Source organism: Geotrypetes seraphini, chromosome 2 (genome assembly GCF_902459505.1).
Source record: "Geotrypetes seraphini chromosome 2, aGeoSer1.1, whole genome shotgun sequence".
Classification (NCBI taxonomy): Eukaryota; Metazoa; Chordata; class Amphibia; order Gymnophiona; family Dermophiidae; genus Geotrypetes; species Geotrypetes seraphini.
The window spans coordinates 453,029,750-454,183,182 of NC_047085.1; the positions used below are offsets into that span (position 1 = coordinate 453,029,750).

Consider the following 1,153,433-nt stretch of genomic DNA (forward strand, 5'->3'; position numbering starts at 1 on the left):
TCATTGTTTTCCGTAAGGGCTAAAACTCCTTTAGTACATCTGGTCCATTGAATGGGAATCTATAGGGGGAAATGCCTCGCAAAATGTGTACATTGTCTTTGAGGTCCTGTAAAAAGGGAATGGAGAAACTGTGAGCCATAGCTATGTGCTTTGGCTTATTAAAATAAAATAAAAAAAAGAGAGAGAAAAATTTAATCAAACCACCTATAGTGTGCCGTCTGGACTTTAATATACCTAAATTAAACTATACATACTTTGCCAGCCACTCTGGCACCCAGAAAGAGTGTATATTGTAATGAGACGCATTCTGTTTTCAATTTTCCTAAGTCAGATTTAATAGTGGCAAAAAGTTAATTAGAACACTTTTTCTCTACTGGGCAAGGGCAAAGGGTCACACGACTTCCTATGTTTCATTATTTCATGCTAATTTAGGTAAAATGGTTTTTGTTTTGGTTTTTAAGAATCTCAGAATCCCTTGACTGCCCAGTCTATTGGATATTAAGGATTCTTACTACCAGCCTCAGGAAGGCTCTTATTTAATTCAACCCTTCCCCCCATGCTGTGTGCAGCTGTACCCCAGAAGGAAAGGCAGGAAAATTGATGGTAAAGGTTTGTCTCTGCTCTCCATATGAATTCTAACAGGACTGTAGATGATAAGAGTGAAAAGAAATTTAGCTTTTCCTATCTACAGTGCCAAGGTCTCCATTCTACACACAATTTTGTGAGTTTAGAGATCTTCTCCGTGCTTTTACTATTATAATGTGGGGTACAATGCAGATTACAATTTTCTTAATCTCTGGATAAGATTGGAGATTTTTTTTGGATTGCCAGGTTGCTGTTGTTTCTTTTTTTTCCAGCTTAGTCTGAATCAAGTTATACTGGCTATAGTATTAATTTAATTTTTAATTTAATTCAACACATTTATATTGCACTCTACCATGTAGTTCTGAGTAGATTATAAACAAAAGTACAAGAAATCTTGCATTTTAACTATGGTAAATTGTAACACATTAACTGTATATTATGCATGTTAACATGTAACAGAATTCCTATGAACAAATTTATTCCCCCATTGAATAAAATTTATTATACAATTACTATTTTACCTTTTATTTTATTTTTATTTTTTTTGTAGGATTGTAAACCGGCCAGATACATGTTGATGTATATTAAACACAATACAACTTGAAACTTGATTATTTTCCACCGTTTCCTAAAATCTCCCAAGAGGGTGAGGAAGGAGAAAATCCACAGGCTCCACAAATTGACTTGAATAACATATCCGCAATCTTAGAAGAATCTATCTCCGAGTCGACGGAGAGGTTCACATTATTGATTTCCATTGTTTTTCAACAGGATTTGGACTCATTTATGAAGTTGTATTTTAGGTCCTCAAAATCCCTGTTTTATGGTAAAAGAATATGGGTATACTTAGATGTGTTAAAGACCACACAGGAAAGAAGGAAGCAATCTTTCTTATTAGCATATCCCTGCAAGTGCATTATAAAGTACTCACAGGTTAAATATGTATTTTTTTCTTCCTGATCAGTTAAAGTCCTTTCTAGAGTTGAAAAAGATGGCATGAAGTCTGAAGTAAACATAGTGTAATATAGTCATAGCAAGTAAGGATGCGTTATAGCCTTTCTTTACTTAAATATTTATTTTTTGTCTGATTATGAAATGAGCCTCCTTTATATTCAGCCGAATTCCCTCTAAGAAACTCCCTCTAAGGAAGGATAACCAGATATGCTACTTTTTTGTTTTGTATAATTAATAATGTATGCTGTATTTCTGTGGCAAGAAGTTTATTTTCTTGTAAATTTGTTGAAAAACTTAAATAAAGAATTATTTAAAAAAAATAATAATAATTCCTATGAGCGTCGGAGCAGTTACCGCTGCTGCCGGCGCTAAAACCTGCGCTATGAATTTGTAAAATGGGGGGCTAATCTAAAAAAAAATCTATAAATTATTACTAACTTTCATTTGTAACAATTCATGTGTTTGTTTGTTTTTAAATCACCATTCCCTTCTAGGATGTAGATGCAATAAAGTAGAATCTAGAGTTCTCTTTAAATTTGCATGCTTTTGTTACAAATCGGTTAACGGTTCTTCCCCAAGTTACATAAATACCCACTTCAACCTTTACTGCAACAACAGGACAGCACGCAGAATTCAACTGTTCGCCTTCCCCTCGCCAAAACACTGCCTTCTCAGAAGATCCCTCGAAAGAACTTTCGCCTTCCAAGCAGCCAAGTTGAACCCATGGCTAGCCCAGATGATACTCGAGGCCCCCACTTACCTTGCCTTCAGAAAACTACGAAAAACTTACCTATTCAACAAACACGACTCCTATTTAATCCCTTCACCTCACATAACCCCGGTCCCACCCCTAACCCCTTCCTCCCACACCTGATTCCCCCTTGACCCTCTCTCTACTTCCCTTGTCTAGTTCGATCTAAGCCGCAATTTTCAGTTAAACTGTTGTACATCTTCCTTTCATTGCAGACTACTGTAAATTGTGGTAACTTCATTGCTGACTGTTGTAAATTGAAAATTGTTGTAATCTACTGTAAATCTGCTGGTAATTTGTTTGTAAATCTGCTTGTAACATGTTGTAAATAAGCTTGTCAATGCAGATCATTTGTTAATTGTTGTAAACCGCCTAGAACTCGATGGGTATGGCGGTATATAAGAATAAAGTTATTATTATTATTAAAGTACAGTAGTCGTTGTGTACAGGTTGGTTTAAGTCAGTGGTCTCAAACTCAAACCCTTTGCAGGGCCACGTTTTGGATTTGTAGGTACTTGGAGGGCCGCAGAAAAAATAGTTAATGTGTTATTAAAGAAATGACAATTTTGCATGAGGTAAAACTCTTTATAGTTTATAAATCTTCCTTCCCCCCCCCCCCCCCCCCCCACCGGCCTCTCGGTCTTAGTTTCAGCTAATTCCCACAACCTGCAGAGAGGATCGCCAGTGTTGTAGCATTCCTTGCAGGCTGCCATTGACCTCCGCAGCACGTTCCCTCTGCCGCGGTCCCGCCCCTCATCTGACATCAGGGGTAGGATCGCAGCAGAGGAAACATGCTGCTGAGGAAGACGGCAGCCTGCAAGAATCGCTACAGCATTGGCAATCCTCTCTACAGGCAGCGGTAATTATCTGAAGATAAAAGCGGGAGGCCAGGGGCGAAGCCGGAGGATGCTGCAAAGAGCGGGCAGCATTAGTACAGACAGCGCTATTACAGACCGCGCACCGCAAAATAGCACCTGGCGGGCTGCACGTGGCCCTCAGGGCTGCGAGTTTGAGATCACTGGTTTAAGTTTAGCGCACAATTTTAGGACATATGAACATAAAATTAGCCATACTGGGTCAGACCAATAGTCCATATAGCCCAGTATCTTGTTTCCACAATGGCCAATCCAGGTCATAAGTACCTGACAGAAACCCAAATAGAACTATCATGCTATGACATAGAATTACTATATGTGTCCAGAAAAAGGAGGACAGGTTGAGCCATCCTTGTTTTACTTCCATTGCTTTCAATGAAGATAAAACCTGGATGTCTCAATCCCTCCTTCTTTTTTTCTGGAGCCATCTGTGTCACTGTGGAGCAAGCAGCCATATCAAGACTTTGAGATAAGTACTAATATTTACATAAGTAGCAGTATTTACATAAGCACTTATTCTTACATTGTTGCAAAAACTCTAAGGCCTAGATTCTCAAAAAAAGTGTTAAAAAATGACGGGCTGCTATAGCAGCTGTTCTGGTAGCAATTTAAAAAAAAACGAGTCATTCTCCAAAAAAATGCTCATGCAAATGAGGTTGGCAGAGAGTAGCGAAGATTCTCTAAATTTGCATATGCTCATTGCTGGTAGTAGCAGAATAAACGACAAAAGAAAAAAAACAAAACCATAAACACAACAGTAGGAGAGCTGTCCACTCTCTTCTGCTACCAACCAACACACACCCCCAGCAGTGGGAGAAATGCCCACTCTCTCACACCGCCAAGCAACCCCCTCCCCCCACAGCAGCAGGAAAGATGCCCACTCTCTCCCACTACCAAGCGACCCCTCCCAGCAACAGATGCCCATTCTCTCCCACTGCCACACAAACATCCCCCCCCTTTACCTTGATTTAGATGGCTGACCGGAGGGATGCCTATTCCCTCCAGCCAGCTGGCCTGCCTCTTCAAAATGGGCCTTCCCCTCCCTGGTGCAGCCTGGGATGCACTGGAGAGGAGTCTGAGGTTCTGATTGGCCCAGGTTGTTTAAGGCCCCTCCTATGGGTGGGGCCTTAGGCATCCGGGCCAATCAGAGCCTTAGGCTCCTCGCCGATGCATCTGGGGAGGCACCTAAGGCTGTAATTGGCCCTGACACATAAGGCCCTTTCCATAGGAGGGGCCTTAAACAATCTGGGACAATCAGAACCTTAGGCCCCTTCCTGGTGCATCCCAGGATGCACCAGGGAGGGGAATGCCCATTTTGAAGAGGTGGGCCAGCTGGCCGGAGGGAGTAAACATCTCTCCAGTCAGCCATCTAAATCAGGGTAAGGGGGAGAAGGTGCCAGTTGCTGGAGGCACAGGTGGGTTTTGTTGCATGGCAGCAGGAGAGAATGGGCATCTCTCTCACTGCTGGGGGAGTCGCTTGGCTGTGGGAAAGAGTGGGCATCGCTCCCGCTGCAGGGGGTGTTATTTGCAGCAGGAGAGAATGGGCATCTCTCCTGCTGCTGGGGTTTTAAACAGTGCTGTCACTGTACCGGCTCCCCTGGACCAGTCGCTGATTTTTGTCGCCAAAAGCCAACACTGCTCTTGGAGAATGGCTCGGCGATTTTTAAGAATCCACTGGATTGCTCATCTCAATATTGAAGAGCCCATTTACATGGCAGTGTCGGAGACTGCTTGAAAGCTTACTAAATGACAAGATAAGCCATTTTGATAATCCATCGCTAAAATGCATGCAGGCTAAATCATCAGAAACCAGTTTAGCGAACACGTTAAAATTTTGAGAATCTGGCCCTAATATTTTATGTTACAAAGTAATCTTTGTAGTCACAAAAAATTTTCTGTGCTGTGATTATAATCGTGAAGAGGCACATGGGATGGGATCACAGGAAGATCCACTTTGATCTCCTTATGAGCACAATACACATTCTCATTCATAATATGTAACAGAATATGTCTACTATAGTTGGAGATATGGGTGTTGTTTTTTGAATCAGAAACCCAAATAGTAGCAACATTTCATGTACTGTACTGGCTTCTCCCATATCTGTCTTAATAGCAGACTATGGACTTTTCCTCCAGGACCTTGTCCAAACCTTTTTTTAACCACCACATCCTCTGACAACAAGTTCCAGAGCTTAACTAGGAGGGGGTGCTGATAAGTCGTTGGCATTTCCTATTTCACCTACTTTCAGTAGCGTACCAAGGGGGGGGTGAGGGGGGGCGGTCCACCCTGGATGCAAGCCCTGAGGGGATGCTCCCGGCCTTGGTGTTCAGTCCCCTCCCCCCAAAGGACCGCTCGCCCCCCCCCCCCCCGGGCCTCCCCGCACCACCTACGAAGCAGCCCGAAGCGGAATCGCGATGCCAGAGGAGGGGCGGGACCGCGGCGGAGGAAGCAGCTCCAAAGCAGCGGCAGGGATCGCTGGCATCGCGATCCTGCTGCGGGCTGCTTCATAGGTGGTGCGGGGAGGCCAGGGGGGCGAGCGGTCCTTCGGGGTGGGTCGGGGCATAGGTTCAAATACTACTTTATATATGGATTCTGAATTAGTTTTATTGGTTCTGTTTTGTACATTGTATCTCAATAAACCAGGACCACTCTGGGCCATATTTAATTTATATCCATTTTGGACCTGATTCTATATATATAGTGCCTAAAAAATCAGCGCCAATCAGACTGGCATTTAGCTCGATCCTGTAAAAGGCAGGTACCATATATAGAATTACGCTTAGCAGCAGTACATATCACTAACATTTAGTTTCACCCATTTAGGCCAAGAAAAGCCATGCCTAAATACCTGCTTGTGAGTTGTGTGCTAATCAGATGTATTCTGTAACAGTGTGCTTAACTTTTAGGAACGCCTGTGATTTGCCCATACTCCTCCCTTGGCCATGCCCTCTTTTGAGATTATAAGAACATAATAACATAACATAAGATTCTACTTACCTACCGCAGGACCGTAAAGCTCTAACATAGAAACATAGAACATGACGGCAGAAAAGGGCCACGGCCCATCTAGTCTGCCCACACTAATGGCCCACCCCCTAACTACCTCCATGAAGAGATCCCACATGCCAATCCCATCTTTTCTTAAAATCTGGCACGCTGCCGGCCTCAATTACCTGTTCTGGAAGATTATTCCAGCGATCAACCACCCTTTCGATGAAGAAATATTTTCTGGTGTTGCCATGAAATTTCCCACCCATGATTTTCAACAGATGCCCCTCTTGTTGCCGTGGGTCCTTTAAGGAAAAAGAGATCCTCTATGTGGTTTACAAAAAAGGAAGTTGTTACAATTGAATAGAGTGACTTAGTTTCCTATATATTTGGTGAACAGATATGTTTTCAGATGCCTTCAGAAATCTAAACAGGTATTAGAAGTCATGATTAACATAAGAATAGCCTTACTGGGTCAGACCAATGGTCCATCAAGCCCAGTAGCCTGTTCTCAAGGTGGCCAATCCAGGTCACTAGTAGCTGGCCAAAACCCAAGGAGTAGCAACATTCCATGCTACTGATCCAGGGCAAGCAATGGCTTCCCCCATGTCTTTCTCAACAACAGACTATGGACTTTTCTTCCAGGAAATTGTCTAAACCAGTGGTCTCAAACTCAAACCCTTTGCAGAGCCACATTTCAGTTCTGTAGGTACTTGAAGGGCCTCAGAAAAAATAGCTAATGTCTTATTAAAGAAATGACAATTTTGCATGAGGTAAAACTCTATCTTCTATATATATAAAATCGGAGGTATGTATGTGTGTGTGTATGTGCCGCGATCATGCAAAAACGGCTTGACCGATTTGAACGAAACTTGGTATGCAGATCCCTCACTACCTGGGATGATATGTTCTGGGGGTCTCGCGGCCCACCTGCACACGTGGGCGGAGCTACAAACATAAAATCAGATTTCACCCATTCATGTCAATGGAAAAAATGTAAAAAGCTGCCATTCTCACTCTAATTCAAAAACGGCTTGATCGATTTGAACGAAACTTGGTATGCAGATCCCTCACTACCTGGGGTGATATGTTCTGGGGGTCTCGCAGCCCACCTGCACACGTGGGCGAAGCTACAAACATAAAATCAGATTTCACCCATTCATGTCAATGGAAAAAATGTAAAAAGCTGCCATTCTCACAGTAATTCAAAAACGGCTTGACCGATTTGAACGAAACTTGGTATGCAGATCCCTCACTACCTGGGTTGATATGTTCTGGGGGTCTCGCGGCCCACCTGCACACGTGGGCGGAGCTACAAAGATAAAATCAGATTTCACCCATTCATATCAATGGAAAAATTTAAAAAGCTGCCATTCTCACAGTAATTCAAAAACGGCTTGACCGATTTGAACGAAACTTGGTATGCAGATCCCTCACTACCTGGGGTGATATGTTCTGGGGGTCTCGCAGCCCACCTGCACACGTGGGCGGAGCTACAAACATAAAATCAGATTTCACCCATTCATGTCAATGAAAAAAATGTAAAAAGCTGCCATTCTCACAGTAATTCAAAAACGGCTTGACTGATTTGAACGAAACTTGGTATGCAGATCCCTCACTACCTGGGGTGATATGTTCTGGGGTCTCGCGGCCCACCTGCACACGTGGGCGGAGCTACAAACAGAAAATCAGATTTCACCCATCATGTCAATGGAAAAAATGTAAAAAGCTGCCATTCTCACTGTAATTCAAAAACGGCTTGACCGATTTGAACGAAACTTGGTATGCAGATCCCTCACTACATGGGGTGATATGTTCTGGGGGTCTCGCGGCCCACCTGCACACGTGGGCGGAGCTACAAACATAAAATCAGATTTCACCCATTCATGTCAATGGAAAAAATGTAAAAAGCTGCCATTCTCACAGTAATTCAAAAACGGCTTGACCGATTTGAACGAAACTTGGTATGCAGATCCCTCACTACCTGGGGTGATATGTTCTGGGGGTCTCGCAGCCCACAACTCTATGTTGCTTGCTCAAGGCTGGGTTCACCCAAGAATTTATATGTTCTTGCTCCAGGAGGTGAAACTAAAAATGTTGTTTATAATCACGTTTTGCGTTAGTTGTATTGTATTCATTTTGTCAAATATTTCACATTATAATTTGAATATTGTACTTTTTATTAAGCTGTAAAAAAATAATTTCATTCACCACTATAAAGTATCTTTATTTGAATCCATTTACAGTGTTATTGCTATAATTAAATACCCGTGCAACGCCGAGGCATCAGCTAGTAGTTTATAAATCTTTCCTTTTGGCTAAGTTTAAATAATATTGTAATTTATAGCTAAAGAGGCACATGATCATGAAACTGTTTTATTTTACTTTTGTGATTATGATAAACATACCAAGGGCTGCAAATTAGTACCTGGCAGGCCACGAGTTTGAAACCATTGGGCTAAACCTTTCTTAAAACCAGCTATACGCTCTTACCACAACCTCTGGCAATGCGTTCCAGAGCTTAACTATTCTCTGGGTGAAAAAATATTTCCTCCTATTGGTTTTAAAAGTATTTCCCTGTAACTTCATCGTGGAGGAGTAGCCTAATGGCTAGTGCAGCAGCCTTTGATCCTGGGGAACTGGGTTTGATTCCCACTGCATCTCCCTGTGACCTTGGGCAAGTCACCTAACCCTTCATTTCTCCAGGTACAAACTGACACACACCACTGTATATAGAATGTGTCTATCAAGTTGTGCATGCAATTTCTAACTAGTGTCAATTATGAAGTGTTAATTGCCAATTATCAGTGCAAATTGGTCTTGTTATACAAGTTGCATTGGCTATGTGCAATGATTTGCACGTGCAACTTATGGCCCTACATATACAAATTGGGGGTTATTGCATAAAATAGGAATTCACAAATGTTTTTTATACACTTTCTGTGCACCTGCCTTTTTACCTCTGGACTCCTTTTTCTTCTGCATAGGATTTAATCCTGGTCAGAATGTGTTCTTATTAAACTACATCTGCTTATTTTTCATATTATGTTTCCCTTTACAACAAGACTTTCAAAACCTGTCCTGTGGATTCAACAGCCAGTCAGGTTTTCAGGAAATGCACAATTACTATACCTGAGAAAATATTGCATAAAGTGGAAACCCAATATATGCTAATTTCTCCAAACTGGTTGTCTCTGGAACCAATTTGGGAAGCTCTGTCATACACACTTTCCAAAAACCATGTCTCTTGCTTCCTCCACTACTGCAAAGCTTAGTCTTGTCTTTCTTGCTTTTTTATGCATGTACAAGCTTGCAGTCTTTATTTCCAAATGATTCACTAGCAAAAACAAAAGCAAGGGTGGGGACTATAAAAAAATAAATGAGTTCACCTGTTACTGGCATAATATATCAAAAGCACCAGGAAGATTTTTTTGACAACCTGCATAATACTGTACATTAGAACTGTCCAATTCAGGAAAAAAATTTCCAAATTGATTCAACTCGATTTTGCCAATTGAATCATAAGAACATAAGAACTGCCATCTCCGGATCAGACCCATGGTCCATCGAGTCCGGCGATCCGCACACGCGGAGGCCCAGTCAGGTATACACCTGATGTAGTTTTAGTCACCCATATCCCTCTATGCCTCTCGTAAGGAGATGTGCATCTAATTTGCCTTTGAATCCCAGCACAGTGGATTCCTTAATAACCTCCTTTGGGAGAGCATTCCAGGCGTCTACCACTCACTGCGTAAAACAGAACTTCCTGACATTTGTCCTGGACTTGTCCCCCCCTTAGCTTCAAACCATGTCCTCTTGTCCGTGTCGCGTTGGACAATGTAAATAATTTATTTTCCTGCTCTATTTTATCGATGCCTTTCAGCATTTTGAACGTCTCGATCATGTCCCCTCGCAGCCTCCTCTTCTCAAGGGAGAACAGTCTCGATTATTTATTTTATTTTATTTGATTTTGCTTTCTATGATACAGCTTTACAATTAGCTGGCGGGTTTATTTTGCAGACTCTTCACCCACCCCACTTTCCCTCTCCAACTCTAACTTTTGTGAATAGGGACCACATCCGCTCTCCGGTTCCTGGGGATTGGAGGAGAGCGGATGTGGTCCTTATTCACAAAAGTGGTCACAGGGATGACGCGGGAAACTACAGGCTGGTAAGCCTCACTTCGGTTGTTGGAAAAATTACGGAAGTGTTGCTGAAAGAAAGGATAGTGTACTTCCTTGAATCTAATGGGTTACACGATCCGAGGCAACATGGCTTTACAAAAGATAAATCGTGCCAAACAAACCTGATTGAATTTTTTGATTGGGTGACCGGAGAACTGGATCAAGGACATATGCTAGATGTAATTTACTTAGATTTTAGCAAAGCCTTTGATACGGTTCCTCATAGGAGGCTGTTGAACAAACTTGAAGGGCTGAAGTTAGGACCCAAAGTGGTGAACTGGGTTAGAAACTGGCTATCGGACTGACACCAGAGGGTGGTGGTTAATGGAAGTCACTCGGAGGAAGGAAAGGTGAGTAGTGGAGTCCCTCAAGGTTCTGTGCTGGGGCCAATCCTGTTCAATATGTTTGTGAGTGACATTGCTGAAGGGTTAGAAGGAAAAGTTTGCCTTTTTGTGGATGATACCAAGATTTTTAACAGAGTAGACACCGAAGAGGGAGTGGAAAATATGAAAAAGGATCTGCAAAAGTTGTAGGGATGGTCTAATGCCTGGCAACTAAAATTCAATGTAAAGAAATGCAGAGAAATGCATTTGGGGATTAATAATCGGAAGGAACCGTATATGTTGGAGGTGAGAAGCTGACTTGCATGGATGGCGAGAGGGACCTTGGGATGATTGATAGTGTCCGAAGATCTAAAGGTGAAAAAACAGTGTGATAAGGCGGTGGCTGCTGCCAGAAAGATGCTGGGCTGTATAAAGAGAGGCATAGCCAGTAGAAGGAAGAAGGTGTTGATGCCCTTGTACAGGTCATTGGTGAGGCCCCACTTCGAGTATTGTGTTCAGTTTTAGAGACTGTATCTGGTGAAGGACGTAAGAAGAATTGAAGCAGTCCAGGGGAGGGCAATGAAAATGATAGGAGGCTTGCACCAGAGGACATATGAGGAGAGACTGGAAGCCCTAGAGGAAAGGAGGGACAGTGGAGATATGATTCAGATGTTCAAATACTTGAAGGGTATTAACGTAGAACAGAATCTTTTCCATAGAAAGGAAAATGGTAAAACCAGAGGATATAATTTGAGGTTGAGGGGTGGTAGATTCAAGAGCAATGTTAGGAAATTCTAATTTACAGAGAGGGTGGTGGATGCCTGGAATGCATCCTTGAGAGAGGTGGTGGAGAGGAAAACGGTGACCAAGTTCAAATAAGCGTGAGATGAATACAGGGTCTAGAATCAGAAAATAATATTAAATATTGAACTGAGCAGACTTGTATATGGCCGTTTGGGGGAGGATGGGCTGGGGAGGGCTTCAATGGCTGGGAGGGTTTAGATGGGCTGGAGTAGGTTTTGACGGAGATTTTGGCAGTTGTCACCTGGGTACAGTGCCGGGTAGAGCTTTGGATTCTTGCCCAGAAATAGCTAAGAGGAAAAAAAAATTTAAAATTTGAATTGGGTTAGGTTGGGCAGACTGGATGGACCATTCGTGTCTTTATCTGCCGTCATCTATTATGTTACTATGTAAAACTAAACAAGCCAGATTAGTACAGATCGATTCTGCACAGTCAATGCCAGCAGAAAAGTATGACTTTTTTTTGCACACAAAGAACACAGATATACTCTCACCCAGTATAGAATATGCAACCACAAACTAAAAAGAAAATATGTAGATAACAACAAAACTTCACCTTAAGAAGCCATTCTGTATACAATGCAGCACCACAGAAACAGTCATGCATGTCTTCTAGTACTGTGCAAAATATAAAGACAACTGATGTAAATTTGAAAAGATTGACAAATACCAATCATCACATAGAAATAAATAAAAATGGAAAATAAGATACCAAGTTATTGGACTAATACATTTTTCTATTAGCTTTCAGAAGCCAAATCTCCTTCCTCAAGTCAGTACCGTATACTGCTGTTATAGTATCCTTTGCTAATCTGAGGAAGGGTGTTTTGGTCTCTTAAAGCTAGTCACAAATGTATTAAAATTAGTGCTATCAGATGGAAAAATGCTTGATTTTTCATGACTGCAACAATCATTCGGTATTTCAAAGTCTCAAATTTATAAGTGTTGCATCTATGAGACAAACGTGGTTTTTTTTGTCACATAGAAGGTTTTGGACCCCTGTTAGATTACAAAAATTTGATAGTTCTAAGTCAAATAGATGCTGTCATCTGGATCATCTGCTCTTCTTTTGTCCCTTGATACTTAACTTCTGGAGATCTATATGGGGACATACATTACTCTGATTCTGGAGACTGCGATTCTGCTATCGTATGATGTGGTAATCTATGGGATGTTGTTATCTCCTACACCTCTAGTAGACAGAAATAAAAATAGATTATTGGGTATTATGACTGAGGTAGCCATCCAAATGATTACAAAAAATTGGAAAATCTGTGACCGATTAAATTTTACTTTTTGGTGGCATTCGTTATGTTTATGTTACAGATACAAAAAAATTATTTTTGAGGAAGGGGGTAACAAATGGTTTAAACGGGTATAGAGTCCATTGACTAATTTTATTGATTCTAATTGAATGGTGTTTCCCTGTACTTCTGGTTATAATTTACACATCCAGGGAGGGGGTTGGGGGTTGGGAGAGAGATGGTATATTGGGATTGTTGTCTGAAAAATATGGAAGTAATATTTTTTGATTTTCTTGATTACATTGAAATAGGGAGGGGGTGAAAATAATTTTCATGTATTTGAAAGATGTAAGTGCACTGTTTTAAGTTTGAAAAAAAAAAATTAGTCCAATAAAAGGATCACCTTATTTCTATTTTCAGATTACAAATGTTTATTAACACAGCCACAATATTACTTTATCCTCAAGCAATTAAAAAATCCCCCAAACTTATCTACCTTTGGGGGGGGTCTTTTACTAAGACGCATTATCCGATTTAGTGCACGCTAAATGCTAACACGTCCATAGAATATAATGGGCACGTCAGCATACAGCGCGCACAAACTTGGCTAGCGCACCTTAGTAAAAGACCCCCTTTGTTGGGTTTCTGCTTTCAACTTCTCTTCACTCTCTCATTCCTTCCAGTGTCTGTCCTCTATGTGCCCTTACCATATGGCTTGGCCCTCTTTCTCCCCATTCCATCCAGCCTGAGCTCCCATCGCTCCTTGATCCAGTATTTTTCTTCTGTGTCCATCAGTGTCACCATTTCATCTCTTTTCCAGCATCACCTTTTTTCCAGAATTATTGTGTCCCTGTCCTTATCGTCCCCCCCAAGTTCGCCATCTACCTTCTCAACTTCCTTATCTTTCCCCTTTTTCAACATTGCTTCTTTGTGTCTCTATGTCGCCTCCTACCCCCTTCAGCATTGTTCCCTATCTTCTCCTTTTCAGCATTGCCTCATCTGTATCCCTATCAACCCTCCATTTCAGTATTATCCCTCTTTATGTGCCTATCTACCACTTTTCATCATTTCCCCTCTGTATCCCTATTGCCTCTTCTCTTCTATGTGTCACAGTTTGTCTTCATTTTCAGCTTATCTCCCCTTCCCTTGTTTCCATATTTATTTATTTATTTATTCATTCAGTTTTTTATACTGTTCTCCCAAGGGATCTCAGAACGGTTTATATTAATTTATTCAGGTATTTAAGCATTTTTCCCTGTAGCATCCTGTAGTTTTCATCTTTCCACCCTCCCTCCTCCCCCTAGCCTAGTATGGCATTGTACTTCCCCCCCCCCCCCTTTGCTTATTTTTATTTAAAATTTAATCCATATAAATCACACAGATTCTTCTGGGGTAAGTAATATATCAGTAGTATATAAAAAAATACAAATAAATGAAAGTGATGATGAAGATGTAGAGCTGGAAGCACTTCCAGGGTGTGGCTAAACTTTATCTGACCACTGCTAATATTTAGGGCTAACCTGATGGAGTTTAGATCAGTGTAATCAGTATAAAAGCTGTCCTAAAGTTATCCAGATATAATCAGCAGCAGATATAATCTAGATAAGTTATCTTGGTTGTGAAAGAGTAAGGGGGTTATCTTCCGTTAATGCTACTATTCCACCTCCATACAGCAGGTGCTGCCAGCCCGAGACTGAGTGGACTACATGTCCCAGACTGTACTGGGCTTTATAGCTCTGTGCTGAGCTATCTTAGCAAGGTAACCCTGCTGAGTCAGGGGGTGGAGTTCAGCAGGGAGGTGTTTATCTGTCACAGAGGAGAATCATTGAGGGAGATTCCAGAGTGAGAGGATCCTGAAGGAGAGAAAACTTCCCTAGCCAAGGCTGCATTCAAGCCCTGGGAAGGCCTGGAGTGAGAAAGCTAGCCGAGAACCCATTCAGGAAAACACTAGAGAGGTGAGCTTCTATTCTAAGGGCTCCTTTTACGAAGGTGCGCTAGGGTTTTTAGCGCACGCACAAAATTACCTAAAAAGGAGGCGGTAGTGGCTAGCGCGCTCGGGAATTTAACACGCGCTATTGCGCACGTTAAGGCCCTAGCGCACCTTTGTAAAAGGAGCCCTAAGACTTCTGTAAACTGAATCTGCTGGTTTAAAGGTGACTGTCCTGTGTTTAGGGTGCGGCAGCTGAGCTGAAGCCAGTTGAGACTGTTGCTGGAGAAAAGGGATTTCTTTCTCCTAAATGTTCTTCATTTTGGACTAGTTAACATGTGAAGTAGGAAGTTGGAACCAGACTCATGGTACTTTAAATCTGAGAGAACTAGGGAAATTGACCAAAAGCTGAGGTTGCAGGACTGAATGTGATATGGTTAACTACCTAAAGTTTACAGGCTATACTGCACTAAACACAAGATATAAAAGTTAAAAGCATATCTTTGCTTTCCTGGGATTATGAGGAAATAGACTCAGGTAGATGTCTCAATAAAACATTTTGTTGCACCTTCTAAAGTGGTTTATGAGGGGTATAATCAAAACTTCAAAACCTGTCTAAGACATCCTAATAGCAGGGACATCCAAGTGCACTTTTAAGCTGCTGCGCGTCCAGAGCTCAAAGGGGCGTGTTGAGAAGTGTGTTATAGGTGGGAATTGGGCAGGCTTCCAGCTGGACATCCTAAAGCAATAACTGAAGCTTCTCCAGGACATCCTGGGCGGAACTTACATGCCGAACTTAGACCAAAGTAAAACAGGTCTAAGTGTCCCAAAGGTGACCAAACTGACAAGATGGCCACTGGAGGGTTTATGGCATGACTCCCTCCCCCATTACTCCCCCAGTGGTCACTACCCCCTCCCACCACCCAGAGATGGGGGAAAAAACAGCACATTGAGGGCTTGCCATCTGCTGAGAAATCCCCATCAACTAAGCCGGTTTCGGGGATTCCTGACGGCTCAGCTGATGGGGATCCCCCCTGCCAGGATCAGCTAGAGCCCTATACCCCCTGACATCCCCAGACCCCCCCCCCCCAATATCCCTCCCCACATCCCCCAACATTCTTGTATTCTCCCCCACATCACCCGACACCACTTGACATGAGGCACCACCACCCACCCACATCACCCGACACCCCTATATCTATCGATGCAAAATCAGCAGGAGGGAAGCCCACTCCCTCCTGCCTACAGGGCCACATGCTGAGAATGACAGCCCAAAACATCCAACCTCAGACCTTAGACGTCCTATTGAAAATGCCCCTCTACATGTGCTGATTGGATGAATGTGCAGGGTTCTTAGAAAAACCAGCCAGGAGTCTCTCACATTGGTATCCAGTAGAAAATATCTTCTTGGTTTATTGCTAGATTTTGGGCCTTAAATGTCATTACATTACAGATATTCTTATCCACAAATACCATGATAGTTCTATGTAGATTCCACTCAGAAGAGATCCAGGCAAATTCCAAAAAGAATAAAAATATAATACAATCAATTAGCGCATGGACAATAGGAATAGCAATATCTTTACTGTCTTTTGAAATACCAAATAATTCTTTAACATCCTAACTTGTGTAGGTAGTGAATTCCAGATAATGTCTGCCTCATATGAAAAACCTGATGAAAAAAACATTTAAATCGTAGTCGCCTGGGGTCAGGAAAATGTAGGAACATATTGTTTTGTAACATGAAAATTCCATTCCTGTTTGGCAAACATATCATATCTAACTTCTAAAGCAGCATAACTGGAACATTATAGGCAGAATATTTTAGTCAGACTGCTGTGTTTTGAATCATTTGTAACCCAAATAAACGATGTTACAATAATCCAATGGGGACAGCAGTAGTCTCTGTACCACTAACTGAAAAATGGATGGATTAAGATAACTCCTAAGTTTTCTGATGTTATCTTGGGTTCCTGGACTGCTGGGGCCCTTCACTGCGGGATTGCATTGGGCTCATCGGCTCTTTGGCGTTCACACCTTATGTATCTTCCGGCGCCGGATTAGGTGGCAGTCGGGCTATTGAGGGGGATGGTGATGTCTCAAATCCCATGACTCTGAGGACTCCTTCCAGCGGTGCAGTTGCCGGGTTGTTTCCCCCCCCCTCCCCCCAAAGCGACCGGTGAACTCATCAGAAACCAGTCAATCTGTATTTGCTCGGGTATGGAGAGGTCCATCCGGACAACACCTTTGCGCTTGCTATGAGGCATCTCTAATATTTCCCCAAAAGGGAGGGAAAAGAAACTCTTTGACAAAGTATGGCAAGGTAAGACGGAACTTAAGTTTCTGGCTGTTTTCATGTTGCCACCATCTTGCTTCTCTCAACTTACTGTACCACCTGTAGTTCGAGGAGTGGAGGGAATCGACTCTTCATTGGCAATGTTACCTAACATTTAGAGAGTGCTCCAAAAGCTGGAAGTTGCGGTAACAAAATCTATTGGAGATATATCAAAGATAGTGAGTAAACTGGGTGACTTATCAGTTTCAGTACAAAATATAAAGCTAGAAACAAATTTAAAATTTGATCAAATTAACAAAGAAATTTTATCTTTACAAAACATTTCAGCTAATGTAGTTAAAGATAGGCTTTTTCTTCAGACAAAAATTGAGCAACTCGAGAACTTTAATAGGCGGCTCAACTTACACCTATTAAATTTTTCTAAGTCAGCTTTAACTGCACCAACCGATATGTTTAAAAAATACCTCATGAAGGGCATAGAGAAGGTAGACAGGGACAAATTCTTCAGGCTGTGGGGAGCCACAAGTACAAGGGGGCACTCAGAGAAATTGAAAAAGGACAGGTTTAGAACAAATGCTAGGAAGTTCTTTTTCACTCAGAGGGTGGTGGACACATGGAACGCGCTCCCGGAGGCTGTGATAGGCCAGAGCACGCTACAGGGGTTCAAGGAGGGTCTAGATAGGTTCCTAAAAGAAAAGGGGATTGAGGGGTATAAATAGAAGCAGAGGTAGGTTGTAGGATTAGTCGGAAACCACTTCACAGGTCATGGGAGCGGGAGCGGACCGCTGGGCGCGATGGACCTCTGGTCTGACCCAGTGGAGGCAACTTCTTATGTTCTTACCTCATGGAAAATTTGAAATTTTCTTCAGACATGATGCCTCCAAGAAATAGAATTTACTATCTACCAAGAAGAATAGAGAATTTGCCTGATAGACAACTTGATACATTGCAATCAATGGATTTGAATAATATAACTCAGATTCTTGAGAGTTCCAATGAGGAGATCAAATATAGATGAACTTTGATTATTTCCTTAGTTTTTGAACAGGATTTAAATATGATAATGGAGGCCTACTTTCAGTCTCCTCAAGTTCTGTTTCTGGGACAAAAAATTTGGATCTTCCCAGAAGTTACTCAAGATCGGAGAAAGTTGTTTTTGGCTATGTGGGAGGAAGTAATAAAATTGGGAGTTAATTTTCTGCTTAGCTATCCCTGTAACTCCGGAATTTTTTGGACACAAAAAATTTGAAAAAATAATCGGACTAATGAAAAATTGGCTGGCATGACTCACGTTAAGCCGTTTTCTTAATATGTATTTAATTTCCTTAATATGAGACCTCCTTATCTCAGTCAATTTCATGCTTCTCCTAGAAAGGGTTATGGAGGTCTAAGGAAGAGTACGTAGGATATTGTAAACTAATATGATTTTTTCTTTAGTTTTAGTTGTCTTCTAAATATTGTTTCTCCTAATTTCATAAATTTTCCTTTTTTGGGGGATTGTGCTCTGAATTGCTCTAGCAAGTGGATTCTTGTGGTTTTTGTTTGAAATGCAAATATATAAATAAATAAAAGATAACTCCTAATTTTTCTTTATTTTTTCAGTAGTGTCTAAGATTTAACCACCGCATTCAACTGTAACTCTGTGTCAAAGTGCTGAGAGATTGGAGAAATTGGGCCTCTTTTCTCTGGAGAAGAGGGGATATGATAGAAACTTACAAGATCATGAAGGGCATAGAGAAAGTGGAGAGAGACAGATTCTTCAAACTTTCAAAAAATAAAAGAACAAGAGGGCACTCGGAAAAGTTGAAAGGGTACAGATTCAAAACGAATGCTAGGAAGTTCTTCTTTACCCAACGTGAGGTGGACACCTGGAATGCGCTTCCAGAGGACGTAATAGGGCAGAGTATGGTAATGCGGTTTAAGAAAGGATTGGACAATTACCTACTGGAAAAGGGGATTTAGGGGTATAGATAGAGGATTACTGCACAGGTCCTGGACCTGTTGGGCCACCGCGAGAGCGGACTGCTGGGCACGATGGACCTCAGGTCTGACCCAGCAGAGGCATTGCTTATGTTCTTATGTTCTTATATAAACTCCCAAAATCTTTTAAGGAGAAGCAAAGTTAAAACTTTTTTATCTAACCTAAGTAGGTCATCATTTCAGATATCATTGGACAACCCTATTAGCAGAAACTTACCCCCCCCCCCTTTACAAAATTGTAGCACAGTTTTTAGTGCTGGCCACAGCAGTAACATCTCCAGTGCTCACGGAATTCCTAAAAAAACATACTATGGTTTTGTAAAAGGAGGTTTTTGTTTTATTCATGTTCACTTTTTAAAGAAGTCCCATGATCTATCAAATCAATACAATTCCATATTCTAATATAACTTTCCTTTACAGCCTGAGAGACTGGAAATAAAACAGTAATATCAACTGAATACATAAAAGATTTAAACCTAGGCTGATCAAGTTCCCAGCCCAAGAAGCACATTAACAAATTAAATAAAATGAAAGATAATAGTGATTGCTGAGGGATACCACATGGAATATTCCACACCTTTGATAGTGTACCCCGCATCTTTCCCCTTTAAGACCTACGAGTCAAGAACCCCAAAACAGTTCAAAACATAAGAACATAAGAGTTGCCATACTGGGACAGATCGAAGATCCATCAAATCCAGTATCTTGTTTACAACAGTGGCTAACCCAGGTCACAAGTACCTGGCAGAATCCCAAAGAGTAAAACAGATTTTATGTTGCTTATCCTAGGAATAAGCAGTGAATTTCTCCAAGTCCATCTTAATAATGGCTTATGGATTTTTCTATTAGGAAGTCAGCCAAACCTTTTTTAAACCCCGCTAAACTAACTGCTTTTACTACATTCTCTGGCAACAAATTCCAGAGTTTAATTACAGTTTGAGTGAAGATATATTTCCTCTGGTTTGTTTTAAATCTACCACTTAGTAACTTCATTGCATTCCCCCTAGTCCTAGTATTATTAAAAAGAGAAAACAAGCAATTAACATCTACCCATTCCACTCCACTCAGTATTTTATAGACCTCTATCATATCTCCCCTGAGCTGTCTCTTCTCCAGGCTGAAGAGCCCTAGTCGCTTTAGCCTTTCTTCATAGGGAAGTCATCCTAATGCTTTTATCATTTTTGCTGCCGCTCTCTATACTTTTTCTAAATCTGCTGTTTTTTGAGATGTGCCAACCAGAATTGCACACAGTATTCAAGGCACAGCACGTAATTCCAATATCATTTAATACTGATGAAAGATTGTGGTACATCAAATCAAAGGCACTAGAAAGGTGGAATTAATAACAACATCCTCATGGCCTTTGACAAAGAAAGGGGTTATTTTACTAAACTGCAGTAAGTGCTAGCGTGTGCTTACTATACTTTAAAAAGGCTTACTGAGCCTAGCATCCCATGGTAAATTTGGCTTTATGCATAAATGCACCATATGCAAAAAAAGTCCTATTTTGCTTGATTGGCCCCTCCTTTAGGAGAGGCCTTAGGCACCTGGGCCAATTGGAATCTTAGGCCCATCTCCCAGTGCATTCTGGGATGTACTGGGAGTGGCCTAGTGGATCTGGCCAATTGAAATTTTAGGCCACTTCCAGTACATCCCAGAATGCACTGGGAGATGGGTCTACGATTCCGGTTAGCCCAGGTTCCTAAGGCCCCTCCTACAGGAGGGGCTTTAAGCGCCAGGTCCAATCAAGGCCTTAGGCCCCTCCCCGGTGCATCCCAAGATGTACTGGGAAGGGGCAGGTCCACCATTCCAGCAAAGGTAGACGCAGGAAGAAATCGGCTGGCCATCTAAAACAGGTTAGAGGGGGGTCTGGGTGATGGTGGCCTTGGGGGGCCTGGGTGGGCAACCTTTGGGGGGTGGGGGTGTTGGCAGGAGAGACTGGGCATCCCTCCTGCCGCGATGCTTGCAGGAGGGGTCACGGGTGTCGGCAGGAAGAACAGGGCATCCCTCCTGCTGTGATGCTAGCTGGGGGGGGTTCACAGGAGTTGGCAGAAGGGACTGGACATCCCTCCTGCCATGATCATTCGGGGGGGGGTCAAGGCGGGAGTCAGCAGGAGATATTAGGAACTCTCCTGCTGGCGAAGATTGCTGGGGGTTCAGGAGTGTTGGCAGGAGAGATTGGGCATCTCTCCTGTTGTGATCATTTGGGGGGGTCATGATGGATGTCGGCAGGAGAGATTGGGCATCTCTCCTGCCAGTGAAGATTGGAGGGGGGGGTCAGGATTGTCGGCAGGAGAGATTAGGCATCTCTCCTGCCGCGATCGTTGTGGGGGGGTTGTGGCAAGTGCCTGGCAGGAGGGACTGGGCATTCCTCCTGCTGCCATCATTACGGGGGAGGGGGTGTGTGGATGGTTCCACGATTCTGTAACTGGTGCTTATGACAGATGCTTTTAGGCGAAAGACTGGTCCCTCCATTCCTATAAGGTCTTGTTTTGGGCGTTTGAGATTTGGGCAAATTTTTTTTTGAGAATAGGGCTTAAAGGTAGATGTAGTGGCAGTCTGGGTGATTAAACTCCTGAACGTACAGGTAGGCCATTTTTGGAAAAAAAACCCACATTTTGGATGGGTTTTTTTTGAGAATGGACATTTCCCTGCTGCCTACTTTGGGCACCTAGGGCCTTAGGCCAAAAGGGACTTAGACATTTTTTTTATTAGGCCCCTCCACATGTATATATAAAATATACTAGACAGAGAGCTATGTAGGTGCTAATATCTAAGTCTGGAAGATACACATGTAACTTAAAGTATGCCACATATTACATGTGTGTGAGCCCTTCCCCATGCTCTGCACAATTTGTACTCATATGAATGTCCACCTGTAGACTACCTGCTATCAAAGATATGTGCATACTTACAAAATAGCATGTAACTGGATTATTGCCATTTACCCATTTATATGAACACACAGGCAGGTAAATGACTAGAATATTAGCATTTATGTGCATAATCTGTGCCTAACTTTGGGCAGCTTCTTTTAGGATTACCCCCAGGAAGTCTGAAAACTGACATCTCTCTGCCTTATTTGTTTTAATTTTGTTACAGAGTACTCAGGTTATACTGGCTGTCAATTACTTTTGTATTATGCATCCTTGGATCTTGTTGTATACCTTTTTGCTTTATTGTAAAACCAATAAAACTTTTGAACTGAAAAAAAAAAATAATATTATAAATATTTGTCCTGGAAAACTCATCGTTCTTGATTGTCTTCCCAGCTCACTCAGAAATGGCCCTTATTGCATTTTGACACCATCCATAACTTATCTAGGGCTATTTCCCTTAATGCAGTGGTTCTCCAGCCAGTTAGGTTTTAGGATATCCATAATGAATATTCATGAGAGAGATTTGCATACAGTGGAGGCAGTACATGCAACTCAATTTCATTTATGTTGTGGTGGAGAGAAGGGGAGTCTACTATCTACCCTTACACCTCAGCACATCACCAGGCCGAGTGATCCTGGAGTGGCTAAATGGGATTGGAGGCAGAACAAACACTCTGACTCAGAATTAGAGAATGACACGGGGGCAAATTTTTCTCCGGTCCCGCAGGAACTCAATTTCTCTGTCCCGTCCCTGTGAGTTTTGTCGCTACCCTTGTCCCTGCCCCATTCCAGTAAGCTCAACCTTAATCGCACAAACCTTGAAAACTTATGATTTTAAAGTCTTTGAGACTTGTGTAGATGAGGACAGAGCTTGCAGGAATGGGGCAGGGCCAGGAAAAGAACTCAACGGGAGGGGACAGGAAAATGAGTTCCCGCGGGGACGAGGAAAAATTGGTCCCTGTGTCATTCTCTACTCAGAATCAGGTTTAATCCTTTTAGCAGTGAGAAATGTGGTTCTGTTATGAAATTCCTTTCCTGTCTGAAGTCTTTGGAGCCATGTTGTGCATGCTTTTCTTATGTAATCTTGAAGAGACCCATAGTATGCCACATCAGAACAAAAATAGATGACTGCTCTTAGGCAGAACTAGTTATTTTCGGATACGAGTTTGGGAACTAATTATAATTTGTAGTACTTCAACATACTTTCTAGTTGCATGATTTATCAGATTTGTCATCTTTAACCAAGTTTTGTTTGAAATCTACTTTTTAAGCCTGCGTATTTCTCCTGGACTTTAAATGTATTTGTAAAGTGGCTTGTGTATACATCATTGTTCCGCATGTCAGCAAGGCTTTCTTTGTGATGTGGCAAATCATATCATAATGCAGTTTATGAAATCACAAGTGAAAAGTGATGTTTTTCTCTGCCCAATAATTACTTTCAAGCATAGTTCTGCTGCTTCAAATTCCATCTATAACCTAATGAATAGATATGAACTGTACCCTTTAGCAAATGTTGCTGTGAAAAACAGTCAACCCCATATAAATTAGGTCAATTTTCAGTACCACTTCTAGGAAATGGTGAACATAAAGGTACAGTACATGTAAATGTTTTGCTCTGCCTATAAGTCACAACCCAAAAATTACTTGTGAATTTCACCTCTCTGCTTAAAGGCCAATCTTCATATGTGAAATTCTAATTCTAATATACTCTTATCCACTCATTTGGACCTACCCCACGAGAGGAAGAAAAGACTTCAGTAACTGAATTGGCTTATAGCAATAAATACCAAATAGCCTCATAACTGTCACATCCTTAATATTAAAAAAACTTCCCCTCATTTACTTTAAAGGTGGGACTCCTGTCTTTTTTAATTATTATTATTTATATTCACAATGTTCTGGAGTTCAATGACTCAATTTAAACACAGTGACCACAAAAATGCATATTATTCAGACCAAGAGGTGTTCAGTGCTTATAAATATAATGCAAATGTCTCTCAACACTTATCTTTGAAGGTATTCGCATCTGCTCGATGGAGTTGCCCATTTCACTGGCTATTTCATCAGGAGCTGCTTCAACAGAATTGCTGTTTGCACCAGCACCAGCCTGTCTAGAAAACAAGACAGTCCAATCAGTGTGATTAATTAAATCCTACCTGGTACATCCATGAATTTTTCTCTCTGCATGTTAAATCGTCAAGAGACTTTTTACTCAATGGAGCTGATTTTCTGTTTGCCTGTGTTAACATTGAGTTCCAGGATGGCACTTACTTAAGTAAAAGACACTGACTTAGAAGCCATCAGCAAGAATCATTTTACCAATCCAAATGGAAAAGCTCAGACTAATCAGAGAACTCCAACTAATTCCTTCATACAGGCACCTTATAGTCAATCAAAATGTCAGGATTACAGCCAATCAGGAAGCTGCTACTAGTCCATTCACAGGAACTCTTTCCAATTGATGTTAATGTGTAACCTTGTGTTATACATGTATATCCATCCTTGTTCAGTTCTTAGTAAAATTTTCCCATGATCCCCTCCCTTTCTGTTCTCTTCAGTGAGATCAGTGACAAAGCTTTGTAGGTCTCCAAACCTATGCAATTTTAAAATACAATGTGATTCTAAAGGTGTATTCTAGTTTAATTTAATTTAATTTAATTTAATTCTTATATACCGCTAATAACCGTGAGGTTTCTAAGCGGTTTACAAAAATGAATGCATTAAAAGATACAATAAATAAAAATAAATAAGATAGGTAGTGGTACTTGGAAATTCCCTAACTGTCCCAAAGTCTCACAATCTAACTAAAGTATCTGAAGAGACAATTTATGAAAAATAAAGATAAAATATAAAGACAGAGATAGATATAGAGATAGAAATGAATATTCCACCAAGTAATGAATAAATACATTTAAACATAGAATTAAAAATAAATAAGTAAAATAAATAAAAAGTAGAGATAAAAAATAAGTATCAAGAGAAATAAAAATATATATTTAAAGTATTCACCCCTGCTGGATCGGGGGAGGGGTGTAACTGTGACCAGGTGCCCTGCTGGAGAGGGGCTCCCGATACTGCTGCTGGTCTCGGTGAGCCGCTGGCACCGCTACCAATACTAAACCAATGTTCGTTCACCCTTTTGCGGAATGTACTTTTTCCCATGTAAAACTTATTAGATGGGCAGCCAATTATGTATGCTACAAAAGATGTATTACGTATAATCTGTCTGGTGTCTTAACTTATACTAGTACAAAGCAGGAGAACAGATTAACCACTATCAAAAAGATCCACAAACAAGGTTAATCAACTGAAAACAATAAATCATTGATTCCAACGGAAATATTTATAAATGAAGGAAAAGATCTCAGAGTTGCCACTCCCAGGATAATAGTATTATTGTCCAAAAGGGAATTGTGGCATGTGGTTTCTTTCATTGATCAAAAAACCTTCATTTTTATTGTTTAAGACTTAATACTTGTTAAAATATTTTTTTATCAAATACTACCACTCTAAACTAGTTTAAATGTTTTTTCAGAGGAGTATTAATTTTTCAATTTTTCAATACTGTGCAAAAAAGCCTAAAGTGCAAACATTATATAAAGTGGCTAGTGCAAATCTAGCTATAGTACAAATAGGCTGTGCAAAATTGCAAAAATAGAACATCTTGAGCAGGCCTAATATCTTTTCAACATGATGTAGCTTATAGCGGCAAGATCATCAAGCCGTTAAGTCCCGTATATCCCAACCAACGGGGACCCGTTTCACTACATACGTGCGGCTTCCTCAGGGTAGTTAAAGGTAAACGGGTGTACCGATCCTTAAAGGAGAAAGTTAAGTTATCTTCTTCTACTTCACTCAATTCTGAAAGCAATTTTCAAACACATTGCTAGGACCATCTAAACAGGAGGTTTTGTGCCAGTTAAGTGATCGCCCGAACACCGCTATTCCACCATTGTGGAGGTGGGCGGGCCCCTGTCTGAGGCTTTTTCCTCCGTTAAGATTGGTTTCTGCTTGTGTTTTATTACTGTTATACCTTTATTTATTCCATTTTGGTGAAAGTGTTTTTGTTACTATACATAGTAACATAGTAACATAGTAGATGACGGCAGATAAAGACCCGAATGGTCCATCCAGTCTGCCCAACCTGATTCAATTTAAATTTTTTAATTTTTTCTTCTTAGCTATTTCTGGGTAAGAATCCAAAGCTTTACCCTATACTGTGCTTGGGTTCCAACTGCCGAAATCTCTGTTAAGACTTACTCCAGCCCATCTACACCCTCCCAGCCATTGAAGCCCTCCCCAGCCCATCCTCCACCAAACAGCCATATACAGACACAGACCGTGCAAATCTGCCCAGTACTGGCCTTAGTTCAATATTTAATATTATTTTCTGATTCTAAATCCTCTGTGTTCATCCCACGCTTCTTTGAACTCAGTCACAGTTTTTCTCTCCATCACCTCTCTCGGGAGCGCATTCCAGGCATCCTCTCCGTAAAGTAGAATTTCCTAACATTGCCCCTGAATCTACCACCCCTCAACCTCAAATTATGTCCTCTGGTTTTACCATTTTCCTTTCTCTGGAAAATATTTTGTTCTACGTTAATACCCTTCAAGTATTTGAATGTCTGAATCATATCTCCCCTGTCTCTCCTTTCCTCTAGGGTATAAATATTCAGGGCTTCCAGTCTCTCCTCATATGTCTTCTGGCGCAAGCCTCTTATCATTTTCGTCACCCTCCTCTGGACCGCCTCAAGTCTTCTTACGTCCTTCGCCAGATACGGTCTCCAAAATTGAACACAATACTCCAAGTGGGGCCTTACCAATGACCTGTACAGGGGCATCAGCACCTTCTTCCTTCTACTGACTACGCCTCTCTTTATACAGACCAGCATCCTTCTGGCAGCAGCCACTGCCTTGTCACACTGTTTTTTCGCCTTTAGATCTTCGGACACTATCATCCCAAGGTCCCTCTCCCCGTCCGTGCATATCAGCTTCTCTCCTCCCAGCATATACGGAGCATCTAATAAGCATAAATTAGAACATTCAAATAATATAGATATGGCACTAATGTTTTTCTATAATTCAACTTATCCTATAACCAAGAGGTCAAATGCAGATATTAGATGGGGACAATAATGGTCATTATGTGTAAACTATGGGTTCCTTTTACAAAGATGTGCTAGCGTTTTTTGTGTGCGCTAAGCGTGCACGCTAGCTGCTACCGCCTCCTTTTAAGCAGGCAGTAATTTTTTGGCTTACCATGTGCTAATCTTGTGCGTGCGCTAAAAACGCTAGCGCACCTTTGTAAAAGGAGTCCTATACTGCAGTAGCGGCTCTGTTGTATAGCATTTATATCGGAATGCATTTTTCTGTCTCTGTGTACTGTATTATTTTTTTTGTTATAATGTTCTCTGATAGTAGCATGTTGTATGTTAAAATTGCATAGGTTTGAAGATCTAAGTCTAGTAGCGCTCTAGAAATAATGAATAGTAATAGTAGTAGTACAATGTTTTATCTTTGATCACATTGAAGGGAACAGAAGGTGAGGGAATCAAGGGAAATTTTTATTACACACTGAACAACGATGGATACATAAGCTTAACACCTTAGAACCTGCAGGGATAACATTAACATGGACCGGAAAGTGTTTCTGTGAATGGACTAGTAGCAGCTTCCTGATTGGCTGTAAAGTAGCTATATGAATGAACTAGTTGGAGTTCTCTGGTCTGAGCTTTTCCTTTCATATTGGGTGGAATGATTGTTGCTGATTGGCTGACTTTTAAGTCAGCATCATTTACTCATGTAAGTGCCATCCTGGAACATGCAGTTAACTCAGGCAAGCAGAGACACAGATCCATAGTACAAAAAAAGTCTCTTTATAATACTTGATGATTTAACAAGCTGAGAGAGAAGAATTCATGGCTATAGCAGGTAGTATTTAATTAATCACACTGATAAGACTGTCTTGTTTTCTAGAGAGGCTGGTGCTGGTGCAAACAGCAATTCTTTCGAAGCATCCAGTGAAAAGAACAGCTCTGTTGAGCAGATGAGAATAGCTTCAAAGATGAGTGTTGAGAAATGATCGCACTACATTTATACAACGTTCAACTTTCAAGTTTTTATTAAAATTTAATGTGTACTGTGACAGGGAAACTCCTGTCCCAATGAAAAGGACTGCTAAACCTCCCCAGCCTGCAGCACTGGGCTCTGTAAAACCTGGCCTGGAGCAAGGACAGTCGGTTCAGCCAGGAGGGAAAGTGCATCAGTAGGTTGTAGTGCAGCCCAAAAGCCAGGTGGGAAGGGCACTGAAAACTAAGTATCTCCCCTATCAATCCTTTCCTCTAGCCCAGAAACTGAAAGCCAACCCAGGAGGGGGTGGAGTCAGACCCTGGGGTGTGTCAAACAAATTGCCTCAAGTAAGGAGCAAGGAGGTCAATCAGGGAAGCTCAGGTGGCTCTAATCCAGATAGGCCAGCAACCAGCCGGGACTGCAGCTTCCAGGGAGTTCCTATTCCCCAGCCGAGAACGTTTCCCAGAGGCCAGCCCATCAGAAGGGAGAGTGTAATTCCTGGGAGGTACAGTGCCTGGCCCAAGCCTTGGGAGGGAGACCCGGGGGTTTTGGCTCAGAGAGGAAACACTGCCAGAGAACTGACAAGCAGGCAAGGAGGGGGATGGGAGGAACAACCTCAGATAGGGGACTGGAGAAACAGCCTCGAGTCCCTAACGAATGAATGGGAGATGGAAAGTGTCCCTGATGAGACTGAATATGAGGAGGGCATGGAACTAGGGGGAACTGATATGTGAAGTGTATCCTCCGGCCCAGGGAGAATCCAATTCCGGATATTGTGAAATTCAGAATTAAGGCTGGGAGCAGGGCCAAAGGCAGTCCTGTTGCTGAAGGAAACTATTTGGTTAGAGTTTATGTTGCCTTGCCATAGAAAAGCTAAACACAGAGGGAACTTGGAGGGCATGATTTTGGGTGGGCCTGAAGACCTAATTAAGGGAGGCTTGCCCCTGCACAGCTTATTCAGGCAAAGCGGTGCAATACCCCTGTGGTGAAGGCGGGGAAATCATTACTTTTGGAAAACCCAAAGGTGCTAAGTATGTGATGCTAAAAGAAGCATGTGAGGTTGCGGAAGCCAGCAGTCCATGTGTTGCCAGTGGATTGAGGGTTTTTTTAATTTTTTTATTTTTTTTTTATTTTTGGGGGTTGGGTTGGGGTGGGGGGGCGGGATGCTTTTGGGATGGGATTTGGGGAGTCCCAGGCTAGCAGAACACAGGCCTGGACTCTCAATGTTTCTAGGGATTCATGTTGGGTGTTGGAATTTGGTTATGTACCGAAAATTGTGATTCTTATGTTATGCGTGTCTTTCAATGCTCTTGTGAATAAACAGTTTATACAAAAAAAAAAAAAAAGAAGCATGTGAGGAGCACTCAAAAGCTCCTGTGAGACCTATCCAACGGGGAGTAGTGGCTGCGAGTTGTTAGTGACCCCGGGGAGGGGAAAGTAAAGGCCAGTAGAAGAAACAGAGACTTTGGAGAAGTTTGCTACTGGATTTTGATTTTTTGGTTTTTTTCTTTGGGGGACAAGAACCAGTTTGTTCACAGTCCTCATAACTGGGTACAAGAAGATTGAACTGAGTTGCTGGACATTGCACCAAAGTGACATTGTAAGCCATTGCACAGTTTAACCAATTTTTGTTTTTCCTTTATTTTGAATGTGGTAATAAACTTGTAGGACTTGGACCAGAAATCCAGAATCCGGGTTTTCCTTTCTGCCAGCCATATAAAAGGCGCTACATAAATCTGCCTGTGGTCCGTGGCGGGTTTCCCACCTACTCGGGGACTGGCCCGGCCACAGTACGCATTGTCAAATATTTCAAAGCGTATTACAAATTTAAAAATGGGGGAAAAACAATGTAGTACATTAACACAAAATAATATATACGTACAAAATTCAATACAGGTTCAAAAGGAAAAGGGGATGAACTACAATAATTAAAGCATAGAGAGAATGTATATGGGTAACACATCGGGGGGGGGGCAAAAAGTGAGAAGAAATAAAAAGGGGGGAAGATTAAAAAAATTGAATCCTGCAAATGAAGACTGATTAGAAATTGGAAATTAAAATATAAAATTTTAAACATAGAATGATCGTCTTGTCTATATCTCAAAGGCATCCTTATACAGAAAACTTTTTAGAGAGCCTTTGAATTTTTCTAATGATGTTTCTCCATGCAAATAACTTGGTAAAGTATTCAAAGCTGAGGAGCTATGACTGAAAAAATAGTCGACCCCCTTGTACCAATAACTTTTAGGGATGGAATAGTCAAAAGATGCTGCTCTGTTGATCTTAAGGTTCTAAATGGAGTATACGGTATAAGAAGACGGTCAAGAAATATTGGTGCATTTGATAGTCAGATTTTAAAAGTTATTAAAAGCAATTTTATATGTGATTCTATAGGACAGTGATTCCCAACCCTGTCCTGGAGGAACACCAGGCCAATCGGGTTTTCAGGCTAGCCCTAATGAATATGCATGAGAGAGATTTGCATATGATGGAAGTGATAGGCATGCAAATTTGCTTCATGCATATTCATTAGGGCTAGCCTGAAAACCCAATTGGCCTGGTGTTCCTCCAGGACAGGGTTGGGAACCACTGCTATAGGAGATCGGTAACCAATGTGCTTTTTTCAGAAGTGGTGATCGTATTTTTTTGAATTGGTGATCATTTTTATTACTATATGCCCTTATACAGTGAATTACAGTAATCCAACCTAGAGATAATTAAAGAGTGAATTAGAATGTTTAGGGCATCTGGTTGTAACATTTTTGTTAAGGATCTGATGAGTCGCAACTTGTAGAAGCAGTTTTTTTTTTACCACTAAGCTGATCTGAAAACCTCTTGGACCGAATAAGATGCATTTTTTTGTGGACATGGTATTTGAATTGAGTCATCAAACTGTATAAGATTGGGAATGTAAAAAAGAAAAAAAAACTACCCCAAGTGTCTCACCATTAAAGTAAATGAGGCTATTTGGCAATTATTGCTATAAGTCAACTGAAGTCTTTTCCTCCTCTTGTGTGGTGAGTCAATGCGAGTGGATAAGAGTGTATTTCAATTAGAATTTCACATATTTGGGGGTGCTGGAAAGTTCTCAGCCCAACCAGCCAACTTCCTAAATTCTCAGCCTTATTTTGCCACTGTAGCTGAAAAGAGTATTATCTTATTTTGTTAAGCGTCAATTTGCAGAAACAAAATTCTCTGTTTTGACATTGTTTCAGATCGTTGATTGAACCATATCCACGACATTCTCTTCTTGGTTGGGCTGAGAACTTTTCAGCACCCCTTCGTATACCTGCCTATAAGTCATACATATAAATATTGAATATTTGCATTCCTACGTGTGTGTACACAGTATCTAGGTGTAGTGAATATAAGACTTCTGCATATAGCTTCTTTTCTGAGGAGCTTTCAGAAAAGAGCACATTATTATTATTTTATAGTATTGTAAGTGTTTGGTAATTAAAATAATGAAAGGAATAGAGTAAAGATGATGATATTATGGGCTCCTTTTACTAAGGTGCGCTAGCGGTTTTAGCGTGCGCTAAACGCTAATGCCTCCATAGAGCTTGCGTTAGTATTTTTCATTTAGCGCATGGTTTACATGTGCTTATCTTTTGCGCGCACTAAAAACGCTAGCGTACCTTAGTAAAAGGAGCCCATATATGTTGTAGAATGAAAAGGAGGGCCTTCACCAGTTGTAGCTCCTGAAGATGCCTAATAGCAAAACACAGACCTGTGTCGGGCTAGACTGATCATAGAAACATGACGGCAGATAAAGGCCAAATGACCCATCTAGTCTGCCCATCCGCAGTAACCATTATCACTTTCTCTCTCCGAGAGATCCCACGTGCCTATCCCAGGCCCTTTTGAATTCAGACACAGTCTCTTCTCCACCACCTCTTCATGCATCTTCTCTGTAAAAAAGTATATCCTCAGATTGTTTAACAGTCTGGAAAGAACTACAGTATACATCTAGACATATGGAGGATGGAAAGAATTTCATTATGATGATGAACATCTAAGTGGAATGGTGCTTTGAGATAAAGGCTGTTAAGAAACATATGATTCACCTGGGCATTTCAGGAACTTTAATAATAACTGTTGAGACAGGGAAGGTTCTGTATGTATGATGTGTGAATATTTTGATTATTTATTGATAATTTCAAAGATGTGATATTGTATGATTATTTAATAAAATGCTTTATATTATGTACGAATAGCGTTTTTATATTATGAGATAATTGATTCTATTTAAGCTATTGAAATCAATTGATAAGTCCCGTTGTATAATTGTTAATTGGTAAGGGATATCTGAAAATGCGGCCTTGTTCACGGCCCTCAAGGACTGAATTTGGACAAAGCTGCTCTAGAATGAGGGATGAAAAGATAAGGGTGAAAGAGGGTAGTTTTAGGGGTACTCTAAGGAAATATTTCTCTACAGAAGGGGACCTAGTGAAGGTTGTGGAGGCAAGGACAGTATCTGAATTTAGTAAAGCAATGGATAAGTACAGAGAATCTCCGAGAGAGTGAAAGGGATTATAAAACAACAGTTGCTGGAGATCAGGTGATGATGTGAACCGGTGAGCTGCTCTCCGTGCCGGCTCCAGTGCCCTACTCCTTACTTTGTCTACTTTTGGAGATCTACTAGCGAACTTTGCCTGCATTTTGCATCGTTGATGCTGGTGAATACATGGACAAATATTTGGCAAAATCTACTCCCGTAATGACTTCCAAAACTACTAGAAAGGTAAAGCATGGGGAGGACCCTTTTCCCCTAGTCTGGGCCCAGGGGCAGTTGAAATATTTGGGCATTCATGTTTCTCCGGATCTTTCTCAGCTTTCTCTTTTGAACATTGCCCCTTTAATGACCATCACCAAACAAAAATTGCAGAACTGGCAGGTTTACCCTCTCTCTCTTATGGGGAAGATAGCATTGTATAATATGGTTTGGGTACCACAGTGGCTTTATGTTTGTCAGATGCTCCCACTACTCCTTTCTACTAAACACGATAAGGAATTGGGTACATGTCTACGTCGTTATTTGTGGAATGGGAAGAAAGCGAGATTATCCTTACCTGCTTTGCAAAAACCTAGGGACCAGGGTGGACTGGGACTGCGCAGCTTGAAGATGTTGTCCCTGGCCTGTCAAATGAGGCATCTTAACAATTGGTTCCGGGGGACTGGTCATTTTTCTGCTACCAGTCAAGAATTGTCTCTCTGTGGTGCATTTCATTTCAGCTATTTACTTCATGCGAAACATTTGCCTCCGAGGACATCCTCTGCCAGAGATTTATTTTTGCTGCCCTTGCATCAAGTCTGGAAGACTCTGTGTCACAGGATGCATATCCCCTACAATGTGACCCCTTATTTACCACTGCAGGGAAATGGAGACTTTGTTCCAGGGATGCCCCCGGTGTCGGCAGCAGTGTGGAAGGATGCTTCTTCTCAATACATTTTTCAACTTGTCCATTCTAATGGCACCCTATACTCTCTGGAGGACCTCATTTGGGAGCATGGTTGGACTGATCAACACTGGCTCTCCTACACTCAGCTTTCTTACTATGTTCGTTCATTGTCGCAAGACTGTCTTACAGATAGACGAATGGAAACTCTTTCTGAGGCTTTATGCTTGTCAGCTCAAACGTTGATTCTTTTACGGTATCATCATCTTCACCTGCAGGAATCTTTAGGTGACCTGCCTTACGCTCATTATGCGACTCAATGGACTTCGGACTTACCTTGTGTGGTTGCTAATCAAATGATGCAAAGAGGACTCCATCGAGTGGCAAAATTGACCTCTAGAGTGACTTTAATTGAACTGAATTACAAATTTCTGCTACGCCTCTACAGGTCTCCGGCGTACTTGTTTCAAGCTACCCTCTGTGTTTCTGCTAATTGCCTCAAGTGTCATCATTCTCCAGCTACTTTTGGACACCAATTTTGGACATGTGCACAGATACAAACCTATTGGCAGCAGGTTCATCAGCACATCATGGCCATGTGGAACTACACATATGTTTTTGGCCCGCTCCTGTTGTTTACTGTGGATTTTCTGCTGAGATCTTCTCCAAAGGGTTTCAGGGGCTTCTTGGAATGAGCAATTTTGCTGGGCAAGAAAGTGATACTTCATTGCTGGATATCTTCTGATTCTCCGACTTTGACTCATTGGCGTACTCTGATGATAGGATTGGCATCCATGGAGTGCCTTCGAGTACCTTCTCTGGAAACACCACAGGAGTGAGTATTTCGTTAGGAACCCTTTTGGTCCACTCTGACGCCCAGAGCTCGTAGTCATTTGTTGAATGTTTAACTTTTTCAGTTAGTGGCACACTGGAATGGGGATTATAGATTGTTTTTGGTTGGTCTTGTGTTTTTGGGAGGGGGGGTGCGTGGGAATCAGCACACCATGGTGAAATGTGACAAGAAAGTTGGTACTCATTTCATTGTTTTGTACACTATGCTGTTCTGTATTTGGTTCTTTTTGAAAATCAATAAAATATATTACTAACCCCCCCCCCAAAAAAAAAAACAACAGTTGCTGTGGTTGTTTAGACTGGAGCACTTTTTCTGCCAATATGTTTTCTCTTTCTGTGTTTCTGAACAAATCTTCAATCTTACATTACATTACATTATTACATTACATTAGTGACTTCTATTCCGCCTGTACCTTGCAGTTCTAGGCGGATTACAAAAGAGCTAACTGGACATTTCCAGGATAGTTACAATTTTTGGTTACAAGTGAGATAAGAAAGCTGGATATTTCCAGGAGATATTGAGAATTAGATAACAAATAAGAATTGGACATTTCTAGGCAATATTACAAATAGGATAACAACTAAGAAAGTTGGACATTTCCTGGAGCTTTACATTTTAGGGAACTGTATTCTTGGTTGATATTTAGAAAAGGAAAAAAATTACCAGAGAAGTGGAGGCTTTGAGAGGGGAATTTACCAGGGAGGAGGGGGAGGGGTGGGAGTTAGGGTATCTGGACATATTTCTTAAATAGCAGGATTTTGATCTCTCTTCAAAATGTTTTGAGGTCGCTCATTGTTGTCAGCAGGTTGGAAATGGAGTGGTCGAGTTTTGCTGCTTGCGTCGCAAGTAGGTTGTCAAACATCTTGCTATTGTCATTGTAAATCTAGAGGATCAATGCTTTTAACAATAAGAGGTTTTGCTATTTGGTATATTATGAATCTGACAGCCCAAAATGTTTCTGTGCTAAAAAAATAGATTTTTTTTTTTTCAAACCCCCCTCTTATACTAACGTGCTCTAAACGCTAACGCGTCCCTATAAATCTCTATGGGCATCGGGGCCGTTAGCGCAGCTTTGTAAAAGAGGCCATTAGTAAAAGAGGGCCTAAGCATTTCTGGAATATAATTAAAGCACATAAGCTTGGTTTATGTTTAAAGAGACCATGAATTTGTGGACAGTCATGTTAGGCAATGTTTGAGTTTGTTCTACTGAACAATAATTATGGTGTTTGCAGCGACTTTCTGACTCAGAGTTCAACTAGCATAAAAGGAGATGTTGGACATGTGCACCCAGGGGCAAGCAAACAATGAAGAGAACAAACTAAAAGCAGCTCGTTCTCTTTCAGGTTTCAACATGTCATTCTGCACATCGATTCCCTTTGGCAGGGCTCAGCTGAACAAATGTTTGCAATATTTCGGTCTCTTGAATCCATAGCACATTAGAGTCCGAAAGTGAGTATTGAAGCTTTGCCACAGCAGTCTGCGATTAAAAAAACCTCACGCAGCTTGATAAAAGGGGGCCAAAATTCCTATGATCATTGGAGCTTTTACCGCAGTGGTCTGCAATTAAAAAAACAATCTTATGCAGCTTGATAATAAGCTAGTTTCCCTTTTATGTAATCCTCACTGATCTACTTCTGGATATTGTAGTATTTTGTATGAATGCACTGAAAAATAAATCACTGAAATACTAGACTGTACTTAGGTTATAAGTCAATGCAATATAATTTGTGCACTCATTTATTACAAATTTATTATTCTCCAATTTCAAACATGTTCAACATTGTAGCATTATTTTACTCCTGAATATCTTCCAGGGCAGCAGATCACAAGCCTTTACTAGTTTGGCACCAGCTCAAAATTAATGACAAGAGCAGGGATTTCATCACTTAGTAAATCTCTTTTAATAATGTAGAATTAAATTGCATTGAATTATCTGATGATGCTTCAACAAGAGCTTAAGATCCACCGAGTAGAAACTATTTAACAATGGCTTGTTCTGTGTTGCTTTGTTGTTAATCCCTACTAATATCTCTTTATCAAATTGTGACTCACTCATACTTATTCATAGCCCACCTTTGAGTCGTAATAGACTTGGAACCACAGAAATAGAGGCCTTTATCTGTCACATGCCTTGAAATGTGTTTGAGTGAATATTGACTCTTCCATATGTGCTTGGGAGGATAAGAGGAGGACTAATGTGGCCTAAGCCTTTGGACTTAGGAGTTATATCCCAAGAACCGGGTTAGGGTTACCATATGGCTTCAGAAAAAGGAGGACGGATTGAGACATCCGGGTTTTACTTCCAGTGCTTTCAACAGAAGTAAAGCCTAGATGTCTCTGTCCTCCTTACTTCCATTGCTTTCAGTAGAAGTAAAACCAGGATGTCTCAATCCGTCCTCCTTTTTCTGTAGCCATATGGTAACCCTATGGTGCCTGTTGGAACAGCAGGTTTATCATTTTCCTTTGATGGAGTGCCTTTAAAAGGTTGCTTGTAACCCAATTAGGTTTCAAATGAACATGCCTGGACATTTCTGATACTTTAAAAGTGATTTTGGGCAAATGTAGATATTGTAGTCTTAAAAAAATAATTGCAAATGCTGGAACTTCAGTGGGTGTTACCTTTGCTTTTTCTATGGTGAAACTAGATACGAAAGATTTTGAGAAAAAAGTTGGATAGATAAAATACCTTTTTCTGACTTACTATATTTATGTAACTGTTACAGTAATAACGTTTATTCTGGAAATGGTCAGAAAAACAATTACGCCCCCTTTATTTTTAGCACTCTTTTAAATTACAAAGCCATGAAAAAAACAATTGTACATATTAGCCTTCTATAAATCAAGAAAAAACTTGCCATGTTAAAGGAAAACCCAAAATATATACCCCCATGGCTTCGATATTCAGACCATGGGAGGCAAAGAACCATTCAGTGACGGGGTCGAATCTTGCCATCTACATTGAATTTCTGGATTCAGTTCAGCCACCAAAGGCTTCGATGACCAAGTTGATATTTATCGGCTGGCCGGCTAAGGCATAGCGGCTCAAAATAGGCTTGTTTTTAGGCAAGTCTGTCTGGCCACTAGACTTAAGTCTGGATTCTCTATAGGGTGCCGATATTAGCAACCACCTAAAAAGCGGATGCCGATCACATATCAATCACACGACAGTGCCCTATACAGAATCACGCCTCCGTCAAAGATAGGCACCAGAAATGTAGGCCAAGGCTTTCTGGGCCTACATTTCCGGCACCTGCACAGGTGAGCTTTAGGATGCCTAATGCCACTTCCAGCATTAGCCATGCTATAGTAACATAGTAAATGACGGCAGATAAAGACCTGAATGGTCCATAGTGGCATTCGGATGCCTAAAGTGCCTACATAAGTGTGATTCTGGCAAGTATCATTTAGGCGCCAGTAGGCGCTTTAACGGTGCTGGTTTTTGCCATTTTAAATGATGTTTGTTACTTAACTTAGGTGCTGGTAGAGTGCCTACTGACATCTATATTTAGGCACTTTTTCTAGAATTTCCCCTTTAGCCAGCAGCCCAATGAATATTGGTAGTGACTAGCTATGTTGCACAATGTAGTCAGTCGCTGGCCAATCCACTGGCTGGGAAATTCAGCGGGATATAGCCAGCTTCCTCCTGCTGAATATACGCAGTTAGCTGACTTAGGGGTATTTAGCTGTCCAGGAGCTTTTCTGGACAGCTAAATATCACTAATATCAGGCAGCATATGATTATAAGTCCACATAAAGTAAATTCACAAAGAAAAAAACCCATAACAGAGAAACAGAGAAAAATGAAAAGAAATAAAGACCATATGGCCTGTTCAACAATTTTCAAGTTGTACCTTATAGTGGCATTTTTCACAGATAACAAACAGAAACATTATGCTTCTATAGTGAGGAAATCTTTACATTATATTAGTTCTTATATTCCACAACTACAAAAAGAATTCAATGCCGATCACAAAAGAAAACTAACCAGGCAATTCCTTGGAATTAACAATACAAATAATTATATTTAATAGATAATTAAGAGCCCCTATTAATGCAGCAATATCTCAAGACAAAAAAATGGGATTACTAAATGTCAACTTTAATTAGGGAGGAAGTTATCTCATTTTCCAGTGCACATAATAGGGGCCACTGAAAAGTTCTCAATCCAAGAAGAGAATGATACGGAGCCATAAAACTAACGAGTTATTCCACACTTTTCTTGACACTTTATTTCATTTCATATCATTGAAATGAAAAGTGTCAAGAAAAGTGTAGAATAACTTTTAAGTTTCATGGCTCCATATCATTCTCTTCTTGGACGGGCTGAGAACTTTTCAGCCCTATGGTGGACAGTTTATAGACAGTTACTCTCAACTCAGCATTCAGGGAAATAGTTTGAAAATGGCTTCATCTATGATTTCAGTTCTGGAAACCATGCTTGAGGCATCAGAAAGGAGGATATCCTTAGTCCCCCAGCAGAGTACTCGGTAGGGCTTTCCTCACATCCTTACTAGCAGGAATGGATGATACCAAATCCTTGTTCCACTATTCGCCTTCAGAAAAGGCACCAGCAACCACTATACTGTAGACATTCTGCCAATGCAAACCACATCAGAGCCCTAAAGAGCTGATCAGATCCATCATTCCTTCTGCTCTTGCCTGTAGCTTCAATGCTCACAGTAGGTATTTTATCATCTTAACTTCAAAGGTCTTACATTCTTGGATTGTTTTCAAATTTCCTCTTTGCAGTGTTCCTGATAATTGCTCTCCCACAGAGGTATCACCTTGGGTTGCTGCCAGCTCTTAGAAGTGAAAGAAACATCTTTTACTGTATTTAAAATATGTTTCAAAACATACCTGCTCTCTATAACCTATAATCCTTCAATCTTATCCCAGAAGTAGAGATGGGGGAGTCATACAGAATGGACAATACTGTTTCAGTAGTTACTCTTCTATTACTAAGATGATTATGTAATTTCTTTTTTTTCTTCTCATCTTTAAGAACATAAGAATAGCCTTACTGGGTCAGACTAATGGTCCATTAAGCCCAGTAGCCCGTTCTCACAGTAGCCAATCCAGGTTACTAGTACCTGACCAAAACCCAAAGAGTAGCAACATTCCATGCTACCAATCCAGGGCAAGCAGAGGCTTCCCCTATGTCTTAATAATAGACTATGGACATTTCCTCCAGGAATTTGTCCAAACCTTTCTTAAAACCAGCTACGCTGTCCACTCTTACCAAACCTCTGGCAACGCATTCCATATCTTAACTATTCTCTGAGTGAAAAAAATATTTCCTCCTTTTGGTTTTAAAAGTATTTCCCTGAAACTTCATCAAGTGACCCCCTAGTCTTTGTAATTTTTGATGGAGTGAAAAATCGATCCACTTGTACCCGTTCTACTCCACTCAGGGTTTTGTAGACTTCAATCATATCTCCCCTCAGCCGTCTCTTTTCCAAGCTGAAGAGCCTTAACTGTTTTAGTCTTTCCTCATATGAGAGGATTTCAATCTCCTTTACCCTCTTGGTCGCTCTTCTTTGAACCTTTTCTAGTGCCGCTATATCTTTCTTGAGATAAGGAGACCAGAATTGAACACAATACTCCAGATGAGGTCGCACCATTGAGCAATACAGAGGCATTATAACATTCTTGGTCTTATTAACCATCCCTTTTTTAATAATTCTTAGCATCCTATTTGCTTTTTTGGCCACCACCAATGGCTCTCAATAGGTGGTATAATAAGTATTAATAAACTTGGAAATGTAGGTGCTCATTTTCAAAAGAGAAAAACATCTCAAAACTGACACAAAGTGACAGATGAATGGTTTCCCCTGCCGCTATGTTGTTTACGGCAAAGAAATCTCACTCCTGCGATCAGCTGAGAGGCATGGAATTTGACCCCCTGTGATGTTGTCCGGCAGAAGGGATGCCTGCTCCCTCCTGCCGCCACCCTCACATGACACTGTCCGCAGCAGAAGAGATGCCCACTCCCTACCGCCGCCATCCCTGACATTGTCAGCAACAAGAGGGATGCCCACTCCCTTCTGTTGCCAGCCCCGTTGATCCTCCAAACCTCAGACACTCCCCAACACTCATCTGACATTCCCCAACACCCACCTGACATTCCCCAACACTCCCCAAGACACTCCAACCCCGCTCCCCCATGGCACTCACCCGACATTCCCCAACAGCCATCTGACATTACATAACACTCCTCAACACCCCCCGACACCCCCTGTCATTTACCTGACACTCCCCAACACCCTCCCGATACTCACCGACATTCCCCAATACTCCCCAGCACACCCCAAAACCCCTTGACACTCACCCAACATCCCCAAATACCCACCCAACACTCACCCAACATTTCCCAACACTCCCCGACACTTCCTCACACCCCAATATACCCCTGACACCTCCTGACCCTCCCCATACCTTTAGGAGATGGCCGGTAAGAGGTATGCCCATTCCCTCCAGCCAGCAGGCCCACCTCTTCCAAAATGGTGGGCCTTCACCTTCCTGGTACATTCTGGGATGCACCAGGAGGAGCCTAAGACTCCGAATGGCCCAGGCACCTAAGGCCCCTCCCTATAAGGAAAGGCTAAAGCGGCTAAGGCTCTTCAGCTTGGAGAAGAGATGGCTCCCACCCCTTCTGACATATACTTTCTATTACATTGGGAGTAGGATACATCAGAGACACATGGAGTGGTTGAGAAGAATCGCTGCATCACAGCACTGTACTTCCTAATGCTGACTCTGGAGAGAAGGAGCCAGATTTGCAGAGGGAAGTTTGAGGGGCTGACATTAGCAGCAGGTGATGGCAAAAGAGGGAAATGCAGGATCACATGAAGGGAAGCAGGCAGGGCAAGACAAAATTAAACTACATACCTCTGTCCCCATTACTAAAAACCGTGACAGATGTTGCCAAAGAAGGGAGAATTGGGAACAGTGGTCTGAAATTGGGGACAATCCCTGAAAATCAGGGATGTCTGGTAACCCTATTATAGAAAGACTGCTGCTAGGGGGCAGAGATGCCATTTTAGATGATGGTGCTGATCTGGATGGGAGTAGAGGGTGATTGCTTCAACCTAGGAGCACTGAAACCACTACTGTTGACCCCTCCCCCCTGGTAAGTCTTGGAAGTGTCTGAGGGAGGTGATTATGGCTAGGGTGCAGAGTTTATGACCTTGGGGCTGGGATTTAGGAATTTAAGGGGGAACAGTTTGGGAATGATCCAGGAATGAGATTTTGACATCTGGGTGGGGATTGGATTGGGGGGGGGGGAGGTGGAGATATGTCAAGAGGAGGAGGTGTCAGGCTAGTGTGTCATTCTGAAAGTTATTTTTTATTTATTGATTTTTCAATGGGGCTACACTGTTTAACACTTTTAGCACAGGTGCTCTGTGCTATAAATGCAGGGCAAATGTTGGGGATGTCCCCTGCATTTACCACATGTTAATGTTTGCTGTTCGCATCCAATAAGCACAAACCCTACTAACTTCTTTAAAAGAGTCCCTTAATTGGATAATTGTATCCTGAAGTAAAGGGCAGCTTTGCCTGGACCATATTTTCCATGTCCCAGGATTTCCCCTAGAGCAAAATCTTATATTGTGTCTGGCAAACTCCAAAGGTTAGTTGGACAAGCCCTTTTAATATTAATCTCTTAGTATTTTTATTAAAGCTAATTAAAAATTAGAACCCTGCAGCACTATATACAGTATGTACTTGCTGCGCAGATTATATGAAGGCAGTTTCATCATTTGGCCGCCTTTTCCTTTTCCATATAATGTTCCTTAGCGCAGTCCAGCTGGCTTCAAATTCAGACTGTGATGGAGAGTCGTAGATGCCTGTGAATGTTTAATTCTATGTATGTTAGTTTTCATTGGGAATGAAGATTATTGTTTGTGGGTTGTCACTGATTGTGACTGAGTGACCAGATTACTTAGCAAACAGTGATCTCACAGCATTTGGGTACAGGTCCTTGGATCTTTGAGCTTCCTAGTCAGACATTCAAGCTACAACAGCAAGAATACTTAGGATTTAGAGTTAAAAATATGCCAAGTAGGAGGAGAATGCCCTGGTTTTCCTGGAAGCATGTGGTCATCCTACTGTAGCGTTCTCTGATGAATGGGCTTTTGTTTAAGCTTGGGAATTTTTGGCTTCGTGTTCTGCAATGTACCATACAAGGTACCCTGGTGCATAAAGGAGCACACAGCCTCACCACGAAGTCACTGAAATGCAAACCAGACATTACTGGTTCGTGTAAGAAAAGGAAAATATAAACCAGGCAGTTAAATAAACCACACCCATGTAGGTTTTTGGTGTTTACAGGTTCTAATATTCCACATTAGCCTTTGAGTTGAAAAGGAAACCACTACAGCTCAGTAATAGATTTTAATGGCGAGAACCGGTTGTAATTTTCCTTCATTTACTCAGACCAGTGAAGGAACTTTACAGTAGAGTGGGGCATGGCAATGAGGAAAGCAGTAATGCCACTGTAACCACAATAATTCCCATGAGGATAGGGATGACCTATATGGCTTTATTATAGGGACAGGGACAATTTGTACTGTGAGACTCAGACCTTACAAATCTGTCTGACATCAGGCTCAGCTCCCACTATTCCCGCTCAAGGTAACACCTCAACAACCCTACTGCGTTTTCATCTTCTTTTTATTTGAGCAGCCCCTGTGCTTAACCCATGCATTTTTTTAATTCATTAACAGATTTAGACTCTACCACCTCTTTTGGAAGGGTGTCCCAAGCATCCACCACTCTCTCTGTGAAAAAGTATTTCCTGACACTACTCCCTGAAACCTCCATTCATGTCGTCTACTGCCTCTATGTCTCTGAAAAAGACTTAAAGGTATCATATCACCTCTCTCGCTTCTTTTTTTCCACATATTTCTTTCCTATTATATCTGTAACTGGCTCAGTTGATTGTCCTGATAATATTTATTTAAAATATTTCTATTCCACCTACAAACTTAAGTAGATTACAAGATAACAATCTGACAGTACTATAACTTATAAATCACTGTAACAAATATCCCTACTCCATTATATGCAAATTTATTTAATGAATATTCATTGTGGATATCCTGAAAACCTGACTGGCATGGGGTTACTTCAGGATTGAGTTGAGAAACACTGATTTAGAGATGGGAATAACTAGTGAGAAAATTAAATTGTTGATGATTCAAAGTTGTTCAAAATTGTTAAATTGCAAGAGGATTGTGAAAAATTGCAAGAGGACCTTGCGAGACTGGGAGACAGGGCATCAAAATGGCAGATGATGTTTAATGTGAGCAAGTGCAAAGTGATGCATGTGGGAAAGAGAACCCCCCAAATATAGTTATATACTGCAGGATTCCATATTAGGAGTCCACACCCAGGAAAAGGATCTAGGTATCATCGTTGAGGATATGTTGAAACTCTCAGCTCAGTGTGCGGCGGCAGCTAAGCAAGCAAATAGAATGTTAGCAATTATCAGAAAAGGAATGGAAAACAAAGATGAGGATGTTATAATATCCTTGTATCACTCTATGGTGCAGCTGTACCTTGAATATCGCGTGGAATTCTGGTTACTGCATCTGAAAAAGATAGCAGAATTAGAAAAGGTACAGAGTAGGGCGATAAGAATGATAAAGGGGATGGGATGACTTGCCTATGAGGAAAGGCTAAAGCGACAAGGGCTCTTCAGCCTGGAGAAGAAATGGCTCAGGGAAAATGTGACAAGAGGTCTATAAAGTACTGAGGGGAGTGGAACAGGTAGATATGACTTGTTTGTTCACTCTTTCCATAAATACTGGGAGTAGGGGCATGTGATGACGCTACTAAGTAGTAGATTTAAAGCAAACTGGAGAAAATATTTCTTCACTCAACCTGTAATTAAACTCTGGAATTCATTGCCAGAGAATGTGGTGAAAGTATTTAGCTTAGGGTTTAAAAAAAGGCTTGGATACTTTCCTAAAAACAAAATCCATATGACATTATTAAGCTGGACTTGGGTAAATCCACTGCTTATTCCTAGGATCAGCAGCATAAAATCTATTTTACTCTTTAGTAGTTTGTCAGGTAAACAGGATACTGGGCTTGATGGACCTTCCATCCGTTCCAGTATAGCAACTCTTATGTTCTTTATTTAATAAGTGCCAGGTTGCTTCCTCCCAACGTCTTTAGTTGCTATTCCTCTTGAGCCAGTCATTCTCAATAATACCTCCATCCCTTACTGTGCACTCTCAGTTGAGTCTGGAGCAGATTGAAAAGATTCAATAATTCTCTTCATATGCTCTGTCAAAGATCACTCCATCACTTCTACATTAGATAGTTCCAAAGAGCCACCACAGCAGGCAGCAGTCTTACCAATCAAGCCCCATGAGTCAGGATTCCAGTCACTAGAACCCCTTTACTCACCACAGCACCACTCAGAGCCTGTGTGGGGGGAAGGGGGGGTCATCAGTTTCAGGCTTAGCCACCCAGAAGCCACAGGCTGCCCTTCTCAGTACCTTTTCTAATTCTGCTAAGTGTTTTTTGAGATATGGTGGCCAGAATTGCATCATGTAGCAGTTCAGGTTCCTCTTTCCCACATGTGTCACTTTGCACTTGTTCATATTAAATGTCATCTGCATTTGGATGTCCAATCTCCCAGTCTCAGAAGGCCTTATTGCAATTTTTCACAATTGTCATATTTAACAACTTTGAATAACTTTGCGTCATCAACAATTTGAATTGTCTCATTAACTATTCCCATTCTAGATCATTTATAAGTATGTTAAAAAGCAGTGGTCCCAGCATAGACCCCCCTAAGGAACCCACTATCTACCCTTCTCCATTACAGGCTTGGAGATCATTTGAGCTCACTCCCTGTTTTCTAGTCTATCTTATATTGTTTGCACAATCTGTAATTATAGGTAGGGTACAAAAGTGCACAGAATCTGTTCTATAATATATTCTCTCCCCTTCAGAGATGTACAAGAATTTGCCAGCTTTCTTCTTGAGTTTTGTGTTGCGTTCTCTGTTGACTATTATTTTGTAATGAAATAGGTCCCTACTACATGTTGAACCCAGTTTTGCACAAGCCATCCAAATCTGGGTGTGTACACTTTCCTGCATATTTTATAAAAAGCCTGGTGAATAGTCTTTTGTAAAATCTGTGTAACGAACTGCAAACCCAAGATCCAAAAACAGTAACAGATCTTTACATTTCTCCCTCCATATCCGCGGTTTCCGTATCTGCGGATTCATTTAGTTGTGATTTTTTGGCTGCTGACTCCGCTCCCTAATTTTCATCACTGAACCCGGCGTTTCACATTGGAAATCGCTGCTCCCGGTGGTTCCTGAAGGAAATTGCTGCTCCCGCTGTTGTACGGAGCAAATCGCAGGTCAGGTTAGTCACAGTTTATTATCTTTTTCAGGTCTATTTTACCGAAAAACCGCAAATAACATGCAAAAAGTTATTTGCAGTTTTTCAGTAGTCACGACTATGTTCTGCCCGCATCCCCCACGAATACAGAGGGAGAAGTGTATTCACACATTGGAACAAATAACAGTAACAGATAGCCCAAACTCCCACTCGGCGGCATAGAAAAGTGTGGGGTGGCCTGCTCCGTGCACCTGTCCTTTTCTTCACCCCTCTGCTCCTTCCCATGCTTTCACTTACCCCCTTCCCCCACCATACCTCTATCTCTTTGCTGGCAAGAGCATGTATTGGCTCTCCCTTTAACATCACTTCCAGGTCCCGCGCAGAGGAAGTGCCCCAAAGTCGATGCAGGCAGCAGGTTGGTGATGCTGTTCGCAATGGGGAAGTTAAATGAGATACAGGGAAGGGAGGAGTGCCACTGCCCTGGGCGCCTCTCACCCTCACTACGCCACTATTCCCACTCACTGTCAGACACCTATAACCATCGTATCATTCCTTCTGCTAGAAACTCCCCCAACCCTGAGATAGCCTGTCTGTCCAAATTAGATTGTAAGCTCTTCTTAGCAGAGACCGTCTATTCAATGTTAAATGTACAGCACTGCATGTCTTTCAGCACTATAAAACTAATAAATAGTAGTAGTAGTAACAGGTCCTCATTTACACCTTGGAATAGATGTAAATGCCAACGCCTAGATTTTGTAAAGCCTTCAAAACTCTGTGCTAAGGATTTGTAAGTGTGAGTAGCTGCTTTCTACATTGCTATTTCCATGTGTAAATGCCACACAAGCCTTCAAAAATAACAAATTTAGTGCATTCTTTGAAGTGGTTATGGCCACAATAGCTTCTTGTTTGTCTGAGATAACATTTTTGTCACATTCCTTGTGTTGACCCTACAGTGCCTTTCATGGTAAAAGAAAAAATGATATTGGGATGCTTTAGGGCAAATGCTCTAACACATCCCCCCCCCCCCTCTTTTACTAAGCCACAGTAAGGACATTATAACATTCTCAACTTTGTTTTCCATTCCTTTCCAAGCATCATAGCATTCTCAACTTTATTTTCCACTAGTCTTTAAGCCCGTTACATTAACGGGTGCTAGAATAGATGTGTGTCTGTCTGTCTTTCTTTCTCTCTCTCTCCTTGGCTGCTGTCTGTCTTTCTTTCTGCCTGTCTCTCTCCTCGGCTGTCCACCACCACCCCTTGCCTGCTCCTCTTGTCCAGCAGTAGCCCTTCTCCCTTCCTTCTACCTCCCCTGTGTCCAGCAGCACCCCTTCCCTGCTCCCCCCTGTCCAGCAGCAGCCCTTCTCCCTTCCTTTTACCTCCCCACTGTCCAGCAGTGCCCCTTCCCTGCTCCCCCTGTCCAGCAGTAGCCTTGTAGTACATTTTTTTCCTTACCTGCTCCCTCTGTCCAGCATCTGCTAGGCCGTGCAGCCTCAGGCCTTTTGCTAGGCCGGCCTGACTCACAATATCAAAGTGGGCCGGCCTAGTAAATGTTCTGCGGCTGCTTGAGGAGACCATGGCTGTTGCTGCTGCTGGTCTGGGAATGAGAAGAAAAGGCGTCCCGGCAGTGGCAGGCAGTCAGCCAGCATTGGAGATGGAAGAAGAGGCATCCCGGCACCTGGAGGAAGTTGAGGAAAGCGCCGCACGCGCTGCAAACTGCCACAGGCCACACGCATGCACGTGGTGCATGCTGTAGTACCATGTCTCTGCCACGGAGCTACGGATCACTGAGGCAGGGATCATGGCATGTCAACTGCACATGTGCAGTAAGGGTTTTATTATTATTGATTCCTGATAATTCCTAACATTCTATTTGGTTTTTTAGCTGCCACTACACACTGAGCTGAGGGTTTCAAAGTATTCTCAATGATGATACCTAGATCCTTTTCCTGGGCGGTGTCTCCTAACATCGAACCCTACATCACATAGCTATAGTTTGGGTTCCTCTTTCCCACATGCATCATTTTACATTTGCTCACATTAAAAGTAATCTGCCATTTTGATGCTAAATCTCCCCGACTTGAAAGGTCCTATTGCAATTTTTCAAAATTCTCTTGCAATTTAACAACTTTGAACAACTCTGTGTTATCTGCAAATTTAATTATCTCATTAGTTATTCCCATCTCTAGAAGATTGATAAATATGTTAAAAAGCAACAATCACAGCACAGATCCCTGAGGAACCCTTCTCCATTGAGAATATTGAACATTTAACCCTATTCTCTTTTTTCTTTTAACTCGTTCTTAATCCATAATAGGACATTATCTCCTATCCCATGACTTTCTAATTTCCTGAGAAGTCTTTTATGAAGTATTTTGTCAAATGCCTTTTGAAAATCTAGACACACAATATTGACCAGGTCACCTTTATCCACATGTTTATTCACCCCTTCAAAATGTAGTAGATTGGTGAGGCAAGATTTCCCTTGACTAAATTCAGGTTGGCTTTCTCTCAATAGTCCATGCTTATGTATATGCTCTGTAATTTTGTTTTTTATAATAGTCTCTACCATTTTGCCCAGCACCGATATGGGATTAAGGGATTGGGACTTGTATAATGCCTTTTGTAGCTATACAACCACACTCAAAGTGGTTTACATACAGGTACTTCAAGCATTTTCCCTATCTGTCCCGGTAGGCTCACAATCTATCCAGTGGAGGATTAAGTGACTTGCCCAGGGTCACAGGAAGCAGCATGTGGTTTGAACCTACAACCTCAGGATAATGAGGCTGTAGCTCTAACCACTATCAAACTCATTGGTCTATAATTTCCCAAATCCCCTCTGAAACCTTTTTAAAAACTTGATGTTACATTAGCTACCCTCCAGTCTTCCTGTACCACAGTGGCGTACCTAGGGTATGTGGCACCCGGGGCCCATCATTTTTTGACACCCCCCCCCCCCCCCCATGTAAAAAATTTTTTTTTTTTTTTTTTTTTTTGCAATAACCATGAAATGGAATAAATGGTCAGAATAGAAACAGGCAGTGAAAATTTTCTTTTATTGAACCTCATATATGTAACCATTATTCCAAACATAACAAAACATAAATTATGTCTAAATTGTCATGACATTAGAAGTACATATGGTGTAGTTGCAGGCAGTGGCGTACTTAGGGTATGTGGCACCCAGGGCCCATCATTTTTTGACACCCCCCCCCATCTATATGAAAAATATGATTTTTAGTACCAATCTACATATCGCACCACAAGAGTGTACCTAGGAAAAGGCTGCATCTTAAACACTGCAGTGAGCACTAGAACACCAACACATACATTGTAAAACTAAACAAGCCAGATCCCGCACAGTCAATTGGTCCTGTAGTCAATGCCAACTGAAAACTATGTCTTTTTCATACACACAGAACAGAGATACACCCTCGCCCAAAATGGAATAATCACAAACTAAAAATAGAAATATGTAGACAAAAGTTAAACTGATCCGCCAAGAAACCAGACCCTGGATACAATGCAACACCACAAAAAACAGTAACACATGTCCTCTAATACAGTGCAAAATATAAAGACAGTAGATGTAAATTTGAAAAAACTGATACATAACAATCACCACTTTATAAATTAACAAATAAAAATAAAACAAATAATGAGATATAAAAAAATACAATTTTATTGGACTAATCCCCGTAAGCTCGGTCCCCATCCCCGCAAACCACCTGATTCCATCCACACAAGCCTTGAATTGTTTATATTAAAGTATAAAAAGAAACAATATTCTGTACAATTGTCAATTTATAAATCAGCGTCTTCTCCCCACTCTCTTCCCCATTTCCCTTCAGCATCCTCAGCCCACTCTCTCTCCACTTTCCTTCAGCGCACGCACATAAAAACAAGCAAGTAATTTTATATCATTTTCATTCTATTCATTCATAGAAATTAAAGTCTAGATAATGCCAGTCACATAACAAAACATGATTTTACAAAAATAATTCCCTGCAGTCAAGCCTGCAAGGATTATTAGATGTCTTTCAGCAGTTCCCCTCCCTCCCTCCCCCTTACCTTTGTGGCCAAGTCAAAATGATCTACCAACAATAAAATTTTAAAAACACAAAGCACGCTGTACGCAGAGAAAATGTTAATTATCATTTATATTCCGCGGGTTTTCAAAGAGGTCAAGGCAGATGACTTTATGCAATGTCACCTCAGTAACAACTATACAAAAATAGACAAATATTCCCCCTCCCTTTTTACTAAACTGCGATAGCGGTTTTTAGCGTAGGGAGCTGCGCTGAATGCCCCACGCTGCTCTCGACGCTCATAGGCTCCCTGCGCTAAAAAACTCTATTGCGGTTTAGTAAAAGGGGGCCATAGTGCAAAATATAGACAGCAGATATAAATTTTCAAAACGGACACATTTTGATCACTAAGTTGAAAATAAAATCATTTTTCCTACTTTTTTGTCTGGTGATTTCATGAGTCTCTGGTCCTTCTTCTGATCCTTCTTCTTTCTCTCTCCCCCTGGCTCCCCTCTTTATTTCTGCCTTTCTTTCTCTCTCCTCCTGGCCCCCCTCTTTCTTTCTGCCTTTCTTTCTCTCCCCCTTGACCCCCCTCTTTATTTCTGCCTTTCTTTCTCTCCCCTTGGTCCCCCTCTTTCTTTCTGCCTTTCTTTCTCTCTCCCCCTGGCCCTCCTCTTTCTTTCTGCCTTTCTTTCTCTCCCCCTTGACCCCCTCTTTATTTCTGCCTTTCTTTCTCTCCCCTTGGTCCCCCTCTTTCTTTCTGCCTTTCTTTCTCTCTCCCCCTGGCCCCCCCTCTTTATTTTTTCCTTTCTTTCTCTCTCCCCCTAGCCTGCACAAAGCCATCGTGCCGATTTCTCCACTTCCACGATTCTTTCCCTACCCTCACCCCCAAGCCAGCAGCCGATTTCTCCCTGCTCCTTCCCCGATGTCCTGAACTTCATCGGGCAGCAGCAGCATTCACAATTCACTGATGTTGCCCGCTTCAGGCCTTCCTCTCTGTCGGGTCCTGTCTTCATGAAAACTGGAAGTAGGCAGGACCCGGCAGAGAACAAGGCCTGAAGCCGGCAACAGCAGCGAATTGTAAACGCTGCTGCTGCCCGAAGAAGGTAATGGAGCACCGAGGCAGTCCGCTTCTCCCCCCTCCCAGCCGAACCCCCGCTGACCCTCCTATCTCCCCCCCCCCGTGAACCTTTCCGACCTTCCCAGCGAGAGCAGCAAACCTCCTTCGCGGCTTTCTCCTTCCTCTGCCGCGTTACTGATGACGTCATCAGTGATGCGGCAGAGGGAGGATAAAGCCGACGCTACTGGAGGGAGGTCTGCTGCTTTCGCTGGGAGGGTCAGAAAGGTTCACTTGGGGGGGGGGGGAGAGAGATAGGATGGTCAGCGGGGTTTCGGCTGGGAGGGGGGAGAAGCGGTCTGCCTTGGTGCTCCAAGGCCTGGCGCCATTACCTTTTTCGATAATGGCGCCGATGCTGCTTTCGCTGGGAGGGTAGGAGCGCGATAGGGACCGGGCCAGCTGTGCACCCCCCCCTAAGGCGGCACCCGGGATGGACCTCCCCCTCGCCCCCCTTGGTACGCTACTGCCCTGGGGAAACAGCCTGCAACAAGATCGCGCGATGCCAGAGATTTTTGCCTGCTTCGGCTGTTTCCTCCGCCGCGGTCCCGCCCCTCCTCTGACATCAGAGGAGGGGCAGGACCGTGGCGGAGGAAACAGTCGAAGCAGGCAAAGATCTCTGGCATCGCGATCTTGCTGCAGGCTGTTTCCAGACGCGACACCCGGCGCAGGGGGGGGGGGGTAACTGGACCGGACCGGGAGCACCCCCTCAGGGCTTGGTACCCGGGGCGGACCGACCCCCCGCCCCCCCCCCTTGGTACGCCACTGCTGTACCATGTTTGATTTTAAAGATAAATTACAAATGACTAACACTAGCTTTGTAAGGTCATTTTTTAAATTCTATCAGTACTCTGGGATGTACTTCTACTACTTATCATTTCTATAGCACTGCTAGACATGCACAGCACTGTACATTAAAACATTCAAGAGATAGTCCCTGCTCAGTAGAGCTTTCAATCTAATCATTCGGTCTAGATGATTTGCTACTCCTCAATTTGTCAAATTGCCCTATTACATCTTCCATTGTTACAGAGATTTGTTTCAGTTTCTCTGACTCATCAGCATTGAATACTATATCTTCCACTGTGAAGACCAAAGCAAATAATTCATTTAATCTCTCCACTATGGCCTTGTCTTCCCTGAATGGTACTTTTACCTCTTGGTCATCTAGCAGTCCAACTGATTCTTATCCTGGTTTCATGCTTCTAACATACCTGTGTTTTTGCTTCCAATGCATTCTTCTTTTAAAGGTCTCTCTTTGCCCTCCTTATCATCACCTTGCATTTGACTGGCCATGCATTATGCTGCTTCTTATCATTTTCAGTTGGATCATTCTTTCACTTTCTGAAGGATTTTCCAAACCATGCCGATTGTCATTTGGTCTTCCTTCCTTCTTTTTTAAATACATGGAAGGTACATCTGGTCTGGATTTTTGGGATGTTATTTTTAAATAACATCCACTCTTGATCTAAATTTTTGACCTTTGCAACTGCTCCTCTAAGTTTCTTTATCATTCTCCTATTATCATAAAGCAATGTTACTTACCGTAACAGTTGTTATCCAGGGACAGCAGGCAGCTATTCTCACTAGTGGGTGATGTCATCAGACAGAGCCCCGGTACAGACGTCTCACAAGCACGTGTTGCTTGTAGAAACTTAAAGTTTCTAGATGCCCGCACCGCGCATGCGCCGGTGCCTTCCTACCCGGAGATCCGGGCGTGTCTCCTCAGTTCAGGTAGCTAGCCTGAGAAGCCAACCCAGGGGAGGTGGGTGGGACGTGAGAATAGCTGCCTGCTGTCCCTGGATAACAACTGTTACGGTAAGTAACATTGCTTTATCCCAGGACAAGCAGGCAGGTATTCTCACTAGTGGGTGACCTCCAAGCTAACCTCAGTGGGATGGAGGGGGAGTTGGCGACTTAAGAGAATAAATTTTTCAATACTGTTTGGCCAAACTGTCCATCCCGTCTGGAGAGGGTATCCAGACAATAATGTGAGGTGAATGTGTGAACCGAGGACCAGGTGGCAGCCTTGCAAATTTCCTCGATTGGTGTTGATCTGAGGAATGCTACTGAGGCTGCCATTGCTCTGACCTTATGGGCTGTGACCTTACAAGGAAGTGATAATCCAGCCTGGGCATAGCAGAAAGAGATACAAGCCGCCATCCAATTAGAGATGGTGCGCTTTGATACGGGTCTTCCCAACTTGTTAGGGTCGAAGGAGACAAAAAGTTGAGGAGTGGTTCTGTGTGGCTTGGTGCGAACCAGGTAGAAAGCCAAGGCACGTTTACAGTCTAGAGTGTGAAGGGCCGATTCTCCGTGGTGAGAATGAGGCTTAGGGAAGAATACTGGAAGTACAATGGATTGGTTGAGATGAAATTCGGAGACCACCTTAGGCAGGAATTTCGGGTGAGTGCGGAGGACCACCTTGTCATGGTGGAATACTGTGAATGGTGGGTCCGCCATCAATGCCTGGAGTTCGCTGACTCTGCGAGCGGACGTAAGGGCTACAAGGAAAAGCACTTTCCAGGTGAGATACTTCAGAGGGGCCCTGTTGAGTGGTTCAAACGGGGGCTTCATGAGATGGGAAAGGACTACATTGAGGTCCCAAACTACTGGGGGTGGTTTGAGAGGAGGGTTAACATGGAAGAGTCCTTTCATAAATCTGGCGACCACCGGATGGGCCGAGAGGGGTTTCCCTTGTAGGGGCTGGTGGAACGCCGCAATAGCGCTCAGGTGGACTCGTATGGATGTGGACTTGAGCCCAGATTGAGATAGGTGTAGGAGATAGTCCAGCACGGAGGATAAGGAAGCTCGCTGAGGTTCCTTTGACTTAGAAACGCACCATGAGGAGAATCTGGTCCATTTCTGGAGTAGCATTGTCGAGTGGCGGGCTTCCTGGAAGCTTCCAAGACCTCCCTCACTTCTTGTGAGAATTGGTGAGGGGTTACGTTGAGAGGAACCAAGCTGTCAGGTGGAGAGACTGCAGGTTGGGATGAAGTAGTGATCCTTGATGTTGAGTAAGTAGTGAAGGAAACACTGGAAGTGGTACTGGTTCCCTGCTGCTGAGTTGAAGTAGGAGGGAGAACCAAGGTTGTCTGGGCCACCGAGGAGCTATTAGAATCATGGTGGCCCGTTCGAGTTTCAGCTTGACCAGAGTCTTCTGGATCAGCGGGAATGGTGGGAACGCATATAGAAATCGTTTCCCCCAGTTCAGTAGAAAAGCATCTGCCTCGAGGCGATGAGGAGTGTAGATCCTGGAGCAAAACTGAGGCAGTTTGGCGTTGTGGGGAGCCGCAAAGAGGTCTATCTGAGGCGTCCCCCATTGCGTGAAGATTTGGTGAAGGGGGCTGGAATGGAGAGTCCATTCGTGCGGTTGTAGCAGACGGCTTAGTTTGTCTGCTAAGACGTTGTTCTCCCCCTGGATGTATACTGCTCTGAGTAGGATGTTGTGGCGCACTGCCCAGTCCCAGACTCGTAGAGCTTCCTGGCAAAGGAGGGCCGAGCCCGTGCCTCCTTGCTTGTTGATATAATACATGGCGGCCTGATTGTCTGTGCGAATGAGGATTACCATGTCGTGGAGTAGGTGTTGGAAAGCTTGGAGCGCATTGAAGATGGCTCTGAGTTCCAGTAAATTGATTTGGTGTAGTCTTTCCGCACTGGTCCAGAATCCTTGGGTGCGGAGACCCTCCAGGTGGGCCCCCCATGCGTAATTCGACGAATCGGTTGTGAGAACTTTCTGATGGGGGGGAGAGTGCATCAGCAAACCTCTGGATAGATTCGAAGAGGTCATCCACCAAAGTAGAGACTGCCGAAGAGCAGGTGTGACTAAGATGTGTTTGGATAGTGGATCGGATGTCTGATTCCACTGTGATGCCAGGGTCCACTGGGGGATCCTGAGGTGGAGTCTGGCAAAGGGTGTCACATGTACTGTGGAGGCCATATGGCCCAGGAGCACCATCAGTTGTCTCGCCGGTAGGGTTTGGCGAGTAGACACCGACTGGCAGAGATGAAGAGACTCCATGCGTTGCCGAGGTAGGAATGCTCGGAGTCGGGTGGTGTCCAGGACCGCTCCGATGAAGGGGAGGGACTGGGTGGGTTGTAGATGAGACTTGGAGAAGTTGATCTCGAAGCCCAAATTCTGGAGGAAGTAGGTTGTAGCCAAGGCCGCCGAAGTGACCTCTGGGGCTGACGGGGCCTTGATGAGCCAGTCGTCGAGGTATGGGAACACCTGTAGACCCCTGTCCCGGAGTGCTGCGGCCACTACCACCAGGCACTTTGTGAAGACTCTGGGGGATGAAGATAGGCCGAATGGTAGCACTCGATACTGTAGGTGCAGATTTCCCACCCGAAATCTGAGGAACTTTCGGGAGGCCGGGTGAATGGGGATGTGAGTGTAGGCCTCCTTGAGATCCAGGGAGCATAACCAGTCGTTCTGCTCGAGGAGGGGGTATAGAGAAGCCAAAGTCAACATGCGAAACTTCTCTTTGACCAGGAACTTGTTGAGGGCCCGAAGGTCTAAAATGGGTCGCAGGTCGCCCGTTTTCTTCGGGACGAGGAAGTACCGGGAGTAAAACCCTCGGTTCAATTGGTCTGACGGGACCGGCTCGACAGCCCGAAGCTGGAGTAAGGTTTGGACTTCCTGAAGAAGAAGGGCGGTCTGCGTCGAGCTTGAAGGATACTCTCTTGGAGGATGGTCCGGGGGGACCCGGTGGAATTGAAGAGAGTATCCTTCTCTTATGATGGTGAGGACCCATAGGTCCGTGGTTATGGCCTCCCATCGATGGTAAAAAAGATGGAGGCGGCCCCCTATGGGAGAGGCCGAGGTTATGCTCCCGGGGGGGGCGTCAAAAGGGCTGGGGGCCTTAGGTACAGCCGGTGGCTGAGGTTTTTGCTGAGACTTCTGGGGAGGTTGTCTTCGCAGGCTGTCTCGCAGCAGGCGTTTGTCTGGGCATGTAACGCCGCTGGTAAATCAGGGGTGGCCTGGAAGGTCGAGACTGTTGAGGTTTGGGTTTGGGCCGCAGGATGGATTGAAAGGATTTTTCATGATCCGACAGCTTCTTGGTAACAGTTTCGATAGACTCATCGAACAGGTCAGCTCCAGCACATGGTACGTTGGCGAGTCTGTCCTGTAGGTTGGGATCCATATCGATGGTACGGAGCCATGCCAGGCGACGCATAGCTACCGCGCTTGCGGCGGCGCGTGCCGAGAGTTCGAATGCATCGAAGGAGGATTGCATCAGCTGGAGGCGTAATTGGGAGAGGGAGGCTACCACTTCCTCGAACTCGAATCGAGCTTGGTTGTCTATGAACGGAGTGAACTTGCGGAGCACCGGCAAGAAGAACTCCAGATAGGAAGAGAAAAAGAAGTTGTAGTTTAGCACCCGTGACGCCATCATGGAGTTTTGGTAGAATTTTCTACCAAATTTGTCCATCGTTCTCCCCTCTCGGCCCGGCGGTACAGAGGCGTAGACCTGGGAGGGATGAGAGCGTTTGAGGGAGGACTCGACCAGTAGGGATTGGTGGGAGAGTTGAGGGCCCTCGAACCCTTTATGGTGCACGATGCAGTATCGAGCATCGAGTTTGCTGGGGATCGCCGGTATGGAATACGGCGTTTCGAAGCACTGCATGAAGGTCTGGTCCAGTAATTTATGCAAGGGGAGCCGAAGCGACTCCGTTGGAGGGTTAGGTAAATGCATGGTGTCCAGATACTCTTTGGAGTATCGGGAGCCCGTGTCAAGGGTCACATCCAGATCATCCGCCATTTGTCGGAGGAATGATGAGAAGGACAATTGTTCCGCCAGCGTCGGTCTGTGGGACGGGCTGGAGGAGGAGGAGGCCTCCAGGTCCGTGGACATCGGGGAGTGACAAGGAGAATCGGGCACCGGTGTCTCCTCGTACTCCGGGCCCCTCGGAGGGGACACCTCTGATGAGGAGTATCCCCTACGTTGCAGTTTTTTCTGCGGTGACACCTCCGAATGGCGTGAGGAGTGCCAGGATGAGTGTCTCGATCGGTGCCCGTCTCGGTGGCGGGACGGGGATCGGGATCGTCTGTGCATCGCATGGTCTCCCGAGGCCCCCAAGTGGATAGGGCTGGAAGCAGTGGATCGCCACTGGGTTTGCGATGCGGGTTCTTGCGATGCTACCCAAGTCTGGTAAGGAGTACGGAGGAACTCTTCCTGACTATGCCCAGGGCTTCGAGTATCGATCGGAGGTCTGGTCCCATGTTGGCGCGGAGGCGTAATGGGTTCTAATGGCGGCATATCGGTAAGCGAGGCTTGCCGCGTGGGTATCGCCGCCCTCCCCCGTTCGTCCTCGTCGGTTGTCGAGGTCGAACGGTGTGGGGGAGGGGGAGGGGGCGGACCGCCCCTTTGGACCGGTACCGGGAGGTCACCCTGTATGGCAGCGATGAGCCCGGGTCCGATGGTCTGCATGAGCTCAACGAATTGAGCTTCCAGCACGGACCGTAGCGAAGCCGATAAGGAGGGATCCGCACCGAAAGGGGGTCCTCCTGCACGGACATCGCGCTCCTTCGAGGCCGAGTGCTTCTGCTTAGTAGCTTTCGGCACTTTGATGACCATTGGTGGCACTGTGGAAGGAAGAGGTACCTGAACCGAGGAGACCGGGGCAGGCACCGACGTCGAGCTCGTGGATGGTGTCGGGGTGAGCGATGCCGGTTTCACCACACTCGATGCAGGAGGGGTCGATGCCGGTTTCGCCCGAACCGGGGAGGTATCAGATGAAGTGGAGGCTGAGGGATCCTTAGCTGCGTCCATCTTGAACATCGATTCCCACAATAGGCAACGCCGCTTGAATGAGCGTGCCGTAAGGGTAGAGCAAGGCCCGCACGATTTCGGGATGTGGTCAGGGCCCAAACACTGCAAACAGCGCCAGTGAGGGTCCGTGAGTGAAATCGCGCGTTGGTACTTGCTGCACTTTTTAAACCCGGTGATTGGCCGGGACATAGGCCGGAAAATCTCCGCCGCGAGGTCGAAGCCAGTGGGCCTGAGCCACGTGGCCGGCCCGTTCGACCCGCCGGAGGAAATAATCTTCTTTTTTTTTTTTTTTTTTTTACTGAAAAAGAAAAGAACTGTTAACTGTAATTAAAAGAAAACGAAAACGCGGACAAGGAAGGCAAATTTAACTGAATTCAGCTAGCGCATGAAGAAGTTGAACTTCTCAGCTCCGCGGAAAAGAAAGAACTGAGGAGACACGCCCGGATCTCCGGGTAGGAAGGCACCGGCGCATGCGCGGTGCGGGCATCTAGAAACTTTAAGTTTCTACAAGCAACACGTGCTTGTGAGACGTCCGTACCGGGGCTCTGTCTGATGACATCACCCACTAGTGAGAATACCTGCCTGCTTGTCCTGGGATAATCTCCTTTTTGAAAGTTAAATGCTATTGGATTAGATTTACTCCAAAGATTATATCAAATCTGATCATGTTATGGTGACTTACCAAGTGACCCTAGCACCATTACCTTCTGCACCAAGTGATGTGATCCACTAAGAACTAGATCTAGGATTGCTTTGTTTCTTGTCAGTTCCTAAACCAATTGCTCCATAAAGCAGTCCTTGAATTCATCAAGGAATTTTCTCTCTCTAGCATATTCTAATGTTACATTTACCCAGTCAATATTGGTGTAATTAAAATCAACCATTATTATCGTGATACCCAGTTTGTTAGCTTCCCTAATTTCTGATAACATTTCAGCATGTCTGTTCTTCTTGACCAGATGGATGGTTGTACATTCCTATTACTATCCTTTTCCCTTTTACACATGGAATTTCTACCCATAGGGATGCCAAGGTGTGTTTTGGTTCTTATATAATTTGTAGACTATTCGATTCAAGCCCTCCTTAACAAATATTGCAACAGCTCAATCAACCTTATCACTGAGATATAATCAAAGTGTCCCACTGGTTATCTTGCTTCCACCAGGAATCAGAGGTGCATATTTCATCTATTTTTTTCAGTTAGTGTAACATTTTCTAACTCTCCCATCTTGTTTCTTAGGTTTCTTGAATTTGCATACAGACATTTCAAACAATGTTTGTCATTCCTATTTACAACTTCCTATTAGCAATATTGTTGGTTTAAACATGATTGACTGTCTACGTGGTTAGCATGATGACAAATTGCCAAACAGTGCAGGTTACAGTCATTCATAATTAAACACTGAGTGATGGGTGCAGCTCCAGCCATCTTGCAAGATCCATCCAGTCTGCCTAACAAGCCTTTCTCTGCTGTTATTTACTATGGAGCTTAATTTTGAAGCATATAGGCATTTCAAAATCCCAAATGGGAGTTCATGTGATTCAAACCCTAATTTTGCAAAAGCAGAAAAGGGACCCACAACACAACCCTTTGCTATTTGGACACACTGCAGTGTACGCTTTGGGCAGGACTAAAGAGGGCCCAAGATCTAGATATCCAACAGCGATAATTGAACAGAAGTCTAAAAAAAAGGACTTAATTAGTTAGACCTGTTTCAATCACATCTAGAGTACATGCCGATGTTCTCATTGAGCAACTGGCCAGTAGAGGGATTAAAGCATGGCACCTCCTTAATCTCCCAATGGTTGTTTCTGCCTTCCTCTTCCCTGAAAATGTAACTGGAAAGGAATACCAGGCTTTGTGACAACTTCAGTATTATGGGCATTCTGAACAAAGCAACATGCAGATCGGAGGAGTAGCTATTGTTACCCTGGTTATTCTTCATAAGTAATTAATGACAGTTACTAGTTACTACTCAATATAAAGTAAATACAGTTACCGGCTTAGAGTAATTAGTTGCTTTACCAATACCACACTCAAAAATACTTATGGTAAAAGCTTTATGGTACGTGAAGAGGTATAATATCCATCTTATTCACAACCCTAATGTGAATATTACATAACTTCATCTCTTGATGCTTATTACAAGCATTAGGAAATAGCTGTAGAGAGTTCCCGTCATAGTCTCGAGAGACTACGGGAACTCACAGCAGACATTTCCTAATGGCGATCTGCACGGGGCAGGAGCATAGGAAGATCGCTCTTGCCCCGAAAGCCCGCTAGACCACCAGGTAAGGCCAGGAAGGCGGAAGGGAGGCGGGGGTCGGTCACAGTCGGATATTTGCAGTTTTTCACAATTCACGGTCCGGCTCTGCCCCTATCCCCCACGAATCCGGAGGGAGAAGTGTAAGCAATATTGTACAACACTGGGAGTAGCCTAGTGATTAGTGCAATTGACTATAAACCAAGGAACCCAGGTTCAAATTCCACTTAACTCTTTTTTTTTTTTTAATTGTGAGCTCTACAGAAACAGAAAAATACTTACTATACCTAAATATATAAGCCACTTGCAAGCCTGAAGGTTATTGGTATACATTCAGGTAATTATTTTTCTATTCCTAGAGGGCTCACAATTACAAAATAAAAGAGTTAAAGTGGGATTTGAACCCAAGTCCACTCCACTAACCACTACGCTGATCTTTTGCTCTGCGGAGGTATCTGTTTGGCCATTCCTTTTTTGCCGTTCGTCTGTCGGATGTTCCAGTTTGTAAAATGGCTGTTCACAGTAGAAGTCCTCAACACACTGATATCATCTCACATATTCTTGAAGATGAAATCCTGATGTATTTTATGGTGGGTTTTTTTTTGTAAATCTTTATTCATTTTCAGAAATTATACAAAGCGCCAAAAAAAATACAATCAGATAATCATCAAACAAATAAGAAATATAGTAATATACTCCCCCACCCTCCCTGGATGTGTGTAGAAATTAATTACAGGAATTAAAGGTTAATCAATCAATAAGTCTTGTTTGACAAATGTTTCTAATGGGAACCATATTTTTTAAAATTTTTTATTATTTCCCAATTGTTCTACATTCATTCTTTCGTATCTATAATACAGTGTTTCGCACCAAATAGAAAAATTTAATCTGCCCCAATTCTTCCAAATTCTGGTTATCAGTTGCATGGCCACCCCTGTCATAATCATAAGAAGTCTGCATTTATAACTGTCTATTGGATTCTTAGCTTTCAACATTGTCTCAAATGGTATCGAGACCTCCAGTATATTAATTTGTCCCCATATTAATTTCTAAAAATTGAGTATCAAGGGATAAAACAAGTGATCCAATGTCTCTATTTCAAGATGACAGTGCCAACATCTATTAGACTTTGAACTATCCAACTTTTGTAAACGAACTGGGGTCCAAAAAATCTATGTAACAAAAAAACCCAAGTTTGTCTCATAGCTGCTGACGCTGTACATCTCATCCTTCAAGTCCAAATCCGTGACCATTGTATAGCAGAAATATGCTGCTTTGTTTCAATACTCCAAATGTCATTTAGGCTTGTTTTAGGTTTTTTATTCAAATGTTCAGATATTAATTTATACCACTTGGCGGCCTGATGCCCTTGCAAATCTGTCTGGAAACATAGGCCCGGCAAGCTATACTGATTTTTTAAGGTGCGCCAATCAGGGAACCCTTTTTGTATGGCCTGTTTCAATTGCAACCATTCTTCCCATCGAAGTCCTAACCCTCCGGTCTTGCACATGCACGACCTGGTTGGGTTTCTATACTTATTTTCTGGATCGTGGGATACTGAGAAAGCTAACCAGAAAATAAGTATAGAAACCCAACCAGGTCGTGCATGTGCAAGACCGGAGGGTTAGGACTTCGATGGGAAGATAGGACTCAATAGGAAACCAAGGTGGCAAGGGGGCCCCTTCTGGTGATTTAGACAGGTCGTGACCTGTTTGGGCCGCCGCTGGAGCGGACTGCTGGGCAGGATGGACCTATGGTCTGACCCGGCGGAGGCACTGCTTATGTTTTTATACCCTTGAGATTTCGAAATGCCAAATGATTGTTGCAATTGTAAGAAATTTACCATTTTCCCATTCTGAATTACATCATCTAGAGTACGTATGCCTGCCTGTAGCCAGTGTTTCCAGAGGATTTTAGACTCGCCGATTTGTATCTTGGAGTTTAACCATAGGGACTGACACATGGAATGTTGTATTGGAGTAGGAGTTAAAGTATTAATAAATTTTAATGTATTCCAGGTGGGAAGGAGAATAATATTGTCCTTGTATATTCTAGGCAGCTTGATACTCAAAATATGGCTAAGATGTAATAGGGCCAAAAGGTGATTTTCCAGTATCAACCAATCTGGCATTTTCTCCATGAGTTCAGGAAGGATCCAAAACATACCCTGACGCAAAATAAAGGCTTGGTGATACCCGTAGAAATTTGGAAAATTTAGCCCTCCCGCTGACTGTGATATTTGCAAAGATACTAAGGCTATTCTAGCAGTTTTACCCAGCTAAATAAATTTTGTATGAATCCCATTTAATTTCTTATAAAAGGAACTTTGAAAATAAACTGGTAACATACTCATTTGGTAACAAACCACAGATAAAATCATCATTATGATGGTTTGGGCTCACACATTTCTTTGTCTTTCAACAATGATTTCTCATTTACTGTCACTGTGTCTTCCAATGTTTTTTTGAATCATTATACTCAGATATTTTATTCCCTTTTCCTTTCAAAGGAATGGGAATGGATCAAATAAACCTTGGCTTGTGTGGTGCTTTTGTTTTGGAGTAATATTTTGAATCTTTGTACTATACTTCCCTCCATTCCGCCCTGTTTTTTGTGGTCAAATAAACCTTTTACATAATGTACATTCAATGGAAGAACTTCTGATTTGCTCCAGTTTATTTTATAACCAGAAAATTTGCCAAATCGATCAATCAATTTCAGTAAATGAGGGTGGTTGAATCAGGATTTTTCAAAAGAAGCAAAACATCATCTGCATAAGCCAAAACTTTATATTCTCGATCTGCATATGGAATTCCTGTATCTCCTTTGCCTGCTGAATGGCCAATAACAAGGGTTTCAAAACTATATCAAAAAGTAAAGGTGATAGGGGACATCCTTGTTTAACTCCCCTCCTCAGACAAAAACGCTTTGAGAATGTATTATTAATATATAATCTAGCAGAAGGGAAACTAAACAAAGTTTGAATCATTTGAATAAATCCGGATCCTATTCCAAACCAATCCATTACTTGATACATAAAAGTCCATTCTACACGATCAAAGACCTTCTTTGCATCCAAAGAGACAGAGAAGGCACGATCATCCATTGTTTTTGTTAAATTTAACATATGTAGTGCCAATCTGGTGTTATTTGCTGAATGTCTTTGAGCAACAAAACCCGTTTGATGCATTCCAGTCATATAAGGGAGAGCCTTAGCTAACCTCAGAGCCAATACTTTAGCCAGAATTTTACCATCCACGTTAATTAAAGAAATAGGCCTATAGTTAGAAACCAACATGGGATCTCTGTTTGGCTTTGGCAAAACTATTGTTAAAGCTTCTGCCATAGTACCTGATATCTGACCCTGCATCAGTTGTGATTGGAATAATTTAAAAAGATGAGGTAACAAAATAGTTTGAAAAGAAATGAAAAACTCCACTGTGAATCCATCACTACCCAGAGTGGATCCAGTTCTGAAAGACTTCAATGCTGCCTGGAGTTCTAAAAATGATATAGGCGCCTCAGGAATTTTTGGTCCCTTAATTGAATTAAAAAAAATCTCTTCCTTCATTCTCGTTATTTGAATAAAGGTCAGAAGAATATAAAGCTTTGTAATAAACCAAAAATTGATTGAAAACATCAGTAACATGGGTATATATTTTACCTCTCTCATCTTTAATGGCCACAATTTTTTACTTTTCTCTTTTTTAACCTTAAGATAATTAGTCAGTAATCTTCCCGCTTTAGTTGAGTTTCCATAATACACTGTTTGCTGACAAAACAAATCTTTCCTAGCCAATTGTGAGGAAATCTCATTATATTTATATTTAGCTTTCAACAGGGTATTCAAAGTATCTTGCTCCCATTTCAATGCCAATTGTGACTAATCTCAAAATAGTTTTATCCAAATTGGAGAATTCTAATCTGAGTAATTTCCTAATATGTGCTGAATATGAAATAATCTGCCCTCTTACCATAGTCTTGAAAGCATCCCATATAGTTTCCAAAGAAATTTCCTCTGAGGTGTTGAATTGAAAATATTTATTCATTTTTATTTGAATTTCCTCAAGAAAGTTTGAGTCTGCAAGCAGTGCATTATTAAACCTCCAAATAGTCTATTAAACTCTTCATCAGTGAACTGATATTCTATCCAAATTCCAGCATGATCCAATAAAATAATCGGATCTATGTTGGCTTTTGTAACTTGCTGAATTAAATGATCTGAAACAAAAAAATAATGAATTCTTGAAAATGATTTATGAACTTGGGAACAAAACGTAAATTTTCGAGCATTAAAATGAAAAATCCACCACCTTAATGCACAGGTATCTATAAGATTTTCCAAACCTAATGATTTTAATTGTCTACTCGATTGCTTATATATTATTGGATCCATTACAGCATTGAAGTCTCCAGCTACAATTAAATTAGATGTAGCCAATGACAGAATTGTTTGTTGGAGTTTTTTTTAAAGAAATCCGCCCGATTAGTATTAGGTGCATAAATATTAAGAAGCATCAGGGTATCTTTTTCTGAAGTCATATTAACCTGGAGCCATCTACCCATGGGATCAGCCCGGATATTATCAAATGTAGCAGAAATCTTCTTGTTGATCTGGATTGCTACACCTGCCTTTTTCCCTATTGCAGGTGCAAAGAAGCAATGTTTTATCCACCTCCCTTCTAACTTAGCAGATTTAATTGTATATATGAAATAGATATCTGCTTTTTGATTTTTCAGAAAAATTTAAGAATTTTTTTCCTCTTGATGGGGTGATTGAGTCTATTCATGTTCAAAGAATAAAGTTTTAAAGCCATTTTATTTGATTGAAAGATATTAAAAAATGAGCCACTAATTTCCTTTTGACAAAATTTAAAAATATTTTCCACACACATCCCAGACCCTTGCAAACTCCAACCTTCCCCAATCCCCCTCCCACCCATTTAAATATCTCATAGGTCATCTTGGTTGCGTATAGGCAGACCTATGATCCCCCCCTGCACTATCTTTATCTATTATGTGTAGAACAATATTACATTAACTTAAAACATACCCTTTCCAATCCTAAATATATTAATACAACTACAAAACCTCCCAAGATTCAGCCCAAATCAATTCATACATAGAAAGATAATATATAAATCAGCATGTATCTAAATTCACACATATAAAAATCCTTTTTACTATTAAAATTTAAATAGACAAGCAATTATAAATAACAAATGTATAAAATATCTGAAGGTAAACTGGATTGGTATTTTGGCAGCTTTTATCACCGGAACTCTGGGCCAATGCCCCTCACCTGGTCCATAGGTTGAGGCAGCCCTGTTTGATATACATACACACCCAAGCAAGAAGGGAATGATGTGGAGCCATTAAACTTACAAGTTAGGCACATAGTTCGCCCCTAACTTCAACACATTTGGCAAATTATGTCTGAAGTTTATGTAACCCTTCCAAAAAAAAAAAAAAAAATACTGTCATCTGGTCACTGAAATACTTCGCTGCTGCAATCACTTCCGAATCACTCGAAAATTGTCACCCTTTCAACCTCTCTTTAAGGTATGGAAATAAAAATAGTCAGAGCAAGATCTGGTGAGTAGGGTGGATGGTCTATGCCAGGGGTGCCCAAAAGGTCGATCATGATCGACCAGTAGATTGCAAAGGCAACGTGAGTCAATCGCAGAGCCTATCCCGGGCTCTGCGATAGACTTACATTGCCTTTGCATTCTGTTCTTCCTGCTTCCCTGACACCAGGTCAGGCGTGTACAAACGCAGAGCCCACAGCCTTCCCCCAATGTCAATTCTGACATCAGAGAGGAAGTTCCAGGCCAGCCAATCATTGCTTGGCTGGCCCGGAACTTCTTCTCTGATGTCAGAATTGACGTTGGGGGGGAAAAGGCTTGTGGGTCCGGCCCTTGTACACGCCTGGCCTAGCGTCGGGGAAGCAGGGAGAAATCAGTGGCGGTGGCTTTGGGGAGGGGGAGAGAAAGACAAACAGACAGAACGAAAGAAGGGGGGGCAGGGAGAGAGGAAGAAAAAGTTGGATTCATGGAGGAACAGAGAGAAATGTTAGTTAGGGAATGGAATAGGTCCTGGAGGAGAGGAAGCAATGCAGGAGGCAGAAAGAAAGGCAGAAAATAAATAAATATTGGATTTACAGTCACAAGAAGGAAGTGCAAACAGAAAACTCATGAAATCACCAGATAGCAAAGGTAGGAAAAAATGATTTATTTAAAATTTAGTGATCAAAATGTGTCCATTTTGAGAATTTATATCTGCTATCTATATTTGCACTATGGCCCCCCTTTTACTAAAAACCATGATAGCGGTTTTTTAGCGCAGGGAGCCTATGAGCGTTGGAGCAGCGCAGGGCATTAAGCGCAATTTTCCCTGTGCTAAAAACCGCTATCGCAGTTTAAGTAAAAGGGGAGGGGGTATATTTGTCTGTTTTGTATAGTTGTTACTGAGGTGACATTGCATATTTTAAAAATCATCTGCCTTGACCTCTTTGAAACCCCCCTCCCCCGCCCCGAATATAAAATGTAACCGTAATTAACATTTTCTCTGCGTACAGTGTGCTTTGTGTTTTCTTACATTTTTATTGTTGGTAGATCATTATGAATTGGTCATTATTAAAGTAGCTCGCAAGCCAAAAAGTGAGGCCACTCCTGGTCTATGCTACTGAAACCCCAACTGGTTCAGTCTGAGAGAGAATAGTTGCCATAATTTATAGACCACATGGCTGTATGAGAACCTGAGTCTAGCATTGTTCCCCATCAGGTTTTCTGCCTTTATTTCTAACAATCTTACACAGTTTAGTTCTATATCTAAGTCTGGAGAATAGTGTTATTTCCACAAAGTGTGGACACATTCCCAGCTCCCTTTTAGGATAGGGAAAGTCAGTAGAGTGAGAAGATTCTGTGACAGAGTTGAACTGCCTTGAAGTAATCAATTGTGAGTGTTTATTCTTTACTTCATGTTATTAAAGAAAGCTGTTCAAGAAATATAGAGTCTGGCTGGCAACATTAAGATTAGAGAAGTAAAGATTAACTGAATAGGAGCCTCTTATAATTGCCAATATAACTCAAAGGAGTCCTACTTTCAGTACAAAGCCTAAGGAGACTGCAGAGGTAGGAAATCTACAAAGACTGTAAAATAAAGTTGTAGCTGTATAGTGAGCTATAGTCAGCATAATGAACTTTCCTGCTGACATTTTGGTTTTAAATTTCCTTGGCCTTGGATAACCTGAGTGCCGCCATGGCTCAGTCTGTTGTTCTGATTCATAATAATAATGGTGTAGCCATGTTTCATCAAAATTCAAAGTGTTGGCACTAGCTCGCTGAAAATGCTGCAAATTCAACATTGTATCAGCATTCAAACATTTGGGCACTCACTTGGCTGACAACTTCTGCGTACTTAGTTGCACACATACAGGCTGTTATTCTGATCATTTACATTCAACATATTTATTATAAACTTATTCCCTAAGTTTCTGAAGAAGAAAAAAAACAGTAAAGGAAGGCAATATATTTTCTAGATCAGAATCATAAAACCAGAACAAACAGTAAATTATGCTAGCTCAAAATAACCTAAGAAAATATGAAGTTATATATCAGTAACTTACATACTGGAACACTAATGGCAGGCATATCTTGGAAGAGGGATTGCAGCAGGCTGGACCTTTGTTGTCTGATTCAGTATAAATAGATTATTTCCAGAAAAGTTACACATGGCAACCAAACAGAATACAGAAGGAAAAATACTCTAAACACAGCTCAGAAACAGTTGCTGCCAATTTGTTAGAACAGTATAATTGTACTTTTTAATAGATCCAGTCCAGATGAGACAGATAGTTGTGCACAGCAAGTTCCACAAAAGGAGTTCCTGAACAAAAGTTACAAATGGTTATTCACGTTATTGTCGGGTCTCAAAATGTACTTCAACATGTCACTTGTAGACGAAAACACTATTGAGATTATGCTAGTCATGTCCTGGGAAGCCAATAAAAAAAAGATGCTACATTTGCATTTCTTTTTCACATTTAGATCTCAGAGCTTTCTCCTCTTTATTCCCTCCAGTGTTTTGCTAGCTATTGATGCACAGTGATGCTTGCCTTGAGGTTGCGGCACAGAATGAAACGACACCACTCTGCCAATAATGACATCAGTGTGCTAAGAGTGAGAAAATGACACTTAGGCCTCGATACTCAAAGCTTCAACACCATAGTACAGGGGTGTCCAATGTCGGTCCTCGAGGGCCGCAATCCAGTCGGGTTTTCAGGATTTCCCCAATGAATATGCATTGAAAGCAGTGCATGCAAATAGATCTCATGCATATTCATTGGGGAAATCCTGAAAACCCGACTGGATTGCGGCCCTCGAGGACCGACATTGGACACCCCTGCCATAGTATAAAATACCACGATGGGAGTGATTTTTCCAGACTGGGTGATGCTCAGAACAATAACATGCAATTTATATGCACGCTATTCATGTGCAGCAGTTCAGAAGAGCCATTGCCAGGCACAGCTCCTCCCCCTACTCCCTCCTGTCAACCACATTTCCTGGTAGGGAGGGAAGAAAAAGGGGAGGGTCACTCCCTGCTTTTTAATTTTTTTCTTTATTTTAATGGGCTTTGTTGTGCGTTTCTTGGGTAATCACAGAACACATGAACAGATGAGCCCATTAAACTAAAACCCCAAAGTTCTTTGTAGCTGAGCTGTGTGTGTGCGCTCACTAGTGCTGCCCAATTCAAACCGATTCAGTATGGCTGAATCTATTTGAATCAGTTTGTTTTGAAAAAAAATCAGACTGACTGATTCAGGCCTACTCTTAGGCTTTCCCTCTGCTCTGCACAGATCTACTTTGGGCTTGTTTCTTGTGTGGATTGGAGCTAGACAGAAATGGCTAAATTCAAGATGTAACCAATTTTTTAAAATATTCAAATACTGATTTCTGACAACACAAGGTAAAGCAATTGTCTATATACAGTATGCTTTACTTCCTTAGTAAATTGGGGAGGTAAAATAACTGTAGTTTGACATTCTGGAGAGAAGTCATGATTGTTGCTATGTGTATGATTTTTATTTTTATATATAACTTAATCCTTTCAAGAGACACTATTTTAGCAGGACATTTTATGGTAATTTCCTTCATAGGCTTAAGAAATGATTTTATAAGAGTGCCCATATGCCTTTATAAAAGGAGGTATGTTCCATTAACACTCTGCACGTGTGTGTAATTTATGACATATACAAGTGCTAATTCCACCCTGACTTTGCCCTCAGAAATGACTACACATACATCATACAAAAATTATATGATATTAGTGCACACTTTTGTGTGTGTTTACTGCTAAAGAATTTGCACGTAGTATGCATGAAGTATGCACGTAGAAAGCTGTTTTGCACCCATAAATTGCTTATTAAAGTACTCAATAAATGTTCAATGATCAATTCTTTTGACCACCCAGCATTCAATAACTATCAATAATATTTTACTGCTAGGTCATAAAACCAGCAAACCTCCCTCCCTCCATAAAGACATATGAAACAATATGCTAGGAGTGCACAAAGGACTACAGGGTGAAACTGAAAGAAGCACAGGCGGAAGAATTACTGGCTACAAATGTAAAAAAGGGAGACAAAATTTTTTTCAGATATATTAGTGAAAGGAGGAAGATGAAAAATGGAATTGCTAAACTAAAAGATGCTGGGAACCAATATGTGGAGAGTGATGAGGAAAAAACCAATGTGCTAACAAATACTTCTGTTCTGTGTTCACAGAAGAAAATCCTGGAGAAGGACCGAGATTGTCTGGCAAAGTTACACAAGAAAATGGAGTAGATTCTGCGCCGTTCACGGAGGAGAGTGTTTATGAGCAACTTGAAAAACTGAAGGTGGGCAAAGTGATGGGACCAGATGGGATCCATCCCAGGATACTGAGGGAGCTCAGAGAGGTTCTGGCGGGTCCTATTAAAGACTTATTCAACAAATCTCTGGAGATGGGAGTGGTTCCTGGGGATTGGAGGAGAGCGGATGTGGTCCCTATTCACAAAAGTGGTCACAGGGATGAAGCGGGAAACTATAGGCCGGTGAGCCTCACTTCGGTTGTTGGGAAAAATAATGGAAGTGTTGCTGAAAGAAAGGATAGTGTACTTCCTTGAATCTAATGGGTTACAGGATCCGAGGCAACATGGCTCTACAAAAGGTAAATCATGCCAAATGAACCTGATTTAATTTTTTGATTAGGTGACCAGAGAGCTGGATCGAGGACCTATTCTAGATGTAATTTACTTACTCAGCAAAGCCTTTGATATGGTTCCTCATAGGAGGCTGTTGAACAAACTTGAAGGGCTGAAGTTAGGACCCAAATGGTGAACTGGGTTAGAAACCGGCTGTTGGACAGAAACTAGAGGGTGGTGGTTAATGGAAGTCGCTCGGAGGAAGGAAAGGTGAATAGTGGAGTCCCTCAGGGTTCAGTGCTGGGGCTGATCCTGTTCAATATGTTTGTGAGTGACATTGCTGAAGGGTTAGAAGGAAAAGTGTGCCTTTTTGCAGATGATACCAAGTAATGTAACAGTAGACACCGAAGAAGGAGTGGAAAATATGAAAAAGGATCTGCAAAAGTTAAAAGGAATGGTCTAATGCCTGGCAACTAAAATTCAATGCAAAGAAATGCGGAGTAATGCATTTGGGGATTAATAATCGGAAGGAACCGTATATGCTGGGAGGTGAGAAGCTGATATGCACAGACGGGGAGAGGGACCTTGGGGTGATAGTGTCTGAAGATCTAAAGGCGAAAAAACAGTGTGACAAGGCAGTGGCTGCTGCCAGAAGGATGCTGGGCTATATAAAGAGAGGTGTAGCCAGTAGAAGGAAAAAGGGGCTGATGCTGATGACAGGTCATTGGTGAGGCCCCACTTGGAGTATTGTGTTCAGTTTTGGAGACTGTATCTGGTGAAGGACGTAAGAAGACTTGAAGCGGTCCAGAGGAGAGCGACAAAAATGATAGGAGGCTTGCGACAGAAGATGTATGAGGAGAGACTGGAAGCCCTGAAAATGTATACCCTAGAGCAGGGGTGCCCAATACGTCAATTGCGATCGACCGGTAGCTCAGGAAGGCAACGTGAGTTGTCGCAGAGCTCATCCCGGGCTCCGTGATAGACTCGTGTTGCCATCCCGATCTACAGAACCTACCAATCTTCCTCTCCCCGACGCCGGGCATCCACTTTAGGTTGTTTTTGTCATTTCAGGGGGGGCCTGGCGGCGGCGGCAGCAGCAGCCTGAAAAAGAAATCATCCTGGCCCGGGTCGGTGTCATACTCCGGAACTTCTACCTCTTCCAGCAGCCCTCTCCCTTCTACCTGCTTCCGGCCACACCCCCTGCTCCGCGGCTCTCTTCGGCAACTCAGCAGCAGCAATCAACACAAGCTTCTGACGTCGGGGCCTACCCTCTGCGAGTCCCGCTTGTTTCAACTTCCTTTTTCCACAAAGGTGGAACTCGTAGAGGGAAGGCCTCGATGTCGGCAGCCTGTCTTGATCACCGCTGTTGATGAGTTGCTGAAGAGAGCCGCGGAGCAGGGGGTGTTGCCGGGTGCAAGTAGAAGGGAGAGGGCCAGATGCAGGACTCGTGGGTGAGGGAGCAGAAGAGAGAGAGAGAGGGGAGGGAAACAAAAGGAAATATTTCATACTGGGCTGGGCCGGAGTGGAGGGAGGGTGGAAAGATTCTGGCTACAGGGTGCATTAACAAAGGAAAAGGGGGAAAAGCTAAAAATGGAGATAGTGACACAAAGGATAAGCAGGACCTACTGAATAAGGATAGAGATACAGAGGGGACATGAAGAGGAGGTGAAATAGAGACATAGAAGGAATGCTGAAAAAGTGTGTGTGTGGGGGGGAGATAAAGACATTGAAAGGGCAAATGGTGAACATGGGGTAAAGACAAGGACAGAGACAAATGAAGATTCTGAAAAAGTGGTGAGATAAGGATATAGGTGAGATGGACACAAAGAAGGGGGATGCTGGAAAATAGGTGGAATGGTAATTCTGACAGACACAGAAGGGAAATGCTGGATCAAGGAGAGATGGGGCTCAGGCTGTATGGAATGGGGAGAAATGCCTAGTTGACGTCAGGGAGCGGAATGCTGGTCAGCGTGACGCTTCTGCAGGGAAAGCTTGGGACGGCGGTGGCTTGGGGGCTGTTCCCCGATGGCGGTGACAGCAAACCGAGTGGCTTAGGGGAGGGCACGGAGAAAGAAAGAAAGAGGGCAGACAGGGAGACAGAAAGAAGGGGGAACAGGGACACAGAAAGAAAAAGTTGGGGGAAAGAATGAGGTCTGGAGGAGAGGAAACATACAGGAGGCTGAAAGAAAGGAAGAAAGATTGGATGCGCAGTCAGAAGAAGAAAGTGCAACCAGAAACTCATGAAATCACCAAACAACAAAGGTAGGAAAAATGATTTTATTTTCAATTTAGTGATCAAAATGTGTCTGTTTTGAGAATTTATATCTGCTGTCTGTATTTTGCACTATGGCACCCTTTTACTAAACTGCAATAACGTTTTTTAGCGCAGGGAGCCTATGAGCATTGAGAGCAGTGCGAAGCATTCACCGTAAGTCCCTGTGCTAAAACCTACTATCGTGGTTTAGTAAAAAGGGAGGGGGTATATTTGTCTATTTTGTTACTGAGGTGACATTGCATAGAGTCATCTGCCGTGACCTCTTTGAAAAAACCCGGAATATGAATAATTAACATTTTCTCTGCCTTTCAGTGTGCTTTGTGTTTTTTTAAAAATTTTATTGTTGGTAGATCATTTTGACTTAGTCATTATAAAAGTAGCTCGCAAGCCCATAAAGTGGGGCACCCCTGCCCTAGAGGAAAGGAGGGACAGGGGAGATATGATTCAGACGTTCAAATACTTGAAGGGTATTAATATAGAACAAAATCTTTTCCAGAGAAAGGAAAATGGTAAAACCAGAGGACATAATTTGAGGTCGAGGGGTGGTAGATTCAAAGGCAATGTTAGGAAATTCTACTTTATGGAGAGGGTGGTGGATGCCTGGAATGTAATCCCGAGAAAGGTGGTAGAGAGGAAAATGGTGACTAATATTAAATATTGAACTAAGGCCAGTACTGGGCAGACTTACACGGTCTGTATATGACCGTTTGGGGGAGAATGGGCTGGAAAGGGCTTCAATGGCTGGGAGGGTGTAGATGGGCTGGAGTAGGTTTTGACAGAGATTTTGGCAGTTGGAACCCAAGCACAGTACCAGGTAGAGCTTTGGATTCTTGCCCAGAAAGAGCTAAGAAGAAAAAAAATTTAAATTGAATCAGGTTGGGCAGACTGGATGGACCATTCGGGTCTTTATCTGCTGTCATCTACTATGTTACTATGTTACCACCCTCAGGGGATAATTTACATTTTAAAACATTCTGCAATATTAAAAAAATCTTACACTGCAAACATTTTGTTTGTTTATTTGACAAGCAGCAATATCATGTTTGTCATTTTTTTTTTTTTTACATTTTAAAGTAGATACAATTATTAGGTTATCTGTCATATTACAATATTTAGTTTTTACTTTAAGTCCTTTAAGATACATTAAAAAAACACATCAACTGCAAACGTGAAGGGAGAGAAAAAAAAAGCATGGTGCTCAAATGTCCACATTCCGGCAATACTTCACTCATTCTCTCAGTAAAGTTTTAAGAAATGTCATAATGGCATGAGCTTGAATTATCTATAGGCATTTTCACGGAGGCGCTCATGACGTGGCACTGGTGATGTTGTAAACAGCAGAAAAACAGGGGGGGGGGTGGCGCTGTCAAATGGAGGCACAGACCTGTTTCTTCCCACACCAAACAGCGATCTTCTCACATCCTCACCTGCGGTTCGGCAGCAGCATCATGCAACATAACTGTATTCATCTGCTGAGGCTTGACTTCGCTCTATGTACTGTTTGTCTATCAGAACTTCAATACATTTCTTAATCATGCTGATGCTCGGGTTAAATCTAGCTCTTGACTGGCTAATTACCTGCAGAAGAAAGAAAAATATTAAGCAAAATTAGAAATATACCCAGTGATGTAGCGAGGGAGGGAACCGCCTGTCATCGCCCCACTGTGTGCCTACCCCCATACATTTCCCCACTGCTCAAGTGCATCCCCATGTACCACTTGAAAGCACCTTCCATCTCCTGCTCGCACCGGCCTTAGCTCCCTTCTGATGTCACGTGATTGGCGCGAACAGGTGGTGAAAGATACTGCTTATGCTGGCAAACATTTAAAGAGATACCCGGGAGGGGTGGGGGTTGCAGAAAGGAGGAGAGGCGCCAGTGCCCCTGCCAAGATGGTGCCCTGGGCAGTTCACCCCCTCCCCACTTCTACTATGAATACACTATGTCACTGGAGTCAAATATCAGCAATTAATACTTTAACGGGGTATTAAAGTGTAGTAGGAAAGAGATACAATTTGTAGCTAATGGAAACACCTGTATGTTGTCACCAAGTTATTCAATAGGATGGACAAATTATGACTAAACCACTCATTAAAATGAAAGTTAAAACAGGAGATACAGGGAAAGGCAGAACACATTAATTTCTCTAAAAAATTATCTTTGTTACACAGTTTATAGAGACTAAGTCAGTTTCACAAGTTTATTTTTCTAAACAATATTCTTCCATGCAACTCCCCCCCCAAATATGCAAACTAAGGAACCCATTTACTTAATGGTGGTAAGGTTGTGCAGTTACCACTCAGTAACTACAAAAATAAATACAGTGGTACCTTGGATTACGAGCATAATCCGTTCCAGGAGCATGCTCGTAATCCAAAATACTCATTTATCAAAGCGAGTTTCCCCACAGGAAATAATGGAAACTCGCTTTGATAGGTTCCCCCCCCCCCCCGAGAACCGGCATTGCTCCCCCCGAAGGCCCCCCCGCGATCCAGCACCCCCCCCAATTGGGCACCCCCCTCCGCCGCTTCTTACCGTCATCTGGGCACCAGCACGTCCTGTGCTTGGTGCCGATGCCCGAAGATCGGCCTCCTCTTCTGCTGGGCCTTGAGCATCTGCGCATTAGGCCCCAAAACAACCCCCCCCTCCCCACACACACACCAGTGGCCTAGCCCCAGCGCATTCTGCGGCCCCAACAGACTTTAGCAAAAGCATAGTTGAGGGAGTAGGCAGCACTGGGCAGGGCCTAACTATTAAATAAGGGAAAAATATTCCCTTCTCCCCGCTTTCTCTAAGGGTGGGTGCCCAGACCACCGGGGGGGTATCTGGCCTGCTGGGGGGAGGGGGTCTGGGCTTGCCTCAGGGGAGTAAGAGTTGGGGTCTGGGCCGGGCCTGCCTGAGGGAGGGGAGTTGGGGTTGAGGTCCCAGGCCTGCCCTTGGGGGGGGGGGGGGGGAGCCATCAGACCACAAGGGATATTTTTTTTTAAGAGCAGAAACAGGTTGCCTGATACTTTTTTTTACTTTACTGTCAATGCCTGAGCCAAATCAGCGTTCAGGCACTGACAGGAAAATTAGTTCAGAGTAATGCGCAGCAAATTACTGTCATGATTTTAACACAACATAAATTTGCATGCTCATTACTTTGAGAATGCTGTGCTGATTTTTCAGCACTGGATTTGCAGTACAGTTCCCTCTACCACAAATCTTTGAGCACATGGGCATTAGTGCATTCCAAGCCTCATTCCAGTGTCACCAGCAATTTTGACTACACTCCAGTGCGAAGAAGTTACCATGGGATTCATCCCCAAGGGAACCCGTGGTTTCTGTGGGACTCCCACAATCCCTATTCCCGTGCAGCTCCTACAAAATTCTGCAGTGCGACTGATTTTCGGCATAAAAAAATGGGAACACATAACCCCCTACTACCAAAAACGCCATTGGCTACCACTAAAAGCAAGAGTGCTATTCAAATTTGCCTGCCTTTGTTTCAAATCTGTCCTTGGCATGGCCCCGCTATACCTGGTCTCCCACTTTAAATTGGATTGTTCCACCAGACCCACACGTAGAATACGTTTGTTCAGCCACCCTTCAATAAAAACCTGCCAATACAAAAGATTCCCAAACAGAACGCTAGCCTTCCAAGCAAGTCAACAAAACAACTGGCTAGGCAACTTCATCAAACTCTCCTCATCCTACCTTAACTTCAGAAAACTAATAAAAACAAACCTGTTCAACCGATTTGTAACCAAGAACCCTTAAACCCTCTACTGTACTCCTTTTCACATCTTCTTGCTTCCCCACATTGTGACTTTATGCAACCAAAATCCTCACTACTGTTTGTTTTTTTTTTCTTCTTTGCTGTATCCAAAATCTCCATTGTTATTTTTCCTTCGCTGACTGTCCAGCTCTTCTTGTTGTAAATTGCCTCGAACTACTATGGCTTTGGCGGTATATAAAAATAAAATTATTATTATCTCTACTTCACGTCACTGGGAGAAAAAGTATAGAGAGGGAGACTGAGGTATGCTGGAGGAAGCTCTGCTATCCTGTTTTGTTTGGCAGGTGGAGTCATGGAAATTTCTGAGTGTTAAAATAATAATGTGTGTATTATCTGAAGTAACTGAGTTGAGCTGTCAACACAATTATAATGAATGGGAAGTTCTTTTACTTATCGCTGTAAGATTACTCTCTGTGTGTGTATATATGGAAAGAAAAATGTATGGTATAGTGCGATTATGTTAAAAGGATATTGTTGAGCATTAATTGACCCTGAAAAGAGGGAATCCTAAGCATTGTTAGATACCATGTACAGGCTCAAGGTGCATGCAGTATAGAAGGCATAGAAGTCTGTGGTTTCCCATCAAGGGCAGGGCATTGTATCCAAGAGAAGACAGATCTGGTTTGAGCTGGAAGCCCAGTGGATGAAGAGGAAACTGCAGGGTTATTGTGGCTATGAGAGCATTTACTCCAAAAAAAAGAAAAGTCTGAATCCTTATATAAAATTCTTTCATGCCATCTCAATGATATCTTAGAATACTTTGCATTTTGTTGTTTTGTACTTTATTTGATGTAAATTTGAAGTTGAGTACCAGCTTAATGGTTGAAGTAGGATGGGAAACAAGGAAGCCAAGGGTTCAAATCCCACTTCTCCCTCTAATGCAAGTCATTTCACTCTCAATTAATAAATCTAAAATCCACATCAGATAAAACGTGTGGAAAATATCTGTAGAATTGAACAATGTTTTATTCGCTCTTAGGCTTTCACAGCTGGTGTCATGATTATTGCAGTTTGGTCTTGCTGCATCTAGGAAGGTAGCACTGACATTTCAGCCATCATGCTGTGATTTTCTTTAGGATATGCTGTGAGGTCTGCAGTTTGTCTTTATATGTAGTTGGTCTTCAACCCTGATTGGCTAGGGCTTGAGGGAAGCCCAATGGACCTTCCCATCAAAATTCAAATTTGTGACCAGAGGACTTTCCTGCCTCAATCACCTCAAGCTCCAGCCAATCAAATTTGAGGACCCACTATATATAAAGACAAACTGTAGACATCACAGCACACCCTATAGAAAGTCACAACATGATGGCTGAAATGTCGGTTCTACTTACTCAGATATGGCAAGACCCGAAAAACTGCAACAATCATGACACCTCCTGCAGAAAGGAAAAGGGATTGGAACCTGTATATTGCCTTTTTGAAGTTACACAACCATATTCAAAAGTTACTAGGACTCGAACACGAGTCAATAGCACTTAACTAACTAATTCTGGGGAAATGGAGGATTAAGTGACTTGCCCTGGGTCACAAGAAGCAGCGCTGGGATTCAACCATACAACCGTAGGGTGCTGAGGCAGCTCTTCCACTAGGCCACTTCTCACCTTGTAAGAGAGCACATAACCCCAGCTTTACAGGGAAATTACCTTTAAAATTCAAATTCGTGACCAATGGACTTTCCTGCTTCAATCACCTCGAGCCCCAGCCAATCATGTTTGAGGACCCATTGTCGATAAAGACAAACTGCAGATCCCTAAGAAAGCCAAAGCATGATGGCTGAAACATTTGTTCTATCCACTCAGAGTTGGCAAGACCCGGAAAACTGCAACAAATCAATTTTTTATTCCTTTCATAAAGTTTTAGAGTCTTTTATAGAGCATGATTTAAACTCTGGGCCCATTATTCGGCTTATCTGGGGTGCTCTAAAGGCGGTTGCTAGAGGTTATTTTCTTCAACAGGCTAGTCAATGTAAATAAAAATTAGATAACACTTAAATATAAAATTAGATAATACTTAAGTGTAAATCCCACATTCAGACTTTAGAAGTCTGACAGACAGGCTCAGTTAAAATGTATAGAAACCTTCAAGTTTTAAATAGAGGATTGCTTATGCCAATTCTAGATTAATACAAGTCACCTCTGAGCATTCCAACCAAGGAGGCAGGATGTTAACTGTCAAGCTTTGCAAAATCCAGTGACAGAGAGAAGACTGAGTGAAGGATGCTAATGTATCTTGACTCACTCCTCTGGGAGCATTTTAAGTAATTTTATCAGCTTTTGTTATCAGGAAGATCCCCACATATATGATACATCTATTGTTGACTATTTGGGGGGGGTTATTCATAAGCCTACATTGATGCCAGCATAGTAAGCTACATTGGATAGTGAAATTACAACAAAGAAACTTTTACAGGCCCTTAAAACTCTACCTACAGGGTAAGTTCCAGGTCTAGATGGCTTCATAACGAAATTCCACAAGAAGTTTGTCCAAGAGTTGGCTCCCTTGCTAATGACAGTATTTATTTCTTTCTGCAGGTATCTTTGCCTCCCTCTATGGTTGAGTCCTAGATTATCCCTAAGCCACTAAAGGACCCCTTTGAGTGCCAGTCCTATTGAACTATCTCTGTGCTAAATACTGATGTTTAGCTATTGAATAAGGTGTTAGCTAATTGGTTATTGGAGGAGTTGCCTGATCTAATATATCCTAATCAGGTAAGCTTCATTGTCAAATGACAAGCTACTATTAACATTTGTAGAATGGTGGACCTTTTGTACTTTCTCAGAACTTGGAGGGCTGCTTTTTAGAAATACATACTGGGAAAGTGTTTGACAAAATTCACTGGCCTTTTATGCATATTGAATTAAGCAAGGTTGACGTGGGAGATTATTTCTGTTCTTAGGTGGCAGCACTATACTCCTCCCCTCATGCATGTGTGAGGATCAATAGAAGTAATTCTACTATGTTGGAATTAGATAAGGGTACTCATAAAGGTGCTCTTTGTTATCACTATTTGTACTAGTCATGGATCCTTCTGCAACACAAGTTAGGGCTAATGCAGATAGAACTGACATGCATCTTGGTAATACAGAATCAAAGAGACAGTTCTCTTTCCTGATGATGTATTAATGTTGCTTACTAGCCCCCTAACATTGCTTCCTAATTTATTATCAGAAACTACTCCATGATATCTAGCTATAAAAAAAGAATATGCCTAAGACAGAAGATGCCTAAGACAGAAGATTTGGCCTTAATTTCTCTCTAGCCCCACTACACTACTACACTATTCTTTTCTAAATAAACTACCCGTAGCTTGTATAGGAAATTAGATAGGATTTTTAGAGTTGGGGAACTTAAAATGCTCTTGGTTTGATAGAATAGTCATTGACAAAATAAATGTTCCTTAGCTTCTTTATCATTTACAGATACTGCCCATCACTCTCCAAATAAAGTATTTGAATTACAAAACTGCATAATTTTATTTTGAATAAGTGGATTAGGCTGTCTAGAAATGTTCTTTATAGAAGCAGGAATAAGGAAAGCTTGGGATTCCTAACATGTTATGGTTCTATCATGCTGCTCAGGCTAAATAAGCATTTGAATGGTTCAGAACTACCCCTATAAAACCTGGATATAGAAGGAACAATTTTTGGTGTGGGCTAGGAAGCTGAAGCACTTGATATGATTGCCCAGGTGCCTAAGACACCTTAATTTGGAGATTTGTTCTTCTTTCCTCTGCATAGTTGAGTACTAGGATAAAATGTGTAGTACACCTTATTTTTTAGCTCTCAAGATTTACATTCTGTCAGAAGTAATTCCTTGTTCCCCCCTCCTTCCCCGAGTTTGCACTCAGTGTTGCAAGAGATAAAATGAAAGTTTTGAAGAAGGGCTTCTTAGCTGAAGCCTGTGAAGAATTTGTAGGCATACTAAATTAACTGCTTCCCACCCCACCTGGTTAGCTGCCCCCGTCGTGATTGCAGGTCCTGCTGCAAGTTGCCTCCCTTTCCACCCCTCCCGGTCAGCAGCCCCCCTTGATTTGGCTTTTTTTTTTTTTTGCTGGTAGCCGTGATCGGGAGCGAGGGGGGCTGTTGGACCTATGATAGGGTGGGAGGGAGGGGGGCTGCTGCTGCACCCAAAAAGGAGGGGAGGGGGTTGCTGGACTGGCTGGAGCTGATCTGGGGGAAGGGAAACAGGTGCTGGGCAGAGTGGAGCTGGAGGGAAGGGATAGGTGCCAGACTCTTACCTGGGTGCTGAAGGGAGGGGATAGAGGTGTTGGACCTGCACGGAGGAACAGAGAGAAGGAAAGTGAAAGAGAACAGCTGAACCAAAGGGATGAAGGAAGAGTGAGTGAAATATTGAACATAGTGGAGGGAGGGAGGAAAGTGTGAGAGACACATTGGTGTAAGGGAGTAAGAAGGGAGAAGCTGGACACAGGAAGATATACAAAAAGAAGGGAGATGGTGGGCATGGATGGGAGCACAAGAATAGGGACAAAAAGGGGAATGCTGCATGGGGGTGGTATACGGGACATCACCACCAGCCTAGGGAAATTATTTACACCTCATGACCATTTTCCTATGCTTCTTATCCATATAGGTACGAATGACACTGCCAGGAACACCCCAGAAACCATCGCCAGAGACTTCGGAGCCTTGGGTGAGAGGCTGAAGCAGACAAGTGCGCAGGTAGTCTTCTCATCAATCCTACCAGTTAGAGGCAAGGGAAGAGCCAGAGATGAATGCATCCGGAGAACGAACGAATGGCTACGAGGATGGTGTCGAGATATGAACTTCGGATTCCTGGATCATAGAGAGGCGCTGCAATGACTACAGGGACCAGACGGACTCCATTTGACCAGCAGAGGTAAGAACATCTTCGGACACCGACTAGCCCGCCTACTTCACAGGGCTTTAAACTAGGTAAGTTGGGGGAGAGGACCTACTCATATACTGGGGTGGAAAGGAACTATCCTGATGGGACGAGTCGACACTCAGATTCCGAGGTAAGGACCCAATATGCAAACAGTTCTCTTGGAGCCACACAGACTCAGTCAGGAATAGCCTTACAGGGACTCAGCAAACACAAAGTGTGGAGGGCCATGTATGTTAATGCACACAGTTTAGGCAATAAAATTCTAGAACTAGAAACTGAAATAAGGGATGCCAACCTGGACGTGGTGGCAATATCCGAGACTTGGTTCACTGACGCACATGGGTGGGATATGGCTATACCGGGGTACAATCTAATTCGTCAGGACAGAGAGGGCAGGTTAGGTGGAGGGGTAGCACTATACATTAAAGAAGACATCAAAACTACCAGGATCACTGATATCAAGTATACCGGGGAGTCCCTCTGGGTTAACCTGGCACGAGGTAGTAAAAAATGCCTGTATCTTGGTGTGGTATACAGACCTCCAAGACAACCGGAAAACATGGACGCAGAATTAATTGAAGACATAGAGAATATAACTCTACGGGGTGACACTGTGCTGCTAGGGGACTTCAACATGCCTGATGCAGACTGGAACACATTTTCAGCAGCAACCAGCAGCAGCAGGAGGCTTCTGAACTCCATAAAAGGAGTACATCTCAGACAGATGGTAACGGAGCCCACTAGGGCCCAGACGATCCTAGACCTGGTACTCACAAACGGGGAAAGCATCTCAGAGGTCTCGGTAGGAGATACGCTAGCCTCCAGCGTACCATAACATGGTATGGTTCAACATTGGGAAAGTATCCCCTAAATCAATTACAAAAACAAAGGTGCTCAAATTTTGGGGCGCCGACTTCGCACGTATGGGAGATCACGTTCATCAGACGCTACAGGACCAAGCAGAGACCGGCAATGTGGAAACTATGTGGTCGTACCTGAAATCATCCATACACGAAGCAACTAATCGCTACATAAAATCAGTAGATAAATGGCAAAGAAACAACAAACCCCAATGGTTCACTGAAGAGATCTCACTCCTCATTAGGAGAAGAAAAAAGCATTTCTTTTCCTACAAACGCACCCAGAGAAGAGAAACTAAAGTAGAATATAAGACCAGATCTGCAGCGGTCAAAACAGCAGTTTAGGGAGGCCAAACCGTCGAGTGGAAGAAACTCTGGCAAAAACATTAAAAAGGGGACAAATCCTTCTTTAGGTATATCAGCGATAGGAAAAGGAACACAGACGGTATAGTACGCCTTAGACAACTGGACGGAAACTACGCGGGTGGCGGATTCAGAAAAAGCAGAACTACTAAATGAATATTTCTGCTCAGTTTTCACCTGCGAAGCACCGGGACACAGACCACAGTTGATGATAATACAAGACGTGGATGACCCGTTTTCAGAATTTTGAGTTCACTCCTGGGGACGTCTACAATGAACTGGCAAGGCTAAAGGTAAACAAGGCATGGGACCGGACAATTTACACCCAAGAGTGCTCAGAGAATTGAGAGATGTCCTGGCAGAAACCGTTGGCGGTGCTCTTCAATCTCTCACTAAGTACGGGGAAATGTTCCGTTGGACTGGAAAAACAGCCAACGTCGTTCCTCTACATAAAAAGGGTTGCAAGGCTGAGGCTGCGAACTATAGACCGGTAAGCCTCACCTCAATAGTGTGCAAACTCATGGAAACACTAATTAAGTATAACTTAGATACGATCCTGAACGAGGGAACTCTCCGGGATCCCAGCCAACATGGATTCTCCAAGGGTAGGTCATGCCAGTCCAATCTAATAAGCTTCTTTGACTGGGTAACAAGAAGACTAGACTCAGGAGAGTCCTTGGACATCGTTGTACCTGGACTTCAGCAAAGCGTTTTGACAGCGTCCCACACCGCAGGCTGCTGAACAAGATGAAATCTATGGGATTAGGAGAGACTCTAACTGCATGGGTTAAAGATTGGCTTAGTGGCAGACTTCAGAGGGTGGTGGTCAACGGTACCCTTTCTAAAATGTCGGAGGTGACCAGCGGAGTGCCACAGGGTTCGGTCCTGGGCCCACTCCTCTTCAACATATTCATTAGGGATCTGACTCAAGGGCTCCAAGGCAAGGTAACTTATTCGCTGATGACGCCAAACTATGCAATGTAGTAAACGGCTATAATCTTCAGGATGCTATGGAGCAAGACCTGCGTACTTTAGAAAGTTGGTCCTTGATCTGGCAGCTGGGCTTCAACGCCAAGAAATGTAAGGTCATGCATCTTGGCAACGGAAATCCTTGCAGAACTTACACCCTGAATGGAGAAACTTTAGCCAGGACTACGGCAGAACGAGACTTAGGAGTAATCATCAGTGCTGACATGAAAGCAGCCACTCAAGTGGAGAAGGCTTCATCTAAAGCACGGCAAATGATAGGTTGTATCAAGAGAAGCTTCGTCAACAGGAAACCTGAAGTCATGATGCCACTGTACAGAGCCATGGTGAGACCGCATCTGGAATACTGTGTTCAATTCTGGAGGCCACATTACCATAAGGATGTGCTCAGAGTTGAATCGGTTAAGCGGATGGCCACCAGGATGGTCTCGGGGCTAAAGGGTCTCCCGTACGAAGAAAGGACTGAGCAAATTGTCAGCTCTACACTCTCGAGGAGCGTAGGGAGAGGGGAGACATGATTGAGACATTTAAGTACATCACGGGACGGGTAGAGGTGGAAGATGATATCTTTCTTCTCAGGGGACCCTCGACCACAAGAGGACATCCGCTCAAGCTCAGGGGAGGGAAGTATTCGTGGAGACACCAGGAAATACTTCTTCACGGAGAGAGTGATTGAGCAATTGGAACGAGCTTCCAGTGCAGGTGGTCGAGGCACGCAGCATCTCAGACTTCAAGAACAAATGGGATACCTATGTGGGATCCCTACGAGGTCATGCCAAGGGATAGGGTCACTAGGACTGAATGATCGGGTCAGTAGAGTGACAGTATAATTACAATTATTCCTTTAGGGGGTCAGTAGACTAAGAGGGTGGGTAAATAGTGTGGGCAGACTTGATGGGCTATGGCCCTTATCTGCCGTCATCTTTCTATGTTTCTATGAACACAGAGGGGTAATGCTAGACATGGGAAGGTATATGGACACAGAGAGGTACTGCTAGACATAGGGTATATAGACACAGGGGGAGAATAAGAACGTAGAAGGAAGATGCTGGACAGGGGGTGGGGGCACAGGGATATAGAGGAGTGATACTGTATGTAGGGGGAGGGGGGTCATAGAATGGTGAGATGATAAAGGCGGGGAGATAGGCATAGGGGAAATACTAGAAAGGAACGTATAGGAGACAGAGAAAGGAGATGCTGAACATGGGGAACAATACATACACAGAGATAGAAGATGGATGGTGAGCATGGAGAAAGAAGAAATGTCAAATGGTCAGGAGATCCTGGCAGGTGAGTTAAGACAAAAGAAAACAGAGACCAATACCTGAGACCAACATGATTTGAAGAATAAAATGAGATGACAATAAAAGGTAGAAAAAAATAATTTTATTTTCTATTTTGTGATTAGAATATATCAGATTTGAAATATATATCCTGCTAGAGCTGGTGTTAGACGTAACTGGAGACCACAAAGCCCAGGCCGTATTTGTTTAGCTTTCAGCTGGCTTAGGGCTCTCTCTGACCATTTGCCCTAGTTGCACTCCCCTAACACTATTCCTATCATGTGTGACTGCGGTATCCTGTTAGCCTGACTTTTCTATGTAGCATTCTGCAATAATTTGGCTTATTCAGTTTTCTCGATAGTGGAGGGGATATTTGTGAAGGGGAAGGGAGGGGAGACAGTTTTGTTGATTCTTGCTCTGTATTTGTGTTTATAAAATGACAATTGTACAGAATATTGTTTCTTTTTATACTTTAATAAAATAAGCTCAATATAAAATCATAACTATTCGAGGCTTGTGTGGATGGGATCAGACGGTTTGACGGGATGGGGCGGGGTCCGTGCTCATGGAGATGGGGCAGGGAAAGGGAATAAGCTTGCAGGGATGGGGCGGAGACGGGGACAAATTTTTTCCTTGTGTCATTCTCTACTTCCTAGTGAGTCATGTTGGTGTTGAAAGAGACAGTGGCATAGAAGTAGTTTGTTGTACCAGTTGGTGAGGCATGGGAGACCTCAGCTGGATGGATGGAGAACTGACATCTGCGTTGATACTTAGCATGCATCGAAGAAGTCAATGCTTGGGAGGAGAGAGTGGTATACCCTAGAAGGGGAAGAATGTTTACGCTTCCTAGCTTTCTTACATGCTAGTTTCCCCGATGCTTGAGGTACTGATGATGAAATAGAGTCTTGACGCTGCTTTTACCCTGATGTACAATGCTCATAATACAGTGTCAATGCTGGTTCAGATGTTGATGCCAGTGTTGCAGAAGCATTGGGTTCCAATTTTCCAGGAATGCTTGATGTTGAAGATGACATGGTACCAAGATTTTATTTTAATTTTAAGTTTGCGGGCTTTGAATGTCCTGTTTTACATAAGGGCCCAGAGAACACAGTCAATGTCCCAATATTTAGTACCCAGGCATTGGACATACCAATTATGCACTTCTAAGCCTGGTCCTACTATACTGAGAGCATTTCTTGAAGCTGCTTGGTACCATTTTGGCCATGGAGGGAAAAATGGCTGACACAAAGTCAAAGGGCTCAATGGCCTGGGGAGCTCAAGTAAAAAGCAATCTGAAAAGGCTCGATGCTCTTGGGTGGAAAAAAGGCTTGAGGTGGCCTGAAGGCCCAAAACAAAAAAAGATGTAAAAAAAATAAATCAAAGACAGTAGATGTAAAGGAACTCAATAAAAAGAAAGAATGACCACAAAGTGGATGAAAAAAATGTTTGGCATGCTGAGAACACGGGTTTTGACTAAAATTTTAAAGTGACAGTACACTTAGTATGTGTCCATATCAGGTTTCATGGATGACATCAACCACATGTTTGTCCTCAGAGAACAATAGCTAAGCAAAAGTTGCTACAACATAGTGTGAATGCAGCCAAATTGATTAGAATACTGGCCATTCCTTCTTCTTAAATAGCTGAATAACCTTCATTATGCTCTAAAAATTTTGGGGGATATTCGGTTTTCAACTTTTAGTGGATTATACTTGTAATGGGTCATTTTATATCATGCATAACAACCTATTTCAGGTATGTAACATGCTATACAATTTGAGTCCCAGTGGCAATATTGTTGGATTGCTGCTTTAATCAAGTATTGACAATGAATGTGACTATGCTGCAACCAAAATTACAAAACCATTCTTCCATGATTGTGTGACTGGCCTTTTTGTAATGTCAGTACATAATCATGAAGGAAGAGTATAACCTATACAGAGTGGCAGGTACAGATCTGGCCACATTTCAATGATTTTAGCTTACTTTCTCATTCCCCTTAGATGCCTTCATACTCTAAACCTTATTCATTTCAGTCTCCAATCCCATCCCCTCACGCTGCTCCAAGCCTTATCACTCTTCCCATCCTATATTCCATGCCTCTTCTCCTTCTACCTCCCTTATTTCCAGTCTCTTATTCTGCTACTATTTGATCCAGTTTTACTCTTAGTCATATCACATTAACAATAACTGTTCTGACAGATGTATATGTTGTCACTACCCCTGAGAGTCAGCATGAGTTTCCAGATCCACTAGCTGAAAGAGAAGAGGAACAGCAGCATTTAAAATGCTAGTGGAACTCCCCAGGTCCCAACCTGGCAGAAGAAAGGAGCAGCTATGTTTCAGAGTTAACAGGAATTCCCAGGTCCTACAGGCAGAAAAATAAAGAGAGAGGAGTCCCCAGGTCCAAACGGCAGAGCTGTACACTTTTTATCAACTGCTTCCATTAAGATGTTAGAAATAGGTTATGCATATTCTAATATATAACCCTGCTGAATCATCTTGAGCACCCACTGATCTTCAAGAAGAAAAGACTGAGGTGTCCTCCTATTTGTACCCTTAGATGGGTTCACTGTAACCTACTGGGTCCTTTTTATTCCACAAGACCCCTTACCATCATATGAGTTACAAGAGTCCCAAAAAGGCTGACTTCTTAAACCTGCTCAATGAGTAACAGGAGGAGGAAGACTGCCTACTGGACCAGATGCACCCTTACTACTTTTGACTAAATTGACCCAATGAGCCTTGCCTGATTCTTATGCAGCCTCTGAGTTCTTGTCTGCCCTAAGTCTTTCTCCAACTACTTAAAGCCCTCCCCACACAGGAGCTTATCAAGACATGCCTTGGAAGTCAAGTCAGCAAACTAATTTGCAGGGCTACAACCACCTCCACATCACAATTATAGAAACCATGGCTCTAGACCCAATCTGGACTATATCATATATCAGCCGGGAATACCACCCTTGAATCCAGATGTGCCTCATTTGGGAATTACAGTAACTACTGGGTCCACCAGAGAGAAGCATGGGTCATAAAATCTTTGCATATGGCTGCTTATACACTCAGTGTAGGCTTCAGAAAAAAAATCCTCTGTTTTCTTGTCCTAGAGTCTTTTAGAGCTAGGCCTCCTCCACCAGAGTAGTGATTGTCTTGGTTATCACCATCATAAGGGAAGGCAGAAAAATTGGGAAGGCTACTTGAAAGAGTACAACTACACTAGTCCAAGCTGCAACCATCTGCTGGAGGCAGAAAATACTGGCTAGTTCCAGGTTTGCACCATTCCTTATGCTTCTGCTGACATCACTGAAAGTCAGTTTTCTCTGCCTCTGTCTTCTGGATAGATGGCATTACCCACTTCTCTGGACCAGAAAGCAGGATAAGGGAACCTATTTACACTTATCTTCTTGTTCTTCCCCATGTCAAAGCACCATAACTATATCCTATATGATACAAGACAATGGAAGTAATTTATTCTAACCAATTACATTCTTAGGTCACTCAAAGTACCATTACAAAAGCATTGCAAGGTTCACCAACTTGTACAATACACCTACAAATGTTTGCCTGTCCATAAATATACACTGGGTGAATCCATTTACTATTATAATGGAAATTCTTTCTTACCTCTTGAATTAGAGCATTGTGCCGCAGTAGTTTACGTGCTTTCATAATACGGACTATAGCAGCTTGAAGATACATCTTCCTATCTTCATCTACGGCACTTCTGGTCTGCTCTACTTCCTAAAATGCAAAATGAAAAAAGTATCTATATTAAAATGATCAGGTTATTAGTCTGCATCTGGCAAATACTTCACCTTACCAGCTCCAGTAAAAAAAAATAAAAAAGTAATACGTAAACCCAATCTTAATGATGTAGCTAACATATCAAACCCACTAAAAAATTAGATGAAACTAATCTAAGATGATAGAACCCTCTGCATATTCCCCCCCTTCCCCACCAAGACATAAATGGGGAAAAATCCTTTCAGACCTCTGACTCCAAACTCATTTGCATTACTAATTTTTCTTTGGTCAGCTCCTAAAATATGTTAGTTATTCTATTTTCAATCATTTTAAATTAGCAGAGCAAGTTGGGCACTGTTTATAGAATTTTGCTTAGTGCAGGGATTCAAGCCGAAGAATTTATACGAACTGAACCCTGCTGTAAATCCCTATGCCTAAATTAGGTACAGATCCCCCAAATTCTATAACACTATGTGTAAATCCTAGAAATCACCCTCAGTCACCCAATGCCTCTTTTGTGGCCGTGTCCCCTTTTCAGATCCAAGCAGAAAAATGTATGTGCACATCTTAAAAGAATTACATTACATTACATTAGTGATTTCTATTCCGCTTGTACCTTGCGGTTCAAAGCGGATTACATAAGAAGAAGCTGGACATTTCCAGGAGGGTACATGACATTTAGGGTAAGACATAGTAACAGAATGAGTATAGTCTTAGTAACATTGGATGAAAGCAGTTATATTACATTACATATCAAATCTTTTCCAGGCGTTGGTAGGTAATATGATTCGGTAGGATGAATTGGGTTTGATTTTTAATTTTTTAATTTTTATTTTTTATTTTGGTCAGTTGAGGGTATGGTGCCAGGGAGTGGGTAAACCTGGTCGGTGTACGTGGAAGAGGAGAGTGAGATTAGGTGTTTTGAATATGAGAGAATAGAGAGCATAAAGAAGCGGGCATAGATTTCAATTGTTGCCAATTAGCACCAATTGGCTCAAGCAATTAAATTGCATGCACAAACTAGTGCATGCAATTTTGAGTGCTATATACAGAATTAGGGGGGAAATCACAGTTACTTACCGTAACAGGTGTTATCCAGGGACAGCAGGCAGATATTCTCATATGTAGGCGGCGTCATCCAGGGAGCCCCAGTATGGACAGCTTTAAAAGTGCATCGCCACTTTAAGAATTCAAAAAAAAGTTTGTGAATTGCCCACAGCTCCTCAGTTCTGTAAGCAAGCTAAGAAGCCAACCGGGGGAGGTGGGCGGGTTGTGAGAATATCTGCCTGATGTCCCTGGATAACACCTGTTATGAAGTAACTGTGCTTTATCCTAGGACAAGAAGGCGGCATATTCTTATATGTGGGAACTCCCTAGCTTACTAGAATGGGATGGAGAGAGTGATTTGGCCATTAGGAAAATAAATTTTGCAATACTGCTTGGCCGAAGTGACCATCCCATCTGGAATAAGATTCCAGACAGTAGTGAGATGTGAATATATGAACTGAGGACCAAGTAGCAGCTTTACAGGTTTCATCAATGAGTGCAGTGTAAGAAAGTAACTGAAGCTGCCGTAGCTCAGACTTTGTGGGCTGTGACTCAACTCTCCAGTTAGAGCCCAGCCTCAGCATAATAGAAGGCAATACAGGCCACCAACCATGTAGAAATCGTTCTCTTGGATACAGGATGTCCCAACTTGTTAGGACCAAAGGAGATGAAAAGTTGAGGACAAGTTCTATGTGGCTGCAAGTAGTAAGCCAATGCTCTTTTGCAGTCCAGAATGTGAAGAGCCGTCTCTTCAGGATGAGAATGAGGCTTAGGGAAAAACACTGGAAGTACAAGTACAACAGATTGATTGAGATGAAATTCAATGACGACTTTAAGAAGGAACTTTGTATGGGCACAACTTTGTCATGATGGAACATTGTGAAGGGTGGGTTCACCACCAGCAGTTGAAGTTCACTTACTCTTTGAGCAGAAGTAAGGGAGATGAGAAAAAAACAACACTTTCAAAGTGAGGTATTTTAGATTAGCTGAAGACACTGGTTTGAAAGGAGGCTTCTTTAATCTAGCAAGAACCGCATTAAGATCCCAAACCACTGGATGTGGTTTGAGAGGTGGTTTGACACTGAAAAGTCCTTTCATGAATCTGGACATGAGATGATGAGCAGTGAGAGGTTTTCTATCAACTGGTCTATAGGCCTGAATTGGATAAATGTAGACAGTAATCCAATGCTGAAGATAAGAAGTGTATTTAGCATCATGATGATGAAGAGAACACCTTGTGGAAAACAGTTCCCATTTCTATTGATAACACTGTTGCATAGACTGTTTTCGTGATGCTTCTAAGATAAGTTTGACAGGCTGGGAAAGATGAAGGTCAGCTGATGTCAGTCTGAGAGGTACCAAGCTGTCAGGTACAACGACTGAAGACTGAAATGCAGAAGAGATGGAAAAATCTGAAGAAGGATTGGTTCCTTGATATTGAGTTGAAGTAGAAGGGAAAACCAGTGTTGTCTGGGCCATCGAGGAGCTATGAGAATCATGGTTTGACACCTGTTCCTTCCATTTGAGTTTGACAAGCATATTGAGGATGAGAGGGATTGGAGGAAATGCATAGAGAAACTTGTGTAGAAAAGCATCTGCTTCCAGACGCTGAGCAGAGTACTGCCTGGAGCAAAACTGGGGCAGCTTGTGGTTGTGGGGAGACACAAACAAGTCTATCTGAGGAGTCCCCCATTGAGAGAAGATGTGATGCAGAACTGCAGAGTTGAGTGTCCACTCGTGTGGCTGAAGAAACCTGCTGAGTTTGCAAGAGAATTCTGTTCCCCTTGAATGTATATTGCTTTCAGAAATATTTTGTGAGCAATCACCCAAGTCCAAATCTTTTGGACCTCCTGACAAAGATGGAGATAGCCCGTGCTGCCTTGCTTGTTTATGTAATACATTGTGACCTGATTGTTCGTTCGAATAAGAAGGACGTGGTTGGCGACAATGTACTGAAAAGCTTTGAGAACATTGTAGATCTCTCAGAGTGTCAACAGATTGATATGGCAAAGCTGGTCCTGGGCAGACCAGTGACCTCGAGTGCGAAGACAGTCCAGATGAGCTCCCTAAGCAGTCGGGAGAACTTCTTTGGGCATAGGAGCACACTCCGCCCCTCCCTGATGCTACAACCATTGAACCACTTAAAAGGCACAGCCGCTAACAGCGCACTTAGCGAGCATCTTTGCGAAGCGACCCAAACCTCCACCCCTTTCAAAACCACCTCAACCAACCTACAGTCCTCTAAGCTGCAACCTTATCCAACCTACAGTCCTCTAAGCCACAACCCACATCCACCCAACACTACCCATCAACAATGACACAGGCCACCCGATCCCTCCTTAGCACCCGAGGAGACCAGCAACTCTCAATAAGCAACTCTCCTACTACTACACTACCAGACACTTGTCCCCACAATGATAGCTACACCACAAAAACACATAAAGGCTATCCTGCTGATTACCCTGCTCCTAGCTAACTGGAAGGCGACAGCAAACAACATCTCCCCAATACCAACTATATCAAACACTAACAGAATTCTGCACTCAACCAGACAAATCACAATAGACAGAGGCGTAAACTACCAGGCCTACACTTACCACCCCACCACACAAACAGTAAGAAGACGACCAACAAACCCCTAAAAGACCAAAACTCAACTCCACCAAAGATCACTAATCTACCCAAAAATAACATAGCACTCCAACAGACTACACCATTCTCACATGTGCATACTTAAACATCAGGGCCAGGGATCACGTGATGCGTTGAGCCGCGGCAGACATGCGCTGCCAGAGCTCCCGGGCCCCGAGTCCCAAATTGCCCGGTTACAGCCGTCGGGGGATCGCCGGAAATCAGCCACAAACTCGCTGCATGGACAGATTTCTGTCCTCTTCCGCGCCCCCGATGTCAACCCGCCTGCACAAAAAGGATCGGGAGCGCCCGCGGAGGGGAAAAAATGGCATCGGGCACCCTCACCCCAGCGATCCAACATATTGCGCCGGAGGCGCTGACGGCCCTCACCCAGGCTGTGACAGCGGCTATGCAGCCCAGCATCGACAAGCTATCAGAGCAGATTTTAAAAGTAGAAAATATGCTCTCAGAAACGACTAAAAGAACAACAGCATTGGAGACTAGAGTATCCAGCATGGAGGACACACAGAACACCCAGGCCACTACATTACAGGAACTGCAGGCCCTGACCCAAAAGCAAGCGGAGAGACTGGAAGACCTGGAAAATCGTTCCCGCAGATCCAACTTACGCTTTTTGGGAATTCCTGAGGCGGTGGCGGGTCCAAAGCTGCTAAAAACCCTGGAGGTATGGCTTACCAAAACCTTTTCCTTACCCGAGGGATTGGGACCTATCCGTCTTGAACGGGCTCACCGTCTGGGCAGGGAACAGGCCCGAGAGGCCCGGCCTAGAATGGTTATAGCTAAACTCTTAAATTATAACCATAAGGTGGAAATTCTACGCAGATATAAACAACTCCGGGAGACCTTACAATTTGAAGAGTCGGAGGTCCGCATCTTCCAGGATTACTCTGCGGCCCTAACGGAGCGCAGGAAGCAATTTTACCCGATATGTGCCTCCTTGGCTGAAAAAAAAGTACAGTTCCTGTTCCTGTACCCGGCTCTATTGCGTATCCACCATCTGGGACAATGGCATGTTTTTGATACAGCGGTGGAAGCGGCTCTCTATTTGAACACCCATGTGCTTACCCAGTCTGATCTGACCTGATTAACAGCAGGACCTGAGTGTGTACCACCCTCGGGCTGCTTGTGGAACTCTGGTTCTGGGTTTATGGGAAGCATTGGCCCTCAACTGTGGTGGCTCAGGGCTACATTTAAGGTCCACTTTTGCCAGTAACCATGACTCGAGCTGGCGATCTGGCATTTGTTAAGTTATGATTGTTCAAGGGAAAGTATGTTGTGGACAAGTTATTTTTTGCTGTTTTCTTGGTACTGGGCTTCTAAGGTATAACTGTTATTCTTGCACTATTGGGGACTCGGGGCCTGGAGTGGCATTGTTTTGTGATCTTTCACACCTCTGGGACCGCCCTAGGACAGACCCCTAGTTGTGACCTCAAAACCATGCGCCAGGGGGATAGGATGGGAAAGGGGGGAGAGGGGGGAGGGGGTCGAATGGGGGGGAGTCCTTTGCTATCATATGGCTATATATATATATATATATATATATATATATATATATATATAAAATTTACGGCTGCAAGAGAGTGTAGGTTTTGAAGCTATGGTGAGCTTCTTGTCCGGTAACTCACCCACTGTATTGAAGGCACTTGGGCAGGCCCTGAGTGCCTTATGGCTACCTCGGGTATGGCTGGGAACCTGGGGTGGCTTCTTTATTCATGCTTTCTATTTTTTGCTGATCATAGCCCTTCTAATACCGCATGGCTAATACTCTAAGGGTAGCCTCCTGGAATGTATCTGGTATCACCTCCCCTATTAAAAGAACCAAAATTTTAACACAACTAAAACGGAATAAAGTAGATATAGCCTGCCTACAGGAAACCAGGTTGACAGACATAGAGCATCAGAAGTTGAGGAGGTCCTGGGTGGATGCAGTGTATGCAGCCTCATCTCCACAAAAGCGAGCGGGGGTAGTGATATTGATCCGTAAGTCCTTACCTTACACAGCGAAAGTGGTAGCCACTGATACACAGGGCAGATATGTATTGTTACAGATGATGGTAGGAACATACTCTTTCTACCTTTTGAATATTTACGCACCTAATACATACGATCACGCCTTTTTTGAAGGCATCACAGCATTGCTTTTACTGATCCGGTCTATATAGCCGGGGATTTTAACCAAGTTCTAGACCCGACCTGTGACCGTACTGGGCCGGGACAAAGCGTGAGCTCGTCCCAAACTAGAGGCATACCTTACCTCTGTGCCACACTGGATCTGGTTGACCCCTAGAGGCTCTTACACACCACAGAACGGGATTATACTCACCGCTCCAGGGCGCATAACACCCAATCTAGAATAGATTATATTCTTACCACAAGTAGGGCGTTCTTAAATGTGGACGCGGCGGTAATAGGTCCTACAGTCATTTCAGACCACGCGTTGATCTGGCTTGACGTGAACGTGGGCTTTGGCATTCGGGGACCCGTACGTTGGCGATTCCCTAGTTACTTATATTCAGATGATCATTTTAAAACTTATTTAATAATTAAATGGGAAGACTTTCTGAACTTTAATGGTCAACACTGTAATAACCCGGCGCTGTTCTGGAGCACAGCTAAGGTAGTGCTTTCTTTTAATGTTACTCGCTTAGATTGTAATAAGCGAATTATCAAATTTAAATAAACTTGAAACTTAGAGGTGATTGTATAGCATATGTTATAGCGCGGAATCGCCGATTATCTCGGGGCATCCTTAGGTTAGAAAAGGAATTGGCAACTGCTAAACACCAATATACACAATATCCTACACGAGCATCTAGGGAACGTCTGATCTCTGTGGAGGCTACTCTTAATTCTTATATCCATGAACGCACGGTTAAAATGCTTCTGTATCAAAAATTCCGCTACCATCGCTATGGTAATCGTGCGGGGAAATTATTAGCTCGATTAACAACACAGGCTCGAGGTCATCGTTATGTAATGGGAATGAAGGATGATAGGGGACATCTACAGCACTCCACAGCACACATTGCGCAGATTTTTAAGGCTCATTTCCAGAAGATCTATGGTCGCCAGGACTCGGGAGATGCTCCACTTATTAGGGATTATTTGGCAGATTCCGGCCTAATGCCGCTCTCTGACCCTGATGCTGAATTTCTCAATGCAGCCATCACACCTAAAGAATTGTCACATGCTATTAAACAGCAAATAAATTTCTCGGCTCCGGGGCCGGATGGCTTTACAGCTGAATTTTATAAACTTTTAGCGGAGCAGCTGAGTCCCTTCCTTAGGGACTACTATTCGCAGGTTAGGCGGGATGAACATTTTCCCACAGAGGCGAATGAGGCGTTGATTACTTTGATTTTGAAGCCAGGTAAAGACAGCACTGCTCCCGAGTCCTATCGACCCATATCTTTATTAAATGTGGACATAAAAATTTTATCTAAAATATTAGCTGATAGATTAGCCACTCTACTCCCAAATATCATCGCGCCTACACAGGTGGGCTTTGTAAAGGGCAGGCAGGCGGTCCATAACGTTCGAAAGGCACTCTTGTCATTGGCCCATACACAATCTCATGACACCCCGATGCTATTACTCAGCTTGGATGCAGCGCAAGCCTTTGACCAAGTCAACTGGACATTTTTATTTGAAATACTGCACTATATGGGAATTTCGGGCTGGTTCGCCACAGCGTTACACACGTTATACTCGACACCGCGGGCAAGACTGCTTGTTAATGACACTATCACTGACCCCATATTAATTGAAAGAGGCACACGGCAGGGATGTCCTTTGTCCCCCCTGTTGTTTTTATTGTACTTGGAGCCCTTTCTGCGCACTATATCTCTGGATCCTGATATAGTGGGGGTGGACTTCGGGGATCAAACATTAAAGGTGTTAGCTTTTGCAGATGACATCTTGTTTATGCTTACTAACCCTTCTCACTCTATCCGACACCTTATACAATCCCTTAACGAATTTAGATTTTATTCGGGCTTTACCTTAAATTATCAGAAATCTGTTGCTTTAGCCAGTCCAGTAACACTGCAGCAGACATGGAGGGGCCATTTCCCTTTCACATGGGCTGTGCACTCGATTCGATACTTGGGGGTTTGGATCCCCCGAGACCTCAAGACTCTTTATGACTGTAACATTTCCCCACTACTCCATGACACTTTACGTGACTTACAAAACTGGTCCACTTTCCCGCTCACAGTAGCGGGATGGGTGGCTCTTTATAATATGGTGCTCTTTCCCAAATGGTTATACCGATTTCAGGTCCTGCCCTTGCTTTTATCCTTTTCTCATAAAGCCCGGTTAATTAAAGGATTACAACGTTTTCTTTGGGGAGGCAAGCAACCCCGCATGCAATTTCTTAGAATGTGCTTACCTAGGGAAAGAGGGGGTTATGGCTTATTAAATGTACATTGGTATGCTATTGCCTGTCAGATGAGACACATTAATGATTGGTTTAGGGGGACGTCTGACTTTACTGCGACGTCATTGGAGTTGTCATTGCTGGCTCCGTTTCATGTGAGTTATTTCTTGCATGTGGCGGACCCGCGGCTTCGTCCTTTGGTGGCCCAGTACCCGATATTTGCACCGGCTCGACGAGCATGGAAGTGGGTTTGCAAACTTGCTAGATTGCCTTCTGAGGTTTCATTATACTTACCCATCCAAGGCAATGGAGCCTTTCATCCTGGACTACAAAATACTGCCTTCCAGAGGTGGGGTGTGCAGGGACTTCAATACCTATTCCACTTATTCTCCGAGGAGGGGAAACTGGCGACTTTTGCTGACTTACGTCGGACATTTACTTTACCACCTAATGATTTTTTTGCATATTACCAAATATGACATTACGTTCAGTCTCTTCCGGCACACCATCTTGAGGAAGATAACAGGGAGGCTCTTTCAGAACTCTTTAGCCTTTCTGCACAACAGCGGATTCCGCTTCGATTTCACATAGTGGGGATCCGGGATGGGCACTCTGGCCCCAATTTGGACATCTTAGCGGCAACATGGGCTGAGGACTTGCACTGCCCAACAGATACAGACGACGCTGAAAAATATTCTGAAGGTGTCTCCTAATATTGTCCACTGGGAAATGCAGCTAAAAATTGTTTTGAGACTCTATATCCCGCTGGAACGAGCAGCCCGGATGGGGATTACTACAATTCATTCTTGCCCGAAATGTGCACATGCTCACGCATCATTGGGGCATATGCTTTGGAATTGTCCCAAAATTCAACAGTTCTGGCGACAATTAGGGCACTATATTACGCGGCTCTGGCGGAGGCGTTGGCTCCCACAACCGACAGTTTTATTTGGACTTTATAATATAGCCACGCCCAAACCCAAAGGAATGTCAGCTTTTGTCACTAGAGTGCTTTTGATGGGGAAGAAAGCAATTCTTACTAACTGGCTGTCCCGAGATCCCCCTTCCTACGCTCAATGGAGAGCGTTGATGATTGTTCATGCGACGCTGGAACGGAGACTAGTGGGAGATTTAGATCGTGGACCAGGCCGCAGATTCTGTCAGACCTGGGAATGCTTCTGGCAGGACCTCACACCATATGCTCGCAGTAGACTCTTAAATTGTTAGGACTATCTTACACTCTCAGCCATAGTAGTGGCATTGGACTTTTGGGGTGGGGAGGGAAGGGAGGGATGGGGGAAGGGGTGAACTTGCACTGTTATTTTTTGGATTTGTATGCAACTTCTATTTGTACGTTCTGGTTGAAATAATAAAAATCATTTGAACATAAACATCAGGGCCATAGGCCCTAAGACAGAACACACAAAAAACTGGATAGAAGGAGAAAACCTATACTGCCTTTTCCTCACAGAAACCTGGCTAACTTCAGAGACAGACCCCAGAATAACAGAAGTCTGCCCAAAGGGATACAAAATAATAGTGGTCTGCAGAGAAAATAAGAGGAAGAATTGCCATCATTGCCAGAAACACCATAGACCTAAAAACATAAGACAAATAACTACCCTATATATGGATCTACTAGCCTGTCAACTCTTAAGCACATCACTCAAAGGAACCCTAGCCTGCATGCTCTGCTACATAACACCAGGAAATGAACACAGCAAAACCAAAATTTGAAGAGTTTATATACTGAAACTCATTATCAACAACTTACAACTTAATCCTAGGAGACCTTAACCTCCACCTCAAAAACCAAACCTCCAAACAAGTAGAAATCTTACTATCATACCTCGAAGCCTTAACATACAAGATACTAGACCCTAAAGCCACATATGAAAAAGGTCACTAACTCGACATTGCAGCCTACATGTCCCAACAGCCCATACAACCAGAGATTCACACATCAAATGAAACTGGCACCGTTCCCTCTGGTCAGATCATTATACTTACTCCTTCAATATCAAATGGACTAAAAACAAAAACAAACCAATCGCACAAAAAAATAACCTACAACTCATGTAAATATATCGACCCTACCATATTCTGGACTAAAACCATAATCGAATACAATAACCCCAAAAAGACTTCATCTCACAATGGAGCCATCTAGTTCAACAACCCTAGATGAGCTAGCCCCAGAAATCAGACAAATGGTTCGACAACGAATTACTCCTGCTCAAAAGACAATGCAGACTAGAAAGAAAATGGAGAAAAAACAGTCAAGATTCCACAAAAACAGCATGGAGAAAACTAAACCAAAAATACAAACAAAAACTGAAAGAAAAAAGAAAGACATAATACACAAAGCAAATAGGAGAAGAATCCCAAGACACAAAAAAGTTCTTCCAACTACTAAAAGAACTCACACCAAACCCTACCTAACCAATAATGACCTCCCCCCTCAGCCACCCTCTTAGCGACATTCTTCAAAAACAAAATCGCAACTATCAGGTCCACTTTCAATGGAACACCTACAACAGCCTTCACTGAGAAAGAATCAGTTGCAGCAGACAGAACCTGGTCCCACTTCCCACCTATACAATGGTCAGACCTAAACAAACTCTATAATAAATATAGCCACGCAGCCTGTGACCTCAACCAATGCCCACCATATCTATTGAAAACCTCCAGTACACTATTTTGCACCTTCCTAATGCAATGGATACAAACTTTACTCACAGACGACCACTCAAGACCTCAGCAAAATCGCCATCACTCCAATCCTAAAGGACCCCAAAGGGCCGACAGATCAACCTTCCAACTATAGACTCATAGCTTCAATACCACTTTATGTCAAGCTAATGGAAGGCCTCATAGCTAAAGTCTTAACCTTATACCTAGAAAACCACAACTTACTCCACCCTACACAATCTGGCTTCAGAACCAACTACAGCACTGAGACCTTGCTAGGATCACTCATAGACACTGGTAGACAACACCTCAGCACAGGCAAAAAAATGCTGATTATTCAACTACCGCATTTTTTGCTCCATAAGACACACCTCACCATAAGACGCAACCCAAATTTAGAGAAGGAAAACAAGAAAAAAAAACATTCTGAACCAAATTGTATACTAATATATACCCGACACCTTTAAATTCCATCCCAGCCCCCCCAATCAATCATTTTTACATACCCCCCCAGCACCTTTAAATTCCATCCCAGCCCCCCTAATCAATCATCACTTTTATATACCCCCAAGCACATTTAAATTCAATTCCAGCCCCCCAGCACCTTTAAATTCCAACCCAGCACCCCCCAATCAATCATCATTTTTACATACCCCCTCAGCACCGTTAAATTAAATCCCAGCCCCCCAGCACCGTTAAATTCTGTCCCAGTACCCCCCCCGGTGGTACCTTTAAATGTTGGAGGTCGGTGGACGGCTGCCTGTTGCTTGTTGGGACCCGCAGCGCACAAGCGCGCTAATGCCTGGGCCTGGACACTTCCCTAATTGGGCCAGTCGCTGGTGCTTCACAGGGCTGCTGCCTGCTGATTACCGGCACGTTGGGGCCAGTGGCGCACAAGCGCACTGCTGCATGGGCGGGCGCCACTTCTGAATGACTGCTCAGTTCTAATGAAGCAGCCATTCAGAAGTAGCGCCCGCCATGCAGCAGGTAATCGACGTGCAGGTAATCAGCAGCCAGAAGCCCTGCGAAGCACCAGTGACTGGCCCAATTAGGGAAGTGTCCAGGCTCAGGCATTAGCACATTTGTGTGCTGCGGGCCCCGACAAGCAGAAGGCAGCTGTCCACCGACCTCCAACATTTAAAGGTACCGCTGGGGTGAGGATTTTTTGTATATTCGTTTCATAAGACGCACCCTTATTTCCGCCCACTTTTCTAGGGGAAAAAAGTGCGTCTTATGGAGCGAAAAATACAGTAAATCTCTCCATAGCTTTTGACCTGATAGACCATGACATCCTCCTACAAATACTAGACTCAATAGGAATCACTGGTAAGGTACTATCATGGTTTAAAGGATTTCTGCAATCCAGAACATACAGAGTTAAAACAAACAAAGAAAAATCAGAACCTTGGTCTAATCCCTGCGGCGTACCCCAAGGATCACCACCATCTCCCACACTCTTAAACCTATACATTGCTCCCCTCAGCTCTTGTCTAGACAAACTAGGCCTTACCTCCTACAGCTATGCGGACAGCACCATTCTACTTCCTTTTGACCAACCAGCACCCTCCATGGCAGACACAATACACAAAACACTTGATACAGTAGCAACATTGATGAAAGAACACAAACTGAAACTAAATCCTGACAAAACAAACTTCATCTTCCTCGAAAATAGCAAAACCCTAACTGTAAGAAACCTAGTAATAAACTCAATCTCATATCCCATCCAACCCACTCTAAAACTCCTGGGAGTGCTGATAGACAGAAGATACACCATGCAGTCACAAATCAACAAAACAATAAAAAAATAATTTGCAGTCATGAGAAACCTAAGACAAGTTCGAAAATTCTTCGACAAAAAAACAGTTCCAACTTATAATAATAATTAATAATAATTAATTTTTATATACCGCCACACCCGAAAGTTCTAGGCAGTTCACAACAATTAAGCACAGTACATACAATGCAATACATACAATGCAAATGCATACATCAGATTAAAATCTTCTGAAGATTCAGCAGAATAAAATGCTAACTATATAAGGAAATACAAACAATTTAAAATAAGATAAAAGTTAAGTTAAAAGAATGAACAACATTAGGGGCTCATTTTACTAAGCCGCGCTAGCGGTTTAATGCGTGTAATAGCACACTCTAAACCACTGGACGCGCTACCCGCTACCGCCTCCTCTTGAGCAGGCGGTAGTTTTTGGCCAGCGCAGGGGTTAGCACGTGATGAAAAGTCGCACGCATTAACCCCCATTAGCGCGGCTTAGTAAAAGGAGCCTTAAGATTCTAGCCTATTAAATAGATGTGTTTTTTTACCTGTTTTATAAAGTCAAGGTAAGAAGAAGCTTCTAACACCATTTTGTCAAGCCATATATTCAATTTGGCCGCCTGAAAGGAAAAGGTTCTCTCAAGGAACCTTTTGTAATGACAGAGTTTTATTATGGTACAATCCATAGTCCTAGGTCTAATGGACTACTGCAACATAGTATATCTCCCTTGCCCAACCATGATGAAGCAACTACAAACAGTACAAAACACAGCCCTAAGACTTATCTACTCACTGAAGAAATATGACCACATTACAGAGGCATACCACAACTCACACTGGCTCCCAATACAAGCGAGAGTACTCTTCAAATTCTACTGCCTACTATTTAAAGCCATAAACGGACACAGCCCAGACTATTGGAACAACCGACTAAATCAATCCACCTCAAGAAGATACAGAAGAACCCACGCACCCTCCAACCAAAAACGTGAAACGAAAAAAGCTGTACGACAACCTCCTAGCCACTCGAGCAGCAAAGCTGGCCCACCAACTCTCCAATCTACTGATTTCAATCACAGACTATAAACCTTCAAAAAAGAAACAAAAACCCTACTATTAAAAAAAATACATAAAACCAAACTAACACAACTAGATCTACCTCAAACATCACCTGCAATACGCTCCATTGCTTAGCAAATTAGAAAATATCCAGACCACTCCTTATGTATTTCTAAATGTCCTGACAATTCATATGTAATCCGCCTTGAACCGCAAGGTAATGGCGGAATAGAAATCACTAATGTAATGTAATGTAATTCACTGGAATGTGAGTAAAAGCCTCTTTGAGATCTAGAAAGCATAGCTAGTTATTGCGATCTAAGAGGAGATATAAAGTTGCCAGGGATAACATGCAAAACTTCTCCTTCACTAGAAACTTGTTCAGGCCCCTGAGGTCTAAGACTGGACGCATACTTCTCGTCTTCTTTGGGATGAGAAAATACTGAAAGTCAAACCTCCGGTTTGTATGGGCAGGTGGAACTTCTTCTATAGCATTGAAAAGAAAGGATTCTATTTCCTGAAGAAGGAACGTCTGCTGAGGGTTGAAAGAAGACTCTTGTAGGATGATCTGGACTCATATTGATGAAGTGAAGAGAGTATCCCTCTTGAATGACTTTTAGAACCCAAAGTTCTATGGTTATCAGTTCCTAACGGGGATAATACAGTTGGAGCTGAACTCAGATTGGTTGAGGAAGAGGCTGAGGAAGAGGAACAGCGGCTATGCTCTCTAGATGTCTGTCAAAAAGACTGAGCAGGCTTTTGAGGAGCTGCTGCTTGAGGTTTCTGAGTGCGCTGTTTTTGCTTTTTCTGCTGTGGTCTAGGAGGAGCAGCTGGTTTTGAAGAAAAACACCTTTGATATGAAGAAGATGGCTTAAAAGATTTAGAAGTTGAAGGCTTAGGCTTGGATTTAACTAAAGCATCCCAATGTTTCTCATGATCAGCAAGCTTTTATGTGGCATTTTCAAAAGTCACCAAACAGCTCATCTCCCAAGCAGGGAATGTTCGCTAATCTGTCCTGAAGATTGATGTCATATCTGAGACTTTTAACCATGCGACACGTCTCATGGCCACTCACATACTGAAGCTCTGGAAGATAATTCAAATGCATCATAAGCAGATCTTGCCATATATCTTCTAGCTAGGGCAAGGTGCGAGAGATATGATGAAATTCCTGTAAATGTTATGGAGGAATGTATCTGTCAAAAGAAGTCAATTTCTTAACAAGGTGCTTTACATAGCAGGAAATATAGAAATAGAAATCGTAATTTAGAACTCTATTCGCCAATATGGAATTTTGGTACAGGTGACATCCAAATTTGTCCATATTGTGCCCTGGTGGCACTGATGGAGCAGATTTTTTTAAAGTCAACTCTACCACTAGGGACTGACGCTGAAGCTGCGGTTTATTCAAATCTGGAGAAGAAATTATTTTATATAAAGAGTCCAATTTCCTGGGAGCCACTGTAATGGTTAGGGGCTTTTCCCAATTTTTATGAAGAGTCTCTTTGAAAATATCATGTAAAGGCAGTTTAAGAAGTTCTTTAGGAGGCTCATCATAATCTAAAGCCTCCAAGAATTCAGCACTCTAGGCAGAATCAGCTTCTAGCTTGACTGGTAGCTCTTTGCCCAACTGCCTAATATATTTAGTGAAAAAGTCTTTTAGTAGGAGATTTTGCACTTGGTGGAGACATTTCCAAGGTAGTGCCATAAGCCTCCGTTGTAGGCTCAGGTAAGTCCTCGGCTGAATCAGACTAAATCAGAGTAATAAAAGGGCTTTGGTGAAGGAGTGCATCGGGAAAATTGATGCTGACATCGAGTCCGGTGTTGATCCGATGACTGATGATATGACACTCTTTTACACTTGGAAGACTGTGAGGGAGAGCAATGTTTTCTCTTCAAAGCTCCTGAAGAGGAATGTTTACTGGACTTGGGATCGCTTAGATGAGGAGGAACAATGACAATGTTTTGAACTGGAGTGGGGCCTCGATAGTCCACGCTTGGGCATGAACGTCGATGCCGCTCTAGAGAGCCAGTGTCGGTATCACAGGACCTGGTGGCCTTATACTAAGTCTGGTTAATATCGGGGTAAGGAGTTTAAACATATCACTCACTTGGAAAAGTGCATCGAGCTTTTCACGGAAAGAAAGCACAGGTATCTTTGGCCTTTCTGCTGGTACCATCAGTGCCGCGCCTTGCCTTGGAGAGGGTGACCTTGAAGTGGATGCACACCTTGATGTATGAGAGGCAAGATGCAAGAGAGGTCGTTGCTTGGTTGGTATCAAGGGACTCGATGCAAAGGTGACCTGCACCACCTGTTGGGAAGCTGGTGGCTTCTTAGTTGGCTTAACAGACTGAGCGATGTCTCCCAACGCCGGTGTCGATGTCTTCGATGTTGAAGGTTGCGACGTCTTCTGTGTCCATGCTAGTGCCGAACAGCTTTTCTTGTTGAAGTTTCTGGCTCTTAATGGAACGTGTGTGCAGGGTAGAACACTGAGCACGTTACACGCCCAAGCGTATACCATCTCATTGCAGGTCCAGTTCGCCATTGTTGCCCTCTCTTTTTAATAAGATCTAATTTCTTTGGGAAATCTGCTATCCACCTTAAATTTGAAATTCTATATCTATACGGATGATATCACTATTATTATCCCCATCACTTCATTTTCTGCAGAGATAAAGAAACATATCTCATTTATACTTACCCAGGTTGAACAATGGACAATTGACTTTATATTAAAACTTTACTCTGAAAAGAAAAAAGTATTTTTGGCCAATTCAGATGACAAAATCAAAGAGACCTTATTGCAACTTAATGGCCAAGATTATCTTATAAATACTTCTATTAAAATACTTGGAGTTACTTTGGACAGTCATTTAACTTCTGATGAACACGTTGACTTATTGGTCAAAAAAAGTTTCTTTGTATTATGGAAGCTTCGTACCATCAAAAAATACTTTGGTTTAGTCTCCTTTAGACTATTGGTTCAATCTTTGATATTAAGTATCCTTGATTACTATATATCTTACAAGAGAACCATCAAAAGACTGAGCATTATTCAGAACTCAGCCATCTGCCTCATTTTTGGTTTAAAGAAAACAGATCATGTCGGTCCTTATTATAAACTATTGCATTGGTTGCCAGTGGAGGCAAGAATTATTTTCAAATTTGCTTGCATCTGTTTTAAAACTTTAACTGGCTTGGCTCCAACTAATCTTTCCTCTCACTTTGAACTGGCCTGCACCACTAAATGTACTCGAAGATCTCACTTATTTGCTTTTCCTACGTTAAAATCTTGCTTCTATAAGAGATTCTTAAACAGGACGCTTTCCTTTCAAGTTGGTAAAATGAACATTTGGTTCAGCTAAATAATCTCAAAAGCTTCTTTCTATCAATCTTTTAGGAAATCAGTAAAGACCTACCTTTTTGACAAATTTGTTAATTCATAATCTTCTCCTGTTCTTATTTGTTACTTGTATTCACTGGTTGTCAGCTGTCTCTTTATTGTGAACTGCTTAGAACTGTTATGGTATAGAGGTATACAAAAATAAAGTTATTATTATTATTCTACACGGTGGGGGTCAGTGATGGAAATTTGCCTTTGGCACCTGCAGCACTTTTTAAAATCCATTAATGGCCGGGACATTGGTGGGAAGACCGCCTCAGCCAAATCAAACTCAGTGGCTGAGGAAAAAGAAAAAGGCCTCGTTGGGCAAAGCCCACGAGGAGAAAAGAGAGGAAAAGTTTCCCCCGCTTTTTTTTTTTTTTTAAGAAAATTAAGAAAGCTGAAAAATATGTAAAAGAAGAAATAACTTGTTAGCAGGAAGCTAAAATGCAAAAAATTTGAACGGTGTTCAAAAACACAATTTCTTAGTTCCATGGAAATCTAAGAACTGAAGAGCTGCAAGTGGTGTCAGGCAGGAAGGTACTCGTGCATGCGTGGTGTGGGCAGTTTGTGAACTTTCTCGAGTTCTTAAAGTGGCGATGCACTTTTAAAGCTGTTCGTACTGGGGCTCCATGGATGACGTCACCCACATGTGAGAATATGCTGCCTGCTTGTCCTGGGATAAATGTCTTTTTGAGTTTAAAATAAAAAAAGTTTCTTCCTCTACCAAGACTAGTCACATCTATCAATTCCTAAAAGGACTTTTTTTTTACTAGAATATTTCACCTTTTGTGGCTAGGGACCCATAATATAACAGCATAGTAATAGGTGGTTGATAAAGACCAGCAATGGTTCATCTAGACTGCCCAGAAAGGTAGCTTAGAGTCATACCTGTAGTTCTATGCTGAACATGCAAATTATCTCCTCTATGTATATATATTACAACCATTTATGTCATTTGTTTTACTAGATAGGGATCTTCTGTATTTATCCAAGATCTTTTTGAATTTTGTCACTATTTTCCCAGTTACCTATACCAGGAGCTGACTGGGACAAAAGGAAGTGTTTATCAAGTAAACTCAGGCATAGTACATTCTCTTAGATTTACACAGCTGGCATCATGACTGTTATAACTGTCCAGGTCTTATTGTATCTAAATAAGCAAAACTTACATTTCAGCCATTGAGTTGTGGCTTTCTTCAGAGTATTAAAAAAAAAAGTGTCACAGCATGACGGCTGAAACGTCAGTTCCACTTACCTAGGTGTGGCAAGACCTGGCCAACTGCAACAATCAAGCTGTGATCTGCTTGATTTATCCAAACTTAAAAACAGTATCAATTTTAGGTGTTGCGTTATACAAAAATTTGAGGCCTTTCCATTTAAGAACATCCACAGCCAACCTGGAAAACATACAAATAGTTTGCCCAGATGCCTTCATTATCTGGTGCCTGATGGTAGGTGAATGGCCTGAATCAGAATCAGTAAAATGGGGTCAGTGAGAAACAGTTACCTGGGTATGGAAGAACAAGTAAGTAAAGTGATTCCCAGACTGAGAGCAGGAGTGATGACCATATATCAGGAGTAAAGCCAGGAAAAGGAAGAACAGCCATAGTCTAAGGCCAAAGGAACAGTGAATGCTGGAGTTGACATTAGTAAGTTACAGTATCAGAAAGATGGCAGGGCTGGACAGACTGAAAAAAGCAGTGTCTGCTGGAGTGGGAATGAACAATATGACTAGGAAGAGCCACACTACTCCAGAACACCTCATTTGCCGGCAAATTTTATTTTGCCCTTTTGATTTTTTTTTTTTCTTTTTTTTTTGGGGGGGAGGATATTTTTCTTTTAACCTTAGGGTTTATCCCACTGAACCCTTACATGCCCTACTGGCCAATATGTTTAATAAATATTGAATGTAAATCACTTAGGCTATAAGAAGTATATAAATACTAAAATAAATAAAATAATAAATATGTCACACTGATGCAAAGAAAGTCCAGAGTTCACTGTGGATTGTTTCAGTGAGCAATGTAACTCTGGATCCTGTGATTGGATTGCCTCTGCCAAGCCTAGAATTGCTGGTGACTGCTTTAAGTCAGAGCATACCAACTAAATTTAAAAAAAACATTTGGCTGAGGGACATGTCTGGAGATATGGTTAACTTGGTAGAGCAAGAAATGCAGCACAGCCTAATCAGCATGTTAATCAGTGAGAGCAGCCCCCTGGATTGGTGACATCTGTGGCGAGAAAGGTATCAGTTTCACATATGGCATGGGGTGTTTGGTCTCTCTTGTGAGGAGAGGTTTTGTGTTTCCTCCAGCCTGAAGACTTTTTCCAGCAACCAGGCACATTTAATATACCAGTAACTTTAATATACTTTATTACCGTATATGTTTCCACCTTCATAAGCTGGAACTTATATTTAGTTACCATAGATCAGGGGTAGGGAACGCCAGTCCTCGAGAGCCGTATTCCAGTCGGGTTTTCAGGATTTCCCCAATGAATATGCATGAGATCTATTTGCATGCACTGCTTTCAATGCATATTCATTGGGTAAATCCTGAAAACCTGACTGGAATACGGCTCTCAAGGACTGGAGATTCCTACCCCTGCCATAGATGAAAAGTTTAGTTTAAACTCATCAAGAATCTTTCTGAATGTTCCGAGAAAAATGATTAGTTAACCAGAAAGATAAAACAGAAGAACAAAACCTCTCCATGAATGAGACACCAGCAACAGAAAAAAAACGGAGTAGACAGCAAACCAACAGAAACAATCACCAGTCAGACTTTATTGGATGACACTGTGATAAAAGCATACAGTAAATGACTTGACACTAATTGTGTTTCAGCCAACAGGCCTGCATCAGAAGTCAAACTAAATAAAAACAATAAGGACATGTAAAAACTACTAATAAATACATCCAGAGCTTCGATTACAATTACCTTTTGTGTACTGATACATCAGAACAGTAAGTTTTTATAGATCTAATATATAATACATTTTAAGTACATGTTCCCTGGCCCCTTTGTTATTTTAGTTTTTATTTGGCTATCTCATTGCATAATTTTATTACCTCTTCTTGATTTCATTTGATATTTTAATTTATCTTTGCATTTTATTGATTAAATATTGTTTTAAAGCATAAATGTTCATCTTATGCTGTTTATTAGCAGTTTCTAAAAGTACATATCATGGATGTATTTATTTATTTAAAATTATTTATAACCTGCCTATCCACAAATCTAGAGTTCAACGAAATAATCACTCTTAGTGGTATTCAGAATATACTGTTTTTAAACTGCATAAAACTGTTAATGAATTTTATGCTCAGAGTAATGGAGGCAATAACAGGGGAAAAACCCCAACACTACTACCTCATCGCCCAATCATCGCATATTCAAGAACTTTTTGTAAAAATGCGGTTGTTTAAATTATTTGCATTTTGTGCCACTAGGGCTACACTCTTTGCTCTTATAAGTTGTATAATTTAAATCTGAACAGCAAACATATCTTATAGCTTGTAAAAATGACTGTTAAAATGACTATGGGATCTGGTAGTAACTGTCTAATGAGTTAGCCATGCAAAAAAGCCCCCCAAAAGAATATATAAATGCTTAAAAGACACGATAATATAGACTGGGTGTGCCCTAGGACATTACAGGCAATATGATTCCTTAGCCTCCACACTAAATAACACAATAAGCTCAAATTTAAATAAGGAGCACCCTCAGCATGAGATTGAAAGCGCTGAAGAGCAGCTCAACAGAGCGGCTCTAATGCTTAGAGAAGCAGAGCCGGCAAACACCATCATCTGGGTGCTCCTGTGTGCTTTAAAGTGAAAATTAAGTGCAAACAATGTGCAATAAATAAATAAATAAATAACAATGGAAAGGCAGGAAATCAACTGTCCTGAAATGCCCCGAATGCTTGAGCCCACTGCCTCAAAAACAGGCAGTATAAAAGTTAATCACTTGTCCCTCCAGGTACTTAGCTGAATGAGCAATGATGTAGTCAAATGGTATTAACGGGAGCCCAAGTCCTTTTCAGTTAAGGCAGAAGTTAAGGTTTCTTGGAATGATGTCTCGGTATATAAAGCCAAGCCTTAGATTAGATTAGATTATTTAGTGTGGAGGCTAGGGAATTGTATTGCCTGTAATGTCCTAGAGCACACCCCGTCTATATTATTGTGTCTAATGAGTTAGCCAGACATATACACAGGCATCATTAGATAAGCTGCTTAAACAATTGCTGTCTTCTTTTTGGCTGGTTCCTTTGTCTATTTAATTAGTTAATATATACTTAATTTTTTTTTTTTTTTTTTTTAAACAGCCTCTAATTAGCCTAATATTTTTGTCCAACATAAAGCCAGCACAAACCTTGCCTTATTCACAGAAACCCATGTTACAATTGGTGTTATCAGAATTTCTACCTCTTCAGGAAAAACTACATTTACTCTTGCAAAAGACATTAAAGGGGGGATTCAACAAAGGGCGCTAAGCATGTTAGCACATGCTAACCGCTAAAGACGCCCATAGGAATATAATGGGCATCTTCAGTGGTTAGCGTGCGCTAATGCGTTTGTGCATGCTAACAAGCTTAACCCCCTTTGTTGAATCCACCTCCACCCCCTTAAATGCCTTGGGCAAGGATTTTCCAGGAGTAACATCAGGATCAGACCATGGTACATGCCTCTCATAATCTAGTGGAGTTACACCATGCAAAGAGAGACGCATTCTTCCTAGATCCTGTAGTCACCCTTTTGTGTACTTCAAATTCAGATCTGCAAGTAAGACATGCTTTACCTTCCCCCTTCTCTAAGGTTTGAGAATTTTCAAAGTGGCTTGGAGTAGAGAAAGCGAAGTTACTTACCTGAGATCGAGTCGAAGCCACTGGAGTCCTGGGGCTGCAGGCAGCATGGCGTCGAGCAGAATCAGAGCCGACCTGCCTCTCTGCTTGTGAAATGGCTGGCGGAGGGGATAGGAGACCCTCGGCCGTTTTTGCCACTGTCTGTGCCTCTGCATTCAACCCAGGCCTTGGAGCAGCCAACGGAGAATGTCTCATTAAGCCAGAGAGTTTTAAAAGCAGCCTACTCTGCTGTTGCTGGGTTTCTTTAGTTAGCAGGTAAGCAGGGTTTGCTGCAGCTGCCGATTGGGCTCCCCAGGGGGCTTTTCCGGCGTCGGGTGTGCCGATGGTGTCTTCCCTGCTGCTGGTGGGGATTTTTTTCCCCCTTCTGCTTGTCTTCCCCCGGGTTCTGAAGCGTGTGCAGGCGATTTTTGCGGGCTCTCAGGGACATCTTGAGGCACTGAGGGCAGGCAGCCATGAGGTGAGCCTCTCCTAGGCATCGGACACACACCTCGTGGGGGTCCGTGGAGCTCATTTTCCTCTTGCAGGTCGGGCACTTCTTGAATCACGGTTTTGCTGTGGTTTTTTCTGCTTCCATTGCCCTTTTCTTCTGGTTTCTTTGTCTTCTTCTTTTCTCTTTCTTTTTTTTTTTGGAGAGCTGTGATCCGGCCGTTGGGAGGGCGGATGAATTAAACTGAATTAGTGAGGGTCAGCACAGGTATATATAGGGCTACCTGCACATGCTCAGATGAGGCTCCCAAAGCCTCACCTGAGCTCTGGGAGAGCAAATCCGAATTGGGGACGTAGATGACGTCACCAAAAGTGTGGCTGACTTATCCTGCTGTCCACGGAGAATGACATGGGAACAAATTTGTCCCTGTCCTCACCCCATCCCTGAAAGCTCTGTCCTCATCTGCCCAAGTCTCTTAATTATTCCCTCTTTACGCCATTTATTCTATGACACATCGCGCAAAACGATTTTCTCAGTGACAGTGCCAACTCTATGGAACTCATTGCAATCAATCCTCCAGGAACAATCTTCTTTAGACAAATTTAAATCTAACCTAAAAACCGTTCTGTTTAAAGATTCCTACAACTTATAACGCCACTAGAACATGAAATAGAGCTATAAGAATAATCTTTATAAATATTCTTGGGTGCGATTTTTTTATTGTTTTTAAAAATTATTTATTTAATTAATTAATATTATTAAAGAAGTGGCTTGCCTCAGAGATGGAGCCATACACCCTATTTAGGGCTTATTTGATATAAAAACGTTCTCCATCTCCTGAGGCAAGTCATTAATTAAATAATAAAAAACAATAATAAAAAAAAAATCATACTCAAGAATATTTATAAAGATTACTCTTACAGCTCTATTTCATGTTCTAGTGGTTTTATAGAACATGTTGTTTAACTTTGCAAACCACAGGAATTTTTTCATTTGTGCCATAGTACAACTTATAACATCCATAATAATAAAGGGGCATAATCAAAAAAAAGTCTAACTCCCCTTTTGGCCTAGGCCCTAAACGTTGAAAGTAGAAGCAGGGAAAATGTTCATTCTCAAAACAAATGTCCAAACTGAGGTTTGAGAATGGCCTACCTCTATGTTCAGCTGTTTAAACAGCCATACTACCACTACATCTACACTTACAGCACATAATCAACCCCAAAACAGCCTAAGTCCCAAACGCCCAAAACAAGAGCTTTTCGGTGAAGGAGGGGCCAGTCTTTCGCCTAAAAGCTGGATTCTGTAACCGGTGTCTGTCAAAAAATACCGGTTACAGAATCACCCTCCCTCCCGCAGCAATGATCGCGGCAGGAGAGATGCCTCATCCCCCCTGCCGCAAGAACGATCCCCCGAAGTGCTGTCAACTATGGCACTTTGGGGTGAGGATCGCGACACGAGAGATGAGGCATCTCCCCTGCCGCGATGCTCACCCCAAAGTGCCGCGGGTCCCAGCACTTCGGATCGCTATTGCGGTATGAGAGATAGCCAGACTCTCCTGCCGTGATCCTCCCCGGTAGTGATCCAGACAGGAGGGAGCCCAACCCCTCCTGCCCAAAGACTGGACGACCCCACCAACAAAGATCGCAGCAGGAGGGAGCCCAACCCCTCCTGCCTGAAGACCGGATGACCCCCCCCAACGAAGATCGAGGTAGGAGGGAGCCCAATCCCTCCTGCCCCAGCGATCCCCCTACCCCCACTAAGATACAGGCAGGAGGGATCCCAGGCCCTCCTGCCCACGACAAACTCACCCAAACGACCGCTCCCTGAACAACCGACCCTGTGACATCCCCCCTTTACCTCAAAGAAGTTGGCCAGACGGATGGGTCCCAAGCCCGTCCGCCTGGCAGGCCCACCATCCGCAGAATGGCGGACCTTAGGGCCTGATTGGCCCAGGTGCCTAAAGCCCTGCCCACAGGAGGGGCCTTAGGCACCTGGGCCAACTTAGGCAAGAAAGTGTTCCAGGGAGACATGTTATCAGCAAAGAATTGTGGCTTCTCAGCAAATAACCTGAATCTTCCCATGTTTGGTACAATGAGGAAGTTTCTGGGATCAGTGGTCCATACAGTAACACAGATTCCAGGAACGTCTTCATTGTAGGGGAATATTTTGGTGTTCGGCTCACAAGTCACAATTCTGGCTGAAAATATGGCTCCCTGGAACACTTTCTTGCCCAGTATCTTTTAGAAGTTCCCAGTTTCAGGCATATTAAACCAGAGGAGTACAGGAATTTTGTTCATGGTTGTGGGTCAGTATTTTGGAAAGCATTATGGAATACATTACTACTAAACTTACATCTTAGTGAAGCCCTGCTTACTTTTCAAAATCAGTCAAAACCCTTGCTATTTCTACAGCCATATTCATGATTGTATTATTTTTGTAATTTCATTTTTTACCCAGGAAGTTACATTAGACAGTTTGACATTCAATACAGTTCCTAGTGCAGGTAGATCAACACAGTTACAAATACATAGCTATAAGTTTAAGTAGGTCATCTTTGACACATGGTTATGTCCCAGGAGTTGCACTGGACAGTTTAGAAATGGGCTTTTACAATTACCATTTCAGTTACTTCTGGGATGGCTCCCAGTCTTGGCACAGAAATGCTTTTAAAAGTTGTCTGAACCAAGATCGTAGTGTAAGTTGTACTTGGTTCCAGGATTTTGCTAATTGATATTGGATGGATACGATAATTTGCCTTGTAGACTTTATATTGTTGCTTGCTGGGAACTTTAAGTGAAGATTTCTGGTGGAATATCTGTTGGAGGGACCCTGGAATAGGGTGGCCAATTCTGTTAAGTAGGCAGGAGCATTCCCTGTCTGAATCACATCTCTCTTGATTTGTCTGCAATGGTGGAATTTGATAAGTGTACTTTGTATCTGTTGGTTACACTTCATATTTCTGGGGCATTTGACACAATTAGTCATGAAATAATGCTCAACCCTATCACCTATGTGCAATTGGGCTTGATGGTACAGTTATATAAAATGGTTTGAATCTTTTCTTAGTGAGAGGAAGTTTTGTATGGAGATGGATGATATTTGATCGTCCAAACTACCATGTTCCACAAGGATCATGACTCAGCATTATTATTCACTATTTTCTTGTTATCTCTATGCAAGTTACTGTATTGTTTAGGGCTGAATTTGAGATTTCTTGCTAGGTGTATAAAATCATTTGAGAAATGTTTTTCCATGCTATGATTGTGTTTAACTTAAAAACAGTGGATGAAAAAGAGCCACTTGAAATTAAATGTGGCTAAAACCCAAATTTTATTGCTCTCTGGTTATCCATTGTGGGATGCTCATTCCTATTTTTCAATAGATACATCTATTCCAATTGTTTACAATATCTGCAACTCCCTGCCACCATAACATTTAAAACACCTACCCAACCACCTACCCACCAGACGTCGTCGCTGCTGCCACCGTAGCTGCACCTTTTAAAACAGTTACCCACCCTCTGCTGCCTCCTCCTCCTTCGTCGCCGCTGCTGCAGTCCCTGGTGATCCAGCGTGTATCCCTCTCTCGCTAGCGGCGCACAGGTCGGGCGCGCATATGTCATCAGCAAGCTTTCCGCACTCCTGCTTGTGCCCGTGCTGTTTTCTAAATGGCTTTGTCAGTTCTTATGGGACTCGTGAGAACTGACGAAGCCATTTAGAAAACAGCGCGGGCCCAAGAGGGAGCGCGGAAAGCTTGCTACTGACGTCCGTGCTCCTGACCTGTGCGCCGCTAGCGAGGGAAGGATACACGCTGGACCACCAGGTACGGGGGATGATTTAAAAATACCAGGGGGGATAATCTAAAAGTACTGGGAGGGAATGATTGATCTAAAAATACTGGGGGGATGATTTAAAAGTACAGGGAGATGATTTAAAAAGGTATGGGGGAGGCTGGGGGGGGCGGGCTGGTTTGGGGCGGGCTGGCTGCCACTATGCGTGTCTACCATTAGACATGCCCACCTCTAGACATGCCCTGTACCCTGTCCCGGCCTACCACTAGACCACCAGAGGGGGGACAGAGTACAAAAATTTGGTTCAACCATTTGGTTCAAAAAATTTTTTCTTGGTTTTTCCTTCTCTACAGGTGGGTTCATCTTATGGTGAGGTGCATCTTATGGAGTGAAAAATACGGTAATATAAACCAAGATTAAGACTGAAGCAAAGAGTGAATGAACTGGCCTTTTCTTTTTTTTAGTACAGTGGTACCTTGGATTACGAGCATAATCCGTTCCAGGAGCATGCTCATAATCCAAAATGCTCGTTTATCAAAACAAAGTTCCCCATTGGAGATAATGGAAACTCAGATGATTCATTCTAGAACCCGGGGTCTATACCTGTCGGGTGCCGGGTGCTGCAGCGCTGTCTCCTCCGTCGGTCATCTGAAGAAGAACCCCACAGTGCCACTTCGGGGGAGATGCCAGCCGCCGGAGAACCCCACAGTGTCACTTCGGGGGGGGGGGTGCCAGCTGCCGGAGAACCCCAGTGTCGCTTCGGGGGGGGGGGGGGGATGCCAGCCGCCGGAGAACCTCGCAGTGCCTTCAGAGGGATGCCTCCTTCATCCGCCGGCCAGCCCTCCACGTCGGATGCCCCTCGCATGCTGGAGAGCCCCCACCCGAGCCCAAGCAGCCGAGTGCCGCCCCACCCGCACGACACGCACAACACTAATGATTGATGCTGTGCGCATCACACGCAACGCGCAGGCGGGACAGCACACGGCCATGAAGGCCCAGACAGAGGTCCTCCAACCTGCGGAAGGCACCCGATGTAGAAGGCTGGCCGGAAGACGGAAGAGGAATCCCCCGAAATGGCGCTTCCTGGACTGTAAGTGCTCGTTGATCGGGGCAGTGCTCGGTTTGCGAGTCAAAAGTTTGCTGAGTGTTTTGCTCGTCTTACAAAACACTCGCAAACCGGGTTACTCGCAAACCGAGGTACCACTGTATTTGTTTTGGACTGTGAATATTGTATGTACTCCTCTCTTAGAATGGTGAGACAACATGGATTTGAAATAAATAAAAACCCTCTGGATATAACTGCACAGGACTGCATGGCCTCTCTTTGTGATACTGACCTGGTTAGCTCTTGACCACCCCCTACCCACCTTCAAGAACAAATACTTGATGCCATCATCTCCTTTGTCTTCTGGTCTTATATCAGTCACTTATCCACCCTTTCACTTTCTTAATCAGACCATTTCCTGGTTTCCTTCATTAATCATTACTTCCACTAATCCTCTAATCAAAGCAGCTAAGAACCTGAGCACTCTCTTTTCAGACACTTTCTTCTATTACTGTGAAAAATTCCCTATGGATTTCTATTCCCTTCCCTTTCGTGACTAGGTAACAATTTGGAATGGCACTCTATGCTCTGCACTGGATAAAGCTGCCTCAGAGTGCATTTATACCACCAAAACAAGGTAGACCCACTCTTGAGGAGACAACTCTATTGGGCTAAAAGAGCCTAGCATAAGTCCCCTCAGTTCATAATTTCAAAGAGCACTCTTGTTTCTGTCCATGTTATGTCCATGCTAAACCAGGCTAAGAAGAGAACTCTCTTAGCATGGCTCTAGTTCTTCTCTTCAGCATTCTTAGACACTTCAACATATAGGTCATTTTTTTTTTTAATGACCTAACAAATATCTCCTGATATCAAGTTAAAATCTGTAAATATTTATACTATTACTAATTATTTTCTTCAATGTAATGCAATTTGAAGTTAAATGATATTACCTGTGGCGTGTCTTTTTGCATTGGTGTAGTTATTTTAAATTTTGTTCTTTTACTGCTGAAGTTCATATTTAACGAAAAGGTAGACTCTCCATCCACATCTTCCTGTATGGAAAACAAAATGTGAAACTCAACAACCAAATCGCCAATCTACTAATTATGACCCCAGACTACAAAACATTCAGAAAAGAAATAAAGACTACTCTTCAAGAAATTCCTGCAAACCGCTAGCTCCTTACCAGTTCCCAATACCTTCCCGATTCCCCAAAACAACCTCATCTACTCTTCATCTCCTCTAGAAATTACCAGATATCTTCTTCATGTAATACCTTTTTTGTAATTCTTTTGTAATCCGCCTTGAACCGCAAGGCATTGGCGGAATAGAAATCTCTAATGTAATGTAATGTAAAACAAAAAGGGAAAACCCCCAAACCCCAAAATATAAACCAAACTATAAGCAGTAAAACACTGGATCATTTTTTCAGTCTATAAAAGGGTTTTTAAACATGTTGTCAAGAACCATCTGAAACCATAAACTTTGTTGCTATTGGACTGAATTCCTGAAAAAGAGAAATGAAATTTGAAAAGAACATAGGAAATCCCATACTGGGTCAGACCAATGCTCATGGGAGAAGAGGTGGAGTATTTAGCATTTTTAAAGAGAACTTCAAGTTGGTAAAAAAAAGAATTTACCTTTGTAGGAGGATTGGAAGCCATTTTGCTAACAATTGCTGCGGTAAATGCTCATTGAGCCCTCCATCCTATCTTCAACAGTAGACAATTCAGAACATTTGAAATGGGCACACTGGATGAGCCATTATCTGCCATTGAGTTTCTATATTTCTACTCTGCATGACTGGCTGTCGCTAATTTATTTAGCGGTCTGAAGATCATGAAGTAGGTTTGACGGCCGATTTTTACAAGAGTTAGCGGAAAAAAACCCAAAGATCTACTTTAGATTGAAACGCCTACAGTTTTTGAAGAGGGTGTTGGGAGCTTTTATTATAAGTCAGCGCTGGTTGTGGCTAGTCCCATTAGAAGATAAGTATTGCCTTCTCTGTTTTTGTAATGATAATACTCTATGAAAAGAAACCAATGTTTAGACAATACCTGAAGTTTGTGTTAAGGGTCCTTGCACTACGAACACTTTAGAAAAGGGATCAGTGTTTAGATAGCACTCACAGTTTATTTAAAAGGTAGGGAGGGAGGAGGGAGCATTTATGATTAAAGAATGGAGCACAGGATGTGGACTTGGAATGATATCTAAATCATAGGAAGTCCTATGATCCGAGTTCTTCAATTTTATGATATGCTCATCTCCCATAAAATATTTAGAGGGGCATAATAAAAAAAAATGTCTAAGTTCCCTTCTGGCCTAAGGCCTTAAACGTTGAAAGTAGAAGCAGGGAAAATGTCCATTATCAAAAAAAAACATCCAAAAGGAGGGTTTTTTTTGATAATTGCCTGCCTCTACGTTCAGTTTTTTAAACGCCCAGACCACCACTACGTCTAAACTTACACCCTATAATCAACCAAAAAAAGCCTAAGCCCCAAACGTCCAAAACAAGAGCTTTTAGGTGAAGGAGGAGCCAGTCCTTCGCCTAAAAGCTGGATTATGTAACCGGTGTGTCAAAAACAACATCAGTTACAGAATCCCCCCCTACAACGATCCGGGCAGGAGGGAGCTCAAGCCCTCCCGCTCTGTCGAACCGCAACCCCCCCCCCCGACAACATCGAGGCAAGAAGGAGCCCAAGCCCTTTTGCCCCATCGAACCGCGACCCCCTGCCGACATCGGGGCAAGAGGAGGGAGCCCAAGCCCTCTTGCCCCGTGATCCCCAAACTCCCCCTCCCCCGAGTCCGATGGAGCCAGGAGGGAGCCCAAGCCCTCCTGGACCGGCGATCTCCAACCCCCCTCCCCCCCTCACACGATCCAGTCAGGAGGGAGCCCAAGGCAAAGAAAAAAAAAAATGAAAAAGTTAAATTCTCCTAGTGGCATAATTAGCTAGGGGGTGCTTTTACTAAGCTGTGGTGAAAAATGGCCTTAGTGTGCTCTTACACAGGTCTTTCCCATGTGCTAAGGCAGGGGTGTCAAACTATCACATAAGGGGCCGAAATCTGAAGAAAAGGCTAAGTCATGGGCCAAATTTTTAATTAAGATAATTAGGGGTCCTTTAATTAAGGTACGCTAACCGATTTAGCGTAAGCTAAATGCGCACCTTAATAAAAGGACCCCTAAGTGACTAAGGATTACGGTAGTCTTAGTAGAAGTATAGGGTTACAACGTCTCCAACACCACAACAGCTCTGTGGTGTAAACAAAATAAATATAGTAATCACAAAACAGAAAATAAAATTATTTTTTCTACCTTTTGTTGTTTCATGCAGCATCTCTCCCTTCTTCCCCACCACCCCAGGGTCCACCATCTCTCCATCTCTCTTCCCAACTACTCTCCTATCCAGTATCTTTATCCCCCCTCCACACCATCCCTTGTGTCCAACTTCTTTCTCTTTCTGTTCCTTCCCTCCCTCCCTCCCATTGCCCACCATCTCTCGCCCTCTCCTCTGTTTTATTTCTTACCCACCTCACCCTCCACTCAGTCCAGCATATGCACATTTGGCCCCCTCTTTCTCTCCCTATGGGTACTTCTACACCAGGGCCCGCCTCCATCCCAAAGGCCTGCATGTTTTCCCCCCTTCTTCTTCTTCCTGGCCTCACCTTCAGATTTGGTCCGCTGTTCCTACCCTCCTTCTATCCAAGTCTCCTCTGGCCCGCCGGCATAAACCGCTGCTGCTGCTCTTCACTCGTGTCTGCCTTTACCTTTGTATGATCCTCAGCAGGCTGCTTTGAAGAGGAGACCAGGCAAAGGCAAACACGAGTGAAGAGTAGCAGCGGCGGTTCGTGCTAACAGGCCAGATTTAGTATAAAATTTAAAATGTCTGGTGGGCCAGTTTTTAACACATCATGGGCCAGATTTGGCTTGCGAGCCAGAGTTTGACATGTCTGTGCTAAGGGCATTTTTACAGCAGCCAGAAAATATTTTCTTTTTTTTATTTTTAAATTAATGGTCATGCACTAATTTTGCCAATAGCACATGGCCTTTAAAAAATATTAGTGCATGAGCAGCTTCCACCACCTATTTTGTAGGCAGTAAGAGCTCACTCACTGATCAGTTAGCATGCGGTAATGTGGATATGCTAAACGATTAGCACTGAAAAGCTCACTCTATACCCTTGGACATGAAAAATAAAATACCGTATTTTTCCCTCCATAAGATGCACTTTTTTTACCCCCAAAAAGGGGGTGGAAAAGTGGGTGTGTCTTATGGAGCGAATACACACACCTCTCCCACCCGCCCCCTGGTACCTTTTTTTAAACTGGCATGGTCGGTGCTGGACAGCTGCCTTTCTCCCTGCAGAGCGGCGCATAAGGCAGGAGCACGACCTTTGCACTTCCTGTCTGGTCCCGTGATTGGCTTGCTGTCAGTTCTCGTGATTCTCTTTTTAGTGCATGGTTTGCATTTGCAGATTCAAAAATTATCGCAGGATGACTAAACATATTCTACAGTAAACCATTTTCAGCTGCAGAACACACACATTTGCACTTACCGCAGCTTAGTAAAAATGTCCCTAAGACTCTTGGTTTAATAATCCCACTATGTCCAGAAGAACACCCTTAAGGTTTAGCTAATTGTCAGGCTGCCCATAAACATCCTTGATATTACCTTCCTCAGCCACAATGATTATTATATCAGTTGCAGAAGCCTAAAATAAAATTCTAAACATATTTTGATTGGATAAATATTCTCTTCTAGTTTTTAATTTGGAAGGGAAAAATAATGTGATTGCAGCTAAAATTATTAATATTACTACACTGACAATTCAAAAATTAGAGTGGAGAGAAAGACAAATAAATTATCAAGAAAGACATCTTCTTAAACCCGGAAAACCATTCAAAATCCTCCACAGAATAAAGTGGAGAAAAGGACCTCAATATGGTTTCAAATAGCTGTCACTGAAATGGAGTCCTAACTAGAGAGTTGCGCGGGGACAGAAATCCCACCCGCCCCACCCGTCCCCGTGAGGACTCCCACCCGTCCCCACCCGTCCCCGCGAGGAATCCCTCCGTCCCCGCCCGTCCCCGCGAGGAATCCCCTACGTCCCCGCCCGTCCCTATAAACTACAGAAATAGTTATTTCATTTAATTATACTACTGAATTAAAGGCTCTGGTAGAAACCCATTTAAAAATAAGCAAAAATACTTTATTAATTTGGAAATATTAATTGGGAAGAATACATACTTTGTAAACGGGTTTCTACCAGAGCCTCAAATGTTTATAAATTTTTATCAACACAACTAATATACTACTTTATCCTTAAGCAAAAAAAAAAAGAATTTTTTTCCTACCTTTGTTGCCTGGTTTCTGCTTTCTTCATATTCTCATTCAATTCCTTCCATCCACTGCCTCTCTTCTCTCTGTGTCTTCCATTTGCTCTGTTACTGTGCCTCTCCCTTTCTCCCCCCTCCCAAATTGGTCTGGCACCCATCTTTTTCCCTCCACTCCCCCCATAGTCTGGCACCTCTGTCTTCTTCCCTGCCAGGGTCTTCTCCCCATTCCCTCTTCCCCATTTCCTTCCAGTGTCCTTCTCCCCCACCATCTTCCCCATGTCCTGTCAGGCAGCATCCTTCTCCCCCCTCTGCCTTCCCCATGTCCTTTCAGCGTCCTTCTCCCCCCTCTGTCTTCCCCATGTCCTTTCAGCGGCCTTCTCCCCCCTCTGCCTTCCCCATGTCCTTTCAGCGGCTTTCTCCCCCCTGTTTTCCCCATTTCCTTTCAGTGGCCTTCTCCACCCCTGTTTTCCCCATGTCCTTTCAGTGGCATTCTCCACCCCTTTGTCTTCCCCAGTGCTTTCAGGGTCCTTCACCCCCCTCTGTCTTCCACATGTGCTTTCAACATCCTTCCCCCCCTCCTCCCGTTTACCCCATGTCCTTTCAGCGTCCTTCTCCGCCCCTTTGTCTTCCCCAGTGCTTTCAGCGGCCTTCTCCCCCCTTAAGCGTCTTTTCTTCTCCACTCCACCTTTCCTCCCTCCCTGCCCCTTACCTTTGTGGCGTTTCCGCACCCGACCGACAACAAACAGGCCCGGTCGGACAAATCTCCCTGTCCTGTAGCCGCGAATCTAAATTACCTTCTTACAGCAGCTGGAGTATTGAAGCTGCTGTAAGAGGTAATTTAGATTCGTGGTTACAGGGCAGGGAGGTTTGTCGGCCGGGCCTGTTGTCGGTCGATCGGGTGACCTGACCGGCTGTACACATTCTTCGGGGCGGACCGCCCCCTCCCACCTCTTTCGTTCGCCATTGCCTTCTTCCTACCTGCCCTGCCGCACACAGCCGACCGGAAGTCTTCCTGATGTCAGCGCTGACGTCTGAGGAAGGGAGGGCTTTGCTTAAGCCCTCCCTCCGACGTCAGCGCTGACATCGGGAAGACTTCCGTTCGGCTGTGTGCTGCGACAGTGCAGGTAAGGAGGAGGAGACTACCCTCGCGGCTCGAATGCACTGCGATCCAACCCCGCAGGAACCCCGCGACCCTCGGAGGCGTCCCCACGGGATCCCCGCGACCCTAGGGGGCATCCCCATGGGATCCCTGCGACCCTAGGGGGCGTCCCCACGGGATCCCCGTGACCCAAAGGGGGAACCCGCGGGATTCCCATCATCCCCGTTCCCGTGCAGCTCTCTAGTCCTAACAAGAATACCTTGTTTTGCCAAGAAGGCTGCTTCAGGGGCCAGTTTTGAAAACTTGCAGTGAAACAAAAAACATACAAAGATGATGACTACATACCTTGTCTGAATCATGGTTAATCATTTTAACGTCAATTAAGGAGTTGATTGTTTTTGTCAATTCTCTCTCATTCATTTGTGTGCTGTCCTGAAGTTCTTTGTAACTGACAGTTTCACTGTTGTTGAAGGCGAGCAGAACAGCCATTTGGTATGTTGTGACCATGGCAACATAAGGTTTGCACAAATAGTTCATTTTTACTTCTCCTAGAGAAGTGAAATAAATAAATAAAATGAATTAGAACAGAAATATAACTGATGAAAGAAAGATTAGGTTCTTACCTCAATAATCTTTCTTGTAGCTATGTCTAGTGGTCCTGAACCGTACGGTTTTGTATCTGAACCAGCAAGTTGCTTGCAGAAAACTGTCAATCATGTTTTCAACTCCACCTCCTTCCAGGGAGCTGTTCCTGCTCCCTCTGTTTGTACAAAAGCAAACACTGTAATGAGACATACCGTATATCCTAAAAAATAAACCAGGGTATCCTCCCCCCCCCAAAAAAGGGGGGGGAAGGTTAATGAATATAAACCGAGGTTAGAAATTTGGGTTATCATTGTGAGCCAAAGCAAACATTCACAACAAGGCCCCTACATAGGAAAACAACTATAAATTTAAATAAATGTAGACAAAAATGAAACTTAAACCTCAAGAAGCCATACGCAGTTTAAATACCAGAGAAAGAAACACAGCACTCTACACTTTGGGAAATAAAAAGCAAGCAAATTTACTGTAAAACTGCATTTTCTGTTCATGAAATTAAAAATAAAATTCTTTTTTTTCTACCTTGGTTGTCTGGCCATTTTATTCATGTTTATCCCAGTTTCTGTTTTCTTCAGTCTTTTCTTAATTTTCTTTCCAGGGTCTTCAGTCTATCTGCCTTTTCTCTCCTTCCTGTCTTCTTCATTTCCTACATCAACCCTCTCCTACATCCATCTCTGACTAACCTTTTCCTTTCAGTTTTCCTCCATTTATTATTGTGGATCTCTGTTTGTATTTACAGCTTTCCATCTCCCTCATCCTATTATTCTCCTGTTTTTTGCTAACTGGATGGGCCATTTAGCCTTTATCTGCTATGTTTTTTCCCTCTTGCCCCCTTCCAGCATCTTCTCTTTCTTTCTTTTCACTTTTCTAACCAGTATCTACTCTCTTGCCCCTCCATCCAGCAAATCTTCTTTCTTTTTTTTTATTCAGACACCACATCCCAGTAGGATAGGGGCCTTAGGCATCTGAGACAATCAGGGCTTTAGGCCCCTCCCCATGCATCCAAGGATGTACCAGGAAGGGGAAGGCCTGCCTTTTTGAAGTGGTAGGCCTACGAGCAGGAGGGACTAGGCATCCCTACTGCTGTCATCTATTTTTGAGGTACGGGGAAAGTTGAGGGGCATCCCTCTTGCCTCTATTTTGGTACCGGGGGGGGGGGGGGTGAGCAGCACGGCAGGGCATTTTTTTTTAATAGGCACATATGTGCCCATAGAAAAAAAAAGAAAAAACCCCCAAAACAGACAGACCTGTCAGTAACACAGTTACCAACACTAGACCTGTCAGTTTTCCGGGTTTGTAGTACCAATCTGATTCTGGCATGCAAGATTAGGCCATATATCGGATGGATGGTTTTAATACTAATTATCTCATTTGCATACCAGAATCAGAGAACGTACGACTGCATGGAAAACCACACATTGAGCCATTTTGCACAAAGGGTTGGCAAATACTATCGGACACTAATAGCAATGATAGTTAGATGATCAGAGACTTTAGTGCATCTAGCCCCCTGTCGGTTGAAAAATCTGTGAAGTTTCATTGATCGTTGGCCCTTTAAAAGATAAGCCTTTAATGGGGCTTTTGTAAGCTTGTCTTGCTTAGTTCCCATGAAGGGCTGCACAAAGGGCACTTTAGTTTGACCCTTTGGTGGGATGGGCCCATCTGGGTTTCTGCCTTTTAAGGGCAAAGAGTTTTCCGGTTTGAAGCCAGCTGTGTTGGGTAGGCAGGGTTTCAGGCCAGCTTTGTTGTTCCAGCTGGTGGGGTAAGGAAGGACCAGGAGGGAAGCTTCCTCCTTACCCTGCTGTGCCCTGAAAGGGGGAGCCTGTTCAGCATGGCTTTAGAGGCAAAATTTCCTGCCTACTGTCTGATCCAGAGCATCTGCTGAATGGAGATCGTAAATGCCGACATAATGCCCATAATTCTGATGAGATCATATAGAGCATCCATTATATAATTTACCCCAGCTAGGAGCAATTGGGGATCCTCATTGTCCTCCAGAAATCATGCTCAAGTCAATCATGTGTGGCAAGCACGTGCCACAAAGGAAGTTACAGCTGTAGCTTTAATCCCTAAGGCTAAAGCTTCAAATTGCCTCTTGAGGAGTAAGTCCACTTTACAGTCCTGTGAATCCTTTAACATCACACCATCCTCACTAGGCAGGGAAGTGTGTTTGGTGACCTGTGCCACCAGCAAATCCATCTTCGGCTGAACAAATAGCTGCTGGAAATCCGAAGCCATTGGGTAAAGCTTAACCATAATCTTAGCCACCCGCAAGGGACCCATCTGGAGACTCCCAGTGGTCTGTGACCAATTTAGTGATGTCTGAATATAAGTTAAAGCATGCTGAACAAACAACAGAGCTGCTCATAACTGAGAACTGAGATGAAGGAGCTGGAGGAATTTCCAGTTTCAGTTCTCTTAGGGAGGCAGAAATAATGCTAGGAAGCGCAGAGGTTTTGAAAGTCATTGTATTGACCATCCATCGCAAACTGGCATGACATAGGGGCAAAAAGGCCCGAGGGACCCATCTCTGTTGATTTTAGAGTAAATCATGTTTTATTGATGTACAATCAGCAAATACACCATACAAAACATTAGGACAATAAGGTCAAGAATACCAAAAGTACAACAAAACAACTTTTTGAATAAACCCCCGTTTCAACCCGTTCCAACCCACCCCCAAGTGCTAACACACCCTCCATCCCAGAATCCCCCCTGAAATCCCTCCCCATACACCATCTCTGTTGATTTTAAGCAAAATTGAGAGATTCTGAGGCAGATGGAGGCTTTAGAAAAAAATGATCGTTTAAAATCTAATATGACTGCTGCCAGGAAAATCGCATCAAAAACAGCCCATGGATATCTCCCTGATAGATTAAAAACACAGGGAAAGGGGTTTCAGAGGAGGGGTCCTAGGCTCTGGGTGCAGAAACCTTCAAAAATCAACTTTTGAAAGACAAATCCCTTCCCTCCCCCTCCCCCCCGATTTTCCCCATAGGCTATAATAGCTTTGTTCACTGTGCCAAGTGGTGCCTGTCTGCTTCAGCATATAGGAATTCAGCTGGAACAAACAGAGAAGAGATCTGTCTCACAGATTCGCTGGACAAACCTGATCTTCAGGCTGCCAGTCAGACCGAGGTCAGATTTAAGCCTTAACCCCCAGAGAACCTCGTTGTGAAGGGGGAAGGACCATGCTGCCAGCCCACTATTAATCTCAGCCAAGTCTAGAAGGAGCCCAAACAGCCTATACACAAGCTCCTGACTAAATCAGAGATGTGAACAGCTATGCAGGGGACAAATCCTGAGCTATTAAAAAAAAAAAAAAAAAATACCAGCAGACTGGCTATCAAGGTGTCCCTGAGGAGCTGATCCTGCTTGCAGCAGACTTCTGTGGTGCGAGTCTGTGGCAGACAGAGGTAGCAACAAGTGGAAACCACTGGGTACCGAGCCTCCAAACAAATACTAAGAAAAAAATACCTGAAAATAAAAAACTGCAGAGCAGATCAGAAACATCTCTGAGCAACTTGCTTGCAGAAAACAAACTGAAGGGGCAGGAGCATCTCTCTGGGAAGGAGGTGGAGTTGAAAACATGATTGACAGTTTTCTGCAAGCAACTTGCTGGTTCAGATACAAAACCCTACAGTGCAGGACCACTAGACACATTGCACTAGAAGACTAATTAGTGAAGAGCTACTTTCTAAAACTGTTTACTGTTCTTGATACCTTCTTTCAGTATCCTAATGATACAATGTTAACATTTAAGGAAGATTTTGTGGTCAAGCAGAAGACTCTGGGGATCAACCAGAAGACTCAGCAGAACAGAAGAACAAAATCTCTCTGTAAACAAGAAACCAGCAACAAAAGAGATGGAGCAGACAGCAAACCAATGGAAACAATCACCAGTCAGGCTTTATTGGTATGATGAAAGTGATTGTTTCCATTGGTTTGCTGTCTGCTCCATCTTTTCTGTTGCAACCTGATGACTCACTACCAATTGCTATGTTCTTAGAACATAATGACTCACTAGCAATTGCTGTTTCCAAGTTTATTAAAATTTTACCAGCCCGCACCATGGGAAAACCATCAGAGCAGCTTACAATCTAAAAAACACTAATGTGTATACATTACATACAATAAAGTCATAATTAAAACATAAAGGATGGACACAGCATAAAGGACAGGGGGAGGAACTACAAAATATAATAGAAAAAGTAAAGGGGGGGACATTAGGGAATTTCCATTTTATATGATACCCTCAACGCTGTACATTGAAAGGGAATTTAGTATACATCCGCAAAAAGAAATGTTTTCACGTTTGCCTTAAACTTATCGATAGAGGTTAGGGAATGTAATGATAAATTCCACAACTTTGGACCTTTAACTGCAAAGATAGCATTCCTAATGTGTTTATGAACTATTTCCCTATAGGATGGAACATTTAGGAGTAGTTTGCTGACTGATCTTAGGTTCCTAGCCAGTGTATATGGAGTCAACAGGCGTGTTAGGTAAAGTGGTTCTTCTGCGATTAGGATCTTGAAATTATTAAGAGCAATTTGTAAGTAATGCGATGTTTGACTGGAAGCCAATGGGCTTCCTTCAGAAAAGGTGTGATATGATTGAATTTACTAAGGTTGTGAATAAGTCTAATGGCCGTATTCTGTAAGATCTGAAGTCTATGTAAATCCTTCTAGCATACGCCAGCATATAGGGAGTTGCAGTAATCTATTTGTTGAATCACTAATGAGTGCATGAGAATATTCAGTGCTTCTGGAAACAGTGAAGAACATATAGATCTAATTAAATGTAGTTTATAAAATGAATTCCTGACTATCCATGAGATATGAGAATGGTACATTAATTTAGAATCTAAGATCACCCCCAGAATTTTAGTGTTTGTTACCAACGTGATCAGTAGATTTCCCAGTTTTATCTGCAATGACAGAATTACTGGGGCAAATGAAGAAAAAATCATTTTGTTGATTTGTCAGGATTCAGTTTTAAATCTTTGAATATGCAACCAGTTCATAATATGGCTAAGATCATTCAGAGTGGTAATTTTCTGTATCAAACCTAATTCAAAGGTGTATAGAATCTGAATGTCATAGGCATATGTGTACATTGTGAAGCCTAGTGACTGTGCCAATGTCAGTAGTGGTGTTAGATATATGTTAAACAGGAGCGGTCATAGAATTGACCCTTGCGAGATGCCTACGCCTGTTCCAAAAGATTTCAATTCTGATTCCCCCAATTTTCACTATGTTAGTCCTGTCTTGGAAATAAGAAGTGAACCATTCTAAGGCAGTCTCGATAATTCCTAGCTCCTGCAGGTGCAGGAGCAGGAGCGAGTGATCAAGTGCTGATGAGAGGACTAGAGAAGTCATCAATACATTCTTAAAGCAATCCACTGTATAATGGAAACAAATCGTTATGCCAAGCAATGTGTTCTCTGTACTATGGTGGTTTCAAAAATCCGTCTGGTGTGGGTGCAACACATTGGTTTTAGTTATGAAATCTTGAAGTTGCTGGTGAACTATTACTTCTACGATTTTAGCCATAAATGGAATATTTGCAATTGGACAATAATTGCTTGGATCAGTAATTTCCAATTATCTATTTTTTAGCTTAGGTAAGTTAGTTTCCATTGATCTGAAAAGTAGCCTGTCTCAAGGCTTGATTTCACCATGGAATGTACAAAGGCAATAAGATTGCAAGGGATCTTTTTAGAATGGACGATGGAATAGGATCTGCTGGGGAGATTGTCACGTGCAATCTAGAGATTATTTTTGAAAGATGTTGCACAGTTAGCAAATTAAACATTTTCATAATACTACAAGTTACGTGAGGATCATGGTTATTCTGTACTGTAGTTGTCAGGCTGCTTCCAGTAGGGAATGCTTTCATTATATTCGGTATTTTAGACTCATAAAATTAAGCCAAATCTTGAGCTGTTGGTGCTGAAGTATTAGAATGATTACCTGTGTGAAATGTAGTCAATGATTTAAGAGTTCTATAAAGAATTGAAGTGTTTGGTGCATTTTCAAGTTTAGTTGAATAATATGTCTTCTTAGCCAAAATAATGGCTTTCTTATAGTGCCCCACTATAGTCTTATACGAAAGAAGAGTCGTTTGTGTTCGCTGCCGGTGTCATTTTCTCTCCGATTGTCATACTTGTCTTTTCAGCAAGTGAAGATCCTGTGCAAACCATGGGTTTCTATGAATCAGTTGTTCTTGCATTTTATGTGGCAATAGTGGTGCAACTTTATCCAATGTCAACTTGAGTTTCTCGTTCCAGGAGGAGACACGATCCTGAAGAGGAAGACATTCAAACTGTTCTAATTCTAATTGAGAATGTGTGAACAGAGTTGTGGGTGTAATGTCCTTAAGTTCCCTGTACTGAAATTGGTTCAGAGGAGTTGGTAGAATGGTCCCACATAAGATTATATGGAAACTGATCATGGAATGGTCAAGTCCACAGTAGGGGCAAAGTCTGAACATTTGAGACAGAATAGAGTGAAGAATAGAAAGTTAAGATTTGGTCAATAGTATGACCATCTGTATGTGTTGGGCTAGATATGTGGGTAAGAAGATCCAAATCTTTGATAAAAGTTAGGAAATCCCTTGTGGTAGATGTAGTGGATTTATCAAATTAGTTGTTGAAATCCCCCAAGATGATAGGGTTTGGTGCATTTAAAATTACATCTGTGATGATCTCCTTTAGACATCTAAGAGAGTTTACTGTTACTCGTGGTGGCTGATAGATCAAAAGGAATTCTAGGACTGGTTTAGAAACAAGTTTAAGATCTAAAGTTTCAATAAAGGAATTTGAAAAGCTAGAATGATCAGCGATAGCCATAGCAGTCGAGCAGATTCTTGCTATTCTGCCACTATGGTGGGATTTGCAGTTACTTAAATGGTAACGGTATCCAGATGATTTAAGTAATAGGCATCTGAATCAGTGAGCCATGTTTCTGTCAAACAACAAATGTCTAATTTGTGGTTTAGTATGAGGTCATGTATAAGTAAAGATTTATTACGTATCAAATGGCAGTTTATCAGTGCTAATGAGAGAGAGAGACCTGTTATAGTTGGATGATACCAAAGAATTTGGATTCACTGGATGTATCGGTATATTAATTAAGTTTCTTACCTCTTAGAACATACTGGGACAGACTGACATGAAAATCAGTATCCTGTTTCCAATATCCTACTAGGATATTGTGTGGGAAAAATCCCTGGTTTGACTGCTGGATTGGATCTTGCATAGCTACAGAGGCAGCATTCACAGTTCAGAGGAGAAAAGCTTTATGGTCATAAGAACAAAAGAAATTAAGAATAGCCTTACTGGGTCAGACCAATGGTCCATCTAGCCCAGTAACCCGTCTTCACGAAGGCCAATCCAAGTCACAAGTACCTGGCAAAAACCCAAATAGTAGCAGCATTCCATGCTACCGCCTCATGTCTGTCTCAACAGCAGACTATGGACTTTTCCTCCAGGAATTTGTCCAAACCTTTTTTAAAACCATTTGGTGGCTATTTAGATTTATTGCTATATCATAGATACAGAGTCCATGAAACGGAACTCTGGATGATTTCTGGTCTGGTTTTAATGCTCTTATTTTCAGGATTGTTGCTGTAATGACCAGACTAGGAAAAGCGAGGTAAGGTTTAGAAAAAAGGTAAAATCCCAGGATAGTTGCAAGGAGCTGAAAATTGGCCCCTCTCCCTTGAAAATGTAAAGTACATTTTTGTTAATGAAAGTCAGTGAGCAGAACAGGTACAATATATGAGTATATGTCCAAAGTCCAGAGCTCTGAGGGTCTTAGACTGGTTTCCCACTGCTCTGCTCATTGATTCTCATTAACATTTAGAGCTTGTTGATGCTGATTCTAATTCTCCAAGGCTTCTAAATCCTAACCCCAACTATGTGATAGGCTTGACAGCACTAGACATGACATCCCTAGTCAGAGCCGCAGCCCCAAATTCAGAGAGCTTCTGTCCCTTCTTCATGCTGGTAAACCAGAAATTTTCTTATTAGCTTTTACCACTTAATTTTATTATGGTTTTAGCATTTTTTTTTTTTTGAAACAACACTTTAAGCACACTGTTTTTAAAATACAAGATATTTTTATACTATTAACTTGCATTGATAATAAAATTAATTTTTAGTACAACAGTTTAAAATGTGTGTTCATTTTAGGGTACTGTTTTCTCTATGTATCTTATCAGATCACCTTTAAAGCTTGAAAGAATCCAAGCAACAAGAGAGTAACAAGGCAGCACCATGACTGAGCCACTGTACCAACTAGGTTGAGTCCAGTTTTCAAGTCATACATTCTGAGCTTTTCTCCTGTGCAACTTTGTTGTCTTCTAGGTATCAGAAGCTATAGACTCCTGGTCAGTACAGTAAAGTTGCTTACCTATAATGAAGATCTTCCTGAAAGACAGGATAAATCAGCGACACTAATGGAAGATGTCATCTGATGGCACCAAGACAGACCAGCTCCCTTAGACCTCATATAACCCTAGATTTATGACCATTCAGAGTGGTTTTTTTGTAACTCTTCCCATCTGACCCCCTTAAGTTTAATATAAAGTTTAAGTTTCACCTCTAAAATGGAGGTGGGAGAATGTGTGTGGTTGATATAACCTGCTGTCTACAGAGAATCCCCATTACAGATAATATACATCACTTTCTCCAACAAAAAGAATGAAAACAAGCTGCACTATTGGGGGATTTCAAGTTTAGAGTTGCTATAAGACCATGCCAAGAGGAGAAGGTTAATGGGATTTGCTTTTATCTTTTTGTTCATTTATTTAAAAACAGTTGATAGATTAACTTCAATGCAATCAATATCAGAGTGCACAAAAGACAACAGGGGATCAAAACTAGAATTAAATACAAGCCATTCTTCTATTGACTTTTTCTTTCTACAACCTGCATAATTACTGTATGATGGTGGTATAACAGAATGATTAAACAAAAAGATCTGTTAAAACTACCTGAGCAAACCTATTGTCCCAGCAACAGCAGGAAACAAATAAATGACTAAATTTTCACTTTTCCTCAAAGGAGAACATGAAATAGATTGCCTCAGGATCAGTTTGTAGAACTGGATTATGCATTTATTTTAAATGTTTATGCTTTTGCAGAGATATTGGTGTTGCATTTATAAACAGAAAATTGTATTTATTTACCAAATTTTAATATACTACTAATTGCCAAAAAGAATAGCTTTTAGGATGTTAAAATAACATAGCCCCTCCCCCCTTTTGTGAAGCTGCATTAGGGATTTTTTTATATCATGAGTCGCTGCAATAAAAGCTCTGACGCTCATGGAATTCTTATGAGCGTCAGAACTTTTACTGTAGCAGCCCACGATTAAAAACCCTAAAACAGCTTGATAAAAGAGGGCCATAAGAACATAAGAATAGCCTTACTGGGTTAAACTAATGGTCTATCTAGCCCAGTGTCCCGTCTTCACAGAGACTAAACCAAGTCACAGTACCTGGCAAAAATCCAAATAGAAGCAGCATTTCATGCCACCAATCCAGCGCAAGTAGTAGCTTACCCCATGTCTATCTCAACAGCAGACTATGGACTTTTCCTCCAGGAACATGTCAAAACCTTTTTTTAAATTAGCTACATTAACCGCTCTTACCACATCCTCTGGCTATGCATTCCAGAGCTTAACTCTGAGTAAAAAACTTATTCTCTGAGTGAAAAAATATTTCCTCCTATTGGTTTTAAAAGTATTACTCTAACTTCGCAGAGTGTCCCCTAGTCTTTGTAAATCTTGATGCAGTAAAAAAATAGATCCACTTTTACCTGTTCTAGATCACTCAGGATTTTGTAGACTTCATTCAATCATATCTCCCCTCAGCCGTCTCTCTTCCAAGCTGAAGAACCCTAACCTCTTTAGTTTTTCCTCATACGAAAGCAGTTCCATCTCCTTTATCATCTTGGTCGCTCTTCTTTGAACCTTTTCTAGTGCCACTATATCCTTTTGAGATAAGGAGACCGGAACTGAATGCAATACTCAAGGTGAGGTTGCACAATTGAGTGATAGTATCATAGTAACATAGTAAATGACAGCAGATAGACACTAAATGGTCTATCCAGAATGCCCTGTAATTACATGCATTACAATTTCATGATTAATTTAAAATGTATTTTTTCTTTGTTATTTCTAGTGCATAGACTTTAGAAGTCCACCTAGGTTCCAACTACTGGAGTTGCTGTTGAAGCTCACTCCATCCTATCCAAACCATCTGCTTTGTGAGATTCAGACCATAAAAGTTTGGCCATTTATATCCTAATTAGAGATCCTTTGTGCTCATCCCAAGCTTTTTAAAATTCTGTCACCATTTTTCTCTTCACCACCTCCATCGGCAGGGCATTCCAGGCATCCACTACCCTCTCTGTGAAAAAGAATTTCTTAACATTACTCCTTTGTCTACCAACCCTCAACCTCAATTTATGCCCTCTAGTTTTATCAATTTCCTTTCTCTGGAAAAGATTTGTCCTATATTAATGCCTGCAGACCAGAGAACAAGATACAGGCTGGATTTATTGCCCTAAATAGATTTTCCTACGGAAAGACTTTCTCGGCGATTATTTTGGTGTTACACAGGCTCACGTTTATTTTTGTTGCGGTTTGGTTTGAGACCTTTACAAATTAGGGATCCTTGATGAAGGTGTGTTAACTAAAACACAGACCATGTCGGGTCCCCTGGTTTGTATAAAGGTGGTGACATTAACCGTAATATATATGTATTTAAATAAACCCAGCCTGCATCTTGTATTCTGGTCTGCAGTATTTTCTTTGTTTGTTCAGTTTGTGCTTTACTGCAGACTACTTGGATTGTGCTTTTGTTTTTGTTTGACCTATATTAATACCTCTCACATATTTAAATGTCTGTATCATATCACCCCTGTCCCTCCCTCTCCTCTAGAGAATAAGAACATAAGAATAGCCTTACTGGGTCAGACCAATGGTCCATCAAACCCAGTAGCCCGTTCTCACAATGGCCAATCCAGGTCACTAGTACCTGACCAAAACCCAAAGTGTAGCAATATTCCATGCTACCAATACAGGGCAAGCAGTAGCTTCTCCCATGTCTTTCTCAATAACAGACTATGGACTTTTCCTCTAGGAACTTGTTCAAACCTTTCTTAAAACCACTCTTACCACATCCTCTGGCAATGCGTTCCAGAGCTTAACTATTCTCTGAGTGAAAAAAAAATTTCCTCCTATTGGTTTTAAAAGTAATTCCCTGTAACTTCATCGAGTGTCCTCTAGTCTTTGTAATTTTTGACAGAGTAAAAAATCGATCCACTTGTACCCATTCTACTCCTCTCAGGATTTTGTAGACTTCAATCATATCTTCCCTCAGCTGTCTCTTTTCCAAGCTGAAGAGCCCTAACTGTTTTAGCCTTTCCTCACACAAGAGGAGTTCCATCCCCTTTACCATCTTGGTCACTCTTCTTTGAACCTTTTCTAGTGCCACTTTCTTGAGATAAGGAGATCAGAATTGAACGCAATACTCCAGATGAGGTCGCACCATGTTGAGGTCCTCTAGTCTCTCCTCGTACTTTTTTTTGTGCAAACCCCCTACCGCTTCCCTCTGGACTGCTTCAAGTCTTCTTATATCCTTGGTCAAATATGGCCTCCAAAACTGAACACAATACTCCAAGTGGGACTTCACCAATGACCTGTACACAGGCATCAACACCTCCTTTCTTCTTCTGGTTACACCTCTCTCTATACAGCCTAACATCCTTCTGTCTACAGCCACTGCCTTGTTACACTATCTTGTCTTCAGTTCCTTAAACACTATCACCCTCCCCGTCCCTCTCTCCGTCTGTGCATATCAGTCTCCCACCTCAAAGCACATACTTCTCCCTCGGATTTCTACTTCTCAAATGCATCACTCTGCAGTTCTTTGAACTGAATTTCAGTTGCCAGACATTACTTTTCTTCTAACTTTTGCAGATCCTTTTTCATGTTTTCCACTCCCTCCAGGGTGTCTACTCTGTTATAAATTGGAGAATAACACAGGGACCATTTACCGCAGTAAACCGTGGGTCACCGCAGTAAATCCGCAGGAATGGAGACATTTGCAACTGGTTTACTGCAGGGATGGGGACAAGACCTTTCACCGCCCTGCGGGAATTAGGACAAAACCTTTTACCGCCCCATGGGAGCTGTGAAAAGTCTTGCTCCTGTGGTAAAAAAAATTGTGCCCGTGTCAGACTTGGCATCTTCTCCCCAGCTACTCTTGTGCCTATTTTACCTTCAGGAGCCAGTCATGCCACGATAAAGACAGAAGGAACCTAAAACCAAAGCCTAAGATCAATGTGATTTGAAGAATAAAATTACCAGACAACAAAAAGAAAAAAAAAAAAAAAAAATTATTTTATATTTTGTGATTAGAATATTTCAGATTTGAAATATGTATCCTGCTAGAGTTGGTATTAGACATAACTGGGGACCGCAAAGTCCAGGCTGTGCTTCATTAGCTTCCAGCTGGCTTAGGGCTCTCTCTCTGACCACGGGACAGTTGCCCTAGTTGCACTCCCCTAACATTATTCTTGCCATGTGTGACTAAAGTATTCTGTTAGCTTGATTTTTCTATGTAGCACTCTATAGTAGTTTAGTTTGTTCAGTTTTCACAATAGTGAAGGGGATATTTGTGAAAGGGAGGGGAGATGGGTTTTGTTGAACCTTGCTCTGTTTTATTTGTGTTTATAAAATGACAATTGTCAGAGAAGCTTCCGCCCACACACACACGACTGCAGGGTGGCACAGGCAGGCTTCGCTAGCATCCGTTTCTTTTTTAAAATCCGCAAAGGTAAGGGGGAGGGATGGAGATAGATTTGGCCGTAGGAAAGGGACCGCGTGCCTTCCCTCCCTTAAGTTTCTTTACACCGCGAAGGTAAGGGGGAGGAAGGGAGATTCTCGGGCCACTGAAGGGCGGTAAGTTGGTGACAGGGAAGGGTGGATGCTGCAGGGACGGGGCGGTGAAGGGGCCGGTGGGTTCAGGGACGGGGTGGTGAAGGGGATGGTGGTCCAGTGACGGGGACAGATTTTTTTTCCCTGTGTCATTCTCTGTTATAAATCCTTTCCTTCTAACCCTTCAGCAATATTGTTCACAAACATTTTGAACAGAATCAGCCCCAGCACCAATCCTTGAGGCAGGCCACTACTCACCTTTCCTTCCTCTGAGTAAATTCCATTAACCTCCACCCTCTGACACCCTCTTGTCTGTCAACAAGATTCTAATCCAATTCACCACTTTGGCTCCCAACTTCAGCTGGTTAAGTCTGCTCAAGAGCATCCTATGAGGAACCATGTCAAAGGCTTTGATGAAATCTAAGTAAATTATATCTAGTGCACTTCCTCTTTCTAATCCTCTGGTTACCCAATTAAAGAAATCAGTCAGATTTGTTTGGCATGATTTACTGTTAATAAAGTTGTTAGGTTTTTTTTGTTTTTTTTTTGGGGGGGGGGGAAATTGTGTGTGAGAGATTATGATTGTATCTTGAATGAGTGCAAGTTGAGATCTTTCCTTTATACAATGGAGTTCTTTAATTTTACTTTAGTTTATTTTCTTATACTCAAATTATTTTGATATGCATTTGTATGTAATTCACTGAGAACTTGTAAAAGAAATATGTGGAATATCAAGTTTTAATAAACAAACATATTGTAGCCTATTAGATTCTAGGAATTTAACTATCTTCTCCAATAATACTTCCATTATTTTTCTAATAACCGAAGTGAGGCTTACAGGCCTGTAGTTTCCCGCTTCATCTTCACTTTTGTGAAGAGGAACCACATCCATACTTCTCCAATCCAATGGAACCACTCCGGTCTTTACGGATTTATTGAACAAATCTTTAAGTGGAGCCGCCAAAACCTTTCTGAATTCCTTTAATATCCTAGGATGGATGCCATCCGGTCCCATGGCTTAAGAACATATGAATATCCTTATGGGATCAGACCAACGGTCCATCAAGCCCAGTAGCCCGTTCTCACGGTGGCCAATCCAAGCCACTAGTACCTGGCCAAAACCCAAGGTGTAGCAATATTTCATGCTACCAATATAAAGCAAGCTTGGTCCACCTTCAATTTTTCAAGTTGTTTATAAACAACTTCTTCTGTGAATGGCGCAATATCCATGCCATTCTCTCATGTAATTTTGCCAGCCAATTGAGTACAGAAGTATTTGTTTAGCACGTTTGCTTTTTCCTAATCACTCGCCACATAGCAGATCAAAGCTTCCTTCAGTCTTGCAATTCCATTTTTGTCTTCCTCCTTTCACTAATATACCTGAAAAAAATTTGTTTCCCTTTTTTTATATTTCCAGCCATTTGCTCTACTGCCTGCACTTTTGTCAGACGTATCTCTCTCTAGGCTTCTTTCATTTTCATCCAGTTTTACTTATTGTGCTCCTCTTGAGTATTTTTATATTTCACAAACGCCAACTCTTTTGCCTTTACTTTTTCTGTCACGAATTTGGAGAACCATATCGGTTTCCTTTTTCTCTGGTTTTTATTTATTTTCATCACGTAGCCATTTTTATTGTTCCTTTCAGCTTGGACCACTGTTTTTCCACATCCCTTATATCCTCCCATCCTATTAGCTCTTTCTTTAGATACTCCTCCAGTTTACTAAATTCTACATGTTTGAATACAGGACTTTTGAGTTTTGTGTGGATGCCCTCTTCTTTAGTTATTATATCAAACCAAACTGTTTGATGATCACTATCGCCTAGGTGTGTACCCATTCAGACATTAGAGGTACTTTCCCTATTTGTAAGCACCAGATTCAGTATCGCTTTTTCCCTCATTAGTTCTCGTCAACATTTGTCTGAGCAGAGGCCTTTGAAATACATCCACTATCTCCCTACTTCTTTCCAATTTCACAGATGGAACTTTCCAATCCGCATCTGGTAGGTTGAAATCACCTAGCAACAACACCTCTCCTTTCTTTCCCAGCTTTTGGATACATAGTAACATAGTAGATGACGGCAGATAACGACCTAAATGGTCCATCCAGTCTGCCCAACCTGATTCAATTTAATTTTTTTTAAAATTTTTTCTTCTTAGCTATTTCTGGGCAAGAATCCAAAGCTCTACCCAGTATTGTGCTTGGGTTCCTACTGCCGAAATCTCCATTAAAATCTACTCCAGCCCATCTACACCCTCCCAGCTACTGAAGCCCTCCCCAACCCATCCTCCAACAAATGGCCATATACAGACATAGACCGTGCAAGTCTGCCCAGTACTGGCCTTAGTTCAATTTTTAATATTATTTTCTGATTCTAGATCCTCTGTGTTCATCCCATGCTTCTTTGAACTCAGTCACAGTTTTACTCTCCACCACCTCTCTCGGGAGCGCATTCCAGGCATCCACCACCCTCTCCGTAAAGTAGAATTTCCTAACATTGCCTTTGAATCTACCGCCCCTCAAACTCAAATTATCTGCAACAAGATCTTTAACAAATTGCTGCAACTGCGTTGGAGGTCTGTAAACACCCATGTAAGTAGAAGTTCCATCATCTATTTTCAAAACTATTCATACTGCTTCTTCCTTTCCCCAGGCCCCCTGCATTTCAATCACTTGGATATTAGTCTTTACATAGAGAGCTACTCCTTCACATTTTTGACCATCTCTATCCTTCCTAAAAAAAAGATTATAATCCAGTATGTTTGCGTCCCATCCATGGGATCGCTACAATATCCGCCACTAACATCAGGGCTTGTACATCATGATTTTTGTTGCCTAGACTATGAGCATAGAGAATGACACGGGGGAAAAAATTTTCCCTGTCCCTGCCCTGTGACCACTGTCCCCGTGACTACTGTCCATGCAGCATCCATACAAGCCTCAGTACTGCAATATTTAGCTTATTCCTTCCTTATAAATCAGTTCTGGCTGCTGAACTAGAGAAAGAGATGTTCAGCTGGCAGGGCTTTGTTTATAAATTTTTATCAACACAACTAATATACTACTTTATCCTAAAGCAAAAAAAAAGAAAGAAAATAAATAGAAATTTTTTTTCTACCTTTGTTGTCTGGTTTCTGCTTTCAAGTTTGAAGTTTATTGTAGTTTTGATTTAAACGCAATATCAAGTATTTTCAATGCGTATAACAATAATAAAAATTTGGGGGAACAAATAAAATCATTTGAGACAATAAAACATATAAACCTATCCATAGTTAATTAAAGATACATAAGGAATATATGAATAAACTACATTTGTTTTAAAAGAAAAAAAAAACGAAAATAAAAAACATTTGGGAAAGGAACAACATCAGGAAGGGTATTAAAAAAATTTTAATGAAACTTGGTTTGGAAAAAATGTTTAAAAAAAGGCTTAATCTAGAAGTAAATAGGAAAATCTGAAAAGATTTTCTGATCTAAGATTCATATGCATCTTTATAAAGATAGCTTTTTAGTTTGCTTTTAAATTTTTCTAAGGAGGTTTCAGTGCGCAGAAAAATTGGAAGTTTATTCCAAAACTGGGGTCCCAAGATAGAGAAAATTGTAGTTCTTCTAGTGCCAATTATTTTCAATGATGGAATGGTCAACAAGTACTGATCTGCTGATCTAAGGGATCTAGCTGGGGAATATGGTATTAAATATCAATATAAGAATATTAGAGTACACTTCTCCCTCCGGATTCGCGGGGGATAGGGGCAGAGCCGGACCGCGAATGGCGAAAAACCGCGAATATCCGGCTCTGACCTACCCCCGCCTCCCTCCCACCTTCCCAGCCTTACCTGGTGGTCTAGCGGGCTTTCGGGGCAGGAGCGATCTTCCTACGCTCTTGCCCCGTGGAGATCACCATTAGGAAATGGCTGCTGTGAGTTCCCGTAGTCTCTCGAGACTACGACAAGAACTCCCTACAGCTATTTCCTAATGGCGATCTGCACGGGGCAGGAGCGTAGGAAGATCGCTCCTGCCCGAAAGCCCACAAGACCACCAGGTAAGGACAGGATGCCGGAGGGAAGACTTAACGATGTTTTTTTTTTTTCTTTTTTCCCCCTCCCCAAAAAATTGCGAATATGTGAAATCGCAATTACTGAAACCACGAATGGGGAGGGGAAGTGTATTAGTTTTCTGAATTTTAAATGTTAGTAACGCGATTTTATATGTTATTCTGTGTGAAATCGGCAGCCAATGTGCTTCTTTTAAAAGTGGAGTGACATGATCATATTTTTTGGAGTTAGTAATAATTTTTATTGTTGTGTTTTGTATGCCTTGATATAATGTATTGCAGTAATCCAGTCTATTCCTTCCATCCACTGTCTGTCTTCTCTCTGCGTCTTCCATTTGCTCTGTTACTGTGCCTCTCCCTTCACCCCTTCCCCCTCTAATTGGTCTGGCACCCATCTTCTTCCCTCTGCTCTCCCCATATTTTGGCATCTCTGTCTTCTTCCCTTCCAGTGTCTTCTCCCCGCTCTCTGTTCCCCATTTCCCTTCAGCGTTTTCTCCCCACTCTCTGTTCCCCATTTCCCTTTAGCGTCTTCTCCCCACTCTGTCTTCCACATTTCCCTTCAGCGTCTGTCCCTCTCCACCCCTATTCAGCGTCTGTTCCATTCCTTTCCACCACCACCCTTCCCTCTCGCCACCCCCTTCAGCATCTCTTCCTTTCTACCGCCCTTCAGCACCCCTCGCACGGTCCAACCATCTCCCTCCCTCTTACCTTCGTGCCGCATTACAATGTAATTTGTAAAAGCCACCAAGAGAACATAAGAATTGCCACTGCTGGGTCAGAACAGTGGTCCATCATGCCCAGCAGTCCGCTCACATGGTAGCCCTCTGGTCAAAGACCAGCGCCCTGAGACTAGCCCTATCAGCATACGTCCTTGTTCAGCAGGAACTTGTCTAACTTTGCCTTGAATCCCTGGAGGGTGTTTTCTCCTATGACAGACTCCGGAAAAGCGTTCCAGTTTTCTACCACTCTCTGGGTGAAGAACTTCCTTATGTTTGTACGGAATCTATCCGCTTTCAACTTTAGAGTGCCCTCTCGTTTTCCCTACCTTGGAGAGGGTGAACAACCTGTCCTTATCTACTAAGTCTATCTCCTTCAGTACCTTGAATGTTTCGATCATGTCCCCTCTCAATCTACTCTGTTCGAGGGAGAAGAGGCCCAGTTTCTCTAATCTTTCGCTGTACGACAGCTCCTCTAACCCCTTAACTATTTTAGTCATTCTTCTCTGGACCCTTTCGAGTAGTACCGTGTCCTTCTTCATGTACGGCGACCAGTGCTGGTCAAAGTACTACAGGTGAGGGTGCACCATAGCCCAGTACAGCGGCAGGAAAAAACCTTCTCCGATCTGTTTGTGATCCTCTTCTTTATCATTCCTGAGAGCTCGGTCCCCATCCCACCCCCAAACTATCTCGCTTCTGTGTTCCTACTTTCCCCATTTCTAATATCTCCCCTCTGTATCTGGCATTGCCCTCCCCTGTGTCCATATACCATCCCCATGTATGTTCCCTTTATGTCTCTGTCCCTATGCCCACCATGCACCTAATTTCCCCTGTTTCTTCCAGTGTCCAGATTTCCCTTCTCTTCCACACCAATGTGTCTCTTCTCTCCAACTCCATCTAGCTTCTTTCCCTCTTTCTCCCCACCCCCTTCTTCCAGCATCGGCTCAACTGCCTGTCCTCTCTTCTTTCCTGCCTGTGGGTTTACTATTTCTCTCCCTCTTCATCCCCTTGGTCCAGCATCTCTTTCCCTTTCACTCCCTCCTTCCTAGTGTAAGGGAACATGCGCGATCATGGATCGCCGTGTCCTGCCATCTCCCTCCCTACACCTTACCTTAGGTGCCGACTTTAATTCTTCTTCTCCCAGTGGCACGCTTTCAATAAGCCGCGTGTGCACAGCTGCTTGCATTGTTGAATCTTCTCCTCTGAAAAAACTGGAAACAGGAAGTTGCATCAGAGGAGAAGATTCAACAACTCAAGCAGCCGCGCACACAGCTGGGAGAAGAAGAATTACAGTCGGCACCTAAGGTGAGGTGGAGGGAGGGAGATGGCAGGACATGCGATGCCGCGATTGGGTGGGGTTGCTGGATAGCGCAATCCGTGCTGGCTTCACTGCAGAGATAAGACCATTCACCGCTCCATGGGGCGATGAATGGCCTTGTCCCTGTCCCCGCATCAACCGCTATTTTTTCTCTCCCCGTTTCGGCGGATTACCTGCAGCTAGCCACGGGTAACAACCCATCATTATCTATGTGAGCATTTATGATCATTGCTTTCCAGCTATTATTCAGTGTCAATTTTTATTTTTTGTCCAGTTTTTAAATTTAGTCTCATTTTCTGTTGCCTTGCTAAAAAATGTATTGGTAATACTGTTATTTGCATTGCTATCTTTACTACCATCACCTCTTGTTTTTTTGTAGGGGATGGCCACCATAAGTGTCCTACACCTACACCTTCTAGTTTAAAGTCTAGAAACATATTGCCTGAATTTCTCAGCAAATATTTTTTTTTCCTCCCATAGTAAGATGCAGTCCATCATTACAATACAGTCTCTTGTTTTTCCTTGTATTTCCCCCATCTTCCTATGTACCTATGTCCTGAAGCCTTCTTGATGACACTAGGCTCTGAGCCACCTATTGAAGATTTCAGCATTTAGTACTCTTTCCTCTCCTTTTTCATATGTAGGCAGTATTTCTGAAAAAGTTAGTCATTAGAAAAGTTTTTAACCCCTCCTCTAGCTCCCAAAGAGCTTTCTGCACTGCAAGAGGGGTATTGCTGCCTAGTTCATTTATTCCCAAGTGGATAACACAAGGAAAAAATCCAACAGAACTGCAGCGATATGTCAAACAACAAGCAAAAAGGGGAAAAACTGCAAGGGTAGTGTACAAGATGCCAAGTCACAAACAGATATGAAAATAAATGTTCATATCTATGTTTGTTGATTAAAGACTTGGCATCTTGCACACCACTTCTGCAGTTTTTTCCTTTTCCCAAGTGAATAACAACATCAGCTTTAGAATTCTTAGTTTCTTCCTAATGGAATGGAAAACAAAGATGAAAATGTTATGATGCCCCTATATCGCTCTATGCTAAGAAATGCAAGGTCACGCATTTGGGCTGCAAAAACCTTTCCAGTTTAGGGGGTGAAGAACTTATGTGCACGATAGTATTTGCTTGGTAGTCCTGGTAGCTGAGGATCCTGGGAAACACTTAACTATTTTAGGCTCCTTGGCTTGTGCTCCAAGGTTAATGCCTCTGATGATGGAATCTCTCAACAGCAATAATTTTCTGGTTGGAGCTTTCTTATTTTTCCTTTGGGGGTGCTTTTCTTCTTGAGGTATCTTCACTGGCTTTGGTTCTTTTTTCTTGAGCATTGCAATGCTCTAATGGAGCAAAATAATTCTGTAGGTTCAACAATTGTGAGGGTGGATGTTTCTGTGTCACATGTTGCAGTCTACCTGATCCTACTGTGATCCATTTATTCCTAGATTGTTTTATACTTTGAGGCAGTGCTGGTAAATAAGTATGATTATATGGAGTGACAGAAACTGCTTTAATTGCATCCAATTCCTGCTTTACAGAGTTCCTCCTTAATACTAGAAAGCTAAAGACAGATGGGGCAAGCCATAAGTTTCCAGATGGTGTGCATTGGAACTAAAGAACCACAATGATTGTACTGAATAAAAGTCATCCTGATTGGTTGGTATGGGAATTGACTGAGAAATATTCTTGATTATTGGGTTGTCTATATATCAGTAGCAAACCCTGGGATGAGGAGGGTGGGTGGGACTATAAGTCCCTAATTCATCAGAGAACCATGCAGATGAGAACCAAATTTCTCAAAAGGTAAAGGAAAAGAGGATTTACTTTTTTTTTCCAACTAGCTGAAAATAGAGTAGAAGATTGAAGGGAAATGGAAAGTATTAGATTCTATGCTTAAAGCAAAATCAGGGATTTAGAATTCAGAATTGCTTAAGAGTTGCTGTGCTACTAGAACATGTGTTCCTAATAAGGCTTTATCTCAGGAAAGACTATAATATTGCCCCACCTAACTACTTCTTCAAAATTGTACATAATTTAGCAAATTTGTACTACTTTTGATGATATTTTTTAAATATATAATTTTTTTCAAATAGCTATATACACTAGCTTCCTTTTTCTCCATGAAGTATTGTGTATGTAGGAGTAAGTTCTCTGCCAGCTCTGGCCATGTCCCTACAGCTTACTTCTGGCCCTGCTACCAGTTTAATTTCCTTTTGGTCTACAAATTAAAGTGTATGTGTACAAGTGTGTGTATGTTATTTAGAATAATAACTTTCATAGTTATAAATATAAGTAAATATCTGCATACTTTTTAAATAACACTTTTATCCTGATTATCCACTGAAGGGTGAAAAGCTGACTGTACTACAAAATATAAATTCTTAGCTATGTATTATTTGCTTAACCACAAAGGAGGTAGTTCAGTATATCTAAAGTTAGGTGCTGGGATGCAGCACACAAATTCTATATTGGCAATTATGCTAGTATTTTATATTGGTAATTACATGTACAAGTTGATAATTATTCTCAATATTTAGATGCAGCTGCTTACATCATGTTAATGGCTAATGTAAATGTCTATGTCTAAATGTTATAGTTTCATATTTAACTATGTATTCTATAACCTTAGAGCGTAAGTTCTGGACACACCCATGACTTACTCATGCCCCTCTCACATCCACACTCTTGCTGTTATGCACTAAAGGATTTCCATGCCAAGGTTATAGAATTACAACTAAGTGCAGTTAGGCACTCAATCAAATTTGTAGGAATTAGCACCAGTTAACTCCAATTACAACTGATTATTTGCAGTTAGTTCCATTGATTGAAAGATTAGGTTCTTACCTTTGCTAATCTTCTTTCCTGTAAATCTACAATTTATTCTCGGGACCAGTGGGTTATTTCCATCTACCCACCAAGACTTTGTAGGAAGTCTCAAACTTCAGAGACTTAAATCCCTCCCCTTTTTTCCTTATCACTGACACTATACCTCAGTCAGTCTAAAAGCAGCCAGGATTTTGTTGAGGATACGTTGAAACCCTCAGCTCAATGTGCGGCAGATGCTAAGAAAGCAAATAGAATGTTAGGAATTATCAGGAAAGGAATGGAAAACAAAGATGAAAATGTTATGATGCCCCTATATCGCTCTATGCTAAGAAATGCAAGGTCACACATTTGGGCTGCAAAAACCAGAGGGAACAGTACAGTTTAGGGGGTGAAGAACTTATGTGCACGACAGAAGAGCAGGACTTGGGTGTGATTCCATGTGATGATCTTAAGGTGGCCAAACAGGTTGAAAAGGTGACAGTGAAAGCTAGAAGGATGCTAGGTTGCATAGGGAGAGGTATGGCTAGTAGGAAAAAGGAGGTATTGATGTCCCTGTATATGACTTTGGTGAGACCTCATTTAGAATACTGTGTACAATTCTGGAGGCTGCACCTTCAAAAAGATATAAAAAGGATGGAGTTGGTCCAGAGGAAGGCTATTAAAATGGTATGTGGTCTTCTACATTAGGTGTATGGGGACAGACTTAAAGATCTCAATCTGTATACTTTGGCTGAAAGGCGGGAGAGGGTAAGAGGTGGTGGAGACAGAAACTGTGTCTGAATTCAAAAGGGCCTGGGATAGGCACGTGTGATGAGAGAGAAAGAGAGAGAGAGATAATTCTTATTGCGGATGGGCAGACTAGTTGGGCCATTTGGCCTTTATCTAAGAACATAAGAAGTTGCCTCCACTGGGTCAGACCAGAGGTCCTTCGCGCCCAGTGGTCCGCTCCCGCGGCGGCCCATCAGGTCTATGACCTGTGAAGTGGTTCCTGACCATTTCTATAACCTACCTCTGCTTCTATCTGTACCCCTCAATCCCCTTATCCTTTAGGAACCTATCTAAACCTTCCTTGAACCCCTGTACTGTGCTCTGGCCTATCACAACCTCCGGAAGCGCATTCCATGTGTTCACCACCCTCTGGGTAAAAAAGAACTTCCTAGCATTTGTTCTAAACCTATCCCCTTTCAATTTCTCCAAGTGACCCCTAGTACTTGTGGTTCCCCACAGTCTGAAGAATCTGTCCCTATCAACCTTCTCTATGCCGTTCAGGATTTTGAAGGTTTCTATCATGTCCCCTCTAAGTCTCCGCTTCTCTAGGGAGAACTGCCCCAGCATTTTCAACCTGTCAGCGTATGAAAAATTTTCCATACCTTTTATCAGTTTGGTCGCTCTTCTCTGGACCCCCTCGAGTACTGCCATGTCTTTCTTGAGGTACGGCGACCAGTACTGGACACAGTACTCCAGGTGCGGGCGCACCCTTGCACGATACAGCGGCATGATGACTTCCTTCATCCTGGTTGTGATACCCTTTTTAATGATGCCCAACATTCTGTTTGCTTTCTTTGAGGCTGTCGCACACTGTGCCAATGCTTTCAATGTTGTGTCCACCATCACCCCCAGGTCTCTTCCAAGGTTGCTCACCCCTAGCAATGATCCCCCCATTTTGTAGCTGAACATCGGGTTCTTTTTCCCTACATGCATGACCTTGCATTTCTCTATGTTAAAACTCATTTGCCACTTTTTTGCCCACTCTTCCAGTCTCGTCAGGTCCCTTTGCAGGTTCTAACCTTGCTGCAGAGTTTGGTGTCATCAGCAAATTTAATGACCTCACATTTCATCCCCGTCTCCAGGTCGTTAATAAATATATTGAACAGGAGCGGTTTCAGCACCGATCCCTGTGGAACTCCGCTCGTGACCCATTGCCAGTCTGAGTAATGGCCCTTTACTCCAACCCTCTGTTTCCTGTCTGCCAGCCAGTGTTTGATCCATCGGTGGACATCCCCTTGCATCCCGTGGTTCCACAGCTTCTTAAGTAGTCGTTTGTGAGGTACCTTGTCGAAGGCTTTTTGGAAATCAAGGTAAATGATGTCTATGGATTCCCCTTTATCCATCTGGCTGTTTATTACCTCAAAGAAGCCGTGCTGGCTCGCCTTCAGTTGTCCATTGTTTTCTATGTGTTTGCAGATTGTGTTCTTAACCAGTGCTTCCATCATCTTTCCCGGGACCGAGGTCAAGCTCACCGGCCTGTAGTTTTCCGGGTCACCCCTTGATCCCTTCTTAAAGATGGGCTTGACATTTACTATTTTCCAGTCCTCTGGGATCTCCCCAGTTTTTAAGGATAGATTATATATTTGGCGAAGTGTTTCCGCTATTTCGTTTCTCAGTTCTTTTAGCACCCTTGGGTGGATGCCGTCTGGACCTGGTGATTTGTTGCTCTTCAGTCTGTCTATCTGTCGGAGGACATTCTCTCGGCTTACCTCTAGTTGGACTAGCTTTTCATCATGGTCTCCGTTTAGGATCTCCTCGGGTTCTGGGATATTGGATGTGTCCTCTCTCGTGAAGACTGACGAGAAGAACTTGTTTAACCTGTCAGCTATCTCTTTTTCCTCCTTTACCGCTCCCTTCCTGTCTCCATCATCCAATGGTCCCACTTCCTCCCTGGCTGGTTGTTTCCCCTTCACATATCTGAAGAATGGTTTGAAGTTTCTTGATTCCCCCGCCAGTCTCTCCTCATATTCTCTTTTTGCTTTCCTAACCACTCGGTGACAGTCTTTTTGGTGCCTTTTGTGCTCCTTCTGGTTGTCCTTTGTTTGGTCCTTTTTCCATTTTCTGAAAGATGTTTTCTTGTCACTTATCGCCTTTTTCACTGCATTTGTTATCCATGCCGGGTTTTTTGTTCGATTCTTTTTGCACCCTTTCCTAAACCTGGGGACGTACAGCTTTTGTGCTTTGTGCACCGTGCCCTTGAGTAGGGCCCAGGCTTTCTTTACGGTCTCCATCTTCCCTGAGCTGTTGCTGAGCTTCTTTCCCACCATTTTCCTCATGGCCTCGTAATTTCCTTTTCTGAAATTGAGTGCTGTCGTTGTGGTTCTTTTCACCTTTGATGTTCCTATTTTTAGTTTGTACTGGATCATGTTGTGATCGCTGTTTCCTAGTGGCGCTAGTACTACCACCTCCTTTGCAGGTCCCCCTAGCCTGTTGAGGATTAGGTCAAGAGTGACATCTCCTCATGTTGGTTCCATGACTAGCTGTTCCATGAAACAGTCCCTCACCGCCTCCAGGAATTTTGTTTCTTTTGTGCAATTTGAGTGTCCAATGCTCCAGTCTATTCCAGGGTAGTTGAAATCCCCCATTACCACCACACTTCCGCTTTTGCATACCTGCCTCAATTTGGCCTCCAGGTTCTGGTCGTTTGCTTCCGGTTGTCCTGGTGGGCGATAGTACAGTCCCAATTTTATGTCTGCCCCATTTCCTCCTGACAGCTTAACCCATAGTGATTCCAAGCCGTCCGCCCTTACTGTTGTTTCCATCCTGGTTGAAGGAATGGAGTCCTTTATATATAGCGCTATTCCTCCACCCTTCTTGTGTGTCCTGTCCCTCCTATAGAGTTTGTACCCTGGTAGGACCACATCCCATTTGTTGTCCTCGGACCATCATGTCTCTGTGACTCCAATTATGTCTAGGTCCTCCTTACTGGCTATAACTTCTAGCTCTCCCATTTTGGTTCTTAGGCTCCTAGCATTTGTTTTTTACCTCCTCTGTTGGTTTTCCTCGTGGTTTGTGCTCCTGCCGACCCAGTCCTCGAGAGCCACAGGCAGATCAGGTTTTCAGGATATCCACAATAAATATGCATGAGATAGATTTGCATCTCAAGGAGGCAGTGCATGCAAATCCATCTCATACATATTCATTGTGGATATCCTGAAAACCTGACCTGCCTGTGGCTCTCGAGGACCGGAATTGCCTACCTCTGCTTTAGACCAAGGGGAATATAATGGGCATCTTTAGTGGTTAGCGCTCTTTCATTAATTCTCCCTTTTTGGTCCTTGCACTAAACTGTGGTATAAAGTGATCTTAGTGCACCCTTATGTGGGGAGTGATCTTAGTGCATCCTTGTACGCTCTAAGGCCATTTTTACTACAAGCAGTAAAATGGTCGATTTTCTATTTTTCCCCATTAATGGCCATGAACTAATATTGCCATTAGCATGCAGCTTAAAAAAAAAATATTAGCACAAGGCCTTATCAACACCTATTTTGTAGGCAGTAAGGGCTCATGAGCTAATCCTGCATTAATCAGTTAGTGAATGTTAATGTATCTGTGCTAATTAGTAAAGTAACGCCCCTCTCTAGCTCCCAGACACATCTCTCCACAATAAAATTAAAAATATTTTTTAGCACAGGTCTGCACACACATATTACAAAATTACCACAGGATACCATGGTAAGCTGCCTTAAGCTACAGTAAGCTTGTGCTAGCCCTTAGATACATAAATTCCTCTGAAGGTTAAGATTTTCCAAGTTTTTAATATAACAAATGTTTCATTGTTACCTGTACACAAATAATGTAACCAAGTAAGTTTTCTTCCACTGAAATGCTGACTGTAAAATAATTCAAACTGCAAAACAAAAGTGAAATATATTAATTGTAATAAATCATCTTTTAGAATCTCAATATTCAATTGTGTGCGCATTTTTAAAAAACATTTTCACTGGGTTTTACTAAAAGGTGCTAGAGGTTTTTAGTGCAGGTCAACAAGGGAAATGCTCCAACGCTCATAGGAAATCAAGCGTTGGCGCATTTACCTCTCCAGCCTGCGCTAAAAACCTCTAGTGCCATTTAGTAAAAAGAGCCCTTAGGCAGCATGAAAATAAGTGATTTTAGGCTGCCAATACAATTCCTGTTCATTTTGAGTGGTGTATTCCTAACCAAAGTTTTAAAAAAATTGCAAAATGTACTACATTTTACTGAGCTACTGTTTAGACAACTTTCTACATAACAAAACATAATGTCATACTTATAAACCGTATAACTGTAAGTTCAATGTAGTGAACAAAAGATTAAAAATAACATAACCTAAGGATGATTTAAATTAGTTCGCTAAATAGTTAGAAAAAAGATGAGTTTTCAATTGAGTTCTAAAGTGTTTGTAAGAGCAAGCACTACGCAATAGTAGCCTAAATTTCCTGTTACAGAAAGCAGCCTGAAATGCTAGTGTATGTTCCAAGGATTTCTTGCTCTTACAACCTTGAGCAGAAGGAAAATTAAACAATACATGTGATTTTCTCCTATGTTTATGGAATGCTATGAGAAATCTATCGGTCATATAGTTTGGAGCAATACCATACGCAACTTTGTAACAAAGACAACCCAGCTTAAACAAAACACGTGCCTCCACCGGAAGCCAATGCAACTCACAGTAGAAAGGAGTCACATGATCATATTTCTTTAGACCATAAATTAATTTGACCCCCGTATTTTGAATCAGTCTAAGCCTAGCCATTTCTTTCTTGGCACATGTCAAATAGGCACTGTTACAATAGTCGAGAAGACCTAGAAGTAACAACTGAACTAAAAGTTTAAAGGACGGAAACTCAAAATATGATTTTTTTTTTAACTTTATCTTTATTCATTTCAATTATTTATATGTTCATCAACATCATTTCAAATAAGCAGTGTCTTAAATCTTTACAAATAAAAAATCCAATTAACAAAATATTTACCAATGCTCCATTGTTAGTCCACAATATATGGGGGAAGATAGCTTTAAAAAGTCAGAAAATCATAAATTATTATCAAATCTTCATAAGAAAACTAAATAGCGTACCTGATTGCAAACCTAGTTCTAAATTTTTGAGCCTTCTTCCTGAGACTTAGTGGGGGTACTTGCAGAAATCACATCTTTACCCATTATAAACCTTGAAAGCTGTGTTGTCTCAAAGAAAATATATTTAACTCCTTGAAGCTTAACAACATTTATATGGAAACCTAAGTATAAAAGTACCCCCAAGTTTTAAGACCTTAGGTCTCAAAAGAAGAAATTGTTTCCTCTTTTTTTGGGTAACTCGGGAAATGTCTAGATACATTCTAACTTTCTGATCTAGGAATAATTTATCTTTATACTTAAAGAATATTTTCAAAAGCCAGTCTCTGTCCGAGTCCAGTGCTAACTGGACAAAAAGTGTAGCAACTGTCATCTGCTCAGAATCTGAGGTCTCCAATATATTTGTTAAATTCAATATGTCCATTTCTGGAGCTTGTTGATCTTCAAGTATTTTCTTCTTCCCTTCCGGGAGATAATAAATTTTTGAACTGGGGGATACGTATTCTGAGGAATCTTCAAAATTTCTTGAACATGTCAAGGGCAAAGGTAGTTATTAATTTCGGAAAATTAATTAGTCTCAAGTTATTCCTTCTTGATGCGTTCTCCAACATTTCTAATTTTAAATTAATATTTCCATTATCTTTCATCAATAATTGATTCTGTATCCCCATAGATTCCACTTTTTGTTTTTGTTCAGCTAAACTTATTTCAATTTTTTCAACTCTTTGCTGGGTATTCAATGATTCCTAAAGTATACCAGCACAATAAGTAGTTAAGTTCTTCATTTGAGTTCCCAATGAGGATTGTAACTCAGAAATCGCTTCCCAAATAGAGTTCAGGTCTACCACTGGGGATTTCTTCAAAGGAGCAATCGCAAAATTTACTGCGGACAGTTTAGAGTTCACAGTACCTGCTGAGGAAATTATTAAAGATAAGTTCTGCCGTTCCTCCGCCAGTTTCAGGAATGCACGTGGTGAAAGATGTTGTTGAAAATCAGCTGGTGTTCGTAGTACAGCAGGTTCTTCTCCTTCTCTGCCGTGTAATGCCACTGCTGTCCCACTTCCCTCACTCGCTGTGCTAAGCGCCAATGGCTGTGGGTGTGGTTGCACCGGTGCTCCACACTCCTTCGGAGAGGTTGACTGCCTCGAATGAAGCCTGAGAGTCCTCCGACCGACTCTCGCCTTGAGTCGAGGACTTTTGTCTCATCCGTTTCCACTCTAGGCTGCCTCTCAACGAAAACATCCATCGGACCAGCTTGTTGAGGTATTTGCCCGGGTTCAGAAGGGAAAACCCGGGTCTTAGATTTCCTTTTGATCATCTTAGGAAAAGATCTGGCAGCATTCCACTGAGAGCATTTAGGACGCCATCTTAGCTAGGCTCCTCCCCCTCAAAATATGATTTTATGGTACGCAACTTCCACAATGTGTAATAACCCTTTTGCACCACAGCATCTACTTGCTTTTTCATGGTCAAGTGTTGATCTATAACTACTCCCAATATTTTAATCATTGGATTGATCTTATAGAATGTTTAGTCTATAGTAATTAATGGTTCATGTAAAATTCTAGGTGGAGACGCAACAAAGAATATGTTCTTATCATGATTTAATTTGACTTTAAATTCTTGCATCCATGATTCCATCAATTTCAGTATAGACTCAATTATTTGGGTAATATGAGATATAGCTGTATTACAAGGAATGATGATTGTAATGTCATCGGCATAACTAAACAGTCTAGAGCCCAGTTTGTTCAAATGAAACCCCAGAGAAGATAGATGTAGGGGAAAATAGGGGAACCCTGAGGGACCCCGCAAGGGTTTTTCTAAGCTATGGAAAAGTGATTGTTAGACTTTGAACCATGAGAGAACATTACCTTGCAACCCTAGGGCATCTAGCAGGCTTTTAAATTATGCTTCTTCCTGGATCAAAGTTGAAATTACAGACTACTGCTATACCAGGAGAACTTTAAAAACAGGGGATTAGAACTTTGAAGACAAAATAATTATTGTGATGAGCAGAGCATCACGTTCCCTAGCTCCAAACCCTTCCTACATAATTGACCCTGTTCATCTCCAAGACAGGCACAAACCCTTAGGAAAAAGGAATACCTGACCTGGCCCTGGGAAGGGAGCAATTCTAAGGCTGCTTTACCCACTTGGAAGGGAAGGTGTCAATCCGCAGGAAGGGGGCAGGTTTTAGATGAAGCCTAGTTTCCCTGGCTCACAAAACAGTATGCCCTGGAACAAAATGGGAAGAGGAGGGGGGGAACATTTCCCCTATACTCTAAGACAGTGTTTTTCAACCGCTGTTCCGCGGCACACTAGTGTGCCGCGAGATGTTGCCTGGTGTGCCGTACGGTCAGGGCCGCCATCAGGGCAGTACCACCAGTCTAGGGAGAGGGGCGGTCCGCCCCACGTGGAGGAGAGAGCTGGACGGGGGACCCGCAGAGTTCAATACATCTCGAGCCGCGAGGCTCGTCTTCTGTTCCTGCCTGCCCTGCAGCTAACATATAGCCGATCGCAAGCGTTCCCCGATGTCAGCGCTGACGTCGGAGGGAGGGCTTAAGCAAAGCCTGCCCTCCGACGTCAGCGCTGACGTCGGAGAATACTTCCGTTCGGCTATTTGTGTGCGGCAGGGCAGACAGGAAGCAGAAGACAAGCCTCGCGGCTTGAGCTTCGTTTTGCTGAGAAAGTTGCAAAGATGGGCTGGGAGGCAAACACGGAACACAAAAGGGGGGAGGGAGTGCGTTTTGGACACAAGGCATGAACTTGGGAGAGAGGAAGGGAGGGAAAGAGATGCTGAGGTGGGGGAGGGAATGGGTTTTTGGACACAGAAGGCATGGACTTGGGAGAGAGGAAGGGAGGGAAAGAGATGCTGAGGTGGGGGAGGGAATGCGTTTTTGGACACAGAAGAAATGGACTTGGGAGAGAGGAAGGGAGGGAGAGAGGAAGGGAGGGAAAGAGATGCTGAGGTGGGGGAGGGAATGCGTTTTTGGACACAGAAGAAATGGACTTGGGAGAGAGGAAGGGAGGGAAAGAGATGCTGAGGTGGGGGAGGGAATGCGTTTTTGGACACAGAAGAAATGGACTTGGGAGAGAGGAAGGGAGGGAAAGAGATGCTGAGGTGGGGGAGGGAATGAGTGTTTGGACACAGAAGGCATGGACTTTGGAGAGAGGAAGGGAGGGAAAGAGATGGTTGTGTACACGGGGAATAGAAGAAAGGAGAATTTTTGGTCATAGGGAGGGAGTGAGGTACAGATAGTGGCATACCAGGGTGGGGGGGGGGCGGTCTGCCCCACCCCGGGTTTACGTCCCAAGGGGGTGCACAGTTGGCCACCCTCCAGTGTTGTCCCTAGGCCGGCAAACTGCGGCTCTTTAGCCACTTGAGTGCCACCGCTGCCAACGGTGATGTTGGCGGTGGCAGCATTATAAAATACTTTCTTTGTGTTTATTTGATTCCTATTCAAGAGAATTACTTTATATATAGTCAATATAGGCACAGAGTTAAATTTTTTAACATTTTCTAATGGTGGTGTGCCTCGTGATTTTTTTCATGAAACAAGTGTGCCTTTGCCCAAAAAAGGTTGAAAAACACTGCTCTAAGAGAGAGTGAAGAGGGAGGCCCATCAGAGCAATGGATTATGTTGAGGAAGGAGAGCAATGTCCAGAAGAGGAGATGGAGATCAGTATAGAATGAATTGGACTTCAGGTTAGCACTTGGGATCCTAAAAGAATTGTTTTCAAAATTCATGCAGAGCCTGGAATGTGGTTTCAGATCAGTAAAATACTTGAAGTGAGGAAGATGGGCTGAGGACACCATTTTCGAGCTGTGCCCTGGAATCAATTGATGATGATGATTTATTAACTTGATATACTGCTTAACATAGCACGTATCAAAGTGGTTTACAATAAATATTAATATATCAAAATGGTTAAAATAATATATAAAAAACACAATCAGCTTATTTCCTGCTTAATAAGAGCATTTTGGACACCATATAAACTGTCCAAACTGCCAAATGCAAGTCAAAACTGTTGTTGGTCCTGCAAAATATCTGTGGGTACCTTGGACCACAAGACCTTTCACTGTCCTTTTAATTAAAGCTTACTGGTCCTGTGTATGGGACACCATCAGACTGATTACTGGAATTGAAGAAAGCATTACTTTGGCTATTGTTATATTTGGAAGCCATGGTCTAACAACTTTTGTTAATGATAATATTGCTAAGCTTCTGAGATGCTTTCTGCTTATTACCGTAAACTCAATTATCCCAGGACAAGCAGGCAGGTATTCTCACGTGGGTGATGTCATCGACGGAGCACGGATGCGGACGCCTCACAAGCAGACTTGCTTGAAGAAACTCGAAGTTTCGAGTCATCCGCACTGTGTGAGTGCCTTCCCGCCCAGCACAGGGCGCGTCTCCTCAGTTCTCTGCGGAGCCGAGAAGTCCGTCTTTGACTCTGCGTTTAACTTCGTTCACTTTGTGCCTTCTCTATAACCGCGGTTTGTGGGGGTTTTTCCTTCACGAATCGCTGTTTTATTTTATTTCAGTAAAAAAAACAAAACACTAAAACATTTTTTCTTCTTCCGTTCGTTTTCCGGGACAGGCCACTCAGCCGCAGCCCGAGGGCTTCGACTTTGTGGCGGCTATTTTTCCGTCTATGTCCTGGCCTGCTACGGGCTTCAAGAGGTGTAGCAAGTGTCAGCGTGCGATCTCTCTTACGGACCCTCACGGACGTTGCCTCAAGTGCCTTGTGCCGAAACATCATCCTAGGTCATGCCTGCCTTGACAAACACTTCAGCCTCGTGCTTTTAAGCGTCGTTGCATTCTGGTGGACAAGCTTTTTGAGATGGAGTCTCCTTCTGATCCCTCGACTTCGAAGGCGTCTTCGGCCTCGACTTCCACCAAGGCTCCTTCTGCGCCTACTGCTTCCACCTCGAGCCTCATCAGACCTTCATCGTTTGCAGCGGCTCTTGCTTTGACGTCATCTGTTTCCTCAGGTCAGATAGCTCAGCAGTCAGCTCCGCCGGTGGTGATTAAAGTGTCTAAGACTCCCAAGTCAAAGCACACTCACAGTACTTCGAAGGAACCTTCAACCAAAGCAGGAACGCGGATCCATCCTTGCCGGCTTCTTTCCAGACCATGTTAGAGAAGCAGTTTATTCAGTTCCTTACTAACATGGGACCCAAACTGCTTCCTCTTATCCAGCCTGGGCATTCAGCAGCCTCCCGCGAGGTCGAGCCGCTTCCTTTGACCCAGTCTGAACTTACACACTCTTTGCAGGGAGCAGAGTCTCTGTGAGTGTCTGGTCTGGCATCCAAGCACGAAAAGCAAGGAGCAGATTCTTTGCGAGTGCCTCAAAGAGATTCCTCACACTCTAAACAAGGAGCAGAGTCTTTGAGAGTGCATTGAAGTTCCTCCACCACGCCTCTGGAGCTTCGATCTACAGCCTCTAGTCCTATTCACACATTGGCTGCCTACATCTCCGAGGCGAAATCTCCTCGATCCTCGAGATCTGGTTCCAGACACAGTTCTCACCGACATTCGAGGCCTTCATCGAGGCATCCTTCCAGGCATGGTTCTTCTTCTCATGACAGACCATCTTACTCGAAGCCTCGATCTACTCCAACCTCGACCAGACCACCGAACTCCTCGTTCGAGGTCTCCGATGCCGGACCTCGAGGATGTTCCGGTCTCGAATGCCTCGTCCAAGTCACCAGGTTCCTTTGATGCCTTTTTCCCTGCTGAAGCTTCTTCTTCGACACAGGCTGCCTCGACGTCCTCAAGTCCTTCTCGAGGCAAAGCATTGGCAGATCAGCTATCTTTCTCATCTTTCCTGCGACAGATGGCTGTAGACTTGGATATTCAATTGGATACTGGCTCCAAGTATTCTAAGGAGTATCTAGAAGTCATGCATCTTCCTCAACCTCCGGCAGAGTGTCTTAAGCTTCCACTTCATAAGCTTTTGAATCAGACTTTTGGTCGATGCATGGAAACACCTTTTTCCATACCAGCTGTTCCAGGAAAACTGGACTCTAGGTATAAAACTATGCATTGCAAAGGGTTTGACAACTTATCAAACCCTACTTGTTGAGTCCTCCTTGAAGAGATCTCATCCTTCCAAGGTTTATGCCACAGTTCCTCCTGGAAGGGAGGGGAAAACTTTGGACAAATTCGGACGTCGCATTTACCAAAATGCTATGATGACCTCTAAAGTCCTCAATTATAATTTTTATTTCATCACTTACTTTGAATTTCTTCTCTCTCTTCTACCAAAGTTTTTGACTTATTTGGCTAACCAAATGCATTTTGAGTTTCAAGAAGTCATTGCTTCTTTCTCTCAATTACATCTGCATCTCCTCCAATCATCTTATGATGCCTTATCTGCCTGAGCGGCTGCTCTGTAGCTATGCATCGTCTTGCCTGGCTTCGTACCATTGACATGGACTCTAACCATCAAGACCGCTTTGCTAACATTCCTTGTGAGGGTTAACGACCTCTTTGATGAATCCATCGAGGCAGCCACCAAGAAATTATCTGACCATGAGAAATCATTTGCTTCTATAATTAGACCTAAGCCAAAGCCAGCTCCTGCCAAGCCTGCACGCCCTGCTCTTATCTATCAAAGGTGTTTTGCTCCGAAGCCGGCTCCTTATACTCGCCCTCCTCTGAAAAAACAGCAACCTCAGAAGCAACAGAATCCCCAACCTTCTGCTGCACCTAAGGCTTCTCAGCCCTTTTGACTGTTTACAACAGAGCATAACCTCCACCGTTCTGTCTCTGTCTCCTTTTCCCCCTATAGGAGGTCGTCTCCATCATTTTTACAACCGATGGACGATAATTACATCCGACCTCTGGGTGCTTACCATCATCAGGGAAGGATACTCTCTTCATTTCACTAGGTTCCACCAGAGCTTCCTCCATGAGAGTATCCTTCCAATCCATCCCAGACCGCCCTTCTTCTTCAGGAAGCTCAAGCTCTGCTTTCACTCCATGCCATCGAACCAGTTCCCTTGGAACAGCAGAACAGGGGGTTTTACTCCCATTACTTCCTTGTTCCGAAGAAGACGGGCGATCTGCGGCCCATTCTGGATATCAGGGCTCTCAACAAATTTCTAGTCAAAGAAAAGTTTCGAATTTTGTCCCTGGCATCTCTTTATCCCCTTCTCGAACAGAACGACTGGTTATGCTCTCTGGATTTCAAGGAGGCCTACACTCATATCCCCTTCATCTGGCCTCCCGTCAATACCTCAGATGTTGGGTGGGGAATCTGCATTATCAATACAAAGTAATATCCTTTGGCCTGGCCTCGTCTCCCAGAGTGTTCACAGGGTTGGGACCACTGCCACAAAGGATCTACGGATCCAGGACTCAAGTCTAGATCCCCTGATCTAGGAAAAACAATGAATCAGAGAGGTCAGGATCAGTATCTGGATCACCCAAATAATGAGCAGGCAGAACAGCTGGATCAGGCAGATGCAAGAACACACCTGAAGGCACCACACCATCCAAAATCATCCTGGGGGGAAAAGAGACTGCTCAGGAGAATAACAAAACCTCATGACTTCAGAGAAGGTATCTGGCTCCTGGGGCATAATCACCCTTACATGACTTAACTTTGTGTGTCTTAGGCTGCAGAAGGTCCACTGACAGAAGAACCAGCCGTGCTGAGCCCCGAAAGTAATGGAGGCCACCCCACCGCGGCTGAGCGGCTGATTACCTGCTTCTGTGGGGGAAAGCTAAGCTGGTCGCTACAGCTCCTCCCAGCTGCGCCATGCGGCGCAAGGACACTCTAAAAGTGCTAAATTTGCACACTCCTGGCATGAATTCACAAGAGGAGACCCCAAGGACTCCATCCCAGTAGTTTTTCAGGCAAAAATCAAAGTTTTGAAAAAGCAGGGAGAAGAAGAAAAAAAGATCGCTAAAAATCCAAGATGGCTTCTAGCACCAAATTCGTGCCAAAAACATGATATTTTTCATACTTTTCAAAGTCCAAAAACAGTGATTTTAGGATTTTTCAGGAGGGGAATATGGGAACATGCAGAAATTCAGAAATCCCCACTTTTTAAACTTTCCCTGACGTCTCTCATAAGATGTCAGCTCCTTGTACTCACTGTGATCTGATATACTGGACTCTACCTATTCACAGCTCTTTCTCAGTAGCTGTAGAAGAATTCACTGCCATAATGCTGGGAAAGCTCTCACAAAGCTCATCTTCGGGCTGTCAGTCAGACTCTACTGTCTGACTATGCCTCCACCCCAGCGGACCACTGGATGTGCACCAGGACAGGCAGAGGTGCAAAAGCGTATAGCTATATTTAAGTTCATTAGAAAATGTAAGCTAAAACATTTTTTCAGCAAAGAAGAGGAGTCCACAGAAGAATTAGCTGTTGCAGACAGCGCATTACATATCAAATCTACATGGTGCCCTCCAGGCACCACTGACCCACACATACAGACTTTTGAAAATTTAGTGCTGAAGCTAGTAGTACCCTGGAGCAGAGTCCTCCTGTTCAACATTTTAATTTGACCCAAGCACAAAGGACAGCCTTACAATCTCTAGTTACAGATTCAAGCATTATCATTTGGCCCACCGAATAAAGGCGGTGGAATAGTTGTGCAAGATGTTGAGCAGTATGTATTAGAGGCCAATCGCCAGCTGTCAGACTCTAGTTATTACATTTTATTGCAAGAGGATCCATTGGAGCACATTCAAGACGTTATTTCTCATCTTTTAGTACAAGCATTGGAATCAAGAGTAATCACAGAAAAGGAGTTCAAATTCTTGTCATGTAGACACCCAAGAACACCTGTTATATACTTTGTCCCCAAAATTCATAAATCTTTATCTAACCCTCCGGGAAGGCCCATTGTTTCGGGGATAGGGTCTATTTTGGAGCCACTTTCAGCATTTATTGATACATATCTTAAGGACCAGGTTCCTTTAGCTCCTTCGTACGTGGCAGACTCCGCAAACATGATTAACATCTTAGCTGCAGTGCAGAATGTACCTTCCCATGCTATTATGGTAACCTTGAATATAACAGCATTGTACACAAATATACCACAAACTGCAGCTGTCAACATTATAGCTGAAGAATTACAAAGTGCAAAAATAATAACACTCTTACTATAGCAGGTTGATGTTGCTTGGTTAAGCCGCTCTTGGTTCCTGAGGAAGAAGGTTCGTCCTTTGAAACGGAGTCCGTTGAACTTTAAGGCTGAGCATTTGTTGGTGTCCGGGACATTTATTTTACTGGATACCCGAAGATAAGTACCATTTTGGTCCTGAATTTTCCCTGCTTTGGCAGTGACTGTTTTACTCAGTTAGTCGCTGTTTGAGTATAGCGACAGCAACGATTTTTGACTTACCTTATTATTTTTGTACTTTGTTTGGCACATATTGTTTGGCACCTTTGTTGGTGGGTTAGGACCCGGGGATGTAGCACAGGTTACCCTTCTGGGTTTCATTTTGAGACAACTTTCTTTTGAGGGGTTCTTGGTCCCCTGTTGTGAAGTTGTGTCAACTGAGGGTCTACCCCACCATTCAAATATTTATTTATTTATTGGAGCAGTGCTGAGTCATTGGTATTTATTTAGGTGGTTCTCTTGTCGTTGCTGCCGCTACACTCTGTTAATTTCCACTTTGGAGAGATCTATTTTTCTATGATTAGTCATTTCTCTTATTGGGTTATTTTTTGAAACTAAAACCAGAGTGACAGAAACATAAGCTCTGGTCAAGGAGGCCTCCACTTTCAACACAAGACCAGGGATTTCCCAAGGTCCCACTTGGAGAAGGAAACTGATATTTTTAATTAATTCCCCTGCACTAGCTTGCCTTCAGTCTTTTTTTTTTTTTTTTTTTTAAGAAACTTTGGTTTCCTTAACTATTTCCTTCTGAGAAAATAATTTAAAACCTTGTTTTTTAAATTAGCTCTGCAGAAGTTAGGATGAGAGAGAGGGTATCCCCTTTGGTAAAGGTTCTATGAGAGCAACACCAGACAACCTTTTAGCCAAAGCTCAGGACTGTGCGACAGAAAACTGCTGAGAGATCACAGTGGCCAATCTCAATCAGCGGTCAGAACCCAGAGTGTGACCAGGGGAGCTAAGTCTGGGGTTAAGGGAGGTAACCCCTCTGGCAAAGCCCTACAGGAACCTAAGTCGGCCTCCCTGAGTAACATACATAACATAACATAGTAAATGATGGCAGATAAAGACCTGAATGGTCCATACAGTCTGCCTATAAGTTATACTGTGACAATCCCATAGCCAGCTCAGGTAAAGGCCCTTGAATCAGGGCTAAGGAGGGGCAAAGAAACCCTCCCCCTCCCCAGTTTCAACTAGTAAAAGGATCACAATCCAACTTACAAGAGCCTTCATTGGCCAGCCTCAACTACAGGACACAGGCCTCAGCATGTATCCTGTGGAGTCAGGTCTGTTATAAAAAATATCCTGCTGCACCATCTGCTGGAGGCAGAGCAATATTGCTAGGATCTTAAGTGTGCCATTTGGACTCAGCTTCTCTGCCTCCATTTGCTAGTGAGGAGACATAACCACAAGTCTGGACAGGCTAGCAGGATCATAAAGAATAGGAATTTAATTATTTAACCTGTAAACTAGCGATTGTAGAACAAATTGTCAAAATGTAGTCAATAGCATGTCCTGAATTAACAGGACTGTATACTTAGAGGAAATTCGTGTTCAGTTTCTTTAGACTGTTTAATGCATGAACCTATTTAAGTGTATTTATTACTGCAGTTCATTATGGAATTCCTCCTCTCTTCCCCCAAAAAGATCTAAAACATTCAGAAGGAAGCTCATTCTGCACTGATTCAACACAGTGGCAGCAGTAATATTTAATCTTCATAATATTGACTGCTCTGGGGATATTGTTGAGGCCCTTCTTGAAGATTTACTCTTTTGTTCCCCTTTCCTAAGTTTTCTAAAGATATGGTACCTTAATCTACCTCTATCTATATATTTTTGTTACATACACACATGCTCATCTATATACATATATACGGATGGGTTCTAAAACCCAACTCACAAGTTGGATTACAGATGTCAATCATTTTTCTCAGTTCAGTTTCCTTTCTTCCTGGGCAGTGCCCTATCTCTTCAGTACGTACCAAAGCAAGTGATAACCCTTAAAAGAGAGAAATTACAACAAGAAGGGGATCGGGGAACTCCCCGGTTGTGTTAATTGAATCTGCTCTGCACAAGAAAACAAAAACACAGTAAACATTCAATAAGAACAGGCAACATAGAGGTGGAACCAACCTCTTCATCTACCTGTGTGCAACTGGCACTAATATTTGTATAGCTCTTCACAAATAGTGTACTTTAATCAGAGTGACTGATATTCTGCCACCAAAAATTCTCTTCTCATCTTCTTGGCTGCCACAAGGCAAACTGCTGGAAATTCAATTCCAAAGTGTACTTCAATGCAAGCATTTTAGTCATCTGACAGGAAAGAGCAAAAGGAATCCTATGCTGTTCTACAGGAAAGAGGATTATCAAGGTAAGTACCTAATCCTTCCTTTCTGTGCAAAAAGAATACTGTAAACCGCGTCGAGCTCTACGAATGTGGAGATGATGTGGTATACAAACCTAAGGATTAGATTAGATTCCTTACAAATGGGAGTAGCAGAGCAGTTCCTTGAGTCTAGGACGGGACAGATAGGCCTGCAACTAGCACTGAGGACCCAAAATCCACATTCGTTTGTGCTGTCATGTCCACTCAGTAAAATTTCATAAACGTATGGAGAGTGGACCAAGTGGCCACCCTACAAATTTCATCAGATGGCACAGCCCTTGACACTGCCCAAGACAAAGCCACACTTTGGGTGGAGTGAGCTTTCAAGGCCACTGGCGGGTGCTTACCACAGCCAATATATGCTACAGACAGAGATAGACATGTGTATTCATCATGATAAAGAAGCCATAAAGGCTGGTCTTCATTTACTATTAGAGCTGGATAAGGCAAACAGGTGGTCTGAAAGACGAAAGTCATTTGTCATCTTCAGGTAGCAGAGGTATATCCAGGTATATCCAGCAGCTACCTCTTCTTGCCCATGGACCGAAATGCAGACAGTCAATCTTCCTGATTGACATGAAATGCCAAAACCACTTTTGGCAGAAGGCATGATGCGCAGACACCCCTGCTTCCATGATTCTGAGAGCCTATAGTTTCGACACCCTTCTCGCTGAGGTGATTGCTACTAAGAAGACTGTCTTCATGGGAAGATCCATGAGATTTGCATCCAATAAAGGCTCAAATGGTGCCTTAGACAGAGCTTGTAAGACAATGTTAAGATTCCACGTAAAAAACGGCTGCCGCTCCGGAGGGCGGAGTTTTAATGCTCCCTTCAAGAATCTGGATGAGAAGACACGGATGCTTTGCCTGCTCTAGCCCTGAAGCAGGAAAGGCTGGTCACCTGAACCTTAAGAGATCTGACCACCAAGCCTTTCTCCAGGGCCTCCTGCAGGAAGAACATTACTTTGGATATGGAAGCCTAGCCTGGGTCCAACTGTTTGACCTTACACCACTGCTGGAACAGTTTTCACACCTTTGTATAGGCCACCACTATCGCTGTCTTCTTAGATCTTAGGAGAGTCATGATAACCTTATCCAAATATATTTTACTTGCTAAGGCAGTGCATTCAACCACCATGCCATAAGACCAAAGCACTCCAGATTGTCTAAAGCAACGGTCTCAAACACGTGGCCCACGGGCCACATGTGGCTCTCCAAGTTTTATTTGCGGCCCGCGGTCTGAACTGGATAATTCCTTCCTTTTGGAGCAGCAGCGGGTCTGGCCGGTTCGTTCCGTTCAAAGCCGCGGGTTGGCGGCTCCTTGCGCTATTCGCTCCTGCATCGGAAGCCTCTCTGACATCACAACATCAGAGAGGCTTCAGACGCAGGCGCGGATCTTGCAAGGAGCCGCCACCCGCGGCTTTGAATGGAATAAGCTGGCCAGACACGCTGCTGCTCCAGTTGCGTACCAAGGGGGGGGGCGGTCCGCACAACTGGTCACCCTCCACTGTTCTTCCTAGAGTGCGGCTCGCGGCTCGACTAGAGCAGGGGTGCCCAACTGCTTCCCTTCCCTTCTCACCGCCGGCACCATGCTCTTTGATCTCCCTGCTTCTCTCGCCACCCGACCTCAATTCTGACATCGAGAGGACGTTCTGGCTAGCCAATCGCTGCCTGGCTGCCCGGAATGTCCTTTCAGACGTTAGAATTGACGTCGGGCAGCGAGAGTTGGTCGGCCCCGTGGAGATCTCGGCCTGTTCCCGATGGCGCCAGCAGCAGCAGCAGCCTATTCCCCGGCGGTGGTGGGATGGGGGAGGGCAGGAAGGAAGAAAGAAAGAAGGGGGGGGGCAGGGAGCCAGAAGGAAAAAAGAAAGAAGGGGGGGACAGGGAGCCAGAAGGAAAAAAGAAAGAAGGGGAGGGACAAGGAGCCAGAAACAAAGCAAAAAATGGGACAAGGAATCAGAGAAAGACAGACAAAGAAAATGAAAGAAAAAGTTTGGGGAGGGAATGAGGTCTGGAGGAGAGGAAGCATACAGGAGGCTGAAAGAAGAGAAGAAATATTGGATGCACAGTCAGAAGACTAAAGTGCAACCAGAGACTGATGAAATTACCAAACAAAGGTAGGAAAATGATTTTATTTTCAATTTAGTAATAGAAATGTGCCAGTTTTGAGAAAGAAAAGATATTAAACTTTAAATGTGAGTGCTGCAGAAAAAATAGAGTACTTGGAGGGCCGCAGAAAAAATAGTTAATGTCTTATTAAAGAAATGACAATTTTGCATAAGGTAAAACTGTTAAAGGAAAGTTTTATAAACTATAAAGAGTTTAACCTCATGCAAAATTGTCATTTCTTTAATAAGACATTAACTATTTTTTTCTGCAGCCCTCCAAGTACCTACAAATCCAAAATGTGGCCCCGCAAAGGGTTTGAGTTTGAGACCACTGCTCTAGAGCATCCATCCTGTTACTTCCCAGCTCCAAGCTTCGACTGAAGAAGTGAGGAGCTTTCCTGTTGGATGCTGATGTCACAAGGCACTCACAATGCAGTTAAACTCTCTCTGAGACAACAACTATTCTTCTGGATCCAGGGTCTGTCTGCTGAGATAGTTGGCCTGGTCCTTGTTCACTCCTGCTACATCAGCCACTGATATGGCCTATATGTGGACTTCCACCCAGCAGAACAATTGGGCCTCCAGCTTCAATTGATCACTCTTGGTTCCCTCTTGCTTGGTGATGTATACCAAGGCTGTAGCATTGTCTGAGAAAACTAACTGCTTTGCCCTTCAGCCATGTCTAAGAATGTAGGGCCAACTGAATGGCTCTCAATTCCAGTGTGTTGATGTTCTCTGGAAGGACAACCATCGGCCTTGTGCTGGATGACCTTCACGGTGACCCCTCCAGCCATAAAGACTGGCATCAATCATTAGGATCACCCAGGGCTTAATCTGGTGAGGAAGACCTATGGAGAGTTAATCCAGGCAGAGCCACAATCATAAACTCTGGCACGCTTCCACTCTCCATGCTAACTCCATCTGGAGAGAGTCCAATTGAGGGGACCAATGTGCCAGTAGGGTGCTCCTTAGAGGGTATAGGTGAGCTCTTGCCAATAAAATCTCCTCTAGGGTCATCACCATGGACCCCAGAATCTGCAGATAATGTCAGGCCATAGGAGTTGGCCTTGTCAAAGTCTCCCTGATCTGCTGTCTGAGCTTCAATTTGCATGGTTCTGTGAGAAAGGCATGGTGTTGTGTCATGTTGATTAGGATGCCCAAATTCTCCAGACACTGTCTGCATCTGGAACTGGCTCTACAGCTCCAATCTGTGCACAGTGGCTCTGACTTTGTCAGCCTTCTCGTCGCCCTGCAGGAGAGTCCTGATAAATCATACTGAAAGGCCAACTGAACTCTAGCTTGTATCCTTCTTGTATAATGTCAAGTACCCATTGGTCTATAGAAATCTGCACCCAAGTCTCTCAGAACTTCAAAAGTTTCCTCCTGTGCAGGGAAGTTCGGAGGATGATCTGGCATCATTGGAACTTCTTAGAATTGGCTGCTGGGTGAGAACTGGATGTTGGAGAGCTCCTGAAGCTACTAAACCTTTGTCTAGATCAAGGGTGTCAAAGTTCCTCCTCGAGGGCCAAAATCCAGTTGAGTTTTCAGGATTTCCCCAATGAATATGCATGAGATCTATTAGCATACAATGAAAGCAGTGCATGCAAATAGATCTAATGCATATTCATTGGGGAAATCCTGAAAACCTGACTGGATTGTGACTCTCGAGGAGGGATTTTGACACCCCTGGTCTAGATCCTTGAAAGGACCTTTGGGACGTGGGCCCTGCAGACCCCTAACTCAGCCTCCTGTAGCCATGAAAGGAACCATAGCTGTAACTCCCTGAGCCTCGTGGTTAACTGTCCTGCAAGGACTTGGGACTACAATCCAGCACATTAGTCATCCAAGCCTTTTCCAAAGAACATCTAACCTTTACAAGGAAGTCTACTCAAAGTAGTTTTCAATGCTGAAACTCTCATTGTCTGATCCACAGCATTCTGTGAATGACAGAGACTTTACTCATGATTCTAAGCATGTCATAAATAGCGTCAGCCACATAATCCACCCCCGGCCAGTACCACCGGGAGGGGGTGGGGGCAAAATACCTCTGCCACAACCGGAGTCTGGAATAGCATCTTATGGCAGGCTCGCACCATAAAGGATGCTAAAGCTGCAGTTTTAAGGCCCAAGCTCAGTATCTCAAATTGTCTTTTGAGGACCAGGTCCCTGCGATCCTACATATCCTTCAGGTTCACTCCCTATTTGCTAGGCAGAGAAATTCTTTGTAACCTGTGTCACCAGAAAATCTACCTTAGGAGGTGTGAACAGCAGTCGAAATTCAGCAGCCATGGGGCCATCTTCCTGGCCCCAGTGAAAGGGCCCTCTGGCGTTTCCTAATGCTCCATTATCATCCTGGTAATCTCAGGATACAAAGGGAAGCACATGGACTATGACTTGGTACTGCATCATAACGAAAACTGGACAGCAGACACCTGTGGGGAAAAGTCCATAGTCTGTTATTGAGAAAGACAAGGGGGAAGCCACTGCTTGCCCTGTATTGGTAGCATGGAATATTGCTACTCCTTGGGTTTTGGCCAGGTACTAGTGACCTGGATTGGCCATTGTAAGAACGGGCTAATGTCTTGGCCAGACTATCAGTTGCCCTAGGACCTTGCTTTGAGAAGGGAAATCCCTCTGAACACTTACTTGCTGGCACCCCAAGGGTACAGACAACCCTTTATATTTCTGGTATGCTGTATACATCAAGGACACAAATCAGGATCACAGATCAGACCTGGATCCTCTGGGGACATCTGTCAGTCTACCATGTACCTCCTCCCAGAGTCAGCCATGAGTTGCCCCTATAGAGCTCCAGAAAGGTTTTACTGTCCAGCTCTAGAAGTTTCAGCGACCCCAGACCCATGGAGAGACCAGAGGGGCTAAGCCCTTGGCTCCTGCCCTCCCCTCACATTCCCTGCTGCATGTGGTACATGGATGCTTCTCAGGCATTCCTGGCATGATATAGAGATCAAACCACCTGAGGAGTCCATTATAATAGATTTAAACCAAAATTGAGTTGTTTTGAGGCAGATAGGGGCTTTTAAAATAAAATCAGGAAATCCAAGATGGCCACCGTGGGTGCTTTTTGGCACTAAATGGTCTATGGGAACAAAACTAATTTAGCAAAAATCATGAAAATAGGATTTTAGAGGTAGGGGATCCTTGGGACAACTCAGAATCCCTAAGTTTTGCTAAATTCAGACCCACCCCAATGTCTATCATAGACAATAATGATTTGTACTTACAGAACTGCCATGTGCTGTGCCTGCATCAGCTTCTCACTATACCTGTAAATGGAGGATTTTCTGCCTCAGACAAGCAAGGGTGGCTCCAGTTGCTTTTTTTTGGGGGGCTGCCTTTTATTCAGGTTCAGAGCCTGAAAACCTCGACCTTATTTGCTCCCACGTGATTCTTCGGGGGGGGGGGAAGGGGGGGAGAAGAGATGCAGCCATCAACCGCAAAGCATCCTGGCCAATCAAGGGATCAATTCAGTCTGCACTCCAGTGCCTGATCTCTGCAGGAGGGAACACTGCTATCAGGTGACCTATCCCTGAGCTTCCAAGTGATACTGCAGACTGTCCAGGCAGGTACTCTTTCAGATGGGTTGGTCTGTTGGTTGCAGACCCTAATGCCTGGATCCTCTCCCAGGCAGAGTTGTCCCAGGACTATTGGGACAACTCACAAAAAAAAAAAAAAAAAGATTTAACCCCAAAATAAAAAATCCAGAGTAGAGCAGACAAAAAGACACCTTCTCAACTCACTTGCCGAAGTTAAGACTAAAGAAAGAGGGCATTGCCCAGGAAGACAAAGAGGCAGAGCTGAGAAAAATGACTGACATCTGCAATTCAACTTGCAAGTTGGGGTATAGAACCCATCTGCTATTTGCTCAGGAAAGTTTCTTTTAAGGTTCCTATAAGTTCTTCATACAAATGTCAGTATTTCAGTTCTACATGGGCATTAATAGAAACAATTTAGTTGAGTTTTCTACTACAGACAAACCTTTTTGAGCTAATAGAAAGTTGAACAAGATTATGGTACTTAAGATGAAAAAATGCTTTAACTGCTACTGCTGCTTTGAAGCTCTGTATTATTCACCCTCCCATAGGTTCACATACAGCCTCCTGCTAACCTACCATCTGTACACTCTTTTCCAGTTCCTGAGGGATTGCAAATGTGGATGAAGGAGCCTGAGTAAGAGGCCATGCACCAGCCTGAAAGAAAAAGGCATAAAAAAACAGCTAGCACATAGAAGTGGCAGCAGTGTATCCCAACCAACCAAAAATAAAATGACAAGCCTTAAATGTCCTCCCTCTTATATGCATTCCAAACTCATAAAATAAATTTCAATACAAAGTCTTGATGAATTTGACCATGGTATCCCTTAAGACATGGGCACAATTCATAAGTGAGATAACGCTAATTAATCTCTACAAATTCAGCAGTCCCAAAAGTCTCAGTACAATTCAGGTTACTATAGTTTTCAGACAACTGGGAGAGACTACAGACTGATTCTCTGCTGGCTGAGAACTTGAGTAATTAAGTATCCATGCAGGCTAAATGCATAAAATAGCACTCAAAATCTAGTGTTCATGCGGTACAACAAAGTTTTTAAGTTGTAAAAGCTTAGGCCAATGCAATTCTAGTCAAAATTCTGTATGTTATCTGCATAGATAGGTGGTGTAGATTACAAATACTTTTACAATAATAAATAAATTAAATAAATTCATACCTGTAACACATATATTTGAAAACTAATTCCCAAATCTATCATGGTGTCCTGGTTTCTGATAAAATTGTTAAATTTATTGTTGAGATCAGCACTGACACTCATGTCTGTATACATTCGGTGGAGTTTGCTCGTGAACTCATACCCACAGGCTTGCTATAAGACATAAGTAGAAAATATCCAATAAATTCATAGTAAAAGTTTTTAGAGGAATTTATAAAATGTACTTTTTATTTAGATTTTTCATACAAATTGTATTCTCTAGTTTCCCATGCTTAAAACGTGTGTTAGTCACTATGTGGAGCTGATCTCTCTTTAAGTGGTATATCAACTACAATAAATACAAAATACAAAGAATGGAGGCATAGTCTAATAGTTAGTTCATGGACTTTGATCCTAGGGAACTGGGTTAAATTCTCACTGCAGCTCCTTGTGACCCTGGGCAAGTCACCTAACCCTCCATCACTCTATTTCCCCAGGTACAAAAAATAAATTAAAAAAAGAAAGATTGTGAGCCCACTAAGGACAGAGAAAGTACCTGTATATAATGTGTACAGTGCTGCATATGTGTTTTACAAGTTCCAGGACTGATTTTATAAAAATATATTAAATAATCTTACAACTTACTCCATTGGGTCCCCTTCAAAGTACTTCCCTTCCCCACATATACTGTATTTCCCCATGTATAGGCCGCCTCTTTGTATAGGCCTCAGGAAATGCCGATGTAGGTTTAAAAACTCTTACATAAGCTATCCCATGCTACTAGCCACAGCTTATCTAAGAGATTTAAAACCTACATCGGCCTATACAACATCCCCCCTTTCTCGCAATGGCAGCCAATCAGGAAGGGCGCGGGGTGAGGCTTGAGTTTGCAAACATCGCTCCTGCCCTGCACAACATGTTTGGAGGAGGCAGGCATAACTGTCCAGGAGGATTACTGGCGATGGAGGTATTTAAGGGGTGGTGGTGGTGATGTATTGCTCCATATATAGGCCGCCCCATTTAAGCCAGCTGCGCCCATTGAGCCGGTTTTCAAAATCGAAGTATAGGCTGCGGCCTATACATGGGGAAATATGGTACACTTTTCCCAACATAGTTTCTACTTCTGGAAACAGTCCTTAAATGCATCTTCAGGAATCAACAAAAGTTGTTGTGTTGAAGTTTGTTTTATGTTTTCGATGGTATAGAATTGTTTTCCTTTCAGCGTGGATTTAAGTTTAGAAAATAAGAAGTCAGTAAGGACCAAGTCAGGAGAGTAAGGTGGGTGGGGAAAAACTACTATCTTGTTTCTTGCACAAAATTCATTAATTTGATGGTGTGAGTGGGCGTGTTGTCGTGATGCAGGAACCACGACTGCTCCCTCCAAAGTTCGGACTGTTTTCTCCTGATTCTCTCATAGAGTTTGTTTCAACACCTTCAGACAGTAATTTTGGTTGACAGTTTGTCCTTGGTGGTAATTCATAGTGAACAACCCTGCGACTGTAAAAAAATACTGTTAACATCATGTTCGACCAAACTTGCCAAACTCTTCGGTTTTGGCGATGTTTTGGTTCTCCATTGAGACGATTTGAGATTTGGTTTCCACATCATAACCGTAGACACATGTCTCATCACCAGTTTTCACTTTATCAAGAAATGTTTCGCCTTCATTTGCCTGCTCCAGAAGATTCTAACAGATCATGATGCGGTTGTTCTTCTGACATCAGCTCTGACCACGGAGGAAGATTTCCGTTCGGCTACGTGTGCTGTTGCAGGGCAGGCAGAAAATAGAAGACGAGCCTCCCGGCTCGAGCTACCTCTCAGAGCTCTATTTGGATGATAAAGAGAAAGTTGCTGATAAGGTAATTTTCTGGAAGATGAGGGCTGACCCAGGGCTTTGCTTGCCAGAAGCAACAGGCTGGAATTTCCTCTGCCTGGTGCCAGCAAACATTCTGGGGCTGGATGGGGTTTCCAGAGATCTCAGCGCAAACATTGCCTCTCTGAACATAAAGCAGAGTTCATCGGCAGAAAATGCTTAGAAAGAGCCCCGTCTCCCTCTGTTCTGGTAATGTTTCCGGTTTTGGGTTGTTTTTTTTTCTATAACCCCTTTCCCTTGCTTTCTCCTCTCTTCCTTTTGCATGCGTTTTCACTGCTTTTAAAGATGTTTTGAATTACTGCTGCTTGCTTCTCTCCTAGGACCTTCCAGAGCTATAGTCTAATGAGCTGTACTCTTCATGGCTACTACAATTCCCCTTTCAGTTGTATTATTATTATTATTATTATTAATGAAGAAAAGAGCCCACTGGCAAGTGGCATTTTAAACATTAATGGAAACACTTGACTGCCTTTACACTTTTTTTTTTGCCTTCACCATCCTTCCTTCCTTTTTCTTGCCTCTCTTACAAGTACCATACAAAACAAGACTTTGAGCTGCCTCCAACTCCTGCTGTTATCTAACAAAGAAGGGGTCGAACATGGGAGGCAAACGCGGGACACATAAGGAGGAAAGGGAGTTCATTTTTAAACACAGAAGGCATGAACTTGGGAGAGAGTATGGAGGAAGGGAGGGAAAAAGATACTGAGGTGGGGGAAGGAATGGAAAGGGAGACTTGGTTGTGGGTGTGTCAGTGAGAGGGAAAGAGAGATGGTCGTGTACACGGGGAATGGAAGAAAGGAGAATTTTTGGTCACAGTGAGGGAGTGAGGTACAGATGATAGGGAAGAGAAAGATGAGAGGGAGAAATGTTGTGGTGGAAAGGGAACAGTGGGACAGATTGAAATGGATGCAAGAGAGAATGTTGGACATAGTGGTGAAAAGAATAGAGGGAGAGATATGGCATGGTGCTGAAGAGGTGTGACAGAAGGAGAAATGTTGGGCATGGGGCTGGTGGGAAGGGGCAAAAGATGCTGCACATGGTCCTGGGGATGAGAGAGGAATAAATGCTGGACCATGATAGGAGGAACCAATTGACAGCAACAGAAGAATTTACAGAAGATGGGAAAGCGGGAAAAAGAAACTGGGACCAACTTTATGGAAAAATAAGTCTTCAGACAATAAAGGTAAAAAACGGAATTTATTAACTAAAATATGTTAGCTTTGGGAAATGTATATAGCAGATGTCTTTGTATTGTGTTCAAAAAGAAAAGGACATGCATTTCTGGTTTTATTTCTACAGTGCTGAAGTACTTGCTGACCCTTGCTGTGGCTGGTGGGGATCCCCAAGCAGCGCCAGCAGAGGACCTCCTCTAGAGACGGTCAGAACTTCCCTCTACCAAGCGCAGCAGTCGCTGCCAGCATCTGTGACTCAGGGACACTACTGCTGCCTGCCAAGCTTGGCAAAAGGTACCCCTGGCCAACCACAAAGGAAGTCCTCAGATGACAGCATGGGGGTTCTCATCAGCCGAGTATTTACATTTTATATTTACATTAGAGGCTCTGGTAGAGACCCATTTACAAATAAGCAGACACTTTATTAATTTGGAAATATTAATTGGGAAGAATACATACTTTGTAAACGGGTTTCTACCAGAGCCTTTAATTCAGTAGCATAATTAAATGAAATAACTACTTCTGAAGTTTATAGGGATGGGTTTGATTCCAGCGGGGACGGTTTTGACTCCTAGTGGGGACAGGTTTGATTTCTGTCCCCATGCAACTCTTTAATTTGAACCCACATCCTCAGGGTGCTGAGGCTGTAGCTCTAACCACTGTGCCACACACTCCCCCAATGGAGATATTGCATTCCTCTGCCAGTTCTCTAAAAGTTCATCACCGATTAACACGCACAAGAACCTTCACTTGATCAACATGATCATGAACAGTTGATGCTGAAGGGTCTTCCAGTTCGTGAATCGTCTTCCACTGATTCATGACCACTTTTGAAGCGTGAATACCTTTCAAAACACCTTCCAAGACTCATTACATGCTCCCCATAAGCTACTTTCAAAATTTCATAAGTTTCTGTAGCAGTCTTGCCCAATTTAAAACAGAACTCCATACTATAGCGCTGCTCAATGAGGTCGCACATGATGAAAAATAGGTGATCATAAAAACACTTTCACAAAAACTGCTGTAGCTCAGAGACAAAAACAGATATCAACAAATGTAAAAAGAAAAAAACTCGAAGTTTCAAGCTACTTAACGCCGCCTAGCGCATCTCAAAAGAACTTCCTTTTGGCGCACAATTCAAACTGTCCTGGAATTTTTTGAACAGACCTCATCTATTTGAAAAACTGAGCTGTGTGCCTCAATTATTCATCAATTATATAGATGACAGCTTTTCTATAAATCATACTAGTGTTTAAGTATTTTAATAAGACAGATTGATTACTTTATGACATTCATTTCAACCAAGTGTTAGTGCCTACTGGGGAGGCTTTACTCATAGGTTCCTCTGTACACACAAGCATGTATGCAGACACATGCCTCATACAGCCCCATCACCCTAACAAGAAACACTTTACCTTTTTATGTCCAGTTCCCGAACAGACATGCATGAATTTGCAAATGGAGGAAGGGGAAAGGCACCATTTTTCCATACTGCAAGTATGCACTTTTCAACTTGTTTATTTAAATCAACTTAGTCTGCCAAATTCAATCTATTGACTATCAAGGGCAGAATACAGTATTTTACATCTAGAGCAGCAGTAAACACAGTAAACATCCATAAACTCAGACCCCTTAAAACAGACTTTTATAAACCAACCCTGAACACACATACCATTATTACAAGGGTTGATATGTTCAGTTTCCCATCGTGCTTGAGACGTTGCAGAATGTTGGACAATCTTGCACATGTGGTGCAAATGTCACCATGCATCCATTTCTGGGGAGCAGACAGAGTCAGAAATTTTCTTAATGCTCACTTTTCTAATTCAATTATCTCCCACAGTCTGCCTGCTGAGAAGCTAAGCAAGGCAAGTTCCGCTCAGGCACCATAGTCATCTGATTGGTTGCCTGATTCACAAGCGCCTGCATGTAGAAGCAAATTTCTATAATGCAGTGCTCAGGTACAAGAAGGTATAGCTATTGGGAAACAGTCCTTCAAGGATCGAGAGGAGCTTTTAAAGTTCAAGTGTATTTGGAGCTCATTCTTTTGCTATTACTCAATGCCAGAGTGAGGTTTGTTATATTTATTAAGTATCTGTTGTCCTATGTTAACTGCTACTATTTATTATATCTATAGCGTTACCAAACACACAAGAGATGGCCTCTGCTCAAAAGAGCTTACAATCTAATTATGAAAGACACACTGGACAAAAATGGTAAATCGATATATGCTGTTTATATGGGGAAAAACAAAGGGAGAAGAGGTAGAGAGGGTAGAAGTAATGACAAACAAATGTAGTGCTTTACAAATTGGTAGGGTTAAACTAAACTAAAACTAAACTTTGGGTTTGTATACCGCACCATCTCTATAGTTGTGGAGCTCGGCACGGTTTACAGGAATTGTAATGAGAAAGGAACTCCAAGGAAGGGCTAGATGAAGATCAGAGGAGAGGAGAATGTTAGAGGGCTAGGATGTCAGAAGAGGGGGGAGTGTTAGGTTTTAGAGAAAAGCCAGGTTTTCAGATGTTTAAGGAAGGGTTGGAGAGCACTCAGGTTTTGAAGGGGGGAGGTAAGGTTGTTCCAGAGCTCAATGAATCTGAAGGAGAGGGTTAAGACAAACAGTTTAAAAAAAAGTGGGCCTTCAGCCTGGATTTGAATACCACCAGAGATGGAACCCGCCATACTGAGTCAGGCAGGTTGTTAAGTTGTCAAAACTGCATTCCCTTGTGTTATATAAGAACATAAGATTTGCCGCTGCTGGGTCAGACCAGTGGTCCATCATGCCCAGCAGTCCGCTCACGCAGCGGCCCTTAGGTCAAAGACCAGTACCCTATTTGAGTCTAGCCTTACTTGCGTATATTCTGTTCCTATAGGAACTTATCCAACCTTGTCTTCAATCCCTGAAGGGTGCTCTCCCCTGTTAACAGCCTCCGGGAGAGCATTCCACACCTCCACCACTCTATGGGTGAAGAACTTTCTTAACTTGTATGGAATCTTTTCCCTTCTAACTTTAGTGAGTGCCCTCTCATTCTCTTCACCTTGGAGAGGGTGAACAATCTCTCTGTGTCTACTAAGTCAATTCCCTTCAATATCTTGAATGTTTCGATCATGTTCCCGTCTCAGTCTTCTCTTTTCAAGGGAGAAGAGGCCCAGTTTCTCTAGCCTATCGATGTACGGCAACTCCCCCAGTCCCTTAACCATTTTTGTTGCTCTTCTCTGGATCCTTTTGAGTAGTACTATGTCCTTTTTCATGTACGGCGACCAGTGTTGGATGCAGTATTCCAGATGGGGGCATACCATGACCCGGTATAACAGCATGATAACCTTTTCAGACCTGTTTGTGATCCCCTTCTTAATCATTCCTAGCATTCTGTTCACCCTTTTTGCTGCCGCTACACATTGCACGGACGGTTTCATTGACTTGTCTACTGTACAAGTACTCCCAAGTCTCTTTCCTGGGAGCTCTCTCCGAGTATAGCACCAAACATCCTGTATTCGTGCATATGATTTTTTTTACCGACATGCATCACTTTGCACTTATCCACATTGAACCTCTTTTGCCATTTCGTGGCCCATTCCTCAAGCTTATTTATGTCTCTTTGTAGGTCTTCGCAATCCTTCTGTGCCCTCACTACTCTAAATAACTTTGTATCGTCCGCAAATTTAATCACTTCACTCATCATGCCAATTTCCAGGTCATTTATAAATATGAAGAGCACAGGCCCGAGCACCAAACCCTGCAGCACTCCACTCGTGATGCTTTTCCAGTCCAAGTATCGTCCATTCACCCCTACTCTCTATTTCCTATCCGCCATCCAGTTTTTAATCCACGTGAGTATATCACCCTCAATTCCATGGCTCGCAATTTTTTGAAGTAGACGTTTATGCGACTCCAGGAAGTACTTCTTCACCGAGAGAGTGGTGGATCATTGGAACAGACTCCCACTCCAGGTGATAAAGGCCAGCAGCGTGACGGATTTTAAGAGAAAATGGGATACTCACATGGGATCTTTAAGGGAGTAAACTCAGGGGGGAGGGATACTTGGAATGGGCAGACTTGGTGGGCTATAGCCCTTTTCTGCCGCTTTTTTTCTATGTTTCTAACCTTGTCGAACGCCTTCTGAAAATCTAAATATACAATGTCTACCGGGTCGCCCTTGTCTATCTGCCCCTTTACTCCTTCGAGGAAATGTAGTAGGTTTGTCGAGTAAAATCTTTCTTTGCTGAAGCCGTGCTGGCTGGTCCTCATCAGTTTGTGTCCGTCAAGGTGATCGATGATGCGGTCCTTTATCAGCACCTCTACCATCTTTCCCAGTACCGAAGTCAGACTCACCGGTCTGTAGTTTCCCGGATCTCCCTTCGAACCTTTTTTGAAGGTCGGCGTAACATTCACTACTTTCTAGTCTTCCGGAATCTTTCCTGATTTGATCGACAGATTGGCTATTAGTTGGAGCAGTTCAGCTATAATCCCTTTCAGTTCCTTGATTACCCTCGGGTGGATGCCGTCCGCTACAGGGGATTTATCATTTTTAAGTCTATCAATCTGTCTGCATACCTCCTCTAGACTGACCGTCGTCCCTGTCAGTTTCCCGTCTTCATTTCCTGTGTATCCGTTCCATTTGTTCCCGGTATTTTGGTTGCATTTTGTTTTTGAAACATTTGGTTTCTGCTATGTTCCCTTATATGCATGTGTTTTAGAAAACAAACTAAAAAAAACAGAATAAAACCAAAATTTAAGAATTCCCAAATGCCTGGTCAGTCAATCCTTAAAATGTCTGTGAAAGCCCAAAAAGTCAAGTTCCTGCCTCAGAACCACAATTAATAAATTCCACTGCTTGCCCTGGGATCAGTAAAATGCCACTGCTGAAATAGGATACTGCGTTAGACGGACCTTTGGTCTAGCCCAGTATGGCTATTCTTTATGTTCTTATGTGCCACTGAACTTATTTTATATTGAATCTCTTTCAATGATATTTTAATTTCCAAATAATTCTGTCTGTATAGGCAATGCAGTGCATGGCTATGTCATCTCAAGCAAATACCCTATAGTCTAAACCTGAGAATAGGCAGAATGTGAGATCTGTCCAAGGTCAGCATCAGTTACTATGGAGGAGAAGATCATTTAGTCTAGGTTTTTAGACTGCACAAGTCTGTGCTCTAACCAATATATTTATGGGGAGTGTGTAGTGCAGTAACCCTGGGCCAGTCACTTCATCTCTCCATTTTCCCCAGAACACTAGATAGAGTTTGAGCCCACCAGGACTGACAGGGAAATATGATAAAATACTTGAATGCAAAACCACTTAGAATATAAGTGGTATATAAATAAAAAAATAAATAAAACTTATTATATTGTATAGTATAAACAAGGCATTGGAGTCTACTAAAGTACACTTATACTCAAGATTTTAGAATGGTAAAATCCCAGATGAAAATTTTCTAAAATCATAGCATTTTCTGATCTCACAGATGTTTACTTTTTCTGAGGAAACAAGCTGTGAACAGGTCTACCTTATTCAGCATGTTCAAGAATGAATAGAAGCATATCAAGAAGCGATAAAGTCTTATGGTCTTAAAAGTCTAGTTCAAGAAGGATTCCTTTATGACAAACAAAAACTAATGCAGATTTTGTCAGTTTATATGATGTATGTTACCACTCAGTCATCTCCACTATCTGCTTTCTCTTGAACAGATGGATTACAACATTTACAAGTTGATGGTGAGTCAAAATGAAAATGTGACAAATAAAATTACCAGACAATGCTCTGGCTGGAAAACGATATTGTTTCTGTACCTTTAATTTGTTGATCATGGCTTCTTCAGAATCCATAGACATAGATAATCCATGAATTAATCGTTTTGCCAACATTCTGGCATAGAACTATGTAAAGGAAGAAAGTTAAAACAGAGAGTCAGGCACATATTTCATGTTTCTGCTTCTTGCTCTACACATGCTCACATAACTATGCTACTTCTCCTATGCATTAAATTATCTCCAGCACATTCTGCATAACTCCTTTTGTAACAAAAACATCTCCTAGGGGCTGAAAGGATAGTTTTGGACACAAAGCAAAGAAACTTACCTGTAGTAGGTATTCTCCGAGGACAGCAGGCATGTATTCTCGCATATGGTGACATCCATTGAACCCGGTACAGATATTACCAAGTACACTGTCACTTTAAATATTTAGGCAGTGCCCATACAGCTTGTGCACCAGTGTCTTCCCACCCAATGTCACCTCGCAGGACCATCAGATTAGTTAGCAACAAAGCTAAAAAGCCAACTGGGGGAGGTGGGCGGGTTGCGAGAATATATGCTTGCCATTCTCTGAATACCTTTCTCTGAGGACAAGCAGGTATAATATTCCCCTTGAGAGGATCCTGGAATTACTCAAAAGGGTTTAGGTCCTCATCCAGGTCGACATGCTCCTTTGACCACAATTCCTCATCCCAAGCCGCCCTTGGGCGCTTGGACAAGGGAGGAGGATGAGGGGATGCCAAAGGCATAGAGGGAGGCAAAGCCACAAGGGGTGCGGAGGGAACCCCACGAAACCCCCTGAGCACATGAGGGACCCCCAGCACAAAGCAAAAATTAAATGAGGGGGGAAACCCCCGGGGGTCCCATGGGACTCCCTGCCACAGCAGGGGACCCAGCAGAAACCTGCCCCTGTTTTTCCAATACAGGGGGAAGGTCACCTGAGATTGCAGACAAAATGGAGGGGCCTGCCATCAAAAATGGCGAAGTTCCCACCAAAAACAACCCCTCCAGGGCCTATAGCAGCTGGGAAGCCTGAACTGTCCCAGCCACTAAATCAGGCAAAAGCCAGCATCAGATGTGAAAGAAAACAGCTGATAGGAAATCCCTCTGTGGGCGGCAGGGGAAGACCGGGGTTCCCTGCAAACCGCTGCCAGCTCGCAAGGCACTAGTGGCAGGGAGCCCTGGACGCCGGCAACCGCTGCCGACGAGGCTCCTCCACCGCACCGGACAGAACAGCTGTTTTCAGGCCGGCCGCGAGAGCCTCGCGTCTGAACCAAATTTAGCACCTTTTTCCCTGAGAAGTGCTCAATTGCTCCAAATGCGACCTAGCTAAAAGAAAAGTGCTGGTTAGTTGAAAAATACAGTAATTTACAGCATATTTAAAGGGAAAGCAACCCTTCAGACCGGTACTACCTCAAGATTTTTATTTTTTTTTACAGAACAGACCACACTTGGTTATCCAAACAGTATGCCTTACCAACCAGGGGGTAAGGTTTACTGTTGAGGCACCTCTTAAAAAAAAAAAAAAAAAAATGTTGGGGAGGTGGAGGAAAGAAGGGGAGAAACCCAGCACATGACCCACCGGGTTTGACAACCACGAGGTCGGACGGACCCCCAAACAAAGTCCACCTAAGCTTAATCCGGCACTAAACAAATTCCAACAGCCCTACCAAGGGAGATGGGTAGAGCTCACCACACCTGCTAGAGACTGAGAGAAGGTAATTAGGGAGGAGTCACATGATATGTACTATTCCAAAGTTTTGTCTCAGTCTCCACCTGCTGGGTCATGATGAGGTATAACCCAATTGTAAGATTAACCTATGCCAGTCTGGAGAGCTGCTAAAGAATAAGTACTCTAAATGTACATAGAGTCATACATAAAACATGATAAAACAGAAAGTAAAACATTCTAAAACAAGACAATCAGACACAAAGCATATAAATGGGGTCCTCAACAGTATTAATCACAAATAATCTCTTTATCCTCACTCCCCCCATCAACCATACTTCATTGCGCAAAAAAAGGTGGCGTTTTAACAATTTTAAAAAATTAGTCAAAACCCCTTGTTGCTGTATTTACTGCGGGAGCTGGTTCATATGCCTCAGGACCAGCACAGGAAAAAATTCCTGCCCTCATCATCTGCAATCAAATTTCCTTCCTAGACAGGACAGATAAGTCCTTATGTCCTGAGGAACACAACTGAGGAAGTGCAATATAATGCAAAATACATTCAATGAGGTATTTGGGGGGCCAATCCATGCAATATCACAAACATATACATCTAAACAGCAATATTCAGCTGCTAAGCATATGGATTATGCATCTAAATAGATCATATGAAGAGCAGGTATAATTTGAAACATCTGACTTACTTGAAGATATTTGAAGTTATATGTGAAAATTCAGCAGAACTATCTAAACAGATTGCATTACTGGAGTACCACAGAGTTTGGCGTTTTCTGCTCTATTATTTAATATCTATATGGCTGCTATAGGCCAATTATTTGAATCTTTAGGAGTTGAATATCAAATAAATGCAAACAATATCATTTTCTTCTTTCCACTAGGCAGATGGGATATAAATTTTGAAAATTTATGTGTAAAATTGAGGCGTAAATGGGAGAACATGATTTGAAACTAAACGTGGTTAAATAATGATTGTAGGAAAGCCTAATCACAAGTGGCCTAAAGAAGTGAAAGTAATTGATGATGTTCTTCCAGTAAATGAATCTATGACCACTCTAGGTGTAAGGCTTGATTGTGATCTTACAATGAAGTTTTAAGCAACCAAGACCGTACAAGCATGTTTTGCACAAATGCATTTGTTATACCAATTAAAACCCATGTTATTACCATATGATTTTCGTACAGTAGTTCAGGCTATGGTTCTATCAAGACTTGATTACTGCAATACCCTGTACCTTGGAATAACAAAGGCAAGGTGCAGGGCATTGCAGGTTGCACAAAACGCAGCAGCAAGATTGATAATGGGATTGTCGAAATATGATCAATTTTGCCTCATCTCCAACAATTGCACTGGTTACCAGTTGTTTTCAGAATACAATATAAAGCAGTAATGATTTGTCATCAATTCTTGTATGGAATCATACTAGAATTGTTTAAAAATAATATGCTTATTTACTTACCAAAGAGATCATTACGTTCTGAGAATTTAGTTTTACTGAAAACAAATGCTAACCCGAGTCTTGTGGAGACTAGTAAAATGACTTTCTGTTGTGCAGGAGTTAAAATATGGAACTCCCTTGTGGGCCAAATACGAAACTGCCGTGAAAAGGGTTCATTTAGAAAATTACTCAAGACACAATTATTTGTAGATGCCTTTTTCTAGTCAATAATTTATCTCTCTGGCATAGTTGTTAAATTATTCTTGATCTTTTAATATAAGTCTTGGTGTTAAGTTTGCCGATATGATCTCAGAGGATTGTTCGTGTGTGTGGTTTATTTTATTTAATAATTTTATATATGTAAATTATGTAAACCATTTAGTTCTAAATGGTATAGAAATTTTTAAAATAAATAAATATGTATGATTTGAAATGCCGAAATTAGATGTTTCAAATTTTATATAGATCTCTCTATTTTATTAATTCTCTTGCATCCTCTTCTGGTATGCATTTTCGAGTGGTGGGTTCATGTTTTGTCTGGAGATTTCACAGGTATAATTACAAGACTAACTCCTATTCATCCAAATCTGTTTACCTTCTGGAAAACATCCTTGTCGTCAATATACTTGAAAACAGTAATGAAGCTTGTAAGCTTATCTTCCACTTCATTCTCTGTCATTCCCTTTGCTGACTTCTTCAGCAAGTTGTCACAGTATTTAGCCAGCTGCGAAAGAAAAAAAAAAAAAAATAGACACTAAATCCCAGTACAGAATCAGTCTATATAACAATCAGTATCTGTCTGTTTCTTAGGGGGGGGGGGTACTGGACTAGCCAGTGTTAAAAATAAGAAACTGGGCTAGATGGACCTTTGGTTTAATTTAGTACAATTCTTATGTTTTTGTGTATGCAATGAGACTGATAATAGGAGAGAAAAAGAAACCATGGAGGATGGAGAGAAGAGAGTAGGAAATAGACCAGCTTGAACTGTTTAATATCACTATTTTTGATTGGTATATTAACTGGAAAATATTTTTAAACTGTATTTTAAGTCTAATGTCTTCAAATTCAGCTCATTATCCTAATGATTACTATTTAGCACTGCAACAATAGCCTTGGATTCCACATCTCATCATATGGCTTGGACACTGTAAAGAATGCTGCCACTGAAGCCTTACATGGAAGATTAAATACCTAACCCTTATTTGGTAGAGCAAGTAGTTCTGGGAGATGCTCTATTTTTCTGACCGTTCAATGGTGAACTGTGATACAACTACTGCAAGTGGTGAATAGTCATGTCAAAGGGAAAACCAGGAATAACGGTTATTCTGTTAGTTTCCAACATCCTGTTACTCATGGAAACCAAACTGCTGTTTTATTTTTCATATGGTAGGCATGGTATATGTCTGAAGAAGAGAAAAGCTGAGCAGCAGACAATATGGTGAATAGTGAGAACTAAGATAACAGCAAAAAAACAAAAGGCTAAAGGAATAAATTTTTGTACTCACCAATTCAGGTGCCTTGCAAATAGACCTGGCCTCTCTGTAGTTTACTACTAATGTCAGAGCCTGCATATAAATAAACAAACTAGTTAAAATATAATTTGAAATAAAAATTGAGAGGTGCACTATTTAGCATTCACTTCAACAGAGCATAATAAAATTATGTTTATTATTGGAACAGAAGATAATTACATGTATCTGGGACCTCATGACCAGTGGCAACACTATGCATGTTCAAGTTCAATTCCAAGCTCAGCCTACTGTATTGGGAACTAGACCAGATCAGACCAGTGGGTTGTGCTTCCCAACCAGCAGATGAAAGAGAGAACACTAACAGAACTGCATTAGTATACTTTTCTCAAAGCTGATTTCAAACATCATCTAAAATTAGTAAACAAATCATAAAGACAAGACTGTAATGAAACTCCTGTCACTCAAGCTATAGCCCCAAGTTTTACCAAATGTTTGGAATAAATCAAGGAGCCCCATGTCCTAGATCTAGCAGAAAAAAAGTCATAGTAATCACTGTAGGAGGGACCTGGATTGGTCTAGCAAAACTCTAGGGAAGGAAATTAGCAGCTAAGAACAAATTTCAGCTTCCTTGACCTTCTGCTAGACCAGTGGGACATAGCCAAACTTTACTGTCTCAGGTATGAAAATGACAATGCCCCCTCGAGGACCATTCTTCCAAAGGTGCTGTCTTCCTTCATTTGTACATTCACTTTGTAGTGTTTCACAAAAGAATGCAGAAAACATTAAGTCACCATATTACAAATTAATATTGGTGACAGACCTAACTTCAGCTCAGGAAGTCACATGAGCTCTTACCAAGTGCACTGCTGACACCTCTTTATTACATGGGAAGTAGGCAGAATCAATTGTTTTACTGATCCATCAAGCCAACAAAGACTTGGAGGCTGCCTCTCCCTTACACAGGCCACAGTGCAAGAAGAAAACACAATCCAACTTTAATCACTTCCAAACAGCTGACCATCACCTTGCAAACATCCATGGCACAAAAAATGATATACCTGCCATGATCTTTTTAGCAGAAAGTCATGAGATGCATCTTCTGGTTCACATGGAATGGCAAAATCACATTGGTTAAAAAAAAAAAAAAAAAGGAAGGCACTATCCTCAATGAGACTGACTTGGCAGTAAAAAAAAGATAAAGATCTTTGCAAAAGAGATGCTCTAATGTTTAACACACATTTTGTCACAAGAAAAACCACCTTCAGTAATAAAGTCCTAAAGAAATACTCTCCTCAGAGGCTCAATCAGCTGACTTAACAAGGATCTGAAAACCAATGACAGGTCACATTCAGTATCACTGGCCAGCAAGATGGATTCAATTGTTTAACTCCCTTTAAAAAAAAGTTGCACTGATTGGTTTCCAATAAAACATGGTAACCTTTATGGTTAAGCCATTTTCAGAAAAGCAAATTTGGAAGAAGAGAGCCCTGTTTTCAAAGTTGGTGGCTAAAATATAAATAACCTGAGCTATGCAGATAATACAATGCTTATCACCAACAACAAAGACGACAAGCTTTATCTACTGAGAAAAGTCAAAGCAGAAAGTCATAAGATTAGAACTGAACATAAACAAGTCGAAGATCATGAACACTGAAAACGATGAAGATTTTGAGCTTGAAGGATCAAATAAACTCTCTGGTTAAGAAATGTTTTTTCAGCTTACGAATGTTGAGGAAGGTCAGATCTCTTTTCCATCAACGTCATTTTTCTGTTTTGGCTCAATCTATTATATTATCCCGGTTAGATTATTTTAACGCTATTTATCTTGGCATCACTAAGAACTGCCTTCAAAGACTACAATTGATTCAGAATACCGCCACGAAGTTGATCTATGGAAAGAGCAAATTAGACCATGTGACTCCTTTGCTTTTCTCTCTCCACTGGCTCCCAGTTTATTTTAGAATTCAGTTTAAGTGTTTATGTATTGTTTTAATGATTTTACATGGTATCTTTGCTCCTCTTGTTCCTTTGCTATGGAATGTTTATAGATTTTCATATGCGAGAGGCATTCATTAATTTAAACTTTCTCTTCCTTCTAGGAAAGGAATTCAAGGAGTTAAGAATTTTAGCAGCTCTCTGGCATTTAAATTTCCCCAACTATGGAATGAACTTCCCCTAATTTTGAGGTGTTCCAGTTCCTTCCAACTTTTCCGTAAACTTCTACAAACTTTTTTATTTGTTAAACATTTTGAAAACTAACTCTTGTATTTCAGTTTACTTAATTTTTTTAATTTATAGTTAACCGCGTTGAGCTTCCTTTGGTTGAAGACCCGATATATAAGGTTAAGTTTTAGTTTAGTTTAAGAATAGAAGTTGCAAAGGATTTCAATCTCCCGGGCTCTTTCGTAAACAAAGAAGCAACTAGCAGGGAAAAAATACTCTGCAGAATAGCACTGGGTCACTATTCAATGAAGGCTCTTGTATTCAAAGGCAAGGAAATAACACTCCAAACGAAGATCAGATTTGTCCACACACATTTTTTCAGTGGTCAATTGTGGATGCGAAAGCTGGACACTACGGAAACAAGATAGAAAGAAGATTGACTCATTTGAGTTTTGGTGCTGGAGAAGGATTTTATGTGTGACCTGAACCGCCAGAAGAACTAACAAATTGATTCTGGAAGAGATCAAACCAGCTATGTCACTCGAAGTCCAAATGATGAAGTTACTTATTTTTGTCACACTGTCAGAAGAGAAAGATCATTGGAGAAGAACATTATGTTTGGGAAGATCGAGGGAACCAAGAGAAGAGGGTGGCCTACAATCAGATGGCTGGGCATGTTGAAAACAACAATGGGGATGACGCTAGAGGACCTTATCAGACTAGCACAAAACTGATTTATTTTTAGATCTGTAATTCATCAAATCACTAGGATTTGAACATGAGTTGATGGCACCTAACTAAAAAAAGGACCAATGACTAGATGAGCTGCTACTAGTGACTTTTGTATTTGATTCCAGTAGCACACCAACACTTTTGAAGAAGACTGATCTCACTCAAAACTCTCTTACAGAAAGACCAAAATAAAGGGCACATTTACCCATAGTATCACTCAAATATCTGGCAAACTTTATTGTACAAGGAGGTAGATGTTTTGCATGCCTTCAGGAGTGTGGATACAGTAATTGAGTAACCTTTTCCCGTCAACCTGAGATTTTCAGGGGCCAAGCCAGAAGCCAGAAGGAATTGGATCTTCCATGATGGGCCCTTACCTCAGCTGCCCAGGCCTCCAGGAAGCCAAAGCAGATTTCCCACAGACGCAGGAGCTAATCTGGGACCACAAGAATCACCAGAAAAGGGTGCCTTGCAATCTCACACATCATGTAACCAATGAGTAGCTGGTGGGGTAGAGAAGAGAGAGTAACACAAATTCAAGCTACTCCTGCAGCAATCTCTGAAGATACTCTAGGAGCTCTGCTACCTCCACTGGCTGAACAATTTGAAAGCTATGGCATTCTAATGAGATGCCATTAGATCAAACACTGGTATGCCCCAATAGTCGAACAGCAGCTGGAAGACCTAAGCCCCAGTTCCCACTTGCTCAGGTCCAGAATATTCTTCTAACTGGAGAAAATCCACTTGCACATTCTGAATGCCTACAATGTGCACTACCAAGATGGCTCCTAGATGGTTCTGAACGATGTAGCTCCAAATATAGTAAAGTTAAATGACATAGATCTAATAATAGTTGGTTTAATTATGATCTTTTAACAATGAAATGGTCTTGCCATCAAATAGAGAAAAATGGCAAAAAGACAGGACTTGAATAGGGCAGCTTGGAGGAAGCTGGTGTCTTCTTATAAATTAAAACTTTGGGAGATGAGAAAGGATATTATTCACAATTAGTAGAACAATTCTGTAGATACTAAAAAAATTATTCCATCATCTTTCACAACTAACTATAACTCAGGAAGTGACCCCTTTGATGTTTGAAGGTAGACCCAGAATTCATCAATTGGTGGATTATTTTGAAGGCAAAATTTTGTCATTTAAGTGATTTCACATTAAGTAATAATAATTTTCAATTGGAAAGATATGCAACCCAGAGTTCCTTTGTATCTGCTGATAAAATTTGGCTTCATTGTCTGTCAGTTCAGTGGTAAGAACTAAATTTGTTCTTTTCTAAATATGTTTCTTATTATTATGCATTGGATGCTTGTTCTTCTTATGTTATGAAAGAGGTTCCTGTTATTTTTAGGCAGGGACCTTTTGGAGTGGATAAATTACTTCCTGTCAACTGGTGTTTTTCCGACAGATAGGAGAGATTATTCTAACTCCTATTGTAAAAAACCCTAAGGAATCTCAGTCAGATCCAATAAATTCATTCCATTGTATCAATTCTGTTCTTGATTAAAATAATGGAGTGACTGGTGGCCTCTCAACTGGTAGCTTTTTTTTGATTGGTTTGATATTTTGCACACCTCAATCTGGATTCCCCAAGGTTCCCTACTTTTGCCTATTTTAATTAATTGCATATTCATTCTTTGGGGTATGTATTACAGAAAGAGGGGCATATAGTATATATTTATGCTGATATTACCATTTTAATTCCTTTTGAATCTGCTGTCTTTATGGCTGATATTGCTACTAGCTTTGTACAAAAGTGTATGATTGCAATGAATATTTGGATGCTAACTTATCATTTAAAATTAAATAAGGATAAAACTAAAATTATTTTAGTGAGCAGAAAAAAATTCTGACTTTTTTGGGTAAACAATTGCATGTCATTAAATCGGTTCCCTGGTGCAGATTTTGGTGATCTGGTTGAACTATTCTTTGTCCCTGGATCCTCAAGTTAATTTCCTGGTTAGGGACATGTTTTTCCTAATGAGGAAATTGTCATTTGCATAAATATTTTGATGCCTTACATTTTTGTATATTTGTACAGGCATTGCTACTGTTCCAATTAGACTACTGTACTGCTGTTTTGAGCAGACTACTATAATGTTATATTTAGACTACTCAAATCAGGTTTAAAAAAAGCCAAAAAACTTTGAACGGTACAAAACAGTAGTTTGGTTACTTTTTTTCTCTCTCTCTCTCTCTCTCTAAATTTGAATATGTTTCTTCGTACTATGTACTTTTACACTGGCTTCCATTGGAAGTATGGATATTGTTTAACCCTGTAATTGGCAAATGGTGAAACGGCTGCTTTATGTAACTTGATGTTGAACGAGAGCAACAGTGTCAAGTAATAGGCATTTGGAGATGCAAAGCTCCCATAGTCCAAGTCCTGTGGATTTAATGGACCCAACAGGGTCCGTGTTTTGGCTTTTTACACATGTACATCTTCAGTTTATTCCTTTTCTGCACATCTTTGATTTTTGGTATTCAAACCTTCACATGATTTTTTTTTTTTTAATTCAACCCTCCTTGTGATATAGTATCTTGTTTTTATTTAATGAGCATGGTCCCACTTTTATGATCTGTAGTTCTTTATTCAATATTTTTATGATCTGTAGTTCTTTATTCAATATTATGTTCATGGTTTTATGGCTCCTTATTAGTCTATTAATCTCTTAGAGATATATTTATTGCATTTATGGATTATATTAGCCTCTTTTGGTATCGACCACTGCATTTATATCTTTTAAGACAGGGCTGCCCAAGTCCGGTCCTCAAGATCTACTGGCAGGCCAGGTTTTCAGGATATCCAAAAGGTGGTGTATTTGTGAAAGGCAGGTAATCTACGGACTGCCTGCAAAAGCACATCTTCAGGAAGCTCTATAGTGAGATTCCGAGCCCAAGCATCCCTTAATGTAACATGATCAAATAAGGGGGACTCATCCTTTAAATGGCGATGATGAAATTTAAGGGGAACTGGGAGTTGAGAACCAATGATAAAAGCTGTAGACAACAGCTCCTGATAAGCCTTCAACGAACCAGAAGGCAATGAAGTAATGTAATGGTGAATTTGCATATAGGCAAAGTAATCAGTAAACGAGAGATGAAAGCCTTAGAAGCATCCAAACTGACAAACAAGGCTGGAATATTATGAGATTGGCAATGAGCTAAAGCAAAAAGGACCTTGCTGAAAGAAATCATAGAGAATTGTAGAGACTTCCGATGTACGAGTCACCCTGCCCCCAGCCGGGGTCCGGAGAGACAAAATTGGTATCCTACAAGTCTCAACTTTTACCAATCATGCCATAAGGCACTCCAGCTTGTTTCCAAACCGGTGGAAGCAATGTTTATGGTAAGCCGCCCCATTTCTGAGAGCAAGCATGAATTAGAGCAGTGGTTTCCAACCCTGTCCTGGAGGACCACCAGGCCAGTTGGGTTTTCAGGACAGCCCTAATGAATATGCATGGAGCAGGTTTGCATGCCTAGCACTTCCATTAAATGCAGATCTCTCTCATGCATATTCATTAGGGCTATCCTGAAAACCTGACTGGCCCGGTGGTCTTCCAGGACAGGGTTGGGAATCACTGAATTAGAGAATTAAGAGCCTCTTGGGTAGACAAATAGCGTTCCTGAGTTTCCTGTGAGGGAGCCGATTGAAAGGACCTCTTAGCTGAGCGCAGGACCCGCTCCAAGGTAATTATTCCTCTATAAATACGTTTATTATGAGCACTCAAAAAAGAAATATAGCCCCATAGCACCGTCTTGGCGGCCTCCCAATATAAAACGGGGTCATCTAGATGTGAAGCATTATTAGCAGAATAGTCCTCCCATTGATCCTGCAAAAAGGTTTGAAATTCCTTATCCTGAGCCAGGTAAAACGCCAAAAAGGCGCAAGAAGGTATGTGATGTCCAGGTGAATATATACCCAGATCGGGGTATGGTCGGAAATGTTCAGAGGGCCAATCTCTGCCAAAGCGACAGAAGGGAACAATGTTGAAGACACAAAAATGTGATCTATCCAAGACCAAGTGTTGTGAGCCCGAGAGAGATGAGTGTATTCTCATACCTCAGGGTACAGTGGACGCCATGGGTCCACCACTGAAAGAGTATCACAAAAGTCAGAAAGAAGATGACCTTTGGCCCCCAAAGGGGCAATAGGGATGTTATCTGAAGCAGGATCCAGAACCAAATTAAAGTCTCCCAGAAGAAGAAGTGGATCGCCAGAATAACAAGAGCAAAGTCGAGTCAGCTGTTGTAGGAAAGAAGTTTCCAACGAGTTGGGGCCATAAACCACGTGCAGCAGATAATGCTGGTCCCCCAACATCAGACGCAAAAGCAAGTGTCTGCCATCAGGAGCTTTATCTAGAACCTTAACTCCCAGGGGTGAAGATTTGCGGACCAACACAGCAATACCACTACGGCAGCCCGGGGAGGAAGCAAAATAAACCTCCCCCACCCAAGACCCAAGAGCGACGCAGCTTAAGATGTTCCTTGGCCGTCAAACGAGTCTCTTGTAAACAGGCAATGTCCTAACGATAGCGCTGCAGGGCTGCAATAATTTTTGACCGCTTAACCGGAGACGTAATGCCCCCTACATTCCAAGAGGTAAGCCTAAATGGAGTGCTCAGATTGGAAAATCGGGAAACAAGCAGAAAAGAAAATGTAATAGAACGAGTAAGAAATTATCCCTGGAGCCCAGCCATCCCCCTGGGTGGTACTGCCAAACATAAAACCTAGCCTATAAAGTAAAGTAAGCACAGGGCAAGAGCCCAGAAAACACAATACAAATAGCGGAGGACCACCCACCCCCAAAGACAATCCTCCCCATATACTCCCCAAAACCAACAGTCGCCTCACTCCGCCAAGCAGGCAGGGGCAACGGAGCCACTAATGACATGAACAGGGCCCCCAGTCCCTCCACCCAACCAAAAAACCAGAACAAACCCAAAGAAGATAGAGTCCATCTACACAGCACCCTTCCAACCGCTCCACTTACACATACAGGTACAATGCCCATATGTCCGCCTCCAGTGAAAAAAGGGGGGGGGGGAATAGACCCCAAACCACAAAAAAATCCACAAGGGACATGCTAGATCCACCAGGCATTCAGTACGGGACCCACCACTCACCCTCCACATACACCCTTGCAGTAGGTCCAATCGCACACACACCGAAACACTCAACCACACAACCGCCAAAGACCCAGACACCCCAAGAAGAATAATACAAACTGAAAACATTTCGGATACCCCAGCCCAAACTGGAAAGGGTGTCTCCGTCAATGCAGAAATAGGAACCCCATACACAGAGACAAACTATTAACATCCAGTGCCCATATCAACAATCCCCAATCTCACAAAGGTCTTCCCAACAGAAGCCAACCACTACATGGGATTCTGAGGTCAAGACTCTGGCCGTTCCAAATAATATGCCCACAACAAGAGGGTAAGGTAAGTCAGTAGAAATCACAAGGCCAACAAGATCATGGGGCTGAGGAAAGGCCAGACTCCCCAGAGAGAGCATCCAGATAGACCTGCGCTTCCTCAGCTGTGGTGAAAGTCCTCCATCCAGCGGTTGACCAAATCCTCAGGTTCGCTGGATAAAGTAGCATGAAGCACTGCTTACGGTCAAAGAGCGTAGAGCACACCCGGGAAAATTGCCGCCGACGTTCTTGTAGTGCATGGGAATAATCTTGGAAAAGTTGGACCGGTGCTCCCTCATAGGTAAGCATGTTGTGTTTCTGCTTGTAGTGCTTCATCAATTCCGCTTTGTGGGCTGAATTGTGGACCTTAAAGATAGTGACCTGAGCGCGGGTGTGATCATCTGCGTGTTGGCCTAACTGGTGGGCCTGACCGAGTCTCAGGGGTCCCATACCAGCCGGTAATGGCAATTCAGCCTGGAGCCAAGAGTCTAGAGTGGTTAACAGGTGAGACTCGGGGACTGCTTCAGGCAATCTGATCAGGCACAAGTTGTTCCGCCTCGAACGGTTCTCGAGGTCTTCGAGTTTGTCTGCCTGGCGCTGAATCTGTTTAAGAGAGAGAAGATCCGCCACTGATGCGGTGCTAGCATCTTCCACCAGCGCTACACGTGTCTCCAACTCGCCAGTGCGCCTGGTGGTCTCCTTAAGCAAAGTCTCCAGAGAGGTGAGTTAGCCCGACAACTGTTCAAATCGGGCATCTAATGCACCCACCACTGATGCGGACAGCGCTTCGATATGTGCCTCTGATAGGGGAAGCACGGAACCCAAGTCTGCCGCCACCATCTTAGGCTCAGGCCTCAAAGCTTTTACCTCTCGATCTTTGAATGTTGAGAGTTGTTTTGCCACTCATGACCGGGCTGCAGGACTGCACGAACCTGTCCATTTACCACCCCGATGGTAGGTCTAAGAAAGGTAGCGCTGAAAGAGGCTAGGCAGGGTATGGAGGAACTCGGGGCCCCGGAGCTCAAGCAGAGCACATCTCACTCCGCTTAGCACATCACGTGACTCCTGATTATTTCATTTATATTGTGCAGACATTGTAGTTAACATATTATGCAATAATATGTACTATTTGAATATTTTACTACTGTAACTGTCTTTTACCTAGATCCAGCTTATTCTTGTTGCACACTGCCTTAAGAATTTCTTCAAAAGGCAATGAATAAATACACACATGCATACAAAGTGAAATAATTATTTTTAAACATTTTAGTTAAGGACATTAATGAAATAATCTTTGGTTTAAAAAAAACAACAACAAAACACTCTTGGTTTATGAATTACTGTTTAACATCTGCATTAAAATCTCTTAGAGATAACATAGAACCACCCTTAAAAGTACTAATAAATCAGTCTAAGAAGATACTGTACCAGATGTGCTAAAAAGAGCAGTTGTTAGACCATTGCTGAACAGTGAGAAATTAGATCAATCTTTACATGGATATTATCAACCAATTTTCTTATTATCAATTTTGGCAAAGGTACTTGGACAGCACAGAGACATTATTAATTTCAATAGAAGACAAGATAAGGTTAGGGTTTGACTGTGGTTTGCTGTATTTCATGGTTACTTTGCATAAATCTGCTGCTGCTTTGACATTATCAATCATGGTTTCTTAATGGATAGATTAAAATCTTTAGGAATAGCAAGTAATTGCCTGTTTCATTCTTTTTTTTTTAATCACTGCCAATTCTGTATACAACAGGGAACAAATATCAAAAGCAAGCACCTTAGGTATTAAAGTTGATTATCGTTTGTAGACCTCAGCGGTGCAGCTGTGTGCCAAATTTCAAACACAGATCAAATAGCACTAAAATTGTCATTGGTCTATTATCTTTTATATAGCTTTATATTATTACTCAGTATTTTATATTTATATTTAACTGTACTCATCTCCAATAGTCTACCCTCTTTTATAGGACACAGTCGGGTATTGTTGAAAACATGGACTTAACTGCAGTACTGTCCAAGAGAAAACTGAAAGGAATTTAGAAGAAAGTCTAATTTGTCTAAATCAGTATAGGGAAATACTGTATGGTCTAAATCAGTATAGGGAAATACTGATTTAAGTAGTAAACTGTTTCAAAGTATAAAACATCATTGGACAGTACTGCAGTTAAGTCCATGTTTTCAACAACTCCCGATTGTGTCCTATAAAAGAGAAATATTATCTTTGCAGAAATTTGAGACAGTGGTCGAAGCAGTAGAGGATGATCAAAACAATGCCCACAAGCCATGTAGACAATGCCAATGGTGCCAGCAAGCCATAGTGGGTCCGGAATGGACTCATCCAGATACAAAGAAGACTTTTAAATCCACGATGAACACCTCATGTATGAGTAGTCAAGTAGTTTATATTATCCAATGCCCTTGTAATTTGGTTTATGTAGGCAGAACAAGTAGGAAAATCAATGTTAGGCTCACCGAACATAAATCTAAAATTAATACCGGTAGTCTTCAAGCATCACTGGTTCAGCACTGGCAGGAGGCTAAACATAAAATCTCAGACTTGAAATGGAAAATTACTGACTATATTAGAGTAAGGTAGGAGGATGCTAACTATGTAGAACGCTTAAATTTTAAAGAGCAAAAATGGATTTTCATTTTAGATACGGTTAAACCACAGGGTCTTAATGCTGAAATGGAATGAATGACATTAATCTAAATAAGTCTTTAAATTAACTAATTGCTCCTCGCCATTTGCCTGATCTGACGCGTCTTTTTTTCAACATCAAGTGTTTAGACCAAAGGACTCAGGCACTGCACACTGCAAATAAAATCAATATAAAAAGCTTATCCTTCCGGCTTCCTGATATAGTGTAGCGAAACACAGACTGTGTTGGAGCCGTGAACTGACCTTTTCAGATAAGTGGTCTACTGTTAAACAGCTTTTGTAGAGCCATAACATTTGCCACTCCAGTAGAAGTGAGAATCCTTGCTCCATGCAATGTTATGATTAAAATTCAAGTACCTTTCCAGTGACATTGTAACGCTGCTGTGGCGCCTTGCTGAAGAGCTTATGAGCACATTTAAATATTTAAAAGCCTTTAAATGTTATATGATGATATTTGAGAAACTTGCCCAGTATTGATGAGAGGGGGGTCTTTTGTGTTTTGTTCTATTTTGAAAGACGAAAGTATGGCAGAAAGTGAAGGAGAGAAAAACGGCCCTGGATACACAGATAAGAGCAAAGACAGAAGGACATGCAGACAGAGACTGGGAAAGATGGTTTGAAAACCATAATCACCAGGCAACAAAGGTAGGGGAAATAATTTTATTTTCAATTTAGTGATTGAATTGTATCCGTTTTGAGAAATTACATCTGCTGTCTATATTTTCTACTGTTCCAGAAGAAATGCATTTGTTTCTATTTCTCTGGGGGTTGTACTGCATGCAGTCTTGAATCTTAGGGTTTGGTTTGTATCTATTAGTACTTTTAGTTTGTGGTCCCGTATTTGCATAGGGGGGGGGGTCATCTGTGTTCTGCATGTGTAACCAAGGACAGGTGTTCTGGTAGGAATGAATGTTGAGAAACATACAGTGTGCTTTGTGTAATTTAATTTTGTGGTTAACCATTATGTATTGTTAATAAGATTATATTGTGTATGTATATATGAAAACTGAATGGAAAAAAAATGGTATTACAATTAGTACTAATATGGGGCGGGGTCTGGGTCAGACCTTGCAGACCCTCCAAACAAAAAACCGTTCCGCTGCCTATGCATACAATGGTGCAAAAATATGTTCCAATAAAGAATGGAGACATCTGTATCACTTATTTTCATTTAAAAGAGGTACACCAAGGGCCTTGGTTAAATGTAAACAAAGTGAAATATGAGTAGGAACTAAAGGGTTAAGATTATAGTCCAGTGTTCCTGAAATTCTTTTTTTTTAACTCTAATCTAATGTGATTGTACAAACTGCACTCATTTTCAGACCAGTCTCTCTTATCTGTACCCTTCTCTCCATAGCCAACACCAGACTCCATTCCTTCTACTTTGCTGCACCTTATGCCTGGAATAAACTGTCTGACTCGGTATGACAAACTCCACCTCTGGCAGTATTCAAATCCAGACTCAAAGCCCACTTCCTTGAAGATGCTTTCAATTCCAAACGTCAAACAACAATATCTGTATTATCATTCCCTCTTTAATTCCCCCACCTAAGCACTGTGTATTGATGCACCTTCCTGTCCAGTTTGTCTGTCTGCACTATAGAAATGATTAATAGTAGTGGCAGTATAAACCTCAAATACCAGGTTAGGAAAACCAATTTCATTCTAATTCTGCATTATATATCTAGCTGGCAAAAACAAACAAACCCAGAAAAGAAAAGTGTGTTCATCTATCAAGGCAGAAACATAGAAACATGATGGCAGATAAAGGTCAAATGGCCCATCCTGTCTGCCCATTCACAGCAATCACTATCTCCTTCTCTCCCTAAGAGATCCCACGTTCCTGTCCCATGCTTTGTTGAATTCAGACAATCTGTCCCACCAACTTTACTGGGAGACTATTCCATGCATCTACCACCTTTTCTGTATAAAAGTATTTCCTTAAATTACTCCTGAGCCTAACACCTCTTATCTTAATCCTATGTCCTCTCATTCGGAGTTTCCTTTGGTATATTTATGCCACGTAGGTATTTAAAGATCTCTATCATATCATTTCTCCTGTCTTTCCTCCAAAGTCAATATTGAGATCTTTATGTCCCCTCATGCCTTATGATGAATATCACTGACTATTTTAGTTGCCTTCCTCTGGATCAACTCCATCTTGTTTATATCTTTTTGAAGGTGTGGTCTCCAGAATTGTACACAATATTCTAAATGAGGTCTAACCAGTCTTAAACAGGAGCATCAATAGCTTCTTTTTCCTACTGTCCATACCTCTCCTTATACAACCGAGCATCTTTTCAGCTTTCACCGTCACCTTTTCAACCTTTTTGGCCCAAGTCCCACTCCTCTTGCATGCATAAAAGTTCTTTACCCCCTAACCATTCCCTCAGGTTTTTGAAACCAAAATGCATGAACTTACATTTCTTAGCATTAAATCTTAGCTGCCAAATTTCAGACCATTCTTCATGCTTCACTAGGCCCTTCCTTATGTTATTCACACCATCAAGGGTGTTTACTCTATTGCAAATTTTGGTATCATCTACAAAGAGGCATATCTTACCTGACAGCCCATCAGGAATACTACTTACAAAATTGTTAAAGAACAGGCACAAGAACCAAACCTCGAGGCCCACCACTGGTAACATCCCTTTCCTCAGAGACATCTCCATTGACCACTACCTTCTGTTGCCTTCCACTCAACCAGTTCCTGACCCAGTCCATCACTTTGGGGCCCATACCAAGGGCACTCAATTTATTAAACACCAGTGTTGAACATTGTCAAAGGCTTTGCCAAAATCTAAATATACTACATCTATTGTACATCTATCCCACATGTGTCAAACACAAGGCCCGTGGGCCAAATCCGGCCCGCCAGGCCTTGCAATGTGGCCCGCACCGCGCTGTCATCACTGCACGCCGCTGCGTTCCATCACAATGACGCGCGGTGACATAGGAGGCTTGTGATCTCGCCGGCCGTACTTGCTATCTATCTCCCCCCATCGACCGCCCCCCCCAAGAACCTCCGACCGCCCCCCCAGCCGACCCGCGACCCCCCTGGCCGACCCCCACCCCCCTTCCCCGTACCTTTCTGTAGTTGGCCGGACAGACGGGAGCCAAACCCGCCTGTCCGGCAGGCAGCCAACGACGGAATGAGGCCGGATTGGCCCATCCGTCTCAAAGCTCCGCCTACTGGTGGAGCCTAAGGCGCCTGGGCCAATCAGAATAGACCCGGGAGCCTTAGGTCTCACCAGTAGGCAGAGCTTTGAGACGGATGGGCCAATCCGGCCTCATTCCGTCGTTGGCTGCCTGCCGGACAGGCGGGTTTGGCTCCGGTCTGTCCGGCCAACTACAGAAAGGTACGGGGAAGGGGGGTGGGGGTGTCGTGGGGGTCGGAGGTTCTTGGGGGGGGCGGTCGATGGGGGGAGGGGGTTTGCGTCGAGGGCAGGAGGGCCTGGTATCCCTCCTGCCCGTAATGTAGTGCGGGGTGGGGGTAGGGGGTCGCCGTGGTCAGGAGGGTTTGGGCTCCCTCCTGGCCCGAACAACTAGCGGGGGGGGGGGGGGGGGGCGCCAGGGCCAGGAGGACTTGGGCTCCCTCCTGGCCCGATATTGTCGGGGAGTTGGGGAATCGGCGGGGCAAGAGGGCTTGGACTCCTTTTTGCCCCGATCGTGTCGGGGAGTCGGGGGGGGCAAGAGGGCTTGAGCTCCCTCTTGCCCCGATCGTGTTGGGAGTCGGGGATTCGGCGGTCCTTCGGGGTGTGGGTGCAGGTGCGTGCGAGCAGTCCTGCTTGGGGTGAATCGGACGTCGGGGGGGGGGGGGGAACTATGTAAAAAAAATACACAGCAGAAGCTGCCAGTTCCTGGCATAAAGTGTAGGCATAAAAATCGCAACAGAATCTGCTATCTGTACCCAGCCAGGCATTTATTGACTGACTTTTTCATTCTAACGCAGATTTCCAATAAACTACATCTTTTACTGCCAATATTGATCCCAAAATGTCCAGGAAAAGAAAAGTTGATGGTGAAGGCAGACAATTTAATGACAAATGGGAAAATGAATACATGTTTGTGCTTAGTGAGGGCAAACCAGTGTGTATATTGTGTTATGAGACAGTGTCGGTGATGAAAGAGTACAATATACGTCGTCATTTTGACACCAAACATAAAGCAATGTTACTTACCGTAACAGTTGTTATCCAGGGACAGCAGGCAGCTATTCTCACTAGTGGGTGATGTCATCAGACAGAGCCCCGGTACGGACGTCTCACAAGCACGTGTTGCTTGTAGAAACTTAAAGTTTCTAGATGCCCGCACCGCGCATGCGCCGGTGCCTTCCTACCCGGAGATCCGGGCGTGTCTCCTCAGTTCAGGTAGCTAGCCTGAGAAGCCAACCCAGGGGAGGTGGGTGGGACGTGAGAATAGCTGCCTGCTGTCCCTGGATAACAACTGTTACGGTAAGTAACATTGCTTTATCCCAGGACAAGCAGGCAGGTATTCTCACTAGTGGGTGACCTCCAAGCTAACCTCAGTGGGATGGAGGGGGAGTTGGCGACTTAAGAGAATAAATTTTTCAATACTGTTTGGCCAAACTGTCCATCCCGTCTGGAGAGGGTATCCAGACAATAATGTGAGGTGAATGTGTGAACCGAGGACCAGGTGGCAGCCTTGCAAATTTCCTCGATTGGTGTTGATCTGAGGAATGCTACTGAGGCTGCCATTGCTCTGACCTTATGGGCTGTGACCTTACAAGGAAGTGATAATCCAGCCTGGGCATAGCAGGAAGAGATACAAGCCGCCATCCAATTAGAGATGGTGCGCTTTGATACGGGTCTTCCCAACTTGTTAGGATCGAAGGAGACAAAAAGTTGAGGAGTGGTTCTGTGTGGCTTGGTGCGATCCAGGTAGAAAGCCAAGGCACGTTTGCAGTCTAGAGTGTGAAGGGCCGATTCTCCGTGGTGAGAATGAGGCTTAGGGAAGAATACTGGAAGTACAATGGATTGGTTGAGATGAAATTCGGAGACCACCTTAGGCAGGAATTTCGGGTGAGTGCGGAGGACCACCTTGTCATGGTGGAATACTGTGAATGGTGGGTCCGCCATCAATGCCTGGAGTTCGCTGACTCTGCGAGCGGACGTAAGGGCTACAAGGAAAAGCACTTTCCAGGTGAGATACTTCAGAGGGGCCCTGTTGAGTGGTTCAAACGGGGGCTTCATGAGGTGGGAAAGGACTACATTGAGGTCCCAAACTACTGGGGGTGGTTTGAGAGGAGGGTTAACATGGAAGAGTCCTTTCATAAATCTGGCGACCACCGGATGGGCCGAGAGGGGTTTCCCTTGTAGGGGCTGGTGGAACGCCGCAATAGCGCTCAGGTGGACTCGTATGGATGTGGACTTGAGCCCAGATTGAGATAGGTGTAGGAGATAGTCCAGCACGGAGGATAAGGAAGCTCGCTGAGGTTCCGTTGACTTAGAAACACACCATGAGGAGAATCTGGTCCATTTTTGGGAGTAGCATTGTCGAGTGGCGGGCTTCCTGGAAGCTTCCAAGACCTCCCTCACTTCTTGTGAGAATTGGTGAGGGGTTACGTTGAGAGGAACCAAGCTGTCAGGTGGAGAGACTGCAGGTTGGGATGAAGTAGTGATCCTTGATGTTGAGTAAGCAGTGAAGGAAACACTGGAAGTGGTACTGGTTCCCTGCTGCTGAGTTGAAGTAGGAGGGAGAACCAAGGTTGTCTGGGCCACCGAGGAGCTATTAGAATCATGGTGGCCCGTTCGAGTTTCAGCTTGACCAGAGTCTTCTGGATCAGCGGGAATGGTGGGAACGCATATAGAAATCGTTTCCCCCAGTTCAGTAGAAAAGCATCTGCCTCGAGGCGATGAGGAGTGTAGATCCTGGAGCAAAACTGAGGCAGTTTGGCGTTGTGGGGAGCCGCAAAGAGGTCTATCTGAGGCGTCCCCCATTGCGTGAAGATTTGGTGAAGGGGGCTGGAATGGAGAGTCCATTTGTGCGGTTGTAGCAGACGGCTTAGTTTGTTTGCTAAGACGTTGTTCTCCCCCTGGATGTATACTGCTCTGAGTAGGGTGTTGTGGCGCACCGCCCAGTCCCAGACTCGTAGAGCTTCCTGGCAAAGGAGGGCCGAGCCCGTGCCTCCTTGCTTGTTGATATAATACATGGCGGCCTGATTGTCTGTGCGAATGAGGATTACCATGTCGTGGAGTAGGTGTTGGAAAGCTTGGAGCGCATTGAAGATGGCTCTGAGTTCCAGTAGATTGATTTGGTGTAGTCTTTCCGCACTGGTCCAGAATCCTTGGGTGCGGAGACCCTCCAGGTGGGCCCCCCATGCGTAGTTCGACGAATCGGTTGTGAGAACTTTCTGATGGGGGGGAGAGTGCATCAGCAAACCTCTGGATAGATTCGAAGAGGTCATCCACCAAAGTAGAGACTGCCGAAGAGCAGGTGTGACTAAGATGCGTTTGGATAGTGGATCGGACGTTTGATTCCACTGTGATGCCAGGGTCCACTGGGGGATCCTGAGGTGGAGTCTGGCAAAGGGTGTCACATGTACTGTGGAGGCCATATGGCCCAGGAGCACCATCAGTTGTCTCGCCGGTAGGGTTTGGCGAGTAGACACCGACTGGCTGAGATGAAGAAGAGACTCCATGCGTTGCCGAGGCAGGAATGCTCGGAGTCGGGTGGTGTCCAGGACCGCTCCGATGAAGGGGAGGGACTGGGTGGGTTGTAGATGAGACTTGGAGAAGTTGATCTCGAAGCCCAAATTCTGGAGGAAGTAGGTTGTAGCCAAGGCCGCCGAAGTGACCTCTGGGGCTGACGGGGCCTTGATGAGCCAGTCGTCGAGGTATGGGAATACCTGTAGACCCCTGTCCCGGAGTGCTGCGGCCACTACCACCAGGCACTTTGTGAAGACTCTGGGGGACGAAGATAGGCCGAATGGTAGCACTCGATACTGTAGGTGCAGATTTCCCACCCGAAATCTGAGGAACTTTCGGGAGGCCGGGTGAATGGGGATGTGAGTGTAGGCCTCCTTGAGATCCAGGGAGCATAACCAGTCGTTCTGCTCGAGGAGGGGGTATAGAGAAGCCAAAGTCAACATGCGAAACTTCTCTTTGACCAGGAACTTGTTGAGGGCCCGAAGGTCTAAAATGGGTCGCAGGTCGCCCGTTTTCTTCGGGACGAGGAAGTACCGGGAGTAAAACCCTCGGTTCAATTGGTCTGACGGGACCGGCTCGACAGCCCGAAGCTGAAGTAAGGTTTGGACTTCCTGAAGAAGAAGGGCGGTCTGCGTCGAGCTTGAAGGATACTCTCTTGGAGGATGGTCCGGGGGGACCCGGTGGAATTGAAGAGAGTATCCTTCTCTTATGATGGTGAGGACCCATAGGTCCGTGGTTATGGCCTCCCATCGATGGTAAAAAAGATGGAGGCGGCCCCCTATGGGAGAGGCCGAGGTTATGCTCCCGGGGGGGGCGTCAAAAGGGCTGGGGAGCCTTAGGTACAGCCGGTGGCTGAGGTTTTTGCTGAGACTTCTGGGGAGGTTGTCTCTTCGCAGGCTGTCTCGCAGCAGGCGTTTGTCTGGGCATGTAACGCCGCTGGTAAATCAGGGGTGGCCTGGAAGGTCGAGACTGTTGAGGTTTGGGTTTGGGCCGCAGGATGGATTGAAAGGATTTTTCATGATCCGACAGCTTCTTGGTAACAGTTTCGATAGACTCATCGAACAGGTCAGCTCCAGCACATGGTACGTTGGCGAGTCTGTCCTGTAGGTTGGGATCCATATCGATAGTACGGAGCCATGCCAGGCGACGCATAGCTACCGCGCTTGCGGCGGCGCGTGCCGAGAGTTCGAATGCATCGAAGGAGGATTGCATCAGCTGGAGGCGTAATTGGGAGAGGGAGGCTACCACTTCCTCGAACTCGAATCGAGCTTGGTTGTCTATGAACGGAGTGAACTTGCGGAGCACCGGCAAGAAGAACTCCAGATAGGAAGAGAAAAAGAAGTTGTAGTTTAGCACCCGTGACGCCATCATGGAGTTTTGGTAGAATTTTCTACCAAATTTGTCCATCGTTCTCCCCTCTCGGCCCGGCGGTACAGAGGCGTAGACCTGGGAGGGATGAGAGCGTTTAAGGGAGGACTCGACCAGTAGGGATTGGTGGGAGAGTTGAGGGCCCTCGAACCCTTTATGGTGCACGATGCGGTATCGAGCATCGAGTTTGCTGGGGATCGCCGGTATGGAATACGGCGTTTCGAAGCACTGCATGAAGGTCTGGTCCAGTAATTTATGCAAGGGGAGCCGAAGCGACTCCGTTGGAGGGTTAGGTAAATGCATGGTGTCCAGATACTCTTTGGAGTATCGGGAGCCCGTGTCAAGGGTCACATCCAGATCCTCCGCCATTTGTCGGAGGAATGATGAGAAGGACAATTGTTCCGCCAGCGTCGGTCTGTGGGACGGGCTGGAGGAGGAGGAGGCCTCCAGGTCCGTGGACATCGGGGAGTGACAAGGAGAATCGGGCACCAGTGTCTCCTCGTACTCCGGGCCCCTCGGGGGGGACACCTCTGATGAGGAGTATCCCCTACGTTGCAGTTTTTTCTGCGGTGACACCTCCGAATGGCGTGAGGAGTGCCAGGATGAGTGTCTCGATCGGTGCCCGTCTCGGTGGCGGGACGGGGATCGGGATCGTCTGTGCATCGCATGGTCTCCCGAGGCCCCCAAGTGGATAGGGCTGGAAGCAGTGGATCGCAACTGGGTTTGCGATGCGGGTTCTTGCGATGCTACCCAAGTCTGGTAAGGAGTACGGAAGAACTCTTCCTGACTATGCCCAGGGCTTCGAGTATCGATCGGAGGTCTGGTCCCATGTTGGCGCGGAGGCGTAATGGGTTCTAATGGCAGCATATCGGTAAGCGAGGCTTGCCGCGTGGGCATCGCCGCCCTCCCCCGTTCGTCCTCGTCGGTTGTCGAGGTCGAACGGTGTGGGGGAGGGGGAGGGGGCGGACCGCCCCTTTGGACCGGTACCGGGAGGTCACCCTGTATGGCAGCGATGAGCCCGGGTCCGATGGTCTGCATGAGCTCAACGAATTGAGCTTCCAGCACGGACCGTAGCGAAGCCGATAAGGAGGGATCCGCACCGAAAGGGGGTCCTCCTGCACGGACATCGCGCTCCTTCGAGGCCGAGTGCTTCTGCTTAGTAGCTTTCGGCACTTTGATGACCATTGGTGGCACTGTGGAAGGAAGAGGTACCTGAACCGAGGAGACCGGGGCAGGCACCGACGTCGAGCTCGTGGATGGTGTCGGGGTGAGCGATGCCGGTTTCACCACACTCGATGCAGGAGTGGTCGATGCCGGTTTCGCCCGAACCGGGGAGGTATCAGATGAAGTGGAGGCTGAGGGATCCTTAGCTGCGTCCATCTTGAACATCGATTCCCACAATAGGCAACGCCGCTTGAATGAGCGTGCCGTAAGGGTAGAGCAAGGCCCGCACGATTTCGGGATGTGGTCAGGGTCCAAACACTGCAAACAGCGCCAGTGAGGGTCCGTGAGTGAAATCGCGCGTTGGCACTTGCTGCACTTTTTAAACCCGGTGATTGGCCGGGACATAGGCCGGAAAATCTCCGCCGCTAGGTCGAAGCCAGTGGGCCTGAGCCACGTGGCCGGCCCGTTCGACCTGCCGGAGGAAATAATCTTCTTTTTTTTTTTTTTTTTTTACTGAAAAAGAAAAGAACTGTTAACTGTAATTAAAAGAAAACGAAAACGCGGACAAGGAAGGCAAATTTAACTGAATTCAGCTAGCGCATGAAGAAGTTGAACTTCTCAGCTCCGCGGAAAAGAAAGAACTGAGGAGACACGCCCGGATCTCCGGGTAGGAAGGCACCGGCGCATGCGCGGTGCGGGCATCTAGAAACTTTAAGTTTCTACAAGCAACACGTGCTTGTGAGACGTCCGTACCGGGGCTCTGTCTGATGACATCACCCACTAGTGAGAATACCTGCCTGCTTGTCCTGGGATAATGTTAAGTATGGCAAATATACTTTGGAAGAAAAGCATAAAATTGTTAAAGAACTAAAAGGCAAACTACAATCATAGCAGCAAATGTTTACAAAGGCTACAGCGAAAAATGATGCTGCAGTGAAAGCAAGCTTTATAGTGGCTAAAGAAATTGCTCGTACTTCAAGGTGTTTTTCAGAGGGTGCCTTTTTGAAGCAATGCATGCTAAAAGTGTGTGAGAAAGTATGCCCAGACCAGATACAGAGTTTTCAAACTGTCATTTTGTCAAGAAACACCATTGCAGACAGAGTTCAAGAACTCTCAGGAAATCTATCATCACAGCTGGCCGAACAGGCATGCAGTTATCTCGCTTTTTCACTTGCTATCGATGAAAGCACAGACAACACTGATACAGCGCAGCTGTCCATCTTTATACGTGCTACGAAGACCGACCTCTCTGTCACTGAGGAACTTTTGGATGTAGCTGCCATGCATGGGACGACGACTGGTAGAGATATATTTGAGGCTGTGGAGAAATCTATAAATAATTTTAAATTACCCTGGGAAAAGTTGGTGGGGCTAACTACCGATGGCGCACCTTCAATGTGTGGAGAAAAGAAAGGCTTGGTTGGACTAATGAAGGAAAGAATGCAAAAAAGTCACTGCCACACACCCTTGATTACTTATCATTGCATTATCCACCAAGAGGCTATGTGTGGAAAAGTACTGGACATGAATGACATAATGACCACAGTCATTAAAACTATTAACTTTATAAGGGCACGTGGCCTGAATCATCGCCAGTTCCAGCAGTTTTTACAGGAGGTGGGTGCAGAGCATGGAGACATGCCATACCACACAGAAGTAAGATGGCTGAGCAAGAGCGCAGTCCTCAAAACATTTTTTGAGCTCAGAGAACAAATTGCTCTTTTCATGGAAAGTAAAGGAAAGCCCTTGCCTTTACTGTCGGATCCCGCCAGGCTATGTGATTTTGCTATGATGTGTGACATATGCGAGCATCTCGCCCAACTGAATCTGAAGCTGCAGAGACGCAAACAAGTCATCACGAAGATGTCTGACATGATCACAGCATTCCAGTGTAAACTTCAACTATGGAAGTCCCAACTGGAACAGGACAATCTTGCCCACTTTCCCGTTTGTTTGAGTATCTCAACCACTATTTCTGGTACTTTTCCTTGCTACCAAAGTTAGCCGTTTACTAAGTGAATTTGAGCGGCGCTTCTCTGACTTTAGAACACAGCACTCAGGCTTTGACATCTTTGCCAATCCTTTTACAGTTGATGTCAACAATGTGCCCCATCACCTTCAGATGGAGATAATCGAGCTTCAGTCTGACAGTGGCCTGAAATCAAGGTTTCAGGATGTTGAAATTGAGGACTTCTACCCTCTACTGCCCCCTGACTCAATGCCAGAGCTCCGACTTCATGCTGCCCGTATTCTATCCATGTTCGGGAGCACCTATCTTTGTGAACAGATGTTTTCAATAATGAATCTGAACAAAAACAAGCACAGATCACGCATTACTGATGACAACCTCCATGCTGTTTTGCGGGTTGCTACAGCCCAAGAAATAAAACCGAACATTGACTCATTGATACGGGGAAAACGGTGTCAGACATCTAGCCAGAAAACAAAACAATGAGCATTTTAAGTACATTCCAATATTACTGTTTTGCTTGATACCAATATTACTGTTTTGCTTGATAGCATGTGAGTTGGTTAACAGCACTGTTAAGGAAAAGATTGTTCCACTCATTTTAAATTCACATTTCTGGTTAACATTGTCAGTTTATGACTGTTCAGTAAACCATTCGGCCCGCGATTTAGGCTGGATTTTAGATTTTGGCCCCTTCTCTGATTGAGTTCGACACCCCTGATCTATCCAATTCTCTGATCACCCAGTCAAAGAAATTGATTAGATTTGTCTGACAAGACCTGCTCTCTAGTGAATCCATGTTCCCGCAGGTCCTGTAATACACTGGATTCCAGAAACCGTACTATTTTCTGTTTTAAAAGTGTTTCCATTAATTTCCTTACCACATTCGCCCTTCTCCAATCCTCCACTACCACTCCAAACTTTAGAGAAGAATTGAAAAAGTCAGCCAGTAATTCCCCACTTCTTTCCTTACTTCCACTTTTGTGGAGAGGGACCACATCTGCCCTTCTCCAGTCCTCCAGTCCCACTCCCGACTCTAGAGACTCATTGAAAAGTTCAGTCAGCAGAGCCACCACAACTTCCTTTTCATTCAGTACCATCAGATGTACACCATCTGGCCCCATTGCTTTGTCTTAGTTTAGCTAGCTCCTCACGAACCCAAACCTCTAAAAATCAATCAGTGTCTACTACACCTTCATCCCTATTTGTCTTCTGTGGCCCCGATCCCAGTGCTTCAGCTATGAACACAGAACAGAAATATTTGTTAAGCAATTCAACCTTATCTTTATCAGCTTCTACATACCTGTATTTCTCCCCTTCACATTTGAGTCTCACAGTATCACATTTGTACTTCTTCCTATCACTAATAAATCTAAAAAAAGTCTTGTCCTCCCCCTGTGTTACCTTGTTGGCTATTTTTTCTTCCATTTGCATTTTTGCTTTCCTGACTACTTGACCAGCCTCTCAATTTTTCCAGATATTTATGCCTGTTTTCTTCTTTCTGCAATCTTTTGTAGTTTATGAAAGCTAACCTCTTTTTCCTTAACTTCTCAGCTACTACTTTTGAAAACCAAAGTGGTCTTCTTGTCCTCTTAACTTTTACTTACTTATTTTCCATACAAAATGGTTTATTGCCCTTACAATAGCTCCTTTCAGTTTTGCCCACTGCTTTCCTACTTCTTCTAGATGTTGGTTTTTAAGTCTAGAACCTTTACTTTCAAATGAGCCCTCTCTATACCTGTCTTAATATTATATCACACCATGTGGTGATCACTGGATGCCAGTTGATCATCCACTTTAACACTAAATAAGCACTAAATAAAATATGGCACCATCCCGTGTGGATTCCTTACCAATGCTGAAACAGTTTTCCTTGTAGAGAATCCATGATCTCCCTACTTATAGAAGACCACACAAAAGGAATACCCCGAACAACATTTGACACATGGTAAAATCACCTATTAGTAATACTTCCCCTTTTACAGCTATATTATGAATGTCTACTATTAAATCTCTGTTCACTTCTGTCTGTGAAGGCCTGTATATCACACCAATGTAAATATATTTTCCATTCCCTCTTTAAAGATTGACTTACAGTGCTTCTTCCTTACTCTGTAGATCTTGTAATTGTATAGTTTTAATATGATCTTTAACATATAACGCAACTGCCTCTCCTTTTCTTCCTGTCTTTCCTGAAAAAAATTATGGTCCAGTATAACTATATCTCGGTCATAGTTCTCCGTGGACCATGTATAATATGCTAGGAACAGGTGTAGACTAACCACATGGGCAACTGGGCATTGCCCAAGGGTCAAGAGAAGTTGGGGGACCAGTGCTTTCTGCCACCTGTCTGCCGCTGACCTTGAGTAAGGTAGGGATGCAGCAGAGAGCAGGTTTTGAGCTTGGCAGCAGACAGCTGAAAGGAATTACTGCCGCTGCCATTTTGCCACAGAATGAGGTTTTCAAAGGAGGGAGCATGACTCTTATTGCCTGGGGGCCCAGATCCCAGTCAGTCTGTCCTTGGCTAGGGGAAATTTAAGATACAGATTATGGCTGCCTTGCTCTTCTTCTTGTACACAAACTTTAAACATACTAACGAAACGAAACGAAACTAAACCTTAAGTTTGCATACTGCATCATCTCCATAAACATAGAGCTCGGCACGGTTTACAGGTAAATTCAATAAATGAGGGAAGGACATAATAAGAAATTAGAGGTTATGAAGAGGATAGCTAGCTTTACATTTTAAATAGATAGCTTTACGTTTTGGAGAAAAGCCAGATTTTCAGATGCTTTCGGAATAATTGGAATGAGCCTAGGTTAAGCAGCGGGGCAGAGAGGTTATAACATACCATATACACTCAAATATAAACCGAGGTAATCTTTTTTTCTCCTTAAAAAAAAGAAGGAAAAGGGGTTGTCAAGAATAAACCAAGGGTTTATATTCTAGTATAGGTATTGGTGGTCCCATAGTGAGCCAGGACAGGAGCAATCCCTCCTTGTCCTGTCTCAGCTGGCTCTGTGCCACCTGCCTCCTCCTTGACCCATTGCAAGCCTCATCCAGGCCTGCCTTAAGCCCTGGTTATCCAGCGGTGAGCCGTGACAGGAGTGACCCCTCCCATGTCCTGTCTCGGCCAGCTCCATACCACCCCAATTCCCTCACCTACCTCAAATGCCTACCTTGTACATCCTGGTGGTCTAGCGGTGAACTATACTCTTGCCCATGCAGAGCCATTAAAGAAAATAGCTGCTGTGAGTTCCTGTGGTAACTTTGTGAGACCACAGAAATTTGCAAAGTTGCTGCAGGAACTCACGGCAGCCATTTTCTTTAGTGGCTCTGCATGAGACAAGAGAATAGGATCGATCCTACCCCGGTTCACCGCTGGACCACCAGGGCATGCAAGGACCAGGGCATGCAAGGTAGGCTCTTTGCAGGGTCCGAGAGGGAGGAGAGAGGTGGAGTGGGTTGGAGCCAGCTGGGACAGGAGATGGGAGAGATCGTTCCTGTCCCAGCTCACCACTGGACTTCCAGGGCTCAAGGGAGGCCTGGGATAGGTCTGCAACGGGTCCAGGAGGGGGCGGGAAGGTGCATAGCTGGATGACTCGAATATAAACTGAGACCTCCATTTTTGGGCCAATTTTGAGTAAAAATCTCGGTTTATATTCAAGTATATACAGTATTCTATATCAACTATAAATGTAACTTTTTATTACATAGAAACATGCTGGCAGATAAAGGCCAAATGGCCCGTAACCATTATCTCTTCCTCTCTCTAAGAGATCCAACGTGACTATCTCAGGCTTTCTTGAAATCAGACGCAGTCTCCATCACCACCACCTCTACCAGGAGATTGTTCCACGCATCTACCACACTTTCTGTAAAAAATTATTTCCTTAGATTACTCCTGAGCCTATCACCTCTTAACTTCATCCTATGCCCTCTCATTACAGAGCTTCCTTTCAAATGAAAGACTCGACTCATGCGCAATTACATCACGTAGGTCAGTGGTTCTCAACCCTGTCCTGGGGACCTCCCAGCCAGTCGGGTTTTCAAGATATCCCTAATGAATATGCATGAGAGAGATTTGCATATAATGGAAGTGACAGGTATGCAAATTTCATCAGGGATATCTTGAAAAACTGACTGGCTGGTGGGTCCCCAGGACAGGGTTGAGAACCACTGACATAGGTATTTAAATGTCTCTATCATATCTCCCGACTTTCCTCCAAAGTATACAGATTGAGATCTTTAAGTCTGTCCCCATACACCTTATAGCCTTCCTCTGGACTGACTCCAACCCTTTTATATCTTTTTGAAGGTGTAGCCTCCAAAATTGTACACAATATTCTAAATGAGGTCTCACCAAAGTTTTATTCAGTAGCATCAATACCTCCTTTTTTCCTACTGGCTATACCTCTCCCTATGCACCCTAGATCCTACTAGCTTTCACCATCACTTTTTGAACCTGTTTGGCCAACTTAAACTATAAATTTAAAAATGCAAACAAAAATCACACAAACTAAAAATATTTTTTTACTGCACAAATCTATATAATGTGATTTGGCATGTTCATACACACAGTATTGTTTTCTTAGCTTATTTACAAAAATGACAGCACATGTGTTAGAAAACAGGCTTGATTAATCTTAATGAAGCCTATTTATTATTTGCACATTATCACATTTCAGTAAATAGATAAAAGAATAAGATAAAATACTATGCTTTATAGACAACACATATTTCATTGTCTACTCATGAGACTGACACATTGGGTTTAACACTTGATACGTTCCCTAGAAAACCCGAGACATTTGATTAGTAAAAAGCATTTTTTAATTCACACTTCTTCGGTCCATGCAAGATATAACCTTATACAAGTCAATTCCTCTGACAAGAAGAGTACGTGCATTGTGCAAGTCAATTACTGCTGTCATGTTTCTTGTTGGACAGTATCTTGAGGAATCTATGGGGACAGCATGCCATCTTGTGGTCAACAAAAATTTCAAGTCTCCATTTAATGGAAAAATTACAAGAGATAATCTAAGCTTTTTCACTTAGCAGCATTTGTACCAGCATGATTTCAGCAAAAAAACACAATATTTTAAATTAATATTAATCTAACTTTGTTATAAACTGATTCAATTTTCAATTTATTTGTCAAAATTGATGGATGGGACGTTAATTAGTAAATTTAGATCAATCTTTTGGGTTTTGTATTTTTGTCCCATGCAACGCTCTCACTGACTGAGTGCTCTGCAGTCAGCCCAGGTTATGTGTACCATAAACACTAACCCTGCTATTCTTGGAGTGTACATGGACCACATTCACAAGAGCAGAAGACAGAAAAGCACAGTTACTTACCGTAACAGGTGTTATCCAGGGACAGCAGGCAGATATTCTTAACGCATGGGTGACATCACCGACGGAGCCCCGGTACGGACCTTTTTAACTAGAAAGTTCTAGTTGGCCGCACCGCGCATGCGCGAGTGCCTTCCCGCCCGACGGAGGAGAGCGTGGTCCCCAGTTAAGATAGCCAGCTAAGAAGCCAACCCGGGGAGGAGGGTGGGACGTAAGAATATCTGCCTGCTGTCCCTGGATAACACCTGTTACGGTAAGTAACTGTGCTTTATCCCAGGACAAGCAGGCAGCATATTCTTAACGCATGGGTGACCTCCAAGCTAACAGAGAGGGAGGAGGGATGGTTGGCCATTAGGAAAATAAATGTTGCAACACAGATTGGCCGAAGTGCCCATCCCGTCTGGAGAAGGCATCCAGACAGTAGTGAGTAGTGAACGTGTGAACTGAGGACCAAGTGGCAGCCTTGCAGATTTCCTCGATGGGCGTGGAACGGAGGAAAGCCACAGAAGCAGCCATAGCTCTGACCCTGTGGGCCATGACAGCACCTTCCAGTGAGAGACCGGCCCGAGCATAACAGAACGTAATACAGGCGGCAAGCCAGTTGGAAAGCGCCCGTTTAGAGACAGGACGACCTAGACGGTTAGGATCGAAGGTCAGAAAGAGCTGAGGGGACGAGCGGTGAGCCCTCGTACGGTCAAGGTAGTATGCAAGGGCACGCTTACAATCCAGCGTGTGCAATAGAGAGCTGCACGGGAACGGGACCCGCGGGCATCCCGCGGGTTCCCCCTTTGGGTCACGGGGATCCCGTGGGGACGCCCCCTAGGGTCACGGGGATCCCGTGGGGACGCCCCCTAGGGTCGCGGGGATCCCGTGGGGACGCCTCCTAGGGTCACGGGGATCCTGCGGGGCTGGATGTACTCAGTCGCGCGGCTCTTCTCCCTACCTTCTCTGCTTGCAGCACAGAGCCGAACGGAAGTCTTCCCGACGTCAGCGCTGACGTCGGAGGGGAGGGAGGGCTTAAACAAAGCTGGATGTACTCAGTCACGCGGCTCTTCTCCCTACCTTCTCTGGTTGCAGCACAGAGCCGAACGGAAGTCTTCCCGACGTCAGCGCCGACGTCGGAGGGGAGGGAGGGCTTAAACAAAGCCCATCCTCCCTCCGACGTCAGCGCTGACGTCGGGAAGACTTCCGTTTGGCTCTATGCTGCAGGCAGTGCAGGTAAGGAGGAGAGTAGCCTCGCGGTTCGAGTGGCTACCAAGGGAGGGGGCGGTCCGCCCCGCCACACCCCGCCCCGGTTGCAGCACAGCCGGCCAGGTCCCCTTACTTTTGTGGCACTTCCCCGACCGACCGACAACAGCCCCGGTCCGACAATCCTCCCTGCCCTGTAACCGCGAATCTAAATTATCTTCTTACAGCAGCTGTAATAAGGTAATTTAGATTCGCAGTTAAGGGCAGGGAGGTTTGTCGGACCGGGGCTGTTGTCAGTCGGTCAGGGAAGTGCCACAAAAGTAAGGGGACCTGGCCGGCTGTACTGCACCCGGGGCGGTAGAGAAGGAGAGGGGAGAAGGACGCTGAAAGGCCATGGGGAAGACGGGAGGAGGGGGGGAAGGACTCTGAAAGCACTTGAAGACAGAGGAGGGAGAAGGACGCTGAAAGCACATGGGGAATACAAAGGGGTGGAGAAGGACGCTGAAAGGCCATGGGAAGGGCGGGGGGGGGGAGGACTCTGAAAGCACTTGTGGAAGACAGAGGGGGGAGAAGGATGCTGAAAGCACATGGGGAAGACAAAGGGGTGGAGAAGGACGCTGAAAGGACATGGGAAGGGCGGGGGGGGGAAGGACTCTAAAAGCACTTGTGGAAGACAGAGGGGGGAGAAGGATGCTGAAAGCACATGGGGAAGACAAAGGGGTGGAGAAGGATGCTGAAAGCACATGGGGAAGACAAAGGGGTGGAGAAGGACACTGAAAGGACATGGGGAAGACAGGGGGGGGTGGAGAAGGACGCTGAAAGGCCATGGGGAAGACAGAGAGGGAGAAGGACGCTGAAAGGACATGGGGAAGCAGAGGGGGGAGAAGGACACTGAAAGCACATGTGGAAGACAGAGGGGGGAGAAGGACGCTGACAGGACATGGGGAAGATGGGGGGGAGAAGGACGCTGAAAGGAAATGGGGAAGAGAGAGTAGGGAGAAGACACTGGCAGGGAAGAAGACAGATGCCAGACTATGGGGGAGCAGAGAGAAGAAGATGGGTGCCAGACCAATTTGGAAGGGGGAAGAAAGGGAGAGGCACAGTAACAGAGCAAATGGAAGATGCAGAAGGAAGAGAGACAGTGGATGGAAGGAATTGAATGAGAACATGAGGAAAGCAGAAACCAGACAACAAAGGTAGGAAAAGAATTATATTTCTTTTTTTTTATTTTGCTTCAGGATAAAGTAGTATATTAGTTGTGTTGATAAAAATTTATAAACATTAGAGGCTCTGGTAGAAACCCATTTGCAAAGTATGTATTCTTCCCAATTAATATTTTCAAATTAATAAAGTCTTTTTGCTTATTTGTAAATGGGTTTCTACCAGAGCCTTTAATTCAGTAGCATAATTAAATGAAATAACTATTTCTGAAGTTTATATGGACGGGCGGGGACGGAGGGGATTCCTCGCGGGGACGGGTGGGGACGGAGGGGATTCCTCGCGGGGACGGGTGGGGACGGAGGGATTCCTCGCGGGGACGGGTGGGGACGGGTGGGACTTTGGCGGGGACGGGTGGGGACGGGTGGGATTTCTGTCCCCGCGCAACTCTCTAGTGTGCAACGCCTGTTCCCCAGGATGAGAATGGGGTTTAGGGAAAAAGACAGGCAACACAATGGACTGGTTGAGGTGAAAAGCCGAGACCACCATTTTCTTAATAACAGCTCCCCAATCTTGGAATGATCTCCCACTATTTCTTCGAGAGGAAAGGAACCTAGATAAATTTAAATCCAAACTTAAGAGCTTCCTTTTTAATGATGCTTTTAATGAATAAATTTTATATTTTAAAACTTTTTTACTTTTCACTTTATATATTAAATATAAATTTTATTTGTTACCCCTCCTATTGTTTTTTCCTTAAATGTAATTAAATTAATATTGATTGTAATCCTTTAATAATCTTTCCTTTGCCTTGAAATTATATGTAGAAATTATGTATAGCAATGTCTGTAATTATTATTTTTAACTCACTTTGAATATTGTTTGTTAGATTCGTCACCCCAAATGATTTTTAATGAAATTGTACATCGCCTAGGAAATGTGATAGGTGATTAATCAAATTTTTCTAATAAACTTGGAAACTTGGAAGGAATTTAGGATGGGTACGCAGAACCACCTTGTCATGGTGAAAAACAGTGAACGGTGGATCGGCGACCAGTGCATGCATCTCACTAACCCTCCTGGCAGAGGTGATGGCAATGAGGAAAAGCACCTTCCATGTTAGAAGTTTGAGCGAAGTTGTGGCAAGAGGCTCAAAAGGAGGTTTCATGAGGGCAGATAAAACCACATTCAGGTCCCAGACGACAGGAGGAGGCTTCAGAGGTGGTTTGACATTGAAGAGGCCTCTCATGAACCGGGAAACCAGTGGATGAGCCGTGAGAGGTTTTCCGAGGATAGGCTCATGAAACGCAGTGATGGCACTAAGGTGGACTCTGATAGAGGTAGACTTGAGGCTAGCGTCGGACAGGGAAAGCAAATAGTCCAGTACAGTTTCCACCGCCAAAGAGGTGGGATCGTGATGATGCAGTAGACACCAAGAGGAGAACCTGGTCCACTTCTGATGGTAACATTGAAGGGTGGCCGGTTTCCTAGAGGCATCCAAAATGCGACGGACGGGCTGAGACAGATTCTCTGGAGAGGTTAGCCCGAGAGAAACCAAGCTGTCAGGTGGAGCGAAGACAGATTGGGATGTAGTAGAGACTGATGCTGCTGCGTAAGTAGAGTAGGAAACACAGGAAGAGGAATGGGCTCCCTGGAGCTGAGCTGAAGCAGGAGGGAGAACCAGTGTTGGCGAGGCCACCGAGGAGTGATGAGAATCATGGTGGCCCTGTCCCTGTGGAGTTTGGATAACGTCCGCAACATCAGAGGTAGAGGAGGAAAGGCATAGAGGAACCGATCCGTCCAGTCGAGCAGGAATGCGTCTGGGGTCAGACGATGAGGAGAGAAGAGTCTGGAACAGAACTGGGGCAGCTGATGGTTGTGAGGAGCTGCAAAGAGGTCCACCTGCGGAGTGCCCCAGCGAGCAAAGATGGAGTGGAGTGTTGGAGGGTCCAGAGTCCACTCGTGAGGTTGAAGGATGCGGCTGAGATTGTCGGCCAGGGGGTTCTGTTCACCCTGGATATATACAGCCTTGAGGAAGAGACTGTGGCCGTGGCCCAGGTCCATATTCGGATGGCCTCCTGACAGAGGAGGGGAGATCCGGTGCCGCCTTGCTTGTTTATGTAGTACATGGTGACTTGATTGTCTGTGCACAGGAGAAGAACCTGAGGGTAGAGAAGGTGCTGGAAGGCCTTGAGAGCATAGAACATGGCTCTGAGTTCCAGGAAATTGATGTGATGTTGACGCTCCTGAGGGGTCCAGAGTCCCTGGGTGCGTAGATCTCCCAGGTGAGCTCCCCACGCATAGGGGGGAGGCATCCGTGGTTATGATCATGGAGTGAGGGGGAAGATGGAAGAGTAGACCCCTGGAAAGATTGGAGGAGTTCAACCACCATTGAAGAGATTGCTGAAGAGACGATGTCACAGAGATGGGATGAGAAAGAGGATCCGTGGTCTGTGACCATTGGTTGGCTAGAGTCCACTGAGGTGTCCTGAGGTGGAGTCGAGCCAGAGGAAGTACATGGACCATCGAGGCCATGTGGCCCAAGAGGACCATCATCTGTCGAGCTGGGATGGTTTGATGAAGGAGCACCTGACGACAGAGGTGGAGCAGGGTCCGGTGACGGTCGGAGGGGAGAAACGCCCTCATCAGAGTGGTGTCGAGAACTGCTCCGATGAACTGAAGTCGTTGAGTGGGAAGCAGATGCGACTTGGGGTAGTTGATCTCGAAACCCAAGAGATGGAGGAACGAGATGGTGTGATGAGTGGCTTGTAGTACAAGCGGAGACGTAGGTGCTTTCACCAGCCAATCGTCCAAGTAGGGGAACACCTGGAGGTTGTGAGACCTGAGGAAGGCCGCCACCACAATAAGGTACTTGGTGAACACCCTGGGCGATGATGCGAGGCCAAAGGGTAGTACCTTGTACTGATAGTGGCGGTGCTGAACCTGAAAGCGGAGGTAGCGCCGTGAATTCAGAGTGATGGGGATGTGAGTGTAGGCCTCTTTGAGGTCCAGGGAACATAGCCAGTCGTGTTGAGAGAGAAGAGGGTAAAGCGTGGCCAGGGAGAGCATTCTGAACTTCTCTTTGACCAAACACTTGTTGAGGTCCCTGAGATCGAGGATGGGACGGAGGTCTCCTGTCTTCTTGTGAACCAGGAAGTAGCGGGAGTAGAATCCCTGACCCCTTTGGTCTGGAGGTACCTCTTCGATGGCATTGAGAAGAAGGAGGGATTGAACCTCCCTTAGGAGGAGGGGGGTTTGGGAGGAGTGAGAAGCAGACTCTACGGGAGGATTGTCTGGTGGAAGAGTCTGGAAGTTGAGAGAGTAGCCGTGACGAATGATGTTGAGGACCCATTGGTCTGATGTGATGACCTCCCAACGGCTTAGGAAAAGTTGGAGGCGACCTCCGATCGGCTGAGGAAGAGGCAATGAGGTTGGGAGACTGGCTATGCCCTGGAGAAAAGAGTCAAAAGGGCTGAGATGGTTTTGACGGAGGCAGAGGCTTGGCAGGTTGGTGAGATTGAGAGCGAGCCTGAGTTTGATGTTGTTGCCGAGGTCGGCGCGGCTGTTGTTGAGGCGGGTTGAAAGGTCTGGCCGAGAACCTGCGCTGGTAGGAAGACTGTTGCCTGTAGGTGCGAGCAGGTGGAGTCTTCTTTTTAGGTTTGATCAGAGTGTCCCACCTGGTCTCATGTGCGGAGAGTTTTTGGGTTGTGGAGTCCAGGGACTCTCCGAAGAGTTCATCACCCAGACAAGGTGCGTTTGCCAGGCGGTCCTGGTGGTTAATGTCTAGGTCAGAGACTCTCAGCCATGCCAAACGGCGCATAGCCACCGCCATGGCAGAAGCGCGAGAGGTCAGCTCAAATGAGTCGTAGATGGAGCGAACCATAAATTTCCTGAGTTGGAGGAGGCTGATCATCGGTTGATGAAGCGTCCACCTCGGTACCGTGAGGGGAGTCTTCCCACAAATCTGGGTCCCTAACGTCGGGGTGTGTACGTTTGGACATTGGTGTGGAGGGCTCGGCATGGCGGGTCTTTGAAAGAGATTTGCCTGAGCGTACCGAGGCGGTACCGGGTGAGGAAGACCGATGTCGTTCCTGGGACCGGACAGGGTCGGCAGCATCACGGGTACGTACTGTAGGTGTTTCTGCCAAGAGCCTCTGGTCTTATATGGTATCAGGAAATAGCTCAAATAGAACCCCTGGCCCCTCTCCTGCAGAGGAACAGGTTCTATTGCGTTTAGCTGAATAAGGGCTGAGAGTTCTTGATAAAGGAGGATCTTCTGCTCCCTCCATTCCATCCCCGTGGGAGCCCTGTGAGCCTGGGGGGGGATCCCCAAGGGAGTCCTGTAAACCTGGGGAGAATCCCTGCAGGAGTCCCGTAAACCTGGGGGATCCCCATGGGAGTCCCGCAATCCCCATTCCCGTGCAGACGTCTAGCCCAGGTAAGCAAGCACTTTCCAAGCCTCCGCAGTGGACTGCAACCACCTCGATCGCCTCGATACTGTTATTAGTAAAGCAAATGGAAACAACCATCTTTATCAATGTTTAGTGGCTTGCAAATATCAAGTCACTTCTGCCAATTCTTTTTGCTTTTGAGGATTTCACCAGGTCCTGATAAGACTGAAATTTTACAGTTCTCCCAAATAAGGTCCTGCTTTTTTGAGAGCTGCTTCTTTAATTTCAAAGTCGTGAAAGCATGCTATATCTCTCAATGCTGCTTCTGAGCAAGGGCTCAGGCTTCTATATGCTCTATCTAATTTAATATCTATGAAAGAACTGCCTCTGATGAATTGTTCATAAGTAGACAGTAAGAATTGGCAAACCTTGATGACCACTTGACCACAATTGCAGTATTGCTGAGTCTCAAGGACCCCCTTATAGCATAAATTGTTTCTTTGGCATCTGTTTTCAAGATCCTTGAACACGTCCAGGATTCAAAGTTGCTCTTTTTTTTTTTTTTTGCAGTTTTTCATCAAAACAGATATAATTAATTTGATCTTATATCAGCACACCTCTCCCACCAATCTCACTAAGGTCCTTAAGAATCTCCGCCAGCGCAGACTGCACATTCACCCATACCTCTGTTTGAGGTCTCTAAACCAGCGGGTAATATCGTTTTTCATTATAACATCTTCACCCAAGGTTTGCTCAAAGTCCACTTCATCTTCTGAGTCAGAATGGTCAGCCACCATCTTAGCCGCCACGCCATCCTGCTTCTCCCCCAAGTTCGTTGGCTTCTTTCATTGTTCGCAATGAATTTATATTTTGAGCCGCTCCCTTGATGCCATACTCTTTAAGGAGCACTGGCACTCAATTTAAGAATGGGGAGGAAAGCAACTGCCACTATATTTTGCTCTCTCATGATGGAGCTAAGGAATCAGCAATTCATACTCTAGCAGTGATGTCACTTCCTCAGCCTGAAATCCCACTTTTTGAAGCTGTGTTTAAGTTCTAACCCAATCAACTTGTAGAACACCCATATTTGTTTGTTATTCCCTTTATAGTCCCCTACACTATCCACCTCATCATTCTCCTTGTAAGTCCCTACTTGAGCAGTACAAATAGATTCACCCTTTTTGTCCTATGTGTTATCATAATAAAATTGTAAGCTCTTTCGAGCAGGGACTGTGCGTACATCTGGTGGCACTATAGAAATAATAGTAATAGTAGTAGAATACTAACTGCTACACATTTTAGAGAGAACACTGCACAGAAATCTGAATCCTTGAAAGCAAACTTTTAGCACAATAAAAACAATAGTCTGCACTTCAAAGCTCATAAGGGTGAATAGTGGGGTTCCCCAGGGGTCAGTGCTGGGACAACTGCTTTTTAATTTGCTGATGACACAAAGTTCAAAGTTGTTAAATCGCAAGAGGATTGTGAAAAATTGCAAGAGGACCTTGTGAGACTGGAGTCAAAATGGCAAATGACATTTAATGTGAGCAAGTGCAAAGTGATGCATGTGGGAAAGAGGAACCCAAACTATAGCTACATGATGCAGGGTTCCACATTAGTTGTCACTGCTTAGGAAAAGGATCTAGGTGTCATAGTTGAGGATACACTTCTCCCTCCGTATTCGTTGTGATAGAGGATTAACAGAACCGCAAATACAGAAAAACCGCAAATAACTTTTTCATGTTATTCGCTGTTCTCTATTAAAAACCATTGTGAATATGGTGAAACCGCAAATAACATGGTGGGAGATCTGGCCTGTTCCTGAAGGAGAGGCAAAATACGGTGAAGAAAGTGCTGGGAATCGGCAATTTTCTCTGTAAATGTTTGGAATCAGTGATTCCTCTATGCAAGCTGAAGTAATTTGGGGGGGAGAAGCCAGCAAGCTAAAAACCACAAATAATCAAAACCGCGAATGCTGAAACCGCAAATACGGAGAGAGAAGTATACGTTGAAACCCTTGGCTCAATGTGCGGCAGCTAAGAAAGCAAACAGAATGTTAGGAATTATCAAGAAAGGAAAGGAAATCAAAGATGAAAATGTTATAATGCCCTTGTATCACTCTATGTATATCGCACCTCGAATATTGTGTGCAATTCTGGTCACCGTATCTCAAAAAACATATAGTGGAATTAGAAAAGGTACACAGAAGGGTGATGAAAATGATTAAAAGGGATGGGATGATTTACCTATGAGGAAAGTCTAATGCGGCTAGGGTTCTTCAGGTTTGGAGAAGAGATGGCTCAGGGGAAATATGAAAGAGGTCTAAAAAATTCTGAGTGGCATAGAAAGGGTAGATGTGAAATGCTTGTTTACTCTTTCCAAAAATACTAGAACTAGGGGGCATGTGATGAAACTACTAAATAGTAGATATAAAACAAACCAGAGAAAATACTTCTTCACACAACATGTAATAACTTTGGAATTCATTGACCGAGAATGTGGTGAATCAGTTAGCTTAGCAGGGTTTAAAAAACAGTTTGGATAATTTCCTAAAAGAAAAGTTCATAGGTTATTATTGAGATGGCTTGGAAAAATCCACTGCTTATTCCTAGGATAAGAAGCATAAAATCTGTATTACTACTTGCAATCTAGCTAGATACTGGGTACCTGTGGTGGCTATTGTTGGAAAAGGGATACTGGGCTTGATGGGCCTTTGGTCTGTCCCAGTACAGCAATTCTTATGTTCTTAAAACAAAATACATTTAATTTTTGTTTTAGCGATTGTAATATGTATCAAAATGTGGTGCGATGCATGGCCTTGTTGCTGCCCCTAACCAACTGTCAATCCAATTTTCACAATTTCAACAGTCCAGCACATCTCATCCTCTGCTCTCATTTTTTTTAATGTATTCTCTTCATGAAGCCAGAAAAAAGTTATAGGTCCCTTATGCTTGCAGTAAAGACAACAGGCATGAAATCCACACTAACGGTGACCAAAGAACAAGTTGACCATTTATTCCTCTTCAGACTTTGTGTTAAAGCCCCAGCATTAGAAATCTTCCTTTACTTAGCCTTCTGGAGTTCTATGCACTTTTATATCTATAGTGAATTGCTAATATCTTCATTACAATAGGATTTAAATTAGCTATGCGCTGATGTTACAGTGAGTCTCTGTGCAGTTAGCTTGTACACAACCCTCATTTTAAGAATGGACACCTACAACAGCACACAAAATTATGCACAAAGCTGAGAGCATTTTACAAAAAAAACAAAAACAAACAAACAAAAAAACATCTGGGGGCCAATGTAAAAGTCTTTATAAAAGGTAAACATGTTAAAAAATTTGAAATCCTGATAATGCCATTTGTTCAAGATTCAGGTTTGTACTAGTGCAGTATTTTTCTCTGTTTTCTTGAGTAACATGAATTTCACGTAAGAATGTTCAAATGCCTTTTACTGAGGAAAAAAGATATCCTACCTTATCAAGGGCACTCATAAAGTGCTGATCGCCATTCAAAACGGTATTGACAAGCTGAACAAATTTACCATGGACTTCCAAAACAGATTCCACAAACTGTGTTGGCATCTAAAAATATATTTGGGAGAGAAAAAAAAAGCACTGGTAAATTAAGCTCAACTTGAGATAGAATATTATCCTACCACTACACAACACCCCCCTCATCCTCCCATAAAACAGTTAGGGCATGATTCTATGCAGGTTGCCTATATTAGGTACCATTAGGTGCCCTAATTGTGGTTGCCCGCATGGAACTTTTTATTTTAATTGGCTTAATCAGTGTGTTAACCGACCGCTTGGGTTTTCAGCCAATCAAAACAAAACTATTAAACAAACTTTTATGCCGCCTAGTGATGCATAAGTGGAGGCCCTCTCCCACACCAAAGGATGCCTACCAATGCCTATCTGAAAAAGTAGGCATGGTTAGGGGGGGAGAATACACGTGGTTGAGCTAGGCGTTTGATGTAGGTGCCGGTAAATTAGGCCAGTGAAAACTTGACCTACTTGAAGTAACACCTAACTCTGCTTAGTTGCTGCTAGGCATGATTCAATAAATTGCCTAGCAGCTGATCGACATCCACACCATTTACAGAATCAGGCCCTCTGTGTTATTTGATTTTGCTATAGCACGTTCCTTAAAGCTTGACAACACAAAGTACAATAAAAATTTAAAAGAAATGAGAAAGGACTTCCAACTTATATATATGAAGTGCCAAACACACAAACAATTCATCATCCATACAAATTTAAAATTAAAAATAAAATGCAAAAAAAAAAAAAAGTCTGTTACATCCTATGAAAATTTCAATCTCACCAAAGATAGAAGATGGGAAGACAATGATTATATACCAGGCTGATGATTTTTTTTTTTTAAACTCTAAATGTGAATTTTGACTAATTGCTTACAGTTTTTATTTGCTGTAATAAATTAATTTCTATAAATTAAAAAAACCCCAACAACTCTAAATGTGATTAAAAGTGGCACCAGTATGATTGAGAAAATATTACAGAAGTATATTTCTAGTCAGAGCCAAATTAAGGCATAGGCAAACTAGGTTCGTTACTTGGGGCCAAAAGTTTAGGAAGGGGACCCCTGTCAGATGTGCTGTCAACATGCTAGGAATGTCAACCGTCCAGATTTTTTCAGGATTTTTTTTCAGGCCCAGCTGCTGTAATTTAAATTTTCATCTTTCAACTAGGCTCTATTTCACTTGTCTTGAGAAAATCTTCCGATTCAAATACAAGCATCAGTCTCAAACCATACAGACTTTCAAGACCACAAACCAAAGTTAAGTGCTGTTTTTTCTTAGTAACAGCTTTAGAAGTTATATTGTTGCAAATTTTGATTGAACCAGAGAAGAGATGGCACATAATGCTTAGGACAATGAATGTTATGAGTCCCGAGTGGTGTCTCTGAGGTTCTTGAGTTTACTTTGAAAATCTGTATGGCTTGAGATTGATGCTTGTAATTTAATTTTTGGGAAGTCAACAGCAGCAACGTTGTAAGCTTGCTGTCGCCAGCCTGTCCTAGAAGCCACCTCTTTGTGGGTCCTGCCTACGCAGGAACAGGAAGTCATTGCAGAGAGGCGGCTTCCAGGGCAGGCCGGCAACAGCAGGCTTACCTCGTTGCCGCTGCCAGCTGCCCAAAGATTGAATTACAGTGGCCGGGGAGGAGGTAGGTGGGGGAGTTGGGAGTTAGAGAGAGGTCTTGAGGTGAAGCAGCATCGGAAGTCGGAGGAGGGAGGGAAGGGGGGTGCTGTAGAAACAGCAAAGATGGAAGGAGAGATGGAGGGAGAAGAAACATCATGGATAGAGGGAGGGCTGGAGAAGCATTATGGAAAGGAGAGAGTGCTAGAGAAAAGAGAATGGAGTAGGGTAATGCTGGATGGGAGGGGAGACAGAGAAACAGCAGGAAAGGAGGTCTGAAATTGAGAGAAGCACCAACGGGTGAGGGGAGGGGGTTGGGAGTTGGAAAGAGAGAGAGGCACCAGTGGTGGGGGGGAAATGGGTTGGAAGGAGAGAGAGGAGCACTAGCAGGAGGGAATGGGTTGGGTGTTGGAAGAAGAGAGAAGGGCACCAGCGTAGGGGGGGGGCGGCTTGGGGATTGGAAGGAGAGTAATACAGAGACGCACCCATGGGGAAGAAGAGTTGGAGGAAGGGAGTGAGAAGCACTAAAAGGGTACAAAGGATGGGAAGAGGCACCAAGGAAATGGGTGGAGTGAGAGCGGGACTGTGGATGGTGTGAGCAAGGTCATATGTCCTCTGTTTTGTCTTCAGAAATATGGTAACCGTAGCCCAAGGAATCTACCCCTTTTTACATGCAACTCCATTGGCTCCCTTTTGAAGCTAGAGTTATTTTTAAATTCAGCTGCTTCTGTTATAAAGCTATCTTTGGATTACTACCATTATACTTATCTTCCCAATTAAATCCTTTCACATCAAGCAAGAACACAAGAAACTCGGGCATGTTCATATACCCTACTCTGAAAGCCTGCCGTTATAAAAGTTTTTTAGACACAACTCAAGCCTTTCAAGCGGGGAGAATGAACTCTCGGATGTGTTCTCTTATTGCCCACTCCCAATCTCACTATGAGTTTAGAAAATCACTGAAAACCTATCTGTTTGGTAAATTTATGTGATAACTTCGCTTTCCTTCACTCTACATTGTTATCATGTTGTATTTTATTGTATTGTATAGCATTGAATCCTACCAATTCCTACTGTATCTTGCATCTTCACTGATATGCCTCAGTTCTCTTGCTGTGAACCGCCCGGATCTTCTGGTTGGGTGGTATATGAGAAATAAAATTATTATTAAAATTATTATAAATTACTTGGGCATCATCATGCATCATCACTTGGGACCGTCATGCATTGTGATCGCTACAGAGTGATCCCGGCAGTCGGTTGGGGGCGTGATTCCGATCGCACGGATCGGATCTTTCACGGATCAAATCCGATCCATGCCCTTAGTCTTTCCTCATATGAGAGGAGTTCCAACCCCTTTATCATCTTGGTCGCTCTTCTTTGAATCTTTTCTAGCACCACTATATCTTTCTTGAAATAAGGAGACCAGACTTGAATGCAATACTCCAGATGAGGTCGCACCATGGAGCGATACAAGAGCATTATAACATTCTTAATCTTGTTAACCATCCCTTTTTTAATAATTCCTGGCATCCTGTTTGCTGTTGGCCGCCACAGCACATTGGGCGGAAGATTTCACCGTATTGTCTACTGAAAGATATGCACCCAGTATTGAAGGCACTTCCGTCAGTACCAAAGGGTGACCTTAACGAGGATGCCCCCACCCTCCTAGAGAAGAAACAACCTGCACGTCCAATGACCATTGGCGTTGCTTCGAGGTCTGCATTGAGGGACTCAATGCTGTACAGACCGTCGACACTTTCTGGGAAGTGGAAGCTTTAGAAGCTAAGTTCCCCAAAGAGAAGGGATCCCTCAATGTCGATGATAATGGCCAGAGGTATCGATGACGCAGGCTCCAATGATTTGTCGATGTCCATGCCAAATAACCTCTCCTGCTGAAGGTGATGGGCTTTGATGGAGTGCTTCTTCAGAGTGGAACAGCGAAGACAGGCGTCAACCCTGTTCTCAGGACCCAGACATTGTAAATACCAGCTATTTGGGTCTGTGATGGAAATGGGTCGCTGGCATCTGCAGCACTTTTTGAAGCCCATCGCAGGTTTTGACATGGGAAAAACTATGTCTAGTAAATTAGACTGAATTGTGAAAGAAAAAACAAAAAAGACAAAGACAAAAAAGAACGTGAAACAGGAAGGTAGCGCTGACCGAAAACAGAATCAGTCAAAAAATAGACCTCTTTGCTCCGTGGAAAACAAAAGACAGAGGTACTGCGAGCCTCTTCAGGTGGGAAAGCAGTTGCACATATGCGGTGTGAGTAGTCACAAAGCTCTAAAAAAATTTAAAGTGACAGTTCACTTTTCAGACTATCCGTACTGAGCTGTGAATGATGTCACCCATATGTGAGAATATGCTGCCTGCTTGTCTTAGGACAAAGACTTTTTGATAATTCCTGTTTTTGAACTTGTATCCCAATTCAGTATTCTATTTGTAGTCCCTAAAGCCACCAACTGAAACCAGCATTTCAGGACCCATAATGGACCAGGATAGGGTTGCAGAAATATAGCTCCGAGTTTCATTTTTGAACAGAGTATCTATGCTGTTCTCCAGCTCTACCTATTAAGCTTCTCCATTCAAAGCATATGCATAGTCCTCTTGCTCACTCACAAACTTATTGCTATCATATCCACGAGCTAGGCTCTGTATATTTTCCTGCTACTTCTTGACAGGTGAAATAATGGTGTGGAAGAGAGTCCTTGGTGGTGGGTGGGGGGCATAAATATATGTTTGCCTAGGGCCTGATAACAGTGTTAATCCAGCCCTATTTCTAGTTATAAATGCTGAATTATTATTTCTCTGATATTGCTCTTCTGCACACACCCCTCCTCAACCTCTATATGTATCTTCTAGGTGTGCAAAATATTGCATACAGAAGTACGTTCATAAAATAGAAGCATATCACATGCCTCCTAAATATTTCTTTAAAGCATATAGAAAATACACTGTATTATCTAGATCAAGGGTAGGCAATTCTGGTCCTCGAGAGCCACAGGCAGGTCAGGTTTTCAGGATAAATATGCATGAGATAGATTTGCATCTCTAGGATGAAATGCATGCAAATCCATCTCATACATATTCATTGTGGTATCCTGAAAACCTGACCTGCCTGTGGCTCTCGAGGACTGGAATTGCCTAAACTAAACCCTAAGTTTGTATACTGCGTCATCTCCATAAAGATAGAGCTTGACACGGTTTACAGGTAATTCAGTAAATGAGGGAAGGACACAATAAGAAATTAGAGGTTATGAAGAGGATAGCTAGCTTTACATTTTAAATAGATAGCTTTACGTTTTGAAGAAAAGCCAGGTTTTCAGATGCTTTCGGAATAATTGGAATGAGCCTAGGTTCCGCAGCAGGGCAGGGAAGTTATTCCAAAGTTCAGTGAATTTGAAGAAAAGGGATTTCCCTAATTTACCTGCATACATGACACCTTTTAACGAGGGGAAAGATAGTTTGAGTATGTGGGCGGATCTGGTAGTGTCAGGTCTTGAAGAATTCCAGGATAGTGGGATTAGGGGAAGAAGAATGCAATGAAGGTTCTTGAAAATTAGGCAGGTACATTTAAAGTGAATCCTAGAAATCACCGGAAGCCAGTGAAGTTTTGACAGAAGTGGGGAAACATGATCGAATTTGCTTTTGCAAAGATCAACCTAGCCACAGTGCTATGGATCTGCTGAAGTCTTTGAAGATTTCTCTTGGTTAGACATAGATAGATGGAATTACAATAGTCCAGTCTGGAAAGAATGATTGATTGTACAAGGACAGCAAAATGTTGTTGGTGGAAGCAGGATCTCATTTTCTTTAACATGTGAAGACTAAAAAAACATTTTTTTACCAGAGAGTTGAGATGATCATTAAAGGAAAGTGTAGAGTCAATGATGCCCAAAACTTTGCTTGAGAATTCAATCTGCAGTGTGGGACCAGAAGGTAGTGGATGAGCGTGGGTAACTGATCTAATTTTGGGCCAAGCCAGAGTATTTTGTTTTGGACTCATTCAGTTTCATTTGTACAGAGAGGGCCCAGGATTGGAGTTTTGTTATGCAAGCTGTTATATATTCGGTAAGGTTCGAATCTATCTCAAGAAGGACAAAGATGTCATCTGCATATGTAAATAGAGTTTCAAAGGGAGATAGATGGAAGAATTTCAAAGAAGATATATAAATGTTGAAAAGAAGAGGGGACAGGGGTGATCCCTGGGGAACACCACATAGCGGTCTCCGAGGAGAAGACATGGTTCCATTCATGTTAACAATGTAAGAGCGGGATCGTAAAAATTTCAAAAACCAGTCTAAGACTTGGAATGAATGCCTATCTCAGAAAGTTGGTAAATTAAAGGCCTACCCCTGATCTAGACAGTTACTCATTTTTTGTACCTCCAAAATTATGGAGAATGGTGGCAAAACAATTATAAACCAACTAGTTTTTAGCCCGTTACATAAAAGGGTGCTAGAATAGATGTATAGACTTGGGCATTTCTTTCTTTGTTTCTTTATGTCTGTCTTTCTTTCTCTCTCCCTGCCCCCTTTCTTTCTTTATGTCTGTCTTTATTTCTGTCTCTCTCCCTGGCCCCCTGTCTTTCTGTATTTCTTTCTGTCTCTGCCCCCTGTCCAGTAGGAACCCTTCCCTGCTCCTCCTGTCCAGCAGCAGCCCTTCTCCCTTCGTTTTACCTCACCCCCTGTCCAGCAGCACCTCTTCCCTGTTCCACCTGTCCAGGAGTAGGCCTTCTCCCTTCATGTTAACTCCCCCACTGTCCAGCAGTACCTCTTTCCTGCTCCCCCTATCCAGTAGTAGTCCTTCTCCCTTCCTTTGACCTCCCCCCCTGTCCAGCAGCACCCCTTCCCTGCTCCCCCTGTCCAGCAGTAGCCCTTCTTCCTTCATTTTACCTCCCCCCTGTGCAACAGCAGCATTCCCCCCCCACCCTCCCCTGGTCTTCCTTCGCCCTCATTCCCTCTGCCTCCCCAAAAGGGTGCTGCAGCAGCATTCCTCCTGTGGTCTCACACAGCCGTCAGCAGCATTTCTCATTTCCTTCCCCCCCTCCCCGGGTCTCACACAGCCGTTGGCAGCGCACCATTCACAACTCGCTGCTCCTGCTTGCTTCGGTCCTTCGTCGCTGCTGGGTCTTACCTACTTTCTGTTTCCGCAAAAGCTGGACCTGGCAACGAGGAAGGCACGAAGCAAGCATGAGCAGCGAGTAGAAGCCTCCCTCCTGCCCTATCTTCCTTCAATGCCATCCTAGCCAGGAAGCGACTTCGGCCATGCTCCGGAGGCTCTAAGACTGTGCTTGCCGGCTTCGCTTCTCCTCCCTCCCCCCGTTTCCACTTTCGGAGGAACAAGGTCGGGAAGCCGGCAAGCACAGCGTTGTCAGAAGTCAGCCGGTGTCGGAGATCAGGAAATCAGCTGAGGCAGACACTGCGCATGCGCAGGCACAGTGCCACAGATCACAGACCCACCAACTTTGAAGTGTGCATGTGCGCTAAGGAAATTATTATAGCAGATAAGAAATGCAATAGGCAACTCACATTTTCCTGAGAAAGGTTGCTGGTCGCTCTAAGGCCTTCCTCATGGATATGGTTCTGTAGTTCCTGTATCATATGAGGCAAGCCATTTGTTACAGCACGAAGCAGAGTATACATGTTTGCCATGTCTGAAATTAAAAAAAATATATATATAAGAACATAAGCATTACCATACTGGGACAAACCGAAGGTCCATCAAGCCCAGTATCCTGTTTCCAACAGTGGACAACCCAGGTCACAAGTACCTGACAAGATCCCAAAACAGTAAAACAGATTTTATGCTGCTTACCCTAGAAATAAGCCAGTGTCTCAGACTTTTTTTTTTTTTTTTTAGCTCCGGCACACTAAACGGAGCAAATATTTTTCACAGCACATTATAACTGAAATTATAAAATTGTAAATTCAACAAAAAATTTGAGTTATTTAAAGTTCTTTAAGCTATGTATGGGTAATTGTAACAATGACGAAACTAAAGTAGATAGAATAGAATTGCAAATTAATTCAAAAGTCTACAAAGAAGCACACATTTCATCATCCACCATCTGCAGTCATTTTCTTTTTTTAAATTTAATTTCTATCAGAGCTGAAAATCCAAGTTCGGAAAAATAAGATGATCCAAAAAGGTAACAGCCTCCATTGCTTTGTTGCTCAAGTTAAAATAACTGCTGTATAAAAAATAAAAATAAAATTACTTGCTGTTAGTTTTCAAGGAACAATCACGTCAAAGATTGATGCTTGTTTGAGCAGTTGTATCCTTATACACACAGATGCTCATAACTTTGACAGACTCTTGCATATGCGACATACATGTCATCTATTCTAGTATATACTTATGAACAGAATTTTTAAAAATATAATAAAATCTGGAATCTCTCATAGTACACCCGGAATCTCTTCAGGGCACGCCACTGTTCCGTGGCACATAGTATGAGAGACACTGAAATAAGAACTAGATTTTCCCCAAGTCCATCTCAATATGAGCTTATAGACTTTTAAGGAAATTATTTAGAACTTTTTCAAACCCTGCTAACCTACCTTCTTATACCATATTCAGAATTTAATTACACATTAAATGAAGAAATATTTTCTCCAGTTTGTTCTAAATTTATTACTTAGCAGTTTCATTGCATACCCCTAGTCCTAGTATATTTGAAAACAGTAAAGCAAAGTTACTTACCATAACAGGTGTTATCCAGGCATAGCAGGCAGCTATTCTCACATATGAGCGACGTCATTGACGGAGCTCGGATGCGGAAGCCTCGCAAGCAGACTTGCTTGTAGAAACTAGAAGTTTCGAGCCGACCGCAACGCGCATGCGCGAGTGCCTTCCCGCCCAGCGTAGGGCATGTCTCCTCAGTTCAGATAGCTAGCAGAGAAGCCAACCAGGGGAGGTGGGTGGGTGTTATGGTAAGTAACTGTGCTTTATCCCAGGACAAGCAGGCAGCCTATTCTCACATATGAGTGACCTCCAAGCTAACCAAAATGGAATGGTGGGAGTGTTGGCAATTTAGCAGAATAAATTTTGTAATACTGTTTGGCCAAACTGTCCATCCCGTCTGGAGAAAACATCCAGACAATAGTGAGAAGTGAAAGTATGAACTGAGGACCAAGTAGCAGCCTTGCAAATTTCCTCAATAGGAGTGGATCTGAGGAAAGCTACTGGAAGTATGCCTCGATGAGAACATGCTTGGAAGCAGATCTCGAAGAGCGAGGAGACTTGGCCCGGAGACAGAAGCAGCCGATGCCATCAAGGAATGTATAGGGCTGGAGACAAGTGGATTGAAGCTCCAGAGGCTTGGTGGAGGGACCTCGATGCACTCCCAAAGACTCTGCTCCTTGTATAGAGTGTGAGGATTCCTACCGAGGCACATGCAAAGATTCTGCTCCTTGCTTCACGTGCTTAGATGCCAGACCAGACACTCGCAGAGACTGCTCCCTGCAAAGATTGTGCAAGCTCAGACTGAGGCAAAGGAAGAGGCTCGACCTCGCGGGAGTCTGCAGAATGCCCAGGCTGAATGAGAGGAAGAAGCTTCGGTCCCATATTAGTGAGGAACTTAATGAATTTCTTCTCCAACATGGTCTGGAAAGAAGCTGGCAAGGATGGATCCTCGTCTGAAACCGGACTACCTGCTTTGGCTGGAGGTTCCACAGAGGCAGTGGAAATGTGCTTCGACTTGGAAGTCTTAGGCACCTTAAGCACCACCGCTGGAACTTTCTGCTGAGCTATCTGACCTGAGGATATAGGGGAAGATACAGCAGAAGTCGTTGAGGAGAGAGTCGCTGCAAACGATGAAGGTCTGATGAGGCTCGAGGTCGAAGCAGTAGAAGCAGGAGGAATCTCGGTCGAAGGTGAGGTCGAGGCTGGCTTCGAATGCGAGGGATCGGAGGAAGAATCCATCCCGAAGAGCTTCTCCACCAAAATGCAACGATGTTTAAGGGCTCGAGGTTGAAGGGTAGCACAGCGCTCGCGTGACTTCGGTTGATGGTCCGGCCCAAGGCACTTGAGGCACCAATGGTGTGGGTCCGTGAAGGAAATCGCACGCTGGCACTGGCTACACTTCTTGAAGCCCATTGCTGGCCGGGACATAGGAGGAAAAATAGCCGCCACAAAATCGATGCCCCTGGGCTGCGGCCAAGCGGCCTGCCCCGGCAGCCGAACGGAAGAAAGTAAATTTTTTTTTTTTTTTAATATATATATATATATATATATAGAAATAAAAGAAAAACAGTGATTCATGAAGAAAAGAACACAAACCACGGTGTAGAGAAGGCACGAAGTAACAAAGTTAAATGCAGAGAGTCAAAGACGGACTTCTCAGCTCCACGGAAAACTGAGAACTGAGGAGATGCGCCCTACGCTGGGCGGGAAGGCACACGCGCATGCACGGTGCGGTCAACTCGAAACTTCTAGTTTCTACAAGCAAGTCTGCTTGCAAGGCTTCCGCATCCGGGCTCCGTCGATGACATCACCCATATGTGAGAATAGCTGCCTGCTTGTCCTGGGATAAACCAGAAATTCACATCTACCCATTCCACTTCACTCATTATTTTACATCTATACATATACACAAAAGAACCACCTCTTCCCTATCCCCTTCCCCACTTCTCCTATTTTTCTTTTTTAACTGAAAGGTAAGAGCTAGAAAGACTTCCAACACAGTCGGATGCTGCTAAAGTTAACTCTCTGGGATTGGATATTGTGAAGTCTTCAATATGGGCTGTTATTTTATTGTCAACCCCAGTTATCAGAAACTAGGGGCTCCTTTTACAAAGGTGTGCTAGTGTTTTTAGCGCATGCTACAATGCCACATGTGCTAACCCCACGCCATATGGAAAATACTAACGCCAGCTCTATGGAGGCGTTAGTGTCTAGCACGCTAAGCACGCGCGCTAAAACCACTAGCGCACCTTTGTAAAAGAAGCCTTAGGTCTCACTGAATAAAAAGGGACCTGTTCTAAAACAGCACGAATTAGGGGTAAAACACCACATCTTGACAGCCCTTAATGATAACTATGCCCTTGTGTGTCTGATTTATCCAACCATCTGTGGAAAATCCAAAACTTGTAGAGGAAAGCAACTTTGCTTTTTCTATTCACAAGCAGGATAGATCAACCACACAAGTGGGGAAACCCATAGCTGAAGGTTACATAACATAACATAGTACTTATAAACTGCATAACCGTACGTTCAATGCAGTGAACAAAAGATTAAAAATAGCATAACCTAAGGATGATTTAAATTAGTTAACTAAATATTTTGAAAAAAGATGAGTTTTCAATTGAGTTCTAAAGTGCTTGTAAAAGCAAGCACTACGCAACAGTGGCCTAAATTCCCTGTCATAGAAAGCAGCCTGAAATGCTAGTGTATGTTCTAAGGATTTCTTGCTCTTACAACCCTGAGCAGATGGAAAATTAAACAATGCATGTGATTCTCTCCTATGTTTATGGAATGCTATGAGAATACCATACGCAACTTTGTAACAAAGACAACCCAGCTTAAACAAAACACGTGCCTCCACTGGTTACCCTATTCGTGTGATATGATCACATCTTGATCTTTTCAGAAAACCTGGAGAATGAGGGATGAAGGGATATGACATTTTGAGTATTAATTAGTAAGACTTTGTACAACTGCCTGTCCAAATGCATCATCTGTTTGAGAAATATTTCCAAAAAGTGAGATTTAAAGTTGTGAATGAAGACCATGTTGCAAATCTACATAGTTGTTCAATGGAAAGTGAGCAGAAAGCAACTAACCTTGTCATTGCTCTGACCTGATGTGCTTTCACTGTATAAAGTTAGTTATAATTCCACCAAGCCACAGCAGTGAGAAATGCATTCAGCCTGTTTGATAAAAGTTATTTTTAATCACTGTTGCTCCTTCTGTTAGAACAAAGAATATAAAATGTTGAGTGAACTGATACTATGACTGAGTTTGTTTTTTTCTTATAGTAAGCTGATGCACTTTTACAGTCAACAGAGTACAGGGTCTGTTCATCTGCACAAGCATGGGGCCTTGAGGGGAAAAAGTAAAACACAGGCCCAGATGCACTAAAGAAGATCGCTAAGTCCTGTGTGGGTTCGCTCCGATCCAAAATTTTTGGCCGATTCAAGAGCTATTCATGCACTAAAACGATTGCATGCAAATGATTCATGCAGAGGTTCATTGTAATCCCTAGCTCTTCTGTTCTGTGTTCACGGCTGAAGTGCCGGGAGCGGGACAGCAGAAGACAAACTTGAATAGGAATGGAGGAGTAATAGACCCTGATGGAGACCAGCATTCTGGGATTCAAGAGCAAATTGGATGCACACCTTCTTGCAAATCACATTGGGGGATACGAGTAAACAAGGTTTCTCAGCAGGGAACACCTGGCTTGGCCTCCACGGGTGCGGGTCGCCAGACTGGATGGACCTAGAGTCTGATCCGGCGAAGCCATTTCTTATGTTCTTATGTTGATCGATTTTCAGAGAGTTGTGTTCGCGAGGAGCTAGCTAAAATAAAGGTAGACAAAATGATGGGACCGGATGGTGAACATCTGAGCGTACTGAAAGAACTTAGGGAAATTCTGGTAGCTCCGCTGACTGACCTTTTCAATGAGTCTCTAGAGTCGGGAGAGGTACTGGAGGACTGGAGAAGGGCAGATGTGGTCCCTTCTCCACAAAAGTGGAAGTAAGGAAGAAGTAGGGAATTACAGGCCAGTAAGTCTGACTTCTGTGGTAAGCAAATTAAAGGAAACACTTTTAAAACAGAGAATAGTAAAGTTTCTGGAATCCTGTGGATTACAAGACTGGAGGCAACATGGATTCACTAGAGGTAGGTCTTGTCAGAGAAATCTGATCAATTTATTTGACTGGGTAACCAGAGAATTAGATAGAGGATGAAGATTGCTCTGAGGAAAGGGATGTTACCAGTGGTGTACCTCAAGGTTCTGTTCTTACGCCTGTTCTTTTTAACAATTTTATAAATGATATAGCTGAAGGGTTGTCAGGTAAGATAAGCCTCTTTGCGTAGAGCCGACAGGGGAAGCCCGAACAGGAGAGAGGCAAGGGAAAGCCTCCTGCCACTCAACTGTTCGGGGCAGGAAACTTTTCTTTTTTATTTAATGGACACAGTTGCTATGCGTGTTACATATGCACAATATCTGCCTCATTTAAAAATAAAAAAGAGTTCCCCCACCCCGCCAATGACTGCTCTCCCCGATGAGCAATGATAAATGCGGCAGGAGGAATTCCCATTCCCTCCTTTCAAGGCCCCGATTGGCTCAGATACCTAATGGGAGGGGCCTTAGGCATCTGAGCCAATCAGGCCCTCAGGCTCTTCTGTCCGTATCCCATGTGATGGGCAGGGGGCCTAAGGCCCCGATTGGCTCAAACGCCTTATGCCCTTCCCCATGCATCACATGGGATACAGAGGGAGGAGTCCAAGGCCCTGATTGGCTCAATAAATAATCAATGGTCTATGACATAAGAGCCACCTTTGGTGCAGAAAGAAATTTCTTTCAGTAGCTGGTCACTAGCCAAAAACAAATTGCTTTTGTTCTTCATATATATATATATATATTTTTTTTAAGTATTGTCATATTTTTTCAACGAAGCTTATCCCTCGTTCTGCTGCATCATTAACAACAGTCAGTTTGAATGTCTAATTCCAAAGTTCCTTGAAAACTGGATCGTCAGTCCACTCTGTGGAATGTTTCTTCAAGAATATTTTCGTTTTTGTTGATCCTCCTTCAATCAAGAGATCAAAAAATGACTGTTCTCTATTATATTTTTTCAAAGGTCACAAGTTCCATTTCATTTGCATGCATGAAGCATCATAGAATGTCTGACAATGGTGGAAGATGTAAGTTTTGCACCATTCGTAGCTTTCTTTCTGGTGCAATTCTGTCATCAAAAAAAGGCAAGTGCTGCTAGATGCCTGAACAGAAACCAGAGATATCTGGAAATGACTGTGAATGCCTTGTATGCAACAGTTTTATTTAGATATGTGTTGAGGGTAGACAGCAGTTCAATGTCATTGTATGGAGCCCTAATTTCCACTGGCACTTCTTCCACTGTTGAACGTACATAAGACTGACAACCAAAGCCAAGTGTGTTACATTGCTGAGCCGTTATGCTATCATCTGAAACTGACATCCAGTCCAAGTGGCAGTCTAGCAGTTGACAGCTGACAAACTGAATTCCTAAGGAGGCAGTTTTCGGGTGCAGATCGCAAACTAGATGATGCCATACATACTAATTATGCACAATCACCAACATACATAACACACAAGCAAACACTGCATGATGGGGAGACCTCTAAATATATCTAATCAAGCTGAAATTTGACACTTGAGTAAGACACACCATGTGGACAAAAATAAGCCTTATGGAGATAAGATTTTGCATACTACTGTGGACCACCGTACTGGACATTTCAATTTTCCATCATGCTCATTCCAGTTTCTCTTTTCCGTTTTCCTGTCTATTCTCTACCAATTCTCCTTGAAGTGGCTGCTGTCCATTTGTATTTTCTCCTCTTTCCTGTCTATTCCATCACTACACCTGCCTATGATCATTCCTTTTTAGCTCTTTTCTGCCCCTCTCACCCTTTTTCTCCACCTCTTTTTCACTTTTCAGTTACCTATCAGATTTCCAGCTCCTCTCCCATTCAGTGGCGTAGTAAGGGGGATAATGACGAGGGGGGCGGTCTGCCCTGGGCACCATGTTGGTGGGGGTGCTGGCACCACTCCTCCTCTCCACCCCCTTGCCTCTTCCCATTCCTCCCCTCCATGCAAGTGCCCCCCTTCCCTTCTCCCATACCTCTAGTTGAAGTCGTTTGCGGTGGTCAACAACGTATTCTTCGTGACCTCGTTGGCTCTCCCGCTGATGTCACTTCTGGGCTGAACATAAAGAAGTGACATCAGAGGGAGAGCCAACGGGGTCGCGAGGAGCACGTTGTTGACCACCGTGAGCAACAACTTCAACTAGAGGTACAAGGAAAGGGGAGGTGCACTTGGCAGGAGGGATCAGAGAAGAAGCAGGGGGAAGATCAGAAAGAAGCCACTGCCCAGGGTGCCTCTCACCCTAGCAATGCCACTGCTCCCATTCCCAATCTTATTCCTTCCTCAGCCCTCCATTCCCTTTCATCTTCAACGTACTCCTCATGACGATATTTCTACCCTCTGTAATTACAGTTCTATCATCCGTTTCCTTGCCACCCCCTCCCGGCATCTCCCTTAAGGTTCTACCATTCTCAGTGTCTTCCTTCCTCCACCCTTATAGCCCAACATCTGTTCTCTCTTCCTTCCCTCCCCACCCCCATAGACTAACATCTCTCTGTCCCTTCTCTTTTCCTTCCTGCACTCTCCCACATAGTCCAGTATTTTTCTTACTTTCCTTCCTTACTCCCAATGTCAGGCATCTCTCCATCACTCTCTTCTGGCCCTGGATCAAACATCTCTTTCTCCTCCTCCACCTCCTGTGTATCTCTTTCTCCCTCTCGACCACCATGTCCAATATCTCTTTCCCTCCCTTGTGCCCTAGGTCCAATATCTCTCTTCCTCCTATCCCTATGCAGCATTCTCTCCCTTCCACTGCCATATCCAACATTTTTGTTTCTTTTCCACTGTCCATAGTACAAGAAAAAGGCAAGGGAGATGTCCTTCCAGCCAAAAACAAGCTTTTATTTGTCAAAAACACAGCCCCAACAAGGATCCTAGTTTCGGCATATCTAAACACCTTCCTCAGGGGACACTATAAAACATATAGAATACAAATAAACTATTTAAACACATTTAAAATACAGGCATAAAAATATAATAATCAAGAAAAAAAGATATTGTGAGTATGACCTAAAACCATGATTGTACAAAATATAATATTACAAATGGTAAAGCCATAAGGACACAAATATGAATGTATAAACATGGAAATAAGAAAATACAATAAGGGCAATAAGATCAAGTACAATACAAGTTAAAAACCATAATTAAAAATATGAAAGCAAAGATATGGATGACCCTTATAGCAAATGAAAGCAACCAATAAAACATGTTCTATTATAAATGAACAAACAGCTAGACAAACTGAAAAGAAAAAAAGAAATAAGGTAAAAATATAGACCAAATAAAATAAATAAAAAGGTAAGAAAGACCGTTGTGATAATTAAAAGCCTGAAAAAAATGTGATATCTTAAGGAGCCAGAAAGTAAGCAATAAAACAAGAACGTTATTGACATAAAATGGGACACACTAAACTAAATAAAGAACAAATTACTAGGTAAAGCTAGAAACTACTAAACCAAGAGTAACAAATACACCAAAAGGCTTAAAAAATACCTGGTCCAAATAGTGGTAGTGGCAAAAGCACTGCATAACAACAAATACAAAAAAAGGAGGATTAAGACAAAATATGCAGATTGCACGGCGGCAAAAAGCGCTGCCTGAGAACAAACACAAGAGGGAGGTTTAAAACAAAATGCTGAGATTGTGCTGGTGTCAAAACATGAATAAAAGTAAAGATAAAAGCCTCCCTTATCTTGGCAAAGCAGGTAGCCAGAAAAACATGCTAAGAGTCATCAGGTAAAATGTTATAGGGTGGAAAGGCAAATACCCTGATGCTTTTAAAACCAAAAGACAGCGTGTGTACATGGCAGGGGGGAACGAGATGATGTATTCAAAACATAATGATGTAAAAAAAAAAAAAAAAAAGACCGGGTTTGATTTTAAAACAAAACTTGAATGAACATAAGAACAGCCTTGCTGGGTCAGAGCAATGGTCCATCAAGCCCAGTAGCCCATTCTCACGGTGGCCAATCCAGGTCACTAGTACCTGGCCAAAATCCAAGGTGTAGCAATATTCCATGCTACCAATACAGGGCAAGCAGTGGCTTCTCCCATGTTTTTCTCAATAACAGACTATGGACTTTTCCTCCAGGAACTTGTCCAAACCTTTCTTAAAACCAGCTACGCTATCCGCTCTTACCACATCCTCTGGCAACACAATCCAGAGCTTAACTATTCTCTGAGTGAAAAAGAAATTAAGAAAAACACCAAGTCAAGATAATAAGAAAGTGCAGAAATTGTAAAAGTTAAAATCTCCCTTTTCTTTCTTTTTTCTCTCTTTCCAATTTTCACATTTTTCATTTAGCCTCATCTCTTATGACTCCGCTTGAAATTGTTTGGTTATATAGGGCTAATTGTACAGTGGATTGTAAGTGTTCTTCTTAGCCACCTTTTAGTTGACTGTAATTTCACTGTTTCTGTGGTTTATGTCCTTTATTATTATCCCCAAATTTTTAATAAAAATTTTGAACTAAAAAAAAAAAAAAATCCACCCATATTTCATAAAGCTGCCTAGTGGCCAAGATAAACCGCTTAAAGGCTTCTGGTAAAGTGGAAAGGCATATCCCCTTATACGTTTACACCAAAAAACATGTATTGTTAACCAACAAAAACTAAAATGATACATAGTAAACAACTCAATGAAAACATGAATATGAATCAAAAATTGTTGTAAAAAGGTAAAAGCAACGATGTGATGTTAAAAAAGGTATAGAGAATATATGAGTGTGTCAAACTTGCAAACCATAGCTAACTATGTGTTGATATTCTACTGAAATGTTTCTGGAAACAATAAAACTCAATGAAAGGGAAGGATATACTCATTTACATATGGAATTAAAAAATATTAATGTGAATCAAGGAAAAAAGAGAATAACTGGAAAAAAAAAAAAGGAAAAGAGCTAACCAATCATAAAAAAAGCCTCTTGTTAGAGAGTAAATTAAACTTAAAACAATGCTAAATATTTGAAAATGTAGTTATACAATAATCCTCTATAATAAAATCTTAAGCACGCAAGCGCACTTAGGATGGTGTGTTCCCCGACAGCATGTGTCCCTCCGTGCCGAATTCCATTTTCAAACACGGAGGCAGGGAACAGGCCGCCGATACCCCCCTCCCGCCCTCACTCACCAACCGCTGCCACTCCTCTTCAAAGCAGCCTGCTGAGGTTCGCTGGCTGGCTGTAGCGAACCTCAGAGGCCGCTCTCCACCTCGGTAGAAACATTCCCTCTGACGCGATCGCATCGGAGGGAATGTGCTACCGAGGTGGAGAGCGGCCTGTGAGGTTCGCTACAGCCAGCTGGTGAATCTCAGCAGGCTGCTTTGAAAAGGAGGGCAGACACAAGGAGAAGGAACGGCGAAAGCAGCAACAGAAGGAAATACTGTTGAAAGAGAAGGAGAAAGCAGAGGAAATTGCAGCACGAGCTTTGCCCAGCAATACCTGGAAGAGCAGCAGAGGCGACAGCAGTTCGAGCTGGTGGGCCAGAAGAGACCAGGAAGCCGGATGCTGGACAGGGGGAGCAGATAAGGGGTGCTGCTGTACAGGGGGAGGTAACAGGAAGGGAGAAGGCCTGCTGCTGGACAGGGGGAGCAGGGAAGAGGTGCTGCTGGACAGGGGAGATGTAAAACAAAAGGAGAAGGGCTGCTGCTGGACTGGGGAAGCAGGGACGGGGTGCTGCTGGACACGGGGCTGCACCTCCCCTTCTTGTGCATGGCAATGTTGCTGGGGAATTGTGTTATTGGGGGGGGGGGACACCCAATGCCAAAATGACCGTGATACAGAGGGTTCCATTTGGCCTTTGTTAATCATGTAAGATTTAAACATCATATTAATTAATTCAGGGGGAAGCCCCTGCTCAGGACATCCAGACGGCCCCTGTGGATGCTCACGAGCTCCTTTCTGGGGTTTCGCAGTAGCAGCACAGCTGCACTATGCCAGGGATGCACTTCCGCTACTTCCCGGTCCAAACATGGACTTTTTGACTGGTCCTCGCACCATCTGGGCATTAACACCCCCGAAGAACTAAAGGAGGCTAAGCCAATGGCTCCTGCCCCCACCTTATACACCATGCGGCATGTGGGACACAGACAATCTTTAGACAGCCATCCAACCCAAATCTGGTATGAATCCAAGTTATCTTGGCCTGAGGAGTCCATTACACCCGTTTTTTTAAATCAAAATCGAGGTGTTTTGAAGCAGATAAAGGCATTTGTTTTCAAATCAGGAAATCCAATATGGCCACTACAGCAGCAATTTTAGTGCCAAAAAAACATCCTGTGGGAGTTACACAGGTATCCAAAAACTAGCAATTTTGGGATTTTAGAGGTGGGGGACCATGACTAACCTTAAGCAATATTACCCTTAATCTCTAGTCCTACTCTGGACCATGACTAACCCCAGAATTCAAAAAAATCCACTTTTAATAAGATCCCACCACGATTTTGAATTAAAAGGCTGTCAGCCTGTTATTCACTGTGCTGTGCTGGGAGCTGCTTGTGGTGAAGCTGCAGACAGCTTACAGGGAAAACTTATGCCTCAAACAAGCCTGGAATCCAGACTGCTTTTCAGACTGCTTCAAGCCCAACAACCAGCCAGAGACCTCAGTCCCCATTGGAACCCCATGCAAGCAGTCAGGGGTAGAAAGCAGTTGGGCCGGATCCTGGAAAAACCACCACTCAGCCTGCGCTGAAGCCCACTGCGAACAGAAACTGGGGCAAGCCTTGCACCCAAGGGACCAATCCCTAAGCTCCAGGACAGTTAGTGCAGGCTATCCAAGTGGGTGCACTGCAAGGCAGTCTGACCCTTGTATGAAGACCTCCAACCTTAAGAGTATGTGCTCTCCTGCAGCCAGAGATGTCCCATCAGATTGGGATCCTCTGCAGCACTGAAAAGCCTCAAAAACAGTAAGCAAAAACTGAATATAATGGAAAAATAAACACAAGCAGAAAAGACAAGCTCCTACCATCTCGCTTGTAGAAAGACAACTGAGGAATTGGAGGACAGCCCAGAGAGATGAGAACAGAGAAAAAGAATGCTCATGAGGATCTCTACAAGAATTTTCATCGGGATAACTTGATTACCAAAGGTTCCTTAAAGAATATTTACCCAAAGATTCAGGAGTAATGTGATTTTTTACAATAGGGAACCCGTCCCCTGACATAGCTTAAGAAATTACCTGCTAAATGCTTTTCTATTTTAACACTAAGCCTTGTCTTCTATTTCTTTTTATTTAAATAAGCACAAAAGACCACCACCAAATACAGACAAAAGTGAAATTAATCTGTGTTGATTCTGTACCTCAACCCCATGCAACATTTATCAACAAGTTTTTTTGTTTTGCTTTGATCATGTAAAGTTATAAGACTTCTTTAAGGAGCTGCAGCCATTTCTAATTTATGGTATCAAAAGTATTTCTGCAAATAAACAGCATAGCTACTCTAAGGCCAATGTTCACCGATCCCTGACTCGGTTCTTGTCCTTACCGCTCCTTCTCTCTTGACGGATGATGTTATGGCATTCAGCATGTAGAAACTGTAAGTGATCAGCCACCATCCTTTGCTGGCACTCATGAATCACAATGCTATACGAGCTGGGGTGCAAGTATTTCCGACATCGCATCTCTTCATCTTTTAATCTACCTAAAATCTATAAATATTTTCAATCATCACATTTCCTGAAAAGTCAGTCTCTAGAATGAATATGCATTGAACAAAGGGAAACAAAAATAATTCACTGATAATTTGTAGAATGACTACCGATAAAGACACTGTTGTCTCGAATTCTTATCCACTTAAATTTTTGCAATTCTATCATCCCAAAGAAATTTGTGCTTTATTACACCTATAGCCTCTCCCACCTTCCTCTGAAACAGTTCTTTCCTTCCTATTGCCTCTGCCATGCTAAGAAATACTTTATATAGCAGCACCTGAGTATGTTTTTACATCATTAACCATAAGTGGAGCATAATTTTTGTATCTTGGAATTGAAGATGTAGGGTTGCGATCCTACAGAAGTGGTGCTCAAACTGGTCCTTGGCTGTGTCCCCAGCCTTTTGGTTTTTCAAGATTTCCCTAAAGAATATTTATTACCATATCATATAACAGAGAATTTATAAAACTGGTTTTAATCCACTATTATAATTTATCTAATGCATGTACCTTATTTAAATGCTGCCGCCCTCCCTCACTGGACGCGATGTCCTCCCTTGCTGAGAGCGACGCACAAGGCTGGCTGCTTGTTCCCCGCTGCTTCCCCAGAGAACTGACGGCTGACACGGCTGCCTCCTCTTTTGTTCTCTTGCGGCATAACGGCACACCAGGCTGCCTGCCTGGTCCTGTGCTGCTTCCTGCGAGAACTCAGTTAAGTCAACTGGGTTCTATCATATCCCACTGATGAATTAATCATTGCTCCTTCTCAACAATATATTTGAAACATTCTCGCCCAGATTCAATTCCACTTTAATCAGAGCTAAAAATCTTAAGTCCTCAACATCATGATTGCTCATTAACCAATGAGTCACCAAAGGTGCTTCCAATTTACCTAACTGTAGATTATTAAGATGTTGGTGCTTAATTCTCCTTTTAGCCTGGACAATGTCCCCCTAGTCCCTTTTCACCTTCATCCTATGCCCTCTCATTCCAGAGCTTCTTCTCAATTGGGGGGGGGGAAAAAAAAAAGTCTTGCTTCAAGCGCATTTATGCCACATACCATATTTCCCCGAAAATAAGACAGTGTCTTATATTAATTTTGGGCCCAAAAAATGCACTAGGTCTTATTTTCAGGGTATCTACATGATCATCTCTCCCTTCCTCTCCTTCACCCCAATTCTTCCTCTTTCCTTTCTCTCCCCCACATGTGCAGCATCTTTCCTCCTCTCCCTCTCATCCCTTTGTGCAGCAGAACCCTTGCCCAGCTTCTATCCTTCCCTCCCTCCCATCTCTCATGCAGCAGAACCTTTGCCCAGCTTCTATCCTTCCTTCCTTCCCATCCCATCCCCGTGCAGTAGAACCCTTGCCCAGCTTCTATCCTTCCCTCCCTCCTATCCCTTATTCAGCAGAACCCTCCCACCCCCATAGCCGAACCCCCACTGACCCTATATCCTTCCCTCCCATTCAAACCCCGCCGACTATGAGCAAATCCTACATACCTTCATACAAAACAGCGTCAGGCAGGCAGCACTCTAAACAGGCTGCTTCGGCCTTGTTTACCAGGGAATTCACTCTGCCGCATTACGGGGTTCGGATGGGAGGGAAGGATGGAGGGTCAGCGGGGTTCGGCTATGCGGTGGGGGTGGCGGGATCAAGAGTTGTTGCTGGTGAAGCCTGGGACTAGGGCTTACTTTTGGGGTATGACTTATATTAAGACCTACCCCAATCATGCTAGGGTTTATTTTGGAGGAAACAAAGTAGGTATTTTCCAGAGTCTCCTCTCAATTGAAAAAAAGATTTGCTTCAAGCGCATTTATGCCACATAGATAAACATCTTTATCATATCTCCCGTCTTCCATCTTTCCTCCAATGTATACATATTCAGATTTTTTAAGTCTGTCTCTGTATGTCTTATGCTGAAGACCACAAACCATTTTAATAGTCTTCCTCTGGACCTACCTTCCTCTGGACCTACATCCTGTTTATATCTTTTTGAAGGTATAGTTTCCAGAACTGTATACAATATTCTAAATGAGGTTTTATCAGAGTCTTAAACAGGGGCATCAATACCTCCTTCCTACTGGCCATTCCTCTCCCTATGTACTCTAGCATCCTAGCTTTCGTCATTGCCTTTTCAACCTGTTTGGCCACATTAAGATCATCATGTATTATCACACCCAAGCCTGCTCCTCTTTCACACACAAAAGTTCTTCACCCTCTTGACTATACCGTTCCTGCCTAAATGCATGACCTTGCATTTCTTCGAATTAAGTATTACTTGCCAAATTTCAGACGTTTCCTCAAGCTTTACTAGGTCCTTTCTCATGTTATTCAAAGACCAGTTTGAGCACCATCATTTTGAGGGACAAGAGCCCTACGTTTCCAACCCTGAGAAAGAAAGATTGTTCAGCATTTAAGATGAAAGGTGAAGACATACTTAGATGCTGATACTATTTGAAGAAGATTTTCACATTCAGAGGCAAAGACCTCTGCAAGTGCATTTAAACACAATAAAACAACAAAGACAACTATTTCATATCTTAATTTCTAAAGACATATAATATGCATTCCTATAACACAATCCTGTAAAGATATGAATAATCTAGCTGTACCAAATGTTTTCCCTTCCCTCTCTTGAGGCTATGTACTTTAACTTTTCATATGTCAACTACCAAGTTATATATTATTTATAATATTGACCAAAATCAATAAAGAGTTTGAAGACTGTCAATTTTAAGCAATCAGTACAGAACATAATGAACAATCATGATTAGCATACATCTTGTCACTATGGCTGCATTCTATTTTAATTAAATTTATTATATAAAAGTAAGGCCCCCTTTTACTAAGCCATGGTAGATGTTTCTACCACGGCCCAGGGCACTAAATGCTCCAATGCTGCTCCAACGCTCATAGGTATTCTATGAGCATTTAGCACTCTGGGCCACATAAGAAACCTTTACCACAGCTTAGTATAAGGGGAGTGGGGGTAAAATAGAAAACTATTGTTGAAATATCAGACTGTAAGTCCCCCAAGTTCAAGACTGCATCTGACCTAGAAGTGATAACGTGAGAACAGAAAGGCAGTTGATTTCACAAGAAAACCTGTTCTGCACTACACCTTTGGTATATACTTTATTAAAGACTGTGGGTACATTCAGGGAGAAAAAGAAAATGTACCTTTTCCATATACTGTGAGCAATTTGACTGTTGTAGTAAATTTGAAGCTTCCTGTTTGTAATATTCACCTGTCTCCGTCAGAAAAGGACACTCAAATATTTCCTGATAAAACTGAACACAAAAGGCATTACACTGTAGTAAAATAGACACTTTATATAACTGAGTTCAAAATTTGTTGATTTTTTTTTAATACGTGTGTACAGTATATCAGCACTGAAAGCAGAACTCATTTTACCTTTAAGGGAAATTTTTTCTTATACTGTTCAACATGAACAAAGGAGTTGATAACCCCATGGATTACTTTCTGATTTGGATCCTCCCCACATCGATCACTAAGAGATTTGAGAAACAAAAATGGGAATTATAAGGGCTTTGTTATAATTCCGTAATTATAAACATACCAGTTACAGAGAATCTATAGGAAACCAAATCTCTGTGCTGACTTACTCACCCTTTTATCCAGCTGTGCTAGAGGTTTTTAGTACAGACTGGCAAGAATTCTATGAGCATCAGGGCATTTACAGCACTGACCCATGCTAAAAACCTCTAGCACAGCTTGATAAAAGAGGCCATTCATTATTTGTATCTTCTGTGCTTGGCTAAATTATTAGATCTTAACAAGTGCTTCACAAACGTTTACCTGATATGATTATTTCAATACTTAAAAATTCACAAGACCCCAAATGATAACAAGGCAGAAGTAACAATGGAGTCAACAGGATTTTAATAGGTTTTCAGACATTGGTACTCTGCATGGGATTCCAGTTTAACAAGAAGCCTAAACACGAGGTAGGGACAAGGCCTGTAAACATTCACCGATTCACAGGTCAAAGAGGAGGTCAAGAGGGAGGGAGAACAACCCTATTTTCTGTGATCCCATTTACTGATATGACCCAGACTCTGGGAACCACTGCCTTAAGCTGCTAATTTATCTGTGTTTTCTTCCATTCTTGTGTACTAGAGAGATTGTTGAACTTTCCTAAATCTATTTTATATACTAAAATAACAAAACAAAACATGTAACCCAGTTCCATGGGGAAACATCTTTAAACCCACCAGAGACTTTTCCATTCTATGGAAAAAGAGACCAACTGACTGCCCTATTCCCAATCAGGTTAGTGAGACAAACTGCAGACCTCGGAGCATACCCTGAAGAAAGCCACAGCATGGTGGCTAAAACATCGGTTTCTACCTGACAAAACGCAGCAAGACCCAGAAACAAACATAAACATCTCTTACCGGCCGAGATGGCTGGTACTAAAAACTGCTATTTTCTTTTCCGCTAATTTACAGTCCCTCTTTCCCTTCCAGTTGGTACTCTCACCCACCCACCTACCTACCTACCACATGGACTAAATTCCTCCTCAGAACAGGGAGTCAGAAAGAGGAAGGCTAAGTTAAGGGGCAGGCCTGGAGTAGGTCACAAGCACAATTTTAATAGAGCTGCAAAGCTGAAGATTGATTTGGAAATGGTGCTGGCTCAGGGGTATGGGGGGAGGGTCAGGATTGGCAGCTAGATCTAGGTCTGGAAAGGAGATGCCAGACTGTATGAGAAGAAGGGAGGGAATTAAAAGAATTGGATGGAGAGAAGAGATTGAGTTGGATCTGGAGGGTGGAGGAACGGGGAGGGGGATAAAGAGAATGCGTGTGTGTGTTGGACCTGGGAGGTTGGGAGATATTGAGCTCCCCCTCCAGGCTTGGGCCTCCTCCAAAGCTGCGGTAAGTTTTCAGTAGCTATTGGGGTAGCTGAAGCCCTATCAATCAAAGAAATCTACTATCTGAGTCATCCCTCCTTTCTCATACTGCCTCAGGAGTGGGGAAGTCAGCGGCATGCTTCCAGTCACCAACACATGCATTCCCCAAGCATTCTCAGTTTGTCAGATGCTGAAATGTTATCAGAAATTAGGGAGGCTAACAAACTGGTTAACAAAATAATAATGGGTGATTTTAAAGTATCCCGATATTCACTGAGTAAATGTAACATCAGGGCATGCTAGGGAGATAAAATTCCTTGATGAAATCAAAGACTGTTTTATGGAGCAGCTGGTTCAGGAACCAAAAAAAGGCAAAGCAATTCTAGACCTAGTTCTTAGTGGAGCACATGAACTGGTGAAGAAGTAATGGTGCTGGGGTCGCTTGATAACACAGATCATTAACACGCAAACAGATTTGATGCAATCCCTGGAATAAATCCACATGAGAAATCTAAAACAATAGCATTCAACTTTAAGAAAAGGAGACTATAATATGAGAAGAATGGTAAAAAAGAAACTTAGAGGAGCAGCTGCAAAGGTCAACAATTTATACCAAGTGTAGATGTTATTAAAAAAATATCATCCTGGAAGCCCAGACTAGATATTTTCCATGTATTAAAAAAGGAGGAAAAAAGACTAAATGGCAGCTGACGTGGTTAATGAGTAAGGTGAAAGAAGCTATTAAGAGCTAAAAGTGAATCTTTCAGAAAGTGGAAGAAGGATTTGATTAAAAATAATTGTAAACAGCAAAAGGAATTGCAAATCAAATGCAAGGCACTAATAAGGAAGGCAGAGAGAGACCTTGAAAAGATTGCACTGGAAGCAAAAACACACAGTAAAATCTTTTTTAGGTATATTAAAAGCAAGAATCTGGGAAATGTTGGACCATTAGACAACAGAGGGGTAAAAGGGGCTTTCAGGGAAGACAAGGCCATAGCAGAGAGATTAAATGAATTCCTTGCTTCAGTCTTCATCAAGGAAGATGTGGGGGAAGATATCGGTGTCGGAAATGGCAATCAATACTGATGAACTAGAGAAACTCAAACAAATCTTTAACACTGGAAGATGTAATGGGTCAATCTGACAAACTGAACAATAACAAATCACCTGGACCGGATGGTATACATCCCAGAGACAGTGTTAGCTACTTTTCTGGATTATTTGAATAACCTTTGAGTAGGGGCAGCAGTGTGCTGGTACTCCAGTTTGATTTGAGTAGTGTTTTGGATCTTGTAGATCATTGTAAACTGTTGGAATCTTTCGATGCCTTAGGAATCCATGGTAAAGTACTTTCATGATTTAAAGAGTTTCTTGAATCAAGACTATCAGGTTACTTTTAATGATACATCTTCTGTTATTTGGAAAAACCCATGTGGAGTCCCACAGGGCTCCCCACTCTCTCCAACACTTTTTAATGTATATCTCTCCTCACTAGGTCACTCATTGAGTAACTTAGGTTTAAAGCTGTTCAGCTATGTTGACGATATTACAATAGTCATCCCATATTGTGAAGCTTTATCCAACATTACTCAAATTATTGAGTCAGTGTTGAATCTGATGGAGTCCTGGATGCAGGAATTTAAACTGAAATTAAAATCAAGAAAAAACTAAATTTTTGTTTCCTCACAAAAGATCTCTTATTAACCAATAATTAAGATTAATTCAATTGATAAGTTCTACAATTAAAATACTGGGAGTTGTGCTCACAAATGCATTTTGCAATCCTGGACTGTTTCGAGCCTCCCTCTTTTTGGAACTGGAGAGCTTTGGTGCATAATCTACCCACGTCAGAGGCCCGAGAGGCGGTTGGTCGCCCTTGTCAACGGCGTTGTTTTATGCTTGTGCGGGGAGTCTATCTGGATTCCTTATCTCCTAGAGGTCGTAGTCTCCTTTTGAATCCTCTTGCTTAGTTTTGTTGATGTACACCACGTTTTATTCCCAGGATCGGTCACTGCAGGCACTTTTTTTTTTGGGGGGTGGAGGGAATTTTTACTGCGGCTGCCAAGGACCACCAGAGCATGGGTCTTAGGCATGCTAGAGATCTGTTGGTTGTGTTCTGTAAGCTTCTTTGGAAGGGGGAGATTCTGTTAGGGGCTTTTGCTGACTGGGTAGGGTTCGGGGAGGGGTCTACTCTTGCTCCGAAACAACACGACAACTTTTGTATTTTTGGATGTTAGTTCCTTTGACTTTGTTCTATTCTCCGTTGTCTGTTGTTTTTGTATCTATAATAATAAAATGCTAAGCGCGCATGCGCACTCTCACCACATGTTCCCTGAGATCTGATCTGTCGGGATGTGCCGGCAAGAGTGCACATGCGCGCTTACTACATCACCACAGCACCGCGCCTTCACAACGCCAGCCACAACGGTGATGTCCATTGGCTGGCTCGGCGGCGGGATGAAGACAGTGCCGATCCTCAGGTCCCCCTCCCCCCCCCAGCCATCAAGAGGAGAGTCGCAGGCGGCCCAGCTACTTCACAGATTACGGTAAAGTGGGCCGGCCTACCATCCCATGTGTGTCCCCCTCCCGACAGCGTTAACATGGCGGAATCCTCCTCATAGTTCCCCAAAGCTGGCAGGGATTGACCGGGGGAGGCTGCGAGAAGGAAGGGATGATCCAGGCTGTGAAGAACCCAAGCCCCCCCCTCCCGCCCCACTCCAACATTCCCCCCAGTTCAGCCGTAGATGAGGTAAGAAACGCCTCCTTCTCTCCCCCCCCCCTCAACCCGGGCAGAGGCGCAACCGACAGAGCCCCCGATCCAGCCGCGATGTAAAACGTACCCGGAGCCGAAAACGAAACAAAACGCCGACGAAGGTAAGCAGGGTTCAGGCCGGGATACCCTGGCACTCTTGCACCACTTTGGATGATGGGGAGGGGGGATTCCTCTTAAAAAAAAGAAAAAAGGTTTGTTGGAGGGACCGTTGATCTTCGGCCATCCCTGCCTCTTCGGATTTTTTTGTTTCGTTTCGGCCTGCTCTTCCCTTTCTTTTGCCACTTTCCCCCTTTTGCAAGGGATTCCAAAAAAGACAGACTGTGGAAGAAAGACAGGGGGCCAGGGAGAGAGACAGAAAGAAAGACAGACAGAAAGAAAGAAAGGGGGCAGGGAGAGAGACAGAAAGAAAGAAAGAAAAAGAAAGAAAGAAATGCCTATTCTAGCACCGTTAATGTAACGGGCTAAAAAACCAGTTCATAATAAAACAGATTTGAACATAAAATACTGGGAGTTATTTTGATCAGTGTTTGACCATGAAGAATCAAATTGATGTAGTGGTCCAAAAGGGATATTACACTCTATGGAAATTGCGTCCCATCAGATTCTATTTTGATGATGCTGCTTTTAAAATTCTGGTTCAGTCATTACTTTTGAGTCTACTGGATAACTGTAATATGAATAGCACTAAGAAAAATATGGCTAGACTGACCTTGGTTCAGAATACAGTGGTAAGGATGATTTATGGTTTGAGGACGTATGACCATGTGACACCATATTATCGCGAGGTGCAGGTGATTTTTAAGTTGAATTGTTTATATTATAAAGTTGTCGGAGGAGTCACGTGATGTGTTGAGCGGAGCGAGACATGTCTTGCTCGAGCTCCGGGACTCCGGGTCCTTTCCCTCCTAATTTAGTCTTTCAACTTGTTCATACTCATTGTATCGGGGTGGAGGCATTGTATGGACAGGTTTGTCCGCCAGCTCAGCCCGGCTATGAGTGGGAGAGCAACGCGCAAAGATAAGGAGAAGGACACGTGCAATGCGCAAAGATAAGGAGAAGGACACGCGCTTGCAGAAGACGGACCCGAAGATGGCGGCAGTGGAGTCGGGCCCCACGCTTCCCTTATCTGAGGCACACATTGAGGCGCTTTCCACGTCCGTGGTGCGTGCCCTTGACTCCCGATTTGATCATCTGTCGGGACAGCTTTCTTCTTTGGAGTCTCTCCTCACCGAGTCAATCAGGCGCACTGGGGAGCTGGAGGCGTGAGTGGCGCTGGTAGAAGACATGCACACCTCCTCCGCGGCTGACCTGCTTTCCCTCCGGGAGCAACTGTGGCGGCAGTCGGACAAAATTGAAAATCTCGAGAACTGTTCCCGGAGGTATAACCTTCGTCTAGTGGGCTTGCCGGAAGCAGTCTCTGACTCCCGACTCTTGCCCACTCTGGAGTCTTGGCTCCAGGCGGAACTTCCACTGCCGTTTGGCATGGGGCCTCTGCGGATCGAGCGCGCCCATCGCCTGGGCCTGAGAACCGCACCCGCGCACGGGTGGTCATACTTAAGATCTATAATTATGCCCACAAAGCCACCTTAATGCAACAGTACAAATTAAAGAATACCATCAATTATGACGGGGACCCGATACAACTATTCCAGGATTATTCTCCAGCTTTACAAGAGCGTCATCTGAGTTTTTCCAGGGTGTGTACGGCACTCTACGATCGCAAGCAGCACTTTATGCTGCTCTACTCGGCTCTCCTAAAGATCTGGATGGGCACCGGATGGAAGACCTATGACACTGTGGAAGCAGCCCAGGAGTATTTGGATGCTTTGCCATCGGAGCCTGGATCCTCCACTGCATTTTGAGTTGGCAGGTAGTGCCTTGGGATTCTAGGACCTGGTCTGGGCCTTTGTTGGTCTTGAGGGTGCCCGTGCCCCCCCCTTTTGGGACTTTCCCTCCTCCCAGAGGGCTAGGTTTTAATGGGAGCATTGGAAGGGCCTGTGTGTGTGGGGCCTGCAGTGTCTGCAGTTTTGTGTGTGAGGGACTGGTTGTTTGATTGTGGGGAGAGGGGGGCTTGTTTGCTCGGGTTCTTATTGGGGGGGGGGGGTCAGTTCTATTTTGTTGGGCTTTCGGGAGCTTACCTTTAGTTTTGCTCCTGGAGTATTGCTCCTGCTTTTTTGGGTCCTTAGGGCTGGGAGCTGGAGTGTGGATCTCCCCCCATCGTCAGCCTCTTGCTGCATTATCTCGGGGTAGCCCATGAGCCTTGGTGTGTCGCTCAGTACTCCGGCATGGTGCGGGCGGTGATTGTGTGACTGCTGTGCATAGGGTAATTTGGAGCGAGTGTGTGGGGTTTGTGCTTGTTGCATGTTGAGTGGGGTATTTTTGGGGCTCTCTGCATGGGGGGGAGGGCTCGGGGCTCGTATGCATCTAGCATGACTCAGTCGTTCTGGCCTGTTTGATGGGGTGGAACGCGAGTAGCGGGCTGGGGAGGAGAGTTGGTTGGGAAGGTTGGGAGGGGTTTGGGTTTTGGGTTGGATGGGGTGGGGATATGGGGGGTGGGACGGTCCTCCTTCTGTTGTTGTAGAGTTTGGTTTTTCGAGATTATGATGTTATTCCTTTGCTTCTTTCAGTGGTGTGTAAATTATAGTCATTGTTACCCTGGGGGAGGCTGGGCTCTTGGGGTTCTCCTGTGTGCACTTTTTCTGCTCTGTGACATCTTTCCTTGCTTACCTCATAGATGAGTACTCCGTTTCGGCTTATTTCTTGGAATGTGGGAGGCATAACGTCGCCGATTAAGCATTCCAAAATTTTAGCAGTTTTATAACGTTATCGCTCAGATATAGCTTGTTTGCAGGAAACTTGCCTGACGGATGCTGAACATCTTAAGCTGCGTAGGTCCTGGGTGGGGGATGTTTATTTTGCGTCCTCGTCGGGGCGGTATGGGGGTATAGCGATGCTGGTCTGTAAATCTTCGCCGTTGGGTGTCCAAGTTTTGGAAAAATCCTCAGATAGTCGTTATCTCTTCTTATGTCTTACATTGGGGGACCGGAGCTATTTGTTATTGGTAGTCTATGGCCCGAACTCCTCCAAATCCTCCTTCCTACAAAAGTTGGTTCGTGTTCATTCCCGCTTTTCGGGTGATCCGCTATTTGTGGTTGGTGATTTTAATTTGGTCAGCGACCCTGATTGCGATAAGTCTGGTTCACTAACTTCTCCCTTGGGGGCTAAAAGACGCCGCCTTGCTGATTTTTGTGATACCTTATCTGTGGTGGACCTTTGGCGTCTCTTACATCCTGAGGTCAGGGATTTTACTCACCTCTCTCGTGCCCACAACACTTGGTCGCGGATCGACTATATTTTTGTGTCTCCAGTTCTGTTTTCTTCAGTGGTATTGGCGGAGATCGGCCCCTTGAGTATATCTGATCATACCCCAATTTGGATTGATATTCATTTGGATGCTGCGTACCTTCGTTCTCCGTCATGGCAATTTCCCTTTTATCTTGCGCATGACGTTGAGTTTTGGCGATTTCTCCAGTCCCAGTGGGATGACTACTTGACGAATAATGGACAACATCAGGACAATTCTGTTCTTTTCTAGGCAGCAGCCAAATCGGTGCTTCGGGATCAGGTGATTTCCTTTCTTTGCAACCGAAATAAACGCATTCATCACAGCATTCTTAACTTGGAACGGGCCTTAGGGGCTGCTAAGAGGGCTTTTTCCGCTGCTCCTTCAGAGATCACAAGGGAGCAGTATTTGACTACTCAGGGAGCTCTTAATTCTCTGCTTCACTCCCGCTATCAGCGGTGGACTGCTTATCATAAACATTGTTTTCAGCAGTTTGGCAGCAAACCTGGGCACTTGGCACGCTTGGATGATGCTACTGAAACTCGGAAACCCATTTTGACGCTTCGGACACCGGGGGGGGGGGGGGGTGGAGTAGCGTGTCTTGCACCAACGAAGTGTCTGTGCGCCTTTCGGATTTTTTTTATGCTACCTCGGAGTTTTTGACGGATTATCTTCAGGCGTCTGGGTTGCCACGCCTATCTGAGGGGATAGTGACTTCTCTTAATCATCCATTCCAAGCGCTTGAATTGCAATCTGCTATAAAGATTCTCCGCTCTGGGAAGGCCCCGGGGCCAAATGGATTCTCTAGTGAGTTCTACAAACTCCTCTCTCCTCAATTGTGTGGTCCTTTGTTGGCTTATTATAATGCTGCTGTGGATCGTGGCTCTTTTCCACGTTTTGCTAATAAGGTGCTTATCACGCTGTTGTTGAAGCCGGGAAAGAGGGCTGATGATCCTGGCTCCTATCGCCCGATCTCTCTGCTTAACATTGACCTTAAGCTTTTTTTCTCGTATGCTAGCCAATCGCTTAGCTCCTCATCTTCCTTCTGTGATCCACAAAGATCAGGTCGGTTTTGTTCGCGGTCGACAGTCTGTTTGCAATGTATGGAAGGTTCTTTTTGCGCTAGCTCATTGTCAACAACATCAGATTCCAGCTTTATTTGTCAGCTTGGATGCCTCTAGGGCCTTTGACAGTGTTCATTGGTCCTTTTTATTTCATACACTTGAGTATGTTGGGCTTACAGGGTTCTTCCTTCGCGCCATTCACTCCTTGTATTCTAATCTTCAGATATCCTTGTTGGTCAATGGTGCCCGCATGGACTCTTTCCCTATTTTCCGGTGTACCAGGCAAGGATGCCCCCTTTCTCCTCTACTTTTTCTTCTTGCCTTAGAACCGCTACTCTGCACTCTACGTACTTTTGAGGAGATGCAGGGTCTACGGGTGGCGGGTGTAGTTTTGAAGACTTTAGCGTTTGCAGATGATATGTTCTTGATTCTTAGTAGCCTAGAAGTTTCTTTACCATTAGTCCTGGATCTTATCTCCAAGTATGGTTTCCACTCTGGTCTTATCTCTTAATCTGGATAAATCGGTTGCCCTTCCCTCTTGTCCTGTGCTTCGCACGGTGTGGAGGGGCTCCTTTCCCTTACGTTGGGCGGAGACTGCAGTGAAATACTTGTGTGTACTTATTCCACTTGATCTTTCCTGCTTATATTCTCTGAATGTGGAGCCCCTGTTTCAGGCTCTTGTCTCCACTTGTGGAAGGGCCTTCCACTATCGCTCATGGGCAGAGTAAGTTTATATAATATGCTTATTGTCCCTTGTTGGTTGTACGTTTTTCAGGTCCTCCCTCTTTACTTAACTTCTAAAGATGAAAAACGTTTGGAGTGTGTGGTTCAGCAGTTTCTTTGGGCAGGTAAACGGGCTCGCTTACTTTATCGGCAGGCGGCTTCTCCCTGGTATAAGGGCGGTCTAGGATTGTTGAATATTTGCTTTTTGACGGTCAGCTGTGGAATGCGCCATATTAATGATTTTTATCGGGGTACAGCTGCTTTTACTAATACCTCCCTGGAACTTTCTTGCTTTTCTAAGACTCACTTTAGTGCTTATCTCCATTCTGTTCCTTCAACTTCCCCTGAGCCTCTCCCCCTCAGGGTTTTACCTAGACCCTTGAGGAAGGTTTGGAGATGGGTCTGTAAATTCCACTCTATCAGCTCTACTATTTCTCCTTTTTTACTTCTGCGTTTCAATGGGAATTTTCTACCAGGGGTGGATAGGGCCAGTTTTGCTCGATGGACGGCAAAGGGGATTCATTACTTGTTCCAATTGGTGGATGATGCTGGGAAGATCAAGTCCTTTGATCAGTTGTGCACTGAATTTGACCTACCCCGTACTGATGGCTTTGCTTATATGCAACTTCATCATTATATTGTTTCCTTGCCCCCCTGCCATCTCACGGCTGACCGCCGGAAACTGTTATCCATGGCCTTCACAATTGGCTCCCAGCTCCCTGTTCCTCTCAAATTTCACCATAGGCATTTGAAGGATGAATCCCTCTTGCTCAATCACCTCCGATTGCAAGCAGCGTGGGCTCGTGATCTATCTCAACAGTTACTTGATGAGGTTATTACTAATGCTGTTAAAAAGTTATCTGTATTCCGCAAATACACTACCTATTGGGAACAACATTACAAATTGGTTTTAAGACTGTACATCTCCCCTAAAAGGGCTTACCTTTCTGGGTTTCGAGAAACTGCTGCCTGTCTCCGCTGTGATGCTTCTGAAGCCAGCTTGGGAGACATGTTTTGGTCCTGTCCAGCCATACAGGCATTTTGGGAAGCCATTTATACATTTGTGGAACGGATCTGGCAGATACGTATCCAATGTTCCCCTTTGCTCTTATTTGGAGTTCCTCTTCACTTTTCTCCTCGTCAACCGGGAACTGCTGCTTTCCTCCGGTGGGCAGTAACGATAGCCTTAAAGTGTATCCTGCTTAAATGGATGGAGGTGGGGAGTCCTGATTATTCTCTTTGGCGATGTCGACTGATCACCCTGTTGCAATGGGAATGCAGAGACGTTCAGGACTTTTCTTCCCTACTTGGGCGCACATTCCAACGGACCTGGGAGCCTTTTTGGAACATTCTGACCCCAAGGGCTCGTAGTCGCTTACTGAACTGTTGACTGATTGCTCTGTTGCCTGGGGCTGCAGCTTACGCTTGTTGCTTTCTCTAGAAATTTATGTATCTCTATCTTGATTGGTACCTTGGGGTGGACTTGAAGGAGGACCGGGGGTGGGGGGTGGTTGGGGGGTGAGTAATGGGGGTAGGGATTGGTTGGTATTTGCCTTTCTTATGGGCTTGTCTTCTCTGTTGGACTATATCCTATTACTTGTGTCTGGTTTGCTCCTTTGGGGGACCAGGTATTAGGACCCTGTCAGAGATTTGAGCTTGGGGTTGGGGGTTATATGGGTGAACTGGTTGGGGGGGTTGTTTTTCTGATGATAATAATGTGAGCTTGTTCTGTCTTACATTATCCTTCTGTTTTCTCATTTGTTGAGCTCAATAAAATACAATAAAGTTGTCTTTGCAGTAGCTCCATTATACCTTGCCAACAAATTTGTGATAGTGTCAAATGAGGACAGTAGAAATATCTCATGCTTTATTTACATTTCCATCAGCTAAGGGTTGCAAAAGCAAGAAATATCATGGGCATACTCTCTCCTATCAAGCAGCTTATTATGATGAAGACTTTCAATCATTGCTACTTGGATCTACTTTGAACAATTTAGAAAATTGTTAAAAACTTTTCTCTTTTCTAAATTTCAGAATTAGAACTACCTGTATCTTTACAACATTTTCTGTATTTCCTCATAGCATAATTTTTTGTTAACCACATTGAACTTCCTATGCAGTCTAGAAATTTGTTATTATGTTATGTTAAAATGAACTTGCAGAGCTATTGTTAGTAATTTGTAATTTACCTACAGCCCTACTATTTATTTATTTGGATTTATATCCCATCCTCCCAGGAGCACTCAGAACATGTTACAAGTTTACATACATAACAAAGCAAAGCATGGTAAAACGGCATGACAAACATTGTATGACAAAGCATAGGATGGCAGCTTAGCATGGCACATCACCCTTCTACTGTGATACTCCTGTTCAATATATTTATTAACGACCTGGAGGCAGGAACAAAATGTGAGGTTATTAAATTTGCGGATGACACCAAACTATACAGCAGGGTTGAAAACATGGAGGACTGCAAAGATCTCCAAAAAGACCTGACAGCGCTGGAAGAGTGGGCCAAAAAGTGGCAAATGAGCTTTAACATAGGGAAATGCAAGGTCATGCATGTAGGGAAAAAGAACCCGATGTTTACTTACAAAATGGGGGGATCACCGCTAGGGGTGAGTAACCTTGAAAGAGACCTGGGAGTGATGGTAGACACATCATTGAAGGCGTCGGCGCAGTGCGCCACAGCCTCAAGGAAGGCAAACAAAATGTTGGGCATCATTAAGAAGGGTATCACGTCCAGGACGAAGGAAGTCATCCTGCCACTGTACCGTGCAATGGTGCACCCGCACCTGGAGTACTGCGTCCAGTACTGGTCGCCGTACCTCAAGAAGGACATGGCGGTACTTGAGAGAGTCCAGAGAAGAGCAACTAAGCTAATAAAGGGTATGGAGGACCTCTCATACACTGACAGACTGAAAAAGCTGGGGCTTTTCTCCCTGGAAAAGCGGAGACTTAGAGGAGACATGATAGAAACCTTCAAGATCATGAAGGGCATAGAAAGAGTAGACAGGGACAGATTTTTTAAATTATGGGGAACCACAAGTACAAGGGGGCACTCAGAGAAATTGAAAGGGGGGAGGTTTAGAACAAACGCCAGGAAGTTCTTTTTCACCCAGAGGGTGGTGGATACATGGAACACGCTACCGGAGGATGTGATAAGCAGGAGCACGCTACAGGGTTTCAAAGGTTTGGATAGATACCTGGAGGACAAAGGGATTGAGGGGTACAGATAGGAGTAGAGGTAAGTTATAGGGATAGGAGTAGAGGTAAGTTATAGGGAGAGGATTAGAGGCAGTAGAAAAATTAGACAGGGGCACTGTTCGGGCAATTAGGCCTGATGGGCCGCCGCGGGCGCAGACCGCTGGGCAAGATGGACCTCTGGTCTGCCTCAACGGAGGCAACTTCTTATGTTCTTAAACTCTTTCTTTCTGTTTACAGTAGTATTTAATTCTTGTGTTTTCTCTTTGGAGAACAATAACCTCAAGTGCCCACGGTTATTTGACTTAGAACTAGTCTTGTCAATCCAACCACCTTATGAGCTATCATAGGTCACTTGTACCCCCCTATTCTCACACAAGTATGACCATGTGATGCCGTTCTACCACGAGTTGCATTGGCTCGCATTTTGTTTAAATTGGGTTGTCTTTGAGGGGCAAGATGGCGGCGGCGGCGGCATGACGCTGTGAGAGCTGGAGTTTCGTCTTTCCTTGCTTTCTTATATTATTAGCATATATTCCTCAAAATCTAACATTAATATGCCTCACAGTAAGCGCAAGGGCATTCTCCGAGCAGACCCCACCAAGCTCGGGCAATTGCAGATGGACCGGTTTCTCACGAGCTCACCGGTCTTTTTTGGAGGGGAGAACTTACCCGCTGTAGCACCGACGGATGGAGACGCCGGAGCCATGGGATTCGAGACATCGCTCTCCCCTCAAGCAGCCAGGCTACCACCGAATCCGGCGCAGGACTGCGAGGAACGCGAGATTGCCGAGAACCTGAGTAGTTCGATGCTGTCCTGCGGTGGGGGTGACCACGCAGCCCAAAACGCCGAGTCAACATCGATTTTAGGAGCGGAGGGAACCGACTCCTCAGAAGTAACGCTGAACAATATTTGGAAAGTGCTTCAGAGGCTCGAAGCTGCAGTTACTAAATCAGCAGATGATACTTCCAAAGTTGTGAGTAAACTTGATGACTTGTCTAATTTAGTCCAAAATAATCAATTGGAAACAACGAGGAAATTTGATCAAGTGAATAAAGAAATATCCTCATTACAAGCTATTTCAGCTAATATGATTAAGGACAGAACTGTTATTCAGAATAAAATAGAGCAACTGGAAAACTTCAATAGAAGATTGAATTTAAGGGTATTAAATTTTCCTAAACTTTCTATTTCATCACCAATTGAAGTTTTCAAAAAATACCTTATGGAAAATCTTAAAATTCCTCAAGAACTGATTCCACCTATAAATAAGATATATTATCTTCCTAGAAGACCAGAAAACAATACTGACAAACAGTTGGATAAACCACAGGAATTGGACTTAAAAGATATTACTGGGATATTAGAAAATTCACAGGAAGAGATTCAGTACCGTGGTACTCTTTTAGTTTCACTGGTCTTTGAACAAGATTTAAACATGATTATGAAAACTTTTTTTCGTTTTTCCCAGAATTTATTTTTGGGAGAAAAAATATGGATTTTTCCTGATGTTACAAAATCTACTCAGGAACGTAGGAAATTATTTCTAAATATGAGAGAAGAAACATTAAAATTAGGAGCTACTTTCTTGTTAAGTTATCCTTGTAAGTGTTTGATTCGATATGCTGGTACTAAATATGTATACTTTATCCCGGAGCAGCTTCGTACCTTTCTGGATACTAAAAAGTTTACATAAGTGTGATGGCTGTAATTTTATTTTTTGACTGGTTTTGAATCATGTTAAGCCTTTTTCCTTTTAATTAATTACATTGGTTGAGAACTCCCTTTCTCTGTATATTACATCTTGTCCAGTTAGGAGGTTATTGTGGTCTAAGAAAGGATAAATTTATTCATAACATTGAAATTATTGTTATTTTATTTTTTTGTTATCTTATTAAGAATTACTGGATTATGTTGTGTAACAATGGATAATTTTCTTGTATGTATTTTCTCTGATTTGCTGTAACAAGAGGATTCTTGTGTAAAAATTTTGAAATTCATAAATAAATAATTTAAATTGGGTTGTCTTTGCTATAAAGTCGTGTAAAGTACTGCTCCACTCTATATGGCTGTCAGATTTTTTATAGCATCTTATAAGTATAGTAGAAGATCACATGCCCTGTTCATTTTCCCATCTGTTCAGGGTTGTAAAAGCAAGAGATTTCTTGATCATACACTAGCATTTCAGGCAGCTTCCTACAATAAAGAATTTCGATCATTGTTGTATACAGGTTGTTCTTATGAACATTTTAGAACCCCAGTTGAAATTTATCTCTTCTCAAAATACTTGGCCAAATAGTTTTTTTGTGTTTTCCCTGTTATTTTTATTTATAACCTTTTGTAAACCGCATTGAACTTACGGTTACTCGGTTTAGAAGCATGATGTTATGTTATGTTACTTGGGAGATATGGTCAGAGATTGAAAGGTCACCGTCAAGGATCACCTCTAAGCTGCATACTTTGTCGTTGGCAGTCAGGGTGGTGGATTCCCAGGAGACTGACGGGCATGCGAGTTTGGGGGGGTCATCTCTTCTTATCCAGAGGAGTTCAGTTTGTGCTGTATTTAGTTGCGACTTATTTCTTGTCATCCAGCTTTTTATTTCCAAGAGGCAGTCATGTAGTTTGGAGATTTGAGTGTCCTGGTTCAAGCCTTTGCAGTAGTTACAGTTGCATATAATCAGTGAACAAGTGGATCTTTATTTGGTGTTTTAAGGTGATGTCTATTGCCGGTTTGATATAGAAGTTGAAAAGTAAAGGGGACAGGTAGGCAACCCTTCATATTTTATCGATTTAGGTCATGATAAGGTAGATTTTGGGTCCTATAGCTCAGGAATGACTTGAATCATTGGAGTGCTCAATCATTTATTCCAATAGTTCATAGTCTGGCAAGGAGGCAGTGGTGGTCAATGGTATTGAAGGTGGCATCGAGGTCTAGAAGGACCAGCAGCCCATTGCTCCCTTTGTCTAGTATGTGCCAGTAGTCATCGATAATGTCCATTAAGGCTGTTTCTGTGCAATGGAATTTTCTTAATCCAGATTGGTAAGGGGAGAGGGCATTCTGTTTGTTGACAAAGGCAAGGAGTTGCGATAGTATAGTCTTTTCAAGGATCTTGGAGATAAAGGGAAGGTTGAAGACTGGTCTGTAGTTGCCAGGTTCGTTTGGATCCAGTGTTTTGTTTTGGTTTTTTTTAAGATCGGTCCGATTGCTGATTTCTACCTTTGTGGTAGGGAGGAATTAATTAGTGATATGATGAAGGCATCTTTAGTGGCCACCAGGAGGTTCAGCAGGTACAGGTCAAGGATGGTTCCAGAAAGTTGTAGGGTCATGATCACTTTTGCTAGGCCTTCATGAGATTCAAGGCAATTGAGGGTTTCAGTTCCAGGTTCTCTCATGGGTGGGGGTCATTATGGGCATGTGCTGGGCTATGGTATGTCAAATCAAGATTTGTGCATATATGATTGATTTTTTCTTGGAAGTAAATCTAATCTAATATTTGTGCGTCGCATAAACCTAGACAGGATCTAGGCGATTTGAAGAAAGAAAAGGGTAGTTGGGGTAAGAGGGGAGGGCAAGAGGGGAAGGACGGGGGAAAGGAGAAGAGCCTAATCTTATTAGCAAAACAGGTGTCATAAAAATCTTAGCTGTACTAAGCTAAAACAAGATGCCTATTGTCACAATCCTATCCCTAAAGTGCATCTTGCACCAGGGCAGGAGCGAATTAAACCTGTCCCCGGGATTCAGAGGGCCAACCATGGGGATAGGATTGTGACCAAGCCTAAGGAAAATCCTAGCTTGCCCTTTAATTCAGTCGGGGCTGATCTCCAGGGAGGAGAGGAGGAGGTTGAGAACAGCTTACAACAGCCCCAGAGAGATCTCCCTCCCCCTGGCTTCTCCCAGCTGAAGGGAATGATTAGGCTCCCAAAGACAGCTAGGGGAAATCGGCAGAAAGCTTCACCCCCTCCAAGGGCAGGTCAGATTCCCCTGTGTACTTTAGAGACTGCTCTGAAAAGGAGGAGGGCAGTCTATCCAGGGCCAGCCCTGGAAAGGGTCTCTCCTGTTGAAGGTGTTCCTGAGTCTCTGGACTGGGAAATGCAGGAGCCTGACACAGACCCTTTGGCCAACCAGCTACCCAGTGAGGAGGCTATGGAGTTTGGAGAAACTTTCAGTCTGCCTGAAGATGTGCAAATGGAAATCAGCTAAGTGGCAGGGCTGGGAGTTGTAAAGTTTATAAACCTCCTGGGTTTGGGTTTGCACTGTGTGTGAAAAGGGTGTTTGATTCCTGTATGCCTTTGAAGGACTTGTGCTGGCTGTACCTGTCCTGCTTGGGAGAAGCAGGAAGAAGAAAAAAAAAAACGTTTTTCCTTTTTTCTTTGTTTGCAAGTGTAATGGTGTCAGCTATAGTTAAGCTGGCTGGGGCTGTCAGATGGTGAAAGTCTTGAGGGAAGGCAGAAGGGGAGAATCCACTGTACATCAGGTTGGGTTAGTGGGGCCATTAGTGGCAAGTCTGAAAATCAGATTATTTAATTAGTGGATTCGCTGACTTCCTTCCCCTCCCCCAGCAGCTCCTGTTGAGCTGGCTGGGAAACAAGCCAGAACGAGTTTAAGGCTTGTGCATTGGTTCTTTTGGAGCAACGCTGTGCTTATGGACTTTGTGTGCCACTAAAGAGAACTGGTGAATGTTTTTCTTTTTGATTGAAGATTTATTTTGGTGATTACTTACCTGACTAAAGGTCCAGGTTGGCCTCTTTTGTTTTGGGCCATCCTAGCCTGAGTTTTCTGATATAAAGGATTGTGTTATAAGACTGAGTGTGTCACTCTATGGGAGAAGGCACCTTAATCATACCACCTAATAAAGGGGAAATTTAAGGATTAAAGAAGTGACTCTTTTTTGTCCTTTTTGATTTACTGACAAGACAGTGCATATTATCCAGCAGGACCTCCCTCCGTCTAGGGAGGCATGTCGGAGCAGCGTATATGTGAGTGTGGCCGGGCTAGCGTGAAACCACAGGTACCGGCTCCGCTACACTATAAGAGTCTTGTAGATATCAATTGTCAAACAGTAGAGTTTTCAGTTTCTTCCAGAATAGGTCGTGGTTGGCTTCTGTTCTTATTGTCTCTGCAAGGTTGTTCCAAATTTTGATTCCCAGGAAGGTGAAGGTGAACGTGGACTGGAAAAATCTTTTGTACTTTAGATTTTTTGTCGCGGGGAGATTCAGTTGGATCCTGTTAAGGAGGCTAAGGGAAGCGGACCATGCATCTATGAAGAGTTTGATAAGGGGGGCTGCTGAGATTCCGTGGATTATGTGATGTATGATACATGATGATTTGAATTTTTTTCAAGATGTGATGGGTAGCCAGTGGAGTTGTCTGAGATTCTTACTGCAGTGTTTTGAATAAGTTGCACTTTGTAGGTTAGGGTAGTGTTGATTCCCAAGTAGGCAGATTTACAGTAGTCCAGTTGAGAGTTGAGACAGTATCATCATCTAGACTATGAGGGCAAAATGATGTTGGTGGAAGTATTGCCTGATGAGTTTTAGCTGTTTCATGGTGAAGAAGGTTTTCTTTCGAAAGGTGAGATATTTGAGGTTCCATGTTTAATGTGGAATCCAGGATGCAGCCTAGAATTTTATAGGTTTTGTCCATGGTGAAAGTATTGCCAGGTTGGAGAGTGATGCTTGTTGGCACTACTTGTTGGGTGCTATGAAAGTAGAGAGCTTTGGTTTTTGAGGCATTTAGTAGATGGAGAGGGTTTCACTATCCAGGTTGGTTTGTAGGTTTTTCCGATTTCCTTATGAGGCTCTGAGCAAATTTTTTGTCAGTGTGAAGAGGTTCTTCGATCTGTCTGGAGCTTTCTTAGAACATAAGAATTGCCACTGCTGGGTCAGACCAGTGGTCCATCGTGCCCAGCAGTCCGCTCACGCGGCGGCCCTTAGGTCAAGACCAGTGCCCTAACTGAGACTAGCCTTACCTGCGTACGTTCTGATTCAGCAGGAACTTATCTAACTTTGTCTTGAATCCCTGGAGGGTGTTTTCCCCTTTAACAGCCCCTGGAAGAGCATTCCAGTTTTCTACCACTCTCTGGGTGAAGAACTTCTTCCTTATGTTTGTACAGAATCTATCCCCTTTTAACTTTAGAGAGTGTCCTCTCGTTCTCTTTACCTTGGAGAGGGTGAACAACCTGTCTTTATCTACTAAGTCTATTCCCTTCATTATCTTGAAAGTTTCGATCATTTCCCCTCTCAGTATCCTCTTTTCAAGGGAGAAGAGGCCCAGTTTCTCTAATCTCTCACTGTACGGCAACTCCTCCAGCCCCTTAACCATTTTAGTCGCTCTTCTCTGGACCCTTTCGAGTAGTACTGTGTCCTTCTTCATGTATAGCAACCAGTGCTGGACGCAGTATTCCAGGTGGGGGCGTACCATGGCCCAGTACAGCGGCATGATAACTTTCTCTGATCTGTTCGTGATCCCCTTCTTAATCATTCCTAGCATTCTGTTCACCCTTTTCGCCACCGCCGCACATTACGCAGACAGCTTCATTGACTTGTCGACCAATACTCACAAGTCACTTTCATGGGGGATTGCTCCAAGTACTGCACCGGACATCATGTATTCGTGTATAAGATTTTTGTTACCAATATGCATCACCTTACACTTATCTATGTTAAATCTCATTTGCCATGTCGCAGTTCATTTCTCAAGCGTGTTTATGTCACGTTGCAGGTCTTCGCAATTGTCTGCAAATTTAATCACCTCACTCATTGTACCAATTTCCAGGTTGTGTATAAATATGTTGAAGAGCACGGGTATTGTCCATTTATCCTCACACTCTGTTTACTATCCGTCAGCCAGTTTTTAATACACATGAGTATTTCACCCTTGATTCCATGGCTTGCAATTTTTCAAAGCAGTCGTTCATGCAGAACCTTGTCTAATGCCTTCTGAAAATCCAGATATACAATGTCGACCAGGTCACCCTTGTCTACCTGCCTATTTACTCCCTCGAAGAAGTGCAGCAAGTTCATCAAGCATGATCTTTTTTTGCTGAAGTCGTGCTGGCTTGTCCTCATCAGATTGTGTCTGTCATTGTGATCAATGATACGGTCCTTTATCAGCACCTCTACCATCTTTCCTGGTACCGAGTTCAGACTCACCAATCTGTAGTTTCCCGGATCTCCTCTCAAATCTTTCTGTAGGAGATTAGTGTAGCAGGTTTTTTTTACATCATAGATTGTTAAGTTTGTACTCCTGTAGTAATTTTTTCCAGTGGGCTTTGTCCTTTTTATCTTTGGATTTGCACCAATTTCTTTTGGCTTTTCTTAGTTGCGAGTGTTAGGTTTTATTGTTTTGGTTTCTGTTAGGTCTTCATACAAGGTCTCAATTTGCATGTGCCAGTTTGACGCAGCATCTTCGATGGGTGTTGGTTCAAGTCCTAGTTGTTTCAGCTATTTTAAAGATGCCAGATAATAGTTTTCTAGGTTGACTGAGTTTGGATTGAATGTCTTCTTGAGTGGGGGTTCTGCAGCTGACTTTGTGATATGGAATATATGGTAGTGGTTGGACCAAGGTAATGGCTCGGAGTTGTAGTGCAAGACTAGGTCAAGAGTATGGCCCGCAGCATGGGTGAATATCTTGAGGTGATTAAGCCCCTCAAATAACAAAGGTATTCCAGTCACAAGGTTAATGAAGTCTCCTGTAGATAGTTGTATGCGGATACAGGTAATACAGAAGAGGATGCCTTCTCTGGCACTGATTGGATGATGGAGAAAAAACTGAAGGATTTTGACTCTGATTTCCTGTTAGGTATGGAAGATATGGATGCATTTGCCTCTGCAGATGAGCTTATGGCCTCATTGGAAGATACAGGCGATTTCTTGGATAACCCACCCTTCCAGAAGGCTTTAGAAGAGCCGCCAACATCTGACTCCATATTTCTTTTCCCAAAATTGCTAGATGAGGCTTATCAACTAGCTCCCCTTTCCCCTAGTACAGTGGTCTCAAATCCTATGCAGGGCCACATCTTGGATTTGTGGGTTCTTGGAGGGCTTCAGAAAAAAGATAGTTAATGTCTTATTAAAGAAATTACAATTTTGCATGAGGTAAAACTCTTTATAGTTTATAAATCTTTCCTTTTGGCTAAGTCTTAATAATAATATTGTAATTTATAGCTAAAGAGACATATGATCAAGAAACTGTTTTATTTTACTTTTGTGATTATGATAAACATACAGAGGGCCTCAAAATAGTACCTGGTGGGCCACATGTGGTACCTGGTGGGCCACATGTGGCCCCCGGCCCACGGGTTTGAGACCATTGCCCTAGTACATCTTTGATCTTTTCCCCAGAACACTTGACTACCATTCCATTCACTTTCAGTGGATGAGGTAGATGCTAAAGTTGAAACACCACCAGTGTCAACCTACTTGTTGGTGGTTATTCCTAAGAGTGAAACCTTAACCCATAATCACAAGGATAAAGTTTAACTTAGGCTTCACTTCCTTTAAGATCCTGACATGAAATGCCCCCAACTACCTAACAGGGTTGACCACCCTACTCCAGGGTGCCTCCAACAGTTATTCCACCAGAAATCTTTTCTATTTAAAATACCAGGCAAATTACCTTATCCATCCAATGCAATCAGCAAAATACCAGAACCAACTACCACTTACACTACGATCTTGTGACCACTATCTCAGGTTCAGAAAACTTTTAAAAGTATTTCTGTATCAAAACAGGGAACCAGCCCTGAAGTAACTGAAATGGTAACTGTAAAAGCTCATTTCTAAACCGTCTAATGCAGCTCCTGGGACATAATGATAAGCCAGTGATGATCTACTTGAACTTGTAACAATGTATTTGTAACTATGACCTAAACCTAACTGTATTAATAACTGTACTGATCTACTTGTAGTAACAATTCTATTAAATTTCTGTGTCAAACTGTCCATTGTAACTTCCTGGGTAACTGACCCAGTCTCTTGTAATGAAATCCAATCTTGAACTGAATAGGTAAAGACAGAATAGAAAACCTGATTAAACATAATATCTTTAAAATTCAGCAAAGTACCAGAAGACTGGAGCCAACATGACACCAATTTTTAAAAAGGGTTCCAGAGGTGATCAGGGAAATTATACTCACCGGTCAAACGTCAGTGTCAGGCAAAATGGTAGAGACTATTATAAAGAACAAAATGACAAAACATATATAAGCATGGATTAATGAGAGAAAGCCAACATGGATATAGTCAACGGAAATCTTGTCTCACCAAGAACTTATGTGAACGACGGAAGAGCAGGACTTGGATGTGATTGTATGTGATGATCTTAAGGTGGCCAAACAGGTTGAAAAGGTGACGATGAAGGCTAGAAGGAGGCTAGGTTGCATAGGGAGAGGTATGGCTAGAAGGTAAAAGTGTATAAGACTCTGGTGAGACCTCATTTAGAATATTGTGTACAATTCTGGAGACTGCACCTTCAAAAAGATATAAAAAGGATAGTCGGTCCAGAAGGCGGCCACTAAAATGGTGCACGGTCTTCGTTATAAGGTGTATGGGGACAGACAAAGTTCTCAATCTGTATACTTTGGAGGAAAGGTGGGAGAGGGGAGATATGATAGAGACGTTTAAATACCTATGTAATATAAATGTGTATGAGTCGAGTCTCATTTGAAAGGAAACTCTGCAATGAGAGGTCATAGGATGAAGTTAAGAGGTGATAGGCTCTGGAGTAATCTGAGGAAATAGTCTCCCGGAAGAGGTGGTAGAAACAGAGACTGTGTCTGAATTCAAGGCGGCCTGGGATAGGCACGTGGGACCTGTGAGAGAGAAAGAGGTAATGGTTACTGTGGATGGGCAGACTAGATGGGGCATTTGGCCTTTATCTACTGTCATGTTTCTATGTTTCTACAGCATTTCTTTGAAGAAGTGAATGAACTTGTGGATAAAGATGAGCCATTGGATATTGCATATTTGGATTTTCAAAAGGCATTTATCAAAGTACCTCTTGAAAAACTGATCCTTGGGATAGAAAGTAATGTCTTATTATTAAGAACTTGTTGGAAAATAGAAAACAGAGAGTAGGTGTAAATGGTCAATATTCTCAATGGAGAAGAGTAAATAGTGGGGTTCCTCAGGGATCTAGAGATGGGAATAGCTAGTGAGATAAAAAGAGATTAGGTTCTTACCTTGCTAATATCTTTTCCAGTAGATAGGTCTGTCATTCTGGACAAGCGGGTCATCTTCCTTAGGCCGCGAGCCTCTGCAGAAGGAATCCACTCCGGATTTTTCCTCTAACCCTCCTACTTCACAGAGAGCTCTACTGCCATCTACAGTTAGTCCCCAAGCAAGCCAGAGCTCTTCCAAACTAAGATGAAGTAGGGAAAAGGGAAACCATCTCCAACAACAGATCTTTTCTACCCAACAACTAAGATATAAACTAAGATCAACAACAAAATGCCAACAGAAGCATCAGAAGAGCTCATTTAGTACCCTTACTAACGATAGAAATACAACATTCATCATGTCCCAAAGAGCTGACTGACATCCAAGTTACAGACTTGGGAGAATAAATTGAATGAGACAGTAGGCAGGCGCAGGAGTTCATCTGCCCGAGCTCAAGTCTTTGGTCGGCACAGGCTCTATAGCCTGAATATCTATCAGTCTGCTCACAGTGGTTTGCACATGGGAAGCTTTGTCCAGGCACCCTCTATTTTGCCTGGCACTGAAGTCAGGCATACCAGTCTAATTTCCCAAGATCATCCCTGGAACCCTTTTTAAAAATTAGTATTACAACGACTACCCTCCAATTTTCAGGCATTACAATTTTAATGACAGGTTGCAGATCACCAACAGGAGATTAGTGATTTCATGTTTGAGCTTTTCCAGTACCCTTTGGTGTATACCATCCAGTCCAGGTGATTTATCACTCTTTAACTTGTGAAGTTGGCACAGTACATCTTCCAGGTTCACCGAGATTTCTTTCAGTTCCTCCATATCACCCTTGAAAACCATTTCTGGTACAGGTAGATCTCTACAGAAAAAGCAAGGAAACAAAAACCCACAAAAAACAATCCAAAACGGAAAAAGGATGGAACGGTACAGATCAACCGAAGATTGACAAAGTGTACTTTATTGATAAAAATAAGCCAGACATGGTCCATGTTTCGGCTCAAAAGTCTATCTGTATTATTTAAAGGACAAGCAAACATAAAAGGAAAATAAATAAGTAAATATTGACACATTCATACTGTCACAACAATTTCATAAAACAGAACACAAATGCAATAAACCTTCTCACTATAGTCATCTGAAGTTGGTTTAATGGACTTCAGTAGCTAATTTCAGGTTAGACATAGCATAACACTGAAAATAATTTAGCCAAGCCTCTTCGTCAGCCCACCACTCACATCTCTTTTAGCATTATCCTTTAGTATCTTTTAGCTCCCCCAAGACATTCAAGCTCTAGATAGCCTACTACCTTTCCAGAAAGCAGTAAAAACCATATTGTTCTTGATCCAATGCATATCCGCCTTGAGATCCCAATGACCAGGCTCTGACAGTATAAACAAAATCCAGAAATCAGAATGTACCGCTGTCAATCCTAAACCTCAACTCAAATATATGGAGACAGTATATGGCGTGGCTTTAGTTATCTGGCCAATCGGAGACTTAGGCCACTCCCAGTGCATCCCAGAATGCACTGGGAGGGAGGCCTAAGATGCCGGTTGGCCCGGATGCCTAAGGCCCCACCTATGGAAGGGGCCTTAGGCATCTGAGCCAATCAGGACCGTAGGCTCTTCCCTGGTGCAATCCAGAATGCACAGGCAAGGCCTGCCATTTTGCAGTAGCAGGCCTGCCAGCTGGAGGGTGGACCTTCATTTTAAAAAGTACGGAATTGGGCATTCCTCCTGCTGCAGACAATCAAGGAGGGGTTTGGGGGTCCAGCATGAGGGAGTAGGCATCCCTCCTGCCGGCCAAACTTGTGAAGGGAGGGTTTCAGGTGGTTCACTGATGATTAGCTGATTGCAGCAGGGGATCAGCTCAGCAACAATTCTCTAAACGGTGCCTGTGGCAGGCATGCCAGTTAGAGAATTGGCGTGGATATGGACAGACGCGATTCTGTATAGGACACCCGTGTGCAATTCTCAAAAGCCACTTAGGCGGCTGCTGAGACCGAATGTCCTATACAGAATTAGGCCCTTAATGCTTTAAATGTGATAAGATACTTATGAATACTAAAGGATAATGCTAAAAGAAATGTGAGTGTTAGATTGATGAAAAGGCTTGGCTAAATTAGTGTTTTATTTTTTCATACTGTTGTGACAGTATAGTGGTCCTTTACTAAGGTGCGCTAACCGATTTAGCGTGTGCTAAATGCTAACATGCACATAGGAATCTATGTGCATGTTAGCTAAATCAGTTAGTGCACCTTAATAAAAGGACCTCATAGTTGGGATTTTAGACAAGTTCTGCAATCCATGGTACTATCAAAACTTGATTATTGTAATAGTATATATCTAGGATTGCCGGCGATACACATGAAAGCCTTACAGATTGTACAAAATTCAGCACCTCAGATTCTAATGTGGAAATCCCGTTTTGAACATATCACTCCAATCTTAAAGAAACTTCACTGGTTACTGGTATATCAATGTATACAGTTTAAAATTTTGAAGATAGTCCAGCAAGGAATTTATGGTACCTTACCAAGGTACTTCACTACCCCACCCCACCCCCAGTCAGGAAATTTTTTAGCACCGGCCACACCAGTAACAGCTCCAACACTCATAAAATTCTTATGAGCGTAGGAGCTGTTACCGCTGCAGCCGGCACTAAAAACCACGCTATGGTTTTGTAATATTTGGCTTTACATAGACCAGGTAGGTCTTTAAGATCGGAAGATGGCATTTTATTAGACATACGAAAAAGAGATGAGGTAAAGTATGGTACTACCATAAAATCAACTTTTTCTGTTGCAGGACCACTTTTGTGGAATGGTATATCAGGAATAATTAGAATGTGCGAGAATGTGTTACAATTTAGGAAATTACTTAAAATGCACTTCTTTATTAAAGCATTTTCTTAAAGTAAAAATTGTGACAATTAGACCACAGTAAAATGAGACAGTTCAAGAATGTTTTAAGAGCTACCTGTATAGGATGATTTTATTGATTTTATAAATTATGTTTGATATGTTTGTTTTTATTTTTTATGTATGTTTTATTGTAAGCCACTTAGGCCTTTAAGCAGATTATAAATAAGTTAAATAAAATAAACTTATTTATTTATTTTTCCTTTTATGTTTACTTGTCCTTTAGATAATATATGTACCCCTGAGGCAGGCTTTTGAACCGTGTCAGGTCTATTTTTATCAATAAAGTAAAGTACACTTCATCATTCAGACTAAATTATGTATATTAATCTTCAGTTGAAGTATACAGGTAGATCTCTTAAATCTTCTTCAGTAAAGACTGAAGGAGAGAATTCAGTCTCTCCATTATGGCCTTATCCTCCAAGCACCCCTATTGATCCTTTTTGATTTAACAGTCCCACAAATTCCCTCACAGACTTTCAGTTTCTGATATACCTGAAAAAGTTATCAAGTTTCTGATTTTCTGGCAAGTTTCTCTTCATATTCTTTTAGCCTCCTTTATCAATGCTTTGTATCTTACTTCCCAATGTTTATGTTGCTTCTTCTTTTCTTCATTTTGATCCTGTCTCCATTTTTTTGAAAGATGTTCTTTTGGCTCTAATAACCGCTTTCACTCCACCTTTTAACCATGCTGTCCTTCTTAATATTTCTGGTCTGGGTTTCCATGATGGTATTTTTAAACATCCATGCCTGATTTTAAGTCCTAACTTCTGTGGCTGATTCATTTAGCTTCTTTTTAACCAATTTTTCTCATTTTCTCATAGTTGCTCTCAAAAATTAAATGCTGCTACAACAGACTTCCTTAGTGAGTTCACTTCAGATATTAGCTCAAATTTTATCATGTTGTGATCACTCTTTCCCAAGCGACCTAACATAGTTACCTCTCATATTAAGCCCTGAATTCCACTAAGAACCAGATCTAAAATAGCTCCCTTTGCTCTAAGAAGCAGTCATTTATTAGATCTAGGAATTGTACCTCCCTACTCTCTGAAGTGACATTTACCCAGTCAATAGTGGGTTAATTGAAATCACTCATACTGTTGCCAGCTTTCCTAATTTCTTCATCTGTCTATTCATTCTGTCCTGGTAGACAATAGTATAGCCTTACCAGTACACTCTTTCTTCACACCTGGAATTCTATCCAAAAGAATTCTATCTTGCTCTGTTTCAAGCTAGTGTTTATTTTGTTTGACTCAATTCCCTCTTTAACATACACATAGGCACAACCCCCCTTCTAATTTTATCCACTCTATCACTGAGATATAATTTGTACTAGAGAATGACAGGGTGACAAAATTCAACACCATTTCTGTCCCTGTGGATAACCGTAGAAACCATCTCCATGTCATTCTTTAAGGAGAGAGGGCAGAATCAAAGTATAAATGGGCACAACCACTGAGAATGACACAGGATTGTTTCCCGCGGTTATCCACGGGGATGGGAGTTGTGATAAATTTTGTGTCAGTGTCATTCTCTAATTCGTAGTCTGATAAGTGTCCCGTTGACTGTCTCCCTTCCACCAGGCCTCAGAACTATTTGTAAACTCTTCCAGTCTTATTTTTAGATTTCTAGCATTTGTGTACACTTCAAATTGTGTTTCCCTGAATCTACAAGCTACTTAGAAGTTGATGGGGATAATTGTTTCCTTCACCCTGCTCTCCCTTTAAACATTTTTAGCTTTGTTTTATCAATGTTGAAACCTCTCTATTAGGATTCCCTAAATGTTCTGTTTTAATAATATCCTTCAAAGGTACCCCAACTCTGAACCAGACACTCCTCATCAATTGTCAGTTTACCCCCAATTCTAGTTTAAAAGCTGCTCTATCTCCTTTTAAAATGTTAGTGTCAAGCAAACCACTTTAGCTGCCAAGTAGTTGATGGACTGAGTCACCAACGCCACTAACCACATGCCCTGCTGTGTACTACTATGACAATGGGTCCCCCCAACCCCTGAGGCCTGCATCAATGGTAACTCCATCCATTCTGGAATCATCAGGAGAATGCCCCGGAGAGGTTGAACCAACTGATCCTGCCAGGTGAGTTTTAACCTGAGGGAGGGAGCAAAGGGGATGAATACACCAAAGTCCTGGAATTTTAAGGCTCTAGCAAGTCAACAGTGCTTTCTAGCAAGATGATTCTAACCCCAAAGAACCATCTCCAGGGTGGCAACCATCAGCCCCAGGAACTGGAGATAATTTCAAGCCCTGGGGGCTGTTTGGGTTCAAAAAGCCTGTTTTTACAACTGAAGTGTGGAGATTCCAACAGTAGTCAGGCAGATTTGCCTCAAGTGTGTCAACTCAAATCCCCAGGTACTCCAGGTCATGGGTCAGCTCAAAGCAGCTTCTTGGATAGTTCTCACCCAGCCTAATCTCTCTAGTAGCTGAATTACATGATATACTGTCATGAAATCCTCTGCAGAAATAACTCAAATCAGCAAATCATGAAGTTAGTTTTTTTTGTTTTTTTTGTTGTTTTGGGTTAGGTTGTTTTTTTGTTAGGGTTTTTTTTTTTTGTTTTTTTTTTTGGGGGGGGGGTGATGTAACCACATAGCCCTCCTTGCAGAGAAAGACAGCAACTACTGCCATGACCTTGGAAAGAGTTTGAGGTGCCATGGCTAGGCTATATAGCAGGGCTCTGAACTGAAAATGACTGTCCATCATGCACAACTGCAGGTATTCCCTCTGTTCTAGGTGAAGGAGAATATAAAAGTAGGCCTCAGTCAGATCCAAACAGGAGAAAAACTGAGCATAGTAACATAGTAAATGACCTGAACAGTCTATCTAGTAAGCCCATTAGTTATATGCATTATAAATTCATGATTAAATTGTCATTTTTCTTTGATATATCTGGGCAAAATCCACCTTGTACTGTCCTTAGGTTAAAACTACTGGAGTTGTTGTCGAATCTAACTCCAGTCCATTCAACCATCTTGTCATTTGCGGATAAATACTGTAAAGTCTGCCCAGCAACGTCCTCACATTCCAAGTTACTGGAGTTCCCATCAATGTCCTCCCTAGCCCATCCTATACCAAATTGCCATATAAGGGACACAGACCATGCAAGTCTGCCCAATTATCGGCCCTAGTTCTTCAATATATACCATTCATTTTCAATTAGAGATCTTGTGTGTTTTTTATCCCATGCCTTTTTGAATTCAGTCACCATTTTCCTTTCCATTACCTCCCTCAGGAGGGCATTCCAGGCATCAACCACCCTCTCTGTGTAAAATAATTTCCTAACATTACTCTTAAGACTACCTCCCTGCAACCTCAATTTATGTCCTCTAGTTTTACCATTTTCCCTTCTCTGGAAAAGATTTGATCCAATATTAATACCTTTCAAGTTTTAAATGACTATCATATCTTCCCTGTCCCTCCTCTTCTCCAGCTTACACATATTCAGGACTTCCAGTCTCTTCTCATACTTCTTTTGGCACAGACCCCCCCCCCTACAATTTTTATCGCCTTCCTCAGGACCACTTCAAGCCTTTTTATATCCTTCACCAGATATGGCCTCCAAAACTGAACAAAATACTCCAAAGTGTGGCCTCATCAAGGACCTGTACAGGGACATCAACACCTCCCTTTTTCTGCTGGTTATTTCTCTTTCTATACAGCCTAGCATCCTTCTGGCTATAGCCACCACCTTATCACACTGTTTTGTTGCCTTCAGATTCTCTGACACTATTACCCTACAGTCCCTCTCCCCGTCCATGTACATTTATTTATTTTATTTGGTTAGTTTTACATCCTGTCCTCCCCCAACAAGCTCAGAATGGGTAACAAGGTTGACATACATAATGCAGAAACAAATTAAACAGAAAGTCAAGTTTAGCATACAATTTGGTCATTTTAAGTTAACAAAGTTATTTCAGCATACATCAGAATACATATAGTTGGGAGTGGCTAGATTTTTGGGAAGAGGCAAGTTTTTCTTGCTTTCCTGTAGTTCAGAAGACCTTTGAGGGACCTGATGTGAGGAGGCAGTTGATTCCAATAGTTTAGAAGAGGGAGTAGGAATGGCGTCTGACGTTCTAGAGTTGAAGGGCGCAATTAGGAGGTATTTGCAAACATATTTTCACCTGGGAATGGAGTGGTCTGTTTGGGACGAATGGAGGAAGCTTGGTTGATATGTACCTGGGTGTCATGCTGTGTAGGCACTTGTAGGTTATTACTAGGCCCTTGAAGATATAATGTTTGATAAAGGGTAGCCAGTAGGCTGATGAGTGCTTCTGAGATGGAGTCGTGGGGGGGTGGAGGTTTTTTTAGGAGTTTAATTGCTGCATTTTGTACGTGTTGAAGGTGCTGGAGATTTTTTGCTATCGGTCCGTTGAATAGTGTGTTACAGTAGTCCATGCAGGATAGGACAAAGGCATAGAGAAGTTGAATGAAGACAGTTTTGAAGAAGAAGCTTCTTATTTTCTGGAGCTGTTAGAGATAGTAGAATGAGGAGGAGACTACAAGAGAAATATGACAAGGGAGTGAAAGGTTTGTATCGAGGAGTATTCCCAGGCTGGGTGCATTGTCTTTTGCAATTAGGGTAATGGTTTCCCAGATGAGAGAGGAACGGGTATAGGTGCAGTGCTCTTTGCGGATCCAAGGAGTTCTGTTTTTGAGGCGTTTAATTGCAGTTTATTTGTAGACATCCAGGTTTTGATTTCAGTTAAACAGTTGAAAAGTTTCACAATTTGGGAGTCACTTCTCTTCCCTAAAGGAAGGTATAGTTGGATGCCATCAGCAAAGGAGTGGATCTGAATTTAGTGTTTGTGCACTATATCTAGGACAGGTTTAAGGTAGAGGTTGAATAAAAGAGGGGACAGTAGAGCATCCTGTGGTACCTTATATTTGATTGGTTTCAGTTTTGATAGGGCTGAGCCCATTAGTACACTTTGGGTTCTGTTACTTAAGAAGGAAGTGAACCAGCTCAATGCAACATCTTGGATGCCAACCTCAGCAAGTAACGTACTGAGGAGGTGATGGTCAATAGTGTCGAAGGCTGTGCTGAGATCAAGTAGCACCAGAAGGACATCATTTCCCTTGTCCATGGAGTTTCCAGCAATCGTCAATAATGTCAAATAGGACGGTTTCTGTGCTGTGAAATTTCCTGAATCCCGACTGGTAGGTGGATAGGGCTTCCTGTTTGTTGATGTGGAAGAGGAGTTAGTTAAATACAGGATTTTTTTCAAGGATCTTGGTTATAAAGGGTAGATAGGAGACAGGCCTAAAGCTGCTCTCACCTTCCAGCACATATTGCTCCCTCGGATTTCTACTCTCCAACTGTGAAAGACAGGCACCATCAAGTCAATGTTGACCCTCTTGAGGCATACAATAGGGCAGATGTATCTCTCCCCCACCTCCAAATCTTCTTGGAGACTATGAAATAGATGGATTTGCATCCCCAATCTGCTTTGTAGGCAGCACCTCCTCCATGGCCTCTAACTGGATAAGATGAGCCAGAGTATCCTCCACTGCTCTGCACTTGGGGAGGAAGGACACAGAGGGAGACCATAGGAGGCATTTGAAAATGGGGATGCAATCTCCTGCAGTAATAATGGATCATATTCAAGTTATGTCCTCAGCTAGAGTATATCATTAGATTACTGTGAGGAATGACAGTATTTAGTTCCATATTTGCTCTATAAACATGATCCTATCCTAGATTTACCCCACTACCATCAATGAAAGACTTAATAGTTCTCATTTCAATTGAATTCCTTAAGGATAGGCTATAGCTAATATAGCAAACTCAAGATTGTATCAATCCTGTGGGGGCAAATCTGAAGCCAGCTGATCTAAAGAATTCTTCATTCATGTTATGTTAATCAGGTTTTCTATTCTGTCTTTACCTATTCAGTTCAAGGTTGAATTACATTACAAAAGGTTAGGTTAGTTATCCAGGAAGTTACAATGGCCAGTTTGACACGGATATTCAATAGAGTTATTAGTACAAGTAGATCAGTACAGTTATTAATACAGTTAGGTCATAGTTCAAGTAGGTTATTGTTTTGTTCCAGGAGTTACATTACACAGTTTAGAAATGGGCTTTTACAATTAACATTTCAGTTACTTTGGGGTTGGCTCCCTGTCTTAGTACAGAAATGCTTCAAAATGTTTTCTGAACCCGAGATACTGGTCACAAGACTGGAAATTGGTTCCAGCATTTTGATAATTGCATTAGATGGATAAGGTAATTTGCCTGGTAGACTTTGAATGCTGGGAAGTTTTAAGTGGAATATATGTTGGAGGCACCCTGAAGTAGGGTGGCCAACTCTGTTAGGTAATCGGGGGCATTCCCTATCAGGATCTTAAAGGAAGTGATGCCTAATTTAAACTTGATCCTTGCGGTTATGGGCAGTCAATGTAGTTTCATATAGTAGGGCTGTAGGTGTTCTGATTTCCATAATCTGTATACGAGTCTTACTGCTGCTTTTTGAACTTGTAGATGCAATAGCAATGCTTTAGAGCAAAGAACTAATGTTACATTACAGTAGTCTAACTGATTGGCAGAATGAACAGTATGCCATGTTTGAAACTAATACACTTCTCCCTCTGTATTTGCGGTTTCGATTATTCATGGTTTTTAGCTTGCTGGCTCCTCCCCCCAAAATTACATCAGCTTGCATAGAGAAATCGACAATTCCAAGCATTTACAGAGAAAAATCACCAATTCCCAGCACTTTCTTCACCGTGTTTTGCCTCTCCTTCAGGAACAGGCTAGGTCTCCCCCACCATGTTATTTGTGGTTTCACCATATTCACGATGGTTTTTAATAGAAAACAGCAAATAATGTATGAAAAAGTTATTTGTGGTTTTTCTGTATTTGCGGTTCTGTTAATCCCCTATCGCAGCAAATACGGAGAGAGAAGTGTAATGCTCACCTCAAACCAAGAGAACTGTACAACTAAAACCTAAAATGGTGCATTATGTTCTTTTCCACGTCTTCTTCACTGAGGGGCAGCTTTATCAGTACATATACAATGTCCTTTCTTAAGAACATTTGTTCCTTATTCCATCTCATTTTATCAAACCATACCATGCATTTTGATTGCATAGGTTTGTTGAGTGTTCTCCAAAAGTAAACTAAACTACCAACAATGAAATTTAATTACCTATTAAGTCAAAAATTAGACTAAAATTGGCCAGCAACGTACTTTTTGATTTCTCGGAGGAGCATTCGGATAAGCGTGTCCTGCAGGGGTTCAATCATTAACTTCCTCCACATATCAAGTGCAAGCTGTAGGAGCAAAGAGAGCACAAAATCTGTCAGTCACTGCCATTCAACTTTCAAATTTGAATCATCATGTAAAAGGAATGCAGGGGTACAATTACACCAGAATCTACACAATATTTTCAGAGCCAGTCTTAGCAATTGAGAGGCCATGTGCAGGCTAGTTTAGTGGGATCCACTGGCTTGGCTAGCCCCACCCCTGCCAGACCCACCTCCTGCTAAAAAGATTTAAAAGATTTTTTAATTTCAAATGACTCCTCAAGCAAAACCCGATTCAAATAAGCACAATGCAATCATAGGAAATCTAGTATTAAGCAATGAAAATAAACAAAAATTATTCAAGTTTAAGTCCACTACAATTAGGAGTTCCAATTCTCATAACATAGAGGAGAAGAAAAAAATATAACCCCCTCCTTCTAGCGTTTTTAGCGCCGGTCGCATAGAATTCCTATGAGTGTCTGAGCTGTTACCACCGCAGCTGGCGCTAAAAACACTAGCACAGCTTTGTAAAAGAGGGGGTTAATTAAGAAAAGATCCAGGTATGTGGGCACAGTACTTTCACATGTCCCTGTTACTTTAACCCACCAATCCAGAAAGGCAACACTGGAGATCCCCTAGAAGACCAAAAAAAAAAAAATATAAATCAAGTACATATAAGGGGGTGCTGAAAAGTTCTCAGCCCAACCAACTTCCTAAATTTTTAGCATTATTTTGCCACTGTCGCTAAAAAGAATGTTATTTTATTTTGAAAAATACTAATTTGCAGAATAGTAATGCTATGCTTTGATATTGTTTCAGATCTCTGATTGAACCATGTCAACGGAGAGTATGGAATTTTCAAATGTGGAACTCCGAGCTGTCATGAAGTTCCTATTCCTACAGAAGAAAACTCCAAAGGAAATCCATGAATGTATGATGCAAACAATGCGTGACAAATGCCCATCATATTCCACAGTGAAGAAGTGGTGTGCAAACTTTCAGCATGGAAATTTCAAGACCAATGATGCAGCAAGGTATGGGAGGCCTCAAACAGTGTCAACTCCAGAAACTGTTGACCAGTCCATGGCCAGATTTTGGCAGATTGGCAAATATCAGCTAAAACAATTGCTGAGACACTACAAATATCCAGGGAACATGTTGGGTATATAATCCATGAGAAGCTGTTAGCCAAGTGGGTGCCCAAATGTTTGAATGCTGATAAGAAATGACAACATGTGGACTCTTCCATGTTGATTTTGCAGCATTTTCAGCAAGCTGGTGCTAACATTTTGGAATGACTAGCTACTGTTGATGAAACATGGCTACACCACTATGATCCTGAGACAAAACAGTCCATTGGCGGCACTCAGGTTTTCAAAGGCCAAGGAAATTCAAGTCCCAAAAGTTATCATGAAAGGTCATGGCCACAATATTTTGGGATCAGGAAGGTGTTGTCATGACTATCATTCAAGGAGCCAAACATTTAATACAGTATACTACTGTTATCTTGCTGTGCTGATTAAAGGCCAGCTCCTCTGACTAAAACGAGGCTTCTGTATTCCTGGACCGCAACACACTCAAAACGAGGCTCCTGCACTCCTGGACCACAGAGCACACCAGATGCTGCTGCCGACACGGCAGCAGCCGACTCCTGCTGCGGACTCCTGCACGCAACTCCACAAAGGGCCAGCGACTTGCAAGCCTTCCTCCGACATTAATTCTGACATTAGAGATAAGGTCTGGGCCAGCGATTGGCTGGTCTGGACCTTCTCTCCGAAGGGAATTGACATCGGGGCAAGACTTGTGGGACAAATTGCACACTGCCGGCCCTTCTCTTCCTTTCCTGCAGCGGAAAGCAAGTAAGAGGGTGGCGAGGGGATGGCGGGTTGGCGACGAGCAGCAGCAGAACGCCAGGGGGGAGCGCGGAGGTGTATTCACTCCATAAGACGCACCCCCTTTTCCACCCCCTTTCTGGGGCTGGAAAAAGTGCATCTTATGGAGCGAAAAATACGGTACTACTTAGCAGAAGTAGTAAATTTAAAATAAACTAGAGAAAATATTTCTTCACTCAATGTGTAATTAAATTCTGGAATTTGTTGCTGGAGCATGTGGCAAAAGCAGTAAGCTTATCAGGGTTTAAAAAAGGTTTGGATAATTCTTGGAATTTTGCTATCTTGGAATCACCAGGACATACCACCTCACTATGCTTTATAGACTCACCCATGTCCATATCCAATCGTACTAGATGGATATGGTCTTCTGAAACTATTTGGTCGGGTACGGATTAACAATGGACATACTTCTTCCAATATTCTCAATGTCCTACCCTATCTACTAGTCTTTTTTGTTTTAATCAATTTTTATTAGAATTTTATAATGAATATAAACAATACAGTCACCATTTGTACACCAATCCGTAGTATTACAATCTTTCACAAAGCATATATAAATAAAAAAAAAAAAGGAAAAACCCCCCAACAGAAGTATATCTCAATCCCACCACTCTACATAAAGCAAACCAATATAGTCAATAATAACCCCCAACAAATTAAACACCATGAGGAAGTCCTTTCGTTGTTCCTTCAAAAAGACTCCCAATTAACCACACCTCTCCTCCCCCTCTATCCCACCCTCCCACCCCACATGAGGAAATAATTAAATGTACTGAAATATTTTGTCCCAATTCCGCCTTTGTAAGTCATAATAACCATAATGCTTAGCAGCTATACATTCCATCTGTGCAATTTTTCGCAATTTCTCTAACCATTCCCCTTCAGGTGGAGCAGCTAACTTCTTCCAATATAATGCTATTAAACATTTGGCCGCCGCCAACCCCATTCTGACCAGTTTTGTCTGCCAAGGAACATCTCTAACATTATGTAACCCTAACAGACAAACTTGAGGTGAAAGTTGCAATGGATCCTGGATCCACAATGTCAAAGATCGTGTAACAGTAACCCAAAATTTCTGAATCACCCCACAGTCCCACCAAATATGCATAAAAGATCCAGGGCCCTTACCACATCTCCAGCAAGAGTCTGAAACTTGAGGGTACATAATATGCAACCGTGCAGGTGTGAAATACCAGCATGTTAAGATTTTATAAGCATTTTCTTGGACCAATATACAATGAGATGCTTTCTGTACCTCTATACAAATACGGGACCAATCATCCGCAGAAAGATGCAGCTGGAGGTCCCGTTCCCACTGTTGTTTAAAAGGAAAGGAAATCACCACTCTACCGCGCAAGAACTTATAAAGAATGGAAATCGGTCTCGGTACTTTACTCAACAAAAGCCATAAGTTTTCCAAAGATTCAGTCCCCTGGGGATTCCCTTTATCCCAACTTTCCGAGATCATACAATGTCTCAATTGCATGTATGCAAAAAATTCGCCTCTTAACCCAGGCTTTTTAGTCACCAATGCATCAAAAGTAGGTAAGCATCCCCCAACAAGTACATCTCGGAAAGTAAGAATCCCCATAGATTCCCATTTCCGAAACGCCCCCCTTTCCAAACCTGCAATAAACCGCGGTTCCCCCTTAATAGGAGCAAGCGTGGAAACTTCCCTACCACTTTTTTCCCTTTGACATAAAGAACCCCACATCCGTACTAAATGACAAAAGAACGGGTTCCCTTGCCCCTGCAATCGCTCTGACAACGAGAAAGAGATCCACAGCCAATTATTCAGTGTACAATGCGGAACATAGCTTTGTTCTATTTGAACCCCAGGTTTAAACACCGCAATCTTCCAATCCAAAATAAAACGAAGTTGTGCAGCCTCGTAATACCAGTGCAGATTGGGCACTGCCCGTCCCCCATCTTCCCTAGCAGACCAAAGTACTTGTTGACTCAACCTGGGATGTTTCCCTTGCCAAATAAAATATCGAAATTCCTTATGCAATAGCTTCAAAAGTCCCCTCGGCACCGCTATGGGAAGCGTTTGGAATAAAAATAACAGACGGGGTAAGATATTCATTTTGACAACAGCTATACGCCCCCACCAGGACAACCACAAACCCTTCCAAGCTTGCAAATCTCTCCGCACTAAACGCACTATCCTAGAATAGTTGAGATCATAAAGACATGATAAATCAGATGGAATCAAAATACCAAGATACCTAAGATGCCCCAGTACTCGCCTCACCGGAAAGGTGTCCGCCAACCTCTGCGCCTCCCCCTCCTCTAAAGAAATATTCAAAAATTCGGACTTGTCCATGTTGATCGTAAAACCAGACAGACCTCTAAATTTCCCAAATACCTCCAACAACTCAGTAAGAGTAGCCTCTGGGTCCGTCACATAAAAAAGAATATCATCAGCAAATAGCGCCAATTTATGTTCCCGACCTCCTATATGAATTCCCCTAACTGCTCCCAAATCCCGAATATAACAAGCCAAAGGTTCTAAATACAAAGCAAACAGTAAAGGGGAGAGTGGACAACCCTGTCGGGTCCCTCTTGTAATAGAGAAGAAATCTGTATGAAGCCCATTAATTTTAATACAAGCCCTCGGTGTCAAATAAAAATTCCTTATCCATTTTTCATACATTCCCCCAATTCCCATCCGTTCCATTACTGCCCATAAAAAGTTCCAATTGACCTGATCAAAGGCCTTTTCAGCGTCTATGGATAATAAGACCATTTTACTATGTTGTTGCTGTGCCTCCCAGATCAAATGTAAAGTTCTACGTATGTTATCTCCCACTTGACGCTTCTGGATAAATCCAGCCTGATCAACATGGACAAGTCCCGGTAACACTCGTCCCAATCTCAATGCCAACACCTTCGCCAAAATTTTAGCATCAACATTTAATAATGAGATGGGACGATATGCTCCACACTGCTCCGGGTCCCGTCCCGGTTTCAACAATACTGTGATCCCTGCTTCTCCCATAGTAGATGGCAAAGAGCCCCCATCTCGCACTCCATTACCAACCCTCACCAACAGGGAAACAATCTGCTCCCTAAAGGTCTTATAGAACACATTCGGTACCCCATCTAATCCCGGAGATTTCCCCCCTTTTAAACCCCGTATGACCCCAGACACCTCCCCCTCCGTTATGGGAAGATCCAACCCCTCTTGTTCCAAATCCGAGAGCTTTGGCAAATGGATCATGTCTAAAAAATCTGCAATCTTAGCACCCTCCCTCAAGTTGTCCCCACGATATAACTCTGCAAAAAATGTAGCAAACTGGTTATGAATATCCTTATCAGTCCTATACCTAACTCCATCAGGTCCACGAATACTCTGAATAGTAGCAGACATCCTTCGAGCCTGCAAGTAGCGGGCTAGCATAGCACTAGACCGATTTCCATTCTCGAACATAGCCTGTTTCAATTGTGTCTTTCTAAAAGCTAAATCCTCAAGCTGTAGTTGGTGTAATTCCAATCGTACTTTACTCAAGGCCTCATATACCCTAGGCCTAGGATCAAATTGATGTTGTTTTTATAAATCCACCAATTGCTCCCGCAATCCCAAAGAGCGCTTAGCTTTGTCCCGTTTTTTACGGGCCCCCCATTTAACAAAAATACCCCGAATAACAGCTTTCAGCGCATCCCAAAGTATCCCATCCCTTACTTCTCCATTGTCATTTATATATAGATAGTCTACAATAGAATCCTTCACTTCTTGCAATATAATAGGGTCCCCTAAAAGTGATTCATTTAAACGCCAAAATCTGTTACCTGATTGTATCCTAAGTCCCTTGCATACCACCCAGACAGGAGCGTGATCGGAGATCTGAATGTTACCAAGCTCCGCCTCTTGAATCCCGCCCCAAAGATTTCTATGTACCCAAATACCATCTATTCTCGTATAAGTCTGGGTAGCATTAGAGAAATGAGAATAAGTCCTCTGAGTACCATGTAGCAATCTCCAACAATCCACCAATCCCAATAGATGCATAAACCTAATCAAGGCCTTACTGTGGCGTCGGAGAACCACTCGTCCCCCCCTGGAGTGATCTAAGGATAGATCTGGGCACACATTAAAATCCCCTCCACAAAAAATCGCTCCCTTTGCGAAAGCAGTCAAGTCATCTGTGAGACCAGAATAATAAGGAGATTGATCAGTGTTAGGCCCATATATATTAATAATAGTAGTCACTTTATCCTGGATCTTACCCCGTATAGCTAAACAGCGTCCCTCCCTATCTTTGAAAACCTCATCCACCTCCAGCCCTATCCCCTTACGAATCAAAACAGCTAAACCCCCCACCCTCTGTGTGCCTCGGGCCCTACGAGTCCACACTTGATCATAATGTTGAGTGTGCAATAACCGCTCGTCCCTCGATCTTAAGTGAGTTTCTTGCAGTAAACATATATCCCACTTCAGCCGATGCAGTTCACGAAAAACTATACTACGCTTTCCAGGGTTATTTAAACCATTAACATTCCACGAGCCTAGGACAAGAGAACTATCATTCCTCAAATGATCCCCCCCTACCCCTACCCCTACCCCCCCTCTCCCCTCCCTCCCCCCCTGCTGTTTATACGACCCTGACATACCCAAGATCTGGGCAGCCAAGGAGAAGAAGTAAGGTCTCCCCCCCACAGAAGGCAACTTAGTCCTTTTATACCAGCGTCACTCTTCCATACCCTAGAAACCATAAATGCCCATTACAATGAACAACATCAGTACTAGTATAAGTAAAATAATAATCCCATAGACAATAATTCTTGCCATGGAAAACTCATACTAAGTTCTATACATAACCTCATTCTGAATATGCAATATCAAATTAGTCATTTCAAAAATCAATCTGTAGAACCCCTGGCAAATGCCAGACTCCCCTAAACTAGGACCGAACGTCCTAGATGAAAAAGGGGAGGAAGCAAAGAAAAAAAATGGGTAATAATCCCCTCAATCCATCAGGTCTGATCCTTTAAATGCCGCTTCCCCGCACGCCCAACAGTGGACCAAACTCCAGTGGAACGCTTCTCCGCCTTCTTAGATACAGGCACTGTAACCTCAGGAACATTCTTGCACCCCAGTTCTTTCAGGGCTGCCCACGCCTCTTCCACATCACCAACACGTTTGGATTTGCCATCAATCGTGATCCATACCCCAAAGGGAAATAACCAGCGGAAGCGATGGCCCTCAGCTCGCAGCAATTGCGTTATCTGTTGAAAGTTCCGACGTTTTTGCAGAGTGGTCCGGGCTAAGTCTTGAAAGATGCCCACCGAGATATTATTCCAACGATATTCCTGCTTGCGCCTCGCTATTTGTAGAATGTTTTCTTTGATCCCAAAATCCTGGAAGCAAGCAATAATGTCCTTAGGCCCTGTACTTCGTGCAGGACCCAAACTGCGGTGTGCCCTCACTAGCACTATTGGATCAGTCAGGGAGCCATGTGCTTCAGTGAGTAAATCAGCACAGATCTTTTTCACCACTGCAGCCCCATCCTTATACTCCTCCAGCTCTGGGATGCCCTTAAAACGCAAGTTGCATCTGCGTGATCTATTTTCTAAATCCTCCACCTGAGTTTGCAACATCTGGATGGAGGACGGCAGTTGATTCAATTCAGCTCGCATATTCAGCAGATCTTGTGTCATCTCCGAAACGCGATCCTCCGTGTCTCCCACCCGACCTCCCAACTCAGCCACCTCAGACCGCAGTTCCGTCATTGCTGCTTTTAAGTCCTGGCGAACACCCACCATTTCCTTCTTAAGATCTCAAAACCACTCTTGTAATACTTGGGGGGTGATCGCTTCAACTGGTGCGCTATCGATGGCAATCTCGTCCTCATCCGATTCCACGTGCGCCGGCGCCATTTTTTTTTTACATCCCGGCAATCCGCTACCGCCCGTGGTTGCCGTTTTCTCCCCTTCAGGCAAAGGGAATCGAAATTTGTCTAACTTCTTACGGGTCTCCATCTCAGCTGTTGTCCCTCAATATCATAAAGAATATAACTCCTTCGGTCAGAACGCTGCAATTTTAATATTTCTCCCGTGCCTCCACGGAGCTCTCTACTCAAGCAGCCATCCTGTGAGCTGACGTCACTTCCTCGACCCTATCTACTAGTCTTATGTAATCATTGTATTTCCTCTTTAATAAAGCTTATTGGATCCCAAGTAAACGTCATAAAGCTCACTTATTGGAATCAAATAATGTTGGCATTGTAACAGTCAATTGGGCGACCTTAAACATATGATTTATGACTGCTCAATCATCCAACCATTTTGGAGGTCAATATGGAAAATCATTTGTTCTATCCTTCCCATTTCAATCCAAATACCTTTCGATATTGTTATGTTTAGATCTCTTGATCTGCCTGGAGCCTTAAATGTCTGGCAATCCAAATTATTTGATGCACTAATAGCTATAACATTATAGATGATCCTCTTGCATTGGAAATCTGCCCAATTATTAAATACTACTTTCTCGTGGGCCACTGTGATGATGATACACAATTATGAATGTAAGGCTAATTCCCTTACCAATAAGGGATTCAAATCTAATAAAATATGATCTCCCTTAACGAATATATCCTCTCATTCTTAAAATCTCAACATGTTTCAACTGCTCTGACATTGTTGTATGTTAGTGAATTTTAATCTGACTCAATATATACCTTATGTTGACTGTATTATGTTACATGTGAGGGTCTTCATAGGAACTTACTATTTAATCTCTGCATATGCTTCATGTATTTGTTATTCTCTTTTCAATGTACATAGGTGTGTGCACCTATGGTTACCGGGGTGCACCTATGGTTATATCTGTATCATTTATAATCAACTTATGTATTTTCTTTTGCAAAACTTTCAATAACGAGATTTTAAAAATAAAAAATAATTTCCTAAAACAGAAATCCATAAGCCATTATTAAGATGGACGAGGAAATCCACTACTTATTCCTAGGATAAGCAGCATAAAATCTGCTTTACTCCTTGGGATTCTGCCAGGTACTTGTGACTGGGATGGCCACTCCTTGGCAACAGGATGCTGGGCTTGAAGGACAAGTCTATCCCAGTATGTTCTTTAATATTAAACATGTTTTATATTAACAAGTGAATACAAGAAAATTATTTGTCTTCTTATTTCAGCTAGACTAAGCTTCAAGGAGCAGGAACTTTCTATGATTATGCTGTGTATAGCTCACAATGCTACAGAAATATCTAATAGTCGTTAGCAGTAACTGAATGATTACCTCAAAACTTACCACAGTACAGACAATATAACTAAAATTGCAAATGTCTTAGAAAAAACAAAGAAAACACATAAAAACCATCTTTAATTAAACAACCCGTTACTGCTTAGTAACTTAAAACTTCTTAGTAAATATGTCCTAAGAAAATACACCCAGAACTCCCCCTACCGTAGTTTTGCCTGACACGCTACATATTTGAGTAATGTATTTACTTACGGATCCGGAGCTACCACTGTGTTATATTTACTGAGCACCGTTTTGGACCGCAGCTCAGTAAATAGAATACAGTGGTAGCTCCGGATCCGTAAGTAAATACATTACTCAAATATGTAGCGTGTCAGGTAAAACTACGGTAGGGGGAGTTCTGGGTGTATTTTCTTAGGACATATTTACTAAGAAGTTTTAAGTTACTAAGCAGTAACGGGTTGTTTAATTAAAGATGGTTTTTATTAGAAAAAACAAAGCAAACTATCAACTTTTCTCTTTTTTCCCATCTTATTCAAATGCTAAACCTTCCTTCCTGCAGCAGTAAGGAAAACCAACCTCTCCAATTTCCATCAATGGTTCATTCATTTCTGTTCCACCATAACCATACTGCATATCAGCTTCTGTCAGTCTGTTCTTCTTAATGAACTGCGTGTTCAAATACCTATGAAAATAAATGGTAAAACTGTTATTTGGCCTTAATTAATGTTTTTAGTGCAATAGAGGTTAAATAGTAATTCAATGCTAAACATGCACATATATGCCTGTTTGCCCGGCAGCGTTCACATTGGAGGGGGGAGGGGAGAGGATAGAGTATGCAATGCTGAATTAGGAAGGAGGGAGAAAAAGGAGCGGAAGAGCTCATCTAACAATGACCTTGTCAGCTGGGAGAGATGAAGTTCAGGGACAGAAGATAAGGAAAAAGGTACTGGGAGAGCAAGGGGCTAAAAAAAATGGAAGAGGGTGGACTGGACTGGATAAATAGGGCTTGTACAGAACAGGAGATAACCTGGAGGAGACAAGAGGTAGAGGACATGCGTGTGTTGGTGTGATCACATGATCGGGCCGAGCAGACATTACCCATCACACACCTATCCTCGGGTACTTCTGGACTTCTACTGGGCTCTCTAAAACAAAAACAACAAAACACACTTCATTCATATAGTCTGTTAAAACATTTCTAAACCCATGACCAGGTCCCTCTAGGTCTTCTTGTTCACTACTGGGTCCTCACTGACCCTCATTGGCTCTCTGGGTCTTCTGGAAGCTTCCAGTACCATTACCGGTCGCCACAAGCCCCTTTGCTGGTCACTTGCCAGACACTTTCAGCCAACGGTCTCTGGGTCTACAGGCTACTTCCTACAGTGTCTTCTGACAGCTCCCAGTACCTTAGTGGTCTCCGCCAGTTGCCACCAGTTCTGCTGGTCCCTCCACCAGTTTCTCACCACTTCACATCAGCCTAGGACCTTGGATTCTTCTAGCTCTTCTTGTGCGGCCACCACCGGTCCCTTAGCTCCCCGACCTCTTGGGTCCCCACATGTCCTGGAAACTTCACCGGTCCCATCACCAGTTGTCAAACCTGAGCCCTCCTTGGACTACGGGCCCTTCAGTTACTCCTTCTCAAGGCCCTCTTGCAGTCGCTCAGTCTTCTTTTCTTGGACGCACCCACTGAGGACTCTCCTAGTCCCTCAATCATCTTTTCCCAGATATATGAACTGGGGACTTCTTCCCAGCCAGGCTCTTCCTGAGGACTCTTTCCAGTTCCTCAACCGTTCTCTGCGAGGACTCTCCCAGTTACTCATACCCCTGGTCAATTACTCCTCCAGGCCTTCTGCCGGTTGTCAAGTTTGAACCCTCCCTTGGACTCCAAGCTCTACCGGACAGGCAGGGTTAGACTGAAACCAGCATTCCTCTCCCTTGAGGGTTGCCTGGCTCCTAAAGGAGCTCCTGTTCTTCCCAGGTCTTTGTCCTGGAGCTGTTCTTTCCAGTATCCTTTTCCACTACTCAGACTCCCTCTGCTGGCCTGTGACAGGAATTTCACCCTGTCACAGTCGGGTAGGAGAGATCTGAGGATATCAGAGTAAGGAGGATGAGCTAGCAGATGAAATTGTGCAAACAAGAGACTGCATGAAGTCAGCGTTGGGGGTGGTGGTAATATATGAGCAAGAGAGAGACTGGTGGGACCCAGATTTGGGTGATATGTAAAACAAAGACAATTGCCTCTTTGTTTCACCTATCTAAAGAGTGCTGTCACACAGCTAACAACATGTTTTCGAAAGGGAGACTACTGGCTTTTACTAGCGATTTGAAGTAATACTGTAAGATTTACTAAAGTTTCTTTGCCCTTAGACACAATAGGAAAGAGCTCTTAGTAAGCCAGTTTCTAAAAGATCTATGGTTGATTTGGTAGGGGATTCCTCGGCCCGAGAGTTCACTGGGAACAATCTTAGAAAGATAGGAAGGAGAAGCAAGGTGAAGCAAGGTAACTGTCCTCTGCTGGTTTTTTATTTCCTTTGTTTTATTTCTAAATATTACCTTAGAAAAAAGAAGCACACAATTCCTTCAGAATCAGACATGAGAAAAGCAATTCTATAAGTTTGCGAACAGAGACAGAGATGTGTGCAAAAAAGTGGTTTTTATGAATATATTTTTTGGATTTAGCTGGCATCTTTCTCAATACCAGCTGTAGGTAAGCTACATTCAGGTACATTAGGTATTTTCCTGTTCTCAGGGGACCTGCAATCTAATTTTGTAGTTAGGCAAGCCACTTAACCTTCCACTGCCTCAAGATCACAGGGACCAGCAGCGAGATTTGAACCTGGCACACAATCATTTTTCTATTGCTGGCCCCAAAACGCAGAACACTTCTATTCTCTCTCTGGGCTCCTTTTACAAAGACACAATAACAATTCCCATACAGCTTTGTTAAAAGAGCCCTCTATTAGGAACTTAGACCTGTTTAATAAACATTTAAAGGCTGTGTTATTTCAGGGAGTTTTTGGCATGAACTTAGACTACTTGAAATGAGATTAATATCAAATAGGAAATACAATTCTTAATCAATACTATTAATCCCATATATTGGATCCAAGACTTCTAGTGAGTGTATATAAAATAAATTGCATCAATTTAACAAGAAAAGCAAATATCTAACTGTAGTAGTAGGAATCTTTCTATTAATATTAAATTACTGCTGTTGTTTCTTTTACCCCTTCAAGGCGTTCTGTAGATAGGAACCCTGTTAACTGAGAAGGATCGAAGAATACATATGTATTAGATCTATATTTGACAATACATTTACAGGGATATCGCAATAAGAAAACACCTCCCATCATTGTTACCCCTGGTTTAAGAAGAAGGAATTGTTGTCTACGTTTTTGGGTATCTTTAATCACGTCTGGGAACATTTGTATCTTTAGTCCCATAAATTCTTTGTCTATTTTTGAAAAACATCTTCAGTAACCAATCTCTATCGGGCAATAGAGCCACTGTTAATATAAGCGTAGCAGGTTTTACTATGTTCTTCAATGATGTTTCCAAGATTGCAGTAACATCCATTTGTAAATCCTGTTTTTGAGGAATATCTTCTTGTTCTTTCATTGGTAGAATACTTGTACTTGTATCTTCCAAAATATTAAATATTTCCATAAGATATTTTTTTCAACATTTCTTTCACGGAAATTGTTGGGGTTTTTGGGAAAAAATGGTTTTTTTAAATTCTTTATTCATTTTTTAATCTGACAAGTGTACAAATAATAAAACATTTAAAATTAAATACATCACTTGAATTTCTTTCTAGTATAACATAAGTACATAAGTACATAAGTAGTCGCCTCCGCTGGGGCAGACCAAAGGTCCATCCAGCCCAGCGGTCCGCTCATGCGGCGGCCCATCAGGCATATTGCCTGGTCAGCGGTCCCTGACTAATTTTATGCCTACCTCTACACTTATCTCTAAACCTTCCACTGCTCTTATCTGTACCCCTCAATCCCTTTGTCTTCCAGGAACCTATCCAGGTCATCCTTGAAACCCTGTACTGTGCTATTTCTTATCACGGCCTCCGGAAGGGTGTTCCATGTGTCCACCACCCTCTGTGTGAAAAAGAACTTCCTTGCGTTTGTTTTAAACCTGTCCCCCTTCAATTTCATCGAGTGACCCCTTGTTCTTGTGGTTTCTTTCAAATTGAAAAATCTGTCTTTGTCAACCTTTTCGATGCCCCTCAGGATCTTGAAGGTCTCTATCATATCTCCTCTGAGTCTCCGCTTTTCCAGGGAGAACAGCCCCAGCTTCTTCAGTCTGTCAGTGTATGTAAGGTTTTCCATCAAATAAATAAATTTATTCCCTTCCCACCCACCCTTTCCTTTAGCATTTAATCAAAAATATACAAATATAAATACTCTTTTCTATTGATTAAGCTTACAGTAAACTTTAATTCACCCTCCTCCTCCATTTGCAAATATACTTTCAATAGAAAATAGTATCTACTCATTACAGTAAGTTGTCAAAGGCCCCCAGATCTTTTTAAATTTATTATAATTATGCTTTCCATTTTATAAATGTGACATAACGAATTCCATCAGAAGGTATAATTTAATCTACTGCCGTTTTTCCAATTGCTTGTGATATTTTGAATGGCGACCCCTGTCATAATCAATAAGTTTATTGTTGTTTGATGAAATCTGATTCCTTGTTCTCATTGATGTAATGAATAGAATCGTATCATATGATAATGCTACATGATTCTCTAATAAACAATTAATTTGGGACCAAATTGATTTCCAAAAGGCCATGATAAAGGGGCAATAGAATAATAAATGATCTAGAGTCCTTGCTTCAAGTTTACAATGCCAGCATCTATTAGAGCTGTCTAACTTTTGTAATCGAACTGGGGTCCAAAATGCTCTATGCAACAAAAAGAACCAAGTTTGTCTCATAGATGCAGACACTGTATACCTCATCCTCCAAGACCAAATTCGTGGCCACTGAGACACAGAAATTTGATGCTTAATCTCAATGCTCCAAATGTCTTTGAGGACTGTCTTTGGTTTTTTATTTATAAATCCTGTTATCAGTTTATACCACTGTGCGGCTTGGTGTCCCAAGAAGTCTGCCTGAAAGCATAAGAATTCCAGACTATATTGATTATTAAGATTCTTCCATTCAGGGAACCCCTCCTGAATAGCCTGCTTCAGTTGCAACCATTTAAAACTTTGTGTTTTATTAAGGCCATATTTTTGCTGCAACTGTGAAAAATCAAGCAGTTTACCATTTAAAATAACATTGTTTAAAATCCGTATGCCTGCAATAATCCAATGCTTCCAGACAACTTTAAATCTGCCAATTTGAATCTTGGAGTTAAGCCATATAGATGGATTTGTTGATTTTTGTATTGGGTTAGGTGTTAAATTAATAATAATAATAATTACTGACATATTGTAATGTTTTCCACGTATCCATTAATATTCTATTATCTTTATATATTCTAGACATCTTAATACTCAGAACATGACATAAATGTAAAGGGAACATGAGTCGCCATTCCAAATATAACCAATCTGGGACATTTTCCATGAGCTCTTGGAGGACCCAATACATACCCTGGCTTAAAATATAGGCTTGATACCTATAAAAATTTGGGAAATTTACCCCACCCTCCCTAATTGATTTTTGTAGAGATACTAAAGCAATTCTAGGCCTTTTACCCAGCCAAATAAATTTTGTAAGAATACCATTTAACTTTTTATAAAAGGACCCATGAAAAAAAACTGGTATCATACTCATTTGATAAAAAATCACAGGCAACATCATCATTTTAATTGGGTTTTTGGAAAATTTAATAATCTCAAATTACCAGAGCGGGAATTGTTTTCCAAATTTTCCTTCTCATATTGATGTTATCCCTAATAAGGGTAATCTGTACTTGCTTCACTTCTGAGAGCTCTTTCTCTATTTTTTCCACTTTATTTTTCATTGTAAGAGTATCTTGTTTAAAGTTTTTAAATTCTTCTTTTTGTTCTAACACTCTTTTTTCCAGTTCCTTTATTTGTGGAGATAGTGATTGCCCCAAACTTACAACTAAGTCCCACAAGGAATCCAGAGTTACATTGTTGGGTTTTGAAAAAGAGAAAGTACCTGACTATATTGGCTGGATTATTTCAGTCCCAGGATTTCTGTCTCTTCCACCTTGTCCTTCTATCTGCTCCAACGATGTTCCTGCTGCAGACTCGATGTCTTCTGGAGCCTGGCTCAGCAAAGCCTCCTGGGAGAACAAGTCTACCTCTTCGGCTAGACTGTCTTCCCTTGGTGAGCTGGCTCCCTGCAGCTGTGGAGGCGGGGTCATAGGGAGGATATTAACCGGAGACATAGAGGACAACCTCTCAACAGTAAATGTGACGTTGGACATGATATACGTTCAGATTGACAAACTAAAAAACGACAAATCCCCTGGACCAGACGGAATTCACCCTAGAGTATTAAAGGAACTTAAGGTGGAAATTGGTGAACTATTACAAACCGTAGCTAACATGTCAATTAGAACAGGGCAAATACCAGAAGACTGGAAGACAGCAAATGTCATCCCGATTTTCAAAAAAGGATCAAGAGGTGATCCAGGAAACTACCGACCTGTGAGCCTCACGTCGGTTCCTGGGAAGATAATTGAAACACTTATTAAAGATAGCATTGTGTAACACTTGGAGGATCACAAACTAATAAGGGCTACTCAACACGGATTCAGGAAAGGGAAGTCTTGTTTGACAAATTTACTACAATTCTTTGAGATAGTGAGCAAACATATTGATACTGGAGATCCAGTAGACATAGTTTACTTGGACTTCCAGAAAGCATTTGACAAGGTCCCACATGCAAGGCTTATGAAGAAATTACTAAGCCACGGAATAGGAGGAGAAGTGCATAGATGGATCGGTAAATGGCTAGAGAATAGAATGCAGAGGGTTAGCATAAAAGGGAAATTCTCAGACTGGGTGAAAGTGACTAGTGGAGTGCCCCAGGGCTCGGTTCTTGGGCCTATTTTGTTCAATATTTTTATAAACGATCTTGAGGAGGAAACAACTTGCAATATAATAAAGTTCGCCGATGATACAAAATTAAGTCGGTTGGTTGGCTCTCAAAGGGACTGCAAGGAGCTTCAGAAGGATCTGAGACAGCTGGAAACATGGGCGACAAAGTGGCAGATGAATTTTAACATAAATAAATGCAAGGTGATGCATCTAGGAAATAAAAATAAAGAACACGAGTATAGAATGTTTGGAGTAACATTAGCAAAATGCGAACAGGAAAGGGATTTGGGGGTACTGATTAACAGAAACCTGAAGCCATCAGCGCAATGTGCGGCGGCGGCGAAGAGAGCAAACAGGATGTTGGGCATGATTAAGAACGGGATCACGAGTAGATCGGAAGAAATCATAATGCCACTTTATAGAGCAATGGTCAGGCCACACTTAGAATACTGTGTCCAACACTGGTCTCCTTACCTCAAGAAGGATATAACTATGTTGGAGAAGGTGCAAAGGCGAGCCACGAAACTAGTGAAAGGAATGAAAAATTTGAGCTATGAAGAACGCCTCAGGAAACTGGGACTGTTCACACTCGAGAGGAGAAGACTGAGAGGCGATTTGATAGAGACTTTTAAAATATTAAAAGGATTGGATGAAATAGATCAAGAAGCAGCATTACTAACATTTTCAGATATGACACGGACAAGAGGTCACAGCCTGAAACTGGGTGGCAGCAGGTTCAAGACGAATGCCAGGATGTTCTGTTTCTCACAACGAGTGGTGGGCGCTTGGAATTCTCTTCCTGTGGATGTTGTGGAGGAGACTACTTTTCGGGGTTTCAAGCACAAGTTGGATATACACCTCCTTGCAAATCATATTGAGGAATACGGTAATTTCAGGTTTTCATAATAGAGAACCTAAATGGGCCGCCGCGTGAGCGGAGCGCCGGACTTGATGGACCTCGGTCTGATCCGGTGAAGGCATTTCTTATGTTCTTACGTCAGGGCTCAGAGTCGCGTCTAGCCCAGGAAGGTTTACCGCAGCTTCACTCACTGCCGGGACCTCCTGCGGGCGATTCCCCGGCATTGTTCTCTCCTGCTGCAGGTGCCTCAACAACTCGTCTATGGTTACCAGAGGAGAGGTCTCCAGGCGCCGTGAGGCTCCACCAGCACTCCTGCCTCTCCTCTTTGGCATTGTGCGGATAAAAGGTAAAACTGGGAAGGTCTATTGAGAGCGTCTTCCCTCAGTCAAACCGTAGCGACCATCTTGGATCCAGCCCTATTATGACTTTTAACAGCTTTTTACTTACCAATTGAGCTACTGTTTTAACTTTTATTGATTTTATTTGATGTATTCTTTTACTGATTGTTTTTATTCTGCATTAGACACCAATTGTTTATTCTGTATTTTAAATATTGGATACATGTATCTTTTGTTGTGAACCGCTTCGAACTTTTGGTACAGTGATATACAAGAAATAAATTATTATTATTATTATTATTAAAGGGATCTTGCCCTCACACCAGACAGCAAATCTCCTCTACTTTAAAAGAGTAGCACCTCTTAGTGGATTCTTTCCTGAAAGCAAAACAAGATTTGAGAGACATCCCCAGGCATATTCAAAGGTTTGAGTTCTACACACTTGACATCTAAGCCATGAGGGCCAGGGACTAGCATGTGGGATGCAGAAGGGATTCCTCATTCTGTATGATGAGGGTCAGAAAATACACAAATCTCCATGGTTCTTCAGAGGACAAGACCAGAAGAAGGAATCAGATCTGTCTCGGCCAATAAGGAATGATCAGGAACATGTTTCTGTGATCTTGCTTGAGTTTCAGCAAAAAGCCTTCTCTATGAGAGGAATTGGAGGATATGTGAAAAGGAGGCCCATCCCCCAATCGAGGAGAAAGGCATCAAGTGCTAGCATGCCATGTGATCTGAGCCTGGAACATAACTGGAGAACCTTGTTGTTGAGATAAGTGGCAAAATGATTCAAAGGGGTGCCCCACTCACAGGAGATCTTCTAGGCCAAGGTTCCCAACCCTGTCCTGGAGGACCACCAGGCCAATCGGGTTTTCAGGCTAGTCCTAATGTATATGCATGAGAGAGATTTGCATATAATGGAAGTGACAGGCATGCAAATCTGCTCTATGCATATTCATTAGGGCTATCTTATTTTATCTTATCTTATTTTCTTCAAAATTCTTTGGAATAACCTCCCTGCCCCGCTGCGGAACCTAGGCTCATTCCAATTATTCTGAAAGCATCTGAAAACCTGGCTTTTCTCCAAAACGTAAAGCTATCTATTTAAAATGTAAAGCTAGCTATCCTCTTCTTAACCTCCAATTTCTTATTATGTCCTTCCCTCATTTATTGAATTACCTGTAAACCGTGTTGAGCTCTATCTTTATGGAGATGATGCGGTATACAAACTTAAGGTTTAGTTTAGTAAAACGAAGGGCTCCTATGTACTCCAATTGCTGAATAGGAGGTAGGTGGGACTCAGGGTAGTTTATAACAAACCCTAGTAGCTCCAGCACTCAAATAGTTCTGTGTATGGATTCTGATGTCCCTTCCTGAGTCGCATTCTTCCTCAATCGGTCAAACAGGGAAACACATACACCTCAAGTCTGTGTAGAAACGCTACTACTGCTGCTAGACATTTGATAAATACTCTGGAAACCGACACAAGGTCAAAGGGCAAAATGCAGTACTGGTACTGGTGTTTCCCTATTCGGAATTAGAGATACTTCCTGTGACTGGGAAATATTGAAATGTGGGTGAAGGCATTCTTCAAATCCAGAAAGCATAGCCAATCTTTTTCCTGAATCATGGCAAGGCGGGAAGGAAGGTGCCCAGGAAAAGCATTCTGAACTTTTCTTTGATAAATAACTTGTTCAAGGCCCTTTAGGTCTATGATGAGATGAAATCCCCCTATTTTCTTGGGCACAAGTATGTAGCTTGAGTAAAATCCCTTCCCTTTTTCCCCAGGTGGCATGGGCTCTACCACATTAGCCTGTAGAAAGGCGGAGATTTCCTGACACAGTACCTGCTTGTGCAGAGAGCTGATGAACGACACTCTTGGTGGATAATTTAGTGGTAATATAGTAGATGATGGCAGTTAAAGTCCCAAATGGTCCATCCAGTCTGCCCAACCTGATTCAATTTAAATTTATTTATTTATTCTTTCTTCTTCTTAGCTATTTCTGGGCAAGAATCCAAAGCTCTGCTCAGTAATGTGCTTAGGTTCCAACTACTGAAGTCTGTTTTCCAATGCCAATTCAGGGTGTGAAAGACGTACTATTTGAAGAACCCCCTGTTAGAGGTTAGAAGGGGCCATCTTTGATTGAAAAAAATATTCAGCCTCCCTCCCACCAATAAATTCTCTGGGATGAGTACTTGGAGTGCAGCTATGCTCTCCTGGAGTCAGTCAAAAGTTCATTCCTTGCTTTGATTGGGGAACCAGCTGGGACTTCTGCTGACGGGGCTGATGGGATATGAATGTTGAGGTTGGGACTGCTAGGCAGAGCAGGAAGGAAGTTGGTATCTGTGCCTTTTAGAGTAGTAAGATCGCCTCCTAGTAGAGAAAGTCATAGCTGCAGACTGCCAAGACAGGGACTTGATGGTATCCATGTACTTTTTTTATGAGATCAGTGACCTCCTTTACTTTATCTCCAAAAGATTGTCTCCATGGCAAGGAACATCCACCAAGCTCTCCTGAGCCCCCAGCTCCAGGTCAGAGATACAGACATGAGTCCATGCATCCCTATACTCATAACAGAGAGTCTGGATGCAATATCAAATGAGTCATAAATGCTCCTGGACAGATATTTCATAATCTGCAGCTGCTTATTGACCAGCTGGCAAAGCTCTATAGCCTACTCCAGAGAAACAGAATCTGCAAGAAATAGCATACTGCATACCAGAGACTTCAAAATAAATGCTGATGTAGAGCTGATAAGACTGGATAAGGACAATGAGCATCAAGACCTGGAAAGATTTTCTCCCTGGGGAAGCCAAGGCATGAGGTCTGGAGCTCACGAATGGATGCTGAACTCAGCAGCTCTCCATCCCATCCTCAAATAGACTTGTTTGCATCTCCCCACAACCACAAGCTCCCCGCTTTTGCTCCAGGCTATATTTTCCTCATCGCCTAGAAGTGGATATTGTTCTCCTGGATTCGACGCACAAGTTCCTCTATGCATTTCCACCCATTCCTCTTGTTCTCAAAACGCTTATCAAGCCCAAACAGGAATCTGCCACCATGATTCTGATAGTCCTACGAATCGGACAAAGACAAGGATGACAAACTGACTAGAGAATGACACAGGGCAGCCATGGGTAACCCGCCGAAACGGGGAGCAAAAAAATAGTACTCTCCGCGGGGACGGGGACAAGGCCATTCACCGCCCCATGGAGCAGTGAATGGTCTTGTCTCCGCAGTGAAGGGAACAAGTGCAATCATGGATCACGCGGTCCAGGAGCCCCCTCCCACCCGATCGCCGCATCCTGCCATCTCTCTCCCTCACTCTCACCTAATGTGCCGAATTTAATTGTTTTTCTCCCTGCGGCATGCTTTCAAGAAGTCAGGCGCAGCTGCTTCAGTTGAATCTTGTCCTCTGATGCAACTGGAAACAGGAAGTTGCATCAGAGAAGATTCAATTAAAGCAGCCGCGCACAACTTGTTGAAAGCGTGCCGCTGGGAGAACAACAATTAAATTTGCCACATAAGATGATGGGAGGAATGGAGATGATGGGACTCAGCGATTGGGCAGGATGGGGCTGCTGGACCGCATGATCGACCGTTCGTGTTCCCTCACAGAAGGAAGGCGGGAATGAAAGGGAAAGAGATGCTGGGAGGGAGACAAATATTGAACCCACAGCAGGAAAGAGAAAAGGCAGGACTGGCAGGTGAGCCAGATGCTGGAAGCTGGGGGGGGGGGGGGAAGAAAGAGGGAAAGAAGCTAGATGGGGTTGGAGAGGAAGAGAGGGGAAATCAGGACTTAAGAAGGTAACAGAAACAGAGGGGAAATTATGTGCATGGGGCCATAGGGACAGAGATAAAGGGAAGATACATGGGGGAGGAATTATGTGCATGGGGGCATAGGGACAGACAAAGGGGAGATACATGGGGATGGTATATGAATATGGGGGGGCAATGCCGGACACAGGAGGGAGTATACAGATACAGAGGGGAGATATTAGAAATGGGGAAAATAGGAACACAGAAGGGAGATTGTTTGTTCGGATTGAATCAGATGGTTTGTGGGGACGGGGACAAATTTTTCCCCCGTGTCATTCTCTAAAACTTACCAAGCAGGAGATCTTGGATCTGTAGTATTCCAATTTCCTAAGATCTGCCTACAATTCTTCACTATCTGCATGTGTTTTACTAATTTTGAATAGTTTTGTATGATCTGCAAATTTAAATCACCTCACCTGTCATTACAGTTTCCATATAATTATAAATATGTTAAATAGCATCAATCCCTGTATAGATCCCTGTGGTACTCCACTATTCACTCTCCTCCACTGAGAAAAATGGCCTCTGTTTTCTATCCAATAACCAGTTCCTAATCCACAACAAACACTGCCTCCTATCCCATAGCTTTATAATTTTATCAGATATCTAGCTTCCTGAAAAGTTAGCAACAGAGAAGAGGTAGGAAATTATACGAATGTTTTCTGCAAGCATGGTCTCATTCCGAACTTTGGTTTGTATTCATAAGTGTAAGATTGAAGTTAGAAACATAGAAACATAGTGGCAGAAAAGGGCTATAGCCCACCAAGTCTGCCCATTCCAAAGTATTCGCTCCCGAATTTACTCCCTTAAAGATCCCACGTGAGCATCCCATTTACTCTTAAAATCCTTCACGCTGCTGGCTTCAACAACCTGCAGTGGGAGTTTGTTCCACTGATCCACCACTCTTTCGGTGAAGAAGTACTTTCTGGAGTCTCCTTGAAACTTCCCTCCTCTGATCTTCAGCGGATGCCCTCTGGTGGTCGAGGGACCCATAAGACAGAAGATATCATCTTCCGACTCAATGCGACCCGTGATGTACTTAAACGTTTCAATCATGTCTCCCCTCTCTCTTCGTTCCTCAAGTGAGTACAGCCGCAACTTCTTTAGTCTTTCTTCATACGTTAGATCCTTTAGCCCTGAGACCATCCTGGTGGCCATTCGCTGAATCGACTCGATCCTCAGCATGTCTTTACGGTAGTGTGGTCTCCAGAATTGAACACAGTACTCCAAGTGAGGCCTCACCATGGATCTGTACAATGGCATAATGATTTCAGGTCTCCTGCTGACAAAACCTCTGCGGATACAACCCATCATTTGTCTTGCCCTGGAGGAAGCCTTCTCCACTTGATTGGCAGCCTTCATGTCATCACTAATAATCACTCCTAGATCACGTTCTGCCGTGGTCCTAACCAAGGTCTCTCCATTTAGTGCATAAGTTCTGCGCGGGTTTCTCTTACCCAGGTGTATTACCTTGCATTTTTTAGCATTGAAGCCTAACTGCCAAGTCGTTGACCATCTTTCCAGCAGCAGTAAGTCCTGTGTCATATTGTCAGGTAATAAGCTGTTGCCTACAATGTTGCAAATTTTGGCGTCATCAGCGAACAGTGATATCTTTCCCCTAAGCCCTTGCGTCATATCTCTTATGAATAAGTTGAATAAAATCGGGCCCAAGACTGAGCCCTGCGGTACTCCACTGAGCACGTCCGACGCTTCTGATGGGGTACCGTTCACCACCACCCTCTGTACTCTACCGCTCAGCCAGTCCCCAACCCATTTAGTTAGAGTGTCTCCCAAGCCCATCGATTTCAGCTTGTTCAATAATCTTCGGTGTGGGACGCTATCAAATGCTTTACTGAAGTCCAAATACACCACGTCCAGTGCCTCCCCGGCATCCAGTTGTCTAGTAACCCAGTCAAAAAAGCTAATAAGATTGGATTGGCAGGATCTACCCTGGGTGAACCCGTGTTGGTGGGGATCACGTAGGTTTTCCTCATCTAGGATTGTGTCAAGATTCCGTTTGATCAGTGTTTCCATGACTTTACACACTATAGACGTGAGACTCACTGGCCTGTAGTTTGCTGTCTCTGTCTTGCTGCCCTTTTTGTGGAGTGGGATTACGTTGGCGGTTTTCCAGTCCAAGGGGACTCTTCCTGTGCGTAGGGAAAGATTGAAAAGCACAGATTATGGTTCCGCCAGGACTTCACATAACTCCCTGAGTACCCTGGGGTGTAGGTTGTCTGGTCCCATGGCTTTGTTCACTTTGAGTCTTGATAGTTCGCTGTAGAAGCTACCTGGCGTAAATTCGAAATCCTGAAACGGGTCTTTCTGGTTATCTCCCGTCTGAAGCTGTGGACCGTCTCCCGGTGCTTCACATGTGAAGACTGAACAGAAATATTTGTTTAGTAGTTCTGCCTTGGCAGAATCTGATTCTGCAAAGTTACCGTCCGATTGCTTCAGACGTACAATCCCATCTTTGTTTCTTTTCCTGTCACTAATATAGCTAAAGAAAGATTTATCTCCTTTCTTAATGTTCTGTGCTAGATTTTCCACCATTTGGATTTTGGCCTCTCTGACTGCTTTTTTGACAGCTCTGGATCTGTCTAGATAGTCCTCTTTCGCCTCCTGTTTTCCTAAATGTTTGTAGGCGATATATGCTTCTTTTTATTTTTTAACTAGGTCTGAAATATCAGCAAAAACAAAAACTTGTAGTACAACACCACACTGCTAGAGGGGAAACAACTGGCCATGATCCTAATGGTAATGCCAAATTACCTACCAAAATGTGGATTACATAGATAATAGTCATTAAAAGAACATGTTCTTTATATTAAAGTTAATATTTATGCATATACCCTATTCTCTACTGCCAACTTGGTACTGTACAAAATTGGCAGAGATATTCATTTAGAATTAGGTGTCATTTACCTGTATAAACAGTCCATATAGTCAGCTCCTTGACTATATTCTTCCCAGTATCGGTGATACATAACTAAAACTTGTTCTTCGGAATCCAGAACTTTCTATCAAAGAGAGATGCATTCCATCAATTTTAAGAATATGTAAGATTTTTATGTTATGTCTCCCCCTGCCAAGATTGGCAAGAGCAAGATCACAGTACATATGTATTTAAAGAAAACCTGAATGCAAGTTTTTTTTCAAATAATAAATCAGTTACTTAAACTTAAGTAGGCTCCTGAACTGCTCATAACACAGAAAAAAATTTGTTAAGGCCAAAGAAAAAGTAAAGTTGATCTTCATGTTGTACCTTCCCCCTCCCCCAAATAAATCAGCTTCTATTTTAGGGGAACGTCTGATTTTTCTTATACCGCTTTAGAACTTACTTGTTTTCTGGGGGATCAATTCAGTGCTTATTTGCATTCCATTTCTTCACCCTTCCCCTCTCATCGGGGGCTTCAGGTCTGTCTGGAGGCGTGTCTGGACATGGCTATGCCGTTTTCATGGCATAAGTGCCCACGAGTCTCCCTTTCTGCCTATTCGCTTTAATAGACGTTTTTTGCCTGGAATGGGGGTCTCGCGGTTCACTCATTGGGAGGCACTGGGGCTGATATACTTGTTTCACTTGGTTCATTGAGATGGTACAATGAAACCCTTTGCTCAACTATGTCGAGACTATGGCCTGACTGGCAGAGATAAGTTTGCTTACTTGCAGATTCACCATTATGTGGCTTCCCTTCAGCGAACCAAGTTTCAAGTTTATTATGGGACTTGATAAATCGCTTAATCGGATATTCTAAGCGATTTACATTTAAAATTTACAATGTAAAATCAAAGAACAATAATAATGCAATACATAATACATACAATTTAAATAATGGCTAAAATATTCTAAATTTAAACAATATAAAACACTAGGAAGGGAGGGATGAAATATAATTTTAAAATAAAGAAGAAACATTAAGGGCATATACGAAAAGGATATACAGTAATTAAAACATGTTCAACCAAATGATTAATTCATGAAATATAAAATTATGTAGAAAAGGCATCTTTAAAAAGAAAAGTTTTTAACTCAATTTTAAATTTTCCAAGGTCTTTCTCCTCCCGTAAAGAAATAGGGAGGGCGTTCCATGTTTGAGGTGCCGTACAAGAAAAAATAAGTTGTCTTCTTGTATTAATAATTTTTAAAGATGGGATCGATAGCAGATTTTGTTCACTAGAACGTAAAATTCTCTTTGCAGAGTATGGAATCAGTAATCTATATAAAAAAGCAGGGGTCTTATTAATTAAAGTTTTAAAGATAATTAAACATAGCTTATAAGTGATTCTGTAGTTAACAGGAAGCCAATGAGCCTCTTTGAGAAGTGGTGTTACATGATCAAATTTTTTAGAGTTATTTATTAATTTTATAGCTGTATTCTGGATAATTTGGGTGCTGATAGACGGGAACTCCTGTCTGTGGCCTATACCCTTGGCACTCAATTGCCAGTTCCCCTCAGATTTCATCATCGTTATCTGAAGAATGAGACCCCATTGCCTGACTACGCCAGATATCAGACTGCCTGGGCTCAGGATCTCAGTGTGGCACTACCTGATGGTATCATTGTAACTGCTGTAACTAGATTGCCTTCATTAAGAAAATATTTATATTTTTTTGAAAGCAATATAAATTGATATTTCAACTTTTTGTTTCGCCCAAGTGGGCATATCGAGCTAAGCTCTGCCCTTCTGCAGGTTGTGACACATGTGGACATTTGGAAGCTATGCTTGGCCATATGTTTTGGTCTTGCCCGGCTGTTCAGGTTTTCTGGTCTGGCCTGTTTGCATTTATCGGATACATTTGGAAGATGACTGTTCGACTCACACCTGAACTTCTTTTTGGAATTCCACCTCCTCATCACCCTCGACAGCCTGGCAATAGGGCTTTCTTGTGGTGGTCTATTCTGTCTGCTCTCAAATGTATTCTATTGCACTGGTTGGAGCCAATAACTCCCATGCTTTCCCTGTGGAGGGTCCAGATGATTAACCTGCTTGCTTGGGAACCTCGGAGTATCCTGGATCTCTTCTCTGTGCACGGCCTTCGTTTTACGGCTACCTGGGAACTCTTATGGAACACTATGACTCCTGTGGCCAGGAGTCGGATTTTGAACTGTTGATTGTGTAATCCTAACTACTGGTGCTTTCCCTAAAGATTCTGCCTTTGCATATTGTTTGCTTTGTTAGTCATAGAGGGACTCCGGAAAGGGGAGGGGGGAGTTTGAAAGTTGAAAATTGATTGAGCTCTGTTTTCTGTGAGGATTGATGGATCTGTGTGTGTACCTTGGCTCAATAAAAATTATTTAAACATAAATCAGCTTCTGTAACATATATCTGGAACTAGTTATAGATATAAAAAAAAAAATAGTTTGCTTCAGGAGACTCCCTGCACCATTAAGAAGAGAAAAATAGTGTATTATGGATGGGACAAGCCAAGTCCCAAACAATAATTCTTGTTTGTCGCGCAAGGGGATTAATTGCAGTTTTTTATGTTTGTACTACTTTCATCTCTCGCTCATCATGTTTCTTTACTTTGTTCACATGTAAAGCACAGTTACTTACCGTAACAGGTGTTATCCAGGGACAGCAGGCAGATATTCTCACATATGGTTGACGTCATCCACAGAGCCCCAATGCGGACAGCTTCACAAGCAATCTTGCTTGAAGAATTTCAGAAAGCTTGCGACTGCTGTACTGCGCATGCGCGAGTGCCTTCCCGCCCAACGTAGGGCACACGTCTCCGCAGTTCAGATAGCTAGTTAAGAAGCCAACCAGGGAAGATGGGTGAGTAGTGAGAATATCTGCCTGATGTCCCTGGATAACACCTGTTACGGTAACTGCTTTATCCCAGGACAAGCAGGCAGCATATTCTCACATATGGGTGATCGCCAAGCTAACCAGAATGGGATGGTGGGAGTGTTGGTGTTTAGGAGAATAAATTTTGTAATACTATTTGGCTAAAATGGCCATCCCATCTGGAAAAAGAATCCAGTCAGTAATGTGAAGTGAATGTATAAACCGAGGACCAAGTGGCAGCTTTGCAGATTTCCTCGATAGGAGTAGCTCTAAGGAAGGCTATTGAAGCTACCATAGCTCTAATTTTGTGGGCTTTAACTCAACCCTCTAGGTGCAGACCAGCCTGAGCATAGCAAAACAAGATGCAAGCAGCTAACCAGTTGGAGATTGTTCTTTTGAAAACAGGGTGCCCCAACTTGTTTGGATCAAAGGAGACAAAAAGTTGAGGATAAGATCTATGTGGCTTAGTCCTTTACAAATAGAAAGTCAAAGCACACTTTCAGTCCAGAGTATGAAGAGCTGATTCTCCAGGATGAGAATGAAGTTTGGGAAAAAAAATACTGGAAGTACAACCGATTGATTGAGATGAAATTCTGTAACAACTTTTGGTAAGAATTTTGGATAAATGCTGTGCACCACTTTGTCATGATGGAATACTGTGAAAGGTGGATACGCTACTAAAGCCCGTAGTTCATTAACTCTGCGAGCAGAAGTGAGAGCGATGAGAAAGATAATTTTCCAAGTGAGATATTTCAGATGAGCCGAAGACATTGGTTCAAATGGAGGCTTCATCAGTTTATCAAGAACATTGAGGTCCCAAACCACTGGAGGTGGGTTGAGAAGTGGTTTTGACATTGAAATCTTTTCATAAATCTAGAAACCACAGGATGAGCAGACAAAGGTTTTCCCTCTAGCGGCTGATGAAAAGCAGCAATTGCACTAAGATGGACTCTAATGGAAGTTTATTTGAGGCCAGACTGAGATAAATGAAATAGATAATCCAGAAAGGAAGACAAGGAGGTAGACTGAGGCTCCTTGTGATGAAGATCGCACCAAGCAGAAAGCCTAATCCACTTCTGGTTGTAACATTGCCTGGTGGCGGGTTTTTTTAAGCAGCAAAGATGTCTCTGACAGACTGAGAAAACTGCAGGTTTGAAGTTATTTATTTTATTTAGGTATTTATATACTGCCTATTAAGGATATCTAGGCAGTTTACAATCAGGTACGCAAACATTTTCTCCTCTCTGTCCCAGTGGGCTCACAATCGTCTAAGATGCGTTTTAAGGACTGTTTCCAGAAGTGGAAATGACATTGGAAAAAGTGTATACATAGTGATGGGGAATACTTTGAAGGGGACACAATGGAATACGTTGTAAGATTATTTAATAAATTTGTATAAAATCAGCCCTGGAACATTTTGATCAGACCTCATATTTAACATACAATAGACTGTCCATTCTAAGAAGAGCTTACAATTTAATTTGGACAGACAGGACATATTGTATAGGATTGGGGAGTTTCTTGCAGAGAGAATGATAGGATGGACATAAGTATTTTATGGTGAGCTTTAAATACTGGATTTAAATACTGATAGAGATGGAGCTTGACATTTTTATTTAAAAAATTTATGAATCGCTTAAATCTAAGCGATGTACAAAACACTCACATCCACAACCTCAAGCACCAACAAACGCCACAAAATGCAGCAAATAAACAAGTCCTCCCCAACACAGAGCTCTCCAAATCTAAAACAAAACAATAACCACAGAGTTAAAGAAAGGCATATTGACTCAGGCAGTCTGTTCCAGGTATAAGGTGCAGCAAGATAGAATGGATGGAGTCTGGAGTTGGCAGTGAACGAGATGGGTACTGATAAGAGGGTCTTACCCGATGAGTGGAGTTCGGGGGGGGGAGCATAGGGGGAGATAAGCGAGGAGAGATATAGGCGGGCTGCATAGTGAATGCATTTGTAAGTCAGTAAGAGGCGTTTGAACTGTATATGGAAATGGATGGGGAGCCAATACAGTGACTTGAGGAGAGGGGTAATATGAGTATGGTGGCAGAATTTGAACGGAATGAAGGAGAGAGTGATGGTTGAGCGGAAGACCTGAAAGAATCAAGTTGCAGTAGTCTAAGCAACAGATGATAAAAGTGTGGATAAGGGTTTTGGTAGTGTGCTCAGAAAGGAGAGGTTGGATTTGGTAATAATATAGTAGCTTTTGAGGAAAAGTATCCCTCTGTATAGTAAGCCCTGATTGACTGGGATGGCATTAAATCAGGTTTTGGATGTGATCAGTTTGGAAGTCAGATTTGACCTTCTCTTAGTCATGCAGTTACAAATTGGAAGTGTTGTCAGAACAACCAGTTCCTTGTTTTGCATGGATTGTTAATGGAACCCTTTTGCTGTTTTCTGAGGGGTGTGCTAGGGGTGTCCAGACTGAACTACTGCAAGTTTCTATATAGGCCTGGTACAAAGCAATACTGTCTGCCTGATTTCATAACTTAGGAAAAATGATCACGATACTCCTATGATATGGCTTTACATTAGCTCTTGACTGAGTGTTGTTTGCCTCTTTTTATTGAGGTTTTGATTTCAGCTGGTGGCGGTTTGTACCAAGCTGTCAGATGTAGAGACTGCAGGTTGGGATGAAGAAGAGAATCGTGACTCTGTGTAAGCAGAGATGGAAAAACTGGTAGAAGCAATGGCTCTCTGCTGCTGAGTTGAAGTAGAAGGGAGAACCAAGGTTGCCTGGGCCACCAAGGAGCTATCAAAATCATAGGGGCATGCTTGTGTTCGAGTTTGACAAGTGTTTTGAGAATGAGAGGGAACGGAGGGAATGCATACAGGAATCTTTCTGTCCATTCCAGAAGAAAAGCATCTGCCTTCAGGCAGTGAGGAGAGTAAATTCTGGAGCAAAACTGAGACAGTTTGTTGTTGTGGGGAGAAGCAAAAAGATCTATTCGAGGAGTCCCCCACCGAGAAAAAATGTGATGGGAGACACGGCGAATTGAGTGTACATTCATGAGATTGTAGAAAAACACTCAATTTGTCCACCAGTGCGTTTTTCTTTCCTTGACTGTAACATAGAAACATAGAAATAGACGGCAGATAAGGGCCCACGGCCCATCTAGTCTGCCCACCTTAATGTCCCTCCCCTACCTTTGCCCTGTGAATAGATCCCATGTGCCGATCCCATTTGGCCTTAAAATCAGGCACGCTGCTGGCCTCAATCACCTGTAGTGGAAGACTATTCCAGTGATCAACCACTCTTTCAGTGAAAAAGAATTTCCTGGTGTCACCTCGTAGTTTCCCGCCCCTGATTTTCAACGGATGCCCTCTTGTTGTCGTGGGACCCTTAAAAAAGAAGATATCTTCCTCCGCCTCGATGCGGCCCGTAAGATACTTGAATGTCTCGATCATGACTGTAGACAGCTTTCAGAAAAACGTTGTGAAGAATTGCCCAATTCCAAACCTTCTGAGCTTCCTTGCAAAGGAGGCGAGATCCAGTCCCTCCCTTCTTGTTCACGTAGTACATGGCGACTTGATTGTCTGTATGAATGAGCACTACTTGATCGTGAAGATTTGAGAGAATTGAAGATTGCTCCAAGTTCTAACAAATTTATGTGATTTCGAAGGTCTGTGGCGAACCAATGCCCTTGAGTACGAAGACCATCGAGGTGAGCCCCCAAGCATAGGTTGAGGAGTCTGTTGGGAGGACCTTCTGATGAGGGGGTGTCTGAAATAGCAAACTTCTAGAAAGACTGAATGAAAGCATCCACTATTAAAGAGATTGCCATAGAGAAGAAGTCACTGTAATGTGCTGAAAGTGGATCAAAAGCCTGCGATCATTGAGAAGCCAGAGTCTACTGAGGGATTCTGAGGTGAAGTTTGGCAAAAGGAGTCACGTGAACAGGACCGTGGCCTCAAAGATTGATTCTTGGGAGAGGATGACTTCAGCCCCTACGATTTATCATCTTCCTTTCGATTCATTCATTACAAGTTGAAAAAAAATTTTGGAACCAATAAAGCAGGAAAGCTTGTTTTTCTCTTCCAGATTATGAATGAACAAGATGATGAAAATGGATTTTGGAGAGAAGTGTCCCAAATCCCAGGCTGGATTTGGGAGAGAAGTGTCGGCCTAATCTTAGTAAAGAGCTCGACAAATCGCTTCTCCATTATGGCATGGAACGAAGCCGGCAAAGAGGGATCCGCATCCGCAATGGGACCTCCAGCACGGACATCGCTAACTCGGCCGCCCGGGGGCTTGGGCTTAGAAGCCTTGGGCACCTTGAGCACCACTGGAGGAATGGGAGGCTGTGTTATCTGACCTGAGGAGACAGCGGAAGGCACCGCAGCAGGCATCGGAGTCGAAGCCGGCATGAACGAGGCAGGCTTGAGCAGACTCGAGGCCGAAGAAGCTGAAGCGGAAGTCGAAGGCGTGGCGCTCTGCGACGCGGGCAGCTCCAGCGACGCCTCCATGCTGAACAGCAACTCCCACAAAATGCAGCGACGTTTAAAAGCACGTGCTGTAAGTGTGGAGCAAGGCTGGCACGATTGTGGAAGATGTTGAGGCCCTAGACACTGAAGACAGCGTCGATGAGGGTCCGTCAACGAAATCGCGCGCTGGCACTTGACACATTTTTAAAAACCGGTAACAGGCCGGGACATAGGCCAAAAAAGCTCCGCCGCAAGATCGAAGCCACGGGGCCGCGGCCACACGGCCTACCCGGTTGAACGATGGAAAGAATTTTTTTTTTTTTTTTTGAAAACAAGAAAACGCAATGTGAGCCAACGATAATGAGCAAAGTAAAACTCAAAACCGCGGGCACAGAAGGCACAAGTGAAGGGACTTCGCGCAGAGAGTCGAAGACGGACTTCTCAGCTCCACGGAAGAGAAAGAACTGAGGAGACACGCCCGGTGCATCGGGCGGGAAAGCACTCGCGCATGCGCAGTGTGGGCAACTCGAATCTTCTAAGTTTCTACAACCAAGTATGCTTGTAAGATGTCCGCATCGTGGCTCCGTTGGATGTCACCCACTAGTGAGAATACCTGCCTGCTTGTCCTGGGATAATGAGTCTTTCGGTAGAAAACCATGATTTAAATCAAATCTTTCTGACTAGAGGATTTAAAATTGATTTGATTTAAATAAGTCTCCTTAACTGAAACTAGATAAAAATTTTAGGAGCCTAACTCAGGGGGGCTAAGACTCTTCAACACAGGTATCAAGCCTTTAAGGTTTACTATGAAATGTTTCCTAGAAAATCATATACTCAGTGATATGCAAATACCTTGTCACATGTCAACTGGACATACTTTCACTTAGTTCCTTTGTTCTCTCACTCAATCATAGAGAAAGAATCTTAAGATTTTATGCAACATATGACTAATGTGATGTTCAGCAGTATTTCCTACCAAACTGCCACAGAGCACATCATTTTTGTCAATGCACAGACAAAACATGTTTATTTTAGGTCATCTGGAATTACCTTATGTAACTGGTGAACGTGATTCTCTAAAAATATTTTAGTCTCTGCATAAAGTCGCTCTCCAAGAGGTTCAGGATAAGCTACGCACAATGCATAAATGTCTCTTTAATTGGTTTGTTAAGGTCTTTAATGTTCACATACTTAAGCATCTGCTAATATAGGGGTCCTTTTACTAAGCTGCACTAAAATGTGACAAGCGCAATCTCCATCACAGGCCTTTCCAATGTGCTGAGGCTTCTTTTAGCATGAAAGTAAAATGGCCACGTGCTAATGCTCCCATTAGTACTTGGCCATTAATGCTTAAGCACTTACCAACGCCTATTTTCTAAGCAGTAAGGGGTCACAAACTAATTAGCACACAGCAATGTAGCTGCACTAACCAATTAGTGTAGTGCATGCCTATTCTCCACACCCAGACACACCACCAGGCTAAAAAATAAAATTCTATTTTTTAGCATGTGGGAAGCATGCACCAATCCTGAATCTATTGCAGGATGCTTAAGTGCTTTTTACCCTGCAATAACCATGTGGAAGTGCTTACCACAGCTTAGTAAAAAGGCCCCATAATAAGCTCTTATGCACAAAAGTAAAAACAAATTACTACCTAATTTTTCTATTACTTTATCTATTTAAATCATTAGTCTTCTACCTAAGATATTTACTTGTTATGCTGTTGGCCTCCTTGTGTCATCTAAAAGGTACCAATCAAAATAAAGAGTTTTGGGTATACAGGTCAAAGTGCATGCCACAAACATACTAGCACCTATTACATTCAGTATAAAAATAAAATCAGACAGATAAACCATATTTTCTTATTTTTCAGTGTATTAAATTACACATCAAGTGGTGAAAGCTTGCAGAGCATGGCTTATGAATTTTTTCCAACCTGTGCTGCTTGTTGGACATTGGGTGTAGGGGTATATGCATTTTGCTCATGAGTTTGTAAATTATGAATATGCGCTAGGCTGCGGTGGTGGGTGGATAATTTGAAAAGTGTTATTCCCTAAGGCAGTGGTCCCAAACCTGGATCTAGAAGCACCTCAGTCATATTTTTAGGATATCCATGATGAATATTATTGTACATAAGAATATAAGGAAGTTGCTATACCGAGACAGACCAAAGGTCCAGGTTCCAACAGTGACCAACCCAGGTACCTGGCAAAACCCCAACAGTAAAACAGATTTTATACTGCCTGGCGCCAAAATCCAAGATGTTACAGAGAGCTTGCTGAGACTCATCAAGCCTGACTATAATCCAATGCTGCTCATCTACGTTGGCACTAATGATATTGCCAGGTACCCCTGTGACTTTGTGGCTCTGGGAGAGGTGAAACAGACAGGTGCACAGGTGGTATTCTCATCCATCCTCCCTAAGGCCAGGGCAGAGAAGCTCACATCCTGGAGATGAATGCGTGGCTAGGTGGATGGTGTCGTCAAGAGCATTTTGGCTACCTGGACCATGGGATGATTTTCAAAGGGATGGTGTGCATCTATCAAAAAAGGGAAGAAGTGTCTTTGGCAGTAGGCTGGCTAATCTACTGAAGAGGGCTTTAAACTAGAAGTGATGGGGCATGGTGATCAAAGCCCCCAAATAAGTATAAGCCCTCAGGTAAGTAAATCACTGAATACCTCTACACAGATGGGAAAAGGGGGCAATGTCCAATGCTCAAAGTATGGAAAACAAGATTCTGGATCTAGAAACTATGATGGAAGAAGATGAGTTATTTATAGTGGTGATCATGGAGACCTGGTTCATGGAGAACCATGACTGGGATGTAGTTATACCAGGCTATTATCTGTTCAGGAAAGCAGGGTAGGAAGAAAAGGAGGGGGAGTAGCGTTATATTTGTTTATGTTTAAATCATTTTTACTGATATTTCGAGAATAAACGGACAGCATAATATAGTAAGACAAACATCAAACAAGCTCATATAACTATAAGAACCAACCAACCCCTTCAATCCCCCCCACCTACCTACCCTCCCCCCTCCCAGGGAACAACATTTACAATAGGATTCCTAGGTTCTGCATACATAAAAACATAAGTACCGGTACATCAATACCAAATCTTAGCTCTAATATATGGAGTCAACGTAGCACAGAATGGCTTCCAGCATTGTTCAAACAAGCGACCCACTTGTGAGTCCAGGTCAATATCGTCTCGACACTCTATTAAAGACTTGTTTTATCATCAAGTTTCTCCAATGAGAAATCGTTGCATTTGTGGAGAAAGCCAGCAGGTCAGAATGCCATTTCCTACCCAACATGAAAGTCAGTCAATGTAAAGAGATAACTGGGGTGCAATCACATGTGCAGCCCCAGATGCCCGCTAGTTGTGTCCAGAATGAAGATATGTAAGGGCACAGCCAGAACATATGGCCAAGTGTAGCATGTGCTTATAAACATTTAAGACAATGATCTCCCACACACAGTTTTGCTAGCATGCCGTATTAGGGGCATAATAGGCCCTCAACAAAAATTTGTAATTCCGTTCCTTCTCAGTTGCTTACATCACCCAGTTGAATGCCCTGTTTAATCGTGTCAGATATAATAGAAACATGTAACATAGTAACATAGTAGATGATGGCAGATAAAGACCCGAATGGTCCATCCAGTCTGCCCAACCTGATTCAATTTAAATTTTTTTTTAATTTTATTTTTTGTAATTTTTCATCTTAGCTATTTCTGGGCAAGAATCCAAAGCTTTACCCGGTACTGTGCTTGGGTTCCAACTGCCAAAATCTCTGTTAAGACTTACTCCAGCCCATCTACACCCTCCCAGCCATTGAAGCCCTCCCCTGCCCATCCTCCACCAAACGGCCATACACAGACACAGACCGTGCAAGTCTGCCCAGTAACTGGCCTAGTTCAATATTTAATATTATTTTCTGATTCTAAATCTTCTGTGTTCATCCCACGCTTCTTTGAACTCAGTCACAGTTTTACTCTCCACCACCTCTCTCGGGAGCGCATTCCAGGCATCCACTACCCTCTCCGTAAAGTAGAATTTTCTAACATTGCCCCTGAATCTACCACCCCTCAACCTCAAATTATGTCCTCTGGTTTTACATTTTCCTTTCTCTGGAAAAGATTTTGTTCTACGTTAATACTCTTCAAGTATTTGAACGTCTGAATCATATCTCCCCTGTCTCTCCTTTCCTCTAGGGTATACATATTCAGGGCTTCCAGTCTCTCCTCATACGTCTTCTGGCGCAAGCCTCCTATCATTTTCGTCGCCCGCCTCAAGTCTTCTTACGTCTTTCGCCAGATACGGTCTCCAAAACTGAACACAATACTCCAAGTGGGGTCTCACCAATGACCTGTACAGGGGCATCAACACCTTCTTCCTTCTACTGACTACGCCTCTCTTTATACAGCCCAGCATCCTTCTGGCAGCAGCCACTGCCTTGTCACACTGTTTTTTTGCCTTTAGATCTTCGGACACTATCACCCCAAGGTCTCTCTCCCCATCCGTGCATATCAGCTTCTCTCCTCCCAGCATATACGGTTCCTTCCTATTATTAATCCCCAAATGCATTACTCTGCATTTCTTTGCATTGAATTTTAGTTGTCAGGCATTAGACCATTCCTCTAACTTTTGCAGATCCTTTTTCATATTTTCCACTCCCTCTTCGGTGTCTACTCTGTTACAAATCTTGGTATCATCTGCAAAAAGGCACACTTTTCCTTCTAACCCTTCAGCAATGTCACTCACATACATATTGAACAGGATTGGCCCCAGCACCGAACCCTGAGGGACTCCACTAGTCACCTTTCCTTCCTTCGAGCGACTTCCATTAACCACCACCCTCTGGCGTCTGTCCGACAGCCAGTTTCTGACTTTGCCAGACAATCTCGGTCCTTCTCCAGGATTTTCTTCTGTGAACACAGAACAGAAGTATTTGTTTAGCACATTTGCTTTCTCCTCATCACTCTCCACATATTTGTTCACAGCATCTTTTAGCCTAGCAATTCCATTTTTTATCTTCCTCCTTTCACTAATGTATCTGAAAAAATTTTTATCTCCCTTTTTTTACATTTTTAGCCATTTGTTCTTCCGCCTGTGCCTTCGCCAAACGTATCTCTCTCTTGGCTTCTTTCAGTTTCACCCTGTAGTCCTTTCTGCTCTCCTCTTCTTGGGTTTTTTTATATTTCATGAGCGCCAACTCTTTCGCCTTTATTTTCTCAGCCACTAGGTTGGAGAACCATATCGGCTTCCTTTTCCTCTTGTTTTTATTGATTTTCTTCACATAAAGGTCCGTAGCCATTTTTATCGCTCCTTTCAGCTTAGACCACTGTCTTTCCACTTCTCTTATGTCTCATCCTAACAGCTCTTTCTTCAGGTACTTTCCCATTGCATTAAAGTCCGTACGTTTGAAATCTAGGACTTTAAGTATCGTGCGGCCACTCTCCACTTTAGCCGTTATATCAAACCAAATCGTTTGATGATTGCTACTACCCACTCGAACATTAGAGATACTCTCTCCATTTGTGAGGACCAGATCCAATATCGCTTTTTCCCTTGTGGGTTCCGTCACCATTTGTCTGAGCAGAGCCTCTTGAAAGGCATCCACAATCTCCCTACTTCTTTCCGATTCCGCAGACGGAACATTCCAGTCCGCATCCGGCAGGTTGAAATCTCCCAACAGCAGAACCTCCTCTTTCCTTCCAAACTTTTGGATATCCACAATCAGATCCTTATCAATTTGCTGCGATTGAGTCGGAGGTCTGTAGACTACACCCACGTAGATAGAAGTTCCATCTTCTCTTTTCAGAGCAATCCATATTGCTTCTTCCTCTCCCCAGGTCCCTTGCATTTGCTTATCCCTCATACACAAGTAAGGTCTCTACGATCCACTGCGTAAAATCTTCTTATCGTTCCCTCATTGAAACTGATCAGTACTATGAGGAAATCCATTTTTTCTGTTAATGCACCTTTTCTCTGGAACAGCATACCCAACTACTTGCGGAAAATACAACATTGATCAAATTCAAGGTCATGTTAAACATTCCTTTTTCGAGATGCCTTTGTAACCTAAACTGTCCTTTTTAGGACAACTTAGATTTACTATTTCCCCAACCTTTTGTTGTTCCCTTTAAGTGTTTCCTCTTTTTCTATCAATTGTAATTCCCAATCCCTTCTTCCCTTTTGTTCCTGTTCGTCCGTGTCTGTAAATCATTTTTTTATTTCCCCCCCCCCGGTCTGTTTTAGCCTAAATTATTTTTTTAATTGGTATAATATTAAGGTATTTTGTACACCGCCCAGAAGGTTCGAGTGGGTAGTATAGTAAATTTGAAATAAACTTGAAACTTGAAAATGAGGGCACCACCAGCCCCCTATAAGGAGAGTAAAGTAAGCTCTCATTTATTTTTCTCTGGCTCTATCTGCTAACAGGATAACATGACCCACTTATCTAGGCTGGGCAGGGCTAGATAAGTATATATTTAATTAATTTCTATGATCAAGATTCAAGAACTATCACCACCACCACCACAGGTATGGATTTTACAACTTGAATTTACATACTGCCCTTCTTGATACAAGAATTCAGAGCAATTCATAACATAATAACCAAAATATAATAAATCATCATTGTAAAAATTCATCCTTCAATTCCAATCCCCATTATTAAAAATGAATATCAAAGTTAACCACTTAACTTTGTCAAGATATTCAATTATGACTTTCAGAGATCCAAGATGGCTGCGGACTGATCAGGCTGAGCAACTCGCACTAGTGAGCTCGCTTGTATCAGCTTTTCTATTAGCAAATTTACCTTTTGATACATGATGCCAAAGCGGAGAGGGAAGAGTTCAGCTGGGGCCTCGCAGAGCTCATCAGCAACCGGTTTTGGCAACATACAGGAACTCCTACAGCGGATGCAAGCCACCTCTCTTTTGTTGTCCGAGACATTCCTGCCAGAGACGCCCCGGGTTAGCAGGACGGAGGCGGTCTCCTTGGGACTGGATACCACTCTTAGTCCCGACACTAGGGTGCACCACCACGCCCTCAGGGCACCAACTCCCCGAGGATGGAGCAGCACCAAGATGTTTAAGCACTACCCATCCTGAAGGCTGGAGCGACCAGAGAAGGGAGAGCTGAGCTGGACTCTCCACAAATGGACGAGAGTTCAGGTATGAACCTGAAGCAATGGTATTGCATGGGGACAGACGAGTCCAGAAAAAAGATCAGCGTGGTAAAGGAGCAGCTGGAGATGAACTTCATCAGCAAAAATTTATTTTGCCTCAAGTCTAGAAACCCCAAGAGGTAACTTTAGAATCCATTTGGGACCTTGTGGTAAATATACCGACCTTAATAAATCCTCATTTTCAATGCTTGGAGAAGAAAATGAAAGCCCAGGCAATAGACAAAGAATTTATAAACTAAAATGCTTGATTCTAAAGCCTCTTTGGGTAATATTAATCAAGAAATAACTATGTCCAAAAATATTTAAGACACTTTGATAAAGGACAATACAAATCTTCAAAGAAAATTGGAATCTTTGGAGAACTTTTCCCGATCTAATAATATAAGATTGGTTAATTTCCCTAGGAGCACTATGTTTACTCCTAGGGAAATGTTAAGAGATGCTAGAGGCTTTGGAGATTGCAGAGGAGGTTTTACCCCCTCTATCTTAGGTTTATTATTTGCCTGATAAATTGCAAAATCTGCAAGAAATTGCTCCGGATTTGAATGTAACTGCATTGCTTGAGCTTTCTGATAAAAGAGTCAGTAACACCGGCGATTTTACTATTGATGGTGGCTATGGCCCCGGATAAAAACTGGCTTATGAAAATTTACTTCAAACATAAGCAGAAGGAATTCTTAAGATTGAAAATACAAATGTATCCAGATTTGGCCAGAGATACCCAAAGGCGTCGGAGAGAATTTTTGTTATTAAAATCCGGAGTTTTGGCCTTAGGGGCAACATTTTATTTATGTTCCAAGCAGCTTCACACGACAGAGAATTTTGATTGTTATTGCTTGGAGCTTGTTCTTATAAATATTTCAGAACTCAACTGAAAACTTATCTCTTTTCAAAATACTTGGTCTAATAATTTCTGTCATTCTTAAATTATTTTTAGTTTATAATCTTTTGTAAACCATGTAGAACTCATGGTTACGCAGTTAAGTATGATGTTATGTTATATAAATGCATTGTGTACTATTCTCCTCTCAAAAGTATGTCTTCTTCGAACCCTTCCAACTAACAACTTTCCTATCGCTATCGCGACTGGAAAAGGAAAAAGATAAAATCTAAGGGATCCTTTTATGAAGGTGAGCTAGCGTTTTTAGTACACGCACCGGATTAGCGCGCACTAGCTGAAAAACTACCGCCTCCTAGTGCGCGTGCGCTATTCCGCACGTTAGGATCCTAACACGCCTTTGTAAAAGGAGCCCTAAGTATGTAAGCCCTAAATTAAAGTATTGTATTGACTTCAACCAGATTAGTCTTGTTTCTTTGTTTTCTTATATTTTTTCCTTTAAGATCCCGTTACGTTAAGTCTTGGATCTTATTTTGAATTCAGGACTTGAGCTGAATTTAAGCATGTATTTTTTCCTTTATATTTTGTTTTTGTAATAATTTCACGCTTAATTTGCTTTCTGTACAAGTTTATACTTGATAATGTTAATTTGAAAATGATAAATAAATAAATAAAAAGATATTCAATTGCAACTGATCAGCTAATATGGCTGAATATCTGGTTAAATCTACATGTACAAAACTTGGAGTAGGTGGAGAAAGTTGTCTGCATGGAACTTTCCAGACAAAATTGGCCAGCTAGCATAACCAGTCACATTTGAAAATCTACCCAAGACAAGTCTCAACCTGGACTCTTTTGCCTAGTCATTTTCAGCAGACAGATGGAGGATTTTGAACCATTTAAAATTTACATGGTTAAAAGATCATTTTAACCACATAAATCCTAGATAAATGAAAAGAATTTTCAAATCTACTTAGCCACATAAATGCAAAAGTAAACAGCAAGACTTCACTGTAATGTAATGTGAGAAGGCCAACAGCTAAATCCCCAATAAAATCATTTCAGTTCTTTTGGCTTTTCTAAACTTTATATGCACACTCCACAACTGTTAGTCTCTTTAAAGGATACGAAAATCGGTCATTCCATGTTGCTCTCTCAACATAATCTAGCATAACAACTGCTTTGATTGTCGTTAAGAGTTTGTTCCATGTTTCATCAAAATCCACTAACCGCGGTTTCAGGGACATTCTGGGGTGTTCAGTGTTAAAATCTGTAGTGAATAAAAAAAAAAAAAAAAAACAACAACAAATGAAGATATCATTTCAAAGCTTCTCTACTATTTAAGTTAATCACATTTATCCTTAAGAATGGACCAAAAAGAGGAAAATAATTCATAGTTAGCTGCTATCAATAACTACAATTTCAGTTTTTCTGATAACTGCCATTGACGTAAGTATGCAATAAACTATAAAACATTTCATTTATTTTACAGATAAATAAGGAACTGTATTTTACATGCAGCATCATCTGAGTGAATACAAGATAGACAAGATTGAGGAAGCTTTTAGAATGGCACTACTTTCTGACCGTGTGTAAGAATTTTCATAACTGCACAGATTAGATATCAGGCATAGTGAGGAGTTCAAAGTTTAAGGATTGGATTTTTTTTTTTTTTAAAACACAACACACATCAACTAAATTGTCATAACTTCCATAAGACAATTCTTTCAAAGCTATCTTGAAACCCAAATGACCAAGAGGTCTAACATACCTTTTTTTTTTTTTTTCTTTCTTAGTTGAAATCTGTTTTGAAGAACCACAAACCAACAAATGCAAAATGGTAGACAAGAGATATAAAAGTATACAAGAAAGCCCCCTCCCCAAGAGGACTGGACTCTGATGTCCTCCTGGGTAACAAAGGCACCCCTTCCCCCAATCCCCCTGGCAGACCCCCTCCCAGCAAACCCTCCCCCCTCCCTCCCCAAGTCCAAAAAAAGGGGGAACCAAAGTGACAGGTGAGGTCTGTTCAAAATGCAACTATGACTCCTGGGATGCAAAATGTCCAAATAAGGAGACCAAGTATGGACAAAGTCTCTGCTCCTGAGGCGAGAGGAGTAAGCTATTCTGGCCTCCTATCAGTTCGTGTAATTTATTCCTCTAATATCAGAAGGAGGGAGGAACATCAGCCAACCAGTAATTCAGAATACACTTTTTCCCCAGGATATAGCATTTATTCAAAAACAGTTTTTCAGCAGAGGTATAAACAGATAACACAGAGAAATGAGCAAATACATGAAACACAGAGAGAGGGACAAGAACATGCAACAGATTCCGAAGGAGGAAGCCAAAGCTCCCCAAAAACCCTGAATACTCACAACCCCAAATGCCATTAAAGTAAGAATTCACTTCAGTTAGACAAGTAAGACAGTGTTGGGTGTCCACACAGCCCTTGTGGTAGGCCCGACTCTGGGAGGCATACGCTCTCAACAGGGTTCTTTAGTGGCTCTCATGGAGCTCAGCATTATGCACTAGGGCTCGGATACGTTTAAGAGCTCGGAGCAAAAAAATCCACCTCAAGCCTCCAACACCGAGGAGAAATCCCAGGGAGGCCCAAGGGCAATAAGCAGCTTATGAAAAAAGGAGACCAAGACCTGAGGCTCAGGATCCTACCCCCCCCCCCCAATCTAAGAAGGCACAAAACCAAAGCCCAAAATCCAAAGCTAGGGAACCTTCAGGAAGAGATTGCACATAGTGTAGTAATTGACAATGAGCATAAGCAAGGCCAGGGGAGGCAATGCAACGCTGCAACTGCTCATTGCAGGACAAGAGCCCCTCATTGTCCTGCAAAACATAGGAAAAAAGCGCAAAGCCCCCAGCTCGCCATCTACCAAAGACCGAAGGGACCAGCCCCGGTGGAAAGTAAAGGGTACCAGTCAGTGGCAATAAAACACTAACATGGGGGTCCTGACGCCACAGAGGAAGCAGCCGCTGCCACACCTCCCAGAGCAGTCTAAACAAGACACTACATCTAGTAGGAGCACGCACCTCCACCAGCTCAGCATGGAGAAGACAGAGAAGGTGAGTAGGATAAAAATAATCTTGCTTCAGGGAGGTATCAGTATAGAGAGTAGTACCCAAAACCCAATCCCGAATATAGCATAACAGACAAGCCTGATTATAAAGAGCAATATTCGGCACCCCGAAGCCTCCCCGATCCCAAGAACCCACCAGCAATTGCTACCACAACTTAGGCTTCCTGCCCCCCCCAACAAAACTTCGAGAGCAAAGAGTAAAAGGCCCGGACATCTTTTTTCAAAAGATGACACAAAGGGAGTGTCTGTAGAACGTAAAGCCACTTAGGGAACAACACCATCCGAAAAAGATGCACCCTCCCATCAAGGAAAGGGGCAAATCACACCAAGTAGCCAGCAGTGGAAAGCAAGTGATCTACATTCAATCGGTAAAGGCCCCAAACATCCATGGATAATTGGATTCCCAAGTAGTGAAAGATCGCAGAAAGAGGAAGATAGGCAAAAATATCTGGAAAAGTTAAGAGAGGCTGGTCATTTAGTCAGGAAAGCAAAGATGCAAATGGAAGAAAAAAATAGCTGACATGGTAAAATGGGGAGACAAGACATTTTTTAGATATATTAGTGATAGGAAGAACTGCAAAAATGGCATTTTGACACTCAAAGGTGATGGGGAGAATATGTAGAAGCTGATTTTAAAAAAGCCGAATTGATTAACAAATTTCTGTTCTGTGTTCATGGCTGAAACGCCAGCAGCGGGACCACAGAAAACAAACATGAATAGGGATGGAGAAGTAATAGACCCTGACTGATTTTCAGAGGGTTGTGTGAAGAGCTAGCTAAAATAAAGGTAGTGAAGAACTTATGTGCATGACAGAAGAGCGGGACTTGGGTGTGATTGTATGTGACAATCTTAAGGTGGCCAAACAGGTTGAAAAAGTGATGGCAAAAGCTAGAAGGATACTAGGTTGACAGTAGGAAAAAAGAGGTACTGATGCCTCTGTATAAGATTTTGGTGAGACCTCATTTAGAATATTGTGTACAATTATGGAGGCCGCACCTTCAACAAGATATAAAAAGGATGGAGTCTGTCCGGAAGAAGGCTTTTAAAATGGTATGTGGTCTTCATCATAAGGCGTATGGGGACAGACTTAAAGATCTCAATCTGTATACTTTGGAGGAAAGGCGGGAGAGGGGATATATGATTGAGAAGTGTAAATACCTACGTAATGTAAATGCGAATGAGTCGAGTCTCTTTCATTTGAAAGGAAACTCTGCAATGAGAGGGCATAGGATGAAGTTAAGAGGTGATAGGCTCCGGAGTAATCTAAGGAAATACTTTTTTCAGAAAGGGTGGTAGATGCATGGAACACTCTCCCAGAAGAGGTGGTGGAAACAGAGACTGTGTCTCTGAATTCAAGAGGGCCTGGGTTAGGCACGTGGGATCTCAGAGAGAAAGAGATAATGGTTACTGTGGATGGGCAGACTAGATGGGCCATTTGGCCTTTATCAGCCATCATGTTTCTATTTTTCATGTTTCTTTGGGTGTCATTGTAGATAATACGATGAAACCTTCCACCCAATGTGCGGTGGCGGTCAAAAAAACAAACAAGATGCTAGGCATTATTAAAAAAGGGATGGTGAGTCACCAAAATTGATGGATCCAAGATGGCCGCAGACCCTACCGGCTGAGTAACACGCCGAAGAGTCTCACCTCTAACAGCTTTTAATCCGCTGCCCGAGATATCTGCTCCCTTCTTCATGCCGAAACGAAGAGGACGCAGTGCCGCTGGAGCCTCGCGGCAGCCCGGTGCAGCGGTGTTCGGCAACATTGAGGAGATCCTCCGACGTATGCAGGAGACACCCCGGGCGTCGGGGGTCCCGCTGGAGTCGCGCCGGAGCGGAACGGATGTCAACTCCTTGGGCTTAGAAACAACATTAAGCCCCGACGCCAGAGTACCTCCCCCTCCGCCTCAGGTTACCAGCTCCCCACGAGAGGAAGTGCTGTTGGAGCATGAGCAGTGCTCTCCCCCGGAGGCCATAGATATCAGAGAGGGGAGACTGGAGACTAACTCTTCTTTTCAGGAGAGTTTGGAAGAGACTGAGAGTACAACAACTGAAGGGGTAATTTGGAACCAGAGAAATGCTGTTCAAGAAAGAACATCAACTTCAACTGGTGAGACTTCTCATTTTATTAATGCATTTCATATTGAAAAACCCAGAGAGGTAACCCTGGATTCTCTTTGGGATCTGGTGGCAGATTTGGCAAAATCTGTGAAACCCCAACTGAGCCAGTTGGAAGAAAGACTTAAAGTTCAAGAGGTTACAATGGGGAATTTAAAAGCTGAAATTGATGAGTCTAAAAGCTCCATAGAAAATATTCATCAGGAGTTAAAAGTTTCTAAACAAATTAGAGAAACACTAATAAAAGATAATACTAACTTGAGAAGGAAGCTGGAATCCTTAGAAAATTCCTCTAGAAATAATAACCTCAGATTAATTAACTTTCCGAGGATTGCAACAATATCACCGAGAGACATAGTGAAACGTTACATGATGGAAATATTGGAAATTTCTGAAGATATGTTGCCACCTCTTACGCAGGCTTATTATCTACCTATTAAAAGAGAGGAACAGCAGCGCTTACAAGAAAAGGACCAGCAACCGTTAGATGTTACTGCAATATTGGAGCGTTCTGATATAGAAATGGTTACTCCAGCGACACTGTTGATTACAGTAGCCTTAGCACCAGATAAAAACTGGTTGCTTAGGCTTTTCTTCAAAAATAGACTTAAGAAATTTATGGGACTTAAAATATTGATTTTTCCAGATTTGGCTTGAGAAACACAAAAAAGGAGACGTGAATTTCTTCTTCTAAAACCAGGGGTTATAGCTTTGGGGGCGACTTTTTATCTTCGACACCCTTGTAAATGTGTTATACAATATAGTATGAAAAAATATGTTTTCTTTGATCCAAGCCAGTTGACAACATTTTTGTCTACAGCACCTCAGGTTTAAGGTGGAATAAGAGGATAATTGATTATTGTTGTCCTGTCTCTGCCTAAAGGGCCTATTTTCTTTTAATAACAACTTAGTTTGTTAAAATTACTTTAATCATCCGCTATGCATGCCTTGGATCCATATAGTGGACTAGAGTTGAAGTTAAGCTATAATGATTTTTCTTGTAACAAGTTTGGTAGCAGAAATGTTTATATTAGTACTTTACTGGCTTATCTTTATTTTTCTGTACAAGTGATACTTGAATTGTAAATTGAAAAATATAAATAAACAAAAAAGGGATGGTTAACAAGACTAAAAATGTTATAATGCCTCTGTATCGCTCCATAGTGCGACCTCTGCATTCACTAGAAAAGGTTCAAAGAGCGACCGAGATGATAAAGGGGATGGAACACCTTTCGTATGAGGAAAGACTAAAAATGTTAGGCTTCTTCAGCTTGGAAAAGAGACAGCTAAGGCGAGATATGATTGAAGTCTACAAAATCCCGAGTGGAGTAGAATGGATACAAGTGGATCGATTTTTCACTCTTGTCAAAAATTAAAAAGACTAGGGGATACTCAAAGTTACAGGGAAATACTTTTAAAACCAATAGGAGGAAATATTTTTTTTACTCGGAGAATAGTTAAGCTCTGGAATGCATTGCCAGAGGTTATGGTAAGAGTGGATAACGTAGCTGGTTTTAAGAAAGGTTTGGATAATTTCCTGGAGGAAAAGTTTATAGTCTGTTATTGAGAAAGACATAGGGAAAGCTACTGCTTGCCCTGGATCAGTGGCATGGGATGTTGCTACTCCTTGGGTTTTGACTAGGTATTAGGGACCTGGATTGGCCACTGTGAGGACGGGTTGCTGGGCTTGGTGGACCTTTGGTCTGACGCAATAAGACTATTCTTATGTTGACAGTGAGAGAGAGAGAGTCATATTGCACATGGGGGTGGAGGAGAGAGGAAGAAATGCTGTGCAGGCATGGGGAGGGAAAAAAGAAGGAGATTGATCCAGGACAGAGGGTGTGAGGATGCTGTACAATTGGAAAAAGGGAAGAGGGAGAAATGCGGACCATGGTAGGAGGAAACAAGGACAGCAGCAGAAGAATTTGAAAAAGACGGGAAAGCGGAAAAAAAAGAAACTGGGACCAACTTGATGGAAAAAATAAATCTCTAGACAACAAAGGTAAAAAAAAAAAAAAAAAAAAAAGGAATTTACTGACTGAAATATGTTAGCTCCCCCTCCCGATTCACAGTTTCCCCACTCGTGAATTTGGTTATTCTCAATTTTTTGCCCCTTGTTTTTTTAATGCAGAAATGCTGCCCCAGACATCCCCCAGACCTTACCTGGTGGTCTAGCGGTGACGCAGGGCAGGAGCGTAGGATGATCACTCCTGCCCTGCGTCACCGCTAGACCACCAGGTAAGTTCAGGGATGCAGGAGGGAGGCAGGGTGGGTCAGTGTGGGACAGAGCCGGCCCAAAAAATTATTCGAGATTTTCCCTATTCGCGGGCTGGGTCTGCTCATAACCCCCACGAATGTCTTTGTATTATGTTCAAAAGAAAAGGAAATGCATTTCTGGTTTTATTTCTCCAGAGCTGAAGTAGACTCACTAGGATCACCCAAATTTTTAATCTTGGTTTATATTTGAGTCAACCTTTTTTCCTCCTTTTTTGGGAGGGGGGGAAGGTCACTTTGGTTTATATTCAAGTATATATGGTAATGAATTCTGTTAGAAAAAAAAACAAAAAACGAACAACCAATTTACAATAGTCCAAACCCCATCCATTTATGTGAGAAAAAGGGGTTACAAAAGTTCAAATATGCAACATTAAAACTGCTTATGAACTGCTTTTAGGGGAAGAGGCTCATAAAGCTATGTATATACAAAAATCAGCTTATTATGTAGTTATTAAGTTACTTACTAAGCCAAGTAAAATTCAACAGGTAAACTGTCGTTACCTGGTGATTTATTTTTAGGTAATTGTTTCATTGCATCAATGATCTCATAAATGGTTAAATCTTTCTCTAAAGATAGATTCATATAACTTTTTATAATAATTAAGAAATTGTTGTAATATTTGAGAGTCACTTGTATGTATTAGATCAGTAGAATCCCTTATATGGGAAACACAGGTAAGATGTTTGGTTTTTAAATATTATGCCAACATGTGACCTGATTTATTGTTACCTGCATAATAATGTTATGAAGCATTTGCACCAGGAATGGACAGATGTAGCAGATATTTCTCTGTGGTATACTTCTGTATTTGATTACAAAATTCCTTATAAATTAAAAAATATATGGAGTACAGCAGGCCTTTGGTCACTCTCACAACTTTATGACAATGGTTCCTTGATCCCATTCCAGAATATTTGTGATAGGCATAATTTGGACCCTGAGCAGGAATCAGTTTGGTCCTTGTTAACTCAATCTGCATATACTTTTCACAACTTGTCAAGTGTGGGTGCAGATGGTCCAAATACTCACATATCACTTCCATCTGTACTGCTCTCTTACATTCTAAAAAATCAGCATCTTTAATATATAAAATCATTCAGACTAATAAAACCCAGTCTGAAGTCAGTTGTAAGTGGGATACGCAACTGGATTTATAGCTGTCCCTTTCAGAATGGGAAACTTTCTGGTTTAAATCAATTAATCCCACTATGTCTGCATCTTTACTGCAATCTTCTTACTTTATTTTACTACTAGACTCCTGCAAAGCTAGCTAAACTTCCACGTACAACCACGGATGTTTGCTGGTCATGCAATACCTCTGTAGGCACCTTGTCACATATGATATTTAACTGTGATAATTTGCTGCAATATTGGAGCACCATTACGGATATATTCTCTATATCTGTTCCTTTGTCGTATGACATTATTATACTGTGATCATCCAATTCTAAAGTTGATATTATTTCTACTAGTACCAGATTCTTTGATTTTATGATAGCTCTAGCCTTACACATTATTTGTTCTACATTGGAAAAATAATCAACATGTATCTTATCATGAGTGGTGGAATACCTTATGTGCATACAGGAACTATGAAGAGATTACAGCACTAACACAAAATCACTTACCATCCTTTATTAGAAATTGGAAAATTCTAGATAATTATTGGACACAACATCTATTAACTGATATTCGCATTGCTACCTTGTAAAGATTTACATTCTTGTTTTCAATGCAGCTATTGTTATTGTTTGTATCTCTGTTGAAAATTTATAAATAAAAATTTAAAAAGAGAGAACTGATAAAAATGAACAAAAGTATAAATACAATGCAGATTCACTTATAATAATAATAATAATAAAAAGTTTCTATACCTCAGGACCGTAAAATTCTATGAGGTTTACAATAATTAAAAATGCTACAGATTGAATAAAACTTACAAAGCTAAAAAAAAACCAACACAACTGCTTATGAACCCATGGCATGAAAATATCATCCAGTCTCAACATTTTGCATCCGAGACTTTAGTTACCTTTTCCCCAAAGATATTAAGGCTCCCTTTTATCAAGCTTCAGTAGGGCATTTTAGCTTAGGCCGGTGACATAAATGCTCCGATATTAGTCTTTAATATATTTTGTAAGGTTTAGTTCTTTGTTTGTTTTGCTGCCCCCTCAATTTTGTAATTTTACTGATATGTTCATCGCTTAGAATTTTGAATAAGCAATTAATCAAATTTATAATAAACTTGAAACTTGATAGGAATTGAATGAGCATTGGAACATTTATCTCATTGGCTCGTGCTAAAATGCTCTACCATGGCTTGATAAAATAAGGCCTTAAATTTAGGGCCACAGTTATCGATGTGAGCTAATGTTATGGGAGATCATTTTACCTCAACTCATATTATTTTAGCATAGGTTCTATTTTATGCAATGATACCTAGTTACTATTAAGGGGTCCTTTATCAACCTGTGGTAGGGGTTTAATGCACGTAATACCTCCTGCTGCGCTAGCTATTAACGCCTGCATTGAGCAGGCGATAATTTTTTAGCCGGTCGCGGGGGTTAGTGTGATGAAATATCTGACGCGCTAGCGCGGCTTGATAAAAGGACCAAGTCAGATTAACAGTAAAATACAGTAATCCATTTATGGCAGCCTATACTGATAGCTTCCATCATTAATATTATCCTAAACGCACAATAGTTCAATTTTATATTCATGCAATGAACAGAGAATATGTATACTTTTTTCCCCAAATATGTTAACCAATGATCCATCAGCAGGTTAAAAGTTAAATCTTCATTCTACTTGTAGTAATTTATGAGGTGTGCATCCATTAATCTTACATCAAATTGCAATCTAATATATAAATCCTTACATACCTGCCAGATTAATCGTAGGCCAGTCCAAACCCGTAGCTCCAAATCAGGAATAAACATACATACTGAGATGCACAGGTTATTCATCAGCAGAGAAACGGATGAAATCACTTCTTTCTGCAAATTTAAGAATTTGCACACTAAGTACCAACTCTTTAAAAGTGTGAGAAATAAATGAAACTGTTACCACTTACTTTTCTAATCAACATTGATATAGGCTCAAGACTTAACATGCTGGTCTAATTAGTTATCAAATTGCATGTTGCATCACCATACCATCACTTCTTCCTGAGCGCCACTGTGTGGTCAACTCAATTCCTGGCAAACTTTAATGCCATATACATCTGGTACTAATAAATATCAGTGAAAATGCTGTTGGAAATTAGATTCATGTAAAAAAAAACAACAACAAAAACAAAACAAAACCTGGAGAGATAGATAATTTTTAATTAATTTCTACATTCTGGTCAAGTTAAGTAAAGACAAAAGCAGTTTAATTTCTGTATGAATAGGATAAAATCTGGATCTCAAACTCAAGTGGAATGCACACTTGGAGAAAAATTCACAATTTTGAGTAATTAATATTGTGACCATAAAAACTGAGCTATAAGCCTCAATGTCTAAATTATATATCTGTGGCGTGGGCTCCATGTTGTAGGTTTCCCTAATATAATTACTATTTTTGTGAGAAACTTAGAACATAGGAACATAAGAGTTACCATATTGGGACAGACCAAAGATGTTGCAAGAAATCTCGGTGAATCTGGAAGATGTACTAAGCCAAACTGACAAGTTAAAAAGTGATAAATCACCTGGACTGGATGGTATACATCCCAGGGTACTAAAGAACTCAAACATGAAATTGCTGACCTGCTGTTAATAATCTGTAACCTGTTGCTATAAATGTCAGCAGTACCTGAAGATTGGAGGGTGGCCAATGTTAACACCAATTTTTTAAAAGGGTTCCAAGGGAGATCTGGGAAATTACAGACCGGTAAGCCTGACTTCAGTGCCGGGCAAAAGGGTGGAAACAATTATAAAAAATAAAATTGTGGAACATGTAGACAAATATGAGACAGAGTCAACATGGGTTCAGTTGAAGGAAATCTTGCCTCACCAATTTGCTTGACTTATTTGAAAGGTGTGATGTACTGTATTTAGATTTTCAGAAAGCTTTTGACAAAGTTCCTCATGAGAGGCTCCTGAGAAAATTAAAGAGTCAGGGGATAGGTAGCAAAGTTCAGTTGTGGATTAGGATTTGGTTATCAGATAGAAAACAGAGAGTATGGTTAAATGGTTATTTTTCTCAATGGAGGGTAGTAAACAGTGGAGTGCCACAGGGATCTGTACTGGGACCAGTGCTATTTAATTTATTTATGAATGATCTGGAAATTGGAATAACGAGTAAGGTGATTAAATTTGCAGGTGATACAAAACTGTTCAAAGATGTTAAAACGCATGCAGATTGTGAAAAATTGCAGGCAGACATTAGGAAATTAGAAGACTGGGCATCCAAGTGGCAGATGAAATTTAATGTGGACAAATGCAAAGTGATGCACATTGGGAAGAATAATCCAAATCAGTTACTGGATGCTAGGGTCCACCTTAGAGGTTAGCGCCCAAGAAAAAGATCTGGGTGTCATTGTAGATAATACGATGAAACCTTCCGCCCAAGTGGCAGCCAAAAAAAGCAAACAAAATGCTAGGAATTATTAAAAAAGGGATGGTTAACAACACTAAGAATGTTATAATGCCTCTGTATCGCTCCATGGTGCGACCTCACCTGGAGTAGAAACATAGAAAAAAGCAGCAGAAAAGGGCTATAGCCCACCAAGTCTGCCCATTCCAAGTATCCCCCCCCCCTGAATTTACTCCCTTAAAGATCCCACAAGAGTATCCCATTTTTTCTTAAAATCCATCACACTGCTGGCCTTTATCACCTGGAGTGGGAGTCTGTTCCAATGATCCACCACTCTTTCGGTGAAGAAGTACTTCCTGGAGTCACCATGAAACTTCCCTCCCCTGATTTTCAGCGGATGCCCTCTGGTGGTCGAGGGTCCCATGAGCCAGAAGATATCATCTTCTGACTCGATGCGTCCTATGATGTATTTATACGTTTCAATCATATCTCCCCGTTCTCTTCTTTCCTCGAGTGAGTACAGTCGCAATTTCTTTAGTCTTTCTTCATACGGGAGATCCTTAAGCCCCATGACCATCCTGGTGGCCGTTCGCTGAACCGACTCGATCCTCAGCACGTCCTTTCGGTAGTGTGGTCTCCAAAACTGAACACAGTACTCCAAGTGTGGCCTCACCATGGCTCTGTACAACGGCATCATAACTTCAGGTCTCCTGCTGACGAAACTTCTGCGGATACACCCCAATATTTGTCTTGCCCTGGAGGAAGCCTTCTCCACTTGATTGGCAACTTTCATGTCCTCGCTAATGATCACTCCTAGATCGCGTTCCTCCGTGGTCCTAACCAAGGTCTCACCATTTAGTACATAAGTTCTACGCGGGTTTCTCTTGCCCAAGTGCATTATCTTGCATTTTTTAGCATTGAAGCCTAGCTGCCAAGTATTTGACCATTGTTCCAGCAGCAGTAGGTCGTGTGTCATATTATCAGGTAATAAGCATCTGCCTACTATGTTGCAAAGTTTGGCGTCGTTGGCAAACAGTGATACCCTTCCTCTAAGTCCTTGCGTCATATCTCTTATGAATAAGTTGAATAGAATCGGGCCCAGGACCGATCCCTGCGGCACTCCACTGATCACGTCCGACGCTTCAGATGGGGTACCGTTCACCACCACCTTCTGAAGTCTGCCACTCAGCCAATCCCCAATCCATGTAGTTAGAATGTCTCCTAATCCTATCGATTTTAGCTTGTTCAGTAATCTTCGATGAGGGACGCTATCAAATGCTTTGCTGAAGTCCAAATATACCACGTCCAGTGACTCTCCGGCGTCCAGTTGTCTAGTAACCCAGGCAAAAAAGCTAATCAGATTAGATTGGCATGATCTACCCTGGGTGAACCCGTGTTGGTGTGGATCACGTAGTTTTTCTTCGTCTAGGATTGTGTCAATATGCTGTTTGATCAGTGTTTCTATGAGTTTACACACTATAGACGTGAGACTCACTGGTCTGTAGTTTGCAGTCTCTGTCCTGCAGCCCTTTTTATGGAGTGGGATTACATTGGCAGCTTTCCAGTCCAAGAGGACCCTTCCTGTGCTTAGGGAAAGATTGAAAAGAACAGATAATGGTTCTGCCAGGACTTCCCTTAACTCCCTGAGCATTCTGGGGTGTAGGTTATCCGGTCCCATGGCTTTGTTTACTTTGAGTCTTGATAGTTCGTTGTAGACACTACTGGGCGTAAATTCGAAATCTTGAAACGGGTCTTTCCGGTTATCTCCCGTCTGAAGCTGAGGACCAGCTCCCGTTGCTTCGCGAGTGAATACTGAACAGAAGTATTGGTTTAGTAATTCTGCCTTCTCAGAGTCTGATTCTGCAAATTTACCGTCCGATTGCTTCAAGCGTACTATCCCATCTTTGTTTCTTTTCCTGTCACTGATATAGCTGAAGAAAGATTTATCCCCTTTCTTAATTTTCCATGCTAGCTCTTCCTCCATTCGGAGTTTGGCCTCTCTGACTGCTGTTTTGACAGCTTTGGATCTGTCTAGATAGTCCTCTTTTGCCCCCTCTCTGCCTAAATGTTTGTAGGCGTTAATGCGTCTTTTTTCTGTTTAACTAGTTCTGAAATTTCTTTACTGAACCATTGGGGTCTTTTGTTTCTCCTACGTTTACTTACTGTCTTTATGTATCGGTCTGTTGCTTCATGTAGTATGCTTCACATATCCTCCACGTTGTCAGTTTGTGCTTGTTTATGTAGTTCCTGATGGACAAAATCTCCCATTCGGTTAAAGTCTGTGCCTCTAAAGTTGAGAACCCTTGTTGCTGTGCTTGTTTTTGGGAATCCTTTTCTGAGGTTGAGCCATACCATATTATGGTCGCTGGAGGCCAGTGTGTCTCCTACTGAGACTTCAGTGACACTATCTCCGTTGGTGAGGACTAGGTCTAGTAACGCCTGGTCCCTGGTGGGTTCCAATACCAATTGCTTGAGAAGTGCACCCTTTATGGAGTTTAATATTCTTTTGCTGCTACCCATAGTCGCGGAGAGTGTGTTCCAATCTGCATCTGGCATGTTGAAGTCTCCTAGCATTACTGAGTCCCCGCGCAGTGTGATTTTCTCTATGTCCTCGATTAATTCCATGTCTTTGTCCTCCTGTTGCCTGGGAGGTCTATATATCACACCAAGGTATAGGCATTTTTCATTCCCTCTGGCCAGATTCACCCAGAGGGATTCCCCAGTACTGTATTCCAATTCTGGTCTCCTTATCTCAAGAAAGATATAGCCGCACTAGAAAAGGTTCAAAAAAGAGAAACCAAGATGATAAAGGGGATGGAATGCCTCCCGTATGAGGAAAGACTAAAAAGGTTAGGGCTCTTCAGCTTGGAAAAGAGACAGTTGAGGGGAGATATCACTGAAGTCCACAAAATCCTGAGTGGAATAGAATGGATACAAGTGGATCGATTTTTCACTCTGTCAAAAATTACAAAGACCATCCAAGATAGCGTCAGGGACGGACACGTAGTGCAGAGCTCTTCCTCCACTAGACCATTTAAACCTGCTTACCTTTGTTTTTTGTGTTTCAAAGGCGCTTGTTACCTTCGATATGGGCAAGCAGAAAGGAGCTGCCCGGCTGCCTCCTCCTGTGGCTGGCAGCCCCAGAGGTCTGGTACAGACAACTATTAAGAGCAGACTTGTGCGTCAGGTGAAAGAGACACTTCAGGAGGATCGCCAAACTCGGCAGCAAACCTCAGTTCAGATTGGGTTTTCCTTAGCCCAATCCAGGGGCAAGCTCCTCTCCAACCCGGAATTGAGTGTCCTACGAAGAGAGAGGTGATACAGCCCTCCCAAGAGGCATGGCAGCTGTTAAAACCCATGAGGAGCAACTGGAGGAGAGTCGATGGTGGAAATGGATCCAGCTGAAGCCCTAACATCAGCACTCTCTGCGGAGGCTAAAAAGACCATATCGTCTGTGAGAGGGAGTGAGTCTTTTGGAGAGTTAAGCTCTGGAACGTATTGCCAGAGGTTGTGGTAAGAGCAGATAGCATAGGTAGTTTTATGGTTTGGACAATTTCCTGATGCTCATAGAGTTCTATGAGTGTTGGAGCAGCGCAGAGCATTCAGTGTGCTGGCCGGAAGAAAAAAAAACCCAAACACTTTCGCGGTAAAAATGCAAAAAAGGGAGACAAAATTTTTTGATAGTGAAAGGAGAAAGATGAAAAATGGAATTGCGAGACTAAAAGATATGAACCGATACATGGAGAGTGATGAGAAAAAAGCAAACATATTGAACAAATACTTCTGTTCTGTATTCACGGAAGAAAATCCTGGAGAAAGACTGAGATTGTTTGACAAAGTTACACACAAAAATGGAGTAGATACCACGCCGTTCAGAGAAGAAAGTATTTACAAACAACTTGAAAAATTGAAGGTGGACAAAGCAATGGGACCAGATGGGATCCATCCCAGGATATTGAGGGAGCTCAGAAAAAACATAAGAATAGCCTTACTGAGTCAGAGCAATGGTCCATCAAGCCCAGTAGCCCATTCTCATGGTCGCCAATCCAGGTCCCTAGCAATATTCCATGCTACCGATCCAGGACAAGCAGTGGCTTTCCCCATGTTTTTCTCAATAACAGACTATGGACTTTTCCTCCAGAAAATTGTCCAAACCATTCTTAAAACCAGCTACACTATCCATTCTTACCACAACCTCTGGCAATGCGTTCCATACCTTAACTATTTATTCTTCAAGTGAAAAAAAAAATCCTCCTATTGGTTTTTAAAAGTATTTCCCTGTAACTTCGAGTGTCCCCTAGTCTTTGTAATTTTTGATGGAGCGAAAAATCGACCCACTTGTACCCGTTCTACTCCACTCAGGATTTTGTAGCCTTCAATCATATCTCCCCTCAGCCGTCTCTTTTCCAAGCTGAAGAGCCCTAACCTTTTTAGACTTTCTAAACTAAACTAAACCTTAAGTTTGTCTACCGCCTCATCTCCATAAAGATAGAGCTCGGCACGGTTTATAGGTAAATTCAATAAATTAGAGTTTATGACGAGGATAGCTAGCTTTAAATAGAAAGCTTTACATGATACTTGGGAAGGCGAGAAACAAGATGGTGGCGGCGTGTTAGCACTCAGTGCAAGCGCTCCGTCTTACCTCTGCCTCAGCTGTTTTTCCTGGGTCCCGAACTAGTTTTTGTGTCGGGACCGATGCCTCACAGCAAAAGAAAGGGCGTTATCCGGCTGGACCTTTCCACAACCGGACAAACGCAGATGGAACGCTTCCTGACGAGTTCACCAGCCATACAAGGAGGGGGAGCCCCCGCTGTAGCTTGGGTGAAAGGAGACGCTGGATCCATGGGGTTTGAGACATCACTCTCCCCGCCAGCAGCACAATCACTGCCAAACCCAGCAATGGAAGGCTTGGGCAATGTGAGCTCTGAGAAGCTGATGAGCCCGACGTTCTCACATGGGGGAAGGCACCAAGCAATCCAGGATGCCGAATCGAACACCTATCGAGGAGCAGAAGCTTCTGATTCCTCATAGACAGCGACACTTCAAAATATTTGGAGTGCGCTCCAGAAGTTGGAAGCTGCTTCTACTAAATCAGCAGGAGATATCCTGAATGTTGTGAGTAAACTGAATGATTTGACTATTTCAATTCAAAATATAAAAACAGAAACTAATATAAAATTTGAAAAAATTGAAAAAGAGAATTCCTCATTGCAAAATGTTTCTTCAACAGTGGTAAAAGATAGACTTTTCTACTAAGGAAAATTGAACAGTTGGAGAATTATAACACGCGTCTTAATTTTCCTTAACTTGCTTTTATTACACCAATTGAAACCTTTAAAAAATACTTGAGAGAGAATTTGAAATTCTCATCTGAACTTTTGCCACTAGTAAATAAAATATATTACCTGCCTAAGAATTTGGAAAAAGTTGCCTCCTAATCAAATGGATATTCCCCAATCAATGGATTTAAACAATATAACAGGTATACTAGAAAGCTCCCAAGAAGAAATTGAATACTGCGGAACTTTGATAATTTCCTTAGTGTTTGAACAGGATTTGAATGCAATTATGAAAGCTTATTTTCTATTCTCTCAGAATTTTTCATGGGTCAAAAAATCTGGATATACCCAGATGTAACAAAGACTACTCAAGACCGAAGGAAGTTGTTCTTAGCTATGCGAGAAGAAGTATTAAAAATGGGAGCTACATTCCTACTTAGTTACCCCTGTAAATTGTCTTTTAAGATATGCTGGGACCAAGTATGTTTCTTTTGTACCAGAACAGCTTCGACACTTCTTGGACACAAAGAAAGTTATCATATATAGTAAAACGCTAAGTGCGCATGCGCACTCCAACCTGCGTGTTCTGTATGTCCATGGCAGGCAGGAGTGTGCATGCACGCTTACAACCGCCCCACACTCGCGGACCCCAAGGTAATGTTGTGCGCTCTGGCTGACTTACTTACACTCCACGCCCAAACTGGAGGGAGAGGGAAATACCGCTGTGCTTCACATACCCGAGTTCACTTAATTCACTGGTCTTATCTTATCTCTTTGACAAATTCCTGACTCCCCCCCTCACCTTTTAACCCTGTCTTGTATCTCCGACATACCTCCGGATTCTCTGACCACTCCCTACTCGCAAAGCTATGCTGATTGACTTATTTGTAACATCACTGTATATGTACGGTCACTTATTCTGTTAACCGCTCTGAACTGTTATGGTACTGCGGTATACAAAAATAAAGTTTATTATTATTATTATTCCTTGAATGGTTAAGAGCGGCAGCGGCTTCTCTCATGAGCCCCCAGCGCTGCTTTCAGCTCCTGCTGCACGGGGCCCACGCTGTTCAGTTTAGGAACCAGCTGGCCCGAGCCAGCCAACAATACCGGCAGGAGATACAAACTGCAGAAAAAGGAGGCGGGACTGGCGGCCTCACGCACAGCACGCATAGACAGCACGGGGACCCAGTAAGAGGTGGCCAGCATCAGCGACCTGACTACTGCTGGATCAAAGACCAGACCTTTCCCACCCGAAGTCCTACGCCCGCTGCTCACACATGCCCCTAAACTCCCACGCAGCCAACCTTGGAATCGCGCACGGGAGCCCCACCCCGATCGGCTCCTCCAGGCCGACAATGCACACGGGGCTAAGACGGCCAGTCGAAGCACCGGATCTGACGCTGCAAAAACGGGCGCCAATAACCCTGCATGCTGCTCCGAGGACCAGCAAGTCAACAAAGAGGAAAGCCCTGAGCACCGCCCATGGCACATGACGTTCAGAATCGGTCCCGCGTACTGCATAGGGAAGTGGAGGGGGAGGGAATGCTGCTGCAGCACAGGGAAGGGGGGAGAAGGATAGGGAGGGGCCAGGGAGCGAACTTGCTTTGTTTGGGGGGGAGGGGTGTGCTGGGGGCAGGGGAATTTGCTTTGGGGGGGAGACAGATTTTAAGCAGTTTAAATGTTTTGGTAGTGAAATTAAATAAAAAATTAGTCTGATGTCAGAGGAAGGGCGGGACTGCGGCAGAGGAAACAGCTCCGAAGCTGTTTACAAACATCACTAACGCCGCGATCTTCTGTGCAGGATGCTCTTCAGAGATAAACCGGTGCGTGAAGGCCAGGGGGGAAGCCAGACACCAGTGGGAGGCCAAGGGGAACTCGCAGGCCTTCCGGGGAGGGGAAGGGGATGAGTAGTCCTTCGGTATTGGGGGGGGGGGACAGGCCTTCAGGGGGGAACAGGCAGGCCTTCAAGGAGGGAGGGGACAGGCAGGCCTTCAAGGGGGGGGAAGAAATAATGGGTCTAAAAATAGAGGAGAAGAAAAGAGATGATGGACAATGGGATTTAGGGAGGGAAGGAACAGAAAGGGAGAGAAGTTGGACACAAGGGATGGTGTGGAGGGGGGATAGAGATACTTGATAGGAGGGTAGCTGAGAAAAGAAAGGGAGAGATGGTGGACCCTGGGGTGGTGGGGAAGGAGGGAGAGATGCTGGATGAAAAGGTAGTTAAGAAAAGGTGGATCTGTGGAGGGAGACGAAAAAAAGGAAAGATGCCAGAGGACAGAGATGGCAGGTGGATGGTTAGCACGGAGAAAGAAGAAAGAAGGAGACCCTGACAAGCAAGTTATTAGAAGACAACCAGAGCCTGGGACCAACAAGATTTGAATAATGACTAGACAACAAAAGGTAGGAAAAATAATTTTATTTTCTGTTTTGTGATTAAAATTGTCAGATTTGAAATGTGTATCCTGCCAGAGCTGATGTTAGACCGCAAACGTGAGCTAGGATTTAACAGAGAGAAGAAAAGTTTTTTGTTTGTTGATTTTGTTTACACCACAGCACCAGTGTGGTTAGGAGAAGGCAAAGGGGGTTAAGAGGCTATAAAATAACCCTACCAAGATGTTTGAAAAAAAACACCGAATTGGAAAGGAAAATCGAATCGAAAAACCAATTCAATAAGCTGAAGTCGAATCGAAATTTTTTTTCCTGAATCGGGCAGCAATAGTGGGCAGAGGTGGCCAAGAGGTGCTGTGACCTTATTTTGGGCTGTATAATATGTGAATTGCTAAAAAACAAAACAAAAACATTAGTCACCCATAAAAGAGTTTTTAAAAAATGCAAATCACTAATAATAAAACCCTAAGCGCGCATACGCACTCCTACCTGCTTGATCCGTTATCAAAGAAAGGCAGGCAGGCAGGGGGCCAAGGAGAGAGACAGACAGGCAGCGCACAAGAACGAAAGACAGCGGGCAGGGAGAGAGACAGAAAGAAAGAGAGACAGACAGCGAGAGAGAGAGAGAGAGAGAGACAGACAGACAGCGAGAGAGAGAGAGAGAGAAAGAAAGAGAGAGAGAAAGAAAGATAGATAGACAGCAGGAAGGAAACAGACAGAAAGAAAGGAAGAAAGAGACAGGGGCAGGGAGAGACACAGAAAAAAAGAAAGTCAGACAGACATATAGTAAAACCTTGGATTGCAAGTAACTTAGTTTGCAAGTGTTTTGCAAGACAAGCAAAACATTTTATTAAATTTTAACTTGATATACAAGCAATGTCTTGCAATACAGGTACATACAGTATACACACATCACAACTTAGCCGATGGTTCTTCTCTCTCCGACACTGCACGAGTGTAGTGACTGTTCTAAATGAGCAAAGTCTTGCAATAAGAGTATATACAGTATACACGCTTCACATCATCACAACTGAGCCAATGATTTTGTGTCTCTCCAACGCTGCAGGAGTGTAGTGACTGTTCTAAATGAGCGAGGTCTTGCAATGTAAGTACGTATAGTATTTTGTATTAAAGTTTTTGGGTTGTGGAACGAATTGTCTGTTTCAATTATTTCCTATGGGGAAATTCGCTTTAATATACGAGTGCTTTGGATTACAAGCATGCCTCTGGAATGAATTATACTCGCAAACTAAGGTTTGACTATATATTCTAGCACCTGTTAATGTAACAGGCTTAAACACTAGTTAATTAATAATATAAAAGTGCTGTAGAAAATTGGGCTGTGTGTCACGTTAAGCTTTTGCCTCAGATTTATAGTGTAATTTTTTTAATTAATGGAGACCTCCTTGTCTCTATTTCTTGTTTCTCACTATTGTTAATTGAGGTCTAAGACGGGGATTTAAAATTATTCTATACTGAATAAGGGTCTTCCCTTCTTCAGTTCTTCTATATACATTTTTTTTATTCTTGATGTTTTTAGGTTATATTAATTGTTTTTCTTGATGTTTAAATGATCTTCTGTTTTTCTGTAACAAGTGGATTTTTGTGGATTTTATTTGAAATTATAAATTAAAAAAAAGAAAGCTTTACGTTTTAGAGAAAAGCCATGTTTTCAGATGCTTTCGGAATAATTGGAATGAGCCTAGGTTCAGCAGCGGGGCAGGGAGGTTATTCCAAATCTCAGTCTTTCCTCATACGAGAGGAGTTTCATCCCCTTTATCATCTTGGTCGTTCTTTTAACCTTTTCTAGCACCACTATATCTTTCTTGAGATAAGAACGCAATACTCCAGATGAGGTCATGGCATGGAGCAATACAGGGGCATTGTAACAGTTTTAGTCTTGTAAACCATCCTGTTTGCTTTTTTGGCCGCCACCACACATTGGACAGAAGGTTTCATCATATAGTTTACGATGACACCCAGATCCTCTTCTTGGGTGCTAAACCCCAAGGTAGACCCTAGCATCCAGTAATTGATTAGGGTTATTCTTCCCAATGTGCATCACTTTGCCACATTAAATTTTATCTGGCACTTGGATGCCTAGGGTTCCAATTTTCTAAGGTCTGCCTGCAATTTTTCACAATCCGCATGAGTTTTTTTAACAACTTCGAACAGTTTAGTGTCATCATGTATTTTTTTAAATGAGTATCACTAATGGGCAGACTGGATGGACCGTTCAGATCTTTATCTGCCCTCATTTACTATGTCATCTGGAAATTTAATCACCTCACTCATCGTTCCAATTTCCAGATCATTTATAAATAAGTTCAATAGCACCAGTCCCAGTACAGATCCCTGCGGCACTCCACTGTTTACTCTCCTCCATTAAGAAAAATTACCATTTAAACCAACCCTCTGTTTTCTATCCAATAATCAATTCCTAATCCACAACTGCCCTTTGTCAACTATCCCATGGCTTTTTAATTTTCTCAGGAGCCTCTCATGAGGAACTTTATCAAAAGCTTTCTGAAAATTTAGATACACTACATCAACCAGCTCACCTTTATCCACATGTTTATTCACACCTTCAAAGAAGTCAAGCAAATTGACAAGGCATGATCTCCCTCGGCTGAACCCATGCTGACACAGTCTCATTAAATCATGTTTGTCTACGTGTTCTGATAGGTCCTATTAAAGATATTTTCAACAAATCTTTTCAGACAGGAGTGGTTCCTGGGGACTGGAGAAGAGCGGATGTTCACAAAAGCAGTCGCAGAGATGAAGCGGGAAACTACAGTCTGGTAAGCCTCACTTCGGTTATTAGAAAAATAATGGAAGCATTCCTGAAAGGATAGTAAAATTCCTAGAATCTAATGAGTTATCATATGTGGTGGGAAAGTCAAAAGGTCCAGAAGTTTTGGGAGCACGTCTTTGAGTATGTAAGCAGACTAATTCAGATCCCATTAAAGCATAACCCTGAAAGGGCACTACTGGGAGTAAGAATAGAAGGTTTAACATCCTCTCAAACTAAACTTTTGAACTTGACATTCATAGCTGCCAGATTAACTTTAGCTCAGCAATGGCGTATGCTAAATGTACCCACCTTGAGAGATGTAAGGGAACACTTAGGAATAGTATGTGAAAAATATAGACTTTCGGCTATTTTAACGAATCAATGGACAAAATTTAATGATATATGGGGGAGTTATATTGAATTGGAAAAAGAAATGTTCGAAGGACTCATTTTATCATTTTGGTTTTTGGAACTAGATGTATTGGGAGGGGGGGAATGGGAATGTTCAAAATGTGCAATGACAAGTTGTTTTATTTTTATTAGGCATATTTACTTTAATTGTGTTTTGCATTGAATTCATTGTATTAGAAAGCACAGTTACTTACCGTAACAGGTGTTATCCAGGGACAGCAGGCAGATATTCTCACAATTGCTCTTTATAGTAATAATTCATTCTACTTAATTATGTATTTTTATTCCCAATAAACTAATTTTCCCCTACCCTTTGTATATTACCCTTAATTGTTCTTCCTTTTCTATCAGACAATGTAGTTCTTTCCCCTCCATCCTAATGTATCATGTAGTATTTTGTCTATGTTTAAAGATTTTATCTTTTTACTCAATTTTGTTCTTGTTTACCCAATATTAATATTTTATGTACATCGCTTAGTAATTATTGATAGGCGATTGATCAAATATTGAATAAACTTGAAACTTGAAACTTGATGTGCGTGACGTCATCCACAGAGCCCCGACGCGGACAGCTTTTCAAGCAAACTTGATTGAAGATTTCAAATTTGCTGATGCTGCACCACGCATGTGTGTGCCTTCCCGCTCCACTAGAGAGCGCATCCCCTCCTCATGGTCTTCAGTTCAGATAGCCAGCAAAGAAGCCAACCCCGGGGAGGTGGGAGGGTTGCGAGAATATCTGCCTGCTGTCCCTGGATAACACCTGTTACGGTAAGTAACTTTGCTTTATCCCAGGACAAGCAGGCAGCATATTCTCACAAGCTAACCAAAAAAGGGATGGAGGGAAGTTGGCAATTTAGGAAAACAGATTACGCAAAACCAACTGGCCAAACCGGCTGTCGCTCCTGGACAAAGTATCCAGACAGTAGTGAGAGGTGAAGGTATGAACCGAAGACCAAGTGGCAGCCTTGCAGATCTCCTTAATTGGCGTGGACCTGAGGAAAGCGACAGAAGCCGCCATCGCTCGGACTTTATGTCCCGTGACCCGACTATGCAGCGAGAGACCAGCCTGAACATAGCAGAAGGAAATACAAGCAGCCAACCAGTTGGACAAGGTGCGCTTGGAAAACAGGACGTCCCAACCGATTAGGACCAAAAGACAAGAACAACTGAGGAACCTTCCGATGAGACTGGGTGCATTGGAGATAGAATGCCAACGCCTTCTTACAGTCAAGAGTATGAAGCGCCACCTCCCCAGGATGAGAGTGGGGCTTCGGAAAAAAACACCGGAAAAACGATAGACTAGTTAAGGTGAAAATCTGACACCACCTTAGGCAAGAACTTGGGATGAGTGCGCAGGACCACCTTGTCATGGTGACAAACAGTAAAAGGTGGGTCCGAGATCAAAGCCTGCAGCTCACTCACTCTGCGAGCAGAAGTGAGTGCAAGCAGGAAGATCACCTTCCAAGTAAAGAACTTCAGATGAGCTTTGTCCATGGGCTCAAAAGGAGGTTTCATCAATTGAGCGAGGACTACATTGAGATCCCAAATCACCGGGGCAGGCTTGAGAGGAGGATGGACATTAAAGAGCCCCCGCATGAAACGAGAAACCAAGGGATGGACAGACAGCGACTTCCCATCAAGCTGCTGATGGAAGGTGGCAATCACACTAAGATGTACACAAACCGAGTTGGCCTTGAGGCCAGACCGAGACAAATGAAGCAAATAATCCAAAACCGAAGACAAAGAAACAGACAAAGGTTCCACCTAATTCAAAGCACACCATGTGGCGAATCTAGTCCACTTCTGGGCATAACACTGCCTAGTAGAAGCTTTCCGAGAAGCTTCCAGAACATCCCTCACCGACTGGGACAACTCAAAGGAAGGAGTCAGGTGGAAAGGAACCAAGCCGTCAGATGTAGAGACTGCAGATTAAGATGCAACAGTGAACCCCAACTCTGAGACAGCAGAGAAGGAAACACAGGCAGAAGCAGAGGATCCCTGACACTGAGTTGAAGGAGCAGGAAAAACCAGGGCTGCCAAGGCCACCGAGGAGCTATCAGAATCATGGAGGCACGGGCCGATTTGAGATGGACAAGCATCCTAAGAATCAACAGGAAGGGAGGAAACGCATACAGGAACCTGCCCGTCTAATCCAAAAGGAACGCATCGGCCTCGAGACGGTCCTGGGAGAACACCCTGGAGCAGAAAAGAGGCAGCTTGCTACTGAGGGGAGAAGCGAATAGATCTATCTGCGGAGTCCCCCACCGAAGGAACACCTGACACAGAGTCTGGGAGTGAAGAGACCATTCGTATGGCTGCAGGAGGCGGCTCAACTTGTCCGCTAGGCAGTTTCGCTCGCTCTGGATGTAAACCGCACGAATAAAGACATTGTGGCGCAATGCCCAATTCCAAAGGCGCAGAGTCTCCTTGCAGAGGGACAGGGAACCCGTATCTCCCTGTTTGTTGACGTAATACATCGTCACCTGGTTGTCCGTGCGTACCAGGACTACCTGATCTTGAAGTAAATGGCCAAAGGCCACCACCGCATTGTAAATGGCCCGAAGCTCCCAACACGTTGATGTGGCAATGCCGGTACGCACTCGACCAAAGGCCCTGCGTACGCAGACCGTCGAGATGCGCCCCCCAAGCATACGCCGAGGAGTCCGTTGTCAGGACACAGTGAGGCGGAGGAGCGAGAAAGAGCAACCCTCTGGAAAGATTGGAAGAGTTGGAGCGAGCGTTTCAAGGAAGGGGTCACCGCAATGCGATGAGAAGTGGGATCCCAATCCTGTCACCACTGAGAGGCCAGAGTCCACTGAGAGACCCTCAGATGGATGCGTGCGAAAGGCGTGACATGCACGGTGGAGGCCATGTGACCCAAGAGGACCATCATCTGCTTGGCCGAAACCGTAGCCCGCAGGGAAACCTGCTTGCTCAGCCGCACTATCATGGCCTGCCGAAGAGGAGGCAAGAATGATCGGAGGCGAACCGTGTCCAACACGGCCCCGATGAACTGTAGGGATTGAGAGGGGCATAGCTGGGACTTTGGGAAGTTTACCTCGAACCCCAGACTCTGAAGGAATGTAATAGTCTGTCGGGTCGCTGAGACAACCCCCTCCCTTGATCAGCCAGTCGTTGAGGTAGGGGAAGACCTAAAGGTTCCCGGGACCATAGGGCCGCCGCCATCACCACGAGACACTTCGTGAAGACCCGTGGGGACAAAGCGAGCGCGAATGGGAGGACCCTGTATTGGAGATGCAGATCTCCCACCTGAAAACGAAGGAACTGGCGACAAGATGGATGCACCGGAACATGAGTGTAAGCTTCCTTCAGATCGAGGGAGCACAACCAGTCCCCCTCGTCGAGCAAGGGATACAGAACGGGAAGGGAGAGCTTCAGGAACTTCTCCCGAACGAGGAATTTGTTGAGCCTCTGGAGGTCCAGAATCGGCCGGAGGTCCCCGGTCTTTTTGGGGACCAGGAAGTACCTGGAATAAAACCGCGCCTCCTCTGGGAGGGGGGAACCACCTCCACTGCACGAAGGCGAAGAAGCGCCCAGGCCTCCCGATTGGAAAGAGACACGCTGGGAGGACTGTCCGGTGGTAACTCCCAAAAGTTCAAGGAATACCCCTCCCTGACCACAGTCAGGACCCAAGTGTCCGAGGTAATACAAGCCCAGAGTAGATAAAAGGCTTGGAGACGCCTCCGATGGGAAGGGGGCAGAAACCATCGCAGAGGGGCCAGCCCCCATCTGCTCAGCCCGTCAAAAAGACGGCGCCGGCTTAGACACCGCCGGGGTCTGAGGCTTTGGAGCAGCCCGCTGCTGCTGCTGTCGGCGAGGAGGCGGGCGCGAGAAAGCAGGAGTAGACTTCTGCGGGTACCTCTTGGACGGTAGCCGATTGGCCTTAGAAGGAGTGGACTTCAGCTTAGGCCTCACCAAAGCAGCGAAGGAATGCTCATGCTCCGAGAGGCGCTTAGTGACCGCCTCGATCGAGTCATCGAAGAGCTCATTTCCCAAACAGGGAAGATTGACCAAGCGGTCCTGCAGGTTGGGGTCCATGTCCACGATGTGGAGCCACGCCAACCGGCGCATGGCCACCGCAAAGACGGAAACCCGGGAGGAAAGCTCAAAAGCATCGTAAGCTGCATGGAAAAGATGCAACTGAAGCTTAGAAAGAGTGTCCAACTGCCCAAACTCCACCTGGCGGGAGGCGGGCAAGTCACCCTGAAAGGCAGGCAGAGACTTGACCAAGACCTTAAGGTACGATGTAAAGATAAAATTATAGTTCAAGACTGGTCATCATAGAATTTTGGTAGAGACGCCTGCCAAATTTGTCTATGGTCCTCCCCTCCCGTCCCGGCGGGACAGCCGCGGAGACCCTGGAGGGATGGGACTTCTTAAACGAAGACTCCACCAACAGAGACTGGTGGGACAGTTGAGCCTTCTCAAATCCTGGGCAGGGGACAGTCCGATACTTAGATTCCATTTTGGACGGAATAGCTGGAACCGCATAGGGGGTTTCCAAGTTCCGGAAGAATGCTTGGCGCAAGACCAGGTTCAACAGGAGCCGCAGAGACTCCCACGGAGGACACGGCAGATCCATCTCCGCCAGAAACTCCTTGGTATACTTGGAGTCGGCCTGGAGATCAAGGTCCAGCATCCTCCCCATAGCCATTACGAACCTCGTGAAGGAAGAGGGGCGACCCTCGGACCGACCACCGGGGGGGGGGTCAAATGATACGCCGCTGAAAAGAAGGGAGAAGCCTCCCGAGAATAATGGGGCGGCTGATCAGTATCCCCGTGGCCCTAACCCCAGGACGCCCCGCTGAGGGAACGCGGCGGGGTCGAGGACAGGCGGTGCTTTAAGGACTCCCGAGGCGAAGACCCCGGGATCCGAGGCACCGCGGCCCGCTGACGCCGAGGAGACAAGCCCCGGGAAAAAGCGGGAGAACCCCTCGAGGTCAGGGCCTCCCAGACCGGAGCCCCGGACCGGGAAGGCGACTTGAACAGCCAGGGGTTGAAGAGGGACAACTCCGAAACCCGGAGAGCCCCCTCAGTGCGAACCCCCGGGGACTGACCCCGCCTCGGGGAAGAGTCCCGGGGGCGCTTCACCGAACGGCGAGACAAGGTAGAGGCATGCTCCGACCGGCACTTCAACCTTGGGCGCCCTGAAGGCGAAGAACGCCCCGAGGCCCAAGGCAAGAAGTACGAGGAAGAAAGACGACGAGGCCAACGTACCCAGGGGCTTCGACGCGACGCTCAGGCTGGTCTGCCGCCTGTGAGGTCGAGGTCGGGGCCAGACGGGCCAAGGCCGAGGAGAGCTCCGAGGATATCATGGCCCGAAGAATATCCTGGAAAACAGGCACCGACACCTTTGCAGGCAAGTCAGAGGCAGCGGTGCATTCCACCGAGGGCGACCTCGAGGAAGAGTATTCCCTTGAGGTGGAAGCATGCTTGGAGGGCTTAGAATGCCTCGATGAGGCCGGGGGCAGCACCCTGCCGCCATGGATGGCAGGTGCCTCCGAGGTTGACTTCTTCGCTAGCGCAGACCCTGAAGAAGGAAGAGGGGACTTACCCGGAGCCGAAGGCTTCGCAGCCGAACTGGTGCCCTTCGAGGTCGAAGTCTTCGCCGGGGCCGAGGTCTTCGAGGCCGACGTCAGGGCCGGTGCCGGGGCCGAAACCAGGGCCTGCTCATCCGCAAAAAGATCTGCCATGCGGGCCCGATGGCGATACAGGGCGCGCGACTGAAAAGTGGCACACCGGGGGCAAGAGTTGGTCGGATGATCAGCCCCCAGGCACAAAATGCACTAACGACAAGGGTCTGTAATAGACAAGAGCCAACCACACTGGGTGTACTTTTTAAACCCGGATAAAGGCCGGGACATAGAGAAAAAAAAGGCCGCGGCCACGGCAAACCAGGAGCCCCCGGCTGCCGAACCGAACAAAAAACAACAAATGCACATAGACAAGAAAACAACGAGGCGCATAGAGACTCCGGTCGAAAAACAACGAAGCCTCGGTGCTAAAAAGGCACGATTACACGGAGAAAAAAGAAACGGGACTTTCTGGCTCCGCAGAAAACTAGAAACTGAAGACCACGAGGAGGGGATGCGCCCTCTAGTGGAGCGGGAAGGCACACATATGCGTGGTGCAGCACCAGCAAATTTGAAATCTTCAATCAAGTTTGCTTGAAAAGCTGTCCGCGTCGGGGCTCCTTGGATGACGTCACCCACATGTGACAATATGCTGCCTGCTTGTCCTGGGATAAAATATTACATTAAAAAAAAAAAAAATCTAATGAGTTACAAGATCTGATGCAACATGGTTTTACTAAAGGTAAATCGTGCCAAATTAATTTGTTTACATTTTTTGATTGCGTGACCAGGTGCTAGATCTAATTTAGTTTTCAGCAAAGATTTTACACAGTTCGGTTCCTCATAGGAAGCTCTTGAACAAAATTGACAGGCTGAAGTTAGAATCCATACTGGTGAACTGGATTAGAAACTGGTTGACGAACAGATACCAGAGGGTGGTGTTTAATGGAATTTGCTCAGAGGAAGAAAAGGTTTATTAGTGGAGTCCCTTAAGGATCAGTCCCTTAAGGGCTGATCCTGTTTAATATGCTTGTGAGTAAACATTGCCTAAGGGTTAGAAGGTTTGCCTTTTTGCAGATGATACCAAGGTTTGTAACACAGTAGACACTAAGGAGGAAGTGGAAAACATAAAAAAGGTCTGCAAAAGAGGAATGGTATAATATCTGGCAACTAAAAATCAATGCAAAGAAGTGCAGAGTAATGCATTTAAATCAGAAGGAGCCGTATGTGCTGAGAGGTGAGAGACTTATATGCACGGATGGGGAGTGGGACCTTGGAGTGATAGTGTCCGAATATCTAAAGGCAAAGAAACTGTGTGATAAGGCAGTGGCTGGTGCCAGAAGGATGCTAGGCTGTATAGAGAGAGGCACAACCAGGAGATGAAAGAAGGTGTTGATGCCCCTATACAGGTTGTTGGTGAGGCACCACTTGGAGTATTGTGTTTAATTTTGGAAATCGTATCTGGTAAAGGACATAAGACTTGAAGCAGTCCAGAGAAAGGCAACGAAAATGGTAGGAGGTTTGCAGCAGAAGACAAAAGGAGAGCCTGGAAGCCCTGAATATGTATACCCTAGAGGAAAGGGGAGTTATGATTCAGATGTTCAAATACTTGAAAGGTATTAACATAAAACAAAAGCTTTTCCAGAGAAGGGAAAATGGTAAAAACCAGAGAGCATAATTTGAGGTTGAGGGGTGGTAGACTCAAGAGTAACATTAGGAAATTCTTCTTTATGGAGAGGGTGGTTGATGCCTGGAATGCGCTCCCAAGGAAGGTGGTAGAGAGGAAAACAGTGACAGAATTTTAAAAAAGCATGGAATGAACACAAAGGCTCTCTAATCAGAAAATAATGGTATATATTGAAGAATTAAGGCCAGTACTTGGCAGACTTGCAAGATCTCTGTCCCGTGTATGGCCATTCAGTTTAGGATGGGCTGGGGAGGGCTTCAACAGCTCAGATGGTTTAGATGGGCAGGGAAGGGTTTTGAAGAAGACTCCAGTAAATGGCACCTAAGCACAGTCCCAGGCAGAGCTCTTGGTTTCTGGCCTAGAAATATCTAAGAAAAAGGACAATTTAAATTAAATCATTAAACCTATAGAGATTGTACATTGGTTGGGCAGACTGGATGGACCATTCAGGTCTTTATCTGCCATCATTTACTATGTTAGGCCAATAATTCTGGTATGTTATTGTTTTATACAATGTAATATTCTATAACAGTGTTCTTCAACCTTTTGACACCTATGGACCGGTGGAAATAAAATAATTATTTTGTGGACCGGACCAAGAACGCTGGGCTAAATCGTGCTCATCTCCACCCAATCTCCGTCCCAGACCCCACCCCCATAATAGTACTAATTGTAACACACATACACACACACACAATATAATCATATTAACAACACGTAATGGTTAACCACAAAATTAAAATACACAAAGTACATTCATTCCTACCAGAAAGCAGATAACCCCATGCAAATGCAGGACCAAAAACTAAAAGTACTAATATTTACAAACAAACCTTAAGATGCAAGAATCTGCAAGCAGTACAACCCCAGAGGAAAAGAAACAAATGCATTTCTGAACAGACAGCAGATGTAAATCAATCACTAGATAAAAAAATAAAAGCATTCCTCCTACCGTTGCTGTCTCTCTCCCTCCTTGCTGTGCCTTGCGTTCTGGCCTGCCCCCCGATGTTATCTTTGGGCCAGTCCATGGTACGATGAACGCGGCGTCTTCGGGCCGGCTCCCTGAGTGCTGCAGTGCACAAAAGTGTGGGCAGCATCCCATGCCTCATCTGGAAGCCTTCCCTCTGACGTTGCAATGTCAGAGAGAAGGCTTCCGGTTCAGGCACACGACGCGTGTAGGAGTCTTTTCCCAGGGTTTTGTGCACTGCAGCACTCAGGGAGCCGGCCTGAAAACATTGCATTGATCGCACCGTGGACCAGCCCGAAGATAACACCGGGGGGCAGGCCAGAAGGTTCTGAACAAATTTCTACGAATCTGGGAAAACGCAAATATACTTAACCAACTCAACACATTTCCCGATTAGGCAAACAATACCAATAGCATATTAACTTAATAAAGCTAATCCAGAAACATATTAAATTGCTTCATTAAGAATATTGCACTTTGTAGTTTTGGCTAATCCTTATCTAGACATATTTAAGAGGAACAATTTCAACAGACAAAAATTTACTTTGTTTTAGTTTCACTCTAGGGCAGGGATTCTTAACCTCGGGGTCCGTGGATGGATTTTGGGTGGTCCATGAGGGTCAGATAAAAATTAACATTTATATTCACTATACAGCCAGGTACTGTTGATTTTTCTTGCAGATATCGAGAGAGTAGATGGAGTAATAAGAACATAAGAAGTGCCATCTCTGGAACAGACCCTAGGTCCATCAAGTCCGGCGATCCGCACACGCAGAGGCCCCGCCAGGTGTACCCTGGCATAGTTTTAGTCCCCATATCACTCTAAGCTTCTCATAAGGAGATGTGTATCTAGCTTACCTTTACCTATGTCACTTTATGCCACTCATAAGGAGATGTACATCTAACTTACCCTTAAATCCTAGAACGGTGGATTCTGCAATACTGTAGTAGTAGTAGTAATGGTAGTAGAAAACAGTAGTAGATCTGTGTTACTTTGCATAAGAGGATTGTATTTCATAATTATAATGAGTGGCCATTACTTTTTGCATAAAAGAGGAGGTTTTATTTAGACTTGTTTACTTTAAAGTTTAATAATACTTTGTGTTATGTCATAATCAAATCTCAAATAAAGTACATTATATTCATTGCATGCAAAGCTGTGTTTATGCGAGTATTTCTGGGGAAGGTGGGGGGGAGTGCCATAGCTTTAATCATATTCTTAAAGGGAACTCAAAAAAGGGTATCCGCTACATATCGTATCAGGCACACGAGGACGCGTTTTTGAGCCCAATAAATACATCATGCCTCTCACCAGACACTTTCTTTTTCACAAAGTTCCGCTTTCGCTTGTTCATGAATTTACACCAACCCCAGGTAAAACACAAGTACGGCTCTTCCGGGAAAAGTGCAGTCTGAAACTGCTTCACGCTAGTGAAAAACTGTTACAAGTAAACAAGATGAAAGAAACTCTTAAGTTTTGCAGACTGCTCTGAAGTTCCCCAGAGAAGGAAAACAGAGACAGCCCAATAGTACTGCACATGGAGAGACCGATGCTGCGGGGGCCTCTAAGCACAAACCCTGCCTAATGCCTCCCCGGTCAAGAGAACTCGCGGCCTCACACCTGTCACCACTCGCCCAAGTATAGTACACAGATACACGCAGCGGAAACAAACAACAACAACAAAAAAAACCCCGAGTGCAAAGCCGGGCCTGCAACAAGGTGCACGGTTACCTGCGGCAAGCACAGTGAGCACACGAGCACCCAAACCCACAGAAAGTTCCTCGGTTCCCTGTCACTGCCACCGCCGCCTCCTCACAGTGCGGCCATTGCTGGAGGGCGCCATCCGAATTCCTAGACGCGGGGGAGGGGGTGCTATAGAAGTACTCCCGCCATATTGGCTCTGGCTCCTCAAGCCCCTGTCCCTGCGTGCAGTCTCCAGCTCGGTATATATTCCACCTCACCTGTTCCATTAAATAAAGGCATAGCGACTTCCGCCAAAACTTGGAGGAATCGGGATTCGTTGTTTCTCCCCCTCTTCTCCTCACTAACTGGTATGAACTATGGAAGCTTTGGAGAGACAAACTTCCTCCACAGATATCATAATACCTAGTGCCATCTGTAGGTCTAGCAATACCAGCCAGCCCTCTCCATTCAAGTGAACCCTACAAATCATCCCTTATCGACATTAGCATAGACGCCAAGACTCACTCATTAGGAATGTGTCACAATCATTTGAAAGCTTTCTCACTCTCACACTCTTTAAGCCTTTCTCTCACATCACAGCTTTAGTTCCATGCACTGATCTTTTGATCTGAACACAGCTTTCTGCCTAGTGCTTCCCTATGCCCTCTCCCCTTTCAAGTTTATTGTTGGTTGATATACTTCCTATAACATCTTAAGTGGTTTACATTAAAACAATAAAATTATATACTTACAAGGGAGGGTAATACAAACTTACCCCTTTTTTACGAACGTATAGCGCAGGTTTTAGCCAGCATCAGCTGTAACTGCTCCATCACTCATAGGAATTCTAAAACTAAACTAAACCTTAAGTTTGTATACCACATCATCTCCATAAAGATAGAGCTCGACACGGTTTACAGGTAATTCAATAAATGAGGGAAGGACATAATAAGAAATTAGAGGTTATGAAGAGGATAGCTAGCTTTACATTTTAAATAAATAGCTTTACGTTTTTGAGAAAAGCCAGGTTTTCAGATGCTTTCAGAATAATTGGAATGAGCCTAGGTTCCGCAGCAGGACAGGGAGGTTATTCCAAAGCTCAGTGAATTTGAAGAAAAGGGATTTCCCTAATTTACCTGCATACATGATCTGCGCTATATAAAACCTGCACTATGCATTCGTAAAAGAGGGGGGTTATTATATTTTTTTAATTTATTTTTTTAAGAATAAAAGGGGAGACCACATGAGACAGTAGGAGAACTGTGAGGGTTACATTGTTTCAAAAATCATAAAGAGGATGGAGAAAAGAAAATATATTAAAGGAAACAAATAAGCATGATATAAACTAAAGACATAGGGCTCCTTTTACTAAGCCGCGTTAGTGGTTTAACATGCGTAATAGCGCACGCTAAACTGCCAGCCGCGCTAGACGCTAACACCAGCATTGAGCTGGCATTAGTTCTAGCTGCGTAGCATGGGTTTAGCACGCACTAAAAAGCTGCTTGCGCTAAAACCGCTAACGCGGCTTCGTAAAAGGAGCCCTTAATCTTAGGCTATACGGTGAAAGCATCTCTGAAAATAAAGGTTTTTAAGCCAGATTTTAATTTAGAGGCATTTAATTCTTGTCTCAGATATATTGTATAATAGCTAAATAAACCTAGCTAGTGACTGTACTTAATTAAAGGTTTTGTTACTTTTACTACTACTACTACTACTACTGTCCATTCAGTCATGTCCAAGCCTTGGATACTGTGCAGGGCAGTCCTCACCATGCTTCCCTGTTTTCCAATTTTCCTTGTTTTGTTACTTTTATTTGAGTGAAATAGTGTGGTTGCCGTGTTAGTCCACTCTTCAAGTTAATATGTAGAAATAAAAACATAAAGGAAAAAAAATACCTTTTTTATTGGACTAATTTAGGCCCCCTTTTACCAAGCTGCATTCGTTGTTTTTTTTAATCATGAGTCACTGCGGTAAAAGCTCCGATGCTTATAGGAATTCTGAGCTTTTAGCGCAAGGGCCTGTGATAAATAAAACCGTAATGCAGCTTGACAAAAGAGGGCCTTAATGTAGTTTATGATAGCTTTCATAAGTAATCCCTTCTTCCTCAGATCAGAAGTACAGGATAAACTCTTACTGAAGTAATAATTTTCACCAATTTTCATTACTTTTATCTAGTTACATCTAATACTTGCAGTTAAAAGCAGAAGCAAGATGTAAATAACAATTCCTCATTTACAATTTTGCTATTGGGTAATTCCATATCAAGTGGACCAGGAATCCACGCTCAACCTCCTTCAAATTTAACAAAATTTTATGTTGTTTCTCCCTGGGGTCTTAAACAAAACCATGCAAAAGTTCTTGGCTGAATCTCTTTTGGTTTGGGCACTGTAGCTATCAGCTCCTGTTTCTGGCCCTTGTGTACCACCACACACTCAGCTGAGACTGTCTCCCCCAACTTCTGGGACAACACTTCACTCCTTGTAAATTTTTTCCTCCCTTTCCTCTTTTTCTCAGCTCAACTGGTTCTGTATAGTAGAGAAGTACTCTTGCAATTTTGTGTGTTCTTTTTGAACCTTAACCAGATTTCTGGCCAAGTTTTCTTTCTGAGAATAATACTTTTCAATATAATCAGCCATTAGAATCTTTCTTGGTCTCCTTATCTTAAGAAAGATATAGTGGCACTAGAAAAGGTTCAAAGAAGAGCGACCAAGATGATAAAGAGGATGGAACTCCTCTCTTATGAGGAAAGACTAAAACGGTTAGGACTCTTCAGCTTGGAAAAGAGATGGCTGAGGGGAGATATGATTGAAGTCTACAAAATCCTGAGTGGAGTAAAATGGGTGCAAGTGGATCGATTTTTCACTCTGTCAAAATTTAAAAAGACTAGGGGATACTCAAAGTTACAGGGAAATACTTTTAAAACCAATAGGAGGAAATATTTTTTTACTCAGAGAATAGTTAAGCTCTGGAACGCATTGCCAAAGGTTGTGGTAAGAGTGGATAGCCCAGCTGGTTTGAAGAAAGGTTTGGACAAATTCCTGGAGGAAAAGTCCATAGTCTATTATTGAGAAAGACATGGGGGAAGCCACTGCTTTCCTTGGATCGGTAGAATGGAATATTGCTGCTCCTTGGGTTTTGGCCAGGTACTAGTGACCTGGATTGGCCACCATGAGAACGGGCTATTAGGCTTGATGGACCATTGGCCTGACCCAGTATAGCTATTCTTATGTTCTTAATCTCCTTCTGATAGCAGATATTAGCACATGTAGAGTCTAAATTAACTTTGGCATTTTGAATGTTTTCCAGAAGTGTTGAAAGGTTAGAGTTAGAAGACATAAGTTCTTCTGCATTTGAAAACTTATGGTTTTGACTCATTGTCACCCATGAACTGTGTATTCTGCTGCACTAAGGTTTTATTAGTGGCAACTTCTTGCTCAAGCTTCACTTTTAGGTTGGTTATCTCAGTTACAAGAGATTATTTAACATCTAGGGCAGGGGTGCCCACAATTTTTTTGCTTGAGAGATATTTTTTAAATTACCAAGTCAAAATGATCTACCAACAATAAAATAAAAAAACAAAACAAAACACAAAGCACACTGTACACAGAGAAAATGTTAATTATCATTTATATTTGGAGGGTTTAAAGAGGTCAAGGCAGATGACTTTAAAATATACAATATCACTTCAGTAATAACTATACAAAAAGAGACAAATATACCCCCTCCCCTTTTACTAAACTATGATAGTGGTGTTTAGCGCAGGGAGCTGCATTGAATGCCCCGCGCTGCTCCCGACGCTCATAGGCTCCCTGTGCTAAAAGTAAAAGGGGGCCATAGTGCAAAATATAGACAGCAGATATAAATTCAGCCACATTTTGATCACTAAGGGCTCCTTTTACGAAGCCGCATTAGCGGCTTAACATGTGTAATAGCTCACGCTAATTTACTGGCCGTGCTAGCCGCTACTGCCTCCTCTTGAGCAGGTGGTAGTTTTTAGGCTAGCGCAGGGGTTAGCGTGCACTAAAAATGTGTGTGCAATAAAGCCACTAACACGGCTTCATAAAAGGAGCCCCAAATTTAAAATAAAATAATTTTTCCTTCCTTTGCTGTCTGGTGATTTCATTAGTTTCTGGTTCCACTTCCTTCTTCTGACTGTAAATCCAATATTTCTTTCTTTCTGCCTCCTGCATGCTTCCTCTCCTCCAGACTTCATTCCATTCCCCAACCAACATCTCTCTCTGTCCCTCCATAAGTCCAACTTTTTCTTCCTTGCTCCCTGCCCCCTCCCCTTTTTCTTTGTCTCTCTCTCCCTGCCCCCGTTTCTTTCTTTCTTTCCTTCTGTCTTTCTTTCTCTCTTCCCCCCCCAAGCCACTACCATGGATTTCTCCGTGCTTCCCCAACGCCAAGCCAGGTGCGTACAAGCGTCAGGCCCACTAGCCTTTCCCTCACCCTCTCCCGACATCAATTCCGACATTGGAGAGGAAGTTCCAGGCCAGTCAGGCTGGCCCGGAACTTCCTCCCCGACATCAGAATTGACTTCAGGGTGGAGGGGGGGGGGAAGGCTGTGGGCCGGTGCTTGTAAGCATCTGGCCTGGCGTCGGAGAAGCAGGGAGAACAGAACACAAAGGCAACGCTAGTCTATTGCGAAGCCCGGGATGGGCTCCGCGATCGACTTGTGTTGCCTTTGCGATCTACTGGTCAATCACGATCGACCTTTTGGGCACTCCTGATCTAGGGGCTCTGTATTTTTTATTTCTAAAGTAGCCTTCTCTTCAAAAACAGTTTTGTGCTGCTTTCTAAGCTCAGAAAGCTTTGGACACGTAAAGTCCAATTCTACATGCAGATTATTTCTTCTTTCAGCACCTTCTGAGCAAGGATAGCCTCATTTGAAGGCTTCTGAAATTTTTCAGCAAAGACAGTTTCCCTTGAAAGATCCTCTTGTTCAGCTAACAATCTATACACAGAAGAAAGAAGCATTTCTTTCTCTTGCAGCAATTGGACCTGCTCACAGTCTCCTACCTCCCTGTTTATCTTCATCACTTCAAGAAGTTTGACAAGTCCACCACTGGACACCAAAACTCTGCATTTTCTCTAATAGATTTGTTAAGCTGCTTATTGATTGCTTTAAGCTCCATTTGCAGTGCATCCTTTGCCTCATTTAGTGTCTGCTTCTCCTTGCAATATTCTTCTGAAGTCATATGCAAGTCTTTTTGTTTCATAAGAAGCACTTGTCTTTCTTAAAAGGATTCAAAGAAGAGTGACCAAGATGATAAAGGGGATGGAACTCCTCTGGTATAAGGAAAGACTAAAGGGGTTAGGGCTCTTCAGCTTGGAAAAGAGACAACTGAGGGGAGACGTGATTGAAGTCTACAAAATCCTGAGTGGTGTAGAAAGGGTACAAGTGGATCAATGTTTTTTCTGCATCAGGATTTACAAAGACTAGGGGACCTTCGATGAAGTTACAGAGTAATACTTTTAAAACCAATAGGAGGAAATATTTTGTCACTCAAAGAATAGTTAAGCTCTGGAATGTGTTGCCAGAAAATGTGATAAAAGCGGTTAATGTAGCTGGTTTTAAAAAATTGTTTGGACAAGTTCCTGAAGGAAAAATCCATTGTTTGCTGTTGAGACAGACATGGGAAAAGCCGCTGCTTGCCCTCGATCAGTGGCAAGGAATGCTGCTCTACTATTTGAGATTTTGCTGGTACTTATGACTTGGATTGGCTTCCATGAAGATGGGATACTGGGCTAGATGGACCATTAGTCTGACCCAGTAAGCCTATTCTTATGTTCTTATGATAAATTCACATTCAAATTCTAGATACTTATTCTGGAAGGAATTATTTTCTGCAGTAGCGACTTCTATTTCTTCGGCCTTTTAAGTAGTGCTGCATTGGAGGATTCCACACCAGCTACCTGCCCCTGCAATTGGGTAGTCTTCTCTGCCTCCTATTTCAGGCAGATCCTTCATTCCATGGCTTCCTGTGTTTTAGCTTTCAGCTGAGCTTGTAGTCAGACATTCTGACTCTGGCGCTATTCTTTTTCTCTAGTTGCTCTTCTCCATAGATGACAGCGATTTCTAAGGAGTGGAGCTCCTCCAGTCTTGCTTGTATTTCTGTTACTGCCAAGTCCCTCCCATGGGCCTAGGTGCTCTTGTTCCTGTTTGCTCTGAATAACCACATGAATAGGCTTCATACCCCTCAGCTCTACCATCTCTGGAGGAGACCTAGGAAATAATTACCAGACCCAAAACTGTAGTTTAAACATTCAAGCCTTGGGAGTTCTTGACATTGGTAGAATACTAACCAAGAATCTCCCTGAATTGCAAGTGACTGGCCATTTTATTGGGTTTATGACATCATGAGTTAATTCATTATTAAACATATGTAGTTGGTACATCTTCCAATTAAATTACAATTGCTTCATTAGGGTCCAGTGATAAATTGCATATTCCAGCAATGTCCCATTGGTTAGTTTCAAGTCACATGGTTTCTTCTTAACCCTATTTCATTAGTAATTTTCCATAGCAACAGTAATGACTTAGTTATCACATGGTAGGGGGGTGTTCTATTTCAGTGCATTGCATAACTTGTAACAGTGTTTTCATTTAGGGCAGGGTTTATCAACCTGCAGTATGCGTACCCTAGGGGGTATGCAGACTGCCTGTTGGGGGTACGCGGGCTGATATGATTCCTCCTCCCCCTGCTGCAACTCCAGGAAGGGAAGGGCCAGGCACTTGCAGCGCTTGCATGCCACTGGCCCACAAGCCTTCCCCCGATGTCAGTTGGCCTGGTGGTCTTCCAGGACAGGGTTGGGAACCACTGCTCTAGGTCATAGGTACTTTCTCTATTCTGGAGCAAACATCTGTTTAAAAACTTTAACATTTGCCAGTAATGCTGACCAAGCGATATTCTTTTACTGTAACTCTGAAACATTTCTATATCCTTCAGCTTCATCTTTTATTATCTATATATTAATGTCTTTTCAGTTTTCCCCAGGTAGGGGCTGTCCATACATATGCCTTCCCCCTTATATCCCGCTTAATACAATTATTGCCATCAGCCTCCCCCGTTTGATTCTGGGAGGAATCACTGATTTGCCCCCCAAGTGTGTCAGTCCTATTCAGGAGGGGTACAGTTCTTTATATTATCAACCCTACAACTTCTTACTACATTAGTATGGGTGAAATAGTTCCTTATTCAAACATCCTATCTTCATAAATACAGTTCTTATACATTTGTACATTCAAATATACTTTTTGGTTTCATCCTTCCTTACAATCCTGTTATGAGCTTACCGCACCTAAGGAAGCAAGTTAACAAAACACTTCAAGTAAGACTATATCTGTGCTCTCCTAAGAATGCTGTGACCAGTGCAGATTAAGTTACTCCAGATATTTGAGGTCATGCTCACAGGTCAAGGTGTTGAAGTCTGGGTGACCACATTAAAATCTCTTATACTCTCATTGTAGCCTCCAATGCAGAAATCACTTCTCCATTTATGGACCAGAAAAGTGGTTGGGTTTCAGTCATCAGGCCATATCCGTGGCAGCAACCATGGCCCCCATTTCTTATCAGCCAATGGTATCTTCATTCTTTTTTCACTGCACTTCACTCCAGCTGGGCATCATGAAGGACATGGGAAGTCTCTTGAAGTGGGAAAAAGTTAGGGTACAGTTACAAGATTCAAAACAGGATGAAAATACATACAGGGTTTTCTATAAGTTGCATCCAGTAAAACACACAATTCTTTCACTATCACTGTCTTGTCATTTCACAAACTTAGCAATATTTCCAGTGATACACATAAACATTACTTCATAAGCGCTAAAAAAAGATTTAAACTCTAAAACAACAAGTCCTTAGTTTCAAGAAAACCAAAACAAACTGTAAAGCTTTAAGATTCAGTCTCATAAATTTTATTCTGCCATTATAGGCCAGTGATCCTGGTGAAAATAGTCAATCGGTCCTTTTGTGGTAACCACTGAAGAGAAAATCCTGGTGTGGTATGCTGATCCATGTTAGGCTTCAGTACTCAACTATGGACATTCTTTGCCAGGTTTGAGGCACTTGCTAAGTCACTTTCTCTGTAGCTTGGCCTTCTGTGTGGGGAAGTTCATCCCGCTCTAGATACACTATAAATGGAAGTCCTCAACAAATGTAAAAAAAAGTTATACAAAAGTGAAAACAGCAAAAATAATTAACACACATAGTGCCATCTTCATCATTGTTTGCAATGTGGGCCTTATACTTGTGCAGGCCACAGTCCATTCAGTCACTGCAAGGTCATGCACCTTGGCAGCAGAAATCCATGAAGAACTTACACCCTAAATGATGAGACCTTAGCTAGGACTGCAGCAGAACAAGACTTAGGAGTGATCATTAGTGAAGACATGAAAACTGCCAATCAAGTGGAGAAAGCTTCATCCAAGGCTAGACAAATGATGGGTTGTATCCGTAGAAGTTTCATCAGCCAGAAGCCCAAAGTCATAATGCCGTTGTACAGATCCATGGTGAGACCTCATCTGAAATACTGTGTACAATTCTGGAGGCCACATTACCAAAAAGATGTGCTGAGAGCTGAATCGGTTCAGCGAATGGCCACCAGGATGGTCTCAGGAATCAAGGATCTCCCGTATGAGGAACGGCTGAGTAAATTGCAACTATACTCACTCGAGGAACGCAGAGAGAGGGGAGACATAATTGAGACGTTCAAATATATTATGGGCCGTATCGAGGTGGAAGATGATATATTTTTTCTTAAAGGACCCATGGCCACAAGAGGGCATCCGCTGAAAATCAGGGGCGGGAAATTTCATGGCGACACCAGGAAGTATTTCTTCACCGAAAGGGTGGTTGATCATTGGAATGATCTTCCACTGCAGGTAATTGAGGCCAGCAGAGTGCCAGATTTTAAGAAAAAATGGGTCAGGCATGTGGGTTCTCTTAGTGGAGGAAGTTAGGGGGATGGGTCATTAGAGTGGGCAGACTTGATGGGCCGTGGCCCTTTTCTGCCATCATTTTCTATGTTTCTATGCATTTAGATTATCTTCCTTTCCAATGTGTTTAATGTCCTTATTGGCTCCGATAGCAATCCAATAAATTTATATTTGAAGCCTTATTTCCTTACAATTCTTGCCTCTCTTAACATACTCACACTTCCCTTTTCCACATACGCATGCATTCAGGTCTACTTGCAATTTATTTTCTGTAAACACATCTAACATTGTATTAGTGTCTTGCTGTTCTTTTTAACATTTTTATAAGCGATATTGCTAAAGGGCTGTCAGGTAAGATTTGCCTCTTTGTGGATGATACCAAAATCTGCAATAAAGTAGACTTCCTGGATGGTGTGAATAACATGAAGACCGACCTAGTGAAGCTTGAAGAATGATCTGAAATTTGGCAGGTAAAATTTAATTCTAAGAAATGCAAGGTCATGCATTTGGGTTGCAAAAACCCAAAGGAACTGTACAGTTTAGGGGGCAAAAAACTTATGTGTATGACAGAAGAGTGGGACTTGGATGTGATTGTATATGATTATCTTAAGGTGGCGAAAGCTAGAAGGATGCTAGGGTGTCTAAGCTCTCGTAACCTCACACTTAGATTACTGCAATCTACTTCTAACTGGTCTGCTGCAGTGTCGCCTCTCCCCTTTGCAATCTGTGCAAAATTCTGCTGCATGATTCATCTTCTACCAACCTCGCTATGCTCATGTCACCCCTCTCCTTAAGTCATTTAACTGATTCCCTATCTGCAATCAAATACAATTTAAGATCTTATTGCTGACCTACAAGTGTGTTCATTCTGCTGCCCCTCAATATCTCTCTTCGCTTCTCTTATACACCTCCCAGAGAACTCCGTTCCTCAGATAAGCTGTTCTTAGCTGTACCCTTCTCCTCCACTCAGGACCGGATTAATGGGTAAGCCCAGTAGGCACGTGCCTAGGGTCTGACCTGAAATAGTTGTGGGGCCTGCTGAAGGGCGACTCACCTTGCCAATTTTTTTTTTTAAATGGTGATGGGCCCGCCCCACACGGCAATAGCAATGGGCCCCCCCAGCATCGATGACAACAACAACACAGGCCCTTCCTCCCAGCATTGATGGATGGCAACGCAGCCTCCCCCCCCCCAGGTGCATCACTTTGCATTTGCTCACATTAAACAAATGACATCTGCTATTTTGGCTCCCAGACTTTCATTCTTGCAAGGTCCTCTTGCAATTTTTCCACAATCCTCTTGTGATTTAACAATTTTGTGTCATCAGCAAATTTAATTCTCACTGGTTATTCCCATCTCTAGATAAATATAGTATGTTAAAAAGCAGCAGTCCCAGCACAGACCCCTGGGGAACCCCACTATTTACCCTTCTCCCTTTATATTTGTAGTTTCATATTTGATACTATTTTGCCCTGCTGTACCTTTGCAAAAATATTACAAAATGCTTCACAGGACCCAAGGTACATACTGTTGTAATATCAGAGCAAATGCAATTAGGAAAGTTAAGGGAATCTTACTAGGACCAGTGTTGGCAGTGAGAGCAATTGCTCTGGACTCCTATACCAGAGGAGGCGCCAAGCCTGCCTCAAACTCAAGCAAGTTGTGCCTTGCCCCGCTCTTGTCAAGAGAGCATTCATATTTGAGAGGGGGGGGTAAGTGAAGAGGGAGATATAAATAAGACACCAGTTTTAAAAATTGTTTATGTATATAGGAGTATGGTGTATTCTGTAAAAGGAGATGACATTTTTATACACAGCCATATACATTAGCGACACGCATAATTTAACAGATCAACCTCAATAAGCCACCTCTTTTCACATAGTATACCAGAGCCATAGAAACTCCCAAACTGTCTACGCAAGCTACTGAAACTAAACAAGACTAACGGTCAGACAATTTTAAATTTAAAACATTACGCACAAGAAAAAAATATAAACCCTCATCCATGTACCAACCACAAAAAAAAATGCCGAAACATATAAAAATCAGACGTAGCTCAAAGTAAAAGTTTAACTTTAATTTGTAAGAGGCCAAGTTTCAAGAAAAAAAGTAAAACATAAATGTGTGGGAATGGAGACAAGTTAGAAAGCAAACGATTCCGACAGGCAGCCAATCCACTTCGGGCATTTTTAAAAAAACATATCCGGGACTCGCGCCCGATCGGTTGACTGTTTGTAACCAATTAGCGTTCCGATTCAACTCCTCGAGGCTGCCGAATTTCTAACGCCAGCGCGCTTCGGTTAGCAACGTCGGCACCCCTCAACCCCGCCTCCTTCTCTTCCAACGCCTACGTCTCACCCTCCTGCCGCGGAGGGCCGCGCAACATGGACGGCCTCCGCCTGGCCTGTAAGTCCCACCCCATCTCTGCTTATATTTATTTATTTATTTCCGGAGCTGGCTCCTCCCTCTTCCCTACTGGGCGTTGAGTTTAGTTGGTTGGCTATTTTTTTTTTACTTTTAGTAGAGGCTTTTTTTTTTTTAATGATTATTATTTTTTTTTATCGGGAGGGGAGGGGTTAGGAGACACGGAGCTTTGGGCGACATTTTCTATCAGCATCAGAGCTGACGTGGAGTCTACGTGGGTAGCTGCTTCGGCCATCCACTCCTACCGTAATCAGTGACGAGACCCACTACGTAAAAAAATACACACCAAAGCCTGGGTAAGTGGAGAGAGCAGCGGAGTCATTGCGAGACAGGGGACGGGGCTGGGAAAAGGAGGAATAAAGCAGGGAAGCGTGGTGACCCGGGAAGGACATTTGCGTGGCTCGTTTTCCTCGTCATCGTCCTCCGCCCCCTCCTTGTCAGAGGACGATAATAAAGGAATACTTTTCCCTCTTACCTTAGTCTTCTGTGTGATCTGTTGATTGCTGGATTTGCTGTGTATTTTATTATTTTGTTAAATATATATTATGAAGGATGGAGATTTAGTCTCTACCTTGTTAATATATTTCGCCTTTTCTTAAAATCTTTATAACTTTTATAGACAGTGATACATTTTTTTGACAATTATATTTTCAGCATTTGAACTATTTGAATGTTCAATACTGGATGATCTTTCTGCTTAATACATTAAGAAATAACCATATTACTTCAAATGTGATATTGTTTCCATTTGACTTTTTGGTGTTTTCAGGCGAGTCATTTTTCAATTATAGCATAAATTAACAACTCGTGGTTTTATTTTATATTGTGTTTAGGAACTGTGTGTGTGTGTGTGTGGGTGAGGGGGGGGGAGGTTGTAAGCCACTATTAAGAGAGAATGGCTGTGCTGTAGAAATAAATACGTATTTAATGGCGCTGGATGGAATCCTAGATCGAGCAGCTCCATTCTTAGGTGTTACTGGAGAGTGACTTTATGCTGAAAGGTTCCAGTTGCTGTAGTCCAGTGAACCCCACAGATGCAGGGGAAAAAGTGTTTTTATTCCGTCTCCTGATATTGCAGCTGGGAAGCGGGGCTCTCTTGGTTAGGAGGCAGGGCAGGGTGGTGGCAAGGGGTGCAGAGATGCATCCCTGGCATGGAGGTTTTTTTTTTTTTTTGTGTCTGTGTGTGTGTTTAACCCCGGAGTTGATTGTCATTGCCTCCTCTGTGCAACTTTTTCGTGTATCTTTGCTACCGCAGCCATGACACGCTAAACAGGTGTTTTAACAGCAACGGGGGACGATTCTGATGTACGGCGGAAAGAGAGCAAGCTGTGGCTACTCGCGTTACACTTGCAGTAAAATGGCGCCGTTTTGCTTTTTTTTTTTTTTTTCGTTTGTTGTTTTTTTTTTGTGGAAGCTTCCGGAAACTATGTAAATAGGTTAGTGTAGACTGAGTTATCTGAATCATAAGTTAAAAGAAAAAAAATGTATCTTTATCCGATAGCGTAGGGTTTTATTTGGGGGGGGGGGGAGTGTGGGCTGAAATCCCGAGAAATGTAGGGCAGACCATTGAGATCTTAGGGAGGGGGGAATTCGTATTGAGTCTCCCCCGCTCCCTTTGGCTGTTCCACATCGTTTCATCAAGACCTAGTCTTTGTAATTTTTCCCTAGGCGTTTCTCTTCTGTAATTCTTTAGTTATCTCCTTAGATTTTTAAGTATTACTTTGTTATTCTACGTTTTCTCACTCTCATGCCAGTTTTTTTTATTTTTAATGGGAAGTGTGTTAACCTGTACCAGACTTTAAAAATGTGGGGGTGAGAGAAGAGAACTGTCTCTGGCAAGTGTGAGACCCCTCATATCTAGACCCCCTGATATGTAGAAATGTATAGTTGGTGGAACTTTTAGGGGTGATTCTGCACAAGAAATTTACAAATAAAGTGTCAAGAATTTCCCCATTTATAAGGGCTGGCATCTCCTACACATGAAGTTCTCTCCCTCCACCACCATCATCACATTAGTTTCTTATGCACCTTCCTACAGACCTCTACCCCATTCTTAGGGTGCACCCATACACACTCCTGAGCCCCCAACTCCTTTCACCTCTTCCAGTCTTCTACACACACACCTACTACTCAGTGTTGCCAGATACTTTTTTATAATCATACCCAATTACCTTGAAAAAACAGCCCAGTGTAAGAGGGGGTGCTGAAAAGTTATCAGCCCAACTAACCTTTGGGGGGGGGACAGTTTCTATCAAGGGCTATACACTTAGTCCAGCGAGTTTCCACTTTTTTCAGTACTTTTCTGACATAATGAAAAAAGTGGAGACTCGCTGGACTAAGTGTATAGCCATAAATGGAGACTGCCCCAACTTTTTTGGATGGGCTGAGAACTTTTCAGCACAACTCAAATATTTTCAGAGATGTACTGTACATTTCCCAAAACAAACAGAAAACATCCAAAAACAAACAGAAAACATCCAAGAACTCCCCACAATGAAGAGAAACAATTCTGGTGAACCAGAAGAAACAGCAGCTAGAACAGTGTTGGACACCTTTACACTTGTGAACTTACAAGCTCATTTTGAAAGAAACTGCATATGTACAACAAAAAACTCAAACACTTTGTACTTGCCTTAACTAGGGTAAAGGCTGTATTTATTTGTAGATTAAATCTGGTGTATGTTCCCTGTTCTTCCTGAGCCCTGGACTGTCTTTCCCTCCATACTTAAAATTACAACTGGGAACCTACTCACTTTGAAACAGTCTCCAATGATGATATCGCTGAGATACTAGATGCTATTTGTCCTTCCAGCTCCAACCTGGACATCTGTCTGCCTTAGATTTTTAAGTATTACTTTGTATTATTCCTAGTGGCTGTGAAAGATGCTTTTATAGACTCCATCCTTTCTCTCATCAACATCTCTCTACAAACAGGTGTAGTGCCTGCAAACTGAAAGTCATCAGACCGATCTTGAAAAAAACCACACTCGACCCTAACTTAGACCTGTCTCCAACCCCCTGTTATGCTTTATTATGTAAACCCTATTTTGTTTTATTATGTATGTTAACTTGTAATCCATTCTGAGCTGTTCTGGGAGGACAGGATATAAATCCAAATGACCTACCCAGTGTTAAACCAATTACACTCTATCGACAGAGTCCTCCTATCTGCCTTCCAGTAGAATTCAAGAAATTCCACAGTACTGAAACCATTCTTCTCGACACCATCGACTGCTGGAAACTCATGGATAAGGGTAATGATGTTCTGCTGCTGGATCTCTGTGCGGCGTTCAGCATTTTTGACCATCTTCTCCTTATTGCACGGTTCTCTGAAATTGGAATCTAAAAAACCGTTACATGGGTTCTTGCCTTCTTCCTGAATAGTAGCTCCCAAAGCATACTGTTCAACGATGCGTTATTGAAACCAAAATTGATAAATATGATATTCCACAGGGGCTCTACTATCCCCCCTATTATTCAATCTCTACATTAAACCAGTCCTAGACATAGCCCACAAATATCAAATACAGATTCACTCCTTCACGGATGACATCCAACTACTCTCTCCAAATCCATGGTTTCAGTATCCGCGGATTTGGGTTATTTGGATTTTTTTTTTTTTAATTTTTTTAAATGAAACGCTGCATCCCGGAGCTTACCTGGTGGTCTAGCGGGCTTTTGGGGCAGGAGTGATCTTCCTATGCTGCTGCCCCGTGCAGATCACTCATACAAAATGGATGCGGGGAGTTCCCATCGTAGTCTCGAGAGACCACGGGAACTCATGGCAGCCATTTTGTATGAGTGATCTGTACGGGGCAGAAGCGTAGGAAGGTTGCTCCTGGCCCGAAAGCCCGCTAGACCACCAGGTAAGCTTCAGGAAGGTCCAGGATGCAGCGTTTCATTTAAAAAAAAGGTCCAGGATGCCGGGAGGAAGGCGGGGTTGAGGCAGAGTCAGTTCAAAAGTTATTAGCGAATTTTCAATACTTGCGGGCCGGCTCTGCCCCTAACGAATATTGAGGGAAAAGTGTATACCTTTTTTTTTCCCAATTGCTTTCTTAATAATTTAAATAAATTTTAAAACATTATCTTATATAGCCAAACATAGAGCAGTACATTATTCCTTGACGCATACTAAAAATATAAAATCATCTATATATCTTCTATAACCTAACCCTCCCCACCTCCACCCTCTCACCACGGTGAGAGGATGTGTGCAGGAGATTCATTAGGTATAAAAATATAATAAGTTATAATTCAAAAATCAATAGGAATACACCCTTGGGAGCTATTCCAAGTTTCATAAGTACCCCAAATGATATATAAATGACATTTGATGTATATATTGAACTTTAGTCAACAGTACTCGAAATGACGGAAGATCTTGTTTCCAAGCAGATGCCAAAACAAGTTGACCTGCTGTCGTTATCAAATGTATCCCTCTCTGCTGCTTAATAGACAGGGCAACTGGTCCCACATTCAACTCCATAATTTTAGGTATCGAAGTGCCAAGCACTGCCGCAATAAAGGAAATCACTTTATCCCAATAGGTCTGTGCTTTTATACAATGCCACCATATGTGTTCAAAAGTACCCATTTCTACACATCCTCTCCAACATTTATCCGATCCTTTCCCATACATAGCTCGCAGTCGCACTGGAGTGTAATACCAACAAAAAAAATCTGATAGCCATTTTCTATCATATTACTAGCTATAGTGCCATAGAGAAGGGAATACATTATTTTAAACCACTCTTTATCAATATAACATTTACCAATTATCTTTTCCCAACGGCATCTATACTTCAGAGGGTAATGAAGATGCTCCAATTGTGCATTATATAATCTAGTGATACTACCCCTCCCATTCTCTTTTATCATAGCCCTCCCTAGATGCGACTGTTCAGCGATGACTTCTCTAAGGGCCACTTTTTTAATGAAACTTTCAATTTGTCTATAGAAAAATAGATCTTAGTAAGAGGCCATATTCTTCCATCAGTACTTCAAAAGGGACAATTTTCCCATCCTCCAGTAATTGTTCCAATGTTTGAAGACCTTTCCTTCCCCATAGATGGAAGGCCACATCAACCTCACCTGGAGCAAAATTATGCATATATATATCTATATATATAAAATCGGATGTATGTATGTGTGTGCTGCGATCACGCAAAAACGGCTTGACCGATTTGAACGAAACTTGGTATGCAGATCCCTCACTACCCGGGATGATATGTTCTGGGGGTCTCGCGGCCCACCTGCACACGTGGGCGGAGCTACAAACAGATAATCGGATTTCACCCATTCATGTCAATGGAAAAAATGTAAAGAGCTGCCAACGCAAAAACGGCTTGCCCGATTTGAACGAAACTTGGTATGCCGATCCCTCACTACCTGGGGTGATATGTTCTGGGGGTCTCGCGGCCCACCTGCACACGTGGGCGGAGCTACAAACAGAAAATCAGATTTCACCCATTCAAGTCAATGGAAAAAATGTAAGAAGCTGTGGGACCGATTTGAACGAAACTTGGTATGCAGATCCCTCACTACCTGGGGTGATATGTTCTGGGGGTCTCGCGGCCCACCTGCACATGTGGGAAGGGTGGGTTCACCCAAGAATGTATATGTTCTTGCTCCTGGAGGTGAAACTAAAAATGTTGTTTATAATCAATTTTTGTGTTAGTTGAATTGTATTCATTTTGTCAAATATTTCACATTATACTTTGAATATTTTACTTTTTATAAAGCTGTAACAAAATTATTTCATTCACCACTATAAAGTATCTTTATTTAAATCCATTTACAGTATTATTGCTATAATTAAATACCCGTGCAACGCCGGGGCATCAGCTATATAAATATATAACAGCTGCCCCCTAAAATGGATCTTATCTCCATATCTTATCTCCATACGCACCTGGGTCCACAGACTGAGAGTATGTCGTATTACAGGGTTAGATATCTTAGCTCAGGGGTGCTCACACTTTTTTGGCTTGCAAGCTAATTTTAAAATGACCGTCAAAATGATCTACCAACAATAAAATTTTAAAAAACACAAAGCACACTGTACGCAGAGAAAATGTTAATTATCATTTGTATTTGGGATTTTTTTCAGAGGTTAAGGCAGATGACTTTAAAATGGGTAAATATAACCCCTCCCCTTTTACTAAACTGCGATAGTGGTTTTTAGCGCAAGAAGCTGTGCTGCTCTCGATGCTCTTAGGCTCCCTGCGTTAAAAACCGCTATTACGGTTTAGTAAAAGGGGGCCATAGTGCAAAATATAGACAACAGATATAAATTCTCAAAACGGACACATTTTGATCACTAAATTGAAAATAAAATAATTTTTCCTACCTTTTTGTCTGGTGATTTCATGAGTCTCTGGTTGCACTTCCTTCTTCTGTAAAGCCAATATTTCTTTATTTCTGCCTTTCTTTCTCTCTCCCTCTGCCCCCCAAGCCATCGTGCCGATTTCTCCACTTCCCCAATTCTTTCCCTACCCCCACCCCCAAGCCACCATGCCGATTTCTCTCAGCTGCTTCCCCAAGCCAGGCCTGGCATGTACAAGTGCCGGGCCCACAAGACTTCACCTCCGACGTCAATTCTAATGTCAGACAGGAAGTTCCAGGCAGCCAGGCAGCGATTGGCTGACCCAGAACTTACTCTCCAACGTCAGAATTGACATCTGAGGTGAAGTCTTGTGAGTCCAGCGCTTGTACACGCCAGGCCTGGCTCGGGGAAGCAGCAGGGAGAAAAAGATCGCAAAGGCAATGCGATCGACTCATGTTGCCTTTGCGATCTACTGGTTGATCACGATTGACCATTTGGGCACCCCTGTCTTAGCTATAGCAAAAAGTTGTGGGTTTTGGAACCAGGGTATCGCCCACAACGGAGGCGTGCCCAATATCTCCTGCTCCATAAGCACCCATGATTTTCCCCTATCCCATTTCCAGTTGATTATATATCGTAATTGGGCTGCTTGATAATAATATTGAAAATGTGGCACTGCTATTCCCCCCCAATTTCCAAGGTTGGTACATCATCACATGAGATACCCTTGGAGTTTTATGTTGCCATGTATAAGCAAATATCCGCTCCAGGTGTAGAAAAAATTTGCTAGATAGAGGGATTGGTAAGGCTGAGAAAAGATATAACAACTTCGGGAGCACCACCATCTTAATTGTTTGTACTCTGCCTAGCCAGGAGATATTAAGATGTTTCCACCTCTCCATATCTTGCCAGATCGCTTTCAAAAGGGGAGGGTAATTAACAATATACAGTAAATCCATTTGCTTAGTTAAATTAATCCCCAAGTATTGTAGTGATTGTTAAGCTCATTTAAAAGAATAATTACTAGAGATCCATTTACGGTGTAAATCTGACAGAGTAAGATCCAAGATTTCTGACTTAGACATATTTATCTGAAATCCTGACATCTGTCCATAAGCTACCAGGGCTTCCACTACAGCTTTCAGCGAGGTGGAGGGATCTTATATTGTAAAAAGGATGTCATCTGCAAACAATAATATTTTTGTTTCCAGCCACCACAACTTATACCTGTAATATTTAAAGCCTCTCGTATTAATTGAGCAAGAAGCTCCATGGCTAATGCGAAGAGTACAGGCGATAGGGCACAACCTTGACGGGTCCCCCTCCCTAAAGTAAATCAATCAGTATATCCTCCATTAATATTAATTGAGACCAAAGGGGACATATATAGCAGTTGAAGCCAATGAAAGAAAGTTCCAGATATCCCCATCTTTTCTGGTTTCTAATCTTTGTTGATTTTTAATCTGAAACAGTGCCATACAAATAAGAGAACAATAATTTTTACATACATTGCATTATTAGCAGTACAGGTAACATATATATCATTCGAAATTTTCCAGAATTCCTATATTTAATGGTAACATAACATATCATAGTATATAATATAAAGTGAAGATAATAAAGTTACCCAAATGTAACCATCAATATTTATTGCCCTTCCTCTAACCCACCTCCCCCCATGGATGTGTAAAGGTAAATGTACAAAAATAAATAAACATTATTATAATTTCACAAATTTAGTCAATTGGCTCCAAATTTTATTAAATACACTACTAAATCCTCTACATTCCGCATTAGTTCTTTCATATCTGTACATAGTACACAGATTCACCCACCAAAAACTTATTCTGTCATGGTTTTTCCAATTATATCTAAATTTTGCTTTTAAAAGGCCTGATAAGTATTTGGATCCCAATTTGACTTCAATTTTAACTCTAGATTTTTAATACTTGCTCTAAGAGAGTAAAATCTTTATTTAGTTGTTTTCTAATATATGATGAATATGAAATTATATGTCCTCTCATAGTAGCCTTAAATGCATCCCATAACGTTTCTATGGGTATTTCTTCTGAAACATTAAACTGAAAGAAGTCATTCATTTTTGACTGAAATTCCTTTATGAAGTTGGAATCTGCTAGCAATGTACAGTATTATTAAATCTCCATACAGGTCTAACATTCTCTTGTCCATCAATATCACATTCAATCCAGACACCCCCATGATCTAATACTTGAAACAGAAAGGGCCAATAAACCCTATCAAATGCCTTCTCGGTATCGATACCTAGAATAAGAGTCGAGTCATGCCTACCAGCAGCCTGCCATATTATATGACAGACTTGATGAAAATTATCAAACATCTGGCTGCCCTGTACAAACCCAGATTGATCGTTAGCTACTAAATGAGGCATATATGTCTGTAGGCATTTAGCTAAAATCTTAGAAAACAATTTATAGTCCACATTTAGCAATGTGATAGGCCCATAGAGTTGTCGGATCTTTACCTGGTTTTAATATCAAAGTTATTCCAGCTAAACGCCAAGAGTAAGGCAATTCCTGTCCTTCTTCCAAGGTGTTAAGAAAATGCAACAAAGGGGGACTCAAAATGGTTTGAAATGTTTTATAAAATTTGGCGGTAAAGCCGTCGTATCCAGGTGACTTTCCCACCGGCATATCTTTAAAAACCCATGTTAATTCTTCCACTGTAAAGGGCAAAGAAAGTTCAGTAGCTTCCCCAGGTGTAAGGCTAGGTAAATGTATAGAATCTAGATAAGAACATAAGAACATAAGAACTGCCTTCTCCGGATCAGACCTTCGGTCCATCAAGTCCGGCGATCCGCACACGCGGAGGCCCTGCCAGGTGTACACCTGGCTTAATTTATAGTCCACCATATCCTTATATGCCTCTTAAGGAGATATGCATCTAGTTTGCTCTTGAAGCCTAGGACGGTCGATTCCGTCATAATCTCCTCTGGGAGGGCATTCCAGGTGTCAACCACTCTCTGAGTGAAGCAGAACTTCCTGACATTAGTCCTGAACCTGTCCCCCCTTAGCTTCATTACATGTCCTCTAGTCCGTGTCAAATTGGACAATGTAAATAATCTTCTCTGCTCTATTTTGTCGATTCCTTTCAGTATTTTGAAGGTCTCGATCATATCCCCACGCAGTCTCCTTTTCTCAAGGGAGAGCAATCCTAGTGTTATAAGTCTGTCCTCGTATTCCAGTTTCTCCATACCCTTCACCAGTTTTGTTGCTCGTCTCTGCACCCTCTCCAGCAGTTTTATATCCTTCTTTAGGTAGGGAGACCAATGTTGGACGCAGTATTCCAAGTGGGGTCTGACCATTGCCCTATAAAGCGGCATTATAACTTTCTCCGATCTACTCGAGATTCCTTTCTTTATCATGCCCAACATTCTATTTGCCTTCTTTGCCGCTGCCGCGCATTGTGCCGACGGCTTCAGGGTCCTATCTATCAGTACACCCAGGTCCTTTTCTTGTTCACTCTTCCCCAGAGTTGCACCTGACATTGTATACTCGTATTCCTTATTCTTATTGCCTAAATGCATTACCTTGCATTTCTCCACATTGAACTTCATCTGCCATTTCTCTGCCCATGTTTCCAACCGACACAAGTCGCTCTGGAGTTTCTCTCTATCCTCCTGCGATCTGATCGCCCGGCATAGTTTTGTATCGTCTGCAAACTTGATGATCTCACTGGATGTTCCTTCCTCCAGGTCATTGATATAAATATTAAAAAGGATCGGCCCAAGTACCGAGCCCTGGGGTACACCACTAGTCACTTTCTCCCAGTCGGAGAACTTCCCATTTATGCCCACTCTCTGCTTTCGGTTTTCCAGCCATTTGCCTATCCATCTTTGTATATCCCCCTCTATGCCATGGCTTTGTAGTTTCCTGAGAAGTCTTTCGTGTGGAACTTTGTCGAACGCTTTCTGGAAGTCCAAGTATATTATGTCCACCGGCTTCCCACTATCAATTTGCTCGTTCACGGTCTCAAAAAATTGGAGTAAATTCGTCAAACATGATTTCCCTTTCCTGAATCCATGTTGACTGGGTTTCATCAAGTCGTGTGCGTCCAAGTGCCGGACTATGCTATCCTTGATCAGTGCTTCAACCATCTTGCCGGGGACAGACGTAAGACTCACAGGTCTATAGTTGCCCGGTTCCCCTCTCGATCCTTTTTTGAAAATTGGGGTGACGTTCGCTATCCTCCAGTCGTCCGGTATCTGTCCAGTTCTGATTGTCAGGTTTGCAAGTTTTTGCAATAACTCTCCGATTTCAACCTTCAATTCCTTTAAGACTCTCGGATGAATCCCATCCGGTCCAGGGGATTTGTCACTTTTAAGTTTGTCGATCTGATAGTATATCTGGTCTAAGTCCACTTCAACTGTGGTGAGGCTGTCTTCTGTTTCTCCTGCAAACACTTTCTCCGCTTCAGGTATTGTTGAGGTGTCCTCTTTCGTAAAGACGGACGCAAAGAAGGAATTTAGTTTGTCTGCGATTTGTTTATCTTCCTTGATGTACCCTTTTCTTCCCTGGTCGTCCAGGGGTCCCACTGCCTCTTTTGCAGGTTTTTTCCCTTTCACGTATCTAAAGAAGGGCTTGAAGTTTTTGGCCTCCTGGGCTATTTTTTCCTCATATTCCTGTTTTGCATCCCTCACCGCCTTGTGACATTTCTTCTGATCATCTTTATGTTTGTTCCAGGCTTCGGCTAGATAGGAACGTATATCTGCTTCCTTCAATGTATATACTCAGGTTGATATAGCTGATGGAAATAATTAATAAAAGCTTGCTGGATATGGCCAGGTGTAATACAGTCCCTGGTCGGGCCATGCACACGCACAACAACATTGCGAAGCTGGTTTTTTTTTTTCAATTTATGGGCCAATATTCTACCCGCCCTATTATTTGTTTCAAAGTATTCCTGGCGTAACCATTGGAGCTTAGTATTAATTATCTCTAAATCTAATGCCTGCAGCTCTAACTTAAGTTGATATAATTTTACTTTTTTCTCAGGGGGTAGGCTCCCACCCTTATGATCCCATTCTAGTGCATATATCTGATCTTGCAAGTCCACAGTTTTAAACATGCGTGCCTTTTGTACATAATTTTACCAATAATTTAACCCCGTATAACCACTTATCCCAGGACAAGCAGGCAACCTATTCTCACTTATGGGTGACGTCATCGACGGAGCCCCTCGATGCGGAAGCCTCGCAAGCAGACTTGCTTGTAGAAACTAGAAGTTTTGAGTCAGCCGCACCATGCATGAGCGCCCATCACAGGGCGTGTCTCCTCAGTTTTCCGCGGAGCCGGGAAGTCCGTCTTTGACTTTCTGCGTTTAACTTTGTTACTTCGTGCCTTCTCTCACCGTGATTTGTGTTCTTTTTCTTTACGAATCGCTGTGTTTTTCTTTTATTCTTTTATTTCTGTTTAAAAAAAAAAATAAAAAAAATTTATTTCTTCTGTTCGGCTGCCAGGGCAAGCCGCTCGGCCGCAGCCTAGAGGCTTCGACTTTGCGGCGGCTGTTTTTCCTCCTATGTCCCGGCCAACAACAGGCTTCAAGAAATGTAGCCAGTGTCAGCGTGCGATTTCTCTCACGGACCCACACAGTAGGTGCCTCAAGTGCCTTGGGCCAGACCATCACACAAAGTCATGCCAGCGCTGTGCTACTCTTCAACCCTGAGCTCTTAAACGTCGTCTACTTTCAGTGGAAAAGCTCTTCGGGATGGATTCGACCTCGTCCTCGACTCCGAAGCCGACCTCGGACTCGCCTTCGATCAAGGGTCCTCCTGCCTCCACTGCTTCGACCTCGAGCCTCATCAGACCTTCTTCGTTTGCAGCGGCTCTTTCCTCGACGACGTCTGCTGTATCTTCCCCTGTATCCTCAGGTCAGATAGCTCAGTAGAAATTTCCAGCGGTGGTGCTTAAGGTGCCTAAGACTTCAAGTTGAAGCACATTTCCACTGCCTCTCTGGAACCTCCAGCCAAAGCAGATGGTCCAGTTTCAGACGCAGATCCATCCTTGCCGGCTTCTTTCCAGACCATGTTAGAGAAACAGTTCATTCAGTTCCTTACTAATATTCTGCCTGGGCATTCTGCAGACTCCCTCGAGGTCGAGCCATTTCCTATGCCTCAGTCTGAGCCTACACACTCTATGCAGGGAGCAGAGTCTCTGCGAGTGTCTGGTCTGGCATCTATGCACATAAAGCAATGAGCAGATTCTTTGCAAGTGCCTCAACAGGAATCCTCACACTCTATACAAGGAGCAGAGACTTTGGGAGTGCATCGAGGTTCCTCCATCAAGCCTCTGGAGCTTCGATCCACAGCTTCCAGTCCTATCCATTCCCTGGTGGCTTCGACTGCTTCTATCTCCGGGGTGAAGTCTCTTTGATCCTCGAGGTCTGCTTCCAAGCATCATTCCCACAGACGATCGAGGCCTTCCTTGAGGCATACGTCCAGGCATACCTCTTCCAAAGAACGCCCTTCTTTGACTAAGCCTCGATCTACACCTTCCAGTTCTACTAGACCACCGACTCCTTGATCGAGGTCCCCACTTCCGCGGTTTCGATTGTTTTGTCCAAGTCTCCATATTCTCTTGATGCCTTTTTTCATGCCGAGCTCACTAAAATTGGCAAATATTAATAAATGACTGTTCTGTTCAGCCTAGTATGATCCTGATTAGTATATGCTGCAGTCTGAACGTATATGAAGTTAATACATCACTTATTCAAACATCTCGTGCTTCAAAAAGACGCCTCAGCCCCACCACTCCTCCGCTGTAATGATTTATACTGTGGGAAGCATATTGTGGTGCCTCATCATTGGCTTTCCATTTGTAGTATTTTTTAACCTTTTTTTCTTTTTTTCTAATATTCTTTAAATGTTTTGTAGAATAAATAATTTTAAATAAATCACTTCATCTCTTCAATATTATGGTGTGAATTTTAAAAGTAATAAATACTTATCTCAGCCAAAACCTGGGAGTCAGACCCGACATGTTTCACACTAACAAGTGTTTTATCAAGGGTCTCCCTGCAAAATATAGAACAGAAGCTGTCACATCCAATTGTGTCCTGCCCCTCTCCTATCAAGTTTCTTCATACCTCTTACAATTTCTATATGTTGCACTCACCAAGGCTGCCGCTGTCATCCGACTCCAATCTTACTGTGAGAAAAGATGGCGGCGGCGTCCTTAGCTCCAGATTTAAATCCTCCCTCTCTACAAACATTGCACCCGCCCCCTGCAGCTCATTGGTCCCGAGCAAAGTTACATCATCGATCCCCACTCGATTTCGCTATTCAACCCGCGGGGTTCAATAGTGTCCAGCATGAAAATAAATCTTTGTTCGCTCTCATTAAGCTTAACCTGATCGCCCCCTCCATCCCACCCTATCACTTTATTAATGACACGCCATCTCAAATCGTTTATGGTGTGATTGAGTCTCAACCAACGTTCTACCGGTGTCATGTCAAAAGTGCGCCGGGACAAAGACGCGCCCAGACAATTGAGCATAGCGCGCGCTGCCGTGCTGCTCTAAATTACTGTTTTTAGCGCTCCGACAGGGGGCGTGGGGGGGAACCCCCCCACTTTACTTAATAGATATCGTGCCGCGTTGTGGGGGGCGTGGGGGGTTGTAACCCCCCACATTTTACTGAAAACTTCACTTTTTCCCTGTTTTTAGGGAAAAAGTTCAGTTTACAGTAAAATGTGGAGGGTTACAACCCCCCAAACCCCCCATAACGCCAGCGCGATGTCTATTAAGTAAACTGGGGGGGTTCTCCAACAAAACCCCCCGTCGGAGCCCCTAAAAACTAATTTAGAGCGGTGCGGCGGCGTGCGCTGCGCTCAATTGTTGGCGCGTGCTTTTGTCTTTCGCGCCGTTGTCTATGAACTGTTCTACCAGGGGCGCTTGTATTACCTTATTCAATATGCGAGATTTATGCTCTGTCAGCCGTGTTTTTATTTTTCTATTGGTACGACCCACGTATATAAGGTCGCAAGGACAGATGATGGCAAAAACTGCACCCTGGGTGTTGCAATCAGTATTATGTCTAGATCTTAGAGATAACATCCTCCCTGGAACCTTCCAGATGTCCCCCAGGATGGTGGAGGGGCACCACTGGCACCTACCACATGCCCCATGGTGCCCCATTGGCCCAATGTGATCCCCCGAGAGTAAGCTCTCCTGGGGAAAACCTCCAAAGGTTTATGTGGCTGCACTATGAACCAATATTTTCTAAACATATCTACCACCATTTTAGTTGCCCTTGAAAAAGGGAGAACACATGTAAGCTGATCGCTGTCACTCTGAGGACTATTTAATGGTTCCTGCAGAAGTAGATCCCTCTGCGCATATTTACCCCTATTGTAAGCCTGTTTAATGGATCTTTCTGGGTAACCCCTAGCCCGGAGTCTATCTGCCAATTTCTTAGCTTGTACTCTATACTCCCCCATAGAGGAGTAAACCCTGCGAATACGTAAAAACTGCCCTATAGGTAGATTGAACCGCAGTTTCCCCAGGATGAAGCACTTCAGGTTATAAGAGAGTCGCTCCAAAAAAGAGACACCCACCGCATATCCACTGAATTCCTCATGCAGTTAGCCTTTTGGGTCATCAAAAGGAACTATTTCCAATACCAACATCAATTTTTTCAGCAAACACAGGGGGTGGCGAAAGGTGCCACTTTGGCCCCCTCTGTAGCTGCTCTTTATATGGCAAGGTTTGAAGAAACTTGGGTTTATACATCAATATGGAATTCCCAGATTTGTTTTTGGGGCAGATTTTTGGATGATATATTTTTCATCTGGCACAACACTAGACAAGAACTAGATTGCTTTTTGGAATTTTTGAATTCAGTGGATTCTAATATAAAATTCACTATGTCATGCCATCAAACGAAAATTGATTTTTTGGACATTACGGTCCAAGTGCAGGGGGGCAGTATTACCACATCCCTCTAGAGGAAGCCAGTCACCCGCAACACCATACTGCATTTTTTTTTTTTTTTTTTAGAAATATATTTTATTAAATTTTTTCAAAAATGGAATAACAAACACTCAAATGTACATGGTGTACAACAAGGAATCGTGAATACCAAATTACAGCTCAAATTCACCATAATCCAGTCCCACCCACCCCTACCCCCCTCCCATATCCCAAACAGAAAAGAAATACAACTAAAAATCCACTCCAGTACAGTCTCAATTAGATATTCATACATTTAACAGATGATTTCAAGCTCTTGAAGTTAAAGTGTCCCAGAAAGGTGCCCAACATTGACAAAACAACCTGCCCATTGCTGAGTCTAACGTGGAAAAGCATAATCGCTCCATGGAGGCTTGTTGTATCATCAGAGTCCGCCAACGAGAAAGCGTCGGAGAGTCAGACAAAATCCAGTGGAGTAAAATAGTTTTCTTCCCCAATAACACAGAACGAGCAAGAAAGCTCCGAAACCCCTTTGGAGCTGACAGGGGAACATGATCCAGTGTAAACAGCATCATCTGATCCAAGGAAAATTTGTAATTCCACATGGTTTGAATATGAGTACACAGCTGTTGCCAGAAAGCATGAATCCGAGGGCAAGACCAGAACTGATGTCCAAGAGTAGAAGGAGAATGAGAACATTTAAGGCAGCGATCTGACAAACACATCTTTGCCCAAAATTGGTATGAAGTAGATCCGTACAACTGGTGCAAAAATTTATAGTTCATTTCAAACAGAATCACATTGTGCGAAACACGAGCAGTCCGAAAGACCCCCCTGCGGATCATGGCAGCTGTCACGTCACAAGAAAGGTCCTGTGACCATTTTAAAGCATAGGATTCATAGGAAGGCTCGCCCAGGCATTCCTGAAGATGGCGATGATGAAATCTCAATGGAATCGGTACCTGTGCAGACAGACTCAACGCTTCAGAAAGGGGTTCCATACAACGGTCCGCGATGGAGTCCTATGGCAGGGAGCTAATGTAAGAGGAAAGTTGAAGGTAAGAAAGCCAGTCAATAGGCCTCCAGCCATGGTCCCTCTGAAGTTCTTCAAACGATTTCAAAGAGCCATTGGAATGTACCATTTGAAAAACATATTGGTTAGATTGTAATGTCCAAACTGGAGAGGAAACGGGGTCCATGCCCGCTGTAAAGTCACCATTACCCCGCAGTGGTAAGTAAGGAGTCACCTGAGATGTAATCTGGAGCTGTTTACACAATAATTTCCAAAGGCGTCGCAAGGGTAGTAGAAACAAATCTCGTGCCGATGAAGTTTTCCGTGGCAGGTGAGACACATGCAGCAGATAACTACCATAAAATGGTATGGAGCACAAAGTGACAATTCCTGTCTGGAAGCCGAAAAGTGATTGGTCCCCCGATACCAGTCGTTCAGATGTCTCATCTGGCACGCCCGGGACAATAAACGAAGACTACGGAGGCCAAAACCACCGCGATCCTTAGGGCGCGCCAGATGAGTCAAAGACAAATGTGCTCTCTTCCTGTTCCACAGGAACTTTTGTAAACATTTCCCTAGTAGTTTATCATGACGGGAGGATAATAATACAGGTATCATTTGAAACACATAGAGCCACTGGGGCACAAGTACCATATTATACAATGCTATTCTGCCCATTAAAGAAAGCGGAAAAACCCTCCAATTCTCCAATTTTTGTACTGTGGCAAGAACTAGAGGGTTTATATTGAGAGCATATAGTTTTGAAAGGTCAGGGGAAATAACAATACCCAAATAGGTAAGATGTCCCGATGCCCATGTGAGAGGAAAAGACCCCCTCCACTGTGTCTGTACCTCCGGAGTCAAAGGCAAAACCTTGACTTTGATTTGTTTAATACCAAACCCGAGTACATACTATACTCATCCAGCAAGTCTAAAGCTCTATTAAGAGAAAGTTCAGGAGATCCCAGAGTTAATAAAAGATCATCCGCATAAGCTAAGACTCTCAGTTGGGAATTGCCCTCAGGTAAGCCCTGGATAATATCATCCCGCATGATAGTACGCAGAAGAGGGTCTAAGTACAGCAAGAAAAGAAGAGGGGAAAGCGAGCTACCTTGTCGCGTCCCATGCGCTATCTGGAAAACAGGTGTACGAGTACCATTGACCAAAATGAAAGCTGTTGGGTCTGTGTAAAGCAAGTGAAGCATATCCAAGAACTACCCATCGAAACCCATATATGTGAGTACTCGGAATAGATATCCCCAATTAACCTGGTCAAAAGCCTTTGCTGCATCTAAGCCCACCAGTATTCCCGGAAGCTCAGAATCCCCTGAACGCTGTAGAGCAGTGAGTAATCTACGAACATTTAGGACCGAGTGACGGTGTTGTACAAAACCCACCTGTTCCTGCACTATCAAAGTGGGCAACAGGGTCGCTAGTCTGTTGGCCAATATTTTGTCCAGTATTTTGATATCTACATTGATTAGAGATATGGGTCGATAGGATTCAATATCCGTCTCAATTTTACCCGGTTTAGGTATTAAAGTGATAAATGCCTGATTAGCCCCCAACGGAAAGGACCCACCCTCAAGGGCCGCTGTATAATATGCTTCTAAAGGACCACAAAGGGAGGGAAAAAGAAGTTTATAGAACTCTGGAGAAAATCCATCGGGGCCTGGCGATGTGCCCTGTTTAAGCTGTTTAACCGCTCCCTGAAGTTCCTTACCCTGTATAGGACGATTCAAGTAATGACGATCAGGAGAAGTCAATCGGGGAACCCCAGCATCCGTTAAATAGTCCTCTGCGTCTGTTCCCCCCTGCCCGTCCCTGGAGGCATAAAATTCCCTATAGTGTTTAAGGAAACCATCCGCTATGGCAGGAGTAGATGTGAGCTCCTCACCCGAATACAACAAAATACGAGAAATGTGATGGTTAGAGCGGTGAGGTTTAGTCAAATTAGCCAAGAGCCGCCCCACTCTATTCCCAAACTTGTAAAATTTAAACTTACAATGGTGAAAATAATGTTGCGTGCGTTCATGTAATAGAGTATTCAAAGCATACTGTGCCGCCACCATAGCCTCCTGAGATTGAGGAGAGGGATGTGCAAGGTGAGCACGTTTCAGACGCTTATACTCCCCCTCCAAGTGAAGAAGTCCCCGGGAAAGGCGGGCTCTATGGGCACAGACATAGGAAATAATATCCCCCCGGAGTACAGATTTGGCGGCCTCCCAAAAGAGCAAGGGTGTGTTCCGATGTTGTGCATTGAATGCCATATAATCATCCCATTTCTGCGTGAGATATGTCTGAAAATTCAAATTTTTGAATAAGTAGGATGGGAACCTCCAGATGCTCCCGTGCTTGTTCTCCGTGCCACATAAGATATCTAACCAAATAGGACAATGATCCGACACAGAAAGAGGTCCCACTTCGGATGCTTGTATCTTAGATAAGTAAGCAGTCGATGTTAGTATGTAATCTATGCGTGAAAACGTGTGATGTGCACGGGACTGATGGGTGTAATCCCGTTCCGTGGTGTGAAGTACACCCCACGGATCAATAAGGTCCAAGGTGTCACATAAGTATGGAATGCCTTTCGTGGGGCCAATTTGCTGGGAGGAACCCGGTCCCGTTCTGTCCAAAGTGGGGTCCAGGACCTGGTTAAAGTCACCTAACACTATAAGAGGGTTGGTAGGATCACGGACGCCCACACCCGCTGTGGAAGTGAAAAAGGAGTGATCATATTGATTAGGGGCATAAAGCATTAACAGATTAATGACGGACCCCGACATAGTGACCTTACACAGTAAAATCCTTCCCAATGCATCCCGGTAAAGCTGTTCCACCTTACCCGGGAATCCCCTTCGTACCAACAACACCACTCCTGCCTTCTTAATAGAGGAGGAGGAACAAAAAATCTGTCCCACCCATCCTCTAAGAAGCTTGGCGTGTTCAACATCAGAAAGTCTTGTCTCCTGCAAACAGGCTAAGTCAGCTTTATGATGCTGAAGACGCTGAAGAATCTTACTTCTCTTAACAGGGGAGGTTATACCACATACGTTCCAGGATAATATTCGAAAAGTATGAGAATTCATGGATAAGGAAATGAGCAAGTAACCACCCAGTTCCACTCACAGGTTATCCAGGGACAGCAGGCAGATATTCTTAACGCATGGGTGACGTCACCGACAGAGCCCCGGTACGGACACTTTTAACTAGAAAGTTCTAGTTGACCGCACCGCGCATGCGCGGGTGCCTTCCCGCTCGACGGAGGAGAGCGTGGTCCCCAGTTTCTTCGTTTCCGCGGAGCGAAGAAGACGCATGTGTTTTCAACGGCCGTTGAAAAATCAATTCCTGCCTTCCCGCTCGCGTAATTTTTCATTGTTTTTCTCTTTTTTCCCTTTGGGTTACTTTCCTTTTTATTTAAAAAAAAAAAAAAATTGTCGGATTTTCTTTATTTTTCAGGCCTTATGATGCTGAAGACGCTGAAGAATCTTCTCTTAACAGGGGAGGTTATACCACATACGTTCCAGGATAATATTCGAAAAGTATGAGAATTCATGGATAAGGAAATGAGCAAGTAACCACCCAGTTCCACTCACAGGATCTCCCAGGCTCCCAGCCAGACCAAGGAGAATGCAAAACAAAGCTGTCCATAGGTGAAACTAAAGTGAGCCCAATACCTGGTGATCTCAGAAACTGCACTGGAATGGAAAACATAAAGATATGCTGCATGCTTGATACCCCAAAACTCAAACCCAACTCCCCCCCCACCCCTACATAAACCACCCCCAAACCCCCCTCCCTCTCCTACCATACCATCCCCCCGCCTAAACAGATACTGGGCTAACCTAAAACCTTCCAGGTCCTAGGATAGCAGATCACGTCTGTGAGGCTATCAGATCCCTGCCTTCCTCAGAAAGTAATACAGACTGCACATACAGCTTATAAATAACCATCAGTAATTGCAAACCCCCAATACCAGCATTGCAATAAACACAGTACATAGTATTCAAGTAGCTCCAGCAATGGACTCAGCACGATTAATGAACTCCCCAGCTGAATCTGCAGTCAAACACGTGCCATTTCCCATTTTGGTGTATTTTTAGTACTGCAGGATAAAGAAACATAAATCGCCTCTTCTGTTCCACCAGCTTAGCGCAAAGAGGGTGAAAGACTTTGCGCCGGTCAGTCAGCGCAGCAGAGTAATCCTGACCAATGCGCACCGGTAAGGTTTCATAGGTCAATGGCTCTCGTCGGGCACGAAAGGCTCTCAGCAGTTCCACTTTATGACGATAGTTGTGTAGTTTTCCAATGACAACTCTGGGTCTTTGTTCAGGTCCCACTCTAGGACCCACCCTATGCACCCTTTCAAAACGGGCCGGGCCCAGGGAAGATGGCATGGGGAGCTCACTTGCCAACCAGGACTCCACCACTGATAATAGCACTGTGTCAGATACGGTTTCAGGTAGTCCAATGAAGCGCAGGTTCCCATGGCGAGAACGGTTCTCCAAGTCCTCTAGCTTATCTTGGCAAGATCGTAGCTGCGTGGTGAGGGATGCCACTGTGGATTCCATCGCCGTGGCCCCATCTTCCACTGCCGAAACCCGCGTCTCCAATTCAGTTACTCGTGTTGAATTATCTTCCAGTAAAGATTCCAACTTGGTCAACTGAGTTGAAATGAGCTCCATCCGCGACCCCAATGCCTGTAAAATTATGTTTTGCAGCTCCGCAAGCATTTTAGGGGTGAACGCCGCTGCCGGCGCCTCAGCACGAGGCGCGGCCGCCATTTTGTCTTCCCCAGGCCGCAGTTTTTCTCGTTCCTTTTTCGCCGATTTCGATGCCATGGGAACCGCCGGAGGAGTCAAATATCTGTCCATATATTGAAAATTCTTTTGCTGGCAAAGGGGGTTAAATCCGCTCACGTTTAAGCGCTATTTTTAGGCTGGATGAGGGGCAGGGCTCCGGAGCCGATCGATCTCACAGCCGACCAGCTCACAGCATCACGTGATCTCTCCATCATACTGCATTTTAATAGCTTTCATCCGTTTAAACTGCGGTTCAATCTACCTATAGGGCAGGTTTTACATATTCGCAGGGTTTGCTTTTTCAATCTGTCAGTATATGAGAGGTCCCCCATACCCTTTATTAGCTTAGTTGCTCTTCTCTGGACTCTCTCAAGTACCGCCATGTCCTTCTTGAGGTACGGCGACCAGAACTGGACACAGTACTCCAAGTGCGGGTGCACCATTGCACGATACAGTGGCAGGATGACTTCCTTCGTCCTGGTCGTGATACCTTTCTTAATGATACCCAACATTTTGTTCGCTTTCCTTGAGGCTGTGGCGCACTGCGCCGACGCCTTCAATGTTGTCTACCATCACTCCCAGGTTCCTTTCAAGGTTGCTCACCTACTAGCGGTGATCCCCCCATCTTGTAAGTGAACATCGGGTTCTTTTTCCCAACATGCATGACCTTGCATTTCCCTATGTTGAAGCTCATTTGCCATTTTTTGGCCCACTCTTCCAGCGTTGTCAGATCTTTTTGGAGGTCTTCGCAGTCCTCCATGATTTTGACCCTGCTGTATAGTTTAGTGTCATCCGCAAATTTAATAACCTCACATTTTGTTCCCGCCTCCAGGTCGTTAATAAATATATTGAACAGAAGCGGTCCCAGCACCGACCCCTGCGGAACTCCGCTCGTGACCCATTTCCAATCTGAGTAATGGCCCTTTTCTCCAACCCTCTGTTTCCTGTCCGCCAGCCAGTTTTTGATCCATCGGTGGACCACCCCTTGCACCCCATGGTTCCATAGCTTCCTTAGCAGTCTTTCGTGTGGTACCTTGTCGAAGGCTTTTTGGAAGTCAAGGTAAATGATGTCTATGGGTTCCCCTTTATCCACCTGGCTGTTTACCCCCTTAAAGAAGTATAATAAGTTCGTGAGGCATGACCTGCCCTTGCAGAAGCCATGCTGTCTCGACTTTAGCTGCCCATTGTTTTTGATGTGTTCCCAGATGCTGTCCTTAATCAGCGCTTCCATCATCTTTTCCGGGACCGAGGTCAAGTTTCCCGGGTCTCCCCTTGAGCCTTTCTTAAAGATGGGCGTGACATTTGCTATTTTCCAGTCCTCCGGAATCTCTCCAGTTTTTAAGGATAGGTTGCATATCTGTTGAAGTGGCTCAGCTATTTCTGTTCCTTAGTTCCTTGAGTACCCTTGGGTGAATGCCGTCCGGTCCTGGCGATTTGTCGCTCTTTAGCCTGTCTATCTGCCTGAGGATATCCACCTTGCTCACCTCTAGTTGGACCAGATTTTCATCCTGATTTCCTTTTACGATCTCCTCGGGTTCCAGAATGTTGATTGTGTCTTCCCTTGTGAAAACCGACGTGAAGAACTCATTTAACCTGTCCGCTATCTCCTTTTCCTCTTTTACACTCCCTTTCTGTCGCCATCATCCAAGGGTCCCACTTCCTCCCTAGCTGGTTGCTTCCCCTTGACGTACCTGTAGAATGATTTGAAGTTTGTTGCTTCCCCTGCCAATCTTTCTTCATATTCTCTTTTTGCTTTCCTAACCACTCGGTGACACTCCTTTTGGTGTTTTTTATGCTCCTTTTGGTTGTCCTCTGTCTGGTCTTTTTTCCATTTTTTGAATGATGCTTTCTTATCACTTATCGCCTTTTTCACTGCATTTGTTATCCACACTGGGTTTTTTGTTCTATTTTTTTTGCACACTTTCCTGAACTTGGGGACACACCTATGTTCTGTGCTTCGTGCACCGTGCCCTTGAGTAGGGTCCAGGCTTTTTCTACGGACTTCATCTTCCTTGCGGTATCGTTGAGTTTCTTCCCCACCATTTTCCTCATGGCATCATAATTCCCTTTTTTGAAGTTGAGTGCTATCGTTGTGGTTCTTTTCACCTTTGATGATCCAATTTCTAGCATGTACTGGATCGTGTTGTGATCGCTGTTTCCTAGTGGGGCTAGTACCGCCACCTCCTTAGCGGGTCCCCCTAGTCCGTTGAAGATTAGGTCAAGAGTGGCATTTCCCCGTGTTGGTTCCGTGACCAGCTGTTCCATGAAACAGTCCCTCGTGACCTCCATGAATTTGGTCTCCCTCATGCAGTTCGAGTGTCCGATGCTCCAGTCTATTCCCGGGTAGTTGAAGTCCCCCATCACCACCACACTTCCGCTTTTGCATAACTGCCTCAGTTCGGCCTCCAGGTCCTGGTCGATTTCTTCCGATTGGCCAGGTGGGCGATAGTACAGACCCAATTTTATGTCGGCTCCTGTTCCTCCTGGTAGCTTAACCCATAGTGATTCTAAGTCATCCGCCCTTATTGTTGTTTCCATCCTGGTTGAAGGTATGGAATCTTTTATATATAGCGCTATTCCTCCACCCTTTTTGTGTGACCTATCTCTCCTGTAGAGTTTGAACCCTGGTAAAGCCACATCCCATTCATTGTCATCAGTCCACCACGTTTCTGTGACTCCAATTATGTCTAGGCCCTTTGTGCTGGCTAATACTTCCAGCTCTCCCATTTTAGCCCTTAGGCTCCTAACATTAGTGTACAGGCAGTGTAAGTCCCGGTTGTTCGCCTTTCTTGCTGGTTTTCCTCGTGGTTTGGCACTCCTGGCGACCCCCTCGGGAGTTGCCAGTCCCCTTTTAACCAGGAGCCAGTTACCTATTCTATCAAACCCGCGGCGGATCACGCGCTATGTGGCTGTTAGCCTCATCCCTGAAGCTCTCATTAGTGATGTGAGCTTTGTCTGATACCTGTAAGGATGCTGTTGTTTTCCACGGGGCGGTAGATGCAGCATCTTGATGAGTGTAGTATGTATTCACTTTAAAGGATATACATATTTCGCTCATGTTGCATGGGGTTAGTACTGTTTTCATGGTTCCAGTATATTCCTCTTTACATTGTGAAACTTGAATTTTCCTAGGAGAATCTTCTTGCAGTTCCTACAGTCTCATCCTGCCATTCCCTGACCTTCTGCACTTTATTCTGAGGGGATCTTGACTTCTTTCAATGACTCTTCAGGCTTTCTCATGAGGGAGAAGATGCTATAATGTCAGGTCAGGGGGCTGTGAAGATTTTTCAGGATGCTTGCATCTTTGCATCCTCCTCAGGTTTCCAGTTCGTTCTTGGAGTCTCTATGTTTGGTGTTTCCCTTTACTGGTCCTCAGGACAGTTCTTGTAGTTCTTCGGGAACTAAGGGACATTGTTCCACTTACTGCATGGTGCCCGAGACGGGGGCATTGGGCAGGCTGGATCCCATTCTTCTGAATTAGTTTCTCGGGGTTACACATTTCTGCAGACAACATGGTAGTATATTTACATTTTCTCTATGGACTCCGAATCGGCACTTGGTTTGCCTGCCTCCCCTGGAGCAGCGCTTTCGGTTTTGGCACATGCCAAAGCCTACCCAAAGCTTCACGAACGTTTTAGGTGATGTGGGCGGTGGTACCGTTTTGGCGCTACCAGGCGATTTATCTAATTTCTTCTTGACTGCCTGCTTGATTCGGACGACTTCCAGTCGGGCCATTTGACTGACACGAAAAGGGTGGTATCTTTTCCTCAGTTCTTTACATGTGCATCTTCGAATTTGCACAGCGCTCTTTTCTCCTGTACTATTTATAGGTATATCGGGGTAATGTTTTTATTCATATAGGAGAGACATATGTTTCTTTCCGGAGACTTGGGTGTGAGGTCTCGGTCTCAGATTGGTATTCTTCTTCGCTTACCATGACCAAGAGTATGGGATTCTGTACAGTTTCTGTGATCCATATTGCTGACTCCACTGGGAACTTCGGCTTGCTTTCCCCTTCTTACGCTACAGCAGTCGCTTTTGTTCCGGTGGTTCCTGGTATCTCAGGGCTCCAATTATTTGGTATGCTCCTCCTGTATTGCTCTGTATGATTTGGTGGCTCAGCGCGATTTCTCTTTTCAAGACATGCCTCGGTCTTTGCTGGACTAGCTCATGACCACCGACCATCCCGGGCTGTCGGGTTGGGGAGCTCGGTGGCTTCCATCCTCAGCTCCAGGAGTCTGGTCTTCAGAGGCGACTCAGTACTTGTTCATTCTTCTACTCTTGAGCAGGGTCAGGCTACCTTTCTGGAGCTTCTGATCATTCTTCCGGATTGCCGCTGAGGGTCCTTTTGGACAGTATTATGATGGGGGTATTTCTCTACAGCTTGGGCAGTAGGTGTTGTACTCAGTTGGCAGGTGAAGTTGGTCTGCTTCAATGGGTGGACTCTCATCTTCGTCTTCTGTTGGCAGATCCTTTTATGGATCATGATAAGAGTTTGGATAGACTTTCTCTCCACGGAATCTGAGCATGGCCCATTTCTTATATGTTACAGTGTACAGCGCTGTGTACACTCTGGAAAGTGTGCATGTTAGTAATAGTGTAATCTTCTGCATCCTGGATATTGAGATTTGTGGCTCAGGCGTTCTAGCTCTTTTTATGGACGTGAGATCTCCTTGACCTAGACCTCATGGCCTCGTCTCTCAATTCTAAGCTTCCTAGCTTCTTCGGCGGGCCCAGGAAGTGGGAGTTAGAGGGGGTAGCTGCATGGCTCCTTTCTCGCCTCTGCCTTCTCTTTTTCAGTGTTTTCCGCTGGCTGATGATGGCTTGGATTTGCCATCTCGAGCTCGCTTTCTGGGCACAGTATTTGTAGAATCTCTGGATTGGCGGTGCCATCCTTACTATGTGGATTTGATGAGTCTTGCGACAGCCGGACTAAGAAGTTTCCTGGTATCTCCGGCTTTGCTTGCCTAGGGTCCGATCAACATGGATATTTGTACTACTTTAGTATTACGATCTAGTTTTTTGAAAAATCTTGGTTGACGTGTAAGGGTTAAGCGAGGCAGGTTGTTTCTTCTCTTATCCAGGTGCTACGGACGTCTTCTCCTGTGGCTTCTGCTTCCTTTTGGAGGTTTTTCCTTTCTTGGGTGCTTCTTAACGTTTGAAACACTCCAGAGTTCCTTTTTGGCACAAGTGTATTGCCGAGGGCTTAGCTTTCAATTCCCTTCAGCTTCTAGTGCCATTCTTGGCTTGTTACAAGGGCTAGGTATGTTGCTCTTCGCTTACTTCTCAGCTTCATGTAGTTCAGTTCCTAAACAGAGTGCAGTATATTCATGCACCTCTTAGAAAGCCCGGTTTGGAGTACAATCTTCACGTACTTCTTCTCAGTTTACCGAAGGCTTCATTTCATCCTTGTCTTTTGGGACTCTGAAAGGCTGTGCTGTTGAACATGGGGTTTCTTGTGGCCATGGCTTCAGCTCTGCAGTTTTCTATGTTGCAGACCTTGTTTAACGGGGATTCCTATTTCTGATTTCCGAAATATGGGGTATCAGTTCGGATGGTATCACTATTTCTTTCTAGGGGGGTGTCATCCTTTCTTTTATGTCATGCTCGCTTTTCCTTCCTTCTTCCTGGGAGGAGAAATTGGGAGCAGTGCTTTTATTAACTGCATTTTTTGATACGTACGTAGCGTTCTCCGCGAGCTCGGTTTCTAACGACTTTTAGTTGTTTATATCTCCTTTTTGTATTCTTCAAGGGACGCCTCAAACGTATGGCGGCGTCCGAAGCCTCCATCGCTCAATGGGTTCAGGAGGACATTCTTTATGCTTGCTTGCTGGCAGGGAAGCGGTTGGCGAAAGAACTTTATGACCATTCCGCCAGAGCGATGGCTACTTCTTGGGCTTGGCCCGGAGGTTTTTTCCTTGGAGGAGATTTGTCTCACGGCTAATTGGTCTTCCGAGAGTGCTTTCTCTCCGCATTTCTGCTTGGATGTGGGGGCGCATGTGGTAGGGGCGTATTGTGCTTCGGTTGTTGCGGAGGCGGCGTTTGCTTCCCACCCAGATTGAGGATTGCTTTGCTACATCCCATTGGTCTCTGGATTCATCTGCTGCTGTTGCTAGGGAAGGAAAAATTATGTTCTTACCTGTTAATTTTCTTTCCCTTAGACGCAGCAGATGAATCCAGAGCCCCACCCTTTCTGGATATTGTCTCTCGGTTTTTTCTTTTGCAACTTTCGCAGTTTGTTATTATGACAGGTTGTTTTCTGTATTATTGCATTTTGAGATTTGTTATGGGAAAGAAGCTTTTTACATGCTATGCCTATTGATGGTTACGGATGCTTGGGCAAGGAGCTATATTAGATAAACAGGAGGAGTGCCAGCCAATAGGACCACCTGTTAATCAGTTTCTCTATCTCCGCCTGCTGGTAGATGTGAGCTATCTCATTGGTCTCTGGATTCATCTGCTGCGTCTAAAGGAAAGAAAATTAACAGGTAAGAACATAATTTTTCCTTCTTTCTCTCTCTCCTTGGCCCCTTTTTGTCTGTCTTTCTTTCTGTCTCTCTCTTTCCTCGACTGTCCACCATCACCCCTTGCCTGCTCCCCCTGTCCAGCAGTAGCCCTTTTCCTTTCCTTTTACCTCCCCTGTGTCCGGCAGCACCCTTTCCCTGCTCCCTCTGTCCAGCAGCAGCCCTTCTTCCTTCGTTTTATGTCTCCCCTGTCCAGCAGCACCCCTTCACTGCTCCCCCTGTCCAGCAGCACTTCCTCCCTGCTCCCCCTGTCCAGCAGCACTCCTTACCTGCCACTCTGTCCCTCTTCCCTGCTCCCCCTGTCCTGCATGCAGCTTCCTTGTCGTTTGCGTCTGCTCTCCTCTTCTTTAAAGCAGCCTACTGAGGATTGTGGCCGGCAGTAGCAAACCTTGCAGGCCGCTCTGCACCTCGGTAGCACGTTCCCTCTGATGCGTGAGAACTGATGGCAGTCATTCAGGGAGTGGCACGGGACCAGGCAGTAGCGCCCTGCCTTGTGCGCCGCTCTGCCACAAGAGGAGGCAGCCGTCCAGCGAGGGAGGGGGAGGGGCAGGCGCACGGAAAGCTCCTGCTGATACAGCACTGGACTGCCAGAATTTTTTAAAAAAAGGTACCCGGGGGAGGGAGGGTATATTCACTCCATAACACGCACTTATATTTCCACCCACTTTTTTTAAGGGAAAAAGTACATCTCGTGGAGCAAAAAATACGGTAATTTTTGTAACAGTTTTGATATTGTAAAACCATAATGATCTTGTGTTTGGTATAGAGTATGACAAGAAATACTGCCTTTATCCTATTAGGTATTTGTTTCTTAGTTTATAAGAGAAAGCATCTTTGATTTATTTACAGCGTTTTGGGATCTGTAACATATTTTGAAGCTGACTTGTATATTTTGCTTTATTCTCATTTGTTTGTCAGGATGTTAATCAGTGTTTATTTGCTTGTTTTACAGAGCCTGATTACATTGCAGCTGAGCTATCAGAGGTTATTTGTTGTTAATGACTGCATCACTGTTGAGAGGTAACAGTAAACACTTGTAACTCAAGGAAACTAGGTTCTTTATTCTACTGTAATGCTTTATTTATTAATTGATAATACATCTGATTGCTAGTAGTATACATAAATTATTTACTTTTCAAAGGGAGAGAGACTTATGTTGATTAAACTTTGTGTCTCGCCCTCTGTAATATGTTTGCTGTTCAGTATTATGTTAAGAACTTTTCAAATATGTCAGGTGGCTAGGAGGAATTGGAGACAGCTATTTTTTGGTACATATGCATGCTCTACAAACATATGTTCACAATAGACAGCCCTAATGACTTTTTCCTTGGCAGCCATTCTGCATACCAAATTTTAATCACAGTATTGGTTGCAGGAGAATCATGGGGGAAAAATCCACGTTTTCCAAGAACAAGCATGATGATCCGGGAAATTACAGACCGGTGAGCCTGACTTCAGTGCTGGGAAAAATAGTTGAAACCATTATAAAAAATTAAATTACAGAATATGTAGACAAACATGGTTTAATGCAGGGATCTCAAAGTCCCTCCTTGAGGGCCGCAATCTAGTCGGGTTTTCAGGATTTCCCCAATGAATATGCATTGAAAGCAGTGCATGCACATAGATCTCATGCATATTCATTGGGGAAATCCTGAAAACTCGACTGGATTGCGGCCCTCAAGGAGGGACTTTGAGACCCCTGGTTTAATGGGACAGAGTCAGCACGGGTTCAGTCAAGGGAAATCTTTCCTCAACAATTTGCTGCATTTTTTGTGAATAAACAAGGATAAAGGTGAACTAACTGACATACTGCAGTGGTTCTTAAATCTGTCCTGGGGGACCCCCAGTCAGTCGGGTTTTCAAGATATCCCTAATGAATATGAGGAGGCAGATTTGCATATAATAGAGGTATGCAATGAGGAGGCATGCAATTCTGCCTCCTCATATTCATTAGGGATATCTTGAAAACCTGACTGACTGGGGGGTCTCCCAGGACAGATTTAAGAACCAGTGCAGTAGAATATTTAGATTTTCAGAAAGCTTTTGACAAAATTCCTTATGAGAGGCTCCTGAGAAAATTGGAGTCTTGGGACATGAGACAATATTTTGTTGTGGATAGGGAATTGGTTATTGAACAGACAACAGAGGGTAGGGCAGTGGTTCCCAAACCTGTCCTGGAGGCTCCCCAGCCAGTCAGGTTTTCAGGGTATCCAGCAATGAATATTCATAAGAGCCCCCAGGACAGGTTTGGGAACCACTGGGGTGGGGTTAAATGACCATTTTTCTCAACAGGAGGAAGTTAATAGTGATTGAGTACCATAGGGATCTGTACTGGGACTGGTGCTATTTAACATACAGTGGAACCTTGGTTTAGGAGCATAATTTGTTCCAGAAGCATGCTCGTAAACCAAATTGCTCGTATATCAAAGTGAGTTTCCCCATAGGAAGTAAGGGAAACTTGCTTGATTTGTTTCCACCCCCCAGGCCACCGTTGCTGCTCCACCTTACCCCCCACCCCCGAGATCACCGGCGCTGCTCCACTCCCCCGAGAACCAGCATCGTTCTCCCCCCCGCGAACTTCCCCCCCAAACCAGCATCGCCCCCCCCCACCCCCCCCGCTTGCATCACATGCCCCCCCCCTATGCTGGTGCCAGTGCCCGAAGATCCTCCCTTTTGCCTGGGCTGGGCTTTGAGAATCTGCACATGCTCAAGGCCTTCTGGTTCTCGCTCTCTCTGAGAATCTTGGAGAGAGCGAGAACCAGAAGGCCTTGAGCATGTGCAGATGCTCAAGGCCCAGCCCAGGCAAGAGGGAGGATCTTAGGGCAATAGCATGTCCTGTGCGTTGGTGCTGGTGCCAGATCGAGGTAAGGGATTGTGTTTGGGTATGCGGGGGGGGTGGGGGGGATGGCGCATTGCGGGGGTGGTGACGGGGAGCTCACAAATCGAGTCAACGCTCGGTTTGCAAAGCACAATTTGCGGGAATGTTTTGCTCGTCTTGCAAAACACTTGCAAACCGCGTTACTCGCAAACCGAGGTTTGACTGTATTTATAAATGATCTGGAAATTGGAACGATGAGTGAGGTGATTAAATTTGCAGATGACCCTAAACTGATCAAAGTTAAAATACATATGGACTGAAAAAAAATTCAGGCAGACTTTAGGAAATGGAAAGACTGGGAGAACCAATGTTGTCTGTGCCACCGTGGATTGGACGGGTCGGTTTCTATATGCCTTCCCTCCACTTCCTCTCATGTTGAGAACTCTGTTCAAGCTCAAGAGAGAAGCAGCCACCATGATTCTCATTGCTCCACGGTGGCCCAGACAACTTTGGTTCTCCCTTCTTCAACTCAGTTCCAGGAAACCCATACTTCTTCCAGTGTTTCCTACTCTGCTTACTCAGAATCAGCATCCCTTCTACATCCCAACCTGCAGTCTCTACACATGACAGCTTGGTTTCTCTCGGGCTGAGCTCTACTCAAATGCTCCTCTCTCAGCCTGTTCATCAAATTATTGATGCCTCTAGGAAACCATTCACTCGGCACTGTTATCAACAGAAGTGGACGAGGTTTTCGTCATGGTGTTTTCTTCATCATCATCCAACTTCCTTAGCAGTGGAGTTGGTATTGGACTATCTTCTTTCTTTGTCTAACTCTGGACTTAAATCTACATCCATTCGAGTCCATCTCAGTGCTATTACTGCTTATCATGAACCAGTCCAAGGCAAACCACTCACGCCTCATCCTTTAGTCTCCAGATTAATGAAGGGGCTTTTCAATGTGAAACCTCCTCTTAAGCCTCCACCTGTCATCTGGGATCTTAATGTGGTTCTTTCCAGTTTGATGAAACCACCATTTGAACCAATGGCTACAGCTCATCTCAAATTTCTTACATGGAAAGTAGTCTTTCTTATTGCTCTCACTTCTGCCAGGAGGGTCACTGTGTTACAAGCACTGATAGCGGATCCACCTTTCACAGTTTTTCATCATGATAAGGTGGTTCTCCGTACTCATCCAAAGTTTCTTCCAAAAGTTGTCTCTGGCTTTCACCTCAAGCAGTCGATTGTTCTACCAGTATTTTTTCCTAAGCCTCATTCTCTTCCTGGAGAACAGGCCTTACATACTTTGGACTGTAAACGAGCTTTGGCTTACTACCTGGATCGCACAAAGCCACACAGAACCTCTCCCCAACTCTTCATCTCTTTTGATCCAAATAAGTTGGGGCATCCTGTTTCCAAGAGAACAATTTCCAGCTGGCTTGCCGCCTGCATCTCATTCTGCTATGCTCAGACCGGACTGGCACTGGAGAGCCATGTCACAGCCCATAAAGTTAGAGCTATGGCAGCTTCTGTTACTTTCATCAGATCTACTCCCTTTGAGGAAATCTGTAAAGCTGCCACCTGGTCATCAGTTCAAACCTTCACTTCTCACCACTGTCTGGAGTCATTCTCCAGAAGGGATGGGCACTTCGGCGAAAATTTATTTTCCTGAAGGCCCTGGCTTACCTTAACTGAGGGACTGCGCGCCTACATTGGGCGGAATGGTACTCACACATGTGCGGTACGGGCAGCCAAGAACTTTCCAAGTTCTTAAAGTGGTCCGTACCTGTGCTCCGTTGATGACGTCACTCATCAGTGAGAATATCTGCCTGCTGTCCCTGGATAACATCTGTTACGGTAAGTAACTGTGCTATTTGGTTGGTGAAGTGATTAAAGACAAAATATTAAAACTGAAAAATGGATTCACAACTCAGCAAAATGCTTTTGTGAAGCAGAAGTAGCTAAATATTTCATCACTGCAAGCAAGTTTTCAAGTTGCCAAGCTAATAGCGCACACTGGCAGACTATTCATAGAGGGAGAGTTTGTTAAATAATGTCTTCTTTCTGTTGCCAAAGAGATGTGTCCCGAGAAGGCTGATTTATTTAGTACAGTGAGTCTTTCAGGACCTACAGTTACACAAAGGATTGAAGAAATGGGTGACAATTTGCATCAGCAGTTGCAAAACTCCTCAAAAAAACTTTGCTATTGAGACAGAAAGTTTGCTGCTACTTTTTCTAACAAAATTCTTTTGAGCTTTTTTCAAGCAATGCCACATACCAGAAGGAAGGGGGTGATGAGGACTGTTCCAATGCCAGTCTTCGTGTCCTCCCCTGTGCAATAGACGATCGACCGCTTTGTAGCGGTGAACCCTTCAATTGTGGCTGGAGAAGCGGTTCCTGCTGAGAAGAGGAGCGAAGGAGCGCCCCTTTTCCAAGGGCTTGAGATCTCTTTGTTGCCTCTGGATCCTAATGGCCCTCCATGTCCAACGACTATCGGGGCACTGGTTGAGAAGACACCCACACTTGGAAGCAGAGCGAGAGAATCTTCTAGCGTGGGCATGGTGTCTCTGACAGTAATGTTGAGGAACCAGAGCAAGGCAGTAGAAGATACTACTACTACTATTCCCACGGAGGTATCTCTGACTAACATATGGTTAGTCCTTTAATGCTTGGAAACCACAGTAACTAAATCGATTTGAGGAGGTAACACTAATGGCAACTAAGGTAGATAATCTTACTAAGACTGTGGAATCTGTTAAGGAAGATCTCACTGGTCGGGTCAGACAAGTGCAAGATGATATACAATATTTACAACAGTTTAAGCTCTCTGATCAGAGAATCTGATTTTTCTCAGGAAATTTGAACAAATGGAAAATTACAACAGATGGCTGAATCTCCATAAGTTACCATATGTTAAATTTCCCTAAAACTCAAGAATTTGCGGGAGCCAGTCAAGAAGCCACTCAGTGCCGAGCAGGAACACCAAAGCGCGCTCCTGCTCAGCGGCAGAAGAAACTGGATCTCGCGACAGCCACCACCGATTGGGTTAGCAGAGGGGCAGGAGTGCAGAAAGCTCACTCCTGCCCGCTGCACCTCTGGACCACCAAGGATTGGCAGAGGAGGTAGGTGGACAGGGGGTGGGAGGGGGGGAACAGGGTGCAGAGCCTGGCGGTGGCCTACAATAATTTTGGGAGGGGTACGCTGGCCCGAATATAAATTGGCCCCAAAATCCCGGTTTATATTTTAGAATATATGGTAATATTTTTGCTTCTTGAGTTTCTGTAACAAGAATTTGTCTTGTGAATTATGTGAAATGCAAAAAAACAAAAAAAACAAAACCCAACCCCCCAACAAACTTTGCTATTTTTTGTTGGCACTCTATGAAAGCAATATGTTCGTGATACTGCACAACTTCTAATTTTCATTCGTGGGACAAATGATCATTTTGAAGTTACAGAGGAGCTTGCTGCATCAAAGGAACAACAACAGAAGAAGATATCTATGAAAAGTTTTGCTAAACTGTGATTGATTTGGAGCTGGACTGGGCTAAACTAAGGGAACTTTGGGGGTGGTCTGTGAAACTCTCTAAAACTGTTGCCGAGGGTAGGGTTCAGGACTTCCACCTCCCCAAACCCTAAAACGCTATTTTTTATTTGAGGATTTTGTTTATTTTTGTCATTTTTTGGCACAAATTCGCTGCTGGTGGCCATGTTGGCTTTATCAATTTTTTTTTTTAAAGTTTTATTTCAGACTCAAAACCCTCGATTTGATTAAAAATCTGTTTGTGATGGACTCCCCAGCTCCTAATCTCTGAAATGTGTGCATTTATTGTACCGGTTTGGCGCCAGAGCAGAGACCGTATACCGCATGCCGAGGTGAGAACAGGAGCTTCGGGCTTCACCTCTTTCAGGTCCTCCACGGCTGGGGTGCCAGCCTGGATTTGTGATTTTGAAAAAATTTCTTACCCAGAGGCTGTTCTAGAGTTTGGAACTAAACGCCTGCGTTCCGAATCTGGAGACTCAGTGGACAAGGTGTGAATTTTCACCGAACTTTTTTACAACTTCTCTGGAAAGTATATTCTTTGGACCCAGCTCATTGGACACAGCCATCAGGCACATTGAACATAAGAACATAAGCATGGCCTCTGCTGAGTCAGACCATGGGTCCATCATGCCCAGCAGTTCGCTCCCTCGGCGGCCCCCCCCCCAGGTCCATGACCTGTAAGTGATCTTATACCTAAAACATTCTATTCCCTAATCATTTAATATCCTGTATGGTAACCCTCTAACTATACCCTTCAATCCCCTTTTCCTTCAGGAAATCATCTAATCCCATTTTGAAACCCAAAATTGTACTCTGCCCTACCACCTCCTCTGGTAGCGCATTCCAGGTGTCCACCACCCTCTGAGTGAAGAAAAACTTCCTAGCATTTGTTTTGAATCTGTCTCCTTTCAATTTTTGCGAACGCCCTCTTTTTTTGTTGCCCCCGCTTGTCTGAAGAATCTGTCCCTCTCTACCTTCTCCATACTCTTAATGATCTTATAAGTTTCTATCATGTCCCCTCTAAGTCTCCGCTTTTCCAGGGAAAAGAGCCCCAGCTTCTCTAGCCTTTCAGCATATGAAAGGTTTTCCATGCCTTTTATCATCCTTGTTGCTCTTCTCTGGACCCTCTTGAGTATCGCCATATCCTTCTTAAGGTACGGCGACCAGTATTGAACGCAGTACTCCAGATGCGGGCTCACCATTGCCCGATACAGTGGCAGGATAACTTCCTTCGTTCTGGTAGTGATACCTTTTTTGATAATGCCCAACATTCTATTTGCCTTCTTTGAGGCCACTGCACATTGTGCCGCCAGTTTCATTGTTTTATCCACTAAAACCCCCAAGTCCTTTTCCAGTTTGCCTTCTCCCAGTATCATCCCCCCCATCGTGTAGTTTTACATCGGGTTTCCTTTCTCTATGTGCAAGACTTTACATTTCTCTACATTGAAGCTCATCTGCCATTTGTTTGCCTACTCACTCAGTTTGTTCAGGTCCCTTTGTAGTTCTTTGCATTCCTCCAAAGTTTTAACCCTACTGGAGAGTTTTGTGTCGTCCGTGAATTTTATAACTTCGCATTTTGTCCCTGACTCCAGGTCATTTATGAATATATTGAACAGCAGCGGTCCAAGTACTGACCCCTGAAGGACGCCACTCGTGATGCCTTTCCAGTCAGAGTAGTGTCCCTTTACTCCTACCCTCTGTTTCCTGTCTGCCAGCCAATTTTTGATCCATCTGTGCACTTCCCCTTCCACCCCGTGGTTCCACAGTTTCTTTAGTAGGCGTTCATGGGGTACCTTGTCGAAGGCTTTTTGGAAGTCCAGATATACGATGTCTATGGGGTCACCTTTGTCCAATTGTTCGCTTATCTCCTCAAAGGAGTACAGTAGGTTCGTTTGGCCTGATCTTCCTTTACAGAAACCATGCTGGCTTGTTCTCATCAGATTATTTCTTTCTATATGCTCATTGATATTGTCCTTGATCAATGATTCGGACATCTTACCCGGAACTGAGGTTAAGCTCACTGGTTTCTTCTAAACCAGCTGTGCCAGTGGCAGAGGTCCCTTTTAGGAGCGCTCTCATCCAGCTATGGCAGAACTCGATTACATTATGCCAGTTTTGTCTCCTGACACTGATTTTATTTTGGATCCAAAACAATAAACAACACGCTTACATAAAATACTTTAAATAGGATCAAAATGACTGTTAAGAAAGTTTATAATTTGAATTATCATATGTGGAAAGATTGTGCTCAGAGACATGGAGGAAAAAGGGGACAAAGTCCCCCAAAAAGCTCACCACCCAGTCATTGCAGTACTATACCTGAACTGCTTCAACTAATAGCCAATCTGTCGATCAAATCGAGAAAGATACCGGAAGACTGGAAAGTGGCAAATGTTACGCCGATCTTCAAAAAAGGTTTGAGGGGAGATCCGGGAAACTACAGACTGTAAGTCTGATCGCAGTACGGGGAAAGATGGTAGAAGTGCTGATAAAGGACTGCATTATTGATCACCTTGACAGACACGATCTGATGAGGATCAGCTAGCACAGCTTCAGCAAAGGCAGATCGTGTTTGACGAACTTGCTGCACTTCTTCGAGGGAGTAAACAGGCAGATAGACAAGAGTGACCCAGTCGACATTGTATAACTCGATTTTCAGAAAGCGTTCGACAAGGTTCCGCATGAACTACTACTTCGGAAAATTGCGAGCCATGGAATCGAGGGTGAAATACTCATGTGGATTAAAAACTGGCTGGAGGATAGGTAACGGAGAGTGGGGGCAAATGGACAATACTCGGACTGGAAGAGCGTCACTAGTGGGGTGCCGCAGGGTTCAGTGCTTGGACTCGTGCTCTTCAACATCTTTATAAACGATCTGGACATTGGTACGACGAGTGAGGTGATTAAATTTGCGGAAAATACGAAGTTATTCAGAGTAGTGAAGACACAGGGAGATTGCGAAGATCTGCAACGTGACATAATCAAGCTCAAGAAATGGGCAGCGACATGGCAAATGAAGTTCAAAGTGGATAAGTGTAAAGTGATGCCTGTTGGTAACAAAAATCTCATACACGAATACAGAATGTCCGGGGCGGTACTTGGAGAGACCTCCTAGGAAAGAGACTTGGGAGTTCTGATCGACAAGTCGATGAAGGCATCCGCGCAATGCGCGGTGGTGGTGGTGAAAAGGGTGAATAGAATGCTATGAATGATTAAGACGGGAATCACGAACAGATCAGAGAAGGTTATTATGCCGCTTTACCGGGCAATGGTGCGCCCTCACCTGGAGTACTGCATCGAGCACTGGTCGCCGTACATGAAGAAGGACATGGTACTAGTCAAAAGGGTCTAGAGAAGAGTGACTAAAATGATTAAGGGGCTGGAGGAGTTGCCATACAGCAAGAGATTGGAGAAACTGGGCCTCTTCTCCCTTGAAAAGAGGAGACTCAGAGGGGACATGATTGAAACATTCAAAATACTGAAGGGAATAGACTTAGTAGAAAAAACAGGTTGTTCACTCTTTCCAAGATAGAGAGAACGAGAGGGCATTCTCTAAAGTTAAAAGGGGATAGACATAAGGAAGTTCTTCTTCACCCAGAGAGTGGTAGAAAACTAGAACTCTCTTCTGGAGTCTGTATAGGGGAAAACACCCTCCAGGGATTCAAGACAAAGTTGGACAAGTTCCTGCTAAACTGGAACGTACGCAGGTAAGGTTGGATTCATTTAGAGCACTGATCTTTGACCAAAGGGCCGCCGTATGAGCGGACTGCTGGCCACGATGGACCACTGGTCTGACCCAGGAGCGGCAATTCTTATGTTAAGTGGATGAAAAAAAAACCTCACCTGCTAACTCTAGCAGATCTTAATGATCTGGTTAGACTTGTCACTGTCAAAGGAGAAAGCAGAATTGTTGAGTTCCTGGCTTGTTCCGATATGGCAAATTGTCTAAAAAATCAGTAACGTGTATCTCGGAAACCTGACATGCTAGCTGAAGTTTAATTACAAATCTGAAATCAGCATCATTAAATTAACTAAGAATACTTCTTAAGTTCTCAGTAGCAAAGAAAAACTTTTTTTGTTTACCAGTGTTTATCGAAGGTAAAAACCCAATGTTCCATTACCACACCTGCATTCTGCACATCTTGAATCAACATGTCAATCTGTACTTTTCTTTTTTGCCCTGGCATTAAGGAATTACCTACCACTGTCCATCTGTAGTGAAACTTTGTTAAAAAATATTTAAAACCACTACAAAACCTGGCTATTTGGGCAGGCATTTTTGAACTGAAAGGACAACCCTGAGAGATTTGATTGTAACCAACCCTGGCATCTATTCTTCTCCTTTGTTTCATGTGTTTCTTTAACAATGCTTCCTCTAAGAATTGATGTAAATTTTTTCTCATGTGAGCAACAAATTCTAAAAAAAAATTTTCATTTGACTAACAAGTTCTAAAAAATAACAATTTGCAAGATTCGCAAGTATTTTTGTGAGTGACCATGTAAAATCTGTGAGCAACTCTCCTAGAATGTATGAACGATTGCCCATGTGCTCAGTTTAGAGGGAACATAGTTAATGAGTGTAGTTAGGTATGATTGCAACGCTCCTAGAATGTATGAGCGATTGCTCATGTGCTTAATTTAGAGCAGTGGTCTCAAACTCAAACCCTTTGGAGGGCCACATTTTGTATTTGTAGGTACTTGGAGGGCTGCAGAAAAAAATATTTAATATCTTATTAAAGAAATTACAATTTTGCATGAGGTAAATATAGTTAATAAATCTTTCCTTTACAGTTAAAGGAAAGAATTATAAACTATAAAGAGTTTTACCTTATGCAAAATTGTCATTTCTTTAATAAGACATTCTTCACAGTTAAAGTTTAACATCTTTCCATTCTCAGAACTGACACATTTCAATCACTATATTGAAAATAAAATCATTTTCCCTAATTTTGTTGTCTGGTGACTTTATTTTTCTGTGCTTTTAACTATGTTTCCAGGGCCTTCTTGTCCATTGACTATTTTTCTCTCCATCTTCACTTTCTGCCTTGCATCCATCTTTACAACTAAAATGAAACAGGGTAATATAATTTCAAATAAGGGAGATAAGTAAAGTGCTTTATAATCCAAACTATTGAAATTTTACTCCATTATATATGGAATACTTAGTGTCTCAGCAGATTGATCAGTTTTCTAAACGCTCAGAGCTATGAAACTAATGGGGAGTGACAGTCCCCCTCGCAGAGTTCAGTCTCTTCATAGCATTATAAGTCTTTTGTTCAATCTCTGAGGCATAATAGTATGATCCCATATTTTTTTATTTTTACCTCTTTTCTTCGTTACATATTCTTTCATTGTTACTTCTTAAAAAGTTGTAAAAAGTCAGATGACAAAAAACATCACTAATCGGATAAGAGTCTTGACTTAACTTTAGAATTCTCAGGGGTCTCAACATGGCCCTGTTCGATATCTGCTTCAGGAGACCCAAATAGAGACTTACACCTCTTCCAATCAATGATGTCCTCTTCCAATTAATGATGATATAATGCAATTATAACTATTTCTGTGATCTTTCTATAAAAGCAAATTCAAAAAAGTGTGTGCTGTGTAGTAACTTCTAACATACACTGCATCACTATGTTACAAAAACTTAGCTGGCAAATACAAGAGGAAAGCAAATTCTTACCTTGGTTAAGAGATCAGTGCTTGCATGGCAGCGTCCTATATGTGACTGATAAGGACCACCGTCAGCAACCCGTTTTAAAAAGTTTTACGCGATCCAGCGCCAAAATGTGATGACATCAAAACATAATAACGTAACCAATTGGGCTTCCCCAATGTGATGTCTCATTATTCAGCCACAAGCATAGTGGTGTGGTGACATAAATATTTATCTCAATATGACAATTGTGAACCAAAAAACAATGACAGCAGATGTGAATCATGAACTGAAATGTGTATAAAAAAATCTAAAGAAACACCAACCACTCAATCTCATTATTGAGTTTGTGCGGGTGGAGAGTGAGAGCGTATATCCATCTTTGCTCTTTCTGCCATAAAATGTGTGTTGTATCTCCCCCTCTTGAATTGGTGACTATGTCTAATATGGAGTACTGCAAATCTTCAGCCTCATGTTTGTGTGTGAGCCAGTGAGACACTAGTGATGCTTCTTGAATGACTGTCTGAATCCTGCTAATGTGTTCTCCCACTCTGATCTTAATACTGTGACTGGTGCATCCCACATAGTACTGTCCATAGTAACATAGTAGATGACGGCAGATAAAGACCCGAATGGTCCATCCAGTCTGCCCAACCTGATTCAATTTAAATTTTTTTTTTTTCTTCTTAGCTATTTCTGGGCAAGAATCCAAAGCTTTACCCGGTACTGTGCTTGGGTTGCAACTGCCAAAATCTCTGTTAAGACTTAATCCAGCCCATCTACTCCCTCCCAGCCATTGAAGCCCTCCCCTGCCCATCCTCCACCAAACGGCCATACACAGACACAGACCGTGCAAGTCTGCCCAGTAATTGGCTTAGTTCAATATTTAATATTATTTTCTGATTCTAAATCTTCTGTGTTCATCCCACGCTTCTTTGAACTCAGTCACAGTTTTACTCTCCACCACCTCTCTCGGGAGCGCATTCCAGGCATCCACTACCCTCTCCGTAAAGTAGAATTTCCTAACATTGCCCCTGAATCTACCACCCCTCAACCTCAAATTACCGTATTTTCTCGCATATAACGCGCGCATTATACGTGGTTTTTACGTACCGCGCACACCCTTGCGCGCTATACGCGTGAGCACGTTGTACAAAAATTTTTAGTTCCCCCCCACGTCTGATTCACCCCCCCCCTGCAGGACCGCTCGCACCCCCACCCCGAAGGACCGCTCGCACGCACCCGCACCCCCACCCCGTAGGACCGCTCGCACGCACTCCCACCCGCACCCACACCCCCACCCTGAAGGACCGCTCGCACCCCCACAGCCTCCCGACCCCCCCCCATCATGTAGAAGCTCCTACCGGTGTCCTGCTGCTTCCTCTTGGCGGTCCCGACACGATCCCAGCCAACCGCGGCACCCCCGACATGATTGGGGCAAGAGGGAGCTCAAGCCCTCTTGCCCCCCTGACTCCCCGACACGATCGGGGCAAAAGGGAGCCCAAGCCCTCTTTCCCCGCCGACTCCCCAACTCCCCAACAATATCGGGCCAGGAGGGAGCCCAAGTCCTCCTGGCCCTGGCGACCCCCCCCCCCGCTAGTTGTTCGGGCCAGGAGGGAGCCCAAACCCTCCTGGCCACGGTGACCCCCCTACCCTCACCCCGCACTACATTACGGGCAGGAGGGATCCCAGGCCCTCCTGCCCTCGACGCAAACCCCCCTCCCCCCAACGACCGCCCCCCCAAGAACCTCCGACCGCCCCCCCAGCCGACCCGCGACCCCCCTGGCCGACCCCCATGACACCCCCACCCCCCTTCCCCGTACCTTTGTATAGTTGGCCGGACAGACGGGAGCCAAACCCGCCTGTCCAGCAGGCAGCCAACGCCGGAATGAGGGCGGATTGGCCCATCCGTCCCAAAGCTCCACCTACTGGTGGGGCCTAAGGCGCCTGGGCCAATCAGAATAGGCCCGGGAGCCTTAGGTCCCACCTGGGGGCGGGGCCTGAGGCACATGGGCTCAACCCGACCATGTGCCCAAGGCCCCGCCCCCAGGAGGGACCTAAGGCTCCCGGGCCTATTCTGATTGGCCCAGGCGCCTTAGGCCCCACCAGTAGGCGGAGCTTTGGGACGGATGGGCCAATCCGGCCTCATTCCGTCGTTAGCTGCCTGCCGGACAGGCGGGTTTGGCTCCCGTCTGTCCGGCCAACTATACAAAGGTACGGGGAAGGGGGGTGGGGGTGTCGTGGGGGTCGGCCAGGGGGGTCGCGGGTCGGCTGGGGGGGCGGTCGGAGGTTCTTGGGGGGGGCGGTCGTTGGGGGGAGGGGGGTTTGCGTCGAGGGCAGGAGGGCCTGGGATCCCTCCTGCCCGTAATGTAGTGCGGGGTGGGGGTAGGGGGTCGCCGTGGCCAGGAGGGTTTGGGCTTCCTCCTGGCCCGAACAACTAGCGGGGGGGGGGGGGTCGCAAGAGCCAGGAGGACTTGGGCTCCCTCCTGGCCCGATATTGTCGGGGAGTTGGGGAGTCGGCGGGGCAAGAGGGCTTGGGCTCCCTTTTGCCCCGATCGTGTCGGGGAGTCGGGGGGGGGCAAGAGGGCTTGAGCTCCCTCTTGCCCCGATCGTGTCGGGGGTGCCGCGGTTGGCTGGGGCAAGAGGGCTTGAGCTCCCTCTTGCCCCGATCATGTCAGGGGTGCCGCGGTTGGCTGGGGCAAGAGGGCTTGAGCTCCCTCTTGCCCCGATCGTGTCGGGGAGTCGGGACCGCAAAGAGGAAGCAGCAGGACACCGGTAGGAGCTTCTACATGATGGGGGGGTCGGGAGGCTGTGGGGGTGCGAGCGGTCCTTCAGGGTGGGGGTGCGGGTGGGAGTGCGTGCGAGCGGTCCTTCGGGGTCGGGGTGCGGGTGCGTGCGAGCGGTCCTTCGGGGTGGGGGTGCGAGCGGTCCTGGGGGGGGGTGAATCGGACGTCGGGGGGGGCATCAGGCTTTCAGGGTGGGGACAGGACTTCAAGGGGGAGAGGAGAGTCGGGCGGGCGAAAGGAGAGTCGGGGTGGCCAGAGGAGAGTCGGGGCGGGCGAAAGGAGAGTCAGGCGGTGACGGGAGAGTCGGGCAGCATGCGCGGTATACGGGTGTGCGCGGTATATAAAAATTTCTGTACATAAATTTGTGTTTTTTGCGCGCTATACCCGTGTGCGCGTTTTACATGGGTGCGCGTTATCTATGTGAAAATACGGTATGTCCTCTGGTTTTACCATTTTCCTTTCTCTGGAAAAGATTTTGTTCTACGTTAATACCTTTCAAGTATTTGAACGTCTGAATCATATCTCCCCTGTCTCTCCTTTCCTCTGGGGTATACATATTCAGGGCTTCCAGTCTCTCAGTCCACATGGGCAACGAATGATATATACAATTTGTTGGGAATTACAGTCAGTGGAACGGTGATGTTTGTTCCTTACTACCCATGCAGGGAGTTGCATCTGCTCTAATGTGATGCTGTATTTACACATTTTGCACCGTCCACATTTGCTGTGTTTACCTGATGTGGTAGTGGCTGACTTCTGCTTCATGAATTGGGACCTAACTAGCTGTTTGAGATCTTGGCAAATCTGGGAGCATTGTGATATTCCAGATGGTATTGCATGACATTCGAATGGACTTTAATGCGTTTAATTTGGAATGCCAGAGTTGAATGTGGGAGTACACAAACCAGTGGAGATTCATCCGTTTTGACCCTGGGGTGTAATAGCAAGGATCGGTTTGCATGCAGTGTCATTTGTAGGCTTTATTAATAATAGACGGGGGAGAACCTCTGCTTAAAAATTCCAGTTATGGTGACATGTGATGATCATACAAGTAGAATTAAACCACCTGCTAAAAAATGAAAAAAGTAATTTTACTATCAATGTGTTTTTCTGGTTTTAAGATCACCTGTTTTATCTTTTCAGACAAATGACCATGGAAACAGTGGAATCGCAGCAGGATGGAAATACAATGGATTCAGTGGGGGAGAATGAGTCTATTCAGATTCAGACTCAACCTGTTGCTCAGGTAATATAAAACAAAAAAAATGAACAGGTATTGGTCATTAAAGGTGAAACTGTGGAAGGGTTAGAAGGAAAAGTGTGCCTTTTTTACCAAGATTTGTAACAGTAGACACCGAGGAGGGAGTGGAAAACATGAAAAAGGATCTGCAAAAGATAGAGGAATAGTCTAATAACTAGCAACTAAAATTCAATGCAAAGAAGTGCAGAGTAATGTTTTTGGGGATTAAATTGGAAAGAGGCTGATAATGCATGGATGGGGAGAGGGATGCACAGATGCGGAGAGGGACCTTGGGATGAAGATCTAAGGGCGAAGAAACAGTGTGATAAGGTGTTGGCTGTTGCCAGAAGGAAGCTAAGTTGTATAGAGAGAGGCGTGACTAGTAGAAGAAAGAAGGTGTTGATGCCCCTGTACAGGTCGATGGTGAGGCCCCACTTGAAGTATTGTGTTCAGTTTTGGAGACCGTATCTGGCGAAGGACATAAAAAACTTGAAGCGGTTCAGAGGAAGGCGACAAAAATGGTAGGAGGTTTGCTCCAGAAGATGTATGAGAAGAGACTGGAAGCCCTGAAAATGTATACCCTAGAGGAAAGGAGGGGCATGGGTATATTATTCAGACGTTCAAATACTTGAAAGATATTAATGTAGAACAAAATCTATTCCAGAGAAAGAAAAATGGTTAACGTGGTTGATGCGTGGAATGTGCTCCCAAGGGAGGTGGTGGAGAAGAAAACGGTGACAAGAGTTCAAACAAGCATGGGAAGAACACAGAGGATCGCTAATCAGAGATATACATTGAAGGAACTAAGGCCAGTACTGGGCAGGCTTTCACGGCCTGTTTCCCATATATGGACCTTCAGTTCAGGACGGGCTGGAGAAGGCTTTGATGGCTGGAATGATTAAGATGGGCTGGAGTGAGCTTTGATGGAGACTCCAGTAGATGGAACCTAAGCACACTACCGGGAAGGGCTCTGGGTTTCTGGCCCAGAAATATCTAAGAAAAAGACCATTTAAACTAAATAATTAATTTATGGAACATGTATGGTTGGGCAGACTGGATGGACCATTAAGGTCTTTATCTGCCGTCATTTACTATTTTTTTGAAATACAGTAATTAAAATTAAGAATCCATCATCTGATCAAAAAATATGATGTGTCTGGCTTTCAGTTAGATTTATTGGATATTTCTGTTAGCCTGGGTTACAATAAAGGTATTGGGTTCAAGCTGAAATAAAGTTTATAAATCTTTATTCATTTTCTTATGTTACAACAAGTGTTTCAAATAAACTCATTAGAAACTTGAATATACACACTTGATTAACTCACATATTAACATCAAATTTAACATTTCTTTAAAAAATTAATATTATATAAAGTTATAATATTATACAAGAAATCTAAATTTATATAATTCTTATTGAATATAATAATCCCTCACCCCTCCCTCCCTCCCTCCCAATCAGTAATACATATAATCCACTTTATTGTAAATTAATTCTAATATTGATATAGTATGTAATAATCAGAAATAAAATCCCACCCCATTTCCCTCTAATCAAAAATCTTATCATGGGAAAAGTTAATCATTCATTACAGAAATCTGTTAACGGTCCCCAGACTTTTTGAAATTTACTCACATAGCCTTTTTGTGTTGCAATGGTGAGTTCCATTTTGTATATATGGCATACAGAATTCCACCAAAAATTGTAGTTTAACATATCATGTTTTTTCCAATTGTATGTTATTTGCTGCATTGCTATTCCAGTTAAAATAAACAGAAGTTTGTTGTTGCTTGCCGAAATTTGACTTCTTGCTCTCATAGTTGTGCCAAATAAAATAGTATCATATGTCAAGGCTACCGGATTTTCCAACATCCTATTGATTTGAGGCCAAATTGATTTCCAGAATGATAAGATGAATGGACAATAGAATAAAAGGTGATCTAATGTCCCGACTTCAACATGACAGTGCCAGCATCTATTAGACTTAGAACTATCTATCTTTTGTAAACGAACAGGGGTCCAAAAAGCTCTATGTAAAAGAAAAAAACCAAGTTTGTCTCATAGATGCTGACACCGTACATTTTAACCTCCAAGACCAAAGTCGTGGCCATTGAGATGCAGTAATTTGGTGCTTTATCTCAATGCTCCAAATGTCTCTAAGACCATTTTTTGGTTTTTTATTTACAAATCCAGATATTAATTTATACCACTGTGCTGCTTTATGATCTGTTGAATCCATCTGGAAACATAAGAATTCCAAACTATGATAGTTAGTAAGATTTTTCCATTCAGGGAACCCTACCTGAATGGATTGCTTCAATTGCAACCATCTAAAATATTGTGACTTATTAATATCAAATTTATGTTGCAATTGTGAAAACTCCAGCAACTTACCATTTTGTATTACATCATCCAAAATACGAATACCTGCTATCATCCAATGTTTCCAGATGATTTTAAAACCGCCAATTTTGATCTTGGGGTTTAACCAAATCGTTTGAGTTGTTGATTTACTTATTGGAATAGGAGTTAGATTACTTATATATCTTAGAGTTTTCCAGGTATCCATAAATATTCTATGCTCTTTATATAACCTTGGCATTTTGATACTAACTACGTGACTGAGACGCAAGGTAAACATAAGTCTCCATTCTAACCAGAACCAGTCTGGAATATTATCAGTGGGCTCTGGGAGGATCCAATACATACCTTGACGTAAGATATAGGCTTGATGGTACCTATAAAAATTGGGAAAATTTACCCCGCCCTCCACAATTGGCTTTTGCAATGACACTAAAGCAATTCTGGGATTTTTTACCAAGCCAAATAAATTTTGTCAAAATCCTATTTAATTTTTTATAATAAGATTCTTGAAAGAAAACTGGTATCATCCCCATTTGGTAACAAACTACAGGCAAAATCATCATTTTAACAGTTTGTACTCTTCCCCACCAAGACAAATGCAAAGGATTCCATTGCTCACACATTTCTGTCACCTTTTGTAATATGCATTTTTCATTACTTTTCATTGTTTCATCCACTGTTTTTGTAATCCAAATTCCCAGATATTTAATAGCCTCCTCCTTCCAAACAAAAGAGAAAGTATCGAATAAACCTTTTGTACAATGTACATTTAATGGAAGAATTTCTGATTTATTCCAATTTATCTTATATCCGGAAAACTTTCCAAATTTCTCAATCAACTCTAGCAAATATGGAATGGTAGATTCTGGATTCCTCAAATATAATAGTAAGTCATCTGCATAAGCAGATACCTTATATTCTCTATCTGAGTGTGGTATACCCTGTATTTCCTTTACTTGTTGGATAGCTAATATTAAGGGTTCTAAAACAATATCAAACAGTAAAGGAGACAAGGGACAACCTTGTCTAACTCCCCTCTGTAAATTAAATTTTTCTGAAAAAGTATTATTAATATATAATCTAGCAGAAGGGGAGCTATACAATGTTTGTATTATTTGTATGAATCCAGGACCTATACCAAACCATTCCAATGCCTGATACATAAAAGTCCATTCTACTCTATCAAAAGCCTTTTCTGCATCTAGAGAAACAGCAAAAGTAGGCTCATTCATTTTCTTTGTTAAATATAACATGTGGAATGCTAATCTGGTATTATGAGATGAATGTCTTTGAGCAACGAATCCTGTTTGATGCATACCTATAATATGAGGGAGAGCTTTAGCCAATCTTAACGCTAATATTTTTGCTAATAATTTACCATCTACATTTATTAAAGATATTGGCCTATAGTTTGAAACCAAAGTGGGATCTTTATTTGGCTTTGGCAAAACAATAGTTAATGATTCTGCTATAGTGCCATTAATAGAACCTTTATTAAGTTGGTATTGATAAAGATTTAATAAATAAGGCAATAGATAATTTTGAAATGTTTATAAAACTCCACTGTATATCCATCACCACCTGGAGCGGATCCAACTCTAAGGGACTTCAAAGCTGTTTCTAATTCTTTTAGTGATATTGGCTCTTCCAAACTTCGTTTTACATGTTCAGGAATTTTTGGACCCTCTAACATTTTCAAAAATTCTAAACCATCTTTTTCTTTATCTGAATAAGTCTCGGAAGAATAAAGAGATCTATAAAACTTTAGGAACTGTTTTAAAATAGGCTCAATTTGTGTATATATTTCACCATTTTCATCTTTAATGGCAATTAATTTTGATTTTCTTTTCTTCGCTTTAAGATAATTTGCTAATATTCTTCCCGCCTTATTTGAGTTACCATAATACAATGTTTGCTGAAAAAATAAATCTTTCCTAATCAACTTAGATGAGATCTCATTATATTTACCTTTAAGTTTTAACAACTCTTGTTGAATTGAATATTCCCATTTTTCTATAAGTTTTGATTCTAAAATTTTAATTTCTTTTTCTAAGTTTAAAAATTGTTTTTTAATCTGTTTTTTAAGATAAGCCGAATAAGAAATTATTTGTCCTCTCATTGAAGCCTTAAAAGCATCCCATAATATTTCCATAGAGATCTCATCATTATCATTCAATTGAAAATAATCCTTCATTTTTGTTAGAAGGTTCTCACAAAATATTGGATCAGTAAGCAATGTATTATCCATTTTCCAAATTGGTCTATTAGTATTTTGATCTGTGATCTTAATTTCAACCCACACTCCACCATGATCAGATAAAATGATTGGATCAATGGCAGCTTGTGTCACCTGATGTATCAAATGATTTGAAATAAAAATATAATCTATTCTTGAGAAAGAGTTATGAACATGAGAACAAAAAGAAAATTCCCGTCCATCAAAATGAAGAATTCGCCAAATATCTGTCAAATCACAAGATTGTACCAAATTATCTAATCCCAAAGATTTCATAAATCTACTTGGGTTTTTATCCATTAGGGGATCCATAACAGCATTAAAATCCCCAGCTACTATTAAATTTGAAGTAGCCAGTGGCAAAATCAGTTGTTGAAGAGTCTTAGAAAAAATTCATTCTGATTCGAATTAGGGGCGTATATATTAAATAACGTCATGGTAGTATTTCCCATTCTCATTTCCACATTTACCCATCTTCCATGAGTATCTGATGCTGAAATAAAGTAAGGTGTACTGCTGGATCAGTGTTAAGAAATTTATAGTCTGGTGCTTAGTACACTTGAACTATAGTTCAATAAAAATTTTGGGATACTGTGCCATCCATTATACAATTTTATATATTCTAATATCACTATTATCTGATATTTCTATTACCTGATAACAGTAATTATTGTAAGCAAGTTATGAATATATAAAATTAGTCCAACTAAAATTGCTTTGAACGTGTGTGAGGATCTCAACATAGGTTTTATCTTAGCTTACAGTAGAAGCTCTTACATATCTTACATGATCTGTTTATTTAGAAACAGAACTGTGCATAACCAAGCCCTGGGACCACTTCAGCAGCCCCCAGCTCCTGTTCCTGGGGCAGACTGCCCCTACCACCCCACCCTTGGTACATTATTGCCCCTTCTTACATTCTTGCTGATCAATGTTCTCTGCTCCTTGGGTCAGTTAGGACCGGAGTGCTACAGAGGCTTGGTGGGAAAGTGCTAATAACATGGTAGTCAGATTTAGGCCCCATGATTGTAGGGCCCTGGTGCATGAACTCTGGTTGAAGATTGTCGTGACAATGACTGAACAAAGTAAATTGGGAGGTGATGGATTGTTAAAGGGGGAAAGTCCCTGGGTATTCTGAATGAAAGTTAATAGTGCCAGAATTCAGAAGCCCTAATGGGCAGGAGAGATCCACTGGTTGAAAAAAATAAATAAATAAAAGACCAAGTTTCCTAGTTTGAATTGATGAAGCTCAAGATAATAGAACAGTATAGTTTTTTTTCAGTTCAATAGATGTGTCATTCTGGACAATTAGGTTATCCCAGGACAAGCAGGCAGCATATTCTCTACATGTGGGTGGCATTATCCACGGAGCCCCGTTGCAGACGCTTTTCAAGCAAACTTGATTGAAGATCTTCAAAGTTTGCTAGTGCTGCACTGCGCATGCGCGAGTGCCTTCCTGTTCGAGTTAGGGCGCGCGTCTCCTCAGCATGGCCTCAGTTCTTAGTTTTCCGCGGAGCCAGAAAGCCCTATCTCTCAGCTCTGCATCGAATCTAAGTGCCTTCTTGCACCGCGGCTTGCTTTCTTATTTTGCGTGTGAGTCGCTGTCGGTGCGTCAAAAAAAAAAAAAATAAAAACAAATTTTGATTAATAAACGTTTTGTTCATTTAGGTTTTCGTCCGGCCGCGGCTAGCTTTTGTCTATTAGAAAACCATGTTGCGCTACCATGGTCTTTTCTCCCCTAGAATAAACCGGAAAGGAGGAGGTCTTGCCCTTCTCTACAAATCATTCTTCAATGTTGAGCTTCTTGAAAAGGGCAGCCATCCCTCCTTAGAATTCATGTTAGCTTCAATAAATGACGAACTTCATCCCCACCCATTAGGCATCATGTTACTTTACCGCCCTCCCACCCCCTGGAACAAATCCTCTGAAATTGTTCTTGAGACCATAACAAGAGCCTATCTAAAATTCCAAAGACTACTGATCATTGGCGACATAAACCTTCACCTAGAGGACAACACCAACAAGGACACAACTGATTTCAAAGATTTCCTCATTTCTTTAGGCTTCACCGCCCCACCGCCCACCCCTACCCACGAAAAGGGGCACTCCATCGACATCATCAGCTTTCTTGACCTGACTGAGCACAAAACCTCCACTGTAGAGACCCGTTGGGAACCTGTTCCCAGGTCTGATCACCTCCTAGGCTATTTTTGCCTCCCTGTCTTCATGTCAGTCCTTGGTACCCCTACCCGAGCCTCAAACTCCATCACCTACCGCAAAAAAATCACTAGTGAACTATTCTGGTCCCAGTTCCTCAACAAATTCCCTCCTCTTCCCACTCTCATGGACCCAGACGCATTCTGGCACAACTGGGTGACTCTTTCGGAAACCACGTACCGTGCTCTTGCCCCTCTAGCCACTAAATCCATCTCCTACTCTCACAAGGCCCCCTGGTATCTCCCATACCACAGGGAATTAAAACAGAAATGCCGAGCCCTAGAGCGAAGATGGAAAAAATCGAAATCCCCTTCAGATAGGCAATCCTGGAGAGAAAACATCAAATCCTACAACTCCATACTAAAAAAAGCTAGGAAGATCTTCTATGGAGATAAAATCTCCAAATCAAAAAACCAAAACAGTACACTCTTCCACATCTGGCGAAACCTAACTTCTAAAAACGACTCCTCCACCTCCCCCACCCTCCCATCTTCAAATGACTTAGCCAATTTTTTCAACGAGAAGATCACTACCATAAAGAGTTTGTTCCCCCCAGCTATCTCTTACAACTCTCTTCCTCTGAAAGACTCTGACCCTATCCCTGCTGACAGATCATGGACTACTTTCGAACCTGTATCCGAGCCCCAGATCTCTAAACTCTGCCTGAAACTTAAATCCTGCAAGTGCATCCTAGATCCTTTCCCATCCTACCTCTACGAAAACATCCCAGCGCAGGCCATCTCTTCCCTTACAAACCTTATAAACAAAGCTTTACTATCGGGCCTGTTCTCCTCAGAAATGGGCCACATTGCCTTGTCCCCTCTTCTGAAAAAAGCCGATCTTGACCCTTCCTTACCATCGAACTACCGCCCCATAGCCAACATCCCTCTTTTAACAAAACTTCTGGAGACCATAGTCGCTACCCAGTTCTCCTCTTACCTAGAGAGATTCTCCATTCTCCAACACTACCAATTTGGATTTAGGCCCAACTTCAACACCGAGTCCCTCCTAGTTTCCCTAATCTCAAAGGTGCAACAACTACACGCCCGAAACAAATTTGCTGTTCTCCTACAGTTCGATCTCTCCGCAGCTTTCGACGTCGTGCACCACGACATACTAATCTACCAACTTTCCGAGATAGGAATAGACTCCTTTGTCCTAAAGTGGTTCTCAAACTTCCTTCGCGCACGTTCCTACATTGTCAACGCAAACGGCTCCAAATCCACTTCGTGGACACCATCCTGCGGGGTCCCACAGGGCTCTCCCCTATCCCCTATCCTCTTCAACATGTATATGACCTCCCTGAAGCTTCTCAAACTATCCCCCCTTGAAACAATTTACACATATGCAGACGATATCCTTATCCTCCTCGAAACAGACCAGAACCTTACAAACCTCCAAGAGAACATCACCTCATGCATAATGAGACTTCATGCCTGGTCCCTCTCTGTTCAGATGAAATTAAATGAATCAAAGACAAAACTACTCTGGCTCGGCCCAAAGTTAGTACACCTGCCCACCCTCTTCACTTTACCCACAGGTCCCGCTCTTCGCCTTGAGTTCTCAAGCAAGGTCCTCGGCATCATTATCGATTCCTCCCTCTCCCTAAACGATCACCTGAACTCCTTGGCAAAATCATGTTTTTTCAGCCTCCACATGCTGAGGAAAGTTAGATCCTATTTCCACCAAAAACACTTTACCGTCCTGGTACAATCCATCATCTTATCCAAACTCGATTACTGTAATGCCATTTACCTGTGCCTAACAAAAAAAAGTCTTCACAGACTCCAGCTCATCCAGAATACTGTGGCCAAATTGATTTTTGCTAAACGCAAATTTGATCACGTCTCCCCCTTACTTACCAATCTTCACTGGCTCCCTGTACTTTCCAGAATTCACTTCAAATGCTCCTGTCTAGCTTTCAAGATAATTCATGGCATCCTTCCGCCACTAATCCCTCTATCCTTCCTCGTCCAAACGCCTGCTACCGCCAGATCCGCCCACAGACATAAACTATCCTTCCCCTCTCTACATGGTATCCCCCACGCAGGCAAACTGGGAAGATCCCTCCTCCAAAATCACGGGCCTTTGGAACGATCTCACTATCCCGCTGCGGAACCTGGGCTCCCTCCAACTGTTCCGGAAGCAACTGAAAACCTGGCTTTTCTCTAATATATAACATCTCCTGCTTACTTCCCCTCTTTCTCATATGCTCTTGTAAACTCTCTCTCCCCTCTCTTCTTGTATTTTTAAGCTTTGTAAACCGTGTCGAGCTCCGCTTCCGTGGAGATGATGCGGTATATAAACTTAAGGCTTAGTTTAGTTTAGTTTAGTTTAGTTTATCTTATGATACTGTTCTGTTTGGTATATCTATGAGAAAAAAAAGTCAAATTTCTTCGCATAATAACAAACTTTTATTGTTCATGATGGGGGTCACCATTCAGCATATTACCAATAATTGGAAAAACTATACTAATCTTAACTATACATTTTGGTGGAACTCATTATGCCATATATATAAGATGGAAAGAATAATTGCTATGCAGACAGGGATTTATAATAATTTTATAAAGATCTGGGGGCCATTGGAAAAATATTGTAATGAGTAGACATTATTTTCCTTGGTGGTTTTAGAAGTATACAATCATTAAGTATTCATAATATATTTATGATAAGTTTTGTTTGAAATATTTAAGGAAGGGTGGGAGGGAAGGGATATATGTTTTTCTGATGATATAAGAAAGAATTTCAAGTGTTATATAGAAGTTATATATTATGTATTTCTGTACACTTATTGTATGATTTAAAATGAATAAAGAAATTAAAAAAAAAAAATAAACTTTTTGTTTGTTCGGCCCAGGGGACCCCGGGTTTCTCTCCGGCCGTGGCTAGCTTTTTTCCTTATGTCCCAGCCTGTTACCGGGTTTAAAAAGTGCACTCAGTGTGTTCGGGTGATTTCAATTACCGACCCCCACCGTTGGTGCATACAGGGCCTGGGTTCTGACCACCTGACCGAGTCCTGCCCGCGTTGTGCCACTCTCCAACTGTGGGCTCTTCGTAGGTGGCGTGCCCGGATCCTCAAGCTCTTCGGTGCAATGGAGCAGCCTGCGGACAAGACCTCGGCCCCGGTAACGACATCAGCCTCGAGGGCCTTGAAGGCCCCGTCGGCTGCGCCTGCTAAAGCCTCGTCCTCGGGTAAGTCTCCTCTTCCACCTTCAGGTTCCCTACCGAAGAAGCCTTCCACGGAGTCTCTGGCATCCCTGGCAGTGAGTGCAGTTCTGCCAGTCTCTACGAGACCTCTCTCCAAGCGTGCCTCCAAGCAAAGGGAATACTCTTCCTCGAGGTCGCCCTCATTGGAGTGCACTGCTGCACCTGCCCGACCAGATCCATTGGTCTCGGTGCCAATGTTTGAGGATATGCTTAAGGCCATTCTGACCATGCAAATCTCCTCCGTTCTGGCACAGCTTGCCCCGGCCTCGACCCTGCTCCCTGCGAGCCAGCTTGAGCACCCTGCCGAGGCCCCTTGGGACAAGCCTCGCCAGTTGTTCTCGAGTGATTCCTCTCCAGTTCCTTCAAGGCCTGAGTTGCCTTGAACACGCCTTCCTCAGGGGTCCAACTGATGTCAGATACACTGATAGGAAAATGGAATACAAGCAGTGTATTTGTCCTCAGAAATGACTGGAGACCAGCAAAAATAACATGAAAAATCACTATGTGGATGCTCCCACAATCACGCATGCTACCACATTTTGAGTCAACTGTAATACTTGAATCATGTACTTTGGCAGGCCCAAAATAAAGAGTGTTACAGTAATCAAACATAGGTGTCAACATTGCCCCAATAACTGTTCGAAAATTTTCCACTGACAGATAATCTCTTAACCTTCTTAACAAATGAAGTCTAAAAAAAGACTTTGGAAATTACCATCTTGACTTGCGGCTTAAAAGATAGCATCAAATCCAATATAACTCCAAGATACTTATATTGACTTGACACTGGAATCACTGTATTATTCAACACAATCTCTGATGGAAATAAATGCAGATGCCTTTCACGATCAATACACATAATTTCAGTCTTTCCAATGTTCAATTTCAACATAATCACCATCAACCAATCTTTGATCGCACGAAAACAATTCTCGTTCTGTAGTTGGGCATCGGATATCCAAAACTAGCTTACCAGTTACAAATTTCAAATGTGGTAAAATGCTCATTTTTCAAACTGAGATTAGTAAGATCAATCTAAGATCTATTATACCCTGAAGCTTTAAATATACTATTACACTCTCTTGTTATTCAACAACTAGACTATTGCAATGCTCTTTATGCAGTATCAGGCAAAAAGAAATTCATAGATTATAAATCATGCTCTCTGGTCCTGTGTGGCCATATAGTCTTTTTGGAGCAGTATCTTTGTTAATTTGGGACGCTTGTGGTGGTAGCCAGGTATTAAGTTCCCCGGTGGGTGCACTGTTTGGGAAGGCAGCTTCTTGTGGGGTCTTTGGTCTGGGGAAATTACTGTTTTTTCAGAAGGCCTGTATGGTGGGTCACAAATGTATTATGCAGTTGTGGGTACAAGATACACCTCCCAGTTTTGGGCATTGGAAGAATCAACTCCATTTTTTATTGCTTTTTGAGGTCTGGGAGGCTTGTGGTACTCACAAGAGGGTGCGCCATTTTCTCAGGGTTTGGGATCCTTATCTTCAGTCTCCTAGAGCTCGTAGTCTAGTATTTAACGATCTGCATAGTTAGGGGGTGAACCCTCTTCCTTCTTTCCACAATTTCTTTTGCGGGAGTCCCTATTTCCCTCCTAGTTGTAGGTCACCCTCAGTTGATCGGGGAGGGGGGCGGTGGGGGGTCCGGTTGGGTACTGTTGTGGGAACTAAATGAAGGACATATGTGGAGTTTGACTATTTTCCTTTTTGTCCTGGGATCGGGGCCGTAAGAATATGGGCTTGTTATGTTGGCACTGTTACTTCTATGATTATTTTTTTATGTTTTTCTTCAAATTTGAGTGTGGTCCTTCAATAAAAATTGTTTGAACCATTAAAAGTAACAAACTTTATCCCAGGACAAGCAGGCAACATATTCTCTACATGTGGGTGACATCATCCACGGAGCCCCGACGCAGACAGCTTTTCAAGCAAACTTGATTGAAGATTTCAAGTTTGCTGGTGCTGCACCACGCATGTGTGTGCCTTCCTGCTCCACTAGAGGGTGCATCCCCTCCTCATGGTCTTCAGTTCTTAGTTTTCCGCAGAGCCAGAAAGCCCTGTCGTTTTTCTCTCCATGTATTCTGTGCCTTTTTGCCTTTGTTGTTAGTAAAAAACAAAAAACATCCGTTCGGACTCGGCTTCCGGGGGCTCCCGGATTGCCGTGGCCGCCCGGATTGCCGTGGCCGCTGGGCCTCGATTGGCTGCGGCCTGTTTTGTCCTATGTCCCTGCCTCTTACCGGGTTTAAAAAGTGCACCCAGTGCGGTTGGCTGCTGTCCATAACCGACCCGCATCGGTGGTGTATTTTGTGCCTAGGGGCTATGATCTCCTCGGAGCTCTCCTCAGCTTTGGCCCATTTGACCCTGGCCTCGACCTTCCGTGCGCCGGACCAGCCTGAGCTTAGTGTCGAGGCCCTTCGAGGCAAGGTGCGTTGGTCTCGGTGCCTCTCCTCCTCGGACTCCTCTCCTCGACTCTCGGGACATGCAGGGTCGAAGCGCCGGTCGAGGCATGCTTCGACCACCGTCTCGTCGTTTGGTTAAATGGCCCCGGGACTCCCCCCCGAGGCTGGGTAGGTCCCCAGGTGGTCGCCCTGCCAGTGATCTCTGGGTTTCGGAGTTGTCTTTGTCCAATCCCTGGTTGTTTAAGTCGCCCTCCCGGTCCGGGGCTCTGCTCCGGGAGCCCGCGGCTTCGAAGGGGTCTCCTTCGTGTTCCTGCTGAGTGTCGCCTCGGTGTCGATGGACCTCGGTGCCTCGGATCCCGGGGTCTTCGCCTCGGCCGCCTTCGAGGCGTCGGCAGTCCTCAACCCCACCCTGGTCCCTCAGGGGGGGTGTCTTGGGGCTCGGGACTGGGCACTTTAAGGCCACCGCATTACTCTCGGGAGGCTTCTTCCTCTTTTTCGGCGGTGCCTTGGTCTTGTTCGACCACCTCCCTCGAGGGCCAGTCGGACAGTTGGCCATCGTCCTTCACCCGGTTTGTTCAGGACATGGGGAAGGCACTCCATCTCGAACTCCAGTCTGACTCAAAATACACCAAGGAGTTTTTGGAGGAGATGGACCTCCTGTGTCCGCCTCAGGAGTCTTTGCGGCTCCCTTTGAATCCGGTGTTGCGCCAGGCTTGCTTTCGGAATTTGGAGACCCCCTTTGCGGTCTTGGCCATTCTGTCTAAAATGGAGTCTCGATACCGGACCGTCCTGTGTCCGGGGTTTGAAAAGGCACAACTTTCCCATCAGTCCCTGCTGGTGGAATCCTCTCTGAAAAAGAGTCATCCCTCCAGGGCCTCCGCGGCGGTCCCGCCTGGCCGGGAGGGGAGGATGATGGATAAGTTTGGCAGATGCTTCTACCAAAACTCCATGATGGCCAACCGGGTCCTTAACTATAATTTTACCCTCACCTCGTATCTTAAGGTCCTGGTCAAGTCCTTGCCTGCTTTTCGGTTTATAGGCAACGGCGCGAAAGACAAAAGCGCGCGCTGACTATTGAGCGCAGCGCGGAGGTGCGCGCTGCACAAAATTACAGTTTTTTGGGGCTCCGACGGGGGGTTTTGTTGGGGAACCCCCCCCAGTTTACTTAATAGACATCGCACCGGCGTTATGGGGGGTTTGGGGGGTTGTAACCCTCCACATTTTACTGTAAACTGAACTTTTTCCCTAAAAACAGGGAAAAAATTAAGTTTTCAGTAAAATGTGGGTGGTTACAACCCCCCACACCCCCCACAACACCCCCACAACGCGGCGGGCTTTCTGGCTCTGCGGAAAACTAAGAACTGAAGACCATGAGGAGGGGATGCGCCCTCTAGTGGAGCAGGAAGGCACACACATGCGTGGTGCAGCACCAGCAAACTTGAAATCTTCAATCAAGTTTGCTTGAAAAGCTGTCCGTGTCGGGGCTCCGTGGATGATGTCACCCACATGTAGAGAATATGCTGCCTGCTTGTCCTGGGATAAAGTTTGTTACTTTTTATGGTTCAAACAATTTTTATTGAAGGACCATACTCAAATTTGAAGAAAAACATTACGTTGGAGCCCTAAAAACAGTAATTTAGAGCGGCGCGCGCCTCCGCGCTGCGCTCAATTGTCTGGGCGCGCCTTTGTCCCGGTGCGCTTTTGACCCGACACCCGCTTTTCAGGGTGACTTGCCCGTCTCCCGGCGTGCGGAGTTTGGACAGCTGGTGGACTCTCTTTTGCAGCTGCGTCTGCACATGTTCCATGCGGCTTACAATGCGTTTGAGCTCTCATCTCGTGTCTCAGCCTTTGCGGTGGTCATGCGTCGTTTGACGTGGCTCCGCTTTGTCGATATGGACCCCAATTTGCAGGATTGCTTGGCCAAACTTCCCTGTTTGGGGAATGAACTCTTTGACGACTCGATCGAGGCAGCCACTAAGCGCCTCTCGGAGCACAAGCGTTCCTTTACTTCATTGGTGCGGCCCAAGCTGAAGCCCACTCCTCCTAAGGCTTATTGGCTGCCACCCCAGCAGTACCCGCAGAAGTCTACCCCTGCCTTCTCTCGCCCGCCTCCTCGGCGCCAGCAGCATCAGCGGGCTCCTCCGAAGCCTCAGACTCAGGCTGTGTCTAAGCCCGTGCAATCTTTTTGACTGGCTGGGCGGCAGGGGGTTCGCCCCTGCCACCGTGACATTGGCTCCTCTTCCTATCGGGGGCTGTCTTGGGGCTTTCTACCCCTATTGGACCCGCATTACCTCGGACGCTTGGGTCCTCAGCGTTATCAGAGAGGGGTACTCGCTGAACTTTCGGAAGTTGCCTCCAGACTGTCCTCCCGTCGTGTCTCTTTCAAATCGAGCGCAGCTTCCCTTGCTCCTTCTGGAGGCTCGGGCCCTCCTTTGCCTTCGGGCGGTGGAGGAGGAGGTTCCCCTTTCTCAGCGGGGACGGGGGTTTTACTCCAGGTACTTCCTGGTCCCCAAAAACACTGGGGACCTCCGTCCCATCCTGGACCTCCGAAAGCTGAACAAGTTCCTGGTTTGGGAAAAGTTCAGGATGCTTTCGTTCCCTGTTCTGTACCCGTTGATGAACGAGGGGGACTGGTTGTGTTCCCTCGACCTGAAGGAGGCCTATACTCACGTGCCGATTCATCCGGCTTGTCGCCGGTTCCTTCGTTTCCAGGTCGGGGGACCTGCATCTGCAGTACAGGGTCCTCCCATTCGGGCTGGCTTCCTCCCTGCGAGTCTTCACGAAGTGCCTCGTGGTGGTGGCGGCGGCTCTGCGGTCGAGGGGCCTTCAGGTTTTTCCGTACCTCGACGATTGGTTGGTCAAGGCCTCGACGAAGGAGGGGGTTATTTCAGCGACCCGTCAGACTATTACCTTCCTTCAGAGTCTGGGGTTCAAGGTAAACTTTCCAAAGTCTCAGTTGTGTCCCTCCCAGTCCCTCCATTTTATCGGGGCCGTGCTGGACACGGTTCTTCTCCGGTCTTTCCTGCCTCCTCCTCGGCAGGCCATGCTCGTGTGGCTGAGCCACCAGGTTTCCCTGCGGACCTCGGTCTCGGCCAAGCAGATGATGGTCCTCTTTGGGCACATGACCTCGACCGTGAATGTCACACCGTTTGCGCGACTATATCTAAGGGTCCCTCAGTGGACTCTGGCCTCTCAGTGGCAACAGGATCGGGATCCCGCTTCTCATCTCATTGCGGTGACTCCCTCCTTGAAACGCTCGGGGTTGGTGGACCAGCTCTTCCAATCTTTCCAGAGGGTTGCTGTTTCTCGCTCCTCAGCATCACAAGGTTCTGACCATGGACTCCTCAGCGTATGCTTGGGGGGCGCATCTCGACGATCTGCGTATGCAAGGCCTTTGGTCGAATGCGGACCGTCGTTGCCACATCAACGTGTTGGAGCTTCGGGCCATTTACAATGCGGTGGTGGCCTTCCGTCATTTGCTTCAGGATCAGGTAGTCTTGGTACGCACGGACAACCAGGTGGCGATGTATTACATCAATAAGCAGGGGGGTAAGGGTTCCCTATCTCTCTGCGAGGAGGCTCTGCGCCTTTGGCATTGGGTGTTCTGCCACAACATCTTTCTTCGTGCAGTTTACATCCAGGGCGAGCACAAATTGCCTGGCGGACAAGTTAAGTTGCCTCTTGCAGCCGCACGAATGGTCTCTCCATTCCCAGACTCTGCGTCAGGTATTTCTTCGGTGGGGAACTCCGCAGATAGATCTCTTCGCCTCACCCCTCAATCACAAGTTGCCTTTTTTCTGCTCCAGGGTGTTCTCCATGAATCGTCTCGAGGCCGATGCGTTCCTTCTGGATTGGACGGGAAAGTTCCTGTATGCGTTTCCACCCTTCCCGCTGATTCTGAGGACACTTGTCCATCTCAGGTCTGCTCGCGACTCTATGATTTTGATCGCTCCTCGATGGCCTCGGCAGCCATGGTTTTCCCTTCTTCTTCAACTAAGTGTCAGGGATCCTCTACTTCTGCCTGTGTTTCCTTCTCTGCTGTCGCAGAGTCGGGGTTCACTGTTGCATCCCAGTCTGCAGTCTCTACATCTGAAGGCTTGGTTCCTTTCCACCTCACTTCCTCCATTGAGTTGTCCCAGTCGGTGAGGGATGTTCTGAAAGCTTCTCGGAAGGCTTCTACTAGGCAGTGTTATGCCCAGAAGTGGACTAGATTCGCCACGTGGTGTGCTTTGAATCGGGTGGAACCTTTGTCTGCTTCTTTACCTTTGGTCTTGGACTATCTGCTGCATTTGTGTCGGTCTGGCCTCAAGACCAATTCTGTTCGTGTACATCTTAGTGCGATTGCCGCCTTTCATCGGCAGCTGGATGGGAAGTCGCTTTCTGTCCATTCCATGGTTTCTCGATTTATGAGGGGTTTCTTGAATGTCCATCCTCCTCTCAAGCCTCCCCCTGTGGTTTGGGATCTCAATGTGGTTCTCGCTCAATTGATGAAACCTCCTTTTGAGCCCATGGACAAAGCTCATCTGAAATTCCTTACTTGGAAGGTGATCTTCCTGCTTGCCCTCACCTCTGCTCGCAGGGTTAGTGAGCTGTAGGCTTTGGTTGCAGACCCTTCTTTTACTGTTTTTCATCATGACAAGGTGGTCCTCCGCACTCATCCCAAGTTCTTGCCTAAGGTGGTGTCAGATTTTCACCTTAATCAGTCTATCGTTCTTCCGGTGTTTTTTCCTAAACCCCATTCTCATCCTGGTGAAATGGCGCTTCATATTCTTGACTGTAAGAGGGCGTTGGCGTTCTATCTCCAATGCACCCAGTCTCATCAGAAGGTTCCTCAATTGTTCTTGTCTTTTGATCCTAATCGGTTGGGTTGTCCTGTTTCCAAGCGCACCATGTCCAACTGATTGGCTGCTTGTATTTCCTTCTGCTACGCTCAGGCTGGTCTCTCGCTCCATGGTCGGGTCACGGGACATAAAGTCTGAGCGATGGCGGCTTCTGTCGCTTTCCTCAGGTCCACGCCAATTGAGGAGATCTGCAAGGCTGCCATTTGGTCTTCGGTTCATACCTTCACTTCACACTACTGTCTTGATACTTTGTCCAGGAGCGACGGCTGGTTTGGCCAGTCGATTTTGCGTAATCTGTTTTCCAAAATTGCCAACTTCCCTCCGTCCCTTTTTTGGTTAGCTTGGAGGTCACCCACATGTAGAAAATATGCTGCCTGCTTGTCCTGGGATAAAGCACAGTTACTTACCGTAACAGGTGTTATCCAGGGACAGCAGGCAGATATTCTCGCAACCCTCCCACCTCCCCGGGGATGCGCCCTCTAGTGGAGCAGGAAGGCACACACATGCGTGGTGCAGCACCAGCAAACTTAAAATCTTCAGTCTAGTTTGCTTGAAAAGCTGTCCGCGTCGGGGCTCCGTGGTTGACGTCACCCACATGTAGAGAATATCTGCCTGCTGTCCCTGGATAACACCTGTTATGGTAAGTAACTGTGCTTTACATATCCATTAATGCATCAAATAAAATAACTTATTAAGAACCATCATCTTGTATCCAAATCAGATAGCAGTGCTCTGTTATCTTCCGATTTCAGAACGGTCAAATAAGGAAAGCTCTCACAAATAGGCAGGTCTTTAGTGATTTTTCGAGTTCCAAAGTCTTGGGCCCGCTACCGATACAGCAGCCATACTTTCTGATTCTTTTGTTCAATTAATCTCCTAGTTGATTCTTACCATAAATTTCGGTTTGGGGTATACTTTTTCAAAATTTGAATCAGGTACTATGGTGCCACACCATAAAGCACGTGGAGCAGCATAAAAAAAAAAAAAGTTTAAGTCTGTTTTGGGCCTTAGTACGCTAGTCGCCCAAAGTTGGCAGTTCATTCTCAAAAAATATGTCCAAAATATTTTTTTTTCGAGAATCATCTAATTATACGTCCAAACGTTTGCCGCCAAGTCATCTATCCTTATGTCACATTCTAGTCCCAAATGCCCAGGACAAGACCTTTTGGACGACGGAGGGGCCAGCAAAGTGATAGACTAGACACCGAGGCTTGGCAACAGAGTAGTGGGGCACCTTACAGGGCACTGCTGTGAACTTTACAAAAAGGGTGCCACATAAACATCTTACCACAACTCCCTTGCATGTCATAGTAAGCTCCTCAAAACCTACTATACCCACCTGTCTACAACCCCAATGGCCTTTCTTGTACAATCCCTTTTGAGGCTGAACTCAAGGGATCTTGTATGTCTGGTAGCTTCTGCTGCAGGGCTACTAAAACTTGATCCCTCTCCTTTGGGCTACCTGCCTGGGAGCTTCCTGTTATGCTCAGTTTTATGCCTCAGCTTCTCTGCATGGTTGAAATCAGTTTCTTCTGCTCGTGATTTGTTTTCAATTCCTAGTCTTTTTTATTTATTTCTCAGGTTTGCCCACATGCTACGGATCAACTTTGTACAAGTGATCTTTTGGCGGGAGATCGCAGACATTTTAAATTTTGTCTGCTTCTGGAGGGTGTTCTATAAGCTTAACCTGCAGTAAGCCCTCTGGATAGTGAGAGAGAATAAAGCATGGAGGCTCTGGTCCCTGTAAGTCCTGACATTAGCAAGCCAGGTGAAGTGGGATATATCCCGGAAAGTCCTGACATTAGACAGGTGAAGGGGGATATAAGGAAGACAAAGATCACTTTTCTCTTTACAGAAAAATCTGCTCTCGGCCCCTGCAACTGACATCTACCTTATCTATCTCTGCAGATGATAGAAACAGTAGATTAACTATGGAAAGATATTTCACCATTAACTGAAGAGCATGCAAAGATGGAGAAATACGCTGTTTTATGAGTTCAATTAGCTACTGTAGGAATAAAGCTAGAGAAAAAGCAACAGGTCCTGAGGCTGTGGGCTAGCTGTGGTTTTACACCAAGGCCCACCCAGCCAGATACCATAAAGAGATAAACAGACCGTGGTCAGAAGACAGAATTCTCAGAAGAAAGATTTCATAAGAAAAATCACCTAATAGAAAGTATCAGAGATGTTTAAAGTTGGGAGGGGGGCTTGTGCTCGGAAATACTAATATGGTGGGGAAACAGGCATTTCGGGGAAAAGGTAGGCTTTACGGAAAACAGAGTAAAGCATATAACATGACGTAGGTGAGAATAGCCAATAAATGAATGTAGTTAGGCAGTAATGCATAAGTAAATAGCCAATAAGGATGTATCATGTGATATAGACCAACGTGGTGTTGGCCACTAAGAAATGTATAAAAACCAGGCCTTTAGAAGGGAGAGGTCAGAACAGACATCAGAGGACCTCTAGGCCTAGAGGTCACCTTCTGTATCACCTTCTGTTACACTATATACTATATGATCTATTCTTGTAAGCTGTTATTGATTGACTAAATAAATATATACTTATTGAAGCCAGTATATAGTGTTCGAGGTATCATTACCAAAGTAGGCCTGACAGCGGCCTACATCAATAGCCTGCAGATTGGTTCGGGTTTCCGGGATCGGGAGGCATTTCTCCCCTGGTCCGTCCGCAAAGGGGTAGAGCGCAGGCTGCTGTGGTTCCATGGAGGTATGCTGGGATTGGAACCGCACCGTGTGTCTTCCCTGAGGGGTTCTGGTGGTCATGATCTGAGGTGAGGCGGTCAGAAGACCTGAAAAATCCAGTTTAATCAGCTCCTGAGGTACTGATCTCCTTGCTTGTACTGTGTATTGCAGGCTTCCATAGACTTTTATTGCAGCACATGTCTCTGTGGTGTCTGTGAGTCACAGAGTTTGATGATTTTTACTTTTTTGGGGGGGTGCTCAAATCGGGGTTTTGGGTGGTTTCCCTGTATGCCCTGGTCCCCCCCCCCCCCACCTGTAAAATCCTAAATTCATAGTTTTCCATGTTTTCCTGCATTTTTTAATGGGTGTTTTTCAGGCAAAATTGGCACCTGCAGCGACCATCTTGTATTTTCTTTAAAGTTTTTAAAACTATATTTTTTTGGTCTTAGAAGCTTCGTTTTTGCTCCAAACTTCACAGATGGCCACTTCAGGACTGGATGGCTTGGATTCATGCCGTAAATGCGGTGGACGGCCTGTGGTTTTGCAGCCGTGTATTCCGTGCACCATGGGCTGTGAGGGGCATGAACCGTTCGTGGATGCCGCACTGTCCTCCGGAGAGGCCCTGCTTTAATCCAATTCCGCAGGAGATGCGATTCCAGCATCTGGGATGCCAAAATTGGGCAAGGAGGGTGCTTTCGCGAAATTCAAGCACAGTTCCGGAGAAAAGTCTCATAAGTCTTCAAAACATTCCACATCTGAGTCCCATAGATTGGCTCTGGCTGCCAGGGACTATTTTCCGCCGGAATTTGTGGATATGATGTGTCAGGCTTTCATGTGAAAGCGGGCTATGCTTGTGTCTCCCTCACAGACTCAGGTGCGGCAGTCTGTTCAGCCTTTGGATTCCAGAATGTCAATCTGCTCCTTTGCTGGTCTGCCTGAAAGCCAGCGACAACTTCCCGCTATTGCCTTGGTGCCTGCGTCAATTTCTATGCCGTTTCTGTCACATGGCTTTTCGGCGGGTTCCGCTGACGTGGCTAGCCTAGCGAATCTTGGGGATTCCCAGAACACTGATTTCCGCGATCTGGGAGAGGATCAGACGGTACGCAGGCTCTTTAAGTCCAGTAGCCTTCCTGATCTTATCTCTGAATCCTTTCAGGCACTGAAACTTGATTCACACTTCACGGTTCAGACAGGGTGTTTTGTCATGAGTTCTAAGCTCCCGCTTTCCGCTGCATTTCCAGATCATGTGGATCTGGCGGAAATGCTCTTGGAGGTTTGGGAGGCCCCGGAGGGTCCCCTGAAGTGCACTAGGAACATGGCTAAATTGTATACCATGGCATTGGAATTTTCCAAGCGCCTAGCCTGCTGAGGGTGGATTTGGCGGTGTCTCTGGTCCCTAAATGTACCTCTTTGTCCTCGGATGGAGAGGTTGTCCTGAAGGATGTCCAGGACTGAAGACAAGATTTTGTCATGAAGCGCCTTTTTGATTTCCCTGTGACGGGAGTGCGAGCTGCAGCGGCCACTTCCTTTGTTGCCCAGGCATGTTTGTCCTTCGAGATCTCAACTTCCTGGTTTCTGGAGTGAATTATTTGGCAGACGCACTCTATGATATTTTGAAAATTTTTGCTAAGCTGGGAGCTTATTCAGTTTCTGCTAGGGAGAATGTTATGGATTCACCAGTGGTCAGGTGATTCTTCATCCAAGGCTATGCTGAGCAAATTGCCTTTTAAAGGTTTAGAACATAAGAATTACTGCTGCTGGGTCAGACCAGTGGTCCATCGTGCCCAGCAGTGCGCTCACACGGCTACCCTTTGGCCCTATTTGAGTCTAGCCTTACCTGCGTACGTTCTGTTTCAGCAGGAAGTTGTCTAACCTTGTCTTGAATCCTTGGAGGGCTTTCTCCTATAACAGCCTCTGGAAGAGCGTTCTAGATTTCTACCACTCTCTGGGTGAAGAAGAACTTCCTTATGTTTATACGGAATCTATCCCCTTTTAACTTTAGGGAGTGCCCTCTTTTTCTCTCCTCCTTAGAGAGGGTAAACAATCTCTCTTTCTCTACCAAGTTTATTCCCTTCGTTATTTTGAATGTTTCGATCATGTCCCCTCTCAGTCTCCTCTTTTCAAGGGAGAAGAGGCCCAGTTTCTCTAATCTCTCACTGTACAGCAACTCCTCCAGCCCCTTAACCATTTTAGTTGCTCTTCTCTGGACCCTTTCAAGTAGTACCGTGTCCTTCATGTATGGCGACCAGTGTTGGATGCAGTATTTCAGGTTGGGACATACCATGGTCCGGTACAGTGGCATGATAACCTTTGATCTGTTCGTGATCCCCTTCTTAATCATTCCTAGCATTCTTTTCGCCCTTTTCGCCGCTGCTGCGCATTGTGCAGACGGCTTCATTAACTTGTCTACAAGTACTCCCAAGTCTCTTTCCTGGGGTCTCTTTCCGAGTACAGCACCGGACATCCTGTATTCGTGCATATGATTTTTGTTACCTTGCACTTATCGATGTTGAACCTCATTTTCCATTTCGCTGCCCATTCCTTGAGCATGTTTATATCTCGTTGTAGGTCTTCACAATCCTTCTGTGTCCTTACTACTCTGAATAACTTTGTATTGTCCGCAAATTTAATCACCACTTGTCATACCAATTTCCAGGTCGTTTATAAATATGTTGAAGAGCACGGGCCCAAGACCAAACCCTGCGGCACTGCACTCATGATGCTTTTCCAGTCCGAGTATTGTCTATTTACCCCCACTCTATGCTTCCTATCCGCCAATCAGTGTTTAATCTACATGAATATATTACCCTCGATTCCATGGCTCGCAATTTTTTGAAGTAGTCATTTATGTGGGACCTTGTCGAATGCTTTCTAAAAATCTAGATATACAATGTCGACTGGGTCACCCTTGTCTATCTGCCTGTTTATTCCCTTGAAGAAGTGCAGTAAGTTTGTCAAGCAAGATCTTTGCTGAAGCTGTTCTGGCTGGTCCTCATCAGATTGTGTCTGTCGAGGTGATCAATGATGCGGTCCTTTATCAACATCTCTACCATCTTTCCCGGTACCGAGGTCAGACTCACTGGTCTGTATTTTCCCGGTTCTCCCCTCGAACCTTTCGTGAAGATCGGTATAACATTTGCCACTTTCCAGTCTTCCAGAATCTTTCCCGATTTGATTGACAGATTGGCTATTAGTTGAAGCAGTTCAGCTTTCAGTTCCTTGATTACCCTCGGATGGATGCTGTCTGGTCCCGGGGATTTATCGTTTTTAAGCCTATTAATCTGCCTGCATACCTCTTCTAGACTGACTGTCGACCCTGTCGGTTTCCCGTCTTCATTTCCTGTGTATAGCTGTTGGCTTCTGGTATATTGGATATATCCTATTCTGTAAATACAGATGCAAAAAATGTGTTCAGTTTGTCGGTGATGGCTTTGTCCTCCTTTAGTACTCCCTTTTTATCCCAGGACAAGCAGGCAGCATATTCTTTACATGTGGATGACGTCACCGACGGAGCCCCGTACTGGATGTTTTCGCAAGCAAACTTGCTTGAAGACCTTCAAGCTTGCGATTGGCCCGCACATGCGCGCGTGCCCCTCCTACCCAGTCTAGGGCATGCGTCTCCTTAGCGTGGCCTCAGTTCTCTGTTTTCCGTGGAGCCAGAAGCACTGCTCCCTTGCTTCGCGCGATATTGTTGTCCCTCTTGCAGCGCAGCTTGTTTGGTTAGTTTCAGTCAAGTCGCTGTGCCAGAGTCTTGTTTTCCTTTCTTTTTCGTTTTTTCGGTTCGTGTATTTTTGACCGGGTTCATGGTCTCACTTTGGCCACCTGGCCTCGCGGGGCTGTGGCTGTATTTCCTTTTTATGTCCCGGCCTCGTTCCGGGTTTAAAAATTGTACTAAGTGCAACTGGGTTATCTCCATCACTGACCTTCATCGTTGGTGTGTGGAGTTCCTGGGTGCAGAGCACTGTGCTGAGTCGTGTCCCCGTTGTGCGACTTTGCAACTGCAGGCTCTTCATAGGAGTGTGGCAAAGATTCTCCAACTCTTTGGCCCCATGGATCCTGCGGGACAGGCCTCGAGCTCGGCCTCGGCTCCCTCATTGGGTGTCTTGGCCTCTAAGTCCCCGTCAGCCTCGGCTCCTCCTGCTACTCCGGCCTCGGGTAAGTCTTCTCTTTCCTCCTCAGGTGTGCCGGCAAAGAAGCTTACGTCGGAGTCTCATGTCAGTGCTGCCTCATTGGCATCTTCGAGACATCACTCTAAGCGTGCCTCCTCACATAGGGTATACTCTTCCTCACCCCCGAAGGAGCGCACTGCTGCACCTAAGACCCAACCACCTTTGGTCTCGGTGCCTATGTTCGAGGACATGCTTAAGGCTATACTTACCACGCAGCTTTCCTTGGTGGTGAGCCAACTGGTCCCAACTTCGATGCCTCTGACCTCGGTCTCGACCCTGCCTCGGTCTGACCAGCCTGAGCGTCCCCTCTTATCTCAAGGCCTTACCCGCAAGACTCGCCAGGTTCCCTCGAGTGACTCTTCCTCCCCCGAGTCACCTGTGACTTTTCGGGGGTCCAGGTCTGGGGGCCGGTTTTCCCCCGCTGCTATGTCGCGGCTGTCCCTCCTAAAAAGCCCCAATCTTCTCTGCCCCTTCGGGACAGGTCTCCGATCGCGAAACCTTCCAGGCACACGCTTGTCCTCGAGTTGGACTCTAGTGTATGTTCCGCATCGAGGCGGCTGCCAGCCTCTAAAGGGTCTTCTTCGAAACTGATGGAGGAATTTTCCTTTGCCCCGTCTTCTCCGAGGCTTCACCAGCTGCTTCCTCGGACCCCGGGGTCTTTCCCGGTCCATTTTGCTCGGGGTCGTTCCTCGACGCCCCCCAGACACTTTAGTCGAGCCTCTTCGGTCTCCCATTCGCGGGACTTCTAGGTTCCGACTTACTATTCGAGGGAAATTTCTCCCTCTTTCTCAGCTGCCCCCAGATCTCGCTCGGGGTCTCCTCAGGAGGGTGAGTCTTCTTCTCGAAACTCCTCCTTTACTCGTTTCATCTCTGATATGGGTAGAGCCTTGAACCTGGACCTCCAGTCTGAGTCCTGTTATACCCAGGAATTCCTGGCGGAAATGGGTGTTGATCATCAGCCCCATGAAGCGATGCGCTTGCCTTTGCACCAGGTTCTCCGGCAAACATTTCTCCGGTACCTGGAGACCCCCTATGCGGTCACGGCCATTCCCTCCAAGTTGGAGTCCCGTTACCGGATGATCCCGGTTAAGGAATTTGAAAGTTCTCAGCTTTCTTACCAATCCTTGGTGGTTGAGTCTTCCTTGAAGAAGTCCAACCCCTCGAAGGTTTATGCTGCTGTCCCTCCGGGCAGGGAGGGCTGTACGATGGACAAATTTGGTCGCCGTCTTTATCAAAACTCAATGATGGTGAATCGTGTCCTCAGCTATAACTTTATCTTCACGTCCTACCTCCAGTTCTGTGTGGACGCCATCTGTTCGTTCCGGGAGGATGTGCCGGAGTCTCGGCGTCAGGAGTTTCGTCTCCTCGAGGAGACCGTCTCCCAGCTCCGCCTCTATATGTTTCAGGCGGCCTATGACGCCTTCGAGTTGTCCTCGAGGGTCACGGCTTTTGCGATCGCCATGCATTGCCTCGCTTGGCTCAGGATTGTGGACATGGATCCGAACCTCCAGGATTGTCTCGCCAATCTCCCTTGCGTGGGAAACGAGTTTATGCTTGATGATTCCATTGAGGCAGCCACTAAGCGCCTCTCGGAACACGAACGGTCCTTCGCGTCTCTGGTGAGACTTAAGCCGAAGACCCCTCCGGCTCGGAACTATAAAATTCCTCTCCAGAGGTATCTGCAGAAATCTTCAGGAATAATAAATAGTAGTAGTTGCGGTAGGTTATAGGGATAGTCTGGGACCATTGCTCAGGCAATGGGCCTGATGGGCTGCCGCGGGAGCGGACCGCTGGGCGAGATGGACCTCTTGTCTGCCTCAGCGGAGGCAACTTCTTATGTTCTTATAAGCAAGCTCTCTGTTCAAATAGTGCTGCCTTGCAGAGCAGCAGCATGTCAGGTCCAAAAATTGCTGCTGTGTTTGAAAAGCAAGGTCTCAGCTTAAAATATCTTTAATTTTCACATTCTTCAGCACTTCTTTACCTTCATTCAGTGCTCATACAAACATTATTAGAAGCGGCATCTCAGATTAAATATGGTTCCCTGGCTGAAAAAGTGGGGTTCCAGGTCCAAAAATTATTGCACATACATACTAGAAAAGCATGATCTCAGCTCGTCAAAATATGACTTCCTTACAATGTGGGAAGCTGGAAAATAGGAAGAGAAGCCACACACTTCTTAATGGTGACAAGATGACGTCTTCAGTGGTGGGGAAGATCTATTGGATATGCTGAATGGTCAGATTAGTAAAAGACAGATAATTGAGACTGTACTGTACATGTCTACAAGTTCTTTGATTTGTCTCCCTCCTCCTACATCCTCTTTAAAACTAATCAGGTTAGGTTTAGGTTTAATTTTCACTCCATTCATTAAATCTTAGAAGGAAAATCTAAATCAAATTCCCAAACACAAAACTTCAGCAGTCCCAAACACAAAACTTCTGCAAGAATAGTGATAAGAGTAGTGATAGTCTGTCATGGTCTTAGTTGTGCTACTCTTTACTTTTGATGGTTTCGTATAATTTTGTTCATGATTTGTGGTGTAGGATAGGTGTCCCTCCACCCCTTTTATAAATTTTTAATTCTTTGAGGTGATTGGGCTTGTTTCTATAGTATATATATGTTTATACTGTATTTTTGTTCTGTGATATACACTGCTTTGGGTGGCTTTATAAAACCAGGAAGACAGTATAAATTCAAAAAATGAAATTAATGAATACTATAATGAAATTTTATTTTTTGTTTTCCTGTATAGCTTTACATATTGCTTATGAATTTTGTTCATTTTGTTGACATTACTATGTTTTAGATTGATTTTGCCATCCTAATAATTAACAGGTTTCTGTAGCTGGGAACACGGCAGGAGTTGGATCTCCAGCTATGACAGTAGTACAGTTGCCTTCTGGCCAAACTGTGCAGGTCCAGGGAGTAATCCAGCCAACACAGCCATCTGTTATTCAGTCTCCACAAATCCAGACTGTACAGGTTAGTATTCTTTTGATCTATATATTACTAACATTAATGGGTATTTCCCATGAATGGAGAGGTTAATCTATGCTTATTTGTAATTTGGTCACTTCAAGTGTTAATTGAGAAAAAATTCTTCATTCTTCATTACACTAGATTTAATAATCATACTTCAGCACTCAAAACAATGATGAAATACCAGTATAAATTTTTTACTTTAATAGTCACTTAGAATATTTTTAGCCTTAAACTCAATACCAAACAGAAATCTTGGTGTGCTGTATTTTCACGGAGGACTCCTGTTCTTCTGTTTTTGTTTGTACTACTTATAATGTGCTACCCCGCGCTGCTCCTTGTGACCCTGGGCAAGTCACTCAGTCCTCCATAGCCCCAGGTACGTTAGATAGATTGTGAGCCCACCGGGACAGAGAGGGAAAATGCTTGAGTACCTGATTGTAAAAACCGCTTAGATAACCTCGATAGGCGGTATATAAAATCCTAATAAAACTAGAAAACTAAAATTAGAAACTACCTATGGAAATGAAAAGTGAATGTCTTGGTTGAAAGACTGTTGGATCTTAGATCCTCAAGAATGGCTCAGTGGACAGGGAAGTGTCAGGTAAAATAGTTCACGAGTGGGATAATGCCAGTGATAGATCTGTTTGCAACCTCTTTTATATTTAAATGATTTTTATTATTCCAGCAGTAAGAAGCAAATACAAACAGTAGTACCATTCAGGAAATAACATTTTCAACAATATAATCAGTTCCCCTCCCATCCCCCCTCCCCTCCCTAAGAATCCATGGCCAGTCCAACAGCTGAGAGTGGGAATAAAATCTTAAAGATTCAAAAGTCTACTGCGAGCATGCGGTGTGAGGTCCTGCCAGAAGTGCTCCCACACCTGACAAAATTTGCGACCCGGGCCAAGAGTCAAGTCTCCCACCATGTGTCTCCAATGTTGCGTGCACTATCATTAGGGATCTCCATTGTGCATATGACGGGGGATCACGGGAGAGCCAGTTGGTGAGGATGGCTTTTTTTCCCATCAAAAGGGCTCTGGAGATAAATGCTGACATTCCCCTGGGTTTAGGCGAGGCTATATTATAAAATCCAAATAACGCCCTCGGTTGGGGAAGCCATCGCCTTCCCCAAAGCCATGTGGTATATAGGCCAAGATGTCTCCAAAACTGTTGGATTGCGGGGCAGGCCCAAAACATGTGACTCAAAGATGCATGAGCCTGATTGCATTTCAGGCAAGAATGCGACGCAGTAATCCCCATCCGGGCTGCACGTTCCGGTGGAATGTAAAATCTAAAAACAATTTTCAATTGCATTTCCCAGTGAGTAATATTGGGTGATACCTTCTGAATGTTCTTCAGGACCCGTTGTAACTGTTGAGCAGTCAACTGGCAATGCAAGTCCTCAGCCCACGCTGTCGCTAATATATCCAGATTCGTACTTGGTTGGCAATCCCGGATCCCCACAATATGAAATCGTAGAGGAATCCTCTATTGGGTTGAAAGGCTGAAGAGTTCCGAAAGCGCCTCCCTGCAGACTTCAGTAAGGGCAGCCACTGGGAGGGACTGAACATAGTGACGGATCTGGTAATAGGCGAAGAGATCATTAGCCTGTAGGTCAAAAGTCCGTTGCAGCTCGGCAAATATGACCAGGCTCCCCTCTTGCAACCTCTTTTAATAAGAAAATTCTCAATTTCTGTTTCATAAGGGGGGTAAGAAAGTAGACTACCATCAAGATGATACATATAATTCCATTTGTGGGGTAATGTCATCATAGAATCTTATAAATTAAAACCCTAAGCGTGCATGCGCACTCCTACCTGCGTGATCCATAGGTCCGTGGCAGGTAGGAGTGTGCATGTGCGCGTCTGTCCGGCTCCCTTACACTCCCTGGCTGAAGTTATTATTAAGTTTAAAGCCGCGGCGGCGGCTCCCCTCACGAGCCGCACCTACGTTGGAGAAGGCTTCCGATGCAGGTGGGGATCGTGAGAGGAGCTGCTGCAGCAACTTTAAACTCAAAAATAACTCTGGCAAAAAACTAAGGGAGCCTGGAGCAGATCCTGCCCACGCAGGAGGAAGAATGGGGCCAGCTGCTCGCTGGCCACTACGCGGCGGTGATCATGTATGATGAGAGGAGTGCACGGGTGGAGGGTCTGCATGAGGACAGCACCATGTCACTGGTTGTGCGCGCGCTGTGCCGGGACAGCGACGAAACGGACATCTGCTTGGTGAAAGGTGAGGGGTGTGTGTGGAAAAACTTCTGGGCTCCTCCGATTTGTTCCTATAATGCCACTGCTGCTGCGAACCCTAAAGCCCCTGCCTGAGATTTGTCCTACGCAAATAGGTGTTTATCATGAGAACAGAGAGCAACTTTAAAGTAAAAAAAAAAAAAAGAGAGAGAGGGAAAGGGGGCTGCTTTGAGGGGAGGGGTGTGCTGGGGGCCAGACAGAAATCATGCTTTGTTCTGGGAAGGAGGGGACAGAAGGGGGCCATGGAGCAGGCAGGCATGGCACAACAGGGAGCCAGGGGAAGAGGGAAAGGGGGCAGCTTTGGGTGGAGGGGTGTGCTGGGGGGCAGACAGCAATCATGCTTTGCTCTGGGAGGGGGGAAACAGAAGGGGGCCACGGAGACACAGGCATGCATGGCACAACAGAGAAATACAGGCAGGCAGCGGGCCAGAGAGACAGACAGACAGAAAGAATGACAGACAGACAGCGTCCAAGGAGAGAGAGACAAAGAAAAAAACCCCAAACAGACAGACATCTACTCTAGCACCCGTTAATGTAACAGGTTTAAACACTAGTACTATATAAAGAATGTACCAACTTACCAGCTTATTGGTTAGAATAACATTGCAGGCTTCATACACAGAGCTTCACTGAGGACAAGCTGTCCTCAGTGAAGCCCTGTCTGTCATTTTTCATCTACAGAACAGTGTTCAACAGTAGCTCTTATTAACTCTCTGGTTAAGAAATGTTTTTTCAGCTTACGAATGTTGAGGAAGGTCAGATCTCTTTTCTATCAATGTCATTTTTCTGTTTTGGTCAATCTATTATATTATCCCGGTTAGATTATTGTAACGCCATTTATCTTTGCATCACTAAGAACTGCCTTCAAAGACTACAATTGATTCAGAATACCGCCGCGAAGTTGATCTATGGAAAGAGCAAATTCGACCAAGTGACTCCTTTGCTTTTCTTTTCCATTGGCTCCCGGTTTATTTTAGAATTCAGTTTAAGTGTTTATGTATTGTTTTTAAGATTTTACATGGTATCTTTGCTCCTCTGCTATGGAATGTTTATAGATTTTCATATGCGAGAGGCATTCATTAATTTAAACTTTCTCTTCCTTCTAGGAAAGGAATTCAAGGAGTTAAGAATTTTAGCAGCTTTCTGGCGTTTAAATTTCCCCAAACTATGGAATGAACTTCCCCCAATTTTGAGGTGTCCCAGTTCCTTCCAACTCTTCCGTAAACTTCTAAAAACTTTTTTATTCGCTAAACATTTTGAAAACTAACTCTTGTATTTCAGTGTACTTTATTTTTTTAATTTATTGTTAACCGCGTCAAGCTTCCTTTGGTTGAAGACCTGGTATATAAGGTTAAGTTTTAGTTTAGAAGGTCCCTTAAATTTGTCTTTTCTGCTGTTCCTTGTTTTTCTTTTTCTTTTCTGTTATATTAAGGAAAATCTTCTCTATATTCTTTTTGATTTGGCAGAAGCTGTTTTATCCCAGGACAAGCAGGCAGCATATTCCCACACATGGGTGACGTCACCGACGGAGCCCCGCAGCGGACAGCCTCGAAAGCAAACTTGCTTGAAGATCTCGAACTTTCGAGCACTGCACCGCACCTGCGCGCGTGCCTTCCCGCCCGAACTAGGGGGCGCATCTCCTGAGATGATCCTCAGTTCGTTTAATTCCGCGGAGACAAGAAGACACGTTCTCTTTCTCTGCAGCAATTGCCTTCTCATCACCGCGGCTGTTTCTTTCTTAAAGTCGGTCGCTGTGCTTGTTTTTTTATTCCTTTCTTTTTCTTTTCATAAAAAAAAATAAAAAAATATTGTTTTTCTTTTTTTGTTCGGCCGTCGAGCTTTGGGCCTAGGCCTAGGCTCCTTCGTTCGACACGGACTTTATTTTTTCCATGTCCCGGCCTCTTACCGGGTTTAAACGTTGTCGACAGTGTAATCGGGTGATTTCTGTCACCGATCCCCACTGCCGTTGTTTACAGTGCCTGGGTTCTTCTCATTCTCCAGAAGATTGTCATCGCTGCTTCACCCTTACTCCACGGGCCTTTCGACGACGTTGTGCTCAATTTTTTCAACTTTTTGGCATGGAGCAATCTTCGGATCCGGCCTCGACCGTAGCGGCTGCTCCGGTCTCGAAGGCTTCGACTCCGACGACCTCGACACCTGTGGTCTCGAAGGCCTTGACCCAGACTCCGGCTGGAGTTTCGGTCTCGAAGGCCTCGACCTATTCTGCCTCGGTTGCCTCGAAGACGACGCCATCCACGAAGTCTTCTACGGGGGGTAAGTCTCCGAGTTCCCTTTCAGGTGCCGTATCCAAGAAGCCACCAGAGTCCTCGGCACGTCCACCTTCGAAGCGTACCTCCAAGATAAGGGAATACTCACCTTCGAGGTCGCCCTCTTCGGAGCGTACTGCTGCACCTACGAGGTCAGAATCTTCTGTCTCGGTGCCGATGCTAGAGGACATGTTGAAATCTATACTCACAACTCAGATTTCCTCCTTGGTAGCTCAATTGGTCCCGTCCTCGACCTTGCCTCGGACTGATCAGCCTGTTACTCAACCAGAGCTTCCAGTCTCCCGAGGCCGATCCCGGACACCGAAGAACATTTCTTCATCAGAGTCTTCTCCGGGCTCACCTCCTCCGAAGCATCGATCGAAGCATTCAAGACCTGTTCCTTCTAAGCTTCGGAGGGAGTCTTCGAATTTGGATACCGAGGCTTCTTTACCTTGTTCTTCGAAGTCAAAGTCGAAGCATGGATCTCGACGAGCCTCGACTCGAAGCCCTTCTCGATCCAGAACACCGTCGAAGCCAGTCCGTCGAGATAGTCCTACACATACCTCGACTCATTCTGTAACACGTACACCTGCTACTTCTCCTTCCAGGAGTTTGAAAAGAAAGCATTCTCTTACTCCAACTCACAGTGCAGCTTCTTCGGTCACTCTGCGTCTGGAATCAGACCTTTCACCATATTCTAGAGAGGCTTCTCCATCCTACTCAGTTCAACATAAATCTCGCAGTGGTTCTCCTGAGGAAACATCTGATCCAAAATCAATTTCTTTTGCCAAATTTATCTTTGACATGGGTCAAGCTCTCAAGATAGACCTTCATTCAGACTCAAAATATACTCCTGAATACTTAGCGGATATGGAGCTTCCCCATCCTCCAAAAGAGTCACTCAGATTACCTATGACTCCTGTTCTACAGCAGACCTTCACTCGCAATATGGAAACTCCTTATTCTATCACTGCTATCCCATCAAAATTAGAATCTCGTTATAGAACGGTCCCCTGTAAAGGATATGAAAAGTCTCAACTTTCTCATCAATCTCTAGTTGTAGAATCATCATTGAAGAAAGCACATCCCTCCAAAATCTATGCTTCGGTTCCTCCTGGTAGGGAAGGCCGTACCATGGATAAGTTTGGACGTCGTTTATACCAGAACTCTATGATGGCAAATAGAGTTCTTAATTATAATTACATATTTACGTCCTACTTCAACCATTTTTTAAAGATTTTATCTTCATTTTACCCGGACATCTCTACCAATCGCCTATCAGAATTTAAAAATATCCTTAAGACTCTTTCTCAGTTGAGACTTTTCATGCTACAAGCTTCTTATGATGCCTTTGAACTCTCATCTAGAGTATCGGCATTTGCAGTAGCCATGCGTAGATTAGCATGGTTACGGATAGTGGACATGGATCCTAACCTTCAGGATAGATTGGCTAATCTTCCTTGTCAAGGAAATGAATTATTCGATGACTCTATTGAGGCAGCTACAAAGCGTCTTTCAGAACATGAGCGCTCTTTTGCTTCCCTCATTCGTCCAAAACCTAAACCTGTACCAACTAGAGGTTTCAAACAAACTCCACGTCGCTATCCGCAGAAAACAACTCCTGCTTTTTCTAGACCTCCTGCTCGTCGGCCTCCTCCACAACAAAGGCAACAAAAATCTCAGACTCCTGCTGCCACCAAGCCTGCTCAGTCTTTTTGACAATCTCGACCTGAGCATTCAAATTTCTCTGTTTCCAAATTCTCCTCTCCCCATAGGAGGTCGCCTGTCCACTTTTTATCACCAATGGGAGCTCATTACTTCAGACCTCTGGGTACTTACCATCATACGAGAGGGATACTCTCTTCGACTCCTTCAGGCACCTCCAGATCGCCATCCAAGAGAGTGTCTTTCAAATCAGTCGCATTTTCCCCTTCTTCTTCAAGAAGCTCGAGCTCTTCTTCTCCTGCGAGCAGTGGAGGAAGTTCCTCTTCCACAAAGGAACTTGGGATTTTATTCCCGTTATTTTCTAGTTCCCAAAAAGACGGGGGATTTGCGACCGATTTTGGATCTCAGAGCTCTCAACAAATATCTAGTCAAAGAGAAATTTCGAATGCTCACTCTGCCAACTCTATATTCCTTGATGGATCAAGGGGATTGGATGTGCTCTCTCGATCTCAAAGAGGCCTATACTCATATCCCTATTCATCCAGACTTTCGCAAGTATCTCAGATTCCAGGTAGGAAATCTTCATCTTCAGTACAGAGTTCTCCCCTTCGGACTGGCTTCTTCCCCCAGAGTTTTCACCAAATGCCTAGTGGTTGTAGCTGCAGCTCTTCGCAACCAGGGTCTTCAAGTATTTCCATACCTAGACGACTGGCTCATCAAGGCTCCCTCTTTTTCAGAGGTTATTGCAGCGACCCAACAGACTATTCTTTTTCTGCAAAGTTTGGGATTTCACATCAATTTTCCCAAATCTCAGCTGACTCCTTCTCAGTCCCTCCAGTTCATAGGAGCTACTCTGGACACTATCAATCTGAGAGCATATCTTCCACAACCACGCCAGGATGCACTCCTTCAACTGTCTCAACAATTCTGCCAACTTTCCTCTGTTCCAGCAAGGAAAATGATGGTTCTGCTCGGTCACATGGCTTCTACAGTTCATGTGGTTCCTTTTGCCAGACTTCACCTTCGCATTCCTCAATGGACACTGGCATCTCAATGGCAACAATCAGTGGATCCACCAACTCGACTAATTTCCATCACGCCTTCATTAAAGAAGTCTCTCCGCTGGTGGATGCTCTCTTTGAATCTTTCAAGAGGTTTACTGTTTTATCCTCTTCCTCATCAGAAGGTCCTCACAACCGACTCGTCAATGTATGCATGGGGAGCTCATGTGGACGGTCTTTGCACTCAAGGGCTCTGGACCCAAGCGGACCGGCGGTGTCCTATAAATCTGTTGGAACTCAGAGCGATATTCTATGCTCTCAAAGCTTTTCAGCATCTACTTCACGACATGGTGATTCTAGTACATACCGACAACCAAGTAGCCATGTATTATGTCAACAAACAGGGAGGGACGGGATCTCACTCCCTCTGTCAAGAAGCTCTGAAATTGTGGCATTGGGCGATTCTTCACAACATCTTCCTCAGAGCGGTTTATATTCAGGGTCAACAAAATTGTTTGGCGGACAAATTGAGTCGTCTTCTACAACCTCACGAATGGACAATCAATTCTCCTACTCTTCGCCAAATTTTTGCTCGTTGGGGGACTCCACAGATAGATCTGTTTGCGTCACCTCTCAACTTCAAACTGCCTCAATTTTGCTCCCGCATCTATACTCCTCAGCGTCTCGAAGCGGATGCGTTTCTACTGGACTGGAGGAATCAATTCCTTTATGCTTTTCCTCCGTTTCCTCTGATTCTCAAGACTCTAGTCAAGTTGAAATCAGACCGGGCCACCATGATTCTGATAGCTCCTCGGTGGCCCAGGCAACCTTGGTTCTCCCTTCTACTTCAACTCAGCACCAGGGAGCCTCTACTTCTTCCAATATTTCCTTCTCTACTCACGCAGAATCAAGGATCTTTGCTTCATCCCAATCTACAGTCTCTACATTTGACAGCTTGGTACCTTTCTATATAACAGACTTTTCTCAATTTTCTCCGTCTGTTCAAGATATTTTACTTGCTTCCAGAAAACCATCAACTAGACAATGTTATGGTCAAAAGTGGACAAGATTCTCTGCTTGGTGTTCTACACATAATTTACTTCCCAGATCTGCTTCCTTGACATCAATTCTGGACTATTTACTTCATTTATCACAATCTGGACTTCAGACTACATCTATCCGAGTCCACCTTAGTGCTATAGCTGCTTTTCATCAGCCTTTGGATGGAAAATCCCTTTCTGCACATCCTATGATTTTTCGTTTTATGAAAGGACTTCTCAATCTCCATCCTCCTATTAAACCACCTCCTGTGGTTTGGGATCTCAATGTTGTTTTAGCTCAACTTATGAAATCTCCTTTTGAACCACTTGACAAAGCTCATCTCAAGTATCTCACTTGGAAAACTGTTTTCCTGCTCGCCCTCACTTCTGCTCGACGTGTCAGTGAGTTACAAGCGCTAGTGGCTGATCCACCTTTCACAGTTTTTCACCATGACAAGGTTGTTCTACGTACTCATCCTAAATTCTTACCTAAAGTTGTTTCAGAGTTTCATATCAATCAGTCTATTGTTCTGCCTGTATTTTTTCCAAAGCCTCATTCTCATCCAGGAGAGGCGGCTCTTCATACATTGGACTGTAAACGTGCTTTGGCTTTCTACCTTCAACGCACTCAACTTCACAGAACATCTCCTCAACTTTTCATATCTTTTGATCCGAACAGGTTGGGACGTCCTATATCAAAACGCACAATCTCCAACTGGATGGCTGCTTGCATTTCATTCTGCTATGCTCAGGCTGGTCTTTCCTTGCAAGGTCGAGTGACGGGCCACAAAGTTAGAGCTATGGCGGCGTCTGTAGCTTTCCTCCGATCAACTCCTATTGAGGAAATCTGCAAGGCTGCCACTTGGTCCTCGGTTCATACTTTCACCTCTCATTATTGTCTGGATACCTTATCCAGGAGGGATGGCCATTTTGGCCAATCTGTTTTGCAAAATCTTTTTTCGTAATATGCCAACTTCCCTCCATCCCTTTCTATTTAGCTTGGAGGTCACCCATGTGTGGGAATATGCTGCCTGCTTGTCCTGGGATAAAGCACAGTTACTTACCGTAACAGTTGTTATCCAGGGACAGCAGGCAGATATTCCCACAACCCTCCCACCTCCCCTGGTTGGCTTCTTGGCTAGGTATCTGAACTGAGGATCCTCTCAGGAGATGCGCCCCCTAGTTCGGGTCGCCAGGGGGATCGCGGGTCGGCTGGGGGGCGGTCGGAGGTTCTTGGGGGGGGCGGTCATTGGGGGGGAGGGGGGTTTGCGTCGAGGGCAGGAGGGCCTGGGATCCCTCCTGCCCGTAATGTAGTGCGGGGTGGGGTTGGGGGGTCGCCGTGGCCAGGAGGGTTTGGGCTCCCTTCTGGCCCAACTACCAAAGGTACGGGGAAGGGGGGGGGGGGGGGTCGTGGGGATCGCCAGGGGGGTCGCGGGTCGGCTGGGGGGGCGGTCGGAGGTTCTTGGGGGGGGGCGGGTCATTGGAGGGAGGGGGGTTTGCGTCGAGGGCAGGAGGGCCTGGGATCCCTCCTGCCCGTAATGTAGTGCGGGGTGGGGTTAGGGGGTCGCCGTGGCCAGGAGGGTTTGGGCTCCCTTCTGGCCCGATATTGTCGGGAAGTCGGCGGTCCTTCGGGGTGGGGGTGCGAGTGGTCCTGCCGGGGGGGGGGGGATGTATCGGACGTCGGGGAGTCGGCCGGGCAAGAGGGCTTGGGCTCCCTCTTGCTCCGATCGTGGATGCGGGTGCGGGTGGGAACGCGTGCGAGCGGTCGTTCGGGGTGGGGGTGCGAGCGGTCCTGCTGGGGGGGTGAATCGGGCGTCGGGCGGGGGTGGGAACTATGTTTTAAAACTTTTGTATACCGCGCTCACGCATATAACGCGCGAGGGGTATGCGCGGTAGGTAAAAACGCGTATAACGCGCGCGTTATATGCGTGAAAATACGGTATTTGCATGCACTGCTTTTATTGTATGCTAATAAATCTCTTGCATATTCATTGGGGAAATCCTGAAAACCCGACTGGATTGCAGCCCTCGAGGAAGGACTTTGACACCCCAGTTCTTACTCTTCAGCAGTGTCACTCACAAACATATTGAACAAGATCGGCACCAGCACAGAACCTTGAGGGACTCCACTACTCACTTTTCCTTCCTCCGAGCGACTTCCATTAACCATCACCCTCTGGCGTCTGTCCGACAGCCAGTTTCTAACCCTGTTCACCACTTTGGGTCCTAACTTCAGCCCTTCAAGTTTGTTCAAGAGCCTCCTATGAGGAACCTTATCAAAGGCTTTGCTGAAATCTAAGTAAATTACATCTAGCATATGTTCTCGATCCAGTTCTCTGGTCATCCAATCAAAAAATTAAATCAGGTTCGTTTGGCACGATTTACCTTTTGTAAAGCCATGTTGCCTCGGATCCTGTAACCCATTAGATTCAATGAAGTACACTTTCCTTTCTTTCAGCAACACTTCCATTATTTTTCCAACATCCGAAGTGAGGCTCACCAGCCTATAGTTTCCTGCATCATCCCTGTGACCACTTTTGTGAATAGGGACCACATCCGCTCTCTTCCAATCCCCGGGAACCACTCCCGTCTCCAGATATCTAGATCTGCTAGAAGCAGGGGTTTGAAGCCTGTTCAGTATACTTGAGAGTCTTTTACTTTTTTCCCCGCCCTTGCTTAGGGGGCAGGGTTTTCAGCTGCTTAAAGATAAGATTAGGTATCATGAGCAGGAGAGTGCAGAGGGAGCTGCAGACGGGGGTACAGCAGAGGCTGGAAGGCAGCAGGAACTCACTGCAGGAGCTTCCAGCTCATACTGGGTAATGAAAGAAGTGGAAGGTTTGTCTGTGCTACTAGAGTGTATGGAAATCCAGGAATGATTGCCTGAAGTGTGTAATATCCGAGGGGCTGGATGCTCTGATACAGGCTTGGCCTACAGACGGCCTGCTGTATGTCTTTCCTTTGTGACCACTGATTGGCAGAGTTGTTCTTCACACTGCTCAGCACGCAGGCCACGTGATCTTGGTGGCTCCAGATGGCTCAGGTGCCTGTGTTACACAAATCAGGTTCATCTTCTCATGGCAGATGCTCCTCCTCTGCCTCTCGCCTGAATTTCTGACTTAGATCCCATTCCCATGTTCAATCCAGGTACCTTTTGTCTTACGGCTTGGCTCTTGAAAGGGAGCACCAAAGTAAGAAAGGCTATTTAGATAAGGTGATCTCCACCCTCAAGGGCTCTCGAAGACTTTCTACCTTTCGGAACTATATACCAACATCCTACATCCAAATCAAACAGGCTTCAGGCAGCATCACTCAACGGAACACTCATTAATCGGCATGTCTACCTCCATACTCTACTACCTGGATCACCATAAATCTGTTCTTTTAATTTCTATTGATCTTTCATCTGCCTTCGACCCAATTGACCATAACCTTTTTTTGGATAGACTACAGACTATTGGCATTATGGATCAGGTCCTCTCTTGGTTTAGATCCTATTTCACTAATTGTTTCTCGACTGTGTCTTTCAACAACACTACCTCAGAAAGTTTCTCAACAACCCATGATATTCCCTATGGTATTCTCGCCACTTTTGTTTAATATTTTTCTTGCACCCTTATGACTCTCTGCCAATCCATCGGTTTTAACGTATTCGCTTATGCTGACGATATTCAGCTTTTGCTCCCATTGGACATCAATAACCCTCTTGAAACAACAGCAATCAATATGAGACTCAAACAAATTAATCAATGACTTGATGCTAATAGATTAGCTCTCAATGTTAATAAATCAAATGTTATGCTCTTCCCTTGGAAAGACAGTCTTAAACTCAATTTTCCAATCACTATTGAGGGTATCATACTACAGTCGATCAGTAATATCAAGATCCTAGGGGTTATATTTGATCAAAAACTAACCTATCACGACCACATTAGTAGCATTGTCAAATCAATTTTCTTCAGACTACGTCAAACTCGTTCTGTTTCAAAATTCTTATGTGCCAAGTCACTTAACATATTAATTCACTCACTGGTAATTTCAAAAATTGACTATTGTAATGTTCTTTTTAAAGGAATAGCCCAAAAGGAAACACTACGTCTACAGATTATTAAAAATGCCTCAATTAAACTTATTACAAAAGCCAAGAAATTTGACCATGTGTTGCCCTTCCTTAAGAAAGCACATTGGCTTCCAGTTGCTCACCGCATAACATATAAAATATGTTTACTAACTCTCAAGTCCCTTCTTTATAAAACTCCTGCCTTCATTCATAGACTCTTGATTCACTACACTCCAGCAAGATTAATTAGGTCTAGCGACCAACATTTATTAATTGTTCCCTCTCTCAAAAATATTAATACACGGCAGCAATTCATCTCCTTCACAGCTCCCCAAACATGGAATTCCTTCACCATTCATTTAAGGGAAGAACGCAACCTTGACAGATTCAAGAGTAAGTTAAAATGCTTTCTTTTTAAAGATGCATTTGACTGCTAGAGAGCTAGATTAGGAGCCTCTAATGAATCTTATTTTCTGACTTATTTTAAGTCTACTGCTTTTACCCTTCCTGTTGTTTTTTCCTTATTTGTCTTATTTACTATCAACAATTTGTATTTCTTTCCCCGTTTTTTCCTTCTGTTTAGTATGTTCTGTCAGGTTAGTCATATTTGTTTGTTTTGTCTCCCCCAGAAATTTGTAATTTTACTTTTTGTACATCGCTTAGAATTTTGAATAAGCAATTAATCAAATTTTTAATAAATTTGAAACTTGAACTATATAAGCATTTGGCTTCTCTTTGAAGAGTGATGTTCCACTCATGACGTGGTTCCCCTTTGCACATCTTTGTCTCACATCTTGGAGTTTTTGCAAGATGGCCTGGGCTTTATCTGGTCCTCATTTAGGGTGCAGGTTGCGACCTTTTCCTCCTTTCACGGTCTGTTGCACGGTCAGCATTTGGCCTCTTCTCTGGATATGATTCGTTTCTTGAGAGTGATGAAATTGCTCTGGTCTTCTGTTCATCCTTCGGTTCTAGCTTGAGATCTCAATCTGGTTATTTCTGTGCTCGTTCGTCCTCCTTTTGAGCCTCTCAGCTCCTACATATTGAAGGACCTTACTCTTAAGGCATTGTTTCTGGTGGCCATTACTTCTGCAAGACGCGTTTCTGAACTACAGGCCTTTTCGTGTAGGCCTTCCTTCTTGGAGTTCTCTAGGGAGAAGGTCAAGTTTCAAGTTTATTAAAAGATTTTTTAAACCACTTAATCAGGTTTCTGCTGCCGGTTCCTTCCTTTCTTCCTAAGGTCATCTCTTTTTCATGTTATCCAGTCCGCTGCATTTCTGGTCTTGGATAGTCGGGAAGGCTCATTGGAGCAGAGGCAGTTGCACAAATTGCCGTAGGGTCCTTTGTGCAGATCCAGGAGTTTTGTCAGTCGGATTGTCATTTTGTCTTTCCAGCACGCAATCGTAGCTTTAGAAGCACCGTCCCTCTTGCGAGGACCCACTAGATCAAGAAGGCTATCACTTTGGCATACCTTCTTCGGAAGAAACCTGTTCCTGATTTTCTCAAAGCTCATTCCACTTGGGGGTCAGGAAGCCTCTTGGGCTGAGTCTTCTCTTGTACCTCCGGTGGATATCTGTAAAGCTATGGTTTAGTCTTCTCTCCATTTCTTGTTCGCAATTACTGTGTGGATGTTAATGTGCATCAGAACGCAGTGTTCGGTGAGCATGTTTTTGTGGCAGCCCTTTAGGGGTTCCACTCATGATGGAGACTTCTTTGGTACATCCCATCCATTATCCCAGGACAAGGAGGCAGCCTATTCTCACATATGAGAGACGTCATCAATGGAGCCCCGATGTGGAAGCCTCGCAAGCAGACTTGCATGTAGAAACTAGAAGTTTTGATTCAGCCGCACTGCGCATGTGCAAGTGCCTTCCCACCCAGCACAGGGCGCATCTCCTCAGTTCTCAGTTTTCTGCGGAGCCGAGAAGTCCCTCTTTGACTCTCTGCGTTCAACTTACTTTGTGCCTTCTCTCACCGCAGTTTGTGTTATTTTTCTTCACGAATTGCTGTATTTAGTTTATTCTTTTATTTCTCGTTAAAAAAAAAATTATTTCTTCTGTTCGGCTACCGGGGCAGACTGCTCGGCCGCAGCCCAGGGGCTTCGACCTTGCAGTGGCTGTTTTTCATCCTATGTCCCGGCCAACAACAGGCTTCAAGAAGTGTAGCCAGTGTCAGCCTGCGATTTCTGTTATGGTCCCACACAGTAAGTGCCTCAAGTGCCTTGGGCCAGACCATCACCCAAAGTCGTGCGAGCGCTGTGCTATTCTTCAACCTCGAGTCCTTAAACGTCGTCTGCTTTCAGTGGAGAAGCTCTTCGGGATGGATTCAACTACTTCCTCGACTCTGAAGCCGACCTCGGTCTCACCTTCGACCGAGGTTACTCCTGCCTCCACTGCTTCAACCTTGAGTCTCATCAGACCTTCTTCGTTTGCAGTGGCTCTTTCCTCGACGACGTCTGCTGTATCTTCCCTTGTATCCTCAGGTCAGATAGCTCAGCAGAAAGTTCCAGCGGTGGTGCTTAAGACTTCCAAGTTGAAGCACATTTCCACTGCCTTTGTGGAACTTCCAGCCAAAGCAGGTGGTCCATTTTCAGACGACGTTCCAGACCATGTTAGAGCAGCAATTCATTAATTTCCTCACTAATATGGGACCGAAGCTTGTTACTCTAATCCAGCCTGGGCATTCTGCAGACCCCCGCGAGGTCGAGCCTCTTCCTATGCCTCAGACTGAGACTACACACTCTATGTAGGGAGCAAGTGCCTCAATAGGAATCCTCACACTCCATGCAAAGAGCAGAGTCTTTGAGGGTGCATCGAGGTTCCTTCATCAAACCTCTGGAGCTTTGATCCACAGCTTCCAGCCCCATCCATTCCTTGGTGCCATCGACTGCTTTCATCTCCGGGGCGAAGTCTCCTTGAACTTCGAGATCTGCTTCCAAGCACCGTTCTCACTGACGTTAGAGGCCTTCATCAAGGCATACTTCCAGGCATAGCTCTTCCAAAGAGCGTCCTTCTTCAACTAAGCCTCGATCTACACCTTCCAGTTCTACTAGACCACCGACTCCTTGATCGAGGTCTCCACTTCCAAACCTCGAGGACTCAGCGGCTTCGATTGCTTTTTCCAAGTTTCCCTATTCTTTTGATGCCTGGCAGATTGGCAGATCAGTTATCTTTCTCCTCTTTTCTTCGTCAGATGGCTATAGACTTGGACCTTCAATTGGATGCTGGTTCCAAATACTCTAAGGAGTATCTCGAAGTCATGCATCTTCCTGAACCTCTGGTAGAGTCACTTAAGCTTCCTCTTCACAAGCTTTTGTCTCGGACATTTACCAGATGCCTGGAGACTCCTTTTGCAATTCCAGCTGTTCCAGGCAACTTGGTCTCCAGATATAAAACTCTCCTTTGCAAAGGATTTGAGAATTCACAATTATCTCACCAATCCCTACTTGTGAAATCATCCTTGATGAGGTCCCATCCTTCCAAGGTTTATGCTACCTTTCTTCCTGGAAGGGAAGGGAAAACTATGGACAAATTTGGATGTCACATCTATGAAACTGCCATGATGTCCTCTAAAGTCCTTAATTAAAATTTTCATTTTATAACTTAGTTTGAGTTCCTCATTGCTCTTTTGCCTAAATTTACCAGCTATTTAGATACTCAAAAGCACTTTGAATTTCAAGAAGTTATAGCTTCTCTATCACAACTCAGATTACATCTAATTCAGTCTTCTTACGATGCCTTTGAGTTGTGTGCCAGGGTGGCTGCTTGTTCTGTAGCAATGCGCCACCTTGCTTGGCTTCGTACCATTGACATGGATCCTAATCTTCAGGAGCGCTTGGCTAATATTCCTTGTGCAGGCAATGACATCTTCGATGAATCTATTGAGGCAGCCACCAAGAAATTGTCTGAATATGAAAAATCCTTTGCATTTATTGTCAGATCTAAGCCAAAGCCAGCTCCTGCCAAGCCTGCACACCCTCCTCCTATTTATCACAGGCATTTTGCTCCAAGAGTGGCTCCTTACACTCGCCCTCCTCTTAAGAAACATCAGAATCAGAAGCAACAGAAACCTCAACCATCTGCTGCATCTAAGGCTACACAGCCTTTTTGACTGTTTAAAACAGAGCATAACCTCCACCGTTCTGTATCTGTTCTAACTTTCCCCTATTGGAGGTCGTCTCCATCATTTTTACCACCGATGGGAGACAATCACATCCGACCTGGGTGCTGTCAATCATCAGGGAAGGATACTCTCTTCATTTTACTCAGGTTCCACCAGAGCTTCCTCCAAGAGAGTATCCTTCCAACCAATCCCAGACCATCCTTCTTCTTTAGGAAGCTCAAGCTCTGCTTCGTCTCCATGCCATCGAACCAGTTCCTTTGGAACAGCATAACAGGAGGTTTTACTCCCGTTACTTCCTTGTTCCAAAGAAGACGGGTGATCTGCGGCCCATTCTGGATCTCAGGGCTCTCAACAAATTTTTAGTCAAAGAAAAATTTTGCATGTTATCCCTGGCATCCCTTTATCCCCTCCTAAATCAGAACGACTGGTTATGCTCTCTGGATCTCAAGGAGGCTTATACTCATAATCCCATTCATCCGGCATCCCACCAATATCTCAGATTTCGGGTGGGGAATCTGCATTATCAATACAGAGTGCTGCCCTTTGGCCTGGCTTCATCTCCCAGAGTGTTCACCAAGTGCCTGGTAGTGGTATCCGCAGCTCTCAGAAACCATGGTCTTCAGGTATTTCCCTACCTGGACGACTGGCGCATCAAAGATTCAACATCTCAAGGGGTTATTATAGCGACCCAACAGACTACGTGGTTCCTACAGAGTTTGGGATTCAAAATCAACTTTCCCAAATCCCAACTTCAACCCTCTCAGAATCTACAATTCATCGGAGCTGTTCTGGATACTATCCAACTCAGAGCATTCCTTCCGCAACAACGTCTGGAATAGAGAGCTGCACGGGAACGGGGACGACGGGAATCCGCGGGACCCGCGGGGATCCTGCGGGTTCTCCCTTTTGGTCACGGGGATCCCGTGAGGACGCCCCTCATGGTCTTGGGGATCCCGCGGGGTTCAATACAACTCAAACCGCGAGGCTCGTCTGATTTTCCTACCTGCCCTGCCGTGAGGCTTGTCTTCCATTTCCTGCCTGCCCTGCCGCAGCACACATACCCAATCGGAAGTCTTCCCCGATGTCAGTGCTGACGTTGGAAGGAGGGCTTATGGAAGACTTCTGGTCGGCTATGTGTGCTGTGACAGGGCAGGCAGGAAATGGAAGACGAGCAGTGTTCTCCCTAGCTCCCCCCCCCCCTCTGCCAGCTCAGCCAGTGCTTGTGACTTGTCCTGTCTAATGGTATGGCTTTAATTTTGTGACACTCTTGAGGTTTCCCTGCTGTGGCACACTGGTTGGGAGCCTCTGCTTTATCTGTTAATTGTCCTTGCCTGCCCTTTTTGTCACTTCCTGTATTTATTGCCCCTGCTTTCCTTTGTCTTTCTCCCCTCCCTCCAAGTTCCTATATCTCTGTTGATTTTCCTTGTGATGGAGAAACATTGAATAGAAAAATTGTTTCAGCAAAGGCACACTCTTTCTTCAGTATGAAGATGACCTCTTTGTATGACTGGTGCTTCTGTTTGACTTCCATTTTGGTTTTACTTTAATTTACCTTTGGGGGAGAGATAGGGAGAGTTAAGGACGGAGGGAATTCCTCATGGGGACGGGTGGGGACAGAGGGGATTCCTTGCGGGTTGGGTGGGGACGGAGGGATTTCTTGCGGGGACGGGTGGGGACGGAGGGATTTCTCACGGGGACGGGTGGGTTTTGGTGGGGACGAGTGGGATTTCTGTCCCCGCGCAACTCTCTTGTCTGGAAGTCCTCCTTCAACTTTATCATACAGTGTCTTCCCGCTCCTCCATATCAGCAAGACACATGATGGTACTCCTGGGTCACATGGCCTCCACAGTACAAGTGACTCCTTTTGCCAGACTTCACCTCAGAATTTCTCAGTGGACCCTGGCATCTCAGTGGACATAGGTTTGCAACCCACTTTCTTGACACATTGCAGTCACTCCTTCATTGAGACAGTCTCTCCGCTGGTGAATGCTCTCTTCCAATCTCTCCAGAGGCTTGCTGTTTCAAATGCCCCCTCATCAGAAGGTCCTCACAACAGATTCTTCGACCTTCGCTTGGGGCGCTCATCTCGATGATCTCCGTACTCAAGGCCACTGAACCAGTACGGATCGTCAGTGTCACATCAATCTGTTGGAACTCGGAGCAATTTTCAAGGCTCTCAAAGCTTTTCAACATATTCTTCAAGATCAGGTAGTCCTCATTCGGACGGACAACTAAGTCGCCATGTATTATGTCAACAAACAGGGAGGGACGGGATCTTCCTCCCTTTGTCAAGAAGCTCTGAAGTTTTGGGATTGGGCAAACCGCCACAACACCTTCCTCAAAGCTGTCTACATCCAAGGGGCGAAAAATTGCTTGGCGGACAACCTCACGAATGGACACTCCATTCCTTGCCTCTTCATCATATTTTTTCACAGTGGGGAATGCCTCAGATATATCTCTTTGCAGCTTCCCTCAACCACATCTGCCTCGAGGCAGATGCTTTTCTTCTGGAATGGACGAATCTCTTTCTGTATGCATTCCCTCCATTCCCTCTCATTCTCAAGACTCTTGTCAAGTTAAAGAACGACCATGCCACCATGATTCTGATTGCTCCTCAGTGGCCGTGACAACCTTCAATCCAGCAGCAGGGAGCCATACTTTCTACAAGTTTTTCCATCTCTACTTACACAGAGTCAGGGATCTCTGCTTCATCCCAACCTGCAGTCTCTACACCTGATAGTTTGGTACTTCTCAACATAACTCCTCTTCAGTTTTCTCAATCTGTAAGAGACATTTTAGATGCTTCTAGGAAACCTACCACTAGACAATGCTATCACCAAAAATGGACTAGATTGTCTACGTGGTGTTTTTCTCACGATAGGGAGCCTCAACATTCCTCCTTGTCTTCTGTTTTAGACTACCTTTTGCACTTATCCACCTCTGGCCTCAAGTCTACATCGATCTGAGTCCATCTCAGTGCAATTGATGCTTTCCATCAGCCTATTGAATGAAAACCCCTTTCTGCTCATCCGGTGGTTTCCAGATTCATGAAAGGACTTTTCAGTGTCAAACCTCCTCTCAAACCGCATCCAGTGGTTTGGGACCTCAATGTTGTTCTTACTCAATTGATGAAGCCTCCATTTGAACCAATGTGTACGGCTCATCTGAAGTATCTCACTTGGAAAGTGGTGTTTCTCATTGCCCTCACTTCTGCTCGAATAAGTGAGCTTCAAGCTTTAGTTGCTGATCCACCTTTCACTGTGTTCCATCATGACAAGGTGGTTCTCTGTACTCATCCTAAATTCCTACCTAAAGTGGTTTCAGAATTTCATCTCAACCAATCCATTGTTCTTCCAGTGTTCTTTCCAAAGCCTCATTCTCATCCTGGAGAATCAGCTCTTCATACTCTGGACTGTAAACGTGCTTTGGCCTTCTATTTGGAACGCACCAAACCACACAGAACTGCTCCTCAACTTTTTGTCTCCTTTGATCCAAATAAGTTGGGACATCCTATCTCTAAGCGTACCATCTCCAACTGGATGGCTGCTTGTATCTCCTTCTGCTATGCCCAGGTTGGATTACCCCTACAGAGTAGAGTCACAGCCCATAAGGTCAGAGCAATGGCAGCTTCAGTAGCTTTCCTCAGATCTACACCTATTGAAGAAATTTGCATGCTGCTACTTGGTCCTCGGTTCATACTTTCACTTCTCACTACTGTCTGAATGTTATTCTCCAGACGGGATGGCCATTTTGGCCAGACAGTATTACATAATTTATTCTCCTAATTTGCCAACACTCCCACCATCCCATTCTGGTTAGCTTGAGGTCACCTATATGTGAGAATAGGCTGTCTGCTTGTTCTGGGATAAAGCACAGTTACTTACCGTAACAGGTGTTATCCAGGGACAGCAGGCAGCTATTCTCACAACCTACCCACCTCCCCTGGTTGGCTTCTCTGCTAGCTATCTGAACTGAGGAGACGCGCCCTGTGCTGGGCGGGAAGGCACTCGCGCATGCGCGGTGCGGCTGACTCGAAACTTCTAGTTTCTACAAGCAAGTCTGCTTGCAAGGCTTCCACATCAGGGCTCCGTTGATGACGTCACCTATATGTGAGAATAGCTGCCTGCTGTCCCTGGATACCACCTGTTATGGTAAGTAACTGTGCTTTCTGTGCCGGTCTGGATGGACAATAAAGAAGGAGGAATTAGATTCTTACCTGCTAATTTTCTTTCTTTTAGTCCCTCTAGACTGGCACAGACACCGCCCTGTTGTTTTAGTCAGTGTTTTTCACAAACAATGTGTTTTTTTCTGAGGTATCATTTTTTTTATTGGTTTTTGGGGTGTGTAGGGGGAGCAACGGCATTTGGTTCATCTGGTATAGCTGGCGAACTGTGGGGACACTTTGAAGTTTCTTGTGCTAATCAGTATCCAATAGTGTCTCCCTATCTACTCCAGACACCTACTTTGTCTTCTCCATATGAGAGTGGAGTTGGTGTGTATATAGTTCACAGTTAATAAATTCTTAGTTCCTGCTTGGCTATTCATCAGACTGATTGTAGATGGGACTGCACAGCCCACTTGTACTACTGCCAAAAGCAATGTGTTCTCAGTCTCCATCTGCTGGCAGAGTAACGTAAACCCATCCATTCTGTGCCGGTTTGGCGGGACTAAGAAAGAAAATTAGCAAGTAATAATAATAATAACTTTATTCTTTTATACTGCCATAACCAAAAGTTCTAGGCGGTTTACAGTAAAAAAAAAAAGCTGGACAATCGGCGAAATACAATAAAAAATGCATATGTTAAAAATACAGTTTCAATGTAAAACTCTAGTTAGGTAATAAACTTATCAAACAAAGTGGTCTTAATTAATTTCCGAAAAGAGCAATAAGATAACATAGCATGTTGAATACATTTACCTAGCCAGGATTGCTGTCTAAGAAGGTCTTATATCTACATCCGTTGATTTTTGGATAAGCAAATAAGTAAAAATTTCTAGTTTTCCTTGATGGTGTGGACAACACAAAATGAGAAAAGAGGTAAGCTGGAGACAATCCCAATATCAGCTTAAAGCAGATACAGGAAAATTTGTTATAGTACTCTTGCCTCCAAAGGCAGCCAATGAAGTAAATGACAGTGTGGGCTAATATGGTCATTCTTTTTTAAACCAAAAATCAGTCTGATAGCCGTATTCTGAATTATCCTTAATTTCCTTAGTATTTTTCTGGGCGCTCCTAAATAGATTATGTTACAATAGTCTAAAGTAGGTAAAATTAATGCCTGCACCAATAGTCTGAACGATAAAGGGCCAAAATATTTTTTTTTATAGTTCTTAGTTTCCACAATGCAAGAAAGCATTTTTTTACCACTGAGTTAGTATGTTCTGCTAAAAAATGCCGGCCTAATATGATTCCCAGAATTTTGATAGATTTAATAATTGGGTAGTCGTGACCATTAAGATGAAGCAGTGAATTTGTTATTTTATTGTTTGGACTAGCCAAGAAAAGTTTGGACTTTTCCATGTTAAGTTTCAATTTGAAATTAATTGTCCACTGTTCTATCTGAGTCATAATAGACGATATCTGGTTTAAAATTTCAATAGAAAAATTGTTTAGAGGAATTAAACTAGAAATGTCATCTGCGTATATATAAAATTTTACATTTAAACTTTGAAATTTTTCCTGTTCCTGCGGGTTTCCCATGGTTTGCCATGGGAACCTGTCCCTGTGTCATTCTCTAGACCAGTGATTCCCAACCCTGTCCTGGAGGACTCCCAGGCCAATTGGGTTTTCAGGATAGCCCTAATGAATATGCATGAGAGAGATTTGCATATAATGGAAGTGACAGACATTCAAATCTGCTCCATTCATATTCATTAGGTCTATCCTGAAAACCTGATTGGCCTGGGGGTCCTCCAGGACAGGGTTGGGAACCACTTCTCTAGACTGAAGGTTGATAAGGCACTGTCTCTGTAGCTACTGCTCCCACACCCCCTTGCAGCTCATCACCCTACTTAGAGTAAAGCTAGGACTTCTGGGTACTTTACCAAAATTGGATATTTGAGGCATTGGGTTCCTGTAAATCACCTGCTTTTCCTATTTAAGGAATTATTCATTTTCTTTATCAATTTTGTTATGAAGAAATAAAGAAGAACAATTTGTTCTAATGGGACCTAGTAATGGCATGAGCTTTAAGAAAAGTTCTTGAGTTTGTAAGATGTCATTCCAATAGGAACTATCTTCTAAGAACAGTTTTTACAAGCAATTATCTTTTATTTTACATGGACAATATAATAATTTTCAGTATTCTCCCTTTTTATTTGGCTATGAGGCTTACTTGTTCAGGAAAATGGATCATGCTGCCTTTTCCCAAGAATTATGATTTGGTTATAAATGGGTGGAGGAATAGTCTAGTGATAACAAAACTGGGCTAACAACCAGGGAAGCTAGTTAAAACCCTGCTGCTGCTCCTTGTGATCCTGGCAAGTCACTTACATTATGAATAAAAATGTATCTTATTTGTGTTATTTACATTTAGACTCCTGATGCAGGTCTAGTGGCTGAAACACAGCCATGTTAAATCTATTGGAAGTTCTTCAATAAAGTGCCCAAATTTTTTTTTGTGCCCTGTTGATTTTTTTGGTCATCTCCACTGTGCGTGAAGTCACTTAACCCTCCATTATCTCAAGTACAAAGTTATAATGTAAATCCTCCAGAGACAGTGAAATGCATAATATACCTGAATGTAACTTATTATGAGCTACTAATAAGAAAGCTGTGGGCTAAATCCAAATAATAATTTAATAATAAATAACCAGACCATCTAATTTTAAACATGTTAATATTGTAGGTAGCAACAATTGCTGATACAGATGAATCTGGAGAATCGGAAGGTGTAACAGATTCTCAAAAACGTAGAGAAATTCTTTCAAGAAGGCCATCATACCGGTATGTTTAACTTGCTTTAATCCACTTCATTGTTCAGTACTGTAAGCCACATTTCTCAGAGGGCAATCAGAATACAAAAAGGACACATATGGGTTATATCATCTGACGAGCTCAGTTAGAAGCTTTTGAAAGCAGCAACTGTGCATGCGTCCATCCATCACTATCAAGTAGGACCAAGGCAATTGTTTTTATGGTTTTTTTCTGTGGAGCTGTGAGAAAATTGCTCTGGGTTCTTTTCAAACGGCCCTCTGTTCCTGGCATCCTACATCACTTATTTTTTTGCTGCTGCATTGTGTTTTTTTGTCCTTTGTAAGTGCCATGGGACCTTTTTTCCTTTCCCCTTTCCTTTAGTTTACTTAGATTTTTTTTTTTTTTTTTTTTTTTTTTTTACATTTAATAAGCTTCCTTACTTTTTCTCGGTTCACTCATCCCTGTTAAGCCTGAACTCTCTGGTCATATAGACTTCTTTTCCTTTTTTTCTGCCATCATTGAGCCATTTGATTTCACTGTGGTTGTGTGTTTTTTTGTTGTTTTTCAGCTGTGTCACCAAAAGCTCCCAGTAGTTTTGAATAGTGTTCTAGTTGCAGCAACACATCTGGTGCTTGCCTCGTCAAGGACCAGATCATGATGTTTATGTATAACACAGATGATATCAGTTCACATAGCTCCTGAAGCTGCTTCAGATATTAGGGATGCATCAGTATCAAGGAGGTCTCTCCTCTCCTTGCTATATAGAGCTTTGGTAGTGCCCATCTGATCCCATGCCAAGGATACACAGATTCAACATTGTTTTTGTTGTTGCCGAAAGACACTGCTGTTTGAATGTCAAGTGGAGGCAAAAATGCATTGTCATCGGTTCTCATTGAAGCACAATGCAGGAGCTCCAGGGAAGCAGCAGAATCAGAACTCAAGAAACATTAACACCATTAGATCTGTGCCAATATCCACTGATCCAGGATTAGGCATCTGATTTAGCCCCAACTTCAACTCAGGCTGTCCCCACACTGACACTAGCACAGCCTTTACCAGTGCCTGCCCTTGAGTCATGTTGCAGGAATTGCTGGATTGCATCCTGGCTTGATGCAATGCCAAGGCATCAAATGCATCAGTGTCAACTTTGATGCTGCTTCAGCCCCTTTTTGGAGATCTAGTCCCTGCCTGTTGAATTAGCTTGGATGTTATTGCCTCCAAGAACTTCTTAATACTAAAAAGAAATGTTGCTCAACTCAAGTGTCATTTGCCCCCCACTCCTGGAAAGGTTCGAGGGGAGATCCGGGAAACTACAGACCGATGAGTCTGACCTCGGTACCGGGAAAGATAGTAGAGGCGTAGATAAAGGGCTGCATCATTGATCACCTTGACGGACACAATCTGATGAGGACGAGCCAACATGTTTTCAGCAAAGAAAACTGACAGGATTAACGGTCAGTCTAGAAGAGGTATGCAGGCAGATTGATAGGCTCAAGAACGATAAATCCCCAGGAGTGGATGGCATCAATCCGAGGGTCATCAAGGAACTGAAATGGACGATAGCTGAACTGCTTCAACTAATAGCCAATCTGTCGATCAAAACAGGACAGGTTCCGGAGGACTGGAAGGTGGCAAATGTTACGCCGATCTTCAAAAAAGATTTGAGGGGAGACCCAAGAAACTACAGGCCACTGAGTCTGACCTCGGTACCGGGAAAGATGGTAGAGGCGCTGATAAAGGACCGCATCATTGATTACCTTGACGGACACGGGCTAATGAGGACCAGCCAGCACGGTTTCAGCAAAGGCAGATCTTGTTTGACAAACTTGCTGCACTTCTTCGAGGGAGTAAACAGGCAGATAGACAAGGGCAAACTGGTCGACATTGTATATCTGGATTTTCAGAAGGCGTTTGACAAGGTTCCACATGAACGACTACTTTGAAAAATTTGCTAGCCATGGAATCGAGGGTGAAATATTCACATGGGGCAGATAGGAAACAGAGAGTGGGGGTAAATAGACAAAACTCGGACTGGAAAAGCGTCATGAGTGGAGTGCCGCAGGGTTCAGTGGTTGGGCCTGTGCTCTTCAACATATTTGTAAACGACTTGGAAATTGGTACAAAGAGCGAGGTGATTAAATTTGCAGACAATACAAAGTTATTCAGAGTAGTGAAGACACAGAAGGATTGTGAAGACCTGCAACGTTCTAATAAGATGGCGGCCGGTTAGGTCATCAACTGCACTGTCTCCCTTTCCCCATTTTTATTTTTATTTTTTCTGTTGCTTTGTTTGTTTTATTTAGTTGTTTGTTTTTTGTTTGATCTATTTTATTAATCTTATTTTGATTTATTTTATTGGTATAGGGCTTCCACTCGTGAAATCTGCTCTGATAGCTTTCTGATTTAACCGTTGGTTTTTGGTCTAACAGTCGAAAGGTTTCCTTCCTACCTAATGTTCCTTGCACCACCGGCAGGTCTGTGCTGTGCCTGGCGGCTGAGCCATAGCAAGGGAGGTGGAGAGTCAAGAGGGGAGCGGCGTTGATGTCAGTGGAAGGTGGCTGAGACATCAGGAAGTGGTGGCAATTGGGATCTGGAGGCGCCATATTTGAGGTGCTCAGCGTGCACACCAATACCAGCAAGGATGCAGTTCCAGATTTTCTGCTGGCAGAGCGGCATTGGCAGGATGGGAGGTCCACAGAGCAATCTCGCCATGTCTGAAACCTCACCACGTCTGAGATCTCACCACCATGGGAGAGGTTGTTATGAGGGGCGGTATCAGCAATAGTGAGGGCTGGCAGAGAGGTGCAAGGTCCGGACCAGGGAGCGGAGGAATGGAGTCGGCAGGAACTGTGAGGAAGCTGAGCTGATTAGCACAACGGCTGGTGATCGAAGGATGTTTCTCTTTGCATCGGGGGAGGTGGCCTGTGGTTGGTGCGCAGAGGATGGTGGTGGCGGTTGCTCTGCTGAAGCGGCTGTTGCGCTAGGGATGGTGCTAATGGTGGCCTGACTGAAGCGGAATTGAGACCCTCTTGACTCTTCTACCATTATGTTTACCACATCTTCTACCATATTGTTTTTTACCCATTTGTTTTATTTCATCATTTAAATTTCCTTAGAATTCTATTGTTTAACGGTTCCTCCTTCTACTCCTATTCCCTCTCTATACTTTTTCCACCCTTCCAAAGTCCAAATATTTTCATTTATATTTTCTATATTTTATTTCTAATTCAAAATTTTTAATTTTAATTTAGTTTACTTACTATATTCTGTTGGGATGTACATATTGCTATTGAAAAGAGAGTGGCCCTAGAGAGATCAATGAATTCTTGTTGGGATGTTTCTTATCTTGTTTTTATCTCTGTCTTTATATTCTTTACTATTCATTAATTGTTTTTCTCAGGTACTTTAGCTAGATTGTGATCCTTCGGGACAGTAAGGGAATTTCCAAGTACCTATCTTTATTTATCTTATTTTTATTGTATCCTTAATGTATATTTTTTGTAAACCGCTTCGAACCTCACGGTATAGGTATATAAGAAATCAAATCAAATCAACGTGACATAAACATGCTCGAGAAATGGGCAGCGACATATCAAATGAGGTTTAACGTGGAAAAGTGTAAGGTGATGCATGTCGGTAACAAAAATCATATACATGAATACAGGATGTCCAGTGCAGTAATCGGAGAGACCCCCCAGGAAAGAGACTTGGGAGTACTGGTAGACAAGTCAATGAAACCGTCCGCGCAATGTGTGGCGGAGGCAAAAAGGGCAAACAGAATGCTAGGAATGATTAAGAAGGGGATCACAAACAGATCAGAGAAGGTTTTCATTCTGCGGTACTGGGCCATGGTACGCCCCCACCTGAAATACTGCATGCAGCACTGGTCACCGTACATGAAGAAGGACATAGTACTACTCAAAAGGATCCAGAGAAGAGCGACTAAAATGGTTAAGGGGCTGGAGGAGTTGCCGTACAGTGAGAGATTAGAGAAACTGGACCTCTTCTCCATTGAAAAGAGGAGACTAAGATGGGACATAATCAAAACATTCAAGATAATGAAGGGAATAGACTTAGTAGATAAAGACAGGATATTTACCCTCTCCAAGGTAGAGAGAATGAGAAGGCACTCTTTAAAGTTAAAAGGGGATAGCTTCCGTACAAATGTAAGGAAGTTCTTCACCCAGAGAGTGGTAGAAATCTGGAATGCTCTTCCGGAGGCTGTTATAGGGGAAAACACCCTCCAGGGATTCAAGGCAAGGTTAGACAGGTTCCTGCTGAACCAGAACGTATGCAGATAAGGGCTAGACTCAATTAGGTCTTTGACCTAAGGGCCGACACGGGATCAGACTGCTGGGCACGATGGATCCAGCAGCGGCAATTCTTATGTTCTTATGTACATCCTCGATTTCCACTAACTGCTTGATTGAAGAATGAGCAAATCCCTTCTGCAGATGATCTGGCCCATTATTTTGAGGTTAGGGTCTTAACAATTCATTCATCTTTTCCAACAAATGATATCTCTTGTAACATAACTGAATATCCCACTTAAGGACTAACATTGATTAGTACAATGAAAATCTCCAATCTTCCGACAATCCCCAGCATTCTTGAGGCATCAGCTGAAGACCCACTACCATTCTAGTTTGTGAAATGCTTTCAGACCTTGATCCCATACCTTATTGCCATGATAACTACAGTATTTTTCGCTCCATAAGATGCACTTTTTTCCCACCCAAAAGTGGGTTGAAATGTCGGTGCATCTTATGCAGCGAAGACAATCCCCTCCCCCCGTACCTGTTTAAAATACCGCCCGCCCTTCCTTTTAAAACACCTCTGCCCGCCCGCATGCCCTTCCTTTTAAGACACCCCCCGCCCTGCAGTACCTTTTTAAACACCCCTTAAGCCTGGTGGTCCAGCGATGTATGGGCCGCAGGAGCATGCTTTCTGCGTTGCTGCCTGGGCCCGATCCTCTTTCTGAATAGTTGTTTCTGAATTCCAGTTTCTTTCCACACTTCAATAAGAGTTTTAGATGTTATTCTTGATAACACTGAGCTTTCGGCCATGCATCTCCAACAACATTAAATGTTGTTTCTATGCCTTGAAATAGGTCTAACAAACAGAAAAGGCAAGCGTGATGTCTATATCAACCAACAGCCACATTATTTGCATAAAAATTTCCCAATATAATTACTTGACTTGGAAACAGATCTTTTAAAAGCTAAAAGTCCCAACTAGGATCCCAGTTTCAGCAATCTGGGACAAACTGAACTAAAACAAAAATATAAATGAGGCATAAATATACATATATTAAACATACATAACCAATATATAAAAAAGAAAACAAATAAAATTTATAAATATAAAACCTATATGGATAATATAAATTGTGTATCATACATAAATATGTTTTTAAACCAGAGAAGGAGAGCCCTTATGCAATGGGCACAATACGGTCCATTGAAAGTAAACTGTATTAAACTAATGGAAACAACATTATATTATTACAATGAGCTAAAATCAGGAGAAAAACCCAAACTAAAGTCAAAAGTCTAAGATAAGACATGATTCAAAACTAATGGAAAAAACATTATGCTTTGCCATGAATTAGACAAATGTCTGAGACAAACTGTGATTCATAACTTGAGGCAGATTGGAGAGCCATGTAATAATACAAATGCTATATACCCAAGTGTAACACTCAATGAGGATACAGGTTGAAATCATGCGATCCCAGAAAAACAAATCTAAAAATAGAGATGAATATAAGCAAAAAGAAATTGACCAATTTAAAATGAAATATATGCCAGGACCATCCAGAAGGTGAAAATGAAAGGCGGCAATAATCCTACCTTGTTGGCACCTTCAGAAACTCTGTGCTCCAAAAGTTTGCGCTTGCGCCTTCAGGTCAAATTATACCGAGGGCATCATAGTAACGTGGAACGCTGATCCATACATCATAGGGTGAAGGAAACATTAAAAATTTACATTGCTCTAATAATGAGAAACAGAACCAAAAGCAAAATACTTTTAAAAGAATCAGACCGGCTAAATAAACAAAGACCTTCAATTGGAAGCAAGAAAACTTGCGTAAAAAAGTAACAGGATCAGGAGATATGTGATTACTAATTAGGACATAATAACATAGTAGATGATGGCAGATAAAGACCCAAATGGTCCATCCATTCTGCCCAACCTGATTCAGTCTAAAAATATATATTTTTTTTCTTCTTAGCTATTTCTGGGCAAGAATCCAAAGCTCTGCCCGGTATTGTGCTTAGGTTCCAACTACTGAAGTCTCTGTCAAAGCTCACTCCAGCCCATCTACACCATCCCAGCCATTGAAGCCCTCCCTAGCCCATCCTCAAGTCTGCCCAGTACTGACATTAGTTCTTTAATATTTACTATTATTTTCTGATTCTATATCCTCTGTGTTCATCCCATGCTTTTTTGAACTCTGTCACTGTTTTCCTCTCCACCACCTATCTCAGGAGTACATTCCAGACATTCACCATCCTCTCCGTAAAGATGAATATCCTTATATTGCTCTTGAGTCTACCACCCCTCAACCTCAAATTATGTCCTCTAGTTTTACCATTTTCCTTTCTCTGGAAAAGATTTTGCTCTACATTAATACCATTCAAGTATTTGAACGTCTGAATCATATATCCCTTGTCCCTCCTTTCCTCTAGGGTATACATATTCAGGGCTTTCAGTCTCTCCTCATATGTTTTTTGGCACAAGCCTCCTATCATTTTTGTCGCCCTCCTCTGGATTGCTTCAAGTCTTCTTGTGTCCTTCGCCAGATATAGTCTCCAAAACTGAACATAATATTCCAATTGGGGCCCAACGACTTGTACAGTGACATCAACACCTTCTTTCTTCTACTGGTTGGAAACCTCTTTTTTTTACAGCCCAGCATCCTTCTGGCAGCAGCCACCACCTTGTCGCACTGTTTTTTCACCTTTTGATCTTCAGACACTACCACCCCAAGATCCCTCTCCTCATCCGTGCATATCAGCACCTCCCAGCATATACGGTTCCTTCCGATTATTAATCCCCAAATGCATTACTTTGCATTTCTTCACACTGAATTTTACTAGCTAGACGTTAGACCTTTCTTCTAAATTTTGCAAATTCTTTTTCATGTTTTCTACTCCCTCCAGGGTGTCCACTCAGTTACAAATCTTAGTATCATCCACAAAAAGGCAAATCTTTCCTTCTAACCCTTCCGCAATGTCACTCACAAACATATTGAACAGGATCGGCTCCAGTAATGAACCCTGAAGGACTCCACCACTCACCTTTCCTTCCTCCGAGCGACTCCCATTAACCACCACCCTCTGGCGTTTGTCCGACAGCCAGTTTCTAACCCATTTCACCACTTTGGGTCCTAACTTCAGCCCTTCAAGTTTGTTCAAGAGCCTGTTATGAGGAACCGTGTCAAAGGATCGCTGGAATAGTCTTCCACTTCAGGTTATTGAGGCCAGAAGCGTGCAAGATTTTAAGGCCAAATGGGACAAACATGTGGGATCTATCCGCAAAGATAGATAGGGAGGGTCATTGGAGTGGGCAGACTTGATGGGCCGTGGCCCTTATCTGCCGTCTATTTCTATGTTTCTATGTTTTCTAAAGGCTTTGCTGAAATCTAAGTAAATTACATCTAGCATATGTCCTTGATCCAGTTCTCCGGTTACCCAATCAAAAAATTTAATCAGGTTCATTTGGCACGATTTACCTTTAGTAAAGGCATGTTGCCTCGGATCCTGTAACCCATTAGAATCTACGAAGTTCACTATCCTTTCTTTTAGCAACACTTCCATTATTTTTCAAACATCTGAAGTGAGGCTTACCAGCCTGTAGTTTCCCACTTCATCTCTGTGACCACTTTTGTGAATAGGGACCACATCCGCTCTTCTCCAATCCCCAGGAACCACTCCCGTTCTCCAGAGATTTGTTGAACAAGTTTTTAATAGGACCCGCCAGAACCTCTCTGAGCTCCCTCAATATCTTGGGATATCTTGCTTTGTCCACCTTCAGTATTTCAAGTTGTTCATAAACACTTTCCTCCGTGAACGGTGCAGAATCTAGTCCATTTTCTTGTGTAACTTTAAAAGACAACCTTGGTCCTTCTCCAGGATTTTGTTCCATGAACACAGAGCAGAAGTATTTGTTTAGCACGTTTGCTTTTTCCTCATCACTCTCCATATATCGGTTCCTAGCATCTTTTAGTTTAGCAATTCCATTTTTCATCTTCCTCCTTTCACTAATATAGCTGAAAAAAATTTTGTCTCCCTTTTTTACTTTTTTAGCCATTTGCTCTTCTGCTTGCACTTTCGACAGACGTATCTCTCTCTTGGCTTCTTTTAGTTTCACCCGGTAGTCCTTTCTGTACATCTCTTCTTGGGTTTTTTAATATTTCAGGAACGCCAACTCTTTTACCTTTATTTTCTTCCACTAGTTTGGAGAACCATATCGGTTTTCTTTTTCTCTTATTTTTATTTATTTTCTTCACATAAAGGTCCGTAGCCATTTTTATTGCTCCTTTCAGCTTAGACCACTGTTTTTCTACTTCTCTTATGTCATTCCATCCTAACAGCTCTTTCATCAGGTCCTCTTCCATTTTATTAAAGTCCGTACATTTGAAATCTAGGACTTTAGGTATTGTTTGGTCGCTCTCCACTTTAGCTGTTATATCAAACCAAACCGTTTGATGATCGCTACTTCCCAGGTGAGCACCCACTCAAACATTAGAGATACTCTCTCCATTTGTGAGGACCAGATCCAATATCGCTTTTTCCCTCGTGGGTTCCTAGTAGACCCACAGAAAAAATGGGTAGAAAATACATAGGTTGATTTTAAAAGGCATGTATAACAAAATTTTTCACATGTTGCAACAATAAATGCAGTTTTAAAATAATTAGCATGTTTGTATTACATATTGGCAAAATCACAAAAAAAATTAGAAAATGATCACAATTTAATGCATTAATTGGATTTCAAGTAAATTTATACAATGTAACACATCACTGTGAAGACCTGCAGGTAGGTTATTATGTAATCTACTAGTAAAAAGAAGACACATTAAAATGAGCAAATAGAATGATATGAAAACTGATAGACACATTGTAACACCTATTAATGAAAAATGAGACATTTGTAACACAAATAATATACCCATTCTACACCATCCAGGATTTTGTAGACTTCAATCATATCTCCCCTCAGCAATCTCTTTTCAAAGCTGATGAGCCCTATCCTCTTTAGTCTTTCCACATACGAGATGAGTTCCATCCCATCATCTTGGTCACTCTTTTTGAATCTTTTTTACTGCCGCTGTATCTTTTTTGAGATAAAGAGACCAGAACTGAATGCAATACTCAAGGTGAGGTTTGTACCATTGAGCGATACAGAGGCATTATAACATTCTTAGTCTTCTTTTCCATCCTTTTTCTAATAATTCTGAGCATCTTGTTTGTTTTCTTGGTTTCTGCCACACATTGGATGGAAAGTTTCAGCATATTGTCCATGATGACACCCAGATCTTTTTCTTGAGCACTGACCCTCAAGGTGGGCCCTAGTATCCGGTAAATATGATTTGGCTTATTATCCCAGGACAAGCAGGCAGCATATTCTCACGTATGGGTGATGTCATCCACAGAGCCCCGATGTGGACAACAGTAAAATCATTTTTTAAGAACATAAGAATTGCCGTTGCTGGGTCAGACCAGTGGTCCATCGTGCCCAGCAGTCCGCTCACGCAGCGGCCCTCTGGTCAAAGAATAGTGCCCTAACTGAGGCTATCCCTAAATGCATACGTCCTGGTTCAGCAGGAACTTGCTTGAAGAACTTTAGAAAGTACATGACTGTTTGCAACACATATGCACGAGTGCCTTCCCACATGATGCAGGGCACGCATCTCCACAGTTCTAATTTTTCTTGGAGCCACAAAGTCATGTTTATATGCTCTGCGTTTTTGTGCCTTTTCATCATGGATATTCTTTCTTTTTCTAAATCTTTTTTTCTATCTTTTCTCTTCATTAAAAAAAATTTATTTATTTTCAGCCATTTTTTTGATGGTGGGGCCTTGTCCTCTGCCTCAGCCTTCAGACTTTGATTTGGCTAAGGCGATTTCTCCTTCCATGTCCCACCCGTTAACCGGCTTCAAGAAGTGTAGCAGGTGTCAGCGCATTATTTCACTCACAGACCCCCACAAGTAGTGCATTCACTGCCTAGGGCCAGACAACCGTGTGGAGTCTTGTTCGCGCTGTGCCACACTACAAAAATGGTCCATCAAAAAATGTCTACTTCAACAAAAGCAGATCTTCAGTACATTGGATGCTGCTTCAGTACTTCCGTTATCCCAGGACAAGCAGGCAGCTATTCTTGACTGATGGGTGACGGCACCGACGGAGCCCCGGTACGGACAATTTTAGAGTGATCTCACTCTAAGAACTTTAGAAAGTTCTAGCTCGGCCGCACCGCGCACGCGCGAGTGCCTTCCCGCCCGACAGAGGCGCGCGGTCCCTCAGTTTCTTAGTTTCCGCGGAGCTAAGAAGACGCGTTTTCAACGGCTGTTGAAATTTTTTCCTAACTTGCCTTCCCGCTCGCGTAAACGTTTTGGCTTAATTTGCCTTTTTTCTTTCTTTCAATTTTGTTAAAAAAAAAAAAAAAAAAACTTTCATTTTTTTCTTCAGTTTTCGGTTTTCCCCGGCGGGGCCTTCTGCCACCATCGAAGCCTCGGCCTTCGATTTGGCGGAAGCCGTTTTTACTTTCATGCCCCCTCAACCGGGTTTTAAAAAGTGCCAGCGGTGTGCTAGGCCTATATCTCTCACGGACCCACACAACTGGTGTTTACAGTGTTTGGGTCCTGAGCATCAGGCCTCTACTTGCACCCGCTGTGCTACTTTAAAAAATCGGACATTAAAAAATCGCCAAATTCAACAGCGATTGTTGTTCGGTGCCGAGATGTCCGACCCCGTTCCTTCGACTCCGGCTTCGGCACCGATTCAGTCGGCACCCTCGTCTTCGACGCCGCGTGATTCCACACCGGCGTCTCAACAGTCAGGTAAGCCGGCTAAGAAGCCTTCCCCGCTGGAACGTCTTCCGGCCTCGAGTGCAGTGAGTCCAATCCTGCCGCCTGTAAGACGCCAGCGGAAGCGCTCCGCCCCTATAGAGGTGAGTCCCTCGACATCGGGCTCCTCATCTCCGGGGCGTCGAGCGGCACCGCAGGTACCGCAGAAGAAAAAAGCAGTACCGGTGCCATCCCTCGATGACCGCATTACGGCCATCCTTCAGGTGCAGCTTAAGGAGCAATTAGAACGACTCCTTCCTGCTATCATGACACCGAACCTTCCGGTGCCAGTCCGCACCGAGCCATCGGTACCGGTTGTAGAACAACCCGTATCGATACCGATTGTGAAACCCGTGTTACCCGCTTCCACTGTCTCGGTACCGCTTCACCTAACCTCATCGGTATCGATGCCAGTCCTTGCACCGGAGCCGAGAGCTCACCATCAATCGGTACAGACTTCGGCACCGGTGCGACCGATAACTTCTCCTGACTCGGTATCGATGAGGTCGGGTAAGTCGGTACGCAAAACCCGACACATGCAAACGTCGACACCTGAGTCTCGGGACCATTCTTCCCATGTCAGAGACCCTGATCTGTGGGGAGACTCAGAGGAACCCTTTCTTTCTGAAGGCGAATGTTCCTCAGAGGAGGAGGATTCGGCTGTCCCTGACCCATCCTCCAAACAGGCCACTTCCTCTTTCTCCAGTTTTTTGAAAGAGATGTGCGAGTCCTTGTCCATTCCTTTGGAGGCTGAATCCAAAAAGTCTAAAGCTTTTTTGGATGCCCTTGATTTTGATCAGCCTCCAAAGGAATTTTTGAAACTTCCCCTTCATGACATCTTGAGGGAAACTTTCTATAAGAATTTAGAGACTCCTTTAACTGTCCCAGGGGCCCCACGTAAACTGGATTCTCTATATAAGGTAATTCCCATTCCTGGGTTCGACAAACCTCAACTTCCACATGAATCCTTATTTGTCGAATCCACCCTTAAAAAGACTTCAGGAGCCAGTGTATATGCATCTGTCCCTCCTGGCAGAGAAGGAAGGGCCATGAATAAATTTGGTAAGAGGCTCTACCAAAATGCTATGTTGGCAAATAGGGCTAGTAATTATGCTTTTCATTTTTCTTTTTATTTAAAGCATCTCCTTACCACCATGGCTTCTTTCGAAAAATATCTCCCTTCACGAAAGCATCCCGCTTTTCACACATGCTTGTCGTCTCTTCTCCAATTGCGTAAGTTTATGGTTAGATCTATATATGACACCTTTGAACTTACATCCAGAGCGACAGCAATGTCAGTAGCTATGCGTCGTTTGGCCTGGCTTCGGGTATCCGAGCTTGATGTTAACCATCAAGATCGGTTAGCCAACGCCCCATGCCTAGGGGATGAGCTCTTTGGGGATTCCATGGACTCAACCACACAAAAGCTCTCTGCTCATGAGACGCGCTGGGATACCCTGCTTAAAAATAAAAAGAAGCCTCCTCCGCCAAGACCATATAGGCAGCAATCGGCCTATCAACGCCGCTTCACAGCTCGTCCATTAACTACCACTGCTCAGCAACCTAGGCGTCAGAGGCAACAACAACGTCAGCCTCCCAGACAACAGCAGCAGCAACAAGCTGTAAAACAACCTCCTCAGCAGAAGTCACAGCCCTTTTGACTTCATTCTCCACAGTATAGCCAGTATCCCTATTCCTGCTCTCCTGCCTCAGCCTATAGGAGATCGACTTTCTCTGTTCCTCAGCCGGTGGGAAGTAATCACGTCGGACCAATGGGTCCTCAACATCATCCGCCATGGCTACTCTCTCAACTTTCAGACTCTTCCACCTCAAAACCTGCCAAAAGAGTCTGCTTTGAACAGTCCTCAATCGGCCCTCCTTATTCAGGAGGTCCAATCCCTCCTCCTTCTGAACGCTATAGAGGAAGTTCCTCTACATCAAAAGGGGCAGGGATTCTACTCCCGTTACTTTCTAGTCCCCAAAAAAACAGGAGATCTCAGACCCATCCTGGATCTTCGCGATCTCAACATTCATCTAGTAAAAGAAAAATTCAAGATGCTTTCTTTAGCCATCCTTTATCCTCTTCTACATCAAAACGACTGGCTATGCTCCCTCGATCTCAAAGAGGCCTACACTCACATACCGATCAATGTAACCTCAAGACCATATCTCCGATTCATGATCAATCATTGTCATTACCAGTACAAGGTACTGCCCTTCGGTCTTGCCTCATCTCCAAGGGTATTCACCAAATGTCTCATTGTGGTAGCGGCATTTCTACGCTCTCACCACCTTCATGTATTTCCTTACCTGGACGATTGGTTAATCAAAGCCACATCCGCTCAGGCAGTTCTTCTGGCCACCAACCAAACCATCCAGTTTCTACAACTTCTGGGATTCGAGATCAATCTACCCAAATCTCATATCATTCCCACTCAGAGACTTCAATTCATTGGAGCGATCCTGGATACACTCCTAATGAGAGCTTTCCTACCATCCAATCGTCTCCAGACTTTTCAGTCTCTATGTCAGCAGGTGCTTCCACTGCCGTCCATCTCAGCAAGACAAATGATGGTACTCTTGGGGCATATGGCATCCACAGTTCATGTCACACCTCACGCCCGTCTTCACCTGCGCACTCCTCAATGGACCCTTGCTACCCAGTGGTCCCAAGCGTCGGATCCTTGCTCACGACACATATCTGTGACATCATCTCTTCGTCAGTCTCTTCAATGGTGGTTGGTATCCTCAAATCTATCCAGAGGTCTCCTGTTCCATCAGCCTCCTCATCAACTAGTCATCACCACCGACGCCTCTCTGTATGCATGGGGAGCTCACTTGAACGAGTTCCAGACTCAAGGTCTTTGGTCAGCCCAGGAAAGGAAGCATCAAATCAATTTCCTGGAACTCAGAGCGATGTTTTACGCCCTCAAGGCCTTCCAACATCTTCTCTTTCCTCAGGTCCTTCTGTTGTGCACAGACAATCAGGTTGCGATGTACTACATCAACAAACAGGGTGGGACAGGCTCTCGCCTTTTATGCCAGGAAGCCCAGAAGATCTGGACTTGGGCCATAGATCATCATCTCTTCCTGAAAGCTATATACATTCAAGGGGCTCAGAATTCTTTAGCGGACAAACTCAGCAGAATTCTCCAACCTCACGAGTGGACACTCGATCCCGTAACTCTGCAGTCTATCTTCAATCAATGGGGCACTCCTCAGATAGACCTCTTTGCAGCTCCTCACAATCATCAGCTGCCCCTATTCTGCTCCAGACTTTACTCTCCGCACCGTCTAACAGCAGATGCTTTTCTCCTCGACTGGTCGAATCTATTCCTGTACGCCTTCCCTCCTCTGCCTCTCATGTTGAGAACCTTGTTCAAGCTCAAGAGGGAACGAGCCACCATGATTCTGATTGCTCCGAGGTGGCCCAGGCAACATTGGTTCTCCCTTCTACTTCAACTCAGTTCCAGGGAACCTTTTCTTCTTCCTCTGTTTCCTTCTCTGCTTACGCAACAGCAGGGAACCCTTCTGCATCCCAACCTCCAGTCTCTACACCTGACGGCTTGGTATCTCTCGGGCTGAACTCGACTGATACTCTTTTGTCTCAGCCCGTTCGTTCCATTCTGGATGCCTCCAGGAAACCAGCCACTCTACAATGTTACCATCAAAAGTGGACGAGATTTTCTTCCTGGTGTCTTCTTCATCATCTTGATCCCACTTCCCTGGCAGTGGAGACGTTGTTAGATTATCTTCTTTCTTTGTCCGACTCTGGCCTGAAGTCCTCTTCCATCAGAGTCCACCTCAGTGCCATTGCAGCTTTTCATGAGCCAGTCCATGGAAAACTTCTTTCAGCTCATCCCCTGGTATCCAGGTTCATGCGTGGGCTTTTCAATGTGAAACCACCTCTTAAAGCCCCTCCGGTTATCTGGGATCTCAATGTGGTTCTTTCCGCTTTAATGAAGCCTCCATTCGAACCTTTAGCTACCTCTCCTTTCAAATTTCTCACTTGGAAGGTACTTTTCCTTATTGCTCTTACCTCTGCCAGGAGGGTCAGTGAGCTTCATGCTCTGGTTGCAGATCCACCTTTTACGGTTTTTCACCATGACAAGGTGGTTCTGCGTACACATCCAAAGTTTCTCCCCAAGGTTGTTTCTGAATTTCATCTCAACCAATCTATTGTTCTACCTGTTTTCTTTCCAAAACCTCATTCTCATTCTGGGGAACAAGCTCTGCATACTTTGGATTGTAAAAGGGCTCTTGCTTACTATCTGGAGCGTACGAAACCCCACAGATCAGTTCCCCAACTTTTTCTGTCCTTTGATCCGAACAAATTGGGACGTCCTGTTTCTAAACGTACGTTGTCGAATTGGCTTGCAGCGTGCATTTCATTCTGTTATGCTCAGACCGGACTGACACTGGAAGGTTCTGTCACAGCCCATAAAGTCAGAGCAATGGCAGCATCTGTAGCTTTCCTCCGTTCCACTCCTATTGAGGAAATCTGCAAGGCTGCTACTTGGTCCTCAGTTCACACTTTTACATCTCATTATTGTCTGGATGCATTCTCCAGAAGGGATGGTCACTTCGGCCAATCTGTTTTACAAAATTTGTTTTCCTAATGGCCAACCTTCCCTCCATCCCTCTTTTTGTTAGCTTGGAGGTCACCCATCAGTCAAGAATAGCTGCCTGCTTGTCCTGGGATAAAGCACAGTTACTTACCGTAACAGGTGTTATCCAGGGACAGCAGGCAGATATTCTTGCGTCCCACCCACCTCCCCGGGTTGGCTTCTTAGCTGGCTTATACTAACTGAGGGACCGCGCGCCTCTGTCGGGCGGGAAGGCACTCGCGCGTGCGCGGTGCGGCCGAGCTAGAACTTTCTAAAGTTCTTAGAGTGAGATCACTCTAAAATTGTCCGTACCGGGGCTCCGTCGGTGCCGTCACCCATCAGTCAAGAATATCTGCCTGCTGTCCCTGGATAACACCTGTTACGGTAAGTAACTGTGCTATATCAGCCAAACCTTTGACATCCAAGGCATCGACATCGCCAGAGGTACCGGTGTACAAGTCAGTGTCGCCGTCTCAGTCAGGTAAGCCAGCCAAGTAGCCATCAGCTTCCCAGACAGGGTCTCAGGCCGTAAAGATACAGAGTCAAGTCATACTGGCCATAGAAAGACCTCTGATGTGACTCACTTCCAAATCTAGGGGTGTATCTTCCTCGATGTATTCCTCGCTGGAGCGAGCCATGGCACCAATGTTACCGGCATCCACCCCCCAGGTATCGGTGCAGGCTTTGAAAGAGAAGCTCATTGCTCTCTTTCAGTTAGTATGGAAGCATGTTTTAAATGCTCACTCCCATGTCGGCTCCTCCGGTAACAGTCCAGCGTGAGCATTGCTCCACGCCAACTGCAGGTACCAAGGTTGCCCAGTCGGTACCGCCTCGACGACACTGATCATTATCGAGCCATGCTTCTCGACACCGGTCTTCGAGGTATCGATCTGCTTCATCAAAGCATCGCTCCTCAAGGCTTCAGTCTCCTGCATCGAAGAGTCGCTCCTTACCAAGGCGTTATTCGTCACCTTCACCGAAGCATCAGTCTTCACCTTCTCCAAAGCGTTAACCATCAAAGCATCGGTCATCTTCTCCAAAGCATCACTCTTCTAAGCACCGTTCAGCTTCTCCAGAGCATATGCGAAAACACCATCATGCTTCTGAACACAGGTCTAGTCCTTCTAGACATTCGTCTCCACGCCCTCCATCAAAATCTGGGAAACATGCTGCCAAATCCAAGCATCTCTCCACTGCACGCTCAGGTAAGCATAAGCGATCTGCATCACCTGCTTCTTCACCTCGATACCGTTACAAGAACCGGTACCCATCTTCTTCCATGCCTGAGGATTTGGATCTTCATTTCCAATCTACTCATGGGGCTTCATCTTCCTCCAAAGCTCAACAGGAACCTTCACCATCAGAACCTATCTCATTTACCCGGTTCAGTAGACAGATGGGTAAGGACGTTGCGATAAAGATGGAGGTAGACTAAATATTCCAAGGAGTACATGGAGGAATTGGAAATCAAGCATCCTCCTAAAGAACTGCTTAAGCTTCCTATGAATGGCATCCTGAAGCACGCCTTTTGGAAGAAATTGGAAACCCCATACTCTGTGCCAGCAACCCCTAGGAAACTGGACTCTCAGTATAAAATTATTCCTTATCCAGGTTTTGAGAAACCCCAGTTGTCTCACCAGTCTCTGGTAGTGGAGTCTACTCTGAAGAAGTCAGCCCCTTCTAAAGTGTACGCTAAGATAGTTCCAGGGTGTGAAGGTGGATTGATGGACAAGTTTGGAAGGTGGTTATATTAAAACTCTTTGTTGGTCAATAAAGTCTTAAATTATAACTTTTACTTCCCATCATATTTGAAATACTGGATTAAGACCATGCCAATCTATTTCAAATACTTGCCTTCACATCATCTACCGTATTTCAAACATATGTACCACTCTATCACTCGGCTCCAGCAGCATTTGGTGCAATTCTCCTGTGATGCTTTTGAGCTCTCATCCAGAGTTTCAGCCATCACCATAGCCATGAATAGATTGGTATGGCTAAGAGTGGTAGATATGGACCCAAACCTTCAAGACTGGTTAGCCAACATTCCGTGCCTGGGGGATCTTTTTGGGGTACTCCATAGAAAATGCAACCAAAAAGCTCTCTGAGCATGAAAAATCTTTTAACTCGCTGTTGAGACCTAAATCTAAGTCTTCAGCCTCTAAGGCTTACAGACCATCTTCCTCCTAACAGAGATGTTATCCTCCAAAGTCTGTGCTCTTGTCTAGGCCACCACAGAAGAAACAACGCCAGCAGTGTCCTCAGAAAACTCAGACCCTTGCTGCTTTCAAGGCAAATCAGTCTTTTTGACCATCTCATACAAAGAATAACTTCAGTCAAAATATTTCTGTCCCCCCTCTCTTCCCATCGGAGGTGTCTCATCCATTTCTATCATCGCTAGAAATTAATAACTTCTGACCTCTGGGTGCTAACGATCATACAAGAAGGTTATTCTCTTTATTTCCTTCACATTCCCTCAAATCACCCACCAAGAGAGTTTCCTTCCAACCCTCTGCAGGCCGCCCTTCTCCAGGGAGTCGAAGCTCTGCTCATTCTCAGTGCCATTGAGAAGGCTCCTCTAGAACAGCAGAACACGGGGTTTTACTCCCAGTATTTCCTTGTCCCGAAGAAGATGGGAGGTCTGACCGATTTTGGATCTCAGAGCTCTCAACAAATTTCTCGTCAAAGAAAAATTTCAGATGCTGTCTCTGGCATCCTTGTATCCCCTTCTGGATCACAACGATTGGTTATGCTCTCTGGATCTCAAGGAGGCATAAACTGCCATACCCATTCATCCAGTCTCTCGAAAGTTCCTCAGATTTTGGGTAGGAAATCATCATTATCAATACCTTTCGGCCTGGCATCATCTTCCAGAGTTTTCACCAAGTGCCTGGTAGTGGTAGCAGCAGCTTTGCGCAGTCATGGTCTCCAGGTATTCCTGTACCTGGACAACTGGCTTATCAAAGATTCAACGTCTCAGGGGGTTACTTTAGTGACCCAGTGGACTATTTGGTTCATGCAAAGTTTGGGATTCGAAATCAATTTTCCCTCACAGACACTCCAGTTTATTGGAGCTGTACTGGACACTGTGCAATTCGGAGCATTCCTTCCTCAACAACATCAGGATGCCCTCATACAACTTTGTCAACAAGTGTCTACCCTCGCTTCACTCTCAGCGAGGCACATGATGGTTCTCCTAGGTCACATGGCCTCTACAGTTCACGTAACTCCTTTTGCCAGACTTCACCTCAGAATTCCTCAGTGGACCCTGGCTTGTCAATGGGCGCAGGCTTTCGACTCGCTTTCTCAGCACATTACAGTGACTCCTTCTCTTCGGCAATCTCTTCGCTTTCTTCCAATCTTTCCAGAGGTTTGCTGTTTCAAACGCCCCCCCTCACCAGAAGATCCTCACAACAGATTCCTCAACCTATGCTTGGGGGGCTCATCTTGACAGTCTCTGTACTCAAGGTCATTGGTCCACCGCAGACCGACATCACATCAATCTGTTAGAACTCAGAGTGATCGTCAATGCTCTCAAAGCTTTTCAGCATCTTCATCATGATCAAGTCGTGCTCATCCATACAAACAACCAGGTCGCCATATACTACATCGACAACAAGGGGGTACAGGGTCTCTTCCCCTTTGCCAGGAAGCTCAGAAGATTTGGACTTGGGCAATTCATCACAGCACCTTTCTGAAAGCTGTCTACATTCAGGGAGAGCAAAATGCACTGGCAGACAAATTGAGTCATCTCTTTGCAACCTCATGCATGGACTCTCAATTCTCCGACACATTTTTTTCTCAGTGGGGGACTCCTTAGATAGATCTGTTTGTGTCTCCCCGCAACAACAAACTGCATCAGTTATGCTCCAGGATATACTCTCCTCACCACCTGGAGGCAGATGCTTTTCTCCTGGAATGGATGAACAAATTCCTGTATGCGTTTCCTCCATTCCGTCTGATTCTCAAGACACTCGTCAAACTCAAACATGAACATGCAACCATGATTCTGATAGCTCCTTGGTGGCCCAGACAACCTTGGTTCTCCCTTCTACTTCAACTCAGCAGCTTCAGCTTCTACCAGTTTTTCCGTCTCTACTTACACAGAGTCACGGTTCTCTTCTTTATCCCAATCTGCAATCGCTACATCTGACAGCTTAGTATCTCTCGACATGACTTCACACCTTCAGTTTTCTCAACCTGTCAAGGGCATTTTAGATGCTTCCAGAAAACCTACCACCAGGCTGTGTTACAACCAGAAGTGGACTAGGTTTTGTGCTTGATGCAATCTTCATCACAAGGAGTCTCAGTCCACTTCCTTGTCTTCAGTTCTGGATTTTTTCTTTTTTTTTTCTTTTAAAAATACAGCGCCTCGGGACTCACCCTTCCACCCGCACCAGCTTCCTGCAGTTGGCAGGAGTTCTCGGGGCCTCCTTCTTCGGTGGAGCGTGGGAGCAAGCTCCGCCCTTCCCCCGAACCAGCAGGGGACGACTTTGATTTTTTTTCTTTTAAAAATACAGCGCCTCGGGACTCACCCTTCCACCCGCACCAGCTTCCTGCAGTCGGCAGGAGTTCTCGGGGCCTCCTTCTTCGGTGGAGCGTGGGAGCACGCTCCGCCCTTCCCCCGAACCAGCAGGGGACGACTTTGATTTTTTTTTTCTTTTAAAAATACAGCGCCTCGGGACTCACCCTTCCACCCGCACCAGCTTCCTGCAGTCGGCAGGAGTTCTCGGGGCCTCCTTCTTCGGTGGAGCGTGGGAGCATGCTCCGCCCTTCCCCCGAACCAGCAGGGGATGACTTTGATTTTTTTTCTTTTAAAAATACAGCGCCTCCGGCGCTCAGCCGGTTCGGCGCGTGTGCGCCTTTGTGAAGCGACTGCAGTGAAGCCGACCGATCTGTCCCTACCAACCCAACCACAGACTGTGAGTAGTCTCTCTTAGTGGTGCTCCCTGAGTTCATCAAACTCCGGCACTCGCCCAGTTTCTTAGAATATTCAGGGCCTCTTAGCAGACTCCGGGTCTACTACCCATTTACTAGCAGACTCATTGCCTACCACCCGCGGTCTCTTGACCAAATAATTTTTGCTCTTATGTTCATTGATAACATTGATTATGTTCATTATGGTCCACATTGATTATGTTCATTATGGTCCATAATCATTTAACATTTGTCCATAATTATATCTCATACCTGTCTTAGAATTACATTTGAATTCCCCTTATGCTCCTGTTCTCCCTGAACACAATATAACCTCCTTAAGCTCACAGTCCTCCCCTGAGTTTGTATCCTTCCTTAGCCTTCCCTCTGTACTCCTTTATTCTCTTCTCTCTTCCACCTCCCAGCCTCCCAGACTGCCCCCCCCCTCGGAATCCACCACCCCCCTCCCGACCAGACCAACAATTTCCAAAATGACCAGCCTCACTCATAAACTCACCGCCCTTCTCCTCCTCTACTTGCTTAGCACAAGAGGCTGGATTACAAATGTCCTAGCATTTGAACCAATTTCAACCTACACCACATGGAATAGAATCCCCAGCCCTGACAAATTCCTCCGCCCCCATCTATTTCTATATGATTGCTCAGAAGCAGGTCCTTTCCCTATTCCTGTGATCAACAACACTCGCCACCCTCCCAGACCATCACCTAAAAGAAAGCGATCTCTAAAATATTTGCAACGTACGATACCCTCCTGCCCCCCACAACAATCCATTCTTCCTTGTGCCTACTTGAACATTTGCTCAGCCAGAAATAAGGCCCAGCTCATCAAAGACTGGCTGGAAGAAACTCGCTTAGACATTGTCCTCCTAACCGAAACATGGCTCATTTCCGACCAGGACACCATCATAGGGGACATTCTGCCTCCACATTACAAAATTATCACTCTCTCAAGAAACTCAAAAAGAGGAGGTGGCCTCGCTATCATTCTCCAAAACCACCTTCACTTCCAAGTCCTAGACTCTAAATTAACCAACGACCTAGAAATCCTCACCTGCAAAATTTCCAAAACAGATTGCATAGATAACCTAATCGTCACTCTATTCTACATACCCCCTAATAAATGGAATCAAGCAAAAGATGATTATTACGAGTACCTCCTTACGAACTCGTCAGCAGGCACCTACAATCTCTTAGCAGGAGACATCAACCTACATCTAGAACAGGAAGAGAACCCAAATGTCGCAGACCTTCTCTCCTTCCTCACGTCGCTAGGCTTCTCCAAACCCCCCCAAACCACAACCCACAACAAAGGCCACCACCTCGACCTTATCACCTTTCTCTCCAACACCACCCCCATTATAAGTCTCTCAGACCAAACCTGGTCAAACACCCCCTGGTCCGACCACCTCCTGTGCAATTTTGAACTAGCCTGGTACAAAAAATAACCTGATAAAAAGCCTAACCCCAACCATACAAAGCAATCCATCTGGACAAGAGAACAACTAAACCCAGCAGACTTCTGGTCACACTACACTCTCATCTCCAACTCCGACGTAGACCCCAACTTCCACCTAAATTGGAAAAAATTTAGCGACCAAGTTCTTAACACCATCGCCCCTCTTAGACTTCGCTCGAAAACACTTCGCCCCTCAAACAGCTGGTTTGACGCGGACCTACTGACCATAAAACGAGAAGTTCGGAAACTTGAAAGAATCTGGTGTAAATCAGGGACTGATTTAGACAGACTCACCTGGCGACTGAAAGTCAAAGAATACAAAAAACTGATCATCGAAAAGTGCAGTAAACACTACTCCCAACTAATAAACTCCCCTTCTCTAAACAGTAAAGCACTTTTTAGACTAGTTAACTCTCTATTCGACATAGACTCTCACAAACGCCCCATCTCCGTCCTCCCACCCTCCGCTACCACTCTTGCCGACCATTTCGCCAACAAAATTCACACCCTAAAACTGTCTCTTACAGCTCCCAGCCCCGAACCATCACTCAACCTACACGCAGCAGATACAGAAGGTTCAATAGCCGACATGTCCTGGACCTCCTTTGAAAATCCTGACTGGAATCTATTCCTCAAACTTTATTCTAAATACGCCAACTCCAACTGCCTATTAGACACCTGTCCTCCCACCATCATGAAATCCGCCCCCCCCCCTCTTTCAAAGCAGAACTCTTCAATTGGGTATCTCTATGCCTGTCCACTGGACACTTCCCGACTGAACTTGGCCACATCCTCATTTCCCCTATCCCTAAACACCCCAAGGAACCAATCTCTTCCACCACCAACTACAGACCCATCGCCAACATACTTCATGGAAGGCCTTGTCAACAATGACCTCACGAAATATCTTGACAAGTTCAACATTCTTCACGACTCCCAGTCCGGTTTCCGCCCAAACCATAGCACAGAAACAGTCTTAGCTGCCCTGACAAATTACCTCCTCCACCTGTTCTCACTGGGCAAAAGCGCCCTGATACTTCAATTCGATCTGAGCAGTGCCTTCGACCTGGTTGACCACGACATTATGCTCCGGTGCTTCAACTCCATCGGCATCTCCGGACAGGTAATAGACTGGTTCACAGGCTTCCTAACTAACCGTACCTACCAGGTCCACAGTAATGGAGCCTTCTCCCACCATTGGCGTAACCCTTGTGGAGTCCCACAAGGCTCTCCCCTATCCCCCTCCCTATTGAATATCTACTTGGCCCCTCTGGCACGAACCCTAGCTGACTCATACCTAAAATCATTCATATATGCAGACGACATCACCATCATTGTTCTCATTACCTCACTCACTCTAGAAACGGAACAACTCATCTCCTCTATCCTCACCAAGTTAGAACTATGGACCTCAAAACTCAAATTAAAACTGAACTCTGAAAAAACCAAAATTTTCCTAGCGAGTCCCAACCATAAATTAACAAACACTTCCCTCAAATTGAATGGGCTAGATTACCCTATCCTACCCACCATAAAAATCCTTGGAGTCATCCTGGACCGCACCCTGACCTTCGATGACCATACCAGTGCCCAGGTGAAAAAATGTTTCTGTACCCTCTGGAAACTGCGCACCATCAAACGCTACTTCGACCACCAAGCCTTCCGACTACTCGTTCAATCTTTGGTATTAAGCATATTAGACTACTGCAACATTATTTACCTTGGAACCTATAAAAATACCATCAAACGTCTAAGAATAGTCCAAAATGCGGCCGTCCGCCTCATTTACGATCTCAAAAAATACGACCATGTTAGCCCCTACTACACCAAACTCCACTGGCTTCCAGTAGAAGCAAGGGTCATCTTTAAGTTCGCCTGCCTATGTTTCAAAACTCTAATTGGCTCTTCCCCAATTTACCTGTCTGAGCACCTTGAAATAGCAGGCCCCTCTCGCACACGGAACGCCCACTTATTCACCTTTCCCTCCCTAAAAGACTGCCTCTACAAAACATTCATTGACAGAACCCTAGCATTCCAAGCGGGCAAATGGAACAATTGCCTAACCGACCTCATCTCCAACTCTCCGCCCTATCACCTGTTCAGGAAGTCACTAAAAACCTACCTCTTCGACAAATTCCGCTAACTCTGCCTGCCCTCCTTCCCTGCACCCTCCCGACCTCGATACGCCTCCTTTCCCCTGACTTCGCCCTCCTTATCAAGCCACTTATTGCCTCTCTTACCCAATCTCTGTTTTGACCTAATGGCCCTTCAGGCCTCCATAGTATATGCCTTTTCTTGGCCATATATTCAACTTCGCTATAAATGTAACCCCGTTATAATATGTATCATCACTGTAAATGTACAGTCTCTTCTTTAGTTCATGCCTTTCACTGCCATATATGTAACATCGTTGTAAATGTAATAACGCTGTAATATGTAACTTCGCTGTAAATGTACAGTCTCTTCTATTGTTAACCGCATTGAACTTCTATGGTATTTGCGGTATACAAGAATAAAGTTATTATTATTATTATTACCTTCTTCATTTATCTCAATCTAGCTTCAAATCAACCTCCATTAGAGTCCATCTCATTGCAAAAGTTGCTTTTCATCAACCATTGGAAGGGAAACACTGATCTGCTCATCCTGTGGTTTCCAGATTTATGAAAGGACTTTTCAATGTCAACCCACCTCCAGTGGTATGGGATCTCAATATCGTTTTTGCTAAATTGATGAAGCCTCCATTTGAACCAATGTCTACAGTTGATTTGAAATATCTCACTTGGAAAGTAGTCTATCTCATCACTTTCACGTCTGCTCGCAAACCTACCTACCTTTCACAGTTTTCCATCACAACGAGGTGGTACTCCGCACTCATCCAAAGTTCTTACCAAAAGTTGTTACAGAATTTCATCTTAATCAATCAGTTGTACTTCCAGTGTTTTTTCTAAAGTCTCATTCTCACCCTGAAGAAACAGCTCTTCATACTCTGGACTGCAAGCGTGCTTTGGCTTTCTACTTGCAAAGGACGAAGCCACATAGATCTTCTCCACAACTTTTTGTCTCCTCTGATCCAAATAAGTTGGGACATCCTGTTTCCAAGAAAACACTCTCCAATTGGTTGGCTGCATGCATCTCATTCTGCTATACTCAGGCTGGGCTGCAACTCATTTCCTCCATCATTAACAGCATGCTTTTTTTTCACAGAGCAAGTAAATGCTTTCTGCCGTTTGGTTGAAGTCTGCTGTCATTGAAATGTCCAGAAAATCTTCCAATTAGTGCTGTTACTGCTTCATAGAAACATAACGGCAAATAAAGGCCAAATGGCCCATCTAGTCTGCCCATCCACAGTAACCATTATCTCTTCTTGATGTGCACTACATTTTCTAGAAGCTATCACATTTTTACTTCCTTCCATTCTGGACTGTCTTCTTCAATTCTCTGATTCTTGTCTATAAACCAACTTGGTTTGAGTACATCTCAGTGCTATCAGTGTATTTCATTCTCCTTTGGACAAGAACCCTCTATCTGTTCATCCTTGATATCCAGGTTCATGAAATAACTTTACCACACCAAAACACCTATTTACCTGTTGCTTGGGATCTTAACGTTGTACTGCCTTCTTATTTGAGTCACTTACAACTTGCTTTCTCAAATTTCTTACTTGGAAAGTAATTTTCCTCATTTCCTTCACATCTGTATGCCGTGTGAGTGAACTTCAAGTGCGTATGTCTGATCCTGTACACAGGGTTCTATCACGACAGAGTAGTGCTCCAAACTCACCCAAAATTCCTTCCCAAAGTCGTCTCAAAATAACATAGTAACATAGTAAATGATGACAGATAAAAACCTGAATGGTTCATCCAGTCTGTCCTGTAATCACTGTCCTTAGGTTCAAACTACTGGGGTTGCCGTTGAAGTTCACTCCAGCCTATCCAAACCATCTCCTTTGTGGGATTCGGACTGTGAAAGTGCTGATTTATATTCTAATTAGTGATCCTCTGTGTTCATTTCACACTTTTTTGAATTTCATCACAGTTTTCCCCTTCACCACCTCCCTCGAGAGTGCATTCCAAGCATCCATTGCCCTTTCCCAGCCTCAATGTATATCCTCTAGTTTTACTAATTTCCCTTCTCTGGAAAAGATTTGGTCCTATATTAATACCTTTCAAATATTTAAATGTCCCTTCTCTCCTCCAGAATATACATGTTGAGGTCTTCTAGTCTTCTCTTGTACATCTTTTGGCGCAAACCTCCTACCATTTACATGTGAGAATATAATGCCTTCTTGTCCTTGGAGAAAGCAAAGATACTTATCTGTGGTGGGTGTTCTCCAAGGACACCAAGCATATATTCTCAAAACGTGCCCACCTTTCCTAGTTGGCTTCTTAGCTTTGTTAATGAGCTGATGGCCCCGTGAGCCAACGTTAGGTGGGAAGGCACTGGCACACATGTGGTATGAGCACTGCCTTAAAAAATTTAAAGTATACTTGGTAATGTCTGTACTTAGGTTCCATGGATTACATCACCTAGATGAAAATATATGTCTGCTGTCCTTAGAAAACTCCCATCACAGGTAAGTATCTTTGCTATATCTGATGTTTACTCCAAATAATTACAGCCTAAGCTTCTAGTAATGGAGATGTGGCAAAAGACTCATTACATTATTATGAAGAGCATTCATTTATTATAGGATTTAAAAATTTTTTGTGCATTCTAGAAAAATTCTGAATGAACTGTCTTCTGATGTACCTGGAGTTCCAAAGATTGATGAAGAAAAGTCAGAAGAAGAGGGAACTCCGTCTGCCATTACTACTATGGCAATGCCAACATCCATTTATCAGACAAGCACTGGACAATATAGTATGTATGCTTAGATAAAGTATGTTCATTATCTGCATTATCCTAATATGCCTTTTTTTTACTCCTGCAACTCTGTGCAATGTAAAATATCCATGGAATTCCCCACCTTTGCAAAATTTTCAGGGGAACAGGAAGCAGAATAGTAGCTTTCCAATACCATCTTTTCCTCTCTGCAGCTCCCCTCCCCTCTCCGGATCACGTGTTAAGAAAGAAATAAAAGGCTGCATTTTAGTTTGCATCATCATCTTCTGTCTTCTAAAGTCTGAGTAATTATAGGACCACACAGGACTCGATGCAGTTGGGCTTAGGGTTGCAGAGGAAGAGGTTGTAACTTGCTGTGTAACTACATATTTTTTTTGTATGATCAGGAGTAGAGAAGGGATGGTCAGTGCATGCTTGAAAGTTTGTTTTTTGGAAGGAATAGCAGGGCCAAATTGGGGCTGTGTGCTGTAGAGGACCTTGGAGCAATATGGAGGGTAGATACATGAGGGTTGGGGAGGGGGGGCGGGAAACTGGAGGAAAAGGAGGTAAGAGTAAGCTGTAGATGGGGATGGAACTCCTCTCGTATGAGGAAAGACTAAAATGGTAAGGGCTCTTCAGCTTGGAAAAGAGACGGCTGAGGGGAGATATGATTGAAGTCTACAAAATCCTGAGTGGAGTACAAGTGGATCAATTTTTCACTCCGTCAAAAATTACAAAGACTAGGGGACACTCGATGAAGTTACAGAGGAATACTTTTAAAACCAATAGGAGGAATTTTTTTTTTCACTCAGAGAATAGTTAAGCTCTGGAACGCATTTCCAGAGGTTGTGGTAAGAGCAGATAGCATAGCTGGTTTTAAGAAAGATTTGGACAACTTCCTGGAGGAAAAGTCCATAGTCTGTTATTGAGAAAGACATGGGGAAAGCCACTGCTTGCCTTGTATTGGTAGCATGGAATATTGCTACATTTTGGGTTTTGGGCAGGTACTAGTGACCTGGATTGGCCACTGTGAGAACAGGCTACTGAGCTTGATGGACCATTGGTCTGACCCAGTAAGGCTATTTTTATGTTCTTATATAGATAATGTAATTGGGAGGAAATAATGAGAGCTGGGAGGGGGAGTGGCATTCAAAGACCTGGTGACAGAGAGAAGTGGGGTAGAGAATAAGGTAGGGAAGGTTGTAAAATAACCAGAGGGCAGAGAAATCTGGTTCAACATGCCGGGGGAGGGAAGAGGGTTCAAGCTAAATTGAGGCAAGAGTGTGCTGGAGAGAGTGATATCTGGAGAGTAATATTGCTGGGGTAGGTAAAAGCTAGTGGAGAGGTCAAGCTTTATGATGGGGGAATTCTGTGCAGAATACTTTTAAAATTCTGAAATATTCTGCATACATCATTTATACTTTTTTTTCTATTGACAAGAAGGATTGAATCCAGCAAACAGTGGGTGATGTTATTACATGTTTTTAGGACAGAACAAGTTGCAAAAAGATCAGAACTTTTTAAAATTTTATTTAATTCTAACCTCCACCTTTTACTAAACCGCTGATAGTGGTTATTTTCGCAGGGAGCTGCGCTGCTCCCAGTGCTCATAGTAACATAGTAACATAGTAGATGATGGCAGATAAATACCCGAATGGTCCATCTAGTCTGCCCAACCTGATTCAATTTAAATTTTTAATTTTTTCTTCTTAGCTATTTCTGGGCAAGAATCCAAAGCTCTACCCGGAATTGTGCTTGGGTTCCTACTGCCGAAATCTCCATTAAAACCTACTCCAGCCCATCTACACCCTCCCAGCCATTGAAGCCCTCCCCAGCCCATCCTCCACCAAATGGCCATATACAGACACAGACCGTGCAAGTCTGCCCAGTACTGGCCTTAGTTCATTTTTAATATTATTTTCTGATTCTAGATCCTCTGTGTTCATCCCACGCTTCTTTGAACTCAGTCACAGTTTTACTCTCTACAACCTCTCTCGGGAGCGCATTACAGGCATCCACCACCCTCTCCGTAAAGTAGAATTTCCTAACATTGCCTTTGAATCTACCACCCCTCAAACTGAAATTGTGTCCTCTGGTTTTACCATTTTCCTTTCTCTGGAAAAGATTATGTTCTACGTTAATACCCTTCAAGTATTTGAACGTCTGAATCATATCTCCCCTGTCTCTCCTTTCCTCCAGGGTATACATATTCAGGGCTTCCAGTCTCTCCTCATACGTCTTCTGGCGCAAGCCTCCTATCATTTTCGTCACCCTCCTCTGGACTGCTTCAAGTCTTCTTACGTCCTTTGCCAGATACAGTCTCCAAAACTGAACACAATACTCCAAGTGGGGCCTTACCAATGACCTGTACAGGGGCATCAACACCTTCTTCCTTCTACTGGCTACGTCTCTCTTTATACAGCCCAGCATCCTTCTGGCAGCAGCAACTGCCTTGTCACACTGTTTTTTCGCCTTTAGATCTTCGGACACTATCACCCCAAGGTCCCTCTTCCCGTCCGTGCATATCAGCTTCTCTCCTCCTAGCATATACGGTTCCTTCCAATTATTAATCCCCAAATGCATTACTCTGCATTTCTTTGCATTGAATTTTAGTTGCCAGGCATTAGACCATTCCTCTAACTTTTGCAGATCCTTTTTCATATTTTCCACTCCCTCTTTGGTGTTTACTCTGTTACAAATCTTGGTATCATCTGCAAAAAGGCACACTTTTCCTTCTAACCCTTCAGCAATGTCACTCACAAACATATTGAACAGGATCGGCCCCAGCACCGAACCCTGAGGGACTTCACTACTCACCTTTCCTTCCTCCGAGCGACTTCCATTAACCACCACCCTTTGGCATCTGTCCGACATAGAGTTCCTATATGCGTTGGGAGCAGCGCAAAGCATTTAGCGCGGCTCCCTGCACTAATAACCGATATCGACATACTGTACATAACAACTAAGCAAGAAACTTCAAAGAATTAAAATCTCTTCTATTTAAAGTTCTCATAAATTGGGAATAAACTGAAGGAAATAAGGAACATAACAAAGAAAAGAGAGAAATAGAAATTAAATCCTTCCTTATATACTACTTGCAATCAGACTCAATGGTTCAGATTAGAAGTTATTTACATGTATTGTTTTGAGCATGCATGGCCCTGCAGTGATCTCAACTCTACTGTTTTATTTTTTCTGCTTCTGCTGAAGGGACGTAAAACAAAGCTGTCCCCAAATATTTATGGATATCTCTAACGACATGCATTCTTTTATTCCTTTTACCAAAAAAAAGCAGCTTTTAAACTACAACCTAGGAAAGTTCATGTTTGGAGTGAGATATCTTTGACTAACTTGGTTTAATGGGATAGTCAACATGAATTTAGCTAAAGAAAGTCTTGCTTCAATCAGTTTGCTATGTTTTTTTGCGGGGGGGAAAATAGAAAAATCCTAATGCTGCAAAAGATACTTAAAAGTCCACCAATAGAACAGCACTTGCCAATAGAACCTGACGTGAAGTGCAACAACAAGTTTGGTATGACAAAGGGGAAAAAAATCACACTTTCCAAATAATAAAAATCACTTTAGTACTTTTTTTAAAATAGTGAGTGAGTAAGCTGCAGGGAAGGGCAAGAACTCAAACTCCTAGTGCTTAACACAAGAGCAGAATTCACAGTTCAGTTGTCACGGCCTCAGTGGGCCCATTGTTTGAAATATGGACACAAGTGTCTTGGTTCGTTATTGAGCAAATACCCAGCACATACAGGGGGGACAGAATGGCCCAGATCCAACTACGGGAGCAGTTTTGGATATTCAAATTAAATTCAGTAAAGCCTGCAGGTCTCAATGAGTACTGTATTTTTCGCTCCATAAGACGCACCTGACCATAATACACACCCGAGATTTAGAGGAGGAAAACAAGAAAAAAACCATTCTGAACCAAATTCTCCCTGCCAGGCTCTGCACCCTGTCCCCCCTCCCTGCCAGGCTCTGTACCCTGTCCCCTTTCTGGTGGTCTAATGGTAGGCTTGGACAGGGCACAGGGCAGGCAGGCCTAGTGGCTGGCAGGCAGGTAGAAATAGGGCAGGCAGGCCTAGTGGCTGGTAGGCAGGTAGAGATAGGGCACAGGGCAGATAGAGATAGGACAGGCAGGCCTAGTGGCTTACAGGCAGACAGGGCCAGGGCACAAGGCAGACAGGGCAGCCCCCCGGTACCTTTTTACTTTTTAAAATCCTGGCAGGCCCCCCCGGTACCTGTTTTTAATTTTTAAAATCTCGGCAGGGGAGACTGCGGGCCAGCCCTGGATTTCTGACCGGCCTTCTGGGTGGTGCCTTATGGTATTGTAGCTTTTGGCCTCCTGGGTGCAGTATGGGATTGCAGCCTTCAGCTTTTGGCTTTTAGCATTTAAATTGAATGGAGTAACGTGCCCTCTGTGTAAGAAGTGCGAGGAAGCCACGTGCTCCCCAGCTCCCTCTGTTAGAACTTAGCGACCTGACAGCCACACATGCCGAGCAGAACTCAAGTGGACGTCGGGAAACTGTGACGCAAGCACGCAAGAGACGGTGCTAGCATGGCGACGTGGGGGCTTGTCCAATCAGGCTGCTCCCTGCTGGCTGAGTCCCGGAAGTAGGGGTTGACGCGGAGCAGAGCGGGTGGACCGAGTGTGTGTGTGAGGAGGAGGGGAGCATTGGGGTCTGGGCGGGAGCCATGACGTACGCGCTGCTGGCCGGCTCACTGCTCAATCTGCTGCTGCAGCACCTGTACCGGTATCGCCCCTCCCCTACCTTGTTCGTCACAGCCGTCCAGTGCCAGGAGTACAAAAAGGTACTGGGGGAATACAAAAAGGTACTGGGGTGGTGGCGGCTGTGGTATTCGCTCCATAAGATGCACCCTTATTTCCACCCACTTTATTGGGGGGAAAAAGTGTGTCATACGGAGCGAAAAATACGGTATTTAGAATGAAATTCAATTATTTAAGAACTTTTTAATTTTTTCCATTTTATTCCTTTTGTTGTTTTTTTACTTGCTCCGTGTCTCCAGCTGTTTTCAGGGCTTTAAATCTTGACATCATTATGTTCTCCTGTTAAGTAGTGCAGGCCGCTTTGGCTCATTTCCTCCCTCGTTAACTTCTTTACCTCAGCTGCCTTAGCACCCAAAATCTAAGCAGTTCTCTTTATTGCTATGATTGTGGGTTCCTGAAGAAGAGGCTTGTGTCCCTGAAACCAAGCTTGGTTGAATGTTTCAGAGGCCTGCTCATTTTGTGGGCTCCATGGACTTGGAAAAATGCGATCCTGACAACTCATATGGATAACAAAAGCTTAAGTGGCCTGCTGGCACTAATATATTAAATATTTAAGCGAGAGGTTTGAATTGTGGGGGTGTTTACACTTGTTTATTTGTCCTCTTATTAGTTTAAATTACACTAGCACACGATTCCCTGTGATGGTGTGCAGGTTTAGTTATGAGTTTTCTCACTTTGGAAAAGCCGGTTTTGTTAAGCACTTGGAGTTTGGGCTTGTGCCCTTCCTCGCAGCTTACTTCCTAACACTGAGGTTTCACTATTTCAAAAAAATTTATTAATTGATCTTTATTATTTGGAAAGGGTGTGTTTTTATCTTTGTTGTACCAACGTTGTTGTTACACTCCACGTCAGGTTCTATTGGCAAGTGCTGCTCTATTGGAGGACAGTTTTTTGGGAGACATGAATAAATGTGAATAAAGGATAGCCCATTGATGTAGTATATCTGGATTTTCAGAAAAATTTTGACAAAGTCCTTCACTTCAAGAGATTTTTGAGGAAATTAAATAGGTGTAGGAAAGGAGACAATATCCTGTTAGTGATAGGGAACTGGTTAAAAGGTAAGAAAAAGAGTAGGGTTAAATTGTCAGTTCTTTCAATGGAGAAGGGTGACTAGTAGAGTGCCACAGGGATCTGTACTAGAACCTGAACTTTTTAAACAGATGTATAAATGGTCTGGAACTGGGAACAACAAGTGAGGTGATTAGATTTGCAGATGATACAAAATTATTCAAATTTTTCTCGTTTTTAAATTCTTTATTCATTTTTGCACATTACAACAAGTATAGCAGATAAACTCATATGAACTTATAAATACACACTTGATTAATTCTCATATAACACTTTAAGTATAACATTTCATTACAAATTAATATTCTATAATTTTTAAATTGCATGGAGACTGAAAAATTGTAGGAAACACAGAAACATGATGGCAGATAAAGACCAAATGGCCCATTGCACCTGGGCTGCTTGTGCAACTGGGGCTTGCATGCATCTGAAAAGTTGAAAGCTATGCCGTTGGTAGTTTCACTATGCCATTGGTAGTTTCCCAAGGTGGATAGGTAGATGCCAGTGGAGATGCAAGAGTAATGATGTACCCATCCATCTGGGCAGCAGCAGACGGGAAGTGTTAGAGGTGGAGGATTGCATTTGGTGCGACAATGGCAACAACATCAAATGTATACTGCTCAGAAGAAAAGCCCAGCAATCTACTTCTTTAGTCTATCAAGAAAACTTGATGATGATGATGATGATAAGACATACGATGTATAGTGCTGGAAAATGGTCCCTTTAGTTGAAAGGCACTCAATGTGCTACTGGGGAAGAACTGATATCAACCAGATTATACCCAGTGTTTGTGAAGCTGACGGATCAAAGCTGCCATGACTTGCTGATGTTGCTGAACAGAAAACGGAGATCAGTAGCTGTAAAGATATTCTTAACATAGGAACATAGAGCCAAATTCTATAAATGGCGACGTGATTGTAGATGGTGGTAGGCATCCTACCACTGTCTAAGCAGCCAATCAGGGCGCATGTTTTCTTAAAAAAAAAAAACACACAAAAAAACACCCGAGGCAGGCCGCCTACACTGTAGGTGTCTGTTGGAGGAGCAGGGATGCCAATGCCCTCCTGTCAGCACCCCCATCCTGTCAGCACCCCCTAAAGCCCACTTGGATCCCCGTACCTTATTCAGCAAGACTGGCCAAAGGGATGCCTACTCCCTCATAGCAAGATTGGAGTCGGATGACAGCGGCAGCCTTGGGAGACCCTTGATAAAACACTTGTTAGTGTGAAACATGTCGGGTCTGACTCCCAGGTGTTGGCTGAGATAAGTATTTATTACTTGAAGTATATACTACAGCATTGAAGCGATGAAGTTATTTATTTAAACTATTTATTCTATAAAACATTGAAAAAAGAAAAAGATAAAAAGAACAAATAAGATTACAAATAGACAGCCAATGATGAGGCACCACAATATGCTTCCCACAGTATAAACTATCACAGCGGTGGAGTGGTGGGGCTGAGGCGTCTTTTTGGAGCACGAGATGATTTGAATAAGTAAATTTCATAAGAGTTCAGACTATTCATATTATTAACTACTCCCTCTGGTTGGCAGGCCCGCCTATTCAGAATGGCGGGCCTTCCCGGTGCATCCTGGGATGACCTGGAGAGAGTCCTAAAGCCCTGATTGGCCCAGGCACCTAAAACCCCTCCATAGGAGGGACTTTAGGCATCTGAGGCCTTATTCCCAGTGCATTCTGGGATGCATTGGGAGTGGCCTAAGACTCTGATTGGCAAGATTACAAAGGCCTTTCCCAGGCGTAGATATCTTTTTTAGTGTGGCTTTTGGTTCAATGTTCTAAGTGATAGAGTAATGTCAATTCTTCTATGAGGAAAGCCGATCAATGTCACCTTGATCCAAGTATATGCCCCAATGACAGACATGGAAGATGAGGATGTAGAGTTGTTCCACTGACAACTTTAAAATGAAATAGATCAAATACCGAAACAAGATCTACTGGTTATTACGGGGGACTTCAATGCAAAAGTAGGAAGTACACCTAAAGATGCAGTGGTTGGCAAGCACAACATAGGAGAGAGAAAGGAAGCTGGTGATAACTTAGTACAGTTTGGCAAACTGAACCATCAATCATGAATATACATTTCTAACACTACAAACATCGCCATTACACATGGACCTCTCCAAATAACATGTATCGAAATCAAATTGACTATATTTGCATAGAACAGAGATGAAAATCTGCAGTTTTGACTGCAAGGACTAAACCAGGAGCTGATTGTGCAAGCGACCACAAGCTTTTGACATGTAACATCAAAATAAAGTTTTGTAAGATCATTAGAGACCTCCCAAAATATGACATTGAAAATATTTCATCAGACTGTTGGATAAAACTAGACAACAGATTTGCCTGTCTTGATACAGGAAAAAGAGAGCCTGAAGAGTTATGGAATGACATCAAAACCGTAATTAGTGATGAAGCTAAAAAAACACTGTAGAAGAGAAAAAAAGCCAAGAAATCACCTTGAATCTCAGAAGTAACCAGAAAAGTAGCAGAACAAAGAAGACAAGCAAACTTTCCAGTGATAGTAAAAAAAATATCACAAATGAATAGAGTGTTTCAACATCAAGTTCAGCAAGACAGAGATCGATATCTAAAGGATATTTGTCAGAAAATTGAACCGGAACATGTAAATGGAAAAACCAGATTAGTGTATCAGGAGATTAAGAGATTGCAGCAGAAATTCCAGCCTCGATTGGGGATGCTTAAATACGCTGATGGAATGATATTGAATGATCCAGAAAGTATTAAAAAGAGATGGAAAGAATATATGGAAAATCTATACAAAAAAGGCAATGAGGATAACATTGAGGAAAATGAACTGGAAAGTGACACTGGAACCACATACAGTAAAACCTTGGTTTGCGAGCATAATTCATTCCAGAAGCATGCTTGTAATCCAAAGCACTTGTTTATCAAAGCAAATTTCCCCATAGGAAATAATGGAAACTCAAGATGATTCGTTCCACAACCCAACAACTTTAACCCAAAATGCTTATATGTACTTGTATTGCAAGACTTCGCTCATTTAGAACAGTCACTACACTCCTGCAGTGTCAGAGAGAAAAGAACAGTCATTTCAATTGTGATGATGTGGCACGTGTATACTGTATGTACGTGTATTGCAAGACTTTCTCATTTAAAATAGTCACTACACACTTGCAGCGTCAGAGAAGAACCCATTGGCTCAGTTGTGATGTGTGTATACTGTATGTACACGTATTGCAAGACATTGCTTGTATATCAAGTTAAAATTTAATAAAATGTTTTGCTTGTCTTGGAAAACACTTGCAAACCAAGTTACTTGAAATCCAAGGTTTTACTGTATTTTAAAAGAAGAACTCATATCAGCAATTAAAGCTTTATTGAAAATCAAGTCACCTGGCATCAACGGTATTACAATTGAATTAATCAAAGGCTCGGAAGGTGCTATAATTGCCCTCATGTGACTGTGTCAACAGATTTGGAAGGAGTAAACATGGCCAACTTATTGTAGAAAGGTGATGCCAAGGACTGTAACAACCACAGAACAATTCCACATGGCTGCAAAATATTGCTGAAAATAATACAACAAAGGCTACAGTCATACGTTGAACAAGAGCTATTCAAAGTTCAGGCAAGTTTCAGAAAAAGTTGAAGAACAAGAGACATTATTGCCAATGTTAGATGGATATTGGAGAAGAGCAAAGAATACCAAAAAGCCCCTATACTTTTGCTTCATCGACTACAGCAAAGCGTTTGACTGTGTGGATCATGATAAAGTATGGAGAACTCTAGCACAGTAGGCATACCCAAACATATAACTCAGCTGATAAAGAGCCTCTACAAAAATCAAGAAGCCGCAGTGAGAACAGAATATTGCAACACTGATTGGTTTCCAATAAAATGTGGCGTCAAGCAAGAATGCATCTTGTCACCTTACCTGTTCAACCTTTACGACAAAGCCATCTTCAGAAAGCAAATTTGGAAGAAGAGAACATTGGTTTCAAAGTTGGTGGCTGCAATATAAACAAACTGTGCTATGAAGATGATACACAACGCTCATCACCAGCAGCAAAGAAGACATGCTGTATCTACTGAGAAAAGTCAAAACTGAAAATCATAACATGGGATTAAAATTGAACATAAACAAGATGAAAATCATGAACTTGAAGGCGATAGAAGTTGTAAAGGATTTCAATCTCCTGGGCTCTTTCGTAAACAAAAAAGCAATTAGCAGGGCAGAAATATTCCGCAGAATAGCATTTGGTCACTCTTCAATGAAGACTCCCGACAGAATGTTCAAAAGCAAGGAAATAACACTCCAAATGAAGACCAGATTTGTCCACAAGCTCATTTTCTCAATGATTAATTACGGATGTGAAAGCTGGACACTACAGAAAAGAGACAGAAAGAAGATTGACTCATTTGAGCTTTGCTGTTGGAGAAGCATTTTATGCCTGCCGTAGACCGCCAGAAGAACTAACAAATTGATTCTGGAAGAGATCAAACCAGTTTTGTCACTTGAAGCCCGAATGATGACGTTACGACTGTCTTACTTTGGTAATGCTGTCAGAAGAGAAAGGTGTATACCACATTAAAAAAAAAAGGTAGAAGGAAGAGGAAACGAGAGCCGGCATGGTTAAAAGGTGAAGTGAAAGGGCAGATGTGGTCCCTCTACACAAAACTTCAGGGGTGGCTTGTAAATTGATTTAAACTCCCATTTTTCACAGTTTCTTTGTGTAGGGTTCAGGTCTCCACCTCCCCAGACCCCAAATCGCTATTTTTTATTTTTGTTTTGTTTTATTTTATTTTGTTTATTTTTGTCGTTTTTGGTGCAAATTCATGACGGTGACCATCTTGGATTTTAAAATTGATTTTTTTTTCCTAACTTTAATTTCTGCCTCAAAACCCCCTCGATTTGATTCAAATCAATTGGGATGGACTCCCTAGCCCCTAATCTATTGGATGTGGACATTGATTGCGCCGGATGGGCGCCACATCAGCAATTTGAACCATGCCCTGTAGCATGCCGGGGAAACATAGCAACATAGAAGATGACAGCAGATAAGGGCCATAGCCCATCAGGTCTGCCCACTCTACTGACCCACCCCCAAGTCTACTATCCTAGGGATCCCACTCCTGGTGACAAGTTCCCTTGGCTTAACCCTCTAAGGGATCCCACATGGGCATCCCATTTACTCTTAAATTCTTGCATGCTGTTTGCCTCGATCACCTGCACCGGGAGCTCGTTCCAAGGATCAACCACTCTCCTGGTGTCGCCATGAATTTTCCCGCCCCTGAGTTTGAGCGGATGCCCTCTTGTGGCTGAGGGTCCTTTGAGAAAGACAATCTCTTCTTCCATCTCGATACGGCCGGTAATATACTTAAACGTCTCGATCATGTTTCTCTCCCTACGTTCCTCGAGTGTGATAGAACCAGGAAAGGTTTCCCTAGATCAAACACGAAAACAAAAGTACTCAACTTCCGAGGCACTGACTTTGAACGCATGGGAGATTTCGTCCACCGGACACTGCAGAACCAAGCTACGACCGATGATGGGCAGGAGCTTTGGATTTCGCCTCTTCTGTGTCCTCTTGGGCTTGGGAGCTGGCCTGAGTCCAACCCTTCTAAAGAAAATCTTACCTAGAGGATGTTCTGGAGTATGGTGCAGTACGTCTGCATTTTGAGTCTTAGGACTCTTTTGATGTGCCACATGTACCTTAACATGGGCCTTATTACCAGATTTTATTTGGCTCCTCTGAACGGTGTATCCTCAGACCCTGCTTGTTTGATGCAGCTGGCGGGCACATTAGGGCTTTTTCGGTCTATGCATCTGTGGTGAAGCTTCCTTTTGGGAACTCTCATTTCTGGCCATGCCAAATTTTGATTGCAGTAGTTTCCATGCAGATTTTATGTTTCTTCTGCCTCCTGCCACTGTATTTAATTTGGATTTGGCTGATGCCTTTGCTGAGATTAGTCTCCTCGGCCTCCCTGAGTATCCGGATTAGAAGGTGCTGATCTTTCTTCACATTTTCAGTGGGTTTCAGTCTATCTCTTTATGGCTGATGTTTTGCGAGAGCACCATTTGGATTTTCCACTTTCCAGGCTTCGGACCTGGACTGTTCTGTGCTTTTTCCATTCCGTCCACAGCTCCTGGGTCTGATTTCAGAACAGTGTGTTCCCCAGATAGTTTTTTTTCCTGATCTGCTGCAGATATGTCTACACCTTTTCACCTGCATCTTGCTTTTTGGCAGATCTGAACAGCCTGAGATAGACTGCTGTGGCGTATGTTTTCCAGCACACAGCCCTCCCTAGTGATGGGGGAGAAGTTTCGGGACTCTCAGGATCGCAGGAGGCTGTTATGATATAAAATATTCTTTTCTAGCATCCTCAGGTAGCCGAGTGGCGGTGGCCATTTCATTTATAGCGTGTGTCTGTCATTCCAGCCTGCGCAATGCATCCTCTGTGGTGGTGCATGCCTGTCCTCTGCTGGTGTGGGTTGGTGAGGGTGTGGTGCTGGGCGACCTTTATGATCTCATTTGAGTCTTAGTACAGAGTCTGAGCGCCGAACTCTTTGGATATGGCCACTTCTTTGAGGCTCTCCTTCAGCTGCCGTCCTTTTCAAGGGCCAGATTCTTGTCTGTATAGGTTGGGATGACCTCTAATCAGGTGTGTTAAATGCCGCCCTACATTGCTCCCTGTGAACCAGTTTCGCTGGACGTCAGGAATAGATCGTAATTCTCTTCGTTCCTCCCTCAGGTGTCGTCAAAGATATTCAGGTTTTTCCTCCTAGAGACATTTCCAGGGCTATGCCTCTGTTACCACGGTTCTGATTACAGGTTTTCTCAGGTTCCTGTGCAGTGGCTATGCCACCCCCACCCTCCCTCAAAAAAAAAAAAAAAAGAAGAAAGTGTTGATGTCACCTGGGGCGGACGTGGCTTCCTCACTCACAGACTGTCTTCTACTGTTTGTCAGGAGTGGACTCATCTTTCATCAGATACTTGTTAATCCTCCTTTCCCTGCCTCTGGCATGGTTTCTGGACTCCGGCAAGTTGACAGCACTAGAGTCCAGGGTCTGCGATATTCTGCAGCACCTCTTAGTCTTTGGTATGCTGGAACCTGTTCCAATCCACAAATGGGCTTAGGCGGATACTCCTTATTCTTCCTCGTGCCAGAAGGGCTTGCAGATTTGGAGACATATTCTGGTTCTACAGTCAGTCACCTACTTCTTGCGAATTCCCCCTTTCCGAATGGACAACGGAGTACACTGTGGTACCTACTTTCTCCAGTGACGTTTCTAGTGTCCTTGGATCTTTCAGAGGTTTACCTCCATATTTCATTCTGCCCAGAGCATCGCAGGTTTCTGTGTCTCCATGCCCTGCAACAGCATTTACAGCCTCTGCCCCTTGGCCTTGTAATGGCTCCGACGCTTTTGTCACAGTGATTGTAGTTGAAGTGACTTTTCGCCAACAAGGGGGTCCACTTCCACCCTTCCTGGGACAGCGTGTGCTCCGGGTTCCATCTCGTTGGGTGTACCAAGGCATGGTGGGGATGGTAGTATCTCTGATGCAGGCATGGGCAGGTTCAGGAAGAGATGTGGGACGTCCTCCTAGTCTCTGGATTTTTTAGAGTTTCTCTTCGTCTCTAGACGGAGTCATGCGTTTCTTCTCAGGGTGAGTAGACAGAATCTTCAGCAGACTGGAATTCTCTTGGATTGTCTGATTCTCTTAGACTGGGGTTATCTATAGGTTCTGGGGTCTTGGGCAGCCTCCTTGGAGGCGATCCCCTGGGCCAGAGTGACCATACTCCCTTGACAGGAGCCCTGCTATCTTGATGATCTCAGCTGAGTTTTTCCCCCTTCAGAGGCCACTCTTTTGGATGGAGCCAGTTAGCAGCAATTTGGCTGGTGGCTTCAGGGGGTAGCTCTCAGCCAGGGCTGGCTTCTTCAGATTTCCAAGTGGATAACTCTTAGCATGGCTGCCAGCCTGTTGGGTTGCGGGCTCATTGTGGGGCCTGCTCCATTCAGGGGTAGTAGACTCCTGATCTGCAATGTTGGTTGACCTTTCATCTGGAGCTTTGAAAATTTGGCTGGCACTATTTGATCTCCAACCCCTTCAGAAAGACTACAAGTTTTCTTTGACACCATGGCGGTAGTGTATGAACATAAGAATATCCCCACTGGGTCAGACCAACGGTCCATCAAGCCCAGTAGCCCATTCTCACCGTGGCCAATCCTGGACACCAGTACCTGGCCAAAACCCAAGGAGTAGCAACATTTCATGCTACTGATACAGGGCAAGCAATAGCTTCCCCCATGTCTCTCTCAATAACAGACTATAGACTTTACCTCCAGGAACTTGTCCAAACCTTTCTTAAAACTATCTACACTATCTGTTCTTACCAAATCCTCTGGCAATGCGTTCCCGAGCTTAACTATTCTCTGAGTGAAAAAAAAATTTCCTCCTATTGGTTTTAAAAGTATTTCCCTGTAACTTCATCGAATGTCCCCTAGTCTTTGTCATTTTTGATGGAGTGAAAAATTGATCCACTTGTACCTGTTCTACTCCACTCAGGATTTTGTAGACTTCAATCATATCTCCCCTCAGCCGTCTCTTTTCCAAGCTGAAGAGCCCTAACCATTTTTGTCTTTCCTCATACAAGAGGAGCTCCATCTCTTTTACCATCTTAGTTGCTCTTCTTTGAACCTTTCCTAGTGCCACTATATCTTTCTTGAGATAAGGAGACCAGAATTGAATGCAATACTCCAGATGAGGTCACACCATGGAGCGATACAGGGGCATTATAACCTTCTTAGTCTTGTTAACCATCCCTTTTTTAATAATTCCTAGCATCCTGTTTGCTTTTTTGGCCGCCGCCGCATATTGGGCAGAAGGTTTCATCGTAAGAGGGAGCTCTGGTGCTCGCTCTCTTGGGTTAGAAAGATCGGCGGTCCACTGGGCAGAAGGGCTTCTTCCGTCTTTCTCGATGGGGCTGGAATCAACAATGTTCCGGCAGTGTTCCTCGGTCAACTGTTCCTTGTCTCAGTAGCATGTTCCTCTCACTGGAGCCATTCCATCTTCTCTTACAAAAGCTGGGATTAGCCCCAGTGGGTTTTGTTTGTTTCGGCAGAAATCGTGAAGGCTAGGCGCCTTTTCGGTTGACGAACAGCATGGAAGCTAGGGCTGGTTGCCTTGGTTTGGCCCTGGCTGGCTCACGGGTTCCTGTATAATGTTTCCTCTGTGGTTTCTGGTTGGTCGAGTCATCTGCCAGATAACAACACATCCCGGCCTGGTGATCATGGTGGCTCCTGATTGGCCTTGCCGCCCGTATTATGTGGCTCTCATACGTGCTCAGCAGGACGAAAAGCTCCGGCTTCCTGTTCCTCGTTACCTTCTCACTCAGGGTCCGGTTCCCATGGAGAACCCACAGCACTTTGGTCTTGCAGCATGGCTATTGAGCGCTCAGCCTTGGTGAAGCACGGTTATTTGGAAGTAGTTATCTTGACTCTTTTGTATTCGTAGAATCTCTCTACTATGGCTACTTATGCTAAGGCCTGGAAGGCTTTCCAACAGTGGTGTGCTAGGGATCAGGTGGAGCCTGAGAAGGCTCCTGTTTCGGTAATTCTGGCTTTCCTGCAGGAGGGTTTAGACAAAGGTCTGGCAGTGGCCTCCCTGAAAGTTCAGGTGGTGGGTCTTTCATGTTTTCATACACATACTGTTCATCTGGATGTGATTAGGTTCATGAGGGCGGTGCTTCGTCTGCATCTTCCCTTATGTCTTCCTATCCCTTCATGGAATCTTAACATCATTTTGCAGGACCTTGCTGAAGCTCCTTTTGAACCCCTGAAAGATGCTTCTCTTTTGGACCTTATGATCAAAACTGTTTTTCTGGTCGCCATGGTCTCGGCGTGGCATATTTCGGAGCTTCAGGCTCTTTCGTGCAGGGAACCCTTTCTCCATATTTCAGACACAGGGTTTTTTTTCTCCATACTGTACCTTCCTTCTTGCCAAAAATGGTCTCAGCTTTTCATGTCAACCAGGAGGTTGGGTTGCCTGCATTTCAACCAACAGGTTCAGAATGCAAAGATCAGATCTTATGCAACTTGAATGTCAGGAGGGTCTTGCTCCATTATTTGTGAAGGACTAATGAGAGCAGGCTGTCTGACAAGCAGACTCTGTGCAAGCAGCCACCGATCTCACTTAAAGCGCACTTGACGAGAGATATGGCTGCATCGTGGGCAGAATATCATGCAATTCATCCTGATGGAATTTGTAGGGCGGCTACTTGGTCCTCACTTCATACTTTTACCCCGTTTTACCGAGTGGACATGGTGGCGCGTTCTGATGCCATTTTCGTGACCTCAGTTTTGAGGGCAGGCTCTTCTTTCCCTCCCTAGTTACTGTGGCTTTGATACATCACCTAGCATATGGAATTCAGAAAGGAAGATTAGGTTATGCCTTCAATGATCTTCTTTCTATTAGTCCCTGGAAGATTCCATATGACCCGCCCTCTCTGTATACATTCAGTTGTTGCTGTAGCCTGCTCCTTTCTGCCTCGGTTAATCTCCTTACAGGCTTGAAGATTTTCTAGCCAGCTGATAGATCCTGTGGGGAATCTTATGTGAGTATGCTCATTACCGAAGGCCTTTCTTGGGTTGCTTGTTGCACACAGCAGGTTAGTTCTACATTGTTCCTCAAAGTTTTTCTGAGTTGCCTTTGTGCCTGTTTATTACTTGTTGATATTTTGCAGAGCAAACCATTTTGTGAATTACTTATGTTGATGGGGATTCTCCCCCATACCCCTTTGTCCTGGATTTGCAGGTATGTGCTTGGCATTGGGACTGAACTGTGTACTGATTCTCACACTAGGGAGAGTGCAGCATGTGTTCAGAAAAGATGTCGATTTCTGCAATATCCGGCTGCGGGTTGGGATTGAACACCTAGCATATGAAATCCTCCAGGGACTAACAGAAAGAAGATTATTGAAGGTATAAACCCAATCTTCTATTAAATGTTTAAAAGGGAGGATAGAAGATAAACCCAAGGTAGGGAGTGGCTGGGAGAATGACAGTGTTATTCAAAGAGATAGAAAAAAGGGAGGGAGAACAGTGACAATTTTGTCTTTACCATATGAAGTTTAAGGCAGCAGTTGGAAGGGGTGGTTTAGGGATCTTAAGAACACTGCATATACTCTTAAAATAATCTAGTACTAATTTATTTTTCCCAGTTTGAGCCACAATATCAGCATGAAATAACAGCAGCCAGCATTAGAGCAAGGAGCAGATGCAACACAGCATGTCCTGGGAGTAGTATGTCTATCCGTATGGAACCTAGCTGGCTTATTGGACCATGCTTGAATGCCCAGTAAGCCAATCTGCCCCTTTAGAGAGTACAGCTTGGCAAAGATGGAGGGAAGAGGCTAAGATGTTAACTAAAATTTCTAATGCGGAGAGGTAGATCTGAGTCTGTATAAAAATGTTATTAAAAATTGTGGGTCGAGATTAAAGCACTAAAAGAAAGGTATTGCGGTCTAGAAATGTATTTTAATGTAATGTAATATGGAAATAGAAGAATAGAGGGATACCTAGCATTATTAGGATGATCATACCACTATAAGATGATGATTTCTGGTAAAGAAAAAGGAAGTTACCCAAGTAATTTTGCCAAATGAATTTAATTAGAAGGTGAAGAACAAAGATTCCTAATGTATATGCTACTTCTGTACAGTTTTTAATAATATAATATTATGTTTGCTTTTTTCTTTTAAGTTGCAATAGCACAAGGTGGGACTATTCAGATTGCGAATCCTGCATCTGATGGTGTTCAGGGACTACAGACATTAACAATGACAAATTCAGGAACACCTCAGCCAGGGGCAACAATAGTGCAATATGCAGCACAATCACCTGATGGCACACAGCAGTTCTTTGTACCAGGAAGTCAGGTTGTTGTTCAAGGTATGTCATTTTATTTAATACCTATTTTATCCATGTTAATAATAAAACTTTTTTTCTATTACTGCTGGATAATTGTTATTGAAATTAAACTGTACTTTGATATGCAGCTTGTTTTTTTTTAATTCTTTATTCATTTTCAAATTAAACAACAAGTGCACAAAAGAATATATTACAACAAATTATTCCAGAATAGCACTTTGATATCTGCCATATAAACATCTAGTAAAATCAATAACCCCCACCACCCACCCTTCATCATATTTTCAATAAAAATATACACATATTATATATCATAGTACAACATAATATGTAACATTATTTCCAACTCCCTCCCCCCTCTAGTGTGCTAAAAAAGAAAACGAAAAGGAGAAGAGAAGAAGTGATGACTATTCACTACAATATTTTGCCAATGGCCCCCATATTTTTATAAATTTAGTATATGTCCCTCTTTGTACTGCTATTGCTCGTTCCATTTTAAATATATTGCATAATGTATAACTAAGGTTTCTGTAATTTTTCCAATTGTTGGTTATGTGTTGGATGGCAACCCCTGTCATAACTAATAAAAGCTTGTTGTTCTCTAATGATATTTGACTCTTTTTCCTCATCATCATGCGAAATAGCACTGTATCATAAGAGAGTGCCACATGATTTTCCAATAATGTATTTACTTGAGACCATATTGAATTCCAAAATATCTTAATATAGGGACAAAAATAAAGTAGATGATCTAATGTCCCAGGTTCCAGATTACAGTGCCAGCATCTATTGGACTTAGAACTATCTAATTTTTGTAACCGAACAGGGGTCCAAAACACTCTATGTAACAAAAATAACTAAGTCTGTCTCATAGATGCTGACACTGTACATCTCATTCTCCAAGACCAAATTCGTGGCCATTGAGATGCAGAAATTTGGTGCTTGATCTCAATGCTCCAAATGTCTCTCAGACCATTCTTTGGTTTTTTATTAAAGTACCCAGATAATAATTTATACCACAGTGCAGGTTGAAAAAAAAGCAGCATTAGAAAACATACAATATGAACTAGTAATCTTTTTGTTTGTTTTTATTTTGCGATCCTTCAATCCCTAAAGAAGGGGGAAAAATACAAGGCAAACACAATCAGCAAAATACAAATAAATAAATAATTGCAATAGCAAAGTGTACTGGTATCTAGTTCATAAAGGAGAAGAGCAGCCAAAGAAATAAATGCAGGAAAAATTCACAAAAGTACAGTGAAAATTTAAAACTCAGTTCCCTAATTCTTTACAAATCCTAAATTCCAGTAATCCTGGAAGTTTCTTTATATTGCAGAAAAAACTTCAACATAGGATTGGGCTGGGCTGTTTCTTCTCAGTTTCTCCTATACGTGAGTTAAAGGTGTCTTTTTTAATCTGCTCTGATTTCAGTTTATTTTCTGGTTATCCTGATTTTCAGGCTTCTCAGTGCTTCAGAGATCCCCAGTTTTCCTGGGGAAGCTCTGCCTGGGAGAAGAAATAGACTGTCCTGTCAGAAGTCTGAAGCTGGGAGGGCAACCCTTTTACAGGGCATCTACCTAGCTGGCCTGCACTAACACTTTTGGAAGGCTCTGGGACTGGTCCCCTAGTAGCAAGATTCACTCCTGGTTATTACTGGAGTTTGAGTGTAAGATATGTGGCTTTCTGTCGGTCCTGCGGACTTTATTGGATGTTGGCTGAATTGCCCCCTCCCCAATGACACATTTGAAGTTGTGGGGATCTGGGGGTCTCAGTCCAATTTATGGTCTGACAGGCAATCCGAAGAGACAAGAATTTGGAATTTTTTTATACATACTTGTTTTGAGGCTGTAATTTTTTCCATCTTCCAGTTGCTGTTTCCACTGAAGCAGGCACAGCACCAACTGAACTGTGAGTACAGTTCATTGTAGTCTATGGGAAACATCATGGAAGTTCTTCAGTTGCATTTTTTGAGGTTTCTGGGGCCTGGATTTTGATCCCCTACCTCTAAAAAACCCTTCCTTTCCTGAATCTTTTGTACTTTAATTTAGCTCTCCCAGGCTGTTATTTTGGCGCCAATACATTGCCACGATGGCCATCTTGGATATTTCAATCTAATTTTAAAAGTCTCAACCTGCCTCTAAAACACTTAAATTTTAATTAAAATATTCCTCAGGCTGTTATACCCCTGATTCATGTAATCCAAAAAACAAGGGTCCAGAGAAGAGTGACTAAAATGATTAAGGGGCTGGAGGAGTTGCGTACAGTGAGAGATTAGAGAAACTGGGCCTCTTCTCCCTTGAAAAAAGGAGACTGAGAGGAGACATGATCGAAACATTCAAGATAATGAAGGGAATAGACTTAGTAGATAAAGATAGGTTGTTCACCCTCTCCGAGAGAACAAGAGGGCACTCTCTAAAGAGAGTGGTAGAAAACTGGAATGCTCTTCCGGAGTCTGTTATAGGGGAAAACACCCTCCAGAGATTCAAGACAAAGTTAGACAAGTTCCTGCTGAACCAGAAAGTACGCAGGTAAGGCTAGTCTCAGTTAAGGCACTGGTCTTTGACCTAAGGCCTGCGGACTGCTGTGCACGATAGACCACTGGTGTGACCCAGCAGCGGCAATTCTTATGTTCTTATGACAAATATGCAACAGAAAGAAAGTGGGGATAGATCCATGCAACAGAAAGAAAGTAGGGATGGAACCATGCAACAGAAAGAAAGTAGGGAAGGAACCATACACATCAACCTGAGATAAAGCAGTTTATTTATTAAATACAAGCAACTGTTAAAAACCAAACATATCATATCAGACAATATATCTTGACCAATCTATCTTGCAGATCCTTGTGGACCCAACACGGTCTGTGTTTTGACTTTGTGATGAAAGCCTGCCTCAGGGGTACAGATGGTAATCTAAAAAAATATATATACAGTATATTCCAATCAAAGACAAGAATAGTATCAATGACACCGTAAATAATTTCAAAAAATAAAAACGATAATGAACAACAAAGAACTGGTGGATCATAAATATGGTATTGACTTATAATAAACAATAGAAAATTGCACATAAAAAATGAATATAAATATGAATAAACATAAAAAAAATGCAAATGTAATAAAAGATGATAAAAAGGATGATAAACGCAAACATACAATGTTGGCTGGAGAAACTAACTTCTATCCTTTTGAATGTAAAGTAAAATATCCATTATTTAAAAAAAAATAAAAAATGAAATGACGGAACTTATCACAAACAAAATAAGGTACATTGGCATCAAAAGGGTGTAATTCAAAACATACCCGATAGATGGCACACAAGCATTTCAAAATCAAATAACAATCAGTGCTGAAAATAAAATATAAGAAAAAATAATGAAACACTATGGGCTTCTTCTATCAAACTGTGCTAGCAGTTTGTAGCACGGTGAGCCGCGCAAGTGGTTTAGTCTTTTCATTTTTTATGACACGTTTAATTTCGCAGAGATCTTTCTTTCTTATATTTTATTTTTCTTTTAAGTTTTATTTTCATCACTGATTGATATTTGATTTTGAAGTACTTGTGTGTTTCAGCATCTCTTGGACTTTCAAACCATAGAGCCAGTTCCAAAAATGAATTGGGCTCCAGCAGATACTCCTTCATCGTGCCAAAGAAAGGCTCTGAGGATTGTAGACTCATCCTGAATCTCAAGTTAGTCATTGCTTTTCTGTGGATTCCACACTTTCAAATGGCGATGGTGCAGTCGGTAATCGCAGCAGTGGCTCCGGGGGAATTCCTTTCATCTCTGGATCTGTCAAAGGCTTATCTTCATATCACTATATTCTCGGGGGGCACCAGAAGTATCAGATTTCATGTTCTTCAGCAGCATTTCCAGTTTGTAGTCCTTCCCTTTGGGCTAGCAAAGGTTACCCGCATCTTCACGAAGGTGATGGTGGTGGTAGCGGCTCAACTCCACAGGATGGTGGCCCAAGTTCATCCCTCTCTGGATGACAGGCTCATCAGAGCTTTGTCCAGACTAGTGCTGCCTGATTCACGATTCGAAGCAATTCACCGATTCATTTCTGGTGAATCGGTTCGAATTGATTCAAAAACACAAAAAAATCGGCCTCCCGATTTGGCACTGACCCTCACCCCCTAAAGCAGGATCGGCAGCGCTGTCTCTTGCTGGCCAGCCGCTGCCACTCCTGCTTTAGAGGGCGAGTGGGAGCGTCAGTGCTTCTGTCCGGCTTCCCCCCTGGCCTCCCGGCATCAATTTACCTCAGTTCATCAGCCTGCATAAGATCGCTAGTGTTAGCGATCTTTGCAAACTGCCATCGGGTCCTCGAGCTGCCTTCTCTGTTTCGGTCCCGCCCCTCCTCTGACGTCAAATGACATCAAGTGACTTCTCTCACTTCAATTTCAGCGAGACAAATGATGATTCTATTCAGTCATATGGCCTCTACAGTTCACGTGACTTCTTTTGCCAGACTTCACCTTTGCACACCTCGGTGGACCCTGGCATCTCAGTGGCAGCAAGCTACCGACCCACTCTCTCAACACATTACAGTAACTCCTTTGTTGAGACAATCTCTCCACTGGTGGATGCTCTCTTCCAATCTTTCCAGCGGTTTGCTTTTCCACTCTTTTCCTCATAAGAAGGTTCTCACAACAGACTCGTCAACCTACGCATGGGGAGCCCATCTCGACGGTCTCTGTACTCAAGGCCATTGGTCCACCGCAGACCGTTTCTGTCACATCGATCTTTTGGAACTCGGAGCGATTTTCAATGCTCTCAAAGCTTTTCAACATCTTCTTCACAACAAAGTAGTCCTTGCCTGGACGGACAACCAAGTCACCATGTACTATGTCAACAAACAGGGAAGCACGGGATCTCACTCCCTGTGTCAAGAAGCTCTGAAGCTGTGGGATTGGGCAGTTCATCACAACATTTTTCTCAGAGCTGTATACATTCAAGGTTAGCACAACTGTCTGGCGGACAAATTGAGTCGTCTTCTGCAGCCTCACGAATGGACACTCAATTCCTCGCCTCTACGTCAGGTGTTTGCTCAATGGGGGACCCCTTAGATAGACCTCTTTGCGTCTCCCCTCAACAACAAGGTGCCTCAGTTCTGCTCACGGATATACTCACCTCACCGCCTCGAGGCAGATGCTTTCCTCCTGGAATGGACAGATCGGTTTCTCTATGCCTTCCCTCCATTCCCTCTGATTCTCAAGAATCTTGTCAAACTCAAGACCGAACATGCCACCATGATTCTGATAGCTCCTCGGTGGCTCAGACAACCGTGGTACTCCCTTCTACTTCAACTCAGCACCAGGAAGCCTCTGCTTCTACCAGTTTTTCCCTCTCTGCTTACTCAGAGTCAAGGATCCTTACTGCATCCCAACCTGCAGTCTCTACACTTAACAGCTTTGTACCTTCCAACCTAACTGCTTCTCTACAGTTTTCTCAGTCTGTACAAGACATTTAAGAGGCTTCCAGAAAGCCATCCACTAGGCAGTGTTACAATCAAAAATGATTTTCTGCTTGGTGTACTACTCGCAACATGGAGCCCATATCTACCTCCTTGTCTTCAGTTTTGGATTATTTACTTCACTTATCACACTCGGGCCTCAAGTCTCTACATCTATCCGAGTCCACCTTAGTGTGATTACTATTTTCCATCAGCCTCATGAGGGGAAACATCTGTCTGCACATCCAGTGATTTCTCGCTTCATGAAAGGACTTTTCAATGTCAACCCACCACTCAAACCACTTCTAGTAGTCTGGAATCTCAATGTTGTCCTGGCTCAATTGATGAAGCCTCCATTTGAACCAATTGATAAGGCTTATCTCAAGTATCTCACTTGGAAAGTCGTCTTTCTCATTGCCCTCACGTCTGCTCGAAGAGTCAGTGAGTTACAAGCCTTGGTTGCAGATCCACCTTTCACAGTTTTCCACCATGATAAGGTGGTCCTCCGCACTCATCCAAAATTCTTGCCTAAAGTTGTCTCAGAATTTCATATTAATCAATCTATTGTTCTTCCAGTGTTTTTTCCAAAGCCTCATTCTCACCCTGGAGAAGTTGCGCTTCATACTTTGAACTGTAAGCGTGCCTTGGCTTTCTACTTGCAACGCACTCAATCTCACAGAACTGCTCCACAACTTTTCATCTCCTTCAATCCAAATAAGTTGAGGCATCCTGTCTCGAAGCAAACCATATCCAACTGGATGGCTGCTTGCATCTCCTTCTGCTAGGCTCAGGCTGGTCTCCCTCTGCAGGGTCGAGTCATGGGCCACAAAGTTAGAGCAATGGCGGCGTCTGTAGCTTTCCTTAGATCAACTCCTATTGAGGAAATCTGCAAGGCTGCCACTTGGTCCTCGGTTCATACTTTCACCTCTCCTTATTGTCTGGATACTTTCTCCAGAAGGGACGGCCATTTTGGCCAGTCCGTTTTACAAAATTTGTTTTCTTAATTTGCCAACTCTCCCTCCATCCCATTATGCTTAGCTTGGAGGTAACCCACATGTTGAGAATATGCTGCCTGCTTGTCCTGGGATAAAGCACAGTTACTTACCGTAAAAGTTGTTATCTAGGGACAGCAGGGAGATACTCTCATAACCCACCCACCTCCCCTGGTTGGCTTCTTAGCTAGTCATCTGAACTGAGGTACCTCACAGGAGACGCGCGCCCTAACTCGGGCGGGAAGGCACTCGCGCATGCGCAGTACAGCACTCATAAGCTCTTAAAAGATCTTCAAGCAAGTCTGCTTGCGAGGCTGTCCGCTGCGGGGCTCTGTCCCTGGATAACACTCACATGTTGAGAATATCTGCTTGCTGTCCCTGGATAACAACTGTTACGGTAAGTAACTGTGCTATATTTGCTAAATTATTGGCTAATAGGCTCTCCAATATAATGCCTTCACTAATACATAGAGATCAAAATGGGTTTATAATGGGAAGATTACCTAATGATTATTCACGGTTGTTCTGGAATATAATTTCAAAGACTCAGAATTTGGATGATCACTACGTTGTTCTATCATTGGATGCTGAAAAAGACTGATAGAATTGAGTGGCCCTTTTTATTTAAATTGAATCAGGTTGGGCAGACTGGATGGACCATTCGGGTCTTTATCTGCTGTCATCTACTATGTTACTATGTCCTTAAATGGTATGGTTTTGGAACTAATTTTATTAACATGATACATTTACTTTACTTTATAAGTCCCCACAAGCAACCGTCCTCATAAATAATATAATTTCACCTTAAATTTACTCTTCATAGAGGAACAAAGCAGGGATGCCGTCTTTCTCTATTACTTTTTAATCTTGCGCTAGAACCTCTAGCGATTAATATTTGAAATAACCCCTCCATAATAGGTATCTTGAACAAAGTTAATCAATACAAACTATCTATCTATGCAGATGATATCTTACTCTATATTCTATACCTCACTTGTTATCTTGTATAGATACATTTTCTCAAATTTCAGGTTATAAAATGAATTGGACAAAATCAGCTGTAATGCCGCTCTCAAGGAAAGTGCTACATCATCATGTCGCACAATATCCTTTTAAATGGGAACCACTCAAATTAAAATACTGGGAGTATGGTTTGATACCAACATAAAAGATACACTTAAATTTAATAGTGAAGTTATCTTAAAATTAGCCACATGGTCTCACATGGTCTTCATACATGGTCTCACTTTTTTCTATCCTGGTGGGGCAGAACTGAAGCTATAAAAATGATCTTAGCAAAAAAAATTAACTTTATACTTAGTATGATTCCAATATTATTTCCAAATTCTTTTTACAAGAAAATTGATATAATAATAACTAAATTTATATGGAATGGTCAAAATTCATGCATTTCATTGAAAAAACTCAAAATGCCCTGTATTCTAGGAAGCGTAAATTTGCCAGATTTTAAATTATATCATTGGGCTTTTCAAATTTCACAAGCAAAATTCTGTTTTTTAAATTCCCCAAGATGGATCCAATTTGAAAAAGACTTGATTGGAAATATTCCTCTTCATCTTCTTCCATCTATGGACAGATATAGGTATAAAAATAGCCCTTGTATCAGTATAGTAATGAATTATCTACAACAGAGATGGACTAATATTCTGTATATTTCTTTGTGGTATAGTTCGATATTTGATTGTAAAATTCCTTGCAAAATTAGAAAAACATGGCATACTGCAAATGTATGGTCTCTTTCACAACTCTATGTAAATGGTACTTTAATCCCGTTTCGGATTATTAGAGAAAAATATAATCTAGATCCAAAACAAGAATCAATCTGGTCTTCTATTTGTTTTGGGGATATTACTCAGTCTTCTGTTATGAACAACCCTAAGGGCTCCTTTTATGAAGCGCGTTAGCGGTTTAACGCGCGTAATAGCGCGTGCTAATTTGCTGGCTGCGCTAGCCGCTACCGCCTCCTCTTGAACAGGTGATAATTTTTCGGCTAGTGCAGGGGTTAGCACACGCTAAAAATGTGCGTGCGATAAAGCTGCTAACGTAGCTTTGTAAAAGGAGCCCTAAATGTCCACATATCATTTCCATTTGTGCTCTTCTTTTGCAATCTACAAAAACAGCATCTAAAGTATACAAAATTCTCCAGGCTAAAAAGACCTAGCTTGAGGTTAACTGCAAATGGAATGTACAACTAGATTTACAGTTGACCCATTACAATGGGAAGTTTTTTGGTTCAAATCAATTTGTCCTTCTTTGTCTGCAGCCTTGTTACAATTCTCTTATTTCATTTTGCTTAATGCTTACTGGACTCTTTCAAAACTTGCTAAGCTTCCACGTAAAACAACTGACACCTGTTGGTCTTGTAATAACTCAGTAGGCTCATTATCTCATATGATTTTCTTTTGTACTAATTTGTCACAATATTGGTCTCAAGTATGGCATACTATATGTAATGTATTTTCTATATCTGTTCTGTTATCATATATTACGATTATCTAATCCTAAAATTGACTTTACATCCACTAGTTCCAGGTTATTTGATTTTATGATAGTTCTGGCTCTGCATATTGTAATCCTCCATTGGAATAAAAATCAGTATGTCAACTATCATGAATGGTGGAATAACCTATGTGCATATAGGAAATATGAAGAGATTATAGCATTAAAGCACAATCATATATCATCCTTTATTAGAAACTGGAACATCTTAAACATGTGGAGGGGCATAATCAAAACAAACGTCTAAGTCCACTTTTGGCCTAAGGCCCTAAATGCTGAAAGTAGCAGCAGGGAAAATGTTCATTTTCAAAAAAAAGTCCAAAATGAGGGTTTTTTTTTTTGAGAATGGCCTGCCTCTACGTTCAGCAGTTTAAATGGCCAGACCACCACTACGTCTAAACTTACAACACATAATCAACGAAAAAAAAAAAGCCTAAGTCCCAAATGCCCAAAAAAGAGCTTTTAGGTGAAGGAGGGGCCAGTCCTTCGCCTAAAAGCTGGATTCTGTAACCAGTGTCTGTCAAAAATAGAATCCACTCCCCTCTCTGCAACGATTGCAGTAGGAGAGATGGTTCATCTCCCCTGCTGCGATCGACCCCCCCAAACTGCTGCAACAGGAGAGATGCCCAATTTCACCTGCCGCGATCCACCCCCCTGAACCAATACGGGCAGGAGGGAGCCCAACCACTCCTGCCCACGACGCACCCCCTATCCCCACTAAGATACGGGCAGGAGGGAGCCCAACCCTCCTGCCCATGATGCACCCCCCACTAAGATACGAGCAGGAGGGAGCCCAACCCCTCCTGCCAATGACGCACCCCCCACTAAGATACGAGCAGGAGGGAGCCCAACCCCTCCGGCCTACGACGACACCCCCCCTAAAATATGAGCAGGAGGGAGCCCAACACCTCCTGCCCACGACGCACCCCCCACTAAGATATGGGCAGGAGGGAGCACAACCCTCCTGCCCATGATGCACCCCCCACTAAGATACGAGCAGGAGGGAGCCCAACCCCTCCTGCCAATGACGCACCCCCCACTAAGATACGAGCAGGAGGGAGCCCAACCCCTCCGGCCTAAGACGACACCCCCCCTAAAATATGAGCAGGAGGGAGCCCAACCCCTCCTGCCCACGACGCACCCCCCACTAAGATATGGGCAGGAGGGAGCCCAACCCCTCCTGCCCATGACGACCCCCCCTAAAATATGGGCAGGAGGGATTGGGCCAGGTGCCTATGGCCCTGCCCACAGGAAGGGCCTTAGGCGCCTGGGCCAACCAGAATAGGCCCAGTTGCTTTAGGCCCCTCCTGTGTTGTTTAACGCCTCGTATGAAAAAGAAGTCGTCTTTGAGAAGGATTAGATGATTGAGCCTTGTCCTTAGATCCAGTTAAAGTGGTCGCTTCTAGGATGGCAGCTTTGTAGATGACAGATGTGTTTTCCCAGTGAGCTTTGGTTTCTGAGTTTGGGTGTTTGTTCTAGTTTCTTTCTGCTTTCCTCAGTGATCTTTTTATGGATCGGAGGTCGCTGGTGTACCAGGGAGCAGGTGTTTTGTTAGTGGTTATTCGTGTTGTTTTTGTCTGAGTGAGGGTGTTATAGAGGGATTGGATGTTGGAGTGCCAGGTGGAGACTGCTAGGTCGATGGAGTGGGGATGGTGGGTGCAGGTTTTGTTTAGGTTGTGAAAGCCTGCAGCCATGACTGAGGGGTTGACTGAATTATGGAGTTGGCATTGGGTGGGTGGGATAGGGTCTTTCCGCGGAGCTGGGGTAGTTTCAAGAGTTGGAATTCAATGAAGTGGTGGTCTGACCATGAGCCAGGTGTGATGGTGTAGATTGTTTGTTGAGGCTCTGCAGTCGGGTCTCTAAGGGTGAAGATTAAGTCTAAAATGTTGCTTGCTGAGTGAGTAGGGGTGGTTACAGCTTGGTGAACATAAGAATTGCCACTGCTGAGTCAGACCAGTGGTCCATCATGCCCAGCAGTCCGCTCACGCAGCGGCCCTCTGGTCCAAGACCAGCACCCTAACTGAGACTAGCCTCACCAGCCCACGTTCCTGTTCAGCAGAAACTTGTCTAACTTTGTCTTGAATCCTTGGAGGGTGTTTTCCCCTTAAACAGCCTCTGGAAGAGCGTTCCAGCTTTCTACCACTCTGGGTGAAGAAGAACTTCCTTACCATTTGTACGGAATCTATCCCCTTTCAACTTTAGAGAGTGCCCTCTTGTTCTCCCTACCTTGGAGAGGGTGAACAACCTGTCCTTATCTACTAAGTCTATCCCCTTCAGTACCTTGAATGTTTCGATCATGTCCCCTCTCAATCTCCTCTGTTCGAGGGAGAAGAGGCCCAGTTTCTCTAATCTTTCACTATACAGCAGCTCCTCCAGCCCCTTAACCATCTTAGTCACTCTTCTCTGGACCCTTTTGAGTAGTACCGTGTCCTTCTTCATGTACGGTGACCAGTGTTGGACGCAGTACTCCAGGTGAGGGCGTACCATGGCCCAGTACAGCGGCATGATAACCTTCTCTGATCTGTTCTTGATCCCCTTCTTTATCATTCCTAGCATTCTGTTTGCCCTTTTTCTGCCGCTGCACATTGTGTGGACGGCTTCATCGACTTGTCAATCAGAACTCCCAAGTTCCTTTCCTGGGAGGTCTCTCCAAGTACCGTCCCGGACATCCTGTATTCATGCATGAGATTTTTGTTACCGACATGCATCACTTTACACTTATTCACGTTGAACCTCATCTGCCATGTCGATGACCATTCCTTGAGCTTGATTATGTCACGTTGCAGATCTTCGCAATCCCCCTGCGTCTTTACTACTCTGAATCCCAGGTCGGTGAGTGAGGAGAGGAAGCTGTCACTCTGTCCAGAGGTGTTGGAGTAGTCTGGGAAGTTGAAGTCTCCCAGGATGGTCACGTGTTTGTGGGAGATGGATAGTTCGGTGATGAATTCGAGGAGGGACTCTAGGGTTTCTGCTGGGGGAGTTGGGAGCTCTGTAAAGTAGTATGAGGGTAATTTTGTGTTTGTGGCCTATGGTGAAGGCTAGAGCCTCTAGGGTGGGAATGTTGATAGAGCTTATTAGTTTCGGTGTGGTGGAGGTCTTGACGATGGTGGTCACTCCATCTCCTTTCCCAGAGGTGCGTATATGTTCTTTTTCTTGCAGTCAGTGATCCACAATGCCAAGGCATTATTTCTTACTGTTGTAACTTTTTTGGCAACATCACAGAAACTTACTGATACAGTTCTCCTGATTGCTGTCTCGTTCTTCTTTATGTAGCATATGGTGCTTTCATTAATGCCATAATGGCGCGCTACTGCAGCATAACTTTTTTGTTCTTGGAGCATATCCAGCAGCTCAACTTTCTCCTGGAGTGTCACACTTCTTCTGGCGCTTTGGTTCATTTTCATAGGCCTTTGAAGGTGCAGGGCACTTGGGTGGTATCTTATGGCTTTCACCGGTTTCGTGAAACAATTGAGATAGCTACACTCTGACTGGCTAGTTTCAAAACTCCCGCCAAACCTTTTCAGTCATCCTTATTGGTCACTGTGCTTCCAGACATTTTGTATATGTAAATTTAGCTCGCAAGGGATGATTGAAGCATGGGATCCCAAGACAGTGTGGTTCGGACTCTCAAAGTTAATAAAAATGGCATTAATGCTGCAATTCAGACGTGCACTGTACAGTCCATAAAACTTTCCTTGATAAAACAACGAACGTGCAATAAATTGGGAAGAACGAGGCAGCGATCAGGAATAATTTACAGTATCTAAGTTTCTATAATGACAATAAGAGATAAAAAATAATAATTACTGTTCAGTATATGGTTCTTAATTAATTCTTATCAGGAAAATATAGGAAAAACTGCTATTGAGTGAGGGCGATTTGCAGATGAAAAAACCGCGAAAGACCAGGGGCGCAAACCGCCGTCCGCAAATGAGCGGGGGAATACTGTACCCATTTCCACTGGTCGTGAAGATCATGACAAGTGTATTATACACTGAGACCACATATTTATCAGTTATTGATCCATTGTCTGAAAGACGTTCCCAATAGTCAGATAATACCATATACATTTCTAAGCTTTATTAAAGACAAAAAAGAAAAGTGCAAAAACCACACTTATTTAAAGTGTACATACATACTAACAAAGATCAGGAAATCACATAAATTCAACTTTTAACTCAGTTTCTTAAACATGGTTTTGAAAGTCTGGTCAATGTTTGCCAAAATAGCTTGTGGATAAGTGTACTGTCTACCTGATGAAGTGGCCATAGGTGCATTAAGGCCTGCAATAATATACCGTTCAGGGATCCAGCATAAGTCTCTGCGGGGAGGCCAGTGAAATGACCGTGCAGGACCTTGTGGATGCAAAAAATTAACCAGGATGTCGCATTCTTCCATTGAAATTTCACATACATGACCAATCCACCAAGAATTGTCATATATGCAAGCTAAGTATTGTCCAGGTTGAAAGCTGGATGCTTGAAAGGTAGGGACATGTTCAGGATCAGTATCAGACTCTAAGACATTGGCAATGAATGAGCTGGTGTCGCTTGAAATTTTGCTAATGCAGAGTCTAGCAGTGTCTATGGGCTTAAATTAGTGATTTTCTCTTGTTCCAGCCACTGTGTGGCCCATACTAAACCTTTGCTCCTGAGCAGGTCTTATTGCTTCTATATCTTCCTTAGCAATGAACAAAAATTTGATTCCCGAGACAGATTTATTGAAGAATTCAAATAGATCCCTGGTGTCAAAATTTGGTTATTGAGAGGGCGTTGTAAGCTGGCATGGGCAGCTAAACGCTTGGCTGTTTTCCAATCCCATCACATGGAGATTTGCCATGGCTGGTGCCAAAGAAGTTCCACTCAGCAATAAATTGAAAAGTCAGTATCATGGCTGTAGAGGTTAATGAAATTCTTGAAGTTTTTATATTGCGTAGCAGAACATTATATTACATTACAGATTTCTATTCCGCCATTACCTTTCGGTTCAAAGCGGATTACAAAAAGAATTATGGAAGGAGAGTTACAAAGTTAGATCAGAGATCAGTTCCAAGAGTGGGTTAGGTAGGATCAGGGGTTAGAGAAAGGATGGTAAGAAGGACGGTATTCGTGGTATTAAGCCTTATTCAGGGATTTCTTGAAGAGTATAGCTTTTATTTCCTTTCTGAACATCTTGTAATATGGGGTTGTTATCAATAGGTTGGAGATTTGGTTATCTAGTTTTGCTGCTTGAGTGGCTAGTAGGCCGTCGTATAGTTTTTTCCATTTTACTTCTTTGATTGGGGGTATGTGAATGGGGTGTGTGTTTTTCTATGTCTGGTAGAGGTAGTTTGGATGAAGCGGTTGTTTAGGTAGATTGGGCTGTCTCCGTTTATAGTTTTAAATAGTATACAGTAGAATTTAAATTGTATTCTTTCCTGGATTGGAAGCCAATGTGAATCGATGTATGCCTCAGTAATGTGGTCATGTTTCTTCAATGAGTAGACGAGTCTTAGAGCTGTATTTTGAATTATTTGTAGTTGTTTAATCATTATTGCAGGGCAGGGGAGGTAGAGGATGTTGCAATAGTCCAGTATACTTAGGATTAGAGATTGTACTAGGAGCTGAAATTGTGTTCTTTCGAAGAATTTTCGGACTTGTCTAAGGTTTCTCATAACTGCGAAAGATTTCTGTATTGTTTTGTTTATTTGTGGTTGCATGGTGCAGCCTCTGTCAATAGTCATACCTAGTAGTTTTAGGGTGGATTGCATAGGGTAATTGATTGAGTTGATTTCTAAGTTGGTTGTGGTTGGGACTTTATTATTTTCTAGGAGGATGAATTTAGTTTTGGGTTGAGTTTCAGTTTGTGGTTTTCCATCCAAGTCGTTACTGTGACTAGTGTTCGGTGTAGTATGTCTGTCATTGAAAGCTTTGGTTGGTCAAAAGGTATGAGGATTGTGATGTCATCAGCATAGCTATAAGAGGTTAGGCCTTGTTTGTTCAAGTAAACATCGAGAGAGGCCGTATATAGGTTAAAGAGAGTAGGGGATAGTAGAGATCCTTGCGGTATGCCACATGGGGTTGGACCAAGGTTTGGATTTTTCTTTGTCTGATTTTACTTTGTATGTTCTGGATTTTAAAAAACCTTCAAACCATGAGTATCTGAGATGCCTATTGAGTCCAAAATTTGCAGTAGGATGCTATGGTCTACCAAGTCAAATGCTGCCGTCAGGTCCAGCTGTATGAGCAGCATTTTTTTTCCCAGTGCTGAGGTGTTGTCTTGCTGTGTCGATAAGGGAGCTTAGTAGTGACTCTGTGCTGAAGTTAGTTCTGAAGCCAGATTGCGTGGGGTAGAGTAAGTTATGGTCTTTGAGATAATTGGTGAGGAGTTTGGCTACTAGTCCTTCTGTTAGTTTGATATATAGAGGTATTGAAGCGATTGGTCTGTAGTTGGATGGGTTGTCTGTTGGTCCTTTTGGGTCTTTTAGGATTGGGGTGATGATGATTTCGCTGAGGTTAGTCAGGAAAATGCCGTTTGTGAGCATGTTTTGCATCCAATGTAGGAGTAGAGTACGGAACTTAGTGCTCACGGATGTCAGGAGATATGGTGGGCAGTGGTTGAGTTCACAGGATGCGTGGCTGTACTTATTGTAGAGTCTGTTGAATTCGGTCCAATGTATCTTAGGGAATTGGGACCAGGTTCTGTCTGCAGCACATGATTCATTTTCTATGGGAAGTATTGTGACATCAATTAGGTGGGCTGGAGTACTATTGACGGTAGCTCTGGTGTTTGTAATTTTATTCTTGAAGTGTTCTGCTAGAAGGGAGGCTGAGGGGGAGGGGTTATTGTTAGTGGTCATATAGGGTTTGGTGTTAGATCTTTTAATATTTGGAATAGTTTTTTGGTGTCTTGGGTTTCCGTGCCTATTAGGTTGGTGTAGTATATTTTTCTCTTTTCTTTTAATAGAAGTTTGTATTGTTTGTTAATTTTTTTCCAGGCGGTTTTTGTGTGGTCTAGGTTGGTTTTTCTCCATTTTCTTTCCAGTCGTCTACATTGTCTCTTGAGAAGGAGCAATTCGTCGTCGAACCATTGGTCTGATCGTCTGCAGGTTCTGGTTTTGGTTCGTAGTGGGGCTAGTTCATCAAGGATGTTATTGCTCAATTTGCCCCAGAGTGAAATGAAGTCTTTGGGGTTACATTCTTGGATTGATTCATCTACTTTTGACCAGAATATGGTGGGCTCTAGGTGTTTGCGTGATGTGTAGGTTATTATTTTGGGTATTGGTTTTGTTTTGTTTTTGGACCAATTGATGTTGAAGGTGTATGTGTAATGGTCTGACCAGAGGGATGGGGGACCAGTTTCCATTAGACGTTTGAATTTCTGAAGTAGATGTTTGATGGGTCATGAAGGCTGCAATGTCCAGTTGGTGTCCTTTCTCATGAGTAGTTTGTGGGTTTAAAATTTGGAAGGATAGGGCATTGAGGAAAGAAAGTAGATTGTCTACTGGCTTGGATGAATGGTCTTCAAGATGAAGGTATAGGTCTCCTAGGATAAGATTGTGTGCTGCTGTAAGTGAGTTTTGGTATATGAAGTTTTCAAATTCGGGCCTAACCGTGGCCCAGTTTCCCGATGTTATATAACAGAGCATGCAGTTGAGTGAGTTTTTTAGTGTGGTGGCTGAGATTTGACATGCTAGAAGGTCCATGTATGGGGGTGGATGTTTTTTCCAGAATGTTTAGGGTTAGGGAGTCTTTGATTAAGATTGCTAATCCTCCTCTTTTTTCTCTCTGCAGGTCACTGTAATTTTGTATCCATGGGGCAGACTTCCATAATTCTTGGGTCAGTGTCTGATGTTAGCCAGGTTTCTGTGAGGAAGAGGCAGTCTAGGTTTTTGTTTTTTATCCAGTTTTTTATAAGATCTGTTTTTGGGCCTAGGGCTCTGATGTTTAAGTAGGCACATTTAAGAGTAGTGGTTTCTGTTTGATAGTTGTGATACATTTTAGGGTAGATGAGTGAATTGGATGATGGTGAGGTTTGGTCTTGGGTTGTGTTGCTCTTCTTCCCCATGCTGGGGGTATGGGATGTTGAACGCTTGTTTGATGGTTAGAGTTTCTGTCTGTTGGAACTCTCCTGTTGGGGTGATAGGTTTTGTTTGTAATTGAACTACTGGGTATGTTGGGTAGGTTGTTTTCTACTAACTTACAGCTGGAGATAAGAAGGATTATCAATAGAATGGTCTAAGTGTTTATTTGTGAGGTTAGCTTCATTTTGAAGGTTGGGGCAGCAGGTTAGAGGAAGCGTGGTTCTCTGTGATTAGGTTGTTCTTGTACTTGTCTGGGTAAGGGTATGGTTGAGAAAAGAGTTAGGAGTGGAAGTTGTGGTAGAGAGGTTTGACGTGGATTTCAGGTCTCTTGGTCGCTTCGCAGAGGTGCTCTTGCTAAGGCTAGCGCCTTTGACGGCCTTTTATTGGCTCAGCGGTGCACCGTCGGGAGGGGCAGAGTTCGCTTCCACACCCAGAGTGTGTCTTTGTCTGCTCCCGCTCTGCCCTGAGTGCTCCCGGTCCGTGGAGGGAGGTGTTGAGGTCCGGCGCGAGGAAGGTGGAGAGCAAGCAAAAGAAAAGTAAAAACCGCAAACTAAAATTAAAATATTGGGGAGTTCCCGCTGAGCCTTCCAACTGGCTCAGCGGTGCACCGTCGGGAGGGGAGGGGAGGGGCGGAGTTCGCTCCCACGCCCAGAGTGTGCTTTTCTCTGCTCCCGTTCTGCCCCGAGTACTCCCAATCTGTGGAGGGAGGTGTTGAGGTCCGGCGCGAGGAAGGTAGAGAGCAAGCAAAAGAAAAGTAAAAACCGCAAACTAAAATTAAAATGTTGGGGAGTTCGCGCTGAGCCTTCCAACTGGCTCAGTGGTGCACCGTCGGGAGGGGAGGGGCGGAGTTCGCTCCCATGCCCATAGTGTGCCTTTCTTTGCTCCCGTTCTGGCTCGAGTGCTCCCGGTCCATGGAGGGAGGTGTTGAGGTCCGGCGAGAGGAAGGTGGAGAGCAAGCAAAAAAAAAAAAAAAAAAAAAGAACCATCACTAAAGTAGTGAATATGGCTTAAGACAGGCAAGACTTCCTTCAGATGCAGAATAAGCTTCCATAAAAATGCATGAACAGCAATAGTATCGTGACGCAAGTAGTCACTGATCATGCCTATGCATAGGCCTTGGATATCAGGATTACAGAAGTAGACAACGAAGGGGTGTAATGTTGCTTGGCTATTTTGCCAGTGAAACCCCTGTACTGCATCCTGAACGATGAAGGAATAATTTTTAGCGAAGTACATCAAAACAATAGTATGCCCCTCCTTTATATTTGCTTTCAGTTCATTCAGATAAGCACTTTGGGACTTGGAAATAAAATTAATTCGAAAGTAAAGTCCTCTATGGATAACTGTCAAGTTTCCAGTGTATCCCGATCAGTGTGAATCTACTGCTTAAATTCAATGATATCATCTGGATCATATTCATCAAAGAACTCAGTAAAATATTCCTCCAGAGATATCTGCCCAGGACATATTTCATACTCCTGCAACATGCAGTTTTTTGAGTTCATATCACAGACAGTTTTATTCAGAAGCACCTTGTAGTCATCTGGAACTGCAATTGCTGAAAGCATAAGTTTTACATTTGGGTGGATTGTGCAGACATAAACTGAATGAGTCCCTGATGAACTGACTGTAACACATCACTTTGGCCGAAGCTCACAGAACTTTGAGAACCCAATTTCAGGCCCATGCTGACTGCGATAGGTGGTATACAGTTCCTTCAGATTGCATAATAGCAATCTTTTCTGCTTTTGCACTTTTTCACCACTGATCAGAACAGAGACATAATCTTTTTTGCCTGGGCATATTCTAGAGATTTAATCCATCTTCATCAAAATCCTGGACTTTCTATTTAATCTGCTGAGCAAGCACTTTTCCTGCTGTTTCAGCTTCCTGACCTTTTCAACCATTCTTGTTGAAACGCCAAATTCCAAAGCAGTTTTCTCAATAGTCCAGCTGTGTAGAGCAAGAGTGAGAATTTGTATTTTCTCCCTATTACTAGATAGTTCCAACTTCTGCTTCAGTTCAGTCAATAGAAGGTCATAGTGATAACACCTTTTACATTGGCCACTTTCTGGTTCTGCTTTGATATCAGCTGGAGTTAAGTCACCAATTACTGCAATTTGGTCTGTAATTGCATTATGGGCTTCAGAGAGTTTGTGTTTAGCATAACTTAAGGAATTCTGCTTGCTAATCTGTTGAATCTTTAGAGGAGAGATTCCTAGTGGTGAAAAGCTGGCATTGAGGTTTTCAGATGCATTAGTAGGGTCATCACTGTCATAATCAGACATAGGGCTACTTAGATCTTGCAGTTTGACATGCAAGTCTTGCCTGCATCTTGGACAAAGCTTTTGGCCTGGTTTAAACTCGTGCTTTGTGATAGCTTTTAAATTATCAGCATCAGGAAGATCAATTGGGCGTAGACCTTTGATATTGCTGTGATTCTGTTTTCTGAACGGATTACAGCAGTTTTTCTGTAGAAATTCAAACTGTGTCAGAATCAAGGCTTCATGATGAGTACAGATATTAGATTCCATAGACAAAGTAGAAAGTCCATAGCATCTTTTAATTAATTCTTGGTCAGGCAAAGAGAAATCAGAAATAAGCTTCAAGCAGCTTTCTCCAGAATAGAAGGTTTCTGGCACTCAGAACTATCATAGATTCCAATACTGCAGGGCTCTAGCTTTTTATTAGTCTCCATAAGATAAGAGTCACCTAAAAATACAGAATAAAAGTAAGGTGAAAAATATCAATGTGAGAACACAATGAAAATAGAGCAAAGCAAGTTGTACATGTCAGCAAGTGCAGAGTAAGTTTTCAGAATCCACACATGCATAGCCTAGTTAACTAGAGAAAGAACCAGATGCTGCACAGAAAGAATAGACGGAAATCAACATGCCAAAGGCAAACTTTGTCAAATAATGAAGTCATATGGTGTTATAAGTTCATGATGAACCTTAAAGCCAGACTTGTTCATACAGCCACTGTGCTGTGATAGTTGCAAGTCAGAACATGTTCAGAAAAGCTGCATGTATCAGACATACTACTACAGCTATGCGTACATTCTTGTGAATCACATGATTATGTGTTTGGGCTTGCACACAGTAAGTAGTTTGTGCAAGCCAATGCATGTTTTGACTGTCATCTTGCAAAAGTGACGCTGAGCATAGTACGAGACAAGTACATGTGGCTGGCAAATCTTGGTTATGAGTTTTCAGATCAATATAGTTCCACTGCGCATTCACAATGAGGTGACAATGACCCTTTAACATAACATGCTTATTAGAGAATGACACGGTGGCGGTTTACCCGCAGCCACCGCATTTTAGCCGCGGGTCACCCGCCGAAAACGGGGAAGAAAACTAGCAGTCGCTGCGGCGACGGGGACAAGGCCATTCACCACCCGCGGGGCGGTGAATGGTCTTGTCCCCGCAGTGAGGCATGAAGGATCGCGGGGTCCCCGCAGCTCACACCCGCCTGCCCAATCGATTCTAGTGTTTAGCCAGCTCTCTCCCTTCTCCTCACCTTAGTTTGTAGATTTTCTTTTTCGGCGACCCGCACGCTATCAGAGAGCCGCGCACCCGCTGCTGCTCAGTTTTGATCTTCTGCTCTGACGCAACCGGAAACAGGAAGTTGCAGCAGAGCAGAAGATTGAACACTGAGCAGCCGCGCGTGCGCGGCTCTTTGGGAAAGCGTGCAGGTCGCCGAAAAAGAAAACCTACAAACTAAGGTGAGGAGAAGGGAGAGAGCTGGCTAAACAGTAGGATCCATTGGGCAGGCAGGTAGTGGCTGCGGGGACCGTGCGATCGCTCGTGTTCCCGGCTCAAATTGGAAGGAGGGAGTGAAAGGGAAAAGGATTCTGGGCCAAGGGGATGAAGTCGGAAAGAAAAACCCACAGCAGGAAAGAAAGGGAAGGACTGGCAGGTGAGCCAGATGCTAGAAGCAGGGGGGGGGGGGAAGAAAGAGGGAAAAAAGCTAGATGGGGTTGAAAAGAAGAGACACACTGGTATGGAAGAGGAAGATAGGGGAAATCTGGACACAGGAAGGTAACAGAAAGAGGGGAAATTATGTGCATGGGGCATAGGGACAGAGACAGAAAGGGGACATGCCATGGGGATGGTATATGGACACAGGGGGGGGGGGCAATGACAGATACATAGGGGAGATATTAGAAATGGAGAAAATAGGAGCACAGAAGCGAGATGGTTTGTGGGGATGGGACAGGGACCGAGCTCGCAGGCTCCAGTGGCTTGCACAAATTACATTGTAACGTGCCATGAAAATAAGAGGGAGGAAGGTAGATAGATAGACCACGCGAGAGGAGCTGAAGGGTAGTAGAAAGGAACAGATGGTAAAGGAGGGAGGGAAGGGTGGTGGTGGAAAGGAATAGGACAGACATTGAAGGAGTGTGGAGAGGAACAGATCCCGAAGGGAAATGTGGAAGACAGAGTGGGAAGAAGACAGATGCCAGACTATGGGGGAGCGGAGGGAAGAAGATGGGTGCTAGACCAATTGGGGGGGGGGGGTGAAGGGAGAGGTACAGTAACAGCAAGTGGAAGACGCAGAGAGAAGACACACAGTGGATGGAAGGAATTGAATGAGAAGATGTGGAAAGCAGAAACCAGACAACAAAGGTAGGAAAAAAAATTATATTTATTTATTTATTTTTTGCTTTAGGATAAAGTAGTATATTAGTTGTGTTGATAAAAATTTATAAACAAAGCCCTGCCAGCTGAACATCTCTTTCTCTAGTTCAGCAGCCAGAACTTTGATTTATAAGGAAGGAATAAGCTAAATATTACAGTACTAAGGCTTATATGGATGCAGCGGGGACGGTGACAGGGCGGTGAATGGGATGGCAGTGGCGGTGACGGGGCGGTGAAAGGGATGGCGGTGACGGTGACGGGGCGGTGAAGGGAACGGTGGTGACGGGGCGGTGCAGAGGATGGTGGGCCGGAGACGGGGCGGTGACGGGGACAGATTTTTTCCCCGTGTCATTCTCTAATGCTTATGCAAGCAAGTAATGCTTATCTTTAAACCATCAATTCTCATAAAAGAAAGATCGGGTCCAAGATGAAACAGGATAGCTTCTGTAGCAAAAAAAAATGCTCTTTCAAATGATATAAAAAAAACACACACAAAAACTACACATTAGAGATATTTGAATTTGAAAAACAGTGAAAATTTGCATAAATGCATAAAGCCATATTTTTTGGATGGTCATATCTTCAGCTTCACTTGAGTGTAAAATCTCATATTGCAAATTTTGGAAGTACCTCATGGTACATGTCTGCTGGTAAAGTTGTACCCTCAGCTGACTTACCTACCAACAGCAGTATGGAACCAAACTTTGCCAAAAATTTTTGTTCGTGAATTTTTTGCCTACTTTGCTGTAGAAATGGAAGCACGTTCGCAAAGGATTTCAAACTTGACACTGAAACTTGCCCCAAGGTGTTATACCAAACTGCAAAATTTCAGACTCCTAGGTAGTTTCCTTCTGCTGCAGTGCTTAAGCAAAGTTGATGTTTTAGGTCACACGAGGCATAGGAGTGGATCGATTGCTTTTGTTCAACCACCCCTAGCTCCTGACCAAATTGAGATAGATCCCAAAAATTTTGCAGTTTCATTTGAGACTCTAGACAACACTCCTGTAAAGTTTGGTTGGATTTCAAGAGGGTCGAGCGTGGGCGGTTTTCAGTATTGGTCCACTTGACATGGAATGACCCAAAATCCCAACTACAGCCCTCTCAGACTCTGCAGTTCATTGGAGCTGTACTGGACACTGTACAGCTCAGAGCATTCCTCCCTCAACAACGTCAGGATTCTCTCATACAACTTTGCCACAAAGTGTCGACCCTCACTTCACTATCAGCGAGACACATGATGGTTCTCCTAGGTCACATGGCCTCTACAGTTCACGTGATTCCTTTTGCCAGTCTTCACCTCAGAATTTCTCAGTGGACCCTAGCATCTCAATGGCGCAGGCTTTCGACCTTCTCTTTCAACACATTACAGTGACTCCTTCTCTTCGGCAAACTCCTCACTGGTGGATGCTTTCATCCATTCTCTCCAGAGGTTTGCTGTTGCAAATGCCCCCTCATCAGAAGGTTCTCGGGGCAGATTCCTCAACTTACGCTTGGGGGGCTCATCTAAATAATCTTCGGTCTCAGGGACATTTGTGTACCGAGGACCATTGACATCACGTCAATCCGTTGGAACTCAGAGCAATCTTCAGTGCTCTCAAAGCTTTTCAGCATCTTCTTTATGATCAGGTAGTTCTCATTCGTAATCCTAAATGGGCTAAGAGGACCCGCAAAGGAAGTGGAAGTAGTGGGACCACTGGGAAACAGCGACCATAATATGATCAAGTTCAAAGTTTGAGTAGGAACACCGAAAGGAAAGGGAACCACAGTGGCAACTTTTAACTACAAGAAAGGAAACTACGAAGCGATGAGGGTAATGGTAAGGAAGAAACTTAGGAACGGCTCAAAGAAATGGCAGACTGTAGAGCAAGCCTGGTCTTTATTCAAGGACACAGTGAGCGAGGTGCAGAATCTGTATATCCCCAGATTCAGAAAAGGGTGCAAAAAGGATCGAACAAAAGACCCGGCGTGGATAACTAAAGATGTGAAGAAAGCGATAAGTGATAAGAAGAAGTCATTCAGGAAATGGAAAAAGGGCAAAACCGAGGAGAACTAGAAAGAGCACAGGAAGTATCAAAAAGAATGCCACTTTGTAATTAGAAAAGCCAAAAGAGAATATAAAGGGAGGCTAGCCAGGGAAGCACGAAATTTCAAACCGTTTTTCAGATATGTTAAGGGGAAGCAGCCGGCTAGGGAGGTCGGACTACTGGATGACGGAGACAGGAAGGGAGTGGTAAAGGAGGAGAAAGAAATGGCGGAAAGACTAAACATGTTCTTTTCATCTGTATTTACAAAAGAGGACACATCCAACATACTGAGCAAATCTTCAAAGGAGACCAAGCAGAAAAATTAACATCCATGGAAGTAAGCCTCGAAGACATACACAGGCAGATAGAAAAATTAAAAACTGATAAATCGCCGGGCCCGGACGGAATCCACCCAAGGGTTCTGAAAGAACTAAAGGAGGAAATAGCGGAACTACTAGAGCAAGTTTGCAATCTATCTCTGAAAACAGGCGTAATCCCAGAGGACTGGAAGATAGCCAATGTTACGCCCATCTTTAAAAAAGGGATCAAGAGGTGACCCAGGGAACTACAGACCGGTAAGTCTGACTTTGATTCCGGGGAAAATGGCAGAAGCACTGATAAAGGACAGCATCGATGAGCATCTATAAAGAAATAAACTTCTGATAACAAGCCAAAATGGATTCTGCAAGGGAAGATTGTGCCTAACGAACTTATTGCACTTTTTCGAAGGAATTAACAAACAAATGGACAAAGGGGACCCCATAGACAACGTATACTTAGATTTCCAGAAAGCCTTTGACAAGGTACACCATGAACGCCTACTTCGGAAACTGAAGAACCATAGGGTGGAAGGAGACGTACATAGATGGATCAGGAATTGGTTGGCGGGTAGGAAGCAGAGGGTAGGAGTGAAGGGCCACTACTCGTACTGGAAGAGGGTCACGAGTGGTGTTCCGCAAGGGTCGGTGCTCGGATCGCTGCTATTCAATGTATTTATAAATGATCTAGAAACAGGGATGAAGTGCGAAATAATAAAATTTGCAGATGACACCAAACTATTTAGTGGGGTTAGGACTAAAGAGGACTGTGGAGATTTACAAAGGGACCTGAACAAACTAGGGGAGTGGGTGATGAGATGGCAGATGAAGTTCAATATAGAGAAATGTAAAGTCTTGCATGTAGGACACAGAAACCCGAAGTACAGCTATACGATGGGAGGGCTGTTATTGGTTAAGAGTACCCAAGAAAGGGACTTAGGGGTAACGGTGGACGAGAAAATGAAGCTGTAGGCACAGTGTGCAGCGGCCGCTAAGAAGGCAAACAGAATGCTAGATATAATCAAGAAAGGTATTACAACCAGAACGAAAGAAGTTATCCTGACGTATTGGGCGATGGTACGTCCGCATCTGGAGTACTGCATCCAATATTGGTCGCCATACCTTAAAAAGGATATGGCGATACTCGAGAGGGTTCAAAAGAGAGCGACACGTTTGATAAAAGGTATGGAAAACCTTACATACACTGAAAGATTGGAGAAACTTGGGCTCTTTTCCCTGGAGAAGCGGAGACTTAGAGGGGATATGATTGAGACCTATAAGATCATGAAGGGCATAGAGAAAGTGGAGAGGGAAAGATTCTTCAAACTCTCGAATAATGGCCAATCCAGGTTGCAAGTACCTGGCGAGATCCCAAAAGAGTAAAATAGATACTACTTATCCTAGAAATAAGCAGTGGATTTCCCCAAGTCCCATCAGGCTAACAAGATAGGCTGAAGTTTGTTAAAGAGCCTAGCTAATTTCCTTATAAATACAACCCTGTGAGCAGGTTTGTTTAATCCTGAGAGTCTGTTTGACCAAGGAGTCCAGGTTAAGATTCAAACCGAAGTCACCCGGCAGTGCACAGTATTATCAAAGTATTTTTCACAAGATTGCAATTAATAAAAGTTTTATCCTAAATAAGAGCTATTCTTGTCTCTTGGCATTTTGAGGATATATATTGTTCTAATACTGGATATGTTATTTGACTGTTTATTACTGTTGAAAATAAAGCACAGCTAGAGTGCTTGTAACAGAAGTAGTGTGTGATGAGTAACAGTAGTTTTTATTGGGCTGCAGCTGCAATGAGGCATTTCAACGACAGCACATTAATGACACTGGAAAGGCAGTGAAGTCATTGTGATGTCAATGCTTCTAACTATAATCCTCTAAATGCTGGCTGACTTGCAGCATTTCATGTGAGCCTGCTGCTGAAGAGTAGTACTCTGTATGTATAAGGCAACCATGGCTGTAACAGGAGATGAAACTGGTAGGAATTTATCTTAAGGTTTACAGGTTTACAAAATATGCATGTTGGAAACAGAAGTAAAATTTAAATGGCTTAGTTACTACATTGTTGTTGTTTTTTTTTTTTTAAGAGTACTGCATGTCTATTCCTTTTGTTCTTTTTTTCTATATTTCCTAAAAATATTTTTAGTGCCATTGCAAGCTGCTTGTACTTTTTTTTACTTGCAGCTTATATATATATATATATCCTGTGATGGAAGGGTTTTAGTAACCTTTATATTATTTTAACTAGTGAAATTTGTACTACTAGTAAATACAGTATATTAGTAAATATGTTTTCACTGTAGTTTAACAATGCACCATTAGGAATATAATATGTATTAGTAAATAGTAAAGATTGCTTAAATAGCTAGAAACAACAACTGCAGGTTCTGGTGTTCTTTACCATCTGAATTGTCAAATGCCTGCTTATGTTTCATTTCTTCTTTGTTTTTAAAGTGGTTTATTCTTCTGCTGCTTGAGTTCAAAAGGCTTACGTCATTTGATTTCCTGTAATCCTGTTAGAGCAGGGAAATGGAAATGTTAAAACTCCAAACAAGATACACATTGACGTCAGTCCTGAGTCATGCTGTCCCTGAGTCAGTTCCTTTCTAATTCATCAGATGCAGTGTGTTAAATGGGGCATATTTATACACACAGAAAAAGCTATGTTCTTTTGTTATCTTCATTGAAATAAGGTGGACATGGTTTAGAGCAACTGAACAGCATATACATTTTTTTTTTTCTTTTAGGAAAGTATACAGTGTAGATGATCTTCTGTGACGTTTCCAGTTATGGAAAAATATATGGTGTGAGTTAGCAGTGAAAGATCATGTTGAGAGAAGTTGATTTTTGAATGCAATGTGTAGGCAGATTTACATACAGATAGGTTGCATGCTGCACATATGGGACCTTTCTTATATTTACTTTTAGGAGGCTTTGGTATAATGTGTCTATTTGAAGCTTATTCTATTGAAAAACAATTTTTTTAAAAAAAATTTCTTTATTCTTTTTCAAACTTACATCAAGTGCACAAAAAGAACAACATGAAATACTATCGTATAACACTTGAACAAGTAGGTGCCTAATCTTCTTGATAGTATACCAGCCCAAATGGTCAAAGGTGCATACATAGGTGCAACCTCTTTAATGCTATAGCTGGTGTAAAATGCCCATGCTTGGGTTTATGCGAGAATGCACTAAAATTATAACTTTTCTATGTATCTAAGTGCTCTATCCATGTGTCTGTCCACGGCAAAATACATGCCATCAACACATTGGTGCATTTTTGTCTGCTAGTCAGTTTCTATAAGTGTCATTTGTGCAGCTCCTTACAGAATTATACTCATCCTTCATTCTAAAACAGGAAGCCCAAATTTAAGCTTAAATTTATAAATACTGCCATCCATCCGGGTAAGTATGAACTTGGCGAGTAAAGGCTGTAGTGTACCTAAGTGGAATTCTATAATTATGTGCTAACTTAGATTATAATTGTTAGAGGGGCATTCACAGGTAAGAAGCATGGGCAGGGCTGACATTTATGTATGCAGCTGACAGAGAATACTGTGAGTTAAGTGTTTAACAGCTACATTTTGTCCTGCTCATTTAGGGCAGCCAAAGTCACACTGATGCAGATTTATGTGAGTGTCTTATGAGGATGCTTAGAGGTGGTTTCAACATGAAAAAAAAGAAAGGGCACCAGAACTTAGGTGCAAAAAATATTGTAATGGTAAAATTGGGCACTGGAGTAAAGAATAACACTGGACAAATTTTTCCCCATCCCCATAGGAATTCAATTTCCCCGGTCCCATCCCTGCGAGTTTTCTCCCTGTCCTTGCCCATTCCTGTAAGCTCTGCCTTAACCACACAATCCTCAAACACTTAGGATTTTAAAGTGTTCAAGGTTTGTGCAGATGAGGACAGAGCTTGTAGGAATGGGGGCAGGGACAGGAAAAGAACTCGCCAGGATGGGATGGGAAAATGTGGGGAAGGGAAAAAAAATTTGTCCCTGTGTAATTCTCTACACTGGAGTCATTAAATACCACTAAAATAAGTTGGCATTTGAGAGCCTAATTTTAGGTGTGAACTTTTATGCTATGTCAAAGGCTAATGTAAATGTGCATACCTAAATATGGTCAGTTTAATGCACAACTGTCCGTATTCTGCATACATTGTGTACCACCAGTACCTCTCCCTTTACAATTATGCGCTACAGAAGTTAGACACTAAGGCCCAAATTATCCATAATGTGCCATAAGTCAGGTGGTAGTAGGCGCCCTTCCGCCACCTAACTTGGTTTAATTGGCTTAATCGGCATACTAATTGGTTGCACCAATTACATTATATTACATTACATTAGTGATTTTTATTCCGCTTGTACCTTGCGGTTCAAAGCGGATTACATAAGAAGAGAACTGGACATTTCCAGGAGGGTACATGACATTGGAGAATACAGATTGAGGGTATAGACATAATAACATTGGAAGATAAATCAGGTTACATTACATTAAACCACAATTAAACCACAGTTTTAAAAAAAAATGGTGGTGCTTAAGTGCACCTCCTAAAAGGCCACTGATATCCCATCCACATAGACACTTTATGATGCCTAACACCATTGTAGGCGTAGTTAATGCCAGAAGTAGCATCTATGTGGATGTGATTCTCGTGGAAGATAGGCGCTGGAAGTGTAGGCCTTTAAAACTCTGGCCTACATTTCCTAAGCCTATCTTCTACATAGTCGCGGTTCTGTAAATGGCACCACTGCATGATTGATGTGTGATCAGCAGCCATTTGTAAGGCAGCTGCTGATAATGGTGCCATTTGCAAAATCCAGGCCTATGGGCCAGATTCTATAAACGGCGCCTAACTCGCTGTGGTTTGATCAGTGGACATTCCAGTCCTGTCTGGCCCTTCATTCGGCTGGCTCCCTCTTCCTGCACCGCCTTCCTGAAGGTGTAGACCAAGCTTTGATCCTTCTCAAGTGGTCTGGCCACCCTCGTGTGTTCTACTCTGCTGGTGCACAGGTCCCCACAGACCTTCCCAGTACCAGTCACTCTCTCGCCCTGCTGGTGCACAGGTCCCCGCAGACCTTCTTACCACCAGCTGTTTCGCCCTGCCAATGTAAGGTCCCCGTGGACCTTCCCACAACCAGTTACTTTGGTTCTCTACAGACCTGACCCCTTATTGTCAGTCAGTATGGATCTTGAGGGCTTACACCAGCATTCCTCCTCTCAAGCGTTGCCCTTAAGTCCCAGTTTCCCAGGACTTTCTCAATGTGCTATTTTCTCTGGAAAGTTATGAATAGTGTCTCCCCCCTTTTTAAGGAGAAAACAATTCCTGATGATGTGCCAGGAAACAAGATCAATTGGCGCATCATTTCTACTTGCTTATCCATGTAAATGCTTAGTTAAATTTGCAGATTTAAATATGTTTTTTCCATCCCAGAGCAGTTAAAAGCCTTTCTAGATTAAAAAAAATTGTTTGAGCTGTAGCTAACTAGTTATGTATAATGCAGGGATTATAATGTAAATAGCCTATTGATTATTATGTTTCATATTCTTTAATTATTAATACTTTCTGACACTACCCTATCTCTATGGTGGATTAATAGTGGTCTTAAAAAAGAAAGGAAGGAGAGGAAATTTTTTTTTTTTTTCTTTTTTCTTTCTCCTTTATTTTTTCTCACTGTGTTACTGTAACAAGAGTTTGTCTTGGATTATTATGTTTAAATCAATCAATAATTTTTTTTTAAAAAAACCTCTAACCCAGGGTTTTCTCCAGTGCTGAGGGTCTCTACATGGCATCAAAATCCTTTTCTTATGCATCTAAGCCAATATGCAAATTAGGTTCTCAAATGGAAATCAGCTCACTTTCTCCTGGGATTTCTTTTATCAGCATTGGAAGGATAGGGGATATCTGGGGTCTGCCACCACCTTCCTGGCCTTTCCACACTGACTAGAAACATAGAAAAATGACGGCAGAAAAGGGCCAAAGCCCATCAAGTCTGCCCACTCCAGTGACCCTTCCCCCATGAGTTTGCTCACCAACCTCCTGCCCTTACCTCATTAGAGATCCCATATGAATATCCCATTTATGTTTGAAATCTGCCACGCTGTTGGCCTCAATCACCTGCCGTGGGAGTTCATTCCAATGATCGACCACCCTCTCAGTGAAGAAATACTTTCTGGAGTCTCCAGACTAGATCCTCCCCAGCAAGATTGCAGTTGCCCCAGTCATATCCCCTCTTCCAGGGGTGGCTCCAGAATGGGATAAGGAGACCTCTGGTTCCTGGAATGAGATGTACACACCGTCTCACTCACCTAGAAAAGCCTACTGCAAGTTAATCAAAATTAAGCGCCATTTGTACAATCAACTTAGGTGCTGGTAGGCACCTAACTGAATCCATGCCCAAACTACGCATCTTTTTTGGTAGATGCCTACATCGAAGAGTTAGGCGTCTACCTTCTAATTAAAAAATATATATATATATAGTTTTAATAACACTTTTGATTATCAGTGCCAATTTTAAAAAAAATTGGCTTGGTGCACCAATCTAGGGACCTAACTGTAGGCATTTTTAAAAAATAGAATAGCTCTTCGGTGGCCCAGACAACCTTGGTTCCCCCTTCTACTTCAACTCAGCAACAGGGAGCCACTACTTCTACCAGTTTTTCCATCTCTGCTTACACAGTCAGGGTTCTCTCCATCTCAATCTGTAGTCTCTGCACCTGACAGCTTGGTACCTTTCAACGTAACTACCAATCTATAGTTCTCTCAATCTGTTCAGGACATTTTAGAGGCTTCCAGGAAGCCTGCCATTAGGCAATGTTACAACCAAAAATGGACTAGGTTTTCTGCTTGGTGTGCTCTTCATCACAAGGAGCCTCAGTCCACCTCCTTGTCTTCAGTTCTGGATTACCTGTTTCATTTATCACAATCAGGCCTCAAATCAACCTCTATTAGAGTCCATCTCAGTGCAATTGCTGCTTTCCATCAGCCATTGGAGGGGAAACCTTTATCTGCTCATCCTATAGTTTCCAGATTTATGAAAGGACTTTTCAATGTCAAACCACTTCTCAAACTGCCTCCAGTGGTTTAGGATCTCAATGTGGTTCTTGCTAAATTGATGAAGCCTCCATTTGAACCAATGTCTATGGCTCATCTGAAATATCTCACTTGGAAAGTGTTTTTTTTCTCATTGCTCTCACATCTGCTCGCAGAGTCAGTGAGCTACAAGCTTTAGTAGGGGACCCACCTTTCACAGTATTCCATCATGACAATGTGGTCCTCTGTACTCATCCAAAATTCTTACCAAAAGTTTTTTCAGAATTTCATCTCAATCAATCCATTGTACTTCCAGTGCTTTTTCCAAAGCCTCATTCTCACTCAGGAGAAACAGCTCTTCATACTGTGGACTGCAAGCGTGCTTTGGCTTTCTACTTACAAAGGACTATGCTGCAGTGATCTTCTCATCTATTTGTCTCCTTTGATCCAAACAAGTTGGGACATCCAGTTTCCAAGAGAACCATCTCCTACTGGTTGGTTGCTTGCATCTCTTTCTGCTATGCTCAGGCTGGACTGCATCTAGAGGGTCAAGTCACAGCCCATAAAGTTAGAGCCATGGTGGCATCTGTAGCTTTCCTTAGATCTACTCCTATTGAGGAAATCTGCAAAGCTGCCACTTGGTCCTCGGTTCATACCTTCACCTCTCATTATTGTCTGAATTCCTTTTCCAGATGGGATGGCCACTTTGGCCAGGCAGTATTACAAAATTTATTCTCCTAAATTGTCAACACTCCTACCATCCCATTCTGGTTAGCTTAGAGGTCACCCATATGTGAGAATATGCTGCCTACTTGTCCTAGGATAAAGCACTGTTTCTTACCATAACAGGTGTTATCCAGGCAGGCAAGCAGGTATTCTCACAACCCACCCACCTTCCCTGGTAGGCTTCTTAGCTAGATATCTGAACTGAGGAGACACGTGCCCTACGTCGGGCGGGAAGGCACTCGTGCATGCGTGGTGCGGCAGTCGCGAACTTTCTAAAGGTTCTTCAAGCAAGTTTGCTTGTGAAGCTGTCCGCATCGGGGCTCTGTGGTTGATGTCACACATATGTGAGAATATCTGCCTGCTGTCCCTAGATAACACCTGTTATGGTAAGTTACTGTGCTTTTTTTCTGCATACAGTGTGCTTTGTGTTTTTAAAAATTTTATTGTTGGTAGATCATATTGACTTGGTCATTTTAAAAGTGTGGGCACCACTGCTCTAGATTCTAATTTGTGACATAATCCAGGAATCCTTGCTTTATATTCTTCTGTTGAATTACATATTCTACGATATCGCAAAAATTGGGACAGTGAAAAATTAGCCTACAACCCTGGCCCAGGTAGGGATCCTCCTTCCCCATATATCTTCTCTCCTTGACATCTGATCAGTTCTTTGACAAATTGCTTCTCACCCATTTTTTTGTTATCCTAGTGGTTTTAGACTGATCTCACTGCCCCGGTATATGAACCTGATATGCTGTTTATTAGGCCACCCAGTATTGCCATCAAGATACTGGGTTGTTTTGCAGCAGGTTTTTTTATGGCCTGGCCCTTCATAAAGGCAATTTAGGTTCAAGGGATACTCTGTGTCAATCATTGTTACCTTGTTGAAAATTTACAGGACTTTTATGTTCCTCGTATACTGTATATACTCAAATATAAACAGATTTTTGGGCCCAAAAAATGGGGATCTCAGTTTATATTTGAGTCTACTACCGTAGTTTAAACAAATATCCAAATTTAAGCCTACCAGGCTATGGGGTATGGAGTCTCAGGTCAGGGGCAAGCCCAACATGCAAGGCAGGCAGCTGATTCCTCCTGGCGGCAGTCCTCCATGCTGTTTGCTGGCCTCCGGGAGGAGGGGGGGGGAGTGAGGAGTCAGCAACGCATTCGGATTGTGAGCAGCCTGCCTTTGTTCTTATCTTGATCCTGCTAAATCTGCTGGCAATAACGAAGCCAGACACTGCAGGGGCTTCCTTCATGCCAAATCGCTAAAGGCTCTGCCAGTCTCAATCCTGCCCCCCTCTGAAGTTACTTCCTGATTTTGAGGGGTGGAATCAAGACTGGCAGAGCCTATAGCGATTTAGCAAGAGGGAAGGCCCCCGCGGCATCTGGCTTTATTATTGGCAGCCGGTTTAGCGGGTACCGGGACAGGACCAAAGGCTCACAATCCAGATGTACTACTGACTCCTCACTCCTCCCGGCTGCCAGCATGGAGGAGTGCCACTGCAGGGAAGAATCAGCTGCTCACCTTGCATGTTGGGCTTGCCTTTGACCCACAACTCTGTTGAAAGAAGCAAAGGATAAAAGGTGATGGGGAGAAATCTTGGATGTTGGTGGAGGAAGAGAGAGAGAGAGATGAGGTATTGGAGAAAAAAGGGGAGAGGATTTGCTGGATGGAGGGGCAAGACAGTAGATACAGGTTAGAAGAGTGAAAATAGAAGAGGAAAGAGAGGGAAGAAAAGATGCTGGAAGAAGGGAGAGAAGGAAGAGTTAGCAAAAAAATAATCTGGAGAAATAGAAGCAGATAGAGATGCAGAAAAATAAATGAAGGATCCCCGACAACATGGATTTACTAAGGGGAGATCCTGCCTATCCAACCTGATCAGCTTCTTTGACTGGGTAACGGGGAAGCTGGATATTGGGGAGTCCCTGGACATCGTGTACCTGGACTTTAGCAAAGCATTCGATAGCGTACCACACCGCAGGTTACTGAGCAAGATGAGTTCTATAGGATTAGGTAACACATTGACGAAATGGGTTGGGAGCTGGCTTGGAGGTAGGCTCCAAAGGGTGGTGGTGAACGGCACCCCCTCCGAAATGACGGAGGTGATTAGTGGAGTACCACAGGGCTCAGTCTTGGGCCCAATCCTATTCAACATCTTTATAAGAGACTTGGCAGAAGGGCTTCGAGGTAAAATAACATTATTCGCCGATGACGCCAAACTGAGTAATGTAGTGGGCAAATGCACAACAGATGAAGATTCAGTGCCCGACAACATGATGCACGACCTACTCCTACTGGAGCGATGGTCTAGGACATGGCAACTCAACTTCAATGCCAAAAAATGCAAAGTTATGCACCTGGGCAGCCAGAATCCATGCAAGTCTTATACCCTTAATGGCGAGATCCTAGCAAAAACGGTAACAGAACGAGACTTGGGGGTAATCGTCAGTGAGGACATGAAGTCTGCCAATCAAGTGGAGCAGGCTTCGTCCAAGGCAAGACAAATCATGGGCTGCATACGAAGGGGTTTCGTCAGTCGTAAGGCGGAAGTCATTATGCCATTGTATAGATCCATGGTGAGGCCCCACCTGGAATACTGTGTGCAATTCTGGAGGCCGCATTATCGCAAGGATGTGCTGAGACTGGAGTCGGTGCAAAGAATGGCCACCCGGATGGTCTCGGGATTCAAAGATCTACCATACGAAAAACGGCTTGACAAATTACAGCTATACTCGCTCGAGGAGCGCAGAGAGAGGGGGGACATGATCGAGACGTTCAAGTATCTTATGGGCCGCATCGAGGCGGAGGAAGATATCTTCTTTTTCAAGGGTCCCACGACAACAAGAGGGCATCCGTTGAAAATCAGGGGCGGGAAACTACGAGGTGACACCAGGAAATTCTTTTTCACTGAAAGAGTGGTTGATCGCTGGAATAGTCTTCCACTACAGGTGATTGAGGCCAGCAGCGTGCCTGATTTTAAGGCCAAATGGGATTGGCACATGGGATCTCTTCACAGGGCAAAGGTAGGGGAGGGACATTAAGGTGGGCAGACTAGATGGGCCGTGGGCCCTTATCTGCCGTCTATTTCTATGTTTCTATGAAAACTGAAAGAAAAAGGTTAAAGTCAGAGATGGATGTAGGAGAGAAAGTGAAGACAGGAATGAGAAAAGAAGCAGATAGACTGAAGACCTTGGAAAGAAATTAAAAAAAGACAGAAGAAAGCAGAAACTGGGATAAACATGAATAAAATGGCCAGACAACAAAAGTAGAAAAAAATAATTTTATTTTTAATTTAATGAACAGAAAATGCAGTTTTACTGTAAATTTACACTGCTTTCTTTTTATATTCTAAAGTATAGAGTGCTGTTTCTCTTTCTGTGGTGTTAAACTTCATATGGCTTCTTGAGGTTTAAGTTTGATTTTTGTCTACATTTAAGTTTGTGTTTGCTTGTAGTTGCGTTTTCCTATGTAGGAGACTTGTTGTGAATATGTTAGCTTTGGGATATACAGTATGCATCACAGATATTTGAATTATGTTTAGTGACTTACAAGATAGCTGATGGGGAGGGAGGGTGAACAGTCAATAGATTGGCTCACCTTGATAACCCAAATTTCTAACCTTGGTTTTTTTTAAGTCAACCTTTTTTTTCCCCTTTTTGGAGGGAAAAAAGTATACCTCGGTTTATATTCAGATTGGTTTATATTTGAGTATACAGTATGTCTACATATGATTGTTATTGGACAATGGTGTTTGCAACAGGGTTAGCTCCCTGCAATATAGACTTGTATTATGTCATTAACCTTCTTACAAAAGGTTAGCCTTATGTGTCTAAACTGCAGGTAGCAGTTTAAAGGTTAAGTGAATGGGGTGCCTCTGGGCGCAGGAAGATATAGTGAATTTTCTTGTGGAGACTCAAGCATTTCTATCCACTGTTGTGAGTATAGTGCCACAATAAGATCTTAATCTAATGATCAAAGCGCTAACTAGTCCTCACTTTGAGCCCTAGTGGCAAGCCTCTTTGAAGGGCCTTTCCTTAAAAACTGGTACTTTAGTACAAAGATGGAATCAGATTGAGCACTCCATAAATTGGGTGTGGTGTGGAGTTCTCTTGTATTGCCTGGAAGTGACAAAAACTTTGTTTTGTTTCAAGGGCCATGCAAAGGATGAGGTGGCCTCTAAGTCTTCCTTGGCATGCTGGATTAAAGCAACAATAGAGGTGGCCTATATTCTTAACTGTAGGTGGTATCATTAGGACTCCAAGCTTATTTGACTATGTCTCAAGCAACTTCTTAGTCAGAGCTCATGGCTCTTGAAGATGTTTGCAGGGTAGTGGCTTGGTCATTACTGCATTCCTTTGAGAGACAGTATAAGATTGATGTTTAGGCCAAGGGTGACATTGACCTTAGTAGAGAAGAATTGGGCGGAGTCTTGTCTTCTAACTACCCTGAGTGATAAAGTTTTTGTACATCCTATTGGTCTTGATTGATGTGCATTTATCCACAGTGAAGTTTTGTTCAACCCCTCAAACAGGGGGACTAGCTTTAATATTAGTGTCCCTGAGATTCAGGTTGCAGTACAGATTGGTTCGATGTGCAGGATCTGAAGGCAAGCAGCAAAATGTCATAGAGAAAAACTTAAAATTGTACTTTTCCCCCGATTTTAGATGTATTGTGCTGTGAATGAAAATTACTGAGGTCTGGTGAATTGTACTGAGATGTTTAATGAATGTTTATGATAGCGCTGGGATACTATCAAGTGTATGAAGAGTACAGCAAAATAGCAAAGTACTATGAACTTATTCAGTTTTCTTGATTACTTGTGAATGAGTTTCAATAATTGTTTCTTTTCAGTACAAAAACTGTGACAATAGAACACCTTTCTGGAGTGGGGAAGGGAAGGGAGTGGAGGCAAAAATATCAATCTCTGTCCTATGCTTGAGTACCTGATTGTAAAAACCGCTTAGATATCCTTGATAGGCGGTATATAAAATCCTAATAAACTTGAAACTTGAAACTTCCCTTTATACTTTAGTTGCAGATGCCATGTGGGACAAAAACTTGGTTCGGTAATAGTCCGCCCCATTCTACTGTCTGTGGAAAGTATTTTTTAAAAAACATTTCTGTACTAAATAGAGAAGTCAGTGAAATACAAAAACGTAATTAACATAAAAGAATTTTCTGAAACAAGGTACACTACTAGAAAATTTATTGGGCTAAATCTCTCTGTTAGAGTATGCTAAAACAAGAAATGGAGTGGCAACCGTATCCTTTATTTCTGGGTGTAATTGTATTAAGTAGGTGTTAACATTTACACAACAGTTATGTGCAAAAATTTCCATAACAGTACCATATATGCATGTAAGTACTATTCAGGCTTAAGTGCTCACATCTAAGTGTATACACACGTACATATCCATTACACTAGTAGTCTACAAAAGAAAGTAGGTGCCTACCTTGGCTTATGAAATATTGTTTTGTATTACAGCTGCCACTGGAGACATGCCAGCCTACCAGATCCGTACTCCAACTACAGCTTTGCCACAAGGCGTAGTAATGGCTGCATCACCGGGAACTTTGCACAGTCCTCAGCAGCTAGCAGAAGAAGCAACACGTAAACGGGAGCTCAGACTTATGAAAAATAGGTGAGAATTTAGCTGAGGCATGTATTCTAGCAAAAAGGTGCTGCTAATGTTCAGAGAATTTTTCACCATTTTCTTCAGTCTGGTAAAATTATCAAAATAGACAAACTATATTATTTAAAAATAGGGTATTAAAATAAATCTGCTCTTTTACCTAATTAAAATAAATCTGCTGCTTGATGTAATGTTTAGAGCCATAGAAACATGATGGCAGATTAAAGCCATCCACATTAAGTCAGTCTGCCCTTCCACATTAACCATTATTACATTACATTACCTTGCGGTTCAAGGCGGATTACAAAAGATTTATGAAAAAAAAAAGGGGGGGGGTTACAATGGAAGAACATCAGTCATTACTAAAGTTGTAACGAGTAAATCATTTGTCATTTAAAGAGTTGTAAAGGGTTGAACATATGTCAGTATCTGAATGGTAAAAAGTGGAGAGGAGTGGAAGAAATTAGGAGGGAAGGGAAACTAAGGAAGATCATTTATTGTTTTTCAGGTTGTATAGTGGAAGAACATTTGTCCTTTCTAGAGTTGTAGAGAGTAGGTCCTTTGTCATTCTAAGGGTTGTAAAGAGTGGATCATATCAGGATTGTTTCAGAAATTTCTTGAAGAGTATGGTTTTTAGTTCTTTTCTGAATATCTTGTAGTCTGGGATGGTTATCAGTAGGTTAGAGATCTCTTCCTCTCTCTAAGAGATCCTATGTGCCTATCCCATGCTTTCTTGAATTTAGACACAGTCTCTGTCTTCACCACCTCTTCCAGGAGACAGTTGTATTTCCTTAATTACTTCTGAGCCTATCACCTCTTAACTTCATCCTATGCCCTCTCATTCCAGAGCTTCCTTTCAAATGAAAGACACTTGACTAATGCACATTTATTCCAAGTAGGTATTTAAACGTCTCTATCATATCTCCCCTCTCCCGCCTTTCCTCTAAAGCAGTGGTCTCAAACTCAAACCCTTTGCAGGGCCACATTTTGGATTTGAAGATACTTGGAGAGCCTCAGGAAAAAATAGTTAATGTCTTATTAAAGAAATGACAATTTTGCATGAGGTAAAACTCTTTATAGTTTATAAATCTTTCCTTTTGGCTAAGTCTAAATAATAATAAAGAGATATATGATCAAGAAACTGTTTTATTTTACTTTTGTGATTATGATAAACATACCGAGGGCCTCAAAATAGTACCTTGCGGGCCGCATGTGGTCCCTGGGCAGCGAGTTTGAGACCACTGCTCTAAAGTATACATATTGAGATCTTTAAATCTACCCAAACGCCTTATGACAAAGACCATACAACATTTTAGTAGCCTTCCTCTGATCAACTCCATCCAGAATTGTACACAATATTCTAAATGAAGTCTCACCAGAATATTATACAGGAGCATCAATACCTCCTTTTATCCCAGGACAAGCAGGCAGCATATTCTTAACGCATGGGTGACGTCACCGACGGAGCCCCGGTACGGACACTTTTAACTAGAAAGTTCTAGTTGACCGCACCGCGCATGCGCGGGTGCCTTCCCGCTCGACGGAGGAGAGCGTGGTCCCCAGTTTCTTCGTTTCCGCGGAGCGAAGAAAACGCATGTGTTTTCAACGGCCATTGAAAAATCAATTCCTGCCTTCCCGCTCGCGTAATTTTTTGTTGTTTTTCTCTTTTTTCTCTTCGGGTTACTTTCCTTTTTATTTTCAAAAAAAAAAATTGTCGGATTTTCTTTATTTTTCAGGCCGGCCCCGGCGAGGCCTGTTGCCACCATACAGGCCTCCGACTTTGATTTTGCGGAGGCCGTGTTTCCCTTCATGCCCCCTCAACCGGGCTTTAAGAAGTGCCAGCGGTGTGCACGCCCGATCTCTCTTACCGACCCGCACAATTGGTGCCTGCAGTGCTTGGGTCCAGAGCATCGGGCGGACACCTGCACCCGCTGTGCTATGCTTAAAAAGCGCACCTTAAAAAATAGGCAGATCCAGCAAAATATTCTATTCGGTACCGGATCTGCCATGGAATCTGCCGCGACGTCGACAGCACCGCAAAAGTCGACACCGACTACTTCGACTCCACCGGATCCTTCTTCGGGGTCGCTGGCCCCAGGTAAGCCGGCTAAGAAGCCTTCCACTTCCCTTGAGCGCCCTCCTGCCACGGTTGCGACACCGGCAACCCTGGCACCGCATCGACCCCGCAAACGCTCCGCTCCGATATCGGTGAGTGCCTCGTCATCGGCCTCCTCATCGCCGGAGCGTAGAGCGGCACCTATGGTACCGAAGAAGAAAAAAGCGGTACTGGTGCCTCCCCTGGACGACCGCATCGCGGCCATACTCCAAACACAGTTACAGGAGCAGCTGCAACAACAGCTCCAACAACTGTTGCCGGCGTTGCTGGCACAGCACCTTCCGGTACGGGACCGGTCCGAGCCTTGCACCGTTCCATCGGTGTCGACCCCCTCGGTACCGCTCAACACTTCCATTCCAGTCCTCTCGGCTGAGCCACATCTTTCCCAACCTACGGTACAGACCCGCTCTGATGCCGATCCTCCTCGGTACCAGGTATGGCACCGGTCTTCCTCACCCGGTACCGCCTCGGTCCGCTCTGGCAAGTCTCTCTCCAAAACTCGCCATGCCGAGCCCTCCACACCGATGTCCCGCCGTGCGCATCCCGACATCAGGGACCCAGACTTATGGGAAGAATCCCCACACGGTACCGAGGAAGACGCTTCCTCCACGGACGAGGAACCTTCAGTGACTGATACCGTCTCAAAACCTGAACAGTCCTCGTTCACCAAATTCCTTAGGGAGATGTCTGCTGCTCTTTCCATTCCCTTAGAGTCCGACTCTAAAAAGTCACAGGCCTTTCTCGATGCCTTAGACTTTGAGCAACCTCCTAAGGAATTCCTCAAGTTACCCGTACATGACATCCTACGGGAAACTTTTTATAAGAACTGGGAGAACCCCCTCACTGTCCCGGGGGCCCCTCGCAAATTGGATAGCTTGTATCGGGTCATTCCCATCCCAGGGTTTGACAAGCCTCAATTGCCCCATGAATCTCTCCTGGTGGAGTCCACCTTAAAGAAAACTCAGGGCTCCAGTGTCTATGCCTCCACCCCTCCTGGCAGAGAGGGAAAAACTATGGATAAGTTTGGCAAGCGCCTTTTCCAGAATGCAATGCTGGCCAACAGGGCAAATAATTACACCTTTCACTTCTCCTTCTACATGAAGCATCTGGTGCAACAACTCTCCGCCTTACAAAAATATGTCCCTGAACGTAAGGTACCTCTTTTTCAACAACAAATTTCCAGTCTGCTCCAACTCCGGAAATTCATGGTGCGCTCCATTTATGACTCATTTGAGCTGACCTCTCGAGCGTCTGCCATGCGGCGTCTGGCCTGGTTGAGAGTTTCTGACCTCGACATTAACCACCAAGACCGCCTGGCTAATGCACCTTGTCTTGGTGATGAACTCTTCGGGGAGTCCCTGGACTCAACAACCCAAAAACTCTCGGCTCACGAGACCAGGTGGGACACCCTGGTGAAGCCTAAAAAGAAGACCCCGCCTGCTCGCCCCTACAGACAGCAGTCTTCCTACCAACGCAGGTTCTCGGCCAGACCTACCAACGCAGGTTCTCGGCCAGACCTCTCATCCCGCCTCAACAGCAGCCTCGCCGACCTCGTCAACACCATCAAACTCAGGCTCGCTCACAGTCTTACCAACCTGCCAAGCCTCTTCCTCCGTCAAAACCTTCTCAGCCCTTTTGACTTTTTCCTCCAGGGCATAGCCAGTCTCCCACCATCATTGCCTCTTCCTCAGCCTATCGGAGGTCGCCTCCAAATCTTCCTCAGCCGTTGGGAGGTCATCACATCAGACCAATGGGTCCTCAACATCATTCGCCACGGCTACTCTCTCAACTTCCAGACTCTTCCACCAGACAATCCTCCCGTAGAGTCTGCTTCTCACTCCTCCCAAACCCCCCTCCTCCTGAGGGAGGTCCAATCCCTCCTTCTTCTCAATGCCATCGAAGAGGTGCCTCCGGACCAAAGGGGTCAGGGATTCTACTCCCGCTACTTCCTGGTTCCCAAGAAGACAGGAGACCTCCGTCCCATCCTCGATCTCAGGGACCTCAACAAGTGTCTGGTCAAGGAGAAGTTCAGAATGCTCTCCCTTGCCATGCTTTACCCTCTTCTCTCTCAACACGACTGGCTATGTTCCCTGGACCTCAAAGAGGCCTACACTCACATCCCAATCAATCCGACTTCACGTCGCTACCTACGGTTTCAGATACAGCACCGTCACTATCAGTACAAAGTGCTACCCTTTGGCCTCGCATCATCACCCAGGGTGTTCACCAAGTGCCTTATTGTGGTGGCGGCCTTCCTCAGGTCTCACGACCTCCAGGTGTTCCCCTACTTGGACGATTGGTTGGTGAAAGCGCCTACATCTCCGCTTGTGCTACAAGCCACTCATCACACCATCTCGCTCCTCCATCTACTGGGGTTCGAGATCAACTACCCCAAGTCGCACCTACTTCCCACACAGCGACTTCAATTCATTTTAGCAGTTCTGGACACCACTCTGATGAGGGCGTTTCTTCCCGCCGACCGACAACGGACCCTGCTCCATCTCTGTCGTCAGGTGCTCCTTCATCACTCTGTCCCAGCTCGGCAGATGATGGTCCTCCTGGGCCACATGGCCTCGATGGTCCATGTGCTTCTTCTGGCGCGACTCCACCTCAGGACACCTCAATGGACTCTTGCCAACCAATGGTCACAGACCACGGATCTTCTTTCTCATCCCATCTCTGTGACATCGTCTCTTCAGCAATCTCTTCACTGGTGGTTGAACTCCTCAAATCTTTCCAGGGGTCTACTCTTTCATCTACCCCCTCACTCCATGATCATAACCACGGATGCCTCCCCCTATGCGTGGGGAGCTCACCTGGGAGATCTACGCACCCAGGGACTCTGGACCCCTCAGGAGCGTCAACATCACATCAATTTCCTGGAACTCTGAGCCATGTTCTATGCTCTCAAGGCCTTCCAGCACCTTCTCTACCCTCAGGTTCTTCTCCTGTGCACGGACAATCAAGTTGCCATGTACTACATAAACAAGCAAAGCGGCACCGGATCCCCCCTCCTCTGTCAGGAGGCCCTCCGAATATGGACCTGGGCCACGACCCACAGTCTCTTCCTCAAGGCTGTATACATCCAGGGCGAACAGAACTCCCTGGCCGACAATCTCAGCCGCATCCTTCAACCCCACGAGTGGACTCTGGACCCTCCAACACTCCTCTCCATCTTTGCTCGCTGGGGCATTCCACATGTGGACCTCTTTGCAGCTCCTCACAACCATCAGCTGCCCCAATTCTGTTCCAGACTCTTCTCTCCTCATCGTCTGACCCCAGACGCATTCCTGCTCGACTGGACGGATCGGTTCCTCTATGCCTTTCCTCCTCTACCTCTGATGTTGCGGACGTTATCCAAACTCCGCAGGGACAGGGACCATGATTCTCATCGCCCCTCGGTGGCCTCACCAACACTGGTTCTCCCTCCTGCTTCAGCTCAGCTCCAGGGAGCCCATTCCTCTTCCTGTGTTTCCTACTCTACTTACGCAGCAGCATCAGTCTCTACTACATCCCAATCTGTCTTCGCTCCACCTGACAGCTTGGTTTCTCTCGGGCTAACCTCTTCAGAGAATCTATCTCAGCCCGTCAGTTGCATTTTGGATGCATCTAGGAAACCGGCCACCCTCCAATGTTACCATCAGAAGTGGACCAGGTTCTCCTCTTGGTGTCTACTGCGTCATCACGATCCCACCTCATTGGCGGTGGAAACTGTATTGGACTATTTGCTCTCTCTCTCCGACGCTGGCCTCAAGTCTACCTCAATCAGAGTCTACCTCAGTGCCATCACTGCATTTCATGAGCCTATCCTCGGAAAACCGCTTACGGCTCATCCTTTGGTTTCCCGGTTCATGAGAGGCCTCTTCAATGTCAAACCACCTCTGAAGCCTCCTCCTGTCGTCTGGGACCTGAATGTGGTTTTATCAGCTCTCATGAAACCTCCTTTTGAGCCTCTTGCCACAACTTCGCTCAAACTTCTAACATGGAAGGTGCTTTTCCTCATTGCCATCACCTCTGCCAGGAGGGTTAGTGAGATGCATGCACTGGTTGCCGACCCTCCTTTCACTGTTTTTCACCATGACAAGGTGGTTCTGCATACCCATCCTAAATTCCTTCCCAAGGTGGTCACGGACTTCCCCCTCAACCAGTCCATTGTGTTGCCTGTCTTTTTCCCTAAGCCCCATTCTCATCCTGGGGAACAGGCGTTGCACACGCTGGACTGTAAGCGTGCCCTTGCATACTACCTTGACCGTACCAGGGCTCAACGCTCCTCACCTCAGCTCTTTCTGTCCTTCGACCCTAACCGTCTAGGTCGCCCTGTCTCTAAACGAACGCTTTCCAACTGGCTTGCTGCCTGCATTGCGTTCTGTTATGCTCGGGCCGGTCTCTCACTGGAAGGTGCTGTCACGGCCCACAGGGTCAGAGCTATGGCCGCTTCTGTGGCTTTCCTCCGTTCCACGCCCATCGAGGAAATCTGCAAGGCTGCCACTTGGTCCTCAGTTCACACATTCACTACTCACTACTGTCTGGATGCCTTCTCCAGACGGGATGGACACTTCGGCCAATCTGTGTTACAAAATTTATTTTTCTAATGGCCAACCATCCCTCCTCCCTCTCTGTTAGCTTGGAGGTCATCCATGCGTTAAGAATATGCTGCCTGCTTGTCCCGGGATAAAGCACAGTTACTTACCGTAACAGGTGTTATCCAGGGACAGCAGGCAGATATTCTTAGGACCCGCCCTCCTCCCCGGGTTGGCTTCTTAGCTGGCTTATCTTAACTGGGGACCACGCTCTCCTCCGTTGAGCGGGAAGGCACCCGCGCATGCGCGGTGCGGTCAACTAGAACTTTCTAGTTAAAAGTGTCCGTACCGGGGCTCCGTCGGTGACGTCACCCATGCGTTAAGAATATCTGCCTGCTGTCCCTGGATAACACCTGTTACGGTAAGTAACTGTGCTTTTCCTACTAGCCATATCTCTTCCTATGCATCCTAGCATCCTTCTAGCTTTTGCTGTCACCTTTACAGCCTGTTTGGCCACCTTAAAATCATTACATGCAGTCACACCCAAGTCCCACTCTTCTGTCATGTCCATAAATTATTCATCCCCTAAACTGTACCATTCCTTCATGTTTTTGCAGCCCAAATGCATGACCTTGCATTTCTTAGCATTAAATTTTAGCTGTCAAATTTCAGACCATTCTTTAAGCTTCGCTTGGTCTTTCTTCATGTTATTCACACCATCTGGGGTGTCTACTCTATTGCAGATTTTGGTATCCGCAAAGAGGCAAATCTTACCTGACAGCCTTTCAGCAATATCATTTCTAAAAATGTTAAAAAGAACAAGCCCAAGAACAGAACCTTGAGGCACACCACTGGGTACATCCCTTTCCTCAGAGTGATCTCTATTGACCACTACCCTCTGTTGCCTTCCACTCAACCAGTTCCTAACCCAGCCTGGCACTTTGGGACTCATCCCGAGGGCACTCAGTTTATTTATTAGACGTCTGTGTGCAACACTGTCAAAGGCTTTGCTAAAATGTAAATAGACCACATCTAACATACTCCTTCTATCCAATTCTCTGGTTAACCAGTCAAAGAAATTGATCAAATTTGGCTGACAAGACTTACCTCTAGTGAATCTATGGTGCCTCCGGTCCTGTAAACCACTAGATGCCAGAAACTTCACCATTCTCTGTTTTAAAAGCGTTTCCATTAATTTGCTTACCACAGAAGTCATAGTTCCTACTTCTTCCTTCTATTTTTTTGGAGAGGGACTACACCTGCCCTTTTCCAGTCCTTTGGTACCTATAGTTTCTCAAATATAGCTACCAGTCACTTTTTGGGGGGACCTTAGCTCTTCCCACCACTGGAACCTTATTTTTGAGCCTAAGGAAGTCCCTGATTGGCTCAAGTGTGGGCAGCGTCGGGCAGAGCGGCTGGTGATAGGAGGGAGTGGGCATCCCTACTGCCATTTTTTGGGGATTGGGGGGAGAGGGCGCTGTTGGGAAGATTTTTCTAAAAAAAAATTTTTATTGGACAGATATTTTGCGCAAATGACAGTGACAGGATTGCTTTCGAGAGCACACTTTGCAAGGGGTATAGCTTCTTCCTGGGTGAAGTCCTGGGCCATGTTGCCCGAGGATATTTGTAGGGCGGCTACATAGTCCACCCTTCATACTTCTACATGAACTTCTATAGAGTGGATGTGGCAGCATGAAAGGACTCCACTTTTGGGTTCTTGGTGCCCATAGCAGGCTCAACTGCCCTACCCTAGATTCAGGGGTCTGCTTTGGTATGTCCCATTGGTTTTAGACTCATATCCCTTTTGTACTAGAAGGGAAGATGAGGTTCTTATCTCAGTAATCTTTCTAGTAGAAAGGCATATAAGTCTTGAAGAATCGCCCTGTCAGATTTCAATTAGTCTGCTTGCAGACTCAGACATATATGTATTTCCAGATGTAGGAGTCTGTTGTCAGACAAATTCAAAGAATACTGATTTATCTCTCTGTTTCAATGATAAAAGCGAGAGACTGGAGAGTTATATAAGTGTTAGTTCTAGTTGCACTAGGTAGGTGGCCTGTTCATTTCTACCTTGCTTTCAGTTATGATTACGTTGGCATTGACTTGTTGCAGATCAGAGCAGAAATGAACATAAGAATAGCCTTACTGGGTCAGACCAATGGTCCATCAAGCCCAGTAGCCTGTTCTCATGGTGGCCAATCTAGTCACTAGTACCTGACCAAAACCCAAAGAATAGCAACATCCCATGCTACCAATCCAGAGCACGTGGCGGCTTCCCCCATGTCTTAATAACAGCCTATGGACTTTAACTCTAGGAATTTCTCCAAACATTTCTTAAAACCAGCTATGCAATCCGCTTTTACCACAACCTCTGGCAATGCGTTCCAGAGCTTAACTATTCTCTAAGTGAAAAAATATTTCCTCCTATTGGTTTTAAAAGTATTTCCCTGCAGTTTCATCAAGTGTCCCCTAGTCTTTGTAATTTTTGATGGCGTGAAAAATCGATCTACTTGTACCCGTTCTTCTCCACTCAGGATTTTGTAGACTTCAATCATATCTCCCCTCAGCCTTCTCTTTTCCAAGCTGAGAGCCCTAACCTTTTTAGTCTTTCTTCATACGAGAGGAGTTCTATTCCCTTTATCATCTTGGTCGCTCTACTTTGAACCTTTTCTAGTGCCGCTAAATCTTTCTTGAGAAAAAGAGATCAGAATCGAACGCAATACTCCAGATGAGGTCGCACCATGGAGCGATACAGAGGCATTATAATGTCTTTAGTCTTGTTAACCATCACTTTTTAAAATAATTCCTAGCATCTTGTTTGTTTTATGGCCTCTACCGCACATTAGGCAGAAGGTTTCATTGTATTGTCTACAATGACATCTAGATCCCTTTCTTGGGCACTAACCCCCAAGGTGTGGACCCTAGCATCCGGTAACTGTGATATGGGTTATTCTTCCCAATATGCATCACTTTTAATTTGTCCACATTAAATTTCATCTACCACTTGGATAGCAGTCTAACAATTTCCATCTCTCTACCTTCTTTCCAGCAACCCTCCTTCCACAGGTACAGCAACTCTCCCTCTTCCTTCCAGTAGCTCCCCTTCTACAGGTGCAGCATCTCTCCCCCTTCCCCCCAGTTCCCCCTCCTGCAGGTCCTGTAGTTCTCATCCTTCCCTTCAGTTTCAGCCCTCCCCTCCATATGTCAAACACCTTTCTCTCCCTCACCTTCAGCCCCAGCCCCCTCCTGTGCCCTTACTTTCTGCCCTTCTGCTTTGCCTTGCATTCCCTCCCTCTCTTCATTTCTTCTCCATTGTCCACATTTGTGAAGAAGACTTAAGTTCGTACTCCATATTTTCACATCCCATTTCTGTCTGGAGACCATTTCTAGTCGGGATAATTGGTTTGGCCAAAGCACTTAAACCCCCCCCCCCAAAAAAAAAACCCCACAATTCTCTATTTTGTCGAGTATTGTAATGGACTGGCCATACAGACATCCCAACAGAACAGTGGGGCACCTTAGAAGGCACTGCTGTGAACTTCAAATAAAGGGTGCCAGATGTACATCTCACCATAACCCCCTTTTAATGTATGGTGATCCCTCCAAAACTCCGCCATACCTGCTATACCCACCTTTCTATCACCCCAATAGCCCTTATTGGGGTGGCAGTATAGTAGGGTTTTGGTGGGCTCATACTTTCTACCATAAATATAGTGATTAGAGTGGCTTATGGGCCTGGGTTCTCCTCTCACTAGCCACTAGCCAACCCACTAGCTCACTAGCCAACCCACCAGGCTACTTAAGACACCTGTGTGATGCTCTACTAGGATTTTCCATACCAAGTACTGCTGCTCTAGAGACAGGTATGTACTGTTTCATTCAGATCTTTGTGGAGTGGGAGGGGGGTTAGTGATTACTGGGGGAGTGTGGAGATCATTATTTAAATCCCTCCAGTGGTCATCTGGTCAGTTTGTATTTCTTTTGGCACTTAGATGTTTTAAAAACAGGTTTAGCTTCAGACGTTCAAGTTCTGTCATGGACATCTTGGAAAAGGTTGAATTATCGCCACAAGATGTCCAAGTCTAAACGTGCCCAAATCCTATCAATAACATGCATCACTTGAATTTTGGATGCACAGCAGCTAGGAAGCCTAGCAAGATGTCCAGAGTGTCAGTTTCGAAAATCAGCACTTAAATGTTTTGGCAGTTTAAGATGTCCAAGTGCTGGTTTATGACTTTTTTGAAAATAATCCCTATAGTGTAATACAATTAATTATCCTTGTCAAAAAGGTAAGTTTTCAACATTTTACGAAAGCAATTGTAAGAGTCAGGCTGCCTTTATTCTTAAGGCAAGTTATTCCAGATTTTAGGACCTTGATATGCAGAAGAAAACTCAAATAGGCATTTACGTTATAACATGTGAAACAGACAGAAAATGCAACTTGTAATGTTGCAAAACTCCTAGCAAGTGTAAATGATTGAGACATTTAGCCCAGCAATTAAACCAGATAAATTAAGGCTATAAATTGCCTTATAAATCATACATGCCATCTTATTTGTACTCTCCGCTTCACTATTAACCAGTTCCCTCAACAAAGGGGCAGATGTCTCAAACCTGCCAGACTGAAAAATTAGTGTCTGTATTTTGCAATAACTGCAATTTCCTATACATCTCTGTTAGACCACCGTAGAGGGAATTACAGTAATCAAGATAGGGAAGCAGAATGGCTTGCACAACATTTCTGAAACTATTAGTTGTTAGTACTTAATGTATCCTCCACAGTTGTCTCAAGTAAAAAAATAATTTTTTAACTAATACATTAATCTGCGGTTCAAAGGTAAGCTTGGAGTCTATTATAACTACAAGAACCTTATCAGTATCATATATTTTAAGTGATTTCACAGGAAATAAGTACTGTTTCTTTCTTTGGCAGTAAATTATATGTCCCGAACCACAATATAACCGGGCGACATACAAGTCCTAATCCCATATATTTGTCTTTGATCTGTTCAATTTCAAGAAATTGCTTTTAACCCAAATACTCAATTTTTCAATTATTTCTTTCAAACATTCTACAATGCCTTCAAAAGTATCCCTGCCAGGGCATAACAAAAAGTAAAATATATCAAGGACATCAAGATGTTTAAATTTGTCATAAGCACATAAGCAGGGGTCCATCGTGTCCAGCAGTCCGCACCCGTGGCGGCCCCCCAGGTCTGTGACCTGTCATTGGACCTTACCTAAGTCTTTCATCCCCTATTCATTTAATACTTGTACCTCTACCTATACCCTTCAATCCCCTTATCCTTCAGGAAGTCATCCAATCCCTTTTTGAAGCCCAATATTGTACTCTGCCCTATCACCTCCTCTTGTCACCTAAGGATCTCACCTACACATTGAACAAAGAAGGGGACAGTGGTGAACTTACTTGTCCCTAAATATTCTTACTGATTTGCTGCCTTCCATAGTCATCAGGAGAACATACCTCCCTCCTGACAGTCATCATAACAGTGTTTTGGAAAATGGTACAAAGTAGCTATCAGAAATAGGATACGCTGATCTTAAATTTTCATATATGCCTGGGAGGAGGTTGGTGGAATGAATGGATAGGGATGATCAGTGAAGGCTTTGAGAGTGCAAGGGGTGCAAAAGGTTCAGAAGGAATTTGGAAGATCAATGAGTATATTGAAGATGAGATACCATATCTTACAAGTTCCTATACCCCACAAAATACCTTGATAAAGACATAGTGGCAAGTCATTCCCTATTTTAGGTCCTTGATACTCTTAGATGGATTCAAATCATTTTTGAGGGTGAACCTGTTGGGGGTATGGAGAAGTCAGTTTGAAGCATTGTGTAGCTCTTGAGTTATAGAAAGAGCTTGATACCCTTGTGTCAGTTATTAGTCCTTTAGAATTCTCTCCATATATCACCTTAAAGGTCATGCAGGCAATCTTGAACTGTATTCTTTTTATTGGTAGCCAATGTAACTCCTTTAGTAGCGGACTAGCCCTCTCTTATTGATAGTCTAAAGATTAGCCCAGTGGTGGTGTTTTGGAGCAGCTGCCGTATCCTGTATGTTCTCTGTGATACCAGAATACAGTGAATTGCAGTACACTACTCCCTCCGTGTTTGCGGTTTCAGTATTCATGTTTTCGATTATTCACGGTTTTTAGCTTGCTGGCTCCTCCTCCCAAATTACATCAGTTTGCATAGAGAAATCACTGATTCCATGCGTTTACAGAGAAAATCGCTGATTCCCAGTACTTTCTTCACCGTGTTTTGCCTCTCCTTCAGGAACAGACCAGGTCTCCCACCGTGTTATTCGTGAATAACATATGAAAAAGTTATTTGCGGTTTTTCTGTATCTGCGGTTCTGTTAATCCCCTGTCACAGTGAATATGGAGTGTGACCAGTCAGACTCTGTGCCTGACGTGCTCCCAGCTAGAAACCCCAGGAGAAGCAGAGACAGGGCTAGGAAAGCTGTTCCCAAGCCCCGCAGAGCCCAGCAGCCTAGGTTCCCTATTTACACTAGGGAGGATCTGGACTGAAGATGAGTTTCTTTCTGACCATTCAGAATTTGAGGACATGGAGACTGAGCCCAGCTCTGCTAGATTTGTCCCCAAACCTGTGAGTATTAGGTTTAGGCAAAATTCTCTTATGAGAAAACCCAGAAATTGTCACAACATCCACAGGGGGAGCCAAAAGAGAGCTTCAGAACAGCCCCTGCTCTCCCTCTGAAAAACCAGCTGCTTTCCCTTCAGAATTAGAGAGGCCAAGGAAGGGAAAAGGTCCTCTCTCCGGTGTTCAGCAGCCAGCCAGTCCAGAGCAACTGAACAGCTTAGAACCCATGGAAGTGGATAATGGAGCTCCTTGCTAGGAAGCTGAGGTCATGCCTCAGGAGGAAGAAATGGACATTATTGAACAGGTATTTCCAGACCCTGAAGCTATGGAAATAGGAGTTGCCTGTAAGGCCCACAGCTCTAAAACTGTGTTTTTTTTCTCGTGAAAGTTTCTAAAGCATGCCCCTGCTTTGAACAGTTTTGTTGGTGAATGCTGTTTTGGATTTTTGTATGGACAATTACCAGAGCTTGTTGAATTGCCAGTGACTAAGTTGAAAGAGGGTTTTTTTTTTCCTTTTTCCTACATGGGCTCACAGCACTACTGAGGCCCAATGCAAGGCCCCAGGTGGGGGCAGGACTCTGTGGCTGGAAGGTTATAAAGGACTGTTGCTTTCACAGTGTGTTCCACTGAAGAAATGTTTTATTTTTTCTTTTGCTTTAACTGCATTGCTTTTGGGTTTGAATGCAGTAGCATACAGGGACTGAGAGCTGTTTCAATGGGGAGAAGTTTGTCAAGATCTCGGGTGGGAATATTTGAATGTTTGAATATTATTGAAGACAAACTTGGCAGTTCTCCCGCCCCAGCTCAGGAGCAGAGCTGAGGGCCTCCTGAACATTTACTTTTTTGCTTTGGTGTTTTGTGGAAGCAAAGCAGTAAAAGTTATTACACTGTGCTCAGTGAAATTAGCTCTCTTTTGAGCAAGGCCCAGTCCTAGGGTCGGAATAAGGCCTAGGCTCAGGTGAGGCCTAGCTGCAGGAAGCTGTGCCAAACTTGCTAAGGCACAGGGACTTTGTATATCCTGTTTTGCTGACCAGGATTTTTGCTTTGAGTTTTTCCTTTTTGTTTTTTGTTTGCCATTCTGATTTTGTTTTGTGGAATAAAGAACCCTGGATAGAATTTTGACTAATTACCTGGTTTTCCTTGTGACTGTTTTATTTGATATTTTGCCTGTGGGGACTGTCTCCTTTTTGAGCAGCACGCCAGCGCAGTTTTTCTGTGGTCCACTCGGGGCGCTATCAGCCTAGTCCAGGGCCCGGTGGCCACAGGAGGGAGAAGTGTATTCCAAATATGGGAGCAAAATAGCCTGCAATTCTATTGTAGTAATATTGTATACTTAGCTGTAATAGTAAACCTAATATTAGATGTGAATATATGTAGGATGATTTGGAATAAATATATGCATATAAGTAGGATGATCAATGTGTTGGTAACATAAGTAGGATGATTGATAATCCCAGGACAAGCAGGAAGCATATTCTCACACATGGGTGACATCACTGACGTAGCCCCGGTACGGACACTTTAAAAGTGTATTGTAACTTTAAGAGTTTAGAAAGTTTGTGTTTAGCTCATACCTCGCATGTGCGAGTGCCTTCCCACCTGACGTAGGCATTCGGTCCCTCAGTTTCTTAGTTTCTGCGGAGCTAAGAAAACGCGTTTCAACGACCATTGAAATTTTTCAAGCCTTCCCGCTCTCGCGTTTTTGACTTTTCATAGTTTTTTCTTTAGTTACTACTTGTTATTTTCTAAAAAAAAAGAAAAGAAACTATCTCTATTCTTTTTTCTCCCTTTTGGGTCTTGGTCCGGCAGGGCCTGTTTGTCCACCTTGGCCAACGGTTTCAATTTGGCTGAGGCAGTGTTCCCATCCATGTCACACCCCCTGATGCTCGACCCATCTCAGTAACTGACCCACATCACTGGTGTCTCCAGTGTTTAGGCCCAGAGCACCGTCCCGAAATCTGCACGCGCTGTTCCTCACTTCAGAAGAGAACTTTAAAAAACTGCCTTCTTCAACAGCAACATCTGTTCGGTATCGCTATGGAGGGCCGGCGCCAACCAAGATGACACCGTGCATATCAACACCGGCAGAGACTTCGGATCTGCCTCTGGTGTTGCACCATATCGTGAGTAAGCCGGTTAAGAAGCCTTCCCCTACTCCATCTGGGACTCGGGTCAAAATGGCATTGAGCAAAGTCATGCCGACCTCGAAGAAGTCCCATAAGCACCCGGTCCCAATCTCAGTGAGTGCCTCAACAGCATCCTCATCGCCGGACTGAAGCGCCACACCAGTGGTACCAGCAAAGAAGCCAACGGTACCGGTGCTCTCCCTCAAGCAAAAAAATTGACAATTTGCTCCAGGAGGAACTGGATGAGCATTTTCACATGTTGGTACCAACACAGTTTGTGCCCATGTCCACACCGATTCTCCTGGTGCGGGTCGAGTCTGAGCAGCTCATGACATCAACCACACCTCTGATGCTCCACCAATTTGGAGACCTTCGACACAGGAGTCAAATGATCTGTCTCCACGGCACCAGTCATCCTTGACTCAGACTTCTAGAGAGGTTACTCTGGCACGATCCAAGAAGATTTCTCGTGAGACTAAGCATCTCAAGGCTTCGACACCGAGTTCTCGGCACCAACCTCATTCCATTCAGGAATCAGACTTGTTTGGAGACTTGGACCAGGAACCACTTGCTACTGATGAGGACAATTCTTCTGCTTCAGATTTACCTCAGTGTTCTCCGGAAGCCGCTTTCCTTTCTGAACGGTTTTTGTTTTCAAAATTTCTCCCTCGGATGTCAGAGGAACTTTCCATCCTTCTGGAGGCAGACTCTAAGCATAGTAAGGAGTTCTTAGAGGCTTTGGATTACGACCAACCTCCTAAGGATATGATGAAGCTCCCTCTCCATGACATCTTTAGGGAGACTTTCTACAAAAATCTAGAGACTCCTCTCTCCATTCTAGTGGCACCTAAAAAGTTGGAGTCTATACAGAGTAGTTCCTCTTCCTTGTTTTGCTAAGCCTCAGCTTCTTCATTGAGTCGCTGGTGGTGGAATCTACTTTAAAAAAGTCTTTGGGAGCTAGTGTCTATGCGTCCGTCCCGCCTGGCAGAGAAGGTAGAGCAATGGCCAAGGTCATAAAACGCCTTTATCATAATGCAATGTTGGCTAACCGATCTGGAAATTATAATTTTCGCTTTTCCTTCTACCTGAAACATCTGATCAAATAGTTTACAGCTTTTCATAAATACATTCCAGCATGCAATACATTCCAGCATGCAAAATCTTATTGCTACAGTTTTCCAACTGCGGAAGTATATGATCCGAACTACTTACAACACCTTTGAGCTCACCTCACGGGCTGCAGCCATGTCAGTGGCTATGAGGTGTCTGGCGTGGCTTCGTGTCTCCAAACAGGATGTCAACCATCAGGATCGGTTAGCCAACGCCCTGTGTCTTGGAGATGAACTCTTTGGACCATACATGGATACTTCCACCCAGAATCTCTCTGCCCATGAGACCCGTTGAGACATATTGGTTAAACCCAAGAAGAAACCTCAAGCTCTTCGTGCTTTTATACCTGCTTCTTATCAACATAGGTATACTGCTAAGCCTGCTCCTCCTCAGCCTAGGACGCAAAAACAGCAACCATGTCAACCTAAACAAAGGCTGCTCCACAAAAATCTACACATCCTTTTTGACGTGTTCCTCAAGAGCATATCCACAGTTCCATTCTCCAGCCTCTGCTTCAGCCAATCTAGAGGCGGCTTCAGCATTACATCTATCGTTGGGAGCTCATCCATCACAGATCTCTGAGTTTTCACCATCATTCGTCAGGGTTACACGTTCCATTTTCATACATTACCTCCAGATCATCCTCCAAGAGAGTCTATTTCGGACCCTTCACAGTCCTCTCTTCTAATTTTGATGCTATGATTAGTGCATCCCACATGGTATTTTGAACATGGACACCAAATAATCGCCGGGCTACGGACTGTAACTCTCAACAAGTTATATACTTTATTCGGTGTCCATGTGCAAAATACCATGTGGGATGCATTAATCGCAGCATCAAAATTAGAGTGGGGGAGCATATAAGTAGGATTCGATCAGCCATACAAGAAGCACTGCTCGTGTCCCACTGGTTAGCACAAACACATGAGGTTGGGGACTTGCAGTATTCCATATTAGATACTATTACCAATTCAAGAGGAGGAGATACTGCCCATATATTGTGGCAGAAAGAACAGAGGTGGATCCATGCCCTTAACACTCTTCACCCACATGGATTCAGTAATGACATCAAGTGGGTAGCATTTCTTTAGCCTGTGTATTTCTGAACATCAAACTGTTTTGGCCACTAATCTCTATTCTGCTTTGCACTATTTTTGACGGTGGATCATTTTTCTTTTAGCCTGCTGCCATTGCATTACCATTGTCATGCAACCAACGCTGACCTGGGAAGCTTACATAGCAACGTTATGTTTTTGATGTCATCAAGTTTTGATTTGCCTAATTAAATATTGAACTGGGGAAGCCCACATAGTTTTGCCATCATGTCATTACGTTTTGACATTGGTTTTAGCAAACTTTTTTAAGTGGATTGTTTGATGGCATCCTTTGTCAGTTACCCTCAGGATGTGGTTGCGCAAGCACTGATCAGCTCAACAATGGTATGTACAAGCTTTCGCTTCCCTCCTGTACTTGTTTGTAAAGTTTTTGCAATGTCGGTTAGAGATGTTACCGCACAGCACACAAAAAAAAATTTTATATTTGTATTATAGAAACGTTTTCAGAATCACAGCAAGTCTTCTCATTGAATGAGTCATACACTTTCACTGAATGAAAGAGTTGGAAGTTCCTATTCAGGTCTCCTGAAGCAGATTCCGAAATGGGGCCATGTTGAGACCCCCCTGATAATGTTTAGAGCTAAGTGAAGACTCTTTTAGACTTGTGACTGTTTGCCATCTGATTTTTGCAACTAGCTCTTAAATAATATAATTGAAAAAGAAAAAACACAACAGAATTAGAAAAAGAAAAAAAACATTATTATGCCTCAGAGATTGATTACATGATCAAAACGCTATGACTGGACGGTGAACTCTGCGAGGGGGGCTACCACTCCCCATTAGAGTTCCATTTCTCTGAGCGTACAAGAGAGCATTGGATCTTGGATCAATCTATTTGAATATATAGGAGTAAGTTTTATTTTGCATCCATCTTTGGCATTAAATTAACATTCAATATTTTCATTTTTCTGCTTTCTTCTCAAAATCTACTTTTCCATATCTTACCTTCCCTTCCTATCTCTCTCTCCTTCCCTCCCTATTTCCATGGTCTGACATCTCTCTCCTTCCCCCCCCCCAGTGGTCCGACATATCTCTCCTTCCTTTCCCCCCCTTCCCAGTCTGGCATCTCTCTCCTCCCCATAATCTGGCATCTCTCTCTACTAACACTACTATTATTATTTCTATAGTGCTACCAGACTCCCCTCCTTCCCTTCCATTCCCTGGTCTGGTATCTCTCCCTTCCTTTAGTCATCTCTCCTCTCCCTCTCCCCCGTGTAACATTTCTCTTTCCCTTCCTCCTTTCTGCCCCTGCAGTCCATCTCCCTTCCCTTCCTCCTTTCTGATCCCCCTCCCAGTCCATTTCTCCCTCCTTTCCACCAGTCCAACATTTTTTTCTCTCTTCCTCCTGCATGCTTCACCTCTAGTTCTCCTTCCCTCCCCAACCAACATCTCTCTCTCTCCCTCCATGAGTCCAACTTTTCACGCTCTGCCTTCTCCCCCTAACCCAGAGTGTAATATTTCTCCTTCCCTCCTTTACTACTACTACTACAATTTATTATTTCTATATCGCTGAAAGGCATACGCAATGCTGTATATTATAACATACAATAGACAGTCCCTGCTCAGAAGAGCTTACGATCTAATTTAAACAGGACATTTCAGGGTTGAGGAGATTATAGTGGGTATAGGTATCTGACAGCAGTGAGTGGGAGTTAACAGTTGAAAGCAGTTTCAAAAAAGTGGGCCTTTAGCTTGGATTTGAACACTGCCAGGGATGGAGCATGATGTATTGATGCAGGCATATGGTGCCGCAAGAAAAAAGGGACAGTCTGGAGTTGGCAGTGGAAGAGAAGGGTACAGATAAGAGGGGCTTGCCCGATGAGCAGAGATCACGGGGGAAGCATAGGGGGAGATAAGTGAGGAGAGATATCAGGGGGCTTCAGAGCAAATGCACTTGTAAGTCAGCAAGAGGAGTTTAAACTGTATTCGGAAATGGATGGGGAGCCAATGAAGCTACTTGAGGAGAGGGGTAATGTGAGAATAGTGGCTCTTACGGAATCTGAGACATGCAGCAGAATTTTGAATGGATTGAAGAAGTGAGAGATGGTTGCGCGGGAGACCCACGAGAAGTACATTGCAGTAGTCTAAGCATGAGGTGATGAGAGCATGGACAAGGGTTTTGGTAGTGTGTTCAGAGAGAAGAGGATGGATTTTGGTAATATTATAGAGGAGGAAGTGACAGGATTTGGCGGTTTGTTGGATCTGAGCAAAGAAGGAGAGAGAGGAGTCGATCACCCCAAGGTTGCGAGCCAACAAGACAGGGAGGAGGATAGTATTATCCACAGAGATAGAGAAGGGAGAGGCGGATTTAGGCAGAAAGATAAGGAGTTCAGTTTTAGCCATATTCAGTTTGAGATGGCGGCGAGACATCCAAGCGGCAATGTCGGACAGGCAGGCTGAAATTCGGGCCTGAACTCCTGCAGAGATATCTGGCGTGGAGAGGTAGATCTGGGAGTCGTCAGCATAGAGATGATATTGAAAACCATGAGAGGAGATCAGTGTAGCAAGAGAGTGGGTATATAGGGAAAAGAGGAGAGGGCCCAGGACAGAGCCTTAGACTGCAGGATGGCTGTAGCGGAGGATCCACCATAACATATGCTGAAGGTACAATGTCCTCATCCATATCGCCCTCTTCATGAGTCCAACACTTTCTGCCTCCTGCATGTTTTCTCTCTCTGTCCTTGCCTCTTCCCTCGAGTGGCATTGCTCCTTCCTATCCCCCAACCCAAAATGCTCTCTCCCCATGCACCATCTCACCTTCCCCTCCAGTGTGTAGCACCTTTCCTTTCCCTCCCTTTCTGCCAGGTCCAGCAGCACCTCTTCTCCCTTCCTTTTACCTCCCCTCTATCCAGCAATACCCCTTCCCTCTTCCCACTGTCCAGCATTACCCGTTCTCCCTTCCCTCCTCTCCCCTGTCCAGCAGTACCACTTTCCCCTTCCCTGCTCCTCATGTTCAGCAGTACTGCTTCTCCCTTCCCTCCTCCCTCCCCATCCAACATTCCCTGCTCCTCATGTTCAGCAGTACTGCTTCTCCCTTCCCTCCTCCCTCCCCATCCAACATTCCCTGTTCCCCATGTTCAGTAGTACCCCTTCTCCCTTCCCTGTCCAGCAATACCTCTCCTGTCTAGCCTAGTGGTAGTTCACTGTGTGCTTTTAACTTCAGCACACAGCTGCTGCTAAGCAATAGTTTAGCCGTGGTTTCATTAGGCAGCTTCGATGATGCGATGCGGGCCGGCCTAGCAAAGGCCCCGAGGCTGCCTGATGAAACCACAACTAAACTACTGCTTAGCAGCAGCTGTAGGCCGAAGTTAAAAGCACACAGAGCTGCCGCTGCTGGTCCGGGGGTGCAGAGACGAGGAAGGCAGGAGTCCTGGCAGATACGTGATGGTAGGATAAGTTAGCTGACACAGGCGCTGGAGCCTCTCTTCCTGACTAGTGAGCCGTGGCACACTTAAAATCTCAAAAGGCACACTGTCCTAAAGGAAGGCGGCTGCAGGCCACGTGGGAGCCCTTTTGGAATTCCTTGACTCATGTAGCTAGAAGCAGATTGTTAAATTTTTTGAATGCACTGTATATTCTGGTTTTGGAAAGTTAATGCTTGTTTTGTCTAGGATGGGAGGGGGTGGGAGAGATACAAACTTGAAAACTGTATTGTTCAACAGCTTTGTTGTGCCTTGTTTATAGCAATTCTGTTACAATTTTTGTCTGCTCCTATCTGTATTACTCTTCCAACTTTAATAAATATGTTTAAAAAAATGATTCAATGCTTCAGCCTTATAATCATTATAATCCTGCACAACAATCCCGCCCCCCTTATCCACCCGATGTATGATGATAGAAGTGTCATTCTGAAGTGATTTCAAGATCCAGGAACTCGTGGCAGCCATTCAGATAGCAACTCTGCACGGGGCAGGAGCTTAGGAAGGTTGCTCCTGCCCAGGTTCACCACAGGACCACCAGAGATTTTAAAGGTACGCTTTTTACTAACAGGGAGATGGGAGAGAAGTGAGAGTTATTAGAGTAGGTCAGGACAGGAAACGGAGAGAGCCCTCCTATCCTGTCCCACCAGGTCTTACAGCAGGGCTGGTGGAGACCTGCAACTGGTTGGGGGGTGCTGGCCCGAATATAAACCGACCCCCATTTTTTGGCCTAAAAATCTTTGTTTATATTCGAGTATATACAGTAGTGCCCATATTTATAAAACTTTAGGATTTAACCCAAGGTAGCAAGAAACTTGTAGCACTAAATTTAACTTCCCAAAGTTTCACCAGAAATGATCTCACACAAAACATATATATTCAATGTTTGCAAGCTTGCTAGAAACCTTCCTTGTTTTTTTAATACGAGTACTCTAATGATAGATAATATTGGACAAGACATGACTATTATTCTTTGACACACATATACATAGGAACTCCACTACTACATTTCATATTTATTTATTTAATTTGATTTCTATCCCATCCTCCTGGGAGCTCAGAACGGGTTGCAATCAACATTCACAGTAGGTTACATTGGACAATACATCTGACAATACAGTAACTTAAGGACAATCCTGGACAGTACAGCAACTTAAAGACATGCCTGGAGGTAGGGGCATTCATAGAAAATTCCTGGAGAGTTTTTACAGTAAATTGGACCTGAGTAAACACCAACTAGTGATTGTTGGCTGAAGAGAGTACAAAGAAGATTGTCTGCAGATAGGCCTTTTAGTTGAAGAGAAAGGTCTTCACAGTTCTTCGGAAGGCTATCAATGAGTTTTGTGATCTGATTTAGGTGGGGGGGGTGAAATTGGTTCCAGAGCTGTGGATGAAATGACTGTATGAGCATTTCCAGGCAGTTTCCATCTGGAGAGACCTTCCTGGGGGTAAACACAGTCGTCTCTCTGCTTCAGACTCAGAGCGGAGGGGGCAGGTGGGGGTGTACAGGTGTAGCTTGGACAACACAAATATAAATGATCAGTAAAAAAAAAACTTCAAAAGCCTTTTAGTTTAAAAGTTAAATCCTAAAACAAAAAACTTGCACTGCAATCTGTTAAAATAGTGGTTAACCAAAAAAAATGAATAGAAAAACAAGGTTAAACCCCCCCCCCCCCAAAAAAAAATCTAAATACAATACATATTTGTAGTAAATAAAATGCATTTTCATGGGAGTCATGTGATGCTGTAAGCTAGGGCGGCCGCGTCGTGCCTCAGCTCCCGGGCCCCGAGTCTTAAAATCGTCATTTTGCCACCACTACCGCGCTCATGGACCCCTTGAAATCTCGTCCGTTGTACAGTACATGGACAAATACTTTCAATCGCTGGGGCTCCCGATGATGACGCGCACCAATAAAAAAAGACCGCGATCGCCCGGCGGCTGCAATAGACAAAATGGCGCCGGGATCCGCAGCTGCGATCAGCCATCTCTCACCAGAGGCCCTGCGGGACATCACATCGGCAGTCTCTCTGGCGATGCAGCCGGGCCTCGATCGCTTATCAGAACAGCTGCAGCGACTGGAGACCATGATAACGGACACCACACGCCGTACTACAGAATTAGAATCCCGCGTATCCCGCATCGAGGACACTCAAGGGGCCCAGCAACAATCTTTAAAAGAGGTACAAGAGCTGACACGGGCACACGCAGAGCGGCTGGAAGACATGGAAAACAGGTCCAGCAGGTCCAATTTACGTTTTCTAGGTATACCAGAAACGGTAGCGGGACCTGCTCTCCTGCATACCCTGGAGACATGGCTGCGGGATACTTTTCCCATGAGGGAGGATCTGGGCCTCTTACGCCTTGAATGGGCTCATCGCTTGGGCAGGGAACAAAATCAGGAGGCAGGGAACAAAATCAGGAGGCCCGCCCGAGGATGATTATTGTCAAGCTGATCAAACTATAATCATAAGGTTGAAATTCTGCGTAAATACAAGCAGTTGAGAGATTCCTTGAAATTTGGGGATAATGAAGTCCGTATTTTTCAGGATTATTCAGCGGCGCTGACGGAAAAGAGAAAATTGTTTTATCCACTTTGCTCTACTCTGGCGGATAAAAAGATGTGCTTCATATTTCTTTATCCCGCAATCCTACGCCAATGGTACACCTTTGATTCCTCTTTGGAGGCAACAAATTACCTCAATTCTCACCTGTTTCATCCACAGGAACCCTCTTGAATGAGAAGCGGGATTATGAATGCTAGCTCTCACGTTCAGCCAGATAGCGGCTTTCATTGACTCCTGCCATGGGACCGCCTTCGTTGGTTGAGTGGCAGTTACGAACTCAGTTGTTATTTTTGGTTCCTACCATGCAAATTTGAAATGTGCTAACATCTGTTTTTTGTCATTTTTCAGTTCACTTTTCTTAGCACTAGTAGGTATGGGGGTATGTTGTTTGTGTTGTAATTAGCTCTGGCTCGGGGGGGCGTCTCTATGTGACTCTACACACTTCTGGACCTGCATTTGTGTGGTCCAGTAGACTGGAGATTTTTGCGGGAAATGGGAGGTGGCGGGGAGGTATGTTGGGATGGGGGGAGGGGATGGGATATTTCATTGTATTATTCCTTATGAGCATGTTTTTGCCAAATGGATATGAAGATTTTGAAAGAGGGTTCATTGTTATATATGAGCAGGTGGGAGCGGGAAGACTGGTGCTTTGATTCTATGTTATGGGGGATCCGGTGACTGGGGTGGAACCTACAGTCTTTATTTTCATGATTTCACCTGCACCTGGGGTTATATTCCGATCATCTTGGGTTAGGCTGGGAGCCCGAGATGATAGTTTTCCTATACAGCCATGCAAGCGGTTATTATATTTTCACAACAATCTATATCATTAACCACAACTATGCGTATTGTGTCCTGGAATGTTTCGGGTATTATGTCCCCTATTAAACAAACAAAAATTTTGAATCAATTAAAGAATCATAAAGTGGACATAGCTTGTCTCCAAGAAACCCGATTGACTGCTTTAGAACATTCGAAATTGGGCAGATCCTGGGTGGGAGCTATCTTTGTGGCCTCCTCACCGCAAAAGAAAGCGGGAGTGGCGATATTGATTAACAAAACACTTCCTTACACAGCAACACTTGTCGAGAGTGACCCACAGGGTCGTTATCTGTTACTCTCTCTCACAGTGGGCACTTACTCGTTTTACCTATTGAATGTCTACGCCTCTAATACTTATGATCACTCTTTTTTTGAGCGCTTGACTGCTTTACTATTGGAGCGGATGGACCACCCAATATATTTAGCGGGGGATCTTAACCAGGTTCTTGACCAGGATCTTGACCGCTCTAATCCTGGGATTCCAGGGGGGAGTGGGTACACGTGGCATTCCATATCTTTGTGTGACCTTGGATCTGGTGGATCCATGGTGTACACTTCATGGTACTGAACGTGACTACACACACAGATCGCGAGCTCATGGGACACAGTCCCGTATTGATTACATACTCACCACTAGACATTCTTTCCCTTCGATTGACTCTGCGGTCATCGGTCCCTCCATGATTTCAGATCACGCATTGATCTGGATAGATGTTAACGTGGGATTTGGGATATGTGGCCCCATACGTTGGCGTTTCCCTAGCTACTTATTTCAGGATGAACAATTTCGAACGTACTTAACAAATGGGAGGAGTTTTTAGAATTCAATGGCCAACATCGTCCTGACTCGGAATTGTTCTGGAACGCGGCGAAAGTAGTATTACAGGGGGACAGCATAGCTTATGTTATCTCATGCAATTGACGGTTATCCAAGGGCATTCTTCGATTAGAACACAATTTGGCGGCTGCCAAACGACATTATATTCTTCATCCGTCCCCTGTCGCGAAGGAAAATTGGATATCCATTGAGACTGCTCTTAATTCTTATATATATGAACGGACAGTCAAAATGTTGTTTTATCAGAAGTTTAAATATCATAAATATGGAAACTGGTCGGGAAAATTGCTTGCGACTCTGACTAAACGGGCTAGAGGACAGCGCTTTATTATGGGATTGAAAGATGGACTGGGTAGGCTACAACATAAAACTGATCAGATAGCTGGTATTTTAATGGAACACTTTCAGGATATATATGGTAATAGAGACTCGGGCTCGGATCCGCTTATCCAAGACTACATCACGGATTCAGGTCTGCCGACCCTGACGGATCGAGAAGTCGAGTCCCTAAATATGCCCATTACCCTTAGGGAATTACAAAAGGCTATTCTATTCAACACCAGCGCAACTATTCTATGCCAGGCCCAGATGGCTTTACAACCGAATTTTATAAATTATTGTCCCCTCAGATTGGCACACCTCTACGAGACTATTATAATCAGGTTATTGATCAGGGGGAGTTCCCTGGGTAGGCCAATGTGCCTTTGATTACAATGATTTTAAAACCCGGGAAGGAGGCGACTTCCTCAGACTCTTATCGCCCTATCTCCCTTTTGAATGTAGACATTAAAATTTTGGCTAAACTAGCGGATAGACTAGCCAATATTCTTCCACGACTTATTGGTTAGGAGCAGGTGAGCTTTGTGAAGGGCCGCCAGGCGACCCACAACTTTCGCCAGGCCCTTTTGACGCTGGCGCATGCTCAGACCCAGGACATGCCCATGATACTTCTTAGCTTAGATGCGGCAAAAGCCTTTGACCAAGTGGATTGGAAATATTTATTTGGGGTGCTGGACTATTTGGGGATGATGGGGTGGTATATGCAGGCCCTACGAATGTTGTATGCATCCCTAAGGGCCTGTTTACTAGTCAATGATATTATCACTGAGGCTTTCCCCATCGAAAGGAGAACCAGACAGGGCTGCCCCTTATCGCCCCTTCTCTTCTTATTATACTTGGAGCTGTTCTTGCGAACGGTTCTCAGAGATCCTGGGATAGTAGGGATAGCCTTTCCAGATCACACAATAAAAGTCTTGGCTTTTGAAGAAGATTTACTCTTTACCCTAGCGCACCCACGTACTTCTATTACTCAGCTTATACAATCCCTTGAGGAGTTTCGTTTTTACTCGGGTTTCTCCCTAAATTTCCAAAAATCCACAGCTTTGGCGATCCCCCTCTTCCCTGCAGGAAACCTGGGCTGGTGATTTTCCATTTACATGGGCGACTACAGCCATTAAATATTTAGGAGTGTGGCTACCAGGGGATCTCACCATATTATATAAGTGTAACATAGCTCCCTTATTGGATGACACTGCGGCATCTTCAGCTCTGGGCCACATTCCCGCTGTCAGTAGCGTGACGTGTGGCCTTGTTTAACATGGTATTGTTCCCATGGTAAGGTTCCAGGTACTTCCTTTTTTATTATTCCATACTCATAACCTCCAACTTACTAGAGGGCTTCAACACTATGTATGGGGAGGCAAACGACCCCGTATGACCCACTCTAGGATGTGCCTCTCACGGGATAGGGGAGGCTATGGGCTACTATATTCGTTAGTATGCTCTGGCTTGCCAGATGCGCCATATTAATGATTGGTTTAGAGGCACCTCTTATTTTACTGCTACTCAATTAGAATTGTCTTTGTTAGCCCCTTATCATATTAGTTGTTTTTTACACTCTTCTGCTGCAGTCTTTCGTTCCCTGGTAGCACATTATCTGGTTTTCGCCCCGGCAAGGATGGCGTGGCGTTGGGTGTGCAAATGTGCTAAGATATCATCTGTATATTCTCCATACTTACTGATTCAAGATAATTGTGACTTTTTACCAAGCCTTCAAAATGAGACTTTTAGACGCTGGTCTACTCTGGGACTACAATACATATTCCAGCTGTTCAATGAAGCGGGTCGTCTGGCTCCCTTTTGCTTCTTTACAAAATAAATTTGAATTTTACCAGCTATGGATATTTTTGCTTACAATCAAGTGCAACATTATGTTCACTCCTTACCAGCATGCCATTTGGTGGAGGATTGCCGAGAGGCACTCTCTGAACTTTTTAGTCTTTCTGCACAACAATTGATCCCATTGCGCTTTCATCATGTGGGTTTACAGGAAGCTTAACCAGGCCCTAATTTGGAAGTTGTAGCAGCTTCGTGGGCAGAGGATTTGCAGTGTTCTTTGACAGCACTGCAAGTACAAACAGTGCTTAAAAACATGAGACGGATATCTGCTAATGTACAACATTGAGAACTTCAACTGAAGTTTATTTTACGTCTTTTTATATCATCCTATCGGATGGGTATCACTCCTGTTCACACTTGCCCCAAATGTAGTGGTGCTACTGTCTCTTTGGGGCACATGTTCTGGCCTTGTCTGCATATCTTTCAGTTTTGGCTACGCTTGGGTCAATATACTACATCCTTGTGGGGCCAGCGATGGACATCAGCGCTGAGAGCACTTTTTGTACATTATATTATTACAATACCAAAACCTAAAGGAATGCCAGCTTTTATAGCTAGGGTGATGCTTCTTGGTAAAAAAGTTATTTTGACTAACTGGTAGTCAGATGAACCTCCGACTTATGCCCAATGGAGATCGTGGATGATTGTATATGCTTCCCTGGAGCGTAAGCAAATTGGTGACTTGGATTCCAACCTAGGACATTGTTTTTGCTCTATTTAGGAACATTTTTGGATGGACCTTACTCCTCATGCCCATGGTAGACTTCTGAACCTATGATTTCCTCATCTCGCTATTGGTTGCTCATGACATGCAGATGATGTGTGGGTTTGTGGGATAGGAGGGTGGTGGGGGGCTGGGGTACAGGTGTATTTGGTGCACAATTAAGAGACCTCTGTTAATAGTTTATGTTTTGTTTGCTGGCACATTATTGAAAACTTTAATAAATATATTTAAACATAAAATGCATTTTCTTTTAATTTTCTTCCCTTAACTTATTTTCTTTCTCTTTTTCTTTCTTATTCCTTGAAAAACACTATAAACAATAGCAAGTTGCCTGAACCTGATGGTATATATCTCAGAGTACTAATAGAATTAAAAAATGAATTTGCAGAGCTATTAGTGATTTGTAATTTATCTTTAAAATCCAGCATGGTACTGGAAGTCTGTAGGGTGGCCAACATAATGCTGATTTTTAAGGGTTCCAGAGGTGTTTTGGGTAATTATAGCAGAACAGAAGAAGAAGGAGCTAGCTTCAAGAATGAGGCAAGAGAGATGTCTAAACTAACCACCAGTTACATTTATTCAAGGCAACAATAATTGAAACATAGTTCTAAAGTCCCAAAAAGTGGAATCCTAGGAAAGTCCCAACCAGGATCCAGGTCTTTAAAAATACCATTTAAAGTCCCAACCAGGTTTCAGCAACCAGTTGCCTTCCTCAGGGGACAACCGAGCAGAGATTACTGCAGATCTACCATCGTTGTCCCTCTCTGCTTATTTTTCTGCTGACCCCTTCCCATCATCAATCTACTTTCTCTCCTTCCCCTCCTCTAATCTCCCTGCCAGCAGTTTTCTTTCTTTTTTCCTTCTCCCTTCCCTCCTCCTCCTCCTGTCCAGCAGTAACTCTCTTCCCTTCCTCCCCTTCCAGCAGTATCTCTCCTTCTCCTTCCCTCCAGGTCCAGTAGCAGCTGCCCTTTTTTATCCCTTGCTCAGCAGCTTCCCAGACTCCTTTTCCTCCTCCCCTCCCAGCAGCATCTCTCCTTCTTCCTCTCCAGTAGCAGCTGTCCCTTTTTTCCCTTGCCCAGCAGCTTCCCAGACTCCAATAGTGGCTTTCCCCCCTTTGTTGGGTCGCACCACCTCTGAGGAAAGAGGAAGTTGCATCATCAGAGGCGGCTGCGACTCAGCCAAAGCCCCAAGGCTGCCTTCCTGAATCGCTGCGCTGGGAAGTAAGGAGAGCTGCAGAGAGGGGAGAAAGCCACTGTCGGAGGCTCCCCATGATCTCCTGCCCAGCGAGGACCAGCTGAAAATATCTCGATCTTGCCGGCCCTGCGCAGACCGGCAGGAAACTGAAGTTAATCAATCTCGCCAGCCCTGTGCAGACCGGCAGAAATTTCAATTTCACGGAATTGAATGAGTTGTTGCACCAGACTGTGATGCGGTCACGGGATTATTACCAGTTTCAGTTGTTTCGCTTCGCTAATAAGAGTAGTCGGCTGCTGACGCGCATGGTGAGGGTGCATCACGGTCGGGAAGCCATTACTGTGCTCCGTGACACTCATGGGGTACTGCGTCATCACCCTGTGTAGATTTGTGAACTGTTGTGTTCCTTTTTCGAGGATTTGTACGTAGCCCCGGAAACGGATGGGTTGGATGAGCGGGTTAGGCAAAAAAATCCACACAGAACTTACACACTAAATGGTGAAACCTTGTCCAGGACCACGGTGGAACGTGATTTAGGAGTGATCATTAGCGACGATATGAAAGCTGCCAATCAAGTAGAGAAGGCATCGTCCAAGGCAAGACAAATGATGGGCTGTATCCGTAGGGGTTTTGTCAGCAGAAAACCTGAAGTCATAATGCCGCTGTACAGATCCATGGTGAGACCTCATCTCGAGTATTGTGTTCAATTCTGGAGACCACACTACCGAAAAGATGTGTTGAGAATTGAGTCGGTTCAGCGAATGGCTACCAGAATGGTTTTGGGGCTCAGGGAACTCACGTACGAAGAAAGGTTAAAAAAACTGCGGATGTACTCACTGGAGGAGCGAAGAGAGAGAGGGGACATGATTGAGACCTTTAAGTATATTACTGGGCGTATAGAGGTGAAAGATGATATCTTCAATCTTATAGGGCCCTCAGTAACCAGAGGTCACTCGCTGAAAATCAGGGGAGGGAAATTTAAGGGTGATGCGAGGAAGTACTTCTTCACTGAAAGGGTGGTAGATCATTGGAACGAGCTGCCTCAGAGGGTGATTGAGGCCAGCAGCGTGTTAGATTTCAAGAGAAAATGGGATATTCATGTGGGATCTCTGGGAGAGTAGGAGTCAGGGGGTGGGTCATTGGTATGGGCAGACTCGATGGGCTGTAGCCCTTTTCTGCCGTCAATTTCTATGTTTCTATGTTTCTATGTTTACCTAGATGGTGTGGATTTACCTTGTTTGTCTCTTAAAGATTCTGAGGCTTTGGACAGCCCCTTTGCTGCTGAGGAGGTGGAATGGGCTATACGGATCAGCCCTTTGGGAAAGGCTCCAGGCCCGGGTGGGTTTCGCAGTGAGTTCTATAAACTCCTGGTGGAGGATATTGCTCCCGTGTTGGCGGACGTCTATGCCAAGGGCTTTCTTCCCCGTTACTTGAATTTGGCTCAAATTATTGTCTTATTGAAGCCTGATAAGGACCCCCCACTATCCTGATTCCTATCGGCCCATCTCTTTGCTGAACTATGAGGCTAAGCTTATGGCGAAAATTCTTGCAACTCGCCTGGCTCGGGTGTTACCGTCGGTGATTTCTGAATCTCAAGTGGGCTTTGTCCGAGATCATCCGGTGGCCAAGAACATTCAGCGTATTTTGCAGGCTTTAGAGCGGGCAGCGGTGGAGGGTAGCCCCTCCTTGCTTATTAGCTTTGACGCAGAGAAAGCCTTTGACAGGATGCAGTGGGGCTACCTTTTTGCGGTGTTGCAGAAGTATGGTCTGGGTCCCTTCTTTCTAAATGGGATCCGAGCATTGTACGTTAATCCAGAGGTGCAGGTTATTGTTAATGGGGAACTCTCAGGTTCTTTTTGTATTCGTCGTGGTACCAGGCAGGGATGCCCCTTGTCTCCGCTGCTGTTTGTGCTTTCCCTTGATCCTCTACTTCGGGAAGTCCAATCTAATCTGGATATACGGGGGTCTGGCCCTGGGGGCTTCTCATTTTAAATTGGCAGCATTTGCGGATGATCTTTTGGTGTTTTTGACGGACCCTCAGCGGTCGCTGCCCATCCTGCTGGACAGTATACGTGAGTATGGAGACTTTTCAGGCTTTACCCTGAATTTGGCTAAGTCGGAGGCCCTGACTTCTTCGTCTCTTCTTCGCCAGCGTTGGCAGGGTGGTTTTCCGTTACGCTGGGCGGACTCTTCCTTTCGGTACCTGGGGATCCGGCTCACTATGGATCCCGCTCAACTGTATCACATTAATGTTGATAAGCTCCTCCTTTCAGATACTAAGCTTTTACTGGTTAAATGGCAGGATCTCCCGCTTTCGTTGTCTGATAGGATTCACCTGTTCCGCACGATTATCTTCCCCAAGTGGCTTTATGTTCTCCAGATACTTCCTTTATCTCTCTTGCAGAGGGATATCCGGGCCTTATATTCTATGTTATCCCGGTTCTGCTGGGGGGGACGGAAGCCTAAGTTGGGGTGGCCTTTGCTCATTGGTCTGACTTCTGAGGGGGGTCTTGGAGTGCCTGACGTCCGGCTGTATAATCAAGCTTGTTTGTTACGTCATCTGGGGGACTGGGTGCTGGGCACCTCCTTCTATACGGATCTTTCCTTGAAGCGGGACTATTTCTATCCTCTTCACCTACTTTACCTTCTACATGCTCCTTTGTCGCGGTTGCCGAGGGCTTGTAGGCGCAGCATTCTCTTTCGTCCATTGAGGGGGGCGTGGCACCAGATTCTTTGGTTATGGCATCAGAATCCTTCTGTCAGTGTCTTTTTACCCCTGGTAGGGAACTTGGCTTTCCCTCTGAGGGTGGGCCCGTCTGTTTTTGGTGGCTGGAGCTTTTACAGCATGTTCTGCAGCATGATGGGGCATTTCGGGCGAGTGAAGCTTTACTTGCCCAGGGGGTTCCGGGATCCGTTTTTTTCTTTGCTTATTGTCAGCTAAAACATTATGTTGGCTCCCTCCTGAAGGTGTCCCTGGGTGGTGCATTTGGGACCAGCTTCTATTCATTTTTGGTGGCGGATCCAGACACTAGAGTCTCGATCTCCTATTTTCACCGACAGCTTTGGACTCTGAGCCCGCCCAGGGTTTTCGGAGGCTTGGCAGCGGGATTTGGGTAGGGATCTGGTGGAGAGCTTTTTGTTGAGGGTGTTGAAACGCACTGCTAGTCTGGTCTCTAATGCAGATTTGAGGGAATGTCACCTTCGCACTGTCTTGCGAGCCTATGGCTCCCAGTGTCAGGCATATTATATGGGTTGTGTGGACACTCAGCTTTGTGGGAGATGTTCTGCTGGGGGTCATTTCTTACTATCATGGTATTTGGGGTTGTCCGGGGATCCAGGCCTATTGGTCTGTGCTGGCCTCCTTTTTGCAGGGCCTTCTTCGGGTGTCTGTGCCTGTTTTAGTGATTTCCATGCGTTTTGCACATTTCCCATTGCTTTCAGGGTACTCTTCCTCAGAGAAATTGTTCCTCAGTGTGTGTTTTATTTTGGGGAAGAAATGTATCCTGTGTTGTTGGCTTGCTCCTGAGCCGCCTACCTTTTGGTTTTGGAGAAACAGGCTGCATGAACTCATGGGCTGGGAGGCTCGGCAGGCTTCTTTTTCTCGCCGCCGCAGGAAAGTTTTTGTGGACACCTGGACTCCATATTTGGACATCTTATCTCCACTGAGTCGTAGCCATGTTCTGAATCGATTACAATGGTACTCTGCCTTACCTGCTTAATATCTTTACGCTGTCTGTGCACAATGTTTCTCTCTGTTGGGAGGGGGGGAGGTTTGGGGAGTTGGGGAGGGGGCTTCTGTGGGGTTGGGAGGGTATATTGTTGTAACCATGGAGGACATCAGAGCAAAGTCCTCCACGGAGTTCGCTTTTATTGTTAAACATGGTTTTCAGCTGGAGTTCTTATTGTAGTGTTCTTTGTTCAATAAAAAAGGATTTCACATAAAAACAGGCTTGTAAGATGTCTCTATTCTGCCCTACTCAAAAGAAAATTCCTTTGGCCTCTTTGCTTTGAAATCAGTGAAAATGTCTGCAAATGGTCAAAATTGACAGGTCCCATCATTTATTTATTTATTTAAGTATTTATATACCACTTGTAGCCTAAGTGGTTTACAGTCAGGTACTCAAGTATTTTTCTCTATCTGTCCTGATGGGCTCACACTCTATCTAATGTACCTTGGGTAATGGGTGGATTAAGTGATTTGCCCAGGGTCACAAGGAGCAGCATGGGATTACCATGTTGTTATCGTAGCACTGAAGTTTACCCTGTTGTAAATTATTTTCTAAGCTGAGGAGGAGGGTCCTCATTCCTCAAATAAGCATTGCAAATATTTTGCTATAATGAAAACCTCTAGGCCACAAAATAGATATCTCCCGGCCCTTTTTGGATCTTAGGTCCACAGAACCAAATTTTTTTTTATTCCTCAAGTTCCAAAAAGAGGCTGATTCAAAAACAGAATTTTCACTGTTGCAGCATTTCTGATGTTAGCTCAATTTGAATAAAAAATTCTCACCTCTTCCCAGGGATAGATCATTGATTTGCCCTCCCCCAGTGAGACATAATTCCCCATGGTACATCTTTCCTGTCTCATTGTAGAGGTGGAGCCACCAATTCTCTCACATTCTACCATGCTCTAATATCCAAGAAATCTCAAGTTATATAGGATTTGTCTCCATAGCTATTAATGGTAAGTGCTGTCATTGGCCATTGACAGACTAATATGGGATTTAGTCATGAGAATTGGTCCTATGATGCAAAGGCCAAGTCAGGAAAAGCCTACATAACCCATTCTCTGATAGGCCCATCAAAGGGGAGGCTCAGCAAACCTACTCTCTGACCACCTTCATAGGTGGGTATAATTGTCCAAGATCATCATGACCTTGCACCATGGTTTTTCTGACCCATGATCTCACCTAGAATAAATAATCCAACTCCACTTTGCAATGTTTTTCATTATACCAATGGATCAATAATTCTGAGAGCTTAATTCTCCTTAAAAAGCAACAACAAAAAACAAACAGTTCAGGCCTGGTCTGGACAGCTATGTAGCAAAGCCTAAATTTAACCTTACTTTCCTATAAACTATAGGCCCAAAACTATCCCACAAGCTTTTTACAGACCAAAATGGTTGAACCCGTGTCACCTACAGAGAAGGGGAAGGGATTTTATTCCAAGTACTTCCTGGTCACAAAAAAAGATGAGGGGGGAGGGCACAGATATCATCCCATCCTAGACTTAAAGGCAGGGCCGCCATCAGGGCAGTACCACCAGTCCTGCATTCAGGGGCCCGGAGCTGACAGGGGGCCCGGGCTCCCCCAGGGTCCTAGGCCACAGTCTAGGGGGAGGGGCGGTCCGCCCCACGTGGACAGGAGAGAGCTGGACGGGGGACCCGCGGAGTTCAATACATCTCGAGCCGCAAGGCTCGTCTTCTGTTCCTGCCTGCCCTGCCGCTCACATATAGCCGATCGCAAGTGTTCCCCGATGTCAGCGCTGACGTCAGAGGGAGGGCTTAAGCAAAGCCTGCCCTCCGATGTCAGTGCTGACGTCGGAGAATACTTCCCGTCGGCTATTTGTGCGCGGCAGGGCAGGCAGGAAACAGAAGACAAGCCTTGCGGCTTGAGCTTCGTTTTGCTGAGAAAGTTGCAAAGATGGGCTGGGAGGCAAACGCGGAACACAAAAGGGAGGAGGGAGTGCATTTTGGACACAAGGCATGAACTTGGGAGAGGGGAAGGGAGGGAAAGAGATGCTGAGGTGGGAGAGAGAATGGGTTTTTGGACACAAGGCATGGACTTGGGAGAGAGGAAGGGAGGGAAAGAGATGCTGAGGTGGGGAGGGAATGGATTTTTGGACACAGAAGGCATGGACTTGGGAGAGAGGAAGGGAGGGAAAGAGATGCTGAGGTGGGGGAGGGAATGGGTTTTTGGACACAGAAGGCATGGACTTGGGAGAGAGGAAGGGAGAGAAAGAGATGCTGAGGTGGGGGAGGGAATGGGTTTTTGGACACAGAAGGCATGGACTTGGGAGAGAGGAAGGGATGGAAAGAGATGCTGAGGTGGGGGAGGGAATGGGTGTTTGGACACAGAAGGCATGGACTTGGGAGAGAGGAAGGGAGGGAAAGAGATGCTGAGGTGGGAGAGAGAATGGGTTTTTGGACACAGAAGGCATGGACTTGGGAGAGAGGAAGGGAGGGAAAGAGATGCTGAGGTGGGGGAGGGAATGGGTTTTTGGACACAGAAAGCATGGATTTGGGAGAGAGGAAGGGAGGGAAAGAGATGCTGAGGTGGGGGAGGGAATGAGTTTTTGGACACAGAAGGCATGGACTTGGGAGAGAGGAAGGGAGGGAAAGAGATGGTTGTGTACACGGGGAATAGAAGAAAGGAGAATTTTTGGTCATAGGGAGGGAGTGAAGTACAGAAAGTGGCATACCAGGGTGGGGGGGACGGTCCGCCCCACCCCGCCCCGGGTTTACGTCCCAAGGGGGTGCACAGCTGGCCACCCTCCAGTGTTCTCCCTAGGCTGGCAAACTGTGGCTCTTTAGCCACTTGAGTGCCACCGCCGCCATTGGGAACAGGCCGGAGCCAAGTTCTCCCTGCTTTTCCCTGTGGGGCCGGCCAACTCTCGCCACTCGCGTCAATTCTGACGTCGGAGAGGACATTCTGGGCCAGCCAATCGTTGCCTGGCTGGCCTAGAACGTCCTCTCCGACTTTAGAATTGACGTCGGGTGGCGAGAGTTGGTCAGCCCCGCGTGGAAGAGAAGCAGGGCGAACTCAGCGCCAGCCTGTTCCCGATGGCGGCAGTGGCAGCCTATTCCCCAGTGGCGGTGGCAGCATTTTCCCAATTGTGGTGGCATAGGGGAGGGCAGGGAGAAAGAAAGAAAGGGGGGACAGGAAGCCAGAAAGAAAGAAAGGGGGCAGGGTGAAACAAAGAAAAATGGGGCTCGGAAAGAGAGAGAGAGACAGACATACAGAACGAAAGAGGGTGTGGAGAGAGAAAGAAGGCGGCAGGGTGAGAGAGAAAAACAGACATACAGAAAGAAAGGGGGTATGGAGAGAGAGAAAAAGAAAGAAGGGGCAGGGTGAAACAAAGAAAAAGTTTGGGGAGGGAATGAGGTCTGGAGGAGAGGAAGCATACAGGAGGCTGAAAGAAGGGAAGAAATATTGGATGCACAGTCAGAAGAATAAAGTGCAACCAGAGACTGATGAAATTACCAAAGGTAGGAAAAATGGTTTTATTTTCAATTTAGTGATCAAAATGTGTCTGCTTTGAGAATTTATATATGCTGTCTATATTTTGCACTATGGCCCCCTTTTACTAAATCACAATAACATTTTATAGCGCAGGGAGCCTATGAGCGTTGAGAGCAGCGTGGGGCATTCAGCGCAGCTCCCTGCGCTAAAAACTGCTATCACGTTTTAGTAAAAAGGAGGGGGAATATTTGTGTATTTTTGTATAGTTGTTACTTAGGTGACATTGCATAAAGTCATCTGCCTTGACCTCTTTGAAAACCCGCGGAATATAAATGATAATTAACATTTTCTCTGCGTACAGCGTGCTTTGTGTTTTTAAAATTTTATTGTTGGTAGATCATTTTGACTTGGCCACAAAGGTAAGGGGGAGGGAGGGAGGGGAACTGCTGAAAGACATCTAGTAATCCTTGAAAGCTTGACTGTGCAGGGAATTATTTTTGTAAAATCATATTTTGTTATGTGACTGGCATTATTTAGACTTTAATTTCTATGAATGAATAGAATGAAAATGATATAAATTACTTGCTTGTTTTTATGTGCGTGTGCTGAAGGAAAGTGGAGAGAGAGTGGGCTGAGGATGCTGAAGGGAAATGGGGAAGAGAGAATGGGGAGAAGACGCTGATTTATAAATTGACAGATTATTGTTTCTTTTTTATATTCATCCATAGCTGCATGTTAATGACGTGCTCATATGCACTTATTTATCATCATAACATATACATCATCATTAACATGCAGCTGTGGATGTGTAAGGACAGGCTGAGGAGGATGGATGGGAAGGAAGGAAGGTGCACATATCAACATATCGTACATTTTTAACATGCATGATGCAGCTATAGGCAAGCAGAGGAGGATGGGATCATACAGATGTGTATGTTCAGATATGCGCTCAGATGTGTAGTTTTTTCTGATATATTTATTAAGCTTACAGTATTTATAAAAACACATTTAATACTTGTTACAAAAAATATTGTGCAATTGTGATCTATTTCTGGCCTACAAAGGTCAAAAGAAATCCTTAACTGAGATTTTACATTCAAAAGTGAATTATAGCTACTAGCACTATTATTTATTAGTTATTTTTTATGCAGATGTTTGTTAGTTTGTTATTAGTTCAGTATTAGACATATGTTAGTTTAGAATAGATAGGTATAGATTAGTTTAGTTTAGGTTAGGTTAGGGTTTTGGTCAAAGAGTGCGGCAACAGAGAAAAGTATGTGTGTATTCGGCCCATGGAAGAAGGGGGGTCGGGGGGGAAGGGGTGCGTGGGGGGCCCAATAGGATTGCTCAGTAAGGGGCCCAGAAATTTCTGATGGCGGCCCTGCTTAAAGGCCCTGAACAAGTTATCTGGCCAGACAAAAAGTTCAGGATGTTTTTCTTGGGACTCTTCATCCGGTGATCCAGGCAGAAGATTGACTACTTTCTGGACCTGAAGGGCACCTATATTCACATACAGATATCCCAATCACAAGATGTATCTCAGATTTCCAGTAGGGAAACACCATTATCAGTATTGTATACTGCCATTTGGCCTCGCATCATCACCAAGAGTTTTCACAAAATGTCTTGCAGTATTGCTACACAGACTTGAAGTGCACATGTTTCCCTACCTGGATGATTGGCTGATCAAGAGCCAATTTGATTCTGGTTAAACAATTATTCTGTTTGGTTTCACCTGTATTGTTTGCTGTTTTATTGTAAACTATTATAAACTGCTTTAAAACTTAAGTGTGCTAAATGGTATATTAAGTACTCAAAGCAAATCATGTTTCAGGAATCTCCTCAAGAACCAGTATACAAAACCATTCAGATGTTAGAGTTTATCATCAATTATACCAACTTCTACCATGCCTATCTCAATAATTGGAATTCATAGGCGCTCTACTAGACACAACTTAGACCAGGGCCTTCTTCCCAGTCCAACATGTAGAATCTCTGCCTCAGGAGCATGGGAGGTCCAGTAGCGTGAGCAGGTATCAGCTAGGCAAATGTTGAGATTGCTAGCCCACCTGGCTTCAAAGGTCCTTGTCACACCCATGCCAAATCTCAATTTGAGGATGATTAAATTGCTTTCTTCTCATTGGTCTCAGGCTAAGGGGAACCTGTAAGACTATCACAACTTCCCTTCAGCAGTCTCTGTCTTGGTAGCTAATCAGTGAGAATCTGACAGAGGACTTCATTTCAAATTCTCCCAAAACACAATACATAGATGACAGATGAATCCAGCCTTGGCTAGGGAGCTCATGTAGATGGTTTCCATACCCATGATCAATAGTCTTCTCAGGAGGCTTAGCATCAGATTAATCTCCAGATCAATCTCCTTAAGCTAAGAGCCATTTAGAAAGCTTTAAAGGTGTTCAAAGATCATCTGGTAAGCCAAATAATATTGATTCCAATAGTCAACCATGTGATGATGTACTATATCAACAACAGGGAGGTATGGATTCACATCTCCTATGTCAGGATGTGGTGATGGACCATCTCCCAGGGGATGGTTTTCTGGGTAACATATCTGCTGGGAAAGAACAACTGTCTGAAGTATAAGCTAAATTAGGTCATTCAATCACAACAGTGTTCTCTCAACATGGGTGTTGCCCAGATCTTTCAAAAGCGGAAGTGGGGCACCCCATCAGTGGACCTTTTCACTGATCATTTGGCCTTTATGTGCCGTCATGTTTCTATGTTTCAATACCAAAACCTCTCAGTTATGTTCCAGACTAGGGTCACATGGTAACCTAGCCTTGGATGCATTTCTTCTAGATTAAAGAAATGGCATTCTGAACATGTATTGTTTGATGCCTCTTATAGTGAAAAATCTTCTTAATCTCAAGCAGGATCAAGGAATTGTGTTTCTGATTGCACCTTAATAGCCAAAGCAGATCTGGTTCCCTTTACCTCTGGAGCTGGCCTCTGAAGATCCATGGAGACTGGAGTGCTTTCCAACCCTCTTCATTCAGAACGATGGGTCCCTATTGTAGCTCAGTCTCCAGTCTTTGGTCCATATGACTTTGATTTTGAGAGGCTAGAGGTTGACTCCCTGAATCTGCCTGTCAGTCTCCTAGATCCTTCTTGCTTCCACTAAGGGGTCTTTTTTGTTTTAATTGGAGAAAGTTTGCTGTCTGGTGTGAAGGCAAGGCCTAGATTCTTTTTCTTGTTTTGCTGAAAAACTACTTGAGTACATTCTACACTTGTCTTGAGTCTTTCTCAAGTCCAAGTATATAAGTGTTCGCTTTAGTGCAATTGGAGCTTATCATCCCTGTGAAGAGGGTAAACTCATCTCTGCTCAGCCAGTGGGGACTGTGTGACACAGTGGTTAGAGCTACATCCTTAGCATCCTGAGGTTGTGGGTTCAAATCTCATGCTGCTTCTTGTGACCCTGGGCAAGTCATTTAATCCCCCATTGCCCCAGGTACATTAGATAGTGTGAGCCCACCAGGACAGATAAGGAAAAATACTTGAGTACCTGAATATAAACCACTTAGGCTATAAGTGGTATATAAATGCTAAAATAAATAAATTTGTTTGCTTTTTGAGGGACTTGCTTTTGATCAAACCTCCTATCAAGCCTCCAACAGTTTAATGTCTTTCAACATTGTCGTTACCCAGCTGATAAAAGCACCTTTTGAGCTGCTTGATATCAGCCCTTTGAAGTATCTCAGTTCTATTTCTGGTGGCAGTTACTTTGGCCCACAGAGTCAATGAGCTGCAGACCCTAATAGAATATCTATCTTACACAAAATTTCACTATAATAGAACGGTTTTGTGCAAGCAACCAAAGTTCTTAAGGTAGCATTAAAGAAAACCAACCAAGTTATATTTCTCAGCATAGGTTCCATTGAGGACCATACACTTAGTCCAGCAAGTTTCCAGTTTTTCCATCCCATCAGAAAAATATGGTTTTGTCAAATTTTAAAAAATATTTAACTTTATTTTTTACCATACTTTTCAAACCACCTTCTTAGTTCCTATATTGTTTGTTACGCCATGCCTGTTGTGGACCATTTTCTTCTCCTTTTTCTTTTCAGACAGCCTGATAGCTAGGGATTCCCATTAATCAGAATACCACATTCTGCTTTAACTTGGAGAAAGCAAAGTTACTCACCTTTAGCAGGTCTTCTTCGAGGATAACAGGGTACTTATTCTTTAGGTTCCATTCTATTAGTTATGATATTAGATTGATATGGTCCAGCGTGACACCTATGGGTAGAAAGATACATGCATACTTCCAAAAGCTTCTAGAAAATAGAACACTGAGGAGCATCACACTTAGGCTCAACAGAAACATTATCCATCATTCAGAATAGGCATCCTGCTATCTTCAGAGAACATATGCAACAGGTGAATATCTTTGCTTTACCTGTATAGTTATTTACCTGTGTAACTTCTTACCTGTCATGATCCATGTTCACTATCCCATCTCCCCTTCTTTTTCAGCTTGCTTTGCATGTCTTTGTGTGGGAATAGAAAGTTAAATTTGGCAAGTGGAAGGAACATGAGAATGTCTTAGATCAGTGGTTCCCAACCCTGTCCTGGAGGACCACCAGGCCAATCGGGTTTTCAGGCTAGCCCTAATGAATATGGATAAGAGAGATTTGCATATAATGGAAGTGACAGGCATGCAAATCTGCTCCATGCATATTCATTAGGGCTAGCCTGAAAACCCGAGTGGCCTGGTGGTCCTCCAGGACAGGGTTGGGAACCACTGTCTTAGACAGCTTTGGAAAATCAGAACATGGAGTCAGTACTTTTGTAGAGCAGACCCTTAAAAAAATCTTCATTGCTTTTAGTGGGAGGTTGTAAAATGGTGGCAATTACTCCATTCTAAAATTCCCCTTCTACCCCAAGGGGTTTTGCCCAGATTCAGCTCAATAATGACGGGTAGGAGTGGGGCTAAATGCTTATATTACCAGCTTATTGCAGTAACGTTACTCGATAATCATCTATTTAATTTTTAAACAACCTAACTGATCTTCATCTCCTATTTTCATTGTTGAATAATTGCACTTTTAGCAGCATTCTGAACTTATGTTTGTACATTAAACACAAAATATATCAAAGCAAAATACATGCTAAGATTATATGTTTTATCACAGGACAAGCAGGCTTATATTCTCACTGATGGGTGACGTCACCACGGAGCCCCAGGTACGGACCACTTTAAGAACTTGGAAAGTTCTCGGCTGCCCACACCGCGCATGCGCGAATGCCTTCCCTTCCAATGTAGGTGCGCCGTCCCTCTTTTCTAGTTTCCACGGAGCTAGTCAGTTGCTTTTCAATCGTGTGCATTGATATTTTGCTGCCTTCCCATTCACGCAGCTTTATTTTATTCTTTTTTCTTCATACTTTGTTCCTTTAATCTTTTCATTTTCATAAAAAAAAATTTTTTTTTTTGCTTTTTCGCTTTTGTGATCTCAGCCCTGCGGGGCCTGTTCCAAGCCTCAACCTTTGATTTCACTGAGGCTATTTTTCACTCCATGTCCCGAACGTCTACGGGTTTTAAGAAGTGCGAACGGTGTGCTCACCCTGTTTCGTTCACGGACCCGCATTGCTGGTGTCTCCAGTGTCTAGGGCCAGACCACAGGGCTGAATCCTGCCCGTTGTTCTTCTCTTCAGAAGAGGACCCTCAGAAACTGCCAAATTCAACAAATGTTGCTGTTCGGGTCCACTATGGAAGGTGATTCGGCATCGGTTCCGGCGTTGGAGTCCATGCTGAAGTCGACTTCACATTATTCGACATTGCAGGATTCCCCTTCGGTGTCGCAGTCCATGAGTAAGCCGGCTAAGAAGCCTTCCCCTACCCTTACAGGTCCTCAGGTCACTACTGCAGTGAGCCAAGTCCTGCCGACCTCGAGGCGTCCTAAAAAACGCTCGGCTCCGATCGAGGTGAGTGCCTCGTCATCGGCCTCCTCATCTCTGGAGCGCAGAGCGGCACCAAAGGTACTGGCGAAAAGGCAAGCAGTACTGATGGAGTCTCTCGAGGACACAATTGCTGCAGTGATTAATGTCCAGTTATGAGAGCAATTGCAAATTTTGCTTCCAGTGCTAGCGACACCGGCTCCTCCGGTGCCAGTTCGTTCTGAGCAAATGGTTTCGGCATCAACCTTGGCACCACCAGATCTGAGCCGTCCGTCCCGGCATCGACGTTTGTTGAGTCTGTTTTTACTGCCTCAACACCGTCTCGAAAAATTTCTTTGGTGCCGGCAGTATTACCTTCCGGTGCGATGTCGGATTCAGCTTGACATCGTTCCTCCTATACATCTCCTGAGACGATGTCAGTCAAATCAGGCAAATTACTACAGAAGCTCAAGCATGTCGAGCCTTCGATACCCACCTCCCAACTTCCTCCAACGAAGGACTCGGATCTCTGGGAGGACTCTGAGGAACCTATCCTGACAGAAGATGAGGCTTCTTCTGATGGTGATGTTTCTTCTAGAGAGCCTGTTTCGAAGCCTGAACAGCTCTCTTTCTCAAAGTTTATGAGGGAAATGTCAGAAGCACTCTCCATTCCTCTGGAGTCAGACTCTAAAAAAATCTAAAGCATTTTTGGATGCATTAGATTTTGAGCAGCCTCCTAAAGAGTTTCTTAAGCTCCCTCTTCATGATATTCTTAGGGAGACTTATTATAAGAATTTGGAAACCCCTCTAACTGTTCCTGGGGCTCCTTGTAAACTGGACTCCCTCTACAGAGTGGTGGCTCTTCCTGGTTTTGATAAGCCTCAACTTCCTCATGAGTCACTTCTCGTGGAGTCTACACTTAAAAAATCTGCAGGTGCCAGTGTTTACGCTTCTGTCCCTCCTGGCAGGGAGGATAAAACAATGGACTGTTTTGGTAAGCATTTATTTCAAAATTTCACGCTTGCCAATAGGTCTGGAAATTATGCTTTCCATTTTTCCTTTTACCTCAAACACTTAATACAACAAGTGTCTGCTCTACAGAAATACTTGCCTGAGCGCAAAGTTCTTCTTTTGCAGCAGTACGTTGCTTCCTTGTTGCAATTGTGGAAATTTTTGGTTCGCTCTATTTATGATACCTTTGAGCTTACATCTTATGCCACCGCCATGTCTGTAGCTATGCACCGCTTGGCTTGGCTTCTAGTCTCTGAGCTGGATGTTAACCATCAAGATCATCTCGCTAATTCTCCTTGTTACCACGACCCAAAAATTGTCAGCTCATGAAACCAGGTGGGATACTGTGATTAAAAACAAGAAAAAGCCTCTCCCTGCTCATCCTTACAGGCCACAGTCTACTTATCAGCGTAGGTTTGCTGCTAGTCCTTTGCAACCACCTCAGTCTAAACCTCGCAGACAAAGACAGCCTCAACAACAGCAGCCTCAACACCACCAACAAAAACAACCGGCTGCTCAACCTAAACCTCAGCAGCCCTTTTGACCGGTTTCTTCGGAGCATAGCCAATCTCAGCATTTCTCCTCCATTACCCCAGCCCATAGGGGGTCGTCTTCAGTTGTTCATCAATTGTTGGGAACTCATTACCACCGATCATTGGGTCCTCACCATCGTTTGTACTCCACAAGAGTCTGTTTTGGACCCTGCACAGTCCTCCCTTCTTGTCCAAGAGGTGCAATCTCTTCTTCTGCTAAATGCCATCGAAACAGTTCCTCTCGATCAACAGGAAAGAGGTTTTTACTCCTGTTACTTCTTAGTCCCCAAGAAGACAGGGGGACTCAGACCCATCTTGGATCTCAGAGCTCTAAACAACTTCTTGGTCAGAGAAAAATTCAAGATGTTGTCATTGGCTCTCCTGTATCTTCATCTCAATCTCAACGATTGGCTATGCTCCCTAGACCTCAAAGAAGCCTACATGCATATCCCCATTCATCCGGCCTCTCGGAAGTACCTTCGTTTTCAGATAAATCAATTTCATTACCAGTACAAGGTGCTTCCTTTCGGTCTGGCATCTTCTCCCAGAATATTCACGAAATGCCTGATTGTGGTGGCTGCCTCTCTGCATTTACATGGTCTCCAGATCTTTCCTTACCTGGACGACTGGTTGATCAAGGATATTTCATCTCAGAGGGTGGTTCAAGCAACATTTCAAACCATCTCCTTTCTTCAGCTTCTGGGATTCGAAGTCAACTTCCCCAAATCAAATCTCATTCCAACGCAGCTTCTTCAATTAATTGGGGCGATTCTGGACACCACTCTTATGGGGGCGTTTCTTCCACCAGATCGACTTCAGACTCTCATTCGTCTTTCAGCAATTGCTTCCCCTTCAGACCATCTCTGCCAGACATATGATGGTTCTTCTGGGACACATGGCCTCTGCGGTCCATGTCACACCCCTGGCAAGACTCCATCTGCGAACCCCTCAGTGGACTCTAGTTTCCCAGTGGTCTCAAGCGATGGATCGTCTCTCGAAGCACATATCCGTTACATCATCTCTTCTGCAGTCTCTTCGTTGGTGGATGACCTCATCCAATCTTTCCAGAGGTCTTCTTTTTCACTTGCCACCTTATCACAAGATCATCAATACCGACGCGACCCCTTATGCCTGGGGGGCGCATATGGACTGCCAGAGAGAAGAAATTCCACATCAATTTCCTGGAACTCAGGGCGATGTTTTATGCCCTCAAGGCATTTCAACATCTTCTCTGTCCTCAAGTCCTCCTTTGCACGGACAATCAAGTAGCAATGCACTACATCAACAAGCAGGGAGACATGCGTTCTCTCCTGTTGTGTCAGGAGGCTCAAACGATTTGGTCTTGGGCGACAGCTCGCAATCTGTTCCTGAAAGCTGTCTACATTCAAGGTGAGAAGAATTCCCTAGCAGACAACCTCAGCAGAATTCTCCAACCTCACGAATGGACTCTCGATTCTGTAACTCTCCAGTCCGTATTTGCTCAATGGAGCATCCCACAGGTGGACTTATTTGCAGTCCCTCACAACCACCAGTTGCCCCAATTTTGTTCCAGACTTTACTCTCCTCTCCATCTGGCGGCGGATGCTTTTCTCCTGGATTGGACGGGTCGGTTTCTATATGCCTTCCCTCCACTTCTTCTCATGTTGAGAACTCTGTTCAAGCTCAAGAGAGAAGCAGCCACCATGATTCTCATTGTTCCACGGTGGCCCAGGCAACATTGGTTTTCCCTTCTTCTGCAACTCAGTTCCAGAGAACCCATTCTACATCCAGTGTTTACTACTCTGCTTACTCAGGATCAGCAATCCCTTCTACATCCCAACCTGCAGTCTCTACACCTGACAGCTTGGTTTCTCTTGGGCTGAGTTCTACTCAAACGCTCCTCTCTCAGCCTGTTCGTCAAATCATTGATGCTTCCAGGAAACCTGCCACACAACAATGTTACCAACAGAAGTGGGCTCTGTTTTCTTCCTGGTGTTTACTTCATTATCATGATCCCACTTCCTTGGCATTGGAATTGGTGTTGGATTACCTTCTTTTTTTTGTCTGACTCTGGTCTTAAATCTACTTCCATTAGAGTCCATCTCAGTGCTATTAATGCTTATCATGAACCAGTGCAGGGGAAACCTCTTACTGCTCATCCTTTGGTATCCAGATTCATGAAGGGGCTTTTTAATATGAAACCACCTCTCAAGCCTCCACCTGTAGTCTGGGACCTTAATGTGGTGCTTTCCAGTTTGATGAAGCCTCCGTTTGAACCAATGGCTACAGCTCATCTCAAATTTCTTAACTGGAAAGTGGTCTTCCTTATTGCTCTCTGCCAGGAGGGTCAGTGAGTTACATGCACTGGTTGCAGATCCACCTTTTACAGTTTTTCATCATGATAAGGTGGTTCTCCGTACTCATCCAAAGTTTCTTCCTAAAGTTGTCTCTGACTTTTACCTCAATCAGTCCATTGTTCTACCAGTATTTTTTCCTAAGCCTCATTCTCTTCCTGGAGAATGGGCTTTGCATACTTTGGACTGTAAACAAGCTTTGGCTTACTACCTGGATCGCACAAAGCTGCACAGAACCTCTCCCCAACTTTTCCTTTCATTTGATCCAAATAAGTTGGGACATCCTGTTTATAAGAGAACGATTTTCAACTGGCTAGCCGCCTGCATCTCGTTCTGCTATGCTTAGACTGGATTGGCACTGGAAAGCCATGTCACAGCTCATAAAGTTAGAGCTATGGCAACTTCTGTTGCTTTCCTCAGGTCTACTCCCATTGAGGAAATCTGCAAAGCTGCCACCTGGTCCTCAGTTCATACCTTCACTTCTCACTAATGTCTGGAGTCTTTCTCCAGAAGGGATGGGCACTTCGGCCAATCTGTATTACAAAATTTATTTTCCTAATGGTCAACTTTCCCACCATCCCATTCTGTTAGCTTGGAGGTCACCCATCAGTGAGAATATATGCCTGCTTGTCCTGGGATAAAGCACAGTCCCTGTAACACCTGTTATGGTAAGTAACTGTGCTTTATTGTGATGGCAAATTTTTAATTTCTGATCTAATCTAAATGCATGCCCATTAATGGCTTAATCTTTTGCACTCATAATGTTTTGATCATATGTCTCTTTGAATTGTGATAGTGTTATGAAATTGTATTATATAATTTTCAGCATGCATGTTCTTAATCTCAGATAGTTCTTCTGTTTCACACTGGTTTCTGAATTCTTCCTAATGCTGTGCTTTTCAAGCATATAGGTGGTTGCTGTTTTTGAATCTGACATTTACCCTATAAATCTGTTCTAGGCTTCAAGATGGAAAGACATACTGTATATAAAATCAAACATGGATTTTGTTTTATGTAGTCTTATTAAGTTGGAGTAATTTTTTTCTAATATTTCAGGTTGTGTGGTAGCCATTGAGAGAATGCCCATAGTATAGCTAGTATTAATAACACATTTAAAATTGTTATTAGAAATTGAGGAATTAATCTAGATAATATAGTACCTGTGTAAGAAGGCAATTATTTTATTGTTTTCACAAATTATATTAAAAAAAAAAAAAATCAGATTTGTAAAATATTATATTGCCAGTGGTTGGCAGAGTAAATGTTATAATATTTTGATTTTTTTATTTGAGTTGTTTAATTGTTGTGGTCTACCGTGATGCATGTATACTATGTTGTATCAGATTTGTGATTACTGGAATCTTTGGAGACGATGGAATTGTGTTTTTCTCAGAGGTTTTGTGGTTGCTGTGTAGTTATTTGCCTTGTGTTGCTTCCAGGGAAGCTGCTCGGGAATGCCGCAAAAAGAAGAAGGAGTACGTCAAATGTCTTGAGAACCGTGTGGCTGTGCTTGAAAACCAAAACAAGACTCTTATTGAGGAACTCAAGGCCCTCAAAGATCTATATTGTCATAAAACAGAATAAGTCTTTTGACTTGAACTTTGTAAACTTTGAACTCTGATCAAGGCTTGAGAGGAAGCAATTCTACATATTGCCATGTGGATTGAGAAAGGGACATTTATGACCCTTGGGGAACCCAGATTTACTTAGTATTTGAACAAAATCAGGAGTTTTGTCCAAAGTCTGGAATGCAATGATGATCATAGATTAATTTTGAGCTTTCTTAAGTTTGTCTTTATAATATAGCATGCAAGTCTTTTTTTGTTTGGCCATTTTGCTTCTGCTTTATTTCAGGGAAGCGGCTAAAGAATGTCGACGTCGGAAAAAAGAATATGTTAAATGTTTGGAGAGTCGAGTTGCAGTGCTAGAAGTTCAGAACAAGAAGTTAATAGAAGAGCTTGAAACTTTGAAAGACATTTATTCTACAAAGACAGATTAGTAATAGCATTTGCTTTGAACTGCTTACAACGTGAAAATTGCTTCTAAAGGTATAGCCAGGAAGAATTATGGCTTTCCCCTTTGTACCGTTTATCTTATACTCTAACCTATAACATTCCCAAAATGCTTTACTATGTTGATAAACTAAAATTTCAGAATTATTTTTTTAAGGAATAAAATGTAAAAAAGTGTGTGTACATATATCAAATTGTTAATGTGACATTTGTAAGTTTTGTTCCATTGGCATACATTGAATTTACTACTTTTTATGTGCTATACTTATATATTGCCCTATATAATATTTTATAGGTCTTTTAAAATGATTTAGTAAAAGATGATCAGCGAAAATATATTCAGAGTACTCAGGAAAGAATTATATAATGCATGTTATTACATACATGCGTTAATAGTAGTCGCCTTCAAAATAATATACAGCTTAGCTTTCAGACTTTTAAATTAGTTGCTTTGTGAAACTAGTCTCATATTGCTGTCTCTGAATACCATGGTTGCACATAGTTTTAATAGAACTATGTTGGTTAAAAAAAGTGTTTGGTGTTTATTTAAGTTGTCTTGACATTTGCCTTCTGTGATAGGTGTCTTATGCTGTACTGTATATATTGGTTAATTGATTTAGATGAAATCTCACAACTATTTATATAAAGAATCAGTTTTATATTACAGATGTTCTTATATTCACCCTTATAACATCACTAATATTTGCAATACAACACCTCTGTGGTTAAAATAGCCTGTGTTCTTGTGAACATGCTTCAAGTTTGTACCTTTAAAGGTCCCAATAAAAAACATGGAGTTATCAGACTGCAAGCTCAAACAAGAATTTTTTTAAAGAGATGGCAAGATAGCTTGCATTATCAAATTTGATCATATCAGATAATCCAGAACATTTAACACTTCCATTTACCCAACTGTAATAGAGAAGGGGAAGGTTAACTGATATACTATGGTGTTCATTTTCAAATCACATAGACTTACAAAGTTACATAGTTACATGTACTTTGAAAATGAGCCTCCACATCTTCAGTTGTTATGTTATTCCACAGTAAACTTAATATAAATGGTAGTCATAAAATACTGAAAGCATATGCTAGCAACAAAGAGAATAAACTGGAAAGTAACAAAGGCAGTTAGAAGAAAAAAATGCATGAAGATGTGGTTGTACCGTGTATACTCGAATATAAGTCGAGACCTCCCTTTCCCCCCCAAAAGGAGGAAAATTTGTTGACTCGAATATAAATCGGGCGGCTTAATATTCAAGTGTCCTGCCCTGTCAGGCTCTGCACCCAGCTCCCTCCCTGCCAAGCTCTGCACCCAGTTCCCTTCCTTCCATCCCTCCCCTGTCAGGCACTGCACCTAGCACCCTTCCTTCCTCCCCTTCCCTGTCAGGCTCTGCACCCAGCACCCTTCTTTCCTTCCTTCCTCTTTCAGGCTGTGCACCCAATACCCTTCCTTCCTTCCCCTGTCAGACTCTGCACTCTCCCTCCCAGGCTCTGCCCTCTGTCCCCCCCTCCCTGCTCTATCTTCATACCTTCCTCCGATCCCTGGTGGAGGTGAATTGAATTGATGAATTAGGATCTCAAGCGCTCGCAGTTACAGGCTAACAGAGCTAGTCTTGGCTTGCAACTAATTAGCGAGCTATCGTCGGTCCTTACATCTTTATTTATTCAATTTAAAGTGTATGCAAACACTTTTTCCTATTTTTTTGTTTTCCTTATTTCGATATTATAATGTAAATATAATGATACTTAGCTTGGGTGTATGTTATCGTACCCGGCCCTCTGACCGACGGAAGATCTCTGTTTCGCTCTCATTTACAATAAAAGAGCTTCATCAGGACCAGAGTGGTTAATACTAATTAGCTCTACAAAATAAAATAAAAATAAGGAACAAAATTAGTTACTCATTTATAAAATTATTTTATCAATCAATAGATACATAAATAAATTAATTGTCCTATGTTTTGGCTCTTTCTATCAGTGAAAACACCGGAGAACCTTCTTTGGCATTTATCTACTTTAAAACCATTTAATTTCTCCTTATTATACTTTTATAAGTTTTTTCCAAACATCTAATATTGTGCCTATTATTATTTATCTTTCAAAATATGGCTTATTTTTTTAGTTGTTTTAGCTTTGGTCAATACAACACGTATAAATCAAAGACCCAAGCTGTATATACATTCCACAAGCTGTTTTTTAGTCTTAAACAATAGCCTCAGCCCCACCACTCCACCGCTATGTTAATTTACCATTGCGGGAAGAATTACGTGAGAGCTCATCATTGGCTGATTGTACTAATTTTTTAATGAAATTTTCTTGTTTTTTTAAAAAACTTTCTTAATTTTTAAATAAATATTTTACTATACTAATGTACTTAGCTTTTTTTTTACTGCTGAGCCAACGTCCGGGAGTCAAACCCGACATGCCATTTTTCGTACTAAAAAGTGCTTTATCAAGGGTCTCCCATGACCGCCCGTGTCATCCGACTATTCAAATGTAAGAATGTAAACCAATCAGCCAATGATGAGCTCTCACGTAATTCTTCCCGCAATGGTAAATTAACATAGCGGTGGAGTGGTGGGGCTGAGGCTATTGTTTAAGACTAAAAACAGCTTGTGGAATGTATATACAGCTTGGGTCTATTATTATTTATCAGCACCCTTTCATAAAATACTAAGTTTTGGCGTAACTAGTCAGTCCCCATCCATCTATTTAACTACCTGTTGTTCCTGACCTCTATTTAATATATGAGTCACCATTGCTACTTTCAGAATGAATCTTTCAGAATTACGTTCTTCTCAGTCTATTAAAAGACCCTTTACAAACAAATAGATACTCAAACATACCTGTCCAGGCACAATATTAGATGTTTGGAAAAAAAACTTATAAAAGTATAATAAGGAGAAATTAAATGGTTTTAAAGTAGATAAATGCATCTAAAGATTAAGATGAATAGCTTAGATGGATATAATTGTGTGAGGCCAAAGAAGGTTCTCCGGTGTTTTCACTGATAGAAAAAGCCAAAACATAGGACAATTAATTTATTTATGTATCTATTGATTGATAAAATAATTTTATAAATGAGTAACTAATTTTGTTCCTTATTTTTTATTTTATTTTGTAGAGCTAATTAGTATTAACCACTCTGGTCCTGATGAAGCTCTTTTATTGTAAATGAGAGTGAAACGGAGATCTTCTGTCGGTCAGAGGGCCGGGTACGATAACATACACCCGAGCTAAGTATCATTATATTTACATTATAATATCGAAATAAGGAAAAACAAAAAATAGGAAAAAGTTTTTGCATACACTTTAAATTGAATAAATAAAGATGTAAGGACCGATGATAGCTCGCTAATTAGTTGCAAGCCAAGACTAGTTCTGTAACTGCGAGCGCTTGAGATCCTAATTCATTAATTCAATTCAATTTGAACTAGGTGTATGAATTTTTGGGTCTGACATCAGCCTACTTTGTTGAAGGGAATAGTGTGTTACACAAGTTTTTTGAAGTGACGTTTTGAGTATTTAAATGTTGCCATCATATCTGCTCAATTCTTCCTTTCTTGCAAAGTACAGTATTCATATTTAGGATTTAGTCTATCCCTGTATCCTTTATAACAGGCTACTAACTATTTGAATAGCCACCCTCAGTACTGACTCTGGTTTATATTTATTTATTGAATTTATTATACTTCTAAATCGCTTATCTACTAAGGCCTCCTTATATGAAATTGCGCTAGCAGTTTCTAGTGTGGGGAGTTGCGCTGCTCCTGACACTCATAGAGTTCCTATGAATGTCGGGAGCAGCATGGCTTTCTGTGTTAAAAACACAGGTTAATAGAAGACTTTCAAGTTTATTAAAAAAATTTTTATACCGCTTATTCAAATTTCTAAGCGGTGTACAGCAATAATAAAAGAGAAATCATTAAAAGAAACAAAACCAATTAGTATTAAAATATTATACAATACAGTATCAAGTTAGTAGACTTTAACATAAATACAAAACAAATGAATGTTAAAATATTATACAATACGGTATCAAGTTAGTAGACTTTAACATAAACACATATACTGACTGGACATAATTGGGAAAGTAGGACTGAACTACAATAATTTAAGATAAAGCACACTTAGTGATAAAACAACAGGTAGGGAAAGGGACTGTAGTTAATTTAGTCCTAAAAAGGATAGTTTTATCCAAAAGCATCCTCAAATAAAAATGTTTTGAGTTTGACTTTAAACTGCTTTATTGAGGTTTCCACACGTAAGTGATTGGGCAATGAATTCCATAGGGTGGGTGCAGTAACAGCGAAATTATTAGGCTCTGATTCTATAAAGTCCTCCTAAAGTTAAGCGCAGATATCAACACCAATTCTATAAAAACTTAGGCGCCCATTATAGAATCATGTTTAGGTGGTGCTCAGCATCTTAACATTCAGGTGTCCCTAATTTATGCCAGGGACACTTTGCCTAAAGTTAAGTGCCATTATCCTAGGTTAGGGGTGTCAAACTCAATTACATAATGGCCAAAATCTAAAACATAGGCTAAGTTGTGGGCCAAATATTTTATTAAGATACTTTTATTAAGGTACACAAACCGATTTAGCGCATGCTAAAGATTAGCACACGCTAAATGCACAACTTAATAAAAGGAACCCTTAATCTTAGTAGAAGTATAGGGTTACAACCTCTCCAACCTCACACCGGCTCTGTGATGTAACAAAATAAATAAAAAATACTTTTCCTCTCTCTTTTAGGTCCTAGTTCACGCTAACACCAGTTCTGGCAGGATATACATTTCAAATCTGACATATTGTAATCACAAAACAGAAAATAAAATTATTTTTTCTACCTTTTGTTGTCTGGTCATTATTCAAATCATATTGGTCCCAGACTCTGGTTGTCTTCTGAAAACTCGCTTGCCAGGGTCTCCTGCCCATTTGTTGTTTCCTTCTTTCTCCATCTTCCATCTCTGTCCTCCCTCCCATTTCTCTTCCCTCCCTGGAGGTCTGGCACCTTTCCTTTTTTTCATCTCCATCCCTGCAGCTGCAATGATGACCCCACCATCCCCAGATCCACCATCTCTCCTTTTCTCAACTACCCTTTCAGCCAGCATCTCTCCCTCCTTCCCCACCACCCCAGGGTCCATCATCTCTCCCTTTTTCTTCCCAACTACCCTCCTATCCAGTATCTCTATCCCCCCTCCACACCATCCCTTGTGTCCATTGTCCAACTTCTCTCCCTTTCTGTTTCTTCCCTCCCTCCATCCCATTGTCCACCATCTCTCTCCCTCTCCTCTGTTTTTAGACCCATTATTTCTTCCCCTACCCCCACCCTCAGTCTGGCATATGCATATCTCTTTGGATCCCTCACTCCATTAACTTTTACACTAGGGCCCCCCCCGGAAGGCCTGCATGTTTTCCCCCTTCTTTCTAGCGTCCTCTGGCTTCCCGGTCTCGCCTTCAAAGCAGTCTGCAGAGGATCGCCAGTCGACTGTAATGATCCTAGCAGGCTGCTGTTGGCCTTTGCAGCATGTTCCCTCTGCTGCGCTCCCACCCCTCCTCTTATGTACAGGACCACGGCAGAGGGAACATTCTGTGGGGGCTATGGCAACCTGCTAGGATTGCTACAGCTGACCGGCGATCCTCTGCAGGCTGCTTTGAAGGTGAGACCAGGAAGCCAGGAAAGAGATAGTGGACAATGAGATGGAGGGCGGGAAGGAACAGGGTATTTTCTTGTGGGCCAAATTTAATTACCCTGTGGGCCAAATTTGTCCCACGGCCTGAGTTTGACACCGCTGTCCTAGGTCAAGCAGGTAACATATTCTCACATTTGGGTGACGTCATCTACAGAGACTGGTACGGACAGTGGTAAAAATGCTTTGCCACTTCTAAGTTTTTTAGAAACTTTGTGAGTGCCTTCCCATGTGATGCCAGGTCACAGTACCTCAGCTCCAAAGTGTGTTGCCTTCCCATTAACGGTTTTCTATTTTTGGCCCTTCGGCTTTCTTTATTGTTTTATTTTAACTTATTTTACGAGAACGCACAACATATAATACTGTATGTTCATATAATGAGTCAAAATGTGTGATCGTGGCACCGAGGTACCCCCATCATCAAACCCAGCATGTACCCAAAAAGAGGGAGAAAAAGCCTCATACTTATGTAGCAGTATAGAACCAAAAGGTACAAATCAAAACTGTTTTTGATACTTTCACTGGCAAAAAAAGTGAAAATATCAAAAACACTTTTAATTTGTACCTTTTGGTTCTATACTGATACATTAGTCTGAGGCTTTCTCTCCCTCATTTTGGATGCGTGCTGGGTTTATTTTAACTTACCCTTCTTTGGTAAAATTTGTAAAAAAAAAATTTTTTATTGTTTTTTTCCTTTTTTATGTTTTGTGCCTCAGGCCTTTCAGCCCTCTTTTTCCTACCTCGGCGGTTCTCATTCTCATTTTTCATCATAGTTTTTTTACCTCGCTGCCAAAATTTTTCAGTTCATGTCTAAACCCTTGAGTAGTTTCAAAAAGTGTTGTTGATGCCAGCACCCTATTTCAATCACTTACCTGCATAGTTGGTGCTTACAGTGTTTGGGGCCTGAGCATCGAGTAGACATTTGTACTTACTTGTTCTATGTTACAGAAACGCTCATTCAAGGCTTGATGTATCCAACAGGAGAAGCTGTTTGACTCGAGCATGGACTCCGGTGATAAATCCGAGCCATCAATACCAACATCGACATCAGAAGCTGTTCCTCCATTGTGCAAGCCCGCTAAGAAGCCATCCTCTTCCCATCAAGCGTCACAGGCCTCTGTAGCATCGAGTCTTTCGATACTGGCCAAACTTCAACACCATCAATCTTCGTCATTGCAGTCTGTGTCTCCTACAGGACGTGCATCCTCATCAAGGTCTCGTACCCCTTGACACCTTGTTGCACCGATGGTACCGATGCGAGTCTTCAAAGAATAACTCAATGAGTTTTTCCGGAGGGAGCTCAGTGAACTATTTAAGTTGCATCTACACCGATGCTTACATCAACTCCCTCCGTACTGACCTAGCCTGAGCATAGCACTCTGAGGCCACATGGTACCAATTACACGTCTGCATCAAGGCGCTCTTCATCTTGACATTGATGCTCTCCATCAAAGCATAGACACTCCATGTTGAAGTATGGACATTGCATCGCAACATCGACATACACTTAATAATAATAATAATAACTTTATTTTTCTATACCACCACAATCTTGCGACTTCTAGGCGGTTTACAGTGAAGAGAGCTGGACAATCAGCAAATTACAGAGTACAAATAGGGAAGATCTCACTGAACAGTCAATGATTATAGGACACAATATCAACATGTTGCAGTGAGGCGGGCTGGATAGTCTGCGAATTCCAGAATACATTTGGCGAAGATGTCACTGAACAGTCAGTGGAAATAGAGTACAATTAGTGAGAATACAAGGTATTGACATATTGTTAATAAGTTTTAGAAGTGGTATCTGATTAGGAGATAAATCTATCGAACAGTGCTGTCTTAATTTCTTTCCGAAATGCGCCATAGGTCGACCCAGCTCTGCTGATATAATTGCCCAGCCAGGTCTGCTGTTTGCTAGCTTGGAACTTAAAGGTTCTATCCAGAAAGGTCCTGTATTTGCAATCAGTGATCTTTGGATAGATAAAAATATAGCGATTTCTGGTTGTCCTCATGGGGGATGTGCAGCTTGAAATGTGGTAGGAGATAGGTAGGGGCCATTTCCCACACCATTTTAAAGCAAAAGCATGAGAATTTGAATATTATTCGTGCCTCCATTGGCAACCAGTGTAGCAGTTTGTAGTAAGGACTAATGTGTTTGCTTTTTTCAGTCCGAATATTAAGCGGACGGCTGTGTTTTGCACTATTCTTAATTTTTTCACAGTTTTTTTAGGTACACCCACATAAATGATGTTGCAGTAGTCCAGTGTGGATATAATCAATGACTGCACTAGTAGTCTGAAAGACAGAGGGTTGAAATATTTTTTGATGGTTTTCAATTTCCACAGTGCAAAGAAGCACTTTTTTACCACCATGTTAGTGTGTTCGGCCATAGTCAAGTGGGTGTCTAAAGCAACTCCTAATATTTTTATAGTTTTTGATATTGGGTGATTGTGACCGTTTAGGTGTATTGATGTTATAGTGATTTTGTCCTTTGGGCTAGTCAAGAACATTTTTGTCTTTTCAGTGTTTAATTTCAATTTAAAGTTGATAGTCCATTGTTCAATTTCAGTCATGATATGGGAAATGTGTTTTAAAGTTTTGCTGGTCGTGTTATTCAGGGAAATTAAAATAGAGATATCATCAGCGTATATGTAGTATTTTAGGTTTAGCTTTTGTAATAGGTGTCCTAGAGAAGAAATGTAAATGTTAAATAAGGTGGGTGATAGTGGGGAGCCTTGCGTTACTCCCGAAGGGTTTTTCTAAGAGTTGGAGTATTTCCCATCACAGATCACTTGATATGATCTTTTGGTTAAAAAACCCTGAAACCAGTTCCAAACTCTTCCCGTGAGTCACATTGCATCTAGGCAATGTAGCATTATTTCATGATCCACTAGGTCAAATGCACTGCTAAAATCTAGTTGTAAGATCAGGGCACTGGTACCTCTACTAAAGAGTCCGTATAGGTGGTTGAGGATTGACGCTAAGACTGTCTCTGTGCTGAAACCTTTTCTGAAACCTGATTGGTGTTCGTTTAGGAGGTTAAATTTATCTAGGTGGTTCACTAGTTCCAGGTTGACCAATCCTTCTTGTAGCTTGGTGAATAAGGGGATACTCGCTATGGGTCTATAATTGGACTTCAGTGCGATTGAGCTATTTTGGTCTTTAGGGATGGGTGTGATCAGGATCCTCTTGTATGTCCCACTGATGAGAGTGGTAATTATCCAGTTAAATAAGTCTTTTTTGAACTCGGGTACTGCAGCTTTCATGATCTTAGATGAGCATTCATCTAGCAAGCAGTTTGATTTGAAGTATTTGTTAAATAAAGCGAGGAATTGATGCCAATTGGGGGGCTCAAAATAATCCCAGAGCATGTCCACTCTGGGTAACCTTTCCTGCGGCCTGAATTGGAATTCGAAATCAGGTGAGGGTATAGGTATTGTTGCTCTTAAGTCTAAAATTTTGTTGTTGAAATAGCTGGCAAGGGTGTCGACCGATGGTATGTGTTCGTTATTCTTCTTCAGAATCTGTGTTGTGTCTGTTAGCCTGTTTACCAGTTTTGAACAGTTCTCTGCTATTTATTTTAGAAGTTCCTATTTATTGTGCGTAGTGTGTAGAACATTTCTCTTTTATCCGGGTTTTGTATTTTTTCAATTTTTGTTTTCATTTATTTTTATCTTCCTCTTTGTCAGTTTTAAGCCGTGTTCTTTCTAGTTTTCTGAGTTCCTGTTTAAGAACTAGTAGTTCAGCATCAAACCACTTTTTTGATACCTTCTCTTTCCTTACGTATGTTTGTATAGGTGCTATTTGGTTTAACACTTCTTTGCTGAACTCTCCCCATTTAGTGGGGAAGTCCTGTTCTTCCTCAATTTTGGGATATAGTTCGTAATGTGCCCAGAATTCAGTTGGATTTATGATGCCTCTGCTGGTGACTGTTTTTTTCTTTATGTTTTAGTTTATGTGTTTTGCAAAAGATTGTTTCTTTTGCCAGCGTAAATCAAAATTGCAGATATAATGATCGGACCATATGCATTTCTCCCATGTTCCTATACAATATTGTATTTTTGGTTCTGGGATGTCTTTGTGGGAAAAAGTGACTATATCTAATTGGTGTCCCTTTTCATGTGTTTCCTTCGAGGGTAGTTAGAAACGTGCCAATTTCAATCACCTCTAGTTTTTCCACTTGTTCTAGGTGTATATTTATGTCGCCCAACAGCAGATTATACGGTCCTCTTATGGTGTTTGCCGTGAGGAATTCAAAGAATTCTTCTTTGGCTCTTGTCCATTTTTGGGGGGGATATAAAATAGTGTTACCAGGGTTCTTCCAGTTCAGTATTAGTGATCTTACAAGTTAGGATTTCCAATTCTTCTGTAGTTTTAAAATCTATCCTGTTATAATTGAACAATTCTTTTAAGATTATTGCTAGACCTCCCCCTTTTTTCCAACTTCTAGATAGTGGAATGATTTTGTAACCCTGCGGTAACATTTCTTTCATTATAATGTCTGCATCAGAGGTCATCCAAGTTTCAGTTAGAAATATGAGGTCTGGGTTCTTTTGTTCAATCCAATCATGTATCACCTCACGGAACGGGCGTTTAGGTAATATCCCTTGAACTTCTCATGGTGTATTGTGGTAGGGATTTCAGTGTATACTAGCTTTTTAAAATTCTATTCTTGGTCTTGTTTCTGTGTGATTTGGAAGGCTTATGAGTGGTGATTGCCTTTGGGATGAGTAGCGGTCTTAGTTTGGAGCAGTCGTATAGGAAATGAGAGAAACCCATTGGTTTGTTCAACTTGGTTGGCCTATACCAAGAGAGGTGAATTGGTATTGGTTCAGGGGACCTTCTATCGTTGCACCAGTTTCTATAACAGATTAAGTAGATTATGCCCAGTATTATTTGTAGTTTGTTTACGGCTGCCATTTTGGCTGAGTTCGTAGATGCCTAAGTGATACGGTAGGAAGTGGTCTTCAGGTTAGTCAGGTATCTAGTGTACTAACCCTAGTAGAATTTTTATATTAGTCGGAAATTTTAAGTAGGGACAGTTATGCTGTAATATTGACTTTGTTATATTAACGTTGATGCTTATGTGAATTACGTATGGGTTTGAAATTCTAACCTAGTACAGTACATTGAAATTCTAAACTAATATATTTTGTCAGTTGGTAGTAGTAGTACTTATTGGTCAGACTTTTAGAGATCAAAATGATGTAATTCTGAGTGGGTTTGAAATTCTAATCTAGTACTTTGAATTTCTAAGTAAATCTATTATGTCAGCTAATAGTAGTAGATCAACTAATAATTCGGAAGGAGATAGAATTTCTGGACTGGTACACTCTACTCACAATGGTTCCTCATACTAGTGGATTTTTAAAGTTGTAATAATTGTACTTAACATTCTACCTATTGATAGCACTTCCTAGTGTTTTGTTTTGTTTTTTGTTATTACAAAGCTAGTAGTGCAGGCAAGCAGTTATAACCAGCAATCAGAGTTATACTTATCAGGTGGGCTCGGTTTTTTTGATAACCAAAGTCGGGCACAGCTTCTTTCAGGTTGCGGTTTCGCTTATTCAGTTTAGGGCTGCTAGGGATGTCAGGAGGCGGAGTTCGTCTCCCACACTGTCCCGACTCAAGTCCCTGCAGCGGAGAGGTCGAGTGAGGCGCTGGAGCAGCTCCCGATGGCAGTGGAGCTGGCCCGAAGTGGTGGATTCAAAAGTTTAGCGCTGCTAGGGATGTCGGGAGGTGGAGATCGTCTCCCACACTATCCCGACTCAAGTCCCTGCAGCGGAGAGGTCGAGGGTCCTGGAGTTTCTGCAGGATGGCCTGAAGAAAAGTCAAGTAGTAGCTTTACTCCAAATACGGATTGTTGGTCTTTCATGTATGGGTCCTCCTTCCTTGAGGGGCTCATTAGCAGTTCATCTGGTTGTAGTTCGTTTTTTGCACAGTGCGCTACAACTATGTCCTATTGTGTGCTTTCCCTGTCTGACTTGGAACCTTAATCTTGTTCTTCGCTCTTTAGCTCATCCTCCATATGAGCCTCTAGAATAGGCATCACTGATGGATCTCACAATCAAGACAGTCTTCCTGGTGGCTATTACCTCTGCCTGCAGGGTTTTGGAGCTTCAGGCTCTCTCCTGCAGGGATCCCTTTCTGCCTATTAAGGATTCCGCTGTGATGCTGCGTCCAGAGGAGGGCGACGAAAATGATAGGAGGCTTGTGCCAGAAGACGTAAGAGGAGAGACTGGAAGCCCTGAATATGTATACCCTAGAGGAAAGGCGGGACAGGGGAGATATGATTCAGACGTTCAAATACTTGAAGGGTATTAACGTAGAACAAAATCTTTTCCAGAGAAAGGAAAATGGTAAAATCAGAGGACATAATTTGAGGTTGAGGGGTGGTAGATTCAAAGGCAATGTTAGGAAGTTCTACTTTACGGAGAGGGTGGTGGATGCCTGGAATGCGCTCCCAAGAGAGGTAGTGGAGAGTAAAACTGTGACTGAGTTCAAAGAAGCGTGGGATGAACACAGAGGATCTAGAATCAGAAAATAATATTAAATATTGAACTAAGGCCAGTACCGGGCACACTTGCACGGTCTGTGTCTGTGTATGGCCGTTTGGTGGGGGATGGGCTGGGGAGGGCTTCAGTGGCTGGGAGGGTGTAGATGGGCTGGAGTAGGTTTTAACGGAGATTTCGGCAGTTGGAACCCAAGCACAGTACCAGGTAGAGCTTTGGATTCTTGCCCAGAAATGGCTAAGAAAAAAAATTTTAATTGAATCAGGTTGGGCAGACTGGATGGACCATTCGGGTCTTTATCTGCTGTCATTTACTATGTTACTATATGTTACTATGTTCCTTCCTTTCTTCCGAAAGTGGTTTTCGCTTTACATGTGAATCAGGAAGTCTGGTTTTCTGCTTTTGCTTCCTCTGGTTCAAGGGAGCAGGACTTGGTGTTGTGGTCCTTGGATCTGCGAAGGGACCTAACGACGCTAGAAGAATGGGCCAAAAAATGGCAAATGAACTTTAACGTAGGGAAATGCAAGGTCATGCATGTAGGGAAAAAGAACCCGATGTTCAGCTACAAAATGGGAGGATCACTGCTAGGGGTAAGTAACCTTGAAAGAGACCTGGGAGTGATGGTGGACACGTCTTTGAAGGCGTCGGCACAGTGCGCCACAGCCTCAAGAAAAGCAAACAAAATGTTGGGTATCATTAAGAAGGGTATCACGACCAGGACAAAGGAGGTCATCCTGCCACTGTATCGTGCAATGGTGCGACCGCATCTGGAGTACTGTGTCCAGTATTGGTCGCCATACCTCAAAAAGGACATGGCGGTACTTGAGGGAGTCCAGAGAAGAGCAACTAAACTGGTAAGAGGTATGGAAAACCTCTCATATACTGACAGACTGAAAAAGCTGGGGCTGTTCTCCCTGGAAAAGCGGAGACTTAGAGGAGACATGATAGAAACCTTCAAGATCCTGAAGGGTATAGAAAAAGTAGACAGGGACAGATTTTTCAGATTATGGGGAACCACAAGTACAAGGGGGCACTCGGAAAAATTAAAAGGAGACAGGTTTAAAACAAATGCCAGAAAGTTCTTTTTCACCCAGAGGGTGGTGGACACATGGAACGCGCTTCCGGAGGCTGTGATAGGCCGGAGCACGTTACAAGGCTTCAAAGAAGGTTTGGATAGGTTCCTAGAGGATAAAGGAATTGAGGGGTACAGATAAGAGTAGCGGTAGGTTATAGGGATAGTCTGGGACCATTGCTCAGGCAATGGGCCTGATGGGCCGCCGCGGGAGCGGACCGCTGGGCGAGATGGACCTCTGGTCTGCCTCAGCGGAGGCAACTTCTTATGTTCTTATGTACGCAGAAATTTATTACAATATCTGGAGGTCACCAATGAGTTTCACCTTTCTGACTACCTGTTTGTTTTGGCAGATCCAGTCCACAAAGGTAGGGCAACTTCTAAGACTACCATTTCCAGGTGGATTTTCATGGCTATTTCCACAGCTTGCATGGCAGCCAGAAAGAAGACCCCCCTCGGGGTGTCGGCTCATTGAACCAGAGGTGTTTCAGCCTCTTGGGCAGAGTCATTGGCTGTTTCCCTGGACGACATATGCCTGGCCACTACCTGGTTGTTATTGCATACATTCACCAAGTTTTACAGGATTAATGTGGCGGCCAAGCAGGATGCTGCTTTTGGTGCCTCTGTGTTGGCAGTGGGCTCATCAGTCCCACCTTGAATTTTTGGGACTGCTTTCTTATGTCCTACTGGTCCCAGAATAAAGTGGGATTGTACAAGAACGAAAGATTAGGTTCTTACCTTTGCTAATCTTCTTTCTTGTAAATCCATACTTTATCTGGGAACCTACCCTATACTTGCTGATTTGCCAATTGTCTGCCTTATAAGTACTGGTAAGCTAGATTTCTGTTTTCTCACCAGCCATTATAAGAGTGCCATCAGAATCAGTGTAGCACTTAGTTTGGGGTGGTCCCTAGTTCAGGCGCCTTCTTCTGACAGTGCAGGCTGTGTCTCCCCTATAACACTGTTTCGTTGTTTAGGTTTCCAAAGTTTCATAACCTGTTATTTCGTTTTTAATTGTTGCTGTGGTTGCATTTGTTTATGTGAGCAGAATTGAATTGATTGCCGTGGAATTTCGACATTTCTGTCTCTTGTTATTATCCTCTACAGATGTTCCTGGCTGCTTTAAGACTGACTGCGCTTATATTCTCTCGAAGAGCGCAGAGAAAGGGGGGACATGATAGAATCATTCAAATACATCACGGGCCGCGTTGAAGTGGAGGAAGAAATCTTTTTTCTCAAGGGTCCCATGGCGACAAGAGGGCATCCACTAAAACTTAAAGGGGGGAGATTTCATGTTGACACCAGGAAATACTTCTTCACCGAAAGGGTGATTGATCGATGGAATGGTCTTCCACACCAAGTGGTCGAGGCCAGCAACGTGCTCGACTTCAAGAGACGATGGGACAAACATATAGGGTTGCTACAGAGTTATGCTTAAACGATGGATTCTCGTGGGAGAAGGGATTCTAGAGTGGGCAGATTTGTTGAGGAAGGGTTCTTGAGTGGGCAGACTTGTTGGGCCTCTGGCCCTTATCTGCCATCATACTCTATGTTTCTATGTTTCTCTGTGTTCTATGTTTCTATGACTGGTAAGCAGAGGAGCATGCTCAGTGATGAGGTATGAGGGGGAGGGATAAAAGCCTCTGAAGTTTTGAGGCTTCCTACAGATGCTGGTGGGTGGATGGAAATAACCCACTGGTCCCAGAATAAAGTGTAGAATTACAAGAAATAAGGCTAGCAAAGGTAAGAAACTAATCTTTCATTGTTGGTTGTTTTATGAAATCTCGCTTGCCTTTTTTGTTGGTCTAAAAATCAAACTAAGCATATAAATACTGTCTCTTTTTCAGTTCTGTCAGAAACCCACTGCCATGGGGGTTTCATCAGAATAGTAACATTCCTTTAGAAATGGAAAATAAGTATATGGAAAAAAAAGGGAAGTATTGTGAGACAGAAAGTTAGTCAACTGGTGCCGACAAGAAAGCCCAGTAGCCTAATGGATAAGGCACTGGCATCCTAAGTCTGCGGTTGTGGATTTATGTCTCACCTCAGCAAGCAAGATAGAAATAAAGGGTAATGCACAAGATAAGCACTAATAAAAGAGGAAAGATAAGACACTAATTAAAGAAACCCTTTTATGCTGGTGGAAGGGGAGATCCCTGGGCATAGAAAGCCTCAAAGAAAATTGCAGGACGAGAAAAAGGATAAAAATGTTTAAATAAGAGAATGAAAAGTTGTAACAAAAGTAGTGATGGAGGGGCATGAGCACCAGTCTTCTCATCTGAGAAGAAAAAATCCATTGTACTAAATGATAAAAGATTATCCTAGTTTTATTTCTTTGGGGAATTAGTATTTTCTTTTGAACTTATGTTTATAAAAGAAGGGATCTCTCAACTTTATATGTTTAATATTTATACACACAAGAAGCTAAGTGTGAGGAGGGAGGGGCAAGCATTAAAAATGAAAGTGAAATCTTTTGAGCAGAATATTCCACAAATTTTGGGATCTTTGTATGAATAGCCTGAGGTTTATCATATTATTCTCTTATTTGAGGAGAAAACCTATAATGGCAACAGGCTGAAAAAGAGACCTAGTTTGGGAAGGTTAATGAAGTTCATCTACTTATGGTTAAGGCAGGCATACAAGCAAAATGCAAACATTGCAACAAAGAAATGCAAGGCCTGGTGGCCCAAATGAAACAACATCATGAGACGTGCTTTGATGAAGATGACAGAAGGAACATGTTTGAACAAGCAGGATCTTCAGGTTAGTAAACATTTTAATTTCATCATATTACTTAGACTGTCTTGAAGAATTGTCATAAGAACATAAGAACTGCCATCTCCGGATCAGACCTTCGGTCCAACATGTTACCCTCATTTTGATATAGTTGTTATGGAGAAATAGTTCAAACAAGCAAATATTCTTTTTTTGGGCAATACTGAGTGGCACTGAATACAATGAATAATATTAAATAAACAGAAATGGTATCAATAATAAAATAACAGCATTGACTTTTTTGTTTAGGGTAATCTGTCAGCAGCCAAAAGGATTCTGGAAACTACTCACCTTCGAGATCACCATCCTCCTGTTCTACAGTTTGAGTTATATGTCCAGAATAGTGTTTCGGTCATATCATATACATCACATATCCACATTTAGAAACCACCGTAGATACGTTTGTGATGAAAACCAGCAGATGAAAAAATTGCCCAGTTTATACAACAAACTCTTCTTTCTGTCTGAAAACTCGCATTTCATTACTGTGATTCAGTCACTGAGACCAGGATACAGCCCATTCAGCGGAGCAGATGTGCTGGTATAACAACAGAAGGGAATGTCTTTCTTGCAGAAATAATTGATATCTCAGGAAAGGCACATAGAGCAGAATACTTAGAGGAAGTATCAGCAAAAGCTATAATAAAATGTGAGCAAAAATTAAAATGTCTAGTAGGCAGTCTAGTCACAGACAATGCTTCAAATGTATCCAAGATGAAAAGAAATTTAGACGAGAACAAAGAGAATACCAAGGTAATAACATATGATTGCATTGCTCATTTGCTGCAACTTCTAGCCAAAGACTTCAGTATCCCAGAAATAGACTGTCATTGAAATTGCTAAATATTTCCATAACAATCATTTTGCATTAGTAGCTCTGAAAAGAATGGATGGAACCAAGCTAATTCTCACATAAGATGTTAGATGGAACTCTGTAGTGGACTGTTTTGAGAAGTATATCAAGAACTGACCGATTCTGATGTTAGTTTGTGAACAAAGTTGAAATAAAATATTGGTGTTACATCCAAAATCTTCAACATTGGGCTTAAGGGAAATGTTGGCATTATGCTGAGAATCCTGAAACTCATTTCTGAAGCTTTAAACAAAATACAGAAAAATAGCTGTTTTATTGCTGATGCTGTTGAATTTTGGGAAGGAACTGATTCAGCACTTAAAAACAGAACTGCACAATGACAGAATTAAATTACACAACTCTCCAATACTTTAAAGTATTGGAGAGTTGTGTTATGATTCCCAACCATAAATGAAACAGATTTAAACAGTGCCATCTTTAGTGTGAGTGCACAGAATTAAATTACAAGCATTAAAAAAAAAATGAATGGGACAACCACTGTTTCCAATTCCTTTTCTTGTAAATATTCTCAATATCTGGTACCAGGGTCAAACTTTAAGGGGGAAAATTCTGTATAGATCACCGGTCTCAGCAGCTGCCTAAGAAGCGGCTGAGAATCACAGACTGGCGTACTATACAGAATCATGTCTGCCCTAACGGACAGATGCCTACTTCCCCTCCCACCCCAATTCTCTAACTGGCGCCCATATCACAGGTACTGGTTAGAATATCACATTGCCATCAGCTGATTGCACTGAGGGAATCCCCCTGCTGCGATCAGCTGAGCAGCTGTGGCAGGAAACCCCTGGCAGGAGAGAGTCCCACTCCCTCCCATTGGGGGAGTGTATGTGGGGGGGGACCTGGGGGGGTTGCCAGTTGGGGGATCCAAAAGTTACAGGGGGTTCTGGTGGGAGGGAGTGGGCATCACTAATGCCAGATGAATTCACGAGGGGATTTGAGGGTTCCAAAGGGAGTGAGTGAGTATCTTTCCTGTCAAGGGAATTCATGGGGGAGGGTTGACAGTTTCCTGCTGCAGCCACTCAGCTGATCACGGCAGGGGGTTCCCTTGCCGCAATCAGCTCAGCGATGCTGGCCTACATTTCAGGCATCTGTCACAGCCCTAGGGAGATGCTTAGGATTGCTTACTCTCACCTAAGACCATTTCAGGGTGAAACCACACTCATCCTTGGGTGAGCTTAAGTGTCTCGCTGTGTCTCCCTCAACCACAAGAAATGCCTACAGTGTAGGCCAATCCAGGTCACAAGTACCTGGCAAGATCCCCTTCAGAGCTAAGAGGGAACTATTCAAGAAATATGTTTGCTGATGATGTTTTAAAGAAAGTCACACCAGTGAACTGGTTGAGGTCACTTATTAAGCTCTGTTGGAGTCATGATCATTTTTAACAGCAGTAGCTTCTGTTGGCATAGAAAGAATCTTCTCTTCCTTTGGACTCATTCGTTCCAAACTGAGAAATCATGTGGGACCTGATAAAACAGGAAAGCTTGTATTTCTTTTCTAGATTATGAACAAAGAAGATGAAGATGGCTGAGTTACAGAAACCAGTATTTTAAGTTTTTCATTTGTGGACCTGGCTGTCTAGTAAGTTTTGTTTTGTTTTTTAAGATATTTCTAGTGTAATAGGTGTTTCATTCTGAACAGTAGGGTATTCTCCCCATGTTCTTGAGCTGTGCAGAAGGAATCCATTCCAGGTTTTCAACTCCAGAGGGCTCTGCTGTCCCCTTCAGTTTTTCCTTTTGTACGTGAGCTGGAAGATGTCTTTCTGCTCTGCTGTGTATATTTCTCTTTTTTTCCCTCTTTATTTATTGCAATTTTATATTATTTATTTAAAACATTTTTAATCTGCCTTTATCCAAGGCGTCTCACAGTATTATTTACATATTTCAGGATTTGTACAACATTCACCTATGGAGATGCATAGGGATGCTTATGGGTGACCAAGGCCACTTCCAGTAGAAACCATGCCCACACTGGACATGGGCATCTGTAAATGTCCCTATGTGTCTCCATAAGTGCGAGACAGACACCTGTGTCATTTTACAAATGCCTGTAAAATGCTGGCTTCCATTTAAGGCATCTGTTAGAAAAAAAGCTGCAATTCTCTAAAGGATGTTGATGCGTGATTGACCTGCAATCTGTGCCTGCTTCTTAGGTGGTCACCGAGATCAGCATCCTTTAGAGAATCAAGCCCAAATTGTACAAATGCTATGAATGTTTTCTAAATGAAAAAACTGGTCAGCATCCTCAGTTGATACAAAATGGGGATTTTTACTAACAACTGTTTTATTCTTTCATTTGGCTTTGTAAGTGTCCCTATGCATCTCTGTAGGCACAAGACAGGTGCCTAAAATGTAAGCATCATTCACCACATCCATTTAAAAAAACAACGTGTGTCCTGATTGCCTGGTGAGATGGAAGTAGGACGCCTACCGCCACCTACAATTGGGATTCCGTTTGTAGCATCAGCCCCTATGGGACTAAGGGCCCCTTTTAGAAAACCGATGTAGCCATTCTTCTGTGGCATATGCATTGAAGCTCATAGGAAATGAAGGGACTTTGGTGCATATGCCACAGGACAGGGGTAGGCAATTCCGGTCCTCGAGAGCCAGAGTCAGGTCAGGTTTTCAGGATATCCACAATAAATATGCATGAGATAGATTTGCATCTCAAAGAGGCAGGGCATGCAAATCCATCTCATACATATTCAATGTGGATATCCTGAAAACCTGACCTGGCTCTGGCTCTCGAGGACCGGAATTGCCTATCCTTGCCACAGGATAATCATTACCGTGGCTTTGTAAAAGGGGCCCTAAGTTAAAACCATTTTAAAAGAGAAGACATGAATCTGAAGGGCACTAATAGCTCTTCATTACTATTTCTCTTAAAGGTGCTTCAAGCTGGCTTCTGTTAGAAACATAGAAACATAGAGGCAGAAAAGGGCTATAGCCCACCAAGTCTGCCCATTCCAAAGTATTCGCTCCCGAATTTACTCCCTTAAAGATCCCACGTGAGCATCCCATTTACTCTTAAAATCTTTCACGCTGCTGGCTTCAACAACCTGCAGTGGGAGTTTGTTCCACTGATCCACCACTCTTTCGGTGAAGAAGTACTTTCTGGAGTCTCCTTGAAACTTCCCTCCTCTGATCTTCAGCGGATGCCCTCTGGTGGTCGAGGGACCCATAAGACAGAAGATATCATCTTCCGACTCAATGCGACCCGTGATGTACTTAAACGTTTCAATCATGTCTCCCCTTTCTCTTCGTTCCTCAAGTGAGTATAGTCGCAACTTCTTTAGTCTTTCTTCATACGTTAGATCTTTTAGCCCCGAGACCATCCTGGTGGCCATTCGCTGAACCGACTCGATCCTCAGCATGTCTTTACGGTAGTGTGGTCTCCAGAATTGAACACAGTACTCCAAGTGAGGCCTCACCATGGATCTGTACAATGGCATAATGACTTCAGGTCTCCTGCTGACAAAACCTCTGCGGATACAACCCATCATTTGTCTTGCCCTGGAGGAAGCCTTCTCCACTTGATTGGCAGCCTTCATGTCATCACTAATAATCACTCCTAGATCACGTTCTTCCTTGGTCCTAACCAAGGTCTCTCCATTTAGTGTATAAGTTCTGCGCGGGTTTCTCTTGCCCAGGTGCATTACCTTGCATTTTTTAGCATTGAAGCCCAACTGCCAAGTCGTTGACCATCTTTCCAGCAGTAGTAAGTCCTGTGTCATATTGTCAGGTAATAAGCTGTTGCCTACAATGTTGCAAATTTTGGCGTCATCGGCGAACAGTGATACCTTTCCCCTAAGTCCTTGCGTCATATCTCTTATGAATAAGTTGAATAAAATCGGACCCAAGACTGAGCCCTGCGGTACTCCACTGAGCACGTCCGACGCTTCTGATGGGGTACCGTTCACCACCACCCTCTGTACTCTACCGCTCAGCCAGTCCCCAACCCATTTAGTTAGAGTGTCTCCCAAGCCCATTGATTTCAGCTTGTTCAATAACCTTCGGTGTGGGACGCTATCAAATGCTTTACTGAAGTCGGATCTTGTTAGTCCACCTAAAGCAGGGGTGTCAAAGTCCCTCCTCGAGAGCCAGAATCCAGTTGGGTTTTCAGGATTTTCCCCAATGAATATGCATGACATCTATTTGCATGCACTGCTTTCATTGTATGCTAATAGATCTCATAGAAACATAGAACATGACGGCAGAAAAGGGCCACGGCCCATCTAGTCTGCCCACACTAATGGCCCACCCCTTAACTACCTCCATGAAGAGATCCCACATGCCAATCCCATCTTTTCTTAATATCTGGCACGCTGCTGGCCTCAATTACCTGTTGTGGAAGATTATTCCAGCTATCAACCACCCTTTCGGTGAAGAAATATTTTCTGGTGTCGCCATGAAATTTCCCACCCCTGATTTTCAACGGATGCCCTCTTGTTGCTATGGGTCCTTTAAGGAAAAAGAGATCCTCTTCCAACTCGATACGGCCTGTGACATATTTGAACGTCTCGATCATGTCTCCCCTCTCTCTGCATTCCTCGAGTGAGTACAGCTGCAACTTACCCAGTCGTTCCTCATACGGGAGATCCTTGAGACCTGAGACCATCCCGGTGGCCATTCGCTGAACCGACTCAGCTCTCCGCGGCCTCCAGAATTGTACACAGTATTCCAGATGGGGTCTCACCATGGATCTGTACAACAGCATTATGACCTCGGGCTTAATGCTGTTGTACAGATCCATGCATATTCATTGGGGAAATCCTGAAAACCCGACTGGATTCTGGCCCTCGAGGAGGGACTTTTACACCCCTGACCTAAAGAATCAACCCCAGGTCTACAAGAGGAAGATTCAGAATCATAGTAACATAGTAGATGACGGCAGATAAAGACCCAAATGGTCCATCCAGTCTGCCCAACATGATTCAATTTAAATTTTTTAATTTTTTCTTCTTAGCTATTTCTGGGCAAGAATCCAAAGCTCTACCCGGTACTGTGCTTGGGTTCCTACCGCTGAAATCTCCGTTAAAACCTACTCCAGCCCATCTACACCCTCCCAGCCATTGAAGCCCTCCCCGGCCCATCCTCCACCAAATGGCCATATACAGACACAGACCGTGCAAGTCTGCCCAGTACTGGCCTTAGTTCAATTTTTAATATTATTTTCTGATTCTAGATCCTCTGTATTCATCCCACGCTTCTTTGAACTCAGTCACAGTTTTACTCTCCACCACCTCTCTCGGGAGCTCATTTCAGGCATCCACCACCCTCTCCGTAAAGTAGAATTTCCTAATATTGCCTTTGAACTACCACCCCTCAACCTGAAATTATGTCCTCTGGTTTTACATTTTCCTTTCTCTGGAAAATATTTTGTTCTACGTTAATACCCTTCAAGTATTTGAACGTCTGAATCATATCTCCCCTGTCTCTTCTTTCCTCTAGGGTATACATATTCAGGGCTTCCAGTCTCTCCTCATACGTCTTCTGGCGCAAGCCTCCTATCATTTTTGTCGCCCTCCTCTGGACCACTTCAAGTCTTCTTACATCCTTCGCCAGATACGGTCTCCAAAACTGAACACAATACTCCAAGTGGGATCTTACAATGTCATGTACAGGGGCATCAACATCTTCTTCCTTCTACTGGCTACGCCTCTCTTTATACAGCCCAGCATCCTTCTGGCAGCAGCCACTGCCTTGTCACACTGTTTTTTCACCTTTAGATCTTCGGACACTATCACCCCAAGGTCCCTCTCCCCGTCCGTGCATATCAGCTTCTCTCCTCCTAGCATATACGGTTCCTTCCGATTATTACATTACATTACATTACATTAGTGATTTCTATTCCGCCATTACCTTGCAGTTCAAGGCGGATTATATCCATGCTAAAACAAGAATTACATTCAAAATTTGAAGGAATAGAATAAGCGATGACATAGAATTTTTAAGGTAATAAACGTTGGGTAAAGAGTTACCAAAGGGAAGTGGAGGTCTTTAGGAGATAAGAATAGGGTGGAATTATGGGTTTTAGTTAACGTTTGGTAGATAAAAGAGTATTAGAGAGATCTAAGGGTAAATAGAGTGTTGGATATTGGGTTGGGATTGGTTGTGCTGGATAGGTTTTATGTGTTTTTTGAAGAGTATGGTTTTAATATCTCTCCTGAAGGCTTTGTAGTCTGTAGTCAAAGATAACAGAGTGGTGATTTGTCTGTCCAGTTTAGCTGCTTTGAAAACTATTAGGTTGTCATAAAGTTTTTTTTCGTTTGACATCTTTGGATGATGGGTGAATGAATAGTGAGTGGGATCTTCTGTGTCTGATTGAGGAGGATTGATTTAGTTGGTTATTCCAGTAGGTTGGGCTTTCTCCGTTGAGAGCCTTGTAAAGTAAGCAGTAGAATTTGAAGTGCACTCTTGCTTCTATTGGAAGCCAGTGCGAGTCATGGTATGCCTCTGTGATATGGTCATATTTTTTTAGGAAATAGACAAGTCTCAGGGCTGTATTCTGTATTGTCTGCAATTGCTTCATCATGGTCGCTGGACAAGGTAGGTATAGTATGTTGCAGTAGTCTATCATCCCATGGATAAGAGATTGTACCAATAGTAGGAATTGCTTCTTTTTGAAGAATGTTTGGATTTTTCTTAGATTTCTCATGGCCATGAACGATGCCTTTATTATTTTGTTAATTTGGGGTTGCATGGTGCAGCCTCTGTCAATTGTGACTCCTAGCAATTTTAGTGTAGGTTATATTGGGTATGAGATCGAGTTTATTACAAGATTAGTTAATGTTGAAGTTTTGTTGTTTTCTAGTAGGATGAAATTTGTTTTGTCAGGGTTAAGTTTTAATTTGTGCTCTGTCATCCAAATTGCAACTGATTTGAGGGTTTTGTGTATTGTGCTTGTCATGACGGGTTCTGGTTGGTCGAAGGGTAGGAGAATAGTGATGTCATCTGCGTAGCTGTATGAAATTATGCCATGATTATCTAGGTAGTAGCTGAGGGAGGCTATGTATATATTGAATAGTGTAGGTGATAGGGGTGATCCTTGGGGAACTCCGCAGGGGTTGGACCATGGTTCTGATTTTTCTTGCATTGTTTTGACTCTAAGTTCTTGATTGTAGGAATCCTTTGAACCATGCAAGTACTTTGCCTGAGATTCCTATTGAGTTGAGAGTTTATAGAAGCATGTCGTGGTCTACCAAGTCGAAGGCTGCAGAAAGATCTAGTTGTATGAGCAGGATTTTCTTGCCTGTACAGAGGTGTTGTCTTGCAGTGTCCATTAGTGTTCCTAGTAGTGTCTCCGTGCTGTATTTGGCTCTGTATCCCGATTGTGTGGGGTGGAGTATGTTGTGATTCTCTAGGTAAGAGGCTAAAGTTTTTGCTACGAGACCTTCCATCAGTTTGATGTACAATGGGATTGAGGCAATGGGTCTGTAATTGGATGGTTGGTCTTTTGCTCCTTTAGGGTCCTTTAATATCAGAGTTATTATGATTTTGCTGAGTTCTTGTGGAAAATAACCCTCTAGTAGTGATGAGTATATCCATTGTAGAAGTAGGGAGTGAAATAATATGCTTGAGTTTTTCAGTAGGTATGGGGGGCAATGATTGAAGTCACAGGCTGCATAGCTGTATTTATTATAAAGATTGTTGAATTCTGCCCATTCTATAGGTGAGAAATGGGACCAGGTTCTATCTGCTGCGACTGATTCTTTTTCTGTTGGTGGAAATGATGTCTCTATGTGTGAAGGTGTTACGTTGAAAGAGGCTCTGATATTTGCGATTTTGTTTTTTAAGTAGGTAGCTAAGAGGGTGGCTGTAGGTGGGGCGAATTGTTGTTCTCTATGTATGGTGTTGTGTTTGTGAGGACTTTTAGTAGCTGGAATAGCTTTTTTGAGTCTTGGGGTCCATCTCCAATTTGTTTCGAGTAGTATGCCCTTCTTTTTTCTTTCAGTTTTTGTTTGTACTTTCAGTTTGTTGCTATCCATGCTGTTTTTGTGGATTCTTGGTCGCTTTTTCTCCATTTTCTTTCCAGTTGTCTACATTGTCTTTTGAGTTGGAGTAGTTCGTTGTCAAACCATTTGTCTGATTTTCTGTGGATTTTGGTTTTAGGTTTTTCTGGAGCTAGTTCGTCTAGGGTGGCCCTACTTAGCAGGTTCCATTTTGAGATGAAGTCTTTAGATGTGTAGTGTTGGATTATGATATCTGTTTTTGTCCAGAATACTGTGGGATCTATATATTTGTGTGAGAGGAAGGTAGTCTGTTGAGTAGTCGGAGTGTATTTGTTACAGGACCAATTGATTTCGAAGGAGTAGGTTTAGTGATCAAACCAAAGGGAACGGTTCCATTTTCTGTTTAAGGTTTGAATTTCTGGGTGTGAGGTCTGTTTGGACATGTATGCTACGATGTCCAGCTGGTGTCCTTTTTCAAGTGTAGTTTGAGGATCTAAGATTTTATATGTTAGGGCTTCTAGGTATGCTAGTACGGTTTTAGCATTTTTGAAGGAATGGTTTTCAAGGTGAAGGTTGAGGTCTCCTAGAAGGAGGTTGTAGGTAGTTGCTAGGGAGTTTCGATAGATAAATTCTTCAAATATTGGCTTGGCTGTGCTCCAGTTACTTGGGGTTATGTAGCATAGTATGCATGTGAGTTGAGTGTTCCTTTAAGTGATGTGCTTGAGAGTTGACAGGCAAGTAAATCCATGTATTGGTCTGTTATTTTGTCTAGTAGGTGTATGTTTAATTATTAATCTCCAAATGCATTACTCTGCATTTCTTTGCATTGAATTTTATTTGCCAGGCATTAGACCATTCCTCTAACTTTTGCAGATCCTTTTTCATATTTTCCACTCCCTCTTTGGTGTCTACTCTGTTACAAATCTTGGTATCATCTGCAAAAAGGCACACTTTTCCTTCTAACCCTTAAGCAATGTCACTCACAAACATATTGAACAGGATTGGCCCTAGCACCGAACCCTGAGGGACTCCACTACTCACCTTTCCTGTACTTAAAGTGCTTTGAGATATCGTGCCAACAATCTTAGAAAATTTCTGCCATTCTTAAAAAGACTGGAAGACTAACTTGCTGATTCAGTTTATTGCATTTATACATAGGGTTTTCTGCAATAGATACAATAAATTAGTTTTACTTTTAATATATTACAATTCAGGTTCTGATATCTCTAGTTCTTGTATTTGCTCCTCCTTTTTCACAGCATTCAAACTAATAATATCCCCTCAAATAATGGCTTTGAAGGTACCCCATATGGTACTAAATCCTAAATTTTTATTAAACTCTATTGTGCCAATATTCAGCCAAAAGACATCCAAAGATTAAGGGCCCCCTTTAAAAAGTTGCGGTAGTGATATCCAGCACCTCAAGCCCCAACCAATCAGGTTTGAAGACCTACTATATAAAGACAAACTGCAGACCTCACAGTATTCCCTGAAGAAAGCCACTGCATGATGGCTGAAATGTCAGTTCTACCTGACAAGATGCAGCGAGACCCAGAAACCTACAACAAACATGATGCCAGCTGTGGAAACCCTGAGAGAACATAATTTCTTTCCTGTTTCTTAATGGAGTTCCTTTCTCAAATTTTAAACTAGTGATTGTAAACTGCATGGAACCTTCCATAGGGAAAGGCAGTATATTAAGAAAAAATAGACATTAACATATTAAACATTTTATGGACTAACTACTGAACCAATGCATATCTCCGCTTCACCATATGCAGGATTTCTCCTCACCCCTTTCTACCTCTTTGTTACATCTCCCTTCCTCTTCAGCCCATGTGTAACAATTTTTACTCTCCCCCCCCCATCATACAGCAGCTTTCTAAACCTCCCTCATATCCCCCTGTGTAGCAGGGCAGAAATTAAGGAGGGGATCTTGATCCTCTCTCCTCCTTGCCTCCTCCCTCTAATCTCCTCTCCTGCCATTACTACTACATATAAAAACAGCTTGAAATGACTTCTTCACACACAAAACACAGACCTTTATCAAATATAGAACTGGGAATCCCAATAAATTAAAATTCACAAAAGAAAGAAAACCAGATATGCACTTTTTGTATTGAACACACAGGGGTCCTGGGCACAGAATCTCCTAAAATTAGCCACCTCCCTTGCTGGTGGGGATCCCAAAGCGCTACCAGTTGAAGACTAACTCCTCTGGTCTGGCAGCCAGAAATCTCTGACCTCTGCAGCTTGCAGCAGTGTCCCCGAGCTGCCACCAGCTGTAGAGCTTGGAGAGTTCTGGCTAATGGACTGAACATAAGAACATAAGAAGTTGCCTCCGCTGAGGCAGACTAGAGGTCCATCTTGCCCAGCGGTCCGCTCCCGCGGCGGCCCATCAGGCCTATTGCCTGAGCAGTGGTCCCTGACAATCCCTATGACCTACCTCTACTCCTAGGATACCCCATCTGTTTAGTTATTTATATTGTGCATTTGGGCAAGGGGCATGGGGAATGACAGTGAGAAAATTTGGTAGTCATCTGTTTTGGGCTCAGGGTCACTGCCCACCCTCCCTTCTTCCCCCATCAGCTGTCTTCTAAACCACTGAACACAAACAAAAATCTGTGGAAAAACATATCCCAAAGCTAACATATTCCAGTTAATAAATTTAAAATAAAACACTTTTTATACCTTTGTTGTATGGACATTTTATTTTTCCATCATGTTGGTCCCATTTTCTCACTTCTACTTTCCTGTGTTTTCTGATAATTCTCTTTCTAGTGGTTGCTGTCCATATACTTTTCTCCTCTCTCGTGTCTTTTCATTCCCTCTCTACACCTGTCTTTGATATATTGATCTTTCCTTTTTAGCTCTTCTCACTCTTATTTTCTGCCTCTCCACCCACTCAAATTTCACCTTTCTTTTTACATTTCAGTTACCTACCAACTTTCCATCTCAATTTCTCATGCTCTAGCTTTCCCATTTCCCTTCTCACTCCTTTCCCAGCCTCATTCGTCTTCTTGTCATCCCCCTTTTGACCTCTTCCACATGGCTCCATCATTTCCAGAATTCTCCTCTCTCTCTCCACTCTTGTCAGGCTATATCTCTGTCCCTTTCTCCCCATCCCCTAGCATTTTATCCTACCTCTCTTCCTTCCTGCCCTCCCATGGGTCCATCGCTTCTTCTCTCTCTCACTCCCCACCCCATAGTTCAACATTTCTCCCTTTCCATTCTGTTCTTCCATACCCCCTTGATGCTGAATAAGATGGAAGGAATGAAATAGATGCTGCATCTCTCTCTCCCTTCCTCCCTCAGACCTAACATTTCTCTCTCCCTTCCATCCCAAGATGCAACTTCTCTCCCTTTCTCTTCCCAACTGCCCTCCTATCTTTCTCCCTTCCTTCCTGGTCCACCATCTCTCCCTTTCTCTTCCCAACTGTCCTCCCTTTAAGTAGCTCTTTCTCTCTCCCTCCACCGCACCCCGCGGCCAACTTCTCTCCTTTTCTCTCATCTCTCTCCAGACCTTTGCCCACCAGCTTTCTAAATTTCCTGTTTCTGGGCACCTCAAGTTCTTCCCCTTCATGTCACCTCCCCCACCCCCAGTCTGTAACTTTTTAAACCCCTCCTCCCATTCTACTAAAAAAAAACAAGCTAGCTGGTCCAGAAGGCTTCCTTGGACAGCATGCCTTGCCTTTACCCTTCTTTCGGCACCAGTTTGTCACCTTGTCTTCCCCATCCTGCTGACAAACTGACCAAAACGTTTCCCACGGCCTCCTCCACACATTCCTTCCACCATGCTCCTCCCCAATGATACAACTTTCTATTTCTTCTTGGGCTCAGACCGCAGCAGAAAAAAAGCAAGGAGTCAGCAGTAAGGTGTTCGGTCAGTTTGTCAGTGGAATGGAGAAGACAGGGCGACTTCAAGCTGAAGCTGAAAGAAAGGAAAGGGTATGCTGACCCACAAGGGGTCCCCCCAGAGTGGCAGGATCCTGACACCAACACTGCTTCCATTTCCGGACCCGACCAACCCTTCCCTCCCCCGGTGAGATATTTTGCGGCCTGCTTTGCCAGGGCTTCTCTCTGCCACATCATCAGTGACGCGGCAGAGTGAAGGCCCTAGCAGACTACAAGAAGTAGAAAGTTCTCTCATTGGCAACCCTATCTTGCTGCTCTTCTGGCATTGGGCCTTCATCCCGCTTCTGCAAAGGTAGGACCTGGCAGAAAGGAAAGTCTGATACTGGCAGAGCAGTGAAGTTCCCGGACCATGATGCCGACCCTGGGAGTACCCCCTTATGGTCTGAACTCGGAGAAGACCACTTCCCTACTCCCCCCTTGGTACACCATTGTCTTGCACACCTATCAGAACCCAGATACACACACTGTGCATAGTCTTATTTTCCTTTATTCTCTGGGTTATCTTACAAGCTCACACTCATGGAAAGAAGAAAATGTAATAGGTAAGAGCAGCAACATTATATCCTTAATACACACCACACACTAAAGAATACTAATACAAGATATCATGCACACTTCCACAGAACAAAATGAGCAGGAACTGTGTCAAAGGTTGAAATCTAAGTAAATTATATCTAGCTTACATCCTTGATCTAATTCTCTGGTCACCCAGTCAAAGAATTCAATTTACCTCTAGTAAAGCACAATTTACCTCTAGTAAAGCCATATTGGCTTGGATCTTGCAATCCATTAGATTCTAGGAATTACACAAACCTCTCCTTCAGCAACACTTCTATTATTTTTCCAATAACCGAAATGAGGCTTACTGACCTGTAGTTTCCCGCTTCATCTCTGTGACCAGTTTTGTGAAGAGGAACCACATCCGCTCTTCTCCAGTCCTACGGAACCACTCCCGTTTCCAGGGATTTATTGAACAAATTTTTATGTGGAGCTACCAGAACCTCTCTGAGCTCCCTCAGTATCCTGAGATGGATCCTGTCCAGTACCATGGCTTATCGACATTCAATTTTTCAAGTTTTCATAAGCACTTTCTTCCATGAATGGCACGGTATCCACTCAATTCTTACTTGTAATTTTGCCTGTCAATCATGGTCCTTCTCTAGGATTTTCTTCTTTGAACACAGAGCAGAAGTATTTGTTTAGCACATTTGCTTTTTCCTCATTACTCTCCACATAGCAGTTCATAGCATCTTTTAAACTCACAATTCCATTTTTCATCTCCTTTTTTATATTTCTAGCCATTTGCTCTTCCACCTGTGCTTTTGCCAGATGTATTTCTCTTGACTTCTTTCATTTTGATCCCGTATTCCATTTTGTGCTCCTCCTCTTGAGTATTTTTATATTTCATGAACATCAACTCTTTTTACCTTTATTTTCTCTGCCACTAGTTTGGAAAAACATATTGATTTCCTTTTTCTCTTGTTTGTTTTTATTTATTTTCCTCACTTAAAAGTGGGTAGCTATTTTTATTGCTCCTTTCAGCTTGGGCCACAGTTTTTCCACTTACCTTATGTTCTCCCATCCCATTAGCTCTTTCTTCAGATTCTCCTTCATTTTACTAAAGTCCACATGTTTGAAATCCAGGACTTTTGTGTGGCTGCCCTCCATTTTAGTTGTTATATCAAGTCAAACTGTTTGATGATCACTACCACCCAGGTAGGAACCAACTTGGACATTAGAGACATTTTCTCCAGATCCAGTATCACTTTTTCCTTCATCAGTTCTGTCACCATTTGTCTGAGCAGAGCCCCTTGAAGGGCATTCACTATCACTCTACTTCTTTCCGATTCTGCAGACTGAACTTTCAAATTCACATTTTTCAGGTTGAAATCACCCAACTACAGTATCTCTCCTTTCTTCCCCAGCTTTTGAATATCTTCAACAAGATCTTTATCAATTTGCTGCGCTTGAGTCGAAAGTCTATAGAAAACACCCATGTAGATAGAAATTCCATTTTCTCTTTTCAAAGCTATCCATATCACTTCTTCTTTTCCTTGGGAGTCCTTGCTTTTGCAGGCCTTATGAGATAAGTCTTTTCCATTCATTCATTCATTTGTGGAAAGACAGTGCAGTCATTGTACTTTACTGACTGTGTTAGTGTTTTACTGCAATAATAATAATTTTTTATATAATAATTTATCACTGAGTGTGTTTGCACTATTTATTTATTTATTTTAAATCTTTATTCATTTTCATATCTTACAACAAGTGTATAATATTCAATCAGAGAATTCTTACAAATCACTTGACATTCTTATATATTATTTATTTATTTGATTTTCACTGCACACACAAAGACTTGATGATGGTGTGGTGCGCTGGGTGGCTACCCATGCACGGGTTGTAGGATTGAATGTTTTACATTTACTTGACTTTTCAATCCACACTGAGGTCTTCTCACTAAATTTAAATTGTAAGTTATTTATTTGCAGTTCTCACTACACAGTCGCAAAGTATAATATCCTAGAACTATTATTTCTATAATTATTGTGTTGTTCTAGTGCATTTTAGGGTTCTATTGCTTTGATAGTTTCCTCCAAAGTATACATATTAAGATCTTCCTTTCAAATAAGACTCGACTCATGTGCATTTATGCCACGTAGGTATTTAAACATCTCTATCATATCTCCCCTCTCCTGCCTTTCCTCCAAAGTATACATATTGAGATCTTATAATGAAGCCTATGCATCATTTTAGTAGCCTTCCTCTGGACCAACTCCATCCTTTTTATATCTTTTTGAAGGTGTGGTCTCCAGAATTGTAATGTATACAATATTCTAAATGAGGTCGCACTAGAGTCTTATATTGGGACATCATTACCTCCTTTTTTCCTACTGACCATACCTCTTCCTTTGCACCCTAGCATCCTTCTTGCCTCACTGAAATACTATTAAAGGGGGCTTACAATTTAAGACTAGTTCAGTGAACAAGAATCTTTCTTGTATGATGGTCCATGACATTTAAAAATTAAAAATGAATACAAATTTTCATTATTTTATAGATTATTAGATGTTATGAAATTCCTCCCCATATTTCCTGTAAAAAATTAGTTGAATCTGTTAGATTGTTTAGCATTCAATCAGACTCTATTGCCCAGTGCTGTATAAAGAATTTTTGGAAGTTGTAGAGAGGGGTATTAGCAAATACAGGCACATATTTATCATTGCAATATTTTATTCAGTCAACCACCAGAGGGAGCCAAACTCATGTATTTGGCTGCTAGTATGTGCCTGTATTCTTCTCATTTGAATACTGTGCACATACATGTTTAATATACCAAAGTACTATAGTAAACAACTTGACTCAGATTTCTTGAAAATTGCTCTTAAGGGGCATAATGGTGTTTTCTTCTTCCCCTGAAACATGAAAAATGTATATATTACTGCTACAGTTTATGTATACAGCATCTTGATAAACTGAAATGTAAAGAACATCTAGAATGTTCACAATTAAAGACATAAAAAACAATAGTAAACTTAATAAAATGCATGATAGCCACATACTAATTGGAGAAGATATACAAAACACAAGAGGGCATTTACAAAATGGTAGAACTTAATTTACAATCCTTATTTGCCAACAGAGATTAGGGAAAAAAGAGAGAGGGAAAACAAGAGGAAAGGACACACAGTAAGAGCATAGAAGCATAAGAATTGCCATATTAGGATAGACTGAAGGTTCATCAAGCCCAGTATCCTGTTTCCAACAGTGGCCAACCTAGGTCACAAGTACCTGGCAAGATCCCAAAGAGTAAATCATATTTATGCTGCTTATCCTAGGAATAAGCAGTGGGTTTTACCAAATCCATCTTAATAATGGCCAATAGGCATTCTTTCAAACGTCATGGTAGGTTTATTTTGTAGCCTCTTCACCCACTCGGCACTTTAGTGTAAAAAAACATACTTCATCTCTCTGTTAGGTCCTAGCGCACGCTCACTATCTAACACCAGCTCTGTCAGGACACACATTTCAAATCTGGCATCATATAATCACAAAACAGAAAATAAAATTATTTTTTTTACCTTTTTTTGTCTGGTCATTTTCTTTTTCTTTTTAATTTTTCTTTATTCATTTTTGAATTCTTACAACAAGTGAATTAAACATATTATAATCAATTATCATATGGCACTTGTAATTACAAACAACTCCTCTTATAATATAGAATAAATCCCCCCCTTTTGTCATTATTCCTATTTCCATATGATATACATTCCCCATCCCACCCCTATATATCTACTACCCATGTGCTAAGATATCTGATCATTAGAAATTAGTGTGAAGAGTGCTTGCCACGGCCTGCCAGCTTGGTGCTGGTCCCGGCTCATGGCCCTATTATAAAGAAAAATACTTGGTGTGGCCCCCATTTCTCAACAGCCAGGTAGGGTTCCCTGAATGGAAAAATCTTAATAACTATCATAGTATGGAATTCTTATGTTTTCAGATAGATTCCATGGGTCACCAGGCCGCAATGTGGTATAAATTAATATCTGGATTCGTACATAAAAAGAAAAAAAATGGTCTTAGAGATATTTGGAGCATTGAGATTAAGCATCAGATTAATGCATCTCAATGGCCACGACTTTGGTCTTGGAGGTTAAAATGCACATTGTCAGCCTCTATGAGACAAACTTGGTTTTTTATTTTACATAGAGCTTTATGGACCCCTACACGTTTACATAGAATAGATAGCTCTAAGTCTAATAGATGCTGGCATTGTCATCTTGAAGCAGGGACATTAGATCATCTTTTATTCTATTGTCCATTCATATTAATATTTTGGAAATCAATTTGGCCTCAAATTAATAGGATGTTAGAAAATCCGGTAGCCTTGACATATGATACGATTTTGTTTGGTACTGCAATGAGAGCTCGAAGTCAAATTTCATCAAATAACAATAAACTTTTATTTATATTAACTGGAGTAGCAGTACAGCAAATTACACATAATTGGAAAAATTATGACAGATTGAACTATAATTTTTGGTGGAACTCAGTTTGCCATATATATAAGATGGAGCGTACATTTGCAACACAAAAAGGATATATGGATAAGTTCAAGAAGATTTGGGGACCATTAACAGATTTTTGCAATGACTGATTTTAATTTTTTCCCATAATAAGATAATGGTTAAAGAAGGGAGGGAGGGAAGGGGTAAAGAATTTATTCTCTTTATTATACATTATAAAAAATATATCATAATGAATGAATGATAGTCTTATGAGAAATTAATGTGATAAAGGGAGGGAAAAGGGTTCATAATTAAATAATAATTGATAAAATCATTACAATATATATGTTAAATAAATTCATAAGAAAAATAATATAAAATATGGTTTATATAAAATACATTATAGAGATATCAAGTGTATTGTTAAGATAAATGTATGGAAAATTTATAACACTTGTTGATATGTGAAAAAATCAATAAAAAACTTAAAAAAAAAAAGAATAATTAGTCAATGGTTCCCAAATTTTTTAAAAATTATGAAGATTCCCTTGTTGTAATGCTAACACCTTTTCCATTTTATATATATGACAAACTGAGTTCCACCAAAATGTATAATTTAATTTAGTATAATCCTTCCAATTTTGAGTAATTTGTTGCATGGCGACGCCTGTTAATATTAATAATAACTTGTTATTATTCGCAGAAATCGGACTCTGAGTTCTCATTGCTGTACCAAATAATATAGTGTCATTTGAGAGTCCTACATGGTTTTCTAATAATTTATTAATTTGGGGCCAAATTAGTTTCCAAAAAGCATTTACACAGGGACAAAAAAAAATTAAATGATCTAACGTCCCAACTTCTATTCTACAATGCCAGCATCTATTGGATCTAGTGCTATCTATCTTTTGTAAACGCGTAGGGGTCCATAAAACTCGATGTAACAAAAACATCCACGTTTGACTCATAGATGCTGACCTTGTAGACCTTAATCTCCAGGACCAAAATCGTGGCCATTGAGACGCAGAAATTGTCTGTCCAATCTCAATACTCCAAATATCCCTAAGTCCAGTTTTCTTTTTTTTATTTTTCAAATCATGTTGGTTCCAGGCTTTGGTTTCTGTTTGTCTTCTGTTAACCCACTTGCCAAGGTCTGCTACCCATTTGATATTTTTTTTTTCCATCCATCCATACACCAATGTAAAAAGACAAAAGAAAAAAAAAATAAAGAACTCCCAAAACATTAATAGGACAAACATAAATTGTACTCCTCTTCTTCTTTTCTTCTGATATTAAATGATCCTTTAAGTAACCATTGGCTCTGAAGTAATCAAAAAATCCTTTAATTTCTCCGGATCTTCAAAGTATACAGATTTATTTCCAGTAGTAACCCTCATCTTAGCAGGATAGTACAGTCCATATTTATAGCCTTTTTCTCAAATGATTAGACACCTTGGACACCTTTTTATTACATAGAACTATATTTAATGTGGGGATGGGGAGGTGGTATGTTATGTGATTTAATGGGTTTATTCCTGATGAATGGGATGGGTGGGGGAGGGGTCTTTTTATATGCATTTGACAATAATTGTTAGAATGTCAAGTGATTTGTATGAATTATTTGATTGAATTTTGTACACTTGTTGCAAGAGTTAAAACTGAATAAAGAATTAAAAAAAATAAAGACATTTTCTTTTTTTCCATGCTCACCATCCATCTTCCATCTCTGTACCTTCCCTTCCACTGCCATATCCAACTGTTCTTTTCCATTGTCTACCATCTCTCTTCTCTCTCTTCCCGCCTTGTTCCCTGGGTCAAACCTCTCTATTCCCCTCCATGCAGCATCTCTTCCTTCCTCCCCTCCATTAACACATGCACCATTTCTCCCTGCCCTCTACCCTATGTCCAACATTTCTTCCTCTCTCTTCTCCATGCATATCTCTCTACCCTCTCACCCCTTTCTACCTCTGTTGCATCTCTCCCTTCCTCTCCTTCATCCCCTCTCCACCAATAATTCCTATCCCCTCTTCTCCCTCCCTCCCATCCCCCTGTGCAGCAGCTTTCCATCCCTTCTATTCCCCTGTGTAGCATGTTCTGACTGACCCCCCCCCCCCTTTGGGCCTCCTAAAGTAGCAGCAGTGGTAGCAGACCAGCTTTGCAAAGACAACGCAGTGAACAGGCTTCTCGCAGCTTGCCTGCCAGGGCTTCCCTCTGCCACATCATCAGTGATGTGGCAGAGGAAAGGTCCCGGCAGGGCTTGTTTACCGTGCTGCATCTGCCAAGCCAGTCACTGCCACCATTGCTGCCACTTAAGAGGCCTAGAGGCATGTCTGGAGTCAAGACTCACTGATGCAGTGAGTCAGATTTTTTTAAAAAGTAAATCGATTCAGATCAATCCACCGAGGCACCACAACTTTGTACCTTTTCTAATTCTTCTATATCTTTTTTTCAGATGCAGTGACCAGAATTGCGCACAGTATTTGAGGAGCAGCCATACCGTAGAGCGGTACAAAGGCATTATAAAATTTTCATCTTTGTTTTCCATTCCTTTCCTGATAATTCCTAACATTCTATTTGCTTTCTTTGCCACCACTGCACACTGAGCACTGCATCATAGTATTCCCTATGTGGGATAAAAATTACATGCATGCATTAATTTTTTTTTTTATTATTTTATTTATTAAATTTTAATTGAACATACAGCATAAAAAATGCATTAAGAAACAGAAAGCAAATGCTATAAACAGAAAAAATCTACAAAGTATTTTCCGTATGGAACCTAACAAAGAAATATATTCATAGCAACTTTATAAGTCCTCAAGCACATGCATTAATTTTATATAGATAGAGATAGATATACATAGATAGGGCAATTCAGCAGTGACTGTCTCCCTCTCCTCTACTACAAGATCTGGCATTTACCCCCTTCCTGCAGCCTAACAACATTCCCCCCCCCCCCCTGTTCTACCTCAGCACCTTCACTGGTGCCAGCAGCAGTGCATGTCCACTGCTTGCATAGGCCCCGGAGGATGCCCTCTACCATATCCCCCCCCTTGTTGATTTCACTTCTTGTTTCCTATATGGCAGGGACACACCTGTAGGGCCTACACAAGCAGCAGACATTCATCTCTGTTGCCACTGGCAAAGGTGTTAATTAGAGAATGACACAAGGACAAATTTTTCCCTGGCCCACAAGAACTCACTTTCCCCGTCCCTGGAAGTTTTGTTGCTGTCCCTGCCCCACTCCTTTAAACTCTGCCTTAACCGTATAAGCCTCGAACACTTATGATTTTAAAGTGTTTGAGGCTTGTACAGATGAGGACGGAGCTTGCAGGAATGGAGCAAGGACAGGAAAAGAACTCATGGGGACGGGGAAAAATTTGTCCCAATGTCATTCTCTAATGCTAATGTAGAGCGGAAGGAGGTTAAGAGAGGGTGTTGTTGCTGGGCCTTGGGCAGGGAACAAATGCTAAATCTGGAGGTAGAGGAGAGGGAGAGAGATGCAGGATAAAGGGGATTTTTGGAAGGCCCACTCATCTTTACTCTGGTCCCAGTCAAAATGCTAGGACTGGCTACACCCCTGGTACATGGCAGTAATAAACAAAACAAAAACATAATCCTTCAAAGCAACAGAGAAAATTTATAAGTGGAGCAAAAAGAGGTGATCCAGGAAATAAAGAGATTTAAAACAGGTAAAATAAGAACTTCAGGAAAATTGCCCAACTCCTACCATAATTTAGAGTCCCACAAATTCAGAGGGAACACCACACAAACAATCACTGAGAGACTGTAGAACCACTAATTGTAAGAGAAGTCTTCTTATTTTCAATGAAAAATGTAAATTGGAACACCTTCCCCCCCAAATATATTTATGCACATCACAAAACACTTAGGGGCATTTTCTTTTTTTTTAATTTCTTTATTCATTTTATAACTTACATCAAGTGTACAGTAAATATCAAACAATTATAGTACAACATCACTTGAAAATCTACAATATCATACAAGAAGAAGATTTAACCCCCACCCCCCTCCCAAATTCATATACAACTAAAATATACCACATGAACATAATATCTTATGTCATTCATAAATATATTATTAGTGGAAAACCAAGAATTCCCCTCCCCACCCCAAATCCACATGAGTATTAAAATTGGGAAAAGTGTAACTTATTCATTATAATAATTTAATAATGGCCCCCACACCATTTTCAATAGGACATATAAGACTAAAGTTGGACGTTTTGGGCAGGACATCCACAAACCCAGGATAAAAAATGTCAATTTTCAAAGCTGCCAGATGACTATCTTTTATTTTTGAAAATGACCTAGGCATAAGTTTTGGTCCTTAGGACATCTACCTTTTCTGGCCCTTTAAAAAATAAAAATGTCCATGTGAGAAATGCACAAAAGCAAGTTATGTAGACGTACCCAACTACCAGCTGAGCCAGTTTCAGGGATTCCTGCCAGCTCAGCTGAAAGGGATTCCCCTTGCCATGATCAGCTGGAGACTTACATCCCTCCTCCTGACTCCCCCCAACATCACCCCACATCCTCCAACATTCCTGGCTCCCCCATCACGACACCCCTGACATTCGGTAACACGGCCCCCCATATCACCTGACATCAGGTGACACCACCTATGCAAAATCAGCAGGAGGGAAGCCCATTCCCTCCTGCCTACAGGGCTGCGTGCTGTGAATGATGGGCCTTCGCCCTCCCAATACATCTTGGGATGCAGTGGGTGGGGCCTAAGGTTCTGATTAGCTCAAAATCGCCATTTAAAATATCCAAAAACATGGCCCATTATTCTCAGCATGCAGCCCTGTAGACAGGAGGGAATGGGCTTCCCCCCTGCCGATTCTGTATTGGAAGGTACAGGGGAATCAAGTGATGTGGGGGGCAGTGTTGCCTCATGTAAGAGGTGTCGGGGGCAGGGATGGAGGGGGGAGGAGTGTAGGGCTCTAGTAGATCCTGGCAGGTGGAATCTCCTTCAGCTGAGCTGGCAGGAATTCCCGAAATCAGCTCAGCTGATGGGGATTTCTCTATTGTGATCAACTGAAGGCAAGTCCTCAATGTGCTGTTTTCCCCCATCTCTGGGTGGTGGGAGGGGGTTGTGACTACTGGGAGAGTAAAGGGGGGGTCATGCCTTAAACCCTCCACTTAGATCTGTTTTACTTTGGTCTAAGTTCTGACATGTAAGTTCAACCTAGGATGTCCTGGAAAAGCTTTGATTATTGCTTTAGGAGGTCCAAGTGGAAGCCTGCCCAATTCCCGCCCATAACACATCTCCTAACACACCCTTTTGAGCTCTGGATGCACAGCAGCTTAGAAGTGCTGCTGCATGTCCAGAAAGTTGGTTTTGATTGTTGGCACTTGGACGTCCCTGCTATTAGGACATCCAAGTGCCAACTTAGGTAAGTTTTTGGACATTTTAAAATTTTGATTACGCCCCTCTTAAGATGCCCAAGAAAAGGCATAAATCAGCACTTGTATGTCCTAATTACCAGGATGTTCAAGTGCCGATTTTCAAAACCATTTTTCTGGATGTCTTGCAAGGTGTCCTAGCTGCTGTGCATCCAAAACTAAAGGGAGATGTATTGGAGGCATATTCTGGGCAGGTTTTGGGCATGATTAGACTTGGACATCATAATCGAACATTTCCCAAGACACCCTGGATGAACATAGACATTCTGAGCTCTATTTTAAAAGCATCTAAATGCCAAAAAGGTACCCAAACTGACAAGAAGACCACTGGAGGATTTAAGTTATGAACCCCTGCATGCCCTCAGTGGTCACCAATTCCCTCCCACCCCACAAAGATCTGAATGAAACAGTATATACCTGTCTCTAGAACAGCAGCACCTGGTATGGGAGAGCCTAGTTGAGCTGCACACAGGTGTCTTAAGTAGCCTGGTGGGTGGGCTAGAGAGGAGGACCCAGGCCCTTAAGCCACTCTAACCACTACATTTCTGGTGGAAAGTGTGACACCACCAAATTCCTACTATACTGTTAAATAGTTACTACCTGCAGCCACAAGGGCTATTGGAGTGGTAGACAGGTGGGTATAGTAGGTTGTAGAGCATTTTGGAAAGCTCAGCATAAATTATAAGGAGGGGTTATGGTGAGATGTACACCTGGCACTCTATGTGAAAGTCACAACAGTGTCCTCTAAGGTGACCCATTGCTCTGTTGGTCTGGATTTGAACTTTTTGAACTTGGATTTTTTTGTAATCGAAAATGTTGAACAAAGTTGGATGTCCTAAGGTTGGATGTCCTGGTGGCCAATAAGGATTTATTTTAAAAAAAAAAAAAAATCTGGATGCTTAGTGGTTTTGTGGGTTTCAAAATTTTTTTTCCACAACTTCAGCTTTGGATGTCTTATGGGAAATGTCCAAAGTCAGACTTAGATTTCTTATTGAAAAAGCCCCTCCATGCATCTACAATGAGATCTCACAAATAGCTGCATGCTCAGATTTCTCACTGTTAGCCTAGCCTTAACTTACCAATGTCAGCAAAGGCCTATGGGAGATCTTATCAGTTATATCTGACCTTGGGGCATGTCAGTGCAGACAGCTTCAGACAATTACATCTAAAGTATCAGTGATTAACAGACCTGAGATTCTAAAGATGTGCTAAGGTCTGGTACTTAAGATGAACACTTGCCCCAGCTAAATACTTCTGCACAGAATTCACTTACATTAAGCATCAGGCCAGGCTGGATTGTTTAGGCTACTTGGATGGGACAAAGAAGCCAGACACTAATCCCATCTACCATTCCTGTAAGTGTTACACCTTCCTTATCAATTAAACTAACTGTGACAGAGTGTATGAAACCCTGCCACTTCCCCTGCTTGACACTTCTGCTCAGACTCAGCATAAACCTCAGGAAAACCCGGCACTTCCCCTCCTGGCTAAATTGTCTCACAACCACAGCAGCAGTGAGAAAGAGGTTTCCTCAGGAAGATGGGAGGGGAGAAAAGTAGGAAACCAGGAAGGGACTCAGGGGAATTTAAAAGGCCGAGCCAGACTCAGCAGGAGATGTGTGCTAGAGGGAACCTAGAAGCTGGAGAAGCTGTTTGGAAGGGCTTGGCACTGACAAAGTTTGTAGGACGTAAGACACTATTGTATTTAAAAACTTGCCTTTGTTCAGTGCCTGCTAAGACCTGTGACCAAATGCTGCCTAATTGTTTCCTGCACCTAAAATAAAGACTGTTTGGGCGTGTCAAGCTCTACGGAGAATGGGACTTGTGATTGGGAAAAGCCTATTTGTTTCTTGGAAGAACACAAACTTTAGATGCCTGTGAAGGCTCTGCACTACTGTTTAATTAAGGAGTTTTTTTCTTGAATGCCCCAGAATGTGGTCTGTTTGTCCGTCTATGCAACCCTTCACCGGAACACGCTGCCCACCTCTATCACATATGGTGGTCCATATGGGGAATTAAACTCTCTGCTTTAAAGAGACTGACCCAGCATTTACAAGCCTCAATGTAAACCCAGTTTGTTTTGTTTGTTTGAAAAGGGGCTAAGAAGGGCAGCTTCTCCCCAAGTCAGGGACCAGAAGTTAGAGCTGAATAGGCAGGTTTATTTTCTTTTTGAGTTTTTTCTGGTGGCCACAAGCTAGAGGCGACCATGGAACAGTTGGTTCAGGTGATATTAGAAGGCCAGCAACAGTGGCAATAGTTTATGCAGACCCACTTGGGACGATAGCAACAACAGCAGCTAATCCAGACCCTCGTGTTACCCCAAGCTGTACAAGTTCAAGGAGCCCAAGCCCCTGCTCCTACGCAAGTGGTACCCACGCCTCAGTTGATCCTGTCAGTCATAGTTTTGAAGAAAATAGTGCCAGAGGATGATCCAACTTATTTTTTAACCAACTTTGAGAGAGTGGCTCATTTGGCAGGCTGGCCAGAAAATATCTGGACTGCTTATCTAGGCAATTTGCTTATCAGCATCCAAACCACTTTCCAGGATGTCAATTCCACAGGTCTAGCCGCTTACACCCAGGTGACGGAGGCAATTTTGACAAGAGCGGGGTGCACGGCAGAAGTTTACTGACAGACGTTGCAGAAGGCTTGCATGCAGTGGGAAGAGAACCCTCTAAGCTACTTTTTGCGGCTCAAGGAGGTCGAGTGGAGGTGGCTTCAGCCAGAGGAGAGCACTGGACTGCAGGTAGCCCAGGAGATACTCTTTGAGCAGTTCCTGGAGGGCCTGCCTCCATCCATGCAACAGTGGGTCTGACAGCACCCAGACTTAACCCCTGAAAATGCAGTCAAGGCCGCTGAAGCCTATTACCAGGCGTAGCCAGGTCCTGAGGGAACCCACGACAACTCACTGTCTGGGAGCCCCAGTAATCGGTAGAACTTTGCCCAAGCCCGGCGGCCAAGAGTCCAGCCATGGGGCTCCAGCCCAAAGCTGCCAAACCCAGAGTCAAGACAGGGTGGCCCTGACACAATCTGGAATTCTGGTTTTCTGGGGGAACTACCCCAAGATGTTTTGGAGCCTCTTGGGTACTGGCCCCTCAAAGGGAGCAGTTGGCTGTTGCCCCAGCATCGAGCTGTTTCAACTGTGGGGACCGGGGGCTACGTACCATAAAATCATAATTTGAGTTTCCGGCTTTTAAACTTTTAGTTCAGTCGTTACTTCTAAGTCTTCTCAAATATTGCAACAGTTTCTATTTGACATGTACCAAGAAAGAGATGGCTAGGCTTAGACTGATTCAAAATACGGGGGTTAAATTAATTTTTGGTCTAAAGAAATATGATCATGTGACTCCTTTCTACTGTGAGTTGCATTGGCTTCCAGTGGAGGCACGTGTTTAGTTTAAGCTGGGTTGTCTTTGTTACAAAGTTGCGTATAGTATTGCTCCAAACTATATGACTGATAGATTTCTCATAGCATTCTATAAACATAGGAAAGAATCACATGCATTGTTTAATTTTCCATCTGCTCAAGGTTGTAAGAGCAAGAAATCCTTGGAACATACACTAGCATTTCAGGCTGTTTTCTATGACAGGGAATTTAGGCTATCATTGCGTAGTGCTTGCTCTTACAAGCACTTTAGAACTCAATTGAAAACTCATCTTTTTTCTAACTATTTAGCGAACTAATTTAAATCATCCTTAAGTTGTGTTATTTTTAATCTTTTGTTCATTGCATTGAATTTACGATTATGCGGTTTATAAGTACGATGTTATGTTATGTAGTTTGGAAATACTCCACGAAGAAATGGATGTTAACTTCGCTGCCCATTCCTGTAACATAGTGGAAACTGCTTATCCCCTGAGTAAGGGAGCGATAATGAAAGTAAAGCTGAGAGGGAATTCGCTTCAAGCTCTCATAGACTCGGAGAACGTGAAAACCTTAATCCAAAGAGATTCTGGATTGCTCTCAGATAGATTCTGGATTGCTCTCAGATATATTATGCTAAAATGGTGGGATTAACATGTGGATCCCCAATATAACAACTGGGTGAAATTCAAACAAAGAAAGTTCCCAAAGGACTGTGAACTAACAAAAACGAAAAAGGAAACAAAAAAACAAAATGAAAATGCCTTTAAACCTCGAAGGTGCTCAGAACCAATATATGGTAAGAAAGTGACCAAACCGGGGCAACAACCCCTGTAAGGGCTTTCAAAGAGTCTATCATTGCACCATCCTCAAACGGTAGAAAGGTATTTAAATTTTGATGAATATCTTTTTTTACTTTTTTCTTCTTTTTTCTATTAAATCTTCACTTCTAAACCGATTTGCATTTCCTGTTGCATTTTCAGGAAATGCAATCGGTTTGACCTACTATATGGAAGGAGGCCCCGTGGAATTCTAGATGTGGTCCAGGAGTCCTGGGAGGAAGAGCCAATTCAGGGAAGGAATTTGGCTGAGTTTATACTCGTGATACAAAAGCGATTGAGGAAACTGTTAAAAGCCGCTGAACTATGTTTGGAGGAAGCGCAGCAGAGACAAACACAAGCCTATAATACCAGGGCCATGCTGAGAGTCTTCCAACCTGGGGATAAAGTTTTAGTCCTCCTGCCCTCTTCAGAGAGTAAACTGTGTAAATGGCAAGGCCCATACGAAGTGGTATCCCAGACGTGAATTATAAAGTGGCTCAGCTGAACAGACGGGGCAAGACCAAACTATTTCATGTCAATTTGTTAAAAAAATGGATCCCGGTTACATCAGCATTAGTCCAACCGACTCTGCCCAAGTACCATTTGCAAATCAACTTCAACCTGACCAGAGGAAGGATCTGGAGCAACTGGTGTAACAGAACCAAGATGTATTCTCCACCACACCTGGTCGGACCCATTTGGCCACTCATGAGATCGTCACAGAGCCTGGGGTGGTAGTACGACAACGTCCCTACCGGATCCCCGAGTCACGACAACAGGCAGTGGCGAAGGAGGTTGCAGAGATGTTACAACTGGAAGTTATTGAAGAGTCTACAAGTAATTGGTCCTCTCCCATAGTGCTGGTACCTAAACCCGACGGTAGTATAAGATTCTGCATTGACTTCTGAAAGGTAAATGCAGTGTCCAAATTTGATACTTACCCTATGCCTAGGGTAGATGAACTGATTGAACGACTAGGAAAGGCTCAGTTCATTTCCACATTGGATCTAACTAAGGGGTACTGGTAGGTACCCCATTCACCCGATGCCAAAGAGAAGACAAACTTTTCCATTCCTCAAGGCCTGTTCCAATTTATGGTCCTCCCTTTCAGCCTTCATGGGGCCCCAAGGATACGCAGCAGCTTACCTTGATGCCATTGTAATCTATAGTGACAACTGGAGGTCACACTTGATTCAAGTTGAAGCTGTTCTGCACAGCTTAAGAAAAACTGATCTAACCGCCAACCCCAAAAAAGTGTTTCCTAGGAGGCCAAAAAGTCCAATACTTAGGATATGTAGTGGGCAGAGACCAGGTCAAACCCCCAACTGAAAAAGTGGATGCCATCAAACAAAGAAACAGATCTGTGCCTTTTTAGGCTTAGTCAGGTACTACCGGAGATTTATACTCGACTTTGCGGAAAAGACTGAACCCCTGACCAGGATGCTGCAGAAAAGAACTCCTGATACCATCAAGTGTATCCTGGAGTTAGAAACAGCATTCCAGATACTTAAGGCAGATATTTGCTCAGAACCCGTCTTCATCAACCCTGACTTTAACCGGCCCTTTGTAGTCCAAACGGATGCCTCTGAAGTTGGCATGGGGGCAGTTCTCTCACAAGAAATAAATGGGGAAGAGCATCCAGTTGCCTTCATCAGCCGAAAAACTCTTTCTGAGGGAGAACTATGCCACTATTGAAAAAGAAGCCTTGGCCGTTAAATGGGCATTAGAGACATTACAATAATAATAATAACTTTATTCTTATGTACCGCCACACCATATAGTTCTAGGCGGTTCATAAAAAAGAGGACTTTACAGTCAGTGAAAAAAATACAATTAACATGGAAATACATTCAAGAAAGATCAAAACTATAACTTTACATTAAGATAGAATATCAATTTACAAATTTACCAAATAAATAATAATAATAATTAATTCTTATATACTGCCAAACCTTCAGTTCAAGGTGGTTCACAGCAAATAGAGATGAATAAACAATAAATTACCAGCATAAGCATTAAAATGTTCATCAGAAGATAGAATTACAATTAAATTAAGTATTTCTCAAACAAATAAGTTTTAAGATTTTTAAAATACAAATAGTAAGTCTGAGCTTGGGAAATTAGAGCATTCCAACATGAATTCATTGTGCCAGCCTGAAATGCAAGGGTTTTACCAATAATCTTTTGCTGCGACATGCTTTTACTGATGGAAACACAAATCAACTAATTCTTTGTATATTCTTTTTTGGATTATGAAATTCAAAGTGGAAGGAGAGGTAGGTTGGGATCAGTCCAAATAAAGCTTTACAACAAATACAACCGAATTTAAACAAAACTCTAGTCTCAAATGGTAACCAATGGCGCTTTTGGTAATAAGGACTAACATGATCATATTTTTTGAGGCCAAAAATCAGACGGACAGCTGTATTCTGTATCATTCTATCAGTGTCAACAACTTCCTAAAAGACAAATAAGATTGAGCCTGAGAAATAATGGTACACAACCAAGAGTTATTTTTGCCTGCCTGAAATGGAAATGATTTATCGAGAAATTTCTTATAATGACAAGATTTTATAGCTGGGTAACCAAACAAATGATTTTTTGGGGTAATCTTGGTCGGTTTATATCGTTATATCATTTAAAACATGAGGATAGGTAAGCTAGAGCCAAACCAAATAGAGCCTTGAAACAAATACAACCAAACTTAAACAATATTCTTGCCTCAGATGGCAGCCAATGTAACTGTTAATATAATGGACTAACGTGGTCATATTTTTTCAGGCCAAATATCAAGTGAACCGCTGTGTTCTGGATGATTTTTAATCTTTTGAGAAGTTGTTGTTTTTATTTTCCAATTCTTTATTCATTTTTTCATCTTACACCAAGTGAACAATATTACATCAGTTAATTCCTATACATCACTTGAAAATTATTTCTTATTATTATTTCAATACATATTTTAAATCCCTCCCACACCCTCCCTTTCCACAAATAATGTAAATCAAACATATCATACATGTAATGTGTTCAAAATAATAATAAACCAATAATGTAGCAATATATCTCCCCTTCCCCATTATTCTAATTATACTTTTAGTGTATAAAGGTGTCTACTCATTACAATATGTTATCAATGGTCCCCAAATTTTTTTGAAATTGTTATAATTTCCTTTTTGCAGGGCAATTGTCCTTTCCATTTTGTATATATGGCATAATGAGTTCCACCAGAAGGTGTAATAAGTCTGGTATAGTCTTTCCAATTTCTGGTAATATGCTGAATGGCAACTCCTGTTATTATTAATAAAAGTTTATTATTATTAGATAAAATTTGACTTTTTTTCTCATGGACGTTCCAAATAGAATTGTATTGAGAAGTTTTTTTTAATGAGATCCCAAATATATTATATTATATTACAATAATCAAGAACGGACAAGATGGAAGATTGTAGTAATATCCTAAAGGATATATTATCAAAATATTTTTTTATTGTTCAAAGCTTCCAAAGAATTAAAAAACATTTTTTGATCAGTAGATCCGTGTGATCCTCTAAGGTCAACTGACGATCTAATGTAACTCCCAAGATTTTGATGGAAGTAGCTATTGGAAAAGTTTGGCCATTAAGATGGAGTACCTTCTCATTGATATTGTCAGTGGGAATAGCCAGAAAAAAATTTTTTTTTCAGGGTTGAGTTTGAGTTTAGCCCTGATGATCCATTGTTCAATTTGAGCCAAAATAAATGAGATTTGATTTATTATTTCTACTATAAAAGATGTAAGTGGGAGCAATATAATAATATTGTCTGCATAGATGTAAAATTTGACTTTCATACTAAGCAGTAGACTTCCTAACGGGGCTGGATAGATGTTAAACAGTGTGGTACTTCACATGAATAGCTATCCTCACTAAATAAGATCTATTGGCATTATATTGGCCACCCTCCATCTTCTGGTACCATGCTGGATTTTAAATTACAAATTACTAATAGCACTGCAAATACATTTTTCAATTCAAGTTCATTTTTCAATAAAACACTCCAGGATGTATACCATCTGGTCCAGGCAATTTGCTACCAATCAATTTGTCAAATTGACCCATTACATTACTTTACATTAGAGATTTCTATTTTGCCAATGCCTTGCGGTTCAAGGTGGATTACAAAAGAATTACAAAAAAAGTATTACATGAAGAAGATATCTGGTAATTTCTAGAGGAGATGAAGAGTAGATGAGGTTGCTTTGGGGAATCGGGAAGGTATTGGGGAGTGGTATTGGGAATTGATAAGGAGTTAGCGATATTAAGTCGTTTGCATTAAGTCTTCAAGGGTTACAGAGATTTGTTTCAGTTTCTCTGACTCAGCACTGAATACCATTTCTGGCACCAGTATCTCCCCCACATCTTCCTTGGTGAAGACTGATGCAAAGAATTAATTTAATCTCTCCTCTATGGCTTTGTCTTCCCTGAGTGCCCCTTTTACCCCTTGGGCACTTAGCAGTCCAACTGATCCTTTTCCCAGGTTCTTGCTTTTAATATACCTAAAAAAGATTTTACTGTGTTTTTGCTTCCAGTGCAATCTTCTTTTCAAGGTCTTTCTTTGCCTTCCATATTAGCACCTTGCAATTGACTTGCTATTCCTTGTGCTGTTTACAATTATTTTCAGTCAGATCCTTCTTCCATTTTCTGAAGGATCCTCTTTTAGCTCTGTTTCCTTCACTTCACTCATTAACCATGCTGGCTATTGTTTGATCTTCCTTCCTCCTTTTTAATATATGGAATATATTAATTTATTTAAAACATTTATAATCTGCTTATTTACCAAAGCGGCTCACAATTCACATACACAGTTTATAATACATACAAAAAAAACAGGGGTCAGAAATACAAACACTATTGCATAAGTGTCTTAATGATGGTAACATAGTCTTCATTGAGAGTGGAGAGCTAACAGAAAAACGCCTGTACATAGAGGTAATTTTGAGCAATTTTATGAATTGCAACAAATTATTGCAAATCCTCAGAGTGCCAGACAAAGCGTTCCACAGAACAGGCCTAGAAAAGCAGGATTTTTTTTTAGTTCACACATATCAATGTTCAATTTCCTTGTATCAAGCAACATACAATTTTCAGATCTCAGTGCCCTGCATGGTTTGTACTGCAACAGACATTTAGCCAGATAATCTGTCAGATTATCATAGATGCCTGGTTGAACGATTTTAAAATGAACATGAAAAGATACTGGTAACCGATGTAATTTTCTTAAAATGGGAGAAATGTGCTCATAGCTTCCAGATTATCCTGACCAGGGTAGCCAAGTGGCTCTTTATTTTATAATTGTTTGGCCTTAGATGGTTAGGGCCTGTGGGCTAGATGGCTCTTCCCTCACATGTAGATCAGCTCCCGGGGGAGGCAGGATGTGAATAAAAAGAATCTGAATTATACACAGTATTTTATACTGGTCATTTCCCTGGATTGGCAGGATACTGGGCAAGATGGACCCTTGATCTGACCCAGTATAGCAACTCTTATGTTTCCTCCAAAAACCAATCTTTTCCCCGACACAGGGGACATTCCTACTTGTCTACAAATGAGTAAGGAGTTGGGAAGGTCAAAAGTGTATGTATCACTAAATCTTCCCATCAACCAGTGATGTCACAATAATGCATTTAGTAAGGCCTCTGGAAATCTTGTGTGTTTGGATTTTCAAAAGGCATTTGACAAAGTACCTCATGAAAGACTTCTGAGTAAATTAACATAAGAATTGCCGTTGCTGTGTCAGACCAGTGGACCACCATGCCCAGCAGTCCGCTCACGCGGTGGCCCTGTGGTCAAAGACCAGCGCCCTAACTTAGAGTGTGTGGCGCAGTGGTTAAAGCTACAGCCTCAGCATCCTGGGGTTGTGGGTTCAAACCCCCGCTGCTCCTTGTGACCCTGGGCAAATTACTTAATCCCCCCATTGCCCCAGGTACATTAGATAGATTGTGATCCCGCTGGGACAGACAGGGTAAAATGCTTGAGTACCTGAATAAATAAACCGTTCTGAACTCCCCTGGGAGAATGGTATAGAAAATTGAATTTTTAAAAAAAAAATGTAGCCCTACCAGCGTACGCCCTTATTTAGGAGGAACTTGTCTAACTTTGTCTTGAATCCCTGGATGGTGTTTTTTTCTATGACAGACTCCGGAAGAGCGTTCCAGTTTTCTACCACTCTCTGGGTGAAGAAGAACTTTCTTACGTTTGTACGGAATCTATCCCCTTTAGAGAGTGCCCTCTCGTTCTCTTTATCTTGGAGAGGGTGAACAACCTGTCCTTATCTACTAAGTCTATCCCCTTCAGTACCTTGAATGTTTTGATCATGTCCCCTCTCAATCTCCTCTGTTCGAGGGAGAAGAGGCCCAGTTTCTCTAATCTTTCGCTGTACAGCAGCTCCTCCAACCCCTTAACCATCTTCATCGCTCTTCTCTGGACCCTTTCGAGTAGTACCATGTCCTTCTTCATGTACATTGACCAGTGCTGTAAGCAGTACTCCAGGTGAGGGTGCACTATGGCCCGGTACAGCGGCATGATAACCTTCTCCAATCTGTTCATGATCCTCTTATTTATCATTCCTAGTATTCTATTTGCCCCTTTTGCCACCGCCGCCGCACATTGCGCAGACGGCTTCATCGACTTGTCGATCAGAACTCTCAAGTCCCTTTCCTGGGAGGTCTCTCCAAGTACCGTCCTGGACATCCATATTCATGCATGAGATTTTTGTTACTGACATGCATCACTTTCTACTTGTCCACGTTGAATCTCATCTGCCATGTCGATGCCTATTCCTCAAGCCTGATTATCTCATGTTGCAGATTTTAGCAATCCCCCTGAGTCCTCACTATGAATAACTTTGTATCATCCGCAAATTTAATTACCTCGCTCATCGTACCTATGTCCAAATCGTTTAAAAAGATGTTGAAGAGCACGGGTCCAAGCACCGAGCCCTGCGGCACCCCACTGGTGATGCTCTTCCAATCTGAATATTGTCCATTTACCCCCACTCTCTGTTTCCTATGCTTCAGCCAGTTTTTAATCCACGTATTTCACCCTCGATTCCATGGCTCACAATATTCTGAAGTCGTTCATGCGGAACCTGGTCGAACGCCTTCTAAAAGTCCAGATATACAATGTTGACCGGGTCGCCCTTGTCTATCTGCCTGTTTACTACCTCGAAGAAGTGCAGCAAGTTCGTCAAACAAGATCTTCCTTTGCTGAAACTGTGCTGGCTGGTCCTCATCAGACCATGTCTGTCAAGGTGGTTAATGATGCGATCCTTTATCAGCGCCTCTAGCATCTTTCCCGGTACTGAGGTCAGACTCACCAGTCTGCAGTTTCCTGGGTCTCCCCTAGAACCTTTTTTGAAGATCGGCGTAACATTCGCCACTTTCCAGTCCTCCAGGATCTTTCCCGTATTGATCTTTCCCGTGGTCTCTGTGGACACCCTCAGCCGTCGGGTAGTGATAAGACGTTTGCTACTGACGTGGTTCCTTTAGAATTAGGGTGTCCTTTCAAGTTGGCCGCCCCTAGACAAATGCCTAACTAAGCTTACTCCCAAGAGCTTTGAAGAAAACACATTTGTCAGAATGACATTGGTGCAAGAATCACTGTGCCACTCCAGGTTTGCCTGGTAGCATGAACATAATACAAAACCAAAAAGAAAAAGTTCATTTCATTCACTATCACTCAGGAACCAGCTCTGAGCTTGCTTGGCAAATCATATACAGTCATTTAGCTCTTCATAAGGCTTAGAGGTGAAACAGTTGGCAAAAATAACTTTTCACTGTAGAGCTACAGAGGAGACATTCATATTCATTCCTAAGAGACATTCTGCTTTTCCTATAGTGCACTCACTCTCTCCAGCCTGGCTGGACTTTCCATACAGAAACGGAGCAGGCTTTACGCTGAGAGTATTAATCTCCTTTTCCTAAGAGACATGCAGGCTAATTAAATTACTTAGTTGCTATGGCAATCCATTCACAGCTGGGCTCTTGCACGGAGTCCTGAAACCAGGAACCTCAGGGTTTAACCTGGCTAGAATTACAGCCTAGCATTTGGTTTAGCTGTGCACATTTTCTGAAGAGGAGATTACTGTGCCTTTCACAAAGTCCAGCAAACTAGCATGTGAAAACTGCAGTACAGGATTACGTTCCTTGATAACTCCCACAGTCATTAGCTCAATGAGAGAAACAGAAAACAAAGCCAGAAAGAAAAACCTTTTCACAGACCTTTTCCCAGTGTGTTCAGCTCTCCATTTCCTCTGGCTAGCTCTCCTCCACAGTACTACTATCTTCCACCACCATTGGCTCTGGGGGAAGGAATTCTGTAGCCAAATTACCAGTCTGCTCCTCAGTCATCTCCCAGTCTGCTGACGAACTGCCCAGCAGGGTCTGAGGCAAGCTCAGCCCTGTCCTGCACTTCCTGCCTCTGCTCTTGTCCTGCTGTTTCTGCCAAGCCTCGTTCTCCTCCACCTTGCTCTCTGACAAGCCTGGCTTTAAGCTGAGGGAAAGAACCACTCCCCCTTGGCTTTGGATGGGAGAAGGGAATTCCTTCCTCAGCTTGTGCCGTTTCTCTAAGGGGAAACTGCTTGTGAGCTTTTTGCCTTACAGGCACTGGATAATAGCAAGGCAGATTCTTCCTGCCTGGCTTTGGGACTGCTTCAGGTAAGTCTAAGCTTTCCTGTTCTATTTCCATTTCCTCATCCTTACTCACAGGGTGGTCAGCTAACTTATTGTCTTGGGCACTGACCTGGTCAGCCCTTCTGCACTGGGGTTTATATACTTTCCTACATTTCCCTATGGCAAACCTTGGGAATGCAGTAGGTTTGTCACATTGGCTATTAGTTGAAGCAGTTCAGCTATGGTCCCTTTTAGTTCCTTGATGACTCTCTGATGGATGCCATCCGGTCCTGGGGATTTATCGCTCTTAAGCCTATCAATTTGCCTGCATATCTCTTCTAGACTGACCGTTAACCCCGTTAGTTTCACGTTTTCACTTCCAGCATATAGCCTGAAGGGTTCTGGTATGCTGTGTATATCCTCTTCGGTAAATACAGATGCAAAAAATGTGTTCAGTCTGTCGGCGATTGCTTTGTCCTCCTTCAGCATTCCCTTTATTCCTTGGTCATCCAACGGTCCCTCCATTTGCTTTGCGGGTCATTTCCTCTTAATATATTTAAAGAACGGCTTGAAGTTTTTCGCCTCCTTGGTTATTTTTTCCTTGTAGTCTCTTTTGGCCCCTTTTACTGCCTTATGGCACCTGCGTTGATGTTGTTTGTGCTTATTCCAGTTTTCGTCCATTTTTGATCTTTTCCATTTCTTAAACAAGGTTTTTTTTGTCTCTGATCGCTTCCTTAACCTCTATAGTGAGCCACGCTGGTTCTTTATTCTTTTTCTTCTTTGATCTCTTGTTGATACGCGGTATATATAGATTTTGCGCCTCGGTGACCATTTCCTTGAAAAGAGCCCAAGCTTGCTCTAGCATCTTTACAGTGCTTATCCTCTTCTTAATCTTCTTCCCCACCATGCGTCTCATCCTATCACAATTCCCTTTTCAGAAGTTTAGCGCCCTGGATGTCGTTCTGGACCGATGTTTTGCCCCTATTTCCAGGTTGAAGCGGATCATATTGTGATCGCTGTTTCCCAGCGTCCCTTCTACTTCTACATCCTGTGCCTGTCTGTGCAGTCCATTTAGAATGAAGTCCAGAATTGCGTTTCCTCTCGTGTTTTCCTTGACAAGTTGTTCCAGGAAGAAATCGCCTACAGTTTCCAGGAACTTGGTCTCTCTAGCACAGCCGAAGGTGCCTAGGTTCCATTCTATCCCCGGATAGTTGAAGTCGCCCATGATAACTGCGTTGCCTCCCTTGCAGATGGATTAAGAACTGGTTGAGTAGGTTTGCTCAATGGAGAAGGATAAATAGTGGGGTTCCCCTGGAGTCTGTGCTGGGACCACTGTTTTTTTTAACATATACTGTTTATCTATATCAATGATCTAGAGATGGGAATAAATTTGCTGATGAAACAAAGTTGTTAAATCGGAAGAGGATTGTGAAAAATTGCAAGAGGCCCGTATAAGACTGGAAAACTGAGCATAAAAATGGCAGATGATGTTTAATGTGAACAAGTGAAAAGTGATGCATGTGGAAAAAAGGAACCTGAATTATAGCTATGTGATGCAGTGTTCTGCGTTAGGAGTCACTGCCCAAGAAAGGATCTAGGTGTCATAGTTGACGATATGTTAAAACCCTTGGCTCAATGTGTGGCAGCGGCTAAGAAAGCAAATTGAATGTTAGGAATTATCAGGAAAGGAATAGAAAACAAAAATGAAAATATTATTGCTCTAAGGTAGTTCCACACCTCGAATACTGTGTGCAGTTCTGGTTACCGTATCTCAACAAAGATATAGTGAAATTAGAAAAGGTATAGAGAAGGGCAACAAAAATGATAAAAGGGATGGGACAACTTCCCTATGATGAAAAGCTAAAGTGGTTAGGACTCTTCAGCTTGGAGAAGAGACAGCTCAGGGGTGATATGACAGAGGTCTACAGAATACTGAGTGGAATGGAAAGGGTAGATGTGAAACTCTTGTTTACTCTTTTCAAAAATACTAGGACTAGGGGGCTTGCGATTAAGTTACCAAGTAGTAGATTTAAAACAGACTGAAGAAAATATTTATTTCACAACATGAAATAAACTCTGGAATTTGTTGCCATATCATGTGGTAAAATTAGCTTAGCAGGGTTTAAAAAGGGTTTGGATAATTTCCTAAAAGAACTATGACTATGTTTTGTCATCTCTATCAGACAATGGTTGCCTTGCTATTCTCTATGTCTGAGAGTGTGGTGCAGGTGTTATAACTGGTGAAAAAAGATCTGCTCCCGATTCTCGATAATTGCACTCAGGATTCTGGGTTCAGACTGCGTATTTTTTCAGAACGGACCTTCAATACAATATAACTACAGCCTCGGCACCCTGTAAGTTGTGGGTTCAGGCCCACATTGTTCCCTGTGACCCTGAGCTGGTCACTTGGTCCTCTATTACCCCAAATACATTAGGTAGATTGTGAGCCCACAGGGACAGAGAGGAAAAAATGCTGAGTACCTGAATAAATTAATGTAAACCATTCAGAGCTCCCCTGGGAGAATGGTATGAAAATGGAATCTAATATAATAAAATGATAGGCCGCGCATGCGCACTAAAAAAACGTGTTCCCTGGTCCCGTCGTGAAAATACGAGTGCGCATGCGCGCCTACAACGTCAACACAGCCTGCTCTCCGTCTCCACCTCGCCCCGCTGCAGGCCCCACACTCGCAACTCACACATCCGCTGCAGCCTAGCAACTCCGACCACAACCTTCCCCCCTCAACCGCGTATTCCGGCTCAGGCTGGCGCGTTGAGGAGTCGGAATGCAGACCTGGAAGAGCGAAGGAAGCCTCACACTGAGTAACTGTATTTACACTGTGCAACGAGCCTCTGCCACGGTCCCGGGTTCCTCTCAGCCCACCCTTCTCGTGGTCTGGCCGGCTACCTTAGTCCTTTGCCGCCGCCGCCACCCCCTTCCCTTCCCTTCCCGCGGTCGACAAAACTCTTGCCTCCAGCAGCTGCCGCAGCACTGTAAACACGCTGCTTCGCGGCCTCTACTGCCTTCATTTGCTCTTCCATTTCTCTGATGACGTCATCAGGGACACGGAAGAGCAAATCGGAAAGGGGCTGCTTTGGGGGAGGGGTGTGCTTGGAGGCAGACAGCTTTGCTTGGGGGGGGAGACAGAAGGGGGGGCCACGGAGACACAGTTAGGGAGGAACTGGAGGACCAGAGGGAAAGGGGTCTGCTTTGGGGGAGGGGTGTGCTGGGAGGTAGATAGCTTTGCTTGGGGGGGAGAAAAAATGGGGGCCACGGAGAGACAGTCAGGGAGGAATTGGAGGGGTAGAGGGAAAGGGAGCTGCTTCGGGGGGAGGGGTGTGCTGGGCGCCAGATCATTTTGCTTAGGGGGGGAAGACAGAAGGGGGCTACGGAGAGACAGGGAGGAACTGGAGGGGGAGAGGGAAAGGGGGCTGCTTTCTAGCACCCGTTAATGTAACGGGCTTAAAGACTAGTGAATAAATAAGTCCATAGACCATTACTGTGATGACTTGGGGAAATTCACTGTTTATTCTTAGGATAAGCAGCATAAAATCTGTTTTACTACTTGGGATCTAGCTAGGTACTTGAGATCTAGGTTGGCCACTGTTGGAAACTGGATACTGGACTTGATGGACCTTCAGTCTGTGCCTAACCTATTGTGTTTTCCCTTTTTTGTTTCACTTCTCTTTTACGATTGTAGTTCTTCCCCTTTTTTCCCTATTGTTTGAAGTTGGTCTATACGTCTTATTAGTGTTTTATTAAGACACCTAGATTTTATCTATTATCCCCAGTTTTAATGTTTTTATTGTAAATTTTATATTGTACACCACTTAGAAACCTGATTAAGTGGTTTAAAAAATCTTTTAATAAACTTGAAACTTCTGTTTCTCTCTCTCAAAACCCCTCCACCACATATATATACACAGTTGGCTAGATTCTGTAAATGGTGCCCAAAGATAAGTACTGAAATGATACATACTAAGCTGTGTTAGGTGCCACTGACTCATGTTTGAGTCCCAGTGATTTGATGAATTGCAGATCTAAAAAGAGATTGGTTTAGTGCTAGTAAGGTCCTCCAGTGTCATCACCATGGTTATGTCAACATGTCAAGCCCTCTTCGCCTGCTTCATTCGATCTTCCCAAATATATTGCCCTTCTTCAATGATCTTCCTCTTCTGACAGTGTGACCAAAATAAGACAGACTAACTTCATCATTTGGACTTCAAGTGATATACTGTAGCTGGTTTGATCTCTTCCAGAATCGATTTGTTAGTTCTTCTGGCAGTCCACAGCACGCATAAAATCCTTCTCCAGCACCAAAGCTCAAATGACTCAGTCTTCGTTGTCTTGTTTCCGTAGTGTCCAGCTTTCGCATCTGTAATTGACTACTGAGAAAATGAGTGCATGGACAAGTCTGATCTTCGCGTGGAGGGTTATTTCCTTGTCTTTGAATACTTTGTCAAGAGTCTTCATTAAAGAGTTATCCGATCACTGGCATAGTAAGATGGGTGCGGTGGGGGGGGGGCATTCCGTCCTGGGCACGGTCCTCCTAAAGGCTCTGCCCCCCGCTCCTCTCCTTGCCATGCTTACATAAGAACATAAGAACTGCCACTGCTAGGTCAGACCGGTGGTCCATCGTGCCCAGCAATCCGCTCACGCGGCAGCCCCCTGGTCAGAGACCAGCGCCTTAACTGAGACTAGCCCTACCTGTGTACGTTCTGATTCAACACAAACTTGTCTTTGTCTTGAATCCCTGGAGGGTGTTCTCCCCTATGACAGACTCCGGAAGAGCATTCCAGTTTTCTACTACTCTCTGGGTGAAAAAGAACTTCTTTACGTTCGTACGTAATCTATGCCCTTTGCCTTCCCCGTACCATTTTTATTTCCCTGGCACAAGGTTGCTGCCCGCATCAGCATTGGCGCTCTCTCTGACATCATTTCCTGGACTTGCATCTAGGAAGGGACATGAAAGGCTGAGCGGACACCAATGTGGGCATGCTGGTCACGCTGGAGAAGTTAAAAAGATACGGAGAAAGGGAAGGAGGCGCACATGTGGCAGGGAGGCGGGAAAGGGGCGCCAGTATCCTGGGCCTTGTTCACCCTTACTACGCCACTGGACCCAGTGCTATTCTGTGAAGTATTTCTTCCTTGCTAGTTGCTTGTTTACTAAGCTAGTATTCTGTAAAGAGTGCTTTTCATGCAAATGACCTTTACAGAGTACTAGCTTAGCGGACATTTTGTGCCTAACTTTGGGAATGAGCATTTACATCTGTCAACGGCTGATGCAGGGCAGGATTAAAGCATAGGCAAACTAGGCATGGGCCTAAGGCCCAAATATTTAGCATGGGCCCTCTCAAATGTGTAAGTTGAGGCAGAGTTTTTCCCTGGTACATTAGCTGCTGCCAAAGAAGAGAATCGGGAGGGCGCAGAGCCATTGTTCACCATAGAGATCTGTCAATTCTTCCTTACTCCCTATGTATTGCCTTCTAGTCAGGAGGAGCCAGCGAGCAGGTACTCTTATCTGCTGTTTCCTCCTCTGCCAGCTTTCCTCTATAGTCAGAATCATTTAAGGCTCCATTTGTGGGAGCTTTAAAATATATTTAAATTACAATGCGGGGCCCCAACAAACCTATCTGCCTAGGGCCCAACAAAGAGTTAATCCTGCCCTGCTGATGAAATATTTTTGCCCAACTGATGGCAGTTAGGCATGCAAATGAGGAATTCTATAACACGATGCCTAAATTCTGGCAATGTCCCTGACCTGCCCATGCTTCTACCTTGGCCACACCACCTTTGGAGTTGCACACAATGAAATTTAGGGATGCATGTTATAGAATATGGCATTAGGCATGTCTGGGCGCAATTCCTAGTTACTGCCAATTAAGTGCTACTATTGTACTACTTAATATTTCTATAGCGCTGATAGGCATACGCAGCGTTGTACAACTATTGTTATCACTTATTCTCCCTCCATTTTACAAAACCGTAGCAGTTTTTAGTGCTGGCCATAGCAGTAACAGCTCCGACACTCATAGGAATTCTATGAGCGTCGGAGCTGTTACCGCCATGGCCAGCACTAAAAACTGCACTACGGTTTAATAAAAGGGGTGGGGGATTAATTAGCTAATTAGTTTAAGCACAGATCTTGGATCCATGCCCAATTTTGGGTGAAGTACTGGTATACAGAATCCAACAGTACAAGGGGTGTTTGCAAAAGTAATTTACCTATAATAAATGGTCTACTGTATTGGGCGGCACACTCTATACAGCATCAAATAATATTACGATTTCAGATATTTTTGTTTGTTTTTTTCGCTGCCATCGAGTGCAGTAGATAATAACCACCAGCAAAACTGGTAAATGGTGGAGCTTGGAGCCCATTTTGTCCCAAAAATCAGCTGCTGAAAAGACAGAGGACGACCGCCTGCAGCAGCTCATTGACGATGTGTGTGGCATGCCTAAACTGCTTGAAGAAACTAAGCAGGACACTGAAGATATTATGGCAGAAATAACTACTTTTAAAGAATAACTAGCATTTTTGACAACTAGAGTGACTCCACTGAAAAAAAATTGCCGTGGCTGAAACCATCATCACTAATCTATTTCGATTAACTAAGAGAATCTCGACACTTGAAGCTGATCTCGAGGACTCTAACAATTGCGCACACAGAAACAACTTTAGGCTGCTTGGCTTACCAGAAGGCCGCGAGGGCCGTGACATGCTTGGATTCTTGTCTACATTGATTCCCAAAATCTTGAATATTAATTTTAAACAGGACTTTGAAATTGATTACGCTCATCGAGTGACCACCAGGGAACCAACACTGGGGAATAAATATCCCAGACCCGTAGTGGTCCATTTACTACGTTATAACCAGGTGTTAGAAATCATGCAACAAGCAAGATCCTTAGCTCCGATAAAATATGAAAACTGTACCATTCTGTTTGTACCTGACCTTTCCAAGCAGACCGCCAAGGTTCGCAAGATGCTATTGGAATGCCGGCCCTGGCTGAAGCAAATCAGGGCTAAATATGGTATGTTATATCCAGCTAAACTGCACATCACCTATAATAATGTGACCAAGGATTTCACCAACCCGGCGACTTTGGTTGAATATCTGGAACAGATCTCTCCTTCCACCATTGACAACGTGTGAACGTCCACGTTCATACTCTCAGGCGGATCCCGCCTCGAAGATATACTCCATTTTATACCCAACTCTGCTCTGACTTGCTACAGTCTCCTCTCTGCTTGCATGCCTGATAGCATGACGGGCTCCTTAACTATTATTTCCACTTATGCTCCTGCCTTCAATTTGCAAGTATTCTATCGATTGATTACCTGCAGCATTATCTTGGTTTATCATCAACCCTCTGCTGAAGTGATTTACTATCTCCCTGCCTTCTTATATTTCCCCAATAACATGTTGCATACATTTCTAATATAGACTTGGCTACCATTTCTAGCTAGATGTTTACTATACTTTAACATATATCTATGTATACCTAGGCATTTTCTTTATACTGATAGGTATTCCTACTTATTTGATGGTACTAACCACCCTTCTCTTGCTCAACTAACCCACTTTATAGATCATGCTAATATCCATAATAAGCACATAAATAGATCTATTCCTGCTCTGCATTTCTCTTCTATACCTGCTAATATGCTACAGGAATTCTAATCAATACTCTGATAGTTCTTGATATTACTACTCCTGACTTTTAAACTCATATCTTATTTCTATTGTATTGCTATTAAATTTGTTTTAGCTTTCTGCTACCCATATCATTTTCAGATCTTCTTTCCCGCTGCTAATAGCTATGCTCTTTGATTAGTCACACTAATACTCTATGGACTAACGACTTGATGCATATCAATTCTATTTTTCATGTTTTAGTCCTATATGACACTCTGTCACCTGCCACTTTCTTTTTTCTGTTGCCCTTTGTGCATTACCGTCTTAAGTACTGATATTAGTGCAGATTATGATTACTCTTTTGAGAATCTGTCTTCCCCTGTGACACCAATATTGAGTCTAATCCTTATGACTCCTTTATTATATATTGTGATTTGTAATCCTGCTACCTGATAGCTTTCAATACTGCACCTGAAGTAACACTTTTTGTGACCTACGATGCTTCTACAATTTTACTTAATGATCACCCCCGTTATTAACTCAGTTTATGGTTCTCTGCCTGTTTGGCAGATATCTGTTTTTACGCAGAAGTATTTATACCTGCCAATAACTGTTGTTGTTAGACTTCTTGTTATGTACCGCCACTGATATATGCTTGTTTGACAATACTGTATTTTAGATACTGCTTTATTACTTATCCTCATCTATAATTGAGGCTTACCTGATGTTCACCTGCTTTTTATATTTACATATTTTGCAGAATTATATCTTGGTAGCCATACTTACCCATCATTATTAGCTGAATCTGCAATATTATATGTTTCTACTACCTACATTTCTCCTTTGGGTGGCTCCGGGATTGGCTGTGTTGATCATTACTGCGGACCCACTGACTCTTGTTACTCATGTTTGTTGTGTTTTTACACTGTTGTTTATGCATAGGTACGACTCATCTCCATCAGTTTTATTCTTTCTCCAGGCAATATTAGTTGCTTGCTCATGTAGGTATGCATGGTATATGGCTAGGGTCCCTCCTGTTGTTTTTTCATCCTTCTCATGTCATTGAACTGCATATCTCTCAATATCAAAGGATTTAATAACCCCATCAAATACAAAAAAATCCTTGCCTATGTCTCCAAACTTCACCCAGATATTGTTCTATTTCAGGAGACACATCTCTCAGCCAAATAAGCCTGCAAAATTACAACTCAATGGGCCCTACCACCTCTATTTTCTCCAGCTTTAGGCAAATGCAATGATGTAATAACTTTGATTAGGAAGCGGGCAGATATTCACCTGCTTTCTCATTCAATGGACTCCCAAGGAAGGTGGCTTAAAATACAGTTAGAGATTAATGGGCCTCCCCATTGTAGTAACAAACATTTATGGTCCGAACATAGTTGATCCAACCTTTTTTGAAGAATTAGCGGAATCCCTAAACTCTGATATAGGTAAGTGGAATAAAATTGGAGGTGATTTCAATATAATACTAGATCCTCTTCTAGATAGGAAGTCAACCACACCATTTAAGAAAACTAAATCTTGGTTGAAATTACATGATTTAATTACTCATTTCCAATTAGTTGACCCATGGAGATTAACCCATCTACAAGATAAAGATTACACTTTTTTCTCCTCCCCATATACCTCATATTCAAGGATTGATTTTTTTCCTTGTTAATAGTACACTGGCTCCCCATATTGCCTTGACACAAATTAAAGAAATTGCCATCTCTGATCATGCACTTATCCTCCTATAATTTAGTAGCATAAGTAAACTCCCCCTGCAGAAACACTGGAGATTTAATTCCACCTTACTACAAGAGCCTGGCTTCATCCCATACCTCACTAAACATTTTGAGGAATATTTCTCTTTCAATAAAGCTTCGGACACTCACTGGTTTATACTATGGGATGCCTTAAAGGCATCAGTCCGAAGGGCTATAATTTCCTATACAGCATCTATTTCTAAAAAAAATTCCCAAGAGGCGGTACCTGCTAATGAACTTAAACAATTAGAAACTCTACATCATAAAGATCAACTAACATGAAGATTATTAAACAAATACAATCCACAAGATTTACCTATAACTCTGTGTTATCCCGCTCCACTGTGCACCAAATTTTTATACAAAATGCAAAGTATTATTCTGAATAAAACAAATGTGGACACCAACTAGCTTCCTATTTAAAGGGTAAAACAGAAAACACTGCCATTTCTGGATTAGAGACCACACTGGAAATATTTTGCTCGAACATAAAGATACTACATTGGTTCCAACTCTTTTACAGTCATTTATATACATCAGAACTTGATCCCACAACAGCCTCTGATAGTTTCCTTTCTAGTTTATCACAGCCTACTATCTCCTCGATACAACATGAACCATTAAGTTCAGATATCTCCATCTCTGAAATATTGATATCTATTAAAAATATGAAAAGAAATAAAGCCCCCAGACCAGATGGTCTAACTGCAGAATTTTACGCGGCCTTCGACAACATTCTTGCTCCTTATTTTCTACAATTTTACTCACATATGATAAGCACTGGTCAGAACTCTGGCACCTTCACAGAGGCCACCACAATAGTCCTCTTGAAACCTGACAAAGATCCTCTTTCAACATCAAATTATAAACCAGTATCATTGATAAATACTGATGCAAAAATCTATGCCAAACTGTTGGCCTCTAGAATACAGCTGGTTATGCCATCCCTCATTTCAGCTGATCAAAATAGCTTTATGCTAAGTCGTCTTCCTAGTGATAATTCCCGTGTATTAATCAATGTGATCTCACAGGTATCTCTTTCCTCCACTCCTATAATAGCCATCACCCTGGACGCAGAGAAAGCTTTTGACCGTATAGAATGGCCATACTTATTTTCTGTGCTCCAGTGGTTTAATTTTTCACCTGCTTTTATCGATATGGTAAAAATCTTGTACTCCAAGCCCACTACAAAAATTTTCGTTAATGGCTTGTTTTCAGACCCATTTCACCCAAAATGTGGTACTAGGCAGGGATGTCCGCTCTCCCAGTGGCGTACCTAGCATATGTGACACCCGGGGCCCATCATTTTTTGAGACCCCCCCCATCTATATGAAAAAAATGATTTTTAGTAACAATCCACCTGTCACACAAGAGTGTACCTAGAAAAAGGCACCATCTTACATACTGCACTGAGTAGTACAACATCAATACACCCATTGTAAAACTAAATAAGCCAAACTAGTACAGATCAATCGTACAAAGTCAATCCTAACAGAAAACCATGTCTTTCGAACACACAGAACACAGAAAACACCTTCGTCTAGTATGGAATATGTAATCACAAACTAATCCCTCCCCCTTTTACAAAACTGTAGTGTGGTTTTTGGCCATGGAATTCTGAGCATCAGAGCTATTACCACCACGGCCGGGCTAAAAAAGCGCTCTACACTTTTGTAAAAGGGGGGATAAAATAGAAATACGTAGACAAAGGTTAAATTGAACCATCAAGAAGCTGGACTCTGCATTCAATGCAATAGCGATGCCTCTCCCCTAAAGCAAAAAAATTAATAGAATATTTTTTCTATCTTGTCTTCTCTAGTTTCTGCTTTCCTCATCTTCCTGTCACTCTCTTCCTTTCATCCACCGTCTACCCTCTCTCTGCCCCTTCTATATGGCATCTTCTCTCCTTCTATTCCCCTTCCAGAAACTTTATGCCTCCTCCTTCCATCTCTCCCTTCACCCACATTGGTCTGGCATCCATCTTCTTCCCTTCCCTCCTCCAATGGTCTGACATCTCTCTCCTCTTCTTCTCTTCCTTCTCCCACACCCCCATGGTCTGGCATTTCACTCTCTTCTCTTTCTTCCACCCCCCTTCTATCAGCATCTGCCCCCTTTCTTTTCCTCAAACCCAATTCCATCCATTATCCTTTCCCCACACACCAATTCCATCAGCATCTGCCCCCTTTCTTTCCCTCCAACCCAATTCCATCCAGTATCCTTCACCCTTATGTCTCTCTCCTCTTTCCCTGAACACCAATTCCATCAGCATCTGCTTCCTTTCTTTCCCTCCAATTCCATCCAGTATCCTTCCCCCTTATGTCTCTCTCTCCTTTCCCTACACACCAATTCCATCAGCATCTGCCCTCTTTCTCTCCTTCCACCACCCTTCCATATCACCCTGATCAACTTTCTCTTCCTCCACCACCCTTCCATACCACCCTGACCCCCTTTCTCTCCCTCCACCACCCTTCATACCACCCTGACCCCCTTTCTCTCCCTCCACCGCCCTTCTATGCTCCTCTCTCCCTCCAAACCAGCAAGGTCCCGCAATGACTGCTTCTGCTGCCTCTGTTCCGGAACACATAAGTGACTTTGGAGAGGGCAGGTGCTGATTGGAGGGGTGGGCTGGCAGACGCAGGGAGTTGCGGCAAGGTCCCGTGATGACTGCAGCTGCCTGTCTACCCCACCTCCAACGTCACTGAAGTCTTCCGGAGCACAGGCAGAAGCAGTTATTGCGGGACCTTCCTGCATTTCAGCGCAGTTGCTGATTGCTTCGGAACAAGAACAGCAACCACTCTGAGGTGCAGGTGCCGTTTAGAGCAGCATGGGAGGTTCCAGACCAAGCCGGCTGTGCACTATCCTAGGGCTGGCACCCGGGGTGGTCCGCACCCTCCGCCCTTGGTATGCCACTGCGCTCTCCCCCTTTTCAACTTAGCTTTAGAACCCTCCTCCAGTGGCGTACCTAGGGGGGGGCGGGAGGGTGGTCCGCCCCAGGTACATGCCCCAAGGGGGTGCAAAGTAGAGAGCTGAACGAGGATGACGGGGGATCCGCGGAGTTTAATACAACTCGAGCCGCGAGGCTCGTCTTCTGTTCCTACCTGCCCTGCCGCAGCACACATAGCCAACCGGAAGTCTTCCCCGATGTCAGCGCTGACGTCAGAGGGAGGGCTTACGCAGCGCTGACATCGGAGAAGACTTCCGGTCAGCTATGTGTGCTGCGGCAGGGCAGGCAGGAAATAGAAGACGAGCCTCGCGGCTCGAGCTCCATTTGGATGAGAAAGTTGATAATTTGTTGGCAGATGACGGCTGGACACGAACGTGGGAGGCAAATGCGGGATAGAAGGAGGTCGAACTTGGGAGGCAAACGTGGAACACAAAAGGGGAGGAGGGAGTGCGTTTTTGGACACAAGGCATGAACTTGGAAGAGGATGGAGGAAGGGAGGGAAAGAGGTGGGGGAAGGAGTGCGTTTTTGGACACAAGGCATGAACTTGGGAGAGAGGACGGAGGAAGGTAGTAAAAGAGGTGGGGGAGGGAGTGCATTTTTGGACACAAGGCATGAACTTGGGAGAGAGGATGGAGGAAGGGAGGGAAAGAGGTGGGGGAGGGAGTGCATTTTTGGACACAAGGCATGAACTTGGGAGAGAGGATGGAGGAAGGGAGGGAAAGGTGCGGGAGGGAGTGCGTTTTTAGACACAAGGCATGAACTTGGGAGAGAGGATAGAGAAGGGAGGGAAAGAGGGTGAGGGAGTGCATTTTTGGACACAAGGCATGAACTTGGGAGAGAGGAAGAAGGAAGGGAGGGAAAGAGGTGGGGGAGGGAGTGCGTTTTTGGACACAGAAGGCATGGACTTGGGAGAGAGAAAGGGAGGGAAAGAAATGGTTGTGTATACGGGAAATGGAAGAAAGGAGAATTTTTGGTCATAGGGAGGGAGTGAGGTACAGATGAGAGGGAGAAATGTTGTGGTGGAATAGACAGATTGAAATGGATGCAAGAGGGAGTAATATTGGACATAGTGGTGAAGGGAATGGAGGGAGAGATGTGGCATGGAGTTGGAGAGGGGTGATAGAAGGAAAAATGTTGGGCATGAGACTGGTGGGCAGGGGCGAAAGATGAGAAAGGGATAAATGCTGTACCATGGTAGGAGGAACCAATGGACAGCAACAGAAGAATTTATAGAAGATGGGAAAGCGGAAAAAATAAACTGGGACCAACTTTATGGAAAAATAAGTCTCCAGACAACAAAGGTAAAAAACGGAATTTATTGTCTAAAATATGTATATAGCAGATGTCTTTGTATTGTGTTCAAAAGAAAAGGAAATACATTTCTGGTTTTATTTCTACAGTGTTGAAGTACTTGCTGACCCTTGCTGTGACTGGTGGGAATCCCCAAGCACCGCCAGCAGAGGACCTCCTCTAGATGTGGCCAGAACTCCCCTCCACCAAGCACAGCAGTCACTGGCAACATCCATGAGCCACTGAGGTGCCAGCATCTGTGACTCAGGGACGCTTGGCAAAAGGGACCCCGACCAATTGCAAAGGAAGTCCTCAGCTGACAGCTTGCGGGTTCTCATCAGCTGAGTATTTATATTTTATATTTACATTAGAGGCTCTGGTAGAAACCCATTTACAAAGTATGTAATCTTCCCAATTAATATTTCCAAATTAATAAAGTGTCTTTGCTTATTTGTAAATGGGTCTCTACTAGATCCTTTAATTCAGTAGCATAATTAAATGAAATAACTATTTCTGAAGTTTATAGGGACGTGCGGGGACAAAGGGGATTCCTCACAGGGACGGAGGGGATCCCTTGCGGGGACGGGTGGGGCGGAGGGATTCCTCACGGGGATGGGTGGGATTTCTGTCCCCGCGCAACTCTCTGGTGCACAGCTGGCCACCCTCCCTATTCCGCCGCTGCTGCTTTCCTTAGCCAGCAGCAGTAAATGGGGGGGGGGAGGGGGAATCTGCGGGTGCTCACCAATAGAGAATGACACGGTGACAAAATTCATCACCGTTTCTGTCCCCGTGGATAATGGCGGGAAACCATCTTCATGTCATTCTTTAAGGAGAGAGGGAAGAATCAGAGTATGAATGGCCACAACCACTGACCCGCAAGCTTTGCTTTGAAGAATGCTGGTGTAGAAGGATTGAGATTGAAATAGACACTAGAAAATGACATGGGATTATTTCCCGCAGTTATCTGCGGGGACGGGGACGGTGATGTCATTCTCTACTCACCCAACAACAAAAAAACCTCCCAAACCCCAAGATTAGAAACTGGACAAGGGAGAGAGACAAAAGCAGAGACGGCTCAACTACATTCACCAACCTATCAATGATGTTTAAGATGTAAGTAGATTAAACGGGAGAGCCCTCAGTAACACAGCCACCCACTAGAGAACCAGTGGAAAAGGCTGTCACACGGCTTACACCCAAACGAGTGTTAACTGTGAAACATCCCCGGGCTCTACTCCGTATTTTTTACAATAAAGTGCACCCAACAGTGCTAAGTGTGAAAAAAGATATACATAAATCAAAAAAACACACTTTACCATCCACTACGATTGTCTCTGCCCCTTGTCCAGGGGGCCAGAAAACGTCCAAGTCCAGCCAAGCAAAAAACAACAGGAAGTACTTAGTTTCTCCGTGAAGACAAACAACCAGCAAAGATATTCTTCGTCCAACGGGACTCCGTTTCGGGGGTGCACACCCCCTTCTTCAGGAACAGCTGGACTGCGCTGTGACCATCCAAATCATCCAGCACAGCAAGGATTGACAAAGCAGGAAATGGCACTGAACCGAACAGAACGCCTGCTGTTTAAATTGGAGGCGTTCTGTTCGGTTCAGTGCCATTTCCTGCTTTGTCAATCTTTGCTGTGCCGGATGATTTGGATGGTCACAGCGCAGTCCAGCTGTTCCTGAAGAAGGGGGTGTGCACCCCCGAAACGGAGTCCCGTTGGACGAAGAATATCTTTGCTGGCTGTTTGTCTTAATGGAGAAGCTAAGTACTTCCTGTTGTTTTTTGCTTGGCTGGACTTGGACGTTTTCTGGCCCCCTGGACAAGGGGCAGAGACAATCGTAGTGGATGGTAAAGTGTGTTTTTTTGATTTATGTATATCTTTTTTCACACTTAGCACTGTTGGGTGCACTTTATTGTAAAAAATACGGAGTAGAGCCCGGGGATGTTTCACAGTTAACACTCGTTTGGGTGTAAGCCTTGTGACAGCCTTTTCCACTGGTTCTCTAGTGGGTGGCTGTGTTACTGAGGGCTCTCCCGTTTAATCTACTTACATCTTAAACATCATTGATAGGTTGGTGAATGTAGTTGAGCCGTCTCTGCTTTTGTCTCTCTCCCTTGTCCAGTTTCTATTCTTGGGGTTTGGGAGGTTTTTTTGTTGTTGCATTTGTCTATTCACCTTCCAATTTTTTCGGGTTTTTCTGAATTCTCTACTCACCAGCATTGCTCATGTTCTGGCTGACTCCTCTGCCGAAAGCCGCAGGTGTCCGCTCCTCGGCTGTGTCGGAAGCGTTCCCTCTGACATCAGAGAGAAGGCGTCCGATGCAGCCGCAGATCGCGTGAGGAGCGGACACCCGCGGCTTTCAGCAGGGGAGCCGGCCAGACATGCTGGGAAGGGAAGGGGGGAGGGTAGAAATGCTGCACAGGGAAGGGGGGAGGGTAGAAATACTGCACAGGCAAGGGGGGGGGAGACATGCTGCTACAGCAGCACCCAATTGGGGAAAGAGAGGGAAGGAGGGAAAAGGAAGACAAGGGAGAGGAACCAGAGATGCCAAGTCCATGGGAGGGAGAGAAAGGAAAAAAGGAAAGGAGATACCAGACCATGGAGGGGGAGGAAGAGATTCCATGGCATGAGGGAAGGGAAGGAGATAGAGATACCACACCATGGTGTGGAATGGGAAGGAAGGAAAGGAGAAGAGAAAAAGAGAGATGCCAAAGCATAGGGGAGGTAGTGGAGACAAAAAAATGGAGAGGGGTGAAACTGAAATGAATAATGTGCAAAGGAGAGAAGGGACCCCAGATATACAGTTTATTGAAGGGAACAAAATTCATCTGGAATAATAAAACCCCAAGAATTAAGTCTCAAAAAACTTAAAAGACCAAGAATAGAAGGTGGGGTAAATTTCCCATGTTTTAAAACATATCACATTGCCTTTCTACTGCGTCAGGGCTCTCGCTGGCTAGTGCCACCATCACTCGATGATGTAGTCCCTACTTGGCTCAAAATAGACCAAACACTTTTAACCAATACCTCGTTGGCCCTTCTATCTTTTCTGGACAAATCCTCTGAATCTTCTGTACGCCTACACCTCCAGGATACCTCACAGACAATCCGCAAACTAGATACTCCCTGGCTATCAACCATTCTTACACCCATTTGGCACTCCACTTGTTTATCAATATAAGGTCTTCCTATTAGTTGGCTTCTTTGGAAAAGGGCAAATATCTGGACCCTCAAACAACTCAGTGGTGTACCTAGGGTATGTGACACCCGGGGCCCATCATTTTTTACACACTCCCAGCCCATCATTTTTTGACAGCCCCGGCCCATCATTTTTATGATACATACCCCGCCCTTGGTACGCCACTGCTATGGTTCGAAAAAGGCTAAGAAGCTAGCAGGAGCGGCGAAAGCGTCCTTTAGGGAACACCCTCCCAATCTGGCTCTATCCTGCCCCCTTCATGATGCCACCAGACAGCGTTCGCAGTGCCCAGGCAAAGTCGACCAATGGCTGAGAACGCTGTCCAGTGGCATCACGAAGGGAGTGGGATAGAGCCAGATTGGGGCCCCTTTCGTGATGCCACCGGACAGCGTTCGCAGTGCCCAGGCAAGGTCAACAAATGGTTGAGAACGCTGTCCGGTGGCGTCAAGAAGAGGGCAGGATAGAGCCAGATCGGGAAAGTGTTCCTTAAAAGATGCTTTTGCTGCTCCTGCCGGCTTCTTAGCCTTTTTCTTGGCTGCGGGGGAGGACTGGCAGCCGCGCTGAAGTGCAGGTCCCAGGAGGTTCTGGACCCGGCCAGCTGTGCACCTCCCTAGGGTGTGCACCTGAGGTGGTTCGCCCTCCCCCCGCTCCGCCCTTGGTACCCCACTGCAACTCCTAGATAAAGAGTCTTGGATTCCTTTCACCACACTTTCCACTCAGTATCAATTACCTGAGACTCAATACTTCTCTTGGCTCCATACTGAATACTGTAAAAACCATGCTCTCTCTGATATTAATCCTACCATCTTAGATCTCAGTGTGAAACACATAAAGAAAGGGGGTGAAGCCGCTAAATGGTACCAGACACTACACTTGAGATCCCTAACAGGTACACCCGGGGTTCAAGATATTTGGTGTAAAGAAACAGGGAGCAATTTAGATAAAGAACAATGGCATATCATATGGCTTCATACTTTTAAACTTCTTTGCTCCTGAGCTATTACTCAATCCTGCTATTTTCTACTACATCGGGCATTCTAGACACCATATAAACCTTCTAAATTGTCCCCTGAGGGGTATAACAGATGCTGGTCCTGCAACCTGGATGTTGGGACTTTAGACCACATGCTTTTTACTGTCCTGTAATAACCAAATATTGGTCCCAAATCTGGGATTTTATATCTCAAATTCTACCTATCAAGGAACCTATCTCCTTAGCAAAAATCCTCTTTGGTGAATTTGCTTTGACTTCTGTCCTGACTGAGAGTCATACAACACTATTTCAGTCTTTAATTATGATTACAATCAAATCTATTCTAAATGACTGGAAACACCCTGACAAACTATCCTTTACACTACAGCATGGTGGAATCTTGTCTGCACTTTAGTACAATACAAAGGAATCGCAACTAAAAAGATGCACAGATTCCACAAATTCCTACTTATCTGGGAACCAATGATTACTCATTGTAAATCACAACTGACTTCTCCTTTATCTTAACTATTCCCTACTGATCCATCTCGCACTTAATAATAATAATAATAATTTATTTCTTGTATACCGCCAAAGCCGTAGAAGTTTGAGGCAGTTTACAATAAAGAAGGGCTGGACAATCAGCGAATGGGTACAATCAGAGAAAGGGTACAGTCAGCAAATACAATCGGTGAATGGGAACAATCCGCAAAATAGATACAATTAATAGATGTAAGCAGGGGAGCTGGTACAATATAAGGGGTTAAGAGTAAGGTGAGCGGGAAGGAAGGAGAAAAGGAGATCTAGGGGGCAAGGGTAGGGTAGGGGTCTTGGGCTACAAATCGGTTAAATAGATTAGTTTTTAACAATTTTCTGAAGTTTAGGTAGGATGAGGAGTGCGAGAAAATATTACACATCCAGTCATTTAGATGACCTGCTTGGAAGGCTAGAGTTCTGTTCAGGTGTCTTTTGTAAAGGCAGGCCTTTAGAGTTGGACTTAGTGCTATGTCTCATACCTTTGGGATAAGATATGTCACAATGTTGTTAGCCTTATTATGCCTTAGATGTACATGTATACTTTATAATACTGTGTTAATATGCAATGTATATGCATTTATTCAATAGGCTTAAGATATGGCTATTGGATCATGTGACACCTATGTTCTATATACCCATGTACTACTACTACTACTACTAACTTTATTTTATACCGCCAAACCAAAAGTTCTAGGCGGTTTACACTAAAAAGAGCTGGACAATCAGTGAAATACAATAATACAATAATTGCCTGTACAATTAATCATACTTATACTTTTTTGTATAACTTTTTACTATTGTTTTCTTCTATAAAACTAATAAAAATATTGAACACACAAAAAAATGGTCTACTGTATTTGAAAATTGCTAGTTCCCTTCTCATAGGAAGAAATACTGCCTGAGGATTTCTTAAGTTTGTGTGGCTGTCAGGACTTACTGTTTTGCTTGACTGCACTTGCTCTTTGTTGCCCCCACAACTGCCTAATCTTGCCTAATTATGAGGCTCTTCCTACTTGTGCTCCACTCTATACTTTCTGTGATTGGGACAAATGGAATATAAGTTTCAAGTTTATTAAAAATTTGATAAACCACCTTATCATTTATCATATAAGCACTGGAAATCTAAAGTACTACAAAGGGTGATGGGGTACATCATATCCCTGCCTCAAATTATCTTATCATCTAAGTAGCTACCTAAAGCAATGGGAGGGTGACTTGCCCAAGTGGTAGAAGCAGGATTTGAACCTTTGGTTCTCCTAATATTTTATGTCCAGAAGCGGTAACCTGGTGGTTTGAGTAGGGGGACATCCTTTTCTATCGGTTTCACAGAGCAATGAAACGAAAGGGGTTTAAAGATGACACGCATTAGGCTAAGGGAGGTGTGAGAAAGTGCACAGTTCTGGCTTTTCCTCAGCCGATACACGGAGAAGAGAGGAAATGTCTGAAAGGCCGGGCGTTGGGAAATCCAGAGCAGAGGGGCTGGATGGCAGCAGTCTGGAGGCCCTATTGGCTCGCAGCCGTGTGCACGAGGAAGAGCGCGGCGGCAGCCTCCCTCCTCCAGCGCCTCGCGCTCAGAGCCCTCCTCGGGCCCTGGGGCAACGGAGCGAACTTGCCCGTACCCATAGGGGCAAGGGAGGGGGGGGGGGGCGGCTGGCTTTGCCCTGCGCTCAGCTCGGCGGCCCCTAGCAGATGTTACCTCCCCCTTGAACCGGAACCTTTTTTGAAATCCAGCCCCTGGGCTGCTGATAAGCGTTGCTGTGCGCTGGGAAAGATCAAGAATTAGAGAAAGAAGGAAGAAAAGGGGGGGAAAGAAAGAGCAAGCCCCGGGAGCAGGCGGCGAGAATGCGGCTGTCCGTGCGCTGCCGCTGCTAGGGGAGGCGGCTCCCGGGGCGCGCACTGGACATGTTTCCCGGCCAGCGCTAGCCCGGGAGGGGGAGAGGGCTCCCGGCGTCCCCCGCCCCATGCCTGCCGGCTCGGACAGCGCCCGATCCCCCGTGGGAGGCTCCGCGCTCCCTCTCCTTCCTTTGTGTGCTGCTGCTGCTGGAGGCGGGGAGGGTTGTTAGTATTTCTTTGGATTTTCCTGCACCTTGTTGGATTACTCTGGTCGCCGGCGCTGGCGGAGGAGGGAGGCACGAGATCGCGGAGAGGAAGCGCCTCGGACGGAGGTAGCCAGCCCCGGCCATGGGGAACACGGCGTCCTGCTGCGTGTCCTCCAGCCCCAAGCTGCGCCGGAACGCGCACTCCCGCCTCGAGAGCTACCGACCCGAGGCCGAGCTGAGCCGCGAGGACACGGGCTGCAACCTGCAGCACATCAGTGACCGCGAGAACATTGATGGTGAGTGAGGGCATCGGGGGGACTCGGGGGGGGGGGGGTCCAGAATGGATAAAGGGATGTCAGGGGCTATCGGGGTAGCATGGGCACTAGGGTGTTCAGGGGTGCCTTGGGCTATATGGAAACAGAGGCTCAGGGGGTGTCTGAGGGCGGCAGTGGTACAGAGAGCACTCGGGGTGTCTGGGAGAGTGGGCACTCAGGGGTGGTCTCACTGCAGCAGAGGCACAAAGGGTTCAAGAGGTATCTGGGCACTATAGACAGCACAAGGGAATTAGGGGGACTTGGGAGTGTCTAGGGGCAGAATAGGTTTAGGCAAAGAAAGGGTGGCAGAATGGGTAAAGAGTCAAAGAGGTATTGGGGCAGAAAAGGCACAGCATGGGCACAAGGGAATCATAGATGTCTAGGGACAGCATAGGCACAGAAGAATCAGAAAGTATCTGGGGGCAGCACAGGGGAATCAGGGGGTGTCTGGAGACAGCCTAAGAAGAAAGTACTTGGAGGACCAGGGGAAGGATGCTGTGGTCAGGCCACGGAAGAAGTACCTAAGAAAAGGTTTTGCAGGTGGTGAGCTGGACATGCAGGTATTTTACCCACTTCTTCCGTGAAGTGACCCACTCCAAGGAAGAAGTGGGTAAAATACTAGAAATAAGGTGCTATCTCACATTCTCCCCTGTGTCCTTCCTGGGCCTGACATGCTGGGCTTTGGAGGGTAAGTCTATGAAATAGGTGCAAGCATATATGCACTTATTGCATGTGTAAATGTTTTGAATACAGTAATGGCATTTACACAAACATATGAGCCAGAATTCTGCCTCAGCACTATTCTAAAATACCTACCTAACTTCCATAGCATTTATTTGCAAGGGAGTCTACACATGGGCAGGGCATGGGTGGGGTGGGGTGGGGACAGAAGCGCATGAGACAAATGCGCGCTGACAAACGAGCACCGACAGTTCAGTGCAAGATTTCAGTGCGCCGCAGGAAAACCTTCTTTTAAAGGATTCCAACGGGGGGTGTGGGGTGGAAACCCCCTACTCTACTTAATAGGGATCACGCTGCCTCGTGCTGCTGTGTTCGGAAGTTATGGGGGTGTAACCCCCCCCCCCCCACATTATACTGAAAACTTAACTTTTTCCCTAAAAAATAGGGAAAAAGTTAAGTTTCCAGTATAATATGAGGTTACAACCCCCCCCAACGCCAGCGCGATCCCTATTAAGTAAAGTGTGTGTGGGGGTTTTCCCCACCAACACCCCCTGTCAGAGGTTTTCCTGCGGCGCGCTGAAGTCTTGTACTGAATTGTCGGCACTTGTTTGTCGGCACGCGTTTGTCTCTCGCGCTTAAGACTATGAACCGGGTGGGGCACCCACTTACAAGCATGTAACTTGCAGACTATTGTAAGTTACATGTGTATCTCGTACATTAAGGAGCATTCTCATCTTGAGTATTGCACACAGTTCTGGTTGCCTTATCTCAAAAAAGATATAGCGGAAATAAGGAAAGATTCAAAGCAGAGTGACCAACATGATAAAGGGGATGGAACTCCTTAAGCATGAGGACAGACTAAAGAGGTTGGGGCTCTTCAGCTTGGGGATATGATTGAGGTAAGACTGAATGGGGGTATGAATGGATAAGACTGAATCCATTTTTCACTCTTTCAAAAAGTACAAAACCCAGGGGACGCTCAATGAAATTACATGGGAATACTTTTAAAAAAATAGGAGAAAATATTTTTTTTAACTTAAGGAATAGTTAAGCTCTGGAACTCATTGCCAGAGAATGTGGTAACAGCGGTTAGCTTAGCTAGATTTAAGAAAGATTTGGACAAGTTCCTGAGGGAACAATCCATAGTCTGCTATTGAGACAGACATGGGGGAAGCCACAGCTTGCCCTGCATCGGAATATTGATACTTGGGGGTTTCTTCCAGGGACTTTTGACCTGGATTGGCAACTGTAGGAAACAGGAAACTGGGCTATATAAACTATTGGTCTGATCTAGTATGGCTGTTCTAATGTTTTTATATCAGCTCTGTGGCTGGCGTATGCACTCATGCCTAACTTTTAAGTGCATATATGTCTGGTTAGATTAGTATTCTATGAAGGAAAGTACACTTCTCCCTCCGTATCCATGGGGGTTAGGGGCAAAGCCGGCCCGCGAATATTAAAAAACCGCGAATAATATTTGGGCCAATTCTGCCCCCAATCCCCGCTTCCCCCCAGCTATTTTAAGCCCTGTAAGCTCCCCCCCCCTTAAGCCTTACCTGGTGGTCTAGCGGGTTTTCGGGGCAGGAGCGATCTTCCCACGCTCCTGCCCCGTGCATATCGCTCACAGGAAATGGCTGCCTTGAGCTCCCGTACTCTCTCGAGCCATTTCCTGTGAGTGATCTGCACGGGGCAGGAGCGTGGGAAAATTGCTCCTGCCCCGAAAACCTGCTAGACCACAAGATAAGGCTTAAGGGAGGGCTTACAGGACTTAAAATAGCCCAAAAAATTTAAATGTTTTTTTTTGTTTGTTTTAAAATCGCGAATAACCGAATCTGCGGTTGCTGTAACCGTGGATTCGGAAGGGGAAGTGTAGGTTCTTATACTGCTTTATAGAACAGACTTCTACCAGACATCCTGTTATGGAATTGCCCTTTAGATGTGTTTTACCTTCAGCAGAAGCCACTATGAATTGCTTCCTTTGTCAGAGCATTATGCATTGCTTTCTCCATGCAGTGCGGCAGGAGCTGCTGCTGCCAGGAACTAGTGTTATGTGGTGAACCATGGGTCTCCTTTTAAGCCTGAAGTGGGGTGTTGGCTTTTTTTGGCATCTTTTACATTCTGTTGTGCATCTGGTTGAGGATTCAGCAGTCTGGTCTGTAATGATAGACTTCAGTGGAGGACAGTGAAACAGCTGATTTTTTTGTTCTGTAACAGTTTTTCATGCATTACTAAGGTCAGTGTGGGGATGTAGTTCTTGTGCATATCATGATTTCATATTTTTGGTTATTGTCGTTCATGTTTCAAATTAAACATAACAGCATTGTTGTTAAATTCTGGCCTTTGTATTAATACATGCAATAGTAATAGAGGCTTATTTTATTGTCAGCTTAATTGTTAGAGACCATTGGATTAAGAATTTTGCCATAGACAAATCCCAGGGGGAAGGTTGTTAGGGCTTATGTTGAATCCGTTGTCAGGAATACCATGGTACTGAACTGAATAGTGTCCCAGTGGTACAGCACTTTCCTTGGTGCAAGTGTGAATGCTTTGTGTCCAGATAATGAAGTTTTGTTAGCTGAAGAATGGGGTATTCATTCAGCATTGTTGGACAGAAGCAATTGGACTCATTGAAACACTATGTGCTATTTGTGGTAGTTGTTTGAAGCAATATTTTTTAAATTTAGATCTGTTACCATTTCAGTAGCAGATGAAAATTTAGGGCCTGATTTTCTAGGGATTTTTTCTCCCCTTTTCTCATTTTGTGTCTATGGGGGGGAAAAGCTTAATAAATATTACTTTATTCTGTCTTTAGAAACTAGGGATGCACTAGTGGCCCCACAGCATCCAGTTCTCAGGGGGTTTAGCTAGAAGTAGGCCTGCGCGGGCTTGGGCCAGTCCACTTGTGGCTCAGGCCTACCCAGCAGCTGCCTGCACCATTGGTAGAAACCCCAAGCCCCACCAGCTGAAGATATCCTCAGCCCAGATCTCTGAACTGTCAAAATATAGTGGCAGTTGGTAGTTAAAAAATAAAAATTCCATACTGGGACAGACCAAAGGTCCATCAAGCCCAGTATCCTGTTTCTAACAGTGGCCAACCCAGATCCCAAGGACCTAGCTAGATCTCAAGTAGTAAAACAGATTTTATGCTGCTTATCCTAAGAATAAACAGTGGATTTCCCCCAAGCCAGCTCAATAATGGCCTATGGACTTCTGTTGCTCTCCCAGCTGCAGATGTTGACACCCCGCCTATGCTCTATTCTTACACATGCTCAGTTCATGCATGATACCTGTGCATGTGTTGGGAGTGCGGCAGTTGACTGCCACTGTGTTCTCATGGCTCGGGGTTTCAGGCTGAGAATGTCTTCAGCTAGCAGGGCTTGCTGCCAGTCAATGTATTTATTTTTTAAGTTTGGCGGAGTGGGGTGGAGAGGAAATGGCTTCTTGCCCATCCATTCCACCTGCTGGCCCATCCCCAAATTACCTCCTATCTATGCCACTGGTTTCCCTTGATCATGTCTTGCTCCTTTGTAATATGAATGATAATTTACTTTAGGTGTAGAATTGTAGCCATTTTATTACTTTAAGGAGATTATTTTATTGCAGGTGGGACCTCTGCTGTAGTAGGGTTTTGCTTTTGTCAGCCAAAGAATTTGTTTTTACCGCTGACCACGTTGCTTTAAAACTTTATTTCATTACCAGTTGGTCTGGTTTATATCCTAATCGGTTGCTCTGTGTCATGTCTGTTTTTTACTGATTTCTGTAAACTGTTAATATTGATATTTTGAGACCATCAGTTCTATGTTGGTGTTTTGGTTTGATAGGCTGTCCCTGTTCTTGGGCTTTGAGCCCAATAGCAAAATGTTTTAAATGGTGATGTAGCATCATTCATGGGTATTCATCTGTGGCTCTCTTTGTTTTCCAAGGGGCAAAGGTTGCTGCTATCTTTGGAGTGGCGGAGTAGCCTAGTGATTATGATCAGCAGCCTAGGCAAGGAAGACAACATTCAAATCTGCTGATGGTCCCTTGCAACTTTGAACAAGTCACTTGTCCTCCAGAGTAGAGGTCTGCACGGGAACGGGGATCACGGGAATTCCCCCCCTAACTCACGGGATTCCTACGGGGACCCCCCTCTGGCCCACGGGACTCCCACGGGGATGGAAGGCTTTGGAAGCAGGGTTCGTCCATATAATATAATGGACACGTCAGCCTTAGTAAAAGAGGGGGTTTATAAGTTAATTACCTGAACAGAAAACAAAAAAAGGGTTCCACCAAAGAGATTCCACAAGGAAAACAGCAGCGCAAACACAAAAGAAACTGTGGAATTGATGATCCTGTCAGAAGTAATTGCTGCTTTTTATGGGGATGGGCGGGGATGGAGGTAATTCCTTGCGGGGACGGGTGGGGACGGAGAGGATCCTGCCGGGGACGGGTGGGGACGGAGAGGATCCTGCCGGGGACGGGTGGGGACGGAGAGGATCCTGCCGGGGACGGGTGGGGATGGAGAGGATCCTGGTGGAGACGGGCGGGGATGGGTGGGATTTCTGTCCCCACGCAACTCTCTACTCCAGAGCCCGATTTACTAGTGATGTTAATGCACTTGCATGCATGTTCTGCAGTTAAGCACCTATTAACTAAGGACTCTTTTTACAAAGGTGCGCTAGGGTTTTTAGTGCATGCACCGGATTAGCGCACGCTAACCGAAAAACTACCGCCTGCTCAAGAGGAGGCGGTAGCAGCTAGCGTGCACGGCATTTTAGCGTGCGCTATTCCGCGCGTTAAGGCCCTAACGCACCTTTGTAAAAGGAGCCCTAAGCCATGCTAGGTCTTGGGTTGTGGCTTCTAGCGCACACTAGCAGCATGACTAGGGTTACCATATGGCTCCAGAAAAAGGAGGACGGATTGCGACATCTGGGTTTTTACTTCCATTGCTGTCAGTGGAGTAAAACACAGATGCCTCAATCTGTCCTTCTTACTTCCATTGCTTTCAATGGAAGTAAAATCCGGATGTTTCAATCCGTCCTCCTGTTTCTGCAGCATGATACCATATTAATTTATTCTCATACAGTATATGCTAATTGCCGTGTTAAAAACCTAACTTATTGCTGACACTTTACAGTTTTATCATGTATTGCCATTACTGAAGGAAGCTCATTGGCTGCTCTATATTTTCCTTATAAAGTTTAAAATAATGGTTCTAGCTCATAATGCTTTTTGCTCAGGATTACTGCAATATGTGGAAAAACTCCTGCGCCCATATGCATTCACAAGAAGAGAATCATTTAGTAGTCCTTTTACTAAGGTCCGGTAGCCGATTTAGCGCGCACTAATGTGTCCATAGGATATAATGGAGGCGTTGGCGCACGCTAAAACAGCTAGCACGCCTTAGTAAAAGGACCCTTTAGTGATTGTTAAGAGTGAGATTGGATTCCATATGAAAATTGTTCTCTTTTTTTGCAGCCACCTTGTAGAATGCTCATACACAATATCTAAGATTGGAACCAAACCGTGGCCATTTTAAAAAGGGGTTCAAGATGTCAAGTTTATTAAAAATTTGATAAAATGCTAATCATAAATTTTAAGCGTTTAACAATATAAAATTTAAAATGGGATCCAGTTAACAAACTTTTAATGACATACCATTACTAACATGGAACAATAGGATGGTGGGGAGAAATACAATTTAAAAGAAAGAGAGAAGAATTAAGGATAATAACATAGGGAAAGGGAAAAAATAAATTTTGTATAGTAAATGAATTTTTATATTGAAAGTAAGCTAGAAAAGTTCCATAGACCAGTTATCAGTCTTTGTTGGATTTCCTGAATCTGTAAAATGTCGGTGGGATTGCAAAATACATAGTTGCTTACATAAGAGTGATGTAGGGTTGTGAAATGAATGTTTAAGAGTCCCACTGCAACAAGAGGGCACCCATGGAAAATCAGGGGCGGGAAACTGTGCGGTAACACCAGGAAATTCTTTTTCACTGAGAGGGTGGTTGATCGCTGGAATAATCTTCCACTTCAGGTGATTGAGGCCAGCAGCGTGCCTGATTTTAAGGCCAAATGGGATCAACATGTGGGATCTATTCACAGAGGAAAGATAGGGGAGGGTCATTAGGGTGGGCAGACTGGATGGGCTGTGGCCCTTATCTGCCGTCTATTTCTATGTTTCTATGTTTCTAAAGGTGGTCTAGGGGAAATATGATAGAGATGTTTAAATATCTGTGTGGTCTAAATGCATATGAGACGAGTCTCATTTGAAAGGAAACTCTGGGGAGGGGGAGGGGCATAGGATGAAGGTGAAAGGAGATAGTCTAAGAAGTAACCACAGAAAATGCTTTTTCATGGAAAGGGTGGTTGAATGCATGGAGGTTGTGAAGATGAAGATTATCTGAGTTCAAGGAAGCTTGGGATAAGTACATTGAATCTCTAAGGGAGAGGAAGAAATAGTAGATGACATGGATATACAGACTAGATCAGTCATATGGTCTTTATCTATATCAATAGGGTTTTATTTTGCCATTTTTATTTTTTGTTTTATTACTTTTAAGGAATTTGAATGAGGTATTTTTGGATTAGATTTATGTTTTGTAGTTCTGGATGTTTTTGTAAATTTCTCTGATTGTCTACTAGAAGGGTGGCATATCAAATTGTATAAATAAATAACACAGAAATTCTTCGTAGAGAACATGAAATGGGGGGGCCTATACTTTGCAGTAGCCATTAACATGACAGGTAAGGTAGTGTGATCAGCTAAAACCACTAACATTGCAGCTAACTGCATTCTGCCTTATCAACTCTGTGGTTGAAATGTCTTAGTGTTCATTTCTCTATGTTAACTGCATGGGAAAGCCCCCCAAATGCAGAGGTTTTATACTTAATGAGTGTTGGCTTTGGCGGCAAAAGTTAGCTAGATGCAAAATCTTAGGACATTTGAGTAAATAAGCCTCATTCAGAATAACGGGGCTTGTGTTAAATAATGTGTGCTATCTTTCATTAACATGTATTATTGCATGTTAACGTATGTTAATGAAGCTCTTAGATTATAAGCACTCGGAAGACAGACAAATACCTACTGCTCCCCCCTCGCAGTATCCCCTGCTGATGTCAAGAGCAGAAACCAGCTTATACATTAGATAAGGCCAGATTGGTTTATCCATCTGCCCTGTTGTACCACCCTGAAAAAATACTAATATATTCCTGTGTCAGTTACAGAAGTTTGCTTGTAGGATCTCACCTTCTTTAAGCCAGTCTTTGATTTCTCCTTCATTGGTACTTGACCATTCTGGGTGGATCTAGGACCCTTGCATGTGTTCTGGTTGACACCTTGAGCCCTGCGATAATTGAGTAATAAGAATCTTTTATTTAAATTAGAAATTTTTATTTTTGCATATCACAAAGTTAGCTCAGAGTCAAGCTGATCATTTTTGGGTAATTTCAGAACAGGAGACTTAGGTTGAAAGTCCAAGAAGGCGTCTATATAGTCACTATTTTATAAGGGCAAGATAGATGCCTTTGTGCCTTGATAAAATAGGATTTAGGCCCAGGCTTTACATATGGAAAAATCCTTTATAAAATGACCCCCTTTATGTGTACTACCTTATTGAATAGAGCTCACTATAGGATACTAATGGTAAGAGCCTTACTCCAAATGAGAGGGGTCAAAATAACTTAGAACTACAAAGTAAGACCTGCTCTCTATTCTCCACACACTTCCAAGTTTCCAAGTTTATTATAAGATTTGATTAATCGCCTATTCCAGATTCTAAGCGATGTACAGCTAAAAATTACAAAGTTAGGGGAAACATACATGACTAATAAAATTAATATTAAACATATTAAAATATTGTAAAAATACATAACATAAAATAACATGACTAAACATAACTAACAAGACTGTTTTACATACATGATCAAATAAAGGGAAAGTTATAGGGAGAAATACAATTAAATATAAAAGAAACAATTAAGGTAAAATAACATTGGGAAAAGGGGAAGAAATTTAATATAAAATATTAAAAACGAAAAAAATTCAGTTAATCACTAAAAGCGTCTTTAAAAAGGAAGCCCTTAAGTTTGTTCTTAAATTTGTCAAGAATTCTTTCTTCTCTTAGGTAAATTGGCAGGGCATTCCAAGCTAGGGGAGCCGTAACTGAGAAAATAGAATGACGTCGTGTACTAATAACTTTTAAAGAAGGAACAACCAATAGATGTTGTTCTGTTGACCGTAATACTCTCGAAGTATTATAGGGAATTAAAACTTTATAAATAAATGCTGGGGTTTTGAAAATTATAGATTTGAGAGTGAACAAACATAATTTATACATTATTCGATAGGCAACCGGTAACCAATGAGCTTTCTCAAGTAAAGGCGTAACATGATCAAATTTCTTAGCGTTTTCGATAAGTTTAATCAAGGCATTTTGTATAATTTGTAAACGTTTAATATCTTTTTGAGCTATTCCTTTAAATAAGGCATTGCAGTAATCGATCTTGGAAATAACTAAAGAATGTATCAATATATTCAAGGATTTTGGGCATAAAAATTTTGTCATTGAACGAATTTGACGGAGCCTGTAAAAAGTAGATTTCACAACATGACTAACATGATCATGGTAAGTTAGTTTTTCATCAAAAATAACTCAGAGGATCCTGATCTTATGAATTACCGTAGTTTCAAAAAAATGCCTTTAATAGTGATTGGAAATAGCATAACGTTTGTTTTATCAATGTTTAGGGCTAATCTATTTAGTTCGAGCCAGTGATGAATCTGTTCAAGTTTGGTATTAATAGTAGATATTTCAAAGGAACTGTTGGGATCCAAGGAGTGTAGAAGCTGTATATCATCCGCATATGCGAATACGGTAAAACCAATAGATTGACAGAGGGTCATGAGGGATGCAAGAAAAATGTTGAATAAAAGAGGAGAGAGAATCGATCCCTGCGGAATTCCATATGGAACTGAAAAACTTTCGGAAGTGGTATTATTAAAGATAACTTAAAGGATACCGGGCTGACTGAACCCCTTATACAAAGTATTACTAGTGTGTTACATGCAGAGTGTTGAATCAGCAAATGGAAACTTGTATAAAAAGTTTTGTCCGAGTTCACCAGGGTTCAATACCGCCAAATGCACAAGTGTGCCTAGCAGACATTACCCGCTCACATCATTTTAAAACACTCTGTGGGCTAGTCTAAAAATCAATAATTCGTGATACAAAAAGTTATTTTCAACTTCTTTTTTTCTTTTTAGACTGTGTTTATTACAAAACTATCAGTCGCCCAAAACCCTGGTGTCTATATAATATTAAGATAATTAAAGTGAATCAATTTAATAACGCTTCTAAATGACATAAATTCGAAAAGCTCCTGAGCTATTGAGCCTTGTCAGTTTTAGACCCTTAATAAAGTGGCTAAAAAACAGGAACTTATCTCAATCTGCAAACCGCTTTTTTTTTCATACGGGGTGCCAGCTGATTGCCCTACAGAGCCCCGTTTCATAACCTTTGTCAGGGGCAACCTCAGGGGCATCTCCCAATGCAGTGACAGTCAAAAGCATCACAGAGAACCAGCTTTTGACTTTCACTGCATCGGGAGATGCCCCCGACAAAGGTTTTCTGTAAGCTTTGCCAAGAAAGGAATGTTTGAAATGGGTCGATAGTTTGAAACCTCTTGTGAATTAATTGTATAGTCTTTGATTATGGGATGAATAATTGCTTCCTTCCATACTTTTGGAAGAGTTCCTGTACATAAACTAGTGCAGATCAGATTTAAAATATCAGGTCCAAAAAATGAAAAGAAACGTTTTAGAAAGATTGGTGGAATGGTTAGTGTGTTCAAAGTTCTCTGTAAATCTTGGAGTGAGTAGGGTAAATTTTGAACATTTAGAGAGAGGGAGATGTATAGTCTCAGGTTTTTTAACGAAGTCCACTGTATAGGGAGAAGTGGAGTTTATGCTGACAATACTTGATTGGGAAATGGAGCCTCTAATTTTTTGGATTTTCTTGATCAGATAAGAGGCAATTGTTTGGGCTGATGGTGGTGGGGCTGTCAATTTGGATGCTGTCCTCTGTGAAGTTAATGATTTTGTGATAGTAAATAATGCAGAAGTGTTTTTAGCTTTTTTAATTTGTTTGGAATAGTATGCTTTAATAACTTAGGCCCCCCCTTTTACGAAATCACGTTAGGCTTTTTTATCGCTGGCCGCAGCAGTATTAGCTCCGACACTCATGAGTGTTATAAAAGCCTAACGTGGCTTTGTAAAAGGGGGCTTAGCTATGTGGAAGGGAACTAGATTAGAGTAGTAATCATTTTTTATTGTGTTACTAGGCATAAGCAGCACTATACATGGCATTTGTAAGTACTTTCTCTGTTCCTAGTGGGCTCATTGTATGCCTTTGGTCTTTATCTTCTTTTTTTCCCCAAAACTGTTTATTAGATAAAGGCAAGGTACAAACAAGCAGATACAGCATTTTCCAATAGTCAACAAACAAAGAATAACCAACACTTTGAACAGAATAAGACTAAACTAAACTAAACCTTAGGTTTGTATACCGCACCATCTCCACAAGCGTAGAGCTCGGCACGGTTTACAGGGTTAGGTTGAAAAGGAGCTACAATGAAGGGTTATAGGAAAGGAGCTAATAAGATAAAGAACCAAAGAGCGGGAGGTGTTAGATTTTGAAAAGAGCCAAGTTTTCAGGTGTTTGCGGAAGGATTGGAGGGAGCTTGAAATTCTGAGCGGGGATGTGAGGTTGTTCCAGAGTTCTGTGGTTCTAAAGGGGAGGGATGTTCCTAGTTTTCCTACGCGGGATATACCTTTTGCAGAGGGGAATGATAGTTTCAGGTTTTGGGAGGATCTAGTGGAATTAGGGTTAGAGGAGTTCCAGAAGAGTGGGATAACGGGAGGGAGGATGCCATGTAGGATCTTGAAAGCTAAACAGGCACATTTAAAGAGGACTCTGGAGTGAACTGGGAGCCAGTGAAGTTTGGACAGGAGTGGGGAGACATGGTCGAACTTGCCTTTAGCGAAAATAAGCTTGGCCGCGGCGTTCTGGATTAGCTGGACAATCATCAGTAACGGGCAGAGTGAAATCCCTGATGGATAAGGCCGAAGCAGCCTGTTTAGAGTGTTGCCGGCCCGACGCTGCTTCGGTTGAAGGTAGGGCTCGCTCGCGGTCAACAAGGAGGGAAGGATGGAGGGTCAGTAAGGGTTTGACTGCACGGTTGGGGGGGACCCGGGTTGAAGAATTGCTGTTGAATCCCGAGACTAGGGCTTATTTTTGGGATAGGTCTTATATTAAGACCTACTCCAAAAATGATGTTAGGTCTTATTTTCGGGGAAACATAGAAGCACCAGACCTCCAGCCAAAAGGCAGCAATAGCTGCACAAGACCAGAGACCATGCGCCAAGAAATTATCTACCCAGTGACATTTCAGACATGGGAGGGACCAGTCCTTCAACTAAAAGCACGATTCTCTAACCGGCATCTGTCATAAGTGCCGGTTAGAGAATCGTGGAACCTTCCCCCCCCTCCCCCAATGATCGCAGAAGGAGAGATGTCCTGTTTCTTCTGACAGAACCTGCCGCGACTCCTCTGAATGACCGCCGGCAGGAGAGATGCCTAATCTCTCCTGCCACCATGACCCCCTCTCCCCTGAATGATCGTGGCAGGAGAGATGCCCATTCTCTCCTGTCGACACCCACTGCGATCCCCCCGAATGTTCACCGGCAGGAGGGATGCCCAGTCCTTCCTGCCCGCCCCCACCCCCCCAAAGGTAGCACACCTGGACACCCCCACCAGGACCCACCCTAGGACCCCCTAAACCCCACCAGCCCTCCTAACCTTTTTTAGATGGCCATTCCAGTGAAGGTGGGCCTGCTGGCCGGACACAGGAAGTGACCGTCTGTCTATCTAAAAAAGGTTAGGGGGGTCCGGGTGAGGTTAGAGGGGGGTCCTGGTGGGGGTAGGGGGTCCGGGTGATGTTAAGGGGGTCCTGGTGGAGGTGGGGGGTCCAAGAGGGGGTGGCCTTGGGAGATCTTCTTGGGGGGTCTGGGTTGGCTACCTTTGGGGGGTGGGAGTGTCCTGTGGGGGTGTCCTGCAGGAGGGACTGGGCATCTCTCCTGCCGTGATCATTCGAGGGGGGGAAGTCATGGTGGCTGTCAGCAAGAGAAATTGCGCATGTCTCCCGCTGCAATCGTTGCGGGGGGAGGGGGGGAACGGGTTACTTGGGCCACTGAACTGATCGCGATCAGCTCAGTGGCCCGATCCAGAACCTGTTTCGACTTGGTTTAAGTCAAAACTTATAAGTTCCATGCCACTACAAATGCAGACTTTAGAAAATCCCTGAAAACTCGACTGTTTAACAAATTCTAAATTCCCATACCCAACTCTTCCTCGCCATGACCCTTCCACCTCGCCCCCTAATTCCAAGGCCTGAAACTAATTATACTTTCCACCTTGAATCTCATGTACTGACATAATGTATCTTTATTGTAACCCACCTGCACCCCATGTACTGACAAAACATATCTTTATTGTAACCCATGTACTGACTAAATGTATCTTTATGGTAACCCACCTGTATCCCTTACACTGACAAAATGCACCTTGATAGTAAACCACTTGTATTGTAACCCACTTGCATCCCATGTACTGACAAAATATATCTTTACTGTAACCCACTTGTATCCCATGTACTGACAAAATGAAACTTTAATGTAAACCACTTGCATCTTATGTACTGACTAAACGTATCTTTATTGTAAACCGTTTCTATCCCATGTACTGTCAAATGTATCTTTATTGTAAACCGCTTCGAACTTCACGGTATAGCGGTATATAAGAAATAAATTATTATTATTAAAAATATTATTATTAATCTTTTCAATTATGGCTGCCAGACAACTAAGTCTAGGTCGGCTCACATCCCACCCTACCCAGGCCTCCAAAAACGCCCCTTTTCGCTCTGGGTACACAGAGGCAGTGAAAAGGCCTAAGTTGGTTTTAGATAAGTCTAAAACCCTGTTCAATTATCAGTACTTGTACAACCTGTCTTTTTAATTATCCACGTGCCAATTTAGGCGGGTTTTTAGACATATTTTCTTTTTGATTATGTACCTCTTAGTATCCAGGCCTTTCTCCCCATTCCGACTTATAAAGCCATACTAGGTCAAAACAATGGTCCATCTAACCCAGTATTCTGTTTCCACAGTGACCAATCCAGGTCACAAATACCTGGGGAAAACCCTAATAGCTGCCACATTCCATGCTACCGATCCCCATGTCTGTCTCAATAGCAGACTAGGGACTTTTCCTCAAGGAACTTGTCCAAATTTTTTTTAAAACCAGCTATGTTAACTACTGTTACCACACCCTCTGGCAACGCGTTTCCAGAGCTTAACAATATCTGAGTGAAAAAAATATTTCCTCCTATTAGTTTTAAAAGTAGTTCACTGTAATTTCATCAAGTGTCCCCTAGTCTTTGCAATTTTTGATGGAGTAAAAAATCAATTCGCTTGTATCCCATTCTACACTACTCAGGATTTTGTGGACTTTAATCATAACTCCCCCTCAGCTGTCTTTTTTTCAAGCTGAAGAGCCCTAACCTCTATTGTCTTTCCTCATACTTGATCCATGCTTCCTCAGTACCCACCATCAAAACTCATCAGCCTCAGCTCCCCTCAGGCTTAAATTTTCTCCCACCATTTCAGTTTTCCCCTCAGGAGCTCATTCTCTCATCTTAGCAGAATGAATTAATGGCTCCTTGATTGAAAATCCCTCCTTCAGCAGCACCCATCTAACATTAATCTCCCCCTCAGCCATCTCTTTCCTTCATCCTCAATTCTTCCCATCCTTAGCAGCCTCCCAGATGTGTGGTGAGATACACCACACAGCTGAAAACATGCTCTACTCTGTTCCATCTAAAGAGATGTTGCATCAACTGTGGCACTGGCCGGCTCACAAGTGGAGTGGAGAAATACTGAGCAGGATTGTGATGGAGGAGTAAGGACACCGATGAAGGATGCTGGATTACTGGGAAAGAGTTTAATAGAGAGATTAAAGAGAGAGATGCTGGACACAGGAAGAAGGGAGATGCTGAACATAGGGAGAGGACTTGGTGGGAGAATAGATACACAGAAGAGAGATGCTAGATGGATGTGGGGTTGTGTGAACTGTAACATAGAGGGAAATTGCTGGATCTTGGAGAGATAGGGACATTTTTTTGGCATCATTATTGATGTTATGCCAATCTATCTGTTTCTCTGTATTTGCCTATGCTGGTGATATTCAGCTCTTCCACGCTCTCGATCCAACGAATACTAATGAAATAGACAATAACCAAAAATTAGGGAACATTAGTCACTGTCTAAGCAAAAACATGCTGTTCTTAAGTATTCCAAAGACCAAAACCGTACTCTTTCCGTGGAAAGATGGTATCTCCCTATCCTCTCCGATATGCATTGACAATACCCCACTCCAAATGGTTACTTTAGTAAAAATCTTAGGTGTTATTATCAACCACAAATTATGTTACTACGAACCAATCAGTGCCGTGATAAAAAGCAGTTTTTATAGATTGCGAATGATTTGATCTCTGGCAAACTTTCTTGAACCTTCCTCTTTGAATATTCTGGTTCACTCGTTTGTAATATCTAAAGTCAACTACTGTAACTCTCTATACAAAGGTATCCTGTAGAAGGAACTGAGACGGCTACAAATAATTCAAAACATCACAATTAAAATCATTATCAAATCAATGAAATTTGATCATGTCACTCCCCTCTTGAAAAAAGCTCATTGGCTTCCAATTTTGCATAGGATAACCTATAAAATAGCACTGTTAGCATTTAAAGTTGAAATCATGAAGGTTCCAATATTTATTGACAAAATTCTAATACCTCATACACCAGTAAGATCACTCAGATCTACTGCTCAAAGTTTATTGTCTGTTCCCTCATTAAAGGTTATTAATACACAACTTGGGACTATATTTTCAGGAACAGTACCTCTAATATGGAATTCTTTACTGGCCCACTGAGGGAGGAACAAAATCTAGACAAGTTCAATGGAATCCTAAAAAGTTTTCTATTCAAAGATGCTTTTGAGCTGTAAACCATAGCTAGCCTTTCTTGCCTCCTAATTTTAGTTTGCTCATGCTTCTCGCCTTGCTCTTAAAGAATCTTAAATAACCTTCCCCTCCTTTTGTCTTATTTAACCTTTTATGTTCACTTTTCTTTAATTATTGTAGTTCAGCCTTTTCCCTCTGTGTTTTTAGTACGTCTGTTATCATCTTCGTCTGCCTATATACAGTGTTTGCTTAATAAAACTACATGTATTCTCCTTATTTTTATTGTACATCACCTAGAAGTTTTGATAAGTGATTAATCTAATTTTTAATAAACTTGAAACTTGATATAAAGGGAGATCTTGGATGTGGCAGGCAGGGGCCTAGTGAAACAGAAGGGAGATGCTGGAGATTGTCATAGGAAGACACAATGAGGTGGGGAGAGAGGGAAGATGTATGACAGGTTGGGTAGAGAGAGAAAGGTAGAAAAGGGGGAAGAAGGATGAGGGGTGGAGGAGATTAGATTTAGATAAAGAACTCATGATAGGAGCAGAAGAGCAATTTGTTAGAGGGGGAGGGTGAATAACTGTGAGATGAGGGGTGTGTGTTTGAGGAGGAGAAAAGCACAGGATTGGATAATTTGGCCTGGTCCACAGAACTGAGACAGCAGGAGGACAGCTGCGGACATTAGGCAACTTGCCCAAAGAGGAGAGTCAAGAGGTTGAGAGAGTACTGCGTTTGAGGGATCGTATATACATAAAGGATGGTTTGTATGGGGTATTGCATGTAGGTAGGGGGACTGGGGAAGGGGGCTGTGGCAGCTGAAGAGTTCAATCTCATGTACCTCCTCTCAATGTGGCCTGCAGGGGCTGAAGCCTGGACTGCTATCATGATTATTAGTTAGTCATGGGGTAGAGGGCGGAGCTTGAGCAATGGCAAATGGCAGGGTTTTCTCTTTTAAAAGGTTGGCAACTCTGGAGTATGTACTGTATATGTATAGCTGTGAGGCAGGGGTGGAGTGGAGGGTGGGGAGCTTTTTTGGCAACTGACTGAAGAATAAGAATGCTGAGCTGCTGGCTGGAAATGTAGTTGCCCGGTTACTTGGCAACTGGTTCAGAAGCTAATTGGTTAGCGCAAGATTTTATGATGTCAGGCTTCTTTTATGGGAGGGAGTAGGACAGACTTTTATTTTAAGATTAAATGTTGTGGATTAACACTTGATGTACCTGCCAGACAATTATAACAGAGCGGAAAAAATTTGCCCTGGGTAAAAGCATACCAGTTGTGAAAACAGGGATCTAATGCTTGGGCATCTTGAATAAGTTCTCCAAATACAATTTCTTGGCTTGCCAAAGTTCAGGGGTCTTGTTCAGAACATTTAAATTCCTACTGATAATATTTCTGGTTATATTTCTGCAGAGTAGTACAGGCAACCTGGAATGGTAAATATGATGGCTAGTTGTTTGTGCATAGGGAAAAGAAACCACATCCTATATAATAAAACCCTAAGCGCGCATGCGCACTTAGGGTTTCGTGATCCCTGCGGCCGTGTTTTCTGATCCGTGGCCAGATTCTATTTTAGAACGCGGCGGCAGGGATCACTCTGGCCACTTCCCTCCTTCCGCCCTCACTCACCAATCGCTAGAGGAAGCGCAGGCAAGCTCTCTCCCTGCCCGCGGCCCTGTCACTCCTCAGATGTGCACGTTTTTTTGGAGGGCACACCTTCTGTTACTGAGGTCCTGCGCACAGCTCCACCTGTGCAACCACCCCTCCCCTCACTCACTAAGCGGCAGCATCCTCGCTCCGGGACCCGCTGACCCTACTATCTCTCCCTCCCATGCGATCCTCCCAGCGAGATGGCCTTAACCACAAACCTCCCTCCAGCGTTGGCAGCCGCAGCACGCTAAACAGGCTGCTTCGCGGCTTTCTCCTGCCGGTGAGTCCCTCTGCCGCGTCACTGATGATGTCATTAGTGATGCGGCAGAGGGACTCACCGGCAGGAGAAAGCTGCGAAGCAGCCTGTTTAGCGTGCTGTGTCTGCCAAAGCTGGAAGAAGGTTTGTTGTTAAGGTCACTCGCTGGGAGGGTGGCATGGGAGAGAGAGATAGGAGGGTCAGCAGGGGTTGTGCTGGGAGGGGAGAGAAGTGGTCTGCCTCGGGTGCTTCAAGGCCTGGCTTCTTCGGACAGCAGCAGCGTTTACAATTCACTTCAGGCCTTCCTCTCTGGCTGGCTTCAGGCCTTCCTCTCTGGCGGGTCCTGCCTACTTCCTGTTTTCATGAAGACAGGATCCGCCAGAGAAGAAGGCCTGAAGCCAGCAACAGCAATGAATTGTGAATGCTGCTGCCCAATGAAGTTCAAGGAGGAAAGGGAGTAGAGGGGGAGAGAATGGCTTGGAGGGAAGAAGAGATGGCAGAGCATGGAGGGAAGGAGGAAGGTATGCCAGACCAAGGGGAAAGGAAGGAGGACATGCCATATGGAACAGAGAGAGAGGGCGGACACTGGATGGAAAGAGAAGAGAGGGCAGTGAATGGAAGGGGCAAGACAGAGGGTGAACAGTACACGGAAGGGGTAGAGAGAGGGAGACAGACATTGAATGGAAGTGTGGGGGAGAGGAGGGACAGCCGCTGAATGGAAGTCTGAGGGACAGGGGGAGCAGACGTTGGAAGGAAGTGGGGAGGAGAAAGAAAAAAGGGCATATGCAGGATTGATGGAAGAAGATAGAGTTAGAAATAAAGAAAGACAGACAGGGGGCCAGGGAGAGACACAGATAGAAAGAATGACAGACAGCATCCAAGGAGAGAGAGACAAATAAAAAAACCCAGACAGACAGACATCTACTCTAGCACCCGTTAATGTAACGGGCTAAAACACTAGGTGCTACTGGGCCGGGGGAACAAGGAAGAGGGACAGGGAGAGCAGGGAAGAGGTGCTACTGGGCCAGGAGAGCAAGGATGAGGGACAGGGGGAGCAGGGAAGAGGTGTTACTGGGCCGGGGGAGCAGGGAAGAGGTGCTACTGGGCCGGGGGAGCAATGAAGAGGGACAGGGGGAGCAGGGAAGAGGTGTTGCTGGACAGGGAAGTGGATTGGAGAGGGAAATGCTGCTGGTGAGAAAACAGGGCTCGGGCTGAAAGGGAACAGATGAGAGAAGGGGGCTGGTGGGGGGTAAAAATGGGTTTGGAGCTGGGGCTGAAAATAGGGGACTTGTGAGGGAAGGAGGCTTTACTAGCATCCGTTAATGTAACGGGCTTAAACACTAGTGTGCTATATAAAGAGCAAGAAAAAGTGGGATCTTCTGGGACTGTAAAATGTAGAAAAGTTGCTGTTGTGAGGTTTCAGTATGCACTGAAAAATACTTCTTACAGTTAGGCAAGACTAAAATCAAACAGAGTCGCAAGAAGGGTACTTGTAAATAAGGAGCACCTGCACTGATATCATGTGATAAGTCATTCTTATGGGAATGCAGGAGTATAGCAGACAGCAGCCTGAAGAAAAGATTTCCAAATTTGCTTCTCTCCTCTGCATGGTGTCGAGGGAATTCATGGCTAACATATCTGATCTAATTTATTGCTCTTCAAAATCACATGGTCTGCTCTTATCCAATCTCCATATTTAAATATGCATCACGTTTACCCTACACCTGATTGCGCATTCTGAACAAAGTTGGAAAGAGGTAGGCGCCTGCTAACATATCATTTTAGAAATAGATTTCTACGTGTCAACTGTTAAGTTCAAGCAATCGTAACATAATTAAGCAGACAGAGAAAACTGTAATCTTGTGTGTGCCTACAATGGAGGAATAGCCTGGTTAGAGCACCAGGCTAGCCTGCCAACCAGGAAGGCCCCGTTCATATGCTTAGTTCTGCCACTTCTGATGTTGGGCAAGTCACTTAACACTATTGCCTCTTGTACAAACTTAGACTGTGAGCCCTTCATAGACAGGGAAATACCTAGGGTACCTGAATGTAACTCAGGGGAAGATTCTCGAATGTTCTCGGTAAAATCCGATGGGCTGCTACCGCAGCCATTATTGTAACAATTTCAAAAAGAAGGGTGCAAATGAGGTTCATGGAGTTTCGAGAGGGGTCACAAAATGTATGCGACGCGTCGCTGGTGATAGTCATCGGCACATGTGCATAATGCACCACAGAAAGAGGCTTAAATGTGCGCACGTGCGAGAAGAAGCAACGCCATCATCATCATCTTCAGATCTCATCTCATATCTTCTCATCAGGACAACATGGAAAGCACGAGGATAAGATCCACCACCCATTATGCCATCCGCTATTGTAGCATGTATGGCTCACAAACACCTATAATTCATGGGCTTTTGAATTTTTGTAATTTTTTTAATGCCAAATTTTATCATGGACCACAGCCAGAAACACGAGACACGCCTATAATGCACATGCTCAAGAAGCATACTTTTTGTTTCTGCCCCACCCCCCAAAAAACTACTATAATTCGGTACACCGATGAAAGTGCGCAGGACATTGGCGCACCGACATCTGCACGCAGGACAAATGCGTGGCACTAGTTCTGCCACTTTTACGCCTTATCGTTAGCATTATGAGGGTGGGTGGGGGGGCAGAATCCCCCCGAGTACCCTTATAACTGGTCACGCTCCCATGAGGGGGGTTGGGAGGGGGAATCCCCCCAGTACACTGAAAACTTCCGTTCTCTCGCTGTTCGGGAGTTTTCAGTGCAGTGAGGGGTTCCCCCCCCCCCCCAGTGGGAGCGGGAACTATTATAAGTGTAGTGGAGGGCTACCTATAATTCATGTGTATCTTGTTATATTTTTGTTTTCATGTCAAATTTTATCATGAGCCACAGCCAGAAACACATGCTTGAGATGCGATTTTTCACAGTACTGGCACCTGCAGAGCAGTCAGTGATTTCTGGTCACAAAAAGCCAACACCACGCTTGGGGAATCACATGGCGATGATTGAGAATCACCCGGAATGCCCTTTGAATATTGATGAGCCCTTTTTACTACCATTTTAATATTAATGACTTCTAGAAAGCTGGGAAAAGACCGCAATGTGCCATTTTGATAATTAGCCGCTAAAATACATGTATACTAAATCAGCTGGAACAGGTTTAGCGACCATTGTTAAGGGCATAGTAAGTTTTGAGAATCTGCCTCTCACACTTGAACTACAGTACTACTAAAAAAGGTATGAACAAAATCCAAATACTGTATATAATATATAAGCAACTATTTAAGACTAGTTAATGACATATTTGTTCATTTAATTATGCCTTTATCATTTTCTGTTATTCTGACACATGTTTCCTGGTAGTATTCATAAACATGTGTTCGCTCATAGACCCTGCCCATCTGTTTCATTTCCAATGCCTGACTTTAAAGCAGAAAGTTTAGTTGAAAATCCTGGGTATTATTAATGGTATTTTATTGTATTATTTGTCCTTAAAAGGGGAAAAGAAACATTTTTTTAAAAAAATAGGTTTATTTTCCCTCTTATTTGTGATGCAGCATGCATCTGGAATTCAGTGTTCTTTTAAGGCAGGGATCTCAAAGTCCCTCCTTGAGGGCCGCAATCCAGTCGGGTTTTCAGGATTTCCTCCATGAATATGCATGAGATCTATGTGCATGCACTGCTTTCAATGCATATTCATTGGGGAAATCCTGAAAACCCGACTGGATTGTGGCCCTCAAGGAGGGACTTTGAGACCCCTGTTTTAAGGTCATATGCTTTGTTGGAAGGAGTGTTTGCACTTGCTTGTGTAAATGTGAACATGAAATGCTGTGTTTACAATAATAAAAGGCAGTTGGATGCCTTTTGAGAACAAGTTCATGATATTATAAACCTGATCATAGGCAAAAGAAGAGAAAAAGTCTCCCCTGACACAAATCGAATGAAGGGGTGAGACAGCCCTGACAAGCACACCTAATAAATTTTTTTGTGTGAATGGGGAGTCCTCAGTCCCACAGCCCACAATGGGGGAAACACCGCCCTTAATGCACAGCTGTAACAATCATACACCCAAAATGAATAAGAAGAGGCACTGGAGAAATCATACATCCAACAGGGTATTTATTACGTGTGAAACATCCTAGGCCATCCCCAAATGTGCAATTTGTGTAATTACTAGTGCACAAAGCAGTGTGCTAAAAGTGAACAACTTGAATAAACAATATACAGTACCTAATTGCAAAAGAAAATAACTTGTCAGGCTGTCTCTACCCCCCACACGAGGGTACACAGCAGCCAAAGTTCATCCAAGCCGAACAAAATCACAAGCTGGACAGGAAAAATGATAAACAAAAAAGAACAAAGAACGTCCGGAGTAAATTTATGTAGCCTACATATAATAGATCCATCCATCGGGGCTCTGTTTCAAGGGATAGCACCCCCTTCCTCAGGAACCAGCTCTGCTATTGCTATTTGCTCTCCAAAAGTCACAGCAAATGTAGTTAGGTACCTTGGAGAGGAAAGACAAGGCTGTTCCCTGAACTGGATTGGGTTTTGTGGAAATGGTTCAAAAAGATAGATGCACTATTTTTTTGGTTTGAAAATGGCCGTTTTTCTCTACTGGATTTTGGACATTTTTCCCAAAATGTCTAAAATCGGATTTAGACGTCATATCAAAAATGTCCCTGTTAACCAGTTACTGCTGCTGAATATTCAAGGTTATTGTCTGAACTGACACCAGCTAACAGGGGTGGAGTAGGCATTTCTATGGTAAAGTGCCGATATTCAGCCCTTAACCACATAAATTGGGCCACATAAAAGGCAGCCTGGTCTTATGCAGTTAAGGGCCGAATATGGTACTTAACCACATAAATTTTAGCAGCCAACCTACAATTGAATATTCACTGCTGGTGCCCGGATGTTCCTGGCATTGAGTATCTGAGAATACAACCTGTGGTGGATATAAAAACACTGACTTCTGCCAGGTGTATACTGGCCAAAGCAAGCATAACATTCTACATGGCTAATGCTTCCATGCCCACTCTACACCCATCCGATGCCCCCCTCCCTGACAGAAAAATTCTATGACATGCGATAAAAGGCAAACTATTGCAAACAAGATGTTAACACAGTCTTGCGTATCCTGTTTCCAGTATTTAATGCACTAATAAAAGGGCCCCTTTGTGAACTAGAATCAGATTTGGAATTATGTATGTACTTTGCACATATGCCCCCAGATTCTATATATTGTGCCTAAAATTGTGTGCCAAAGTTTGGGTGTGCTTCTGAGATGCAAGCACAAATAAATAAATAGCATAATGAGCTCTGAACCATCACTGATTGGGTGCTAACAGCCAGTTGTTGATAACTGGCCCTCATTAACATTTGGATGTGCGCTATTCCAAAAGGCACAGCACCTAACTTCCATGATATCTATCTCAAAAGGGGTGTGGCCATGCCCTTGTCAGGGGGCTTTCCACAAAATTGCATGAGCAATTACAGAATACTGTCTAATCACACCTAACTGGTGAAGCAGTGCCCTTTATAGAACAATGTTTAGTGCTGAATTTTTTTCAGCGTCTTTGTGTTGGCACCATTTACTGAATCCAGCCCAAATATACATAGTGATTGGCTGGTGTTATGTAATGTATATATTTAATTACTTTTTGTGTGTTTTATTTATAGTCTGCTTGTGTGGATAGCACAGATAATAAGTATTTTAAATAATATAAATAAAAACATGAAAACAGAAGAAATCATTGCAGGTATTGTGTCCCTGGCAATGAAGGACAGGGCGAGTCTGCGATAACACTGGTATTGTTCTTGGCCAGATGAGGACTATATGGCACCTCCTGACTGCAAACCACTTCTGGTCTAGACTGAATTAATCCGAACTGCTGGAATGTCTTTTGCCATGAATGCGTCCAGCTGGACCCACTTCTTTTCCCCCATTGTTATGGGATGAGAGATTAATGGCTGCTCTGGGTAAGACACTGAGGCTCCCAGACCTGATTTCCCAAGTGGCCAGAGATTTACTATGCTATTAGCATGCTGTTGATCTGAAAAAAGGAGGAGAATTTATGGTTTTATAAAATTAATATGGCAAGAGAAGGCTAAAACCTTGTTGCCTCCACTTTTCTTTAAAAATAGAGTGAAAGAATTTATGGGACTTAAAATACAAATGTTCCCAGACTTAGCTAGGGACACATAAAGGCGAAGAAAAGAGTTTCTTATGTTAAAACCGGGAATTATAGCTCTTGGAGCAACTTTTTTTCATCGATACCCTTGCAAATGTATTATACAATATAATTCTCAAAAATATGTTTTCTTTGAGCCCTATCAGCTGACAACTTTCCTATCTCTTTCTCGGTTTGAGAAGGAAAAGAAAGGAGAAGTTTAGTATAATTAAGATGTCCATATCAGCTGACTTGCATTATTTTTCCTTAGTAAATATTTCTTAGTTTTCCGTTTTATAATTACATTTTGGATCTTTTGTGGACTTGAGCTGATTTAAGTTAATTTAGTATCTTTGAACTTATTATATTACTGTGGGATTTTCTCTTTCTTGACTTAAAAGCTTTCTGTACAAGTATATCTTGAATTGTATTACTGAAAATGAATAAATAAATAAATAAATAAAAAAAACCTTGTTGCCTCCAAAGCATGATGCTAGTAACAGCAGAGTTTTGAGGTATGGAATTGCAGCTAGCAGAACCCTTGGACGAAGGCCAGTGTGTTAGACCTGACAAATTCTTCACAACTGTGACAAATTCTTCACAACTGTGAAAAAGGAGCCTGCACTCAAGAAAACAAAAAAGATTTTAAAAGACCAAAAATGACTTCAAAATACAAAGCAATATCGTGGGATCCTGTTAAAATGTGTTATTTCACTGTTAGCAGTAGTTGTAAGTAACTAGGTCTCATTGCATAAAATAGCACAAGTTAGAGGTAAAATAACTCCTATTGATGGTAGCCCACAGGATAATAGGCTGGTAATACCATCAGTTAGAAGGACAAAGTAGGAATTCACCCGATCAAAAGTTTTTTACAATTTGGTGCCAAGTTTATGGAATCAGCTGCTGAGTCAGATTCGTTTGGAATTGAATTGAAAGGCTTTTAAAACACTTCTGAAAACTTATTTGTTTAATTTAGCATGTGGACAAGATATTCCTCAGAATGATCATATTTACTGATCTTTTCCAGGCCGATATTCAAGGACTGACCTGGAGACACAGCAATACAGAATTGCAATAAAATCTACCATGTTTCCCCGAAAGTGAAACCTATCCCGAAAATAAGCCCTAGCAGGATTTTCAGGGTAGGTCTTAATATAAGCCCTACCCCTAAAATAAGCCCTAGTCCCGGGATTCGCCGGCAGTTTCCCTTCCCTTCCTCCCATCCTTTGTGCAACAGAACCTTTGAGTGAGCACCGCCCCCCCCCCCCCAACACCCGCACCTGCCTTGCAGCTGAATCCTCATCCTTCCCACCCTCCCATCGGAACCCTGCCGCGATCCTTACTTACCTCCCTGAGCAGTGTCGGGCCATCAGCACTCTAAACAGGCTGCTTCGGCCTTGTCCGCCCATTAATTCACTCTGCCGCGTCAATTCATGGGCCAGAGTGAATTCATGGGCAGACAAGGCGGAAGCAGCCTGTTTAGAGTTCAGCCGGCCCGACGCTGCTTAGGGAGGTAAGTAAGGCTCACGGCGGGGTTCCGATGGGAGGGTGGGAAGGATAGGGATTTGGCTGCGCGGCATGGCAGGGGGAGTGCTTGCTCAAGGGTTCTGCTGCATAAGGGATGGTAGGGATGGAAGGGAAGCTGGGCAAGGATCCTGCTGCACAAGGGATAGGAAGGAGGGTAGGGTAGGATAGAAGCTGACCAAAGGTCCTGCTGCATGAGGGATGGGAGGGAGGGGAGGAAAGATGCTGCACATGTGGGGGAGAGAAAGGAAAGAGGAAGAATTGGGGTGAAGGAGAGGAAGGGAGAGATGATCATGTACATACCTCGAAAATAAGGCCTAGTGCCCCTTTTGGGCCTAAAATTAATATAAGACACTGTCTTATTTTCAGGGAAACATGGTATTTCTAAATTTAGGTAGGTCTGTTCTTATATTAATGGAGTTCTTTTCTATTGTATATGATTTATTTTTTTATTGTAAACTGCTGTGAACAGTTGTATGCTAAGGCGGTATATCAAATTTTAATACACATTCTATGTCCTTAAATACTGCGATCATATAAAAACCATAAACATGGCATAGAAATGTTTTGTACATAGGCTTCATCAGCAGTTAATGGTTGAAATGTATAACTGAAACATATCAAAAAAACCCAGAGATGGACCACATATACCACATTGCCTCTAATAAAAGCCCACTTCCAATAATCACTCATCTCTTCAAATCAAATCAGGATTCCCCAAATAATCACCCACCTCCTCCCTAGGCATTGCTCCCCTCCATCCTACACCCCCCCCCACCCCAGTGATGACTGGATCTCTCTTCTTATCTCGCCTCGAGGTTATGGTGCTGAGATGGTGCAGAGCCTTGAGCATCTGAGCGTGCTCCAGGCCTCAAGAATTTGACATATTCAAGACCTTGAGCATGTGCAGATGCTCAGAGCCCTGCACCCTAACCTCGAGATGAGATAAGAAGTGAGATCTGGTCATCATGGGGTGATGGGGGGTCATCATGGGGTGATGGGAGAGTGATGCCAGTTACTTCAGGGGACAAGGTAGAGGAGGAAAATGGTGGTTATTGTGGGGAGGAGGGCTGGAGGAGAGAAATGGTGCTTCCATTAATACCCCACCCTAGACTTCAGAAAAACGTTTCTAATAGTAGCCTAGGCAATTATTAGAGAAAATACAGTAGTTTAAAACCAAATCATATAAACATTATCTCTCATACCATTAAATATAGGGGTTCTTTACCAAACTGAGGTAAAAGTGGTTTCAGCATTAAGTCATTCCCACGCTCTAAGCCCATTTTTACCACAGAGGTAAAATGACTCATTTTCCTATTTCCCTTATTATTGGCTATGTGCTAATTCTCCCATTAGCGTGTGGCCACTAGCACATAAGCCCCTACCACCACCCATTATGTAAGGGCTCACAAGCTAAGCATATTCTAATAGATTAGTGCTCAGCAGTATAGCTGCACTAATCAATTAGCACAGAGCACACCCATTGTCCTCCCCCAGGCCCCCCCCCCCAGTTCTTTAGTGAGTGGGAAGTAGAGATTGACACAGGGACTCAATTTTCCCTGTTCCGTCCCTGTGAGTTTCCTGCCCCATTCCTGTAAGCTCTGTCTTAACCACACAAGCCTTGAACACTTCAAGGTTTATGATTTTAAAGTGTTTGAGGCTTGTGCAGACGAGGACAGAACTTGCAGGAATGGGGCAGACAGGAAAATAACTCGCCGGGATGGGAAAATGAGTTCTTGTGGGGACAGGGAAAAATTTGTCCCCGTGTCATTCTCTAGTGGGAATCGCGCGCCAATCCCAAAACTACCATGGGGCGCCTGATCACACCATGTGGTAAGGCATTTTGTTGCTATGGTAAGCATGTGCTAGCGCTTACCACAACTTTGTAAAAGGATCCCAGAACTGATAGACTGTATATATATTAGTAGTAAGAAAGTTAGGGCTTCTTTTACCAATTCTACCACGAGCCAGTGAGGTAAATGCTCCGACGCTCATAGGAATACTATGAGCATCGGAACATTTACCTTGCCAGCTCGTGGTAAAAACCTCTCCTGCAGCTTTATAAAAGCCAGTGATAATGTTTAAATGATTTTATTTTAACATATATACAAAATGGAAAGAACAATTGCCATACAAAAAGGGAATTATAATAATTTTAAAAAGATTTGGGAGCCATTGATAACATAGTGTAATGATTAGACACCTTTTTTTTACACTGAAAGTATAATTATAATAATGGGAAGGGGGTGATATATAGTTATATTACATTACATTAGTGACTTATATTCCGCCTTTACCTTGCAGTTCTAAGCGGATTATAATAATAAGTTTTATTAAAACTTAGCATGCACTAATGGAATTGGCATGCGTTAAATGCTTCATGGTGTGACCTCACCTTGAATATTGCATTCAGTTCTGGTTTGTATCTTATAAAAGATATAGCCGAACTAGAAAAGGTTCAAAGAAGAGTGACCAAGATGATAAAGGGGATGGAACTTCTCTCGTATGAGGAAAGGCTAAAGAGGTTAGGGCTCTTCAGCTTGGAAAAGAGACGGCTGAGAGGAGATATGACTGAAATCTACAAAATCCTGGGTGGTATGGAATGGGTAAAGATGAATTGATTACAAAGACTAGGGGACACTCAATGAACTTACATGGAAACATTGTGCAGCATATGTTCTCTGTCCCCCCCTCCCCCCGGCGGTATCCTGTGGCATGATCTCTCTCTCCAGCTCCCAACTCCCCCACCTATCTCCTCCCCAGCCGCTGTAATGATTATCCCATACAGACCTTCTCGTTCCCTAAGATCCTCTTCATCACAACTGCTCTCAATCCCATCGCTGAGAATAATAGGCACAAGACGCAATGATATGTTCTCCGTGAAAGCCCCTACATTGTGGAACTCTCTTCCAAATTTTATTAAAAACGAAACAGACCTAGTCTCTTTTAAGAAAATTTTAAAGACATACTTATTTCAAGATGCATTTGATGCATGAAAAGTAATACTTCAGGTTTCCATACTCTTCTTATTTTATTAAAACCCGCTACTACCCAATGTATTTTCCCATTGATGTTAAATTCTAAATATAAAAATTGTAACTTTCCCCCTCCTTCCCGCCCTCTCATGTCTGTCCAATGTTATTTGTCTTTTGTTTAAAATTTCTGTTAATCTAACTGTATTACCACATTCTGATGGTTTTTAAATTGTACATCGCTTAGATATTGTTATAAGCGATTCATCAAATGAATATTAAACTTGAAACTTGAAACTTAATTTTAAATCTTCAGGCAGCCAGCAGCGGCAATGAGGTGAGCCTGCTGAAACAAGACCATGTGCATGAGGGCTTGAACCAGAAGGCTGGTTAATGCCACCCCGCCCCCCGACTAAATTTCCAAAATAACCAATTTGGTGGTATGATTTAAATATGAAATGTTATATGTTGACATTATACAACATTTATCTGAAAATGATTTTTTAATAGCAGAAAATACATATTTACTTATGTTCTTATGCATACTATTACTACTATTAATTATTTCTATAGCGCTACCAGACGCACGCAGCGCTGCACAGAGTCACAAAGAATAAGTAAACAGTCCCTGCTTGAAAGAGCTTACAATCTAGACAGGCAAGACAGACAAACAGGATGTCATGGATACAGTTAAGGGGAATGGTTAATCAGCTGGCTGGGATGGAGGGAAGAGGAATAGGGTTAAGGATTGAAAGCTGCATAGGCAGAACACTGCAGAATGAAGGGTTCCAGGGCAGGCCAACGGCAGCAGGCTCATCTCATTGCCGTTGCTGTCTGCCCTCGTTATAGTGGGGTTATGGTGAGTTGTACATCTGGCACCCTTTATGTGAAGTTCACAGCTAACACCCTGATAGATTACCAGGCACAAGAGCCAAAGGAATTTAGACAGAGAAACACCTTCTTGCAAGCCTGAATGCCCTTAGAAACATGAAGGAATAAAGTAATTTCTTGACCATAGAAAGACATTTTTTTTCAAAGTATATTTTCAAAAAAGCAAACTCATGAACCTCTATTGCCAGTGATACCACCAGTGTTGCCCTAGTAGGTATCTCATTACATGAGGATTCCCCAAATTTATTAATATCTAAATTTATAGAAGCATCCACAACTAATCAGGCATCATCAGTGTCCACTGCTGTAATGACTCAAAAGAGAAAATAATTTACATTAAAAATAAGAACTGAGTTGGCATTAGGAAGTAGCAAAATCTCTTTTAAATGATGAGTCTAGGGAAAATTCAAAATCTTAGTTTTGCTCGTTGTAAGTGTGAATGCGAGCTCCCGCCTCTTGCCTGGGCTGGGCCTTGAGCATCTGAGCATGCTCAAGGCCTTCTGGCTCTCGTTTTCTCGGAGATCTCGTTCTCTCCGAGAGAACGAGAGCCAGAAGGCCTTGAGCATGCGCAGATGCTCAAGGCCCAGCCGAGGCAAGAGGCGGGAGCTCGCATTCACACTTACAACGAGCAGAAGGGGTAAGGACCAAGTGCTTGGGAGGAAGGGCGGGCTGATGCCGCTTTCAGCACGGGGGTGCTTTGCGGTTCTCGCGAGGGGGTTGCGATGCCGGTTCGGGGGGGGTGCGATGCCGGTTAGAGCGGGGGGGAGGTGCTCGTACACCAGAACATGCTCGGTTTGCGAGGCAAAAGTTTGCTAAGTGTTTTGCTCGTCTTGCAAAACACTCGCAAACCGGGTTACTTGCAAACCGAGGTTCCACTGTATCTTCATCTTCATCTTCATTTTTATTTTCATTTTCATCTTCATCATCATCATGCTCTGCAATTACCGTATTTCCCCATATATAGGCCGTAGCCTATACATGGGTTTAACAAACCTGTGTATGGAGCACGGCCTAGTTAAATGGGGCGGCCTATATACTGATTTAAAATCATCCCTCTAGTACCTTTTTTGGAGCCCCCTCGCTGGACGGCAGACAGCGCACGGCTTGGGTCTCCAGCGGTGCAGGGCAGTTGTGATCTCTTCGGCATCCGGCCTGCCCCTGCACTGCTTACTGTGTAGCTGATGTCAATTCTCATGAATCCCATGATTGCTGATGGCCATTCAGTGGGTGGTGCGGAGCCAGGCTGGATGCCGAGGAGATCACGGCTGCCCTGCACCACAGGAGTCCCGAGCCGTCCGCTGTCCAGCGAGGGGGCTCAGAAAAAAGTACGGGGTTGAGGGGGGTAATTGAAAAAGGCAGGTAATGTACTGGAAGATAAGCCACAGCTAATATAATGGGGCGGCTTATCTTCCGGTTTTTAAACATAGGTCGCCCTTTTCTGTGGCCTATACATGGGGACAGCATATGCAGAGGGGCGGCCTATATGCAGGGAAATACGGTATAAATAAGGCTTTTACAAAATTGGAATAACATAACATAATTCTTTATTTATATACCGCGCATGTGCCTTTTGGTTCTAGGCGGTGGACAAAATAATACAACAAGGAGAAATTATTAACATTGAAATTGGTTAAACCATGTGGTAGTATGACACACAGAATTTCCCTATCTGTCTCGTCTTCCTCAGGGGTCCTAAGATATGAGGGTTAGATTGAGACAAAAGTAGAAACTAGTAAAATTTGCAGGAAGGTCTGTTTTGAGAACATCATTGCAGCGAAACAAAGCCACCCTTAGCAATTGTACACCATTTAAGATATTAGACGTATGAGGAGAGACTGGAAGCCCTGAATATGTATACCCTAGAGGAAAGGAGAGACAGGGGAAATATGATTCAGATGTTCAAATACTTGAAGGGTATTAACGTAGAACATAATCTTTTCCAGAGAAAGGAAAATGGTAAAACCAGAGGACATAATTTGAGGTTGAGGGGGGTAGATTCAAAGGCAATGTTAAGAAATTCTACTTTACGGAGAGGGTGGTGAATGCCTGGAATGAGCTCCCGAGAGAGGTGGTGGAGAGTAAAACTGTGACTGAGTTCAAAGACGCGTGAGATGAACACAGAGGATCTAGAATCAGAAAATAATATTAAAAATTGAACTAAGGCCAGTACTGGGCAGACATGCACGGTCTGTGTCTGTATATGGCCTTTTGGTGGAGGATGGGCTGGGGAAGGCTTCAATGGCTGGGAGAGTATAGATGGGCTGGAGTAGGTTTTAACAGAGATTTCAGCAGTAGGAACCCAAGCACAGTACTGGGTAGAGCTTTGGATTCTTGCCCAGAAATAGCTAAGAAGAAAAAATTTTAAAAATTTAAATTGAATCAGGTTGGGCAGACTGGATGGGCCATTCGGGTCTTTATCTGCCGTCATCTACTATGTTACTATGTTAAATTGGGGGGAGGGAATGCGTTTGTATTATCATTTGCTATCTGGAATCATTGTTGTGTCATTCTAAGAAGTTTTCGTCTAATGGCAAACTCTAGATATCTTTGAGAACTGATACAAGAACGTCAAATAAATGTGAATCCTTCAGTCTTAAGGCCAGCAAGCGGACTTCCCTCTCAAAAGATATTGTCAATCCAGTGGACAGTCACACCAATGTAAAATTTTCCTTTGGATCAGGGATGTAGACACAGGTGGGCCTGGACCCAACCAATTTGAGCTCAGGTGCACCAAGCAGTAATGCACCTTAAATCTAGTGCTGTCATGGAGGGAACAGACTGGACTCCCATGTCACTCTCTTCATGGATCAGCAGCAGTGGCAATCATTTCCACACACTGCCTGTCGCTAACCTGGAAGCCTTTCCTCTGTTGCATCCTGTTCCTTTTGTTACAAGTTCCTGAGTGGGATGTGTTGGGGGGGGGGGCACTGCCTGATTAGCGGCAGGCATCGTGTGGAATTCACTTCCACTGCTGCTGACCCATTAAGAGAGTGACATAGAGTCCAGCCTTGTTGGCTAGAGGAGAATTGTGAGTGAAGTAGGATGGGGAGGAAATGTTAGATTCTGCTTCTGCGAAAGGGAGAATTGCCGGACATGGGGTGAAAGGAACTGGGGAAGAAAGGAAATATGCAGCAAAGGAGTGGAGAAGGGCCAGAAAGGGATAGGTTTTGGGAATGGGAATGAGGTAACAGAGGTTCAAAGAGGGATTAAATGTTGGATATGGGGCTGGAGGGGAGGGAGAAATGGTGCATGGGAGAGAGAGGGAGAAATATTAAACATGATGGTGGAGGTGAGGGAGGGAAAGATGTTGCATGGAAAGAGTGGGAAGATTGATGCTGGTAGGCTTGGGGCAGGAGGCGCAAAGGGGCCGACCTGGTAGGGGAGTCGCAGGGTTTTTTTCCCCCATTTGACTCGTGAGCATGAGGGAGGGGGGCGAAAACAGATGTTACATCAGAAGGAGGGACTCAGTCAGAGGAAGGTCCCGGAGCAGGCCTGTGATGTTGCCTTTTGATCGATGAAGCTTCTAAGATGCTGGTAGGCTTGGGGCAGGAGGTACAAAGGGGCTGATCCGGTAGGGGAGTCACAGGTTTTTTTTTCTTCTTTGACTTGCAATCAGGAGGGAGGGAGGGAAGGGGCTATTGGACCCACGATCAGGAGGGGGTAGGGTCTGCTGGCCGGGAGGGAAGGCGGGGATGGAGGCAACTTGCAGCAGTCATCTTTTACTGAGGGAACAAGGCCCTTTGCCACTCTTGTGAAAAGCCTTGTTCCTGAACCCATGGCAAACGGTCCTAATTTTCCCCTGCTTACCATGGGACACAGTCGCCATGTCATTCTCTAGTAGATACCTCTACCGCAGCTTAGTAAAAGAGAAGCCTGTATTGTGTTCAGTAGAAAAGGAAATGCATTTCTGTTTTTGTCTTATGCTGCAGTACCTGCTAAGTTTAACATCTTGGGGTTCTCACTTCATTTTTTGTCTAAACATTTTTAATTCTAATTTGTGATCCCTTGCTCTGTGTTTGGTGAGGGTACATTGGTTTGATAGTAATGGCAGGTGGGGAAATTGGAGGGAAGGCAGGGAGGAGAGGGGAGATGGGATCAGGGAGTGGGGCCCTCCTCTATTTTATGACCTGGGCTCTAACATGTATAACCCTGGCTTGACCCTTACTGTATAGCTGGTGGGGATCTCCAGCATCCCCATCTGAGGACCTCCTCCAAAGATGGCCAGAACTCTCTTCTACCAAGCTCTACATCCTTGAGCCACTGACAACTAAGCATGCGTGGGTTGTTGGCATCAGTGGATTAGAGATGTTGCTGCTGCCTACCAAGCTTGGTGAGAAGGATTTCTGGCCACCTTCAGAGAAAGTCTTCAGCTGACAGAGCTTGGGGATCCTCATTAGCTAAAGTATATATATTGAGGTGGGGGTAGGGTGTGGCAGAGAAAATCTTGTGCCCACCCATCTTGGGCTTGGGCCCACCTAAAATTGGCTGTCTGGCTACGCCACTGCTTCAGATGACCACAGACTGTTGTGATAGTCTATTTGCCAAGAATTGCTAACAGCTTCCGCTGTGCTTTAACGTGACCCAACTCATAACTATTCTGTTTAGCTGGAGACTAGTAACCTGATCAACAAACGCAGGCAATTCTTTTGTTCTTATAGGTTATATTCACTGAATAGCAAAATTTAAGATGAGACGATGCACTGTTTGTGTGACGAGGTTTGCAATAGCAAAATCATATTCTCGGTCTTGCTGTTTCATTTAATTTACTGAGGAATTGTCATTTACATCTTGCTTCTGCTATTACTTTTCACTTTTAACTGCAAGCATCAGATGTAATTGAGTGCAAATTGGCAAAATGAACAAAAGTAAAAGTAACAAATGTCATCCTGTACTTCTTTACAAGTAAAAGTAGCAAAACTTTGACTTAAGTACAGTAACTAGTTAGATTTGCTTAGTTCCTAAGAACACTAGTGAGTTGTTCATTCCATAAATCTCTGAAGAACTAGATCTGTAGGAGTCTCTATCTACCAGATATCCTTTAAAAATCATGTCAGATGCTATGTTCCTTCTAACATACATAATCATAGGAAAATCTTATATAGAATTTATAACTCACAGACCTCAGTGATACCTTCTGTATGCCGCTAAACTTTTAGATCATACATACAGCCCAGCAGAGGAGAGGAAGCGTGGGAGCCCTGCTCCGCCCTCCCCCCGACCAGCGAGGGACCCGATTTCACCCCCTGCAGCGGCGGACTTTTGTTTCTTCCGGAGCCCAGCAGAGGAGAGGAAGCGTGGGAGCCCTGCTCCGCCCCCCTCCCCGACCAGCAAAAGACCCGATTTCCCCTGCAGCAGCGGACTTTTGTCTCTTCCAGAGCCCAGCAGAGGAGAGGAAGCGTGGGAGCCCTGCTCCGCCCCTCCCCTGACCAGCAAAAGTCCCGATTTCCCCTGCAGCAGCGAACTTTTGTCTCTTCCAAAGCCCAGCAGAGGAGAGGAAGCGTGGGAGCCCTGCTCCGCCCTCCCCCCGACCAGCGAGGGACCCGATTTCACCCCCTGCAGCAGCGGACTTTTGTTTCTTCCAGAGCCCAGCAGAGGAGAGGAAGCGTGGGAGCCCTGCTCCGCCCCCCTCCCCGACCAGCAAAAGACCCGATTTCCCCTGCAGCAGCGGACTTTTGTCTCTTCCAGAGCCCAGCAGAGGAGAGGAAGCGTGGGAGCCCTGCTCCGCCCCTCCCCCGACCAGCAAAAGTCCCGATTTCCCCTGCAGCAGCGAACTTTTGTCTCTTCCAAAGCCCAGCAGAGGAGAGGAAGCGTGGGAGCCCTGCTCCGCCCTCCCCCCGACCAGCGAGGGACCCGATTTCACCCCCTGCAGCAGCGGACTTTTGTTTCTTCCAGAGCCCAGCAGAGGAGAGGAAGCGTGGGAGCCCTGCTCCGCCCCCCTCCCCGACCAGCAAAAGACCCGATTTCCCCTGCAGCAGCGGACTTTTGTCTCTTCCAGAGCCCAGCAGAGGAGAGGAAGCGTGGGAGCCCTGCTCCGCCCCTCCCCCGACCAGCAAAAGTCCCGATTTCCCCTGCAGCAGCGAACTTTTGTCTCTTCCAAAGCCCAGCAGAGGAGAGGAAGCGTGGGAGCCCTGCTCCGCCCTCCCCCCGACCAGCGAGGGACCCGTTTCACACCCTGCAGCAGCGGACTTTTGTTTCTTCCAGAGCCCAGCAGAGGAGAGGAAGCGTGGGAGCCCTGCTCCGCTAATCAAAGACTGGATAATCAAAGAACAACTAAACTGTCTCTTCCTAGCCGAAACCTGGCTAACATCCAACACGGACCCATGCATAACCGAATTCTGCCCCATAGGTTACAAAGTAGAAATGGTATGTCGAGATAACAAACGAGGGGGTGGCCTAGCGATTCTAGTAAAAAACAATCTCAACATAAAAGTGCTACACAAACAATCGACCCCTCACTTGGACCTCCTTGCATGCCAACTATCCGACAACACACTCACAGGCACCTTGAACTGTCTACTATGCTACATCACTCCAGGAAAATGGAACACCTCAAAACATGATCTTGAAGAATTCATATTCCAGAACTCTCTATCCTCCTCATACAACTTGCTCCTAGGAGACATTAATCTCCACCTCGAAGACCACACATCCAAACAAGCAAACGAAATACTCTCTTACCTCGACGCCCTATCCTTCCAGGTCCTCAATCAGGAACCCACGCACAATAAAGGCCACCAACTTGACATTGCAGCATTCACACCTCATAACCTACACTCCCCAAATATTCACATCACCAATGGTACATGGCATCCCTCTCTTTGGTCAGACCACCACAAATACACCTTCACTATCAACTGGCTTCAAAATAACATAAAATCTATGCCCCAAAAAACAACCTTCAAATCTAGACAGAAAATTGAACCAGCCACATTCTGGAACAAAGTGGACCCTGCACTTGACCCCATAGACCCTTCAGACTTCACAAAACACTGGTGCACCCTAAGTGAAACAACCTTGAATGAGCTAGCCCCAGAAAAAACCAAACACAGAACCTGCAGACCATCAGACAAGTGGTTCGACTCAGAACTCCACCTACTAAAAAGGCATTGCAGACAACTTGAAAGATCTTGGAGAAAAAAGAGAAACGACCAAACCAAATCCGCTTGGAGAACCCAAATCAAACTATACAACAACAAACTTAAGGAAAAGCGCAAAACATACTACACTAAACTAATTGGCACAAACAACCCCGATACAAAAACACTCTTCAACTTAGTAAAAAAACTTACAGACACAAACCCATACCTTGCCACTCAAGGCAACAAAACTCCAACAGCTTCCCAACTTGCTGACCATTCCAAACTCAAGATCATCAAAATCAGAACTACCTTCAACAACTCAACTACCATACTCAACGAGTTAATAACTACCCCCACAACAGAAGAAGCCATAACAGCAGACAGAACATGGGCCACCTTCCCAACTCTACAATGGCCTGAACTGAACCGACTATATAAAAAATACAGCCACACCTCATGCGACTTGAACTACTGCCCATCGTATCTACTCACAAATGCCTCCCCTAAATTCAAAACCAGCCTCATGCAGTGGATACAAAGCACTCTCATAGAAGGCCAATTCCCACAAGATCTAGGAGAGATCATAATCACACCCATACTGAAAGACCAAAAAGGTCCTGTAGACACACCTACCAACTATAGACCGATCGCTTCGATCCCACTCTATGTCAAGCTAATTGAAGGACTTGTGGCTCAATACCTCTCTAACTACTTAGCTGACCACAATATACTTCACTCATCCCAATCAGGATTTAGATCTTACCACAGCACGGAAACATTACTAGCAACACTACTGGACATAGCCAGACAACACCTCAGTAAAGGTCACAGGATCCTAATTATCCAACTAGATCTCTCCGCAGCCTTTGATCTAGTTGATCATACCATACTACTCCAGATACTTGATGCAATAGGGATCTCAGGGGTGGTGTACAACTGGTTCCAAGGATACCTTAAAACAAGAACTTACAGAGTTAAGAAAAACGATTCGAAATCCAACACATGGTCTAATCCATGTGGAGTCCCTCAGGGATCTCCACTTTCACCCATTCTATTCAACCTCTACATCTCTTCCCTTGGTACCACTCTAGACAACCTAAATGTAACATCCTTCAGTTATGCAGACGACATAACTATCCTCCTCCCCTTCGAAACCCAAGACAACTCCGCAACTGGACACTTGGAAACAATACTGGACGAAGTAGAAAAATGGATGACAAACCACAAATTAAAACTAAACTCGGACAAAACCAAATTCTTAATGCTTGAAACGGACAAAATCCCATCCTTAACAGACCTGGAAATTAAAACTATCAAATACCCAATCCAGACCTCCCTCAAAATCCTGGGAGTGCTGATAGACAGATGCTGCACTATGCAGACTCAAATCAACAAAACTACCCAGAAAGCATTCTTCACAATGCGCAACTTAAGAAAAATAAGAAAATTCTTTGACAAAGAACACTACAGGATCATTGTTCAATCCCTGGTACTAGGACTTGTGGACTACTGCAATATCCTATATCTACCATGTCCTACAAAAATGATCAAAAAACTACAGACCATCCAGAACACAGCTCTCAGACTAATCTATTCCCTCGGAAAATATGACCACATAACTAACGCCTACCTAGATTCACATTGGCTACCGATTAGAGCCAGAATCCAATTCAAACTATACTGTCTAATCTTCAAGGTACTCAACGGTACAGCACCTGCCTATCTAATCGATCATCTAAACCGTAACCTTCCACCCAGAATAAGAAGATCACTGACACCATTCTCATACCCACCACTCAACGGCACTCATCGCAAAAAGCTTTATGATAACCTCATAGCAACACATGCAGCAAAACTCGAACCCTCCATAACCAGATTGTTAACCTCAACATCTGACTTCAAAGCATTCCGTAAAGAAATCAAAACGCTACTTTTCAAAAAGCATATTCAAAACACCTAAACTCACTCTCCTCTTCCACGTACACCGACCAGGTTTACCCACCCCCTGGCACCATACCCTCAACCGACAAAAAAAAAAAAAAAATTAAACCCAATTCATCATACCGATTCATATTACCTACCAACGCCTGGAAAAGATTTGATATGCAATGTAATATAACTGCTTTCATCCAATGTTACTAAGACTATACTCATTCTGTTACTATGTCTTACCCTAAATGTCATGTACCCTCCTGGAAATGTCCAGCTTCTTCTTATGTAATCCGCTTTGAACCGCAAGGTACAAGCGGAATAGAAATCACTAATGTAATGTAATGTAATGTAATGTATCACTGAGGTCTGTGAGTTATAAATTCTATATAAGATTTTCCTATGATTATGTATGCTGGTTGATTCTAATGGAAATCTAAAAACTAATAGAGTCAGTAGCTAGATTGTATGTTCCTTCTAAGCCAGACATGTCAAACTCTGTCCCGTGGAGTACCGAAATTTGGCCTGCCAGCCAGTTTCAAATTTCTCCCAAAGCTGGCCCGCCGATACAAACCCTGCATAATTTGTAGGTTCGTGCCGCATCATCTGTGGGTTCACGTGGCCTGCAGAGGATCGCTGGTCGGCAGTAGCGATCCTATTAGGCCGCCATTGCCTCAGCTGCACGTTCCCTCTGGCGCGGTCTCGCCCCTCCTCTGATGTACAGGACTATGGACGGGGCCACGCCAGAGGGAACGTGCAGCTGAGGCTACAGCGGCCTGCTAGTGCTGCCGGCTAGCAATCCTCTGCAGGCCGTGTGAACCTACAGATGATTCGGCGTGTACCTGCAGAGTCAGGCCTTCTGATCCCCAGTGCTGGGAAGCTCTCATATACACATACTGCTGCATGGGGCAAGCAGAAGAAGAAATGAGCCTGGCACTGCTTAATCCATTCCTCAGACTCCAGAAAAGAAAGGGAAGAAGAAAGAAGGAGAGTTGGTGTTAGACAGCGAATGTGAACAAGGACCTAAAGGAAAAGGCTTTTTTATTTATTTTGTTTACATCACAGAGCCGTCGTGAGGTTGGAGAGATTGTAACCCTTCTACTAAGACTAAGGGGTCCTTTTATTAAGGTGCGCATTTAGTGCGCACTAAATTGGTTAGTGTACCTTAATAAAAGGACCCCTAAGTATCTCAAAAATAAATTTGGCCCGCGACATAGCCTTTTTTTCATATTTCGGTCCCTTATGTGATTGAGTTTGACACCCCTGCTCTAAGCAGAGCATGTGAGCAATTGCTCATACACTCTAGGAGTGTTGCTCACAGATTTTACATGGAAGGAGAGAGAGATGCCAGACTAGGGAAATGGAAGAGAAAGAGAGGAGAAAGATAAGCTAGACTGCGGGAGAGAGATGCCAGACTGCAGGAAGGAGAGGAGAGAGATGCCAGGTTGTGAGAAGGAGAGGAGAAAGATGACAGATCATAGGAGGGGGAAGGGGGAAGACAGAGATGGGGAGAGGGAGAGAGAAGGAGGAGATGGTGCACAGGGATGGGGCGGAAGAGGAGAGAGAGGGAGGAGATGGTGCACAGCAATGGGTGTGGCATGGAAGAGAGACAGAAGAAATGTTTCTTATGGATAGATGGGAATAGGGGAGAAAAAAGAGAGGAGATGGTACAAAAATACTTGCAAATTTGAAAAATCTGGCGCTTTTAGAACTTGTTGTTCACAAAAAATTTTTTTTAAAGAATTTTCGCTCACATGACAGAAAATTTGCTTGAACTTGGCCAATCCTTAGAGGGGGCATTGGTCAGATGGCAATGAAATATCCATGGTTGGCTGACTCACAATTGGATTAGGCAGTGAAATAGGTTTATAAAATAATCTTGTGGAGTAGCAGAAAGAGGCAGCAATATCTCCTTCAGTCCCTTCTGGTCTAGGGGGTTGAGTGCCTTCCAACTGTTCCTCTCTGCTTCCAGGAGGAGGAGTCCTCATAGGGCTAAGGGATTCCCCAAACAAAGAGGAAAAAGACATAGGGCCTGTTTTACAAAGCTGCGCTAGTGGCTGCCGCCCGGCAACAGCCCCAAAGCCCTTTAAATCTCTATGGGCTTCGGGGCTGTTACCGCACAGCAGTCGCTAGCGCGGCTTTGTAAAATAGGCCCACAGTAGCAGACTCAAGCTGAAGAGATTCATCCACCATCCTTCCTTGAGTACAGAACCAATCCATTGGGCCGCTCATTGTTGTAACTGGAGGTACAGGAGCCAAAGTGCCCACCTTGTTCTTATTTTTCCTTTTCTTCATGATGTTAGGACCAAACAAACCATTCTAGTCCTGAAGTGTCAACAAAGGGGAATTTCCCTTTGATAATGCACCTTTGGTGCTGCATTCTTGAATTTGGAGGAGTTTGTGATGGGTGGCTGATATCACAGGTTGGGAGGGACTTCGTCCCCAGCGTCAAATGTTCATAATTCCTCCAATGAATCAGGTGTTCCCCCCCCCCAAAAAAAAAATCTTTTGCCAAATCCAGGCAGCAAGTTTTGGATAGGAAGTGTACACTTCTCTTCCTTCTTGTATCCTATATAATAAAAGGCTAGCCGCGCATGCGCACTCCTATTTGCATGCTTCCGTGATCAGTAGGTCTGTGGTTGCAGGAGTGCGCGTGCGTGCTTATATGTCACCAGCCGCCAATCGCCTCCACATATGTGGTAGTTGTAAGGTTGTTTTATTTTAGGCAAAATGTTTACATTATTTAATCTTGCATTTAATTGTAATCTGCTTTGAACATTGTTTGATAGACGTAGCCCACGTCAAAAATGCCAGTTTAAAGTGAATTAAATTAAAGCACAGTTCTCTATATATATATGATTTTGATCAAGTGGAGTTAGGGTGAAGTTTTAACCATGATTCTATAATTCTAGTTTTGTAAATTTGCTATGGCAACTAAAGAGAAAATAAGCTATTTTTTCTTTCCTAATTTAGGGTTTCATTCTCCAAGTTTGGCTGGGCTCTAATCTAAGCTCTTGAGTAGCAAGGTGTTAACTAGTCTTGCATGCTACATAAAGACTCAGTCTTAGAAGAAAGGTCAAGTAGAAAGCCATTTTCATCTCATGACTTGGACCGTAGATTTGCTGTTAATGAAAAAGACCGAGGAATTTTCTGTGGATAATCTTCTCTCTCTTAGTTATTAAAAAGAGTCACGGTGTTCTTCCTTTTAGGTTTATAGTTTGTCCCCTTTAATCTGTTTTTATGATTTCAAAATATAGGGGTCCTTTCAATAAGCTGTAGTAAGCACTAATGTGTGCTTACTGCAGGTTATCATCCACTGCTGCGGAGTACCCTCAAGTGTCCTGCGGTGTTTTTGCACGTGTGTGCACGACCCACTCACTAAAAAATAACATTTCTTTTTTTAGCTCTGGGGTGTGTTTGAGGGCAGATAGTGGGCGTGGCTAGGCCAATCAGTTAGCACGTGGGCGCTATTGCTGAAATAGAAAACTCAGCCATTTCATGACAGCGCTAAAAGAGGCCTTAGCACATGGGGAAGACAAAAAGGTAGAATCACCAGATTTTTTTTATTTTATTTTTTTTAAACTTTGGTAAAATCCGGACCCCTAGACTCTCCCAGTTCCACCCATTCCAGCCCCATTATGCCTCAGTCCCTCCCTCAATCCTGCCCTAGCCCCCCCCCCCCCCCCGCTGCCTGCTCTCATCAGGCAGAAGGGCTTCCGCGCATGCCCAGATACCCTCCTGCCCGGCGCGATTTCAAGGAAGTTTTTCAAAAACTGGACAAAGTACCAGGTTTTGAAAAGCCGTCCGGACCCCCGGATATGTCCTCGAAATGGAGGTAATGTCCGGGGAAATCCGGATGTCTGGTAACCCTGGTAAAAGGGCCCCTTAGTATTTTTTTGACCTGAGACAAATAGTCCCTACTTAGGTCAAAATATTCTAAATCATTTTGAAGCTATAAAAATAATCAGATTAAAGGAATTTATGATTAATTTTAATTTAATTTAATTTAATTTTAATAAACTTGAAACTTGAAAGGAGAGAAACTGTAAGCATTGAGCACCAAAAGGGAGAACGTGGCTGAATATACCATTTACATGCATACTTTTCTTGCAGATATTTACACCTCCTCCCAAACAGGTGTAAACATCTGCAACTTAATTTTAGCCACAATTTGATAAGGACACAAAGGCTATATAAAATATAAACACAGAAATAATGATGGCAGATAAAGGCCAAATGGCCCATCCAGTCTCAAACTTGCGGCCCGGGGGCCACATGCGGCCCGCCAGGTACTATTTTGAGGCCCTCGGTATGTTTATCATAATCACAAAAGTAAAATAAAACAGATTCTTGAACATGTGCCTCTTTAGCTATAAATGACAATATTATTATTAAGACTTGGCCAAAAGGAAAGATTTATAAACTATAAATCTATAAAACTATAAATGCAAAATTGTCATTTCTTTAATAAGACATTAACTATTTTTTCTGCGGCCCTCCAAGTACCTACAAATCCAAAATGTGGCCCTGCAAAGGGTTTGAGTTTGAGACCACTGATCTACAGCATCCACTATCTCCGGCGCCTAAGAATTCCTATGTTCCTGTCCCACGCTTTCTCAAATTCAGACACAGCCGTTGTTTTCAACACCTCTACTGGGAGACTATTCCACTTTCTGTAGAAAGTATTTCCTTAGATTACTCCTGAGCCTATCGCCTCTTAACTTCATCCTATGCCCTCTCATTCCTTCATTAGAAAAAGACTCATTTCCTGCAATTAATGCCACAGAGATATTTAAACATTTCTATCATATCCCCTCTCTTTCACCTTTCTTCCATATTGAGCACAACTTGCTATAAAATTACCCTCCACATGTCAGTAGCAATACAAGCTATGTGCATGGAGTTAGGAAGTCAATTCTGAGTTGCTGCTCCCTTGCTTTGAATTCCTTCTGTTATGCTTATTGGCTTTTTAAAACCATAAGAATAGTCTTACTGGGTCAGACCAATGGTCCATCAAGCCCAGCAGCCCGTTCTCACGGTGGCCAAACCAGGTCCCTAGTACCTGGCCAAAACCTGAGTAGCAGCATTCATTCCATGCTACCAATCCAGGGCAAGCAGTGGCTTCTCCCATGTCTTTCTAAATAATAGACTATGGGACTTTTCCTCCAGGAAACTGTCTAAACCTTTCTTAAAACCAGCTGCACTATCCGCTCTTACCACAACCTCTGGCAATGCGTTTCAGAGCTTAACCATTCTCTGAGTGAAAAACATTTTCCTCTTATTGGTTTTAAATGTATTTCCCTATAACTTCATTGGGTGTCTCCTAGTCTTTGCAATTTCTGATGGCGTGAAAAATAGATCCACTTGTACCCGTTCTACTCCATTCAGGATTTTGTAGACTTCAATCATATCTCCCCTCAGCTGTCTTTTTTCCATGCTGAAGAGCCCTAACCTTTTTAGTCTTTCCTCATATGAGAGGAGTTCCATCCCCTTTATCATATTGATCACTCTTCTTTGAACCTTTTCCAGCACCACTATATCTTTCTTGAGATGAGACCAGAATTGAACGCAATACTCCAGATGAGGTTGCACCATGGAGTGATGCAGGGGCATTATAACATTCTTAGTCTTGTTATCCAAAACTTTTAAAATAATTTCTAGCATCCTGTTTACTTTTTTGGCGGCCGCTGAGATTGGGCTGAAGGTTTCATCGTATTTCCATCAAGAGCTATACACTTAGTCCAGTGATTTTCCACTTCTTTCATTCCATTGGAAAAATACGGAACGTAAAAACTGGAAAATTACATGACTAAGCATGTAGCCTTCGATGGATCTGCCCCAACTTTGATGGTTGGGCTCAGAACTTTTCAGTGGCCCCTCGTATGGCCTTTTTACTGATGCCTATTGTGATAGATGGTTGGCTAGTTCCTGGGAGTATTCTGCAAAACAGGGAAAGTTTAACACTAACTCTGTTTTCCCACCTTCTTTTCTATCATAATTGTATTTCGGAAAGAGCGGGAGCCAGAAGGTCTTGAGCATGCGCAGATGCTCAAGGCCCAGCCCAGCAGAGATCAGCGGCAAGAGGCGAGATCTTCTGGCACCGGCACCGGCACTGGCACGTCCTGTGTAAGGGTTTGGGTTTGGGCGGGTGGGTGATTCTGGTTCTCGGGGGTGTGAGCTTGTGGGCGAGGGGGGACGATGCCGGTTCTCATGGGTGGAAGCACGCCAGTGGCTTCGGGGGTGGGGGGTGGGTTTTCTTTTTGGGATGTGATGGGGTGGAAGCGAACAGCGCGGGGGTGGGAGTCTGTGGAACGAATCAAGCGAGTTTCCCTTACTTTCTATGGGGAAACTCGCTTTAATATACAAGCACTTTGGTTTATGAGCATGTTTCTGGAACGAATTATGCTTGCAAACCAAGGTTCCACTGTACTTCAGATATATAAGTAGCAGTTTTGTGGAACCTAGATACACTCTTATTACATAGCTTGTGTGGCCTGCAAGACATACCACATCCTACATGAGGTGTACAGTACATGTAAGGTCACCCCAAGGCCACTGAGAAGCTAAGGTTCAGCATACCTGCAGGTTCACTTATGTTTTGGTCCAGGCTACAGATGAATTGGGTAAGGCTGGATTTAATCTGTTGATGCCCATAGGCAGGTCCAGAGAGCAGTTTTCTCTTCTAGAAAACAGAACAAAGGCTTATAAAATAAGTGGAATCAGGTTCTGTTTTAGCCCAGGTATGAGATACCTTGAAAATTTGATGCCCTCCGTGGAAGGTTATGTTACCCGTGCTTAAATCCAGGCCTGAACTTAGATATTCTGACTAACTGGTAACCAGATTTGAAAATTAGAGTTGTACACCCCCTATATAACCCTATATTTGGCACTGTTGCTCAGATGCAACATGTGTTTTCTAAGGCTCTTGTGGGAGATCTGCATCTCGAAATGCCCGTTACTTGGCACTGTTGCTCTCATTCAGCATCAAGTTACGTAAAGCAGCTGTTTCACTATCAGCCAATTAAAGGGTTAATCAGTAATTCTGGTTTGAATGAGTATTTCCCGAGGCATTACCTAAGAAATATACATTCAGAGCCCCTGTTCATTAATCTGGTTATGAACTATTAACACTTTAAATGACATCGTGCCTTTTAATTAAATTTTATTTATTTATTTAGGTTACTGCCAGGCATCTAAAAATATTTTGCGGAAATGAACACAGTAAGGCATCTCTAAGCTATTAATGTCTTCCATTGCAGCCAGTGTCATGGCTGGTCCTCAATAAAAAGCACTGATAATAAATAATAATAATAATAAATAAATGTTTTCATTCATTATTTTATTCTTGAAAATAAATATTTAAAATTGAAATAATTTCCTGGCATTTATGGGTGGTTGTCTGTGTCTCTTGCTCATTCCTTGAATTGCATGAACGTAGCATAATATCTAATGTTGTGTAGGTCGCCTAGAAAAAGAAATGCCTAGTTGTGGGATATTTAATTTACAGCATATTTTATACAAAGCTTGCTGGATGCGTATCCTTTTATAAAATAAGGCCAGGGGAAAATGTTTGGCAACATGTACTGTAAAGTGAGAATAGCCCTTATACAAAAAAAAACACACACATTAAAAATAAGATCACGTCACTCAGGACATTGTAATGTACATATAAATAATAGATTTTGCTGCCTGAACAGAATTTTGCAGAACTTTATGTCCAAGGGGTCCAAGCTCTGAAATCATATTTTTAAAATGAGGTGATTTGGAACATGAGAAATGTGAGCACAATTCTTTCCTCAATCTCTCCTATGAACCGTGTGTCCAAATGTGCAGCTAACTCAAAGCTAAATGTGCTTCAGAGGAAATGTACATTCCAGAGGGGGAATTTTTTAAATTATACATATACAGTATTTCCATTGCAGAAAAGGGAATACATACATGCTTTGAAGATCTGCCCAAAACACGAGCCCTTAAGAAATGAGTGTGCTGTTGGTATACAGTAGATCCTTAAAGCTTCAGACACTGGAGCAACAGGTACTGGTATTGGGAATAGCAGACTAAGGCGAGCCCTCCCCCCAATGTAGGCCCCCCTTAACGATGCTCTGGTAGTCTATGGTAGAACAGACAGGAGTGATCCCCATTTGCTCCTGCCTAAGCCAACTTCAGTTTCAAATGGTGGCTGTGATTTTTAGCTTTAGGGTTCTGACCCCTAGTGGCAGTATCGCGAGATAGTCATTTGAAGTTGAATTCGCCTTTCTGAAATTGGAGCCAGCACTGGCAGGAGAGATTGGGAATTGCTTTTCCCATCTTACCCTAGACTATCTGGGTGGAGGGGGGACTATAGGGGGATGAAGAAGTCTTCATGAGGGCTAATGCTTTGACGGGGGGAGGGGGGGTAGATGCTCTAGGGGGCACCGTCAGGAGCAATGAATTTTCCAAGAAATGGACGCTACCTTTCCTATCTATTGCTCCAAGGATACACTATGCTGTACATGTGTGAGTAGTGTCTCTTCTAAAATCATTGTTTACATGAACTGTATAATTTATATGAATAAATGATATGTCACCTTTCTAAAATCACCTTCATAGTGTAAACTGAGACTAGAATCAAACATAAGGGCTATTTATTGCTGTTCCAGGTTGAGACAAGTGGCGATTACGTAACACATAAACAGTTTAAGAACACAGAATAGTTTCATCAGTTTCTGGAAATTACAGATGAAACAGGTATAGTAGAATGGTAATTAGTTTTAGGAATTTTTTTGCTCTGTAGAATGAACTTGATAGACATTGGCCCAAATGGGAGAGTTCATGTACGCCTCTGAGCCCTATCTAGATCCAGTGGCACAGTGAGGGAGGTTGGCGTCTGGGGCACTGGCACCTGGCATCACTGCTCCATGCATCCCCAAGTTTTATTTAAAATTTGATATACCTCGTAAAAATTGTCTAAGTGGTGTACAAGTTCATAACTATTAAAATCAAGGGGAAGACATTGTACATTGAGACTGAGAAGACATTTGGGAGACAAAAGGATTAGGGGAAAAATACAACTTGTAATAGGAGAGAGAGACATAAAAGGTCAACACAGGAGGAAGAGGATCTGCTCTTCCTTCTTGAAGTCTAGCGATTACTTATCAAAGACATCCTTAAAAAGGAAGGTCTTTAAGTTGGTTTGAAATCTGTCCATAGGGATTTCCTCCCGGAGATGTGATGGCACAGAGTTCCACATTGTAGGTACAGTAACGGAAACATTTCTTTTTTCTGGTGATATCGTAGAATAGATGTCGTGGGGAAGGAATCACCAGAAGATGCTGGTTGCATGATGGAAGTGTTCTAGTTGGACAGTGTGGAATAAGAAGTCTGTCAATAAATCTGGGTGTGTGTGATAGTTTGGTTTTAAAGATAAGTAGTAAAATTCTTCTCCACAGCTTGAGCACCGCCTGCCCCCATATACCTGTTGAAATGTTTGCCAGCGCAAGCAACATCTCCCACCTGCTTCTTGCATCAGCTTCGGCTCCCTTCTGACATCACGTCCTGGTCCTGCAACTAGGAAATGATGTCAGAAGGGAGCCGAGGCCGGTGCGAGCAGCAAGTGGATGCTGCTGCTTGTGCCAGTGCCCCCCACCCCCTGCGAAGATGGTGCTTGGGCTGGTCTGCCCCTCCGCTCCCCCCTTACTATTCTACTGTCTAGATCTCTCACCATTTTTGACAAGGAAGTTGTTTCTTTTTGGTATCACATGACCTGAAGCATGAGCCAGCATCCTGTTTTATACATTCCTTTTTAGTTCTGTTTAGCATTACCACAGGGGTGCCCTTTTATTTTTAATGAACTTTAAGCAAATTAAATTAGTGTCAAACACTGAGCATGACTGTTTTACTAATCTGTATCTGATAGCTAGCTTGCCAGCCCTGGGAATAGTGAAGCTCCAGTAAGGCAGAAATAGCTAACAAGGTGAAGGATGTTGTGATCTACCTCACACATGTAGGGGTCGGCTCCCTGCTACGAATATTGAAATTGGTGCCTCCCCCCTCTTTTTTGTGATGGCAGCTCTGACACAGCTTCCTTCCTTTTGGTCATGGTGGTAGCTGTCTCTCCTACTCTGCATCCCCTTCTTTCTTTTAGCCCTTGTGCCATTATTCCTCCAACCTCCTCTCTACTCACATAATGTGGAAGGACACCGGCTACTATTTTCTTTCCTTGGGGTAATCCACCTTAATTGTCATTATCCCTTGAATTCTACATATGATGCCCAAAATTGCATGCCCAAATTTGGGTGTGTGCCTCCAAATTGCATGCACAACTTAATTGAGTAATGAACACTTAACTAGCAACAATTTGGCGTTAATGACCTATTGCAGTTACTTGGCTCCAGTTAGCATTTGCGTTTGCATCTGGCTGCACGAAGGCACGGTGCCTAACATTTACAGCACATATCTGAAAAAGGAGCATTACAGCATTTATCTGAAAAAGGGAGTGTGTTGGTCATTCCAAAATGCTTATTTTTAGGGATTTATTAACTGCCTTTTTCATGAAGAGTTTACAATACATAATAGTGATCAGGTACCTTTAAGTATTTTCCCTATCTGTCCTGGCAGGATCAGAACTTAACTGTGGGGGGCAATGGAGGGATTAAGACCCTGATTCTATAAAGTCTGCATAAAGATAGACAGCAATGTAGGCACCGATTCCATAAAACTTAGGTGCCCTTTATAGAATCATGCTTAGTGTCGCTCAACATCCTACTACTACTTATCGCTTATATAACGCATAAATACGTAAGCAGTGCTGTACATTTTGACATTTATAGACTGACCCTGCTCAGATGAGCTTACAATCTAACTTGGATAGACAGTCATGACATATAGAGTTGGGGATGCAGAACCCAAAGTGAGAGGAGTTAGGAGTTGAAAGCAATCTTGAAGAGGTGTGCTTTTAACTGGGCCTTGAACACTGCCAGAGACTGAGCCCGCCGTAGGGATTCGGGCAGCCTGTTCGAAGCTTACGGCACAGCAAGGTAGAAGGGACGGAGTCTGGAGTTGGCAGTTGAAGAGAAGACCACATCTAGGAGGGACTTACCAGCTTAGCGGAGCTCATGGGGGGGAACAGAGGAGGAGATCAACAAAAGAGAGATAATGAGGGGCAGCTGAGTGAGTGCTTTTGTAAGTTAGTAAGAGGAGTTTGAATTGTATTTGGAAATGGATGGAAAGCCAATGAAATGACTTTAGGAGAGGGGTAACGTGAGTATAGCGGGTCTCCCAAAATATGAGTCGTGCAGCCGAATCCTGGACAGATTTGAGGGGAGCGAGATGGCTAAATGGAAGGCATGAAAGTAGCGAGTTGCAGTAGTCTTAAGCGCGAGGTGATGAGGGCGTGGATTATTATTATTATTATTATTATTATTAGGTTCTTATATCCCGCCATACCCAGAGAGTTCTAGGCGGTTTACATTCGTTACATTAGGATCCGGTCTGAACCCGGATTTACAAAAATTTTATCGGAATTGCAGGTAGCGCGGAAGGAGTCACAGGTTTATCGTAGTTGGGTTAGAGGATAAAATGGAGGGAGTGGGAAATCAGAAGAGGGGGGGGAGAGGGAGGTGGGGGTGGGGGGGGTTGGAGTGTATGCGGGGAGTAAGGACTAAGGGTCTTGTTCGCGGAAGAGGTGTGTTTTGAGAAGTTTTCTGAAGTCTAGGTAGGTCGGGGCCTCTAGCATCATTTGGGCTAGCCAAGGGTTCAGCTTGGCCGCCTGGAAGGCGAAAGTTTTGTCGATGAATCTTTTGAGCTGGCATGATTTTATGGAGGGGAAGGTAAACAACTGGATTCTGCGGGATTTCTTGTTGGTGCAATGCATATTGAAATGTGGGGAGAGGTATTTTGGTGAGAGACCAAATACTGTCTTGTAACAGATGCAGGCGAACTTGAAGAGGACTCGGGAATCGAAGGGTAGCCAGTGCAGTTGGTGGTAGAAGGGGGTGATGTGTTCCCATTTGTTCAGGCCGAAAATGAGGCGGACAGCTGTGTTTTGAATCAGTTTTAGTCTTCTGGTGATTTTCTTTGTGGAGCTTAGGTAAATGATATTGCAGTAATCCAGTATGCTGAGGATAGAGGATTGAACTAATAGTCGAAATGCAGTGTCATCGAAATATTTCTTTATGGTACGGAGTTTCCAGAGTGCTGAAAGGCCTTTCTTGACAATGAGGTCGGTGTGGTTTTCTAGGGATAGATGTTTGTCAAGCGTGACTCCTAGTATTTTTAATGTTTGTTCGAGTGGGAAAACCAATCCTTTCACCTGGATTGTGGTGTCTTTGATTTTGTCTTTGGGGGTGGCTAGAAAGAATTTTGTTTTGTCTGGGTTGAGCTTTAGTTTGAAGGAGAGCATCCAGAGTTCTATCTGGCTGAGTATGCTAGTTATGTAGTTGAGAAGCTCCTGGGATAGACTGGTTAGAGGGATGACAATTGTGATGTCATCTGCATAGATGAAGAATTTTAGCTTAAGTTTGTGAAGGAGGTTACTGAGGGAGGCGAGGTAGATATTGAACAGGGTGGGGGATAAGGGGGAGCCTTGTGGTACACCGCAGGAGTTCACCCAGCTGTAGGAGAAGTTGTCCTTTTTGTGTACCCTGTAGGATCTGTTTCGTAGGAACCCTTGGAACCAGCTGAGTACCCGGTCTGAGATTCCAATGTGGGCCAAGCATTCCAGGAGAATAGTGTGGTCAACTAGGTCAAACGCACTGCTTAGATCAAATTGTAAGATCAGGGCGCTGGTGCCCCGACTGAAGAGTATGTGCAGGTGGTCTAGTAAGGAGGCGATGATGGTCTCTGTGCTGTGGTCCGTGCGGAAGCCCGATTGATTGTCGCTTAGGATATTGAATTTTTCCAGGTATGCGGAGAGTTCTGCTTTTACTGCCCCTTCCGCGATTTTGGTGAATAGTGGTATGTTAGCTATTGGTCTGTAATTGGAAGGTGCGTTGGAAGAGTCCTTTATGTTTTTTATGATTGGGGTTATTAAGATATGTCCTTGTTCTGGAGGGAAGTTTCCTGCGGATAGTAGGGAGTTGACCCATAGTAGCATGTTTGCTTTGAAGTAGATCGGAGCCGTTTTCATCACATTTGGGGGGCAAGTATCTAGTTTGCAGAAGGATTTGGTGTATTTGTTATAATATTTGTTGAAGGTTTTCCAGTCGATTGTGGTAAATTGGTTCCAGTTTAGGTCGGATCTAGACCCTTGGTCTGGTTTAGCTATGTCGATGTCAGGGAGGATGGGAAAGAGCTCCAGTGGGTTGGTCTTGGTGGGTAGTGCTGATCTTAGTTTTAGGATCTTGGAGTTGAAGAAATCCGCTAGGGTGTTGGCGGTTGGTGTTGAGTCTTCCTGGTTGTTAGTGAGTGTTTCAATGTTGTAAAGGTTATTGACGAGTTTGAAGAGGTTGCTGCTGTTGGATGTGATGTTTCCAATTAAGTGTGAGTAGAATTTTTTCCGTTTTTCCTTGGTAAGGTTTTTGTAGGTTTTTAGTTTGAGTCTCCAGGCAGTTCTGAGTTCCTGGGTTCCTGACTTTATCCATAGTCTTTCTGACTTTCTGAGGTCCCTCTTTAACAGTAACAGCTCTGTGTCGAACCATCCCTCCTGATTTGTGGTTCTGATGTGGCGGGTTTTTGAGGGGGCTATTTCATTTAAAATGTTAGTGCTGTCAATGATCCAGGTGGACATGAGTTGATCTATTTCTTCGTCTTGTTTTATGTGGGTGTCATAGCGAGACCAGAATTCCTCTGGGTCTATCTTTCCTCTAGTGGTGTGGGTTGTGATGTTTCTTGTTTTGTTGTTTCTTGAATGTTTTTGTTGGCAGCCCAAGGAAAAGTCGCATAGTCTGTGGTCAGACCATAGGGAGTCTGTCCAGTTGGCTTGTTTCCAGTATATTTTTGGGTCGGTCGGCTCGTTGGAGGAGAATGTGACCAGGTCTAGCTGATGACCCTTTTGGTGAGTTTTGGTTGGGGGGGGTTTGAAGAAACCTAGTTGGGAGGTGAGTGACCAGAAGTCGGCAACTTCTGGTTGGTCCGCTTGCTCAAGGTGGATGTTGATGTCTCCGCATAGAAGGTTGTAAGGACTTGTTAGATAATTAGTTAATAAGGAGTCAGTGAGGTCCTCTTTGGCTAGGGACCATTTTTGGGGTGGGATGTAGAATAGAGTGATAGTTAGCGCGGAGGCAAGGGATTTAGAGGTGAGTGAGATGGCTAATATTTCTGCGTTGGGAGAGGATTTGGTGTTGAGTGCCGTACAATTAAGCTGGTCTCTGAAGATTATTGCTAGGCCTCCTCCTCTTCCCCGAGTTCTGGCCAGGGAGAGGATCTTGTATCCTGCGGGTAGGCAGTCTTTGATTATAATATCCTTGTCTGATAGTAGCCAGGTTTCGGTGAGTAGGATGAAGTCAGGGTTGGTATCCGTCAGCCAGTCTCTGATTAGAATGGCTTTGTTCCTCATGGATCGAATGTTTAGGTAAAAGCCTAGTAGGTTCTGGTGGTTTGGGTGGTTGGCTGGGGCATAGTGGGAGTAGGCCAGTTTTTTTAGTGTTCTAGGTTTTTTTGAGCCGGGTTTGGTGGGTTTGCGGGGGGGTGGAGAATTTGGGAGCCGTATTAGGTGAGAATGTGGGGTGTGGGGTGTGAGCGAGGGTACTTTGGGTTTTGAAGGGCGATATAGGGAGAAGTGGACAGGGATGGTGGTTGTGTGTGATGGGTCAGCAGAGCAGATCCTGAGGGTGATGAGGTATAGTAGGAGTAGTGCTACGCATTGAGGGGTGTTTAACCTTGCCATGGTGACACGCTCGTGGGGGGGGAAGAGCGTGGGGTATGGTAGTAGTCGGAGGGGGGCAGAGGGGAGGGGTGTGATGCAAAGTTTGGCAGGTTTCAGTGGCGCAGTGGACGATATAAAGCTGAGCCGGTTACAGCGGTGCAAAAGGCAGTACAGAGTTGTGCAGGTTACAGCGGTGCATTAGACAGTACAAAGTTAAGTAGGTTGCAGCAATGCAATAGGTCGATGTAAAGTTAAACAGGCTGAACAATTTAAGCGTGTGCGCGCGGTGCAGTAGGCAGTACAGTACAATGTAAACAATGTAAACAGTAGGTAATACAGTAAACAATAGGTAAACAGTAGGTAATACAGTGAACAATAAGGCAGTGCAGTACAGTGTTAACTTTTCTGAGTTCTAACGGATGAGGCGGTGCTATGTAAATAACACTATGTATTGCTGTGATCCAGTTGGGGGGGTCGGACTGATTGGCGTCGCTCGCAGTCGCTTGCAAAGGCGCGTGCTAAGGCGTACGCGCCTTAGACGTGCGCCTTAGACGGCACGCCGAACGGCTGCACGCCGTTGGTGCGGCGGCTTTAGTCGGCTTCGGGAGAGGGGCGGAGCTGGGCTCGCACGCTCCTCTCCTGCAGGCTCTCGCTGCCTCGGTTCCCCGCTGGCAACAGTGCGGGGGCCGAGTGAAGAAGGCCGCTCTCCGGGGGTGCGGCGGCTTTAGTCGGCTTCGGGAGAGGGGCGGAGCTGGGCTCGCACGCTCCTCTCCTGCAGGCTCTCGCTGCCTCGGTTCCCCGCTGGCAACAGTGCGGGGGCCGAGTGAAGAAGGCCGCTCTGTTTTGGTAGTGTGCTCAGAGAGGAAGGGTCAAATTTTGGTAATATTATAGAAGAAGAAGTGACAAGTTTTAGCGATATGTTGTATCTGGGCGGTGAAGGAGAGAGAGGAGTTAAAAATGACCCCGAGATTATGAGCAGACAAAACAGGAAGGATGAGAGTGTTGTTCACAGAGACGGAGAACGAGGGAAGCGGAGAGGTGTGTTTAGGTAGGAAGATGAGCAACTCTGTTTTTAGCCATTTTCAATTTTGGATGGCGGCGAGACATCCAGGCGACAATATTTAGATCCTAACATTAGCATCCCCAATTTATGCCAGGGTTTTCTTCGCTTAAAGTTAGGTGCTGATATCAGAGCCTAATGTCACCTAATTCACAAAGAGGTGCCCAATTCGAAAACACTCCCATGATCTGCCCCACCCACACCCACTTATAGTTCTGGTGCTTTGGGCTAGCTGCCTACTCTTTATAGAATCAAATTTTTCGAGTTAGGCACCTTACTTTCTTATTTTTTTTTTAAATTCTTTATTCATTTTATAATTTACATCAAGTGTACAGTAGTTATCAACAATTAAATACATCATCACTTGAAGAAATCTACAACATTATTCAAAAAGAAAATTTAACCCTAACTTCCCTCCCAAATTCATATACAACAAATATATACCACATGAATATAGTAGCTTATGTCATTTATACACATTTTATTAGTGAACAAAACCAAAACCCACCCCCCACCCGAAATCCGCATGCATATTAAATTGGGAAAAGTGAAAATTAGTCATTATAATAATTTATTAATGGCCCCCACACATCCTTAAATTTATTAAAGTATCCTTTTTGAACTGCCAACGCTCTTTCCATTTTATACAAGTGGCAAACTGAGTTCCACCAAAAACAATAATTCAATCTTTTACAATCCTTCCAATTATATGTTATTTGTTGGATGGCAACTCCTGTCAAAATCATCAAAAGCTTGTTATTATTAGCAGATATTTGACATTTAGCTCTCATAGACATGCCAAATAAAATTGTGTCATAAGGCACCTTACTTTCAATTAAAGCCAGTTGTGAGGTGTTTGGAATGCCAGTATCAACACTGATTAAGCCTATTAATGAATTAAGTTAGGCGCCTAACTTTAGGTGGACTTTTAAGAATCAGGGCCTAAATGACTTGCCCATAGTCATAAGAAGTAGGCTGGGATTGAATTTACAACCTCAAGGTGCTGAGGCAGCAGCTCTTAACCACTAGGCCACACCTTCATTGTATAGGATATGGCATGAACGAGCCCAAGTTAGGCACCAGCATTGACACCTGGTTTTACAAGGCATGAGTCCAATACCTAAAAATTCATCACAGAATCAGCACTAAGCCCGATTCTATAAAGTGCTCCCAGTCTATTTAGAATTGCATTTAGTGCTGATGTTTTGGGGTGCCAACTTTTTGAGTGTCATTTACTAAATCTAGACCTATATGTATTCTTAATCCCTCACCTAGTAAATTTAAGAATAGTCACTAATCAGCTTGCATATTAGGAAAATTGCAGCAATGAGGGACAGAGAATTATTTAAGATTTACATTAGAAACATAGAAACATAGAAATTGACGGCAGAAAAGGGCCATAGCCCATCGAGTCTGCCCATACCAATGACCCACTCCCTGACTTTTACTCCCCTATAGATCCTATATGAATATCCCATTTTCTCTTAAAATCTGACACGCTGTTGGCCTCAATCACCTGCTGAGGCAGCTCGTTCCAATGATCGACCACCCTTTCGGTGAAGAAGTACTTCCTAGCATCACCTTGAAATTTCCCTCCCCTGATCTTCAGCGAGTGTCCTCTGGTTACCGAGGGCCCTGTAAGACTGAAGATATCATCTTTCACCTCTATACACCCCGTGATATACTTAAAGGTCTCAATCATGTCCCTCCTCTCTCTTCAGGCAGGAATTTAAGGTGAAGGAAAAAAAAACCCTTAGTGAGCCTAATTAACACATCAGGTAAAAAGGGGAATGACTCTAACTGCTGTGGATAGAACAAAAGTCATATATATTCCATGCAACTTTCAGCATTTCCTGAAATGAGATATCAAAAAGCAATTACCAAAAGGTCGAACATTTTAATATTGTTGCCCAGAGTGGTTTGAATTCCTCTGGAATAAGATTTAGGACCTGATTTAGTGAAGCATTATTTTTCTGTGTCTCCAGGGGAAACAACTTTGTCAGTCAGACTCTAAGGGCTGTAATGTTGTATTTTTGTCATTGTTTTGTTTTGTTATTGGAAACGAAACTGCACATCTCCTGATGCAAGTGGCTGCCCTTGCTAGGTGAGATCTGTTATTTGTAGCAGACTCCTCCACATCAGTAGGTTCTCTGAGCTCTGTTTAAGAAAATAAAGTGTTTACTTCCTTAACGTCAGCTCACTGTTCTTTACTTCTGTTGCTGTTAGAGCAGCCATATTTGGAGACTACAATACAATTATAACCAAACTCCCCCTTCCTGAAATACTAAAACACAACTTTAGGGCAGTACGCAGCGCTGAGGGGTCTGAACTTATGTTAACTTCCCCACCTTTAATCTCCACAGAATACTACAAGAGGCCGCTGAAAAATTCTCAGCCCAGCCAACAAAGTTGGGACAATCTCCATAGAGGGCTATACACTTAGGGGCTGAATCTGTATAGGACGCTGGTCTGGGTGGCTGCCTAAGAAGTGGCTGAGAATAGCACACTGGCATCTTATGCAGAATCACGTCTGTCTTAAAGAACAGACGCCTTTCCCCCCCCCCCCCCCCCAATTCTCTAACCAGTGCCCATGTTGCATGTTGCAGGTGCCAGTTAGAGAATCACACCTGCCGGTTCAGCTGATCAAGGGGAAAATACCCCTGACACAATCAGCTGAGCTGTCAGTGGCAAGGGCCCCCACACACAACTGCGTGGCAGAAGGGATGCCCAATCCCTCCTGCCTGACACCCCTCACCACCCCCGCAACTCCCTGCCACTCACCCACACTCCAACATCCCATCCCACCACCTCCCGAACTCCCCCATAACTTTTGAAGATGGTCGGCAAGAGGGAAGCCAACTCTCTCCTGCTTGCAGGCCCACCTCTTCCAAAATGGCAAGTTTTCCCCTTCCCGGTGCATCTTGAGATATACCGGGGAGGGGCTTAAGGACCTAATTGGTCAGATATCTAAGGCCCCTCCCATAGGAAGGGCCTTAGGCACCTGGACCAATCTGGACCTTAGGCCTCCTTCCTGGTACATCCTGTGATGCATTGGGAGTAGCCTAAGACTCTGATTGGCCAGATACCTAAGGTGTGGGGAGAGTGTTGGGCGTGTCGATGACTTCAGGGGGGGAGGGATGTCAGGGAGTGTTGGTGGTTCAGGGGATCGATGGGGCCCGGTGGCAGGAGAGAGTTAGTATCTCTCCTGTTGATTGGATGTAGGGGGGGGAAGATGTTGGGGTATTAGGCAGGATGGAGTGGGCATCCCTCCTGCCACGTAGGTGTGTGTGTGGGTATTGGGATGTTAGGCAGGAGGGAGTGCTGTGTGGATATGTGTGGGGGTGGGAGTATCGGGGGTGTTAGGTGGGAGGGGCTTCCCTCCTGCTACGCGGATGTATGTGTGTGTTGGTCCTCTGCCGCTGCTGGTTCGTCTGATTATGGTATTATCTCCCTGATCAGCTGAGCCGGCAGGACTCACCGAAGCCCTGGCTTTAGGAAGTTATGCCGACTCAGCTGATCAGGGATTTCTTTGCCTCAATCAGCTGAGCTGGTAGCAGTGTCTACTTTTAGGATGCAGTGTAGGCCAGCATTTTGTAGGTCTACATTTCAGGCATCTGTCGCAGCTCTAGGGAGATACATAGGGATGCTTAAACTCACTCAAGGCCACTTCCGGGTGATACCACACCCATGCCCAGACTTGGCTGAGCTTAGGTTTTCCTATACATCTTCCTAGACCCGTGACAAAAATCTACAGTATTGGCGTCCTGCCTTGAGGAGTTTAAAAAAAAAAAAAAAAGGTGTGTCCTGATTGCTTGCCAGACGACGGTAAGATGTCTACTGCCGTCTGCAGTTGGGACACCCTTTTCCAGAATCAGCCCCTTAATCCAGTGATTTTCCACTTTTTTCATTTCGTCAGAAAAATATGGAACAAAAAAGTGTAAAATCGCTGGACTAAGTGTATAGCCTTGATGGAGACTGCCCCAACTTTGTTAGTTGGGTGAGAACTTTACAAGCAGCCCTTCATAATGTCTTCTAGGTGACATAGTAAGAGTAAATAACGGCAGATAAAGACCTGTACGCTCCATAATTGTGCCCTTTTGATTAGACTCTTGGTCCCCTGTGCATGTTGTAAAATCTGTATTGATCTAAAGAGCAATGTTCTTTTGTGGTCAGCCTGCCTTCAGTATTATATAAAGTTTCTTTATTGTAAATTTGAAATAGGTATCATGCATCGAGCGTTGCCTGATGTCAAATTTCATTTCTTTTTGAATGGTTTCAAATCTCTAGATATACAGTGGTGCCTCGCATAACGGATGCCTCGCACAGCGAACGCTGCGCACAACGAACTTTTTGTCGTGCTCCCCACAACGAACTTCGTTTCACACAACGAAGTCGCCCGAGGGGCCCGGGGGGGGGCGGAACTACTCTCGCCGAAGCCGGGAACAGCAGCACCCATGCAGAGAAGGAGAAGACGGCGTGTAGGGGACTCCAGTAAATGCAGAGCAGCAGCTGTGGCAATCAAAAAAAGAGGAGGTCTGCTGTTAAGGTGGACCAGGGTCCTGGAAAATTCGTGAAATCCTGCAATATTACCAGGATCTCAATACAAGTCCATGAGGATCCTGGAGATCCTGCAAATCCTGGTTTTACCCAGACCCGATTCTCTGGTCCTATCTTACGAGACCTGACCCATTTACAGCAAGTTAAGCCATGTTTAAGCTAACGAAAAAAAATCCAGAAAACATCAAAAGATTATTTCCTTTTTAACAAATAGTAATACTGTACCATGAAATACTGTTCCATCATCTCCCTCCACCTTACCCTGGATGCCGAGTTCTCCGGCCCTCTTTCTCGGCCAGCCGCACGCTTTCAGGGAGCAGCGCACGCGCGCATGCTCTGTTGCTCAATCTTCTCCTCTGACGCAACCGGAAACCGGAAGTTGCAGGAGAGTAGAACATTGACCAACTCCAGCAGCTGCGCGTGCACAGCTTTCTGGAAGCGTGCGGCTGGGTGAGGGAGAGGGCCGGCAGACTCCGCATACAAGGTGAGGTGGAGGGAGGGAAATGTAGGGCTGCAGAACGAATTATTGTGTTTTAAATGTATTCTTATGGGAAAACAGGGCTGCAGAACGAATTATTGTGTTTTAAATGTATTCTTATGGGAAAACGCGTTTCACACAACGAACGTTTCACATAACAAACTTGCTCCTGGAACGGATTAAGTTCGTTGTGTGAGGCACCACTGTATTCAGTCCTGATGAAAATCCTAATCCCATACTGCATTGTATGCTGCCCTCTTATTACAAATTATAAGCTTGTATGTTATTCTCTCTGTCTGTTGCTTGCATTTTAATAGAAGCATAAACCTTTTGACTAAGATCAAGAGTGATAACTAGCTTCGGCAGAGTTTGAAGTGACATATAATGTATGTGACTGTTGCCATACGGCAGGGGTAGGGAACTCCGGTCCTCGAGAGCCGAATTCCAGTCGGGTTTTCAGGATCTCCCCAGTGAATATGCATGAGATCTATGTGCATGCACTGCTTTCAATGCACATTCATTGGGGAAATCCTGAAAACCCGACTGGAATACGGCTCTCGAGGACCGGAGTGCCCTACCCTTGCCATACAGTGACGTTCCCTGTTATCCGGATTGTATGTTATATCTTGAAAATTAATTGATGGGTGAGTATTGAAAGGCAATTACAAATATTACATTACATTAGGGACTTCTATTCCACCACATGGTCAGGTTGGGCCCATGTGCCTCAGACCCCGCCCCCAGGTGGAACCTAAGGCTCCTGGGCCTATTCTGATTGGCCCAGGCGCCTTAGGCCCCACCAGTAGGCGGAGCTTTGGGACGGATGGGCCAATCCGGCCTCATTCCGTCGTTGGCTGCCTGCCGGACAGGCGAGTTTGACTCCCGTCTGTCCGGCCAACTACACAAAGGTACGGGGAAGGGGGGTGGGGGTGTCGTGGGGGTCAGCCAGGGGGGTCGCGGGTCGGCTGGGGGGGCGGTCGGAGGTTCTTGGGAGGGCGGTCGTTGGGGGGAGGGGGATTTGCGTCGAGGGCAGGAGGGCCTGGGATCCCTCCTGCCCGTAATGTAGTGCGGGGTGGGGGTAGGGGGTCGCCGTGGCCAGGAGGGTTTGGGCTCCCTCCTGGCCCGAACAACTAGCGGGGGGGGGGGGATCACCAGGGCCAGGAGGACTTGGGCTCCCTCCTGGCCCGATATTGTCGGGGAGTTGGGGAGTCGGCGGGGCAAGAGGGCTTGGGCTCCCTTTTGCCCCGATCGTGTTGGCTGGGGCAAGAGGGCTTGAGCTCCCTCTTGCCCCGATCGTGTCGGGTGTCAGGACCACCAAGAGGAAGCAGCAGGACACCGGTAGGAGCTTCTACATGATGGGGGGGGGGGGTCGGGAGGCTGTGGGGGTGCGAGCGGTCCTTCAGGGTGGGGGTGCGGGTGGGAGTGCGTGCGAGCAGTCCTTTGGGGTGGGGGTGCGGGTGCAGGTGCGTGCAAGCGGTCCTTCGGGGTGGGGGTGCGAGCGGTCCTGCGGGGGGGGGGGGGGGAATCGTACGTCGGGGGGGGAACTATGTAAAAAAATTTTGTACAACACGCTCATGCATATAACGCGCAAGGGTATGGGCGGTACGTAAAAACCACGTATAATGCGCGCGTTATATGCGAGAAAATACGGTAGTGACATAACACACATTGGGTCTAAGATCACAGAATGCTTCCTGGGAGTTGCTGGTGAATGGTAATTATTTGCAGGACTTTTGTTGGCTAAAGACTGAACTCGTTCTTACAAAGCCAGATATCTGTGCAAAGCAGTGGTGTAGCTTCAGGTGGGCCCAGGGGCACAGGCTCACCCACTTTAGGCTCATCAGGCCCACCCAGTTACGGCACACCTATGCATCTCTCCTTTCTTCGTACCTTTTAAACACCAGTTCTTTTGCCAGCAGCGACTGATGCATGCTGCTTGCGTGGCCACACAGCCTTCCCCTTGAGGCAACTTTCTGTTTCCACATAGCCAGGAGTACGTCAGAGGGAAGGCCAGTGTTGTAAAGAGAGACCGGGTGAAGGGCAGGGTGAGGATGGGCAAAAAAAAATCATCCATACAGTGGTGATACTCAGCCTGCGGAATAAGAAGCCTAAGCTAGATGTGCTGTATAGTGTCAGTGCAGACACCATACTCTCCCCATAATCCTATATATAGCACTCAAAATTGTGTTTGCAAATTTAATTGCTTAATGAGTCAACTAGTGCTGATAATGGGCTATACTGAGAAATTATGCACACATATTTATAGTTGCTATTCAGTAAAGATGTGCGTATTAATTTTTCCGTGTGGATCCGAAAAGGGTGCGTGGCCATGGGAGGGGGGTGGGGGGGATCAGGGGTGTTTCTAGGATTTGTGCGCAGTGCTATAGAATTTGGGAGATTCGCGCCTAATTTAGGTGTAGGCATTTCCACTAAAATTTGGTGTGGATCTCGGCCCTAAGAGCTTTTCTATAAATGGCGCCCAACTTTGAGTGCTGTTTATAGATTAACGCTTAGCGTGCTTTTTATAATCACTAATATATCCAACACTATAGTCTATATTGGTAGTGGCGCCGGCACTTGACTTAATCCAGTCGCTGCACTTGCTGAATATTGACCTTTGAAATTTTAATTGGCTTGCATGCTTTACAATTGTTGCTTTTCTTGTCCCATGTGATTACTGCTACTATTTAATACTTCTATAGTGCTGAAGAGCATACGCAGCGCTCTACATTTTGACATCAGATAGAGATTACAGCTTTAGTGTACAACAGTCCTTATCTAAGAAAAAACGAGTACCGTATTTTCACTCATATACCGCGCACCCGTGTAAAACGCGCACATGGGTATAGCGCTAGGGAAACTGTAATTTATGTAAAGAAATTTTTATATACCGCGCACACCCGTATACCGCACATACCGCCCCGACTCTCCCGTCGCCGCCCGACTCTCCTTTCGCCTGCCCCAACTCTCCTCTGGCCGCCCCGACTCTCCTTTCGCCTGCCCCGACTCTCCTCTCCTCTTTGAAGTCCTGTCCCCCCTTGAAGTCCTGTCCCCACCCTGAAAGCCTGATGCCCCACCCCGACATCCAATTCACCCCCCTGCAGGACCGCTCACACCCCCACCCCGAAGGACTGCTCGCACTCGCACCTGCACCCCCACCCCCTCCCCGAAGGCCGCTCGCACTCGCACCTGCACCCCCACCCCCACCCCGAAGGACCGCTCGCACCCCCACAGCCTCCCCACCCCCCCCCATCACGGAGAAGCTGCCTACCGTTGTCCTGCTGCTTCCTCTGCCGGCGGTTCTGCCCTTTCTCTGATGTCAGAGAAAGGGCGGGACCGCCGGAAGAGGAAGCAGTGTAGACGCAGGGCTCAGAGAAGGGGCGGGACCGCCGGCAGAGGAAGCAGCAGGACAACGGTAGGCAGCTTCTCCGTGATGGGGGTGGGGTGGGAAGGCTGTGGGGGTGCGAGCGGTCCTGCGGGGTGAATCGGTCGTCGGGGGGGGGGAACTATGTAAAAAAAAATGTGTACAACGCGCTCATGAATATAACACGCATGGTTATACACGGTTTGTAAAATCGTGTATAACGCGCATGTTATATGCGTGAAAATACGGTATCCTCTAGAGCACACATGTCAAACACAAGGCCTGGGGGGGCTGAATCCGGCCCGCCTGGCCGTTTTATGTGGCCCGCGGTGACTGTGCCACATCTAAGTGCCTGACTGTGCAGCCCCAGTCTGACCGCACTGCCTCACTCCCAACAGCGCTCCAACCTCCTCACCAAGCTGCTTCATTACCCATGTGCAGGCAGAAGGACCCAGACCCAGTGTAAAAGCTAGGTTGGAGCAGGGAGCTCCACACAAGTGCCTGACCATGCCACAGGTGTCGAAGGGTGAGGAAGGATCTATACTTCTGCTAAGACTAAGTATCTTAATAAAACATTCGGCCCTCAACTTACCCTGTGTTTTAGATTTTGGCCCCTTATGTGATTGAGTTTGACACCCCTGCTCTAGAGGCAAAACCCACCATATTCTACACTGTGTGCGAGCGGACTGCTGGGCACGATGGACCTCTGGTCTGACCCAGCAGAGGCACTTCTTATGTTCTTCTTATAGGCTATATTTCAGAAGTTTAAATGAAAAAACTTCTCAGCTGATAGCATTCGGATCTTTTCCAGATAAGCCCCGCCAAAAAGTTAACCCCCGTCACAGTTTTAGCTAACACCATGCTAAGTGAATACTTGGGGAAAGTGATATACAAGGGGGGCGGAGCCCCCCCGTGAACCCCCCCGAGTCATTATTCAAATCATGTGAATAATTTCCTCGGAGGGCTTCAATAGTTTAATAATTTATAAGGTGGCATGGCTTAAGTTTTCGCCCGTGCACTTTTTGCATTAGTGGCGGGGCTTATCTGGAAAAGACCCTAGCATTCTACCATTTTGTTTTGTTAGCCTTCAGTATATGGTTTGTACACTTTCAGGACATTTTATTACATGGTTTTCCATTTAGGTTTGTACGAGAGCATGCTCTGCCCTGCAATATTTACAGTCACTGACTTCTTTCCTTCCTTCTGTTTGAGCGTCTTTCCCCTTTAGTCTTGAATTAGGTTTCCCGAACTTTGTCCTGCTTATCCCCCGCAGCTGGACATGTTTTCAGCGTATCCACAATGAATATGCATGAAAATGATTAGCATAGACTGGAGCTGTCGACTGATATCAGATTTTTTGGGGGGACTGAAGGTAATGGTAAAACAGAGAGGGGCCTTGATGCTGGTTTTCCTTTGGATCCTAAAGTCTGTATGCTGGCTCTCAGGAATAAACAGGTTCTCAAATGGCAAATCAGCCTTAAGCGACTGTGCTTAGCAGCAGTTAAGTGTGAGGTAGCAGCCAAGTGGAAACAATCATTATTGGATTGGAAACAGAGACTGAATGTAATATGTGATAGGGAGCAACTGACTGATTGATTGTTTTAATTTGCAGCATGAGCAATGGATGCACCTAGATATTCTTTTTCTAGATGGAGAGGGTTAGGAACCATGGGAGGGGAGTTTAATTGAAATTGCAGCGTTCATTTAAGAAACAATGGATGCTGTTGATGGGTTGCGGTGCCGAAAGCCCACTTTTAAAAGCTGTGTTTAAGTCCTAACCCCAACCTACTTGTAAAGCACCCATTTCTGTCATTCCCTCCATAGTCCCCTACCCTACCTCATCATTCCCCACCTAAGCAGCATGTATAGATTCACCCTTTTGTTCTTTTTGTCATAATTAGATTGTAAGCTCTTTTGAGCAGGGACTGTCTCTTGCATGTTTACCGTATATACCGAATATAAACCAGGATTTGGGGCCAAAAAATTGGCCCAAAAATGGGGGTCCCGGTTTATATTCAGGTCAATGCCCCCTCCCAGAATTTTTTTTAAGGCCGCCGCTGCCGCAAGGCTCTGCCCCCCTTCTCCTCCCTGCCCTATCATACCTCTGCTGATCCGTGGTGGAGGTGCAGCGGGCAGGAGCAAGCTTTTCAAACTCCTGCTCCGCTGCTAACAGGCTGCGCAATCAAATTTTCTCATTGAGCGGCATGAGCAGCAGTGCGATTTGGCACTGCTTCTCAGCGTTCAGCAGCTTCCTTACTGGCTCCCGCGAAGAGTGCTGGATGAAGAGCCTGACAGGGGAGGGATGGAGGGAAGGGGGCTGGGTGCAAAGGTTGGCAGGGAGGGGCTGGGTGCAAAGCCTAACAGGGCAGAACACCTTAATATTAAGCTGCCCGACTTATATTCAAGTCAACCATTTTTGCTCCTCTTTGGGAGGAAAAGGGGCGTCTCGACTTATATTCGAATCAACTTATATTCGAGTATATACGGTAATATACAGCACTGTGTGTGTCTGGTAGCACCATAGAATTACCATAATAAACAGTAGTAGTATGGACTGATTTGTTGGGTGGGGAAATGTGTTTGGAGTTGATTATATTGATTTCTGTTTTACTACTGGAGATTATTTATTCCTATTTGGACCTATTTTGGTGTATATCATGGGGGTGTTCTGAAAACCCAGCTGGCAGCGGGGGGGGGGGGGGGGGTCACAGTGATGATGGTCTTGGGATGTTGTTTGTCTTCAGATGAAAAGTACTGTAAAAGCTGAGAGAATTTACAGTATATGCCAACATGTTACCTTTTCTGCTGAAAAAATGAAATGAGATGCCCTGTGTATGTGTTGTACTGAAAGTGAAATAGGCCTAGGGGCTGCTAGATTTTGTCCTCCAAAACAGAGGACGCGTGGCCCCCATCCTGTTCCACCCTGGTCCCTCCGCTTTCCGCGCACAGCCCTGCCCTGTACCCCCCAATCTTGGTCCCACACAAACCCTGTCTCTTTGGGGGCAGCGTCTGGAAGGTATCTGTGCATGCACGGTTGCGATGCTATGATATCATGCTCATGTGTGTGACATCATCACATCGCATCCGTGCATGCGCAGGTGCCTTCCTGACGCAGCCCCGAGCTCAATGGTTTTCAAAGTCCGGACAAAGTGCCGGATTTTGAAACCCATTCAGACGCCTGGACAGTCCTTTATAAAGAGGACATATCCGGACGTCTGGTAACCCGAAATAGGCCTTAGTTTTGGTTTTGCTTTCACCTCAGCCCAAGATGTAGGAAGAATTTTAACTTTGTTGTTTTTAATTTGCACTAGTTGGGTGAATGTTGAACTTGATGTTTGGTTTGGATTATCATATAAGTGCATTCCCATTCACACACATGTATTGTCTCGCATGCTTTCAAGGGATAATCACCTGGAAAATATTCATTACAGCTTTTAAAAATTGCCAAGTTTGCTTAATACCACTGGCATCCATTCTTTGTTACTAATGAATTTTATGAAATCTTTTTTTAGACATGGACACACTCCAAGGAGCCTAGGAAAATTATGGAAGATTTTCCCACCCCATAGTTGGGTCACAGGGTGGATTGTTTTATAACAAGAAGGCTGGGCCGTGAAAACACATAAGTGCCTATGTTACACCTGTTTATCAAATGAACTTACAAATGGGAACTGAAACATTCAGGATCTGCCGTTGTAGAATCTGGAGGGATGGACGTGTATGTGTTGGCACAGCAACATCCATTTTGTAATTGTCAACATCAGTAATATTAACGGGTCAACACGAGAACATACATGTGTATGGTTGCCATTTTAGAAACCTACATGTCTCTGTTGCCCTAAGTTGTCGCAGAGTCTGATATTTGCCAATATTGCTTTCATGGGAGGAGGTGGAGGAGATCAAAAAGCACTAGGGAATTAAGGGGGGCGACATCTCCTAATTCTTCCCATTCAGTATACAACTCAAACACTTTTATATAAACTAGACATTTCTGACTGCAGTTGTAAATCCCAACATTGATCTTTCTCCTGGTGCTACTGGTGCACATGTATATTAGGACTCCATCCCAGCTCCACATGCTCTTATTGGCATCCATTTGTGCATGGGTTAACCGGCACCCATGGGGATTGATAGATGCCGGATAAATGTGATTTGTGGTTGCTTGAGAATTACTATTAAAAACAGGCCTAACTAATACTAACCTCCTTACTTTGCCATGCCATAAACTGTTCCAGACAAACTACCAGACATGTGGAAGGCAAAGCGTGAGCGTACTTAGGTGTGGCATGCCAAGTTTACATTTACATTTCCGCCAGAAATTGATTTTATTTTCATTTTTATTTAAAGTATTACAATATTTATTTTATTTATTTTTTATTTTTTTTTGCTGGTTGCTTGAGTTCCGATTAACAGAGAGTCTACTGTGCTTTCTTTTTTTTTTATTTTTTTTTTTAGTTCAATATTTTTATTAAGTTTTAAGAAAAAATACAAAATGCAAGAATGGAAAAAACATTCCAAATGTAAATCCAAATACTGCCCAAGTACAAGACATAATCAAGGCAACTCAGTAACATCATCAAACATAGCACCAAGTCAAGTACAGTCTATAGTAAGCGGAACTTATAGAAAAAGCAGAGAGTCTGAAGTGTCTATAAATGAATAAAAGAAGCAAAGGGAAGGAAAAGAGAAGGGGTAAGAGCAAAAAGAAAAGGGCAAAAAAGCAGAGGGCAAGAGGAGGAGAAGGAGACAGGAGTGTCTATGAGTGCAAGCGAACATAGGAGTCTAAAAATTTCCAGGGTGAGTTACATGGCAATAAGTTCGTGGAGCGTCGAGCTATGTTTCTCTTTTCATATGCATATGATTCGAATTTGTGATACATGCTTAAAGAGTTCTACTGTGCTTTCTATAGTGTTGCCGGACGCGTACAGCACTGTTCATTACATTAGTCTTACAATAGCCATGTTCTGCATTTTAAGTATGCTTTTTAGAGGTGGAAAATGCTTTGCTGTACTTGCTGAATCACATCTTTTCTCCCCCTGTTGTATAATTCAAACTATCAGCTCAGCTCTCGTCCTTCATCTCCCTCTAGGCAATTCTGGTCCTCGAGAGCCGGAGCCAGGTCAGGTTTTCAGGATATCCACAATAAATATGCATCTCAAGGAGGCAGTGCATGCAAATCCATCTCATACATATTCATTATGGAATATGAAAACCGGAATTGCCTACCCCTGCTCTAGCACATTGAGGAAGCATCGTTGTTGGTCTTTCCTCTTTCCTGGTTTGCCTCCTTTCCTCTCTCCACCCTTCACTGTTTCTGGTTTTGTTCATCTTTGCTTTCTAGCTCTTTCCGTATCTCTTCTACATGTATTGTGCTGTAGCTCTTCTCTTCTCCATCCCTAGCTCTCCAATCTCTACCTACTTTGACTCCCACAGTGTCTTACTCTCTTCTTTCTCATAACAGTCCCCTCTCCGTGGGAGCCTTCAAGAGTAATTCTGTCCTGTGTGTCTCCAGTGGTGCATGGTGACTTTCAGTGAAGCTTGTGAATTTCACATACAGCATGAATACTGCTGTGCTTAATTTTCCCTGTGGTGGAAGCATAATAGAAAATACCTCTTGCTTGCGTTTCTTCTATAGAGAAATGAAAGACTGATAGAAATTACTCCAAAGTGCACCGGGTTCATTCTTCAGCTTGTTGTGAGGCTGCTGGACTGCACGGTGGCCTCAATTCCACTTTAAGTTGGAGATTTGCTTAGAAATATGCAAAGTATTTTCATTTACTTTTCCCTTATCACCTACTGTATTTTTCGCTCCATAAGACACACTTTTTCCCCCCAAAAGTGAGTGGAAATATCTGTGCGTCTTATGGAGCAAATATTGCAGTGTTCTCCCTAGTGTATTTTAGCCGGGTGCTTCGCCCGGCTAATTTAGGTGAGTACCCGGCCTTTTTAAATCCTGGTGTACCCACAGGAGCTACCTTTCCATGCTCCTGCCTCACGCTTAGCCCCTCCCTTGTTGGACGGCTGCCTCAGATCTCACGGCCAGTGGCGCACAAGGCTGGAGTGAGCATTTCGCGCTCCAGCCTGGCCCTGCACCGCTCCCTGAATGGCTGCTGTCAGTTCTCTAACATTCATACAGGACAAAATAAAAACATAGTGTGTGTGTCTCATGAAACCCCATGTAACCTTATTCATATGTATGCATGCAATTATATGTATTAGCATTTGATATACTGCTCTTTCTGGCACACAGATCAGAGTAGTGTGCCTATGTAGATGTTTTGTCCTTAGTACGTCTATCTTTTTAAGCCATTCTCAAATATGAAGACGTCTACATGAAAAACACACAAAAGCAAGTTTTTCGGCAGCCAACATTCTTAGCAAACTGTCACAGACAGCTGAGCATTCCTCAGCACAATAGAAGGACTACTGCAGAGAATGTCACTAAAAGTACCAGGTAAAGATGTCACTTTAACTTGCTTCTGTTGTATGGTGAAACCTCCAAAACCCACCCAAAACTTACTTTACCCACCTGTACATCACAACAATAAGCCTTATGCCTGCAGGTGTCATCTTAATGTAGGTATAGTAGGTTTTGAAGCGCTCACCATACAATAGAAGCAAGTTAAAGTGACATCTGTACCTGGGACTTTTAATGTGAAATTCACTGCAGTAACCTCTGCTCTCTCAACTCAAATGTCTGTGTTAACATCTGAAGCTGCTTGGGCTGCAACACCTCCCAATACAGGCTAGAATGCACTGGTTTTTTTTAAATTCAATAATTTTTATTGACATTTAAATAGATCATACATAAATGAATCAAATGTATGGAAAAAAAAAGAAAAATCCTTCCAAAAAACAAAATAAAACAATATGGTGATATAATGACAATTAACAATTAATCAATAAAGCTATCATAGATATAATGAAAAGGACAGTATGGATGTACACCTTGTTCAGCTGAATTCGGTACTACTCAACACGGTACTACTCAAAAGGGTCCAGAGAAGAGCGACTAAGATGGTTAACAAGCTGGAGGAGTTGCCGTACAGTGAAAGATTAGAGAAACTGGGCCTTTTCTCCCTCGAACAGAGGAGATTGAGAGGGGACATGATCGAAATATTCAAGGTACTGAATGTAGACTTAGTAGATAAGTAGACTTAGTCTACTGAAAGTAGACTTAGTCTACTGAATGGAGACTTAGTAGATAAGGACAGATTGTTCACCCTCTCCAAGGTAGGGAGAACGAGAGGGCACTCTCTAAAATTGAAAGGGGATAGATTCCGTACGATCATAAGGAAGTTCTTCTTCACCCAGAGAGTGGTAGAAAACTGGAACGCTCTTCCAGAGTATGTCATAAGGGAAAACACCCTCCAGGGATTCAAGACAAAGTTAGATAAGTTCCTGCTGAACCGGAATGTACGTAGGTAGGGAGGGTCTCAGGGCACTGGTCTTTGACCTAGGGGTCGCCGCGGGAGCAGACTGCTGGGCACGATGGACCACTGATCTAACCCAGCGGCGGCAATTCTTATGTTTTTATGAATCAACATGGTTTAACAGGCGCATGACCATAAGATTTTAATGGCGCCCATATTTTATAAATTTATTTAACCCATTTAATCTTTCTGCAGCAGCATGTTCATATTTGGCAGTTAGACAAACAGTATTCCACCAGGTTATATATTCTACCCTTGAAGCATCCTTCCAGTGTTGCAAAATGATTTTGATGGCCAAATTAAGTAAAATTCTTAGCAATTTAGAATGGTATTCAGATATTGACTGCTGAAGTCCTAAATGGCCCAGCACTATAACACCTAATGTAAGTGATTCCTTAATTTCTAGTAAAGTACAGATGGTATCCCATATACATTGCTAATAAACACGTAAATGATCACAGTAGTATAACAAATGTATGCGTGTGCCAACCTCCCTTGAACATGGCCAGCATTTATTAGAGTTATCTCTTTTAATTTTAGATCATTTATATGGCGTCCAGATGGCCTTGTGAAAAAACAAAAAATATAGATTGTTTGATGGCTGCCGATTTTAGGGCTCCTTTTACAAAGCTGTGCTAGAGCCTTAACGCGCGTAATAGCGTGCGTGCTAGCCGCTACTGCCCTCCAGGCGGTAGATTTTCGGCTCCTTTTACAAAGATGCGTCCGTTAAAAAATGCTAGCGCACCTTCATAAAAGGAGCCCTAAGGTGCGCTAGCGTTTTGAGCGCACGCAGGAAATTACCGCGCGCTACATCGTGCGCTACGCTTCTAGAACTTAAGCCAGCTCAATGCTGGCGTTAAGGTCTAGCGCACGTAGCAATGTAGCGTGCGCTATTCCGCGCGTTAAAGCCCTAACGCGGCTTAGTAAAAGGAGCCCTTAGTGTATTATGACTAGAAGTCCAGATCTGTTCCTAACATTGCTCTGTATCATCCTTCTTAATGTCAAATTGCCATGTAGATTCTGTTCCTTTGGGACGAGAGAAAGTGTTAACCTGCAATATTTTATACCACCTAGAGGCAGCCCCTTTTTTAGAAGCTATTACTGACATGAAAGACATTAGGCTTGGGGTGGAAAAACAGAGCAGTTTACACTTCAAAAAAGCATCAAGGCAACGCTGAAGTTGTATCCATCTATAAAATTAACTAGGGGGTAACTTGTAGTCATATTGCAAATCATGAAAGGATAATAATGTATTGTTTTTTTAAACATCTTTGGGTGGTGGGAGGGAGTCAGTGACCATTAGGGGAGTAAGGAGGGGGGTCATGCCTTAATCCCTCCAGTAGCCATCTGGTCATTTTGGGCACCTTTTTAGAATTTAGACGTTCCAAACATGAGCTTTTGTTAAAGGTTTGATTATGTCTTACGAGCGTCTAAGCCAGACATGGGCAACTCTGGTCCTCGAGGGCCAGAATCCAGTCGTGTTTTCAGGATTTCCCCAATGAATATGCATGAGACCTATTTGCATGCACTGCTTTCAATGCATATTCATTGGGGAAATCCTGATAATCCGATTGGATTCCGGCCCTTGAGGACCGGAGTTGCCCATGTCTGGTCTAAGCCCTAAGCTTGCTCAAAGCACACCTCTAACACGTCCCCCTTAAGATTTGGACGCACTGGAGACAAAACAACCAGAAAGACGTCTAGAAAGTCTGTTTTGAGAAGGCCCACTTGGACCAAGTGCTGGTTTATGCTGTCTTTCAGACGTCTGTCTTTTTTTAAAAATGAGCCTAATCGTGTTTTATGAATTACACTAGTCTTTAAGCCCGTTACATTAACGGGTGCTAGAAAGCACCCCCCTTTCCCTCTCCAGTTCCTCCCTAACTGTCTTTCCATAGCCCCCCTTCTGTCTTCCCCCCCTAAGCAAAATGATCTGCCTCCCAGCACACCCCTCCCCCGAAGCAGCCCCCTTTCCCTCTACCCCTCCAATTCCTCCCTGACAGTGTCTCCGTGGTCCCCTTCTGTCTCCCCTCCCAAGCAAAGCTGTCTGCCTCCCAGCACACCCCTCCCCCCCAAAGCAGACCCCTTTCCCTCTACCCCTCCAATTCCTCCCTGACTGTCTCTCCGTGGCCCCCCATTTTGTCTCCCCCCAAGCAAAGCTTTCTACCTCCCAGCACACCCCTCCCCCAAAGCAGACCCCTTTCCCTCTGCCCCTCCAGTTCCTCCCTGTGTCTCCGTGGCCCCCCTTCTGTCTCCTCCCCCAAGCAAAGCTGTCTGCCTCCAAGCACACCCCTCCCCCAAAGCAGGTCCCTTTCCCTCTCTTGCTCCAGTTCCTCCCTATCTCTCTGTGACCCCCCCTTCTGTCTCCCCCCCAAGCAAAGCTGTCTGCCTCCAAGCACAGCCCTTCCCCAAAGCAGGCCCCTTTCCCTCTCCAGCTCCAGTTCCTCCCTGTCTCCCCCCCCAAGCAAAGCTGTGTGCCTCCAAGCACACCCCTCCCCCAAAGCAGGCCCCTTTCCCTCTTCCTTCTTCCCAGTTCCTCCCTGTCTCTTCGTGGCCCACCCGATTTTATCTTCTCGCGTCTGGCCAGCTCCCCTAGTCCCTTGCCGCCACCGCCACCCCCTTCCCTTCCCGCGGTCGACAAACCTCTTGGCTCGAGCAGCGGACACAGCACTGTAAATACGCTGCTTCGCGGCCTCTACTGCCCCGATTTGGTTTTCCGTGTCTCTGATGACATCATCAGAGACATGGAAGAGCAAATCGGGGCAGTAGAGGCCGCGAAGCAGCGTATTTACAGTGTTGCGTCCGCTGCTCAAGCCAAGAGGTTTGTCGACCGCGGGTCGGGAAGGGAAGGGGGTGGCGGCGGCAAGGGACTAAGGTAGCCGGTCAGACCGCGAGAAGAGAAAATCGGGTGGGAGGCTCAACGGGGATTGGGGGGAGGGGCGAAGACGACGACGAAGACTGAGCCCTTGCTTTCTCCCTAGCTCCCAGTACACCGCGATCTGGAGAGCAGGGAGTGCAACGGTTGCGGCTGGCAAACAATGCAGCTGGGAAGCAGTAAGGCTCGGGACTCGCGCATGCGCACGTCTGCAAAGCCACGGATATACATCTCACAGAACAGGGATTTCAGATCACGCAGATCTGAGTGCGCATGCGCGTCTACCGTTTTATTATATTAGATGTGTAAGTAGGAGTCCCTGCCCAGACTGTTTGTGTATATCCATCTGTCAAATATGTGCTGTGTAAGGTGTACATATATTTACAGAATAGTGCTTAGGCAGAATTTTATTTTATTATTTAGTTACTGGGATTTATTAACCACCTTTTTTTTCATGAAGAGATTCACCCAAATTTATGTGCATATCTGTGCACTTATGTTATTATTCTGAACATTTACATACATAATCAGTTCATAAAAGTTGGTGCCCATTTTGTTGAATTAGTCCTCTAGAACAGTGTTTTTCAACCATTTTACACCTACGGACTGGTAAAAATAAAATAATTATTTTGTGGACTGGCATCGGTCCGCGGACCGGCGGTTGAAGAATACTGGGCTAAGTCGTGGGCCAGACTCCGCCCATCTCTACCCAATCTCCACCCCAGACCCCACCTCTATAATAGTACTAATTGTAACACTATTTTTCATTCATTTTTCATAGATACACACAATAAAATCTTATTAACAACACATAATGGTTAACCACAAAATTAAACTACACAAAGCACACTGACAGCAGATGTAAATTCTCAAAATTGACATCATTCAATCACTAAATTCAAAAATAAAATCATTCCCCCCTACCTTCCGACTTGCTCCCGCCTGGCCATTTTATGCTGCCCCAGGTGTTATTTTCTTGCCGGCTCCCTCTTCCTCACTGATGCAGAGCCCAAAGCCGCGGGCTCCTTGCACGTCCCGCACCTCATCTGGAAGCCTTCCGTCTGACGCGATGTTAGATAGAAGGCTTTCGGTTCAGGCGCAGGACGCACGTAGGAGCTGCTGCCCGTGGCTTTTTGCACTGAATCAGTGAGGAAGAGGGAGCCGGCTCAAAGATAACACCGCTCTGTGGACTGGTAGTTGAAGAACACTGTTTTGGGTCTGATGTGGCCCTGTGGACCGGCAGGAAATTTCTGTGGACCGTCACCGGTCCACGGACCGGTGGTTGGAGAACACTGCCCTAGAAGTACTTCCTGGTTCCTGGGGCCCTGGTTCTGGTCAGCAACAACACTGAACATTCCCAATGTGGCGCCCTTCTTCCTGATGCCAGGAAGCCGTGAGTGCTTCCTATACATTGCTCTTGTTCCTTACAAACAGGAGGCTTTGGGCGTACCCTCTTCAGCAGTTCTGGTCCCTGCTAGTGTATGCTGGTGGGGAAAGCAAACCTTTGTGCTCTGACCACAACATATATTACTGCAGCTCTGGCACTGGGCTGTCAGAACTTCTCACAGCTATAATATGTTAACTGCATTTATCCTTTTCCTAACCGCTTTTTTGAACAAGAGTCTAATGCTAGGAGGACAAAGGAGAGATTGTAGAAGGAATTTTTTTTTTTTTTTTTTTTTGGGGGGGGGGGGGGGGTATTGAACAACACTGTAAAAGATAAATTATAAAGCATGATGACAGGAGTGTGAGCAGGTTTGATTCTCTGTGTTTACAGCCAGCTCTGATTTTCAGTATAGTTTTAATATGCATAACAGCCTGGTTCTGAGATGATACATTTGCAGACCTAGCTCATGAAATGTTTATAGTGCGTATACCAAAAGCCATTTGGGAATGCATGTCCTAGTAACCATGGTATTACATGAACCAAGTATATTTTAAAGGCCATTTTTTACAGCTCACAGTACTAGGTTAATATTCCACCGTTACAAGAATTTATGAAGTACGTTAGCAGGACAGTTTTCAAACCATCCACATTTCTGTAAAGTATGTAAGGACTTGTATTACTCTAAGACCCCAATGCTCAAAATTCGGACATCGCGGCATTAAATACCATGGTGAAAGCGATTTTTCTTTATCGTGCGATGTTCAGCACAATACCATGCAAATTATATGCACGCTATTTGTGCGGAGCAGCCCTGGTAAAAGGGGGAAGAACTGTGTCTGGCGCTTGCTCAGATTACATTACATAGATAGGCACAGTTCCTCCTGCCTGCAGCTACCGTTCTACTTCCCTCTTCCCTGCTGCCGTAAGCTCCAGAGCCGCGATTAGCGAGCCGGCAGAGGGGAGAGCGGCAGCTGCCGGCTCATCTAATTCGCGCTTCCCCTGCCGACTCTGGAGCCATCTCAGCTGATCCTGCTCCTGCTTTTTTTAAAATTCAAAAAAAGGGCACATCTGTAGCGCATGTGTTGCATGAATGCACAGCACATGCACAACAGCTGTGCCTATTTAAGAAAAAAAAAAAAAGTCTGTTTTCAGCTGAGCCAGCAGCCCCTGCTCTGGAATTCGATGCCGGAGAATGTGGCGAAATCAGTTAGCTTAGCAGGGTTAAAAAAAAAAAAAAAAGTTTGGATCATTTCCTAAAAGAGAAGTCCATAGGCCATTATTGAGCTGGCTTGGGGAAAGCTACTGCTTATTCCTAGGATAAGCAGCACAGAGTGTTTTTCTACTCGGGATCTGCCTAGGTAATTGGGACCTGGGTTGGCCACTGTTGGAAACAGGATACTGGGCTTGATGGACCTTTGGTCTGTCCCAGTATGGCAATTCTTATGTAAATGCTAATGAACTCCTGGTGATGCATTTGCATAGGGTTCTCGGTGGGTGCTGTGAAGATCGGTAACAGCCCCCGAGAACCCTTTTGAACAGCAGCAGGAGAGCCTTCCATGGCAATAAGACTGCTTTAATGGGTCCTACTGCCACAGAAAGCTTTTGAGCATCAGGGTCTTAGTTTCTTGCACCAGTTTCAGTGAATGTACATGTGAGTTACTAACTATGGAAAAAGTCCCTGCTGACACTTGCATCTCTTTTATTCTGTAGGTACTCTTCTCATCTTAACAATGCAATGCATGTAGTCCCAATCCCCACCAAATTTTGGCCCTTGGGATAACATAGAAACATAGAAATAGACGGCAGATAAGGGCCCACGGCCCATCTAGTCTGCCCACCCTAATGTCCCTCCCCTACCTTTGCCCTGTGAATAGATCCCATGTGCCGATCCCATTTGGCCTTAAAATCAGGCACGCTGCTGGCCTCAGTCACCTGTAGTGGAAAACTATTCCAGTGATCAACCACTCTTTCAGTGAAAAAGAATTTCCTGGTGTCACCTCGTAGTTTCCCGCCCCTGATTTTCAACGGATGCCCTCTTGTTGTCGTGGGACCCTTGAAAAAGAAGATATCTTCCTCCGCCTCGATGCGGCCCGTAAGATACTTGAACGTCTCGATCATGTCCCCCCTCTCTCTGCGCTCCTCGAGCGAGTATAGCTGTAATTTGTCAAGCCGTTTTTCGTATGGTAGATCCTTGAGTCCCGAGACCATCCGGGTGGCCATTCTTTGCACCGACTCCAGTCTCAGCACATCCTTGCGATAACCTGTGTGGAGGAGGTGTGAAGCAAAGGGCTGTAACTGAGAAGAAGGCTTTCTTCATTTTTTTTTATGGGTTTAGAAATGTACACAGTACAGAAACACGCTCGATAGATCTGGTATGTAGGATATGATCAGCGTTGAGTACAAGCATTTGATACAGCAAATCATATTCTGTTGCTAAATAGATTATCTGAGGTAGGAATTTCAGGACTGCATTACGATGGTTTCAAGGCTTTTTGACGAAAAGATGCTACAGAGTATTAAAGACAGATCTTTCTCTGACTACTGGCCTCCACCATGCGGCGTACTGCAAGGATCTCCCATCTCACCACTATTGTACAAAATCTTTATGACCACACTAGCCCTGAGAGTTTTGTTGACTCATGATTCTGGTACATTACCTTGTGCTGTAACTAGGGTTGAAGAAAAAGGGTGGCAAGGAGGGTGATGGTTTAATATTGGAACCAAATGCAATATAATGGAATTGCAGGGAGGATATTGCACTACCATGCTTGTATCACAGATAACTCCGAAATGGGACAAAAAAGGGTTTTGAAAAAGTAAAGCTACATACTAGTAGTAGAGGGTTCATAGACAACAGCGCGAAAGACAAAAGCGCGCGCCGACAATTGAGCGCAGCGCGGAGGTGCGCGCCGCAAAAAATTACAGTTTTTAGGGGCTCCGACGGGGGTTTTTGTTGAGGAACCCCCCCAGCTTACTTAATAGACATCGCGCCGGCGTTATGGGGGGGTTTGGGGGGTTGTAACCCTCCACATTTTACTGTAAACTGAACTTTTTCCCTAAAAACAGGGAAAAAGTTATGTTTTCAGTAAAATGTGGTGGGTTACAACTCCCCACACCCCCCACAAAGCTCCCACAACGCGGCGTGATGTCTATTAAGTAAAGTGGGGGGGTTTCCCCCCACGCCCCCCCGTCGGAGCCCTAAAAGCAGTAATTTAGAGCAGCGTGCGCCTCCGCGCTGCGCTCAATTGTCTGGGCGCGCCTTTGACCTGACACCGTAGTAGAGAAATCACTAAAAATTCCTTGAGAAAGGAGACCTCAGTATGGGGAAATCTCTGTTATAAGAATGCTTTGAGATGATGCCTAGTGAGTGACTATTCTGCCAGCAGTCTCTTTAGGAAATTTCCTGTGCAGCCTGAAAGCGAGCGCCTGAAACTTGGGTCACACACACCTCCTCTTAACCTGCTAACAAATGACTGCAGTTACAGTTTTGTCAGACGAACTGTCGAGATGTAAGGGAAACAAATCCCCTGATTAGGAGATGGTTGTTTCTGTTACAGCATTTTCAAATGATAAAAACAGCAACAGACACCATTGCCTTTGGGCACTGGGGATTTTCTTGGCTGAAGTCCTACTTTCTGAAGCCAGTCAATGTGAGAGTTATATATCTCTTAATTCAACCTCTTAGTTCGGTGACTCCCTGTTCATTGATGTGATAAATCTGAGTGTTGCCATCAGTATAATGATGTGTTGTTGAATGAGTGGTTAGTTGGCAACAACTGCATATTGAATTTATGAATCTGAAGTAATATTTGTGGAGCACTATCAGTGACAGGAAGCTGGGCTCTTTGGACTATTGGTCTAACTCTAACTCAACATGGCACTTCCTAGAGAATGACACCGGGACAAAGTTTTCCCTCGTCCCCGCGGGAACTCATTTTTCCGTCCCGTCCCCACAAGTTCTTTTCCTGCCCCTGCCCAATTTCTGCAAGCTCTGTCCTCATATGCACAAGCCTCAAACACATAAAAATCATAAAGTGTTTGAGGCTTGTGCGGTTAAGGCAGAGTTTATAGGAATGGGGCAGGGACAGGGACAAAATCTGTGGGGACGGGACAGGGAAATTGAGTTCCTGTGGGGACAGGGAAAAATTTGTCCCCGTGCCATTCTCTATCCAACAACGATTCAGTCCTGTTTTCACTGGATAATTGAAACTCTACTGTATCACGAACAAGAGATACATTGCATTACATTAGTGATTTTTATTCCACCATTACCTTGCGGTTCAAGGCGGATTACAGAAGAGGATTTCTGGACATGTCCAGAGGTGTTACAGAGTAGAGCGGGTTGCTTCAGAGGATTGAAATGTTTCATATGGTGTTAGTTAGTCTTCATGGATTTCTTGAATAGCAGGGTTTATATTTATTTTCTGAAAGTTTTGTAGTCTGGGGTCATGATTAGTAGATTGAAAAGTTGGTGGTCTAGTTTTGCTGCCTGTGTGGCTAGAAGGCCATCGTACATTTTTTTCTGTTTGATGTCTCTGATTGGAGGGTACGTGAATGGTGTCTGGGTTCTCCTGTGTCTGGTTGTGGTAGTTTGGATTAGGCGGTTGTTCAAGTAGGCTGGGCTATCACCATTTATGGATTTAAATAATAGAAGTAAAATTTAAATAGTATTCTTGCTTGAATTGGGAGCCAGTGTGAGTCAAGGTATGCCTCAGTGATGTGGTCGTGTTTTCTTAGTGAATAGATTAGTCTCAGGGCTGTGTTTTGTGCTGTTTGTAGTTGTTTTATCATTGTTGCGGGGCAGGGGAGATAGAGGATGTTGCAGTAGTCAGGGAGACCTAAAGCTTTGAAAATTATCTAAATGCTTTTTAAAGAATCTCTCAGAAGATAATAAATGTACTATAAAGACTTCAAACTGTTCATACTGCTTTGGTTAAGAACAGTACTGATTTAAATATGAAGGCTGAGGCATTAGCAAATCGGATGAGAGCTGCAAATTTCTATATATTTAATTATCCTAAAGCTCCCATTGAGATCTGCTAAAGAAGTATTTATTTCAATATAAGACTGACATATTGAAAGTATCACCTTCAAGCGCGCCACTGTTGGCCAGATCATTTTTCATTAAGGGGCCCATAATAGAGAATGACACGGGGACAAATTCTTTCCTGTCCCCGCAGGAACTCATTTTCCCATCCTGTCCTGGAGAGTTCTATTCCTGCCCCTGCCCCATTCCTGCAAGCTCTGTCCTCATCTGCATAAGCCTGAAACACTTTAAAATCATAAGCGTTTGGGGCTTGTGCGATTAATGCAGAGTTTACAGGAATGAGGCAAGGACAGTGACAAAACTCGTGGGGACGGTGAAATTGAGTTCCTGTGGGGACAGGGAAAAATTTTTCCCCTTGTCATTCTCTAGTCGGCATCACAATATTTGATCTAAATTATTTTGATGGAAGTTTAAATATGTTTGTGTTTAATAAAATTTGATATATCACCTTGTCTTATAAAAGCGGTTTACGATGTATAAAGCACAATAAAATACAAAAAGAGAGGAACCACAAAGTCAGGAGAGAACATGCACTCATACAACTAAATGGAAAAAGGGAAGGATGGGGCAGGGGAAAATAGAAAAGTTAAGCTACTGAGAACCGAGAGACCTCTGTGCTAACATACAGAACCAGTCTTCATCAGGGAGCAAGATTAGAACCAAATTGAAAGTAATGTGACTTAATATGATTCAGTGTGTAGAAATGAGGGTCATTAAATAATCTGTGGAATATACCTTTTTACAGGATGAATTCAATAAATCTATAATTAGTTTTGGAAAGGCAAGTGGAAAGGAGGAGTAAGATGACACCCACAATAGTTTGTTTGGGAGATTCTCTTAATTAGCGTGGTTAACCAATCTTAAGTACAGTAAAGTTTGTTGTTGATGCTCAGGTGAAAGAGTACCTTCTTAGTGAATGGAGATGGTCCAGAGTGTGGCCAAGCCTTTAGTGTCATGTGGGAGTAGATTGGGAGCAGGCTGCCTTCACTTTGAGCTCTTGTTTCTCAAACAACCGAGGTTTGAGATCGCACGGTGTTGAAGTATGTGACAGCATATTATGCTTGGCTGTTTTTGTTCTCATTAGATAGTAAGGGCATGTTGTTCACAGAATTGGCTTGAGGAGAAGAGCTTTCGTTTGTGTCCACCAAAGAACCTGGATGAGCTGTCGAACTTAGGTGGGCTCAAAAAGGGTGGGAAAGCAGAGCAACTAATGCCTAGGTTTTCTTTTGAATTTTTGCTGGCTGTGTCATCCATCCTTGGGCTGTTGGATTATTCTGTTTTGGTACGTATAATGTTGATGGGATCTCCATTCCAATAGGCATGATCCATAAACAGTTGGTGTCTTTTGTAGAGGGCCCCAGGCCCCTTAGTTTTCGGTTCTTTCACCTCTCTTGTTCAACATGTTTATGCAATTCCTTAGTAGCCTTCTGTGCTCTTTAGGATTCAGAGGATACATGCTTATGTGCAATTGTAGGGGTTGGGGTTTTTTGTTTTTTTTTTGCTTGGAAGTTTCCCACTGAACAAGTGGTTGTATGAAATTTCTGAATGGCTTGCTGCAAATAAACTATTGTTGAATGTCTAACACAAAATTTTGCACATTGGATTGGATAAGAGATTGGTAACCTATCTCATCAAGATTGACTGACTCTGGGGTAAGGAATATTGTTCCTTTTTTATTTGTTAAGGATCTTGCTGTTATGCTGGACTCTGTATGGTCTTTGGCAACACAAGTTCCCTATATGGTTAATATAATTTTTTTTAAGTTATGTTGAATTAGTAGATTATGACATTTTTTAGATGTTATTTTATTTCAAATGGTGGTCCAAGCCCTTATTTATTAAAAAAAATTTATATACCGTTTAAACCTAAATGGTTTACATATCGTTACATACATAATTCAATAAGACAAATAAAATCAAACAAATATTAACATATAGGGCTCCTTTTACTAAGGTGCGTTAGGGTCTTAACGCGTGGAATAGCGCGCGCTAGACCTTAATGCCAGCATAGTGTGGGTTTAGCGCGCGCTAAAATTCTGAGTGCGCTAAAATGCTAGCTCACCTTAGTAAAAGGAGCCCATAATCATCAGAAAATAACATAAAATGCCCATCGAAAGAACAATCACAAAGATCAGTTCCTAGAAAAACGCATTAGCAAATACAGTGGTACCTTGGTTTACGAGCATAATTCATTCCAGAAGCATGCTCGTAAACCAAAATACTCGTATATCAAGCGAGTTTCCCCATAGGAACTAAGGGAAGCTCGCTTGATATGTTCCCACCCATCCCCACCCCCCGAGGCCAGCGGCGCTGCTCTACCCCCCCCTCCGAGAACTGGCATTGCTCCCCCCGAAGGCCCTGTCCCCGCAATCCCATCCACACAAGCTTCAAATAGTTATAATTTAATTTGGAAATAATTTTATTAAAATTTAAAAAGAAACAATATTCTGTACAACTGTCATTATGGGCTCCTTTTACTAAGGTGCGCTAGCATTTTTAGTGCACGCACAAGATAAGTGTGTGCTAGCCGAAAAATTACCGCCTGCTTAAAAGGAGGCGGTAGCTCTAGCGCGCAGGGCATTTTAGCATAGAATTCCTCTGAGCATTGGAGCTCTTTCTGCTGTGGCTGGCATTAAAAACTGCGCTAAGGTTATGTAAAAGCTGGGGGGGGGATAGCGAAAGTTCAGAAACAGAGAATGTGACAGAATTTTATCGTGGAATTTGCAAAGGGGATTGAGCAGTATGTTGCTGAGATATATTGTACAGGTAAGTTTTCAGTATTTTTCCAAATTGGTTCAGTATTTTTCCAGTTGGTTCAGTCTTAATGGTCGTTGGGAGGCTATTCCAGGTTTTGGTGGCTTTGTAGGTGAATTGGGAATTATGGTTTCGTTTAAATTTGACTCCTTTGGTTTATGGGAGCATTGGTAGGTTCTTGGCATGGATCCTGGTAGAAATGAATTGGGACTTTGGAGAAGAGCTGTATTGTTTGCTCTGGTGAGTTGGCATGGAGGGTATGGAACATGATGCAGGATATCTTGAAAGGGATACTTGCTTTTATGGGTAGCCAGTGAAGTTTGTGGAGGTATTCGGAGATAGTGTCATAGTTTTTAAGTCTGAAAATCAGTTTGAGTCGGAGGTTTTATGTACTAACTCCACAGCCCTGAATATTATTGCAGTTAGAAGGCATATATACAAACTGTAAATAAGGTAGTTAATGCCTGCATCTTAGAAACATAAAAACATATCTAATCTAATCTTCTATTTGTGCATTGCTCATACTTATACAGGCTCAAGGCAACTTAAAGTGAGGGGAGAGGAAGGTGACGGGAGAGAGTAGGGAGGTGGATAGATAGGAGGGGAGAGAGGAGGAGAGGATGCAGGAGGTTAGGTGTCGAACAGGTGGGTTTTCATATGGCCAAATAAAGGCCAAATGGTCCATCCGGTCTACAGTAACCATTATCTCTTCCTCTCTCTAAGAGATCTCATGTGCCTATCCCAGGCTTTCTTGATGTAACATGCACTGAGGTCACTTATAAGAAAGAAGTGCATGGAAATAAACTATTTATTATTATTCTTATTATCATGTGTGAATTTCCATGTTAAGAACTAAGGGCTAGATTCACTAACCTGTGTCCTGATCATCCTCCAATCTGCACATGTAAATGAGGGGAATCGGCATGCAAAGCAGGAAGGACGTGATTCACTATACTTTCCGACTGGCTGGCCGATCAAAAAAACAAGCGACTGGTGAGGACCAGTCGCTTGTGCTAAAACCCAGCTCTCTGCCCCGATTCTCCTGCCTGCCGCCCTGCTCTTTGTTCTTTGCCCTGCTTCTCTGCCCCGATCTCCTGATCTGTAATCCGAGAAAAAACATGCTCTGGAGCAAAGTGGGATTGATCCCGGTACTGCCTGCCGCCCTGAATCTCTCCTGCCCTTCCCTGCACTGAGAGCCTGTGGTTTTAACCCGAAGGTTTAAAGTGGGTTAAAACCAGGGGCTCGCTGGGCTAAAGTAAAGTAAAATAAAAGTAAAAAAAAAAAAAAGTCGCGGCTCATGGCTAGATGCATGTGCAGATAGAAACATAGAAACATAGAAATAGACGGCAGATAAGGGCCACGGCCCATCAAGTCTGCCCACTCCGGTGACCCTCCCAGATGAAAACAAAAAACTGTGGCTACAGATGTTCTGGAGATAATTTATTATACACTGACATATAAAAACATGAAAATTAAATTAAAAAAATACAGTGATAAAAATCCAACCGGACCTTACATGGTTCGTGTTTTAGCACACACACCTTCCTCAGGGGTCCTAAAAGGCGTGTTCGCCGAAACACAGACCACCAAACTATTTAGTGGTGCTCGGACTATAGAGGACTGCGAGGAATTGCAAAGGGACTTGAACAAGCTAGGGGAATGGGCGACGAGGTGGCAGATGAAGTTCAACGTTGAGAAATGCAAAGTATTACATATGGGAAGCAGAAACTTGAGGTACAACTATACGATGGGAGGGATATTATTGAATGAGAGTACACAGGAAAGGGACTTGGGGGTAATGGTGGACATGACAATGAAGCCGAGGGCACAGTGCGCAGCGGCCGCTAAGAGAGCGAATAGAATGCTTGGTGTAATCAAGAAGGGCATTGCGACCAGAACGAAAGAAGTTATTCTGCCGTTGTATCGGGCGATGGTGCGTCCGCATCTGGAGTACTGCGTCCAATTTTGGTCGCCGTATCTTAAGAAGGATATGGCGTTACTCGAAAGGGTCCAGAGGAGAGCGACACATCTGATAAAAGGTATGGAAAACCTTTCATATGCTGAGAGATTGGAGAAATTGGGTCTCTTTTCTCTGGAGAAGAGGAGACTTAGAGGGGATATGATAGAAACTTACAAGATCATGAAGGGCATAGAGAAAGTGGAGAGAGACAGATTCTTCAAACTTTCAAAAAATAAAAGAACAAGAGGGCACTCGGAAAAGTTGAAAGGGGACAGATTCAAAATGAATGCTAGGAAGTTCTTCTTTACCCAATGTGTGTTGGACACCTGGAATGCGCTTCCAGAGGACATAATAGGGCAGAGTACGGTAATGGGGTTTAAGAAAAGATTGGATAATTACCTACTGGAAAAGGGGATAGAGGGGTATAGATAGAGGATTACTGCACAGGTCCTGGACCTGTTGGGCCGCCGCGAGAGCGGACTGCTGGGCACGATGGACCTCAGGTCTGACCCAGCAGAGGCATTGCTTATGTTCTTATGTTCTTATGTAGGGTCCGGTTGAATTTTTATCACTGTATTTTTTATCATTGTACTTTTTAAATTGAATTTTCATGTTTTTATGTATGTGTATAATAAATTATCTCCAGAACATCTGTATCCACAGTTTTTTGTTTTCTTCGGTGGATTGTTTTCACTGTGGATTATTGGGACTCCCCATTTTTCTTCGTTAGACGCATGTGCAGACCATCTACAGATGGTCTGCGCATGTGTCGGGATCGCACACTAGCGATCCGTGTGGTTGGAGGGGGGGGCGTTCCTCCGATCGCCCTCATTTTAATGTTTCTGCTTTGGGAATTTGTCGTGCCTGCACGGATCAGCCACGGATCGTGAACGAAATGCAGGTTAGTGAATCGAGCCCTAAGGTGGAATGGGAGCAAGGATAGGTGGAGAATGGGTGGGAGTTGTACCTTCCAGAGTTAACAAGTGGCAACTACTTTTGCATTAAGTATGAATGTGATAGATATCATAGAGTAGCTAATTGGATCACCTGATGAGTATTAATTATTGTGTTATTTGCATGGGAAGAAAGTGGGCTTCCTACAACAGTTAATAGAGAGGCTTTGACGTTGACACACAATAATTTTGTGTGATAACTGCAAGTCCTCACCACTCATTAGGAAGTGCATCCTCAATATTTTTATCTGTGGTTTGTATTTTGTGATCTTTTGTATTTTGCAGTTTCATGGGACGCAGTGAGCCAGATTCCAGTAACGATGCCCTGTCACTGCATAACTTAATTGTTTAATTGGTGTGGTAATTGACTGTGTCATTTAAAATCAATTAAAAAGTCATTTAAAAATGTAGGCGCCATAACTGCATCTACAAAGGTGCCTAATGGCACCTAAGGGGGAGTGTGTGGCGCAGTGGTTAAAGCTACAACCTCAGCACCCTGAGGTTGTAGGTTCAAACCCACGCTGCGCCTTGTAACCCTGGGCAAGTTACTTAATCCCCTCATTGCCCCAGGTACATTAGACAGATTATGAGCTCACCGGGACAGACAGGGAAAAATGCTTGAGTACCTGAATAAATTAATGTAAACCATTCTGAGCTCCCCTGGGAGAACCGTATAGAAAATTGAATAAATAAATAAATAAAGTAGGCATGGTTTATACCAGAAATGAAGTTAGGTGCCTCTGTAGACATAAGAATAGCCTTACTGGGTCAGACCAATGGTCCATCAAGCCCAGTAGCTTGTTCTCACGATGGTCAATTCAGGTCACTAGTACCTGGCCAAAACCCAAGGTGTAGCAATATTCCATGCTACCAATACAGAGCAAGCAGTGGCTTCCCTCTTGTCTTTCTCAATAACAGACTATGGACTTTTCCTCCAGAAACTTGTCCAAACCTTTCTTAAAACCAGCTATGCTATCCGCTCTTGCCACATCCTCTGGCAACGCGTTCAAGAGCTTAACTATTCTCCGATAATTTAGGCCTGCAAAACCCTGGCCTATATTACCGGCACCTATGTTAGATTTAAATCGTGATTCTCTTAATGACACTTATGTGTGATTGACACACGGCCAGCGTCATTTAGGAGGCACCGGCCGATGTAGGCACCATTATTAGAATCGGGTCCAGTGTCTCTAGGCAAATATTCAAGTGGTTCCTGCTCGTGATGAAAGAAATCGGAAAAATGCATTCATTATCATTGGCAAAGAACATGCTATTTGTTCTTTTGATCATGTGATGAGTTTCTATGTAGTGTGCAAGCTACACAGGGTTACAAAATGAGATTTATTACTAAGCAGTGCAGTAAAATATTTTTCCAGAATAACAAGTTCTAAGATAGTAAACGAAAAATGTAAATTAAAGAGCTAAAGCCAGTACTGGACATACTTGCACAGTCTGTGCTCCATATGTGGTGATTTGGTGTAGGATGGGCTGGGAAGGGCATCAATGGGAACTCCATTAACTTGGAACATGAGGATGTTACTGGCCATACTTTATGGTAGATATTCTGCAATCTGGATGGTTGGATAGGCTGGAGTGAGCTTGGACGGCAACTTCCGCATTTAGAACCTAAGACAATACCAGGTGGACTTTACAGTCTATGACCCAGAAATATCAAAGAAGAGACAAGTTAATTTAATCATGTATTTTTAATGGGTATAACTAATGGGCAGACTGGATGAACCATTCAGGTCTTTATCAGCCGTCATTTACTATGTTACTATTAATGTGCTGTTTTGGAGTTTTGTTGCACCTTCAAAATGAAGGTAAAGTATGATGTCTTCTATAAATGTGGGTATAGAAGAAGGGTTTTATATGTTGGCGCTTTACTTAGAATGGCTGTAGTTTGCTAAATGGAAGGCTGACAAGATAAAATTCTAGTGTTGGTTTTGACTTCATTTAATAAATGGAGGCTGGTTTCTATACCAGAGACATCAGATGTTATTTGACAAAGCTTAGGTAGGGCTGTCAATCAATCTCACTTTTTACTGAGATTGAATTCTTTCAGAGAAATGAGCTGAGCTTTCTGCATCTACCTTTTTTTTTTTTAATAGTGTATTAATTTCATCTTCTGCCCTAATCCATTAGTATTTCTGCTGCTATGTTAAGCCTTTAATGATTCATTCAGAAACAAGTGTGATGTGCCTTCTTTAGCTATATAATTATAGATGGGTTAGCTAAGGTGCTCAGAAATTGAAGGATTCATTCATTGTAGGTTATTTTGATCTCTAAAAGACAAATAAAGTCATAAAACCCAAATTCTCTCAAGTGATATTTACATAATAACTATATTTACTCTTAAAAAAAATATATTCATCCCAGCTTGAAGCAAAGTGTGGCAAGAGAACGGGGGATACAGTAATTTTACTAAAGCCCACAGACCTGCTTTCTTGGTCTAATTCACTCAGATGTATTATGTGATATTTGCCCTACTCTTTGAACCTTTTTAGCTGTACATGAAAGCCTAGATTATCAAACCGGCGCTGATTATCTAGGCGCCTATACCTCCGTAAAAAATGCTGTCCAACAGTGATTTTAACTGAGATTTGAGGTGCTTAGCAGCGCCTATAGAATTGGTGCTAAAATTGCTCCTCCATAGACGCTTTAGGTTGCCAAATGCCAAAGTAGGCATGGCCAGCGTTAGGCGGCCTGAAGCACCTACGTAGGTGTAATTCTCGTGAAGATAAACGCAGGAAATGTAGACCTGGGAAACCCTCGCCTACATTTCTGGCACTTATCTTTCACATCGGCGTGATTCCAAAACCAGCACTGATACTTTTTAAGCGGCCGCTGATATCGGTGCCAATTCAAGAATCCAGACCACAGTACCTTGTAAAAGTTTTCACACCCGTATAGATTTTTAAGAACATAAAAATAGCCTTACTGGGTCAGACCAATGGTCCATCAATGATGTGAGGGAAGGTTTCCGGGCCAGCTGCAAGCCTTGTGCTGGAACCGGCGGCCGCAGCTTTGTGAAGAGAAATGCCACTGGCCGGAGAGAGCCGGCCAGAGGAGGTAAACACCCGCGGGAGGCATGAATCTGGGACACAGAACAGAGGGAAAGACGACAAGGGGTGCGTTGGGACAGGGAAGGGAGGAGGAGGGTTGCGTTTGGACAGGAAGGGAGGATGTATTTTGCGTATTGTATAAGTGATCCTCACAAGTGAGCAATATACTGTACTTAAAATAAATGCACAAACTTGGGCACGCACAGTTTAATTAGCAAGCCTATTAGCAGTAATAGTTGGGAGCCAACAATCGATTATTGGCGTCAATTGGCAATAATTTGGATTTAGGTCCACGGACATCTTGCTAAGTGCTGTTCTGTAACTAATCTTTTAGGGTCATATTTTATAAAGGACACCTATATTAGGTATTGCTAGGCACCTGAATTGCAGCCGCCTAGTGATGCCTAAAGTATGGGATCCACACCTAATTTTCTAAAAAAATTGCCTTAATCAGTGTGGTAATTGACCGTACCAGTTTTCAGTCAATCAAAAAACATTAGCCCTCCCCCCACTTTTACAAAACCGCACAAGAGATTTTTCTTGCCGGCCACGTGCTCTGCTCCGACGCTCATAGGAACTCTGTGAACATTGGAGCAGGGCAGAGCATTCAGCCCCCCCGGTCGGCGATAAATACCTCTCGTGCAGTTTTGTTAAAAAAAAAGGGGGGGGAGGAGTAATTAAACAATTTAAGAGTTTGGCGTCGACCTCTTAGGATGCTTAGCGACGCTTAAGTGGAGACGCTGCCCTATGCCTAAGAATGCGTAAGGATGTCAAGGTGAAAATATGTAGGTGTAGCTGAGTTAGGCGTCATTAGGTGTCTGACATAGGCGCCGCCAAATTAGGTGAGGGAAACGCTGGCCTAATGGAGCGGCGAGTGTGTGTAGGACGCCTACATCTGCTGAGGCATGATTCTTAATAATGGCACCTAGCAGTTGATTGACTTCTGCGCCGAGCTAGGCACCGTTTATGGAATCCGGGCCTTCGTGTGCAACTGAAAAGGGGCTGTACCCTTGGAAGGGGCAAGGGCAGGTCACCAAAGGTGCACACTCTACTATAGAATTCAGGAGATCCACACATATCTTAGGCATAGATATTTACACCAGGGTTCAGTTGGTGTAAATCTTCATGCCTAAAAGTTAGGTATGGATCCCAGCACTGCATACTGTTTTATAAATGGTGCCCAACTCAAGCACCGCTTATAGAATAGCATTCAGTGTGCATTTTTGGATACCATTTACTGAATTTAGTCCATAATGGCAGAGCATGGGCAGATCATGGGTGTCTCCCATGTATGTGCACGTGTTATGGAATACTGCCATTACTCTCTAAAGCAGTGGTTTTCAACCTTTTGACACCTATAGACTGGCGGAAATAAAATAATTGGTTTGTGGACCGGCACCGGTCCATGGACCAGCAGTTGAAGAACACTTGGCTAAGTCATGGGCCAGACCACCCCCCCATCTCCATCCAATCTCCGCCCCAGGCCCTGCACACACACACACACACCCCCACCCCCCCCACAAAATTAAACTATACAAAGCACACTGTATGCTTCTCAACATTCATTCCTACCAGAACACAGATAACCCCTATGCAAATACAGGACCAAAAACTAAAAGTACTAATATATACAAACGAAACTCTAAGATGGAATACTCTGCATGCAGTGCAACCCCAGAGGAAAAGAAACAAATGCATTTCTTCCTTAACAGATGTAAATCAATCACTAAAATCAAAAATAAAATAATTCCCCCTACTGTTGTTGTCTCTCTCCCTCCAAGCTGTGCCTTGCCTTCTGGCCTGCTCCCGCCTGGCTGTTTTATGCCGCTCCCCAGTGTTATGTTCGGGCCGGCTCCCTCTTCCTCGGCGCTGCAGTACACAAAGCCGTGGGCAGCGGCTCCTCACGCATCTCGCGCCTTATCTAGAAGCCTTCCCTCTGACGTTGCAACGTCAGAGAAAAGGCTTCCGGTTCAGGCGCAGGACGCACGTAGGAGCCTCTGCCCACGGCTTTGTGCACTGCAGCGCTGAGGAAGAGGGAGCCGGCCCAAAGACAATGCTGCATCGATCGCACCGTGGACCAGCGGCTGAAGAGCACAGTCTGGGGCCCGATGCACATGCCGGCCCTGTGGACCGGCAGGAAATTTCTGTGGACCGGCGGTTGAAGAACACTGCTCTAAAGTGCCACATTTAAGCCTGCTATGGACATGGCATGGGTGTGTCTAGATGGTGCTAAATGCTGACTTATGCCACTATTGTATAATGGATTCTTGAGGTCCAAATGTTGTTTTATAATTTGCTGTTGGTGTGCCCAACTTTTGACACCCTTTATTGAATTGTGCCTAAAATGTGTAATTTTGAAAGTGCAAATCATAAGAATATAAGAATAGCCTTACTGGGTCAGACCAATGATCCATCTAGCTCAGTACTCCGTCCTCACGGTGGCCAATCCAGGTCCCTAGTACCTGGCAAAAGCCCAAATAGTGGCAACATTCCATGCTGCCGATCCAGGGCAAGCAGTGGTTTCCTCCTTGTATTTCTCAATATGGACTTTTCCTCCAAGAATTGTCCAAACCCTTCTTAAAACCAGCTACGCTATCCGTTCTCACCACAACCTCTGGCAATGTATTCTCTGAGTGAAAAAATATTTCCTCCTATTGGTTTTAAAAGTATTTCCCTGTAACTTCATTGAGTGTCCCCCTAGTCTTTGTAATTTTTGACTGAGTGAAAAATCAATCCACTTGCACTCAGGATTTTGTAGACAGCAATCCTGTGCTGCTACTTCTCTCTTCCTAACACCCGGCTACTGTTTGCCTGGATTAACATAAGAACATAAGCAGTGCCTCTGTTGGGTCAGACCAGAGGTCCATCATGCCCCGCTTAGGACCTGTATAGTAATCCTCTATCTGTTGACTCCTGCATATACTGTACTTTTATCGGGAAAGGGTGGGTGTTTAGCCAGGAAAATCTGGAAATTTGCCCTGGTAGTGTTTTCTCTTTTTGACAAACATTGCTTAAAATAGACTGAATATTTATATAGTGAATCAATATCTGAGTTTCTTTAAGGTGTTCTTTTTCTTTTCTTAGTTACTTCACTTTTACTGACCTTGAACTCATTGGGCACATTTAGGCCTAGATTCACTAATCTCACGGATCCGATCTGTGAGGTGGCTGAGTGCCCGATTCACAACGCATCTGCATGCTAATTCGGCCGATCGGAGGCATGCCCCAAACCGACCACAAGGATCGCTGAAGAGCGATCCTGACGCCCGCACAGACCATCTTCTTTGCCTTTAGATAGTCTGCGTATACGCTTGCTCTCCAAAAACGACTTTTCTTTCCATGATCTTTTTCTTCTTTTTTTAACTCACGAGCCCCGGTTTAACCCGCGGGTTAAAACAATGGGCTAGAAGGATGGCAGGGCAGCAGAGAGCAGGTTTGCTTTCGAAGCACTATTGCCCAGTTCCCCCTTGATATTGTAGCTATTTTTTTTTTTTTTTTTTTTTGATGGGAGCAGACTTCTAATTTAGCATTCAGGGTGGAAAAGTGCACCTCCTTACTGCAGACTAGTGCTTTCTGTTTGAGAATTGCAGGAAAGTCGGGGCAGAGAGCAGGGTTTTTGCACAAGCAACTGGTCCTCAGCAGTCGCTTGTTTTTGGATCGGCCAGCCCAGTCGGTGTGCCTGAATTTGTTTAGTGAATCGAGGCCCTTCCTACTTTGCACGCTGTTTCCCCTCATTTGCATGCACAGACCGGATCTGGTGCGGATAGGTTTGGGAGGAAGGTTAGTGAATTGGGTCGGGGTCGCAAAGTGGTCAGGACATGATCGGAGGGCTTAGTGAATCTAGCCCTTAATCCTGTTTCAGGCACAAATAGAATATGTCACCTTGAGCAGGAAGTATTTTTAGGAAATATTTTTAAAATTAGGGGTATATGTGTAGTGAGGTGGGTTATTGCTGTTGTTTACTTCTTAGTCTACCATTGTTTTTCTTGCAGCATTAAATTAAAAAAAAAAAAAAAAAAAAAGCATTATAAGGAGAAAAGGAACATTGAACAGAAGGGGTATTATGATGAACCACCCATCCTTTTTCCTGTTACACTTTCAACAAATCATAATCCCCAAGAAGTCAGCACCCTGTCCTTCCTCCTTGCATCCAAAAGCCATTTAAACCTAAACCCCTCCACCACTTACTCTAGCCTCCATTAACTCCACCCTCTTCCTCACCCTGCCAACCAAAAGCACTCATGCACACTCAGCTCTCAGAAGAAGCCTTTACCATTGCTCAACTGCTTCCAGTGAGATGGAGAGACTACCCCACTCCCTCCAAAATTTACATCCACTTTAACTCTGATATGGATATACATCTTTCATGCCCTACCTTGTACCAAGGCCATGGAGCTATAATTTAGCAGTAGTACCTCAAGACTATGTTAGGGGTTGTCAGTGCCTGTTTGGATCTCTACATGCGACTGAGAATCACTTCTGCCCGGACCCCTAGAAACTAGGGAATTTCAATGGTAGGGCTGGGAGGGGGCTGGGGCTGTCTGTCAGGAGGGTTTTCAGTGGTGGAAGGGGAACTTCTGTGTGGGGGGGTTCAGCACTACGGGGGGGGGGGGATTCAGGTTGGGGATAGGTCTGGCTGGATGGGCATTGTTGGTGGTAGGGGCTGCTAGAGGAGGCTTATGCTGGGGGTGGGGGATACTCTAGCTTCAACTGTTTCCTGTTGTTGCAGACCCCTTTAAGATGTGGCTTGCTAGTATCGGGCCACAGCTTGGCAGGTCGATATTCCTGGGTCAGTGGAAAAATACTGTTTGCGAGGTGGCTCACAAGCAACGTCATTCCTTTTGCATAGGAGTCAGCAACCTGTAGCACTGAGATACTGCAGGTTGGTGATCCCTGTGGTAAATCATCTAAATTTTTGCCCAGACTTCAAAAAAATTTGACTGATGCCTACGTTTGTGGAAATAAAAATATACAATGATGATTGAATACTGTGTGCTGGTCGCCGTATTGCAAAAAAGATATAGTGGAATTAGAAAAGGTACAGAAAAGGGCGACAAAAATGATAAAAGGGATGGAAAGACTTCCCTACGAGGAAAGGCTAAAGTGGCTAGAGCTCTTCACCTTGGAGAAAAGATGTCTCAGTGGAGATATGATAGAGGTCTATAAAATACTGAGTGGAGTGGAATCACTTGTTTACTGTTTCCAAAATTACTAGGAATAGGAGGTATACAATGAAGCTTCTAAGTAGTAGATTTAAAACAAACTTACACGGTCTGTGTCCGTATTTTGCCATTTGGTTGAGGATGGGCTAGGGAGGGCTTCAATGGCTGGGATGGTTTAGATGGGCTGGAGTGAGCTTTGATGGAGACTTCAGACCTAAGCACAGTGCTGGGCAGAGCTTTGGATTCTTGCCCAAAAATAGCTAAGATGAAAAAAAAATAATTTAAATTGAATCACGTTGGGCAGACTGGATGGACTATTTGGGTCTTTATCTGCCGTCATCTACTATGTTACTATGTTATATTTCTTTATTCAACTTGTAGTTAAACTGTTGCCAGAGCATGTGATGAAATCAGTTAGCATAGCGGGGTTCAAAAAGGTTTGGATAATTTCCTAAAAGAGAAGTCCATAGGCCTTTATTGAGATGGGTTGAGGAAATCCACTGCTTATTCCTAGGATAAGCAGCATAAAATCTGTTTTACTCCTTGGAATCTTGCCAGGTTCATGTGACCTGGGTTGGCGACTGTTGAATATAGGATACTGGGCTTGACTGACCTTCAGTCTGTCCCATTATGGTAATTCTTATGTTATTATCTAGCTAGTATATGTAAATACTGAAGCAACACAATGGGGCTCATTTTTATGAGGAGGTGCTGAAAAGTTCTCAGCTCAACCAAGAAGAGAATGACATGGAGTCATGAAACTTACAAGTTATTCCACATATTCACCCCTGTGTTCAACACACTTGGCACATTGTATCTGAAGAGAACGAGAGGGCACTCGCAAAAGTTAGAAGGGAAAAGATTCCGTACAAACGTAAGGAAGTTCTTCTTCACTCAGAGAGTGGTAAAAATATAGGGAAAACACCCTCCAGGGATCCAAGACAAGGTTGGATAAGTTCCTGCTGGAACAGAACATACGCAAGTAAGGCTAGACTCAAATAGAGCACTGGTCTTTGACCTAAGGGCTGCCGTGTGAGCGGACTGCTGAGCACGATGGACCACTGGTCTGACCCAGCAGCGGCAAATCTTATGTTTTTATGTAAGTAACCTTTTCAAAAATACTCTGATGTCTGATCACTGAAATGCAGCTCCACTACTGCAATCACCTCTGAATCACTTGAAAATTGTCACCCTTTCAAACTCTTTTTAAGGTTTGGAAACAGAAAATAGTCAGATGGAGCAAGATCTGGTGAGTAGGGTGGATGTTCTATGCACTGAAACCCCAGCTGTGTCAAAACATCCATCATTTTGCCAGCCTTGTGAGCATGTGCATTGTCTTGCAAAAAGAGGACTCCTTTCTGCAGCTTCCCTCTTTTTTTTCTTTCAATTCCCCCTTTAATCGGTACAGCAAGTTATAGCAGTATTCTGCATTAACTAATTGGCCCCTTAGAAGATAGCCATTACAACACCTTCCTGATCCCAAAACACTGTGTCTGTGACCTTTCCTGCTGACGTTTGGGTCTTGAATTTCTTTGGCTTTGGAAAAACTGAGTGCCGCCATCGCATGGACTGTTGTTTTGTCTCAGAATCATAGTGTTGTAACCATGTTTCATCAACAGTAACTAGTCATTCCAAAAAGTTGGCACAAGCTCTGAAAATGCTGCAAAATCAACTTGGAAGTGTCTACTCAATGTTGTTTCTTGTCAGCATTCAAACATTTGGGCTGACAACTTCTGCATACCCAGCTGCTCGTGGATTATACACCCAACACATTCCCTGGATATCTATAGTGTCTCAGCAATTGTTTTAGCCAATACTTGCTGATCAGCCAAAATCAGGTCATGGACATGGTCAACAATTTCAGGAGGTCTCCCAGAGCTTGCTGCATCTTCGGTCTCAAAATCTCCACGTTGACAGTCTACACACCACTTCTTCACTGTGGAGTATGATGAGCATTTAGCACTCAATGTTTGCATCATACATTCAAGGATTTCCTTTGGAGTTTTCTTGTAGGACTAGAAAATACATGACCACAAGAGGACATCCGCTCAAGCTCAGGGGAGGGAAGTTCCGTGGAGACACCAGGAAGTACTTCTTCACGGAGAGAGTGATTGAGCATTGGAACGAGCTTCCAGTGCAGGTGGTCGAGGCACGCAGCATCTCAGACTTCAAGAACAAATGGGATACCTATGTGGGATCCCTACGAGGTCATGCCAAGGGATAGGGTCACTAGGACTGAATGAGCGGGTAAGTAGAGTGACAGTATAATTACAATTATTCTTTAGGGGGTCAGTAGATTTAAGAGGGTGGGTAAATAGTGTGGGCAGACTTGATGGGCTATGGCCCTTATCTGCCGTCATCTTTCTATGTTTCTATGGCTTGGAGTTCCACATTTGAAAATTCCACACTTTTCATTGACATGGTTCAATCAATGATCTGAAACACCAAAAGACATATAAGAAGAGACTGGAAGTACTGAATATGAATACCCTAGAGGAAAGGGGAGATATGATTCAGACATTTAAATACTTGAAAGGTATTACCATAGAACAAAATCTTTTCCAGAGAAAGGAAAATGGTAAAACCAGAATGCATAATTTGAGGCTGAGGGGTGGTAGTTTCAAGAGTAATGTTAAGAAATTCTTCTTTACAGAGAGATGCCTGGAATACGCTCCTGATGGAGGTGGTGGAAGGGAAAATGGAGGAAGAATGGGGTGAAGGAGAGGAAGGGAGAGATGATCATGCACATTTGTTTTGTACAATAAACCTTACGTTTTCATGCTTTGCTACCTTTTAAAGACCAAAGCCTTTTATTTTATGACGTTTACATTTAATTTATATTAGTTCACACAAACACTCCATCCATCTGCTCTTGGTCCAACCCCTCTGTCAAATTTAAGAACCCGTGGTGGCCCACAAGTCAAAAAGTTTGCCCACCCCTGGTCTAGGGAGAAGATTTACCTTTTAGCAGAACAGTAATTCTTAGTACAAAGCAAAAGTAATAGTGGAGTGATCCAGGAAGAAGAAAGCACATATCTTTGAGTGGTCCAGCCAAAACATAGACTTAAATTCTATCTGTGATAAATCTTGAAGACTACAGGCCACAGACAATGCCCAGCCAGCTTGACAGTGCTAGAGCTATTCTGCCAAGAAGAATGGGCAAAAACTGTGCCATCTCGCTATATAAAGTTCATAGACATATCCTAAATGATTCAAGGCTGTTATTGATGCACTAGTCTTTAAGCCCGTTACATTAACGGGTGCTAGAATAGATGTGTTTGTCTGTCTTTCTTTCTGTCTCTCTGTCTCCTTAGCCGCTGCCTGTCTGTCTTTCTTTCTTGCTCCCTGGCCACTGGCTGTCTGTCTGTCTGTTTGTCATTCTTTCTGTCTGTCTCTCTCCCTGGCCCCCTGCCTATCTCTCTCTGGCCCTCCCCCCGAGCAAACCAATATTGCTGCCTGCCCCCCAGCACTCCCTTCCCCCCAAAGCAGCCCCTTTTCCCTCTCCCCCTCCACTTCCCTGTGCAGCAGTAGCAGCCGGACGGCTCGCAGCACCTCGGACACCCTCCTGCCATTGCTCTCACCGCTGCACGCACCGCAAATGGAATACGGTACGGAAGCAGAAATCATGGCGGCAGGGATCACGCCATGTCAACTGCGCATGCTCGGGTAAGGGTTTTATTATAGAGGATAAGCTGCTTCTACCAAGTATTGAGTTTAGGAGTTATCGAAATCAAGACTTTTTGGTTTCTTATTCTTAGTCTGTGAATATTTCTCTAAGTGCTCTTTCACATTGTTTTGAGGATTTTTTTTGCACATAGATGAGTTGAAGTCCTGCTTTTAATACATTTTGAGTAGACAGCAGAATCTGAAAAGTGTACAAGAATGTGGAGGTTTTTGAAGACTCTGTAGATTCTTGAGAGTGGATATAGTGCATAGAACTTCCTGTGCTTATTTTACTGCTACTGTTTACATTTTTATTAATTTATCATAAATTTACAAGTACAACTACTTGCTCAAGAAATTCAGAGTCATATCCAAACTTAAACTCACCCCATCAGAAAACAATATAAAGAAGAAAAAAAGAGAGAACATTGGAAATTGACTCTTCCTTAGACCACAATATTCAAAGAGAGAAAAATAGAAATTAAAGGGAGAAAATTATAACAATACAATTCAAGGTAAAGACTATTATACGGCTGAGACCCCTCGGTCTTCACATTTTGGAGTTTCCACCCTCACAACTGGTTAATCCCTTGAGGTCCAAAAAAGATCTTAGATGATCAGGAACAAAGAAAACCTATTTTAAACCCAAATTATTTAACAATACATTTACAGAGGTAGGCTAACGTGACAGTAGCACCCAACCTCCTCGTTTCATCTCTCATAGCAAGAAACTGTCTTTGCCTATCCTGTGTTACTGCTACTTTTAATTAATAGAAATTTTGACTTATCTCTCCTCCTCAAAAGAGAGAGAGAGATTAATTGAGCTGCTAATTTAATAGAATATATAACTGCATCTTTAATGCAGTAAAATCTGTTGCTAAATCAACACTTCATCTTTAGTCGTGACCAAGAAATGAAACCTAGTTCTGTGTTCCATCTGTTAACAAATGTTTCTTTGCTTTCAGTTTATTTTTGTGTTTGGAAACCTGAAGATATATGATGTGAAGTCTCTTGCAGGGCAGAGCAAGACCTGTCCAGTTAAACCAAACCAGAAGAGGTTGTAGAGGGCAATTTTCTAAAGTATTTTCAAGCATGTTTTACATCAGTGCCTTGCCAATGTTTCAAGCCGTGGCCCACTAAACTTGAGGCCACGGCTGGAGGGTCTCCGCACATGTGCAGACGTTAATGTGATGATGTCATAAAAACATTGGACAAATTAATTTACTCAACAATCAGTGTATCCAAAGACCTGTTATTCCAATAATAACTGCATCGAGTGGATGACATTAGTTTGAAAATTTGAGGACTATATTAATTGGCCAGGACTAGGGACGTATACGTGTGTGTATTATGTCATCATCATGTGACTAAGTTTGAAATAAAAGAAAAGAACGCCGCAGCCATGTTCCCTAGCTGATAAAGCATTGAACGTGGGGAGCATGAGTCGTTCGGCTTAAGGCATTTCTATTTAGTCTATTATAAATATATTTATTCTGCTATAAATTTATTTGTGAATTAATTTATAAGATATTTATTTAGTAAAATAAATACAGCTAATAAGTATATGCCAATACTCTGTATGGAGCCAATACTCTGTATGGAGGAAAGTTTACTACATACAGAAGGTACCGCTGAGGTCTATGAAATGTTCTTCAAGCATATAAAGAATCATCCATAGAGACCAAAAAATTATATATGAAATTATAAAAACATAGAAACATGATGGCAGATAAAGGTCAAATGGCCCATCTAGTCTGCCCATCCGCAGTAACCATTATCTCGTGCTCTCTCCAAGAGATCCCATGTGCCTGTCCCAGGCCCTTTTGAATTCAGACACAGTCTCTGTCTCCACCACCTCTTCTGGGAGACTGTTCCACGCATCTACCACCCTTTCTTTAAAAAAGTATTTCATTAGATTACTCTGCAGCCTATCATATTCTTAAATTCATCCTTTGCCCTCTCATTGCAGAGTTTCCTTTCAAATGAAAGAGACTCGACTCATGCGCATTTACATTACGTAGGTATTTAAACGTCTCAATCATATCTCCCCTCTCCCACCTTTCCTCCAAAGTATACAGATTGAAATCTTTAGTTCAATAAGTTTTATTAAATAAAATTTATAAATACAAATCATAACAGATTCAGATTGAGATCGTTATCATGAAGACCACATACCATTTAGTAGCCTTCCTCTGGACTGACTCCATCCTTTTTATGTCTTTTTGAAGGTGCGGCTTCCAAAATTGTACACAATATTCTTAATGAGGTCTCACCAAAGTCTTATACAGGGGCATCAATACCTCCTTTTTCCTACTAGCCATATCTCTCCCTAAGCAATCTAGCATCCTTCTAGCTTTCGTCGTCATCTTTTCAATCTGTTTGGCCACCTTAAGATCATCACATACAATCATACCCTAGTCCCACTCTTCTGTTGTGCACATAAGTTCTTCACCCCCTAAACTGTACTGTTCCCTTGGGTTTTGGAAGCTCAAATGCTTGATCTTGCATTTCCTAGCATTAAATTTTAGCTGCCAAATTTCAGACCATTCTTCAGGCTTCGCCAGGTCTTTCTTCATGTTATTCACACCATCCGGCGTGTCTACTCTATTGCAGATTTTGATATCATCTGCAAAGAGGCAAATCTTGCCCAACAACCCTTCAGCAATATCGTTTATAAAAATGTTAAAAAGAACCTTGAGTCATACCACTGGTAACATCCATTTCCTCAGAGCGATCTCCATTAATCACTACCCTCTGTCGCCTTCCACTCAACCAGTTCTTGACCCAGTCTGTCACTTTGGGACCCATCCTGAGGGCACTCGGTTTATTTATTAGACGTTTGTGTCGAACACTGTCAAAGGCTTTGCTAAAATCTAAATACACCACATCTAGTGCACACCCTCTGTCTAATTCTCTGGTCACCCAGTCAAAGAAATTGATCAGATTTGTCTGACAAGACCTACCTCTAGCGAATCAATGTTGCCTCTGGTCCTGTAATCGATGTTTTTCCCTTTTTTTGTTTTCTCTCTTTAACTAAAAATTGTAACTTCTCCCCGCTATCCCCTTCATGTATGTCCTAGAGTTAAAAGATGTGTATTACCCTGTTAGTTTTCATAATCAATGTTTTTTTAAAGATGTACATCTCTTAGTTAACTGAATAAGCGATTTATCAAATATTAATAAAAACTTGAAACGTGTGGGGGCATGACTGGGGGTGGAATGGGGCATGAATAGGGATGGGCTGGAGCAGTTCGTGATTGGGGGGTGAGGCCTCGTGTCCTCTTTTTTGACATAAAAAATCTGGTAACCCTATGTGCCTGCCTTTTGCTGTGTATATGTGTTCATCCACACAGGTGCAGATGTATGTGTAGGAAGAGAGAAATAGATAAATGGAATAAAGGGTCATCAACAGTAGGGTTACCACACATCTGGATTTAACTGGATATGTCCTCTTTTTAGAGGACATGTCCGGGTGTCCAGACAGCTTTTCAAAACCCGGCACTTTGTCTGGGGCGGGGCCATGGGTCTAGATTTTATAAACATTTTATAAACATAAAATCTGGTAACCTAACAAGCATTTCTATTATAATAAAATGCACCTAAAAAAAATTCACTGATTTTACCTTGCTATTTGTTTAGAGGTATGAAACAAGGAAGAAAACCTTTTAAAGTGTTGTAAAATGATTTACCTTTTCATGAACAAGTTAGACAATGGTTTTCATCACTCAGTGGGTGCTAGGGAGGAGTGTGAGACATCTGATGTACAGTCCTTAAAATTATATTTAAAATGCCATTGAGGCCCATGGCCAAGTTTCATTTCTTCATCCTTTAGGCCAGGGATGTCAAAGTCCCTCCCCGAGGGCCGCAATCCAGTCGGGTTTTCAGAATTTCCCCAGTGAATATGCATGAGATCTATTTGCATGCACTGCTTTCATTGTATGCTAATAGATCTCATGCATATTCATTGGGGAAATCCTGAAAACCCGACTGGATTGCTGCCCTCGAGGAGGGACTTTGACACCCCTGCTTTAGGCCTTCACTAATTTTTAAGTCAGGGCCACTTTGGATCCAAATGAGCAGAACAAAAGCCACTAAATATCTTCTCATGCAAGGCCTCAGTGCTGTTGATCAGTGTGTAAAAAAGACCTTCCTTCAAACTTTTATTGCGTGTATTCTCAAGAAGGTGGGCATTTCTCTTTGACTATTGAGAAATGCCTTGCCCTTCAAACATGCAGTTCTTCCTGCCATCCACTTTCCATTTTTGTTGTGAGCTTGAATAAAGAAAGAGTAGAATTAAAAATGACAGAATGATGGTATGAGCTGCCCAAGATCTCCAGGGGCTGCTACTGGTCCCCGGGCCTTGCCATGAAGAACACTGCTTTAGTCTATCATGAGAAAATCGGAATGACTCATAAACATGTCCAGTAGCTGTGGAAATCTCCATTTGTACAGGAGTCTAATTCTAGAATTTCATAGATGTATGCAAGCAAAGATTCCAGCTTGAGATTTAGAGGTTTCGTTACTAATATGCATTAAGGGAATAATGCACATTTTGTGCCAAGTAAAGTGCATTAAATGGCAACAGTGTACATTGTTTGCCCTTCATGCAAGAGGTTTTTAATACTTTCTAAGAATAATGAACTGTAAAGCATGCAGTTTGCTATAAAAAAAACCCCTCATCTTTATGCAAAGTGTGTTTGTCTTCACAAAGTACTTTGTTCATGGCAAGACAATACCAGGTTTGAGTTGCCATTATCATGATTTATTGGGAGCATCAGGCCATTAACTTGAGCCTCTTAATGGGGCTGATTGCAGACCCTGCCACAGATGACAACCTCCTGCTCCCACCCCTCTTGAAAGCCCTTTTTATTACAAGCTCCCTCCCACTCTTGAGAGACCCATTTCAGCAAGCCCTGACTTTCCCCTGAATGTCCCTGCTAAAAATCCCCATCCTCCTATGTTTGGGGGCTCTCCCTGGTGGCTTAGAGGGGGGCAAGATGCCTAAATCCCACTAGCAGTAGGGGGATTTGGGCACCATTTTGAAACTGGGTGTTGATTAGGCAGAAGTGACTGGAGATCATTCCTGCCCTCCTATTCAGTATTAGGGAAGCCCTTGTTAGGTGATGGGGAGGGAGAAGACTGGAATAGAGAATTTTGAGTAGGGCTTTCAGGGTGTGTACTCTCTGAAAAAGGTTTCTTATGGGTTGGGGGGCTTCTGATCAGAGGTTGTCAAGGGAGTGAGGGTTATTTGAATGTCTAATAAATGTTGGCACTGTCATCTCGAAGCAGGGACTTTAGATCATTTATTATTCTATTGCCCATTTATTATGAATTTCTGAAAATCAATTTGGGACCAAATTAATTGTTTATTAGATAACCCAGTGGCTTTATCATATGATACTGTGCTATTTGGTATGGCAATGAGAGCAAAAAGTCAGATTTCTACAAACAATAATAAATTATTACTCATAATGACTGGTGTTGCCATTCAACAAATTACATATAATTGGAAAGATTGGAGTAGATTAAATTATAATTTTGGTAGAATTCTTTATGTCATGTTAATAAAATGGAGAGATTTATTGCAATACAGTGGGGATGTTTCAGGAAATTTCAAGATGTGTGGGAGCCATTAACAAAATATTGTACTGTTTAGATGAAATTGTTTCCCTTAAATTTACAAGTTCAATAGTGAGGGGGGGGAGGGGGGTTATTTTACTATTAAATATTCTATAAGATATTTGATTATATGGTAGGAAAGGGTGGGAAGGGGGGGTGATAAGAGTTTATGTTTTGTACCAATGATGATTATTAAGTGATGTATTTATTGTTAATTTGTTTGAACATATGTCATACTTATTGTAAGTTTGAAAATGAATAAAGAATTAAAAAAAAAAAGAATCTGCAGCTGGCCTTTTTTTAAAAAAATTTAATATTCTTTATTCATTTTTAAGATTACATTAAGTGTTACATATATTCAATCACATTAACAATAAATATATCACTTACAAACTATCATTTGCACATTACTTAAAATCTTATCACTCCCCCTTCCCTCCCTCCCTAGCATATAATCCAGTATAATATAAATATGCATTAATAAAATATCCCCACCCTACCCAATTAATACTAATAAAATTAAGGGAAACAAACTCAGCTACTCCGTACAATATTTTGTTAATGGTTTCCATACATCCTGAAATTTCTTGAAATAACCCTTTTCTAATGCAATAAATCTTTCCATTTTATAGATACGGCACAGAGAGTTCCACCAAAAGTTGTAATTTAATCTTCTCCAATCCTTCCAATTATATGTGATTTGCTGAATGGCAACACCAGTCATTATAAGTAATAATTTATTATTATTCACAGATATCTGACTTTTTGCTCTCATTTCCATGCCAAATATCACAGTATCATAGGATAGTGCCACCGGATTATCTAACAAATTATTAATTTGGTCCCAAATTGATTTCCAAAAATTCATAATAAATGGGCAATGAAACAATAAATGATCTAAAGTTCCTGCTTCCAAATGACAATGCCAACATCTATTAGACAAAGAACTATCTAATTTTTGTAACCTAACAGGGGTCCACAACGCTCTATGCAACAGAAAAAACCAAGTTTGTCTCATAGATGCTAACATCGTACATTTCATCCTCCGAGACCAAATTAATTTGTTTGAACATATGTCACACTTATTGTAAGTTTGAAAATGAATAAAGAATTTAAAAAAAAAATCTGCAGCTGGCCTTTTAAAATAGGCCCAACATGAGACCTGCTCTCTTTGCACTGCTGCAACCAGAAATGTGTGATATTCCTAGCTACAGCAATAAAGAATGACAGTTACTGGATAAGTCACTAAGCAATATTAAAGTGCTACAGGCGTGGTAAATTTCTGTTGTAAAACTGTAAATTTTACTATAGCTTATAACCCCACTAAAAGTTAGAACCTGGAGAGGTAAGAAGTTATCTTTGAATTGCAGTTGATTGCAGGTGGTGACACACAGTCTGCCTCTATTCACAGTAACACAGTAAATGAAGGCAGAAAAAGACCCTCATGGTCCATTCTAACAAGGTGACTAGAACCTCGCCCACCACTCTATGTAAGCTTGAGTCACCCATGTTTAAATGCTGGTTGTGAAGTTACCATCATACCAAACATGATGGGGATGATATTACATTACATTACATTGGTGTCTTCTATCCCACCAATACCCAGGGCCGGATTAATCACTAGGCCAACTAGGCACGTGCCTAGGGCCCGAAACTGTGACGGGGGCCCGGTGAAGGAGGGCGACTCATCTTGCTATTTTTCAACGGCAACGGGTCCTCCCGCAGTAACGGCAATGGACCCCACCACGCAGTAACGGCAATGGCCCCCCCGCCCCAGGCAACGTCAGTGTGGCTGGATGTGTTACTGGAAGGTCCTGCGATGACTGCTTCTGCCAGTCCAGCCCCCTCCGATGTCACTTACTTGCTCGGAACTTTCCTGTAACACATTCGGCCGCGTTGCTGTTGCTGCGGGCGGGGAGGGCCCATTGCCGTTACTGCGGAGGAGGCCGTTACTATTACTGTGGGGGGGCCCGTTGCCGTTACTGTGGGGGGGGGGCGTTGCTGTTGCTGGAGGGGCGATGCTGTTGATGCAGGGGAGAGGCTTTGCCGTGGGGGAGAGAGAAAGGAGGATGGAAGGGTGGTGGAGGGAGAGAAAGGGAGCAGGTTGGTATGGAAGGGTTATGAGAAGGGTGGTGGAGGAAGAGAAAGGGGCAGGATGGTATGGAAGGGTGATGGAAGGAGAGAAAGGGGCTGATGGAATTGGTGTGCAGGGGAAGGGGAGAGATATAAGGGGAAGGATACTGGATGGAATTGGGTTGAAGGGAGAGAAAGGGGGCAGATGCTGATGGAAGTGGGAGAAAGGGAGAGAAGAGAGTGAAATTCCCGACCATGGGGATGTGGGAGAGGGTAGGCGGTGAGAGAGATGCCAGACCATTGGAAAAGGGAAGAGAAGATGATGGATTCCACACCAAGGGGGGGAGGGGGGAAGAAGAGATGGAAGGGAGAGACAGACAATTTCTGGAAGAGGCACAGAAGGACAGAAGATGAAAAGAAGATGAGGAGAGTAGAAACCAGAGAAGACAAAGGTAGAAAAAAATTTCTATTTATTAATTTTTTTTGCTTTAGGGGACATCGCTGTTGTTTTAGAGGACATCGCTGTTTGCTTTAGGGGACATCACTGTTTCTGTGGTGTTGCATTGTATGCAGAGTCCAGCTTCTTGGTGGTTTTATTTAACCTTTGTCTACGTATTTATATTTTATCCCCCCTTTTACAAAACTGTAGAGCATTTTTTAGCGCTGGCTGTGGCTAAAAACCATACTACAGTTTTATAAATGGGAGAAAGATTAATTTGTGATTAAATATTCCATACTAGGCAAAGGTATTTTCTGTGTTCTGGTTGTATGAAAGACATGTTTTTTTTTTGTTAGCGTTGACTAGCCTAGTTTGGCGAAATGCATTAGGCATAGTTCTTGGGAGCACCTGATTTGAATCCTTATTTTTCTGCCAATCATCTTTTGTTTCATGTTGGATTCTTTGGTGGACTGCTTGCCTTGTTGTTTCGTTGCAAGTTAACATACATGGAGTGGAATGTGCTAGAGGAGTTACATATTTGGTTGTTTATACATAGTAATGTAGTAGATGATGGCAGATGAAGACCCGAATGGTCCAATCTGCCCAACCTGATTCAATTTAATTTTTTTTTTAATTTTTTCTTTTTAGCTATTTCTGGGCAAGAATCCAAAGCTCTACCCGGTACTGTGCTTGGGTTCCAACTGCCAAAATCTCCATCAAAACCTACTGCAGCCCATCTACACCTTCCAAGCCATTGAAGCCCTCTCCAGCCCATCTTCCCCTAAACTGCCATATACAGATCATGAAAATCTGCCCAGTACTGGCCTTAGTTCAATATTTAATATTATTTTCTGATTCTAGATCCTCTGTGTTCATCCCATGCTTCTTTGAACATATGGGTTACAGTTGGTTGATGTAGAGTGAGGCGTTGTAAACTTGGTTATTAATATAAACATATTCGGATAGTATTACTGCTTTACAAATATTTGAACACTTTTATATATGCATGGAAAGGGTTCAGAGTTAAAGTCCTGGGTAAGTAGGTGGGAAGGAAGGGGGATTTGTTCAGAGATGTTTGGGGGTTGCATAGAAGAAAAACTGTGCACTGGTATGCTAATCTTTGTTTTGAATTAAAAACCAACCAAACAAACAAACAAAAAAAGAAATACGAGGTGAAATAAAGAAGTAAATAAGAAAACAGATAAATGGGGGCGGGACAGGGGTGGGGCATGGACAGGGTGGGGTGGGGCATGGGCGGGGTAGGGGCAGGGCATGGACGGGGTAGGGGCAGGGCAGGGCAGGGCCAGGGGGCCCAGCGTACTTAGGTGCCTAGGGGCCCTCGAAGAATTAATCCTGCCCTGCCAATACCTTTCAGTTATAGGCGGTTTACAACAAGAGTTGGCCTGGGCATTTCCAGGGAGAATACATGGTTAATAGATGTAGTATACGTCGGGATCTGTAGAGAATCGATCAGGTTTACTTAGATCATTTGACAAATTTCTTGAATAGAAAGGTTTTAAGTTCTTTCCTGAATGTTTTGTAGTTGGATGTCAGTCAGCAGATGAAGAGGTGGCGGTCTAGTTTCGCTCCTCTGGTCCGTCGTATATTTTTTTGCTTTGTATACCTTTGATTGGGGGGGGGGGGGGCTGTAAAGAGTGCATGAGTTCTCCTTGGTCGGGATGTGGTGTATTGCTGACAGTATTCAACTTACTAGGGAAGATGCCATCCTTTCCCCCCTCTCCATAGCTGCACAGTTCCCCCACTCATAGTATGTGACTACAAAATAACCAACACATTGGAGTTGTCAAAGCTTCACTTGTCTCTCACCATGTGCAGGAGACAGACCGTACAAGTCTGTTCGGCATCGGGCTTCACTCCCCCATGTTGGATTTTCTTTTTCTCTTTCCATGTGGGGGACACAGACCATACACAAGCCTGTTTGGCATCGGGCTCAGCTTCCACTATTCTCGCTCAAGGTAACACCTTAACAGTCATGCTGCATTTCCATCTTCTTTCTATTTGAACATCCCCTGTGTCTATCCCATGCATTTTTGAATTTGTTCACAGTTTTGGATTCTACCACCTCTCTTGGAAGGGCGTCCCAAGCATCCACCACTCTCTCTGTGAAAAAGTATTTCCTGACATTACTCCTGAGTCTACCTCCCTGCAACCTCCATTCATGTTCTCTAGTTCTACCGCCTTCTTGTCTCTGAAAGAGGTTTGTACCATATCACCTCTTTCCTTTTTTTTTTCCAGCATAGACATATTCAAGTCCTCCAGTCTCTTCTCATACGCCTTATGGCACAAACCGTGTACCATTTTCGTCGCCTTCCTCTGAACCATCTCAAGTCTTTTTACATCCTTATAGATATACGGCCCCCAAAACTGGACACAGTAATAATAATAATAACTTTATTTTTATATACCGCAATACCACAAACAGTTCAGAGCGGTTTACAAAAAAACAGAGACTGCATACAAACAGCGATGTTACAGAAAACAATTCAAAGATACTACGACAAGAATATGAAATTCTACAAATTTATCAAAGAGATAAGTTTTTACTTTTTTCTAAAAATACTTTAAGTAGGGCCTCACCAATGACTTGTACAGGGGTATCAACACCTCCTTTCTTTTGCTGGTTATGCCTCTCTCTATGCAGCCTTGCATTCTTCCGGCAACAGCCACCGCCTTGAGATCTTCAGACACCATCACCTCAAGGTCTTTCTCTTTTTTGTTAATTAATACTTTATTCATTTTTGAAATCCAATAAATAGTGCAACAGATTAGCAAAGTAATAATATAAAATACAGCACTATAAACAATCACATAATATTGAAGTACTTAACCCCCCCTATCCCTCCCACCCGCCCCTCCTGGATGTGTAGAGCAATCTTTCATGAATCAAAGGGAAATACTAATAATACGCAAACTTTAAGTCTTGCAAAATTTTGTTAATGGATCCCAAAATCCCCTTGAATTTACTATAATGTCCCAAGTGTAAGCATTTGAATATGATATTGTGCTGTTTGGAACGCTATTATTACGCAAGAATCAAGGTCTCTCTCTTGATCCATGCATGCCAGACTCTCACCTCCTAGCACATTCTGTTCTCTTGGATTTCTGCAATCCAAGTGCTTCACATTGCACTTTTTTTGCATTAAATCTTAGCTGTCAAACATTAGACCATTATTCTAATTTTGGGGGGGAGTGCAAATCTCAGTAATGTTGCTCAAAAATATGTTGAATAGGATTCACCCCATTACGAATCCCTGAGGCACTCCACTATTGTGGTACATTTGAAATTTAATTGTTCTGTGTCTGTGCTATCTCACCTGGAGTGGACAGTATAGCTATGTCAAGGGAGCAAGCCTCTTATTCTTGGGTTTGTCTTTAGGGATAAACATTTTGTTCAGGGTGCCAGCTTTGAACTGAGATTGTACTCAGTGAAGAGGGCATAGTCAGAGTATTGCTTTTCATCTGGAGATGAGGTCAGTTAACTTAGCTGTTACAGGCAGTCCCTGAGTTATCTATATTCGCTGACTGTACCTATTCATTGTACCAGTATCCTGCATTTCTATTTAAATTGTATCTATATTCGCTGTTTGTATCTATATTCGCTGATTGTCCAGCCCTTCTTTGATGTAAACTGCCTCGAACTACTACGGCTTTGGCGGTATATAAGAAATAAAATTATTATTATTATTATTATTAAGTATGACTTGTACTTAAGAACACAGTTGCGGCTTCATTTAATTTCACTGAGCAGTATTTCCAGTGGCATAGACTCCTACACTTCTCCTGTAGCACATTCAGGAGTGATTCATGGCCACATTAAGAACAGTGTGTGGTCGTGCATTTACCTTAGAGGGAACACTGGACTCGGGACAGTTGACCATTTTGTCAGCTGGGAGCAGCGGTAAGCAGCAGGAATTTTAAAATCTACAAGATCTGAGTTACATACAAATCTGACTTAAGAACAGCTTTAAAAACGTAACTCGTTCTTAACCCAGGTACTGCCTGTATATACACAGAGGTGCCATCCAGAATAAAAACCTCTGAAGAGGAGAGAGTTACTCACCCAGTACTGGGAGACGGCTGAATGGCATTGCTGTTCCTGGTTGGGGGGTGGGGGGGCACAGGACGTGGGCTCTTTCATTAATACTTGGGGACAGTGAGTTAAATTTAGTAGGCAATGGAAAGGGTATCAGTGCTCAGTATTTGCGAGTATTGTGTGAATAAAAAGCCCTGAATATCTGTTTAATGGGTCAGAGGGATGAGAAGGTTTAGACTTGTCTATACTTCCAAAATGCAGCTGCCCAGAGCTTCTTGGTTTGGAAGCAAAGCAGGCATTGTTTCTTGAGCTCTTCCTAAAGCCTTGGTGATTGACTGTGTGGGATTTATTGCACGACTTCAGTTTCGCAGATATAGCTTGTATAATGGGTGCTGGATGTCTGAAAGAAGATTTGCAGTATGACACTAGAAAAGCTTTTTTATGGTTTTAGGTGTATGTCCCAAACTCATCTATCTGGATTTGCTGACAATCAAAGTGCTAAGATCCTCTTGAAATCCAAGTGCCCCCCCCTCTCCTCCCCCGGTTATTGGCCAGCCTCCTCGAACTACCCTAGTCTCACACTAGGGATCTCAAAGTCCCTCCTTGAGAGCCGCAATCCAATCGGGTTGCACATAGATCTCATGCATATTCATTGGGGAAATCCTGAAAACCCGACTGGATCGCGGCCCTCAAGGAGGGACTTTGAGACCTCTGTCTCACACAGACCTCCTTACATCTTCCTTGGGGTTGGTCAGTTTGTCAGCCCTTCTCCGTAGCCCTTTCAGGACCAAGGGACATATTTGTCCCATAACTTTAAAATCCTATAAATTTTGATTGGGATAGTCTACAGTTCTAAATTTGATATGTACGGATTCCATATGATACTGCCTTTATGTAAACAAACTGGTTCCGACATTCATTCATTAGCGTCGTTGCCAGATTGACGAGAAGATTCACTTGCCACACTGTTCATAAGCCAGAAGTTTGATTTAAAAAAAAAAAAATAATGATATTTCACAAAAATAATCAATTTTTTGGCATCTGCAAGCCCTTTTTACCATAAAAATGTCGTCAAAACCACAAAAATTGGCCTACGATCCTTATGGTCCTGAAAGGGTTAAAAAGGACTCTGATCCAGCAAGCAGATATGTAGGTCCTGAGTTATCATGTAACTCAGTTCAAAGCAATAGAATCTGAAAGTGTATTTAATCATTTAACTCAATTCCAAAAAGAATGCAACCCCCCCCCCCAACACCAACATCTAAAGATTGGGCTTACCAACTTGTCTGCCACTGCCCTCAACTTCTGGGCTGTAATACTACATCTTCCCATTGGCAGGTAGGTCAACAAAGGTTCCTTCCAATCAGAATCAATTTACATCCAGGGAGGGTGGAGGGTTGGGAGGAAATATTGATAATGATATTTTAGGTAACTTGGTTTCATTTTATATTATTTATTTGGTTCTTATGTTATTACTATATGCAAAATAATGTAATTATTGAATGATAGTTCTGTTATCTATATAGATTTTAGTGTTATGACTGAATGCAATAATATACTGTTCTTTTATTTATATAACACTGTTCTTGTTTAAAAATCAATAAAGAATTATAAAAAAAAAAAAAAAAAAAAGAATTTACCACGTAAATTTCAAACAGTAGTTTAAAGTATCGAAGCAACAGTTCTGTACTTTATAGCTTGGCTTCCAGTATAAAATTACAGTACTCTGTTCCTGGTTTTCTTTCTTATACGAGGGGGTGCTGGAAAGTTCTCAGCCCCAGCAACCAACTTCTTGAGTTCTGAGCATTATTTTGCCACTGCAGCAGAAGAGTGCTATCTTATTTCTTCAAGTGCCAATTTGCAGAAACGAAATTCTATGTTTTTGCCATTGTTTCAGATCATTGAACCATATCCACGTCATTCTCTTCTTGGCTGGGCTGAGAATTTTTCAGCACCTCTTTCCTGCTTCCACCCTTACTGGTTGCCCAGCTAATGCACTTTACCTAGCTTCCTCTGCTGCGGTTTTAATTTTGTTTGTCATTTCCCACTTATCTTTTTTTTTTTTTTCCATTTTTCCACTGGGTTGATTTTGCGGTTATGATTTTGCTGCTGCCTTTTCCTTTTACCTGGTCCTCATATTATGGTGATGGGATGTATGTAGTGTTTTCACCAAAAACTCACAAAAATGTTTGTTGTTTTCCTCAGTGTATTTGTTAACACAATATGTATATAGGGTTACCATATTATTTCACAAAGTAAAAACCCAGACATGTAGCCCAGCAATGCTCCATTCTGCTGCAGCCCCGCCTCTACACAAACGGCCTCTTAAGCTCACAGCTGTGTCTGGGAGGGCCTCTGAGCATGTGCGCATGTGACGCAATGATGTCACACCCAATGATGTCACACGCATGCAATGATGTCACATGCATGTGCATGTGTGTGATGTCATTGCATCACATCTGTGCATGCTCGGAGGCCCTCCCAGACACAGCCCCGAGTCAAAAATCTGCACAAACTCTGTACAGGTTAGAAAGACGTCCGGACAGTCCTCTAAAAAGAGGACATATCCGGGTTAATCCGGACGTCTGGCAGCCCTGTCATGCTATATTAGTAGGAGTGGATCTGTTATTTCTCGTATAGTTTAGCCATTTATAGTCATTCCGATCCATATATAACCTCATATGTGAGTACATGATCTCTTACAAAATATCAACTATCAAAGTATGCACCATAACATCAATGCATATTTTGTACTTTGATGGTGGGTGTCTACAGGGTGGAGTTTGGATAGAGAATGTGCAGAGTTAGAACATATACATGTAGATTATGAAATTCCTTAATACATGCATGTGTTAAATATGTACCTACAGCTCATGATCACGGTATGTTCTCTGCCACTTATGATAGAGTGTACAATTGTTTTCTTGTTTGAATGGTTTGCTTTCCTATGAACCAGTGGAGTTCTTGTCTATTACTTAATTGTATTGTTCATTGTCTTGAGTCATTTTGTAATTAAAAAAAAAAAAGGTGATTTAACAAATCTGAATAAACCATAGTATTTTATAACGGCAAGAAGGTGGCTACTTGTTTTATAAAATGGCGTCTCTTCGAGTATAAAAGTTGGATAACAAGATCCTCCTTTAACGGCTCTCCTTCTGTAGTCTCCTCAGAGATAACTGGGTGCCTCTCCACATCTGTTTATTCTCCAGATAAAATAAGTTGATCAAATGAGTGTCTTGATGCATTTAGGCTCTAATCCCCCCTTTTATGAAGCCACGTTAGGCTTTTTTATTGTCGGCTGCAGCAGTAAAAACGCCAACGTTCATAGGAATTCTATGAGCGTTGGAGCTTTTACCGCTGTGTCTGGTGATAAAAAAGCCTAACATGGCTTCATAAAAGGGGGCCTAAATGTGTCTAATTTATACTTTATATTTGTTTCTTTAGTAATATTTTCCTTATGTACAGTGCTGAGAACATTTGTGATTCCCTCTCTCTCAGGCTAGTCTATATTTTAGCACAACAAAACATAAGATTCTAATCTAAATGCCGATAAGAGAGAAAGATAACTCTAATAAATAATGTAGACAAAAAAGGTTTATTTTGACTTGGCCAAAAGATTCAACAATAAATATCCTTATTTGGGAAACAGTATATGAATTCTTCATTCACTAACTGGTGACATCTCCTGAACAACAATAGCTTCAACTAAACATTTCCTGTAACTGTCGATAAGTCTCTTACATCACCCTTGAGGAATTTGGCTCATTCTTCTTCCATAAGGAAGGACTTCCTGGCACAAATGACTTGCATCAACATTTCAACAAGGTTTAGGTCAAAGCTTTTGACTTGGCCAATCCCAAACCAGAAATCTTTCCTTTTTTCAGCTATTCTGTAGTACATCGATTGTTTAGGGTTCGTGTCTCGCTGCATGACCCTTTCTTTCGGCATGGCTTCAGTTCATGAACAGATGGCCTGATCTTCTCTAAAATGTTCTGATGTAAAGCAGAACATGGAGAATTCAAAGTTCTATCAATGATTATAAGCTGTCTAGGTTTAGGTTTGTTACATAGATCCTGATGCAGGTTGAGGTCAGCTGTCAGCAAAATACTAAAAGTGAATGATTCTCATGGGAGGATAGGTAGGAAGAAAATTCTGTTCTCTAAAAACATACAAACATACGAGTTGCCATACTGGGACAGACAAAAGGTCCATCAAGCCCAGTATCCTGTTTCTAACAGTGGCCAACCCAGGTCACAAGTACCTGGCAAATCTCAAACAGTAAAACAGATTTTATGCTGCTTTTCTTAGGAATAAGCAGAAGATTTTCCCAAGTCCATCTTTTGTTTTAGGAAAATCTTTTTTAAACCCTGCTATGCACATTTTTTCACTTAAAACATACACACACCTTACTGGCCCAATACATTTTAAATTAGAAAAGTGAAAGTGACTCTCATAGAGACAACTTTTTACCCCTGGTTTAAAAAAAAAGGTTGGGAATCTGCATCAGGTTGACCATAGAGCACCTGGATGACCTACAACATAGGCAGTGGAACACTTTTTCATTTTGGGGGTCCAAAGGCTCGACCCTAGCCCTAGCAGGATCCTGTGGCATGACCTCTCTCTCCAAATCCCAACTCCCCCACCTACCTTCCCCAGTTGCTATAGTTTTAAGTCTTGGGACAGCTGCCACGTAGCGTCAACGACCAGGCCTGCTCTGGAAGTCTTCATTCTGCAGCGACTTTCTGTTCCTGCATAGGTATGACGCTGCAGAATGAAAGGTTCTGGGGCAGGTCTGCTAGTTGATACTGCAAGGTGACTGCCTGAAGATTTAAAATTACAGTGGCTGGGAGGAGGTAGGTGGGAGAGCAGAATTATAACTGATGGCCAATTTTTGGGAAGGCCATGGCTCCTGTGGACTCTTTTCCAATGACTATGACCTACAAGACTTCTCTCGTAATGCTCTTTGATGTAAGTCAAACATTTTTAAATTTTTGGGTCATAGTAGCAAACATTAAGTTTGGTCCAAAGTATAAATCTTTTCCCAGCTGTCAAGCATGATGGTGAAAATACCACAGAGAAGAGGATGACCTGTCACTCCTGCCCCTGCTGGCTCTAGTCTCATGACAGCCATTTTGATCGCAGAGCCATTATGGGAAAGAGTAAAAGGGGATTGCCCAACTAGACCACCAAGGTTTGTAAGGTAGGCCTGGGGAGGGGGGAGGTCAAACTTGAGTCTTATTTTGTTGGGGGGGGGGCATGCCATGCTGTTTTGTTTTCAGCTTTCGTTGTCCTCACCATGGATGCTTTCTGGTATCAGCACCTGGATAATTTGTGAGACTCTGTGGAGTTCTTTTCTCCTTTTTTTTGTATAAAGCAAATCAAATCCGTTTTTACATTGGATAATCCCTCATCTGTGACATTATGAAATTTCTTACCTCATGAGCAGAGTTGGCCTATTGCAAATATAAAGTTACCCTTTAAATTTATTAAAACTGCCTTTCCCTTTGAGGTACAAATGTTCTGACAGGTCCAGCATTGCCGGCTAGAGCACTGATTTCTGTTTATGGTCCCTAATTCCCTATACTTAATCATGACCTTTTGCCTCTCTATGCTTTTTTCTATCCTACTATTTTTTTGGTGTTCCTTTCTGTTTCCATTGATTTGTAAAGTACTTTGCTATAACTACTAAAGGCAACAAGCTAATTATTTGGGAATCCTTTTACTAAGCTGTGCTAAAATGTGGCCTACTCTAGCATTTTTAGACTGCTTAATTCAATCTATTTATTTACTCTTTTACATAAGAACATAAGAATTGCCGCTGCTGGGTCAGACCAGTGGTCCATCATGCCCAGTAGTCCGCTCATGCGGCAGCCCTCTGGTCAAAGACCAGCACCCTAACTGAGACTAGCCCTACCAGCACCCGTTCTTGTTCAGTAGGAACTTGTCTAACTTTGTCTTGAATCCCTGGAGGGTGTTTTCCCCTATAACAGCCTCCAGAAGAGTGTTCCAGCTTTCTACCACTCTCTGGGTGAAGAAGAACTTCCTTACATTTGTACGGAATCTATTCCCTTTCAACTTTAGAGAGTGCCCTCTCGTTCTCCCTACCTTGGAGAAGGTGAACAAACTGCCCTTATCTACTAAGTCTATCCCCTTCAGTACCTTGAATGTTTCGATCATGTCCCCTTTCAATCTCTTCTGTTCGAGGGAGAAGAGGCCCAGTTTCTCTAATCTTTCGCTGCACGGTAGCTTCTCCAACCCCTTAACCATCTTAGTCACTCTTCTCTGGACCCTTTCGAGTAGTACCGTGTCCTTCATGTACGGCGACCAGTGCTGGACGTAGTACTCCAGGTGAGGATGCACCATGGCCCAGTACAGCGGCATGATAACCTTCTCCGATCTGTTTGTGATCCCCTTTTTTATCATTCCTAGCATTCTGTTTGCCCTTTTTGCCGCCGCTGCACATTGCGTGGACGGCTTCATTGCCTTGTTGATCAGAACTCCCAAGTCCCTTCCTGGGAGGTCTCTCCAAGTACCGCCCTGGACATCCTGTATTCGTGCATGAGATTTTTGTTACCGACATGCATCACTTTATACTTAAACACGTTGAACCTCATCTGCCATGTCGATGCCCATTCCCCCAATCCGCCTGCGTCTTCACTACTCTGAATAACTTCGTATCGTCCACAAATTTAATCACTTCGCTCATCGTACCTATGTCTAGATCGTTTATAAAGATGTTGAAGAGCACGGGTCCAAGCACCGAGCCCTGCGGCACCCCACTGGGGACGCTCTTCCAGTCCGAGTATTGTCCATTTACCCCCACTCTCTATTTCCTATGCTTCAGCCAGTTTTTAATCCACGTGAATATTTCACCCTCGATTCCATGGCTCGCAATTTTCCAAAGTAGTCGTTCATGCGGAACCTTGTCGAACATCTTCTGAAAATCCAGATATACAATGTCGACCGGATCGCCCTTGTCTATCTGTCTGTTTACTCCCTCAAAGAAGTGCAGCAAGTTCGTCAAACACAATCTGCCTTTGCTAAAACCATGCTGACTGGTCCTCATCAGCCTGTGTCCGTTAAGATGATCAATGATGCTGTCCTTTATCAGTGACTCTACCATGTTTCCCGGTACCGAGGTCAGACTCACAGGTCTGTAGTATCCCAGATCTCCCCTCGAACCTTTCTTGAAGATCAGCGTAACATTCGCCACCTTCCAGTCTTCCGGAATCTTTCCTGATTTGATCGACAGATTGGGAGATGGGAGGTAGCTGATCTCGTGTGGATCAAATCTTTATTTTAAAATAGCTAGTCCTGGGGCTGTTGGAATAGAGGGGTTGTGATCTGGTTATCTATTATTGAGAAGAGTTTGTTGATTTTAAGATTATCTTCTGTGTTGTTCTGTTTAGAGTAATACTCTTTCTTCTTTTGCATCACTAGTGATTTATATTCTAGGATTTTCTGGTGCCACTTAAGACCTCTTCTATTAAACTGCGCTAGCAGTTTTCTAGCTCAGGGAGCTGCGCTGAATGGCTCGCGCTGCTTCTAGAGTTCCTATGAGAAACATAGAAACATAGAAACATAGAAATAGACGGCAGATAAGGGCCCACGGCCCATCTAGTCTGCCCACCTTAATGTCCCTCCCCTACCTTTGCTCTGTGAATAGATCCCATGTGCCGATCCCATTTGGCCTTAAAATCAGGCACACTGCTGGCCTCAATCACCTGTAGTGGAAGACTATTCCAGCGATCAACCACTCTTTCAGTGAAAAAGAATTTCCTGGTGTCACCTCGTAGTTTCCCGCCCCTGATTTTCAACGGATGCCCTCTTGTTGTCGTGGGACCCTTGAAAAAGAAGATATCTTCCTCCGCCTCGATGCGGCCCGTAAGATACTTGAACGTCTCGATCATGTCCCCCCTCTCTCTGCGCTCCTCGAGCGAGTATAGCTGTAATTTGTCAAGCCGTTTTTCGTATGGTAGATCCTTGAGTCCCGAGATCATCCGGGTGGCCATTCTTTGCACCGACTCCAGTCTCAGCACATCCTTGCGATAATGCGGTCTCCAGAATTGCACACAGTATTCTAGGTGGGGCCTCACCATGGATCTATACAATGGCATAATGACTTCCGCCTTACGACTGACGAAACCCCTTCGTATGCAGCCCATGATTTGTCTTGCCTTGGACGAAGCCTGCTCCACTTGATTGGCAGACTTCATGTCCTCACTGACGATTACCCCCAAGTCTCGTTCTGTTACCGTTTTTGCTAGGATCTCGCCATTAAGGGTATAAGACTTGCATGGATTCTGGCTGCCCAGGTGCATAACTTTGCATTTTTTGGCATTGAAGTTGAGTTGCCATGTCCTAGACCATCGCTCCAGTAGGAGTAGGTCGTGCATCATGTTGTCGGGCACTGAATCTTCGTCTGTTGTGCATTTGCCCACTACATTACTCAGTTTGGCGTCATCGGCGAATAATGTTATTTTACCTCGAAGCCCTTCTGCCAAGTCTCTTATAAAGATGTTGAATAGGATTGGGCCCAAGACTGAGCCCTGTGGTACTCCACTAATCACCTCCGTCATTTCGGAGGGGGTGCCGTTCACCACCACCCTTTGGAGCCTACCTCCAAGCCAGCTCCCAACCCATTTCGTCAATGTGTCACCTAATCCTATAGAACTCATCTTGCTCAGTAACCTGCGGTGTGGTACGCTATCGAATGCTTTGCTAAAGTCCAGGTACACGATGTCCAGGGACTCCCCAATATCCAGCTTCCCCGTTACCCAGTCAAAGAAGCTGATCAGGTTGGATTGGCAGGATCTCCCCTTAGTAAATCCATGTTGTCAGGGATCCCGTAGATTCTCCTCATCCAGGATCTTATCTAATTGGTGTTTGATTAGAGTTTCCATTAGTTTGCTCACTATCGATGTTAGACTCACTGGTCTGTAGTTTGCTGTCTCCATCTTTGAGCCTTTCTTGTGGAGTGGAATGACGTTAGCCGTCCTCCAGTCCAACGGGACGCTGCCTGTACTAAGGGAGAGGTTGAAGAGCGTGGACAGTGGCTCCGCCAAGACCCTTGTCTGTAGCTGAGGGCCGAGCCCTGGTGCTTCTCGGGTGAAGACTGAGCAGAAGTATTCATTTAATAGTTGGGCTTTTTCCGAATCCTTTTCCACATAGTCTCCGTCTGGTTTCCTAAGACGTACAATCCCGCCTGAGTTTTTTCTTCTATCACTGATATACCTGAAGAAGGATTTATCTCCCTTCTGGATGTTCTTTGCTAGAGACTCCTCCATGAGGAATTTAGCCTCCCTGACTGCTGTTTTGACGGCTTTTGATTTGGCCAGGTAGTCTGCTCTAGAGTCCTGCTTCCCTGATGAGCATCGGGAGCAGCGCAGGCCATTCAGCGCGGCTCTCTGCTCTAAAAACTGCTAGTGCCATTTAATAGAAGAGGAGGTTAGTCTTGTTTTCTGGGGAGAGATGTTTACGTCACTAGTATTTGGCTTGTCAGCAAGCTCATTTTGGGGACATAAGTGCTGAGTCGAACCACTTTGATGATCTTTGGATTCTCTTTGCTGCATTTGAGTCAGGCTAGTTTGTTTAGGATTTGTTCATTGATCATTTTCCAGTGGTCCAGGAAGTTTTGGTCAGGGATGGGGAGGGATAGTAATGAGTTATCCATTTCATTCCAGTATGATTCAGGGGCTACTTTGTTTCTATAATAAGACGCTGGTGGGGGGAGTCAGTTTGGTTATTGATATCACTTTCCAGAATATGGTGAATTCTAGGAATAGGTTGGCTGACCAAGGTACTTTAGATAGGGAATTAAATTCCAGGATGCTTGTGCTTTTTGCTAACATGGAGGAGGCGAGTAGATCTAACTGGTGGCCCTTTTGTGTGTGGGTTGTTGAAACAAGGGTTTGAGGTCTAGCTCATTTAAGAGGTCGAGGAATTTCAGGGTTTGAGAGTTTGAGGTTGAAGCTTTCTATAATGAAAGTTGAGCCATACTGGACCGTGGTTCTTGAGATGACATCTGAGAATTGTGGTTCAGCTTCTAGCCATTTTCCAGGAGGGATATAGAATAGTATGCAATAGATGGGGCTTTGGGAAGAGTCGGTGTTTAGTTCTACCATTAGTACTACTTATTTCTTTGTCCCTGGAGGGCTTGCAATCTAAGAGACCCTTATTGTGTGTTTATCAATATATTTTTCATATTTTGAATGTATTTTTTTGTTTTTAAATATGTCCCTCCCTTTATTTTTATCTTTGTAAATCGCCTAGTATTTGGATAGGCATTTAATCAAATTTTAAATGAACTTGGAAACTTACTAAAGTTTATAGAGCATGCAGTATTTCGTGTGCTTTATTCTTAACTTTGTACCTGTGGCAATTAGGGCCCTTTACTCTTTACTTCCTGCTTCTTCAACTCTTCCATATTGCTGCTTGACAAAACTAGCTCTAAAACAACAAATTGTATTCATTTATTCGCACTTATGAACTGCATATCTGACAATCCATTCCATGTAGCATAGAATAAAATATAAATTACAATCATACAAAATGTAAATTGCAATAAAACCTGCATATTATTTAACTCCTATCTGGTCAACTGATGGGAAGAAATGCTTGAGTTGTAAAATATTTTGTACAGCTGAAGTAAAATTAGACTTTTTTTTTTTTTACACCTGCCAGTACTGGACGTAGAACTGAGGTAGTTGTGATCTTCTTCTTCCGTGATGCAAAGTGTGAATTCACAGGTCGCAAAGAGAAGGAACTCACTGAGCTGCAGGAACAGTGCATTTTATGGAAGCCACCAGATCTTTTAAATTAGCATAGTTTAATTGGCACAGCAGGGTGAGGCTGTAAGCAGATATCATATCTCATGTTAGAAGAAGCTCTCTTAGGGACAGGCCAGATAGCTGCATCAATAACATGAACTGTAGGCTCTTAATTTCCTAGAAGCATATTTTTATGGGTTGATGTGGTGGCTTAAAGAAGAGGTAATCCACATGTTTGTCTGCATGCTATTTATGTATGTATGTAAGTTTCCCCCTTAGTTTTGTGAGAGATTAGAAGTGGGTGTTGAGATGGGGGGGGGGGGCGGTGTTAAACAGCAAGAGCTGTTTCATGTGGGCAAGAAGAAGGAAAGGCCTGTTGAGTAAGTAAATTGAAAGAATTGATTTGTCTGTTTCTCCTTTTCTCAGTTATTTCCTCATCACTTGTCTCCTTGCCTTCCTTAGATATCTTACTGCACCTCTCCATTTTCTCACAGTGTTCTCCTAATATGCCCTTTCTGTTCCCTCTTTTGCTTTTCTGGTCTTACCTTCTCTCATTTCCCTTCTGCCCCACATCCTGTGAGTGATCCCTGCTTTCCTTCTACTCTTGGGTGGTTTTATTCTCTCTCTTTTCCATGTGTCTGCCTTCCTTCATCCCACGTCTGTGCCACTCGTTTCCATAGAAACCTGTCCGTGCTTTTTTAGCATTGCCAGCATTGAAACAAATTGCTGGCGCAGGCTACAGGTATGCTAAACATAAGAACATAAGAACATAAGCGTTGCCTCTGCCGGGTCAGATCAGGGGTCCATCGTGCCCGGCAGTCCGCTCCCGCGGTGGCCCCCCAGGTCCATGACCTGAAAGTGTTCCCTACCTAACCTGAAATATCCATACCCTATTCGCTCAATGTCCTGTACGGTAAACCTCTATCTGTACCCTGTTATCCCCTTCGCTTCCAGGAAGTCATCCAGTCCCTTTTTGAACCCCAGAATTGTACTCTGTCTTATTACCTCTCCGGGAAGCGCGTTCCAGGTGTCCACCACCCTCTGAGTGAAGAAGAACCTCCTTGCATTCGTTATGAATCTGTCTCCTCTCAGTTTTTCTGAATGACCTCTTGTTTTAGTTGTCCCTGCTAGTCTAAAGAATCTGTCCCTCTCCACCTTCTCTAAGCTCTTCATTGGATTTTTTGTGGCCTCCAGAGACAAGTGTTTGGGGACTGAGGGTGTTTTTTCAGTTATAGATTCCTCTCTTTTGAATGCATTGCCCTCTTTTCCTTGGTTGGAGTCTTCAATAGATGGATTCAAATCCACCCTTAAAACATTTCAATTTAAAGATGTATTTGAATAATTGCACCCTCTTTACAATAATCTCTCATCCTTTACTCCCATCCACTACAAGAGGGTGCCCGAGATGACGGCCTACAAGGAACGTTTGCACATTTCTCTTTCATCCTATCCCTATTTCCCATCATTTATTGTAGTTCCTTCTTCTCCTGCATCTTTACCTCTCTCTCCTATTTCCCACTAGATTATTGGATCAAATAGCACAGGAGAGTCAAATCCACAAACACAACACTCAGAGTAGTGGAAAGGTCAAAAAAAGACTGGTGAACTCAAGATATCATACACAATTCTTTATTTCTTCAATACACCATATATCGATTCGACATGCACATGTTTTGGCCAAAAAGGCCTGCATCAGGAGTCTCACAAATCTGTGTAAAGGTCAAAAGTTCACATGTAATGCTCAATACAAATTCACATGAATCACGCTGTGAAAAAAAAGCCATCACTTGTCAACTGCAATGTATATCTAAGAAAACCATGACAGAATATGCATATAAATCAAGTTTATATTGTATCTCATTGCTCAAGTTTTTATGTATTCACTTGATTTATATGCATATTCTGTCATGGTTTTCTTAGATATACATTGTCCCCTGAGGAACGCGACGTTGTCCCCGAAACTGGGTCCTAGTTGGGATTTCGCATGTTTCATGATTGGGATTTTGCACTTTTTATGATTTGACTTCAATAAAGACTTGAGTTTCCACGTTGGTTGTGATGTCTCCAGTGCCTCTTCTTGCTACTGTTCAGGAGGCTCATCATGAAATTTCTGAACTTCAATTTGTAGTGGTACTACATGTAATTTTGCCAAGGGGAGGGAATATTTCTGCTATATTGTTAGAAAGGGTGAGTCTAGGAGGTTTAAATAAAGAAATTGAGTGGTTTTCAATTTGAAGGTTTCAACCAATTAAAATGAAATATGTTATTGTTGAATGATATTTATAGGTGTGTATTATACTCGTATAAAGGTTGGCATTTTTTTGTCCATTGGATTGAGAGTTTGCGACTGTCAGAAGGATTCCATCCAAGTGAATTGTGGTTAAACTTTGGTATGATCTGATTACAGCTAGGAAGAAAGTTTATGGTATGTTTTCAGCAATTGTTTAATAGATAACTTTAGTTAATTCATTGGAGAAACGATCACTGTTTGAATGTTTGTTATATTTCTGTAGAGGTGATGCCAGGCGATATACATGTGAATACAGTTTCTGGTTATTCTCGACTCCTGATGACACATATAGCAAAACACAGTCCTGTGTAGCGTTGAGAACTCTTATTTATGAGTGGAGATCTTCTGTATTTACAACACAGAATTTGGAGTTCAGAACTATTGTACTCAGTGTTCAAAGAATTTGGAGTCAATTGAATGATATCGACATTACAGAGTGAAGAGTTTATCGAACAATGATTGATTCAAATGGATCAGAGACTTTATTTATATTTCAGGAATCATAAGACCAACGGAGGGAGTATTTCTTATGGGAATTTGTCTGTCTTGGGAAAGGGGGGATAGTGACATGATCTGCTCCATTTTAAAATTGAATTTCGTATGATTTAGTAAAAATAGTAATAAATAATATATTTCATATGTTTAATGAAGAATACCTCATATGCTTCTGTTTTTGTGTTTTGGTTTATGAAAGTGGAAGCTGATAATTAAAGGCTCTTTTTACTAAGGTGCGCTAGCGGTTTTAGCGTGCACGCTAGACGCTAATGCCACCATTGAGCTGGCGTTAGTTTTTACGCGGGGGGCAGCACACGCTAATCTGCAGTGCTCGCTAAAAACGCTAGTGCACCTTAGTAAAAGGAGCCCCAAGTTATCCCTTATTTTGGTATTTTGAGATATCAATGGGGATTTGGATTGCTAAATCATACTCCAAAAATTAAAAAAAACCCTCTTTTCCCAAACCCTTTTTTCATTTTCCTCTCAGTCTTCCATTCCAGATCCCCTGCCCCCAACTAAGAGGCATCCAGTTTGTCCTTCCTTCATGGACCACTGCTCTTTCCTTCCTAAGGATGTTATCTTTTCCCAAGACCATAGAGGTAGGTGAGTGAGGACTAAGCCTTTGTTATATGGTAAACATAGTAACAAGGTAGTTGATGGACGATGGATACCTGTTTGGTTCATCTAGTCTGCCCAACAAGATGAACTCATAGCATAAGGTATGATGCAATACTACATATGCATACTTGATCTTGATTTGACCTTGCCATTTTCAGGGCACAGATTGTAAAAATCTGCATGGCACTGGCTTTGTTCCCCAACAATTGCAGCTGCCAGCGAAGTCCCACCCCAGCCTTCCAGATTTATCCAACTATGATCAGGGCACAGACCATAGAAGTCGGCAGGGAGGTGATGGAGGTGAAAATGGTATATTAAATATTAAACACATGCATATTAAATAATGTTCATTTAAAAATGTTAGAAAAATAAAGTTGTTTTCTTTTGCCGGATTAACATATTTGGTTCTTTGTTTGGGAGAAAAGAGATCTTAGTAATCAGTGCTGGGGATAGAGGAGGGGATTAGTGGATTCAGAGTCGGGAGAGTATTGGTGATTTTTCTCTCTGCAGTTCTCTCTAGCAGTTTTCCTCTGACAGATGATAAAATTAACCTTCCTATACCCAGAGATATTCTACTTGTGTTTCTTTCTCCACCCCTCCCCTCCCCAAGAAGAAGCAATTTCATCACTTCTCCTTCCCTAGAAATAATTACTGTAAACACCATCCTTCAAACAGCAACACTACACTGACAGGTACATAAACTGACAGCAAATGAATTCTACCATCGTATTTTCCTCACCTATAGCACTAAAGCAAGGCAACAAGAATGATAAAGGGGATAGAACACCTCCCTTAGGAAGAAAGGTAAACAAGTTAATAATATCATCGTCTTTATTTTAAGCTACTTTGCTTAATTAGCAAAGACAGTATAGGGAATAGTTTTAGCCTTTAAAGACTCTATTAATGTACAGTTTCATATACAAGTTGATTTAGAGTATACAAGACTAGCATTTAAAGTTACTGCTGTAGAGTTTGCTGTAGCTTTAGTGTGTAGAGCACAGCCAGTAGTTAAAGGAAACCTCCGTTAACATTTAATTTCCTCTCACCCATCCTTGGCTTGATCTTTGATTTATAGTCTTTTGAACCAGTTATTAGGCTATAATAATAATAATAATAAACTTTATTTTTGTATACCGCCATACCAATGAGTTCTAGGTGGTTTACATCGAGAAAAGCTGGACAATCAGCAAATAATATAAATGCACCACATATACATGTCATAAATACAATGCTAAAACAATTAAGATATATATTTATCAAACAGATAGGTTTTCAATGCTTTTCTAAAAGCATAAGATTGAGCTTGAGGAATTAGAATACTCCAACGGGTATTCATTTTAATAATAATAACTTTTATTTGTATACCGCAATACCACAAGCAGTTCAGAGCGGTTTACAGAGGAAGAGACTGTACATATACAGTGATGTTACAGAGAATATTGTCAAATACATTGGTAACATTTCAGTTACATTAGTGAGCCGAAGGAGGTTAGGTATAACCGGAAATATGTCAGAGATACAGCAGGTAATGCAGTGATATAGCAGAGTAGGAAGGAGTCAGATAAATTTATCAAAGAGATAGGTTTTGACTGATTTCCTGAAGGATTGATGGGAGGGTGCACATGAAATGAGGGTAGACAGACAATTATTCCATTTGCCAGCTTAGAATGACAGTGTTCTATCAAGAAATCTCTTGTATACACAGCCTTTCAGGGAGGGGAAGGCAAATAGATGGGCATTATGTGTGCGAGTGGTGCCAGAGAACACAAAGTGATGCGATAGGTAAATTGGGGATGAACCAGTTATGGTTTTGAAGCAGAGGTAGGCGAACTTGAAGATGACCCTTGCCTCCATTGGCAACCAGTGAAGTTTTCTGTAGAACGGGCTAACATGGTCTGACTTTTTGAGACCATAAATGAGTCGGACGGCGGTATTTTGGATGATTCTCAGACGTTTGATGGTTTTCTTGAAGGATCCCAAATATATGATATTGCAGTAATCCAAGATGCTCAAGATTAGAGACTGAACCAGCAATCAAAAGGAGGGGAAGTCGAAGTACTGTTTGATGGTACAGAGGTTCCAGAGGGTGCAAAAGCATTTTTTTTAACCTGGAATGCTAAAGTTTGCTCAAAAAATCTTGTGTAACAACAAGCTTTGGGTGATGGAAGTGCAAACCAGTAAGATTTGCGTTTATTCACGTTTGTTCATGGCTTTGGCTCCGGAACTTGGAGGCGAGGAGGATGGCAGTTTGAGTACAGAGCTCCTCTCCCTGGACAATCTGCCTGCTTTTAAATATCAGCAGCAGTGGGAGATCAATTGCTTTTACACCTAAGCAGCAACGGGACCAACCCACCAAAAACCCACAGTCCCGGTTCTGCAAAAATATGAGCTCCACCCTCCCTGCAGTTCACTAAGAAAATCAACTGCTTTTACACCTAAGCAGCAGCAGGACCAGCCACCACTACCAAGAGCCCTTTGCCCCGATCCAGCCAGGCATGTGAGCTCCTCCCTCTGCAATCAATATGCTTGCTTTTAAATATTATCAGAAGTAGGAGATCAACTGCTTTTACACCTAAGCAGCAACGAGACCAGCCACAACCACCGAGAACACACAGACCCGATCCTACCAAGAGTGTGAACTCTTCCCCCCATGCAATCCGCTAAGAAGATCGACTGTCGGCTCCGGGCGGCTTTCCCGCAGAGGAGAGTATCCTGCATTCACCGTGGGCCTCATCTGGGGCAGCCTCCTTGGAGCGGCTGGGGCACGAGCAGTGTGTCTGGGAGGGAATGCATGGATGGGAGAACATCGCAGGGGAGGAGACATAGGCATCCTGGGACTGTCGGCCAAGTCTCTTCCCTGAAGAAGCCCTTTCTGGAAACGTCAATCGCTCCTCCTAAACTTACTTGCTCCACTTCATCACTGACGCTGAAACCGTGGATTGAAGACAAATTTTTATTTTATTTTTCTTTCCAGCTTATGATTTATCTTTAATCTTATCTATTGTTTTGCCTTTTGTCTTTGTTTTGTTCTATTTCTATCATTTAAATTTCTCCAGAATTCTACTGTTCAACGGCTCCCCCTTCTGCTTCTATTCCTTTCTCTCCTCTCTTCTACCTTCCAAAGTATTTAGATCAATGCTGTCTTGTTAAAATGTTTATTTTATTTTTATTTTTCCTCTAACTCTACTTTTCACTTCTCTATTACCCTCCAGGTACTTTAGTTAGATTGTGAGCCTTCGGGACAGTAAGGGAATTTTTCAAGTACCTTTCTTATTTCTAATCTTAATGTATATTTTCTGTAAACCGCTTAGAACCTAACGGATGTAGCGGTATATAAGAAATAAATTACATTACATTACATTACATTGTTCTGTGAAATTCAAAATGAGAAACAAGATAAACTGGAGCTAAACCAAATAATACTTTAAAGCAGATGCAGCCAAATTAAAATAAAACTCTTGCATCAAACTGCAACCGGTGAAGCTGTCTATAAGAGCTAACGGTCGTATTTTTTCAGACCGAAGATCAAACGAACCACTGAGTTTTGTATGATTCTTAATCTGTTAAGAATTTTTTTATGAGCCACAAATAAATTATATTACAATCATCCAGGATAGACAGGACTGAAGACTGAACCAATAGCCTAAATGACGCTAGATCAAAATATTTCTTAATCGTGTGCAGTTTCCAAAGGACAGAAAAACATTTCTTTATCATTAAATCCGTCTGATCTTCTAAGGTAAGATGACTATCTAACTCAACACCTAGGGCTCCTTTTATCAAGGTGCGCTATGGGGGGTTAGCGCATCGGACATTTCATCACGCGCTAACCCCCGCGGCAGCCTAAAATCCTAATGCGTCAATGGAGGCGTTAGGTACTAGCGCGGCAGGAGGTTTAACGCGCGGTATTCTGCACGTTAAACCGCTACCGCGCCTTTGTAAAAGGACTCCCTAATATTTTAATAGTATTAGATATCGGGAAATTATGTCCATTAAGTTGAAGTACATTTTCATTGATATTATCATTTGGACAGGCTAAAAAGAACTTCATTTTTTCGGGGTTAAGTTTAAAGTTAATGGTCCATTTCTCTATTGTATCAGCCAGAATGAACTCCTAGCAATACAGGGTTCCTTTTACTAAGGTGCGCTAGCGTTTTTAGCGCGTGCTAAAGATTAGCATGCGCTAACCACGCGCTAACTGAAAAATACTAACGCAAGCTCTATGGAGGCGTTAGCGTTTAGCGCTTGCGGTATTGTAGCCCGCGCTAAAACCACTAGCGCACCTTAGTAAAAGGAGCCCGCAGTCTTTTTAGGTCTATGAGGGGAACACATAAGTCCTTACCCCCCAAAAACCGAAATAATATCAGAGCCTAGCACATAAGCAATCTTAGGGGATTTCAGTTTAAATACTTGTACACCAGTAGCAACTCATTTTAAAAACTGACCAGTACTAAGATGCAGGCAGTAATCCAGCAGTGAGATAGGGTCTATGCAGTTTTTTGTACTCAGTGTCATAGGTATATCTCCCAGCTGATGAGAGGTCAAATGTGTCTATTCCATGCTAAGAGCTCCCAGCACTCAGGAAAAGAATCTGATCCTTGGAGGCTAGAGTAGCAGACTTGGAGGAGCTGAGGCAGACAGAGGGGTTTATAGAGAAGGCCTACAGGGACATAGTAGAGAAGTCCCATCGCCAGTCTGACAACCTCTGTGCTGCCACTCGAAGGGAGAGCACTACTGTGGAGAAGGTGGGAAGTGATCCTGCAACCAGAACCTGCCCTCCAGGGGATGCAGTAGCCTCTCACACTGAGGATGTATCTCCAGGGACTTCTGCCCAGGAGGGCAACGTTAGGAGGGCTGTTTTAGTTAGAGATTCAATCATTAGGCATATTCAGTAGATAGCTTGGTAGCTAGTGGATGTGAGGATTGCTTGATCACCTGCATACCTGGTTCAAAGGTGGCAGACTTCATGCGTCACCTAGATAAGATTTTAGGTGGGAATAGCTGGCTGGGGAGGGAGGTTCTAGAAGCCAAATAAAGGCTGTTAGGTAGAAAGCTGAAATCCAGAACCTCCAGGTTAGCTTTTTCTTAAGTGCTCCCTATTCCATGCATAGGATCCAAGAGGCCCCCTGGTGAGCCCAGAAGATTGCTCCTCCTTATTAAGTGTCTGGAACTGCCCTCTCAACCCTTCTTTTCCTTTCCTCTAGCACAGCCTCTGCTCACAGGACTCTCTTCATGCAAATTCATATCAAATTGTCTTTATCTATTAGTCTCAATGACCTCCCATCATCTGTGAATTACACTGTCCAGATAGGGCTAGCTCCCACTCCAGCATTCACGGACTCCCAGTCAGCTGGAGCCATTGTGCATGCACGTTGTTCCTCTCCTGGTAGGTCTGGGTTCAAGCAACACACTGCTCCTCTCTTAAGTAGAGTTTGGTCATTGCAATCGCCGTATCTTTAGCATCTAAGTCCTGGAAGAGATTGCAGAGTCACTGCCGCTTGGCGATTTTATTGTTCCTTTTTCTTGCATTACTTGCAGTGATTTCTACTTGCCAATTAGAACCAGGTCCATCCTTCTGTTTCTCTTCAACTCTTGTTACAAGGAAGTAAACCAATCGGTTTTACCAAAACATTGAACTAAGAATGAACATACCAATTGAAGACCCATCTCTTTAACAAATTCATAGGCAATTAGATCTCGTCATTCAGATTATTTCTGCATCCTTATTACTCTGTTGTGAACCGCATAGAACTATTTGGTTATGCGGTCTAGAAATTGATATATTGTATTGTATTCTAGATGTTATGGCTCAGATTCTATTTGTCTAAAAAAGTTGCACTGAAAAAAATCTGCACTTTGGGCTCCTTTTGCGCACGCACTAGCCAAAAAACTACCGCCTGCTCAAAAGGAGCAATTTAGCGGGGCAATTTAGCGGGGCAATTTAGCGTGATAAGCCCCTAGCGCACTTTCGCAAAAGGAGCCCTTAGTGCTCTTCTGTAAACCACATCTGAAGTTAGGTGTGGCTTCTAGAATACGCATAGCACCCATCCACACAACTAAAATTTAAGCATTGCCGTTTATGCCAGTGAATTCCTGGTATAAATGCCTGTGCCTAAATTGTGCGTGGATCGGGTATACAGTGGTATCTTGGATTACGAGCATAATCTGTTCCAGGAGCATGCTCGTAATCCAAAATGCTCGTTTATCAAAGTGAGTTTCCCCATAGGAAATAATGGAAACTCGCTTTGATACGTTCCCCCCCCCCACGAGAACCGACATTGCTCCCCTGAAGGCCCCCCCCTGCAATCTGACACCCTTCCCCCCGCGATCCGGCACCCCCCCGACGCGATTGGGCACCCCCCGACGCGATCTGGCACCCTCCCCTTCCGCGATCGGGCGATTGGGCACCGCCGCTTCTTACAGTCATCTGGGAACCGGCACCAGCATGTCCTGTGCTTGGTGCCGGTGCCCGAAGATCAGCCTCCTCTTCTGCTGGGCCTTGAGCATCTGCGAATGCTCAAGGCCCAGCAGAAGAGGAGGCCGATCTTCGGGCACCGGCACCAAGCACATGACATACCGGTGCCGGTGCCCAGATGACTGTAAGAAGCGGCAGGGGGGTGCCCAATCGCGGCGGGGGTGTGTGTGCTCGATTGCGGCGTGGGGGGTGTGCCGGATCGCGGGGGGAAGGGTGCCGGATTGCGAGGGGGTGCTCATAAATCGAGCCACGCTCATTTTCCAAGGTGCCGATTTTGCAAATGTTTTGCTCGTCTTGCAAAACACTCGCAATCCGGTGCACTCGTAAACCGAGGTACCACTGTATTTCATAACAACGCACCTTATTTTTAGGAATGACCATGACCTGCCCATGCCCCATCTCTGGCTATGCCCCCTTTTTGAGATCCACGTACTGGAATTTACAAGCATCGCCTTCTAGAATATGCCTAGAAAGTTATGCGCATAAATTCTAATTAGTGCCAACTAGTGCTAGTAGTTGAATGTTGCTTGGCAGTTATAGATGCTGACTGGCTTCTTAATTAAGTTGTGTGTTCAAATCATAATATGAAAAAAAGCCAACAGAAGCCCAAGGTTTTCACAGTAAGAAACGGAGAGCTGGAAACATTGTTTTCCTCAGTTTTCTTATTGGTTCCAAGTCATAATATGCACAGATTTGCATGTGCAGCTTTAGTCGCAGGATACAGAATCTTGGGGTATCTGGGCAATCTATGTTTCTAAGTTTCAATCTTCTGGCCTTGTGCCATTCGACCTCATTCTTCTGCTCTTCCTAGCTTGGCAGAATAAGGCAAACGTAGTCCATTTACAACAAAACACACTACAAACTGGGCCTTCTCTTTCCTTTGTTTGGCCACTCGCACTGAGTTGTCATTAAATAAAGGCAGTTGGTGCCTGTTATACTTGCTTCCTTACAGTAATTGCTTCCTTACAGTATTCCCTCAGTATCATCTCTTTATCCAGCCAGCACACAGGCCTGTTGATTGTTCTTTAGAATGTCTGTCTCCTTTCATGGGCCTGATCTAATATGCATGCTCAGCAAAATTCAGTTCCCTCTGGTTTAGGCTCAGCCATTTAGGGAGTCATTTGCCAAAGAAATACTGTACAGCTCCTGGGGTTTTACTATGTCTGGGAGTCCAATGACCCTTAGGTTATTTCTTGATTTCAATGTTCATGCTTTTCCAGGCTTTCCGGCAAGATCTTTGTCTCTGTAAATTCAAACGTTATTGGGTCACACTTGATAGTCTTCTCTGCAATTAACTATGTCAGAGCTGAATTTCTTCTTAATCTCACCTATCACTGATTGCAATGTACCTTATTTCCCATGCTATGAACATTACAGTACAGAACTTTTCAAATGCTGCCCTTTAGACATGTTTAATGTTTTATCTGAGGGCTTTGTCCACCCAACCCCCATAATCCTAATTTAAAGCTCTCCTCAGTAGAGCCCCAATGCTCAAAATACTCTCTTCCTTCCATCCACTGTCTGCCGTCTCTCTGCCCCTTTATGGCATCTTCTCTCCTTCAATGCCCCTTCCAGAAACTGTATGCCTCCCCCTTTCATCTCTCCTTTCACCCCCATTGGTCTGGCATCTCTTTCCTCTCCTTCCCTCTCCCACACCTCTCTTCTGCAATCCCTTTCTTCCCTCATTTTCCTTTTCAATTTATTTTCTGCATCCATCTAGATTACGTTCTTACTACTCTCTCATCAATTTCCTTTTTTACTGTCTACCTACAGCTCGCCACCTCTTTCCCTCACCCCCTCCACAACTGAGGAACTTTATCAAAAGCTTTCTGAAAATCTAGATACACTACATCAACTGGCTCACCTATATCCACGTTTGTTCACACCTTCAAAGAAGTCAAGCAAATTGGTGAGGCAATATCTCCCTCGGCTACACCCATGCCAACTCTGTCTCATTAAATTGTGTTTGTCTACGTGTTTTACAATTTTATTTTTTATCTTTTTTTTTCCACTATTTTGTGCGGCACCGAAGTCTGGTGGGCAGAGGGAGATAGGTCCTCAAGATCCTCTCTGGTTGACCAGATTCAACCTCCATCCTCCTCACTCTCTTCTCCAACAGAAAAAAAAATCAGTCCAGCCGGCTCTTTTACTGGTGATTCCACCAACAAAACAAAAACAGTTAAACTTGAAAATATTAACAAAAAAACAGGAATCTGAATACCAAAAATACCAGCTTATAAGGTGCCACCACCTGTTAATCCAAAGGAACAAAAATGACAAATATGTTTTTTATTTTTAGTATTTATATACCACTTATAACCTAAATGGTATATAATCAGGTACTCAAGCATTTTTCCTTATCAAGTTTCAAGTTTTCAAGTTTATTAAAATTTTTGATTAATCGCTTAATCTTACTTCAAAGCGATGAACATACATAAAAAAAACAATTAAAATTAAAATATTAAAAAGTAATACATTAGTTAAACATAAACATTAAAATAAACTAGACTGTATACAAACTTAACAAAACAAGAACAAAGAGGTAAAGGGGATTTGAACTACAAATTATTATAGGAAAGGAGGTCAGGTAAAAACATAGGGTTGGGAATTAAAATGAATGGTCAAATACAACATTATTAATAAATTCAAGATTAAGAATTATTGCTCGAAAGCGTCTTTAAAAAGGAATGTTTTTAGATTGGTCTTAAATTTATCAATATTATGTTCTTCTCTTAAATAAATTGGAAGAGAATTCCAGATTTGTGGGGCAGTAACAGAAAAGATAAATTGTCTTCTAGTGTTGATAATCTTAAGAGATGGAATTGTCAGTAAATGTTGTTCGTTTGACCGCAATATTCTGTTTGAGGAGTAAGGGATCAGCAGGCTCACACGCTTATCTAATGTACCTGGGGCAATGGGGGATTAAGTGACTTGCCTAGGGTCACAAGGAGCAGTGTGGGATTTGAACCCACAACTCAGAGTGCTGAGGCTGTGGCTCTAACCACTGCACCACACACTCCCCACAGCTATGCTTTTATAACACCTATGAAATAAGTAATTTAGCACAGGAGGGAGAAAATATTAAAAGTGTTGTTTATCGACCTCATGTGTTAATGAAAATAATAATGATAATGATAACAATTGTGAGTGAGGGTCCTCGGTTTACGCAACTCATGAAAGAGAAAACCTGTCAGTCAAAGTTGCTGAATCAAATTTAACCCAGCTGATTACTATCATGTGAAACATCATAGGACCTCTCAATATGTGTGAATAACGTGTTTAATAAATTATAATGTTTTCCCCTATGTGCAAATTTCAAATGTTGACCGTCATCTCAGTTAGAGTCATAACCTTAAGTATGCCATCTTGAGTCCAAAGTACTTGCTGTAAATCAAACGGCCTCTTTTACAAAGCTGCACTAGTGGCTACGCTGTGCTAACGGCCCCGAAGCCCATAGAGATTTAAAGGGCTTCGGGGCTGTTGCCACGTGGCAGCCGTAGTGCGGCTTTGCAAAAGAGGCCAAAAGTCAGCTCGTATACATGAGCGTTTAACCTGCTGTGTAAGAATGAACGTAATAAGTTATAATGCAGCATCTTGAAGGATGTTAGCGTAGAGAGCCTCTAGATCTATGGTCACCAAAATATCTGCATCACTTATATCTGTGATATTGCGTAAATGTTGTAAAAAGTGTGTCGTATCCTTAATAAAGGATTTAGGTTGACTGACAAGGGGCTTTAAAAATCAGTCAACAAATATCGAGAGAGGTTTCAGCACTGGGCCTCGTAAAGGCATGCTAGGTCTGCCGAGAGGTGAAACAGTTCTTTTATATATCTTTGGATCAATGTAAGACTAGTTTTCGTGGGGTGGATACTTTTAGAAATTTGCTTTCAGCCTTACTAATCTGACCCTCGGAATATGCTCCGTCTCCTGCCCAACCACCCACCTCTCCCTCTTCCTATCCCCAGGGCAGGATTAATTCGTCGAGAGCCCCGAGGCACACAAGTACACTGGGCCCCCTGCCCCGCCCCACCCCACCATGCGCCCAGGCGGAAACAGGAAGCTGCATCAGAGGGAAGCTTTGGGCAAGCAGCACCGCTTGCAAAATTACAGTTCCCGTTGCCTTTCTTACCCGCTTTGCTTGCTTGTCTTACTTTCTGTCGATGGGGAGGGGGGGGGCTGCATTGTCGATCGATGTTGGAGGGGCCCATCGCCATTTGGAAAAAAACAATGTTGTTGCCCTCCATCGGGCCCCCCCTGACCATTTCAGGCCCAAGGCACATGCCTACTGGGCCTATAGGTTAATCCTGCCCTGTCTATCCCTGAAATGCATTCATGTTTTCCTTATATATACTGATATAAGCCAACATGTAAATATGTTTTCTGATCTGAAGAAGAAGGGTTACCTTTGAAAGCTCATCATAAAATGCAACGAGTTTCTTTGTACTACCTTGGAAAGTGGACTAACACGGCCACCACACCAGTTCACCGCTTGCTCTAAGAAACCAGAAAAACATGATTTATTTTGCTTCATTGCTCTAATGTGTGTAGGGCTCCAGCTGTTTGTTTATTTTATGCTGGTATACTGAGACCTGTGACCCAACCAATCAGCACAGCAGGAGGTTGATAATATGCTATTAGAGCCTGACTCTCAGCAGGCTTTTGCTTTTCTCTTTTGTAAATTCTTTTCCAGAGTCTTTTCTTTGTTAACTTCTCCTAATCTGTGGGCTAAGAGGTTCCCTGCTATCCTGAGGTATTGTGAGGATTTCCTGGATGAAGGGTATTAGAGGTGCTTTTATGTAGATTTTATGTTGAATTCTTTGATTTTTCAGCTCTGTATTCTGTGAGAAAGGGTTATTGGTGTTCTTAGATAAAATGTTCTTTGAGGTACTCATAGCTGTTTTTGTCTGTGATTTCCAGCTTCCAATTCTCAAAGAATTTTATTTTCATCTTTTTTTTTTTTTTTTTTAATTATTCCCAGTGATAGATGGAGAGGAGTAGATTATGTATGTACATGACAGCCAATTGGAATGTGGGAGGGGGGGGAGGAATCTATGCCAAGTGCTATTCTATAAACAGTGCACCCAGTTCCTCAGTGCTTTTAGAGCCGATTTCTGCTCTAAACTTTTGGGCATGAGGATTTATGGCAACTGAAACCTGGCGTAAATTCCAGCATATAGGTTAAGCATTGATCCCAGATATTCAGCAATACTGCATGAATCTTTAGTGAATACCCCTCACGTGACCATGCCGCTCCCTTTACAGCTGTATGCTATAAAATTTGCGCACTGCTCTTTATAGAATAATGCGTAGCAAAATATGCACGCAAATCCTAATTGGAACCAATTAACTGCAATAATTGATTGTTAGTGCCCAGACATTACTAGATAATGGGTTGTTGCTCAGTTAAGTTGTGCATACAATTTTGAGCGCCATATATAGAATTCAGGGGGAAAAAGTCCCATTCAGAAACATGCAGGCTAACCAGACTTTCTAAAAATTGCATTCAAAATAATTGAGGCTTTTGTTACTTGATTCTATCTCTGGTAGAAAAGTGGGACAGAGGAGATATGATAGAGATGTTTAAATACCTATGTGGCATAAATATACATGAGGTGAGTCTCTTTGATTTGAAAGGAAGCTGCGGAATGAGAAGATATAGGATGAAGTTAAGAGGTGATAGGTTCTGGAGTAATCTAAAAAAGATTTTTTTTTTACAGAAAGGGTAGTAGATGCATGAAATAAGCTCCCGGTAGAGGTGATGGAGACAAAGACTGTGTCTGAATTCAGGAAACCATGGGACAGGCATGTGGGATATCTTACGGAGAGGAGGAAATAGTGGATGCTGCAGATTAGCAAACTAGATGGGCAATTTGGCCTTTATCTGCCATCAAGTTTCTTTGTTTCTTTCTCAAAAGGGAAGGGTGTTTGCAGTTTTATCCTATACTGCAGGTATGTGACAAAACTTGGGGAAGACACCCTCAAATTCTTTATATGTTATCCAAAGTTGGGTGTGCACTCTGGGATGTATACCATCCTGTCCAGGTGATTTGCTACTGTTCAATTTGTCAAATTGACTCATTATATCATCCAGAGTTACAGAGATTTGTATGAGTTTCTCTGTTTCATCAGAAATGAATACAATTTCTGGCACCAGTAGATCCCACACATCTTCCTCAGTGAAGACCGAGGCAAAGAATTCATTTAATCTCTCCACTATGGCCTTGTGTTCCCTGAGAGTCTCTTTTATCCCTCAGTTGTCTAGCAGTCCAACCGATTCTCTTCCTGGCTTCTTGCTTTTAATATACCTAAAAAAGTTTTTACTGTGTGTTTTTGCTTCCAGCGTAATCTCCTCTTCAAGGTCTCTCTTCGCCTTCCATATTAGCAAGTTTTGTTTAGATTGCGAATGCCTGCGGCCATGACTGAAGGGTTGACTGAATTAGGGAGTTGACGTTGGGTGGGTGGGATAGGGTCTTTCCGTGGGGCTGGGGTAGTTTCGGATGGGAGTTGAAATTCAGTGAGGTGGTGGTCTGACCATGGAACAGGTGTAGTGGTGCAGATTGTTTGTTGAGGCTCTGCAGTTGGGTCTCTAAGGGTGAAGATTAAGTCTAAAATGTTGCCTGCTGAGTGAGTAGGGGTGGTTACAGCTTGGTGAAATCCCAGTTCGGTGATGGAGGAGAAGAAACTGTCACTCTGTCCAGAGGTGTTGGGGTAGTGTGGGAAGTTGAAGTCTCCCAGGATAGTCACGTGTTTGTGGGAGATGGATAGTTCAGTGATGAATTCGAGGAGGGACTAGGGTTTCTGCTGGGGAGTTGGGGCTCTATAAAGTAGTATGAGGGTGATTTTGTGTTTGTGGCTTATGGTGAAGGCTAGAGCCTCTAGGGTGGGAATGTCGATAGAGCTTATCAGTTTTGGTGTGGTGGAGGTCTTGATGATGGTGGTCACTCTACCTCCTTTCCCAGAGGTGTGTGAGCAGGTTATGGCCTGGTATCCTGGAGGACATAATTCGCCTAGTGCAATCCCTTCGTTGTCTTGGAGCCAGGCTTCAGTGATCACGAGGGCGTCCCAAATGTTGTCACAGATGAGGTCTTGAAGGAGGAAGTTCTTGTTGTTAACTGATCTTGCATTGATGAGTGCAAATTTGAGAGTATTGCTGGTGGGGGCTGGTGGGGAGAGGAGGATGGGGATAAAGTTGGCAGAGTTCCTGGTTTGGTTGTTTTTGTGTTGGGAGGCGAGATCACTGTGTCTGCCTTGGCCTGTAATGATGGGGATGGTGAGGTATAGTGTTGTGAGGAGGGTTGGGGATGTAGTGGGAAGTGGGGTAGGGAAGGGGGTGGCGTGAATGTTGGAGGCATGTTATGTGTGGTAGTGGTGTATGAGGATAGAGATGGTGTTGTTCTTTGGGAGGAAGATTTTTGGTTGGCTTTTTGGTTTACGCTAGTAGTCCTTCGACTAGGCTGCCGGTGAGGAGGCTTATCTGACAGTGGAGTAGCCCTGCGGAAGAAGTCTTTGAAAAGGCAGCGCCACAAGGGCTACGACGGGAACTCCCTACAGCCATTTCCTCATGGCGATCTGCACGGGGCAGGAGCGTAGGAAGATCGCTCCTGCCCCGAAAGCCCTCTAGACCACCAGGTAAGGCCGGGAAGGCAGCAGGGAGATAAAAAATATGTTTTTTTTTTATTTTCCACCTCCCCAGAAAAAAAATTGTGATTATGTGAAATCGCGAGTGCAGAAACCGCGAACGGAGAGGGGGAAGTCTAATCAATTTGTGTACGTTTGTGCTTGCGTGCGAGTGTATGCACCGTCACTGTAACAAGTTGCAAACAGAAGTTGACAACGGGATGTGTTAGCTGTTAGGTCTCATAAATGTCAGCTCACGTTAAAAAAAAAAAGAAAAAGTGATAGAGAGTGTAGAGTTTTTAACAAGACCTGGATTTCTACGTATTTATTTACTGAAGTCAAAGGTAAAGCCGTGTGTTTAGATTTCGGACCCATGGCCACGCCCCCAGGTCCGCCCAGTTCCACCTGCATCCTGCCCCACCCCGCTCCCATCCCCACCCCCACCCACATTAACCTGTTCGTGCGTTGGGACGACATCCGTGCGTGACATCACCACGTTGCATCCGCGCGTTCGCAGATGACGTCCCAACGTCGGAAGCTTTTCGAAACTGGACGAAGCGTCGGATTTTGAAAAGCCATCCGGACCCCCGGACATGTCCTCAAAAGAAGGACATGTCTGGGGAAATCCGAATGTCTGGTAACCCTAGTTTTGGAGAACAGTTTGCCGTGTTTAAGGATTACAATTTTAATCATCATTACGAAACTAAACACGCAGAGAAGTATAAGAACTTGACAGATGCAGAGCGGGCGTGGACATCTGAAGCTTTGCTAGCTATGCTGCAAAAGCAGCAAAGAGTTGTTTTGTTTTGTACCAATAATGTAATGCTGGTGTTTTTACTGTGCCTGTTTCATATTTTCATAGCCTAGTCGTAACTTCTACCTAATCCAAAACCATACAATTTATTGCTTTTTATAAAGAGATAAAATTAATGTGGAGCAGAATTGAGTTCAGCCTATTGGTCCGGCCCTCCAAAACAGTCCCAGTTTCTCATGTGGCCCTTGACATTGGGCAAGTTACTTAACCCTTCATTTCCTCAGGCACAAACACTAAACTGTGAGCCCTCCAAAGACAGGGAAATACAGTAAAACCTTGGTTTGCGAGTATAATTCGTTCCAGAAGCATGCTTGTAATCCAAAGCACTCGTATATCAAAGCAAAGTTCCCCATAGGAAATAGTGGAAACTCAGGCGATTCGTTCACAACCCAAAAACTTCAATGCAAAATACTATACGTACTTGTATTGCAAGACCTCGCTCACTTAGATCTCTAACTCAATTATTTCCCATTCTACAATCTTTAAACTCCCCCAACAATCTTCTAGAGAGTATTCCTCCTATACTTCTTAAAAAATTCTATTCATTTTTTGGCCCATTCATCTGGGAAATGATTTCAAAATCTTTTTCTGATAACTTAGTACCATCCTCTTGGAAAACAGCTCTAATAGTTCCAAAGCTCAAACAACATAACCTAGACTCCACTCTCCCCAAAAATTATCGTCCTATTTCTAATTTACCACTAATCTCCAAACTTACAGAAAAAATCATTCACTCTCAACTGACAGAATTTCTTGAAAAAACCCATGCTTTACATCCCTGCCAAACAGGGTTTCGATCTTTACACTCTACAGAACTATCATTATTAGGCCTTACTTCCACTATACAATACTATCATGATCATCAAAAATCAGTTATTCTAGTTTCTCTTGACTTATCCGCAGCCTTTGATACTATTGACCACCCTCTTCTTATCACAAGACTTAAAGACTGCGGCATTACCGGCTCTGCACTCTCTTGGTTTATATCTTACTTTCACAATCGCTGCTCTAAAGTCCACCTTAAAAACGAAACTTCGCCAAACCTACCACAAACTTTCGGAGTCCCTCAAGGGTCAATTCTATCCCCTTTGCTATTTAATATTTTTCTTTCCCCCCTTCTTACTTTAGCCCAATCAATAGGATTTACGATTTTTGCATACGCAGACGATATACAACTCCTTCATCCAATCAACACCACCAACATTTCAGAAATAATAGATATAAACAATAAATTAGATAACATATATGATTGGCTCTACACACACAAGCTTTCTCTCAACATCGAGAAATCCTGTGGTCTCCTTCTTCCAATTAAAACTTCTGAATCTCTATTAGGAACTATCTCTATTAAATCTATTCCACTTCCCATGGAAAGTAAAATTAAACTTTTAGGGGTTATTATTGATAGAGATCTCACTTACCATGATCATATCAGTTCAATCGTTAAAGTCTGCTTCTTCAAAATGCGCATTATTCGATCCCTACTTTCTATCTTGGACACTGACTCTATCACAGTATTGACTCACTCTTTAGTAATCTCCCACCTAGATTATTGTAACTCCCTTCTCAATGGCCTTCCCCAAAAAGAATTACGTCGCCTTCAATTATTACAAAATACCGCAATAAAACTTATTTATAAAAAAGGCCGATTTGACCATGTTACTCCACTCTTAAAAGAAGCTCACTGGCTCCCTATCACCCACCGTATCACCTATAAAATCATCTTACTCTGCTTTAAAATTAAACAATCTCATCAACCTTCATTCCTTGACAAACTCCTGATACCTCAATGCTCCTCCCGCACTCTAAGATCCTCTGATCAAAAACTTCTTTTCATTCCCCCTCTAAAAGATTTCTATTATACTCGTAAAACAAATTTTGCCGTAACTGCCCCTACATTATGGAACTCCTTGCCACAATACCTCCGCGACGAACAACAACTTGTTAAATTTAAATCTTGTCTAAAGACTTTCTTATTTCATGACGCTTATAACCTAACCTAGATTTTCTTCTATCCATTTTCTCTCTCTTCTCTTTTATTTCTATTCTCTCTCCTCTTGCAAGCAATTATCACTACATTATGCCCTTACCTTCACGTTTTTCCCCTACCCATTCTTCCCTTTTCTTCTTATTAAATGTAACTTTTTCCCCTCCTCCCTTACTATCCTCACAGTCAAGTCTGTCTTGTTTTGTCATTCATGTCCCACTTAAATATTTTATCCATGCTTCCCTTTTACTCCCTTTTTTAAATTATATTGTTAACCGGCCAGATATTTGGTTTATGGTCGGGATATTAAAAATTAATAAACTTGGAAACTTGGAAACTTAGAACAGTCACTACACTCCTGAAACGTCAGAGAGAGAGAACCATCGGCTCAGTTGTGATGATGTGATGCATGTATACTGTATGTACTTGTATATCTAATATAATAAAACGGTAAGCCGCGCATGCGCACTTCCTATGCGTGCGTCCATTTTCCGTGAGCTGTAGCACACATAGGAAGTGCGCATACGCGGCTTACGGTCTGGCCTCACACGAGGCAAGACAAGTGGCATGCGCGTCCTTCCTTGCTCTCCACCTGCGGAGCGGCGGCTGCCGGCCGCTAGCACCCCCTGCCCTCTACGTCGCCTCCCGGCTCCAGCGGCGTAGGCAGCACTATAAACACGCTGCTTCGCGCCCTTCCCTGCCGATTTCGTCTGCCGCGTCTCTGATGACATCATCGGAGACAGATGCGGCAGAGGAAATCGCCAGTAGAAGGCCGCGAAGCAGCGTGTTTAAAGTGATGCCTACGCGGCTGGAGTCCCGAGGTTTGTCGGCGGTGGGAAAGTCCCGAACGGAAACTTCAAATCCGCCCCTCTGAAGGTGATTTCCACAGGGGGAGGAGAAATGGATGGTCGGGACGGAGGAGAAATGGATGGGCGAACTCCTCCGGGCCCCACATGCCGCTCCGCGCCGGGCACCGGCACATGGGAATCCCTGCGCCTGCACCGGCTGCTTCGACACCGACTATATTAATGCAAATTACATGCTGGTAAGACTGGATCCGTCCCAGCACTAGCCCATATGGCACTCTGTCTCACAGTGGGAGGGTCAATGGGGTCGGCTGCACGGCTAAGATAGGGGAGGGGGGAGAGGGTTCTACTGCACAGGGGGATGGCTAGCAGGCAGATTGGATTCGGAAGGTACGGGAGGGACAAACTATGGAATGCAGTGAGGGGCAGCAGGGAAGAGGTGCTGCTGGACTGGGGGAGCAGGGAAGAGGGACCAGGGGAGTAGGTAAGAGGTGCTGCTGGATAGGGAAAGCAGGGAAGAGGTGCTGCTGGTCGGGGGGGGGGGAGAGTTCTACTGCACAGGGGGATGGCAGGCAGGCAAGCTGGCTTCGGAGGGTGGGGGGTGGGACAAACTATGGAAGGCAGTGAGGGGCAGCAGGGAAGAGGTGTTGCTGGACCAGGGAAGAGGGACCAGGGGAGCAGGGAATAGATGCTGCTGGATAGGGGGAGCAGGGAAGAGGTGCTGCTGGTGGGGGGGGGGAGAGTTCTACTGTACAGGGCGATGACAGGCAGGCAAGCTGGCTTCGGAGGGTGGGGGTGGGACAAACTATGGAAGGGAACATGTGAGGGAAGGAGGCTTTACTAGCACCCGTTAATGTAACGGGCTAAAACACTAGTACACTATAAGACCTTGCTTGTATATCAAGACATTGCTTGTATATCAAGTTAAAATTTAATCAAATACTTTGCTTGTCTTGCAAAACACTTGAAGACAGGGTTGTCCATTATCTCCTTTGTTATTTGATATTGTTTTGGAACCTCTACTTTTAGCTATTCAACAATCAAAGGAGATAGAAGGTATTCCTTATGCAGGTCGGGAATATAAAATTTCTGCTTATGCAGATGATATTTTGATTCATTTGAGAAATCCGGAGTCAACCATTCCACATTTATTGGATTTGATTGATAAATTTGGAAAATTTTCAGGTTATAAAATAAATTGGAATAAATCAGAAATTCTTCCACTAAATGTACATTGTATAAAAGGCTTATTTGATTCGTTTCAGTTTAGTTGGAAGAAAGATGGAATAAAATATTTAGGAATTTGGATAAAAAGTACATTGGAAGAAACAATGAAGGTAAATGAAAAATCCTTATTACTAAAAATTACAGAATTGTGTGAGCAATGGAATCCTTTGCATATTTCTTGGTGGGGGAGAGTGCAAACAGTAAAGATGATGATTTTGCCTATAGTTTGTTACCAAATGAGTATGTTACCAGTTTATTTTCAAGAGTCCTTTTACAAAAAATTAAATAATATTTTGACAAAATTTGTTTGGCTTGGGAAAAAAACAAGAATTGCTTTAGTATCGTTGCAAAAATCAATTGTGGAGGGTGGGGTAAATTTTCCAAACTTTTATAGGTACCATCAAGCCTATATATTGCGTCAAGGTATGTATTGGATCCTCCCTGAGCTTATTGATCATCAACCAGATTGGTTATATTTGGAACGGAATTTGGTGTCCCCTATGAGACTTCCACATGTATTAAGTATCAGATTTCATAAATATGCTAAGAACAATATAATTTTATTGGATACTTGGAAAACTATTAAATTTATTGATAAATTAACAGAGGTACCAATAATGAAATCTACTTTACAGGCCTTATGGTTAAACTCCAAGATTCAAATAGGCGGTGCTGGAATCGCTTGGAAGAATTGGATGCAGGCAAATATTAGGACATTAGATGATCTTATTTCTAATGGTAATCTGCTTGAGTTTTCACAACTGCAGCATTCATTTGGTATTTCAAACACTCAACAATATAGGTGCTTGCAGTTGAAGCAGGCTATTCAGATGGGGTTCCCTGAATGGAAAAATTTGAAAACTTATTTTAGCTTGCAAATCCTTTGCTACCAAACAGATTTAATAGGACATCAGGCTGCCCAGTGGTATAAATTGATTTCTGGATTTTTAAATAAAAAACCAAAAAATAGTCTTAGAGATATTTGGAGTATCGAGTTAAAACAGCATATTTCTGTTTCTCGTTGGCCACGAATCTGGACTTGGAGATTAAGATGTACAATGTCAGCATCTATGAGACAAACATGGTTGTTTTTATTACATAGAATTTTTTGGACTCCAGTTAGATAAAGTAGATAGTTCTAAATCTAATAGATAAAGTAGATAGTTCTAAATCTAATAGATGTTGGCATTGTCATATTGATATTGGGACTTTGGATCATCTTTTATTTTTTTGTCCATTGATACTTGGCTTTTGGAAGTCGATTTGGGGGCAAATTAATAATATTCTTCAATCCTCTATTCCTTTGACATATGAAGCAATAATTTTTGGAACGATTCTGCATGATAAACCCACTTTGGATAGAAATAATAGTCGCCTTTTCATGATCTTATCAGGAATAGGGGTTCAAATGATCACATCTAATTGGAAAAATCATGATAGGATTAATTTTAGTTTTTGGTGGGCAACTGTATGTGCAACATATAAATATGAAAAGATTATGGCAGAGCGTTTAGGGTTTGTTAAATCCTTTAAGGGGATTTGGGGTCCATTAACTAATTTTGTCACATTATAATTAAAGTGATTCCTTTTTCTTTATGTTAGATTCCTTTGCACATCCAGGGTGGGTGGGGGGGGGTGTATTATTTATTTAGAGGTATAAATTTCATAATATTCTATAATATTGATGAGTATAATATAATATCATTACTGTTATAGGTTAAGAAGGGATTTAAAATTTTTATTGTAATATTTCTGATGTTAATAGTGTATTTTCATATAGTTGTTTTTGGGTTTTTTTTCGATTTTTCAAATGTATACATTGTCAAGTTCAAAATATCAATAAAGAAATTAAAAAAAAAAACCCACTTGCAAACCAAGTTACTTGAAATCCAATGTTTTACTGTATCTAGTGTACTTGAATGTAATTCACCTTGAGCTACTACTTGAAAAGGTACGAGCAAAATCCAATACTGCATTGAATGTCAGTATTAAGATATTTCAGGAAGTACAATATGTCTCATTGTAGCCTAAATTGGAAAGCACAGCACAAACACCTTAAAATAGCGGCTGTTGTCTGTGCTCCTAGAATTGAGTTTGTATGGGTCTCAATAGGAAGTAAATTGACACTTTAAAAAAAAAAAAGATCATAATGTGTTACTTGGTGAGAAAACTACACAGAGACAAATATCTATTTTGAGTAGCTTCCAGGTTTTGGGAGCGTGCTGCTGCTAAGTGTACTGTTAAGGTAATATTCCCAGCCACTAATCACTGGATGTCTATAAAGTACAGTAAAGTGTGTTTCATATTTCTGGAACTGGATTAAGAACTGAGATTAATTAAATTGTTTATCCTCTATAATAAAACCCTAAGCCTTGCGCACTTAGGACGGCGTGTTCCCTGCCACTGTGGTGTCTGGATCTGTGCCGAATTCCATTTTCGAACACGGAGACAGGGAACACGCCGGCGACTCCCCCTCCCGCCCGCACTCACCAACCGCTGCCGCCTGCTGCCGCTCTTCTTCAAAGCAGCCTGCTGAGGTTTGCCGGCCCTAACATTTTGTGAGCAAGGTCATCTAGGATTTTTTTTCCCCTTCTTTTTCTGGAATACAATATAAGAATTTTGGAGAAATCCTTCCATTTATCAGGTAGTTGAGCTTTGGTTTGCTATTCTGCCTGCATTGAAAATGTTAAGGTTTTTCTAAAATGAGTCAATGAAGAGAGAGCTCTAATGTCTGAAGGAAGGTCATTCCAGATTTTCACCATAGTAAATGCCCAATGATGTGAAAGTTTACCTAAAGTTTGAATCCCTTTAATAGATGGAAGTAAGAATTTATACTTATGTATATACCTAGTAGACTGAATATGATACGAATTAAAAGAGAGAGGAAATAATGGGGAAAAAAATCCCATATAAACTCTTAAAAATAACATCTTTCCTATTACAAATTTTAATTCTCTCCACGTCCCTTTCATATCTAATAGTCGTGATCATCTATGTCATTGTCCTTAATTGTAATGTCTGTCTTCCCCATTTTATATTGTACATCGCTTTGAAATTTTATTTTTTTTTTTAATTTGCCATTTGATGAGAAATTAATTAAACTTGAAACGTGAAACCTGATTGCAGCTGATTTCAAGACCAGGCTCCTCCTTGCCATTACCATTTGCATAAAAAGGGCAGTTCTATAACAGGACGCCCGGTAGGAGACTATTCTATGTCAAAATGTAAATGCTTACTTTCCTTTAAACAGCAGAATATCAGCTTAACTAGGTACATACAGTACAGGAGCATTCACTTAAGCATGAGCACTTAAGCCAGCTATAGATCTGACACTTAAATGTCAGAGATATGCATGTAACTTAACTATAAGTTACATGTTGTGATACGCTGCCTATGCCTGCTAGGTGTGTTCCTAGTCCAGAGCCCGGTCTGAAGACCAACCTTCTCCCCGATGTTACCAATTCCTCTTGTTATGAATCTCCTGATGCCATTTCTCCGTTGCTCTCTAGAGGGAGTCAAAGAGCTCAGGTTCAGAAGGCCCATCCTCCTCTCAGGCCCAGGCTTGCTGATAAGAAATTCTTTTCACCTGAGGGTTGGGGGCGGGGCTGCAAGCTAGTTACCCAGAGAGGAAAGCTCCTGGGGAATCAGTTAAAAGGAGGAGAGGCACAGGACAGGCAGGAGAGTTCAGGGCTGAGAGATTCTGATAGCGGTTCTCCACTTGAATGCATGGAACTGACGGAAGCGGGTGAAGTACAGTGGTGCCTCACACAACGAACTTAATCCGTTCCAGGAGCAAGTTTGTTATGTGAAACGTTCGTTGTGTGAAACGCGTTTTCCCATAAGAATACATGTAAAACAAAATAATTCGTTCTGTAGCATAAAATATGCTAAGATGACATAAAAAAAGATAAATTTTTGGTTATTATTTTTATTTAGATACATCTAAAAACATAATTGTTTTTTAAAACAACACACATTTTTTAAATTTAAAGACAGACTAAGTAGAGTCTAATTTTACAGTGAGAGGGCAGAGTCTCAGCGGCAAAAACTGGGACTTAACTGTTCATTTTTTTTTTTTTTTCTACCGTGTTTCCCCGATGATAAGGCAGGGCCATCAAATAAGACAGCCCCCCCTTTTTAGAAAAAAATGTAAAATAAGGCACCCCCCGCAAATAAGCCACCCACCGATACCTGCGCTTACCCGAATCGGGTGGTACGGTGGGTGACTCCGTGTAGTCCCTGGCACCCCCGACACGATCGGGGCAAGAGGGAGCTCAAGCCCTCTTGCCCCCCCGACTCCCCGACACGATCGGGGCAAGAGGGAGCTCAAGCCCTCTTGCCCCTCCCGACTCCCCGACACGATCGGGGCAAGAGGGAGCTCAAGCCCTCTTGCCCCCCCGACTCCCCGACACGATCGGGGCAAGAGGGAGCTCAAGCCCTCTTGCCCCCCCGACTCCCCGACACGATCGGGGCAAAAGGGAGCTCAAGCCCTCTTGCCCCCCCGACTCCCCGACACGATCGGGGCAAAAGGGAGCTCAAGCCCTCTTGCCCCCCCGACTCCCCGACACGATCGGGGCAAAAGGGAGCCCAAGCCCTCTTGCCCCGCCGATTCCCCAACTCCCCGACAATATCGGGCCAGGAGGGAGCCCAAGTCCTCCTGGCCACGGCGACCCCCTAACCCCACCCTGCACTACATTACGGGCAGGAGGGATCCCAGGCCCTCCTGCCCTCGACGCAAACCCCCCCTCCCCCCAACGACCGCCCCCCCCAAGAACCTCCGACCGCCCCCCCAGCCGACCCGCGACCCCCCTGGCCGACCCCCACGACACCCCCAACCCCCTTCCCCGTACCTTTCTGTAGTTGGCCGGACAGACGGGAGCCAAACCCGCCTGTCCGGCAGGCAGCCATCGACGGAATGAGGCCGGATTGGCCCATCCGTCCCAAAGCTCCGCCTACTGGTGGGGCCTAAGGCGCCTGAGCCAATCAGAATAGGCCCGGGAGCCTTAGGTCCCTCCTGGGGGCAGGGCCTGAGGCACATGGTCGGGTTGGGCCCATGTGCCTCAGGCCCCGCCCCCAGGAGGGACCTAAGGCTCCCGGGCCTATTCTGATTGGCCCAGGCGCCTTAGGCCCCACCAGTAGGCGGAGCTTTGGGACGGATGGGCCAATCCGGCCTCATTCCGTCGATGGCTGCCTGCCGGACAGGCGGGTTTGGCTCCCGTCTGTCCGGCCAACTACAGAAAGGTACGGGGAAGGGGGTTGGGGGTGTCGTGGGGGTCGGCCAGGGGGGTCGCGGGTCGGCTGGGGGGGCGGTCGGAGGTTCTTGGGGGGGGGCGGTCGTTGGGGGGAGGGGGGGTTTGCGTCGAGGGCAGGAGGGCCTGGGATCCCTCCTGCCCGTAATGTAGTGCAGGGTGGGGTTAGGGGGTCGCCGTGGCCAGGAGGACTTGGGCTCCCTCCTGGCCCGATATTGTCGGGGAGTTGGGGAATCGGCGGGGCAAGAGGGCTTGGGCTCCCTTTTGCCCCGATCGTGTCGGGGAATCGGCGGGGCAAGAGGGCTTGGGCTCCCTTTTGCCCCGATCGTGTCGGGGAGTCGGGGGGGCAAGAGGGCTTGAGCTCCCTCTTGCCCCGATCGTGTCGGGGAGTCGGGGGGGCAAGAGGGCTTGAGCTCCCTCTTGCCCCGATCGTGTCGGGGAATCGGCGGGGCAAGAGGGTTTGGGCTCCCTTTTGCCCCGATCGTGTCGGGGGAATCGGCGGGGCAAGAGGGCTTGGGCTCCCTTTTGCCCCGATCGTGTCGGGGAGTCGGGGGGGGCAAGAGGGCTTGAGCTCCCTCTTGCCCCGATCGTGTCGGGGAGTCGGGGGGGCAAGAGGGCTTGAGCTCCCTCTTGCCCCGATCGTGTCGGGGAATCGGCGGGGCAAGAGGGCTTGGGCTCCCTTTTGCCCCGATCGTGTCGGGGAATCGGCGGGGCAAGAGGGCTTGGGCTCCCTTTTGCCCCGATCGTGTCGGGGAGTCGGGGGGGGGGGCAAGAGGGCTTGAGCTCCCTCTTGCCCCGATCGTGTCGGGGAGTCGGGGGGGCAAGAGGGAACCAGGCGGAGAGAGGGCAGTTAAGCGCAGTGCCTGCGCGGAAGGATGCAGCTCGGGCGACTTCGTTGTGTGAAACGAAGTTCGTTGTACGGATCAAGACATAAAGTTCGTTGTGCGCAGCGTTCGCTGTGCGAGGCGTCCGTTATGCGAGGCACCACTGTATCTTCTTTGAGGGAAAATGAAGAACCACAGGCCATGGAAATAGACCTGGATTCATCTGCTGCTCCAGTTAGTGGGAACCTACCAATGGAAGTTGGCTTCTGTGAAGACAAGCTGCTTGTTGGTGAATTGTGAGTAACTGGGGACCTTTTCTGAATGAAAGACTTCCATAAGTATATTGTGCCCTGTAGGAGCTTCAGAAACCAAAAAGCTCCAGAAGATTTGAAAGACTTTTTGTTTGCTGAGAGTTTTTTTTTGTTGTTGTTTCTCTGTTATGAGAAAGGACTATTTCCAGCCTAGGTAGTGGGGTTCGCCTCACGTATTTTTGTGGTGGGATAGTGGGCCTATTCGGCAGTATAATATCACGTGAAGCACACTACCTCCCCAGCTTTCCAGCAGCTGGGTAAGTCACAGCGGTGCTCTGACTAGTGCTGTGAGAGTCAATTTAAGACTGTTTGTATTTTGTTTCTTGACTAAAAGATAAGCATGGGCTGAAGCCAATTGCCTGAATTGAGAAGGATGAAACAGTTGGACATTTATACTTTGGGACTGTTTGCTGTTTTTGTGGTTTTTTTTTTTGTTTGTTTATTGCTTTGGGAGCTCATTGCTAAACCTAGAAATATCCTGACCAGGTTTTTGTTTTCTCCCAATGAAAAATAAATTCTGTTTTTTTTTTTATAAATCACTGCCCTGGACTGGTGTGACAGTGTTTTTCTTCCACCATTATTTCCCTTGTGCAGCCCATCGCGGCTCACAAGAGCACAACTTTCATGTCCCAGCCGCTCAGGGCCCATTGTCCTGAGCCGGTTGGTGACAATGTATATGTGCTTTGTAAGGTAAGCACATATTTACAGAATAGTGCTTAGGCTCAATATCTTCAGGTATTTGCAGTTTAATCTAAATATGTGTGTGTGTGTGTGGGGGGGGAATTCTATAAATGGTGCTTCTGTAGTAAGGACGTAGGAGTCTGTACTCTAGGTGAATTACCCCTGGTCACGAGTTGCATGCAGAAGGATGTCAATCACATTTTTTAACTCCTCCTCCACCAGTGGAGTATAGTGTCCTTTTTAGTTTTAACTTGTGCAAACGAGCTGAGAAGGCGTGGTCTGATCTGCTGTGTTCAGTTTTATTATTTTCAGGTATTTTTTTTTAAATCCGTTTTGTGAAGCTTTGGTGTCTAGAGGTCCCCAGTTTGGAGTTGCGCTGTCTGAGAGAAGATGCAGGTTCTGCATGGGCGGTCTGTTGCTCACAGGGCAACCCCCCAGGTGTATCTGCTGAGCCAACTTGCTTTGTGCATTTTGGAAGCTTGGGAGATTGTTCCCCTGGGAGCTAGCTTGTCTTCTGATTGTGCAGGCTGTGGGTCCCCTGTGCTAGTCCCTTTGGGCTTCAGAGACCTGACTGCATTTTTTTCACTCCCCCCCTCGTCGCTGTGCAAGGATCTGTGGGGGTTGAGGTGAGTCGGTACTGGTCCGACTGGCAGCCCAAATTCTATGAGCGTCTGAGTTTTTACCGCCACGGCTGGCGATAAAGAAGCCTAATGTGGCTTCATTAAAAGGGGGGGGGGGATGTCAGTGCTGCATATAGAATTTCCCCTATGAGTGAAATGTATTTAACTGCATTCTGTGTTGAGTTGTGCCATTAACACATTAGTGACTATCGCCACATAGTAATTGTGTGACTACCTTCTTCCAAGTGACGTCTATTAGGGAAGTTTTGCAGCTATCGCAGGTTATTTTTGTACAGTTGTATGTTGACTGGAAAACCTTAATGTGATTTACTACTATTAATTATTTCTATAGCGCTATCAGACGCCCGCAACACTGCACAGTCACAAAGAATAAGAAAACAGTCCCTGCTCGAAAGAGCTTACAATCTAAACAGGCAAGACAAACAAACAGGATGTCATGGATGCAGTTAAGGGGAACGAGTTAGTAGTTTGTCTCATTTGTTTCGCACAAGAGAACAGAATGTGGTTTCTCTGTGGTTTGAGGTTTCCTCCTGGAAGCCCTCTGAATTTCTTGCATATAGCTTTTTAATGCGTTCAATGGGCCGTCGCAGAGTTCATGGGTAGCGAAGATGAATACGTTTGGAGAATCAAGAGTAAATGTTTCAGGTGAAAAGTTAATTGTTTTGTTATTTTGAGGGTGTACAATGTCATATTTGCTCCACTTTCTCATTGAAAATATTTCTGCTTTGTTGTCTTTGGAGTCCTCCAAATGAATACCTTCTTAATTATGTGGTGTTTTGTTGTAATACCCTTCTTATTTTTGTACCTTGTTAACATAGGTTACTCGTAGCAGATTTGAAGAGGGAATTTTTCAAAGATTTCTTTCTTGGGTTTCGTGACCTCTCTAATTATCGCCAACCTCAGATGCAACAGACTCAAAGCAGGCACAAATTCTGTAGCTTGTTGAGTGTATTTGGGCCAGGAAGAAAACAGTGTGGATTTTCCAATGGGCAACCTATTTTGCCCCTTCAAGTGCCCGCCCAAATTGCAGGTGCAAAGTGTGCAGACATTTTTATCACACGTACGAGTACTTTTAAACTGATAAAACGTAAAAAAAATAAAACAGCTGGAGACAGTTTTTGTTTGAAAATTAACATAAGGTATTTGCTGAAAAAACACCTGCATTTGAATATTGTGTTTTAAATGTTTTCTGGCATCTTAGAGCTGTGATGGGTTGCCTTACTCTTTACCTACACTTATTAGCACCCAAGATCATATTAACGTTAATTTCTATTGCTTTGCTGTCTTAAGGAAATACTAGAAAGGTGCCTGTACCATCGGAGTAATTCTAGAGCTGGTTGCCTTCACTGAAGTGCCTTGAGGTTACACGATAGGACCCTGCTCTTGATTGGTTCCTGGGTATTCAGGTTCCATTCTAGAATTCTAGCGTGTAACTCGGTATTGGTGTGCGTATCGTTTTCATACCCACAGTTACAATGGCCATAGAGCTTAAATGAAGCAGGGACATGTATGAGAACTTACAGTATTCTGTAAGTGTCACATGTACAATCATGTGAAAAAATTAGAACAACCCATGAAATATTCAGTTCTTTCTTAAGAAATGTTCACATACGTATCTTTATTGTAAACCGTTTCTATCCCATGTACTGTCAAATGTATCTTTATTGTAAACCGCTTCGAACTTCACGGTATAGCGGTATATAAGAAATAAATTATTATTATTATTATATTGATGTCAAATCTTTTTTTTTTAAATTATCTCTGGAAAAGAAAGTGATGTGATTGCAGGTAAACAACAAAAATTTTCCTTGATTTACTCATGAAACAAAAGATATGCACAAAAATGTGTATTCTAACTGAGGAATAAATTAGGATACCCTAATAGCTAGTGTTACCCCCCTTGGCTGAAATAACTGCAATGACACACTTCTTGTAGCTATCTGTCTGAGGAAAGTTTGGCCCACTCCTCAATGAAGAATTCTTTCAGCTGTGAGATGTTTGAGGGGTTTCTTGCATTTGCAGCCCGTTTCAAATCACCTCATAATGGATAGGCCCAGTAGGCAAATGCCCAGGGCCCGAAACTGTCAGGGGGGCCTGCTGAAGGACGGCAAACAGATGACTCAATGGCAACGGGCCCCCCCCCTCCTGACATCAATGGCAAGCGGACCCGGGCTCCCCCTCCCCCCGGCATTGGCGCTCTCCCATGGGCCCCCCCGGCTCGAAGACGGACGTAAAAAATTGCCTCCAACTGGAAGGGAGCTAGCTACCTGATCCCCGCCGCCGCAACTTCCTTTGCCAAAGTGGGTGTGGGTGACCTCAAAGACAAAGCAGAGTGGAGGAGAAGGAAGCAGATTTGGTTTCTGAGAGGCTGAACCGGTGTGGGCCGTGCCTGATGGCTATCTCTTGCCATGGCTTGCGTCTCATTCCAGTCTCTGTTTGGGGCTCCCCGGCAAATTCTCTCTTTTCCAGTTCCAACTTTGCCGTTGACCTCGTGCGAGTCAGGGAAAGGTTGGCACGAGCCTACAAAGTGTCTCGCGGAACTCTGTGTGACACTGTACACTCCTGTAAATGGGCCACTGTGTATGTACTTTGAAATTTTAGTTTACTGTTGTGATTGGGTGGGTGGGCTTTCCTTTTTTTGTTTCCATTTCATTTTATTGATTTTTAATAAGGGCCAGCCTGAAGCAAGCAGCCGTTGTTCTGTGCAGCAGAGGAGATGGGGGACATAGAAAGCAGCCATGGCAGAGGAAACGGGACCGGCTGGAGGAAGCAGCCGGCTTATAATTAACACTGGCTAGCAGAGATGGCAATGGGGTGAGGAAAGGAGAGGACAAAGAACAGCTGCATGCTGGTTGGGGGCTTGGGGAAGGGAAACTAGATAGACAGGAGTAAGGGAGGGCAGAAAAAGAGAAACAGGAGCAAGAGGGTCAGGGAGAGAGACAGGAGCAAAGGAGGGCAGGAAAAGACATAAACCTAATGATGTTTGGAGGTTGCATAGAAGGAAAAACTGCACCAGTATGGTAATCTTTGTTGTTTATTTAAATTTTAAAATAAAAGAAATAAAGTGGAAATAAAGAAGTAAATAAGAAAATGGGTAAATAAATGGGAGTGGGGCAGGGGGGTGGAAGGGGGGCGGGGTAGGGGTGTGGAAAGGGGCGGGACATGGTAGGAGGGGGCCCAGTGGACTTATGTGCCTAGGGGCCCTCAATGAATTAATCCTGCCCTGCTCAAAGCATCTCAATGGGATTAAAATCAGGACTTTGACTCGGTCACTCCAGGACTCGCCATTTCTTAGTTTTCAGCCAGTCCTTGGTGGATTTATTGGTATGTTTTTGGTCATTGGCATGTTGCAGGATCTAGTTCCGCTTCCACTTTAATTTTCTTACAGATGGTCTCACATGTTCCTCAAGCACCCTCTGATACATGGTAGAATTCATGGTGGATTCTATGATGGTGATCTGGCCAGGTCCTGCTGCACCAAAGCATCCCCAAACCATGACACTTCCACCTCCATGCTTCACAGTTGGTATGAGGTTCTTTTCCTGGAATGCTGTATTTGGTGTACGCTAAAAATGTCCTCTTTTCTGGTGTCCAAATATTTCAATTTTAGACTCATATGTCTATAGAACACTATTCCAGAAGTCCTGGTGTTTGTCTGCATTCTCTTGGCAAACTTCTGTCTGGCCTTGATGTTTCTCTTAGAGAGCAAAGGTTTCCTCCTTGCACACCTCCCATGCAAGTTAAATTTGTGCAGTCTCTTTCTGATTGTAGAGGCATGTACTTTCACATCAACAGTAGCAAAAGCCTGCTGTAGGTCCTGTGATGACATTTTAGGATTTTTGAAGACTTCTTTGAGCATCTTGCAGTCTGCTTTGGGGGAGTCAATTTGCTTGGACGGCCAGACCTGTGTTTCAGCCTCAGTTAATCAATTTCTAGGGTAATAAATATTAATTTAAGTGTAAAAAAGCACTTAGCTTGAGTGTGAGCTGAGATTTTATGTGTTTTCTTGAAATCTCGACGTCAGATTGTAGAAGGATCTGCATAAGGAAGAAAATTTTTTTTAAAAAAATATGTTAAGCAGAACTGAACTCAAACTAAATCTGGCTTTTACAAAGCTTCAGTAGAGGTTTCTACAGTGGTCCGGTGAGTAAAAGCTCTGACGTTCATAGAATTCCTATGAGCGTCAGAACATTTACCTCGCTGGCCCGCAGTAGAAATCTCTACCGCGGCTTTGTAAAAAGAGCCCTAAAATTTTCTCATGTAAATGAAGATTTATTATCCTTAAGGTAAACCTGGATGATATTGAAATATGTGAGTTAAGTTTTACATTACATTACATTAGGGACTTCTATTCCGCCTATACCTTGCAGTTCAAGGCGGATTATAAAAGAGCTAACTGGACATTTCCAGTGAAGTTACAACAGTTTTGGGTTTTGTTTTTTTTTGGTTACAAGGGAGGAGAGGTACCTGGATTAATTCCGGAAGAACTTGCAAATTGGATATTTGTTTTGTGGGGTTTTTTTTTTTACTAACTTGATGTGTATTTAATAGAATTTTTCTCACATGTGCTTTACTGTACTAACTAATTCCTTTGAATATAACTGCAATTATAAATTTTAAATTAACCTTTGTTTGGTTTTGGCTTAACAGTTTCCTAGTGCTCATTTGGTCTTCCAGTTGGGCTGTAACCGGCCACATTACAGTCCATTTTCATTCTCAGCTTCCCAGCGTTTTATGTCCTCAGTCCCAGTCTTCTGCTGCCTTTTGACTGCAAGGGTCCTGCAGTTTTCTTAACCAGATCGCAGAACATCTGTGTCAGATGGTGTATTCCACCGGTTCAGGTCATTTCTTGGTGACAGAAGCCAGTCAGCAGTGTAGAAGGGCAATTCATCTTTGACAACTGATGTTATTTTATGTTCATATGCATCCATTTTTGGGAATTTAGTCCAAACGCACTGTGTGCAGATGATCTTCAGATTTATTGCTCCTTACCGGATGACCCCTGCAGATACTATCCCTGAATGGGTGTTGAGAAGCTGTATGAAGGAGCCCGAGAGCTGGTCTCAAAGGGCGGAGAGTAACACGGGGCTGGGAGGCCCGTGTGTTGCTTGCAGGCAAGGTAGGGAAGAAGGGGGGGGGGGGGGTTGGTAGAGAAGAACCGTTAGAAGGAATTATATGGAAGAAGGGGAGGGGTTCGCGCCAAAAGGAGAGGTAGGGATTGGATAGTGTAGGAAAATGGGGGCGTTTTACTTAAAGTTTTAGCACGAGCCTTGGAGGACTGAGTTCATTGCAGGTCCTCCAAGGCATATTTTTGTCCCGCCCTCCCTCCCTTTGGTGAACTTCGTGGTGTGTGAGGCGGGTCTCCCGAGCTACTGGGTGCTGGGGCTCATCCGGCGATGAGCGGTGGGCCGGCTGGGAGCCGTGCCTTGGGGTCAGGTGACCCGGGTTAAAGGGGCATGAGGTCATGCCACCCCTCAGACACTTGCTGTTGGTGGCGGGGTCGGGGGCAAAGGTACTGTTACACAGGGTAGCTCGGGAGGAGCTTGCTGAGGTTCATTGTTAATTAAGGTTCAATGTGTTAATGATGTTAATTTATGCAAATGTATTTATGGGTTAATGTGATATAATAAAGAGCTGCGGCTATTATTTGTAATATTTGTAATATTTGTTTTATTAATATGGGGTAGGGAAAGGAGGGAGAATGACAACATGATGGGACTATCCAGATCCCGATGTTACAACATGGATGAAAGTGAATACATTTTTGCGTAATCCTTTAAAAACAGCTGTTATATATAGATAAATCGGATACGCATTTCTACATCTTAAGCTAAAGCTTGAAAGGGTTTTACATTCCCCAAGCTAGCTGTGAAAAGTATTGGTGTAATTCTGGATGCTGTCCTTTTGGAAAGTCACGTTTCTTCAGTATTCAAGAGAACATGGTTTAAACTTTGGCCTGTAATTTAAAGCCATTTCTGAATATATGGCTTGCATCAGTGTTGTCTCTAGAAATATTAGGAGTGGCACCAGGGAATCAAGCTAGGATTGAGGGAAGCAAATCAAAGCAACATTTTCATAAATCATATCCTTTTCCTCCCTTCCACTTTTAAGTTAGCATTATTATTGATTCTTCTGTATGGAAGTGAAGTCTGGATTCTCTACAGCAGGAGTGCCCATAATTTTTGGGCTTGTGAGCTACTTTTAAAATGATCAAGTCAAATGATCTACCAGCAATAAAATTTTAAAAAAACACAAAGCACACTGTACGCAGAGAAAATGTTAATTATCATTTATATTCTGAGTTTTTTTCAAAGAGGTCAAGGCAGATGACTTTATGCAATGTCACCTCAGTAACAACTATACAAAAGTAGACAAATATACCCCTCCCTTTTTACATTTGATATACCGCATTGGTAATGACATCTATGCTGTTTACATGTTAAAATAACATTATAAAAATAAATAGATTAAAAAAATATATAAAGAGAATTAGAAATACAATCTATGGAATGCAGATATCAATGTATTGCCAAATTACTAGAAATAAATATATAAAAAAGTGGTTTGAAGTGCTGGGAAAAACAATAAGAGACCTTACAAAGTCCAAAGTTCTATGTGATACAACTTTAAAGTATACCTATGGTGATAAAGTCTTCTGGCCAACAGTGACGAAGAGGGATGCTCATACCACTATACTCGGGTCTTCATTCGGAGAATAGTTAAGCTCTGGAATGCATTGCCAGAGGATGTGGTAAGAACGGTTAATGTAGCTGGGTTTTTTTTAAACTTGGACAAGTTCCTGGAGGAAAAATCCATAAACTGCTGTTGAGACAGACATGGGAGAAGCCACTGCTTGCCCTGGATGGGTGGCATGGAATGCTGCTACTATTTGGGTTTTTGCCAGGTACTTGTGACTTGGATTGACCTCTGTGAAGATGGGATACTGGGCTAAGTGGACCATTGGTCTGATCCAGTAAGGCTATTCTTATGTTCTTATAGGGATCCTTTAACTATATTAGGTCTCTCAAGAGCACTGAATTAATACTGTGATGTCAATTATTCAGCATTCTAATTTGTGATGTAGAATGTATTTTTCAGTAATCTGGAGAGCTTCACATAGACATTTTACTAGGATGCTAACTTAGGTGGAACTTGAATATAACAGATGGCATTGATTCTTTACAGCTACAGTACTGTCTGCTAAGATGATTGCCTGAGGAATTTAAGAATTTAATTAAATAATAATGGGGGGGATACATTCTAGAGACCAGAACATATATTTGCTTATTGATCTGTTTCCCTTGAACCCTGCGATCCTTAGCTATCCCATTTACCGTCCAGAGCTGTGATCCTGGCAAGGCTTTCTGAAAGCTCAGAGGAGGACAGCCACCTCCATTTATCATTGTGTAAGAGCTTGAAAAATACACTTTGAGGTAAGGTTGACATGTACCATTATACTCAGTGTTTTCAGTTAATGAAGGGGTTTGTGAAGAATGCAAATTTTGAATTGATTACTGTAAATGAATACTCTGAAGAGATGAGGTTCTTCAATATGCTTTAGGTGCATGCAGTACAGTAGAATCTTACTGTACTAATATTTTCATCTTTGTTCTCTGGCTTTTCAAATATTACATGTATGAATGCAGTTTTTACCAGAGATTTCTGGAACAGTGGTACAGTGGAGATGTCTTAGGCATGGGGGGGTATGTGTGTGTGTGTGTTAGGGAGGGGTATGTGGATCTAGCCTGAGGAAGGTGCATAGTGGGAGAGTATCATGAGTGTAGTTGAGGGAACACTTTTTCTCCCTCTCCCCCCAACAGGTAAAGTATTTCTTTTGGCTGAGGAGCCAAGAAGAAATGAGCAAAGCACACGCTGCACTTAACCTCCAGCAGTGTTGCTGACCAGTCTCATTCTTTATTCTCCCCATGTGGCAGCAGAAGCATTTTAAGTGCTACAGTGCCAAGTCTCTTGGTATGAACCATGACATTACCTCCTTCCAACCTGCTGCTCTTATGAAGACAGAAACATATTCTCTTACAGAAAAATAATTTCTGATTGGAGAGACATCATTTATCTACCATTGTGTTAATGCCTGCTTGACTGTGACTGGAGGTGTTAGAGAATGACACGGGGACCAATTTGTTTCTATCCCCTCAGGAACTCAATTTTCACGCCCCGTCACTGTGAGTTTTGTCGCTGACCCTGTCCCTGTTCCATTCCTGCAAGCTCTGCCTTAACCGCACAAGCCTCGAACACTTATGATTTTAAAGTGTTTGAGGCTTGTGCAGATGAGGACACAGCTTGCAGAAATGGGGCAGGGACAGGAAAAGAACTCGCCTCTCCCCTTTCCATCCAGCCTGTGCCTCCTCTCTCTTTTTTACATCATTCATTCCAGCTTCACTGCTTTCTTCATTTTTATCTCTCCTACACCAGATCTAGCATCTTTATCCCTCTCTCATTTCTCTGCTGACCCCCCTTTCCAGCATCAATCTCTTTCTACTTTCTGATTCCTCTGTCTCTCCCCTTTTCCTCATATGATCTCTCCATTCCACCCTGACTCCTTCTTCTCTTTCCCTCCTCTAATCTCCCTGCCAGTTGTTTCCTTCCTTTTTTCCTTCTCCCTTCCCTCCTCCCCCTATCCAACAGTAACTCTCTTCCCATCCATTTCCCTCCTCCCCTCCCAGCAGCATCTCTCCTTCTACCTCTCTCCATGTCCAGTAGCAGCTCTCCCTTTATCCTGCAGCTACCCAGCCTCCAACAGTGGTTTCCTCCCCTTCCAGCAGCTCTCAGTACTTGCCTGCAGCAGCGATTCACTTAGGCAGCCTTGGGTCCATTGTCACCCCCTGAGGAAAGAGGAAGTTGCCAAAGTGAATCACTGCCCTGGCAAGTACAAGAGCTGCCGGGAGGGGAGACAGCCACTGTCGAAGGCTCCCCATGATCTCGCTCCTGTGCACCCTGTACATTCGTGTCCCCCCTTCCCAGCCGGCACAAACAGCGTTGCACCGCAGGCCCTTCCGCTGAAGATGAGCTGGAAGCCCCTACCCACCGCCCTGCTGTTGAGTCTCCATGAGTGAGCGGACTGCAGACAGGAAAGCTCAGGGCCAGCGCCGCACCACTTACTCACACGTGGATGCTGTCAACAACCCGGTGGCAGCCAGCGAACATGGCACGACCCCCAGCCGCATGGGCTCAACCCGCTGCACCTAGAGGCACCATCTCAACCGCCGGGTGCCTGCACGCAACCCGCATGTGGGCGGACTCTACTCCTTGCACTACTACTACTAAAAAAAAAAAAAAAAAGGCCTGTCATTTACTTCCTGGGTCAGAGCAACAGGTACATAATCTGCTGATTACAGGGAGCAAGAGACACACTGATTGTGAGTACTGGGGAGGGTTAGGTGGACGCAGAGGGAAGGCCCAGACGCTGCCGATGGCCCCAATCCACACGCCAGCCCCATGCCCTGCCTGGAGCCTGATGCTGGGTGGAACAGCAGCCTGCTACCAACACCACCGCAGTAGGGATGCCCACTGTTATACACCCGGCAGGAAATTTAACCACGTTGATCTCGCTGGCCCTGCGCGGACCGGCAGGAATTTTCTGTGGACCGACACCGGTCTGTGGACCGGCGGTTGAAGAGCACTGTTCTAGTTCATTGCAAATGGAGGTGTGCAGCCATGCTAAGGTTTAATCAAAAATTGAGACAAGAAAATATACAACAAAGGCTTCCGAGGAAGCCTAACAAGAAATGAAATCAATAAAAATATTTTGAACAGAAAAAAAAATTGAGACAAGAAAAATAAATTTGTACGATTACTCCAAAGACCCCTGAAGCAGGCTAAAAGCCGAAACACTGACAGTGTCGGGTCTTGTTCATCTGGAATAAAGAAGCATATATGTCCCAGCCCTTTAAGCGTCTACACTCTTTACTGGATGATATACCTAACTTTAACATACTACATCTGAGCAGAGAACAGAATGCACAGAGAAGAAACCACATCATACAAAGTAGCAAATAAGAAAATAATTCTGAACCCCTGCTTTCCCTCTGTGTGTATTGTGGAACTGAGTGAATGCATGTAAGTTCAGCGATGCGGCAGCACGAGCCAAAGGCATGCACTGTGAAAGGCTGAGTATTTCTCCAAGCACGAGGAAGTCACTTGAAGGAAACCTATAAACTGTGTGAGTGCTGCTGCAGAGGTGCTCTCGCTGATATCCTGTCCTGCAGACTAGCTGTTATTATTGGCCAGAAAGGGTTGGAATGAATATTCTGCCCTGACAGGCAAAAGCTCTTCGACCGCCGTCTTATGCTCCACAGAGAATAAAGCAAGTGGGTGTAAGTTATGCTCATTAATGTTGCTGCATCCCTGTGTTCTGGAGAGCTGATATTTCTTTAATGAGTGCGACTTGCTATTTCGGCTGCCTGCCTGATGGATAATGCTGTGCTTCCCAGACCTTGCACGCCAGTTCATTTCTTTTTACATTTCAATATAAATCCTTTTTCCTGCTGGTTTTCCATTAGCCTTTCTCCGAGCCTGCCCTTGTTTTAATATTAGTAAATCATACTTAATCGCTGTGTTACTAAGGGCATTGATGAGATGGAGGCAGTTCAAAAGAGCACCAAGAAAACAGTGCATAGCCTGTAACCAACAACGTATGCAGAGAGTCAGGTTTTCAGGATACCTAGTACGCTGAAGATGCATGGGCTAATTTTGCATACAGGAAAGATAGTACTTAGCAAATTTATCTCAGAAGGTACAGTATAATCTCGTTATAACGGAGTTCAAGGGACCTGGAAAAACAGTCCGTTATATCCAGAGTTTTCAAAAACTTTATTTAGGTCAACGTGAAACAACGTACAATCAATGAACAAGTCACTGCACAAGCATATCAGCAACATCAATAACAAAACTCAGCAAAACATTGGTACGGTACGAAATGATTGCAAAACCATAACTGTACTGGAAAGAAAAATAATCTGGTCATTTTCTTCTGGGCTGCATTTTGATACTATATCACCGGCATGCCACGCGCCTGTAGGCGGAGCCTACATGTCCGTTATAGCCGACCAAAACTACAGCTAAAAGCGGCTCTGGGGACCTGATTGGTTGTCCGTTATATCCGAAAGTCCATTATACGCGAGTCCACTATACGTGATGATTTTCTGTATGTTTATAAAGGCACAAGGCCAGGACCAGCGGACCTCTTCCGCTATAGGCGAGGTTCCATTATAAGTGAGTCCGTTATAACGAGATTATACTGTATCACAAAAGCTGAAATTAGCTTGAGAGTAGAAGCCAGAGAAAATATTTATATCTAATACTTCAAAGCTTCATGAGATTACTCAAATATACATAATTATGCAGCACTTTAGAAATAAGCAATCTCTCTCTTCTGATGGTGTGATCACTTATAGATCAAACAGACTATGCCACTCGAAGCCCAAATGATGAAGTTATGACTGTCTTATTTTGGTCACCATCAGAAGAGAGAGAGATTACTGGAGAAGGACATCATGTTTGGGAAGATTGAAGGAACCAGGCGAAAAGGGCGACTTGCAATCGGTTCATAGACAAAAGCCCGCGACGACAAAGGCATGCTGACAACCCAGCGCAGACAACTGAGCGCAAGGCAGAAGCGCGCCGAAGAAAAACAGTATTTTAAGGGGCTCCGACGGGGGTTGTTGTTGGGGAACCCCCCCACACTTTACTTAACAGAGATTGTGCCGGCATTGTGGGAGGTTTGGGGGGTTGTAACCCCCCTCATTTACTGGAAACGTAACCTTTTCCCTCTTTTTTAGGGAAAAAGTGAAGTTTTCAGTATAATGTGGAGGGTTACAACCCCCCAAACCCCCCACAATGCCGGCGCGATCTCTGTTAAGTAAAGTGTGAGGGGGGGTTCCCCCCCACACTCCCCGTCGGAACCCTTTAAAATACTGTTTTTATTCGGCGCGCTTCCGCCTTGCGCTCAGTTGTCTGCGCTGGGTTGTCGGCGCGCCTTTCTCGTCACGCGCTTTTGACCTGTCTCTCTTGCAATCAGATGGCTGGACATGTTGAAAGCAACCATGGGGATGACGCTGGAGGACCTTTCCGGACTAGCACAAAACCGATTTCTCTTTAGATCTGCAATTCATCAAGTCGCTAGGACTCGAGCACGAGTCGATGGCATCTAACAACAACATAGAAATAAGTAGTGTGTGGGACTATTGGAGGGTGTAGCCACCATAGAGTAACTTTCAGTGCGGATATAACAGTGCCCTGTTTTGTCATCATACCTGTTGTGATTAATATACTAAACTAAACCTTAAGTTTATATACCGCATCCTCTCCATGAATATAGAGCTTGGCACGGTTTACAAGAGCTTAAAAAAGGAAGATATAACACTTTGGGTTTGGTGGTTGAGTATAGGGGGGGGGGAGAGCATTACATTTTTGCGAAAAACCTAGTTTTCAGGTGCTGACGGAATAGTTGGAAGGAGACCTGATTCCGTAGTGGGGTCGTAAGGTTATTCCAAAGCCCTGTGATTCTGAAGAAGAGAGATTTTCCCAATTTTCCCGCATAGAGGATACCTTTTGGTCTCGCTTCATATTTCTTCAATCAGCGTCGATCTTTCAGTCACATATGTGCAAAAGTGCAGTCATCATTACTTGTCTTTTAAAAGTGCTTAAGAGAGAGCCGATACGACTGTGTTTGTTAGCTGCATTGTGAAAGTTTCCTAAAACTATATAAGAAAATTAAACCAAGCGTCACTTCCAACATATCCAAGTTTATTTAAAATTTGATAAAATCACTTTTTCAGAATTTCAAAGCGATGTACAATAAAAATAGGGGAGACAAACAATTTATTGATGGAAACACCGACTTACTTCAAACGAGAGGAAAGTAATCTTTCTTATATCTTTCTTATTTCAAAGCATCCTCTTTCAACTCACCTTTAGGTGTGAGCACCTTTGGAGTTAGGTGTGTAATTGCTGTATTCTCTCACCCATGTGCATTAAGTGGCAAACATGCCCAATTGCAGTTGTGCACTATGCATTTTGCATGTGTAATTTGCTGAATCCTAAATAAGAGCAGTTACATGTGGAACTGCTAATTAACACCAATTAGCTGCTAATTATTATGTGCACAGCTGACACTTTTCTGTAACTTGCACATATAACTTTGAATAATAAGTAGAGAATGACACGGGGACATAGGGCTAGATTCAAAAAGCAAACCGATTGTGTACCGATCGGTTTGTGACCCCTTTGCGACCAGATTTCCCTCCGGCCCAATTCACTTACCTCTCCTGTGATCCGCTTCAAATTCGTGCATGCAGACGAGGAGAAACGCATGCAAAGTAGACAGGGATGTGATTCACCAACCAAATTTTTTAAACCGACTGGGCTGGCCGATCAACCCAAGAAGTGACTGCTGGGGACCAGTTGAAAACGTCTTTTCGACTCTCCAGCTCCATAGAAGCCCTGCTCTCTGCTGCCCTGAATCTCTCCTGCCTGCTCTGCCCTGAATTGCCGCCCTGCTGTGCCTGGATCTCTTCTGTCTGCTCACCCCGAATCGCTGCCCTGCTCAACCCCGGTTTTCTCCTGCCTGCCGCCCCAAATCTCTCCTGCTCTTTCCCGCACTGCGAGCCCATGGTTTTAACCCTTGGGCTTAAGCAGGTTAAAACCATGGATTCGCTGGGCTAAAAAAAGTAAAAAGTTACCCCCCTCCAAAGAAGTCACGGCTGGAAAGGGTCTAGATGCATGTGCAGACCATCTACAAATGGTCTGCGCATGCGATGGGATCGCACACCAGCGATCTGTGCCGGCAGATGGGTGCATTCCTCCAATTGCCAACTGCATATTAGAGTTTCAAGAATCCATCAGACTTGCCCAGATCGGGCACGGGTCGGTCCCGATCGGGCAGGTTCGTGAATCTAGCCCAAAGTTTGTCTATGCCCTGTCTCCCCATTCAGAGAGAGGGGAGACATGATCAAGACGTTCAAATACGTCACAGGTCGTATCAAGGTGGAAGAGGATCTCTTTTTCCTTAAAGGACCCACGGCAACAAGAGGAAAATCAGGGGTGGGAAATTTCATGGCGACACCAGAAAATATTTCTTCACCGAAAGGATGGTTGATCGCTGAAATAATCTTCCACAACAGGTAATTGAGGCAAGCAGCATGCCAGACAATGCTACCACCTTAAATGAACTAGATTTTCTACGTGATGCATTTCTCATGATAAGGAGCCTCAAGATTCCTCCTTATCTTCTGTTCTGGATTATCTTTTGCACTTATCCACCTCTGACCTCAAGTCTACATCGATCTGAGTCCATCTTAGTGCAATTGCTGCTTTCCATCAGCCTACTGAAGGGAATCCCCTCTCTGCTCATCCGGTAGTTTCCAGATTCATGAAAGGACTTTTCACTGTCAAACCTCCTCTCAAACCACCTCCAGTGGTTTGGGATCTCAATGTTGTTCTTACCCAATTGATGAAGCCTCCATTTGAACCAATGTCTACGGCTCATCTGAAATATCTCACTTGGAAGATGGTATTTCTCATTGCCCTCACATCTGCTCGAAGAGTCAGTGAGCTACAAGCTTTAGTTGCTGATCCACCTTTCACTGTGTTCCATCATGACAAGGTGGTCCTTCGTACTCATCCAAAATTTCTACCTAAAGTGGTTTCAGAATTTCATCTCAACCAATCTATTGTACTTACAGTGTTTTTTCCAAGACCTCATTCTCATCCTGGAGAATCAGCTCTTCATACTCTGGAATGTAAGCGTGCTTTGGCCTTCTACTTGGAACGCACCAAACCACACAGATCTGCTCCTCAACTTTTTGTCTCCTTCAATCCAAACAAGTTGGGACATCCAATTTCTAAGCGTACCATCTCTAACTGGATGGCTGCTTGTATTTCTTTCTGCTATGCTCAGGCTGGATTACAACTACAGAGTCGAGTCACAGCCCATAAAGTCAGAGCAATGGCAGCTTCAGTGGCTTTCCTCAGATCTACACCTATTGAGGAAATTTGCAAGGTTGCTACCTGGTCCTCAGTTCATACATTCACCTCTCACTATTGTCTGGATGTTTTCTCCAGACGGGATAGCCATTTTGGCCAGAGAGTATTACAAAATTTATTCTCCTAAGTTGCCAACACTCCCACCATCCCATTCTGGTTAGTTTGGAGGTCACCCATGTGTGAGAATAGGCTGCCTGCTTGTCCTGGGATAAAGCACAGTTACTTACCATAACAGTTGTTATCCAGGGACAGCAGGCAGCTATTCTCACAACCCACCCACCTCCCCTGGTTGGCTTCTCTGCTAGCTATCTGAACTGAGGAGACTCGCCCTGCGCTGGGCGGGAAGGCACTCACACATGCGTGGTGCAGCTGACTTGAAACTTCTAAGTTTCTACAAGCAAGTCTGCTTGTGAGGCTGGCCGCATCCGAGCTCCGTGGATGACGTCACCCATGTGTGAGAATAGTTGCCTGCTGTCCCTGGATAACAACTGTTACGGTAAGTAACTGTGCTTTATGGTCAAGATATTTCTGACTTTTGCATCCTTTAACTGATGGAAAAACAAACAGAGCATGTGACTTTCTGCTATTCATGTAAGATGCTATAAGAAATATATCAACTAGATACGATGGAGCTAATCCAAAAGCAACTTTAAAACAAAGACATCCCTACTTGAAAACAACTCGTGCCTCCACATGACCTTCTTCATTTTCTGTAAGTTTCTTTTGCATTCTTTTGAAAAGCTTTCAATAAATATAACATTTTAAAAAATTCCCTTTTGAAGTGGTAGATAGAATTTAAAAGGCTGCCCTGGAAAGGGAGGGGCTCAAATCAGTGATGGGCAAGTGGGCTCCTTATCACCTGTCTTGTGGTAGTTCAAAAAAGTTAAGAAAAAAAAAAATTAAAACCCTCCCCCCTTTGATAATGCTTTGATAAATACTGCATGGAACGCACAAATAACTATTTTTTTTAACATGGTACAGGTAGAGCAGTTGTGAGAAAAAATATTTCTGCCTCTTGTGAGGACCAATTCTAATTTAGATAAGCTTTCTGAGGCAAGAGTCATTTCTCAGGATTTCTTTGTTATGGAGGTGTGGTGCTGTAAATTTAAAAATTCTGGGCCACTGCTGTGGGTTGGGTGGGGGGGGGGGAAGAATGGTAATTGGCCTTTTCTTCCTTGGAAGGTCTTTGACATGGATTCTCTGGCCTGAGCCTTTTTACATATTGATACATGCATATCCTAATGACATCCTTAATTTACCGTATTTTCACGCATATAACGCGCGCGTTATACACGATTTTACAAACCGAGCATAACCATGTGCGTTATATGTGTGAGCGCGTTATACAATTTTTTTTTTTTCATTGCGATCCGGCATCCCCCCTGCAAACCGGCATCCTGTCCCCCGCTCACGTCACCCCCCCTCCCCCGCGATCCTACATCCCCCCCAGCACTGCAAAGACATCGCTTACCCCGATTGGGCACCGGCACCAGCACCAATGCACAGGATGTGCCAGTGCCCAAAGATCCTCCCTCGCCTGGGCTGGGCTGGGCGGTGCAAGGGAGATCCTCCCTCTTCCCTGTGCTGGGCGGAACTAGGCTTTGAGCATTTGCGCATGCTCAAAGCCTTCTGGTCTCGCTCGCTCTGAGATTCTCAGATCTCGGAGAGAGCGAGACCAGAAGGCTTTGAGCATGCGCAAATGCTCAAAACCCAGTCCAGCCCAGCACAGAGAAGAGGGAGGATCTCCCTTGCACCGCCCAGCCCAGCCCAGCCCAGGCGAGGGAGGATCTTCGGGCACTGGCACTGGCACGTCCAGTGCATTGGTGCTGATGCCGGTGCCCAGTCGGGGTTAGCGATGTCTTTGCGGTGCTGGGGGGGATGTAGGATCGTGGGGGGGGGAGGGGGTGACGCGAGCGGGGGGGGGGAGGATGCCGGTTCGTAGGGCCAGAAGAGGGAGTAAGTGGGGGTGGCGGGAGGAGGTTTTAGCAGCATGCGCGGTATACGTGTGTGCGTGCTATATAGAATTTTTTTTACATAAATGCGTTGTTCCCGCGCGCTATACGCGTATGCGTGTTATACACGTATGCGCGTTATATGCGTGAAAATACGGTACTTTGTATATGTCAGGGAGAGCGGAAGTGTGAGAACGGCCTAAAATTTCAATTAATAAGTAAGGAGCATGTTTTCTTCTAGGTTGGATGGATGTACAGAATGTTGCAGCTGCATTTTCTAATGAGAACTGCTATCCAGGGTGTTACTTGTGACCTAGATTGGCCACTGTGGAAACAGGATACTGGGCTAGATGGACCATTGGTCTGACCCAGTATGGCTATTCTTATGTTCTAATATACGTTAAAAAGCAGGGGTGGGAAAAACCCCATGATGTTTTTTGACATGTTAAATTTCTTCCACTTCTGGGGCCTTCTCTTTTTCTTCATAAATATCTCTGCTCAAGAAAACTATTTCCACAATGCTTCCTGCTCTTATTGGATTAGGATATAACAAGGCAGCAGAAGAGCTTTTGCTTTCAGCAGTCTTCCTCCATTGTGACCCACCTCCTCTATGATGCAACTTCCTGGTTGTAGTTCAGTGGACTGTGATGGAGGAAGAACACTGAGAAGGCCCAAACAGCGCTTGAGAATCACTGCCACACTGGGAATACCCTTAAATTTTAAAAGGTGAGGCAGGACCCCTTCAAACTTGTGGGAAAATGGGAAGGACTTCCTGCCCACAAGGGCCCCCCCATATGAGCGTCAGAGCTAATACCACCGTGGCTGGTGGTAAGAAAGCCTAGCGCAGCTTCGTAAAAGGGGTGGTGGTAGAGTTCGTTATGTGTATAAATTATCCCTGCATGCCCAAGTTACAGAATTTGGGGGATTACATATACTCTGTGCACAGAACAGCACTCTAGAACAGTTTCTCGCAAACTTAGTGAGCCGGTGGCACACTAAATTGGGGGCGGCGGCTCGAGGGCATCCGAAAGTACGTGGAAGTCAACATGATGTCATGCATATGCGTCGACTTCTGCGCATGCGCTGAGGCCCTCCAGATAGGGCCCTGAGACACCAGTGTGTGTGTGGGGGGGGGAGGTGGCTGAAAAAAAAAAGGCATGAAGAGGGGGAGAGGGGCAGGGGCAGAGGAGAGGCACCAGCGCCGGCTGACTGACTCTTGCCGAAAGAGGCACATTCTGTAGGTAGTCAGCTGGCACTGCCGCCTCTCCTTCTCCCTGGCATCGGGGCACACTAGTATTTTGCAGCACACAGTTTGCGATACGCTGCTCTAGAATTTGCCACGTGGAGAGTACCGTAGTCTTTGAAAGTTTCATACCTCCATTTCACCAATCAGCTGTTAAGATGAATTATGGGCACAACCTGGTCAGGATAAAAAGCTGCTTTTTTTTTTTTTTTAAAGAACATATTTCATTTATCAGCAGGAATGAGATATGAAGGCTCTCATTTTAAGCCAAATAAATGGCTTGAAAGCTGCCATTCAAGCTGTCCAAGGAAATTCAAAGGAAGCATCCTAGCTGTATGGCAAATCAAATAATCACATGTGACAGCAGCAGAAAGCTTGTGAACCCCCCAACCCCCCACTTCTAGCAAATGATGTCCTAGTTCTAGAATCTTAAGGATTCAAAATGATAAAATTAGATTCAGCAGTATCCAGTGGACAGATGCTATTTTGCAAGGATGGGTAGATTTTTGTTGTCAGATTAGATTAGCATCTTGGTGGTGCCTTTGGACTTCAGCATCTTTGTATTGCTGGATTCTGCTGAATTTTAACATGGAAACATACAAAATTTTAAAAAAAAGGCTTAGTAATTCATTGTCCAGTATAACATCAAGCCTGGAGCTTTCAATCATACACTCTATTTATTTATTCAATTTTCTATACCATTCTCCCAGGGGAGCTCAGAACGGTTTACATGAATTTATTCAGGTACTCAAGCATTTTTCCCTGTCCATCCCGATGGGCTCACGATCTATCTAATGTACTTGGGGCAATAGGGGGATTAAGTGACTTTCCCAGGATCACAAGGAACAGTGTAGGTTTGAATTTACAACCTCAGGGTGCTAAGGCTGTAGCTTTAACCACTGCTGATATCGGGATTGTCTCCAGCTTACCTTTTTCCTCATTTTGTGTTGCATAGACCATCAAGAGAAACTAGAAACTTCTACTTATTTGCTTATCCAGAAATTAATGGGTGACGATATAAGGCCTTCTTAGATAGGACCCTAGCATTTCTAGCTGGTAGGCAACAATCTTGGTTAGGTAAACGTATTCAGCAAGCTATGTTATCCGATTGCTGTTTTCGGAAATTAATTAAGACCATTTTGTTTGATAAGTTTATTACTTAATGAGAGTTTTATTATTGAAATTCTATTTTGCAAATATTTGTATTTTTTACTGTATTATTGTATTTCGCTGATTGTCCAGCTTTTTTTTAGTGTAAACTGCCTAGAACTTTTGGTTATAGTGGTATAAAAGAATAAAGTTATTATTATTATTATTAATAAAGTGGTATAAGAGTTTGCAGATACTGCATTTTAAAGGCAAAAATCAACATGCAGGGGAATGCCCAGTATCTGTCTTCCATTTACTACACAGAGCAGAGCATACCACAAATTACACCGATTCTATGTATTTTAGATTACTGTAATATTATATACTTGGGATCCTTTAAGAGAACTATTAAGAGACTGAGCATTATTCAGAATGTGGCAGTTCGTCTCATTTTTTGGCCTGAAAAAAATCAGATCACATAAGTTCCTATTATAAAAAATTACATTGGTAACCTGTGGAAGCAAATTATTTTCAAGTTTGCCTGTCTATGGGCTCCTTTTACTAAGGTGCGCTAGCGTTTTTAGCGCATGCAGCAGATTAGCGCGCTTTGCGGCTAGAACTAACGCCAGCTCAATGCTGGCGTTAGCATCTATTCCGCGCATTAATGCCCTAACGCAGCTTAGTAATAGGAGCCCTGTGTTTTAAAACTTTAACTGGTTCTGCTCCAAACTATTTTCTATACCATTTTGTTCTCTCTGGTGCTACCAGCCGTATACATAGAGCTTATTTGGTTTTTTTCCCAACCTTGAAGAGTTGTATTTACAAGAGGTTCCTAGATAGGACCCTAACATCTAAAGCTGGTAAATGGAATGAATGTTTAAGCGAACTTATCTTAAATGCTTCCTCTTATCAAACCTTCAGAAGATCAGTTAAAACTTATCTTTTTGATAAATTTGTTTGATTCTATACCTTCGCTGATGTATTTCTGAATGCCTTTTGTAACATCGCTGTTTCTATGTAGTCTCTTTATATGATGGCCTCCTGACCACTCAAGCAGCCAAACTAGACAACCAAATCGCCAATCTACTGACGGCATCCCTCGACTACAAGACTTTTAGAAAAGAAATAAAGACCATACTCTTCAAGAAAACTCTGAAAAAATAAATAATACCGCAAGTCTCAAACTCCACCTCTCACTAAAGCCAACTACACCAAACAAATAACCTTACCCATTTCTCACTCTTTTTGAAAATGACCAATTTTTTTTTTTTTTTTTGTAAGTTCTTGTTGTAATACATCTTGGATAATTCTTTTGTAATCCGCCTTGAACTGCAAGGTAATGGCGGAATAGAAATCCCTAATGTAATGTAATGTAATGTAATGTAATTGCTGTAAATGCTCTAAACTGTTTGAGGTACTGCGGTATATAAAATAAAGTTATTATTATTATTACACGCGCAGATTACATGGTGCGACCCTAACTGAAATAACCAAATAATACAGCCAAATGCCATGGTGGTGCGTCCCACACACGTGTCCCCCTCTCTCCACCTGATCCCTCCTCTCCATCCATATAGAAGGCTAATCCCTAGCAGTAGTACCGTGAGAATAGCCTAGGGCAGTGGTAGGCAAACTCAGTCAAAAGAGCCAAAGATCAGCAGTACAACGATTAAGATTTCTTTTGAGAGCCAAATTTCTTTTCAAGAACCATGTTTTTAGGAGTCGGTTTAAACTAGCTACTAACATTAAATAAAACCAGATATCATCATCATAATCTTATTGACAAAAAAATGTTTTTTTCATTAAAATAAAAATATGACAAAACACGCATTTAATATGAACAGTGGCCTTATCAGAGCGGGGATGCTGCATCAGCTGTCAGCGGCGCATGTGGAGGATCATTCAGTCAAGGTAAATATTACTGCTTTTTTGAACATCTCCTCTGATGGCCACCTTCTCCCCTCCAACTTCCCAAGTTCTGCAGCTGGAAGCAATATTGCAGAGCTGCTGCCTTCCCTCCTCCCTGCCCCCCCCCACCTTGGCTTTCATGAAAGCAGTGGCAGCTTGAGGATATTGCCATTGGTTGCAAAGCTTCTCTCAGTCCCTAGCTCTCCCATTTCCCATCTCCTTTCCCAGCCTCCTATTTCCTGCTATCTACTCCCCTTTACCACATTTCTACCACTGTACTTACTCACTGCTTTCCTCATCCACATGGCTCACCACTTTCAGAATCCCCCTCCCTCTCTCCACTGGTCAGGCTATAACTAACTCCCTGTCCCTTTCTTTCCATCCCCTTTCTTATCCCAGCACTCTTCCCTCCTACCCTCCCATGGGTCCATCTTTCCTCCTCTATCCCCATGGTCCAACATTTTGCTCCCTCTCTTTTCTGTTTTTTTTTTTTCTTCCCTCCCACCCTTGAGGCTGAACAATGAAATGGCCACATGCCTAAAATTTCTCCCTACCTCCCTTCCATCCTCAGATCCAACTTCTCTCCCTTTCTCTTCCCAACTGCCTCCTACCCCATTTCTCCCCCTGCCTGCCTCCCTCCCCCAGGTCTACCACTTCTCCCTTTCTCTTTCTGGTGTTCCATGCAAGGCCAAAACCATTATCTACTCTCATAAAGCCATCTTTAGTGCTGATGGAGCCCTAATTGCCAAAACATCTCACATGGAAATTACTTTTCCTACTTACAACTCAGTCAGAAGGATTTTTAAGCCTTGGTCATCTTGGTTAGAATCTAACTCATCCAAAATAGCTGGCTCCCTTGCTGAAGTCGTCTGATTCAGAAGCTTTCTCTCCGACTTCGTGACGTCAGAGGGAACGCTTCTGACACGGCCACGGATCGCCTACGGGGAGCCAACACCGCCAGCTATTTTGGATGAGTTTTAGGGAGCCGGCCAGAAAGCTACCTGCTAGAGGGAGGCATAGAAGGAAGGTAGGGAGGGAGGCTGGACCGCATAAGCTACATTCTCTAGCAGAACCACACTCAAGTGGCTAAAGAGCCACATGTGGCTTATGACCCGCGGTTTGCCGACCACTGGCCTGGGGTCATGGGAGCCATTTTGAGAGCTGCAGATGGACAGGCAGCAGCTGCTACCATGCTGATCCATGGTACTGCTAGCAATCACCTTTTGGTAATGCTAGGGGTGATGGGGTGGGTCGGGGGATCAGAGGAGGGAGGGATAGGGTTTGAAAGGCTACATATGGGCAGGGATTTGGGTTGTGGAGGGCCCTATTGAGCTGCGCTACTTGGTAGAGGGGGAGTTCAGAAGGATTGGAGGCATATGCAGTCAGGAGTGTGTAATCGTGTAATCAGGGGAGAGGGGCTGGGAGGTTGAAAATTCAATTGGGGGAGTGTCAGGATAGAGAAATGGATGCAGGGGGATAGGATGGGGGTAGAATAGGGTATCAGACGGGGGGGGGGAGTAGAAATATGTGCATGGGGAGTGCCACCGTGGCATTTGTTGGAAAGGACAACAGACTACTGGTAGTATGGCTACACATACCGGCTCTTGAGATGATAGTAAGTGCAGCTTTACTATCAGCAGCCATAACTAATGTGTGGTACTGAGCTGCACGCTGTCACCGAAAGCAACACTTCTGCGCTGCCACTGTTATGTCCACTCAGTACAGTAAGTAGCTAGAGTGAACTTTTGCTCTACTAGCTTTCTAAATGTGCGTTAGAGGTTAGTGATGCATTAGCTCAGTGTTCTCAAACTTGCGGCCCGGGGGCCACATGTGGCCCGCCAGGTACTATTTTGCGGCCCTTAGTATGTTTACCATAATCTCAAAAGTAAAATAAAACAGTTCCTTGATCATATGTCTCTTTAGCTATAAATTACAATATTATTATTAAGACTTAGCCAAAAGGAAAGATTTATAAACTATAAAGAGTTTTACCTCATGCAAAATTGTCATTTCTTTAATAAGACATTAACTATTTTTTCTGAGGCCCTCTCCAAGTACCTACAGATCCAAAATGTGGCCCTGCAAAGGGTTTGAGTTTGAGACCTCTGCATTAGAGGTTGCTGATGTCTTTTGTGCTGTAAAATCCATGCTAGCCATTTAATTCAGCGTAGTAAAAGACCCCCTTAGGGCTCCTTTTACGAAGGCGCGTTAGCGGTTTAATGCGCGTAATAGCACGCGCTAAAACACCGGCCGCGCTAGCCGCTACCGCCTCCTGTTGAGCAGGCAGTAGTTTTTGGGCTAGCGCGGGGGTTAGCGCGGGATGAAAAGTCGCGCGCGTCAAACCCGCCGATGCGCCTTCGTAAAAGGAGCCCTTAGTGTTAGAATAGAACCACAGGCAAATCCCTCTTTCACAGCCTTTACCAAAAGGTTTCATCAGCGGTCCACCGTAATTCTGTGTGCCTCTGTGGTCCATTTTTATACTGTGTATAAGTGAATGCTTTAACTTTCATGCTATATTGGATGTCAAGCTAAATCTGATCTGAAGTGAATTATTGGCTGTTCATGGTTCAGCACTCGATTAGATACACTTATACTAACATAGTAACATAGTAGATGACGGCAGATAAAGACCCGAATGGTCCATCCAGTCTGCCCAACCTGATTCAATTTAAATTTTTTTTTATTTTTTTTAATTTTTTTTCTTCTTAGCTATTTCTGGGCGAGAATCCAAAGCTTTACCCGGTACTGTGCTTGAGTTCCAACTGCCAAAATCTCTGTTAAGACTTACTCCAGCCCATCTACACCCTCCCAGCCATTGAAGCCCTCCCCTGCCCATCCTCCACCAAACGGCCATACACAGACACAGACCGTGCAAGTCTGCCCAGTAACTGGCCTAGTTCAATCTTTAATATTATTTTCTGATTCTAAATCTTCTGTGTTCATCCCACGCTTCTTTGAACTCAGTCACAGTTTTACTCTCCACCACCTCTCTTAGGAGCGCATTCCAGGCATCCACCACCCTCTCCGTAAAGTAGAATTTCCTAACATTGCCCCTGAATCTACCACCCCTCAACCTCAAATTATGTCCTCTGGTTTTACCATTTTCCTTTCTCTGGAAAAGATTTTGTTCTACGTTAATACCCTTTAAGTATTTGAACGTCTGAATCATATACTGGTACTTATCTTTAGGTAGATGCAGCTGACTGGCCTCTGTCAAAGTCTGTGGTAGACAGCACCTGCCTACCTAATCGATCGCCTACACCGTAACCTTCCACCCAGAACAAGAAGAACACTAACACCATTCTCATACCCTCCACTCAACGGCACTCATCGTAAAAAGCTCTACGATAACCTCACAGCAACGCATGCAGCAAAACTCGAACCCTCCATATCCAGATTGTTAACCTCAACATCTGACTTCAAAGCATTCCGCAAAGAAATCAAAACGCTACTTTTCAAAAAGCATATTCAAAACGCCTAATCTCCTCTTCCACATACTCTGACCAGGATACCCTCTCCCTAACACCATATCCTCAACCGACCAAAAAAAACAAAACAAAACACCAAAAAAAACCTAATTTCATCCTACCGATTCATATTACCTACCAACGCCTGGAAAAAGATTTGATATGTAATGTAATATAACTGCTTGCATCCAATGTTACCAAATCTATACTCATTCTGTACCTATGTCTTACCTAAATGTCATGTACCCTCCTGGAAATGTCCAGCTTCTTCTTATGTAATCCGCTTTGAACCGCAAGGTACAAGCGGAATAGAAATCACTAATGTAATGTAATGTAATGTAATATTTGGGAAATTGGTTGGCTCTGTGTGCAGTATTTCCTTTGTCCTCCTGGCTTTCTGTATAAATCTGTTTGCAGATTCTTGTCCTATGCATGGGAAGTTTTTTCATAATTATTGTCAGGTAGTTCCAGCAATCTAGTTTTTGTGAAAATGACATCTTCAGAACAAGATCAGGAATGATGCTGTAAGGTTACTGTACTCGCATGTCACAGCCTTTCAAATAAGTTATCCTGCCAGGCTAAAGACCTTACCTGTTTTGTTGAAGAAGCAGTTAAGCAAATACATCCTTTGATACGTGGGCGTGAAATCAATAAAAACAAAGCGCTTATTTTCTTCAATTTCCATCTGTTTGTATCAGAACAGCCAGTTCAGCTGAGAGAAGTTTAGGACGAGAGGGGGAAGGGGGCTTGGAAAAGTAGTACAGAGAATTGCAGGATTCCTGGCTCACATTTGTGCTGCTTATGTAAGAATATCAGAATAGCCTTACTAAGTCAGACCAGGTTTGCTGTTTCTTTTGGTTTACTGAGGAATTGTCATTTACATCTTCCTTCCACTTTTACTTTTAACTGCAAGCATCAAATGTAACTAGGTAAAAGTAGTAAAAACTGGCAAAATTATTACTTCAGTAAAAGTAACAAATGTTATCCTGTACTTCTTTAGAAGTAAAAGTATCAAAACTTTAACTGAAGTACAGTAATTAGTTACATTTACTTAGGGCTAGATTCACTAAGCCCGCCCGCCGATCATGTCCCGACCACTTTGCAACCCCGACCCAATTCACTAACCTTCCTCCCGCACCCGATCTGATACTGCGCGTGCAAATGAGGGGAAGCGGCATGCAAGGTAGGAAGGGCCTCGATTCACTAAACAAAATTCAGGAACACCGACTGGGCTGGCCGATCAAGAAGAAGCGACTGCTGAGGATCAGTCGCTAACGTCCTTTCCTGCCTCTCTGCCACCCTGCCGGCGTCTCTGGCTCGCCTGCTCTGCCGTCCTGACTCTCCTGCTTTTGCTGCCCCGACTCTCCTGCTCTGTCGCCCTTCCCTGCATTGCGGGCCCATGGTTTCAGCCCACTTTAAACCCACAGGCTTGCGAGTAAAAAAAGTCAAAAAATAAAAAAGCAAAGTTTAGGTTTCTGTGGGTTTTCGTGAAGGCCCGATTGTTTCAGTATTTTATTGTCAGTGGTTGTTGGTGGTGATCTGTATTTTATAAAATTTAATAAAATGATTCTTAAAAAAAAAAAGCAAAGTTTTTTAACGGACAGTAAGCGCATGCGCAGACCATCTACAGGCAAAGAAGATGGTTTGCGCATACGTAGGGATCGCTCTGCAGTGATCCATGTCGACGGTGTGGGGCGTGCCTTCGATCGCCTCCATTTGCATGAGGACGTGTTATGGATCAGTCAGTCAGCCGGCCAAGGAGTGGATCGGATCGTCCACAGAGCAGGAAGGTTAGTGAATCTAGCCCTTAGTTACTGTACATCACTGCCCTTACTGTTGAATATGTGTTAGTGAAACAGCACCTCCCACTGGCAGGACTATAGCTAGAGGACTCCCACTCGGCTTCATGGGAACGGTGAAAACAAGTGAAGGGGAGAGTAGATGGCATGGATGGGCAGACTACAGTAGAGAGGCCATATGATCTTTACCTGTCTTTACATTTTTCTATGTTTTAGTGCACTGTGTGCCCCTGCGTGCCACCCTCTTACAGACATACACCCACTGAGTATGGATAATGGAGTGAAATGAGCAAAGGAAATATGTTGCACTTACCACATTTGTTTTTTAAATCCAAGCTGAACATCTAAGGCAGTTCATGTTTCTGCTTTCATTATTGATTTGTATGTGTGTCTTTTCTACTGTCAAATTGTCCATATGAATAAGATCGATATTTCATTTGTTACTGAATGCAGAAGAGTGGATTATCTACTGGCCCTTTCGATTCCAAGAAAGCAGATTTGTGGTCTTTAGATGGTCACATCATAATTTGAATAAGTCATTTTTTTTTTTTTTTAAGTGCAAGCTAGTGCTTGAAATGTTGGTCTCAATGTTAACTTTTCAGGTTTGAGGGCAAGGTATGCTGATTCCGAAAAGCGCATTTGTGAACTTGGGTATTCTGCAGCAGTGGTTCCAAAAATTTTGTGGGCCACAGCCTCTTTTGGCATCAGACCAAATGCTTCCGCCCCTTTTGTGTTTTAAAGTTTAGCAGACAGACAGCACCAGTTCCCTCAGACCTACACAGTTTAACCAGTTCTTTTACCCCTTCCCATTTCTCCAAGGACTAGCAGGATAAAGAGCTGTCCAGGGGCCCTAGTGATCTTGTTAAGCCTTTTAATCAACAGAAGATTCCAGAACTTCTGCTTATTCCCTCCTTCTCTTAACCCCTCCTACTACTTTACTCCTTCTGCTTGAATTGTTATTTTATTTATTGGGATTCACCCAAAGGAGTTTACAATACATTGAATAGTAACACTGGACAGTAAGGCCCGGATTCTATAAATGGTGTCCCGATTGTAGGCGGTGGTAGGCATCCTACCGCTGTCTCAACAGCCAATCGGGATGCACGTTTTTAAAAAACAAAGTTTTCGAGGCAGGCTGCCTACATTTGAGGTGCCTCTGGAAGCCTAGGGAGGCACACAAGCCTGCCTAAACTCGCAAGGCAAGGCATAGGCGTGGTTTGGCCCGGAAGTAGCCTTAGGCAGACCTAGGTGACTGTATGCATCTTCCTAGGCCAGCGGGAGACGCATAAGTAGACCTGGTGGCTCAGCTTATTACGGCAAGGGATCCCTGAAGCGATAAGTTTAGCGGCCGCGGCCATCCATCCCCCTGAACGATCGCTGGCAGTAAGGATGCCCAATCCCTCCTGCCGGAACACCCCCAATGAATCATGCTGGCCCCCCATACCCGTTTGTTTCACTAGCACTCTCCTGCATAAGGCCTCACTCATCAAGCCCAACTTACTGGTTTGCTCTCTTCCTTGGCATTGTAGCTGTGTCATTGTTTGGGATGTGGGTTGTGTGGTTGCATTGGGTGTGCCTGGGAGGGGCTTCACAGGCCGGGAATGCTCTTGAGCATTTTGAAAGAAATGTTACTCTTTCAGGGATGAGTAGAGGATTAGATTTGAATATGAAAAGAGGTTTTTATACCAAGTCTCAGAGAAAATCCATGCAGTCTCATTCTAGATCAGAACCTATTGTTTGTGCTTACAATAATAATAATAATAATAATAGTAACTTTGTTCTTCTATACCGCCATAGTCGTGAGACTTCTAGGCGGTTCAAATTGAAGAGAGCTGGACAGTCAGCGAGTTACAATATGTGGAAGTCAGAGCATTACAGCATACAGAAGCTTAAAAGGCAGCAAAATACAATAAATAGATTGTTAGCAAATGTTAGAAGTTTCAGATTTATATGCAGGAGTGGACATATTTAGTGTTTGGTGTAGGTACTTTTTAGATGATATTTCTGTCGAATAAGGCAGTTTTTATGGCTTTTCTAAAGGCATCATAGGTCAGTCTTGCTCCATTAATGTAGTTGTCTAACCAGTGTTGTTTGTTTGCTTGGTACATAAAAGTTCTATCCAGAAAGATTTTGTATTTGCAGCCAGTAATGCTTGGGTATGCAAATAGATTATAGTTTCTGGTTTGTCTTGTAGGGTTGTATAGTATGAAGTGAGGTAACAGATAGGAGCTAGTCCCCCAAACTAGCTTGAAACATATGCAAGAGAACTTGAATATTATTCGCGCCCCCATTGGCAGCCAGTGAAGCAGTCTGTAGTAGGGGCTAACATGGTCGCTCTTTTTCAATCCAAATATCAAGCAGACCGCTGTGTTTTGGACAATTCTAAGTTTCCTCACTGTTTTTTTGGGTATACCCATATAAACGATATTGCAGTAGTCCAGTGTACAAAGCACTAGCGATTGCATTAGTAGTCTAAATGATAATGGGTCAAAGTATTTTTTGATGGTCCTTAACTTCCATAATGTCAGGAAACAATGGTGCACCAGGGCACAAGCCTACTCCTTGGGAGAAGAAGATACTTCTCTAGGCAGACTGTGTGAAGAAGAGGTGAAAGATGTTGGACTACCAGAGGAGGAGAGAGAGAGGAAGGAGGTGCTGCACAGGGATGGAAGGGGAGGGAGAGAGAGGAGATGGCGCATAGGGATGGGAGGGGTGAAGAGGGGAAGATGGAAGAAATGCTGTTTATGAAAAGATTGAAATAGGGGAGAAGAAAGAGGGAGGAAATGATACACATGAATGGAGGGAAGGGGAAGGGGCAGAGAGAGGGAGGAGATGGTGCACATGGATAGATGGGAAGGGAAGATATAGAAAAGTAGATAGATTTGAGGAGGAAGCAGAAAAATTGAAGAAAGTTGAATGTTAAAAGTTAATGCTAAAGATGGATGTACAGCAGAAAGTGAAGGAGAGAAAAACAGCAAATGGATAAGAAGGCCCTAGAAACAGAGATAAGAGCACAGTTAGAAGGAAGTGCAACCAGAGACTGGGAAAAGATGATTAGAAAAATAAAATCACTAGACAACAAAGGTAGGGAAAAATGATTTTATTTTCAAGTTAGTGATTGAAATATGTTAGTTTTGAGGATTTACATCGGCTGCCTATATTTTGTACTGTTCAGGAAGAAACATACCGGTATTTGTTTATATTTCTCTGGTGTACTGCATGAAGAGTCTGGCATCTTTGCTTGTGTATATTAGGACTTTTAGTTTGTGTTCCTATATTTGAGAGAAAGAAATGCTGCACATCATAATGGAGAGGAGGAAGGAAAAGATGCTGCATAGAGGGGAATTGAGAGCTTTGACCCAGGGCACAAGGCAGGGGGGAGAGAGAGGGTAGATAGTGGGAAAGAAACAAATGCTGGATATGGCAGTGGAAGGTAGAAAAAAATAATTTTATTTTCTATTTTGTGATTACAGTATGTCAGATTTGAAATGTGTACACTGCCAGAGCTGGTGTTAGACAGCGAGTGTGAGCTAGAACCTAACAAAGAGAGAAAAAGTTTGTATACACCACAGAAAAGAGAGGTGGGGTGGGGTGGGTGGAAAGGCTACAAAATAAACCTACCAGGATGTTTGCAAAAAACCTGCATGATTGGGCAGAAAAAGCGAATCGAATCGATTTAAAAAAATTGAAATTTTTTTCTCTGGATCGAGCAGCACTAGCTGTGGTACCCACAGTTAGCTTATACAGATTTATAAAATGTTTGAATATATCCCTAAAAGCAAAGTCCAAAGACTGTTATTATGGTGGACTTGGGGAAAGCTACAGTTTACCCCTGAGAGTCAATAATATGAAATCTTGCTAGTTTGGGGGATTCTTCCATGTACTTGTGACCTGGATTGGCTAGTGTTTGACACAGAATACTGAGCTTGGTGGACGTTTGGACTGACCTAGTCTTATGTATTTTTTTTTTTATAGATTTGCAATATATTACAAGTAATACACTTGTTACAGAAATACAGAAAGTAAAATTGTCAAAGTACAACATTTTTAAGAGTGGAATTCAAAGTATTATCTTTCTTAGATCACAATTAAAGAATAAGAGAAGGGGGGAAGGAGAGATCCATTAAATTTCATGGAGAGAAATATATCAAGAAATTAATTATTAGGAAAGCTGACTACGATTAACAACCCCACACAATTATTAATCCAGCTGATCATCTGAATTACAAATCTTTTTAAGGTCTAGAAAGCCTCTCAATTGTGATGGTAGAAAAAAAAAGTGTACTTAATCTCTAGGTAGCGGACCAAATATTTACAGGGATATGCTAGAAGATAAGAAGCCTCCAATCTTTTTGTTTCTTCACGCATGGAAATAAATTATTTTCTTCGGTCTTGTGTTATCTTAAATACATCTGGATAAATCCAAATTCTTTGTCCAGAGAAATCTTGGTGTGAATTTCGAAAGTAGTGTTTCATTATTAAGGGCTTCTTTTACTAAGCTGCATTAGCGTTTTTAGCGTGTGCTGCAGATTAGCGCACACTAACCCCTGTGCTACGCGGAAAAACTAACGCCAGTTCATCTAGCACGTGCGGCATTGAAGTGTGCACTTAGCGCGCGCTAAAAACGCTAGCGCAGCTTAGTAAAAGGAGCCCTAAGTTTAAGTCTTATTCAAATACAAAGGAGACTAGGAGCGTTCCTCTTTCCTTAACATCGGAGAGGGATTCCTCCAAAATTGCAGTCAGATCTTTCTCAATTACCAAATTTCCTTCTTCAGTGGCCTTAGTCGAAGTACTTGGAATATAATATATCTTATTAAGAGGAGGAATAGCTTGTTGAGGAATTTTAAGAATCTCCATTAGATATTTTTTAAAGTAGTCAAGAGGATTTAAGGCTGGTGATTTAGGAAAATTTAGTATTCGTAAGTTAAGCCTCCTATTAAAATTTTCAAATTGTTCCAATTTGCAATGACCATAACTTTTATCTTTAACCAGAGTTGATGTTATTTCCTTTAAAGTCTTTTACTTCAGTTTTAACACAAGATATTTGTTCAGCAGAATCATGTTTAATTTGTTCTATAGTTTTAGACAAATTGTCCACCTTCCCTAAGAGATTGAGTACCTCTTGTGTTGATTTCGTCAGCATACTGTCGAGCCTCTGCAAGGCCTGCCATATGGTTTCTAATGTCACCACCGGGGGGGGGGGGGGTGTGGGGTCAAAAGCAGCGATGAACTTGCCAAAACTCCCTAAGTTGGCTGCTCGACTTTCCCACTGGTGCTCCTCCCTCCAGGCTCAGATCCAGGTCTGCAACTTCCATCCCTGGAGTCTCTACCGGGGCAGCCCGTGCTGACGTCGGACACGGCGGCACGCTGGATACTGGAGGGGACAGTGATACTTCATGCCCTAGGAAACTGGACGCTCCATCGTCCAAACCTTCAGCAGGGCCCTCTTCTCCCTGCAACGGGGTTGTGAGTTACCTTTTACCAATAAATGAACAAATCAAAGCTTGGTCCATTGCAACAGAAAAACTAATGGAAAATTTAGCTCCATTATGCACAAAAACTATTAGTCAAAAGAAAATAAGAAACCCTTGGTTTACAGAAGAACTCACTCTAATTAAAAAACAACTTAGGGCTTTAGAACGGAAATGGAGACGAACTAAATCAAGAGAGAATTTAAATAAATATAAAGAACAACTGCTATATTATAAAACTAAAATAAACTTAGCAAAAACAACATATTATTCTAAAAAAATTGAAAGTGCTAAAAATTCCTCTTCCCTCTTTGCCATTTTAAAAAATCTTACAGCTCCAAAAATAATAGAAAACCCTGAACTAGAAGATAAACCAATAGCACAAAATCTAGCAAACTATTTTGTAAATAAAGTTAATAAAATTAGAGATAGCATTAGTTCAAAAAGCAATTTTGATATAGACACGGAACCAACACAAATTTTACCTATTTCAAAATGTACCAATTTTCAAATACCTACCCTAGAGGTCCTTAAACAATTGTTACAAAGTATCAACGTCAAAGGCGCAGGCTCTAACTCAATTTCTCCCTTTTTTATAAAATGTTTCTTTTCCTTCTTTGATCCTTTTATTCAGGTAATGATTGAAAATAGTTTAACCACAGGATTTATACCAAAAGAATGGAAAGAAGCAATCATCCATCCAATAATAAAAAATCCTAAAGATTCAATTTCAATTAAATCAAATTACCGACTTATGGCCAATTTACCATTTATCATTAAACTAATAGAAAAAGTTGTTTTCAATCATGTAAGCAACTTTATTGAAAAAAACTCATACAATTCATCCCAATCAGACAGGTTTCAGATCTAATCATTCAACAGAACACTCTATGATAGGTCTTACAACTAACATTCAATATTACTTAGATCACCACAAATCTGTACTTCTGATTTCACTCGATTTATCAGCAGCATTTGACACCATCGACCATCATTATTTACTCATCAAGAGACTGTTTTCCATTGGTATTTATGACCAAGTTCTAAATTGGTTTATACTTTCAAGATAGGTCAGCTAAAGTTATCTTCAACAATTCATCATCAAATAACTATACAAACTCTTATGGTATCCCTCAAGGTTCAATTTTGTCCCCTCTTCTATTCAATATCTTTTTAGCACCACTTCTCACTTTAAGTCAATCCATTGGATTCTCCGCTTTTGCCTACGCAGATGACATCCAGCTTTTATATCCATTAAATACTGCTGATTCTAATGAGGTAACAAATATAAACAATAAGTTAAAACAAATTAGTCAATGGCTAAAAGACAACATGTTGGTGGAAACAAAATAAACAAAAAATACTTTTCCTCTCTCTGTTAGGTCCTAGCTCTCACACCCCGTCTAACACCAACTCTGGCAGGATACACATTTCAGATCTGACATATTATAATCACGAAACAGAAAATAAAATTATTTTTTCTACCTTTTGTTGTCAGGTCATTTTATTATTCAAATCATGTTGGCCCCAGGCTCTGGTTTCTGTTTGTCTTCTGTTAACTCGCTCGTCAGGGTATCCTGCCCTTTTGATATTTTCTTCTTTTCCCATGCTCACCATCCATCTTCCATCTCTGTATCTTCCCTTCCAGCCATAGCCAACATTTCTGTTTCTTTCCTACTGTCTACCATCTCTCTCTCTCTCCCTACCTTGTGCCCTTGGTCAACCTCTCTATTCCCCTCTGTGCAGCACTCTCCCTTCCTCCCCTCCATTATCATGTGCAAAATTTCTCTCTCCCCCCCATGTACCATCTCTCCCTGCCCTCCACTCTATGTCCAACATGTCTTCCTCTCTCTTCTCCATGCATGTCTCCCTCCCCTCCACTATATGCAGGATTTCTCCCTATCACCCCTTTCTATCTCTTTGTTACATCTCTCCCTTCCTCTCCTCCACTCCATTTCCCACACTTCTTTCTCCCCCATGTACAGCTTTCTATCCCTCCTATCCCCCTATGCTGTAGCATTCCTCCCTCCTATCCCCCTATGCAACACCTCCTGACCGTTCCCTACCTCCCCAACATGAGATTTGACATAAGGGCCTCCTAAAGCAGCAGCAGCAGCAGCGGTGACTGGTGGGAAGAGGCAGCGCTTTGAACCTGCCATGTCATCAATGATGTTATCAGTGACACAGCATAGAAAAGGCCCTGACAGGCCTGGCCAGGAGCAGGCTGTTCCAAGCGCTGCCTTTTACCACCAGATACCGCCACTGCTGCTGTTGCTGTAGGCGACCCAGAGGTACGTCAGGACTCGCTGAACTGGTGAGTCTGTTTTTTTTATAAAGCAAATTGATTTAAATTGATTCACCAAAGTGAATCGATTTGAATTGGTGAATCGGGAAACACTAGTTAGGATGGGGCATAAGAAACTGAGTTCACAACATAAGGGCTAGGTAATCATCTGGTTACAGATAAAATGTAGCCACCTTGACTTCACTCTTACTGAATTCCTGGGATGAAGCTCCAGGATTTCTGTAAGAGATCCCAGGGCTGTGTTGAAGGGATACTTATAAGTTTTTTGGTTGGGTTGAACTGAATTTCTGGAATCCATCCCGGGCTTCCTGAAGTGGAAGTAGTACCAGGGAGTGTGGGATTACAGTGTCACCACAGCCAGTAGGGAAGCACCAACACCATGGCAGATGTGACAGATATGCATTTAATAACAAACTGAAAGGAGTGTTGTCTTGGATTATTTTTTTAATATACAGTAAGAGTCCCTTAGGTTGTAATCTAACTTTCTATACAATTCAGTCATGAAGGGACTTTACAGCTTGCAGCCAAGTAATTTTTCACTTACTTCTGTCACTTGTATACATCTAAACTCTAAACTGAACTGACAGGTTGATTAATGGTGGTTTACTGAGCCACTAGAATATATTGCAAAGATTTAATGAATTCAATTTTTTTTACACCATTGGAAAGGTCATTTTCATTTACAGTGAATCATTCCTTCTCTATTCCAAGCTCACAAAATAAAATAGACATTATGATAATATGTAAATTAACTGCCCCTTGTTTTGGAAAGTATCGGGTTCCTATAAAAAGACATAGAAACATGATAGCAGATAAAGGCCAAATGGCCCATCCAGTCTGTCCATCCTCAGTAACCATTGTCTCTTCCTCTCTCTAAGAGATTTCACGTGACTATCCCAGGCTTTCTTGAAATCAGACACAGTCTCTTTCTCCACCATCTCTACCGGGAGACTGTTCCACACATCTACCACCCTTTCTGTAAAAAAGTATTTCCTTAGATTATTCCAAATCTTAAATTACGCCAAATCTTAGATTACGCCAAATCTTAACTTTATCTTATGCCTTCATTCCAGAGCTTCCTTTCAAATGAAAGAGACTCGACTCATGCATATTTACATCACGCAGGTATTTAAATGTCTCTATCGTATCTCCCCTCTCCTGCCTTTCCTCCCAAGTATACAGATTGAGATCTTTAAGTCTGTCCCCATACGCCTTATGATGAAGACCGTGCACCATTTTAGTAGACTTCCTTGGACCGACTCCATCTTTTTTATATCTTTTTGAAGGTGTGGCTTCCAGAATTGTACACAATATTCTAAACGAGGTCTCACCAGAGTCTTATAGACCATTTGAAAATGCGAGCCAGTTTGTAATTGTTTTAGTATTCAGCAACTTGAAAATCATTTTAACCAATAAATTTCAATCCTCTCTATCTCAAGGCATAGTTGGAAACCTAGAAACATGATGGCAGATAAAGGCCAAATGGTCCATCTAGTCTGCCCATCCGCAGTAATCATTATCTCTTTCTCTCTCCAAGAGATCTCACATGCCTATCCCAGGCCCTGTCTCTTCCGGGAGACTGTTCCATGAAGTTAGGCAGCTAGGGACTCCTCCATACTCTCGCAGCTCACTGGGCCTAGAGCTGGCAGATCCCAACTGAGCTTTATCAGGCCGTGCTTTGCATTGTTCTTTTTCCTTACATTATTTTATTACTCGGCTTAGAATAGAAATAGGCGTTCCAGAAATTTCTGTAATCTAGAGATAGAATAATATTTAGGCTCTTCTACAGCTAGTTGTAACAAGACTCAATATGCCAGCATGACCGAACATAAAGTAAATACAAGTTGAACAATCCATATCACGCTTTCCACCTTTTCATATTGGCTCATTACGATTTTATTTCCCTGCCTATCTCTTGTCTTCATTGGGTCATGTTTTCATACTCAAGATTAGGACTTGTTATTTATTCTTAGTGCCTCTCTCTTACTTTTCATTTATTCACCTTTCTTTTAGTTCATAGTCTCCTGTATGCCCCATGGCGTAATCAGACATTGTGGTTCTGTTGGATTGGGATGATTTTCATTTCTTCTGTATACACACATTCTTTTTAATATCATTTTTTATACACACCTTCATTGTACATTCGACTTATATATTCACATATATCCTCCTTTGTTGTCCCATCACCTTTATCACACTATCAATCACATTACAGGCAGTCCCTGGGTTAAGAATGAGTTCTGTTTTTTTAATTAAATTCTTTATTAATTTTCAAAACTTCAACAGTGCAATGCAACGTATAATGATACAATAGAAGCACATTCAACTTTCACATGTTCAGAATCAACCATTTTCGAGTGATCATCTGGATGGCTATCCCAGTCATTATAAGGAAAAGACGACCTCTATATTGATCTATAAGGGGCTTAACATGTAATATTGTACCACAAATGAGTTCCGTTTTTTAAACAGTTCTTATGTTAAATTTGTATGTAACACAGATCCTGCACAGTACACAGTCTATAAAAACATTAAACATTAAAAAAACAGTCCTCAAAACAAAGTACTGTAGTTTAAATAGAAAAGACAGGAGATTTACACTTACTTTTGTTCTTCATCTGTCCCACTGTTCCCACTCCACCACCACATCTAACATTTCTCCCTCTCATTTCTCTCTTCCCCATGCATCTATACCTCAGGACTCTTCCCACCAACATGTCCAATATTTGTTTCTCCCTCCCTATGTCCAACAATTCACCTCTTTCTTCATTTCCCCATGTGCACTGTCTTTCTTTCCCTCTCACTCAGACACCCATGCTAAACAGTTCTCCCTTTCTATACCCTGCCTCACCTCAGCATCTCTTTTCCTCCCTCCTTTCTTCCTTCCTTCTATCTGTTGTCTGAAGTTTGTGCTCCTTCCCTTCTGAGAGAAAGCTTTTGAGTGAGCCGGAGGAACCAGAGGTTGCGGCTTCATGAACAGAAGTGCCACTGAGAGGAGAGAGCCGGACAGAGGAAGTAAACACCCGTTGGAGGCATGAAGGGTCAGGCTGCTGTGTCAGGCATGAGACGCAGCTTTGCAAAGAGGACTGCAATGGGAGGAGAGAGCTGGCCAGAGGAGGTAAACACCTGTAGGAGGCAGCACGAATTTGGGACGCAGAATGGAGGGAAAGACGACGAGGGTCATGTTGGGGCATGGAATGGAGGAGGAGGAGGGTCACATTTGGACAGGAAGGGAGGAAGAAGGGACATGTTGATACAGGAAGGGAGAGGCAAGACCCTGGTTCATAAATGTGAGTTTGACATAAGTCGGGCATTCTTAAACCGTGGACTGCCTGTATGTAACATACAGTATATTTATCACAGAATCTTAGTCACCTATTCACACGTGACAGCTGACTGGTGGATTGAGGCAGACAATCCCTCTAGCTACTCTCTCAAGGAGCTGATGAGGCAGGCTGCAGCACCTTTCCACTGCACTTGGTCTGTGAGTATAGGCTGTGCCAGCCTATGGGGAAAACAGGATAGGATCTTAAAAAAAACCTGTGACTTGACTGTTTTTACATATAGAGAGCCTTATTTCCCCTCCCCCCCTTTCTAATATCCTATTTTAGTGAATTTTGGTCAACTATGAAGTGTTTTAAAGCCATTTTTTGGTGCAAAAATGCTGCTGTAGTGGCCATCTTGAATGTCCCAGTTTTTTTCTTCAGTTCTCAAAATTTCTTAAAACACCTCATTGTGACATCCATGCCTGATGTATATTTTTGACCTGTGCAGCTAGCTACACCTCTAAGTTTCTTTTTTTTTACCATTCTCCTCATGTTATCATAGTCACCTATTTTTAAAGTTAAATGCTCTTGTATTAGATTTCCTGTGAGAACTTATTCCAGGGATCATATCAAGCACCTTTACAGAAAACAAGCTCAAGATCTGCTCTTAACAATGCCCCACTTTCTGATAGGTGCCTTGGGCTAGGCCAGGGGTGGGCAACTTCGGTCCTCGAGGGCTGGAATCCAGACGGGGTTTTCAGGATTCCCCCAATGAATACACATTGAAAGCAGTGCATGCAAATAGATCTCGTGCATATTCATTGAGGAAATCCTGAAAACCCGACTGGATTCCAGCCCTCGAGGACCGGAGTTGCCCACCCCTGAGCTAGGCACTTACCCAAAAGTGGTAGGCACCTAATTTAACTTAACTATAAAGTACTGATTGCCAGTTAAATCTATTAAATAATTAAACCCCCCCCCCTCCTTTTACAAAGCTGCGCCTACAACTGTTGCTGCGGTAGCTGCCCCAAAGCCCATAGAGATTTAAAGGGCTTCAGGGCTTTTGCCATGCAGCTTTGTAAAAGACGGTAAATTAGGAACCCAGATCAGCTAGGCATGCCGATATAGGTGCTGAACTTTAGGCATCTTTTACAAAATCTGGTCCATACTTTACAGAGTTTGACACCTTTTCTGTCCTTGCCCGAAGAAGTAGCTTCCAAAAGGTAGTCAAGGAGTGTATTAAATTAGTCCAGTTAAAAGGTAGTCTTATATATTTTTTTGTTTCTCTATCGATGCTTATTTTTGGGACAGGAAAGGATGAAATAGAATTTGAAGGATTTGTTCTTGTGGAAATTTCTGCTTTCTCAGAGATAGGGGACCGGTAGATTCTATCTTCTTAGTTATACTGCATGTGCTTGTGGGATCTTCTCTAAACTAAGACATAAGAACATTTATCATGTACCTTATATTATAAATCATTTTAGTCTCAGGGAAATATTAATGCATTAGGACAGTGTCATTCAGTAGAGTGCATTACTAGTCCCAAAGGCCCTAATTAAATGGCATAATTCATCATGGAAAAAGGAGTGCTGTTTCCAGGCACATGCCATGAGGTCAGTCATTCACAGACATGAAATATCAAGGCTTAGGAGTCATTGTTTGGCAAGAAATAAGAGTCTGACCCTCTCACAATCTTTTTTTTTCCACTCTTCCCTAGAAAAGACTGGAGGGCCGTCCTAGGAATCTGTTAGCTTTCTGAAACATTTTCTTTGGCCATTATGTTTAGGAAATTTTTCCTTGCTTGCCTGGTTTAATTGCAGTTTGAAGTGCCATTCCTTAAATCTCTGCTAACCAGGAAGTGTTTTGTTGATTTGAGAATTTGTGTAATGGGAATCTTAGTATCTCAGCATTCAGTACATTACTTCAATTAATTCTTCTGATGAACTGTACTGTCTGTGTTAAAAGATGAATTCAGAGTGTTGAGGAGATTTATACATTGCACGTCTACTGTATATTAATATTAATAATAATAATAATAATTTTATTCTTATATACCGCCAAAGCCATGGAAGTTTGAGGCGGTTTACAACAAGAAGCGCTGAACAATCGGCGAAGAGGTCACAATCAAGTCATCAATACAATCTTACATAATGAAAGAAGTAGAAAGCTATATAGTTCTTAAGGTTACTGGTTGGCATAGCAGAGCTGTATAGATTCTTAGTTTAGAAAACAATTGAACAAACTTGTTTTTACTAATTTTCTAAAATTGAAGTAGGATGAGAGCGTGATAATGTTACTAAGCCAATCGTTCCATTTGCCTGCCTGGAAGGCAAGAGTTCTGTCCAAGAATCTTTTGTAGTGGCAGGCCTTTATTGTCGGATAGGTGAACAGATATATTCTTCGTGTGGGCCTAATAGAACTTGCCAGATTAAATTGGGAAACTTGGTAAGTGGGGGCCAGACCAAATATTGATTTATAACACAGACAAGAGAACTTAAACAGGATTCGCGCCTCCAGGGGCAGCCAATGGAATATATTGGTATGTGTCGAGTTAGAATATAAATTTGTATTGAAAAATCTTGCACTATAATTATGGCAAATTGTACCTGCAAATTGTCTATTACTGTATATATATTGGTATTAGATGCCTAGTATGTGTCAAGTCATGATAAAAATTTGTATCGAAAAAACATGTACTGTAATTATGATAAATTGTAACCTGTTAACTGTACTGTATACAGGCAGTCCCCGAGTTACAGATGCCTGACTTAAGTACGACTCGTACTTAAGAACATGGTTGCAGCTTCATTTGATTTCACTGAGCAGTATTTCCAGTGCTATAGACTCTTCCACTTCTCCTGTAGCACATTCAGGAATGATGCATGGCCACATTAAGAACAGTGTGCGGTTGTGCATGCTGTACCTTAGAGGGATCCTCTTCATATATATTGAGTATAAAGTCTATCTTCATTCAAATACAAACATCAATATAGTGGGTAACTGAGAAAGTATTCATACCAATACAACAGGAGAATTGTAGCAACGGGAATTCAGATTTTGACCTCAGAGTTTAAAGTACTCATCCGGTCTGTCAATTTGTCATTAATCCCTGCTGATATTCTCATATTTTCAACATTTTTATATATATATATTTTATAATATTGTTGTTTTTATATTTTATATTTTATCACTTATGTTGTCAACAATATAGTGTTAAGACCACTTAGCTTTTTTTTAAGAATATGCATTCCGTGATCTACTGGTTCACCAGTGCTGTCCCAGCATTAAGGTAATATTCCCCCATGCCAACGCATTTCGCTTATCTTTATCAAGGCTGGGGAGTCATAGTTTTAACTTTCATACTAACACGCCGGTAATAACCAAAAACCGGTGTGTTAGTATGAAAGTTAAAACTATGACTCCCCATCCTTGATAAAGATAAGCGAAACGCGTTGGCATGGGGGAATATTACCTTAATGCTGGGACAGCACTGGTGAACCAGTAGATCACGGAATGCATATTCTTTAAAAAAAGCTAAGTGGTCTTAACACTATATTGTTGACAACATAAGTGATAAAATATAAAATATAAAAACAACAATATTATAAAATATATATATAAAAAAATGTTGAAAATATGAGAATATCAGCAGGGATTAATGACAAATTGACAGACCGGATGAGTACTTTAAACTCTGAGGTCAAAATCTGAATTCCCGTTGCTACAATTCTCCTGTTGTATTGGTATGAATACTTTCTCAGTTACCCACTATATTGATGTTTGTACCATAGAGGGAACACTGGTGGGGACAGTTGGCCCTTTTGTCAGCTGATAGCAGAGGTAATCAGCAAGAATCTTAAAATCTATAAGTTCCGAGTTACATACAAATCCATCTTAAGAACAGCTTTAAAAACGTAACTCATTCTTAACCCAGGTACCGCCTATATTATGTAACCCGTTCTGAGTTCTTTGATGAAAATGGGATAGAAAATGAATTGAACAAATAGTATTTTACTGTGTTTTCCAGTACAGATAGAAACTGTTTAAGACATGTCTAAGTTTCTTATGAATACAATGGACATTATTGGAGCCATTATTCTAGAGTCTGAGTTTTGAACAAAGTGGGGAGTTGCTTATCTGAAGAGGGAGGGTCTATTCCAACTCTACAGGGAAGATATCCTTATTCAGTAAAAGAAGCATCACCTTCAGCCTAATTCGTGACACGATCTGCTCTATCATCCTTCTAAGAACCTGGGATGGGATTTGAACCCGGCCACCAGCGGTTTTAGAATTTTTATTTTAGACTGCTTTTCATGATTTTCCTGCTCCCTTATAATTTTTGAATGCCTTAAGGCAGAGATCTTCACTCATTTCCAAGAGGGGCCATTTTGGTAAAAGAGATAAACGCCAGAGCTAGGACTATTGCTGGATAAAGCAGCTCCTAACCAGCTACTTGAGCAGTGAGGCATGGGGTGGCCCCTTCAGTGAGATAGCTAACCTGGCTTCTCTTGGGTGCACCCGGAGTAAGACACATGATGTTACATCCCCGATTTCTCCCTCTCTCTCTCTTCCCAGCTCCTCTTTTTCTTGTGCATCTCCAGTACACACATGTGCTCAATATTTATTTATTCATAAGGACATAAGAATAGCATTACTGGGTCAAACCAATGGTCCATTAATCCCAGTAGCCCGTTCTCACGGTGGCCAATCCAGGTCACTAGTACCTGGCCAAAAACCCAAGGAGTAGCAATATTCCATGCTACCGATACAGGGCAAGCAGCGGCTTCCCCTTTTCTTTCTCAATAACAGACTATGGACTTTTCCTCCAGGAACTTGTCCAAACCTTTCTTAAAACCAGCTACGTTTTCCGCTCTTACCAAATCCTCTGGCAACACGTTCCAGAGCTTAACTATTCTCTGAGGGAAAAAAATTTCCTCCTATTGGTTTTAAGAGTATGTCCCTGTAACTTTATCGAGTGTCCCCTAGTCTTTGTAATTTTTGACGGAGCGAAAAATTGGTCCACTTGTTGGGGAGAACGGGATAGAAAACGAATTAAATAAGAATTAAATAAATGTCTCAATCTGTCCTCCTTACTTCCATTGCTTTCAGTGAAAGTAAAACCTGAATCCGTCTTCTTTTTTTCTGGAGCCATATGGCAACCCTATCCATGGTACCTTTGTCTAATATTATTGGATTCATTATTCCACAGTCAGTGTTCTGACCTCCATCAAAAGAACATTTTTCAAACCATCTTTCTGTTTGAATTAAATATATATATATATATTTTTTTAAATTCTTTCCTTCATAGTGTGAGTAGCTGAGAAAGATCATAGAAGTCAGTCATGTGGGGCTTGGAAGCCACTGGGTGTTTTTCTTTTGTGGCACAGAAATTACACAGTTGAAGCTTTGCTTGCTCTGTTGCTTTGTTTAGTTTTCCTTGTCATTTTGTTGGCCATTTCAAGACTCTTGGGTGTAGCTTTGCTTTGGAAGTTTTGCTCAGCTGAGAGGGCTCAGCAAGTGCTCCAGGGAAAGGCTCCTCAACCCCTCTCCTGGAGGCACCCGTAGCCAGCTGGGTTTTCGCAAGTGAAATTCGAATTTGGGATATAAGCAACTTAGGGGTCCTTTTACCAAGGCGCGCTAGCCATTTTAGCGCGTACTAAAAGGACCCCTTAGGGTTGCTCTGAATTTAAGGACATAAGAATTGCCACTGCTGGGTCAGACCAGTGGTCCATCGTGCCCAACAGTCCGCTCCCGCAGTGGCCCCCAGGTCAAAGACCAATGCCCTAACTGAGACCAGCCTACCTGCGTACGCTCCGGTTCAGCAGGAACTTGTCCAACTTTGTCTTGAATCCCTGGAGGGTGTTTTCCCCTATAACAGCCTCTTGAAGAGTGTTCCAGTTTTCTACCACTCTCTGGGTGAAGAATAACTTCCTTACGTTTGGACGGAATCGTTCCCCTTTTAAATTTAGAGAGTGCCCTCTCATTCTCCCTACCTTGGAGAGGGTGAACAACCTGTCTTTATCTACTAAGTCTATTCCCTTCAGTAACTTAAATGTTTCAATCATGTCCCCTCTCAGTCTCCTCTTTTCAAGAGAGAAGAAGCCCAGTTTCTCTAGTCTCTCACTGTACGGCAACTTCTCTAGACCCTTAACCATTTTAGTTGCTCTTTTCTGAACCTTTTCGAGTAATACCGTGTCCTTCTTCATGTACGGCGACCAGTGCTGGACACAGTATTCCAGGTGAGGGCGCACCATGGCCTGGTACAGCGGCATGATAACCTTCTCCGATTTGTTCGTGATCCCCTTCTGAATCATTCCTAGCATTCTGTTCACCCTTTTCGCCACATTGCGTGGACGACTTCATCGACTTGTCGACCAGGAATTTTAATCATCATGATTCCAGGATGTGGTCATAATTTACGATTTTTTACTTTGAACTGAAATTTCCATGATTAATGTATAGGCGTAATATAGGAAATTTGGAAACATGGTAGCCTTTATGGTATAAAGTCTTCATTCTATGCCTAATCGACAGTTGAATTCTGTGTGTATAATCTACACCAATAATATTCTTTTGATCGTTTCTATTACAAATGACGCAATGAAAGGTTCTGGTTGTCAATTCACTGAATTAAAGCTTTCATTATGTATTTAGAGGTTGATTTTGTTCTAAAAGCCTTCAGTACACATTGCTATCTACAGTCGGTTCTGCGGTGACAGCAGATTGAGCAGCCTTGGTTTACAACACATTTTACTTTCAAACAGTTTCTATAACAAACTTCCAAAGTCACGAGGAACTTGTAGATCTCTCCCGGTGGCATTTCATGCAAGTTGAAACTTTCTGAAAGTGTCAAAGGGCAAGGGGCAAGTCACTTAAGGGCAAATTCTATAAGAAGCGCCCAAAATAGTTAGGCGCCTAATTAGGCACTGTTCAGCGCAATACAAGTAAAATTGGGTGCTGTTTAATGAATCGCGCTGAGCGGAACCTATTTTGGAGGCACCCAAGAAATAGGCCAGTTCTAGGCCCAACTAAAAGTTAGGCGCCTAGCTGAGCGCATAAGCACGCTTAAGAGCAATGATTCTGCAACAAGGCGCCTAACATGTAGCCACGCCCATGCCTAACATGCATAGTGCCTATTTTTTTGGAAGGCCATCTAAATTTTTAGAGGCGCCTTGTTACAGAATTGCGCTTTCTTGATAGGCGCCTATGTTTCAATCAGTGCTGATTAAAAAGCTTAATTGAGCTTGTTATTCAATTTAGATAGGCGCCTCCGAAATAGGTGCCTAACTTTAGGCTAATTTGGGCCTTAATCCTCCACTGCCCCAAGTACATTAGATAGATTGTGAGGCTATCAGGACAGATAGGGAAAATGTAAACCGCTTTGAGTGTGGTTGTAAAACTACAAGAAGGCAGTCTAGAAATCCCTTACCCTTTCCCTATTAAAAAAATTAAAATATTATTTTCTAAGTTTAATGGCGTGGTATGTCAGATGGGCAGTGTACAATTTTTAAATAAATTCAAAATTGTTTTTATGCTACCAAAAAGTCTGCGTAGCATTTCACAGACCACAAGAGGCCAACTCTTGCTTCCTGGGGCTTACAATCTATTCAAAACGAACAGACAAGACAGAAAGCAAAATTTGAATAGGCTGCTCTGAGTTAGGACAATGAGAAATGATATGGAAGATTCTAAAGCAAAGGGACAATATTTCACAGAGTATACTGTTAAGAATGGAGGTAGGTTAAGAGTTAATTTAAGCGAGCTGACGATCAGTAGATTTTGTGAGGATTATTTTCATATTAGACGTGCAGCTGAAAAGCAGTTTCCAATTCCAATCTGATTGCCCTTTTATAATTAAACATTTTCCTTTGCTATCGGTGTATGGCAAGATAGGTTAATAGAGATATAACTGAAAACAGGGATCGCATTGATTTAATTTTAGATGATTCATCATGCATATTCTTATGCATATGTATTGCGAGTAAGCTGAAAACCTGACTGGCTGGGTGTGTCCCGAGGACTGCGGTCTCCTAAGCAATGCTTCTACTAGTCTACTTCAAATTCATTCCTTGCTCTCCTTCATGGTGCCTTTATCCTTTAGACAAGCGAGATGTCCAGAGATTCAACCAACGGGACTTGTTTATTAATGAGTCTCAAACTCAAAGTCGCATAAACTGAAGACTAAGGTCCCGACTAGGATCCCAGTTTCGGCATTCTCGGGTGCCTTCTTCAGGGGACAAGCTAATGGCTAGGGCACGTGGGTAGAAATACCTGGGTGAAAGTCAAATGGCTTTAACGATTCGTGTTGGCGTCTTCATAAACAGTTTATGCGACTTTGATTTTGAGAATCTCGTTAATAAATAGTCCCGTTGGTTGAATCTCTGGACATCTCGCTTGCCTTTTGGTTTGTCATATATTGAGGCAAGAACTCTTCACTTTATTCTTTAGCCCAGTATTTTTACTCCTCCCCCCCCCCCCCACCCTCTGTATTCCACTCACACTTGTATCTTGTCTCACTCCCTTGTGGCTCTGTGTTTCCCAGTGCTTATTTTCCTTTCAGAACATGTAAGTTATCTCTCCTGCTACTTTATGCTATCAGCATTCACCAGCTCCACTGCTCCCAGCTTTCAGCTCCGTCTTCCTTTAAGGATTACCTTTTTTGGTCCAGCTTGAGTCTTGTTCTCTCCTTCGGAGAATCAGAATCAGATATGCTGATGATCAGTCCCTTCTCTTTCATTGTACTTTGCGCCTCACTGGATAGCTATGGTTCACACTGGTAATCCCTGATTAGTTCACTCTTTTTGAGAACAAGCCAATTTTCTTTCAGTATGCACCAGGGAACAGCTGTGAACTATATTAAGAATCCCTGTGCTTAGGGGTTACCAGTCGTCTGGATTTCCCCGGACATGTCTGGCGGCTTTTCAAAACTCGGCACTTTGTCCGGGTTTTGAAAAGCCTCCTCAAATTGCGTCGGGCAGGGAGGAAATCCGCACATATGCGGAAGGCATGCGATGGCGTCACCCACGCATGCGCATGATGTCATTGCGTAGAATCCACCGGGGAAGGGCTAGGGTGGCACTAGGGCATTACAGGGCAGGGATGGGTGGAACTGGGCGGGCCTGGGGGCAGGTCTAGGGGGGGGTGTCCAGATTTTCCGATTGGAAATTCCGGCAACCCTACTTGTGTTGTGCTCCTGGGGTCCAGTATTCAGCACTATTTAGACGACCAGGAACAGCTCCCAGCCTAGGGTTACCAGATTGCCTCATTAAAAAAAAGAAGACACGTGGCCCTGCCCCCACATGAACCTCATCTCTTCTTTCCCAAGCTTGGGGCCACGTCTGGAGGGCCTCCAAGCATACGTAGATGCAATGCATCACATCTGTTCATGCTCAGAGGCCCTCTAGATGTGGCCCTGAGCTCAGGGCCTTCCAAAACCTGGATAAACTTCCGGGTTTTAGAAGTCTGTCCTGGCACCTGGACAGTCCTCTAAAGAGAGGACGTGTCCAGGTTTTCCCGGACATCTGGTAACCCTATCCCATCCATCCACGGCCTCAAGGAAAGCAAACAGAATGTTGGGTATCATTAAGAAGGGTATCACGACCAGGACAAAGGAAGTCATCCTGCCACTGTATCGTGCTATGGTGCGCCCGCACCTGGAGTACTGTGTTTAGTTCTGGTCGCCGTACCTCAAGAAGGACATGGAGGTACTTGAGAGGGTCCAGAGAAGAGCAACTAAGCTAATAAAGGGCATGGAGGACCTCTCATATACTGACAGACTGAAAAAGCTAGAGCTTTTCTCCCTGGAAAAGCGGAGACTTAGAGGAGACATGATAGAAACCTTCAAGATCATGAAGGGCATAGAAAAAATAGACAGGGACAGATTTTCAAATTAAGGGGATCAATAAGTACAAGGGGGCACTCAGAGAAATTGAAAGGGGAGAGGTTTAGAACAAACGCCAGGAAGTTCTTTTTCACACAGAGGGTGGTGGATACATGGAAAGCGCTACCAGAGGATGTGATAAACAGGAGTTCAAAGAAGCTTTGGATAGGTACTTGGAAGACAAAGGGATTGAGGGGTACAGATAAGAGTAGAGGTAGATTATAGGGATGGGATTAGAGGTAAGTTACAAAATAAATCAGGGACCACTGTTCGGGCACTAGGCCTGATGGGCCGCCGCGGGAGCGGACCGCTGAGCAAGATGGACCTCTGGTCTGACTCAGCGGGGGCAACTTCTTATGTTCTTATCTAAACAGTTTATAGCCAGCTATCCAACGCAATTCACACTATCTCATACTGAATAACCCAGTCTGTGGATTGGCCAGTGACTGGCTATGTCGCACAACATTGCTGATCACCGCCAATATTCAGCGGTTTTGCTGGCTAAATTCTGCGGCCAAAAACAACCACCTAAAAGGTGAGACTTAACTGGCTAGCTGCTGAATATTGGCATAGCCAGCTATGCTCTGGCCGGCCAAAAATAGACTGGAAACTCAATGCCGGTGGCCAGATATGGTGCCAGCAGTGAATTTCTGTTATTGTTGCAGACCGTGGGAGATCGCTGGCAATCTCCTGCAGTCTGACGCGAGTCCGATCCTCTTCAGCCTCTTAAGCAGGAAACCGAGTCAGTACAGCTTTAGAACTCCTCCTTGCTGAACGCTGTCGACATTCAGATAAGTTCCCAGGACCACCTTGGCGCCACCCTATAAGGGAGTTTAGCAGCACTATAAGAACATAAGAATTGATATACTGGGACAGACCAAAAGTTCAACAAGCCCAGTATCCTGTTTCCAACAGTGGCCAACCCAGCTCCCAAGTACCTAGCTAGATCCCAAATAATAGAGCAGATTTTATGCTGCTTATCCTAGGAATAAGCAGTGGATTGCCCCAAGCCATCCCAATAGTGGCCTGTGGACTTCTCTTTTAGGAAATTAGCCAAACATTTTTTAAACCCCGTTAAGCTAACTGATTTCACCACATTCTTCAGCAACAAATTCCAGAGTTTAATTACACGTGTGAAGAAATATTTTCTCCGCTTTGTTTTAAATCTACTACTTAGTAGCTTCATCGCATGCCGCCTACTACTATTTAGCATTTCTATAGCACTGAAAGGCGTATGCAGCGCTGTACATTTAATAATCAATAGATGGTTACTTCTCAGAAGAGCTTACAATCTAAATTGGATAGACAGGGCTTCTCAGGGTTGGGGAGTTTCTGGTGAAAGGAACAATACAGTGGTTATAGTATCTGACAGTAAGTGGGAATCAAGAGTAGAAAGAAGCTTAAAAAAATTGGGCTTTCAGTTTGGATTTGAATACTGCTAGAGATGGAGCATGACGTATTGACTCTGGCAGCCTGTTCCAGGCATACGGCACAGCAAGAAAGAAGTATGGAGTTGGCGGTGGTGGTAAAGGAAACAGATAAGAGGGGCATACCAATGAACAGAGTTCACGGGGGGGGGGGAGCATAAGGGTAGATGAGTGAGGGGAGATATTCAGGGGCTACAGAGTGAATGCAATTGTAAGTTAGTAAGAGGTATTTGAACTGTATTTGGAAGCAGATGGGGAGCCAATGAAGTGATTTGAGGAGGGGTAATGTGAGCACGGCGGATCTCATGAAAGACGAGTTGTGCAGCAGCATTTTGAACAGATTGAAGGGGTGAGAGACGGTTGAGCGGGAGACCTGAGAGAAATACATTGCAGTTGTCTAAATGAGAGGCGATGAGAGCATGGATGAAGGCTCCAAGTAAGCGGGTGTGAATCGGATCAGAAGAACAGGTGGTGGGTTTGGAGGAGGAAAAGGTGGCAGGGGTTTTTGAAAAGTTGGCAGAGTGGACAGCTGGAGAGGGTGGGGGGGGGGAGGTGATTTGGTTAAAGTGAATCTTGCGAATCTTGTCATAGAAAAACTCTGCCATCGTCTGGGGGGAAATGAGGGGATAGGATGCGGGGGTACTTTGAGTAAAGCGTTGAAAATGGCAAAGAGATGACTACTATTTTTAGAAAGAGGAAATAATACTCCACTCAGTATTTTATAGACCTGTCTCATATCACCCCTGATCTGTCTCTTCTCCAAGGTGAGGAGCCCTAGCTGCTTTAGCCTTTCTTCATAGGAAAGTTATCCCATTCCTTTTATCTTTTTTGTCACCCTTTTCTGTACCTTTTCTAATTCGGCTATATCTTTTTTTGAGATAGGACAACCAGAATTACATACAGTATTCACGGTACGGCTTTACTGTGGAGCGATACAAGGGCATTTTAACATTTTCATCTTTGTTTTCCATTCCTTTCCTGATAATTCCTAATCAGCAGCCCTTGTAGGAGGTACTGTTTCCTCCTTATTCAACACCCTCTAGGAAAGACAAGGCTCCTTCCTGGGCTCAGAATTTTATACTTCCCTCCAGAAGTTTAAGCTTCAGTTCAGTTGGGCCACTTTCTTGGAATAGGCCACCCCCTATTCAGATACGATTGGCACTTTTCTGGAGCAGCGGCCCAGAATGTTCTTCTTGCAACTGCAAAGGGAAGCAGATTTTGGCAGCCAACTACAGCCATACAGAAAAAGCTGTATTGGATGTAAGCAAAATATATATCTTCTGGGAAATCCTTGCTGTAGTCTCTATTAATTCAGAAGTCTCTGCTTTGGGTGTTACTGAGGAAAAGTTCCATGATGAATGCAAGACACTTTTGTATTCAGGAATTAAGCATTTCCTAAAAAAAAAAAAAAAAAAAACCAACCAAAAAAACCCCCCTTCAATTAAAAGCAAAAGGAGGATTGTGCAAGCCTGTATTTGTTTTCTGTTTCTCTGAGCTGAGGGGAGAGAATTGTAATGTTTACACTAATCAGAACACTTCATTCCAATGCCAATTTAAGGCTGTAGCAATTAGTGGAGTTGCACTGAGCTCTGCCTGTCATCTGGCATCTGTCATCTGGCCAATTATTCTTGAGATAAACCTCAGAAATCGGTCATCTTTGTAAGTCAGTGCAGTTTATTGAATCGTTGTTTAACCTGTAGCATGTACATGAATCATTGCCTCCAGGTTCTGGTGTTGCATGGTGTCTAGAGGTTCCTTAGAGTGTTCATGCTAGACTCTTTAGAGCAGGGATCTCAAAGCAATCCAGTCAGGTTTTCAGGATTTCCCCAATGAATATGCATTGAAAGCAGTGCATGCAAATAGATCTCATGCATATTCATTGGGGAAATCCTGAAAACCCGACTGGATTGCAGCCCTCAAGGAAGGACTTTGAGACCCCTGCTTTAGAGTGATGGGTAAGCTGTATTTCAGTACTTAACACACTATTTTTCATCTCTGGAACTCTTCTATCTTCTGGCTGAATTCCGCTGACCAACTCCTATCCAGCTAGGCTTGTTATTAGTCATGAGAAGGTGTATTGGTAGATGATCAAGGAGCAAAGAGGGTACTCAGGGAGGGTAAGGTAATAGCAGAGAGACTGAATTAATTCTTTGCTTCAGTCTTTATGGAAGAAGATGCAAGGGCTTTACCTAAATTGGAAATGGTTTTCAAGAGTGATGATGCAGAGGAACTAAAAGAAACCTCAGTGAACCTGAAAGATGTACTGAGCCAAATTGACAAGTTAAAGAGTGATAAATCACCTGGACTGGATGGTATACATCCCAGGGTACCAGGGCCGGTTTTAGACATACTGGGGCCCAGTGCAGAAATTAAGGTGGTGGCCCCTGATCCCCTTTCCTCTCTGCACGACTCCCACCGATATCCCCACCTCCCATACATAAAACAACTCCCACACATAAAACAACTTTACATGACTTCTTTACACACAAAACACACAGACCTTTACCAAAGGATCACAAATAGAAATTAAATTGTGAAACCCAAGAAATTAAACTCAGCAAGTATTACAACAGTGGAGAAATAAAAACAGATATGCACTTCTTTCTGTACTAAACACACAGGGATCCCAGGTCCAGGTCCACCAAAAATTAGCAATTTTCCTTGCTGTGACTAGTGGGAATCCAAAAACTCTACCAGTTGAAGACCGCCTCCTCCAGTCTGGCAGCCAGTAATCTCCAAGCTTTGCAGCTAGCGGCAGCGTTTCCAAGCTTCGATCTGCCGCAGATCTTGAAGAATTCTGACCGCCGAACAAGAGGAAGAGATCTTCAGCCGTCAGGGCTTTGGGAAGCCCACCAATTTAGATATTTATATTTTGCATTTGGGAAGGAAGCATGGGCATGGCGGAAAGAAAATTTAGTGCCCGCCATGTTATTGGACTAATAAATTTTTCAATTAGCTTTCAAAGGTCAAAACCTTGAAATAGAAAACTTTTTTCTACCTTTTGTTGTCTGGTCATCTTCTCATCATGCTCTTCCATCCATCCACTATCTGCCCTCTCTCTGCCTCTTCCATATGGCATCTGCTCTCTTTCTATGCATCTTCCAGAAACTATCTGCCTCTCCCTTCCATCTCTCCCTCCTCCCCATTGGTCTAGCATATATCTTCTTCCCTCTGCTCCCGCCATGTAGTGGCATCTGTCTTCTTCCTTTCCATCTCTCTCTCACTTCCCCACCCAGTGAATTTTAGCATCTCTCTCTCCTCCTTTCCTCCCCTCAGATCTGGTATCTGACTCCTTTCCTTCTCCCAGATCTAGTATCTGTCTCCTCCCCTTCCCCCATGCTCTGGCATCTCTCACTTCTCTTCCTTCCCCTTCCTTTTCTTCCCTGGTCTTCCTTCTCAATTTATTTTCTGCCTCTGTCTAGATTAAATTCTTTCTTACTATTCAGTCCTCAATTTCCCTGCAGCTGCAGGCAGGTCCATCAGATCAAAAGCTGCAAGCATATCAAGAGAAAAAGAAAACCCAGCATTGCGATTGCTATCCAAAATTTGCCTTATATGGTTTAGCTTTAGATCAGTGGTCTCAAACTCAAACCCTTTTCAGGGCCACATTTTGGATTTGTAGGTACTTGGAGGGCCTCAGAAAAAATAGTTAATGTCTTATTAAAGAAATGACAATTTTGCATGAGGTAAAACTCTTTATAGTTTATAAATCTTTCCTTTTGACTAAGTCTTAATAATAATATTGTCATTTATAGCTAAAGAGACATATGATCAAGAAACTATTTTATTTTACTTCTGTGACTATGATAAACATACCGAGGGCCTCAAAATAGTACCTGGTGGGCCGCATGTGGCCCCCGTGCCACGAGTTTGAGACCACTGCTTTAGACGGAAGTCTTAGAAGTGTGTGTTGTATAGAATGATGTGGCTGAAAACCTGTCTGACGGGGATGAAGTATATTAGTACAGTGGTACCTTGGATTACGAGCATAATCCGTTCCAGGAGCATGCTCGTAATCCAAAATGCTCGTATATCAAAGCAAGTTTCCCCATAGGAAGTAAGGGAAACTTGCTTTGATATGTTCCCACCCCCCACCTTCCCCCCCCCCCGAGGCCAGCAGCACTACTTCCCCCCCCCGAGAACCGGCATTGCTCCCCCGAAGGTACCCCCGTGTACTGGCACCCTCTCCCCCACGAACCGGCACCCCCCCGCCACCATCGTGCACCCCCCCGCCGCGACCTGAGATCATGCTCAAGGCCCGGCACAGGAAGCAGATTTTCGGGCACCGGCACCAACGCACAGGACATGCTGGTACCGGTGCCGATGCGGAGGCTACACTGGAAGTTAAGAAGAGGGTTCGGGTGGGTTGGGGGATCTCAGGTTGCGGTGGGGGGGGGGTGCTGGATCGCGGGGGGGAAGGTGCCGGTTTGCGGGGGGGGGGGGGCGCTCGTACAGCGAGCCAAGCTCGGTTTACGAGGCACCAAGTTTGCAAATGTTTTGCTCGTCTTGCAAAATACTCGCAAACCGGTGCACTCGTAAACCGAGGTACCACTGTATTTGTTAGAAAATCTGGTAGTTAAATAGTAACTATTTTTTCAATAATTTTAGAGATGAAAGGTAAATTAGAAATTGAGTCTGTAATTAGCTACAATGTTGGGATTGGAATTTTGATTCTTTAGCAGGGAAGAGATTATTGCTTTCTTCCAGTCTTGAGGGAAATCAGCAACAGAAAGACCATTATTGACCATTGATAATAGTAGCTGAAGAAGTGGATCAAGAAAACGTGAAAGAAGAGAGGCAGGGATAGGATCAGTCAGAGGTGAAGAAAGTTTGAAAAGCGCAATTATTTTCTTCAAAGAAGTACTAGTTTGAAGGTTAAAAGAAGTGAACGCTGCCACCGGCACTGTAGATACTAAAGATGAAGGAATGTCAATTGGAGAGCAGTTGGCAGTCAAAGGAATGGTTGTGGTTTGAGGATAGGGGTTGTGACCTTTGGGTACCCATCTTTGTGTGGGGGTCATGCTAACTATTGGCCACCTGAGTGGTGTTTGGGTTGGCAATATAGGTCCTTACTATTGAAGAATCTATGAGGGTGCATGGGGAGGGGAGGAACACACATGGATATAGGTGGGGGGTTCTGTGTGGTAGGGGAAGGGAGAGAGAGTGGATTTAGGGGAGGCCCTGTGCTATGAATGGGTACTGAGCAGCTGGATTTTGGACTTTTAGGTATGTCTTGCAAGGCAGCACCCTAACCTGTGGAGCTGACTGTAGTGTATGCAATGAGTGTGGTTTGGTGGCGTGCGAGGGGATATCAGTTTGAGGGTCCAGGGATATAGTGAGTGTTCACTGTGATTGCACTGTCCTTCATCTCTTTCCCTTCGGACAGCTGATTGTATGGCATAGTGGTTTGGGCTGAGATGTTGCAGTGCCAAGGTTTGTGGGTTTGTTACCTACTGTTAAAAACATAAGAACATAAGAATTGCCGTTGCTGGGTTAGACCAACGGTCCATCATGCCCAGCAGTCCGCTCACGCGGCGACCCTCTGGTCAAAGACCAGCGCCCTAACTGAGACTAGCCCTATCAGCGTACGTCCTTGTTCAGCAGGAACATGTCTAACTTTGTCTTGAATCTCTGGAGGGTGTTTTCCCCTATGACAGACTCTGAAAGAGTGTTCCAGTTTTCTACCACTCTCTGGGTGAAGAACTTCCTTACATTTGTACGGAATCTATCCCCTTTCAACTTTAGAGAGTGCCCTCTCGTTCTCCCCACCTCGGAGAGGGTGAACAACCTGTCCTTATCTACTAAGTCTATTCCCTTCAATACCTTGAATGTTTCGATCATGTCCCCTCTCAATTTCCTCTGTTCAATGGAGAAGAGGCCTAGTTTCTCTAATCTTTCGCTGTACGGCAGTTCCTCCAACCCCTTAACCATCTTAGTCGCTCTTCTCTGGACCCTTTCGAGTAGTACCGTGTCCTTCTTCATGTACAGTGACCAGTGCTGTACGCAGTACTCCAGGTGAGGGTGCACCATGGCCCAGTACAACGACATGATAACCTTCTCCGATCTGTTCGTGATCCCCTTCTTTATCATTCCTAGCATTCTGTTCGTCCTTTTCACTGCCGCCGCACATTGCATGGACGGCTTCATCGACTTGTTGATCAGAACTCCTAAGACCTAATTCCTGGGAGGTCTCTCCAAATACCGCCCTGGACATCCTGTATTCGTGCATGAGATTTTTGTTACCGACATGCATCACTTTACACTTGTCCACATTGAACCTCATCTGCCATGTCGATGCCCATTCCTCGAGCCTGATTATGTCACGTCGCAGATCTTGTGTGACTTTGTTTATTTATTTTTTCCCAGCTGAGCATGAGTGTGTGGGAGAATGTATCCTTTAGAACTGCGGGTAGTATAATTGAAACTGATGTTTTAGAGGGTTATAATGGAAACCTTTTGATGTCTAGCAGAATGGGTTTTATACGGCAATATTATTAACATTTACTTCATTTTCAAAATGTCTTGTCTTGTTGGATGTCTTTTTGTATATGGACCTAATTTTTTGGCTATCCAATTCTGACCGAATCTGAACATCCTGAGTTGGACTTTGATGTCCTATCGAAAATGGCCCTCTGTATCCACATCCATTTTCCTATTTTCCACGCTGTTCTACAATTAGTGTGTATATTAACACCTATATTGACTGCTAGGACGATATGTTAACTACTAACATGCATTAATTGCTGTGGCAACTTAGCAGACAGGCCTCTAGTTTTATAAATGTTACCTCCAAACCTACACAAATGAGAGGATTTTGTTCTTTGGTAATTTGTGCTCTGTTCCTTATTTGTTATTTATAATGTTAATTCCATGCAGTGTCTTATTATTGCTGATTCTCTAACATTATTATTTGCTGGATCAGTGTAGTTACTAGAAGACATGATCTTGCTTTTATAAAGAAGTACTGTAATAGAGACTGTCTGCATTTTCAGTTTTGATGCCAAACTGGCCCGGAATCCGAGTTCAGCCATGCTTTGGTTTTGGCCACAAATGCCAGTGCATTTTTGGTTGAAACTGAAACTGCCCCCCCCCCCCCCACTCTCTTGACCAGACTACTCTTTGCCTTCCTCTGACTACAAGTGCCTCCCTCTCACCACTCAAAGACCCTCCCCAGGGCTAACTTTAGAAGCCCTGATGGGCTGGTGGCCTTTGGAGCAGGAGCAAACCTGAGTTGCTTTTACCCATACTGGCTTTGCAGTCAAAATGGCTACCACTATTTCCCCAGGAGGTCATGGCAGCCATTTTGAGATTGAAGTCAGCATGGGCAGGAGTGACTGTGGATTGTTAGTGCCCATACCGGTCACAATGTCAAAATAGCAGCTATAATCCACTGCAGCTGTCTTGCAAGGCTGCTGTGGGAAGTTGTGGCAGCCATTTTGACTGCAGAGCTGGTATGGGCATGAGGAACTTGGGAATGTTCCTGCTCCGAAGATGCCTCAAGACTTCCAGGGCTTCTAAGGTAGGCTTGGAGAGGGCCTATGGATGGAGGCAGGGGAGCCCAGGGGGCCTGCTTTCTGGGTTGGGGTGGGGGTACATTTTGACTGCAGATTCGCTTTTGGCAGAAACTTGTTTTGTTCACCCTCTGTACTGTAAATGGCCTTTTACTTTGAAGGACTAGGGTAGAACTGATTCCTGGAAGGATTACCATTGTGTTGCCTACAGGAGTGCAAGATTGTTTAAGAAAAAGCTTTTCTTTGGTGCACGGTGTCCAATGGGTCATGAATCTCACTCCTAAGTCAGGATACGTGATGTAGAATCACAGCCTCTCAAATTTACAGGGAATGCTTACCAAAAGAGCTAGTAAGGGGCTGTAGTGTGTTAAGACTCTGTGTTTCACTTTGCTTACAAAACAGATTATGGGAGGAAAGGCACAGAAGGCAGTTTTCAAAAACATTTTTATACCTAAAACAGGGTTTTCTGTGCGAAATAGGGCATTTGAAAATTACCCAACAGATATGTGTGTATGTATTCCCTAGAGGTGAGGTTTGAGAAGATAATGCAGATATGTGCAAAAAAAAAAAAAAAAAAAGATTTCTTAGATGGTTCAGATTTGTGTGTGGACTTTTCCTGAGTCATTTTTCAGAGAAAAATATTCTACGTTGAAAATTGATGTAAAGTCTGGGAAAAGTACCCACAAACTTTGTACATACATGCTTTGTTTGAAAGTTGTCCTTATAGAGAACAAGGGCTTCTCTGGAAAGATGCCATATTAAAGCAAGTTGTTTTTCAGTTGAAATCAGCAGAAAATGTACTGCTGATGGATGCCTTAACCTTAGGATCCTTGGTTTGTTAAAAAAATTTTCAGTCAGTTGTTGCGAGTTTGAAGGCGATTCCAGTTGACAACAGATTTGTATCTCCTACCTAACATAGCCAATTAGTGAGGAATGTGATGCAACTTAATTGTTTGAACCACACCTTGAAATACTTCTTAAGTAACAACCAATATATCTAGGTGTATCAACCCAGTTATAGTAGAGAGTTGTCACAGAAATAAAATTAATGTAAACTTGCCAGTACCGACCAATTGAAAGGAACATGCAGGTCTTGAAAACTCTTGATAAAAGTCATGGGGGTAATTTTTCAAAATTTTTAAGTTTATTAAAAATTTGATATACCATCCAATTAGAAAAACCTCCAAGGAGATTTATAAAACTAAAATTTGAAATTGTAGAAATAGAAACACCGCTGTTTGATAGGACAGAGGGAAAGAGAAATGGGAGCCATTCCAGAAAGGGAAAATAGAAAGATTCTAAATAGATTATACATATCTATTCTACTAAAAACTACTATTTTTGCACATATATGACAGTATACCGGTACAAAATATTGCTGCTAAAACTACCACATTAACCTCCCCTTTTATGAAGCCACGTTAGGCTTTTTTAACTCTCCAGCTGAGGCGGTATTAGCTCCAATGCTCATAGAATTCCTATGAGTGTCGAAGCTAATACTGCCGTGGCCGGCAATAAAAAAGCCTAACGCAACTTCGTAAAACGGGGTTGGGGGGTAAAAGTACAGAAGGTGACAAGAATACAAGTACTCTTATATGACTCTAGAATAGGCATGGTTGGGGGTTGAGCAAAGGCAGTTTATGTGTGTACTTCGTAAAGTTTGAGTTTTCACAAGTAATTTTCAAATGAACTTGTACACTTGCTCTCTAGCAGATGTAAATAACTACGGCTTCATTTTAGCTGTGATTTCTGATGCTTTTCAGGAGTATATCTATAACGATATACGCCTGAAATGCAGCATCTTTATGAAATAGGTCCAAAAGAGTTGCCTCTTGTCCTCCCACTGAAGGCAGTGTGTTATAAAATGACCTTTTCTGAGATGATTATTTTTATGATTACGGTATTTTCAATTATTTAACACCTTTTTCAGTAGTAGCTCAAGGTGAGGTATTTTCAGGTCCACTAGCTATTTCCCTGTCCCTGACTTGTTTGTAACTGAGGCAATGGAGGGTTTGGTGACTTGCTCAAGATCACAAGGAGTTGCAGCAGGGCTTGACTTGGGCTTTCCTGGTTGTCAGTCTGGTGCTCTAACCACTAGGCGTTTCTCTCCAATTATGGTTTATACTGCCTTTAGGGAGTATAGCAAAGTAGTTTACAAATCAATGGAAACAGAAAGGAATGCCAAAAAAGGACAGGATAGAACAAAGCAGAGAGAGGTCTTCGGGGAAAGTGAAATGATGGATCGCTTTCTTACTAGCTCTCCGGCCAGTATCTTCTTATCCTTCTAAGACTCTAAGATCGACAGCCAATAACCTTTTTTCTATTCCGTCACTGAAGTATATAAATACAATTAGGTACTATCTTCTCTGTTACCGCCCCTTCTCCCAAATTACATACGCGAAGAATCAATTCTTAATAATTTTAAGACGAAGCTAAAGACATTTCTCTTTCTTGATGCCTTCGAGACCTAACTGTCCTTTTAAGGGCAATTGAGTTCAACATTATTTATAGCAGCCCCTCCTATCGTTTTTTCCCTAATTGTTCTCTTTTACTTTGACTATTGTAGTTCTTGCCTTTTTACCTTTTGTTCCTGTTTGTCTTTGTTTTAAAAAGTCTTCGTAAATTATTGTTACTGTTTGGTGACGCTTTGTCAGCTTAAATTTGTATTTTAGCTATAGTATGTTTTTATGATTTTGTACACCGCCTAGAAGGTTGATTGGGCGGTATAAGAAATTTTAAATAAACTTGAAGGGGTAGGAACCCAGCAATGACTCCGATGGAGGGAGCCACCAGAGCCTTGGGACCTGAGATCTCGCTCTCCCCTCCGGTTACCTGTTTGCCACCTAATCCGGTGGCAGAGGACGTCGAGTGCGTGAGTGCTGCGGCCCTTGAGAGTCCAGCGCTCACACACAGTGGGGGGACCTGACGCCATTCTGAGTGCCAAATATTCATCAAGTTTAGGAGCGGAGGATAGCCAACCTGAACTTCGTTTCTCCACCGGTTAGAGGTTGTAAATTTAAAAGTCTTCATCAACATCTTCTCGCACATCAAGCAGCATTATGGGGTAAAGACCTTGAACAATTGCTTGTGCCTACTACCTATGGAGAATTCAGGAAACGTCTGAAAACACATCTATTCCTGAAATACTTAGGAGACCAACCCATTCAATCTTAGTCCTTAACAACCGAGCGCAAGAATCACCTGTCGCTAAATCTGTACTTTGTTTGTTCATTCAATCTGTAACTCTGTTTATTCAGTCAATCTGTAACATTTCTAAGCATTGTAAACCGCATAGAACTTCACGGTCCTGCGGTATATAAACTGTTATTATTATTATAGCCCACCTCAAAGGTGACATTGGACAGCATTTGGCGAGTGCTCCAGAAATTAGAAGTTGCTGCTACAAAATCCGCTGGTAATATTTCTACAATTGTAAGTAAATTGGACTATCTTTGAGCTTCTGTGCATAATATTCAAACTGAGACTAATGCGAAGTTTAACCAAATTAATAAAGAAATAGCCTCAATTCAAAACCTAATGGGAACACTGGTTAAAACTTTTTTTCTAAAAGAAGATTGAACAGCTGGAAAACTACAACAGGAGACTTAACCTCAGAATCTTGAATTTTCCTAAATCTTCGGTTATTACTCCACTTGATATGTTTAAAAATACCTCATTGAGAATTTAAAATAATAATAATAGTTTATTTTCATATACCGCCAAACCATCAGTTCTTGGCGGTTTGCACAATAGTAATTACAACAAGTAACTAAAATACAGATCCAAATAACAGTGTCTTATAAAAGAAAATAACACAATTCAATAAAGATGCTGACTAACAAAGTAAATTATGCACAATATAAATTATTTATATTAAGATAGATAAGAAACTGTAAACATTTCATAAAAATAATAAAAAATCCGTTTATCATGATAATTTTGAAATCGATTAAATTTTGTATTGTTTAAATAGATAAGTTTTAAAATCTTTCCAAAATTGATAGTAAGTGAGGGCTGGAGAAATAAGAGCATTCAAACATGAATTCATTACTCCCGCTTGAAACGCCAGAGTCCTCGTAAAGCGGCAAGCTTTTGCTGAAGGAAAATAAAACCAACCGGATCTAAGTATATTTCTTTTACATATAACAAATCTAAAAAGAGCAACAAGATAAGATGGAGTTAACCCAAATAAAACTTTATAACAAATGCATCCAAATTTAAACAACACTCTAGCCTCGAACGGCAACCAGTGAAGTTTTTGATAATATGAACTAATGTGATCATGTTTTTTTAAATTAAAAATCAGACAAATTGCTGTGTTTTGAATTAATCTTAACCTACTGGTTGTTTTTTTATGAGCACCCAATTAAATAACATTGCAATAGTCTAATATTGAAAGAATTGACGATTGAACCAGTATTTTAAATTATATAAAATTGAAATATTATCTAATGGTACGCAACTTCCAAAGAGTAATAAAACTTCTTTTGACCAATAAATCTGTATGACCAATAAATCTGTATGAGCCTTAAAATTTCCATCGGATGCAATTCTGCCTAGTAATAAGATATATTATCTTCCAAGGAAAGCCGAACTTTCCTCACCTGATAAACAAAATGACGGATCACAACCTATTGATTTAAATAACTTAACCGGTACTGTATATTGGAAACCACCCAGGAAGAAATTGAATACCGTGGTACACTTATACTATCCCTCGTCTTTGAACAAGACCTCAATGCCATATTGAGAATATTCTTCCGGCATTCCCAAGTTCTATTTATGGGTCAGAGAATTTGGATTTTCCCTGACATGACAAAGTCTACACAAGAACAGAGGAAGCTGTTTCTGGCGATGAGGAAGGACGTGAAGGGTTTGGGGGCAACATTTTTGCTCAGCTATCCTTGCAAATGTTTGATAAGATATACTGGGATTAAATATGTTTTTTTTGTTCCTGATCACCTTCATAGTTTTCTGGACACTAAGAAAATGCTATAGGGTAACACTGATTTAATGGTCCAGTTATAAGCACATTAAGCCTTTCTTATTAGGTATTGGTTTACTAGTAATATTGAGATCTCACTGTCTCTTCTTTAATTGTTTCTAACCTAACATTGAGGACTTTCTAAGAGTTAAAATTATGTTTGATTATAGTTCTTAAAAATCCAAAGAATTGCCTAGGTTATGGTACTCTATTTGATTTTCATGTTATCTTTGGAAATTTCCTTTTCCCATTATTGGATACTCTGATTTGCTGTAACAAGTGGATGCTTGTAATTTTATTTGAAAATGCATAACTAACATAATAATAATAATAAAAAACCCAAACGAAAATGCTTATAAACTGCTCTGTTAGGCCTTTTCTAATAGTGCCATCTACTGTACAAACTGTAAATAGATAAACCAGCAGTGTTCTTTTACTTGGTGTAGCCATCTTCATGGTCAGTAAATAAGACTTACTATACATTTCACTTTTTCATTTTGATTTATATCAGGAGTACAGAACATCATTGTGCAGCAGGAATTCTCTTTCCCAAGCCACCTCAAAATGCTATCAAGTACGTTCCATGTCATTAGGTCAGGCCAATTCATTTTGAATTGCTGTGCTGCAGTAGTGGTTTGTAGTTTCTTTACAAACTGTTGGGCATAAGTGCTTGTGCATTTGCTAAGGACCCCAACTAAACTAAAAAAATTGACTTTATGTTCAGTGAACAAGTTATTCAGCGGGCCTCTGAAAGCCAGATTTGCAAGGGAGAGGGTAGGTGAGATTAGGCACTACAGCAGGTTGCTTCAGTGCTGAGTTTCCAGGCTGATAATATGCAGGTTTTTGCATCTGCATTGATTCATTATGAAAGTGAATTTGGAGTAGATCTTAAAATGGCTACAGAAGCTGAGTTCTTTGTCAGCTGATTTTGGGACATTCCGTTTCTCAGCATTCTCAATCCGTCTTTCACACTGACTTTTAAGTATCTGTGGGCACTATCTTTGCTGTGTTGGAAGCATCAAATCCTCCATTATACCCCATCGGTTTGGATTTATATCACTGGTACTTCAAGGTTTAGGATCGCTGGTTTTGATGAACGGATTTGTGGAGTGCAGTGTCTCACTGTTTCTGTCATTCAAAGTCTGTTTCTGCTGTCAGTCCTCTTTGTATGAGCCTTGCTCTTCTTTAGCAAACTCCTTTTTACACCCTGCCAGGAATATAGCTAAGTGGTTTAATTTAAGATGGCTTTTTGTGAACTAGATAAAGTAACATAGTAGATGATGGCAGATAAAAGACCTGTACGGTCCAACAAAATAATTTCATAGCATAAGTATGGTGAATGGTGATACTACTTGATTTGTGTTTGCCATTTTCAGAGCATAGAGCGTAGAAGTCTTTCCAGCTCTAGCCTTGTTCTCCAACTACTGAAGCTGAATCTGTCCAACCATAATGAGGGCACAGACTGTAGAAGTCTGCCCAGCCCTGGCTTTGCTTCTCAGTTACCCCTAAGCTTGTGAAACCACATAGCTTCTTAGGGCTGAATACCACTTTCCTTATAGTTAGGTATTTCGTCCTCACTCTGCCCTAGCACTGTCTGGGTTATTGTTATTGGGTGCTATTGACTCATGTTCCAGTCGTAGCGACTTGATGATGAGATCAAGTTTTCGTGGTAGAATACAGTAGTAGATTGCCAGTCCTTTGTCACATCAAACACAATCCTCTGCCTCTAACACTGCCCATCCGCTGCTGCCCAGATGGGTGGTACGTCGTTAGTCTGTCATCTCCACTGAAATCTGTCCATCTTGGGAGGCCCTGCTGGTAGTGAAACTACCGACGGCATAGATTTCAGCTTCACAGATGCGGGCAAGCCCCAATGGCATGACAAGCCCATGTACCATAACTGGAGACCATTTGGGTTATGCTGCTGAAAATCTATGGATAGAGAGTATGTTTAGCGTCAGCTGTTAAATGTGTAGACCCACATATGCTCATTACTATACTTTCTTCAACCTTCCCCTTGATACTACTTTAAGGAAGTAGTAATAAGGGGAAGTAGTACACCTATATAGAGATACTTATTCTATAAAGGAAAGTTGGGACCTACTTTCATTTATAGAATATTAGCCTAACAAAATTGTCTCCTGTGCTGTTGGGTTTTCTGTTTTCAATTTTAAGACAGGGCCACACCCTAATGGTAACATTAGCGCATGGCCAGTAATACAAAAAAATAGAAAAGAGACCATTTTGTGGCTGTGGTATAATAGCCTAGTGCATGGGAAAGACTCAGGGCCCCTTTTACAAAGGGGCGGTAACGATTTCCCTGTGGTAAATGCACCGAAGTCCTGCGTGCTTTGGTGCATTTGCCATTGAAGATTCACTACCGCGGCTTTATAAAAGGGCCCTCGGTGTGCTAAAGCTACTTTTTTCCACAGCTTATTAAAAAGGATCCCAAAGTGTTTGATCAAGTGTTCTTTGCATTGTGAGGTTGGATTTTCATTCTGAATTCTTACATTCACTTGCAGTATTACTTTAGAACTAAGGGATCCTTTTACTAAAACATAGCATGCTCCTGCTGCTTATCCTATTTTATACCTACGAGTAACATAGTGTGTGCTAATGGAGAGTAGAGTGCACTAAACTTTACCAAAGGGGCCCCAAATTTTGTAGTTTATTTCTAGAAAGTTTGCTGGTTTGATGTGGCAGGAGTGGTTAATGTAGCTGGGGTTTTTTTAAAGGTTAGGACAAGTTCCTGGAGGAAAAGTCCATAAACTGCTGTGGAGACAAACATGGAAGAAGTCACTGCTTTCACTGGATCAGTGGCATGGAATGCTACTACTATTTGGGTTTTTGCTAGGTACTTGTGACTTGGATTGGCCGCCAAATGGACCATTGTTCTGATCCAGAAAGGCTATTCTTATGTTTGAGGATAGATATTTGGGCATGATTTTTTAATGAGGCAGTGATGAAAAAATTCATGAAGGCCCTGTGAGGAGGGAGAGTGGTATAGCAAAAGATGTCTCTCCACACCCTCACTGGTGTTAAGCTTCCTTACAGCAAATGGTGTTAAAGAGCCATCTCGAGGGCTGAGTCAAAAGGGCAGACCTCAGGCCAGGATGGAGTTAAATGCCCTGAGTAAGTGTAGAATGAGGACAGAAGTCCTGAGGGCAGGGATCCTCACAAGGTGATCTGGCTTAGATTATAGTACCTGGCAGAGTTCTGGGGAAGAAAGGTGGCCCTAGCTCAGACCTTGTATGCTGAGTGAGACGTCTGAAGCTTATGTTTGAAGACATTCCAGGGTTTGGTGCTCGTAAGAAAGAAGACTGTACTATTTCAAACTATTTTTGGTTTCAGTCAGTGCTTCTTCAACATAAATGTGAAATGTTGATTTCCACTTATACACCCATGTCTTCCAAGGCTCGTCTAAAACGGTCAACCTTCTTTGATTCTCTCTTCTAGCTTTCTCTTCTTCTCTTTCTCTCCTTCTCCTCCTTTCTTTGCTTGACCTCTGAGGGATTTTTTTTCTTCTTTTTTACCCTTTCCTTCCCCTTTCTTTCCATTGTTTAACCTCTCCTCCCCTCCCTTTTTACTCTTTTCTCTCCCTTCTTTTACTTTTCTTTCCCTCACCCCCCTTGTCTTCTCTTCCTACCACTTTTATCTTCCATTTTTGTGTAACATAATTGGACGTGCTTGACCATCGTACTGTATTATATTATCTATTATCATTAATCCCTGATTTCTTTGATATTGCCTTTAAATGATTGTCCTTGATTGTTCTTACAACCCTTGTACACCTTTTTCCTTTTGTATTTCACTAAAACTCAATAAAATTTCAAGTTAAAAAAAAGAAAAGAAGGAAGACTGTCAATCTAGGCTCAGAAATGGGAATCCCTTAGTTGCTGAACTATAGTAGTGAGCAATAAAGACATTGTATATGGAAGAGTGGCCAAGCCAGAGGTGGACTAGTGATAATGAGATTGTGCTTGAGATACTTTTGTGAAGAGTATTAAACCTATGAGGAAACAGACTTATTTCTCTTGTACATAGAAATGTGTGTGTGTGTTCTGAGAGTTCCATGCTGCATTGCCAAGTCACACTATCACAAGCCCCCTATTTTATGCTTTTGTGCCTTATAAAATAGACTTCAGCCATAATCCCCAGCAGTGCACAAATTTTCACCTGATGTGATCGATCAGATCATACAAGTATTGCATCCTCTTGGTATATGTGCCTGGATACTCATACAACCACATAATTTTATAAGACTCATTTTTGGTGTGGAAAATGCATGATCAAATTACCCCCATAGGATGTGTGAATTTTCGCTGTCTAAGCACTGGCAAACTTTTAGAACACTTTTACAACACTTTGCTGTCCTCATACAATCCATCATTCTTTCCAGACTGGATTACTGTAACTCCATCTACTTAAGTCTAACAAAGAAAAGCCTTCATAGACTTGAGTGGATTCAGAATACCGCGGCTAAACTAATCTTTGCAAAAAGTAAATTTGACCATGTCTCCCCACTTCTGTTTAAGCTTCACTGGCTTCCAATAATCTCTAGGGTTCACTACAAATGCGCCTGCCTAACCTTCAAGATCCTACACGGCACCCTTCCCCCCCTTTTTCCACTATCTTGGAATTCCTCGAATCCCAATACCACCAGATCCACTCAAAAATTCAAACTATCCTTCCCCTCATTAAAAGGCATATCCCATGCAGGAAAACTAGAGACATCCCTCTCCTTCAGAATCATAGAGCTCTGGAATAACCTTACTACCCCACTTCGGAATCTGAGCTCCCTCCAACTCTTCCGAAAACATCTGAAAACTTGGCTATTCTCTAAAATGTAATACCTCCTCCCTCTTCGTTACACTAAGTCCCTCTAAACTTTCTCTATACTAAGTCCTTCAACTCTTCATTGGAGTTCCTTTCTATATCAATTCCTGTAAACCGTGCCGAGCTCTACATTTGTGGAGTGGATGCGGTATACAAACTTAAGGTTTAGTTCAGTTAGGAACAAAAGTTTGTTCATACTGCCATTTGAAAATTGCCCTGAGAAATTTTTCCACATTTATACATGGTCTTTGGAATGCCCTAATGCCCCCTGAGTTATTTTGCACGTATTTTCAAAAGTTAGGTGCATATATGCAAAACAACCTCACTGCCCAGGAACACCTCTGCTCGTTTCATAATAAAGTCACAAGCAGGCTGTACATCAGGGGTAGGGAACTCCGGTCCTCGAGAGCTGTATTCCAGTCGGGTTTTCAGGATTTCCCCCAACGAATATGCATAAGATCTATTTGCATGCACTGCTTTCAATGCATATTCATTGGGGAAATCCTTAAAACCCGATTGGAATATGGCTCTCGAGGACCGGAGTTCCCTACCCCTGCTGTACATGCATAAAAACCTTATGTACACATCTTATGCACAATTTTATAAGAATTGTTTCCTTTCATAAAAACACTGCTTTATTCAAAGAGTTGGCTTTTACACCCTCCTAATGAAATTGTTCCCCAGCTCCAGCTGAATAAGTTTTATTGGATGCTCACGCCCAGAATTCTTGAGAGCCTTGGAAAACAAATCATAGTGAGGCATTACTCGAATTACAGTCAAAGCAGGTCTGATTGCTAACCAGCCATTTCAGTAATAGGTTTATAAACGTTCTGTTTTCTTCATGTTCTAATTCCCAACCACAAGCTTTTTATTACAGGTAGTCTTAATCATGAGTCCTGTATTATTTATTTATCACCTTTTTATGAAGATTCACCTAAAGCAGTTTACAAAACATTGAATAATAAGCAGGTACGCTTAAGTATTTTCCCTGTCTATCGCAGTACGCGTACAGTCTAACGGTGGTGCCTAGGGCAATGGAGTGCTAAGTGACTTGCCCAGAGTCAGAAGGAGCAGGTTGGGATCAAGCTCAGGGTGTTGAGCAGCAGGTCTAACCAGTAGGCCACCCCTCTACTCCATTTGATAGCAGACTGAAAATAAAACCTTTAAGTGATGCAATTTGTATTATTTTCAGAGACCAATTTGTATATCATACTGAACACACCATTTCACTTGAAAATACTTAGGGCTCCTTTTACTAAGCTGCGCTAGCGGTTTTAGCGTGCGCTGCATTGCCATGCGCGCTAGATGCTAATGCCAGCATTGAGATGGCGTTAGTTCATGGCACATAGCGTGGGGTTAGTGTACGCGGCAAAGCAGCGCGCTCTAAAAACGCTAGCGCACCTTAGTAAAAGGAGTCCTTAGTGATTAAAAGGATTAAACTCAAACATACCTGACAGGCACACATGCATAAGCAAATAATACACTTCTCCCTCCAAATTTGAGGTTTTAGGACTCGCAATTTCGGTTATTCGTGAGTTTCTAAACCCTGACCCACCCCTGCCTCCTGGACCTCTCCAAACCTTACCTGGTGGTCTAGCGGTGAAACGGGGCAGGAATGATCTTCCTACGCTCCTGCCCCCTGAAGAGACATCAACAAAAATGGTTGCCGTGAGTTCCCATGTACTCAAGAGACTACAGCGGGAACTCACAGCAGCCATTTTTGTTGATGTCGCTGCACGGGGCAGGAGCATAGGAAGATTGCTTCTATCCCGCTACATCGCTAGACCCCCAGGTAAGGTGTAGAGAGTTCCAGGAGGGTCAGAATCACCCCTAAAATTATTTTGTGATTTTTCTATATTCACGGGCAGACTCTACCCATAACCCCCACAAATTTGGAGGGGGAAGTGTATAGATAAAGTTGCTGTATTGCTAATACAAGTTGGTTCAAAGGTACAGTACCTGAGGGAGAGGAAAGATGACAAAAACCATTTCAGAACTTCCAACAGGCCTGGATTTAGATATAGGCAACTCTCTGTGGTGTCAGAGTTTGAAGTTGCCCCATATCCAGGTTGAAGAGGCTGCAGCTTACTTTAAAGCCATATGGATATGCTGCTTAAGGGGGGATTTCTCTGTGGCACAGTCAACCTTATCTGCTTCTCTTCTGGCTCACCAGTTTTTTGGATCTCTGAATTCCTTATCCCTCCTTGCTTTTATTTATGTATAATATTTATCTTGCCATTCTTGACTTTCTGGGATCTACTATCCAATCTTAGCTGTGGGTGCCAAAATCTTAATCTGGCCCTGAATGATAAAGGATGGTTAGCAGCAGTACATTGTCATACAAATAGCCTTACTGGGTCAGACCAATGGCCCATCATGCCCAGTAGCCTGTTCTTATGGTGGCCAATCCAGGTCACTAATACCTGGCCAAAACCCAAAGAGTAGGAACATTCCATGCTACTGATCCAGGGCAAGCAGTGGCTTGTCCCATGTCTTTCTCAATAACAGACTATGGACTTTTCCTCCAGGAAATTGTCCAAACCCTTCTTAAAACCAGCTACGCTATCCGCTGTTATTACAACCTCTGACAATGCATTCCAAAGCTTAACTATTCTCTGAGTGAAAAAAATTTCCTCCTATTGGTTTTAAAAGTATTTCCATGTAACTTAATCGAGTGTCCCCTAGTCTTTGTAATTTTTGACGGAGTGAAAATTCGATCCACTTGTACCCGTTCTACTCCTCTCAGGATTTTGTAGACTTCAATCCTATCTCCCCTCAGTCGTCTCTTTTCCAAGTTGAAGAGCCCTAACCTTTTTTTGTCTTTCCTCATATGAGAGGAGTTCCATACCTTTTATCATCTTGATTGCTCTTCTTTAAATCTTTGCTTGTTCCACTATATATCTTTCTTGAGATAAGGTGACCAGAATTGAACGCAATACTCCAGGTGAGGTCACAAGAAGAGACAATAGGAAAGAGTTAGTAAATTCTGAAAGAATTACTGAATTAAACTATATAATGCCTCTGTATAAGTTCATAATTTAACCCCTACCTCTTACTGCCAGGAACTGGATATTAACAGGGAATGGGGTACTTGTTCAACCAACCTAGATTAATTACTGTTGCAGACATAATGCAAAGAAGTACAGATTAATGCACTTGGGGTGCAGAAATTCAAAGGAGATGTAAAAGATAGGCGACGAGAGATTGATAAGCATAACAAGAGAGGGACCTTGGAGTGGTGGTGTCTGAGGACCTCAAGGTGATGAAACAAGGTGACAAGGTGGTGGCTACAGCCAGAAGGATGTTAGGCTGCATAGACAGGATATCCTGAAAAGCTGTTCTGCTTGAAACTTTTGAGGCCTGAACTTGGACAAGCCTGGTTTAGAGACTGCAGCATTTGACCTGGTAGACCACGACATCCTGCTACAAATACTAGATACAATAGGAATCACAGACAAAGTACACACATGGTTTCAAGGATTCCTACAATCCAAGACCTACAGAGTAAAGACAAACAAAGAAAAATCAGACCCATGGTCCAACCCCTGTGGCGTACCCCAAGGTTCGCCATTATCCCCAACACTCTTCAATCTCTACATTGCATCCCTCGACACCTGCCTAGACAAAATAGGCATAACCTCCTATAGCTATGCAGCGAACATCACCATGCTCCTTCCTTTTGATCAGCTAACACCCACCATGACAGACACACTACACAGAACTCTAGAAACAGTGGCAACATGGATGAAATGCCACAAACTAAAACTGAACCCAGACAAAACAAAATTCATACTTCTCGAAAAAATAAATAAAACCCCAACTATAACAAACCTAGTAATAAACTCAATCACATACCCCATTCAACCCACTCTAAAACTTCTGGGTATGACGATATACAGATGCTGCACCATGCAACCACAAATCAACAAAACAATACAGAAATCATTTGTGGTCATGAGAAACCTAAGGCAAGTTCAAAAATTCTTTGACAGAAAACAATTCCAGCTCATGGTCCAGTCCCTAGTCCTAGGTCTCCTCGACTACTGCAACATTCTCTATCTCCCCTGCCCCCCAACAATGATAAAACAACTACAAACAGTACAAAACACAGCCCTGAGACTAATCTATTCACTAAGAAAACACGACCACATCACTGAGGCATACCTTGACTCACACTGGCTCCCAATTCAAGCAAGAATACTATTTAAATTTTACTGTCTATTATTTAAATCCATAAATGGTGATAGCCCAGCCTACTTGAACAACCGCCTAATCCAAACTACCACAACCAGACACAGGAGAACCCAGACACCATTCACGTACCCTCCAATCAGAGACATCAAACAGAAAAAAATGTACGATGGCCTTCTAGCCACACAGGCAGCAAAACTAGACCACCAACTCTCCAATCTACTAATCGCGACCCCAGACTACAAAACTTTCAGAAAAGAAATATAAACCCTGCTATTCAAGAAATCCATGAAGACTAACTAACAGCGTATGAAACATTTCAATCCTCTGAAGCAACCTGCTCCACTCTGTAACACCTCTGGACATGTCCAGAAATCCTCTCTTGTAATCCACCTTGAACCGCAAGGTAATGGCGGAATAAAAATCACTAATGTAATGCAATAAGCTGGTAGCCAATTTGCCCCATAATAGTTGCTAGTTTATTGCAAGCTTTCATTGTATTAGTTGCTTTCTTTTCAGTTACGTTACGATTCTACTTGTGAGATACAGTCATATTTTATATTATGTGCTCAGAGTTAAGTATGAATGGAGAATAGTCCCCACGAGAGGCCCCTGTTGTCTGAAGCAGAAGAGGAACACGGGAAGAAACATTTTTGTACTGTATTTTCTTTGTCTCTTTCTGCCTTCCTCTACATGCCATTAACACATAGTCATCTTTCAGCATGTTCCAATATGTCGAACAGTTAAAAAATAACACTAGAGCAGGGATCTCAAAGTCCCTCCTTGAGGGCCGCAATCCAGTCGGGTTTTCAGGATTTCCCCAATGAATAGGCATTGAAAGCAGTGCATGCACATAGATTTCAAGCATTGGGGAAATCCTGAAAACCTGACTGGATTGCGGCCCTCAAGGAGGGACTTTGAGACCCCTGCTCTAGAGTCTCTCCCTCTCAAAAAGTTAATAAAAATTAAGAATTGGTAATTTAGTACTGAATTTCATCTTTGCAATTTTTGTATTAGGCCTTGATAATAGTTTAGTGCTTCAAATGTCTTTTCTGAAGATAATAAAGTAAATCAATTCTAATTTCCTTCATCCTCCTCCGCCCCCTTTATTTTAGAAGTATATCTTTGTCAGTTCTCTGTGCCTTTTATGCACATGCTGTTCCTCTCTGTCACAGAAAGAAAACGAATGGTGATATTGTAACTTACTAGAGATCCTCTTGCGTGGTCTAAAAAAATAGCACAAGGCAACAAAATATTTTTCTAAATCAGTTTTTCACGCTGATTTCAGATCTGTTATTAGTTTTTTTCAGTCATGTAAACTTTTTAAAGTTATGACTAATGTTAGTTTATAGAGTTTTAACATATAGGGTTTTAAGAATTGCAGCATCAACTTTTTAATTATTATTTATTTATAGAATTTTATAATATTACCAAGCATTTACATCTTGTACAGTAAAGTGAGATCAAACAACATAATAAACTAAATTTCCAGAATTAAGATATACCACAATCATAGTTCAATTTGAAAATAAAGATAGATAAATGAAGTAATAATAATCTAGTTGATCACACACTAGTCCTCCATATATTGGATCCAAGATTTAAAGAGTAGAACAAATATAAATCAAATAAGTTAAAAGGAAATGCATGTCTTACTACAGTGCGGGGGGCTAACCTTCCATGGGCGCTGTTATTCCTTTCTCAAGACGTTTCGCTGAGAGAAAACTAATCAGTTGAGACGGCTCTGTAAAAATATACTTCAAAGATAAATATCTACCGTAATCACACATTTACATGGATATCTCAGAAAGAAAATACCCCCTATTTGAGTCATTCCAGGTTTTAGAAGTAGAAATTCTTTTCTTCTCTTTTGAGTCTCTCTAGAGACATCAGGAAAAATCTGAATATGATGTCCCAGGAAGTCTTTGGACCTATTTTTAAAGAAAAGTTTTAATATTCAATCCTTGTCTGGAGCCAAAGCCACAGACAACAAGAGAGTGGCTGGAACAGCCAATTCTCTATCCGATTGTTCCAAAATTGCAGAAATGTCCAATGATCTGTCCCGGGATTCCTCAATTTTTCTTTCTTCTTTGGATTGGGACTTGGAAGGAAGATAATACACTCTTGTAAGAGGAGGTAAAGAGCTTTCAGGAATTTCCAATATTTCCAAAAAATACCTTTTCACCATTTCTCTGGGAGAAGTTGACAAGATCTTTGGAAAATTTATAAATCTCAAATTGTTAATTCGACCATTATTCTCCTGAGCTTCGAGCTTCCTCCTGAGTATTATATTATCTTTAACCAGCAAATCTTGATTTTGTTTTAAAGATATTAGCTCCTTACTTGTATTTTGTGACTCTGTTTTTAATTGAGACATATCCTGTTTTAACACTTTTATTTCTTCTTTTTGTTCTTTTAATTCCTTGTCCAAACTTTTTATTTGAGGATTTAAAGAATTCCCCAAATTCACTACCAAGTCCCATAATGCTTCAAGTGTAACTTTAGGGGGTTTTGTAGGTGAAAAAAGTTGTAATGGTGTAGTATCTAACTGTTCTGAAGTTAGCTTTACCTCAGTGGAGTCTTGTATTCCCCCAACCTCTGTTGTCCCGGTCGCAGGTCCTAGCAGAGAGAGCCTGTCACTCTGCGTTGTTATGTTCGGCGAGCCCTCCATGCTAGCCTCTGGAGACAAAGAAGCTACCTCCTCGGGTGCATTCTGGTCCCGTGGAGAGCTGGCTGCTTGCGGCGTCGGTTGAAGAGGTGGCGTCCTGACGTCGGGGCTAAGAGTGACATCGAGCCCAGGGGATCTCACCACCGCGCTACTCTCCGGCGGCGTCCCTAGCGAGCTGGCACCCGACTCTTCCTGCTCCCGCTGTAGGCGTCGGAGAAAATCATCTATGGTGACCGCTGGGGTTAAGGGTCACCGGGAGGCTCCTCCGACGTTCCTTCCCTGTCTTTTCGGCATAATTACAGGTAACTCTCGACGGCGTCCTCACTGCAGCAGAGATGCAGCGGCCATCTTGGATCCTCCTGCAGCATCAACTTAAAGAAATGTTGCAGTACCTTCAGTCCAAATTCAAATAAGCACACAGCATAGCATAATTATACTGGACGGTGTCACTTAGCAACCAATCTTTCTTCAAAAAATGCTTAAAGTACGATTTATTTTTTGTGAGTTGTGTCTGGATTGTCACGGCACAACATCCAGCAGTAGTCGGCCATCATACTCTCATTCCAGAAACCTTAGTAGCAACACTCCATTAACTGAATGTCCTGGTGAAAACGTTCTCCTTGCTCGTCACTCACCATAGCAAGATTTTCCAGAAAAAAAGTCAAGATGTGAGTGCAAAAAGTGTATTTTTAATGACATGCGACAACCGAGTTTCTGATATGAGTTAAGGAGATTCTGAACTCCTTCCTTGTATGAAGGAGATTTATGGTTGTCCAGAAAGTTTTCCACTAACCACTTGAATGATTCCCAAGCTTCAAGTTCAGCCGCTGAGAGTGATTGCTTAAAATCTTCATCCTGCATAACGAACTTGATCTGTGGGCCTATAAATATCCCTTCCTTCAGTTTTGCAGTGTTGATTTTTGGAAATTTCTTAACAAGATACAGAAAACCTGGCAAGTTTGCTTTACCCATAGGGGCTCATAATCTAAAGAGAAAAACGTCCAAAAACTGGCCTAAGTCGGCACTTGGACAAACATTTCTCAAAAACGTCCAAGTGCCGATAATAAAAACGGGTTTTGGACGTATTTCTAAACTACCTAGGCCTTCATAATGCCGCTGAATGACCAAAGCTAAACCGGGTGTTTCAGGAGGCATGTCGAGGGCGGGAGTTGGGCGGGACGTGGGCCGGCTTAGACTTAGTCGTACAGCATGTATAACCAAAAGTTTTACAACAGAGCCTAGACGGAACTTTGACGTTGTGACTTAGATCATGGTCTAAGTCACAAAAACCCACCTAAAGTCACCAGATATGCACTGCAAACACATAAAACAGACCCCCATACACAACCCCAGTTATCACCAACCCCCCCACCCCCATAAAAATTTTAATCATAACTTTAAAATTCTGCCTCCAGACCATCATCACCCGGCCGCCTGGCAAAGGAAAACCTAGTCGTGCTGCACAGAGGCATCTTAAACTGTCTTGGGGGTGGGTTAGGGACCCAGAGAGAGATGGACCCATGCTCCTGTAATCACTGCATTGATATTGAAACATGTACACTCACCTATACACCCCCAAAACCCTTTTGTACTGGCATATAAGTGGCTCCTGCAGCCATAAGGGCTATTGGGGTGGTAGATAAGTGGGCCTAGGGGATTCTGGAGGTGGTTTGGGGGGCTCACCGTAACCTATAAAGGAGCTGTAGGGAGGAGAAGCCATGGCACCCTTTTTGTGAAGTTGACAGCAGTGCCTTGTAAGGTACCCCACTGTTTAGGTGGCATGTCTGGGTGTGCAGTCCATCACTTTGCAGACCCCTCCCACGTCCAACAGGGCTTGTTCTAGGCGTTTTGGACTTGGACGGAAAGTAGGACGAAAATGTGGTATAAAGATGGATGATATAGTGGCTTGGACGATCAGATCGGCAGGACGTATAATTAGATGATTTTTGAAACAAAAAAAAGTTGGAAATGTTTTGAAAATGTTTCTTAAGCTCTTTTAAAATTTGGACGACTTGTGAGATAGATGTAAATGGACTTAGACGTCCCTTTCGATTATGCCCCTCATGGCCTTTACTAGGTTCTTCATCAACAGCAGAATGGGCAATTGGTATACTTGGTTTGGAATTTGCATTGTGCAGTAACACTGCCTTCATGCTTCTCTGTGAAGAATCAATGAAGAGACGCCATTCATCTGGACAATGCACTTGTAACAAACTGTTAAAGAGCCCGTTGATGTCATGACAAAAGCACAATGAGCCATTTACAGTGAAGAATATTGTTAAGTTATGATTCCTTTTTCTGTAATGAGTTATATTAACATCTTTTGCAAGCAAGTGCTTTTGCTTAACCCTTGAAGCAAGAAGTTCTGCTTTTTTCTTTTGAAAGATTTAGATCACGAATAAGATCATTGAGCTCAGCTTGTGTAAAGGTCTCTGGTTCTGACTCTTTATCATTCACATCATCAGTATCAGATAATTCTGGATTGTGACCAGCTGCTGCATCATCATCATCGCATTCCTCATCATGTTCCATAGAAGCAAGTTCATCTTGTGGATGTACAGGGATGGACAGTGAGTCATCATGAGGAACGGCCAAATAGCAGAATCCAGAGTAGGATATATAATTTTGTGCTTAGTTTTAGCTGAGAATCCATTTGTGTTCACAAGGCAAAAGTAGCAATCTTTAATATGGTCTTGCAGTTCCCTCCATATCATTGGGATTGCAAATGATATTGCTGCCTTTCGTCGATTGAGCCAGTCACAAAGTCTGTTGTAACAACTGGTACAGATGATATGTGGAGCCCAAGACTTATCCTGGTCACCCAGTGGACAGCCAAAGTATAATTTGTATACCTTCTTCAGATCTATGGTAATTGGGTGACGTTGTGCTTTCGTTGTGAATGAACCACAGATGTAACAGAAACTATTTGGATGATTAGTACAATTCTTGGCATGATAAAGACTGATATTAATCACTGTAGTCCTTTTACTAAGGTGCGGTAGCCGTTTTAGAGCATACTAATGCTAACGCGACCATAGGATATAATGGAAGTGTTACCACGCGTTAGCATGTAGCGTGCTCTAAAACGGCTAGCGTGCCTTAGTAAAAGGACCCCACTGTCTGTAGCATAAAAAAACAAAGACAACTGTCGTTAACCCTCCTTATACGTTTATCCTATAAACGCACGATATATTGCCCAATTAATATTTATAATTATATATAATGAACCTGATTAGAAAAATGTGACGTGCTAGTGAAAAACTAAACACAGATTTGCAATCAGCATGAAAAATACTACAAAACCCACCCAGCATTAACTCTGATGAAAATGTGTTGACCTGTGTAGTCAAAAAATTAACAATATTTTTTTGTATACAAAAAAAAAAGCAGCTTATTCCTTTTTGAAAGCCTAGATACACCTTTTCGTAAATACTTATAATAAATCCTCCATTAAAGAATCAGCAGGCTTGCTAGATTTTCTTTGTGACTATGTTGTATTTGACAATGTCTGTCTGTTTATTTCACTACCTCCAAGCCTCCAAGCTTTCTCAACAGGAAGAGAATAAGGGCATTACAGTGCAAAATTGTCTGATTTTATGGCTTTGTTTTCTTCTTAAAGGACGTTTCTAGAGGCTTAAGTAAGAAATCAAAAGGCATGAGTGTTTCTGCTGGAGGTTAAATGGACTGAGGGTAGGGGGAGAGTCATTGATCTTGGTCAGAGTAGTGCGGTTGCTGTGCTAATGCTCGACAACATGGAAATAAAGGTTAACACAAAAAAAAGAAATAATAAAAATTTGGTATCTTTTTATTGGACTGGCTTAGGGGGGCATTAGTCAAAACTGATTGTTGCCTAACAAAAAATTACCTGTAGAGATTGCGCCTACTTTCTCTGTGGGCAATTTCTTTCTTTCTTTTTTTTAAATTGGAAACAATGCCTGTAGGTTTAAATAATCAAACTAACATTCATTGTACCTCTTTTTGGCCTTGGGAACGCCTCTAGAATTGAAAACTATGCATACTTTAATCTGCAGGCAGGTTGGGCAGTAATCAAAGCTCCTACTTAGTGGATAAAAATGTGTTTTTTTTATTTATTTTCCCCCCCTTTTAGAAAACTGCAATAGCAGTTTTTAGCATAGGACAGCACACTGAATGCTCTGCGCTGCTCCCAACGCTCACAGGAGCTCTATGAGTGTCAGAAGCAGCGCAGAGCATTCAGCACACAGCTGGATGCTGAAAAGATCGCTCCTGCCCTGCACCACAGCCACAACATTGCAGGAGGCAGGAGGTATTTACCGGGGGTGGGGGGGGTGGGAGGGGGAAGATGGGGGAGGGATGTATAGGCCGCCGGTTCATAGACAACGGCACGAAAGACAAAAGCGCACGCCGACAATTGAGCGCAGTGCGGAGGCGTGCGCCGCACAAAATTACAGTTTTTAGGGGCTCCGACGGGGGGTTTTGTTGGGGAACCCCCCAGTTTACTTAATAGACATCGCGCCGGCGTTATGAGGGGTTTGGGGGGTTGTAACCCTCCACATTTTACTGTAAACTGAACTTTTTCCCTAAAAACAGGGAAAAAGTTAAGTTTTCAGTAAAATGTGGGGGGTTACAACCCCCCACACCCTCCACAATGCCCTCACAACTCGGCGCGATGTCTATTAAGTAAAGTGGTGGGGTTCCCCCCCATGCCCCCCCGTCGGAGCCCTAAAAACAGTAATTTAGAGCGGCGCGCACCTCCACGCTGCGCTCAATTGTCTGGGCGCGCCTTTGTCCCGGCGCGCTTTTGACCTGACACTTAGGCCGCCACATTGTATAGGCCAATTTAGGTTTTCAAACTATTAGATAAGCCGCGGCTAGTAACATGGGGCGGCTTATCTAAGAGTTTTAAAACTTAAATCGACATTTCCTGCGGCCTATACATAGCAGTTAGGCACAAGCAGTTATTCCACCCATTCAGCCAACGCAAGTACTCGCACCTGATCTTACACACAACTTCACAATTACACTAGTATTCTGTAATAGAAATTATACATGAAATTGCCCTTATAGAATTCGTACTTAGCATGCAACATCCCAGGGCTTAACTCTGGGCAAGCTATGCAAATTTACCTCATGCATATGCATTGTGGTGATCCTCTTCTTTCCTTCTGGGTGCCTAGGCCTTCAGGATTTGGAAGAGATCTTGGAGTGCAGGTGAGGATTCATCAAAGGGGGAGGAGACAGGAAGGGGGGGGAAGATTTGTGAAGAAAAGATATTAGCTCCATGCTCCTTGGCATCGCTAAAGCAGTCTCTTTTCAGGGGATTTTCTTTTGAAAGTCATAGGGTAGACTGCCCTGAAGAGAGGGTGTCTTCTGAGTTGTGATGTTTTCAGAATTTTTTAGAGATTTACTGCTGCATTTATTGGAAGGAGAGTGTTCTTTACCAACTGTTCTGTTTCTAGGATTTGCAGTTAATAAAAAGAGGAAAAAATAGAGGGTGTTATCCTCGTATGCTAGAGAGCAGTAGAGGAAGAGACCCCTTAATAATGGGTGCATGAAATATTGCTACTCCTTGGGTTTTGGACAGGTACTAGTGACCTGGATTGGCCACCGTAAGAACTGGCTACTGGGCTTTGATGGACCATTGGTTTGACCCAGTAAGGCTATTCTTATGTTCTTATGTTTCTATTTGGATGTTTCTGAACTGTGACTATTGGATTTACTTTTGGATTTCTAAACTGTGTATCTTGTATTTATTTTGCTATGGGAGTGTACCTGGTCCAACTGTAGACTTCCTGTATCAACTTTCTACTCTCATTCATTCAAGCCAACTTTTCAAAATTATTGGGGGTGTTAAACCAAATGGAAATGAGCCCTCCTTGGACATAGTCAAGGATTTTGTTCAATACTGGGGGTGATTAAGCATCCATATAGCTGACTCCTATGCAGTTACCCAGTAAAAACTTTTAATCTTAGAATAATCTCATCCCAGATGGATTAACCTCAAAATCCCACCTCTCTGAAAGACAACCTTTTTAATAATAATAATAATAATAAATTTATTCTTTTATACTGCCATTACCAGGAGTTCTTGGCGGTTTACACCACAAGAAACTGAACAATCAGCGAAATACATTCATACCATTAAAATAAAATCATCACAAAAAGTTAAAAATGTAATTGCAATCTTAAAAATACCCAACTAAGTAATAAATTTGTCAAACAAAGAAGACAACTAATTTTCAAAAAGAACAGTAAGATATGGCTTGATGAATACATTCACCAAGCCAGGTTTGTAATTTACCTGCCTGAAACACTAACGGTATCTGACACCATTTGGCTTAGGATAGGCAAATAAGTAAGAACTTCTTGTATTCCTTGATGGTCTATATAACTCAAAATGAGGAGACTCTCCTGATATCAACTTAAAGCAAATGCAAGAAAATTTAAATAGAACTCTTGCTTCCAACGCTAACCAGTGCAACAAACGATAATATGGGCTAATATGGTCATTCTTCTTCAGACCAAATATCAGTCGAACTGCGGTATTCTGAATTATTCTCAGTCTTCTTAAAATTTTTTGGGAAGATATTAAATAAATTATGTAACAGTAATCCAGAATGGGTAAGATCAATGATTGCACCCTTAGGGACATGGGAATCTAGCATGCCCCCACTTATCCCAAATGTACCTGTCATTGAGCCAGCAAATCAAGAGGGGCTACATAAGCTTTTAAATGACTGACCTTTCCTCTATAACAGTATCTCACAAACTTTCCGGCCGGCAGCAAACAAAATCCAGTATCCCGCGGAGGCCCATCTGGCTGCGACCAACTTCGGTGGAGGGATCTGGGAAGTGCGGGGAGAGGAGGAGAAACACCGGCCAGGAGGAGAGTCATCTGCGTCAGCTGACTTCCTAAAGGACATGCCTCTCGCCTTGAGAGGTACGTCCTGTAGGCAGTCAGCCGGCGTGGATGACTCTCCTCCTCACCAGTGTGTCGCGGCACACCTGAAATCTCAGGAGGCACACTGTTTGCAATACATAGTCTGGTATCTTAGTTCTGTTATTTCTTTTCATATACAAGTAAGTGGTACCTCTTCCACCTTTAAGATATTTCTTTGTATGCCCTTTATTGGAACTCTTGAATTGAAGTACTGTTTTCAGAATAATGGGCTCATAATCGAAAGAGAAAAACGTCCAAAAACTGGCCTAAGTCGGCACTTGGTTGAAAATTGTCCAAATATGTCCAAGTGCCAATAATAAAAACGGGTTTTGGACATATTTCTTAAACGACCTAGGCCTTCATAGTGCCGCTGAATGACCAAAGCTAAACAGGGCATTTCAGGAGTGTCGAGGGTGGGAGTTGTGCGGGACATAGGCCGGCTTAGACTTAGTCGTACAGCATGTATAACCAAAAGTTATACAGCCCAGGATCGACGAAACTTGGACGTTGTGACTTAGACCATGTAAAACATGGTCTAAGTCACAAAAACCCACCTAAAGTCACCAGATAAGCACTGCAAACACATAAAACAGACCCCCACACACTACCCCAGTGATCACTGACTCCCCCAACCCCCATAAAAATCGTAATCACACTTTTAAAATTCAGCCTCCAGACCATCATCACCTGGCAGCCTGGCATAGGAAAGCCTAGTCATCCAGCCGTCATCCAGCTTAAGCCGTCTTGAGGGTGGGTTAGGGACTCATGGAGAGGAGGACCCATGCCCATAAGGCCCTGTAATCACTGCATTGATACTTAAACATGTGAACTCCCCTATACACCCCCAAAACCCTTTTTTTACTGGCATATAAGTGGCTCCTGCAGCCATAAGGGCTATTAGGGTGATAGATAAGTGGATCTAGGGGATTCTGGAGGTGGTTTGGGGGACTCACCATGACCTATAAGGGAGCTGAAGTGAGATGAAGACATGGCACTCTTTTTGTGAAGACCCAGAAGACTGTAGCAGGAACACATGAGGAACTAGTGAGGTTGAGGGTTTCAGGATCTCGTAGCCTGTCTAAAAGGCAGCCCAAAGAGACAAGCAGCTGAAGAATCCTATATGCTTGTCTGAGGCAGAAATTTTCTCCATTGTCCAGCTGCAGTGTGAGCTGATGCAGGCATAGCACCAAACAGCTATGTGAATATAGTCTATTACTGTCTATAGGAGACTTCAGGGTAGTTCAAGAACTGAACTTTTAAGAGTCTCTGGGACTTCCTATAGGGTCCCCTCCTCCAAAAACTCCTTTTCTGAATTTTTGAAAGTTTTATATAGCTCTCCTGGGCCATTTTCGGGCACTAAGGCCCTGACTCTCTAAAAGTGCGTCCCGATTTTAGGCAGCTGTAGGCGTCCTACAGCTGTCTAATCAGCCAATCGGGATGCACGTTTTTTTTAAAATAAATGCTCCCCAGGCAGGCCGCCTATATTTAAGGCGAGGCCTGCAAGACACCTAGGCCCTGATTCTGTATAGGACGCCCGGGAGAGGCGTCCTATTCAGAATTGGCCTAAACTAAACCCCGATTCTGTAACCGGCGTCCATGTTACAGACGCGGGTTAGAGAATCGGGTTAGATTAGACACGGCCCGCTACACTTATCGCGGCAAGGGATCTCTCTGCCGCTATAAGTATAGCGGGCCGTGGCCCCCTGACCGATCACTGGCAGGAGGGTGCCCAAACCCTCCTGCCCGAAGACGCACCCCCCTCCCCGACACTACCGACCGCCCCCCCCTGACACTACCGATCGCCCCCCCCCCGATAATATCAGTAGCTGGCAGGAGGGTGCCCAATCCCTCCTGCCCGAAGACGCACCCCCCTCCCCGACACTACCGACCGCCCCCCCGATACTATCGATCGCCCCCCTCCGACAATATCGGTCGCTGGCAGGAGGGTGCCCAATCCCTCCTGCCTGAAGACGCCCCCCCCCCCGGTGCTAACAACCCCCACTCCACCAAACCTGTTCTTACAGATGGGTCTTGCACGTCGAGCAAGCAGGCACGCCTCGTCGAAATGAGGCGGGCCCGCCCCTTCCCGGCCCATCCCGCCGAAGCCTAAGGCCTGATTGGCCCAGGCTCTAGAAGCCTGGACCAATCAGGCCTTAGGAATAGCGGGTCCGCCCATACCTACTAAATCTAAGGTCTGATTGGCCAAAGCAGCAGACAAAAAAGGAAGGTCCGCAAAATGCTAGCTGTGTCGGCTTTGGCTTCTAATAAAATGGCACGAAATAATAAGAATTTACAACAGAAATAACAGAAAACAAGATAAGTGTCGTTATTGTTAATTTTCACAATAAGTCTGCTGGTGCTTTCAAGTTGTGGGTGTTCTTGATAGAATGAAGATTGTTGATAAGTTAAAAGTAACAAAAAAAGAAAAGAGAATGAAAGATCAAAAGTAAATAAGATAAAGGAGTTTTTGCCAATGACTGCATTGTGGAGCAAAGTGATTAATATGCTAAAACAGTGTGCTTCGATAAACAACTGTGCATATGGCTCCAGTCTCTGAGGCATTGTCTTCCCTAGATCGATTGATGAAAAGAACACATTAAAACAACTTACGGAATATTATAATGTCTTATTGATTGTTGAATCTTAGGACCCCTCAACTTAGGGCTCCTTATACTAAGGTGTGCTAGCGTTTTTAGTGCATGCAGCAGATTAGCATGCACCAACCCCGCGCTATGCGGCTAGAACTGACGTCAGCTCAATGCTGGTGTTAGCGTCTGGTGCGCAGCATTGTAACTTGTGTTATTCCGCGTGTTAAAACCCTAATGCAGCTTAGTAAAAGGAGCCCTTAAAGTGGGAATTAATAGTGTTTAGTATTGTATTATTTTAAAAGCCTCTATTTGCCTCAAAACACCTTGTTTTTCTATATTAAATGTTTTCTATGTATTCCCCAGGCCTTTCTACCCCTCTGTTATGTCAGTTTCATGCTGGATAGCTGGCTGAGGAGCATCTATGTACCATGGAGCATGTGAGGTTATGGAAGTGCTGGGCTTAGCCTCCTCTGGTGTCCTCTGGGTCTTGGAGTTGCTGGATGCTCGAATGTATGGTCAAAATCCCTCCTAGAGCCCTCGAATAGTGACTTGGTGTTGACAAAACGCAGATGCCTCAGATCCCATGAGGAGACAGGAAGTGTCCCTACAGAGGTCCCTGATTCATTTGGACAATGAATTGCTCCATGGTAGCGTGCCGATCGACCCACATCAACCTGCACAGCCGACTTTCACCTCTTGCATGGATGGCTTATGCTGCCCCACAATTACCACATCAGGTGGTTGAAAAGGTTCCATTAGTTCACTCAGCAGCCCGTGAACAGTTCATAAACTCCACAGTTTCCAAAATGCTGCCGCCCATGGCCCGGTAGTCAATGATCATGCCTTTTTCAATGTCTGATAAATCGCGCTTTTGTCCCCATGGCAGCCACGGTTGCTATTTTGTCGACTTGCTGACATCCCACTCGTAAATACCCATGAAGTCTGCATGTGAATTTGTTCATTTGCTGTGCTTTCAACTCCTAACTCCTCTCACCTAGGGTTCTGCATCCCCAACCCTATATGTCATGTCTGTCTGTCCAAGTTAGATTGTAAGCTCTATGAATGTCAAAATGTACAGTGCTGCGTACGCCTTTCAGCGCTCTATAAGTGATTAATAGTAGTAGTAATAGTGATATCCGAGTTAAGCAGCGATCATAATAATGTGGGTTCATAGACAACCCCGCGAAAGACGGAGGCGCGCGCCAAAGAAAATTACAGTTTTTAGGGGCTCCGACGGGGGTTTTTGTTGGGAAGCCCCCCCAGTTTGCTTAATAGAGATCGTGCCGGCGTTATGGGGGGTTTGGGGGGTTGTAACCCTCCACATTTTACTGTAAACTTAACTTTTTCCCTAAAAACAGGGAAAAAGTGAAGTTTTCAGTAAAATGTGGGGGGTTACAACCCCCCAAACCTCCCACAACGCCCCCACAACGCGGCGCGATCTCTATTAAGTAAAGTGGGGGGGTTTCCCCCCCACAACCCCCCATCGGAGCCCTAAAAACAGTAATTTTCTGCGGCGTGCACCTCCGCGCTGCGCTCAATTGTCTGCACGCGCCTTTGTCCCAGCACGCTTTTGACCTGACACCAATAATGTGACTCGACCATATAGAAAGCAGTATAAAGAATGGCAAGTCAAATGCAGAGCACTAATAAGGACAACAAAGAGAAACTTTAAAAAAAAAAGATTACTGTGAAGGCAAAAACATATTAAAATTTTTTTTAGATATATTAGAAGCAAGAAGTCAGTAAAAGAGTCAGTAGGACTAGGGTTGCCAGATTTCCCCAGACATGTCCTCCTTTTGAGGACATGCCAGAGGTGGGGTGGGGGAGGGGGTTCGGATGCTTTTCAAAACCCGGCACTTTATTTGGGTTTTGAAAAGTCTCCTCAAATCGCATCGGGCATGGAAGAAGTCCGCGCATGGGCGGATGCCACGCCATGATGTCGTGCGGCATCTGCGTACTTCCTCCCTGTCTGACAAGAACAGGCAGTGGGGGCAGGGTTAGGGCGGGACTGGGGGCGGGATTAGGGCGTTACGGGCAGGGATGAACGGAACTGGACGGACCTGGGGGTCGGGTCTAGGGGGTCCCCCATCTCCCTTGTGCAGCTGCACTGTCTTCTGCACATACTGAAGGTTGCTAGAGCTCTGCCTTTAGGTGGTAATTTTAAGATATTTTCACTGGTAAAACTGGTACAGAAGTAAGCTTTTATAAAATAGACTCCTGTATTGTAGGTAAACTTATATGCATAATATAGCCTATATGGACTGAGTGGATGCACCCAATGAAAACAGTAGTGTGAAAAATGGACTTCCAGCAAAAGTCAGGAGAGTAGCCAAGTGACAGATTTATTGTATAAATCCACAATAGCGAATGTGTACAGGAGATCTGACATGACACTGTGTTTCGGCAAAAGATACACTTGCCTCATGGGTCAAAACACTCTGTAAAACAAATAATTTTTAAAACGTGGAATACATATATTTGTTAATAAGAAGATACAAATACAAAAAAAATATAAAATTAAATTAAATGGATGAATTAAATAAAATAAAAATAAGTTTAATAAGATAAGCATATATTTTTAAAAGAAATCATTTGCTTTGTTAATTGAACGCCTAACAGTATAAACAATGTGCGCTCCTGTTGGAAGTCCATTGTTCAGCCCTACTCTTGTATGGATGTTTTCTTGTGGGGTTTCCACTATGGATTTGGCTGAGTGGATGCACACTAAAGGGAGATTTAAGCATGATAAAACGGTAGTGTACCCTTACTTGCAAAGATGTAGGGGCCACTGCTTGTCCTGGACCAGTAGCATGGAATATTGCTACTCCTTGGGTTTTGGCCACGAACTAGTGACCTGGATTGGCCACTGTGAGAACAGGCTACTGAGCTTGATGAACCATTGGTCTGACCCAGTAAGGCTCTTCTTATGTACATGTAAGGCTGTTCTCATGTACATGCACAATCGGTATGGAAATTTAAATGACCTGTTATGAAATGAGAGCAATAAGAAGGCAAGTATAATCCTATTATGAAGCCTATTTCATACAGAAATATAGACAACTTCTTTTCTTTATAGAATATTAGTGGAAGCAGCAGAAAATACACCTACCTAGAACGCAGGCCTCCAAAGAAGGATCTTACTCTTAAAGGGGTTTTCCTTGTGACCAGGAGTTTGGAGGTCCAGGTACTATCTTGCCAGGACGCTTAGTTGAAATTCTCTTCAGTATTTGCTAAAGAGCAGGTGCAAACATGTGTGGATGCTTTCCATGGGATAATTTTGAAAAAGTACGTGAATATTTTCCTTGGGAAGAATGGGGTAACTTATGCACTAATCGATGTATAAGCTAGTCGACCATGTGATAAAATTACCCTCTTAACCTGTTTCTATTATTTTTTTCTTTCAAGATATGAACATGGAATTCAACCCCTCAGACCATCCTCGGGCAAGCACAATATTTCTCAGCAAATCTCAAACAGATGGTAAGTCTTTTTTCTGACCATGTGTTCCCTCCTGCCACCCCCTTTTTTAGCCTTCTTAGAACCTACCTCCATTGAGTCTGTGGTGTAATAGGACTTCACTTACACCTACACCCCCACTCCCCAAATCATATCTTGCCCTCATTACACACTGTCCTCTGAGAGGCATGGACCACGGTTGCTTCCTTAATATGGTACTGCTACACCCTTGCATCAGCTAGGATGTGGGAGTTATCAGTTTTGACTGGGATTCCCTTCCATAGGTCCTGACCAGTATTGCATAGTATCCCTAACTCTGAGTCCCAACTTGGAATAGAACCCAAGCTCCTATGTCACAGTAGTGAAATAGTTGCAGCCTATGGTTGCCACTGCACATTACAAATAATACTATTATGGTCTGGGGCGGAGCTTTGAGCATCCCCAGTCAGTTTGAAAAGTTGGCTCCTATGCAAATAGATCATTTCAGTGTGTCTATACAGTGCATTCAAAAAGACAGTTCCTGAATCGTATCAGTATTCTATACAAAAAAGTTACTTAGCTTGATTGCTTTAAAACAATATTTCTGGAGCTGCTGTTCTCAGTTCTGACTCCCGACAGGGGCACTCCTGTTTTACCTTAAAAGGCTACGTCAAGGGGAATAATTGTAAACGTTTTAACTCTGAACTAGCACACTGCCCATATGCTACTTTTAAATACGGCCCATGACATGAACATCTCTTGAAAGAAAACAGATAATCCTTTAATTACCATAGCTTTAGAAGAGCTGTACTTAAAAACACTTCCACCTGTGCCCCCAAACCAACTTGATTTGTTTTAGATAAGATTGATACTGAGTAATGATTATGACTTCCAGTGGATAGCTAGTCACTGGTACTGCTGATATGTCAGGTGAAATACTATTTAGTAACATCATTCGGAAGAGAACACCGTATTTGATCGGTTTTGGTTTCAATAGTGCATCATTGAGCAGTACATTTTGGGATCTATTACACTTCTCCCTCCGTATTCGCTGTGATAGGGGATTAACAGACCCGTGAATACAGAAAAACCACGAATAACTTTTTCATATGTTATTCGCTGTTTTCTGTTAAAAACTATCGTGAATATGGTGAAACCGTGAATAACATGGTGGGAGACCCGGCCTGTTCCTGTTCCAGAAGGAGAGGCAAAACATGGTGAAGAAAGTGCTGCGAATCAGCGATTTCTCTGCAAGTTGATGTCATTTGGGGGGAGGAACTAGCAGCTAAAAACCGCGAATAATCGAAACCGCGATTGCTAAAACCGCGAATATGGAGGGAGAAGTGTATTCAGGAAGGAGGTGAACCATCTTAATGCAGCGACTCGCATTCCAATTTCAGAGACCGCTGTAATTATCTCTTGCTTATGTTTGACTTGTTCTTGCTGTACAGTGCCTTGCGTGCAGTGGCATAGCGAGGGTGAGAAGCGCCTGGGGGCAGAGGTGCCCTTCCCCAGCCTTCATCTCCAACCCCCCTACTCCTTCCCCATTCAGCCCTGCTGCGCGCTCCCTTCCCCCGCACTTCCAGCTCACCACTGCGAGCAACAAGAACTTCAATGTGCTCTTCGCAACCACGTCGGCTCTCCCTATGATGTCACTGCCTATGCACGACACCCGGAAGTGACATCAATGGGAGAGACGACGCAGTTACGAGGAATGTGTTGAAGTTGTTGTTTGTGGCGGTGAACGGCTAGAGGTGCGGGGGAAGGAAGGGGGCGAGGGGAGGAGTGAGAAGAAGTAGGGTAGCGGAGAGAAGGACGGGTGCCAGTGCCCACACCAACTGCCCCCCCTCCTTTACTACTCCACTGGCTGCTATGTTGATAGATATCTTACTCTATGAATTTGTTTCTTCATTGATGTTTCTTGAGAGGGGTCGGGTGCGTCATTCCTTGTGACAATCTAAGTTTTTTTTGCAGGTTTGGGGTCCTTATATATACTCCTTGTCTCATAGAACCTGTTGTATGATCCTTAATGCCTTACCTGTTTAATTTACCTTGAGCGGTGAGGGGTTGACAGCCTTGGTGTGGCCTTTCCCCAACCTAGTCTGGTTTTTTTTTGTTTTGTTTTGTTTTGCGCTGGGGTGATGGAGGCCTTTGGGGGGGGGGAGGTCCTCTGCATTGTCTTTTGGGGCTCATCAGAGTCCAGGGCCCTGAATGTCACGCTTTTATTTTAAGACCTCCTCAGTTAGGTGGGTGGGAATGCTTGCTCTCTCTTTGTTCCCATATTGCTGGTTACTCATTGTGCCTGTTGCATTTTGCATTTTGCTTCAGACCTTGTGCTGGGTTCTTCTGGTAGCTCTTTACTGCTTTGTATAATTGGTTTCTTGTTGTGCGGGGTAGGGTAGGGTTGTTGGGACCAGGGGATAATTGCTGCATAATCTTTGAGCAACTGTATCTTCTACTGTATTTATTGTCCTTTTGTTTTCCCGTTTTCAATAAAAATGGTTTCAACCTTAGACAAAAAGATATCTGTTGGTTTTTTCACAGTGAGAGAAAAACGGAAGAGTCTCTACATAAATCATGTAAGTACGATTTTTTTAAATAAAACCATTGTGTGTGCATGGTAAAACATAAATCAGTATGAAGTGAACTGTAAGTGGAGGGGAGTGTGTGGTGCAGTGGTTAAAGCTACAGCCTCAGCACCCTGAAGTTGTGGGTTCAAGGCCCGTGCTGCTCCTTGTGACCCTGGGCAAGTCACTTAATCCCCCCCATTGCCCCAGATACATTAGATAGATTTTGAGCCACAGGGACAGACAGGGAAAAATGCTTGAATACCTGAATACATTCATGTAAACTGTTCTGAGCTCCCCTGGGAGAACGGTATAGAAAATTGATGCTGCTTAGAGCTAATGGCTCAGAGTTCTTGCTCATCTCTCTGAACTTATCCTAGACCAGTGGTCTCAAACTCAAACCCTTTGCAGGGCCACATTTTGGATTTGTAGGTATTTGGAGGGCCTCAGAAAAAATAGTTCATGTCTTATTAAAGAAATGACAATTTGCATGACGTAAAACTCTTTATAGTATACTAGCTGATGCCCCGGCGTTGAAGGGGTATTTAATTATAGCAATAACACTGTAAATGGATTCAAATAAAGATACTTTATAGTGGTGAATGAAATTATTTTTTTACAGCTTTATAAAAAGTGCAATATTCAAATTATAATGTGAAATATTTGACAAAATGAATACAATACAACTAACACAAAACTTGATAATAAACAACATTTTTAGTTTCACCTCCAGGAGCAAGAACATATAAATTCTTGGGTGAACCCACCCTTGAGCAATCAACATAGAGTTGTCCATGGGAAAAACAGGGGGATCTTAAATCCACTCCACAGTATGTAATAGTCTGTCCCTGTGATTTGTTGATTGTGATAGAGAATGCAAGTATCACTGGAATTTGCAATCTCTTAAACTGAAAAGGAAGATGTGTTGCAAGTTTCGTTCAAATCGGGCAAGCCGTTTTTGCGTTGGCAGCTTTGTACAATTTTTCCATTGACATGAATGGGTGAAATCTGATTTTCTGTTTGTAGCTCCGCCCACGTGTGCAGGTGGGCCGCGAGACCCCCAGAACATATCACCCCAGGTAGTGAGGGATCTGCATACCAAGTTTCGTTCAAATCGGTCAAGCCGTTTTTGCGTGATAGCGGCACATACACACACACATACATACCTCCGATTTTATATATATAGATAAATCTTTCCTTTTGGCTAAGTTTTAATAATAATATTGTCATTTATAGCTAAAGAGACATATGATCAAGAAACTGTTTTTTATTTTACTTTTGTGATTATGATAAACATGCCGAGGGCCTCAAAATAGTACCTGGCGGGCCGCATGTGGCCCCCGGGCCGCGTGTTTGGTACCACTGTCCTAGACATACTAACACATGAGCTACAAAAATTGTTCTAGTACAAAATTGTGTTTCTACTGCAACTGATATGCAGCACAATTCAGTTTGGCCATATAAAGCAATTCTGTATGCAAAAAAGAGGAGAACGAAAGACTTATTCATTCAATTTTCTTTACTGTTCTTCCAAGAGAGCTCAAAATGGTTTCCATGAATTTATTCAGGTACTCGAGCATTTTTCCCTGTCTGTCCCGGTGTTACCTAGGGCAATGGTGGGGGTGGGGGTGGGGATTAGGTGACTTGCCCACGATCATAAGGAGCAGCGTGGGTTTGAACCCACAAACTCAGGGGGCTGAGGCTGCAACTTTAACTACTGCGCTACACTCTCCCCTTGCTCTGGCTCACCAAGCGGGAGCACAGTCACAACCCTCAGTAGTCAATAGAAACTCCATTAAAATGCTGAAATGTCCAAAAATGGTCTCGAAAGTTATCTGGAAAATTGAACAAAAAGAGTTACAATTGCAATAATATTAACAAGGAACAAGCCAATAGCAATGTGGCAGCAATGCACTTTCTAATATCCATCAAACAGCAAAAAAGTCCTTGCTGTACTTTTTTTTCCCAATGTTTCAGTGTCCAAATGGTACTTGGCACTCCAGTCACAACCCAACAGGGAATCCCTGCTTCACAAATGTTGCTTTAGGGGAATTTCACTTGTTCCTTAAAGGAGGAAAATATAGAGCAGGCCTAATTTTTGCGCCTCAGTTTTGGGAGGCTGGGTTGAACCTAAGTTATGTCCCATAAGAACTCAGCTGCTTCTGGGGTTCATAGACAACCCCGCGAAAGTCAAAGGCGCGCGCCGACAACTGAGCGCAAGACGAAGGCACGCACCGAAGAAAATTACAGTTTTTAGGGGCTCCGATGGGGGGTATTGTTGGGGAGCCCCCCAGTTTACTTAATAGAGATTACGCCGGCGTTGTAGGGGTTTTGGGGGGTTGTAACCCTCCACATTTTACTGTAAACTTAACTTTTTCCTTAAAAACAGGGAAAAAGTGAAGTTTTCAGTAAAATGTGGGGGGTTACAACCCCCCACACCCCCCACAACGCCCCCACAATGCGGCGCGATCTCTATTAAGTAAAGTGGAGGGGTTCCCCCCCACGCCTCCCCGTCGGAGCCGTAAAAACAGTAATTTTCTGCGGCGCGCACCTCCGCGCTACGCTCAATTGTCTGGGCGCGCCTTTGTCTCGGCGCGCTTTTGACCTGACACCGCTTCTGATTACAGTATTTGATGTTACTGCAAATAGTCCCTCTTATCCTTCCCATCTGGCTGATTCCCATCAACCTATCACATTGCTCTTTTGCCTTGTTTGCTTATTTTAAAGCTTTAGTGACCCTTTTCTAGAAATCTTGCATCAGCTCCAAACCATTCAGGTCCGTAGTCTGCTAAAACTCATAAACATTTAAAATATGCATTGCAGAAAATATCTTACACATCCTTACCATTTCCCAAGTATAACCCGTTCTTCAAACACGACTTTTGTCAGAGCTTTTTTTTCGGGCCTCAGTGCCACCACGCCACTGCTGTCAAAATTTCTTTAACGGGATGAATGACGTGAGAAATTTTGACAGCGGTGGAGTGGTGGTACTGAGGCCCGTAAAAAAGCTCTGACAAAGTTGTGTTTGAAGAACGGGTTATACTTGGGAAGTGGTGAGGATGTGTTAGATTATTGTTCCTGAGCAGAGGATTGTTTAAAAATACATGATAGAAACCTTCAAGATCATGAAGGGCATAGAAAGAGTAGACAGGGACAGATTTTTCGAATTATGGGGAACCACAAGCACAAGGGGGCACTCAGAGAAATTGAAAGGGGGAAGGTTTAGAACAAACGCCAGGAAGTTCTTTTTCACACAGAGGGTGGTGGATACATGGAACGCGCTACCGGAGGATGTGATAAGCAGGAGCACGCTACAAGGCTTCAAAGAAGGTTTGGATAGGTACCTGGAAGACAAAGGGATTGAGGGATACAGATAGGAGTAGAGGTAGATTATAGGGATAGGATTAGAGGATTAGAGGCAGTTACAAAATTAGACAGGGACACTGTTCAGGCAATTAGGCCTGATGGGCCGCCGCGGGAGCGGACCGCTGGGCAAGATGGACCTCTGGTCTGCCTCAGCGGAGGCAACTTCTTATGTTCTTACATCATTTATATCTGAACTTGCAGAAAATATCAGCATTTTAATAGCCCATCTGCGTTATGATTACAAAAGGATCCATTGGAAAACAGTGCAGAAAGGGCAAGCGACCCTGGACAAGTCACTTAATACTCCACTGCTCCAGGTACGTTAGTCAGAATGTGAGCCCCTCCGGAACAGATAGGGAGAAGTACTTGAGTACCTGAATGTAAAACCACTTAGGTTAGGGTTACCAGATTTTACTATTGTAAAATCCAGACCTGTGGCTCCACCCCCCAGGCACGCCCAGTTGTACCCAGCCCCGCCCCATTCCACACAATTCAAGCCCTGTTCTGTCCCAGCCTGGCCCCGTCCCCTTCAACCTGTTCTCGTGCTTGGAGCCGCGTCGGGAGGGCATGTGCGCATGCGCAGGTAGGATGCGATGTCACGTGCGTTGAATCCGCGCATGTGCAGATGCCCTCCCGACGCGGTACCAAACTAACTAGAAGCTTTTCAAAACCCGGACAAAAGTGCCGGGTTTTGAAACGCAATCCGAATGCCCAGACATGCCCTCTAAAAAGAGGACATGAATGGGTAAATCTTGATGTCTTATAACCTAAACTCGGGTTACCAATCTGTATATCTAATCTAATCTAATCTTCTATTTCTGCATTGCTCGTGCCTAGGTAGGCTCAAGGCGACTTATAGAAAAGGGCGAGGATGGAGAAGGGGGGGGGAGGAGGGGAGAGAGAAGAGAAGAGGGTGGTAGGAGGGGGGGTGGAGGGGGAAGGAGAGGATACAGGTGATTAAGTGTCAAATAGATGACTTTTCGGATGTATGTATGTATGTATGTATGGTTCCCCTGATCCAACTCAGGTAAGGGGGGGGAGAGACAATCCTGAGAAACAACTAAATTTTTATGTGTGAACGGGGAGTCCTCAGTCTCATAGCCCGCAAATGGGGAAACACCGCCCCTAAAGCTCAGCTGCCACAATCATACACCCAATATAAACGACTGGGTTAGGTCAAAAAAGCCTAGTTCCAAAAAACGAAATCACAAATAAACAGATAGAGGAACCAGTTCAAAAAATACTTTCCACTTTCAACGGTGCTCAGAATCCAAGATGGAATGTAAGAACTCAGAGTGGGGGATTAACCCCTACCAGAACTCTTGTGGTATCTATCATTGCACCATGACTGCTGTGAAAAGTTGTTATACACCCAACAGGGTATTATGTGTGAAACATCCTAGGACAACCCCGATTTGTGAATATGTGATTAAACCAGTGCACAAGCTAGTGTGCTTAAAAGTGAATCAAACAAATAACTTTGCCTGACTACGATTTGCTGTGACTTTCTGGAGAGTGAACAGTGATAAGTGTCGGTTCCTGAGGAAGGGGGTGGTAAGCCCTCGAAATGGAGCCCCGTTGGACGGATTTATGAACATGCAGGCTATATGAATTTACTCTGAAATTTGTGGAGAAGATAAGCACTACATTCTTTTTGCCTTATTTGCTTGTCCAGCTTATGATTTTGTTCGGCTTTGATGAACTTTGGCTGCTGTGCACCCTCGGGTTGGGGGGGGCGGAGACAGCCTGACAATTCATTTGATTAATTATTTCGTTATTTGTTTGATTCACTTTTAGCACACTAGTCTGTGCACTGCTTTAATCACATATTCACAAATCGGGGTTGTCCACGGATGTTTCATACAATTGTGGCAACTGAGCTTTAGGGGGCGGTGTTTCCCCATTTGCTCAGCTACCACAATCATACACCCAACAGGGTATTTTACATGTGAAACATCCGTGGACAACCCCGATTTGTGAATACAGTATAATCTCGTTATAACGGACTCGCTTATAACGGAACCTCGCCTATAGCGGACAAGGTCCTCTAGTCCCGGCCGAGCGCCATTATAAACATACAGAAAATCATCGCATATAGCGGACTCGCATACAGCGGACTTTCAGATATAACAGACAGCCAATTTGGTCCCCAGAGCCACTTTTAGCTGTAGTTTTATTCGGCTATAATGGACATACAGGCTCCGCCTACAAGACACATGGCATCAGTGTTCCCTCTAAGCAGGCGGGTGTTGTGAGCAAACTTTTTTCACTGTGAGCTAAAAATATCGGGCGCCAGCAAGTTATGAGCCAAATAAATATGTTGTCAAAGTTGCTGATACATGAGGACGAGGTATTCAAAGGAATTTTAGGCCTACACGCTAAATTAAATAACGTTAAATAATATTTTTAAGAACACAGAAATTGTAGGGATGAAATGATATCTTAATAAATGTTTTACAACAAATGTAGTTATGTCTGTTACATCCATATGTGTAAACTGTAAATTAAAAACAGTCCAGAAGACAATACGTTTGATGCTTTCAATTTCTAGACCAGTGTTTTTCAACCTTTTTTGGGCAAAGGCACACTTGTTTCATGAAAAAAATCACGAGGCACACCACCATTAGAAAATGTTAAAAAATTTAACTCTCTGCCTATATTGACTATATATAAAGTAATTCTCTTGAATAGGAATCAAATAAACACAAAGAAAGTATTTTATAATTACTTTATTATGAAATAAAAATTATAAAAATTATAAAATACTTTATTCAGTGCGAAACCTGGGCCTGTTTGGCTGAACACAAAGCTGATATTCTGGCTGGAATGGAAGAAAGACACACACGTAGCTCTTCGTCAACAGCTCTCAGTCTCTCTCTGTATTTGGTTTTTATAGCATACAAAAATAGACAAATATACCCTCCATCCTTTTTATTAAACCACAATAGCAGTTTTTAGCGCAGGGAGCTGCGCTGAATGCCCAGCACTGCTCTTGACGCTCATAGGCTCCCTGCGCTAAAAACCACTATTGCGGTTTAGTAAAAGGGGACCATATTGTAAAATATAGACAGCAGATATAAATTCAGAACTGTGCATAGTAAGTGAAGGGAAGTTTTCATCTCTGGGAATTTACCCAGTTAACTATTAAGTTATTTGGGCAAATTCCTTTGAAAACTGTGGTAATACTGCCTCCACTTTGCTAAATTTAAAATAAAATCATTTTTCCTACCTTGTCTGGTGATTTCTGGTTGCACTTTCTTCTTCTGACTGTGCATCCAATCTTTCTTCCCTTCTATCAGCCTGTATGCTTTCTCTCCTCCACACCTCATTCCCTCCCCCAACTTTTTCTTCCTCTCTCCCTGACCTTTCTTTCTTTTTTTCTGTTTCTCTTCTTTCCTTCTGTTTCCCTGCCTGCCCCCTTTCTTTCTTTCTCCCAGCCTCCTGTCCAGCAGTAACTCTCTTCCCTTCCTCCCCTCCCAGCAGCATCTCTCCGTCTCCCTCTCCAGTAGCAGCTGTCCCTTTTTTTTCCTAGCCCAGCAGCTTCCCAGATTCCTTTCCCTCCTCCCCTCCCAGAAGCATCTCTCCTTCTTCTCCCTCTCCAGTAGCAGCTGTCCTTTTTTTTCCTGGCCCAGCAGCTTCCCAGATTCCTTTCCCTCCTCCCCTCCCAGATGCATCTCTCCTTCTCCTTCTCCAGTAGCAGCTGTCCCTTTTTTTTCCTGGCCCAGCAGCTTCCCAGATTCCTTTCCCTCCTCCCCTCCCAGAAGCATCTCTCCTTCTCCCTTTCCAGTAGCAGCTGTCCCTTTTTTCCCCTGCCCAGCAGCTTCCCAGACTGATAGTGGTTTTCTCCCCTCCCAGCAGCTCTTCTTACTTCCCAGCGCAGCGATTCACGAAGGCAGCCTCGGGTCCTTTGTTGTGTCGCGCCGCCTCTGAGGAAAGAGGAAGTTGCATCATCAGAGGCAGCCGCGACTCAGCAAAAGCCCCGAGGCTGCCTTCGTGAATCGCTGCGCTGGGAAGTAAAGGAGAGCTGCAGAGAGGGGAGAAAGCCACTGTCGGAGGCTCCCCAAGATCTCTCCGGCCCAGCGCACGCTTCCGATGCTGATCTTGCAGAAGTTCAAATGAGTCAATCTTGCCGGTCCTGCGCTGTGACGAGAAACTTGTGCGCTGCGACCTAATATTTTGTGCGCCAGCGCACGCCAGCGCAGCTTAGCGGGAACACTGCATGGCATGCTGATGATATAGTATCAAAATGCAGCCCAGAAGAAAATGACAAGAGTATTTTTCTTTCCAGTACAGTACGACATAATGCTTTAGAACATCTTTTAGTGTTCTGGTTTTGCAATCATTTTGTGCAGGGACTGTTGCTCATTGATTGAACGTTGTTTCAAGTTGACCTGAATAAAGTTTTTTAAAAAAATGCAACTCTGGATATAACGGACCATTTTTCCAGGTCCCTTGAAATCTGTTATAACGAGATTATACTGTATGTAATTAAACTAGTGTGCTAAAAGTGAATCAAAGAAATAACGAAGAACAATTAAGGAAAAAACAATAGGAGGGGCTGCTATAAATAATGTTGAACTCAATTGCCCTTAAAAGAAAGAGAAATGTCTTTAGCTTTGTCTTAAAATGATTAAGAATTGATTCTTCGCGTAAGTAATTTAGGCTATTCCAGAGAGAAGGGGCAGTAACAGAGAAAATAGTAGACCTCGTTGTATTTATATATTTCAGTGACGGAATAGAAAAAAAGTTATTAGCTGTCGATCTTAGGGTCTAAGAAGGATTATAAGGGATAAGAAGATTATTAATAAATTCAGGTTGATTGTTTTGTCTGGTCTTAAAGGTTAACAGAAGAATTTTGTAAGTGATTCTGTGTTCCACTGGCAACCAGTGGGCTTCTTGCAAAAGGAGGGTAACATGGTCGGATTTCTTTGCATTGAATATAATCTTTACAGCGGTGTTCTACAACTATGGAATTCGATACCTCTAGCGCTTCGATTATTGAGAACCATTGATAAGTTTAAAGCTGATTTTAAAACTTTTTTTTTTTTTTTTTTAAATACCTATTAAAATAAATAGTGGCTATTTGCACTGGAGAATTTCCTGCGTGACACAAGAAGTTTTTATCTAATATGTTTACCTTCCCCTCTCTTCTTTTAATAATTAGAGTTCTCCCTTTAACCTACTTTTATGCAGCATGTGATTTTATGCTTTTATTTCTTGCTTGATCTGATTTTAGATTCTAAGCCGCCCTGAAGGTTTTGCCCTTGGTGCGGCATAGTAAGATATGAATAAACTTGGAAACTTGTGAATCAGCTGTCATTCCTCCTATTTTCAACACCTAAATTATGGAGTGACTTGCTCTTAACCTTCGAGCTGAACAGTCTTTCATTAAAATGGATCTAACAAACATATGTTTTTAAACAGGCCTTTGGTATGCAGTGGTCAGCACCTGAGATTTGGGCAGATGCCCTAGAGAAGAGCGTTTCATTTAAACAATTGCTTCTGTTCTATTTTTAATGGCGCAGTGATTAAAAGCTACAGCCTCAGCACCCTGAGGTTGTGGGTTCAAACCAATGATGTTCCTTGTGAGCCCACCGGGACAGATAGGGAAAAATTCTTGAGTACCTGAATAAATTAATGTAAACCATTCTAAGCTCACCTGGAGAATGGTATAGAAAATTGAATAAATAAAGAAGTGCAAAGTGACGCATGTGGGAAAGAGGAACCCGAACTATAGCTATGTGATACGGGGTTACATGTTAGGAATCACTTCCCAGAAAAAGGGTCTAGGTGTCATTGTTGAGAATACGTTGAAACCCTTAGCTCAATATGCAGCGGTGGCTAAGAAAGCAAATAGAATGTTAGGAATTATTAGAAAAGGAATCGAAAACAAAGATGAAAATGTTCTAATGCCCTTGTATCACTCTATGGTATGGCCGCACCTCGAATAATGTGTGCAATTCTGGTGATCATATCTCAAAAAAGACATAGCGATATTAGAAAAGGTATAGAGAATAGCAATGAAAATGATAAAAGGGATGGGACGACTTCCCTATGAGGAAAGGCTAAAGTGGCTAGGGCTCTTCAGCTTGGAGAAGAGATGACTTGGGGTGATATGAAGGAGGTCTATAAAATGATGAGTGGAGTAGAAAGGGTAGATGTGAATCGCTTGTTTACTCTTTCCAAAAATACCAGGACTAGAGGGCATGCGATGAAGCTACTAAGTAGTAGATTTAAAACAAGCCGGAGAAAATATTTCTTCACACCCCATGTAATTAAACTCTGTAATTCGTTGCCGGAGAATGTGGTGAAATGAGTTAGCTTAGCAGGGTTTAAAAAAAAAAAAGCTTTGGATAATTTCCTAAAAGAGAAGTCTATAGGCCATTATTCAGATGGCTTGGGGAAATCCACTGCTTATACCTAGGATATGCAGCATAAGAATCTGCTATCTTGCTTAGATACTTAGGACCTGGGTTGGCCACTGTTGGAAATAGGATCCTGGACTTGATGGACCTTTGGCTAGTCCCAGTAGGGCAATTCTTATGTTCTTTTCAATTTTATATTGTAAGCAGCTTAACCTGCACATCAGAGCGATATACAGTATAGCAAGTTTTTAAATAAGCATAAACATAAATAACTATGCCAAACTGGTATGAAAACATGTAGTGATAGAATTCAAAGTAAGAATTCATCATGTGTGCATTAGAAATGTCTCATATGCAATAAGAATGCGCCCACAAATCAGTTTTCATTAAGAACTTACAGCTGCTCTGATTGTGATACCCAGCAGGCGTCCCTAGAATGACTGGCATGGGCTTTTCAGGATCATGGTGTCACATTGATCCCTTAGGCAGCTCTCTACAAACAAGGATTGTCTAACCATTAGCAATGCTAGAAAGGAACCACTAACAATTAATACCCAGGCATCACTATATTGGTACACATTTCAACTCAATGCCAGGAATCACCCTTGGAGTCTTGTTAACCTGCTGCTTTTTATTGTTGCTCGTAAAAATTTAACTCAGTATTTTTTCATAGTCTTTTTAACAATGCATTGTACACAGGAGTACAGTTTTATTAGATTGTGGCATTAAGCTTCACATTGTAAGCTTTGGCAGTAAGTCCATTGGATTCCTTTACAAATAAAGTGCCTTTATGCATTTTGTTTAGATATTAAGACAGAATGAATCGCATTAATAAATTCTACTTCTATTAGCATCGAAGCAGCTTCAGGGTGACATTATGATCTTTGGTGTTGGCACCGTTTAAGACTTAAGAGGGGAGGGGTAAGGGAGTGAGCGAGATGTGTTCGGATGAGTCAGTCATGCTTTTCTTACCCCCCCCCTGCTGCAAACCATGAGATCTGTAGGTGAATCCAGAAAAAAAGATCAAAATAATTGGGTCAGAATTTTAAATCACTTGCCAAGAAAGCAGCACCTGCTATCCAGACTGTGTGGTCCCAGAACTTTGTCCGGATCGCAGCAGTATTCATTCCGCTATCTGAACAGCATAAGCTATCCGGAGAGCAGACTGAATATCGGGGTTCACAGTCATTCGCGCTGGGGACAAACCTGCGCCGACATTTGAGCCCAGACAATTGGGCTTAAGACTCCAGCACACCGCCGGAAATATTAATTTTAAAGAGCTCCGACGGGGTGTGTGAGGAGGGCACCCCCCCCAGTTTACTTAATAGTGTTCGCGCTGGCCTGAAGGGGGTTTGGGGGGTTGGAATTCTGCATTATAGAGGAAACTTAACTTTTCCCGATTTTTTAAGGAAAAAGTTAAGTTTTCTGTATAATGTGGGGAGTTGCACCCCCCATACCCTCTCCCAAAAGCAGCACGAACAGTATTAAATAAAGTGGGGGATCCCACCCCACACCCCACATCGGAGCTCTTTAAAATTAACTTTTACAGTGGTGCACTGGAGTCTTGCGCACAATTGTCTGGGCCGAAATGTTGGCGCGCTTTTGTCCCATCACCAAATATCGGTGCTATCTGGATAAGTTCTGTCACCTGGTTACACGGTGCTAAGCAGGGGCACTGAAGATCCAGACAGGGGTTTTTGACCGTTGTTAACCAGTGTTTAAAAAAAGTACCCCTGTTGAATATTGACTCGTGCAACTTTTCTTTAAATTCGTCCTCTTATTTTCTAACTCCCGTTACTTTACCTTATCTACAGTACCACGGTGGAGGAGTGGCCTAGTGGTTAGAGCAGATGCCTCAGCACCTGAGGTTGTGAGTTCAATTCCCACGGCAGCTTCTTGTGACTCTGGGCAAGTCACTTAACACCTCAGATACAAAATAAATAGCTGTATAAAATATGTAAACCACACAGAAAAAGCAGGATGCAAGTCCCATCCCTACCTTCACTTACACCCAAAGCTGTCTATTATGAAATTTTATTGTGTTGATATTGTAAGTAACATACCATGCCATGCTAATTACTTATGGTTATTACTGTAATTGTCTTTTGCCTATGTTTGACATATTCATGACTGTATACCAAATTAAATGAATTTCTGCAAAATCTCCAGTAGAGTTTCAAATGTTACCTCAGTAATGAAGAAATATTCCCTAGACTAGAATGTCTCAACCCTCCCCAGCAGGCAGATTTTCGGGATTACCATGATGAATATGTAAGAGATTGCAATGTGCAAATGAGAGGCCACTTATATGCAAATCTGCCTCATGCATATTCATTGAACCCTATATAGAGAGCTTGGCCATACACTTCTGGTGTGAATTTACATAGGGCTAGATTCACTAAATCCCCCTTACCTTTCCGATCCGTGTCCAATCCGTGGCCAAGTCTTCCCAGCCGACCGATTCAGTAAGCCTCAACATGCAAATTATCTCGATCGGAGGCACGCCCCACAGCGACTGCACCATGCCTTCGTGCTGCAGCGGCCCAAAATAACCCCCCAAAGCGGCATGTAAAATCCCTGTCTTGTCAACGGCGGGACGGGCAGCTCGTGCCACCCGTCAAGAGTCCAGACCTCCCTCAACTGTATACCACAGGATCGCAACAAGGACAACACACACACACACACACACAAAATTAAACCGTGGGTCGACATGTTGCTGCATTGAGAACTCTCGAGAGGAGGATACATTTTTCGTCAGGGGAAGGGGAGGACACAGTGGGTTTAAAAAAAAAAAAATTACTATTCTTTATTATTATTATTTCGGTGAGCTTTTCTCACTCCATGGTGTGGTGCAGGTGGGAGCGCGCGCGCTCTCTCTGCTTTCTCGCTTCACCATGGCAGACCTGGAGGCAGTGCTGGCCGATGTCAGCTATTTGATGGCGATGGAGAAGAGCAAATCCACACTGGCAGCCCGGGCCAGCAAGAAAATCTTGCTACCTGAACCAGGGAGCTGTCAACTTATAGGGGTGCCAGCTGTGAGGCAGAGAGCAGGAGGGTCGGCAGGGACGTGAGCGACTGGTCCTCAGCAGTCACTTGTTTTGGGATCAGCCACCACAATCGGTGTTCCTTCGTTGCTCTAGTTAATTATTGCCTTCCTCCTTATGCATGCATTTCCCTCATTTGCATGTGCGGATCAGATCGGGTGTGGACAGGATTGGCCAGAAGTTTAGTGAATCGGGTCGGGGTTGCAAACTGGTCGCAAACCGGTCAGGACACGATCGGTCAGGTTAGTGAATCTGGGCCATAGTCTCTACATGGGAACACAGGCACTGAAGATCCAGATAGTGGGAAATGGGAAATGAGATTTCAAAGGTAGGGTGTTCGCAATTTCTTGGATATTTTACAAAAGACTTGCTGAAAAAAAAAAAAAAAAAAAAAAATGGAGCTTTTTGTAAAATACGTACAAGGATATGCAGGAGAATACTTGTAAGTCACAACATATCAAGTAGCAACAGACATTTTTGTCATCGCTTGAGGATTATGCGTGTGTGAAGATAGCGCACGGGGCAATCTGCTCTTCTGCCCCCCCCTCCCCCACCCCACTATGCTACTGGACTTATACAGTGTCACGCCCTCTTCAGGGGGCTCTAAGTCTGGGGACTGACCTGGCTGGAGTCCCCTGAATGATAACCATTCAAAGTAAACCTAGAAATAATTTAAACAACCCCGCGAGCCCTTTTTATTGCTTAATTTGTATTGTCAAGCCAGGTCAGAAGGAATCAACAACACAGCATCAAACAGCACAGCAAGACAGTGAATTCAGCCAAAAGAAGGGAAGAAGGAGGCAAATTTTATTGGAGACCCGATATGGGCCATGTTTCAATGTATTGCCTGTAGCAGGGGTTGTCAGATAACAGAATATGTGAAATGCTGCTTCCTTTAGTAACTTGATCCAATTTCAAATAATTAAAACCCTATCTAAAAGTATTTTCCCCTCTACAGGTTGTTTCCTTCACCCCTTCTTGTGGCTCACTTCATTCTTTTGTTGGGCTAATGTATACAGTATTATCACAATAATAATTCAGTGGATCCTCCACAGCACACCACTATCCAGATAAAAAGGGGGATTTTGAAACCTAAGTACTGACTCTGATTATATTGTCCTTTAAATCCTGTGCGCACTGAACTAAATCATCCCTTGTCAGTCTGCTTTTCATTGACTTCTTGCTGCATTGTATCATAAATTAGCTTTTTTTTTTTTTTGCTTGGATAATTGGAATTTTTTGAAGCGTCTTACTCAAAGCTAATTGAGAAATAAACTTTAAAGGAAAGTAAGTCTGTGCGTCTTCCATAACATGCGTCTCCTTTCTGCTCAGCCATGTCTAGTTGTCAACGGCAGTTTTGAGGAGGAAGCATTTCAGCACTTTACGACAGCTGTATAATTTATAGTGTTTCTCATTGATTATTCAGTGTTTCGCTGGTAGCAGTTCATGCTTTTGTTAAACCCTCATAGGCCCTTTTGTGAGCAATCAGATCACTGAGTGTAAATCTGGGCAGTGTTCCCACTCTGTAAAGCAGTCGGGAGGCCAGAGAAGCTTCAGTGACTCAATACGGTAATGAATTGATTATATTCATTCTGCCTTCATTTGGATACCAGTGTTCCATCATTGTGCTTTCATGGGCTCAGTCTTTTTGAGCAGCAGAGGTTTTTTTCTCTGCTAAAAAGATGGAAATGATGTATAGTTTCTGTCCTTGTGAACAAGGTTTAGCGACGATCGCTGATAACCGACCCGATGCCCATTGTAAATGAATATGTTTATGTTTATTATGTTTATTTTAATAATTTGATGAATTGCCTATCCATAATTTACTAAGCGATTTACAATAAGATATATAAACATTTTAAAAAAACATATAAGTAATATTATATAAAAGTTAAAAAACAGACTCAAACAGACAAACAAGAACACAAAATGATAAAAGGGAAAAGTTACATAATAAATGTTTTAAAAAGAAGAAAAGGGAACATTCAAGGAAAAAACATAAGGAGGGATGACTTAGCTACACTGTTTAAAAAGTATTTGTTTTAGAGTCTAAAAGCATCTTTAAAAAGGAAAGTTTTTAATTTATTTTTAAAGAGACTGAGTTCCTTTTCATCTCTTATTTATTGTGGTAGAGAGTTCCAAGTTTGGGGGGCCACAATTGAAAACATATCATGACTCCTGGTACCTACCACTTTTAAAGAAGGGACTACCAGTAATCCTTGTGCTAAAGATCGAAGAGTGCGTGATAAATTGTACGGGATAAGCATCCGATTTATAAATGATGGTTCACTTGTGGATAGAGTTTTACATACCAGCAACAAAATTTTATAAGTGATGCGATAAGTAATGGGGAGCCATTGCGACTCGATCAAGTAAGGAGTTACATGGTCATACTTTTTACCATTGTGTAAAAGTTTGACTGCAATATTTTGAATTATTTGTAAACGTTTCTTTTCTTTTTGTGTAATACAACCCCATCCAAAATAGCCAAGCGATTGATGCACTAACATAGCTTGGCTATTTAGCATCGGGTTTTACCAATTCTAAAACCCGATTGTTTTAGTTTTTTTTTCAATGGCACAGATATTTTGTGTGTATTACAGAAGCAAAATATCTGTTCCATTAAAAATAAATACAAAAGCCCTAACGGGGCTCTGCAAATGTATCGATTGAATCGGTCATGTTTGCATGCAAATGATTTGCACCTCCGTGCAAATCACTTGCATGCAAACTTGATAGTGCATCGATCACTGCTGGAGAATTGGTCAGAGAATCGTCCAACAGCGACTGAGTCGCTATCTTTAGTGCATCTAGCCTTTAGACGTGTATGTCTGCTATTTTGGAAACTTACACGGGGGAGTGTGTGGCGCAGTGGTTAAAGCTACAGCCTCAGCACCCTGGGGTTGTGGGTTCAAAACCCACATTGCTCCTTGTGACCCTGGGCAAGTCACTTAATCCCTCCATTGCCCCAGGTACATTAGATAGATTGTGAGCCCACCAGGACAGACAGGGAAAATGCTTGAGTACCTGAATAAATTAATGTAAACCGTGCTGTGCTCCCCTGGGAGAACGGTATAGAAATTGAATAAAAAATAATAATAAATGCCCCTAAATGGGCGGCAAGTGTGCCATATTGGTTAGAACTACAGCCTCAGCATCCTGAAAATGTTTGAAGTACCTGTATGTAAACTGCTTTGAATGTGGTTGTAAAATTACAAAAAGGCAGTATACAAGTCCCAGTCCTTTTCCCCTTCCCCTAATTAAATGCTAAGGTTACAAATCTTTCTGTGCTATCAGCTTTTTCCCTCTCAAAACTCAAGAGGGAAAAGAGACTGGTGGGGGGGGGGAAAATAAAGAGGAAACCTTTCTTAATACCTCTTGTAAAGTGCTGCCTAAAATAGTATTTTAACAAAATCTATACGTGCGTGCTCATACCTAGGAACAGCTGTAAAATTCTGACATTGATGTCTGTAACTATAGTGCATGGGGAATGCCGTTTAGATTTTGGTGCCACCACACATCCTTGCAATATTCAGATAGTGCAGATTTACATGTGTGAATCTCCTGGCTATCTAAAAATTGGATTTTCTACATTTATTGGGGGTATATGTTTAAATGAACATAAGAATTGTCACTGCTGGGTCAGACCAGTGGTCGATCGTGCCCAGCAGTCCGCTCTCGTGGTGGCCTTTAGGTCAAAGACCAGCGCCTTAACTGAGCACCTTATCAGCGTACGTCTTTGTTCAGCAGGAACTTGTCTAACTTTGTCTTGAATCCCTGGAGGGTGTTTTCTCCTATAACGGCCTTCGGAAGAGCGTTCCAGTTTTCCACCACTCTCTGGGTGAAGAAGAACTTCCTTACGTTTGTACGGAATCTATCCCCTTTCAACTTTAGAGAGTGCCCTCTCGTTCTTTCTACCTTGGAGAGGGTGAACAACCTGTCTTTATCTACTAAGTCTATTCCCTTCATTATCTTGAATGTTTTGATCATGTCACCTCTGTCTCCTCTTTTCAAGGGAGAAGAGGCCCAGTTTCTCTAATCTCTCACTGTACGGAACTCCTTCAGCCCCTTAACCATTTTAGTTGCTTATATTCTCACATGTAAATCATGAATAGACACATTAAATAAAAGAAAGTATAATTGGGTTCGTATTTAAACTCTGTGTTCAGTGTTTGCTGTATTTTTAAGAATCAGCTGTGGTGGTTAAATCAAACCTGGATATTCAGCATCAGAGCTTTCCAGATGTTGGCTTATTCAGTCATAAGAACATAAAAAAAAGTTACTCCTTCGGTTACTTTTATTTGAGGTGTGGGAGGTTTGTAGATTTCCTAGACAAACTTGTCTCTTTTTGAAAATCTGGGACTCCTATATTCAAAATCTTTTCTCTAGAGAATGCAGTATGATTCTTAATGTTTTACATTGAAGCTTTGGATACTTTTCATTGCAATACTTGATAATTTGTGTCACCTTCCATTCCGGGGGAGGGGGGGAGGGATGATAGTAATATGTATGGAAATTTAAATTGTTTATTTGCTTAATTCCTTCAATACAATGTTATACATTGAAATAAAAAGAATTAGGGGGGAAGGGGAAGGTATCAAGGGGGGTGTAGAAAGGAATGGATTAGGTCATATGGAAATATATTTTGGAGGAATGATAGAAATATATATGGAAATATTATTGTGAATCTAATTGTAATTAATATTTCTTTATATTATATTATTGTATATTTATTTGATTCATTCAATAAAATGTTATAAATTAAAAAGTTACTCTAAGTCAAGTGAAAGTTTATCAAGCCCAGCATCCTCTCTCTAGCCAGTGTAGCTATGCCCCTGCCTCTGAATGGAGATAAGCTACACTACATTACTCTATCTGTCTTTCAGTCACCTGACAGGTCCTCTGCTGTATTTGCAGTTCTCAGAAGCACTTCTTTTTTACATTACATTAGTGATTTTTTATTCAGCCATTACCTTGCGGTTGAAGGATTACAGAAGAGGATTTCTGGACATGTCCAGAGGTGTTACAGAGTAGAGCGGGTTGCTTCAGAGGATTGTAATGTTCCATACGGTATTAGTTAGTCTTCATGGATTTCTTGAATAGCAGGGTTTTTATTTCTTTTCTGAAAGTTTTGTAGTCTGGGGTTGCGATTAGTAGAGTTGGTGGTATAGTTTTGCTGCCTGTGTGGCTAGAAGGCCATCGTACAGTTTTTTCCGTTTGATGTCTCTGATTAGAGGGTATGTGAATGGTGTCTGGGTTCTCCTGTGTCTGGTTGTGGTAGTTTGGATTAGGCGGTTGTTCAAGTAGGCTGGGCTGTCACCATTTATGGATTTAAATAATAATTTAAATAGTATTCTTGCATTGGGGGCCAATATGAGTTGAGGTATGCCTCGGAGATGTGGTCATGTTTTCTTAGTGAATAGATTTGTCTCAGGGCTGTGTTTTGTACTGATACAGTAACACAGTAAATGACGACAGATAAAGACCTGCATTGTCCAGTCAGTCTGCCCAACAATGTAGCTTGAGCCACACCCACCACTGTGCAGGCTCCAGTCACCTGTGCTTAAACACTGGTTGTCAAGTCTCCACTATGTCAATTATACAGGTATAGGCAACCAAACATGATGGAGTGTTAGTTATAACCACTTATTGCTGACAGTATTCAACATTGGCCAAGATGTCTTCCTCCCCCTCCAACCCTGAGCTGCACAGCACCCTCACTCGCAACACAATGGTAAAGTGAGCTAAACCATTGGAATTGCCAAACCTCACCAGTATTTTGCCATTTGAAGGATACAGAATATTGAAGTCTGTCTGGCATTGGCCTTAGTTCCCCTCTGCTGGATTTGGTGAATCTTCTTTCAGTCTTTAGCCATTTGAGGGACACAGACCGTAGAAGTCTGCCTGGCTTTGGCCTTAGTTCCCACTACTCTTGCTTAACACTATACATCAATAGCCATGTTGCATTTCCATCCTTTATCTATTTATGCATCCACCATATCTATCCAACACATTTATTTTTTAAATTTCCTCGCCATTTTTGACTCTATCATCTCTTCTGGAAGGGCATTCACTACCCTCTCTGCGAAAAAGTATTTCCCAATATTACTCCTATGTCTATCTCCCTGCAACCTCTATTTATGTCCTTGAGCTCTACTGCTCCTACATCTCTGGAAGAGGATTGAGTATTAATATATTTCAGGTACTTAAATATCTGTATCTTATTGCCTCTCCCCCTTCTTTTCTCTAGCATATACATATTCAAGTACTCTAGTCTCTTCTTATACATTTTGTGGCATAACCACTGTACCATTTTTGTTGCTTAATATGAAGCACTAGCACCTACAAACTCAGGGGTGGGCAACTCCAGTCCTCAAGGGCCGGAATCCAGCCGGGTTTTCAGGATTTTCCCAATGAATATGCATTGAAAGAAGTGCATGCAACTAGATCTCATGTATGTTCATTGGGGAAATCCTGAAAACCCAACTGGATTCCAGCCCTCGTTGACCGGAGTTGACCACCCCTGTTCTAACTTCTGGAAACGAAACAGCAGAGTTTGAGAAAACCCACTATGGGTAACAGCCTCAGTCTGGCCAGACTAGAATGTTTGTGAAAAATGTGACTGTGGCATTCAGATTGCCAGCTAGAAATGCCTGTTTTTGGCTCTTGTTTAATTCTTTGATACTATTCCTAGCTTTCTTTTTTTTTTTTTTTTCCTTTTCTTCTACTAAATTGAATTTCTTATAATTTTGGGAGGGGGGATGTATTTTTTTTTTTTAATGATCATTCTGCCATCTTTCCCCTTCATTCATTCTTCAGTGTGCTGTATTCCTACCCTATAGTTATCAGTGCTGTGCTTATTTGACACTGCATTGTTACGGGCACAGCAGTGTTCTGAGAGGCCTATTTTTTAATGCTAAGCACATGATAATGGCATTATTGTGTGCTGTTTCTAAATAGTCTCTTGAGTGAAATGTTGTGGTAGCCGTGTTAGTCTACTGTTTGAGATAGTTGGAATTAAACAGAAACAAAACAAAAGGAATAAAGGTAATTCCTTTTTTATTGGATTAACTTAGTACATTGTTTGATTAGCTTTCCAAGGTAACCCTTCTTCAGGTCAAAAATAAGCAAATGTAGACAACTGCCACTATGGGCTAGATTCACTAAGCCCACCATTCAAGTCCCGACCACTTAGCGACCCCTTTACGACCCGATTTTACTCCAACCCGATTCAATAACCTCGTGGCCGATCATCCGCCCATCCGATCTGATCCGCGCATGCAAATGAGGAGAAATGGCATGCAAAGTAGGCAGGCAGAGATTCACTAGACAAAATCTGGAACACCGACAGGGCTGGCTGATCAACAAAGAAGCAACTGCTGGGAGTCGCTCATGTCCTTTCCTGCTCAGTAAATTCCTGCTCTCTGCTGCCCCGATAACTCCTGCTCTCTGCCCCGATTCTCCGCTCTCTGCTGCCCTGATAACTCCTGCTCTCTGCCCCAATTCTCCGCTCTCTGCTACCCTGATAACTCCTGCTCTCTGCCCCGATTCTCCGCTCTCTGCTGCCCTGATAACTCCTGCTCTCTGCCCCAATTCTCCGCTCTCTGCTGCCCTGATAACTCCTGCTCTCTGCCCCAATTCTCCGTTCTCTGCTACCCTGATAACTCCTGCTCTCTGCCCCAATTCTCCGCTCTCTGCTACCCTGATAACTCCTGCTCTCTGCCCCGATTCTCCGCTCTCTGCTGCCCTGATAACTCCTGCTCTCTGCCCCAATTCTCCGCTCTCTGCTACCCTGATAACTCCTGCTCTCTGCCCCAATTCTCCGCTCTCTGCTACCCTGATAACTCCTGCTCTCTGCCCCAATTCTCCGCTCTCTGCTACCCTGATAACTCCTGCTCTCTGCCCCGATTCTCCGCTCTCTGCTGCCCTGATAACTCCTGCTGTCTGCCCCAATTCTCCGCTCTCTGCTACCCTGATAACTCCTGCTCTCTGTCCCAACTTCCCTTCCCCGCAGTGCGAGCTCGTGGTTGAAACTAGCGGGTTTAAAGTGGGTTAAAACTACAGGCTCACGAAAAAGTTAAAAAAAAAAAAAGGCTTTCTTTTCAGCTCTGCTGGGCACAGAGGGCCAGCGCATGCGCAGACCAAGACCATCTACAGATGGTCTGCGCATGCATCGGAATCGCTGGAGAGCAATCCGTGCGGTTAGTTGGGGCGTAATTTCGATTGCCCTCATTTGCATGAAGGCGAATCGTGAATCAGCCCCATGGATTGGATCAGATTTCTCATGGATTGGATCCGATCTGTGCCCTTAGTGAATCTATATGTAAGTAAAACATCAAGGCATTTCAGTGATAGTCTCACAGTAGGAGGGAAGGGTGGGTAAGGTAAAAGACAAAAGGGGTTGGGTGGGTGAGACATGAGCAGGTGACACAGCCAAGCCACACGATACCACCATATCTGCTCTGACCCAAGAGACAGAGATAGAACACCTCAGAACCCTGATTGAAGCTTTGAAGCAAAAAGGATACAATTTTAAAATCATCTCCGAGAATATTGCCTTCTCCCTTGAAATACCCAGAGGAAACCTATTGCAGTACAAAGACAAAAAAAAACCCCAAAACAAAATATAGAAAAAATCTCCCTGGTGGTGACATACAACCCAGAGCTGGAAAAACTGAGAAAAATTATAAAAGACTTACAACCATTACTTTGTACAGGATTAATTACTAAAAGAAAAAATATTCCCAGCTCCACCTATGCTGGCATTCTGACAGCCACCTAATCTTAAACAAAAACTGGTAAAAAACCCCAAAACAAAACCCACTCCCAAGACAAACTCACAAGGAAGAGAATGTCACATGTCCCTGGAATATACCAAAGAGCAAACTGTGCCAAATAGTGCTACCCGATTCAGGAAAAAAAAATTCAATTCGATTCGATTCAGCCTATTGAATTGATTTTTCGATTCAATTCGATTTTCCTGCCCAATTGAATGTTTTTTTTAAAACATCATAGTGGGTTTATTTTATAGCCTCTTCACCCCTTTTATAGCCTCTTCACCCCCTTTGCCTTCTCCTAACCACACTGGCGTTGTGGTGTAAACAAAATAAACAAAAAAGACTTTTCCTTTCTTTGTTAAATCCTAGCTCACGTTCGCGGTCTAACACTACCTCTGACAGGATACACATTTCAAATCTGACATATTGTAATCACAAAACAGAAACTCCTTTGTTTTCCAAGGTTATGATACTCTGTGTTTCATCCATGTTTTCCTTCTTTGTATCCTTATTTGCAAATCCCAATAAATATTTTGAACTAAAAATTATTTTTTCTACCTTTTGTTGTCTGGTCATTATTCAAATCATGTTGGTCCCAGGCTCTGGTTGTCTTCTGATAGACGGACATTAGTATCCTTTCACTCTTATCAGGTATGCATAAAAACATGGGCATTAACTATACTTAAACTAAATCTCATGTGCTGCCAGTTCTTTAGTATCTACAACGTGGAGGGGCATAATCGAAAGGGACGTCTAAGTCTGTTTACGTCCATCTCGCAAGTCGTCCAAAGTTAAAAAGAGCTTAAGACTCATTTTTGAAAGATACGTCCAACTTTTTTTTACTTTCGAAAATCGTCTAATTATACGTCCTGCCGATCTGATTGTCCAAGCTACTAAATCGTCTATCTTTATACCTCATTTCTGTCCAACTTTCCGTCCAAGTCCAAAACGCCTAGAACAAGCCCTGTTGTACGTGGGAGGGGTCTGCAAAGTGATAGACTGCACACCCAGACATGCCACCTAAATAGTGGGGTACCTTACAGGGCACTGCTGTGAACTTCACAAAAAGGGTGCCATGTATTCTCCTCCCTACAGCTCCCTTATAGGTTATGGTGAGCCCCCCCAAACCACCTCCAGAATCCCCTAGACTCACTTATCTACCACCTCAATAGCCCTTATGACTGCAGGAGCCACTTATATGCCAGTAAAAAAGGGTTTAGGGGGTGTATAGGGCAGTGCACATGTTTATGTATCAATGCAGTGATTACAGGGGCTTATGGGCATGGGTCCTCCTCTCTATGGGTCCCTAACCCACCCCTCAAGATGACTTAAGCTGCCTCTGGGCTGGGCAACTAGGCTTTCCTATGCCAGTTGGCCAGGTGATGATGGTTTGGAGGCTGAAATTTAAAGTTGTGAATAAAATTTTTATGGGGGTTGGGGGGGTTGGTGATCACTTGGGTAGTGTGTGGGGATTTGTGTTATGTGTTTTCTGTGCTTATCTGGTGAGTTTAGGTGGATTTTTGTGACTTAGACCATGTTTTACATGGTCTAAGTCACAACGTCCAAGTTCCGTCTAGGCTCTGTTGTTAAACTTTGGGTTATACATGCTGTACGACTAAGTCTAAGCCGGCCCACGTCCTGCCCTCGACACGCCTCCCGAAATGCCCCGTTTAGCGGCACTATGAAGGCATAGGTCGTTTTTAAATACATCCAAAACCCGGTTTTATTATCGGCGCTTGGACATTTTTGAGAAATGTTCGTCCAAGTGCCGACTTAGGCCGGTTTTTGGATGTTTTTCTCCTTCGATTATGAGCCCCCTAGCTAAAAAAACATAACTATACAAACTGTATTAAAATTATAGTAAAATATAGTAAAACTTAGGAGGCTGATGTCATCAAGAAGAGAACACTTGAGATATGCAACATATATGGAAAATGGAAACATAGGATGTGCATGTACATTGAAAAATCAGCTTAGAAATCGTAAAGCATATATATTGATAAACCAGATTTAGAAATCATGTAATGATCTAAAAAGGGAAGCATAGCCATACAGAATATATGGAGATAATAGAATGTACGGGGCTAATGTCATAAGGCGAAAAGCCCTTGAGTAAAACATGAATAAAAAAATAAAAACTAATATCTAAGAGAATAGTGAGGAAGGAGGTCATAAAACATTAAAACAGCTTGTGTAAAAAATGTAAAGGAGGAGCACCAAACAGATACTGAAAAGAGCCATGCTTGTAAAATTAGTGAACCATATTAAACCAGAAAGGAGCCATGCTTAATGGAATGAAGGAAACTGTGGTAAAAAGCAGACTTCATATATCTAGTAAGAAAAATAGAATACAGGAGGAGCATAAAACACAAGAGGGTGACCACTGGAACAACCATGCAGCGCCAGAACTAGAAATCGGAATGAACCTGAATTAAAGTGTGGGAAGAAGTTCCACAGAGAGTAAAAGGCAGACCATAAATCTGACCGCAGTACCTTAATATGTAGAACGCTGAGAGTTGGAACCGCTATAACCAAGAAGAAGGAAATTAGAATTTCAACCGGGAAAGCACACCATATCATAATACTAAAAGTAAAGAAGTAAAAATAAAAATAAAGAGATGAAAAACAATAGGTGAACCTTACCGTGGGTAGTCAGGTTGTAGCATCTAAAACCCAATGAAGTGAAAGTAAAAAATGGCGCGAGAGACGTTTGAGCTTAAAAGCAAAAGGAGTGAGTGTTTATGTGACCGTGGTGTATGGGAAAAGACACGAAAGGCGTGAAAATTTAAAGAGGAACTTGGATAGACAGGAAACATCAAATATTGAAAAAGAAATAGTGATGACCAAGCAAGAAAAATAAAGAAAGAAAAATGGAGCAAAAATGAAAAATAGGGAGGTAGCATAGACAAAACAAACAAGGATCTAAACGGGGGAAGGGAGAGGGAAACCACAAAATAAAACTACAGTGCATGGGGCATTTGCCTGTAAGAAATCAGCTTGTGTATGCTAAGGAACAGGCGGCATGGAACCCCGGCAGTTGCAGGACTTCGTACAGCTCCGCCTCCTGCTTAAGGAGAGTTGGTCACATAATCGTCCAGGCCGATTTTTTTTTTTTTTAACGAATCAATTCGAATCAGTGAATCAATTTGAATCGGAAATCGGGAAGCACTAGTGCCAACACATTTCACAGGACCTCATAGTCACATGAAAAAAATATTCAGCATAAAGGGTTCAGAAAAGAGCTATACGATTGATAAAGGGTATGGAAAACCTTTCATATGCTGAGAGATTAGAGAAACTGGGGCTCTTTTCCCTGGAAAAGTGGAGACTTAGAGGGGACATGATAGAGACTTACAAGATCATGAAAGGCATAGAGAACGTGGAGAGGGACAGATTTTTCAAACTTTCGAAAACTACAAGAACGAGAGGGCATTCGGAAAAATTAAAATGGGACAGATTCAGAACCAATGCTAGGAAGTTCTTCTTCACCCAAAGGATAGTGGACACCAGGAATGCGCTTCCAGAGTGTGTGATAGGACAGAATATGGTATTGGGGTTCAAGAAGGGATTAGATAATTTCCTGAAGGAAAAGGGGATATAAGGGTATAGATAGAGGATCACTATACAGGTCCTGGACCTGATGAGCCGTTGCGTGAGCGGACTGCTGGGCATGATGGACCTCTCGTTCATTTAGTTTACCAGAATTTATTGACCGATTACTTATTCCCTATTACCCTGCTAAATCTCTTCGTTCTACATCACAAAATCTCTTAACTGTTCCATCTCTCAAGATTATCAATACTTTAAGAATCAATAATTTCGCTGTTACCGCCCCTACCCTATGGAATTCATTGCCTCATCATTTACGAATGGAATCTTCAATAAAGCAATTTAAAGGCAAACCTCAAAACTTTTTTGTTTAAGGATGCCTTTGGATAAAAAAATTGTCCTATGCTAGTCTCCCTACCTACCTTGTGTCTTTACCTTTAATGTTCTCTTTACTTAAATTATTGTAGTTCTTCCCCCTTTCCTACTTGTGTGTAGTCAACTTATGTGCTCCCTGTTTAACCCTTATTAGACTAACACTGTCTTGTTTTTATTATTTTAATACTAAATGTTTGTTTTATAAACTTTACTTTTTATTGCTGTACACCGCTTAGAAATTTGAATAAGCGGTATAACAAATATTTTAATAAACTTGAAACTTCTTATGTTCATATACTCATCTTTCAATGTAGTATATATCATTCAATGCAAAAAGTGTAAATAAGGGTGCTACATTGGAGAAATAAGCCAGATGCTAAAAACTAGGATTAATTTACACAGATATCAAGTTTAATAATTTTTTTGGTTCATCGCTTAATCATACTTCTAAGCGATGTACAGTTTAAAATTACATTTGATAGGTAACAATACAATGAACAGCAATATTTAAAAAAACAATACAGGATTAAATTTTAACATACTTACAACATTGGGTAAGGGGGAAAGAAATACAAATCTATAAAGTAAAGAAGAAACATTAAGGGAAAAATACAAAAGGTAATATGACAATAAAATATAATAAGATAAAATTTAATAGGGTTATAGGATACTAAAATTAGTTTTCAAAGGCATCCTTGAAAAAAAATGTTTTTAAATTACTTTTAAATTTTCCGAGTTCCTATTCTTCCCTTAAAAACATTGGAAGGGCATTCCAAGTCTGTGGTGCAGTAACAGAAAAAATAAATTGCCGTCTTGTATTAATAACTTTCAACGAAGGAATAGTCAATAGGTTCTGTTCGTTAGATCTCAAAACTCTATTTGAGGAATATGGAATTAATCATTTAAATAGGAATGCAGGAGTCTTATTACAAAGGGTCAACCAGGATGTCACCTTTGTGAGACATTTCAAAAAACCAGAACACTTCATCAATGAATTTATGGTGAGAATACTAAAGGAAATTTTTAAAATAATCCAGGAACATAAAACCTTTGAAGTCAAAGTAATAAAATATTTTGACACCTACCAAATAGGACTCAACAAGGGCTTTGGCTTCCTATCACATTACAGGCCATGATTTTTTTGTCTCCTTGTCACCTGCCCATGTTTCTCTGTCTCTCACCCACCCAACCTTTTATGTCTTTTACCTTAGCCACCCCTCCCTCCTCCTGCGAGACTATCACTAAAATGCTTTAATGTTTCATTTAACATATGCTGGCAGTTGTCAATATTTGCTTATTTCTGATCTAAAGAAAGTAGGTTATCTTTGAAAGTTAGTTCAATATCCCTTTTTATTTAATTCTACTAGTCTTTAAGCCCGTTACATTAACGGGTGCTAGAATACTATTCACCCTCTATGTTGCCCCTTCCATTCACTGCCCTCTCTTCTCTTTCCATCTCTCTCTCTCTCTCCCATATGGCTTCTCTCTATCTCCTCCTTCCTTTTGCCTTGGTCTGGCATACCTTCCTCCTTCCCTCCAAGCCATTCTCTCCCCCTCTGCTCCCTTTCCTCATTTAACTACTTCATTGGTCAGCAGCAGCATTCACAATTCATTGCTGTTGCTGGCTTCAGGTCTTTCTCTCTGGCCGGTCCTGTCTTCATGAAAACAGGAAGTAGGCAGGACCGGCCAGAGAGGAAGGCCTGAAGCCACAACAGCAGCGAATTGTAAACGCTGCTGCTGCCTGAAGCACCCAAGGCATACGCTTCTCTCCCCTCCCAGGCCAACCCCCGCTGACTCTGCGACCCTCCCAGCAAGATGACTTTAATATCAAACCTCCCTCCAACGTTGGCAACCGCAGCACGCTAAACAGGCTGCTTTGGCTTTCTTCTGCCGTTGAGTCTATCTGTTGCGTCATTGATGACATCATCGGTGACACGGCAGAGGGACTCAACTGCAGGAGAAAGCCCGAAGCAGCCTGTTTAACGTGCAGCGACTGCCAATGCTGGAGGGATGTTTGTACCGGTGCAGAAGCGATATGTCTCTCCCCCTCCAGTACCTGAGCAGCACTTTGCTGCGGCGCATCCTCCCATGGGGGGAGGGGTTTGCACAGTGGGAGCCAGGTGAGAGCGGCGATCTCCAATTGGGGGGGGTTTGCACAGTGGGAGCCGGGTGAGAGCGGCGATCTCCAGTTGGGGGGGGGAGGGGGTAGCACAGTGGGAGCCGGGTGAGAGCGGCGATCTCCAGTTGGGGGGGGGGTTTGCACAGTGGGAGACGGGTGAGAGCGGCGAGCTCCAGTTGGGGGGGGGGTTTGCACAGTGGGAGCCGGGTGAGAGCGGTGATCTCCGGTTGGGGGGGGTTTGCACAGGTTGAGCTGGGTGAGAGCGGCGATCTCCAGTTGGGGTTTTTTTTTGTTTTGTTTTAAGTTGAAAGCCAGCGCTGCAGCTCCTCTCTCGATCCTGGTGCAGTTCGAGAGAGGAGCCGGTACCATTCACAGTGAGAGGCGTGGTTGAGGAAGGCCGCCGCAGCTGTGTAATTTTTTTTTTTATTTGAAAGCCGCCGCGAGCAAGTGGTGACATAAAACCCGCGCATGCGCAGTCATGTTTTCGCGACGGGATCAGGGAACACGTTTTTTTTAGTGCGCATGCATGGCCTATCATTTTATTATATTAGATAAATAGGCTCTGAGGCCCTGATTCTATAAAGTCCGCCTAAAGTTAGGCACTGATATCAGTGCCTAATTTAATTGAGCAGTAGGTTTAATCAGTGTCTTTACTAGCACTGAACACATCACAATTGGCTTTAATTGGACTTAATTGAAAGTTAGGTGACTAACTTGAAAAACTTGATTCTATAAAAAGTAACTGGGAAATTCTATTAATGGCTCCTAAAGTTCAGCACCTAAATTGATAGACACTTAACTAAATTAGTAAATTGGCTTCAATAATGAGCTTTAACAAGCTCATAATTGAAAAAAATGTAATTGGGAGATAGGCCCCTATCTTCTTAGGCACGATTCTACAAAAGATAGGTGCCTGTCAGCACCTAATATCAAAGTAGGTGTGTTTAGGGGTGGAGAAAGACTTAGGCACTGCTAAGCATGATTCTCTAAAGCATTCTCTTTTTACACCTATGGACCGGCGGAAATAAATTAATTATTTCATGGACCGGAAAACTACTAAGACTGAAATTTTTAAAAAACCTCATCACCACCCTATCCCCGCGAGCTCAGTCCTGCAAACCATCTGACCCCATCTGCACAAGCCTCAAATAGTTATGATTTTATATTGAACATATTTTATTAAAGTATAAAAAGAAACAATATTCTGTACAATTGTCATTTTATAAATACAAATAATACAGGGCAAGGATCAACAAAACCTCCGTCTCCCCTCCCCTTCACATATATCCCCTCTACTATCAAGAAAACTGAATAAGCCAAATTATTGCAGAATGATACACAAATATCATGCTAACAGAATACTGCAGTCACACATGGCAGGAATGGTGTTAGGGGGAGTGCAACTAGGGCAACTGTCCCCTGGTCAGAGAGAGCCCTAAGTCAGCTGGAAGCTAGAGAAGCACTGCCTAGGCTTTGCACTCCCCGGTTATGTCTAAAATCAGCTCTAGCAGTTAGGGACCTGGAAAAGCAAGTGTAGTCAGAGCGCAACAAGCAGGAGTTTTTTGGTTTTATTTTATTTTATTTTATGAAACACAGACAGTGGGAAAGACCTGGACTAGAGTAGGAAAAACAAGAAAATCCAGTTGGAGTCAAATTTCAAGCAAGTAACCCTGAGCTCTGAGCAGCAGAGATTTTGAAATGGACATTTTATTGTTAAATAGTTAAGTAACTAGGCAACATATAACACAAATACAGGTCATTGCAACTGGAATACAGACCAAGACAAAAGTGGCATGATTGTTATATGTTATTCTCTGTGATGGAGTAAGGGGTTCTTCCTTACGAAGACTACAGTTATACCACCAGGCAGAATGGGGTGCTAGCCCAAAAGTATGGGGACTATGTCCCAGAATACCCTATGCTCTGCAGCTTAGAACTGAGCCACAGTAAGGAAGTAAGGCCAGCCTTGCTAGGTCAGAGGGGCAGGATTCAGGTAGGAAGGAGAATATATGCCCGAATCTGGACTACTTCCAGAGAAGTCCCAGAGAAAATAGAGCACCCAGAGGGAAGAGAGGAAAGGAGGGTTCTGACCTGATATTCTAGACTATTTCTCACATACTGCCTGGCTGGGGCAAGTCACTATTTGTGGAGTTGTGACTTTACTATAGGAACTGGCTATAACCAGACCTGGGTGATAGACAAAGAACTGCAAACCCTGTGTTTGGGGTATGGCAGTGTCTAGTCAAAGGAAACATAATTTGTTCCTGTAAACTAGAACCTTAGTCCTCTTCTTTTTGAAAGTATAACCATTCTCTGTACCTGTGAAACAACAGGTAGGGTTTGTATGCCAATAAACACATTCTGTTCATTTGCAAAGCATGTCCAGATTTTATTAGCAAGACCCTCTCCTATAGCACTTGTTCTACCATGTCACATATGGGGGGCTCATCGGGGAACTTAAGCATCAATGTGAAGAAGCTGGTCCAGATATCTTCTAGGCTTGGGACCTCACTATAGGGGGATAGGATTTCTTCTCTTAAAGGGGAAAGGGAGCACAGCTCTGCCCCGAGTTAGGGACCTGGTAAAGCAAGTGTAGTCAGAGCCCAACAAGCAGGAGTTTTTGGTTTTGTTTTATTTTATGAAACACCAGACAGTGGGAAAGGCCTGGACTGGAGTAGGAAAAACAAGAAAATCCGGTTGGAGCCAAAGGAAAGCCCAATAGAAAGTGGAGCTAAAAAGTATGGCGAAATTTGTTCAGGTGATATTAGAAGGGCAGGAGCAGCTGCAGCAATGGCAGCAGATTATCAGGCCCATTTGGAGCAGCAGATACAACAGCAGCAATTGTTGCAGATGATTATAGAACTGCAACAGGCCTTACAGGACAGGCAGCCACCATTCCTCAAGCACCTGGGTCTTCTCCTTCAGTTCCTGTGCTGAAGAAAATGGTAGCAGAGGATAATCCCGACTATTTTCTGACCAGTTTTGAGAGGATTGTTCAATTGTCAGGATAGCCTGAAGCCACACAGCCAACTTATTTGGGTAATGGTCTAACCGGTTCATTTTATATTTCCTTATGATTTGTATTTTCACTGACTGTCCAGTCTTCTTTGTTGTGAACCGCCTAGAACTTTGTGATGGGGTGGTATATAAGAATAAAGTTTATTATTACGGTATTAGTCAGACTACTTTCCAGGATGTCAACTCTACGGGAATGGCAACATATGGCTGCTATTCTGGAAAGTGCCAGATGCACCCCAGAAGCCTATTGACAACAGTTCTGAAAAGCTTCTCTATAATGAAAGGAGAATCCTCAGAGGGTTTTTTTTTTAAGGGCTTTAATTAAATAGTCTGGCGATGGCTTCAACTCAAGGGAAAAACTGACCCGGAGATAGCGAGAGTGGTACTCCTGGAACAGTTCCTGGATGGACTGCCCCAATCCATAAGACAGTGGGTATGACATAAGCCTAAACTGATCCCCAAGGAAGCCGTGAAGCAGCACAGGCCTTTCACTGGGCTCAATCTGAAGCAGAAATTCACAGAGAAAGTAAAAGCACTGGCAGTCCCCCCCAGAGATTAGCAATTTCATGTTTGAATTTGTTATTGGACCACTGTGTCTTTGGCACAATCCCTGGTCTACCGCAGCAATTTTGTACCAGTGGCCAAAATTTGTGGATCTTGATGTAGAATTGTGATACACCAAGGACCCTGATTATATTACATAACAGAAACACTCTTTAAAACAAGGTCCTTAAAAATCCTTTTGATCTGCGTTTCATTCCTACTTCCTATATGAGCACTAACAAAAGAATTCTCTATTAACTCTGACATTGGAATTTTCCAGATTTATTTTGTTGATGTTCTTTAATGGTTTTTTAAGATTTAGCTTAATTACTTTGTGAGCGTGTCTCTAACTTCATTTCATGCAGATCTCACTGTTTAACAGCTGACGGAGAGCCCAATATAGAAATGATAAGTAGCAGATGGTGGAACAGAAGTGACAAGCCTCCTGAGACTTAATCATTCTTGCCTGTTTCTGCAGTGTCAGATACTGGGGGGGGGGGAGGTTTGGGGGGGCGGGTTTAAAAAAATGATCTCAGCAGTTTTATAAATTTGGGGTCATCAAGAGAACTACACCGCCCCTCTTGATTAGGACTAGTTTCCTGCCTATGAGGGCTGGACTTAAGGGGTGATGTCTTGCAGCAAGGGGGCATCAGACAATATTGTTTCCCCTAACTGCTCCTTTCCTTTGGCAGTGATAAGACTTATGGACCCAATATTCAGCCAGCAGCAATCAGCGTTTTGCTGACCCCCCACTGGTTTTAGTAACATAGTAGATGACGGCAGATAAAGACCCGAATGGTCAATCCAGTCTGCCCAACCTGATTCAATTTAAATTTTTAATTTTTTCTTCTTAGCTATTTTTGGGCAAGAATCCAAAGCTCTACCCGGTACTGTGCTTGGGTTCCTACTGCCGAAATCTCCGTTAAAACCTACTCCAGCCCATCTACACCCTCCCAGCCATTGAAGCCCTCCCCAGCCCATCCTCTACCAAATGGCCATATACAGACACAGACCGTGCAAGTCTGCCCAGTACTGGCCTTAGTTAATATTATTTTCTGATTCTAGATCCTCTCTGTTCATCCCACGCTTCTTTGAACTCAGTCACAGTTTTACTGTCCACCACCTCTCTCGGGAGCGCATTCCAGGCATCCACTACTCGCTCCGTAAAGTAGAATTTCCTAACATTGCCCCTGAATCTACCACCCCTCAACCTCAAATTATGTCCTCTGGTTTTACCATTTTCTTTTCTCTGGAAAAGATTATGTTCTACATTAATACCCTTCAAGTATTTGAACGTCTGAATCATAGCTCCCCTGTCTCTCCTTTCCTCTAATTTCAATGCTGGCTCTTGTGTGGGCACAAAAAATAAAAAATAAATAGAGAAACACTTTCAAGAAGCGACATTCCCCTTCCCCTCCTGTTTTATCCTTCCCCTTTTTCCTTCCTTTTATTTTTTATTTACATAATGTAATTACTGTAAAAATCTTCCTCTCCTCCTTTTCTCTCTCGTCACCTACCCATCTCAATTATTTCCTTGTCTTGGCCTCTATCACCCCCATTTTTTTATTTCAATTTATTATTTTCTTTAAGTAATTTTAAATATTTTAAATATCTTTTTAATTTCTATTATTGTAAACTGACCAGATACTTGTGATGGTCGGTATATCAAGCTATAAATAAACTTGAAATTTGAACTTACTAAGCATTTTTCCTGTAGACCAACAGTAGAAGAAACCAATTAGTAGAAGGCTTCTTAATTATGACTTGTAGATCCCATTGTAGATCCCAAACACAGTTGGGTTTTCACAAGGCAAGAAAGGAAAGTGGAGGAAGAAGAGTGTCTGGAGGGAGGGGAATAATATTAGAAGTGAGCAGATGTGAAGAGGTAAAGCCTTTAAAAAGGGAGGGGATTACAAGAGGGGGATAAGGTATAAAGATTCTGGAGGAGCTAGCAAGGGATGAAGAGGGTGTATAAAGAGACAAGGAACTGTGAAAGATCAGGTGTAAGGTTGTCTAAATGGGATTGGATTAGAGGTGAAAAAAGTAGAGCGGGAAAAAGAGAACAGGAAGCTGGGTAGAGGTTAAGAGAAGAGACACAGAATGGCCGGGAGAGGGAAGAAGCTATGAGGCACAAAGGTAGGTAGATGATGTTTTGGAAGTGGGTGAGAGGATGGCAGGAACAAAATTGAAAAGAAGGAGATGGATCAGTGGGAGAATGAGGGATGAAATCTAACTGGGTCTAATGACTGATACTCATAGCAGCCCTGCTTGTTATATTTTGCCAATAGTAGGTATGCTGGTGCTTTAGGGCTCAGTATAATGCTGAGATGCTGGATGAAACCGGGAGGGGGAGAGAGGAACTGCAATGTCAGGACAACAGCAAATACACAGCTTTTGTATTGTCAGTTCTAGGACTCTGCCAGCAGCCAGCTTGGCCATTTAAAAACTGATAAGACCTGCTTGAAAACCAGCCAGCTGGCAACCCTAGAGTTTGATAAGTTTGCTATATAGGTTGTTCTTGTCTTTAGACAGGTTTTTGTATTATTTTGCAAATATCTAGCATTAGATGGAGAGTATTTTTGAATTATGAATTGCAAAGGGAAAATCAGCTCCATAGTTGAGAAATGTGGCGTGTATTAGAGAACTGGAGATACACATATTTTTTAAATTGCAATTCTATAAAATGCTATATAGAATGCAGACACCATCTCCATATATTTTCAGTTGTAATTGTTATTTTACTGGACGGTTGCTATTGGTGGAGGGTTTCTTTATGCCTAGAAAATCCTTTTGAACTTTTTTTCTGTTGTGGGGGTAGGGGTAATGTGTGTAATTCTGTAAAGATATTGCCAACATTTAGGCTCAAAAAATGCTTCTGCATGACTAGAATACAAGCGTATATTCATATATCGTGCAAATATACATATAATTGGCAATATGCAGGCTATGTGCTATCTTTAAGATGCTACCTAATTGTAATACTATATAGTTGTAGAGAATGACATAGGGACACATTTGTCCCCATATGATCTGTTTCCATCCCTGTCCTAGCTCTGTCCTCTTCTGCACAAGCCTCGAACACTTGCGATTTTAAAGGGATGGGAGAGGGATGGAAATAGATCCCGCAGGGGTGAGGACAAATTTGTCCCCATATCATTCTTTAGGAAGGTGGGCACACATGGGCAGAGTGTGGGTGGGGCACACAATTATAGGATCCTATAGTTTATGCACGCTCGTTAGTATTCTAGGTATGAGCATTTGTGTTCGTTCTATGGCTGTTGTAAGTGGTCATGACTAAATTATATGTGCATAGTTGCACTGCTATACTAGTAAGCTAGAAAGAAAATAGGTGTCTAATTTCTATTATATAATAGGTATGGAGAATGGGTTTTGGACGTATTTGTAAACGACTTAGGCCTTCATAGTGCTGCTGAACGACCAAAGCTAAACGGGGCATTTCAGGAACAGTGTTGAGGGCGGGATGTGGGCTGGCTTAGACTTAGTCGTACAGCATGTATAACCAAGTTATACAGCCCAGGATCAACGGATCTTGGACAAAAACCCACCTAAAGTCACCAGATAAGCACTGCAAACACATAAACCCAGGATTCAAGTTTCAAGTTTATTAGGATTTTATATACCGCCTATCAAGGTTATCTAAGCGGTTTTTACAATCAGGTACTCAAGCATTTTCCTTCTCTGTCCCGGTGGGCTCACAATCTATCTAACGTACCTGGGGATATGGAGGATTAAGTGACTTGCCCAGGGTCACAAGGAGCAGTGCGGGGTTTGAACCCACAACCCCAGGGTGCTGAGGCTGTAGATCCAACCACTGCACCACACACTCCTTTAACCGAACTCGGACAAAAACTCTCCTAAAGTCACCAGATAAGCACTGCAATACATAAACCAGACCCCCACACAGTACCCCAGTGATCACCGACCCCCCCAACTCCATAAAAATTGTAATCACACCTTTAAAATTCAGCCTCCAGACCATCATCACCTGGCAGCCTGGCATAGGAAAGCCTAGTCGTCCAGCACAAAGGCGGCTTAAGCCATCTTGGGGGTGGGTTAGGGACCCATGCCCATAAGCCCCTGTAAGCACTGCATTGATACTTAAACATGTGCACTGCCCTATACATCCCCCAAACCCTTTTATAGTGGCATATAAGTGGCTCCTCAGCATTGGAAAAAAAATGCTGCTCATACAGTTGGACCTGACAGCAGCATTTGACCTGGTAGATCATAACATCCTACTGCAAATCTTGGACTCAATAGGCATCTCAGATAAAGTATACTCATAGTTCTTAAAATCCAGAACATACAAAGTAAAATCAGACAAAGAAAAATCCAAACCTTGGTCAAACCCCTGTGGCGTTCCACAAGGGTCCCCACTGTCCCCTACTCTCTTCAACCTATATACGGCCTCTCTTGGCGTTTACCTGAACAAACAAGGTCTATCCTCTTATAGCTATGCTGATGACATCACCATCCTCATTCCTTTTGACCAACCAATGCTCTTAATGTCAGACACACTACACAGAACTCTAGCTACAGTTACGACTTGGATGGAAGACCACAAACTGAAACTCAACCCAGACAAAACTAAATTCATCCTCCTAGAAAACAACAAAATACCAACCATAACCAACTTAGAAATCAACTCTATCAACTACCCTTTGCAAACCACCCTAAAACTTCTAGGTATGATTATTGACAGAGGCTGCACCATGCAACTACAAATTAACAAAACAATACAGAAATCTTTCGCAGTTATGAGAAACCTTAGACAAGTCTGAAAATTCTTCGAAAAAACACAATTTCAGCTCCTAGTACAATCTCTAATCCTAAGTATCCTAGACTATTGCAACATCCTCTACCTCCCCTCCCCTGCCCTGCAACAACTACAGACAATTCAGAATACAGCCCTGAGACTCGTCTATTCATTGAAAAATCACATTACTGAGGCATTCATCAATTCTCATTGGCTTCCAATCCAGGAAAGAATACAATTTAAATTCTACTGTATATTATTTAAAACTATAAATGGAGACAGCCCAACCTACCTAAACGACCGCCTCATCCAAACCACCTCTACCAGGCATAGAAAAACACACACCCCATTCACTTACCCCCCAATCAAAGAAGTAAAACGGAAAAAACTATACAACGGACTACTGGCCACTCAGGCAGCGAAAATAGACAACCAAGTCTCCAACCTATTGACAACAACCCCAGACTACAAGATGTTCAGAAAGGAAATAAAAACTATACTCTTCAAGAAATCCCTTAATAAAGCTTAATACCATGATAAAGCTTAACCCCCCTCTTACCATCCCCTCCCTAACCCCAGATTCTACATTTCCCTCTCTTGGAAACCTTCTCTAATCTAACGTTGTAACCCTTCTTCCATAACTCTTTTTGTAATCCGCTTTGAACCGAAAGGTAATGGCGGAATAGAAATCTGTAATGTAATGTAATAAGGGCTATTGGGGTGGTAGATAAGTGGGTCTAGGGGATTCTGGAGGTTGTTTGGGGGGCTCACCATGATCTATAAGGGAGCTGTAGTGAGATGAAGACATGGCACCCTTTTTGTGAAGTTCATAGCAGTGTCCTGTAAGGTACCCCACTATTTAGCTGCCATGTCTGGGTGTTCAGTCCATCACTTTGCAGACCCCTCCCATGTCCAACAGGGCTTGTTCTAGGCGTTTTTGACTTGGACAAAAATGTGGTATAAAGATGGACGATTTAGCGACAGGGCATGGGCTTCCCACCAGCCACCACTGCCACTTCCTGGCCTTGCCCCATGGCCTGCTGCTCCAGGGCCAACTCTCACAGAGGTCACTGGAGGACTTGTTTGGAGATAATTTTTTGGGGAGGGCATCACCTCCCCATTTGCTGAATCAAATTCATCGCAGCTGATTCATCACACTGAAATGGCCGTGCTGAAACAGCCATGATGAATCATCCTACACCCCGTTTGGATGAGACAAGGGCATAGCAGATAGATTCACTTTTATTTCCCATTTCAGAAGGGTGCTAAAGGTCAATGTCCTAAAAGATCGACATCAGACATTACACCTGCTAACAATCACGTTTTAAAATTAGGTAAACAGCTGCTAATGAGAAGCATTTAACTGAAGGGATTAGGGAATGTTGCTCCCTTAATCTCACCTTGGTTTTTGCCCCTCCAAATGCCAAACTCAAAGAGAAACTGGTCTCTGTGAAAGCATCACAATAATACATAGTTATATTTAAAGTCGCAAAGATAAATGAGTATGTGTCAACATACATCCATTTATGTTCTGGCTTTGAACTCGTCAATATTTTCTCTGTTTATTTTGCTAAAATGATTGCTTATGTTGCATGTGCAAAAACATCCATCTCGCCTGTATTTTAGAATAAGCTCTGCAGCATGTCAACAGATTCTGTTCTAAAATACTCATGAAGCATGAGATGCACTGATCTGCATGTCTCAATTTTGACTTCTACAATCTGTCTACAATTGGGGCTGCCCGTGCATTTCTTAACTACAGGTTTCTGATGCTGTGATTTTTCAGCCGCAAGTGCCATGAGTGTACGAGAAAAAAGGGTCATCTCCTATATCACTGTCCGTTCCAAATATCCCTGTCCCATTTTGCAGGATCCCAATATGAGGTTGCAGTTACTATAATAGCATCAAAATAGCACTTTTTTTTTTTTCTGACTACCCCTTCTCTTAAATTTGGCTGCACAAACAGTTGCAATTTCTGCTGTTCCTTGATTTGTTTTAACTAAGAACAGGTGCCTTTGTGCCCAAAGCAACTGATTCTGCTGTTTTACTTCACTAAACCGTTTCACTACATAAGAATCAGATCAGATCAGCAGGACGAATAGTTAGACGATTTTTGAAACAAAAAAAATTTTGGACGTATTTTTTGAAAATGTGTCCTAGGTTGTTTTTTTACTTTGGACGACTTGTGACTTAGATGAAAACAGTCTTAAACGTTCCTTTTGATTATGCCCCTCTATTTAATTTAACACTTCTGAAGTAAATTCGGTTAAAGGGATAAGTATTAAAATGTCATCTGTGTAAACATAAAATTTTACTTGTAAACTATATAATAAATGACATAAAGGTGCAAGATAAACATTAAATAAAGTTGGAGAAAGCGATGATCTTTAAGCTATGTATGAGTAATTGTAACAACTGCGAAACTAAAGTAAATAGGATTGAATTGCTAATCGATGTAATGGAAGTGCTTATTTTTGAGTGCAAATGAACTCAAAATGCAGCTTGATAGTCGCACTTCATCATCCACCATCTGCAGTCGTTTTCTTTTTTTTCGGTTTAATGTTTGTCAGAGCTGAAAATCCAAGTTCAGAAAGTTCTCAAAGATAAGAAGATTCAAATGGTAACAAAGCCTTGATTGCTTTGTTGCTCAAGTTAGGATAACTACTGCATAAAAAATAAAAATAAAAATGATTTGCCGTTAGTTTTCAAGGACCAATCAATTCAAAGAATGATGCTTGTCTGGGTGGTTGTATCCTTACGCACAAAGATGCTCATAACATTGACAGACTCTTGTGTACACGATGTGCATGTCATCTATTCTAGTGTACATGTGCTGAGAGTTAAGTCGGTTCAACGAATGGCCACCAGGATGGTCTCGGGACTCAAGGATCTCCCATATGAGGAAAGGCTGAGTAAATTGCAGCTATACTCACTCGAGGAATGTAGAGAGAGAGAGGAGACATGATTGAGACGTTTAAATATATCACGGGCCGTATCGAGGTGGAAGATGATATCTTCTTTCTTAAAGGTCCCACGGCCACAAGAGGGCATCCGCTGAAAATCAAGGGTGGGAAATTTCATGGTGACATCAGGAAGTATTTCTTTACCGAAAGGGTGGTTGATCATTGGAATGAACTTCCACTGCAGGTGATTGAGGCCAACAGCGTGCCAGATTTTAAGAAAAAATGGGATAGACATGTGGGATCTCTTGGGAGGTGAAGTTGGGGGGTGGGTCATTAGAGTGGGCAGACTTGATGGGCCGAGGCCCTTTTCTGCCGTCATTTTCTATGTTTCTATGTATACTTATGAAGGGAATTTTTAAAAATAAAGTTAAATTCTGGAATCTCTCGTGGCATGCCCAGAATCTCTTTGGGGCACACCACTGTGCCATGGCACACAGTTTGAGAGACACTGCTCTATTGCCATCCCAAATTCTGTCCAGATATACCACTGCTCTGCTAGCCTCCCCATCCCTACCATGACTGACAGGTCATCTAGCTCCAGCAGGTCCTAAGAAGATCTGCTGCTCACAACTAACCCCCCTCTTCTACAAAACTGCAATAGCAGTTTTTAGTGTGGTGAACTGCGCTGAATGGCCTGCGCTGCTCTCGACGCTCATAGACTTCCTATGAGCATCGGGAGCAGCGCGGCTCTCTGCACTAGAAACTGCTATCACAGTTTCATAAAAGAGGGGGTAAAGTATTCTACAATTAAAAAAAAAAAAAAAAGTGTGGAGGATGGGAGTACCTTCCCTAGGTGCAGTAAATGCTGGTCCCGGCTCTGCTATCAACTGCTTTCCTCGTGTAACGTCCTCATCTTTACAAATCCTGTGTCTCCAACATTTTGCTACGGTCTTAGTCTAGATATCTACAGACTGAGTTTCTGTCTCATGTAGCTGACTATCTCCAAAGGCTCTGGAAAAATTACATTTCTTTGGATTTTGGGGAGGTTCAGTTACAAGATGATCTTGGATCTCATTTCAGAAAAAAAAAAATTTCTCAGACTCTTGGTATTTTATTTCATAGCTTGCCACAGTCTTTTTCTGTCTTTTTTAAGTATTGAAGCCCGCAGCTGCAAAGTGTCTGTGACTGGCTTTGCTTTGAGAGTTAGCGGAACTGTATAATTAATTGCTTTTTCCACATATTTTCTAGCATCCCCCAGGACAAATGAGAAGGAAGTACAGCTCCTGCTCCACCATATTTCTCGATGACAGCACAGTAAGCCAGCCAAACCTCAAGTATACCATTAAATGGTGAGTGCTGCATTAATGGCTAATATGTTTAGGTGCTTATTTTAAAAACACCACTTGCGGTTTGGATATACCTAAACTGGCATTTAGACACCTATCATGCTTAGACATCCAATTTTACAAAGTTGGGAATATGGATGTCTAAAACTGAAGAAAATCCATGGCAAGGAGGTGTGGTCTGGGCATGTTTTGGACAGGACTACGGCAAGCCCAAAAAAGTAGATGTTTGTTCCCCGTTTCAGAAGGCGAATAAGTATCTGTGTTCAAAATAATGAAGTTAGAATCACTACCTAGAGCAGTGTTTTTCAACCTTTTTACACCTATGGACCGTCAGAAATAAAAGAATTATTCTGTGGACTGGCATCGGTCCATGGACCGGCGGTTGAAGAACACGGTGCTAAGTCGTAGGCCAGATCCCCAATCTCCACCCCAGATCCCGCCCCCATAATAGTACTAATTGCACCTTGCATGTCCCGTGCCTCATTTGGAAGCCTTCCTTCCGACGTTGCAACGTCAGAGAGAAGTCTTCCGGTTCAGGCGCAGGATGCACTGAATCAGTTAGGAAGAGGGAGCTGGATCAAAGATAACGCCACATCGATTGCACCTTGGACGGGCGGTTGAAGAACACTGTTTTAGGCCTGATGCAAGTGCTGGTCCTGTGGACCGGCAGGAAATTTCTGTGGACCGGCACTGGTCCATGGACCGGTGGTTGAAGAACACTGACCTAGAGTGTCCAGATTTCAGAAAACTGTTCTTGTTAAGGACACTTCCTTTGTCTTCCAGGGGTTAGTATCCCCTCCCAAAAGTAAAACTGCCAAAGGCTACTGTGCTCTATGACAGCTTCAGACGAAATAAAGTCTATCTCTGGCTTTTACAAAGCTGTGGTAGAGGTTTCTACCGTGGGTTGGTGAGGTAAATGCTGTGATGCTCATAGAATTTGTATGAACGTTGGAGCATTTACCTCGCCGGCCCGCGTAGGAAACCTCTACCTTTTCTTTGTTAAATGAGTCCAAAAAGCTTCCTAAATCAGCACTTAGATTCCTAATTGCCAGGATATCCAAGTGCCAATAATCAAAATTGTCTTTTTGTACGTTTAGCAAGGTATTCCAGCCTTTGTACGTTCAGAGCACGGTGGAGGAGTGTTATGGGTGTCCTTTGGGCAGTGTAAAGGCGGGTTAGACATTGGCGTCTTGCAGCGATAATCAAACAATTTGCAAGACATTCTGGATGGAACGTTTGGAACTAGACCTGTTTTAGAAGGGTCAAGTGCCATAAAGGTGCCCAAACTGATCAGATGACCACTGGAGAGATGAACATATGGCTCCTCCACACTCCTACAGTAGTCACTGACCCCCCTCCCATCCCCCAAAGATGTAAATTAAACAGTACATACCTGTCTCTAGAACAGCACCTTGTATGGGAAAGCCTAGTAAAGCAGCACACAGGTGTCTTAAGTTGCCTGGAGGGTGGGCCAGTGAATCATAGGCAGGAGGACCCAGACCCATAAGCTACTCTACCCACTAATTTATGGCGGAAAATGTGCGCCCACTAAACCCTACTCTATTGCCATATACACTTCTCCCTCCGTATTTGTGGCTTTAGCATTCGTGGTTTCGATTATTCACGTTTAAGCTTGCTGGCTCCTCCCCCCAAATTACATCAGCTTGCATAGAGAAATCGCCGATTCCCAGCACTTTCTTCACCGTGTTTTGCCTCTCCTTCAGGAACAGACCAGGTCTCCTACCATGTTATTCGCGGTTTCACTATATTCACAATGGTTTTTAATAGAAAACATCAAATAATATATGAAAAAGTTATTTGCGGTTCTGTTAATCCCCTATCACAGCGAATATGGAGGGAGAAGTGTAGGTGCCACCTCCAGCCATAAGGGCTATTGGGGTTGTGACAGGTGGGTATAGTAAGTTTTGGGTATGTTTTGGGGGGCTCACCATAACCTATGGCACCCTTTTTGTGAAGTTCACAGCAGTGCCCTCTAAGGTGCCCCACTGCTCTGTTAACATTTCTGGGTGGCCAGTACTACGCTCAAATGGTCTTGTTCTGGGCGTTTAGGACTTGGCCAAAATTTTGTTTGAAAATGTGGTATAAAGATAGACGTCCTGACGGTCTGGGTGTCCCAATGGCCTGGATGTCCAGATAGAGGATTTAAAAAATATATACACTTCCCCCTCCGAATCACGGCAGCCATTTTTGATGACAGTTCTGCACGGGCAGGAGCGTAGGAAGATCGCTCTTGCCCCGCGTCACCACTAGACAACCAGGTAAGGTCTAGGGAGGTCCGGGAGGCAGGGGTGGGTCAAAGTCGGCCCTAAAAGTTATTCACGGGTTTTCAGTAATCCGGGCAGGCTCTGCCCCTAACCCTCGTGTATACGGAGGGTGAAGTGTACTGTATATTTCAAGATGTATGGTGGTTTGCCTTTTGAAAATGGGCATTTTCTTACTGTTGACTTTCGATGTCCAGCACCATATGTCCAAATTGGACTTAGACGTATGTTTTGAAAATGCCCCTCCATGTTTCTAAAATGGTCCACATAAACATTTATGTTTGAGCACATAAGTCTGTGTTGCCATTCCATAACATAGATGTTCATGTGCTGCCACAGAACTGTTTATATTCCTAGTTGCCCCCTGAATAATTTAGACATCTATTTTTCTAAAATAGATGTTCTTGCTGCAAGACACCAGCACATGAATGCCCACTTTATCATGTATTTTAGAACAGGCTCTGGGTCAGCACGTCCTCTTCTAAAATACTAGCAGAACTTCAGATGTCACGACATGGGACATCTAAATTCCAATCTGGATGCCCTTCCTAAAATGCCACCCTTAATTTATTTTGGTGCTATACTAGTTGATTGTAACATAGTAGAAGATGGCCGAAAACCATGACCAGGTTTGGAAACCACCGACTCAAGTAGGGAGGTCATTTAATAACAACACATATTAATGCTTTTGATGTGCGTTAGAGAATGACACGGTGACAAAATTCATCACCGTTCCCATCCCCGCGGATAACCGCAGGAAATAATCCCATGTCATTTTTTAGTGTCTATTTCAGCCTCAGTCCTTCTACACCAGCATTCTTCAAAGCAAAGCTTGAGGGTCAGTGGTTGTGGCCATTCATACTCTGATTCTTCCCTCTCTCTTTAAAGAATGACATGAAGATGGTTTACCAAGGTTATCCGCGGGGACGGGAACGGTGATGAATTTTGTCACCATGTCATTCTCTAATGTGCGTTATCTGCTATAGAGGCACAATGGAATCTGCAGTAAAAAAAAACATGTTAACAGTGTTAGCATGCACTATTGCTAAGTACCCCCTGTATCAGTATCTCGTAAACCTTTCCAAGCTGTGGCACACTAAACTCGGAGCCGTAGCTGGAGGGTCTCCGCACATGTACAGACATGGACATGATGACATCACGTGCTTGTGTGACATAATCACATTGACATCTGTTAACCCTGAAATGACTCGTATGCCGGTGGGGAGGTGCGGAGAGCAGGAGAATCCCCTGTGAGGAGAGCTGCCGGCGAGGAGGAGACTTTGTATATTTGATTCTCTTTTGCTTCCACTGGATTTTACCGATTGATTTTACTAGCTTTTTCCGAGTACTCTCTAATTTACATGTTTTCCTCTTCATTCATTAAGCTTAGGAATTAATCATGTGGAATTTCTAGCCCTTAAAACCTGATAAATCTTACTTGATGCAGTGGAATCAAGTCCATTTTTTAAAACTCTTTATTTTACAAAGCAGCCATCTCATTGAGTGACTTATATTCCTGTTTTTTATTTTGTTTTTTTATTTAAGTTATTTTAAATATTATTAAATTGGAGTTTTAGCGGATCTAATGTAAGAGTCTCACTGAGACTTTGTTGCAAGGAGTTGAACAGCATTGCAGGCTTTATCCTAACTCAAGAAGGCACTGAATGCTTGAGTGTTTGGAATGTCATTGGTTGATGACTACACCAAAGTTTGGCTATTAGCAAAGTGTGTTAAATTTCTGTTATTTTCCACAACAAAGTGCAGGTATTGAAGGTTCATTTAATAAAATACTGCTGGAATTTTTGCATAGAATATCTTTTTATCAATGTATCATTGTTGAGTGTGAAAACATAAAAGTTATAGCTATAATACCAAGAAATTTTCTCAGTTAAGCAAAAATGACCAAATTTTAAGATAAACGGAGGTGTGAGGGAAAAACTTCAATTCGCACAGTTTTTCCAACTATAGGTTTTTCTGGACAACCTTATCAGCTAGGATCTTCAGCCTGGAGAAGAGATGGTTTAGGGGAGATATGATAGAGGTCTATAAAAATGCTGAGCGGAGTGGAATGAGTAGATATGAATCGCTTGTGTACTCTTTCCAAAAATAGTAGGACTAGGGGACATGCGATGAAGCTACTAAGCAGTACCGTATTTTCACGCATATAACGCGCGCGTTATACGCGTTTTTACCTACCGCGCATACCCCTCGCGCGTTATACGTGTGAGCGCGGTATACAAAATTTTTTTTACATAGTTCCCACCCCGCCCGACGCCCGATTCACCCCCCCAGCAGGACCGCTCGCACCCCCACCCCGAACGACCGCTCGCACGCACTCCCACCCGCACCCGCATCCACGATCGGAGCAAGAGGGAGCCCAAGCACTCTTGCCCGGCCGACTCCCCAACTCCCTGACAATATTGGGCCAGGAGGGAGCCCAAACCCTCCTGGCCACGGCGACCCCCTACCCCCACCCCGCACTACATTACGGGCTGGAGGGATCCCAGGCCCTCCTGCCCTCGACGCAAACCCCCCTCCCTCCAACGACCGCCCCCCCAGCCGACCCGCGACCCCCCTGGCCGACCCCCACGACACCCCCACCCCCTCCCCCGTACCTTTGGTAGTTGGCCGGACAGACGGGAGCCAAACCCGCCTGTCCGGCAGGCAGCCAACGACGGAATGAGGCCGGATTGGCCCATCCGTTCCAAAGCTCCGCCTACTTAGGTCCCACCTGGGGGCGCGGCCTGAGGCACATGGGCCCAACCCGACCATGTGCCTCAGGCCGCGCCCCCAGGTGGGACCTAAGGCTCCAGGGCCTATTCTGATTGGCCCACGCGCCTTAGGCCCCACCAGTAGGCGGAGCTTTGGGACGGATGGGCCAATCCGGCCTCATTCCGTCGTTGGCTGCCTGCCGGACAGGCGGGTTTGGCTCCCGTCTGTCCAGCCAACTACCAAAGGTACGGGGAAGGGGGGTGGGGGTGTCGTGGGGGTCGGCCAGGGGGTCGCAGGTCGGCTGGGGGGGCGGTCGGAGGTTCTTGGGGGGGGCGGTCGTTGGAGGGAGGGGGGTTTGCGTCGAGGGCAGGAGGGCCTGGGATCCCTCCTGCCCGTAATGTAGTGCGGGGTGGGGGTAGGGGGTCGCCGTGGCCAGGAGGGTTTGGGCTCCCTTCTGGCCCGATATTGTTGGGGAGTCGGCGGTCCTTCGGGGTGGGGGTGCGAGTGGTCCTGCCGGGGGGGGGGATGTATCGGACGTCGGGGGGGGGCATCAGGCTTTCAGGATGGGGACAGACCTTCAAGGGGGTGAACGGAGAGTCGGGACAGTGCACGGAGAGTCGGGGCAGTGCACGGAAAGTCAGGGAGGGTGAACGGAGAGTCGGGACAGCGCACGGAGAGTCGGGGAGAGCGAAAGGAGAGTCGGGGTGGCCAGAGGAGAGTCGGGGCGGGCGAAAGGACAGTCGGGCTGCATGCGCGGTATACCCGTGAGCGCGGTATACAAAAGTTTTTGTACATAAAATCGTGGTTTCTGCGCGCTATACCCGTGTGCGCGTTTTACACGGGTGCGCGTTATCTGCGTGAAAATACGGTACATATAAAACAAACTGGAAAAAATATTTCTTCACTCAACAAGCACTTAAACTCTGGAATTTGTTGCCGGAGAATGTGGTAAATGCACGTAGCTTAGCAGGGTTTAAAAAAGATATGGATACCTTCCTAAAAGAAAGGGCCATAAACCATTATTATTAAGATGGATGGGGGGAAATCCACTGCTTATTGCTAGGATAAGCAGCATAAAATCTGTTTTACTCTTGGGATCATGCCAGGTATTTGTGACGTGGGTTGGCCATTGTAGTAAATAGGATACTTTGATGGACCTTTGTTCTGTCCTGGAAGCATTTTGAGAGGGTTAGGAATGACTCCCTGTCCCCCAAACTATGCCCATGGCTGGTTTTTAATGTCATTCTCTGAGTGTACTCTGTAGAAATGACACTTCCATAGGCTGTGCTACTCAAAATCTTTCAACCACATGTGCAGATCACGAGCTGGCTGCTGTAGTTTTAAAACCTTTGATGTGCAACAAGAGAGGAGCAAGCCAAGATAGAACATGTTTTTTTCTTCAGCTGGTCCATGTTAAAGCAGAATAAAATGATGGCAGCTCAAGCAAAAAAAGACTGCAAGGACCTTCCATTTGGCCTAATTTTATTCTTTTTACATAGCCAGCACCCCAGCGGAACTCAGACTTTACTGTCACTTCTTTGCAGGTATATTCAGGGGGAAATTGGGCACGAAGGCGGCAATTCTATAACTTATGTCTACAGTTATGCACCACTTCCACATATGTGTATAACTGGTTTGGTTATCATTCCAAATCAGTTATACTTTTTTAGTAGATCCTCAGCGGGTTTACAAAGATAGTTGCTTCGCTCTACAAATTTAATATTATCGGCAGTCTGTCCAGCATCAGCCTCTGTTCCTCCATGCTGGATTTGGCCCCTTTTGTCTCTTGCTAGGTGCAGGTCACAGACCGTATAAGTCTGTCTGGCATCAACCTCCGTTCCCCCCCATGCTGGATTTGGCCACTCTGTCTCTCACCATTTGCAAGACAGACCATTCAAGTCTGTTGGGCATCGACCTCAGCTCCCACTGTTCTTGCCCAAGGTAACACCTTAACAGCTATGTTGCTTTTCCATCTTCTTTCTATTTAAGTATCCCTTTTGTGTACTCCACACATTTTTTAATTCATTCACAGTTTTAGACTATCACCTCTCTCGAAAGAGCATTCCAAGCATCCACCATCCTCTCTGTGAAAAAGTATTTCCTGACATTACTCCCTGCAACCTCTATTCATGTTTGAAGAAAGTGTGTGGAAGTGGTGCCATTGGGGCAGTGGGAAATGCCTGAAGACGGCTTCAGGTGGGGGAGGGGCAACTTCCAAGTGGAGGGTTGACTGCTAAAGGGAGTGTTTTAGGTTTGGAGGGGTTTGGTTGGGGCAGCACTCTGTTCCTTAAAGGTGCCAACCCCTTTAACATGCAGCCTGGGCACATAGGGTCATGGCTTCGTGGCCCAATTTGCCCAAGCTGATATAATAATACCTCTTACAAGGCGACTTGCAAACAGCATTATATAGTTTGTTTACTGTGGGAATCTGTAATTGTCCATCTATAATGAGTTACCACAGGTTGCAGATTCCTACAGTAAATCAAGGAGCTTTAAATGTCTGCTTCTTGCTGCAGCTTGATAACTTCCCCCCAATGGGAATCTTGTGTCCCTTTTTTTTTCAAATGGAAGAGATGAACAGGTTGATTGGATTGTCCAATATTTATTCTGTGCATTGCCAAGGGTAAACTTAGGTTTGAATCTAGACTTTTTAAGGATTCAGATGAGGGTGCTACAGAAATAATATTCACAACCTTCAAAGCCAATAAGATAGCTTAAAATATTGATGGGGGTATGGGTATGGTAGAAGAAGAATCCAGATAATGTCGAACAAAAAATTGTTGTAAACCAAACAAGAAAGAGAAAACTGTTAGACTGCAGCTCATCCCCACTGCACCTTCCCCCCCCCCCCCAACAAAAAAATACAGATTGAGTGGTTAACTCTGTTGAAACCATCATGTGACATAATGCATGTTTTCATTTATCATATGGCTTCTTTCTGCGCTCTTGAGGGTCACCATGCAACACAGCAGAAAACCAGATTCTACCAGTATCATAAAACAGACAGTGAAAAAGATCTTTCATTATTTGAAAAGTTGGTTTCAGGCAGATTGTAAATTTAGGGAGTAATTTAATAAGCAACTTGAGCATGTAGAACAGCTCAAGTAGGCATTTATAACATTTCTCTAGAGTTTGAGCTGGAAAGGACATCAGGTAATAATTGTTAAAAATTGGTTTTGCGCTGGAGTAATCAGAACATTGAGCAATTTAAATTTGTCTTTGACCTTGAAGTGATCCTGGAAATGAACAGAAGCCTGCGTAATATGAACACACATTAGTGATTTGTATGTTCAGTTTTAGATTTTAGCCTATGATGTTAAAAGAAAAGCTTTTTAGATCAGTGGAATAAAAATATTTGCTAAATAACCACCCCCCCCTTTTACAAAACTGCGAAAGCAGTTTTTAGCGCCGGTTGGTACGCTGAATGCTGTGTGCTACTCATAGGAACTCTGAGCGTCGGAGCAGCACACAGCACTCAGCGTGCAAGCCGGCACTAAAAACCGCTTTTGTAAAAAAGGTGGGGGGTGGGGGGATAAATAAAATAAGAGACCCGTTTTCTAAAATGCATTAAAAAATAGACTTAGGGCTTCTTTTACTAAGGTGCGCTAGCGTTTTTAGTGCGTGCTGCATTGCTCCGCGCGCTAACCCCACGCTAGGCGCCAAGAACTAACGCCAGCTCAATGCAGTTTTTCGAGGGGCTTGTGTTGTGTTTGCTATTAGCATATAGCCATTACCAAAAATTAGCGCATGAACACTTACCGCCACCTGTTGTGCAAGATCTAATGTGCTAATCCCATGCTAATCAGTTAGGCCCGGATTCTATAAACAGTGCCGTTGTCAGCTTCTGCCTTGAAAAGCGGCCACTTATCGCATGCCAATCACGCGACGGCACTGCTTATAGAATCGCGCTTTCGGGAAGGTAGAAACCGGAAATGTAGGCCATGGTTTTCAAGGCCTACATTTCTGGCACCTACCTTTGATGTGAATTGCTCTTTACAGCGCCTAATGCCACTTCCAGCGTAATCCAGCCTATAGTGGTATTAGGTGCCGTAAAGCACCTCCACAGGCATAATTCTGGCGCCGTTTCTTTGAAATTCATTTTAAAAGTTCTTTTAAACAGTGTTTTGCACTTAGGCGCCTAAGTTAAGGCACCGTTTATAGAATATGGGCCTTAGTGTGTGGCAGAATAGAAGCGCTAACCAATTAGCACAGAAAAGCCTACTCTCCATCCCCAGACATGCCCCCCTAAAAATTAAAGAATAATTTTTAACACATAGTTTGGACGCACACATTTGGAATTTATCATGGGATGCCTCAACGCATCCTGCGATAAGCCTTTTTAAACTGTGGTAAGCACATTCTAGTGCTTTCTGCAGCTTAATAAAAGGAGCCTTTAGGCAATAATGTTGTAAAGTGTTTTCACTGTGTAAAGTCTGTTTCACATCTTTTAAAAGGCTTTTATAAAATTATATGACTGCATACATATGTAAGAGTACATGAACCTACTTTTTACGTGGTCTAAGCAAAAGCATTCTTGAGGGTGTAATATAGGCAGAGTGGAAGTAGAGTTGCAATGTATATGATTTGTGCTTGTGCGCTATCCATATATGCATTTACAGTTTATGCAGAGCAGGTGGAAATTTGTGCATTACCGGGGCTTTATTTTATAAAGGCACATGTGGCGTGGGGAGTGTGTGGTGGAGTGGTTAGAGCTACAGCCTCAGTATCCTGGGGTTGTGGGTTCAAATCCTGCACTGCTCCATGTGACCCTATTGCCCCAGGTACATTAAATAGAGTGTGAGCCCACTGGGACAGACAGGGAAAAATGCTTGAATGTAAACCACTTAGGTATATAAATACTTAAAACAAATGTGTACCCTTTTCTTGAGATGTACCCCTCAAAGTTTTGAATTGTAGTTATTTGGTGTTATTGCTCATTTTTATTCTACATTTTTTTTTCTTTACAGTGTAGCTCTTGCAATATATTACCACATCAAAAACAGGTATGTTGAAGTTAGACTTTTTTAATCTGTAAATTCTACATGTCTTGTGTGTATATGTATTTTGCTGGGGTGGATGGGGTTTTCTGAGATTTGAGGGGCATTTTATATAGGATGTCTAAGTCTGAGGTTGGACATTTTGGGCAAGACGTCCACAATACAAGTACAAAAAATGTCCATTCTCAAAGCTGCCAGACATGTATCTTTTATTTTTTTAAATTACCTATACATAAGTTTTGGTCCTTAGAGTGTCTATCTTTTTTGGCCATTTTCAAAAATAAAAACGTCCACATGAAAAACGCACAAAAGCAAATTTTGTGGACGTACCCAACCACCTTGTCTGATCACGGCAGGGGAATCCCCATCAGCTGAGCTAGTTTTGGGGATTCCTACCAGCTCAGCTGATGGGGATTCCCCCTGCCAGGATCAGCTGAACTGGCAGGGAGATTCCTCTCTTCCTCCCTCCCTCACAGGCACCGATCCACTAGCTCTCTCCACAGAGAGCCCCTGCACTACACCTCTCACCCCCAACATCTCTTGACACTCCCGACAGCACTGACAACACCCCCCATCACATCACCCGACACTCCCGTACCTTGTGCTGCAAAATCGACAGGAGGGAAGCCCACTCCCTCCCGCCCGCAGGGCCATGTGCTGTGAATGTGCTGATTGGCTCAACATTGCAATGCATTGAGAGGGGGAAGGCTCATCATTTGCAGCACGCAGCCTTGTAGGAAGGAGGGAGTGGGTTGCCCTCCTGCTGATTTTGCAGTGCAAGGTACAGGAGTGTCAGGTGATGTGGTGGTGGTGGTGGGGGGGGGGGTTGTCAGTGCTGTCGGGAGTGTCGGGTGATGAGGGGGAGGTGTTACCAGTGCTATCGGAGGTGTCGGATGTTGTGAGAAGGGATGTTGCCCTGTGCTGTCAGGGATGGGTGATAGAAACCTAGAAACATGATGGCAGATAAAGGCCAAATGGCCCATCTAGTCTGCCCATCTACAATAACCATTACTGATGTATGTGTGTGTGTGTGGGTGGGGGGGGGGGCGGTTGCCAGTTCAGTCGGGGGTGTTGCCAATACTGTTGAGGGATGTTGGGAGGAGGGCTGTAGAGTGGAGGGGGCTGGGGGATCAGTGCCTGGGAGGGAGGGAGGGAGGAATCTCCCTGCCAGTTCAGCTGATTCTGGCAGGTAGAATCCCCATCAGCTGAGCCAGCAGGAATCCCTAAAACTGTTTCAGTCGATGGGGATTCCTCTGCCCTGATCAGCTGATGGCAAGCCCTCATTATGCTGTTTTTGACCCCCATCTCTGGGTGGTGGGAGGGGGGTTGGTGACCACTGGAGGAGTAAGGGGTGATCATACCTTAATCTCTCCGGTGGTCATCTGGTCAGTTTGTTCAGGTTTGGGGCACTTAGACACAACTAAAACAGGTCTAACTGCTGGCGTCTAAGTTCCCTCTAGGAAGCTTTGATTATTGCTACAGTACATCCAGGTTTAAGCCTGCCTGATTCCCGCCTATAACACCCCTCCCAACATGCCCCTTTGAGCTCTTCTGGACACTGTCGCAACCCGCGGGCTCCTGATCACCGCAGCGAGCCGGGTTCTCCGCGACCGTAATTGCTCCCAGCGTGTTCCCTTCAACTAGGGAATCCTTCAGGCTATATAGACAACTGCCTAGGGTAAAAACCATAGGACAAATGACCTCAGTGAAAACAGGCAAGGAATACCACACACACTCTGGAAGGTCCAAAATAAGGATATACTTTTATTTCTGACTCTAGGTCAGGCTGATCTGATGTTATCAGTAGGTTGTAACATTTTTCAGCACATTTGTTCAGAAAACAAAGGATGCAAAAAACAGGGCCAACCTGGCCACACTGGCTTCACCAGTATAAGAATGAACGTTCTATCAAAAATCAGAAACAATAAAGGAAAACACAAAACCAGAATTATGCTGGACTTCTGCCTCATTAACATAGTCCTCTTCACCAGCCTTAAATGGTACAGATAGTTTTAGCAATGCTCTCTTCCTATGAAGGAGCAGTAGGGAGAAGCACACAAAATACTTGCAGGAAAAAATAAAACTTTTCCAAATCACAAAAAAAAGTAAACTGCTAAACTTGGAATCTTTCCACAGGCTGCCTGCAGCTAGGGAACTCACACAAACTGAGCTGCCCCGTCACTGACGTTCCCTGCAGAAACTTATCACTGCTAATTAGCCTCCAGCTGTGTGAAAAGGAGGAAAAAAAAGCTGCATAGCTTGAAAATGTTTAGGCAGTTCAAGCAACAAACTATGTGAAAGCATTCTTCAGAGCCTAGCTGTGGGAAGTTTAAGCACTTCTGAACACACAGCAAACATAGTCCCAAAACTTTCATGAAACAGGTAAGGAACAAAAATTAGCAAAACACTTCCAACCTTTTAGCTTGTGTCCATTGCTTCCAATCTCTCCCTAGGAATACTTGGCACACCAATGTCCATCGGTTCCCAGCTTTCCAGCTGCCTCTCACTGGTGGGATCAGACACCTCTGAAATGTCCATCATCTCACAGTCTCTTACCAGCTCGTCAGCATTCAGTTGGGGAGCTGAGTTGTGCTGCCTCTCAGGCTCCTGTTGCAGCCCCCTTGGCTCCTCCCCCTCTCAGGGTCTCAGCTGCCCTGTTTTAACCGGCTCCAATTCACCCCTCCCTGCTCTGCAGAGGGGGAAGGGAACAAACTCTGTCTGCAGCTGTGCCTGCCTAGCTGACAGCTTCCTGCCAGTTCTCTGGCCTTCTGGGAGATGTAGTTCCCTGGCTCTTCAGTTTCTTTGAGCTCTAATAGCAGGCTTGGGAGAGTAACCTGTAACTGGACTGAACTCTCCCTGGCAGTCAGTGTCTGTCTCATCAATGTTGGTGCAAGGGAGGTCAGCGCTATCTCACTCAGCAGAGCCAACCTGGTCAGCTCTCCTGCATAGGGGTTTACTGATCTTCCTAGATACTTCTGTGACAAAACTAGGAAGAGAGCTAGATTTGTCACAACACACAGCAGCTTAGAAGTGCTGCTGCACGTCCAGAAAGTTGGTTTTGATTATTGGCACTTGGATGTCCCTACTGTTAGGATGTCCAAGTTCTGACTTAGGCTGGTTTTTGGACATTTCAAAGTTTTGAGTATGAGCCTCTTAGTCTTTTCTGAATTTCAGAAGCCTCTTCATGTTTTGCTTGAGGTGATAGGAAAGAGGTGGGAGAGGGACTGCAATATTGCTCTCCTCTTTGTGACCGAACAATAATTACTAAGGAGTCCTTTTACTAACCTGTGCTAAGAAATGGACTTAGTGCATCCTTATGCAGGACTTTCCTGCATGTTAAGCCCATTTGTAGCGCAGCCATCAAAAATGGCTTTTTTTCTGTTTGTTGAATATATGACAATGTGCTAATGTTAGAATTAATGCATTCTCATTTTAAAAAAATTACATGGGAGCTTTCATGCCCAATCTCCACTCCTGATACATACCCAGAATAAATAAATACCGTGCACTTAGCATGTGCAGCTAGCAAAACCAAAACAGAATGCTTTAGTGCATCCATCCCATGTTAGGCCATTTTTGCTTCATTACACATACATTAGTGCCTAATGCATCTCAGGAAAAGAAGTCGTAAGCTCAATAGTGTTATGGATTTCTGGAAATTCAAATGAATTAAGAAAAACACCCATAGTAATCTCACAACCATGCTTCTTTTAGATTTTCCCTGCTGTGTAATAGTATAATGGAGCACTGACAGGGCATGAAATTAAAACTTAAACTTCCCAGCACTCGAATGACTTTGAAAATATGTATGAATGCTTTTTGTTGTGGGTACACAATTTTGGAGTAAGATTTATACTTTGCTAGCATTATTTTAAAATATTTTTTTTTTAGTTATGTTTCTCTTATATGGTGACCTGAAAATAAACTCCTAAATTCCATAATATATTGTGAGTTAATAACGCACAGTATGTAAATATATGCTATGAAAGATTGCCCATGTAAAATGAACAGTGTTTAATAGATGACTCCAGAATTTGGCTACAAACTTTGAGCTGGGGCTGACTCGGTGTGAATGGAGATCTGGTTTCCACACCTTAAGCAGGTTGGCATTCATAGTGGGAAGGGAGCTGTGGCTGGACTCAGAAAAGTTCATGTACCAGGATCTGGAAGAAGCTAGTGTCCCTGGCCCCTGAGTAAGGACTGGACTCGATGCAGAAAGTTAAAAAAAAAGAAGACAAATAATTTCAAGCAGTTATTAATAAAGGCAGTTTAAATAGAGACTTTTTCCAACTTAAATTCAAACAGCCATAATTATATAAGGAAGGGAGATATTATTATATTTTATAAGGGTTGTTTATAAGATGTCAAGTGTATTTGAACGTGAAATTGGTATTTGTATTGATTGTACTTGATTTAAGATATGAAATGAATAAAGTATTTAAAAAAAAAATTCAAACAGCCAGATTGAAAAATAAAGGTGTTTGTTTGCAGATCTGGAGATTTCTTGCTTATCCGTGTTCTATCACATTTTGGGAAATCATATTCATAGGAAATAAAGGAAATCATTTTCACCATAACCCTTTAATTGATCTTGAACGAGAGCAACAGTGCCAAATAATATGCATTTGGAAATGCAGATCTCCTATAAGAGCCATAGAAAACACATGTTGCTTCTGAACAACAATGCCAAATAAAGGGCTACAGTATGATTATTGTACAAAGAAGGATAAATTTAAATTCATCTTTCTTTGTACACTTGTAGGATAACAGAAATTTGACTGTAATGCAAAAGGGCTATGCTACAATACATAAAAATATTAAGCATAACATGCTTGATGTGCAGCCATCATCTGAGGTTTTTCAGTAGGTGCTTTTATTTAAATTTCCTGCCACACTAAACAAAAAGAATTTTGGCCATTTAGTTTATATTGGAACATTAAAATAAAAACCATGCTGGGCCGTACCAAAGTTCATCAAGTCCAGCATCCTATCTCTAACAGTGGCCAGTGCAGATCACCAGTGCAGATTCCCAAATATAAATCCATTTCATATAGCTCATTTCAAGGAATGAACAATGGTTCTTCCATGTCTACATGACTAATATTTTTTATAGACTTCCTCTAAAATCTTGGCCAAACCTTTTTTTGAATTCCACTCTATAGGTCACTTTAATCATATAGTTCAGCAATGGATTCCACAGCTTCATTATATACTGGAACAAAAACCAAACCAAACCCAAAAAGCTTTCTATGATTTGTTTTCTGATTGCTGGTCATTAGTTTAGTGGTGTCTTGTTTTCGTGTTGTTTAAGAGATTAAAACAACCATTCCCTATTTAACTACAGTGCTCCCCCGTGGATTTGCGGTCCACGGTTCGCGGTATTTTCCAACTGCGAAGGGGAGGCAGGAGAGGGCTGCTGGAGAGGCAGGAGAGGGCATCCGGAGCACTGGCGAGTGAAGGAAATCACTCGCAGTATGCTCCGACTGCCTCTTCGTGTATTAAAGTTGGGCCTCACCAATCAGGAGCTGCGTGTCAAAGTTGATAGAGTAAAGTCTAAAGGAGATGGAGATCCTACTGTTATAGATTGTAGCCCATTGTAGCCCAGGACAGGGCTCAATAGCACTCCCAGTGGTTACACAAAAATAGAACACCAACATGTGACCCGAAATGGAGTCACCCTGCAGGACTGGATTCCAAACAGGAATAAAAAAACAAACAAACAAAGTTACCACAATTATAATTCAAAGGAAAATAATACCATTTTATTAATTCCTTCATAAAGGTAAGTAGTCTTTCAATATAGCTGCCAAACTTGTCAGAATGCTCCCAAACAGCAGCAAAACAAAAATGTCATAAGAAGCAAAAAAATAAACAGCACACAATAAAGTTCTTGGCTTGCTCTCAGCATTAACTTAGTCTCAGCTATGTCTGAGAGTTCAGCTCCCCTCAGAGCTAGTACTGACTGCTCCCAAGCAGGCAGTTTCAAAAACACAAATACAGTTCATGGCACTTGTTCCCTAGCTCTAGTGCCCAAAGTTCCAATAAAGCCTCTGGCCAGTTCAGCTCACTGCCAGGATAGGAGAGTGTCAGGTTTTGCAAAATAAGGCCTCTAGACAGGCTTTCAAAATTCCCTCCCAGGGTGTTAGCAAAACCTCTCCCAATAAATCACATTCCTAGCTTGCAAAACAAAAATAGTCCCCAAACAGTCAAGTGCAAAATCCAACTCACTGTTTGCAGGTGGAGGCCCAGTCCACCTGCATGGCTTCAGGAAAATCAGGAGCACACTCTGTAAGACTTTCCTCACACTCCTTGGGTTGTTCTTCCTCTGGAAACAGCAGCTCCTTAGCTTGTCCAGCTTCTAACAGCTCCATTGGAATGGGTTTGTTGCTCCTGCTTGGCCCAGGGGACTCCCTAGGGAGAAAAGGCATAAACCTCCTCCCTAGCTGGCTTCCCTGTCTGTTCTCCACTGCTGGTTTAAGTACTCTGGGGCAACGCCCTACTCTAGGTGAGTCAGCAGTGTTCCAGGGGCCTCGTGGGCTCCCCCGGTGGCTGGTTGAGTAAATATCACCTAACTCTTCCTCAGACAATTTGTGCTCCCTCTGGTGGTCAAAGGAGATATGATCAGGCTCAGGAACCGGAGGGGCCTTGGCAGGGAGAATACCTGGCTGGTCACATACCGCCACCCTTAAACAATGCTTATCCCTATAAGCATGGGGTTTACCCTCATCAAGAAAAGATTATTTGCGTCGCCTATTCCTAAATTTCTTTTCCTCAGGCCGTGGATTAGGACACAAATTTTCAAAATTCTCGGGCCAATGCAAGACCGGAGGTTCCGGAGATTGAGCTTCAATCCCTTCAGGTTGGACTTCAGTCTCCTCCAACTCTTTTATTCTACTGGTAATGGCTGTCATAACCTGAGCTATTTCCTCAAAGCGCTCCTGAACTTGGTCTTGGAAATGGGTGATGCTTCCTCCTACGTGTTTTACTGAATCTTTAATAGTACCTAATTGTACGGCCTGCTGTTCTAGCTGGGTTTTATTGTTCTGGCTTTGTTTAATTAAACTGCCCGGTTCAACTCCTTCAGCTGCCCAGTGTTCCTGCGCTAACTGTATTTTTTTAAGTTGTTGTAATACTTCTTTTTGCCGAGTCTGACTATCGGCTACCTTCACCTCCATCTCTTAGATCTGGTTCTTCATTTGGATCACTAGTTTTTCTAAAGTCTGCGCTTGTTGTTGTCCCTGTACCACCATCTCCTGTTTCAATGCCTCTCTTAACTCCAGCACGCAATTGTTGGCGAGAGGTTTTACTTCAGGTGTGGGCTTAGAGACAGCATCCAAGCATTCCTGGCGGAGGATTTCCATTTCCCCTTTCCACTGGGACACCTGTGTTTTTGTGATCTCCTGTACTTTGTTTTTAAGGGAAGCTAACTCCTGTTGGAGACGTACCATACTTTCTCCAGAGTTAAGGCTCCAATCACCCCCAGATTTTTGGAGTAGCCTTTCCTTAAAGTTACCCCCTTTAATGTCCTGGGATGCGTACCTCTCCAGACTCCGTATATCGTCTGGGCAGCCTAAGCCTGTAGACCCAAACCCTTTCGCTCCTCTATTAGTTTCCCTCAAGTACACCCAACGTTCTAGCCTAGCGTGCCAGATACGTTCACATACCATTTGCGCTATCTTATCACCAGTCTGCACTTGGTAATCAGCATTTCCTTGGTTAACTAGGAGCACTGAGATATTGCCTCTGTAATCGGGGTCAATAATCCCTGCTGCCACATCAAGGGAATGTTCCAATGCCAAACCAGATCTGGCTCCAATTCTAATATATGAACCCGGTGGAGGGGCGATCTGTAAATCTGTTTTAACCAAAGCTCGGCCTTTAGCGGGTATAACCAGCTCGTGGGCTGCATAGATATCAAAGCCCGCCGCTTTGGAGTATGCTTGGGTGGGGGCTCTGGCACTCTCAGACAGTGGGACCCACCTAAGCGTGGGGCACCACCCTGGTCTTTTCGCCCGATTCTTCCTATCAGGGTTCCGACCCCCCTTAACCTGGGCTCCAAACACCAGTTTAGTAGGTGGTTGTATTTCAACCTGTGTTTTACTAAGAACTGGTTTAGTTTGTCTGACCCACTTCCTCCATCCTGGCCAATCCCTACCTAGAATTAAAGGGAAAGGGCAAGACTCCAAGATAGCAACATGTAGGTTATACTTTTTCCTACCATGTTCGAGCTCTATTTTAGCCAATGGGTAACTTTTAGAATCCCCATGCACACATCTTACAGACACACTATTCATTTTCCCCTTCCTTAAGGGTGAGGCCTCAACCTGCTTCCACAGTTGACGTGAAATCACAGATTGCTCAGCCCCTGTGTCCAATAATGCCACTATCTTTCCCCAGCTACCCATACTGGGACCTGGCATCCTGATATGTCTGTTCTGTTAGACTCCCGGTACATTACAAAGTCTCTTCTTTCCCGACAGAACCTCTGGGTATGTCCGGCTTTTCCACACCTATAACACTTCCTCTCCCCCCCTGAGTGTTAGGCCTGAGTGAAGGAGCTGATGAATCCTTAGAAGGGGGTTTTCGTTCCACCAAACTCTGTCTAGGGGTGTGTCCCTGCACTGTACCCGGGCCTTCTCCTAAGGGTTCTTGAGAGTCAAGGTAGGCTTCCGCAACTTCCAGGACCTGTCCCAGCGTCTTACAATTCTGCTTTTTCACCCAAGATCTAATATTCTTGGGGACAGCATCCAGCAACTGTTCCTTCACAATTTCCGTGAATAGGGCCCTAGCGTCATTCAAGAAAGGCTGTAGCCACTTCTCAGCTAGCTTGGTAAGACGCTGGAGTAAAGCCTTGGGCCTTTCTGCATATAACATTTGTGTCGCCCTAAACCTTTGCCTGTAATGCTCGCTGGTAAAGCCAAGATAATCTAGGATATGGGCTTTAACAGTGGAGTAACTGCTGGCGTGCTCGGGGCCTAGGGTCTGGAATGCTGCTAGGGACTCCCCGGCCAAGCAGGGCAACAACCTGAATACCCATTGCTCCTGGGGCCACCCAGCAGCCACCGCTATCCGCTCAAAAGAGCAAAGAAAATCGTCCGGAGCGTCTCCAGGCGCAATTTTGCACAGGTTCAAATTTGTCAGGGGGTTCCATCCTATCGGAGCTGGAGATACAATACTCGGTATCTCTGGACGGACCGGTTGTGCAGTTGTCTGTTGTAGAATCTGCGCAAATATCTTTGCCTGCTCCTGCATGGTTATCATCAGTTCTCCATGCTGCCACAACATAGTGTCTTGGCTGGCTTGCCACCGTTCCTCACTGGACCTTAGAATGCCTTTAAGTTCCTCGGCCTGCCTTTGTCGCTCTCCGGCCAGCGCTGCCAATAACTGGGCTTGCTCCATAGCGAAGTCCTGAAAGGCAAACAAAAAGAAAAAAGGAACCCAAGTGTGGCTGTATCGAGAGAGTTCCCCTCTTAATAACCTCCCCCAGTCTCCAGTCCTCCCCAACCAGCACTACCTAATCCTCACCAGCTACCCCGAGTACCCTTACCGGAGGCACTGATGAATCTGCGCCTTTGTGCTGATTGGGTGCACCGCCCGTGCTGTCACCAGTCCGGAACTGGGTTCGGCCTGGATTCACTGGTCCCTCTGGGTCCTCCTGGAACTCTGCTCCCGACCTGGAACTGGCTTCCACCCGATCCTCCCTCAGGACTGGAACACAGCTCCTACTCGAACCTCGACTGGAACAGGAATACTGCTCCTTGCTGAACTGTCCTACTTCCGGATCTGGTCACACAGACTCCTCCCACCGGATAGGTCACAGGATCAGTCGCACCGGTTCTCAGAAACCAATAAACAGTCAATCTCAATCCAAAAACAGATCAGCCATGTATTTCCAAACACAGCACAAAAAAAAAAAAAATAAAGTCCAGAACAAAAACATTTTTTTTTTTTTTCAATTGCAGTTCCTTGGGTGTCCTGCAGGAGGTGCAATATCCCACTCCTGATACCAAACTATGTAGCCCACTGTAGCCCAGGACAGGGCTCAATAGCACTCCCAGTGGTTACACAAAAATAGAACACCAACGTGTGACCCGAAATGGAGTCACCCTGCAGGACTGGATTCCAAACAGGAATCAAAAAAAAAAAACCAAAGTTACCACAATTATAATTCAAAGGAAAATAATACCATTTTATTCATTCCTTCATAAAGGTAAGTAGTCTTTCAATATAGCTGCCAAACTTGTCAGAATGCTCCCAAACAGCAGCAAAACAAAAATGTCATAAGAAGCAAGAAAATAAACAGCACACAATAAAGTTCTTGGCTTGCTCTCAGCATTAACTTAGTCTCAGCTGTGTCTGAGAGTTCAGCTCTCCTCAGAGCTAGTACTGACTACTCCCAAGCAGGCAGTTTCAAAAACACAAATACAGTTCATGGCACTTGTTCCCTAGCTCTAGTGCCCAAAGTTCCAATAAAGCCTCTGGCCAGTTCAGCTCACTGCCAGGATAGGAGAGTGTCAGGTTTTGCAAAATAAGGCCTCTAGACAGGCTTTCAAAATTCCCTCCCAGGGTGTTAGCAAAACCTCTCCCAATAAATCACACTCCTAGCTTGCAAAACAAAAATAGTCCCCAAGCAGTCAAGTGCAAAATCCAACTTACTGTTTGCAGGTGGAGGCCCAGTCCACCTGCATGGCTTCAGGAAAATCAGGAGCACACTCTGTAAGACTTTCCTCACACTCCTTGGGTTGTTCTTCCTCTGGAAACAGCAGCTCCTTAGCTTGTCCAGCTTCTAACAGCTCCATTGGAATGGGTTTGTTGCTCCTGCTTGGCCCAGGGGACTCCCTAGGGAGAAAAGGCATAAACCTCCTCCCTAGCTGGCTTCCCTGTCTGTTCTCCACTGCTGGTTTAAGTACTCTGGGGCAACGCCCTACTCTAGGTGAGTCAGCAGTGTTCCAGGGGCCTCCTGGGCTCCCCTGGTGGCTGGTTGAGTAAATATCACCTAACTCTTCCTCAGACAATTTGTGCTCCCTCTGGTGGTCAAAGGAGATATGATCAGGCTCAGGAACCGGAGGGACCTTGGCAGGGAGAATACCTGGCTGGTCACAAGATGGAATCGCTGGAATTAGATGTTTGACCATAGGACCTTGAATCTCCAAAGAGACCGTCTTCTTTTTCACACCACCTTTTCTTTTCCCCATGAAAATTTGAGCAGAATAACCAGCTGAACGCTCCAAAGGTGCGTGCTCCTTGGGCCCACGTTCCGCAGAGTGGACGCACTGATATACCATCCTGCAAAGGACCTCGAAGTCACAGGAGAAGGGCAACTGGCCAAGTGCCTGCAGCTCACTGGCTCTCACGACGCTCCCGATGTTGGAGGGAGCGGATGTGCTGATGTACCATCCTGCAAAGGACCCCGAAGTCACAGGAGAAGGGCAACCAACCAAATGCCTGCAGCTCACTGGCTCTCTTGACGCTCCCTATTTTTTATGTAAATTGTATTGTAAACTGCTTACATCTTATCAAAAGTAAGCGGTAAATAAATATAAACCAGCATAATTTTTCAGTAATGATATTTCATGAATCATTTCTTTAGCAGTACTAGACGTATGCAGTACTGTATACATAATATGCAGATATTTTCCCTGCCCCTAGAGGGCTCTCAATCTAAGTTTTGTGCCTGGGGCAAAGGAGGGTTAAGTGACTTGCCCAAGGCCACAAGGAGTTGCAGTAGGAATTGAATCCAGTTCCCCAGAATCTCAGTCCACTGCAATAGCCATTAGGCTACGACAAATCATTTTTTTTGGCTTTTTGCAATATTGGTATTACCACCTGCTTTGTGTTTTTCTTTATACTGATTTTTCTCCAGTGCAAAGTGTTTCATATTCCATTTTGTGATTGCACAGTAGATTAAATGGCTAGGTTTTGAAGCAGAAAATGCTTCTCCAGTATGAGTATGCAGTTGCAAAGAGATTTTGAATAGTGAGGGAAAAAATTGCAGAGAAAACCTAACAGAGGAATTTATGTAGGGGCAGAAACTAATCCGCATCTCAGCCTGGTGAAAGAGGATTTGCCATGCTCCCTTTGGTCCCTAAGAACAGAATCCTCAGGTAGCTGAACAGTAGCCTTAGAACCTATGAGCTCACTTTTTCTTTTTTAAATCATTACAACTTTTCTTTTTGTTCAGGCGACTCTTCTATGCAAGTGATGAATGAATAGTTCAGTCACAGATCCTAGCACACAGTGTGAGTGTAGGAATGTAATGTGTCATCCTTGCGCCCCCTTATGCATTTTTTAGGAACTGTTTGAAAATATAGTAAATAGTAATCTTAAGCATATTTCCTTAACATATAGCATATAGTCCAGAAACATCTCTCCATGATCTTGAGCTATGATTCGTGGTGAGAATAATAATGATGGCGTTGTTCACATGTTGTGCCTTTCAACAAAACATAAACTCAAGACACTTCAGTGTTAGAATACTTTGGAATTGCAAATTTCTGAGGAGCAAAGTCTGAGTAAATTAGGTTGAGCACTATCTCTCTCTCCATGATCTTGAGCTATGATTCGTGGTGAGAATAATAATGATGGCGTTGTTCACATGTTGTGCCTTTCAACAAAACATAAACTCAAGACACTTCAGTGTTAGAATACTTTGGAATTGCAAATTTCTGAGGAGCAAAGTCTGAGTAAATTAGGTTGAGCACTATCTCTCTCTCTCTAAGACAGTTCAGAGCCAGAAGTAGTGGTGGGTTGCACATGCGCTCACAGCTTACTACTACTATGAATCACTTATATAGCGCTGAAAGGCATGCTGGACATTTATAGACAGTCCCTGCTCGGAAGAGCTTACAGTCTAAACTTGGACAGAAAAGGCATTATGGAAACTACAGACAATTAGAGTGTATTTCGATGCCTTTTCATTTAGACTGCTGGTTCAATCTTTAGTATTGAGTCAACTGGACTATTGTAATATTGTCCATCTGGCTGGCACACAAAAAAACCTGCGCAGATTACGTATTGTTTGACTTATTTTCAATTTGAAAAAGTATGATCATGTAACCCCTTTGGAAGCTCAGGTTAGATTTAAGCTCGGTTATATCTGCTATAAGATCTTGACTGGTTTGGCACCTATCTTTTAGATTCTTTTTACTAATAATACTTTTTACTAATAATAAAAATTCCAGACGTTCACATGCATTATTTATCTTCCCATCGGTCAAAGGGTATAAATCTAAAAGATACCATCTTCGCCTTTTGTCATACCAGGCAGCAGCTTGGGATACGGATTTAGTTTCTCTAATCGCGACATCTTGCTCTTATCAATTATTTAGGTGATTAAAAGTTTTCATTTCTCTGTATTATTTTTCTTTTGTAAACCGCTTAGAACTTAACGGTGACTGCGGTATAGAAGTAAATTTTTATGTTATGTTATGACATTATAGGTCTGCATTTGTATAGGATTTGGGGGAGGGCAGGGACAATTACAGGCTGAAAAGCTGGAAAAGCCTCTCTCTGAGGGACTCCAGAGTTGTGTTTCTCTCATTCACGCGGTACCTGTGCAGGTGTTTGACGCCTCTCTATTGCTCTGATGTCTTCCTCTAACTCTTGCGTGGACTGCTCTAGTTCCTTCTCCAATATAACCTCAATGGGCTGAGCACAGGAGTTCAAGTAGTCATCCAGTAGGAGCTTTGTAAACTTCTTAGGGCTAGATTCACTAAGCAAATCGATTGGTTTGTGAGCACTTTGCGACCAGATTTCCCTCCTGCACTATTCACTAACCTGTGTAGCGATTCGATTACAATCCATGCATGCAAATGAGGGGAACTGCATGCAAAGTAGGCAGGGACACGATTCACTAAACAAATTTTGCGATTCGACTGGGCTTTCCGCTCATCCTGAAAAGCGATTGCTGGGGACCAGTCGAAAACATCTTAAAGACTCTCCAGCTCTGCTCTGCCCCATATCGCCTGGCTGCTCGCCCCAATCTTGCAGCCCTGCTCTCTGCCCCAAAAATGAAACATGCGGTGCCTGTCCCTGCTCTCTGCCCCGATCTTCCAGCCCTGCTTTCTGCCCCGAGCTCCTACTCTCTGCCACCTTCCCTGCAGTGCGAGCAGTTTCTATATCAATAAATAAAATAAAATAGATATTTCATTATTCATTTAATTGCTTTATTAACTGATAAAACTAAATTGAGATAGTTGGCTCATGAAGACCTGAGCATTTCTGGAATGGGGGATAGAGAAGGAGAGCTCTAGTCTTTAATATGCTGGAATATATTATTGCCTTGGTGTAATGAGGATCATTTTGTAGCAGGAAGGGAAAGGGGACTTGTATATTGCCTTTTTGTAGCTTTGGCATTCAAAGTGGTGGGTACTGGAGGATTGAGTGACTTGCCCAGGGTCACAAGGAGCAACACTGGGATTTGATCTCACAACCTCTGGATGGAGAGTTTACCAGTGAGCCACACTTTCCCCGGAGGGATGCTGATCACTTCCAATAATGACTCTCCAAATAAGATCAAACTTGCAATGCAGCACATACTTTTCATCAAATCATATAGTTTGCATTTTAAATTAATGGATTGACTAGTGCAGTCAATTAATTTACTTCACAATAGGAGAAAGGACCTCGGTAAACTAGACTGCAGATTTTAATAAAGCATACATCTGTCAGTTTCCATCGAGTCTGTTCTCACTCATTGGTCCAAAAAACCCTATATTTTTCTTTTACTTTATTTTTTCTTTCTACTCATGTACTTTTTCTTGTTCATTCAAACACAATAAGCATAAAAAATATTCAGAATTTCATATATAAATTGCAACGTTGAGATTCAAAGTAAAAGCACGCACATTATTTTCTCTCTAAAAACTATTTCAGGAAAATTATCCACACACATGTACAAAACACTTGCCATTTTGTGCTGTTAAATTTTCTAAATAACAATATGTTCATGCTTTTGGAAAATTTGGAAGCATGGGCATAGTTTCAAATTCCCTCTCCCTCCCTGCCAGAATGCCTCTTCCCTAAAACAGTTAAAAGTACACGCAAATTGGTAGCCCCTTTCAGCAGATAAACAATGCCTTACCTGCTGAAATGACTTTAAAAATTACCTTCCCTAAGGATTTCATCGACAGCCCCACAAAGCTTTGATTTGTTTATTGGCATTTGATATGCTGCCCTATCTTGAGGAAGTTCAGAGTGGTGTACAATTTTTTCTATCAGGTATTCTAGAAATTTTCCATATCTGTCCTGGTGGGCTCATAATAAGTATAGTACCTTGGGCAATGGAGGATTAACTGACTTGCCCAGAGTCACAAGGAACAGGCACTGGAATCAAACCTCAGGGTCTCAGGCAGCAGCTGTAACCATTAGGCCAGTCCTCCATCATGAATATTCATGAGATTTTTGTTTGGTTTGACAGATTGGCTAAATGAGAGCTGATTGTTGCTGTCCAGGACTGGGTTTATGTACTCCAGGGGTATCAAACTCAATCACATAAGGGGCCGAAATCTGAAAAAAAGACTAAGCCGCGGGCTGAATTTTTAATTAAGATAATTAGGGGTCATTTAATTAAGGTACGCTAACCAATTTAGCCTGCGCTAATTAATAAAAGGGCCCCTAAGTGACTAAGGCGTAGTCTTAGTAGAAGTATAGGGTTACAACGTCTTCAACCCCACATCATTTTGTATAAACAAAATAAATACTGTAATCACAAAACAGAAAATAAAATTATTTTTTTCTACATTATTTGGTCCCAGGCTCTGGTTGTCTTCTGATAACTCGCTTGCCAGGGTCTCCTACCCATTTCTTGTTTTCTTCTTTCTCCGTGCTAACCATCCATCTTCCATCTTCCATCTCTGTCTCCCCTTCCGTTTCCCTTCCCTCCCCCGGAGGTCTGGCATCTTTCCTTTTTTTCATATCCATATCTGCTGCTGCAGCAATGGACCCCCACCATCCCCAGATCCACCATCTGTCCTTTTCTCAACTACCCTTTCATCCAGAATATATCTCTCCTTCCCCACCATCCCAGGGTCCACCATCTCTCCGTTTCTCTTCCCAACTACCCACCTATCCAGTATCTCTATCCCCCCTCCACACCATCCTTTGTGTCCACTTCTTTCTCTTTCTGTTCCTTCCCTCTCCTCTGTTTTATTTCTTCCCAACCCCACCCTCCACTCAGTCCAGCATATGCACATCTGGACCCCTTCTTCTCTCCCTCTGGTTACTTCTACAACAGGGCCCGTCCCTGTCCCAAAGGCCTGTATGTTCTCCCTCCCCCTTCTTCTTGCCAGTCTCACCTTCAGAATAGGCCCACCGTTCCTAACCTCCTTCCATCCCAGCTTCCTGGTCTCTTCTGGCCCACTGGCACGAACTGCTGCTGCTGCTGGTGCTCTTCATTCGCGTCTGCCTTCACCTGGTCTCCTCTTCAAAGCAGCTGTAGAGAACCTCGCAGGCCGCTCTCCACCTCGGTAGCACGTTCCTTCTGATGCGATCCCGCTCCTCCTCTGACGTACGGGATCGCATCAGCAGGCTTCTTTGAAGAGGAGACCAGGTGAAGGCAGACGCGAATGAAGAGCGACAGCGATTCGTACTGGCAGGCCATATTTACTATAAAGTTTAAAAAATGTCTGGCGGGCCAATTGTGAACACCCAACGGGCCAGATTTGGCCCGCGGGCCAGAGTTTGACATGTAATGTAATGTAATGTAATGTAATTTATTTCTTATATACCGCTACATCCGTTAGGTTCTAAGCGGTTTACAGAAAATATACATTAAGATTAGAAATAAGAAAGGTACTTGAAAAATTCCCTTACTGTCTGGTATACTTAGTGTGACCATATGGCTCCAGAAAAAAGGGGACGGATTGAGACATCCGGGTTTTACTTCCATTGAAAGCAACCAAGATGTCTCAATCTGTTCTCCTTACTTCCATTGCTTTCAATGGAAGTAAAACCCGGATGTCTCAATCCGTCCCCTTTTTTCTGGCGCCATATGGTCACACTAGGTATACTCCTTTCTCAAAGGAGTTGAAATATTTCATATTGGTGCATGTTATTTGTGTGGGGCAGATCCTCATAAGCTCTGTTGATAGGGTAGAACTAGAAATAAATTCATCTGTCTCCCTCCTGTACAGATTAGAAAGAACATTAAAACAGGTAATTTTCTCTTCATTTTTTTAGGGATACAAATGGAAGGATGCTGTTAGACATTTTTGATGAAAAACTACATCCTCTTTCGGTAAACTCCTCTACTTTGTCTTTCTTGAGACTGAGACTTCTGTTTTATCTTATTTGCAAGAATTCAGCAGATTTAGGCTCAAATTTTCCCTGGTATGGCCCGGCATGCGTGAGTTAGGCTACCTGGAAGTTGACAGGCTAAGTACGTATGTATGTGAGAGTTTCTGTTGTTTTCTCTGTCCCTATATGCTAGCATCGTAATCCGTTAATCATATTTCTTCCCTAGAAATCTGAGGTGCCTCTAGACTATGAGAAGCATGACCCGGAGCAGAAGCAGATTTACCGGTTCGTGCGAACGTTGTTCAGTGCTGCGCAGCTGACTGCTGAATGTGCCATTGTTACCTTGGTGAGTGCCCGTGAGGCAGCATTAGCTTTCTTGTGTGACCATCTGCATTGATTGTAATTGCTTTTACAGTAGACTCTCTGTTAAGCGAAACTCATGGAACCAGCAAAAAAAAAAAAAAAAAATCAAAGAAATACTGTAATCCTTAAACTAAAAATGAAAATATAATCAATTTCTGGCCCTCAATAACCAAGTCTTGTAACCCATTTGCAGTTGCTTCTCAGAAAGCTTCTATATCTTTAGGGCAGGGGTAGGAAACTCCAGTCTTCGAGAGCCGTAGTCCAGTCGGGGTTTTCAGGATTTCCCCAATGAACATGGATTGAAAGCAGTGCCTGCAAATAGATCTCATGCACATTCATTGGGGAAATCCTGAAACCCCGACTGGACTACGGCTCTCGAGGACCGGAGTTCCCTATCCCTGCTCTAGGGTGTTGAGGACACTTTCAGTGTAAAGTCCTTTCACGAAAGTAAAGGAAATTTGCCCCCTCTTTTACTAAAGTGTGCTGATTAGCACACGCTAAACGCTAACACGTCCATAGGCTAACACACTAAACTATCCTTTAAAGCAGTGATTCCCAACCCTGTCCTGGAGGAACACCAGGCCAATCGGGTTTTCAGGCTAGCCCTAATGAATATGCATGAGAGAGATTTGCATATGATGGAAGTGATAGGCATGCAAATTTGCTTCATGCATATTCATTAGGGCTAGCCTGAAAACCCAATTGGCCTGGTGTTCCTCCAGGACAGGGTTGGGAACCACTGCTTTAAAGCTCAGGTTTCCAGCGTACACTTCTCTCTCTGCATCCGCGTTTCTGTATCTACAGATTCGCTTATTTGCGATTTTTTAGCTGCTGACTCCGCCCCCCAAAATTACATCATCATTAAAGTTCTTTTTCCATTCACTCTGAAAATCGCTGCTTCCATGCTCTCTTCCACAAAATTGCTGCTTCCCTGTTTCCCAGTGTGCACTGAGAAAAATGCTGCTTCCCAGCATCCATAGAGAGAAAGGCTTCTTCCCAGCATGCATGGAGAAAATCGCTGGGAATCGCTGCTTGCCTGCTATTAGCCCTAAATTCTCTTTGAATCGCTGGTAATCACTGCTTGCCTGCTTCAAGCCCTGAAATCGCTGCTTGCCTGCTCCAAGCCCTGAAATCCCTGCTTATTTCAAAAACCGCAAATAACAGTAGAAAAGTTATTCACAGTTTCAATAATAAAAATGACAACTTTTTCTAAAAACCGCGAATAACATATAAAAAGTTATTTGCGTTTTTTCCATATTCACGCCTATGGTCCGCCCGCACACCCCGCGAATATGGAGGGAGAAGTGTAGTTCAGTCAACTTATTTTGCTATGTGGAAATTATCTCATTTGAAGAACGTGCTAACTAACTGGGACTTTAGACAAGTATTACAAATGATGGTGTTGTCGTAGGTGGATTTCTGTAATGGAATCTATCTAGATTTACCTCTAACACGTATCAAAGCATTACAAATGATACAGAACTCAGCTGCTTGGTTATTGATAGGAGTATCTCACTATAAACACATTTCTCCCATCTTAAAGAAATTACATTGGCTGCCACTATTATTTTGTGTTCAATTTAAGATCTTAAAACTTGTCCAACAGGGTGTTTATGACACCTTGCCAAATTATTTGGCGAAATACCTGAAGTTGTGCAGGCCTTCGAGAGCACTAAGATCTGAAAATCGCTGGTTACATGATACAAGGAAAACGAACAGGGTCTGATATGTGCGAACAAAAAAATCTTGTTTCTCAACCGCTGGGCCAGTTTTATGGAATGCCATAACTGACACTTTGAGGTTTTGTAGAAATTTGCTGCAGTTTAGAAAATTGCTCAAAACTTATCTTTTTGCTCAGACCTTCCTTGGTTAGCGCTTTGCTTCTCTGAAAGTGATGATGTTTACTTCTTCCAAGACCGTTGTAATGTATGTTTAGTAATTCTGATCCCTAATTTTCTTCTGGTTGTATGTGGTTCTGTTAAAACGTAAGAGTCTAAAACTATGTATGTTGTATTGGCTGAAAGTAAAGGATAAGATACGGTACTAGCTACTGGTGAATGTCTTTATGTGCTTACAGAAGTTGGCCCCTAAACACCTGGTCCAGAGCATCTTGCCGGTGACGGGTCAAAAGCGCGTGAGGACAAAGGTGCGCGGACAACTGAGCGCAGGGCTTAATTGCGCCGAAGAAAACCCGTATTTTAAAGGGCTCTGACGGGGGGTTTGGGGGGGGGAACCCCCACTCTACTTAATAGGGATTGCGCTGCCTCATGCTGCCATGTAGGGGGGGTGTAACCCCCCACATTATACTGAAAACTTAACTTTTTCCTAAAAAACAGGGAAAAAGTTAAGTTTCCAGTATAATGAGGGAGGTTACAACCCCCCAAACACCCCACAACACCAGCACGATCTCTATTAAGTAAAGTGTGTGTGTGTGTGGGGGGGTGTTTCCCCACCAATACCCCCCGTTAGAGCCCTTTAAAATATGGGGTTTTTTTGGCGCGATGAAGTCCTGCGCTCAGTTGTCCGCGCTCGGTTGTCGGCACTCCTTTGTCCTCGCGCGCTTTAGACTATGAACACTCTTGCTGCGTGAGCCGGCTCGACTGCTCCGCTCAATTGAGCATTGGGATCTGTCTGTACCATCTGTGTGGGAGTTAAGGCTTTCCTCGTCCAGAAACAGTGTCTTTCACTGCATCGGCCCCTGGGAATGGAACAGTCTTCCAGGATACATTCGCCAGCAGCAAAATATTCAGAACTTTAGGAAACTGCTGAAAAGACACCTGTTCTGTAAAATGAAATATAGGGTCTGAGTTTGGTTGAGGGTGAAGGAGTGATGACTCTTGAGTGCTGAGTGCTGGTCACAGAGGTGTTCGATGGTCTGGTTTGTTTTATTTGGTTTATTGATGTCTGTTATTGAGGCATCTTGTATGACTTATGGAATTTTATATTTTGATGTATGTGTGGGTTTGGCCAGTTTTGGCCTTAAACGAAATTTGTCGTTGATGCGACGTGTATGTTATGAGTAATTTGATTTGACATGTAAGTATGTAATTTGTTATAGTGTGTCTCTGAAGTGTTTTGTACGATAAATGTGAATCATTTATTTTGTATGTTAATATGTAACTCGCCCTGGATTAGTCGCGTTGGAGAAAAGCGGATTATAAATGTTTTAAATAAATAAATAATAGTTTATTGCATAAAATGATTAAAAATATAAATCACCAGTTTAGTTCACAAGATGATTAAAAATATAAATAAGAACATAAGAACATAAGAACATAAGAACTGCCATCTCCGGATCAGACCTTCGGTCCATCAAGTCCGGCGATCCGCACACGCGGAGGCCCCGCCAGGTGTACACCTGGCGTAATTTATAGTCCACCATATCTTTATATGCCTCTCTTAAGGAGATATGCATCTAGTTTGCTCTTGAAGCCTAGGACGGTCGATTCCGCAATAATCTCCTCTGGGAGGGCATTCCAGGTGTCAACCACTCTCTGAGTGAAGCAGAACTTCCTGACATTAGTCCTGAACCTGTCCCCCCTTAGCTTCATTCCATGTCCTCTAGTCCGTGTCAAATTGGACAGTGTAAATAATCTTCTCTGCTCTATTTTGTCGATTCCTTTCAGTATTTTGAAGGTCTCGATCATATCCCCACGCATTCTCCTTTTCTCAAGGGAGAACAATCCTAGTGTTATAAGTCTATCCTCATATTCCAGTCTCTCCATACCCTTCACCAGTTTTGTTGCTCGTCTCTGCACCCTCTCCAGTAGTTTTATATCCTTCTTTAGGTAGGGAGACCAATGTTGGACGCAGTATTCCAAGTGTGGTCTGACCATTGCCCTATAAAGCGGCATTATAACTTTCTCCGATCTACTCGAGATTCCTTTCTTTATCATGCCCAACATTCTATTTGCCTTCTTTGCCGCTGCCGCGCATTGTGCCGACGGCTTCAGGGTCCTATCTATCAGTACACCCAGGTCCCTTTCTTGTTCACTCTTCCCCAGAGTTGCACCTGACATTGTATACTCGTATTCCTTATTTTTATTGCCTAAATGCATTACCTTGCATTTCTCCACATTGAACTTCATCTGCCATTTCTCCGCCCATGTTTCTAACCGACACAAGTCGCTCTGGAGTTTCTCTCTATCCTCCTGCGATCTGATTGCCCGGCATAGTTTTGTATCGTCTGCAAACTTGATGATCTCACTGGATATTCCTTCCTCCAGGTCATTGATATAAATATTAAAAAGGATCGGCCCAAGTACCGAGCCCTGGGGTACACCACTAGTCACTTTCTCCCAGTCGGAGAACTTCCCATTTATGCCCACTCTCTGCTTTCGGTTTTCCAGCCATTTGCCTATCCATCTTTGTATATCTCCCTCTATGCCATGGTTTTGTAGTTTCCTGAGAAGTCTTTCGTGTGGAACTTTGTCGAACGCTTTCTGGAAGTCCAAGTATATTATGTCCACAGGCTTCCCACTATCAATTTGCTCGTTTACGGTCTCAAAAAATTGGAGTAAATTCGTCAAACATGATTTCCCTTTCCTGAATCCATGTTGACTGGGTTTCATCAAGTCGTGTGCGTCCAAGTGCCGGACTATGCTATCCTTGATCAGTGCTTCAACCATCTTACCGGGAACCGACGTAAGACTCACAGGCCTATAGTTGCCCGGTTCCCCTCTCGATCCTTTTTTGAAAATTGGCGTGACGTTCGCTATCCTCCAGTCGTCCGGTATCTGTCCAGTTCTGATTGTCAGGTTTGCAAGTTTGTGCAATAACTCTCCGATTTCAACCTTCAATTCCTTTAAGACTCTCGGGTGAATTCCATCCGGTCCAGGGGATTTGTCACTTTTAAGTTTGTCGATCTGATAGTATATCTGGTCTAAGTCCACTTCAACTGTGGTGAGGCTGTCCTCTATTTCTCCTGGAAACACTTTCTCCGCTTCAGGTATTGTTGAGGTGTCTTCCTTCGTAAAGACAGACGCAAAGAAGGAATTTAGTTTGTCTGCGATTTGTTTATCTTCCTTGATGTACTTGATTGACTTAAAATCTTTTCTTTTCTAAAAAAAGATATGAACCAGGAAAAAATACTTTAACCCTGAGGCTGCACAAAAAACATTAATAAAATCTATACCTAACCTCCTGGTTTTTAGTGCCGGTTGGGGCAGTAGCATCTTCAATGCTGAAAGGAATTCTATGCGTCATATAGTCTGCACTGTATGATAAATTTAACATAAGGGTGCCAGATTCTTACAATTGGTCATCAAAATAGTAAGCTTCTCCACTATTTTGCACGCAACCCTTATAAGTATATCTTATTCATAGGATCCTCAGCGGCACCACTTAGAGTTCAATAAAATCTCATTGCTCTAAGTTTTACATGTCAGCTTGTCATCGGGTCCTTTTTCTTTTTCTGTGTGATTACTTATTTACTATTCACTTTTGTATGTTTTAACTTTTATTTTATTATTTTAAGCATATACTTAGCTTAATCATGGTGGTCTCTGGCTAGGGATTTTCATGCCAACATGTTTCACTTTCTGAGCTTAGTCAAGGCTTAACTTAACTCTAACTATTATATCGCCAGAAGCTGTGACCACTACGTCCTCAGATCTGGCGGTATAATAGTTAGGGGTTAAGCCTTGACAAAGCTCAGAAAGCGAAACATGTTGGCATGAAAATCCCTAGCCAGAGACCACCATGATTAAGCTAAGTATATGCTTAAAATAATAAAATAAAAGTTAAAACATACAAAAGTGAATAGTAAATAAGTAATCACACAGAAAAAGAAAAAGGACCCGATGACAAGCTGACACGTAAAACTTAGAGCAATGAGATTTTATTTTGCTCTAAGTGGTGCCGCTGAGGATCCTATGAATAAGATATACTTATAAGGGTTGCGTGCAAAATAGGAAAGGACTTCTATGAGCATCAGAGCTGTTACCGCCACGGCTGGCGCTAAAAACCATGCTACGGTTTTGTAAAAGGGGGGAGGGGTAAATAAAGTGCTTTGTTTATCCTTCACAAATTTCTTTAAGCTTACCACAACTTTGTTCATTTGTAAACTATTCTTACAACAAATCTAAAGTGCAATTTTTAAATCAGAACAACTTTTTCCCTTGGTCTCACTTTAGAGAAAACTACAACGCGATAAACGCCGACGCATCCATAGACTAACATACACGCGTTAGCGTTTAACGCACGCTAAATCGATTAGCGCACCTTAGTAAAAGAGGGCCTTAGTATCAGCAATTTTTGAACTAGAACTTTGCTTGGTCTCCTTCAAGATGAGTCTTTACATTTCAAATGTCTTTTTTGTTTTCTTAAAAAATTGTGCGCTAGCCGATTTAGCGCGCGCTAAATGCTTTCGCACCCATTATATTCTATGGACATGTTAGCATTTAGCGCGCACTAAATAGGCTAGTGCGCCTTAGTAAAAGACTCCCCTTAAAGTCCACCTTTAACTCTTCGGGCACTCCGCTGCTTTCTTGCATTAGATCTCTTGATGATAAACTTCTCCACTGACAGGATCCCGGATCAGGAACCATCTCCAATGAAGGCTGAAATCAGAAACCCTGCTCCCTATCTTTACTTAAATTAAAGGAGGCAAAACCTTATCTGCCTTAGGGCTAGATTCACTAACCTGCCCGATCGGGCCCGATCTGGGCAGGTCCGACGAATTCACCAAACTGCAACATGGAACTGGAACGCCCCCGTCTGCCGGCATGAATCACTCTATAGCAATCCCCGCTCATGCGCAGACCATCTTTAGATGGTCTGCAAATGCGCAGGACTTCCGGCCTGGCACTTTTTTTTTTTTTTCTTCCAACTTTTTTTACAGCCCGTGGTTTTAACCCGCTTTAAGGCCTGTGGGCTAAAACCACGGGCTTACACTGCGGGGAAGGGTGGGAGATTCGGGGCAGGCAGGCGATGAGGGCAGCTCAGGGCAGGCAGGCGATCAGGGCAGCTACGATCGGGGCAGGCAGGCGATTAGGGCAGCTACAGTCAGGGCAGCCAGGCAGATCAGGGCAGGCAGGCGATCAGGGCAGCTACAGTCGGGGCAGGCAAGCAGCACGGGGCAGGCAGGTAATCAGGGCAGCTACGATCGGGGCAGGCAGGTGATTAGGGCAGCTACAGTCAGGGCAGGCAGGCAGATCAGGGCAGGCAGGCGATCAGGACAGCTACAGTCGGGGCAGGCAGTCAGGCAGATCGGAGAAGCAGGAGATTGGGGCTGACAGGGCTGAGAGCAGGGCGGCAGAAGGCAGTCGGAAAGGGCGTCAGCGACTGGTCCTCAGCAGTGGCTTTTTGGGTTGATCGGCCAGCACAGTCGAATCGGCAAATTTGTTTAGTGAATCGCGTCCCTGCCTACTTTGTATGCAGTTCCCCTCATTTGCATACGCAGATCGGAATCGGATTGCAAAACAGTTAGTGAATACTGCAGGAGGGAAATCGGGTCGCAAAGGGCTCGCAAACCGATCGGTACACGATGGATTTGCTTAGTGAATCTAGCTCTTAGTGTTGGATTCTGTGTGTTTCCTACTTCAGCAGCTTCCCCAGTGTGCTATCTAAACATTAAAAAGATGAAAAGATGAAAAAGTGAGGCAAAATGGAAACAACCACAGCAACTGAAATCCTCACTGTTTGGATTCAACAATAGGATGGTAATAGGGCTTTCAAAGTCATCGATGTCAATGCAACAAACAAATATATGTCTGACCGGCTCATCTCATTGCCTCCTTATGTGATGTAGCTCATCTATTTACTTCTGTATCATTTATGCAGAAATAAAAACTAATTGACAGCATATATTCTGTTTACTTATCGTTTTAATGCAGTGTCTCTAGCATGCCCCGATGGGACCCGTTTCGCCAAAAAGGCTTTCTCAAGGGTTCATGGAGGAGCTCAAATGCGGCATCCTTTCTCGCTTAGGGCTAGAGTAAAACTGCTAAAATTCTGCGCGCGCTAAAAACGCTATTGCAGCTTAGTAAAAGGAGCCCTAAATTAGAGAATGACACGGTGACAAAATTCATCACCGTTCCCGTCCCCGCGGATAACCGCGGGAAACCATCTTCATGTCATTCTTTAAGGAGAGAGGGAAGAATCAGAGTATGAATGGCCACAACCACTGACCCACAAGCTTTGCTTTGAATAATGCTGGTGTAGAAGAATTGAGATTGAAACAGACACTACAGAATGACAGTCTCTGGTATCCAGAGCAGATATTGTGATGTCATAATGCCTCATTCCACCAGTGCCTAAGAACCAATCACATCAGTGATGTCACAATGGCTTCATTATCCTTGGCTCACTGCTTTGAAGAATGCTGGTGTAGAAGGACCGAGGTTGAAATGGACACTAGAAAATGACATGGGATTATTTCCCGTGATTATCCGCGGGGATGGGGGACGGTGATGAATTCTGTCACCGTGTCATTCTCTACCCTAAATGTTGGACAGGGAGTTTTGAGGGAGGACAGAGAAAGCTGAGGCACAATAGGGACTTTTAATAAGAAGAGAAATCATGGGTGTTGCTCAGAGTGCTTTGACTGCTTGGGGAAGTGGGTAGCTAAATGTAGACGCATTAGGGAAGGCTGTGCTAAATTTAATACCTTTTTGTGTGCCAAAATCTTAATCTGGTCCTGCCTAGGATCCCAAGGCTAGATACCTAATGGTTCCAAAACCTCAGAAACCCTTTCTCCCAGATATTTCTCCTGAAGATTGTTTCCATTGTTCCCAAGTTTTTCTTATTTGATATACTGCTCACTGACATAGCAATCTGAGAGATTCACGACGGTTTACAATCTAATCAGGCACTCTTAAGCATTTTCCCTAACTGTCCCGGTGGACTCACAATCTAACTATGGTGCCTGGGGCATTGGAGGGTTAAGTGACTTACCTAGGGTCACAAGGAGCAGCATGGGAATCAATCCTGCCAGCTCAGGCTGCTAAGGCAGCGGTTCTAACCACTAGACCACTCCTCTACTCTGCTGATTAAAGGATTCCCGGGGCAGGGATGGCCTAGTGGTTAGAACCACTGGCTTAGCACCCTGAGGTGGTGGGTCCAAGTCCTGTGCTACTTCTTGCGAGCCTGCAAACCCTCCATTACCACAGGCTCCATAGTTTGATTGTGAGCCCGCTGGGACAGACAGAGAAAAGCCCCTAGAGCAGTGCTTCTCAACTCGGTCCTGGAGTACCCCCTTGCCAGTCAGGTTTTCAGGATATCCGCAATGAATAGGCATAACTTTGATTTGCATACACCGCCTCCGTTATTTGCAAATTTCTTTCATGCATTTTCATTGTGGATATTCTGAAAATCTGACTGACAAGGGGGTACTCCAGGACCGAGTTGAGAAACACTGACCTAGAGTACTTGAATATAAACCATTTCAGGTAGAAGCATACAAACTTCTCAGATCTAAAAACCCTGTATACTAGACAACAGAGCTGGGCGGGGGAGAGCAGATAGCAGCTGTCCTAGGCTCCATAGCTGCAAGAGGCCCCCTGAACATGCAAGCATGACTATGTACCTTTGGCAGTTAACTTTTATTCCTCATTGTGTACTGGCAGATAGACTTACACAAATGTACGCTGAACGTAAATAAATTTACCCAAATTAATAGGAGGGTGTCTTTGTAACAGGCTATTCCTGTACATAAAGCACTGCTGTATGAGAATGCCTTTAAAAATTATTGTCTTCAGAAATGACTAATATATATATATATATATATAAATGCCCCTGTCATGTAGGAGATAAGAATATGGTAGGAACGATGATAACTTAGCAAGTATATAAAACTATTCAATTTATTGCTGGAAGGGGTTCTTCCTGCAGCTCTAGAATTGGAAAGAGTCCTTAATATACTGGGAGCTAGAGCTGTGGGCAGGAAGGTGTATAAGATTAGCGCTATAAAAAAAAAAAAAAGCATGGCACTTGCCTGCTCGAACTTTACTGTTAAGTTCTGTTTTTTTTTTCTAGAATGAAAAACAGAAACCAGGAACCGTTTCAAACAATATGTAGTAGATAAAATGAGTTTCACAAGTAAATTTACACTAAATACCTTGAGTGTCATTTCCTAATGGCTAGCTTACATTGATGCCTTTTTGTGCATTACCTATTACTTAGCCATGTTATATTTATATATAACATGGACTCTGCAGCAGATAACACACAAATACAGCACATATGTATAATAATGGTATAGCATCCAACAAACAGTATCCTACAAATCTTCAATCATTTTTTAATTCTCTTCTTAGGTCTTCAGAAGTATTAGCCATGGGGCTCATAATCAAAAGAAAAAAACGTCCAAAAACTGGCCTAAGTCGGCACTTGGATGGTCATAAATGAAAGACGTCCAAGTGCTGATAATCAAACCAGGTTTTGGACATATTTATAAACGACCTAGGCCTTCTTAGTGCCGCTGAACGACCATAGCTAAACGGGGCGTTTCAGGAGGAGTGTCGATGGTGGGATTTGGGCGGGACATGGGCAGGCTTAGACTTAGTCTTACAGCATGTATAACAGATCGGCAGGATGTATAGTTAAACGATTTTCGAAATGAAAAAAAATTTGGATGTATTTTTCGAAAATGTGTCCTAAGCTACTTTTTTTACTTTGGATGACTTGTGACTTGGACGAAAATGGACTTAGACGTTCCTTTCGATTATGCCCCTCCACGTGTTTTCAGTGGCTAAAATACTCCTCTTCAGAACTGTTTATATTTTCTATAAAGTGTTCTTAGTGCTTTCATTGCGCCGTGAAAAATCAAAAAGTTTTTTAAATATATATATAAAAGCTTTTAACTTATCATTTTTGTTGTTTTTTGCTTTGTTGCTCATATCGGGAAGGGGCCTGTCACCCGACATGTTTCGCCCAAAGGCTGTATCAAGAAAAGTCCCCTGTAATAGAAGCTTTATTTTATTTAAAACATCTATTTATTTATAATCTTCTATTACAGGGGATTTTTCTTGATACAGCCTTTGGGCGAAACATGTCGGAGTGACAGGCCCCTTCCCGTTATGAACAGCAAAGCAAAAAACATCAAAAAGATAAGTTAAAAGCTTTTATATATATATAAAAAACCTTTTTGATTTAGCACGGAGCACTGAAAGCACTAAGAACACTTTATAGAAAATATAAACAGGTCTAATGAGGAGTATTTTAGCCATTGAAAACACTTGGCTAATATTGGCACTTCTGAAGACCTAAGAAGAGAATTAAAAAATGATTGAAGATTTATAGGATACTGTGTGTTGGATGGTATATTGATGAATTACAGTATTAAAAACTTGGCTGCAGGACAATGCTAATAATGGTATAGGCAGGGCAGGATTAACCAATAGGCCCAGTAGGCACGTGCCTAGGGCCCGAAATGGTCAGGGGGGCCCGATGAAGGAAGGCATCAACATTGTTTTTTCCAAACGGCGATGGGCCTCTCCAGCATCGATCGGCAACGCGAGCCCCCCACCCCCCATCGACAGAAAATAAGACAAGCAAGCAATGTGGGTAAGAAAGGCAACAGGAACTGTAATTTTGCAAGCGGTGCTGCTTGCCCAAAGCTTCCTTCTGACGCAGCTTTCTGTTTCTGCCTGGGCACATGGTGGGGTGGAGCGGGGCAGGGGCCCAGTGTACTTGTGTGCCTAGGGGCCCTCGACGAATTAATCCTGCCCTGGGTATAGAGCACATTATAACTGCCAGTAAATATTCCCCCTGTGTGTATATGTATGTCCTATATGTATATCCAAACAAGCACTTAATGCAATATATTCAAAGTTCGATGAAAACCTCAGCACTTGATTATTTCCTGAATGAAGACTATTAACATAAATCAGTCCGTGTGTGCAAGATGTTATCTCACAAATCTGCCTAACTCCATTCAAAAGTCCTTAATTCAAAGTTTTGTAATTATCATAGGTCCTCAGAGGGCCACCACGCACTCAAATGAGTTTCATAGTGCGGGGCTTTATGCACCCTTTCGTCACCGGACCTGTATTTTAAATTATATTTTAAGTTGTGTATAACATACGTCTTAATATTGTGACTAAAGTATGAGTATACTAAAAGTACTTAGCTTTTTGATTGACGCTAGTCGGGAGGGTAGAAACATAAATGTCCAACATGTTTGGCCCGTATATCTCACAGGGCTTTATCAAGGCTCCCTCTCCCTAAAAAAGTTATAAATATAAAAAGTCATATACAAATTTCCTAAGTATATAGGTTACATGGGTAAGGTATAATATACTTAGGAAATTTGTATATGACTTTATATATTTATAACTTTTTAGGGAGAGGGAGCCTTGATAAAGCTCTGTGAGATATACGGGCCAAACATGTTGGACATTTATGTTTCTACCCTCCCGACTAGCGTCAATCAAAAAGCTAAGTACTTTTAGTATACTCATACTTTAGTCACAATATTAAGACGTATGTTATACACAACTTAAAATATAATTTAAAATACAGGTCCGGTGACGAAAGGGTGCATAAAGCCCCGCACTATGAAACTCATTTGAGTGCGTGGTGGCCCTCTGAGGACCTATGATAATTACAAAACTTTGAATTAAGGACTTTTGAATGGAGTTAGGCAGATTTGTGAGATAACATCTTGCACACACAGACTGATATATTCAAAGTTCAGCATCCAAATATTTCATATATCATAACCTCGAAGAGAGCCTCGGAACTCAGCAGTATTACTACATAGCAGAATACTTCAGCGTGCAATCTTAGCATACCACTATCGTCATTGATCTAACCCAGTGGTCTCAAACTCGCAGCCTGGGGGCCACATGCAGCCCGCCAGGTACTATTTTGAGGCCCTCATCATAATCACAAAAGTAAAATTAAACTGTTTCTTGATCATATGTCTCTTTAGCTATAGATTACAATATTATTATTAAGACTTAGCCAAAAGGAAAGATTTATAAACTATAAAGAGTTTTACCTCATGCAAAATTGTAATTTCTTTAATGAGACATTAACTATTTTTTCAGAGGCCCTCCAAGTACCTACAAATCCAAAATGTGGCCCTGCAAAGGGTTTGAGTTTGAGACCACTGATCTAACCTCATATTAGCAATCTTTGTGTTAACTTTATAAATAACTAGCTGATGCCCCGGCATTGCACGGGTATTTAATTATAGCAATAACACTGTAAATGGATTCAAATAAAGATACTTTATAGTGGTGAATGAAATTATTGTTTTACAGCTTAATAAAAAGTACAATATTCAAATTATAATGTGAAATATTTGACAAAATGAATACAATACAACTAACGCAAAACGTGATTATAAACAACATTTTTAGTTTCACCTCCATGAGCAAGACCTTATAAATTGTTGGGTGAACCCACCCTTGAGCAAGCAACATAGAGTTGTGGGCCGAGAGACCCCCAGAACATATCACCCCAGGTAGTGAGGGATCTGCATACCAAGTTTCGTTCAAATCGGTCAAGCCGTTTTTGCGTGATCGCGGCACATACACACACACACACATACATACATACACACATACATACCTCCGATTTTATATATATAGATTTCTAAATACATAATACTCATCTGTCCTTTGCTTTTAATAGTAACCAATGGCTAAGGGATCTCTGTATGATATAGACTCTATATTTCACCGTAGTTTTATCAAGGATTTCCCCTAAAATAGTCATCCCCATAATAACCGCACTTGTTCTTCAGGAAGAGTTTGAGTGCAGTAATGATGGGGATGGCTATTTAAGGAGAAATCCTTGATAAGGCTTCGGCGAAATATAGTCTGTGCTGGAGAGAGATCCCCCTAGTCGTTGGTTACTATTTAAACAAAGACAGACTATTATGGGCTCCTTTTACGAAGCCACGTTAGCGGTTTAACATGCGTAATAGCGTGCTCTAATTTGCCGTCCGTGCTAGCCGCTACCGCCTCCTCTTGAGCAGGTGGTAGTTTTTTGGCTAGTGCAGGGGTTAGCATGCGCTAAAAATGTGCGTACGATAAAAGACGCTATCGCGGCTTCGTAAAAGGAGCCCTATGTTGTTTTTTTTTTAAAAAAATTATTTATAATTAGTACATGGTAAAAGATTGCTAAGAAGAGCTTAGACCAATGATGATAGTGGTGAGCTAAGACTGCGCCCTGAAAAATTGTGCTATGCAGCAACATTGTTGAGGTCTGAGGCTGTCTATTCGGGGTTATGATACATGAAATATGTCCTATATGTATATGCCACCACTTAAATTATTATTGTGAAATTCACTATCCACCTGATACAATGCGCTGTCGCACAAAATTCAAATATAATCTTATGACACAATATTTTTGAGATTAACTGGGATTTCAAGTGCTCACAGCCATAGTATTGACGTATATTTCAAAATCAATGGCCGATACCGTGAGCTATCATTGAACCCTTATGTAATCTCTATGCATTTTATTGTGTCTACTTTTTTCTTTTATTATAGTTTTTCCTTTTATAAAATATATAAGTTATTTGTTTTACTTTCCCATACAGTGTGAAACCACTTATCTTATTTTCTTTCTGTTTCTCTTGATGTTCATTCACTTCAATATTTTATTCTCACTTCCTTCATTGGATATTGTATTTTACTTTCTTTCTACGGAAGATCTCTGTTTCGCACCCAAATTTTAATGTGGGGCTTCGTCAGGAAAGCGATAACATTCACTCACTTATGATCATGACATGAAATGAAGATTCTGTAGACTGGGGTCTCACAGCAATTCTAAAGAGACTTCTTCTTGGTCTCCATACCCAGCTACTATCAATCGGAGAATGATAAAACAAATAACTTATATATTTTATAAAAGGAAAAACTATAATAAAAGAAAAAAGTAGACACAATAAAATGCATAGAGATTACATAAGGGTTCAATGATAGCTCACGGTATCGGCCATTGATTTTGAAATATACGTCAATACTATGGCTGTGAGCACTTGAGATCCCAGTTAATCTCAAAAATATTGTGTCATAAGATTATATTTGAACTATATGTATATGCCTACACATACGCACACAATTACAAAGAAGAAAAAAAAAAGTAGTTAAATAAGTTACTAAGCTTTGACTATAATCTGTTTTCCCAGGTATATCTTGAAAGACTTTTAACTTACGCAGAAATAGATATTTGTCCAGCAAACTGGAAGCGAATTGTACTGGGTGCAATTCTGCTGGCATCCAAAGTTTGGGACGACCAGGCAGTGTGGAATGTGGATTACTGCCAGATCCTGAAAGATATCACAGTTGAGGACATGTGAGTTCAATATGTTTTATCTCAATCTTATGGATGCCGGATTTCTTTTTAATTTTTTTTTTTTTTCCTTTCCTCTTTTTTTTTCCCCCAGTAGCCAGATCATTTCATCCCCTCATGCACTTCTTTCATTCATTTGTAGGATACTGAAATAGCAAGCAAATGAGTATGTTTACCTTCTGAAATAGTGTTCGATTAGGAAAAAAAAAAACCCTGAGATTTTTTAAAGTGAAAATTTAAAGATAAATGGCCTCTTTCACAAAGCCACACTAGCAGCTGCCACGCGGCAACAGCTCCAAAGCCCTTTAAATCTCTATGGGCTTCGGGGCCGCTAGCGCGGCTTTGTAAAAGAGGCCGAAAGAATCTCACTGTTTAAAAAGACTGCATTTCACATCAGACTACCATTGATAATTTCTTTGTAATTGGAGCCCTTTTAAATTTCATTCTCTGTTTAAATTACTATTTTTATTTTTTTTTTACTGTCTTGATTTTAAGATTATATGATTTTGAGGAGATATCATTTTTTTAAAACTGTACCCTATAGAAGCGAGTAAATATGTTATGCCCACGTACAAAGAGAAAAAGAGCTATACAAAGCAGATAATGCTATATAGTACCCTCCCCCCCTTTATGAAGCTGTGTTAGCATTTTTTATCGCCGGCCGTGGTGGTAAAAGTTCTGACGCTCATAAAAAATGTTAACGCGGCTTCATAAAGGGGGAGAGGGGTGTTTGGGAGTGCTGTCAGTGTGCTTGTGAGCAGACCAGAACCCCCCCCACCCCATCCCTTTTGTTGTACTAGCAATGTTTTCTTTAATAATGATGAGGGTATAACAGTAAATGTGGATCAGGTGGACTCCTTGATCAGAAAGGGATTTTTCACTCTCTGGAAACTCGGATCCATTAAAGCTTATTTCGATACAGCGGCACTCAGAACCCTAGTCCAATCCCTCGTACTGAGTTTGCTTGACTACTGCAACATCGCCTATTTAGCAATTTCCCAAAAGAACATGCAGCGTTTACAATTGATGCAAAATGCAGCGGTCAAACTGATCTTTGGGCTGAGGAAGTTTGACCACGTGACACCCTACTACCGGCAGCTGCATTGGTTGCCAATGGAGGCGCGCGTAAAGTTTAAATTTGCCTGCTTCTGCTTCAGAGCACTACACGGACTTGCCCCTAAATATATAACTGACCTTTTCGTCTTCTCAGCCAACAGACACAAGAGAAGCTCACATTCCAACTTCGTTTCCCCCCCAGTGAGAGGTTGTAAACTGAAAAAACACTATGAACATCTTCTCTCACACCAAGCAGCATCATGGGGTAAAGACCTAGAACAATTGCTTTCGCCCACTACTTATGAGGAATTTAGGAAACGTCTGAAAACACACCTGTTCCTAAAGTATCTAGACAACTGATCCTCTCTTCTCTCTCCCCTCTATAGCGATTAACTTGTTCTATTGATCACTCTCTCCTCAAAAATGGATTTCCTGTCCTATTAACCCTCTTTCTTCCTCCCCTCTTAAAGTCAATCAATTTGTACCTTTGCTTAATCTTTGTAAACCGCATAGAACTTCACGGTATTGCGTTACCATCCCCACGGATAATCATGGAAAACCATCTTTAAGGAGAGAGGCTGTTATTATTATTATTATTATCAGTCACACTTCTCTGAACTAATCTGTGTTCCTTGTGATCTCATCATCCTGCACTTCTAACAGATGTCAGCTTCTGTCCTGCCTACTGCCACTCCCAGCTGGGCAAAAATCAAAGGAGATAGAGGTCCCCTCAATAGCCCAGGTCAAGCAACGCAGTAGAGAACCAGGGAGGATATTCCAACTGAACCAGTAACTCCAAATTTATTCATTTGTAACCAACAGTTTCAACGCACATCCTGTCTCTGACTGCAGCCGGGGTGGGAGCAATTCCTAGTTTTAGACTTGTCAGTTATCCTGTAGCCCAGTATCCTGTTTCCAGTAGTGGCCAATACAGAAACCCAAATAGTAAGAACACTTAATAGGTTTCACTGAAAAGCTGTTTGCATACATTTCCTGATTGATAGCCCTGAGGCAGGTGGTTGTGTTCCAAAACATGGCCCTGCTGAATACAACTAAATAAAGTCTGTGTTATTTTTACTATCTTAATTTTACAACTCCTGTGACTGACAGTTGTCAGAGAGTTTGACCCTGAGCAGCCTATGACATGGTGACAGAATTTGTCACTGTCCCCATCCCTGCGGATAACCACAGAAACCATCCTGTGTCATTCTCTAGTGTCTATCTCAACCTCAGTCCTTCTACACCAGCATTCTTCAATGCAAGGCTTGAGGGTCAGTGGATGGGCCCATTTTTATTCTGATTCTTATGTGTGCCTTGTATGGGATAATGAACCCATTGTAACATTGCTGATGAGATTGGCTTATATTTATTTACTAGTCTTTAAGCCCGTTACATTAACGGGTGCTAGAACATATGTGTGTGTGTCTGTCTTTTTTTTCTCTCTCTCTCCTTAGCCGCTTTCTTTCTTTCTGCCTTTCTTTTTCCTTGGCTGTCCATCACCACCCCTTGCCTGCTCCCCCTGTCCATTTTCCCTTCCTTTTACCTCCACTGTGTCCACCACCACCCCTTCACTGCTCTCCTTATGCAGCAGCAGCCCTTCTCCCTTTGTTTTACCTCCCCCCCTGTCTAGCAGCACCTCTTTCCTTCTCCCCCTGTCCAACATTAGTCCTCCGTTCCTTTTTCTTCACCTCCCCTGTCCATCAGCATCTCTTTCCTTCTCCCCCTGTCCAGCAGTAGGCATCCCTTCCTTTTTTATCCTCCCTCCTCCTTCTTATCCCTATGATACTCTTACCTTGCTCTGCCCCTGATCAGAGGTTCCCGACAGCTGCCCAGTTGCACCCATTGGAAAAGTTCCCACTGCCGCATCCCGCACCCCTCCTGACGCGGCTCCCGCTGTCCTTTCTGTCTGTCTCTGTCCCTGGCCCCCTTTGCCTGTCTGTCTTTCTGTGTATCTCCCTGACCCTGTGTCTTTCTTCTTTCCTTTCTGTCTCCCTTCCTCCCTCTGTCTGTCTGTCCAAAGCAGCATTCCATCCCCCTCCCCCCACACCAGTTCCCTGTGCAGCTGCCCCTGTGTCTTTCTTATTTTCTTTGTGTTTCCCTTCCTCTCTCTGTCTGTCTGTCCGTCCAAAGCAGCATTCCCTTCCCCTCCATTTCCCTCCCCCCCCACCAGTTCCCTGTGCAGCAGCATTAGCGTTTCCTCTACCCCCCCCCCCCTTCCCTTCCCCTTCCCGCGGGCCGGACTACAAAGGTGGTGATTCCAGCAGCGCTTTTATCAGTCTCCACACGCTGCTTCGGGCCCTTCTACTGCCCTGATTTACTCTGGCACGTCCCTGATGACATCATCAGAGACGCGGCAGAGCAAATCAGGGCAGTAGAAGGGCCCGAAGCAGCGTGTGGAGACTGATGTACACGCTGTTGGAATCGCCATTCGGGCCCGCGGGAAGAGAAGGGGGTGGGCGGCAAAGGAGAAACGGAGATCGGCGGCGGCGGCAGGAGAAACGGAGAACGTCGTCTGGCTGTGGAGGCGATAGGCTGGTGACGTATTAGCGCGCATGCGCACTCCTTAGGCCACAGACCTACAGCGCACAGAACACGCAAATAGGAGTGCGCATGCGCGGCTAGCTCTTTATTATATTAGATTCATTCAATTTCCAATACTGTTCTCCCAGGGGAGCTCAGAATGGTTTATTCAGGCACTTGAGCATTTTTCCCTGTCTGTCTCAGTGGGCTCACAATCTAGCTAATGTACTTAGGGTAATGGGGGAATTAACCCCCTATTTTACTAAGGTGCGCTATGAGTTTTAGTGTGCGTTTAGCGCACTCTAACCGCTAATGCGTCCATAGACTAACATGCACGCGCTAGCATTTAGTGCATGGTTAGCATACGCTAAAAAGCTTAGCGCACCTTTGTAAAAGGATCCCTAAGTGAGTTGCCCAGGGTCACAAGGAGCAGCATGGGTTTGAACCCACAACCTCAGGGTGCTGAGGCTGTAGTTTTAACCACTGCGCCACACTCACCCCTGGAGGAATGAGGCATTATGACATCACAATCTCAGCTCTGGAATGTTGCTACTCTTTGGGTTTCTGCCAGGTACTTGTGACCTGGGTTGGCCACTGTTGGAAACAGGATGCTGGGCTTGATGGATTTTCGACCGCAGGAAACCATCCCAAGTCATTCTTTAGTGTCTATCTCAACCTCAGTCCTTCTACACCAGCATTCTTCAATGCAAGGCTTGAGGGTCAGTGGCTGTGCCCATTCGTACTCTGATTCTTCCCTCTCTCCTTAAAGAAATAGCATGGGGATGGTTTTCCGTGATTATCCGTGATTTCCGTGATTATCCGTGGGGATGGTGACAAATTCTGTCCCCCGTGTCATTCTCTACGTAGAGACTACGGCCCAAATTCTGTATAGGACGCCCGGGAGAGGTGTCCTATACAGAATCGGGCCTACACTAAACCCCGATTCTGTAACCGGCGTCCATGTTACAGACGCTGGTTAGAGAATCGGGTTAGATTAGACATGGCCGCTACACTTATCGCGGCAAGGGATATGTATAGCGGCCGCCTGTCCAATCGCCGGCAGGAGGATGCCCAACTCCTCCTTTCGAATCCCGGACCCCCCTCCCCCCCAAACTGGTAATTGCCAGCAGGAGGATGCCCAACTCCTCCTGCCGGAACCCCCCGGACCCTCTCCGGACCCCTCATGCTAACGACGACCCCCCCCCCCAACTAACCTTTAAATGTTGGTCGGCTGGACGGGTCTTGCTGCCATCCAGCCGACAGGCCCGCCTCGTGGAAATGAGATGGGCCCGCCCCTTCATGGCCCATTTCCGCTAAATCTAAGGCCTGATTGGCCCAGGCTCTAGAAGCCTGGACCAATCAGGCCTTAGGCATAGCGGGTCCGCCCATCCCCACTAATCCTAAGGCCTGATTGGCCCAGGCTAGGCCTTAAATTTAGCGGGGATGAGCCGGGAAGGGGCGGACCCGTCTCATTTCCACGAGGCGGGGCCTGTCGGCTGGACGGCAGCAAGACTCGTCCAGCCGACCAACATTTAAAGGTTAGTTGGGGGAGGGGGAGGGAGGTTAGTTGGGTCGTCGTTAGCATGGGGGGTCCGGAGGGGGTTCCGGGGGGTTCCGGCAGGAGGAGTTGGGCATCCTCCTGCCGGCGATTACCAGTTTGGGGGGGAGGGGGGTCCGGGGGGGTTCTGGCAGGAGGAGTTGGGCATCCTCCTGCCGGCGATTACCAGTTTGGGGGTAGGGGAGGTTCGGGGGGTTCCGGCAGGAGGAGTTGGGCATCCTCCTGCCGGCGATTACCAGTTTGGGGGGAGGGGGGTTCCGGGTCCGGGGTTCCGGCAGGAGAGTTGGGCATCCTCCTGCCGGTGATGGGACAGGCGGCCGCTATACTTATTGCAGCAGGGAGATCTCTTGCCGCGATAAGTATAGCGGCCGCGTCTACTTACAATGTAGACCAGCATTTTGCTGTCCTACATTTTAAACGTCTCTTCCTCTACTAGGGAGACGCGTAGGGCCGCCTAGGTTCGCCTAAGGCCCGCCTAAGGCCCTTAGGTGAGCTTAGGCGTCTTGCGGGCCTCCCTAGGCTCCCGGAAGCGCCTTCAATATAGGCGGCCTGCCTGGGGAGCATTTTTTTTTTAAACGTGCATCCCGATTGGCTGATTAGACAGCTTTAGGACGCCTACAGCTGCCTAAAATCAGGACGCACTTTGCAGAATCAGGGCCTTCATGTTGAACTCAGTGTGTCATATTGTTCTTGCCCAATAACTCGATCCTCAGCATTCCATCCAAAAAGGAAGCATATTGCTTTCGACACATCTTAAGCTCTGTGCTCTAAAACATGAATTAAAAAGTTTTAGCATGTATGTCAGTAAAAGTTTAACATACTGAAACGCCATGGTATGTGAATAGTATTAAAAAGTCCAACAGGACAGAGAACCCACGGGTATAAAACAGTACAAAAGGAAGTGGGAACGGAGAATGAACTCTCCACTGAAGATCTGCTTGTGTCCTTTTCTGAAATAAACAAGTTGGTTTTACATCAGTGATCTTCAGTGGAGTGTTCATTGTCCGTTCCCACTTCCTTTTGTACTACATGTGAATAGTATTACCATGTATATTAATCCAACAAGAAATTTCATCCATACCTAAAGGAGTCTACTTTTTGAAGCATGCACATTTGTGATTTGTGAATATGCATTAATTAAAAAAATAAAAAAATCCCTGTACGAGTCCACACACTCCCTGCTATATCCTGATGTGGATAGCATACCAAACACAAAAGTTATTAGGGATGCAGACATGGCAATCTAATCAAGTCTGCTTTTATGTCTTGATATACTGCTGGTCAAGTAAAACATTAGAGGTTTGTAATAAATATGTCAATCAATTTCAATTCTAATAAATAACATTTATTGAAACAGTATCCTGTGAGGGATTTATTGCTTACCTCCAGTGCCTTGTCTCCAGAGCTGTCCTTGTCAAATAGCCTGTTTGAATCTATCTAAGATCATGAAGATCATCTAATATAATAAAATGCTAGGCCGCGCATGCGCACTAAAAAAATCGTGTTCCCTGATCCGTTGCGAAAACACGATTGCGCATGCGCGGGTTTTACGTCACCACTTGCTCGCGGCGACTTTCAAATAATTTTTAAAAAAAATTATACAGCTGCGGTGGCCTTCCTCACCGTGAATGGTACCGGCTCCTCTCTCGAACTGCACCAGGATCGAGAGAGGAGCTGCAGCGCCGGCTTTCAACTTAAAACAACAACAACAAAAAAAACCCAACTGGAGATCGGCGCTCTCACCCGCTCCCACTGTGCAAACCCCCCCCCCCCCATGGGAGGATGCGCCACAGCAAAGTGCTGCACAGGTACTGGAGGGGGAGAGACATATCGCTTCTGCACCGGTACAAACATCCCTCCAGCGTTGGTAGCCGCTGCACGTTAAACAGGCTGCTTCGGGCTTTCTCCTGCAGTTGAGTCCCTCTGCCGCGTCACCGATGACGTCATCAATGATGCAACAGAGGGACTCAACTGCAGAAGAAAGCCGAAGCAGCCTGTTTAACGTGCAGCGGATGCCAACGCTGGAGGGAGGTTTGATATTAAAGTCATCTTGCTGGGAGGGTCGCAGAGTCAGCGGGGGTTGGGCTGGGAGGGGAGAGAAGCGTCTGCCTCGGGTGCTTCAGGCAGCAGCAGCGTTTACAATTCGCTGCTGTTGCTGGCTTCAGGCCTTCCTCTCTGGCCAGTCCTGCCTACTTCCTGTTTTCATGAAGACAGGACCGGCCAGAGAGAAAGACCTGAAGCCAGCAACAGCAATGAATTGTGAATGCTGCTGCTGACCAATGAAGTAGTTAAATGAGGAAAGGGAGCAGAGGGGGAGAGAATGGCTTGGAGGGAAGGAGGAAGGTATGCCAGACCAAGGCAAAAGGAAGGAGGCCATATGGGACAAAGAGAGAGGGGGCGGATACTGGATTGAAGGAGAAGAGATGGCAGTGAATGAAAGGGGCAACATAGAGGGTGAACAGTATTCTAGCACCCGTTAATGTAACGGGCTTAAAGACTAGTAGAATATAAATGGTTTAAAAAAAAAAAATCCACACAATTCAGGTGCTAAATAACTGCGAGATGCTTCTTTATTTGGAAATTATAACTTCAATTGGCTTTTTACTTAGGCCCCCTTTTATGAAGCCGCGATAGGCTTTTCTAGTCAGGTTTTGGATGGAGGGTGGGAGGAGTCCTTTTTCACGTCTTTCCTGTTTGCTAAAGAATAGATCTCAAATGATATGGATAGAAAACTCCTTCTCTAAACTGGTGTTTGAAATGCGGAGTAATCCATGGGTCAGCTCTTTCACCAATCATAAATAATATAACATAGTAACATAGTAGATGACGGCAGATAAAGACCCGAATGGTCCATCCAGTCTGCCCAACCTGATTCAAGTTAAATTTTTTTTCTTAGCTATTTCTGGGCAAGAATCCAAAGCTCTACCCGGTTCTGTACTTGGGTTCCAACTGCCGAAATCTCCGTTAAAACCTACTCCAGCCCATCTACACCCTCCCAGCCACTGAAGCCCTCCCCGGCCGTTCTCCCAGGGGAGCTCAGAACGGTTTACATGTATTTATTCAGGTACTCAAGCAGTTTTCCCTCTCTGTCCAGGCGAGCTAACAATCTAGCTAACGTATTTGGGGCAACAGGGGGATTAAGTGACTTGCCCAGGGCCACAAGGAGCAGCGTGGGTTTGAACCCCCAACTTCAGGGTGCTGAGGCTGTAGCTTTAACCACTGCACCACACTCTTAAATGTCCTGTTCCAGAATTGGGGAAAGCATTATATTTATGCAGACAACACTCAAGTACATCTGTCCCTTACTTCAAATCACTCACTAGCCATGGGCAAGTTAATTGGCTCACTTTCCCCTCCCCTTTTTCTTTTTGTGGGCTAAGGAGGATAATAAGTGGTTTAATAAGAAAAATGATTGCCTTTACAGTTTGTTTGGTTTTTTTATCTGAATTTCTGTAACAAGTGGATACTTGTGTAATTCTTTTGGAAAATTCTTATAAATGATAAAAGTACATGTCGTTTTGCTATATTTCATGTTTATATGCACACAACCACTGAGGTGATTTCATAAAACACTGTTTTTTTTTATTATTATTTATTTATTATTTTCAACTTAAATTTCAAGTATTACACTTGTACAGAAAGCAAGAATAGGATAGATATCAAATACAAAGCAATATAAATCTTAAATTAAACAAATATACTATTTATGCTCAAGTCCACAATTAGGATCCAAGAATTATTGAAAATTGGCGAAATTATCTAAAAAGAAAATTGTAAAAGAAGCTGAGAACTATAGCACTGAGATGAGGTCACAATATCCTAAATATAGGGCTCAAAGATTGTTAACATTCAGGCGAGACATAGCCACAAAGTTTATCAATTGTGATGGTTCAAAAAACACATATTTAAGAGTACGGTGATATACAATACATTTACACGGATGTCTCAAATAAAAGGTTGCTCCCAAAGATAAAACCCCAGGTTTCAAAAGAAGAAATTCACGGCGACGCCTCTGCGTCTCCCGTGCCAAATCTGGGAACATTTGTATTTTATAACCAAGAAAGCTTTTTTGTCTATTTTTAAAGAAAAGTTTTAACAACCAAGTTTTATCAATTGGCAAAGCTAAAGTAATAATCATGGTGGCTGGTGATGCTAGATCCTTCTCAGATGTTTCTAAAATCTGTGATATATTTGGAAGTTCTTGATCTGAAGGTTTTTCTTTTAGTTGTTGATTTTGTTCTTTATCAGGCAAATAATAAACCCGTGAAAATGGTGGTAATGAGTCTTCGGGTATCTCTAAGTTCTCTACTAGATATCTCTTAAGCATTTCTCTAGGTGTTACTAACTCAAGTCTTGGAAAGTTAATTAACCTTAAGTTATTACTGCGTGAATTGTTCTCAAGCATTTCAGTCTTCTTCCTTAGGTTAATATTATCTTTAACTAATGCCTCTTGAACTTGTTTCAATGATACAATTTCTTTTTCCATTTTTAGAACAGATAAATTAGAAGTATTTGTTTCTTTTCTTAAATCCTTCAATTCTTTATCATGTTCCTTAATTTTCCCTTCAATTTGTTGAAGTGTAGGAGTAATATTTTTAACAAAACCAGCCAATAAGTCCCAGATAGAGTCTAAAGTCACTTCTGCAGGTTTAATCAATTCAATTGAGGTTTGTGTAAATGTAGAGTGCTCACCGTTCTGAAGTCCTTCGGGGGGTGTCTTCAGCCCTTCCCCCTCATGTTGAGATGATATTCCCCCAGGTACCTCCATAGGGGCCCTGGAAAAGTGGGCCCCAGTCTCCAAACTCTCCAGTAAATCTTCCCTTGCCTCTGGAGAGGAAAAAACCAGTGAATCCGGGGTTTCCCCGCCCCTGGGAGAACTGGTCGTCTGGGGTTGCGGGGGCGGTGCCCTAACGTCGGGGCTCAGTGTGGTGTCGGGCCCAGGAACATCCACGTTGGTTTCGCCTCCCTGTAAAACACTGTTTTATACACAAGTAATAGCCCTTTGTGGGGCAGGTCTGTGGCCAAAAATGTATTTTAACATCTCCCACAATCACTCTTAAGGCTCCCAGACAGACAAAATGCAGCTGTACGCTTGATCTGTGGTTTAAAAAAGCATGATCACATTACTCCATTTATTCATGAGCTGCATTGGTTGCCGATGGAGGCTCGGGTGATGTTTAAGTTCGGTTGCATCTGTTATAAACTACAATTTGGTCTCATTCCTACTTATCTAGTAGAGTCTTTTACTTTTGTTAATGTAAAGCGTTCAAGACGACCAATTACATTCTTCTCATTTCCTTCTGTCAAAGGATGTAAATATAAGAAATACCACCAACGTCTTTTAGCGTATCATGCAGCCTCCTGGGATAAAGATTTAAATTCCTTGATTTTCACTGCTGGGTCGTATCATCATTTCAGGAAAAACTTAAAAACCTATTTGTTCACTAAATTCTTAGGTAATTGACTTTATCCATCTTGAATGTCTCTTTACTTTTATAAACCGCATGGATCTTTGCTGTTATGTGGTATAGAACAGTGTTCTTCAACCACCTGTCCGTGGACCAGTGCCAGTCCACAGAAATTTCCTGCCGGTCCATAGGGCATCAGGCCCAAAACAGTGTTCTTCAACCTCCGGTCCACGTTGCGATCAATGCGGCGTTATCTTTGAGCCAGCTCCTTCTTCCTCACTGATTCAGTGCACAAAACCACAGGCAGTGGCTCCTATGCAAGTTCTGCACCTGAATCGGAAGCCTTCTCTCTGACGTTGCAACATCAGAGGGAAAGCTTCCAGATGAGATGCGGGATGCGCATGGAGCCGCTGCCTCAGCTTTGTGCGCTGCATCAGTGATGAAGAGGGAGCCAGCCTGAATATAACACCGAGGGCGGCATAAAATGGCCAGGAGGGAGCAGGCCAAAAGGTAAGGCATAGCATGGAGAGAGGGAGACAACAAAGGTAGGGGGAATTATTTTATTTTTTAATTTTGTGATTGAATTATGTCAATTTTGAGAATTTACATCTGCTGTCAGTGTGCTTTGTGTAGTTTAATTTTGTGGTTAACCATTATGTGTTGTTAATAAGATTATATTGTGTGTATCTATGAAAAATGAATGGAAAAAATAGTGTTACAATTAGTACTATTATGGAGGCGGGGTCTGGAGTGGAGATTGGGTAAAGATGGGCAGGGTCTGGCCCACGACTTAGCCCAGTGTTCTTCAATCGCTGGTCCGCGGACCGATGCCGGTCCATAGAATAATTCTTTTTTAAATTTATTTTAAATTTATAAATTTATTCATTTGTTACAGAAATATAACAATTTACAGGTAATTACACACTTTCAAAGTAAAATATATACTAAATATTAAGATATTTGTCAAGTCCACATTATCATTGGGGCTAGATATCTACTGAAAAGATCACATCAATAAAAATAAAATATTATCTGAGAGCAGGTACAGTTAATCATCTTTATATCTGATTTGATTTGATTTCTTATATACCGCTATACCGTGAGGTTCAAAGCGGTTTACAATGAAGATAGATTAAAGATACATTAAAATAAAATAAATAAAAATGGTACTTTGGATTTCCCTAGCTGTCCCGAAGGCTCACAATCTAGCTAAAGTACCTGAAAAACAATAAATAAAAATAAAATAAATGAAATAAAGTAAATTCCAGTCAGACATTAGGATCTGATGTTAGAAGTTCATAGAAGTTCACTTTCAACCTGTAAACTTGTTATAGGTAATAAATCTTTTTTAGGTTTACCCTGAAGAAATATTTCCAATTGGACTGGGTCAAAAAAGGTTTACTTATTATTCTCATAAGTTATTAAACATTTGCATGGGAATTTAAGGTAAAATAAAGCCCCCACTGCCAAAACAGAGGGCTTACTTTGAAGAAATTTTTTCCTCCTGTATTGTGTCTATTTACAGACGTCTGAAGCATTTTTATTTACAAAATATAGTTTAAGAATATCTTGCTTTTCTAATATAGTTCTATATGTTACCAACAATGTTGCTCTCTTGGCTATATAATCCTTAGAAACTTCAAGAAATTGGGATATATTTAAACTATCTGGCGATACTACTTGATCTATTCCCCCTCTTCAGATAGAACTTTAGATCCAGCTGGAATATAATATAAATTATCAGGTACAAAACTTTCTATCTGAGTATAGCAAAGAACATCTTTCAAATACATTTTCAACAATTCAATAGGAGACAGATAATGTGAAATAGGAAAATTCAAGAATCTGAGGTTCCTAGATCTCATAGCATTTTCCATTTTTTCCATCTGTACATGTAATAAAATACCATAGAATAATTCTTTTATTTCTGCCAGTCCACAGGTGTAAAAAGGTTGAAGAACACTGGTATAGAAGAAAGCTTTTATGTTATGTTATGTTAAGGGTCCCCTTTTGTTAGTGAGCTTTTATTGCTGAAGGGAAAAAAAAAAGCTTAGGCACAGTAGAATAATAAAATGAGAACTAGAGATCACTGCTTTATCTAAAAAGCCCATCTATCCCTCATTCTACAACAAGTCACCCAAAGATAGGCAGGAGGAGAATTCTCTATATGGTACCGAATGCTAGGTGCTACTTCCGTGTGGAATTTTCAGCGTGGAAAGGAGTTCTAACGGATGCAAGATGCCAAAATGGGACAGAAATGCCAGATCTGCACAAAATTGCATTTAAGTGCCCAATTATAGAATAGCGCGTAAGTGTTTCCGTGTGGAGCTGCAAAGAGGGTGTGGCCATGGGAGGGTCATGGCTGGGCTAGGAGAATTCCCTTAAAATACGGTTATAGAAAACCATTCATTGCAGGGTTGTTGTTTTTCAGCACTGAATTTTGAGCACCATTTATAGACTTTCCCCCAGTCTGTGTACATTCGGTTCTAGACTAGAGTTATGTGTGTAAGTGCTAGCCACACGCTCAGCAGTATTTTAGAATGTAGGCACACAGCTCGCTTATCAAGTAAATGCAGGCGGGGCATATGAGTGGGCAGGGCATAGCATGGACGGTTCTCAGCAAAGTACAGTTTAAGATTCTTTCAATCATACATCAAATCTTATATCACGTTTCTCCAATGGCACTAAAAAAGTTTATTGAAATCTGTCAACCCAGAAAATGTTTGAGATCTGAAAATAGTATGAAGTTAAGTTTGGAAGGTAAGATGTTAGTCTCTCATGTATTTGGCTTAGCACCGGTTTACCTTGTTTCTCATTTTAGTTTTTTTATTTTTAAGAAAAATATCCGTAGATCTGTTTGGTTTTATTTTCCTTCAGCAAATGCATGTTGTTACAAAAAAATTTTGGGACAGGTCCCGAGCATTCCAAGTAGGATTAATGAATTCATGTTTGAATCTTCTTGTTTCTCCATTTCTTACTTACTATCAGTTTCGAAAAGATCTTAAAACCCATTTATTTAAACAATCTAATATACATTATTGACTTTCATATTATCATGTAGTTATAATGCACTTTTTATCTGTACTTATTTTAGTCGATATTATGTTATCCACATTCATTAGTTTTAATGCTTGTATTAGTTACTCTGATTTTATTATATATGCTGTTATTATTATATTGTATGCTGAATACCTAATTGTGTAAACCACTATGAACTGCTGGTTAGGCAGTATATAAAAATAAATTATTATTATTATAAGATTGGGGCAACAATGCTGTCTGTAGCAAGCGCCATGCTCTGGATTGCACTGTATAAACCTGGTATTCTAAGTAGGTGCCTACTTGCCTTTATAGAATAGGCTCCCCATAGGTGCCTCTTTATAGAATTGTCCTTTTTGTATTGCACATCAGCTGGGGTTTGGTGGGAGCTCCAGCTTTTGGGCACTGACGGAGACGTGTTGCTGCATTGGTTGTACTGAGTTGGGAAGCTGCAATGGTACAAGAGAGTAGAAACAGAACAAGTAAATAGTCCTGTAAAGAGTGGCTGAGGCTCAAGAGTAGGTGTCCTATCAAGGAATAAATTTGCATCCCCCCACCCACCCACACCATACTGTGTATTTAAAGACACCTAGGGCTCCTTTTAAGAAGGAGCGCTAGCGTTTTTAGCGCACGCACACGATTAGCGCATGCTATAGCGCGCGCTAGCCGAAAAACTACTGCCTACTTAAAAGGAGGCGGTAGTGGCTAGCATGCATGGCATTTTAGCATGCACTAAGAGCGCGCTAAAACCACTAGCACACCTTTGTAAAAGGAGCCCTTATAGTTGTTAGGACTTAGCAGGACTTGAATTTGCATTACTCTTTTTTTTCTCCCCTCCTTTTGTTCCCTCCCCTCCCCAGCTTTTCTATCCATGGATTGTATTTCTCCCCCCTCTTCCCCTTTTGTTTGTTTCTGTCAAAAGCCTTTCTATGTATTTAATATGCCCACGTGTACTGTTAAATTATTTTTAAACATTTTTTTGTACACCGCCTAAATTTTTTTTATAGCTAGGCGGTATATCAAAACCTAATAAACATGAACCTGAACTGTGTCTGTGGCACTGGGACAAAGCAAAACTATTTATTCAACAGATCTAAAATGGTTAATATGCAGAAATACTTGATATGGGATGAAAGCACTTGATTGCATGGTCAACAGTTGTCTTGCTAATCTTGGATTACTTACTTCAAAGAAATGTATGCCCAAGTGCTTTGGATGTGCAAGCCGTACTCTTCTATTTGTTTAGTGGTTTCTTCAGCTGCCTGCTAAAGCTACCATGTTGGAGATGCCAGTGAAGTCTCTTCTACGATGAGAATGCAGGAATGCTTTGTACCATAAGCAGTTACTGTAGGATATTCTTTGGCTTGATGAATCTTTTTGACATGAGGCTGTAGAATGCCTGCTCTCAATTATGTCTAGTCTAAGGTTTATTAATCGCGCTATTGTCAAAAAAGGCTCAAGGCGATTTACAAATAAGAAAAATCCAATAGACAAGGGGAATTACAAAACTCAGGCTTATAAAATGAATGAAATTTTTCAAATAAAAAAGTTTAGTTTCTTGTGAAAAACCAAATAGCTAGATTCTATCCTAATTGTAAAAGGTAATTCATTTTGTATAGAAATGGCTAAATAAACAAGAGTTAAACTGACGCAAAAGAAGGGTTAAACTGATGCTCATAACGTATGGAAACTGTAATATTAGTGCATCATGTTTTCTAATTAACCAAAAATATAGACGAGAAAAAAGACGAAGCGCTGGAATTAATGTGCAGAATATATTTGTGTATTGAAAGAGATGATTTACAGTATTTCTGCAACAATTGTTTACAAAATAAGGGTCAATTCTGTATCAAACCACCTTTGCAAAACAAATATTTTACAATACACTATTATAAAGTCTGAGGTCTAAACTAGATAGGCCATTGCTTATTTTTTTTAAGTCAGTAATCTTTAGCTGTTTTAGGTTAGCGATACATTTTTTTTTCTCACAAAATCTGTCATTCGCTTAAGGTGCATGATTTCTAAAGGTTCTGCCCCTTGTTCCTCCATAAATCGGACCCGATCTCGACAGCTTTTCAAAACCCAGACAAAGTGCTGGGTTTTGAAAAGTTGTCTAGAAGCTAAGTGCAACTCAAATTTTAAGAACAATTCAGGCTGGTTATAGGCAGCTGCGCTTGTACAGGTTAAAACCAATGTTCCAGCATTATGATTTTCGGACTATGGTGCAGGCGTTAAATTTGAGTAGAGTAGACTATTGTAATGCGCTGTATTTGGGTGTTGTTAAAGGTAAGAGTAGGGCTTTGCAATTACTAATGAATTCAGTAGCTAGGCTTATTACTGGTGCATCAAGAATGGTACACATAACACCAATTTTGAGACAGTTGCATTGGTTACCAGTACAACAGAGAGTACAATATAAAATACTAGTGCACCAGGTCCTCTTTCATGCAGCCCCAAATATTTTTCAGGAATTGTTAGAAGTATATCTTTATTTGTATTGTATATTAGGATATATTATGATATTATTATATGCAGGAAAATGAAATTATTGAATGATATTTATGTTACCTGTATAGATAATAGTGGAATATGTGGAATATCTTTTGTTCTTTCATTTGTATGACACTGTTTTTGATTAAAAATCAATAATTTAAAAAGAAGAAGTATATCTTCCAAGAAGGACGTCAAGATAAGAAACAAGTATGAAATTAATATTGAACAGACATAGGGAGATCTCACATTCCAAGATAGGTGATGCTATGTGGTCAATAGGTGGAGTGAAACTTTGGAATGCCTTACCAGGATCTTTGCGTTTATGTGCAACTAGAGCTTGTTTCCAAAATTGCTGGACACATTTATTTGTGAATGCTTTTATGTAAATGAATATATGCACCAAAGATGAGAAGTGTAGTATGGTGGGAACAGAAATGGTTCTGTGATGCTATGTGCAAATTTTGCTCTTAGATGTTTTCAAAATATTAAAGATTCATTTGATTGTCAATCTTACATTAGGAAGATTTGGAGTAGATGCGATATTTTGGATGTTATATGTAAGTCTTGTTTTTACTTATTATGTATGTTGTCATGTAAACTGCCTAGGTTTTTAGGCGGTATAAAATTTTTTAAAATAAATAAGTAAAATTCCTAGTGGGCCTCATTGGTTTACATTTACAGAACTAAACTTTAGTTTTCAGTTTCAGCTTTGACCGAAACCAGGTGAATGCATCATCTGGTTTCGGTCAAAGCTGAAACTGAAAATTAAAGTTTGGTTGCTGCAGTTTCGCTTTCAACTAAAATTGAAAAAAGCAGTTTCAGTCATAAGACTAGTCTTATTGGGTCAGACCGATGGTTCGTCAAGCCCAGTAGCCCGTTTTCACGGTGGCCAATCCAGGTCACTAGTACCTGGCCAAAACCCAAGGTGTAGCAATAGTCCATGCTACCAATACAGGGCAAGACAAAAATAGAACCCTAAATCGAGGAGGTACACAAACAGGATAACAAATAAAGAACCTCCCTCACCCCAAGAAGTCTACAAAGATTAGGGGAAAGAGATGAAGTCCAACTCCAAACTGAGTAAAAATAAGAAAAATCTATGATATAAGATTATTAAACGGGCAAGCCCTCAGTCACACAGCAACCTCTGGAATCTCCAGGGAAAAGCTGTCGCGGGTTTACACCCAGAAAGGTGTTAACTGCGAAACATCCCCGGGCTTGCTCCGGATAATATTTCTAGTGCCTGAATAGTGCAAATGTGCAATGTGTGAAAAACTCAAATGAAAAAAACACACATTATCAAAATAAAGAAGGAATTCATCTCTTACTCCTAAGCTGGGGGCCAAGCTGGAAAGTTAGTGTCCAAATCCAACCAAACTCAAAAATACACAGCCTGAAAGAACTTAGCTTCTCCGTGTGTAGTGGAGGTGATGATCCACAAGCAGTAAGCAAAGTAAACGTGGCAAGCAGTGGCTTCCCCCATGTCTTTCTCAATAACAGACTATGGACTTTTCCTCCAGGAACTTGTCCAAACCTTTCTTAAAACCAGCTATGCTATCCGCTCTTAGCTTCTGAACCTGACTTGGTCCCATTCGCTTAAGGCCATCTTGTGGAAATCTCACCACAGAATACTTCGAGGCTTTCACAGGGCTTGCACTTTGAATTCTAGGCCAGATATTCAGTGGGATTTATCGGGAAAGTAGGTGCTCACTGATAGGAGTAGACTAGTGGCTAGAATAGGGTTACCCGACATGTTACCTGGACATGTCCTCTTTTTTAGAAGACTGTAGGGGTATACAGACAGCTTTTCAAAACCTGGCACTTTGTCCAGGTTTTGAAAAGCTGTTGAGATTGGGGCCGAGTCATCACATTGCATCCGCGCATCCGCAGATGCACTCCAGACTCAGCCCGAAGAGACGAGGTTTGCGTGGGGCTGGGGTTGGGCCACGTGTCCTCTTTTTCGGGGTGCAAAATCTGGTAACCCTAGGTTAGAACCCCCGCCTCGGCACCCTGAGGTTATGGGTTCAATCCTTTTGCCACGTCTTGCGACCCTGGGCAAGTCACTTAATCCTCTGTTGCCCCAGGTACTGTAGTTAGAGTATAATCCCATCAGGACAGATAGGGAGAAATACTTATAAACCACTTCGAATAGAAACAGTATATAAGAAATATAAATAAATAAAATTTTTCAGATAGTGCAGCTAAAAATCTTTATTGACTATGCTAGCCTGTCTAGGTAGTTGGGGACAGTCCCGGGGTGGAGCCAGGCTGCTGAATATTGGCAATACCCAGATCACTTCCAGCACCCACTTTATAGCTAGGTAGGTAGCACCAGAATCCTGGAATAGTGCAGTGCTCAATATCTGGCTATAAATTGAATGGAGTCTCACTTTTATTGGTTACCTTTGGAGGTCCATATTTTATTTAAATTAAGCACATTGCTTTTTTAAAGTTTTATATGGTCAAGTTCCTTTATATATGATTTATATGGTAAACTTAGCTTCTTATAAGACTATAAAACTGCACAACTGATGGTTTTTGCACCATTTTACAGCACCAAGTGGAATATGATGTAAATGATTATTTATAAAATTTACACCCCCGATTGCACCTAAGCAGCTTACAAATTATTTCAATTGTGTCTGCCTGATCAGGTAGCAACTACCAAAAATTTTGGAACAATCTACCCATTTCCATTAGAGAAACTGGAAATTGTGTGGTGTTCTTGTACTGTGCAACATTTGCTGTCCTAGTTTTCAAGTGCTGTTTTTTTTTCTGCCTGCTATGTTTTTATGCTTACTCTGATCCTGGTTGTATGTTCCCTTTGCAATTGTTAATAAAGACAATTTAAAAAAAAAAAAAAAAAAAAAAAGAAAGAACCTGAAGACTTTTCTGTTTAATAAATTTTTATTGGGGACCACTGAAGTGTCTTCATTGGGTTTTATGATGTATATTCTAATTTTATGTTAGCACTGAATATTAAAATTCCTAGCGATGTCTAGTGTCTTTTATATAATCCATATTAAACTTTTATAAGTATTTTGCAGAATATGAGATGAGATGATATTATATCATAGATGTTGATGATAAATGAGGTGATAACATTAACATTCCCTCCTCCCTTTACCCTCCACTATTTTACAGGAATGAGCTGGAGCGCCAGTTTCTCGAGTTGCTGCAGTTCAACATCAATGTTCCCTCAAGTGTTTACGCCAAGTATTATTTTGATCTTCGGTCACTGGCAGAAGCCAATAACTTAAGCTTTCCATTGGAGCCTCTCAGCAGGGAAAGAGCCCATAAACTTGAGGTGAGCCGCTGTTTTCTCTTGGCATACTTCAGCTAACAACTATCCTAGCCAGAAAGGTATAACACTGACCCCTCAGATTAGGGTTACCATATTTTTGCAGGGCAAAATGAGGATGCGTGGGCACGCTCTGTCCTGCCTCGGCCCCACCGTGTTCTGGCCTCGCCCCACCCCACCCACAGCCCTGCCTCATTTTGTCCCCCCACCAGCCCCACACAAACCTCATTTTCTTGGGCCACGTCTGGAGGGCATCTGCGCATGCAACACGATGACATCACACACATGCATGTGACATTACCGCATAGCATCCGAATATGTGCAGATGCCCTCCAGACGCAACCGGGTTGGGCACATGTGCCTAAGGCCCCGCCCACAGGAGGGGCCTAAGACTCCCGGGCCTACTCTGATTGGTCCAGGCGCCTTAGGCCCCACCTGTGGGTGGGGTTTCAGCCGCCTGGGCCAATCCGGCCCCATTCTGGAGCCGGCTGGCCTGCCGGACGGGCGGGCTTGGCACCCGTCCGTCCGTCCAACATTTCAAAGGTATGGGGGGTGGGATTGGGGGTGTGGGGGTTCGTGGGGTTGGCGGGGGGGCCGATCGAGAGTTCGGTGGGGCGGTCATTGGGGGGGGTTGTGTCGAGGGCAGGAGAGCCTGGGATCCCTCCTGCCCATATTGTAGTGGGGGGTGGGGGCTAGGGAGTCCGTCTGGGCTCCCTCCTGCCCTGATATCGTCGGGGGGGGGGGGTCATTGGTGCCGCGGGGAAAGAGGGCTTGTGCTCCCTCTTGCCCCGATATCATCGGGTGGGGGGGTCGTCGGTGCCATGGGGCAAGAGGGCTTGGGCTCCCTCTTGCCCCGATATCATCAGGGGGGGTCGTCGGTGCCACGGGGCAAGAGGGCTTGGGCTCCCTCTTGCCCCAATGCTGTCAGGCAGTTGGCGGGGCAAGAGGGCTTGGGCTCCCTCTTGCCCCGATGTTGTCGGGGGTGTGTGTGTGTGTGATGTATCGCGGCAGGAGAGATGCCTCATCTCCCCTACCATGATGCCATCACTCCTCTACCCGAACTGCTGCGACCCGTGGCAGGAGAGATAGGGCATCTCTCCTGCTGCGGGTCACGGCAGTTCGGATAGAGGAGTGATGGCATTGCGGTAGGGGAGATGAGGCATCTCTCCTGCCGCGATCATTGCTATAGGGGGTAGGCAGGTTGCTGGGGCCGCTGAGCTGATCGCAGCAGCCACCATCAGCTCAGCGGCCCCTTTTTCGGCACTTAGACCTGTTTTGACTTCGTCTAAGTCAAAAAGGTATAAGTGCCAACTAGGCAACCTGCCTAAGGTTTTGGTTATACCTGCTGCACGCCTAGGTGTAGGTCGGCCCACCTCCCGCCCACCGCCCGCCCTTTCCCCTCCTCTAAACACGCCTCTTTTCTCTCTGTGCATTTAGTGGCAGGGAAAAGGCCTAAGCTGGTTTTAGATACGTGTAAAACCAGCTTTGGTTATGGGTACTTGGACGATCAGGCTTTTTGATCGTCCAAGTATCCATTTAGGACACTTTTTAGACATTTTTTTTTTTATTATGAACCCCCATAGCGTAGCCTCAGACAACTGCCAAGCCACACAGCATTTTTAACAGAAGAGCACATGCAAAGCAATAGAATAAAAGATAATCAGGCCATGAACCCAGACTCTCATCATCTAACATCTAACATCCTAACCACTTTTGTTTGCCAGGGTGTTTAAGATTGTGCAGAGAGAAAATGTCATTTAAGAAGCAACTGAAAATGCTTTTATTTGTGAAAGCTTTTTGTTAGCATTGTATAACATGGTTTTTTATGGTTCATGGAGTGAACAATTTTCTTAGCATTTGCTAGTTTTAGCAAGTACATGTGGAAGTATTATGCTAGTTTTAGCTATTATATACGGAAGAATAGGATAGGATGCATATATCATATGGAAATATAGCATAAGATGTATATGTTGTAAGATGTTCGAGTATGCCATGAATATGTATGTTTTCTACTGTAACCTGCTTAGGTGTTAAGCGGAGAAGAAATTTTTTAAATAAATAAAAATGATACCACTTATACAAGATCCACCTTCAGACGTGTTAGCTTCAAAGTTAGAATGTGGGTTGTAGTTGACTGCATTAGAGATTTTGGCCAGGATTCTGTATAGGACGCCCATTCCAGGCGTCCTATACAGAATCGGAACAAAACCCGCCCAAAGTAAACTCGATTCTGTAACTGACTTCCATGTTGCAGACGCCAGTTACAGAATCGGGTTTGCTTAGATGCGGCCGCTATACTTAATCACGGCAAGGGATCTCCCTGCCGCGATTAATATAGCGGCTACAGCTACGGCCGCCAGTCTCCTCTCCCCACCCCACCCCCCTGACGATCGTGGCAGGAGGGTGCCCAATCCCTTCTGCCGACAGAATCTGCCCCCCCAAAGTTCGCTGGCAGGAGGGAGCCCAACCCTTCCTGCTGGACCCCCTCAACGACCCCCCTAAAGATCGCTGGCAGGAGGGTGCCCAACCCCTCCTGCCGGACCCCCACCCTGGAACCCTCCCTCGGCCTTACCTCCAAGTTGGCTGGACGGGTCTTCGCACCGTGCGGCCAGCAGGCCTGCCTCTGTCCAAATGAGGCGGGCCTGCTCCACCCCTCCCCTGCCCAACCCACAGGATCCTAGTGCCTGATTGGCCCAAGTGCTTAACGCCCCTCCTATAGCGGGAGGGGCCTTAGGCACTAGGCACTTTGCAGAATCAGTGCTACCATCTTAATTGTAATTAAGATGGTAGCATAAGTTTTAATGATTAATCAATTAGACTATTGTAACTTCCTATCCATGGCCCTATCAAGTGGTGTTATGCATAGGTGGGAAGGACAATAGGCAGATATCCTACACAAACTTGCTTGGAGCTATTCATTGGTTACCAGTTCAGTCTAGGATTGTATTTAAAATAGTTATGCTGAGATCACAGGGAACTTGTATGATTGCATGCTATGTTGTAATGGTATATTGTCGTTCAGGAGTTGTGGCATTGTAGACAGCCTTGTTATTTGTACCAATAGTTAAGAAGCTCATTGGAGATAGTTTGATAAGGCATGGGTTCAAGTGATGCCCATAACTTGTAGAATACATTACATAAATTCTTATATACTGCCGCTACTTTGCAGTTCAGTGCGGTTAACAGCTAAGAGATACTAACCATTTGTAGTATGATCATAATAAATTAATCAAAATATTTATCAAACAAATGGGTTTTCAGCGATTTTCTAAAGACTAGATAAGAAGTTGAGACTGATATATAAGTACTAACTTGTTTGTCCCACATAGCAAATATGGCAAAGTTTTATTAATGAATCGTTTACAGATGGAAAGTCAAAAAATCGTATTGTACGCAAGTGCTTTCTGCTAGCAAAATTTAAACAATCCAAGAGGTATCTGGATAAAAGTCCATTCAAAGCCTTAAAACATACACAACCAAATTTGAATACTATCAGTTATGTGCATCGTTTGGTGCACACCTATTTGCATCTGCCATTGACATGGCATAAATGGTTACACCTAAACTTTGGTGCGCCCATGACAACTAATTCTAGTATTCTATCACCCAACTTTCATAATCTCCGTAGACTGGATAAGAAGGCAGATCTCTTCTAAATCTGTTAACACTGATTTTGAATTCATATATTCTATATACAGTATAAACAATTTTATTGATGACAACAGAGCAGCAAAAGAACTAAAGTGCCACATAAAAAAGAAACACTGCCAGCAAATATAAACGGAAAATCCAAGTCATCAAATATGTCATAATAACAAAATACACCCCCCCCCCCTCCATTTACATCAGATGATAAGGTCAAATCCGTTTTGAATTGTGGATTAGAAACAAAACCCAAAACAGAGCAAAGTCCAGCTAAACCAGGATCTAACAATATACAATTGTGATAACAACAAAGCTATGGATGACATCCCCACAAAACAACCACACAGAGCGACAATCCCTCCTGCCAATTTTGGCTGGCGTAGGGTGGGTAATCTTTAGCTGACCAGAGACTTTAGTGCTTAAGTACCTGAACATATCCATGTAAATCATTCCGAGCTCCCTTGTAAGAACGGTATAGAAAACTGAATAAATAAATGTAGCCCCCAGTGAGGCTAGTCTTAACCCATTTTTCACACCTGAATGGCTGGTCCAGTTGTCTATGTGGCCAGTAGGAATTGCCTGTTAAACATGTATAAAAAATGTGCAAAAGTCATTCACTTTTAGCTTTAATCTACTATAAATCAGCAAATTGAGGGTTAGCCTACTTGTCTTTAAGACTATCCAACTGGCAGTAAAAAATACTTGTACCACTTTTTTAACCCTTTCAGGACCATAAGGATCGTAGGCCAATTTTTGTGGTTTTGACGACATTTTTATGGTAAAAAGGGCTTGCAGATGCCAAAAAATTGATTTTTTTTTGTGAAATATCATTATTTTTTTTAAAAAAAATCACACTTCTGGCTTATGGACAGTGTGGCAAGTGAATCTTCTCGTCAATCTGGCAACGACGCTAATGAATGAATGTCGGAACCAGTTTGTTTACATAAAGGCAGTATCATATGGAATCCGTACATATCAAATTTAGAACTGTAGACTATCCCAATCAAAATTTATAGGATTTTAAAGTTATGGGACAAATATGTCCCTTGGTCCTGAAAGGGTTAATGCCATCTGTTTTCTATGAGCATTCCAGTTCAATTAATTGTTTTTTTAAATTAACTATTTCCCCCAGTATAAACATATCGATGTTATCACAGCTGAAAAGGGGAACACAGATTAAGAAATCAGAGAGAGAACAGTAGGACTCAGTTGTTTGGACGTGGTTTTACATAAGCTGCATTTGGAAGGAAAAATGAGGTAGAAATGCTAAGACGAGAAATGATTTGAAGGGTTTAGTGTGATCTTTTGTGAGCAGCAGACACGTGTAATGGGAAAAAAAAAGGCAAGTTTCTCTGTGCCTCGGGTGGATAGATTGATGAAAGCTTTCCAGCTAAAGGCATGTATTGTTAGTCTGAAAACAGAAATCAAATCAGCTGACTCTTCTGTTGTAGACAGGTTTCTGCTTTTAAATGAGCACAGAAAAAGACATGAAAGAAGAGCAATGCGGGGGGTAAAATACAAGATGTTGATCTAAGCTAGAGCATCATTCTCACAGAATAACAGCTGCTTTGAAACCGTGGCTATAACATTTCAATCCAAAAGCCGGTAGGGATATATATGCACAGGGTGAAATGGAGAACAAGGAAAACTGTTGCACATTTGCTACTCTCTTGACCTCCAGAAGCTAGAGTAGACCCACTGGCAGGCTTCCTTGCTGATGAGCCAGGAAATTACAGCGCTTACTGAATAAAGATTGTTTGCATGGAATAACTCCGGCGTCATGCATATTTTAGTTTTCCAGTTTAGCGGTGGGGAAAAAGTCTGTCTTTAATCTTGAGGATTAAAAGAACATTTCTTTCCAAGACAAACAAATAACAGGTTGATGAGAGCAGGAGCCCAACAAAGCTGGAGGCCCAGGATCAATTATATTCTTCTCTTTTACGCTAAGATACAAAAGATGAAATTAAACAGCATCCTAGATGTTAGGAATTAAACACTGGGAACTCCATCTTGATTGCTTTACTTTGTGTAACCAGGTGTAGGAGACGCTGTACTTCTGTAACTCTATTGGTATCCTATGGGTTGTTTTCTAAAGAGCATTTTTTTTTTTGCTAGTGAGGTCTTAAATCATGTTCCTGCATCTAAATTTATAGTTCATTTAACTTCACTGAGAAGACTTTGAAGAGCGGAACTCTATAAAAAGCCCAAACATAAGTTCCCACTCTGTCACTAAAGTGACCTACCAAAAAAGAGTAGTAAAGCACAAAGCTGAGGATGGTTCTTTCGAAAGCTGGCATTAGAAAGGCATTACTCAAGCATGTCAGATTCTTTGGAGGGTCATCCTTTTTAACTGTTGAATAACTAAACATTTGGGAAAAAAAATTATTTAAGCAACTATGATCCAGGGGCCGCAGAATTTCATCACATAGGCAACAGGACTTGTATTTACACAGTCACTTTTATTTCCCTTTTTAAGATTACAGTTCATATTAGATGGCCAAAACTTTTAGGCTCACTCCAGACATCTGAGAAAGGCTGTGAAAAGAAAAGACTTCCACTCTTACATACTCTTGCAAGGGCTGCTTGGAAAGTTGTTCTTGTTAGGTGTCATTGATTCGTGTTCGAGCCCTAGCAACTTGATGAATGGCGGATCTGAAAAGAAATTGGTTTTGTGCTAGTCCGGAAAGGTCTTCCAGCATCATCCCCATGGTTGTTTTCAGTGTGTCCATCAATCTGATTGCAGGTCACTCTCTTGGCCTGTTTCCTTCAATCTTCCCAAACATGATGTCCTTCTCCAGTGATCTCTCTCTTTTGATTGTGTGACCAAAATAAGACAGTCATAACTTTATCATTTGGGCTTTGAGTTGACATAGCCAGTTTGATCTCTTCCAGAATCGATTTGTTATTTCTTCTGGTAGTCCATGGCACGCCTAAAATCCTTCTCCAGCACCAAAGCTGGGAAAGTAAGGACACACAAGTGGTACATTTTATAATTTTTCAGACATTTCTTGAGTGTTTTGTTTTTCTTCCCTAAAATGGCTACATTTTTCAGTGCATCTCTTTCTGAGCAAAGAAAGTGATGGCTGATAAAGACTACATAGTTCATCTGGCTTCAGTAACACAGAGATTATGCAGCCTTCGATGTTATCCCTTAACACCCACGCATTTGGGGATCCCTTATAATTGTCTCTCTTATTTACTCTACAGCTTAACAAAACTTAAAAATGCATCCAGATGTGTTTGGCAATGCTCAACTCTGTTTTTTCGTTGCTGGTTTTTTATGTTATTCTATATTATTTACTCCATGAATGAGCGTGAGGTTACAACGCCGAATGTGGAGAGTCCCTTGCCCTGATGCAGCCTGCTGGCGAAACACCGTCAGCAGAGGGGACACAGCAGGGATCATAAAGAATAATTTGCAGCGGCATTCAGCAGGAACAACTAAATGGCCCAGTGACTATAAGAGATAAGTAGTTTATCCCAGGACAAGCAGGCAGCATATTCTTAACACATGGGTGACGTCACCGACGGAGCCCTCGGTACGGACCTTTTTAACTAGAAGTTTCTAGTTGGCCGCACCGCGCGTGCGCGAGTGCCTTCCCGCCCGACGGAGGAGTGCGTGGTCCCCAGTTTCTTCGTTTCCGCGGAGCGAAGAAGACGCGTGTGTTTTTTCAACGGCAGTTGAAACCACTTTTTTGCCTTCCCGCTCGCGCTTTTTTCCTTATTTTTTCTCTTTTTACCTTCGGGTTTATTTTTCTTTGATTTGCAAAAAAAAAAAAAAAAAAAACTTTGCTTTTTCCCTTTTTTCTTTCGTTTTTGCCCCGGCGGGGCCTGTTGCCAGTATACAGGCCTCGGGCTTCGATTTTGCAGAGGCTATCTTCCCCTTCATGCCCCCGCAGGTCGGTTTTAAGAAGTGCCAGCGGTGTGCACGCCCGATCTCCATAACTGACCCACACAATTGGTGTTTGCAGTGTCTGGGTCCGGAGCATCGGGCGGACTCCTGCACCCGCTGTGCCACTCTTCAAAAGAGAACTCTTAAAAACCGAAGAATTCAACAAACTCTTCTCTTCGGCACCGAGTCGGCGATGGACTCCTCACCTTCAACGGCGGTACCTCAAAAATCGGCACCGTCGACCTCGACACCGACCGACCCCGCATCGGCGTCCCTGGCGCCAGGTAAGCCAGCTAAGAAGCCTTCCTCTTCCCTCGAGCGCCCTCCAGCTACGGTGGCGACACCGTCCCTACCGGCATCGCACTGGTCCCGCAAACGCTCCGCCCCGATCTCGGTGAGTGCCTCGTCATCGGCCTCCTCATCGCCGGGGCGTGGAGCGGCATCTAAGGAACCGAAGAAAAAGAAAGCGGTTCCGATGCCACCCTTAGATGACCGTATCTCGGCCATCTTAAAGGCTCAACTCCAAGAACAGTTGAAGAAACAACTTGAACAACTGTTGCCCACTATCCTGGCACCGCTCCTTCCGGTGCCAGACCGGCCCGAGCCCCGTACCGAGCCCCCGGTGTCCACCCCTTCGGTACCGGTGAACACATCCATGCCGATCCTTTCGGCCCAACAACTTCATGGCGATCCGGTGGTTCCTTCTCAGACCACATTGGATCCTCCTCGGCACCAGGCGGTACGGCATTCTTCTCGGGACCGAGACAGACGCCGGTCGTCCTCCCCTGGTACCGTTTCGGTGCGCTCTGGAAAGTCTTTGTCCAAAACTCGCCATACCGCGCCCTCCACCCCGGTGTCTCGACATGCGCCAGAAGTCAGGGACCCTGACTTATGGGAAGAAACTCCTCTCGGTACCGAGGAGGATCCCTCCTCATCTGATGAGGAACCATCGGCACCCGATGCCACCTCTAAACCAGAGCAGTCCTCATTTTCTAAATTTCTGAGAGAAATGTCTGCTGCCCTGTCCCTTCCTCTGGAATCTGACTCAAAAAAGTCTCAAGCCTTTCTAGAGGCTTTAGACTTTGAGCAACCTCCTAAGGAGTTCCTCAAGCTTCCCGTGCATGACATCCTACGGGAAACGTTCTATAAAAACTTGGAAAATCCCCTCACGGTACCGGGAGCCCCCCGTAAACTGGACAACCTTTACCGTGTCATTCCCATTCCTGGATTCGACAAATCTCAATTGCCCCATGAGTCCCTTCTGGTGGAATCCACCTTAAAAAAGACTCAGGGCTCCAGTGTCTATGCCTCTACCCCTCCTGGCAGAGAAGGTAAGACTATGGACAAGTTTGGCAAGAGACTTTACCAGAATGCCATGCTTGCCAACAGGGCAAACAACTATTCCTTCCATTTTTCTTTCTATCTGAAACACTTGGTCCAACAACTGTCTGCCCTCCAGAAGTACCTTCCTGAGCGCAAGGTCCCGCTATTCCAACAACACATCTCTGGTCTTCTCCAGATGCGAAAATATATGGTCCGCTCAATATACGACTCCTTCGAGCTCACCTCTCGGGCCTCTGCCATGGCCGTAGCCATGCGTCGCTTAGCCTGGCTCAGAGTCTCCGACCTGGACATCAACCACCAGGATCGTTTGGCCAACGCCCCCTGTCTCGGGGATGAACTCTTTGGAGAGTCCCTGGATTCCACCACCCAGAAACTCTCAGCCCATGAGACCAGGTGGGACACCCTGATCAAGCCGAAAAAGAAGGCTCCGCCTGCTCGACCCTATCGGCCTCAATCATCTTACCAGCGGAGGTTCTCAGCCAGGCCACTCAATCCGCCTCCCCAACAATCTCGGCGACCCCGTCAACAGCAGCACCATGCCCAGGCTCGATCTCAGGCCACTCAACCCTCCAAGCCTCCTCAGCCTGCTAAACAATCTCAGCCCTTTTGACTCTTCTCTTCAGGGCATAGCCAGTCATCCACCCTCGCTGCCTCTTCCACAGCCTATCGGGGGTCGTCTCACCATTTTCTCAAGCCGTTGGGAAGTCATCACGTCAGACCAGTGGGTCCCCAACATCATTCGCCACGGCTACTCTCTCAACTTCCAGACTCTTCCACCAGACAACCTTCCCGTAGAGTCTGCTTCACACTCCTCTCAAACCCCCCTCCTTCTGAGGGAGGTTCAATCCCTCCTCCTTCTCAATGCCATCGAAGAAGTACCTCCAGATCAAAGGGGTCAGGGATTCTACTCCCGCTACTTCCTAGTACCCAAGAAGACGGGAGACCTCCGTCCCATTCTCGATCTCAGGGACCTCAACAAGTGTCTGGTCAAGGAAAAGTTCAGAATGCTCTCCCTTGCCACACTTTACCCTCTACTTTCTCAACACGACTGGCTATGTTCCCTGGACCTCAAAGAGGCCTACACTCACATCTCCATCCATCAGAACTCTCGCCGCTACCTGCGGTTCCAGGTGCTACACCACCACTATCAGTACAAAGTGCTACCGTTTGGCCTCGCTTCCTCCCCCAGAGTCTTCACCAAATGCCTGATAGTGGTGGCGGCCTTCCTCAGGTCTCACAACCTCCAGGTGTTCCCCTACTTGGACGATTGGTTGGTGAAAGCACCCTCATCTCAACTCGTGCTACAAGCTACTCATCACACCATCTCTCTCCTCCACCTCCTGGGGTTCGAGATCAACTACCCCAAGTCGCATCTGCTTCCCACCCAGCGACTTCAATTCATTGGAGCAGTTCTGGACACCACGCTGATGAGGGCCTTTCTCCCCTCCGATCGCCAGCAGACCCTGCTCCACCTCTGCCGTCAAGTACTCAGGCATCCCTCCATTCCTGCCCGACAGATGATGGTCCTCCTGGGTCACATGGCCTCGACGGTGCATGTCCTTCCTCTGGCACGTCTCCACCTTCGTACACCTCAGTGGACTCTCACCAACCAATGGTCACAGACTACGGATCTTCTTTCTCATCCCATCTCTGTGACATCATCTCTTCAGCAATCTCTCCAATGGTGGTTGAACTCCTCAAATCTTTCCAGGGGTCTTCTTTTTCATCTGCCCCCCCACTCTATGATCATCACCACCGACGCGTCCCCCTACGCATGGGGAGCTCACCTAGGAGATCTACGCACCCAGGGACTTTGGACCCCACAGGAGCGTCGTCATCACATAAATTTCCTGGAACTCAGAGCCATGTTCTACGCCCTCAAGGCTTTCCAACATCTTCTCTGCCCTCAAGTCCTCCTCCTGTGCACAGACAATCAAGTCGCCATGTACTACATAAACAAGCAAGGCGGCACCGGATCTCGCCCCCTTTGTTTGGAGGCTCTGCGCATCTGGACCTGGGCCACGGACCGCAATCTCTTTCTCAGGGCGGTCTATATCCAGGGCGAACAGAACTCTCTGGCCGACAATCTCAGCCGCATCCTTCAACCTCACGAGTGGACGTTGGACCCTCCGACTCTGCTCTCCATCTTTGCTCGATGGGGCACTCCGCAGGTGGACCTCTTTGCAGCACCTCACAACCATCAGCTGCCCCAATTCTGTTCCAGACTCTTCTCTCCTCACCGTCTGGCTCCGGATGCATTCCTGCTCGACTGGAGGGATCGGTTCCTCTATGCCTTTCCTCCACTTCCTCTGATGTTGCGGACCTTGTCCAAACTCCGCAAGGACAACGCCACCATGATTCTCATCGCCCCTCGGTGGCCTCGTCAACACTGGTTCTCCCTCCTGCTTCAACTCAGCTCCAGGGAGCCCATTCCTCTTCCTGTGTTTCCTACTCTGCTTACACAGCAGCATCAGTCTCTACTGCATCCCAATCTGTCTTCACTCCACCTGACAGCTTGGTTTCTCTCGGGCTGACCTCTCCGGAGAATCTATCTCAACCGGTCCGCCTCATTTTGGACGCCTCCAGGAAACCGGCCACTCTCCAATGTTACCATCAGAAGTGGACCAGATTCTCCTCGTGGTGTCTCCGGCATCATCAGGAACCCACCTCCTTAGCGGTGGAGACTGTCTTGGAATATTTGCTCTCACTGTCCAATGCTGGCCTCAAAACCACCTCAATCAGAGTTCACCTCAGTGCCATCACTGCGTTTCATGAGCCTATTCTCGGAAAACCCCTCACGGCTCATCCTCTGGTTTCCAGATTTATGAGAGGGCTCTTCAATATCAAGCCGCCTCTCAAGCCTCCTCCGGTCGTCTGGGACCTGAATGTGGTTCTCTCAGCACTCATGAAACCTCCGTTTGAGCCTCTTGCCACAACTTCGCTCAGGCTTCTTACCTGGAAGGTGCTTTTCCTAATTGCCATCACCTCTGCCAGGAGGGTTAGCGAACTGCATGCACTGGTTGCCGACCCACCTTTCACTGTTTTTTCACCATGACAAGGTTGTTCTGCGTACCCACCCTAAATTCCTTCCCAAGGTGGTCTCAGCTTTTCACCTTAACCAGTCCATTGTGCTACCCGTCTTCTTCCCTAAGCCTCACTCGCATCCTGGGGAGCAGGCGTTGCACACACTGGATTGTAAGCGTGCCCTTGCTTACTATCTTGATCGTACCAGAGCTCACCGAACATCCCCTCAGCTATTTGTATCTTTCGATCCCAACCGTTTGGGTCGTCCTGTCTCCAAACGGACACTTTCAAATTGGCTTGCTGCCTGTATTGCCTTCTGTTATGCTCGGGCCGGTCTCTCACTGGAAGGAACTGTCACGGCCCACAGAGTCCGAGCTATGGCTGCTTCTGTAGCTTTCCTCCGTTCCACGCCCATCGAGGAAATCTGCAAGGCGGCCACTTGGTCCTCAGTTCACACGTTCACTACTCACTACTGTCTGGATGCGTTCTCCAGACGGGATGGACACTTCGGCCAATCTGTGTTACAAAATTTATTTTCCTAATGGCCAACCATCCCACCTCCCTCTTTGTTAGCTTGGAGGTCACCCATGTGTTAAGAATATGCTGCCTGCTTGTCCTGGGATAAAGCACAGTTACTTACCGTAACAGGTGTTATCCAGGGACAGCAGGCAGTTATTCTTACGTCCCACCCACCTCCCCGGGTTGGCTTCTTAGCTGGCTTATCCTAACTGGGGACCACGCACTCCTCCGTCGGGCGGGAAGGCACTCGCGCACGCGCGGTGCGGCCAACTAGAAACTTCTAGTTAAAAAGGTCCGTACCGAGGGCTCCGTCGGTGACGTCACCCATGTGTTAAGAATATCTGCCTGCTGTCCCTGGATAACACCTGTTACGGTAAGTAACTGTACTTTTTTGAATCAAATGTTTACAACATTGATTGATTGAAATTTTTCAGAGATGTTTAAAGTACCATTATCTATAATACTGCTTATTTTTATGAGGTTTTTAAGCTGATGACGTTCCTTCCCTTTCTAGTATGCTTCCTTCAGTTATATTCTAGCAGCTTACAGGGATCTGAGGCTTTTCCTCCTTTTACCTGTGGTCTATGATAAACAGAGAATAACATAAAAAACAGCAATGAAAAAACAGAGTTGAGCATCGCCAAACACATCTGGATGCGTTTTATGTTTTGTTAAACTGTAGAGCAAACAAGAGAGACATATTTTATGGATTTTGATTTCGTTCTCTCATACCTGCATATAGATTTGGGTGAGATCCCTTATAATTGTCCCATGCTTCCCTAAATTTCTTTTATAATTTCTTCTTTAAAAAAAAAAAAATTAAAACTTACTTGAAAAAGAAAATAATAATTACACTTTACCTTTTGTTGTTGTGGTGACATTTTTATTTAATAAATAACCTTACAAGAAGATACATATATCTCTTAAGACCTCCCTAGTGCCTTCATAAGAACATAAGAATTGCCATACTGGGACAGACTGAAGGTCTATCAAGCCCAGTATACTGTTTCCAACTGTGGCCAGTCCAGGTCCCAAGTACCTAGCTAGATCCCAAGTAGTAAAACAAGCTAGATCCCAAGTAGAGAATGACACGGGGAAAAATTCTGTCCCCATCCCCGGACCACCATCCTCTGCACCGCCCCGTCTCCGCTGGTCCTTTCACCGCCCCGTCCCTGTCTCTGCCGTCCCCTTCACCGCCCCGTCCCCGTCCCCGCTGTCTCGTTCACTGCCCCGTCACCGTCCCCGTCTTCAACATCTTCTCCTCTCCATCCCCCCATCCCCAGTACCCTTCACGCGGTCCAGCAGCTCCCTCCTGCCAGCCAGCCGTGCATTTCCCTCCCTCCCTCCTTTTCCCTTACCTTTTCTTCTTGAAACTGGTGATTTCTATAAGGCTACGAGCTGTATTACAGCCGGAGCCTTGAAGTTGCGTCGGGTTGCCTGCTAGTAAAGTCTCCTCCAATGCAACCGGAAACAGGAAGTTGCGTCAGAGAAGACTTTTTCCAGCAGGCAACGCGACGCGACTTCAAGGCTCCGGCTGTAATACAGCTCATAGCCTTATAGAAATCGCCAGTTTCAAGAAGAAAAGGAGGGAGGGAGATGCATGGACGGCCGGCGGGAGAGAGTGGGCTGCCGGATCGAACCCTCGTTCACCGCGCGTTCACTATTTGTTTATCGCCCCGTGCTACCATTCACCGCTCCACGGGGCAGTGAATGGCCTTGTCCCCGAACTCGCGATGACCTTTTTTTTTGGTCACCGTTTTGGCGGGTTACCCGTGGCTAGCCGCGGGTAACAACCACCGTGTCATCCTCTAATCCCAAGTACTAAGACAATTGTTTAGTTGAAGGAGTGGATCTTCTTATTACCTTTGGATTTATGGGGGGAGGGTAATGGGTAGGGTTATCAGATTTCCTCTTTTAAAAAAGAGGACACTTTGCCCTGCCGTGTTCTGCCCCACCCCTTTCCACCCTGTTTTGCCCCCCCAGCCCCACCCCCACACAAACCTCATGTTTCCTTCCCCAAGCTCTGGGCCATGTCTAGAGGGCCTCCGCGCCTGCATTGACATTGATGCGATGCCATCACGCTCATGCACATATGCATGTGATGTTATTACATTAACATCTGCCAGGTACTAGTGATCTGGATTGGCCACCATGAGAACGGGCTACTGGGCTTGATGGACCATTGGTCTGACCCAGTAAGGCTATTCTTATGTTCTTATGCGCTGAGGCCCTCCAGACATGGCCCCAAACTCAGGGTCTTCCAAAACCCGGACAAACTGCCGATAAATATCTTCCTACTTGGGGCCATGACACCAATAAAGCTTCATGACGTTCATTCCTTCCAGAACACCTGGCCTTGGTCACACTTGCAGAACACAAATAAACCCTATGCAAATACAGGACCACAAACTAAAAGTCATGATATACACAAACTAAATCCTAAGATGCCAGGCTTTGCATGCAGTACAACACCAGAGAAAGAGAAAGAAATACATTTCTTCCTGAACAGTGCAAAATATAGACAGAAGATGTAAATTCTGAAAACTGACAGATTTCAAACATTAAATTGAAAATAAAATCACTTTTCTTACCTTTGTTGTCTGGTGATTTTATTTTTCTACGCATCTTTTCCCAGTCTCTGGTGTATGTGCTCTTAACTGTGTTTTCATGGCCTTCTTATCCAATTGCTGTTTATCTCTCCTTCATTTTCTGCCCTATATCCATCTTTACATATGAAACACAACCAATCTCCTGTTAGTTATAACTCTTCAATATAAATGTAGCATTAGATTGATACTGCTTCTTCATACGCTCAGAGATATGAAGCTCTTAATGGAGGAATGGTTGCCCCCCTACAGAGCTCACCGTCCAGTCACAGCATATGGTGTAGTAATTCAATCTTTTTTTTCTCCCTTTTAATATTTTAATATTTTTTTCTTCTTTAATTCTTTCTTTGTGATTATGTGTATAGATAGCCTGGTATAGATGGATACATGCCAAAAAGTCAACAAGAAAGCATATTTAGCAAAACGTCACTTATCTTAAAATGTTCTGGGGGGGGTCCTGACGTGGCCCCGTTTCAGAACCTGCTTCAGGAGACCCATATGAAGGGCTTCAAAAACAGCTGTTACTGGCAGCAAAAACTACTGGCAATACACTTACTGTGGCATGGCATATCTGAAAACGATAAAGAAGTCTAATCTGTAACATCTATTTGAGCTACTTCTCACACATGTAATACATTCTCTAAGGCATAACAGGGGAGGAACTGATGACATGCGTACCATAATGAAAAAATGATCAGTGCATAGCACAAAGGCTTGTAGTTTCCTAACTGACTAAAAATGCCACTGATTTTCCAGCTTAAATGTGGGTCACATGGGGGTGGGGTGGGGAGACTGGAGGACTCCGGATAGGTGCATAAGTTATATATAACATCTTGCATGACTATTCTAGTACATATCACTGAACTAATTCACTTTTCATTTGGGCTAAGAACCCATCAGACTTTGCACTGATTAAAGCTAGGTTACTCATCATTTACCCCCATGAGCATCGGAGCAGTTACCGCCACTGCCGGCGCTAAAACCCGCGCTCGCGTTAGTGAAGGAGGGGGGCTAACGGTATTTGATTTAAAAGATTATTATTATTTATTATTTATTAAGCTGTACTATTTTGTTTGGAATAGTTTGCTATTTATTAGCTGTTAAACAAAGTTCTTACTTTTTTTTTTTTTTTTTAAGATTGCTTAGTTGCTGTTTCATGCATCCATTTTGATTAGAATGGTGTGGTAGCCATATTAGCCCACTTTTAAAAGCAATGTAAAGAAGTAAAAGAAAACATAAAGGAGATAAGGTGATACCTTTTTTTATTGGACTATCTTAATGTATTTTTTTTTTATTAGCTTTCAAAGGTAGCCCCCCCCCTTCTTCAAATCAGGAAAAAAATGAAGTTACTCCAATAAAAAGGGTATCAATCACCTTATCTCCTTTATGTTTTGTTTAATTTCTTTTTATTACCTTTAAAAGTGGACTAACTCAGCTACCACACCATTTTAGTAAAAGATCGACCTAGATAGTAAATTCTTAATGCGTTATGTATTACTTTTATTAGATTACTTTATTAAGTGAATACAGTATTGGTTGTACGCTGGTTTGGATCTTTTTTAGAAATAAAGTAGGTTATAAATGTCAAATTAGATTAGATATTAATTAAAATATTAACTCGTACTGTGTGTTCAGAACTGACAGAAAGAAGATTAAAGAGCACTTCAGATTTCAGGATTCAAATTTAGCTCCCTTGACTCATAGGATGAGGGACGTAAGTAGAAGAAGACAAAGGGTGGTAGTGAATGGAGTTCATTCCGAGGAAAAGAATGTTATCAATGATATGCCTCAGGGATTAGTTCTTAGCCTGGCTGTTTTTAACATCTTTATGAGAGATATTGAAGAAGGGCTGTTGGGTAAGATTTGTCTCTTTGCTGATAATACAGACTAGACACCCCTTATGGTGTGGATAGCATAAGGAGGAATGTAGCAAAGCTGGAAGCTGGAAACTAAGATTTACTGATATTGGCTGATATTCATTGATATTTAACTGGCCAGAAATAGCGCCAACTGGTTAAATAGCACTTTACTAGTTAAATGTGAATATTCAGAGAAAGATAACCAGTTATGTTTGCTGAATATTTGTAATTAGCAGTTGAAAGTTATCCAGCTATATTGCATGTTAACCAGCAATTTTCAGCACAGATCAGCAATTTAGCTGCCAAATTGGACCACATAAATAGCAGTCCTATCTTTGGCCACTATAAGCTTAACCAGTCAATGCTAAATATTGACTTAGCCGGTTAACTTTTTAGCAGCCAAAAATAAAGGGATATTCAGTACCTGTCACCAGAAACGGCCTGGAATTGAACATCTGTGGTCAGTGTTGACCACGGATGTTATCCAGATTGCCTCCTGATAGCTGAATTTTGGGCCCTAAATGCTAAAAAATGCAGAGTCACAGATTTGGGCTACAGAAACCCAAGGGAACAACAATACCACTTAGGGGAGGAAATATTTCTGTTCTCGAAAGAAGAGCAAGACATGGGGGTGATTAATAATAATAATAATAATAATAATAATTTTATTTCTTATATACCGCTATACCATAAGTTCAAAGCGGTTTACAACAAGTTACATACAATGAGAGTAAGAGATATTTACAACAAGAAGTAAGAGATATTTACAACGAGATACATACAATGAGTGTATGAGATGTAAGGGGAACAGAAAAAGTACTTTCCAAGGTGGCCATAAGGACATAAGGTGGCCAAACAGGTAGAAAGGGCGATGGTCAAACTAAACTAAACTAAGCTAAACCTTAGGCTTATATACTGCATCTTCTCTATAGCAGTAGAGTTCGGCACAGTTTACAAGAAATTAGAAAGGAGCACAGATACAATATGGATTTGGAATAGTATGGAGAGGAGCGGAATTTACAACTTTGAAAATAGCCAAGTTTTCAGATATTTTTGAAATGGTTGGAAAGAGCCCAGATCGCACAGTTGAATAGGAAAATCATTCCACAGCTCAGTAATTTTGAAAAGTAGAGACTTCCCTAATTTGCCAATGTAGGTAATGCCTTTTGGCGTAGGAAAAGACAATTTAAATTTTTGAGTAGATCTGGTAAATGTCAGCTCTTACAGAATTCCAAGACAGGGGAATTAAAGGAGGAAAGATACCATGCAAGATCTTAAATGTTAAGCAGGCACAGTTAAAATGAACCCTGGAAATTATTGGAAGCCAATGAAGTTTTTGTAGGAGCGGAGAGACGTGATCAGATTTACTTTTTGCAAAGATCAGCCTAGCAGCCAAAGCCATAATGATGCTTGAGTATATAGGAAGAGAAATGGCCAGCAGGAAAAAGGAGGTTATTGTACCTCTGTATAGATCTCTGATTTAGCCCCATTTAGAGTACTGTGTACAATTCAGGCGATTGCACCGTCATAAAGATATTACCAGGATGGAGTCAGTTAAGAGGGTGGCTGCCAAAATGATCAGTGGTCTTCATTAAAAAGTATATAGAGACAGACTCATAGACCTTCAATATGTATACCTCGGAAGAAAGATGTGAGAAAGGAGATAAGATTGAGACATTTAGATATCTCCATGGAATAAATGCCCAGGAGACAGGTCTCTTTCAACTGAAAGAAAGCTGTGGAACAAGAGGGCATAAAATGAAGTTGAAGGGGGATCGACTCTAAAATAACCTGAGGAAATACTTCTTTATGGAAAGGGTGGTAAATATGTGAACTGACCTCCTGGTGGAGATGATGGAGATACATCTGTTTTATGGCTGCCAAAATATTAAGTGTATGTATAGCTGGTTATGCTAGTATTCTATAAGGCAAGTAGGCGCCTGCGTTCCTTTATTAGAATAGGCTCCTATCATGCATCCTGCCACAAAATTGCCCTCCAAAGAGCTGATGGCAGTATCTGGTCACTTCTACTGTAATAAATTATTCATTGCCTGTGCTCTGGGTTCATTTGATTGAATTGTTACCGGTGGATGCATTGCTTGAAGTACTGTTTCCAAGTTTCACATCTGGAAGTATTTCTGTCAGTTAGGATCTATTTTTTCAATTCTAAATTGCTTTCAACGTGGTGCATGCAAACTGTCATTTTAGGCTTAGATTTCTGTAATAATCTCTCGAAGAATGTAAGTGTGGTTTTGTACCATGTCATTCTCCTCAGAGCCAGTCAGATACACTGTGCTGTGGCACAGATTTGTCACTGTCCTTTTATTTTAGAAACTGCAGGGTTGGCTCAATCTCTAAATGGTGGAGTTAGTTACCTGTAAAACATTGCTATTTGCTTTGTTTTGATTATTTCTTGACTAATCTTATTCTCTTAATAAAGCCACTTGTTCAATGGCAACCAAACCAAAAAAAAAAGTCATTATTCGCTTTATTTTAGCTTATCTTATATTTCAAATTCCATCAATATGGAGCAAGCTGCCAGTTATTTATTTAAAATATTTATATTCCACTCTATCAAATCTTCTATATAGATAACAACCAATACATTCACAGTCATTAATGTTATGCCTGTTAACTTTGATCACATTCTCAAACAGTCTTTTTATGTCCTAAAATCTGTGGTTCCTTATATGCAGATGACATTCAGTTATCTGTTGTGTTGACCCTGCAAATGCAGATATTTCTGCCCTCAGTGCTTGTTAGATTGCCGTATTCCAGTGGACAAAAGATAAAAATCTAAAGTTCAATCAAGCAAAATTTGTGGCTTAGGGGGAGGAGGCAAAAACTCAACATTTCTCCTTCTGTTGGAGGAATTTCAATAGCCCTTGTTGATGCAACAAAAATCCTGGATATTATTTTAACTCCATGCTCACTTTCGAAAAGCAAGACATCAACTATGGTAGGTCCTTTGCTTTGATTTGTACCAATTAAGTTCCCTCCGGCCTTTTCTGGATAAGGAAGCTCTCAGTTCTGGTAAATTCTTTCATTCTTATCATACTAATTTGGTAGTCTAATTTGATCAAATCAGTATCAAATGTTTGCAGAATGTACTGAACACAGCAGTGAAGCTTCTCCATTCCTCCAAGAAATTTGATCATGGCATGCCTTTGTTCAAGAACATTGGCTCCCAATAATCTTTCATATTCAATTTTAAATAATGCTTCTTTCTCACAGGGCTTCTAATCAACCATTTATTCCTTGTTACGTCCAAAGACAACTATTACTACGAATCATTCCTATAGTGCTGCTAGAAGTACTAAACGCAGTACATTAAAACATTCAAGAGACGGTCCCTGCTCAAGCTAATCAAGCAGACAGACAAAGCAAGTGTGGAGTTAGGGATTTTCTCAGGCATGGGTAATATACAAGCCCAATGTGAACACAGCATGAAAGTCTTTGGCATCTTCCCCAGTACCTTGTGTGTGCCTTGAAAGAACTCGTCAAACAGCTTTCTCATATGGAACACATTTCTGGCAGATTTGTTTATGGAGACTTCTATTTATAGTTTATTAGAACCTTTATTTCACCAGAGTACATGGGAAGGCTGCATATGATGACTGAGTGATGATTATCTCTGTTCAAAGTTGTTAAAACGCATTTGGACTGTGAAAAATTGTAGGCAGACCTTAGGAAATTGGAAGAGTGAGCATCCAAATGGCAGATAAAATTTAATGTGGACAAATGCAAAGTGATGCACATTGGGAAGAATAATCCAAATCATAAGTTACCAGATCCTAGGGTCCAACATAGGGGTCAGTGCTCAAGAAAAAGATCTAGGTATTATCATAGACAATATGCTGAAACCTTCTGCCCAATGTGCAACAACAGCCAAAAAAGCAAACAAGATGCTAGGAATTAATTTTAAAAGTATAGAGGGGCATAATCAAAAGATACGTCTAAGTCCGTTTTGGGCCTAAGTCGCTAGTCGCCCAAAGTTGGCAGTGTCTAAAGTCCATTCTCGAAAAATACGTCCAAAATATATTTATATATATATATATATATATATTTTTTTTTTAGAATCGTCTAACTGTACATCCAGCCGTTTGATCGCCCAGACCGCTAAGTCGTCTATCTTTATACTCCATTCTTGTCCAAAAAATTGTCCAAGTCAAAAACACCTAGAAGAAGACCTTTTGGATGTGGGAGGGGCCAGCAAAGTGATGGACTGGACACCCAGACATGGCAACACAGTAGTGGGACACCTTACAGGGCACTGCTGCGAACTCCACAACTCCCTTATAGGTCATGGTGAGCCCCCCAAAATACCCCCAAAACCTGCTAGACCCACCTGTCTACAATCCCAATAGCCCTTATGGCTACAGATGGCATCTATCTATATGGTAGTACAGCAGAGTTTGTGGGTTTTGGGGGGTGCACATGTTTCACCATGAATGCAGTGGTTAGAGTAGCTTATGGGCCTGGGTCCTCCTCTCTATGAGTCACTAGCCCATTCCCAGACTACTTAAGCCACCTCTGTGCTGCTCTACTAGGCTTTCCTATGCCAGCTGCTGAAGTTCTGGAGGCAGCTGGCATAGGCATGGGGGGGGGGGGGGTCAGTGATCACTGGGGGGTTATGTGGGGGGTCTGTACTTTGTGTCTACAGTGGTTATCTGCTCACTTTGGAGACCTTCTGGGCACTTGGCCTAAGTCACAACGCACAATTTCTGTCTAGGCAGTCTTGTTACACTTTTGGTTATACTTGCGGTACGACTAAGTCTAGGCCGGCTCACGTCTTGCCCTCACCACTCCTTCTAAAACACCCCTTTTAGCTCTTGGCTTACAACAGCACTGAAAGGGTCTAAGTCATTTTGAGATACGTCTAAAACCCGGTTCGATTATCGGCACTTGGACGATTTGTCATACAGATCGTGACGATTTAGACCGGTTTTTAGACGTATTTGCCATTTTGATTATGACCCCATAGTAAATAAGACTAAGAATATTATGGGGGATGTACCAAAATTAATGCAAAAGTGGGCATAACTTTTCTATTAACTGACATTCATCGTTTAAACTGCACAGGTTGGTAGAGTAACTCTTCCTCTATACAGGTATTTCAGAATCTTCTTCATTGCAAGTGAATAATGGATTCCAAGCAGAAGCAATGTACCATCATTAAATTCTTGACGAAGGAGGGGTACAGGCTGTCTGACACCCACAGAAGGCTATAGGATGTTTACGAAGATGATACCATTGACAAGAGCAATGTGTACAGATGGATGAAGAAGTTTAAAGAAGGAGAAACCAGCACTGCGGACAAACCATGCAGTGGGAGACCATCATACTGCGACCACTGACACAAATCGTCAGCGAGTGGATAAACTGATTCACATGGACAGATGAGTCACAATCCGTGAGCCTGCTGCACAACTGGAATGTGGTCACAATGCTGTACAAAAGATGGTGGAAGACGTAGGGTATCGGAAAGTATGTGCAAAGTGAATACCTCAGCAGTTGACACCCGATTTGAAGGAGAGAAATGTGGAAGTCTACTCTGATCTGCTGGAAGCATTTGAAGTCAATAAAGACATTTTTTGTAAATCTGGTGACAGGGGATGAAACATGGGTGTATCTATGATCTGGAAATGAAGCATTGGCCCATGGAATGGCGCCACACCTCTTCTCCAAGGTCTAAGTTCAAGAGCCAGTGATCAGCACAGAAAGTCATGGTAATTTTTTTTTAGGATGTCAAGGTCTTCATTCTCCTTGATTTGCTGGAAGGTGGCTGTACCTTGACCAGTGAGTGGTACATCGAGACACTCAAAAAGGTTAAAGAAGCCAATAGGAGGAAGTGACCAAACAAGAATCTGGAAATGATCCATATTCACCATGACAATGCACAACCAAAAGCACAAAGTGGAACACAAGTCTCTGGATGTCCAGGAAATATTATTTATTCAAATAATCAGATTAAAAATCAAATAAAAGCAAACTCAGGATTTATATAGGTACAGAGTGTGTCACTGATAGTGGTTGCTCACAAAAGTGAGACTCGGACCCTACACGGTCCATGTTTCTCTGGCTTCCTCAGGGGTCCTTGAAAATAAATTAACATAAAAATTAAGATATAGTATACCCATAAAGGAAATGATAAAAAGAATAATGATAAAAAAAATATCTATAAAAAGAAGAAATAGATTGGTGGTTGCTATGTTGAAAGTGTGGTAGATGTGTCTACCCACTTTCCCTGGCTCTGCTGCTTTGGGGGCTGGAGGGAGGGGGGAGGGATTGTCAAGACAGGCTGCCTGCTGCTTTGGGAGCTGGAAAGAGGGGGGGGAGGTTGTTGGGTCAGGAACGCACAACTTTTTATGTTGTCGGGTGAGGAGCACGGGAGACAATTTTTTTTCTGGTAATTTTTTTTTTGCTGGTGGGTTGAAAGTGCCAGTTAGTTGAATACTGGTTAACTGGGATTCTAATGTACTTTTTACTATCATTTTTATTGTTTTTAGTTGGTTTTAGCTAAATACTGCTTTATTGGTGTATGCCTGGTTTATTACTTTTCTGTTAATTTAATGGAGTTGCTTTCTAATTGCTTATGTTAGAATTGTAAACTTCTGAGATTTGCTTTGGCAATAATGGTAGTATAACAAAACTTAGTAAATAATAAGATTCTGTTAAACCCAGTGGCGTAGTAAGGGGGGGACCGAGGGGGGCAGTTCGCCCCGGGTGCCATCTTCCTGGGGACACCGGCAACCCTCCACGTCTCTACCCCCCTGTTCCCACTCCTTCCCCTGCTGCATTAGCCCCATCCCTTCCCCCGTACCTTTTTAACTTCAGAGCGAGTAGCCACCAACTTACTGCCCGCGTTGGCTTCGGCGCGCTCTCTGACGTCACTTCCGTGCCCCATGCCTAAGAAGTAACATCAGACAGAGCACCAAAGCCGATGGGGGCACCAAAGTTAACAAGGTACAGGAAAGGGGCGTGTGGCAGGGGGAGTGGGATGAGAGCGGGGGAGGGCCCTGGGCGCCGATCACCCTCACTACGCCACTGGCTAAACCCACGGACTAGCACAGCTTAATAAAAGGGCACCTGTCATTGTTTTCAATTTTTTAAAATCTTTTTTCCAAGTTTTCAAATATGCTTTTAGTTCATTTCACACATTTGTTTGAAGAAAAAAATGCTTAATTTGTATAGAATTTTAATGTGCCCAAATCAACTTAATACACATTAATTTATAAGTTAAGGGCCTGATTCTATATATAGTGCCCCCAAAATTGGCACTGATTAGAACAGTGCTTGACGCTATCCTACAAGATGTGTGAATCTTTTATAGAATCACGCTAAGAGCCAGTGCATCACAGAAATTTTAGGTGCGCCCATTTAGACCAAGGAAAACCAGGCCTAAATCCCTGCACCTAACTTGTGCGTGCATTGGGCATATTCTATAACAGTGCGCCTAACTTTTAGAAATGCCCCTGATCTGTCCATGCCCCTCCCCTGGCCATGCCTCCTTTTCAGATTCGCATACTAGAACTGACGCATACTTTTTATAGAACCCCACTTTCCAAGTTGTGCGCATAACTTTTAATTGCCAATTAGTGTCAATTATGAGGTATTAATTGTCAATTATTGGCATTGACTAGGCCAATTAATCAATTAAGTTGGGCATGGCAGTATTTTACCGGCCATTAATCAGAACGGCTCCCTGTGGTCTTTTCTGAGCTTCCTGGCAGACTCCAACTCTGCCATGCAAATGTACTACAATGAGGCCATAAGAACATAATTGTTCCTGCTGGGTCAGACCAGTGGTCCATCATGCCCAGCAGTCCGCTTCCGCGGTGGCCCGTAGGTAAAAGACCAGTGCCCTAATTGAGTCTAGCATTACCTGCGTATGTTCTGGTTCAGCAGGAACTTGTCTAACTTTGTCATGAATCCCTGGAGGGTGTTTTCCCCTATAACAGACTCTTGAAGAGCGTTCCAGTTTTTCACCACTCTCTGGGTGAAGAAGAACTTCCTTACGTTTGTACGGAATCTATCCCCTTTTAACTTTAGAGAGTGCCCTCTCGTTCTCGCTACCTTGGAGAGGGTAAACAACCTGTCTGTTACTAAAATGGGCTCATTAATATTTAAAGGAGCAGTCCAGGTGATTTTCTATCATCACCAGGTGATTTCCTATTACCGGCTGGTCCAGGAATACTTTGCAAGTGCGTCTCAGGCGTGTGTTTCTAGCTGTGGCTCATCATAAGATAAAATTTAAAAATACACTATTCACATAAATTATAGTAGATTTGGAGGAAAAAAGATTTCAAAAGCACGCTTCTGGAGGGCTTGTATTAAAGGCATGTCGTATGCGTGCCTGTTGAAAGCCAACGCTTGCACCTCCCTTCCCATCCCCTTCATCCAATAGCACTGGCATGCCTATGATTGACACAACAACGTGGCGTTTGCTGGTAGTTCTCCACCCCTCATGTGACGTGTGCATGTATTGTGCTCCAATAAGGCATGCACACGATATGTGTGCCTACTGTGTAGCTTTTCCCGGCACATGCTCACATGCACACCTATTACCGTTGTCTATTCTGTGCATGTGCCAATCGCTATCACCAGCGACCCATCGCATGTAAATTTGGCGACCCTCCGCAAACCTCAAGTGCATGCATAGTTTTTTGAGAATAACTCATTTTTTTGAAATTGTTACATTTACAGAAGCAATAGAGGCCCGTTGGATTTTACCATCAATATTACTACTACTACTACTATTAATTATTTCTATAGCGCTACCATACGCAGCACTGTACAGAGTCACAAAGAGTAAGAAAACAGTCCCTGCTCAAAAGAGCTTACAATCTAAACAGGCAAGACAGACAAACAGGATGTCATGGATACAGTTAAGGGGAAGGGTTAATCAGCTGGCTGGGATGGAGGGAAGAGGGGAGTACAGGACAATCAAGCCCTTGTGACATCACTGATGAGATTGTCTCTTATTGGTAGAAGGAGGCATTATGATATCACAAGCTCAGCTCTGCTTCCCAAAGACAAACAGGATGTCATGGATACAGTTAAGGGGAACGATTAATCAGCTGACTGGGTTGGAGGGCAGAGGAGTAGGGTTAAGGATTGAAGGCTATATCAAAAAGGTGGGTTTTCAGTCTGCTTTTACACAAGGGAAGGGAAGGGGCTAATATTATTATGAATATTAATATTAGAGAATCTTCCTCTGAATCTGACCCTTTCTGGTAAAAGTACTCTCACTGTTGGGGTTGTGCTGAGGATAAGGCTGGAGGGATTTAATTTTGAACTTTTTAACCCCTTGCTTGTCTTGCATTACAAAATATTCAGAGTAAAGACATCCTGCCAGAAGCGACTCTGTTCCTGTACAGGTGATTAAAAGGAAAACTTAGTCTATCCTTTCTCTCAATGACTGCTGTTCTCATTCTTTACTGTCAATATAAACAGAACATTATAATTACTGTACTTTTTCCAGTACAATCTGAGCAACTTTAAATGATGGGTAGAATAATTGCATCATCTGGGCTTACAGGAAGAAAATATTAATTGGGATAAGATAAATTTAAGGACATTTTTAATGCCATGGGCCTGTTGACATTCCAGTGGCAGACAGTTCAGCTAGAGAATGACACAGTGGCGGTTTACCCGCGGCTACTGCGTTTAGCCGCGGGTAACCCGCCAAAACGGGGAATGAAAAATAGCAGCCTCTGCGGGGACGGGGACAAGGCCATTCACCGCCCCGTGGAGCGGTGAATGGTCTTGTCACCGCAGTGAGGCATCAAGGATCGCGCGGTCCCCGAAGCCCCCACCCGCACGCCGGCTCGATCGTTTAACCAGCTTCCTCTCTCCACCTCACCTTAGTATGCCGGCTTTCTTTTTCGGCGACCGGCACGCTTTCAAAGAGCCACGCATGCACAGCTGCTCAGTATTCAATCTTCTGCTCTGACCCAACCGGAAACAGGAAGTTGCAGCAGAGCACAAGATTGAACTTTGAGCAGCCGTGTGTGCACGGCTCTTTGAAAGTGTGCCGGTCGCCGAAAAAGAAAGCCGGCAAACTAAGGTGAGGTGGAGAGAGGAAGCTGGTTAAACGATCGAGCCGGCGTGCGGGTAGGGGCTGTGGGGACCGCGTGTTCCCGGCTCACACAAGGAAGGAGAGAGTGAAAGGGAAAAAGTTTTTCTTCCTTGGAAATAGATTCTGAAGTGAACTCATCAGAGAAGACCAGCACCAAATGTACAAGAAATCCCTTAAACAATGTCAAAAGAGCCCAAAAGAGAAAACTGCTACTGCCGTGAGACTCCATTATTGAAGGAATCAACTTGAAATCACAGTTCAAGAGATAGGAAAAGGTTAAATGCCTCATGGAATCCTCAGCCACAACACAAACCAAATTGTGAATGAAATCAGAGCAGACAGTAAGAATTATAAAATTGATGTCTAATGCTGAGGCATTAGAAATAATACCTCAGCAATACAATTTTCAGAAGTTCTATTTGCTCATGGTAAGGGAGAAGTGAGACTGCTAGTGATGGTGGGGGGAGTGATAGAAGATATGAAAGAAGGGTGGTAGAAAGGAATAGATGGTAAAGGAGAGAGGGAAGGGTGGTGGAAAGGAATAGAACAGACATTGATAAAGGGTAGAGAGGAACAGACCCTGAAGGGAAATGTGGAAGGCAGAGTGGGGAGAAGACGCTGGAAGGGAAGAAGACAGATGCCAGACTATGGGGGAGCGGAGAGAAGAAGATGGGTGCTAGACCAATTGTGGGAGGGGGTGAAGGGAGAGGCACAGTAACAGCAAATGGAAGACGCAGAGAGAAGACACACAGTGGATGGAAGGAATTGAATGAGAAGATGTGGAAAGCAGAAACCAGACAACAAAGGTAGAAAAAAAATTCTATTTATTTATTTATTTTTTGCTTTAGGATAAAGTAGTATATTAGTTGTGTTGATAAAAATTTATAAACAAAGCCCTGCCAGCTGAACATCTCTTTCTCTAGTTCAGCAGCCAGAACTTTGATTTATAAGAAAGGAATAAGCTAAATATTGCAGTACTAAGGCTTATATGGATGCTGTGGGGATGGTGACGGAGCGGTGAATGGGATGGCAGTGGTGGTGACGGGGCGGTGAAAGGGATGGCAGTGACGGTGACGGGGCGGTGAAGGGAACGGCGGTGACGGGGCGGTACAGAGGATGGTTGGCCAGGGACGGTGCAGTGACGGGGACAGATTTTTTCCCCGTGTCATTCTCTAAGTTCAGCCCATATTATTTGCTGATGAGATACCCAGGGCTGACAAGTTTGACAGAAAGGCAAACGGGTTATTGAAAGGAAGATGAGCTTGGAAACTAACAGGCAGAAAGAAACCAACAGTCATTGTTTGCAGTGAAAGCTGTTCCCTGTTATTAAATGTTATCATAAAAGCTATTCTTTTAAACATTCCTTTTGAAACAGATAGGTGCATTGGAAAGACAAAGAGCAAATGTTTGTGAAATGCATTAATTAAAGCTGAATCGTTCTTGTACTAGGATACATAGTGCAAACCTACAGCTCTAAATATTTATTTATTTATTGATCTCTATTTTACATTACATTACATTAGTGATTTTTATTCTGCCATTATCTTGCGGTTCAAGACAGATTACAGAAGAGGATTTCTGGACATGTCCAGAGGTGTTACAGAGTGGAGCAGGTTGCTTCAGAGGATTGAAATGTTTCATACGGTGTTAGTTAGTCTTCATGGATTTCTTGAATAGCAGGGTTTATATTTCTTTTTTGAAAGTTTTGTAGTCTGGGGTCACGATTGGAGATTTGGTGGTCTAGTTTTGCTGCCTGTGTGGCTAGAAGGCCATCATACATTTTTTTCTGTTTGATGTCTCTGATTGGAGGGTATGCGAATGGTATCTGGGTTCTCCTGTGTCTGGTTGTGATAGTTTGGATTAGGCGGTTGTTCAAGTAGGCTGGGCTGTCACCATTTATGGATTTAAATAATAGACAGTAGAATTTAAATAATATTCTTGCTTGAATTGGGAGCCAGTGTGAGTCGAGGTATGCCTCAATGATGTGGTCGTGTTTTCTTAGTGAATAGATTAGTCTCAGGGCTGTGTTTTGTACTGTTTGTAGTTGTTTTATCATTGTTGCGGGGCAGGGGAGATAGAGAATGTTGCAGTAGTCGAGGAGACCTAGGACTAGGGACTGGACCATGAGCTGGAATTGTTTTCTGTCGAAGAATTTTTGAACTTGCCTTAGGTTTCTCATGACCACAAATGATTTCTGTATTGTTTTGTTGATTTGTGGTTGCATGGTGCAGCATCTGTCTATCGTCATTCCCAGAAGTTTTAGATTGGGTTGAAGGGGTATGTGATTGAGTTTATTACTAGGTTTGTTATGGTTGGGGGTTTTATTTTTTACGAGAAGTATGAATTTTGTTTTGTCTGGGTTCAGTTTTAGTTTGTGATCTTTCATCCATGTTGCCACTGTTTCTAGAGTTCTGTGTAGTGTGTCTGTCATGGTGGGCGTTGGCTGATCAAAAGGAAGGAGAATGGTGATGTCGCCTGCATAGCTGTAGGAGGTTAAGTCTATTTTGTCTAGGCAGGTGCCGAGGGATGCAATGTAGAGATTGAAGAGTGTTGGGGATAATGGCGAGCCTTGGGGTACGCCACAGGGGTTGGACCATGGTTCTGATTTTTCTTTGGTTGTCTTTACTCTGTAGGTCCTGGATTGTAGGAATCCTTGAAACCATTTGTGTACTTTGCCTGTGATTCCTATTGTATCTAGTATTGTAGCAGGATGTCGTGGTCTGCCAGGTGAGATCTAGTTGTATAATCGGCATTTTTTTGCCTATGCTCAGGTGTTTTCTAGCTGTGTTCATAAAGGAGCCTAGTCGTATTTCCCATCCATCTATATGGGGTCCTTTTACTAAGGCGTGCTAGCCGATTTAGCGTGCGCTAAATATTAGCATAAACTAATGCTAATGCATCCATTATATTCTATGGACGCGTTAGCGTTTAGCGTGTGCTAAATCGGCTAGCGCACCTTAGTATAAGTGTGGGTATATGTATGGGAATTTTTAATTTTGTTGTTGTTGTTAATAAAATCAACTTGAATTGAAGAAAACAAAAAAAATTAGTTCAAACAATTAACGATTGCATAAACAAGAGAACAAATCAAAAATTGCTGTGCGGGTGCTGGTTAAATTCGCTCTTCTTTAAGTCATTTTTGGTGCATGCATAGAAGGAGGCATAGCCCCCGATGAAACTGAATATGAAACGGTTGGGCAGCCGTCGGGCATAAGAGATAAGTGCCTTCCTTTCTTTAGCACCTTAAGCACTAAAAGCACTTTATATTTACTGTATGCTAATAAATCAAGTTTACAAAATTAATTTAGAGCACATGTCTCTTTACCAAGACCAATGATGAACTTTATTACCCCAGTAAAGACACGAAAGATTATTTAAGTAGTGTCTCGGGCATTTGAGGTCTGGTGATTCAATCAAACCTGTTGATTTGTTCTCTTGTTATTGTTAATAATAATTTAAAATATGAATATGTTATTCTTCTTTGGATGTTATTTATTATTGCTGGCTATTACAAAGCTGTGGTAGAGGTTTCTACTGCGGGCCGGCGAGCTAAATACTCCGACGCTCATAGAATTCCTTTTGAGCATCGGAGTATTTACCTCGCCAGCCTGCAGTAGAAACCTCCACCAAGGCTCTATAGAAGGAGCCCTACAGAGAGTCCTATAGTCGCTTTATCCCTCGGCTATGGAACCAGCTTCCTACACAGACAAGACCACAGAACTCATTGATGGCATTCTGAAGAGCAGTGAAGACCTTCCTCAGCATTCAGACTCCTCTTTACGTCTTTCCTCCTATATACACCCTGTTTTGTGACCAGCCTTGCCCTTAGACTACTGTGTATGTTTTTGTTGTAACCCGTTCTGAGTTTCCGGGATGACGGAATAGAAATCAAAATAAATTAATTAAGTGCTTAGATCCCACAGAGTCAGACAGGGTACGAAACTGTGATGGTTAAGGCCTGCCTAAATTGTGGACTGAACATTGCATAGTTGCATCTGAGTAGCAGAAAAAAACAGACCAGAGTTAGGACTCGTAACCTCTGAGCATTTTTTACCCCCCTTCCCTTTCCCCTAGGCCAGGGGTAGGCAATTCCGGTCCTCGAGAGCTGGAGCCAGGTTAGGTTTTCAGGATATCCACAATAAATATGCATGAGATAGATTTGCATCTCAAGGAGGCAATGCATACAAATCCATCTCATACATATGCATTGTGGATATCCTGAAAACCTGACCTGGCTCTGGCTTTGGCTCTCGAGGACCGGAATTGCCTACCCCTGCCCTAGGCCCTATAGTTTTAGTTGTGGTGTCTGCAACAGACTGAACACAGGGACTGAGCCAGCTCTCCATGGGCTTTCATAGAGGCTTGGTATATTTGGAGAGAAGATAATTTCATAGTTTATTAAAAATTTGATAAAATGCTTAACATAACATTTCAAAGCATTGTATAGTTAAAATAAAAAATAAATAGAAGACAAAAAATAGTACGAAAACAGACTTACTTGGGGTGGAGGTTAGAACAAAAGGATAGAAGGGGGAAAAAATTACAATTCTTCAAAAAAATAAGAACAAAGGGAATGGTTGGCTACATCTGGTGTTGTAATCTTGATATTATGGGTTCTGGTATGGGTATCATTTTCCAGGTTTTGTGATAATGGGAAGGTCAAGAGTTTGATCATCTATCGAGGTAGGAGAGGTGATTTATGGCTTGTTTGGATTCTGGTGATCACAGCCTGTTATTTGGGGGGGGGGAGTAAGGTATTTTCCAAAGAGATAGGTTTTTAGGCTTTTATGAAATTTCTGGTAGGAGGGGTGTTCCTTATTCATGCTGATAAAGGATTCCACCATTTTGCTGCCAGGTATGGGAAGGTTGTAGAGTGAAAGGTTTTGTATTTGATACCTCTAGGATCTGGGAATCTTATTCTCATATGATTGCTGATCAGGTGGTATTTGTCTTTGGGTGGTATTTCTATTAAATTCAACATGTAGTCTAGTGTTTCACTATGGAAGATTAAAAAGATTGGTGTACATAGTTTAAAAATACACTTTGCTTCAAAGGGGAGCCAGTGTAGTTCAAGGTACGGGGTTCACTTTGTCCTATTTAGTTGCTGAGAAAATTAGTCTTGCTACATTTTGAATGGTTTGCAGTAGTCTAGTTGAGATAGGTTCTTGTTGAACATAATCCCTAGGATTTTCAATTTTGATTCCAGTTTCAGTGGGATGTTATGCAGTGTTATTTGAGCGTCGACACTGGTGATTCTGAGTGGGCTTATCAGTAAAAATTTGGGGTTTTTTTTTAATATAGTTTCAGCTTCATGTTGTCAGCCCAGTAAGCAATTAGATGAGTGACTTCCTCTACTGATTTGTTGATCTTGGGGTTTTTTTTTCTTGTAGAAAGGAATGCATATTGTAATATCATCTGCTTAGAAGTAAGTGAGGTAATTTTTGTCTAAGAAGTGGCCTAGTGTTGACATCACAGTGAACACCTCAAGCTTATGTTGTACAGGTAGTTGGAAAAATGACCTCAACAAAAAGCTGGAACTATTTTACCATCCTAGGAGCATCGGGCTAAATACCCATGCCCTGAAGCTCCCAGGTTGCATCTTATCAACTGTGAGGTGTACCATTACCCCCAAGCACAACCTCCACCCTGAGGCCCCCTCCCAAATAAAGCCCCCAATACAAGCTCCTCCATGTCAAGTACACTGTCATACCCCAAGTCAAGCTTATCCCCCTGGAAGACCCTTCCTCTCAAGTTTTGAAAACCTCCATCTGCTAGGGCTCCCACTCTCCCAAAGGTCCCAGGGCCTACCTTTAGCTCCTTGATCTTAGTGGGAATCAGGTACCACTTTTTGGTATGGTTGCAAAGGGACTTGAACAAACTAGGGGAATGGGCGATGAGATGGCAGATGAAGTTCAACATTGAGAAATATAAAGTATTACATGTGGGAAACAGAAACCCGAGGTACAACTATACGATGGGAGGGATGTAATTAAATGAGAGTACCCAAGAAAGGGACTTGGGGGTAATGGTGGACATGACAATGAAGCCGATGGCACAGTGCGCAGCGGCCGATAAGAAGGCAAACAGAATGCTAGGCATAATCAAGAAGGGTATTACAACCAGAACGAAAGAAGTTATCCTGCCATTGTATCGGGCAATGGTGCGTCCGCATCTGGAGTACTGCATCCAATATTGGTCGCCGTACCTTAAGAAGGACATGGCGTTACTCGAGAGGGTTCAGAGGAGAGCGACACGTCTGATAAAGGGGATGGAAAACCTTTCATACACTGAGAGATTGGAGAAACTGGGTCTCTTTTCCCTGGAGAAGAGGAGACTTGGAGGGGATATGATAGAGACTTACAAGATCATGAAGGGCGAAAGGGGGCGCTGGTGAGCCCAATGAGGTGAGAAGCTAACTGCACGAGCTCCGTTGGCTCAGTCTCAAGCACCAATCAACGGGCCTTAATATCGCTAATTTTTTTTTTGCAGCGATTTAAGCACATAAGGTGGGTGAAATGTCGGCTAGCATACCCCACAAACTTAAAAGCGCTGAACCCGTTTCCCCGTCAAAATCGGAGGCTGCTAAGCCTGAGGACGCCGCATCGGCGGCCATCTTAACTGAACTCCGTGCAATCAGAGAACTGCTCGTGGAAACAAAACAAGACACGAGCGATCTGAAAGTTGAATTCGCGGCCATGAAGGAAGAAATTGCGGCCATACAGGCTAAATCTGCTACCTTGGAAACCAGGACTGCGGCCGCTGAAACTTCGATCAAATCTTTGCTGAAACAAACGAACCGCGTGGCAGCACTGGAGCGCGCCCTCGAGGATGCGGATAATTGCGCGAGGAGAACCAGCTTCCGTCTTCTGGGTCTCCCGGAGGGACGGGAAGCTTGCGATCTAATTGATTTCCTTGCTGTTCTACTACCACAAATCCTTAACATAAAACTGGACATAAAACATAAAACTGGACTTTGACATAAAACTGGATGACATAAAACTGGACTTTGACTGCGCTTACCGTCTCCCACAACCGAATGTATTTCACAAGAAGTACCCCAGACCTGTGCTTATTACCTTGCTCAGGCACCAGCAGGTTCTTAAAATTATGCAGCACGCCAAATTGCACTCACCCATTACCTTTGAGGGCAACAAAATTCTGATTATTCCTGACCTGGCAAAGGAGACGGCAAAGAGGAGGAAACTGCTGCTTTCATACAGACCTCAGCTTAAGAACATGGGAGCCAAGTTTGGTATGTTATATCCAGCACGAATGAGAGTCACATTCAATAACTCCACCAAAGACTACCTCAATCCAGCTGATTTAGCTGACTTTATTGAGAGTGTGAAACCTACTGCCATTGACAAAACTTGATTTTTTACTTACATACTGCTGAGTATAATGTCCCAGACTACTTGCATCTTTCCTCTTTAATGCAGCCCTAGTTAACACTAATGTCCAGTAATGTTACTTATTATGCTGAAGAATTTTATTGAAATATCGCCATATATCTCAAACATGAGCTAATGGAGCTTAGCTGTTTAGTTTTCTCTTTCTTGTCAGCTTTCTGACCCATGGTGTTGTTGCTCTGTTTAATACAGTTTTTTGTGATAAGAACATAAGAATATAAGAAGTTGCCTCCGCTGAGGCAGACCATAGGTCCATCCTGCTCAGCGGTCCGCTCCCGCGGCGGCCCATCAGACCCATTGCCTGAGCAATGGTCTATACCTATCTTTTATATTGCAGGTTCATCTGTATTATCTATGTGCAGTGTTTGATTCTCCTTTCTCGTTTGGAATACACATCATTCATGGGACTTTTGAATATGCACTACTAATGCTATGTCTGTGTTTTGTTGATTCATATTATATCATGTCACCAGGTTTCTCATGTCTTTAACATGTTTTCCTCTCAATGTAAAAGGATTTAACAATCCAGTGAAAAGATTCAAAATCCTGCGTCACACTGAACAACTCAACCCTGATATTATATTCTATCAAGAAACCCATCTTAGTGAGTCTGAAACTCGTAAGGTTGCTCCCAAATGGGCTCACGCGCCGCTGTTTTCCCCAGCTGCAGGGAGAAGAAACGGTGTTATTACTCTGATTAGAAAGCGTCCTGACGTCAGCATTGTCTCATCCTCACATGACGTAGAAGGCAGGTGGATTAGAGTTACTCTGAAGGTGTCGAACCGTCTCATACACACCTATAATATATATGCACCTAATCAAGATTGTCCTTCTTTCTTTGAAACCCTAGCTGACGATATTAGCTCTGCAGATGCATTACCCCTAATATTGGGTGGAGACTTCAACCTTGTCTTAAATCCAGAAATGGATAGGAAATCCAAAGCCTCATATAAAAAACCAAAAGCTTGGCACTGCCTACAGGATCTGATGTGCCAGTTCAAGCTGGTGGACCCTTGGAGAATTCTACATCAAAAGGAAGAGAAATTCACCTTCTTCTCTCCCCCGCACGCATCCTACTCGAGAATTGACTTTTTTCTGCTCAGCAATACTCTAATAAGTAAATTAGCTACTTCTGAAATACACCCCATCACAATCTCGGACCATTCTGTAATTACCATTTCACTCCGAGACCTTGTCTCATCTAAACCATCTGGAGTATGGAGATTTAATTCTTCCTTATTATCGGACCCTCTCTTCATTGACCATATTAATGAACATATCAAAGTCTTCTTCCTCCTCAATAAGGTCGAAGATACGTCTTGGCAAACTACTTGGGACGCATTTAAATCATACATCAGAGGAATCATCATCTCCTATGCCACAAAACTAAGGGCTGATACCAGACGACAGCTTTATTTGATGGAATCTCGTATAGCTAAGTTGGAGGCCTCTCATGCTACAGATCTTGACAACATCAATCTACAAACTGAATTAAATAAATTGCGCTATGAGTATAACTTAAGTCTTAGTACTACGGCTGCTTCTGAGGTCCTTCTTCAATCCTCTCAATACTATGCCACGACCAATAAGGCTGGCCATCAGTTGGCACAATATCTGAAAGTGAAGATGCAAAGAACCACTATAGCAGCAATCAAAACTGAGACGGAGGAGACTCTAACTACCGAACGAGAAATATGTGGTCAATTTCACCAATTTTACCAGGATCTGTACAAGTCAGAAAATCCTTCTCCACATTCCATAGAAGAGTACCTAAACCGTATCTCTGGTCCCAAAATATCAGATAGTGATAATGACCTTCTATCCTCACCACTAGAACTGGACCATTTATCTGCTGCATTAAAATCTATGGCTAAACACAAGGCCCCAGGACCAGATGGACTGTCGGTTGAATTCTACCTGGCCTTCCAAGATACGTTACTTCCTCTTCTGCTGACTTATTTGACACACCTCATTGACAAGGGCATGGCGGCTGGATCCTTCACAGAAGCGATGATTATTGTACTGCCAAAACCAGGCAAAGACCCACTATATGTTCCACACTACAGGCCTCTGTCATTGATCAACGTTGATGCCAAGCTATATGCGAAAGTATTGGCAAACAGACTACAATTAGTGTTACCAAAAATAATACACACTGATCAAAATGGCTTTATGAGTGGCAGACTCGCTAGCGACAACACCCGCCTTCTCTCTCATATTATACTACTTGCTTCTAGATCGGCCTTACCATTTGTCACAGTTGCCTTAGATGCGGAAAAGGCATTTGACCGGGTGGAGTGGTCCTTTCTGTTTAAAGTGTTATCCTGGTTTGGCTTTAGAGACTCATTTATCCGAATGGTGCGGGTTCTCTACTCTCATCCAGCCACTAAACTTCGCATTAATGGGACACTTTCTGAGATGTTTTTTCCAACAAGCAGGGCTGCCCGCTTTCCCCTCTTTTATTCAATTTGGCCCTGGAGCCACTGCTGATTGACATCAGATCCAACTCTTTAATACAAGGATTTCATTTTGATAACTTCTCGATTAAACTGTCAGCCTACGCAGACGACGTCCAAATCTATACCATGCTGGAGTCCTTATCGGCATTGCTGTCTTCCATCAACTCATACTCGGCTGTATCTGGTTACAAGCTCAATCCAACTAAGTCTGAAGTAATGCCTCTCTCAGGTCTGCCCTGTGGAGAGGAGATCAGAGCACTTCATCTCAAATACTCCCCGAATAAGTTGAAATATTTAGGATTGTACTTCGGCACCACAATCGAAGAAACTCAGGATTATAATATATCCTTCATTACTGATATTATCACCTTCACTACCAGCAGATGGTCGCCTCTGAAGTTGTCTTGGTGGGGCCTTTTGGACCCTATTAAAATGGTTCTGGTCCCTAAAATTACATATATTTTATCCATGCTACCCTTTCTTTTCCCAATGTCTGCATATAAGAATTTTGAATCCGCCATGGTAAAATTTTTATGGAATTCTAAGACACCTCGCATATCCTTGAAAAAGCTGAAATGTACTAAAGAACACGGAGGTGTCAATTTCCCTAGCCTCTACGATTACCACCTTGCTTTCCTAAGCAGGCAGGGTTCTCAGTGGCTTGTTCCACCAGATGAGTCTCATATGAGAGCTTGGCTACATTTAGAGAGTGCTTTACTTCCTGAGGAACAGCTCACTTACATATCATTTGCTCATAAAGGAAAAAGAATACGAGACAACATCATTTTATCATCTACTATAGATTCTATTTTAGAAATAGACTCCATTGCTCCTGTACGATGGAACTCCACCGTCAGCTCACCTGTATGGCGCAACCCCACTCTACTCATACAGGGAAGATACATGGAATGGAAATCTTGGCGCAAGAAGGGTATTTGGCCTATTGGCCAATTGCTGTCTAAATCCACCTTCTTAGATTTTGCTGAACTTTCTGAGCTATTTGGATTAGACTTCTCCTATCGATACCAATGGCTGCAACTAAAACACTGTTTAATGGCCTATTTCAAAAAAGAAACCCTTGTTTCTGACACTCCTACCATACTTCAATGGGCTGCTACGATCTTGTCTACAACGAAACAGGCATCCACTTGGTACAAGATATTACATAAGAAGAAATTCAATCCACCATTGACGTTATATGACATATGGGCACACGATGCGTCTGTACCTACTGATCAACATGACTGGGAAGAGGTATGGTCACAATCATTTAAGGCACTAAAGTCCTCTTCTATGTTAGATGTTATACTATTTTTCTATCATCGTGCATACTGGACACCACTAAAAATGTCCAAAGTTGATTCCTCTAATTCAAACAAATGTTGGTCCTGTATGTCGGAAGTAGGGACTTTGGATCACATGATATATCACTGCTCCCGATTAACACCCTTCTGGTCGGATGTCTGGGCCACAATATGTCAAATATTACATATCTGTGAGGATCTTTCATTCGCCATTATAATATATGGATCCAATGCACTACAGAAACACCACCTTGATAAACATGAATCTAGATTGCTTAGATGCTTGATCCTCATAGCGTTCAAAATTATTCTGTCAAGCTGGAAAGATTTTTCTTCCTTGCATCATAATACCTGGTGGAATACTGTCTGTTTGTTCTCTAAATATGAACTCATAGCGGCAGATAAGACTAACTCCTCTAATACATATCACAAAGTGTGGTCTCCTGTTTCAGATTATTGTAGCTCTAGATAGATCACTGCTTTAATAGTCTTATGAATATACATGTCTCTAGCTTATAATCACGGATGTTAAGTTCAGTATTGTCCTCATCGCAGGACAAGATTGCTAATGATGCTTTTTACTGCGCACACTATAACCTACTGAATGTATCACTGCAATACACGGTTTAGTGTTATGTTTGATTTTGTATATTGTACTATTTTCAAACTTAATAAAAAGATTGAACTTAAAAAAGATCATGAAGGGCATAGAGAGAGTAGAGAGGGACAGATTCTTCAAACTTTAGAATAATAAAAGAACAAGGGGGCATTCAGAAAAGTTGAAAGGGGACAGATTCAAAACGAATGCTAGGAAGTTCTTCTTTACCCAACGTGTGGTGGACACCTGGAATGCGCTTCCAGAGAGCGTAATAGGGCAGAGTACGGTACTGGGGTTCAAGAAAGGATTGGACAATTTCCTGCTGGAAAAAGGGATAGAGGGGTATAGATAGAGGATTACTGCACAGGTCCTGGACATGTTGGGCCGCCGCGTGAGCGGACTGCTGGGCACGATGGACCTCAGGTCTGACCCAGGGGAGGCATTGCTTATGTTCTTATGTATGGTTAGATTTATCCTGCTCAATAATTGAGTTTCTTAATATGTTTGCTGTTTGTATGGATCAGGTCTATTTATCTAATAATGGACCAGGTCATTTTTTTTTTTTTTTACCTTTTATTGTATTCTGTAAACCGCTTGGACCAGTAAAATAAATGAGTGGTATAATAAGACTAATCCGCTATAATAAAACCCTTAGCGCGCATGCGCACTTCAAACTCCGTGCGTTCTTGATTCGTGATCTGTGCCTCCGTGCCCCCGCATGCTCAGTAGGAGCCTGCGGCAGTTTCATTCTCATGTGCATACGTGGCAATGGCTTCCCCTCTCCCACACCCCAGCCAGCCTGCGCCTTGACAAACAGCAAATGTCCAGGGCTCTAGGGGTCAAGGCACCGCTGCCAGGCACACAGACAGCGTGTGGGAACATGACCGCGGCTCTTCAGCGTTGTGAAGGAGTCTGAGGTAAAAGGGAGGCGAGCTTGCCTGAGAGAGACAGGGGGGAGGTAAAATAAGGGAGAAGGGCTACTGCTGGACAGGGGGAGCAGGGAAGGGGTGCTGCTGGACAGGGGGGGAGGTAAAAGGAAGGGAGAAGGGCTACTACTGGACAGGGTGAGCAGGGAAGAGATGCTGCTGGACAGGGGGAGGTAAAAGGAAGGGAGAAGGGCTACTGCTGGACAGGGGGAGCAGGGAAGGGGTGCTGCTGGACAGGGGGATAGACAGAAAGAAAGAAAGACAGACAGACAGACAGCGGGCAGAGAGAGAGAGACAGAAAGAAAAATAAAGAAAGAAATGCCTAAGTCTACATATCTATTCTAGCATCCGTTAATGTACCGTATTTTCGCGGATATAACGCGCACCTGTGTAAAACGCGCACAGGGGTATAGCGCGCAGAAATCACGATGATATGTACCAAAACTTTTCTATACCGCGCTCAGGCATATAACGCGCATGATGCCCGACGCTCCTTTCGCCCGCCCTGACTTTCCGTGCGCTGTCCCGACTCTCCGTTCACCCCCCTGACTTCCGTGCACTGTCCCCCCTTGAAGTCCTGTCCCCCCTTGAAGGTCTGTCCCCATCCTGAAAGCCTGATGCCCCCCCCGACGTCCGATACATCCCCCCCCCCCGGCAGGACCACTCGCACCCTCACCCCGAAGGACCGCCGACTCCCCAACAATATCGGGCCAAACCCGACCATGTGTCTCAGGCCGCGCCCCCAGGTGGGACCTAAGGCTCCAGGGCCTATTCTGATTGGCCCACGCGCCTTAGGCCCCACCAGTAGGCGGAGCTTTAGGACGGATGGGCCAATCCGGCCTCATTCCTTCGTTGGCTGCCTGCCGGACAGGCGGGTTTGGCTCCCGTCTGTCCGGCCAACTTCCAAAGGTACGGGGAAGGGGGGTGGGGGGGTCGTGGGGGTCGGCCAGGGGGGTCGCGGGTCGGCTGGGGGGGCGGTCGGAGGTTCTTGGGGGGGGGCGGTCGTTGGAGGGAGGGGGGTTTGCGTCGAGGGCAGGAGGGCCTGGGATCCCTCCTGCCCGTAATGTAGTGCGGGGTGGGGGTAGGGGGTCGCCGTGGCCAGGAGGGTTTGGGCTCCCTCCTGGCCCGATATTGTCGGGAAGTCGGCGGTCCTTCGGGGGGGGGGGGGATGTATCGGACGTCGGGGAGTCGGCCGGGCAAGAGGGCTTGGGCTCCCTCTTGCTCCGATCGTGGATGCGGGTGCGGGTGGGAGCGCGTGCGAGCGGTCGTTCGGGGTGGGGATGCGAGTGGTCCTGCTGTGGGGGTGAATCGGGCGTCGGGCGGGGTGGGAACTATGTTTAAAAACTTTTCTATACCGCGCTCAGGCATATAACGCGCGAGGGGTATGCGCGGTAGGTAAAATCGCGTATAACGCGTGCGTTATATCCGCGAAAATACGGTAATGGGCTAAAAAACTAGTAAACCATAAACCATTAGGAATCACTGGTGCCATTATGAACCTGACATCAAAAAGGGCAGGAGCTACTGGGGATCACTTCTGCATGACTCCATAAGCAGGGGTGTCAAAGTCCCTCGAGGGCCGGAATCCAGTCGGGTTTTCTGGATTTCCCCAATGAATATGCATTGAAAGCAGTGCATGCACATAGATCTCATGCAGATTCATTGGGGAAATCCTGAAAACCCGACTGGATTCCGGCCCTCGAGGACCGACTTCGACACCTGTGCCATAAGGGCTAGTGATTTTTAAATGTAGGCCCTGAGGAGCCTTTGGGAGGGTGGGGGTAGGGCCTAGAAGTTAGGGTTTTCAAGACTTGGTGGGGAGGGGGGTATCTTCTAGTGAGGCAGGGACAGTCAGGATGGGGGGCTTCAGACTGGAGGAATTCATATTGGGAGGGGGCTCGGGAAGGTGTTTGTGTTGGATGGGGCTAGGGCAGGGGTAGGCAATTCCAGTCCTCGAGAGCCGGAGCCAGGTCAGGTTTTCAGGATATCCACAATAAATATGTATGAAATAGATTTGCATCTCAAGGAGGCAGTGCATGCAAATCCATCTCATACATATTCATTGTGGATATCCTGAAAACCTGACCTGGCTCTGGCTCTCGAGGACCGGAATTGCCTACCCTTGGGCTAGGGCATTTCACAGTTGATTTGCAGAGTCCCTTTAAGATCTGGCCCAGGAGTATCAGGCCACGGCTTTGCAACCTGATGCTGTCAGGAGAGTGCTATAACATTGCTTGTGAGGTTGCTCATAAACAGCATTATGCATATGTTACTGGGAATCATTAATCTGTGGTACTGAGATACCACAGATTAGTGATTCCCACAGTATATCAGGGTGTGATTTAAAAAAACCTGACTTTTACAACATCTTGATAACTTCCCCATTAGTGATGAGCGATGTAGGTGAATTCTATTAGAGATAGGGGCAACTCTTATATTTTGCAAGAGAGAGACTAGCTTTTAGTGTACCAATAATTTACATTCCCCTTTCTTTTTAATAGAACTGAAAAAAGAACTTTGAGAGTGCCACCCCACAACCCTACTACTAACTTAGAGGGTTTTGAGCATGGGGGGAGCCCAATATCAACTGATTTGTAGTTACTGCCTTTTTCGACTCGATGAAGTTACAGAGTATAATACTTTTAAAACCAAGAGGAGGAAATATTTTTTCACTCAGAGAATAGTTAAATTCTGGAACGCATTGCTAGAGGATGTGGTAAGAGCAGTTAATGTAGCTGGTTAAAAAAAAAAAAAGAAATGTTTGGACAAGTTCCTGGAGGAAAAGTCCATAGTCTGCTGTTAAGACAAACATGGGACAGTAGCATGGAATGCTGCTATTTGGGTTTCTGCCAGGTACTTGTGACTTGGATTGGCCTCTGTGAAAACGGGATACTGGGCTAGATGGACCACTGGTCTGACCCAGTAAGACGATTCTTATGTTCTTATAATTCTTATGTTTCTTTCTTGCCTTGCAGGCCATTTCCCGCTTGTGTGAAGACAAGTACAAGGACTTCAGAAAATCTGCTAGGAAACGATCAGCCAGTGCTGACAATCTGACTGTGGTGCGGTGGTCACCAGCCATCATCTCTTAACAGCAGAGTTCGGTCTAGGCAGCCTTCACCAATGGACTGCTTCTTCCATGGAGATTTTATGTCATCTCTCATTTGTTTGGGGGGGGGGGTGGGAATTTTTTTTTTTTTTTTTTTTTGGGGGGGTGAGGATAAATGAGACATCATTTTGTTCCTGGAGGTTGGGATAAGGGCATTAACGTTAATAGATCTGGCAAGTGCCCTTCCAGTGCCTCCCACTCATGTACTGTAGATTGAATGAGATGAACCAACAGTTTGGAAACACCATCAGCAGCTACTAACTTTCACTGCCTCATGGGATGGAAACAGATACTCAAATGCTGGAAGAATTCACACAAAGGCCGATGTGGGAGCCAAGTATAAGAAGGGACGATAAGAGATGTCATTCTTATTATGAAACAAAAAAAATGAATGATGGCATTTCATCTTAAATTATCCTGCTAGCTATCACACATTGCTGTTTTCTGCAGTTTTAGTTTTACTCTTGCTTTTCCCCGGCACATCGGCAAATTCAACATCTCTGAATAGTAGCACAAGCTTCAAACTAGTTGACATCCCTGCTGCTCATCCACCACCTTCCAGTTATTAATTTATATCCAGTTACCTGTATCATATTTCTGTATGAATTTTGTTATAGGTTGAATTATTCTGACCTTAGTACTGAACCAAAAGTATGAAGAAAGATCAAATGGTCATTCCTAATTTTGTTTCTATTTTGTTATTGATGTACATGTGCAGATATGTATGTGTGCGTGCCTTCTCGCGTAGTCAGAATGCATTTTTTTTTCCCCCTCAAGATGAAGATATGACTGTCCTTGTATTTCAAAGATGATGATTCAGAAATGGAAGGCCATACACTAGGCCTATAGCAGTGATTCTTAGCAGTTAAATGGCATTCAGCATTAATTGTCTACTCTAACTAACTCATTTCTTCATAACCAGATTCATTGTTGCAAGCAATATCCTGAACCTTTTTATATGTTCACTTTCGGTCAAAGTCAGTCTGTTTGTAGAAAATCAAAAATGTACAAAAAAAATATTTTTTTTGCTTCTTTCTGCCAAGTACAAGAGATACATGGAGCTTTGGAGAGCAACGTGCTGATATTATTGCATAGTTAGTATGACCAGTAGGATGGTTAGAGAAAAGAAGACCCAGTGCACTTTTCAGTATGGGTTTTATTAAAAATTCAATTCAAAGCTGTGAAGAAAGCATATTGCATTGAGGGAGTGGGGTGGGGGGGGTTCTCAGTTGTACTCTTTTTTTTTTTTTTTCTTAATAAGCCAAACTGGCAAGAAAGAATCTTTTATAGTAAATTATGTAATTCCTTCCTTAAAAAGAACATTGTATAAAGTATGGGACCCAATACGTCTATTTCTATGAAGTGGACCTTTGCACATTTTAGAAAGATACTTTTGAAAATGATTGTGAGTTTTCCTGAAGGACAGCATTTTCTGAGTGATTTTCATTGCAAGCATGGAGAGAGTATGAATGAGAGAGTAGACTTATAATACCTCTACTAACGTATGCACTAGTGGAGAGATGACGAGATTTCATATTGTTTTGTTAACTTTTGGGGTATTTGAGTGATCTACAGCAGAGGTGTGATTTATGCTGTACTTAACCTCCTAAAACATTGCAGGCTACTTTCAAATTGCATGGCACTCAAAAAACTCATACCAACCCTAATCTTCTGTAAACGTTTTCTGTAAATGACTTGTTAATTTGTCTTGAATAGGACATGGAGGTTAAAACAGTTCTTGCTCATGAAAGCTCATTAAGGGCTAGATTCACCAACCCGCCCAATCGTGTCCGATTCGTGGCAGGCTGACCAATTTACAACAGGTCCATATTCAAATGTGAGCAATTGGAGGAACCCCCCCCCCCCCCGATGACACAGATTGCTGAAGAGGCTAATTCCAGTCCTCGAGATCCACTGGCAGTCCAGGTTTTCAGGATATCCACAATGAACATGCATGAGAGAGATTTGCATACCACAAAGGCAGTGCAGGCAAATCTCTCTCATGCATATTCATTGTGGATATCCTGAAAACCTGGCCTGCCAGTAGATCTCGAGGATCGGAATTGAGCAGCCCTGCTGTAGATGGTCTGCACATGCTCTCCGCTGGAACTTTTTTACTTCCCTTCCATAATGGCCGAAGCTCTTTCCCACACTGCATCTGCCTGGAAAATAGGCCTCAAGTACTCTGACCCACATCTCGTAAACATTCCTGCTCCAAAGGGAAACTCGGGGGAAAAAGCGTCTATCCATACAGAGAATGAATTCTGCTTAAAAACAAATATCCTATTTAAAGGAACCCCTTTGACAAAACATCACATTAACTACTGAGAAAGGTAGTTCCCTGATACACTGGAGCTGAAGCCGAGCGGACGCTTCACAAAGGGGCCGCAGCTTCCAGGCGAAGGGGAAGAGAGAGGGATAGCAATGGGTCTCCTCCCTCCCGCTGGTGTTCGAGTGCTGCCGACTCCACATGTTGCAGGGGTTGGAGGAGAACTGAGGGGGGCTGTGGAGGAGAAGTTCGCAGCTTGTGCCCGGCATGACTTCAGACTTTTAGAAGACCAAAATGAAGCCCGTGCCACCCCGACTCTCCTGTTCTCTGCTGTCCTTCCCTGCAGTGCAGCCCCACTTTAAGCCCGCAGATTAAAACCACGGGCTCACACTGCAGTGAAGGGCGGCAGAGAGCAGGAGAGTCGGGGGTGGCAAAAGCAGGAATCTTGAAGCATAGGAAGTGCAGCGATGTATCCCTGTTCGCCACCTTTCGGGGCAGAGTGGCAGAGAGCATGGGGCTTTTTTGATGGTTCGATGGGCTGCAGGGCTGGGATTTCATGGCGAGCACAGTCGGCAATGATGTGAGCGACTGGTCCTCGACAGTCGCTTCTTTTGTGATCGGCCAGCCCAGTCAGTGTTCCTTCATTTTTTTGTGAATCGCTGCCTTCCTACTTTTGGATGCCCTTCCCCTCATTTGCATGCGTGGAGCGGAATCGGATTGGGAGGAAGGTTAGTGAATCAGGTCAGGGTCGCAAAGAGGTCGCTAAGCGGTCAAGACATGATTGGTGGGTGGGCTTAGTGAATCTAGCCCTATGTCTTATTATAAAATAGTACATACCTAATCATGTGGTTGTTGAGCCAAGACACCATAGCTGTGAGTACCCAAATCAATGACTTGTTTTTCTTCAAATTCTCTCAGTGTAGAATATAAACACACGTCTCTAAAAGGTATGGAATACTTTAACCGTGCACTGCAAACTGTAGGTGGAACAGACACCTATTTTACGCTGGCTTTTACAAAGCTGCAGTAGAGGTTTCTACCGCTCATAGAATTCCTGTGAGTGTTGGAGCATTTACTTTGCCGGCTTGCAATAGAAATATCTACTGTAGCTTTGTAAAAGGAGCCCTTAGTCTTTGGGAGATAAATACCCTCCTAAGTATAACTTAGGCTTTATAGAATTATGGGGGACGTTTCTTGTTTTATCAATGAATTGCAAAAAAAAAAGGTCATACCATATTTATAGCAGAAACACGGTTTTAAGTGGTAAAAATCCTAAAATATGTAAAAAAAAAAATCTCAGTGTAACTGCTATAATTTTTTGTGGAATTTATTAAACTGCTTTAAAGATTGTATAGTCTATTTATTGTATGTATGTACATACAGTCTAATACTTAAAATTTAAAGTGGATTCCGTAAAACTTGGCACAGTCTGGTTTAGACTGTTAAATATCTTTATAGCCTTGTGCACTGGACTCTACCTCTATAGAGAATTTTCCATATTTCTTCATTAGAACTGATTCTGTGATTAACTTGGTTATATTTCTTGCAGTAAAAATGAAAACAAAATCTGTGTGGCTTTTTTTTTTTTTTATTACTTTTAAGTCTTGGTTTGGCAATACCAATCACTTAAATGATTTACGTGACCATTTTATTTTGGTTTTCTGTATGAAAAAAAATATATCATTGTTTTTCAGTTTGTTCTAAGTTTGCCAAAAAAAAAACATACAGTACCTATGAATGAATCTCAGTGACTGTAATTTGTTTGCAAGATAATTAAACACTATATTATAATTAAAGCTGGATTACTATTTAGGATTATAATGTGTTACTGTGTTCTTCAACATTATTAGATGGAAAACCTCAAGGAAACACTTGGAATAGGGAACTATACTGCTACTAATCATTTCTATAGCGCTACTAGACATATTTAGCACTGTACATCAAAATACAGAAGAGACAGTCCCTGTTCAAAAGAATGTACAACCTAGTCAAGAAAGGCACACTGGACAAGAAAGTGCATCAATATACTCTATTGTGCTCAGGAGCTCATTATAAACTGGCATGGAAGTCAAAGTTAGTCACTCAGGGCTGGATTCAGTAAATGGCAGCTGTCAGAACAATTGATTTTGACGCTTGCTCCTTTCAGCGGTTTTCGTTAGGCATCATGTTTCCAGCACGAGAAGTTTTTTTGTGCATTGGAATCGTGTCAATCCCGTACAGCCATTTTTCTCAAATCCTAGGTGTAAGATTATCATCAGGACCCCTGAGGCGAAAGACTGCCGAAACATGGCCCGTGTAGGGTCCCATTTTCAGGGTACATTCTGTGAACAATTAGCACATGGTGTGAATATTGACACAGAGTTTATTATATAAGAGGGTTTTTTTTAAGTCATCCATTGACATTTTGAGAACAATAAACATTTGCACTTGAAATCTCCTACATTTCCAGTATTAGATGAAGAGCACGCCACACAGCGAGGATTTCATGCCAAACTTTGATACATGCATTTAAGCCTTCCAAAACCTGGCGTAAATGTTGGTGCCCAGTATATGACAGCTGGGTGCTCAAATCACAGTATTCTATAACATTGCATTCAGCCTCTGGGATCACCTCCTTGATCCGCCCATGCCCCTCCCATGGTCACGCCCCTTTGAAGTTACACACTGTAACATTTAGGTCCAGGTTTTATAGAATAACGCCTAGGGCAAATGTGCGCATGACTCCGGATTGTTGCCAGACAGCATCAATTATTGATTGTTAATGCCCTATTAACTAATTAAGTTGCCTGCGCATATGCCCTGGGTGTCCAAATGTGTGCCCAGTTTTGGGCAACTTATATAGAATCTGGGGGACAGCCAGTAAAACTTACAAGGGCACTTTTTACTAAAGTGCAGGAGAGGTTTGTAGTTAGGATGTCAGATGCAAGAATGAACACACGGTAAGTGCAAAGCCTCTATTCTAATTGGGGCATTCCCAACATATGCTCATCCAGATACCACACAGAAAGGTTCTTTACCATGCAGTAGTTTCAAGTTTATTTAAAATATTTGATTTGATTGCAAAATCCAAATCCAATGCGATTTACACTTAGTTATAAAATTGGGTTAAAAAAAACAAAAAAGTCATAATAATTAAACTAGACAGTACTATTTTAACAATAGAATGTGAAAACAATAGATGTGAAAAAGGGAGGGGAAAAAAATTAAAGGATTAAATACAATTTGTAAAGAAATAAAAAGGGTTAGGTAATGAAACAAGAGGTTGGGGGAAGTTACCCACTTAATTTTTGCTTACCAGCACTACTAGTCCGTTGTAAAGTATCCTTTGAAATGATTCATTTAAAAGCGTCCTTAAAAAGCCAGCTTTTTAGAAGACTTTTAAACTTACTAAGTAATTTTTCTTCTCTTATATTAATCAGGAGCGAGGGGCTGTAACAGAAAAAATCACGTCCCTCCTTGAATAAATGAATTTTAGTGAAGGGACTAATAGTAAAGATTTTTCTTCGGATCTTAAAGATTTTGTGGGAGTATAAGGGATTAGAAATCTTTCTAAGAATGCAGGAGCTTTGTTTATTAATATTTTATGTGTGAGTAATGTTATTTTATATGTAATTCTGTGATTTACAGGTAACCAATGCTTTTCCTTTAAAAGAGGAGTTATGTGCAGATCAAGGGCATAGCCATAGGGGGGACCTCAGGGGCTCAGCTCAGTCCTCCTCCTCCCTCTCTATTCTTGGCTCAGGTTCCCCCAGTGGCAATGCATATACTGAAACCAAAATGATGCCTAGCAGAAAATTGCAGGATGGAAGAAACTATGGTATGGTATACTGTCTCCACCCCACAACCTGTGCATTTTGATGTTGCTCTCTCTTCCCCCCTTCCCATGGTTCAGCATCTCTTTCATTCTCCCTTCGCCCCCCCTCCTCCCTCCCCCCCCCCCACACAGCTGCTGCAGTTCTCCAACCTTCCAGTATCAGCTCTGAAGGCAGCTTTGTCTCTTGCCAGGCCAAGAAGCTTTCTCCCTGCAGCATCCTGCCTACAGGAAGTTGTGCAGAAAGAAAGCTTCTGGAGCAGGCAAGAGGTGAGGCTGCCTTGAGATCTGACGCTGGAAGGTCAGAACTGCAGCAGCAACATCTGAATGGAGGGGGAAGTAAAAATGAAGAAATGCTTGATGCTGGGGGGGCAGGGGGGAGAGGAGAAATGTGTTGTCTCCCCAGGCTACCCCTCCTCCCCCCACACCTAATTGGAGGGCTAGCTACACCCTTGGTGCTGATGCACTTAGAAAGTGGTTCTACAATAGTGCACCTAGTTTTAAGTGCCAAGAACATATGTAAATGACCAGAACACAGGGACATAAATGTGCAAATGCCAATAGAGTACTGTATTCTGGTTAGGGCCATAGAATGGGGCATAAATGTAATGGGGTGGAGTTTGAAAGTGGGTGTTCACAGGGTGGAGTCTGGGCAGAACGTAGCAGGGCCCAGAGATACACACAGAAATGATAGAATACAATCATCGACATGCAAGCATTTACACCAGAGCTGCGGTATGCTCATACAAATGAGCATGCAAATTACTGCCATGTTAAAATTGTGATAGAAACCAGAGCCTGGGACCAACATGATTTGAATAATAAAATGACCAGACAACAAAAGGTAGAGACTTTTAAAATAATAAAAGGATTTGATAAAATAGACCAAGAAGCAGCATTACTAACTTTTTCGGAAGTGACACGGACAAGAGGTCATAGACTGAAACTGAGTGGCAGCAGGTTCAGGACGGATATCAGGAAGTACTTTTTCACACAGCACGTGGTGGGAATTTGGAATGCTCTCCCGGAGGATGTTGTGACAGAGATTACTGTTCTGGGATTCAAGCGCAAGTTGGATGCACACCTTCTTGCAAATCATATTGAGGGCTACGGTATATCTGGGTCTCCATTCAGCAGTACCTAGGGGGGCCGCCGCGTGTGCGGATCACCGGACTGGATGGACCTCGGTCTGATCCGGTGAAGGCTTTTCTTATGTTCTTATGTTCTTATTTTCTGTTTTGTGGTTACAATATGTCAGATTTGAAATGTGTATCCTGCCAGAGCTGGTATTAGACAGCGAGTGTGAGCTAGGATTTAACAGAGAGAGGAAAGACTTTTTTTGTTTATTATATTTACACCACAGCGCAAACGTGGTGTTGGAGAGGGCAAAGGGGGGTAGGGTTGAAAGGTCACTTGGACACACAAAGTCAGAGGCATGAAGAAAGTACAAGAGGTTTATTACAGCATGCTGGACCCCTGAGCACCAAGCTGGCTCAGAAGTGCCAAAACCAGGAAGTTACAGAGATATGTATTCATTTTTCTGGCTATACAACTGAATTCTAGAAAAAGCTTTTCACGTGTTACTTTTCTTAACACTCATTGGTTCTAAGCTCACACTAGCAGGTCACTTATCTAACTCTGCAGTCTTTCTGTTACATGTCCAGGAGGGCGTAATACAATATTGTGTATGCTGAGATAGCCATAAGAAGTTAGAATGTCCAAGCTAACACCCAGTGCAGGCAGGCTAGAACATCAGATAAGTTAGGACTGCAGCTAAACATAATTCAGCATTTTATTAAAGAGAAAACTCAGTTCAACACTTGGAAAACCAGTCCCAGACTCCTTCAGGGTGGGTGAAGAGGCTACATAAAACCCCATCAGGCTGTTTGAATAAAACACCCGATTGGGTGGGAAAAGTGAATCGAATTGAAAAATCAATTCAATAGGCCAAATTGAACTGAATTGAAAGTTTTTTTCCCTGAATCAGGCACACCTAGTATCTAGTGGCACCTGACCCTTCCCCAAACCTCCCCCAAGACTCCCCAGATTCCCATACCTCAAAAGAGACAGGAGCCTGCCTCTGATGCCACCCTTTTCAAAATGGAATTTGTTGCTGAAGAATGTGGTGAAAGCAGTTAGTTTTACACAACTATACAAAATAGGGTAAATATAATCAATTACTGATATCCAATTCATTAAAATGCTATACCAAGACTACCAAAGCTTAAAATTACTTAAATGGTTAATTTATTAATTTCTTTAATTCAATTCATATCCTAAAAGCTAACACAATTTATTTCATCTATGTTTAAAATCTACAATAACAAATAATACAAAGTGCAAAATGCTACTAATGACAATATCATAGGCTAGGAAAAGCTACAGATACTATCTAAAGCTTTTAAATAGAGTCCATCAATCAATCTTCAAGGTTCTGAATGATGTTAAATGTTGAAACCATTGAGACCCAATGAAGCTCACTTAACTTGATGATGATGAGTCAATTAAAGTCCCAATATCTCCTTGAGTTGTAATCTGTAGACTTGTCCAAGCCAGTTGTTCCTTATATTCATAATCCAATGAGAAATGCTAAATCAGTTCTGAGGTTCTCTCTTCTTAATCCTTATCCTTAATCCTTATTGTTTTCCAGTTTAATTACTGATTGAACAATATAAGTAATTAAACTGGAAAACAATAAAGATTAAGAAGAGAGAACCTCAGAACTGATTTAGCATTTCTCATTGGATTATGAATATAAGGAACAACTGGTTTGGTCAAGTCTACAGATTACAACTCGTGGGGACGAACAACGTGAGCAACAGTAACTACAACAGGGAAGGATTGAAGGACCAGTTCCGGATGCTAGGAAGGAATCTGAAGACCAGAACGCAGAGGATAGCATTCTCGGAGATCTTGCCAGTACCCAGGGTTGATGAGAAGAGGCAGATGAATCTGCAAGTAGTCAACGCATGGATATGGCGCTGGTGTGAGGAAGAAGGATTCCACTTTGTGCACAACTGAATGAAAGGGCAAGCTATTCAGGAAAGAAGAGCTTCACCTCAGTAGAGACGGAATGAGGCTACTTGCAAGCAACATCAAGAGAGAAGTTGAGAAGTTTTTAAACTAGGAAGAAGGGGAAAGCCAACAGTTGACCGAGAGAGAGAGTCGATGGTTCAGGAACCGGTATACCCGGAGGATACTGTGCAGGAAGATGGAGGGGAAGACTTACCAGATCGCAGACAAGACAGACCAAAAGGTACACAAGCGGGAAGGACACGCAAGAAGGGAACAAGTTGCAAACTCAAGTGCATGTACACGAACGCAAGGAGCCTTAGAAATAAGATGGGTGAATTAGAAGCTGTGGCACAAAAGGATAACGTTGACATCATCAGCATCACAGAAACATGGTGGACTGATGAAAATGTCTGGGACACGGTGCTACCGGGATACAAACTATACCACAGAGACAGAGTGACTCAAAAAGGAGGAGGCATTGCCATATACGTCAAAGAGGGAATTGAATCTACTGGAGAAAACATGCCACAACAAACGGATAAGTTAGAGTCTCTATGGATCAAAATTCAAGGAACAAATGGACCGGAAATGAGGATAGGCATTTACTACTGACCCACAGGGCAATCCGAAGAAACTGATGGAGAAATGATGGAAGATATTAAATACAACTGCAAGGGAGGCACCTCTGACCAAGTTCCTGGAAACTGTAGATGATTGCTTCCTGGAACAACTTGTCAAGGAGTCGATTGCTTCCTGGAACTACTTGTCAAGGAAAATATAAGAGGAAATGCAATTCTGGACCTAATTCTAAATGGACTGCGAGGACTGGCACAAGATGTAGAGGTAGAAGGGACGCTGGGAAACAGCAATCATAATACGATCCGCTTCAACCTGGAAATAGGGGTAAAACATCGGTCTAGAACGACGGCCACGGTGCTAAACTTCCGAAAAGGGAATTACGAAGGGATGAGACGCATGGTGGGGAAGAAGATTAAGAAGAGGATAAACACTGTAAAGATGCTAGAGCAAGCTTGGTCTCTTTTTAAGGATACGATCACCGAGGCACAAAATCTATATATACCGCGTATCAACAAGGGATCAAAGAGGAAAAAGAAAAAAGAACCAGTGTGGCCCACTGTAGAGGTAAAGGAAGCGATCAGAGACAAAAAAGCCTCGTTTAAGGAATGGAAAAGATCAAAAACAGACGAAAACTGGAACAAGCACAAACAACATCAACATAGGCATCATAAGGCAGTAAAAGGGGCCAAAAGAGACTATGAGGAAAAAATAGCCAAGGAAGTGAAAAACTTCAAGCTGTTCTTTCGATATATTAAAGGGAAACGACCCGCGAAGGAAGTGGTGGGACCATTGGATGACCAAGGAATAAAGGGAGTGCTAAAGGAGGACAAAAGCAATCACCGACAGACTGAACGCATTTTTTGCGTCTGTTTTTACCGAAGAGGACATACACAGCATACCGGAACCCATCAGACTATATGCTGGAAGTGAAAACAGGAAACTAACAGGGTTAACAGTCAGTCTAGAAGAGGTATGCAGGCAGATTGATAGGCTTAAGAGCGATAAATCCCCAGGACAGGATGGCATCCATCTGAAGGTCATCAAGGAACTGAAAGGGACCATAGCTGAAATGCTTCAACTAATAGCCAATCTGTCAATCAAATTGGGAAAGATTCCAGAGGACTGGAAGGTGGCGAATGTTACGCTGATCTTCGAAAAAGGTTTGAGGGGAGACCCGGGAAACTATAGACCGGTGAGTCTGACCTCGGTACCGGGAAAGATGGTAGAGGCGCTGATAAAGGACCGCATAATTGATCACCTTGACAGACATGGTCTGATGAGGACCAGCCAGCACGGTTTCAGCAAATGCAGATCTTGTCTGAAAAACTTGCTGCACTTCTTCGAGGGAGTAAACAGGCAGATAGACAAGGGCAACCCTGTCGACATTGTATATTTGGACTTTTAGAAGGCGTTCGATAAGGTTCCGCATGAACAACTACTTCAGAAAATTGCATACCATGGAATCGAGGGTGAAATACTCATGTGGATTAAAAACTGGCTGGAGCATAGGAAACAGAGAGTGGGGGTAAATGGACAATACTCGGACTGGAAGAGTGTCACCAGTGGGGTGCCGCAGGGCTCAGTGCTTGGACCCGTGCTCTTCAATATCTTTATTAACGATCTGGACATAGGTACAACGAGCGAGGTGATAAATTTGCGGATGATACAAAGTTATTCAGAGTAGTGAAGACACAGGGGGATTGTGAGGATCTGCAATGTGACATAATCAGGCTCGAGGAAAGGGCATCAACATGGCAGATGAGGTTCAATGTGGATAAGTGTAAAGTGATGCATGTCGGTAACAAAAATCTCATGCACGAATACAGGATGTCCGGGGCAGTACTTGGAGAGACCTCCCAGGAAAGGGACTTGGGAGTTCTGATCGACAAGTCAATGAAGCCATCTGCACAATGTGCGGCGTCAGCAAAAAGGGCAAACAGAATGCTAGGAATGATAAAGAAGGGGATCACGAACAGATCGGAGAAAGTTATCATGCCGCTGTACTGGGCCATGGTACACCCTCACCTGGAGTACTGCGTACAGCACTGGTCGCCGTACATGAAGAAGGACATGGTACTACTCGAAAGGGTCCAGAGAAGAGCAGCTAAAATGGTTAAGGGGCTGGAGAAGTTGCTTTACAGCGAAAGATTAGAGAAACTGGGCCTCTTCTCCCTCGAACAGAGCCACCTCACAATCGCGTACAGATGCAGGAAAGCCCTTGCATGAGGTTACAGCAGTGAGGCGGGCAACGTTCCAGAACGTAAGGTAACCATTGGAGACAGTGCAGCATGTGTACGTAATCTCGTGAAATTCGGCACCTCTTCTGGCGATGACTGATGTAAGATGGCGGTTGTGTTCGGTGCTGGAGGAGGTGAAAGCTGAAGGCGGTTGCGGACTAATCAAAATCTTGTCTTTCAGTTGTTACTTTAAAATCTAAATCACAATTTTGCATGAGGTAAAACTCTTTATAGTTTATAAATCTTTCCTTAATTGCTTCTGATAATTTCAGCTATACACAGCTGAAAGCAGTGCAACATGCAAAAAGTGAAAAAAAATATCTAAATTTCACTTTCTGCATGTTGCACTGCTTTCAGCTGTGTATAGCTGAAATTATCAGAAGCAATTAGGAAAGATTTATAAACTATAACGAGTTTTACTTCATGCAAAGTTGTCATTTCTTTAATAAGACATTAACTATTTTTTCTGAACCCTCCAAGTACCTACAAATCCAAAATGTGGCCCTTGCAAAGGCTTTGAGTTTGAGACCACTGATATAGATGTTCCTAAAGACCCCTGAAGTAGAGAATGACATGGTGGCTGTTACCCATGGCTAGCCACAGGTAGCTGCGGGTAACCTGCCTAAACAGTGAGGTGGGAAAAATTGCTCATTGCGGGTACGGGGCAAGGCCATCCACCGCCACATGGAGTGGTAAATGGCTTTGTCCCTGCAGTTAAGGGAAGGAATGCGCGCCCCTTCCCTCTGTCCTACCTACCCAAATATATCTCCCTCCCCCTTACCTTTATGGCACGTTTTGAGTAACTTCTTCACAAAGCCGTCGGAGCCTGCAAGCAGTGGCGTGCGTGTGTGGGCGGAAGCTTCTCTGATGCAACTTCCGGTTGCGTCAGAAGAGAAGCTTCCGCCCATACATGCACCCTACTGCTTGCAGGCTCTGATGGCTTTGAAGAAGTTACTCAAAACGCGCTGTGAAGGTAAAGATAGATAGATAGATAGATTCGGGTAGGTAGGAAGGAGGGAGAGGGCCATGCAAGAAGATGCTGAAAGGACAAGGGGAAGACAGAGTGGACAGAAGACGCTGAAGGGAAATGGGGATGATAGAGTGGGGAGAAGACACTGGAAGAGAGGAAGACAGATGCCAGACCATGGGGCAGTGGAGGGAAGAATATGGGTGCCAGACCAATGGGGGGTGGGGAGGAGTGAAGGGAGAGGCACAGTAACAGAGCAAATGGAAGAAGCAGAGAAAAGACAGACAGTGGATGGAAGGAATTTAATGAGAAGATGAGGGAAGTAGAAACCAGACAAAAAAGGTAGAAAAAAAAATTCTATTTATTTATTTTCTTTTTTTTTTTTTGCTTTAGGATGAAGTAGTATATTAGTTGTGTTTCTAAAAATTTATAAACAAAGCCCTTTCTCTAGTTCAGCCTCTTTCTCTAGTTCATCAGCCAGAACTTTGATTTATAAGGAAGGAATAAGCTAAATATTGCAGTACTGAGGCTTGTATGGATGCTGCGGGGATAATAGTCACGGGGATGGGGTGGGGACAGTGGTTATGGGGACGGGGTGAGGACAATGGTTGCAAGGATGGGGAAGGGACAGTGGTCATGGGGACAGGGCGGTGACAGGGATGGTGGGGACAGGGACAAATTTTTTCCCTGTGTCATTCTCTACCCTGAAGAAGGCAAAAACTGTTGAAACACTAACCATGTTGGGTCCCTTTTATAACATTCACCACTACCTACACTGGATGTCTTTGACTTATAATCAAGACTTATCTTTGACAATAAATTTCAGTGTGTTCATCCAGATACTGTGGTGCCATTTCCCACTGAGTTTTGTGTTTTTCCCTTTTTGTTGGATTTTTTGGCCTTCCTTGTTTTGATATAAAATTGCCTTGCACATAATACCTAAGGGGCCCTTTAATTAAGCTGCATTAGACACTAACGCATACCTAACACAGCAAAAAATGGACTACCACACCCATGGGACACATTCAGGGGTCCTGTGGTAACTGCCAAATGTGTGCATGCTAACCAAGTGCTTAAATCTGGGCTACTCAATTCCTATCCTTGAGATTCACAGGCAGATCGGGTTTATAGGATATCCGCAATGAATATGCATGAGAGAGAGTTGCTTGCACTGCTTTCTTGGTATGCAGATCTTGTTCATACTTATTCATTGTGGATATCCTGAAAACCTGGTCTGCCTGTGTCCCTCAAGAACTGAATTTGAGTAGCCTTGCACTAAATAATGTTTTGGTTTTTTTTTGAGGGAGTGGAAAATGGATTTTCTCGTGCTAACCAGTTAGCACATCTATATTACTGTGCACTAACAGGTTATGTAGGTAGATTTATGAGTATAACAAGTTAGTGCAACATAAATAAGTCATGTGCATATCTCGTGTCTAGGTGACACCATATCTACACCACAGATTCTGTAATTTTTGCCAGTTTATACTAAGACAGAGACCAGAGCTATATGAAATATTTTATTATAGAAATAGAAAAATATAATTCACAAGCCAGCAGTAAATAATAACTAATTATTGTTCACAATATCTCTGTATACATACATGTATCTCATTACATAATTATTACACAATAATCCCTAAGTAAATGAGTAAATATAGCTAATTCTTACACACTAGGTAATTCCTTATAATAATAAATTCCTGATTATAGCAGCAATCTATTACAGTTTATCACCAAGAGTAATTAACATCTCCTCTCCTGAAACCAATCAGATATCTATCTAGCCTCGCTAATAAGAAAATATGATTCCTTTCTCACCATCCTTCAGGTCAAGCCTCCTTCGATCAGGGATGTGGAATTCGTCCGTTTTCCTCGGCGTAGCACATTGTAGAATATCTTTCGGTCAGCAAGAGTCCGTCATTTACTGAAGTGAGCTGTAAAAGTCTGTCAGCAACAGTTCCTTATGTGAGGGAAACCAGATCTATTTGGATAGGCAGTCCTGTTTTCTTCACTCTCCATGAAGAGCTAGTCACAAGAGGTAACTTTTCAGGTCTTAATTATTAGAAGGTGTGTGTAGAGAAGATATGCATGGGTCCAAACTTCCTCACATCCAAGCATAAACTAATTAATTAGACACCTTGTCCTTAGTTTTTGTCAGATGACCTCCCAGGACCAATCCAGAAGCAACATAAATCAGTAGCCTTTCTGTGTACTCTCCATGCCCCTGTCAGCTCTCCCGCTGATGTCACTTCCGGGTGCCGTGCATAGGCAGTGACGTTAGAGGGAGAGCTGATGGGGTTGCGAGGAGCACATTGTTGACCGCTGCGAGCAACAACATCAACTAGGGGTAGGTAATTCCAGTCCTTGAAAGCCACAGGCAGGCCAGGTTTTCGGGATATCCACAATGAATACGTATGAGATAGACTTGCATGCACTGCCTCCTTGAGATGCAAATCTATCTCGTGCATATTTATTGTGGATATCCTGAAAACCTGACCTGCATGTGGCTCTCGAGGACTGGAATTACCTACCCCTGAACTAGAGGCACAAAGGAAGGGAAGGGTGTGTGTGTGTGGGGGGGGGGGGGGCACTTGGTAGGTGGGATAGGGGAATGAGTGTTGGGGGGCGGAGATGAGAGCTAGGGAGGGGTGCCACCATCCCGGGCACCTTTCATCCTCGCTACGCCACTGATAGGAACTCTAATCATGTATAAAATAGGAAGCAATAACTGCTCCCACAAAATTAGCATATGGCTATAAATGTAAAAAAGAATATATATATATATATATATATATATATATATATAATCTGGAATTTTTATGGCTGCAGTGAAAATGGCCTTAGTGCATCGGAAAAAAATCACATCAGGGAACGATATGGCCACTTCTTCAAAAAAAGAGAATTTCTAATATTTTAAATTAATAATAGTGCTCAGTGAAAGCCAATACGAACTTTAAGGCATATGAGCACAGGACTCTACCAGTTCAGGCTTGAATACATCATCGCACTTCTCCCTCTCTACCAATAAATATAATAGCTAGAGAACAATATAGAAATAAGAGAGGAGGAGTACTTATCTCTGCTGGAAAGGATCCCTAAAGCTGGGATTCACTAGCCTGCCCGATCCAGGCAGGTCCAATGAATTCAGGAATGAAAAATATGCAGATGGGGGCGATTGGAGGAACACCCCCATCTGCCTGCATGGATCGCTCTATAGCGATCACTGCGCATGCACAGACCATCTGAGAATGGTCTGTGCATGCCCGTCTGAGACGTGACCTTTTTTTTTTAAATAAAAAAACTTGAAAACATTTTTTTGGTTAGTTTTTAGCCCTGCGAGCCCGTGGTTTTAACCTGCTTTAAACCCACGGGTTTAAACCACGGGCTCGCTGGGCGGGGAAGGGCAGGAGAATGGCGATGCGGCAGGAAAGCTTCAGGGAAGGGCAGGAGAATGGTGATGCGGCAGGAGAGATTCAGGGAAGATCGAGGCAGAGCAGGGCAGCTTTCGGGGTGAGCAGGCAGGAGAGATTGCAGGGCAGAGAGCAGGGCTTCCAGTCAGAAAGACATTTTCGACTGGTCCCCAGCAGTGGCTTCTTCAGGTGATCGGCCAGCCCAGTCAGATCGGAAATTTGGTGTTGTGAATCGCGTCCCAGCCTACTTTGCATGTGTTTCGCCTCATTTGCATGCACGGATTCGAAGCGGATCGCAGGGGAGGTAAGTGAATCAGGCCGGATGGAAATTTGATAGTAAAGGGGTCGCAAACTGATCGGTACACGATCGATTTGCTTTGTGAATCTAGCCCTAAGTACTGTAAATAGTTGAGTAGGTTAAAAAAACAGATGTCCATCAGTAGTAACCTTCTAATTACTTGTATTATCTATGTGTTAATTCAGAGGAAGGTAAAACATGCACTGCATCTTTTCTAGAGGACATTCCAACAAGATGTTCTCAACACCTGCTGCTCCTTTTATAATCCAGGGGAAGGGCTTAAATTTCTATATTTCTGTGCTTTGATATTTTCTGCTGCATAGGGATGTCAGAAATAGCCCCCTGCCATTAGTATGTGCTTCAAACTGTATTTTCCAATTGTTTCTGTAAAGCATGGTCAAAATCAGCCAGGCAGGAAACCAAAATGACTAGCTGTGAAATATAATTAAGGCAGATGATTTCATGGTTTATTGTCACAAGGCTCAGAGTGTGGGAGGGTCTCTTGTTGCCAACAGTGCTAAATTCCTTCAGCCACTAACTGCAGAAGTACAGCTGTTTCTGAGCTGAAGCCATTTTTGCTGCTGCAGGTACCAGCAACCAGAGGATGTCATATAATCAAGAAGGGTATTACAACCAGGACGAGAGAAGTTATTCTGCCGTTGTATCGGGCGATGGTGCGCCCGCATCTGGAATACTGCGTCCAATATTGGTCGCCGTACCTTAAGAAGGATATGGCGATACTCGAGAGGGTTCAGAGGAGAGCGACACGTCTGATAAAAGGGATGGAAAACCTTCCATATGCTGAGAGATTGGAGAAACTGGGTCTCTTTTCCCTGGAGAAGAGGAGACTTAGAGGGGATATGATAGAGACTTATAAGATCATGAAGGGCATAGAGAGAGTAGAGAGGGACAGATTCTTCACACTTTCAAAAAATAAAAGAACAAGAGGGCATCTGGAAAAGTTGAAAGGGGACAGATTCAAAACAAATGCTAGGAAGTTCTTCTTTACCCAACGTGTGGTGGACACCTGGAATGCGCTTCCAGAGAATGTAATAGGGCAGAGTACGGTACTGGGATTTAAGAAAGGATTGGACGGTTTCCTGCTGGAAAAGAGGATAGAGGGGTATAAATAGAGGATTTCTGCACAGGTCCTGGACCTGTTGGGCCGCCGCGTGAGCGGACTGCTGGGCATGATGGACCTCAGGTCTGACCCAGCAGAGGCATTGCTTATGTTCTTATGTTCTTATGTCAGTACTGCTTGCCGCTCGGAGCCTTGAATAATCTTACAAACTTCTGGTTTTATTCTGTATCCCTATCTATACCTCGGCACAAGGAAAAAGTGGAATATAAATGCCATTTTAATTCATTATAAGATTTCATTTATGTATATTATCTAGGGTAGGGTTATCAGACATCCGGGGATATCTGAACATGTCCTCTTTTTAGAGGACTGGGTTCCCAGACGAACTTTCCAAAACCTGCAGTTTGTCCGGGTTTTGGAAAGCCCCGAGCTCTGGCTACATCTGGAGGGCCTTCAACAAGCATGCGCAGATGACGTCACACACATCCGTGGAAAAGTCCATCTCACAGCCATTTTCAAACAGGGAAGGGTTAGGATTTCCTGTTCCAAAATACTAATTTTGAAGGGCATTCTTGCACTGATCAGCCATTTTCCAAAATGAAACGTTCAAAATATGGACACCAAACAAGCAGGCACAAAAATGTCTGTCTGGACACATTTGTACAAAATGGCAAAAAAGACATCCCTGCAGCCTTGTGATCAGTGCAGTGGACTTTAGACAAAATTTGAATTCCTTCATATGTTATCATGTGCCTTCCAGCAACAGATAAAAACCTAAAAGTTCACCACTGCAATAACTATCATATTTTCAGGTGTCTTATAAATTCAGGTACAATAGGTATTTCTACATTCCAGGAGGGCTCACATACAGATTTGTACAGTGTTAACTTGGGAATTATACCTGGTTCGTATTGCTCAAAGTCCACTACATTGACCACTAGGCTATTCCTTACACTTGCTTGCTGCTCTATTAGGCACCGTCATGTGTCCACCCTTACTTCACTCCGGTCACTTAGCTTCAGATGCCAGCTTCCTAAATCTGCTCTGCTTGCACTTGCATGTAACATTCATTGCAATCTCCATTTCTGGCTCACAGAGATACAATCATATTGATCACATAAAGTTATAGAGCATATATGTTCTCACTTGAATTCACTATGATAAAACACCATTTATTCAGCATATTTTCATCACTAGGATAGCACTCACATTACCTCAAATTCATATATAAATATATACCCGTATGACCCCTGAGGAAGACATTTAGGCCAAAACACGGACCGTCTTGGGTCCTCTTCATTCTTTTAAAGTTGTGGATGATTTTCACTGCTCCAAAGTTGTGGATTATCTTCTTAATAAAGTCTGCATCAGAAACATCAGACTCCACAGTATTTTTTTGTATTGAACTTCTGGTTTTCTGTGGATTCAAGGTGTCAACTCCTCGGTTGGCTCTATTAGGAATGGCAAAATACCTGAAGCTCCCAAACCAAGTTATAAAAGTCTTATCTTTATTGAAGAAGATTCAGTATAGCATTCTAAACAAATGGTCCTCTTGTACATCGTTTCTGCAGTATTTTCCTTTGGTTCGGTCGTTTGACTTTTTTTTTTTTTTACTGCAGATTGGTTGGATTGATTCTTGTTGTGGTTTATAATACCTGAAGCTATCATAGAGTCTGACATTAACTATCATTTTCACTTCTTAGGTGGGTGGGAGGGGGTCAATAACTACTGGGAGATGAAGGACAGGTCATGCCTTTATCCTCCAGTGGTCAGCTGCTCAATCAGGACACTTTTTTGTACCCTGGATGTGTTTGAAATAGGTCTAGATAAAAATACTCTTCTTTTTTTTTTTTTTTGCCTTGGATGTTTTCTCTCATTCCATTATCACTGAAAGATGTCCTCATTTCAATATTGCAGAACAAAATAAAAGTGGAATTGACCCAATCAGAATGGTGCGCACTCAAAAAAAGTGTCCTTCAACTCATCTGATAAATCCACAGCCTCAGAAAATTCATCCAATGGCTTAATGACTCATATGACTCGACATGCACATGTTTTGGCCCAACTGGCCTGCATCAGGAGTCTTGTGAGTCTTCACCGGGTTTATGTGAGAAACCATAAAGAATACACAGATACACGCACCCTCTAGATCCGGCTGCTAAAGTGAAAAGTAATGAAGCAGAGAAAATCCCTCCTGCCACCAATCATTTGTGGGGTTTGAGGTGGGTGTCAGCAGGAGGGATTGGGCATCCTTCCTGCTGCCAATCATTAGGGGGGGGGTCCAAGGGGTGCTAGCAGGAGGAAATTGGCATCCCTCTTGGTGCGATCATTACAGGGACGGGGGATGGGTTGCTTGGGCCGCTGAGCTGATCGCGGCAGCCGTGATCAGCTCAGTGGTCCGATCCGGAACTTATACCTGTTTTGACTTGGTCTAAGTTAAAATGTATAAGTTCTGTCCAGGCAACCTGTTAAACTTTTGATTATGGCTGCCAAATGACTAAGTCTAAGTCGGCCCACATTCCGCCCACCTCCCACCCAACCCACTCCTCCAAAAACGCCCCTTCTCGCTCTGAGCACACAGAGGCAGGGAAAAGGCCTAAGCTGATTTTAGATACGTCTAAAACCCTGTTTAATTATCGGTACTTGGACGACATGTTTTTTGATCGTCCAAGTGCTGATATAGGTGGGATTTAGACTTTTTAAAATTATTATTATGTACCTCATAGCGTTTAAGTGCCAGGGCTTATAGACATGGGCAGAGTATGGATGTGTTATGGGAGTTATGTGGGTAATGCTGAGGAAATCGTGCAGCCTATCTGCATATTCCTTCCAGCATTCTCTGGGGTGGTTCACAGGTCCACTCCAATTCAAACAGGCCTCTGCTCCAGGTGCCCAAGACTCTCACTAGCCAATTCTTAGGTGCTCAGGAGGTCTTGCAGCCCATCTGCATATTCCTCCCAACATTCTCTGGGGTGACTCACAGGACCAGGTGCTGTGTGCCTAACTGCGTGTGAAACACTCTGTTTATTTTCTATTTCTATGGAAACATTCTGTTTCTTTTCTATTTCCAGCACACTTTCTCCTCTTGATACTGACTTTTCCCAATCTCTTTCCCCATCTCAATCTCCTGCATTCTTCAGGACCACATTGCCCACCTTCTGAATTCATCACCTCACCTTCCCTTTTGTCTTCTACCTTCTCCTCAGCTCTGAAGCTTCAACATTTTCTTCCTCTCATTCAACCATCCCCAGTCTGTCTGAGTGTATCTCATCTGTGGCACTGTCATTATGCCTCTCCTACCTTTCTCCATCTTTTCTTGCTCCTTTCTTTTGCTCTCTGATGGGAATATCAATCCCAATCCTGGTCCTCCTAACCAATTCTCACTCTACTCATGCAGATCACACCATAATGTCTCCAATTTTATTCCTGTTCCTCTCCTCTTAAGTATGCAGTCAACAAACATTGCCATCTCTTGTGGCGCTTCATTACAGTGAAACTGGAACGATTATTTGGGGTTTTGCCAGGTACTCGCAACCTGGATAAATCACTGTGGAAACAGGATACTGGGCTAGATGGACCATTGGTTTGACCCAGTATGGCTATTCTTACGTTCATTAGCAAATCATTGTCTGTCAAGTCCACAGTTGCAGATTTGAAAATGGGAAAGGGTAGAAAGGGACTTGTAAACCACCTTTTTGTGGCTACACATTCAAAGTGGTTTATATGTACTGTATACAGGTACCGGTACTTATTTTGTATCTAGAGCAATAGAGCAGCATCAGAATCACAGGGAGCAGCAACTGGGATTTCATCCCAGAGCCTCAGAGTGCTGAGGGAGTAGCTCCACCACTAGGCTACTCCTCACCTCCATTCCATCTTCTTAAATTTTCTAGTTGACCATTAAAGTGCTGATGTTAAAGAACTTTGTTCTCTGAAGCGCTTGACACAAATCCAGTGTTTTGGAATCCTGGTGCAGGCAGGCCTGGCTAATCCAGGCTCATTTGCAAAGTGATTTTGTATTAGCTAGAGCAGGCAGTTAAATAATAATAATAATAACTTTATTTTGTATACCGCCATACCCAGAGAGTTCTAGGCGGTTCACAGCAGTTAATGAGATTACACACAAAAATAACATTGGAATTAACAATTTTTTGGAATGTACATGTCGTTGAAGTTCACAGGAATTTAACAATTTTTTTGGAGAGTTCAGGTCAATGAAGTCGACATAAAATACCATCAGTAGGCATGTACAAGGAATATACAAGGAGTATACAAGGAATATACAAGGAATAAAATATAAGGAATATACAAGGAGTATACAAGGAATATACAAGGAATATAATACAAGGAATATACAAGGAGTATACAAGGAATATACAAGGAATATAATACAAGGAATATACAAGGAGTATACAAGGAATATACAAGGAATATAATACAAGGAATATACAAGGAATATAATACAAGAAATATACAAGGAGTATTCAAGGAATATACAAGGAATATAATACAAGGAATATACAAGGAATATAGTACATGGAATATACAAGACTGTACAATAGTTGGGTTTTTTTTTACAGGGAAAAAACATACCGGTCAGGGAAGTTATTTGGTTTGGAGGGTACCTTGGGGGGGGGGGGGAAGGTGGAGGTTCAAGTGTATTGAAGGGTGTAGAAGCCGCGAGTGGGAGTGTTAAAGCTGCCAGTTAAAGCTGTACTTACTAATCCACTGTCCTTGGAAGTAACACGTTAAGACTCGACTATAGTAACACGTTAAGACTTGACTATAATATCTGCTCTCTCATCTGTCTTTTATTTGTACAATGTTTGAATAAGAACATAAGAATAGCCATACTGGGTAAGACCATTGGTCCATCTAACCCAGAATCCTGTTTCCAATCCAGGTTGTAAGTACCTGGCAGAATTCCAAATAGTAGCAACATTCCACGCTACCGATCCTAGAGCAAACAATAGCTTTCCCCATATCTCTCTCAATAGCAGACTATGGATGTTTCCTCCAGGAACTTGTCCAAACTTTTTAAAACCCAGCTGCACTAACTGCTCTTACCACATCCTCTGGCAATGAGTTCCGGAGCTTAACTATGCTGTGAATGAAAAAATATTTCCTTCTATTTGTTTTAAAAGCTTACTCTTACAAAAAGATTTTATTTCCTGTAACATTTAGCAGAGTAAAAAGTCTCCGAAAAGACTGCAAGCAAAAGCTTCTGCAGAGAGTACTGAGGAACCTTTGGCCAGTCGTCATATTTATTCTACATTCTATATCAACTTGCACCATATATAAGAAGGATTATGAGCTTGTACATGTCCTGAGGAAAGACCTGGGTTGCCCTTGCTGCCTATTTTGTTTGGAAACTGATGTGAAGAGGGAGCTTACATCTGTTGTCATTGGAACTAAAAATGGAATATTTGGTGTATGTGTGATTGGCAGGCCCATGAGGTGCTGTCACTTTTATTAGCCCAGAAGTTTCCCTTGAGAAGTCTGCAAGAGAAAAGCTGGTCTGTTTAAAATAGATCTGGGAAAAAAAGTGCATTCTGCAAACTTATAACTTCACTTCTTCCCTAGATACAATGAATGGGTGTTTATGCTGCTTTTAGCTGAAACAGGATAACAATAAAATTAGAATATTATACAGTACTTAGGAACAGACAGACAACCATCTCTAGGTTGACTAACTCAAAAGAACAACTTGGGCTGCATGAAATTTCCAAAGAGTAGAAGAAACAAAGAGGAATGTGGATCTCTGTCTGAACTCACTTTGCTGATCTTCACTGAGGAGAAACACACATTGAAAATGCTGGGATACCTGTATTGCCAAATGGAGAGTCCTTTTTGCACTGGAGCAAGTATGAGGAAATGCTTGATAAGTTTTTCTTAAGAGGATTTTTTTTCTTTCTTAAATCAGTGTATCTTCCTAAACATTCCAGTGATGTCAAGATGCTGGCATGCCTAGGGAGAGGGTAAGAATAGCCCAGTGACTGAGATGGCTTCTGTTGTCTTTTGTCTTGCAGCAGTTGTCAGGAAAGTGAAGCCACAGAGGTGAGCACAGCAAATGGTTTAAGGGGCTTAGACTTCTAAGCTTCATCTCCAGTACTAAAGGCACTAAACTTGCTAGGAGAGGCACATTTAGCTGAGGCAGTCACCACAGACTCCGCACTAGCTACTTTTACATCTGTGTCAACCGTGATGCTCTCCTATTTCCTTTCCATCAGATTTGCTATGAAAATTATAGTTGTCTGAGGCCTATATTCTCTGGATTTGCTTGATCATGGAGCAGTGGGACACTCTGGGGTTCTTGACCATCACCCTCAGCAATAATGTGACCATTGTAGGTAAGTGTCTTAAAGCCTTTGTTAATTGCCAGTGTTGTTCAAAGTACTAGGTGATAGTAGTTAAGTAAAAATAAACACTGTACAAGTACAATGAACACATTAAAAAATTTACTTAAGGACGCCGTCGAAAGTTTCCTCTAACTATGCCGAAAAGACGGGGAAGGAACGTCGGAGGAGCCTCCCGGCGACCCTTAACTCCAGCGGTTACCATTGATGATTTTCTCCGACGCCTACAACGGGAGCAAGAAGAGTCGGGTGCCAGCTCGCTGGGGACGCCGCCGGAGAGTAGCGCGGTGGTGAGATCCCCTGGGCTCGATGTCACTCTCAGCCCTGACGTCAGGACGCCACCCCTTCAACCGACGCCGCAAGCCGCTAGCTCTCCACGGGACCAGAATGCACCCGAGGAGGTAGCTTCTTCTTCGTTCCCAGAGGCTAGCATGGAGGGCTCGCCGAACACAACAACGCAGAGTGACATGCTCTCTCTGCAAGGACTTGCGACCGGAACAACAGAGGCTGGGGGAATACAAGACGCCACTGAGGTAAAGCTAATTTCAGAACATTTAGATACTACAACATTACAACTTTTTTCACCTACAAAACCCCCTAAAGTTACACTTGATGCATTATGGGACTTGGTAGTGAATTTGGGGAATTCTCAAATAAAAAGTTTGGACAAAGAATTAAAAGAACAAAAAGAAGAAATAAATGTCTTAAAGCAGGATATTTCTCAACTAAAAATAGAGTCACAAAATACAAGTAAGGAGCTAATGTTTTTGAAACAAAATCAAGATTTGTTGGTTAAAGATAATATAATACTCAGGAGGAAGTTGGAAGCTCAGGAGAATAATGGTCGAATTAATAATTTGAGATTTATAAATTTTCCAAAGATCTTGTCAACTTCTCCTAGAGAAATTGTGAAAAGGTATTTTATGGAAATATTGGAAATTCCTGAAAGCTCCTTACCTCCTCTTACAAGGGTGTATTACCTTCCTGCCAAGCCCCAATCCAAAAAAGAAGGAAAAATTAAGGAACCCCGGGAGAGATCATTGGACATTTCCGCAATACTGGAACAATCGGATAGAGAATTGGCTGTTCCAGCCACTCTCTTGTTGTCTGTCGCTTTGGCTCCAGACAAGGATTGGATATTAAAACTTTTCTTTAAAAATAGGTCCAAAGACTTCCTGGGACATCATATTCAGATTTTCCCCGATGTCTCTAGAGAGACTCAAAAAAGAAGGAAAGAATTTTTACTTCTAAAACCTGGAGTGACTCAAATAGGGGGTATTTTCTTTCTGAGATATCCATGTAAATGTGTGGTTAGATATTTATCATTGAAGTATATTTTTACAGAACCGTCTCAACTGATTAGTTTTCTCTCAGCGAAACGTCTTGAAAAAGGAATAACAGCGCCCATGGAAGGTTAGCTCCCCGCACTGTAGTAAGACATGGATTTTCTTTTAATTAATTTGATTTATATTTGTCCTACTCTTTAAATCTTGGATCCAATACATGGAGGACTAGTGTGTGATCAGCTAGATCATTATTACTTTATTTATCTATTTTTATTTTCAAACTGAATTATGATTGTGGTATATCTTAATTTTGGAAATTTAGTTCAGTATGTTGTTTGATCTCACTTTACTGTACAAGATGTATATGCTTGGTAATATTGTAAAATTCTATAAATAAATAATAATAATAAAAAAAAAAATTTACTTAAGGGAAAGTAAAAAAGTTATTGCCTAATATAATATTTTATGAGTACCATGTAAAATACTGCAACTACAATGAATGCATATATTGTTAACGGTGTTATCCCAACAACTTTACTGTCTGCAATTCAATCCACTTTGCTTTCAGTAAAACTAAAATTTGAAAATGACTGTCACTCATGTGAGTGTGCTTATGAGTCATTAATCCAGCACAGCTACAAAGGTGTTCAACAACGGCACTAGAAGGAATTGGGTTGTTCAGTGTGATTAAAAAAAAAAAAAAAAAATCCTTCAAATCAGGCTGGGTTGCAAAATTACTGATGCCTTCTGACTGGGTCTATAGGTATTGATCACAGGAATTTCTGTCCGAAACACTTGCCTTCTGTATAGCAAAGAATACTTTATCAACATCATTGTCATTATTATCTGCCTTAGAAGCAGTGCTGTCTAATTCATCACTTGCATCTTCATCTTTGTTATCACTGTCATGCTGTCCAGTTACAGAGGAAGATTTCACAAAGTTGAAATCTATTGTCTAGCAATTTTTCGACTGATAGTAAGCTCTGTTTGCATATTAATCTTTGAGAACTGATGCAAGAAAGTTAAATGTGGGGGAACCCTTCAGTCTTAAGGCCAGCCAAGCAGACTTCCTCTTTAAAGTCTCTATTGATCCAATGGACAATCATAAAATTTTCCATGGGATGACCAGAAGTCTGTTGTGATAGAGAAACATATGTCTGTTCAACAAGAACTACATCAAACTTCAGCTTCATCTCTGCTTTAAAGTGACCCAACACTATTCTGTGTGACTAGAGACCAGAACCAGTTCAACAAACACAGGCAACTCCACTGAACTATATTCACTGAACAGCAAAATTCAAGATGAGATGATCCACTGTTTGTGTGACAAGCTTTGCATCCTGTTCCTGGATTCATTTGGTTTACTGAAGAATCATCATTTATGTCTCGCTTCTGCTTTTAACGTTTAACTGCAAACATCAAGTGAAACCGAGTAAAAGTAGTAAAAATCGATGAAATTATTACTTCAGCAAAGGTAAAAATAACAAATGTTTCCTATACTTTCTTATAAGTAAAAGTGACAAAACTTTTGTTTAAATAAGGTAATTACATTTACCCAACTATTTATTATTATTATAGTGCTACTAGGCCTTAGGCATCTGAGCCAATTGGAGCCTTAGGCCCTTCTCTGGAGCATCCCAGAATGCACAGGGAAGGGGAGGCCTGCCATTTTGGAGTGGCGGGTCTGCTGGCCAGAGGGTGGGAGCATCCCTCCAGTCGGACTTTCAACTAAAAGGTATGTGGGGGATGGGGGTAGAGTTAGGGGTGGTGGGCCTGCTTCCTTGGGGATGTTGGGGCTTTTTTTTTTTCTTCTTCGTGGGGTATCGGAAGTTTGGGGAGTGGCAGCAGGAGGAAGTGGGCAACCCTCCTGCCCAGTGTACTGTGGGGGGGGGGGGGGGGGGGAGAGAAGTTCCTTGCTGTCGCCACTGCTGCTCAGCTGATTTTGCCAGGAACATACCCTTGCCATGATCAGCTGATTGCAAGGTTTGCCTCAGCAATTCTCTAACTGGCGCCTGTGATACGGGGTTTAGGCAGGGTTAGGCGACTGTCCTTTAGGGCAAACGCGATTCTGTATAGGACGACGGTGTGTGATTCTCAGCTGCTTCTTGAGCAGCTGCTGAAACTGGCATCCAATACAGAATTTCCCCCTGATATTTTAAGCCAAGAAAACCCTGGCCTAATATACTGGCACCTAAGTTGCAGATACCTAGCAGTACCTAACTCGATTTAAGCACCGCTAGGCGTGATTCTGTAAATGGGGCTTAATTGAATGACATGTGCTAAGTGCGGTTTCCCTAAGCGCCTCCTGATTAAGGTTCCATGTATAGAATCAGGCCTTTTGAGTTCATTTGGTTTAGTTCCTCACCCGGTAGACTTTAATGCATAAATGACGACGTAAGAAATAAGTGGGTTTTATAAAATCAGTACAAAAGCTGTTAATTCTGGAGCATTTGTTGGCATTTATGTCAACTGAATGCTCCTGCCATTTTCCACATTCATGATATGATAGAATATCTGGAACCTCAATATTTCAGTCTTGGGGGTTCCAGGTTATTTTGATCTGCTCTTAAACCCACCGATAAGTGACTTTGCAGTATGTAAGATTTATAAGGTTATAATGGCTTTGTCTAATAAGCTTGATGTTGCATAAGACTGGCAGTTTTGTCACACAAATTGTCAGAGGTTGAATATTGAGATTCATTACTGCACATCTTGTCCTAGGGACTTCTGTAATGCTAAGGACAAAATAGCTTTGTTTGATTGCTTCCTTGGTAATTTTGTCTAGACTGAATTTATCTGTATCAGACAACATAGAAGGTTATGGGGCTCGTTTTCAAAAGAGAAAATGTAAAAAAAAAAAAAATAATAATAATGGCATAAAGAAGCTTTTAGAAGTTTGATTTAATAAAACATCCAAATTGCCATTTTCAAATCACTACTACTACTAATTATTTCTATAGCGCACGCGCATTTTTAGATGGTTTTCTATGCTGGTTGTCTGAAGTGCATCTAAATTTCAAGGGTGTATGTTGGGGCATACTTGGGCGTGATTAGGGCAAAGATGATTTGAACATTTTTCTGCAATAATTGTTTTACATACAGTGAGAGTAAAGACCAGGACTGGTTCAGATTGCTCCAATGACCTGGAACTACCTAGTAAATGATAAGCTTTACAGATTCAAACTATAGAAGCAGCTACAGATGAAAAAACAACCAAACAATCAAATTTTAAGGGCTGTTAGGTCACCTAGTGCAAAAATGACTGACAAAACCTTTTAGTGGCACAATATGTATTTGTAACTTACTTAGCAGAGACTAGTAAGTGCCACCTTAAAAAAAATCCCACTGTACTTGACAGGTGGCTGGCTGCCTTTCAACCTGAAGGCAGAGGCTTCAAGACTTGCTTGTACATGAGTGGAAAAAAAAAGCACTGAGAGATTTTCAATAAGATCTCTAACCGGGATGTGGTGATCCTTTTGGATGGGAGGGAAAAAAGTGACAGTATTGGTGTGTACCTGCTGAATAAAAGTTCTGGCACAATGTGCACGTAAGGGTCCTTGCAATCGCTCTACGGGGGGACGTTGTACTAATGGGAGACTTCAATATGCCAGATGTAGACTGGAGCACACCTTCAGCAACAACCAGCGGCAGCAAGAGGCTATTAGCCTCCATAAGGGGAACACGCCTCAATCAAATGGTAATGGAGCCCACTAGGGCCCAAACGATCCTTGACCTAGTACTCACCAATGGGGAAAGCATCTCAGAAGTCTTCGTGGGAGATAAGCTAGCCTCCAGCGATCATAACATGGTATGGTTCCACCTGAGGAAAGGTTTCCATAGATCAAACACTAAAACAAAGGTACTCAACTTCCGAGGAACAGACTTTGCACGCATGGGAGTTTTCGTCCATCAGGCGCTCCAGGACCAAACTGAGACAGGGAATGTGGAGGATATGTGGTCATCCCTGAAATCTGTCATACACGAGGCAACCGGCCGTTACATAAAATCATCACATAAACGGCGAAGAAAAGACAAACCCCAGTGGTTCACCGCAGAGATCTCACGTCTCGTTAAGGAGAAGAAAAACGCATTTGCTTCCTTCAAACGCACGGGGAAAAGCGAAGATCGACTGCTACACAGGATCAAGTCCACAGAGGTCAAAACGGCAGTCAGGGAGGCCAAACTTCGAGTGGAAGAAACTCTAGCAAACAACATTAAGAAAGGGGACAAATCCATCTTCCGGTATATCAGTGACAGGAAAAAAAACACAAACGGGATAGTACGCCTGAGAAAAACGGACGGGAATTACGCAGAATCGGATCCCGAAAAGGCCGAACTACTGAATGAATACTTCTGCTCGGTCTTCACCTGCGAGGTGCCAGGGTCCGGCCCTCAATTGAAGCCACAGTCAAACACAAAAGACCCGTTTCGGAATTTTAAATTCACACCCAGCGAGGTTTACTTTGAGCTAACAAAACTCAAGGTGGACAAAACCATGGGACCGGACAATCTGCACCCCAGAGTGCTCAGGGAGATAGGTGATGTCCTGGCAGAACCGTTAGCCGTGCTCTTCAATCTCTCACTGAGTACAGGGACAGTCCCCTTGGACTGGAAAACAGCTAACGTTGTTCCTCTGCACAAAAAGGGTTGCAGGACAGAGGCTGCAAATTACCGACTGGTGAGTCTGACATCGATAGTATGCAAACTCATGGAAACACTGATCAAACGCCAATTGGACACGGTCTTGGACGAAGGGAATCTACGGGACCCCAATCAACATGGATTCACCAAGGGTAGGTCCTGCCAATCAAACCTCATCAGCTTCTTTGACTGGGTAACAAAAAGACTGGACGAAGGAGATTCACTGGACATAGTGTACCTAGACTTCAGTAAAGCTTTTGACAGCGTCCCACACCGCAGACTGTTAAACAAGATGAAATCGATGGGGTTAGTAGAGACTCTAACGGCATGGGTCAATGATTGGCTGAGTGGCAGACTTCAGAGGGTGATGGTTAACGGTACTTTCTCTGAGACATCGGAGGTGACCAGCGGGGTGCCGCAGGGCTCGGTCTTGGGTCCGCTCCTCTTCAACATATTCATAGGAGATCTGACTCAAGGGCTTCGAGGTAAAGTAACATTATTCGCCGACGACGCCAAACTATGTAATATGGTAAGCGAGAGCAATTTACAAGATAGTATGGCGCAGGACCTGCGTACATTGGAATGCTGGTCCTCACCTGGCAGCTGGGCTTCAATGCTGGGAAGTGTAAGGTCATGCACCTAGGTAGCAGAAACCCGTGCAGAACTTATACCTTGAACGGGGAGACCTTGACCAGGACTTCAGCGGAACGAGATTTAGGAGTAATCATTAGTGCAGACATGAAATATGCCAATCAGGTGGAGAAGGCTTCCTCAAGGGCAAGGCAGATGCTGGGTTGCATCCGTAGAAGTTTCGTCAGCAGAAAGCCTGCTGTCATAATGCCATTGTACAGGACCATGGTGAGACCTCATCTGGAATACTGCGTGCAATTCTGGAAGCCACATTACCGCAAAGACGTGCAGAGGGTCGAGTCGGTCCAAAGGATGGCCACCAGAATGGTCTCAGGGCTTAAAGGTTTCTCGTACGAAGCAAGACTAAACAATTTGCAGCTCTACACTCTCGAGGAACGCAGGGAGAGGGGAGACATGATTGAGACGTTTAAATACGTCACCGGACGTATAGAAGTGGAAGATAACATTTTCCTTCTCAGAGGCCCCTCAACCACAAGGGGGCACCCACTCAAACTCAAGGGCGGGAAATTTCACGGCGACACCAGGAAGTATTTCTTCACGGAGCGAGTGATTGATCAATGGAACAAGCTTCCAGTACAGGTAATCGAGGCCAGCAGCGTGCCAGATTTTAAGAATAAATGGGACGCCCATGTGGGATCCCTACGTGGGTCAGGGCAAAACATTGGCTAATCTTAAGGGGAGGGTCTATAGAGTGGGCAGACTTTTGGGCCTTGGCCCTTTTCTGCCGTCATCTTTCTATGTTTCTATCCTACTGATTGGAGAGGAAGGAAGGAAGAATGGAATTTATTTATTTCCGCAATACTGCTTTTATTTGGCAAACTTAAAGTGGTTCACACACATCCATAATAAATCAGAGCAATAAAAATAACTCCCAGCCATACTCTTATGATAAACAACCCAAGATTTACACCAGTAATAAATCATTACAATTAAGTTATAAATTTGTTATATGGAAGTCAGAACTTTGGACTCGGAAATATTGACATCAGAGCAAAAACCCTCAAACTTTTTCTTAACATTTAACTCTAATTTTTTTTTTTTTTAAATCTCAAATGGATAAAGTACCACTGGAAAGAAAACAGCAGGGAGAATTTGGTCTGTATGGTTCATAGACAACCCCGCGAAAGACAAAGGCGCGCGCCGACAACTGAGCGTAAGACGGAGGCGCGCACCGAAGGGGGTTTGTTGGGGAGCCCCCCCAGTTTACTTAATAGAGATCGCACCGGCGTTGTGGGGGGTTTGAGGGGTTGTAACCCTCCACATTTTACTGTAAACTTAACTTTTTCCCTAAAAACAGGGAAAAAGTGAAATTTTCAGTAAAATGTGGGGAGTTACAACCCCCCAAACCCCCCACAACGCCCCCACAACGCAGCGCGATATCTATTAAGTAAAGTGGGAGGGTTCCCCCCCACGCCCCCCCCCCGTCGGAGCCCTAAAAACAGTAATTTTCTGCGGCGCGCGCCTCCGCGCTGTGCTCAATTGTCTGCGCGCGCCTTTGTCCCGGCGCACTTTTGACCTGACACCGGTCTGTACTATCTACAGTATAAGGTATGGCTACAGTATATGGTAAGCCACAAAAGGGCAGTTTAAAAGTCCCCATTCCCTTTCCCCACATGCACTGATAATGGATTCTATAAACAGAACCATTATCAGTAGCCACCGCAAAAATCATGCAAAGGCACCATTTACAGAATTTCAGCTACACAAAAGGAAGACGCCAGAAATATGGACCAGGGTTTTCAAGGCCTATATTTCATGAGAATCATCTCCATCAAGGCATTTTATGACAACTATTGCCACTTTCGGCATTAACCACACTTACAGTTGCATTAGGCATTGCAAGGCGCTTCCAAAGGTGTGATAATGGTGCACTTTTTGGAGGTGCCCATAGGCATTTGAACTGGTTTTTAATTAGTTTTAATTGGCATTTTAATTGGTTTCTAATCAGCGCAGCCAATTAATGTGCCGATTAAACCAATTAAAACCACTTAAGTTAGGCACACCATTTTTAGAATCGGGCCCAAAGATTAAAGTACTCTTTTGCTAAGCACTAACTGCAGAGTAAGAAGCACCATTGCAGGGCATGCTCGGACGTCTTGTGGCAGTTTTGGGATCAGCATGCATTATCCATATGCTAAGAAAAATTATAATTTATTGTTTTTGGCATTGGGGTTGTGCCTGGGGATGATGTGGGAGAATAGGTGTGTTCTGTGCTAATCAGTTACCCCCCTGTTTTACGAAGCCGCGTGGCAACGGCCCCGAAGCTCTTTAAATCTCTATGGGCTTCGGGGCCGTTACCAGAGTGCAGCCGCTATTGCGGCTTCGTAAAATAAGCCCTTAGTGTAGTAAAATTGTCGCATGCTTAGAGATTAGCATAGGATTAGTACATAAGCTCTTACCACCTAGGAAATAGGTGTAAGTAAACGCACGGCCATTAATGGGAATAATGGAAAATGAGGCCATTTTGGTGCCAAGCTAAAATTGGCCTCATTGCTTAGTAAAGACCCACATACAGGCTATCTTTTAGTACAGCTTAGTAAAAGGGCCCCTAAATATGGTAAACTTATTTCATACAACTTCGATGGCCTATGAATTATGGGGCTCATTTTCAAAATATTAAAATGTCTAAAAATTAGCATAAAGGGGCAAATGGATGTTTTTCTCCCCAAACCCTCCCAATTTGGTTTTTTCAAAACATATTTTCTATGCAGATTTATATGCTGTTCTTCCGTATTTTGGCATGGTGTGGGTGGGACGAGTGTGGGCTTATGGCTTGGACACTTTTCTGCCATAATCATACATTTAAAAATACGTCCAAGGCACAATTTGGATATTTGGGGGCTAGACCTGTTTCAGTAATGAATATGTGCCAAAACATTGCTCAAACTGACCAGATGACCACTGGAGGAATATAAATATGACATCCCCCCTCATACTCCCCAGTGGTCATTGAGAACCTCCCATCCCCCAAAGATGTGAATGAAACAGTACATACCTGCCTGTATGACAGCTACAGATGTTATATGCAGTCCTATTAGGTTCCTGGAGTAGCCTGTTGGATGGTGTAGTCAATATAACACAATATGCTATACTCCACTCAATCAGGAAAGTGCATATACCATTCCTACATTACTGTGCCATCTCTTTTCTGCTCATGGAAAAAGGCCTCAGAATTGGAGCCTACGCACAGTCTTATCATAGACTGAGATAGTCAGCGTAGTTTTCAATGCTCCATGCTCCAGTCATCGGCCCCAAAAAACTGAATTCTTTATTTATTATTTTTTTCTTAACTGTTTTTTCTTTTTTAGTTTTTCAAATTTTTTTACTTAATCTATATCTTAAAGTATCACTCAACACTTTTCACAAGTTACCAGAAATGCACTTCTCCATTGACTTGAAAAAGATTGACAACTAGTTACTTATCTTGGTCAATGTTTGTTCTGAAAAATGCCAACACAGCCAGCGTTTCGCGGGATTTATTTTTGTCTGCTGCTTCAGGGCCAATATTACAGCATCAAGACATATTTCTGCTACAAACTGTCAATGATTTTCGATGGTGTAGTCAATCATAGAGATGAGGACCCAAGCCCATATCCCACTCTAACTACTACACTTATAGTGGAATATGTGAGCCTTCCAAAATTGACCCATATTCCACATGTGAGGTGTCCAGTAGATTTTGGGTGGGTATTGGAAGGCTCACTATATACCATAAGTAGGATTACCATAAGGCTCCAGAAAAAGGAGGACAGATTGAAACATCCAATTTTACTTCCTTTGAAAGCAATGGAAGTAAAACTTGGATGTCTCAATCCGTCCTCTTTTTTCTGGAGCCATATGGTAGCCCTAACCATAAGGACCTTTTACATGAAATTCACTGCAGTAGCCCCTGAGGTGCCCCACTGCTTTGCTGGGATGTCTGTGTGGCCAGTCTACTAAACATGCTGTCCTCTCCTAGATCCCAAAGGCTTGTGCTGTGCATTTTTCATTTGGACATGTTTGTTTGTTTTTTTATTGTTCAAAAAAATAGATGCATATCTGAAAAATAACAATTTTTGTAAAACCAAGACAGATGTTTTGCAGTTTTGAAAATGGGCATGTTTGGTACTGGATTTTTGTGCATCTTCCACAAAACGTCCAAACTCAGATTTGGACGTCATATTGAAAATGGCCGTCCATATGAGTAAACACAGTGGGAAAATGGCAACATACTCAGCATTCTTAGTGGACTGGCCACACAAACATCCCAACAAAGCAGTGGGGCACCATAAGGATGAACTTCACATAAAGAGTCCCAGGTACACATCTCACCCAAACCACTTTACATTGTATTGGGAGCCCCCCCAAACCTACTGTACCCAACTATATACTATCCCATTAGCCCTTATGCCTACAAGTGTCACCTATATAGCAGTATAATAGATTTTTGGTGGGTTTTTGGAGGACTCAATCTTTCAACTACAAATTAGAGTGGAATATGGGTCTGGGTCCCCTTCTCTGCAGTCCACTGCACTGGCCACTAAATTACTCCAGAGACCTGCATGCTGCTCTAATAGGACTGGCTATAATATCTGCAGCTATCATACAGGCTGGTATGTACTGTTTTACATCTTTGGGGAGTGGGAGGAGGTCTGTGACCACTGGGGGAATAAGGGGGGAAGGGAGGCTATGCCTTTTTGGAACTTGTTTGTTATTGAAACAGGTCTAGCCTCAAACATCCAAGTTTTGCCCTGGATGTTTTCTGCAATGTTCTGTTACTGCAGAAAAACATCCAGACCATACGTCCATCCTAATCATGCCCAAAACATGTCCCCCAACATGCCCCCTTGAGAATTAGATGAATTGCAGACAAACAGCATAGAAAACAGCCAAAACATTGTGCTTTGAAAATGGTAATTTGAACGTTTTAGCAAACAAAATGTCCAAATTCCACTTTATGTCCCGTTTGGCCATTTTTGTATTTTGAAAATGAGCCCCATAGTGAGATGCAGAAACAGAACAGCCAATTTACAAAATAAAACCTATCACATGTTTAAAAAACCAAAAAACAGAAACCAAAAATCCTTATCATACAAAGTGTGTCAACTCTAAGGGGTTTGCTTGTGTAAGTAGCCCTATGATGCAAAATTTGTCAGTTACACACACAAATGGCAAAATTTGGAAATTTGTAAGTCCATCAGGAACTGATTGAGAAACTGTCCTCCAAAAGCCAAACTTTTTGTAATTAAAGGTAATTTTGAATGACAAAGAAGAAACCAGTATCCTCTTCAAGCATTCCTGCAACCCTAGATACAAACAAGATATTTGACAAGAGTTGATTGTGACTCAAAGGAAGTTTAAAGCTGACAGGGCATTTTCCAAGGTATATTATGTATATTGCTGGTCTAAAATACAAAACACACTTTGAAGGACTATCCAAACCATGACCAGAACATATTTTTTTTTTTTAATTTCTTCATGCCATGTCATGTGGGTGGTGTTTATCTATCTATCTATCTTTCCATGCTGAAAGGTTCTCTGTCCAATTAAATTCTCAGCATTATTTTGCCACTGTACCAGAAAAAAGTGTTATTTTATTTTACAAAGTGCCAATTTGCAGATTCTTAATGCTATGGAATTTTCAAGTGTGGAATTCCGAGCCATCATGAAGTTCCTATTCCTGCAGATGAAACCTCCAAAAGAAATCCATGAATGTATGATGCGAACATTGAGTGCCAAATGCCCATCATACTCCACAGTGAAGAAGTGATGTGCAAACTTTCAATGTGGAGATTTGAAGACCAAAGATGCAGCAAGGTCTGGGAGGCCTCAAACAGTGTCAGCTCCTAAAATTGTTGACCATGTCCATGACCTGATTTTTACAGATCAGCAAATACTGGCTAAAACAATTGCTGAGATACTATAGATATCCAGTTAATGTGTTGGGTGTATAATCCATGAGCAGCTAGGTATGCAGAAGCTGTCAGCCAAGTGGGTGCCCAAATATTTGAATGCTGACAAGAAACAACATTGAGTGGACACTTTCAAGTTGATTTTTCAGCATTTTCAGAGAGCTGGTGCCAACTAGTTACTGTTGATGAAACATGGTTATACCACTATGGTCCTGAGGGAAAACAACAGTCCATGCAATGGCAGCACTCAGGTTCTCCAAAGCCAAGGAACTTCAAGACCCATAAGTCAACAGGAAAAGTCATGACCACAGCTTTTTGGGATCAAGAAGGTGTTGCAATGACTGACTGTCTTCCAAGGGGCCAAACAGTTAATGCATCTGTAGTTAATGTGCCGATTAAAGGAGGCATTGAAAGAAAAAAGTAGAGGGAAGTTGCGAACAGGAGTTCTCTTTTTGCATGACAATGCACCTGCTCACAAGGCTGGCAAAATGATGAATGTTTTGACACAGTTGGAGTTTCAGTGCATAGACCATCTACTCTACTCACCAAACCTTGTTCCATCTATTTTCTGTTTCCAAACCTTAAAAAGTGTTTGAAAGGGTGACAATTTTCAAGTGATTTGGGGATGATTGCTGCAGCGGAGCAGTATTTCAGTGACTAGTCATCAGGGTATTTTTTTGGGAAGGGTTACAGAAACTTCAGACACGACGTGTCATGCATGTGGAACTTAGGAGTGAATATATGAAATAACTTGTAAGTTTCATGGCTCCATGTCATTCCCTTCTTGGCTCCATGTCATTCCCTTCTTGGTTGGGCTGAGAAATTTTCAGCACCCCCTCTATCTATCTATCTTGATATATGTGGCACTTATTTTGACATCACTACTTATATGTACATTCAGATTTATACATATGAATATGCTTCTTACATATGTAAAGTGTGGATAATTCTTTTAAAAATCACCTTAATTGTGTTTTAGTTTTGCAAATTGTCTATCATTTGTTCCAATTTCTCTCTGCCTATACATGACAATTTTTTTTTTCTTTTCTAGGAAAAATCTGGTTGACATTAATGACTTTGCTTCGGCTGGCAGTGGTTGTTTTTGCAGGATTTTCACTCTATCAGGATGAACAGGAACGGTTCATTTGCAATACACTCCAACCAGGGTGTTCCAACGTTTGCTATGATGCTTTCTTCCCAGTGTCCCACTTCAGATTTTGGCTTGTGCAGACAATGTGTGTTTTGTTGCCTTACACCATATTCATAATTCACGTCCTGCATCATGTTTCCTTGCGCATTGCAACAGGTCCTTCTTGCTCCAAAGAGATCAGTTCCACCACTAACTCACCAAAAACCTATGGGGCAGAGAATGTAGCCTTACAAGACTTCTCTTGTGCATATATAATTCAACTCCTCTTGAGGACTATCACTGAGGCTGGGTTCAGTGCAGGGCAATATTTCCTCTTTGGATTTTTGGTTCCCCAAAGTTTCAGCTGCCATCAGCCTCCCTGTACCAGTGCTATTGACTGCTACATCTCTAGACCAACAGAGAAATCCATCATGGTTATTTTCTTTTGGGGTATCAGTGGGGCCTCCATATTCCTTAGTATTATCGATTTGATCTGTGTGATACAAAGTCAAACAAAAGTTAAAAATCTCACAAAAAAGCAGCTGAGAATGAATAGTGCTTCAGTCCAAGAAGCGCTATACTCAACCACAATAAAGAAGCACACGGAATACCATCAAAACCCAGAAGGGGGCAGACATCTGCTTTTTTCTGACCTTGGGAAGAGGAAGGACAATCCCACACCACCTGCTTCTCTAATTTCTGAACAGGGGGAAATCTTCACTCATGATACTATGACATCTAATATCAACACAAACAGTAATAAGAAACTAGATGAGTTCTTGGTCTGCCCCAGTCTTACCTTCTCCGTTAGCAATGCAGTGGCAGAGTGTGATGCCAGTGAATCTCATAGTGTCTCCCCCTGGAAGAGTAGTAAGGGATGGCATGACAAGAACCCTCCATCCAGAAATGATGGAGAGTCTCTTCTACCCAACACCAAGTACACGGGAGAGGGCTGCCCATTGGAAGCAATTCCGTGTGATCTGCAATCTAATTCCTCCAATAACATCAGAGCTACAAAATCTCAGTGGGTATAAAGTGCTTTATACAGATTGAGGTGACACAAGAAAACATTTTCAGGCATGGCAGCTCTGTGTGAAATCAGTACCGAGTTTTCTCTAGAATGGACAGCATACTCTGCATGGTGCGAGACAAACAAAGAAGTTGCAACAGAGCTACAATAAATGCCACGATTAATGCAACTAACAGGTGCAGCACGAGAATTTCCTTCCATTTGAATATACATATTATCATATCTGTGGTAATTTATCCCACAAAAACTGGAGTATATCTACATCTTCAACGTAGAGTAAGATAGGATGGATTAATACTGACATATCTACCGTATTTTCGCGGATATAACGCGCACCGTTGTAAAACGCGCACAGGGGTATAGCGCGCAGAAATCACGATGATATGTACAAAAACTTTTCTATACCGCGCTCAGGCATATAACGCGCATGCTGCCCGACTCTCCTCTGGCCACCCCGACTCTCCTTTCGCTCTCCCCGACTCTCCTCTGGCCACCCCGATTCTCCTTTCGCCCTCCCCGACTCTCATCTGGTTGCCCCGACTCTCCTCTGGTTGCCCCGACTCACCATTCACCCGCCCTGACTTTCGGTGCACTGCCCCGCCTCTCCGTGCCTGTCCCCCTTGAAGTCCTGTCCCCCCTTGAAGGTCTGCCTGTCCCCCCTTGAAGGTCTGCCTGTCCCCCCTTGAAGTCCTGTCCCCATCCTGAAAGCCTGATGCCCCCCCTCGACGTCCGATTCTTCTCCCCCCTCGGCAGGACCACTCGCACCCCCACCCCGAAGGACCGCCGACTCCCCGACAATATTGGGCCAGGAGGGAGCCCAAATCCTCCTGGCCACGGCGACCCCCTAACCCCACCCCGCACTACATTACGGGCAGGAGGGATCCCAGGCCCTCCTGCCCTCGACGCAAACCCCTCCCCCCAACGACCGCCCCCCCCCAAGAACCTCCGCCCGTCCCCCAGCCGACCCGCGACCCCCCTGGCCGACCCCCACGACACCCCCACCCGCCTTCCCCGTACTTTGTGTAGTTGGGCCAGAAGGGAGCCCAAACCCTCCTGGCCACGGCGACCCCCTAACCCCACCCCGCACTACATTACGGGCAGGAGGGATCCCAGGCCCTCCTGCCCTCGACGCAAACCCCCCTCCCTCCAACGACCGCCCCCCCCTCAAGAACCTCCGACCGACCCGCGACCCCCCTGGCCGACCCCCCCACCCCCCTTCCCCGTACCTTTGGAAGTTGGCCGGACAGACGGGAGCCAAACCCGCCTGTCCGGCAGGCAGCCAACGAAGGAATGAGGCCGGATTGGCCCATCCGTCCTAAAGCTCCGCCTACTGGTGGGGCCTAAGGCGCGTGGGCCAATCAGAATAGGCCCTGGAGCCTTAGGTCCCACCTGGGGGCGCGGCCTGAGGCACATGGGCCAAACCCGACCATGTGTCTCAGGCCGCGCCCCCAGGTGGGACCTAAGGCTCCAGGGCCTATTCTGATTGGCCCACGCGCCTTAGGCCCCACCAGTAGGCGGAGCTTTAGGACGGATGGGCCAATCCGGCCTCATTCCTTCGTTGGCTGCCTGCCGGACAGGCGGGTTTGGCTCCCGTCTGTCCGGCCAACTTCCAAAGGTACGGGGAAGGGGGGTGGGGGGGTCGGCCAGGGGGGTCGCGGGTCGGTCGGAGGTTCTTGAGGGGGGGGCGGTCGTTGGAGGGAGGGGGGTTTGCGTCGAGGGCAGGAGGGCCTGGGATCCCTCCTGCCCGTAATGTAGTGCGGGGTGGGGTTAGGGGGTCGCCGTGGCCAGGAGGGTTTGGGCTCCCTTCTGGCCCAACTACACAAAGTACGGGGAAGGCGGGTGGGGGTGTCGTGGGGGTCGGCCAGGGGGGTCGCGGGTCGGCTGGGGGACGGGCGGAGGTTCTTGGTGGGGGGGCGGTCGTTGGGGGGGGGGGGTTTGCGTCGAGGGCAGGAGGGCCTGGGATCCCTCCTGCCCGTAATGTAGTGCGGGGTGGGGTTAGGGGGTCGCCGTGGCCAGGAGGGTTTGGGCTCCCTTCTGGCCCAACTACACAAAGTACGGGGAAGGCGGGTGGGGGTGTCGTGGGGGTCGGCCAGGGGGGTCGCGGGTCGGCTGGGGGACGGGCGGAGGTTCTTGGTGGGGGGGCGGTCGTTGGGGGGAGGGGGTTTGCGTCGAGGGCAGGAGGGCCTGGGATCCCTCCTGCCCGTAATGTAGTGCGGGGTGGGGTTAGGGGGTCGCCGTGGCCAGGAGGGTTTGGGCTCCCTCCTGGCCCGATATTGTTGGGGAGTCGGCGGTCCTTCGGGGTGAGGGTGCGAGTGGTCCTGCCGGGGGGGGGGGATGTATCGGACGTCGGGGAGTCGGCCGGGCAAGAGGGCTTGGGCTCCCTCTTGCTCCGATCGTGGATGCGGGTGCGGGTGGGAGCGCGTGCGAGCGGTCGTTCGGGGTGGGGGTGCGAGCGGTCCTGCTGGGGGGGTGAATCGGGCGTCGGGCGGGGTGGGAACTATGTTTAAAAACTTTTGTATACCGCGCTCAGGCATATAACGCGCGAGGGGTATGCGCGGTACGTAAAATCACGTATAACGCGCGCGTTATATCCGCGAAAATACGGTAATGATGTTCAATTGTCTAAATTGTTTTACAGAAACACAAATTTTGCTATTTAGCATTAATCACTTCATAGACCTGGAAATTGGTGTTAAAAATGCAAACCCCTATTTCCAGTACAAAGCTGTATTAGCTATTTCATATTAGCTTTGACTAGTTTTGCACCCTTATCCTCCATGCCTCAGGTCCAAACAAAATAAGCAGCGATTCTCTGATCTCTTGCCTATCCAACAGCAGTAATAGTTTCCATCTAGACTAGACTGCAGTTTTAAAGGTGACAAAGAACCTCAATACCTCTATATAAAATTTTCCCCTGCATATGTTACATACTTCTGTGAGGTAAAGATCATCACAGAAAATCTGTTCTGGAGACAACCAGATTGAATATTGACACATATGTTATAGCTTTTCCAAGAGACTTATACATTTAGCAGTCAACACTAAACATACTGTATATGTCCCCTATCCATGAAGTTTCAGTGACACAGTCCGGATCATACCACTGCAAATATGTCCCCTATCCATGAAGTTTCAGTGACACAGTCCGGATCATACCACTGCAAATATGTCCCCTATCCATAGTTTCAGTGACACAGTCTGGATCATACCACTGCAAATTCTCTCTAAATGTTCTGGCACTATCAAAATAATGTTGAAGTGGAGTGAGGGCATCTTGCCTAATTATTAAGGTTTTTTTTGTGGGGGGGGGGGTTTGCATATATACACACAAATATGCACATGTAAAATGCTGCTTATAAACTACCCCCTAAACCCTGTAAAAAGAATTTGTGGTGACAAGAATGCATGTACTTTTACTATATTCAGGTGTAGGCATGTTTGGTGATGGATTTTGGGAACAGCTGCAATTTAAGTGAAAACATTTACACCTGCATCCAAGAGAATGCAGATATCCATAGTTTTATCTAAGTCACAATTCAATGCATCCCACAACTTAGGTGACCTGTTGTATAATGACTCTTTATCTGCAGATTTACCATATTTTTTTAAAAAGAAAACCCCGGACACATAACCCTGCCCCATTCCACCTCTGCCCCACCTTGTTCTGCCCTAACCCCGCCCAGTACTGCCTTCTATCCCCACCACGTTCCACCCTCCAGCCACACCCCCAAAAAGCCTTCTCTTTTTACAATGAGCTCCAACTGCATCTGGAGGGCCTGGAGCATGCACGGATGCATGTGACATCATCCGTGCATGCTCAGAGGCCCTCAAGATGCGGCCGGAGCTTGAAGGGGCTTTCCAAAACTTGGACAAATGCCGGGTTTTGGAAAGTCCATCCGGGAGCCCGGACAGCCCTCTAATAAGAGGACATGTCCGGGTTTTCCCGGACATCTGGTAACCCTATATAGCTGACATCTGTGATTGATTTCCAGTTGCCTCAAAGTGTGGAGATCCTGGTGTTAGATATTTGCTCTAAACTTTTATTTAGCCTGTCCTCCCAAAGGAGCCCAGAACTACCTTCATAGTATGGGTAGGACAAATTTTAGTGAGACATAGACTTTTCAACATATACAGCATTTACAGACTTTAGAGTATTTACAGTATAGACATAACATGCAGACTTATAAATACAGACTTAGTGGACATAGGGTGGTTTAAATTGCACCATTTTCAGTGTAGAGATACTAGAAAGTGGAATAGCTTTTCTTTGCAGGTGTTTGCAACTTTGATTATTGGAGAATGTGGTAGAAATTCAAGTTATATTTGTGGTGGCATGCGAGTTTTAGCGAGTTTCCGTTTGATATATTAGGTGGTGTCTTTGGGATTCCATCCGTCCGGGGTGTAGACGTGGGTGAGCCGTGGGGAGAAGCTCTTAGACAAGCTTTCCTTATAGTGAGGAAGTATATATTATTCCACTGGAGAGAGGTCTTAACTTCTCCTTGATACAGTGGTGGATTGTGCTTAATGACTTGATGGTGGTGGAGAAGACAGGCTAGGATGCAATGACCATTTTGCTGGGAAATCTTCTGGGAGCTGCAGGTGGACTCATAGGATCCAGCTCTGTGGGTGTCAGTGGGTGCTGAGCTCCCCTGATGTTGAGGAAGTTCCTTCACTGTGTCCAGGGAAGGGTAATTTGTATTGCATTGGGCACCCCCAATCATTTAAAAATTTTGACATCTCTGCTTAGACTCTGCCACATAAGACATGAAACCTTGTTCAGAATATTTAGGCTGGGGTTCATCACCACTGCCAGGTAGGGAGTTTGGGGGGGGGGGGGGGGGGGATAATGGTTAAAAGGAAGATAAGTTTTTGGCATTGCTTTAGGAACTTGGAGTGCAAGTGTTTAGGTCAACATGGTTTGCATTGTGCTGCATCGTGCTTATAAACAAATTTTTAATAAAAAGACTAAACACAGTGATACGAGTATTCTGTCATTATACAGTTAAGGGGCCCTTTCTCGTACTAAAGGCTTAGCATGTGCTAACAGAAATAGTGCATGTTAAATGAAGTGCATCCTATTTTAAACCATGGTCCATGTGGCACTTAGCTCATGCTAATGTCTGTCAGTATGTGCTGAGATTTAGTAAAAGGGCCACTAAGGCCCAGATTCTGTAAACGGCATCTAACTTAAGTTGAAAACTCCATTTTAAAGAAATTTAAAACAAAAAAATGTAGACATGTACTGGATAACACCGGAAGTGGTGTTAGGCATCATATAGGGTCATCCATAGGCTATATTTCTGGCACCTACCTTTCCCGAAGCTGCAGTTCTATAAATGCAATCGGCGGCTGTTTATAAGGCAGCTGCCGCCAATGGCACCTTTTATAGAAACCGGGCCTAAGGGCTAGATTCACTAAGCTCTCCGATCTGATCCGTGGGCAATCTGTGGCCGAGTGACTGATTCACCACTAGTCCTTATGCAAATGAGCCAACTTAGTCTCCCCGCTGCCATTTTTACAGGTAAGTGTATACTTATGTTCATATATGCTACATTTGTGCATGCAAGGGGCCTGTAAATACAAGCACTTGGATTATAGAATTGTCTTTTCTATGTTTTGCTACTGATGGCAGACTCTTTCTATGTGTTTTTGGCACTTCTGCCTCTTTGGATAATGGTGCTGCTGAATGAATGTTCTTAAACACCGTTCTAGCAACCAGCTAAGTAATTTATTCAGCAGGAAAAGAGCTTGGCATGCCAAATATATTGTCACAATACATTCACCGTGACTAAATCACCCCTCTTTTACAAAACCGTAGCCTGGTTTTTAGTGCCGGCTCCGACGCTCATAGAATTCCTATGAGTGTTGAAGCTGTTACTGCTGGTGCGAAAAACCGCGCTACGGTTTTGTAAAAGGGGGGAGGGGTCAATTTGCTGCCTTTTATGCCTCCCGTCTGTTTCAATCTCTCATTTATTTTTATAGTGATGCACAATAAAATGTTCCTAAGAATAAGCAAAAGTGATGAAACAAGCACTTACCTTAGACATGTAAACTGAAGTCCCAGTGGAGGCCAGCCATTTTGCTTTCGCCTTCTTCAGGGGACAATAATTCACTTCTGTGCTCAGTTTAAAAATCAAAATCAATGCAATTAATACTACATACACGCGCACTAACATTTCATTACTTAGCTTACTGTAACTCACAAACATCACGAGTGTCACTTCAAAATAGCACTGGTGTTTTACAAAGACACTAAGGGCTCCTTTTCCTAAGCTGCGATAGCGGTTTTAGTGCGCGCGTAGCACGCGCTGAATTGTCCCGCGCGCTAGACCTTAACGCCAGCATTGAGCTGGCGTTAGTTCTAGCCGCGTAGCGCGGGTTTAGCGCTCGCTAAAATCCTGCGTGCGCTAAAAACGCTATCGCAGCTTAGGAAAAGGAGCCCTAAGGGCCTGTTTTACAAAGCCGTGCGGTAATGGCCCCGAAGCCCATAGAGATTTAAAGGGCTTCGGGCCTGTTGCAGCGCAGCAACCGCTAGCGCGGCTTTGTAAAACAGGATGTAAGCTTTAATAAACCAATCATAATGCTCATTGCTTCTTGACATCATCAGCAAGCCTATAACTATATATTATACTATAACAGCATATAACTATATATTTTTATATTCCTGTTTGTGATATTTTCTATGCCTCTGCGTAGACGAGTGTTCTGTGTTACTGATGTTTTCTTTCTCATTCTGTGGAGAGACATCTCTAATAAAAATTATTAAAAAAAAAAGATTTCTCACAAAAAGCTAACCAATGCTGTTAAACCACACAGTTCCAAATCATTCAATTGTACCTACCACTGTTCCTGTTGGAAAAGTTTCTTCCTCGATCTCCCCCATGTTATGTGGAGCAATTTGTTTAATGATAAACACAAGCCAATTCTTCAAACTTGTGCTGTAATTTGTCACAATGTGCCATATGGGGGAGCTTCTAATTTTTATCTCCTAATATTGGGTTTGTGCTCATTTATACAGGATAACAGAGGTCTGGTGGTTTTGCCCACATACAAGTTACTGCAGCCTTACTTAATCTTGTAGACCACATAAGAAGATTTGCAATTGGTGAATGATTTGAGCTTGTAGGATTGGTTGTCCCTAGGACTAATGAATTATTTTAATTGTACAGTAATGTTACAAGCTGGACAGTCACCACACTTCTAATGACCCAAACATTTTCTCCTTTTCTTAATGTAATTTCATTACAGAAACTCTTCAGGCAGCAAAATAGAACTTAAGATAGCTTTCATCTTGAAAAAGCAATGTGGAAATTATACCTGAACACAGGATGAATTTTGATGTCTTCCCATTTCCTGATATTATTATACACCTCACCAGTACAAGGGACATATTTTAAAATGCAAACAGTGACCTTTTGGGCCATGCAATCATCATTCTTATCTCTCAATAAAAGATCTGTCATTGTATTTAGAACTTCTATATGCAGTTTTAATAACTTATGATAACCTCTAGATCTCAATTCACCTGTGCTTGGTGTTTATATTCCCTCTTCTCAGTACAAATCCTTCTGTATCTTAAAAACAGAGAATATGGTACTGGATATCAGCTATTGTATTGTAGCATCCTGTTTGTTAATTGACTTTTTCTAAACCCTTATTTTAAAATCACCCTGACATTGATATATTTCTTTAACCAAGAAAATGACGACCTCTCTGGAATATTGGTTAGTAAATTCAAGTTGGAATTATCCTATTATATAAAACTAATGTTTAAGCTCGTTAGAGTAACGGGTGCTAGATCACAAAATTTAATGAAAACTTACCATGTGAGCTGTCTGTCTGGTTTTTTTTTTCCTTTGTCTCTCTTTCCTTGGACGATGTCTGTCTGTCTTTTTTTCTTTCTCTCTCTCTCCTTGGCTGCTAGCTGTCTTTAACATAGTAACATAGTAGATAACAGCAGATAAAGACCCGAATGGCCCATCCAGTTTGCCCAACCTGATTCAATTTAAATTTTTTAAATTTTTTCTTCTTAGCTATTTCTGGGCAAGAATCCAAAGTTCTACCCAGTACTGTGCTTGGGTTCCAACTGCCAAAATCTCCGTCAAAACCTACTCTAGCCCATCTACTCCCTCCTAGCCATTGAAGCCCTTTCCAGCCCATCTTCCCCCAAACGACCATATACAGACACAGACCATGCAAGACTGTCCAGTACTGGCCTTAGTTCAATATTTAATATTATTTTCTGATTCTAGATCCTCTGTGTTCATCCCACGCTTCTTTGAACTCAGTCACCATTTTCCTCTCCACCACCTCTCTTGGAAGCGCATTCCAGGCATCCACCACCCTTCTCTATAAAGTAGAATTTCCTAACATTGCTCTTGAATCTACCACCCCTCAACCTCAAGTTATGAGGTTTTCTTTGTCTCTCTCTCTCTCCTTGGCCGCTAGTTGTCTGTCTGTATTTTTTTCTTTCTCTCTCTCTCTCCTTGGCCGCTGTCTGTCTATCTGTCTTTTTTTTTCTTTCTCTCTCTCTCTCCTTGGCTGCTGGCTGGCTGTCTGTCTCTCCGGCCCCTTGTCTGTCTGTCTGTCATTCTTTCTGTTTGTCTCTCTCCCTGGCCACCTGTCTGTCTGTCTTTCTTTCTTGCTTTCTGTCTGTTTCTCTCCCTGGCTCCCTGTCTGTCTGTTTGCCTTTCTTGCTTTCTGTCTCTCTCCCTGCCCACTGTCTTTCTGTGGCACCATGCCTGCCTGCCTTTCTTTTTGTCTCTCTCCATTGCCCCCTTCTGTCTCCCCCCGAGCAAACCAAGATTGCTGCCTGCTGCCAGCACACTCCTACCCCCAAAGCATAGCAAGTTTGCTCCCTGGCCCCCTTTCCCTCTCCCCCACTTCCCTGTGCAGCAGCAACATTTTCCTCCCATCCTTCCCTGTGCAGCAATACCCCTTGCTTGCTCCCCCCTGCCCTTCTCCTTTCCTTTTACCTCCCCCTGTCTAGCAGCACCCATTTCGTTCTACCTGTCCTGCAGTAGCCTTTCTCCCTTCCTTTTACCTCCCCCCTGTCTAGCAGCACCCCTTCCCTGCTCCCCCTGTCCAGCAGGAGCCCTTCTCCCTTCCTTTTACCTCCCCATCCAGCAGCACCCATTCCATTCTACCTGTCCAGCAGTAGCCCTTATCCCTTCCTTTTACCTCCCCCCTGTCCAGCAGCATCCCTTCCCTGCTCCCCCTGTCCAGCAGTAGCCCTTCTCCCTTCCTTTTACCTCCCACCTGTCCAGCATCACCCCTTCCCTGTTCCCCCTGTCCAGCAGTAGCCCTTCCCCCATCTTCCCTGGTTTTCATTCTCTCTCTTTCTCTCTGTCTCCCCAAAAGGTTGCTGCTGCAGCATTCCCTCCATGGTGTCACATAGGTGTCGGCAGTATTTCCCCCCCCCCCATGGTCTCACACAGCCATCAGTAGCATTTCTCATCCCCCCTCCCCTCTCCTCCCAGGTCTCACATAGCCGTCGGCAGCACAGCATTCACAACACGCTGCTCCTGCTTGCTTTGGTTCTTTGTTGCTGCCGGTTCCCACCTACTTTCTTTTTGCGCTAAGGCAGGAGCAGGACCCGGCAGCGAGGAAGGCCTGAAGCAAGCAGGAGCAGCAAGTTGAAGCCTCCCTCCCTGCCCTTGGCTGGAAGTGATGTCAGCAATGGGGAAAATCAGTGCCACAGGCTCCTCTTACGCGTTGCAAATCAAACCGCCACATGTTCCATCACTGCGCACGCGCCGCAAGTGGAACACAGCCGCGGAAGCACATATCACGGTGGCAGAGATCATGCCGTTTCAACTGCGCATGTACGAGTAAGGGTTTATTATATTAGATGAGCAAGCTCTGACTATGATCTTGAAAACAGCTCTAAGGATTTTGATGAAATGGGGTCAATCTATGTTTTTGGGTGCAAGAAAGCAATTTAATTAAGTCTGGAGTTTGGCAAAACTCATTTGGAGGGTCAAACAGGTTTCAGGTTTATTTAAAAATTTGATATACCACCTTATCAGAATTCAAAGCGGTTTTACATAATATAAAAACAAAGTATATAAAGAGCGTACAATAAAAACAAATTACAAATGATGCTACAAACAAGGGATTTTTAAATGTTCCCACTTCCCCCTGCAGCCCATTGGTCAGAAAAGGAAGCCTAGCCAGTCAATAGGCTATAGGGAAAAACAAGACTGAAAGTTGCTAAGGCACTGTCTGTGTAGCTACAGCTCCCATCTCTCCCTGCAGCCCATTAGTGACACAATGAAGCTTAGCCAGCCAATAGGCTGCAGGGAAAAATAGGGCTGAAAGTTGCAAGCAGGTTGCCTGTTCCTGCCTGTAACTACTGTTCCTGCCTTTCCCTACAGCCCATTGGTCACACATTCCTAATGTAACCAAAGTTAAAAAAATTAATTTTTAAAAAATATACCTGAGGGCCAGCTTTACTTCCAGATAGTTCTGGTTCTGGATCCTGGAGGGCTGTTTCGGCAGTGAATCCGGCACCCACACCAGATATGGCATCCATCGGGGCTAGTTCTGGGCCCGAAAATTTGCGGTGCTGGGAGGAGTAGCATGGGCCATTTAAGCACTCACTGAGCATTTCCCGAGGCTTGGTGGCGCTGGTAGCAGTTGGGTCTTGTTCCCGGTGGGCCTGAAGAAGCAGGGAGGCTTGGCCTGATAATGATGCGCATGAGTGACATCATCACACATACGTGCGTGATGATGTCACGCCGACGTGCATGCCCGGTAGGCCAGTTTTTGGCATAAAGAAGACCTGGAGGACAAAAAATGAAGCTCTGGAGGCCTGATTTGCAGCTAAGTCAGGCTGCAGGATCGTTTGGGGCCATTGGGGAATACGGGGGAAAGTGCCCAGTCCCTCCTGCTGGACACCCCCAAAGGAAGCCCACCCAGGCCCCCGTGCCTCATGCATATTCATTTGGGACATCATAAAATCCCGACTGGCTGGGGGGTCCCCCAGGACAGGTTTAAAACCCACTGCTCTAGATGGATCTCTGCAGTCTTTTCCTCCACCATAATTGTTACTTGTTCAGCAGCGAGTTTGTAAACCCACATTTGGTTGATACTAGAGCACTACAGGTTTGTGGGTTTCCCCTCAATTTGATTATTAAGGGAACATTAGCGCATGGCCATTAATTCAGATAATAGAAAGTCTGTCATTTTCTAGCCATAGCAAAAGAGGCCTTTGCGTGCAGGAAAGACCCAACTAAGAGCATGCTAAGGCCACTTTTTGCTGCAGCTTTCTAAAAGGGCCTCTTTGAAAAAGGTTGGTTGCTAAAATGGCTTTGAGCCTTGAGTATTTTTCCTTTTTTTAAACACCACCATCATTAAATAAATCCCCCCCCCCCCCCCGAAAACCAAAGGGCTCCTGTACTAAGCTGACGTTGGTAGTTTTGGAATCAGTGCGTATTTTTTTTTAGCACAGGGGGCAGGGAGTCATCGTGCTCTGTGCTAATCGATTAACACTACCACATTTCACACTAACCGATTGGCACATGATTAGCACTTGACCCTTTACCAACTGTGCTAAAAGTGACCTCAGTGCATGGGAAAGCCCTGAACTGAGGCTAGTGCAGCCACTTTTAAGCGTAGCTTAGTAAAAGGGCCCCTAAAAATGAAAAGAAAAAGGCCACTACCACCCTCCCATCCCTGCCCCCTCCCCCTCAAAAAACCCTACTAGCTGCTAGGTTTGAATATTGACCTGATGGCTTTTATTTCTTTGTAGCTCTGTAAACTGACAAATTAGCTTTTAACAGCACTCTTTATTCAGAAAAGACAAAAGCAATGAGGGTTATAGTTTGTTAACACTGTGTGACGTTTATAGCATGCCACAGCTGTCTGCCATTTTTTTCTGCATTCAGTGGTTTTATTGCATTTCTTTGCTCTGTTGAAATACAATAAAGTATAGACCTGATTAATTATATCTGTTACTATTCGTATTTTGCCTCATGCAGACAGTTCTCTCCAAAATTCTCTCATAGACTCCAACATACCTTCAGAGAAGCAATGATTTTATGCCACATCCAATGTTACATTGTGATTCATACTCATGGAATGCAAAAATTATTCAAGTAGGAAAAGCATGCAGGAACACATCTTTCCCACACAGATTTTTGAAAGGCAGGTGTGGCAGTGGATTATGGTAGAGGTGTGTTATGGAATATAAGACAATGTGGATTTTTTTCGGGGGCATGTGAGTGATGTGTAAGTGGTGGGATAGAAGTTTGGTGATATGGGATATGGAAGAGTGTAGCTTTGGAGTATAGCTTAGTAAAAGGGCCCCTAAAAATGAAAAGAAAAAGGCCACTACCACCCTCCCATCCCTGCCCCCTCCCCCTCAAAAAACCCTACTAGCTGCTAGGTTTGAATATTGACCTGATGGCTTTTATTTCTTTGTAGCTCTGTAAACTGACAAATTAGCTTTTAACAGCACTCTTTATTCAGAAAAGACAAAAGCAATGAGGGTTATAGTTTGTTAACACTGTGTGACGTTTATAGCATGCCACAGCTGTCTGCCATTTTTTTCTGCATTCAGTGGTTTTATTGCATTTCTTTGCTCTGTTGAAATACAATAAAGTATAGACCTGATTAATTATATCTGTTACTATTCGTATTTTGCCTCATGCAGACAGTTCTCTCCAAAATTCTCTCATAGACTCCAACATACCTTCAGAGAAGCAATGATTTTATGCCACATCCAATGTTACATTGTGATTCATACTCATGGAATGCAAAAATTATTCAAGTAGGAAAAGCATGCAGGAACACATCTTTCCCACACAGATTTTTGAAAGGCAGGTGTGGCAGTGGGTTATGGTAGAGGTGTGTTATGGAATATAAGACAATGTGGATTTTTTTCGGGGGCATGTGAGTGATGTGTAAGTGGTGGGATAGAAGTTTGGTGATATGGGATATGGAAGAGTATAGCTTTGGATGTGTGGTGAATATGTAGGTACAGGTATAGGAGTATGGGAGTTATTGGATTGTACTTGCATGGTGGGTATGTAGGAATATGTGGAATGGATGGGTGTTTAGGAGAGTGGAGGGAAGGTAGGTAGAGATATGCATAGGCAGCAGAATACTTTTAAGTTTGGAGGGAACCAAAAGCTCTGCCACAGACCCCATCCCTGACCCCACCCCATAATAATAATAGTACTAATTGTAATACCATTTTTTCCATTCATTCCATTAATTTTTCATATATACACATAATAGAATCTTATTAAAAACACATAATGGTTAACCACAAAATTAAACTATACAAAGTACATTGTATGCTTCTTAACATTCACTCCTACCCGAACACCTGGCCTTGGTCACACATGCAGAACAAAGATGACCCCTATGCAAATGCTGGACCACAAACTAAAAGTGATAATATACACAAATGAAACCCTAAGATGCCAGGACTCTGCACGTAGTACAACACCAGAGGAATAGAAAGAAATTAATTTCTTCCTGGACAGTAGATATAAATTCTCAAACTGACACATTTCAGTCACCAAATTGAAAATAAAATCATATTCCCTACCTTTGTTGTCTAGTGATTTTATTTTTCTAATCATCTTTTCCCAGTCTCTGGTTGTACTTCCTTCTGTCTGTACTCTTAACTGTGTATCCAGGGTCTTCTTATCCATTTGCTGTTTTTCTCTCCTTCACTTTCTGCCCTACATCCATCTTGGGTAGAGACTTCCCTGAGCAAAGAAGGCTCAGAAACCATGGGTTAAGGAGAACCCTAGGAAGTTGAGAAGACTGGAAAAGACTGTTTGAAAGAGCTGGTATTATCACAATCATTTTGAGACTTCTGTGTGGGTTCTCTGAGGAAGCCTAATCTGGTGAAACGTGTCAGAACCTGGAACAATTACGTAGACACCCAAGATGAGTACACAAAAATCTTTTTGAATGTTTATAATACTTTGAGAAACTGGAATAGTAATCACTATAGTACAATACTTAAAGTGCGATGATTGAACAAATGAAGATTTTCTCTAGGGGTAAAACCCCGGCGTGACCTTTTTACTACCAGCTGATTGGTTCTGAGCACTTTGTTGTACTTAGTTTAAACATTCACCTTTAAATATAGAAAGAGTGGGTATTCTTGTATTTTGCATCAGTTTACGTTTTGCCCACGTATTTATTTATTTATCATTTTCCCATTTTTCTATTTGATTAACTTTTAACATTCAAATTTATTCCATTTTTCTGTGTTCTTCTCAAAATCTATCTACTTTTCCATGTCTTCCCTTCCCTTCCCATCTAGCCATGTGTACCATCTCCTCCCTCTTTCTTCTCCCCTATTCCCATTTATCTATAAGAAGCATTTCTTCAATCTCTCTTCCCTGCCACACCTATTGCTGTGCACCGTCTCCTTCCTCCTCCCTCTCTCTCCCCTCCCTCTTCATCTCTGTACATCATCTCCTCCTTCTCTTTCCCTCTCCCATGGTCTGGCATCTCTGTCTTCCCCCTTCCTATGGTCTACCATCTTTCTCCTATCCTTCCCACAGCCAGGCATCTCTCTACTCTCCCATGGTCTGGCATATCTCTCTCTTTCCTTCGCTCTTCCCAGGGTTTAACATCTCTCTCCTTCTCTTCCCCCTTCCTGCAGTCTGGCATATCTCTCTTCCCTCCTTCCCTTCCATTCCCTGATCTGGCATCACTCTCTCCTTCCCCTTCCAGTGGTCCAACATCTCTCTCTCTCTCTCCTTCCATCACTCTTCTTTGGAATCCGACATCTCTCCCTTCTTTGAATCATCTCTCCTCCCTCCCATTGTAACATTTCTCCATTCGCCCTATCCACCACTCTCATGTCCAACAATTCTCCATCTTTTTTCCTTTTTACATGTATACTATCTCTCTTTACCTCCTACTCCATGCACCTATGTCCAACAATTCTATTTTTCTCTTCCCTTCCCTACCGGCAGCATCTCTCTTTCCCTCCCTTTCTAACTCCCCAGCCCATGCAGCATCTTTCCTTCCCAAATATTTCCCAGCCTGTGCAGCATCTGTCCTTCCCTGCCTTCCCAACCCCCTCCCAGCCTGTGCAGCATATATTATGTTCTTCCCTTCATTCCCAACCCTACCTCTGCCCCCCATCCCCCTCTTACCAGGATCCTGTGGCACAACCTCTCCAGCTCCTCACTTCCCCACCTGCCATAATTTTAAATCTTTGGGCAGCTGGCAGCAGCAACGAAGTAAGCCTGCCACTGGAACTCATCATTCCGTAGCATCCCACCTATGCGGGAAGAAGTTGCTGCAGAATGATGACTTCCGGGGAAGGCCAACAGTGGCAGACTCACTTCTTTGCTACCACCGCTGCCCAAAGATTTAAAATTATGGCGGCTAGGGAAGTGGTAGGTGGGGGAGTCGGGAGAACCATAACTGACTCTTCAGACTGCCAATTTTTAGGGAGGCCATGGCCCCTGTGGCCCCCCCATTCTGACACCCATGGAGATATATACCATAGGGGTTTGTGTTGAACTATTACTACTACTATTATTAATTATTTCTAGAGCACTACCAGACATACGCAGCACGTACAGAGTCACAAAGGAGACAGTCCATGCTCGCGTGAGTTTACAATCTAAACAAACAATCAAGACAAACAGGATGCCAGGGTAGGGGTTAAAGTCAAAGGGGATGGTTAAACTGCTGGCTAGGGTGGTGAGCAGAGGGCAGAGTGGAGTTGGGTTATGGACTGAAGGCTGTCTCAAAGAGGGACTGGGGTGGCTAGATGTGTGTGTGTGTGTGTGTGTGTTGTATGTGAGTGTATGTTTAAGTATGCATGTGGTAGATGTGGATTTGGAAACATGGAAACCAGAGGCTTTGAAAGTCTGTCTGTTGTTAAGGGCCAAACTGTTGGGAGTGTAACAAGTGAGGACTTTTGGAAAGGAATGGTTGAAAACATTCTTTAGCCTTCTTATTCTTCCAGAAAGCAATGAAGATTTTTTTTTTTTTTTAGAAGCTCGGTACTTTGAAAACACTGACCCAATATACCTGGTTTTCAAACTCATCCAAGATATTCATATTTTTTTTCTTGAATGGCAGATTTGTTAATTTCCATTTTTTTCTTGGAATTATCGTGTTTGTGGACATTTGTTGGAACCCATAAAAATGATATACTACATGGAAAATACTGTATATCATGATTTCTCTTCCCTAATATGTCAAACTGGTACAAGGAGAGGCAGAGCAGTGAAAGGCTTTAACATTAACTCATGATTTTCTGGGCATTGTGAGGCGCTTTAAGTAAGATAATCAACTTCTAGACTATTAGCCATAGGACCAGTGGAATTCAAATGGATTCTGATTGGCAGGGCCGACTCGAGAGACGCTAAGGCCACTTTTTGCAGCAACTTTGTAAAAGGGCCTCTTTAAAAATGGCTGCTAAAATGGGTTTGAGCTTTGAGTATTTTTCTAAACATCACCATAATGAAATAAATCAAAACAAAAAATAAGGGGTTCCTTTACTAAGCTGCGGTTGGCACTGACACAGAATGAAAAGCACTACCATGGGGTATGCTTAGGCACTCCTTCTAACAACTATGTCCCAAATGGAAACACAGGGGACCTCAAAGACACCGCAAGGCCACACACCCCACCCACCCACACAAGGGCTCACACATATACAACCCGAACACTCAAAATCAGAAAAAAAAAATAAAGAAAAGTGGAGTAAAAGCCTCAGTTCAGCTTCATTTGGCAAAAAACTCCACTTTCTAGAAAACACTCAAAGGTTGGAAATACTTGCACACATGTGGTGGTAATGGTTCATAGACAAAACCGCGGAAGACAAAGGCGCGCGCTGACAACTGAGCGCAAGACGGAGGCGCGCGCCGAAGAAAATGACAGTTTTTAGGGGCTCCGACGGGGGGTTTTGTTGGGGAGCCCCCCCACTTTACTTAATACAGATCGCGGCGGCATTGTGGGTGGTTTGGGGGGTTGTAACCCCCCTCATTATACTGTAAACAACTTTTTTCCTGTTTTTAGGGAAAAAGTGAAGTTTTCAGTAAAATGTGGGTGGTTACAACCCCCCAAACCCCCCACAACGCCCCCACAATGCGGCGCGATCTGTATAAAGTAAAGTGGTGGGGTTCCCCCCACACACACCCCTGTCGGAGCCCCTAAAAACAGTTATTTTCTTCGGCGCGCGCCTCCATGCTGCGCTCAGTTGTCAGCGCACGCCTTTGTCTTCCGCGGTTTTGACCTGACACCGGTGGTAATTATAGGTGGAAATGCCAGCACTGTAGCAGCCCTCAGAGGAACTACCCATATAAGGCACGCCAAAATCAAAAACCAAATTGTGTGATTAAGATCTGTACAAGATCATAAAGTCACCAACAACTTCAAAAAAATCCCAAAGCAGAAAAAGACAGAGAAATTTAGCTGCTAAAATGGCCTTTGAATACTTTGTCAAGATCCTTCATTGAAGAGCGACCAAGTGCTATTCTGCGAAGTATTTCTTCCTGCTAATTGCTTCTTTGTTTACAAAAGAGCCCAGGAGGTTGAAATCCTCTATAACTTCTATTCTATCGCCTTCAAGCTCAAAATCTTCATTATTTTCTGTGCTCATGATCTTCATCTTGTTTATGTTCAGTTCTAATACCATGTTATGACCTTCGACTTTGACCTTTCTCAGTAGATATAGTATGTCTTCTTTGCGTTGTATCATCTGCATAGCACAGGTTGTTTGTATTTCGATCACCAACTTTGAAATCAACACTCTCTTTTTCTAAGAACAGAGAAAATACCTGCATATAATGTGTACAGCATTGTGTACATCTAGTAATAGTGGTAATATATTTGTAAAAACCACTGGATAGCCAGCTGAGTACCTTTAAGCCTTATAGGAGCCTCTTCTACTTGATAGAACTTTATGCAATGAGAACCTGTGCTAAAATTCAATTTGTGGTAAAATAACCCATCTTAATGGCAGCCCATGTCGATAACTTCTCCTCCAAGTCTTTCCAGCCCCAACCATTATCTTCTTTACCTGCCACTTCCACTGCTGCTGCTGCTTCCTGGGACCAGCAGCATTAGTGACAAAGAAAACATAGAAACATGATGGCAGATAAAGGCCAAATGGCCGATTTAGTCAGCCCATCCGCAGTAACCATTATCTCTTTCTTTCTCTGAGAGATTCCACGTGTTCATCCCAGGCCCTCTTGAATTTAGACACAGTCTCTGTCTCCACCACCTCTTCCAGGAGACTGTCTACCACCCTTTCTGTAAAAAAGTATTTCCTTAGATTACTCCGGAGCCAGAAAAGAGGCACGTGATTGATGACTCTGCTAGTCCTGACCTCTCTAACAGACCGTATTTCAGAGCCAGCAGTAGCATACATAGAGGAAGTGGCTCCACATCTCTATTTTTGCTGCTTGCTGTTGATGTTGCAGGTCCAGGGAAGCAGCAGTGGTAGGAAAACTGGAAGGGGGAGGGGAGAAAAGATGCTGGACTGGGGTGGGGACTCAGAAAACCAAGATGCTGCAAGGGGAGGGAGACAGGACAGAAGAGGCAGCATCTCATGTTGTCGTCTCTCATCCAGCATCAGAGAGAAGCAGGCTATGTTGGGAGATAAGAAAAATTTGGTGGATGAGGGGCAGAGAAGATGCTGGATGGAAGTGGAGGAGGCGGAAGAGAGAGAGAGGAGATGTTGGATTGAAGTGGTGAGAAAGGAGATGCTAGACAGAAGAGAGAACAAGAGAGCGAGAGAGCAGAAGCTGGATGGAAAGAGTGTGTGTGGGGGGGGGGAGGGGAGAGAGAGAGAAAGCAAGAGCAAGAGACTGGAGATGCTGGATGGAAGGGGCAAGTGTGAGAGAGAGGAGATGCTGGTTTAGTAAAAGGAAACCTAAGTTTGTACTTGAGGCAATGAAGGATTAAGTTCACATGGCCAACAGGAAGATGATAGACTGGGAAGCTAGGGCTGACTGGGAGCCAAATGTTAAAGTAGCTATCGGTATATATATTTCCAGAACACTGCAATTACTACACTATTTAATATGTTGTATTATTTTGGTGCATTATTTTGATTTATTTTGACACATAATTTCCTGGAGTATATTCAGTGTGCATAATGCCTTCAGTAAGAGAAGTAATGGGGGTAGGTAGCTGGTGCATTTTGCACCAGGGACACAGTGAAGAAGTTCTTCCCCCTTACCCACTGTCCCCTTATTAATGATACAGGAGGCACCCTCCTTCCCCCCACCCCTAGGATTTCAACTTGCCCTGTCCTGCCCCTGCCGGGCCTTACTCCTAGTTCTGCTGTAACCCCATCCCACCTTAGCCTCTCCAACAGCTGAGACACCGGCAACCTATGCCCTCTGCCCAACAGATGTAGTCTTGCAAGAAGTTCCCCCTCTGGCTTCATCCAGCAACTGAGATTCAGCCGTCCAAGCTGTCATCCTGAGCAGGCAACACACACGAACATATAAAGCACAAATTGTGCAATTAGCATGTTTTATTTCTTTTTTTAAAAAATAATAAGACATGTTCTCTCACTTTTTGTTACTCCAGTTGATAGTTCATGATGTAACAGTTGTTTTTGTGGGTTTATCTAAAACTGAATAAATATATTTTTAAAAAAGGAATTTGTATCTTGAAGCAGGTTCTGTACATACATGCCTGCACGGACTGTGGTGCAGTGTAAGACCAGCTGCAGAGACATTCTGTAACTCAAAGAGGAATGCTGCTGACAGGCGGTTAATCCCCTTTTAAAATAGAACAGCCATTAAGAACTTCTGTTGGTATTGTTTCTGCAGTAAAAGACGATCTGGCCTATAAAATTGGACAGCAGATCTCCACATCTCTTTTGCGTCTGCCTCCAGTACGTGACTATGAGCAGAGGAAAGTTAGTGTGACATGGGTGCAACAGAAAAATGAATGTTGTTCAGAGGCCTCAGAGCTGCCCTGCAAGCTCTTCTATTTACAATATGGTTTCCACATCTTTTTTTCTAATTATTTTTAGGTTTCTACCAGGAGCACCCTGTGTGACATGATCCCATTGTGTGCTCTTGCCTCACCCTCTTTGATAATGTCAGCTTAAGGGAAGCCAATGAACAGCTTTCCTTGCACCCTGTGAGGCTGTACCGGCCGCAAAGTAGCTTGCTGTGGCCCTGGTTTCCACATATGCAGAAGGATGTTGGAGATAGAAATCTTAAGTAGCAGAAAAATAATAATATTTTAACACGATTTTTGTTTCTGGGCAGTAAGGCCCATATTCTATAAACCAGTGTATTGCAAACTGTGTGCCTCCTGAGATTTCAGGTGTGCCGCGGTACACGGGAAGAGGAGAGGTGCCAGCGCCGGATGACTGTCTACAGGACGTGCCTCTTGTGAAGAGAGGCACGTTCTGTAAACAATCTCCCGACGCCGGCACCTCTTCTCTCTGCGGCCCTTTTCTCAGTGCAAGGCCCGTTTGAAGGGCCTTTGAGCATGCGCTGATGTCAACACGCCGACGCCAGCGCACTTCTGGGTGTCTCGAGCCAGGGACACTAGCTCATAAAATTTGAGAGACACTGCTATAAACAGTGCTTTGACCCAGTGGCGTACCTAGCATATGTGACACCCGGGGCCCATCATTTTTTGGCACCCCCCATCTGTACGAAAAACATGATTTTTAGTAACAATCCACACGTCACACATGAGTACCTAGGAAAAGGCAGCATCTTACATATGCAGTGAGCAGTACATCAATACACCCATTGTAAAACTAAACAAGCCAGACTAGTACAGATCAATCCTACACCGTCAATCCTAACAGAAAACCATGTCTTTCGAACACACAGAACACAGAAAACACCTTCGCCTAGAATGGAATATGTCATCACAAACTAACCCCTCCCCCTTTTACAAAACTGTAGTGTGGATTTTAGCCACGGTGGTAACAGCTCTGACACTCATAGAATTCTGGGCATCAGAGCTGCTACCACCACGGCTGGTGCTAAAAAACTCTCCACAGTTTTGTAAAAGGGGGGATAAAATAGAAATACATAGACAAAGGTTAAATTGAACCAGCAAGAAGCTGGACTCTGCATACAATGCAACACCACAGAAACAGTGACACATGTCTCCTAAAGCAATAAATAAATAGAAATTTTTTTTCTACTTTTGTCTTCTCTGGTTTCTGCTTTCCTCATCTTCTTGTTACTCTCTTTCTTCCATCCACTGTCTGCCATCTCTCTGCCCCTATATGGCATCTTCTCTCCTTCGATGCCCCTTCCAGAAACTGTATGCCTCCCCCTTCCATCTCTCCTTTCACCCCCATTGGTCTGGCATCTCTCTCCTCTCCTTCCCTCTCCCAAACCTCTCTTCTGCAATCCCTTTCTTCCCTCATTTTCCTATTCAATTTATTTTCTGCATCCATCTAGATTACGTTCTTACTACCCTCTCATCAATTTCCTTTTTTCTGTCTACCTACAGCTCGCCACCTCTTTCCCTCAGCCCCTCCAATATTTCCCTAACTCAATCCTTTTCCCCCATCATGTGCCCTCCTTTTATTTATCTCCTCCTTCCATCATCTGCCCTCTTCTCTATCCCCACTTCCATCATCTGCCCCTTTTCTCTCTTCCCCCCCACTTCCATCATCTGCCCTCTTCTCTCTCTTTCTCTCCACTTCCATCATCTGCCCCTTCTCTCTCTTTCCCCCTCCTTCCATCATTTGTCCTCTTCTCTCTCCCCACTTCCATTATCTGCCCCTTCTCTCTCTTTCCCCCCACTTCCATCAGCATCTGCCCCTTTCGCTCCCTACAACCCAATTCCATGCAGTATCGTTCCCCCTTATGTCTCTTTCCCTGCAATTCGATCAGCATTTGCCCCTTTCTCTCCCTCCATCATGCATCCATACCACACTGACCCCCTTTCTCACCCTTCAGCATGATTCCATATCACCCTTACCTCCCTTTGTCACCCTTCAGCATGATTCCCTACCACCCTGACCCCCCTTTGTCACCCTTCAGCATGATTCCTTACCACCCTGACCTCCCTTTGTTACCCTTCAGCATGATTCCATACCACTCTGACCTCCTTTCTTTCTGCATCCCAAAGGTCCCGCGATGACTGCTTCTGCTCGGATGGAAGAGGTAAGTGACGTCGGAGGGGGCCGGGCCGGCAGACGCAGTTAGTTGCGGCAAGATCCCACGATGATTGCGGCTGCTGGTCCCCCCCCCCGATGTCACTTACCTCTTCCCAGTCATCGCGGGACCTTCTTCACTTCAGCGCGGCTGCCGACTCTGCTTTAAGTACGGCAACCGCGCTGAAGTGCCATTTGAAGCAGCGCGGCGGGGTTCCGGATCCGGCCGGCTGTGCACCCCCTTGAAGGGTGCATCCGGGGCGGATTGACCCCCTGCCCCCCCCTTGGTATGCCACTGCTTTGACCCCCCCCTTTCTACAAAAGTGCAGAAGAGGTTTTTAGCACCGGCTGGCACGCTGAATGCTCTGTAATGCTCCGATGGTCATAGAGTTCCTATTAGCATCGGACCAGCACAGAGCATCGGCCAGTGCTAAAAACCTATTCCACACTTTTGTAAAAAGGGGGGGAAGTTAGATGCTGGTAGGTACCCTATTGGCGCCTAACTTAAGTGGCAAAGCTGTTTAAAAATTGATTTAAAAAAAATTTATAAACAAAAAAGTAGGCACATAGAGATACTTACAAAACTAGTGCCTAGATCGTGTTTATGGGGGCGCCTTAGAACGCCTAAAGTCAAAGTAGGCGTGGCTAATGCTGGAATCGACCTTAGGCATCCTTAGGCACCTCTGTAGATGTGTGATTCATGACAAACAAATGCCCCTCAAAAACCCTGGCTTACATTTCCAGTGCCTATGAGGTAGCTGTGATTCTACAAATGGCACCATTGCGTGGTTGACATGCATTTGGCGGCCATTTTTTAAGCAGCTGCTGATACCAGCGTCATTTGTAGAATCCGGCCCTAAGTGTAATTTCCTAATTGCTCATGCCTAAAAAGTATAGAAAATGCCTGTTATTTCCATAAACTTTGCTTTTGTGACCAGGATAGTCAAATTTTGCAATTTACCTATTTAAAATGTGAAAACACAGATTTTTCATCTTTTCATTCTTATAAAGTCATAAAAAGTAATGTATGAATCACTGTTAATATGTATTTATATTGAAGTTATACAAAAATTACTACAGAAGATTTAGAAGTGAGTAATTTTTTTTGCAGGTGTAAGGATCAAGATGACGTTGGGAGCGGATGCCTGAATGAACTGTGCTGCTTGTCTCACCTGGAGCCGCGTTGTCTCTTTCCCGGCAACGATACGGGGAAGAGAAAGGGAGTTCCCCGCCTTGTCCCTCCAGCGGTGGAGTCCCCTCAATGGCTGGTCCAGATGACGCTTATGAGCATCTTTGCTCGTTCGGATGAAGTGACCCGAACTACTTCAGGGGGAAACCCAGAATTTTGGGTGACCTCAGCGCAGTGAGCCGGGCTTCGTTAAGCCCTGAGCTAAGGCTGGTTCCTCCCCAACCCAGAAGTACTCCAGTGCAGAGAATGTCTGGAGTCCGGCAGCCCCGAGAGGGAGAGCTCGACCCCAGCACACGACGGACATCTCTACTGAACTCTTTGGAAGAAGGTGGAGAGGAGGAGGTGAGAGGAGCTTCGGGAGGGAATGTTATTGGCTTTGGGCAGATGAAGAAACCAGAGAAAATAGATATGGAGGCGTTGTGGCAGGCCATATCAGTCATGGACTCTAACCTTACATTGAGTCTCTCTACTATTAAAACAGACTGTGGAACTGTCTTCTCCAAGGTGGAACAACAGGGGGTACTTCTAACTAATTTGAGTGAAAAGTTGGAGGAACAAGGAAATAATTTGAGTGAAGTAAAGAAGGTGCAAATGGAATTGGTTAAAGAGAGATCTTATGTTACTCGTAAGATGGAGAATTTTGAAAATCAACTGAGGAAAAATAACTTAAGATTTTTGAATTTTCCAAAGTACCCTATTATATCACCAGTTGAGAAGGCTAGAAAATATTTCCGTAAAACTTTTAGCCATTCCAACAGAAAATTTACCTCCAATTGTCAGAGCTTATTATCCTATATAATAAAATCCTAGCCGTGCATGCGCACTTACCTGCGTGCTTCCGTGATCTCTGATCTGTGATCAGTAGGTCCGTGACCAGCAGGAGTGCGGATGCGGCGGCCAGGCAACTCGGAGACACACAGCCGGCGACTCCCCCCTCCCACCCTCACTCACCGCCAAAACCACCACCACCAAAGCCTCCTCCTTCTGGCCGGCTCACCCGCTTTAAATTAAGAGAAAAGCGCAGCACCGCACTAGCGCTGGCCTCGCCATCTTCTATCCACTGTGGCCCGCCCTCTCTGACTACTTCCTGTTTCCGCTAGGGTTGGCTGCTGTGGATAGAAGATGCCGAAGCCAGTCCGATGTGTAGCGGCACTGCGTCAGATTTCTTTTTACACTCGCCGAGTGCATGGGTGGCATCTGGGATCTCCCACTGCTGCCGTTGCCAGGTTTTGAGGAAGGCAGCTGGAGTTCTGGCAAACGGCCCGGAGAGAGCAGGACGGCATAGCAGGGTAAGGAGGGGGGCTGCCGGATTCCCTCCTGTGTTTCATGTTGAGGTGTTGTAAGGGAGTAGGACTGAGGTTTTCTTAAGTGGATGGGGAGGGGCTGGCCACATGCATGGCTGCATGCTGCTGCACATGGAAGTGTTTGTATGGGGGGGGGGGGAAATGCTGCTTCTGTACAGGGAAGGGTGGGAAATGCTGCTGCTGCACAGGGAAGTGTGTGTGTGGGGGGGGGAAATGCTTGTTCTGCACAGGGAAGGCCGGGAAATGCTGCTGCTGCACAGGGTAGTGTGTGTTTGGGGGCGGGACTGCGGGAAGGGAAGGGGGGGGTAAGGGAAATGCTACTGCTGCACAGGGAAGTGGTGTGGGGGGAGGGAATGCTGCTGCTGTGGCTGCTGCACAGGGAAATGTGGGGGGGGGAGATCGAAATGCTGCTGTACAGGGAAGTAGGGTGGGGGGAAATGCTGCTGCACAGGGACTTGGAGGGGGAGGGAATGCTGCTGTGGCTGCTGCACAGGGAAGTGGGGGGAAAGAAAGATAGACAGCTAGCACCCGTTAATGTAATGGGCTAAAATACTAGTTTGAATATAAAGACGCCACAAGGGGAATCCACTCCTACAAAAATTCCGGTAGATAAAGTAGTGGACATGAATTTATCTTCATTTCTGGAAACTCCCTTGAGGTTGTCAGCCAAAGAACTTCCATGCTGTTAACTCTAGCCTTGGAGAGTGATAGGGAATTTATCCTTCGCTTGTATTTTCGTCATATAAATGATAAGTTTTTAGGCTCTAATGTTCGAGTGTTTCCAGATTTGGCTCAGAAAACCCAGAGATGTAGCAAAGAGTTCTTGACCTTGAGTCCAAGAACTCTTGCTTTGGGGGCTTCATTTCTTGTTAAATTTCCTGCAAAGTGTTATGTATCTTACCAAGATAAGAATTTTCTTTTCTTTGAGCCTACACAACTTTTAGAATTTATTGAATCAAAAGAAAGGTTGGTAACCATGTCTAGTGATGTATGACCTGGTTGTAATTCAGGAATCTAATGCCGTGACCGCTAATTTATTTCTGATGGAAGTTTATTTCTTTTCTTGATCCTCATTTTTGTGGACTAAATAAGTGATAGTTAATGTTTCCTTTATATGTTTTATTGAATATAATTTCTGGATCTGTAGCAATTTGCAAATGCAATGCTTGTATTAAAAATTGAAAATCTTATAAAAAAAAAAAAAAAAGAAGTGAATAGTTTTTTGAGATTTGTGATTATATTGTAAGTTACTTTCATGAATCATGCTCTCATTATATTGTCTTTGGTAGCGGCCTTTGAAGTCTAGTGTATCCTGGTGGAAGTGCTCGCCTTGCTCCTCTGAGCATGCTCCCATGTTCTCCTTGAATGTCTCAAGATGAGCATCAAGGACATGAACTTTGAAAGACATCCTACAGCCCATTTTACTGTAATTCTTCACCAGATTCTCAACCATGTAGTTTTCAGCCTTATGATTGCCTCAACCATTGTGATAAAGAATATACAGTATGCCACATAGGTATTTAAAGGTCTCTATCATATCTCCCATCTGTCCTCCCAAGTATACATATTGAAATCTTTAAGTCTGTCTGCATATGCTTTATGTTGGAGACCTCTGACTATTTTACAAGGTTTGGACAATTTTTTGGAGGAAAAGTTCATACTCTGTTATTGAGAAAGACATGGGGGAAGCCACTGCTTGCCCTGGATCGGTAGCATGGAATATTGCTACTCCTTGGGTTTTGGCCAGGTACTAGTGACCTGGATTGGTCACCGTGAGAACGGGCTACTGTGCTTGATGGACCATTGGACTGATCCAGTAAGGGACTGCTGTGGGAGCGGACTGCTGGGCACAATGGACCACTGGTCTGACCTAGGTGTGGCAACTTCTTATGTATTCTTATGCTCTTATGCGTGCCAAGTATAGGACAATCAAGCCATTGTAACATCACTGATGAGGTTGGCTCTGAGGCACTGTGGAATGAGACATTATGACATCACAATCTCAGCTCTGGAATGTTGCTCTCATTGGGGTTCCAGAATATTGCTATTCTTTGAGATGCTGGAATGTTGCTACTCCTTGGGCTGGCCACTGTGAGAACGGGCTACTGGGCTTGATGAACCATTGGTCCTTGTTCTTACAAGGAGCTGCAGTGGGAATCAAACCTAATTCCCCTGGTTCTCAGGTCACTTCACTAACCATTAGGCTACTCCTCCACTGTAGACACCAAAGATCTACTGAGCAGATCCTTTGAAGTAACATGTTGCAGTTGTCAGTATTAGACATCGATGTAGAAAGAATCAATATTCCTAATGCATTGTCAGAAAATAAAGATTTATAGAGCGAATCATGTAATTTAAAAAAGCATTTCCTCCCTATATATGATATGAGGGGCTGCTGAGAAGTTCTCAGACTAATCAAGAAGAGGATGATGTGGAGCTTTGAAATTTACAAATTATTCCATATTTTTCTTGACATTTTATTTCAAATATATATATATATATATATAGGCTTACAATATTTATTTGCAATGCCCTAGGCTCATGAAATTGCATAAAATCATGTTTCTGCTTTGAGTGGGAAAACGCGGGGAAGAAAATTAAGACTGCGGGGATGGGGAGGGGACAGGGATGAAAACTGCGGGGACAGGGATGAAATATGCCCTTCACTGCAGGGACAGGTAGGAGATGTGGATGAAAATGCGGGGACGGGGAGGGGACACGGATGAAATTTTGTCCCCAGACTAGGGTTACCATATGACTCCAGAAAAAGGAGGACAGATTTAGACACCCGGGTTTTACTTCCAAAACCCCAGATGTCTCAATCTGTCCTCCTTTTCTGGAGCCACATGGAAACCCTAACCCAGACTGAAAGGTCACTTTGGGCAGCCACAAAACTTAGAGACTTGAAGAAAGCACAGATGCTTATTCAGCATATGTGGACCCCTGAGCCCCAAGCTGGCTTCAGAAGTCCCGAAACCAGGAAGTTTTAGAGATATTTATACATTCTTCTGGCTATACAACTGAATTCTAGAAAAAACTTTTCACGTGTTACTTTTCTTAACAATCATTGGTCCTAAGCTCACACTAGCAGGTCACTAGCAGGTCACTTATCTAAGCCCTGCAGTCTTTCTGTTACATGTCGTTAATGCTGAGATAGCCATAAGAAGCTAGAATGCCCAAGCTAAAACACCCAGTGCAGGCAGGCTAGAACATGAGATAAGTTAGGTCTGCAGCTAAACATAATTCAGCATTTTATTAAAGAGAAAACTTAATTCAACACTTAGGAAAACCAGTCCCAGACTCCTTCAAGACCACTCAGGCTATGCCACTGTTATTGCCCAGCATCACATTCTCTCCTTCCTCTGCATCTTCCTTTCCCCACTCCACATCATTGTCTCTATTTCTCTCTCTCTCAATGTCCTCAGCCCCAGGATCTACCCCTCTTCTCTTCCAGTTATAGCAGATCCCCTCCCCCTCCCACATACACATTGATTTTGAAATGTAAATTCAAAACTAGGACTGGCTAAAAAGTTTCTTAACTGGAAGCGGATAATTAGAAGCGCCATATGGGAGAGCAGAGATCGGGAGTTGCACTTTGAGTCTGCCATTTGCAGGTAGTCTCACTGTTACAAATTTCCTCATTTAAAACCATCACTTCAGGAAATAGGCTAGAAGGCTTCCGAGGATGACCCTATTTTAGACACATTTGAGCTTGTTTGCTGCCCTCTACAGGAATTAAACTGCATGGCAGCAATAGTAATACTGTATAAGTTTTTAAAAGTGTTTGCTTTGCATTCACAGCACTATTGAAAGCACAATATTCAAACATGATATACTTGATTTTGATTAAAAAAAAAAAAAAGTCAGTTAATTTCCCTAGTTTAATGTGACTTGAGAAGGAAAATTATAACTACGCTTAGAAAGACAATAAGATGCTCAAAGTGTGAGCTGGAATGGAATGAGTTTCATTAGATCACAAAGGCATGCTATGCATTCTGCTCACTGAAGCACTTGCTGCCTATTTTTCTGTGCTGATCAGCCTTTATCTAGTGATTCCTATTCCCCACATGTGCATGCGTTCAGTAGCCTCTTTGGTAGCAGCATATCAAGAGAAACATTAACCCAAGTAGCTACAGTAATCATACATAGAGCTGCAGGAAAACAGAAAGCATTTTAACCCTTCCAGGGATTCTTTGGCAGAATGTAACATTTTTTCCAATGATTCTCAGAGAATGGATGTACTACAAGACAGTATTCTATGCTAATGTGCCTAGGGGTTTGGGGGTACTTTTGTAATACATCAGACTGACCTTTTAAAAGATAATGGGCCCATATTATTTACTGCATGTCCAATTTTAATATTAACAATTTATTTATTTACCGCAAAGCCGTGAAGTTCTATGCGGTTTACATCATTTACAAATACATTGTTTAAAATACAATAGGGGACCTGTTTACCACAAAAGGACATTGCCTACAGTGATACACTTTATTAAATCCGATTCAGGAGGTGAGGCACCCCTTCTGCTGCACTAAGAGTGTCACACAGATTCTTTCGGGCTTTGTCAGGGTCGGAGGCACTGCAGAGCAGATCTGTCTTTGCCATGACAACGATGAGATTTCCAGCAACCACCCTGCACTGGTGAGCAGACACCTAGTTCCTGGCTATCGCTATAATCATTGGATCTAGCTTTCTTGGGCTTCTCTCTGTGTAAGAAGACTGTCTGCCTACTATTTTAGGCCCTCTCACAGAAAAACATGAATACCTATTGACAATGGGCAGTCCGGCTATACATACACAGCAGCTTGTTCATGCACATATAAACATATGTATATGCACTAAACCAGAGCAACAGTGGAGGAGCAGTGAGCTCTTTGGGAGAGGGTAGAGGTCCAGACCCATTGAAGAGGCTGGCAGCAGTGTGGTGTATTTGCTTCTGGCAGATTGACTAAGATCCATGGTGGTGTGAATGGAGGACCCAGAAGAAATACACAGAAAGAGTGGTACATAAACTGAATAGCCTTCCAGCAAAGATAGAGGACAAACAAACAAGGGTGCAGGCAATCCCCAGGTTAAGAACGAGTACATTTTTAAACTGTTCTTAAGTCAGATATGTATGTAACTCAGAACTTGTAGATTTTAAGATTCTTGCTGCTTACCTCTGCTCCCAGTTGACAAAAGGGCCAATCGTCAGTGTTCCCTCTAAGGTACAGCATGCACAGCCACACACTGTTCTTAATGTGGCCATACATCATTCCTGAATCTGCTGCAGGAGAAGTGTAGTAGTCTATGCCACTGGAAATTCTGCTCAGTGAAATCAAATTAAGCCACAATCGCATTCTTAAGTGCCGGGTTTTGAAAAGCCATCCAGACCCCCAGACATGTTCTTGAAAAGGAGGACATGTCCGTAGAAATCCGGATGTCTGGTAACCCTATTAATACCCTCCGTGAGCTGCTCCAGGGTCCCACCCTCTTTCCTCATCCTAGGACCACTGTATCTTTTCTGCCAAGGTAGAGATGCTGGGGAATAGAAGGATGAGAAGGAGAAATGTTGGATTTGGTGGTGGAGAGGGAACAGAGGGATAGATTGAAGGAGATGCATAGGGGGAGAAATGTTGGGCATAATGATGAGGGAGAGATTTGGCATGGTGTTGGAGAGGGGTGATAGAAGGAGAAATGGGCATGGAGTTGGTGGGCAGTGGTGAAAAATGCTGCACATGATCTGGGGGATGAGAGAGGAAGAAAAGTTGGACTCATGGAAGGACAGAGAGAGATGTTGGTTGCGATGAGGTCTGGAGGTTGGGGAATGGAATGAGGTCTGGAGGAAAGTAAGCATGCAGGAGAAACAAAGAAAGAAATATTGGATGTACAGTCAGAAGGAAGTGCAACCAGAGACTCATGAAATCACCAAAGGTAGGAAAAATGATTTTATTTTCAATTTAGTGATCAAAATGTGTCCGTTTTGAGAATTTATATCTGCTGTCTATATTTTGCACTATATTTGTCTATTTTTCTATAGTTGTTACTGAGGTGACATTGGATATTTTGCATATTTTAAAGTCATCTATCATGACCTTTTTGAAACCCCCCCAAATATAAATGATAATTAACATTTTCTCTGCATACAGTGTGCTTTGCGTTTTTATAATTTTGTGGTTACCATTATGTATAAATAAGATTATATTGAAAAATGGATGGAAGAAATTGCATTACAATTAGTACAATTATTATGGGGGTGGAGTCAGGAGCAGAGTTTGGCAGGTCAGGGGTGGAGTTTGGGTGGGTCTGGGACAGAGCTTGGGTGGGGGTACTCAATTGGTATTTGTTAGGCTTAAGGGGTACTTGGCTTGAAAAGGTTGAGAACACTGGTCTAGATAAGTCGTTTTTTACGATTGCTAAAACCCCCTCTTTTTTTTTTTTTTGAATAGCCAAGCGATGTTAGTACATCAATTGCTTGGCTGTTTTGCATGGGGTTTTAGCTCATTTTCATGGCTGGATTGGAAAATGGGCGATCAAGGGGAAAAACATGTGGTGGACCGTTTTGTGCATCAGGTTGGTAACAGCTAAAGCTGTGAAAACAGGTTTAACAATGATCGCTGACTTTAGTGCATCTCCCACTAAGGGCAGTTAGGCACAATCTGATAACTGGTGCCAATTAGGACCAATCAACACCAATTTAAGACAATAAGCAGTTGTAAACTCTGACAGCCAATTATTAAATTAAGATGCACACACAACTGACCTTACTCTATAAATTGTATGTAAAAATTTGCACCCTAGGCATAAATATGGGGGTGCAAATTTATAGATTTAGGAAGTAACTTGTACACCTCATATGTACAAGTTTGGCAAAATGTAGCTACAGCCACCTAGATTTCCAGCCAAGCAGAGAAAATTCTAGGGTCAGGAATTTAGTTCATGAAATAAATTCTCCCTGGGGTCACTAGAGGGCACTGTGCACCCAGCTTGTGTTTAAACACATCTTTCAAGTAGCTGACCAGCTCATGCAGTTCATAAACTGGTGGCTACACAAACTTGCTCTTAAGGTCATTTCCTCCCTAAAAACTTGTTTTCTAAATTATTTTCTTCAAGAACTTGTTTTCGTTTCAAATCACAGATGAGATTGTCCCTGGCTTTCCTACAGAGATTGGCAAAGGAGGGACCTCGCCTACTTCCTTGGCAGGAAAAAGGAAAATGTGAAAAGGATGCTAGCTATCAGATCTCTAACAAAAAAAAAAATGAGATCACCTTTGCTTTGCTTTCTCATTTCCTTCTTGCTGTCACTTAACCAAGAGGACAAAGATTCACAGTTCTTTTGAGAGGGAGCCAAAACCTGCCCAAGGCAGAAACTGTGTTCAGTTTTGAGCTACTGTAGAAAAGTAACGTCCCAACAGATTTTAAGGAAATTGTGCAGAGATTTGATTTCCAGGAGTCTGTACACAAAACAGATCATGCGGTTTTTATGCCATCGGACTCAAAGCTATGATACCATTTAAATAAACAGAAGTAGTACAAATAAAACAAAACAACCCTAAGTGTAACATTGCTATTAGTCTTCAGGTAGGGTTGCCAGATTTTCCAGTCAGAAAACCTGGACTCCTAGACCTGCCCCTAGGCCTGCCCAGTTATGAAGCCATAATTTGTGGTACTCTATTACATATTAAACCTTCTTTGGCTCAACATAAAAGCCGGCTTTTCTTGATAATGACGGGAATAGCCATCCAGATGGTTACACGTAACTGGAAGAGTTATGAATTACACTTTCTGGTGGGCAAACCTATGTTCCAGTTACAACTATGAAAGAATGAACGCGGAATGTTTGGGATATAGTAACGCATTCAAAATGGTGTGGAGCCCATTGGCTGCATTTATTGAGTCACAATAACTTTCATGTACCTTTCCTTTTATTTGACTTCCTTACACATCCAGGGTGGGGGGAAGGGAATGTATTATTGTTTGCTATACTTAATTATCTATATTATTGAAATTAAATATGTACTTCTTCTATTAATTATGGGGAGGAGGGGGGAGAAAATGATTGGTTTTTTTTAAATTATTTGTGTATTTAAAGTGCGTTCTGTGTAGTGTTTATGTTTAAACTCAAAGTATAATGATGTAGTTAAACACGATTGGTGTTGAGGAAATGTTGGACATTTTATCTTTTCACGTTGAGGAGTTTTGGTTACATGGTGATTTTTGTTAAGTTATAGCAGTTTTTTTCCGTTTTGGGGACTCACTTTTCTATTGTTACTGCTTCAAAACCAGCTACAGCAATATGGAATAGTTCATTGCACGATTAGTTAAATAGTTAAAAGTATACACACTTCTATTTTCATCTTGAGAAGACGTGCTTAATGATAGTGGATTTTATACCTTTCATTTGATAACCATCATCATCTGGATCCAGCTAAGTATTTTTTCACACTATTATACTTATATAAGCCAGCTTGAATAGTCCAGATATAATAAGCCTTGAAGGGTTGGTAGGCAGGTGAGTGCAATGATGTAGTTGCAATACATCTTTATTCTACGAACCTGCTGGTTTTGAATAAGATATCACACTGAGCACTCTAATTCCAATTCCAATTTTATTTTATTGTACTTTATTCAATTAAATAAGATATGATTTAATTCACTTTATTTGATAAATTCATTGTATGCCATTGTTAACATTTGAAAATTAATAAAGATTTATTCCAAAAAAAAAAATCCGGACCCCCTAGACCCGCCCCAGGCCAGCCCATTTCAAAACCTGGACAAAGTGCCGGGTTTTGAAAAGCCGTCCGGACCCCAGACATGTCCTCAAAAGGAGGACATGTCTGTGGAAGTCCACACGTCTGGTAACCCTACCGTCAGGTGAATGCTGTGCACTGGGTATTGGAGCTGAGCTGTTGTACAATGATGACAGCTTTACACGGAGGCCCCAGGTTCTATAAAAGATGCCTAAAGTTAGACATCGAGAATGCCACGGGGACAAATTTGTCTCTGTCCCCGCAGGAACCCAATTTCCCTGTCCCGTCCCCGCAGGTTTTGTCGCTATCCCTGTCCCTGCCCCATTCCTGTAAGCTTCGTCTTAACCGCACAAGCCTCAAACACTTACGATTTTAAAGTGTGAGGACGGAGGTTTAAGGAGGCGGGGCAGGGGCAGGAAAAGGAAATGGATCGCCGGGACAGGACGGGAAAATGAGTTCCCGTGGGGACAGGGAAAACTGGTCCCCGTGGCATTCTCTAGATCGGCGTGCCTAGCTGAGCTGGGCACCTAACTTAGGACCTCTTTTATCAAGCTGCGCTAGAGGTTTTTAGTCCGGGCCGGTGAGATAATTGCTTCGATACTCACAGGAATTCTACGAGCATCTGAGCCGTTACCGCACTGGTACGCGCTAAAAACCTTTAGTGCAGCTTGATAAAGGGGGCTGTTTGGTTGTTTTTTTTTTTGTTGTTGTTGTTTTTTTTAATTCTTTATTTGTCAATTTAACTTTAGACAAACTTATCAGTCACAAAAGGAAAAACAATACGTCAAACAAATCATAGCAAACATAGCAATGTCTTCACTCTTTAACAATGAATATAAGTATACCGGCTTGTATTGTTAGTCCACAACAATGGAGGAGAAGCTGCAATTTGACTGAAAATTAACTAATTACTTATATAAAAGAAAAAAAGGATATGGCTGGATGGCCCCTGAACATATCCTTACTGAGCTAGTGTTTGGAAGTCCTAAACCCCACGTAGTAGATACCATTTGCCCTTTGGCAGAAATAAATTTTGACAACTGATGTGGCTCATAAAGAAACATACCTATTCCCTTGAAAAACCATAACACATTTACAGGGGTATCGCAGTGCGAACGTTGCCCCTAATTGAACTGCCTGCGGTCTGTGATGTGCAATAGAGAATGACACGGTGACGGTTTACCCGCGGCCACCGCATTTAAGCCGCGGGTCACCGCCGAAAACGGGGAAGAAAAATAGCAGTCGCTGCGGTGACGGGGACAAGGCCATTCACCGACCGCGGAAACGGTGAACAGGTTTGTCCCCGCGGGCCAATGTACCCCCTTCTAGGAACCGCTATTTCACCGTGCTCCTCATTTGTCATTTCAACCCTTCCTGCCAATCGCAGCAGAAGGGTACCCAACCCCTCCTGCCGGTCCTCCCAATGGCCTCCCCTAAGATCGCCGGCAGGAGGGTACCCAACCCCTCCTGCTGGACCCCCCCCCCCAACGAACCCTCCCACCCCGGAACCCCCTTAGTCTTACTTTTCAAGTTGGACCGGACAGCTCCTCGCTCGTCTGGCCAGCAGGCCTGCCTCCGTCCAAATGAGGCGGGCCCGCCACTCCCCCCCCCTCCCCTGCCTCCCAATGGCCTCCCCTAAGATCGCCGGCAGGAGGGTACCCAACCCCTCCTGCTGGGCCCCCCCCCCCAACGAACCCTCCCACCCCGGAACCCCCTTAGTCTTACTTTTCAAGTTGGACCGGACAGCTCCTCGCTCATCTGGCCAGCAGGCCTGCCTCCGTCCAAATGAGGCGGGCCCGCCCCTCCCCTCCCCTGCCTAACCCACAGGATCCTGATTGGCCCAAGCACCTAAGGCCCCTCCTATAGCGGGAGTGGCTTTAGGTGCCTAGACCAATCAGGCCCTAGGATCCTGTGGGTTGGGCAGGGTAGGGGCGGGCCCGCCTCATTTGGACGGAGGCAGGCCTGCTGGCCAGACGAGCGAGGAGCTGTCCGGTCCAACTTGAAAAGTAAGACTAAGGGGGTTCCGGGGTGGGAGGGTTCGTTGGGGGGGGTCCAGCAGGAGGGGTTGGGTACCCTCCTGCCGGCGATCTTAGGGGAGGCCATTGGGAGGCAGGGGAGGGGAGGGGCGGGCCCGCCTCATTTGGACGGAGGCAGGCCTGCTGGCCAGACGAGCGAGGAGCTGTCCGGTCCAACTTGAAAAGTAAGACTAAGGGGGTTCCGGGGTGGGAGGGTTCGTTGGGGGGGGGGTCCAGCAGGAGGGGTTGGGTACCCTCCTGCCGGCGATCTTAGGGGAGTCCATTGGGAGGACCGGCAGGAGGGGTTGGGTACCCTTCTGCTGCGATTGTCGGGAGGGCCGTTGGGGGGGTCTACAGGAGGGGTTGGGTGCCCTCCTGCCGTGATCGCTGGGGGGAGGGGAGACTTGCAGCCGTAGCCGCGGTCACTATGCTAATCACGGCAGCATTTAAAGTACATGTCGTGTTTGTTTTTGCATTGCTAGCCCCAGGGGTGGTGGAAGATTAGTGATTGAAAAACTGTATGAAAAATAACTATTTTAAATTTAGTGATCAAAATGTGTCAGTTTTGAGAATTTTTATTAATTAATTTTTTCTCTGCGTGTTTTGTTTTTGTATAGTTATTAACTAATATTTAACTAAGTTTTAAAGTTTTAAAGAATGTTTCCTTTATACGTAAATAAAGAAAAGTGAATGGGATTGCAGTGGCGGTGACGGGGCGGTGAATGGGGTGGCAGTGGCGGTGACGGGGCGGTGAAGAGGATGGTGAGACGGGGACGGGGCGGTGACGGGGTTGGTGAGACGGGGACGGGGCGGTGACGGGGATGGTGAGACGGGGACGGGGCGGTGACGGGGACCAATTTTTTCACCGTGTCATTCTCTGTGCAACCTATGTCTGCTAGAGATGTCCCCAAAGTAGTACACACACTGGACCAAGAGATGCAAATCACAGCTCAGTTTAAGCCTCATGCAGATAGGTTTGAAGATATTCCTGCTGATTCCGCTAGAGGGAGTTTGAGTGGTGAGCAGCCTGCACTTTCTAGCACATCAGAGCTATTCCCTGCAATTACAGAGGGGAAGGGGACAGGTATCTAGAGCAGTGGTTCCCAACCCTGTCCTGGAGGACCACCAGGCCAATCGGGTTTTCAGGCTAACCCTAATGAATATGCATGGCACAGATTTGCATGCCTGCCACTTCCATTATATGCAAATCTCTCTCATGCATATTCATTAGGGCTAGCCTGAAAACCCAAATGGCCTGGTGGTCCTCCAGGACAGGGTTGGGACCACTGCTCTAGATGCCTGTCCCCTCCCCCTCTGTAATTGCAAGGGTTAGCTCTAGAGCAGGGGTGTTAAAGTCCCTCCTCGAGGGCCACAATCCAGTCGGGTTTTCAGGATTTCCCCAATGAATATGCATGAGATCTATTAGCATACAATGAAAGCAGTACATGCAAATAGATCTCATGCATATTCATTGGGGAAATCCTGAAACACCAACTGGATTGTGGCCCTCGAGGAGGGACTTTGACACCCCTGCTCTAGAGTGACATGTGCTAGGAAGTGCAGGCTGCTCACCACTCAAACTCCCTCTAGCGGAATCAGCGGGAATATCTTCAAACCTATCTGCATGAGGTTTAAACTGTGCTGTGAGCTTCTGCAACACCTGGAGGTTTGAGACATGGCTGTGCCTTTTTACACATGAGGCAGAGCAGCTTGAGAGGAGAAGAAGGAGAGGAATGTCAGACACTTGAGGCACACACAGTGTTCAAGGCTGAAGGTTCTAAATGGGCACGAGAGGTCGGAGGCCATGGTGAGGGACTGCCAGAACCCGAGAATCAGTGGGACCAGGCAAAGCAATCAATAGAAGTGTGTTGGAATACTAAGGCAAGTGAGTTTTAATGCCCTGTAGGCAGGGCAGGATTAACCAATAGGCCAAGTAGGCACGTGCCTAGGGCCCGAAATGGTCAGGAGGGCCCAATGGAAGGAGGGCATCAACATTGGTTTTTCCAAATGGTGATGGGCCCCTCCAGCATTGATCGACAACACGGGCCCCCACCCCAATCGGCAACACGGCCCCCCCCGATCAATGTAAAGTAAGACAAGCAAGCAATGCGGGTTAGAAAGGCAACGGGAACTGTAATTGTGCAAGCGGTGCTGCTTGCCCAAAGCTTCCCTCTGACGCAGCTTCCTGTTTCCACCTGGGCGCATGGTGGGGTGGGGCGTGGCAGGGGCGTGGCAGTGTACTTGTGTGCCTAGGGGCCCTCGACGAATTAGTCCTGCCCTGCCTGTAGGCTTATGAAGTTTTTTTTCCCACTAGAAGTCTAAGCCAGGAACAAACTTACCTTTACCTTTTTTCCCCCTGCTGCTGGTAATTCCTGAAAGGAGTGTGTTTTGTTTTCATGCTTTTGAATGAAACTTTAAAAGACTGGTTTTTTTTTCTCTGCTCTCTGTGAGGACCGGACCAGAAGCAGAAGCATTCTAATCACCTGTTTGTTCAGCCCTGATTAGCCCATGGAGGGGAAAACTCAATGGCTGCTGGAAGCCAGGACTGGGATAAGCTCACCCCTACTGGGAAAGGAGTGAGACCAGTGTTTGCAGTAAAGCTTAAGTGGTGGAAATTGAAGTTGGGCAGGACAGCACAAGTACTAACAATCCTGTTTAAAGGGTTGTTTTTTTTCCCCCTTTTCTGTGCCTGCTGAGGCACTTATATGTTGTGGAGCATTCCGACACTGTTTGAATCTTTTTTTTTCTTCTTGTTTCACAAACTGCTTTTGTTTGTAACCAAGCTGAACATTTTGGGTTTTGTTTCTCAAGAATACATTTTTTGAAAAGTCTCTGGTTATGCAGTGTTCTCTCTCTAGTGTGAAATAATATGAGTTTTTGTTCATCTTATCTATTATGATCTAACCATAAGACTCCTGAGGCAGACCCTCTTGGGCCGAAACACGATCGTGTCACGTCAAATACAATTTAAAAAAGACTGAGCACTAATTGGTCACCTTTATTGCGTTTTCTTGCTGTTCACTTGTGTGAAGGCAGATTTTCCAACCAACCTATGTTATAGGTGCCAATGATAGCATTGGGGCCTAGGAGTCAGCAGAAGTAGGGCTCTTAACATAGGCAGCTGCATGGGTGCCAAATTTTGAAGGTGCCAATCATCCATGCCAAAGAGGAACCTGCTCCTTCTCACTTTTTTTTTTTTTAATTTGTCTTTGTTTAACATCAAAGAAACTACCTTTTGATAAGGAAAATAACAATATCCAATTAGGAAATAATAATAGTCATAATTAACATAAACTGTACTACAATAATAGTCCACAATTAAGGAGAGAGAGCCAAGCACGATCAAGGGAAGTTGAATTTCAAGGAAAAAAAAAGAAACATATCAATATACTCATAAGTACAGAGCAAATCAGTTGTATTATTACTACACAGTCTGGACAGTGGTATCAGTAGGCATCTGTGGGGCTACGAAAGCAGCTTTAACCTCCAGGAAAAATTGTAATTGATCAGGTACGTTAGATAGATTGTGAGCCCACCGGGACAGATAGGGAAAATGCTTAAGTACCTGATTGTAAAACTGCTTAGAAAGCCTTGATAGGCGGTATATAAAATCCTAATAAACTTAAACTTAAACTTAAAACTTAAACTTAAACTTAAACTTAAAACTTAAAATCAGGTTCATAAAAACATATCTATTAGCTTGATAGTTAACACAACATTTACATGGAAAGCGCAGCTGAAAGGTAGCTCCTAAACTCAATACTGATTGACGTAACATTAGAAATTTTTTCTGACGCAATTGCGTCCATTTAGAAACATCCAGAAAAACATCTATTTTTGAACCATATAATTCGACATTCGCGGCTCTAAAGAATAGACAAAGAACTGCTTCTTTGTCTTGTAAGAAAACAAAGGTCACAAGAAGTGTACCCCTTACAGAAATTTCAGATTGTGAGGATTCAAAGATATCTGTAATATTTAGTTCTGTTAATTGATTTTCCAAATCCTCCTTTGTTTCCTTAGGAATATTTAAATAGTATAATTTCTGTAATGGTGGTATAGATTAGCCTCCGAATACTTTAAGACTGAAGTTAGAAACTGTTGAAAAAGTTCCTTAGGTGATTGTAGCCTGGAAACCGAAAAATTAACCAATCTTAGATTTAAATTCCTATTTGCATTCTCCAGGTTCTCAATCTTCCTGACCAACATTATTTTGTCCTTAAGATGAAGGTTAGAAGAGTTATGTTTTTCAGTTTTGTCTAATCTTTGGTCGTGATGTTGAATTTTTTCTTCTAAATTTCAATTGTAATGAAGAAGTTTGAGAAGCTTTCAATAGCTTCCCAGAGTGCCTCCATATCTATCACCGGTGGTTTTTTCAGCAGGCTCAGGAGGAAAGCAGGAACCATTGAAGAAACTCCAACCTTTGAGTTTGTATTTAAAGTTCCACCTCACAGGACACCCTGAATTCCAAGTCCCCCGATCGCTGGTGATTGTTGTTGAGAATTCAGCGAGATTGGAACTGCCTCCAGGGTCAAGGGTGAGCTGAACAGCGCAAGCGAAGTTGAAACCGTTCCCGCCGTTTCCTGCATCGCCGACATCATCCCAGGGCATGGGGGAACTTCGCTGTCCGAGATCGAGGTCGATCCCCCTCAATCAGCAGGAGTGCCCTGTGCAACCGACACAGCGTAAGATGTTATTGCTGTCTGGCACGTTAGCGATGTGGCAGAGGAAGCAGGAAGACCACCCCTTTGTTTCCCTCTGCGCTTGGGCATATTATAGAAGAACGGCAAAAAAAGGTAAAAGTTTAAATTTGCCAATGTAGGGAGAGCCTCCAGCTATGCGATTGGCTCCGTCGCCATCTTGGATCCTCAGCTTCTTCTCATTGTGCTTCAAAGAGGCACCATTCTCAGTTTTTCCTATGGGAACAAAAAGCTTAAATCCAGCCCTAAGGTAAGTCTTATCCCACGTGGGGACTGTGACTTTCTCTGCCACTGGGTAAACCCATCCATTTCCTCTCTCCTCACTTTGCACACCAGCAGTTAGGGAATGAAAGTTCAAAAACAAATATTTTTTTAGATGTCTCCTAAATTCCCCATAAGTATCAGCAAGTAGAAGCAATTGTTCTAGATCTTTGCTCCATAATGCTGCCTGATATGGAAAAAGATATTGATGACGTTTTTTAAGTTTACATCCTCTAACCGGCAGAAAAACAAAATTCAGGTATGAGCTTCTCTTGTGTCTGTTGGTTGCAAAAAAGAAAAGCTCAGTTATGTAGTAGGAGCTAAACCAAATAAAACCTTAAAACAAAAATAACCAAACTTAAACTTCACACACGCCTCAATCGGCAACCAATGCAGCACTCGATAGGAAGGTGTTACATGATCATATTTCTTCAACCTAAAATTTAATCTGACTGCCGCATTTTGCACCATTCGCAATTGTTGCATATTCTTCCAGACTGATAAGCTTAAGAGTGATAAATCCCCAGAACCATATGGCATCCAACCGAGGGTCATCAAGGAACTGAAAGGGACCACAGCTGAACTGCTTCAACTAATAGCCAATTTGTCAATAAAATCAGGAAAGATTCCAGAAGACTGGAAGGTGGTGAATGTTACGCCGATCTTCAAGAAAGGTTCGAGGGGAGATCCAGGAAACGACAGACCGGTGAGTCTGATCTCGGTACCGGGAAAGATAGTGGAGGTGCTGATAAAGGACTGCATCATTGATCACCTTGACGGACATGGACTGATGAGGACCAGTAAAACGATTTTAGCAAAGGCAGATCGTGTTTGATGAACTTGCTACACTTCTTTGAGTGAGTAAACAGGCAGATAGACAAGGGCGACCCGGTTAACATTGTATATCTGGATTTTCAGAAGGCATTTGACAAGGTTCCACATGAATGACTACTTTGAAAAATTGCGAGCCATGGAATCAAGGGTGAAATACTCACATGGATTAAAAACTGGCTGGAGCATAGGAAACAGAGAGTGGGGGTAAATGGATAATACTCAGACTGGAGGAGCATCACCAGTGGGGACCTGTGCTCTTAAACATCTGTATAAACGATCTGGACATTGGTACGATGAGTGAGGTGATTAAATTTGCAGACAATACAAAGTTATTCAGAGTAGTGAAGACACAGGGAGATTGCGATGATCTGCAACGTGACATAATCAGGCTTGAGGAATGGGCATCAACATGGCAGATGAGGTTCAACGTGGATAAATGTAAAGTGATGCATGTAGGTAACAAAAATCTCATGCACGAATACAGGATGTCCGGGCCGGTACTTGGAGAGACCTCCCAGGAAAGAGACTTGGGAGTTCTGATCGACAAGTCAATGAAGCCGTCCATGCAATGTGCGGCGGCGGTGAAAAGGGCGAACAGAATGCTAGGAAGGATAAAGAAGGGTATCACAAACAGATTGGAAAAGATTATCATGCCACTGTACTGGGCTATGGTGCACCCTCACCTGGAGAACTGCGCCAGCACTTGTCACCGTACATGAAGAAGGACACGGTACTACTGGAAAGGGTCCAGAGAAGAACGTCTAAAATGGTTAAGGGGCTGGAGGAGTTGCCGTACAGTGAGAGATTGGAGAAACTGGGCTCTTCTCCCTTGAAAAGAGGAAACTGAGAGGGGACATGATCGAAACATTCACGGTACTGAAGGGAATAGACTTGGTAGATAAGGACAGGTTGTTCACCCTCTCCAAGGTAGGAAGAATGAGAGGGCACGCTCTAAAATTGAAAGGGGATATAGTTTCCTTATGAACATAAGGAACTTCTTCTTCACCCAGAGTGGTAGAAAACTGGAACGCTCTTCCGGAGTCTGTCATAGGGGAGAACACCCTCCAGGAATTCAAGGCAAAGTTAGACAAGTTCCTGCTGAACTGGAACGTACGCAGGTAGGGCTAGTCTGTTAGGGTGCTGGTCTTTGACCAGAGGGCCACTGCGTGAGCGGACTGCTGGGCATGATAGACCACTGGTCTGACCCAGCAGCAGCAATTCTTATGTTACAAATTTGAGGGGCTGTAACTGATAAGATGGTATTAATTGTTCTCAAAGATGGTATTGTAAGGTTTTTATCCTCTGATCTTATAGTACAAAATATAGGGATAATCACTCTGTCTAAAAAGAGTAGGGCTTTGAATAATTGTACCTTAAATGTAATTAATGCCAGTTTGTTTGTGATTCTATGATTGATGGGGAGCCAGTGTGCATTCTTTAGTAATGGCGTAACATGGTCACACTTCCTTAAAAAAAAATATTTTTATTGCAGTGTTTTGTATTATTTGTAATCTTCTAATTTATTTTTGTGGAATTCCCTTATAGCATGAATTGCAATAATCCAGATATTACCAGGGAATGTATTAGGGGGTTTATGGATGAGGCGTCGAGAAAGTTAACCACAGATCTAATCATACGCCTACAGAAATAACTTTTGACAACTGTATTAATTTGATCATAATAGTTGAGCTTGTGGTCGAGGATGATGCCTAAAATTTTTATCTTATCACCTGTTTGAATGGGATGATTTTGGATACAGATGGAGGAAGGAGGCTTGAGTCCATCTTTCCCGGGGAAGAATATGGATTTTTGTTTTTGTGATATTCAGGGATAACATATTCTCCTGGAGTCAGTGATTTATTTTTATTAGGTTTTGGTTCATGTTGTGAATCTTCTCGTCTGAGTCAGAGTTGACTGGATAGAGAAGCTGAAGGTCATCAGCGTAGGCAAAAACGGAAACCCCTGAACTTTACTTCATGCATCTGTTGAACTGGACACTGGTCCTCAAAAGTTATTTCCTTAATAAATTGGTTAGTTTATAAAGTACCACCTGCCTTTCTCAAGTTCTGGAGTTTTTTAATCTCTGGCCTTGCATTCACAGATTCCACATAGGTGGAGCACTACAAATGCTTCACCTCTGAAGAGACAGGAAAAATTCTGATATAAACTTCAAGTGAGGCGGCTGTATTAGTGTAGAGAAACAGAAATGACAGAGGCTAGTGGCACTTTGCAGACCACAAACTAGGAGCCAGCATGTTTTCACTCAATGAATAGTTAAGCTCTGGATGATGTGGTGACAGCGATTAGCATATCTGGGTTTAACAAAGGACAAACTCCTGGAGGAACTTTTATATATAAGGTGTTTTAGTCCAGATAAAAGCCAAATAGCCCATCCAGTCTGCCCATCCACAGTAACCATTATCTCTTCCTCTCTCTAAGAGATCCCACATGCCTAGTCCACACTTTCTTGAATTCAGACATAGCATAAAATCGGTTTTACTCTTTTGGGATCTTGTAAGGTACTTGTGATCTAGATTGGCCATGGACCTTCAGTCTGTCCCAAAATGGCAACTCTTCCAAGTTTCAAGTTGATTAACATTTTGATAAAATGCTAATCATAAATTCTAAGTTAGGTTTTACAATAAAAAAGGGAAACATTTATCATACTAAATAATGACTAGACAAAACATGACAGACGTAAAAAACAACTCTTATGTTATTATGACTCTGCCCCCAAAATAGCTGGTTATTTTCAGGGACACTAACGGCCTCTTTTATAAAGCTGCGCGGCAACAGCCCCGAAGCCCTTTAAATCTCTATGTGCTTCGGGACCATTAGCGCAGTGCAGCCACTAGTGCGGCTTTGTAAAAGAAGCCGTAACCGGTTATGTGCCACTGAAAATTAGTGGTTAGCCCCGAACAGGTGATTTAAATGGCCAGGATCTATTTCTGGCTGGTTAAATTGCTTTGAATATTGACCCTAAAGTTATAGCTAGGAGAAGGATGTCTTTCATCCAAATACAGTTTCAGAGTGCTTTAGAATTTGATACTTTAGAACTTTCTATACAGCCATCCATCTGTGCTAAGGTTGCAGGCATGCTAAATTATTGCTCATGATGAAGGCCTGAGGAAATCTAATGACTTAAGGTCACTGTTCCCTCTAAGCCAGTGGTCTCAAACTCAAACCTTTTGCAGGGCCACATTTTGGATTTGTAGGTACTTGGAGGGCCATAGAAAAAATAGTTAATGTCTTATTAAAGAAATGACAACTTTGCATGAGGTAAAACTCGTTATAGTTTATAAATTCCTTTAATTGCTTCTGATAATTTCAGCTATACACAGCTGAAAGCAGTGCAACATGCAGAAAGTGAAGTTTAGATAGTTTTTCACTTTCTGCATGTTGCACTGCTTTCAGCTGTGTATATAGCTGAAATTATCAGAAGCAATTAAGGCAGCTTTATAAACTATAGAGTTACCTCATGCAAAATTGTGATTTAGATTCTAAAGTATCAACTGCAAGAGACAAGATTTTGGTGTAGTCCTCTAGGCTTTTTTGTAGAGGGGAGAATCAATATCCGACTTGTGCCTGGAAAACTTGTGCGTTCGGCTCTTACCTCTTCCAGCACCGGATACAACCGCCATCTTACATCAAGCAGTCACCGCCAGGAGAGGTGCCAAATTTCACGAGCGTTCATGAGTTTACATACACACGCACAAGCTGCACAGCCTCCATTGGTTACCTTACGTTCTGGAATGTTACCTGCCTCACTGCTGTAATCTCACGCAAGCGCTTTCCTGCGTCTGTATGCGATTGTTCTCTCCACTCCACCTCACAATTGCGTACAGATGCAGGAAAACACTTGCGTGAGGTTATAGCAGTGAGGCGGGCAACGTTCCAGAACAATGGTAACATACCGAAGGCCTCAAAATAGTATTTGGCGGGCCGCATGTGGCACCCGGGCCGCGAGTTTGAGACCACTGCTCTAAGCTAAGCAGGAGTCCTCCAACTGCACTGCTGCCAGTGTGTGTGTGTGTGTGGTGGGGGAGAGGGGGATGCTTCAATATTGTGTTTTCAATTGTCAGGGATGGGCAGGATCCCTGGAGTCCTGCAGAGCTTGCTTGTCTCTCACCATTGAAAATGTAATAGTGAAACAGCACCTCCCACTGGCAGGACTGTAGGTGTAGGACTCCTGCTGCTCAGTTTAGAGGGAACAGTGGTTGGGGTAGAACAGGATTTATACAAATGTCCCAGAAATTCTCTGCCCCATTTTCCATGTCTGGCATACGTGCTTCCATTTATTTGGGAACTTTGGCCTTACCTTGGGAAAGCAAGGAGCAAGTCAATTATTTTCCATGCTCTGCACCTCTTGGCCATGGCCCTGCTGATAAGCAGGCTTGCTTCCTTTGACATTTGCTAACACCCAGATTGAAGAGAATGGATGAGCTGTAGTATTTTACAAGAACAAGCTTGCATTGAGCTTCTGCTGATGTATAAACCATGAGACAGCATCCAAGTGTTCCAATATGTGACTATACACTTGGGGTAGAAGCTCAACTCAACTATATTATTTTATACTGGCTAAAATGCCCCACCCATGAAACCATACTAATTGGTCCCTTTCCAGCATCTCTCACTTTCATCTACAGAAAGAAATGGAATAATTGTTAATATCTTTGAAGGTAAGTAAAATAAGATTATCAGCTGTACATGATTCTCATGATTTCTTCAACTTACTTTCACAGGACCAATACATGAATTACGCATAAGATGACCCACGAGAGGTCTCTTTAACTAATGGTTCACTATTCAGACAGACTTATATGCTCGCAAGCCACCGGTGAACATACAGGTCTGGTATCTGCATATTTTAAAATATTATAAAGACAACTCTGTAACAGGGGACCCTTATTTACATACCCCATCTGGGCATGAATGTAGATAAAATTAGCATTTATGCATGGAAGTGTCCTAAGCACTATTCTATAATGGCACTGATTGCAGATTGACACCCAAAATAATTAATGGGATCCAGTGATTGTTAATTGGAGTTAAGCAATTAGGCCCTGAAGCTCAAATTACCGTGCCAATAAGACTGATTGTAGCCAGTCTAGCACACAAGTTATTTCAGCCTCCAGTGCACAAAAGGGTTCCGTGTGGCTTTTATTGTTCGCGATAGCAGCCATCAAGAATACTATGCAAAAGCATATTAAAATTAGTATTATAATGAGCACTTCGTACCCCCCTCCTTTTACTAAACTGCGATAGCGGTTTTTAGCTCAGGGAGCCATGTTGAATGCTGTGCGCTGCTCCGGACGCTCATAGGAACTCTATGAGCATCGGGAGCAGCGCGGAGCATTCAGCGTGGCTCCCTGTGCTATAAACTGCTATCACGGTTTAGTAAAAGGGGAGGATAATGCGCAGTGAGGAACGCCAACCTTTAGTGTGCAAAATTTCCCAGCAGGTCTGGAGAGTGAGTGGGATATGTGGCCATGTGTGGCCCACATGTAAGAGCTGCATACAAAATTGTCATGGAAATAATAATAATAAATAAAAGACTACACTTCTCCCTCCGAATTCGAGAGGGTTAAGGGCAGAGCTGGCCCCCGAATATGGAAAATACGCAAATAACTTTTTGGGTTGACTCTGACTCAGTCCACCTCCTTTCTAGCTCCCAGACCTTACCTGGTGGTCTAATGGTGATGTGGGGCAGGAGCGATCTTCCTACGCTCCTGCCCCGTGCAGAGCTGTCATCAAAAATGGTTGCCATGAGTTCCCGTGGTCTCATGAGACAACGGGAACTCACGGCAGCCATTTTTGATGATGGCTCTGCACAGGGCAGGAGCGTAGGATCGCTCCTGCCCCACATTACCACTAGGCCACCAGGTAAGGTCTGGGGAGGGCCTGGCATCCTTTAAAATGTAATAGGGATAAATCGCGAATAATCAAATTCACGGGTATTAAACCCGCAAATTCGGAGGGAGATGTGTACTTCCATAGCAGGAGTCTGCTGCTGAGAACTAATTAATTGATAAAGCTTATTTTATTAAAAGTTTATTTATTTACTAGTCTTTAAGCCCGTTACATTAACGGGTGCTAGAATAGATGTGTCTGTCTGTGTTTCTTTATCTCTCTCTCCTTGGCCGCTGTCTGTATCCTTCTGTCTCCCCCTCCCCCCCGAGCAAAACTGTCTGCCCCCAGCACCCACCTCCCCCCCCAAATGTCTCTCCATGGCCCTCTTCTGTCTTCCCCCCCAGAACAAAGCTGTCTGTCCCCAGCACACCTCCCCCCAAAGCAGTCCCCTTTCCCTATCTCTCCATGGCCCCTTCTGTCTCCCCCCAGCACACCCCTCCCCCCAAAGCAGCCCTCTATCCCTCTCCCTGTGTCTCCATGGCCCCTTCTGTCTTCCCCCCAGAGCAAAGCTGTTTGCTCCAAGCACACCCCTCCCCCCAAAGCAGCCCCCTTTCCTTCTCCCGCTGACTCTCTCTCTGGCCCCCTTTCTCTGTCTGTCTTTCTGTCCCTCTCCCTGCCCCTGTGTCTTTCTTTCTCTCTGTCTCCCTCCCTCCCGCTGTCTGTCTGTCATTTTTCCCCATTTCCCTGTGCAGCAGCATAAGGGGTTAGGGAGTTTCTCAGGCTGGCAAACTGTCCTCTCCTCTCCCTCTCTAATGCTCCTCCTATGCTTTCCTTTTCTTTTCTGTTCCTCCTTCACCATCCCCTCCTCTTTGTCCTCTCTCTCTCTGCTTCTCTCCTCCTCTCCGATTTTCTTCTTCTACCTTGCCTCTCCTCCACCCTCTGATGCTCGTCTCTCCTGATTCCCCCCTCTGGTGCTGGCCGACCCGTGGCTGGCACCCATTGGCTGCTGCGCGCGAGACCTGCCAGCGGCTGGATGCAATGGGAAGCAGGCATCTGTTGGAGGCTGTAGTCGAGAGTCAGCGCCGTTAAAGCTGGTGGTTCCGCGTAGAAAGAATTGCGCGCCTGTTTGAAAACTGTCACGCCGCTGGAGCCGGGAGGCGACGGAGAGCAACCGTTGCCAATCCAGCGCGTCTCTCCCCGTCTCCTCCCTGTGCGCGCATGCTCGCTCTCAGGCCTCCCCTCCCCACCCCACCATCCTAACTCATACCTGAGGCCGTCCACCACCAACACCACTTCCGCAGCTCGCTCGCGCTTCGATACCCCGTCCCCTCTGACGCGGGCCGCCTCGCTTGAAACAGGAAGTGTTTGGGGGTGGGAGGGCTGGATGCTGGATAATCGGGGGAAACAACGTTCAGAGGAGGGAGGCTGCGGGGCCTGTCGCGGATGGTCTCAAAGGCAAATGGAGAGAGAGGGAAGTAGCCGTATTGTGAGGTGGAGAGCAGGGAAGTTTTTCTGGTGCGCGAACACGCGGCGTGAGTGCGCATGTCTTTCAACAGGGAGGACAGACCGTAAGCCGCGAATGTGCACTTCCTATGTGTCGCTACAGCTCATGGAAAACCAGCGCACACATAGGAAGTGCGCATGCGTGGCCTAGCGTTTTATTATATTAGATTCGATTTATTCAATTTTCTATACCATTCTCCCAGGAGAGCTCAGAACGGTTTACATTGGTTTATTCAGGCACTCAAGCATTGTTCCCTGTCTGTCCCAGTGGGCTCACAATCTATCTAATGCACCTCGGGCAATGGGGCAAGCAACTTGCCCAGGGTCACAAGGAACAGCGTGGGTTTGAACCCACAACTCCAGGGTGCTGAGGCTGCAGTTTTAACCAATGTGCCATACTCTACCTGCGCTATTCCTATCACTATGAAGAATACTGCAGTGAGGGTAATTTTTTTCATCTGTAAATATAATAGGATTACATCCTGTTTCAATAAATTACATTGGTTGCCAGCAAATGCAAGGATTTATTTTAAGCTTTGCCACAGGGGGGCATTCTTGGCTCAGGCTCTCCAAGTGATAAGTGCATATATTTATTTATTTTTAGCATTTATATACCACTTATAGCCTAAGTGGTTTAAATTCAGGTACATTTTTCCTTCTGTCTCGGTGGGCTCACACTCTAATGTACCTGAGGCAATGGGGGATTTGGATTGGAATTCACCTCAGGCTGCTGAGGCTGTAGCTCTAATCACTGCACCGCACACACTACTGTCCAGCATTCTCCCCACGTCACAACCTGTGCAGTCCAGTGTCTCTCTCCTTTCCCTCGTCCCTGCGCGCAGCATCTCTTTCACTTCCCCCCTGCAGAGAGAAAGCTTCCAAGTTGGCAGAGGTGAGACTGCCTTGAAAGAGCCGACACTGGAGAATTGCAGCAGCAGCATATGGGGTAGGGGGAAAGTGAAAGAAACGTGGGACCGTGTGGAGGAGGGAAAGAAGAGAGACACTGGACTATAGCAGATGAGAGAGGGGGAAAAAATAGAACATGAGCACCCATGGAGAGGGTAAAAATGTGTTGTCCCTCCAGTCTACCCCTGGGTCCCCCTGCTAGATATGCTACACCCCTGATCATTTGCAACAAGTCATACACAGTTGAAAACGTATTTTCAGTACTGCTGTTTCTGCAGAAAGCAGGCGTTGAATATATATAAAGACTATAACCAAGTGCTTAAAAAAAATGCTGAACACGGCATTTAAATATTGACCTAATTTTTGGGGGATACTGGCTGTTTAAGTCATTTTAAATATCAGGCCCTGCATTTTAAGCAGAGGGTTGTTTTATATGCATCTTATTTGGAAAAACAATCTCTGTGGTCTCAAACGCACACACAAGAATCTCATGTCAATCCCTATACTGGACTCATTTAAAGCACTGCACATGGCATGAACCCAGTTCTCTCCAGGACTAATACAGCTATAGACTGTTCAATTTGAATTGGCTTGTCTCCAGGCTTTCAACCCTGTCTAGGTACCATGCCTTGACTAGGTCAGACAAGTCAGTGAATAGCACCATAGTAAGTTAAATATGAAATGGAAAGTACCCTCTTTAAGTTTACTAAATAGATCATGGATAATTAACATGACATTTATTAGGGCTTAAGTGGTTTTGTAAAACACTCTTCTCAGCACTGGAATGGAACATTGGCAGACTGCATCCTCTAACTTGGCATATATCTTCTACATTTACTAGAATAGCAATCAAAAATATGAGTTCAATTAATTACCGCTGTAAACTTAATACATTTTAAAAGTCAGACAAAGAGAAATGGGAACCCTGTTAAGAAAGACTGTAATATAAGCTCATGGCAACTGCACTGGAACAGAAGGTGAATAGGTGCATTCTGGTAGCTAACCTGCAGATGGTGCTACAGGCCAGGATCAATGAGAGCAAATGCTCCCATAGAAGTTTGTTAGCTTGAAACTCATGGAAAACACAAAAACACACTAGCCTTGTTGGTTAATGTCTGGCTATTGTGTTACAACTGCAAATTGCAACTTTATGTATTATAGCTTACGGTACTCACTTACTATAAACTTTTTAAAATGCCAATGTTGTCTGCTTTGAAACAGCAGCAGGGAAAGGCTTACTTGCTGCTTGCTGAGACGCTTGAGGTTTGGAAACTGTGCCTGATGGATTTTGCAGCACTTTAGTGATTCTGCAGCATACAACATGCCCATGCACTGAATGCCCCCTATAGATTTGTCTAGTACAAGGGACTAACACATGGCATTACTGACTGTTTAAGACAGTGTTTCTGAGGTTGGTACTGGAGGTACAACAAACAGGAAGCAAAGATAGCAATATAAATCCACAACCAGATTTATTAATCATGACCTGACACAGCTGTGTTTCAACCGTTGATCAAATCTGGTTGTGGTTTCATAATACTCTGGCCACCTCTGCTTCATAGTTACTCCCTTTTGCTTTGGTTTCTTCTACTGGAGTTACTCCCTAGCCAACTGGATTTTCAGGATATCCATCATACATATGCAGATTTACACGCAATACAGATGCCCCCTAATTCTACACATTTGTTTGCACAATTTTGCTTAATCTGTAAAAGTTGCACACACAAGGTCTAAAATAGTCATTTTTGTGCTAATTTAATAATTAGCTGCTAACAGGTGTTAATCGATGCTAATCAGCAGTTTGATGCTCAATTGCCCTTGACTGAGATTTTTCCAACTTGCGAACACAAAATCCATAGCACACAACTGCAAGAGAGCATTGACTGGGAGAGGCATGGGTGGGCCAGGCATTTAAGTGTGTGGGGGTTATGGAATGCTCTCAGTTATATGTGTACGGCCAGAGTTAAGTATAAGCATTTATCACACCAGCCTTTATGCCATCATAAATGCTCCCGCCGAAAGTTAACTTAGGGCTTATACCAATATTCTATAATGGCAATTACATGCATAATTGCTGATTATACAATTCACATTTACTGTCTAATTTTAGCCAACATTTTGAGAATTACCCAGTGCACATGCATGATAAATATCCTACAAACCTCAGAGCCAAAGGAATACTCTAGTACTGACTTGAGAAACACTGATTTAAGTTAAATTTGGCTCACCTTTAAACATTCAGTTAAACTGCACTATACAAAAAAAAAAAAAAATGATTTGCGACCTAAGGAAACAAAAATGAATGGAAATGAGTTAATTTTTTTTTTTAAACCAAAAAAACAATTTGAAGGTTAAAAAAAAAAAAAAAAAATCTAAGGTGAACTTTTTAACCCTTCAGTTCTGTAATTTGCCAATGAGTTGCAGGAATGGAGATACCACAGACTGAGGAGGGAAGGGTAGAGGGGTACAGATGGAAGCAACTGGTTTCTGAACAGCAGCAAGAGTTGGAGCCCTATTCAGATGGATTGCAGCCCTATACTGCCCCGAAAGTCTCTCAAGAAAAAGTGGGGGTTAGCCAGACTCTCCCCTTAACAATCTTAAATGTATTAACAATCTGTGGGTCTTGTTAGTCCCTTTCTGAAGTTGCTCCACTACTGTTTAAGAAAGCTGTGCTGCCAGGGTGACCTCAGCACTTTTCAGCTTTTAGGCAGCCCTGTCTCAGCAGAGGAAGGAGCTCAGACTCTAGAGCTCTGTTTATCCTCATAATAAATAACTTCTCTCTCAACACCCTTGTTGACAGAGCTTCCATTAGGACTGAAAGCTCATCTCTGAGGTCAGACCACTAGAATATTCATGGAACTACGTCTAGGCCACAGCCACGTTTCTACTCAGAAAATCTTTTTAAAAGTAGTACTCATACAAGGGGAGACAGGAGGAAAACCCAAGAGAGTATGAGCCTTCTAGATTCCTAAAACTTCACTTTCTTAATGACCGAACATTATCTCAAATTTAAACAATTTAAGAATTGGGGCTAGATTTGACAGATGAGTAAATATGGGTTTCCATTGGCAGGTAAAAAACAAAGGATAGCTTGTTCTAGTGCTCTGAATGTAAAATTAGTGTACCAAAATCTGCAATAGAGTAGACCCCCCTGATGGTGTGGATAACATGAAAAAGGACCTAGCAAAGCATGAGGAATGGTCCAGAATTTGGCAGCTAAGACCTAATGCTAAGAAATGCAAGGACATGCATTTGGGCTGCAAAAACCTGTGGGAACAGTACAGTTTAGGGTGTGAAGAACTTTTGCGCACAAAAGGGGAGTGGGACTTGGGTATGTGATGATCTTAAGGTGGCAAAACAGATTGGAAAGGTGATGGCAAAAGAAGGATGCTTGGTTGCTTAGGAAGAGGAATGGCCAGTAAGAAAATGGAGGCATTGATGTCCCTGTCCCTGAGACCTCATTCAGAATTATAATTCTGGAGACCGCACCTTCAAAAAGGTATAAATAGGATGGAGTTGGTCCAGAGGAAGGTTAGTAAAATGGTTGGTGGTCATCATAAGACATATGGGGACAGATTTAGAAATCTGAATATGTATACTTTGGAGGAAAGGCAGGAGAGAAGAGAGATGACAGAGATGTTTAAATACCAGTGTGGAATAAATGTGCATGAGGCGAGTCACAATTGAAAGGAAACTCAGGAAAGAGGGGGCATAGGATGAAGGTGAAAGGAGGTAGATCTATATATAACCTCAGAAAATACTTTTTCAAGGAAAGGGTGATGAAAGCTTAGAACAGGGAGAGGAGGAGATAGTAGATATCTGCCTTCATTTTTCCATGTTTTTTTTCCTCTATTTCTATGTGTTAAAACCCACCCATTAATTTATCCAGGTTCATGGCAATAGAAAATCCCTTGGTTTTCTGGGGCCTATCCAAACAAATTAAAGTCACAGCAAGTTTAGGGGCTAGGGCTTCTTCTAGACCAGGGGTGGGCAACTCCTTGAGTGCCGGAATCCAGTCAGGTTTTCAGGATTTCCCCAATGAATATGTATTGAAAGCAGTGTATACAAATAGATCTCATGCATAGTCATTGTGGAAATCCTGAAAACCCGACAGGATTCTGGCCCTCGAGGACCGGAGTTATCCACCCCTGTTCTAGAATGATTGATGTCTGTGTCATTACGGCACTTGCCCATCTCTTATCCTGATGGATATGCTCATTAGGAACCCAGGAGCATCTCTTTTTACTGTGCACACACATCCTTACCAATTACTTCTAAATTATTACTAATCAGGATAAAAAAAAAAAAAAAAAGAAAGAAGCAGAAAACATGAAAAAGCCCTCATCCCTGAATGGGGACAATGCCTAGGCGAGGAGCTTTCTCCTCCCGCAGCTCCAAGACATTTCCGTTTAGAAAACTTCCTAGAACTTTGCCCATTACACTCTTGAAACCTGATGTGGTTTTGGTTTTTTTTTAAAAACTGGCAGTTCATAACAGTTGTTCCTCGGTTAAATTAGGAAAGAAAAATAAGGGAGATTGTGTAATGCAATTGTCTTGCAAAGGAAAACTCTTTAAATTGGGGGATTATGTGAGCAGACCACCTGTAGGGCATTGAAGGTTCTTTTTTTATCATGCTCCAATCTGTGCCTTGCTGCCTGCAGTCTGGCTAACAATGCATGAAAAAGCTGTTTAAAAGGCTGCTCTCCCTTTTTTCCTCTGGTGTTCACTAACTGTTACAAGTCTTCCTTTTTTTTTTTTTTTTTAAAGTAAAGTCTCACATCCCTTTAATTGAAGAACTTTAAGGCTCTGTGGTGGTCAATTGGTCTGCAACAAGAGGGTTGGGGAGCTGGGAAAGAAACTTCAGTCTATACAGCACGTTAGGAGAAGAGAAAAGATCAAAGATTTTTCAGCTGAAAAGACCAAGCTCCCTACAGATTAACCCTATTCATTTAGCTCCCCTTTAAGAAATGATGTGCAGAGGCACTGGGCAGACAGGTAAAAAGTTCAACAATTCCTAAGCATTCTGCGTATTCAACTCAAATAAATTAGCTTAGTCTTTGACTAAGGGACAATACTTTTTTAAAAAATAGATAATAACCCCACACTTAAAATACACACATTACCTATGAACCGTTAGTGGAAGATTCAGACCCTTTAGATTTTATAAAATGTGACCACATTGCCTATAACACACACACCATATATATATATATATATATACACACACACACACACCTTATGACACAGAGTCTGACTTCGAGATGTATATGAGGGGGGAGCTGAAAAGTTCTCAGTCCAACCAAGAAGAGAATGACGGTGGATATGGTTCAATCAATGATCGGAAACAATGCCAAAAAGAAAGAATTTTGTTTCTGCAGCCTGACACTTAATGAAATGAGATAACACTCTTTTCAGCTACAGTGGCAAAATAACGTTCAGAATTTAGGAAGTTGGTTGGTTGTGCAGAGAACTTTTCAGCACCCCCCTCATAAAGTAAAAAAAAGACATAATCTAAAACAGGGGCCCTAGCCCTGACATACTGTTTGGGTAATCAAATAAGTTGGATGCAACATTAAGGGCTCCTTTTACAAAGATGCGTTAGGGCTTTAGTGCGCGGAATAGCGCACGCCGAATTGCCGCGCGCTAGACCTTAACGCCAGCATTAGTTCTAGAAGCGTAGCGTGGGTTTATCATGCACTAAAAACGCTAGCACGCCTTAGTAAAAGGAGCCCTAAGTGAATACTGTTGTAAAGAATATACTCTAGATCCGATTAAGACAATTGTTTCTTAAATGATTTACTTTTGGACTGAATAATTTCATGCTCTGCTGAAGAAAAGAATTATAAACATTTAAAATTGGCTAAAGAACTTGTATCCCAAGTCCAAGAAATCTGACACAGGAAAATTAGCCAAGTTTCAAAGCTGGATTTTTAACTCCTGTATTTGGGACTGGGGTGGGGAGGCCTTTGAATGAATCTGTTACATATTTAAGAAAATGCTATCTTTCTATTCTCCTGGCAAACAAAAGTCTATAATATATTTTAAAAATACCTGGGGGGGGAGAATGAAAAAAACCCCATCTTATCAAAAAGTTATTTTATTGACAAAATAGAATACTCAAATATTTGCTCTTACGGGTAGTCTCTAAACTTTTTACAAAAAATTAATTTACAGAACTGTATAGCTTTTGATATATACATATATTACATGATTAACAAATAATTATATAAATACATCCTTTAACATAAGAAACCCGTATTTATTTAGGGCATACTTAGGTCATTGTTTAAGGCATTTTTTGTGCGTGCCTGGTTAGCCAAGATGTCCCAGGATCCCATTACTGTGATCCCAGGGATCTGTTAAAAAAACGTTCTCAAGTTAGAAAAAAAAAAAAAAATTGAAAGCAGATCCCAAATCCTGCCAGCACGGCATCTCTCGGGGAGGACAGTCCAGGCTCCTGCTTGGCAGTGTGAAAACAATGCAGAGTCCCTCTGCCACCAAATTAACGCCTTTGCTCAATGCTCCTGTGCATACAAATGCGAGGGGGGTGAAAGATCTGGGAGCCCTTAGTACCAGGTACATTGTTCTAAGCAGTCATTCAAGTCCCAGCTAATGGATACCATTAAGAGTTCATTATCATGCTAATAGCAATGAAAAAAAAAAACAGGGGGGGGGGGAGGCGGAAGAATGGAAAAACAGACTCCAACCCAACACCGGTCCACAGCTCGCCTCCCCTCAAACCTGCGAGAGGGGAATCTGCTTGGGGTAAGTCACCGAGCTGCCCGTGCTGGACCTCCAGGTCAGGCCGGTGCTGACGTCGCTGTAGAGGGATCCTCCGGCGCCGCCCCCTCCGCCCCCGCCCCCCGCCGCGCCGCCGCCAGTCTTGCTGCCCCAGCAGCAGCGCGTGCAGAAGGCGCGCCACGACTCGAGCGTCTTCCCCGACCAGATCCAGACGCCCGACGTGATGCCCACGAGCAGGCAGACGAAGTACTTGAGCATGAAGACGGCGTAGTGGGGGCGGCGCGCGGCCGCCTGGCACGGGCAGTTGTGCGCCGCCTCCCAGCCGGGCCGGTTGTGCTGCTCGTAGAAGAAGCAGGCGACGAGGGCGGCGGCGGGCACGGTGTAGAGCACGGTGAAGACGCCGATGCGGATCATGAGCTTCTCCAGCTTGTCGGCCTTGGCGGCGGCGCCCTGCTGGCGCCGGATGACGCTGCGGATGCGGAAGAGCGAGACGAAGCCGGCGAGCAGGAACATGGCGCCCAGCGCCAGGTAGAGCACGAGCGGCGCCAGCACGAAGCCGCGCAGGTTGTCCAGGTTCTGGTTGCCCACGTAGCAGATGCCCGCCACCGGGTCGCCGTCCACCGAGCTCAGCGCCAGCACGGCGATCGACTTCACGCTGGGCACCAGCCAGGCGGCCAGGTGGAAGTACTGCGCGTAGCCGGCGATGGCCTCGTTGCCCCACTTGAGGCCGGCGGCCAGGAACCAGGTGAGCGACAGGATGACCCACCAGAGCGAGCTGGCCATGCCGAAGAAGTAGACGAGCAGGAAGACGAGCGTGCACAGCGCCGGCCCGGTGGTCTCGTAGTGCACGTGCTCGGGCTCGTGGGGCGGCGGCGGCGGCTGCAGGGGCGGCGGCTGCGGAGGAGGAGCTGGCGGCGGCGGCGGCGGCTCTCCCGCGCCGCCCCCGCTGCACGCCACCTGCTCGTGGCCGGCCACCAGCCGCACCAGGTAGCCGGCCGAGACGAAGAGGTAGCAGGCGGAGAGGAAGATGATGGGCCGCTCCGGGTACTTGAAGCGCTCCATGTCGATCAGGAAGGTGGCCACGGTGGCGAGCGTGGAGATGAAGCACAGCACCGACCAGAGCCCGATCCAGAAGGCCATGAAGGCTCGCTCGTCGGCCGTGAAGTAGGGGTTGTGGCAGGGCATGGCGCAGTTGGCGATCTGTCCCGTGCGCACCCGGTTGTAGAGCGGGTGCCGCTCGCTCGACACCGCCACCATGGGCGCCCGGCACTGGCAGCCCGGCTCGCAGGGCGCGGGCGGCGACCTGGCCTTGCCGCCCCGCGCCGGGGGCTGCTCCGGCGCTCGAGAGCCCCCGCCGCCCCTGCCCTTTCCGTGCGGCCCCGAGGGCTTGGGCGGCTGCGGGTGCCTGGGCGCCGCCGTGGTCAGGTCGGTGCGGTTGTCGTCCATGCACAGCGTGTCCGGGTGGCCCTGCTCGGGCAGCCGGTCGCAGCGCATGCGGTCGGGCCAGGCGAAGCCGTACTGGCGCATGAGGGGCGCGCAGCCCGCCCGGGCCCGCTCGCACACGCTGCGGCAGGGCGGCAGCGGCTTTTTGTAGTCCTCCAGGCAGATCGGCGTGTACATGCTGCAGAGGAAGAACTTCAGGTCGGGCGAGCACTGGATCTCCACCAGCGGCCAGAACTGGTGCACTTCCAGGCCGGCCTCGTCCTGCGTGTCGTGGTTGAACTGGTTGGGCATGTAGGTGTGGTTGTAGCCGATGCCCTTGCACAGGGGCACCGTGATCTCCTGGCACGAGATCTCCTTGGCCGTGGCGCAGCCGGAGCGGGGCAGCAGCGCCAGCGCCAGGGTCAGGTACGCTTCCAACAGGTGGCCGCGATCCATGCCGGCAGGTGGAGGCGGTTCGCTCTCTCGCCTCTCCCGGCCCCGACCGTGCTTCTCTTTACAGCTCCTCCCGACCCGCGATCATCGCCCTGGCTTCGGGGAGGGTGACGACGGCAGCGGCCAGTCCGGCTCCGGTCAGGCAGGCCACTCCGACAGGCAGCGGGTGATGGGATAATCAGAGTCTCTCCACTCCCCCGATGGACTAGTCCTGCGAATGCAAAAGCCCAACTCGGAAAGTAAATCCTGCAAGACGTTTGCACGGCTTAAGTACAGATCGGGGCGGCTTGCTTTTTTTTTTTTTTTTGCCAGCTGTAACCGACTCCAGCCACTTTAACCACTAGCACCACTCTCCCGATCACTACTCTCTCCGGCCCCGCCGATTATGAATAGTTATAGCGGGAGCGCTGCGTCCCCGCCTCCCGCCCAATCCGCGAGTCTCCCGGGGTCGAGGGGGCGGGGCCGCAGCCTCCAGCCTGCCAAGCTCTAAAGGTGGATCGTGCCGACTTGCCCTTTTTTCGCTTGTGGATTTTTCTCTCTTTTGCAATTGTTATTCACGCATGATCGAGCGCTTTGTGCCTAGGATGTAGTTTGTTATCCCAGGTTCTCATAATGAAGTTGATGTATTTTGTAAGAAGAGTGAGAAAAAAAAAAATTGAACGCAATAAAAACGGATGGCTAATTAGAGGTCCTTTTTTTAATGCTACTTGATGAAGGCGCTTCCTTCTAACTGAATAAATTTGTTCTTTTTTATTAACTAATGTGTGTTTCAGAAAAAAAAAGTAGCGTTTTGTACTAATTAGCTGAAAATAAATTTCAGCTGTAAAAGAATTTGTACTGGTTCTCTTTCCATGATTTGTCATGACTATTAGATGAATCTTAAAATGTCCTGCAGCCTTTAGATTTAGTAGAGTTTTTATTAGTGATGCAAAGAACTTTTCCTTGATTGTTCTGCTTCCTTCTGAGCCATTCAGACATATAACAAACATATAACATCATAAATTACATCCAATAAACATAAGCATTCTCTCATACTAATTCTGATATGGCTAAGAGAATAGGGAAGAAGAAATTTGAGCCTATAACACTGCTGTTCCAAATTAGGAATTATTCCAATATATCTATGACCATTTGAGACAACAAAAATCCTCTCTCTATATGAGTGCAGTAGGCCAATATCGACTCGTTAAGACTCGAGCACCAGTCGATGGCACCTAAGAACAAACCAATATGGCCCATGAAGCTCACTACAGTTTGCTTTGATACTCTTTATGTGGATCCAAGCGTTTGTTCCTAAAATCCACGTCACCTGCCAACTAGTCACTGCAACACTATTTTTAACATGGGACAAAAAAATCTGGGAAGGAGGTCTTTAGCATTAAATGTGATTTGCTAAATTATATGTTAAATGTGGCTTGCTTGTGAAGGTGATTCTAAATATATAGGTAAGTAATAAATCTTTTTTATGTATTTTATTTAAAATATTTATCATCCACCTAAAACTTAGGCAGCTTATAATAAAACATTTATAATCAGTTGGGGGGGGGGGAGGGGAGAGTGTGACATAGTGGTTAAAGCCACAGCCTCAGCACCCTGAGGTTGTAGGTTCAAACCCATGCTGCTCCTTATATCACTCAATTCCCCCATTGTCTCAGGTACATTAGATAGATTGTGAGCCCACAGAGGCAGACAGGAAAACATACTTGAGTACTTAAATAAATTCAGGTAAACCATTCTGAGCTCCTCTGGGAGAACAGTATAGAATATTGAATAAACAAATGAACATTAAACAAATACCACATCATTTATATCACACATAAGCTGTAGTAATAATACAGAAAGCTCACCAAGTTCATTGTTCTTTTCAATTAAATGCCTGGCCAAAAAAAAAAAAATCAATTTTTACCAATTTTTTATAGTGTTCATTAAAGGGCAATCATGAATTCTATTGAATGACTTCATCATCCAGAAGAGTATACCTACAGTCTTTAATGCCAAGGGAATGCCTGCTGAAAGCAATGATCTGCTTTTCTCCTAAAGAATAGTTGTAAAAATGAACTGACTGGCTAAACCATCAAAAGCTTTATGTAGATTGAAAAGTACTGAATAGCAAATATTGTGGCCCCTTTTATCAAGCTATGCTAGAGGTTTTCAGTGCAAGCAGGCGCGTTAAATGCTCCAACCCTCAAAGAATTCCTATGAGCATCAGAGCACTTACCTCGCTGGTCTACGCTAAAAATCTCTAGCGCAGCCTTATAAAAGGGGGGATTGATTGGTAAAGGGACTGAACTTTAGAACAGTGGCATACCTAGTATATTTAACACCCCTTCCTCTGTATAAAAAATATTAGTAATCCACGAGTCACACAACAAAGGTGCAATTAGTAAAAGGAAGCATCTTAAACACTGCAGTGCGCATTAGAATAATATAATAATCATAGCTTTATTTTTAAACTGCAATACCTCGCAGTTCAATGCAGTTCACAATAAAAGAAAACAGTGCATAAGATCATACATAGTAAGATTAACAATTCTGATTATACAAATTTAGCAAAGGATCTTCTAAAAGCCTGATAAGAAAAAGGTCAAGATCAAACCACCGAAACTTTTTTATTCCATTTCCCTGCTTGAAAAGATAGTCCTATGAAGAAATCTTTTTTATATATGACCTTTTAGGGCCTGTTTTATTTACAAAGCCGTGTAAGCAGCTGCCACGCAGCAACAGCCCCAAAGCCCTTTAAATCTCTATGAGCATCGGCATGATTACTGCAACAGCAGCCGCTACCGTGGTTTTGTAAAAGGAGCCCTAAATATGTAGACAAAAGTTAAACTGAACCGCCAAGAAGCCAGACTGCATACAGTGCAACACCACAGAAACTGTGTGAAATATAAAGATAGCAGATGTAAATTTTAAAAAAACCAAATAACAATCATAACTTAAATAGAAATAACAAATCGAAACAAAATAAACAGAAATAACAAACTAACAAATAGGAAAAAAACAAAATTAATGGACAATAATAAAATACCATTTTATTGTACTAATACATTTTTCAGTTATCTTTCAGATGCTGGAACCTCTTTCCTCAGCATAATGCTGTTGTATCCTATCCTGACCTGAGGGTTTTAGTCTCTGAAAGTTAGTAAAAATATTAAAATTAGACCAGTAAAAAGATGATCTTTTTTCGTTTAGCCCCAATCGGATGCAGCATTTGTCTCCTTCTCCCCCTCCCCCCTCTTTCTCTATCTTCCCCTCCTCGAAAACCTGCCTTTTATTGTGAGCAGTGGTAGCATTTACAACTCGCTGCTTTTGCTCGCATAGACCTTCCTGTCTGCTGGTTCCATCTGCTTCTACAAGGGCAGGACCTGGCAGATGCCGGCAGAGCAGCAAATTGTGAATGCTGCTGGCCCTGGGAGCACCTGGGGCAGACCCACCCATTTTTGTATGCCACTGCTTTGGAATCTTCTCCCAAACACTATTAGAAACATTAAGAATTATATGTCTTTCTGGCATAGTGTAAAGGTCTGGCTTTTTAAGAAACACTTGACAATTTCTTACTAAATTCATCACATGCTATTCTATAATTAGGAAAAATTGTATGCTGTGCATGTATTGATTAGTAAGGGATAATGTACTTTGTTATAGCTAAAAGATTTGTCTTTTCAATTGTTTTTATTAGTTTCATTTTATTGCAATGTAGTTTTGGAATCTTACTGGTTTGAATGTGTTGATTCTCTGTAATCCACTCACAACTGCTGGCTAAGGCAGAACATAAATTTGTTAAATTAAAACTTGTTCTCCATTTTAAATATGCGCTGAGAAGTCCAGGTCTTGGTGTGCACTTGCATTTTGTTTCTACTCTATCTTTCCTAATAAGCTTTGTGCAGATGTTAGCCCGTGTCCTATTAAGCCTACAGTTTTCTACCTGTTAGAAACTGAAGGACCAAAAAATGCTTTCCTTTTTTATTGTGCCAAGATTTTAATTACCTCTATAGTGACAATCCAATTGATAAAATAAATGGCCAAAATGCAGACTTCCTAATCTTTCAAGTAGAGAATAAAAAGGGGACAAATGTATCCCTATCCCCTCGGGATCTATCTCCATTCCTGTCGCCGCCAGTTCTGTCCCATCCCTGTAACTTCTGTCCTCATCTGTACAAGCCTTGAACACTTACGATTTTAAAGTGTTTGAGGCTTGTGCAGATGAGGACAGAGTTTGCAGGATGGGACAGGGACGGGATGGAGATAGATCCCGTGGGGACAGGGACAAATTTGTTCCCATGTCATTCTCTAGTTCGATATATCAGGGGAAGGGGAGCTACATTGGTCATGGGGAGATTATTAATGCAGGAACAAGCAGGGTCTGGAAACTGAAAATATCAGTGCAGTAGGTTTGCAAGAAAACTTTTGCCTCATGGATGCTTTGGGGATATATTCCTCATCCTCAGGGTCCTAACAGCTCCTGTAGGTTGACTGCAGGCAGTTCCATGTTGCAAAAATATCTCACTGTGTGGGTGTTCTCATTTATATAAAATGCTTGAATTGGACCACTAATGCACACTAATCAAAACAAAGCTTTCCTGTCTAGCATTCTGGTTTTTTAAAAAAAATAATATTAATACCAGTGATTGGTTAATTTCATGTGGTTAAAAATGCCAGGGCATTTTAAACCATGATCTGTGAAGCTTAGGACATTATTATAGCTGCCACTTGGTGAATGTGGTTAAACTTGGTGTGCTTTACTTAAATCAGAGGGAAAAGGCCACTTGTATATTCAAAGCACTGTCCACACTGACTAGTCCTTAACCATGAGGCTTGTGTGCCATGATAGCCGTACATAGAAAGTTGATGTTCTAATTTCCTCTCTTAAACTCTATTGACAGCTATTCATACCTCCCCTTCAGAAAAAAGCTCAAAACTCTACTTTTTAACGGACCAAATCCCTAACGCTCCCCTCTTCCGCCGTAACGTTACCCCCTCTCCACCTTAGAAAACTGATGAAACCCCTCCTTTGCAACAGACCTATCCCTTAGCCCCCCCTTCCCCCATCTAAACCCTCCTCTCCCCTCTCCCCCCCCTTACTTTCCCACCCCCCTTCCAAGTTGGTTGCCCCCCCCTTTTTCCATCTAATATGCTCTTATCTAATTTCCTCTCTTAAACTCTATTGTATCCTACTGCAGCACACACTGTATGTATCCCGTATTTAGCCCTTCCCCCTCCTAAACCGTTTATGTAAACGAGTATGTCCCCACGATTGCCTTGTTATGTTCTTCTTTTTTCGAATCGCACTGTATGTAATTCATCTATCTGTTGTGAACCGCCTTGAACTCCCTGGGTATGGCGGTATACAAAATAAAATATTATTATTATTATTAATAAGTCCTGGGCCTCATTTACAAAGAACATGAGAAGTGCTGTACTGGAACAGATGGAAGGTCCATTGAGCCCAGCATCTATTTCCTGCAGTGGCCGATTCAGGTCACAAATACCCAGCAGGCTCCCAGGATGTAGATCCATTTCCAGGGATATGTGGTAGCTTTCCTAAGTCTACCTGGCTGCTTATTTTTTTATGGTCTGTTCTTCCAGGACCTTGTCTTAACTCATTTTTTAAACATAGAATTCCTATGAGCATTGGAACATTTACCTCACCAGCCCATGCTAAAAACCTCTAGCGCCATTTAGTAAAACCCAGCATTAATGTTTATTAAAGCATTATACGAGGGGCCACTGAAAAGTTCATCCCAACCAAGAAGAGAATGATGTGGAGCCGTGAAACCTACAAGTTTTTCCACACTTTTTCTTGACACAAAAATCTAGCCCTATATCTGGTGCCCAAAATTGTACATATGCAAGCTAATAGAGTGATGTTAACAATCGATTATTGCAGTTGGCATGAATTTGATTGTGTGTGCATATAATCCTTTCTATAGTACTACTAGAATGGGTCTCAAAAGTCCCTCATTGAGGGCTGCATTCCAGTCGGGTTTTCAGGATTTCCCCAATGAATATGCATGAGATCTGTGTGCATGCACTGCTTTCAATGCATATTCATTGGGGAAATCCTGAAAACCCGACTGGATTCCGGCCCTCAAGGAGGGACTTTGAGATCCCTGTATGCAGCACTGTACACACATGTAGGTACCTGTCCCTAGTGGTCGCACAATCTAAAGTTTTTTATGGGGGGAGGAGTTTAAAGTGACTTGGCTAAGGCAGTAACATAGTAAGGAGGTGTGGGGTGACACCCTTCCTCCTCCTCCTCCTCCTCTCTGTCCTCCCTCGCTCTTGTTACATTCCCTTTGCCTTACCCGCATTTTTCTACTTCCCCAGCGCGAGGTTACTGTCAGTGTCTGCATCGACGTTCTCTCTGACGTCACTTCTGGGACCTGCGCCTAGGAGGTGACATCAAAGAGTGAGCTGTTCACGCCAGAGAAGTAAAAAAGGTACGGAGAAAGGGGAAGGGGATGTGCACGTGGCAAGGGGGGGGGAGGCAGGGGAGGGGCTCACCCTTACTACGCCACTGGCCTAAGGTCACAGGAGCTGTAGTGGGAGTTAAACTGAGTACACCATGATCTCGGCTCACTGCACCAACCATTAGGCTCCTCGTGCGTACTGCGCTCTAATCCTGCATGCCTAAATCCCATAGCATGCAACTCAAAAGAGGGCATGGTGGGGACATTCCAAACATTTGTACAAGGAGTTCTAGACTATCACCATTCCCACACCCAAATGTCAAGAGTTGGGTGCTGGCATTTATACCAGATTTCAGCTGGTGCAAATATACCCGTGCCCAAATTTAGTCATGGGAATGGCATCTACGCCCTATTCTATAAAGAGCCTGGTGCCATTTATTGGATTCAGACCGTAGTGTGTAAATGCAAGGTGGCATCGGGCATGGGTGAGGCTGGTACTTGTGCGTAATTATGCATGCCCTTGCAGCGTTAAGGCACCTATAGTTACTCCAGATCTATGGCGCTGATAGGCTTACGCAGCGCTGTACAACAACATATATAAGAGATGGTCCCTTCTCAATGGAGCTTACAATCTAAGGGGTCCTTTTACTAAGGTGTTCTAACCGATTCAGTGCGCTCTAAAGATTAGCACGTGCTAAATGCTAAGGCGCCCACAGAATATAATGGGCGCTTTAGCATTCAGTGTGCCCTAAATCGGTTAGCGCGCCTTAGTAAAAGGACCCCTAAATTATTTATTTAAAAATTTATATATTGGCTACAACTAGGCGGTTTACAGTGTATGAGCATAAAAACTTGGCAATAAATATCACAATGCAAAATCTTAAAAACAACTCTTAAAATAACCACTGTGCCACTGAAAACCTTGGACATTTTGCAAAAATGCTGTAACAAACTTTGACAGTGCAATACAATTAATTGAACATAAACACTGCATAAAACACACTTAAATACACAATACATAAAAATTGTATTTTCAATATATATATATATTTTTTTAATTAACAGACAAGAGAACAAGGGGCTTAGGGAGTTTCTCAGGGTACTTAGGGTGAGGGGGTTATGAGTTAAATACATTCTCGAAGAGGTGGACTTTGGATTTGAATTGTTCCAGGGATGGCGTTTGACCTACTGGCTCAGGCAGGCATAAGGTGCAGCAAGAGAGAGCGGGCGCAGTCTGGAGTTGGCAGTAGGAAAGAAGGGCACAGATAAAAGAAATTTGCTTGCCTGATGGAGGAGTGCAAGGAGAGACGAGAGGAGAGAGATTGAGGAGCTAGAGTGAATTCACTTGTTGAACTGTATGCATAAGTGGATAGTAGACTTGGGGGTGGGTCAGTAGAGTCGGCAGACCTGATGGGCTATGGCCCTTATCTGCCGTCATCTTCTATGTTTTTATAGATGGGGAGTCAGTGAAGTGAAGAGAGGGGTGATGTGGGCATAGTGACTGGTATGACTGTGGGTGTTTAAGGCATCTGATGTCAGATTATACAGCATACTAGTATTCCATTGTGGAATCTGGGAGCCCAGATGCCCTTTTAGAATAGGCTCGCACTGTGCAGCAGTGGAGTGCCTATAAGGGGATGCCCACTTATAAAAGTACTCCTTTTGGCCCAAATTCTATATATGGCACATGCAAATCAGTGTGCATAGCTGATTTGTGCATGCACCTTGATTATTTAATAAGCCAATCAGTACTGATAATTGGTAATTAACATCTAATAAGTGATGCTAATTGGCAGTAAGTAGAATTTATGTGCACCGCTTGGTCAGCACCTTCTATAAAGTGGTGCATGTCACTTCCAGTGCATGAATTTCAAAAGGGGTCGTGGCCAGGGGAGGAGCATGAGTGGATTGTGGGCATTCCTAAAACATAGGTGCACAATTACAGAATATGGCCTGATCCACGCACGAGTTAGGCACAGGTTTTCATTGACCTAAGTGATGTGCATGGCCACTAAGCACAATTATATATATGGCATACAAAATCATACTAAGCTCCATTCTGATCGGTGCCAATTTTTTTTAGGTTCCATATATAGAATTTGGGGATTTGTGTACACTGCAGATTTACTCAGGGGGGGGGGGAGGGGGAGGTTGCAGGATTACACATTCAGGCCCATCTGTTCCTACAGTATATCATGTTTGTGCTACAAGTGGGGTTTTTTAAAAAAATTATTGACATTTCAAAAGTAGAATTGTTAAGGCAAGAAACAGGCACTGTGGAAATGTAAAAGAATACTGAGACCTTTCTAGGCAGGAATGGCCATAAGTGCACCAGACAGACATTTTGTGTAATAATTTGGGTTACTTCACTATAATTGATGGCTTGGTTTAAAGACCACAAAAATATCCTTCTTCTTTGGCCATTTCCTTTGTACATTTATTTTTGAGTTATTTTGATCCCTTTTTTGCCAACTATTCTGTCTCCCTCTGTCTGAGCTATTGAAGACTGTCATAGCAAAGACAGCCTTCCTACTTTCTCTGGCTCTTATTACTGAAACCATTGCAATACATTAAAAAAGCTGCAGTGCTACTTAAAGGCTTGAAGAATTTTCAGTTAGTTCTTAAATCCAGTCATTTAGATGCCCTCCGCCCTGTCCCCTCTTTGTTCTGAGTTTCCACTCCCAGGGGAGATATTGGTGTTGAAAGATTGTGGAAACCACCTCTCTTTAACCTTACTCCCCATTAAGAAAATAGGTGAAACAAGGTGCTGTTGCGCTGACCCTCAAAGTCATGTGGGGGCTTGGAAAAAAAGGAACGGATCTCAGAAATGTGCACCGAGAGAGATGATTTTCTTTGCTATCAAAACTAAAGTAGATAAGAGACAGTATTAGAGCAGAAAAGAAAGATGATCTAGAGACAAGACCACGGAAAGATGCACAGAACCAAGAAGCAAAATGCTACATTTTAAAGCCTAGCCACAATGCTACGTGGCTCAGCTAGTTGACTGCTCCCGTTGCAGCAGGCAGTAATTCATATAATAATATTTGGAGTTTTAGCCATCTTTCCAAATAATGCTCGTGGGAGTTAACTCGCGTTAGTCTGCTTCTGCTATTTTGACTGAATGCATGAACTGAGGATGATGGCTGCAGATTCCAAAGCATCCCCAAATGGAAACTTTCCCTTTCTCTCTGCCAGCTATAGAGGCAGGGCCAGATTAGCACTGTGCTGGGTCCTAGGCAAACATACATTTGTGGCTCTCGCCTTGGACTCCTATATACTGCTTTTCCTCCCCCCCCCTTCTCCCAGGGCCCTTTTCACTGTTTACATGACCTCCTCTCCACCCATACATTCACCCGAAGTGCCTTGGGTCTGATGCAAACTACAGTAGGATAGTAGCAGGCAGAGAGAGAGAGAGAATTAGTTCATGGGCTCTGTCTTGCACAGAAATCAGGAATAAGAAAGGCCATTCTGCAGCCTATGAGCAGGCACTGAACTAGTCCTTGTTTTCACATACAACCTGCTGCCATATTCAGGACTGCTCCCTGTAGTTTCATTAGGCTACTTTGGAGAGATGAATTAGTGCGGGAGAGAGGGGGGGGTGCCTGAATGAAAGAGCAGGTCTGTGCGAGGGGAGGGGGAGAGGTAGTCAGCCAGTGAGGACAGATGTGGATTCAAGGGGCCTAAGAAGGGACTGGAGCCTTATAGCTGAGAAGAGAGGAGTGGGGCATGTCTTCTGCTACAACTGCAGAGGCTGGGAGATTACTGACTATTGTATTGCCAGTTTAGAAGGCTCTGCCAGCTGCTGGCATCCCTTAATTAAAACAGCTGGCTGGCCATCCTGCCTTAGCCCAAGGCTTTCACATCTGCCAAACCTTAATCATTCTCAGGGGCGGATGCAGAAAGCCACTGCAAGCAGAAGCGTACAGTTATCACACAATGCAGAACGTAATTCACCACAGCAGCGTGCGTATATTAAAAGGCGTGGCCAATAGGTATTCCTGCGTAATACACACAAGTAAATGGGATTTTAATGTGTGCCCAGAGTAAAAAATTAACCAGTGTAGAAGGGGGTGGTCAAGATGATTTAATGTCAGTTTTAGGAATATACTACCATTTTTTTTTTCTTTGTTTCTGAACTCAGAGCTAGTACCTGGATCTGAAGTTACAGCTGTGCAGAGGCAACAGCAGCTTCGGTGTACACATTTCTGAGGAAAAAAAGTATTGGCACACATCTGCATATGTTCTGTGCATAAACATTGGGTTTATAAAAATTTATGTGCAAGAAATGTTTGTGAGGCTACTATTTATGCACATAACTCGGATGCAGATGCGTGCTGGCTCTTTTTGTTTTCTTGGGACTTGCAAATATGCCAGCCTTACTGCAGAACTTTTGTGCACACGTGTCCCCCCAAGCTTCCCCCAATTAGCTCCCACGTGCTGCGTGCTATGAATAGGGAAGGGGTAAAGCGCGGACTTGACAGACCTGACGGACCTCGCGGATCTAAACCCCCCACGTCCTTAAAAATCTGAGGTCCGTGCCGCTTGTAGTTAAGTTTCTGGCTCTGACAGACCTCGGTGACAATTTAGCGCTGACGGATCCGTCTCAGCATAGGGAGGGAAAAGTATTAGGATCCGTCAGCGCTACAATGTCATCGAGGTCTGTCAGAGCCGATTTACTGGGGCTGCAGGAAACCAGTTTAAAGGATTCGTTTTAGAGCCGCTCCAGCACTAGTCTCTGGCTCCGACAGACCTCGGTGACATTTTAGCGCTGACGGATCCTAATACTTTTCCCTCCCTATGCTGAGACGGATCCGTCAGCGCTAAATTGTCACCGAGGTCTGTCAGAGCCAGAAACTAACTACAAACGGCATGGACCTCAGATTTTTAAGGGCGTGCGGGTTTAGATCCGCGAGGTCCGTCAGGTCCTTGAGGTCCGCGTTTTACCTCTTCCCCTTTGAATATGCATCTCAGCTTACTGCATCCCTACGGAATATTTTCTCGCCAATTGTGCACGCAGTAGAAGCTGCGCACAATCAGTTCATGGCTCTATAGTGTTTTTCTGCCTTGACCCTCAGGCAGGATAAACAGCAGGTCTATGGGCCCCCTTGTAACTGAATGCCAGCTTTGTACCTTCTTTTTCCAATACATTAATCCTGCCTTGCTAGATCAGAGTTGTAGCCATGTTACAAGGTTCAGAGTTAACCAGCTAAAGGCAGCTATCACAGACCTGAAGCCCTCATGTGCTCTCGATTTGATATATCAGAGCATTTGAGCTCGTTGGGCTGCCTGGGGTTGGAGGGGGGCAGACAGAGGCCAGCCTTACTGTACCTCCACTTTTTATGAGCACACATCATGCTTTTATTCTCACTTTTTACCACATTACAAGAAGAGATTCATGGAGCTCCTGGTGGGCCTACACCTGTGACCTTACCAAATCATGGCTTTCTCTAAAATACAGTACACAAGAACAGAAGAGTTGGCATACTGAGACAGACTGAAAGTAGATCAAGCCCATTATCCTGTTTCCAACAATGGCTAATTCAAGTCACAAGTTCCTGGCAAGATACCAACAGAGTAAAGCAGATTTTAGACTGCTTATCCTAGAAAGTGGATTTTTCCCAAGCCCTGTTTAATGGCTTATGGACTTTTCTTTTAGGAAATGACCAAACCTTTTAAAACTCTGCTAAGCTAACTGCTTTCACGTGAAAAAGCATGGGCCAGGTAGCTACGTAGCTACGGTAGTGAGTGTTAATCTCACAGGGATTCAGCTTTGGGACTTAGGCCCATGGCCTACAATCACTGCTATAATCCCTTGGGTCACTGTAGTGCCGGTATATTTAACAATTTCAAAATGACGGATGATATCCAAAAAAACTTCACATGCAAATGAGGTTCATGTAGGTCCATGGAAATCCCATCTGATCAGTCATTGGAGAAAGTGACTGACACATGCGCAGAATAGTCCATGGAAAGAGGCATAAATGTGCATATGCACCAGGAAATGCTACGTCGTAGGCATGCATGTGTAAATCATAGGCGCGCCGATGCTATTGGATAGAAAGGAGGGGAGGGGCAGAGAACTACCAGAAAGCTATGCAATTGGCAGATTTCTACAAATGCGCATAAAACGCACCTGTAATACACGTGCTTGAGATGCGGTTTAACAAATACGTGCTTTTTCATTTGCTAGTTTGAGATTTCTTTTCCATTTGTAATAAAAGTTGTATCTGAAAAATAGGATAAATTTACTGAGAAATATGATGTGATATCTGCCAGGTTTTGAAGTGTTTAAAAACAAACAAACAAATTTTCATGACATGCAGACTGTACTGTTTGATAAATTCATTTCCTAAATAGAAGTTATATTAATAATAATTCTATTCTGACTACTCTTAGGAAATTGTTGTACTCTTGCTATTTGTATTTTGTACTTCGCTGATTATCCAGCTCTCTTCGGTGTAAACCGCCCAGAAATCGTCTGATTGTGTTGGTATAGAAGAATAAAGTTATGTCATGTTATCAGCCCCAGCCTGAGAGGTCTTTTTGTGAAGGGCTACGCTGCGCTCAATTGTCTTGCGCTCAATTGTCTTGCGCTGAGTTGTCGTTGCGCTGAATTGTCTTGCGCGCAATTGTCTTAGCGCTTATTTGTCTGCGTGCGATTGTCTTGCGCGTTTTTGACCTGTCACCGGGCTACACAGCCAGCCTTTCAAGCCCCAGACACACATACCCCAGATGTGCTTTTACCCGGCACCCCGAGACCAGCTAGTCAATTCTGGGGCATTAAAAGTCGGCGCTTCAGTTTGTGCATCACCAGACGATGTCAGAGCATTGCCAGGGGTGCTCGTTTTAATATTCATGACCTTGTATTACATTTGCATAGCAGAGTCAGAGACTGCTACAAAGAACAGAAAAGACCATTGGTAGGTAAAATACTTCCGATGCTAACCTGGTTAGAACTGGTTGAGCGTTGATCGTTAAATGCGCGGTAGGTTTAGAACATCGGGGCCACAGTACTGTCCTGATTAGATGACTGGAGAGATGGGATTTGATGAAAACTACTGGCATAATTGGTAGCCAGTGAATGGAGGTCATAAAAATAACCAGACCAGACTGATGGTCCTTCTAGCCCAGTATTCTGTTTCTCAGACTGATGATCCATCTTGCCTCACAGAATCCCAAAGAGCAGCAATATACCATGCTACCGATTCCACAGATAAATATTGGGATAACACAAGGGACTTTCAGGAGTTTTCCCTTTTTTCCACCCTAATATCTGGATGATATTTCCATATGATCTGGTGTGCCTGCAAGTCTCTGAGTGACCTTTTTAAGTCCTCAACAAATGCTCTTTGTAATTGGGTAATAATAGGCATAATTACCTGTGTTATAAATTTACTTTTCCCTTTCTTTCATTTGGAAGGCTGTATTTAGTTAAGCTGCTGAAACTATGCTTCTTGTGGCATGTCTGTTCCTCTGACAGATATTTGTGTGTGTGTATTTGGATAATCAGTGCTATATAAACAGAAAGATAGAGCCCGAGAGCTTCTCTCGATGGTCGACCTTAACAAGGGGCTGGATGGCCTGAATTGGTCGCCCATGGAGGGAGGCTCGGTAGGGGAGAGGGGAATAGAAGTTAAGGGCGGTGGGAAGCGCAAGAGCAACTTGGCTTCCCACTGATTAGCCGGAAGTTTAATTGGGGAGGAAGGAAAAGCAAGGCATCATGGGTGGAGAGCTTAAGAACTGGTGCCTCCGAGGTGCAGAGCTCTTCCCTGCTCCTCAGAGGGAGCTTTCCCTCCCCCCCAGGTAGGGGATTGATGTTGCGAGGTGGGGTGCTTGGGGCTGTTGTAGTGTTGGTAATCCTGAGCTACAAGGTTTTCGGCTCATCAGAAGATGAGCGGTTATTTGGAAGCGAGCTCAGGTGAACCGTTACGCATTAGGTCAGGTGACCCTAAAAGGGGTCATGGAGGTCCATTTTTACCCCCAGGTTCAGCAGGCCTGAGTTGCCATTGGGAAGTGAGCTGAGGTGGAGGAATATTCTTTGAGGCAGGCGACCCTGAACGGGGGCATGGAGGTCCTTGCCCACCCCCTAGGCTCTTGCTGAGATGGCGGGGTCAGGGGACTACAGTTCTGTATTTGCCAATTGCACTATGCTTTGTAGCTCGGGAGATGAAACAATTGTTGATTTGTTTCCCAATAAACAAAGCTGCGACCTTGGTTTTTTACCATCAATAATGTGTCTGTGGTCTGTTAATTGTGATTGGTAATGATAGGGGCTAAGAAGCCTTGGTTGGTCAAGGAGAGAGGGGCATTGGTAATTAGGTGCATGAAGAATGAAGAAGTGGGGGTGGGGTGCACAACTAGGCCATTCCAGATCCCTATGTTATGATCAATATCCTTTGAAGGAATGCATGAAGATGAATACTAAGCAAACGATGTAAAGCAGGAAGTCCAACCTGCGGCCTAAGGGCCGCATGCAGCCTCGTGAAGTATTTTGTGCGGCCCTGGTCGAGGGCCATGCAGTGTTTTCCTCTGCTGCCCCCTGGTGTTTACCGTCTTGCCAGCTCCCTCCTCTGTCTTGCTGCAGTGGGTTTTTTGTTTTTGTTTTTTCAGCCAATGCGGCCCAGGTTGAACACCCCTGATCTAAAGAATGAAGCAGGAAGACTTGTAATACAAGGTACGAGCAAATGCTATTTTCAGGGAAGTGCACGTGCAGTGAGGGTCTGCAGCTAAAGCAAGGCAAGCCTTCAATAGCTGGCTACTGAAATCTGGCGGCGAATCAGCGGAAAGCCGTGCACAGTCGTTTTATCTCCATATTTTGTCTATGCAGTGCACGGCCTGGGAAATGCTGAAACGTGGCCAGAAGAAAGGCAGGCCTGCGCCTTCTAGACGCGCCCTATAAAGAGGGTGTTATTTTTATGGGGCCTGTCTAAATCCAATTACAAGCTACAGTAATTGCTTCTTGGCACTAAAGTTTTGGATGTTTAGGCCTGAAATGAAAGTGTGCTTCTTTTAAGAGCAACAGTGTTACAGAAGTTGGGGGGAGGGGGGGCCTTGACAAAGGGGATCAGGGGGTGCCATCTGCTTCCATTCACCCACAGGAGATTGCCTGCACGTTGGCCCCGATTCCTAAGGGTCACATGCAGAGATGCTCTGTTGGCAGCTCCAGCGCTCCTGGCATTGTATTTGACAGGGGGGACCTGATCCGCCTCCAATAATCCACCCCACCAATTTTCCAAACCACCTTAAATCAGAACAGTGAAAGGCCGAGGGGGCTGGCAGTTTGGCAGGTTAATTTACGCTTGTTAGGACGTCCCGGGGGGTTGTCTTAAACCCAAGAATGGAGTGTTTATTTTTTAATTGATGTGCTGATGTTTCATTTAGCGCTTGTATTGAGCTCACGCTGAGGATGTAATTAATGTAATCTCACGAACAAGCATTTTACCGAGCCGGGAGGGCGTTTGTGGCTGCTTTACCGAGACGGGGGTTTGTGGCTGCTTCTGCTGCAAAATTTTGCGATTTGTCAGCTCGGGAGCCTTGAAAGAGCAGGGCAGGGAAAGAAAAAGTTGGACGGTAGCTCTGGGTTGAGCATTTCCTAATCTCTAACGTTGCTTTTCTGGTTTTTAGAGTAGAAAAGGCAAAAGAAATGCTGGATTATTCCTGCGCCCAGGCTGAATTGCGCGAGACTTGTGTATCTTGTGGGAGAGACCTCGTGCTAGAACTGCTACCTCAGCACTCTGAGGTTGTGGAATCGAATCCCGCCACCGGCTCCTTTTGTGACTCAGCGCAACTCCTCCATGACCCCAGGTGCTAAAGCAATATACAAGCTTCGTTCCCTTTTCCCCTAGATGGTAACGGTGCACTCCTTGCAGGAAGCTCCAACTTCCTTCTTGTGCCCTTGCAGAAAACTGCAGTGAGCAGAAGTGTGCACTGACTGGAAGGTGCTCACACAGGTTATTAGGCGCACCCCCCCTCCAAAAAAAAATAAAAACAAGACCAAAAACAATGGGCTAGATTCACAAAGCAAACCAATCGGTTTGCGACCCCTTAGTGACCCAATTTCCCTCTGGCCCGATTCACAAACCTCTCCTTCGATCCGCTTCAAATCCATGCATACAA

At 43.4% G+C, this 1,153,433-nt stretch overlaps 5 protein-coding genes across 12 annotated transcripts; 3 read left to right on the top strand and 2 right to left on the bottom strand.

Moving 5' to 3' along the window:
- Positions 1-73,115: 73,115 nt before the first annotated feature.
- Positions 73,116-348,528, bottom strand: CUL2 (cullin 2). 2 transcript variants are annotated; one of them, XM_033931518.1, is made up of 22 exons: positions 348,396-348,528; positions 325,675-325,788; positions 316,430-316,571; positions 308,315-308,417; positions 299,962-300,056; positions 285,556-285,661; positions 275,806-275,888; positions 242,939-243,035; positions 242,704-242,814; positions 239,359-239,521; positions 226,555-226,679; positions 219,335-219,442; positions 181,627-181,686; positions 180,717-180,845; positions 177,032-177,118; positions 168,214-168,366; positions 167,618-167,695; positions 148,566-148,632; positions 121,888-122,090; positions 116,060-116,161; positions 87,872-87,988; positions 73,116-73,690 (listed from the first exon to the last, which is right to left on the bottom strand). In XM_033931518.1, exons 3-22 carry the CDS (start codon positions 316,546-316,548, stop codon positions 73,559-73,561), a joined length of 2,238 nt encoding a protein of 745 aa, XP_033787409.1. In that variant the 5' UTR covers positions 316,549-316,571; positions 325,675-325,788; positions 348,396-348,528; the 3' UTR covers positions 73,116-73,558. The 2 variants fall into 2 exon arrangements, with proteins under 2 accessions (XP_033787409.1, XP_033787408.1); XM_033931517.1 differs by lacking the exon at positions 348,396-348,528 and adding an exon at positions 348,166-348,365.
- A 10,830-nt stretch (positions 348,529-359,358) lies between these two features.
- On the top strand, positions 359,359-584,833 carry CREM (cAMP responsive element modulator). Of its 6 annotated transcripts, none has more exons than XM_033931521.1 (10): positions 359,359-359,461; positions 388,041-388,108; positions 388,464-388,530; positions 403,032-403,134; positions 430,114-430,260; positions 453,507-453,604; positions 480,370-480,512; positions 498,108-498,296; positions 535,549-535,705; positions 583,443-583,810. In XM_033931521.1, the coding sequence occupies exons 2-10, from the start codon at positions 388,087-388,089 to the stop codon at positions 583,585-583,587; spliced, it is 1,071 nt and encodes a 356-aa protein (XP_033787412.1). In that variant the 5' UTR covers positions 359,359-359,461; positions 388,041-388,086; the 3' UTR covers positions 583,588-583,810. The 6 variants fall into 6 exon arrangements, with proteins under 6 accessions (XP_033787412.1, XP_033787415.1, XP_033787413.1 ...); XM_033931522.1 differs by lacking the exons at positions 359,359-359,461; positions 583,443-583,810 and adding exons at positions 359,624-359,775; positions 583,858-584,833; XM_033931520.1 differs by lacking the exon at positions 359,359-359,461 and adding an exon at positions 359,624-359,775.
- Positions 584,834-656,067: 71,234 nt separating this feature from the next.
- CCNY (cyclin Y) lies at positions 656,068-1,040,314 on the top strand. 2 transcript variants are annotated; one of them, XM_033931526.1, is made up of 10 exons: positions 656,068-656,775; positions 892,483-892,557; positions 895,057-895,091; positions 935,164-935,264; positions 945,223-945,258; positions 962,431-962,488; positions 962,714-962,833; positions 977,939-978,105; positions 997,321-997,483; positions 1,040,119-1,040,314. In XM_033931526.1, the coding sequence occupies exons 1-10, from the start codon at positions 656,622-656,624 to the stop codon at positions 1,040,233-1,040,235; spliced, it is 1,026 nt and encodes a 341-aa protein (XP_033787417.1). In that variant the 5' UTR covers positions 656,068-656,621; the 3' UTR covers positions 1,040,236-1,040,314. The 2 variants fall into 2 exon arrangements, with proteins under 2 accessions (XP_033787417.1, XP_033787418.1); XM_033931527.1 differs by lacking the exons at positions 656,068-656,775; positions 892,483-892,557; positions 895,057-895,091 and adding an exon at positions 925,575-925,713.
- Positions 1,040,315-1,064,208: 23,894 nt separating this feature from the next.
- Positions 1,064,209-1,078,910, top strand: GJD4 (gap junction protein delta 4). The gene is made up of 2 exons (XM_033932892.1): positions 1,064,209-1,064,272; positions 1,077,799-1,078,910. Exons 1-2 carry the CDS (start codon positions 1,064,209-1,064,211, stop codon positions 1,078,908-1,078,910), a joined length of 1,176 nt encoding a protein of 391 aa, XP_033788783.1.
- Positions 1,078,911-1,134,372: 55,462 nt separating this feature from the next.
- FZD8 (frizzled class receptor 8) lies at positions 1,134,373-1,137,224 on the bottom strand. The gene has a single exon (XM_033931528.1). The coding sequence runs from the start codon at positions 1,136,908-1,136,910 to the stop codon at positions 1,135,027-1,135,029; it is 1,884 nt and encodes a 627-aa protein (XP_033787419.1). The 5' UTR covers positions 1,136,911-1,137,224; the 3' UTR covers positions 1,134,373-1,135,026.
- Positions 1,137,225-1,153,433: the final 16,209 nt, after the last annotated feature.

Excerpts from the sequence above, each read along its gene's own strand:
- CCNY (XM_033931526.1), top strand. The coding sequence starts at position 656,622 with ATGGGGAACACGGCGTCCTGCTGCGTGTCCTCCAGCCCCAAGCTGCGC. Across the intron at positions 962,489-962,713 it reads AAAAACTACATCCTCTTTCG|AAATCTGAGGTGCCTCTAGA; the intron begins GTAAACTCCTCT and ends TTTCTTCCCTAG. Across the intron at positions 978,106-997,320 it reads GATATCACAGTTGAGGACAT|GAATGAGCTGGAGCGCCAGT; the intron begins GTGAGTTCAATA and ends ACTATTTTACAG.
- CREM (XM_033931521.1), top strand. The coding sequence starts at position 388,087 with ATGACTGCATCACTGTTGAGAG. Across the intron at positions 480,513-498,107 it reads GACAAGCACTGGACAATATA|TTGCAATAGCACAAGGTGGG; the intron begins GTATGTATGCTT and ends TTTTCTTTTAAG. Across the intron at positions 498,297-535,548 it reads AAGTCAGGTTGTTGTTCAAG|CTGCCACTGGAGACATGCCA; the intron begins GTATGTCATTTT and ends TTTGTATTACAG.
- FZD8 (XM_033931528.1), bottom strand. The coding sequence starts at position 1,136,910 with ATGGATCGCGGCCACCTGTTGGAAGCGTACCTGACCCTGGCGCTGGCG.
- GJD4 (XM_033932892.1), top strand. The coding sequence starts at position 1,064,209 with ATGGAGCAGTGGGACACTCTGGGGTTCTTGACCATCACCCTCAGCAAT. Across the intron at positions 1,064,273-1,077,798 it reads CAATAATGTGACCATTGTAG|GAAAAATCTGGTTGACATTA; the intron begins GTAAGTGTCTTA and ends TTTCTTTTCTAG.
- CUL2 (XM_033931518.1), bottom strand. The coding sequence starts at position 316,548 with ATGTCCCTGAAACCGCGGTTAGTGGATTTTGATGAAACATGGAACAAA. Across the intron at positions 181,687-219,334 it reads TTATGAGTGCCCTTGATAAG|GCTCTGACATTAGTAGTAAA; the intron begins GTAGGATATCTT and ends ATTTATATGCAG. Across the intron at positions 180,846-181,626 it reads TTTGCAAGGCACCTGAATTG|CTGGCTAAATACTGTGACAA; the intron begins GTGAGTACAAAA and ends TTTCTTTCGCAG.